At 43.0% G+C, this 1,153,433-nt stretch overlaps 19 protein-coding genes, 1 long non-coding RNA gene, 3 other non-coding genes and 3 pseudogenes across 55 annotated transcripts; 10 read left to right on the forward strand and 16 right to left on the reverse strand.

Annotated features, from left to right (window-relative positions):
- Nucleotides 1-8,305: 8,305 nt before the first annotated feature.
- Nucleotides 8,306-12,197, reverse strand: SPACA3 (sperm acrosome associated 3). Its single transcript, XM_030862346.2, has 4 exons — nucleotides 11,966-12,197; nucleotides 11,041-11,199; nucleotides 10,545-10,623; nucleotides 8,306-8,372 (listed from the first exon to the last, which is right to left on the reverse strand). The coding sequence occupies exons 1-4, from the start codon at nucleotides 12,150-12,152 to the stop codon at nucleotides 8,306-8,308; spliced, it is 492 nt and encodes a 163-aa protein (XP_030718206.1). The 5' UTR covers nucleotides 12,153-12,197.
- A 17,830-nt stretch (nucleotides 12,198-30,027) lies between these two features.
- LOC132594203 (uncharacterized) lies at nucleotides 30,028-34,576 on the reverse strand. The gene is made up of 3 exons (XR_009560407.1): nucleotides 33,436-34,576; nucleotides 33,092-33,301; nucleotides 30,028-30,236 (listed from the first exon to the last, which is right to left on the reverse strand). It is a non-coding gene; the product is annotated as an uncharacterized lncRNA (long non-coding RNA).
- Nucleotides 34,577-44,609: 10,033 nt separating this feature from the next.
- On the reverse strand, nucleotides 44,610-56,383 carry TMEM98 (transmembrane protein 98). 2 transcript variants are annotated; one of them, XM_030862150.3, is made up of 7 exons: nucleotides 56,118-56,372; nucleotides 53,865-54,045; nucleotides 52,607-52,738; nucleotides 51,509-51,542; nucleotides 49,422-49,537; nucleotides 46,727-46,786; nucleotides 44,610-45,453 (listed from the first exon to the last, which is right to left on the reverse strand). In XM_030862150.3, exons 2-7 carry the CDS (start codon nucleotides 53,993-53,995, stop codon nucleotides 45,246-45,248), a joined length of 681 nt encoding a protein of 226 aa, XP_030718010.1. In that variant the 5' UTR covers nucleotides 53,996-54,045; nucleotides 56,118-56,372; the 3' UTR covers nucleotides 44,610-45,245. The 2 variants fall into 2 exon arrangements, with proteins under 2 accessions (XP_030718010.1, XP_060146504.1); XM_060290521.2 differs by lacking the exons at nucleotides 44,610-45,453; nucleotides 46,727-46,786 and adding an exon at nucleotides 46,797-49,139 and having other exon boundaries at nucleotides 56,118-56,383.
- A 9,109-nt stretch (nucleotides 56,384-65,492) lies between these two features.
- Nucleotides 65,493-68,881, reverse strand: H2BN1 (H2B.N variant histone 1). The gene is made up of 2 exons (XM_060290465.1): nucleotides 68,289-68,881; nucleotides 65,493-65,842 (listed from the first exon to the last, which is right to left on the reverse strand). Exons 1-2 carry the CDS (start codon nucleotides 68,448-68,450, stop codon nucleotides 65,495-65,497), a joined length of 510 nt encoding a protein of 169 aa, XP_060146448.1. The 5' UTR covers nucleotides 68,451-68,881; the 3' UTR covers nucleotides 65,493-65,494.
- An 8,552-nt stretch (nucleotides 68,882-77,433) lies between these two features.
- MYO1D (myosin ID) lies at nucleotides 77,434-428,320 on the forward strand. 3 transcript variants are annotated; one of them, XM_030862141.3, is made up of 22 exons: nucleotides 77,434-77,820; nucleotides 178,281-178,489; nucleotides 180,392-180,485; nucleotides 182,876-183,041; nucleotides 185,276-185,329; nucleotides 186,507-186,602; nucleotides 190,504-190,620; nucleotides 192,283-192,486; nucleotides 196,770-196,915; nucleotides 196,997-197,111; nucleotides 201,537-201,707; nucleotides 205,224-205,294; nucleotides 208,759-208,833; nucleotides 214,216-214,348; nucleotides 225,289-225,455; nucleotides 234,974-235,181; nucleotides 269,342-269,565; nucleotides 273,147-273,291; nucleotides 274,165-274,269; nucleotides 287,107-287,220; nucleotides 322,656-322,810; nucleotides 426,198-428,320. In XM_030862141.3, exons 1-22 carry the CDS (start codon nucleotides 77,726-77,728, stop codon nucleotides 426,352-426,354), a joined length of 3,021 nt encoding a protein of 1,006 aa, XP_030718001.1. In that variant the 5' UTR covers nucleotides 77,434-77,725; the 3' UTR covers nucleotides 426,355-428,320. The 3 variants fall into 3 exon arrangements, 2 of the variants coding, with proteins under 2 accessions (XP_030718001.1, XP_060146447.1); XM_060290464.2 differs by lacking the exon at nucleotides 77,434-77,820 and adding an exon at nucleotides 175,733-175,780; XR_009560338.2 differs by lacking the exons at nucleotides 225,289-225,455; nucleotides 234,974-235,181; nucleotides 269,342-269,565; ... (3 more) ...; nucleotides 322,656-322,810; nucleotides 426,198-428,320 and adding an exon at nucleotides 208,322-208,491 and having other exon boundaries at nucleotides 214,216-214,247.
- On the reverse strand, nucleotides 297,545-315,070 carry LOC115856167 (small ribosomal subunit protein eS24 pseudogene; annotated as a pseudogene).
- TRNAR-UCU (transfer RNA arginine (anticodon UCU)) lies at nucleotides 411,153-411,225 on the forward strand. The gene has a single exon. It is a non-coding gene; the product is annotated as a tRNA-Arg (tRNA).
- Nucleotides 428,321-429,600: 1,280 nt separating the features above from the next.
- Nucleotides 429,601-433,847, reverse strand: CDK5R1 (cyclin dependent kinase 5 regulatory subunit 1). The gene is made up of 2 exons (XM_030862149.2): nucleotides 433,720-433,847; nucleotides 429,601-433,399 (listed from the first exon to the last, which is right to left on the reverse strand). Exon 2 carries the CDS (start codon nucleotides 433,258-433,260, stop codon nucleotides 432,337-432,339), a length of 924 nt encoding a protein of 307 aa, XP_030718009.1. The 5' UTR covers nucleotides 433,261-433,399; nucleotides 433,720-433,847; the 3' UTR covers nucleotides 429,601-432,336.
- A 3,953-nt stretch (nucleotides 433,848-437,800) lies between these two features.
- Nucleotides 437,801-468,200, reverse strand: PSMD11 (proteasome 26S subunit, non-ATPase 11). The gene is made up of 14 exons (XM_030862148.3): nucleotides 467,872-468,200; nucleotides 465,412-465,513; nucleotides 459,782-459,906; nucleotides 452,636-452,707; nucleotides 452,178-452,235; nucleotides 450,218-450,412; nucleotides 445,538-445,682; nucleotides 444,517-444,577; nucleotides 442,660-442,722; nucleotides 440,776-440,901; nucleotides 440,239-440,274; nucleotides 439,923-439,974; nucleotides 439,481-439,623; nucleotides 437,801-439,362 (listed from the first exon to the last, which is right to left on the reverse strand). The coding sequence occupies exons 1-13, from the start codon at nucleotides 467,960-467,962 to the stop codon at nucleotides 439,481-439,483; spliced, it is 1,269 nt and encodes a 422-aa protein (XP_030718008.1). The 5' UTR covers nucleotides 467,963-468,200; the 3' UTR covers nucleotides 437,801-439,362.
- Nucleotides 446,229-448,693, forward strand: LOC115856166 (very-long-chain (3R)-3-hydroxyacyl-CoA dehydratase 1 pseudogene; annotated as a pseudogene).
- A 10,413-nt stretch (nucleotides 468,201-478,613) lies between the features above and the next one.
- ZNF207 (zinc finger protein 207) lies at nucleotides 478,614-536,287 on the reverse strand. Of its 13 annotated transcripts, none has more exons than XR_009560344.1 (16): nucleotides 536,105-536,287; nucleotides 534,520-534,646; nucleotides 530,144-530,282; nucleotides 529,258-529,428; nucleotides 529,063-529,138; nucleotides 528,500-528,547; nucleotides 527,362-527,432; nucleotides 525,382-525,539; nucleotides 524,112-524,204; nucleotides 522,871-523,113; nucleotides 522,119-522,278; nucleotides 521,792-521,975; nucleotides 521,492-521,574; nucleotides 512,511-518,696; nucleotides 495,416-496,811; nucleotides 478,614-493,871 (listed from the first exon to the last, which is right to left on the reverse strand). XR_009560344.1 is itself a non-coding variant. In XM_030862134.2 (12 exons), exons 1-12 carry the CDS (start codon nucleotides 536,143-536,145, stop codon nucleotides 521,815-521,817), a joined length of 1,488 nt encoding a protein of 495 aa, XP_030717994.1. In that variant the 5' UTR covers nucleotides 536,146-536,287; the 3' UTR covers nucleotides 518,703-521,814. The 13 variants fall into 13 exon arrangements, 6 of the variants coding, with proteins under 6 accessions (XP_030717994.1, XP_030717995.1, XP_030717999.1 ...); XR_011377062.1 differs by having other exon boundaries at nucleotides 512,511-514,693; nucleotides 518,642-518,696; nucleotides 521,492-521,975; XR_011377061.1 differs by having other exon boundaries at nucleotides 512,511-514,696; nucleotides 518,642-518,696; nucleotides 521,492-521,975.
- A 3,714-nt stretch (nucleotides 536,288-540,001) lies between these two features.
- Nucleotides 540,002-554,497, forward strand: C20H17orf75 (chromosome 20 C17orf75 homolog). 3 transcript variants are annotated; one of them, XM_030862133.2, is made up of 10 exons: nucleotides 540,002-540,299; nucleotides 541,178-541,258; nucleotides 543,668-543,793; nucleotides 544,699-544,839; nucleotides 545,085-545,142; nucleotides 546,930-547,049; nucleotides 547,854-547,918; nucleotides 548,070-548,206; nucleotides 549,235-549,338; nucleotides 552,360-554,497. In XM_030862133.2, exons 1-10 carry the CDS (start codon nucleotides 540,160-540,162, stop codon nucleotides 552,573-552,575), a joined length of 1,188 nt encoding a protein of 395 aa, XP_030717993.1. In that variant the 5' UTR covers nucleotides 540,002-540,159; the 3' UTR covers nucleotides 552,576-554,497. The 3 variants fall into 3 exon arrangements, with proteins under 3 accessions (XP_030717993.1, XP_060146538.1, XP_069900569.1); XM_070044468.1 differs by lacking the exon at nucleotides 540,002-540,299 and adding an exon at nucleotides 540,317-540,443; XM_060290555.1 differs by lacking the exon at nucleotides 543,668-543,793.
- A 4,999-nt stretch (nucleotides 554,498-559,496) lies between these two features.
- On the reverse strand, nucleotides 559,497-603,476 carry RHBDL3 (rhomboid like 3). Of its 2 annotated transcripts, XM_030862132.2 has the most exons (9): nucleotides 603,343-603,476; nucleotides 601,815-601,838; nucleotides 587,815-587,973; nucleotides 583,501-583,725; nucleotides 580,179-580,327; nucleotides 577,830-577,942; nucleotides 572,223-572,323; nucleotides 563,637-563,697; nucleotides 559,497-560,661 (listed from the first exon to the last, which is right to left on the reverse strand). In XM_030862132.2, exons 1-9 carry the CDS (start codon nucleotides 603,451-603,453, stop codon nucleotides 560,390-560,392), a joined length of 1,215 nt encoding a protein of 404 aa, XP_030717992.1. In that variant the 5' UTR covers nucleotides 603,454-603,476; the 3' UTR covers nucleotides 559,497-560,389. The 2 variants fall into 2 exon arrangements, with proteins under 2 accessions (XP_030717992.1, XP_060146327.1); XM_060290344.1 differs by lacking the exon at nucleotides 572,223-572,323.
- A 17,249-nt stretch (nucleotides 603,477-620,725) lies between these two features.
- Nucleotides 620,726-620,798, reverse strand: TRNAE-UUC (transfer RNA glutamic acid (anticodon UUC)). Its single transcript has one exon. It is a non-coding gene; the product is annotated as a tRNA-Glu (tRNA).
- Nucleotides 620,799-627,044: 6,246 nt separating this feature from the next.
- RHOT1 (ras homolog family member T1) lies at nucleotides 627,045-693,471 on the reverse strand. Of its 8 annotated transcripts, XM_060290995.1 has the most exons (23): nucleotides 682,558-682,616; nucleotides 680,105-680,186; nucleotides 677,828-677,871; nucleotides 677,473-677,526; nucleotides 677,265-677,317; nucleotides 671,390-671,498; nucleotides 670,990-671,091; nucleotides 659,905-660,003; nucleotides 659,284-659,392; nucleotides 658,583-658,703; nucleotides 656,328-656,412; nucleotides 655,810-655,955; nucleotides 654,668-654,768; nucleotides 652,857-652,987; nucleotides 652,095-652,178; nucleotides 650,398-650,517; nucleotides 649,209-649,411; nucleotides 648,057-648,152; nucleotides 646,305-646,427; nucleotides 633,791-636,382; nucleotides 633,290-633,356; nucleotides 632,223-632,347; nucleotides 627,047-630,196 (listed from the first exon to the last, which is right to left on the reverse strand). In XM_060290995.1, exons 1-20 carry the CDS (start codon nucleotides 682,588-682,590, stop codon nucleotides 636,265-636,267), a joined length of 2,013 nt encoding a protein of 670 aa, XP_060146978.1. In that variant the 5' UTR covers nucleotides 682,591-682,616; the 3' UTR covers nucleotides 627,047-630,196; nucleotides 632,223-632,347; nucleotides 633,290-633,356; nucleotides 633,791-636,264. The 8 variants fall into 8 exon arrangements, with proteins under 8 accessions (XP_060146982.1, XP_030717986.1, XP_030717988.1 ...); XM_060290999.1 differs by adding an exon at nucleotides 693,278-693,471 and having other exon boundaries at nucleotides 627,045-630,196; nucleotides 632,223-636,382; nucleotides 682,558-682,612; XM_030862126.2 differs by adding an exon at nucleotides 693,278-693,471 and having other exon boundaries at nucleotides 627,045-630,196; nucleotides 632,223-636,382.
- An 8,778-nt stretch (nucleotides 693,472-702,249) lies between these two features.
- On the reverse strand, nucleotides 702,250-721,652 carry RNF135 (ring finger protein 135). The gene is given in 11 exon segments (XM_030861106.3): nucleotides 702,250-703,923; nucleotides 703,926-704,320; nucleotides 704,322-704,382; nucleotides 705,906-705,995; nucleotides 711,862-711,942; nucleotides 711,945-712,023; nucleotides 712,281-712,288; nucleotides 715,208-715,270; nucleotides 715,273-715,339; nucleotides 718,852-719,209; nucleotides 721,648-721,652. Coding segments are annotated over 11 exon segments (1,266 nt in total). The 3' UTR covers nucleotides 702,250-703,864.
- A 3,036-nt stretch (nucleotides 721,653-724,688) lies between these two features.
- ADAP2 (ArfGAP with dual PH domains 2) lies at nucleotides 724,689-764,309 on the reverse strand. 3 transcript variants are annotated; one of them, XM_070044440.1, is made up of 11 exons: nucleotides 764,135-764,309; nucleotides 753,910-754,040; nucleotides 752,412-752,503; nucleotides 751,201-751,280; nucleotides 749,947-750,059; nucleotides 743,103-743,249; nucleotides 739,122-739,205; nucleotides 735,777-735,839; nucleotides 734,516-734,593; nucleotides 733,574-733,802; nucleotides 724,689-732,540 (listed from the first exon to the last, which is right to left on the reverse strand). In XM_070044440.1, the coding sequence occupies exons 3-11, from the start codon at nucleotides 752,498-752,500 to the stop codon at nucleotides 732,506-732,508; spliced, it is 918 nt and encodes a 305-aa protein (XP_069900541.1). In that variant the 5' UTR covers nucleotides 752,501-752,503; nucleotides 753,910-754,040; nucleotides 764,135-764,309; the 3' UTR covers nucleotides 724,689-732,505. The 3 variants fall into 3 exon arrangements, with proteins under 3 accessions (XP_069900541.1, XP_069900540.1, XP_030717984.1); XM_070044439.1 differs by lacking the exon at nucleotides 764,135-764,309 and adding an exon at nucleotides 754,907-755,101 and having other exon boundaries at nucleotides 734,516-734,590; XM_030862124.3 differs by lacking the exon at nucleotides 764,135-764,309 and adding an exon at nucleotides 754,907-755,101.
- A 78-nt stretch (nucleotides 764,310-764,387) lies between these two features.
- TEFM (transcription elongation factor, mitochondrial) lies at nucleotides 764,388-769,208 on the forward strand. The gene is made up of 4 exons (XM_030862122.3): nucleotides 764,388-764,451; nucleotides 765,691-766,154; nucleotides 767,292-767,441; nucleotides 768,276-769,208. The coding sequence occupies exons 1-4, from the start codon at nucleotides 764,421-764,423 to the stop codon at nucleotides 768,711-768,713; spliced, it is 1,083 nt and encodes a 360-aa protein (XP_030717982.1). The 5' UTR covers nucleotides 764,388-764,420; the 3' UTR covers nucleotides 768,714-769,208.
- Nucleotides 769,209-772,330: 3,122 nt separating this feature from the next.
- On the reverse strand, nucleotides 772,331-808,237 carry ATAD5 (ATPase family AAA domain containing 5). Its single transcript, XM_030862116.2, has 23 exons — nucleotides 808,172-808,237; nucleotides 804,016-805,937; nucleotides 803,196-803,304; nucleotides 798,315-798,470; nucleotides 796,265-796,388; nucleotides 795,640-795,721; nucleotides 792,228-792,412; nucleotides 790,006-790,163; nucleotides 789,135-789,294; nucleotides 788,361-788,687; nucleotides 785,645-785,741; nucleotides 784,353-784,432; nucleotides 783,983-784,125; nucleotides 783,745-783,895; nucleotides 781,388-781,564; nucleotides 781,023-781,156; nucleotides 780,440-780,533; nucleotides 779,695-779,759; nucleotides 776,979-777,159; nucleotides 774,555-774,736; nucleotides 773,183-774,048; nucleotides 772,566-772,724; nucleotides 772,331-772,459 (listed from the first exon to the last, which is right to left on the reverse strand). The coding sequence occupies exons 1-23, from the start codon at nucleotides 808,235-808,237 to the stop codon at nucleotides 772,381-772,383; spliced, it is 5,697 nt and encodes a 1,898-aa protein (XP_030717976.1). The 3' UTR covers nucleotides 772,331-772,380.
- Nucleotides 799,771-800,196, forward strand: LOC132594284 (U6 snRNA-associated Sm-like protein LSm3 pseudogene; annotated as a pseudogene).
- Nucleotides 808,238-816,217: 7,980 nt separating the features above from the next.
- CRLF3 (cytokine receptor like factor 3) lies at nucleotides 816,218-859,143 on the forward strand. The gene is made up of 8 exons (XM_030862114.2): nucleotides 816,218-816,405; nucleotides 828,764-828,971; nucleotides 832,376-832,463; nucleotides 833,375-833,552; nucleotides 834,675-834,897; nucleotides 835,588-835,720; nucleotides 850,478-850,590; nucleotides 851,465-859,143. Exons 1-8 carry the CDS (start codon nucleotides 816,289-816,291, stop codon nucleotides 851,719-851,721), a joined length of 1,317 nt encoding a protein of 438 aa, XP_030717974.1. The 5' UTR covers nucleotides 816,218-816,288; the 3' UTR covers nucleotides 851,722-859,143.
- LOC115856093 (small ribosomal subunit protein eS27-like) lies at nucleotides 837,179-837,489 on the reverse strand. The gene has a single exon (XM_030862115.2). It carries the CDS (start codon nucleotides 837,470-837,472, stop codon nucleotides 837,218-837,220), a length of 255 nt encoding a protein of 84 aa, XP_030717975.1. The 5' UTR covers nucleotides 837,473-837,489; the 3' UTR covers nucleotides 837,179-837,217.
- Nucleotides 858,720-898,301, reverse strand: SUZ12 (SUZ12 polycomb repressive complex 2 subunit). Of its 2 annotated transcripts, XM_060289933.1 has the most exons (17): nucleotides 898,129-898,301; nucleotides 897,782-897,868; nucleotides 895,422-895,468; nucleotides 895,273-895,337; nucleotides 890,659-890,727; nucleotides 881,686-881,735; nucleotides 877,948-878,033; nucleotides 875,945-876,176; nucleotides 874,732-874,825; nucleotides 870,420-870,525; nucleotides 866,845-867,022; nucleotides 865,263-865,354; nucleotides 864,897-865,040; nucleotides 864,254-864,411; nucleotides 863,673-863,871; nucleotides 863,103-863,182; nucleotides 858,720-861,461 (listed from the first exon to the last, which is right to left on the reverse strand). In XM_060289933.1, the coding sequence occupies exons 2-17, from the start codon at nucleotides 897,828-897,830 to the stop codon at nucleotides 861,116-861,118; spliced, it is 1,995 nt and encodes a 664-aa protein (XP_060145916.1). In that variant the 5' UTR covers nucleotides 897,831-897,868; nucleotides 898,129-898,301; the 3' UTR covers nucleotides 858,720-861,115. The 2 variants fall into 2 exon arrangements, with proteins under 2 accessions (XP_060145916.1, XP_030717972.1); XM_030862112.3 differs by having other exon boundaries at nucleotides 897,782-898,301.
- A 25,733-nt stretch (nucleotides 898,302-924,034) lies between these two features.
- On the forward strand, nucleotides 924,035-950,581 carry UTP6 (UTP6 small subunit processome component). Of its 5 annotated transcripts, XM_060290632.1 has the most exons (20): nucleotides 924,035-924,236; nucleotides 925,819-925,903; nucleotides 930,192-930,233; nucleotides 930,473-930,565; nucleotides 931,196-931,243; nucleotides 931,684-931,747; nucleotides 933,411-933,529; nucleotides 936,161-936,238; nucleotides 937,149-937,230; nucleotides 937,673-937,754; nucleotides 938,974-939,158; nucleotides 939,705-939,784; nucleotides 940,154-940,231; nucleotides 942,249-942,428; nucleotides 943,247-943,327; nucleotides 943,533-943,642; nucleotides 944,648-944,714; nucleotides 947,015-947,059; nucleotides 947,317-947,389; nucleotides 948,450-950,581. In XM_060290632.1, exons 1-20 carry the CDS (start codon nucleotides 924,145-924,147, stop codon nucleotides 948,605-948,607), a joined length of 1,842 nt encoding a protein of 613 aa, XP_060146615.1. In that variant the 5' UTR covers nucleotides 924,035-924,144; the 3' UTR covers nucleotides 948,608-950,581. The 5 variants fall into 5 exon arrangements, with proteins under 5 accessions (XP_060146615.1, XP_060146616.1, XP_030717967.2 ...); XM_060290633.1 differs by lacking the exon at nucleotides 930,473-930,565; XM_030862107.2 differs by lacking the exon at nucleotides 947,015-947,059 and having other exon boundaries at nucleotides 924,036-924,236; nucleotides 948,450-950,580.
- Nucleotides 936,317-936,439, forward strand: LOC115856221 (small nucleolar RNA SNORA54). Its single transcript, XR_004040744.2, has one exon. It is a non-coding gene; the product is annotated as a small nucleolar RNA SNORA54 (small nucleolar RNA).
- Nucleotides 950,582-952,751: 2,170 nt separating the features above from the next.
- COPRS (coordinator of PRMT5 and differentiation stimulator) lies at nucleotides 952,752-956,729 on the forward strand. Its single transcript, XM_030862104.3, has 4 exons — nucleotides 952,752-952,910; nucleotides 955,039-955,105; nucleotides 955,500-955,721; nucleotides 956,301-956,729. The coding sequence occupies exons 1-4, from the start codon at nucleotides 952,812-952,814 to the stop codon at nucleotides 956,468-956,470; spliced, it is 558 nt and encodes a 185-aa protein (XP_030717964.1). The 5' UTR covers nucleotides 952,752-952,811; the 3' UTR covers nucleotides 956,471-956,729.
- The last annotated feature ends 196,704 nt before the right edge of the window (nucleotides 956,730-1,153,433 follow it).

Here is a 1,153,433-nt window from a genome sequence, read left to right on the forward strand (position 1 = left end):
GTGATAGATAGATAGATAATTAGATGACATAGTTTATGCATTACTTACCTTTACAAAACAGGTACGCTCTGTATTCTATTCTATTCTATCCCACATCTTTTTTTTGTTTTTTTTTTTGCGGTACGTGGGCCTCTCACTGTTGTGGCCTCTCCCGTTGCTGAGCACAGGCTCCGGACGCTCAGGCCCAGTGGCCATGGCTCACGGGCCCAGCCGCTCCGCGGCATGTGGGATCCTCCCAGACCGGGGCACGAACCTGAGTCCCCTGCATCGGCAGGCGGACTCTCAACCACTGCGCCACCAGGGAAGCCCCCCACATCCTTAAACACTATTGATCACAACATTGTAAATGGCTTCCCCACCCCACGAATGGGTCACAGCCCAAGGTCTGAACGACACTGCGCTGGACCACAGGCACGTGGCATGCGGACAGGGAGGCAGAGCACGCCACACAGACCTGCAAACCTTAGAGGAGGCCGTCACATCCCTCTGCTCTTCCGTCCTCTGTCGTGGCTTCTCCTGACCCAGCCAGCGAATTCAGGCTGGACACCTGCCCCAGCATGGCCCCCTCGCACACTCCTGCCTTTCCCAACCCTCTCTGCAGCCCACCTCCTCACCCCCATCAGACTGACCTACTTCTGCCTCGCTCCCCACGACTCCTGAGAGCACGTCCATGTGGGAGAGGAGGGGGGGGTGCCCTCTGCTGGGGGTGGGGCATGCCCTTTCAAGCCCCCCCTAATTCTGCAGGACCAGTTCCTGTGGTCTAACCTTTTACTTCCCCTTACTTCCCCCCACCACTCCCAACTCAAAGTCATCCCCAGAGCCACAAGAAAGACCTAATACGGTTTGTACCTCCCTCCTCATGCACAAGTGCACGGAAAGCACTGGCTAGACCAGGCAGTCTGATCCCTGCTTCGCTATCCAATCTCTCTCTCTCTCTCTCTCTCTCTCTCTCTCTCTCTCTCTCTCTCTCAACACAAGGAACTGATGGATGAGATCATGCACCTCTCTGGGCTCAGTTCCCTCCATCTGAGTAAGAAGAAAATACCTTACCTGTGTCTTCACAGATGATCCCCAGAGGCCTCTTCAGACTCGAGGTGCTATGACAGTACTACTCCCCCTGCCAGTGGGACAAGTCACACCAGCCACACACACCACGCCGGGGCCGGGAGCTTGCAGTCACCAGGCTCCAAGAGGCAGCTGGGACACAGCATCCCTCTGATGGCTCCTCCCAGGCATCCTCTCAGCTAGGGCTGCCCAGGGCTGTTAGCAAAGCTGGGTTTTAATTTTTAGAAACAGGGTGCACAGCTTCTGGAAGTGTCCTTGTTTACGTGTTCTATCTCTGCCGCTACAAAATGACAAACTTAGTGGCTTAAAACAACACAGATGTATTATCTTACAGTTCAGGAGGCCAAGAATCAGACATGGGTCTCACTGGTTTAAAATCTAGGTGTCAGCAGGGCTGCCTTCCTTTCTGGAGCCTCTAGAGGAGAAACCATTTCCTCACCTTTTCCACCTTCTACAGGCTACCCACGTTCCTTGGCTTGTGGCCTCTTCCTCTTTCAAAGACAGGAATGATGGGTTGAGTCCTTACTTCACAAAGACAATGACCTTCTCCTGTAGTCACACCTCCCTCTAACTCAGATCCTCTCCTGCTGGCCTCTTCCATTTTTAAAGGACTCAATTAGATTCATTAGATTAGATTAGATTAGGCACAGCCAACAATCCAGGATAACCCTCCTATTTCAAGGTTGTCAACTAACCACATCTTCAAAGTCTCTTTTGCCATGTAAAGCAACATATTCACAGGTTCCAGGCCTTGGGACGTGGACCTCTTTGGGGGCCGTTATTCTGCCTACCAAGAGGCCTTTGGACCACATAATCTACTTACCCTCATTTTCCAAATGAGCGGACCCAAACAGGGAGGGCAGAGACTTGCCTAGCATCACACAGTGAGTTAGCAGCGGTGCCCAAACTACACTCCCAAGCCCCCAGGCTCACAATTCCATCTGTAGGCCCACTTCAAGCAAGAAGGACCGAGTGTGATCATTTTTCCAAACTTTGCCAGGGCATGGAAGTCTTTCTCCTGAGAGAAGTTCACTCCTCATTACGTCAGGCTGGAAAGTGGCCTTCTGGTGCCTAGACTATAGGATGTAGAAGAACAGGAAATGTCTTCAGACTGCTCCCATCAGGGATAGAGTCCAAATTAAACGTCTATTCAGTGAGTTGGGAGTCTGTTGGATGCTTCTGCCTCGTTCCAGTTTAACAGTTTCATACATTTTTTTAAATCTGTAACTTAAATTGCTATTTGAACTGCTTCATTAGCTTCCTGGCTTCCTTTGAAACAAACAAACAAACAAACAAAAACTTCAGATCAATTTGGGGTGGAGTGAAGCCTGTCCTCACAGGTTTGGATTGCTTCAGGCTTCTGTATGTGCCCCTTCCGATTTGGGGATTCTGGCTTTGCTCATCTGGGAGCAGGTCTACAAACTGAACCTGTTTAAAGAAAACAAGACAGGAAATTCGAGAGAATAAATCAATACCCAGCTACTGATTATAATTAACCAGTTGTTGAGCACAGACATAGTTGGAAGCCTAAGTTCTTGGGAGTGGTGGTATTTTTTAGTATCATTATTACAAACAAGTAGCCTTGTGTGCAATCATTCCTTTAATGGAGAAATGATTTCTTTACTGGAGAGGTTTGGCAGACAGAGAAGACCTGGGAATTGTCACATTTCCAAGAGTCACCCAAATGATGACATGATGGCCGCGAGTTTGGACCGATCACAAGCCCAACAAAGCCCAAGGATGAATCATCAGTGACCTCAAAGCGTCACGTCAACCGATCAATTGATCGATCAACCAAATAACGGCACATGATCTCAGAATGGGTGGAGTCTGCTGCAGTTAGGCGAAAGGAATAAGCATTTCTGTGAGTAGCCTTGCCAGGGACTGAGCCAGCTGCTGCTTAAATGCTGTTTTTTCCTGTTGTTTTGAGCAGAGAGAGGTCAGGGTTATTTTCCTCTCTCCAGCTGGGAGCTATTTTCGTAACAGTCTCAACCAGGAGCACACCTAGTGACCAAGGGTCCACAGAGGGTCTCTGGCTAGGTTCGTGGTGAGCTGGGAGGGAGGAAGGTAGGGCAGGCCCCGCCCACAGGTGTGATCTTCGTGGTAACGGTTCCCTCAAGTGAAGCTCAGCTCAGCCAGCCTGAGCCTGATACGCAAGGAAGAACCTGGGACCGCCTCCTCCACAAGCTCAGAGATTTCAATTCGATTCTGAGACCTAAACTCGGAGCAGAGGCAAGAGGCCTCCAGAAAGCGCCTCCAGAAAGCTCCCCCGTGGGGAGCCCTGGTGGCGCAGTGGTTGGGAGTCCGCCTGCCGACGCAGGGGATGTGGGTTCGTGCCCCGGTCCGGGAAGATCCCACATGCCGCGGAGTGGCTGGGCCCGTGAGCCATGGCCGCTGAGCCTGTGCTCCGCAACGGGAGGGGCCCCAACGGTGAGAGGCCCGCGTACCGCAAAAAAAAAAAAAAAAACCAGAAAGCTCCCCCGTTACAGAGAAGCAAAGAGTTTACTTCTCCGGGGGTGTGGGCTGCCAGACCTGGTCCACCCACAGCCAGGGCAGACCCCGCGCTGCATAGAACAAGCTTCTTGGCATAGCTGGGAGGGGAGCAGGGCAATGCGGGAAGGGGAAACACGTGAAGAACACGGGTTCTCCATTTATTGATGGTCTATTGTGCGCCGGGCACTTGCCCTCAAGGAATTTATCATCTGAGCAGGGGACACTGACAAGTAAACCGATGACCCTGAGAGACGGATCTGAATTTTGCAGCGGAAGGAGAGCGATAGAGCAGCATATGCAAAGCCGGGGGGTGGGGTGGGACGGGGGAGTGCTGGAGGAGAGGCACAGTCCTGGGACTGCACGAAAGTCCAGGGGAGCCAAGCAAAGAAAGGAAAGGGGAAAGTGTCCAAAAGGACCACAGAGAGGCAGGCAGGTGCCAAAGGATGAAGGGCCAGCGCAGCAGGTTGAAGGCTGTATCATGGCTGAAGTCTTTCAGCTCCTTCCTCTGCTCTCCAAGGGTCTAGGACCGTATTTCCCAAGCCAAGGGTTGATGCATCTACCTGATTTCTTTGGGATTCCTAGCACGTAGAATCGTTTTGCGCATGCGTCTGTGTGTTCCCAAGGCTCATAGGCTGAGTATGTTTGGGGCCGCAAGGTCCCTGGTGACCATGAAACAGGTCAGTGGGAACCAGCCCGGCCTGAGGATGGGTGGAAAGGGGAGGGTGTCTTACTAATTCGATTTAACAGTCCATGAAACCTACGCTTACCGGGTTTGCAAGAATAAAGCAATAGTTGGCAAAAGCTTTGGGCAGAGTCAAAAGATTGAATTTCTAACCTGTTTCTGCTGTAAACTAACCGTATAACTTTGGAAAATGTATTTCACTTCTCTGGGCCTCAGTTTCCCCCTCTATAAGAGGGGAGGGGTGGGAAATGGACGAATAATCCCTTCAGTGCATCCCAACTCTAATGGTCTATGAGTCTAAATTGAGAATGGGTGTCAGGTATCCAAGCAAATATTCCGTTTACTCCTCAGAGCCTCTGTTTCCCATCTGTGTAACGGAGATAATGATACCTAGGTGTCAGGGTAGTTATGAGGATTAAACGAGCCGAGGCGTACACTTTCTATCTTTTCTTCTTTCCTCTTTTCTTCCTGTAAAACATTGATTCTAAATCTTGCTTGGATTAAAACTAAGGTGAAAACTATGAACTCTCTCCCCAGAAAAAATAATGCACGTGTCCCCATAGATGTACGTAAAATTTTACATACAATTTTAGGAGGGTTATGGACCCCAGAAGCCCATCTGTGATCCCCTAGGGATGCACCCCTGGTCTAGAAAGTGCTAAACATTCCCCCAGAAGAACTGCAGGAGGAGAGTACCACTAGAGCAACGAACATTTCTTCCCCTAAATGATACTCTGTCATTTTTCAATTTACAGGCAGGAAAAAGGATAGATTGGGTTTGATCAATGTCAAGGTTTTTCTCCTATAATTTTTTAAACCTTTGGCACCTGCTGCAGCTTGTGTGCTAGCAAGTTCTCACAGAGGGCAAAATGAATGAACGAGCAGAAAATCAGTATGAACAGAGAACCTCTGGGATTACTTTATGCACGTGGTGATTACAAGCGCCGAGGAGACCTGCATACATAGAAAGCAACTGTAGCGTCGCTCTACAAACATCGCTGTGGCCTGGTTCTTCAGGAATGTGACCACTGCGTCCACTGTATGCAGGAAACGCACGCGCACGGTCTCCGTACGCCGTTGAGCCCCTAGACACGCACCCCTGTCGACGTCTCATTTGTTTTTGAGCCAGACTGTCATAGCGCTTTTTGTTTAAAAAAAAAAAGGGCTTCCCTGGTGGCGCAGTGGTTGAGAGTCCGCCTGCCGATGCAGGGGGCACGGGTTCTTGCCCCGGTCCGGGAAGATCCCACATGCCGCGGAGCGGATGGGCCCGTGAGCCATGGCCGCTGAGCCTGCGCTCCGGAGCCTGTGCTCCGCAACGGGAGAGGCCACAACAGTGAGAGGCCCGCGTACCGCAAAAAAAAAAAACACCCCGTGATAATGGCCGTGAGCGATGCCTTGGCATGGGGAATTTGGATGTCCTGACTCCTTAAAACTACTCTCCACACCACCTGCTTCCGAAGGCAGTGGCACATTTGGCTAACTTAGCACCATCGTGGGCAGTTTGTCTTTAGTGTAATTCAGACTTTGTGGCTTCTTTTCAAAAGGAATTCTATCTAAGTTATAGTAAGTCCAAGAGAAAGTGATTGGAGGGCACCAAAGCATCGTCAGTTCAACCTGCCTTACAGGGAAGAGGGACAAGAAACAGCTGGAAGACTTCTCAGCACCAGCTGCGGGTCTCCATCCGGGCTTCCTCACCCCATGAGCATTTTCTGCGTGGCTCATGTATCAAGAGGACACAATCTCAGGGAGCTCAGAGTCTAGGCAGGCAGAGGTAGGCAGCAGACACGCACACAAGAACCTGAGCAGAGAGACGTAAAGCAGAGATGCATCTGGCATGCACACTCATTGGAGAAGAGGCACCAGGGCTGTCTGCCGGGCTGAGGCATTAGTAGGTTCCGGCTGAAGCCTTGAGAGGTGGGTGGAAGTTGCCAGGGAGGCAGGTCTGCAGAGGAGATACCTGAGCAAAGGCTTGGAGACAGAGGAGAACGTGAAGTGTCTGAGGAAGGACAGATGCTTGCTGGATAGAACTGGGCTGTCTCTCCACTGCCCTGCATTCACTGTGCCTTTCCACCCCAGGGGTCCAGCCGACTGAGAGTCCAAGGGCTGGTCCAGCTATGGAGGCTGGGACATGCTGAGGACAAAGCACAGCCTTTGGAGTTCAACAGCCCCATCCGAATCTCAGCTCCACCAACTGTGTTACCTTGGGCAAGTTCTAGAGCTCGTCTGGGGCTCAGTTTTCTCCTGAAAAATGGGGATGATCACCTCTACCCCCCTGGGGATGCTGCGAGGGTGGTGAGATAAACCATGGAAAGTGCTGGTGAGATGCCTGACACGTGGCAGTTCGGAGATGATGAAGTCCTATCCTACATGCCGACTCCATCAAGAGTGGCTCCATTGAAGTGTTAGAAGGATTCCTGGCCACATAGAATAGAGGCTTGTGCTCAGTTTGCAATAGAGGTGTCCGGTGAGTGCTGGATCCCATCTGATTGGGCCAGTTTCCCGTAGTTTCCCACTCTAGCAAGCTTCAGGCCAGCGCTCAGAGTGAAAAAAGCCAGCCACATCCAGCTGAGGGTGTGGATCTCACAGGCAGAGCACAGGGACCTCAGCCCAGGAGAAGCACACTGCAGTGCCTCGCTCAGCTGCCAGGAGCCTCTGGCCCCCTCACCTGTATTTGCAGGTAGAGAAGGAGCAGCACCTTAGCAAGCTAATTATCCCCTGGGGCATTCGCCCCACCCATAGCACAAAAGATAAAGTCCATTTGCAATTAGTCTCCTGGAGCCAAACTAGTCCAAGAATGAGGTGACCAGGACTTTTTTTTTCCTTTTCTTTTTTTAACATTTTTAATTGGAATATAGTTGATTTACAATGTTGTGTTGGTTTCAGGTGTACAGCAAAGTGAATCCGTTATACATATATCCACTTTTGGGGGGGGATTCTTTACCCATATAAGTCATTACAGAGTATTGAGTAGAGTTCCCTGTGCTATACAGTGGGTCCTTATTAGTGACTTGAATTTTAAAAAGTCCCAGAACTTCACTTAATTCTCCCCACTTCCCATAGAAATTTCTGCCACTTTATCCAAACCATCCCCGTGCCTCTTCTGCTCTTTCCTCCCACACCTTCTCCTCTCCTCTTCCTCATTCTCAGCAAACAGTGACGAGGACATTGGTGCAGACCTCCCAAGGAAGCCCTGGTCACCAGGACAGGCAGGACGTGTGCCCACCAGGTGGGCTGGGACTTGGCGCCCCCAGAGCTCAGGGAAACCAGACAAGAGGCCAGTGTTTCTTAAGTCCCCCCTACTCTGTGCCACGCCCTGTACCAGGTGCCTCCCTGCTCTGTATTATGTAATTGATATCAATACGATATTGCAAGCTGGCCTGTATTAGCTCCTCTTGTCCGTGAGGAATTTGCCCGCGAGAGGTGGAGTGACCTTCCCAAGGTCGGGCAGCCAGGATAAAGGAGAAACCCCATTAAGCCAGCTCTTCCCGAATTGCACCAAACCCCCCACTGCTCCAAGATATGGCCAAGTGCGAGGTGAGTGGGACTTGGAGGAGAAGCAGCCAGAGCGGCCCCCCTGAGAGGGAGAGAGCTCGGGAGGGGCTGCGGCTCCATCCAGAGAGAAGCCTGGGGTCTGACAGCTGATACCCCGAAGGTATCGGGGCCCATTCACTCGCTAGTTCTACAGACGTTAGCTGAGTGCCTACCGTTCATTCAGGAGGCGTCGTTCATGCATCCATCATACATTCAGGAGGTTCATGTAGGAAACTCTGCCAGGTGTGGGCAACACGGGCACTGACACCCCCCCTCCCCAGGCCTCCAGGAGTGGAGGCAAACCTCCCGTGGTAGGCTTTTTGAAGTCCAGCTGAACCCCAGCCCAGGCGGATAGTGAGGAAACCCTGAGATGTTTCTGGTTCCAACACGCCACCTGGATGCACAGTGACAGCTGAGAACCACACTTATATATTAAACTATACTTTATTAGTTGGCTTGTCTCCCCAGGCCTGGGTCAGGAACCAAACCACATCTCCCAAGGTGTTACGCATGGCTGTCCATCCAGAGAGAATCCTACAATTCACAGCCATCCACCCAGTCACTGAGGTCCTCGCCCTGGCAGTGATGCCTCCAGACCTCCCTGAGGATGGAAGATGGGGAAGAGGAGAGACCAAATCAGCTGCAGTCTTCAGTCTTTGCTCAGAGAAGAAAAGGATGGAGGCGTGGGCTCTAAACCAGAAGTGAGGTGAGGAAAGGGGCTAGCAAGGGGAAGAGAGACAAGTCAGCTGTGTTAACTAGCAAAGAACCCCCTAAAAGAAGTTAAAAAAAAAAAGAAGAGAGAGAATGGCCCTTAAAAAGTTACCTGTCTAGCCTCCGTATTTTACCAATGGAGATAACAGAGTAACTTGCTCAGGTTCACCCAGAAGTCAGTGGCAAAGACTGGGGTCCACAGCCCCAATTCAATGCTCGTTTCCTACACCATGTTGTTTCTGCAGACAGTGATGCCACCGTACATGTGTACAGCCCTTTACAGTGTACATAGCACTGCCACACCCATCACCCATTTGTCTGCCATGCCCCCCAGCAGCCCTATGAGGTAGACTGGGCAGATACTATGTTCCCTATGTTCCAAATGAAAAGCTGAGACTAAGATGCAGAATTACTTGCCCAAAGTCCACAGCTTGCAAATGACAGAAATGCACCTACACCCAATTCTCTTTGGCTACCAATCTGGATCTTTCGGTTGCCAGTAACTATAGTTTATAGGCTCTTTTAGGACCATTATCTTGTTCCAGTGTCATGCTAGCATCTTGAGGAAGTTAAGCAAGATCCTGGCTCCTGGGGGTCCCAAGTTCCCAGGGGTTCCAAACTTGGATAACTAGGGTCCTCTATGATGTCAATGTCAGAGAGCCCAATGGCAAGGAGGGCCCCTAAAGGACCTTGATTGTTCATCTCTTCCATTAGACTGAGACGCTTGAGGGCAAAGAACTGGGTCTTGCCTGAAGCCCAGCACCCAGCACAGAGCCTGGCACAGATGAGTTTTCAGGTGTGCATGTGGAGGGAATAAACAGCACCCTTCCTACATTCTAGAACCACTTCCTATTAGTCTCAGCCGCCTCTCAGAGGTTATACATGCCACAAATTTACTCCCAGCGTACAAGAGAGTTGTTCTTCGATTTAACCCAAAAGAACCTGTTTCTTCCATCCCAGGGTAATGTCCCCAAGGCCTCAAGCCCTTGGGTTCCTACCTGAGCCTGCATTCACCCTTCCTGATTTTATAGATGTGCATTCTATCCTGCTGAGCCTGCCTCATTCCAGATTCAGCTCCTGGGGCTTCAACGGTTCTCAAATCAACACGTCTCCAAAGCTGTGGCCATTGTCAAGGCCCACCTTGGACCTTCTCTACGTTCATGGTCCTTTTCACCTCCTCCTCTCACTCACTGGCCATATATCACGCGTCCCTGTTCCTTCTCCACAGCCCCTTACCCCTCACCCCTCTCCTGTCCGTCACCTATATAACTGTCTGAGTCCACACCCTCTGTCTCTCATTTAGACTCCTGCAGAGGCTTCCCAACTAGCCCCCTTGCCTCTAGTCTGTCTCGCTTCCTTCTGCTCATGGACTGACATTTGATACTTTCCTAATTACCCCAGCAGCCTCGTCACTATCACATCTGCCCTGGGTTCTGGCCACCTGGAGGGATTTTACCCCTGCTGCTATCCAGATAGGGGAGTAAAGGGAGGTTGGAGACTCTCTGTAGAGAAGCTCCCATGGGAAGAGGCTGGGAAGCTGTAGGCCTGCTGCTTCAGGGGCTCCAAAGATATAGTCCAGCGCCCCATCGGATGCTCATCCAACTCCCTTGCCTATGAGGATGGCTCCAAAGGCCATCTTGTGGGAAGGAGGTGAGTAAAGGGAAGGCTGATAGGGTGCGGCTCCAGGGCACCCACCCACGCTTCAAGCAGGGAACCTCTTTGATCTGTTGTACTGGACAAAGATGCCACAGTTAAGAAACAAAGTTCCTAGACCCTGGACTAGTGAACTTGTAGGCAGGCATCCCGACATAGGCAGGTCTTGGAGGAGCCAGGCTTGGCTCCGTGACCTCCAGTGACTTGCTTATCCTCCCTAAAATTCAGTGCGCTGTCTGTATATACATCAGTGGTAGTGAGCTCCGCCACCACCGAAAGCGGCCGTGCAGATTGGATTGTGAGGCCATGGAATGGCGCCTGGGGTAAGGAGGACACTCAGAGAAGGTTAGTTCCCTACTGTGGTCCTGGCCACGTCTCCTTGCAGGGGCCTCCAACCTACATTACTTACCAGGTGCCCAGACCCTGGGGATCCTGAACTATCTTCATGGCACAGATAACAGTATCCTTGAGGTTAGGATTCAACAAGTCTGGGGAGGGAGGCAGAGAAACACGATGAGGGAGCAGGGGCTGGAGCTGGATAGCCAGAGTCTGTCTCCATCGCTCTGTCTTTCTCACACACGTACACACCCTCCTCCATCCTAAATTCAACCCTGTCCCTCAACCGCCCTGGAAGCACAGGGCTTACCCTATCACTTCCCCCCATCAGAAGCCATCCCCCCTCCCTTGCCACAGCTCTCAGGACAGTGTCCCATCTGGGACCCCAAATTATATTCATGGAGGATGCATCCTCATTGCTCGCCCCATCCCGCCCTCCTTGGTAGACCCAGCAGGCAGCGGGGGTCCCCACTCAAACATAAGGCAGGAGGAACACACAAGGCTGGGGAAGAAGCAATGGCCAGTGCAGAGCCCGGCCCCAGCCAGCCCCGGGCCCAGGCCCAGCCTACCGGAGCAGTACATCTGGCACATGTTTGGGACTTTGGGGTTGAGATTTTTGCACCACTTCCGGCTGTTGATCTGGAAGATGCCATTGTTGGTACTTCCATCAGCTTCGTGGTCCACGGCAGCTGTGTTGAAGCCACTTGCGAAGTAAGCAAGACAGACCCCTGCACAGGGCGGAGACACAGGCCTGTGGGTCGGACGGAGGCCAACCCAGACCAGAGGGCTCATGGGGCAGACTCCACAGGTCACCTCCTCCGAGCCTCAACTCCTGCTTCCAGGCAGTCAGGGCAGACGCCCTCCCACCTCCTTGACGAATGAATCCATCGAAGCTCTCGGAGGGGCAAAGTGACTGACTCAAGGTCACACAGAGCTACCGAAGAGCAGGAGTCGGGACCCGACCTCAGGCGTCCCGACACCTAGGCTAGCAACCTTCCCACGGTCTCACTGTCCGCACATAGCAGGACCCAAGAAATGCTGTGGGGTGAACGAACAAGAGCTCGCTCTTTAGAGACATGATCAGGAAGGCACAGGGGGAACCTAGAGAGAGGGCTAGAACTAGAGAAGAAATGAGTCCGGGTGTGGCTGGACTTCATAGCTTCTCGAAACTGCCACCAGCTTGAAAAGTTTGGTATATACTGCTTTGCTCAGCTCGCCCTAAACTTCACCGGGAATGTCTGACCCTCGTGACCACAATTCAGATTAGGGTAGGACTCCATTCTTTTCCTGTGGCTCCCGGCTTTACCAGCGGGGGAGAAAATGAAGAGGTCGTTCTGCTGTGGCTGCCTGTCGTCTGCCTGCTGTGTATCACCCCAGTGCCAGGTGTTCTCTACCTCTCAGCTCATGGGATCCTTGTTTGACAAAGGAGAACAGAGGCTCCCAAGGCCACAGCCCTTGAGGGAGGAAGAGGGAGGAAGGGAGGGCAGTCCTCACAGTCCGCCAGGCTGTATCCCCGGAAGCCATCCAGGCCGAAATCCTGCAGCATTCTGGCCAGCTCACAGCGACTGTAGACCTCGGCCTGGCCGGAGGTGAGCAGGCAGCTGAGCAGAGACGCCAAGGCCAGCGACGTCATCCCAGGCAGGCACGGCCACCTTCTGGGAGCCCAGCTCCCACCTTCCATGCGGGCGGCAGGGCTGGAGACCCCGCCGCCCTGGCTCCAAGCTGGGCTTTGACAGGCAGCTCACAGAAGGGTGCCCCTGGAAGAAGAAGGGAAACAGGGCCTGAGTGTACCTGGGAAGTGCCAACCTGCTCCCCTGCAGCCCTGATGGGGCCTCAGCCGTACCAACAAGAGCCAGAAGAGGGTTCCCCGAGGCCAGCCTCTTTCCCTCCAATCCTGCTTTGTAACCCCCTGTCCCGGCAGCTGAGAGAGAGGAGGGGAAGCGGGGAGAGGACAAACATATTCTGAGCTCCATACTGCTTGCCAGGCATCACGGAATCCTGAATCCCAGGACTTCACAACTCAGAAGGGACAAAGTTTGGACTGAGGCCAAAGTTTATGTGACTCCAAAGTCCCACCGGGGTTTGGCCACAAGCAGATGCTCCCGGAGGGGACAGCCGAGCAGTGGCATCTGTGTAAGTCAATCCCTCAGCCCAGATGCCACGAAGCTCTCTTCTAGCACTGAGCCTCCCCGTCCTGGCCTGCACTGAAGCCAGGTCTCCCCCTAGGACACTGCCACCCTGCAGCCTCTCAGGCAGAGGATGCTCTCTCTCCCACACACAGGCCGCCCAGGGCGATGCTGAAACTCTCCTCCACGTCCGCCACCCCATCTAAACCATCACCTTGTTAAAGCCCGGCCTCCCTCGAGGCTCACCTCGCCCGGTTCGGTGTGCCCTCCACGCCTCTCATCACTGGCTCTGCAGGCCTGTCCCCAACATCATGAAGGACATTTGCACCTGGGTATGACCTTGGCCTCCACTCTGTCTCAGAATAGAGAAGTGTCTCTATTCCACTTCTATCTCTCCCCAGCCACCTGTGACCTACCTCTCCATGTCTCTCACGACCTCGGCCCCCCAACCTTCATAGATTCCAAAAACGAAACACAACCTCGGGAGTGGCTGTCCCTACAACTGGGTGGCCCCGAGCCCAAGGATGACAAGACAAGGGTGGGCTTTGCAGGAAGCCTCGTCTCAGCGGAAAGCCCGCCCCTACGCATAACGTCTCTGATGTGGACACTTTCCCAGCACCATCTTCTTCCTCTATGACGTGAGGCAATTAATAACACCTGCCTCATCGGATTGTTGAAAGAATGAATGAGAAAAGAAAGGCACAGAGAGAACGGGGCTCTTTGCACTAGAACTCAGCTGGTCATTATTTCTATTAGGAAGCGACGCTGGCAACGGCACTGATGCTCGTCTTGGTCAGGTTTCTCTCTCCCATTTCCCTCAGGGGGTATTCATGACCCTCATTACTGTCCTTGAGTCCCCTCCCTGCCCTGTCCCACCTCACCTCCTGCCTCACTGAGAAAAACAAGGTGCGCACAGGTGAGACTTCCTTCCTCTTTCTGCCTTTACCCCATCCCTACCCTCACAGAGGAGGCGCCTCTACACTGACGGGGGCCCATCTTTCCTCCAACCTCTGTTTCATCCTTTCGCATCTCTCCACCGTGTTCTACCAGCCACTTCTCCTCTCTCAGCATCACCAGCCCCTTCTCTCCACCAACTCCTCCTTCCTCTGCAGGTACAGACATGCTTAGGTCTCCAGCTTCTAAAATACCTTCTTCCCCAGACTCTTTATCTATACTGACCTGTCCCTCTCCCTCTCTTTCTCATTTCAACTTCTAGGGGAAAATCTACGATCTTCTCACCTCCCATTTGTTTCTCAACCCAGTGAAATTGAGCGTCACCACCACGACCACTCGCCTGACACTGTTCTACGCAGTCCGATGGACCCTCGTCAGCTCCTGTCTCGCGGGAGCCCTCAGCAGCCTTGCACACCGCTGCCACTCCACCCGGTTGAAACTCTTGCCTCTCTCAGCTTCCATGACGCTCCCCTCTCGCAGGTTCCTCGGATTCCCTTTCGTGGAATCCACTTCCGCCCAGGCCTTAAATGCCGATACGCTTCCCAGGCATTTCTCCCTTGAGCCCTCCTCTCTCCCACTTCAGGAAACCCTCCGGGCAGCCTGCAAGATGCCCAAGCATGTCTGTGCCTACTGCCCGCTGCAGGGTGATGGTTTATATGACATCTCCCCCGGAGCAGCAGACCTCATAGGTAACTGCCTCCTGGGAACCTCCGCTTGGATAAGACACAGTGAACTCAAACTGAGCACGTCCAAAACAGAACGAACCTTCCCACTATTTTAGTGCTCTTTTGTATGTCTTCCCTGTCTTGGTTTCAAACATTCTTGGTTTTAAACTCATCATGTTCTATTGTTTAAACCTATTTATCCAAATTGGATAAACATTTTTATCCAGATATAAATGTCATTCTTCACTCCTCTCCATCACATCTTTCACTCATCCCCAAGCCATCAATCCCAATGTGCTGTTGAGTCCACCTTCCCTCCAAGGGCAGCATCTTTTCCTCAGTTCGGACCACCCTCCTGCCGTGCTAATGGTCTCCTGGCATCCAGTCCTGACCTTCTCCCCAGCTATTCTCCCCACATTCACCAGCACGAAGGTTTTAAACAAAAAGCCTGGCGTGTGACGTCCTTTGATGACTTCCTTCCTCACTCCTCCTAAGCGTGGTCCTCGTGACCCAGCCTTGCTGACCTCTCCCCCGCGACACATTAAGTTCCAGTAACGCCACGTCATTCGCTCACGATGACCTTGCCGTCTGAGCAGGAACCCTCTCGTTTCCTTTACGTGCTTCACTCTTACCTATACTTCAAGGGTCACATTAGAGGGGAGTTCCCCAGCGGGACTCTCCCAGTGGGCCCCTGCCCCGCCAATACTCCCAAAGCGCCCTGTGCTTCTGCCCTCCTGCACAGTAGACTGTAAAAGACGTTAGGTGAACTTCCAAAGAACAATGGTTCTTTGAGAGTCAAGAGAGTCAATCCTGAGAGTCAAGCAGAGCTGCCGGCACGGAGCGGCTGATCAATGGGTGCTTCTCAAGACTGAAGCATATTGAAGTCGTGTCCACAAGAGCATGAGCCCTTCTCGTCAAAATGTGGGGGGATGAGAGGGAGGAAGACACCCTTCTGAGTTCTTAAAATCTGGCGGACACTGTGCTGGGCTTTTTCTGGATGTTTTCTGACTTCATCTCATCTAATCCTCTCAACAATTCAAGGGGGGAAGGATTACTGTCTCCAACTTCTAGATGAAGAAACCAAGCCGACTGCTCTACAGAGACTTGTGATTGCTTTTTCGGCAGCAGAGTTGTTTAAAGGTCATTTCATCCTGAGCATTTCCCAGCAGATCTAGAGGTAGCAGGAGTCAGGTCTGCTGATCCAGAGACCAGAGGCTGCCAGCGTGGTCTCCAATCTCTCGCTCTCAACTCCCCACCCGCCGCTTCACCAGCCCAGGATCCGCCGCCCCGCCCCGCAATCTCTGACCACTGCCTTCCTTTCTCCATGTCCCTTTCTAATCAGTAAACAGCTGCAGGAAGCGCGGGAAGGGGGCTCACTGATCAGGTGTCGTCCGCACGAGAGCTGACACAGCAGTGACAGTGGCAGTAACAGCAGCGGCCCAACGCTCTGCTTCAGCCCGGGACACCCCCCATGATACAGCTGGGGCCCCAGGCACCCAGCTTGAAGAGAATGATGGGAAAGGGCAGGCTCTAAGCTGACGTGGGGCCTTCTGGAACTCCCCAGTTCTGTGAGCTCATCTTCTAGAACCATCTTCACCCACCCAGCTTTGCTAGCCCCCCTGAGCCCCTCAATGTCAGGGCCTGGGGACATATTAGGAGGATCTAAGCTCAACCCCCCTTGCCCACCTTCGCTCACACGCACAATACTTTGAAGGATGGCTCACTCCTCTCCTCCCAACAGGCCCTTCCGGTGGGTACCCAGGGATGATGCTGCTGGCGGGTGGCCGCCGCCGCCCCAGGCATCTGACCTCACGGTCAAACTCCTTTGTTCTCCCTTGATGCTGAGCTACGAACCGCCCCTTTTCTCCATCTGGATGATGACAGTTCAGTGTGGACAAGCCTGGGACAAATGGGATGCTGTCGACCCTAAAGCTTGTGGGACAGAGCAGTGAAATAGAAGGGCATGTGACACCCGTGTCTATACCCCACAAGGGCCCCTGCTTGGAGGCCGTGTGGCACAGCAGTTAGAGCATGGACTTTGCAGTCAGGCTGACCTGAGAACGAACAGGGGCGCTAGTGACTACCAGCTGGGAGTTCCAGTAAAAGTGACTTAACCTCTCAGTTTCCTTCATTCTCAAGGGGGAATAACAATACAGGAAACATCTCTAGAGACACGCAATGCACAGGATCAATTACCACTAAGAGCAGAGCATAACCACAAACATGTCAAGCTGTCCCTGTTCATCCTGTCTGCCCGGGCCCCATCCCAGACAGACCAGATTCGAATTGAGGGTTGACCCACGTTTGCATCAGGGTTTCTCTCTTTTTTTTTTTTTTAATTTTATTGTGGTAGAAAGACATGAGTCACTTAACATGAGATCTACCCTCAACAAAATTTTAACTGTATAGTACAGTGTAGTTGATCATAGGTACAGTGTGGTACAGCAGATCCCCAGAAACTTCTTCCCCGTTTAACTGAAACTTTATGCCCGTAGATTAGTAACTCCCCACTCCCTTCTCCCCCAGACCCTGGCAACCACCATTCCATTCTTTGATTCTATGGACTTGACTCTTTTCGATACCTCCTATAAGTGGAATCATGCAGTGTGTGTCTTTCTGTGACCGGCTTATTTCACTGAGCATAATGTCCTCCGGGTTCATCCGTGTGGTCACGTGTTACAGAATTTCTTTCCTTTTTAAGGCTGAATAGTACACCACTGGGTGTCTAGACCGCATTTTCTTTATCCATTCATCTGATGGACATTTAGGTTTTTTCCGCATCTTGGCTATTGTGAATAATGCTGCAATGAACATAAGAGTGCTAATATCCCTTCAAGTTCCTGATTTCAATTCTTTTGGATAAATACTCAGAAGTGGGGTTGCTGGATCACACGGTAGTTCTATTTTTAATGTTTTGAGGATACTGTTTTCCACAGCTGCTTCGCCATTTTGCGTTCCTGCCAACAGTGCACAAGGGTTCCAATTTCTCCATGTCCTTGCCAAAACTTATCTTTTGCGTTTTTTATAATAGCCATCCTGATAGGTATGAGGTGTGAGGTCTCATTGTGGTTTTGATTTTCATTTCCCTAATGATTAGTGATGTTGAACATTTTTTTCATATGCCTGTCGGCCACCCGTATGTCTTCTTTAGAGAAATGTCTCTTTGGCATCAGTATTTCTTAAAAGCTCCCCCAGATGACTCCAGTGCACAGCCAAGGCTTGAGCCTTTGTCCTGGGGGAAGGGCTCTGGACTCGAGTTAGGAAACCTGAGCTCAATGTCTTGCTGTGCCCTTGGCTGGCTATTTAGTCTTGGCCAGTTGACATCCATTTCCTCATCTATAAAATGGAGTCGTTACCCTGCCCCCCCCCCAGAACCACGGTAATATCCCCAAGCCTCAGTTTGCTCCTCTGTAAAATGGGAATAATCCTCTCTCACTGTCTCAATGCCTGAAGATACGTACCACTTGGATCAGTACGTCTTAACTACTGTTTTTATTGTCTGGCCCCGGGTGGTGACTCTGTGCGGTTGAGTTTTGGGGGTTGTTACTGGATCAGCCTGCTTTTACTAGTTTATCACTTCTTTTTATTGAGTCATCTTTCAGTTTATTTTTATTTTATTGTATGTTTTGTTATTTCCCACTTGACTTTCACTCTTAAATGGAGAAGAAGAAACAGAAAGCTCAAAAGAAAAAGTTACAAGGGCAGACGAGACCCCAGTTGACAATTGGTGGGTCTTGATTTCTCTGCTGAGCTCAGCGCGAGTCTTTTCCGTTTCCCCCAAAGCAAGCTCGGAGTCTTGACCACATCCCAGCAGAGATCCCCCACCAGCTCCCTTCAGGTTTAAGTTCTCCTGAAGCATCTCTTCCATTTCTGCTTCTCAGTCCTGGCTACACTTCAGAAAAAATACTGACACCTGGGCACCACCCCAGTCCCATTACATCCAAATCTCTGGGGGTAAAGCCCAGGCATTACTACTTTTTCAACACTTCCAGGAGATTCCAAAGTGCTACCAGAGGGGAGAACCACTGTTCTAATCAAACTTTAGTTCCCTAGATGTGTGTCAGTGCTTGCAGCCATGTCTTACATGCTATTATATATGTTTTGCCCTGTCAAGTACACTCTTTCTGTTCCAACTAACTGGCTAGCTGCTGGTCCTCCTTAAAGCGTTGCTGGAGCTTGTCTTCCTCCCCTGGACTCCTTGGACTGAGTCAGGAGTCCCCTATACCCTGGCACAGCAATCAATGTTAATGTGGCATCTCAGCACCTACCACACTACATCAGTATCTTCTTTCTCCATCGCTCCCACCAGACTAGGAGATGCCCGAGGCGTCCCAATTGTCTATTTTCCCATTGTTGACAACAAGATCAAAAAATACTATGGAAAGAAATGAAGAAATGAATGAAAATCATCTAGTCAGTTGATTCAGAAGAACCTCAGCTCAGAGGACTCCATCGGGAGAGTGCCGAGGGTGGTCCCAAGGAGTATGCAGGGGTCTCTGTGGATAATGAAGAAATGAGTCCTACCGTGCCTGCAAGTAGGGAGAGCCTGGAGCTCCTAGAGAGGTCTACTCATCCGATCCACTCCCAACTCATAACAGTGAAAATAGAACTAACCTCTTCTTGATAAGTTGTGTCCCTGTTATTTTCATCTTTTTTTTTTTTGCGGTATGCGGGCCTCTTACGGTTGTGGCCTCTCCCGTTGCAGAGCACAGGCTCCGGACGCGCAGGCTCAGCGGCCGTGGCTCACGGGCCTAGCCGCTCCGCGGCATGTGGAATTTCCCGGACCGGGGCACGAACCCGTGTCCCCTGCATCGGCAGGCGGACTCTCAACCACTGTGCCACCAGGGAAGCCCCTATTTTCATCTTTGATCACAGTATGTGGCTGTGATCACAAGACATTGTTATCAGGAGGCCTGAGGTATGTAACGTCACTAACCCTGCACTGCAGAGTCTCACCCCATCATATTCTTTTAGTTTTGTGTCTCCTTTATTAATCTGTCTTCCTCCTCGTGATGGTTAATTTTCTGTGTCAACTTGACTGGGACACAGGGTGCCCAGATATTTGGTCAAACATTATCCTGGGTGTTTCTATGAGGGTGTTTCTGGAGGAGATTAACATCTTTAAAAATTGAAATGTATTTGACACATAAGGTTGTGTAAATTTAAGGTGTAAGACATGTTAATTTGATACATTTCTATATTGTGATATGATTATCATCATAGTCGTAATTAACACCTTGGTCACATTGCATCATTATTTCTTTTTAGTGGCTGGAATAATTAAGTTCTAGTCTCTTAGCAAGCTTGATGACTGCAATACAATATTGGTGTCTATATTCATTATACTGTGCATTAGATGAGATTAACATTTCAATCACTAGATTGACTAAAGCAGATTGCCCTCCCTAATGTGGGTGGGCCTCATTCAACCCGCGGAAGGCCTGAAGAGAAGGGAAAGGCTGATCCTCCCTGAATAAGAGGGAATTCCCCCTGCCTGACTGCAATTCAAAATAAGACATTGACTTTTTTCCTGCCTGTGAACTAGAACTGAAACATCAGCTCTTCCTGGGTCTGAGCCTGCCAGCCTTTAGACTGGAATGACACCATTGATCCTCTTGGGTCTCCAGCTTACCAGCTCACCCTGCAGTGGAACTCAGCCACTTCCACAACTGCATAAGCCTTATCCCAAATATATATACAACGACGGTTCTAACCACATTTTTATAGTTCCCTGTATGTGTGTTTATATACACAAATCCCATTTGTTCTGTTCCTCTGGAGAACCGTGACCGATACAGTCCTCCGTGAAGTTGGTAGAAAATCACTTAAGAGTCACCAGGTTCCTCAATCCACATTATTCCCTTCCTTGCTGTGGTGCCACTACTGGCTGACACTCTTCCCTCCCCTCCTATGATGTGTGGCTTCCACGGTACAGGGCAGCTGACTGAAAGCAGCCAGACCTGGGCTGGAGTCCTGGTGTCACAGAATTTACTAGCTCTGTGACCTTGGTGGGTTAGTCAGCCTCAGTATCCTCACCCATTAAGTTAAAAGGACTGCCACCCAGGGGGCTGTGGAGAGGATTAACGAGATAACATGCAGATCATCTTACACAGAACCTGGCTCCAAGCAGACACTCAAGAAAAGGTAGTTCTTTAATTATTGTTATTTTGGGGGAGAGGAAACTAACCATACTTTTGAGAACTTCACTTGAATTGACAAAAAAGGCTCTGAGTAAAAGGGCCTAAAGGATATTGCAAAGGGAAAGCAGGAGCTAGTTTTAACCAATCAGAGGCCTCTTTCCCATCCAAGTTTGTGCTGTGTTGGCCCTCGCGGAAGTCACATCTCTGGATGAGCAGGGAATTAATCTACTAACATTCGTCTTCCTGGACTTACATCCTAGGGATTTGCTCTCAGGGAAACCGACACAGCCTAAAGAGAAAGGAGAAACATCCATTTGGAAAAAAGTGCTTGTTCATCCATGTCATACTCTCCCCTCCCCCTCCTGACGTCCTTCAGAGGTCAAATATGGCTCCTCCATATCTGTCCCCATCACTCTGGTCGGTGCTGTCAGCGTATCTTATCTGGGACTACAGTCATTCCCTAAGGGGTCTCTCTGTACATCTAAGTAATAGAACTGAATGCACCAGTCCCCATTTTCAAATCTTTCAGTGGATCTCTATCACTTGCAGAACTAGTTCGGAAGTCCTCCACACTCTGTCCTCTCCCCACTTCTCCAGCCCTTCCTCCCAACACTTCTCTCCCTGCAACGCCACCCCCTGGGCTTCCACGGTTCTGAGCTACCCACTCTTCCCCAAACTTATCTGTCTAGAATCTCTCCTCATTGGGCACCTGATAACTCCATCTCACCCTTCAAAATCAGCCCAGCGTTGCACCTTCCACAGAAAGTGTTAATCCCACTATCTCCTGAACCCTCCAATCTATTTTCCTGCCCCCGGCCCTTGAATTTCTCCCTGTCACAGAACTCCCACATTGCACTATAATTTATGATGTACGCGACTGTAGCCCTGTCTGTGAGCTCTTCCAGAGCAAGGAGTACGTTATATTTCATCTCTGTATTTCCTTGACCTATTAATGGGTGAGGCACCCAAAAGGCACTGAGTAAAGGTTAGGAGAATACATTTAAAAACACACTGGTTGGGGAGGGAAGGAGATGCCCACGATTCTATAGGGAGAGAACAAGGGAGATTTTGTGGTGCTGGGACAGTTCTGTATCTTGATCTGGATGGTAGGTACACAAATGCACGTTATAAAATGACGCGGGGGCTTCCCTGGTGGCGCAGTGGTTGAGAGTCCGCCTGCCGATGCAGGGGACATGGGTTCGTGCCCCGGTCCGGGAAGATCCCACATGCCGCGGAGCGGCTAGGCCCGTGAGCCATGGCCGCTGAGCCTGTGCGTCCGGAGCCTGTGCTCCGCAACGGGAGAGGCCACAACAGTGAGAGGCCCGCGTACCGCAAAAAAAAAAAAAAAAAATGACGCGTAACTGTACACACACGTCATCGCAATGTCAATGTCCTGACTGATATTACAGTGGGTCCCTTGGTATCTGTAGGGTTTTGGTTCCAGGACCACCTCCCCGCCCACACCCAGGATACCAAGATCTGCAGATGCTCAAGTCCCTGTAGCAAATGTCCTTGTACAGTTGACCTGTATCCATGGGTTTCGCATCCTCAGATTCAACCAACTGCAGGTGGAAACCCGTGGATACAGGAGGCCAACTGTATATTATGTTGTATAAGGATATTGCAAAGGGAAAGCAGGAGTTTGTTTCAACCAGTCAGAGGCCTTTTCCCCTTCCAAGTTTGCGCTGCGTTGGCCCTCGTGGAAGTCACCAGCTCTCCGGATGAGCAGGGAATTACTCTACTAAACATTGACCCTTTTGGAAGATGTAACCATTGGGGGAAATTGGACGAAGAGGCCACAGGATTTCTTTCTACCCTCTTTGCAACTTTCTGGGAATAACTATTTGATAATAAAAAGTTTTTTAAGAAAAGGAAAAATGCACTGGCAAGTCTTACTGTTCTGACTCATCTAATAAAATTATTGGGGGCTTCCCTAGTGGCGCAGTGTTTGGGAGTCCGCCTGCCGATGCAGGGGACGCGTGTTCGTGACCCAGTCCGGGAGGATCCCACATGCCGTGGAGCGGCTGGGCCCGTGAGCCATGGCCACTGGGCCTGCGCGTCCGGAGCCTGTGCTCCACAACGGGAGAGGCCACAGCAGTGAGAGGCCCACGTACAGAAAAAAAAATTATTGGAATTGAGGGGCAGTCAACCCTGGAATTTTTCACAAAGTCTAATTTAAGATTATTTAAAACTGACCAGCTAGAAGGTGAATTATGAGAACACAAACATAACCCAAATGCGCTTCCACATCTGCTTTATTTAGAATCGTAACAAGTTTCTGCGCTAAAGGCCTTGGAATCAGTACCTAAATGGGAAGAACCAGGAGTAGAATGAATCAGGTCAGCACAGCTGTGGGAGCAGAACGAGGCCGCCTGATGAAGCACCTGAGAAAAACAGAAAGCTTCTGTGACTCTATCTGACCAGAGAAAGAGGCTGAATGGGTGGGAGAAAACTGCATTCCTGACCCATGACTTGGGAGGCCCTGGACCTAAAAATCTGAGTCCACATTCTTAGTAACTTGGAAACCCTCATGTGCTGGAGGTGCTAAAAACTGAGGTTTTGGGAAGTCCCTGGCGGTCCAGTGGTTAGGACTTCACGCTTCCACTGCAGAGGGCATGGGTTCAATCCCTGATTGAACTAAGGGAGCTAAGCTCCCTCATGCATGCTGCATGGGACAGCCAAAATAAAATAAAATAATTAATTAAGTAATTAAAAACCGAGGTTTCCAGTAAACTAGCACCTTCAACAGCGGAAGGCCTCCACACACCCAGGGCCTCTGACACCCTGAGATTCCTAGCAACCAGGGTGGGCTCACAACCTGATGATGTCAATAGCCCTAGGAGCCTGGGACCCCTAATAACTGATGTCTCTGAGAACCGTGAAGCCTTTAATAAATTGAAAAACTGAATAACCCAGGGCTTCTACCGACCCAAGACCTATAATAAACTGAGACTCTTAGCAACCCAGATCTCCTAGCAACCTGGGGACTCTGATTATCAGAGACTCCTAGCAACCAGAGAGATTGCACAACCTGGGACCCCAGCACACATCCAACCCTGGGCCTAAACTGCCTCTCCCTCTGCGGTGACTCCACACTGAACCTTGAGAGGAAGTGTGGTCAGAGAGACAGAATCAGGGGCCAAAGACGTGGGTAAAACGTTCTGATTTGGCCACTTACTAACTGTATATCCTTTGGCTTAATCTCCCTGACTATCAGACTCCTTACATATAAAATGAGAATGATCATTGCAATCTCTAGCTCATAAAATTACTGTGAGCATCAGGTAAGAAGGCTTAAGGGAAAGCATTTTAACAGCTATACATATGCATGTTGCCATTTCCAATTGCACCCTGTCCCCTCCCATCTCAAGACCCACCATACTGCATCAATTTCAAGTCAATGCTACTTCCAAAACATCTTTCCCATGTATTCCAGCTCCATCACCACCACCAGAATCTCAAGCCCCCATTGTCTACATTGCCACCAGTTATCTTTCAAACATGCAAGTGCTATCCTTTCTCTTTTGCCCACAGGCTTCTATTGGCTCCCTTGTTCTTTGAGTCAAGTTCAACTCCTTAGCATGGTATATAAACTCTTCATGATCAAGCCCTATCTTTCCAGCTTCATCTTCAATCACTCTCCCAACTCCCACTTCCTTTATTTACTCTGAAAACAAACCTGAGTTGTGGGTATTCTTCATCTCAGTTTCACAGATAAAGAAAACAGGGCTGACGTAGTTCACGCAAGTGCATACAGCCTGGAAGCAGTGATTTGAAGCCAAGTTGGATTGTAAAACCGAAGTCCTTTGACTGCAAAGCCATTAATGCCGTTTGGAAGCTTCCCAAAAAGCATACTTCTCTGGTAAACTCTCTTAATAAACCAACTTTGGTCTTGTCCCAAAGCCCCTTCACCCTTTTCTGCAAGAGCCGCTGAACAACATTCAGCTTTGGTGGAGCTTAAATTTACACTAGGGGGCGCTCTCCTTGCACACGAAACTATATACATCATCCCTGAGAGACTATCGAGACCACGCCCAGTGATGTTTTACCTGTGGCCTGGCTCATTTTGACATATGGTTCGAGGTGTAATTCTAGGATAAATGTAATTTTAGGATAAACTGCTTCCATGTTGCTGCTCCGCCTGCCGATGCAGGGGACGCGGGTTCGTGCCCCGGTCCGGGAAGATCCCACATGCCGCGGAGCGGCTGGGCCCGCGAGCCATGGCCGCTGAGCCTGCGCGTCCGGAGCCTGTGCTCCGCAACGGGAGAGGCCACAGCGGTGAGAGGCTCGCAAAAAGCCCAGATATTAACATTTCAGGGGCTAAATAAAGTCATTTTTATTAACATCCTTCCTGTCAATGGAACAGGTTAACCTAAGTTTTAAGAATACACCTGGTCTTCCATAGGACTCAATAAAGCTACTCTCATTTTTCACTAAAATAAATATGACCTGAAAACAGCTGTATTTGCTGTTTGATTCTCAAGGTTCAGGGTGTGGGGAGGCTGATGGGGACAGCAGGACAATTTCTCACCATGGGTACAATCTGACATCTTCGTTTTATGAACGTGAGGACAAAAATCCCCAAAGGGGAAGCACACTGCTTCAGGGTCCATGTCAAGTAAGAGTCAGGGCAGGGACCAGATCTAATTCTCCAGAACACATCTTCATATTAATACACTCATCTTGTAATGAACAAAGAGGGGCCTCTGATGTTATCGCTCATGGGCTCAGAGGACACAGCATGAACGCTGTACGGGGCTCCTTATGGCGTATGGAAGAGAAACCATACTTGGTTCTATGGGTACGTCCAACCCTCTGAACACCTGTGAGATGGGGGAATGTGTACGAATGTCTCTCAGAAGGCCTGGCTTTCCTGATGTGCTCACTCTGGTACCTTCCCCCACGTCTCGGAGATCCTCTCCAGGCTGAGATCAGGGGCCCCAGAGAGCTCTCACAAGGTGCTGGGGGGTAGGGTTGGGAGGAAAGACTTTCTTCTCTTAGACCCAAAACCAATTTCCCTCCCTAACTGCCAGGGGAGAACTCGGCGCCAGGTTCATGCTGCTCAATGGGCCTGAAGGGATTCTCATTTAGGGATGATTTTACCCCCCAGAGAACGCTTAGCAATGACTGAAGACCTTTTTGGTTACCACAAAGTGAGGAGAGGCATGTTACTGTCAGTTAGTGAGTCAAAGGAGGTGAAGGTGGATGCCCTCGACTGTTTAAAGCAGGGAAGGTGGCATCCAACCGCTGAGCCTCAGCAAGAAAAGCAATCCTGTAACACAGAATCTGTCCCATGGTGAAGCCAAGACCATCTTTCATTGATTCGAGGTCAACAAGGATGCAGATAAGTTAAGCTATGCAGAGAACTAACATTCTGAAATGCCACATCCTAAGGTTAAAGTCTAAAACGAATCATTCAAAACACAAGGAGATGCAACTCCGAGGACTGATCAGAATCTGAACGGCTCCACTGGATCTAAAACCCAGATCGCCAACATCCCGCTAAGGTTCCCACATGGAGGGCTGTCACCGAGCTCAGAACCGACGCTGCATGAAATGCACGGAGTTCAAGGGAATGTATGGCAGATCTGTGAGCTCCCAAGTGTGCATTCCTACTGCTTGGAGGCTGGAGAGAGTCAGGCTTGGCAGAAGAAATAGAAAGGAAGGCAGAGGAAGCAGAAGTGAACGGTGACATCCAATTCTGTTTCCTTCAACATTCCAAAAACAAAGTGGAAACTCACTCTTGTCCAGGTTAATCCTTCTTTTCTCCAAGGAAGCTGGCTTTTAGTTATCATTCAGTTTTCTCATCCAAGGAAGTCACTTGACTGTATAAAAAGGCAATGGAGTTATTCCAGAGGCTTTAATCTAATGGCATTATCAGCACTTGGCCTTAACTTCAATACTTGTCCTTAAAACGTACCCAGTTCCTCTGAGTCTAGGGCAAGGGGTTGAGAACAAGCCAGGGCAAAGCTCAGGACTGGGGTCTGTAGGAGGATTTCAGCTCCAGGGCTGGCCTCTGGAGAAGGCACCCTTAAAGCCTCAAGGGGTTAAGTTCAAAAGGTAAAGCCAGCTCCAGGGTGAAAGAAACAAAGGTCAGGAAAGCTGCTCTGGCTGGGATAAGGGCACAGCAGTGGAGGGTCTGAGCGGGCAGCCAAAGCGACGTGTACAGAAGTCAGTCTTGGAAAATCTGTCCATCTGGGGCAAGACCTCACCAGCAAGTGGGTGGGGAAGGGAATGTATAGAGACTTATCTTATTTCTCACTCTCTTCTCAGGGCCTAACCCAGACACTGGTACCTAATAGGTGCTTGAGAAGTATTTGCAGAGTGAATGAATGAAAAACAAAACCCCTAGAGATACCAAGTCCACACACCTCCTTCTTGCCTCTACCATCCTGCCCTGTGGGGATGAGAGAGGATGCCCCTGCCTGCCTAGGGACTCCTTGGTGATTTATTAAATCACTGATTTTAATTAGGCGCCAGAACAAAAGGACGAACACTGCCAAGTTGCGAAGGACGAGGATGTTGTGGGAGAAATCAAATGGGAAACACGGAGCATGGAGATGGATCTGCTGATTGAGCTCTGGGAGGCTGGGGGGGAGGGGTTTGGCCTTGGCCCCGTTCTACACACAGCAGCCAGGAGGCCTGCTCCAAAGGCGCTGCTGAGGCCATGGTGAAAACCTGGTAATGATAAGAGCCACAGTCCCCCTGCCAGGAGCCGCAGGCCCTGGGAGCCAGATGTTCCACAGGACGAGAACGTCCTGTACCCGAGTCAGGAGGGGGCAAGGAGCTGAGGCTGCTGCAAGGCGGACAAGAGGCGTGTGGAGCAGACGGGGACCCACCCCACCGCCTGGAGCCAAGCAGAGCTCAGCGGCTTGCAGATCCGCCAAACCCCAGCCAGCTTGCCGTCCAAAGCCCAAAATGAATGCTTGTTGTAAGTCCCGGAAATGTCACAGTTGTTTGTTATGCGACAGCATCACTGACTGCGCTATGCCTTCTGAGGGCCTTTTCAGTGCCTTCGGTTAAAGAAAGAGTCTGGCTATTAAAAAGAAAAGTGTACAGAAAATTCGAACACTCCTTGGTTCTCCCGTTTTGGAGAGTCATTTCACAGCTTCCAGCAAAGTTGAAGATGCACGTACGTTAGCGGTCAACTACTCCGCCTCTAGGTGACTACACACCACAGAGCAGGGTCAGAAAACTGCTTCTGTAAAGGGCCAGAGAGTAAGCATTTTAGGCATTTCAGACTAGATGGTCTCTACGAGACTAGAAAACAATTCGACTCTGCCGTTTTAGCAGACACAGACAATACTGAAATGAATGCCCGTAGCTGTGTTCCAATAAACCTTTTTTATGGACACTAAAATGTGAATTTCCTATCATTTTCATGTATCACAAAATATTCTTATTTTTTTTATCCATTAAAAATGTAAAAACCAGGACTTCCCTGGTGGCGCAGTGGTTGAGAGTCCGCCTGCCGATGCCGGGGACGCGGGTTCGTGCCCCGGTCCGGGAAGATCCCACATGCCGCAGAGCGGCTGGGCCCGTGAGCCATGGCCGCTGAGCCTGCGCGTCCGGAGCCTGTGCTCCGCAACGGGAGAGACCACAGCAGTGAGAGGCCCGCGCACCGCAAAAAAACAAAAAACAAAAATGTAAAAACTATCCATCGACAGGTGAGTGGATAAACAAAATGTGGTAGATACATACAATGGAACGTCATTCAGCCTTAAAAGGAAGGAAATTCTGACGTGTGCAACATGGATGAACCTTGAGGTCATCATGCTAAGTGAAGTGAGCCAGTCACAAGAAGACGAATAGTGGTGTAATTTCATTCATACAAGGTACCTAGTGTAGCCCAATTCATAGAGGCAGAAAGTGGATGAGTGGACAGGGGCATAGGAAGCTATTGTTTAATGGGTAAAGAATTTCGATTTAGGAAGATGAAAAACTTCTGGAGATGAATGGTGGTGATGGTTAGACAACAGTGTGAATGCACTTAATGCCAGTAAACTATACACTTAAAAATGGTTAAAATGGGAACATTGTATGCTAGGTATACGTTACTGCAATTTTTTAAAATTAAGATTATAAAAAGAAAAAATTAAAAATTATTCTTAATTTACAACCCCATACTAAAACAGGTGGCAGTGGATTTGACCTATTGGCCGTAGTTACTAACACTTGCCCTAAAGAAACTCTCTCAGATGTGCCCGGGAGGTAAGTACAGGAGTTCATCACAGCACTGTCTGGGTTATAGAAAAACAACAGGAAATAACCTAAATATTCATCAAGAGGAAAATGGAGCAATGCATTGTGGTAGAATTATTCAATGGAATACGCAGTGATAAGTGGAGTATGCCATAATTTATATCTAAAACTTAAAGCCCTAGTGAATAATGCTATATTGTATCAATGCATACAGAAAAATGTAACGTAAGTGTAAGACCATACATAGGAATGATAAACACTGGATTCACAGTAATAATTACCTCTGAGGAGGAGGGAGAAGAATAGAAATGGGAGTGGGAAATCCAGGAAGCTTCAATTCTATCAGTAATGTTTTATTTCTTTAAATGAGATCTGATGCAAATGACACAATGTTAAGATTTGATAAACTTTTAATGGTGGGTAAATAGGTAGTCATTACGCTCTTTTCTATTCTTGTCTGATCTTTGAAATATTTCACGATAAAAAAATTAATTCATAAAAGGGGAAAAAAGCAAAGGGAGGAACACATTTTTAAGGAAAAAAAAAAAGCCAGCAGTTTCAAAGCATGCCGGTAGCAGCCAGAGGAATAACAGAAGAGGTCATCAGTTCATCTCACTCGTCCTTCTGGGTTTTCTCCACCGGCTTAGAACTCAGGGGGCTGAACCTGATGCAGAGACCCACATTCGGAACCACTGGATGGCTCTGCCCGTGAGTTTGTTCTGTGTGTCTGGAGAAGGAAGGCTGACAGATCCCAGACCAGCCAACCCTGAGAGCCATGTGCCAGCCACAGCTGCTTCCCAGAGGCAAACCTGCCCTCACCCACAAGGCACAAGAAGGCATTGCAGGGCTTCAGGGTGTTTCGTAGTGAAAACCAGGTTCTCTCACCAATACCTGCAGAGATGGAAAAGACGGGGCACCTCTCAAGCCTTCTCTTGGGGACGTTGCTTGACCTTAGTTCTGGTCCGTATTTAATGCTGTCAATTAAGATTAGGTTAGATTGAAAGTAACAGGAAACCCAAACAACAGTGGCTTCAACAAGACAGAAGTTTATTTTTGTCTCATGTAAAATAAATCCGGAGGTAGATAACTCAGGGTAGTGTCAAAGCTAGGGTATGACCTGTCCTCCGGTTCCAAGATGGCAGCTGGAGCTCCAGTTATCAGATCTGCCTTCCAAGCAGCAAGACAGAAGAAAGGGAGAAGGACCTGCCTCCTCCTTTTAATTATTTATTTATTTGCTCACGGGCTTTCTCTAGTTGCTGCGAGCAGGGGCTGCTCTTCGTTGCGGTGCACGGGCTTCTCATTGCAGTGGCTCCCCTTGTTGCGGAGCACGGGCTCTAGGCGCAAGGGCTTCAGTAGCTGTGACTCGCGGACTCTAGAGCGCAGGCTCAGTAGTTGTGGTGCACGGGCTTTGTTGCTCTGCGGCATGTGGGATCTTCCCGGACCAGGGCTCAAACCCGTGTCCCCTGCATTGGCAGGCGGATTCCTAAACACCGTGCCACCAGGGAAGCCCTCTGCCTCCTCGCTTTTAAAGGAGTCTTCCAGAAAGCATCCCATGATTTTTCCACTGACATCTCATTGTCCACAACATAGTCAAATGGCCACACTTACTCCAAGAAAACTTAGGAAATGTCTTTTTCTGAGAAGCCATGAACCCAGCTGAAAACCAGGAGCTCCATTACTAAGGAAGCAAAGGAGAACAGATATTAGAGAAGGCAACTTGCAATCTCTGTCACAGTTGCCACCTTACTGTGTCACTCTGAGCAGGTGCTGCCTCTTCCTCACGCTTCAGTCAATGCATTGGACTAGGTAGGTCGGAGCTAAGATCCTTCCCAGATCTGACATCCTATTCTATGCTAAAGTGTTATATTTATGTAAATCATTGATTCCAAAGTTGGAAGAGGCAAGTGAAAGAAGCTAACATTTATTATTTACTCATGAGTGATCGATTCTTTCTCTGTTTAACTCTTTTCAACCTCATCAGTGACTATATGATGTTGGGTGTATTACTGCCTTTTAGAGAAGAGAAAATTGAGGTTCCAAAAAAGGCTACACCACCTCCCAAATTCACACAGCTTTAAGTGATGGGACCAGGATTTGAACGCCACCCATGCTTCTTCACTATACCATGCTGCCCATTTCCGTATTTGGAAATAACCCAGAACACAGTTCCAGGTCTGCCACTTATTGGCAGTGTAACCTTGGACAAGTTACTTAATCTCTCTGTGCCTCATGTTTCTCATCTGCAAAATGGGAATAATAATGGTACCTAGGCTATAGGGTTGTTGAGAAGATTACATGAGTGAAAAACCCTAAAACACTTAGAACATGCCTGGCATGTAGAATTAGTCTGCAAGTGTTAGCTTTTATCATATTAGGCAACATTTGAGAGGTTCTGTGAGGGAGAACTGAGGAACAGAGAGGATGTTCCAGGCTGAGGGAACAGCCCAGTCCAAAGCTGGGAGACGGTGATGGTAGAGTCAGGTCTAAAGGCATGAGCAGGAGTCATGAGTCTCCAACTTCCAATACCTAATCGGGGCCTCACTGTGAGGTAGGTCCTCACTAGTTACATACTTGATTTGAACAGATCTCAGGAAAACCCCTAAAAATGAAAAACGTCTATAGATACAAATCTCAAATTTTACCTTGAAGGGAAGGGAAGAATAACATACACCGGCTCCCAACTGCAAGCTCCCCATATGCTAGGAGCATGAAAAGGGGGGCAGCCTAACACCCAGAGCAAAGGACATGAACTTGGGTCCTTGCTCTGCCTGGCCCTTATGGTGCCGTATTCCAGGTGTTATGTCTTAGTATTCACAGCTGGCAGCCAGTCAGCACCAAAGCACCCTGCCCCACCTTCTGAACTTTGTCCCCAAGCAGGAAAACTTTCTCCTCTGTGTACTTAAGAAAGGGACAGCTACACAGTGTCACACCCACGGGTACATCTGGCCACAGTTCTACAGCCAACCGGAGGCCTGAGGGACAGGGCTGTCCTCCCCACGCCAGCCCCTCCCAGGGAGGAGCGTCTCCCTCTGCCAGGGACCATGTGCAGACCCAGCCTTTATAAAACTGGGCGAACCAAGATAGGAGGCAAGCACCTGAAAATGGGACTTCGGAGACCTGGGTTCTTACCCCAGATCTGCTACTAAGCCATTCTGTGGCCTCGGGCCAACACCCTGCTTGCCTTAAACCAAGGGTCAGTGGAAATAATCACAGGCTTCTTGTAAGATCGCTCACTGGTTGTGAATATTAAATGAAATAATGCACGTAAGGTGTTTAAGTCAGCTCAGCACGCAGTAGGGACACAGCCCACGCAAGGCCCCTTGTTTCTTAAGGTTTCTGTCAGCGTCAGCACTCTCCGAACTGTGATGATAAATCCCGTAAGTGAGGGCTTCCGTGGTGGCGCAGTGGCTGAGAGTCCGCCTGCCGATGCAGGGGACATGGGTTCGTGCCCCGGTCCGGGAAGATCCCACGTGCCGCGGAGCAGCTGGGCCCGTGAGCCATGGCCGCTGAGCCTGCGCATCCGGAGTCAGTGCTCTGGAACGGGAGAGGCCACAACAGTGAGAGGCCCGCGTACCGCAAAAACAAAAAAACGAACAAACAAAAAAATCCCATAAGTGATTAGATGGCTTCTTTTTTTCGTCCTAAGCATCCTCAGTGCTTCTGCACTTAATGAGTTACCTTTGGACTCCTCCACACTGTTTATGCTTTTATGACTTTTTATCACACCTTTCCCATGATGACCAGTGGTAGGGGCTCCAGGTAACACGTTCCTCTCCTCTTCTCCAAAAGCTCCAATAAGATAAACCCATGACACAGACACACAAGGATTGTAAGCCAAATGGAAGTAAGTATCATCTTCCCTGGTACGTGGCAGACCTCGAACCACAGGCTTTCCTTTAATTTGTGTTGGAGAATTCAGAACGGGCCCAGGGTAGCTGTGGGACTTCTTAACTCCCAAATCTAGATATTGGAACATATTCCCTCGCACACACCCTGAAGCTTGCCTGCAGAGACGGTGATGAGGTCTGAGAGGAAGCTCAGCTCAGCTATATAGACAAGGATGCAAGCCTTCTAGAAGGTAGCCCCGAGTCTGGACCAAATGTGCTCCAAGCTGAGACAGTAAGAGGAGGAGGGTTTGCTGAGGAGGGAGGGAAGTTGAGCAGGAAGCAGCCCACCCGGCTCCTGATTTGGAGTCACAGTAGCCCTGTCCACTAAAGGCTGACCCAGTGACCATCCGCTTCTGCCCAGCGGTCCAAACACTCCTCTTCCTGGACAGAAGCAAAGAACAGTAGGGAGGGAGACACTACACATCCTCCGACATGCTTCCATTTGAGAAAAGCACATTTGAGAGGAGTTTCTAAAGGAAGGGGAGAAGGAGAGACATTTTCTCTTGCCCGACAACATGGGTCTTCCGTTTTTAGCCTAGCTTAAGCAAGAGCAAATCCCTACCCTTGAAGATGCACACTTGTGCATGCACACACACACACACACAGACACACACACACACACACACACACACACACACACACACACCTGATCCCACCTGTGCAGACAGCACCAGGTTTAAATTGAGTGGAATGATTGAGTTCCGCCTCCTCGCTGAACTTCTCATCCAGACAGAACACAGAAGTTGGACCAAAGGCACATCCAAACCAGAAAACCGTTGGGACTGCATGCCTTACATCTGGTGTACAAGGAAAGACGCTGCTGAATCTTGTTCCCAGAGCCCTTGTGGCTGACATCCTAAAAATTAATAGAAACATGGTGATTTGTCTGCCATTCTGAAACATAAACCCAACAGACCAGCAGGCCAGGGACATGGGCTCACACTAATAGGGGTTTATGGTACCTTCCTGAGAATGGGATCCAGAGCTCACCCTTGCATGAGCTGCCTGTCCACTCATCACATCCAGGTGGAGCCCTGGGCCGGCAATGAACTGGGAATTCCTTGGTGTCCTTTCTCCTCTCAGGTCTTCCGTTACTAGCCACACGAACTTGGAGAGTTAGTTCCTCTTCTTGGGCCTCAATTTCCTCCCTGCTAAGTCTTGTTTTCTTAATTTCATAACAGGAACAATAATTGCTACCCCTATGGACTTCCCAGGCCCATGGACTCCAGCAAGGTGGGTATGGGAAGTGATCTCTCGAGGAGAGGGCATGGGGGTTACACAAAGTCCCATCAGGTCAGGAGGAGATTACCAGCCCAACAACAACAGTGATCCTGGGAAAGGAATTTTTGTTCATTTTCCAGGTGGGGCTGGGTCACCTGGAAAGACAACCCAAGAAAGCTTCTCACGGGGAAGAATAAAGCCAAAAGTTATAAGGAGCAAAACAGGTAATCCCATTCGCAGAAATAAATAATGAAGAGCAGAGAGAAAAATGGTAAAGGTGATGGATTGAAACAGAAACCACTAAAAATTAAAAAAAAAGAACCAAAGTGAGAAGTCTGTGTAAACAGAATGGTAATTAGGAGAGAAAGACAGGGTAGCAGGCAGGGGGGAAGGTCAGGTGCAGACATCCCTCGGAAATTCGGTGGGGTGGGGGTCAGAGGGCAGCAGTGGAGCTGAAAGGGGAGAGACAGATAAAGCTGGTGCCAGGGAGAAGTATGGGCAACAAGCAGTGTTCAGAGCTCTGTTCCAGGAGCAAGGAAGGTTCGGAGAGAGTGGGGGGCAGGCTGTGGAGGGAGAATATGGTCTCCCAGCTAACATCGTAATTCTAGAACTGACCAAGCCCTAAAACCAAGACAGTGCCCCAAGGACTTGGGGTCTGGCTATCGAGCTCTCCAAACTGCCTCAAGACCAAGCAAACTTGGATTGCTGTCAAGGGAAAAGGAGAGGGCTAGCCAAGGACACAATGCGCGTGTACTCTATATAAAGTAGAGAAACAACAGTGCTACTGTAGAGCACAGGGAACTATAGTCAGTATCTTGAAACAACCTATTATGGAAAAGAATCTGAAAAGGACTAGACATAATTAACGGAATCACTTTGCTGTATACCTGAAATTAACACAACCATGTAAATCAACTATACTTCAATTTAAATTTTTTATTATATTTAAAAATTTTATTTTATATATTTTAATATGTATTCTTAATATAGATATGTATAATGTATAAATATATATTTATATTTTTAATATATATATTCTTTTTCAGATTCTTTTCTATTCTATATATTTTTCAGATTCTTTTAAATTCTATTCTATATATATTCTACATATATAGTCTATTCTCTCTGTATATATGAATCACTTTGCTGTACACAAGAAACTAAGACAACACTGTAAATCAACTATACTTCAATTTAAAAAAAAATTTTTAATAATAAAAATAAAAACAGTACATGTGGAAAGGGCAGTGGGCAGCTCTGACAAGCTGGAGCCCAGTGCTGTGGTTTGATCCCACCACAAGGGGGAGCCAGGCCGCTGGACCAAGCGTGGCGTGAGGGGGTTGCCCCAGCAGATAAGGCAGTGGGTGCCGTGCGGGATGGCAGTGAACCACTCGGCCATCATAGGGGAAATTACAGGGGGACCCACAGAAGAAGTGATGGGGGAATCATCACGCTCAGATCCACAATAGGCTTTGTGCCAGGAGAAATGTCGGCGGGAACTCTGGAGGCGAAGAAAATGCCAAAGATTTGAAAGAAAGAACCTGGAGAAGAAGGTGCCGTGCAGGGTGAGGTTCACATATTAGCCTTGGAAAACTGCATGATGGTGGCCCAAGCGAAGTGTGTCACCCTCAGGCAGGGATGGACCAACAGGGCAAAGACAGAAAGTCATCTGAGTATTTGCTGCTGAAAGAGGAAACACGGAGCATCATTAGTGCCTATGTGGCACTTGGAAGTGTCTGTAGCCACAATTTTTTGAGCACCGACTGGGTGTAGGGCAGTGGGCTAGGCACTCTACAGACATTAGATCCCTCAACTCACACACACACACACACACACACACACACACTTTATTGGCAAGAACATTGAGATGTGAGAGCGGATAAGCAATTTGCCTAAAGCCACACAGCTCGTAAGCGGCAAAACTGGGAGCTGGATGCGGGTTGGCTTGACTCCCAAGGCCACGCTCATAACTGCTCTTCTGTCCTTTAAGAAGACAGAAGGTAACTCTGCTTTGAGAGATGCTTTCATTTCTCCCATCCGACTAAAAATCGGTTCTCTAGAGCGGGAGGGGGCCCTGAGTCGTCTGCTGGGGGCTGAATGAGGGGCTTCTCTTCATTCTTCTCCAGCCGTCTGCTTCCCCCTGCCTTCACATTGTATTCTAATCATTTATTTACACATCCGTCTCATCCATTAGGCCAGTAGTGCTCCCCCCTGGCTGCACATTAAAATCTCTTTTAAAAAATAATAATTCCTGGGTCCCACTCAAGACCGATTAAATCAGAATCTCTAGGGCCAGGACTTTGACTTTTTTTTTTTTTAATTCAATGATTCAAATGTGCCATTGGGTCTGCAACCCACTATTGCAGACTGTGGGTACTTCAAGTTCACGGACCAGGTCATGGGTATCTGAATCCCCAGAGCCCAGCACAGTCTGATCCATCGCAGGGCCTCCATACATGTTTAATGAGAGGATGAACACAGAGAGCACAAGATGAAGATCAAGAATAGAGAAAGGAAAATCGGGGAAGTATTACGCAGAAGCGGGTGCGGAGAAGGGAGTGATATGAGGCTGAGAAGCAGAGACAGTCTTTTAAGATGCCAGGGGCAAAGGAAGAACCTGGATGAGGCTGTCTTGCATAACAAATCTCTAGTTAAAGCTAACATGAAGCTTCAGTGCAGAATAAACAGCACCTGCCTCAGAGAGAAATGAGGGGAAGAGGAGTCAAAACCGTGAGTTTCTCAATGTGCCGGAATGGTGGGCTTTGGGGGCCAGAAGACTTGGTATCGGTGAAAGGAGATGAAGAGGGCAAGTGCCAAAAAAAAAAGAAAGAGGGGCTTCCCTGGTGGCGCAGTGGTTGAGAGTCCGCCTGCCGATGCAGGGGACGCGGGTTCGTGCCCCGGTCCGGGAAAATCCTACATGCCGCGGAGCGGCTGGGCCCGTGAGCCATGGCCGCTGAGCCTGCGCGTCCGGAGCCTGTGCTCCGTAACGGGACAGGCCACAGCAGTGAGAGGCTTGCGTACCGCAAAAAAAAAAAAAGAAAGAGAACAGAACTGTGATTTTGAGAACCACTGAAACATGGCAAAGAATATGACCGGGAAGATAAAACTCACAATTTGAAAATAAAATGGGAAAACAAGGGAAAGCAAGGTTAAGTATAAGAGAGGAATGAATTCCTAAGTCATCTATATGTGTATTTGCTCAAAATGCTATTGTTTCAGTGCTGGGGAAAGAATTAGAGGTAAAGACAATATACAAATGCATTTCTTGATAAAAAATCCTGTGATGAACGATGGAGATAATCGCTGTAAAAATTCTCTGAAAAAAAAACACAAAATGTTCTAGAAATGAAAGGTGGCGTGATTATCATTCTAAGGTAGGTGTTGCTCTGTGTGCTAAGAAAATTGGCTCTCCAAGTGTTGGTCATCGGTCAACTAAACAAACGCCCATAGTTCTCTTAGTTCGGTTTCAGAGAGCGCTCAGAAAGGTAGGCGCTCCAGGGCTGAGTCTTGGAAGAGAACAGTGCTTGCCTAGTATATACACCAGGTACCCTGGGGCCATCTCCAGTTGGAAGAATTAGGTTTAAGTCTCTGGCTGTAACACATAGAGCCAGAAAATACACAGAAATAAAATAAAGGTAGCAGAGTAGTTAAAGGAAAGAAGGGAAATGTATCTAGCATTTATTGAGTGCATACTGCAGGCTGGGCACTGGGCATATGGTATTTTAGACCACCATCAGAATAACTCCACAACAGGGGCTTCCCTGGTGGCGCAGTGGTTAAGAATCCACCTGCCAATGCAGGGGACACGGGTTCAAGCCCTGGTCCAGGAAGATCCCACATGCTGCGGAGCAGCTATGCCCATGCGCCACAGCTACCGAGCCTGCGCTCTAGAGCCGGCGAGCCACGCAACTGAGCCCACGTGCCACAACTACTGAAGACCACGCGCCTACAGCCCATGCTCCACAGCAAGAAAAGCCACTGCAACGAGAAGCCTGAGCATCGCAACGAAGGGTAGCCGCTGCATAGCCCCCCGCTCGCTGCAGCTAGAGAAAGCCCGCGCGCAGCAACGAAGACCCAACACAGCCAAAAATAAATAAAAATAAAATTAATTAATTAAATTAAAATAACTCTACAACAGCCTTAGACTGGCCCAAGATCATATTAGATGTCAGAGTGCCTTAAGGCCCTCTTCTATTTTCACTCCATACTGTTTCCCTAGCATCACCCCATTAGCCATACCTCTAACAATAAGGACCTCTGAAAAATCTCCAGCCCAGTCTTCTCTAAGCTTCAAACCATTATATCAAACTCAGCTTAGATATCTCAAGTGCACCTAATACTCTTCAAATCCAAAGCAGATGGTTTTAACCTCTTCCCCAAACCTGATCCTCTTCTGGCATTTCCTATACCAGTGATTCCTATTTCCAAACTCTCATAGCCATGTAGGTGTGCACACCTGAAACCTAGGAGTCTTTCCGGACACCCCATCATCCTGCATCACTGCCCCATATCGAATCCATCCCAAGTCCTATTTCTTTTACTTCCTCTCTCAAATGTATCCGCTCCCCGAACTTTCCATCTCCCTCTCCCTGCTCAGACCAAGCTATTGTCTTCTTTTGCCTTGACAAATGCTATAGCACTGGGTCTCCCCTAACCACTCTGGCCCAATCTAACTGGTTCTCCACGAAGAAGCCAAAAAGACCTTTTCGAAATACAAATCTGATTATTTCTCTACCTCCAGCCCACTCCAACCCCACCAGCTTTGAATAAACCATTTGAATGGATTCACATGGCTCTTCAGATAAAGACCACTCTCCTTCCCGTGGCTTAAAAGGTCGGGCATGGTTTGACCTCCTGCCTCATCTTCACCTTTGTCTTCCTTGTCCTTCCGCCAAAAGACCTTTGCGTGGACTGCTCCTTGGGTTTCCATTCCTCCACCTCTGAACGCCCTCTTATCCTCCAGAGACTAGATCCCTTTTAATGGAAGCCTTCCCTGACATCTACATAGATCAGTTTCCCTAATAATGTCTCATAAGATTTTCTCTCTCTTCTTAAAATACTTTAAAAACTTTTCATTTTCCACTGATTCAGAGAATCATTTGCTTGATACCTGCCTTTCCTCACTAGTCTGTGATCCCACGCGGGCAGAAATTGTGTGGCTTATGTCTGCCTTGTATCCCCACCACTTAGACGATGCTGGGCACAGAACGTGTGTCGGATGGAATTTGCAGGAGGAAGGGAGGCAAGCAGGTGGGAAAGGAGATGGCCCTGGAGTGGCAGAGTCAGGATCCAAACCCAGACTCCCTCCTGGCACCAGGGAAGAGAGGGAAAAAGGATGAGAGATGACAGGGACTTCCCTGGCGGTCCAGTAGTTAAGACTCTGCACTTCCACTGCAGGGGGCACAAGGCACGGGTTCAATCCCAGGTTGCGGATCCCACATGCCACGCGGTGCGGCCAAAAAAAAGAATGAGAGATGACATTATCTCCCCACCAACTGGTCCAGATGAAGAGAGGCTAGTCTCTTAAGGGAGTGCAGTCTACACCCGGCCATACTATCCTGAACCCGCCCGATCTCGTCCAAGGGGAAGCAGACCAGTGCCATGGTCAAGTGTGTCATCGGTCTTCCTTTCCAGTTACTTTTGACTCCCAGGCTCTGCCTCCTCAAATGAAACGGCTCCATGAGGCACCGAGAATTATTTGGATTATGTCTTCAATGTTCTCAGAATACAGTGAGAATAGTTTATGGGCCCTGCTTGGCTCTCCCTGATTCTCTTTCCAACCCCGTCTCCCATCCCTGCTTCTTCTCATGTTAGATTCTAACCAAACATGCTATGTTCCTCCAAATCTAACTTGGGACATGTGGCTTCCTCCCCGTGCTGCTCTCCCCACGCTGACCACCTCCTACTAGTCCTTTAAGACTCTCCCTGCCTCTCCCCAGCAGCTTCATCCATCTCTTGGATCCCTTCTGGTTCCTACCTTTAACCTTGAGCTGGGTTTGGGGTGAATAAATGAAGGTTTGGTTTCTTCCAGCCTGGTTGGTTTGTTTGTTTTACCACCACCTCTAACCTGTGAATATTATTATCAATCATTCCCCCACAGCACTTCACTTCTCCAAACATTTCAATGCTATTTATTGGATCATGGGTGAGACAGGATTTTCTAAGCATAAAAGCAACGGAAGAAATCACTAAGGGAAAGAAAATCAATACATTTGACTACACCAAATTTAAAATGTCTGGATGTCAGAAACCATTCTAAACAAAACTAAAAGGCAAATGACAAGGCTGGGGAAAGGCTGTGCAGTAAATATGACAAAGGGTTGTTATCCTTAATATATAAAGAGCTCATATAGATCGATAAGAAAAATATTAAAATCCCAGAAGAAAAATGGGAAAAGGACATGAATAAGTACAAAGAGCTAATAAACCCATAAAAAATCTTTCACTCCACCAGTAGTCAGGGAAACACAAATTAACACAATGCTAACGATGGTTCATCTATCAAATTCGGATAACATTAAAGGCAGATAAGAATGAAGAGATTAAAAAAATTAATAAAAAGTGTGGAGATCATTTGATTGTTTTCCAAGAAAAAGTAAGCACTTTTTCAACTTTCAATAGCTCCCTACCACCTAGAGAAAAAAGTCCAGGCTCCCGTCCTCACCTTCCTCTCCCGTCTCATCTCCCACCGCTCCCCGCCTCCCCTCTGACACTTGCAGCAATAATTCCCCGAGCCCAGCATGGGATGCCGGCTGCAAAGACTGCCCTTATTCGATTCTCTGTCCTCCTCCACCTCCATCATCTACTATCCCACACAATCTTCTTCTCCCAGGTAACACCTACTCCGCCTTCACAATTCTTCTGAGACAGCATCACCTTCGGGAAACTCTCGCAACCTGGGGTTGGTACCCCTGCTCCGTGCTCTCATTACACACACGTTCCCTTACCCAGTGCTTACTGAATTAGATTAAAAATGACTCTTTATGGGTTTCTTTCTACCTTAGAGTATATGCGTCTCAAGAGAGGCATTACATTTTTATTCATTTCTGTGCCCCAGGGTTTAATCCATGTAGGTGCTCCACAGACGACTCCTGAACTAATATCAATCATGTAATAAATTCATTATTCCATTTTGCACCATGAATTTTTTTTCTTGCCACTATTCTGGTAAATGCATGTTTTACTTAAAAAGGATAAAATTAAGCCATTTTGAATGGAGATAATACCTCAGCCACGCCCCAGCCCTCATTTTAGTGCCCATGTTCTATCATCTTGTGGGTTGTAACCGATTAGTGGGCCATGAAATTAATCTGTGGGTCATGACCACCAATTTTTTAATGAAAAATACTAGAACTAGAAAAGAATGACTCTGGGATCTGCTGTTTCTTTTGTATTGTGGAGTTCCCCATCCACTGAACCCAGGCAGGCAGGAGTGGTGGTGAAGAACATCAGGTGGGGAGTTGAAGTTCCTGCTCTCATTCTTTTTTTTTTTTTTTTTTTTCCCTGGCCTTGCTGCGCAGCTTGTAGGATCTCAGTTCCCCAGCCAGGGACTGAACCCAGGTCCTGGCAGTGAAAGTGCTGAAACCTAACCACTAGACCACCAGGGAACTCCCCCTGCTCTCATTCTTAATAACACCACGAAAGTTACTGGTCTCTCTGGGCTTTGGTTCCCTTATCTGTAAAATGGGGATGATAAAATACAGATAGAATGAGACAGCAAGGACCCAGTGATGTTGCAAATCCTCAAAACTGCTCATCAGCATTTCTGATCCAAAGGCACTGTAACTACCTACCAGGTTCAGATGCAGCACGACTACAACATTATCCCGGCCCATCCTGTCCTAACGCCTAGCCTCTCTTCCTCCACTCCTAAATAGTTGCCCACCCTGCCTTTCTACCATGATTGAGTCATGAGCCCCTCAGACTCAGCGGGAAACACGTGCTCAGTGGCATCAGGCACATTTAGGGGTCTTGACGTCTAACGTCATAGGGTATGAAGTAAATGACTCTATCTAAATTACAAATCTGACCAAATCATTCCCCAGTTAAACCTTTTCTAGGGTCCCCATTATGCTCAGGATAAAGCTTCAACTTCCTAATATAACATCTTAAGACCCTCCATGATCTGCCAACCTGTTCAACCCCACCCTCACAGCCCACCCTCCAGCCCTCCCCCATCACCTGCAATTCTCAAATGAGTCATGCTCTCTTGGCCCTGGACTTTTCCCACGTGGTCCAGTCTGCCTGGAACACCTCGATAACACTCTGTGCAAAGTCTCCACTCAGGCATCAGCTCTTCCCAGGTTTCTTCCCTATCTCGATCCCGCCCTTTCCCTGTCCCGTGCCCGCTCGGGGGCCCCTGGCTAGGCATCACTCCCTCATTGCACTGGCCACAGTCACGTTTCAATCAACTGCTCATTTGTCGCTGCCTTTTTTTTTTTTTTTTTTTTTTTGTGTGTGTGTCTCTGCTTCTTAAGGCCAGGGATTGTGGCTTTGGTTCCATATCCCCAGCACCTAGCACTACGCTTCCGCCTAAGTAAACAGTACTTGTTTGTGGGAGAGAAGGGTGGAGGGAGAGAGAAGAGGAGAAGGGAGGGAGAGGAGGACAGAGGGAGGAGGAAATAGATGGAAATTCTTCATTTGACACTTTCCCAAAGTGTCCAAGGTCATAACTCAACTCGGGGACTTTGAACTGTAAGTCATTTCCTGAAGATCAGGCTCATGTGGCCACACAGAGTAGAAAGGGTCTCTGAAGAGAAGGAACTCCTGGAATGTGGCGGTCAGAGTAAGCACCAGGGTAAGTCGGATGCCAGGAACACGTGTTCTGTCTGGGAGATTTCACAAGCTGGAGGAGACTCTGGGCTGTGCTCTGGAGGAATGCAAGCTTGGGCAGTCAACCCTGGGAACACCGATAAGGGGCCAAGAGCTTTGATTGCCTTCCTGTTGTGAACATATTTGGGGTGGGGCGGGCACAAGGTTGGGCCAGTGATTCCAGAATTGGGGCTATTTGGTTCCAGAGCTCATGAACAGAGCTTGGACAGAGCCATGGTAACTGGGGTGACACCATCTCGAGCAGCTGCATCAGGGCATGGGGCACTTTGGAGACAGAAGTATTAACATTGGCTAATCGGTACCAGGTACACAATTGGTCATTTCACGTACACTGCTTCATGCGATTGACATACCAACCCAATGAGGCAGCAGCCTTGATTTTACAGGTGAGAGAGCTAAGGACCAGAGAGGTTAAGAAACTTGTCCAAGCTCACACAGTCAATGACTGAGCCCAAATTTGAATCTAATTCTGTCTGACTTCAAAGATCTTGCTCTTTTCACCCTCAGTTCCTATCCCTAATTCCTTCTTCATTTAGAATTTGAGTCTGATGCTCCTACACCAGGGTAAGAGGAGGTGGGGGTCATGGAAGAAAATCATGGAAGATCTATGACAATATACACAGACACTAGTGAACTAGGGCCTCAGGATGTGTCCATCGTCTGGGAAACCACACCTGGCTGGACCCCCAGTGCTTGCCAACCAGTCCCTCCCAAATGAGGAGGCAAGTTCAGCCAACTCCCAAAGGGCTAGAAGAGTCCCACCCCAAAGACAGTGCTTCCACCTCAACCATCAGTCACCAACACCAACCTGATCCAGAGACTTCTTATTTGTCCTGCACCGGAAACAAAAGAAAGGCTACACAGCCGTGGAATCAGAGATCCTGCAGCCTAGCAGATACTTCCAAGGTCTTCAGCCACCTCTTCTCACTACTAAAAGGGCAGCATCTCAGAGCTTGAGGAAGTAGGTGGGCCAGGACTTGTCAGGGTTCAGAGATGCGAGGTGGTGCTGGGAAACTTCTCCACCTCTAACCCCACACCTTGTAGATGGTATCTGAGAGATTAAGGGCTCTCTCTGGCTTAGGGCTCTGGTCCAGGTTAAAATGCAGGGACACTGACAACCACGGCAGCCACTGCAACCTTCCAGTCTGCTTATGAAAGCAGGTATTGAAAGGGAAGGGAAAAGACAAAAACAGGAGGACTCTGGATAGCTATTGGTGGAGGCCACAGATAGAAAAGTCACAGTGACTCTGTGGACACTGCCCATTCACAGCTCACCAGCAGGACAGGAAAGTTACCTAGCATGTGTTCAGGGCTGATGGGAGTGGACAATCCAGTAAGGTGTCTCCCCTGTCCTCAGGAATCCCTCTATCCTTCCATGAGAGTTGAGCCCCAGCTTCCCTCTCCTGACTCCACCTCCCCAAGTGGGAATTGGTGTGCACTGTGCTGGAGAGAAGCATCTTGCTTTTCAGGAGAGAATGAAATTGGATGGATGACACATCTCAATGACAAACAAGGCCCCAATCTTGGACTTGGGAACATAGGTTTCTGGTTCTCTAGAATCAGGCTGAGGGATTTGCTGACTTGAATTAGGACACAGAAAATGAAATGGGAACAGACATGGAGCTCCAAACATGCTTAACAGCATAGGATATGAACCAAGGCAGCCCCCAAGTGGGGGCCCTCTCCCAAGAATGAGGTTGGCTCTGAGATCCTGGGAGGAAAAAAAGTATTTCCGGTGTTGCTATATGCTTGTGATGGAAATTACAGAGTTTGGATGCAGTCTGGATTATACAATTGTGATTCTGGGTCCCCCAAAGGTCTCAAGTCACAAAAATGCCCCTCATCTTTCAGTACTTGCCAAACAAGCAGATACCAAAAGAAAGGGGACCCATCTTTCACGGATGTCACTGGTAGTGTGGAAAAAATACTTCATGGTGGTTATCTTCACCTCTGCCTGAACTCTGGAGGGTCTCTGAATATCTTATTTTGAATCATACACACAAGGCATCCTTGGGATTCTTAGCCTCTCTCCTTCCACCCTCAGTCCTCAGACAAATACGTCCCACCACACACCGTGCATCGGAATTTGACTACACAATCACACAATTGAGGGAAAGCTAAGTATATGTTTACTCTCCACCTAGTGGTAGCTAGGTAAAATTGCAGGCATAATGATAAAAAGGGAATGATCAACTCTACGTTGCTCACCTTCAAACCCAAACCTGTAAAGAGAAGGAGGGACCCAGATGCCTCAGGGACTGGGCAGATAATACAAATAAATGAAACAGGCCAGGTGAGAGAGTACAAGTATTGTCAAGAGAGGCAACTCCTACGTAGTTCCAATTGATTGTCCTCTGTGGAAAATGCAGATGAGAGTTGCCTCAACTTCTGATTGTTCGAGAGAAACCAGACATTCTGATTTAACGTGAAACCTCCTGATTCTTAGATGGTGGCTGGATTTTCTTGAAAACACTAGGTGAGCTAAATAAAGCTTACAGTCCTCCAGTTTTCAAAGCTCTGCTGTACAGATGGTGACTGTCATCTCCCCTAACTGTGGGATTAGACTGCCACTCACCAGCCACCACTTGTAACTACAACAGAGGCATCGACTGCTTTACTACACACAATCAGCTGAACTCCCCAGCCGTGGAGAACAACTAACTCTACAGGAAGAAGTAGAAGGCACAGCTGAGCCACCCAGCCATGGCAGCAGGCTGGCCCTGTGACCAGCTGCTGGCTGGTAGGCACTAAATGGCCGACTGCTCCTGCAGGAAGCCTTCAGGGCCTGGGAGACCTTTATCTGGCTCTGAAGCCAGGGCTGCTTCTCGAAGGACTTCCAAGTGCTCCTCAGCAGCTGACAGCGACTGGTCAATCCAATCCAGGCCCCCGGTCAGGTGGCAGGCGTTCCTGGTCACCAGCACCAGGTGACTGACAGACAGGAGCAGGGCAGTTGTCCTAGAAAAAACAACAGGATCAGGTTCCGAAGGATCTAAGGGACTTTGCCCCAAAGCCCAAAGGGATAGAGTCTAGACTGGTGTTCCCCAAGCTGGAGTCCCTTCCTTAGGAGGTTGCTGAGCATGTAATTTAAAGAGGGTTCGATGCTCAGAGAAAGTTGGGAACATCTGGGTTAAACAAAGGTAACTGAAGCCCTTCTCAGATGATGCACGTGATAAATCTCTAAGGGGAGAATGTAATACTCTGAGTCTCACTAACTTATTTAAGACTGGGAGCCCACTTTCTGCAACACATCCATTAACATCTCCCAGAAGAGGGTTTTGTGGGACAATTTGGATCTAGTCAAGTGGATAAGCACATCCCCAGCTGCTGCCCCCTTGAAGACAGGATATTCATACCCCACCTTGGGCATCACTTAATGATTCTGAATCAATGAGGCCCAGGGCTGGTTTACCGCATCCTAAATCATTTAATTGCAAACTAAATTGAGGAGGAGGCTTTTTTTTTTCAATATTGAAAGATTCAGTGCAGAATATCTTCTATAGAGTGAGTGTGCACAGTGCATTTGGGAATGCATTACAGATGACTAGCCCATGAACACAGCTGGGCAGTAATAGGAGTGGGGCGGAGAGACCAACTGAATTGCCGTGACCCACAGCCTGTCTGGAAATTATTACACAGTGGGCCTGTGAAACAGTCATAAATCTGAGAGACAAAGGAACATTTTTTTTTTAAGTGGGTTTATAACTGGTAGAGGAACATAACAATCTCAAAAGCCTAAGTACACTTGCGTATTAGGGGAGGATCATGAGACAGGGGTTCCTGGGTACGTCCTGTGGAAGGTGAGCACAGCTTTAGCTGACCTGTCACTTGCATTCTCATTTCCTGCCTACCACCCATACCAGCGACCCACTGGGCGGCACTCACGGCTGAGGCATGTCTGCTTCCGGCACCCAAAGAGCAGACAGAGCTATGGGGGAAGTGGGAGGGAGGGAACGTGCAGATAGGACTTGGCCTGTGTGGACATTTAATCACAAAAATTCAACATCTAAGACTGGCTCTTCCTCCTCTGGGGTTTCAGGAAGAGCCCTGGCCTCCAGCATCCAGCCAGGCTTTGTTCGCTGGTTGGCTGACCATTACCCAAAGCCCAGGCAGCCTCGGGAACCCACCAACACAGCTCTCTCCTCCACAACCTGAAGAGCCGACCTCACAGATCTGATAACACCGGGAGCCCCCAGCATGAAAAGACACTCGCCCACTCCACCCCTCTCACCGGGCATCCAGGAGCTTCGGGTCCAATGGAGGGTACATTGACTTCACAACATCGTCCACTCTGGGGGGAGGCAAAAGGTTTTCAGTATTTCGCTTTTCTTATGGCCTTTCCTCCTTCCTTTCTTTCCTTATCCCTATGGTTCTCTTTTGATATTCCAGACCCAGTCTTTAGGGACTTTAACTGCATTCTCAGACAGGGACTTAAACAGAAAGACTTAAGATTCAGTTTAGAGAATATTTCTTCTGGTTTTGTTTAAGCTCCAATGGTCTAAAAAGTACAAGTTCGCACATCTGGAATGATGTTCAAGATATACGACAACATTTGGACTTCCCTGGTGGCACAGTGGTTAAGAATCCGCCTGCCAATGCAGGGGACACGGGTTCGAGCCCTGGTCCGGGAAGATCCCATGTGTCGCAGAGCAACTAAGCCCATGTGCCACAACTACTGAGCCCGCGTGCCACAGCTACTGAAGCCCGCACACCTAGAGTCCATGCTCTGCAACAAGAGAAGCCACTGCAATGAGAAGCCCTCGCACCACAACCAAGAGTAACCCCGGCTCGCCGCAACTAGAGAAATCCCGCGCACAGCAACGAAGACCCAATGCAGTCAAAAATAAATAAATAAATTTATTTTTTTAAAAAAAGATACACTACTACATTAAAATAGCATATTGCCAAACAATATGTAAAGTCTAATTGACCTCATTTGCAGAAAAATGAATAAACGAAAGCTGTGAGATGCAGTGGGCAGGGGCAGTCTGGAGGAATACTCACCAGTCAACAGTGATTGCCTCCAGGAATTAGGATGGGGTGGAATTAGGGGGTCCTTCACCTTTCAGATACTCTATTTCTGCAGTGTTGTAACTTTTACAAGTGTTTATTACTGTTACGTTTAATTTTAAATGGTTAAAGGTAGTTATACAGAACACTAAACCTCCAAGTTTAATTTGGGTTCTAATTACTCCGCTGGATTTCTTTTAGCACATGGTACAGTTCATGGTTAATTTTCTTTTAATCAAATTCTAGAAGGAGCTACTACTCATTCTCATTTACATGGTTCAAGGTTTTCATCCAAATCCTTGCTCTTGGACCACCTGATAGTCAAGAAGCAAAAAATAACGATGTATTGTTTGATTCCCAAAGGCACTTGAAAACAGATGCCCTTGAAAGTCCCTGTCTTGGGACTGAGGGGCTGGTGCGGAAGTACAGAGGTGTGGTCACTCAGTGCCCATCTTAGCCAGCCCCTTTCTCTGCCCTGCAGCTGAAGCCACTCTTCTTGAAACTAACATGCTGTCAACACACTATATGGAATAAATGGAGCAAGAAAAACAGTGGAGACAAAAAACCGCCAGAAGGAGAAAGTGTGAGGGCAAAAGGAGAAAGCAAGGCCCCTGACTGATTTATGGCAGGGATCATTCTGGAAGCAATCCAGGTGCTCTGGAGGACGGGCCAGTGAGCATCAGGTGAGGTCTGCCCTCTGAGCGATGCCACACCCTGGCTCTAGCACCACTGCTAATCCTGACCACCCAGGACTTCACTGGGACTCAGAAATCTCAATCTCTTTGCTCCTCCGAGCCCTCCTGGCGATGCTGCCTTGTAACCTGGGGTCACGTGAATTCGTCTGGCCCCTGGGATGGCTCTCAGAAGTAACAAGAAGCATGACGAAGGTCCAGCAGATATGAGCAGTGCAGCCTCTACCAATCACGGGAGGCCAGAGGAAGGTCTGGTGCCTGCCTGCCCAGAGCCTGGGTCGGGGTCTTCAGGCCAAGGGCCGACCTAGGCTGATGCCACTCAAGTAGCCACACCCACCCGGGGCAGCGCCAGAGAAAGCCAGGAACTCCTCGGGATTATCTCCCTCCCACGTTCTCAACTCACTGAACTCCCTGGGCAGAGTTCAAGTGTACCAACTCTTTCATGTTCCCTCCAAGGGCTGGTTCCTCGTGATCTACCCGAGGCCACGGCAACGTGGAAAGCGAGGACCCCTGGAACTTCCTCAACTCGGAAAAACTCCCAACTCAGGCACATCCACGTGCCAGCCACCAGATGGCAGCACCAACTTAGTACCACCCTTCCCTCTAAGAGAAGGGCTTTATTTTCTTCACCAGATCGAGCCCAAATGAGGGGGTGGAGCTGTTGACTACAATCCTGCTGCTTGCCTCCCACACGGTATTCTGCAGACAGCCTGGAATTTGGGAGATCTGAATGATCTCTTCACCTCCCACCCGGTCCTGGAGGCTGCTGGCTGAGCCCTGGATGGGGCCGGGGGTGACAGCACAGAGACGAGGAGCTGGTCTACAGTACAGACGCCAGCCAGGAGGTCACTGCACACACGGGTGTGGGCACCAGTGGGAAATGTGCTTGCTGGTCCGGAGCCCAGGAAGAAGGTGTGGCAAAAGGAAGGAAAGCAGCCCTGGCTGGCATGGGACCGAGGAAGAAGGAGCCAGTCAGCACTAGTCATGTGCTGGCATTTCCCAAAAAGCCTACAGGAGGGGGCACTCTGGAGGGGAGGGGAGCCGTTTGACACCGCCTTAGCCTGAAAGCCTCCCAGCGTCTAAACCCTCCTGGGTGCCCTGGGAATGTGTAGGACATAAACCACTCAAGTTGCCCCTGGAGTGTCTCAGGAAAGCCTGGTCTTTCCCCCATCCCAGCTGCTGGCCCCTCCCCTCCCCCTCCCCCGAGGAGTATGGGGACCTCACCTGGGGCTGATCCGCTTGGCCACCACGATGATGTCACTGACACTGGCTGAGGTCTTCATCTTGGCCCCCGAGCCCATTGTCATGGCAACAAGTTTTTCCGTGAGAGTGTGACAAATCTACCACAGCAGGGAGGAGAGAGGTGATCAGGAGGGACCCAGCTCCCCCCGAGGGCTTCTGCCAACCCCACAAAGCCAAACACGCCCCCCATCTCACAGCTGAGCCCCCTAACCTAACGGACAGATTGAAGTGAAAAGTACACAGAGATGAGAGGAAATGGGATGGAAGAGGCAAACCCCAGGACACGGCCGGGTGAGGAGGGAGGGCTGGGAACCTCAGATCAGGGTCAGGGTTTCGGCTTAGAGAAGTCTGAGCTGAAATAATCTGTCTAAGAAAAATCATGTGCTCTAATTTCACCTTCTCACTTAAGGGCAAAAACCTATTTTCTCTCTCGATTCCTTCACCTCCTGGCTTCGTCTTCCAAAGCGATAAAGATCGCCATGGGCACCCTCAGAACTACGGACAGACAAAGGGCAACGGTTCCCTGGAAGCACATCCTCCAAAAGTGGAACTTATTTCAGCACTTTTCTAGGGTAACATTTTCCCATGTTTGTCAAGATGATGATAAAAGGGCCTTGGAAAAAAAGCAGGAAAACAGCAAGACTAGGACACGTGGCCTCTTTCATCGTCCACCAACCATGCTGGCCGCCCCCAAAGTTTTGCTCCCCACTTTCGCACCTCCCCGATGTCAGAACCTGGATGTGCTTCAGGCCCTGGCAAAGAAGTTCCATCACTTGCCTTATACTTGGGGCTGGAAAAGAGAGGCAGAAAGAAGCCCAACAACCACCAAGGCGAGAGCCCAGGCCCTTCCCTCGAGGCCCCATCACAGGGATTCAAGGGCACGTGGCCCAGCAAAAGGGCCTCGGGATCCCAAGAGGAAGACGAGAGGCTCTCCTTTGATCTAAGGAGCTCAGGATGGACCACTGAGTCCAATCCAATAAGACACCTTCTGGCTGATTTAACCCACACCTCAGCTGTCATTCATTCCCCCTCCTCCAATAGGCAAGGGCAGGGGACAAAACCCAGAGCCAGGACACATCCTGGTTGGGAGAAGGGGGATGTAACGTGGCGTCATTGTTCTAGACATTAGACCCGTGTATCTCCATCTGTAACCACATCTATACCCCCAAGAGATCCTTGGGATTCAACAACAAGCCTGGACTCTGGGACAACAATGCCCCACCAGGCTCTTCTTTGTCCCCCAAGAGAACAGCTGAAGGAGAGGTGGGATGAAAGACTTTTTAGTATTTTGTACTGAATGACACTTAAAGCTGTCTTTTTTGAAATCCTGAATAATCGCTAGACAGAGAGAGAAATGTGTGGCTCGCCAGGTTACTGAAATGAACGACATTTGCCATTGGCCAAACGTTTCAGTATTACTATTATCCTATTAGGTAGGAGAGCGCCAGGCAAGAATTGAAAACCAAATGCCAAACTATAAAAATCACCCCAAACTATAAAAATTTCCCCAAATGCAAATTGGATGCAACTCTCCACCCTGTCCTGGAGGCTGCAGGCATTAGAAGAAAAAGTCTGCCTTCAAGTTGAAGTACTCACGGTTTGGCTTGTTTTTAACACTGATTGTCCCATTTGGCTGACTACTGTCACAGTCAAAGAGGGCTGGTGAACTTTCTAGTAACTGCAGAAGCCCCAGTACAGAACTCAACTTGCTGTGGAGGGCTGAGCTCTCTGCTCATGAAAGAAAGTGCCCCGGAGAAGCTGAGAAGCCCCGCCTTCCCCTAAACACAGTCTCTATTCTGCACACAGCTTTCTCCACGGTCAGTGAAAATGTGGTCAGTGACTGCCTGTATGAGGACCAGGTGGAAAGGGCCTTGAGAATTCTAAAGCAGAACAGACCATCCAGGGGCAGCAGAAGTGAACAGTAGAAACTCCAACTGTCAGGCATGTTACAAAAGGGCCTCCTGCACAGGTCAGCACTCTTCCCAAAGTTCCTTCCCCTCGGACAGTCTGTGGACACAGATGCTTTGGTGAGCACCCCTTATCCTCCTGGGGAAACCGCAGAGTATTACCTTCAAGATGGCAATGCAGTGGGACATGAGACCCCTGGGGAGACAAGAAGCATTTGTCAGTACAGGCCCACCTCCCTCCAGCCACCACCTCCGTGCTTCATCCAGTTCTGACCAGTGGGCACAGCTGGACACCACCTGAGAACAGGGGTGCCCCAGCGATTAAATGAACAAGCCCAGGAGCTAAACCGGGAGGCACCTTCTGTCCCATCTTCCCCTTTCCTCTCCCGCACCCAACCATGCTGTTTTAGAGCTCTGAGCTTCTGAGACTGTTTCCTCCACCCAGGGAAGCCTTCCCGGTATCCTCAGCCTGGGCGGTCCGGTGGTTAAGACTCCGCACTTCCACTGCAGGGGGCACGAGTTCAATCCCTGGTGGGGGAAGTTCTGCAAGCCGCATGGTGAGGCCAGAAAAGGACCCAGGACAAAAGGCACCCACTCTGGGAAAGCCTTCACGAAATCCAGCCCCACCTCCGGCCAGGCAGCTCTAGATGCCGCCTCCTCCGCGTGTCCGCTGCACCGCGCACAGAGACCCCCCCCCCCCGCATCATTTCTGAAATACTGTATTTTAGTAGAATTCTGCCTCCACCGCAGTTCCACAGCTGCAGTGCCTGGCCCAGAGCCCGCACATCACACCTGTAAACATCTGCCCAGTGAATGAACGGCTGAGTGGCAGGAAAGGGAGCGGCACACTCTTCTCAAGCTACAGCACCCCCTGGTGGGTGGAGGGATCTCCGAGGGAGACACCGGAGACAAAGGCAGCGTCCCTGGAGCCTGAGGGTCAAATTCACAGGCGCCCCAAGGATAACCCAAGCACATCAGGGTGACTTTAGAATAACTCTGCCTCACATCTGTGGGCCTCAGTGTTCAGGTCTACGAAATGGGGAGAGCAAGGACAAACACCGTGGTGTCATATTCTAAGTTCCCTCCACAGTGAAGGCAGGGGAAAGAGCGGCACATGACACAGTGCTCCTCGGTGCAGTGACAGCGCTCCTGGGCGCTCAGTCGAGGGCTCTGGAAAAGGAGGCCACGCGAGGGCACCCAGGAGCCTGGGTCGTCATCCCCAGGCGGCTGCGGGAAAGCAAACGGTCCCCAAGGCCTTACGAGGCATCTTCAATCCAGTCTTCGTTCTCCAGAATGGCCTCGATGTGGGGGTTGGTGATGACGACATCGTCCAGTTCTAGCTCTGAGGGCTCAGACTGGGTCTCCATGGCGCCGATGAGGTCCACAATGGGCCTGGAAGGAAAGCCCAGCTAAGTGGTTTCAAGATGGACGACCGCTGCTGACTCTCTCCTCATCGAGGCCCACATATCCGCCCGAAAGGATAAAGGGAGGGAGTAAGTTAAAGCAGGGACTTGCCCTGGAGCCAAACCTGAGGCTACTGGGACTGCACTGTGGGCAGGGCACATGGCTAGACAGTGAGTCAAGGAAGTAGGGGCACGAAAACACAAGAAAAGTGAGACAGAACAAGAGGCTCCACTAAGAGAAAGGCAGGGCTACGACCACAAGAATTACAGAGATGTACTAGACAGGGCTGCTCCTGGGGGACAAAGTCATACCCGTTTGTAACTTATTCGCCCTTCACACCTACCTTTAATGGAGAAGCTAAAGTTCCTATTACTCAAACTGACCTGTTCTGCAGAATCAACTCCTGGGAGCGACCTTGGCCCACCGGCACGGCCCCATCCCCTCCTAGTTATACTAGAGAAGCGGGCGAAATAAAAATACCTCGTACTTTACAACAGGGTTCTTGAAAACGTGAGACGCCACAGCAGAGCTTTCCTGGGTCATACAAATGGGCATTGACTAATTATTAACCACTCAACAGAGATGCTGATAGGATTCAGATAGAGGGGTAAGAGAAACTAAGGGTTTAGTGGCCAGGGTCCCTCGGGATCTATCAGTTAAAATATCCCTAAACTGAAAACGGCATCTTGCTTAAAAGTATGTTTCACATGAAGAAATCCGAGCAGAGAGAGAGGCAATCCTATGCTGGGCTTTCGCAGCCCCAAGTGTCTGTTGCTTAGATGTGTGGCTGGAATGTGGGCATTGGATTTCTGTTCCTATGAGTTTGGCTGGAAAGGGATTTGGCCTGTCCAAATGCTAAGTGAGGTGGCCAGTCTGGGAGAGATTTGTGCTAGGTGAACATGTTCAGAGACAGAGTCCGAGGTGGCTCCGGATGCTGGGGGAGCTGGAGGACCATTATTAAGCTCTGAGGTCTCTATAGGGAAGGACAGCCTTTGGGTACCATCTTAGAGGTAAAAAGCTGAACGACAGTTGCCCAGCACCAAACTTCTTTTTCTTTTGTCGGGGCCCCAGGGCACAGCCCCTCTCTCCTCCTTCCCCTCCCTGGGCCACTCACTTGGAATCATAGCGCTGCAGGAGATCTCGAGGCCGGCAGTAGCGCTGCCTGCAAACCACCACCAAGGCTGCAAATGAGGCCAGAAAGATGGTGGCCAGCACACCTATGGCAACAATCACCACGGTCTCCATGCTTCCAGGTGGCTGCCTCAGTCCCGGTCAATCCCCCGCATGGGCTGAAGCTGGAAAGACACAAGGGCAGAGCAGCCTGGTAAAGAAGCAACGCTACGTAGTGTGGTGGGGGGGTCCTCCCCGTCGGCGGGTTGACGGGGAGGGCAGCTAGCTTCCCCGAAGTCACCTGGAGAGACCTGAGGGCCTGAACAGAATCAAGACCCATGCTCCAAATTTGATCTTTTCCTTTACTAAAAGCGTTTGCTCCCCAATTAAACGGGGATGGCCTTTTCAACCTGGAACAAAAGGAAACATTGCCACTAGCACTGTTGTTTTCACATCTGCCCCAGGCGCATGAAAGAACACCCACCTAAGGAGAAGGGTGGGACTGTAGTTCCTGAGGGTCTACTCTGTACCAGGCACTTGGTATGTGTTCACTCTTCTAACGATCCTATGAGGTGGGTATCAGTATCCCCATTTTACAGTTGAGAAAACTGAGGTCCAGAGAGGTTATGTAATTTGTCCAAGTTTACGTAGTCAGGAAGCAGAAAGCCATCCACTCAAACTGAGATGGACGGTCAGCTCCTTTGTCCTTTCTAAGGAGGAAAGAGGATTCTAAAAATTCTGGGGAAAGTTTCGATTGTGAGTTTCAGCGTTGGAAACTTACAACTGGTATTAAAGTGTTTGTTGCCTATTCACTGCCTGCTTTCATTTAGGTCTTTCTTTCACACCTATCTTAAACTCATAAGCTAGAGGAACAATGGCATCTCAGGGAAGCATGTATTCACAATGTTATTTCATTGCAGGTCTCCTACTTGTGTCCTTTTGAGCAAGTCTTCTCCCCTCTCTGGGCTTTTATTTTTCCACCTGCAAAAAAGGGTGCTTTGACCTAGAATTCTGACTCCAGGACAGTACATCTTCTCTGTTTGGATTTAATGCTATGTTCTATGTCTTGGAGGGTCCAAATGCTCCTGATCATCATTCAGTAAGTATTTATTGTTCATTTACTATGCACCAAGCACTGGACTGGATTCTGGAGATTGGAGATAAGTAAGACATGGGCCCCAAAACCTGTGGAGCTGGGGGGAGAGGCAGACCGGCAGACAAACCATTTCAACTCCGTGTGCCTGTGTCACATGCAGAAGTACACAGAAAACAGAGTGCCAGTGCTTACATGCCACTGTCTAGGAAAGCTTTCCTCCCAGGGCAGGTGATGCTTGAGCTGGGTTTTGAAGGATGAGTAGGAGTTTTCCAGGGGGACTTCACTGGCACAAAGTGCCAAGGAAGCCTTCTCAGAGGACTCACAGAGTTGCTCTCCCACGTGATGTTCACTTGCCCAGGGTGAGAAGGCTGGGATCTACCTTTTTCATCTCTGCATCTCTGTGTTTGGGTGTCGGGGGGGGGGGGGCGAGGGATCCTGCGTCATTTCTCTAGATGTGTTTCTCTATACTAGCCCTCCTAAAGGACTACCTCCTTTAGCCCTTTGTCTTTCCTCCTTCTCTCACTTCTCACTCTCTTTATTTTTCCCTGTCTCAGCTTTCCTCTCCACCCCTCCTTCTCTTTCCCCCCTCCCCTCCTCTCTTGCTTTCTCGGTGTTTCCCTTCCCCTCCCCCTCCCCCTGCCCCAGGTCTCCAAGACCACCCGCTTTGTTTCCTGTCTTCCTGTGCGTTTCGGGTGTGTTTCCCTGAGTGTGTAGGAGCTTTTCTGTGAGTTGTTGCTGTCTCCCTCCGTGATCGGTCTGTACGAGTGTTTCTTCGTGTGTTTTCTTTTTTCTTTGTGTATTCTCCTCTGTGAGTTTCAGGATGAGTTTTTCTGTTTCCCTCTAGCGGGTTCTAAATCCGCAAGGATAAAACAGACCCAAGACCCCCCTCCTTTCCCCTGCGCGGCCACCCAGAACACCCACGCCATACCCAGGACCTAGGGAGGGACTCCCACGCGCCCCGGCTCGCGCCACGGGGGGCTCGATGGCTCCGGGGCGCGCCGCTCCGCCTTTCCCCCTCGCGGGCGCCGGGCTCCCCTCCCCCTCCTCTCCCGCACCCCCGCCCGCCCCGCGCACCCGGCTCCAAAGCGGCTGGGGGCGGGGGCGGGGGCGGCCCGCGGGGAGCCCCGGTTCCCAGCTCCGCGGCGCGCCGGGCTCACCCACCTGAGGCTGCGGCTCCGGGACGCAGGCGGGGCGCTCCCGCGGCCGGGCCCCCCGCGATGGCAAAGTCCGGGCGCGGGACTGGCGGCCGTCTGCGAGCGGGGCATGCCGGGAAGGCAACGAGATAAGTCCCGGCGGCCAAACCCCCGGAGGTGGTGCGGGCGGGGGGAGCCGCCGGCCGAGCATCCAAATCCCCCGCTACCAGGCGCCGCCGTCACCGCCAGGCCCCCGGGCCGGCCGGGGGTTGGGGCCGCGGAAGGCCCGGGCAGCTGTGAGGCTGTGGCTCAGCGACCCGACAGGCGGTTCCCGCGCCCCCGCGGAGGCCGGGCCGTGGGCGGGGGGGGGGGGGGGGAGGGGGGAGGGGGACGCGGAGGGTCTGGCCGTCCAGTGGGGGTGGGGAGCGCCAGGCGTCTCCACAGGGTGGCTGGACCGGGAGCGAGTCTGCTGTGCTACCTGCTGTCTGGTTCAAATCCTGGCTCTGCCACTCACTAGCTTGTGGGCAACTTATTTCACTCCTCGGCACCTTGGTTTCTTCCTCTGTGAAAGGGACTGCGGCTTGTAAGCATCCTGAGTTAGTTAAATGCCACGATGCACGCAATGCTGGGCCCAGGGTCAATGGTAATCAGTGAGCCACGCTGGGCAGTGACAGGCAGGCCCACCCCTACCAACTGCCTGGCCAGGGACAAGAGTACGAATGCAGGACCCTGGTTGGCAGTCCTGCCCCTTCCGTTCAAACCCTACTCCATCCCATACCAAAGGGGGACTCACAGTGCATTCATAGGGACACAACCTCCACCCTGCAATGAGCCACCCCTCGGGCCTGAAGATGCCCACGACCGGCGGTGCCAGCTGCCTTGGAAGGATGGGGGTCCACACAGCCCCTGGAAGCAGGCTGGGGGCCGTTTGAGCAGGGATTTCCAGTGTCCAGAGTACCAGGAGCATGGTCTAGAAGGATCATGGTCATTCTCCCTTGGCTCGAACTCCCAGCCCTGTGAGGAAGAGACAGGACCAGAGCAGGACCAACTAAAGCCTGGGGCCCAGGTAACCAGTCTCAGGTCAGTACTGGTCATAAGTACCAAAGGATGCAGACCAGGTCCCAGGCATTTAATGTAGGCTCTGCAATCTTGTAGCCCCTAGGCCACATCCAGCCCACAGAGGTATTGTTTTGGCTTACAGTTTTTAAAAACTCAAATTAGTTGCCAACATTTTAAAAAATCAGGAATTTTACTTATACCTCTAGATGTCTAGCTTCTTTGGAAAATGCATAAGCTCTCTCAAAATGCAGCCCATATTCTTACTGACGGTTGCAACCCATATTGGGTGCAACCGTCAGTAAGAGAGGGGTGGCTGAATTTCCAGGCCTGTTTTTCCGGCCTACCCCCTTTCCTGCTGGGTGCAACATACACTGTATGCACATACCCTCACACTTCGCGTTCATTTAAGGGCCTGGTCCTGTGGGAGCTGAGGTTACCCACCATTGGCACTCAGGGACGAGAAGGTTGAGCAATGATTTTCTTACCCCCCAAAGGGCTTTCATGGAGAAGTTACAATCCGTGTAAGGAAAATGGGCTGACGGCAAGGCAGCAAACATCAGAATGGGTGACTGGGGACAGTAGGTCTCCATGTCTTGGGGATACCGTGAGAAGAATAGAGTGCTATTTTTGTCTTGGGTGGTTTAGACACCTGTGACTCTGTGGGAGAGATATAAAAAAAAGCCTTAACCTTGGCGGGGGGTTGTAAGTGGAAAAGACTTACCAACACAAACAAAAACAACCAAAGGGAAGAAAAATCTCAGCTGCTGCCTGGAGCTGACAGTGCAAATGCCCCAATTAACCACCCACTACCCAGCTGTAGGGAGGACAGGGTGGCACTAAGGTTGAGCCAGTGCCTTTCCTAGTCAGCTGTGTCCCATCATTCTAGTAACTCGTGCCATCCCAATGCCCCTTGAAGTCCCCCCAGATTGACCTGAAAAGAACTTGTGAGTACTCAGTGTTCTTACTTGCGAGCAATAGAAATTGGTTGCTTGTCCCACGTGGAAAGGGATCTTGTTGAAAGCACCTGGGGTGTTCACAGAATCAGCGGGAGACTGAAGACCTGGATTAGGACATGGGCAGGCACCACAGGGGCTCCAAGGGCTGGGTGCCACTGCCCTGAAATGTGACCCGCCCTTCAGCTTTACCTTCATTCCGGATTCAAAGTCCTGGGTAGGACCTTGGTTGCGCAGTAGGAGGCGAGGCACAGGCAGTATCCTGCCTTCGAATATCTCTGCATGCAAGGGAGGTCCCCCAACAAAAGATAAGAGGGAGGGTTGCCAGGCTGCTCCCCACAATTCCAATACTCCTAAATACGGCCTCTCCCCACTTAATCTGAACATCAAATGGTGTAGCAAGAGTTCCCAAATCAAGGACTGAACTCAATGGGTAGCAAGGAGAAGCCAGCAGGTGGGCAGTGGGGCTGACCGTGGTGAGGCTTGGTTCCTGGCCGGTGGGTGCAAGCTCGTGCTCCACCCAGGCAAGGAGTGAACGTTTATTGAGCACCAACTATGTACCAGACACTGATTAGGCATCCTACATACTTTATCTCATCGATCTTCCCACCAACCCTGAATAGATGGTATGATTATGTTTGCAAGGAAGGAAATAGACTCGGAGGGGTAAGGTGACTTCCCCAAGCTCTTTCAGCTTGTAAGTGGTAGAGCAGGAATGGAACTCAGGACTCCCTGGCATCAAAGCCCAGACCACTCAAACCAGGAAACTACCAGCTCTTCCAGTGACCTGGGTATCAGAACACAGCAGGTTGCCGTGGCCCCAGCAACAGCTACAGTAGCTAGAGCCGCTCTATCCCAACTCTGTGTGCACCCCATCCTCAAAAATACACTTCTGGTCCTGGAAGCGAGCCTGTCCCATTGTGATATCCTTTCACTTTGTTTTGTCTTTTCCTTCTGATGCCAGCTGCAGAGTTGTATCTGTGTCATTTGATCTTCCGGGGTGATTCCTTTTGCAGCACCTAATGCTGTGTTATGTCCTAGTAATAACAGATGGGGACAGTGCTGCTTGGCAGGCTGGATGCCAAGCACCTAAGACGCTCGTGCTCATCCACTCAGGGCAGCTGAGCATCCCCTGAAAGGCAGCTCCAAAGACCGAGGTGGGAAAGGAGTGAGGTAGACAGATGTCGATCACCTACCTTCCCCCCAGCCCCCAACCCGTAGCTCTTGGCAGCAGCCCCTTCCTTCCAGACAGGCAGGACCAAAACCCCCTCCTGCCCCAGCAAGAAAAGCATCTCACATGGCCTGTAATCCTCACTAAACCCTCCCGACCCATCTCCAGGCCATCAGAGGGACAGCAGAACGGCATCCTTCACCCTCGCCAGGTAGGCGGTTAAGAGCGGGAGCTGAGCCAGGGAAACTGCGGTCTGAGGTCTGCCTCCTCTGCTTGGAAGCTGTGTGATCTTGGACAGTTTCCTCCAAGTGTCCCCATCTGGAGAATGGGCGTGACAGCAAAACCTATGGCCTCCAGTTGTTTTGAGGATTAAATGAGATGATGCATTTAAAATGCTCATCACAGAGAAAGTCGAATGGTGGCTACCAGGGGCTGGAGGGAGAAAGGAATGGGAAGTTGTTGTTTAATGGGTACAGAGTTTCCATTTGGGAAGATGAAACGTGCTGGAGAGGAGTAGTGTTAACGGTTGCCCAACAGTGACAGTGTGCTTAATGCCGCTACCATATACTTAAAAAGGGTTAAAGTGGTCAAGTTTATGTCATGTATATTGTATCACAGTTTTTTAAAAAAGTGTTCATCACAGTATGACATACAAAAAAATGGGGCCTCTTTGACATTCCTCAAACGTGCCCAGCTCACCCTACATCCTGGCTGGGCTTTGCTCAAAAGTCAGGGCACAGGTTGCCATCAGGAGGGCAGGATCCACGCTTCGTTTCTGTCTCTCGACGTCTTTAAAATTCCCTATATTCCTGGACTCCTTGCTGCTGTTGTTCCCATGGCTCACTCCCTCCCTTTGGTCAGGTGGCTGCCCAAGAGTCACCTCTACCGAGAAGTCTTCCCTGATCCCCCCATCTGAAGGAGCATCTCCCGTTGTCCACACTCCCCTGGCCTGATGTGGTTTTTTGAATGGCACTTTTGCTACCGGACAGTGCACTAAATATTTGTTTATTGTTTCTCCCCGTTCAGAATGTAAGTTCCACGAGAGCAGGGACTTGACTGTCTTATACTTTACTCTGCTGACCTCCAGTTCCTAGAACAATGCCTGGCATTTAGTAGGTGCTCAATAAACACTTGTGGAAGGAATGAACATAAAGCTTAACTATTGTCACTGTCATTCTACCGTGGGGATAGGAACTCTAGACCCATTCCCAGCACTCGGAAGCCCCCTGGGGTGTGGCCGCCAGGGGGAGGTTTAAGGCAGGAGGGTTAAGCCCATGGGAAGCACTCAGAGAGGATAAGGCAGCAGGCACTGGAAAGAAAGGAACGTTGATCTGAATTTGAGTCGCAGTTTTAAATCCCTGATTTGATTCAGAGTTAATACTTGTTTGAAGTGTTCCGGCCCTTTTATGGGCTAGTGAACAGCTTTCCAAGGAGACAGAGGCCAGCAGGGAGGGGTTTGTGTACACGCACGTCAGGCCTCCTCTGAGCTATGGGCGTGGACAGACCACAGTGAAGCCAGTCTGCCTTGCAGGAGCAAAAGCCAGCAAACTCTCAGAAGGGCTGGGGCTGGCAGCAGCGGGGGAGCAGAACCAGAAAGCAGTGAGAAAGGAGAAGGCTGGAGGAGGGCAGGGCTGGGCCAGGATCCCCACTGGGAACAAAGGCCAGATTTGCATTTCCTCTACCTCAAGGCAACTGGACCGGTGGACACAGAGACCATTAATACAGATTTCCCCCAGGGGACATTAGGGCATGTGCACGTGGGCAATGGAGCGGGACCGGGTGGGGGGTTTCGGGGGGCGGGGGAGGAGCAAGGGAAATAATACTGTGTCAGTATAAGAAACACTTTCATGTACCTTACTTGACTTTTACCACAACTGAGTGCAGGGGGCATTCCCACCACTATTTTACGGATGTGGAAACAGACATGGGCAAGTGACTACCTGACTGCAAGTTCAGTGCAGACTCTTGCATCTACACCAGGCAGCCCCTAATTTCAAAGTCAAGATCAAGCTGGCGACTGTGAGATAAGAGATGGGGAAGAGGGTGAGAGGTGAGTCAGACAGTCTTCCTCCATTTCAATTTCTTGACCAACTTGGAAACCATCTTCCTCAACCTGCCCCACTCCAGGGTTCATGCCTCAGCGACACATCCTCATTTCACCCCCTTGTGCCTGGACTTAAAATCGGATTGGCTAACCTCTTAAAGTGAAAGATAAACAGCAGGTCTTAGTGAAAGGTAATTAGACAGAATAATAAAAGTATCGATAACTTAGGTCATTGCACAGGGAGTTAGGTGTGCTACCTTGGTCCTGTTTGTATTTCCTGTGAATACAAAAACTAATTCGAAAAGATACAAGCACTCCTATGTTCATTGCAGCATTATTTACAATAACCAAGATATGAGAACCACCTAAGTGTCCATCAGTGGATGAATGGATAAGGAAGATGTGGAATATATATACAATGGAATCCTACTCAGCCATAAAAAAGATGAAATATTGCCATTTGCAACAACATGGATGGACCTAGAGGGTATTATGTTAAGGGAAGTAAGTCAGACAGAGAGAAACAAACATCGTACGATTTCACTCATATGTGGAATACAAAAACCAACAACAAAAACATAAACAAAAGATAAACCAACCAGACAAAACAAACACATAAATACAGAGAACAGAGTAGTGGTTATCAGAGGGGAGGAGGCGGGGTGGGGGGAGGATGAAATGGTTAAAGAAGAGCAACTGTACGGTGATGGCTGGTGAGACACTGCAGTGTATACAGAAATAAACATATAATGTACATGTGAAACTGACACAATGTTATAAACCAATGTTAGCTCAATAGAAAATAAGTTTTAAAAATAATAAAGAGGGGTAATAAAATACTAGAGCAAGAGAGGAGGGCTGTGAAATCTGTCTTTAGACGTCTTTCCAAAAACAAGTGTTTTGACAATTTTAAGTGTTTTTGCCAAGAGTACAGAACAGCTCCTAACTGAGGTGCAACGAAATCCTTAGCGCAGAAGTCAAGCTGGTACCTGTGATGGGTGACGGGATTTGGGGAGAAACTGTGTTTCCCTCTAGACTAAGTCAGACCCCAGTGCTTGGGGAAGGAGAATCTCAGGGGAGTTTGAGACATTAGGACCCTCTCAGCTCTTGAGTCAGCTGGGTTGACAATTCCCCAGGACAACCGTGGGCTGGAAGAGGTTTGTGTCACTACCTGGCATTTGTCTAAACCCTAAGGGTTTAGGCATTCCCAAAGCCATCCTAAGATGCTTGTTCTGGGTCCCCAGGACGGCAGAAACCTAGCAGGGAAGCCCATGTCTGGGCTTATAGCCCCCAGGTTGCCTTCAATGCCTCGATTGTCCACGTCTAGTTACCCACCTGGGCAGCAGCATCTCTACCTCCTTAGAGAGCGCAGGGCCAGTGGTCCAACTATGGAGAGAATCGGGGAGGGCTTGAGTGCCTCCCAAGTGGAGCAGAACGCCCCCTGATCACTTCATACAAGCTGGCTTTGGGGTCTGCTGACAATATAAAACCAAGAAGGTGCACTTCAAGGAGTGGTCACTGGGTGTCACCCCTGCTTCTTAGGCAAGAGCCCTCATGGGTTAGCTAACACGCAACCGTGCTGGAGGGAGACAATTCCTTCTCTGAGATTCAGTTTACAGGCCTGACATCTTCCGTGCCTTCTGTGAATCCCATGAGGTTCTTGCCCCTTTCTTCCCACTCCTCCCCGCCACATCCTGGCCGGCCTGGATTGGACGGCGCCTCATGCGGTAGCTCCCTCGCTCCTCTCTCCTTAGTTCACTCTGCAGAACCCACACTCTGCATTCTGCAGCCAGGCACTGGAGCAGATACATGTGGTGCAGAAAGTTACACGGCAAGACTGGCTTTGCTTTCAATTCATGACCACAGACCTTAAGCAGGTGCTCAGTCCTGGGGAGCCGTTTGTCCACAGATGTCCAAGCTTCACACTCTTAGTCCGTTAGACAACAACTTCATATCTTATCTGCAAGAGAAGATATGTCCCTCCTCCACTTTCACTTGTTTCACTCAAAAAAACAAAAGTACTAATTTCCTCATTTTTTCATACCCAATCTCTAAACTTCCCATATTTGTACACATTTTCTCCTCTTTCATTTCTACTCTGAATCCCATCCCCACCATCACCCTCTCAAGGTCCTCGGTCCTTTGCCTTTCTCTACGTTCTTCTGAATCTGAGCAAACAATGGCGTTCTAGTACGTACCATCTTCAAAATCTCTGTACCCAGTGACTCTCCGATTACCAGTCCAAGTCTCTGTTCCCTTTCAGTGCTAAATTTCTCCCTTTGTCTCAACACCATCAGAAAAGCTGTCTCCACTGACTAGCTCCCATTCACTCTTCAACCTGCTCAAATCTGGCTGGTACCCACCCTGCTCCAGTGGGCAGATTTCTCAATGTCACCATGATCCCCTTGTCACCAAGTGCAACAGACACAAGCATCTCCTTTTAACACTCTCCCCAGGACTGTGCACAGTGGACTGGACCCCTTTCTCCTCTCCTGGCTTCCACGACACTACCCTCTCCTGATTTCTCACATTTCCCGCCCTTTGTTTCCTTTGTCTTTTCTCCACTACCTGAATCTAAATATTAGAATTTCTTTGGTCTTGGTCCGAATTGTCTTCTCTTTTCCTTTTTATCCCATCTTCCTAGGTAATCACACCCATTCCTGCTGATGTATATGTTGCTATTTTATGCTGATTCCCAAATTTGTATCTTTGGTCCTTCCTACCTATTTGACATCTCCATTTGCATGTGTCACAGGTATTTAAGACTTAACCTGTCCGGAATGCAAATCTCAATTTACACCTCTCCCAAAACACCTGTCCTCCTGCCTAGAGTCTTGTTCATTTCTATAACCAGCCCTACTGTCCACCACACTGCTCAAGCCCTAAACTTAGGAACCATCACTTTTTCCTTCACTTCTCATATCCATTCCATTAGCAAATTCTATTGATTTGATCTCAAATTCTATTTCAAATCTCCTCACTTCTTTTCATTGCTACCTACCGTCAAGCAGCCCACCATCATCCCTCCACTAAACTCATGCAAAACATTTCGAACAAATCTTCCCATTTCCACATTCTCCTGAATCTATTCTTCACGCGGCAGCAACAGTGAAGGAAAGGTGCTGTATCTTATTCTGAGTATATATAAACATACATATGTAAAACTTTGAGGTATGCTTAAGATTTATACACCTTACTGTGTGGTAAACCTCAACTAAAAACAACAGAAACCTAAACAAGATGTCAATTCCCTAGTTAAAATCCTTCAGCAGCTTCACACTGCCCTTGGAATAGCAAACCAACCCTGCGTGACTCGGCCCCAGGCTTCTTCTCCAACCTCATCTCCTAACGTACTTCTTTCTTGCTTGCTAGAACCCAGCTGCCCTGACTTTCATTTAGTTTCTCTAACAAGCTGAAAGCTTTCCTGCTGGCCTCAGGACCTTTGCTTATGCTGTTCCCTCAGCCCCAAATCCTTCCCCCCTTCTTTTCCTTCATGTCACATACCCAGGCTTTCCCAGACCACAATGTCTAAAATATATCAGCCCAGACGCAAGAGGGAAGAGATATGGGAACATATGTATATGTATAACTGATTCACTTTGTTATAAAGCAGAAACTAACACACCATTGTAAAGCAATTATACTCCAAGAAAGATGTAAAAAAATAAAATTAAAAATAAAATAAAAATAAATAAAATATATCAGCCCATTTATTCTTTCTGCTCCTAAATTATTGTATTTTTATGCTACTATTATCATTGGTTTTTCCATGGTTGGGACCAGCTTTTACATTTGACTGACACCTATTACATACATGCTATTATGCTAGGTGCTATATAGATAAACAACGTCATGGGTCTTATACTCAAAGAGCAAACAGACCCCTTTTCCCTTTATTTTTTAGTTTCCATAAGTCAAGGTAGGGGTGCTTAAATTAAGAAAAGAAATCCTCAGTTCATATCAGTGCAGCATCCCCTACCTTGGGGCTGGAGTGGGGGGAGCGATGGTAAGTCCACAGTGTAACATGTTGAATTGTGTCCAAAAATACAATAGGTAAGCTCAAAACAGGGCAGATACGTGCTTAAGAAAAAACGTTAAAAACCGTAAGCAAGCATCACACACAAGAGAAAGTGCCTTTCCTTTATTTATTTATCTATTTTCACAAATTAAGTCGGAGGCTAAAAATGCAAGACCCAGAGACCAGGTGTGTCACACCGAGACCACCACTGCAGCGGGTTCTTCTCAGATACTTCATCTTCCAGCTCAGTCCTCCAACGGACCCAATTTTGTTTGACAAGTGTAATCATTTCAACAACAGGGCCATTCAGATTCACTTCATTTATTCCCAAGCTCTTCCGAGAGCATCTCTGCTTGACTACCTCAAGGATCTCTCTGCTGGTGACGGTTCTTCTGTGGTTGTAGAGGGACAGTCTAACCGCTTCCAGGCTAACCCGTTCCAGCCACCAATCCTCCAGAGCTCCCAGTGCATCCAAGATCCAGGAGCACCCACTGAAGTCTGGGTGGGTCTGGGACAGAAACAGCATAAGGGTGAGACAGAGAAGTGGAGGCTCCCATAGTCAGGAACGTATGGTCCAACCCAGTACCCGAGTACCCATGGCTTCTGTGGATTCATGTGTCCGTGGAAACGTACGACCCACCCAAAGGGACAACAGTAGAGATGTGATGAAGGAAACTAGGCCACTGTACCTGTCAGCTCTCTCTGAGGAAGAGGGAGGGAAGGGAATTTGTAGGTATGTGAGAAAGATAACCTTTGGATAATACAAACTAACTCTGGTCACTTCAACTTTTGCGCCTTGGTTTTTCCTCATAGAAGCAGAGTTAACATCCGGCACCTTCTGAAGATGGAAAATATAGTTTTAACTTCCAGTATACTTTCACACTCTATATTCATATTAGTGAGCATTTAACACTTTCTAATTTCCCGCCTTACTTCCTTGTGCCAACAGGATCTCCAGCCAAGCTGGGAATACTTGCTCTTCCTCAGGTGTGTCCCTATGTTTTCTGGTCCCCATGCCACTGTGTATCTGTCACCTCTACCTCCCATGCCTGCACCCAGCTCCACCTTTCAAATCCCATCCATCCTTTAAGGCTCTTCCCCAAGTGCCACCTCTGGCTTATCTGCATTCCACACAATCCCCCCACTGAGGACCAGAGCACTTTTTGTTCTCAGAGCCTGTGTCACACACTGCCTATGTCATTAGTGTCCTCGTCTGAAGTTAGAGAGGCAGCAGAAACAGTCCAAAGAACGCTGCCCTGAGAATCACCCCTCCTGGGCTCTAATCCTAACTGGCACGAGACATGTTAGCAAGTCATAGACCCACACTGGGCCTCAGTTTCTTGAAAGGAAAGGTTTGAGGTGGGATTCTAAACATTCCTCGTGGTTTTCATAATTTACAGGTATTTGCTCAATGCGCCCCCCAACACACACACACACACACACACACACACACACACACACACACACACACACACACACACACAGCAGGACCGTGAGCCCCTCTACAACAGAGCCCTCATCGTTTTCATCTGAGCTCCCGCAGCAGGTCTGGCTGGCACTTAGGCACTCAATACGTTTATCCAACCGACCTCTGGTTTTATCCTCGCAGCGCCCTGAAAGGCTGACCCAAGGTCACGGACCTGACCCTTTGGAGGCTTGAAGAAGCAGGGTGGCCTGCTAGACCCACAAGGTTAAGGACAGGCCAAGGAAAAACTAATGCTCAGAAGAATTCTTAGTTCAAGTACTCCCACCGAAGGCCTTTCCAGCCAAATGCAGGATCCCCTGCAGGAGCTCACAACGGGGGGCTGATTTTGCCCTCCGGGGGACACTGGGCATTATTTGTGGACACTTTTGGTGGTCACACTGGGAGGGAGGGCGCTACTGGTATTTAGTGGGCAGAGGCCAGGGACTCTGCTCAACACCCCACAATGCACAGGACAGCGTCCCACGCAAAGAACTACCCAGAGCCCGTTGTCAACAGTGCTTGTGGTTGAGAACCCTGTTCTGAATCACACACCTTCTCTCCTTCTCCTGTCATTCCTTAATCCCATTTTCCCTTCTTCTCCCAGAATAAACAACAGATTCCAAATGATACTACTGGAATACAGGGGGCTTCGGTACAATTACAGACATGAGCACTCAGCCTTGCTTCCTGGGCACGAAGAAATAAAATCCCATTAACATATGCACACTATTGTATATAAAATAGATAATCAACACGGACCTGCTGTAGAGCACAGGGAACTCTACTCAACACTCTGAAAAAGAATAGATACATGTATATGTATAACTGAATCACTCTGCTGTACACCTGATACTAACACAACACTGTAAATCAACTATACTCCAAAATAAAATAAAAATTAAAAAAAAAAGAAATAATATCCCAAATCAAGCCTTAACACATCTTTCAGAGAATCTCCTTCCTGTCTTCCCCATAGCTTCTCTTGAAGGGGAAGACTTTCCTGATTTTGTTTTCTACAATTTGTATGCCATGGGGTGAGGTGTTGGGTGGGCAGGAAAAAGGAATGAGTGCCTACCTACTGAAAGAAATTTCTAAGTATAATATAGATGACCATTTAATGAAAACCTGCTGTTTGCAACTCTTCAAAGCGACAGAACAGACGAGGTGGTGAATCCCCTCTCTGCAGGAAAAGGGGAGGGCAATTAAGAATCACTTAACAGATTAGCTGTCAACAGATACAAGAAAGGGAGACACCAAGGGCTCAGGTGTTCAGAGTTGCTGCCAACAGAGAGAAAGGCAAGTAGGAGAAGATAGCAGCCATTCACAGATCCAGTTTATAGCAGCTGTTTTGCAACCAACTTTTCAGGAACTCAACGTGTGTGAGGAAGGACTCCTGCACCAGAAGTTGAAGTCAAGGTCACACCCAGGGCCACTAACATGATACCTGTCTTGGCCATTCTCAGTTTGCATAAAGAGAGTCCCAACTCACTTGCTTTAGGATTTTCCCCATGTAACTAAAATATGCCTCCTTCTTCTTCCTCCTCTTCTTCCCAGAGGTGGAGCTGGCCCACCCATCCTTCTCTTTGGCTGGGATATAAATCGTGGGCTTCTTCTTAGGGAACCGTAGGCCATGTAAGCAAATGAAGTGCATGTGGAAGACTTGTCTTTACACTTCTAGCTCAGAGCACTGGCCGTAGGCAAGGGCAGCGCTGAAGAGGTTTTATAGGGAGTGCTGGAAGACACGCTTTCCTAATAAAATCAGTCATTAGTGACTGCACTTGCAAGAGATGAAGGCTCTCAGAGTCCTCAAGAGATATTAGACACAGGGTCTAAAGCCAGCTTGAGTTACCCTCCCGAAGGAGCATGAGGTGGGAAACGCATGTGTTCTTTGGCTCTTATCCCAGGTGAAAGGGAGCATCCGTTTGATGTTAGCAGCCATCCGTTCACCAGGTAATGCTCATTTCAGAAGTTATTCTTTGTATGTGCCTAACTCCAGGTGTTCTTATGACAATGGTTCTTAGCCATGAAAATTTCAATTCAAAAGGACCAGAAGTGGGATCCTGGAAGCTGTATATTTCGAAAGCATCCCAGGTGAATCTAATGACCAGCCAGATTTGGGATTCATGGGTCTATAAGACCTTCCTAAAGCAACGACACCAGATTCGTGGCTGGGGTTGGAGAAGCTCCTCACAGATGTGGTGCTTAAGTCACATGAATTTCTATCTGCCGTGGGAGAGAAATGTCTCTCTTGAAAGGCAAGTGTGTGCCTGGTTATTCAAATGCAATTAGGAACTCAGGAGACAAAGCTTGGATGGGAAAGCCAGCAAGTCACTGTACCTTCAAGACTGAAGGTTGAGAAACTGTAGATAGAGAGGCCGTGAACTCCCTGCAATTAGTATATCAGCTCAGCTACAAGGACGTGACCAGCCTGACACGAACCAACAGATAAGAGGACACCAGAGAACCAGGGTTCAAAAGATAAAAAGGACCAGAATGGAACACTCCTTCCTCTCCCACCTGGTTATGAGCCGTATCGAAGTCCCAGTGGAGGGACTGGTGAATAAGGAAGTACTATCAGCTTACATTTATTGAGCCCTAACTATGTCCTGGACCCCATGCTAGGTGCTTAACATACTTTATCTCACTTAATTATCATAGCAATATTACGAGGTAAGTTGTATGTACTTGAGCTTTACAGAAGAGGAAACAGTCTCAGAGGGCTGACGTGACTTGCCTGATGTCACATCAGTGCATAAGCGTCAGAATCAGCACCTGAGCCTTTGCTTCTAACCCCACACTCTACCACCTTCCAGACCTGAACACCAGAGCCCCATGACCCTTATAATTACCCATGTGTGCTCTGTGCAGTCGCTATGTGTATCATTCATTGATGGAGAACTTGGAATGTAACTTATCCATAGTGTAGGCTCAATTCTTCTGAATTAATCATTTGATCACCACCGCAGAAGCTAAACTGAACCCTTCTGTGAAAGGAAAAAGTGATTCCCTCTTACCTGGTTGTCAAAGCCACATCCCGCCCACCACTCCAACTCCTCCGCCCATTTCACCAGCTTCCTCTCATTATTTCTCTGTTTAAAACATAATCTATGCCTAGAGCATATATTGTATGATGAAGTGAATTGGACGTTTTAATGCAAAGAAGTAAATGAAAACGGGCAGGTATCATCAAGGCATTGTGGGATGGCGCTGTTCACTGGAACCGGGCAGTGGGAAGGGTCGGGCCAGGAGGGAACTGAATCAGTGCCATAATGTCAAGATGCTGGAGAGCATTTGGGGGAAGCGTGAGAAGAACAGATGTGGTGTTGCCATGGGAATGTAGCACAGAGGGCCTAGCCAGATGGCATTCTCTCGATGCAAAATATTCGGCGACTTTTGATCCCCTGCTAAGTGTAAGGTCCACGGTTATGCATGGAAATGGTGATAAATTACCAATAGGCATCACAAGACTCAGAGGAAAACGTGAACAGAAGACGCACCAACATCTATTAGAAATCTCAGTCTGCTGAAAAGGACATGAAATCAATGATTACCTGCTAATAATGTCCCTATCCTGAAGACAAAAGAAGAAATTACGCTAATAGGCATGCTAGCTCATATTCATTGAGTGCTTGCTACCTGCCTTGACTGATACGAAGCACCTTATGGACGTCATCTCATTTCATGGTTTTAACACTCAGAGATGGGTTTTATCATCTCTTTAACAAAGATGAGGAAACCGAGGCTTATCAAGATGACGTAAGATATTCAAGGTCACACAGGTGGTAAGTCGCAGAACCAGGAATTGAGCTGCAATATGTCTGACATCAAAATTCCCATCAATATTTCTCTAAATTAGGCCCCCTGCCCACTGGCAGCAGAACCCCCCCCAACCCCTAACCTACACCACCGGTACAGGTATCTAAAGTTTGGGTGCCACTGTACTACCTCCGCCTCTTGAGTATGGGAAAAATGCTACTCTGAACTGAAGGGCTATTCTGTACAGAAGGGCTAAATAGATAGCAGTCAGACACAGAACTTAACGTTGAGAAGGCAGAGCTCAAAGAGATCAGAGAAAATAGTGTTAGGGTTCTATGGATAGAAACTCTAAAAGGCAGGTCAGCTCAAGAAAAACAGGAGGCCCTTCCTTAACTGGCTATGACCCCGGCTCCTCTCCTTGGTTACAATTCACTTCAATCTGGTCCTCTCTTGGTGGAACAGAAGACGCAAAGGGCAAACCAGGTTCCTACATATTATGAGTAACAGGGGCAGAGGATGGGAGTGTTGGGAGCTGGCTGACGTACAGGGCACGGAGTGAGTTAGGGCAGTGATTCAGGAGTAAGACGGAGCGAAAGGGTGTTGAGCCCGCTTTTGTGTGGAGACACCGGCATGGCATGGAGGAGGCCTGATGAGTCAAATGCCTGGCAGATCCAGGCATTGTATTCAATAGCATATGGTGGAGGGGATTCAGGCATTGGGCGGGATACTTGATCACATGGCCTCGGAGGTCTCCTGGGTTTTATGCATTCTACTTTTAAACCATTAAAAATTTTCCCTGTGTCATTTCTTTAGAGTTCAGGTTGTCAGAATTTGGATAGAAGTACTGCTCATCGTATTCTACCTCTAGGTAGTCTGAAGAATGAATCCAGTTGACTGGATAAAGTCAGAGGGTCACACTGTGCACTTTAACATCATCTTATTTCATGATCTTAACTCCAGGAGATGAATACAGCCGCAGCTCACCAGTTGAGAAGCTTCTCATGAATGGCAGGAGGAGATGGGGTCTAGGAGGCAGATGAGAAGATGTCACCTTGAGTATGATGTCACACTCTTCCTGCAATGTCAGTTCTCTGGATACTAATCAAATATTAATGGTGGATGTTATCTGTACTAACTACTTGCTATTCTGTCAGGTGGAGGGAAGAAAGGAATTGGACTTTTCCTGACCCCAGCAATATTTTCTCTAGCCTCTACTCCAAGCTTTTAGAAGAGAACAAGGGGAATGGGGAAAAGGAGGACATCAGCCTCCCACTTAGAAATGGGGTAGGGAGGTCCTGGGGTTACCCAGGGGAGATCTAGGGTGCTGCTCTCCCTTTTCTTTACTACACACACACACACACACACACACACACACACCGTCTTACAAGTGAGTATTCATGTTGGATAGTGGAAGCAATCCACTACCCAAATCGGAAGTTGTAAGGTCTGGTCTCAGCTCTACCAACCTAGTCAAAGTCAGAAGCTCTTCCTGGGGCCCACTTTCCCCATCTGTAAAGGGGTACATATGTTTGATTACATGGCCATTAGGATTCCTTAGAATCCTGCTACTCAAGGTCTGGTCTACAGTCTGGCTGCAACAGCATCACTAGGGGATCCTGCTAAAATGCAGATTGCAATTCAGTGAGTTAAGATCTACTCAGGTGGGACCTGAGACTGCATTTCTAACAAGATCCCAAGTGATTCTTATACACCTTAAAATTTGAGACATCCTGCCTTAAGATGCAAGATTCAATCCATGAACTGATTGTGGATGTGTTTTCCCTCTCATGGGATCCTATCACACTCCCAAATTTTCTACCTCTAGGACCCCTTCCAATGGCCAGAATAGCTTGAGTTATTGATTTTCTGGCATAGGGCACAGAGGAATGCCACATGCTCCCTGAAATATAACCCTACATCTACACATCCCCATTTACAAATAAATTAACTCACTAATTAATTCATCTACTCGATTCAAGAAATATCTAAGGGGCATCAGGCACAGACTGAGGGCTGGAGATAAAAGGATGAGTAGGGCATGGCCTCTGTCCTAGCAAGTCGAGGGACTTGCCTGGACAGCCAACTCCAACTCAGTGTGATAAGCACTCTTCCTCTACCATCTGACCCTGTCTTTCCTGAGGCCTTAAACAATGTGGCTCCAGTGCCAGCTCCGGGGGACGTGCTCTTGGGACAGCCCTTTTCTGGTGACTCACGGGATACTGACAGTGATGGCTTGCTGAAGTTCTTCTCCATTCCCCAATGATTAGGACCTGTGGTGTGATCCCCCTCTTAGCTCAGGGGTTCTTTTATTTTAATGTATTTTTTGGCTGTACCTCGCAGCTTGCGGGATCTTAATTCCCAGACCAGGGATCAAATCTGGGCCACAGCAGTGAAAGCACCAAGTCCTAACCACTGGTCCACCAGGGAATTCCCAGGGGTTCTTTTGGTTTTTTTTTTTAACATCTTTATTGGAGTATAGTTGCTTTACAATGGTGTGTTAGTTTCCGCCCAGGGGTTCTTAACTTGGGATCCACAGACAGGTTATTCTGGGCCTGGATCAGGGGAGTCCATGTGCAAACTGTTTTGCATGTGTGCTTAAGACATTTGTCCTGGGAGAGAAAGTTCCCGTGTTTTCATCAAGGGAAAATGAAACCTAAGAATTGGAAACCAGTGTCTTGTTACTATCCACCTGCTGCCCTGAGACCCTGGCAGTTGCAGCCCCTTTCCTTCTCTTCTTCCTCCTCAGCTATCTCCCAACTTCCTCTGAGCTTAGGTTGATTATGTTAAAAGTAGCTCTGTCGGGCTTCCCTGGTGGCGCAGTGGTTGAGAGTCCGCCTGCCTATACAGGGGACGCGGGTTCCTGCCCCGGTCCGGGAGGATCCCACATGCCGCGGGGCGGCTGGGCCCGTGAGCCATGGCCGCTGAGCCTGCGCATCCGGAGCCTGTGCTCCGCAACGGGAGAGGCCACAGCAGTGAGAGGCCCGCGTACCGCAAAAAAAAAAAAAAAAGTAGCTCTGTCTGTAGTATCAGCCATTTCAAAGAGCTAAGGGAAGATCCTTGTCCCCAACTCAGCATCGTCACAGGTAAGCACAGCTTGAACCACAGGCACAGCGGGCAAGAAATTCCTAGAACCCGGAACCAGGTCTTGAGCAGTTGGTCCCCCGTCCCTGTCTTTAATAGCTAGAGGTGAGAAGGTGAGCTTCTTAAGTCACTTTCTGTGCTTTCAGGCTATTTTATGACAGTGACCTCTGCTATGAAAATTCCCTTTCCTTTGTGCTGTGAGATGTCTAAAGAGGGAAAGGCAGGGCTGAAGGCGTTGGGGGTGGGTGGGGGGAGGGGTCCACAGGTGGGTAAGTCATCAGTGACACCAGGGAGACAACTGTTGGGTCTGTTTTTACTCTAAAAAATGTAGGCCTCAGAAACCATAGAGAACATATACGCTGTCTTTGATGTATCATTCTTAGTTCAAATCCAACCTTAGGCATGAAAGAGGAGGATGTATGTTTTGGATAATATCTAAGGCAGAGGGTTCTATATCATTTCCATATGGTTGTGAGTGCATTATGAAGTTATTTTGCCACATAAATTCGCCTTTCTACTTCTGCTCTAGAATAATTGGGGCTCATACAATAAATTTATAAAATGCCCTTTGAATATGCTTTGTGACTATGTCCTTCCTGGCCTTCCTGCTTCTGTCTTGTGGGATTTAGGCTGAGCCATCTTCCCAGATACAACGCACCTGGTAAAGAGAGGGAGGATGGGGCAGCCCAGAAACATTCTGGGAAAGTAGAAGGATGGGAGCAAATATTTGCTGTGGAAAATTCAGAGTTGATTTTTTAGGGAGAACCCAGCACAGATCCTCTGCAGCTGGTGTCAACAGCAGACGGGTTTTTCGGACAACAGCTTTTGTTCAGTGTGAACATGTAGCATGCAGGCCTGGCCCCAAGAGAGAAGTGAACACAGCCCTGAGACCTGCCTGCAGGGGCAGGAAATGGGAATGAGATAAACGCTGCACAATGAACGGCTTTTAACGCAGAAAATCTACCAACAAGGGTGGATTTACAAACTCACATTACATAACCCATAGAGTCACAGATCATTCCCTATTCCTTCATCAAGCAAGCGTCTATTAAGAGTTTCACACGCTAAGCCCTGTGCTACTAGGGGCCAGAGCTACATCCAAGAACAGGACAGACACAGCTTCCAGTACTCATGGCCCTGACACTCTAATGTGATAGATGGACAATAGGTTTGTTAAAGTGCATTCAGCCTGTAACGAGGATGACACTTCCAGGGTGCTGTGGGGGCACAGAGCAGGGACTTAGCCAACCCTGACTCAGGAGATCATGGAAGCCTTCCTGGAGGAAGTGATGTTGAGGCTGAGAGCAGAGGGATGAGCAGAAATTAGCTAGGCCACAGGGATGAGAGGCAGGACAAGAGGGAAGAGAATTTCAGGCATGGAACAGGTTGTACTCTCTCTGGGGCATATTTGACAACTAAGGTAAACATGAAATTCTTTCATCTAAATTATAAAAACATATTTAAAATAGAAATTGTTGAAATTATGTTTGGTTTTTAGAATTATTTTTGGTTTTAGTGTTTATAATCTCCTAGCATATGTATGACAACCAGAGTGAATAGATAGTCTGTACCAGAGCTTTCAAGGTGTGTGCTGGTTTTCCAGTTCTGGAATGTCTGCAAACTTCCAATGTGACTTTCATTTCTAAGTGTTACATGATTGCTTTCTCTCTCTCTCTTTTTTTTTTCCTTTTAAGTATAGTAGATTTGTAATGTCGTATTAGTTTCAGGTGTACAGCAAAGTGATTCAGGTGCGTGTGTGTGTGTGTGTATTCTTTTTCAGATTTTCTTCCAAAATAGGAAAAAATTATTACAATGTGATTCTTAAAAATAAACCTTTTAGAATTTTAGAACAGTTTTAGATTATTTGATTTTTAACTTTATATTTTGAAATAATTTCAAACTTACAGAAAAGTTGCAAGAAGACTGGAAAAAAAAGGCTTCCATATATTCTTTATACACCAATAGTTAATATTTTCCTACAGCCCCACTGGACAGATTTGGGTTCAGCAAAAGAGCCTCATTGGTCTCAATGCCTGATTTTATACTAATTTGCACTTTAAATTGATTAACTACCCTTTGCATATGTTGTGTATATGTTTTACACATCGGGCTCCTGTACAAGACACTGATTAACACAGGAGTCTCCTTGCTTTGCCCATGTGAAAACCACAATTGCATCCCACCATAGATCCTACCCACTGTACAACTGCTTCTGCCCTAACAACCCAGGGGATATACCTACCTCCATCTTCCAATAATCGTTTCCAATGAGTGTGGTCCCTGGTTGCTCTAAATTGCACAGAATTTGAGATTTCTTCCTTTTCTTTTTGAAACTCAGTTTTACTGTATACTAAAACATACCAATGCAAACATTTTAGGAATGTACCACACTCTATGCAATCACCCACTTAGCCACTGACCCACCCACACAAATGACCCAAGCAAAGGATGGTCCTACCTTGGAAAGTATCTAAACCGGAGTTCTTATTCCACAAACGAGGACACTGAGATTCAGAGAGGTGTCTTCTGAAGAACGAGAGCTGCTAATGGTAGTCAGACTGCAACTCATCTCTGCCTGTGACAGAGACTGGGGTGGCTTTCTTATGGCGGACGTGCTCATGCAGGAGGTGATCAAGCTGTCTTACCCTCTCTCTTGGCCAGGGTGGGTTGTTGGATGCTGAAGCAAACGTGAGCAAGGTCCTTAGGTCTGGCTTAACGCATCTCACAGTCAGCCATAGTTTAGGAGTCCAGCCATGTCTTTGGGGGCTTCTAGATTTCCTGGTAGGTTTTGAAATAGAAGGTGGTCCTAATAGAAACACACGACTGAAGAGGTGCAGCTGCCTTAGAAAGCCATTTATAATAGATTTTCACTGAGAAAATGCAGTCTCGGTTCCAAAAGAATTTTCTAAGATCAACCAATGTATCTGTAAATTGGAGACCACTTAAAACCCATTCTATTCCATTGAACCATTGTGCATTTCATATGTACATGTGCAAGGCACTACACCAGACTCCTTGGTGTGTGTCAAGGGGGATATGGAGAAGTTCAGGACATGGTCCCATGCTCAAGAAGCCTACAGTTATCCCAGGGAGATGATACATAGATAGATGAAAAACTTAATAACAATATAAGGTAATGTTTGATGACATGCTCAGGTGAGTGGAAGAGAAAAATGGATCACGGAACACTGGAGAAGGAAAGCAGTGTGCCATGTGGCTAAACGCTGGGGCTCGTAAGTCAAATGACCTGGATGAAATTGCAGCTTCCCCACTACTTAGGTAGCCGTGCGCAAGTTACTTAAGTTCTCTAAGGCCCTTATAAAAGCTCTGGGCACTTTTGGTACCCCCAACGTGTTAATTATTATTACTCTCTCTCAGTCTGAGCGTGAACCATCATTTTAAGGATGGAGAGGATGTGAGCAGAAGAGGGCTTCGCAGCAGGGTGACAGAATCGTAATGAATTATCCACGCGAGAAGCTCCACAAGACACTTTCGTAACTTTGTTGGCATATACCAAGCCCGGGCGGAGGCGGCAATCCTGGAAACTTGATTCCACCCACCTCCTACGTTCGCACGCCTCGGTACCGCCCCCCTGAGCTCCCAGCGCCTGTCCCCAGAGGGCGCTGCCACCCCTCCGCCTCCGCCCGGCCCGGAGCGCGCCCCCGCCGGCCGCCACGCGCGTGCGCGCCGCCCAGGTGAGGAGGTGGTGGCCTTCGCCGCGGGGGCGGCTCCTCGGCCGGGGGGGCGGGGCGGGGCGGAGAGGCCGGGCCGGGGCGGGTGGGGCGGGCAGCCGCGGGGCCGGGGCCAGACAAGGCCAGAGGCGGGACCAACCGCCGCCGTCTCCGTCTCGTTGTCTCTTCCCCCACAGCGCCGGGCAGCCGCCGCGGGAAAAGCGGAAACTGCCGGGTGAGCCGCGCCGGACGAGAGCGCGCCGAGGAGCAGCGGGTCGGCCTCCGTCCCGCCGAGCCGCCGCGGCGCCCCCTTTCCCGCGCCCCGCCCCGGCCCCGCCCGAGCTCGCCGCGCGCCCCCGCCGCCCGAGCGCGCCCACCTGAACCCGTCCGCGCCCACCTGAGCCCGTGCGCCGGCGCCATGGCGGAGCAGGAGAGCCTGGAGTTCGGGAAGGCGGACTTCGTGCTGATGGACACCGTCTCTATGCCCGAGTTCATGGCCAACCTTCGGCTCAGGTGAGGGCGGAGCGGCCGTGCCCAATGCTGCGAGCCTGCGCTTTCCCGAGAGGGGGCGCCCTTGCGGTGCGGCCGGATTGGGGGTGTAGGGGGTGCACCGAGCGCGAGGGATGGAGTGCGGCCGGATTGGGGTGTCCGGGGTCCTCTGAGCTCGATGGTTGAGCTTTCCCGAGAGGGGACGCCCTGGGGTGCGGCCGCATTGGAGTGGAAGGGGCGTGCCGAGCTCCAGGACTGCGCCTTCTAGAGAGGGGGTGTCCTTGGGTGCTGTCCGGACGGGGGAGGGGGGTGTCGGGGGGAGGCAGCGCTTGGGGCCAGGCAGCTAGTGCGCTGCCCCAGGTAAGTGCTGTGGGCGGGCCGGGTGACCTAATGGAAACAAGAGTAGAGGGAAATGAAAACTTTCGGGAGAGTCGTGGCGGCCGCAAGGCTCAGGGAAGACTGGAGGGTTGTTTTGGAGAGAGCCTAGGGTCTCATCGTGGTTTCACACTTGGTTCTTTTCTTTTTTCGCTTTCGTCTTCTTTTTTTAGTTTTTCCTGGCGTGGTTCCATCGCGTCATTCAGGACGCTATGGAGTGATCCCTGAGCTGTCTGTTCCGGGACACTGGCTATTTTTTAGTTACTCTCTGAACGTAATTAGACGCGTTTCCAGACATCGAAGAGACTGCTCTGCTCTCCAGTGCCAAGATAAACTGTCTGAATTTGACAAGGCATTCATGGTTTCAGTTTTTTCAAGGAGTTGTGGATGGAACCCTTGTGTTACTGACATCCTTGAGAATGTAGTCACAACTCAACGCCGATGGGCTTCCAGGACGAGTTTGTTTTAGAAAGGCTTCTACATGGGGTTATTTCACTCCTGATAGAGTAATATGTAAGCAGAGCTTTAAAGTAGTTTGAGTTTTTTTTAAAGAAAACATTACAGTAAACGGAGTTTCAAAATAACTGAGTTGGGGGGGGAGGTGTTTCCTGGAAGTTCTGACTCCATTTCTTGTAGGTTTTAAATATCGCTCCATAAATTTAAAAGTGAAAATCTTAACCTCGGTTTGGGTGCCTAACTAATCCCACTTCTCAGTATGAATTCCCCTGTTAACTTTTCTTTTTTTTTTTACGCGGGCCTCTCGTTGTGGCCTCTCCCGTTGCGGAGCACAGGCTCCGGAGGCGCAGGCTCAGCGGCCATGGCTCACGGGCCCAGCCGCTCCGCGGCATGTGGGATCCTCCCGGACCGGAGCATGAACCCGTGTCCCCTGCATCGGCAGGCGGACTCTCAACCACTGCGCCACCAGGGAAGCCCTCCCTTGTTAACTTTAAGAATTTTAAAAACTTCTTTAATCTTCAAAATTGCAGTCCCCATAGTCTGCATCTGCTCTTAGCAAGGCTTCATTATGTCCCAGAGTAAGGAGCAGAGGCACAGACCGGAGTTCTACACCCACCTACCACGAACGACTTTGAGCCAGTCCTTGAGTCTGAGTTTCCTAATTTGTAAAATAATGATCTCCAAGATTTTTCTGCCCTTACATTCTTTTTTTGCTTTCACATATCATTGGTTGCAAAGTCTTGTGAGGCTTGACTCTTAAGAAAGATTATTAATGTGAGCCTAACTTAGCTCAGAAGAGAACTTTGCACAGGAGAGAATTTTGCAATTTAATTCTGCATTATGCAGGGTACTTTAGGAGGTAAGGTGGGAGGGTCCAAAGAACCATCAGATGTGTCCTTACCTCTCAAAGACATGGCATGTTTATGAAGACAGGGAGCAAGGTGAAAATTTTTATCCACTTAAATAATAGGTCAGGAAAACAACAGAAAAGTTAAGCTTTGTAGAGCTTAGATGATTCTTTGCCAAGTAATTGTACAACCTAATTGTTCCGGAAGTTTAGCAGAGGGAGAGATGCCTTAGGGTGGCTCAGAAACACCATCTAGAGGAGAGGAGGGGTTGAGAGGAGTTGCAGAGGATGGGTAGGATCTGTGTAGGTGGAGAACGTTCCAGGTGGATAAAGTGGCCAAGCAGAGGAGTGGAGCTTAAAAGCTGACTCTGGGTGTTCGTGAATAAGTTGTCCGGAGGGGAAGGAGTGGGTGTTGGGGAGTTGTGGAAGGAATCGCCGGCTCTCATCAGTATGACGCTTGGCTAATGCCCAGGTTTCTAGGTCTACCTTTATTCCCAATCACCAGGTCCATCAAGATTCGGATGTTGTATGTGTCTCACCTACGTGTGTACTCGACCACTCTGCGAACTGGCTGCAAGTCTCAGCGCACGGGTTCAGTGATTGTTCATGGTTTATTTATAAGTTGGGAAGGGTTGGTTCCCAGGAGCCGTAAAGGGTAGCAGTGCCCTTGCCTCCTCCCCAGCTGTAAATCCTGATGACCCAGGTGGAAAGCAGGCCGCTCTCTGATAGTTGGAATTTCCCATCAGCCCGTTGTTCCTCCAGACTGTTCCAGTGTTTTAGCTGTATGAGCCTTCCTGTAAGGCTCGTGTGGACCCTTGGATATCTGTGTCCCTCTGCAGAAGGTGACCACAAACCCGCTGTAGATCCAGGTGCTACTATGTCATGTAATGTTTTCATCTCCCGGAATATGGGTGGTTGGTCCATACGGGGTGTATATTTATGGTTGTATAGAGGCGAAATTTGAGTGTATTTCATCTCACAGTGGGTGTGTGCGCACGTGCTCCATCATTCCTGCCTTCCCCAAGCTGCGGCTTCTCCTCTCACTCCCGTCTGGAATGTCCTGTCCCCTGCTGTCTATCTGGCTCTTTCCTTCATTTATGGTCTGTGACATGCATTTAGGCATTTATAGCTACAGTTTCAGGGGTCTGTGTCATCCAAACCGAATTTTAATTTTCCCTACAGTAGCACCCACTGTGACATTTTTTATAGAGAGAGAAAAAAAGGAATGTTTCGGTTACTTTTTTTTTTTAAGCTTTTGTGTCATTTTCCATTTAGAATTATCTTCTTATTTTGCTACTAGTCTGGCTTTCTTTTCCTCTCTTTGGTAAAAGCTTTATTTTTAGCCATCTGCTACAATCAATGTCACTTTCCCCTTACTGTTATTATTTTTAAAAATTGATGTAGGCATGTGTCTGTGCCTGAGGGTCTGGATGAGGCAAGACTCAATGATGCGGATGAGTGTGAGTTCGCATATCTGGGAAGGAGTTTCAGTTTGTATTTTACGCTTACACCAGAACCTGCTGGTATCTTGAGGGCCGCCTTCTCGCCCCCCAGGAGTCTCTTGCTAAGGGAGATTTGTTCTATTTATTTGCTTTTCCTTTCGGTGGAGGCACAGGTGTCGGTGGTTTTGGTGATGGTGGTAAGCTCCGCACTCCACTTCCAAGCGTCCGATCCAGGAGTCAGACGCCTGCACAAGCACCTCCAGCCTTCGCGGTCAGGCCTGGTTCCCGCCAAACCCCCGCATGGCCACTTGAAGGCCCGACCTCGGCATCCCCACCACGGTCTGCTTTCTTCCTAGCCGCTTCCCTTTTAGAGCCTTTGGTTCCTTTTCTCGTGCCTTGGGTCATTCCTGGACTTGAGTTCTAACAAAATTCACATCAGCTCTGCTGCACCCTGTCTCGCAGTGAGAGATCTGCCTGGTGCAGCCACGCGGAACATCTGGTCCTCACTGTGCCCTTACTCGCCACTTAGCCATCCTCGAGGAAGGAGGAATGCGGGCTGCTCTTCCTGAGGACAGTGGCCTGAGACATGTGCTTTTCATGTCACAGGTCGAGGAAACCCACTTTAGGCTTCCAGTTTCTAATTTTGTTGGTGGTGGTTCCTGTTTTGAGAATAAGGCATCTGCTCAGCCTGGTGTCTTGGTTCTTTGGAAATTTAATTTGTCCTCTTTTCTTACCGGTTTTTCTCTTCCATAAAAGCAGTGATTTGAAGCACTGTGTTTACCGAAGCTCCAGGCAACTTCTCACCTTTAACCTAACACAATGTTTCTTTTGTACCTTTGCTTAGACCAGGCTTTCCTCAATCTTGGTGCTGTTGACAGTGGGGCTGGGTCATGCTTTGCTGGGGGTCGGGGGGGGGGGCTGCCCTGTGTGTTGTCAGATGTTTAGCAGCATCCCTGGCCTCTACCCACCAGATGCCAGGAGCACCACTCCTCTCCCATATGACAACCAAAAATATTTCCAGATGTTGCCAAATGTCCCCTGGGGGAGGGGGCAAAATTGTCCCCAGTTGAGAACCACTGGCCTCGGCTGTTCTCACTCCCTGGAATGCCCTGGAATGTCCTCCCCCTACTCTCTACCCTCATCCCTGCCTGTCAGACTCTTCCTTGTCCTGCGAGACCAGTTCTGAAAAGTCTTTCCCAAACCTCCAAGGCAAGGGTTAACCATACCTTCACCTGTGCTCCCAAGATATATGGGCACTTGATCATAACTGTTAGGATTTATCATGCTATGTTGTTTTCTCTGCGTGTCTGCATTCCCACCAAATTGTGAGATTCCCCAAAGCCAGAGAGCCTGTCCAGAGGTGGATCCAGGTTGTGTGGTCCTTTGAAATTCATTACAGTTGGGGAGGGGGGAACCACCTCTGAGAAAAAGAGTATAAGTTATGAATGTCAGATTAGATACACGGCTTTGGAAGGGCAAGCACAAGTGAGTGGCTGTGAAGCAACCCACCGCTAGCCCTTCTGCATTTTCTATCATGCTCCAGAATCGGGCAGCTGTGTGTTCAATACATTTTAAAATGAATGAACTGGGACTCCCCTGCTGGTCCAGTGGTTAGGACTCCACGATTTCACTGCCGCGGGCCTGGGTTCAATCCCTGGTCAGGGAACTAAGATCCCACAAGGCACGCGGCGTGGCCAAAAACTAAAAAAATTAGAATAAAAAAAAAAAATGAGTGAACTAAGCCGTCAAATGTTGGCTGATTGTTCTTCAGCCCATGGAATTCTTAACTTAAAAGAAGCATACAATCATCTCAAAATATTGTACTTAATTTAATACAACTTCAGTGTGTGTGGGGGGCGGGCAGGAGCAATGAGCTGCAGAATTCGTAGAAAAGCAGTGAACAGGCGCTCGCTCGCCCTCGCTCTCTCACTCGCCACACAACCTCTGTACTCTTTCTGCAGCTCTTTGATCACTTGGAAAATTAGGACAGAGGGTCCCTCTTGCTTCCTGGGGCAGAGCCTTAGGTACCCTGGTGGTCCTCAAGCACGTGTCAATCTGTGATTGGTTCAGAGCTCTCCTTCAAAGGAGCTGTAGTTCGATTCATAGGAGAGGTGAATGGCACACTAAATCTTTTTGGCTTGCATGTGAAATTCTTTGGCAACCACTTTTAGAGGCCTTCGGAAAAGGACAGTTTGCTCTGGGCCTGTTTTGCACATTGGCTTCGTATTGGGACAAAAAAATGAGAGTTGGGGTTTCAGAGCTGCCATTTGGAGTGAATCGCCCAGCCGTCTTGTTTCCTTTCCTGCTCCGTGACAGATTTCCAAGACTATTTTTATTCGGGGTCATTTGTTGACCCTGGAGACTTCTGAATTTAGCTCCCAAACAGAGCCAGATGTGGGTGGAATCAAGCGCTCAGAAGCTGCTACTGGTGTGTTTCATCACAGGTTCTGAAGGGTTCTTCTTCTTCCTTAAAGAGAGCAGCTTTGACTTTTTGCTCAACTTGGAGACGAAAGTGGTGGATCTGGTATAGATAGAAGTGTGTGTGTTTAATGACTCGCGCAAGCTGTCAGTGTCGTGAATTATCCTAATGTGGAGAGCCGTTTGCTGACATTTTCACCTAAGTCTGAGCCACCTCAGCAAAAAGGACTGGATCTCAAGGACCGGCCTCATTTTATGATAACTCTCTGGCGTCCCTTGCTGTGTTGCTGTTGGGACTGGATTGGGTCATGTGGCACTGCCAAGCCTATCTAGTGGGATCTGCTGTGAACAGTGGCTCCAGCCCCACTGGGGATGAGCCTCGCTGACATGGCCTATCAGAACGTCAACTAGACGCAGGAATGGGTTCAGAGGGTAACAGCAGTTTTAAATACACATTGCAAGCCTCTCTCTTTTTGTCTGTTCAGTTCCTTGGTTGAGATAACGGTTTTCTTTCCTCTCGGTTGGAGGCTCTCTTCAGTTTACCTGCTATGTAATAACTAGGCAGATCTCTTAGTAGGCGGTGTCTCCCCAACGTTAGTTTTTGTCATTTATGGGAAGAAGAAAGGGGAGCACATGCTTGCATCGGAAAGCAGTGAAAAGAGCACAGGCTTCGAGTCCTGACTGGCCAAGGTCAAATCCCAGCTTCACTTTCACTCTTTTTAGCTTTGTACCTTAGGGTACGTTAACTTACCTAAGCCTCAGTTTCCTTATATATGTAAAATGGTCGCCTCTTAGGGTTATTGGGATGAAATCACATGAAGTGTAAAAAGTGCCTGGTCGGTGCTTGGTACATAATTCCCTCCCAACTAATGTTAACTCTGTTTCTGAATCCTTCCCAAATGGCCTCACCTCCCTGCCCTGACCCTGAAGGGCTTGCTAATCTCACCTCTTCCTTCCTCACAAAGACAGAATCAATCGTTTTGGCTTTATTTGGGGGGCAAGAATGAAAAGTGTTCTAGAAGGGGTTGGGGTTACCTAGTGGAGAAAGCAAAAACATTGGAGATAAATAGATCTGGACCTTAATCCTGTCTCTGTCCACCACTACCACCCACGTGGGCTTAGACAAGTTGCTTAGCCTCCCTGAGTCTTGGTTTCTTCATCTGTAAAGATGAAGTGTTACTGCAAAGATTAAACTCTACCACCTGTAAAACACCTAGCGTGGTACCCATAGCATAGCATAGTAGATGCTCAGCAGACGGTCCTCTGTCTCTCCTCTCCATCCCCTCTCAGTGCAGCCCTGTGGATCAAGTGCCCTTGTTGGTCCCAACTGTCTCCGTGACTGTCACACTCATAACCCTGTTCCCTCCAGGGTGTTCTCTGATTTCATGAAGGTTGGTGGCATTGGTGCCTGAGATCTCCAGGCACTATAGATGGGTGATTAACTTTAAATATAGTCTTTAAAAAAAAAAAACCCTCTAACATTTCCTTATTTAACTATAGACCTTATGTCTTTTTAATATAATCTCCTGGCTTTAAAGCTAGCAGCTACTTGAATTCTTGCTGTGTGCTCATCACTGTGCTGGGCACCTTGGTGGGGGTTACTTTATAAAAAGTCATTCTTTGCGGGATAGCTTAATTGGGAGTAAAAGATAACCTTAATAAATAGATCAAGCTCAGGTAGAATATGATTGAACCAAAATGAATATTGCAGACAATCAATCATTTTTAGGGCTTCCTAGAGAGAAGGAACCAGTGAAGCAGATTTTTTAAAAACAGAACTGATGGCAATGTAATTAAGAGTTGTATATATGTTATGTACTAGAGTTCTCAGGGAATTCAGAAAAAGAGAAAATGGGATTGGGAGTAGGTAGACAGTGCTCTGTGGAAGAGGCAGGATGTGAGCAGACCCTTGTTGGAAGGAGAGAGAGTTTCTCATCGGGAGACACCCCTTTCCCCTGGGCCCTGATGTCCTAGCCCTTTGCTTTCTCGCCATCCACTTTCAGCGCCAGTGGGCTGGCCATGCTGCCCACCAGCTTCCACTGCTCGAAAATATCCGCCACTACCCCCACCCCCCGCATTGTCGGCACTTTGTTCATTCCTGTCTTATGCTACCCCCAAATTCTCCCAACTAGAGACTGAGTCAGGCTGATAAGAATCCTCTTCCAAAGTCAAATACTTCTAATGCAGCCCAGGCACATGAGGGTAAATTTGCTGGGTCCTTTCTGTCTCATGCTTTGATGAGGTCAGTTAGAAGGAGGGACTGAGAATTTCATTTCTGAGTAATAATTTTGCAGCCTGTCACTGCAGACCCGGGATGGAGAACTGAACTCTGGCGGGAAGGATGGGCCAAAGATAGTATGAGCCCAGTTTATTCTTGCTCTGAGGACAGAGAGGGAGGGCGCCAGAGAAAAACTTGGCTCAATTAAAAAATTAGTCTGTGGCTTATCTTTGGGCCTAGAAGAGGAAATGGAAAAAAAATTTTTTTCTTCCTTTATTTTATGCCTAATTACAGAACTTTTAAGACTCAGCACCCAGACTGCGTGGTGAATACTATGGTCATTCCATTGTGGGTTAGAGACATATGTGAGCCAGCCTGTGACTCTAATCATGGCTTTCAACATTTCTTGGTGAAATAGAATGGTCCACTGTTGGAAAGTAGGCCATTTTAGAGTAAGGGTTTCTGATAAGTGACTTTAATCGATGGAGAAGGGATTTGAGAGCCTCAGCTGGTTCCTTTTTGATACTTTGCCCACCTTCCCGTCTCCTCCTTGTCTCAGCCTCACCCCTGAGGATACCCCAGTTTGCATTCCAGACACAGCTGCTCATGGGGGAGCAGCTACTTTATGTCTCAGTGAGACAGTCTTCATTCTCCCCACGTTTCTGCCCCTTGGTGCACACAGTATGGAAATGGATTTCGCTTTAGTGAGATTAAAGCATTAATTCTAGTAAAGCTATTTTGCTTTAATAAAAAGATTGTTTAGTGCTGAACATAGCTTTTTTCCAAAAAGTACACAGGCCAATTCAAGGTTCTATTAAAACAAAACAAAAACTTCTGGAATAGATGGGGAAATGCATCAAGAGACAAACCCAACTTTGCTTTCATTCCTCCTCTCCATTTATGACCCACAGTCATATTACTAAGACTTGGGGGAAAAAATTACCGCTTACATACACCAGGGTCCCGTAAGCGCTAGAAGCCAATGAATTAGTCAAAAAATGGCTTCATCTAAAACAATGAAGCAAACACCAAGAGGAATTCAAACAATTTTTTCCCCTCTGATCACAAAGTCTGCTTTGAGTAACTTGTACAATAGAGGATCGTCCGTAGCCGGGTCAGGGCGATCCCGAAGGGCTTTGTCTCAAACCGCTGCTTAGTGTCCAGTATAAAGTCGAGAAAAATTTCATAGTCAATTAAAATTAAAAAGTCCAACTCCATTTAAAAAAAAAAACCTTACACTTACTTTGGATCACCCTAAAATCAGTTATGTTTCAGTTTGGGCTTTCATGGACATCTCAGTCATTTAAAATTTATTGTAAGAATAGCCTTTGATCATGAGGCTGAGTTACTTAGCCTGATTCTGCCATCCTAGCCTATGTTGCTTGTAATTAAGAAGAAAACCTTTTTAAAAGAATCCTCAAAAGAACATCTCTAGAGTAGTTCAGATGTCAGGAAGTACCACTATGAGGAGTTTTTTTTTTTTTTTTTATTGCATTCACCCCGTGCTGTCGACTCATATGTGTGTCCTACCTGTAGTCTCTAAGTCCCGAGGGCAACTTTATCTTCTTCATCGCTGAAGGCTTCTTTCCAGGCATTAAGAACAAAATGTTTTCCCTTCTATCAGTGAACGAGTAAATGAATGCATAATATTTCCACATCTTTGATTCCTGCCTGAACTATGTATTTTCCGGGTTTTATGTACTGTATTTTGTATATTTAAATAATCTGATTTTTCTGTTGTAACTCTAGTCTTTGGGGAGATAGGAAAATAAAGCTACCATTACTCTTGGGGGAGGAAAAAAGCACTAAAATATATTTGGGATCCTTGTGAAACGATAGACATCTTTTTTCTTTTCAAAGACGTGTAGAACTCAGACAGGTGGAGCTTGTCATGCATACAACAAGGGGGGAACCTACTTGAGTGGTTCTGTAATCTCGTGTTGTTGCTTACCTTAGCGAGTAGGTTACATTGTTACCAGCATCGGGAGGCCTTTATATAACTTGGTATCATTTGTTGAATGTCTCTAAAGGGACACTCTTTCATACAGCAAATCCAGTGACTCAGATCACACGATTGGTGCTCTTTCAGTCTGCGTTCTGTGGTGTCCTGGGCCATGAGAAGCCGTCTTGGAGGCCAGGTAGGAGTGGAGCAGGGCTTCGGCCCCTCTCCTTTCAACAGAGCAGCTCTGCCTCTACATATTGGGGTTCCAAGGAATTTTTTTCTTGATGAGCTAATTTATTTTTATTTTTAATTTATTTTTTCAATGAAGTATAGTTGATTTACAATATTATACTAGTTTCAGGTATACCACATAGTGATTCAATATTTTGATAGATTATACTCCACTTAAAGTTATTACAAAATAATGGCTATATTTCCCTGTGCTGTACAATATATCCTTGTTGCTGATTTACTTTATACAGAGTGGTTGGTATCTCTTAATCCCTACCACTATCATGCCCTTCCCCTTTTCCCTAACCACTAATTTGTTCTCTGTATCTATGACCAAGGAATTTTTTGTTTGAGAAGAAATGCTATCACATTGAAAAACCAGTTTGAAAACCACTGTTCTAGGTGCTTGTTTTCCAGATGGCTTTTAGTCTTGCAACCACACACACACACACACACACACACACACAATTAGAAATATCTAACCAAAATGATTTTAAAAGTGGCAGTGCGGCATGCTATAATGAGCAAAGGAAGTATTTCAGTTATCCGAACTTAAGCATGGCTCTACTATATGTACTCTGTGACGTAAACGATGTACTTCAGTTCTCTGAGCCTCTACTGCCTGGTTTTAAAATGGGACTGATCCCTACGTTACGAGGTTATTTCATAAAATGAGAGCATAGATGGGTTGTTTATAGTTGTAAACATATCAAGGACACTCAAATGCTAATGCTGCCTCACTCTTGCTTCCTTAAACAGAATGTAAGGAATGTAATTGAACTTTTTTCCTAAAGGACCTAGATCATGATAGTCATAGTTATGAACAATTGTTTTCACACCTCCGGGGTTTATTGAGACATGTGTGATGTTTTGTTCCACACCAAACTGATGTGAACGATGTAACATTTGAGAGTATATGGTTACATTTCTATGGTTTCTCTTAGTGTGCCTCCCTGTGGATTCTCTGCCCGCTCTTAATCTACAAATGTGATCTGCTCTGGGACTGTCTCATGGAAGGGAATAGAGAGGGGTTAATGAGTTCTGACGAAGACTGAGGGGTTGCCCTGGCTGTTTCAATTCTGGGGCTTGAATTTTGAGACGTCCCTGCTCAGAAGTATCTTTTGATTGCTTTGGTGTGTGAAGCCAAGGCTGAGTTCCGAGTCGTAGGCAAAGTGCTAGTCCACAACTTACTCCTGCCCTTGGTATTTGAATTATTTGTGTGGTTGAACAAACCAGCGCACGCTGCATGGGTTTTTCCACACCGCATGCACTTTATGATTGCTTGTTGATTCGTGGGAGGCGGCAGCTGTTGGCAGAATCTGTTACCATTTGCATCTCTGCCTCCTAGGTTCCTGGTTTATCTGAAACCGTAACTGAAAAGAAACCTGTTCTTTAACTTCATTTATCCTCGGCTGCTGGTTCTCCAATTTGGCTTTGTATCAGAATCACCCAGCTCTTAAAATATCCAGATTCCCAGGGCTCTACTTCCCAGAGACTCTGATTTATTAAGCCTCATGAATGCCCAGTGATTCTCCTGTGCAGCCGGGTTAGGGACCACAATCCTAGGCTACTGGTTTGTCATCCACAGCTGTGTTCTGTTGAAGCTATATGGGTTGTGAACTGACCGGTATAGTAACAAATGTATCATGACTTATCCAGATAATCAGTGTTCTTAGTTCTGTTGTGGTTACTAAATCAATTTAATTATTTGATAGTCACCCTTTTTCTTTTTTTTTTGGCTGCGCTGCATCGCACGTGGGATCTTAGTTCCCCGACCAGGGATCGAACTTGTGCACCCTGCAGTGGAAACACAGAATCTTAACCCCGGGACCGACAGGGAAGTCCCGAGAGTCACATTTTACTCTTCATCCTTACAACACCTTTTCCTTCACCCTGTGGTTATGGTCGTCTGCTTTTAGCATACCGTATATTACTTTTCCGTCACCAGATTTCCCATACCAAAAAAAAAAACAAGTGTAATCATACCATCCTTATTAATACCTTGATGCGTGTCATTATAATATTTTGTACATATATAAATGTATATATTTAAAAATTTAGAATCTCCTTGCTTAAACAAGATACACTTTTGTAAACAGTTTTCTGATATAATGATGTAGTGTCCTCAGCATTCTTTTCGTGTACTTAAGTTGTCCTTGAAAGTATGATGGCAGCCACAACGTCCTCATTCTTTTCTGGGTCTGCAGGGGCAACCCAGGCAGACATGGTTTCTTCTCCCATAGAGCTGAGGGAGACATGTATGGGGAGACATACAAAACTGGTAAACAACAAAAGAATAATTACAGGTAGTAATAAGTGCTAGGAAGGAATGAGCAGGGTTCCCTCCCAGGCGAAGTGGCAGTGGTGTGTGTTCACGGCCACAGAGAAGGTGTTTTATGAGGAAGTTGACTTTAAGCGAGATCAGAAGGTCGAGGAATCTGCGTGGGGGGGCGTGGAGGCAGGTGTGGGGAAGGGAAATCAGATAGGGAAGGGTGGTTGAGGCCAGGCAGAATGAGTCACTAGAGAGGGAGCTACTGATGGAGCATTAGTCAAGACCACACTTTGCAAAGGGCCTTGGGCACGAAGGGCTGAGACTTTAAGTGCACTGGGAAGCATTGAAGGGCTTTCCACATCTTGCAGTCGCTTCAGGTTGATAGCGTGCTTTTAAGTGTCTGGGTTCAGCTGCCCAAACTCCCCAGGTCTGGTGGCTGTTCTGAATGTTTGTTTTCGTCAACTTGGTGAGTGGAGTGAGGAGTTGGCAGTTGCTTTCTACCCTTGTCGTTCAGCGATAGTAAACACACATACAGTTCCGTCTTGATCTGTCGTATAACAGAGCTGTTTCTTGGAAGAGTCAGCCCCAAAACAGTGTTCTGTTGATTTGAAGTCAATCTCAATTCATGACTAATAGGCTACAGCTGATTTTGGGGAGCTGCCTTTTTCTGATTTTATGCTTCAAGCAATAGAAGAAGGATTCTGAGCCATGAATTCCCTGATGAAATCTCTGAGTTGTAGAACTTTAATGCCGGAAGGGAACCTGGAGGTTATCTCCCTGATGTACAGATACATGAAGTTAGCAACACAGAAATTATGTGATTTTTTTCCCCCAGGATTCTTCAGTAGTCTAGTGGCACAGTTATAACTGGAGCAAAAATCTCTGGTGTCCTAGCTCTGTATTTGTTCTTTGGCTTCTGTCTTCCTTACCCTGGATTGCTTTGCAATCAAGTAGCAATTCTTTAACTTCCTTTTTCATCCCCCCCCTCCGGCCCCCCCCTTAAAACAAACTTACTTGAAAAGATCTGAGCAGGTTGAAACAACGAAGAAGCTAACAATGTAAATATGAAGTAAATCTCTAGTTCTCTTACTGAAGGGCAACAGTACAAATACAAAATAACATTTTAGGAGCCAAAGATGAGGGTTTTAGGAGCCTGTGTTATGTGTCAACATCCACCTGGGCTCTATCAAGAAAAAAGGGGACTTGGAAGTTCTACCCTGGCTCATCCCACCTGCCCTGGAGGGGTGTGTAGTTCTCACTGCTTTATCAGTTAAAATGCCGTTGGCTGCAGTGAAAAGAAAACCTGACCAAACTGGCTTACACAAAAAGGAAGCACATTATCTCACACAACCAGAGGTCAGTGATAAGAGAGGCTCTGGCCAGAGTCCTTAAGGGCTCTGGCTCCACTAGTCTGTGATTATCTCAGTTTTGTCCTTCTAGGGCTGGTTTCACCGTCACACTGGCTGAGGATAGTGACAGCCGTTCTGTGCATCTCATCCAGACACAGTACCCTCCAAAGGAAGAAGAGGGAACCATCTGCTTTTCTTTGCTTCTTATTTAGGAAGTCCCTGGAAGACTTCCTTGTGTTTCATTGGTCCACATTTGCTCACATGCAAATTACTAAACCCATCACTGGTTCTGAGGAATGCGGTTATCATGATTGATTTAGAATGCACACAGTTACGTGGAAGGGAGTAGATACTGGAACAAAATCAGCTTCTTTTAGGGAGGAATGGATTTTAGGGGAGAATAGGATATTGAATAGGCAACCAAGAGTGCCTACCTACTCTGTACACTTTTATAAGCTGTGTAGACAGAATGATGTTAATTCAGAAAAGAATGCTCAGTGTGTTGAGGGTACATGAACCTATGTCATTATGAAACTATGTCATTTTTAAATGACTGAAGGAGCCATGGAAGCCACCTAAATGTCCATTGATAAGATGAATGGAAAAGAAGATGTGGTACATACATACAATGGAATATTACTTAGCCATAAAAAAGAACGAAGTAATGCCATTTGCAGTGATATGGATGGACCTAGAGATTGTCATACTGAGTAAAGTAAGTCAGAGAGAGAAGGACAAATATCATATGATGTCGCTTATATGTGGAATCTAAAAAAATATGGTACAAATGAACTTATTTACAAAACAGAAATAGTGTCACAGATGTAGAAAACAAACTTATGGTCACCAAGGGGGAAGGGGGAGATAAATTAGGAGATTGGGATTGACATATATAAACTACTATATATAAAATAGATAACTGATAAGAACCTATTGTATAGCACAGGGAACTCTACTCAATATTCTGTAATGACCTATATGGGAAAAGAATCTTAAAAAGAGTGATATATGTATGTATAACTGATTAACTTTGCTGTACAGCAGAAACTAACACAGCATTGTAAATCAACCAAACTCCAATAAAAATTAATTAAAAAGTAAAATAAAATGACTGAAGGAATAAGACAGAGGATGTGATAACTTTGGTGTGTTTTCCAGCATCACCAAGCAGTTCTCCACTTCTCAGTGGACACCAACTGGGTGTCTAACAAATTTAAAGTGCACAGTTCAGGTATTATCTACAGATCCTACAGGCTAAGGGCTCAGTCCCACAAGACTGCCGCCACTTCCGACAGTAAGTCCAGGCTGTCACTTGTGCTTCGGACCAACCAACTGTAAATTGGAGGTTCCCGCGACCCCTTCCTCAGATTTGATTTAATTTGCTAGAGTGGCTCACAGAACCCAGGGAAACGTTTGCTTATGTTTACCAGCTGATTATAAAGGATATAGGTGAACAGCCAGGTGAAGAGGTCCATAGGCTGAGATCTGGAAGCATCCTGAGCACAGGAGCGTCTGCCCATCCGCGGTCTGCAATATTACAGACCAAACTAAAAGAAAAAGGCTGTGTGTGTATTGGCCTGAACATATGCCACGATATGTGATATTGGGTTGGCCAAAAAGTGCCTTCAGTTTTTAAGTAAAAATAAAAGACACATTTTTCACTTTCACCAAGAACTTTATTGAACAATGCAGTCACCATTCTGTTCCACTACCTTCTGCCATTTTTCGGGCAACTTCATAATTCCATCTTCCCAAAACTTTTTATCTTTTTAAGCAAAGAACTGTTCCAGGTAGCTTTTACAGTCTTCCAGGGAATTGAAATTTTTTCCATTAAGAGAATTTTGTAAAGGCCTAAATAAATGGAAATCCTAAGATGCAGTGTCTGGTGAATATGACAGATGAATCAGAACTTCCCAGCCAAACTGTAGCCGTTTTTACCTGGTCATCAAAGAAACATGCAGTCTTGCATTATCCTGTTGGAAGATTATGCGTCTTCTGTTGACTAATTCCAGACACTTTTCGTGGAGTCCTGCTTTCAGTTGGTCTAATTGGGAGCACTGCTTGTTGGAATTAATCGTTTGGTTTTCCAGGAGGAGCTCATAACAGAGGACTCTGTTCCAATCCCACCATATACACAACATCACCTTCTTTGGATGAAGACTGGCCTTTGGTGTGGTTAGGGGTGGTTCATTTCGCTTGCCCCGTGATCTCTTCTGTTCCACATTGTGGTACAGTATCCACTTTTCATTGCCCATCACAATTTGTTTTAAAAATGGAACGTGTTCGTTACGTTTCAGTAGAGAATTGCATGCGGAAATACAGTCAAGAAGGTTTTCTTCGCTTAACTTACGTGGAACCGAAACATCGAAGCGATTAACATAACTGGTGCAAATGATTTTCAGTGCTTGGTTTGGATATTCTGAGTATGTCGGCTGTCTCCCGCATGGTATAACGTTGATTGTTCGCAATTAATGCCTCGATTTGATCGCTGTCAACTTCAGCTGGTCTACCCGACTGGAGCATCGTCCAGCGAGAAATCTCCAGCACGAAACCTCACAAACCACTTTTGACACGTTGGACCAGTCACAGCACCTTCTCCATACACTGCACAAATCTTTTTTTGTGTTTCAGTTACATTTTTACCTTTCTTGAAATAGTAAAGCATAATATGCCAAAAATGTTGCTTTTTTCTTCCATCTTCAGTATTAAAATGGCTACACAAAAATTCACCAGTTTTGGTAAGTTTTTTTTTAACTGCACGCTGATATGACAGCTGTCACGATACAGTCTAACAAAATTGTTTCAAATGAAGTTAGACGACTAAGGGCTACTGGAGCCATCTTATGGGAAAAAAGCAAACGAACTTTTGGGCCAACCCAGTATGTTTAATGAAATAGGTGGTATAATTCCGTTTTTATGAATGAAGAGGTGAACGGTATCCCTTCCTGTTTCAGAACAAACAAACAAAAAACAAAAAGCAAGAAGAGCCGGGGGCATCTTGCTGTGCTAGAAACAAAAGAAGTCCTCAGGGAATGATGGACAGTGTAAAGAAGATAACCACGAGTCCATACTCACATAAACTAATCGGCTAATATCTTGAAATTTGTTGAGGAATGAGATCTTAGTATCTCGTTCTTAGTATCTCACTTAGTATCTCCCTGCAAAATACTCATTAATTAATATCAAAGAAAAACTAGAATATTGTTGCAGTAGAGAAGCCTGGTAGACACCCCCTAAGTAAGTGAGCATAAGGGACTGCATCAGTAATGGGACGAGTCAGATCACATACTACGGGCACAGATGCAGTGAGGACACAGTATCGCATCTTCTGAGACATCCTTGCTGAAGATGCATAACCTGGCTCTAATCAGAGGAAACGTCTGGCAAATTCAAATCAAAGGACCCAATAACTGTAACCTTTAAGAATGTCACATTCATAAAAATCAAGGAGAGGCTGAGGAACTATTCTAGAATGGTATAACAGCTGGAGGTAAAGCAAGATTCTGAACTGGATTCTTTTGCTATCGAGGGCATTATTGAGACACTTGGTGGAATTGGAATGGAGTTTGAGAATTCGCTGTTGGTAAATGTATCACATATTTCCTGGTTTTGATGATTGTGTTGTGGTTGCACAGGAGAATGTCACCGTGGGAAGCACATATGAATGGGTGGCAGGGCATCAGGTCAGCGCATTGCCCTCAAGTAGCTCAGGAAGAAAGAGGCAGTTGCAACTTTTTTGGTTGCACGTTTGAGATTAAAAAAAAAAAAGTAACTGCTACCTAGCCATCCAATGGGTTCCCAAAGGCGGCAGTGAGCCTCTGGCTGTAGGGATTCATTGAAACAGAAGTTGGAAGTTCACCCGCTGAGGCCATTGCAAAGGGATGTTGTACATCTGGAAGGCTGGTCTACGTGGCCTCTGAGGTCCCAGATGCTAAGATTCTGGGTGTTTATATACATATTTTAAAGTAATAGTTGAATTTATTAAATGATGTTTATGCCTTCAGTTATTGCAAATCAAAAGAGCTTGACCTCATACCAATCAGCAGGTGTTACTTAAAACTCTTTGCTAGAGGGCTTCCCTGGTGGCACAGTGGATAAGAATCTGCCTGCCAATGCAGGGGACATGGGTTCGATACCTGGTGCAGGAAGGTCGCACATGCCGCGAAGCAGCTAAGCCCGTGCGCCACAACTACTGAGCCTGCGCTCTAGAGCCCGCGAGCCACAACTGCTGAAGCCCGCGTGACTACAGCCTGTGCTCTGCAACAAGAGAAGCCACCGCAACGAGAAGCCCGCGCACCGCGTCGAAGAGTAGCCCCCGCTCGCCGCAACTAGAGAAAGCCCGCACGCAGCAACAAAGACCCAACGCAGCCAAAAATAAATAATAAAATTTTCAAACATTAAAAAAAAAAAAACCAGAAATACTCTTAGCTAGAGACTTTGTATGCTAAGGACTGTGTATGACTCCCTACAGGAAACGTTAATGATGTCATTGGGTAAAAAGGGCATTGACACAAAAAAGAATCTGACCCCCATACAGTAGTATATAATAAATACCAGATCAGTGGGACCGATATTCTACAGTTCAGACTGGGGGATGTTTCTGTGAGCTCAGGAAGGCCTTTAAAGAGCTGTGAGATGGGGCTGGGTGCTGGAGCGTGAGTAAGACTTAGGTATGCATGGAGTAAGAGTGGAAGGGGGGCATTCCATGCAGAGGTGCCTCTGTGAAGGGGCACAGTGTGTTCAGGGACAACGAGAGGACCAGTCTGACAGGTTTGGAGGGTGCCTATAGGAGAGCCCTGCTTTAAATACAGTGTAGTCGGGGAGACAGGACTAGCTTCCAGAAAAGGGAAGATGGGGAGGAAACTCATGACGGGGACATCAGCCACTGAGTTAGATGGTTTTTTAATTTGTGAAATTCATTCATTCATGTCTCTGTTAATGCATTCAGTCCTACAAGATAGGTGTTGCACTCATTATATGAATGTGAAACATTGTATTCAGAGAGAGGAAATGACTCTCTGAAAGTCACAGAGCTGATTTAAGAGGCAGTTTGAATCGGAAGCCAGATCAGCATGACTTCAAAGCCCATAACCCTTCCTCTACCCCATCTGCTTCTTACCCATGGGAAAGGAATAGAGGGCAGTGATGTAGACTGGGGTTGCTGACTGTGTGTGTAGAATATTGGAAAGAGTGTTGGGAAAAGGAGAATGTCTCTCAATACCTCCTGTCAGTTTGAGATTGAGGTGCCCATGGGACATGCCATGAGATTATTGGAAAAGAGCATGAAGTGTGAGAAAAGGGCCAAGGACTGAATCCTGAGGAGCATCTATGCTTGAGGGACAGTCAGAAGAACCCCCTCACAGGATCCTACAGAGGAGCGTCCAGGGAGGTTGGAAGTAAACAGGAGAGTGTGATGTCACAGGAGTCCAGAGGAGAGGGTGTGGTTGGCAGAGCTGAGCACTGCCTAGAAGTCAGGGCAAACGCAGGTGGAGAAGCGTCCATTAGAGCCAGCACCAAGGAGGGCATTGGGGACCTTAATATGAGAGTGGCCTCAGTTGCGGGCACAGGTGGAAAACCGTCACAGTGGGTTGAACGGTGAAGGGGGAGGGGAAGGGAACTAGCAACCGTGAAAGGTGAGAAGGCTTTCAGGAAGTTTTCTCTGAAGGGAAGGAGAGCGGGCCGTAGCTACAGGAGGTGGTGGATGGAGTTTTGCTTTTCTCTTACTTTTAAGCCTGGAAAGTTGAATAGGAGTAAATGATGATGGGAAGGAGACAGGAGAGCGAGAGAGGTTTGAGAGAAGAGAAGGGTCTGATGCAAAAGGTGAGACCGCTGAGGAGATGGGCAGGATGGGGGGAGGGGAATGGGGGCACCACGCTCATTGTCTACACTGCCTGCTTCCCCCCACCCCCATACGCCGAAAGTCTCCGTGCGCCCATGCAAGGTGGCCTTGCTGACCGTAGCTTCCTGGTCCCCGCCATTTCCGAAGCACATCATCCACAAAGAGCATCTGCTGCACATTTGCAACAAGGGCAGCGAAGGAATATTCTGTTTAAAGTGGCTCAATGCAGTGCTGTCTGTCTGTGCTCAATTCAGTGCTCAGTTCAATGCTGTTTGTTCCGAAATAGCTTCCTTAAAAAAAAAATACGTGTCCAAGGAGAATGAGGGAATGAGAATGAATACACTCAGGCCAAGAAAGCCAGTCCTGCCGAGACCACGGGCCAGCTGGCCTGGGCCAGCGTGGCCTCGGATGGGCCTCAGCCTCATCCAGGGGAGTCTAGGCCACGCTTCTCAGGGCTGAATGTGTTTTGAAACACATGGTGTTTACTCTGTCGTGGCCTCATTTACCACCATTTAATTGGGCATCTGAAGAACTATTTTGATCTGCAATAGCTGACAAAAACTGTTTTGAATAAATGAAGAGCAAAAAAAAAAAAAAAAAAGTGCTAGACCTGTATGTTAGATGTTAAAATGCAAGACGGAGTGAGAGCCCACACTTGGGAAGAACACAAGTTTCCATCAGGAGTGGGATGGAAAAATAAATTGTGGTGTTCATACACTAGAGGAACTAGATAACAACAGAAGGGAATGGACAACAGCTCCATGCGTCAGCACGAATGAATCTCACAGTCATAACACTGAGCAGAAGAAGTTGGACACAAAACAGTCCCTACGCTGTACCTTCATCAATATAAAATTCAAACCCAAGCAACACTGATCTGTGGTGCTGGAAGGCAGGGTAATGGGAGTTTGGGGAGAGGAGAGGGAGCAGTGATTGGGAGGAGGCTAGAGCGGGGCTTCTGGGCTGCTGGGCATAGTCGTCTTAACACAGGAGTGTCGCCCAGGTGTGTTCACTTCGGTAATTCATCACAGTGTGCTTTCATGATTTGTGCACTTTTTTTTTTTTTTTTTTTTGCGGTACGCAGGCCTCTCACTGTTGTGGCCTCTCCCGTTGCGGAGCACAGGCTCCGGACGCACAGGCTTAGCGGCCATGGCTCACGGGCCCAGCCGCTCCGCGGTATGTGGGATCCTCCCGGACCGGGGCACGAACCCACGTCCCCTGCATCGGCAGGCGGACTCTCAACCACTGCGCCACCAGGGAAGCCCGATTTGTGCACTTTTCTGTGTGTGTATTACGTTTCAATAAAATGTGTTTTTTAGAAGAGACAATAAGGAAATGGTTGAGGAAACAATATAAAAATCATCAAGCAGTTCAGAGTTGGTGGAAGTCCTTTGACCTTATGCACGGCATCATAAATCTCATTGCAGCCAGTGAGGATTAACTACCAGTTTATCAGCGCCAGCTGAAGGGTGGCATGACTGCAGTGGATTTGCAGAGACTGGAAGAGCAGCTACCAGATACGGCATCTGTGCATATGTGTGAGGTGATATTCACACACGATATGTACACACTTGTATACCAGGCGTCGGTGTCTCAGAGAGACCAGAGCGCAGGTACTCAGTATAGGGTGTGGATTCAGCTAGTGTGCTCACACCCAGCAGTGTCCCGACTCCCGATCTGCAGTTTGTGTGTGCTGTGGGCGTAGTTACAGATTTTACTGGGCTTCTTCAACCTTTACTCTATGTTTATTGCTTCCCTTCAGATTACTTTCTGATTTCATTTTGAGTCTCGGATGCCTTCGAGAATTGCACACTTACGAGATGTTTTGAATCCCCAGCTCTGCTTCACTGGCTCAGTGGGTTTGTGTGCAGAAAGTACAAACTGATTCTAATATTAGTTTGTCAAATAAAATTAAATCTCTAACCACTGCATGAAGTGTATAGTGTGTCCCAAAGTGAGGCAGAATTATTTTTGGATTATTTGTTGTTGGCAGTTGGCTTCATCAATGATTTCCTGCCTTAGGCCAGAGAAAAAACTAAAGTTGTTTTGCTTGGATGTGCAAGCTCGTTCACTTGCAGGTTTATTTCAGGTGGAACTTTGCTTTTTTGGAGGAGGGTGACTCACTTGTGAGGAATTTTGAGTAGTTAAGCACGGAAGAGATCTGTTTTTCAGGGTTTCATAAATTGTCAATAGTCTCTACTTTGCCAGGATCCATCTTTATTTCTTCATAACCCCTTATGAGTTCGATCTTCATGAAAATTCTGGTTAATAAATTTAAATTCCCAAGGGTTACCTATTGCACGTGTTTGGAATGAATGGAGAAGAAACTCTCCATGAAGTGAAATGGAGATTTTATTTTTCTTTAGTTCAGACTGATTCCAGTGTGATTCCAGTTGTTGACATTGCTGGTAAAAAGAGTATTTGACTTTTTCTGTTTTTAGGAAACTAAGACAATTTTTGCCTATATTTGAAATCAGTAGCTCTGAAAGGTGACTTTCAAACATGTGCCTCAGAGAGAAAAAAAAAGTTAGGGAAAGATTCTTATGAATTAATTTAAAAACGTGTACACTTCCAAAGTGACTACAGGATAGCTATGTAAACTTAGGCAGATACCACACTTCATAATGTTCAACTTATTACTTGTTTCAGTTATTTATTTAGTAAATTTTCCACCTTGCATATGTTGATTCTTAGAGCACTAGTTAAGTTGTGTGAAAAAAAAAAAATCCATAATTTGTTGATCCAACCTGTACTTACCTTATTACCCAAAGTAGGAATATGGCGATGGTGGGGCTGTTTACCGAGACTAGAGGGAAGAAGATTTGGAGTGTGGGAAGGAGGCTAAGACAACAGGTAGAGGCCATGGTTCTTGTGAGTCATCACAGGGAATTGTCCAGAAGCCACATGGAAGCACAGTTCTGAAGCTTAGAAGAGTGACCTGCGCTAGGGACATAGGTGTCAGTCATCTGTAGATGGTGACATTTGGTGCTTCTGGAGTACATGAGATTACCTGCTGGAGAATGGGCAGGGTGAGAAGTGAAGGCAGACATCACCTTTCAGGAAAAAAGTTTGGGGCCTCTTATTGAATTTGTTTTTCATACCTGGGTTTTTCCCTCTCAAAATACAAATGATCCCTGTCAAAAACTTGGAAAGTGCAAAAATATATAAAGACAGTAAGATTCACCAATAATGCAGTTCTCATTTCCCAAGAAAATCACTGTTAACGTTTGGAATATTTCTTTCCAGACGTCTTCCTATGCACATGCTTTCCACACAGTTGAGATACCGCTGTGTAGACAATTTTGCATCATATTTTTTTCCACTTAACATTAGTTCAAGCATAGTGTCATCTTGTTAAAATCATAAGTAACATTGCATTTAATATTTCTGTGCAAGAATTATTTCTCCTTTCATTATTTAGGATTGTCTTCTTAGCACGGATTCCTAGAGGTAGGATAACTGGGTTAAAAGATATGAACAATGTAAAGTTTTACATTTTATTAAGTGTTTTTCAAAGTTTTTTTAGCAATTTCTACTCCCATTGACAGATGGCTCTAATTAACATTTAAGGGTTTCACTGGAGGAAGAGTTAATAAAAGAAATAGATGAACCAGAAAGTAATGGTATGAAAGAAACTAATAAAAGAGAGCATTCCTAGAAAGAAACAGCAGCAGTAGTAAATGCTGTAGAGAGGCCACGTAAGCAAAGGATAGACGGATCCATTGGGTTTGGTGCCTGGAGGCATCGGTGTAATGGTAGGGTGCTCGCCAGGTTTACAGTGAGCTGACAGATGGATGAAGTAGATATGGTTTATTCCAGAATCATAGCTGTGAAGGGCAGGAAAGAGAGCGTTATTAGGTAGAGGGGCTGCAGAATTGATAGAAGGTGTTACGTTGTTTGTTTTTAAAGATGGGTGAGACGTAGGCCTGTGTGCAGGAATTGATGCTGGAGGACGGGAGAGAGGACGGGGTCCAGAGCCCTAGGGCCACCTCTTTTTCAGAGACAGGAGGAAGGGTGGTCAGGATGGGAGTGGCTGCAGGTAAACTGGTAGGAAGTTGGAGGAGTTTCTGTCGAATAGATTTATTTTTCTCTGTGAAAGAGAAGGCAGAGACAGTGGCTGAGAGTGAAGGGAGTGGTAGAAACATCAGCTCGGTGATGAGGTGAGGGCGAACAAGTTTACTTTCTAATGTAGGTGACAGTCCAGGGAGCTGTCTGAGGACAACCGTGGGGATCACCAAGTTGAACCTTCACCAGCGTCGGAGGTTTTCCTGAGGTTGAAAACCACATATCTGTAGCGTTTCCCATCTGTCAATCTGGGGGATTTCTCTGGCAGTACTTAACAGCCCAGGTGCAGGGGAGAAGCAAAGTAATCAGCTGGTCCTCTGAAAAAAATTTTCCTTGCAAGTATATTTAAATAACTTTAAAGTAAGTACAGGGAGGTTTATTCTCTCATAAACAAGAAAAAGGAAATGGATTGACTCTCATGGTAAGCTGGTGATCAAGGTCCTTCCAGACCTTGATAACTACTCTGTTCCCTTTGAATTCACTAACGCTTGTAGTTAGGTTTTAGGAAAAAAAAAAAATTTTTTTTAAGTGCTGGTAAAAGAAAAGTTGGCATATCCTTGTATGCTAGATCGTAGAAAAGTAAACAACAGGGCACACAGTTTAAGTGAGGAGAAAGAAAAAGAAAAAGAAAAGAAGGCATCATTACTATGCGATTCCTGTTCAAAACTGCTGAATGTTATTGGAGGGGCAGTAATTATTTAGTCATTGGAAGTTTTAGAGAAGCAATGAAAGAGAAGGCAGTAGAGCGCTCACAGAAGCCACTTAGTTTTTGTACTGCCCAGACATTTTACGTGAAGGATACTTTTTAAAAAATTATGTTCAAATACAATTTCATTTCAGAGTAAAATGGCTGTGTCCTGTGGTGGTATTGCTGTACAGAAGGTGAAAGGGCAGTACGACAGTTCGGGGCCAATGGTGTGATGTGTTAGAGGATGGGCAATTGTCCATCTAAACATTAGTGGATAATTAGCATTATGTTTATGAGAAAAGTTCACACAGTTTGATTCACTCTTCAAGTATTATAAAGAAACAATAATTTTTTTTTATCCAACTACCTTTTTTCTCTCTTACATGGTTTTGAGTGAATCCGTTTTCAGTGGATGCAAACAACCGTTCTCTGGAACAGTAGCTATTAAAATTGGTTTGAAAGCTGCTTGACAATGATGAAAAAAAATATTATTTCCCAAAGGACTGCAGTAAGCCTGATGATTTTTATGCTAGTGGAAGGCCAGTTTTTACCACAAAAATTTCCCTGTAACCTTTCATGATTGAAAACATATTACTTGCTGTTCAAAAACACAGGCAAATTAGTGAGGAGAGTTTCTAAAATAAGTTCAAGGGTTAGACATATACTTTGCAGATGACATGTCATGATAGTAAAGTGTATTTCCTTCTGTGTTTTGTTTTAAACTGTAGAAAGTATATGAAACACCACAATCGGGCTTCAGACATGTTTTTACAGCTGTAAGACGAGCACACCTCATTTTTTATTTTTTTTTTTGCGTTATGTGGGCTTCTCATTGTTGTGGTCTTTCCCATTGCGGAGCACAGACTCCGGACGCACAAGCTCAACGGCCATGGCTCACGGGCCCAGCCGCTCCGCAGCATGTGGGATCTTCCCGGACCGGGGCACGAACCCGTGTCCCCTGCATGGGCAGGCAGACTCTCAACGACTGCGCCACCAGGGAAGCCCACACCTAGTTTTTAAGGGACTGTTTGTTTCAAGTGTCTGTGTCTTACTCCAGAATGTTTATTTCTCACAATGTATTTCTTCTCTTATTTTATAATATTTGTTTATCTGACTTTGCATGGGTCCATAGGAATGTCAGGGAACTTGGCATTGCCTTTGAAATGTTCCTCTAGGAGCCTCTTCATTACAGGGCTGTTCTCTTAAAACATATATTTTAAGGAGCAAATGTGAGATTGGTGCTGCTGGGGTGAGTGAGCCCAACTACAGACCGTGACAATAAGGGTGCAGCAGACAGTAGCTGGATACTAACTGCCCCAAGGATTCACGCTTTAAGTAGTCATTGAATGACCCCACAGTAAACAGTCATGTGCTCTGCTATCAGGAGTGAGTCAGTTCTGGATCCAGCGTGACCATCAGAGCTAGCAACAGAATACAGTGGCCCTTCAAGCCAACTGAAGGCCTCTGGAGCATCCAGAACATTCCATTTCCTTGATCACTCTGAGACCGGACCACCACAGAACCACTTGTTTTCTGAAGGAGATGTCAAGAAAAAGATGAATTAATTAACTCTCTGGTAACTTTTTAGTTTGGCATCACTTTAAATTTCTGAAAAGTGACAGGAGCTCCCTTGTACTTTTCACCCAGCCTCACTGATTGATTGGCATTCGCTTTGCTGCTGCCCCCACCAATAATGTGAGAGTAAGTTGCAGGCATCCTGCCCTGTATCCCTAACACTTGAGTGTGCATTTCCTAAGAACAAGGAGAGTCTCTTACCTAACCCAGTGCAGATACTGGAAGCAGGAAATTTTACTTTGGATTAGATAATTGTCTCGTATCAAAGTCCATGTTGAGATTTTGCCAGTTGCCCCCGATAATGTCTTCTACAGCAGTTTTTTTTCCTGGCCTAGGATTCATACCATATCTCTTTGAGCTGGATTAATCTTAAATGAATTAACTATTTTGAGTGAGACGGAGAGGGCGGCACGTTTTCATTGCATGCTTTTGTTGCATGCATGTCCATTTCAACATCTTTTCTGAAGCAGAGCGACAGGAGATTTTATAGAGCAGCTGTCACGTAGTAAATACTTGTACTTCATGGCTCATGAGCCTGGTACCTTTTTCAGCAGGTGAACTACTTTCTGTACAAGCAACCACTGGTTCTTACGAAGTCTTGCTGTATACGTATTAATGTTTGCTGAGTACACTACTAAGCTTTCTTTTGTTCAAGGCTGTCTTTTTAACATGTGAGAGCTGCTATTTCGTCCCATTGAACATTTTGTATAACTTTTGAGCAAGTTGTATAAGTTCAGCTTATCTGCAGCTTGTCTTTCGCTGAGGAAAGATGACAGGTAGCCATCGTTTTTCTGCCTAAGGCCAGCAGTTGGGCTGTAATTATTCTCTGGGGCATGTGAACAAAGCAGCATATGCTTGTTACTCAAAATCACTCATAACCTCTACCGCGTTTGTTCCATTGAAAATTGCATGACGGTTTTCTGTTCCTCGTGTTTCATTCTATAAGGTGTGGCAGAGCTCTGCTTTCAGTTTATTCTCACAAGCTATGAAGAATTCCCAAAATGAGATTTTTCTTAAAAGACTCGTGGCCTAAATGGAATCACATAACTAAGAAATTCAGTACAGTTTTTAAAGGGTTATTTTGTCTAATGTTATGATTCTACAAAGATGAGAATTATGCTATCATCTCACCTCTGTATCCTGTCTTGATTATTTAAATTGTTATAAATGTTTGGCTACAAAAGGATATAATGTTCTTCCCTAAGTTGACCTAGGAATGTGCTCTTAATGTTTATACTGTCAACCTATTCCCCTGTTTATTTAATGATTTGAAATTTTGGGATAGTTTTTCTACATAAAATTATCAGGTTTCTCAACTACCACCAATTACTGTAATTTACTTTTTTGCAAGACTGTATTTCTATTTCAGATGATAGAATTTCAGCACATAAAGTACAAAATTAGATTTTTTCCCCCAAGATACATCTAGATACTTACCTATAGATGGACCTGTATTAGTAAGTCTGATGACACACTTTGTCCATATTGCTGACTCTGTAATGCTGATCAGATATAACTTTAACAGTCGTGTGTGTGATCACATGATGTACGTGCACGTTTTGGGTAATACCTGAGATGATGTTTAAGTAGGCATTCTGCTATTTGACCTTTCAGAGGTCAAGACCAAAGCCACAAGAGGGTGTTACCCTGTCAGCTTTCTTCTCATCTTGTTTCAGTAAGCCCAAGTTGCATTGCAGACCAACTCTGAGGCACAAAGGCTGTGTGGGGCAGGGGTAGACACCTAAACAAAATCTTAGCTCTATTACAAAGGAAGAAGAGGGTGACTAGGTGCTAGGTAGGCAGCCGCCCGAGTTCACTGTACCACCTTTCAGGTTCTTCTGGTGCCCCTCTTCTGCTATTCACCGTTCCCAAGCTATTCCAGCCACCTTTCCGTTATCCTAATTAAGTACAGGGTTTTTTCCTATAATTTTTCAGAGATTCATATCTTGTAGGGAAAGATCATCAAATAATACCTTCCTTTTTTTCGAGAGGGCAAAGCAAGGGTGTAGAAAGCCACCACATGAGTGGAAAATGTTATTGGCATGGAAATCGCATCGTTTCTGTGGTGATGGAAATATCTGTATCTGCCACAGTCCAGCACAGTAGCCGCTAACCACATGTGGCTACTGAGCCCTTGAAATGTGACTAGTGCAACTAAGGAACTGAATTTTAAATTCTATATCATTTTAATCGACTTAAATTTAAATAGCCGCTTGTGGTTAGTGGCTACCATCTTGGATGGTGCAAGCTAACACCATTATTTACCAATCTGAGACCCTGGGCTCATCCTTCCGCCTCTCCTAACTCAGGCTACTTATCTTAAAAGTGAGAATTATGCTTCCCCTGCCTTTTACATAGACTTGAGCACCAAATAACATTGTGGATATAAAAGCGCTTTAAAAATTGTGATTGAAAATGTAAAATGACATTATCAATATTAAGGCACCCCTGTCTTTTTTCCATAGCAAACCTGGAAACAACCGCTTTTTATTGGTTATCTCAGTCCTATTATTTCTCCTGTTCTACTGCTGATTATTTCTTTTAGCAAAGATAAACTTAGAGTCTATTGTATAAATAGGGAAAGGAAACAAAATTAAAATAATTCATTATTTGATAATTTTTGAACCTCATTCGCTCTTAAAAAGGTTTGAAAGTGAATTGAAGATAGATTTGTTAAGATGAAAACTTTATGTATAAAAATAATATACAGTCCTTATCTTTTTTTAATGGAGTCAAGACAGAGTTACAAAGAGGAAAGTAAAAATCACTGCAAGTCTCACCTCCAGAAAAGCCATTGTCAATGTTTTGGTGTATCCTTCCAGATTTCTTTTCTAGTATATGTATAACGTTTTATGAAACGCAAATATGGGAACATGCTGCTTTAGCCTGCATTTTCCACTTAAAACGTATTATTGATATATTTACACGTCAATACATATACATCTACTTTGAAATAGGTCTCCAATTACAAACATAATACAAAGTTCTACAAAATTAAAAATTCAAGCATTGTATAAATATACAGTAAACAAAGAGAAATTCCCGGAATTCACGTCCCCCATGACATTGTTGTTCGGTGCATGTTTCTTCTATCTTTTATACACATATTGAATATGTATATACGTGTCTACATACACATTATTTAAATTTTTATTTTTATAAAAACTAGATGATACTATATATACTCTTTTTAAACTTGCTTTTTTCACATAGCAACATATGTTTAATACATTTATTTTATATACAGTAAGTCCCCTACATACGAACGGGTTGCGTTCCGAGAGCGTGTTCGTTAAGTCCAATTTGTTCATACGTCCAACAAAGTTAGCCTAGGTACCCAACTGACACAATCGGCTATATAGTACTGTACTGTAATAGGTTTCTAATACTTTTCACACAGATAATACATAAAAAAAAATAAAGAAAAAATTTTAATTGTACAGTACCTTGAAAAGTACAGTAGTACAGTACAACAGCTGGTATTCAGGGGCTGGCATAGAGTGAACAGGCAAGAAGAGTTACCAATTGGAGGAAGGAGAGGAGGTGGGAGATGGTAGACAGAGGGCGAGCTGCAATATCCCTCACGTCTGACGTTCATGGAACGCACGTTTGTATCTTTGAAAGTTCGCAACTTGAAGGTTCGTATGTAGGGGGCTTACTGTATTATTTATTGTATTCTATACAGTAGAATATTTAATCAATTTAGTGGTGAGCCGATTTCAGTTTTTTGCTAATAAAGATATAATTGTGCTAACGAATATCTTTGTGTGTGTGTGTGTGTGTGTGTATAAAAAACTGTGTCTTTTTTCCTTAGTATAGATTCCGAGAAGTAAAATAAGGGGTCAAAATGTATGTACCTTTAACATTTTTATATTTATTGCTAGATTGCTCTATAATTAAAGTGATGTTAATTCAATAGAACATGAGAGTGTCTTCAAAATGGGTATTGCCATATTCATTTGGAGCAAAAAAAAGAGTTTTATTATTGTTAATGAGTTTTGTTTCTGTTCCTCCTCAGTTGAAGTGGAGCTAGATGAGTTTGTGTGTATGTGTCCTTCGGGGGCTGTAGAGCACTGCCCCCCACCCCATTTTGCCTGCAGTACCTTGATGAAACCCACTGCCTTTCCTTCAGTCCTGGTTCCTGGATCTGTAAACTACTTCTTCCTCCCTTATTTCTATCTTTGCATACCACCCAGTCTTAGTCTTACTTGGTGACTAAGAAACGTAAGGCTAGTAGTCATTACGAAGCATTCCATTTGATTCATTCAACATTCCATTACTAATGTGGCAGGTTACTGTGTCGCTTTGAATACATTTTATATAAACACACTTCCCATTTTCTCCTTAGTCACAGGAGTTTGTTCTTTATAGATACTCAGTGTGGTGTATGAGCTTTAGAATAAGAAGACAGTTGTCTACTTCTTGGGCTGCCTCAGTCCTTTCAATCAAGAGTATTTCATAGTCTCCAACTACACACAGACATTTTGGCTTAAAACTTGAATTTAAGAAGAATTCCCGTCCTTAAGGAGAATGAGAAATAAAACAAATGACAGTATAATTATGTGGAATAAAAAAAAAAATCTCTCTATTGGAAGAAATAGTGATTTGTGTTAGGAAAAATCTTGGAGCGCTTCCTTGAAGAAATTGGGTGCTTACCCAGGCTTTGAAAGTTGGTGAGATTTTGCGGTCTGGGCACGTGGAATGGGAAGTGTATTCTGAATGAGAGTGGAGAGAAGGCGTGTAAAACGCCGTGGGTGGAAGGTTGAGTCCCACAGCATCTTGGAAATAACATGTTGCTTTCTTTGGATTGGAATAGATAACCCGACCTGAGAAAGAATGCAAGTAGCTTATCAAGGGGGGGTGGGGAGAGAGAGAGACAGAGAGAGATGGGAGCACCCCCCCTTTAAGTGTATACTGTATATAAAGGCTCTGAGGAATAATTGAATATTTCTGACGAAGCAGAATATCAGAGAAACCATCAATCCAGTGTGCATCTGACTCATAAGGGGCCTACGTGATCCCTGTTCATTGGGACGCTGCTGGGATTAACTCTCAGAAACCTTGCAGCTGACTAAACTGGTCATGCGTCACATCCCTGTGCTCTTGGTCATCTCCCAAGATGTCATCTATCTTCCCGTTCTCATACTTCTTTCTTCCTTCTTCCTTCTGACCCGGGATTGTCAACCCAAGCTCCATTGCATCTGTCTTCTCAACCTGAGACTGCACTGTCCCACTGTCCTTCAGGGGCCCTTACCTGCAAAAGTCCAGCCCCGGACCTATCAAGTTGCTCTTAGGGCGGCTGAGACTTGCAGGAGAAAATTCTACTACTGTACAGATAGGTATCAATAAATTTAGAGTTGCTACCCTCACTCAGGTGGTAAAACTGCTGGGCATTCCTCCTGTGCTCTCCTAGGCTGCTCGCCGTCCTTTCACATAGCATCTATTTCATATTCTTTCCACTAACCTCATATTTCTATCCTGCCCCCTCCCTCCTGCATCACTTTCCTGCTTCTCAGAGAGATACTTCTTCGGACCTGAACTATACCAATTCTGCCGGCACATCTAAACCCTGTGCCTCCACCCACTCTTTCCTCCTTCCTTCCTGTCTACTCCTCCTCTGCAAGGCCAGTCCCACCTGCCCTACCATGGACCCTATCTCTTCTCACCGTCACAGGGACACTGACCTCTCTGTTATCATTTTGCTCTTTTGAATCTTCATCCTTGCCCTCTCTCCCAGATTCTTCCCTTCAACATTCAAATCTTGTAGTGAACACCTATTGTTTTTCTGACTAGCATCCCTCCCTGCAGTCTACTCAAATAGTAACTCTGGGACCTGCAATTTAAATACAAGATACTCTTCCCTGTTTTGGCCACTGTTGATTGGTCCAGGAGTGGACACCTGACTCAAGCTGGACCAATCATAGTTCTTCACCAGAATTCTATATTTGAAACGAAATCGTTTTTCTCTCTCTTTTGGTGGCTGGGAATTCAGAATGTGTGTATTTTGGAACTGTTTGGAATTGAATTCTGCTTGAGCATTGAAGAGTAGAAAAAAATAATAGAGAAGAGTGAGGTAACGGAGACAGAGAGAATATGAATGAATGAATTTGAAAGAATTACAGCAGAGGGGCCAAAACAGCATTTCATGAGTTCTTTATAAGCAGTGATTGCCAGCCTTTTCCATGTCATGACCCACATACAATAGGATAATATCAATATGACCCATTGAGGGAAATGAATAAGGCTGCGCTTATGGCTGGTGGGTACACCTGTGATCTGAGCACAGATTAGGAAGCTGTATTCTACAGTGTTCTGGGAGAGCATACCTTTAACCCACACCCAGGTGGGGTTACCCTGTTCCAGTGTCTGGTTCCAGGTCTTAGCTTGGGTCACAGCCTGTGGGTCCTATGGGACACCCACATAACCTTCCCATAGATTCACTTCCTCCAGGCCGCCTTCCTGAACTCCCCACAGGCCTCCCCCATGTGCTCCAGTCCCCCATGGGACCTTGCACGCTGTACTCTAATTATCAGTGATTTTTCTCTGTACCCCCTTGTACTTTGAGCCCCAGGAGGACAGGAAGCACATCTCCCTTTTCATCCTGAGAGCCCCAGTGCCTTGAGTGTAGTAAACATCTCTGGAATGAAGAAATCATGCTCTGCCCAGATAAAAAGATTAGGGAGAAGACTGTAATTGGAGCAAAGTCTTAGGTGTAAGATTCTTTTTTTCTAACAGAGACAACTTTGGGAGCCCTGGAAAGGAAAGTGCATGAGAACTGTGTCTTTTTGTCATTATCAGTCTAGCAGTTTTGTCAGACTGAAATCTTTCAGTTTCCCATATTTTGATTTAAGTTACATATCTCAGCGTTCAAAGTGGAAAATAAGACTCAAACCATTTTCAGAATAACAAATCTCTTGTGAAAAAAATGCCCTTAAAAACCCTAAGAAATAGTGTCCATCGACAGATGAATGGATAAAGAAGATGTGGCACATATATACAATGGAATATTACTCAGCCATAAAAAGAAAGGAAATTGAGTTATTTGTAGTGAGGTGGATGGACCTAGAGACTATCATACAGAGTGAAGCAAGTCAGAAAGAGAAAAACAAATACCGTATGCTAATGCATATATATGGAATCTAAAAAAAAAAAAAAAGGTTCTGATGAACCTAGGGACAGGGCAGGAATAAAGACGCAGACATAGAGAATGGACTTGAGGACACGGGGAGTGGGAAGGGAAAGCTGGGACGAAGTGAGAGCAGCATTGACATATATATATATATATATATATACACACTACCAAATGTAAAATAGATAGCTAGTGGGAAGCAGCTGCATAGCACAGGGAGATCAGCTCGGTGCTTTGTGACCCCCTGGAGGGGTGGGATAGGGAGAGTGAGAGGGAGATGCAAGAGGGAGGGGATACGGGGATGCATGTATACGTATAGCTGATTCACTTTGTTATACAGCAGAAACTAACACACCATTGTAAAGCAATTATACTCCAATAAAGATGCTTAAAAAATCAAAAACCCGAAGAATAAATATGGATGTAACAAATATGGGCAGTTTCTCTGTTTCGTCCATCGGCAGAGTGATGTGTCCTTTCTTGTTTATCAGTACTGAAGAGTGCTCCGAGGCATAGTTTCTTTCTTATAGGATGGACCTCCTTCCCTGGGTTTCCCTCGTTCTCTCTCTTTCTCTGGAGGAAGCCTTTTAGCCCCAGTTTGCCGTCTATCACAGAATTTCCACGTTCACCGCTCCACTTCGCTTTGGTGTGAGAGAATCCAGACTAGAACTGATTAGTTGAAGCCATACACAGACACAGTTTTGAAGCACCTGAGGTCTGCTTTTAGGATAGTTTTCACTCCTTTGGTTCTCCGCCCCCAGTAGTATGGCTTATAATTATTTCGGTAAAACTCCAGCATGCTTTGAATTCTGGTCAAAGTTTTTTTCTTTATTCACTTCTTGGCTTTTGGAAAAATAAGGTTCTTTCTTCATTGGGACCTAGGCATACCTGTGTTGAATGCTGGAGTTTAAAACGTCCGTCTGGCTCTCTCCAAACAGCTTGGTCTGCCTTCTTGGCTTAGACCTTAGTCCTTTTTGTTTTTGCTTCCCTTTGGCTTTTGGCATTTCCTGTGTTTCTGGTCAAGATTAAGACTCTCCTGTCCCGCCTTTCCCCCTTCATTTTTGTTTTGCTGACAACCATGCATAACCACATAACCTTCCCATAGAGACAGTTCTTCCAAGCTGCCTTCCTGAACCCCCCCAGATGCCTCTCCCCTGTGCTCCAACAGCACCTTGCACCCTGTACTCTAACTGTCTAATTATTTTTCTCTACTCCCTGTTGTATCATGAGCCCCAGGAGGACAGGAAGCACATCTCCCTTTTCATCCTGAGAGCCCCAGTGCCTTGAGTGAGGTAAACATCTTTGGAATGAAGTAATTACGTTCTGCCCAGATAAAAAGATTAAGGAAGTCTTATGTTCCAAAAATATATTATGAAAGGAGATACATGGTTTAGCAGCAGTTATTTAAAAACCATAGGGAAAATGATACATAGAGTTGTCATTCTTCATGAGTTCATTTAAACATTTAATATCATTTTAAATAAAGTCACAGTTGGATTGGAATGGAGTCAGGTGTACAGGAGGGAACTTGGCTAAATAATTTCAATATTAATCTGGAAAAATAAATATGTCATAGTAGCATAGAAAGTTTGAAAAAGAAGTACTGAGTCAGGACTTAATTCTACTACTGGTACCCTAGGTAGGCTCCTTGGCTGTCCTCTTGACTTCTAGTAAATGATTTTTTCATCCTCTTATAGCCAAAGTGGCCTTTCTAAACTACATATCCAAAGCGGTCTTTCTAAAATGCATATCTGAACACTTTGCTCCATGATTAAACCCTTGAGTGGCTTCCCTTGCCCTCAGGATAAAGTACAAAATCATTTTTAAAGTCTTGCGTGATCTTGCCTTTGATGCTTCTTCAGCCTCAGCTCTTACCACCCTCCTCTTCCCACCCCGTGCTCCACTTCCAGTGACCTTTTCTCTTTCACTTCCCGATCTTTCCAACAGGCTTTCTGCTCGGCCATAAGACATCACCTCCTCCAGGAACCATGTCCTCATTCCCCACGTCCAGGTTAGGGGCCCCTCAGCTCCCTGTGCGTCTCCTATCATATGCATCGCACTGTGTTGTCACCACCTGTTGACTTGTCTCCGTCCTCCCACTAGTCTGTACATGCCATAAGGACAGGAACCAGGTGTGTGCCTTCACCATTTTAACCTTAGGATCTAACACAGTGCAGGGGCTGAAGGAATATTAGTCAGATGAAATAATTATAAGGCTACAAGAATGGAAACAGTATAATTGTATTGTAAGAATTGACAGACAAATTGGTGGAACTGAAAAGAGCCCAGAAAGAGATGATCACCTGTATAAAAAATTTAATAAGTGATAAAGTGTGCATCATAAATCCAAAGAAGGAAGGAATATTTGTTTGATGAATGGTACTTCCACAGCTGGTTATCGGTTTAAGAAAAGATAAGATTTAGAGAAAAGTCCACTACAGTACTGCCCAAAAGGTTGCTATGGGACTAAAGAGTTAAATACTTTTAAAAATAGAAGAAAATGGATGGGAATATTTATAGAGAAATACTCATGTTTATAGGGAATACTTAATAGGGAATATTGTAGAGAGAAGACATTTCTAAGCTTGGATATGATCAGAGATTTGACTACATAAAACTTTTAGAAGCATAAAGCACATTACATCTTGGGGAATGATTGCAGTAAATAAAATAAAATAAAATTATATTAAAGTAGTATGGGAAAGGAAAAGCAAAGCAAAGTTTAATACCTTGAGTGAATGAGAAAAACTCCAAAGACCCCAGTAGATAAATGCACACACACAAAACGAACAGACCATTTGCAAAAGTGAAAAATAAATGGCTAAACAAAAATATTTTCAATCTCACTGGTAGTCATAGAACCAAATATTAAAACAATAAAATACAAAAATTTTTTCTATCAAACTGGAAAAGATTTTTTTTTTTTTAAAGCCAGAGTCAGTGAGGACATGGTGAGCAGGTATTCTCACGCACTGTTGAGTATCAATATCAGTTGATAAAATTCTTTCTGAAGCAGTTGGGCTCTGTCTGTATCAATACCAAATGGTCATATGCATTGATTCAGTAATTCTACTTCTGTGAATCTAGGTTAAGGAAAAATTTTTAGATACAGATAAAGCTTTCAAAGTTGGTAATCAACAAATTTGATTACAGCAAAAATTAGAAAAAATCTAAATATCCAGCAATAGGAAAATAGTTAAATGATGACATATCTAATTGATAGAAAAATACATGACTATTAAAAATGAACATGAGCCACATTTGGAAAAAGATGTTTGCAATACATATATCTGACAAAAGACTCATAGCCAGAACAGGTAAAGAACTCCTACAAAAAAAACAAATAAAAATTAAAAATAACCAAATGATCAATAAACACTTGAAAAGTCCACAGTATCATTGTACATCAGGGAAGTGCAAGCTAAAAACCGCAAAATAGCATTACGTGTTCATCAGAGTGGTTCACATTTAAAAGACGTGACAAAAATCAAATGTTGGTGAGGGCATGAAGCAGCTGGAGCTGTTACCTATTGCTATGAAGACTATAAATTAATTCAGTCAGTTTGGAAAACTCTTTGGCAGTGTCTCCTCAGGTTAGATATATACCTGTCCCATGACCCAGCAGTTCGACTCCCAGGTAGATAAATGCACACACACAAAATGAACAGACCATTTGCAAAAGTGAGAAATAAATTCATTCAGGAGAACGAGTTCATATGTCTACCAAAAGACATATGCATGGTTGTTCAAAGCAGCTTTATTCAAACTAGCCCAAAACTGGAAACAACCCACGTGATCATAAGAACAGGAGCATGGATTAATAAACTGGTATGTTCCTAAATAGAATACTGTGTAGCTATAACAGAAGAACAAATTAGTCATGCACATGACAACATGAGTGGATCTTACCGCCATTATCTTGAACAGAAGAAGACAGACTGAAGGAGTGCATACTAAATGATTACAGTTATATGATGCAAGAACAGGCAATTTAACTGGTAGTGAAAAAAGTCAGAACAGTGGTTACACCTGGGTGGCAGAACTGACTGGGAACGGACGCAAGAGAACCTTCTGGGGTGATGAAAGTTTTCTAAATGTTAATCTGTATGAGGGTTACATAAGCCTATACATATGTCCAGATTCATCAGACTGTACATTTTATATGTATGCACTCCTTTACATTTCTCACTGATTTAAAAAAAAAATCAGGAAATAAAGGACACGTGGCCTTGGAGCAGTCACTTCGTTTTCTGAAGCTTCAGTATTTTCATCTGTAAGTCATAAGGATGCTTAACTTGCATGTTCGTTGTTAGAATAGCACATGGTCAGTGTGTAATGTATGACAGTTTCTGAGCAGCAAGAAATATTTTTAAATGTTTATGACATGTGAAATATATAAATTGAATATATAGTATGGTTGGAGAAATAGAAAGCAAAACTCCCTTATATGTTAAAAAAATTAATTCATAAGATATACTTAATGAATTAGATGTCGTTGGTGGGATTTTCTTTTCCTATTTTTAGTTTACAAAAATGTTTAATGACTGTTGGTTTCGTAATGGAAACCTATTAACCTTACTTTAAACATTAAAAATTTTTCAGGCAATAGTAATAAGCTCAACAAGAACCAACAATTAGTGTGAACCTGCACATATTAATTCTGTTTTAGGTGAGGTTAATTGAAGAGTGGTAACTATGACAAAGGGAGCGATAGTCATTTGGTTTTAGGGGCCACCATTCTAAAGGGATATAAATAACCTAGAACCTATTCAGAAGAAGCACAGCCAGGAAGGTAGAGAGAAGCCAGGTTGTGATATATGAAAGAAGGCTGAAAGAACTGGTCATGGTTCTCTGGGAGAAGAAATACCCAGGAGGATCTGACGGCTGTTTTCAAATTAGAAAGGCATTCGTGTGACAAAGAGTGTGTTGTCGGGGGTGAGAAGGGTAAGCTGGGACGAAGTGAGAGAGTGGCATGGACATATATACACTACCAAACGTAAAATAGGTAGCTAGTGGGAAGCAGCCGCATAGCACAGGGAGATCAGCTTGGAGCTTTGTGACCACCTAGAGGGGTGGGATAGGGAGGGTGGGAGGGAGGGAGACGCAAGAGGGAGGGGATATGGGGATATATATATATACACGTATAGCTGATTCACTTTGTTATACAGCAGAAACCAACAGGACATTGTAAAGCAATTATGCTCCAATAAAGATGTTTAAAAAAAAAAAAGTGTGTTGTGTTCTCTGTGGTTTCAAGCAGAAGCAGTATCAGCAGGTAACGGCCATTCCAGGGAACCAATTTCAGGGCTGTGTAAGAAAACTCTGTGGCGATTGTATTCATTCATTTATTCAAGACATTGATCGAGTGCTTTTCTGTTGTAGGTGTTCTGCTTAGCCTAGAGTTTGGAAAATAAGTTAACATGTGGTCCCTTCAGTGAGCTTGTGTAGTGACAAAGGAAGCTCTGCAAACAATAACAGATAATGTCCTCAGTGCTGTGATAGAAGTAGGAACAGAATGTTAGGAGAGCATAGAGGAGAGAAGCATTCTCTTCTGCAGGGAATTGGAGGAGGTAACCTTTTCGTGGAGCATTGAATGATGGGTTAATCAGTGTTTGCTAAGGAGCCAGGCAGGGAATGGTATCTGGGGCAAAAAACCAGAGCTGTGTTGGATGAACCTACCAAGGTATGTTTGGGACTAGATTGTTCAGGACTATGTAAGCAATGAGAAGTGATTAAAGAAATTTAGGAAAGGGAATGCAATGGTGTTTTTGTGGGGGGCAGTAACTCCAGCCACATTGTGTGAGACAGACCGGATGGGGGGAGACTGGTAGCAAGATGCTAGTTGGGGGAATAATACTGCACTTCTCAGGGAGCAGACTGAAGGCTGGGGAATTGAGTGATGGAGGAGCTAGAGGCTTTGACTGTGTATGACACATTCCTGAGGTAGACTCGAGAGGTCTTGATAACAGATTGGTTCATTGGTTTAGAAGGTAAGGGAGGAAAAAAATTGTGGGTGATTCACAGGTTGCCAGCTTGGGAAAAGGGGCCTGCTGACCCCGACCTTATCTACAGGCACCTTTTGATCATGGTTGCAGGGACAGGGGAGTAGGTACCTTCACTTGACTGTCACCTTCATGAGGACAGGAACTGATCCGCTGTTTTCCCAGTGACAGTGACCCTGAGTGAGTGAACAGGTTGCCTCCCAAAGGGTCCTACTAAATTGGCGGCAATTCTTGGACTTCTGTCTTTGGTACCTAATTACTATTGATCAGGTTAAACATGATATCAAATATTATTAAAGTTTGGAAAGCGGACTCGTTTGTTTATTCAACGAATGCTGATTGAGTGCCTACTGTATGCCAGACACCATTCTTGGCTCCGGAGGAAACAAAAAAGACAAAATCCATGCTTTCGTGGAGTTTTTATTCCGTGAGGGGGAGTAGAAGGAGATGTAGTCAGAGCTGGGGGTGGCTTGGAGTCAGAACGTGTGGCATTTTTCTGAGCTGAGAAGCCTTGGAGGGTTTGAGCAGAGGAAGGACATGACCTGACTTACATGGTAACAGAGTCACTCGAGCTGCTGTAAACTGAGCAAACGGAAGAGGAAGAAAGGGCAGAGGCAGGGAAGCCGTGCAGGGGGCCGTGCGATAATCCAGGTGAGAGGGATGATGGTGGCGTGGACCAGGATGTTAGCAGCAGAGGTGGGGAGAAGTTGGATTCTGGACGTTGTTGGAAGGTAGGTATTGCCGACGGATCAGGTGTGGGGTGTAGAGAGAAAATGGGGCAGGCTCAGGATACCAGGAGCTCAGTTTGAACATGTTATGTTTGAAATGCCCAACACACATCCAAGTAGAGATGCTAAGTAGGCCGTTAGATAGACTATTCTGAGGTTCAGGGGAGAAGCCAGGCTGGAGAGAGAAATACTGTGAGTGTAGTTTATGATTTGAACACCCACGACTCAGGGGAGTGCCATACACAACACTACTTTAGAATCATGTAAAGGTCCCTTGGGAAGATTTCAGATTATGTTTTGTAGGCACAAAAACATTTTATATTGATAGATCAGGTAAATTAAGCTGCTACCTTGTACCCAAGTTAAAAGTTATTTGCAGGGCTTCCCTGGTGGGGCAGTGGTTGAAAGTCCGCCTGCCGATGCGGGGGACACGGGTTCGTGTCCCGGTCCGGGAAGATCCCACACGCCGCGGAGCAGCTAGGCCCGTGAGCCATGGCCGCTGAGCCTGCGCGTCCGGAGCCTGTGCTCCGCAACGGGAGAGGCCACAACAGTGAGAGGCCCGCGTACCACAGGAAAAAAAAAAAAAAGTTATTTGCATTTTAAAAACAGTGCCTTCTTAAATCACGTATAACTTCTTTACATTTGCTTTTTTTTTGTTTTGTTTTTTTTTTGCGGTACGCGGGCCTCTCACTGCTGTGGCCTCTCCCGTTGCGGAGCACAGGCTCCAGACGTGCAGGCTCAGCGGCCATGGCTCACGGGCCCAGCCTTTCCGCGGCGTGTGGGATCTTCCCGGACCGGGACACGAACCCGTGTCCCCCGCATCGGCAGGTGGACTTTCAACCACTGCCCCACCAGGGAAGCCCTACATTTGCTTTTTAGTTTTACTTTATTTTTTATTTATTTATTTATTTATTTATTTATTTATTTATTTATTTATTTATAAGTAAGATTAGGCTATACATACTGGGTGGCATCTAGTTTTTTCACTTAATATTCCACATATGTACATACAGGTCTACTTCATTTTAATGGCCACCGGGTGTTTCTTTTTTTTTTTTTTTTTTAAACATCTTTATTGGAGCATAATTGCTTTACAATGGTATGTTAGTTTCAGCTTCACAACAAAATGAATCAGTTATATATATACATATGTTCCCATATCTCTTCCCGCTGCATCACCCTCCCTCCCACCCTCCCTATCCCACCCCTCCAGGCGGTCACACAGCACCGAGCTGATCTCCCTGTGCTATGCGGCTGCTTCCCACTAGCTATCTACCTTACGTTTGGTAGTGTATACATGTCCATGCCTCTTTATTGCTTTGTCACCGTTTACCCTTCCCCCTCCCCATAGCCTCAAGTCCATTCTCTAGTAAGTCTGTGTCTTTATTCCTGTTTCACCCCTAGGTTTTTCATGACATTTTTTTTTTTCTTAAATTCCATATATATGTGTTAGCATACGGTATTTGTCTCTCTCTTTCTGACTTACTTCACTCTGTATGACAGACTCTAGGTCTATCCACCTCATTACAAATAGCTCAATTTCTTCTCTTTTTATGGCTGAGTAATATTCCATTGTATATATGTGCCACATCTTCTTTATCCATTCATCCGATGATGGACACTTAGGTTGTTTCCATCTCTGGGCTATTGTAAATAGAGCTGCAATGAACATTTTGGTACATGATTCTTTTTGAATTATGGTTTTCTCAGGGTATATGCCCAGTAGTGGGATTGCTGGGTCATATGGTAGTTCTATTTGTAGCTTTTTAAGGAACCTCCATACTGTTCTCCACAGTGGCTGTATCAATTTACATTCCCACCAACAGTGTAAGAGGGTTCCCTTTTCTCCACACCCTCTCCAGCATTTATTGTTTCTCAATTTTTTGATGATGGCCATTCTGACTGGTGTGAGATGATATCTCATTGTAGTTTTGATTTGCATTTCTCTAATGATTAGTGATGTTGAGCATTCTTTCATGTGTTTGTTGGCACTCTGTATATCTTCTTTGGAGAAATGTCTATTTAGGTCTTCTGCCCATTTTTGGATTGGGTTGTTTGTTCTTTTGTTATTAAGCTGCATGAGCTGCTTATAAATTTTGGAGATTAATCCTTTGTCAGTTGCTTCATTTGCAAATATTTTCTCCCATTCTGAGGGTTGTCTTTTGGTCTTCTTTATGGTTTCCTTTGCTGCGCAAAAGCTTTTAAGTTTCATTAGGTCCCATTTGTTTACTTTTGTTTTTATTTCCATTTCTCTAGGAGGTGGGTCAAAAAGGATCTTGCTGTGATTTATGTCATAGAGTGTTCTGCCTATGTTTTCCTCTAAGAGTTTGATAGTATCTGGCCTTACATTTAGGTCTTTAATCCATTTTGAGCTTATTTTTGTGTATGGTGTTAGGGAGTGATCTAATCTCATACTTTTACATGTAGCTGTCCAGTTTTCCCAGCACCACTTATTGAATAGGCTGTCCTTTCTCCACTGTACATTTCTGCCTCCTTTGTCAAAGATAAGGTGACCATATGTGCGTGGGTTTATCTCTGGGCTTTCTATCCTGTTCCATTGATCTATATTTCTGTTTTTGTGCCAGTACCATACTGTCTTGATTACTGTAGCTTTGTAGTATAGTCTGAAGTCAGGAAGCCTGATTCCTCCAGCTCCATTTTTCGTTCTCAAAATTGCTTTGGCTATTCGGGGTCTTTTGTGTTTCCATACAAATTGTGAGATTTTTTGTTCTAGTTCTGTGAAAAATGCCAGTGGTAGTTTCATAGGGATTGCATTGAATCTGTAGATTGCTTTGGGTAGTAGAGTCATTTTCACAATACTTTATTTTTTAAATAAACATGCCTTTTAAGTCAGTAAAATTGGTGACACTAACAATTTTTTGTGTTTGCAGCCACCTTTACTCTAAACATCCATTCCTTTCTTTTTTTTTTCTTTTTGGCCACGGCATGCAGGATCTTAGTTCCCTGACCAGGAATCGAACCCGTGCCCCCTGCAGTGGAAGTGTGGAGTTCTAACCACTGGACCGCCAAGGAATTCCCCCATTCCTTTCCTGTCTTGCTTTGCCCTTCTCATTAATGTTTGTTCACAGACCGCAAGTTAATTTTAACAAATGTATAATATAATTAGGAGATAATGCAGAGTATACCAGACTTAATTCCCTAATTTATGAATGATAGCTATAAGCAGATTGGGAGCTATAAGTCATATCTAAGCATTTTTTATAGCTAAACACTTTATAATATATAAACACTGATATTCTATTTACTGTAGCATTACTTTGAGGACCCTGAATAGTACACTTTAGTAAGGAATTATGAAAAACAATCATCTTGATACAGTGGTATAAAATGAGGATTTGTTTGTTAGTGAAATCTTTCCCCTTTCTTTTAATATTTAGTGTCACACACAATTAATTAGCATTTATTAAGTGTGGAAAGCATTTGGCCCCATCTGGGGTTGGGGTAGTTGCCTCAGACACCATCCCAAAAGGTAAATAGATTGAGTTGGTGAAAGCGTGGAACTTTATTCATTCTTTCTTCTAAGCCTGCTATGTTTCAGGCATTTCATTTAATCTAGTAGGTGTTAGATGTAGAGAAACTAAAGATATTCTGGAAGCAGAACACAGTACAATAGAAGTACTCTGATAGGGGGAAACAGAATCAAAAAGTGATGAGAGGCAGCAGCAAAGGATCCTACTCAGCTTCACATCAGTGATGTAATGACAAGAGCTGACACTCACGTAACAGTATGTGTGACGCAAAGTGTAAACCCATTACATGTATCAGCTCTGAACAGCAGCCCTACTGAGATTGGTGCTCTGTCTCCATTTGCACTTGTGGAAACTGAGACAGAGATGTAACTTGCTCAAGTTCACAGCAAAGTGGTAGGGCCAGGATTTGACTAGGCAGGTGTCACTCTCGAGTACTTCCTTCCTGCCAGGCACTGTGCTGAATGCCTTATATACATTCATCTAATTAATCTTATACCCCACGTAGAAGATTGTAACCCCCATTTTTATAACTGAGGCTGCAGCAGCTTAGAGAGGCAACTACCCAAAAATCGCACAGCTAGACTAGGGCTCAAGTCCGGCTCAGAATCTGTGCCACTGCATTGCCACAGCTAGAAAAAGTCAAGAGATGGTGCAAGATGCCTTGCATTTATGTGTAGTGACAGTAGCATGCCTAGTTACCTGATCAAGCAATTCAAATCCCAGGAAAAGAAAGCAGCAGGTCAACATGAAATTATGTCAATATTTGTTTAAGAATAATACATAAACCTAAGTACAAATACCCCAACGTAAGTTATTTTAAGTGTGTAAAAAAAAAAGTAATCCAATTCTCTGGGGCACAAATTGAGTTAATAAATGCAATACAGTTTTCTTTTTTTAACGGCACACAATTCTGGTTATTATTTTGCATCGCGGCAGTAATTATTGTTTTTTCCTTATTTACTTAGAATTGAGCATATGTTACATTGTAATTGATCCTAAGCCTTCATTTTAAAAACAAATTAGTAGAAGCCTGATGATCACATTCCTCTTTAAACAGATATTTTAATGGAATTACTAAGTATTTCATTATCTGAAAGCACGTAATTCTCTATCAGCATGGGTTCTCCTAAGCAATGTTCACACATTAGTTCGAGTGAGAGTGAAAGAAATTCCATCTGTGAAGATTTCCCTGGGTGTCATTAGTAGAGAGTACCCTTTATAGATTTCCTGCAGTAAAAATTCAGCATGCTCTAACACAGAAAAAAGAAGCAAAAAGCAATTTCTTTGTTCTCCCAGTGAATATTATGTGCTTTGAAAAAATGTTACTCTCTTTCTCAGCAGAATTTGGAAGCATTTTCTGATTCGATTAACACTATCAAAATTGCTGCTTAGAACTGTGCCAAATTCTATTTTCTTTTAAATTTGTGACACTGTTTCTTCTCTCTGTATATTGATCACAAGTCAATAATATATTTAGTAAAACCTCGTCTTTCCCTGCCTTTTGCTCTCACATTAGTATCTTTTAAAACCTTTTTTTTTGTTGTTGTAGAAAATAGAAATTGAGTATTAGGAAAAGAAAAAAAAAAACGGTAATTCTTCCATTTAGTGATAACCGGTCTTAATAGTTTGTGTTTATCTGCCCAGACTTTTTCCTGCATATAGATACAGATATACAGGTAAGAGAAATGCCTATGTGATTTTTAAAAATAAAAATGGATGCCTACCATAAATAGGTATAAGACTGTATCTTTCATTTATTGCTTTTTAAAACTTTTTCCTTTGTCAATAGATAATGTCTCTTCAGCATTATCTCTATCAGCTTCATACTCTGTCTCAAAGCCTTGCCTCTGCCTACCCTGCTTTTAGTCATCCCCACTTGAATCCAATGGTAGCAGTTCCTGGGGGTACTCGGCTGTGATGCATTTTTAGTATTATATTAAATGATAATTAAGTTGTGATAATGCCATTTTCATTGGATGGAGAATTTTGCTTTAATGATGAATATCTTGATTTAAATGTTACCATTTTCTTTATTTACCCCAGTTATTTAGAACACAGTTGAGGTCAGAGTAAAATTTATTTCATGCAAGCTAAAATAGATACTGTAATCAGTTCACTTCATTCCTAGGAGACCCCCCCCAAGCCTTTATTTGGAGCCTTTTTTCTCTCTAACTTTACATATGACTCTAGAGCTAAATACCCTAGAAATTAGGGGCTTCAATTACCCGGAAAATTTGATGACATTGTAATTAAAGTAACTACACCTATTAAGTCAACTCCTTTATCCTTAGAAGAAATGTTTGTTTGATTGATGGTAAGGGGGATGCATTGACCTTTTGATGATGAGTCCTGTGCTCACCTTTTCATTACCCCTTTGCAAATTCCCCAAGGCAGGTATTCCATCGTCTGTGTCTCTGTCTCTCTCTTCCTTTCCTCATTTGTTTAAAAAAAAAAACACATGAGATCATGTTCCTGCTCCTACCAAGTGATAGAATAGGGGTCCAACCTCAGGAGTGATGGCAAAGCCCATGGTTTTAGGATTCATGCAGCGTGTAACCTATATGTATAATTCACAGTGGCAAAAAAACCTTTTGATTTGGGATAAATACAGTTTTACCATTCGTTTGAAAAATAGGTATGTCTGATGTTCTGATAAACACCGGCCCTCCCTCCCACAAAAAAGGGCATAAAAGTGCCCCAAGAAGACCTTTCTCAAAGATGCCCTTGAGAGATCGAGTTTCCCTGTTCAGTGTCTGCCCAGCTCCTCCCTGTGAGTCGACTCTCTTTTGCAGCTATTTCAAGATCTCATCTTAAAAGTAAATGTTTTGTAGTTTATTTTGGCATCCACCAGAGCATATTTTCCTTCTATCATTTCCATTTTCACTCCTGCTCTACTGTGTCCTGCCTGTGTGGAACTGCGGCTGCGCAGCTCAGGAAGCCCTGAGCCTTGGAGTCGGACCTGGGCTTGCCTCCCACCTCCGTTATTTACTATGAGAGTGTGGCTTCAAGCAAGTCTACCCAACTTGCACGTGCCTCAGTTTTCACGGCAGTCAAATTGGAATATAATAACGTGGAATCAACAGAACGCATAATACAGGATACAACCCCAGAGAGTCACTGTGACCTTCAGATGAGAAAAATGCATAGAAAGTAGCAACTTGCCTCTCAGCACAAAGCAAGGACTCAAAACTTAGCTCTTATACCCCCTGTGCTCCCTTAAGTAATATGAAGTCATTGATCTTGCTCCGGGGCTTACACTGCCCATTCCCCTGTCCCCCTGCCTCCACCCCCATCCTGCCCTTGAGTACAGAATTAAAGAGAACACTGGAATGTGGCATACCACTGCCAAGGGTCTACTCATGCTCTGATGGACTCGTCCACATATGCACCTGTTTCCTGTCTTCTCGTCCGAATAACACACAAGAAAGAAAACAGTCTGATTTACTTACACAAAACAATTACCTCTTAGCCAGAGCCTTTCTGGTAAATGACACCTGCCATTTGTATTACTGGCTTCCACGTCCGCTGGATCACTGGAGGCCTGAACTTGAAGTGTTTTCCAGTGTGCATTTAGCCTCTCCCAAGTTCAGTGTTTTGTCCTTTGTCCAGTATTTAACGGTTAGTGATCGTGTGCTTTCGCCAGTGGTATGGTTCTGACTTGGTAAGGGTTATCTTTTTGATGCTTTCCAATGACATCCCTTTTTCCCCTTGTTGAAAATGTAGTTAATAAGTGAGGATAGGCATCATCTTTCGCCTGCAAACCAGACTTATGAAAATATTTTGCAGCTATTTGCTTAAATGAGAGTTTCATTTTAAGCTCACTTTTTCCTCATTGCCTTGGCATGAAAGACAATTCCTTGTGTACATAGTCGCTGACTGACTCTTTTGTGGGCTGTAGATTCTAGAGAGGATCTAGAATCTACTAAAGTTTAGTCTTTAAACTTAATGATGTTTTTTTTTTCTACTTTGTGTGTGTGTGTGTGTGTGTGTGTGTGTGTGTGTGTACACATTAGTTGACTAGATTGGAGGTTGGAAATATAGAGAAGTAAGGAAAAGCTTTTGTTTTTCAAAAACAATGAAATGCTTCCTACTCATTTTTTTTTTTTTTTTTTTTTGCTGTACGCGGGCCTCTCACTGTTGTGGCCTCTCCCTTTGCGGAGCACAGGCTCCGGATGCGCAGGCCCAGCGGCCATGGCTCACGGGCCCTGCCGCTCCGCGGCATGTGGGATCCTCCCGGACCAGGGCACGAACCCGCGTCCCCTGCATGGGCAGGCGGACTCCCAACCACTGCGCCACCAGGGGAGCCCCCTACTCAATTTTTATTGTGGTAAAATAAACATAAAGTATCATCTTTACCCTTTTGAATGTATATTTCAGTGGCATTAAGTACATTCACATTATGTATAGCCCTCCCCACTATCCATCTCTGGACCTTCTTCATCACCTCAAACCAAAACTCTGTACCCATTCGACACTGACTCCCCTCAGCCCCAACTCATCCCACCCTACCCCCATCCCTTAACCACTCTACCTTCTGGCTCTAGGAATTTGACTCTTCTAGGGAGCTCATGTAAGTGGAATTTGACAATATTTTTCCTTTTGTGATTGGCTTATTTCACTCAGCATAATATTTTCAGGGTTCATCCACGTTGTAGCGTGTGTCAGAATGTCATCCCTTTTTGTAATTAATTTATTTTTTTTTTATTTTTGGCTGCGTTGGGTCTTCATTGCTGCACGCGGGCTTTCTCTAGTTGCGGGCAAGTGGGAGCTACTCTTGGTTGTGGTGCACGGGCTTCTCATTGCGGTGGCTTCTCTTGCTGTGGAGCACGGGCTCTAGGTGCGCCAGCTCAGTAGTTGTGGCTCGCAGGCTCTAGGGCGCAGGCTCAGTAGTTGTGGCGCACGGGCTTAGTTGCTCCGTGGTATGTGAGATCTTCCCGGACCAGGGCTCGAACTCGTGTCCCCTGCATTGGCAGGTGGTTTCTTAACCACTGGACCACCAAGGAGGTCCCTCATTCCTAAGGTTGAATAATACTCCATTGTATATACACCACATTTTGTTTCTCCGTTCGTTTGGGTTATTTCCACCTTTTGGCTGTTATGAATAATACTGCTATGAACACTGGTGTGCAAATATCTGAGTTGCTGCTTTCAGTTCTTTGGGGTGTGTACCTAGAGATGGAATTGCTGGATCATATGGTAATTCTGTGTTTAATTGTTTGAGAAACCACCGTACTGTCTTCCACAACTGGCTGGACCACTTTACATTCCCTTGGTTCCTAATAAAATTATATAGACTTAAAAAAATTTTTTTAATAAATAATATATAGCTTTCCAACAATGGTCCTATCAGAATTGAGCAGGAAATCATAGAACGGCATGAGAAATGCATAACTAAATATTGCACTTTTTCGGGGCTTCCCTGGTGGCAGAGTGGTTGAGAGTCCGCCTGCCGATGCAGGGGACATGGGTTCGTACCCCGGTCCGGGAAGATCCCACATGCCATGGAGCGGCTAGGCCCGTGAGCCATGGCTGCTGAGCCTGTGCTCCGCAACGGGAGAGGCCACAACAGTGAGAGGCCTGCGTACTGCAAAAAAAAAAAAAAAAAAAATGCACTTTTTCATGTTTCCTCAAGATAATTTTATGTCCATCAAATTAGTTTACCGTTTGGTATGAGTTGTCTTCTGTTCAAATAGAAATTTTCTACTATCGCAATAGTGTGGAAGATCTAGTGCCCACTGTGTTCTAACTCAGCCCAGGATTTTTGGTATCCTAGGTGGTATCACCTAGGTAGATTACGCTGTGTCCAGTTTTATTAAATATCAAGTTTCGATAGATTTCACATTTTAATGGTAGCAAAAAACAATTACTGAAGGGATGCACATTTTTCTATAGGTAACTTTTCAAGCCATAGATTTACTCATTTGCCACTAAATATTTAAGTTTCTATTCTTTCTCAGGTAATAAGATGGTGTTAAAGAAAAAAATATTCAAGGGCACTTGTTAAAGCACAGTAAGGAAGACTGTATTCAAGTGGGGTGCACACTATCTCATAGGGACCACCCCTGCAGTGGGATTTCACAGTGGGTGGAGAGATTGGGCTCAACCCTAAAAACAGCATGGGAATGTAGGAATTTTTAGCCAAGGAGCAGGGTGAGTGTCAGTGGATGGAAAATTACTAAGAGGAAACATTAGGAGTAAGGGGGGTTCTGGCTAAACCTCGTAACAGAATTCTTGCTGGAAACAGGCCAGGGTGATGAGACATCAGTGAGGGGGCTGGCGGGGCATGGAGGGTGAGGAACCTGATCAGATATGGAGAGCGATCAGATAGTGAGGGTGGGGCGTTCTGGTTAAACTGACTTAGAAGGGTTCTCGCTAAAACTAGATTTTGCAAGGAAGTGCACAGATGCTGCCTGGGAAAGGCTTCAGGAGCTGATTAGTTTGGTCAAGCAGAGGATCTTTGTCATTGGCTATTGTAACTGAAGTATCCCTAAACATTTTTCCACATATGTCTAAAAGCATTTATGTCAACCAACTTTTATTGACTTGCTGTGTGCCAGGCTCTGTGCTCAATGGGTTGGGATGGGGATGCTGATGACAGACAAGCAAACAGACAAGTCCTTATGGTGAGTTCTGTGAAAGGGGAAGTACCGAGTATTTGGGGAGTGGATGGGAGTAAGCAAGCTACCTAAGATTTGGACATGAGAGGAGAACGTATCACCAAGATCCCTAAAAGACCTCAAAATTCTTCAGGAAATATATTCTCCCTTGAGTAGTCCACTCCCAGGATAAAGTAATAATAAACACTTTCATAGCATTTTAACATAATCTCTTGTTTGTAAAATGAGTATTCTGTTAAGAAAGCAGCAATTATGCTCAGGCTATTAAAATACCAGTAGAGTTTCAAAACTCTATGAATATGAGCATGTTACTGTACTTAAAGAAAATTCACCCTGAAATAAGGAATAACCTGCATTATAAAGTAGTTTATTATGGAAAAATTTCCCCTGGTTTTACTGAGATATAATTGACATATAACATTGTATTAGTCTGAAGTATACAACATAATGATTTGATATATGTAATACTGTCAGATGATTACCATAGTAAGTTTAGTTAACAACTGTTACCTCATGCAGTTAGTTTTTTTCTCTTGATGACAGCTTTTAAGATCTACTCTTTCAGTAACTTTCAAATATATAATACAGTATTGTTAACTATAGTCACTATGCTGTACATTACATCTTCAGAATGTATTTATCTTATAACTGGAAGTTTGTACCTTTTGACCATCTTCACCCATTTCTCCCACCACCTACCCCCTGCCTGTGGCAGCTACTAATCTGTTTCCTGTTTCTATGAGTTTAGGAATTTTTTTAAGATTCTACATGTAAGTGGGGTCATACAATATTTGTCCTTTTCTGTCTGACTTATTTCACTTAGCACAGTGCCTTCAAGGTATGTGTTATATGTGTGTGTATACACACACACACACACACACACACCACATTTTCTTTATCCGTTCATCCGCTGATGGATACTTGTTTATTTTCATATCTTGGCTCTTATAAGTAATGATTCACTGAACACAGGGGTACAGATAGCTCTTCAAGAGGGTGATTTTGTTTCCTTTGGAATTGCTGGGTCATATGTTAGTTCTGTTTTTAATTTTTTGAGGCACCTCCATACTTTTTTCCATAGTGGCTGCACCAGTTTACATTCCCATCAACAGTGCACAAGGCCTCCCTTTTTCCATATCCTTGCCAACACTTATTACCTCTTGTCTTTTTAATGATAGCCATTCTAACAGATGTGAGGTGATAGCCCATTGTGGTTTTGGTGTGCATTTCTCTTATGATTAGTGGTGTTGAGCACCTTTCCATATACCTGTTAGCCATTTGTATGTCTTCTTGGGAAATAACTATTCAGTTTCCCAGCCCATTTTTAAGTTGGATTACTTAGTTCTTTGCTATGGAATTGAATGAGTTACTTATATATTTTGGATGTTAGCCCCTTATCAGACATATGACTTGCAAATATTTTCTCCTATTCCATACATTGCCTTTTCATTCTGTTGATGGTTTTCTTTGCTGTGCAGAAGCTTTTTAGTTTGATGTAATGTCACTTATTTATTTTTGCTTTAGTTGTCTTTGCTTTTGGTGTCAAATCCAAAAAAGTCATTGCCAAGACCAGCGTCAAGGAGCTTACCCCCTGTGTTTTCTTCTAGGAGTTTTATGGTTTCAGATCTTACATTCGAGTAGATTTTTGTGTATGTTGTAAGGTGTAGGGATCCACTTTCATAATTTTGCATGTGGCTGTCCAGTTTTCCCAATCACCATTTATTGAAGAGACTGTCCTTTGCTCATTCTATATTTTTGGCTCTTTTGTTTTAAATTAATTGACCATATATGCATGGGTTTATTTCTGGGCTCTATATCCTGTTCCATTGATCTGTGTGTCTGTTTCTATGCCAACATTATACGATTTTGATTACTATAGCTTTGTAATATAGTAATATTCTGTTAAGGAAGCAGCAATTAACTTCCATCATGCTCAGGCAATTAAAAATATCAATAGTTTCAAAACTCTGTGAATATGAGTATGTTAGCTTAATTCAAATTCATCCTGAGATAAGAAATAAACTGTTACAGAGTAATGTCATATGGATATTTTTGTTTTAATAGTATTCAGTACTTCATTTGGGTGTGAAAGTGTTCCACACAAAGCTCAACAAGTATTTCTAATGTCACAGTTTTCAAGTAAGCCACAGCTGAGATGTAACAGAGATATGCTGTTCTCTGGATAAACATTCTCTTCGAATTAATTTGTTTTACATCTTAGTTACTTTTAATTTGGCTTACTTTTTTATCCTTATTTTCTTTTTAATTATTAAAGGAAAACATCTTTCCAACAAGCCAAAGTAAATGAAGTAAAATGTGAAATTTCCCCCCTTCCCACTCCTCCCCCAATGCTACTCCCCCAGAGTAAACACTGCAAGTTTGGTGTATCTCTTTCCGGAGCATGCAAACATTTGGACAACTAACTAGTTACATATATAAGAGGTGGGAGAGAGTAAGGGAGGAAGAAGAGAGGGAGAGACATTGTGTGAGTGTGTTTGTGTGTGTGTGCACAGGCGTGTATACACACATGTATAGTTTCAACTTGAAAAGTAATATAATGTTGTATGGAATTCAGTCTACATAAGAACAAACAAATAAAATTTTAACAGGGACCATGCCAGAATAACGTTCTATAGTGTGGCTCTTTTTCCATTTAATACAATGTGTCCTTAACCTCTTTCTGTGTTAAGTGTATTGGATTCTGCCTCACTCTTTCCACTAGCCACATCATATGTCATTGTTTGGATGTAATCATCTTCCTAGTCATGATTGTTTGTGAAGTGTTGGCATTACAAGCATACTGCAGTGAGTATCCTGTGTGAAAGGATACAGATCTCTTTATTGTTCTTTACTTTTCCAAAGTTGAACTTTAAAGCCAGCTTTTCAAGTTCCAAAATGAAAGTTCATTAAGATTTCAAGTGTGATTGCGTTAAGTTTGTAAATTCAATTTTGGGAGAATTGGTACCGGTTTTCAGAGTTGCTTTGTTCCAACGAGTCCCTTGTGTTCAGCCTATAGTTTGCTTTCACTTTGTGATCATTCTGAGTCTTGCTTTAGATGATTTTATATGATCCTTTATTGATATGACAGATACGTTTGGTCTTAGTTCTATCTTAATTTGTGCAATTTGTTGTTGTTGTTTTTGCTTTTAATACTTCTTGAAAGTTTTTACCGCACATCCCATGTTTGCCTTGCTTTGTGTTGTGTGTTATTTTCCTTCTGATAGTTTGTACATTTATAATTAGTTTCTAGTGGTCTTTTTTCCTGTAGTTATCTTTGTGACTACAACTTTACATTGCCCTGCTCCCGTTCATCACCCAGTTTTTGATTAGTTATATTACAATTAGTCATTTTTCTAGTGATAGTTCAGTTAGGATTGTGTTTGGTTTTTATGGAGTGGAACTCCCACATCAGTGGGCTCACCAAGTAGGGGTTTATGTTCCTCATAAAGTGAACAGTGCAGAGGTCAGCGGTCAGGCTGGTTTCATAGCTACCCGGTGTCATCAGCATCCCTGGCTCTTGGTGCCCCCCCCCCCGCCCCCACTAGCCTCCGCTTTTGCGCTCATGCTTGCCTTAGAGTGGAATGCTGGTTGCTCCACCTCCAACCTCTCATCTGCATTCTGGATGGGAAGGAAAAAGAGGAAAAGGGAAAGGGGTGCCTGAACTGGAGAGGCAGAACTTTCCTAGAAACCCTCCACTGTGTCTCATTGACCAGAACTACGTTGCGCCGTCATCCCCTGGCTGTCATCCTGGCCGGGAGGGTGAGTGTGGTTATGGGGTCCGATGCCTCCCTGAACCAAATCGTGGTTCTGTTGGTCAGGAAGGAAGGTGATAGGACATCGAATAGGCAGTTAGCTCTGTAGGGCGCGGTATGTGTTCGCATGTTTAAATAGTAAGCCGTATCTTCTCATAACTTAGACTGTGAGCTGTGAACGGCACCTGCAGACGCCCGACGGGGAAGGTGAAGTCGGAATATTTAAACAGACTTCTGCCTTTTTTCCTCTCCTGCATTTGGTTAATGATATGACTGTTTTTAATACACTGTCACTTTTTTACCACATTTTCATGCCGTCCACTCATGAATCCAGCGCTTGCCTCCCTCCCGCCCTTTTGCTTCCCCTCAGCCCTTGGTTGACTTGGCTCCCCTCGAAGTGTCTTCAGAATGGACTCTCGTGAGCATTTCCATTCCTGCACTTTTCCAAATCCCTGCGTGATGCCTTTATACTAAAGGGATGGTTTGGGTAAGAAAGTTCCCCTGTCGTACTTCCTTTTCTGTGTAATCATTGCTGTGCCGTTGTCTGAGGTTGAATATTACTGAAAGTCTGAGGCTCGCCTAATTTTTCTCTTGCGAGTGACCATGACCTGATTTTTTTTTCTTGTTTTAATATTGATGGAATTATTTTGTTGCTCTTTTATCTTTGAAGCACAGTCACTTCACTCCGATATGTCCTGGTGTTCGTTCTTCTCTATTAGTTTATCTTAGAATACATTTAGCCCTTCAGCGCTTTCAAACGACCTCTTGAATTTCTTGAATTATCCTTTGGAGGCTTTTCATTTCTTTGTTCTTCAGAGACACCAATGAGGGGTATGTTGATTCTCCACGGCCTCCCCCATATCTATTATTTTCTCTCAAATCCTTTTGTTTTCCATTGCATTTTCTCACTTTTCTCAAGCTCATCTTCTTAGCCTCAGATGCCTTTCAGCAGGGTCTTTGCTCCTTTTTGTTGCTTCCATTGTGACCTTTCTTATGTGATGACTTTTACTCTTCCTTTCCTTTCTGAGCGCCGCTAGCTCATTTTTTTCCACCTTTAGTTGTTGTATCATTTCTTTTCTCTTTTGAGCTGTTTTAAGCTCTTGTTTCATAAAGCCGTTAAAGATTACCTGTAACAAACTACCACAAACTAGTGGTAAACAACAAAGATTTATTATAGTTCTGGGGATCAGAAGTCTGACGTGGGTGTCACGGGGCTGCAATCAGCAGGGCTGGTTCCTATCCGGAGGTTCTGGAGGAGAATCCCCGTTTTCTCACCTTTTTCGGCTTCTAGAGGCCGAACATACTCCTCCCCTGGGGTCCTCTCTCTCCACCTTCAAAGTCGGCAAAGCCCTTCCCACATCAAATAGCACTGACCTTCCGTTAGTCACATCTCCCTCTAATTCTGATTTTTGTGCCTCCCTCTCATTTTTAAGGACGCTGGTGATTCCATTAGCCCCACCCAGGTAATCTGTGATCATCTCCCTATTTTTTTTTTTTTTTTTTTTTTTTTGCGTTACACGGGCCTCTCACTGTTGTGGCCTCCCCGTTGCCATAGCTCACAGGGCCCAGCCGCTCCGCAGCATGTGGGATCTTCCCGGACCGGGGCACGAACCCGTGTCCCCTGCATCGACAGGCGGACTCTCAACCACGGCGCCACCAGGGAAGCCCCATCTCCCTATTTTAAAGTTAGCTCATTAGCAACCTTCATTCCCCTTCGCCATGTAAGGTGACAGATTCACAGGGGTCAGGACCTGGACATTTTTGTGGGTAAGGGTGAGGCATAATTCTGCCTACCAGAAAGATCATGTTAAAAGTAATGTCTTTGCTCACAGACATAGAGATCAGACTTGGGTTGCCAAGGGGGAGGGAGGGAAAGGAGAGGGATGGAGTGGAAATTGGGGGTGGGTAGGTGCAAACTATTACATGTAGAATGGATAAACAACAAGGTCCTACTGTATAGCACAGGGAACTATATCCAATCTTCTGGGATAAACCATAATGGAAAAGAATATTTAAAGAAAAGAATGCCTATATGTGTAAAACTGAGTCACTTTGCTGTACAGCAGGGATTGGTACAACATTGTAACTCAACTATACTTCAGTTAAAAAGTAAAAAATAAGTAAAAGTAATAGCTTTGGCCATGATTTTTTACCTGGTCTTGCAAAATTATGGTATGTATTCTTTTTTCATTTCCCACATACATGTTCCTCCCTCTTCCCTCCCTCCACCCCCTCCTTCTCCCTCTTCCCTCCCTCCACCCCCCCTTCTCCCTCCCTCCCTCCTTCTCCCTCTTCCCTCCCTCCACCCCCCCTTCTCCCTCCCTCCCTCCTTCTCCCTCTTCCCTCCCTCCACCCCCCTTCCCTCCCTCCCCCCAGTATTTTTTAGAAGTACTTCTATGTTTGTTCTTAAATAAGAGGAGTTTTTCCTTGACCCAGGCTGTTCGTCTGAGCCGCGGGTTGGAGAATAAGCTACCATAGCTGGTACTTTGAATTTAGATCTGTCCATGGAAATTCATCTCTAAGGCAGGACCTGATTTTCCCGGATCCATAGGGAAGCCCCCTCTTAATCAGGGGTGTGTATTTGTTCGTGTGTATGTACGTGTGGCGGGGGAGGTGACTTAGTTTTATTTCTCTTCAGCTGACAGGCTCCTGACCCCCCTTATTTCTCTACCACAGTACTACTCTTACCTGACTTGTAATTCTTAAAGATAAGTTTCAGTTAGTTAGTTGATTCTGAAATATTCCTAGAAGACAGACAATGAAAGGGATGGTTATACTAGACGTAGGGATTAATTAAGTATGCCTGCCTCCCACTACACCCTTTTTAAGAGTAAACACTCTCTACAGCCTGGCCGAGCAGAGGCTGTGTTTTGAGCCGTTGGATCCCCCCACCTTCAGCCTGCTGCAGCTGGGATAGGACTTGATCCAAAGACGGCCAACCTGTGGTCTTACCAGCAGCCCATGGCTTGATTCAGAGAGTGTAACTCAGCCCGTTTTAAGCACTACGTATGTTATCTAGGCTTAGATTCAAGCTCAGCCAGTTAGTAGTCGGGTCACCCTGAGCACCTCACTCAGGGTTCACGACGCCCCGGCTTCCTTTCTGTAAAATATTAGACCCTATATAATGTTTTGAGAATTAACAATAGTTAATTCACTTAAAGTGCATACAGCAGGGTCTGGCTCATGCTCAAAGCTGCATAAATGGTGGCCATTCTTATTATTCTGCTAGGCATTTGGAATTAGGAAACTGACTATGAGAGTCACCAGTAGAAACGAAAGCTGGCACGTCAGGGGACAGAGCAGAGCGCCTCCCTCCTTTTACGGGCAGTTCCCTGCAGAAGGGGACACATGCATACGTGAATGTACACAAAGTCAAGGTGGAAAGCGCCTCATCTGGAGAAGGAAGGGAAGGGCTCTGGCAAGTCAAAGCCACGTGCAGGTCAGATTCATGAAGGACCAGAAACACATCAAAGCAAGGGAGCTGTTTCATAAAGGGCGGAGGGGGACTGAGCGAGCAGAGAGAAACAGGAGCCGGGAGACACCCCTCAGTGCCCGGTCCCTCGATTTCTCCCCCAGGCTTCCCCTGAGACCCCTGCCCTTCTCCTCACTGACCTGGACATAAACACGCTGGGCCGCTCTCACATCTTGCAACCAAATTAGCCAGACAAAAGCAATGATGACGCTGACCTATACATGATGAAGAATGACTGCCGTGGCATCTCAGATTGCTTGTAGCCAACATTATGAAGTTTTCCTGTGGTGTGACTCTATCAGCAGCCAGTGCTCTCTGAATAAAGTGAATAACCAGCTGCCGCAACTTTTCAACCACTGCCGACTTCCTTTTTTGTAGGTTGAACACGTTCCAGGAGTATCCTATTTTGTAATATTCCAGTTGAAGGAAAAAGCAAGGAAGAGGGTGACATCAACCTCTTCAGTCAAATTCTTTTTTTAATTTTGGTTAATCTTCACAAGTTTTTGAACTGAAAATGGGGCAGAACTTCATAAGATTTTTAGAGCAGGAAAGGATTTTAAAGATTTTCTAGTCTCACTACTTTTCGAAGTAAAGGAAACTGGACCCAGTGTCACATTGCACACCCCGCCTCATCTAGTACTCACAACACCCGTGTGTGGGACAGTACCCTCTCTTTACAGATGAGGACATAGGCTTGGAGAGATGGACTCCTTACCCAAGATCACAGATACAACAAGTGGTGGAACTAGGATTTGAACCCAGGTCTTTCTGACTACAGAGCATGTTAGAAATGCCTCTGTGGGCTCTAAAGCTCAGGCTAGAGAAGAGCGAGGCTTTTATTTTACATTTCCTTCCCTCTGCGTGGTCTTTCTTTCCACGTCTCTTCCAGAAAAGAAGGCCAGAAATGTACAATTTTTAACCCGCTTTTTAACCCATGAGCTAGAAGGGTCTTGAACGTAGCCATCGACCACTTGCCTCCAAAGCAGTGAAGTATCCTGCAATTAGAGCTCTTCCTACTGAGCTGGAGCTGCTGTTGGAGATCTGTCCAACCTTCCTTCCACACAGCGGCCCTCACGTGGAACCACAGCCAGGCGGCGCTAGGGGCGACGCTCAGAGACTGCTGGGGCCTCAGTGTGCCGTTTGAGCATGACCTGAGTCATATTTGATGACAGATTATTTGCAGGAGGCAAGAGTGGTTAAGAGCTCTGGCTCTAAAAGTAGGCTGCTTCCGTGAATCCCAGCTCTTCTGTTTCATGCTTGTGTGACCTTGAACCAGAATCTGCTGCTTCTCAAAGTCGTGGTTTCTTTATCCATAACAGAAGGGGTATGTGATACATTGGATGGTTGCGAGGATGAAATGCAATCATGTATATAAACCACTTCACACAGGGCCTGCCACAGTCATGCGCAGCAGATGTTGGCCATTATTATACTCCTTGGAAACAGTGTGCAGAAACAGCAAGGAAGAGGTGACATCAGTCTCCCACAGAATCCCCTTTTATTTTGGTTAATTCTTTAAAGTTTTCGAACTTAAAACAAGCAACTTTATAGGCTTTTATAGCTGGGAAGAATTACTTTCCTTGAAAGTGGTTACTTGAAAATGGCAGCTCCTGTGTTGAGCTGACAAGACCAATTTTTAAAACTGCAGTCATGTTATGAGTGTAAAATATTCAATTCAAAGTGCAGAAGATATACATACATTTTATGACCATAATGAAGAGAGGTAGAAATGTGTTCTTGTTCCGAGTTCTTTTGTTGCTAAACCATTAAATAATATGGCTGTGGTTTTCCCAATCCTCAGCAGAATAAAGAAGCTTTAATGCCCATATCTTTTTGGACTGAAAAAATTTTATAGATTTTTTAATGCATTCTCATAACATTACTATGAAGTGGCTAGCAGGTGAATACTATTTTTATTTTATTTATAACAATATACCAATATTCGATTTTAAACAATAACTCAAAATTCTCTTCTGGTTCACTACCCAGATGAATAATTTTTAAATATTTTTTGTTCTCATAGACTACATGATTTGTGTTGGGTGACAGTGATTTTTCTAGTTTCCTAGACATTTCCATGTACAGTGGAAGTCTTGGTTTGCACAGTGTACTACCAATTAATGTATAAATTGTGCCAGTGTACAATTTATTATCGTGCAATGTACTTATTGTACAAACTTACAAAATACAATAATGTGGGAACTTCTCTGGTGGCGCAGTGGATAAGAATCCGTCTGCCAGTGCAGGGGACACGGGTTCGAGCCCTGGTCCGGGAAGATCCCACATGCCGTGGAGCAAATAAGCCCATGTGCCACAGCTACTGAGCCTGCGCTCTGGAGCCCATGAGCCACAACTACTGAAGCCCATGCACGTAGAGCCCGTGCTCCACAACAAGAGAAGCCACCACAGTGAGAAGCCTGCGCACTGCAACGAAGAGTAGCCCCCGCTCGCCGCAACTAGAGAAAGCCCACGTGCAGCAATGAAGACCCAACGTAGCCAAAAATAAATAAAATTAAATCTTAAAAAAAAAATACAATAATGTACAATTTACCATTAGGTGGTTTTGGGGGGCAGAGTTACACATAAATTTGAGAGGCTGACATTTGACAGGTACAAAAAACCACATGCATTTAGAATCATAATAAGTTGACCTGGAAGGGAATTTAAAAATGATTCCAGACTAGTACCTCATTAAATAGAAAATTGAGGCGCAAATAGTCACTTGTCTGAGTTACAAAGATGAGTTGTGATCGTTTTTCCTTTCCAAAAATTTTTGTGCCGTGGCTTCTATTGCCATTTGTCTTCCCCCTTTTTGTTAAAAATATTAATTTAAAAAATTATGTAAAAAATCCCCTAACAAGATAGTATTGTATTTGAAGAAGAAAGGCTGAATCCTTTTTTTATGATCAAGATGGATTAGGGTTTTGATAGTGCATTTTCCGGGAGTTTTCTACAGTGTCTGCAGTTAAGAGCATCCATCTATTAGATTTAGACCACTTTTAAAATATAAAACAATATCTAAAGCAGAACAAACTCATGGTCCACTAATTGCAAATAAATAGTGTAAGTATTTTCAAAGAAAAAATGCATTCAAGAGTTTTCCTCTCCTCTAGTATTTGAAGATGCTGTTAAAGAATTGCAGTCTATTGCAAACTGGACTGGTTAGGATCACACCGCATTGTTTAAAATTTAGTTCTAATAGTGCTCCAGCAATCAAATGGGGAGAAACCAAAAGAAGTATTGAAATGATTTCAGAGCTCAAGACCAGAAGGAATAATATCGGGCTAGGTTTCCAGTCTTTCCTACCACAGCCTGTCCTGCTCCTTTGGTCTGGAACATTCTTTCTTTAATTTAGTTTTGTTTTTGTTTTTGTTTTGGCCTGCGCAGCTTGCAGGATCTTAGTTCCTCGATCAGGGATCGAACCCGAGCCCTTGGCACTGAAAGCGCGGAGTCCTAACCACTGAACCGCCAGGGAGTTCCCTGGTCTGGAACATTCTTAAACTTCTTCCGCACCTGTCTAGCCCTTATTTATCCTTCAGGGTCCTGCTTTCATCTCAGTGGAAACTTCCCTAAACCAGTGAGGTCTCAGGTTAAATACTATGTTAGCATTCTGCTCTCCTTCATATCTCTCATTTATCTGGATTGTAATAATAAGGTTATTCGTAGTTTTTTAAAAAAACAGTGTTCCTCACTTGACTGTAAGTTCTATCAGCTCAGGAACCAAATGTCTTTTTTACTGCTACAGCCCTCATGAAAAGCATCATGCTAGATGCATAGACATCCTCCATAAATATTAATTGACTGATGGACGAATGGATTCCTTGTTTAGGATGTTGTAGCAAAGAGACGTTGAGAGGACTCAGCTGACTGCTTCACATAGGCCTTCAGGTCACGTTCATTGCTACTAGGTCACTGTGAGGAAAGGATTTGGTTAGGTTTGCAAGCCCAGAAATTTGCTTTGATCATTTTGATTATCAGTTTCATTTGTAAACAAACTTACAAGAAGCTAATTTGTGCGCCAGAATACAACTTTTCAATTTACAGTAGGAAATGTACCCAAGAACTGGGCCTTACAATCTGTGCAGGTGTGGCCGAGACAGTAATCACTGAATAACCTTGTACTTTTTTTTTTTTTAATATTTATTTATTGGTTTGGCTGTGCTGGTCTTAGTTGCGGCACGCGGGACCTTCGTTGCCGTGTACGAGATCTTGTAGTTGCGGCATGTGGGCTCTTAGTTGCGGCATGCATGCAGGATCTAGTTCCCTGACCAGGGATTGGACCCTTGCCCCCTGCACTGGGAGTGTGGAGTCTTAACCGCTGGACCATCAGTGAATAACTTTGTACTTCTCTGCATTTCCCAGCCTGGCCTGCTGTTAGGTTGGGACTGCATAACTGGAACTGACCAGTGGATTCTGAGCCAAAGTGATAGATGTTACTCTGGGGCCCAGGTAGTTAGAGCTGATGTGCTTCCTTCATTTCTTTCTCCTCTGCCATGGCAGCTAAGCCATGTGTTCTAGTTGGCAAGTCTGCAAGATGGAAGAGGACTGGGTAACCAGGATGGGACTTAAATGAGCAAGAAATAAACCTCAGTGTTAGTCACTGAGATTTCAGCGGTTTATGTGTTACCGTAACATAGCCTAGTATTACCATGATTAATACATTAGAAACTTTCTCTTGGTTTATAAATTTCCATTCAGAGAAACAAATTATAAACATGAAGATTGTTTCTTGGGAAAAACCTCCGTATTTGGATCTTACCTGTTCCCTTGAGTTTGAACTACCTCAAACGATAACTATGCTTTATATAAAAATGATGAGAATAAGAGCTAACAAATAAATGAAAATGTAAAACATCTAAGTAATTCGTAGCCCGTAACTGGGATTTTGTAGTACTTTAGAAGTCATGTTCATGATTCCTATTGAACCACAAGTTTGGCATGTTTCTTCCACTGTAATATTTTTGGTCTCTTCTTGGTAAATAAGAAGAAAATCCAGGTTGAAGTGAGCAACTGCCGTATATCAAGATCTTAGAAATCATCTCTTTTTTCCTACATCCCTTCAGTCTTTGTGTTCCACAACTCTCAGCAGCAGCTTATGCCATAATGTGGGTCTCTTACAGGGTAATGTTTTTCATAAAGTATGTTTTTCAGTAGGATTATATTTGAGTGCTGGAATTCCAGTTCTCTTTGAGATACTCTTAGGCTTTGCCACTTTGCAAAGATGAATGAGTCAGATGTCTTGTCCTCAGAATTTTCCCATCTGTGACAGAGACTGCTAGCTATTCACCGAAACTTGTTTCCTCTTCTTTATGGGCACACCCTCCCTTGCAATTCCATGTCTCGTGGGACCGAGTCCTCGCCAGTGGAACTTCCGAGGTCCAGCCACTTACAAGCCTAGCTCCTAAAAGCCTCCCGCGTGTGATTCGTCATTCTCTGCCCACTTCCGCATCGATGCCCACGGTGACCTGGAAGTCTTGAGCTGAAGATGGAAGAGTTTCTGTGAAATGATTCACTATATGACTGCCAGCAGCAAAGGCCTGCTCCCTCTCCCCAGAAACGTTTGTGTTGGACTGATGTTTGAATAACAAACTTCGCTTGTGAAGCCACTGGAAGTTTGGAATTTATTATTGCAACTAACATCACCCTAAGGCAGCATTTCATAGCTAACACAGCACTTTCAGAGTAAATATTGAACATTTCAAGAGTGATGAACTTATGTGTTAATTTGTAATGTAACTTAGAAGAAACAAAGGCTTCATTTTAAAATAATCTGCTAGTTCTCAGTCTTTCATAATTCCAGATGACTTGGCTCTTCCTAAAACAGCCAACCAATGGCTACTCTGATTAAGTAGGCCCTTTGTTTATCCTCCTTCCTCTCACACCACTTTATAAGGTCACATTCTGTGTTTACAAATCCAGGGAGCATTTACTCTTACTTGCAAGTGCAGTAGAAAAAAGGAAAGGGATACATGTAAAATGTCAACACACAAGTCTAATTTATGTGGCTGACGCAGACTGTGGCAGGTCACTTTTCGAAAACGTGTCGCCGCCTTGAGAAATTTACCACCATGGAAAAGCTGCTCTGTGTTCAGCCTTCCAGCTAATGCCCAAGCCAGAAATCTGCTTATTCTTGATTCGTCTCTCTTTTTAACCATCTCCACCCCCATCTAGTCAGTCACCAGATGAGGTCAGTTCAGTTTCCTAAGTGTCCTTTGAATCTGTCTCCCACTGTGTTCTAGTTTAGGTCTCTATTAAGGGTCCCACGGATGCACTTTCTCCTGACTGGCATCCTAGTTGTCTCCTGTCTTAATACTTCCATGCCATAGCCAGAATTCGCTTTCTGAAATGCAGAACTCAACACCTGTGCCTCTGTGTTGAGATCCTGCAGTGGCTCTCCCTTTGGGGATAAAGCCTAAACTTAACGGGACTTGCAAGGCCATCAGTGATTAGTTCTCCTATCTTCTCTCTCACTGTCTTTCCTTCCCTTTACCTGCACTATCTTTCGTGGACCCTGTGCCCCAACCTTACGGAACTTCTTTTCTTTAAACATACCTTCCTCTGTCTTAAGCTTCTCAGCCTTTGTTCCTGCTGTGACCTCTCTGTGGAGCACTGCTTTCCCACCACCCCATCTGTATCCCCTGATCATGCCTCCCCATCCTTTAGTTCTCAACTTAGATGTTAATTCTTGGATCATCTTCTCAGATCCTCAAGGTCTGGGTTAACTGCCCTTCATTTGTACTCCAATATCACCCTGCATTTTCTCTATCATGATAGCTCCTGTGCTGTATTTTCTACTTACTTGTTTGTATACCCTGCAAGGCTGTCCGGAGGATCTCAGGCCATGATTATATCGATGATCATTGTACATAAGCCCATAGCACACTGTGTAACACAATAAACACTTGGATAAATGAGTAGTAGGAACCCAGTCTTTTTCAGATTTGTCCACAAAGTGATATTTGAGGATATAATAAAGGTGACTAAACTCAGTGCCAGAATGCCTTTCCAAATGCTGGGAGATCATCGGTGCTGAAGACCAGTCATAGGAGAAATGATTGATTCCGGATACATTTTGAAGGTTGAACTAACAGGATTTGCAGATGGATTTGCTGATGGATGTAAAGGACTCTGTGCTTATAAATTATATTTGCTTGGTGAAATTGTTCATGAAAAGATGGTGTCACGATTATGGTTAAGGTGATGGTGAGGATTAAATGATACAAAGTTTCTGCTAGCCTAGTGCTTGGCATTTGGGTAGGTATTCAGTGAATACCGTTTTCCTATTTGTAAGTGACTTAGTATCTTGTTAAGACCAGAAAGTGAAATGCATCGTAGCTGCTCCTCCGCCCAAGTGTGCATCGGGTGTTGTTGGCGTCCAGCCTCTGCCTGCGCCTCTGCGTCCTCTCTCTCGTCCTGTACAGACTGTCCACAGGCTGTCTCGGGGCCAGAACCTCGCCCCTGACCTGGGACTCTGGTTGTCTCCCCAGCTTCCTCACTTTCAGAGTTTGTGACTGTTACACCTCACTCTTTCCCTCCAGATGAAACTGCTCCTTTTAAAGTTTTATGCTTTGTCTTCTCTGATTACTGCTCATTACGACTCCACTGTTTTCCCTTCCTGCGATTTAAGCGTTGGTAACGTGGCATAAAGAGCTGAGCCTTTTACTCTGTCGTCAGCCAGCTGGGTTTGAACTGCGGCACTAATACCCACCACCTTTGTCACCTTTGGCAACTTACTAAACCTCTCTGGTCCTCATTTCTGCCATATGTAAAATAGGGATGGAAACTTCCATTGTTGTGAGTTGTGAGGATAAGAGAGAGGTTCTTTTAATACATTTGGAATGGGGCCTAACCCATAAGAAGCACTGAATAATTGTTAGCCATCGTCAGTCATAATCATACCTGGTGACTGCAGCTGCTCTGATATAACTGGAAACGTCACTTCTGTACTTGAATCTCCTCTCCTCTCCTCTCCCCCATTCTCATCCTTTGATCTTGTTTCCACTTGGATGTCCTACAGTAAACTCAAACTCGGTCTTCATAGCTAAGCTTATCAAACTGCTAATCTGTAGCAGGATGCTTTGGCTACAAGTAACAGAAAACCCAAATAAAAGTGGCTTATAAACAACAAGGGAAGTTATTTCTCTCCTATAACCAGCAGTCTGGAGGCAGGATAGATCCAAGTTAGATAACCCAGTTGCTCAACCCTGTCCTCAGAGACCCAGGTCCTTTCCATTCGCTCAGCGATTTCACTGATGCTTTTCAGCTGGCTCCCCTCATCTCAAGATGAAAACCCAGGAACCGTGTACAACATTCTAAAAGGATTTCTCCCTCATCTTCGCTCAGATCGAGGAGACTTTCCTAATCTGATCACTGACAAGGGGATTGGAATTCCCAATTTCAGCTTGCTAACCAAGATGCGTTTTCCTGGAGCTGGGGAGAGGATTCCATTCCCTGAGCAGACTGAGGGTGTGTGTGGCGGGAATGGGGGTACGGGGGTGGTGGGACGCTGAACACCTGTACAGAATCAGGGCGCTGCTGGCAAAGAAAGAGGGTTGGGGGATGGATTTGGGTAGAGAGCATACAGAATCTGCTACCGTGTTTGAAATATGTCATACTTAGAGGGGAAAAAAATCTAAAACTGAAGAATTGGGAGAATTGAAGTCAGGAAAACTACGTAGTGGGTATTGTAGAAAATCAAGTCAGACCAAGGAGTGAGGCTGGAGCAGAGGGGATGGGTTTGAGAGATGCGTCTGGCATCCTCAGTGACTGGCATAGGGATAAGGAAGAAGGGCCTCATTTGCTTTCCAGTTTCTTCGTGGCTGAGTGGATAACCATTCATTGAGATGTGGAAAAGAACAGGATTTGCAGGCTTAATTGATAGGAGTTTAAGTTTCAAACAGGTTGAGTCTGAAGTACCTGTGAGACATCCTAGTGGAAATATTCCATAGGCAGTTGGAAGAAATGTCTGAATTGGAAACACAGATTTCAAAATGCTGCTCTTTTGCTCCCCAAAGTCCTGCCTTTGCCCTTTCCTTCCGTCTCGGTGCTGTTGCCCAGTGTCAAGCCCTCCTCTTCTTCCTTGATTGCCTGTCTCCAGTCAGTAGCCTTCTCCTAGGTCACAGCCTTCTCCCTCTCTTCTTAGGGAACCCATCCTCTTTTGGCGAAGCCATTGCTTCAACCACTGTGTGCCCAGGTTTCAGTGTAAGGGTGGAAGTCAAGTAACCATCTGCTGTTAAGATTAATTCAGAATTTACAAAGCCAAGTGATTTAGTTGACCTACTTTTTAAAAGGCCCATAAACATTATTAAATTACAAAAAAAAAAAAAAAAAAAAGGAGCTCGCACACCAGAATACCTCTACACTCATGCCCAGGAAATTGTGATAAGTGGACAGAGTTGTTTAAAGGCATATTAAAAGTTACAGTCTTGCCTTATGGATCCCCCAAATTACAACCAAAATTGCAACCATGAAAATAGTGTTCAGAGTATCCACTTTCAGTTTGCTCTTTAGACCTAAATTAGCTGGGAAAATCCCCACATTCTGACAGAGGACGCCCAACCGTCTGTACCTTTACTGAGTGTGTGAACCCTGACCTTCAGGGTTGCCCATATCAACTCCTTGCCTGCTCCCTTCTGCTTCTCTTGCCAACAGCTCCCCAGCCTGCCCTTTCTCAGCCTCACATCTGGTGTCCCGGCACTGTCCTCTCCAGCTTCCTCGCCCTTCATATGCAATCCATTGTCACGTTGGTCCCTGGCACTGGTCACTACTTTCAGTGTCCTACCACGTCTCTGGAGTGTTTGCAGACACCTTTTAGCCACATCAGTCTCCTTGCTGTTTTCCGGTCAGACCTCTCTGCTCACCTGCACTGCTCTTGCTTCTTCCTGCCTGCCCTGTATTACCCTCATCCTTTACTTAGCCCATTTTCCTGGCCTTTAGGACAGGAGAAGCGTTAAAGTAGTTTGGACCTGACATTGGGGCAGCTTGATCGCTGTGAATTTGTTTTGCAAATACTACATAGATTATGAGTTCACCTGACAATTACAGCTGGACCTCTTCCCTTAAGATAATGCAAAAGGCCTGCCCAGATATTAGCAGTTGTTATTATTGCTGTCACAGAAACACAGCATGAACGCCTCTTATTTTAAAGACAGCCGTAGAAGAGTGTGGGGAAACAGGTACTCTCGTGGAGAGGCAATTTAGGAATCTCTCTCAGAATCTACCCTAAATACACATATGTGCATGCGTATCTTTATATATGCATATACATATATCCATACAGAGCTATGTAATTTTGCGTATATATTCATATATTTGAAATCTCTCAGGATACATATGAAATTGATAACATTGGTTATAGTCAGAGGAAGGCACTGGGATAGGGTGTGAGAGAGACTTTTCGTTGCATTCCTTTGTGTGTCTTTCGAATTTTGGTCATTGAAGTATTCCTTATTTAAAACATATTTTTAGTGTACTATTCTATGCCCAGCAATTCCACTTCAAGGAATTTACCCCACAGAAATATTTGTATACGTGTTAGCAAAACTGCCTGTAAAATAGTGTTAATGGTGACATGTCTATAGTAACAGCAATGACAAAACTAGGAGCAACCTCAAAGTCCATCAGTAGGGGCTGGTGCATCTGTTACTACTTACCTGTACTGTTGTTTAGAAAAATGAGGTAGCCTAATATGGAAAGGTTGCTGAATTAGGATGTGGTAGGGTACGCTGCAGTCACAAACAACCCTCCAGTCTCAGCAGCTTAGTGTAACAAAGGATTGTGTCTCACTCAAAGAAAACCTGTGGATCCAGGGGACTCTGGTGGCAGCCACTGAGCACTCAGGCTGCTTTGATCTTGTGGCTCTGCCGTCTCAAACACAAAGCTTCCTCAATCACCAGGGTGGCGTGGTCGCCAGCTTCTCTGCTGGCCAGAGCTAATCACATGGCCCGCCTCACTGCAAGAGGGGCTGGCAGTGCGGGAGAACAGATGGAATGTTTGGGGTGCAGCCATCTTGGCCGTATCATTTAGAGTAGACTAATTTTAAAAAGCAACGTATAGATCAGGTTATATAGTGTGTGTGTGTATGTTTTATATATTATACACACACATATATACACATATATATAATTTTATTTTAAAAATAAATGTATCTGGAGCATAGGCACATAAAGTTTTCTGGACGGATGTATAAGAAGTTATTAACAATAGGAACCTCTGAAGAGTGGGACTAAGGTTTCCTTGTTTGAATTTTTTTACCATTATTTTTAATATTTTCGATCTAACAAGAAAATGTTTAAACTGCCTTAAATACTATAGTGTAGTCTTTACCTTCCATTAATATATATTGAGAGTAGAACTAACAAATATTAATTTTTGTGGTTTTTTTCAATCTGGTCTAAATTGACTCCATGAAATGATGCCTGAAAAAAAAAATTTCAGTTTTGAGAAATCTGAATTGTACAACTGTTAATTTACCTTAAATGAAATTAATTTAGCGCTGCAACATGTATGTGTGTATATAATATGAACAGAGTAGAGAGAATAGCAAAATCCACCCATGTTTGTACTTCCTTGTGGTCTTTAGTTAAGCCTCACGTTTGCCAGTTTTATGAAATGGGAAATGCCCTTCACCATTTACTCTGTACCACTGCTTTCCTGGATATGCTGGAATTAAAGGGCAGGCGAAGAAAGAAGCAATTCATTCATTGTGCACAAGCAAGGAACTGCCTTGAGTCGCCTTGGAAAGCCGCATACCCAGCAAGCTATAAAAATACAGCAACGGATGACATAATCCTCACTCCTATGGGAAATATCTTAAAATATATTAATCTCTTGAGGCATTCAAAACACGAAGGTTCACTTTTACAGGTTAATGCCCTCTTTCTACAAAACCAGACATTTTCATTTACAGATGGAGTATATATTCAATGTACATTTAAAAAATACATTTAAACTCTGATTGAAAAACCAAACAGCCTACCACCTTGGATGCAGTGGCCTTAGGTTCCTTTTACAGTCGGCATCTTCTCTCTCTCTCATCAAACCCTCAGAGGACAAAGTAATCCCTGAGGGTACCTATGGCCTGAAAAGAACAATGTGGTTTGAGCTTGTCTGTCTACCAGCGAGAGTCTCTGAAACGCCAGGAAAGAGCCTGCAGCCTCTGACATAGCTCTTCCAGATCAGGTCCAGCGCCTGTGCTTCTTTGCCCGACTCCTATCTTGATGTCATTATGGACTGCCTTGACCAGGCTGAGACTATCCTGTAAATGTTAGCTTTTTCTTTCAAATACGTCTCTTGATTTTGAAGTTATTTCTTTATGTGTAAATGCTGCCTTATTTTGATGTTTTTATGACTTGATTAGTTAGTCATCTCTGCCAGTAACACACCTCCCCATCAGTTGTGGCTCCAAAACCAGACTCAGTGTATGAGGGCCTCATACCTCTCAGTGAACTTAGTACAAACTCTTTTGGTCTCCATTTCTCTGGACCCACTTTCATCATTATCATTTGGTTCACTATGACTGCTACATTCAGAAAAGATGTGTCTTTTCTTTTTAATTAATTAATTAATTAATTAATTTTTGGATGCGTTGGGTCTTCGTTTCTGTGCGAGGGCTCTCTCTAGTTGCGGCAAGCGGGGGCCACTCTTCATCGCTGTGTGCGGGCCTCTCACTATCGCGGCCTCTCCTGTTGTGGAGCACAGGCTCCAGACGCACAGGCTCAGTAGTTGTGGCTCACGGGCCCAGTTGCTCCGCGGCATGTGGGATCTTCCCAGACCAGGGCTCGAACCCGTGTCCCCTGCATCGGCAGGCAGATTCTCAACCACTGCGCCACCAGGGAAGCCCAAGATGTGTCTTTTCTGGACAAAACAAAGGCTATGAAGCTTATTTTGCTGAGGATTAGGCTTAAGTTAAATTAGATTAAAAATAAATAATACAAGGGTGGCGCCATCAAGATGGCGGAGCAGCAAGACGCGGCGATCACCTTCCTCCCCACAGATACATCCAAACTACATCTGCGCGCGGAACACCTCCCACAGAGCACCTACTGAACGCCGGCAGAAGACCTCAGACCTCCCCAAAGGCAAGAAACTCCCCACCTACCCAGATGCCCGCAGGCGACCTACACGCAGAGGCGGGGCCGAATCCAAAGCTGAGCCCCAGGAGCTGTGCGAACAAAGAAGGGAAAGGGAAATCTCTCCCAGCAGCCTCAGGAGCAGCGGATTAAAGCTCCTCAATCAACTTGATGTACGCTGCATCTGTGGAATACCTGAATAGACAACGAATCATCCCAAAATTGAGGTGGTGGACTTTGGGAGCAACTGTAGACTTGGGGTTTGCTTTCTGCATCTAATTTGTTTCTGGTTTTATGTTTAGCTTAGTTTAGTATTTAGAGTTTATTATCATTGGTAGATTTGTTTATTGATTTGGTTGCTCTCTTTTTAAAATTTTTTATATATATATATGTATATTTTTTTCCTTTATCTCTTTTTGTGAGTGTGTATGTGTATGCTTCTTTGTGTGATTTTGTCTGTATATTTTGTCTGTATATATTTTTTAATATAGTTTTTAGCGCTTGTTATCATTGGTGGATTTGTTTTCTGGTTTGGTTGCTCTCTTCTTTTTTTTATTACTTTTTTTTTTTTTTTGGTGGTACGCAGGCCTCTCACTGTTGTGGCCTCTCCCATTGCAGAGCACAGGCTCTGGACACGCAGGCTCAGCAGCCATGGCTCACGGGCCTAGCCGCTCCACGGCATCTGAGATCTTCCCAGACCGGGGCACGAACCCGTGTCCCCTGCATTGGCAGGCGGACTCTCAACCACTGCACCACCAGGGAAGCCCTAATTTTTTTATTTTTAATATTTTTTTCTATTTTAATAACTTTATTATTTTTATTTATTTATTTTTCTCTGTTTTCTTCTGAGCCATATGGCTGACAGGGTCTTGGTGCTCTGGCCAGGTGTCAGGCCTGAGCCTCTGAGGTGGCAGAGCCGAGTTCAGGACACTGGTCCACCAGAGACCTCCCAGCCCCACATAATATCAAATGGCGAAAGCTCTCCTAGCGATCTCCATCTCAATACTAAGACCCAGCTCCACTCAACGACCAGCAAGCTACAGTGCTGGACACCCTATGCCAAACAACTAGCAAGACAGGAACACAACCACACGCATTAGCAGAGAGGCTGCCTAAAATCATAATAAGGTCACAGACACCCCAAAACACACCACCGGACGTGGTCCTGCCCACCAGAAAGACAAGATCCAGCCTCATCCACAAGAACACAGGCACCAATCCCCTCCACCAGGAAACCTACACAACCCACTGAACCACCCTTACCCACTGGGAGCAGACACCAAAAACAATGGGAACTATGAAACTGCAGCCTGCGAAAAGGAGACCCCAAACACAGTAAGTCAAGCAAAATGAGAAGACAGAGAAATACACAGCAGGTGAAGGAGCAAGGTAAAAACCCACCAGACCAAACAAAGGAAGAGGAAATAGGCAGTCTACCTGAAAAAGAATTCAGAGTAATGATAGTAAAGATGATCCAAAATCTTGGAAACAGAATGGAGAAAATGCAAGAAATGTTTAACAAGGGCCTAGAAGAAGTAAAGAGCAAACAATGATGAACAACACAATAAATGAAATTAAAAATTCTCTAGAAGGAATCAATAGCAGAAGAACTGAGGCAGAAGAACGGATAAGTGACCTGGAAGATAAAATAGTGGAAATAAGTACTGCAGAGCAGAATAAAGAAGAAAGAATGAAAAGAATTGAGGACAGTCTCAGAAACCTCTGGGACATTAAACGCACCAATATTAGAATTATAGGGGTCCCAGAAGAAGAAGAGAAAATAAAACAGAATGAGAAAATATTTGAAGAGATTATAGTTGAAAACTTCCCTAATATAGGTAAGGAAAGAGTCAATCAAGTCCAGGAAGCACAGAGAGTCCCATACAGGATAAATCCAAGGAGAAACACGCCAAGACACATATTAATCAAGTATCAAAAATTAAATACAGGGGTTTCCCTGGTGGCGCAGTGGTTAAGAATCTGCCTGCCAATGTAGGAGACATGGGTTCGAGCCCTGGTCCTGGAAGACCCCACATGCCGTGGAGCAACTAAGCCCATGTGCCACAACTAGTGAACCTGCGTGCCACAACTACTGAAGCCTGCACACCTAGAGCCTATGTTCCGCAACAAGAGAAGCCACGGCAATGAGAAGCCCACGCAAGGGAGAGTAGCCCCTGCTCGCCACAACTAGAGAAAGCCTGCGCACAGCAACAAAGACCCAACTCAGCCAAAAATAAATAAATAAAATGAATAAATTCATTAAAAAAATTAAATGCAAAGAAAAAATATTAAAAGCAGCAAGGGAAAAGCAACAGTTAACATGCAATGGAATCCCCGTAAGGTTAACAGCTGATCTTTCAGCAGAAACTCTGCAAGCCAGAAGGGAGTGGCAGGACATATTTAAAGTGATGAAACGGAAAAACCTACAACCAACATTACTCTACCCAGCAAGGATCTCATTCAGATTTGACAGAGAAATTAAAACCTTTGCAGATAAGCAAAAGCTAAGAGAATTCAGCACCACCAAACCAGCTCTACAACAAATGCTAAAGGAACTTCTCTAGGCAGGAAACACAAGAGACGGAAAAGACTTGCAATAACAAACCCAAAACAATTAAGAAAGTGGTAATAGGGACATACATATTGATAATTACCTTAAATGTAAATGGACTAAATGCCCCAACCAAAAGACATAGGCTGGTTGAATGGATGCAAAAACAAGACCTGTACATATGCTGTCTATAAGAGACCCACGTCAGACCTAGGGACACATACAGACTGAAAGTGAGGGGATGGAAAAAGATGTTCCATGCAAATGGAAATCAGAAGAAAGCTGGAGTAGCAATTCTCATATCAGACAAAATAGACTTAAAAATAAAGACTATTACAAGAGACAAAGAAGGACACTAAATAATGATAAAGGGATCAATCTAAGAAGAAGATGCAACAATTGTAAATATTTATGCACCCAACCTAAGAGGACCTCAATACATAATGCAAATGGTAACAGCCATAAAAGGGGAGATCGACAGTAACACATTCATAGTAGGGGACTTTAACACCCCACTTTCACCAATGGACAGATCATCCAAAATGAAAATAAATAAGGAAGCACAAGCTTTAAATGACACATTAAACAAGATGGACTTAATTGATATTTATAGGACATTCCATCCAAAAACAGCAGATTACACTTTCTTCTCAAGTGCTCGTGGAACGTTCTCCAGGATAGATCATATCTTGTGTCTCAAATCAAGCCCTGGTAAATTTAAGAAAATTGAAATCGTATCAAGTATCTTTTCAGACCACAATGTTATGAGACTAGATATCAATTACAGGAAAAAGTCTGTAAAAAATACAAACACATGGAGGGTAAATGGTACACTGCTAAATAACCCAGAGGTCACTGAAGAAATCAAAGAGGAAATCAAAAAATACCTAGAAACAAATGACAATGAAAACACAACGACCCAAAACCTATGGGATGCAGCAAAAGCAGTTCTAAGAGGGAAGTTTATAGCAATACAATCCTACCTCAAGAAACAAGAAACACCTCAAATAAACAACCTAACCTTACACCTAAAGCAGAGAAGAACAAATCTAACCTTACACCTAAAGAGAAAGAAGAACAAAAAAACGTGTAAGTTAGCAGAAGGAAAGAAATCATAAAGACCAGATCAGAAATAAATGAAAAAGAAATGCAGGAAACGATAGCAAAGATCAATAAAACTAAAAGCTGGTTCTCTGAGAAGGTAAAAAAATTGATAAACCATTAGCCAGACTCATCAAGAAAAACAGGGAGAAGACTCAAATCAATAGAATTAGAAATGAAAAAGGAGAAGTAACAACTGACACTGCAGAAGTACAAAGGATCATGAGAGATTACTACAAGCAATTGTATGCCAATAAAATGGATAACCTGGAAGAAATGGATTAATTCTTAGAAAAGCACAACCTTCCAAGACTGAACCAGGAAGAAATAGAAAATATAAACAGACCAATCACAAGCACTGAAATTGAGACTGTGATTAAAAATCTTCCAACAAAAACCCAGGACCAGATGGCTTCACAGGTGGATTCTATCAAACATTTAGAGAAGAGCTAACACCTATCCATGTCGAACTCTTCCAAAATATAGCAGAGGGAGGAACACTCCCAAACTCATTCTGCAAGGCCACTATCACCCTGATACCAAAACCAAAGATGCCACAAAAAAAGAAAACTACAGGCCAACAGTTTGATGAACTAGATGAAAAACTGATGAACGTAGATGCAAAAATCCTCAACAAAATACTAGCACACAGAATCCAACAGCACACTAAAAGGATCATACACCATGGTTAAGTGGGGTTTATCCCAGGAATGCAAGGATTCTTCAGTATACACAGATCAACCAATGTGATGCACCATATTAACAAATTGAAGGAGAAAAACCATATGATCATCTCAGTAGATTCAGGAAAATCTTTTGATAAAATTCAACACCCGTTTATGGAAAAAACCCTCCAGAAAGTAGGCATAGAGGGAACTTACCTCAACATAATAAAGGCCATATATGACAAACCCACAGCTAACATCATTCTCAATGGTGAAAAACTGAAACCATTTCCACTAAGATCAGGAACAAGACAAAGGTTGCCCACTCTCACCACTATTATTCAACATATTTTTGGAAGTTTTAGCCACAGCAATCAGAGAAGAAAATTAAAAGGAATCCAAATAGGAAAAAAAAGAAGTAAAACTGTCACTGTTTGCAGATGACATGATACTATACATAGAGAATCCTAAAGATGCTAACAGAAACCTACTAGAGCTAATCAATGAATCTGGTAAAGTAGCAGGATACAAAATTAATGCACAGAAATCTCTTGCACTCCTACACACTAATGGTGAAAAATCTGAAAGAGAAATTAAGGAAACACTCCCGTTTACCACTGTAACAAAAAGAATAAAATACCTAGGAATAAGACCTACCTAAGGAGACAGAAGACCTGTATGCAGAAAATTATAAGACACTGATGAAAGATATTAAAGATGATACAAACAAATGGAGAGATATACCGTGTTCTTGGATTAGAGGAATCACCATTGTGAAAATGACTATACTACCCAAAGCAATCTTCAATTCAATGCAATCCCTATCAAACTACCAATGGCATTTTTCACAGAACTAGAACAAAAAATTTCACAATTTGTATGGGAACACAAAAGACCCCGAATAGCCAAAGCAATCTTGAGAAAGAAAAACGGAGGTGGAGGAATCAGGCTCTCTGACTTCAGACTCCAATACAAAGCTACAGTAATCAAGACAGTATGGTACTGGCACAAAAACAGAAATATAGATCAGTGGAACAGGATAGAAAGCCCAGGGATAAACCCACACACATATGGTCACCCTATCTTTGATAAAAGAGGGAAGAATATACAGTGGAGAAAAGACAGCCTCTTCAATGAGTGGTGCTGGGAAAACTGGACAGCTACATGTAAAAGTATGAGATTAGAACACTCCCTAACACCACACACAAAAATAAACTCAAAATGGATGAAAGACCTAAATGTAAGGCCAGGCACTATAAAACTCTTAGAGGAAAACACAGGCAGAACACTCCATGACATAAATCAAAGCAAGATCCTTTTTGACCGACCTCTTAGAGAAATGGAAATAAAAACAAAAGTAAACAAATGGGACCTAATGAAACTTAAAAGCTTTTGCACAGCAAAGGAAACCATGAACAAGACAAAAAGACAACCCTCAGAATGGGAGAAAATATATGCAAACCAAGTAACTGACAAAGGATTAATCTCCAAAATATACAAGCAGCTCATGCAGCTCAATATCTAAAAAACAAACAACCCAATCCAAAAATGGGCAGAAGACCTAAATAGACATTTCTCCAAAGAAGATATACAGATTGCCAGCAAACACATGAAAGGATGCTCAACATCACTAATCATTAGAGAAATGCAAATCAAAACTATAATGAGGTGTCACCTCACACCAGTCAGAATGGCCATCATCAAAATATCTACAAACAATAAATGCTGGTGAGGGTGTGGAGAAAAGGGAACCTTCCTGCACTGTTGGTGAGAATGTAAATTGATAACAGCCACTATGGAGAACAGTATGGAGAGTCCTCAAAAAACTAAAAATAGAACTACCATACGACCCAGCAATCCCACTACTGGGCATATACCCTGAAAAAAACATAGTTTAAAAAAGAGTCATGTACCACAATGTTCATTGCAGCTCTATTTGCAATAGCAAGGACATGGAAGCAACCTAAGTGTCCATCGACAGATGAATGGATGAAAAAGATGTGGCACGTATATACAATGGAATATTACTCAGCCATAAAAAGAAAGGAAATTGAGTTATTTGTAGCGAGGTGGATGGACCTAGAGTCTCATACAGAGAGAAGTAAGTCAGAGAAAAACAAATACCGTATGCTAACACATATGTATGGAACCCAGAAAAAAAGAAGTTCTGAAGAACCTAGGGGCAGGACAGGAATAAAGACGCAGATGTAGAGAATGGACTTGAGGACACGGGGAGGGGGAAGGGTAAGCTGGGACGAAGTGAGAGAGTGGCATGGACATATAGACACTACCAAACGTAAAATAGATAGCTAGTGGGAAGCAGCCGCATAGCACAGGAAGATCAGCTCGGTGCTTTGTGACCACCTAGAGGGGTGGGATAGGGAGGGTAGGACGGAGACGCAAGAGGGAGGTGATATGGGGATGTATGTATACATACAGCTGATTCACTTTGTTTTACAGCAGAAACTAACACACCATTGTAAAGCAATTATACTCCAAGAAAGATGTTAAATAAATAAATAAATAAATAATACAAATGTTACTTTCCTAACGTAGCTGATAGCACTAAACTATTTATTCAAAACCAGGCCTTATTCAAAATTTAAAGAATTATAAACATAGAAAGTAATAAAAAAATACATGCTTACATTGCTGAGATTTTTATGTACTTTTGAGTTAGATTTCATAAACTATTCCTAAGTATTACACATTGTAACTTGGTCCTGCCATAGATGACGAATATCTAGCCTGGGTCATGCTCGACTACCATAAGAGTTTAACAGCATCCCAAATGGTCTATACTTTGTTGAACAAAATGAGTTCACTGGTCTCACTCTTGGCTGTCACCGTAATGTCAAATTGCCATAAGGAGTTTCTGAATGCCCTCTGTTTCCGTACTTATCACAGACCAAGCAACAAACAGTTTGCAGACTGGAACACTTGGAATAACACTTCTTGGAACTATTGGAGAATATAAGGAAATGTAGAAACACTTGAAATATTAAACAGCAATAAAAATTCTATAGCTTAAAGGGTAATGAAAGAGTGGTCCCAGTGTAGCATCCAGTTCATTGACAAATAAGTTGTAGAGACAGTAAATCCTTAGTATCCAGTAAAGAGAGAGATTACTCAGGCTAGAGGTGCCAAGGAGAGAGAGCAGAGCTGGTGGGACTTGAAACACTTCTTAAAGGATAATCAAATGTTTAAAAATATAATTCGGATCAATTTTATTTTAGTCATTGTAGTATCTTGATTAACTAATTGAATTGTTCTATAAGCCCAAAATAAACTTAAACAGTCATACTAATTAGTAATATGTAAATACTGATTTTACTACATAAATCTTAATGTCAGCCTTTGAATGCAAAGGACACTTCCTTGCTCGTGTTCCTTTTTGAAAAAAAATAAACTTCTTTGTTCTTTTGAATCATTACAAATTTCTTGGTAATTACTGTGTTTGAACCAGATTCTTTGTAAGTGAGAATACTCCGTAAGTTTCCTTTAAAAAGCTCTGCTTTGCAGATGTTGTTTTGTAATATGGGATCAATTCTTGCCAGCTCAATCTTCTTTTTTTATTTATTCTGCATGTAGTTTCTATTGCATCACTTCCTTTGCAAGGGAATTGACTCCAGGATCTGGGGGTAGGGTCATTTTTTCATTGTTTTTGCACAGTGTCTATTACCTATTTATGGAATTATAACTTTCTGTTAGTCATCACCAAAAATTAAATGGGAGTTATTATTGCACCTGTCAACTGGTAGTGTGGTGAGCGGTACACAAGTGAGAGATGATTTTTTCTTCCTCAGACCAGTTTTATTGTTTTTAAGCCTTAGTCCCATTTTAAAATAGGATACTGTCCCTAAAAGAATCCATATTTCTGCCTTCTCTTGAAAAATCAGAACTTGTGGCACAGCTCAGTCTACATCTCAGAATAGGAACCATCTATGAAAGTAATAGCTGCACCCTTTATACAGAGCACACACTTGTCTAGTCCCAGCCATGGCATTTGACTGACTTTCTGCTTCACTTGTGTTTCTTAATGCCTGGCCTTCATGGACAGGTTGGTTTGATCGTAGGACTAGCGTGTAAGAGCATGATTTACCCACCAAATTCAAAACCACAGCAAAACAAAACCTTCAGCTTTACCAGCACCATCAGTTACCTTTCCTAACTTGACTTATGTGCCCTTTGAATAATTACGTATAAATCTGTGTTTGAAATAAATTGGTTGATCTCAGAAATAGATTATTCTAATCTGTATAAACAGATATTGTGTGTATCTGTTTATATTGTGTGTATAAACAGATATTGTGTGTATATGGATATTTACACACACATTTATGTGAGAATAAGACAAATCTGAAAACATGCTAACAATTGGAGAATCATCTGAGTGAAGGATATTTGAGAGTTTCTTAATGCTCTTGCTACAACTTGTAAGTTTGAAATTATTTCAATATGAAAATTATTTTTAAATGTCAAAGCTAACTCTCAACCACAGATTGTCAGTGAGAAAGATTTTTTTCTTCCCTAAGTGATTAATCTTTTAGTCTGAATTTAGGGAAGGGAAACATTTAAGGCCAACCTAATTGATACCATGTCTTACAAGTTATCTTCCAGAAAAGAAAAAGTTTTTTCTTCTGGTTGATATGCAGAATAAAACTTAGAAAAAAGATTTTTTGTATGTATGAGCAGCCGAAACAACTTGTCTCTGCATCTAATTGTTGGTACCCTGACATAAGAAAGCATTCAAAGCACAAATCTTAATAAATGCAGGCTTCCATGTATCCAAAGAAGGACCTTATTAGCAGAGTGTATCCGTATTTCTGATGGGTAGACATCCACATCTTACATATTTTAAACAAGCAACCATGTTGTCAAGAGGGCACAGATTTGAGCTATGTGTTCATTTGTGGTGATGAATTTGTGCCAATTTAGTCCCACACTTTGGCCTCATCAGCGGTATGTGTCTCCTAGAAAGCTGGTAAGGATACCAGCTGTAGTGCATACAGCCGCAACAGAGAACAAAGACAAATCGTCAACAACCAAATGCATTCTCCTTACTTTCCCAAATAAACCAGACGATTTGTCCCAGATTTGGGTAGTGGAAGCCTCTTTCTGCTGGCAGCAGTATCCTTTCGACATGTCCCTGTCATTCTTGGAGAACTTCCTTACTCCCTGGCTCAGTAATACTGATTCCAGGTTCATCTAGTGCTTTCCCTGGCCGGGTGATGGTATTCAGCCATTTCTCCCCAAATCCTTGGTTCCTGTTGGTGGTGTGTGGCTTTTAAAAACCAAGATCTGGGTAGTGGGTCCAGTTGTTGCTGCCAGTGTATCATTGCTTCCAGGCTTGCTCAGCAGAATTGGAGGGGGAACGTGCATACACACATATACATACGCGGGTTTCTATTTCTTTTGTCTATTTATGTTAAATATCAGGACTTCATCCCAGTACCTCCCATTTCAGTCTAACCCCCTGGGTTTATTTTCGCCGTCTCGCTTCCGTATTTGTAATTTCCTCCTGCAGAAGTGAGAAGCCTGGCTCCCATCGTCCTCAACATATTTACTTATTTCCTTAATCCTCCCGTATGTAACTGATTTCCCCAGCGTGCGGCCCCTACCCTGTTGGACACCCCAGCTGCACTGGTGGAATCCTACTCCTGGCCTCACCACTCACACCGAGCCAGCCGCGTCCCCGGTCCCGGCTCTGCCAAGTACACTAGCCATGCTGGCCAAACTCTTGACTTTTTAAACTTAGATGACTTATAAGCAAAAACTCAAGACAGCGTATTTTCTGAAATTAGAAAATGAGAGGATTAATATTTTTTGGTATTCAATCACATAGTTTCAGTTCTTATTCACAGAGGACGATGGAAGTTATTTCAGTTAAAGACTTGGAAATAATGCTGTTTATAAGTAGGCTTAGCTTTTCTTTTCCTTTTTGAAGTGTAACGTTAACAGACATTTAGAGAAACCGTGTGCAGCTTCCATGAGCAAAGCTGAACTTCGGGGACAGCTGCTTTCTGAGGGCAGCTAGAGCTCTTCCTATTGGCCCGGTTGCAGGGGGACACTTAAAAGGAAAAATAAATATGATAGTATTTGTCTTACATTGGCCACCAGTCTCCTCACATAAATTCCTTTCTCAGTTTGATCTGAGCAATAATAAAAAAGATATTTTCTGCTTTAGGAACTAAGAAAAAATAGGGAAAATTATTTGTTTTTTCCATTTCCTGATGTATTTGATCTGTTTTTAGTTTTTGACTCTCTTCTTTGCCACCACATTCTTCCTCTCTTAGTTCACTTCCTGATGTCTGCTGCTCCTGAGTGTACACAGCACTTGGTTATTTTCACAAGTGGAAAAGGACCGATTGGATCAAGCAGAGTCGTTGATTATCCATGTCTGTGTGGCTTCAGAATGTGTTGATTTTTATCGTTTGAATATGGGCCCATTTAATACTTTCCAATTCTAATAATGAATCTCTAATGCTGCCAGGTCCCTCCTCCCTTAATAAAAATTCCCTTGGGTCCCACGGCAGCATGCTAGGAATGAGTAAAAATAAATTTAAAAGAAATCTGGCTCATGGTTTCTTAGGGAACTTGATGACAATTTAGGAATAAAGCTGTAAACTGCAACATCTCAAATATCATGTAAAGATGAAAACACTTGGCAGAGCAGTAAGAGTTGATGTCTTCTGACTTTTATATCCTCTCAACCCCTTCCAAAGTCAGCTCCCTTCTCCTTACCGTAATAACTTTATCCCCAAATGAACAGCTATTATTGAGGGACCCTGGTGAGCAGCTCTCGGTATTTCACTTGGAGATGCCATGTGACATTCTTAATTTCCTTTTAAAGCTTGTTGGCATCGGAGGAGTTGCAGTATTAGCAGATTAGCACTGTGAAAGTTCTGTATGCCCCAGCCACTTCCAACAGGGATAGTAAGTGTGCCGACTTAACCTCCCTCCTTCCCCTGAGGCTACTGTCCCCAGCCCCAGAGTCAGGCTACCAAAATGACATGTATCCTACACCACTGCTAGGGGAAAGGAAGTTAACCCTTCACTCTACCTTAGACACAAAAAAGGTTGTTTAAAAAAAACAAAACAAAAACCCTCAAGCCAAGAGAGAAGGCCAGCTCTAGCAAGTAGAAAGATAATGCAACATATTAAAAGCTTTACATGAGGAGACGTGACCTTAATAGATGTTGCAGACTTCTGACAAGGAAAGCCAAGGAGAGAGCCAGGTGACAAAGTTTCTGGCCGTTCATTCAGTAAATATTTTTGCTGGTTTTAAAATCCTCTGCTCCGTGGCGGCTGTTAATTCACCCCAACAGAAACAATAGCTGAACACATAACTTAGGAGCATCTGGACAAATTTCCAGTTTCCTTACTCTTATGAAACCCCTCTGTAGTAGAAACAGATCTCCCTCCCAGGCCAATGAAAGCTTTGCTTTGTGGTTCACATTTCTCCAAGGAGAGATAATGGTTAGGAGATTGTTTTAAATATATTGGTAATTTTCTTCTTACCTGTAACTGGGCATGTGACGTCAACAGAAGGTTTGGGAAGATTTTCTGTTAATATTTAAAAACATGTGATTAGCAACATACATGAAAAATACCTAACGCAGTTCTTGATACAACAGGCGCACAATAAATATAAGTTTACTGTGACTCTGTTTATTGACTTAATGCAGGTGTTTAAGTTCAATAAACAGGTGTATTTAAAACAAAAAACAGCTGCGTTTACAAAGGAACTAATTCATTCACTTGGCTACAGAGCCATTTATGTCTCTTCAGTGTCACCTGCCACACAGCTACCACCCAGCTTATACCCAAAAGCTGCCTACCTGGTTGACGCAAGGCTGAATAGCAAAGCCTTCACGTGTTATGAAAACCGGGAAAAGGAACTATAGTTTTTGAAAGTGATACAGTATATTGATTAGGTGTTCTGTCATTTACTAAATTAGGCATAGTTGTGAAAAAGTGACAGGGTATGCCTGTTAGCTTTCCTGTCTCCCAGGGAGCCCAGGGAGCAGGATACCTGGGTACAGGTAAGGTAGAGGGGCTTCCTACCAGTATAAATTTGAGGGTGGGGTGGGATAAGAATCCTAAGTTTACTATATATAAAATAGATAATCAACAGGGACCTACTGTATAACACAGGGAACTCTACTCAGTGTTCTGTAATAACCTATGTGAGAAAAGAATCTGAAATAGAATGGATATATGTATATGTATAACTGAATCACTTTGCTGTACACCTGAAAGTAACACAACATTGTAAATCAACTATACTCTAATATAAAATAAAAATTAAATTAAAATTTTTTTTTAAATGCTTAATAACTAAACATTCAAAAAAAAAAGAATCCCAAGTTTACCCTATTTAGTTTCAGTCCTCAGACATCTTTGGGATTTATCTATGTGTTTTTTAGGAGTGTTCAGTACTGTAGTTTAAGTGGTTTATAGTATTATTCAAAATGCATAATTGTTATTCATTTATGTAATTGTGCATTCCTACCAAAGAGTTTTCTGACTTATTTTCCTGAGCAGTGTTGGGTTTATAAATAGGTTAACTCCTTGGTTAAGGCAAAATGGAGTTAACTACTTCCCTAGGCATGCCAGGTGGACAAATGGTTACTGTAATCAAAAATCATTTTTAAATGAAATGGCTATAAAGGAATAAATATGTAACAGTTGAGCCCTGTGTTGGATAAATTATATTTGTTACTTGTCGATAGGAAGAGAAAATATTGTCATGTCATTAATAGGACAGTTTCCTTTTTTTAAAATATTATTTATTTGTGCTGGGTCTTAGTTGCAGCCGGCGGGCTCCTTAGTTGTGGCATGCGCACTCAGTTACAGCATGCATGTGGGATCCAGTTCCCTGACCAGGGATCGAACCCGGGCCCCCTGCATTGGGAGCATGGTGTCTTAACCACTGTGCCACCAGGGAAGTCCTAGACAGTTTCCCTTTTATCTTTGGTCTAGATCTTCATGCCTGTCATTATCAGGCAGTCAGCATCTCATAGCTAAATAGTACTATTGTGATGTAGTCATACGCTGACATTGTAAGATACATAACATCTTTTTTTAAAATTAATTAATTAATTAATTAATTTATGGCTGTGTTGGGTCTTCGTTTCTGTGCGAGGGCTTTCTCTAGTTGTGGCAAGCAGGGGCCACTCTTCATCGCGGTGCATGGGCCTCTCACTATCGCGGCCTCTCTTGTTGCAGAGCACAGGCTCCAGAGGCGCAGGCTCAGTAATTGTGGCTGACAGGCCCAGTTGCTCCGCGGCATGTGGGATCTTCCCAGACCAGGGCTCGAACCCGTGTCCCCTGCGTTGGCAGGCAGATTCTCAACCACTGCGCCACCAGGGAAGCCCCATAACATCTTTATTATGGGAGTTTTTTGTTTTGTTTTTCATTTTTACTGATTTTACGTTTTTTGTTTTTACTAATATTCTTTGAATATCTGAGCATCCTTTCTCTTGATCTGAGGGTCTCTAGTTTCTGTGGACTCTTATAGTCTCTTATAGTGACTTTACTGTGGTTCAGTTCACCCATCTTTGTATTTCCTCCACTAGGATTTGAGGAACATCAGTCAATTAAATATTTAAATACTATCTAAAAGCTACAGGGTGGCAGATGACCAAAACAGATGATGTGAGTTCCATGGTGCAGGTTTGGTAAGCTTACAGACCTTTTATGATCTCATGGGAAGAGCAGCTTTCCTTGCAAGTTCAAAATGTGGCCATTTCAGATCCATTTTCAACAGTGTGTCGAAGGTGCAGGTGCTCCAGACCTAACAGTGACTCTCTACCCTGTGTGGACATGTCCTGACACCAGTAGTAGTAGAGACTCACCTATTGTAAAGTGGCCAGTTGGCTGAGTGCCCTGTGAGTGGGCAGTATCCTTCTCATGATGCTGACCGACTTGAAATTTGAACCTTTCCAGACACCCCAGCAGACAAAGCAACACAAACTGAAAAGCAGTCCATTTACTGATGTCAACCCAACTGCGGTATTTGACAGATTATGTTTTATATTCTCAAGACTTATCTTGTTTTCATTGAGCTATACCTTAAAACGCTCTGTTTCCTTTTGCCAGGTGAATGAGTTGTGATCTTTGGTAAAAGTGTCTTTCATAGTCAAGAGATTTAGACAGTGTACTGAGAACTAGTCATTGTATTTTAATTTTTAACCAAATTGCCTGGGACCTTAGGAGATAGCCTTTATGGAAGTGGGTTTTGGATTGTTTCTAGTGTTTTCTTATACCAAGAAAGGAGAATCACTGAGTAACTTGACATGACCAAATTCAGTTAGTGAAAAATTTAAAATAGAATCCAGATATCTACTCTCTCTTTAAAATCTTTTTCTTGATTTTAAATTGGGCAGTAGAGCATGTGGTCCCCTGGCAATGTTTGCCCACCGTGACAGGTAAGGATTTCTGGCTGCCCTCTCTGTTTTCTTTTTTTTTTTTTAATTTTTATTTTTTAAATTTTATTGAAGTATAGTCAGTTTACAGTGTTGTGTTAGTTTCAGGTGTACAGCTGCGTCAGATCTTAATTGCAGCACGCGGGATCTTTCGTTGCAGCGCTCGGGGTTCTCTCTAGTTGTGGCACGCAGGCTCCAGAGAGCGTGGACTCTGTAGTTGCGGCGCACAGGCTTAGTTGCCCCGCGGCATGTGGGATCTTAGTTCCCTGACCAGGGATCAAACCCGCCTCCCCTGCATTGCAAGGCAGATTCTTTACCACTGGACCACCAGGGAAGTCCCCCCTCTCTGTTTTCTTAATACTCTCCCACCCTCTGTGTTGTTCCCTTTGTGTCCAAGGGATCAGATTTAATTAGATTGTGAGAGAAAGAAGAGGAACGTCTTCAGTTGGCTGTCCCCAGGAATTAGCCCGTCCAAATCCCGGTCACCTCCTAAAATTCTACTCCTCCTCCGCTGTCCCCGTTCTCATTCACAAGCAGCATCGTGGTCTGCTCAGCTGTGGATGTGAGAAGGCTTGACCCCTCCCTCTTTCTCACCCTTCACATTCCAGTCGAAGTGATCCTGTCTCATCAGTTCTGCATCTGCTCTTCAAGCCTGTGTGCCGCTCCGTCTCTCCACTGCTCTGTCCCAACCAAAGCCCTGGTCATCCCTTCCTGGCGCTGATGCAGAAGCATCCTCACTGCTCCACCACCAGGCACTCGATCTTTTCCACCCCGTGGTCAGAGGGGGCTTGCAAAAAAGCAAATGTGATCAATACTTACAACCCTGCCCTTGAGATACAGCCCCAAACCCCTGCGATGTGCCTGCGGGGCTTGCATACTCTAGCCTCTCCCCTCACGCCCCTGGCATCACTGTCCCCTTGCTGTCTCTGCTGTGGTCACATTGTCCCGCTCTGGATTCCTCAGGCACATGTTCTGCCCTCCACCCATGCAGTGTACATTCTGTTGCCTCTTCCCCACACCCCTGTTGAGGTGCTGTCCTTCTCGTTACCCTGCACTGGGGCGGGGACAGGTCTGCCTGTTTGTTCCTCCACCCATGGCTCGCAGCACAGTGCTTAGAACCTGGGCACTAATAATGGTTTACTGAGTGAATGAATGAATGCAAATAAAATTAAAGACAGCAGTAATAACATTTAAAGTTACTATTTCTCTACAAGGAATGTCTTACTATATAATAGAACTGTGTTTTGAAAAAGCAATCATAATCTTAAAAGGTATATATCAGAAATAAATTATTTCCATAGGGAGGGAAGGGTAGGGAAGGGAAGGGAGGAAGGAAGGGGAGAAAAGGAAGGAAGGGAGGAAGGAAATGAATGAATGAATGAATAATTCAGCCAGGCATCTCCAGACCACACTTTCTGGATGACTACCTTTGGTGTTGCTCACATGAAGAGATGTTGCTCTGGAGAAGAAAACCAAGAGATGAACTCGGGAAGCCTATAACAGCCCCGCCAGCAGCCCTGGCTAGTTTCCTATATCCTGGGAAAAGCCTAAACGTTTTTATGGAGGGGTTTTGGCTTAAGAGGGTCCGTCCTAGAAGAACGCCTTTCTGTCCATGATGCCAGCTGGATCACGATTCATTCCACTAACAAAAGTGACCCTTGCCTGAGGATAAACGCAGCACAGCACAGATGCAGCAAGCGGGGCAATGGGACCCGAGCGGGGGAAAGACACCTCCTGCCATTCAGAGGGCGGGCAGCGCCGCTCACGGTAAAAATAGGACCTGGTCTTCTGCACGACGTGCCAGTAGTGTGCCTCGGGGTCCACGGTGGAGTGTCTCATTTCTTATCACGGTCCTGGGAGGTGAGGTAGATACTAGCATTGTCCCACCTTTCAGATGAAGAAAGACCCTCTCTAGCAGAGAGGTATGATCACTTGCCCGTAATCGTAGAGCCGGTTGGTGCTAAACCGCCGTCAGGTTCCAGAGCATGCTTTCTTCATGCACCCTTCTGTGTGCTGTGAAGGTCCAGGCAGGCCTGTGTGCTGCACTGGTGGGCCGAGGTGGTATATGCTCAGGCCTTCTCTTCCAAGGCTGCAGTGTGTTAATAAAAAGTCAGCATAGAGCACCCATCCTATCTCAGATGCTCGTAAGGCAGAGTAAACCAAGAGGGGCCTAGAGTTACCCATGTGGAGGTTGTATAGTCACATAAATAGCTTAAATGTCAAGTAATTTAATTTTTAGGATGCCTTCTTTGAACCTTCCCACTGCTAGAGATGGATTAAGTATCTTTTCTCTAAGCTTCCATACCATCCTTTCTATCTTGTTGTTGCCTTAAATCTTTTCTGAAACAGCAGAGTGTGTGTATCTGTGTGTGTGTGAGAGAGAGAGAGAGAGAGAGAGAGAGGGGGAGGGAGGGAGGGAGGGAGGGAGAGGGGGAGAGAGAGAGAGAGAGAGAAGGAGGGAGGGAGGGAAGAAGGGAATGATTTTTTAAATTATGTAATTTTTAAACTCTCTTTCATTATGCTTACCACATGGCCTTGTCTGTTTATGTAAACCTTTTAGTACAATGCCATGCCTTATTCTTTGTAACTCAGGCTCCTGGCATAGTGCCTGGCACACGGCACTTATTAGTTACTCACATGTTTATGAACACACACAATCAGCAACTAGCGGAGTAGGATTCAAACCCAGGGCTCCAGGGCCGTATAACTCTAAAGCTCGTAATCTTTCCAGCACAGTCCCTGCCCATCTCAGGATGGGGATAAAACGAATTGACTCCATCACATAGAGACCATGATTTTTTCCAGAAGCAGAAACAAGATGCCTTCACCCTTGGGAGAGATTCTCCCCTAAGAACTGGGGAAGGTGAACTGAGCCGTATTGAAGTTGACAGTAAGCTAATGAGTGTTGCATAAGTTTGGTACACCAGTAAAGAAAGGGATCAAAGTTTTGTGTACTTTGAAAATAAAACTGCAATATAGGCTGTCCTTTTGAAATGGGCCAGCATCATTGGTTGAAAAAACGCATACCCAGGAAACAGAAATCTCATAGATTGTAAGTGGAAGTATAAATTGCTGCAGCTTCTTTGGAAAATAATCTGGCAATAATTCATAAACTTAAATTGCAGATAATCCTCTGAATTACCAATTTCAATTCTAGAAATGTTTTCTACAAGTGTATATACACATATGCACAAAGGAATATATGCCATTATATATATAGTTGCATTGTTCATAGCAACAAATGATTGGTAATAACCAATTAAATATTTTACTGTATATTCACCCATGAAATGAAGTACTCTACAGGCATTAAAAATAAGGCTTTTCTCTATTTACTTACATGAAACCATTGCCAAGATATATATTGTTTTAATTAGAGAGACAAAAGTCATCCATGGAAAAGACTACATGAATGCATATGTGTGTGTATGCCTAAACTATTTCTAGAAGAATTCACAGGAAACCAGCGGCAGTGGTTCTCTCTGATGAGGGAAGCTGTGGCAGAGATGAGAGAAACACTTTTCACTACCTATTCATTGATATCTTTTGAATCTTTTACTAAGAGTCTGTATTGCCTATTCAAAAGTAATAAATTAATAAAATTTAAACCTACTATATAAGGAAGAGTGGAAGTTGGATTTGTATTAGCAACTTTTAATTTTGATATAATTTCAAATTTACAGAAAATTTCAAGAATACTACAAGAAACTTCCTAAGAGTATACCTTGCATTTAGTTGTTATATCTCTCTTTTTTTTTTCTTTCAGCCACGCTGTGTGGCTTGCGGGTTCCTAGTTCCTCAACCAGGGATCAAACCCATGCCCTCAGCAGTGAAGGAAATGGAGTCCTAACCACTGGACCGCCAGGGAGTTCCTGTTGTGTCTCTTCTAATCTGGATTGTTATTCAGCATTTGTCTGTTTTCTTGACTGTGAAGTTTTCCACTTATTTTGTAGACTATCCTTCAACTTAGGGTTGTTTTGTGTTTCCTCCTGATTAGATTCGGGTTGTGTGTTTTGGGCAGACACCACAGAAGTGATGGCCGTGTCCTCACTGCCTTCTACCAGGGGGAACTGTCTTTCTCTGGGTTCTCAGTCCCCAGGCTACAGGAGACACAGCTCTCCTTCAGGACACACATAGAAGCTTTCAGGTCATTTCATGGCTCTTGAGCTGGGAATTTGAATCCCTGAGGGCATCCTTTTCATTCACCACTTTTTCCAGGGACATTAGGACCTCCCAGCCAACTTCCTATGCTTGTTACTTTTCCAAGAATGTTTGAAAATATATATAGTCACCCAGCTCTTTGTTTCTTACAAAAGTTGATTAGGAGTATCCAATGGAGATTTTTTTTTTTAGGTGAGTTTATTTTTATTTATTTATTTACATTTTGGCCACGCCTCACGGCATGTGGGATCTTAGTTTCCTGACCAGGGATCGAACCCGTGCCCCCTGCAGTGAAAGTCTGGAGTCCTAACCACTGGACTGCCAGGGAAGTCCCCGCGATGGAGATATTGATGTATCTCTGTGGCCAGATCACACCATCGACTACCAGTGCTCTCTTTACTACTAGAAATAGAGTCATTAGTGGCTGTAAATCTAATCATATTAGAGAGCCAATTCCAGAACCCCCAGAACCAGTTCAGAAAACTAATCCTGCAACAGGAACCGTCCTGCACTGTTGGTGGGAATGTAAATTGATACAGCCACTATGGAGAACAGGATGGAGGTTCCTTAAAAAACTAAAAAGAGAACTACCATACGACCCAGCCATCCCACTACTGGGCACATACCCTGAGAAAACCATAATTCAAAAAGAGACATGTACCACAATGTTCATTGCAGCACTGTTTACAATAGCCAGGACATGGAAGTAACCTAAGTGTCCATCGACAGACGAATGGATAAAGAAGATGTGGCACATATATACAATGCAATATTACTCAGCCATAAAAAGGAATGAAATTGAGTTATTTGTAGTGAGGTGAATGGACCTAGAGTCTGTCATACAGAGTGAACTAAGTCAGAAAGAGAAAAACAGATACTGTATGCTAACACATATATATGGAATCTAAAAAAGCAGTACTGATGAACCTAGTGTCTGGGCAGGAATAAAGATGCAGACGTAGAGAATGGACTTGAGGATATGGGGAGGGGGAGGGGTAAGCTGGGACGAAGTGAGCGAGTGACATGGACATATATACACTCCCAAATGTAAAACAGGTAGCTAGTGGGAAGCAGCCGCATAGCACAGGGAGATCAGCTCGGTGCTTTATGATGACCTAGAGGGGTGGGATAGGGAGGGTGGGAGGGAGGCTCAAGAGGGAGGGGATACGGGGTTATATGTATACGTATGGCTGATTCACTTTGTTGTGCAGCAGAAAGTAACACAACATTGTAAAGCAATTATACTCCAAGAAAGATGTGAGGGGGGAACCTCATCCTTAAAATCCTGTTCCTCTGGAACCACTCCTTTTTTTTTTTTAATTAATTAATTATTTATTTCTGGGTAAGTTGGGTCCTTGTTGCTGCGTGCAGACTTTCTCTAGTTGCGGTGAGCGGGGACTGCTCTTCGTTGCGGTGTGTGGGCTTCTTATTGTCGTGGCTTCTCTTGTTGCGGAGCACAGGCTCTAGGCGCACGGGCTTCAGTACTTGTGGCACATGGGCTCAGTAGTTGTGGCTCACGGGCTTAGTTGCTCTGCAGCATGTGGGATCTTCCCAGACCAGGGATTGAACCCGTGTCCCCTGCATTGGCAGGCAGATTCTTAACCACTGCGCCACCAGGGAAGCCCTGGAACCACTCTTGGTACCAAAATCTGTGTTAGTTTAGGTTACCCAGAGAAACAGAAACAACAGGATAAGAGAGAGTGTGTGTGTGTGTGTGTGTGTGTGTGTGTGTGTGTAAACAGTTTTTGGCTTGCGTAATTTTGGACACTGTGAAGTCCAAGAGCTGCAGTCGGCAAGCAGGAGACCCAAGACAGCCGATGGTGTAAATTCTAATCTGACTGTGAACTAAGGCAGGAGACCTATGACCCAGCCAGCTCAAAGACAGCCAGGCAGAAAGGATGCCTTCTTACCCGTTTATTCTAATCAGGCCTTCGATGGTTGGATGAGGCTCGCACATTGGGGAGGGCACTCTGCTTTCCTCGGTCTGCTGATTCTAATGTAATCTCAACTAAAATGACCCTCACAGACACACCCAGAATAATGTCTGACCAAATGTTTGGGCACCCCGTGGCCCAGTCAACTTGACATATCAGATTAACCACCACAAGCACATGTGTTCGTTTGTTTCAATATTGGTGATATTAATTTTGATCAGTTGGTTTAAGTGGTTATAAGGTTTCTCCACTAAAAATTATTATCTTTCCCTTTTGTAATTAATCAGTGATTTGTGGGGAGATCCTTTGGGTCTGTGTAAATATCCTCTTCCTAGTCACACTTTCAACTCCTGGTTTAGCATACGTGGACCATTTTCTAACTCACATCATTCCTTCTGTATTTCTTAAGTGGCATTCCACTCTAAAGAAGGGCTTTTCCTTCTATTATTTATTTCTTTTTTACATTGGTGGGGATTCATAGATTCTTATTTTATCCGAAGGATTATAATGTTCCTAACGTTACTTATTTTAATGCTCATGTGGTCCTAGATTTGGCCAGGAGCCCATTCAAGCTTGCTGCTCTGGCCTTTCGACATGTCCCCATTGTTCCTTGAGTACTTCCCTACTTTCTGGCTCAACATGCTATTCCAGTTTCATCTTCTACTTTCCCTGTCCAAGCTCTGGAGTCAGCTTTTCCTCCAAGGAGCCCTGGGTCCTTTTAGTTAAGAAGGACGGTATTTATAAGCCAACATCTGGGTGCCATTGCTTCTAAGCTCTCTCAGCAGACGGAGCTAGGAAATGTATGTGTACATACATCATCCCCCCTTTTATCTCCCATAATCCATAAATTTATATTGAAATCTCCAATTCTAAGTCAACCCCATGTATTTTGTAACTTCCTTCTCTTAACAGTGAAAAAAAAACCTGTCTTGGTTGGAGTAGGTACCGTTCAATCATATTTTCCTGGAATAAAAATTGCTATTTATATCTAGATTATGTGAAGTTTCCCACATGAAGGGAAAGATTATTTTATGTTGGGTCATGGGGATATGGCCCATTTTTAACTAGATGACATCTTGCTATATTTAATACTCCCCCTACCCCAGTTTTTGAAAGTCACAAGGAAATAAGAGAAGTGAAACAAAGTATATAAATAGGAAAAAATGGTAATGATGGCAGGTGATATAAAGTTTTGCACACCTGATAGCCTGGATTTTCTCTGTCAGTAGAATGCAAAACCATTTTCTAGAGAGTAGAGGTGGGCTAAAGGAATTTATTCATTCATTCCTTTATTTTTTCATTCATCAAATATTTAACCACCCCCTGTAAGTTCCAGGAGCATGTTGCATGCTGAAGATAAAACAGTGATCAAGATAGATATGATCTGTACTCCCCTGGAGACAGACAATAAACAAGAAACTGCTTGTGGTAAATACTATAAAGGAAACAAGGAAGTGTGAGATGATGGGGGTGGGGTGCAGTTTCGACGGGAAAGAATTTGTTTTATTCTCAGCCAGAGCACACAGTGACCAGTAGCTGGCATGAGATGAGCCAGTATCTCAATATCAGATTGGCCTGACATGGAGGTTTTCCACGGAAGAGATTTAAGGATAGGAGTGAGTAGTTAGATTTATATTTTCAGGTCATGCCTCCTGCTGTATGGAGATTGAAAGGGGTCAGACCAATTAAGACGATACCTGTGATGGGGAAGATACCTGTGACTCCATATTCTTGCTAACACTGTGCACCATAAAACTCTTGATCTGGGCTTCCCTGGTGGCGCAGTGGTTGAGAGTCCGCCTGCCAGTGCAGGGGACACGGGTTCGAGCCCTGGTCTGGGAGGATCCCACATGCCGTGGAGCAACTACGCCTGTGAGCCACAACTGCTGAGCCTGCGCATCTGGAGCCTGTGCTCCGCAACAAGAGAGGCCGCGACAGTGAGAGGCCCGCGCACCGCGATGAAGAGTGGCCCCCGCTCGCCGCAACTAGAGAAAGCCCTCGCACAGAAACAAAGACCCAGCACAGCCAAGAATAAATAAGTAAATTAATTAATTAAAAAAAACCCAACTCTTGATCTGTAGGTGAGAAACTGTATCATATTGTTGGTTGGATTTGCATTTCCTTAAATGTAAGTGAAATTGAGACACATTTTCATGGATTTTATTTTGGTATAACTAGTTGCATCAGGTTCCTAGAGTCGCTGCAACAAATTACAACAAACTGGGTGGCTTAAAGCAATGGGCATTTATTGTCTCACAGTTCTGAAGGCTAGAAGTCCAAAATGAAGGTGTCAGCCGGCCATGCTTTCCTCTGAAACTTGTGGAGGAGAAATCCTTCCTTGCCTCCTGCTAACTTCCAGTGGTGACCATCAGACTGTGGCATCCCTTGGCTGGTAGCTGCGTCTGCCTCTGTCATCACAGGGCATCCTCCCTCGGTATCTGTCTGTCTTCACAGGCATTTTCCTCTTCTTGGAAGGATACCAGTCATACTGGATTAGGGCCCGTCTAATGACCTCATCTTGATCACATCTGAAAAACCCTATTTCCAAATAAGGTCACCCTCCCAGGTACCAGGCATTAGGACTTCAACATACCTCTTTGGGGGAACACAGTTCAAGCCACCACACTAATAATCTGCATTTTGTTCTTCCAGGTGGCTAGCTCATTTTCTAGCACTATTTATTGACATTTATTATTGGTATTATTGCTGTTTTGAAATGTCACCACTGCCATATACTGAAGTCTTCAGGAATACCAATTATGTCACCTCCGTTGTCTCCCACTTCTAGAATTCCTTCTTTCTATTTGAATTTTGTTTTTCCATTTCATTTTGCTTACATTTCTCTACCCCTTCTTCTTGGCCCTGGCTATTTTCAGCAGTGCCCATTCCCCTTTTCTTTGTCTTTTAACGTGACCTTCATTTCTTTGGGGTTTTTTTCTTTGAGCTCTTTCAGTTTATCTCCTTTAAAAAAAATGGGTTTAAATATGCTTTTGCTCTTTTTTAACAATGTTTTCTTTGATCACTTGGTTTATAGGGCTATGTTTTCTTTACATTCTTTGCTTTCATGCAGAAGTATTTTTTCATAATTTTTCTCCTTTATGGCGCACTTTTTTTTTTTCGTGGATATATTTTTTTTTTTTTTTGCGGTACGGGGGCCTCTCACTGTTGTGGCCTCTCCCGTTGCGGAGCACAGGCTCCAGACGCGCAGGCTCAGTGGCCATGACTCACGGGCCCAGCCGCTCCGCAGCATGTGCGATCTTCCCGGACCGGGACACGAACCCGTCCGTGTCCCCTGCATGGGCAGGCGGACTCCCAACCACTGCGCCACCAGGGAAGCCCTCGTGGGTATTCTTGATCTGCTTTTTGTCCATCCAATTCTTTGCCTACTTTTTTCCTTGAACATCTTATCATGGGCGCCATTCTGTTTCACTTTTGATTACTGCCATCTTTGAATAGGTGTGTTTCATTCTGGGTTGGTTAGTTGCTGAAAAATAGTGTGTAGAAGGACCAGTAGATCGCTGAGTTTGGGATCTGTTATTTCTAGACTCCTTCCCACCAACACTCTGCCCTGAAATGGCAAGAAGTTTGCTTGACTAGCAAGCAGGTCCCTTACGTACGCCGTGAGACTCCTGGGAGGTGAGTTAGCATTACCTCTTCTCATTTATGAAGATCACCTGCCATAGAGCAGCTGTATCTACTTTTTCATTTTTCTCCTCTCTATTCTGACAGTCTGCTTTTTTGCAAAAACATATTGAATAATTTCTACTCATTTCTTCACGTAGCTCCACCTTGCAGCTATTCAGAAGTGTCAAACGGGACCCATTTTGTTCCGCAGCCACCTGCATCCTGAGACCCTGCTGTTCTTGTCAAAAGACAGTTGCCTTGGCCACTTAGGGACTGCAGCCACTTCTGGAGGACTTGCCTGGGCTTTGCAGAGGCACACACTCACTCTTAGCAGCCTTCTTCCATGAGGGCTCGTTTTCCAACACTTCACACCCTTTCTTCACAGATTGTGTTTCCGAGTTGTAGCTAGTTTTCTGTTTCCTCATAGGTAAAGTTTTCTTTTCTGGTTTTATTTTGTCTTGCTGATTATCAGAGGGTAGAGTAGGACTCAGATATCATTACTCCAGCCTCCTTAAATGAGCATCCCTTAGGTGGTACATGAAGTTGATAGTGGACCCAACCCTAGAGAACTTGAGTGTTTAGAGATCTTTAGGAAAGAGCAGCCAGCAGAGGAGACTGAGGAGGAAAACCAGAGAATGTGGCCGCACAGAAGCCAAGAAAGAATGTGGGGAGGAAATGGGAGTCAGTGTCAGATTCTGCTGGGACACCAGTAAGATGAGGAGTCAGCCAGTGGATTTAGCAGTTTCATTGGAAACTTACTTTGGGAGGTTTGATCAAGGTTTATTGAAGTGCTGGACAGGAACCCAGATTGGAGTTGGCTGAGGAGATAATGGAAGACAAAAAAAAAAAAAAAAAGAAAGAAAAAGACAAATGGCGTGTGTAGGTGAACATTCCTGAGAAATGTGAACATTCGAAGCAATTTAAGATTGCCTTTGCGTTGAAAAGGGAAAGAAAACAGGCCAAATCGATGTGGTTAAGCATCACCTATTTGAAACGTACGTTCTCATGAAATAAATAGTATTTATTCATGAATAAAAATATTATTAAGTACATAGTAGACTATTCACAGAGAATTTTCCTCCTGGCGATAGAGTCCATATAGTTTAAGAAGTCGATCAAGGGTAACACTGAATTCTGTTAGTGGTGAACTTAGAATCCTCGGGAGTACATTTTGGGATCTCATCATCCAAGATAAATTCCTTTTTCTCTTCCACCCGACTCGAAAGGTAAAGATAGTTTTGTCTCTCGTGTTCAGCAGGTGTTCACATTCTGCCCACTCTCCCTTTGAAACAACTCAGATTTCTCTTTCTCTCATTTCTATGGTTGTCCCTTTCATTGAGGCCCAGCCTTATTGATCTCTTTAGCTAGAAAAGTCTTCACTTTTTTTCTTGTTTCCAGTCACATCAAATTTAGACTTTCTCAGTCTGGTTTTCAAAGCCTATCGTGTCAGAAAATAACCTAAGTGTCTATCAGGAGACGAATGGATAAAGAAGATGTGGTACATATATACAGTGGAATACTATTCAGCCATTTAAAAAAAGAAAGAAATCTTGCCATTTTTGAAATGAGGGCATTATGCTGAGTGAAATAAGTCAGGGAGCAAAACAAATACCGTACTATCTCACTTATATGTGGAATCTTAAAAAAACCCAACAAAACCCCAAGCTCATAGTTACAGAGAACAGGTTAGTGATCGCCAGAGGTGGGAGTTGGGGCGGGGAGGGGGGGATGGGAAATGGGTGAAGGGAGTCAAAAGGTAACAACTTCTAGTCATAAATAAGTCATGGGGATGTAACGTACAGCATGGTGACTAGAGTTAACAACGCCGTGTTGCCTATTTGAAAGTTGCTAAGGGAGTAGACCTTAAAAATTCTCATCACAGGGAAATATCTGTAACTCTGTATAGTGACAGATGTTAGCTAGACTTCTTGTGGTGACCATTTCACAGTATATACAAATATTGAACCGTTATGCTGTACACCTGAAACAAATATAATGTTGCATGTCAATTATACCTCAATTAAAAAAAAAATCCTGTCATATCAAATCTGACTCCCTCCTACTTTTCCAACTGTTCCCTGACATTCCCTAGTACAAGTTTTCTGCTCTGGTTAGGCCAGCCTCCTTCCCGTACTTCTAACCTTGCCGCATGGTTCTGCCTTCATGCTTAAGTTCATGTTCGCAATTAGCACTTCTTTATCTTTAGGATTGTTTTGTGTGTGTTGCCCCACCCCCAGTGTCATACTTCTCTGTAGGGTTGTACACATAGTCTGTCCATGTCTGATCTGAGGGAGCTGCATACATCTTGACTTATAGGTAATCTTTTATAGAAGCACATGTGCAAATTAACGAGGCTATGTTTTGTAAAAAATAAATGTTTCAGGGACTTCCCTGGTGGCGCAGTGGTCAAGACTCCGCACTCCCAACTCAGGGGGCCCTGGTTCGATCCCTGGTCAGGGAACTAGATCCCACACGCCTGCCGCAGCTAAGAGTTCACCTGCCACAGTTAAGGAGCCCACCTGCCGCAGCTAAGACCGGAAGCAACCAAATAAATAATTAATTAATTAAAAATAATAATAATAATAATAGATGTTTCAGAATTGATGTACAAAAGACTCTTGTTCTCCAGAGGCATAACCTTGGTATTTTCTCCATCACTACTCACTAATTCAAAAACTTTTTAGAACCTCTTTGTTTCATTCAGAAGCCAGTGAAAATATCCAGCGCGTCCAATACGTATTTTTAATAAACTCCTTAAAGAAATTGTTTTAAAAATCAGTTGCTCTTAAGCTATTTTCACCATGTCGGAGGTTTCAAAGGGGAAAAAAAAAAATCTGAACAGAGCGAAGACGACAGTAGCCCTGGTGTTGGGGATGGGTACCAAGGATGGCTTCCTCGAGGAGCTGAGGTTCAGGCTTTTGAAGAAGGTGTGGGGATCTGCCAAGCAGAGGGGGGAAGAAGAGGCAGGTGGAGAAGGGCATTCTAGGCAGAATGGACCCCGTGGGCAAACCATGCAGGCATGGTGGCCTTGGGAACTGTAACTAGCTCATTAGTGTGAGAGCAAGAGTGACCTGGGCTGGAGGGGTGGGAGTGGTGTTGATGTGTGGAAGCGTGTGGGGAGTTAGGAGGGTCCAGTGGAGAGAAATGTGGAGGCCAGAGCACAAAAGGCTTGTGTGCCCTACTGTAGTTTGTATGTTACCCTTCCATATCACAAGGCATTTGTTGTGATCTTTGCCACCATGGTACCTGCTTTTAGTATCTCACCTATCACACTATGTCATTATTATTTATAATACTTCCCTGCTCTTTATTCCTTTTTTAATCCCCAGGGTCACACACAGTGCCTGACACGAAGTAGTTATGGAATAATGAAAACCTGAAATATTTCAACTATGCAGAATGAGTGATAAAAGTTTGTCATAAAAGGTTTGCACACAGAGGTCCTAGAAATGCCTTCCTTGGTCTCTTGTAAGAAGCGGTTATCACGCATTTGTCATCTAGGATAATTACTGCCATTCCTCCTAGAGGCAAACCAAAGAGGTGAGGATTACCTAAGTGCTTGCTTACTTCATACCCTGAGGTGCTCCAAAGCAAATGGAAATCTTGGGTTGGTGTTAAGATGTATGCTGACACCATCTACTGGTGATTTTGAGACCTAACCGAATTGAAAGTTTCGTCTTTAACAACCAAACTTCTGCTGAAACATTGTAGTTAATATCGTAGTTTGTTAAGCCTTTGCCACTGTCTTCAAGTTCATAGCTACTCAGTGGATGGTTTTATCTATTGTGTTTTACAAAGATGCTCAGAAGTTTTGATAAACAAAACATTCTATTTGAAATAAAATGGAATTTCAGAGAAAGTACATAGTTGGACGGACCTGGAATCTTAGAACGACATTCTAATCTCATATGTTATTTGCTGTCTCTTAGTCACAGAGTTCCAGACTCATGAGGCAATTTTTTTTTTCTAACATCCTTCTCCTTCTCTTTATTTTTCTGTTTGGACAGTGTTTTTTTAAACTAAAGAATTTTGTCCTTTCAATTCTTATCTTTGAAGATAGCTGTAGAGCATGTCCTTCAAATTTTCAGGTTAAGCCAGAAAGGCTTAGCTTCTTATTATTTTTGTGGGTCTTTGAACATGAGTTATGTAGACATTTTGCTTATGACTCGTGTTGATTGACAGCTGAGGCAGGGAATCAAATTAGGATCACTGCATTAATTCCTTGTGTGTAGGGATTGCCGTGATTTTCGTAGCAATGTTAATAAAATAAAAGCATTCATTAAAAATCTCCTTCATGCAGAACATAATTGGATGCATAAGATTAATTGCTTTTTTTTTTTTTTAAGTACTAAATGCCAGAGGGAGGGAAGGGTATAATTATCTCCATTTTACAGGTGAAGGAGGCTGAAACTCATGGAGGTTAAGCAGCTTTCATAGGCTCGTTGCTCTTAAGTTTGCAGTGTGAGCCTTTGGACTCAGGTGTCAGGGATTCCAGGGTTGGTGCCTTTAGCTACCATGTAAACTTTCTGTCCAACAATGGGGAGGATGCAAAGGAAAACCACAGGAGAAAAATGCACAGAAAACCTTCAAGTGGTCAATAACTCTTATTTAAACATACACTAACTACTTGATAAAAATCTTGGTCTTAATTTATTGTTGACATTATCAGCATGTCTGTTTCCACTCCTAATTATAGCCGACAGCCTTCATTCCAGTGTAAAGGGAGTTTAAGGGTCTCGCCCTTTGGTCTCAAATGCTTTAGTTATTTCTCTGCTGCTGTGACTCTACAACAGGAGTGCTCAGAGACCCGGCCGCTGTCCATGGACCAGCATTCTCCCATCCTGGTGTTCCCTTCTCCCAGCTCTTGGAAGTGAGCTCTCTCTGCCTGTGCCTCTCGGCAGGTGGAGAGTGTAGTGGCAGCCACTTGTGTAGAAACGTCCATTTGGGTGTTGGCCTCACTCTGGTTCATAGGTGTTTATATGTGTGAGTTAATGTGTCGATCGTAAATATATATGGGTTTTCTAAATTTTATATTGAATTTTTTCTTTGCTAATATAGACACGTGATTTTGCGCAGTTGGAGTCATATCATGTATGCTGGGTTTTTTTTTCTTAGTTCCTCTGGCTTTCCTTCTCATCGCCCTACTGTATGTATTTAACAATACGTAAGACATAATATGCAGCCTTCCATATTTTTCCATGCTCATGTAATCATTTACAAAATATATTTATGTACAATTTATATACATATCATATACATATACAGGGTGGATTTTTAGCTTCTTATATGTGCGAGTGGTGGGATCGTGTTAACCTTCTTAAAATACACATACCTTTCAACCAGCTATCCCAGTCCTGGGAATCCGTTTCACAGAAATAAAGGCACTGAGTTGTAAGATTATGTGCCAAGAGTACTTTCTACAATATTGTTCATAATAGCAGGAAGGATGGGGGGATGATTGAATAAATAAGGGTCTATCTGCACTGTGGAATTTTAGGCAGTCATTTTTTTAAAAAGCGAATTCGATTTATGCCAGAAATGTCTCCTCTACCATTCTCTCTGGTATGGATTTTGCTGTGTTTATTTTATTCCTTTACTGACATTTTAGTGGGATTTCAAGAGGGAGAAGAAATAAACGTATTTGGACAATTTTCTTTACAACTGAAAATCTGACTAAATGGATTTCAAGACCTGCTCCGGCTTCTGTTATCTTTTCCTCCTAGAGCTCTAAGGTTGTCTTCAACTCTTTTTATTTCTTACCCTTCTGTATTTTGGAAATTAGGAAATCCCCAGCCTCCAAAATATTAAATTCTTTCTTCTCTTTTGGCTTCTAACCCCTACTTTTCTTTTCTACCAGCAGCATCCAAAGGAAGCCAGCCTCAAGCATTATCTCTAAAAGTAAACTCAGAACCGTGAAATGTCACTTCAGAAATAGTTCCTGGGATGTTTGGATTTTCTTGGAAATAAGAGACTCATAGGAAAGAAATAGCATCTCTGTATAACCACAGCTCCATCTTCCTTTTCTTTGGCTTCTGTGCAGATTTGAAAAAGGGCGCATCTACACATTCATTGGAGAAGTCGTGGTCTCTGTGAATCCCTACAAGTTGTTGAACATCTACGGGAGAGACACAATCGAGCAGTACAAAGGGCGTGAACTGTACGAGAGACCGCCGCATCTTTTTGCCATTGCTGATGCTGCTTACAAGGCTATGAAGAGGCGATCAAAGGACACTTGCATTGTGATATCAGGTATTTAAGGAGTTCCCTGTCCTTCCAAGGTCAATATGTATTTAACTTACTTGGTACTCAAGGGTCCGAACAGTTGATTAGGTCTTTTTTGAAGTTAAAAGCTTAAGTAATTTTATAGGAGAAAAAAAAAATGTAATGCCAGATTATTTCTATCATTTCTGAGCATCTGCTAATCTTGGTTCATTTACACATTACATATTATGTTTGGATGGACTTCTGGTCAATTGTGTAGACTGAGGTGACATGGGAAATTCATCCTCCCATCTCAAACACGGAAAACTACTGGATAAAAATCTAACAAAAATCATTTTAGACCCAGGATACCCTCTCCCAAGCTGTGGGACTTTTTTTTCATGCTAATAATACCTCATATTCGCATGAGTGGCTTTATACTTTTACAAGGCTTTGGTGATCTTTATTCCATTTTGGTTATCAGTGCAGCTCTCTGATTGGTAAGTAGGACAGTTGTGTTTCTACTTCACAGATGAGGATATTAAGGGTCAGAGAAGTGAGGCAACTTAGTGTGGGAGTTGAGGAATTATATCCTAAGGCTACATTTTATTAAAACAATTTTTTTTTTTTGCGGTACGTGGGCCTCTCCCGTTGCAGAGCACAGGCTCCGGACGCACAAGCTCAGCGGCCATGGCTCACGGGCCCAGCCGCTCCGCGGCATGTGGGATCTTCCCAGACCGGGGCACGAACCCGCGTCCCCCACATCGGCAGGCGGACTCTCAACCACTGCGCCACCAGGGAAGCCCTAAAACAAATTTTGAAGGCAGTATTATTGCCTGATTGTAAAAGGTGGCGGGGTGGAGCGGGAGGCAATTTTATAAGTGTATAAAGTGAAAGCACAAAGTCCCTTTCCCTTGAATACCTTGTTCCCCCCCCCCCAAATTCTAGCAGTAACGCCTGTGAACAATAAAGCATTTATCCTTTTAAACATTTTCTCGGTGTGTGCAAATACGTATAGTCACACATGCATATGTAATTATAAACATAGAATTATAGAATTATGTTATAACTGCTATTCCATAACTTGTTTTTCCATTTAACAATGTCTAGTGGACATCTTTTCATTAGAGTACCTATAGAAGTCGTGCATTCTCTAACAGTTGTGTCGCATGCCATTGAATAGTTGAATCATAATTTATTTACCCAATCCTCTACTGATGGGCATATTATTTTCAGATTTTAGCTATAACACATAGTGTAGTCTGCAGAAATAGTCTGAAAACCTTTGAAGATTATCATTGGATTATATTAGTATTTTTAGTATTTCTAGAGTATAAAATTCTACAAGTGGAGCTTTGGGTCACAAGGGATAAACAGTTAAAAATCTGGGTTGATAATTATAACCGTATCCCCCTCCCCCTCCTTATGTCAGTTGTCATGCTTTTTCTGTGACACCATATGTCTAGAGCTTGCGGCTTTTGTTTCGCTTTTTCACTAAAATTGCTCTCATTTTCTGAAAAAATTATTTCATCCCCATTAAGATTTTTTAAAACTCTGCCATAGAAAACAAAGTTATGTGAATTCTGCCATGGCCACTGTTTGTCACTTTCTCGTTTCTTTTCCACTGGACTTCAGAGTCACTAAGTACTAAGGCTATAAGGAATTAGTTTACCACGTTTTATCCCTCGATATTTTTACTAAGTAAATCTTGATCTGTAATCTGTTATTTTGCTTCTACAGTAGTTTTAATTTTTTCAACATGTTCAGATCTGTTAGAACCAATCCCATATCGACAGGATGAAATAACTCAAAATAAACCCCCCAAAAACCAAACAATGAAACATAAGGGATTTCAAATGAATAACTAATGTCAAAACTTGAAATTATTCTATTAAAAATTATTCTCTTGGTTTAAGTTGTAATCCTAAGCCTTGCACAATTTTTCCCCAGGGGAAAGTGGAGCTGGTAAAACGGAAGCCAGTAAGTACATCATGCAGTACATTGCGGCCATCACCAACCCCAGCCAGAGAGCGGAGATTGAAAGGTAAGCGCAGCCTAACAATGCGAGGAAGTCCTCACTGGAGCTTCATTTTCTATACAGACTTGACTAGGTTAGGCCTAAACTCGGATATGCATGGAGTGTTTATTAATGGTTAAATTACTTTGATTCCCTTCCTGCATACTGTCCCTGTACTTTCCTTTATATCCCTCAATTTCTATATTTGTTTTTAATAGAAAGATACTGCTAAGGTGATTCTGGTCTATCAGCACTGCCTTCAGTGTTATGTGTGCTCAGCAAAGACGTTATACTTTACTGGTAGTTGTATTGTTCAAGGTCTCACAGGTTTCTTGCTGTTTCTACTATACCAGCATCTTTTGTAAACTGTGTTCTACACTCCCTAGAGTGAAAGGGGGACTCTGGGAGGCAGATCCATGCCGTTCCATCATTGCTAGAAGCGGAACCTTGGTATTAGAAGCTCTGAATAGGGTTCATTTCCTGAACGGGTTTCAGGCCACATCATGCTCTGCTCACAGCAAGATGAGTGATAAAGCGGGTGCGCACTGTCTGGGGCCCAGTGTTCAGCAGAGTGTCTGGTATGTGGTATTTACGTAGTAAATATGTAAGGAATGAAGGGATGGGGTTTTTTTTAAAAAATAAGAAAGTAGGAAGTGTGGCTATAAAGCAACATGACTTGACTTTCTTATGTGGTGTGGACTTTTTGAAGAGGAAAAAATAAGAGCTTTCCAAAGTTGCTACTTTGAGGCTCAGTATTTATTTACAGAAGAGTCACATTCCGTATATACATCTCAATCTTCAGTTTGATGAATAGACAGAAAGGAAGCTGGGTTGGTCTGAAAGCAGAGAGTTTAGACTAGACTACCCTGCATGGGTAGAATTGGGCTAGATTGCCAGGTCAGAAGAGGTATTTTTCTTAATAGTGATATATCCCCAATTCTGATTCTGATTTGCAACCTAATAGGACAAGAACAAGGATATAAGTAAGTTTTTAAAATTTCCTTTGGAGCTGAGGAGCGTAACCGGCTGAGAACTAAATTAATTTTATTTCTAAATCCAGTTGGTACAGTGGAGTAAGGCATATTTACATTTACTAGTTTTTTTATTATTATTATTATTTTTTTGGCTGTGTTGGGTCTTTGTTGCTGCGCTCAGGCTTTCTCTAGTTGTGGCAAGCGGGGGCTACTCTTCGTTGTGGTGCGCAGGCTTCTCATCACAGTGGCTTCTCTGTTGCAGAGCACGGGCTCTAGGCGCGCGGGCTTCAGTAGTTGTGGTGCATGGGCTTAATTTCTCCGCGGCATGTAGGATCTTCCCGGACCTGGGCTCAAACCCGTGTCCCCTGCATTGGCAGGCAGTTTCTTAACCACTGTGCTGCCAGGGAAGTCCCATTTACTAGTTTTTTAAGAGCATATCTTACCACAGTTTGATAGACACTTTCCTTTATTTACCATAAGCAAGCAGTTTCCCTTGCCCCAATTATAATTATACTTTCATTCATGAGGAGATAAATTTGTAGGGTCACTTACAGTGGTAGTGGAAGGACCAGGGGATCTGGTACATCAGGTTATTTCGGCGATATGCCCATATAAGAGGAATTTTGTCAGTGAAATAGAAACAAAGACATAAAGCCTAGAATGAAGTTAAAATACATCCACTGGGAGAGACTCCTCTATAAAGAGTTAGCATTCATCGAATAAAGAATGACTTAAATACCTGGTACCAAAGAGAGATTCCATACAGCTTCAAACGAAATGATGAGCAGTTCCTAAACTAATCAGGACCACGTTTATGATGTATTAACCAAATGCAGTAAATTTCACTAGGCTTTATAAGCAAGAACTTTAAAAAATAGAATCATTTTCTGTATCACCCGTTCTTTTCAGAACATCTCTTTTTAGGATTTTTCTTTATGTAAATAAAATATGTTCATTGAAAAGAAACAGTAAAATTTACAGCATGATGTAAAACATGAAAGTTCCCTGAAATTCCACCCTACCTACCTCATCAACCTAGGTAACCATAGTGAAGTGTGCTGTACCCTCCAGGTTTGTAAGCATTTATACTAACGTGTGTGTGTGCGCACACACACACATGCCCCCACACACGTGCACACACACACACACACACACAAATCCTGCAATACGTATTATTTTGCAACTTCATCTCTCATTCATTAATGTTTTCTGCACATCTTTCTATGTCACTACATATTATACTGGGAAACAAAAATTTATTTTTATCCATCCCTATTGGTGGACATTTAGGTTGTTTGTAATATATATATTTTTTGATGTTACAAACAATGTTACAGTCAGCATCTTTGTACACAGATTTGCATGTCTTTTAATGAAATTTAGTTTCTTTAAAGCCCCAGCCTTTAAAACTTTCACAGTGACTTTCATTTATCTGTGTTAAAGAGTGAAGAATATGTTGCTTAAGTCCAACTGTGTCTTGGAAGCTTTCGGAAATGCCAAAACCAACCGGAATGACAACTCAAGCAGGTTTGGAAAATACATGGATATCAACTTTGATTTCAAGGGGGACCCTATTGGTGGACATATCAATAACTACTTACTGGAGAAGGTAAAAAGTGCTTAATTTCTGAGGGTAATGTTTGCAAATGCTGATTTTTTTTTTTTTTTTGGCCTAGAGTTGTTTTTTCAAATTGAGTTATAATTAACCTACAGTATTAGTTTCAGGTGTACCATGTAGTGATTCAGTATTTTTATACATTCTAAAATGATCACCACAATGAGACCAGTTACCATCCATCACCATACAAAGTTTACAGTATTATTGACTATATTCCCTGTGTACATTACCTCCCCGTGACTTATTTATTTTGTAACTGGTAGTTTGTACTTCTTAATCCCCTTCACCTATTTCATCCGTCCCCCACAACCCCATCCCCTCTGGCAACCACCAGTTTGTTCTCTGTATCTATGAGTCTGTTAATGCTGAATGTTTTTTATAAAAACCTGATTATATTAGTAGAATTTCTTTCATTGCCCCAAAGTAGCTTTTAATCCTGTTCTCTGTTCCTTCCTGCTCCTCAGTTAGCTTTCTATGGCAAAATAATCTCTTTTTGTGTTCTCTTATTAGCCCTTACAGTATCAAGCTGGGAAAAGTTATAGACTTTGTACGTAAAGGTTTAGGTGGGGGTGGTGGTGAGGGGTGCCAACTTTTGGGTAAGGTTTAACAAAAACCTATCTAGGACTAATCACTTCTACTCCTTCTACACAACCTCCCATGTTTTTATTTTAATTGGCAATCTCGTTTTCTTCTAGTTTCTCTTTGTTCACTGCTTTATAGTAACATAGATGTACTTTGTGATCTTACAGTCTAATTATGCTGCATTAGGTGTGTGAAAATTTAGAGTGTGTTTTTATCTGCCCATGTGAATGATAGGCCCAATTTGTAGAAGATTCCAGTTAAAACTCTCCTCTTGGGACTGCCAGAGAGGTTGTGTCCTAACTAATCTTGAGTAGATTCATCTGGTTATTACAGTGGAGATTTTACTAGAACTTTACTAGGTTAAGTCTCCATCTTGAATTGTACTCAGATTTGAACTGACATGCCTTCTCAGTTAAATGTTTTCCATCTCAGTCACACCATAGCAATCTTTGTGGCAGCAGAATGCAGTATAAATCTTATTTTTGTTTGTTAAACTGAAGTCAGACTGTTAAGGAAATCTTGCTTTATCAGAGTCGGTTGAAAAATGACAGGAAGTGCCAGTTATTATCGGTCTTTTTTCCAGAATGTTTCATGGCTGCACTTTACGTACGTGCTCAACCAAAAGAATCCCCTTGAGTGAACATACATCTTGAGTCCTCTCTTAAGAGCAGTCTTTCTGAAGCCATCTAAAGCAGAGGTTTCTGTATATGGATTTTGTTCAGCTCACTTTCTTACAGGATATAAGGCATTGCTCTTTGAAATGCCAGCAGACCCTCAGGAAGGGAATGTTGAGAATATTCCTCCCTGAACATTCCTTCCTATTCTCCCCACTTGCAATCCCCCCACCCAAAAAGTTTCCTCTTTAGGCTCTAGGTTTAAAAAATCAAAATAGCTTCATTTTCAGAAAGTTTAAGGAACTCTGTTTTTAAAAGAGTAAAAAGAATTGTCAAAAAATTGCACAGAAAACCCCATAGAGGAGATCTAGTTTTAGGTTGGTCCCATCCGTGCGGTCTTTAGGACATTTCAGTGCACTGTTGATACAGGATTCCCTGGGAAAGTGGCTCTCATTTTCTTATAGGAGTACATTCTCAGATTAATGATTTTTTAAAAATTTATTTTACTGAACTACAGTTGATTTTTACAATGTGTTAATTTCTGCCATACAGCACAGTGATTCAGTTATATATGTATATTCTTTTTCATATCCTTTCCCATTATGGTTTATCACAGGATATTGAATATGGTTCCCTGTGCTATACAGTAGGCCCTTGTTGTTTATTCATTCTATATTATATATTCTATAGTAGTTTGCATCTGCTAATTCCAAACTCCCAATCCATCCCCCCGATCCCCTCTCCCCTTTGGAGATCACAAGTCTGTTCTCTGTGTATGTGAGTCTGTTTCTGTTTTGTAAGTAAGTTCATTTGTATTATTTTTTAGATTCCACATATAAGTGATATCATATGGTATTTGTCTCTCTCTTTCTGACTTGCTTCACTTAGTATGGTAATCTCTAGGGCCATCCATGTTGCTCCAAATGGCATTATTTCATTCTTTTTTATGACTGAGTAGTATTGCATTGTATATGTGTCCCTCATCAGATTAATGATTTTAATGTGCTTTTTTTTTTTTTTTTTTTTTAGTCTAGAGTGATTGTGCAACAGCCAGGAGAAAGAAGCTTTCATTCTTTCTATCAGGTTAGTAATCTGTTATGCAGATAATCAACCATTTGCTCAGTTGTGCAGGAAATGGATGTTTTTATTTGGGGCTCTCTCCTGTCCTGTGCCTCCCATGCCTCCGTTGGCCCGCGATACGTTACACATGTGTGCACACACGCATACACCCTACCCCGTGGGCTTCTTCAGAGACTTGACGAGCATGGCTGTTATAAAGAGCTAGCAGGTGGTTAACCAACCAGACAGCTGCCTTAGTTGAGCATCCCCTGTGTTTCTTTGCAGTGTAGGTAACATTTTAATGACCCTAAAAGCTTTTGAAATGGTACATTCTGAATATGTTAAATTAATTTTGTCTTATTTTTGAATTGAAGCTTTTGTTCCCATTTTGGGGTGTTCCAGAGATGGGACTAGAAATTCAGTGTTGTTTTCGTTAAAAAAATCAATTTTAAAAATCCAGTAGTTACATGTTTTCAGTAAACCAAAGTGTGCAGTTTAATATAGAGGATTTAAATGTATCGCCTTCTAAAATGCATGTTCTATGTAGAAGGACTATGCGTATTGTATTTGTGTTTTTGTTGACAGTTCGCCATGTTTCCAATAAACTAGCTTTCTACCAAATATAAGAGTTCTGTTCGTTTCAGGAACCTGACTTTTTCCGCAGTTGAGTGAAAGTGTTGGCATTTGTCTTTGTCCAACACTACAGTCCTGGTTACCCAGTTGTCCTTTCCTGGGATATAGAGATTGATGAGGAAAAGCTGTTTGTTTCCAGTGGGATTCAACATATGACTGGCTGCTGACACCTCTTAGTTCTGAGGCAATATTGACTTTTTCTGAATTTGAAACATAACCCTATGCTGTCCAGATAACAAGGCTGCTAAGCATGTGACCACCACAGAGCACAAGCTCCTGTTTTACAAATGGCCACAGTCAAAGCAAAACCTTTCATGCCAGTTATGTTGTGAAAGGGCTAAGACTTTTTTAAGGAATTTTCTTCATGACTGTATAACATTGTCCATCACTGATGATGTTGAAGCCATTACCTTTGAGGTTTAAAAAAATAATCTTCAAAGCTAGAAACAGGAGGACCTAAGTGAATTGGCCCAGAAAATGAAAAAAAGCTAGACTACCAGTAAGAATACATGGTGTGTTAGGTTCAGGATGTATTTTGCTAACTTATTTTTAATTAACTATTTTTCAGCTACTCCAAGGAGGTTCAGAGCAGATGCTCCGCTCTCTGCATCTCCAGAAATCCCTTTCATCCTACAACTACATCCATGTTGGAGCCCAATTAAAGGTAAGAGTTTCCTTTTTGAGATGATTCAGAAATAGAATCAGAGAGTCAGAAGGGACATTAAATAATTATCTGGTCCAGGCAGCTGCCTTTAGGCAAATGAATGGCTCTTTTATTCTATTCTATTTTTAAAATTCTCAGGGACGGAGATTCAATATATTATTGACTCAATAACTTTGCTTAATAACCCATTACTGTATTTTATCACCATCCGATAGGAAAGAAGTTTCTCTCTTATGATCTTGTGGGGTTTTTTAAAATTTTTAATCCTATTACTTTTATTTTGACACTATAAAAATATTGTTACAAGTAGGAAACCCACCGCAAAAGAAGGTACCATATCATTTGGCCAAAGGCAAGTTGGTAAGACAAAAGAAAGTTTAAAAGCACTGTGGTTAAAAATAAATAAATAAATAAAAGCACTGTGGTTGAACATGGATATCAAAGATTGCCATTCACTGTTCTTTCCAATAATGATTTTGATGTGTTCTAGAAATAGTTTTGTGACCCTTGGAGCATTTCTATTCAGCCTTCAAGTTTTTTCCATTTTTTCCCCCTTCCTTTGCATGTCAGCCCTTGCTCACACATATGCAGATCTTTTTGCCCTTTTATTTCTAATTAGTTTTCTGCTATATATATAATGCAATCTCTGCTAGCCATTTTATAGCTAATCCTAGTAATATAGTAGCTTATTGATGATAGGTTATAAAACAGCAATTGCAGTGTTATCCAGTTTTGTTGGGGGAAAGGTGTGTGTGTGTGTGTGTATATATATATACACACACACACACACACATATGCATACACACACGCACACATATACACACACGGACATACATGGAATGAGATCTGGAGGGCAGTGCACCAGGGTTTTACTTGTTTACTCTGGATGGATGAGATGATGGATATTTGTGTTCTGCTTTCTCCGCATTTCACGTTTCTTCTATAATCGAAAATGCACAGCTTTTGTAGTTGGGAAAAATAAAAGAATTTATAAAAGGAAAGAATCTAGATGTGGGAGGTGTTTCTTTTTTTCTTTTTCTTTTTTGTAATTATTGCTCTTCATCTTAAGCTAATTATATCTGCATTACTGGTTTAATGGTATTTTGATTATTGTGCATATAAATAAATGATATTTAGCGTTTTGCAATTAATTTTCCATTGTTTGAAATTTAAGTTGCATGAATTTTTTACTTTTACAGTCGTCTGAGAACAGGATGTTTGGCTGAAAATTAATTGAAAGACAACAAAACCCCAGAGGACAATACTCTAGCTTTCTGAGAATAGGTCAGAGGTACTCTAAGGATGTATAAAGGATTGTAAAATCAACACTTAAAAAGCCAGTGACTGAAAATACTCTTTTTAAATCGAATTGTCTTATTGACCAAGTGGCTTTTGGCCCGATCATGTAGAGCCCCGCAGAAAGCAAGTATTAAATAAACATTTAGCCTTTTTTCAAAGCTAAATTTAGCTTAGGTTCCCTTTCCATCAAAGTTTTCCATTCCTATTCCTCCCCCTCCTTTTTTTCTGCCTCTCTAATAAAAACAAAGAAGCAATACATGATCACAGTCAAAACCTAAAATAAAGATGAACCAAAAGGAAATAAAAATATGCTAACGCTCACCATGCAGAGATAATTATTGATAACAACAGTTTATGTGTATATATTTATTCATGGAATCATACAATAAATCCTGATGAAATAAACCTTTTACTATATTATAATATAATCATTAATATCTTCCCATGTAAACAAATATAAATTAATAGAATGATTTTAGTAACTATAAAGTATTGCACTCTGTGTGTCATACTTTTACTTAGCTATTCTCAAATATAGGACTCATGTACAATTACGACCCTGTGGGTTGCAGGTGAGGTAAGACCCAATTAAAAGTCACCAAAAACAATAAGGAACTTGGTTATCTCACATAACAAGAAGCCCTAGGATGGGGCAGTTCCAGACGTGGTGAATTCCGTGCCTTAACGGTGTTGATAGGGACCCAGATGTTCATTTGTTTCTCCCACTTACCAGTCCTGCCATCCTCACTGGATCGGGCTGGTCTGCTACAGCTGATTTTCCTCATGGTCCCCAAATGGCAGCAGCAGTTCTAGGAGTCACAGGCAGAGGAAACGTTCCTGGCCGTAACCCTTGATAAGCTAGGGAAACCTCATGTCTTATGGACCAGAATGGCATCACATGCCCATGGCTGACCAATCACTTGGTAAAGGGAATAAGGTCCCTGTGATTTGTTTAGACCAATGAAGATTTACCTCCTGAGGCTGGCGCCAACTCTGAAGAACGGGTGCACTCAGGGAGGGGTAAGCAAATCAGGGCTCTATCGACAAGAAAGAGGTGGGTCTGGGGAAAGCCTGTTAGGTAAGCAGCTGACAGTTGTCCTCAGGACGACACGTAGACTTTGTGTCTGGTTTCTTTGCAGTTTCGACATGGTTGCAGCATCTAATAATAGTAATATCTGATACTCAAGTGCTTTTTATGTGCTAGGAACTAGGGAGGTGCTTTATATAAGTTCTCATTCCATTCCCACAACAACCCTGTAAGAAAGGTATTATTATGCCCATCGTGCCCACGAGGAAATTGAGACTTTACAAGGTTGACCGTCTCACTCAGAGAGCTGGGAGGGGGAAGAGCTTGCCTGGTCGTGTCCTGGACGTTAGAGGAACACGTGCCCATCAGGCAGAGGGGAATCTTCCCTGTGCTGTTCCTTAGCAGGTGAGCATCAGGCCAGGTGTCTGTGTCCCGGCCAGAGCAGAAACTCACCAAGGAAGAGATCAGGCCCTGCGCAGATGCTGCTTTGGGGAAACTGCTAAGATAGGCAGTTACCGTTGCTTTATTGTAAATTTTATTGACACACGTGTATTTCCAACCTGAGGGCTACAGATCCTCAAGGCAGGCGATTTATCTTTGAACCCCCGTCTTGGTCTGGCTGGGCTGCTACAACAGAAATACCGTAAACTGGGGTGCCTTATACACAACAGAAGTTGATTTTCACAATTCTGGAGGCCGGGAAGTCCAAGATCAAGGCACCTGCAGAGTCAACGCACGCTTCCTGGTTCAAAGGTGGTGCTTGCTTGCTGTGTCCTCACAGGGCAGAAGGACCAAGGGATCTCCGGGGTCTCTTCTATATGGGTACCAATCCCATCGTAAGGGCTTCACCCTCAAGACCTAATCACCTCCCAGAGACCCCACCTCCTAACACCATCACCTTGGGGGCTAGGATTTCAACATACGAATTTGGGGGTTGGGGGACAGACATTTATTCTACAGCGGCACTTCTGTGCCATTTAAAGATCTGACTTGCTGAATGTTTGTTGAATGCCTGAAAAAGTGACGTGATAGTCCCAGACCATTTCCTAGCTTGCTGAATGATCAAGGCAGGCCCCTTGGCTTTGGGAGGCCTGCTCTTCCCCACCCGTGGAGTAGAAAGCCTGACCGTACACGCGTGGGAGTGTTGTTTCCAGCCAGGACAAGACTAATCGTGGAACAGAAAGCCACAGACGACAGTAGGTAGCCAGGCGTATGTCTCGGAGGCTCCGTCAGTCAAGAGTTTCCATTTGTGGTCTCACATCTCATGCCACTTCCTCCACTCATCCTGGAGCTTCTCTGAGCCAGCTCAGGGCTTGCTTCCTCACCGAAGTTTCCAGAAATGTTCCTCGTGCTTGTCTTAGGTGACGGCGACTCTCACAGTTGGGCACTGTGGGTGCTGCGTTATGTTTCTACCCCCAAAACCATTTTTATTTTCTTTGAATACCCATCATCCCTTCAATGACTTACTCCAAAAGCATCAAGACCTTGGCTATGCTTGAATTTAGTCTCATAGTTTTTGGATGTTAATGCTCACATGCAGCGTCTGTGACCTCAGTTTCCTGTTTTCATTCCTAGTCGTCTATCAATGATGCTGCAGAATTCAAGGTAGTAGCCGACGCCATGAAAGTCATTGGCTTCCAGCCCGAGGAGATTCAAACAGTGTATAAAATTTTGGGTACAATTCTTCACTTGGTGAGTGGGGACGCCTTTCAGAATTCTTCGCACCTCCCTGTGGGACTAGGATGTTATTTCAGAAGATTTGGGGTTTTGTAAAAAGTAATTTATGTAGAGAAAATTCCTCTGACATTTTGAAGAAATTTACTCTATCTGTAGTTTCCTCCTACGTGTTCTAATAATATGAGGGATTTTCCAAGCCACCGTGGGTTTTGAGACAGTGGCTTTAGTTCGTTCACTGCCTTCCTGGTATGTCAGACTTCGAACTGGTTAATTTCAAAGGTAAAAGGGTTCAGCAGTGATGTGACCACCAGTGGGATAAGCTAAAATCTCTTGAACAGAGCAAATTTCTAAAGGCATTTGAAACATAGAATCATAGATTTCTAGAACTAGAATTTTGGCGATCTCATTTTATAGACTGGAAATGACTGGCTTAAAAGCACATCCAGTTCATTGCAGCCAACACCACGGACCACCCTGGCCCCCTTATGCACAGGTTATTTTCCACACATCACGCCAACCTTAGAAGTAAAGAACCATCAGTCAGAGTCCTTTCATTACTGTCTATATGATTAGAGATGTTGAAAACATAATGAACATGTAACCTGGTAGCAAATGAGTGACAACATGGATACAAATCTGGAATAAAAACGACCTTTCACTTTCTTGTGGCGAGATTTAACTCTTAAGTGAATCAGAAATACACAGGACCTATATGGAAAATATTATATAGCAGTATATAAACAATCTCTTAAATGTTCCTGACTAGGAAGACTTTAACATTCTAAATTGTCTCATTCTTTCAACTAGTTTATAAATACGGTGCTACAATAATCCTTCAGAATCCAAAGAGGAATTTTGTTTTTCAGTTGATGTAATGATTCTAGAATTTACCTAGAACAATAAACATGTAAGAAGGTCGAATAAAATGTGTTAGAGTAGTGGAGTAGGGGGAGCAGGGGAGAGGAGGCACGACTAATTCCACCAGGTTTAAAATGATAGTAAAAGCCACAGTACTTTAAAACGTGCTGCATAAATTCAGCACCAGAGTAATCAGCAGATTAGTTCATGTGCTGGACACTTGGTAGGTGGCTAATAAGTATTTATTGCTTATTGAATGAGTGGAATATAAACGGACTCAAAAACTTGGTGGGAATTAATATGTAATAAAGGTGATATTTCAAATCAGGAGGAAAAGCTAGACTATTCAATTAACGGTGTCGGAGCAACTAACCATCTGAAAAAATAAAGTTAAACTTACTTTACACCACATACCAACATACATTCTGGTGGATAAAAAGCTTAAATGTAAGAATAGCTGTATGAGGAATAGAAGAAAACATTAAATATTCATAAAATCTTCAGAGTAGGAATGATCTAAGTATAACACCAAAGAAAAACCCTGAAGCAAATGATTCATAGATTTGACTACATAAAAATGTAAAATTTCCATCCATCAAAAACATATGCTGAAAATTAAAATATAGATGAGTGTCTGGAGAAGGAAAAATGCATAAAACACTAGGCTTTTATATGTTGAGATATTAATGTATTTAGGAAAATAGGCACTCCAAACAAGGTCCCTTGGAATTCTCTCTTAAACTAGCAAATATATCCCTGACATCGTGTTTCAGAATCTCACTGGAAGTGGTGTGTCTTGGTTTTTCTCTTCTGATACAGGGAAATTTAAAGTTTGTAGTGGATGGTGACATGCCTCTGATTGAAAATGGCAGGCTTGTATCTATCATAGCAGAATTGCTGTCCACCAAGACAGACATGGTTGAGAAAGCCCTCCTTTACCGGACGGTGGCTACGGGTCGTGATATCATCGACAAGCAACACACAGAACAGGAAGCCAGCTACGGCAGGGATGCCTTCGCTAAGGTGGGATTTTAAAGGCACTGTGTCTGCCTTGTGAGGGTTCTGGTACCAAAATTTCTAACATCATGGGGAGGAGGTTGTTTCCATACACCACCAGTTCTCTGTGATGCCAGCTGGGTGTCCTGCAATTTAACTCGATTCTAACACTGCCTACCGGAGATAGTATCATAGTATCACATCCCACAGGGTAAGGGCTCAGTCCTGCAAGCCTGTCCCCCAACACACACACACACACACACACACACGCACGCGCGTGCGCGCTTATCACCTGTGCTTCTGACCAACCAGCTATAGATGGGAAGTACCAACAACCTCCTCCTTGGATTCCATTAATTGCTAGAGTGGCTCACAGAACTCAGGGAAACATTTACTTACATTTACCGGTTATTAAAGGATATGATAAAGGATACAGACCAACAGCCAGATGAAGAGATCTACAGGGCAAAGTCTGGGAGGGTCCCAAGAACAGGGGCTTCTGTCCCCATGGAGTTGGCGTACATTACCCTCCCAATGTGCGGATGTGTTCGCCAACTGGGAAGCTCCCCAACCCTGTACTTTGGGGATATTATGGAGCGTCCTCATGTAGGCACAGTCAATTATTAACTCCATTTCCAGCCCCTCTTCCCTCTCTGGAGGATGAGAGGTGGGACTGGAAATTCCAAGCTTCTAATCATGGCTTGGTGTTTCTGGTGCCCAGCCCCCAGCTAGGAGCACACTCAGAGTCACCTCCGTAGAGTAAAAATGCTCCTAATGCTTTTATCACTCAGAAATTTACAAGGGTTTTAGGAGCCCCGGGTCAGGGATGGGGTCCAAGACAAACATCAGAACAAGAGATGCTCCGAGTGTTCGTATCACTTAGGAAACTACAAGGGTTTCAAGAGCTCTGTGCCGGGAACCAGGGGCAGAGACCAGTATATTTTCTATTATCTCACAGCCTGGTGTTGATCTCAGTTTCATTTTTAGTGAAATTCTATGAGGAGGTGTTCAGACGTTCCTGGAAAGTAGGTTAAGCCTTTTGAAACCAGAGTGGTACTTTTTGACCAGCACGGTCTCAGCACCCCATGGCTGTGAGCATCGCTGCCAGAAACATTCTCAGAAAAGCAGAAGCCGACTGACTGGGGAGCTCAGGGCCCCTCGCTTGCACAGGCCCCTTTTGTGGCCCTTTGTTTTGCTTTCCTCACTCGATAATGCTTCGTGCAAGTCTCCTTCAAGCCAATTGGTGGACCCATTGTTTTAGTGTCTGTGTGGTGATGGGACCATAATTTATTAACCATCCACCTCTTATGTCATTCACCTTGTTCCCTTTTTTTTGCCACTACAAACAGTGCTGCAAATTCTTGTCCATCTTTCCTTACACACCAGTGCTTTTATTTCAGTTAGATGGCTTCCCAGGAGTGAGCAGGTCAAAGGACACCCTGATCTGAAGCTTTAAGTGACTGATTTTCTGGGTGTACAGTGATACCTCATTGTTACTTTAGTTTTCATTGCTAGTGTATTTGAGCATCTTTTCCTATTTTTGTAAAGTATTTACATCTGTTCTGAGAATTGTTTGGGTATACGTTTGTACCTTTTTCTTTGGGGCTGTTATCTTTTTATTGTCCATTTGTAAGAGCTCATAACTTTAGCCTATTGTCTGTTATCCATGTGGCAAATATTTTATTTTCCCAAGTTTACATTTTCTCTTTTTCTTGTTTGCTGGTTGATTAGGTTGCTACATACTCCATTTTTTTACTCTTGTAAACCTCTTGCTTGGTTTTTAGTCTTCAGAGGAATTTGAATTTATCCAAATGCAATGGAGAGTGGCATATTTTAAGCAGAGGCAATGTCAGCAAGTTTGAATTTTTAAAATGATGGCTCTGACCTTAGTATGAGAATCTTATGGAGCAGTGGGTAGGGCAAGGGTGGAAGCAAAGAGACCAATTAAGAGGATATTTCAGTAATCCAGGAGGATGATGATAGCAGCTTGGACAGAGAAAGTAGCAGTGGAAATGGGGAAAAGAGGAGGATTTGAGACAGACTGTATCTGGAGAATAAAATCCACAGGACCTGTTGTTCTGGGGATGATGGAATCAAAGATAATTTCTGACATGGTCCAACCCACCTCTCCTGTCTCATTTCCTGCCATATTCCAGACTCGTTTCTCCCCTCTACCACATTAGACTTCTCTCAGGCTTACATGTTGTCTTTATCCCTTTATCCTTCCAGCCACAGGGCCTCTGCACGTGCTGTTTCCTCTGCCTGGATTGTTCTTCTCTCCCCCTCACCTGGTTAACTCTTACCATCCTTCTGATCTCAGCCCACTTTCTCAGAGAAGCCATCCCTGGCCTTTCTGAACACTGAACAGGTTGAAGTCTCCTCACATCCCAGGCACCTCATCCGTGTGTGCGTGTGTGCGCGCGTGTGTGTGATTTTCCTTCACTCTACTCCCTGAGCTCCTTGGAGACAGAGACAGTGTTCATGTTACTTGGTACAGTATCTCCCACAAGCTGCACAGAGCAAGTACCCAGCAAACATTTAATGAGTGAATGAATCCCCAAGTTTCTGTTTCTATTTATTTACGGTTAAAAGTTGGGTAGGAAGGACTTCCCTGGTGGCACAGTGGTTGAGAATCTGCCTGACTATGCAGGGGACACGGGTTCGAGCCCTGGTCCGGGAAGATCCCACATGCTGCAGAGCAACAAAGCCTGTGCACCACAATTACTGAGCCTGCGCTCTAGAGCCCGCGAAGCCACAACTGCTGAGCCCGTGTGACACAACTACTGAATTCTGCGCACCTAGAGCCAGTGCTTCTCAACAAGAGAAGCCATTGCAATGAGAAGCCCGCACAATGCAACAAAGAGTAGCCCCCGCTCGCCGCAACTAGAGAAAGCCCGTGCGCAGCAACAAAGACCCAGTGCAGCCAAAAATAAAAATAATTAATTAAATTAAAAAAAAAATGTTGGGTAGGAACAGTTTCAGGAGGTGGGAAGATCAATAGTCCAGACAGGACATAAGTTTGAGACAGCTGTGAGACATCCAAGAGTGTTGTCAGGTAGGCAGTCAGACACGGGAGCCTGGAGCTCAGAGGAGAGGTCTGCATTCAGGTGATACATTAGGGGTAATATTATATCACCGTTCTTTAATGTTGTATGAAATGACTTAAAGGGGAGGAGATAGGGAGTGAAGAGAAGAGGACTAGGGAGAGCTCCAGCTTTCAGAGATCAGGTAGAGGAGGAGACCTCCTAAAGGCCGCCGAGGAGGGGTAGCCAGTGAAATAAGAGGAAAATTAAGAAAGTGCGGATTCAGGACTTCCCTGCGGGTCCAGTGGTTAAGACTTCACTCTTCCACTGCAGGGGGCGTGGGTTCGATCCCTGGTTGGGGAACTAAGTGCCCGCATGCCACCTGGCATGGCCAAAAACCAACTGACAAACAAGAAAGTGTGATATTACGAATCCCAGAGAGCAGAATGTTTCAAGACAAGAGTAGGAAATTGGGTTGAGTGATGCCGAGTATCTGAGTAAGACGTCCCTGTAGAGGTACAAGAAAGGGTCCATATAGAGGTGCTTGGGGTCCTTGATGAGCCATTTCAATGGAGTCATGAGAGAGACGTGAACACTGGAGTGACTGGAAGCGTAAAGGGGGGAGGGCGAGGGGAGGAATGGAGGTGATGTGTATGGATGTGTGTAGGTGAAGAGAGCGGGTTGCTGGAGGGAGATGTTAAGGAAAGGTTTTCTAAAGATGTGACACTGCAGTGCACGTTTGTGTCAGGATGTGAATGTGTGTGAGTGTGTGGTGCCTTTGTCCCTGTGTGTGTTTGCATGTGTATCCTTGTGCATTGACTGTGTATTTGATTCTCAAGGAATTTGAAATGGTGGCCTTGTGGCTCAGATCTTTATTTAGCATTATAAATCAATGTTTATATATTTAGAATCCATAGGGCATAGAACTCATTGGTTCTCTGCTTTTTATAGTGGATGAGATTAAAATAAAGCCATGAAGTGACTTATATGAGGCAGTAGGCAAATTATGGGTCTTAGCAGGGCACAGAAACACACCTAAGGAATGTTGTTGGAATTCAACACGTGTAGTGACCCATAATAATCTTTTAAAACTCCAACCATCATGCTACGTCGTATAATTTTTAAACAGATGATCTGCATTTTTCAGCTTAGAGGATTAACAGCTATGCTAAATGGTAAGGAGGAGGTCAATACGAATTTAATTCAATAGGAATTTAAAACATCACAAATCCAAACAGGGGACTCATTTCCAATGGGCAAGAATTTACGATGTCATTTTCATCACAGGCCATATATGAGCGCCTTTTCTGTTGGATTGTTTCTCGCATCAATGATATTATTGAGGTCAAGAACTCTGACACCACCATCCACGGGAAGAACACGGTTATAGGTGTCTTGGATATCTACGGCTTTGAAATCTTCGACAACAACAGGTAAACCGGATAAGGTCCTGAAAACCCTATTGTTTTTTGTTTGTTTGTTTGTTTGAGCCTAATTGATTCCTTTTCTTGCAGCTTTGAACAATTCTGCATCAATTACTGCAATGAGAAGCTCCAGCAGCTGTTTATTCAGCTGGTCCTGAAGCAAGAACAGGAGGAGTACCAGCGGGAAGGGATCCCCTGGAAGCACGTGAGTGGACTCGTACAGACTGTTCACGATAACGTCAACTCGTAGCATCTTGGGTACCTGCTGGTCTTCTTGGGTGCTTGAAACACCTAAACCTTAGCTCTCCTGTTTAGGATATTGAAATATTACAGTTCATTTTCAGGGTTGATAGGTGGGATTTCTCTAATTTGGTCGGAGTCTGGTTGGTGCCCAGAAAAGGCTGAGTTGAAAATCAGTAAACTTATGTTCACTTTACAGCTGATACCACATAGTTTTTTTGATTCACATCTGTTAGAGTTTAGCATCATTTATAAGTTATTCAGAGCAGCAACTTGTGCCTTCAATTGGCTGAACTTTGCTTCCAAACTGAGTTTCTTCCCCTTCCTTCTTTCTTTTTTTGCTCTTATTTCTCCTTTTTTCTCCTCCTGCTTTGTAAGCCAAGTGGCATTTTATTGTCTTTGGTTAATGAGGTTCATATTCTCTGAAACCCATGCATGAAAACAGGTGTATTAACTTTGATTTCCATTTACTTTCCTTTGTGTCACACAACAGTTATCACCTCTCTTCTCCTGGCTCTCTGTGAACTTTGTATTTGTCACTAGTCCGATAAGATACAGCCAGACAGTATGATTGATGCAGGGTGTAATACCACAGATCACAGCTAAAAACATGACAGTTAGACCTCCTGTTCACGATAGAAATGGGACCTTGTAATTTTCTTTGAAATTTGTATTTTTAAACAATTTTGAGGACAGACATAAAAAAATCAAAAACCTCTCTGAGTTTCCGTAAATTTCTGTGTTTATCCTTTTGCCAAATAGTATAGATAATGAAGTCCGTATTTGTATTTTGATATCCAGTGTAAGCAGTAAAAAGCTATTTGAACTGCTGTATTTAAATTACTTTTATATTCCTTCCCATCTTCCTACTTTCCATCTCCTCTCATTCAGAAAAAGGAGATACTGGTATGATAACCAGCTTTCCTGCTTCAAATTTCTTCTTTGCCTTCCATCCATCGTGTGTTAAATGTTAGAATACTGTAACAATTTTGTTCAAGTATAGTAGTATGAATTCTACATATTTACAAATAAAGCAAAGGGTGTATTATTACTTTTTAAAAGGAACACCTACAGTTTTGATTTAAAGAGTGAAGTCTCATTGCATGTTTAAGATGGAATTCAATTCAGTTAAGTTTACACGCAGCTTTCTTAGAACGAATCTGTTGCATAACATAATACACGATTATAACTGGGGCTTAGGTTTTTATAGCAAACTTAATCATAAAACTTGTTATTCAGATGTGGTTCAGAGATACTGGTCCAAAATACCCTTTAACAATCAGAATATCAAATTCCACAGGCATAGTTGATAAAGGGAAAAGTCAACAGTTGCAGGAGACTATTCCAAGCATCTGAAAAAGGAGCAAAAGCCCTTTAAAACAATTCTTAGTGAAATAAAGCAAGAAAAATGTGACCTAGCGGTAACAGAAAGCTCACTCCAAAATAATAGTTACTGAATACAGCCCGGGTCCCCAAATTAGAATCTCCATCTGGGCAAGTATTTCCTTTAAAAACCCCAAACTTTAGAACGTAGTGATTAATTAAAAAAAAATTATTATGGAAAATTTCAAGCACACATGAGAGCAGAGGTCACAATATAATAAACTCCTTGTACCCATCACTCAGCTTTAATAGTTATCAGGGAATTGCCAGTCTTGTGTCATCTGTACCCCACCCACCCCCAGATTATTTTGAAGTAAATCTCAAACATCACATTATTTCATCTGTAAATATTTCAGTGTGTTTCTCTAAAAGATAAAGACTTATAAAAAACCATAGGCACGACACCATTATCACACCTAAAAAATTAACAGTAATTCCTTAATGTCATCAAATATGCAGCCAGTGTTCATATTTCACATTTCCTCAATTGTCTTAGAGCTTTTGGTTTTGCTTTTACGGTTTGTTTGAATTTGGATCCAAATAAGTTACTTATGCTGTGATTGGTTGATACGCCTCTTGAACATCCATCAATTTTCTCCTCTCTCCCCTCCCTCCCTCCCTCCCTCCCTCTCTCTCTCTCTCTCTCTTTCTCTTTTCCTTGCAATCTTTTGTTGAGAGAATAAGTCATTTGTTCTTTAGAGTTTCCCACTGTCTGGATTTTGCTAATGGGGTTCCCAAGGTGTCACCTAATCTGTTTCTCTGTTCCTTATATGTCTTGTACATTGGTTATTAGATCTAGAGTCTCGACTGGTGTCAGGATCACCGTCTATTTCATAGGTGGTATGTGAACTTCCACCAAGAGATTCATAATGTCTTGTCTCCCTAATTGATTCGCCTTTACATGATTTTGGTGCAAGTTTACAAGTCATTTTTAGGTGCTGAGAACTTGACTCTCAGGCACAAAGCTGCTCTATTTGGAGTGAGGATGGGAGCCCCAGAGCCCTGTGCCCCTGAGCCATCCCCTCTCATCTCTCTTTGTCCCCTGCATCTGCTAAGAAACCTCCTGGGAATACCAGGTTGCTGGAAGAACCTAGTTTGAAACCCACGACTGTAAGCAATGTTTGAAGCCACATTAAACTGTGAACCAGAAGCTGCTGGACTCTCCAGCAAAGACTAATCACTTTTAGTTACACAGTTGGAATTTGGGGAACTTAATTCTTTTGTTCTTGGCACAAAAGACTTAATCTTTAATTCCATAGTCACAAAGTCTACGATTTCAGCTGTTAATTAATACAGAGTTCCTGCTTTTTGAATATTTTAAGCATATTTTTTCCAAAGATAGAAATAACTTTTCTCCATAATGAGAAATGTAATAAGTGCCCACAATAAAAGTGAATACTTAGACCAGGGCTTCTCCATCTCTGTACTAACATTTTAGACCCGATAACTGTTGTGAGTCTGTCCTGTGCTTTGTAGGGTGTTTAGTAGTATCCCTGGCCTCTTCCCACTGGATGCCAGCAGCATTCTACTAGTCGCGACCACCTAAAATGTCTCCAGACATTGCCAAATGCCCCTGGGCGGCAGAGTCACCCTCTGTTGAGAATCACTGATTTAGACAAACCAGAAAAGTATAAAAAACAAAGTTTGCAGAAAAGCCACCCAGTTTGCAGACTTTCAGTCCATGGAATACAGAGGAGGACTTGCAAGACTAGGGATGGAGCTGAAAGCCACAGATAGATAGCTGGCACGAGCCCTTGGACTTTAAATAGCATCGAACAGGGATCCATGAGACACAGTAATACTCTATTGTGAGTGTGTCGATCTTACAGAAGGTAGTGGGGACAACTCTCAGCTCAAGTACCTCCTAAGTGAGGTGGGGCACATCAACACACAAGATTAAAATGTATAAGCTGCCCGCCTTCCAATGGGGCACTACAGCTTTCCCGAGTCAGGGCCACGTGTGCTTTCTGTGTGTATGTAGGCTGCAGCTATCAGAATAGACAGGTGTAGGAGAGGATTATTACACAGACCTCGTGTGTGCTGAGGTGGCTAGAGAGCATGCAGTTATTTACAACTTTATTCAGCCTTGTGGAAGCAAATGCAAAGCTTATTCTTTACGGATACTTATATCTCAGAATTAAATTTTTTATATTGTACCCTGGAAACCTCTGTTAGACCCATGTGTGCTTTTTAACTTTTGGAAAACTGAAGGAGATACTCTTGGGGATTTTTAGTCAGCCAGGGCCGTGTAACTAAAAATGCAAGTTCTCGGAAACACCTTAACTCCATCAAGTTCAATATCAATGAATACCTCAAGGTTATTTGTTGGTACTTAGTGAAATCTGGGTCTTGCGGTTAACAGCCAACAGGTTGAGGGTCTGATGAATAAGATTAGGTGCAGGATATGAAGACAGGATTAAAACAAGAGTTAGCGAAGGGAGAAACATGACTTTATAATTTTTGCCTGGAGCTGTACTCATTTAAGACAAAATGTTTTATGATAAAAAGTCCACAAATACATTTTTTAAAATAAATTTATTTATTTGTTTGTTTTTATTTTTGGCTGTGTTGGGTCTTCGTTGCTGGGCACGGGCTTTCTCTTGTAAGAGTAGCGGGGGCTACTCTTCCTTGCAGTGCGCGGGCTTCTCATTGTCGTGGCCTCTCTCGTTGTGGAGCACGGGCTGTAGAGCGCAGGCTCAGTAGCTGTGGCGCACGCACTTAGCTGCTCCTCGACATGTGGGATCTTCCCTGGCCAGGGTTCGAGCCCATGTCCTCTGCATCGGCAGGCGGATGCTCAACCACTGCGCCACCAGGGAAGCCCCACAAATACATTTTTAAAAAAACCTCTGTTAGAATGTGTGCTCATTTTAGCGTTATCCCTCATTAGTGTTGTTCACCTCTTTGACGCCAAAGTGACTTAAATTCCTGATACATATGGAGGCATTGCTGTTGCACCTGTTCCTGGTTTCCGTTCCCTCTGGAATTGCCCCTTTGCTGTGTCCTACAGATTGATTACTTCAACAATCAGATCATCGTGGACCTCGTGGAGCAGCAGCACAGGGGCATCATTGCCATCCTGGATGACGCCTGCATGAATGTCGGCAAAGTCACCGATGAGATGTTCCTGGAAGCGCTTAACAGTAAATTGGGCAAACATGGTCATTTTTCCAGCCGAAAGGTAGTGTGTATAATGAGAACTTCCTCTCATTTTGATCATTAAGATTTTCCTCATTGTTTGACAGAATTAAATGACTTTATATGTCGGGTTGAAAGAATGTCCACTCAAGTGAGAAGGACCATAAACATCCATGAAATGATGTATTGCTGTGGATAAATTCTGCCTTTCTGGTTTATAGGATAGCAAGATTGATAGACATCATAATGTCCAGGAGAGGGAGCTCTAGACTATTCAATTTGCTAGAGGTAGGAAAAATGAACATGATTCTTTAGAAAGCATGATGTCATTTATAACCAATAGATACAGAGTCCTTGTTCATGTGCTAGGATTTTGCTCCTGCATCTGATAATTCTGGCACTGAAAATAGCTTTTGTCCTTGACTTTTTACTGTAATCCTCAGTTACAAAAATGTAGTATGTGTTCTCTGCTGTAGTTCTCCCGACTATGTGACTTTCTTGAAAACAGAGAAATTCTAGCTGAAATCCTAGTGTTACAAGGAAACTGGTTCCTTAAATGAATGGTTATCCTTCTTAAGTCCCCAATTTTCACATTCTAAAAATGTTACAAGCAGATCGTATCTCCATGATAGTTGGTGGCAGTCGTGGTTATCCGACATTTGCGCTGTGCCTTGCATATAGTATGTTTGCCGTAATACTTGGCATAGAAGAGACACGCCATCACCCCTAGGTGTTCCCTACAAATGTAGGCTTGTCTAACAACCATAAACTGAAGGAAAAACAGGCCCCATTCTTCTTCACTTCCAGAAGGAAAGGGGCCAACGTTTCTGCTCCTCCATAATTCCATATAAATCTATGACCCACTGCCACTTTTTAGCATGAATAAATCTGGATTCTGACTTTGTCCCTTCTGAAATTATGTAATCAGAACAGTAAGATTCCCCAACTAACTGGAGAAAGCACAGATCATCAAGAAATAGATTACTGGCTGATATTTATTTTAGACTAGTTTATTTCTAAAATATTCTCCTTGGTCTGTTACTGAGGACTAACTTGTAGCGTGCTGTAAGTCAGCTTTCAGATGCTACAGTCTGATCTTTGACATTAGGGGTCTAGGTAGGGTTATTCCTTCAGTCATTTCCTATTTATAACACAGATACTTAAGTGCGTCTCATTTTCCAGGTACAATCCTGGGTGCTGGGGACAGAGCAGTGAGCCAAGTTAGAAGCCACGTAAATAATTCAGAGTGGTGCTTTTAAAGACGGCATGATTACAGGGCAAATGTCCTGTCTCTGAGGGGTTGGGTGTAAATGTCCTTTATAGTCACAATTCAGGTTTTGGAGACTCGCCTGGCATTGGTAGACAATCTGTGTTTGTTAAATTCAGTTGAATTGGTCACAATCATACCAAAGAGATCTTATGAAATATTGAATTCCAAACTAAAACAGGCAAGGCTCCACTTTGTTTAAATAAATAACTATGATTCTCATGTGAGAAATCACTTCATTTTGTTATGTTTCACCTTGGCCATTTATACACTCGGATTTATCAACCAAATATTTTGAAATATAATTTCATATTTACAGTAGAAACTGTACGTACGGTACTTTTAAGCAGCTGCTACTGACTTGATAGGAAATGCTAAATAGTAATTTATCTGTGGAGGTGGAATTTTTTTTTTTTTTTTTTTTTTTTAATGTGGGAGCCCAGGTTTTCCCAACTCTCAGACCAGGTGGCTCCTTTCTCCCTCAGCATCCTCCCCCAGACAAATCCTGAGACGGAAGTTTTTTGTATGTTCTTTTCTGGGATTTTTGCCTAATGAAGGAAAGAAATGAAATAACCAAGCTGTCAGGATATTTTCATCACTATGCGTCTTTCTGTTAAATAAATGCTATTATTCTGTATGTTAAAGCAGGTATTATCATTGCTATTGGTTATTAATGATTAGCTAGAATTACTGGCAGGTTAAATAAGGAGTTTCTGGCTTATGCTTATTTAGGGGCTAAATTGTTTCTCATGCCTTAAAGTTATCATGGAGAGGCAGGCAGATGATCCAATAAACCATAAAATAACTGTAAAATATTATTAACATATCAAGTTGAATGATAAATACATAACTTATATTATTTTTTATAAAGTAAAGAAAAATCTAAAAACTTCTGTGTTTAGATCAGTTAAGACTTTGCAGGATCCAAATGTAAGAATATTCAATTATAATAGTATAGATATCTCTTGGGTCCTTTTCCTTTGGGCATTTGATAAGTAAAAGGGTTTTGTAAAAGTGGTTAATAAGAGAGAGAGAAGGAAAGAGGAATGTTAGACACTTTGGTCTCCATAGTTCATTTAACCTCCAGACCAACTCTCTGAAATAAGTGATTACTAAAGGAAACAGAGCAAGTAGGTGGGAGAGCCAAGATTGGAACCTCAGAAGTCTGACACTGACTTCCTATAATTATTCATTTGTTGAATTAATAGGCTAATTATTCCTTTAATAATCTAGACATCCACATAGAACCCACCGACCTGGTTAGGGTTGTTTGTTGTCTGACACTACAAGTCAAGTGGTGTTTGTATGTAACTGCACTCGATGCTTAGGGATTCTTAGACGTCTGCTTTTGAATCTGTAGGATATCAAGTGATCCTTCACAGGGCGGTCAAAGAATCTAGGTGCTACTGTAATAAGGAAATTGCAGAAAGTTATAGAGACCCAGGGCTATATAAAAACTGCCTTCCCATAAAGTTCCTCTTCAGTGAGAAACAGCCGCAGAAGGTTGATCTGGGAAGCGATAGACCTGGAGTCCCGGCTTAGCAGAAGACAGGTGAGCCAGGTTGTTGTGTACATAGGAGAGTACAGACATTGCATTCAGTCCCAAGAATCCTTCCCAGAGCTACCGCTTACCAGCTGGACCTTGGGCCCGTTACCTAATCTCTTTGAACCTTAGTTTCCATGTATGTAAAAGAGAGCCCATAATACTTAGTTTAGATGTCAGTTGTGAGTATGGAATGAGATGTCCATGCCTAGGAGGTAGCAAACCCTCAATATGGTCCTCCTTAAGTGGGACATGGAGGAGAAAGAGACTCTGTCAGTCAAGGTAGGCTGGGCTGTGTTAAGATAGCAGCCAAGATTTAAGTGTCATAGACAATAGAAATCTGGTTCCCTCCCAGGGAACCAGACTTCTTCCATCTTCTGGCTCTTCCAGCCCCTGGGGACTATCCTTCTCTGCATCCAACTAGTGGGAGGTGAAAAGAAAGTACAGAGGAGAATCACCCACTTCTTACCTGCTTTGGCCTTGAACAGCCTCAGCTCACTTGAACTCACCTTCCATCATCCAGAACTTGGTCCCTCGGCCAAGAAATGAAGTCTGACTATGTGGACCTCTGGTGAAAGTTCTCGGTCTTTACCACATGTGCCAAATTAAATCAAGCCCCACTCAGTGTGATTTCCTTCCTAATGATATCGTGATTTGTGACATGATTATCCTCTCCTCTTAAGTTGGAATATATTTTTAGGAAAGAGAGAATGTCTGTTTTCAAGATCATCCCCTTCTTGATTTCTTAGCTCTGCGCCTCGGACAAAATCCTGGAGTTTGACCGAGATTTTCGAATTCGACATTACGCAGGTGACGTGGTGTGAGTATCTTACTGTGGTACCCGATGTGATGACTTGCATGCAGCCTCGCTTCAGAAAATATAGTCAAGGAAAATGGAAATTGCTTTTTGTATTCATTTGCATTTTCCAGCCATTTCATATGCCAGTATATTTTAATTTCTTCACTTAAAACATTGCCATAGCTTCATTCATCCCTTGCTTTTCAAACATTTATTGAAGACACACCACGTGACCATACACAGTTCCTGGCATTGTTGGCACTCAGTCAGAATCAGCTGCTGGTTAAATAAACCATGGAAGTATGTTAAGAACTGGGATAGAAAGGTGGGTAATATGGGCCGTGCCCTGAAGAAGCTAACAGTTTAGTGGAGGACACAGGCAGAATACATGATAAGTCGTTATAACGGAGAACAGAAAGGGTTAAATTGGAGACACGCAAGGCATTATGGGAACACTGAGGAGGAGTAATTAACCCAGAGTGAGGAGTGTGGCCAAGCCTTGTAGGAAGTGATGTCCCAGCTGAGTCCTAGAAGTAAAAGAGGCTTAGTCAGAAGACAGAATTAGGAAGAGAAGAGTAAGAGAGGGCATTCCAAGCAGAAGAGACAGCAGGCCTGCAGGCCCAGAGGTGAAAGTCACCATTGTACATAAAGAACTACTAGTGGTTGGGTAACTATATGAGCAAAAACCAGTTTACCATATGAATTTTCAAGTGTTATTTGAAAAAGTGAAATTCTCACAAGCTACGTTTTCTGATTATAATACAATAAAAGTAGAAATTGGGGAAGAAAATGAAACTAAAAAAATATAACCACCTTAGTATTTTCATTTCCTAGGGCTGCTGTAACAAATGACCACAAATTGGTGACGTAAAACAGTAGAAATTTATTCTTTCACAGTTCTGGAGGCCAGAAGTTAGAAATCTAGGAGTCGGCAGGGCCACACTCTGGAGGCTTTAGAGGATTGTTCCTTGCTTTCCCCAGCGTCTGGTGGCTGCCAGCATTCCTTGGTTTGCAGCTGCATCACTCCAGTCTCTGCCTCTGTGGTCACACTGCCTCTTCCTCTTCAGGGTGTCTGTGTTAAATCTGCCTCTGTCTTAAAACTGCACTTGTGTTGGCATTTAAGGCCCACCTGAATACACGGGATGAATTTCTCCTCCCAAGGTCCTTAACGTAATCACATCTTTTACCATATAAGGTGACATTCGCAGGTTCCAGGGAATTTGACATGGTTGTCTTTCAAAGGTGGCATTTTCCAGTCTGCTACACTTACTATGTTTTGCCCACCCAACACTCACTGCTTACTATCTTGTTTTTGTTTGAAGTCCCCTCTTTTCCTTTCTGCTTATTTTTTACATTAGGAATTCTATTCATGTAACCCATTACAGGAAGAAATTAAACAACAACAGAAAGCAAATGATTGTCTCTATAGATGCCAAAAAGACATTTGAGGAAATTTTAATAGCTGTTCCTGATTTAAATTAAAACTCTAGAATCATAAAATAAAATGGCTCAAAATTATCATCCCCCCTCTGTCAAACTAGCCGTTAGTGCTGGGATGGCGCCATTATCCGCTTTTTCTGGTGCTATTTCCGGGTTCCAGAATACTGAAGAGGGAAGATCCAGTACCACACAGATACCTGCCTCTGAAAATCCAGGCCTCACTTATAGGGTACTTTTTATACAGCCCAGGTTGGCATAACTGCAGAGCTGGACAGAGGCCTTAGAGAACATGCAGGGCATGAAGAAATTTATGCAGAGTGTGTAAAATTCTTACCCAAGGTCACACAGCGAGTGTATGGAACAGCTGAGACAATAACTAAGCTTTCAGACTCGCAGTCCAGAAAGCTAGCCAGCCCCACAGGGGAATATTTGATGCCTCAGACTTACCCTCCTCTTCTTAAGCTCTTCTTAAGCTCTTCTTAACCCTTTTTCAGATTTTTGCTGGGTATCTTCTGTGAGCACAATACTTTATAAAGTATGGTCCCTGCCCACAAAGAGCTTTCCATGTAAGATGCATACGTACATACGTGGTTGTGTGCATGTAGTTATTAACACACACTCCCATATATATACACACATACACACATCTATATGCATACACTGATACAGCAAAAGATGGTTGAACATAATTGCCATATGAGTAATAATGTGTTGTCAGAATTCAGAATAAGCAAATGATATAATACTTCTAACTGTGTGTGGTAAACCCAGGAAGGCAGATGCTGGTCCTTGGGTGCTAGGAATTATTTTTATAGGAAAAAGGGGAAAGGAGGCTAAAACTATTTAGGAAGTAGTAACTAGGCCCATTTGACTGGAGTGTATCCTTTGGTGGCATAGAGAAGTAGAAACACCTAGAAAAGTAGATTGAGATCAAATCACAATGAGTCTTAAAGGCCAAAATAAGGAGTTTGAAGTTTGAATTGTATGGGTCCAGTGATAGGTGAAGAGTCAGGTGACTTCAAGGGCTCAGTCAGAAGAGACTTGCAGGTATTAGGAAGAAGACCGAGGTTGGAGGACGCAAGGAACTAATTTTGGACCTGACGGCCTTAAAGTATGCCCACGGGCAGCACAGCCTGAAGGAACGTTCTTGCAGAAGTAGACATGTAAGGCTGGAACATTGGTGCGAGGTCAGGGTTCGATGCGATTGACAAGGAAGACGGTACAGTCAGGCAAGAAAGGAGAGCTGGAAGCAGTGGCTGCCTCTGTAGGGTTGCTACTTACCCAGCCTCCTCTCAGCCTGCTGTACTCATGTAGAACCCTCCCTTCCTGTTATCCCCCGCTCATCCCCCAGTTTTCTCCCTCTAGAGCCATGCCAGTCACCGCAGCAGAGCAACCCCCATTCCTACCTTTGTCACCAGCTGCAATCTCAGCTGGACCTTCAAGACGTTGCTCGCGTCCCTTTCTCCAAACCATGGACACTGACCTTTTCACTTCCTCTTGAGCACTCCTCGCATGTGCCTGCTCCCGCCCTTTCATTTAATCGGTTTCCCTGTGTGATCTGCCTTCCTCTTTCTCTTCTGCTTATCCAAATCTTACCATCCTTTGCAGTTCTTCTTGGATTCTTTTCTCCCACCCTGAGCACAGTGAGCAAGCCTTAGGCAAGTCATTTGACCTCCCTACGGATGAGACTGTTAGATCCTGTACGTTGCCGTTTTGCTTTTATCTTAGGAATGCTGGATGATAAATACAGCTGTCTTTTTAAAAGTCATCGCCTTGAGGTAAGCAACAAACCAGTAGAGAATGATGATCTTAATCATAATGATGACACTGATGTTTGCTCTCCTTTTGAGGACTAGAAACAGCACCCACTCTGTACAGGAGGTGAATTTGTTATTCTTTAACCCAGCACTGGGTGGACAGTATTAGCTCTATAGATGATTGGTTGCATAATTTAACTGTGGAAAGGCGTGTAGACTTCTAGAAAAGCTGAAAAGTGGCTCTCGCTTGGTGAATAATGTGTTTTCTTTTTCTTTTTTCTCAACTAGCTATTCTGTCATTGGTTTTATTGACAAAAACAAAGACACTTTATTTCAAGATTTCAAGCGCCTCATGTATAACAGGTAGGATTGAAATTGTATTATTTGTCTTTATGTTAAGCTCTTTGACATGTATATTACATAATATGTATGCACGTTATTTTATGTGATAATTTTAAGAGTTTCTGGTAATTTTTCTAGTTCTGCTTGACCATACTTAATGAGTGAAATAATATATTACTTTATGATGATAAAATCTGTAAACTTAGGGCAGGAACCCTGTTATTAATATGATGTTCCTTGATTTCCCTTGGGTCGCCTCAGTTTCTCTGTTCATTGCCGCCATCCTCCAGCACCCCCGCCCGTGTACGCAGCAGTCCCCCGGCCAGGCCAGTGGCCATGGGAGAGTGTCAAATAACCTCTGGCCCAGCCGAAAGCTTTACATACTCAGATTCCCACTGTAGTGTCTTTGTAGTGTCTCCAGCCAAGGGACCACCCTAATATCACAGTGGCTGTGGTGTCAGTGGTGACAGATCCTGAGTGGTCAGAATCTTCTCACAATCCAAGAAAATGGGAAAAATCTGTGGAGAAATAAAACCAGGCAGAGGAGAGCAAGTTCACACCCAGTACGGATACCTTGGAAAGAAGGCCTACGAAGAAGAGAAGCTTCCTAGCCAGCTGCTCCTTTTGGATTAAAGTGTTGTCGCTCATGTATTAAGTCTACTCAGCCTGTTGGTCAGTAGTTCAGACAAGGTATATGGTGCACCTCTGAGCTACACTTTCTTCTGTGCTCTTGGGGTACAAAGCCCCTGCCCTCCCGAGGTCTTTTATTCTAGTGGAGATGACAGTTAATAAAACAATAAAACAACGAACTTTCAGGTGGTAACAAGTGCTGTGAAGAAAAGTAAAGTAGGTGAGAGATTGAAGGGTACAGACCAGGAAGGGCCGGGGAGGCATTACGGGTAGGGTGGTCGGAAAAGGCTTCTTAAAAGAGAGGTCATTTGAGCTGAGACCTGAGTGAAGTGAGAGCGTGAACCATGAACATGGCGGGGAAGAGAGGGAGAGCATTCAGGCAGAGAGAAGGGCTAGTTCACCAAGGCATTAAGGTGGGAATGAGCTTGGGTGTGTTGAGGACGGGAGGAAGGCCAGTGTGGCTGAAATCAGTGAGGGGAGGGGAGAGCGATTGGGAATGACTGCAGAGAGGTCCACAGGGCCCAGCTCATGAAGAGTCCCTGAGCCAAGCATGATGGGAAGCCATTGGAATGGATGATGTGATATGATCTCTATTTTAAAGAAATCATTGGAGCCGCTGTGTAAAACCCAGACTGTAAAGGGCAAGAGTAGACATGCAGAGACCAAGTAGGAGGCTCGTTTAGTGATCCAGGCTGAGGCATGGATGGGGTTACAGAGATGATGAAAAGTGGTCTGAGTGGGTGATGTTCTGAAAGTAGAGCCAGCAAGATTTGCTGGTGGATAGGATGTGTGATGTGAGAAAAACAGAAATCAAAGACGATGCCTGAGCAATGGGGAAGGGATGCTTGACTGTGGGAAAGACAAGAGGAGGCGCTCATTTTGGGGGGAAATCAATAGTTTCGTTTTGGATATGTTTTGTCGGAGGTGCGTTTTGGGCATCCGGTTGAAAATGCCAAATAGGCGATTGTTTGTGTGCATTTAGGGCTCAGAGTAGAGGCGGGACTAGAGATGTAAATTCATGGTCACCAGTCTGTTGATAGTATTTAAAGCCATAGTCCTGGGTGAGTTTGTCTAGGGTGAGCAGAGAGAAAAAATAAAAGAGAGAAGAGGTTGGTTGAAAGATGAATCCCTGAGATACTCTACCATTTCGAGTCAAGCAAGGAAAGAGGAACTAGCAAAGGAAACTGAGAGCACGCCTGTGAGTTAGGAAGAAAGCCAGGAATCTGGTGTCAGGGAGGCCAGGTCAAGTAAAAAAGATAAACTGTGTCAAACACTGTCAAGAGCAGAGTCCTGTGAGGACCAAGATTCACCATTGGATTTGCAAACATGAAGGTCATTGGGACCCTGACAACACTGGCTTCAGTAGAGTCGTGAAGACAAGATGTCTGACGGAAGCAGGCGCAAGAGAATGCAGAAAATGAGAATGTGGAGAAGGTGTGTTTCAACAGTTCTTTCAAGAGGTTTTGGTATAAAATGGTTCATCTGTATGGATGAAGCCTCCAAGAGCAGAGATGGAGCCGTCACCACTAGAAAGTCACAGAGATGTGGGAATGTGAGAGGGGACCCATGTAAGGGCTGGTTTGGGGAGAAGAGAGTTTCAGAAAGAAGTTTCAATGCTCGGTTTATCAGGTAAGATGCACCCATTTTGAGAGAGAAATCAAAGAGTCTGGCGTTGCTCTGTGTGTAGAAAATGTCAAAAAGTCAAATCGGAAAAACGGCCTCAGTCGGCCAGTGACAAAGTCAGGGTGTGTTGCCCGGGGAAGGCAGCAGGCTGTGTACCAGGAGGCTGCACAGGGTGGCATTGGTTACCTTCTTGAATTATCACAGCCCAGAGGTTCAGCTCACAGAGAACAGCTGCACCTTCTAGTGGTGGATTCACGTAACCCCCAGCTCACAGGACCAATGCAGAAACAGACCAGCGAGCGGGTTTATTTCCAGTGGGCAGTCTAACGGTCTCATGGTATGGAACACTTGCATGGGGATAACAGGCTCTTCTTCCCTATTGGAAAACCTGCCTGGGAAGTCAAATAGAACTCTGTTAACTGACCGTGAAAAATATCACCTATAGAATGCTTAATTGCTTGATAAGCCTGGAATCAGAACAAAGGAACTTAGATAAATCCAACAATTAAGGGCATCAGTCTAAGATGAATCCATTTCACAACAGGGATGGTCTTGCCAAAGGTATAAAAACATTAAAAGTCTGTTCATTGCAACTTGTATATATCTCCGTAGTAGGAAGGGCCTTGCCAGGGGGATGGAAAGTCTTGAAATGATTTTGGTTAAAACCATCCTCCTAGATGGTGTTTAGATGGGCTACCTTTGCCTTTTCGATGCTTCCATGGCTAAATGACCTTTCCAAATTCAATCCTTTCTTTCTGTATATCTGTTTAAAGCGTAATCCCTGGACCTCTAGTTCTGTAGAGTATCCGTGCATGGGTGCAGACACATGCATGTGTGTGTATATATAAAGGGAAGGAGGCAAGGAGCAAGCAGGTGGCATGCGAGGTGCACAGATCGCTCTACCACTCTCTCGTTAGCCAGCTAAGTTCCGCCTTATCTGTTATATGTACTGGGTTTCTGGATAAATAAGCTTCCCTTTTAAGGGAAAGTTTCTTTTAAATAAGTTTGAAAAGTATGTTGACTTACTGGCCTGAAAGTTCTTTTTCTTTAAAACAATTGTATGTGTCTGTTTTGATTCATTATGCATCAGTTCTACTGTTTAATAATGTAATAATAATAAACATCTTATTTCCTTCATTCTCAACATTCCCCCCTCCCTTCATTCACAAGATAGTGTCTGAAACAAGACCAAAAGGGAGTAAGGTGCAGCTGAGGGCAGAAAAGCCAGTGATTTTCTGTCTTTGATGTGCATCAGGATTTTCAAAGTGCACACACTCTAGTTTCTGGAAATTCTATTCCAGAGGTGTTAGGAAGGCATCCAGGCATTGTGGGCACTAAAGGTTGAGAACCATTGCCTCAAGTTCTCTCTCTGCTAAAGATTGAAATGGAAAAGTTAAGGAAAAGCAATAAACATTTATGTGGTCTTTTTTTTTTTTTTTTTTTTTTTTTTGCGGTACGCGGGCCTCTCACCGTTGTGGCCTCTCCCGTTGCGGAGCACAGGCTCCGGACGCGCAGGCTCAGCGGCCATGGCTCACGGGCCCAGCCGCTCTGCAGCATGTGGGATCTTCCCAGACCGGGGCACAAACCCGTGTCCCCTGCATCGGCAGGCGGACTCTCAACCACTGCACCACCAGGGAAGCCCTATGTGGTCATTTTTATTGATACGTGTATCATTGGAAAATTATGGAATAGGAGTAGAAGGTAATAAAACTGGGTCCATGAACCACAGATCATGCATTATTTTATAGCCACTTTTGATGGTAGTTGTCCCAGCTTGCTGGCAATGGCGAGGGTTAGGACTGTTTTTCTTTTTCTGCCTTCATTCACAGACGCAGTCAGTCTTCACCTCACCGTTTATCTTCCTCACTCTTGTCATCCATTCTGGCAGTTTGCTGCTATTATTTAGAGCCTTTTTGTACAGAAATTTACTAGGTGTTTGGGGAACCAACTCAATTTTCTCAGTTTTATATCAGGAAAAGAAAAGTGGGCAAAATGATGGCAGCAGTAAACACAGTTAGAAAAAAAAAAAATCCATGTTAGGTCTTTTCTATTCTCAATCCCCAATTTAAAAAAAAAAATTCTGACGAGAGAAAAGTTTCCAGGATGCAAGCAACATTTCGAGTTCCAATTACTTTAAAATCAAAAGCACCCAATGTTGTGTTCGTTTCAGTTGTACAGCAAAGTGAATCAGTTACACATGTACATATATCCACTCTTTTTTAGATTCTTTTCCCATATGGGTCATTACAGAGTATTGTTTAGAGTTCCCTGTGCTATACAGTAGCTCCTTATTAGTTATCTATTTTATATATAGTAGTGTGTATATGTCAGTCCCAACACAACATTGTAAATCAACTATACTCCAATAAAAATTTTTAAAAAATCAAAAGCACCCAAAATGAAACAGGAAGAAAATCAGAGCCGAGACCACTGTACATGTTTATAAAAATTTCTCCACTGAGCCAAATAAATACAGTATATCATTTTTAGCCTGAAAACTGGCCTCAAGTACACTTTAAGAATTGGATTGCAGCCGTCTTAGTGTCACATCAATAAAATATTGTAACCGCAATGTTGTGAACACATTATGAACACAATGTTGTGTTCATAATTCAGCTGCAGTAAAGGGATTTACTAGATGACAATGTAAAAGTGGTTATTTTCTATTCCTATCTGTGCTTTTTGAAAGACCTGGCTTTTTGTGACCTATACTGTATGAATATTTGTTTCAATCAAAAGATGCTTTCTCTTTCATGACTTCTGCCCATGACATTGAGGATTGTTTTCCTACTAGGGTTTGTTCTCATTCTTTTAACGACCGCCAAAACCATTTTATTTTAGGTATATGGTACCAGAGCTATGCAACCATTTGAGGATCCTGCATAATAATAACATCGAGGTCACTTTAAAGAAGTTTAAAGGATTTTTCAAATGTGGTCTCGTTTGGACACAGCTCACTCTGTGGTGCAGTATCTGTAATTATACTCTCAGCCTAATTTTCTGGATGGAATCATTTTTCCAATCAGGGCTTGTGAGTTCTGTCTGCAATGCAATCGTGGCTCCCAGGATACAGTTCAACAGGATTGCTTAGCAATTCATATTCAGCTTATATGAATGTAGCATTCAAACCACTCTTTCTGTGCTTCTCAGTTCAAATCCTGTGCTGAAGAATATGTGGCCCGAAGGCAAACTGAGCATTACAGAGGTGACCAAGAGACCTCTGACTGCCGCCACCTTATTTAAGAATTCTATGATTGCTTTAGTAGACAACCTTGCATCAAAGGTAACTACTGTCTTTTTTAAATATCCATTTAATTTCATAGATTCCCTCTTGATGTATGTTATAGAGAATGTACGTGTGCTCTGCTTGGTAGGTGATTATAGTAAATCAAATTGAAGAACATATTGAAAGTGAGTGTTACAATAGAACTCTTAATCCTGTTTTGTTTGTTTTTTAACATGGCTTGGTAAAACAGTTGTTTGTGTCCCAGATGAAATGCTCTTCTTAAATTTGGGCCTTTTATCCTACTGTAGTCATTAATGGGAAAGTCTTAGTCAGACCTTTAAAAAGAAAAAAAGCAGTATACTACAGGTATAGTATATGCCTGACAAAATAAACTTCAGCCCTGTGCTGAAGACAGGGCCTGGCTTAAAAAAAAAATCTTGAAATAAATTGTAACATATACCGTCTTTCTGTTGTATCTGAATACAACATGACCAGATAGAGGTTTAAGAGGAAGTTTAGTATTTAAGTATTGTCCTTCGGGTGTTTTAAATAGATGTATTTAAATAGATGTATATAAAAAAAAAGATGTATTATTGGCAGTTATTTCTGCTTTTTATTGTTCCTTTGAGGTCTAATACTGTTTGATAACTTCAGTCTGGGATTTTTTTTCCCCTTAAAGAACAGATTTCTACTCTTAACTGCTGCTGTTGACAAGTTTGATAAATTAGGCAGCATTCTGGGACTCATTATTTTTAGTGCCTTCATTTTTATCTTTCTCTTCTGGTGCTTTTCCAGTATATTTTTTCTTCTTCATTTTTAACTTTTTTTTTTTTTAAATCAACTTCCTCTCTAAAAATTTAAATCTATATTATTTTTGGTTACTTCCCTGTGGATAAATTAGGCAAATGCCACAAGAACACATCTATTCAGTAGCTTTCTATTCTTTTCGTCAGGATTCTTTGCCCCCAGGTGACAACAGATAAGCACAGTGTGTAGGCTTGTATAATCAAAAATCCAGAAAGGCAGGGGAGGGGTAAGGACACAGGAGCATAGACTAGAATACCCTTAGGGCCCCTCCTCTTGTCCCTCAGCTTCTCTCTGCATGTCAGCTTCAACCTCTCTCATCCAGCAAGAAGGAAAGTGAACCTAGAAGGAGCGCATGGGACACAAGAAACAGAGTTGAACACAGAATTTTATAAAATGTATTTTATACAATACATTAATCATAAATATATTGTTTATAAAACATATTCGATTTGTTCAATTAACTAGAAAAGAATCACTTTTGTTTTCTAAATTTGGTAGTCAAATGTGAATTTTTAAATAAAAATTCTAGAACCATCTATAATTTCTGTATGGCCAATTGCGTTCAGCTACTAAACAACTGAACGCTCCCTCCCCAAATTAGTGGCTTAAACAAGAGAGACAGGGCTTCCCTGGTGGCACAGTGGTTGAGAGTCCGCCTGCCGATGCGGGGGACACGGGTTCGTGCCCCAGTCCGGGAAGATCCCACGTGCCGCGGAGCGGCTGGGCCCGTGAGCCATGGCCGCTGAGCCTGCGCGTCCGGAGCCTGTGCTCCGCAACGGGAGAGGCCACAACAGTGAGAGGCCCGCGTACCGCAAAAAAAAAAAAAAAAAAAAGAGAGACATTTATTTCTCTCTCTGTAAATGAAGTACAGGAGAAGTTATCCCAGCACTGGTATAGCAGCTCTAAGGTTATTAGAGACAAGTTCCTTCTGTCTTTCTGCTCTACCATCCTAGTGCTTGGCATCCCTTCTCCGGGTCCAAGATGGCAATTGGAGCCTCTTCCCTTTTAAAGAGACTTCCTGGAAGTCTCATATAGCACTTTAGCGACATCTCATTTGCTGTACCTAGTTGCCGAGGAAGCTGGGAAGTGCCTTTTTATTCTGGTCAGCAGTGCACCCAGCTAGAAGTAAGTTTTCTGTTTTGAAGTAGGAAAAAAAGTTACCGTGTGTGAGGTAGGCAACGAGTCTAACAGTCTCTGCTACAGCTCCCCAGGCTGTGTGAGGTGGGGGAACGAGGGAGAGAGTAGGGACAAGCAAAAGAATAGAGACAACCTATCAGTCTAATAGAAGGCAGGAAGGTGGGCAGGGCAGAAACAAAAGAAAAATGTTACATTTAGAAAATACATACATGATAGAAATAAATCCAATTAATTGGTACTCACCATAAATGTAAATAGACTAAACAGACTGGATAGGTGGAAAATCCACGTACAGGCATATCTTGTTTTATTGCAATTCACAGATAGTGCGTCATTTTTTACACATTGAAGTTTTGTGGCAACCCTGCAACAAGTAAGTTTACCAGCAGCATTTTCCCAGCAGCATTTTCTCACTTGTATCTCTGTGTCACAGTTTGGTAATTCTTGCAGTATTTCCAACATTTTCTTTATTGTTGTATTTGCTATGGTGATCTGTGACCAGTGCTCTTTGATGATCTATGACTCGCTGAAGGCTTAGGTGATGGTTAGCGTTTTTTAGCAATAAAGTATTTTTAATTCAGGTGTTGTTTTTTTTTAGGCATAATTCTATTGCACACTTAATAGACTATAGTGTCATGTAAACATAACTTTTATATGCACTGGTAAACCAGAAAATTCGTGTGACTTAGCCTATTGCAGTATTCATGTTATTGCCATGGTCTAGAACTGAATCTGCAGTAACACCAAGGTTTTGCCATGTTGTTTATAGGAGCTACCTAGTTGACACTATGCAGAAAGATTAAGAACAAAAAGGTGGGTAAAGATATATCAAGCCCCCCCCAAAAAAAAACCTGGTGAAAGCAATATTAATGTGAAAAAACATAGAACTTAAGGGAAAAAAAATTATTATTACAGATAAAGAGACTATCATAATAAAATGAAAATACTCAATAAAGCCATTTTGAACTACCTACCTAACAGCACAGCCATGATGGTACTTGAACTCTATAAAGCAAAAAAAAAAAAAAAAAAAGAACCTGAAAAAATGTAAAAGGCAAAATTGACAGGTCCACAGTCCCAGAGGGAGATTTTAAACCAACTCTACCAGAAACAGATCAAGCAAAAACCTTAGTAAGAGTGCAGCAGCCAAATTTAAACTTTATCTAATAGATCAAAAGATCTCTATACCCAGGGGATAAGAAATACATATTCCTTTCAGGTATACATGCAACATTTACAAGAATTGACCACATGCTAGATCACAAAAGAAGTCTCAACTGTCGTAACAAATGTATATATAGATGCACCTCCATCCTCACAGCAAATGAAATGAAAATCAGCATTAAAAAAGTTTTTTTTTTTTAATCTGCTTGGGAACTTAAAAATACTCCTAAAGTGGTCTACTTGTTATGCCTTTATTTAAAAAAACAATAACAACAAAAAAAAAACAAGGAAGACTGAAAGTAAATGAGTTAACTTCAACTTAAGAAGCCAGAAAAGGAAATCCAAAGAAAATCTAAAGAAAAAAATTAAGAAAATAATTTTTAAATAGCAAAAACTAAAAGTAATCAAAAAATTAATCAAATAGACCTTTAAAAAACTTATTTTAAAAAGAGAAGATAATGTTAAGAATGAAAAAATGATACAACTTTATATACTGCAGAGATTTTTGAAAGTATCAGAATATTATGAACAACTGTATGCCAGTGAATTTGAAAAATTAGTTTTCTGGGAAAATGTTATCAAAATTAACTCAAGAAGAAATAGAAAGCCTGAATAAATTTAAAGATTCTGAATCACTAATCAGAAGTCTGCCTTCCCCCAATTCTGCCAAGAACTTCAGGCCCAGATGGTTTTACAGGTAGGTCTTACAGATCCTTCAGGGAGCCAGTAATTCCTATCATACATACACTGTTTCCTGTTTTCAAGGAAGGGAAGAAGAGAGGCCACTATCCAATTCATTTTATGAGCTTAATATTACCTTGGTACAAGGTTAACATGAAAAAATGAAATTAGAGATGATTTTCACCTAGGAACATCAACATGAAGATTTTTAAAATACATGTAAGTAATGCATTTTCCAGCAACAGGGTGAACAAAACACCCCCTAAAACCAACTGAGAGCAACCAAAAATTGGTAAGTTATGAAAACCAGCTTCCTGAATACGGTCATGAACTAACAAGAAAGCAAAGAATATGCAGGCCTGGTGCTGAGTGAAGGCAGAAATTAACTGAATGAAGGGAAAAATAACTAGAGCACCAGAGCTGCTTTCACCCTCTCAGCATCTGTTGAAGTGGGTGACTTTGAGTATAGGTATCCAAGGCTGGTCCTTGGAGGGAAGCCCAGGGCCTGCCCAGAGTAGGGTGACTAACAAGGGACCACAAACCACATGCATACTCACACATATGTACACACACAAACACACGCACACACACAACGGTGGGTCTCCAGAGGGCTGCCTCCTCAGAGAGCTACCTCTAGAATGAGCTAGAAATAACCCCTCATTATCTGAAAGGAAAACTGCCTGTCTTGGTCCTTGGCACTGAGCCAAGCAGGGTAGGTGACCATCCCCTGAGAATTTATAATTGTAAGCCAGCTTTTATGAGATTTGCAGTCCAAATTCACACTACCTGGGTGGCCTGAAAAGGCTCAAGCCTGGTCAATTCAGGTCTGGTATTGCCCCCAGGCATCTGATGGAAGCAAGGTGAGGGAACCACCTTCATTCCAGACCTTAAAGAACTTCCACAGATGGAGTTCTAAGGAAAATAAGGAGTTCATAGTGCTCTGCAGCGGGAGAGGCCACAGCAGTGAGAGGCCCGCGTACCGCAAAAAAAAAAAAAAAAGAAATGAAAGGCCTAAAAATATGAGAACTAGTAATTGAGAGCAGGTAACTAGGCAATTGATAGAAATAAAAACTAAATAATTAAAACTCAGTGGATAGGTTTAACATTAGTTTAGACAAAGCTGAAGAGAGAATAGGGAAATGAAAGAAACAATTGAAGAAATTATCCAGAATCCCACTTAAAGAGACCAATAAATTAAACTTATAAGAGACACATTAAGAGACCTGGAAGATCAAATGAAAAGGTCTAACATGCATCTAACCAGAGTCAAACAAGGAGAGGAGAGAATGGGTAGAATGGTAGAAGGAAAAGAAAAAAGAATTTCAAGAATGATGAAAGACACCACTCTACAGGGTCAGGAAGTCCAGTGTATCCCGAGCTGGAAAAATTAAAAGAAATCTGCTCCCAAGCACCTAGTGAAACTCCAGAATACCAAAGATGAAGAAAATACCTTAAAAGCAGATTAGCTTTGAAGAGAAAATAACTAAACCAGAATTCTATACCAAGAGAATTCATATTTTTCAAGAACAGAGACACAACAAAGAATCTTTCTGAAAAATAAAAAGAGAGTTAGAACCACAGTAAAGGAAATTCTAAAGGATATATGTCAGATAGGAGGATGTCTGATTACTGAATGAAAGTCTGAAATGCAAAATGAAGAGCAAAGAAATTGGGAAATATGTGGGTGCATATAAATAAGCTGACTCTGTAAAATAATATTTTATTGGATTAAAAATACAGGTTAGAGCTAAGTAGCACAACAACAATAGCATATAAATTGGAAGGGTGGGTGATTATAATTCAACTGTTTAAGGTCCTTGGTTGTTCAGGAAAAGGATAAAAGTATTGGTTATATATATACACCAAAAGTATTGGTATATATATATCTCATGAGTTATAAATACATATAAAATTTTCTAGTGTAGTCATTGAAAGAATAGAAATGAGTTTATAACTTCCAAACTAGTGGTTGGGGGTGGGGGAAGCCAGAATGAGAAAAAAAATCATTAGTCTTAAAAAACATAGGAAAGAGGAGACAAAATAACATAGGAAAGCTGGGACAAATAAAGATGGTAGAAATAAATCCAAATATATTAGTAATTACAGTGAATATAAATGGAGAAAAACTATCAAATCAGATTAAAGAAAAAGAATACAGATACATTGCCACTTATTAATGACATCTAATCATAACAGAAAAGTTGAAAGTTTACATTTAAAAAGATATATCAGGCAAATTCTGACATTCTGGAACCTTAATCCAGTTTCAGGACCGGTAGTGGCTCAGCAGTGAGCTGCCTCCCATCCCTGAAAGTGCCAGACTATTTTCCATTCACCTTTAACTCCCAGGTTTAGCTCTTCAGGATTCCAGACCAACGTGTAGTTCTGCATCCAAGGTCTCAAGTTCCAGCTTTCATCCCCTGAACCCCACAGGCTGTCAGCAGCTGTGCTCAGCCTCACGGCTGCCTCTCCAGATCGACGGTTGCCTCTAAGACACCCCTCTGGACTTTAGTCTTACTCTCATCTCGGCTATGTTATCAGCTCTTGATGCATTGAGATTTCTCCCCTCTCCCCGTATTTTGTGTAGCACTTTTTTTCAGTGACTTCCTCAGGAAGGTTGATATGAATTGCCTAGTCCTCCATCACCAGAAGTGCATTTTCTCAGAGTCCACACAGTGGTTTTGTTTTGTTGTACTTTTAAATATTTTATTTATTTATTTTATTGACATGCATACAATTGACATACAACAGTATATCAGTTTCAGATGTACAACATAATGATTCAATATTTGCATATTTTGCAAAATGATCACCACAATAAGTCTAATTAACATCCATCACCATGCACAGTTACACTTTTTTTCCCCTGTGATGAGAACTTTTAAGATTTACTCTCTCAGCAGCTTTCAAATATACAATACAGTATTATTAACTATAGCACACAGTGTTTTTAAATGCATGTCTTATCGCCACCTAGATAAGCCTTTTGCATCTAAAGAATGACTTCTACTAATTTTATATACTTCTTGATACCTCATAAAGCACTCTGAACAGTCAGTAAATTATTAAATGAACTTGAATTTGCTTTTGACTCTATTTGATACTGTTCAACACATGTTAAATATCAATAGATGAATATCTATCTAAATCAGGTATCTTCTGCCTAATACATATACTGATTGGTGTACTTTGGCAAAGGATGTTTTTCACAAAAATATAGGGAGAAACAGGTTTGTAAGTGCAAGATAATAAGATCACTGTCAACTTTGGGAATTTAACCTTAATAAGACACCTAGAATTTGTCAAATTTAGGATTTCTTAGGTTGAGTCAACCTGGATATTTACAAAGGAGAGAGGAGGCGGTGTTTATAAATTGAAGCAGAATGCTGATTAAATATAGAGAAAGCATTTCCACTGGCTTCCTTATCTGAAGGTTTTTATGTTACTAACCGGGATGAAAGGGCATCCCCCCACCCCTTAGCTGGTCATGAAGTGTCTATTCCAGTGTTACCACTTCCTGTGCATAATCAGTCAATACTGGTAAAATTCCATTCAACTGGTTTCTGTTTAGTGAAGTTACTTATACTACTCAAATGATACCTTACACTAAGATTGCTTTGCCCACATGATTGCATAAATTATTGAGTTCAAAATATTTTCTAATTCATACTGTAATTTTCTTTTGGACCCGAGGGTAATTTAGAAGTATATTTCTTAATTTCCAGTCATATAAGATTTTCTAATTATCTTCTTGCTCTTGATTTCTAGTGTAATCTCATTTGATCAGAGGATAGACTCTGTGTGATTTCAGTCCTTAGAAATTTGTGAAGTTTTCATTATATGTTTTGTTTATGTGTTAAAATTATTTGCATTTAATATTCTATACACATCCATTAGTTTGCTAGTCATATTATTATTGTCCAATGTTTCTGCATTCTTACTAATTACTTTGTTTTGTCAGTGCTGAAACGTGTGATAAAACCTACTTTGATTCTGAACTTGTCTACTTCTTGTTGTACCTTCCATTTTTGCTTCAAATATTTTGAGAATTTATTAGGCTTATTCAAGTTAGAACTGTTATATCTTCCTAGTGTTTGAGTCACTTATCACTATGAAATGTCTTTATATTGCTTTTTGCCTTAAAGTCAGCTTTGCATGAATAAAAAAGTTAAAAGCAGCTTTTCTTTTGGCCAGGGCTTGCATGGTCTATCCTTTTCCCCCCTTTTACTTTCAACCTTTCCATATCCTTATGTTTCAAGTTTGTCCCTCATAAATAGCATATAGTTAGTTTTGTTGTTTATCCCTTCTGACCATCTTTGTCTTTCAAATAAATCATTTAGTTCATTTATTCTTTTTTTTTAATAAGTTTATTTTATTTATTCTTGACTGCGTTGGGTCTTCGTTGCTGTGTGCAGGCTTTCTCTAGTTGCGGCGAGTGGGGGCTACTCTTTGTTGTGGTGCACGGGCTTCTCATTGTGGTGGCTTTTCTTGTTGCGGAGCACGGACTCTAGGCGTGCGGGCTTCAGTTGTTGTGGCTCGCAGGCTCTAGAGTGCAGGCTCAGTAGTTGTGGCGCATGGGCTTAGTTGCTCCGCGCATGTGGAATTTTCCTAGACCAGGGCTTGAACCCGTGTCCCCTGCGTTGGCAGGCGGATTCTCAACCACTGTGCCACCAGGGAAGCCCAGTTCATTTACTCTTAATGTAGCTATCGTATGTTGTATTTAAATCAACCATCTCATTAGTGCTTTCTGTTTGTCTCTTGTATATTTCTTTTTCTTTGCTTCCTAATCTTTTTGATTGATTACTGTGGGCAAAAGGTAAACAAAATTCTATTCCTTCTGCTTGATAACCTCAGTTAAATTTCTAGCTCTATTCCCCTGTTAACCTAGTATGATGTATATCAACTATATTACTAGGCAACATCACTTAAGATAAAAATTACCCCTATTGGTAAATTGCACCTGTACTGGGAGAATGATAATTGTCTGGTGGGGATGACATACTTTTGGCTTTCTGAGTGTGATGACTCATGGATTAGGCATGTCCCTTTCAAGGACCCTGGAAGCTATGTCATTAGAGTTGTTACAAGAGATATTGAATCCTATGGGGCATGAGGCTTTTAAACCAAGGGCACTTCCCACATCTGTCTGATACGGACTCATCTTATTGTGCCCAAGCTATTACCTGACTGCGGTATGGACTGCTGCACAACCTTGACATGCCTGCTGGCAAACCATGTTCTTGTCCTCCTGGGTAGACTCCTGCCAAGTGCGGGCTGTAAGTCTTTTGAGTCAGAATGTTTAGTTAAACCTAGGGAGGCATCCTTTCCTTGCACTGCCGCGCCCCCCCCCAACACTACCACTCAGTATTGCAATGATTTTTTATTACTACATTTATTCACGTTATTATTTTGGAAGATTTACATTATAATATTGTTTTGGTGGTTACTGAAGTTATTACAATGTCATTCTGGATTATAGAAATCTAATCTTATTGGGTGCTTTTACCTCCTTCCTGGACAATGCAAGGGCCATAAAACATCTTAATTCCATTTGTCTTCCTCCCAGCTTATGCGCTCTTTTGGTCATGTACTTATAAATATTTATTTTATATATATATATAACCAGTAAGATGATGACATCATCATCATCATTATTATTACTCCTAGGAATAGTCAACATCTGTTTAGATTTACTCATTTATTACTTCTTTTTTCCTCTTTCTATATCACCGAGCTTCCTCTTGGACCATTCTTCTTCTGCCTGAACTTCATCCTGTTATATCTGAGGCCTGATGTTGACAAATTCTGGAAATATTTTATGCTGTTTCCCTTCTTGAAGAACGTTTTTGCTGGGTGTGAAATTCTACATTGGCAGTTCTTTAAGCATTTCACAGACAATACTCATCTGTCTTCTGGATTCCATTTTTTCTTTTGAGAAGTCAGCTGTCAGTCTATTTGTTGCTCCTTTAGGTAGTCAGCCTTTTTTCTTCTGCTGCCCTTCTTTGGTTTTCAGAAGTTTAACTGATGTACCTAGGTGTACATTTTTCTTTTTAAATCTTGCTTGCAGTTTGTAGAACTTCTTCAGTGTGTTACAGCTTAATTGTTTTTCATCAATTTTACAAAGCTCTTGGCTATTAGCTCTTCAAATATTGCTTCTGCCCCTTCTGTCTCCTCCCTTTGGGACTCCAGTTACTTAGACCACTTTACGGTGTCTTGTGTGCCTCTTAACCTCTCTTCTTTATTTTCCATCTCCATGATCCATTCTGGGAAAATTCTTCTCACCTTCCTTCTAGTTTACTAATTTTTTTCTTCACCAATTTCTAATCTACTCTTCTACTGATCCACTGAGTTCTTAATTTCCATTATTGTATTTTTAAGTCCTAGGTTTTCCAGTTGGTTTGGTTCCTTTTTGTAGTTTCTGGTTCTCTAAAAAAATTCTCAATATTGTCTTTTGTCATCTTGAACATGCTAAGCATAGTTGTTTTAATATTTCTATCTGGTAACTCCAATATCTGGACCCTTACAGATCTTTTTATTTTGTATGTTGTTTTGCTATTTCTAATTCATGTTATCTTGGCTCCTTATATATCTGGTTAACTTACTTTGTTCCAAACATTAAATTTGCAAAACTGTTTATAGAAATAATTGGAGGCCCAAGTTTATGTAGTCTTTCTCTAGGGAAGATTTATCTTTGCTCCTTTTAGGCACGTAAAAGCACTGATATTCCGAAGAAGCTATTCCAGTTTGAAGGACTGAAATGATTCAAAGGTGAAAGGAACACTTAGTATGTACCAGGGCTGTGCCAATTATTTTACATTCTTCAACAATGCATTTTTACCACAGCTTCTGCCTCTTTCTATTAAATTACTCCTTCTGTTACTTTTAATCATGTTTCTGTAAATACACAAAAACTTGATGTTTACATGTCTCAATTGTTTACACCCTAGCTTTACCCCCTTTCTGCTATTCCTGATGAGTCCTAAAATATAATAATACAAAATTTTAACTGAATGCCTGAGAATTTCCAGGCATTTAATTGAAGGGAAATTTAAGTTGAAGGGAAAGGAAGAATTTTTTTATAAGTCTATGCCTGAGAAATGAGAGTCACAGAGCTTAATTTGACACAGCTAACACTAATGACATGTCAATGTCTTTAGTCTGGGATTTTTCTCCAGTGAAACTTATCATTTGCCGATTCATTTCTTTAGGAACCATATTATGTACGTTGCATCAAACCCAACGACAAGAAGTCCCCACAGATCTTTGACGATGAACGCTGCCGGCATCAAGTAGAGTATCTTGGACTCCTGGAAAACGTGAGGGTGCGTCGGGCAGGGTTCGCCTTCCGCCAGACCTATGAGAAGTTTCTTCACAGGTGAGAATAGACTAAACAAGGAAACCTGCTAGCACACTGAGAATTATGGAGTCCTCTCCATGTTTAACCGTGCATCAGCTCCTGTCAGACAATCTAAATGTTTGTTGAATGAACAGAAGAGATGAGGAAACTGCAACTGTGAAAGACCTTCCCAGAATCGGCAGGAGTCCCCTCGAGTCTGTGGTTTACGGACCATGGGGAAAAATTTTATTCTTCATGGGGAAAATGGGGGCATGTAGTATAGGAGAATAAACAAGGATTTGGAGTCACAGCTGGGTTGGAATCCTGGCTATGCTACTCATTTGCTGCCCGACCTTGAGCTAGAAATTTAGCTTCTTTGACTGTCCTTCTGCATCTATAAAATGAGTATAGTAACACTACCTCATAAGCCTTTTGTTGTGAGGATTAAATTAACCAAAGTAAAAAGGCTACGTGCCTGGCACATAATAGATGTTCAATTAATGCTGTTTAGCATTACCAATATTGCTAACTATAATAATAACAAAATATTAAGTAGTTAATCATGGAGGCCCTAAAATTAGTTTACCTGATTGAATCCTGGCTTTGCCATTTCTTAGCTTTTTGACCTTAGGCAAATCATATAACCTTTCCATGCCTCAGGTTCCTATGTATAAAATGGGGGAAATTAATTAATTTTTTTAAATGGGAATAATAATGGTAACTACCTGGTAGGGCTGCTGGGGGATGAAGTAATATATGTGAAGTACTTAGAATGGTACCTGGCATATAGTAATCACTCAATAAGTGTAAGGTATCATTGCTATTGTTATTTATTGTTACTAACAATAATGATAGTTGACACCTGGTATCATAAAAATAGTGTTTTAAATTCCATCTATTCATCTATTTTAAAATATTTATTGAGCGTTTCCTATGTTGTAGATTGCAGATTCCACAAAATATGAATAAACAAATACATAACATATTGATTGGTGAGAAGAGTCTCTAAGGAGATAATAATGGCAGGACGGGGTCAGCCATACAAAGGTCAAAGAAAAGAGCAGGTGGAGCAGAGGAAACAGCGGAGAAAAGTCTCTCTTGCAATAATAAGTGGTGTTTTAGGTACCAAACGTCATCCAGTGTGGTTGGAGGATGCTGAGTGACAGGGCAGTGGTGCAGCATGAGATCGGAGATGGACATAGGCCAGATCATTTTGAATGTTGTGATCCAGACTAAACAGTTCAGATTTTGGCTAAGTGTGGTAGAAAACCACTGGTGGATTTTATGCAGGGAGCAACCCAATCTTATGGATGTCTTAAGATATCACTGTGGCTGCTGTGTGAATAGGAAGCAAGGAGACATTTAGAGATGCTATTGCAGGAATCCAGGAGAGGCAGCTCAACGAGAGTGCCTTGAACAAGGAATTATTGCGGATCCAAGAGTAGTGGACTGATTCAGGGTATGTTTTGTGGAAAGGTGGACTAGACTTGCTCATGGATTGGCGTGATGAGAGAGTAGTAGAGAGGGATGAAGGGTAACAAGTCGATTCTGGCTGGAGCATCTGGGTAAGCATGGTACCATTTGCTGAGGTGAGAAAGATGGGGGAAGAGAAGCTTGAGGAGGCGGACATGAAACTGGGGCAAAGATGGAATCAAGATTGTCTCCTGACTGTGTTAGGTTTGAAATGGCTACCGAATGTCTAGGTAGAAATACTAAGTAAGTTCTTAGCCATACAAATCTGGAGTTCTGGGAAGAGTCCAGGCTGGAAATAGAAATTTTGGAGTTATTGGTATACAGATTGTATGTAAAGTCTTGGAGCTGGATAGAAAAGAGGAGGAGGCCCATGCCAACATTTAGCTTTGTGGTCTGACATGAAAGAACGAGCAAAGAGAGAGAAGAAGCAACCAAGAAGCTAGAAGAAATATCAGACGAGGGTCCTGTCACAGAAGCCAAGAGAAGATGGCATTTCAAGAAGGAAAGTACAGTTACCGTATTACATGTTGCTGCGTCATCAAGTAAGGTAAAAGCAGGAGCTTAACCATCAGACTAGGCAACATAGAGGTCAAAGGAGAAAAGGCTGGACAGAGCCCCATTTGAGCAAGATGGGGAAGTGAAGTGAGAAGTTGGATGTCTCTGGACAACTCAAGAATGTGTGCTATGAATGAGAGCAGAGAAAACTAGAAGCAGCAGCCAGAGTGGAATGTGAGGTCAAGGAGATACTAGAAAATGTTTGTATGCAGGTGGGGATGATTCAGAACAGAGGGAGAAACCAGCGACACGGGAGGGAGGGAGATAATTGTAATAATAACATCCTTGAGAAGGCAAGGAATGACATCCCAAGCACAAGTGCAAGATTTGTCAGCTTTAGATGGGAGCAGGGATGCTTCACCCTTAGCAACAGGATGAAAGGCAGAGAATATGAATACAGATGCAGGAAGCCTCGAAGCTTGGCTGATGGCAAAGGTGAAGATGTTCCTGTCTGATTGCTTCCATTTCCTCAGTAAAGTATGAGGCGAGGTCATGAGCTGAGAGTGAAGGTTAGGAGATGTGGTGTAGGAGGTTGGAGGGAAAACGAAAATACTCATTTTGGAGAGTGGGAAAGCATAGGTGTGTATAGTAGTTTTGCTGCTAGGAAGATCTGAGCGCCCACTTGACATTTGAGGTTATAAGTGTACAGTGACACCACCGAGCACTGTCTGTTGTTCTCCACCAGTGTTCAGCTACTTGTGTGAAGAAGTGAAAGGGGAGCTTCCCTGGTGGCGCAGTGGTTGAGAGTCCGCCTGCCGATGCAGGGGGCGCGGGTTCGTGCCCCGGTCCGGGAAGATCCCACATGCCACGGAGCGGCTGGGCCCGTGAGCCATGGCCGCTGAGCCTGCGTGTCCGGAGCCTGTGCTCCACAACGGGAGAGGCCACAACAGTGAGAGGCCCGCGTAACGGAAAAAAAAAAAAAAAAGAAGTGAAAGGGATTTACACTAATTGGAGACTCTTGGAATGAATAAAACTTTATAGCAGAATAGCCTAGAAAATTGAAACAGTTTTATACTGATCAAAAGGTTATGCTCAAAACTGATCATTTTCCTTATTGAAATCATACTGTTCTTGAAACTTGGTTTTTTTAAAATTGAGGCTGTAGAGTAGGAGTGTTGTCATGAGTAGAGATGTGTTCATTCTGAGTCTTGACTTCAAACAGTGTCAAATTATATTAATAGGAAGATTGTTAGTCCCTTGTCATTACTCAGAATTCTAGCAATTACTCAATTGTAGTATTGATTTTTGTGTTGTCACGTATATAAGATCAGCAGAAGTTAAGTATTAGAATGAGCAGGGTAGGAATGGGTAACTATAGGATGGGGCTGAACTAAAAGTATATTTACCTAAAATATATATTTATCTAACTAAAAATATATGATCATGACACCATGATAATAGAAGCCATGGAAAGAAGTTGAAATAAGAGAATAAGCAAGCTCGATCTGGAGGGGACAAGGACTTTTCAAGTGCATATCCTCACTCTTAATCTCTTTATGCACCTATTTTACTTTCAACTCAAGATGTTTGGTGTGTTTTTTGGCATGAAAGACATGCTATGAGGATTGAATTCTGTTTTCTAATGCTCATGTAAAAATAGAAAAGATTAAAAAGAACCTGTGCATTTCAAATATGATGGTCTTAGGAGTACAAGCTTAAATCTCCCATTCCCACTCCAGAACATCCCCCAATAATATAAAATACGTGTATTTAAAGCCACGTTAATGCATAGCCGCACTATGGAATCAGAAGGGCGATTCTCAGTGAGCCTTAAAGGTGTGAATCACTCCTAAATACAATACGAAGCAGACATGAAGGCCCAGAAGTAAGCCAAGGTCACAGTTTTAAGGAAAGACTGCCTTGTGAGGTTTGAGCTGCCATTCAGGAAGCATCTCAGCTACTGTGCTGGAGTTCACCCAGCTGCCGCACCGGGAGGTTAATGGCCAGTGCAAGTAACCACCTCAGCAACTGTAACGGAGACGTCATAGGTATATTGGCCAAGACTCAGGAAGCAAAAGTAGCCACCTAACAAGAGGCCAACAAGTGCCAAAATGTACACATACGTAGAAGGACTCTGGGAAAGGAGACGGGATAACAGTCAAACATCTGAGAAAGGCCAGACCAATGAAAAGGAGACAATAAGCTCAACAAATAAAAAACCTCACCCCCAAGGGACCAGAGCAAGGAGTGAAAGACATTAGAATAAACCTATTTCATATTCTCCAAGAGATAAAGGAGAGAATTATGGTCCTAAAATAGGAGTACAAAGTTAGAAACAAGAACAGGTAGTTATTAAAAAGAACTAATTAGAGATTTAGAAAATGAAAACCAGATCAAGCACAATGAAAGAGTGAATTGTCCATCAGTAGAAGGAGTCGGCAATTTGTAGTGTCATCATACAATGGTTACTAATCAGCATTAAAGAGAATGAATGACTAATACAGCAACAACATGGATGACTAAAACATTATGCTGAAAAGGAGTCGCCAAAGAGTAATTTCTTGATGCTGCCATTTACACGAAGTTTAAGAACAGATAGAAATCAGAGCAGTGCTCTGGGTTGGGGATTGACTGGAAAGGGGGAAGGGCAATGGGGGAACTCTTTGAGATTATGGAGATGATCTGTATCTTGATCGGCATGTCAGTTCCATGGGTGTACACACTTTTCAAACTTACTGATTCGTGTACTTAAATGTGTGCATTTTACTATACATAAAGTTTACCACAATTAGAAAAATTTTTTTCTTAACTAAACTTCCTTTAAACAACTTAGTGAGCTAGAAGATCAAGCTGAAGACTTCTTCCAGACCTCATCACAAAGAAAAAGAGATGGGAAGTACTAAAGAAAGGTCAAGCCGCGTATAAGGTTGATCCAGGAGAGCCAGAAGCCATCTAACTGGAGCTCCAGAAGGAAAGAGGAGTCTAGGGGTCAGAATGAAAGAATACACTGAGTGTAAAACATACGAGGTTTTTAAATGAAACTTAAGTACATTATGTTCACTTTCAGAATGTTAGACATAAATAAAAATGCTTAGAGCTCCCAAGAAGAAAGAAAGGCAAACTACCTATGAGGAAATGAGACTCATACTGACATCAGACTTCTCATTAGCAACAGTCAGTGTAAACAGACAAAGGAGCAGTATCTTCACGGTGAAGGGGAATGAAGTTTATGCTTAGAATTTTATTCCATGCCAAGTTATCATTCAAGAGTGTGGGCAAAATAAAAACGTTTTCTGACATATATAGGCTCCGAAAGTTTACTATTCTGAGAGGGTCTTAGACCCTCTGAAAAATCTCTAGAGGGTATACTTTAGCAAAAGGGAGAATAAATGCAGGAGGAAAATATGGAATGCAAAAAAGCAACATTGAACAAATAAGTAGGTAAAACTTTTTGTGAAATCTGAACAAGTATTGACTGTAAGGAGGAAAAAGAAGTCTGTAGTAATCATTTGCAACAAAAAGTAAAATAGTAGTGAGAAATATAGAGAAGTAAAGACTTTTGTACTCCTTATGGGAAGAATATAGATGTGAATTAACTAGACAGGAAAAAGTATGTATCTTTACATATTTAATTTTTCAGAATGATAATGATAATAGTGCTGACAGTGTCAAGTGCTCACACCATATGTACCCGACACTGTTTTAAACAGTCTGCATGTAGTCTGTCCGGAAAGCCGACAACCAGATGAGGAGAGTGTGTTGCCGCCATTTTATGCAGATGAGGAAACCGAGACACACGAAGGTGAAGGAACTTGCCTCAGGTCCCGGAGGCAAGTAGTGGTGTAGCCGTGTCTGAACTCAGGCAGTTGGCTCCTGAACCTATCGTCTTTAACAGTGCACCGCCTCACAACTGAATGTGCGGCTTTATCAGAGGAAGGAGTAAAATGGCATAAAGAAAACTCAGTCTGCCTAAGAGAAAACAGGGTAAAAAGCAACAAAGAGAAAGCACAATTAATAGAAAACATTAAATGAGAAGTTGAGAAAATGGAAACATATTAATAATCACAATAAAAGTGTCCAACTTGCCCTTTAAAAGGCAGAATTGTGGAAAGACTGAAGTCTCTCCAGTTGATGACTATCTAAGTCGAGATTAGGTCCCCTCTACTAGAGTCATCTAGGAAGCGTGCTGGATGAGATGGTGGGATGTGCATCTGGGAAGATGGTCTATCCCTCCTCTGCAGGCTGTGTTTATCTGCCACTTTACATAAAATGAGTTTGTTCACATTGAAAAACTGACATTTTATTTTAATGTCATACTGATTGAAGTAATTAACAGTGGGACATGGGGTAGGATGGAAGGTGTGTAGGACATTGGATGAATGTTTTCAGTACTGGTGGGAGAAAAAGTAATATTTTCTGCAATGAGTTTGTGCTTTTAGATTCTGCAGATTTTTTGTAAGCTAGCTTTGAACCTAAATTTCTACTTGTCACTTTCATTTTCATTCTTTTATTGAAAAAGAGAGAGAAGGATTTTAAAGGTACTGATAACCTTAAAAGCTGCTAAAGTCTTTCAGGGAGGTAAAACTGGTTGTCAGAAAGCAGTTGAATTTAGCTTTTTAATTTACAAGTTCAGGATGCTGGTTTGCTGAAGAACTTGGGGCATGCCCTTGACCGTCAGGAAGAAAGGAAGGGCACCGTTACCCTGATGTGTTAGCTGAGCAGTGTGGCAGTAGGATTGCTTCTAGTTTCTGCAACACGCCTAAAACTTTAAACAAATGCCATTACTCCCTGTTGACTCTTATTCTATCGATAGTTCTATAATGAATTTGGAAGTTTTTAGATTTTATTTCCTTTTTTCACGTGACGTCGCTTAATATTACCTTTCTCTTCATATTAGAACTCTTTGGTTTCTGTTTCTGTCTCTATCTGGCAAGTGACTAGACTTTTAAATGTATTTTCTTCCATTCATTCATTCAGTAGCTATCTCGTTCCTCATTGTATGGTGGACAACACGATAGGCACGTGGCGTATAGCGGGGAACAAAACAAAATCCCTGCCTTCGTGGTACCCATAGACTGACATTCAACAGACAAACACACAAATCGATATGATTACAAACTGCGATGAATGGTGTGAGGAAAAGAAACCCATCTGGCTGCCCTAGAGAGGAATAATGGGGGTGAGGGTTGATGGTTGATGAAGGAGAATCAAAAACAGACTATGAGGAGTCTCAGCCTTTCAAAGAGTAGATTAAAAAGCATTCCAGGCAATGGGAACAGCATATGCAAAGTCTCCAAAGCAAGAAAGAGGCAACCGCATTACAGGACCCTAAAGAAGGCCAAGGCGACTGGAGTAGAACAATGAAAGCAGGAGAAAGTAAAAGATAAAGATGATGTGAGGCTCTTTAGAATACTACTCTGGCTGCTAAATATGCAGAATGGGTTGAAGAGGAAATGGAAAACAGGTTAGGAGTCTACTGTAGTAAACTTGATGGTGGCGTATATTAGGATTGTAGCAGTAAAGATGAGAATAGTTGAATTTTAAATATATTTTGGAGGTGGAGTCAATAGACCTGATGATGGATTAGAAGGAATGATAGAGAAGAGAAGGGATCAAATATGACTCCCAGGAAACTGAGGACATTGAGGTAGGAAGGACTGAAAGAGGAATTTAAGATACCTTTAGGTCTATATAGGCACTGGATATGTGAGTCTGAAGCTCAGAACTGAGAACTGGGCGTGGGAGAGTAAATGCATGAGTTGAAAAATAAAGTGGATGGAATAGATGAAGCGATGTGGGAGGTTGTACATAGAGAGAAGGGGGCCTGATATGAGCTCTGGGACACTCCAGCATTTTGGGCGTCCAGGAATGAGGAGTTGCCAGAAAATGAGATTGAGAAGAGATATCCAGAGAGACAGAAGGAAGCTAGGGAGAGTGTGCTGTTGTGGAAGCGAAGATGGAAATCAGGAAAAGAGAGAGACATCAAGAAGAAGGGATCAGATGCCCCTTAGATACATAGCATCTTAACCAGAAGTGTGTAAAGCCCTAGGAGGAGAACATGAAGACTCCTGAAAGGCATGAAAGTAGACTTGAACTAATGGAATGATATCCCTTGTTCTTGGATAGGACAACTCAGCATCAAAGTAAATTTACTGAATGTAACATGGGAACCCAATAAAAATACCGGAAAGGATTCTCTTGTTTTGTGATTGTTTTTCCCTGGAACTATGCAAATTGACTCTAAAGTTCATATAGAAAAATGAACACATAGGAATATCTAGAAATACCTTTAAAAAGGAAAAGAAGGAGAAAGGACCACCAGATATTAAAATATACTTATAACATCTATAATTAGACATTTGCAATTAGACATTTGATGGGGCTGAGGGACAGACAAAGCAATGAAACAGACCAGAAAGCCCAGAAATGAACGGAAGTACATATGAAAGTTTAGCATATGATAAAATGGCATATTAAATCAGAGGGAGAAGGACAGACGTTTTAGTAAATAATATCGGAAATAGCCTTTTGTCAAAAGTTGGATCCGTATCAAAATAAACTCCAAATGGACCAGAGATCTAAATGTACAATGTGAAAACATATAAGTACTAGAAGAACCCGTAGGTGAATTACTCTGTAACCTGAACGTGAGGAAAGCCTTTCTCACTGTGTCTTAAGGTTCAGATGCAGTATGTGAAAAACATTACTAAATTTGACTACGTGTATTAAACAACTTTGCACCAAGGGTGGAGGAGAAGTACTGCAGTAGGCAGCCTTCTAAGCTGGTCCCAGTGATCCCCACCTACTGGTATTCATGCCTGTGTAATCCCCTTCCCGTGAGTGTGGGCTGGCCCTAGTGAATTGCTTCTAGCAAAATGGAATGTGTCAAAAGTGATGGGATGTCGCTCGTGAGATTAGGCTACAGAAGGCTGAGACTCTGTGACTACTGTCTTACGGTCACCCTCACGAAGAAGCTGGTGTGACTACTGTCTTACTCACGGTCACCCTCACACTAACCTATGAGAGGGCCACGTACTGAGGAACTGCTGGCTGCTTGTATGTAAAATTGCAAATGATCTGTGTATTGACCTTATGTGCAGAACTGTGCCTAGTTTTCTTTTAGCGATGATACTTTATCTGAAGATCTGCTTGATGTCCTTTGAAGCGAGTCACATTGTTCATAAGTGACGTTTTGTTCCTTCCCCAGTCATTTACCCGTTCAAAAACCCATGAGAGAGGCATCCTTTTCTTGTTTCTGTTTGTAAAGACAATGCTTCCAAGGTTGCCACATTACAAATAATATTTGCTGCAAGTTTTTGGCAAATAGCTTTTATTAGATTAAGGAATACCCTACTAATCCTTGTTTAGTGAGTGTTGTATTTTATTGAAGGAGTGTTGTATTTTATTGAAGCCTTTTTCTATGACTCTTATCAGGCTGATGAAATTCATCCCTATTCTAGTTTGCTAAGAAGTTTTTTTTTCTTTCTTTCTATGAAGCATCTTGAATTTTATTGGATAGCTTTTCTGCATCTATTGATACCACATGGTTTTTCTCCCTTAACCCGTGCCCTGTTCTTTTTTTCATCCAGGTACAAAATGATCTCTGAATTCACCTGGCCCAACCATGACCTCCCTTCAGACAAAGAAGCTGTCAAGAAACTGATTAAACATTGTGGCTTTCAGGATGATGTAGCTTATGGGAAGACCAAAATTTTCATTCGAACACCCCAAACATTGTTTACCTTGGAAGAGCTCCGTGCCCAGATGCTCGTAAGGATTGTCCTCTTTCTACAAAAGGTAATTTAATATTTTACGTACAAGGATAAGGCCTTACTTTTATGTTCTTAAAGATGAGTTGAATGTTTTCTTTGATTCAAGAAATGTTCACGATGGTATATTTTTTTGCATCTATGCATATCTTAAGAGTGTTTTCTGTTGCCTCCACACATGGAAAACTCACTGGGCTGCGTGAACTCAAAATTATTTTATCCTCAAAACTCTGAAGCTATTTTGTCTTCTGGTATTTAGAAACAGAGAGATGTCTGAAGCAGTCTGGTTTTTGTCTCTTGCAGTTAACTGAGTTGTTTCCCTCAGCTTAACTGCGTAAAGGACTTTTTCTATCTTATAATTTACAAGCTTGGCCAGCCTGTGTGAGACCACCTCCCTCACCCATCACGACCCACCGCCAGCACTTGCCAAGGTGTGCGGTGCTGACTCAGCGGTCCTCGTAAGACCATGGTACCTGTCATCACTGATCTGTGCAGGGCCCCTTCTCATTTCATTCAGTCACTCAGGTATTTCTTTTTATCCCTCTTACCCATTTCCATACCTTCTGATTGAACCATTTTAATGTAAAAAAATTATATATGCATATAAAAAGAAATCGTGTTCCTCTAGGAGAACGTCCTTGGGATATCCATCAGGGGAAAGGTGGCTGGGTCATTGGGTATACGTAGACCTGATTGGCGTAAGTAGTGCCAGGCTCCTCTCCAGAATGTCTTCCGGTTTGCACATCACCAGTTTGTACGTAGAGGTTACTATGTGCCCACATCCTTAGCAGTATCATCCAGGTACCTAAATTTTGCCGGACTAGTAAGTGTAATGATATCTCATTGTTGCTCTACTTCCTATTTCTCTGATTACCATTGAATTTGAGCATCTCATTAAATGCTTGTTGCTTTTTGGGGTTTCCTATAAACTGCCTGTTCATATCTTTTATCCATTTTTCTACTGTAATTGGTATCATTTTCTTGTTGATTAGCAGAAATTCCTTGACTATTTTAGACATTAATCTCTATTCACTTTAGATAGCATACATATATTCTCCTGTTCTGTCGGCATTCTAATGAACTTTCTAATGTGCTTTGTTGAAGAGAATCCTTAATTTTGACATAATCAAATTCTTTGATTCTTTTTTTTTTTGGCCTTATATTTTGTGCCTTGGAATTTTATTTAAGAGGGCTTTCCTTGTATCTAGGTCACAAAGGTACTATCCTATGTTTTCTTCTATGAACTATATAGTTTTACCTTTCACATTTAGGTCTTTAATCCATTCAGAATCCATCTATGTATGTGGTTCTCTCTAGGAATCCAGTTTCACTTTCTTCTATATGGTGAGCAAGTTTTCTCAATACCATCTAAATACTAAATAATCTGTTGTTTCCCTATTGATTTGTGGTGCCACTTTTATTATGTATGAAGTTTATATATATATACATATACATATATATGTATTCTGTTTCCGAGTGCTCTATTCTGTTCCATTTCTGTATCTGCCTCTTTTCATACTACTGCCACGTAGCTTTTATTGTAGTATGTTTTAGTATGTGGTAGGATAAGTCCATCTTCTCTACTCTTCTTTATTGAGGTTGATTATTCTATACATAGACCTTTATTCTGTAATATAAATTTTAATCTGTGTTTATTGAGTTCTTTAAATTCGACAATACTTTTTATTAGGATTGCATTGAATATATAGGTTAATTTTAAAGGATTAACTTTTTATAATATGAAATCATCTTAAGAGTATTGAATAAGCTTATTTAAATCATTTTATTGACTTTTAGACTTAGGTCTTATGAACTCATAGTTAATTCCTAGATATTTTATTGTTTTTGTAGCTGCTGTGCTTTTATTATTGTGTTTTTATTATATTTTCTATGTGTCAATGTTGGTATAGAGAAGTAATATTGGCTTATGTTGGTTTAACTGTATCCAGAATGAAACGTTTCTTGATTCACATTTGTTGATTCTATTAGTTTTTCTGGGTAAAAGATTATATCATGTGCAGATTATAAAAGTTCCCTTCCAATTGCCAAGATGTTTCTGAGTGTTGGTCTCGTTCGTTTATTTTTCCTAGAACTCAGGAAAACTTTTGGAGTGGAATACTAAATTCTGTTTCATCTTAGAACAGTTTCCTTCTATTAATTGTTTTTTTTTAATACTGCTTTTACTCCGTTCTGTTTTCTTTCTCAAGACAGCTTGTAAATTTGCAAGGGGAATCTCTGTTTTTTGTCTGCTGGAGTGAGTTATTTTCATGCATCTGTTCTACTGTATATTCAAATCCTTACTTTTGATCTTCCCTACTTACCAGTGGGAGTTTTTGTTGTTGCAGATCTGATACTTTGTCTTTCTTCTTCATACCTATCCAAGACATTGACCAGACTCAGGGCTTGGCCTCTCAGTTTGGTTGGGACAGTCCTGGTTTCTGACTGTGGTCTGTTGTAAATATTAGTAGGAAACCTTTCACTCTCAAAGTGTCCCAGCATGGGTAAGAAATGATACAATAGTCACCCTACCGTGAACTCACTTTCTTTCCACTCGCTGGCTGGTAGAATCCCCTTCTTAAATCTACATCGGCATTTTGTTTACTTCTTTCACAGTTGTCAGTGTCCCACAAACTTTCACCTGTTGCAGCTCTGTCAGCCAAAGATGGGGCCCACCCTGTCCCTCCCCACCCCAGGGCCCAGCTCTTACAGAAAAGGTTGAATTCCAGATATACACGCCTACTAGGACCCGTCCTTTCTCAGTCCTCTCTACAGCACCTCTGCTTGCTTTCTGGTGAGAAATTACAATTTCCACCTAGAAAAGAGAGATTCTAAAAGACAAGGGATGGCTGCTTCAAAAACTATCACCTGCACCCTGGAGGGAAAGCTGTCCAGTCTTCTCTGTGGTGTAGATCTTGCGTTTCTTAACCATAAGGCAGTGAGTAGGGTATGACCTCCCTTTAAATTCTCAGGCAGACCATCCTAGAGCACGATATACGTGATCTACTCATTATGTTCTTCGAACCAACTCCACAGGCCATAAAATTAGTGAGAATTTCAGTTTCTGGGAAGAGGTCATCAGTCACCTAACTTTCCATGTGACGTGTTTTCAATTTTTCTGTTTCCTTATGGGAATGTAGTGTGACGCTGTAGAGGCAGCATCAGGAGATGCTAATTTAAACAAGACTCCCCAACAATTGACTTTTTAAATTTCCTTTTTAAATAAAAATTAGCTTTGTCTTTTTTATTATATAATTAAAGTGCGCTCATTGTAAAAACGGATTCAAACCATAATGAAAAGTATAAGGAAATCCATGGGAAACCACCTAAAATCCCACCATCCAGAGGTAACACACCAAGTGTGTGAATTTTTTCCATTCTTATCAGTGAGAAATGCTACCTCGTTTCTACTATTTCATTTTTTATTTTCATGACTACTAGCAAGGGTGTGTTTATTGGATTGCTTCCTCTGTTACTCATTTTTATCAGTGGCCCATTTTTCTGGGATTGTTTGCCTTTTTCTTAGGAATTTCTGGGAGCTATTATCTTTATGTGTTGCAGCTATTTTTCCCAAGCTGTCATTTGTCGTTTGATTCTGTTCATGGTATACTCTTTGATGTGAAATTTTTTCACTGAATGTAATGAAATATGTCCTTTTCTTTATAGTTTTCGAGTTTCTTCCAGAAAAAAATTATAGATCTGGGATTTCGTTTTGTACATGGTGTGATGTAAGGGTCCAACTCTATTTTGTTCCAGGTATTCAGTTCCATTTATTTAAAAAATTCCTCTCTTTTTTCCAATTTAAATTGAAATTCCACCTTTGATTAATATTAAATGCCCATATATGCTTGAATCTATTTCAGGACTCACTATTTTGTTCCATGGTCAGTTCCTATGCCAGAATTGTACTGTGTTTATTATAGTACATCTTAATAGGTTTTAACATGTGAGAACGTGGCTTTCAGTACCTGTTCTGTGCCTTAGTAGAGATTCAGTGTCAAGTTAGAAGAATCAGTGACGTTGCCTAAAACCAGAACCTCTAAAATTAATTGTTCTTAAAGGAATAAACTGTATAACCACAAAGATTGCAGAGGAGATACAAACTATGTTGCTTTCTGATTCGTAAAAAAACTTCTAGTTCTCCGCTGTCACCATCTAAACCATTAACCACTTGGTATCAAGAATTATGGATAATCCGTGTAGTGCTTCTCTTCATATACTTGGTCATATGCTTGACATTTTAGAGGATTTTTGAAATTGCTAGAAATATCTTTTTTTAAGAAATAACCCTCTAGATTTCAAAGAATTGTATTGGTTTTATAAGTACATAAGTAATAGCAATACAAGTTCATGTAGAATCGTGAAAAAATAGAAATCCTTTTATAGTTTTAAAATGTAATTTTCTTTTATATTATACATAAATTTAAATCATAACATACCATTGTATAATACTTTTCATTATAATTTTACATGTGTAAACACTTAATTTACGTATTTATAATAACTGACTTAGTCCTTAATATGATTTACTAGAGTTTCCTCAATCTGTCTGCTATTACTGGATGTTTGGGTATTTCCAGTGATACATTCTTACAGGTCCCATTGCAGGGCACATCTCTGTTTACTTAGAGTAGTGCCTGACACCAAGTCCAATAATGATACCTGTTGTTATTACTACTGCTACTGCTATTACTACTATTAAGTATTTGTAAACATCCTCGATTATATTCTTGGAATAAACTCACAGACACAAAATTGTTGGGTTAAAAGATGCGTACTTTTAAGATTTTCTATACCTGTTGTCAAATGGCTTCCAGAAAGATTGTGCCAGTGTATGGTCCCACCAACTAATGAGTGAAAGACCTTGCCTCACTGAAGCACTGGATATTTTCATTCTTACAAATACCCTTTCTGGATGACCTAAAATCTGAGTGTTTTGCCTGAATACAGGCATACCCCAGAGATACTGCAGGTTTGGTTCCAGATCACCACAAATAAAGCGAATATTGCAATAAAGTAAATTACATGAACTTTTGGTATCCCAGCGCTATACAAGTTATGTTCACATAATACTATAGTCTGCTAAGTGTGCAGTAAAATTATATGTAAAAAGAATGTACATACCTTAATTTAAAAACACTTCTATTGCTAAAAAATGCTAACCATCATCTGAGCCTTCAGCGAGTCATAATCTTTTTGCAGTAGTAACATCAAAGATCACTGATCACGGATCACCATAACACAAATAATAATAATGAGAAGGTCATCTGCAGACAGTGACAGTCTTACTTCTTCTTCTCCAATTTGGATTCCTTTTATTTCTTTTTCTTCTCTGATTGCCATGACTAAAACTTCCAAAACTATATTGAATAATAGTGGTGAGAGTGGGCAGCCTTGTCTTATTCCTGATCTTAGAGGAAGTGGTTTCAGTTTTTCACCACTGAGAACGATGAGAAAACCATAATTCAAAAAGAGTCATGTACCACAATGTTCACTGCAGCACTATTTACAATATCCAGGACATGGGAGCAACCCAAGTGCCCATCAACAGATGAATGGATGAAGAAGATGTGGCACATATATACAATGGAATATTGCTCAGCCATAAAAAGAAACGAAATTGAGTTATTTGTAGTGAGGTGGATGGACCTAGAGTCTGTCATACAGAGTGAAGTGAGTCAGAAAGAGAAAAACAAATACCATATGCTAATGCATATGTATGGAATCTAAAAAAAAAAATGGTTCTGATGAACCTAGGGACAGGGCAGGAATAAAGACACAGACGTAGAGAATGGACTTGAGAACACGGGGCGGGGGAAGGGTAAGCTGGGACGAAGTGAGAGAGTGGCATGGACATATATACACTACCAAATGTAAAATACATAGCTAGTGGGAAGCAGCTGCATAGCACAGGGAGATCAACTCAGTGCTTTGTGTCCACCTAGAGGGGTGGGTTAGGGAGGGTGGGAGGGAGATGCAAGAGGGAGGGGGTATGGGGATGTATGTATATGTATAACTGATTCATTTTGTTATACAGCAGAAACTAACAAACCATTGTAAAGCGATTATACTCCAATACGGATGTTAAAAAAATAATGAGAAGGTTCGAAATATTGTGAGAATTACTGAAATGTGACACAGAGACACGAAGTGAGCAAATGCTGTTGGAAAAGTGGCACTGATCGACTTGCTAGATGCAGGGCTGCCATAAACCTTCAATTTGTAATTTAAAAAAAAAATCTGTGAAGGGCAATAAAATGAGGTATGCCTGTATTTAAAACATCATTTTCTAAGAAACCCTGGATGTAGTACCACATGTTTGCCTCATTAAATTAAAAGAAATGAAGCTGTGTAGCCAGTGGGATTTTTTTGGTAAGATCATCTTCTCTTCCTTTCATAATATGCAGTTGCTTTACTTCCCCACACACCCTCTACACTGGAGCTTGTGTGTGTTCTTTACATCACGTTTGAATGAGAAATCAAATAAGGTGGAATTTCTAGACAGCACTGAAGAAACTACAGTTTTCAGAATTACAGCTTCAAGCAAGGAGGTGCCAAGACATCAGTAGTCAGTTCAGCAGCAAACACATGGGGCTGTCAACATGTGTAATGATTGTTTTAAGTGTGTTGTGCAGCAGAGCTGTCCAAGCTGATTTCCTTTTAGCTTTTTTCCATCTTCATCCTGTACCTTCCTGATTTGGTGTTTCCTGTCATCCATCTTCTATACGTTGTATTCATTAATTCCCAGAAAATAAGATACTTACTTGTTGTGTGGCTGGGGAGATCCTGAAAGAAGACAGTAGTTTTCACTGTTAACTGGTAGTTAACCGTTAACTGATTTTTAATGAAAATATCTCACCAAATGCATTACAAAGCATCACGGTTCTCTAATATTCTGTACTCACTTAGTTTTAAATACTTTGCTCTCTCAGAAAAAGAGTGGGGGAACTTCCCTGGTTGTCTAGCAGTTAAGACTCTGTGCTCCCAATGCAGGGGACCGGGTTCAATCCCTGGTCAGGGAACTGGATCCCACATGCCACAACTAAAGATCCTGCATGCTGCAACTAAAAAAAGATCCTGCGTGCCGCAACTAAGACCTAGCACAGCCAAATAAATAAACATTAAAAAGAGAGAGAGAGCTTATTAAAAAAAAAAAAGAAAGAAAAAGAGTAGGGTACAGAACCCCTCAAGAAACTCCCTTATTTTTTTGGTGCATGTATAGTTTTAAATGTATGTTCTCATCCTAGGGTATCATAGGACAAGATCAAAATCATCGTATAAGGTGATATTAAAAATGGATTCTCAAAGGGAGATAGAAAAGTACTGGGAGACTTCATCCTTTGTGTGGCCATTACCAACAAATATGGAATGAGGTGATGGATTTTGAAGAGTGGATTTCTTGACCCACCTATAAGACAAATAGAGGCTTTTGTGAATTGTGTCTTCTTTTGGGGGGAATTGGCCCTTTCTTAAAGAGCATCTGTAATCGATTATAGACAGACATCTTAATTGGTCACTATGTTATGTATCTGGGCCAATTCAGATCACACAGCTTTGATCCTAGCTCTAGGAATAGATTTTATCCTTTCCAGTGTGCCATGTTAAGAGGCCAAGGCCCCTCCTCTGTCACGTACTGAAGGCTACTAAACATAGATATTCTTTCTTAAAATAATATCTTCAGGCTCTAATCATTTTTCTTCAAGCAATTTGTGGTCACCCTGAGATCACAATTATAACTCTCAAATTCCCCAGCAGCAAGGGCTGCCAGCCCTTTGAAAATTTAAATTATGCTAGCCTCTGACCTGCTCCACACTCCATGCCATGAGTTTTGTGGGTTTTATTTCAATCCTAAATATGGCTCACAGCTTGTAGCACCCATGACACGTGAGCTGTGGGGTCCATAGTCAAGCTCGAATCTGAAATCAGTTGTCAATCTTCTATTATAGTCATGTGAAATTACAGACATGTTTATATGGGAAATACAAAAGCTTCATGCTATCAGTGTTCAGATCAGTCAGCCTCCTGGGTCACTTGGCTCCCAGAATTTTATTTTTGCTTATCTGGTGTCTGCCTGAAAGGATAGTAGTGGCTTGATTATTAGGTCATAAGAAAATTGGTGCAATCTCAAAGGCAGGACAGGGGAGAACAAAGGAATGAGTGGAGGAGAAAGTGTGGAAAAGATGTGAACGAGAAAAAAAGGTGATGTAACGCTGAGAAAGGAGGAAAAGACATCAAGTTAGTGAAATAAAATACTCAAAATGTAGGCTAAAATGATATGTGATTGTCATTTCTAATTTTATGTGGAATTCAAGATGGAACTGTAGAGGGCTTCCCTGGTGGCACAGTGGTTGAGAATCCGCCTGCCAATGCAGGGGACACGGGTTCGAGCCCTGGTCCGGGAAGATCCCACAAGCCGCAGAGCAGCTAAGCCCATGTACCACAACTACTGAGCCCACATGCTGCAACTACTGAAGTCCGTGTGCCACAACTCCTGAGCCCACTTGCTGCAACTACTGAAGCCTGTGCACTCTAGGGCCCGCGTGTCGCGACTACTGAGCACGTGTGCTGCAACTACTCAAGCCAGCGCACCTAAAGCACTGAAGCCCATGTGCTCTAGGGCCCGCATGCCGCAACTACTGAGGCTGCGTGCTGCAACTACTGAAGCCTGCACGCCTAGAGCCCATGCTCCGCAACAAGAGAAGCCACCACAATGAGAAGCCTGCGCACCGCAATGAAGAGCAGCCCCTGCTCGCCACAACTAGAAAAATCCCGTGTGCGACTACGAAGACCAGCGTAGCCAAAAATAAATAAGTAAATATTTTTTAAAACTAAAAAAAAAAAAGGCGGCTCATGTATCACAAGAACTGCCCTGGTTGTTTTTTCCCAATTAATAATATTATTTTTATGTTCTTATATTTATTAAATTCGCATTTTTCATTCTTTTTTAATTAATTTTTATTGGAGTACAGTTGCTTTACAATGTTGTGTTAGTTTCTACCGTACAGCAAAATGAATCAGTTATACATATACATATATATCCATGTTTTTTTGGATTTCCTTCCCATTTAGGTCACCAGCACTTTACATTCTTATTGTTGGGTTACATTATAGTCCCAGTCACAAGAAGGATCTTGTGAAGAGTTAAGAGTGGCTCATAAAAGCATAAACGTTTAATGAAAATAGCAAATTCTGAAACTGAGAATAATATCATCACTATTAATTACAAGTAATCGCAAAGGTTAATATAGGTCTGAGTATAATAATTTTGTAAACCAACCAGAGAAAAAGTGTGAATAGAATCATTATCTGAAAATTAGATTGTATGGGTGTAGTTATTCATTTGCCCCTATTCCCTGATGTACTGTCTATTGTGAAACTTTGTCGAGTAGTGGCATGAGGCTATGGGGCTTCCACATTATTTTCAAACAAAGCTCACTGGCTTCTTTGTGAAACCAGTCAAGTGTTTTATTTCTCAGACGAAAAGCAAAATAATTCTCTCTCATATGAAATTGATTACTTTTGCCCTTAAGTTAAAAAAAAAAAAAGCTACTAATGTAGTAGCTAATCTTTACTGAGTGGCAGGCAGTATTCTGAGCACTTTACGTACATTAACTAAATCTTTATAAGAACTCTGTGAATGAGTGTCTACCGGTATTTTTCATCTAATAGGAAAGAGAACTTAAGCCACTTGAATAGCTGAGTGCCTTGCTGGAGGTCACGCCAATAGTGGACCCCACAGCTGGGATTTGAACCCAGTGGTGCAGCCTTCTGCACACGTTTAACCACTATTCACTTATACCACGGTAGCATCATTCAGTGTGCACTCCTCATAGGAAAAACAGGTATGACTCACACTATTGAAGAAAAGTTTATAAAACCAGCCACAGAGATGATGATGGAATCATACTCAGAGAGAAAGAAGAAGGTGATTTGGCCCTAGTGATGTCTGAGTCATTGACTATTGAGTATGTGAACTAAGATATATCTTTACTACGATTGGAAGGAAACACTGATGTTTCCTGTATGAATCAGCTCTTGACATATGTACGGTAATGAAAAGTGATCAGGGACTCTCTTTTACTGAGAATACATACTCCAGGAGAAGAGTTTTACTTGTTGTGTAAGTTACTTTCGAGCCAGGAGCGGGTTGGGAAAGGTATGTCTGGATGACTATGGACAAAGCATAAACTGAATTACAGGAAGGGTGGGGGAGGCATGGCTCTGTGACAAGAGAGGTTGCCCCCAGTGCCAGTCCACTCACTGCTTTATTCATGGGAAATATTTATGGTCAAAAATACGCTGCTTGACCTTGGCTAGTATTGAAAGAAATAAAGAAAAATGTGCCTTTGGTCAGATGACCACCATTGACATTATGTCTTTTCAGTAGGAGGTGAGAAGAAACGGATAGCTAATGTCCTTTCCAACACTGTGATGTGTGGTCGGGTGGGAGAAGGGCGCTCATTGTATTTTTTTTTTTAACATCTTTATTGGAGTATAATTGCTTTACAATGGTGTGTTAGTTTCTGCTTTATAACAAAGTGAATCAGTTATACATATGTTCCCATATCTCTTCCCTCTTGCGTCTCCCACCCTCCCTATCCTACCCCTCCAGGCGGTCACAAAGCACGGAGCTGATCTCCCTGTGCTATGCGGCTGCTTCCCACTAGCTATCTACCTTAAGTTTGGTAGTGTATATATGTCCATGCCACTCTCTCACTTTGTTCCAGCTTACCCTTCCCCCTCCCCATATCCTCAAGTCCATTCTCTAGTAGGTCTGTGTCTTTATTCCTGTCTTACCCGTAGGTTCTTCATGACATTTTTTTTCTTAAATTCCATATATATGTGTTAGCATACGGTATTTGTCTCTCTCTTTCTGACTTACTTCACTCTGTATGACAGACTCTAGGTCTATCCACCTCATTACAAATAGCTCAATTTCGTTTCTTTTTATGGCTGAGTAATATTCCATTGTATATATGTGCCACATCTTCTTTATCCATTCATTGTATTTTAAATGAGTAATAAACATGGATTTGTCCATTCATGACTGAATAGGGGTATACAACGAACAAGACAGGGCTCCATCCAGAGGAAGCTGACAGCCGAGTCAGAAGGGAGATGTGTTAGCGCTCAACCAGTGCAGTAGAGTAATTGTGACACTGTTGAGCAGGTAATGACTGCCAGGTGGGCTCAGAGAACAGTCACCCACCTGAGCTGGGAGAGAAGGCTTTTTGGAAGGAGGAGAGATGCCAAAAAGTCGGAGAACAACTCTGTTAGGTTCACATTTTACTTGGAAGTCCATTGTATGGAGGACAGAGATCTTAATCTCTATTTCATAATTCATTTATACAGGTTGAGTTCATTGGAGCTGGGTCATTGATGTGAGAGCAGGTTAATTGTCACGAAGGTTAGTGGGTAAACTAAACTTCCTGTGACAAAAACAGGGAACAAAGTTGTCTACAAAAATATCAAACAAATGTTTTCCATAATAAATGTTTACTCGTCTTACTCCTTGGAATTACTGAAACTGCCCTTTCAGTGTTACAGGAGAGTTCTTTGCCCTCCTTAGAAATTAGGACAATTAGGAAGCAAATATACATGGCAGCCATGCAACTCATGGTGACAGAATTAAATTTAGCTGAATTTTATCACAAGTTTATAAATATTTACTAACCTTTCCCCTGTTATCTAACAAGACGTAAAGAGCTAGCTCTGGATTTGTCTTCTCAAAGCACCTGGGTCAGCAATTTCCATTCTGTCATGGTTCCGCGTTAATAACTGCTAGGAAAGGCTGGCAGCCTTCGATTTGATTGGGGTTTTTTTTGTTTGTTTGTTTTTGGTTGTGGCTTACAATATTCTGTTTACACACTATACAAAGTCTCTGCAGCTTGAGAGAAGGGGTGCAGAGGCAGGAGCGTATTTGGAGAACCTAATAGTTTAGGGCGTAGTTCAAAGTACCTCTGAGACATTCGAGTCAAGATGACCAGCATATTGGATGTACGAGTCAGGGAAGCAGAGGAAGTAACAAATCTCAAGAAGGAATGATCAGCAGTGTCAAACATAGAGTCATCCAGCAAAATAAAGGACTGAAAGTGCCCACTTAATCTGGCAGTTGGGAGGTCACTGGTTTATTAATAACCAGCATGTTAAAGATGATCAGGGTGAAAGGCAGAGTACAGGAAGAGAAGAAAAACACACCAAGTACTAGAATCCTCCAGGAAGAAAGTATGTTGAACATTTATTGGTAAATCATGGTAATATGGTAATGAACATAGGTATGGAAAGTATGTATGTTCTTAATGAAGAAATCAAGGAGTATTTATCATCTACAAGACATTTAATAAACTACTATTGAATGTTGAAGCCTTACTCCTACATATATTACTAAACAGTGCTAATAAAATAACATTATTCAGTACAAGTCATTGATTTTTATTATTGTGAAGAAAATTTCTGTTGATTTATAATGTAAGCCAATAACTGAAGCCATTTAGTATTTACGTATTGACAAATGCAAAGCCCCTTTAGAGCAATAAAAATGCTTCAGCAAAAATTTAACATTAGAACGACAGAGCATCCTTTCTTCTCTCTCTCTCTCTCTCTCTCTTTCTTTCTCTTTATTTTTCCCTACCCCCCTCCCCACCCTTTTCCTCCTCCCACCCAACTGAGGAATAAAAAAGATAAAAGCATATTTGGAAAATAATGATGACATGTCAAAAATAATTTGTTTTTTATTTATCTCCTCTCAGATACTGCCAATAAGAAGCCACTGCCACCCCTTCCCCAGCCTGTTCCCCTGTAGGTTGGAAGCAGATGATTTGCTCTCCTGAAAGAGCAGCACATCCGTTGCCCGGGTGATATCTCATTACTAAGGCAACCAATTTGGTGCATCAGTGTGAATCCCAATTTTAAAATGTAATTATGCCAAGATATGTACATATGCTTGAGATTTGCTCAAAAGAAATCTGTTCTCCTTTGGAAGGAAAACATTTCCTATGTTAGTTGAAAGAAAGGGGGAAATACTTCTTTTATTCTTTGCTAGTTATAAATACACCTTTCAACTGATCTCCCACCATGCTTAGTGAAAGAGCTTGCACTGGTTCTCACCACTTTTTTTTTAACTGGAGATCTTCCCTTTCCAAGACACTTCTCTCTTGAGACCTGTCACTCATAACCCAGCAGCTGTTGTCACCATGACAACATTTCTGGCCCCTATAGGTGGCGGAAGGGAAAAAAAAAGAGTGGCTCCATTTTCATTGCACTTTTCTTTTTAATTGCTGGGAACTCAAGAGATTGACTCTTTGTAAGGAATTAGTTAGTGAAGGGGAAGTGATTCAATGAACAGGTGTTTACGTTAAATTATAAAACTTGTGAACAATTCAGTGAGGATTGCCATCCCAGACTCAAATGAAAGATCTTATTGATAGGAGGTGTACACCAAAAGCTTGGCTGGAGGAAGACGGCCAAGCCAAACAAAATACCATTGAATCACTGCTGAGCAATTAATTTTTCTTCCTCCTCGACAAAAATTATTGTTTAAAAATTAAAAGCATATTTGGGTGCAGGGAATATTTAATTACCAATCTTATTAAATAATGAAACCCATGCAACTCATTAAGTTTCCCATTTGCTGAAGCTTCCAGGAAGCTCAGGATTCAGGTTTGTACTCAGATCCAGGAACCGTTCTTAGCTGGGGTTTCAAGTGTGACTGTCACCCTTCCTACTTAGACCCCCACCCATTGCCTACCTGTCCTTCTTTTATCCTCAGTTGGGTGACTATGTTGTCTATGTAACTTTTTTTTAAAATTTATTTATTTTATTTATTTTTGGCCACGTTGGGTCTTCATTGCTGCACGCAGGTTTTCTCTAATTGTAGCGAGCGGGAGTTACTCTTTGTTGCGGTGCGCAGGCTTCTCATTGCAGTGGCTTCTCTTGTTACGGAGCACGGGCTCTAGGCGCATGGGCTTCAGTAGTTGTAGCACACGGGCTCAGTAGTTGTGGCTCGCGGGCTCTAGAGCGCAGGCTCAGTAGTTGTGGCGCACGGGCCTAGCTGCTCCGCGATGTGTGGGATCCTCCCGGACCAGGGCTCGAACCCGTGTCCCCTGCATCAGCAGGCGGATTCTTAACCACTGTGCCACCAGAGAAGCCCCCTTGTGTATGTACCTTTTATGTAAGTTTCCTCCGATCTTTTGGAAGTAATTGGGTGACACATATTAAAGGCAACGGTGAAAATATCATAATGGGTATTCACTACCTAGTGGCAGTGCTGATATTTCACGTAAAATATCACCCCCCAAAAAAGATGATTTTCAAAACTGCCTTTTTAAAAAGCCCTTTCTGAAGTACATAATTTTGCCACATATTTCATTAAGCCAAGACACTTGATGGGTGACAAAATATATCCTCATATCCTATTAGGTATATAAAAGAATATATGTGGTTTAAGTGTAAGGGCTATGGTGTTGAGGTTTACTTTAGTCTTTTTCTTGCTATAGCACTAAGAAATCTAAGTGTGTCAGAAATTGCTTATATCTTTGTCGTGGCACATTTAAACACATTCTGCTTGGACTATTAAGTTTTGCTAACCAAAAAAAAAAGTTTATGAAATAGTCAACGTGTTCTGGGAAATGTATCATTATTTATTGCATATATTTAGAGCATTCGGTTTCTCTTTATGGGGAGACGTATAGTGGCTTTAAACTCGATCTTTTTCATTTCAGCACATGCACAGTATAAATACCTCTAACGTACAAAAGGCCCTTCCAGAGAAATGAAATAAATACCTCACTAGAAAACTGAGGAAAACTATAGACAATCAGTCCACCAAAAAAAAGGAAAAATGGCCAGCAACTATATTTTCACCTATCAGATACTCAGCGTTTGTTTTTTTTTTCTTTTAATCCTACACAGTGTTGTTGATGATACGTTTACTAGTGGCATGAGAGTAAATTGATGAGAACTTTCTGGACAGTAGTTTAGCAATGTGTTTCCAAAAAATCTAAAAGTTGGGTTTGCCTCTAATCTAGCAATTATGCTTGTAGAAATTTATACTAAGAAAATTCATGTAAAAATCCAGTTGTAAGAATTTTCTCTTCAGTATTTCTCATGAAAGTGGAAAATAATGGAGAAGAATGTTAAGAAGTGAGTCATATAAGTTGTGGTATATCCCTACAATAGAAAACTAAGCAGCCATTAGCAGTGACAATATAAAGAAATTTAATAACATCAAGTGCTCATGATAAATGTTAAGTGAGAATATGTGTTACAGAACAGGATGTTCAGTATGATTCCTTTTTAACCACATTGTTAATTCTAGACATACCTACACCTGCATGCGTGTGCATGCGTGTGTGCATGTGTGCACGCACACACACACCCATTATACAGACTGAGGAGGAGTCATCCCTTTGGGGGCGTTTATTTATAACTAAAGAAAATTTAGGGCTATTTATATTCAGTATTTTTTGTCAGACAGTCTTACTGTTGCCAGACATCACTCTGCATTCAAATTCAGTGCTGCAAGGAGGATCTGTATTTTTTTATTGAAGTATAATTGATTTACAATGTTGTATTAGTTTCTGCTGTACAGCAAAGTGATTCAGTTAAATATATATATATGTATATATATACATATATACTTTTTCATAATCTTTTCCATTATGGTTTATCACAGGATATTGAATATAGTTCCCTGTGCTATACAGTACAACCTTGTTGATTATCCACTCTATATATAATAGTTTGTATCTGCTAACCCCAAACTCCCAATCTATCCCTGCCCTACTCCCCTCCCCCTTGGCAACACAGGTCTGTCCTCTATGTCTGCAAGTCTGTTTCTGTTTTGTAGATAAGTTCAGTTGTGTCATATTTTAGATTCCACATATAAGTGATATCATATGGTATTTGTCTTTCTCTTTCTGACTTACTTCGCTTAGTATGATAATCTCTAGATCCATCCATGTTGCTGCAGATGGCATTATTTCATTCTTTTTCATGGTTGTGTAGTATTCCATTGTATATATGTACCACATCTTCTTTGCCCAGAGACTCTATATTTTTAAGAAAATTTAATTTCAAAATAAGATGTTTACTAGCCAGTTGTCCTGAGTTGGTCTTATTGTATTTGTGTAGATACAAACACCCAAAGAAATCAAGCACTCATAGAAAATATGTCAGTGACAGATATCCTCGGGGAAGTAAAAATACAATCAAGCACTCGTGATTTATGTTTTTTGGGGTTTTTTTTGTGGTATGCGGGCCTCTCACTGTTGTGGCCTCTCCCGTTGTGGAGCACGGGCTCCGGACACGCAGGCTCAGCGGCCATGGCTCACGGGCCCAGCCGCTCTGGGGCATGTGGGATCTTCCCGGACCGGGGCACGAACCCGTGTCCCCTGCATCGGCAGGCGGACTCTCAACCACTGCACCACCAGGGAAGCCCAAGCACTCGTGATTTAAATGCAGGTTACAGACCAAGTACTTTATTCACAAGTGTACTGTACTTTGAATGGATTATAGGGCTTCCCTGGTGGTGCAGTGGTTAAGAATCCGCCTGCCAATGCAGGGGACATGGGTTTGAGCCCTAGTCTGGGAAGATCCCACATGCTGTGGAGCAACTAAGCCCGTGCACCACAGCTACTGAGCCTGTGCTCTAGAGCCTGCGAGCCACAACTACTGAGCCTGTGTGCCCTAGAGCCCATGCTCCGCAACAAGAGAAGCCACCACAATGAGAAGCCCGCGCACCGCAACGAAGAGTAGTCCCCGCTTGCTGCAACTAGAGAGAAAGCCCGCGCGCAGCAACAAAGACCCAATGCAGCCAGAAATAAATAAATTTATTTTTAAAATGGATTGTAAATAGGAACAACATAGAGCTGTAATCACATTATTTCCATCTAAAATTTTAATTGTTTTTATTATAAAGTAATACGTATTCATTGTGAAATTTCAAAATATATTTAAAGAAGGAAATAACATCATCCATCATCTCACCACCAGAAAGGTAACTACTGTTAGTGCTTTGGAAGGTGTCATAACAGTCTCTGTCCTACTCTCTCTTACACACACTGTTTTCTAAATTGAAGTCATGCTGTGTACACTGTAAAGGGCTGTTCCAGATGAAAATCAGCAGAACCACGGTGATGGTTGTGGTATGGGGCCCCTGGACCACTTCTGTGTGATCTTCCAAGCTTCTCTCCTTGACTCACATCTGCAAAGCATCACCATCTGAGTTTTAATGATGTTCCTCTGTTCAGAAGCCCTTCAATCACCTACAAAATTCAGACCAGGCTCTGCCAGCATCTTTCCCTGTGCCACCATGCAGCATCATCATGTTTTTCCCTGCACTCCCACATACATCTGTCCCACCTGTGCGCTTTACACATACCATTTGCCTTTGCCTTTTGTATCTTCAAATTAGACTCCACCCCCTCACTCAAGCCCTCCTGGCCAGACTAGTCTAAATAAAGTCATCTTTACTTCCTTCACCAGCACCCATTTGTCGATTTTATGTGGCTCTCTGAGGCAGTAACTTCAACAGGAGGTGGGAGCTGTGGGCCTGCTGTTAGTTTGGAGTTTGTGTAAGGTTCTAGGTCATCACTTCCTTTATCTGTAAAACGATAGGCTTGGATATGGGCACATCTGTTACAATCAAGTATGAGGTGTATTATGAGTAACTTGGTATTAATAATAAGTTAGCAAAGGTAATGAATTAATTTATAAATAGGAGCTGATGTGAGTTTATTTCTATAAAATTTATATTTGCTTTCTTGAGTGGGCAAGAAAGGCCCATTTCAGGGATGGTACAACCCCCGAGGGTTGTTGCACGTGTGTTGCACGTGTGTTGCACGTGTGAATGTCCTTCCTAAGGTGTGCCGTGGAAGAGTCAGGGCAGAGAACCTCCCAGCTGATGGTTTATAAGAGGTCTTCAGTTCAAAGATTCCCGCCGAATTCTAAGATTTCTGTAGGCTGTAGATCATCTATTAATTTTGCACCTTTGTCTTCTCTCCTCAACCAGATTATACATTGTTGAGGGAAGCAGTGTCCTTATGCTTGTTTGTACTCCACCCAGGGGCCCCAGCATGATGCCCTGTGCACAGTGCCTCACGTGGTATTTTGACAATAATATAGTGTCATGACTCAATACTAGGTGCTCTGGGATTATAGAGGTTCCTGTTAGCTATGTTATGTTTATTAATATTTAAGAGCTAGTCATATGCATTTAAATGAGGTACCTTCATCCTACCAAGCAAATGGAGTAATTAGTAGGCATAAGCGTTATTCCTAACTGGGAAAGAAGCCTTTAAGTTTTAACTCTGCTGCCAGAGCTGAAGAATCGCTAATTTCTGTGTAATTTCTAGTCTCTACTGCTGCCTAACCAGCAGGTGGTTCTTGGCTTCAGTCAACCACCAGGCACTTGGGTTCCAATCCCAGCTCCAACACTTACAAGATGAAACTTTGGGACCTCTCTGTTCTTCAGTTTCCTCATCCGTAAAAGGGAAGTAAGAGTACCCACCTTACAGTATGGTTGTGAGTATTAAATGACTTAATATATTCATCATACTTTGATCAGTGCCTAGCATATGGCAGGTACTATATGTTTGCTATTCTTATGAACATTGATATTATTAATATTAATATTATTATTATTGGTTTGGGTATATATCAGTTGACCATTGGCATAATTATGCCACAAACCACCTATATTGGTTTCCTATGACTACTGTAAAAATTATCACAAACTCGGTGGCTTGAAACAACAGCAATTTATCCTCTCACAGTTCTGGAGCCCAGAAGTCTGAAATCAGTTTCACTGGGCCAGAATCAAGGTGACATCAAGGCCACACTTCCTCTAGTGGTTGTAGGGGATAATCTAGTCCTGGCTTCTTCCAGCTTCTGGTAGCTGCCGGAATTCCATGGTTTGTGGCTCCAGTCTCTGCTTCCGTAGTCATATGTCATCCCCTCGTCTGTCTTCAGATCTCCTACCACCTCCCTCTTATATAGATACATGGGCTTGCATTTAGGGTGCAAACAGATAATCCAGGATAATCTCCCCATCTCAAGATCCTTAACCTAATCACATCTGCAAAGTCCTTTTTCTGTCACGTGAAATAACATTTACCGGTTCCAAGGATTAAGAGGTAGAAATCTTTTTGTGGGCGGGGGGGGGGATTGTTCAACCCACCACATCTCTAAAACGCAGTGGCTGTAACAGGATTTACTTCCTCCTCAGGCAGCCAAGGTTTGGCCACTTTTGGCTGAGCCCATCCCAGGCGGTGGGTTGAGTACAGATTGGCTCCACGTGTGGCTTATTTTTTTCTGGTGTCAGTGGATCCCAGGGGCATGTTCTTCTCATGGTAACAGCAAAAGCCTAAGAGGGCAAGGCTGACCACACAAGCACATTTCAAGCTGTCCAGGTCACATGTATATATATCTCGTTGACCAAAGCGGGTCACATCAATGGGGTGACCCATGTAGGTCAAGAGTAAAGGAATGAATATTTGCTATCATAACAACTTAGCATGGGGTTTTCTGTAGATGACAACTAACTTAAAGCTACATTAACAATATATGTATTTGGAAGAAGAAGAAAATCCAGGATTCCAAGCAAAGTTATTTAGTAATAAGACAGTTTGCTATAGTTGTTATTTGAAGGTTAAGTCAAGACGCTACGTGTTTTGTAGTCTTAGCCTGGCCAGTTACAGCCCTGAATGTGATGATCACAGGAAACTTGTTGCATGATATTTGATTTAGAGGATAAACCTCCACAGATGTGGAATGAGCTACCTAGCTCCTTTTGCCGTAATGTAGTGACTCAGTGAACTCCTTGGAGATGTGATAAAGAAGCAAGAGTTTTCTGCCCCTCTGGCAGAACAGAATCTGTGCTGGGTAGCCTCGCAAGAAGAGAAGGGAACTAGAGAATACCTGTCAGCTGCTGAGTTAAAGCCAAAGTGACATTAATTACAGTATCTTCTCAGTCATCCTTGACCTATGAGCCCGAATAGCTAGTTCATCTAAGTGATCTAACCAAGAGCTGGTTCCTTATACTTTCATTGGAACCTGATTTTTGGTAATTTGAGAACTAGTATACAGTATTTGTATATTTCAATTGGATAGAATTTCCCAGTCTAGGGTTTTTTTTTCCCCCCTCTTCCCTCTCATTCCAGTAATAGAGGAATTAGATTATTCTCACAGGCCCAATGAAAGAAAGGAATAATACACAGCAGAGTCTATGAGCTCTTTCTCAGTCTCTTTGGCTCCAGGACAGAATAAGGATGTACCAGGTCACATTTTCCTCAGTCACTTGATAAAAAGCAGTGACACTAAGGTGTTGACTTGTGTCAAGGAAAAAAAAAAAGGAAGAAAGTAAAAAGGCAAAGGGGGAATTTTTCCTGAAAAATCCTGTAACTGGGCTGAATAGGGAATTAGGAACTTAATTTAGAGTATCCGTATTTAAGATGAAGATTTTTACGTTTTTAGTGAAAGAAATTCTTTTAACGTAAACGAAACATTCACTGAAAACCAGACTTTTCACGCCTCATGTTCCTCACTGGCAAACTGGCAACAGTCTGCCAAGCAGATGCTCATTCATGCTAGACTGCTCTAGAACCATCAAGGGTCACCACTGATTTTGAAATTCCCTTAAGACTTGAGAACTGCATGGCAGCTGCCGTGTGTTCCTCCCTTGAATGTTTCATCATGTGCTTGGCTGGCTGCCCTGTTGTGTAACAGGATGAGTTGTCTGTTTCTCTTCAGTGAGCTCTTAAACCCTAAGGTTACTTGGTTGTAAAACATTCCGTGGGGCCTTTTTCACAGATAAGTAAGTCTTCTTTTAAACTTGTAACAAAAGATCTTTAGTATATTCAAGCCAATAAGTATCCATTCATTCAACAAATGTGTTTATTGCCAGGCACTCTTTGGAGACACCCAGATGAACATAATAGCAATAGTCCTTCTCCTCAGGCAGCATACGTTCTAATTGAGGAGTAAGATAAAAAACGTAGTCAACAAATAATTATAAATTATGTAACAGTTATGAAGGAAAGGAAGGCTTTAATTGGGGCAGTCATTCAGAGGACAAGGGAAATAGGCTGGTCAGGGAAGACCTCTCTGAGGAGGTGACATTCAAGTGAGACCGAAAAATTGAGAACGAGCTGACTCTAGGAAAAGTCCAGGGAGAGGAGATGCAAGCAGAGGGAACTACATGAGCAAAAAACTCTGCAGCAAGAGAGGGTGTGAACGTTTGGAAGGCATTTCCAGCAGTATCACTGCCATGTCTGTGCTTCTGTCACTTTTTTTTTTTTTAATACTGGTGCACATGGCTTTCTTCAAGGCTCAGTGCAGCAGAATTTCTGTCTGAAGTTTTCAGCTGGAATTTGGGTTTAGGTTTTCTGGAAGGTTACCTGGAGGGCAGCTAAGGAAGAGTTCCATGAAATATTGATCACAAGCCAGTTGAGATGAGTGAAAAAGACCAAAAAGAAGCGTAGCGTTTGACAGTCCTAAAATATTTCACAGACCGAAAGAGCTGTTTATTGGCAAGTCTAACGCTGATGTTCGTTCTAAAAGCAGTCCGATTATTCTCTAAATCCAAGATGGGGTGAGCTGACTTTGTATGAAAATGCTGATTTAATATAACTTATATATTAAATCTGTAGACTATACCCTTTCACTGTAGCTTACACCTTTTTCAGTCAAGAAATTTTATGTATGTGGGTGGGTGGGAGTGTAGCTATATATATATATCCTGATTGTTATATATTCCTGATTATTTCCCAGTGTTTTTTTTTATACAGCTATTTCAGAGGAGACATCCTCATAGAGATTTCCAATGTTAACTCTTCTTAATGCCTGACCAGGTAGGATCTGACTTAGATTCATTCCACTCACATATGTTCGATCCAAGTCGAACATTTCTCCTGTCATATTCATCAGCCGTAGCTGGTAACTCATTTGTATTTCAAAGAGTCCAGAGCTTTAGTGGGCATTTCACACACCTTTAATTATGGATAATCTACTAGAGTAGACACGAGTTTCCTGCCATTCATGAAGTGATTGTGAATAAAGGCTCTCTCCTATTTGTGATCGAGACCACGCCTCCACATAGAGCTTAGTAACAAAACAAATTCTTTTTATAGGCACATATTTAAAGTTTTTTTCTAAGAGATGTGCAATTTATCTATTTTTATTTATTACTTAAATTTTTTGGGCACACCCCGAGGCCTGTGTGTTCCCCGACCAGGGATCAAACCCACGCCCCCTGCATTGAAAGGCAGAGTCTTAACCACTGAACGGCCAATGAAGTCCCTAGACACATATTTGATTTTTTTTTTACATCTTTATTAGAGTATAATTGCTTTACAGTGGTGTGTTAGTTTCTGCTTTATAACAAAGTGAATCAGTTATACACATATATATGTTCCCATATCTCCTCCCTCTTGCGTCTCCCTCCCTCCCACCCTCCCTATCCCACCCCTCTAGGTAGTCACAGAGCACCGAGCTGATCTCCCTGTGCTATGCAGCTGCTTGTTTCTCAAAAAATATCATTGTATCACAATGTGTTCAGTTGCAAGGAAGGGAGAAGGGGAGAAAGAGAGAGTAGGAGGGAAAGGGAAAGGAATAGAGGGGAGGGGAGGAGGGGAGAGCGTAAAAAGAAAACTCAATTCAGACGGGCACCGTGTGTAACGGGGATTTATTTCATACCTCAGGAAGCCTTCTCTTGGGTCATCTTCATTCTCAGTGTGGCTCCCCCTTGTGGTTGCCAGATGGCTGCCAACAGTTACAGAAGCCACGTTTCGTTATTCAAGGAAATCTCTTCCAGAAGTACTTGGACATTCTCTCCGAAGAGTGAGAAATTTTCTTTCTCAGAAACACCTAGAAAATGTCTTCTCATGTTTTATTAGCCACGACCAATAACCATGGCCAGCAGATGTTAAAAGGCAAAATGCTAAAGAGCCTTTGTAAATGTAATAAAAGTTTAGCTTATTTCATATATAAAAAGCCCTTACAAATCATTATGTAAAATTACAAATATGTGATGGACAAAAACAAGGAATGAAGAGAGAATTCACAACAGAAAAAATTCTAATAGCCAGTGAACTTTTTATATTCCTAATCAAAGCAGTTGAACCATAGCAACAATATGTTATCCTATATCAATCTCGTTAATCCTTTTTAACTCTTCGCATGGTAGAGTTTGGAAATGAATACTTTAGTATGTGGCATTTGGAAATATAAATGAGTCACAGCAGCAATTCTATTTCTAGAATTAGAATATGTACAATGTTACTCCTAAAATGATATTTTAAATTGCAGAAAACACCAGAAATACTGCACAGTAGGAGGTTGGTTAACTGAATTATATGCATGTATCTGGTTGAGTACTGTGAGGCCGTTCAGAATCACATTATAGGAGGACATTTGATCACATGGGAAAATGTGCTTGATGTATCAAATAAAAAGCATTACAAAGCACTTTACGATATTATGTGATCTCGGTTTTGTGTAAAATATGTATGTAACCATCAAAGAAAAATGAATACGTTGGACCGCACACAATTTTTTTAAAAGACAACTTCTGTATGGTAGTATACCATAAATAGTACCAAAAGATCATTGCCATACTGGAAAAACTATTTAAAATGCTAATAACAAAAAGATGATTCTCTTAATTTATAAAGAGCTCATACAAATCAATAAAAGACAATCCAAAGAAAATGGATTTAAAAGCTAGAAATATGCAGTTTATAAAAAAGAATTTTAAATGACTGATAAAAATGTACACGTTATATTTATATTAGTTGAAAAATTAATTATATTCCTGTTGACATCCATTTTAACTCTCTTCTGACTTGATTGGTATCTAACTAAGAAACTTCAGTCTTCAAATATTATGTTATAAAACATTTCTTGGGAAAGAAATAGATTAGGTAGTAGGATTTTTCAGATTTGTAAGTACAAGGTTGTGTTTCCGGTAGGATTTTCAGTAATATAGTTATAGCTATGTGTACAAATATAAAACCTCAACATCACTGAGAAAACCTAGCATTTTAGTTTAGATGTTTCTCTAAATAGTAGCATTTCTGTCTGTCCCACCACAGCATTTTTCCAGCATGAGCTACTTAATACTCTGATCATAATAGTGTGTTGCCTACTATTATGAGAAATCATGCACCCAACAGTGCAGTTGTATTCTTTTTTCTCTTTGGCATTGAGTTATGGCCATGAATGATCTTCATAGTTTTTTAATCATATTATGTTCAACTTGTATAAATTTGAACTGTTGAAAAAGTATCTGTCCTTAATAAGTACACTTTCTCTTATCCTGCCATTCCGCCTTACATTAATTACAGTCTAAGACAGAAAAATAAGAAGGGGAAGCATATTTAATGTTTACCCAAGTAATCTAAGGGATTATTTCCTTCCCCCAACATCCTGAAATCCCCCCTAGGAAACATCATCACCATCGGTGTGAACACTGGGAACCGGTAGCGTATTTGGGGTACAGGGATACATTGAAGAGCGCTGGTCTCAACAAAACCCTCCTGGCGCCATCACCCACTGCCTACAGCCAGAGCCAGGCTCCTAGCAAGAGCTGTGAATATGAATCACATTCGTTTGTAGAAGCAGGGTTTTTAGGTCTGAAAAATGACTGTTTCTCAAAGCCAAGCGTTTGCCAGCAAAAAATATATTAATGTATGACTTCAAGAAACTTATGTCAAATGTATTCCCTGCTTTTTTTTAATGTTGAATTATTAGTACGAGAAACATAAAGCAGCAACGTACAAGTATATGTCAAGCATAAGTGCTTTAAAAACCTATTTTTAATGTATATCAAGTGTCTAGCATAAGGCCTAGTACATAATAATGAAATAATGTTTTCTCTCCCTAGTCTGAGGAGTCATAACCGTAATCAGATGAAAATCAAAGATAGTGGTTGTCAATGCCATGCGCACTTTAGATCAGAAAGAACCTTTAACACTTTAAAATTTTTGTTCATTTTCAGTAGCTGTTAAGATAGAATATGAGTATGTGCTCTTATAAATCATCTAGTGTAACATCCTTGCTTTACAGCCGAAGCACCTGAAGCCTGCAAAGTAGTCTGTAGGGAATGCTGGCCTCTCCAGGAAAAGATTCTTTCCACTCCGCCCCAACTCCCTGCCACTCAGGGAGCTGTCCCTCTCGCAGTGCTGGACTTCCTTGAAAGAGCCTCACTGTGACAGGAATTCAAGCTTCTTTACATGGAGGTTTCCATTGTTGTGGCCTTTGACCAGATCTCAGTTTTTAGGGGATCAGTTGTAGTTCTTTCCCAGTTATCTCATAGGCATGTTTGGTTTTTCCTAGAATATCATAGGTGTCCCCTGTTTCCCTCTATATCCCCGATAGAAACCAAACGTACAGTGGGAATTTGGGAAATTCTTATGGAACGAACAAATGCTCAGTAATGCTTATGCCACCATGGCATGTTTTGGGATGGCATATACTGATCCCCTTCATCTGTGTACACAGGGTTCTGTAGTTAAATTTTGTTTTTAAATTTTAAAAATTTAAATGTTTTTTAAATTTTGTTGAACAAAGTTAAAATAGGTTTACTTACATAGAACTTCTTAGAGCTTTTAATATGCTAATGTACATTATGAATCTCCAAAAAGGACTTGCAGTATGCAGCCTTCCTGAACTTACTGAAAATGGAACCCTTTTTTCAAGGAGCATTTCAAAGGCCCTGTGTTCCAGAATTCACTTTTGAAACTCTATAGAAAAGAATGTTAGGATGCACCTCTGGCTGGTCCTTTCAAATACCAGTTATTATCTGAGTTTTTGAGAGATTTAGGGAACCATTCAAAATTGAGATCATTTGCAAGCGTCTGAAACAAAGGTTACTGGGTTTTCGGTGTTTTTTTTTTTAAGGAATTCTGCATGTTCTAGATGCTAGATATAAAGGAAGAAAAGTCAGAACATTTGTTACATAAGATAAAAGCCCAACCTGTCCCCTGACTGGTTGATGAGCCACCTCCGTCTTGGATGACAGTGGATCTGGGGGTGGACAAGGCAGCAGGTGTCTTCACACAAACTTAAAACATCCCCAGATGCCTCGTTGGATCTACTGAAATGTCCAAACACTTGGCCCAAACCCTGAGGTTCTGCGTCCAAAAGCAGTTCTGAAATAGCCTTGACCTGAGCGATTTTTGAAGATGAATTATCAACTTTGTACCTCTTAAGAAAAAAGATGTTTTAACCAAACAGAGGAAAGCAACCACTTCAGTAGAGCCCCACAGGCAGTTTACTTTTGAACGAGATTGAATCCTGAAAGGCCCATCAGAATTACTTAACCTGTTTGCTGGATTAATCTTGTTTTCATTTATCTTCAGAATAATTGCAATTTGATTTTTGACAGAGTTAATGTTGAGCTAGTCTTCTGACAATAATTGACTAAGAGGTTCAATTGCTTCTTGATGTTACAGTTACAAGGAAGTTGTCAGACTATAGCATCATCATATTAGGCAACGATTGTATGCACTAAAGAATTTCTAGGCTAATAGATCTGGAGAAGGCCATATAGAAAATGTATGAGTCCCAAATGAAGGTTCACAAGTCACCTACCTTGGCAAGTTAGTCTACCAGACCAAGGTAAAGCTCAGGGGTGATCATTTCTAAATTACACCTCACACGCACATAGTTAAGTTCATCAGGATAATTTATAATGATCAGGCTCACACATGCTCTTTTTTTTCTTTTTTTGGAAGGGGGTGTCTCTTCATTTGAAGGTTTTACATCTGTTTATTGACTGAAGATCTGGTTATTTCATCTCTTTTTTTAATTTTTATTTTATACTGGAGTATAGTTGATTTACAATGTTGTGTTAGCTTCAGGTGTACAGCAAGGTGATTCAGTTATACATACACATGTATCTATTCTTTTTCACATTCTTTTCCCTTATAGGTTATTACAGAATATTGAGTAGAGTTCCCTGTGCTATACAGTAGGTCCTTGTTGGTTATCTGTCTTATATATAGTAGTGTGTATATGTTAATCTCAAACTCCTAATTTATCCCTCCCCTCCACCTTGCCCCTTTGGTAACCATAAGTTTGTTTTCTAAGTCTGTGAGTCTGTTTCTGTTTTGTATATAAGTTCATTTATATCATTTTTTTAGATTCCACATATAAGTGATATCATGATATTTGTCTTTCTCTGTCTGCCGTACTTCACTTAGTATATTTCATTATTTCTTAATTTCTCCCCTAGGTCATCTGAAATGCTATTAATTTATCTGTAAAACCAAGGAATTTTGTGTCAAAATTTATGCTGAGAACTTACAAATTATATTTACTGGGTCTTAGTTTCTTCTTGGTACATATTAACCTGCTGTTCTGGTAAAAATATGGGTACTGCACTAGCATTTTAAAAATAGCACATCAGGTCTTTATTCATTTTGTCCCTCATAGAGATATTTGGGTTGAAGAGGAATAACTCAGAAAATTTTTTCTGTCTTTGAATCTTCCTTTAAAATAACTCCTTCGTTAATCAATCATGAAATATTCTAAAATGGATGTCGTATTCTAAATATGATGGGGTATATGGATACCAAAGATAGATTTTGTGTATTTTACAATTTGCTCAGAGTTCAACCTGGTACCTAAGTAAATTCTCCTCCCCCACAACTCTTTAGCAACCATATACTGTCAGAACTCAGCCAGAATTACTGTATGGAGGACTTAAGACTAGAAATAGAAGAAAGATGCTTCTCCCAGAAGTTCTCCCTAGGCATGGAGGGCCTGGGAAGCTTGGAAGCTGGAATTTTGAAGGATTTCAGTTGTAGAAACTAAGAGAATATCCAATTCAGGGCAACAGGGAGCTGTTTGAGAACAGGCAGAAAAGACCCAACACCCATAATGACTAGAAAACAAAAACAGGGAGAACAAGAGAAAAACAGAAAGCTGACCTGTGTTTGTTTCTGAAGCCAAACTGAAGATATGTAATTGACCTACTTCTTAACAGAGTGTTACCTAGGATCCTACATCTTTTGCAAAGTGTATCTTGTACTTTAATGACTGACAGATGTTGCTTTGAAATGCCTGACCACCAAGGAAGAGGAAAACATGGTCAAATTAAGATGGCATTATGAAACATCTGGTTAGACATGACAGACTGTGCTTATATCTACTCATCTCAAAACCCCTCAATCAGCAGTAAAGGATGAAAATTGGAGAAACCCACAAGGACAAATAGAACCATAATGGAAACAACAGCAGAAAAGAGGCATCAACATAATTTTGGAAGTAAGTGAACGCGTGGTCAGCCCCCCAGGCTGGTGGAGAAAGCTGAAATCTAAGTGCCTGCAGACAAGCAAGCCAGGCCACCAACCATTGGGCTGTAGGAAGATTCAGGATGGGAAGGACCAGGTACCTCTGTAGCTAGGGGTGAGGGGTGGAGCTGGAGGAGTAGAAGGGTTGAAACTCTGTATAAAGAGCAATTATAACGACTTCCCTGGTGGCCCAGTGGTTAAGGATCCACATGCCAATGCAGGGGACACAGGTTCGATCCCTGGTCTGGGAAGATCCCACGTGCCACGGAGCAACTAAGCCCATGCGCCACGACTGCTGAAGCCCGCGCTCCTAAAGCCCGTGCTCCACAACAAGAGAAGCCACTGCAATGAGAAGCCCGCCCACTGCAACGAAGACCCAACACAGCAAAAAATAAATTAATTAATTAATTATTTTAAAAAGAGAGCAATTGTACACCCAGCTCTCCTAACCTCACAAAGTTGGAGGAGCTCCCTCAGTCTCATTCTGATAGAAGACAAAAAGTTTACTCTGAAGAAATTGAACCAGAGAAGCTCTGGGCCTGGGGACACCATGCACCAGTGGAGGAGAGGGGTCAGGCACCATGTTGAAATCAAGTAAATTAAGTGAAAGTCTAGATACGAAAGATATCCTCCAGCCCCCTTCACTCAGAATTCTGGCAGCAGTGAGGGAACAGTTTAAGGTACGGACATTACTGGGGTCCCCCACAGATGGCTGGTCCCCACCTAGTCGCCCTGTAGTGGAGTCCACCACCCACAAAGCACACATACAGAGCTTCCAAGTGGCTTTTCACTTTTCAGTGAATGGACAGCCAAGGATCCCCAGACATTCAAGCAAGGCCTCTAGCTCAAAAGACCAAGACGAAGACAAATGGGAGAAGAGGGGATTTATAGGTAACAGATGCAATGTAGGGAGCAGCATAAAAAGCAAAACCATAATTCATCTGCTTGAGAGGAAGGATGCTTTTGTAAAACAAGAGCAACATGCTTTGCTTTTTTTTTTTTTTTTTTTTTTTTGCGGTACACGGGCCTCTCACTGTTGTGGCCTCTCCCGTTGCGTAGCACAGGCTCCGGACGCGCAGGTTCAGCGGCCATGGCTCACGGGCCCAGCTGCTTCGCGGCATGTGGGATCCTCCCGGACCGGGGCACAAACCCGCGTCCCCTGCATCGGCAGGCGGACTCTCAACCACTGCGCCGCCAGGGAAGGCCAACATGCTTTTAAAAGGGATATTTGGAGAATGAGGATGAGTTCTTGAAAGTGGAAAACGTGACAGCAAAAATGAAAGATTCAATATCAGGCTTGCGAGATGAAGTTGAAAACATTCAGTCACTCAACAAATACTATTTTTTTTAAACATCTTTATTAGAATATAATTGCTTTACAATGGTGTGTTAGTTTCTGCTGTATAACAAAGTGAATCAGCTATACATATACATGTGTCCCCATATCCCCTCCCTCTTGCGTATCCCTCCCACCCTCCCCATCCCACCCCTCTAGGTGGTCACAAAGCACCGAGCTAATCTCCCTGTGCTATGCGGCTGCTTCCCACTAGCTATCTATTTTACATTTGGGAGTGTATATATGTCCATGCCACTCTCTCACTTCGTCCCAGCTTACCCTTCCCCTACCCATGTCCTCAAGGCCATTCTCTACATCTGTGTCTTTATTCCTGTCCTGCCCCTAAGTTCTTCAGAAGCTTTTTTTTTTTTTTAGATTCCTGACTTACTTCACTCTGTATGACAGTCTCTACATCCATCCACCTTATTACAAATAACTCAATTTCGTTTCTTTTTATGGCTGAGTAATATTCCATTGTATATATGTGCCACATCTTCTTTATCCATTCATCTGTTGATGGACACTTAGGTTGCTTCCATGTCCTGGCTATTGTAAATAGAGCTGCAGTGAACATTGTGGTACATGACTCTTTTTGAATTACGGTTTTCTCAGGGTATATGCCGTACGACCCAACAGATACTATTGAGTGGCTACTATGTCCTTGGCACTGTTCCAGGCAGTGGAGATTCATCAGTGAGCAAAAGAAGCAAAGATCCCTGGCCTAGTAGAGCTTAAATTCCAGTAGAGGGAGAGCATAAACGATACAGTCATATGTAAATTACAGGTGTTGTAGAGTGTTAAGTGCTGGAGGCAAGAGAAGAAAATAGAGCATGGTACAGAGAGTGGAGAGTACCAGGAGGGGAGGGTGGACAAGGGGAATTTTTTACATAGATGGTCAGGGCCGGGCTCATTGGGAAGGTGACAGCTGAGCATGGACTTAGAGAGTGAGGAAGATAGCCATGTGATATGATATCTGGAGGAAGATCCTTCCAGGCGTAAGGAAAGGAGACAGGAGGCCTGTGCAGGGTAGAGCAGGGCCCAGTGTGGCTGGAGTGAGCCAGGGAGAGGACAGTGGAAGGAGCTGGGCAGTGACAGTACCAGCTCATGTGGCCCTTGTGGGCCAGGGGAGGGGCTTTGGCTTTCGCTCTGGGGGAGCTGGAGCACCGCAGCAGTGTTTTAAGCAGAGAAGTGACACGATCTGACTTTGGTCTTAAAAGGATCACTCGGGGGACTTCCCTCATGGCGCAGTGGTTAAGAGTCCGCCTGCCCATGCGGGGGACACGGGTTCGAGCCCTGGTCCGGGAGGATCCCACATGCCACGGAGCAACTAAGCCCGTGCGCCACAACTACCGAGCCTGCTCTCTAGAGCCCACGAGCCACAACTACTGAGCCCGTGCACCACAACTACTGAAGCCCGTGCGCCTAGAGCCTGTGCCCCGCAACAAGAGAAGCCACTGCAATGAGAAGCCCACGCACTGCAACTAGAGAAAGCGCGTGTGCAGCAATGAATGCAGCCAAAATAATTAATTAATTTAAAAAGAAAAAAGGATCACTCGGCTGCTGTGTTGAAAATTAACTGTAGGGGGTCAAGGTACTGAAGAGAGGAATTGCGTCTAAAATTCAGTAGCAGGGATGTGTGACCTGTGGCCCTAATGTTCTCTTTTTTATACCTCAGTGTGTCCTCCAATTCACCCGCTCTGTTCGCCTCTATCCTTGGTTCCACCTAAGAAATGAGTTGCTTGCCCTCTCCGTCACCCTGATCCCTGCCTTGTACCTTCTGATAACTTCCTCTCCCAGATCCCATCAGATCTCCTTCAGGGTTCAGCCCCCACTCTCTTGCATCAGATCCTAAAGCACATAATGTCTGGTTGGTTCCACTTTTCGTGTTCATATTGTTGAATGAGGGCCCCTCTGGCTCCCTGGTTTTTTGCTGAACCTCTCTAGGTATAATGAAATAAGCATTAAGCATTTGCTTATTGAATATAATATTTAGTTTTCCCCCTTTTTAGACACTCTGTCATCAGGCTAAGTCCTCTCTGGAGGTAAGCTTTGTATGACTTGAAAACCCCCCACAGTTTAAGCTCTTTAAACAAAGAGGGAAACGGGAAGATCTGTCTCATACCTTAAGTTCCAACCTTCAGACGCTTCACGAGACGATCACCCACAGCCTTTCTCCCACACAAAGGCCTGGGGAGCGTGTCCGTTTATAAGGGAAAATACATGAATCATTTTTTTGCATAGAAATCATTTGCTTGCCTCCGTAGTTTTTCACTGCTACTTCTCTGATGTTAGAAAAATAAATAAAGCCGAAGGGACTTCTGATAAAGTTGATGATATAACTGCAGGCCCACAAAATTCCTTTCTCCCAAATAATATAGTTAATATAACAGATGTAATCATGTAAACACTATTGACTTTACATTTTTGATGTAATTATTATTGGGATTATAAAGGAGAGGTAATAGTGATGGTAGGAGAGCTAAATCACCAATTTCTGTAATTTGGGTAGGGTCTCAAAGGATCCAGCAAGAAATAACAATACATGTGTATTTACAGCATGTGTGTATACTGCGTATATGTATGTGTGTACATATAAATAAATTATGTGTGTATTTAACTGCCACGAGAGGAAGCAGTTAAAATAGTTGGCATGAAATGACACTGTGAGATGGGGAGGTGGGCTTAGGTGGGCAAGGGGAAGGGCTGCTGTCTTTTTTATAGCATTTTTGTGCTATCTGATTTTTCAACTACACAAAACCTAAATAAACTAAGGACACAGATGAAATCTAAAAGGTTGTCCAAAAAAAAAACACCTACCCCTTAAAAAGTACCTACTTAGACATTTTTTTTTCAGATTATACTAGAGTCTAACCAAAAACATTTTAATAAAAAGTCTTTATAAAACACTTTTTGAAAATTATAAGATTGATTTCCTGTATAGATGTGGCTCCAGGGGGGTCTTAATTTCCTTCCTCTTAAAAAAAAAAAAAAGCAACAAACAGTATGAAACTTTAAAAATGTGTTTTCTTTAAAAAACTGCATCACAGATTTCTACCCTCTAATTGTACTCTTTTGGTTTTTCAAGATACTGAAGAAGGGACCTTTATTTTAGCACTTGGGTGGAGGCCTGACAAAGCTGTGTGCGTGATAGATTCGTCTACAAGAAGAGAGGCATCTTGACTAAAACGGGTTCCTGTGCTGATGCCACAGGCAGCAATGAGTGACTTTTCACTGCCTCTTTTTCTTTATATATTCTGTTTATACGTGAGCTCCAGGTTCATCAGAAGTTGCTCCTATGTCGCGTTTCCCTCACATATCATGGTTTTTCTTGACCCATTAGTTCCTCTTTGGGGTCCATGGATGGCCTCCTCATATTTGTACAGCAGGCTGGAAAGGGAGGGCTTTGTAAGCACATGGTACCTGTTTAGGAGCCTTCGTGAAGACCAACCTAAAATGGCTGAATAAAAGAGGTATCACACCAGTTTTTCTGAGAGAAAGTGGTGGGCACAGATGGGGATCTAAGAAGAAATAAAAGAACCCTGAGCGATCCTGGAGAACCCATACTGTGGGCTTTGAACTGGAGGTTGAATATCTTGGTCTTGAGAGGCCAGAGACAGGGAGGGAAGTAGTACCCTCCACCTAAGAACTGAGACAGTCAGTTAAGTAGCAGCAGTGAGTATCACCTGGAGCGTGATGGCGATGTGTACAACGAGTTTATCCAAGAAAACAATGAGGACGTTTGGGGTCTTGGGACTGTAGGAGCAGAAAGGGAAAGAAAGGGATTTATACTGGAAATACCGTGGAAGAAAGAATACGTTTGGTGGTAGAAAGCATATTTAGGGGAAGAGCCAATAATGAAGATCACACCAAATTTCTTTTTACTTGAGAGATTGAGAAGTATGGGGTCCTGAAACAAATATAAGTATCTGTGAGTTCACCGTGTTTGGATAAAGCAGGCGCTGAGACGTTTACATAATGTCTGATTGATTTCTGATCACTGAAAAAATTTAACAGATTCATATTAGTAACTTGTTTTTTACCCTTTCTCCACGAATACATCTACATTCTTGGGACTTCACCTGGGGAGGGGGGGCTGCACAGACTGTGTATAAATCAGTTCATACATCCAATGCGACATTACACTAGTGGCCAATGTGTATAATCTGTGCAAAGCTAGGTTTCATAAGAGAACTGTGGATGCTGATGGCTTTGTGTTCTGACTCATCTTGCTTCCTTTCAACATTCTTAAAATATTTATCCAAAGATAATGGTATTTTGGCTTTCTTCTTTACACGACCGTAAAGTTAGAACAGGGCTCTGCTTCAGACTCCGTGCACGCCTCCTTAGGAGGTAACGAACAGCTAGACACTGAATCAAAATGACGGCCGTGACTCCTAGTGCCATCTGTTGGTGGCAGGCAGAACTGACATGCTCTGGCTGATTTTGTGACGCATACAAATTGCCAGGTTGAGCTTCTAAGTAAAGGAGCTTCTGTGATTTCAATGTGATCTGCTACTCAGCCAACCAGCAACATTTTCCTTTTTTTTTTCCTCTATTGCGAAGGTGTGGCGGGGCACCCTGGCCCGTATGCGGTACAAGAGGACCAAGGCGGCTCTGACAATTATCAGATACTACCGGCGCTACAAAGTGAAGTCGTACATCCACGAGGTGGCCAGACGCTTCCACGGCATCAAGACCATGCGGGACCACGGCAAGCACGTGAAGTGGCCGGCCCCGCCCAGAGTGCTTTGCCGTTTCGAGGCAGCCCTACAGGCTATTTTTAATAGGTAAGGACTTGGTGTGTGCTGCATCCGTTTATGGCAGTACACGTACTATATAAATGTACAGATCTGAGACCGTGACATTAGCTCCACCATTTGCTACGTGACGTTGCTTTTACCTTGTGTCTCCACCTTCGTAGATTTCACTTTCAAAGGGCATCTGCCGACCCCTCCAAATAATAGAACGGTTCGTTTATTTTTCCCTTAGCAGTAGACAGCAGTATGCCACAAGGCCTGAATCAAGCCAAGTTTAAGATAAGCTAGTAGCATGATGTCTCTACTTTCTTTTACTAGCAAAAAGATAACTTTATTAAAATCACCACACATCACTCACACTAGGATGTCTGTTCATCCTCTCAGAGCAGGGGTTCTCTATCCCGCACCTGACATTCACAAGGAGTTTATAAAACACACTGATGCCCAAGTCCCACCTCCAGAAAGCCCTGTTTAACGGTGCTGGGGAGCGGAGCCCAAGCGGAGGTCCTTTTTAAAGTTTTCCAGGTGATTTTAAAGTAAAAGGCAGAAAACACTGTTATAGAGCAAGCTATTTTTTTAAACAAATAAGTAAATAAGTTAATTAATACCCATGCAACATTTGATACCTTTCCAGCTAATCTTCATTTTCTTAATAAACTGCCCTGCATCTGACTTTCTAGTTATTCATAGCTCCTTTCTCATCGTTTTTTGAGCTTGTTTGTTGACAGCGTGCACCAGATATGTTTAGCTATGTCTCAGGTACAGCCATCTAGTCGCATAAACTAGGCTAATGGTTCTCAAATGTGGTCGTTTGGCATTATGGTATTCCGCCCAGAACACCATGAACTAATTAACGTATTGATGTCATTGATGTATTGAATGTAAATCAATGTATTGAATGGCAGATATCAAAAAGAAAGAAAACGCATGCAAGGAAAACTCTTTAATACATATCTCATTTGCTTTTAAAAAAAATGATTGCTCATAAAAAGAAAAAAATAGAACAGGAGAGCATTATTGAAAGCAAAAGCACCCCAGCCCTCCATTCTCCCATGCAATACTATAAATGTTAGCTGTAAATCTTGGCAGACTTTTTACTGCACAGATAAATTTTTTTTCATGAATTATGTCATCTGTCACCTGCATTTTTGATGTAATCTAAAAAGTGATTAAATGATACGTGAATATATGCTCATTTTTTTTGAAGCGACATAGGGACTTCCCCGGAGGTCCAGTGGTCAAGACTCTGTGCTCCCACTGCAGTGTCATGGGTTCGGTCCTGGTCGGGGAACTAAGATTCCACATGCTACGCGGTGCAGCCAAAAAAATTTTTTTAAAGTAAATAAAGTGACAGAATATAAAAATTTACAGGATATAAAGTTGAAATCCTCCACACCTCCTCTTGTCTCTCCCCATTTTATTTCCTTCCCCTAAGATAACCACTCATTAACAATTAGTTTGCATCCTTCTAAATCTTTGTCTACACACTTGCAAACACACACACACGCAAGAGAAGCATGATACAGTGGTTAAGAACACACACCCTGGAGCCTGGGTTCATATTCTAGCTCTGCCACTGACTAGCTGTGTAACCTTGGGCAACTGAGTTAACCTCTCTGTGCCTCAGTTTTCTTATCTGTAAAAGGGCCATAATCATAGCACCTGCTCATAGGGTTGTTGAAAGTATTATGAGTAAATATGTATAAAGCATTTCAGATCGTGCCTGACACGTAATAGGTACTATGGAACTGTGTGCTTATACTGTGAGTGTGTATGCATTTGGGTTTTCTTCCCCTCTCTTTTTTCCACAAGGAGGACTCTATGTATGGTTATATGACTTTACTTAAAAATAAGTCTTGGAGACCTGTCCATCACAATAAATAAAGATCTATGTCATATCTTTAATGGCTGCAAAGAATTATTGATTTTGATGGTGTCGCACTGTAGACTTGGAGGTTTTATGTATGGCCTAGAATTGATTATTTTTTGTAAAACTCAGTTTATTCATTCAGCAAGTATTTACTCAACACCTGCTGTGTCACAGACACTGACTTAGGTTCTAGGGATACAGTGACAAACAAGAAAGATGTGAAATACTGTCCCAGCCTTCTTAGGGCTTATAGTCAATGAGCATTTTGGACATAATACATCTGCTCTGTGTCTTGACTGTAGACACACACACACACACACACACACACACATTGAATGAATCTTGCCAGCTGTGTTAATCTAGTTCAAAGGCACACTTTTTCTGTAAAGGGCCAGATAGTAAATATCTTAGGCTTTGTGGGCCCCATATGGTCCTCGTCACATATTTTGTTTGGTTAAACACGTAAAAACTATTCTTAGCTCTATGGGCCGCGTTTGGCACAGGCTGTAGTTTACCAACCCCTGGTCTAGTCCCTGTATCACATTTCATTTATTCTTGCGTTTTTGATCTGTGGAATCCTGAGAGAAGTGTGTTAAAGGATTTTGCTGTGATTGTGGGGTCTTGTTTTCTTCTGCCGCCTCCGTGTGTGTCTAATCGTGCTTCAGCTCGCTCCCACGCCTCCTAGTAATTCTTTTTCATCCTGGGAAGGCTGGGAGCCTTCCTCACGCCCAGCTTCTTCTTCACGTGGCCAAGGCTGCTCACTTTTCCGGCGGCAGCTGTTGTCGTCTACACGTGTTTAAAGATGGCAGGTTACTTGATCAGGATGAGGAAGCGTGTGCTACACCACCCCCAGCTTGGGTGGCTCGGGTCCGGGTTCCCCGGCACAGCTGTTTGCCATGGGTCTCTGGAGTCGGTCAGCTGTGGACCCTGTCCTGGGCCCCTGTGGGCAGTGAAGAGGGGACAGGCTGACCGGGCACAGGGCCCCCTTGGCTCTGTGGATCCTGGCCCCGGCTCTCCCTCTGACACCCCCTCCTGTTCCCCTCCCCCAGGCCCCTCCTCCAGCTGCCAGGACTCCTTGCTTGTCCTCTCACACACCAGACAAGCTCACACTTTAGAGCCTTTGCACGCACTGTCTTCTCTTCCTGGAACAAGTATCCATACAGCTGGCATCTCCACTTCCTGCTCACACATCCTTATCGGGGTGCCTCCCAGACCACCCTCTGTGACTAACACCTGCCCCCTGGTCCTTCCCTCTGCTGCACTCCTGCCCCCCTTTCCTTGCCTTATTTTCTTCCATAGCACTAATCACATCATCCATACTGTGTATTTGAGCATTGGTTTATATCTCGTCTGTCTCTGCTCTCTAGAATATCAGCACCTAGCAGAAAGGACCTTCATCTGTTTGTTTACTGCTGTGCTTCCACTCCCTAGAACGGCATCTGGAGTTTAGTACGTGCCTAGAAAACATTTGCTGAGTGAATGAATGATGAATCCGAAGTTCCTACACCCTAACTATGGATATGAGAGTCCACGTATCACTCAATTCCGGTTGCTTCCAAAACACGCAAACAGCAGAGGAAGTTCTACAAAAAATCTCTGTCCCCGTACAGCTATGTGTATTTTAACATGAGGCATTTTACTTTTTTTAGGGTAATTCTATTCAATGGCTGCTTCAGTCATTTTTGAGAATGAATGGGATGTTATTTCTAAAGTCTCATACATTTTGCTTGTTTACTTATAGATGGAGAGCATCCCAGCTCATCAAGACCATACCTGCTTCAGACCTGCCCCAGGTTAGGGCAAAGGTTGCGGCTGTAGAAATGTTGAAGGGTCAAAGGGCTGACCTTGGGCTCCAGAGGGCCTGGGAGGGCAACTATCTTGCTTCGGTAAGTCCAGGAGGACAGAGTGGGATCCACTGCTGCTCCCTTAACAAAGAAAGAGAAGAATTTTTCTCCAAGTATTTGTAGAAAGACTAAGACACCTTCAGAAACTAAATTTCTATGAGAGATACTAAACTAAAAGATTTTATTGCTTCTCAGTGTACGATATTCGATGTTTCCCTCACTTTAAAGAGAGTGTTCTGTCTTGTACCCATATGAATTACACTTAAACCTTCCCTTGCATAACTCAGCAACTATTTTTAATTGCCACCTTTGTATCAGTTATTCCCAAAGCTGGGAATTCACCCTCTCTCCCATTCCTTATTTTTAAAATATTCTAGGATCGTTGGTGTTATAATAACCCTTTAGTAGCTTATCATCTGGGATGGGGAGGTAAAAAGTACATGTGTGAAGTTATGTGAGTAGAGTTATAAAGCAGTAAAAGACTGCCTTCTCATCTAAAATGTTAAGCAGGGCTTCCCTGGTGGCACAGTGGTTAAGAATCCGCCTGCCAATGCAGGGGACACGGGTTCAATCCCTGGTCTGGGAAGATCCCACATGCCGCAGAGCAACTAAGCCTGTGCGCCACAACTACTGAACCTGCGCTCTAGAGCCCACGAGCCACAGCTACTGAGCCCGCGTGCCGCAACTACTGAAGCCCACGTGCCTAGAGCCCACGCTCCACAACAAGAGAAGCCACTGCAATGAGAAGCCTGCGCACTGCTACCAAGAGTAGCCCCTGCTCGCCGCAACTAGAGAAAAGCCCGTGCGCAGCAACAAAGACTCAGTGCAGCCAAAAATTAATTAATTAATTAATTAAAATAAAATAAAATAAAATGTTAAGCCTACTCATTTTATCGTGTTTCCTTTTTCTTTCAGAAGCCAGATACACCTCAGACCTCAGGCACCTTCGTGCCCGTTGCGAATGAACTGAAACGGAAGGACAAATACATGAACGTCCTCTTTTCCTGTCATGTCCGTAAGGTAAGGCAAGCTTGAAAGAGACCTCCTTGGAAAGAAAAGACTGATTTCAGGTGAAACTGACTTAGCTATGACCACAGTAAAACAGAACAATAGGTACATAACTGGCTGCATCATCAGTGAGCTCTACCTGTATATATGGTGAGGCATTGATGGAATGGCTAAGTCACTACAAGTTTGGGGTTAGGCTATAAAGACTAATTAGGGAAGTGAATATTTTTGGTAGCCATTTCTTTTTAAGACAGGAGAAGGGGAATCTCCCTGAGGTCAGGGATTTGTATTTTTCTGCATGTATCTTTGATAGCACTTTGTCTGTAGCACACGGGTGTGGCTTGTATTTAACGGCCATTCAGTACTTTTTATACATGTTTTATTATGATTTTTTAAAAAAAAACAGGGAACGGGGAGAAAACGTAATTTGGAAAAGGGAGAAGGACATAGTGAGACTTGGAAGTGGGGTGGAGGGGAATTATGTGCTATGACTATATTTGCTTATCTGAAGCAGGACACATGAGCACTATTTTCTACCTGGGGATGAGAGCAGTTGAGCAAGTGGAAATATGGAAGCTGGAAAGTGGAAGGAAAGGGATATAGTTGGTGTTTAAAACCTTAAAACACTTGTTTTCAAAAAAGAGAGGGAAAATTGAGATGATTGTAAAAGAGCATTTTGAAAAATTATGCAAATAAATTTTAAAATACCAATGAAATGGGTGAATTTAAGAAAAATATTACCTAGATTGACCCCAGAAATGATATTGACATAAATATGCCAATATTCCAAAGGAGGAATTAAGAAAATTATCAAAGAATTACTTATAACAAAGGTCCAGATTTAGGTGATTTTAGAGCTGTTTTGTATCACATCTTCAAAAAGTGCATAATTGCAGTATTATTCAGATCAAAATAGTGAAATATTATTTTTCAACTATAAATTTAGCAAACTTTAAAGTGTTGATAACAACCAGTATTCTCAAGGGTTTAGGGAAATGCTATTGGTAGGAGTATAAGGTACAGTCCTTTTGAATGGACAATTTGGCAGTACTTATCAAAATTTAAAATACACAGACCAGGACTTCCCTGGTGGCACAGTGGTTAAGGATCCGCCTGCCAATGCAGGGGACACGGGTTTGAGCCCTGGTCCGGGAATATCCCACATGCCGCAGAGCAACTAAGCCTGTGCGCCACAACTACTGAAGCCTGCACGCCTAGACCCCGAGGTCTGCAGCAAGAGAAGCCACCACAATGAGAATCCTGCATACCACAACGAAGAGTAGGCCCTGCTTGCCACAGCAATGAAGACCCAGTGCAGCCAAAAATAAATAAATAAATTTTAAAAAATAAATAAAATGAAATACACAGATCACTTTATCTAGGAATTCCATAACTCAGGAGTTATCCTGAAATATATTTACACATATATCCAAAGATAGATATATGAATAGTTTCATACATTGTAGCAGTCAAAAAACTGGGTGAAAAAACATAAGTATGCATCAGTATGTGATTGGATTAATAAATAATCATGCATGAACACAATAGAATACAGTGTATCTACTAAAATGAATGAAAGGATAAAGGTTAAAAAAGCAAAAGGACAAAATATGTGAAACTGGTTTTCAGGACAGTGCACATGCGGGAGGGTTGGACTGGGAGTTTGAGGTTAGCAGATGCAAACTATTACATATAGAATGGATAAACAACAAGGTCCTACTCTATAGCACAGGGAACTATAGTCAATATCCTGGGACAAAACCACAATGGAAAAGAATATTAAAAAGGATGTTTATATGTGTATAGCTGAGTCACTTTGCTGTACAGCAGAAATTAACACAACAGTGTAAATGAGCTGTACTTCAATTAAGAAAAAAAAAAATACAGTGCACATCCAGCAAGGAAAGACAGTGATCCCCGAAGGATGAGAAACAAATGAAGTGAGCCCTACCGTTAGCCAGTTTACTTCCTGGAGAGAGTTCTGGACTGTGGCATGAGCAGGGGGCAGCCAAAGCAGAGCTCGGTAGGCTCCCTAACTGGAAAGACGGAGCTGCGAGCTGGGAGACTCTAAGATAGCTAGAGTTTGCAGCACAGAGTACCAGAGCAGAGAGAGTGCACAGAGAGAACTCCAGAGATCTTCAGAGGGTCCACTTCAGGTATTCAGCTGAGTAGTTCAGCACATGCATGTGAGGAAACCACCCAAGGCTCGGGAAAGAACCACGCAGAGAATTCGAGGTAACAATGCCCAGTGCTCACACAGGGTTGCAAGTAGTGCCTGTCCCCACAGCCAGATTGGAAAAACCTCATGATTCATGGGACATTGGGTAGAATCCTGACAAGAACCTTGGCCTCAGTGGTGCGGTATAATTAGCCCTGACTAAACACTGCCCTAATCCCACCCAACAAATCACCAGAAGAACCAAACTGTTTCCAAGTAATCTAACAGTGTCCCAGAACAAAGCCCTCAAATATTTATAGGAATACAAAATATCCAGCACTCAGAAGATAAAATTAGAGTGCATGGCATCCAATCAAAAATTACCAGGCAGGGCTTCCCTGGTGGCACAGTGGTTGAGAATCTGCCTGTCAATGCAGGGGACACGGGTTCGAGCCCTGGTCCGGGAATATCCCACGTGCCACGGAGCGACTGGGCCCGTGAGCCACAACTACTGAGCCTGTGTGTCTGGAGCCTGTGCTCCGCAACAAGAGAGGCCACGACAGTGAGAGGCCCGTGCATGGCGATGAAGAGTGGCCCCCGCTCGCCGCAACTAGAGAAAGCCCTCGCACAGAAACAAAGACCCGACACGGCCAAAAATATAAATAAATAAATGAATTAATTAAAAAAAAAAATTACCAGGCATACAAAAACAGCAGGAAACTATAACCTAAAATGAGAAGAAAAATCAATCAAACTGATCCAGAACTGACGCAGATTATAGAATTAACAGACAAGGTCATTAAAACAATTGTTTTAATAAAATATGGATATTTTATGAATAGAAATGAAAAATATAGTGTCTGAGGTTTAAAAAAAATACGCTTGTTGGAGTTAACAGTTTAGACATATGCAGAAGAAGAGTAAACTTGAAGATATAGCAATGAATGAAATACAGAATGAAATACATGGACTTCCCTGGTGGCCCAGTGGTTAAGACTCCGTGCTTCCGCGGCAGAATGAAATACACAGGGTTGGGGGGCGGGGAGAGATGCTTCCCCGAAAGAACAGAATATTAGGATGCCATGAGCCAACTTCAGGTGGCCTAATATAAGTGCAGGTGGAGTCTCTGTAAGAGAGAAGAGGAGGGAAAATTTTTTAATATTTGAAAAAATAATGGCTGAAATTTTTTCACATTTGATGAAAACTATAAACTCATCAACAGACATCAAACACAAAAAAACATGAAGAAAACTACGCCAAGGCACAACATGACAAAACTGCTTAAAACCAGTGATAAAGAGAAAAGAGACCGAGGAAAAAGATGAGGATGCATCCGAATTTTTGTCAGAAACAATGCAAGTGAGAAGACAGTGGAGCACCAACTTTAAAATTTTTTTATAGAAAGAAAAGAAAAACAAACCTGTCAACATAGAATTCCGTATCTAGCAAAGGGTATCTTCCAAAAACCAAAGTGAAATAAAGACTTTTTTAGGCATGTCTGAAGGTATGCACTCATGGGAAACGTTAAAGGGAGTCCTTCAGGCAGAAGGAAATGTGGACATACCCCAAAGAATGAAGAGCAAGGGAAATGGTAGCTACGTGGGTAAATACCTACAACTTTTATTATCATTTAAATCTCTTTAAAAGATAATTGACTGTACTGCAGTGTTCATAGCAGCATTCTTCACAGTAGTTAAAGGTGGAAATAACCCAAATGTCCATCAACAGAAGAATGGGTAAAGAATATGTGTGTCCATTCAGTGGAATACTGTTCAGTCATAAAAAAAAAAAAAGGAATGAAATACATGCTACAATGTGGATGAACCTTGAAGATACTATCTAAGTTATTAGACACAAAAAGACAAACCTTGTGTGATTCCACTTGCATGAAATATCTAGAACAGTCAAATTAATAGAAACAGAAAGTAGAATGGTGGCTACCAGGGGCTGGGGGGAGGGAGTAATGGGGAATTATTATTTAATGGGTATTAGCGTTCAGATATTCTATGGAAAAAAGATCAACTCAATACAATACAGACTTTTTAACAAAATAGAGAGCAGCTTGTTTTAAACTTAGAATGAAATACATGTCTCCAAGAAAAGCTTGCTGGCAGTAGGTTGGGCTGGTGACCAAAGTGTAGAGTCTAATTCTGCACTCCTAGATCCAGAAACTCTATTTTATAAGTATACCTAGAGCTGATCAGACAACCAAGAAATGACTTTTGCTAACCAGATTCACACACCCACACAAAACAGTATAAGCCATAATGCCAGTTTTTGAATTTGACAAAGGAAGGTACCATTTTAGTGAATTCATTTAGTGAATTTATCTACTATCTAGGATACCTTCCTTTCTAGTATCAAGATATCTGGGAAGTCAAATTAGTCATCAGAACAACTGATCAGAGGGAGTTGGATGGTTTTGAGAATTACATCATCTGCTATAGAAAAGCCTGGCATCTCTGATTCTGTCTTTCTACTGATAGCAATTTGATGTCTGACAGTATGTCTCTCCCTGGGTCCTACTGCATAAAAACTGAAAACTTTTTAGTCATGCTTCTGTATTTCTAAGTTCCATGCAAAATAATACAGTGTCTTTCTTCACATTATAGCTTAGATAATGTCATCTTTGGAAACTTTTCAATCCCCAAGGATGAACCAGGGAAACGATATGATTTTACTAAAGCCCTCTTTATGCTTTGGTTCTTTTCGAAACAGCCACTTTCCATTAACTACAATTATAAAATGTCCTTTAAGGTGGGAGACCTGGTAAATAGTTAGTTGCACCCATAATGTGTCCTCTCCTGGTCTGACTCCAGGGAAACTTTATCTCTGGCCCCCTGTGGAGTTGATGAAACCTACAGACAGATCCCGGGAAGTGTTCAGGCAAGAGCAAGTGATAGGGATTTTTCTCTGGTTGAGGGTTTTAGCTTGGGTAATAGGAGACATCAGATGAGATCTTATCTAATACTGAGTCTGTGATCTAGTTTTTCTCTTACATTATGAGTTTAAGAGGAACAAAGATTGTGTCCCTATGCCAGAACTACTTTAAGTAAGTCTGAATTTACAAATTCACATGTGTACGTAAGACATTTGTCTTTGCTGCTTTGACTGAGCTGAGTTATGCAACTCAAAGGAAAAGTCCTTCGTTACATCAATGTCCTTCCCACTCATTTGATTCATGCTTTAAGGATGATTTGAGTTGCTAAACCTCAAGGTAAAGTCTTACGACCTGTTCTCTTCAGAAATTACATTTCTACATTAAAAAGAATGAATTGTTTCTAAACAGTGCTTCAGTGTAACTGCTGCTTTTAGGTTTTTGTTTGTTGATTTCCAGATTAACTCATGGACACATCCTAAGAAGGGCTATACCCTCCACTTTACCACGGTGCCTATTGTTTTTTTGAATCTTGTGTGACCTTGTGAAATTATGCAACAAGTTTTGTTTTTTTCATTTTCTTTTGCAACACACTCATATTTCTCAGTGTGATTTCACAAAAGCTGAGGAGCCCTACTTTTACTTGTCATTCAGATTCCATTTTAGATGTTCTCTGTTTTCTGTACTCTAAGACGGATACAAATGACTAGTGTTCTCCCAGAGGGTTTTCACAAACCAATGTTCCATTGAATATGAATTTGTTTTTTTAAGAGTTCCACAACTAAATGTATTTGGGAAAGGCTGGGTTAAACAGTTAAACATGCTTTTTAAGTGCAGAATTCTATAAGCCTTTGATGTATCCGTGGGATCTGAACACCACTGGTGGGCGCGGGGTGGGGGGGGGGAAGGGGGAGGGGACGAGGTTTGCAGTTCCTCAAACCGCTTGACTTGGAAACCTGTCTCTCACAAAGCATCGCACAAGGCTAGGGTTGTGCAAAACAACTCAGAAAAACGCTGATGTAGAAGCTCTGCAACCACCTTGTTTCAACTCTTATGACAAGTGCCAGTTCTCTTTTATGGCAAAAACCGTTGCTATGTGAAGTAAATAATTACTACCAAGACTGGCTATTACTTTACCACATAGACTCTGTTTTTCTCTTAATTACAGATACCATTTTTGTCAAGTTGAAGACTGGAAAATATGCTCTGTGTAAAGGAATGTTTAGAAAATGGACTGATTTCTAAAACTATGAGGCAAAGGGGAGAAGACAATAAAATTCAAACTAAAACTTGAAGTTTAGTTTGCTGTATCCTACCTATAGCAATATATTCCACTATATCCTACCCTACCTATCCTAATTTAGTTAACTGTATCACAACTATACCTTCTAGTCTACTAAGGGGAAGGTTCTTAGTGGGTTCTTTTGTTGTTTTGTTTTGTTTTGTTTTGCTTTCCTTTTCCTTTCAGTCACTGAGACACATGACATGGTAGTCATTCAGAAATTTTCAGTGCTTGGTATCTTGATTTAAATATTACCCAAATCTAAAATTGAACCGTCCTAATCAGCAAGTTGTTAACAACTTATTTACAAAAATATCCTGTGGTTAATTCTGTCTGTTAGGAAAAGATTTACCTGCAAATGTGGGCATTCTCTGACTCTCTAACCAAGTAGCACTCTGCAGCACCACACACGTACATTTTCTGCCAAACCCATTATCCAGGTTTGTTTTCTTCATGTGAAATTATATTTATATTTATTTGTATTATGTTTTTATTTCTATGAAATTACTTTCACTTTTTAGTTTCTTATCTATCTCAACTCCCATCTACCAGTCTCAGACTCCTATTGTAACAGAGGACTTCATGTCATTCCTTCGTATGTCATCAGCAGTTTTTAAAGTGCTTGAAAATGCACATTGTAAACTTTGGGGAAAAAAATTATCAAATTACTTAACTTGAGTAAATGCTTACCAGTATAACTTTTTTTCAATTAATAGGAGTCAGGTGCTGGATTTCAAAATGTAGAAAAAAATAAGCTCAATCCCATCTTTAGATTTCTGGTAATAAAAGGACACATTTCTCAATGAAGTTGTGAGTCTAAAAGAGATCTTAGGGACTTCCCTGGCAGTCCAGTGGTTAGGACTCCGTGCTGTCACAGCTGAGGGCCTGGGTTCAATCCCTGGTCGGGGAACTGAAATCCCACAAGCCGCACAGGGCAGCCAAAAAAAAAAAAAAAAAAAGTTTTTAAATAAAAATAAATAAATAAATAAAAGAGATCTTAGAAGGGTAGCTACTACCAAGCAACGCAGCGTTACAAATACAGACTCGGAACCACTGAGGACAGCTCCTCAGGTCCGTTGGCATTCTGTGTGCAGAGTCTTATAGTGATGGCTGGTGGTAAAAGTCTTGCCCTCCAGGGACTTAGACTCTGAAGGGAAAAATTAAATTAATGCATGGAAAAGATACTTTATGAGAGAAAAGAAAATGTACAAGTAAATCTCAATAATTTCAACAAGGAGAATAAAAAATAACAAAACAGTAATCCATGTGCTTATATAGTACATGCCATGTTAGGGAGCTTTTCATGACGGAGACAGCTGACTAATAAAATGGCTGCCAGCCTCAGAAATAAAAAAGTGAGAAGTCCGTGGTTGCTCTTTCTTCAGTGAAGACATGAAGCTTTTCCACGACCCAGCTGGGCAGTGGGGCCTGAAGCTGTTGAGCCACTATGCTTTCACTTGCCACTGGGGAAATGCTTTTCTTACATAATGCATCCTCCGCAGTGTGCTGCAGCCGTCTTCCATCTGTTTTCCAGCCAGACAGTTCCTGTCGTCAACACTGATTGGCTCATGTAGGGAAGAAGACTACTTGAAATTATCCTGTGGGATTAAAAGTGCTCACAAAGCCTGTTGACTTCTCTGGTGGCGCAGTGGTTAAGAATCTGCCCGCCAATGCAGGGGACACGGGTTCGAGCCCTGGTCCAGGAAGATCTCACATGCTGCAGAGCAGCTAAGCCCGTGCGCCACAACTACTGAGCCTGCGCTCTAGAGCCTGCGAGCCACAACTGCTGAACCCGTGAGCCACAACTGCTGAAGCCTGCGCACCTAGAGCCCATGCTCCACAACAAGAGAAGCCACCGCAATGAGAAACCCACGCACCACAACGAAGAGTAGCCCCCGCTCGCCGCAACTAGAGAAAGCCTGCACGCAGCAACGAAGACCTAATGCAGCCATACATAAATAAATAAGTAAATTTTAAAAAGAAAGTAAAAACAAGCTTTAAAAAAAAAAAGTACTCTCAAAACCCACTGGTCTGCAAGGATGTACTAAGTCCTACAGGTTGCCCACTTCTGTACTAGGGGGCTGTGAGGTACAAGAAAGTAGGCACCATACGGTCATTACCCTCAAGGAGCTTCCAGGAAGGCTGGAACACAGGAGTACTGTTCATGAAATAGTAAGGCAATAAATAAAAACCTGCCCTGCATATCTGAGATTCTACATTGTTCTTGTTCTGTTCATGCATTTGTTTGTATTGCGTTATAATTTATGTACAGGTAAATGCACAGATCTCAAGTATACAGTTCACTGAGCTTTGACTAGTGCACACGTCTTTGTAAATCACAACCCCATCAAGATACAGAACATTTCCATCACCGGAGAGAGCTCCCTCAGCTCCCTTCCCAGCCAAGCCCCGCCACTACCAAAGGCAACCACTGTTCCGATTTCTTTTACCACAAATTAGTTTAGCTGTTTCTTAACCTTCATTTAAAAAAAAAAAGAAATCCTACAGTTGTATGTGAGGTTTTTACTTTGTTTTGAAGTGAATTTGTTAGTCTTATTTATGACTATTTTGATAACTTGTTTGTAGCTATTTTATAAGGAAAGCAGCTTTTGGATAGACTTCCAATTTTAAGACAATCTATAACCTTTGATATTGGCTCAGTTAATTCGAGCTCGATTAGTGACGATATAGTCAGTAGATTTATTATCACAAGATTAATAAGTAAAAACATCTTTTGCTAAACATAACTTCAACTATAAGTTTAAAAAACAGCATTCCACACAGCTATTTTAGCAAGTATACTTTTCATGACAGGCATCCATGGTCTAAAAGTTACAAGTCAGCTGTCCTTAAAATCATTAAAACATTCCAATTATTAAGTGAGAACTTCTGCTTTCTAAGAGACTAAGGATAGATGTAACTGAATTGTCTTGGTTTTATAAGCATCGGCCAACCTTCCTCCCTATCATTTTCCACAAGCGAAGAGTAATGATGTAGCCAGTGTTTTCCTTTAGCAAAAGCACTTAGACTGGGGCTTCCCTGGTGGCACAGTGGTTGAGAGTCCGCCTGCTGATGGAGGGGACACGGGTTCGTGCCCCGGTCCGGGAAGATCCGACATGCCGCAGAGCGGCTAGGCCTGTGAGCCATGGCCGCTGAGCCTGCACGTCCGGAGCCTGTGCTCCGCAACGGGAGAGGCCACAACAGTGAGAGGCCCGCGTACCGCAAAAAAAAAAAAAAAAAAAAAAAGGCACTTAGACTAATAGTTTCTCCTATTCTCAGGTATCCTGCTTTAAAAGTAAAACCTGTGCTTTTTGGTTTCAGGGTCAATTTTTTGTTTCATTCTTAATTCTGCATATATCCTATATATTGATTCTACAGCTGTGTTGTAGAAGTTCAGAAAAAAGCCATGAAAAAAGAGTGAAATAATGTCATTTGTGGCAACATGAATAGACCTAGAGATTATCATACTAAGTGAAATAAGCCAGACAGAAAGGTAAATACCATATGATATCAGTTGTATATAGAATGTAAAAAACAAAAAAAGATACAAATGAACTTATTTACAAACCGGAAATAACCACAGACATAGATAACAAACTTATGGTTACCAAAGAGGAAAGGGGTGGGAGGGATAAATTAGGAGGTTGGGATTAACATATACACACTACTATATATAAAGTAGATAACCAACAAGGACCTACTGTATAGCACAAGGAACTGTACTCAATATTTTGTAATAACCTATAGGGGAAAAGAATCTGAGGGGCTTCCCTAGCAGTGCAGTGGTTAAGATTCCACGCTTCCATTGCAGGGGGCACACGTTCGATTCCTGGTCGGGGAACTAAGATCCCTCATGCAGCACGGCATGGCCAAAATAAATAAATAAATAAAAAGAATCTGAAAAATAATAGATACGCATACGTATAACTGAAGCACTTTGCTGTACACCTGAAACTAACTCAACATTGTAAATCAACTATACTTCAATTTTAAAAATAATTTTTTAAACTTTTTAATTAAAAAAAATTTTTAAATAGAGAAAAAAGAATGATCTTTTTTTTAATTAATTTATTTTTGGCTGTGTTGGGTCCTCGCCTCTGTGCGAGGGCCCCCCCAACCGCGGCAAGTGGGGGCCACTCCTCATCGTGGTGCGCGGGTCTCCCACCGTCGCGGCCTCTCCCGCTGTGGAGCACAGGCTCCGGACGTGCAGGCTCAGCAGCCGTGGCTCACGGGCCCAGCCGCTCCACGGCATGCGGGATCCTCCCAGAGCAGGGCCCGAACCCGTGTCCCCCACACCGGCAGGCAGACCCCCAACCACTGCGCCACCAGGGAAGCCCAGAATGATCATTTTTTACTAGAGGAATTGAAGAGGTTTTATAATAGAATGAGAAATTGAGCAGTATCTTGACATATACATGGATAAAGAGAAAAAGGAGGGAGTAGAAAATCATAAACAGTTAAGAGAGAGCATGACATGAGGAAACCTGTCAGAAAGGAGCCAGAGCCCTTGAAGACATATGTGAAGTCAAATAAGTAGAATAGTGGCAGACAGGAAAACTCTTGAAAGTCAGATAAAGGAATCGTGGAATCTGAGTGGCAGGGTACCTTGGAGATCCTTCGACTTCCTGTTTAAAGCCTGTCCCTTCCACCGCACCCACATCAGAAGTCTGTTTAGCTTACACTGAATCCTTCCTGTGTGGGCACTTACTGCCTTCTCATATGGTGCATTCTTTTTATGGAGAGTAATAATAATGAGGAAATTATTTATGTTATATGCAATAGGAAGGCACTATCTGTTTTTGAATATTTAATCTTTTTTATTTTGTATGTTACAGCTGTACAGTGTAGTGATTCACAGTTATAAAGGTTATACTCCATTTATAGTTATTACAAAATATTGGCTATAGTCCCCATGTTGTACAATATATCCTTGTAGCTTATTTTATACCTAATAGTTTGTACCTCTTATTCCCCTACCCTTATACCACCCCTCCCGTCTCCCACTGGTAACCACTAGTTTGTTCTCTATATCTGTGAGTCTACTTTTTGTTATCTTCACTAATTTGTCGTATTTTTTAGATTCCACATATAAGTGATATCATACAGTATTTGTCTCTCTCTGACTTATTTCACTTAACGTAAGTAGATTTAATGTAGAACATGTAGATTCATAAACATGTTTTAGGGAATTTAATCTGAAATATACCTGCCCAGTGCATTAGGAAAGGGACAGAATGAGTTGTTTCAAATAGGCTTTTTTTTTTTAACAGCTTTATTGAGATATGATTCACTTAACATACAGTTCACCATTTTAAAGTATGCAGTTTTAGTGTGTTCAGAGCTATATATCCGTCACTACAACCAATTGCTAAACGTTTTCATTAACCCAAAAAGAAACCCCACACCCCTTAGCTGTCTTCCCCCCAAACCTCCCATCTCCCCCAGCCCTATGAAACCACTAACCTATGCTCTGTTTCTATAGATTTGCTTATTCTGGACATTTCATGTAAATGGAATCATACAACATATGGTCCTTTGTGACTCTTTTCTTTTACTTGGTATGTTTTCAGGGTTCATCCATGTTATAGCATGTATCCGTACTTTGTTCTTTTTATTGCCAAATTATATTCCATTGTATGGATACATCACATTTTATTTATTCATTCATCAGTTGATAGGTATTGAGGTTGTTTCTACCTTTTAGCTATTATGATTAAGGCTGCGGTGAACATTCAGGCACAAGATTTTGTGTGGATATGTTTTCAATTCCCCTGTTTATATACTTAGGAGTGGAATGTCTGAGTCACATGGCAATTCTATGTTTAACCATTTAAGGAGCTGCCAGACTATTTTCTAAAGCAACTTCATCATTTTAGACCCCGACCAGTAGCGAGGGTTCCAGTTTCTCCACATCCTGGCCAACATTTGTTACTGTCTTTTTTATTATTGTCATCCTAGTGGGTGTGAGGTGGTACCTCACTGTGGTTCTGATTTACGTTTTCCTGATGGCTAATGATGTCAAGCATCTTTTCATGTTTTTTACAGCCATTTGTATGTCTTCTCTGGAGAAATGTCTCTTCACATTCTTTACCCATTTAAATTTGGGGGGGGGTCTTTTTATTATTGAGTTATATACTCTAGATACAACGTATATTCTATTCTTTATATATTCTAGGTAAAAGTTCCTCTTCAGATATATGATTTACAAAATTTTCTCCTATTCTGTGGGTTGCCTTTTCACTTTCATTATAATGTCTGGGTTACGTGTTTTTAGTTCTTTAATTCTTCTGTGTTTTTCTTGTTTTCCCTGTTAGATGGTAAACTTGTGAAATTTACATTGTAAAATTCCACAAATCTGGAAACCCTCCTTTTCCATCTCTGTTGCATCCAGAGAGTGGTCATAGGTGGCGCACATCTATTACAGAATCTGGCTCCACAGCCAGCCACCTCTGCTCCTAGATGTCTCCCTGACAGATCATTTGATTTCATTCTCGGTGATATATTGTGGTTTATTATTTTGTTTTCTTACAGGTGAATCGCTTTAGTAAGGTGGAAGATCGAGCAATTTTTGTCACTGACCGTCACCTGTATAAAATGGACCCCACTAAGCAGTACAAAGTGATGAAGACGATCCCTCTATACAACGTAAGTGTCCTCTGCTTCTCTCTGAATAAAGGATTCTTAACCTGGTGTTCATAGACCACGAGTGGTCACCAGGCTGATCACTAGAACCTCTGGGGCTTTAGGGACTCCGTGAATTCCTGAAATTTTCTGCCAATCTCATGTTTTTTACAAAAGTACGATTTTCTATAAGGAGGATCAACGGTTCCAATAGAATACGAAGGCATTTTTTTTTAACGTGTAGGACTCTGCATTCTATGTGACCTTTATCAGTAATCCTAGTCACTACTTAAATGTTATGACATGAAATGTATTTTCCTATTGATTTTCATAAGCCTTGTTTTTACGTGGAAATGGAATCAGGTAGAGAAGTAGTATGGAATTACTTTATGAAAACGTTACCTCTCTTTTAAATGTAAAATGTATGCTGTTTCCAGAAGTTATTTTCACCAATATATTTTACTTCTGATCGAAACCCGCTTAGTTATTCACTATCTCCGTGGGGTTTTCAAATTCTGTAATCATTCCTTATTTGAAATATGAAATTTGTGGGTGCCTCCTTGAGTTTCAATTTGAGACTTAAGAAAATTTTTTTATCCTGCTGTATGGGGTCTGCTTTACGAGTGACTGTTTGTTCCGATCTTGAAAAAGATCTTCCTGGACTACTGGATCTTTCCACGTGTCAGGTGACTTTCCTCTGTCCGCTCGTTCTTAAAGAGGGAGGTCTGGGTTTGTCCAATCATGGGATCTCTGAGGAGTATTATTTAAAGATTGTTTTAAATCCTTTTGGCCTCTGCAAAAGGGAATAGGAAACATATTGTTTTATAGTTTTATTTAGTTAAATCAGGAGTCCTGTTGGCTGTGAGGTTCAATGAAGACAAACTATTCCTGGCTTTGCTCAATAATTTAGAACATCCCTGCAGGCCTGTCACCTGATGGTGAGGCTGAGATTCGTCTCCGTCACCCAGTCCCCCCACCCCACACACACGTGCATACACACCTTTCTCCCTTTCAGTAGGAAGGCGAATGGATTGCAGCTAAGAAGGAGATGATGTTCTAATACATTCTTGATCATATGTAGTCTTCTTAGCAAAGACTTGTAATCTTATATAGCCATCACAGTTTAAGCCTAATAACCCTGCAGTCTCGACGAAGGAGATGAAGGAAGATACAGGAGAAAACCAAATTTTGTCAAAGTCTAATAAAGTGTACTTTATTTCTTTTCCTTTCTATTAAAGGGAAATCAATCAGGCACGTGATACGAGTTCGATAAGTAGTTAACCAGGTCTTTGAACCAAAGTTGTTTTCCCAATCTACCTTCCTTTTTCATGTTGACTGGTGTATGTTTAGAGTCACTCTTCCCCTTCATCATCATTATCATCATCAGTGTTATCAATAATATCATATTACACAAAAATTAACCATGTTTTGCCACGGAGCAACTAAGCCCACGCACCACAACTACTGAGCCTGCGCTCTAGAGCCCGTGAGCCACAACTACTGAGCCCGTGTGCCACAACTACTGAAGCCCGTGCGCCTAGAGCCCGTGCTCCACAACAGGAGAAGCCACTGCAATGAGAAGCCCGCTCACCGCAACTAAGAGTAGCTCCTGCTTGCTGGAACTAGAGAAAGCCTGCTCGCAGCAAGACCCAACACAGCCAAAAATAAATAAATTTATTTTTAAAAAGAAATTAAAAATGTTTAACACTCGTAAAGGTAAACGATGTCAATAGGATGGATACACACTGTCACAGATGCTGTCGGTACTCTGCCCACCTCCCCTTGTATTCCCTTACCATTTTTGTACACAACAGCCTAACTTCTGACAGCCAACACCTTTGTCGAAAGGCTTCCCTCAGGCTGCCAGAGTCCACAGAGGGCTGGAAATGCCCACCCACCCCCAGCCACCCAAATGACCAGTGGGTGTGGGGTATAAATGCTCCATCCCCACCATTCATCGGTCACAATGATTCTCAGGTGTGTTTAACACCATTTGCTGGAGCTTTTCTGTAGGAATCAGGTGCGTTGCCCGCCATGTTAGCTGCTTAGTAACGGGACCTACTGGCTGCTTTCCCTTCCTGAGCCACCTCCCCACTCCCTTGCCCGTGTACCTGCACCTCCTGAATCAATTCTGAGGCTCATCAGCCTTTGTCTCGGGACCTGCTTTGGGGAGGAACTACCCTCTTAGGAGGGAGCAGATTGAATGGGGCACAGGACTTCCAGCCATGTCTACCTATAAAAATGTTGTTCAGTCTGAAGCAAACACAGCCAGATATTGTCTGGATCATAGGGACATGGGTGTTTGTTATTTTATTTATCCTTTTTGTATGAAATGTTTTGAAGTTACAAACAAAGTTTAAGACAAGGAACCTTTAAAAATGATACTGCTAATAGCAGGAATGAAGAAGCTGGGAGGGGATGAAGGAGAAAGATTTCAATCTTAACTAAATTGAGTTTTGGGTATTAGTGAAACTTGTAAGTACATACCCCATAGATCACTGGCGTCTAATACTGTAAAGGAGCGGCGGGTAGCATTCAGCACTTAGGATAAAAATTTAAGAGCGGACAGATGCATGTATAATTGGAGGCTGAAATTATGAGTCTAGAGGGAGAAGGGGCAGCTGATTTGAGAACGTCCATGCTTAAATGGTGGGGAAAAGAGAGTGGCTGAAGGAAATGGAATAAAAAGGAGATCTCTTCTTTCTGGACCTCCATTTTCTCCTCTCCTAATGTGCCGAATGAGCTGTAATTTCCCTTCAGTTCCATAAGGTTATGAATTATTCCAGGAAGGAAAAGAACTTTGGGAACACTGTGTTTCAGAATCAAGTTGGAAAGTTTTCAGAAATGAGAGTAATCAGTGGAAACATATAGCTGAGGATCCCGCAGTTACTCTTCCCCTTCTGTGCTCTTCATTTCTCCTTCTGCCCTGGTGCCTTTCCTGTGTTAGTTGGACTTTTCTGGCTCCAGGGAAGAGATTGGTATTAGCGAGAGGGGGAAATTTCCCTCTGTCCCTGTCGAGTTCCTGTGGCTGGACTAATAATAAAATTGACACGAGGCAGATTAACAGGAGAAAACCCAGCTTAGTTTTGTGGGCACAGGAGATCATAAAATGATGCACAGAGAGTGACCAAAAGTAGGTAACTTTTATGTCTTTATGTATAAAGAAACAATAAATTTGTGAGGATCGGACAGGACAGAGAAACTTAGGTTCGGGTGCATAATTATAAGGAATTTAAGCAAAGATTGGGCTTGGGTAGTAAATTAGTAAAGAAGTAGCAAGGTTTATTTATACAGGCTTCTCAGACCTGAATTCCCTGTCTCTGACGATAATGATGTCTTTCTACCTCCCGGCCCAGGGAAGGCACCTTTCACATGAGAGGTTTATTTCCTAGTTTCAGAGGAATAAAGAGGAGCATCAAAGTGTCCTTCTTGCATTGGTTGTTTCTTAAGTAACTAATTCAAAACAATCGATATGCCACTGAGACATATTTGGGGGCCTGCCCTGGGCCCCAGTATGACTATATACTATCTCAAGTAATGCTTTGCTTTGTTTTTGATAAAGGATACACATGGTAGTAAGGGAAAGGAATCTCATAGAAACCCAGGAAGCTATTCAGGTTTTAAGGCAGCTCTGAGGGATCATATTATTCCATGGCCCCCTCAGCAACATGTTGCTTAAGATGGTCTAAGTTTCTGCCATTCGCTGTCTCTACGTCTCCTTGTGTGTCTTCTTACTAACAATTACCTTTCTTGCCAGATGGCCTGGGCCAGTGCTAGGCTTAGGTCTGAGTCAGCCAACCCAACAAACCATTAGAGTTTCATCCTGCAGTAGCATTGAACACCGTGTCTCCGATGAGGCCTCACCATAGCAACCAATTCTGCAGGATCCAAACTGGTACTTCAGCTCCTTGTCAAGCACTTGCAAATCTATGCATAGTCTTCCCTGACTTCTCCTAGCATAGCACGGATAATGACTACAGTTCATTTGAGGTGTAAATGATCTCTTCCCTCTACAATTTTTGGCTGTTGTCCTTAGGCCCCAGCCACATTTGGACCTGCTGATTATTGAGGTGGGTCATTAGGTTTTCCTAGTGGGAAAGAGTCAGTGGGAGAGCAGTGCTTCAAATAGGCTACATTCATCAGGCATCCTTGGGTCCTTGGACGCTTCCACCTACCGCCATTCCACTTGCCAGGATCCCGGTCTTTGTCAAGCAGGACCTCAATTGCGCCCATGGATGACCACCATAGGTAAGAATTCAGCTGATGCTGCAGTTTGACAATGTGTCTAGCCAGTTTTTGAACCTGTGCTTTCAGTGGAAAAGTATTTCCTCAATTTCTTTACAGCTCCCAGCCAGGCAATATGGGACCACTATTTGTTGCTTTCCTAATGCACCATAAAAAGTACCCATCCAATTCATTGTCTGTATCTTCTAATTCATTGAACTTCTATAAAGCAGCAGCACCTAAGTGCCCCAAGCGCTTAACTTTAATGGGCACTTGGTGTAATTTAAGTAAAACTGAGAGCACTGGATTGGCAGACCCTTGGAATATTTTATTGACATGTAGCACACACTCTACTGCTGTTCACATCTGGGCAAATATTTTCACTTGCTTATTGAAGTATGCCCTACATGCAGAAAAATGCACAGATCTTAAGCATATAGCTTGACAAATTATCACAAAGTGAGTTCACCTGTGTAACCATCCCCAACATCAAGATATAAGTCATTAAAACCCCACGTGTCCTCTCGCAGTCGCTACCTCTTCCTTCCTTTTCAGAGGCACACTTTTGCTCGTTTTGAGCTTAATGTAAGTGAAATCAAACACTGTGTATTCCTTTTTGTGTTTCTTTCAACATTATGTTTACGAGAACAGCCACATTATTTCATATAATTCTAGTTTGCGCATTTTCATCACGGTGTAGCATTTCCTTGTGAGAATATACCACAGGTTGTTTATCCATTCACATGCTGATGGATATTTGAGATTTTTAAAATCACTCTTGTGCATGTCTTTTGGTGTCTATATGATGCATACATTTTCATTGGACAAACGCCCAGGAGTGAGACTGCTGTTGAATTTTAGTAGATAGTTCCAGTTTTCCAAAGTAGTCATACTGGTTTACAACCCCCATCCCCACCCCAGCAAAATGGGAAAGTTCCAGTTGCTCCATTTCCTCTCCAACCCTAGGTACTGACAGTCCTGAATTTCAACAGTCCTGGTAGGTATGTGGTAGTTACGGTTCTAGCTTAATTGAGATATAACAGACATATAACATCGTGTAAGTTTAAGGTGTACAGTGTGTTGATTTGATACATTTATCTGTTGCAGTACCATTACCACCATAACATCAGGCAACACCTCCATCACGTCACATAATTGCCATTTCTTTTTGTGGTGAGAACATTGAAGATCTGATTACTTGGCAACTTTCAAGTTATGCAATACTGTATTATTAGCTGTAATCACCATGCTGTATAATAGACCCCAAGAACTTATTCCTCTTCTATCTGGAAGTTTGTACCCTCTGATCAATATCTCCCCATTCTCCCCACCCTCCCCTGAGCCCCTGGCAACCACCACTCTCTCTGTTCCTCCGAGTTTATCATTTTTGGATTCTACATATAAGTGATATAATAGAGTATTTGTCTTTCTCTGTCTGACTTATTTCCATTATAATGCCCTCAGGATTCACCCAGGTTGTTGCACACGGCAGGATTTCCTTCCTTCTCACGGCTGAACAATATCGCATTGTGAATGTTTACCACCTCTCTATCCGTTCATCCATTGATGGAACACATTGTGGGTTTTCTTTGTGATTCCCTTATTACTAATGAGGTTGAGCCCCTTTCTTTGTGTTTATTGGTCATTTGGATGTCTTTTATGAAGTGCCTGTTCAAGTCTCTTGCTGTTTTTCTGTTGGGCTGTCTTTTAAAGATTGATTTCTAGGAGTTCTTTTTATATTCTGCCTGTGTGCCCATTGACAGTTACATGTGTTGCAGATATCTTCTCCAGCTCTGGGACTTGCCTTTTCATTCTTTCAACATTTTTCATGTTGACATAGTTTATCAGTTTTTTCCTTTAAGGTTGATGCTTTTTTATTTTTGTTTAAGAAATCATTCCCTATCCCAAGGTCGCGAAGATATTCTCATCTGCTGTATCCTATAAACTTTATTGCTGTGCCTTTCACATTGACATCTTACAGTCCACCTAGAATTGATTTTTGTGTATATGCGAGGCAACAGCCCAGGGTTTATTTTTTTCCCGTATGGGTAAACAGTTGAAAAGACCATCTTTCCCCCATTGCTCTTCAATCCCACATTGGTCCTAAATCAAGTGTGTCCATATGTCTCTTCCTAGTTTCTCTACTCTGTTCTATTGGTCTGTTGTCTATCTTTGTGCCAAAGACAGTTTTAATTACTGTTGGGCAAAGATTTTATGAACTCTAAAATTATAATAAATTTCCAAAGTCTCTCCCTTCGGTTTCACCCTCCTCCCAGTATAATGTTCTCATTAGCTATATCCATATGAAGGAAGAGAGAGCTGGGGATGCTGGTAAAGCCAATCCTAGCAGAAGGGACAGCTTGCTGTTCACCCATTTTCTTTGTCAAAAAGTCAGATTCCTTTAGGAGTCAGTCAGGTTCAGAAATGAATAAAGTTCATACCCATCAAGGGGCAGCCACCACTCCACTGTCATCCATTGTGACCACGCCAGAGTCTAGTATGCCAAACCTTCGGATTCACCTAGAAAAAAAGCTGAAGTCTGTATTATATGTAAGATCTCCTGATGGTTAAATGCCGTGTAAGCCAAACAGAACACGTCTTGTAAGGCGTATTCAGCCCACAGGGCACCAGTTTGCTGCTCCTATTAAAACAGGTGTTTACCATGGAGAATGGACTTGGAGACACGGGGAGAGGGAAGGGTGAGCTGTGACAAAGTGAGGGAGTGGCATGGACATATATACACTACCAAACGTAAAATAGACAGCTATGGGAAGCAGCCGCATAGCACAGGGAGATCAGCTCTGTGCTTTGTGACCACCTAGAGGGGTGGGATAGGGAGGGCGGGAGGGAGGGAGACGCAAGAGGGAGGGGATATGGGGATATATGTATACGTATAGCTGATTCACTTTGTTATACAGCAGAAACTAACACAACATTGTAAAGCAATCATACTCCGATGAAGATGTTAAAAAAAAGGTCTTTACCTATTTGTTACTCTTAAATGAGCTATAACCATATGCCTTGGCCTCCTCCCTGCCAACCTTTAAAAATTCTAAAACCTGTGGTATGTTTTATTCTAGATTTTACGTATCAATAGTAGAAACAAACACTAACCACTTCTCACTTATAGAAAGCTATAACTGGGTGTGAGCTTTAGAAGAGTATATTTTCTACTTCGATTAGCCAGGAAGGAAAGGAATAAAGGAAATCTTTGATATAGGTGTATTTCCAACCTTTAGAACCTTCTACCCCTTCAGAGTTCACTGCTAATTCTCTTCTTCTGACTTTTTATTATAAAATTTTTCAAATGTACAGAGAAGTTGAAAGGATATTACAGGGAGCACCCATATGCCCTCCACCTAGATTAGGTATTTAATTTACTTTTTGTCATATTTGTTTTCTGTCTCTCATGACACTTCACCACTAAAATGCTCCCGTGTGGGGCTTCCCTGGTGGCACAGTGGTTGAGAGTCCGCCTGCCGACGCAGGGGACGCGGGTTCGTGCCCCGGTCCGGGAGGGTCCCACATGCCGCGGAGCGGCTGGGCCCATGAGCCGTGGCCCCTGGGCCTGCGCGTCCGGAGCCTGTGCTCCGCAGCGGGAGGGGCCACGGCGGTGAGAGGCCCGCGTACCACAAAAAAAATAAAATAAAATAAAATAAAATGCTCCTGTGTGCATTCTCCTAAGAATAAGGACATCCTGCTTCATAACCACAATACCATTTTCATATCTAAGAAAATTAATAATATTTCCATAATATTTAATATAATACATAATCATTATCCATCATGTGTTATACAACTCATATTCAAATTTCCTCAGTTGTTCAAAGAATGTCTTTTATACCCATTTTTTAAAAATCCCATCTAGGTTCATATTTTGAATTTGGTAGTTACATCTCTTAGTCCCAAACTGTATCTCTACACACACACCTATTTTTTCATGATAATCACTTTTTAAAACAGCATTACTGAGGTATAATTTACTGTTATAGGCTGAACTGTGTTCCTTCAAAATTCATTTGTTGAAGTCCTAACCCCCAGTACTTCAGAATGTGACTGTGTTTGGTGACAGAATCTCGAAAGAGGTAATTAGGTTAAAATGAGAGCATTAGGGTGGGCCCTGATCCACTATGACTGGTGTCCTTATAAGAAGAGGAGATTAGGACACAGACACTTACAGAGGAAAGATCATGTGAGGACACAGGTTGAGATAGACATCCACAAGCAAGGAGAGAGGCCTCAGAAGGACCCAGCCTTGTCCACACTTTGGTCTTGGACTTCCAGCCTCCAGAACTGTGAGGAAATAGATTTCTGTTGTTTAAGCTACCTAGTCTGGTACTTTGTTATGGCAGCCCCGGCAAACTAATACATTTAGAGTACTTACCCCAAAATTCACCCATTGTAAGCTACAGTTCAGTTACTTTTAGTAAGCTTATGCAGTTGTACAAACAGGACATAATTCCAGTTTTGGAACATTTCCGTCACTCCAGAAAGTTCTCTCATGCTCATTTGCAGTAAATCCCCACTCCCAACGTCAGCCCTAGATAATCACTGATCTTTCTGTCTCTATACTTTTACCTTTTCTAGAAATTTCATGCACACAGAATTAAACAGTAGATATTGTTTTGTGTCTGGCTTCCTTTACTCAGCATAATGTTTTTGAGGTTCATCCGTGTTCCATATATCATTGGTCCTTTCGTTTCACTGCTGAGTAGTATTCCATTGCGTGCATCTGCTATATTTCATTTCTCTAGTCACCAGCTGATGGACATTGGGCTGCTACGTATGTTCTCATACAAGACTTTACATGGCCGCGTGTTTTCATTTCTCATGGGTGGCTATGCATGAATGGAATTATTCCATATGGCATTTGTTTAACTTTGTAAGAAACTAGCAAACTGTTTTCCAAAGTGGAGGCTCCATTTTACATTCCCTTCAGTATGAGACTTCTGGTTTCTCCACATCCTCACTAACACTTGGTATGTATGATGTTGAGTTGTTTTTTGGTTTTTTTTAAGGGACAATACTTTTATTTATTTATTTATTTATTTATTTTGCGGTACGCAGGCCTCTCACTGTTATGGCCTCTCCCGTTGGGGAGCGCAGGCTCCGGACGCACAGCCTCAGCGGCCATGGCTCACGGGCCCAGCCGCCCCGCGGCATGTGGGATCTTCCCGGACCGGGGCACGAACCCGTGTCCCCTGCATCGGCAGGCGGACTCTCAACCACTGTGCCACCAGGGAAACCCTATTTATTTATGTATTTTTAAAACATCTTTATTGGAGTATAATTGCTTTACAATGGTGTGTTAGTTTCTGCTCTATAACAAAGTGAATCAGTTATACATATACATCTATCCCCACATCTCTTCCCTCTTGCATCTCCCTCCCTCTCACCCTCCCTATCCCACCCCTCTAGGTGGTCACAAAGCACCGAGCTGATCTCCCTGTGCTATGCGGCTGCTTCCCACTAGCTATCTATTTTACGTTTGGTAGTGTATATATGTCCATGCCACTTTGTCACAGCTTACCCTTCCCCCTCCCCGTATCCTCAAGTCTGACATTGAGTTTTTAAAGAGTCCAGCACTGACCTTGTCTGGATTTGTCTGATTGTTTCCTCATGGTTCATGTAACTTACTCTCCTAGTCCCTGTATTTCCTATAAACTGGAAGTTAAATCAGGAGGTGTTAATTTTGTTTCAATAGTACACTTCTACATACTTCAGATTATACCTTGCATCTCAACGAAGAAGGCACACATACAGCAAACTCTGCCTTGTGGATCACCTTTGGAAAATGTTTCATTGTAGCCAAGCTATTATTATGTTGCCCTCACTGTAGCCTAAATTTCTAACTGCTGTGGAACAGATCCCATGTTTTCCTGTGAACAATTAGAATTTAGCATAAAAAACTAAGATAAATATTGGCATCAGGTATTTACCTATTAATAAGTTGCCCATCAGTAACAATACCTGTTATTTTCAGTTTCTTTTCCCAGTCTCTTTTTATAACAAAATTCTTCCACTGCTTTGCTGTTTGATAGTTCTTTTTTTTTAAGTTTTCACAGTTTATGAATCCTCTTTTAAAATCTGCACAGTTACATCAGATAAAGTCACTGCATAATCTTTACTCCTTTCTGTCAGCACCATCAGTGACCTTTACAGTTCCCCTGACTTTGTTCATTCTGTTCTTGTGTTCCTTTCACTGTTTTCTTGAAGTCTTTTTCTTCTCATACAGGCCGTGTGTTGCAAGCCTGTGTATGGCTTTATTTTTCTTTGCATCGTCCGAGGAATCGTAAATCACACCAAAGCCATTTATCTTGCCACCACCGAAATGGTTCCGAATCCAAACACAAAGATGACACCTAGTGTAGTCTTGTACATTTTGTCTGGTCTTTCCCAAATTTCTTAGATACTGTTGCCTTTCCAGGATGAAGGACATCCGTGACCATTTGTTTCCATAGTTGGTTGGTCATGAACTTCCTGGTCTAGATAGTTACTGTGTCATTCCTAATGGTGGTTGATCCTCAGGCAGCCAGGGAGGAAAACCTGGATACTTCTTATGTGTTTCTACAATTATTCTCTCTCTTCCCCAAACCTCTGGCAACCACTAATCATTTTACTGTCTCTATAGTGGTGCCTTTTCTAGAATATCATATAGTTGGAATCATACAGTATGTAGCGTTTTCATTCTGGCTTCTTTCAGTTAGCAGTAAATATTTAAGGCTTTTATATGCCTTTTTGTGACCTGATAGCTTATTCTTTTTATTGCTGAATAATAGTCCATTGTATGGATGTGCCGTAGTTTGTGTATCCATTTGCCTATTGAAACATCTTGGTTGCTTCCAGTTTTGGGCAATTGTGAATACAGCTGCTAGAAACATTCACAGGCAGGTTTTCGTATGGACGTGAGTTTTCAAATCATTTGGGTAAATACCTTCAAGTGCAGTTTTAGCTCCTGTGATAAGGCCAAATTTGGCTTTATAAGAACTGCCAAACTGTCTTCCAAAGTGACTATCATTTCTGCAGTCCCGCCAGCAACGATCGAGAGTTCTGTTGCTTCTTATCCTCACCAGCGTCTGCTATTACCAGTTTTTTTTTTGTTTGTTTTTTGTTTTTGTGCAGTACGCGGGCCTCTCACTGTTATGGCCTCTCCCGTTGCGGAGCACAGGCTCCGGACACACAGGCTCAGTGGCCATGGCTCACGGGCCCAGCTGCTCCACGGCACGTGGGATCCTCCCGGACTGGGGCACGAACCCGCGTCCCCTGCATCGGCAGGTGGACTCGCAACCACTGCGCCACCAGGGAAGCCCTCACGTATTTTTCTATTACCCTAAATTATATAACCCAGCCCACACTGGGGTCTCAGTCAATCTTTAGTTACAAGAATCATCTCTCCCCTCTCTGTGGTCAGTTGGTTTGTGTTCAGGAGTTAATGACTGATCTTGCCATAAGCCTAAGCAAAATATAATTAAAAGATAAATTTGAGACCTTGTTTTTCCCTTCCATTAGCAAAAATTCTGCAATCAATTTATCATTTAGCCATGGTTCCAGTCACTCTTCACAGGAGAGATAAAAATGGGAAACCGTGAAAGGTTTTTGAGAATACCCTCACAAATGGCATGGTCAACTAACTGTACACAGCAACCTGAGGACGAAACACTCAAGTTACAGGTGACCCCTTTATTAACTACAGCGTGACTTTCTAGGGACAAATGCTGCATAGTTAGTTAGGTTAGGAATCGGTGTTATTGTCAAATTAGTGTCATCCCCCTTGAGTCACTCTCGACACTATATCTGTAAATGGTAATATCGAAATAAAGCATTAATTCCAAAACAGTTTTCAAGAAAGTTTAAAATTTATACAGGGTCGGGGGCAGTGGGATCAGAATCCAAATGTTTCGCAAAGCAGGGAGACTCGTGGTAGCTGTAGCTTGACGCAGAGAACAAAGGCAAGAAGTAGCCCATACAATTAGCCACGTTGTGTGCAAAACTCTGGTCACAGCCTCTTTAACTCCGTGTGTCATCCTAGAGATCACTATAAATCAGTGGGGAAAATTGCACCCCATGGCTGTGGCACGTTGCTCGAATCAATGCAGTGGTGCCCCTGCCTTTCGAGTTCCTGTGGGCATGGCCTCTCCCCAGCCGGCGCTCAGGGAGCTGATTGCCAAGACTGAGTTTAATTTGCGTAAACATGAAATCTGTTCACCGGTTTCGAGGGAGACCGCATAAACTGAAACATTTAACCTGACCTCAGCTGGAGCTCCTCTCACCCTTTTGTTGGGGGAACTGTGTTGGTTTTGCCCACAGTTGATGGGTTGGTTTGAAAAATACTTGAATCTGCCCTTGAATGCTATTTGATATAGTCCCTTTTTATCAGTATGGGCTTGATGGCTAAGGAAGCAGCCAGTTAATTTACACAAATACCTCCTTTAGTTCTATGGAGAATACGAAGCAAGCGGGCGGGCGGGAGAAGAGAGACGATTATCTGAAAGGGTGCGACTGTTTTGCAGAGGTAAATGGATTGTAATTCTGCCAGGCATCATGCTTTATTACTCTATCTGACAGTGACTGGCTAGAAAGACACTGTTTCATTTGGAAGATAGATTGTCCTTGTAATATGTTACAGGGCTGAATCCTGCTAAAAATCCATCCGCCTGCTGGCTTTGCTCCCCATCACCATTGCTAAAGCACCCTGCCCTCGTGGCATTGTCCCAGGAGAAGGTGTTTCCATGGTAATCTCAATGGAGGCAGTCAGCTGACGTCTGGCACCGCCTGAGCTGGTGCGCGCCAGCCTTCTCCTCTCTCACTCCTCCCTCGAGCCTTTAAACTATATTTATTAGTCCTCTTTAATGGAAAGTATATAACCCCTTAATGTCAGACACTGAGTGCACTCGGGTTAATTTATTTATTTGGGTAGCAAGCTTACTACCTTCCTAATTAATTCTCGGCACTTCCTGCAAGCGGTATTATTTTGAATATCTTGTGCAAACGTTTATATTTTTGCCTGTTACAACAAAGAGCATTGCTTAGCAAAATTGGGTATTTGGAAACCTCCGTTCTTAGAAAAAAAGCAATGTCTATATTAAAGAAGAATTTTAAAAGATAAAGATGTTAGGGAATCTTTTCTTGCTCTGATGCTGTGCCAGTGAAATGGTCCACTGTCCTTGTAATTTCTTTTAGCACTCCATTATTTTATGATTGGATTTGAGTGAGCCACATGGTTTTAAAATACTTCTAAGAAATGTGACATCTAGCCGTGTTATCTCATTTTTTTTTAAAATAAGAGAAAAAAGTCAGAATTTCAGAGCTAACCTGAAATTGATTGTTTTCCTGACATGTGTTTGGAAGTAAATGCCTTTTGTTGTACCGGTTAGAGACCACCACTTAATGCTAAGCCATACTAAATGAGCAAACTGACTTACAGTGTCAGAAGTCAGTGCTTTGGGACAGGAGGTAGCGTCCATTTTGATTAGTACTGTGCGTGGAAATTCAATTGCAAATGCAAAAGATGTATCAAAGCGGGGTTTGAAAGCAACAATCATTAGAACCAATGTATGACTCCTTTGAAAAGCTATCTCTTTAAAGAAACACAAAGCCTTTTTAAAAATAAAGCATAAGAAAATTAGTATGACACCACCTCATTTATCCAGAGGTCAGATTGCTAGAAACAAGATCCTTTTAAAACAAAGCCCTGACTGGAGGCGTGCACATAAAAGATCTCTGCATTTGCAGAAACAGACGTCACTAACCTTGCAGTAATAGGTTTCCTTTTACACACTGTCTTATGAGAGCTCTCTTTTCCGCAGTCAGCCTTTTTGAACACCTACTACGTGCTGTGCATTTGCCAGGCACTAGCAGTGGAATAGTCTGTCACTCAGTCTGCCCACAGGCCCGCGGGAGAGGCAGAGAAGCAAACCAGCCCGCCCGACACAGGCCTGTGGCAGCTGTATAGGTACAGATGACTGTACCTTCCTCTCCAGGGGAAACTGTCGCTCAGCAAGGTAAAGGAATGGCCCAAGGTCACAAAGCTCACAGGCAGTGGCACCTGGCTTCCGTTAGACCCTGGAGCCCTCAGAATCGCAACCCTGATGGTAACCTCCTATCACCGCCTCCCATTTTATGATGAATAACGCATAGAACTCAGATCCTATTTTAAGAAGAGGAAAGAAATAGAACTAACATTAGTCGCATGCCCAGTGTCAGGCATTTATTAGGAGATTTTTTTCTCTTATAAATTAATTAATTAATTTATTAATTTTTGGCTGTGTTGGGTCTTTGTTGCTGCGCACAGGCAGCTACTCTTTGTTGCGGTGCGCGGGCTTCTCATTGCGGTGGCTTCTCTTGTTGCGGAGCACAGGCTCTAGGCGCACGGGCTTCAGTAGTTGTGGCTCTCGGGCTCTAGAGCGCAGGCTCAGTAGATGTGGCGCACGGGCTTAGTTGCTTTGCGGCATATGGGATGTGGGATCTTCCTGGACCAGGGCTCGAACCCGTGTCCCCTGCATTGGCAGGCGGATTCTTAACCACTGCGCCACCTATTAGGAGATTTGAATATACTGTGTCTCCATCTTTATAAGAATTCTGTGCAGGAAGTTAAGTATCATTTATCAATGAATCACTTGAGTTTCCAAGTACAGGACTGATGAAAATGGAGTTTACCTCCTGCCCCAAAGCCCTGACTTTCGACATTATAACTGGATTTGCTTAGTACCGTTTACCATAAGCAGTCGTCTCTAACCGTTACAATTCCCAGAGGTATTGGTCACTAGTGTAGGATTTCAGTACAGATTTTCAGACACCAGAGCCCAAAAGCCCTAGTGAGCCATAATTCCAAGCATCTTCTGGCTTAGTTGAGTGTGATGCTCTCTCTTTTTTTCTCTCCCCCCATTCTCCTTGTTTATTTAGGTCTTTCTTACAATATTAATTTCTTCCTAAAATATTTCATCGTAACCTTTTGAGGGTAAGTGACTTGTAGGCCTTGGGGATCCCGCAGGAAATGACATAATCAAGACAAGAGCTTGTGTACCAGCCCTGTTCTACCTGTCAAGGACTCTCAAGGTGTGGTGCATTAGGGTACAAAAAGAAAAAGGAAAAGCAAAACTTTCGCTTCATTTCCTTTGGAGAAAAAAAAAACAGCACTTGGAATCGAGCTGCCACATTGTACTTCCATTTGCACAGCTGTTTCTCTCTTAATTGCAATCCTGTCTTTTCCGAGAATAAACATGTAGGAAAAGGTACCATAGTCTCAGGCCAGAAAAAAATATGGTGCTTTCACTGCTAACCTGATACTTAGGAGATTTGAATTTGATTTCATTTAGTTTCCGCTTTTCAAGCCCAAATCAAAAATGTTTGTAGCTTCTAACTCGGGGGTTCTCAACCTTGGCCGCACATTGGAATAGCTTGGGGAGTTTTTTAAAAATTCTGATACCCAGGCCACATCCCAGACCAATGAAATTGAGTCTCTGTGGGTAGGCACCAGCATGTTTTAAAGCTCCCTAGTGTGCAACCAGGGAGGCAATCCACTGATCTAACTATTCTGTTAACCAAATTTATTCACTTTTGTCGTTCTAGCTATTTCTTGGAATCATCTGTTGAAAGTTGGACTTGCCCCCAGATTCAGTTCTGCCATTAGATTTTTCTCACCTCTGTGTGTGTGTGTGTGTGTGTGTGTGTGTGTGTGTTTGCGTGTGCGTGCAAGCACATGGGCACATGCACACATCCGTGGGAGTGTGACAGGGAGAGAGTGTGTGTGTTTTCTGGAAAGCCTTGGGAACCTGTGATCTGTATCAAAAATTAAATCTTCTTGAAGGTACTGACTATGGTTTCATGTTTGCAGACGGTCTCATCGGCAGATCTTCCTTCAACAAGAGTAGTAGAGATAATCACTTTATGTTTGCTGACTTTCATCCCTTGTGATGGACGTCACCATACACTGTCTCACTTGATCCTCCCCACATCACTGGGAGGCAGTCCTGCACTGGTCCTGAACTCTTAGGTATTAAATAAATGAGCTTAGTTCTTTGTTACTGGTTGAGGTTCAGAGCAAACGTTCTTTACACTGAATTATTATAGCAGAGTTCTAATGCACTACAGGGAGAATCTGATTTTCTGACATAACAGACCGAAAAAAAGACTTTATTTTATTGGAACTATATCTAAATAAAGGCGTCTTTACAACGTGTCGGGGATGGAGATGCATCAGGCAGGGTAGGTGGAGTGGACAAGTTCAGGATCCCTTCTCCTGACGTTGCTAGCTTACTTCTTTGGCTTCTGTGCACGGAACAGTCACTTTGCTCCATAGGAAGGCTCCTCCCGTGTCTGCCCTTACTCCCCTTCTCCTCCATCCTTTACCATTTCACGAAGCCTGTTGAATTGTAAAAATATCTCATGTTGCACTTAAAGACTATTACGCTGTAAATGGTAAAGGACAAAAGGAGAGTCACATCCTGGTGGGCCATGTCTGGCAAACACAGGCCTTAGGATATGTGGAAGCATGTGGGTAGTCGTTGCATTTATGCCCCATTTTAACAATAGCACCCACCCCAGTGGAGTGTTGAGGCCTGAAATGAGATGCATGTAAACAAGTCTGCAGTAATGCATGTGAAGTCCTTAGCATAGTCCTTGTCACATAGTAAAATGCTCAGTAATTATCAGCTCTTAAACCCCTTGCAGACCGGCAGTCCCAGTGCCTGTGGACAGCAGAGGGGTGGGATAAAGTCAGCCCTCAGCATCCTCACTGTTTATTCTGTCCTCTTGCTTGTCCTTCTGCCTGGAGTGTTCTCCTCCCAGATAACTGCCTGGCTCCCTCACTTCATTCAGCTCTCTGCCCAGAATAACCTCCAACGGGTTGTCTAGAAGCATCCATCCTATCCCTCTCTACACCTTTGTACTGCTGCTATATTCCTCCTCATAGACCCTGTCACCACTGTCACCTTATACAGTTGTTTACGCTCTGGCTCCCCCTACTCTCTATTAAAATACAGACTCCATGAGAGAAGGGCTGTGGCCATATAGTAGGTGCTTAATAAATGGGTATTGATGAATGCACTGGAGGGGTCAGGACTGGTGACAGGGAAAGCAGTTCAGAGGCTGCTGCTATAATCCTGTTAAGAAATTACAAGGGCCTGGGCTTCCCTGGTGGCACAGTGGTTGAGAATCTGCCTGCCAATGCAGGGGACACGGGTTCGAGCCCCGGTCCGGGAATATCCCACATGCCGCAGAGCAACTCAGCCCGTGCGCCACAACTACTGAGCCTGTGCTCTGAAGCCTGCGAGCCACAACTACTGAGCCCTCAAGCCACAACTACTGAAGCCTGCGCGATTGGAGCCTGTGCTCCGCAGCAGGAGAGGCCACCGCGATGAGAGGCCCACGCACTGCACCGAAGAGTCGCCCCCACTCGCCGCAGCTAGAGAAAGCACACGCACAGCAGTGAAGACCCAACGCAGCCAAAAATAATAAATAAAAATATAATAAATAAACTTTAAAATATATATTTAAAAAAAAGGAAATTACAAGGGCCTAAACTCAAGCAAGGATATTTAAAGGGGTCAGGGGATCTGGATTCAAGAGCTATTTAAGTGGTAGAAGGCCTTGGGCATCGAGAGGAAAGGGTCTAGACTCATAGGTTTCTTTCTTGAACAACTTGGGTAGGCGGTGATGGTTACTCACCAAGACGGGAAATGTGGGGGGGGGGGAAGCAGAGATGTGGTAGGAGAGGGTGGAAATAAATTCAGTCCTAAATGGATTTCATTTGAGGAGTCTGAGGAAAAATGGAGAGGCCCGCTAGACGATTAACTGTCTAGAGAACAATCCAGAATAGAGACAGATTTGGAAGCCACGAGTGGGTGGTAGCTTAAACCGTGAGTGTGGATAAGAGCATCCAGAGAGGGTGAGGAGAGAAAGGGGAAATTACCAGGAGAATAGGGCTTTTAAGGCTACGATGAAGGGTAGGGCTTTGATAAAGAGGAACACGTGGGAACCATCGCAGTTTCCTGAGCAGAGTGCCCTTCGACCTCATCTATACCTTTCACTTTTTGTCCTCCACACATGCAATAAATTGTGATCATCTGCTGCCTGCTGCGGCACTGCAGCCCTGTGCTAGGTTCTAGAAAGAAAGAGGGAAGAGACTGCCTCTGCTTATTGTTTAGTGGGTGAGGCAAACAGATACAGACATCACCACAGGACAACTCCTCACGCGCTACAACAGAGCAGCATGAATTGCTGAGAGAGTATGGAGGAAGGGTGGACATGGTTTCTCAGACAAGGAAGAGTTTCAGGGAGTCATAAGTATATACAAACACTTGTGCACTTTTCTGTACAGAGTACCTGGGGCTTTTTTGAGATTCTTAAAGGGATTTGTGAATGACTGCTTTTGGCAACGCAGAGCGACAGATTTTAAGAGGCCTGCAGAGGTTGGTCGTTTAGGAAGCCAATCCTGACAACGTTACCAAGTTTGGACGAACTGGGAAGTGGCTGGTGAAATAACTACCATCCAGTAAATACGCTTTGGGGCTTGGGACACGGTGCCACTGGTGGTGCTGAATTGAAACAGGGCCCCAAGAAACACAGTGGTTAAGGCAGGGTAATGAGTTTCATCTTGGTTAAGTCAAATATGTGGTCCCCATGGGCCCTCCATGGGACCCCTGTCTGAGTTTTCCCCAGACGGGCCAAATACCCATCTGGCACTGCAAGAAGTGTCTAAGCTGACGTTCACATTTGAGAATTACCAGTATCTTAAGGAGAGGGAAGCTTGCAGCCCCCTCTCCCGCTAGGCCCGCATTGTCCACTCCTGCAATATATGCCTCTTGGCTGCCCAGCTGCACCATGAGCTCACTAAAGAGAAAGCCACGCTTTCTAATGCATCCGCGTGCATGATCTAGAACAGAGAGTTGGAACTTCCAGTTCTGGACAAGATAGAATAGATGTGTTTCTCCCTATCCTCCTCGCTAAATACAGCTAAAAACCCTGGACATCATCATATAAAACAAACGTTAAGAAGACTCTGAAAGGTGGAGAGAAAGTGAACGAGCTCTGGACTTTAAGACTTGAAAAGCAACATGGCAGTGAGCTCCTTGGGATTTCTTTTTGTCTCTGTACATCCCAGACTGCATTGCTGGAGAAGCCCCCTATCCAGATGGACACAGACAAGAAAAGCTTGCTCTCTCTTGCCAAAGGACCAGGAAGTGGGCAGCCTATTTGACAACAAACATTCTCTGGAAAAACACCTAGGAGGTTTGCAGGCCCCCCTAACTTCCATCAGCAAAGGCCTCATGGAAAGCCTGGACCCCTACCCTTGCCTGAAGTGAAGAGGTACCCTTCCCCGTCCCCACTGGGGTGGCATCAAAGAGGCCCAAAGGGAGCCTGGACTTGCACCCCCCCACCCAGGGAAAGGGTGGTGCCCCTTCCCCTCTCCATAGAGTCAGGGGAGGTCAGGGGAGGGGCTAGCTTTCCACCCGCTCCTGGTGGCTCTAAGGTGCCTCTCATACTCCCCAGCAGGGTGGTATTGGGGAGCCCACGTGGGGCCTGGACTCCCACCCTGCAGTAAAGCATCGGTGCCTCCTTCCCCTACTGGTCCCTTTTTAGCAGAAGCCTGACAGAGTAAAAGATTTACATTAAATCCAGGGTCTCATAACATAATACCCAGAATGGCCAGGATGTGATCAAAAGTCACTCTTCATCCCTAAAATAGAGCAAAACTAGTCTACATGGATTCAACTTGCTGACAAACATAAGGAAAGGAAACCTAAAATTTTGAGGGAATAATCTCTGCATTGAGAGGATCATTAATTTGTAAGGTTAAAAAAAAATTCAATGAAAAGACCAATAAGGAAAGTAACTTAAGTTGGTATTTTAAGAGAGAAAAGAAAATAAATTCAAAATCATAGAAAACTTGATTAGTAAAACAATTAGCTCTGTAAAATGATAATTCGACTGTCTAAGATGAAGTTATGTAATGGTTTCACCTAAATCAATGGTCACGTGTGATTAGAATCACTTGGGGAGGTTCTAAAAACTATAGATGCCCAGCCCCATCCAAGACCAACTAAATCAGAGTGGCCCCACTGATTCTACCATGCAGCCGGGGTTGAGAACGTTGGCCTAAATGAACCATAGGGGATAAAGAGACTATAAGTGGAGAAATTTTACAACTTTTGCATAGTCAGAATAGACGTGATGGAGTTTGTGTACTGAATGTTGCATGCTCTTTCTAAAGAAGGGCCCTCTTGGGCCATTTATCTTGCTTCATACACCCTTGTGATGAATCCGATGATCTGGTCCCCAGCCCACGGCGATAAATCTGCAGCAGTAATTAAAAGGGAGTCCGTCCCTCGCAGGCAGGCATACTGATGGTTGCAATGTATGAAAACTGAAAGTACAGGAGGGCTCTGAGGAGATTTAGTTTAGTTCTACTAGATGGCTTGGTATTAAAAACTTGTTGGAGTGATTTCTTGAGCTGTCTCCTCAGAGCAGTCTTTTTGGAATTAAAGTTCAATTTTTCAAGAAACTACTGAATACCGAGCTGCAAGACAAACCCTGGAACTCAAACTGCCAATAATCTAGGAGAGAGACCTCCAGTAGGCCTGTCTGAGATTTTTAGCGGAAAGAAAACAATTAGCCATGTGGCTGATACCCACGAACTGGCAGGTTCTAACCCCCTTTCTAGTAAGGAATTTGACACACTTAATCTAAATATGAAAAAGTCAAACTTGCGCGCCACAAATGAGGTACTTGCACCAAAAGGGAAAAATGACTCAAACGTTTAAATTAAGAAAGGAGGCTATGGCAGGCCCAGGTTCCTAAATTCCTAAATTCTCTAAAGGAATTTGTATCGTAAAGTACAAAGTTCATTTGTGATGCGAACGTTATCTAGGTTGTAAATTTTCTTCTTGATGGTGCCCTTAATCCCTGTCAGGATGAGGAATATTTGGAAGAAATTGGAGTTGAATATGGAGATGTCAGTTATTCAGTGCAGTTAGATGGGTTGATACTGGAAGTTTATTGAGGAGTTTTTCTGAGTTGCTTTCATGAAGCTGTTAAAATCAAGGGTTGAAAGGCCTTATTGATAAATAGTAGAAACTTAGCCCTTTTGTCAGTTGATTACAGTGATTTTCATTGACCTGAATAATATTGATCAGTAGTACCAGGCTTATAACTAAGTGCTTGTGCCTAAAGTTGATTAAACTGGCTTTCAGACAATTTTTTTGTTACTGCTCATGGCATGTATTTTGTAGAAAAGGGTCTGTTTCACCATTAGAATGTCATGTGCTTTACACACACAGGCATGATTTTTGGAACATGTGGTCCGGGGGGTATGGTCATAGGAACGCCAGTAGCCCTGAATATGCATCTGTTTTAAAGCACATTTACTAATTACTGTTCACCATGACAACTCTGAATCCTTAAGAAAGTAAAAGAATAATTTTATAATGTTTAATGAAGCTGGAAAATATTTCTGAAAAAGAGTGTGTTCTTACATGTTCTTCCAACATGGTAAAATTTTTTTAAATGTTTTCTTGAAAGTGATTTTTGTTTGTAAAGGCATAAACTCTTAGTTATCCTGAACTATGCATTCTTTCCATGACACATTTACAAAATTAGGATTTCTCTATTTTCTGGTCACTATTGCTGCATAACAGTTTACCCCAAACTTACAGCCACCTCCTTTTTATTATGGTCATAGGTTCTTTTTTTGTTGTTTTTTTTTTTTGCGGTACGCGGGCCTCTCACTGTTGCGGCCTCTCCCGTTGCAGAGCACAGGCTCCGGACGCGCAGGCTCAGCGGCCATGGCTCACGGGCCCAGCCGCTCCGCGGCATGTGGGATCTTCCCGGACCGGGGCACGAACCCGCGTCCCCTGCATCGGCAGGCGGACTCTCAACCACTGCGCCACCAGGGAAGCCCAGTCATAGGTTCTTTTGGGTCAGGAATTCAGAAAGGGCAAAGCAGATGGCTTGTCTCTGCTCTGCAATACCTGGGGCCTCAGCTGAGGAGACTGGAAGGTTGGGGGGTGACTCAAGGGCTGAGAGCTGGAATCATTTGAAGGCTCATTCACTCAGATGACTGACACCTACCTGGGCTGGGAGGACTTGAAGACCGGGGCTACTGACTGGAGAGCCTTATGAGCCCTTTCGGAGATTCTTGGCTTCCTTATGGCATGGTGGCCGCAGGGTAATCAGGCTTCTTACGGGGGGCCTAGGGCTCAGAGCATGAGCGTCCCAGAGAACGAGGCAGAAGCTGCACCCCCTTTCTATGACCTAACCTCGGAAGTCACACAGCATCACCTCTTTGCATTTTATTGGTTAGAAGCAAGTACTATGATCAGCCCAGATTCAAGGGGAGGGAACAGAGACCCCCATCTCTCAATGAGAGGAATGTCAAAGGATTTATGAACAAATTTTAAACCCTCCACAGTCTACCCCTTCATCAAAAATTATTTTCATTACTCTGACATTCAAAATATACTCACCCCCACCCAAGATGCCCCAAAGTCTCATCCCCTGATGTCATCAGGTTCAGGGTTGTGGTCCAGGATCTCATCATGTAAGTCAGTTTAGATGCAGTTCCTCAACTAGAGTTCCTTCAATCTGAAGACCTGTGAAACTCAGGTCCTTAAAAGGACAAGTTATCTGGCCCACATACCCAACATACAATGGTGACACAGGGATGGGATACCCCACTAGACACTCCCCATTCCAAGAGATGGGAAATGGGAGGCACCTAATAGTCAAGGGCCATCTGCGTTTGAAACTAAGCAGCCTTCTTGGTCTGCTTCCTGCCCATCAAAGGTTGGGGGTCCAAAAGCCTCTGCACATTTTGCAATGTCTCTGTCCCTTTCAGTCCAACCTGATACAATTCCTTTGAAATCTTGGTGGACTTAACTGTGCATCAGTTTATAATCCACTAACACCACACCCACAAACCTCTGCAAGATAAGCTGTCCTGTACCTGGGGCTCCTTATGAGCTACTATGGGACAAGGTCCCTAAGACTCTTAAGAGCCCCATTGTTTAATAGAGAAAGGCACGCCCTGGAGATCTTTAATCTGCCTGGAAGTTTCTATGCAACACTGCCTTAGATCTTTCTGAGGTTTTGACAGAGGATTTTACAGTCCCGCTCTGGACTTGATCATTGCCCTGAAACCGTTTCCCAATTTGAGAATCATTTGCCATCTGGAGAAGCTGGGAATAAGAAACAGTTTTATTTTCAAACCCAGCAAGTGCCGGCTGCTTTATATTTCCTCTAAATTTTGCCTGAAAGCTGAACCGTTCTGTATTAAGATCATCTCTCTCCTCTCACATGTTTTCATAGACAGCAAGAAGCAGCCAGATGGCATTTCCAGTGTCCTGTCTAGAAATCCTTATCTAGATCATTGAATTTGTTAGGGACGTTTTCTGTTTTCTACCTTCCCATAGTCAACAGTGTTGTCAAATTTCCTGCCACTTTGTATCAAGGGTCCCCTTTCCTCAAGCTTGAAATAATATTTTCCTTGCTTCCCTTCAGGCCCTTGTGACTACCTCCTTAAAGCCCATCGTGATTCCACCAGCAGGCTCCTCAAGGCTCTTCCAGCTGCCACCCACTTCCCAAAGCCAGTGTCAACTGTTTTAGTATTGTGTTCCAGTAGCACCTCGCTGCTTCCAAATTTTGATTCCAGTCAACTATCGCTGTGTACCCAACCACCCCAGACTTAGTGGAGTAAAATAAATGACCATTTTATTATTTTTTTTAATTTTTATTTTGTTTTGGAGTAGAGTTGATTCAATGATGTGTTAGTTACAGGTGTACAGCAAAGTGATTCAGTTATACCCATACAAGTATCCTTTCTTTTTCAGATTCTTTTCCCATTTAGGTTATTGCAGAATACTGAGCCCAGTTCCCTGTGCTGTACAGTAGGTCCTTGTTGGTTATCTATTTTGAATATAGTCGTGTACCACCATTTTATTAGGATCATGGATTCCACGGGTCAGGAATTTGGAAAGGGCACAATGGGGCCAGTTCACCTTTGTTCCACAATACCTAGGGCTGTGGTTGGGAAGACACGAAAGCTGGAAGTTACTCAACAACCGAGGCCTGGGATCATTGGGACCCTCATATGCTCACTCTTCTGGCGCTGGGGCTGGGAGGGCTCGTACCAGGACTGCTGACCGGAGGGTCAACCCTTGAGAGGCTTGAGATCCTCACGGCACAGTGACCTCAGGATAGAGCCACCCCCTACATAGTGGCTCAGGGCACAAGCATTGCTTCCAAATGATGAGGGATAAACTCTTATTTATCCCAAACTCTGCATTATTTCTATGACAGATCTGCTTCGCTAAGATCTCTGATTTATAGCTAGTTGGGCCAAGGAGAGAGAGGAAGAGAAGGAGGAAGAAAGAGGGAAAGGGAGAGGAGAAGGGAGATCGGGAGAGACAGATGAACAGAGAACAGAGAGACAAAGCAAGAAATAAAATCACCAGGCATCCTACAGAAAGTCGGAACATCTGTCTTCCAAGCTTCTGAATGGAAAACAGAATGAACAGTATGTTCTCCATCGTCGAGCAGCCAAATCAATTTGTTAATTGAGATCAAAAGAGCATAAATATTATAACTCTGCCGTCAAACCAAAGAACTGAAGTAGGGAATAGAAAATCCCAAAGGCCAAGTGTATATATCACAATACAAGCAGATACCTGAAGAAACCAAATGATTTTCCTACAATTTTATGAAAGCTCTTTGTGTTTTAAGCACATCCCTGATTGGGGTGGGGGGCAGCCCCAAGTTAGTGAAGTCCCTTGGAGGTGTTTGCAGAGAGCACTAACCACGGAAGAGAAGAGATCCCCCCACTCAAGAAGACATGGAGTAGCTGCTTCCTGGGAGTAAGTCTGGAACAAGAAGGCCCCAGAGTGAAAACTAGCCAGGAAGCCCTGTAAAAAGGCATGCATTCTCCTCCCTGGTCAGACCTGGATGGCTTTAAAGGAGTTGATCACCATTATAAAAGATTAACTCTTTTCAAAGTCACAAGAGCTCAAGGGCTCGTGGCCTATTCCATTATTAGAGAATTTTGTCATAAAGTATCAGGGCCTCTTCTCGTGATTCTCACGTTCTCCAGAAGTCTTCGGTTTTTTTGAAATTGTTGTTTGGGATCCTGGAATTTACTGCTAGCATTTTGAGGCCCCACAGTTTTCAGTGACAAAGCTTGTGCACACACGTACAGATGCAGACAGAGAAATAAAGATAGAATATGAAGCAAAAGAGACAGCAAGCACAATTTGAAAAGATACTTGCACCACAATGTTCACTGCAGCACTATTTACAGTAGCCAAAACACGGAAGCAACTTAAATGTCCATCGACAGATGAATGGATAAAGAAGATGTGGTACATATCTACAACGGAATATTACTCAGCCTTAAAAAAGAACGAAATAATGTCATTTGCAGCAACATGGATTGTCACACTGAGTGAAGTAAGTCAGACAGAAAAATATCATATCGCTTATATGTGGAATCTAAAAAAATGGTACAAATGAACTTATCTACAGTACAGAAATAGAGTCACAGATGTAGAACACAAACTTATGGTTACCAGGGGGAAAGAGGGGAGGAAATTAGGAGATTGGGATTGACATATGCATACTACTATATATAAAATAGATAACTAATAAGGACCTACTGTATAGCACAGGGAACTCTTCTCAATACTCTGTAATGACGTAAAAGAATTTTTACAAGAGTGAATATATGTTTTAAAAAAAGACAGCAAGCAAAATGACTTGTGGTTACAGTGGACTTCGGGGAAGTATTAACCCTGTCCCTGTTCTTGTCCTACAAAGTTAGGCTGAACCTAATCCAACAACTGTGGGTTTATAGCCTCAACATAATTTTTTCTAATTATTGAAAACTGGAGATTAGAAACCAAGGATTATCTGTCATTAAGAGAAATCAAATGAAGTTAAATTCTGTTGCAATGAGTCTTACTATGAGAATAGTATATAGGCCGCCAGAAACTAGTTTAAATTCCAAACCACCTGTTTCAAGCAATTTGAATAAACCTATATTCTGTTATTATCATATTTTAAATAGTTCCTTTAAGATTACCATTATAGCATTTGTCTGGTTTGTCACCTTCAAAGATTAACTATTTTCTTTGTAAAATTCTCATAATCCTAATGGTACAATGCATGAAAACAGAGAAAAGATAAAGAGAAAATTCAGTATTCTGTGAGTTTGTTCTTACTATCGTGGACCTCTGGCTTTCTAGGTCCAAGTAATGAGCTAATCTTTTTAGCTCTCAAAAGCTAAGTAAGCCAATTTGACTTACAAATATAGAGCTAAGTCTTAAAAAAGAACATTCAGAGGAAACTCTCTGGCATGTTGGTAATGTTCTGTATCTTGATTTGGGTGTCAAAACTCATCCACCTAAACACTTAAAAGTCTGTGAATTTTACTGTACATAATTTGTACCTCAATTTTTAAAATCCTATTTGACTGATGGGTCAAGATGTATGGAGTATTTTGGTGTGAAGAGGGTCATATGTTTTAATTTCCAGTTAATTCTTTTCTTACCTGCTATTTATAAAAATAGTAAAAGATAGACAGTATCTATTAACATACTTAGTCTCTGTCATTTAAAAATTGTATTAAAAGATCCAGGCCAAAGTCTCCATGCTCAGTCATGATACTTGTTTCTAGTCCAGTAATAACTTTTCTACAGGGGAGGAAGTCTGTTCTCTCCTTTATCCACAATGCTTTGCTGCCAAAGATTACCAGTGGTTAGAAAAAAGTTAAAACTAATATTGTAGGGTTGATATGATAATAAATACATTTGAGTATTTACCAACTTTCTATGGAGAGAGATACTGTTTTATTTTTATTTATTTATTTTTTATTTTTTTTTTGCGGTACGTAGGCCTCTCACTGCTGTGGCCTCTCCCGTTGTGGAGCACAGGCTCCGGACGCGCAGGCTCAGCGGCCATGGCTCATGGGCCCAGCCGCTCCGCGGCACGTGGGATCTTCCCAGACTGGGGCACGAACCCATGTCCCCTGCATCGGCAGGCGGACTCCCAACCACCAGGGAAGCCCCGAGATACTGTTTTATATACCGTGGAATACTGTAAAATAAAAACAGTACAAGGACACAACTTCATACGAAAAAAGTTAAAACTAATATTGTAGGGTTGATATGATAATAAATACATTTGAGTATTTACCAACTTTCTATGGAGAGAGATACTGTTTTATTTTTATTTATTTATTTATATTTTTTTTTTTGCGGTACATAGGCCTCTCACTGCTGTGGCCTCTCCCGTTGTGGAGCACAGGCTCCGGACGCGCAGGCTCAGCGGCCATGGCCCACGGGCCCAGCCGCTCCGCGGCACGTGGGATCTTCCCAGACTGGGGCACGAACCCATGTCCCCTGCATCGGCAGGCGGACTCCCAACCACCAGGGAAGCCCCGAGATACTGTTTTATATACCGTGGAATACTGTAAAATAAAAACAGTACAAGGACACAACTTCATACTTGCCTTGAAAAAGTGAAAGCTGTCAAGCAAGGAGATAATTCTAGTGGGACAAACACACAGATGACGCATAAATGTGACCTATTAATCAGCTGAGCGATATGGATGCATTTCTTATTAATGAACCATCCTTATACTTGTGAACCGTGCCCTCATGGTCATGGCGTATTAGCCTGCTGAATTGAGTTTGTTAATTATTTTGAATATTTGTGTCTGTCCTTGTGAGACTGGTCTCTAGGTGTGTGTGTGTGTGAAAGAGATCTTCATCAAGTTTTGCTACCAGGATTCAATGAAATGAGTCGGGATGGTGTCTGTTTATGTTCTAGAGCATTTTCCGTAGCGTAGGAATTACCTGGGACTTGATGGCCTATACTACCATCATCTGTGCCCAGGAACATTTAGGAGAGTGTTTTCTGCCAACATAAAAAAAAATTCCCCTAGTTATGAATTGATTCTGATTATTTCATCTTTCTTTGAGTCAATTTTTAGTAATTTGTATTTTCCTGTAAAAGCATGCATTTCACAAATACTTAACTTACTAATAGGAAATTACAGATGTTATTCTCATAATTTCCAAAGACATCACACCTTTTCTTAAATCTCTTTCTCATTCCTCATGTTAGAGATCTGTGTTTTTGCCTTGTTTTTTCCTGATTAAACCCTGACAAGGGTTTGGTTCTTTAGTGGTCTTTTCAAAGAACCAGCTCTTGGGTTTATCATCTATATTGTTTTTCTCAGTCATCGATTTCTGATTTTATCTTCACTAATTTTTACCTTGATAGATTTCTTTTGCTCTTTCTCTAGGTTTTTGGTATTTCATTTACTTCCTTTATTTCTTATTTAATAACAAAAGTATTTAAGGCAATGTGTTTTCCTTTGAATGTAGCTTTGGCTGCATCCATGAATTTTGATGTAAAATTCTCTTTCTCATTAACTTCTTCATTGTCTGTAGTTGCAACTATAATCCAGGAGTTGCCTAAAGAGATACTTCTTTTAAAAAATTCTCAGTGATAAGGTTGTGTTGTTAACCTTTATATAATTTCTAGTTTTACTGCACTGTGATCAGGGTCAGTGCATATCCTACTTTTTGTAATTGGGGAGAGGAACGTTACTTTTGGCCCAATACATAATACATATGTGTAAGTGTTTCGGGGACCACAATACATGTGTGTAAAAATTCCATGTAACTGATAATCAAATACGTTGACTATTCAGCCACTCTCCACACTCATTTGCTTTTTGCCTGCTTGAACTGCCAACCACTGGGTCGTCCACTAAAATCACAACTTGGTCCATTTCTTTTGTATAAGAATAATTTTTGCTTTGTATGTTTCAGTACCATGTTATTCAGTGCATGGAGAAGGTGGTTTTCATTTTTTGCTGTATTTTTGTCAATATAAAACGAAAAAGTTTTGTTTTTTGCCTTGGATTTTGCTTTGTCTGTTATTACTATTCCCATCCCTAGTTTCTTTCTGGTACGTCTTTGTCCATCCTTTCATTTTTGTTCTGTGTCTTTTTGTTTTAGACGCATCTTTTATAAACAGAGTATAGTTAAATTTCTTTTTTGACCTAATCCGTGACCCGTTTTCCTCCAATAAAAGAATTGTATCCCATTCACATTTCTTATAGAAACGGACAAATTTTGTTTTCTTAAATTTGATTGTGTTATTTGAACGCTTTCCATTTTTAATACTTCTGTGCTGTTTCCTTCTTTTCTTTTCTAGTTGCTATGTTCAAGTTTTATTTATTCTCTTTTTACTAACAATTAGAAAGTTATAACGTTCTTTTTACTTGTCTGGTTATGTTCACTGTTTGATCCTCCATAGGAGGAGGGTCTAGGAGAATTGAGTTAGATTAGCATCAGAGATTGTATCTGCCCTGCTCAAAGCTTCAAAACCAAAGAAGAGGAAGGTTTAGATTTATCATAGCATAGAGATCTCACAGATTATGAAAAATAAGAAGGCAACTAGTAGGGGGAAGAAGCCCTGATAAGGAGTTTCACTTTTGTTCAGAGAACTTGTGTGTTCTGGCTGCCCGAAGATAACTGAGGTAGGATCCCTTCCCTAACTAATGTATTTGCATACAGTACCTCCCTTGGCATGGTACTTGTGTAAAGATTTTCAGATTTCGCTGGCATCTCTTCTCTTAGAGTGTAAAGACCCTTGAAGGCAGGGGGTTTTGCTTATTTATCTTTTTATGCCTCTGAGTTGCTCCTATTTGATCCTTGCCACAATCTTATGAGGTAGATGAGGCACCTAGTAGGATCCTTATTTTGCAGAAAAGGAGACAGATGGCGTCCCCCAAAATTAAATGATTCGCTCAGGCTCACACGGTTGAATTGAGATGAACACGCAGGTCATCCCTTACTCCACTGCTTTTTCCCATCTAGCATCCTGTCTCCCAGAACACAAGAGACATCCTGGATGCTGTCTGTCCTGCCTTGGTGACAACAGGATCTTAATCTTTCATTATCTGTGCAGCAGAGGAAAGTAGGTGCTGTTTTCCCTCTTTTCTGCTGGGACTCTGGCATGCGCATAGGACTGAGAGCACACATGAAGAATTCCTATGCCCATCCAGGTGAAGCCACTCAGGCAGGGCGGAATAGGGAAGGGCAGGAAGGGAATTCCACACCCCGAGGTGGGAAGGTGGCTGAGAAAAGTCATAGGCGCCTCTGCTGTAGCCCGACAGCATCCAGGAAGGGACCTTCTATCTGGATGGTTTCAGCATTCACTGCTGAATCGGTCCCTCTCCCCGGACCCCTGCAGCTAATGTTCCTGGGATATGCAGGCGGAGTTAGTGCTGTTAGAATTCTCATTTTATTAGGCTTTAATCAAGCTCTCCTGTGAAGTGCTACATAAATTTCATTTTGAATTTTGTATATAAAATAAATGAGAGAGAAGGATCATAGACGTAACATGTTTTTTTAAACGAAAATGATATTTTTAATTTACTCATATAAAAATCATCTGGGGGTGGGGGAGGGAAGGATTGGGAGTTTGGGGTTAGCAGATGCACACTAGTATATATAGGATGGATAAACAACAAGTTCTACTGTATAGCACAGGGAACTATATTCAATATCCTGTGATAAACCATAATGGAAAAGAAATGAAAAAGAGTATATATATATATATAACTGACTCACTTTGCTGTACAGCAGAAATTGACACAACACTGTAAATCAACTATACTTCAATAAAATATTTTTAAAAGGAACTTTAAAAAAAGCCAGTGTACACCAAACCAAACCAAAAAACAAAACAAAAATCATCTAAGTGTCAGAAAGATTGATACATTCTCTTATCCATGGCCTCAGAAAACCCATGATCTAACGTAGGTTTGTGAAATGATTTCCAACTCCTTGAATATTTTCCCTTCTCTCCATTGAGCGCTGACCCTGGTATTCTTTAAAATCAACCTAAGAACTCACCTCCTATGAAAATTTATTTATGTGACATTTAGGGATACTTATTTTTACAGCTTATGTTCATTTGTACATGTTATTTGGAAAAGCCTACTGTGATAGAAAGAACATGGGTCTGGGTCAGTCTGCAGGCCTGAGTTCCAGTTTCAGGGTCTGCAAATCAGCTAACTTCTTTGAGCCTCAGTTTTCTTATCTGTAATATATGGGCATGAGACTAAATGATCTTCCAAACGTATGAACTGTTAAAGTGTTCTTCAGTTGTTGGGTATTTGTCTCTTCCACTCATCCAACTGGATCATGAATCCCCCTAGAACAGAGATTATACCTTCTGCATCTTTGGTACTTCCATCCCCACCCCCAGGCTGCCTGGTACTCTGCATTGCCCCCAGTGGGTATCCTGTCAATGCTGATTGCCAGACTGACAGCACCTGTGGCAGCCAGGAGGTGGCACTTTGGTATTTTCTGCAATAGAAGAACAAACCACTGCACAAGAAATCACTCGGGTTTCTGCTTTATTGACCAAGGTAGATCTAGGGATCAAGATAACCAAGGAGCTATATTTTTTTAATTTGCGTATAAATAAATAAAATTGGCTTTTGGTAGTGGTGATTGTATACAGGTCTGTGCGTCTTAATACATGCACAGATTTCTGTAACCACCACCGCAATGAGGATACAGAGTCATTCCATTACCCCCAAAAAACTCCTTTGTATCAGACTCCCCCTGACCCCAGTCCCTGACAGCTATATTCTAGAATATCACATAAATGGAGTCGTGTAGTAGGTAACCTTCTGAGACTGGCTGCTTTCACTCAGCGTAATGCCTTTGAAAATAAACCGTAGTGATGCATATCAATGATTTGTATTATTAGTTCATTCCTTTTTATTGCTGAATAACATTCCATTGTATAGATGTATCACAGTTTGCTTATTCACCTATTGATGGATATCCTGGTGCTTTCCAGTTTGGGGCAGTTATGAATAGAGCTGCTGTAAACATTCATGCGTAAGTTTTTGTGTGAACATAAATTTTTATTTCTCTGGGATAAATGCCTAGGACCGAGATTTCTGGTTCATGTGGTAATTCTATGTTTAACTTTTTGAGTAACTGCCGAACTGCTTTCCCAGCGATCGTACCATTTTACATTCCCACCAACAATGTGTGAGAGTTGATTGTTCTACGTCCTCTTTGGCATTGTCACTTTTGTTGTTGTTCTTCTTCTTTGTTTTTATTTTGGCCATTCTGATAGGCTTGTGGTGATATCTTGTTACAGTCTTAATTTGATTTCTGTAGTGCCTAGTGATGTTGAGCACCTATTTGCCACCTATAGGTCTTCTTTGGTGAAGTGACTTCACATCTTTTGCCCATTTTAAGTTGACTTGTTTGCTCTCTTGTTGTTGAGTTTTAAGAGTTCTTTATATATTCTGGACACAGGTCCTTTATCAGATATATCTCTGCAAATATTTTCTCCCAGTCTGTGGGCAGTCTTTCCGTTCTCCTACCAATGTCTTTCTTAGAGAAAAGTTCTAAATTTTATGAAGTTTAGTTTAACAGGTTTTTTTTTTGTCTTTTATGAGTTGTGCTTTTGGTGTCATTTCTAAGAAATCTTTGCCCAATCCAAGGTCACAGAGATTTTCTCCTGTATTTTCTTCTAAAAGTTTTATGGTTTTACATTTTACATTTAGATCTATGACCCATTTTGAATTAATTTTTCATGAGGTGTGAGATTTAGGTCAATGTTTATTTCTTTTGGCATGTGGATGTCCAAATGTTCTGAGTTACCCAAATGTCCAAAGTATCCTTTCTCCATTGAACTGCCTTTGCATCTTTGTGAAAAATCAATCGGTCATATTTGTGTGAGACTATATCTGACTCTCCATTCTCTTCCCACTGATCTATGTTTTTGTCCCTTTGACAATCCTTTTGACAATTACATTGTCTTGATTATTGTAGCTTTATAGTAAGAAAATCAGCTACTGTGAGTCCTCCAACTTTGTTCTTTTTCAAATTGTTTTGGCTACTCTGCTTCCTTTGCCTTTCCATATACATTTTAGAATCAGCTCGTTGATATCTACCAAAAATTCTGCTGGGACTTTGGTTGGGATTGCATTAAATCTATAGATCGATTTGGGGGAAATTGGCAGTATTCAACAATATTGAGTTTTCCAAACCATGAACACATTATTCCTCTCTGTGTATTTAGATTTTCTTTTATTCCTGTCATCAGCATGTTCATTGGATTCCTTTCATCAACATTTCATAGTTTTCAGCTTACAGGTCTTACACACATTTTGTTATATTTATATCTAAGTATTTTTGGTTTTGAAGTTGTGTATGGTTTTGGTTTTAAATTTCTGTTTGCAGTTTGTCATTGCTGGTATACAGAAATATTTTTGTCTGTTGACCTTGTGTTTTGTGACCTTGCCAAACCCACTAATTAGTTCTGAGAGCTATTTTGTAAATTCCTTGGGATTTTCTATATAGATGATCATGTAATCTGAAAATAAAGTCATTTGTTTCTTCCCTTTTAAACTGTATGCCTTTTAATTTATTTAAAGCTGCCTTAAGGCACTGGCTAGGGCTTCCGGTATGAAGTTGCCCAGCAGCAGTAACAGTAGAAATCCTTACATTGCTCCTGATCTTTGGGGAAACCATTCAGTATTTCACCACTTTGTAAGATGTGAGCTGTGGCGTTTTTGTAGATGTCATTAATAGGTTGAATTCTCTTCTAATCCTGTTTGCTGAGAGATTTATATCATGAATGGATGTTGAATTTTGTCAAATGCTTTTTCTGCGTCAATTGATATGATAGGTTTCTTTTTTATATATCTTTATTGGAGTATAATTGCTTTACAATATGTTAGCTTCTGCTGTATAACAAAGTGAATCAGCTATAAGTATACATATATCCCCATATCCCCTCCCTCTTGCGTCTCCCTCCCACCCTCCCTATCCCACCCCTGTAGGTTGTCACAAAGCATCAAGCTGATCTCCCTGTGCTATTCAGCAACTTCCCACTAGCCATCCATTTTACATGTGGTAGTGCATATGTCATTGCTACTCTCTCACTTTGCCCCAGCTTCCCCTTCCCCGTGTCCTCAAGTCCATTCTCTACGTCTGAGTCTTTATTCCTGCCCTGCCACTAGGTTCATCAGTACCGTTTTTTTTAGATTCCATATATGTGCGTTAGCATATGGTATTTGTCTTTCTCTTTCTGACTTAGTTCACTCTGTATGACAGACTCTGGGTCCACCCACCTCACTACAAATAAGTCAATTTTGTTCCTTTTTATGGCTGCGTAATCCATTGTGTGTGTGTGTGTGTGTGTGTGTATATATATATATATATATGCCACATCTTCTTTATGCATTCATCTGTCAGTGGACATTTAGGTTGCTTCCATGTCCTGACAACTGTAAATAGTGTAGCTTTGTGTTTTTTTTTTCTGTTGCTATGGTGGATTACATTGATTGATATTTTTCATACAAAACTAGCTATGCATTTCTTAGATTAACTCCACTTGGTCATGATGCATTTTTGTTTTTATGTATTTTGGGATTTGATTTGCTGATGTCTTGGCCATTCTAATTACATCCATGTTCATGAAGGATATTGGATATTGGTTTGTAGTTTTCTTTTACTGCCTTTGTCTATTTTTGGCATCAGGACAGTGCTCATAAAATGAGTTGTGAAGTGTTCCCTTCTCTTCCGTTTTCTAGAAGAGATGTGGAGAATTGGTGTTATTTCTTCTTTAAATATTTGGTAGAATTTACCAAGGCAATCATCTGAGCCTTCTGGAGTTTTCTTTTTTGAAAGGTTCTTAACTACAAATTTAATTTCTTTAATAGATATAGCAGTATTCAGGTTATCTATGTCTTCTTGGGTAAATTTTGGTAGTTTATGGCTTTCAAGGAATTGTTTGGTTTTGTCAAAGTTGTTGAACTTATGTGCATAAGGTTGTAAATATTCCTTTATTATCCTTTTAATGTCTATGTGGTCTGCAGTAATAGCCCCTCTTCCATTTCTGATATGGGTAATTAGGTCTTCTCTCTTTTATTCTTTCAGACTAGAGATTCAGCAATTGTATTTATCTTTTGACAGAACCAGCTCTTTGTTTCATCGATTTTACCCTATTGTTTTTCTGCTTTTAATTTTGTTAATTTGTGTTCTTATCTTTATCATTTCCTTTCATCTGCTTGTTTCATGAAGCTCGATAAGGATTAATGTCATCAGAGTTACTGAGTAGAACCATTACAAACTGTATGTTTAAATTCATTCTTTTGAGAACCACCCTTACAGTTTCCATGCCTTGTCTCTTTGCAGTTGACTGGTCTGAGCGTCTCCAATGGGAAGGACCAACTGGTAGTGTTCCATACAAAGGACAACAAAGACCTCATCGTCTGTCTCTTCAGCAAACAGCCAACCCACGAGAGTCGAATTGGAGAGCTGGTTGGAGTCCTGGTGAATCATTTCAAGAGGTAAAGTTTGATTTTTGTTTAACTAAGTTGAAAATATATGATATCTTTCATCATAATTCTCACTGAACTTGTTTTGTGCCAATTTTAGTGTACTAAGTTATTTTCCTTCTTAAGGAAAACTTAAATCATCTGTTTCCCAGAAGGCAAAATTAGCATCCAGCCTTCGTTTCAAGATTAGGGATGATCGTCTACTTTTCCAGCCTCCAGCTGAACCAACAATGAGAGATTTCCCCAACGGTGATTTCTTCACTGCCAATCCAAATGTAATTAAATCCAAAAGACAGAAAACTTACTTTATATTCTTATTGTCACAGCTTCTCATTTACCCCACATATAATCAGTTAGAATAGCTACTATGAATATAAACAAATGAGAAGGCAGGTTTAGGATGACATGTAGGTCCACAAAGACTAAAAGGATTTTTTTTTTTTAATTTAATAAAGTGATTTATTTTCTCACAATTCTGGAGGCTAGATTTTGAGATCAAGGTGTCTGCAGGGTTTGTTTCTTCTGAGGCCACTCTTCTTGGCTTGTAGATGGCCATCTTCTCTCTGTGTCTTCACATGGTCTTCCTTCTGTACATGACTGTGTCCAAATTTCCTCTTCCTTCAAGGATACCAGTCATGTTGGATTAAGACTCACCTTAATGACCTTATTCTGACTAAAGGGATTCTGAAGAGGCAATTACCTCTGCAAAAACGTGGAGTCATGAGGGAACGTGGCATTGTCTGAGAACTTCATAGTAGCCCTAGGCGATACCTGGGTTAGTTGTTTATGTCTGTGTAGTGAACACTGAAGTGAGAGATATAAAAGGGGAGCAGACCCTGATGGTGATGGGGACCAGTGAATGGATCATTTCAAGCAGAGAAGTGACTTGTCTGATTATTTATTAGAGTTGTTTTAGAGATGGGGTTTCTCTTCCCAAAGGAGGTCATGGAGTATTTGGAGTTGGGTGTTTCTCTGACTCCAAACTCAGATGTTCTTCCCGTTGTGGCACACTGTCTCTGCCACCCCACCACCCTGATGCCAGAAGGAGACCACTCCTCCAAACTCAGGGACTGAGAAATGAGCCCAGTGTCCAGTTCCTTTTCTTCCTAAAAGACATTTACTAAGTTGCCAACAGTAATCTAGTTCCTCATGAGTATTTCTTTTCCTTTAAGTTTAGACATGGCTTTTCCCTAAACAAAGGCATATTTAGAATCTGATGTCCGCACGTATAATTCTACTGTGTTCCTTTTTACTGATAAATGTATGGAGTATAATTTTAAAAGTGAGCTGCACAGGCCATTTATTTTATGTTCTTAAACCTTGTATCCTAGATCAAAACAGATCTTTAAATATCTTATATAATTAAATGTTTTTAAATGCTATAAATAAAATAATGTTTCATGGTCATCTGGTGGGAAAAAATAAGATCCAGCTAAGGAATTACCAAAAGATAATAATAAACATATAGGCCTTTGAAAAATTCCCTTCCATCTGCCAAATAATTATAAAGTAAGAGAAATACTGAAGAGTTTAGAATGGAAGGGAAAGACATGGAGAAGGCATCTCTACAATAAAGTCTATAACTCAAATAAACAGGCCTGTTTTCCTCCTAATATGTAGCTATAGCAAAGTATGGATAATCAAAGGGATTTTAATCTTTACCTTTCATTTGGATGCCTGTAGTAATAGTTTTTGCCTGGGAAAGGGAAATATTTTTTCTCAGTCTGAGTCCTTGTTTCTCAAATTCTAACCACTGTTAAATGCCTCCACAAGTGGTGGAAATATGTGAATCTGGTTCGAGAATCCATCAACTGCTTTCTTTTCCTCGCATGTGTTCTAAGATACATTTCTATCTCGAATATATGTAAGAATTTTTTAACATCTTTATTGGAATATAATTGCTTTACAGTGGTGTGTTAGTTTCTGCTGTATCACAAAATGAGTCAGCTATATGCATACATATATCCCCATATCCCCTCCCTCTTGCGTCTCCCTCCCTCCCACCCTCCCTATCCCACCCCTCTAGGTAGTGACAAAGGACCAAGCTGATCTCCCTGTGCTATGCAGCTGCTTCCCACTAGCTATCTGTTTTACATTTGGGAGTGTATATATGTCCATGCCACTCTCTCACTTCGTGCCAGCTTACCCTTCCCCCTCCCCATGTCCTCAAGTCCATTCCCTACGTCTGCGTCTTCATTCCTGTGTTGCCCCTAGGTTCTTCAGAACCTTTTTTTTTTAATATAGATTCCATACGTATATATATGTGTTAGCGTACGGTATTTGTTTTTCTCTTTCTGACTTACCTCACTCTGTATGACAGAATCTAGGTCCATCCACCTCACTACAAATAACTCAATTTCGTTTCTTTTTATGGCTGAGTAATATTCCATTGTATATATGTGCCACATCTTCTTTATCCATTCATCTGTCGATGGACACTTAGGTTGCTTCCATGTCCTGGCTATTGTAAATAGAGCTGCAATGAACATTGTGGTACATGACTCTTTGTGAATTATGGTTTTCTCTGGGTATATGTCCAGTAGTGGGATTGCTGGGTCGTACGGTAGTTCTATTTTTAGTTTTTTAAGGAACCTCCATACTGTTTTCCATAGTGGCTGTATCAATTTACATTCCCACCAACAGTGCAAGAGGGTTCCCTTTCCTCCACACCCTCTCCAGCATTTATTGTTTGTAGACTTTTTGATGATGGCCATTCCGACCAGTGTGAGGTGATACATCATTGTAGTTTTGATTTGCATTTCTCCGATGATTAGTGATGTTGAGCGTCCTTTCATGTATTTGTTGGGAATCTGTATATCTTCTTTCAGAAATGTCTGTTTAGGTCTTCTGCCCATTTTTGGATTGGGTTGTTTGTTTTTTTGTTATTGAGCTGCATGAGCTGCTTGTATATTTTGGAGATTCATCCTTTGTCAGTTGCTTCATTTGCAAATATTTTCCTCCCATCCTGAGGGTTGTCATTTCATCTTGTTTATGGTTTCCTTTGCTGTGAAAAAGCTTTTAAGTTTCATTAGGTCCCATTTGTTTATTTTTGTTTTTATTTCCCTTTCTCTAGGAGGTGGATCCAAAAGGATCTTGCTGTGATTTATGTCATAGAGTGTTCTCCCTGTGTTTTCCTCTAAGAGTTTTATAGTGTCTGGCCTTACATTTATGTCTTTAATTCATTTTGAGTTTCTTTTTGTGTATGGTGTTAGGGAGTGTTCTAATTTCATTCTTTTACATGTAGCTGTCCAGTTTTTCCAGCACCACTTATTGAAGAGGCTGTCTTTTCTCCATTGTATTTTCTTCCCTCCTTTATCAAAGATAAGTTGACCATATGTACATGGGTTTATCTCTGGGCTTTCTGTACTGTTCCTTTGATGTATATTTTTGTTTTTGTGCCAGTACCATACTTTCTTGATTACTGTAGCTTTGTAGTAGAGTCTGAAGTCAGGGAGCCTGATTCCTCCAGCTCTGTTTTTCTTTCTGAAGATTACTTTGGCTATTTGGGGTCTTTTGTGTTTCCATACAAATTGTGAAATTTTTTGTTCTAGTTCTGTGAAAAATGCCATTGGTAGTTTGATATGGATTGCAGTGAATCTGTGGATTGCTTTAGGTAGTATAGTCATTTTCACAATGTTGATTCTTCCAATCCAAGAACATGGCCTATCTCTCCATTTGTTTGTATCATCTTTAATTTCTTTCATCAGAGTCTTATAGTTTTCTGCATACAGGTCTTCTGTCTCCTTAGGTAGGTTTATTCTGAGGTATTTTATTATTTTTGTTGCAATGGTAAATGGGAGTGTTTCCTTAATTTCTCTTTCAGATTCTTCATCCTAGTGTGTAGGAATGCAAGAGATTTCCATGCATTAATTTGGTATCCTGCTACTTTACCACATTCATTGATGAGCTCTAGTAGTTTTCTGGTAGCATCTTTAGGATTCTGTATGTATAGCATCATGTCATCTGCAGTGACAGTTTTACTTCTTCTTTTCCCATTTGGATTCCTTTTATTTCTTTTTCTTCTCTGATTGCTGTGGCTAAAACTTCCAAAACTATGTTGAATAATAGTTGTGAGAGTGGGCAACCTTGTCTTGTTCCTGATTTTAGTGGAAATGGTTTCAGGTTTTCACCATTGAGAACAATGTTGACTGTGGATGTTTCATATATGGCCTTTATTATGTTGCGGTAACTTCCCTCTATGCCTACTTTCTGGAAGGCTTTTATCATAAATGGGTGCTGAATTTTGTCAAAAGCTTTTTCTGCATCTATTGAGATGATCATATGGTTTTTATCCTTCAATTTGTTAATTTGGTTTATCCCATTGATTGATTTGCGTATATTGAGGAATCCTTGCATTCCTGGGATAAACCCCACTTGATCATGGTGCATGATCCTTTTAATGTGCTGTTGGATTCTGTTTGCTAGTATTTTGTTGAGGATTTTTGCATCTATGTTCATCAGTGATATTGGCCTGTAGTTTTCTTTTTTTGTGGCATCTTCGGTTTTGGTATCAGGGTGATGGTGGCCTCGTAGAATGAGTTTGGGAGTGTTCCTCCCTCTGCTATATTTTGGAAGTGTTTGACAAGGATAGGTGTTAGCTCTTCCCTAAATGTTTGATAGAATTCGCCTGTGAAGGCATCTGGTCCTGGGCTTTTGTTTGTTGGAAGATTTTTAATCACAGTTTCAATTTCATTACTTGTGATTGGTCTGTTCATATTTTCTATTTTCTTCCTGGTTCAGTCTTGGAAGGTTATACCTTTCTAAGAATTGGTCCATTTCTTCCAGGTTGTCCATTTTATTGGCATATAGTTGCTGGTAGTAATCTCTCGTGATCCTTTGTATTTCTGCAGTGTCAGTTGTTACTTCTCCTTTTTCATTTCTAATTCTATTGATTTGAGTCTTCCCCCTTTTTTTGTTGATGAGTCTGGCTAATGGCTTATCAATTTTTTTTATCTTCTCAAAGCAGCAGCTTTTAGTTTTATTGATCTTTGCTATTGTTTCCTGCATTTCTTTTTCATTTATTTCTGATCTGATCTTTATGATTTCTTTCCTTCTGCTAACTACGCTTTTTTTTGTTCTTCTTTCTCTGATTGCTTTAGGTGTAAGGTTAGGTTGTTTATTTGAGATGTTTCTTGTTTCTTGAGGTAGGATTGTATTGCTATAAACTTCCCTCTTAGAACTGCTTTTGCTGCACCCCATAGGTTTTGGGTCATTGTGTTTTCATTGTCCTTTGTTTCTAGGTATTTTTTGATTTCCTCTTTGATTTCCTCAGTGATCTCTTGGTTATTTAGTAGTGTATTGTTTAGCCTGCCTGTGTTTGTATTTTTTACAGTTTTTTTCCTGTAACTGATATCTAGTCTTATAGTGTTGTGGTCAGAAAAGATACTTGATATGATTTCAATTTTCTTATATTTACCAGGGCTTGATTTGTGACCCAAGATATGATCTATCCTGGAGAATGTTCTATGAGCACTTGAGAAGAAAGTGTATTCTGTCGTTTTCAGATGGAATGTCCTATAAATATCAATTAAGTCCATCTTGTTTAATGTGTCATTTAAAGCTCGTGTTTCTTTATTTATTTTCATTTTGGTTGATTTGTCCATTAGTGAAAGTGGGTTGTTAAAGTCCCCTACTATTATTGTGTTACTGTCGATTTCCCTTTTATGGCTGTTAACATTTGCCTTATGTATTGAGGTGCTCCTATGTTGGGTGCATAAATATTTACAGTTGTTGTATCTTCTTCTTGGATTGATGCCTTGATCATTATGTAGTGTCGTTCTTTGTCTTATTTTAAAGTCTATTTTGTCTGACATGAGAATTGCTACTCCAGCTTTCTTTTGATTTTCATTTGCATGGAATATCCATTTCCATCCCCTCACTTTCAGTCTGTATGTGTCCCTAGGTCTGAAGTGGGTCTCTTGTAGACAGCATATGTACAGGTCCTGTTTTTTTATCCATTCAACCAGTCTGTGTCTTTTGGTTGGAGCATTTAATCCATTTACATTTAAGGTAATTATCGATATGTATGTTCCTGTTACCATTTTCTTAATTGTTTTGGATTTTTTATTGTAGGTCTTTTCCTTCTTTTGTGTTTCCTACCTAGAGAAGTTCCTTTAGCATTTGTTGTGAAGCTGGTTTTGTGGTGCTGAATTCTCTTAGCTTTTGCTTGTCTGTAAAGGTTTTAATTTCTCCATTGAATCTAAATGAGATCCTTGCTGGGTAGAGTAATCTTGGTTGTAGGTTTTTCTCTTTCATCACTTTAAGTATGTCCTGCCACTCCCTTCTGGCTTGCAGAGTTTCTGCTGAAAGATCAGCTATTAACCTTATGGCGATTCCCTTGTATGTTATTTGTTGCTTTTCCTTTGCTGCTTTTAATATTTTTTCTTTGTATTTAATTTTTGATAGTTTGATTAATATGTGTCTTGGCATGTTTCTCCTTGGATTTATCCTGTATGGGACTCTCTGTGCTTCCTGGACTTGACTATTTCCTTTCCCATATTAGGGAAGTTTTCAATTATAATCTCTTCAAATATTTTCTCAGTCCCTTTCTTTTTCTCTTCTTCTTCTGGGATCCCTATAATTCGAATGTTGGTGTGTTTAATGTTGTCCCAGAGGTCTCTGAGACTGTACTCAAGTCTTTTCATTCTTTTTTCTTTATTCTGTTCCATGGCAGTGAGTTCCACCATTCTGTCTTGCGAATCACTTATCCATTCTTCTACCTCAGTTATTCTGCTATTGATTCCTTCTAGAGAATTTTTAATTTCATTTATTGTATAGTTCATCATTGTTTGTTCGCTCTTTAGTTCTTCTAGGTCCCTGTTAAACGTTTCTTGTATTTTCTCCATTCTATTTCCAAGATTTTGGATCATCTTTACTATCATTACTGTGAATTCTTTTTCAGGTAGACTGCCTATTTCCTCTTCATTTGTTTGGTCTGTTTTGGGGTTTTACCTTCCTCCTACATCTGCTGTGTATTCTCTGTCTTCTCATTTTGCTTAACTTACTGTGTTTGGGGTCTCCTTTTCACAGGCTGCAGGTTTGTAGTTCCTGTTGTTTTTGGTGTCTGCCCCCGGTGGGTAAGGTTGGTTCAGTGGCTTGTGTAGGCTTCCTGGTTGAGGGGACTGGTGCCTGTGTTCTGATGGTTGAGGCTTGATCTCTTCTTTCTGGTGGGCAGGACCATGTCTGGTGGTGTGTTTTGGGGTGTCTGTGACCTTATTATGATTTTAGGCAGCCTCTCTGCTAATGGGTGGGGTTGTGTTCCTGTCTTACTAGTTGTTTGGTATGGGGTGTCCGGCACTGGAGCTTGCTGGTCGTTGAGTGGAGCTGGGTCTTAGTGTTGAGACAGAGATCTGTGGGAGAGCTCTCGCCGATTGATATCACATGGGGCCTGGAGGTCTCTGGTGGTCCAGTGTCCTGAATTCGGCTCTCCCACCTCAGAGGCTCAGGTCTGACACCCAGCTGGAGCTGTCAGCCACACAGTAGTTCTGTGATCATGGACCAGGCAGTTAACTTCTCTGCGCCTCAGATTTCCTTTAGTGCAGCACCTCCTTGCCCCAGAGGCCCAGTCAGGTGTGAGGGAAGGGCTGTTGCTCACAGGCTCTGCAGGGAGGAAGCCGACGAGGCTGGCGCAGGACGCTTTGAATATACGTAAGAATTTTAAATGTCTTTACAATTTATAAATGGAAGGAAGAGAAGACTGTCAAGATACTGGATTTTTTTTTTAGTTCCTTTTTTTAATCACTTCTTTGTGTGTTTATTTATTGGCATATAGTTGAATATAGGGCTGTGCCCTAAGAATACAAGGATGGTTATCCATTAGAAAGGTCTATCTATTCACATAATAGTTCCTAATAGAACCCAAAAGTACTATTTGATGAAATTGAATATTTACTATTCTTCATAAATCTTCAGTAAAATAGGAATAGGAACAAAAAAGAAGCAAACCTGCAGCTGCCAGCCATAATCATTAGAGCAGAAATGGTAACAGGGATCCACCCAGAGCACCTTTGGGCTAAGGAACTTCTAAGTCATGCTGACCCCAGTGTGTAGAAGGTGAAGAGGAAGGACAGAGTCAGCCCAGGGAGGAAGTGGCCGCAGGCAGAGGCTGCTGCAGTTTGGAGAGAGGATGACGTGAGGTCAACAGCCTGAATTGAAAGTGTAGGACAACCCTAGCATGGCAACCTCACCTCTTCTAGGGCTGCATTTCAGCACATAACTGCCCCCACTCAAAGCAAATAATGAGCTGGAAAGAAAACAGCAAGAGAACTGTGCACGGGCAAGACGAAAATAAGGAGCAAAGGAAACAAGGAAAGCCATATGAAGAGAAAAGGAAAATACGGGAGTAAACTTTACATTAAAACGGCAGGGCGGGACTAGCCTTACCCTTATGCCTAAAACAACAACAACAGCGCAAAGACAGGATCTGTGAAACAGCCATTTTCAAGACCGTAGATGTCAGGCAGTGAAGGACAGTGATTCCTGAGAGGTGAAAAGCAAACAGGGTGAGCCCTACAGTTACCCCAGCACACTGCCTTGGGTGAGCTCCAGGCCATGGTGTGTGCAGGGGGAACCCAGAGGAAGCACAAGGACTCCCTGAGTTCAGGAGATGGAGGCATGTGTCTGGGGAGACCAAGTAAGCTAAAGTTTGCAGGACAAAGTACCGGAGAGGAGCAGAGAGAGAGAAGGCTAGAGATCTGTGTAGGATCCCCCTCAAGTCCCGCCTAATGAATCTTAGGAGCAAGACCCAAAAGGATCAAACTGCTACCAAGTAATTTAACCGTGTCCTAGAACAAAGCTCATGAATATGTATAGCAATGCAAAAATATCCACCCCCAACAAGGTCGAATTCACAATGTCTGGCATCCAATCAAAGATTACCAGGCATACAAATAGGCAGGAAAATGCAATCCAGTATGAGGGGAAAGCCATCACCCAATTGAAACCAACCCGGAACTGACAAAGGTGTTAGAATTAGCAGACCCAGACATGAAAACAGTTATTATAACTAAATTTCAGGTGTTCAAAAGTTAAGTAGAGACATGGAAGCTATAATAAAAAGACTCACCAAACTTCTAGATGAAAAATGCACTGATGTTTGAAATTTTTCATGATTAAAAACAAAAATGTTAAAGCTTATGGCTTTCTCCTGTACCTAATGAATTTCTCGTGACCATCTCCTCTCACGAGCTGAAGCCAGCCCTTTCCGGGCACTTCCTTCTATACTAATCTGAAACTAAATCCAGCTAAATATAAATTAGCCTTTCTCTCAGCTCCTTCAGTCTTTACTTAACCTGGACCCATTATTTCTGCCTCTGCAAGAACTCACGCACACATTTCACATTTTCTAAAACATTTGAAGATAGTCTTTTAATAAAGTGTATTCAAAGGGGTGACATTTACAATATTTAACAACCAGCATGGCTCAAGCACAGACCATTCAGAACAGACGCCCTCCAGAAACGCCTGATCTGGCCATACCAGCAAGTCCTGGCTACATTCCACAGACCGGAAGTTATACCAAAGCAGATAGGTAGGGGTCCCAGAGTCAAAAATATTTAGGATTCCCTGATGAAGTTAAACAGGTTTCTTTACTGCAGTACTTCTCAGAGCTTTTAATACGCTTTGTTCATTTTAAATACAGCCAATTAAAAAATTGTAAGGACATATATATGTGTGCATGTATATATATCACACACACACAATTATGTATATTATAGACTATATCCAGAAAGACATTCAGGAAATGAGTAACTGTGTTTGACTCTGGAGAGGGGAGATGGGGTACTGGGAGAAAGAGGCATAGGAGGGAGATTCATTTTTCACTGTAAACCTTTTGCAACAAAAATATGTGTTATTTATCTAAAATTTTTTTCATTTAAATAGTAAACGGCAGCTAGTTTTCAGGTATATTATAGATGGCTCTAAATTCATGGTTATTTTCCTTTTCTGTTTAGAAAAGTAGAAAAGAACAAAAGAGCTTTCTAAGTGAATGATTTATCTCATGGCATTGAATAAGTTGAAATAAACCCAAATAAAACCTTTTGGAATACTACTGTTCTCCTGTTCTCTGGGGTCCCATTGTGTCGGTCACATGAAGCTCAGGTGAGGTTTCTTTGTGGTGGTTATGTCAGTGGTTTCCCAGGCCAGTTTGCTTTGCAGAGGTTATGAAAATGGCTGACTTGACTTTCGGTTTGTATCTCATGCTCAGCAGTGACTACCTACCGGTAGTGAGCTTTTCTGCCCACTAGTAAACAGATGGCCTCACACCGGCCACCCTACAGAGTTACCTGAATTACCAGAAACTCTGTAATATTAAGCTGTCAAAGGACCCATCTGCCCTAAGCAGCTGTGCAGGCATTCCTGTCTGGAAATGCTGGAAACCTCAGTATAACCCCAGTCTTAGGCACAGAAACTTCTTATTTTTCCTGTTCTGTTTCTGTGGATGAAAGCCACAAGTCAGTGCCATCTGCTTCTTGTTCTTCATAAGCAGCATCTTTCACATCTGCTTAATTAAAGGAGCACCGCTACTGAGTTTAACTGAATGCCTGACCTGCTTCTCTGTTGTAGTTTGCTTATGGTTTTTTTTTTGTTTTTTTTTTTTTTTGCGGTACGCGGGCCTCTCACTGTTGTGGCCTCTCCTGTTGCGGAGCACAGGCTCCGGACGCGCAGGCTCAGCGGCCATGGCTCATGGGCCCAGCCGCTCTGCGGCATGTGGGATCTTCCCGGACCAGGGCACGAACCCGTGTCCCCTGCATCGGCAGGCGGACTCTCAACCACTGCGCCACCAGGGGAGCCCTGCTTATGTTCTTTTTAACTCACACTAAAACTATGGGTAGAACCAGACGAAGAAGCAGGCCGTTGGTTATGGCCACAGGGGCCAGGGGAGATGAGGCCTCCTGAGCAGGGGTGAAGGTGGAGGAGTGAGGCCGCCTCACAAAGGCCTCTGCTCCTGGCCTCTCCGTCCAGTGCTTCCGATGCGCACGCCTTCCTGCTCCTCTGCCCCTGAACCCGGATACCCGTTTTCCTGGCTCCTAATCTGTATTCCCAAACTGCTCTCCTTGAATGCCTGGCTACTAATCATAGTAGTTTATATTACAACTAAAAATATTTACGTGAAATAGAGAAAGCTGAAAATAATGTAGATAGACAACTCCAGTTGTCCCTCAGAATCCGAGGGAAGATTGGTTCAAGGACCCACCGGCAGGAGGTCCGCAGATGCTCAAGTCCCCTAGTCGGCCCGCTGTATCCACAGTTCTTTATCCGTGGATTCAGCCAACTGGGGAATCGTGTGGTCCTGTAGTATTTATTGAAAAAAATCCACGTATAAGTAGATCCAGGCAGTTCAGACCTGTGTTGTTCAAGGGTCAACTGTATAGCAGATTGGTTAATTAAATTACGGCATCTTCTGAATGGAGTATTGGGGCCACTTAAAATGATAATTATTGAAGTCATCTGATTCCTGGTGACAGAAAAGTGAGTGACCACAATTCACCCTCCTCTGCTTTCCAGTAGAGATATACATGAAAACATAGAAAGAGATGCCAACGTTCCTTAGCACAGGAAACTAGAAATGTTGCTCAACCAGAGGTCCCCTGAGAGGTACATCCTCCACCTCTGCTCACACGTCACCTCATCAGGCCTCCCTAACTGTCCTCTAGAGAATAGCAGTTCACTCACCCCAGAACTCCCCGACTCCTACTCTGCTTAGTTTTCCCCCGCGGCGTTCATCTCCATCTGACACTGTATCTTTAGTTTTTGCTTACTGCATATATTCCCACTAGAACATAAGCCCCATGTAAGCAGAGACTTTACTTCTATTTATTTCTATTTCACTGCAGTTTCCCTAGTGTTCAGAACATCCCTGGCACTCAGAAGACTCCCAGTAGATAATTGTTGAAACCGGAGGCTGGCTGATGGGGCTGTCTGGCCGTAGGATACTCCTAGCCCTTTCCTACCAATATGTGCGTGTTGCCCACCAGAGGGTGGTAACTTAGTCCCCCTTCTGTATGAAGGAAAGGAAGAACTCTTTTACAGTTTCCTTCCCTTTATGAATACTTCTCGTCTTATACCGATTGCAGGATTACCACTCTAAGCAATGTAATACATCTGGGGACAGAAGTGAATAGGTATTTCAGGATATTAAATTAGCAACTAAAAGAGCTGTGGGCTGAAAGAGCCATGGGTATGTTGTATGCTGGGGGTGGCAGCTTTTCCTTTACTGTTTTGTTTTGTTTTTTAACAACTTAAAAACTAGAAATAATTTCAGACTTTCCTTCTCAGTAGGCTGACAAGGCAGCAAGATGTAGGGGTTCCCACTCAGATCAGCATCTTCATAGTGAGTAAAAGACTTCGAAACCACATCTCGAGGCTGTGTCCATAAGGCAGCTCTCCAGCTTAGAAGCGGAGAAACGGATTCCAACTATACACAGGTGGACTTTAAGGACGACTCCAGAAGAATCCGTATGCCCCTTCCGTGCGAGAACACCAGAACTGTCTCCTTAGTTATGAGACCTATAACGAAAGCCGGTAGCAGTGAGAAAGGTGCAGACTATAGCCTTAAAAGAAAAAACAAACATATTTCTGAAAAGGAATATAACAGAAAATTCACATTTTAGAAACTAACTGTATTCTGAATAAAATTCAAGAAAGCCTGGATTCTACATAAACAGACCAAAGATTACGTGACAGACTGAGATGAAGAGGGTCCTGGCTGAGAAACAAAACTGTCCAATTATTTGAATGAAATAAGAAACGATATTAAAGAATTTAAATTAACATGAACATGTAGAAATGACACAATTGGTATTGCAGAAAATAGAATCAATATGAAAGAAAAGTTTAAGACGGTCTCTCGGCATACAGAGGAAGGGGGTAATAACAATGAAGCTGACAGATATAGAAGACAGAGAACAAAAAAATCTACATTCAAATAATAGGTGTACTTGAAAAAGAGAAATACACTGGGCAAAAGTAAGACTTGTTTTATTGGTTCTAAGGAATACATTTTTTTTAATTTTAGCATCTCTGACATTGGGGTGTGACTTACAATTGGTGGATTCTTACAGTGATAATGGGCAACATCTTAGTGATACACAAATAAGGGTACATCTTACAGAGAAAGCATCTTATATTCAATAAAATGTGTCAGTTTAAAACATAGTAGAAGAAAATCTTCCTGTGTCAGAGTAATCAAGATTGCCATCACATGGGTAAGATGCCTACCCCAGTAGAAGTCACTTTGGCCAGAGAAGTGGGTCTTCTCAGAATATGGAAGTCTCCAGTAAGACCAGGGGAAGAACATTTTTTGGAACAGGGCAAAACAGCTGGGTGAGAGTGTTTGGAGGTGAAGTATTTGAGGCCAACATTTCACAAAAGAAGCAGAAAGTGGTGCCGTGCAGAAGAAACAAATAGTGTAACATCATTATTGTGAAAACACAGGAACCATATAAAAATCCGTCAGAATAAATATGGTTAAATATGTTATGGTGTTTCCATACAAAGAAGTAGCATTTGCCATGAAAGAACAATGAGAGTCTTTCTTTTTTTTTAATCATTTATTTTTGGCTGCGTTGGGTCTTTGTTTCTGCGTGCAGGCTTTTCTCTGGTTGCGGCGAGCGGGGGCTACTCCTCGTTGCGGTGCTTGGGCTTTTCATTGCGTTGGCTTCTCGTTGCGGAGCACGGGCTCTAGGTGCGTGGGCTTCAGTAGTTGTGGCACATGGGCTCAGTAGTTGTGGCTTGTGGGCTCTATGGCACAGGCTCAGTAGTTATGGTGCACGGGCTTAGTTGCTCCGCGGCATGTGAGATCTTCCTGGACCAGTGCTCGAACCCATCTCCCCTGCTCTGGCAGGTAGATTCTTAACCACTGTGCCACCAGGGAAGTCCGGTGATAGTCTTTCTTTATCAGGGTTCCTTAAAGTGTGGGCGGCATCTGCACTGGGATCACCTGGAGGTGCTTGTTCAAAAGGCAAATTGCTGGGCCCCATCCCAGGCCTTCTAAATCCAGATCTCCAGGAATGTACACCCTTCGTGAGCTACCCAAGTGATTCCCATTGGTTTCATGAACTGACACAGAAAATGGCCAGGATAAGCACGTGATATTTTCATAGGGCCTTTTTGCTGAAGCCATGTGACAAAGGTAGCATTTTTTTTTTTAAGCAAACCACTAAAGCTTCGTGTTTTTAAAATGATTATTACCAAATAAGGTGCAAAATAAGCGTCTCCTCCTACCCCAGTGAAGAGAGGCAGAGTGAGGAATGGTCTGAGGTTCAGAGAGAAGGGTGAACGAGGGGTGGAGATGAGAAATGAGATGAGAATTGGCAGGAGCCAGGATTCTGTTTACCGCCTCTGCTTGTCCCAGAAAGAGCCACTCCTCATTCTAAGCAGTGGTCTTTAATTACCCTATGAAGTTTGCAGTTAGGACCTGCCTGCCCATTTCCAGGTAGGATACCCCACCTGCAAATAACAGGCTTCCATGGAATGAACTTAGTCCATTTCTATATAGTCATACCCATCTGCTATACACAAAAGAACCCCAGAGAGAAGTCTTAAAAGCTTTTCAGTGCGACTAAGGCAGGACCAGAATCAAACAGCATTGAGGTGTAACAGCTGTTTAGGACTGTGAGCCATCTACCGACTTCCCATTTCTCTCGCTCTGCACCGTGCCCGTCTGCCTTGGTCAGCAGCTGCCCTTGGACAAAGCCCCCTCAGAGGACATGCAGGGGTGCACGGTCCTCCTCAGCTTTACCTGCTCTTATGACAGAGATTTACTGGAGATTTTTGTGCGGATCAAAGATACTTATTTGCTTTATGAAATATCCATCTTTGCCTTTCATGTTGAAAGAGAAAATCCAAAAGTACTGGAAAACTGATCATCTTTTCAGCATCTCTGCAGGAAGATATGGTACAGTTAGAGTAATCGTATTACTTTTTTTAAAGGCCCACAGCACTAACATTACAATATATGTTAAAATGGAGATCTTTCTATGAGGTATTCATGACTTCACCAAATGATTATATATCCTGGTTTGTGCTATCTGTTGGAATTTTTTTCCTAAATGGTCAGATAGAACTTTTTAACTTAATGAGTTTTTGAAAGCTCTCTTCATGTGTTTATTTCACGTCTCATCAGCTGTATAGGAAGCATAATGTACTTAAAGTATTTTATGTGAAACCAACACTGCTATATTTTCATACTGTCATTCAGCCTTCATTCTCTGGAACACCCACTGCAGGTCTGGCTATGGGTGAGGGGGGCGAGGGGGTAGGAGAGATGCAAACATGGACCATTTGGTCCTTTTCCTCAAACAGCACTTAATCTCATGGAGAAGACTGTATGCATGCTCCATTGTCTGATACATGCTGCGATGGGGCTGTGCCATGGACGCACAGGGGATGAACTGGTTCCCTTTGCCTGTGAGAGTCAGGAAAACCCCGATAGAACAGGTGATAATCCAACTGGGTCTTCAGGGCTGGCTGGAGTTTTATCAGTTGGGAATGGAGCAAGGTTTTCCCCCAGAGAATGGAGCAGAATATGCAAAAGCTTGGTGGATGGGGCTTCCTTGGTGGCGCAGTGGTTAAGAATCCACCTGCCAATGCAGGGGACACGGGTTCAAGCCCTGGGCCGGGAAGATGCCACATGCCGTGCAGCAACTAAGCCTGTGCACCACAACTACTGAGCCCATGTGCCACAACTACTGAAGCCTGCGCACCTGGAGCCCGTGCTCCGCAACAACAAGAGAAGCCACCACAATGAGAAGCCTGCGCACCACGACAAAGGGCAGCCACATAAGCTGTGATAAAGTGAGAGAGTGGCATGGACATACATACACTACCAAACGTAAAATAGATAGCTAGTGGGAAGCAGCCGCATAGCACAGGGAGATCAGCTCGGTGCTTTGTGACCACCTAGAGGGGTGGGATAGGGAGGGTAGGAGGGAGGGAGACGCAAGAGGAAAGACATACGGGAACATATGTATATGTATAACTGATTTACTTTGTTATAAAGCAGAAACTAACACACCATTGTAAAGCAATTATACTCCAATAAAGATGTTTAAAAAAAAAAAAGAAAAATTGCATCAAAAGAAAGAGAAAATAAAAGCCTAATTCATTCTGATAAAAAAAAAGAAGTCAAATATAATATCTCATTTTTGAAATTACCCATGAAAACTGGCAACCACTCTGTTGAATAAAATGTTTAGCAAATTTAAATAAATAAAAAACTCTCAGACCTAAAAAAAAGTAGCCACCGCTCGCCACAACTAGAGAGAGCCCACGCACAGCAGCAAAGACACAATGCAGCCAAAAATAAAAATAAAAAAAAATAAAAAGGTTGGTGGAAAAAAGTAGTTGAAATAGGAGTTTATAAGACCCCATGCCGGTAACTTTGAACTTTATCATATAGGTTATGGGGAGAAAATAAGTATTAAAATATACAACTGCCCAATGACACAAAGCCTAATGACACAGATATCTTCCATGTTAGAGATGCTCAGGAGGGCAAAACAATTGTCCACTTAAGGGAGATGGAAATTTGAAGACACTAGTTGATATATGATACGTCCGTGGCCCCCATATGCCAAAAAGAATGAATTAAATGGAGAAAGAGCTAGCAAGGTAGAGGTTAGAAAGACGAGTGCAACTCTTAGTAAAAACATCAGAAATCAAAAGTCGTCAAAGGAGTAAGAGCTATAACAAAATTCCTTAGCTTTTGTAACTTCCTTCCTGTTATTCTGGTGACCTAAAATATATAGTTACTAGCAAAAAAATTCCCTAAGATGAGAAGGAACTAGATTTTTCCTTCATGGACAGAGAGGAAGTAAGAGGTTAAAGAAGGGTCACTGCATGCTACAGCCATTTTTAAGGGAGAGAAGGTTCTCCAGGGGTAGATGATGGTGACGCTGCAGAGAGGGTGGAGGCCCTTGGGTGTGGGGACATTTGTCATTGGGTCTCTGCAGCAGCCCCTTCTTCTGAAACCTCCCTCTTCCCTGTCATTCAGCTCCATGGTTCCCACCAGAGGCATTACATCCTTACATCCCCTGACTCCCTGGAAGAGCTGAGTAGCACAGGGATGGCACCTGGCCCACACTGCACCACTTTTCCCTTCCTCAAGGTTGGTGGGCCTCAGACCAGAGAAGACTTACGGGTCATTGCCTCTCTGGAAATTGGGAGCTGTGGTGACTGCATTTCCAAAGGTGGAGAAAGCTGCTCTCAGAGAGAATGGCATAGATGACCCACAGAGAAGCAGAGACGGCAGTGAAGGAGAATGTGGCGCAGTCGGGCCCTGTGTCAGCTGAACTGTGTGGCCGGCCTCCATGTGGCCTCACATTGTATGGCCTTGTTTGACACTAAGATCTTGCATCATCTGATGCAGGCTGATTGATCAAAAATCAGTTCACCAGTGCACATGTGGTTGACAGGACTGTGCTGTATGTATACTTGGAAATTGTCAGGCAGGTGAAGTTTTTATTATGTGGCTTTTCTTTCCACTTTTTTAAAACTAGATTTTAAAAATCAATTTGCCAAAAGTCAGTTTGCCAAGTGGCCAATTCACTCAACTTGCAAAAATGTGCAGAGTTACCAAAAACTGGTTTCGAGGAGTATCCTTGAATTTGTTCCTTGTAACAGCATTTTAACGCGTGTTCAGGTTAAAGAAAACGAAGCCTTTTGGATTAGCTTAGTCTTTTTTGTGAGTTTTAGCTGAAAAATGGACTTCACTCTATTTGCACATGTATTGTTTGGAGTTTATTTAGAATCGTTAGGAAAGGATATCCTTTTGTTAGATACCTGCAAAGAACCAGCAAGCACGTGTGTCTTTTATACAAGCGTTGTGCTCTTAGTGCCTCAGAAGTCCACAGAACCATTCCCAAATAGCAGTGCCTCATATTACGGTTTGACTCTCACAGAGAGGCAGCCTGCATTTCAGGTCATCCAGACTCAAGCTTTTCCTAGAAACTGGCATCACCCACTTTCCACACCAGATCTTAAAATACAAAGCAACTGTCAGAATCCACAGATGTTAACATTTCCTTATGGGAAATTCAGTTTGTACTACATCTTCAAATTCTCCTTCAGTTATTTTCCATTTGATATTTAGTATTCTTCCATCAAATTTGCGCAAATGACTAATTCATCTCATTTACCAATTTACCAAAACTTTGTTCCTTTTGACTCTTTATAAAGTTTACAATTTGGTTAGATGAGATGGCAGCTAATAGCTTTTGAGAATTTCCAGGAAGTGTAATTGATCAGTTTTCATAACGACAGTCTAAGGAGTCCCTTTGTCTCTGGCCCTGCTATTGTAGCTGGAAGTAGCTGGAAGAGAGGAGAGTGTGTGCCCCATGCACCTGGGTGCCAGTCCTGGTGGGGAGGGGGGACAAAAGGGACAGGCTGATAGGTGAGGGAGAGCTGGACGGCCCAAGAACCGTAAGTGTCCAGCCAATCCATCCAGCAAAAACTGGATAAACAAAAAAACAGTTTTGTTAAATATGCAAATTTGACAAATTTGTCATTCAGCATATTGATCTTTGGTGAATTCACATTTGGCAAATTACTTTTCCTCAATGAATTGTCCTAGTTCATAACAGGTTCCCCTCACTTAAGCTAGTAGGAACTGGGTTTGGATCCCTGTATCCAGGAGTCCTAACTCAATGCACTGAAGTCCTGCAAAAATCAACAGCTTTGATACACTTGTACCTACTAATAAATGATATAGCAGATGTTGTTGGATCTTGGTAAAACATATAGTTGGTACTTTATTGCCAACATTTAGTATTCCTCCTAAGATACCTGTTGAACCTGCCTCTAAACTCTTTTTTTTTTTTTTAATTTTTTTTTTTTTTTTTGGCTGAATTGGATCTTCGTTGCTGTGCGCACGCTTTCTCTAGTTGTGGCGAGCGGGGGCTGCTCTTGGTAGTAGCCCGCGGTGCACGGGCTTCTCATTGCGGTGGCTTCTCTTGTTGCGGAGCACGGACTCTAGGCACGCAGGCTCAGTAGATGTGGCTCGCGGGCTGTCGAGCGCAGACTCAGTAGCTGTGGCTCACGGGCTTAGTTGCTCTGTGGCATGTGGGATCTTCCCGGACCAGGGCTGGAACCCATGTCCGCTGCGTTGGCAGGCGGATTCTTAACCACTGAACCACCAAGAAAGTCCTCTAAACTCTTTTTGGAGTCTCTTTAGCAGATTCAAGCGTCCCTGTTTTGTAAATATTAGGGTGTTAAACTCGTCTGTAGCTATTAGAGATGTTCCTTTATAAAGTGATATTGTGAAGTTGTATTTTATCCAATTTAACTTTGCTGATTTTGTAACTGAGCTTTTTAAAAAATGCTTGAGAATCTGCCAGTTGTTGGTTGTAGTTTTTTCCTCATCTCTGGGCATCAAAATTGAAGACATCAGTTATTTGGAATTTTTAATTGCTGTGTTAGTGTCTACGTTGCCAGACAGACATCATTCCATTTTCTTCCTCCTCCATCCAGAGACATATCCTCATCTCTATGTTTTGTTTTTTTGATTGACGTAAAGTTGATTTACAATGTTGTGTTAGTTTCTGCTGTACAGCAAAGTGATTCAGTTATATATATGTATACATTCTATTTTATATTCTTTTCTATTATGGTTTATCACAGGATATTGAATATACTTCCCTATGCTATACAGTAGGACCTTGTTGTCCTTGTCTCTATGTTTTCAATTCTTCCCAGCATTATTTTAATTTTTTCCTCAGGGGTGAAATAAAAAAATCTAATACACGATTGAAATGAAAATAATAGATTGTCAGGTCTGTTGGAAGAAAATGGATTTTGTAATGACAAATGAGGCAAGTCTGAGGATAGTCAAACTCGAGACTTTAGCAAGCAGGTCTCACAAAAAATACAGAAAAAGTGAGTGTTAATCCATGACTAAACCCTCTAAAATAAAATATGCTCAAGAAAAGAAACATTCCCCTTACTCATGAAATCTCTACAGTTTTATATAACAAACAGGGGAGGAAATTAAAGAAACCAACGTGGCTGAACCTAAATCAGCCTGAGCTCAAATTTAAGAAAACCAGGGGGAAAGAGAGAAGGAAGGTGGTAACCACAAGCAGTGATAAAAATGTCAGTTGCCCGTAAAAGTACTGTCAAGAAGACCTAAGTCATAGATGAGCTGAGACTTGGGGAAAATAATAATAAAAATGAGGGAAGAACACTGCTTTGTTGAACAAGGATGGGAAAGCAGTATCATGTGAATAGGTGTTTTCATTTTACCCACCAAGAAGTGTTTCTGAAACTAAAAGCAAGCATTAGGGAGAGTAAAGCCCAACTAGGAAAAAGAAGACAGCTGGATGTTGTATTAGTTCCAACCTCCAAGCCAGGCGACTCCCATCCCGAGATTCTGGAAAGATTCAATAGGAACCCCTGTCCACTGGCAGGAATCTTTGAGCAGCCAGAGAGAATTGAAAAGGTGCCCCCAAACTGAAGACAAGCTTTCCTAGTTCTGCAAATGTGAACAGAGATCCAAAGCTTATGATTCTTGTTGAACCTGACATAACCTTTCAGCAAAAGTCTAAAACCAACAGTTATATTTTATAAGTACTTAGTGAAAAAAGTAACAAAAGTGAGAAGAAATTGAGTTAGAACTCACCTCTCGATGATTTCCCTCAAACACTGACTTAGGTAAAGACATATTTACCAAGTTTGCAAATAGCACAAACCCAGGAAGGATAACTTGTGTTTTGGATGAGAGAATCGGGTTTCAAAATATCATCAGGCTAGAATGAGAAGAAACCACAAAAATGACATAAATGTAAAGTTCTGCCTTTGGGTTCAAAATGTCATTTGCACACGTGTGCCCTAGGAGAGCCTCTCGGGGGGCCGTGAGACCCCCCCCCCCCAAGACTCTAGTATCTGTGATTCAGTCATGTGCAGCAGTGGCGTGCAGCTGAGAAGCTTACTGCTGGAGAGGAAAGCAAGAGGTCATTCTTTCATATTTAATTGGAACCATTTTCTTGACCTTTCAGAGGGCAAGGAGCATAGAATTTTCTAGCGCTTAGAACACTGAAATAGTGCCAGAAAACAAATTCTTATGTTTTGCTCAGTTGTTTCAACATGGCATACGTTCCTGGCCAGACCCTCTGCAGAGCCCAGGCTTCTCTCTGTAGAAGGGGAAGGCTTGTTTTGTTGAACTCAAAGCCCATTGTCCGGGCTTCCCTGGTGGCGCAGTCGTTGAGAGTCTGCCTGCCAATGCAGGGGACTAAGGGTTCGTGCCCCGGTCCGGGAAGATCCCACATGCCGTGGAGCGGCTGGGCCCGTGAGCCATGGCCGCTGAGCCTGCGCGTCCGGAGCCTGTGCTCCGCAACGAGAGAGGCCACAACAGTGAGAGGCCCGCGTACCGCAAAAAAAAAAAAAAAAAAAAAGCCCATCGTCCAGCCTTTCTGAAAAAGGTAATAGCAGTTACTTCCTTTAGCTTCTCTTTGACACAAAGAAAAATTGTTCCCAGCCTCCTTTTCTTCATATTTGAGACCAAAAGAAATAGCCAACATGACATTTATGATTTTTTAAATGGTTTTTGCATTTAATACCTTATTTTTGGCTTTCCTTTTTTTTTTTTCTTTTAACTTGTCTAAAAAATTATGGAATGTCAAATTTTCTGTAATTGTCATTATTAATTTTTTTTTTTTTTTTTTTTTTTTTGGGCTGTGTTGGGTCTTCGTTGCTGTGCACGGGCTTTCTGTAGTTGCGGCGAGCGGGGGCTACTATTTGTTGTGGTACGCGGGCTTCTCATCACGGTGGCGTCTCTCGTTGCGGAGCATGGGCTCTAGGGCCGTGGGCTTCAGTAGTTGTGGCGCGGGCTCAGTAGCTGTGGCTCGCTGGCTGTAGAGCGCAGGCTCAGTAGTTGTGCTGCACAGTCTTAGTTGCTCCACGGCATGTGGATCTTCCTGGACCAGGGCTCGAACTCGTGTCCCCTGCATTGCAGATGGATTCTTAACCACTGCACCACCAGGGAAGTCCCGTTGTTATTAATTTTATAACCAGAACAAATATTTAAAAGTTATGAGATTATTTTAGAATCTCTTTTCTTCTAGAAACAAAGCAACTAACAACCGGTAAATTACCGTGAAATTTTCATAGTGGGAAAAAATCAGCTTGATCACAGGCATCCATCCTTGGTGAGAGAGAATCATTACTAAATGAAGCAAAGAGTTATATATCCTGGTCTTAGAAAGATACCAGGCCTAGAGACAGCATAGAAAATGAAAAGAATCTGACTGAGGCTATAAGGAGAAAAGAAACTTTGGTATAAAATGGAATAGGAAAGCAGCCTTACAGTAGTACTAGATGACTCAGAGAACCCCTTGTCAGAAAAAAAAAAAAAAAAAATCAAGGAACCGTGTGTTAGAGAATATTATATTGCTTTCTAACCGAGACAAATTAAAAAAACTCAAGCCCAGCCTCACTAAATTATGCCATTCAGAATTAGTAACTTCTGACCTTCCACATCTGAGGCTTCTTTGATGCATGGCGATTCTTGGCCTTCTCTGTTCAGCATGTGCATTGAATTAACAGACCTGGAAGGAATGAGTATTTGACAGGAAACAGACAGTGTGTCTTCTGGTCTTAACTCCACCACCAGCTCGCTATAAGCCCTTGAGCAGATCAACCTTTTTTAATTAAGATTAAAAGTCTTCACCAAATTTCTTTATTCATTTAAAATAATATATTTCTATTTGCATGATGAAAAAGCTCTGGAGATGTTTCACAACAGTGTGAAACATTACTGAACTGTACACTTACAAATGGTTCAGATAGTAAAAATAAAATAAAAGTCAGTGTTGGCTACTGAGCACTGTAGAAACAGGGTGAGGGGGATATATATCTTGAGGCTCAATCATTTATCAGACATTGTCTTAGGCATAGTGATACGAAGACCCACCTCCTGCCATCAAGAAGCTTGTGGGCTGTCAAAGGAGATGAATGCATAACTCATGATAAGCTTGTAAGAGTATAAAGAAAGTGGCTTAATGCGCAAAGGTCAGAGTATATCTTTAGACCGAAGTGAGAGACGTGAAAAATGTTCTGGGGAAACTTCATCAAAGAGGAGTGGTGTTTGTACCAGGCTTAAAAGGAGATCTCCAGAGTTTAAAAAGTGGCCTTCCACGTCTATCCAAGATGGAGTAACAAGGATGAAATTTACCCTCTTACCTGATACAACAAAAAAAAAACCAGACAAAATATATGAAACAATAGTTTTCTGGATACTAGATATCAGACAGTGAAGGATGGTGATCCATGAGAGCCAGAGAACAAATGAGGTGAGCCCTACAGCTGCCCTGGCTTACTGCCTTGAGAGAACATCCAGGCTGTGGCACAGGGAGGGGGAACTGCTATGGAGCCTGGGGCCTGGGAGACTAAGGCCACTGACGTTTACAGGTCAGAGTAACAGAGGAGAGAGCTGCACAGAAAACTGGAGATCTGCAAGGGCCTCTGTTAAGTATCTACCTGAACACCGATCATGTTGTTAGAAAACCACCTGAGGACAAAAGAACAATCAGGAGGATTAGAAGGAGCAGTGCCCGGTACTCACAGAGAGTGGGGGGTAGTACCTGTTCCCAGCAGCCAGATTGGAAAATTTCATCCAATATAGTACTCAGAAGGATCTTCCTTCAGTAGTGGGGAATAATTGGCCCTAGACTGAGCACTGCTCTGGTTTCCTCTAACAAATTTGAAAGTAAGACCCAAAAGGATCAAATTATTTCCAAGTAACTTAACTGCAACCCAGAAAAAGCTCAAGAATATTTATAGGAATACAAAATTATCCACCGTCAAGTAGGTAAAATTCATAATGTCTGGCATTCAATCAAAAATTAGCAAGCCTGCAGAGAAGCAGGAAAATGAAACCCATTATGAGGATAAAAATCAATCAGAACCAACCCAGAACTGCCACAGATGTTAGAAATAACCAACGGGACATTAAAATAGTTATTATCACTTTATTATAACAGTTAAAGACATGGAAGATATCAAAAAAGACCCAAGTCAGACTTGTAGAAGTGAAAACTATGTCTGACATGAAAATACACTGGATGGGATTAATAGCATATTAGACATTGAAGAAATCAAAGATTATTATTAATAAAGTGAACTTGAAGACATAGCAATAGAAACTATCCAAAATGAAGCACACAGAGAAAAAAATTTTTTTGAAAAAGGAACAGATCATCAGTGAACTATGGGATAACTTCAGCCAGTCTAATATATGGGTAAATGAAGTCCCCGACCAAAGGGGGAAGACAGAAAAAAATATTTAAAGAAATAATGGCCGAAAACTTTCCAAATTTGATGAAAATCTCATAAAGCAACAAATTCTAGAAATTACACCAAGGCATATCACAATCCAATTGCTCAAAACCAATGATAAAAATAAAAACTAAAAGGCAGCCAGAGGAAAAAGACATTTTTTATACGAAGGAATAAATATAAGGCTGTAGCAAATCTCCCATTAGCAACAAAAGTGAGAAAGCAGACAACATCTTTAAAATACTGAAGGAAAAAACTGTCAACCTACAATTCTATACCAATTGGTAATAGCTTTCAAAAATGAAAGTGAATTAAAGACTTTTCAGACACACAAAGGCTGAAACAGTGCATTTACCAGTAGATTCACAGCACAGAAATGTTAAAGTCCTTCAGGTAGAAAAAAATATGTATACCAGATGGAAATACAGATCTCCACAAACGAATAAAGAGCACTAGAAATAACAGCTACGTGGGTAAATATATAAGCTTCTTTCCTTGTTACTTCAATCTTTTTAAAGGCAATTGTTTAAAGAATGACAGTAACAAAGTAATACGGGTCAATTCGTAAATTGACCCTAACCAACCGAATTGTTCCTGCCCCTAATAAGAGAGTTTCAAAAATGTGAAGCAAAAACTGATAGAACTACAAGGAAAAATGGAGAAATACACAATTATAGTTGTAAATTTCAATGCCCCTCTCTCAATAATTGATAGAACAAGTCAACAGAAAAATAAGTACGCATACGGAAGACCTGAACCACACTGTCAACTGAATTGACCTAATTGACATTTATAGAACATTCTACCTAACAGCATCAGAATACACATTCTCTTCAAGTACATATTTGCCAAGACAGACCATATTCTGGGCCATGATACAAGTCACAATATAAAGGATTCAAGGTCCCTGCCATAATGAAATAAAATTAGAAATCAATAACAAAAACATGGCCGAAAAATCTCCAAATAAGTAGAAGGCAAATAACACGCTTTAGAGCAACACGTGGGTCAAAGAGTTGATTAAAATGAAGGATAGAAAGTATTTTGAACCGCATGAAGATGAAAACACAGCATATCAAAATTTATGTAATGCGGGCTTCCCTGGTGGCGCTGTGGTTGAGAGTCTGCCTGCCGGTGCAGGGGACACGGGTTCGCGTCCCGGTCCGGGAAGATCCCACATGCCGCGGGGCGGCTGGGCCCGTGAGCCATGGCCGCTGAGCCTGCGCGTCCAGAGCCTGTGCTCCGCAGCGGGAGAGGCCACAGCAGTGAGAGGCCCGCGTACAGCAAAAAAAAAAGAAAAAAAAAAATTTATGTAATGCTGGTAAAGCAATTCTTGGGTGGAAATTTATAGCACTAAATGCCTAGAACAGAAAAGGAGAGAGGTCTCAAATCAGTGAGGTCGGCTCCCACTTCAAGAAACCAGAAAAATAAGAGTAAATTAAACAAAATAAGCCAAAAAAAGAAAAAAGAAGACAATAAAAAATCAAAGCTGAAATCAATGAAATAGAAAGCAGAAAAACAGTAGCAAATATCAGTGAGACCAAAATAAAATAGCTCAGCATCTAATCAGATGAAGAGGAAAAACAGATGGCACAAATTACCAAATCAGGATGAGAGAGGTGATATCCATACAGATTCTACAGATAATTAAGAAGATTAAAAGGGAATATTATTATTACATTTTATGCCAGCAAATTTTGACAGCTTAGATGAAATGGGCAAATTCTTTAAAAGGCACAAACTACACCAAAGCTCACACAAGAAGAAATAAATAACCAGAATAGTTCTTTGTCTATTAAGGAAACTGAATTAGTAGTTAAAACTTTCCCACATGGGCTTCCCTGGTGGCGCAGTGGTTGAGAGTCCACCTGCCGATGCAGGGGACACGGGTCCGTGCCCCGGTCTGGGAAGATCCCACATGCCGCGGAGCGGCTGGGCCCGTGAGCCATGGCCGCTGAGCCTGCGCATCCGGAGCCTGTGCTCCGCAACGGGAGAGGCCACAGCAGTGAGAGGCCCGCGTACCGCCAAAAAAAAAAAAAAAAAAAACAAACTTTTCCGCAGAGAAAACTCCAGGTCTAGGTGGCTTCATTGGTGAATTCTATACATTTAAGGAAAAAATACCAGGTATATGCAAACTCTTCCGGAACGTGAAAAGGAGATACTTCCCAACTCATTCTATGAGTCCAGCCTTACCCTGATATCAAAACCAGACAAAAATATTACAAGAATAGAAAACTACAGAACAATATCCATTGGGAACATAGATATAAAAAATCTAAGCAAAATTGAGTATATCCACTTCAGCAGTATATAGAAGGAAAAATCAAACCCAACAATATATAAAACAAATAATATATGACCAAGTGAGATTTATCCCAAGCATGCAAGGTTGATTTAACATTCAAAAATCAATCCATGTAATTCACCATATAAATAAACTAAGAAGAAAACCCATATGACATCTCAATAGATGCAGGAAAAGCATTTGATAAAATCCAACATCCGTTTCTGATAAAAGCTCTCAGTAGACTAACAATAGAAGTAACTTCCTCAATCTGATAAAGGGCATCTGTGAAAAGTCTTTCACCATGTTTAATGGTGAAAGATTGAGTGCTTTCCCCCTCAGACAGGATTCAGCACAATTGGATATTTTTAGGATAGTTACATTGTCCGTTTTGGATAATTGTATTAATTGGATAATTTGCATTGTCACTTTATAGTGTCACTTTGGGAAACAGTGGCAGTTTTTTTAAAAGTTAAACATACCTAACCCTCCTAGGAATTTACCGAAGGGAAAAATGAATGCATATAAGCACGTAAAGACTCATACACAAACGTTCATGGCAGCTTTATTTGTAACAGTCAACTACAGGGAATAACCCAAGTGTCCATTAACAGGTGAATGGGTAAGCAAACTGTGGTATCCATACAGTGGACTCCCACTCAGCAGTAAAAAGAATGACTATTGATACACGATGCCACATGGCTGAATTTCAAAATTCATTTCAAAATGAACGCTTGGTCAAAGAAGCCCACCTTAAAAATGTACATACTGTGTGATTCCGTTTCTATAAAACTCTAGAAAATACAAACTAAGCTACAGTAACAGGAAGCACATCATAAGTGGTTGCCTGGGAAAGGAGGGTAGGTGGGGAGGAGGCAAGAAGAAAAGATTACAAAGGAGAACAAGGAGACTTGTGGGGGGCAGCAGATATTTTGAGCGTGGCCGTGCTTTCAGGGTATATACACATCTCAGAACTCTTCCTGTTGTACGCTTCGAATGTGTGGAGTTTATCAGATGTCAGTGATGCCACAATGAAGCTGTTAATAAGCTTGGGACTGGGCTTTAGAGTCTAGGGAAGGAGGTCCAGGTGAGATGGGTCAGTGCATTGGGGGTAGAAGAAAACAGCATGAACAGAGCCATAAAGGGAATACTTGAAAATATATGGGCTCTGTTCTGAGAACAGTGAGAAGTAGTCCGGTGTGGCAGCCTCAGAGGTTGTACAGAGGGAGTGGCAAGAAATACTAGAAAGGTATGTAGGTGTGACCAGATTGTCAAGGAACTTGAAGGCAGTGTCATGAGTCTGAACTGATGCCAAAGCAGGAGGAAGTTGCCAAGGAGAACATGTAGAGTGAAAAGAGGGACCAGATTGGAACCCTAGGCAAATCCCGTGTTTAATGGATGGGAAGTCAAAAGGGTAGAAGGAGACTTGAGGGAAGTAATCTCTTGGAAAGAAGAGGACAGCATGATCAAATGCCTCAGCGTAAAAAGAGATTAAGACCCAGAAAAACCCCCAAGAAAGAATTAATCAAAAAGATTGAATGGAAGTATAGTCTGGTCTTTAAAATGTTAGCTTATCTCTTTCTATTCTAAATTCTATGACTTTACACTCAGAAATTTAATTTTTTTTTTTGGTACTGTACCAGTTCAGGAAAACCAGCTCCGGATATCTCTTTAGTGAGTGAGAACCTGAAAGTCCAGATGTAGATGTTTTAAACTTGACCGGCCAGTGCTGACTCCCCGATGAGCAAGGTTCTGAAGTTGTTATTCTTCCGCTAGGTGAAAGCAGTCATTCGGCAATTGGGAAACAGTGGTTGATCCTAAGAGATCAGGGTATAGTTTTCAAAGCTTATACACATAGGGATTCTGATACCGCATCTCCCATGGGACCCTCTATTACTTGACGGCAGTTTACTGGACCTCTCATGTGGGTTGAAAAAAGAACTTAAGGGACTTCCCTGGTGCCGCAGTGGTTAAGAATCCGCCTGCAATGTAGGGGACACGGATTCGAGCCCTGGTCCGGGAAGATCCCACATGCCGCGGAGCAACTAAGCCCGTGCACCACAACTACTGAGCCTGTGCTCTAAAGCCCACGAGCTATAACTGCTGAGCCCGCGTGCCACAACTACTGAAGCCTGCATGCTCTAGAGCCCATGCTCCGCAACAAGAGAAGCCATCACAATGAGAAGCCCACGCATTGTAGCAAAGAGTGGCCCCCACTTGCCACAACTAGAGAAAGCCTGTAGCAACAAAGACCCAGTGCAGCCAAAATAAAGAAAGAAAGAAAATTATGTTTTAGAAAAAGAACTTAAGGCCACGAACAAAGGGAAATAGTTTTACAAAGTAACTTGTTTTATGTATGTAAGCTTTCAGAGCCATATTCTACTACTTCCTTATATACAATTTCTGCCAATTGTTTCTTATATTTTATAAACCCAAGCATTCTAACAGCTAACTCCAGGGTCTCTTTGAAACTTGTTTCTGCATCTTAAAAGTCATCCCATCTGTTGGATTCTTATTTCAGGGCTATTTTCAACTGTCACTAGTGGAAGCTAAATCATATTCACTATTTTGTGACTAGACTCTGAATCCTGGGTAAATAAACTCAGCATTGTCAGTTAAATGATAGCCATCTGTTCAGAAGAACAGAACTCAAACCTGAAAGCATACCTTTAGCAAAAGGAAAGGTGTAAAAATAAACATCTCAGCACCCGACAAAGCTTGGTTAATTGTTAGATATTACACATTATTCCTGTTCTAAGTCACTTAACCTTTCTAGAAGAGAGGCAGTAATAAATCAAAGCTGGTGTTTATCACATTGAGAAGATGTGAATATTAACTCCCGGAAGCATATTTCTTAGCCCCTGGCCTACCATCATATCATGTAGTCCAGGTGGCTGGTTTAGGTATCCTGAACAGTGTGTGAGGTGCTTTTGATATGTGTTACAGAATTTTATTTAGGGTTTCATACTGTTCAGAAAACTTTTTCACCTTTGTTGCATAAAAGATTAGACAGTTACAGTCGTCCCCAGGAACCCTTGGCAGGTGACTCTAAAAGCAGATTCCTGGGGACTTCCCTGGTGGCGCAGTGGTTAAGAATCCACCTGCCAACGCAAAGGACACAGGTTGCAGCCCTGGTCCGGGAAGATCCCACATGCTGCGGAGCAACTAAGCCCATGCGCCACAACTACTGAGCCTGCGCTCTAGAGCCCACGAGCCACAACTACTGAGCCCGTGCGCCACAACCGCTGAAGCCCGTATGCCTAGAGCCCATGCTCCGCAACAAGAGAAGCCACAGCAATGAGAAGCCTGTGCACTGCAACGAAGAGGAGCCCCCCGCTCGCTGCAACTAGAGAAAACCCGCGCGCAGCAACGAAGACCCAACGCAGCCAAAAATAAATAAATTTATTTTAAAAAATAATTTAAAAAAGTAAAAGCAGATTCCTGGGGACTTCCCTGGTGGCACAGTGGTAAAGAACCCACCTTCCAGTCCTCAGGGGACACGGACTAGATCCCTGGCTGGGGAACTAAGATCCCACATGCCACATGGCAGCTAAGCCTGCACACCATAACTATTGATCTCGCCAGCCTCGACAAGAGAGCCCATGTGCCGCAAACTACAGAGCCCACGCACAGACAGAGCAGACCGTGCACCGCAACAAAAAGATCCCACATGCCTCAACAAAGATCCTGTGTGCCGCAACTAAGACCCATCGCAGCCAAAATAAATAAATCAAAATAAGGAAGATAAATAAATGTTTTTAAAATAAGTAAATAAATAAATAAATGCAGGTTCCTGAATGTGCTGTCCTTCGTAGCTTCCATCCTGGATAGAGGAGTAAGAAGGTCAGGAGACCCAGGTTCCTTTAAATATAAAACCTTATGGTTTAAAAAAAAAAGACCAAAAAAAAAACCTTATGGTTTAAAAACTTGCCATCAGTTATAGTGCTTGGAACCTAAAATAGCAAATAGGGCAGAGTAGCACGCTTGCCAGTTCTACAGTGTTCTTCGTCTTGCACATTTGGGAAAATAGATTTTTTTGGACATGCTTCCTCTTCCTTCTGCCTGACTCTCCCCTGATCTACCTAGCAATGAATTAAACTTATTGCAGTTTTGTTCTTGGATTCTATTAGCAGATTCCCTTTAGTAGTAAAAAGGAGTCAGATATAAGGCTTTTTGTGGCTTTTAGGTTCCTGTCTGCCTTGTTTCTGCACCTCTGCTGTTGTCAGATCTCTCAGACGAGGGCACTGATTGACCACAAACCAAAACAAAAAGATGCTCCCTTGCTGGTAAGCATCCTTGGAACCTAGCTTTTAAGAAGTCCTGTTTCTTTCCGGTGCTGTGGGTATGCTGAACCTGGGACTGATGGCTACTAGAGGTAGTTGAGCAGATAACCATCTTGGGAATTCTGGAGTCCATGTGATGAACTTATTCCTCACCCCTCAATCTAGCTTTCATTTCTCTGAAGAGCAGTCATCTAGACACACTCCAAAGAAGGGAACAGGAATCCTTACCAGGTAATGGATGGAAAACGATATTAGGAGAAGCCTGCCCCAGATGGAATGGTGAGTGAAGGCCAGGGCATACGATGGAAAGAGGGGACCTGCAGAGCAGACAGAGAACTCAGTGCATCGAATCTAATAGGCCTGAAATAAGAAGATCGGTATCTTGGGCTTCGCTGGTGGTGCAGTGGTTGAGAGTCCGCCTGCTGATGCAGGGAACACGGGTTCGTGCCCCGGTCCGGGACGATCCCACATGCCGCGGAGCGGCTGGGCCTGTGAGCCATGGCTGCTGAGCCTGCGCGTCCGGAGCCTGTGCTCCGCAACGGGAGAGGCCACAACAGTGAGAGGCCCGCGTACCGCAAAAAAAAAAAAAAGAAGATCGATATCCTTAAGTCACCCCAAAAATCCCTTTCCCAGTTGTATGTTATCACACCACATGTATATTTGATGTTGTTTAACCAAACAAAATTTATTGTAAACGTAAAACTTATAATAAAACCTCACTTATTTCTATTTTACTCATTCAAAATTTTCATCAGGAAGGAAAAGGATGCAAAAGAAATCAAACGTAAGACTTTGTAGCTTGAGGCTCCTGCCTAGCGATTTTTTAATGGATTGGGCTGTACACACAAGGTCAGTCAAAGGTGGCAGGGGTGGAACTGCAGGAGGCATGAAGGACTTTGGGCCTGGACCAAAAGGAACCTCAGATTTAGAAACTTGTTAATTATTTCAGTTTTGCTATAGATTATTATCATCATGCTTAGTATTATGTGAAATAGTCTATAAGGTCTGGATTTTTTTCATCAGAATGAATGCTTTAGGTTTGATTTCTATATATCAACTTTTCATTGCTTTCATTAATGAAAATAGTAGTAGTAACTACTTCTTACGGTCCTATTATTATATCCATTTATTTACATAAATTATAGGATTTAATCTTCAAAGTCACTGTACTGCAGCGTAGACATTCTTATCCCCATTTTACAGGTGAAGAAATGGGTTCAGAGCATATAAACGATTGACCCAAGGTCGCAAAGCTAATTAAGTAGCAGAGCAGAGTCAGAGTCAAACCCAAGTTCTCTGACTGTAAAACTCAGGGTCTCTGAAAGCCACGGTCTTCGTGTGAAAACCAGGAGCATAAAAAGCTTGACAGGGACATGTGTCTTGACTTTCAGAGAGCATTAGCTGTACCGCACCTTGTATGGCTTTGCTCTCCTTTCCTCAACCTGTAGAGTGAGCCCCGACTCAAAAGTGTGAGACTTTCTGTAGATAAGTTAGATGCCAGAGATACAGCAAGATACCCCTCCTTCCCGCACTGAGTTTACAAATAGATAACAAAAAGCAATTACAGCTCTACTGAGAACCATGCAGGTGAACTGAGAAGTGCTGTGAATAAGAGGTTTGCTTTAAAAAATTTTTTTTTTAAATTAGGAAAAGACTTGTAGGAAAATATTTAGCCTAATCATGAGAAGAATTTGTGGAGAACTTCCTATTTTTAGAAGAAATAAAATTGAATTTCTTTACTCAACGAACTATAATTCAACCTAATTCAGGCAAAACTAGCTAGCTTTGCAGAATTTTATCTTTTTTTTTTAAACATCTTTATTGGAGTATAATTGCTTTACAATGCTGTGTTAGTTTCTGCTGTATAACAAAGTCAATCAGCTATATGTATACATATATCCCCATATCCCCTCCCTCTTGCGTCTCCCTCCCACCCTCCCTATCCCACCCCTCTAGGTGGTCACAAAGCACCGAGCTAATCTCCCTGTGCTATGCAGCTGCTTCCCACTAGCTATCTGTTTTACATTTGGTAGTGTATATATGTCCATGCCACTCTCTCACTTCGTCCCAGCTTACCCTTCCCCCTCCCCATGTCCTCAAGTCCATTCCCTATGTCTGCGTCTTTATTCCTGTCCTGCCCCTAGGTTCTTCAGAACCTTTTTTTTTTTTTTAGATTCCATATATATGTGTTAGCATACAGTATTTGTTTTTCTTTCTGACTGACCTCACTCTGTATGACAGACTCTATGTCCATCCACCTCACTACAAATAACTCAATTTCGTTTCTTTTTATGGCTGAGTAATTCCATTGTATATATGTGCCACATCTTCTTTATCCATTCATCTGTCGATGGACACTTAGGTTGCTTCCATGTCCTGGCTATTGTAAATAGTGCTGCAATGAACATTGTGGTGTACATGACTCTTTTAGAGTTATGGTTTTCTCTGGGTATATGCCCAGTAGTGGGATTGCTGGGTCATATGGTAGTTCTGTTTTTAGTTTTCTAAGGAACCTCCATACTGTTGTCCATAGTGGTTGTATCAATTTACATTCCCACCAGCAGTGCAAGAGGGTTCCCTTTTCTCCACAGCCTCTCCAGCATTTATTGTTTGTAGATTTTTTTGATGATGGCCATTCTGACTGGTGTGAGGTGATATCTCCTTGTAGTTTTTGTTTGCATTTCTCTAATGATTAGTGATGTTGAGCATCCTTTCATGTGTTTGTTGACGATCTGTATATCTTCTTTGGAGAAATGTCTATTTAGGTCTTCTGCCCATTTTGGGATTGGGTTGTTTGTGTTTTTGATATTGAGCTGCATGTGCTGCTTGTATGTTTTGGAGATTAATCCTTTGTCAGTTGCTTCATTTGCAAATATTTTCTCCTATTCTGAGGGTTGTCTTTTCGTTTTCTTTATGGTTTCCTTTGCTGTGCAAAAGCTTTTAAGTTTCATTAGGTCCCATTTGTTTATTTTTGTTTTTATTTCCCTTTCTCTAGGAGGTGGGTGAAAAAGGATCTTGCTGTGATTTATGTCACAGGGTGTTCTGCCTATGTTTTCCTCTAAGAGTTTCATAGTGTCTGGCCTTACATTTATGTCTTTCATCCATTTTGAGTTTATTTTTGTGTATGGTGTTAGGGAGTGTTCTAATTTCATTCTTTTACATGTAGCTGTCCAGTTTTCCCAGCACCACTTATTGAACAGGCTGTCTTTTCTCTATTGTATATTCTTGCCTCCTTTATCAAAGATAAGGTGACCATATGTGTGTGGGTTTATCTCAGGGCTTTCTATCATGTTCCCCTGATGTATATTTCTGTTTTTGTGCCAGTACCATACTGTGTTGATTACTGTAGCTTTGTAATATAGTCTGAAGTCAGGGAGCCTGATTTCCTCCAGCTCCGTTTTTCTTTCTCAAGTTTGCTTTGGCTATTCGGGGTCTTTTGTGTTTCCATACAAATGGTGAAATTTTTTGTTCTATCCCTGTGAAAAATGCCATTGGTAGTTTGATAGGGATTGCATTGACTCTGTAGATTGCTTTGGGTAGTATAGTCATTTTCACAATGTTGATTCTTCCAATCCAAGAACATGGTATATCTCTCCATTTGTCTGTATCATCTTTAATTTCTTTCATCAGTGTCTTATAGTTTTCTGCATACAGGTCTTTTGTCTCCTTAGGTAGGTTTATTCCTAGGTATTTCATTCTTTTTGTTGCAGTGGTAAATGAGCATGTTTCCTTAATTTCTCTTTCAGATTTTTCATCATTAATGTATAGGAATGCAAGAGATTTCTGTGAGAATTTTATCTTGTATGCATCACCCTGAGTAGTCTTTGCCAACTACTGATACAGTTGTTTCCTTTGTTTCCTGTAAACATCTTTTTTGGGAATTCTTAGTTGGCACTGAGATTATACCTATAACTGTGTACATATGTGAATTCTCTTCACTTATACCAGGTGGTGAAAGACAATGGAAAATTGTCTGTAACGCACTGAGAGGAAAGTATTGTCAACCTATAATTCTTTACCCAGCCAAAGTATTAATCAGGTGTGAAATTAAAAAACCAAAACAAACGAACAAGGGGAAAAACATGGTCAGAGAAGCAGAGGCTTTTCACACACCCTTTCATAGGAAATTTTCCGAGGATATATTCCCACAAACTAAGGTAATAAAACCAGAACGAGGAAGACGTGAGAACCAAGATGTAGCAGATCCAAATCAGGACGGAAACAAAGCCTGAGCGGCAGCTGTGGTTTAAACTTGGCAAAGCCATCCGTCCAGATCAGAGCGAGCAGATAGAGGGCATCAGTGAATGGTCCCTGGGGAAAGGGGGACTCATGGGTTTCTGTTTTATCCTTAAAAAGCTAGACCATGACGACAAAAGGCAATTATAAATTCCAAGGGGGAAAAAAACATTCAAGACAGAACATATTTTGGGACATTACTGAAGTAGTGAATAATAATTACATGGTTGCAGTAATAAAACACTGCTTGATTTCCAACTTTTGGAATTAATCTTAGTCAAAGCAATTGCTAAGCATGGAAGCCTTTGAAATGTTACAGAACACTGAGTTGATAATAGTCAATATTTTTTTAATGCCTTCTATGTTCCAGGCACTGTTCTAGATGAGGGGATACAGTGAACAAAAGAGCTCTTAATGCTCACATTCTAGAAGCCGCGGGGTGGGGGTGGGGCGGTAAACAGTAAACACATACAAATAAGTAAGAGAATGTCTAGAGTAGCATGAAGATAAACAGGATAACATGAGAGTGCATAGCTAGGGGTAAGAGATTGCTTTTGCTCACACAGACCTTTCAGAAGGAGTGATGCTCCAATTAGGATTCCAAAGATGAGGAAAAGGAGGAGATCCGGGGTGTTACCAGGCTGAAGAGCAAAGGCCTTAAAACAGGAATGAACTTGTGACGGTCAAAAGATAAGGGGAGGGAGATGCAAGAGGGAGGAGATATGGGGGTATATGTAGATGTATAGCTGATTCACTTTGTTATACAGCAGAAACTAACACACCATTGTAAAGCAATTATACTCCAATAAAGATGTTAAAAAAAAGATAAGGGCCAGTTTAGCTGGAGCAGAGCAAATGAGGGGGAGAGTGTAAGAGCGTGGATGTTAGAGAAAGCCCAGGCCAGATCATTGAAGGTTTTATGGGCAACAGTGAGGGGGTTGCAATAAGAGACCACTTTTTAACAAGAGGAGTGATGTGATGCGATCTGATTTACATTTCAGAAAAATCACGCTGGCTGTTACGTAGAGGACAGATTATAGCGAGGTAAGAGGTGCTGGTCCTGGAGAGAGAAGGTGATGACTTGCACTAGTGTTTTAGCAGTGGGGACGGTGAGAATATATTTTGGAGACAGCGATGACAGGACTTACGTGAGGTGAAAGGGAAGGAGAGGGTTCATTTCTGGCTGGAGCACCTGGTAGTTGGGGTAGCGTTGACTGAGAGTGGGGTATTTGGGATAGGAGCACCTTTTGGAGGTAAAATCAGGAGTCCATTGTTGGAGATGTTAACAAAGGAAATATTCTCAACCTCGAGGAGGTACAAGTATTTGGGAGGGAGGCAGAAGCGCTAAAAGGATAGAGATGCCAGGATCCTCACCTTACACAGTGAGCAGTAAAAATATGGTTTCTTGTTGATGGAACAAAGCAAAGGATACCTATATTGTTTCATGTAATAAAGAGGGTCCAAAGTGATACAACCATACTGATTAAGTTACAGATGAGGGGGGCAAGAGGAGGCTATTAGTGATATAAATGCAGATGTGTCATAAAAAGAAGTCAGTGGATAACATCTAAAATTGGTAAATTAAGAAAGAACTGTATGAGCAGATTATTAAGTGATTGGAGCAAACCATCAAAAGAACTAAAAATAAAAGCAATTTAAAAAAACAAGCATGAAAGAAGGGAACAGTGGGTCAAGGGACTGTTGCTTTTTTTTTTTTTTTTCAGTCCTCTGTGTGGGTTATTTCATTAAAGAATGAAAGGGTAATGTTTTAATGGCCTCAACAAAATCAGATTTTCTGCATATGGCGTGGAAGTCCTTTTTGGTTTCCCAAAATTAATTGAACAGTGGGGAAGGAAGGGGGTATTAAAAGTCTTATTTCTCCAAAATAATACCAAGAATCTTCCACTTTAAAACATGCTAGAAGGTGGGTGTGCTACCAGGTGTCAAAAGAAAAGGTTAGTCGTCTGTTCCTTTCTTGACCTGTAGGTGTTTCAACAATTCTAATTTAATTTAATTCTAATTTAAATCATGTTCCGTGTCCTCTACCACCTTCTAGAGAACCATCCAAGCCCCCACCAGAATTTACGGTTTTTCTGGGCTATTTGGCCAACTTAATGGAATGGAGAGTCCCAGGAAAGGAAGAAAGGCTGGAGACAGAAGGCAGTGCAAAGGAGCAGAGTGGCAGCCACAGAAACAGACACTTAAAAAGTGACTGTGGGGACTTCCCAGGTGGTCCAGTGGTTAAGACTGCGCGCTTCCAGTGCAGGGGGCGTGGGTTCGATCCCTGGTCAGGGAACTAAGATCCCGCATGCCGTGCTGCACGGCAAAAAAAAAAAAAAAAAAGTGACCACGGAGGGGAGGGCCACGTAGGGGGTTGCAAGTATACTGCTTAGCTGGAGATCTGTGGTCAATTCCTTGGCCACGTATCTATCAACAGAAGTGTCTTTACCCACCCACCTGCCTCCTCTCTCCCATCCCTCCAGCCCAGCAAGCTGAGGACACACTTGCCACTGACTCACCTGCTCTAGCATAAATAGGGAAGAGACCCTTTTAAGACCTCTTCTGAGTGATGTTCTGAGTTACTCTCAGGAGAAATTCTCTTCCGTGTGCTTCTGTTTGCTTTTCTCTCCACCCTCTTAGCCTGTTTGTTACTGTGATTCCTGCTTCTCCTTTTGCCCCACATTCTCCCTCCCAGACCCCTTCGTCCCTGGAACCACCCTTTCCGTAGCCTGGGCTCAGCTACTTTCCCTCACCTCCTCCCCCGCAACAGACATGCACACTGGGTGGCTGACATCCATGAAGATTAGTTACAGCATCGATGGACACCCTTAGGATGTGCGTGTTTTAGGAAGAGGAATGTTGTGTTAAAATTCCATCCAGGTTCCATCCCTCACTCCTTAATATTTAACTTAATGCCTGAGACCCCAAAGCATGGCGTTATAATATCCATCTGTGCTCAGAGTAATCCCACCAAACTCGAATTTCACCCAGTCTCATGGATTTTCTGGAACTTTACAACAGAAGCTTTGAAAGCATGAGCAATGTCAGCAGAGCCTTAAACAGCGTGATAACCTTAGCTTACTGTGGATGTGCGCTGGTAGGAGGAAACTCTCTCATTCCCATCTTACAACCAAGAAAGTTTGACTAAACATCAGGACAGGTTTTTGACTGTCAGAGACTGATGAAATGATGGGAACTGCAGATATAACTGCTTTCCATCCTTAGTGAAACCTGAAAATAGAAGTCATATTATATTGTTGCCCGGGAGCAGATCAGGTAACTTCTGAGGTCCCTCTGCTTCTCGGTTCTGCTCATCTTTCACTGGCAATTCATGGAGTATCGTGAGACTGTAGGGTTGGGACGAGCTTAAAGATTCCAGCCAGTTCCAGGCAATGGTCAGACTTCAACAGAACTCATCCCTGACTGCTTAATAATTGCTCTGTTTGTAAGGACCTCCAGACAAATCGATTCCACAGCTCCTTTGGTGATGTATTTAAGGATCTTAAATATCCCACTCAGGAAATTTGGTCCTCTTCCTAAACCGAAATTTCCTATGCTTTGGTTTCTTCTCGTTCTCAGGAACTGTAGGAACAGCTGTCACCATCTAGTGACTCACCTTATGATACCTTCATATACTCATCTGACCTTTTATCTCCTTCATTCATGGGTCTTATTCTCTGGCTCTTTAATATATTCAAATTATGTGTGCTCAAGATCAAAAACAGTTGGAAAGCAGTCATAGTGGGGTGACGACTGAGTTGTGTCTACTTCCTCACTCTGTAAAGTTACTGGAAATTCAGTTTAGCACGATATACCCATCACTGACCAATCATTGCTCATCACTCCCAGATGCGTGCTCTGAGAGACAGGAAATTCACGCTACTGGGCGTGCACGCCATTGCTCACCCAGAGGGAGGCGGCATTTCTCAGTCTCAGTCTGAGAAACTTCCATTCGCTTCCCTTAGGTGCTCCCCATTGTAAGAGACGGGTTAGATTGGGAGGGGCCCCGCACAGGAATGTCACAGGTGTCTTGGCTGTAGCAGACACAGCACAGAGTCTGTGTGCCAGCCTGAGAGCAAGTTACAGTCCAAGAGGCCTGAGCGCCCTTGGGCCCGAGACAGCTCAGAACCCTCCAGAGATGAGTCACCCTTCGCAGGTTCGGCATTTTGGCCTAGAGCGACACCATCCCCAGTGAACAGTGGAAGTGAAATATGCCTCTTACTGTCTCCACCGCTGAGAAAACGAATTGCTCGTATTAGTTTTCTATGATACCAGGACAGTCAGTGGCTCGGGAATAAAACGCTGTGGTCATGAACATTTATTGACAGCACAGACCTCAAGGTAGTTATTGAAAAGCTATCAGATTCTCTAGTCATGGAATTGATTTATTATCAATGAACATTTACTGAGCACTTGTGACACAGGAAACACCCTTCTGTACATCGTGGGTAGCCACACGCATCGTTCAGTCCCCGACCCCCTAGCCTTGACAGCCAACATGAACCCAGACGAGCGCTGGTACCCCAGTGAAGTCTGTGTTAAAGGTGCATGAAAGCATAGAGGCCGGAGCCCCTAACTCTGCCTGGGAGAGTACAAGGTGCTGTTCTTCCAGCTGGTCTGGAAGCACTTGTCCAGCAGAGAGGCAGGGAAGGGCTGAGGTAGGGCACCGGAAAGCACCGGAAAGGCAGGTACCTCGCAGGGGCTGATCTGGGTGGGACAGATTGACAGGCACCTTCTATGTGAAATGACCGTAGGTCCTCGCTTGCCAGGGACAGTCGTGGTTTATGGCTATTGCCCCAACATAATAATTAATAGAGCTGCCTCTTTTAACTCTGAAGAGCGTCCCAGACAGATGGTCAGTTACACGGCCACCTGACGTATACACTGTGCAGGTGGGCTTAGTAGGTTTTGTGAAGCAGGGAACTAATCAGATTCGTGTTCTGGAAAGATAGCTCCAGCAGCTATGAGGAGGACAATTTGTAGAGGGAAGAGACTAGAAGCAGAGAGAGAAAGAGAGAAGTAGAATTAGATACCACTTGCCTTGAAAACTAACTCTGTCCTAACCATATTCCAAACACAAGCTTGCCTAAGTTGGTTATAAGAACATCTCTGTCTCCGGTTATAATTTTTTGAACAGCCTCAAAGCTACATAGATGTTCTGCATGTGTCTTGGTCTTTTAAATTCTTGGTAATTTTCAGAAATTATATTAGCAATGTATCTACCAACCTGACTTTTTTTTTTTTTTTTTTAACAATATCACAGAGACGAAGATTCTGAGAAATTCTTGGGGGGGAAACATCTCCAGACTTCCTTGGAGAAAAGGTCTCTGCAAGGTAGAGGAGCTCTGATTTGCGCAAGTTTGTGTTAAAAGGTCATGCTCTTTTGATAGGAAGCTGCTCCTGGCCTTTATTGTGACATTCCTTTGAATGGCTTTCCTAGTCTTACAAACAGGTTTTACCAAGCCACCCACACTTCTCAGGTGTTTTCTCTGAGACAGATGACTTGGGCTGAGGTGTCTAAGCCATGGAGCTGAGTTCATTGGACCTGGAGACTAACCAGGAACAGTGGCCTCGTTAGCGCCCCTGAACTAACCCAGCACAGCCTCATTGCACAAGGCACTTCCGGTAAATGCACCTTGTAGGTGGATGTCTGTGATCGCCCACATCTGGGGCACGTATGCTTCCTTCCTATGGGGCTGCTTGGACAGGCTGACTAAGTATGGTGACAGCACAAGACCCCGCAGCGGCCAAGTCATCTGGAAGGGCCTGGAGCCCAACTTACCAACATGTTCATGCTTGAGAAGCAGCGTGATGTGGCCGAAAGAGCACAGGCTTTGGACTGAGACTGGCCCGCGTTTCAGTGCATCTCTGGACGAGACACCTTGGGTGTTTTCTTAAACCTCTGGGTACCTTATAATTCATCACCCATGAGTGAGGATAACAATGCCTGCTTTGCATGTTGGTGGAATGGGGTTAGTCTAGCCAAACAACGAGCACAGCTGTGGCACATAATAGATGCTCAGTTGATGGTGGCTGAGTTTATTCCTGTTGTCATCGTGATTATTACGGAATCGGTTCTGTCCCAATACAGCCATTCATCCAACAAATACTTCCTGAGCACATATTACTTGCTGAGCAGCGTCCTCTGCACCAGGGCTATAGCCATGAACAAAATAAACAAGGCTTCTGTCCTCAGGATGCTTAGACAGACACCCTAATTCACCTCGTCTTCCTTCATTCACTTTTTTTTGTCAGTTGTTTATAACATGTTTTATCGTATGTAGTTTTTCAACATTCTTTTTTTCGTGTTCTTTTCCATTATGGTTGATCACAGGATATTGAATATAGTTCCCTGTGCTCTACAGTAGGACCTTGTTGTCTGTCCTCTTCATTCACTTCTTAATTTATCAGCTTCTGCCCCCACTGCCACTTGTTACCCTTTGCCAGTGTCCCCTTACCCTCAGCCAGAAACTCCTGTCTCCTCAATACTTTTACCCCATTAACACCCCCGAAAGGCCAGCATCTGCACCTCTTCCTCACCTGCAGGCACACTCACTTCCCTTCACAGGTGGTCCCAGACTTACAACTGTTTGACTTAGAATGTTTTGACTGTATGATGGTGTGAAAGTGATAATCATTCAGTAGAAACTGCAATTCACATTTTGAATTGTGACCTTTTCCCAGGCTAGTGATGTGCATCCCTGACTCTCGTGATGCGGGGCAGCCACGCCATCACGAGGGTGAGCCACCGACACAGGTGTGACCTCTCTGTACCCAGGGGACCATTCTGTCGTTCACTCTCAGTACAGTGTTCAACCAGTTACAGGAGATATCCAGTGCAACAGACATTGTGTCCGATGATTTCGCCCAACTATAGGCTAATGTAAGTGTTCTGAGCATGTTGAAGGTGGGCTGGGTTCAGCCGTGATGTCAGTAGGTCAGGCGTATTAATTGCATTTTTGGCTTATGGTATTTTCAGCTTACAATGGGTTTATCGGGATGTAACCCCATCGTAAATTGAGAAAGATCTATACTTCCTCAAGCAAGCGGCCCACACTACCTACCTTGGAGACGTCTCAGGTGCTAGACCTTCTGCTGGAAACTGACCCCCATTCATCTTTCAGGTTTCAGCTTAGATGACCCCATCCCCAGACAAATTTAAGTCCTCATGTTCGTGTCATCTAGTAACACCCTATTTTTCCCTCATAACACCACAGTTATAATTAATTTGTGTGCATGTGTTAATTTAGCATCTGTCACTTTCAGGAAGTTGTGAGGAGTTCCACAAGGGGAGGTCTGTGCCTGAGGACGAGTCTAGATGCTCAGAAACTATGTATTGAATGAATATTGATTTAGGAAGCCACAGATGGATTTCTCATCGCTGAAGGTGTTTGATCGTAATGAGGAACTTTGAAGCAGGTGTGTGGAATTGGCCTTCAGTGCTGGACTCCTTGTTCAGATGCCACTGGTGGTAACACAGTCCCTCCCTGAGAGTGTTTAGTGATGACCACGCTGTAGGTCAGTTTGGTCCCGAATAGATGTGTCCTCAAACCATTGCTGGCCAAATGAAGAGCAGCTGCTCTCAGGGACAGAGGCAGCAGAGCAGGTGACTGAGAGCTAAGGGTTGAATGGTTCCGGAATCTGAGCAGCTGCTCCCTGGTCAGGGTTCCAGGGTCCAGTGGAGTGAGGTTGAAGAGGGACAGAGGTGGGAGCTGCATTGTGAAAGTGGGTGCTGCCAGGATGCCTTCTGTTGCTACAGAGAAGAATCTTCTCTTTAAGGGACAGGTTTATTAGCACATGACAGTGTTTTCTACATGATGACATTATTTTTAGTTCTACACAGTATGCAACAGCAAGCACTGTCATCAAAGGTGATGGACTGTTTGTATAATTCTGAGGCTAGGGGGTATGTTTTCTCTAGAAGGATCACATATTCCCTTTGTAACAGTGACAACAAAATGCAGATGGGCCTTGTTGGGCTTCCCTTCTGTACCCTCCCCGTTAAATGTCACGTGGCCTTGAGCCTCGGATGACTCCTTAGAATGAAGCGGAACTACATGCAAGGGCCTCTGTGCCTCTTTATTTGTCTTCTCTGTGCTCACCATTACCTTCCTTTCATTTTCTAGTTATCCGTCCTCTTAGTCTGTCTCCCCCATTAAACTGTACGCTCCCTAAGAACAGGGGATGTGTCGTGTGTATATCTGAGTCATCTACTGCCCCAGCACGGGAAGCGCTAAATAAACATCAAAGGAGGGAAGGAAAGAGTCAGGTAGGCTCTGGTCAGAGGAGTTCACCCTGGGTTGTACACTGCACCGAAACCCTGACTGTAGAGCCACTTAGCGGTCATTGCCAAGTATAGGGTGTCGGCTTAGAAAGAAAAGGGACCTAACACGCTGACTGAGATTTTCCTAAGTGACTTTGAAGGAAGCTGATGTCGGATCCAGATTTGTGTGAATAATTAGAAACTTCAGAGCGAGCATAAGAAAAATCTACCTGCTAAATGACAGCCCTCTTCTCAGCCCATTTTGACCCAGTCTGGAAGGGAAAGAAATGCAGAGGTGTGAGGTTCCGCTCCTTTTGTGCCTGGGCTCCGCTCCCAGCCTCCCACAGCAGCCAGGACCCCACGCGGTTGCTGGAAGCCGGTGTGGTTACAGGGGAAAGGGCTTCTACAGACAGTCTGCTAACTGACTTCCAGGTTCTGACAGATAAAGTTAAGCAAAGCAGATTATTCCCACATAGCCTTTTTAGCCCAGCAAGAAAGCTAGTAAACCAAAATAACATCATACCAAAAAAGGTTTAAAAAACCAAATACATTAAATCACATACTTAGTAGCTCATCTTACACCGAGACACAGCAGTTTAAGGCAGGATTGAAGGTCGTGCGTGCAGTGGAGGGAGGTGGCGGGGGACAGAGAACTGCACGATTTACTGGGTCCTCATGGGTGAAGCAGCCCTTCACTCTCCTGATTCTTACTCAGTTTGAAATCGTTCCCACTGGCACCCAAATGCGTGGGCTAAGTACATACTTCTGAGCCTTAGATTAACCTCATCCTCCAGTAATCACTATGTATTTAGAAATACCTATGTTAGCAAAGAAAATTCACCCAAAAAAAGATACCAAAAAAGATAGAAAAAATGATACACATTTGAATACATATCAGCTTCATTAATAATCAAAGGTATGTTAACAAAACAATAAGATACTACTTTTCCCTTCAAGTCAGTGTAGTTTATTTTAATGATAACGTTCTACATTAGTGAGAATGCAGTAAGATTCTGCATTGGTTTATTGCTAGTGAGAGAGGTAATTGATACAGGTCTGGAAAACCATTTGCAAGCATGAATCAAAAGACCTGAAAACCTTCCTGCCCTTAAAAGGAATGAAAGGAAATATAATAGAATTTAATATTTAATGTAATAGCATTTATTTCAAGGATTACATTGTACATTTAGAGTCAGAGGAAAAAATAACATTACTAATTTTGTAATGCTCATATTCTTTGTCCTAACAATCACCTTTCAAGATATATGTCCTCAGAAAGTAATTAGAAATGTGGACAAAAATCTATATGTAAAGATGCGTGTAGCAGTTATCTATAAATAGTGAAAACTGTACACAACCGAAACATTGAAAGAATATCTGAACAAATACTTGTATAGCCACATGATGAAATTTTTTACAGCCGCTAAAACTTAATCTTTACAAAGTTTCTGATGTCAAAGGAAAGTGCTTATGGTATAATAAGTTTTTAAAGTACAAAATATTATATCCAAATTGCAATCACAGATTTGAAAAGAATATAGACATAAAAAGGAGTAGAAGAAAATATACCAAAATGGTTAATGCTAGGTGCTTTTGTTCTTACTTCTTACAATGTTTCTGTGCTTTCTAGCTTTATTCCAATGACAATCAAGGGAAAATTGTAAGAAAAAATCATTTTTATGGCAAAATTTAATCACTAGAAGGGTATGTTAAATATCAGTGTTACTATGTAAATATGTCAAAGTATTAACCAAGGTTCTCTCCCGAGATGGTGAGATAGTATTATGGGTAAAATTTTGTTTCTCCTGCTTTATACTTTCCTCCATTTTCCAAATTTTCTACAGTGAACATGTATGAATTTTAGAATTAGATAAAAAGAAAAAAGTTGGAAAAAATGAAAGCAAAAAAAGTGCAGAACGTATAATAGGACTGAGTTAATGACAGTAATAAATGTTGTTAGTTTGCTTGTAAAAATCTTCAAAAACATAGCTTTCTCTGAATGATTCACCAACTAATCTTGAGACTCAGAATTTTAACTTTCGGTGTGAAAGTTTTGTATCATGGATCATTTATCTTAGTTGTCTCTGGGTATTAAAATTTCTTTTTAATTCAAACCCTCCATGATATACGTATTTTTCTCGCAGCAAGTTTCTGAGACTACTGCTCATCTAGGTTGGCTTTGTCTCAGCAGTCCTTATAAACTGGACGCTGTATCTCTGGTGACCTACCATGGCCATATACATCAGCTACCATACTTATGCATAAGGAGGGATTAGGTGTTTCCCAAAATAGTTCAATATTTTAACAACAGCCATATTCAGTTTGCCACAAACACTGTTTTACAGTCGAATGAGGTTTACTATAGGATAGCTACCCTGTTATTATGTGCACAGCACTGATAAACACAGAAGGTGAAGCTGAAAGGTCAAGAAATACTTCATTTAAAGTTCTGTGGCTGGGAATGGACATAGTTTATTTACATTGCAAGAAATTGATGATAGGTGATCACTAAAAGAGGAAGGTATTTAAGAGACTAGAAGGAGTATTAGGGATGGAAATAATAAAACATGATTAAAAGGTAATGGTCATAAAGCATATGAGAAAAATAAACTTAACTTCAAACAATTAAGGTCCCTATTGCATATGGATTACAAGTATGTAGGGGTTTTTTTAAGACTTTTTTAATGCAACCTTTCTTTAAGGAACTTCCACAACAGGCAAAGGGCAGGAAATTCAAGATCACATTCAGTAATTTAAAAGCCCTTGAAGGACAATTTGGTTCATAATCAAAAGAAGATTCATAGCTGAGTAGCCTTGGGCCACTAAACCTCGGTTTATTTCCTATAAAAAGGGGATAATACCTGGCCAGCTGAGGATCAGATTAAAATGTGTGTGTGTGTGTGTGTGTGAGAAAGCACACACATGAACACACATTCTGGGGTACTTGATAAGCACATGAAGATAATAACAAAAATAGTTAACACTCATCTTGTCCTTATTCCAAGCTAGGCTCTATTCAAAGCACCGTACGTGCACTGACACACATAAACGTCACAACTTGAGAAGGGTGCTATTATTATCCTCATTTTATAGCTGAAGAAACTGAGGCACAGAGACGTTCAGGAACTTGCTCGAGAGCACGGCTAATTAGTAATAGACAAGCACCCAGGCATCCTGTACTCTAGATGCTGCTTCCTCTCCAATGTAAAGCACCCGTATTATTCAAAGCGGAAGGAGTGAAATATTTAGAAACGGAAGCACGCTTTAAAACAGAAAATGAGAGGGGCAGAAGAGACCTTGGAAATAACCTCTGTTTCCTCTCATCTCCCTGGGGATGCATTCTATAGCCAAACCAGTGAGAATTGTGGAGGGAGCCCTTTTCTCATGAAAAAGATGTTTCCTGGGCTTTCTTACTGTCAGCAGTTGTGTTATCTGACAGTGAGCCTTGAAAGGAGAACGGTTTGTCTGCCGTTTCAAACCACAGGTGCGACCACGTGATGGTAGCTGCGTGTTACTTATTTTCCGTTTATCCTGCAGTGAAAAGGCACTCATATAATGTGCTTCCCTAAAGTGTGAACCAAACACTTTTACTCAAACTTCAAAGAACACCCTTCACTTCCAAAAGCAAAGTCTTTTTCCCTCGTTGCTCCGTCTTAAATTAACTGTTAACCATCTGGTGCCCGACATTGTTTTCTGGTCCGGTCGTGCTCAGAAATAAGTTGTTTCTATTGGGCCTCGTCGCTCCAGTGTTGGAACTTACTCTTTGGAGATCAGGGCTCTGCCTCTGAGAGTGTGTCTTTTCACTGTCCAACTGCTGCTTATACAGATAAACTGTCATAAACTAGCCCAGAGATCAGCAAACTGTGGCCCACGGGCCACATGTGGCCCGCCACCAAGGTGGTTTTGCATTTTTAAATGGTTAGCAGAAAAAAATCAAAAGAAGGATAATGTTTCATGACGCCTGAAAATTACATAAAATTCAAATCCATTGTCCACAAGTAAAACTGTCTGGGAACACAGCCGGGCCCGTCCGTTTACGTCTACACAGCAGCCAAGCTGAGTGGTTGCAGCACAGATTGTATGGCCTGCAGAGCTGAAATATTCACTTTCTGGCCCTTTAGAGAGAAACTTTGCCGACCCCTAACTAACAACGCAGCATCTCAGGCCCCATCCAGTCTGGTCACTTTTACAGAAATAGGCTAAGCCTCCCGAGTTGAAAGGCTCACATTATTTCGCTGAGTAATAACTGCACTGCTGAAACCTCAGTCGGATTTGACACTCTGTCCCACAAGTCACTGACCATCTCTGCATTTGGCATACTTAAACTAGACCATCTCACTCTTAAGCTGCCTTAATTGGGGTGAGTGCCCTGCATTATTTGTCTGTAAAATATTTGAGGTTTCTGGGAGCACACTGTAAAAGAAACATCGGGCTTCCCTGGTGGCGCAGTGGTTGAGAGTCCGCCTGCCGATGCAGGGGACATGGGTTCGTGCCCCGGTCCGGGAAGATCCCATATGCCGCGGAGCGGCTGGGCCCGTGAGCCATGGCCGCTGAGCCTGCGCGTCCGGAGCCTGTGCTCCGCAACGGGAGAGGCCACAGCAGTGAGAGGCCCACGTACCGCAAAAAAAAAAAAAAAAAAGAAACAAACGTCAGTTTACAGGTTCCACACAAGGAGCCTATAAATTCCTTAGATTAAGGAATGTGGCACAATTCACTTTCTGACAGACCCAAAGGCACTATGATATTCCTCTTTTCCCTTCTTTTAATTCTATGATTTTAATGTTAGGTTTTCTGTTGTTCATTTTTTTTCTGAAGCTCAGAAATTAACTGTTAACTAACCAGTTGCTAAAATTCATTTTAAAATTTGGCTAAAACTTTTTGTTGCCACAAACCCCGTGCCTGCCCAAAATCTGTGAGCAGCGTTTCATCACATGTGTGAGTTGTAGCAGCTGCTCGGTCCCAGCATCGTTTCCTCCACCCACTGGGAGCCCCTTGGGAGCCCCTCCTCCATTCATTCAGAGCGCATGCTTGTTGAGTGCCTACAGTGTACCAGGCCTTGACCCTGTACCCAGTGTCCATCTCAGAGCCCCTACAGTCCATTTCAGGGTTTGTAAAGAAACAATTGCATTAGTGTTGTTAAAAATACAGTTAGAGAGGGACTGCCCTGGCAGTCCAGTGGTTAGGACTCCATGCTTCCGCTGCCATGGGCCCGGGTTCAGTCCCTGGTCGGGGAACTAAGAATCCACAAGCCATGCAGCACAGCCAAATAAATAAATAAAAATAAAAATACAGATAGAGAAGGGTTGGTGGAGATGAGCATACAGTGCCCCATGGGAAGACAGAGGATACGTTACAGAACAGCTGGCCTTTCCATTGTCTGTCCATTCCATAAGGAACTATGTTCTCCCAGGTGTGAGGCCCCAGGTGAGGTCATAGCCCCAGTCCTCCTGGAGCTTACACTCACGTAGGGCAAACCCCCCTCCCAAAACAAGTAAACAAATGAATAAAAATAGTTCTCTATAGTAGCAAGTGCTAAGGAGGAATAAACAGGGCTCTGAGACAGAGAATTAAAGGAGGTGACCTGTTTTGGATAGAGTGGTTGGAGAAGGCCAAGGGCAGAGGTGACATTTAAGTTAAGGTTCGAAAGACGAAAAGGAGCTCTTCATGTAAAGATGGAGCCAGGCAGAAAAAATGGTAGGTGCAAAGGCCCTGAGGCAGAAGAGAATTTGGTGAGTTGAGAGAAGACCAGGAATTGGAGAGGCAGACTGTTTAGAAGGATGAGGAGTTAACCAATCCTGGGAGCGCGGTGGAGAGGAAGGAGAGGTGTGGCTCTGCGGGCAAAGGTTTAGAACAACCAGGCTTGCTGGTGGATAAGCATGTGACTCGGGGAGCCCCGAATATGGTACTCTGCCGGGAAGAGCAGGGAGAGCAGGCTGGGACGCCGATGCGGAGCCAGATTGTGACAGGCCTCGCATATCAGGCCAAGGGATTTGGGTTTCATCCAGTAGACAACAGGCAGCCAAAACGGGAATTTTTGTGTCTCTAGTTAAAAATATTTTTTTCTGATAACAAAAGTAACTCTATGTGTGGAAATTTGGGGAAATGTACATGAGAACACTGAAGAAAAAAAGTCTGTATGCACACATGCAAACCATTGTTAACATTTTTTGTATCTTCTTTTGCATACCGATATAGTTTTCCAAAAATGAGATTTTTTTAATACAGTCTATTTTATAATTGCTATTTCACTTAACATTGTAGAGCAATCATTCTGAAAATGTCTTCCTGTGTCACTCAGTATTCTTTTCCAGCACAACTTTGCATACCTGTGTGGTATTTCATGCTAAAAATGAACTAAAATTTATTTATATTGTTTCATTGTCAGCCCTTACAGTTGAGCATCTAGAATGTTTCTAGTGTTTAGTTCTATAAGCAGTGCTGTGATCATTGTCCTTAGAGGGATGTATTTATTTCTATCCATGATTGTTTCCTTAGGAATTCCTAGAAGTGGAATTGTGGGGTCAAAAGGCATATATCCTTCAAGGCTTTTTATCCATATTTCTAGATAAGCTTTCTAAAGCTTGTGCCATTTTGCACTCCCACCAGCCAGCTATCATCGTGCCTCATGTACCAAGTTACTCACTCAGCACTGGATTTCATTTGCCAGTTTGACAGAGAAAAAACTTCTGTATATCTGTCGTTTTCATCTACATTTTTTAAATGAAATTGAAGTTTCTCCCATGGGTCTACTTGTCATCTGTACATGTGCTGTGAATTGTTCATATCCTTTGCCTCTTTTTATCTTTTGGTGCCTCCGTCGTTGGGTTACTAGTTTGTAAGAGCTCTTTATCTATGAGGACTGTTAACCCTCATATGGTGCGAACATTTTCCCAATCTGTCTTTTTTGAATCGCATTGTTTTTCTACAGAAGTTTCGCATTTTTGTGTAATCAGAGCTGCCTTTTCCTTTAGCCTTCGTGTGAATGCTTTAAAAAGTCTTACCCGTCCAAAGGTTAAAGACTCACTTATATTTCCTTCTCATTCTGCAGTAGTTTTGTTTCGTATATTTCAACACATTGTCATCTTTCATCAGACTTCCGTGTTAAAAAGACAACTGGAGAATTGTGGAGGAGATCTTAGAGGGAGATGAACTGGTATCAGGGGGCCATTTAAGTAGTTACTGCAGTTGGCCAAGACGTATGGGGTCATGCCAGTGAATCTAACCCCCAGGCACAGTCCAACTGCACAGCACATGCCCATCAGTAAAATCTCATCACATGTAGTGATTCTCAGCTGAGGGGAGGCAAGTGGAAGAACTCCCAGCTCAGTTGGGAATCCCTGGTGGAGATTTAAAGGAAAGGGGATTTTTTTTTTTTTTTAACAGCAGGTTCTTATTAGTCATCCATTTTATACACATCAGTGTGTACATGTCAATCCCAGTCTCCCAATTCATCACACCACCACCCCCCGCATCTTTCCCCCCTTGGTGTCCATACATTTGTTCTCTACATCTGTGTCTCAATTTCTGCCCTGCAAACCGGATCATCTGTACCATTTTTCTAGGTTCCACATATATGCGTTAATATACGATATTTGTTTTTCCCTTTCTGACTTACATCACTCTGTATGACAGTCTCTGCATTCATCCATGTCTCAACAAATGACCCAATTTCGTTCCTTTTTATGGCTGAGTGATATTCCATTGTATATATGTACCACATCTTCTTTATCCATTCGTCTGTCGATGGGCATTTAGGTTGCTTCCATGACCTGGCAATTGTAGATAGTGCTGCAATGAACATTGGGATGCATGTGTCTTTTTGAATTATGGTTTTCTCTGTGTATATGCCCAGTAGTGGGATTGCTGGGTCATATGGTGATTCTATTTTTAGTTTTTTAAGGAACCTCCATACTGTTCTCCATAGGGGCTGTATTAATTTACCTTCCCACCAACAGTGCAAGAGGGTTCCCTTTTCTCCACACCCTCTCCAGCATTTGTTGTTTGTAGATTTTCTGATGATGCCCATTCTGACTGGTGTGAGGTGATACCTCATTGTAGTTTTGATTTGCATTTCTCTAATGATCAGTGATGTTGAGCATCCTTTCATGTGTTTGTTGGCAATCTGTATGTCTTCTTTGGAGAAATGTCTATTTAGGTCTTCTGCCCATTTTTGGATTGGGTTGGGGTTTTTTTGATATTGAGCTGCATGAGCTGCTTGTAAATTCTGGAGATTAATCCTTTGTCAATTGCTTCATCTGCAAATATTTTCTCCCATTCTGAGGGTTGTCTTCTCATCTTGTTGATGGTTTCCTTTGCTGTGCAAAAGCTTTTAAGTTTCATTAGGTCCCATTTGTTTATTTTTGTTTTTCTTTCCATTTCTCTAGGAGGTGGGTCAGAAAGGATCTTGCTGTGATTTATGTCAAGGAGTGTTCTTCCTATGTTTTCCTCTAAGAGTTTTATAGTGTCCAGTCTTACATTTAGGTCTCTAATCCATTTTGAGTTTATTTTTGTGTATGGTGTTAGGGAGTGTTCTGATTTCATTCTCTTACATGTAGCTGTCCAGTTTTCCCAGCACCACTTATTGAAGAGACTGTCTTTTCTCCATTGTATATCCTTGCCTCCTTTGTCATAGATTAGCTGACCATAGGTGCGTGGGTTTGTCTCTGGGCTTTCTATCTTGTTCCATTGATCTAGGTTTCTGTTTTTGTGCCAGTACCATATTGTCTTGATTACTGTAGCTTTCTAGTATAGTCTGAAGTCAGGGAGTCTGATTCCTCCAGCTCTGTTTTTTTCCCTCAAGACTGCTTTGGCTATTCGGGGTCTTTTGTGTCTCCATACAAATTTTAAGATTTTTTGTTCTAGTTCCATAAAAAATGCCATTGGTAATTTGATAGGGATTGCACTGAATCTGTAGATTGCTTTGGGTAGTATAGTCATTTTCACAATATTGATTCTTCCAATCCAAGAACATGGTATATCTCTCCATCTGTTGGTATCATCTTTAATTTCTTTCATCAGTGTCTTATAGTTTTCTGCATACAGGTCTTTTGTCTCCCTAGGTAGGTTTATTCCTAGGTATTTTATTCTTTTTGTTGCAATGGTAAATGGGAGTGTTTCCTTAATTTCTCTTTCAGATTTTTCATCATTAGTGTATAGGAATGCAAGAGATTTCTGTGCATTAATTTTGTATTCTGCAACTTTACCAAATGCATTGATTAGCTCTAGTAGTTTTCTGGTGGCATTTTTAGGATTCTCTATGTATAGTATCATGTCATCTGCAAACAGTGACAGTTTTACTTCTTCTTTTCCAGTTTGGATTCCTTTTATGTCTTTTTCTTCTCTGATTGCCGTGGCTAGGACTTCCAAAACTATGTTGAATAATAGTGGTGAGAGTGGGCAACCTTGTCTTGTTCCTGATCTTAGAGGAAATGCTTTCAGTTTTTCACCTTGAGAATGATGTTTGCTATGGGTTTGTCATATATGGTCTTTATTATGTTGAGGTAGGTTCCCTCTATGGCCACTTTCTGGAGAGTTTTTATCATAAATGGGTGTTGAATTTTGTCAAAAGCTTTTTCTGCATCTATTGAGATGATCACATAGTTTTTATTCTTCAATTTGTTAATATGGTGTATCACGTTGATTGATTTGCATATATTGAAGAATCCTCGCATCCCTGGGATAAATCCCACTTGATCGTGGTGTATGATCCTTTTAATGTGTTGTTGGATTCTGTTTGCTAGTATTTTGTTGAGGATTTTTGCATCTATATTCATCAGTGATATTGGTCTATAATTTTCTTTTTCTGTAGTATCTTTGTCTGGTTTTGGTATCAGGGTGATGGTGGCCTCATAGAATGAGTTTGGGAGTGATCCTTCCTCCGCAGTGTTTTGGAAGAGTTTGAGAAGGATGTGTGTTAGCGCTTCTCTAAATGTTTGATAGAATTCACCTGTGAAGCCATCTGGTCCTGGACTTTTGTTTGTTGGAAGATTTTTAATCACAGTTTCAATTTCATTACTTGTAATTGGTCTGTTCATATTTTCTATTTTCTTCCTGGTTCAGTCTTGGAAGGTTATACCTTTCTAAGAATTGGTCCATTTCTTCCAGGTTGTCCATTTTATTGGCATAGAGTTGCTTGTAGCAGTCTCTTGGGATGCTTTTTATTTCTGTGGTGTCTGTTGTAACTTCTCCTTTTTCATTTCTAATCTTATTGATTTGAGTCCTCTCCCTCTTTTTCTTGATGAGTCTGACTAATGGTTTATCAATTTTGTTTATCTTCTCAAAGAACCAGCTTTTCATTTTATTGATCTTTACTATTGTTTTCTTTGTTTCTATTTCATTTATTTCTGCTCTGATCTTTATGATTTCTTTCCTTCTGCTAACTTTGGGTTTTGTTTGTTCTTCTTTCTCTAGTTCCTTTAGGTGTAAGTTTAGATTGTTTGAGATTTTTCTTGTTTCTTGAGGTAGGCTTGCATAGCTATAAACTTCCCTCTTAGAACTGCTTTTGCTGCATCCCATAGGTTTTGGATCGTCATGTTTTCATTATCATTTGTCTCTAAGTATTTTTTGATTTCCTCTTTGATTTCTTCAGTGATCTCTTGGTTATTTAGTAACGTATTGTTTAGCCTCCATGTGTTTGTGTTTTTTACATTTTTTTCCCTGTAATTCATTTCTTTTTTTTTTTTTTTTTTGCGGTACGCGGGCCTCTCGCTGTTGTGGCCTCTCCCATTGCGGAGCACAGGCTCCAGATGCACAGGCTCAGTGGCCATGGCTCACGGGCCTAGCCGCTCCGTGGCATGTGGGATCTTCCTGGACCGGGACATGAACCCGTGTCCCCTGCATCGCCAGGCGGACTGGGGAAGCCAGTCCAGGGAAGCCCTCCCTGTAATTCATTTCTAATCTCACAGCATTGTGGTCAGAAGAGATGCCTGATATGATTTCAATTTTCTTAAATTTACTGAGGCTTGATTTGTGACCCAAGATGTGATCTATCCTGGAGAATGTTCCATGTGCACTTGAGAAGAAAGTGTAATCTGCTGTTTTTGGATAGAATGTCCTATAAATATCGATTAAATCTATCTGGTCTATTGTGTCATTTAAAGCTTGTGTTTCCTTATTTATTTTCATTTTGGATGATCTGTCCATTGGTGTAAGTGAGGTGTTAAAGTCCCCCACTATTACTGTGTTACTGTCGATTTCCTCTTTTTAGAGCTTTTAGCAGTTGCCTTATGTATTGAGGTGCTCCTTTGTTGGGTGCATATATATTTATAATTGTTATATCTTCTTATTGGATTGATCCCTTGATCATTATGTAGTGTCCTTCCTTGTCTCTTGTAACATTCTTTATTTTAAAATCTATTTTATCTGATGTGAGTATTGCTACTCCAGCTTTCTTTTGATTTCCATTTGCATGGAATATCTTTTTCCATCCCCTCACTTTCAGTCTGTGTGTGTCCCTAGGTCTGAAGTGGGTCTCTTGTAGACTGCATATAGATGGATCTTGTTTTTGTATCCGTTCAGCGAGCCTGTGTCTTTTGGTTGGAGCACTTAATCCATTCACGTTTAAGGTAATTATTGATATGTATGTTCCTATTACCATTTTCTGAATTGTTTTGGGTTTGTTTTTGTAGGTCCTTTTCTTCTCTTGTGTTTCCCATTTAGAGAAGTTCCTTTAGCATTTGTTGTTGAGCTGGTTTGGTGGTGCTGAATTCTCTTAGCTTTAGATTTCTCCATCGAATCTGAATGAGATCCCTGCCAGGTAGAGTAATCTTGGTTGTAGGTTCTTCCCTTTCATCACTTTAAGTATATAATGCCACTCCCTTCTGGCTTGTAGAGTTTCTGTTGAGAAATCAGCTGTTAACCTTATGGGAGTTCCCTTGTATGTTATTTGTTGTTTTTCCCTTGCTGCTTTCAGTAATTTTTCTTTGTCTTTAATTTTTGCCAATTTGATTACTATGTGTCTCGGCGTGTTTCTCCTTGGGTTTATCCTGTTTGGGAGACTCTGCACTTCCTGGACTTGGGTGGCTGTTTCCTTTCCCATGTTAGGGAAGTTTTCGACTATAATCTCTTCAGATATTTTCTCGGGTCCTTTCTCTCTCTATTCTCCTTCTGGGACCCCTATAATGCAAATGTTGTTGTGTTTAATGTTGTCCCAGAGGTCTCTTAGGCTGTCTTCATTTCTTTTCATTCTTTCTTCTTTCTTCTGTTCCGCAGCAGTGAATTCCACCATTCTGTCTTCCGGGTTACTTATCCGTTCTTCTGCCTCATTTATTCTGCTATTGATTCCTTCTAGTGTATTTTTCATTTCAGTTATTGTATTGTTCATCTCTGTTTGTTTGTTCTTTAATTCTTCTAGGTCTTTGTTAAACATTTCTTGCATCTTCTCGATCTTTGCCTCCATTCTTTTTCCAGGGTCCTGGATCATCTTCACTATCATTATTCTGAATTCTTTTTCTGGAAGGTTGCCTATCTCCACTTCATTTAGTTGTTTGTTTTACTGGGGTTTTATCTTGTTCCTTCATCTGGTACATAGCCCTCTGCCTTTTCATCTTGTCTATCTTTCTGCGAATGTGGTTTTTGTTCCACAGGCTGCAAGGTTGTAGTTCTTCTTGCTTCTGCTGTCTGCCCTCTGGTCCTGCCACGTGGTCTTAATCTGGACGTCCAGTGGTCGTCTCGGTGGATCTTCTCTTAGAATCCTTCTTGCTGGAATCCATCTTGGCTGAGCAATGTGTGTGCCACCAGGAAGGACCCTGGATCAGAATCGGAAGGGGGGTATTTAACAGAGGTTTAAGAGAGGTGCTGATTGGCTATAAGTGATAAGCAAAGTAACTGGTGACTCTGGAGTTTTTATTTGGGTGATTGTGGTTCTGTTAACCTAGACTGTAGAGACCGGCAGAAACAGCCTTAGAAAGGAGGAAGGAGCATGAAAGGTGATAGAGACAGCTTAGGACTTACTTGTTTTGAAAGGGTATAGGTCGATTTAGGTTGAGATAACCATGCAATGAGAAACGGGTGTCTGGAGCCCAGAGGTCTGCACTGGGGAATGTAGATTTGGAAGCCAGCTGCTTAAAGGAAGTTGAAGCAGAGGGAGTGAATGAAACCATCCATGGGAGGAGAATAAGAAGGAAAACATGGCCAAGAAGGAACTCTGGGGAATGCTAAAATACAAGGGCTAGGGGAGGCATGTTGAAGAGGGAAAACAAGCAAAAGGAACTAAGAAGAAATTGCCGAAGAAGTAGGAGAACCAGAACACAGTGGTCCCAAGAGAAGAAGAGTTTCAAGGATAGAAAATGGTCTCCAGCATTGGACATATCGTTATTCTAGGACGATAACTGGGCTCTTCTCTGTACAGTCAAAACCCACCTCCTTTTTCAGCTACCGCTAGACTCCTCCTTGTGCTTCTCATGTATCAGACCCATTCCCAACTCCTTATAGCTGTGCATCCTGCTTCCTCTGCCCACAGCGACGGTCCCCTCCTTTTCCACATGGTAAACCACTCATCTTCCAGGAGCTGCCTCAGACGTCACCTCCTCTGTAAGGGTAATCCTGCCTACCCCTCCCCAGAATTGTCCCATTCATGCTCAGAACTCGAGTTCTTACCTCTAGGCTAACGTGTCACCTTGTGTGGCAGTTACCTACTTATCAGTGCTCTTCAGACTCAGGAAATACCCCTAGCAAGGGAAGAGTAAACTCAGCATTCACTGGGGTCATATCCTAAAACAGCCTATGGCATGTTTCTTTTAAAGTCCTGTGTTTTATTTTAACCATTAAGCTACTTTTCATGCTATTTTTCATTCTGTCTTTTTAAACACTGGCTTTAATTTGAGTGTTAAATGTTCCCAGTTATTTACATGGAGTAAAGCTGATCCTCCTGGAAGATTCTCGTGTTTGTTCCAGGGCTTCACTTACTATAATACACTCCTGAGTAGCCAGGGGAATTGTACCCCGGTTTAAGAATCTCAGGTTTACACACCCATATCTCCCACGAGATCAAGAACACTTCCACTACAGAGATTGTGTCTTCTTCAATACCATATTCCCAGTGCGGTACCTGGTACGTCGCAGACATTGATATTTATTTACAGAAGCAAAGGAAGGAGAGTGGGAGGAAGGGGATGGAAGACAGCTGAATGGATGAGGGAAAGATGGGAGGAAGAGGGTAGGTGGACAGATGAACGGGAGGGAGGGAGGGAATGGATGGATGGATGGATTGCAAAATAATGTTAAAGAATAAACAGTACAGGAGTGAAGGGAATGTATATACTCTCTTAAAAAGCTTGACCGTAAGGTGTGATGAGAGAGGGAACAATAGCCAGGAGGGCACTGGCATTCAGGATAGTTTCTTTTAATTTGGGGGCATTTCATGGCTCGTGAGGAGAAAAGAATGGTGGGCTTTTTGGTCTTTAATGGGAGACTTGTACCTGCTTTTAGGCTGAGGAAAAAGCAGATAGCCAGTGGAGGAGAGACCAAAAATATTCATTCAACTCACCCAAGAAATGTTTATTGATTACCAATAATATGCCAGGCACTGTACCAGGGAGTAAGCAAGACAGGGCTTTTATCCTGGTGGGCATATAGGGGAGAGAGAGAGAAAGGATGCTGGGCTATCATCCAAGAGAAGACGGAACCTCATGCTGATTTGCTGCTTTCTCAGGAAGAGCAAAATATTTTAATGTTAGTCTAGATCGAACATAATTATGGAGGTAAGACTGCTGGGGAAAGAAAACCACATGCATTCCAAAGCCTCCTGGATATGATGGGTGGGTGGGTGGGTGTGTGTGAGAGAGTGAGAGAGAGAGACATGGGGAAAGAATAAGGCTGGATGTGTCCAATATATATTTGCCAAAAAGATTTCTCTCCTGTGATTCAAACAAGGTAGTGCCTTCAGGATATAGAAGTGGAACAGAGGCAGAAAAAGACGTGGCTGAGTCTCCATCCAGGCAGTTGGCCTACGCTTTTCTGGTATTTAGTAAGTGACTCATTTCCCTTCTGTGTGGTTGTCTTAGCATATTCTGCATAAAACTAGCTGTTACATCCAAGTGGAAATAAAACATGTGATCTGGGCATATGCTGCATCTCGATTTAATCCACTTCATGATCACATTGATGTTCATTCTCTTTGAGTCTATAGTTTAGTCCATTTCACAGACCCCACCCTCACCCCCAGAAGTCATTTATTACCAGCTCTGTGTTTAGTGACAGTGAATAAAATATTTTCAGTGTCAGAAACTAGAAGATCTCATTTGTAACTCTAGATCAATTCTGTTTCATAGATATTATTAAGAAGAAATGGCTGTGAATTGGATGAAAAGATTATTTTTAAATTACTCCATTTTTGTTACTTCTGTTCCTTTTATTGTAGGCTATCCCCAAATACTTTTTAGAAGTCGGCAGAGTGTATTCACAAGTACCTTTTTAATTACTTAGAAAACAAATCTATAAAGACTAAAAACATTGGACTCAAGTGTGTGATCTGCTCATTTTTAATGATGCAGAATTATAGAGGCCTTACTAATCCTCTGTGATTAAGTGTGGAAAATTTTGCTTTCATCTTTGCAACAGGTTAGATCATGAGGCAGTGAATGCCAAAAAAAATCACAACTCTGTACTATCGAAATTTTTGTATTGAATATTGCTTAAAAGAAATCACTGCTCAAAGCTTTGAAAATCATTTTGTTTTCCATGGTAATTGTAAAGAGACTTGATCTAATATAAATATTAAGCTTTAAATTGTTTATAGAATACTGAGTTAAGGCACATTTTTATAGATTTGATACTTTTCTCAGGGTTTTTTTGTACTTTGCAGTTCAACCTCACAATACTCCCACAAGGTAGAGAGTGGAGTTAACAGTATCCTTCAGTTTACAGATGAGGATAAGAGAGGCATCGGGGTTAAAGAGGCCTGTCACAGGTCATACAGGTAAATAGACATCTGCAGATATCACAGATCTTGCCACCAAAGAGTTTAGAGTCTAAGGCAGAGGCAAGTGAGCATTTATAAGAGTAAACCTCATTCCCACGAGCAGAAAGAAATTACCTTAACGGCACTAAACATAGAGCCTCAGGAAGCTGCAAGGTCAGTGTTGTGTGCCTCCTCTGACCTTGCTGACCTTTCCAGAAGGTAGATCACTGCTCACCGCCCTTCTTTAAATCTCGGTGTTTCTATTTGGAACAAAGAGCAATACATTTTGTGGCGAGTGTGTGTCTATGTGTGTGTATAATTTGAGTCTCATCCAAAACACGGCTTCCCACTGGCACTGAGGAACGGGTTTCTTCCCCGTGGGGCAAATGGTCGTAGAGTCAGTGATCGGCTGAGATCCTCTTGTTGAGCTCAAACACATCCTAACCTGGCTCGTTCTCATTTCCCTCTCCTCCCATCCATACCCGGATATTCTAGAGGACAATCCTTCAGCCCGAACCAAGTTTCCTTAGTTTAGCACTCAGTGGAAGCTCCAACAATGATTGCTCTTCGCTCATGTGAGGAACAGACCAAGACTACTGTCCAAACACAGACTGGTCTTAGTAAATTCTCCATCACTGGTTGTACCCAAGCTGAGAGCAGACAATCAGCTGGGATGTCTTAGAAGGTGTTGGTTGGTTGGAAAAGAGAATCGTGAAAGCCTTTTCCTGATCCAGGCATCTATGATGCTAAGGCAGCAGAAGTCACCTTTACCCCTGTGGGCACAGCTTGTGTGATGTGGTAACACCTATGCGGTATGGAAGAGCATGGCGTTTATTTAATTTACCTGCCTGCGCTGAGCTGCACGTTCCTGAGCTGTAAAACTGGGATAAAAATACCTGCCTCGCGGGATTTTCAGGCAGATAAATTTAAATCATGAAACAGAATGCAAAATGCCTGGTGCAGTGTCTTTCATTTGCTAAGTGATGGTTATGTTTAAAATTCCCCATATACCAGGTACCATTACATATTCAAAAAAGACTTGACGGCTGCACTGGATAATAGCGTTCTCCCTTTTTGTGACTTGGTCAGCCCTCAGTATTGGCACTCAGCAACAGCCTAGATAGTGCAAACAAAATAAAACAAACATCACTTTGTACTCTGAGTTGCATCCCTGAACTTGCATTTGGGCATTACTGATCTATCCATAAACCTTTAGGCTTTATAGGATATGAACTATAATAGAATTTAGGATTTGTTTCTCAGGGTCTCAAAAGACAGAGCTCATTTTTCCATATTTGGAAACACAAAGATTTGGGGAAGCAGTGGTTTCTCTTTAAACAGTATCCCTAACAGCTATCCCCCCAAAAATCCTTTGTCTGCTTCTCTAGGAAAGGTGCTGGAAAGGAGCCAGCATGTAGGAATTAAAAAGACAACTGGTACAGAATGAAGTGTGTGCTAAAAATACCGAAACCAGCAAGGATTAGTCTGAAAGCAGAATAGAGACTCTGTGTGCCCTGCTTCTGGATTTGCTCAGAGCGGTGATGGCTCTGTGTTATTTGGGGAATGACAGTAATTATGGAGCTGGGGTGCTCCTCAGCAGAGACAGACGGAGCTCCAGAGTGGAGGAATGGTTTCCATGGCAATAGCATCAGCATCTGAATGACTTCCTGTCACAACAAGTTGGTGATTTAATGAGTTCATTACTGAATTCCAAAGGAAAACTACAGAGTGGATGAGCTACTGTTCAACCCTCCAAGTGCCTAAATCCATAATGGGAGAGCCATTTCTTTCAGTGCAGCATCAGAATGGAAACGCTTGTATAATGCTCAGGGCCGTTATACAAGCAGCCTGGGGACTCCGAGGCGGGTGTACCAAGGGGAGGGAATCCAGAACTGAATCTGCAGCCACGTGGTCTGTGGAGGCCTCAGTGCCTGTTATTCCAGGGGTGTGAAAGAATTACTTGAGTCTCCGTTCTAAGCTTGTCCTGTCCAAACCTGATGAAATTAATGATCACAGGAATCTAGCCCAGGGCTTCAGATGCATACCCTCAAATATCCCAAGTCCTTTAGAAAAAAAGCCGAGAAAAGAGAAACAGACCTTAAATTCTAATAGTGTACAAACAGAAGCAAAGGAGGAAAGCATGTCAGCCTACTTCTATTCTACAATATAGTAGAGAGAGAGAGACACTTAATATGGAAAAAAAAAATCATCCGGATACCTTCAGAAATCTGGGCTGTCATTCCTGTGGTCAATTGCGTATGAAATTTGAGCAGAGAGGTAACGTATTACAGTAAGAATGTATCCTAATTAACCTTTCATACCTTGCTTTCTTTGCTGGTGAAAATCGACCATCTGGCTGGTAAAGCCATACAACCTTAGTCTGATCGATTCACTGGGAGCCAGAGGAGGGCAGAGTAAGGGAGTGGTCGTGATTCTTCAGGACCGCCTTGTTAGTCGGAAGTGCAGTGGTCTTCCGTTCCTCTCACATCCATTTCCCCATTCGTTCAATAAATATTTGATCCCTCAAAGTGTTCACAGTCTAATAAGGGGGGCAGAATAAATTCAGAAGGAAGCGCAATAAAGGAAGAGAAGGTGCTGCCGTGTGGGGGCCGCTGGCTGGACGCTACCCCTGAGCCTTGTGCTTCGGGTACGTTTTTCTCCTTCAGCTTCTCGTAAGCCCACATGGGTTGGGTATCGCTCCCATTTTTCGAATGAGGAAGCTGAGACCCAGAGAGGCCATGTCGCTTGCCAGAGATGCCCACGGCTGGTAAGCGGCAGGGCCAGGATTTCAGCTCAGTCCTCGTTGACTCCTCGGCCCGTGTTCTTATCCATTCTTCCTAAAGAGAGGTGCAGACTTGGGGCCACGGCGTGAAGCGGGGAGCGGTCAGAAAGGAGGGGATACTTGATGGGACCTTGGAAGGTGGGCAGATTGCTCCTCCCCCCCTCCCGCTACATTAAGCAGTGGCTCCGTGTTGGTGCTGTAAGGCAGGTGGGCCAGGTCTGGGCTCAGTTACAAGAAAGAGGAAGTTTAGAGAAGGAAAAACCACAGAGAACTAAAAATACTCATTTTATCTTCCATCAAATATTCTACCAGATCAACTAATAAGGTAGGAAATTTGACTAATTTATATATATATATATATGTATATGTATATGTAAGTATATTAGAATAGCATAGAAGGTAAAGGGTGTGTGTCTGTGTACACATGTGTGCACATATGCCAGTACTGATCCTTTTCTGTTTTAATAAAGAGAAGGAAAAGCCTGGCTGACAGGACACCCATGAAGAAGGTGTAGTTGAGTCTCATTTGTCTATAGGCGAATGTACTGACTTTCAGACATGACATCTGCATATTTTCGCAGGATCCCTGAGAGCTACTGGCCTTTCATTGTTTTTCTAACCCTAACCAATAAAATACACCGGAGCCAAGAGACAGTTGCTAGTGTTTGCTAAGAGTACTGCCCTAAGACGTGGCCACTGACAAAAGTTCTTACCAATTCATCCCTCCTCGTGTTTGGAGGATCCTTTACAATATAGCTCCGTTTCATTAAGTCCCATGTACAATTTAGACAGTGTTTTAAAAAGAATGCCAGCATCAGATAAAACTAAGCAAGCCCTTATTGCTGTAACAGACACAGGGTTATCTAATCAAGAGTTAGGCAGGGTCCCTGCAGGGCAGCACTTGGGAGGGTGCCTCTCACCTAGAGTGTGATATGAAGGGGTCTGCCCCAGAGTTGGGCAGCATGGCAGCCCTCCTATTCCAGGTAACTCTCACCAGACACTCAGATCTGCGCATCACAGATTACAATAACTGGAGTGGAAGTTATCCACTTCAGTTACCCAGATGCTGGATTATCCAAATCCAGCATCTCCTCCCTCGCTCCCCACGTCGTCTGCCCTGGCGTGGGTGCCTCTGGATTAGGGCACTAGCTGCCTCTGAGGGTTAGAGCCCTCCCTGGACTTATCACAGACTGTGCTTATGACAATCATGCCTTCCTGTCCCCAGACTGTGGGCTTTTTTTGAGCATTACCTCCTACAGGTTTGCAAATGCATTTTCCCTATGCTGCAAGGTGTGAACATCACGCCGTTTTTGCTCTTTAGCTGTCCCTTCCATTAAGTACACGTGTCTGAACGTGTGCATCAGTTAAGTGCTAATACACCAACAGGGCCACGGCTAAAATGGATCGTGACCTGGGTCACGAGCGAGGCCATGCATCCCTCCCTCATCGCTCCATGGGAAGCAGGTGGTGGGCGAGTCTGCACATGTATGCATTTAAGATAAGGCACAAGAGCAGTCGCGCTGGGCTCCCAGCCCCAGAGAAACAGGGACGTTCTTCAGTCTGGAAAGCAAGGGGAAAATCTTTCCTTTTTCCTGGGAGAGATTTTGCTGTAGTAGCGGTGCCGCGGTAATTCTCTTAAGGCCCAGCGGTCATTGAGCACGTTCACTTCTTACTCTGTGTCACTCTGCTTGCCACTGAGCATATAAAAATGAGTAAGACACAGCAGACAGACAGATGCCCTGGAGCATGGTGAGTGCTGTGAGAGACTGTGTGCCCACAGCTGACCTGGCGGAAAGGATGGGTGGTCTTCAGAGCCTGTAGGGGACACTTCCTGGAGACATACAGCTGAGGATACACAGAAGGGGAGGAAAAGAGGAATTAGCCAGGTGAAGGCAGCAGAGAAAGAGAGTATTCTAGTAAAAGCAGGGTGTGCTGTGCCTGTTTCAGGGGACTCGAAGAGGTAGTATAGCGGCGGGGGGCGGGGGTGATGGAGGCTGCCCTGAATGAGGGTTAAAGGGATGAAAAGGGGCCAGAGGTAGGCAAGGGCCAAGTCCCATAAAGCTTCAAGTGCCAGGTAGATAATAACAGTGGTCACGTGTAGGGTATCTACCAAGTGCCAGGGACTTTGCTAAGGCCTTCCATACATGTTCTGTCTTATTCATCTACACATTCTCCTGGAGCTAAGACTGGACCAAAGACTGATCCTGTAGCCTGGCTGTCTGTCTAGAGCTTTACTGAGATATAATTCCCATACAATATACTTCACTCATTTAAAGCATATAATTTTCTGGTTTTTAGTATATTCACAGTTGTGTGACCATCACCACAATCAACTTAAAACATTTTCATCACCCCAAATAGAAATCCCATACCTATTGGCAGTCACCCACCCCCATTCCCTCTAAACCCCTAACCCAACCCCAGGCAACCATCAATCTGCTTTCTATCACTATGGATTTTCCTACTCTAGATGTTTCATATAATGGAATCATAAAATAGGTGGTCCTTTGTGACTGGCTTCTTTCACTTAATGTAGTGTTTTCAAGGGTCGTGTTTGTGGCGGCAATGTATCCTATCACTTCCTCATTCCTTTTCATTGCCAAATAACATTCCATTATGTGGACAGACAGCATTTTGTGTATCCATTTGTCAGTTGATGAACATGCGAGCTGGTTCCACTTTTTGGCTATCATGAATAAGGCTGCTGTGAACATTCCTATATAAGTTTTGTGTGGATTTGTTTTCATTTTTCTTGGATATATACCTAGGAGTGAAATTACTAGGTCATATGGTAACTCCGTGTTTAACTTTCTGAGGAACTGCCGAATTATTTTCCAGAGCAGTGCACCATTTTATATTTCCACCAGCAGTGTATGAGGGTTCCAGTTTCTCTGTTCCTTGCCAATACTTGTTATGTCTTCTTTATTCTCACCATACTAGTCAGTATGAAGTGGTATTTCCTTGTGGGTTTGATTTGCATTTCCCTGATGACTAATGATGTAGAGCATCTTTTCGTGTTTCTTTTTTTTTTTTTGGTCAGTTTCGTATCTTCTTTAAAGAAATGTCTATTTAGATCTTTTGATTATTTTTAAATTGTCTTTTTATTATTGAGTTCTAAGAGCTCTTTGTATATTCTCAATACAAGTTCCTTATCATTTATATTATTTGCAATCTTTTTCTCTCATTCTGTGAGTTCTTTTCACTTTCTTGATGGTATCCTTTGACACACACAAGTTTTTAATCTTGAAGTGCAATTTATCTCTTTTTCTTTTGTTTCTTGTGCTTTCTCTGGTTGTGGCGAGCGGGGGCTACTCTTCGTCGCGGTGCACGGACTTCTCATTGCGGTGGCTTCTCTTGTTGCGGAGCACGGGCTCTAGGCGCACAGGCTTCAGTAGTTGTGGTACATGGGCTCTAGAGCGCAGGCTCAGTAGTGGTGGCGCAGGGGCTTAGTTGCTCTGCGGCATGTGGGATCTTCCCGGACCAGGGCTCGAACCCATGTCCCCTGCATTGGCAGGCAGATTGTTAACCACTGCACCACCAGGGAAGCCCTGTATTTTTTTTTTAATCAAACTATTGCATGAGTAGGCTGATAATGGCTCCCAAAGATATGTCCATGGGCCTCCCTGGTGGCTCAGTGGTTAAGAATCCGCCTGCCAATGCAGGGGACACGGGTTCGAGCCCTGGTCCAGGAAGATCCCACATACCCCGGAGCAACTAAGCCCGTGCGCCACAACTACTGAGCCTGCGCTCTAGAGCCCGTGTGCCACAACTACTGAAGCCCGTGCGCCTAGAGCCCGTGCTCCGCAACAAGAGAAGCCACCACGATGAGAAGCCTGCGTACCGCAACCAGAGAAAAGCCCGTGTGCAGCAACGAAGACCCAACTCAGCCAAAATTAAAGTTAATTTTTTAAAAAATTTTTTAAAAAGATATGTCCATGTCCTAATACCAGGAACCAGTGAATGTTACTTATTTGGAAAAAAAAAAGGTCTTTGCAGATATAATTAAGGATCTTGAAATTGGGAGATATACTAGATTATCCAGGTGGGTTCTAAGTACTACCATGACTGTGCTTATAAGAGAAAGGCAGAGGCAGATTTGACACACACAGAGAAGGTTATATGAAGACACAGGCAGAGATTGGTGTGATGCAGCCACAAGTCAGGGGATGCTGGCAGCCGCCAGAAGCTGGAAGAGGCAAAGAACCCTTGAACCTCTGAAGGAATGTGGCCTTAGAAACATCTTGATTTCAGACTTCTGGCCTCCAGAACTAGGAGAGAATAAATTTCTTTTTAAGCCACCAGGATTGTGGTAATTTGTTACAGCAACCATGAGCAACATACAGCGTGTTTTTTTAAAAATCAAATAGTGGAAGGGTTTTTAATGAAAAGGTATATAAACAACATGCTTATGCTGTCATCTTTTAAAAATTTATCATGTTTTTTTATTTATTTATTTGGCTGCATCAGATCTTCGTTGCAGCATGCGGGATCTGTAGTTGCAGCATATGAACTCTTAGTTGCAGCAGGCGTGTGGGATCTAGTTCCCTGACGAGGGATCAAACCCAGGCCCCCTGCAGTGGGAGCGTGGAGTCTTAACCACTGGACCACCAGGGAAGTCCCTATAAATTTATCATGTTTAGACATTATCTATTGACCTTTGACTCTAAGAGATGATGGTTTATTTAGCTGCCGTTGGTCGCTCCCTCCCAATTACTGTTAGTTTTTTCACTGTCTTTAGTTTACTAATAGTTACTCTTACAACTCAGAATACTGCATTATCAAATCGAAGATGCTGTCTATTATAAGATGCACCATTATTTTATATTCCACTAAGGAAAACAACATGCCAATTATACTTTTAAGGTATCCTCCAGAGTAAGGAGTATCCCGGTTTCAAATATACTAAAGGTTGAAAAGATGTGAGCTTTTATAATCTGTGAAATACAAAAATATACAAGAATCTCTTTTTCACGCTCCATCAACTTCAGACCTGACCATCTCTTAACTCACCAGTATGTGGAGTGAAGATACAAGTGCCCCTGCTTGAATTTTTTGGCACTTAGAGCTTTACTTTTACATTGTTAATATTAATATTTACACTGTTTTACACTTTGGTGATTGACTTTAAAGCTGAAAACCAATAACTAGCCTCTTTATATTACTATGTTATAGACATAGTTTTCTTCAGAGCCAAGCAGTGTACTAGGATACGTTTCTTTCTCTGTGGATTCATTTCTTTCTCTAGGATCCCTTTGCTACTTAATGGGCAGCCCTTGGTTCAGACTGTTCATTTCCCATCCCCTGATCTAGAAGAATAAATTCTGACCCTCATATCTTGGAACAAGAGTCAAGATTTTGGGACTTCCCTGGTGCTCCAGTGGTTAAGACTTCGCCTTCCAATGCAGGGGGTGTGGGTTCAATCCCTGGTCGGAGAGCTGAGATCCCACATGCCTCGGGGCCAAAACCCAAAACATAAAGCAGAAGCAGTATTGTAACAAATTCAATAAAGACTTTAAAAATGGTCCATACCATTTTTACTTTAAAAAATAAAAAAATTTTACTTTAAAAAATAAAAAAATTTTTTTAAAGAGTCAAGATTTCAACTTGGAAGGTTTTGAATAATATAGATTTAAATGATTGTGACATGGGTCACATAAGACCAAAATAAACACCTGAAAATCTAAAATTCTTGAGACCTGGTCAGTGTGGGTTATCTTAGGGCACTAGGAGGAAACAAGTCCGCTGAAGTTGCATTTCTCCATTTCTTGGGTAAATCAAGTAAGACAGAACAGAGAAATGTCTTTCATCCAACCACACATTTCTGGGTCAAAGGTGGCCTTTTAACTCCAAAAATAGAATTCTTCCCAACCTCCACTTCCTGCTGACAAGAAGTGTGAACGCTTCGATTTCTAGCTGTGAAAGGATGCGATTCATGGGACTTTTTTTCAACCACCAAAATGAAATCCTGGGTAAAGAAGCTTAAAAGGAGTCAGTAACAATTGTTGGAATATTGCCAATGTTTAAGGCTGCCGAGTGGAAAATTCTACAGATCAGACCCGGGTCTGATTCCAAGAAATAATTCAAACTTTAAAATGAAATATACTGCATAATAATATTTTCTTATTCATACTGTTTTTTTTTTTTTCAACTGAAATCTAATTCTGAGAAACTAATAAATTGGCATTGCCTTTAGAATTATCCATTTGAAAATCTAGGAAATTAAGCCAGGACATAGGGTTCATCACTCACTTAACCCAAACAGCCATATTTCTGGTTCATTTTCATATCTAAATCAATAAGAACTCACTCACTTTATCCAGCTGTAACAATGAAAGTCAATTTGGAGTTTTAAATGACCTGATACAATAGGATCTTCTTTTGTTGTCCCTCATCAAGACGTGACTTATGATTTCATACTGGTTTCCTTTTTTCCAGATCTAGAAAATAACAGAATCAGAGTCTGTGGCTAGGAGACTTGTAACTCTTCTCTGCTCCCTTCTCTCTTACTGTCCCCTGCCTCTCATGTCTTTGAGGACAGACGCTCTTCACAGGAACAGGGTGACACATAAGAAACTGGCCATTCTCCCTCTTGTTGCCACAGGCTTGTATCTGCAGGGAAAACACTCTGAGATTCTCAAACATTTTATCTAAATGTTATTGGGTTTTCTATAAGTATTATATAAGTACAATATTGTCTCTCTTCCAGCAGATTGAACTCTTGGTTTCAGAAGTATGTTTTTCAATTATTTACTTGATTACTTCGTTATTTAATACATGCTTGGCAACAAATGCTCTGTGCTAGGTCATAAAGTGGAAATTCAGTCAGCAGTTAAGTGAGCAAAAGATGCTGTGTTTTCAGTTTTATGCTTTAAGATGATGTTTTTGTGTAAGCTAAAAGTCTCGTTTCATTTTCCCAAAAGTATACCCTTCTCTTCCAACATGGCTTATGGATTAAACTCCAAATTTAATTAAGACAGAAAAGAACCTTTCATGGAAATAGTATACATGCTTGATTGGGTGGGAAACTCCCTTTACATGTCATATTCTCAGGCCCGCACTCAGTGTCTCCTGTTACTTTGCAAAGACAGACGTATCACAAGTGGCCACTGAATACAGCTGTATGGACTTAGCTGAATGATTTTCATTTTTCTGGAGAACAAAACGTTTGTGTGTTAACTTTCCATTCTCTGTCCATAGCTGGACACACAGATTGGCAAAGATGCCACCTGTCGCTCCCTGCTGACTGAAGCACAGCAGCTGGGGGGTTTAAGAGTTAACCATATTTTGCTCACTCAATTCTAGGGGCCCTCCAGCTGGTTCAACAATACGGAAACACATGCGCATATCGACAGGGTTTAAGAGGAGCGGGCAGAGGGATTTATTCAGTGATGGAAACACACATCCCAAAAATGAGGAGTTAATATTAGCCCTAGCATTTGTCATGGGAGCATCAGCAGAAACTTCCCACACCCTCTTCAGCTGTTTTTTAACCTCACCCTTTGCAACAGATTATTGTAGAAATCACTAACAAGCTTCTAGATACCACACCAGTTGATTTAAACTTTCCATACAAAGCACTCCTCCCATGAGACTTGGTCTGTCTACATCCACCCTCATATTACCTGGTTCAGGGATATTCCTCTTTAAAAAAAAAAAAAAAAAAAAAACACTGCGTTTTTTCCTAATTAGGAAAGTAATTACTGCATGTTCATGGGTAAATTGTGAAAAACATAGAAAAGCCTAAAGAAGAAAATTTAAACCGCCAGTGATTTTGCCATGCAGAAATAACCACTGCTATTTTAGTATCTATGAAGTTATGATGGAAAAAGCAAGTTTCGTAATTTGGTTTTCTCGCTTAATATACTACGAGCAATTTCCCAGTAACACAAAACTTCATGCAGTCATTTTAAAACCGTTTTTGTTGGCATTTGGGTAGTTTTCAGGGGTTTTTCATTGTAATTTGTGCTGCGATGAGTATCCTATAATAAATCCATGCTGGCATTTCAGATTATTTCCTTAGGATAAACTTGGGATAGGGAAGGGGTGACGAGGAAGGAGTGTGCTGGCAAAGTGAAAAGCAAGTGAAAGCCAGGAACTGCGAGCAGGGCCGAGGAGGATCTGGAAATAGCTGAGTAGGTCTGGAGCCCCGAACAGGAGAGGCAAGCAGATCACAGAGATGGCGGCAACAGTTTGGACTTGTTCCTGAGAGCAGGGAGGAGCTCAAGGAGAGCTTCGAGCAAGAGATCAGATTTGTAACTTACATGTTTATATCTTTGTAAGATCATTCTGGTTGCAGCTTCAGGAGTGGAGGGGAGGCAGGGAGACTGGAAAGGAAGCTGTTGCAGTGATTTGGGTGAGATTCGATGGAAGTGTGGGTAGTGGAGGGGTAGTAGGGGTAGTAAGGATGAAAGGAGACACATGGTGAGAGAAAGAGGGTGGAGTCTAGGAGCATCTGCAGGCTTCTCAGGTGGGCGGTTGTACAATAAACCAACCAAGAGGAGATGCCCAGGAGGCCGCTGAATCTAAGGCTGGGGATTCAGATGGGCTATAGGTATAGATTTGGGAGTTATTAGCATATAGAAGTGAAGCCATACACATGGAGGAAGAGGGGAGAGGTGGGGAGAAGAGGACGAGAACGTTAAAGAGCAGGAAGACGAGAACATGCTGTACCACGGAGGCCACGTAAGAGGGGGTTCTAAAGCCACCACGTCAGGCACTTCAGGGATATCAAGGGACAGGAGCGAAGGTAGAAAACCAACTATTGGCTGAATTCATTGACCTGGAAAGCCCAGGGAAGCAAGCTGCCATAATGAAGGCTGGCTTCTTAAAGAGCGTCTCTCATTCATTTCATACCACCGTGCAAAATAACCTTCGTGTGGACAAAGGTAAATAGAATTGTTTTATACCCAGTAATGGGAGCAGAGGGCCTCAGCTCTGCTGTGACAGAATGGACACACCAGTCTCTACGTATTCTAAGATGCACATCGAATTTTTAGTGAGATCGTCTACCCAGTACTGGTTCTCTTGGACTTTGAATAATCCCCCATTTATGCTTCTTAGATTAATCCGAATACCCCCACTGTGGGCACCTCTTTTAAGGCCGTGGGTCACCACGAGGGGTTGGGACTATACTGTTTCATCTGCTACAGTCTCTTAATTTCTGGGTTCGTGTCATTGAGTAGGCCCTATTCGTAGCAGATATAAACTTGTGTAGAGGTTCGAAAGACGGCAGGTCCTGTCTGGTTAAAAGAGAAAAGAAAGATGGAGACCAGAAGAGGGCTCAGAGAAAGATTCATATTTTTATCATTCCTTTGTCTCTGGTACTTGTTTCAGAGAACTGTCTTCCCGCTGCTTAAGCTGGATGTCGTCAATGGAATTCTCAGTAGCCATACTGGAGCCAGGGATGGTGCAGGGTAGGGCCTCGAGAGCCTTCTTACCCGACAGGAGCGTGATGGAGTAGATGCCACGCCACAGCAGATCAGCTCTCTGGTGATGGTGGTTTGCAGCCACATAACGATGTAGCCATTAAGAGCGAGTGTAAGCTTTAAGTTCAGTGGCCTCCACGATAGTACCATGTTGTGAGTCCTGGTGCTACTGTTGAAACATGAATTTTTCCTGTTCAGTAAGCAAACAGTATGAAAAATAATAACTGCTGCTTAATAGTCTAGAAGCTGAACTGTTGTCCCAGTCACTCTTGTCCACATTGCAGCATTATTTTCTGTGTATATGTTGAATTCACTTCCCCATGCCGGTCGTGCTCATCAGGTGTTAGAATAATCTAGCTTCTCCTGGTAGTCATCATGCCGCATGCACGTGGCCTTTTTGTTTGATTAATACAGAAGGTGGTTAATGCTGAGCCAGGTTTAGAAAACTGGGGATTGATATCTCCAAATGCTGAGCTGATCTCATGTTTTTCAGGAAAAACAATGACCTCTGTAGAATCTTTCTCCAACAACATTCTTATTTGCCCTTCATCAAGGTTTATTTAGTATTGCACAGTAAGCTCACACTATAAATCAGAGCTCTTTCAGATGAAGCGACCAGTTGAAACCCAAAATCGAATAGCCTGGAAGGAACTCACAGAGTTGTAGGACCCTGGGGGCTTAAGCACTAGAAGCAAGACCCTTTTTTCTTCCCCGAGCCAGACTCTCTCGGCCCCACTCCCCCCAGTCTCTGTGTGTTGGCCTCATTCTGTCTTACTACAGGCTTCTTCTACACAGGGGAAAAAGTGGCCATGGGAAGCTGCAGGCTTGTATTATGCCAGCATAGCAACTTCCAGGAAAGAGAACATCTTTCCTACTTCAAAATCTATGAATCCCAAGGAAGGTCCACTCTGTATCACATGACCTCCATCCAGGCTCAAGCCCTGAGGCTGGGGAGTGTGGTCCTGGCATGGGCACCACTGCCTGTGGCTGGAGTCGGGGTAGATCGGCTCTTGGAGGCCTGGAAAGATGTCTCTTATCATTGTCCCGGAGTGTCCTGATGAGTCACAGTGGAATTATTCTATTCTTGGCGTGAAGCTAACAGTCTGTATTTTTTTCTACCCCTCATTTAGTATCATGTTTTATATTTCCTTATGCTGTACATTATTATACCATAGGTTGGGACACAATCACTGTGACTTAAAAAGCGCTTTCACATACATTATCACCTTCAATTGTCTTTACTAAGCCCAGCCATTTGTAGTTATACTAACCCCATTTTACAGATGGACAAAAAGACTTAAAAACCAAAGACCGCGGAGGCAGGAGAGCTGGGGGCCTGATGAGCACACAGCTTCTGGCTCCTTTGCTAGTTCCTCTTGGGGTCAGTGCCTTAAGACACCTGCCACCCGTATCTTTGTCTGGTTTGGGTCTTTGTCTTTGCTTCTCCCCGGAGAAAGGAGACTGTGCCCACTGCAGCTGGCCCTTGAACAACACGGGGGTTAGGGGTGCAACCCTCCCCGCAGTCGAAAATCCAGGTAGATATAGTCGGCCCTCCATACGCCTTGTTCCTTTGTACCCAGAGATTCATCCAACCTCAGCTGGTGGAGTACGAATCCGTGTGTAAGGGGACCAGCGCGGTTCAAGGCCGTGTTATTTAGGGTCCACTGTGCTTTTCCTGCAAACCCCCCCACAGCCTCCTCTGTGCCGACCTCCCCTCCTCCTCCAGTGCCGCAGATACTGTGCATGTTTAGTAAGTGGCGCTGACAGGAAATGAATTGGGGGTTTAAGACGGTATCGTTCAAGGGTCGGTCCAACTGGGAGCCCGGGGCTGTGGTCCCAGCCACAGTGAGGGGACTGGTCTCCACATCTGTGGACCCGCGGGGAGTCAGCACAGGGCCTCCTCCGTGGCCGGGAGCCTGTCTCTGGAGAGCCTCTGGTATTGCTGCCGGGCCCAGGGAAAGGGTGATCGTCCCTGCCCCCGGGCATTTCTCACCTCCTGTGCCCCTTCGTCTTCCCTTGGAGAGACCATAGAAACACCATAGCCTCCTAAGCTGGAAGCCGTTCCCTAAGCTAAATGACACCCACCCCACCCCCCAAATGCCACAGGAGCCCAAAGATCGCACCCACCCAAAGCGGCACCCGTACCACCCATGCTGGCCGCGGCCACGAAGCGCACCCAGAAATCAGATGCCCCTGTAGTCCTCTTTTTAAAAATAAATCACCGCCCGGGAGGGTACCACTTATCCCTAGGGAAGAGTTTTAAGATGGAACAGAAAAAGGGTCAGGCCTTCCTTCACCCCTTATTCTTCCTGAGCGAGCAGCTTCTTAGAGGTGCAGGCAGGTCCTTCCCTTCCCTTGTTCTGAGGCGTGTGTTCCTCTCCCCGCTGACCAGGGTGTGCACACCTCAAAGGGAAGCCTCTCCTCATCTTCCTCTGCTTCCCTTCTTGTCTCCGTCGTGCGGCCGCGATGCCTTCTTGGGCTCTCCCCGATTAAGCTGGGGGAGATGGTCCCACACTTCTCTTTTTCAATTCACAGCTGCCTGTTCCAATTTGCAGTGAATTACTCTAGAGATGGCCTAACGCTGCAAAGCTAGATAAGAGCAGTTGCTGATTCACATCCAGGAGGGGTGGGCGTGTGTGTTCGTTCCGAATTTTGATACTGGCTCCACGTAGTGAATATAATACTATGAAATGCTTGTTCTCTTTTATTGCTCCCCCACTATAATGCTTGTTGGAACTGAGTCAGAAGTCTTATCAACTGGCCCATCTACCTAAACTGTAGCTTAGTTTCTCGTTGCTGCTGTAACAAATAACCACAGACTTGGTGGCTTACCAGTGGTCCCCAACCTTTTTGGCACCAGGGACTGGTTTCGTGGATGACTGTTTTTCCATGAGCGGTAACGCGAGCTTCGCTCACAGGCCCGCCGCTCACCGTCCGCTGCGCGGCCCGGTTCCTAACAGGCCGCAGAGCAGCACCTGCCTGCGGCCTGGGGGTTGGGGACCCCTGGCTTAAACAACAGAAACCTGTTTTCTCACAGTACCGCAGGTCAGTAGGCCGAAAGCAGTCAAAATCAGTATCGCTGATTTGATTCTGGCCTAAAGGCAAGGGGTTAGCAGGACTGTGCTCCTTCCAGAGGCCCTAAGGAGAATCTGCTCCTTGCCTCCTCCAGCTTCTGGGGCAGCCGGCACCCCTCGGCCCGTGGCCACATCCTTCCAGTCTCTGCCTCACTGATCTTTCTCTCCTGTCCGTGTCAAGTCTCCCTCTGCCTCCCTCTTATAAGGACACCTGTGATTGCCCTTAGCATCCACCTGGATAATTCAGGATACTCTCCCTGTCTCAGGATCCTTATGTAATCACATCTGCAATGTCCTTTTTTGCAATATAATGTTACAATCACAGGTCCCAGGGGTCAGGATGTGGATATCTTTTGCGGGGCTGTTCTTCAGCCCACCCTCTGCCCATCCCCATAATTCCCACGCACATACCCCCAAGTTCTATGGAAGGGTTAGCTCCCCTCCCTCTTGACTTCCTGAATCTGAGGAGACCAGCTTCCCTGCACTGCCCTTGTGCTTGTTATCTGTGTACTTTCTGCCATCTGCAGAAGCCGCGGGGTCCTGGGTGTCTCGCAGCCAGCCCTCCAGAGGGCAGAGGACGTTAAACGTGTCCTCCAGTCAGGACACCCTCTTCCCCCAAACCTGGTGGGCCAGGACGGGCACAAGCCTTACACTGGGTAGACCCCAAACAGGCCAGTTTTGTTACCATGAGAATCAAGTTGTTTTGCGTTTGCTTAGCTTTGACTCGTGCGGGGAACATCTTGCCTCTGCCTGTCTGACAGGGCATCTCTAGAGTGTCAAGCCAGCAAGGGCAGGAAGCAGATCCTTGGACCCTGGCCCACGGTGCCTGGCAGTATCTCAACAGACTAGACACCCAGTCACCACTCATCTTGCCCACACCCCTCGGATAGCCACGCGGGCCTCCCCCTGCTGTGGTGGGCCCCCACCAGCTAGTTATCTCACCAGCATACAGGGTGGATCTGGAGGCACCAGACACGGCTTCAGATGCCACTAGTGTCATTCTGAAGCCCTGCGTTTGGATGGAGGTCTTGTTCCTGTGACCTTTTTTCAGGCAAAAAGTTGAATCCCATGCCAAATACTGTTACAGTTATAAGAGGCATGTGCTGTCATCATAAACACCATGTATACTGCTGCATAAAGATACCACTTGACGGTGAGGGCTGGGGAAAGACACCCATTGTGAAAAGGTGAAAAACAGTCCTATGAAAAGTCATCGTGGAGAGACCAGCGGTGGTGCTGTATGGCACTGCTGATAATTGCGGGCCCTGGCATCAGCTCCTATCTGCCGGGAGCAGAAAGTTAGGGGTGGGGAGAAGAAGGGACTTCGTGGGGCCCATATGTGACAGAACACTTCCTCTCCACTGTAAGAATTCTCTCGAAAGGAAATGGAAAACAGTTCCGGGTGGTCAATGGAAGATTTTTCTTGGTTGGAAACCTCTGCTATCTCCTCATCAAGAAGAACTGTGCCTGGGGCTTCCCTGCTGGTGCAGTGGTTAAGACTCCTCCTGCCAATGCAGGGGACACGGGTTCGAGCCCTGGTCCAGGAAGATCCCACGGGCCGCGGAGCAACTAAGCCCGTGAGTCACAACTACTGAGCCTGCGAGCCACAACTACTGAAGCCCGCGTGCCTAGAGCCCGTGCTCCGCAACGAGAAGCCACCGCAATGAGAAGCCCGCGCACTGCAACAAAGAGTAGCCCCCGCTCGCCAAGACCCAACACAGCCAAAAAAAAAAGAAGAACTATGCCTTGAAAATAGGGGTCCAGACTTACCAGGCCACAAAAAACAAAGGCTTCATGCAGGAGAATGACCAGGAGACAGAGGAAAAGTCTCTAGCTCCTTCCAATTATCCAGCCCTGGTTTCCACTTTTCCTTGATGTATTTCTCTTAGACACGGATATTATCCAGGTGTCTACAGCGTAACCTTTTCATACCTATAGGCACAATTGAAGACTTTTTTCAAACCCAGAATTAACAAAGGACGTGATCTGAATCGATACAGTGATGAAATAGAGGCTTAGAGAATTGATTTGAGGAGCAGAGCTGGATACGGTCTGAAAAAATGTATAGGAGGGAGGGAAAAAGAGAGGGAGTTCTTGGTGAGTCTGGAACGTTATTCATCAAATACTTACAGACCACCTACTATGTGCTGGGCCAGACACTGGGCTAGGAAGTGGAGAGACAACAGAGGACCAGACCCCAACCCTGCCCAGGAGTTTACAATCTACTTGTGGGGAGGGCGTACTGGATAAGTAAACAGGCGATTACAATCCAGTGTGTTAATAAGTCCATTGAAGAGACAGCCCTGTCTTGAAGGATCAGAAAAGGCTCCCAAAAGTGATGCTGATGTTGAGAATCAAATGACAAATAGAAGTTGGTCTGGAAAATGGACCAAGAGCCTTCCAGGCAGATGGGTGTATGTGGGTGAAACCAATAGACTAACAGCTGCATGACCCAGAGAGATGGGGAGGTAAGTGTCTCAGGGGGAGAAAAGATGGTGAGAAGCGGGAGGAAGCATGCGGTCCAGCCCAGCTCTCCCTCCAGCTGAGTAACCCAGCCTCTTGTACATTTTAGCTGTTGTCGCTGAAGGTAGGCTCCCCGCAGGCCTGCCAGCTGCTTCATTCATCCTCTCTGCTTTCTTCCTGAGACCCCAGGAGACAGTGGCCCCCTTTCTGAAATTGGAAAGCTTAGAGGGAGGGCCTTAAGGAAGCTGTCAGAACCAGAGCCCACCGCAGTGTCTCTCGTCCCAGACCTGACAGTTCTGGGGCAGAGAAATTTGAGTCCCAGAAGCTGAAATACATCTTCCTTTCTAGCAGGGTTCTGGACTCATCCCTAATCTGGGGCAGCTTACCGGATGCCCAGCTCAGGTGTCACACCTAAGACACCAGGGGGAAAAAGTTCTTGGGATCACCTGAAAAAAAGGGAATTTTAGAAATCACCTGATAAGAAATGTCAAGTAATGCTGACTGGAACTCAAACCACAGCAGGTGCTTTCCACAGCTGCATGCCATGTGGTGACCGTGTTTGAAGACTTTGACTAAATGAGGCTAAAAATAACCAGGAATGTAAAACCCTTCAGGAGTCAGGTCTCTAAATGAGATAGCCCAAGAAATCCACATGGGTATGAGGATGGGGAAGGGGAAGGAGAGAGGGGAGGTATGTCTTTGAGCCACTGGGTCAGTGGTCAGAGGATTATCACCTGAGAGGTCGAAGAAATAACACTGCTGGAACCCAGGAGCCTGCTGTTCCCCTTTCATACCAATTGGTTCAACGTTGTGGTACCCATTTTACAGACGGTGAAAAATGTATGGTGCCACGTGAACTCTTTCCGACTGAGGATTCCTAATCTCAGCTCTAATCCAAGTCCAGTTGACGTCCTACGGAAAACAAGAGTAATGAAATGTAGAAATGTCACCGCCTCCTTGTTTCCATCCTACACCTCGGCCCTGGTAGCGTGGTGAGAACTTGTGCCACTCTGCTAAGAAGCAACCTTTCATTTAGTTGTGAAACTGAGACTGGGACTTTCTCTGCAGTGGAAGAAAGAGTAAGGTGACATCAGAAGGAAGCACGCTTCACCAAGGACAAAAGCAAAAGGATGCTTTTTATATTGTGGGAAACTCAGAAAGATAAACTCATTTAGCCCCAAAGAAAATAGATGCGCTTTGCCCATACAGAGAAACTACCAATGAATATTTCTTACTGCATTTTTCTAGTAAGAAAAACGAATTTGTCCCTGGTTGTAGTAGCTCTGTAGTAATCATCATAATAGTAACCACAAAGGCTTATTAAGTGTTTATACTCCAGACACTGCTGCGAAAGCTCTTTGCCACGGATCACGATTTTTTGATCTTCACAAAATGTGTGTGAAGGGTGATACTACCGTTATCCCTATTTCATGATTAAGGAAACTGAGGCCTGGACAGGTTTAGAAATTTGCCCCCGGTCACACTGCCTGTCAGTGGAGAAGTCAGGGTTTGCTCCGACCAGACTCAGGATGCTTTCTTTAGTTCACTGCCTCGGGTTCTATTATTTTGTCATAAAGACTAAATAGACTGACTTTTAGAATCTTCTCAATTTCCTGTGAAGAGTTTTTCTGTTTTTCATTTGCATTTTGCGCTTTCATTATTGGTGATATTTGTTACTTCTACCCTTTCCTTTCCTCTTATAAACTAGATGAATGGACGCTGAGTTGGAAATTTGAGGTCTGGGTGAGAGTTTCACTTCTGTCGCTACCTACCTAAGTGATCTGGCCCAGTTCACAGCCTCTTTGGGCCTGGTTCCTTCTCTGGAAAATGAAGCTGTAGGATTGTAACGAAGGTCCACTCCTATGCTGAATACCCCCTTTTCTCTTTCCTCCTACCCCTCTTGTCCTCCCATCCCCTCATCTTTCTTCCTTCCTTCTTTCTCGTCCTGGCCACTAGCAAGCCCTCAGGCCCTCCGTCCTCTGCGCTTCTGGTCTTCCGTCTTATACATGGCAGGCAGGCAGGCAGGGGACGTGGTGTGAGAGCACACCCTTGTCAAGAAGCTTGGGGACACGGATAGTAAGGGGATGGACAAGCAGTGTGAGGTAGCGAGTGGAACACTGGCCATCCTCAAAAGTGTAGGGTAAATCAGCCTTGGCTTTGGGACCTCTCTGCCTCTGCTCTGGTTTTTCCTTGGTCCCCATCATTAGTGTCCTTGTACTGCCCTTCGGCTTCATATCCCAGAGTCCTCTTTGTACCAGGTCATCCCATCCTCCTGTCGTGCCTCATCTGAGCATCACGTGGTACTTGTTCTGTATCCCGTTCCCTCAGGACTTTGCTGTCTGTTAAGGAAACAGTATGTCTCATCTTCCTAATGTGCTCACTCAGCATCCCCTCCAAGCATATACTTTATCTCGTCTTTTTTGGCTGCATTGGGTCTCCGTTGCTGCACACGGGGATCCTCTAGTTGTGGCGAGCGGGGGCTACTCTCCGTTGCGGAGCGCGGGCTTCTCATTGCGGTGGCTTCCCTTGTTACGGAGTACGGGCCCTAGGCGCGCGGGCTTCAGTAGTTGTGGCACGTGGGCTCAGTAGTTGTGGCGCACGGGCTTAGTTGCTCCGCGGCATGTGGGATCTTCCCGGACCAGGGCTTGAACCTGTGTCTCCTGCATCGGCAGGTGGATTCTTAACCACTGTGCCAGCAGGGGAGTCTTTATCTCATCTTAAGAAACATCTAAAAATTAAGAAGGCCTTCAAGAAATTATGGTGGTTTGGGGCAGAATTCTTTCATTCTGACCACCAGTGGAGGACCTACTTTTGCTCCAAAGGCTTCCTAACCCTGAATCCAGTGCTTTCATGATTAGGAGAGAACACCAGGCCTCCCATGGTGAGATGGGAGTCAGCACGGCAAGTGGGAGGATACCCCAGGAAGAGAATTTATATGATAACTTTGTCATTTTTAGTTTTTCTTGTAACTACAGAACAAAAAATCATTTGCTCCTGAAGAATATGTCCATTTCATTAGACATGTATGTTTGAAATAGTCCGGAGAAACAGTTTACTTAATTCTGGTTGGCTGGTTAGGATGCCACGGACTAAGAAGCAACCGCCAGCCGCGTCTCAGCCAATTAAGGTTTTCCCAGCTCATCTGAAATTATTGGGCATTCATTTCACTGGTATCTATTTTTTTTTTTTTTTTTTTTTTTTTTTTAGCAGTACGCGGGCCTCTCACTGTTGTGGCCTCTCCCATTGCGGAGCACAGGCTCCGGACGCACAGGCTCAGCGGCCATGGCTCACGGGCCCAGCCGCTCCGCGCCATGTGGGATCTTCCCGGACCGGGGCACGAACCCATGTCCCCTGCATGGGCAGGCGGACTCCCAACCACTGCGCCACCAGGGAAGCCCCTCACTGGTATCTATTTAATATTTAATATTCCTCAAAGCACAGGCTACCAAGCAAAGGAGGAACTTACATGAGGCTGTGAAAATTCCTCTTCCTTTAACTGCCTCAGAGTTCTTTCCAGTTTGTTGATGACTGTGTGGGAATCTGTGGGCCTTCGTCACACCAAGTCAGCCCCTAAAGGGAGCCTGCTCCGCCGTCCACCAGCAGAATACTCCTCTTAGGCTGTAGAAACAGCGTGCGTCGCCTGAGCCATCTCCTCCCTATTTTCGGTGCGTTTCCAAGGAGTAGGTTGTTTGTCATGGTTTGGGAGAACGTCACCGTCAGGACGCAGTGACACTAGGGGGAGGCACGCCCATCTGTCCCTAAGGGAGAGGTCCAGAGGGAATAAATAGCCTGCTGGCCAGAATGTTCTAGATGTTTCCCTGCTTAAAGCAGCCCCTCAAGGTTAGAGCCTCTCTCAAGGCCGAGTTCTAGAATTCTCAGCTTCCAGAATGGAGGTTTGGTCTCTTCGGTCAGTCCTTTAAAAGACAGTGTGTTATCTGTAGGCCTTGCTGAGCAGAGGGGGCTCATTCCCTGCCCTGTGTTCTCAGCATCTTAGCCCTTCCATTCGCTGTTTATTCTCCAGCTGCTGGGAAGATGAGCTTTGCCAGTCATCTTTGACTATGGTCAGGTCAGAATTCTGGGACGCAAGAGTAATGGCAGTTTGCATTTCTCATTCTTATTCATGGTTTTTCTGTCACTGGCTGTGGCAGGGGCTGGATGAGAAGACTCCTCCCATACCCTGGGATGCCAGCGCGGCTTCCCAGATGGTCCCCAACTACTTAGGACTCTTGGAGTAGACACAGCGCCTGTCCAGAAAGAGAGACCCAGTTGTATGGGTCAGGAAAGGGCCCTCCGTTCAGTCGGAGACTGCGCCCTCTCGTTCCTGCGAATCCCACAGCTCGCAGAGCAGTTGGGAGCCAGCCCCCGCCAGCCCACACTGCCCTGTCAGCAAGGCTGTTATTCATCAACATCCCTCTTTATTTTCTTACCAAGTATGATGCTCCAGACCCAGGCGAGATGTGTCATACAGGGGGGACTTCACCTGGTGGATAAGAAGGCATATGTTCCTGCCCACGCTCTGCTGAGTTTTCAGAAACTTCCCGGACACACCCGTTGGTCTTTGTTTGCCTTCACGGCGAGGCCTTAAGGCATCGTGCTCCCAGGATGTTTCTGGGCCCAGTCCCTCTTACACTCTGGAGGCTGGTCTCCGGAAGTCCTCTCTGCAGATTTCACTTGTGCGCCGAAGCCAGCCATCGCCCTTGCCTGGGATGTGGCAAGTCCCATCATGGGCTCAGCAGTTGCAGCGATGATTAAGGCCAGTTTCTGCCCTCAGAGTACAGTTTCATGAGCTTTTCCCTGTTTGTGCTGAAATACAGTTTGAGAGAGAATACCATGGGGTGGGGCTTCAAGTACCCCCCCCCAAAAAAAGGCACACAGATTGATTTTCTTTTTCTGGAGCAGGCATCTGAGCAGGAAAATTGTCACGTGTGGCAAACTGCTGCAGGACGGTTCCCGTGGGCCTTGGTCTTTAGGGTTTCCGCTAATCCTATTTCACATGTCTGCAGGCTAGCCCTTTCTCCTCCCTTTCCTTTTAACTATTTCTGGCTAATTCACAGCCCTGTTTTTTTTTTAAAAAAAAAAAAAAAGGGAGGAAGGAAGGAAGGAAAGAAAGAGAGAAAGCAAGCCTATTTGTCCAGATAGTCCGTTTCTTGATGTTTTTGTCTTAAACCAGTCACATACCCTTAGCTAACCCAAATCCATATCCCCATTCCCTTTTAGCAACCCAGTGAGCTCATCAATATGCCAGCAGATGATCTAAGCCCCCAATTATCACCTTCTCTAGAAAGACAAACAAACAAAAACAGCCGGAAGGAGGGAGGGCGGATTGGAAGCGGGTGCACGATAAATGATGCATAAAACTACAGCCTAAAAGGGGCCTCCGCCGCCCGGCCCCTCGGTGGGCATGCGTGTGTGTGAGCGCACATTTTCCACCCGCCGGCCGAAGCACCCCAGCTCCGGGCCGGCGGCGGCGGCGGCATTTTAATGTCAGATGGAATCGCTAATGCCCGCGTTGCCATGGCGACCGCGGGAGCGGCAGAGCTAAAAGCCGCTGCCTGGGCCCGGCGCCGCCTCCCCCGCGGCAGCCCACCCGGGCGGTGCAGATTCGCTTTGTCTTACTCGCTCCCCGCCTCCTCCCTCTCCCTCTTTCCCTCTCTCTTTCCTTTTTCATCCCCCTTCTCCCCCTCTTCCATCCTCCCTCCCCTCCCGGACTCCCTCTCCTTTGCTGCCCCGCCCCCACGCTCCCCGGCACCAGCCCTTCCCGAGCTGCCGCAGGTCCTGGACCCCTGGCCTCCGCTCCGCCGCAGGTGCCAGATCAAGCAGCCCGCTCCCCTCATCCGGAGGCATAGACAGGCCCGGGGCCCGTTTGTTATTCTTGGGGACCTTAATGCCTCACTTGAAACCAGTCTTTTAAAAAGAGGATTAAGAAAACAGGAAGTATTGTTCTTCCCGCACCTGGACGTCTGCCCTAAGGCACATGGTCTGCCTCTCCGACCCCGGCCCGCCGTGGTCACCCTAGCGTGAGAGGACCGGCCGAGGCCCCCCGTGGCCGCTCGTTGCCCCCCGCCGCTCCCCAGAGTGACTGGAGGTGACAGTCATGGAAATGCACATGCCTCGTCTGGCCTCGGAGAGAACACAGCAGCTATAGCAGTTCCTCACCTAGATGGGGTTCGCTGCCCCCAGAGCAGAATTACCAGGGCTTCCAAGGCCTGAACTCCTGATTGGGGGCGGGGGGCGGGGGGGGTAGTGTCCTGTACTGCTATTAGCATCCACCTAAGCTGGTAATGAAGAGCACTGAGACCATAGTAATGACCCCCAACCCGTAACCCTTGTGTCATCCATCTTTGTCCTGGGGCAGCATAGCAGCTCTAATGGCACTGGCTTAAAATGTCAGATTAGCTCATGGTCTAGCTGATGCCCTCATCTTCGAGGGAAAAAAAAAAAGCAAAAAGAAAACAGATTTGTGCCACTCTATTGGAGTGTCTGTAAAAAGGACACACCATGGTCTCATTAGATTTTAAAAATAAAAGGCATTTTCTAGACACCAACGGTATCCAACACATAGTTAGGTATTTGGTTTAACACTCTGTTTTGGAATGACTTCTTCCATGTTCCGAAGGCTACACCTAGTATTTAAATGATGAAACACTGATTAACAGCCAGCAACCTTGGCCCACTCTTACTTACCATGGTCTGGAGTCAGTGGCTCTGCAGTATCATCTTGCTTCCATAACATACCATGGCCCGTCACTGTCATTCCTACATCTGAAATGAAAGGTACGCCTTTAAGGTGGTTAAAGGCTGGGGTTTTGCTTTAGAGTCCCTGCCCCCCAGTGAGTATACATGTATATGTATGTGTGTATTGGCTACATTCACACAGAACAATGCCTGCACGGACGCACACACAGTAAGTGGAACTGCGCTTGCCTCTAGGGAACACTTTCCCCAAGAGTAGATGAGACTAGACTACATCCCCGCACTGATCCCAAAGCATTCTGCACTTTTTACGTTCAGAGCTCTTCCCAGAATTAGGGATAAACAGTGATAAACAGTGATGAGTGTGTAATTCACGTTTACGTACGTCTCCACACCGGACTATAAGCTTGGTGAGGGCAGGAGCAACGCGTGTCTTTTATGCCCCTGTATCTTCAAGGGCCAGCACACATTCAGGACTTAGTATGTATCTGTTGAATAAAGAGAAGTGGACAAGAAGGAGGGTGCTGACAGAGTGATGGGGCCTGGGGGCTGTCCAGAGGGTGAGCAGGGGTGCCCATTTCCACGGTCCTCTTGTGAGCTTAGGGGCCCCCCAGAGACTCCACCCTTCCTGTACAAAGTACCTCAATAAAGTTGTTCTAAGTAATTCTTGTGTAACTAGAATATGTCTGAAACTCATCAGAATAAAAAGCTTGATGAATCAGTTAAATTGTAAAATAAGGGGATTTTGCCTTTGTCATTTGCCAAGCCAGTTCCTGAGCAGCTGACTGGAGCACTTACCCAAGGCAAGGCAAGGCAGCCCTTCTTTCTGTTCCTTCCCAGGGAAGGTGATGCTTTGGTGCTCTGCGGCAGGGGCTCACAGGAATACTACCCAGGGCTTTAAAACACTAACAGGGGCTTCCCTGGTGGCACAGTAGTTAAGAATCCGCCTGCCAATGCAGGGGACACGGGTTCGAGCCCTGGTCCGGGAAGCTCCCACATGCCGCGGGGCAACTGGGCCCGTGAGCCACAACTACTGAGCCTGCGCGTCTGGAGCCTGTGCTCCGCAACAAGAGAGGCCGCGACAGTGAGAGGCCCGCGCACCACGATGAAGAGTGGCCCCCGTTCACCGCAACTAGAGAAAGCCCTCGCACAGAAACGAAGACCCAACACAGCCAAAAATAAATAAATTAAAATATATTTAAAAAAAAGAAAACACTAACGAACATCCAAGGGCCCACATGCAGACGGGCTGATCAGAGTCTGTCCAATAAGGACTGACCACTGCTTTGCAGATGCTCCTCTGACAATTCTGGTGCTCAGTCAGGGTTAACAGTGTTGCTCTGAGGGCTCCCAGAAATGGAGGTTAGGGGAAGCAAGAAACTCACCAAACCCAGAGATTCAACTTCAGCTGTGAAGCTGACGCTGATACACTCTAGGCTGAACAAAGAGATGACTGGCTTCAGCCCACTTCAGGTTGTTCCAGCACTACTCACGGAACCTCTCTTTGCCTTAAAACGCCTGCAGGGTCCCCTCCTTTGACAGTCGTTTAAAAAAAATCAGCAACTGTCTAATCAGGGCACGAACCATTTTTCAGACTTGCCCAGGCAGGAGTGACCTAAATATTACTCAGGGTGTCTGACTTCCAGCCCCAGAGGAAGAGTGTATTTGGTTTGATTTGTTTTTATGCTGATGAAGTTGAGCCAGTAATTCAAGGTCCCCATAGGGATGGCTGAATCATTCGATGCTATGAATTAGTTCTTCAGACCGAATGCAGTGGTGCAGAGCTATTATTGAATTACTCACTTTTCAATAGCATCACTTATGCACTCACTCAGTCTAATTTGTTGTGCCGTTTTTAATTGATGTGAGCTAAAATGAGCAGAACTTGGAGGGTTTGGTGGGAGTGGCCCAGCCCATTTATAGCAGCCAGGTATGAAGAGTAGATCTCTGGAAAACGTGACTAACCCATTTCCGAGCCAACGGGCATAGAGGCAGACTGCTCTGCTCTCTCTCCCAGGTAACGCTGCAGGCAGTAAATAGAGCCTGTATTAGAAGCCACGAAAGCTGTAAACACACACAGCAGGGAACTCTGCCCAAATTGCCCAACAAGGTATCAGGTGCAATTGACATTCCACTAGAAGTGTGTCTTCCGCAAGGTCAAGGCAAATTTGGCAAGAAGCCACATGGGGACACTTCACGTTGAAATCTCTTAGGAAGCTGAGGACAGGGAAATAAATGTTGGTCTTGGGCTCTTCAATCAAGTTAGTGATTGTGGAGAGAACAGGAACCCTTCAGGTCAAGCAGGAGAAGCACCAGCGTGGCCTGGGCAAACCCACACTGTCTTTCCCAGACAGCAGGCTCCAGCCTGGATCCAAACAACCCGTTTCTGGGAACTTAAAATCAGAACTAAGATGGATAGCGGTCGAGTGGTCTCAAGTCCCCTACAGGGCCTCTGATGTGTATCCCAGCAGCAGCAGCATGGTGAATGGTCTCTGTAATGTGGGATTCCCGGGGAAAGTGGGCCTGGAGCACCGCCACTGGTTCCTCTCTCATTATAGGGCCAGAAATAGATGCCGCATCCCAGGAAAGGGGAAGTAAGGCTGCATGGAATGTTTCATCTGTTGGAATATTGTTCTGCGCTGCCTGACAAGATTACTGAGTTCTCAGTCCTGTAGCAGCGGCATTGAGTAAGAGTCTGAAAATTGATGCATTATGTACTTGCTTAAAATAGCAAATGCAGAAAAGCAGAGCTGCTAAGAAGTGTGCAGAACATATTGATGGAAAGGCCTACGTTGCCTCTGTCATCACCAGCATGAAAGGGTGTATCGGAGCAGGGGGCGGATTTTCCATCAAAAGCATTCGTGTGGTAAAGGCTTCTGTACCACAGTGAGTCAGGGGTACATTTTTTAGCTAACATAACTGAGTGCAAATCCTTCTGTTCTCAAACAGGTGGTAGAAAGTGAGCAATTTGTTTCTTTTCATCTCAGTGCTCTGGGTTGGTTCATGAGATAGTTGCTTCTATTTTAACCTTGTTGAGTTCCCCCTTCGAACAGAAATCCCCAGTTCCTTGCTACCTAATCAGCTATTCCGCGCCGTGGATCACAGCTGCCTGGATGGGCAGCAAGGTTTAGTGTGAGTGAGGTGCAAAGTGCAGTCATCTGCCCCCCGAGAAGAAAACATCATCTTTTGTCAGCATAGATGGGATCTTAAAATACTCAAGAACAAGTTAAAAGGGCTTTCTGGAATCGACAAGCCTTTTTACCAATATGGCCCTAGGAGGTGGCACGGTTATTGCTTAAGGGGCTATCCATGGTCAAGCGAAGAGGCCTTGAGACACAAGGGCAAGGGTCCCTTCAGCCCCCGTATCAACTGTTTAACCAACATTCTAAACATAAGGATCTCCTTCTTTAAAGCACTTGGCTCCATTAACAGACGTTCAAGGGGCACTTACTCCGAGCCAGGCATCGCCCTAGCCCCTGTGCCCATGTATAGTTTGTCCTTTTTTTTTTTTTTTTTTTGCTGTATGTGGGCCTCTCACCGTTGTGGCCTCTCCCGTTGCGGAGCACAGGCTCCGGACACGCAGGCTCAGCGGCCATGGCTCACGGGCCCAGCCGCTCCGCGGCATGTGGGATCTTCCCGGACCAGGGCATGAACCCGTGTCCCCTGCATCGGCAGGCGGACTCCCAACCACTGCGCCACCAGGGAAGCCCTATTTTGTCCTTTAACTCTCACCAAAACCCTTTGGAAAAGCATTACCACTGTTTATTATCCCAGTTCAGGAAACCAAGCTTCAAAGGGTAAGTGATCACCCAGAGCCATACAGCTGGATTCACACCCTAGACTGGCTGATTCCAAAGGCCTGTTCTCTCCACCAGGCCCCATTGTCTCCTGTCTCGATTAAGCAACATTCCTAGAAATACACAGAACCTGGAAGTCCCAGTCCCCGTCTCCTCCCTGCTGCCGCTGCCAGCTGCAGTGTCTGACTCCCGGGTGTGTTATAGCCAGAGTTCCAAAGGACTGGTTAGTATCCACGAGAAATCACTTTTTCCAGGCTCAGCAAGCAGTTGGATGTGCAAACCGCCCCTACATGGGAACTTGAACTAACTGTTCAGTAAACCATAATGTGCTGATTGTTGTTGGACAGTGACCAGTTTCCGGTTTCCTATAGGTCACCACAATTCTAGAGAATGTGACCTTTTATTTGCAGAGCAAGAATTAGGCCTTTCTTTTCCTCCCCAGCCCCCCGCCTTTATAATTTGCACTATTGCTCCTAGGAATACTGCTTTTAAAGTTTGGACATTTTCAGATAAAAATTGCTGGAAAGAATGGTGGGAAAAGTATCAACAAGTAGACCATTGATGGGCTTCCCTGGTGGCGCAGTGGCTAAGAATCCGCCTGCCAATGCAGGGGACACGGGTTCGAGCCCTGGTCTGGGAAGATCCCACATGCCGCGGAGCAACTAAGCCCGTGCGCCACAACTACTGAGCCTGCGCTCTAGAGCCCGTGAGCCACAACTGCTGAGCCCGCGTGCCACAACTACTGAAGCCCGTGCGCCCTAGAGCCCGTGCTCTGCAACAACAGAAGCCACCGCGATGAGAAGCCCGCGCGCAGCAACGAAGACCCAAGGCAGCCGAAAATAAATAAATAAATAAATTTGTATATAAAAAAAAGACCATTGAGACTTCCCTGGTGGTCTAGTGGTTAAGACTCTGCGCTTCTACTGCAGGGGGCTCAGGTTCAAACCCTGCTCAGGGAACTAAGATCCCACATGCCGTGGGGCATGGCCAAAAAAAAAAAAGAAGAAGACCGTTGAATAAAAAGTGAGAAACGTTAAGGAGTTTAGGGTGCATGAGAATGGTACCCGGGCTGCTCACTTGCCATTTTAACACTGAATTGTCAAATTGGAGGCTTATTTGCTTAATATAGCACGGAATCAGGATAATATTGTAAATACTTACTTTATAGCAGAATTTGCTTACAAAATAGGTTTGGGAAACAATTTTGATATATGATCTCCCCACTGGATCACACAGTCCTTTAAGGGAGGGAGAACAATGAGGTATATGTTCCCCAGTGAGTCCTCATAACAGGTAGCGAAACCCTTTGGATCATTTCCAGAGGAAGTGAAACTCAACATTGTCCAAAACCAAACTCACTCTGTTTCCTTCTCCATCACCCACGCTGACAACCTAGAGATGTGGAAGACGCTACCTTTTACCATCTACGTTCAGTGGTCACCAAATTCTTGCTCTGAAGCATCTCTCAAACTTGACCTGTGTCTGCCCTGTTAACAACCACAGCCCTTTCTTCCCTGATTTAGTTTCCTACCTGGTCTGCCTGCTTTTAAATGCCCCCATCAGTCTATCCTCCACACCACCTGTTTCCTATCAATTTCATGTATTCGCTCGTTTATTAAATAAGCACCTACTTTATGCCAGACACTCTTAGGCACAGCGATAAGGAGGAGGTCCCATTCCTGTGGAGCTTCCCTTTAGGAAGGGGGTGGGAGCCATAGGAAGACAGACAGTGAAGAAGCCAAGGATCAAATAGGTCAGTTTCAGATAGCGGTAAGTGCACGGATAAAAACAAAGTATTATCTCTCTTCTCCACTCAAGAATCCTTAAGGGAGTCCCCATTGCTTGCAGAGTTAAGCCTAAACTCCTCGCCTGTTATCTACCCCAGCCTCTCTCCCACCACAGTCTCCAGACACAGTTGCATCCTGAACTACAGCCCCACGCTTGCCGTTCCCTGCATGTTCTCTAAATTTCACTTTTAGGCTTCAAGAAGGTCATCTCTGTTCGTCCAAGTCCTCTTCACCCTCCAAGGGGCAGTTTGTCACCTCCTGTCTTTGGGTTTTGGAGATCTGGGCTGGGGAGGCCCAGGTAGGCTGCAGGGAGGAAGGGCAACTAGAGCTTGAGGGACCTCGCTGGAGGGAGGAGAGATGCCGGCCAAGCTGGGCGAGGCCGCTAGGCGGAGGGTGTGCCGTTCCCCGGGGATTCAGCACCCTGCCCCGCGGCTCTGGCTTCCTCCACGTGGGTGGGGAGCAGCGTGAGGAAGAGAGATCAGGTCACATTCCGGACCGGGGTGCTGAGAGCCCAGTTTATTCCCATGATGCATCTGCATTTCAAAGCCTCAAGCTCCATGGCCCAAGGGGCTGCACCCAGCAAGCAGGCAGAATCCTTCACTCCCCCCACCTGTGCTTCCTGAGCGCACCCTGCAGCCCTTTAATGGTGCCAGCTTTCACGCCTTACATAGTAGCTATTTGTCAGCAAGTCGGCCTCCCTCCCCAGTCTCTGAGCTTCTTGAGAACGGAGTCTGTTTTATTATCTATCTTCTATCCCAGAGCCTTAGACTCAGATATTTGATGTAGGACATGTTTCAAGATAATGCCGAGGAATTCCTGAGCTCATGGCAAGACTTCTTCTTCGTTCCCAACCCTGTTCAAAAGTACCATCATTAATCTTATTTAAGCATTCTTTCATGACTCTCTTTTCAGTGTATATGTCCCGTGTGTGTGTGTAGCTGCAAACCGCCTGAAATGCCCAGTTCTCGGATGGCAGAGACTGGGGTCCTGCAAACTCCCCTGTGCAGTGGGCCACAGCCCCACACACATAGAAGCTCAGATGCTCTTTGATGATGGTGAATAGAACAGGTAGATACAGAATGGTATTCCAACAAACCACTAAAAATCATCTGTTCAAAGGAAGACGTGGGTCCTGGTTTGTGTTCAATCCAGGCTTATTTAGCACCTTCATTAATGATGTGAATAGAAAATAAACACCAATGTTCACAGACGGAGCTAACTTTGGAGGTACTGTTAGCAGAAGTATCAGGACAGGAGGAGCAGAAACGTAAGCAGGAAACAGCCAAGATGGAAAAAAAGAAAAAAAAAAAGCTTAACACAGCAAAGAGGAAAATAAATCTCTCAAACAGATATTTTTTGATAAAATAAAGCCCCAAAGACAATAGAGCAAATCACTGAGATGAGAAGTTGAAGGGAGACAGAGAAAGAAGGGAGAGGTGGGAAGAGAGAGGAGGTCATGGAGGGTGGGATGGACGCAGAGGACCTGAGCTCAGGCTCCAGAGCCGACACCCTCTTGTTGGAGGTGACGGGGCAGCGCCCTGAGGGGACACCACCCCTGCCTGTGATGCCGCTCTGTCCACAGCTGCCATCCCATTTGTTTTGTGGTAGAGGTTTGGTTTGGTGGTGTTTTGTTTTGTTGCTTCTGTTTTCTGTTCTTTCCTCATATCAGAGGGAGCGGTGGGTTTGTTCTTTTAGTTCAGTTTTGAAAGGTTTCATTATCCCCAGCATAAAGCATCAATTTGGACATTTTGGGAGGGACCGAGGAATGCAGCCTGTAGAGAGTCCAGATTCCAAATATATAAAGCAAAGTGGAGCGTCCTCACTGCCTTGGTCTCTGATGTTGGTGGAAGGGAAGCAAATCCAAGGGCCGAGCAGCAGTCACTGGGCCTCTCAGGATGGGCTCAGCCCGGCCACGTCCAGCACACAGAGGCCAGGCCCGGGTCCGCCTTGCCAGGGGAGGGCCCCCGACGCACGAAGAATAGGAACCTTCTGGTTGACAAAACCAGAAGCCAGGAGCCTCCAGAGAGCTACAGGCCTCCTCAGGGACTCCAGCTGGAAAGTCAAGATGCCAGTGTGCCGGGGAATAGTTTAAAAAAGTACCTGAATTCTCCAAGCACCAGGAGAGCACCCCTTCTTTGACAGCCTGGAATCAACCAGGCCTGGAAACACCAATGTAAAATGTCATAAATGCCCAGGAAGCGAACGACAAGTGGTGACAGTGGGGGTCATGGCTGTGGGTCAGGATGCCCCAACCTTAACACCATGACAGCAGATTCCAAATGCTATTTCCTGACTCGTAAGCACCAAGTATTAAAGAATTGCACGCAGCAGAGGTATTGCCCCACGCTACAGCTAGACACGTCCGTTCATCTGAGGTCTAAATGCAGTGGGGCAAAAAAATAAACCTAAATAAATAAACAAATGGAAGGGGGCTTCAATGTGTCACTCAAGAAACAGACACCACTTTGCAGCCGTGTAGAACTCCTCGACCTTGCTAAGCTTCTGTGCCCTCATCTATGGCGTGGGCATCATGACAGTGCCTCGCAAGGTGTCAGCAAGGATTAAATGAGATGATACATGTAAAATGTTTAATACGGCGCCTAGTGTGTGGAAAATTCTCCATCAGTGGGAGATGATGATTGTCAAGCTCCCCTCCCCCAATCCAAGACCCCTTTTACAGCTACACAAGACGCGCTGCTAAGTAGCACCAGCCATGGCCAGCAGACGGCTAAGTGATCCTGGGGCGTATCTGTTCATATGACTCCGGGTGTTACTGAGAAACATGCATGGAACCAGTGTCTACTCATCTCCATTCAACCTCAAAAAAAAAAAAAAATGACAACACGTTCATTGATGTAATTCCTGGAACTTCTTCAACCTTGAGTGTATGTTTCCAAAAATCCATGAGTCCAAACGTTTGTCATCCTACGAACATTTTTGTTTCCCTGAGAACTTCATTAGCAATGGGGCAGCAGCACCTAATATGTGAGAGTTTGGATTTACCAAGCAGAGTAATGATCCACTTTGCAGAGGGTTCTTTGGCTCCCGAAAAGCATCCCTGGAACAGTGAGCATCCCCAGGGCCTCTTCATCTGCCTTAATCACACTCTGTACCTCAACACACCCTTGCACAGAGCACAGTGCCAGGAAGGCACCTGCTCCCCAAAGCCCAGCCCCTGCTCACCGATGGCGCCAACTCACTTCTCAGCAACACTGCTTTGAAGATGCTTGACATTGCCCTCAGGTCTTCTGGTTAGTGTCCGATGTCGAAGTGAGTCCCAACTGCTTTCTTAATTACGTCTCTTTCTGTGACAGTTATGGAACTCCTATTCGTATCAGATGCTGCCCTAGGAGCTCTTGATCAGGGGATGAAAACTGCTCAGAAGCACTTAGTAAGTAGGGAGCTCAGCTAACGATTATATCTATGACTACTTTAGTGGCAGCGTGCACAGAGGTTAAGACTTGGACTCCAGCCCGGGTGCCTGGGTTCAAATCTGGCTCCACTGTGTGACCTTGGCAGGTACTTAGCCTTGTTGGGCTTCATATCCTCTTCTGAAAATGGAACTTACTTCGTGCTGTCATGAGGATTTCATGAGTTGCTGTTTGTAAAGCACTTTGCAAAAAAGCATACAAGGACTTCCCTGGTGGTGCAGTGGTTAAGAATCCGCCTGCCAATTCAGGGGACATGGGTTCGAGCCCTGGTCTAGGAAGATCCCCCAAGCTGCAGAGCAGCTAAGCCCGTATGCCACAAATACTGAGCCTGCGCGCCACAACTACTGAAGCCCATGTGCTGCAACTACTGAAGGCCACGTGGCCTAGAGCCCGTGCTCCGCAACAAGAGAAGCCACTGCACTGAGTAGCCCGTGCACAGCAACGAAGAGTAGCCCCTGCTCGCACAACTAGAGAAAGCCGGTGTGCAGCAAGGAAGACCCAATGCAGCCAAAAATAAATAAAAAAATTTTTAAAAAGCATACGGTACTTATTATTATATTCTCCTTTTATTTGATTTCTATTTGTATTGCATTATAGTCAGAGAAGATAGTTTCAGTCAGATGCTAATTCTTAAGTATTTATTGAACCACCTTTTAGGGTCTGTTACCTATTCCAAGTGTACTTCAAAACAACGTGTGTTCTCTAATTGTTGGGCGTAGTTGAGCACACAAGCTTATGAATTGGGTTCAAATCTATGTTATTAATTGGGTTCAAGTCTATGTTCTTTTAATATCCGTAGATCTATACGTTTTGGGGAAAAGTATATTAAGATGGTTGACTATTTGCAGACATGTCGTTATATCTTTGCAGAGCTCACGCCATCTCACACACACGTTTTTAACTTTTATTTTCTGGAGTGTATCTTCCTGGTGAACGACTCCTTAATAAAGGAGACAGTTATCTCACGAGTTCTCTTCCCCAGCCAGCTTTCTTGTGATTAACATTTGCCTTATGGACCTTGTTCCGTTCCCTTAACTTTTCTTTGTCATTAGGCTCTAGATGGGTCTCTTGCAAATAGTCTTATAGCTGCATTTCTCAGTTCAATCTGAGATCTCCCTTTTAACAGGGATTCACATCCATGTCAGTCTGTGTTTTCTCGTCCTCATGTTTCTTTGCTCCTTTTCTTCCCCTTTCCTCCCTTCCATTAAGTGAAGCAGACTTTCTTCTCCCCCTCCCTTCCTTCTACTTCTCTGGAACGTGTACGCGGTCGTCTCACGGTCTCATTTACCGTCCATTGCCATCATTCCGCAGCTTGTCTGTGGAGCCTGAAGTTCATCGGCCCCCCTACCCTCCTCCCAGATGAGACAGGGACCTTGAAATGCTTCCCTGGGGCCACACCCCATCTCTCATGTTGTTCTTCTCCAAGATGTCGTCCAGCGTTGGTTTAACCCCCCCCGCCCCCGCAATAGCCATCTTCGTTGCTGCTGCGTTTACAGTGAACACTTACTTAGATTGACCTGCACGTCTGCCTGCTTGTCTGCTCCCCACGTGTCGCCCACACCACTCTTTTCCTCTGGATCCATTGTCTTTCCTGACGGACGACGATGGGTCCTTCTTCACCTGAGAGCTGAGCTTGCCCGACTTCCCCAGGTTCACCCTTGTTTTGTCTGAGAAAGTCTCCCTGTGGCACTCGCACTCAGGTGATGGGTTGGGGATAGAATTCTAGGTTGACGGTTATTTTCCTTAAACCCTTTGATGAGTCTGTGTTTTCATTTTCCCCCCTCATATTTGATGAGAAAGCCTGTTATTCCTTTGCAAGCAATGTCTCTTCTCGCTCTGGGTGTTCTTCAGGTTTGCTCTGCCTTTGGTGACCTGCAGCGGATCTGCTTTTCAAGAGGTCAAGAAAGCTTGAGGTTTCCGGTTTTTACTGAAAAACCTTTGTGTGTGTGTATCTCCTCACGCCATGGTTCCGTGCCCTTCTGCCAGGCTGGGAGGCAGACTCCTGGTGGGCTTTCCTAGGCCGGGCAGCCTCATGCTGACCTCAGGCCTGGTGCCCTCGCAGTGGCCTGCACGTCCTGGGCTCGGCATCTGCTGGCCTCCCATCCCCTCCTTCCTCCTGACTGCCGGAGTTTACCCCCCCTTTCCTGCAACCTCCACTGGGGAGTTGTATTCACATCGGAGACACTTGTAAGCGGTCGGGAAAGCTTGTCAGCTCCGATCGTGCTGTTGGAAGCAGCACAGCACCATTGCCTGCTCAGAGCTTCGAGAGAACTGGGGACACAGATGAACACCCAGCTCAGCCTGGGGGTGGGGGTGGGAGGCGGGCAGTTCTGGAAAGCTCCAGGGAATGACTGAAGAGGTTTCAGCAGGGGGACGACAGGATCTTTTTCGTGCCTCTGATGACACTGTGTAGGACACGTTTGAAGTAGGGTGCCGGGCAAAGCGAAGACAGAGGAACGGGTTAGGAGGCTACATCTGGAACCAGGAAAAAGGGGCTGAGGTTCTGGGCAGTGATGGTGGTAGTGGAGAGAGAATGAGAAAGTGAAATGAATAGAACTTGGTGCCCTGACCTGGGCAGAGGAGGGATCCAGGCTGATCCAGGCTTTCTGTCTCCGTGATGGGTAGATGATGCCACCTCTCCCCGGGACAGGCTTGACAGGAGGAGGGAAGCAGTTTGGGGAAAGGGCCAAGAGGATGAGCTCAGTGTTGGACATAGGAAGACTCGGCCGTCTGCGGCACGTTCAGGGGATTTGTCTGGTCGGTGGCTGCACATACGTGCTTGGACCTCTTGCTGGGACAGGGGACACTGGGTAATTGTCTGTCATTGAAACCACAGCATGGGTGACACACTGTAGGAGAATGTACAAAATGAAAAGGACTAAAGGTAAAACAATATTTAGGGAGTGAGGAAACAGAAACATACTCCTGCATGATTCCTGCTGCTTCTTGAGGTCTGACATGGCCCCTTCTGGAAGCCTACACCGGCCACCCACGCTTAGGTGGCCCCTGTGCGTATCTCGGTGTTTGTTAAACTTTGCCCATCCTCTCAGTGTTGACGGGTGCCTTGAGGTCGGGGCCTGCATCCCACCCATTTTGTGTTCACTCTCTCTGGACGAAGCCCACCTCATTGTGGGCGCTTGGTAAATACCCGCCAAGAGAAGGAGAGCGGGTGGGGGAGGGATGGGTGATGGGGGCCCAAGAGAGGAAAGCCCTGGGGGAAGGGGGTCCCTGACCCGAGGGCCAGGAGGGTTGGGGGATGGGCGGGGGTTCCGCCCACTGGGCCAGGAGCCTGCGCCGGGGGCCTCGCGACGAACGTGCTGCCTGCCTAGAACCATATAGTGACTGGAGTTTTATTTTCTAAATAAAAGTGGTGTCACCCCATCCCTCACCAGCTACAAACCCAGAGAGGACTCAGTAGATCGGAGATGCAACGCGCCCCCCCCCCCGGATTGCTGGCCTCTTAGACTCGCTCTAGAAGTGACTGTGGTCGAAGTGTCCATTCGACCCTGACAAAAACAGAAGTAGCCCTTCCTAAAGGAGGATTTTGAAAGAGCTGCCCTCTGTGATTTGACATGAACAGAGGGACTTCCTTCTGGAAGGAAGCGAAACACACGGGGAACAGCTGCAGACATGGGCGGGCCACTGTCCTCAGGGAGAGCTGGAGACCCTGCCCTTGTGTCCCGGCGGCGTCCAGGTGGAGGGCCGCCTGTCCTGATGACGCTGGGGTTTATCGTGAAACACTCGCTCCGCGTATCACCCCTGGGAAAAGCATCTGTTTACGACCTGCCTGTGCTTGGTGCAAGGCAAGCTTCCCCACACACACACATCCTGTGACCAAACACAGAGAATGCTGCGTTAGTGCCGAAGGCTCTGGAACTGCTGGCCACTCCCCCAGAGGATCCGTGCACCAGGCCGCTGCACTTCACCTCACTCCCATCCCGGTTCCCTTTCAAGTGTTAGAGCTCCAGTAGGGAATGCCATGGAGAAAAGAGGGTGGGCTCAAGTCCCAAGCTGCCAGGGGTAAGAGTCTTCTGCCGACCAGGGGTCTGTACAGGAGGGGACATGTTCTGGGCTGCTTCAGCCCCTGGAGAGACTTGGGATGTCCCACCCTGTGCAGGACTTTTCAATGCGCGCGGCTGCACCAGCACGCCCGCGGATCCGGTCTTTCATTGACCCGCGGATTTCTCTGATGAGCAGAGGACTGGAGGAAACGGAAGCAAAGTAACTTGATCAAGGCCATTTGCCTGCAATGATAGCTTGGAGCAGATGAAACAAGATGAAAGTCCCCGAATTCCACAGTTTGCTGAGCCATTAAATCCTGTAACAGAAGATGGGGAGGAAAGCCCCTCCCCCTTGCGGCCAGCCAGCCTCCATCGCAGCTGTCACCCGCAGCTATAAAATCTCCTTTCTTTTCTTGAAAAAATAAGGAGGGTGCTCTGGTTCCGTAAAGATTTCCAGTGTGTGAAGCGCCAGCAGGAGATGTCACCGGACCCCCTGGGGTGTCCACTCCCTGTGTGTTGCTCGGGCCCTGCCACTGCTCTGTCTCCAAAATAGGCACAAGAAACCCCTCACTGGCCTTAAAACCATTTTGGTTTGAACTTAAAATGGGGAGAAAAAACATGGTTTGAGGGCAAGTTCTTATTTTTCCTTTAGATCAACCCATTTTAAAAAGATTATTGCGTGGACTTCCCTGGTGGTCCGGTGGTTAAGAATCCGCCTTCCAGTGCAGGGGACGTGGGTTTGATCCCTGGTCAGGGAACTAAGATCCCACATGCTGCGGGGCAACTAAGCCTGCACGCTCTAGAGCCCGCGCACCACAATTAGAAGCCCTCATGCCGCAATGATAGATCCCACGTGCCGCAACTAAGACCGGACGCAGCCAAAAAAAAAAAAAAAAAATTTTAATTATGATAAAATACCCATAACTTAAAATTTACCATTAGTCACAGTTAGTACATTCACAGTGTTGTGCAACCGTCACCACTGTCTAGCTCCAGAATATTTTCATCACCCCAAAAGGAAACACCCTGACACCCTGACTCCTCTGCTTTCTGTCTCTGTGGACTTGCCTGTTCTGGACATCTCATATGAGTGGAATTACACACAGTATGTAGCTTTCTGTGTCTGACTTCTTTCACTTCGCATAATGTGTTCAAGGTTCATCCGTGTTGTAGCAGATGTCATTACTTCATTCCTTTTTAGGGCCGAATAATATTTCACTGGATGGATAGACCACATTTTGTTTGTCCCTTCATCAGCTGATAGATATTTGGGTTATTTCTACCTTTTCTTTTTTTCTGAAGTATAGTTAATTTACAATGTTGTGTTAGTTGCAAGTGTACAGCAAAGTGATTCAGTTATATATATTATTACATATTATGTATATTTATTATATATTATATATATTTATTATGTATCATATATTATTTTCCAGATTCTTTTCCATTATAGGTTATTACAAGATGTTGAGTATAGTTCTCTGTGCTATACAGTAGGTCCTTGTTGTTTACTTATTTTATATATAGTAGTGTGTATATGTTAATCCCAAACTCCTAATTTATCTGTCCCCCCATTCCTCTATCCCCTTTGGGAACCATAAGTTCGTTTTCTATGTCTGTAAGTCTATTTCAGTTTTGTAACTAAGTTCATTTATACGATTTTTTTAGATTCCACATATATAAGTGATATCACGTGATATTTGTCTTTGTCTGGCTTACATCACTTAGTATGATAACCTCTAGGTCCATCCATGTTGCTGCAAATGGCATTATTTCATTCTTTTTATGGCCAAGTAGTGTTCCATCGTATATATGTACCACATCTTCTTTATCCATTCATCAGTCAATGGACATTTGGGTTGCTTCCATGTAAATAGTGCTGCAGTGAACACTGGGATACATGTATCTTTCTGAATTATGTTTTTCTCTGGATATATGCCCAGGAGCAGGATGATACTATAAAACTCCTAGAGGAAAACATAGGCAGAACACTCTTTAACATAAATCGTAGGAATATCTTTTTGGATCTGTTTCCTAGAGTAATAGAAATAAAAACAAAAATAAACAAATGGGGTCTAACTAAACTTAAAAGTTTTTGCACAGCAAAGGAAACCATAAACAAAATGAAAGAACCTACAGTATGGGAGAAAATATTTGCAAACGATGCTACCAACAAGGAATTAATCTCCGAAGTATACAAACAGCTCATGGAGCTTAATATCAAAAAAAAAAAAAAAAGAAAGAAACAACCCAATCAAAAAATGGGCAGAAGACCTAAACAGACATTTCTCCAAAGAAGACATACAGGGACTTCCCTGGCGGTGCAGTGGTTAAGAATCCGCCTGCCAATGCAGGGGACACTGGTTCTAGCCCTGGTCCAGGAAGTTCCCACATGCCGCGGAGCAGCTAAGCCCATGCACCACACTACTGAGCCTGTGCTCTAGAGCCTGCGAGCCATAACTGCTGAGCCTGTGTGCCACAACTACTGAGCCCGCATGCTGTAACTACTGAAGTCCATGGGCCTAGAGCCCGTGCTCCGCAACAAGAGAAGCCACTGCAATGAGGAGCCCGCACACCGCAACGAACTAGCCCCTGCTCGCTGCAACTAGAGAAAGCCCACGTGCAGCAATGAAGATCCAGTGCAGCCAAAAAATAAATAAAATTAAATAATTTTAAAAAGACATACAGATGGCCAAAAGGCCCACGAAAAGATGTGCTAATTATTAGAGAAATGCAAATCAAATCTACAATGAGGTATCACCTCACACCAGTCAGAATGGCCATCTTCAAAAGGTCTACAAATAATAAATGGTAGAGAGGGTGTGGAGAAAAAGGAACCCTCCTACACTGTTGTTGGGAATGTAAATTGGTACAGCCACTATGGAGAACAGTATGGAGCTTCCTTTAAAAACTAAAAATAGAGCTACCATATGACCCTGCAATCCCACTCCTGGGCATATATTAGGAGTTTTATAGTATCCAGTCTTACATTTAGGTCTTTAATCCTTTTTTTTTTGCGGTACGCGGGCCTCTCACTGTTGTGGCCTCTCCCATTGCGGAGCACAGGCTCCGGACGCGCAGGCTCAGCGGCCATGGCTCACAGGTCTGGCCGCTCCATGGCATGTGGGATCTTCCCGGACCAAGGCACGAACCCGTGTCCCCTGCATCGGCAGGCAGACTCTCAACCACTGCGCCACCAGGGAAGCCCCATGGTCTTCAATCCATTTTGAGTATATTTTTGTATATGGTATTAGAGAATGTTCTAATTTCATTATTCTACATGTAGGTGTCCAGTTTTCCCAGCACCACTTATTGAAGAGACTGTATTTTCTCCATTGTGTATTCTAACCTCCTCTGTCATAGACTAAATTGACCATAAGTGTGTGGGCTTATTTCTGGGCTTTCTATCCTGTTCCATTGATCTATATTTCTCTTTTTGTGCCGGTACCATACTGTTTTGATTACTGTAGCTTTGTAGTATAGTCTGAAGTCAGGGAGCGTGATTCCTCCAGCTTTGTTCTTCTTTCTCAAGATTGCTTTGGTTATTCAGGGTTTTTTGTGTTTCCATACAAATTTAAAATTTTAAATTCTGTGAACTAGAACAAATGAAAAATGCCATTGGTAATTTGATAGGTTCTGTGAACTAGAACAAATGAAAAATGCCATTGGTAATTTGATAGGGATTGCATTGAGTCTGTAGATTGCCTTAGGTAGTACAGTCATTTTAACAATATTGATTCTTCCAATCCAAGAACACAGTATATCTTTCCATTTGTTTGTGTGGCCTTCAGTTTCTTTCATCAGTGTGTTATGTTATAGTTTTCAGAGTACAGGTCTTTTGCCTCCTTCGGTGGGTTTATTCATAGGTATTTTATTCTTTTTGATGTGATTGTAAATGGGTTTGTTTCCTTAATTTCTCTTTCTGATATTTCATTGTTAGTGTATAGAAATGCAACAGATTTCTGTATATTAATTTGTACCCAGCAACTTCACTGAATTCATTGATGAGCTCTAGTAGTTTTCTGGTAGCATCTTTAGGATTTTCCATGTTTAGTATCATGTCATCTGCAAACAGTGACAGTTTTACTTCTTTTCCAATTCTCTTATTGCTGTGGCTAGGACTTCCAAAACTATGTTGAATAAAAGTGGTGAGACTGGGCATCCTTGTCTTGTTCCTGATCTTGGAGGAAATGCTTTCAGCTTTTCACTATTGACTATGATGTTAGCTGTGAGTTTGTCATATATGGCCTTTTTTGTTTTTTTTTTTTTAATTTTTATTGGAGTATGGTTGCTTTACAATGTTGCATTAGCTTCCACTGCACAACAAAATCAATCAGCCATACACATCCAGATATCCCCTCCCTTTTGGACTTCCTCCCATTTATATGGTCTTTATTAAGCTGAGGTATGTTCCCTCTATGCCCACTTTCTGAAGAGTTTTTATCATAAATGGGCATTGAATTTTATCCAAAGCTTTTTCTGCATTGTTGTAAATAATGCTGCTATAAACATCCCTGTACAAGTTTTTGTTTGAACACCTGTTTTCACTTCTTTTGGGTATATATCCAGGAGTGGAATTGCTGGGTCGTGTGGTAATTCTGTGTTTGACTTATTGAGAAAGCAAACTCAATCCACGTTGTCTTACTTTGTTGTCTGCTGATGGCAGTGTGGACAGCACCAGCCGGGGGCTGCTTAGCTGCCTAGCTCTTCAGACCAAAAAGCCAGTTCTTCTTCCTGCCCTCAACACCTGGAACCACTCACCCCCCTCTCTTCTGCCCAGATCCCACGGCAGCCCCACAGAGACAGGCAGGGAATCAGGGCAGGGCCACTCAGGGCTGCGGTGCTGGGGCTCCGCTTGCTCCAGGCCAGCCAGAGGATGAGGGTCGAAGGACCCCTCACCCAGATCACGGGCTGTGCATCTATCCCCAGGGCAGCCTGGCTCCCGCAGGAATGGAGAAGTGCCCGAGTCACTGCCTCCAATGGGCTCTGCTATTTTTATGTCCAAGTCTGGTTAAAAATAGCCGTCCTAAGCCAAGGTTTTAGCTGCAGCTGACAAGACATTAAGCATCAGATACCTAATGCCCATGAGAGATAACCACGGGTCTCTTCCTGTGTTCATTTTCTGTTTCTACAAGATGTTTAACAAGAAAGGGGGCTTCCCTGGTGGCGCAGTGGTTGAGAATCCGCCTGCCAATGCTGGGGACACGGGTTCGAGCCCTGGCCCGGGAGGATCCCACATGCCGCAGAGCAACTAAGCCCATGCGCCACAACTACTGAGCCTTTGCTCTAGACCCCGTATGCCACAACTACGGAAGCCCGCATGCCTAAAGCCTGTGCTCCGTAACAAAAGAAGCCACCGCAGTGAGAAGCCCGCACACCGCAACGAAGAGTAGCCCCCGCTCGCCACAACTAGAGGAAGCCAGGGCACAGCAATGAAGACCCAATGCAGCCAAAAATTAATTAATTTTTTTAAAAAAGAAAGCAGGTAGGAAACAGCCATGAGGAAAGCCCCTAACAACATCTCCATCCCTGCCCCCTGGGCGCTCCAACAAAGCCCAGCCCAGTGTTCTGGGCACTCAGAGGCCAAGAGCGCCACTGCCCGCAGGCCCCCTTCCTGCGGAAAGTGAGTCTGAGTGATGGTGCCGCCCAGACCAGCCCGTGCCTGGGCAGTGCCTCCCTGTCCCCTGGGCCAGGCGGGCGGAAGCACAGTTGTGCCAGCCTCCCCTGCCGTCCGACCCTTGGCATCCCGTCCAACGCCGAGAGCAACAGCCACCCAGGGAGCCTGGCCCGCCCGCCCCCAGCGCCAACCTGGGGAAATGAAGGCGTTCAGAGCACAGGGAGCAGGGCCTTCTCCTCTCACCTCCCAGCGCGGAGAGCGCCGATGAGGCACGAGGCGCAGCGCGGGACTGTGCCGGCCGCTGAGTCTCCCAGCTCTTGCATCTGCGGCATCTGAAGTGCGTTCAGTGCCCAGCCAGGCGCCTGAGGACGGGCGCTGCTCCTCCCCAGCAGGTGCGCAGCCACCCCGCGGGCACTGGGCACTCCGGGCCCTCCGACTGCTCAGCAGGTGGGAAGAAGCCCCGCTGGGCCAGCAGGGCCACGTGGCTCCTGGGCAGGGGAATGCGCTCCTGCCCCGCACGCTGCCAGCCACACAGGTAGAAGCACCGCTGACCCTCCCTCCCACTTCCCGGCCTCCAGGAAGCTGACGTCCAACCGGTTCTAACAGCGGGACCCGCGACAGGCAGGGCCGAGCCGGGACTCACAGAAGACATTTCTCTCATCGTCGTGGTAGTCAGGTACCATGTGCGGGGAAGTCTCCACTTATCACTGGACGCAGCGCCCCCAGGGCTCCGTGTTGCCACCAGAGAGAACTGATAAACAGTGTCATCAGAGCCCCGTGCTGTGACATCCCCCTGCTGACATCTAAAGCCCAGTGACTGGTCCTCAGCCTCAGGCCAGAGGGCGGTGGCCGTGCCGCACTGCGGCTCCCTGCCCTGTACTGCCCCACAAGCGGGTTCTCAGGAGCCCGGCAGCGCCTGAACCTCGGGCCCTGGCTCCCCCAGGGCTTTGGTTCGGGACCGCAGCCCAGCACCATCTCTCCCGGCCTCATCCTCTCTGTGCCCTGGCCTGGAGACACCTGTGAGGCCCAGGGGTTGCCGGGGAGACTCCCCCACCTGGGCCCCCTGCTAACCGCCTGTCTTCTTTTCGGTCCTTCCAGTGAGAAGCGCCACCTTCAAGTCAACGTCACCAACCCTGTGCAATGCAGCCTGCACGGGAGGAAGTGCACCGTCTCCGTGGAGACGCGGCTCAACCAGCCGCAGCCCGACTTCACCAAGAACCGCTCGGGCTTCATCCTCAGCGTGCCGGGCAACTGATGCGCAGGGAGGTGGGGCCGCCCGAAGCCCGCCCGCTAGGCTCCACGCTGGGAGGGGCCCCCGCCTCCCCTGCGGCCCCTCCCCGAGGCCCACCCCCTGCTTTCTGCCTTTGGCCTCCGTCTTCCTCGGTCCCAACTGTCCGCAGACCCCTCAGCAAACCAAAGACCCCGTGTCCTGCCCAGCCCCTAGCCACCACCCCACCCCACCCCCCACCCCCGACTACAGCTCCCCTGCAGTCAGAGAAGGCCGCCCGCTGCCAGGCCAGGTCAGCCTGCCTGACCCTGTGACCAGCAGCTGGCCCTGCAAGGCGAGGGCTTGGGGAGCCCGGATGCAGTTTCTAGCCAAAGCCATGCCCCCGGGTCGGGGGAGGTTTGGGGGACATGAGCTGGGGAGGTAGCCCTGCTCTCTCCCTGGGCCCAGCTGCCCTCTCCCCAGGGTGATGGCAGCCCCATGCCCTGGCTCAGGGAGCTTCTCAGAGCTCCTCGTGGACCCCCTCCCCACCAGCAGCCAGCCAAGACCACCAGGTGAGCAGGTTCACCTGTAGGGCCAGCCCCTCAGCCCAGGAGCCAAGGGCCGGCAGTCTGTCCTGCCCAGAGCCTGCCCCCAGCCCCGTGGCCACCTCCCCAGAGAGCGCAGCGCAGGGGATGCTCCAGGGATCATCTTACTTAACCGCACAGCCTGGGCCGTGGTTGTCTTGCACTTACTTTTGCAGTTTGCTAATCATATCATGTCTGCTGTGCCCACACTCCTGTCAGGAACGCTAATTAATAAAATAGAATGGGGGGTGGGGAGCAGGGGAGCAATCCGGGGTTTGGAAGTTGCCCCTCCAAACACCTCTGCCTCACACTCACGTGGAGAACCAGGACTGGGGTGGGAGGGCCTGAGCCCCAGGAACTTGGGGAAGTGGAGCGACAGAAACAGTGCGGGGGTCCTGGCACTGCAGGCCAGGCCAGGAGAGCCGCCGCCTTGCCAGTCCCTGCCCAGCAGAGCGCGCGTGTGCTCCAGATGCTTCCGGGACCACCCTCCTCTGAGCCTCAGCTGAGGAGGACGCCACACACCCCCTGGGCAGCCCGGGCCTCCCGGCCTGGAGCCTTAGAAAAAGGAAAGACTCAGGCACCCCGTGTGGTCAGGGGGCCGAGGGTGAGCCCATGCCCCAGGAGGAGCCGAGCAGGATGTCAGAGAGGGACGTGCTGACGTTTTCTCCGCTTTCTGCCACAGAGGCTCCCCCTGCCACCCCGACCCCACAAAGCATACCAGGTGCCACCTCCTGTGCCTGCCGCGGCCCCCTGGCCGGCTCCCAGGTGGTCCCAGCAGCTTGGTCTCGCGGCTGCCCCACCCCTGCTTCCCAGGGCTCAAGCACATTCTCACCCCGTGCAGTGCACAGCAAAGAGTCCCGCCGGCATCCTGGCCTTGGAAACCCATTCATCCTCCAAGCCTGGTCAGCTGCCCGCACGGGACCCCGTTCAGCAGCGCCCATAGCTTTGCCAATCGCCTTGACACTATCGATCCATCTTAACTGGAACATCACCTCTCCTTTCCACTCGTTTCCCCAAACTTGTTGCTTTACTAGATACATGGAAATGTATGTTTTAGACACACCAAAAACATGCCAAACGAATGCCGTTCAGAGGCTGGAGAGGACGGGGGCTGGAGTCCTGCCCTCCCACCTTTTGGTGTCGCCTCTGGTCCCTGAGCCCTCAGCCAGAGCACCACCGCCGTCCACAAGCACTTTTTCATGATGTCCTACAGAAAGTCACAGTGTCTGGCAACTGAAGAAAGAATTTCGGGTGTGATCACAGCGCTGAGGGGAAGGCAGGAGGACACAGTGATTGTATGCGATGAAGTGTTTCTCTTGATTTAATTAAATGCAGTTTTATGGTTTGGTGCGTATATTCCTATTTTCTATTAAATTAACTTTATTTCTAAAGCATATTTTGATTTATCATCAAGAGCAATAAAGCATTAAATCTTACATTTAAAGGTTCTGCTTTTTGAATTGAAAACTGTATCTACAGTTGTCAAATTTTGGCTTCTATAAACTGTTAACCCAGAGGATGGAAGGGAGCATTAAACACAAATCAGGTAAAAATGGAGGATAGTTTACGTGGGGCTGTTGATGAAAAGTATTCAATGGTGAGTGCGAAGCTGGGGGGAGGCGGAGCCAGGAGGCGGACAGGCAGTGGAATTAAATCCAAACACTTTTTCCCACCATTTTGAGGCCTGTGCACTAGACTTGAAGCTCATTGCTTTCACGTTTACTGAGATCGAAGCACGCATAAAGGCAAGGCTGGGATCTCCAGGGCTGCAGCTGGAGGAGAGGTCTGGGTGAGCCGTGGCTCGTCAGCCTCTCCCCGAGCCCTCAGGTTGGGGTCGGGGAGCTGCAGACAAGCAAGGCCCTGCGGGGAGATGGGGCATCCCCAGCACCCAAGGGCCCCGCAGCCAGAGGATGCTACCAGGTCCCCGGTTACTGGCGGGACGGAGCCCGCAGTGATGGCTTCTGACTCAGACAAAGGAGGTGCCCTGATCACAAGGCTGACAGCTTCCAAGGTGCCACCTGAGCTGCACCCCGCCCCCAGGCCCAGGGCAGCTCCAGCCAGCGGGGGACAGGGCCAAGGGGGTTGGGGGGGGGACCAAGTCCAAAACGCCAGGTCCCAGCAGCTCAGGGTGGTGGCGTGAGTGGGCACAGACCGCTGGCAGTACAACCAGTAGGGGGCCCCACCCTTGCCACAATTAGGGGCTAGGGTGGCTGCTTATCTGGCAGCCCCGGGGTTGGAGTTCTCTCTTTCAGAAACCTGCACAGAGCTAGGCTGGTGGGGTTGAGCCACATGGACCCCTGCTGGCCTGGGAGCCTCTGGGCCGTGGACCACGAGCAGAGCCAGGCCCAGGACACCTGGAGCCACAGCCTTAGTGCCAAGCCGGCTGCCCTGCAGGACCCGCTGAGCCAGCCCTCGCCAGGCCATGCCTGGGCCCAACCCTCTGGCTGGAGGTCCCGGTCACCCAGCTCCGCCAAGGCAAGGGAGCCTTTGGAAAGCAACTCCTGAGAAACCAAAGTTGACTTAACCTGTGCTGCTTTCTTAATCACCTTAACATGAACGCGCTTGTTAAGGCCTCTCCCCTAACCCTCCCTCCGCCCATACTCCCCTCCCCCACAATGCAATCCAATTATGTTTTAAGCGCAGGAATCATTTATAAGAGGGGCCCCCAGCCTGCTCGTGAAGGATGTGCCCACAGAAAAGGTCTATGTAATGGATGGTCAGTGCATTTTATTTACTCAGCACAGTACAAAAATAAATAAAAATAAGGGAAGGGGAATTAAATTACAGCCAAACTGAGCTTCATGACCTTGTCAGATTATAAACCACACATACTTACAAACACGCTACGCATACATACAAAATGAGACAAATATAAATTAATATTAACAACACCCACAGTTTGGTCAAAGAATAGCTACAGAAGAAATTGCACTAAAAAACCAACATACATCGCACGTGTGTAATTAGCAGTTTCAAATATACAGCTATGAATAATTCCGAGTGAAAAAATGGTACATTCTCTTTTCATTGCAAGTTTAACAACGGCTGGAACAAAACTAAGTTCTAATAACTGCATGGAAAGAATATATCAACCCTTCAGGTTTACAAGAAAGAGAAAAACCAAATCCTGAACTATTATTCCTGTGACTTGTTCTGTGCACGGGTGTAATTTTCACAGCCATCTGTTCTAAGATTATTTTTCTTAAGACACAAAATGCTCCTGGTTTGCATGCACAATATCACTGTAAAAGCAACAATGAAAGAATAAAGGGTTTTTTTTTTTTGTAGGTTAGTTTTTTCCTTTTTCTTTTAATTGTTCTAAAAGTAGTCTTCATAGCAGCATGTCAAATGGGTTCATTGCTTGCACACTCAAGTATATCAGTTCCTCTACACAATACTGATGACCAGTGCAAGGGAGGGAGGAGACCCCACCAGGCTTCACATTGATGGAACTAGAGAGTTCTTTCCTTAGTCCCCAACCACTCCTGAAATTTGCACCGCCTCCAAAACTTAAAAAAATAAATATGGAGAGAGAAGGAAACGCACAGAACTGGAATCCTGCGGATGCGCCTTCCCGCAGTTTCAGGCCCAGCGCAGCCCGCGAAGGAGCGACTACAGACCCACGCCCCTGCTCTTGAGAGTCGGCACCCGGACCCCCCTCTCGTGTGCCGCCAGGGCCCGCTGCCCCCACGGGCCTCCTACCTCAGGTCACACATGGCAGCAGGATCTGCACAGACGGGCTGGGTGACAACTCCAGCAGAGAAGAGGCGCCGCGGCGAGGTCCGCGCCAGCAGCCGCGGGTTCCTTCCAGCCCCGCGGCAGGTTATCTGGCTGGCGGTCCTGAGAAAGGCTCAGCGTGGGCCTCGGGGCGCAGCTGCGGCCAATGCTCTCCGGCTCGGGCAGGCCCTCTTCCTCGGGAGCACCACGGGCCCGCAGTCTCAGCTCCGGGCCTATTAAATCGGGACCTCAATTTCACAGCTTTTTCTTTTTTCTGTGAATTTCAGTAGTGCTTCTGCTGAAATCGGCAGCCACCTGGAAGCTAATCCTATGTAAAACCGCCCCCTGCCTCCCCCCAGCCTCCCCTTCCAGCACCCCCTGGGGGACTGGGACTGGAAGAGAGAATTCTCTGTAGCATCTTCACATCAGTCTTTGTTCCCCAAAGCCGAAGGGACAGAGAAAGACTTGCTCCCTTCTCTTGGTCCTCTCCCAAGCCCCAAGCCACCGATCTGGGAGAATTAGAAAGAAAATTGATTAAGTACACATCATGTGTTTTTACAGCCACCAACCAGGCTAAGGTGGAAACCAAAACCAGCAGCTGCAAATGATCAGTTGTAGAATCAGCAGGCAATCAGGAGTTCTGCTCCCGGCTTGTAATTGTCTCCAAGGTCCAGCTGTCTCACTGGCCCTTTCGGGACAAGGCTTCACCTTCAGAAGAAACTGAACTGTCTGGGAACAGCTTTAAATCAACAGGGGTGAGGGCGGGGGTACATCATGACCCCATCACCCTGATCCCTGACATCACCCCCCACCGCCCCGCAGCTCTGCAGGACAAATGTCACGTGCACCAGCAAGAGGCCTTAACCCTTAGGTGGGCACCGGCTCAGTCCCAGGCATGGCAATCCCACCTGCCCAGAAGGCAGGCTGTTGACAATGGGCACCTGAAGCTGTCCTGGCCTTCACCACAGGGTGACTAAGCTGCATGATTCAAATGAAAAATTCACCCAGGAAAGGAGTTGTCCCCAGCTTCACCCCACCCCTTTAGAGCTGGGACCCAAAATGAAAGAACCTAATGAGTCAAACCAGCTTGTTAACCAACACTGCCAACACCGCTGGGAGCAGGGGAAGGGGGGCGAGTTCCATGTCTCCACAAAAGGAAAGCCCTTGTCCCTAAAAAAGAAAAAAGAGCAAACCGGGTCGTGCATGGTCAAACGACAGGACACACTCTTTGCACCAGGCCGGCTTCCCCTCAATTGAAAAGGCTGTCCCAGGGCCATGGGCATCTTGCCTCACAACCCCACATGCGGCTCAGTCAGGGTGGCTGGCTCCAGGAGCCTCTGGGAGAATGGAGGACCCAAAACAGGACCCGGAAAAGGGCCTCCAACCAGAAACTCTGGGCTGCCTGGCTGTGGGGAGCAGAGGGTAGCCTCCCCTGCCTTGGTCCAGCAAGAGCACAGGCGGCAGAGGCAGGTCAGTCCTTTGAATTCCCCAAAGTGAAAGGTCAGGAGCCAGGGTGTCTCTGAATACATCTTCTGAATTTTGCACAAGGTTCGGGAGTTCAAAAGCATCCAGAGTTCTTGGCAGAGCTGAAGAAAACCCCAAGGAGAGAAGGTGGGAAGGGAGGGGCCCTTCGTGGCTTCGCTAGACACATACTGTACACAAAATCTGATTTAATAATAAATTTTTAAAAATGAATTGAATCCTTGAGCCGTGATGCAGGCTAGCAGGCTCACCGGTCCAGCCCTAGGAGGAGCCGCTTCTTGTCCTCCTGGCCACTCTCGTTCTTCAGGTCGGAGAACACCTGTGTGAAGTAGTGGGGGTCGGCGTTAATCTGCAGCATCTTGGAGCTCATGAGGTTGATGACGGAGAGGCAGCGGTCCCAAAAGGCCTCCTTGCAGCTCTCCACCAGGAAGGGCTTGAGCGGGTAGGAGATCTCATTGCCCATGTAGGAGTAGGAGAGGTACAGGCAGGTCAGCAGGACGGCCTGGAGCTCGTGGTCAGAGCCCACCTCAGAGGAGATGACATCCCGGCAGAGCATGTAAAGGAAGACCACGTTGGCGGGCGTGATGAAGCCCTGGTCCTGCCAGCCCTGCAGGAGCAGCGAGCGGTCCACGCTGCGCAGCCAGAGCACAGGGTCCGTGGGGGACAGGTGCTTCAGGCGGTAGCACCGGCGACAGAGAAACTCACCCAGGCAGCGCAGCAGCTCGCTGGTGGACGCCTGGACAATGACCCGTTTGGGCGTCCCTGCGGAGGTGACGGCAGGATGCGGGGCCTTCTTGACGGAGGAGGAGACCCCGGTCTGGGAGCCCGAGAGCTGGCTGGCAGGGGGTGCGGGCGGCTGCGCCGGTGGGGGCTGGGCGAACGTGGACAGGTTGGCGCACGACAGCGACTTCTTCAGGTTCTCATTGTTGAGGTGCGTGATGTTGTTCTGGTAGCTGCTGTTGGGCTGCACCTTCTTGGAGTTCTTCTTCTTGGCCGACACGGCCACGATCCTCTTCCAAGGCAGCACGGAGATGATAGAGTGCCGCTTCAGGTTCTTGTCCTTGGCGTTCTTGCTGTTCTGCACGGCCGTGTAGTGGCCCACCGTGGCCGCGCCATCCTCAAACAGCGTGGCCTTCCGGTAGCTGGGGGACAGGGACAGCACCGTGCCCATGGTGCCGCTGCGCGCCGGGCGGGTACCTGCGCCCCTGCGCGCCCAGCCTGCCGGCCGGAGGGACGAAACAGCTCACCAAGCCCGAGGCGGCCAGGGGGAGGCCGGGGCGCTCCCGGGGTCGCTTGCCGCCCCTTCGGATCTGTGTGGAAAACAAGATGGTTCTCAGCACCAGGCGGGGCTCGCGTCGCGCTCCTCCGCCCCGGCCTCGGCGGCCCCGCGGACCTGGCCCCGGACCCGCGCCCAGGCCTTCCCCGGCCGGCACGGCCCCGCCCGCGCCCCCGCGCCGCAACCCGGCCGCTCCACTGCGGCACCGGCACCCGCGCCCGCCAGGGTCCGGATGGCAGCGCGGGGGACCGGGAGTCGGCGGAGGTGGCCGGGGACCCCGCCTCGAAACCGCACGCGGCCGCGACCCCGGCCCGGCTCCCCGGGGACAGCGGACGGCCCGAGGCGCAGGCTTACCGAGCAGGTGGCTCCTGCGCTCTGCACCCTCCGCAATGCGCGCCGCGGCTCGACGCCGCGGTCCCGGCGCTCGGCGGGGCTCGGCGGGGCTCGCGCTCGGCGGCGGCGGCGGCGGCTCCGGAGCTTCTGTCCAAGGTTCTGCTGGCGCCGCGGCCCCGCCCCCCGCTCGGCCGCCTTCGCCGCCGCCGCGCCCGCGCCCGCCCCGGCGCGCACCTCAGCGGCCTCCCTCTCGGGCGCGCGCGCGGCCCACGCGCAGGCCCGGCCAGGCCTAGTCTCGCCCGGGAGCCGGAGCCGCCGCCGTGCTCAGCACCAGCTGCGCGCAGTGCTGGCAGCGACACGGCCACGAGCCCCAGGCGCCGCTCTACTCGCCGCGCCCCATCCAGGACCCGGGCTCGGGCGGCGGGTACTCGCGGCACCGCCCCGCCCCTCCCCGCCCCGCCCCGCGGGGCCGCCCCCCTCCCACACTGCTCGCCGCCCTCTCGGCGCCGCCCCACCAGCAACAGCCCGGCCGTGCGAGAGTCGCGGGCGCACCGCGCAGCCGAGCTCGGGCGGGTGGAAAAGCTCCGGGCGGGGCGGGGCCGAGGGCCGACCCCGCCCGCCGCCCCGCCCAGACACGTGCTGCCTTTGTTCCCGCCGCGGCGCCGGCAGCTGCGGCCGCGGGGGCGCTCTCGGCCGCGTCCCCGCCCTGGCCGCCAGAGAAGCCATCCACGGAGGCTAGGACCCCGAGCAGCCTCCTTCCATTTAACCTCCTCGTCCCCGGGGACGTAAGCTAGGGAGCTCAGGGAGCAAGGTGGGGAGAGGCTAAGCCTTTGCTGAGGCCGCCTGAGTGCCCCAAGCATCCCAAGGGGACTGTCGCATCAGTTTTGAGTGCCTTTCCCTCTGGGATCTCTGTTGCCCCATCCCAGGTAAATGCCCACGGCCCAGGTACAGAGCGACTAGCCTTCCCACACCACACCTGGGACAGAGCCCTGAGGCTTCTGGCTCGGTCGCTGCCCCAGAGAAGGGCCAATACTGAGCCCATCACAAATGCGACCTCAAAATTTCCACCAGCCCTCTTGTTATAGAACAACTGAAGCAACTGCTTCTCCAACCAGCCTCTGATCTGCTGATTTAAATATTTTTCATGCTAAGCATATATAATTTGAAGATTCGGTGCCCATAAAATTATTAAATTCTGAGTAAAACTCTGGTTCTAATAAGAACTTTTCCTCTCACAAGGAACAAGAATCCAGATTCTTCACAAAGGCTATTCTTCACTATTCTTTGTTTAGTTCTGGAGATTGACTCAGATTTGACCACAAACCTGGGAAACAGGAGACTTAAACAATATCTTAATCCAAATTACCGCCTCTGGACCTGGTGATGAGGAAGTAGCAATCCAGAGAACACCCAATCCCCTGACTCCCAGGCCACTCCAGCACACAACCTGTGCCAGTTCTGCCTACTGCTCTAAGCAGTAAAGAAATCTGGTATCATTCAAACAATGCTACCATCATCAGAAAGTACTAGAATTTGCTAAAGTACTACTCAGAGATTCCTCTGTCAACAGTGGCAACAAAGCTTTAGGGGCCTTGGTGACCATACAGTGGGAAATGCATTACTCTGTACCCAGAAGGCTACTTCTTGTAGAGTCCTTGAGAAACATCCACAGTAGCTGTCATCTTAACTTAGAAGATAAAGGCAGGCCCTTAGCCCAGTGTGCCCCTCCCTCTGAACATTCCTCAGTGTACAACCCCTACCTGCTCTTCAAATGGAGCTATCCTCCATAGTAAGGAGCTCTAAGAAGCAATCTCCTCCAGGTCCACTGGCCCAATGACTCTCTTCCTAAGGCAAAGTTGGACCCCAGCCTTTTTTCATCCTGCCCCTAATGGAGGCCCAGCTCCTGAGTTGGCCCATGTCCACACTGCCTTTCCTGTGTTGAGCAGGGGTTAAGTGCTTTCCACTTCCCAAAATATGCTTAGATTTCTAAGCCTGTAATCCACCCCTCAGAACTATCTGGAGCCGCCCTGTACTTACCTGTACCTACAAAATTTCAATACTAACTATTCCAATTCATGGTGGGCAGTACCCAGCTCCACCCCACCCCATTTCCCAAACCATGGAAGCTCGCATTGGCCTGGGCCTTTTCCAGCCTGCGTCCTCTCTTGCCTTTGCCCAGCCAGCCCTCCCCTACTACCTTCAAAAAGAGCTCTTGGCAGAACTACTCCAACCTCCTCACACTTGTCAGAGGCAAAGTCATGTGTGCAGCAGAGCATGAATGGGATGGCACTGCCAGCACAGTGGCTTTTGTGACCGAAGAACCCTGGAACCCTGTCCACCCGTGTTGTGCCTGCTCTGCCTGTTTTGAGGCACCACACCACTCCTCTGCTCACTCAACACACCAACAACCCCCCTCCCCCTCCCAGCTCCCAGTACTTCTCCAACTGCAAAGCGAAGAAGGAATAGCTACAATCTGCCACAAATGGCAGATCAAGGACCCAGGAGGCAGACCTGGATGAATGATGCACAGCTGTTTTCTTCTGTCTTCACCAGAGAACTGCAGGGAAGCTCTCCAAATCCCACCCCCATCAATCAGCCTCTTTATCCTATAGTCTATCCCTAGCTGCCGGAAAGGCCAGCCTGCGCGTTACATGCACGGCTGGGATGTCCATGGAGAGTTCCCATCCTCTGCATGCCCCTTTCCCACACCACTCTGAGGAAGGGAGGCCAAGGCCACAGCCAGCCAGCTCTCAGAAAGGGTTCCAAATAAAGCAGGTCTGAGCCCTGGCTCCTGAGGAAGTCGTGCTTTGTTCTCTCAGGCATCACAGAGCAGCATCTAGTGGCCTTTCTGGGCAGCACAGGTTACATAACTAGCATGCAGCGGGGCTCCACAGCCAAGGGACGCAGCCGCCGCTCCCAACGCCATCAGGATCTCATCAACACACAAGGAAGCCCGGGCACCGTGAAGCCTGGTGCCAGGAAGGGCCCATAATTGAGGGAGCCAGGCCCATGCTAGCCCATGGGCTACCCCACCCTCTCAGCTGCACCTAGATGCAGCTTACCGAGGCCTGGGAGGGGAAGCAGTCCCTCGAGGTCTGGAGCAGCGCTGTCCAAAAAAAACCATGAGCCACAAATGCAAGCCCCGTAGATAATTAAATATTTTCTAGCAGCCACATAAAGAAAGTTAAACAAACAGGTATATCTTAATAGTACATTTAACCCAATAAATGCTCAAAATATTTCAACATATATATAAAAAAGAAGTTGAGCAATTTTTCTTTTTTCACATTCTTCAAAGTCTGGTTTGTTTACATTTGCAGGGCATCACAGTTTGAACTAGCCACAATTTCAAGGACTCAACAGCCATATGGGGCTCATGGCCACACACTGGACAGCACGGGTCTGCAGAAGTCAGCAGACCTGCCCAGGGAGATGACGAGAAGGCTGCTGCCCCACTGAGCTCCTGGGACTGCCCTCCCCCCACTGCTCGGGCTCTTGATCCCTTTGGAATATTTTTAAAGTCCTTTATTGAAGCACAACTCTTAAGTAAAACTATACACAGAGACACAATACTGAAAGAGAGCAGAGAGTGGCTCAGACTGGAGTTGGTGGCTAGAGCCCACCCTCCCTCCCAGTGGCCCCAGAGCCCCACAAGACAGGTCACTCCCAGGGTCTGAGGGGTAGTATAAAATCAATCCTTTTGAACAAGATTCCAAAAAACTAAAACTAAGCCACAAGTGAATGCCAGGGCTCTCCAGGCACCTGTACTTCCATGACTTCATGTAGCACTCCCACCACAATTACCTACCAAGAAAGCGCCATCCTTGTCGTGTAAGTGAGGAAACAGGCTCAGAGGATATTACAACCCAAACCCCATGTCCTCACTGGACCATGATGCCTTGGAAAAACAAAGATAACTGAGCCCCATTTCCCATTTTAGCCCTCACAGACCAACTTTCTCACCCAAAGCCCTCCACTTGACCCCGGATCTAAAGGTCTCCCATGAAGCAAATGAGACAGTAGAGCTTTGTCCAGTCTAGAGGGCTACACGGAGCTGTCTGGACTTGGTCAGAAGCCCTCCAGCACTCAAGAAAGGACACTTTTTGAAAAAAAAATTGTTTTTATTGGAACTCATCTGAACATCAGATATACCTGGTGTTGGTTAGCAAGAACCGTTTGTACATTTGATATTGATGGTGCCAAAACCAAAACAGTGACTGGACATGATGGGGAAAGATGTTGAGAACAAAAACCTGATTTTGGAGAGGAAAATAAAAGCCAGTCAGATTCAGTGAGGATGCAAAACCTGGTACAACAAAATCCTTTTACAAAATATAAATTTATTACGAAAACCTGGAAGGATAATCTGACAAAGGGAAAGAAAGATAAAAGGAGGCCAGCAGGAAGGAGGCAGGAGGAGGGGGAGAGGAAAAAAGAAGACAAAGAAGAATGAGAGGAAGAAGAAAATATAGCTGAGCACAACAGAGGTGCAGAAGCTTACCTGCCCAAATGGCATTAAAAGCCTTGCTATGTAATCTCATCATAAAACAAAGCATGCTGGAGTACAGTGCTCTACCTCCCATCCGTTCCATTTCTAAGAGGTAAATAAAGAAAGCTCCCTGGGAAGGGGACATGAGGTTGCTCAAAAACCCAACAACAAAAATTGGGAGGAAAAAAAACAAACAAACAACAACACACCCCACAGTCTCATTTCCGATGTTCACTGTTTAAAAAAGGAATAAATCCATCTGACAGCAGGAGAGAAGCAGGGGGATGGGGAGAGAAGCTGAAGTATTTCAGACAGCCTGGCTCCCCTGGAGGGGGGAAGGAGGAAGGAAGAGACATGGGATGGTCTCCTGGTTGAGAGAAGGGGAAAGAGGGGGAGAGAGAAAAGAGCAGAGGAGAGGGGCAATTAAAACACTGACATCTAATCTAGTTTACTGTGTTAAAAAGAGCCACATGCACAGCAGGCCCCCTGAGGGCCCACACTGCTCCCTGTGTGGCCATGGTGACACTAGCTCCTGGCCATGTCCCCATTCCTTCCCAGGTTGGAGCGGAGCCGTGCAGGTGCTGCTGCGGCGGTGGCGGCGGCGGGACCTTCGGCCAGTCTGCTGGAGCCATTGTTGGGGGGAGGGCGGGGGGATGGGCCACATGGCAGGGGAAAGGACACCGAAACGCCTCATTTCAAATAAAAAGGAAAATAGCAGTCTATACACAGTTGTTTGTTTTGGTTCAGTACAAACAGAATAAAAAGTCGTTGCTTTGATAGTCAGGCGAACACCCAATTCTGAAGAGGAGGTGAGGTGACACCCAGCGGGTGGGTTAGGAGCCCCAGTGGCTGGCGGAGCGCCTGGCTTGGTGGCCCTCTCCCAGGAGGCAGAGAGCACAGCTTTAGGTAGTGTAAGCCTTTTTCCTTTTATTTAGAATAACCTTTTTTTTTCTTTTTTTTCTTTTTTTAAGCAATTTCCCCACTCCCAAGTTGGGCCAGTAAAGATTACATGAAAACTGGCACACCTATCGGCTGGAATACAGATGCACCAAATGAGGATTTAAAAACTTTCTGAGCGAAAAGTAGAACAGAAAGAAAAAATCTCCTAGCATTTTCCCCAAAGGTTTCACTCTCCCGCCACACACACTCTCCAAAGGACCGCTACAGATCCAACTCTGCAAGAGAAGACAGAGCAGTGTCAATCGGGGAAGCCGCAAGGCCACCAGGAGGCTTTCAGTCTCGACAGGCAGAAGACAGCGCTGCCCGGGCCCGGGTCCCGGAGTCAGCACTCACCTATGTCAGTTTCTTGGCTTTGTTGTAGAGGGAATCCACTACTTTACTCATGTTCTGAATTGTTTCCAGAGCAGCTTCGTAAGTTTTATCTACTGGGGGTTCATCAAAAATAATCAAGACACCCTCCCCCTGGTCCAAGATCCCTGCAGAAAACACAAGCAAACCCAGGTAAAAGAAAGGATTAGACACACGAGCATTTGAGAAGCAGCCCACTCCCTAGCTGCCTCACTTTCTCCAGAAAGGAGTAGAAACAGAAGTCATCTTCCTGTTCCATTCGTGCATGTTTATTACACTCTCATCACAGGCATAACAGGGGCAAGGATCCCAGGGAACCACCAGGTGATACAATGGAGCATCTTCTTTCAAGATAAACAAGAGCATGATGCCTCTTCACCATTTCATCACCTCCACCAGCCCCCTCGCCGGTACGACTGTTACTCACCATGAAATTTCTTGTCAAGAATCATCTGTGATAATTTCCTTTCCACGTCGGCCTAAAATCAAAGCACATGATTAAAGGGCCCAGCATCTACTAGTGAGAGATCACACTGACATGAAAGCCTTGTATAAAAGGATCTTATAGCAAATGGTCTGAAAATAAAACAGCAACAATGCATCTGCAGCTCTCAGCCCACGGTCCCCAGTCCCCACTGAGAAGCTTGGGAGCTTTGCAATAAGGCCCAGCAGGTGTAAACGGCAGCCCCTCCACATGCCCCTTTCCCCATCCCTACCCTCAAGACAAGCTCAGGACTCCTTACCTTGGAGAGTTTGATGAGGCTAGATATGTGTTCGATCTAAAAGGAAAGGTAAAAAGACACCAACACTGAAAGTTTTACTTCTGCCTCTAATATCGGGATGAGGGTGGTGCTGTATCTTGAAATCCTGCCGAATGTCTCTACAGGGACAGATTCTCTTTGGCTGTGCTTAGGTCTCTTGTGCTTGGTCCATCTGCCTACCCTGCATCACTACAGACAACAAATACACTCCTGTCCCACACACCCAGAACAGAAAGCATTTACCACATGCACAGTGACTACAAAAGCTAGGAGGAGACTGCACTGAAAACAAGCAGGGGCAATCTCACCAGCCTCTACCCCACAGCAACCCTCTCCTTGACTCTCATTCCCTGTCAAGAAAATCCCAAGCTCTTGGGGGTCTCTCGCCCAGCAGGCACACCCTTGGAAGTGAGTTCCTATTCTGAATGGTTGTGGGAAGGGAGGTGGCTATAGTGAGGACGCCTAGCCAGAAACCCCCTGCCACCAGAGAAGAGCTAGAGTCCCCAAGAGGGTTCTTACCTGTACTCGGGAAAAAGGCTCAATGACTCGGATCAGATTCTGTTCCAGCAAGTTATCATACAACTTGGCCAAGTGTGTGCTGATGATTGGGTCATCCCGGAGCTCTGCCCGGTAATCTGTTAGAGCCTGCCAAAAGAGCCGAGATTGGCACAGAAAAGGACTTGAAAGTCACGCTACTCGCAGCTTCCTAAGTAGTGAGCTGGCCCTTGTAACTACATGGTTGACTGTAGTTCTGGAGGATTTGGGAAGATGAAAGAACAGCCACGACTGAAGGCAGAAGAAAATGAAAAGAAGTGAAAGGTGGAGCCTAACCCTAGGCACCATCTTCCTGTCCAAAAGCCTCACACTGACAGCTCAAACCATGTAAGCCCTAAGAAGCAGCTCAGCTTGCAAGCTAAATTCACTGCAAAAGCAGTTCTCAATATGTATTCCACAGAACAAATAAGGCCTCCATGGGGGCAGGAGGAGGGGGAATTCTGAGGTTAAATAATAGGAAATGCTGAATTCCACAGCTAGCTCTTGGGGTTTTATAAGGAATATCAGCACAGAAAACAAAGTACCTTTCTAATTTTGTTTAGCCCTAGTGTTTCCCAAATATCTGATCACAGACCCTTTTTTTAATCCCTACTAGAAGTGTTCCATCCAAATTGGGGGATAAAATGATCTAGACTCTTTGTTTATTTGTGTATGTGATTTATTTACCTTTAGTAATGTTCTCACAATATCCCAGCCTCATGTCAGCTGTGCTATAAGGTGTTAAGGGAAGCAAGCAAATCATGCCAAGTAAGGAAATGAAATTGGCAAGAAACCTCAAGTAAGATGATGAACCCTGGGGACAGTCAGAGAGCCACGTGGTCTAGTTTCTGTCCATACTATTTTTCTTCCTGGATCTAGGTTTGTTTTTATTAAGTTGGTCATTATACTCAGACTAAGAGAGAGGCTCAGAAAAGTATAAGTCTCACCCGATTGCTTAGACAAGTTTTTCTCCCTTTCCAAACCTTCACAAACATTGAGTGAAAGGCACAGGAGGCAAGGCCAGCCTAGAACTTCTGTCCGAAGGAAGTATCTCTCAGCCCAGATGCACACATCAAAACTTCTCTTCTGTCCACAGAGGAGAAGCAGACCTGGCATTTCTGGAGCTGAAGTAACATCTAAGACCATGCTGCATGGTGCTTGTGTCAGACCCTGACACACATGAGCTGTGTGACCCAGGCCTCCTCTTTAAATTCCAGCTTCCCCAAGCATAAAATACAGGTAACAGGTTTGTTGTGAAAAATCAAATGAAAGGGGACTTCCCTAGTGGTGCAGTGGTTAAGAATCTGCCTGCCAACGCAGGGGACATGGGTTCAATCACTGGTCCATGAAGATCCCACATGCCGCGGAGCAACTAAGCCCACGTGCCACAACTACTGAAGCCCGCACTCCCTAGAGCCTGCGCGCCGCAACTACTGAGCCCATGTGCTGCAACTACTGAAGCCCACACGCGTAGAGCCCGTGCTCCACAACAAAGAGTGGCCCCCCACTCACTGCAGCTAGAGAAAGCCTGCACACAGCAATGAAGACCCAACGCAGCCAAAAAAAAATCAAGTGAAAGAAGGATGACAGAACTTTTTGAAACTGAAAGGTACTGTATATAAATGAGGTATGACAATTCAACAAGTTTCATTGTACAGAAGTGCTTAACTACTTCCTGGTTTTGATACTGTACTATAGATAAGATGTAACCACTGGGGAAAACTGGGTGAATGGTACATGGGATCACTCTGTACTATCTTTGCAACTTCTTGTAAAACTATAATCACTTAAAGATTAAAAAAAACTTTTTAAAGTGCTTAAATGCCCCTCCCCTCCACCAGTTCCCTACCAACCCAATACCTTGCTTACCTTTTCAAAATCTGCCAGTGATCTGTTCTTGCTAGCCTGAGCCACACATTTTAATGCTTCTGTCTAAGAATAAAGAGAGAAACAGTGAAAGTGATCTGCACACTCACATCCCAACAAGTCTCATAAGGAACATGCTATGTCCACACAACTTCTGGCTGCAAGGAAGAACCTGCCCCACCACTCCTCTTCTTCAGAGGCCTAGGAAGAAAAGCTAGAGGAATACCACTGTGTGCCAACCAGTTTCCCTTTGAAAGCTGAAGTGACTTAAAGGTACTAGGAAATAGGAAGTTTTCCAAAAAAGAAACTTTGATAAAGCATTCTCCAAAGATGACAAGCTAAAAGGGAAAATGGCCCGAGAAGTGCGATTTCCTCGCCCCTCCTCCAAGACTCCCTATCCCTACACCCCACAGAACCCTTCCTGCCCTCAGACTTGATCATACCTTGTGCTTTATAAAAACTCATTCTGCTGGGTTTGGTGCAGGGCACAGACCAAGATTTACTTTCATTAAGCTTGAAGCATCAAAATGCTACGTATCATACTGAATGTTAAAACCCCAGTGATGAAGGTATAACCAAGGGTTAAAGGGGCAACTTCTAACTTTATAAAACGTTATAAAAGGTACCCGACCAAGCTCTTAAGTCTCTACTCAGCACGAAATCTACATTCATCTTCATCAACATTCATCTTCCTGAGTGCCTGACTCCTGCTTGAAAGCTGTCATCAAGGAACAAAGGACCAGAGGGAACTCCTCTTGTACCAGCCTATGTACTTAAACAAGGAAGGTAGTGTCTTATACTGCAGACTTTAAAAATGATGCAAAGCTAATCGTTAGTGTAGTTTGTCTCCAGCATTTGTCCTATAGACAGAAAAATGTCATAATGAGAATAGCATGAAACTTAAAGCCAGATAACCCAAGTTCAAAGTCTCGCTTCACCATTACTAGTTATCTGGCCTTGTTCTGGACACCTGACCTCTCTTAGCCCACCTCCTCAACTCTAATTCTAGATATGATAGTCTTTCACTACAGAAATAAACAATATTCTTTTGGTCAAAACTAGGAGCTGATCTGAAACTTCTTCTGATGAAAAGCCAATTAGGGCCACTTGTATAGAAGGAAGAAATCATCTGTTGTGGACATTCTGCCAAAGATACAGTGAGATAGCCAACGTGTCTGCTGTTTAGAGACAACTGCATTTGAAACCTAGAAAGACTACTTTTACTTTACCAGTGATAATCAAGTGAAGTACAAAGTGATGATGCAGACATCTGAGACATCATCTTTACACAGGTCACACTCTTACCTACTCAGGCATAAAAGCCATCACAAATAGGGCTACCGACCATCAAAGGCCTCTTCTTGACCACACCCAAACTCAGGACAAGAGTGGGAAGGTACTGATAAGAGAAGCACTTGAGTCATCAAAACCTAGTTTCTGCACCAAGCAATCTGACCTCTCTAAAGCATACGCGCATCAGACCTTACCCGGCTCCACACTCTTGGAGAATCCAAGATTTCTTATTCCGCGCATGAAATTTTCAAGCCAAGATCATGGTAGATATACTTTCCGGTCGAAGCTAAATGCAACCTAACTCACTGTAAATGCTCCAGTTCAATTCTGAGTTCTGTTAAGTCCCTCAAACCACCCAATACCCAAAAGAGCACCAAACATTGACTTTTCAGGCCAAGAATTAACAGTACAGGAAATATACCGAACGTGCTTAATGAAAAGAGGGAGGAAGAAAGAATGAAGAGCGGAATGGAGACCTGAAGAGCACGGTCTCACTGAACACCATGTCTAATAACACGCTGCCTCAGAGTGAGCAGAGATCAGAACTGCAGTCAAGGCATCCCCTACCTGCCTCCCCGCATACCGAAGTGCAAGCTTCCCGCTCACCAAGGCCTGGACATCTTCTGGGCTAAAAAAAAAATACATACTCGGTCAACTGCTCCAGGATATTATGCTTCTAAGCATATGTTCAGGCAAATGTCTTTTCCTCTGAAAAGACTCTGCCCACAGAGGTAATAAGCCCCCACCCCTAAACCCATAGGCCTCTCACACCATAGACGCTAGGCTTTCTCCACTCTGGGCTCAGTGCTGAAAAGCAAGAAAACTCAACGTTAAAAAGAAAGCCACACTGGGAATTCCCTGGCGGTCCAGTGGTTAGGACTTGGCGCTTTCACTGCCGTGGCCCCGGGTTCAATCCCTGGTCTGGTCAGGGAACTAATATCCCGCAAGCTGCACGACATAGCCAAAAAATAAAGAAAGAAAGAAAAAGAAAGCCACACTGAACCTACCAGAAGTAATAGACCCAACAGGCAAAATGATACATATAAATCAAATCCCAGTATAACAGATCTTTCAAAACACAAGCCCTGTTTAATCCCAAGATCCAAAAAGAATCCCAGTCAGTATCTCATTTATTCCCAAAAAAGAATGTGGAATAATTCTGTAAATCTTTAGAAAAAGATCTAGCTGTCATACTTGCCGTTGTCGCCTTTTTCAAACCTCCCCCTAACCTCTCCTTTAACCACTCCCATTCTGGGTGGCCCATTGGCTGGTGCTGGTCTGTAAGCCATTTCCTGGCCCTCTGTCCTGTGCTCAACAACTCTTCTGGACAGCATTGTAGGATGAGGAGAACACTCAGAGGGGCTGGGAAAGAGATTTCTGAAATCTGTCTCCCCAGTTCTGAAAGACTAGCAAGGAAAAGTGCTCTGGATTACCTTCGATCCTCCCATTCCACCTCAATCAGCCCCACGAGGTGGCAGCCGCTGCTTCTGTAACTGGCCAAAGTCCCTGCCCAAGCCATCTCTGCCATGGCAGAAAATCTTAGATGAAGGACCTGAGTTCTCATATCCCAAAGTTAATGTGCACCTACGTGTTGAGCATGATTTTGCACAGCAACATGTACTTCAGAGATGTGATGGCCTTGGGGCTATCGATGGAGTCATAACCCTCAAATGCCTCATAGAAATATGAGTATGCAGTTTTCCAATCCTTCTCCTCTGCTGCATGGATAATACCTGGGCATTGAAAAGAAAAGAGTAAGAACCATATGAAATAATAGAACCATAAAATGTCACAGCTGGGAAGGGCCTCAAAAATCTATCCCAACCTCATCTACTTACTGATGAGGTCAGGAAAGAATAAAGGACCTGCCCAAAGTCACTGCCATCTAGTGGCAAAGCTGGGATTAGAACCCAGGTCTTTGGCCTCCCAGTTCAAGTCACCTTTCCAATATTAATTCCAAAGGAGTTAGAGACCCAACAAAAGGGGATCCTAGAAACCACATATGGTAACATCTTTTCGCACCACCACATCAGTCCTGCTATCCATTGGAACCACTAGAAAAGGCCACATTTACCCTCCATGACATTACCTTCACGGGTCAGAAAACTGACACAAACATCCCTCCCTGGTCTGCCCAAATTACTAGTTTTAATAACATCAACCATTTAAGATAGCTTTTCTAAACTTGACACTTTTATAAGTAAGCAGCTTTCATGAGAGAGAAAAAGAAAATCCAACCTCTTACAGTCTCATTTCAGATACTGGTCATTTATAGATAGATGCGATCAGTAAATGGATTTCATGTAATGCCAAATCCATGAACTTAATTGTACACAGTTAAGCAGTATTACGCTACACTTCATCTAACCAGTTCTCTACTGTTTAGAAGTTGGGTTGCTCCCAATAAGCCTAACTTTGACTGAACCTGCTATTACTTCCAACCTATGCTATCACGTGGGATGACGTGAAAATTAGTTCTTCCTAGCTTGGAAGGCAACTAAGCCCTAAGATTCTGTGTATCAGTTCTAACCCTGCCTCAGCCACATCCATTTGTTTACCACAGGGCTTCCCAACTTTTCCACATCAAGGTACACGAATAAAGTATTCAGCACACTGGAGTAAAAGGATGAAACTGCTTACACATGACCCCAGGGGATCACTGTTTCAGACCACCCGTCACATACCTGTATGCCTGGCATGCCAGTTGGGAACTTATGAATTAATAACCACTACTGAGTGATATGTGCCAAACCTACCCAAAAAGCCTCCTGTTTAGAGGCTGAAGGATTCAGGTCCTTCTACTACTGTTCTTAACTACAGAGGCCTGGAGAAAACCCACCCTCCTCTGTAGCCAAGGAGACCTCCCTCAAAAATACCCAACAGACTACTAGCACTGCCAAATTAAATGAGACAAATGCCCATTTTCCCATTCTTCCCAGTCCAGAGCTAGAATAGACCAGACAAAAAATAAGACTGATTAAATAAAGAAAAAAGTAAAGAAGAGCTGGTATACTGCTTTCCAAAACACATTAGCAAATAGAGACCACATTAGGACTACAAGCATCACAGCTGGCATAGGAAATTTATTATTTAAAGGAACAAAACACTAGACTGTTACTCATTCAACACAAATATTAACAAGGGCCTACCATGTGCCAAGCACTGATATAACTACTATAGAGAAAATAAATATGAATTAAGGCCCTGAAGGAGCTCACAGTCTCACAGTGGTCATCAAAACAGAAACAAGGAGATTAGTACCATAATACGTACCAAAGAATATACCTTTCATAAGGAAGTCCAAAGTAAAGAAGGCACTGAAGAGGGTTTATAAGGCAGACATGTGAGCTTGATCTGGAAGGATGCATAGGAGTTTGCCAAGGGGAGAAGATGGAAAGGGGAATTCCAAGCACAGAAGACAAAATATATAAAGGCACAGGAGCAGCAACACATAAAGTCATTTGGTGACTAGGACTGAAAACCAGAGATAACCATGAAAAGGATGTCTTCCTTCTCAATGCACTGTTAAAGTAAAATAGCCTGGGGATAATGGGGAACCATTGGAGTTACATGATCAGATCTCTGTTTCCAAAAAATGACTTTAGGACTAGTAAGCAAGATGGATTGAGAAAAGTGACTAGGGACAGTTAGATCAGTAAAAGACTACTCCAGTGGTCCGGTGGCATTAATTAGAGCAGTGATTGTAGAAATGGAAAAGAAAGGGCAGATTTGGAGACAGACTCAACCTGATACATCAGAAGAAAGAGTGACTGAGGATAATTAGTCAAGGGAGGAGAACCAAGAAGACAATGCTGTCAAAGAAGCATGGAGTGCTCAACAGTGTCAACCCCCCCAAATCTGACAGAGGATAGAGGGGAGTTACTGTCTTGCAAGGAGTCAACAGAGACACCAAAGTAATGACATTCTTTCAACTTTTCCAAGAAGCTTGACAGAAAAGGAGAAGACAGAAGGCTGTGCTTTTTCAGCTGGGGCCGTTCAAAGACTGAGAGGAAGGCCGGGGGGCCGGGCGTGGCGGCAGCAGTGGGCGCTTCAGCAGTGCGCTCAGCCAGGCCCCCTCCCGCTCCCCTGCCCCTCTTGTTCACGTCCCCCCAGCAAGGAGGTCGGCACCAATGGCGGTGCCTCGGAGGCCGGCGAGGAGAGGGAGGCCGTGGGCAAGAGGAGGTGCCTGGGCTTGTTGGCCACCGCCTGGCTCACCTTCTACAACATCACCATGACCGCGAGGTGGCTGGTACTGCCTATTGCCACGGTACGTTTTTATATGGAAAAAGGAACACACAAAGGTTTATATAAAAGTATTCAGAAGACACTTAAATTTTTCCAGACATTTGTCTTGCTTGAGATAGTCCACTGTTTAATTGGAATTGTACCTACTTCTGTGCTTGTGACTGGGGTCCAAGAGAGTTCAAGAATCTTTATGGTGTGGCTCGTTACTCACAGTATAAAACCAATATAATTTTTTTATCATCTTATATCCTGTCGGAGTTGCTGGTAAACTTCATACGATACGCGACATACGATATACACTGCCTTACCACACATGAAGAAAACAGGAACGTTCTCAATAAGACTTCCCAATAAATACAATGTCTCTTTTGACTACTGTCATTTTCTTCTTATAACCATGGCCTCATGTATACCATTGTTTCCACAACTCTACTTTCATACGTTACATCAGAGAAGACAGGTGCTTTATGGAGAGGTGACTGTCGAAAAGGATGATTAAATGATCCCTACAACAAGGTGCTTTTTCCAGAATAACCAGGATTACTGGAGTCCAAGTTTTAATAACAAGAATAAACAGCTTGATGAGGAAAAAAAAAGACGGAGAGGAAGATCCAAGTGGAGATGAAAAACTAGACTTAGAATTGAAAAAACTGAAGACTTAAAAAGGACATGTAGGGGCTTCCCTGGTGGCGCAGTGGTTGAGAGTCCACCTGCCAATGCAGGGGACATGGGTTCGTGCCCCGGTCCGGGAAGATCCCACATGCCACGGAGCGGCTGGGCCCACGAGCCATGGCCGCTGAGCCTGCGCGTCCGGAGCCTGTGCTCCGCAACAGGAGAGGCCACAACAGTGAGAGGCCTGTGTACAGCAAAAAAAAAAAAAAAAAAAAAAGGACAGGTAGAAGGATCATGCTTGATAATGGGTAAAAATGAACAATGATACAAATTCTGGGGAGGAAAGAGAAATAAAGAAGGTTCACATAAAAATGGCCTCTATTTGCTCTGAGAAATAAGATGCAAGTTCATCTCTTGACCATAAAGAAATAACATAATGAAGAGTAGTGGCTTAAACAAAGTGCAGGTATTTGGTCAAAGCAAGGTACTGTGTGATAAGAGCTTACATTCATCATCTCATTTAATCCTCACTCTCATCCTATGAGGAGGTACAATTATTTATCACCATTTTTCAGATGAGCTAAAGAAAAATTTAAGTAACGTGCCAAGTCACACAGCTAGAAATTTGCAGAACCAAAATTTCAACCTAGAAAAGTTGTTTTCTAGACTTTTTTCTAGAGCTTCTGCTTTTAACCTGAATCACAAAACATGCCATTTGATACTTACAATACCTGAGAGGCAAGTATGGTAGCTATTATCTCCCTCTTGCAGTTTTACATGGAAACAAAGATTGCAAAGAGGTAATACCAGGTAACACTAGTTAGTCCTCTGACTCCAATAATGCTCCTTCAATAATGATAAGTTATAACTAATAAAAGCTGCTGACTACAAGAAAAAGTATTCTATTGCCAATCCATGGCCTCCTAACCCCAAAATTCACACACTCCATCAGAAAGCAACCCACTACACTCCACTGAGATAGGGGGGTGGGGGGGTGTCTTTCCTCAGCCTAGATCTGAGGCCCTTTAGAAAAGTCCAACATGCTTTACAAAGGTCTCCAAGTGACAAGAGACTTGGGTTAGTCCAATTCTGGAGAGAAGTGCTACCATTCTGAGTAAGTGACTAAGATGGAAGATAAGGGAGAGCTTTTTAAACCTAAGTGAGACCTCTCTAGGGTGTTGGCTCTAACAATCAGTTTGCCTGGTCAACCACAGATTAAGCATGTTCTTAATATATTTTAGGCAGTTAACAGCAAGTGAAGAGGAGGGGGGCAGCTAGTGAGAGAGGTAACCTTCCATTGGTTTCTCTGAGGAAGCTTGAGCCAAAACAGCCAATTTTATTCTCCAGCCCCAACCCCCCAGTCCTTTCACCTGTGAGGTAAGATGAGCTTTAAGAAAACATGGGGTGTTACCTGACTGCATATCCAAGGTGGCCTGCAATTTAGGGGGGCAGTAAATGGCATTTGCTGTGGTTCGAGCAGAGGTTAAGGCAGCTCGGGCTTTTGGCAGGTTGCTCAGGGCATGGTATGTTTTGCTTTCTAATAGCTGTACTTCCACCAAAAGGGCTTTGTCATCCATCTTTTTCAACTCCCGCAGCAACTGAGAACCTGGAGAAAGAAAAAACATATACCTCCTTTGTTAGCCATAATCTTAATATTTTAATATTGTAATATTTCCCTCTCACCCTCATAAGAACACTCAGGATAAAGAAATCTGCCTGAACTCAAAATGAGGTTATTTATTTGCAAGATTTAAATTTTCTGCTAATGTGCTATCTTCCAAAGAGAAACACAGATCTCTCTGAAGCCTTTCTGCACACAAAGGACATTACAGCTGAGAATCATATAAGTTTACTCCTAAGATTTGAATACAGTGGGAATCCCCACCCAGAAAATGCTGAAATTACTTATCCAGTTCAGAGAGACACTTGATCTCACTCTCTTCCTGTCCAATAATCACAAGACTACATAAGAAACACCAGGCACTAGGGTTGGTGGGGGAAGGAAAGAGCTTTGGATATACTAACATCCAAATAGACCTTCTTTCCCCTGCTCAACATCACTAGTTTAGTCATTAGGGAAATGTAACTCAAAACCAAAATGAGATACTACTTCACACCCACTAAGATGGCTAAAATTAAAAAGACAGACAATATTAGGGAATGTTGGTGAGGATCTGGAGAAACTGGAACTCTCCTCATACATTGCTGGTGAGAATGTAAAACGGTGCAGCCACTTTGGAAAACAGTTTGGCAGTTCCTCAAAAGCTAAACAGAGTTACCATATGACCCAGCAATTCTACTTCTGGGTATATTATACCCAAAAGAAAAACATGTCCACATAAAACCTGTTCACAGCAGTATTCATAATAGCCAAAAAGTGGAAACAATCTAAATGTCCATGAACTGATGAATGGATGAATAAAATGTTGTACAGCTATACAACGGAATATTATTCATCAATAAAAGCACTGCTATATGCTACAACACAGATGAACCTTGAAAACATTATGCTAAGAGAAAAAGCCAATCAAAAAGACCACATACTGTATGATTCCATTTATGTGAAATGTCCAGAATAGGCAAATCTAAAGAGGCAAAAAGTAGTTAGTGATTGCCTGGGAAGGTGGGCAGGCAGAGATGATGGATGGGGAATTAATGGGAAGAGACAACTAATGGGTACAAGGTTACGTTCTGGGGTGATGAAAATGTTTGAAATCAGACAGTGGTGACAGTGGCACAACTCTGTGACTATACTAAAAATCACTGATTGTACACTTTTAAAGGGTGAATTTTATGGTCTGTGAATTATATCTCAATAAACCTGTTATTTTTTGTAATGCTACTAGTTGTTTGAACCATATGAAATTTCCATTTTTGCAGGATAAGAATTGAATATTGGCAATTTTTTCAACTTAATAGATCATGAAAGCCGTGTTCTTCCATCTGGGAAAAACAGTCCAGATGTATCCATTAATTTAAAAAAAAAAGACAGCAGGCAAAGATTTCATGGTGTTTAAAAGCCAAAAGGAAAAGCCTTTAGTTGGCCCACTTCAGGTTTCCTATGTATTTGCACCCAGTTAATTTCTTGATATTTAAAATAGATTTTAAGAATAATTATAAACAGATACAGTAGATGTAATAGTAAATATGAGCAATTTGACTCTTTTGTTCTCTAAAGTTGACAGTTAGTTTCTTAGAACTTCTAAATGGCATTTTTCCATGACAGATTCAGTAAATGTAAGCCACACTAAATCCTTCTTAGAAGTAAGCAGAATATAAATTATTACTGTAACTAATAAGAGTAGCCAGGTTTGGAATACATTCATTTAGCCAGCTACAGACGCCTTACTAGCTTCCACCAGCTTACTTACCCAAATGCAATGCTTCCTGGTACCTCTTGGTATCAAAGTACAAAGACACCAGTCTTGCCTAGGAAAGAGAAAAGGCATTGACTGACGGAAAGGGGAGGAAAAAAGCCAAAGAAAGAAATCAAAGATTGACAGTCACAGAACTGTTACTGTTGAATATTCAAGTCCTGATGAAAGCATCAAATTCAGCCTAAAAAATCATCTAGCCCGTGATATTATCTCCTATTATAGCCAGTGACTGACTAAACCACGTTGCTGCTTACTTTTCTGAGCCAAGCAGCAGGTCTGTCTCAAAACTTCAACCAGAGCAATTCTCATGAGTGGGACACTGCTACCAATAATTTCAGGTGCCTGGATAATACAAAGTTGCTGAAAATACTTTTGATCACGATGGTATTACTTATATGCACAGTCCTTCAAATGCCTAGAGATCTGAAATCAGTACTAATGTAGGCACATACCTCCAGAGCTTGGCGTAAGAAAGTTCTCTTCTCTGATTTGGCCCATTCGATGCACTCTAAACACAACTCGACCTGCAACAGGGAGAGACAGTACGTGCAACATTATGTCTTCATGTTCTTCCCACAAGCCTTGCTCTGGAGAACAGCTTTCATCTCCTCCTTACATACCCATATTTACTGTCTCAGTGGCATGCCTTGATCCCCAGTATCTCAATATGTAATGATTATAGCATAATGGAAAATCAACTTGGCTTTTTACACACAAAGTACCTTTGTGCTTAGATTGTATTCCCTTGGAAAAGAGCTTCATCTTCAAGATTCCTCTTCTACTGTCCCAGGAGGGACCCAGGCTACATACATAGCACTGGAATGTAGATTTCTATAATGGCTGAGAAATATTTAAAGCAGAAATTTCTCCCTGAATAGTAATAGTAATGTGTTCATGTGACTATATTGGTCATAAAGGGGAGAAATTCTCAGCCTAGGCACAAGTGTCTTACTCCTAACAGTTGCTTGTAAGACTCAAAAGGCCCAGCTGGCTTTTCCCTTCCAGATTCTAAGAAGTGCAACCAACAATTCTCATCACAATACAGCAAACTTAGCTTGTACTAAAGGAAGTAAAAAGAAATGAGAATTAGCCTAACACTTTAAGGGGCTTTTAAGCTTTCTTTAAAGGCACTATGAACCCCAGTTCTATATGCTACCCAAGCAGTAAGGTACCATGCAAAGTAACTAACGTAAAGTAGTGTTCTATGCTAGATAGTCTACATGCCATAGGTACACTTGCCATAGTAGCTCTGACAAGTACATATTAAGAGCTTCAGATCTTGTATCACTTCTGTTACTGCGAGTTAAGATTCATAATCAGAGCATAAAAAGAAACTGAGCTTTCCAGAGAACTAAGTGCTAAAAGAACAGGTTTTTATGTAAATCCCAATTTCTCTTAAGAGATGTTACAAGGAGGGAAAAGTAAAGGGACATAATCCAAATTGACAGACCTGCCTTTAGATAAATGGATGACATTACATGGTATTTGGAGGATTCACCAGTAAGAGTCAATGAAATCTTTATAACTCACTAGAGCCCCCTAGTGGCTACTTAATCCCCAACTCTAAACTCAACTGCCCTCATACAGTAAATTCTACAAAACCTAAAATAAAAGCAAGCCAATCACAATTTCACAGTTTTGAGTTTTGTTCTAAAAAGCCAAACTCAAAGTAATATCTCTGTTCATGACATGAATGGAACTGCAAATATTTTGCTGAACATTTTTAGCAACAAGAATAAAAATCTTCAGTCCTACGTGTCTTCGGGGGCTAAGAAATGCTTACCATCAGTTTTACCCAGCAAGCTTTTTCAAACAATGCAGAAATGAACGCCTAGGCTCCTGATCCAGTAGTCTGGAATAAAAGGTTGGCCACTCTGATGTATATCCCTAATTAAGAAACACTGAGTTCTACTCTAGCATCTCAACCTGTCCTCATTTCCCTGACAGTCCAGATGTTAAGTGACTCACCCAAGGTCACGTATTCAGCTGTTGGGACCAGAACTTGACCCTACCTCAACCCAGCTTTAATAAGCTCAGGTCAATACAGACATTTCTCCTACAGCGGGGAATTTGTACAACATGAACTGCCTATCTGTTATCAATTACAGGGTACATGCTTTGCAATATCTGGGACTATAATTGGTGAAACCAGTGCTTCAGTTTTAAGAAAAAATTTTAAAGGCCACTGCCCTTGCTACATAGCTTGAGAGGTTTTGTCCTTTGTTAATGCTAATGATGACTGATAAAGGGGATAAGAATACACAAGAAGCCCATGCTTCTGGAGGAAGCCCTACTTGAGTACAAAAGCTTGACACAGTCAAGATTAGGTATTTTTTAAGCTTTAAATAAATACACTTAATCATTTTTTATGTGCCTTTATTAACTAAATTCCTAAGGGAAAAAATTAACTACCATTCTAAGTCTGAAATTCTCTAGCACAAACTCCCTTTTTTCCCTTGAAATAATTGTTTCATTAACAGGATTTTTGATGTAATGTTTCTTAAAATGTCCTATTGTGTTTTAGCTGGATAGACTATACCAAAAAACGGCTCCCCATAGAAACTGCCTAGAGATCCCTAGAAGGTAGAAAGAATTCTGGAATTTCAGTTCACTATTTGGCAGGGATCTGGTTCACTCTTCTTGCTCCTCTCTTCACCCCAACTCTCTACTCCCTTCCCCTTGCTAACCACCCCAATCCTCAGTCCCCCACCCCACCCATATAGCCTCACTTCCTAGGCTCTAAACTTTAGTACTGCAAATTGCAAATGACCAGAACCTAACCTGAATCATATCAGCTTTCGGAATACAGCAAGCTGAAGATTGCTCTGTAGATCTGACTTATGGTCAGTCCCCAAATACAAAAAGGCAAGGAAAATCCCCTCCCCCATACTCTTGGTGTTAAACTCCCCAATACTCTAGCTCTTGGTACCAAACGCCCCCAAACTCCTAGCTCTCTTAACAATGTCCTAACACTTCATATTTTGCCTCAGGCATCAACAGTACCCTGACAGTGATCCACCTATGACTTGCTCCTCTATCCTTTCCCATTAGTCAATCAAAGAATTTTAAAAGTACCTAGAATTTTCCAAGATGAAGAAGACCATATCCAATTTCCCCAGGTCAGAGGCCTTGAGTCACATAAACAAATGTAGTAACAATACCCCGTGCTTGTATCTCAAGTCAATAAACTTAAGTCTTAATTCAACAAAGTATCTCCTGAGCACCTACCATCCGGAAGGCATAATCCATACATTCCCTCAACAAATACTAGTTATGTAGCTTCTCTGGGCCAAACTACTCTAAGTGCAGAGGATGAAGCAGTAAATAGGACACAGTACCTATCCTCATGAAACTTATACTCTAAGTAGGAAACAGATGTTAATAAGTAAAATAAATACGAAGAAAGCAGAGACAGGTATTTTAGATAAGGTGATGACAGAAGGTCTCTGAGGAAATGAGATGTAAGCAAAGACTTGAAAATGATGTGAAGAAAAAAGCCGTGTTAAGATCAGGCTGAGAGTGGGACTTCCCTGACAGTACAGTGGTTAGGACTCAGTGCTTCCATTGCAGGGGGCACAGGTTCGATCCCTGGTCAGGGAACTAAGATCCCACAAGCAATGCAGCATGGCAAAAAAAAAAAGTCAGATGTATAAAAATGCCCCAAATCTAGAACAGTTTAAAGCTAAGGCAAAAGGCCAGTGTTACAGCTGTAAAGAAAGTAAAAGAAAGTAAATGGTAGGTGAGGTCAGAGGTAGCCATGGTTAAGGAACAGCCATGAATTAGGTATGAGAAAGGCACTGTGGTACTACAACGGATATAGGGCTTCACCCAAATGAGACTATATTACAGTAAATAAAATAAAGCAAGGGACTTCCCTGGTGGCACAGTGGTTAAGAATCCGCCTGCCAATGCAGGGGACACAGGTTCAAGCCCTGGTCCAGGAAGATCCCACATGCCGTGGAGCAACTAAGCCCATGCTCCACAACTACTGAGCCTGTACTCTATAGCCTCAAGCCACAACTACTGAGCGCGCGTGCCACAGCTACTGAAGCCCATGCACCTAGAGCCCATGCTCTGCAACAAGAGAAGCCACCGCAATGAGAAGCCCGTGCACCACAATGAAGAGAAGCCCCCGCTCGCCACAACTAGAGAAAGCCTGCGTGCAGCAACAAAGACCCAAAGCAGCCAAAAATAAATAAATAAAATTTATTTTTTAAAAAAATTTTAAAAAGGAAAGAAAAGAAAGCAAATGTTCAGGTAATCATCATACAAGGCATAATCAAAAATATAACATGTACAAAATATAATGTGGATCACTGAAGAGTTAAGATCACAGTGACGTCAACAAGGAAAGATTTCAGAGGAGGTGGTACTTGACATGGAACTACAGAAGGGAAAGGTACTATCATGAAGAGTGTACTCAGCAAGTATCCAACAAGGCTGGCATGTTTGGTACACTTCATAGAGTACTAAGAGATCAGACTGTCATGCTAAGCTGTATTGTAGAAAAACATGTAATACCTAATTCTGTAGGCAACAGAGAGTCACTGAAGGCTCAAGTTACAGGTGAACAGAGAGGGGAATAAAATGTTCAGAGGGTTACTTGGTGGGGATATCTCTCAAAATGGTGGTACGAGGCTTTTGCAGTAGTCTAAGTAAGAAATAATTCGTAAAGCAATTATACTCCAATAAAGATGTTAAAAAAAAAAAAAAAAAAGGGCTTCCCTGGTGGGGCAGTGGTTGAGAGTCTGCCTGCCGATGCAGGGGACACGGGTTCATGCCCAGGTCTGGGAGGGTCCCACATGCCGCGGAGCGGCTAGGCCCGTGAGCCATGGCCGCTGAGGCTGCGTGTCCGGAGCCTGTGCTCCGCAACGGGAGAGGCCACAACAGTGAGAGGCCCGCGTACCGCAAAAAAAAAAAAAAAAAGAAATAATTAGAACCCATTGTATATATCAACAATACCTCAAAAAAAAAAAAAAAAGAGAAGAATTAGAACCCAAACTAGATGGCAGCTGTACATAGAGAACAAATATAAAAAGAGGTGGAGAACAGAGATTGAAGAAAGTTGCACTGACAGAATTTAATAAATGGCTGGATGTTGATGTTGCCATGTTGAGTTTGAGGTGCAAGTAGCACCATCTGGATGATTGATAATTTATTCCAAAACAAGCAAATAACCTATAATCCACAAAAATTACTGAAAGAAGACCTGCTAAGTGGATTAAGATCTCACTCTTGATAAAAAGCTAAACTACTGTGACTTCCCTGGTGGCACAGTGGATAAGAATCCACCTGCCAATGCAGGGGACACAGGTTCAATCCCTGGTCCAGGAAGACCCCACATACCACGGAGCAACTAAGCCCGTGCGCCACAACTACTGAGCCTGTGCTCTAGAGCCCGTGAGCTACAACTACTGAAGCCTGCGCGCCTAGAGCCCGTGCTATGCAACAAGAGAAGCCACTGCAATGAGAAGCCCACGCACCACAAGGAAGAGTAGCACCGCTCACCACAGTTAGAGAAAGCCTGCACACAGCAACGAAGAACCAACGCAGCCAAAAATAAATAAAATTAAATCTTAAAAAAAAAAAAAAAGCTACACTACTAAACATCAAAAACCAAAGAAACCAACAGCTCTTACTCAGCACTAAGATGACACTGACAATAAAATGATACAGTACCTGAGAGTGTTTCCTTTCACCCTAAGATAAGGAAGAAAGGTTTCTAGTTGACAAAAAAGTAACGTGCAATGAACAATAGCAATGTACACACACAGTTAAAAGGAAGGCCTCTCCAGACATGGAATACATGACAAAGGCCAGTAAAACCCACTAGCCAATTACAGGAGAGCACTAAATTATGATTTCAATAATTTAGATAAAGGAGTAGAACTGATCATTAAACAACTGCAGTTCTATCCAGAGTCAACTCTATGTTATGGGAAGGGACAAATTCCAAGACTTCAGCGTCAAAGAAGCAGCTTGGATAATTAGTTTTTTCTGCCTAAAATGTTCCAAGTAACATTTATTAGTCTGTTTCAAGCTAATACTTATTGGTCAGCCCATTCTAAGGCATCCTAGGGGACTTCCCTAGCGGTCCAGTGGTTAAGACTCCATCCACGCTTCTTCCAATGCAGGGGGTGCGGGTTCGACCCCTAGTTGGGGAACTAAGATCCCACATGCCGCATGGCGTAGCCAAGGAAAAAAGAACAAGGCATCCTAATTCAAACAAAAGATGGGGTGTCACTTTTTCATGAGAACAAATACAATTTAAAAAAAAAAATTAGGGTTAGATATAAGAGTAGTACCCCTTAGAAAAATCACTTTTTCTTTTAAATTATTCATAAAAATAATTTTAATGCTCTGGTTCAAAAGGCAGCTATCTACATATCTATTTTTGATCTACTGTCATGAAACACAGTTCTCCCAGAAACAAATGAATTTGAAGAATTCACTACAGATGAATTTTCTACAATGAAGTTAGTTTATGGTGTTTAAACTAGGTTTCAAAGAATCATTAAGGCAAGAAACCAGATTTTACAAAATGGTTTTTGTAAAACCATTTTACATGATTTCAAAGTGAGATCCATATGTCCTAGGTTTCTGAAGTTCCCCATTATTTACTCAGTATGCCACTAAGCCCCTTCATATCTTTTACACCCACAGAGGCTATGGCAAACAATGAAATATATATATATATATGTGTATATATATATATAAAATAAACAACTACCAATTCCTATCCCTGCCTTTATACCATCTGACGTTTTATATATTTATTACCTGCCTTCATCATTAAAATATAATTCTCATGAGAGCAACAACTGTATGCTGTTACAAATGAATCCCCAGTATCTATAACAGTGCCTAACACATAGCAGGCACTAGTGAGTGCTGATCAATAAATCTACAGAAAAGACAACTGTAGTCTCCTACAAACAGATTCAAGCAACCACCATATACCCTGCTTGAATCTGCCACTTTTTACAGAATGAATTTTAACTTTGGTAGCGTCTCCTTCTCCTGAATTGCAGACAATACAGCTACCTTTGAAGAATGGGAAGAGGCTCAGTGATTCCAAAGAGGCACTCTTCAGTGCAGCTCAGGGTCTAGTCTGAACATGTACATGTCTAGACGACATGTACAGGTATACCAGTCACTTCTGCACACACAAGACGAAAACAGATGGATGCTCACCCCTCAATAAAGGCATAAATGCAGTACAAGACATGCCAAGAAGGGATGCCACAAGACTTAATTAGTGCTCACAAGGAGCTTTGTGACACAGAATGAAAGGTACCACAGACACAGAAAACATTACAAAGGTGTGGCAATACAATACCTCAAAGACAAGAATCAGTTTGTGACCCTGATGTAATGAGGATTCCAGGGACCACTGACAATCTCCACTTACAAAGCAAAGCATGGAACAGACCCAAAGTATCAAATGCCCTGTAACAAAGAGAAACTGACATGATAAGTCCTGCGCTGTCCTCCCAGTTGTCCCTTCCACATTAGTACCACAATGCAGGCAGGCACTTCTTTCACTGAAACAACACTTTGCTCCACAGTGTCTACCTTCTGTCATTAAAGTAGCTCACCTCCTGTCCTGTAGCTGCTTCCATATCAAGAAACAGATCAAGAAGAGATCGGACCAGACGAGCTGCTTTAGCCTTGCTGATGGAATTCAAGAAGGGTCGCACATACTTCAGCAGTCCTCCAAGCTCTGTGTGGAAGGCAATTCAGACAGGAAAAAGTACACATCAATATTAAGGACAAAATACCCATTAAAAAATGACCCAAGATCATAAAACCAGTAATTATGTCTGGAATCAGTCAAAATGAAACTTAGTAGGAATTTAAAGCATTCTTAGCAGGTAATGGAGTAGCAAAAAAGTTAACAACATATACCAAATCTGTATCCCATTCCCCACTCAGCCTCTGGAATACTGTGAGGGTCCTGGGAAAAGCTTATGTCTGTCTGCCTCATGAGTACAGCAAAGTACTCACACTCTCAGAAAACAGTTTTCTAGAACACAAAATATGCTATGCCTCTTCCACCTTAAACAAAATTACTTCCCCACAGCTACCAAATTTATCAGGTTATAGGAGTTAAATTTTTTTTTTTCCTAATTTCCAACCAAGTCTGTCTCAGCAGTTCCCCTTAAACAGAGATTTTTCAATTCCAGGTTCCTTTTTTCCTCCCTTCCTGAAGTAATGCCCAGCTTAGTCTTTTACCAATATAATTTCCATGGCACTCTTCTGAATCAACTTTTCACATAAAAGTTAGGGTGTTTGTCCCTTAAAGTTATACTATAACCTTTTAAAATTCCTCATTAATCGGCAAAACCTAAGTCTTAAACTATGACAAAAAAGCCATCAACCACAGAGGTTCTGCCCACCCCTTATGTAAGAAAAAAGGGTGGCACAGTAATCTAAGGGAGCACCTTTAGAAACAAACGTGAAAATTAGAGAATATGTCAACTAAACAACTAAGGAAGTTCTTTTGGAATGTAGGTTAAAATTACTTTAGTGCCACTGCCTCCAACTGTAGACTCATCCTCCTGAGAACTCGAATTCAGGGCAAGCAAGCCTCCCCCTCCTGAGAATGCTAATTCAGGGTCCTGAATCCTCATCTGCCTGCGCAGTCACAGGATACATGAGACTGTGTCAGGTATAAAAGGAACTTTATGCAGAGTGGAAAAGTTCATCTTTCCCTTCACTCCCCAGTACTGACCTGTGAATCCCACCGTCTAAGATTTTTTTCCAATTCTGCCACTCCATTCACTCCTGTACTGACTACACACACGCCTGCTTTCAGGCCTCGCTCATGCTGCATTTCCACCTGGAATCCCTCCCCATCACTTCGACCTATGTAGATCTTAGATATCCTTTTAGGTCCAGCTGAAGTCCTAGTGAGTCTTCCATGCCAATGCCAGGCTACACTGATTTCTCTCCCTCAAATTACTTTTGCATTTATGCAAACTTCAATTACGTTATATAATCAAAGTTTTTTAAAAGCAGTCTTGTGCAATGTCCCTTCTGAAACAGCATTTCCCTCTATGCTTGAACAAATCTAAACACTCCCTAGTGACAGAAATATTCAGAAAGTAGACGATTCCAGTGTTGGTCAAACTAAATTGTTCTTTTCTGAAACATGATTCTATACCCTCTTTCCACGTGGCTTCAAATATTTGAAGGTAACTATCACTCATATCTCCCTAACTTTCTCTTTCTCCAAGCTAAACAGCTTTAACTATTTCAACTGTTCCTCCAATGTCCTGGTTTCTAGATTGCTTGTCACCTTAGTTGCCCTCCTCTGAATTAACTCTAGTTTGCAAATGTACCACTTGTGGTCCCCAGAACTGAATCAACGTTCCATGTAGGGTCAGACCAGTAGTCATGGCTTAATTCTTCTGATTGGACTGCCACATGTAACACAAGAAGCATGTTTTGCTTTTGCTAATAGCACTCTTTGTTCAGACTGAGTCCATAAGGTCTTTTTGCATAGAGAGGTAATTCCCCACGTTCTTCTGTTTTGATAAAATAGTTTAAGTATATAACTTTATACCTTCCACACTGAATTTAATCTTGCTGGCTTTGACAATAACTCTGAATCTTAATTCTGTTCTCTACTGTACTGAATCATCTACAAAAATAAGCACACCTTCTGATATGGCTTTAGCTCTACTGCCAGATACTGACCAGAAGAACAAGTACAGATTCCTATGACATGATGCTAGAGACTTCCCGTCAGGTCAACAAATGATCCATTTGTCATGGCAAATGTTCAAAGACCCTGCTTACATCAGTTATGTTGTCTATATCATTCTTCCTATCCCAGGGGTTGGCAAACTTTTTCTGTGAAGGACCAGACAGTAAATATTTATGGCTTTGTGGGCTATATGGTCTCAGCGGCAGGTACTCAACTCAGCCAGTGTAGTACAGAAGCAGTCATGGGCAGTATGTAAACAAATGTGTATGGCTATGTTCCAACAAAACTTTATTTACAAACACACTTAGCAAGCCATTGCCTGTGGAACTCTGCAAATCTGCTGTCTGATAAGGCTAACCAAAGAGAACCAAGGTGAGTTTGGAATAACCTTTTCTTAATAAACTCACTGCTTTATGTGCTTAAAACCTACTTATCAAATAATCTGTCCTGGAACTTTACTGATGATTACCAGTTTACAGTGTCTAGAATTTATTCTTTTCATTATCTTTTTGAAAAGTGGAATAATGTTTTGCGCATCCTCAGTTTCCTTATACCTCTCCACCCTCCATGATTTTTCTCAGAATAATAGTGGCTCTATAAATATATCTGCTACAACTATTCTTTTGATATTAAAAGACAGTTGTCAGAACCTAGAAACTTGAACTTATTTAAAAAAGACTACCTGCTCTCTCTTCTCTCACCTACTTTAGCTTTAATTCTCTCTTTCTAATGTTATTTCTATCTTTTTTTTTTGAAAATCATTTTCCTTCCTGGAAAAGGCAGAAGTGAAACATGAGCTAAGGAGTCTGCCCTTCTCTCCAGCACTTGCTAGCATTACAGTATCTTCTCCAAGTTATTCTTCTAACAGAAAAACAAATGACCTCTTAGTTGCCAAAGACTCAGTTCATTTTCCATTTTAGTCTATTACTGTTTCTTAGTCGTTCTTGGTTATATTCCGTTTCTTTACATGTTCACACTGATTTTTTTTTTAATTCTTATAGAATCATACTGAGTTTTCCTTCTATTCTTACTGAAATTATTTGCAACTGTGTGACCAGAACTTCCTTTTCAGAACCTCACAGAACTCAACACACTCCATTAAGAGTCTCAGGCTATGAAATCTGCAGATCCTGAGCCTAGGCATCATGTCTGATGATGAACACCACTACTTTCAATCACTATTCTGCATCAGACACTGTCTTATTCACTAATTCCCAAGTGACTGATGTCCATCAGGGACCCTACCTTAAACTTTTTGAGTAGAGTACTTAGCACAGTGCTAGCCCTATATTAAATGCATAACAAAACAAAATTGGAAATCAATGGAATAGAAATATTTTCTGTTCTCGGGGAACCCAAAAATCAAAGGAAACAACACAAACTGATCAATTATTAATAGCAAAGATAGGTAAATGAGTGTAGGCCCCGAAACTTCCTTACTATACCTGTCAAAGTCTTTCTTAGAAAACAATAAGTAACCTGGAAATGTTTTTTAAAGTTCTTATGATTCACCTGTTAAATTCCAATAAGTTTCCCTGTACACTTCTAAACTTCTCAGGTAGGTCACAGGGAGGGGAGGGCAAGAAATAAGGAGAGAGTAAAGCATGAAATAGTAACTTCAAGCAAAGCAGTAACATTTTTGGACAAATTTTCTGAAACACTGACTATACTACATGCTGTTTTTAATTATCCATTCTACTTGAGAAAAACAGACATTTGGATCGTTCAACAACAGAAAAATCATTTCAGGGAATTCCCTGGCAGTCCAGTGGTTAGGACTCTGGGCTCTCACTGCCAAGGGCCCAGGTTCAATCCCTGTTCAGGAAACTAAGATCTCAAGAGCCATACAGCGCAGCCAAAAAAAAAAAAAATCATTTCACCTGGTTTTCTAATTCTTTCAGGAAAATTACCTTATTAATTATATTTCATGTGGACTAATGATCAAAAGTGTTTTGCAACCCCAAGCTCACATTAACTGACAGGCAAAAGAATCAAACATGTTAAATAGGAGAGAAGTCAGCCTAAAATGAAAAAACCACCACCTACCACTGATAACTCATAAGTGGATAACTATGGAAAGCAAATACTTCAAGGTCATGAGCTCTGAAATAGGACTACATGGATTCAAATTCTGAGTCTCCCATACTAGCTGAGTGCCCTTAAATAAGATATTTAACTTTTCTGTGCTCAGTTTCCTCAGGTATAAAATAGGTAATAGTATATACCTTACCAAGTTGTTTCGAGGATTCAATAAGCTAAATCCTGTTTGGGCTTAAAACAATAACTAGTTCATAATAAGCACTCAAAAACGGTTTTTCTCATTACAGATATTTTTAATGATTTTTTTTTTTTTTTTTTTTTTTTTTTTTTTTGCGGTACGCAGGCCTCCCACTGTTGTGGCCTCTCCCATTGCGGAGCACAGGCTCCGGACGCGCAGGCTCAGCGGCCACGGCTCACGGGCCCAGCCGCTCTGCGGCACGTGGGATCTTCCCGGACCGGGGCACGAACCCGTGTCCCCTGCATCAGCAGGCAGGTTCTCAACCACTGCGCCACCAGGGAAGCCCTTAATGATATTTTAAATAAGGTACAAGATTCATATAAATACATCCTCCCAATTTCATACAACTTTATTCAACTTTCTATTGACTGAGCCTAATAATTAATGTTATCATCCTTAACTGGAAAAGATTTTTGTTTTCAAGTTCAAGGAATTTTGCTAACTTACACGTATCATCCTTTTGGATAACAACATAATTTGGGGGAAAGTAATTCACGAGATCAACCACGTTTAATCCATTCTAATCAGATAAGCCCTAAATTCACTTTAAAGTTGACAAAAATCATCCATTTTAAGTTTAAGCAGGCTACTCTCTAAATACTATTGTCACTTTACTGGTCAAAAGCCCTTCCTTGTCAACAAGACTCTCCTTCTAAGGACACACCCATCATCAGAATATCATCTCGAGCTTGCAAAGTCAATGGTTCAATTACAACTAGAATGTTTGGGCAACAACAGGCACAAAGCCCTAGGTACCAGTGGAGAAATCCTGGGAAGGTTCTCTCCATTTAATGTCTTACTCATTGTGTATCAGACAGCAAAGCCACTTCCTTGGACACAAAATGCCTAGTCATTTTGAAGTCAGGGGCCTAGAGTCACTATCCACCTTAAATACATCACAGCAGCTCCATGAAATCACCGAAGGCTGCTACTGCCCACATGTAAGGGAATGCAGTGAAAATCCGAACGAGAAACAAATCACAGGTCACTATATTCCAAAAGAAACAGGATTTTTTTTCCTCATCTGCAGAACAAAAGTCTTCAATGAAAGAAGTGAGTGTAAAGGTCTCTTAACTTCCTGATAGAAAACTAAAGCTCAACAAGTTGGCAATAAAATTGAATTACACTACCAATAAACTGTATGGATGCATTCCTATGTTCTCTCACTCCAACCAAAAAAAAAAAAAATTTCACGCAGCATTTCAGGTAAAAGAAAGCAATCCACTTGTAGCACTTACCTGCAGCTTGTCCAGTCTTCGCCAGGAGAGACCCCAGTTCCAGGATGCTCTGCTCTTTGACCTGCACTGCCTCCTCATCATTCTCCTGAATGTCACGCTTCACTGGGAGAGGAAAATGCAAACTCTCTTAAAATTCTGACAAAAAATGAAAACTAAGGGAAATTTCACCCTCACAAGACCAACTACAAACTCAAACAGTTAGCAAAAGACAAATTCTAGATAGCTTTTAAAAAAAACTCTAAACAAGAAAAAGTAAAATGATCATGCAGCACATGTCCCATGTATATCATAAGAATAGATTCCTCTCTTTTGATTTTAAATGTGCCTTTTCATTCTACCAATTAGAATTTCCCTTACCCACATACATTGAGATTTCTGTTGCTGTCACTTGGTTAATACAAAATTCAAACAAGTTCTTCCAGTTGTGGTGGTAAGCCCCATGCCAGGAACTATGTTATGTGAAAATATTAAACATGCCTGTCTGTGCTTTACCTGCCACAAACTAAAATCAAACGACCAAGTTACTGATAACTATAAAGTCAAAAGTCTTTCAATAAACTTTAGGCCTGTGGAGGGCCTCAGCTGATGGGTGTGTTAGGGATAAATAATTCTACAAAGCCATTCAGGAAACATAACCCTGTCAAAGCTCCAGTGTGATCCTTAGGAGGGAATGCTACTTTAAGGGATTCAGGACCTGTTAAAATAACTTTGTGCTATGTGTCCCACTTCCAACTGTTAATAACTATTCTACCACTCAAACACTGGACAGCCTCTTCAAGTTTGTAGTGATAATTTTAGCAATCATCACTAGTTATCACTTCTCTCACAAAGCATCATGACTTGACAAAAACCAAGATTTTGATACTCCATGATGGAGTCCGGAAAAAGTAAGGCTGTCAACCATCATGACTCAAGCTTGTTCTAACAGGAAAGTTTTCAAGGGAACTCCCTCCTAATATAGTGGGCAAGCAAGAAATACTCTAATTATAATGTTTACCATAATTCACACTTTATATTAGGCAATAGGCACAAAAAATAAAATAAAATCCATGCTTCTCACATTAGTTCTAAATATTAGTGTGTATTCACAGGAAGAAAATACACATTGAAAATGACTCTGGTTCTTAACTATAACTAACTTAAGTCAAGATGAGAACTTCAAAAGGAAACACCCTTTATTTACCAATATCATCCATTCACTGATGCATCTTAACCCCCACTCCCTCCCTTTTTCTAGTAACCCCAAAGATAAAGACATCAAGATCTTGTCACTGTCCTTCCTCCATGAAAGTCGGGAGTACCAAAATTCAACGGACTAATGAGTGGACATAAAAGCCAACAGCCTTGAGGTCCCACATACACGTGCAAACTACTTGTTGATTCAACCCGAATCTTCTCAAGCTACATTAAAAAAAGATCACACTACATGTGCATTGAAGAGCTAGCCCATGCCCTAACTGAACCCTTGATGGCTGAACATTAAACGCCCTCTCTGTCATCATAAATTTATTTCTGGTCACACTTGAATCCCAGCAGAAAACTGTCGGAAGCGACGGGCTCCGGCTCCCATTTCAATTTTCCAGTCGTGTGCAAGGTGTTAGGCAATCATACTACAGTGCTAACATGTTTTTCTTTGATTTTCTCCAGCAACGTGCAGCCGGCCGGTTCCAAAGAGTTCCCAGAACTCCGCGGCTGACAACTAACTCCCCGAACTCTCTTCCACCCTCTACGGCAGACTAGGACGATTAGTCACCTCCTCTGGCCGGGCGGTCCCACGCCAACACCTAGCTCTTACACCCTACACGGGGGGCAAAGGAACGTCTCGGTCACTTCCCCAAACCAAATACCAATCCGAGGTGTGTGTCCCCTCAGTATTTCAAACCACACTCAGAAAGAGACCCCCTGAAGTGGAGCCTTCCGCGGAGGGGCTGCGAGAAGTAGCAGCTCCCAGCGTCCCGGGGAAGGAAACTCCAAGAGAAGAACGAGCGCTTGCGCTCGCGCTCCCACCCGAGCAGGCTGGGCTGAGAACAACGGCGGGAAATGCCTGTCCAGAGCGGGTTTCGCCAAGGCCCTCAACTCGAGGCGCTCAGCCCAGTTCGCGACCAGCCCACCGGCCAGCACCGCTCGCGGTCCCGGGCCAGCCCGCACGGGCCAGAGCGGGAGACAAGGCTGGGTAGTGGTGGGGCCCCGGCTCGGCCCACTCTCCCACACCGCGCCAAGCCCACCGTGAGTCAGCAGCCGGCGAGTGGACGCCGGGGTTGCCTCGGGGCTTCCCACCGGGGTGGGGACCAGGAAGCCCCAGGGAGCTCCGAGCGGCCTGAGACCCCGGCCCGGCCCCCCTCACACACACAGTGAGTCAGCAGCACCAGAGCCGGCTAGCCTGGCCCCACTCCGCCGCCGTGGACCGACACAGGCCGAGCTGGGCCGGTGGGGCCGGAGAGGGGGCGCGGCGACCTTTACCGATGGAGTGGAGGATGTCGATTGAGGCCTCCCGGTCGGTGCTGAGTAGAGACTGGGCTCTCTGGAACTCCACCACCGCCGCAGCCGCCATCTTACCGCTCTCACACCGTCCCCGGCCGAGGCCGCCGACGCCGGAAACACACGCCCGGAAGGCCCACCCTCGCGGCTCTCCCCACTCCCCTCATTTGCCCCGCCTCCTCCATTCCCAGAGCACCACGGGAGTTGTAGTCTCTCCGCGGGGCGGGGAAGGAGGGATGTAGGGGTGTGGATGAGAGCTGGGGAGCTTGCCGCCCACCAGCGAGGCTCTCCAGCACCGCCCAGCGGCTACCCACGAATAAAAGAGTTGGTGTCTAGTAATAAGAGCCCGAGACTAATCCCCACCCACCCTAAAAGAGGCCTCTTAACCCCGACTCCCCTCGCTCGCCCTTGACAGAGTATTTGAGCACCCGGTGGGTATCCAGTGAAAGCTGTTTAGCTTTCTTTGTAGCTTCCACATTCAGCTATTTATTCACGGCAATAAATGATCGTATAAAGTGCTCGCTATGTGGCAGACAAAGAATAGCACCATTCAAATGCGTTCAAGTGTCCGGCAACACGTGGGACTCGCGCGCGCGCGCGCACACACACACACACACACACACTTTCCAGGCCACGATCCTACAGAATCCTAGCCAGGCTGTGATTAAACGCACCAGTGTTAGAGAAAACTGATGTTAGAAAGTAAAATATCAACTTTGCCCCCATTCACTCCATCCCTCTTGGGGGGTCACATAGAAATCTAACAGCTACTCCAACTCCCCAGATCAATAAAGAAAAAACGGAGTTTTCCTTCCAATGTCTCCAGTGCCTTCAACTAAAATCACAGATATCTGAAAAGCTGTCAAGTAGAAGGGAAAAAAAGACATTCTATGTGCCCACTGAGGGTTGAACTTAAAGAACTAAAACGTATACAGGCAGTGCAGTATGAGAAAGATCTTCCTGCAGGTGAAGACAATCCAAAAACGCAATATGCTGGGACTTCCCTGTTGGTCCAGTGGTTAGGACAACACCCTTCCAATGCAGGAGGCATGGGTTCAATCCCTGGTCGGGGAACTAAGATACTGCATGCCGCATCTCCCAGCCACAAAAAAAACCAATATGCTGTCCCCTAATGGAACCTGTAAAGGGAACCAACTTTGCACTCCTCTGTGTCTGGGTTAGGCAATTTATATGTCTATTTCCTTTTACTTTATCAGCAGTGTTCTGTGAAGAATATATTATTTACACTCCATTCATAGATGAGGAAACAGGGGGTTTTAAGTGATTTGGTGAAGCTCGTATGATAATTGACAGCACTGAGATCTGAGAGTTAGGGAATGGGTTCCTAGTTCCTGGATGTGTTCAAATGAAAACTGGATAACATCTCATCAAGTTGTAAACAGGATTCATGACATTGATTGGGGAATTGGATAGAATGCCTTCTAAATGTCTCCTAAAACTGGGCCTTTCTTTGCTCAAAAAAGGCATTCCTCACTTCTCAATTTGGTACGCAATTAATATTGTACCAGAATGTTAATGGGCTGTAAAATTCCAAAGCTGAGACCAACAGGCCATATGTATCCCCACCTTCTAAAGAAGCGTTACCAGTTACAACCCCAAAGGGCTTGCTAAAAAGTGACTAGGCCAGTCCTGTAACCTTCATCCACTCCCAGCCTACAGCAGGGAGACATAAAAATTCTAAAGGAATTCATTAGAAGAAACCATAGAATAGGACAGAGTGCTTACCTCACTACAAAAAGGGGGTACTACAAAAGACTAGGGGAGTCTGCAAAACCTCTCTCCCAAGCTGGTGGGTCTTGCTGACTGTAGGAAATTTTAAGTTCATCTCTGCGCAACCACCATTGTGAGAGCTGGAGGTGAACCAGGTATGTTTCTCCGGGAGTTTGGGGCCTTCGTGCACATTCATGAAAAGAGTCACCCACTTTTGGACTGCAGAATTCTAAGTTAGTGAAGTTGGTTGATACATCCCACAACAGGACACGGAGAAAGGGCAGCAGTGAGGCAGCCTCCACTACCTGTGTTTGACATGGGCCAAGTGCAAAAGTAGATTACCCAGGACCATCTTGAAAGGACCTATCAGTAGGGCCATCTGCCAGAGTGAGGAGACCTATAATAAAAGGCTGGAATGATGGACTTCAGGAAGCATTCACTGAACAGGGATTGTAAGGTCCACCAGCGGAGCTGCCAAAGAACCCACAAATGCTTTCAACAAGAGAGAATCAGCACCTATACTTTCAATCCAGTAACCATCATAGCACTCTGTTTTACTTTCTACCTAGGACATAACACAGTCTGTGATTTTATTATTTCACCTGTTTAAATCTCATCTCCCTCCACAAAGTTTCAGGGACCTCATCAATCTTGTCCAGTTATAGTCCCAACTCCTCCAATAGCAGCTTGCACAAAGGGCAACCACTCAATAAATATTTGTTTAGAATCTGTCCTTCCACAATCTTCTGCTGCCCTAAATATCCATGTCCTACACTATGTGACTATTCACTTGAGCCATTGCTGACTGCATTAGGGTGACTGTGAAAGGGCTGTCACAGATTAACCAGTGACCTAGGGCATATAGGGACTGGCCTGAAATGATTAGCTGGACCAATACAATTCCTCCCTCAGGAACTGGGGAATTGAGACCCTGAGCCAGTTAGCCAAGGGAATGGAAATCAAAATCTGTCACTTGGAACCAACTAGAGCCAAGCTGGTAGAAAGAAAACTCAGTAGATGAGTGGAGAGAAGCAGGAATATCATGGAAGGAAATCCAAATACCTCCATAGAAGGCCACCTCAGTTCCTAACAACTTTCTACTTTCCAGTTCTTCTCCCATGAGGTCCACCCACACCATATTCCCCATTCTTGAAATACTGTGACATTTCCTTTCCAAATATCTTCCAATCCTTATTATTATGTGAAGAAGAAAGGTCCAGTGAGGTGTCATTATGTTTTTAATGGCTCTCTATTAAAGATATTCCTTTATCTTTCTTTTTAACAAAGTGAGAGGAGGCAACAGTATCTAGATGGAGTTTAGATTTCCTTGTTTTTGTTTTTATGGATACATTCTAGTTATGGCCAATAATACTACTGGTTTTCCATTGAAGGTAGAGACATAAAATTACAACGAAAAACAAAGTGGGTCAATTTAAATAACTTTTTCCATGTGGACATGGAAAAAGCCAGGAATATGTACAATAAGCAAATGACTATTTGGGCTAGAAAACCAAATCCTGATTTTAATATCACTGTGTAGACAGCCATCTACCTTTCCTTATCATTCTTTTTATTCCAGAATCACATCTCTAATTGGAAGACCCAGTTAGTCCTTTAGGTTCCTGCCCTAGATTTATAATCTTTAAAGATGACTTTCAAGTTACTCCTGGCAAAGGCACTACATGCTGTAGAAGAAGAGTACGGAATTTGAAGTCGGACAAACATGGAGCACAAATCTTTACTACCAACTAATTGTCAAATTACTTAAACTCTCTGAGTTTGGTCATCATTAAAATTATTTTAAAAATCTACTTCACTTTATGGTTGCACAACAATGTGAATGTGCTTAATATCACAGAACTGTGCACTTTAAAATGGTTAAAATTGTAAATTTTATTATATATGCTTTACCGCAATAAAATATCTACTTCACAGAAGTATTTGAAGATTATATTTTCAAAGACAGTGGAACACTTCACCACTATGACTGACACATGTAAGTGCTCATTAAATGGCTACCATTAAAATAATCATCAAGTTGCTGAATAAATAAGCTGTGGCACACACTACTCCCCTTCCTCAGAGAGCCTACTTGGAGGGCTAAACAAATCTAATTGGTGATTTTTATAGCAATAGAGGGGCAAATAACTGTCAGTTCTGTTTCCCATCTTAGACTTCCTCACCCTTGGTCTGGCCTCTTTTCCCTCTCTGTCAAGCTTCTTTCTGTCCCAAGACAACTCCCAAACACACTACAAAGCCCTAGTATCCCCTCATGCTACCTATAGTCCAAAGCTATTTCTTTCCTCTCTATACTTGTTAATTTTTCACTGAGCTTTCTTTGTATCCCATAGTTGAGCAAATAGGGAAATGCTATAAGGTACTATCCTGCTAATACGAGAGTATATACTCCTCCTCTTTCTTCTGTGCCTATACTCTGTGCAGCAGACAGGAAGCTAAGGTTAAGAATTCTAAGCTAGTACTGATCCCTCAACTCTACACATTCCCTGCCATTGGAGCTATAGAGAGAGAAAGAGAGAGGAAAAAAAAAATAAAGAGTACACAAAGTATGTCATTATTATCTTTTCACCCCTCTTTGGAAATCCTTCTCTCTCACACTGCCACCTCTCCCCAGACCTCCAATACCTTGCTGTATTTGTGTTTTATTATGGTTCTCCTTCAGTGAAAGTCTGTCAGTGATAAACTTTGTCTTTGACTGAAATGTCTTTATTTCACTCTCATTCTTAATTGTTCGTTCCAGTGGGTACAAAGTTCCTACACTGACACTTATTTTTACTCAGCATTTCAAAGATATTAAAGATGACTCTTCTCAGTCTAATTGAAGTTCCTTCATAGGCAATCTGTCTTTTCTCTTTGGTTAATTTTAACATCTCTTCTGTCCTAGGCTCTCTACAGGTTCACTACAAAGTATTTACACTCTGATGAAGACTTTCTGAGTCTGAGGATTCATGCCTTACATGAATCCTGGAAATTTCTCAACCATTATCTCTTCACATACTGCCTCCTCTACCTCTCTTCTCTCTGGAAATCTTTTTAGACATAAGTTAGATCTACATTGTCCAACACAGTAGTCACTAGCAACATGTGGCTAGTGAACACTTGAAATGTGGCTAGTCCAATCTGAGCTGTGGTACAAATGCAAACTATCAATACACACTGGATTTTATTAAAGACACTATGGAAAAAAAGTAAAGTATCTCATTCACAATTTTTTTTTTTTTTTTTTTTTTTTGCGGTACGCGGGCCTCTCACTGCTGTGGCCTCTGCCGTTGCGGAGCACAGGCTCCAGACGCGCAGGCTCAGCGGCCATGGCTCACGGGCCCAGCCACTCCGTGGCATGTGGGATCTTCCCAGACCGGGGCACGAACCCATGTCTCTTGCATCGGCAGGCAGACTCTCAACCACTGCGCCACCAGGGAAGCCCTCATTCACAATTTTTATACTGATTATATGTCAAAATGATCATATTTCAAATTAGTCTCACCCGTTTCTTTTTACTTTCTTTAATGTTGGTACTATGAATTTTAAAACTATATACTTATCTCACATTATATTTCTATTGGACAGTGCTGTTAGACTATCTGCTTCTTTTCACCATATTTCTTATCTATTCCATCTCCTCATCTCTCTGTGCTACATTCTAGGTAATTTGTAGAAATTATTTAATAGTTCACTGATTATATCATCAGCTGCTTCTAATCTGCTATTTAGTCCATCCACTAAACTTTAATTTTAATTAAATTTGAAATACATATTTCCATTTCTACTAGATTTATTTGGTCCTTTTTTCAAAGTATTGTATTATTATTTTTTGGGTTCCTTCTTTCATGTTCTTAATCATTTAAACCAGTCTATAATCTGTATCTGATAATTATTTGATGTTCTTGGGGATCTAATCCTACAGGTTGTTGTGTCTGCTGACTCTCCCTCCTGGAGGATTGTCTCCTCATGTGTTTGTAATTTTGGATTGTGAGCTCATCTTCAGCAGGGTTTTATCTTCCTTATTCCTAGGAGACCTGGGTTGGGTTTGCTTCTGCCAAACCATCCTGATATCACTGTCCCATGATAGTAATTTATGTTAATTTACAGACTTTGGGGAATTCCTACACTATACAGATAATAACAGACATGAAGAACAAAGGCATCTACCAAAAAGATAACTGATGTCCCTGAGGTAAGGAACCTAACAAATAAAATGGGAAAATCATTCAAAGAAATAATTTTTGAAAATTTCTCTTTTACAAATGAAGAAATTAGTTACAGATGGAACAAACCATGTTCCAAGAAGGAAAAACAAAAAAAGACACAGAATGATGACACCGATCTCTATCCCAGTTGAGTTGCTAAACATCAAAGAAGTCTTTGAACAACCAGACAGACAAAGCAAGTCGACTAAAAGGGGTGAAGTGGAGTGGGAATCAGTCTTATCTCAGATGTCTCTAAGGCAAGATTCAATGCCAGAAAACAGTGAAATATTGCCACAAATTTGAGAAAGAAAGAAAAACGTGGCCCAAGAATATTGTTAAATATAAGAGAAACAGACAGATATTCTCAACCTGAAATATATCAGGGAATACAGAACAAAGTGCTTTTCTAGGAAAAAAAATATTGACAAAAATCCATGGATTAGGGACTTCCCTGGTGGCACAATGGTTAAGAATCCACCTGCCAATGCAGGGGACACAGGTTCGAGCACTGGTCCAGGAGGATCCCACATGCCGCAGAGCAACTAGGCCCGTGTGCCACAACTACTGAGCTTGTGCTCTAGAGCCCATGAGCGACAACTGCTGAAGCCCACACACCTAGAGCCCGTGCTCTGCAACAAGAGAAGCCACTGCAGTGAGAAGCCCGAGCACCACAACAAAGAGTAGCCCCCGCTTGATGCAACTAGAGAAAGCCCATGTGCAGCAACAAAGACCCAACCCAACCAAATAAATAAATATTTTTAAAAATCAGTGGTTTTAAAAAAAATTCTATGGATTAAAACAATGAACTCAATAATGGGAAGGCACTGCTGACAGTAAGCAGTGATTCCATTTAAATATAGAACTAAGACTGAACAGGACAAAAAGTAAATGTCATAAACCTTGACAAATAATAACATCAAAAACAGGTGGGGAGAGAAGACAGAAAGTTTATCAGTATTAACTTCAATTTCTTCCTCTATCCATAGTAAGATGTTAAGTATCCAAAAATAAAACATGTGGTAAAATATACAATGATTTCAATTTTTTAATGTTTTTAATGTCCTTTTTCTTAACTTTGAAGTGTCTGGGAAATAATAGCTCTTCCAATGAAGAAATATTTACTGAAGTTCAACCATTTCTTGAATTTTACTTTCTTTTTGCTGTTGTTGTTAATTTCTGAGGAAAAAAGTAGAGAAAAGTAGTAGGAATTATAAAACAAACTCTTACATTCCTACCACTCAGAATTAATAATTATAAATGTGTCGAGTGTGATGCATTGTTTTAGGGAATGTAACATTAAAGAGAGATAGCTAATGTCCCTTTTAAGCTCCATTCTTAGTCCCATCTCTCCTATGCAGAGCAAAAACTTTTCCATTCAGTTTACGTAGATAAACAGACAGATAGATAGATATCAGTAACTGATATATAGTATTGCCTTGTGCGAACAATCATTTTTTATTTATATAATGGTAGCATATCAAACATATTATTCTGCATCTTGCTTTTTTCATTCATTGTTCAATGAGCTGCATATAAGAGCTAGTTTATTCCTATTAATGGCATAAATTCCACTGTGTGACTATTCCACATTTATTCATGCATTCCACTATTAATGAACACTTCGACTGTTACCCTTGGATTTATTTTTTGCTGTTACAAACAATGCTCCCATGAACATCCTTGCACAAGTGTGAAAGTTTCTCAGTATACCTAGAAGTGTAATCATTGGATTATAAAAATAGGCACATTTTCAATTTTATTAGATACTGCCAAATTGCTCTTCCAAATGACCATGTGTCAATACACCCAACCCTCAAAAAAAAGGAAAAAAAAATTTTTTTAAGAAAAAAAAAATACACCCAACCCTTTCTCAAGTGGTGTGACAGAATACCATTTTCTCCATATCTTCGACAGTACTTGATATTTTGGGCCATCTAAGTGAAATAGTATCTTGTTGTTTTGTATTTGCCTAATAGGAATAGGGTTGAGATTATTTGCATGGCAGATGGAGTCTTCCTTTTAAAAACTGAAATTTCCTCTTAAAAAATTTTTCCTCTATATATAACACTTTGGTATTAAATTGTTACTCTAGATGACTTTTGGCTACTATTTGCCTGCTGTATCTTTTTCTATTTAATATTTAGGTTTTTTATGTTGTTTTACATGTGTCTCCTGTAACTATCATATGGCTAGATTTTGGTATGTGTGTGTAATTTTAATCCAAGCTGAGCTTTTTTAAAAGTAGTGTATTTACTGCGGTAACCTACATGGGAGGGAAGTCCAAAAGGGAGGGGATATCTGTATGTGTATGGCTGATTCATTTTGTTGTGCAGTGAAGGCTAACATATAACATTGTAAAGCAACTATACTAAAATAAAAATTAATTTTTAAAAAGTAGTGCATTTAACCCATTTTCTTTATGGTAATTTATAAAATAAATTTTGAGCACTCTACTTAATGCATTTTCTCCTTTTTATCTCCCCATTGCCATATTCCTGACTTCCACTGAATTGATCATTTCTTCACTCAGTTTTTTTCTACTCTCTTTTGTTTGTTTTTGTTTTTTGGCCACACCACGTGGAGTGCAGGATCTTAGTTCCCTGACCAGGGATGGAACCCATGTCCCCTACAGTGGAAGCGTGGAGTCTTAACCATTGGACCACCAGGGAATTCCCCCTCTACTCAACTTTTACTCTTCTACGTGGCTACCTTTAAATTGTTACACATATAAACATTATTTTTCTAATAATATCTAGAGGTAATCAATATCTGTATCTCCCCCCTTGAAAAGACAGGGTTCCAAAATCCTTGGCATGTTTTCACTTCCTCTTGCTGAGTGCTTCCCTCAGCAAGCAAGTGCCCCAAAATACCATACCTACCACATTGTTATGACTGGAATTTTGGCTCATAACTACTTTAAAACTTTTAAATCCAATTAATATTTAGACAATAAGTTCTGCTCATTAATTTGTTTACTGTTTCTTCTTGTACGTCATCCTTGTTCTTGCAAAGCACATCTTCTGTCAAAGAAACCAACTTAAAAAATGACATACCTGTAGGAGTATCCTTTGTGTGCACCTAGGTTGGAGCACCCCTAGGGTAAGGCAGATGTTTCACTTCTGGATAAAACTGAACCTGGGTGTGAGGCTGCAGAAAATCTAACTAAAACAACTAAACGTAGTTATTTCAGAGTGAATTTATGCGTGGCAAATTTTCTAAGCTCCTTCTGTGCCTCTAATTATTTATATTTTCTCCTCAAATTTGTGTGATGGTTTGGCTGGAATATAATTCCTAATTGCAACATTTATTTTCCTTTCAGCACTCTAAAGAAATTGTTTGTGAAATGGGCAGGTATAATTCTGACTTAAAAAGAAATGTGGGACTTCCCTGGTGGCACAGTGGTTAAGAATCTGCCTGCCAATGCAGGGGACATGGGTTCGATCCCTGGTCTGGGAAGATCCCACATGTTGTGGAGCAACTAAGCCCGAGCGCTGCAACTCCTGAGCCCACGCACCTAGAGCCCATGCTCCGCAACAAGAGAAGCCACCTCAACAAGAAGCCCGCACACCGCAATGAAGAATAGCCCCCGCTCGCCACAATTAGAGAAAGCCCGCGCGCAGCAACGAAGACCCAATGCAGCCAAAAATAAATAAAATAAATTTTTTAAAAAAGGAGAAATGCGACATGAAAAAATTTGTCTCTTGGTTGCAATCTTGTGGACCTAAAAATACTTTCTTTACGCAAGAGTTGCAACATGCTGTGACTTGCCATTCTCTATGCCAATAAGAAATACAAAGATAAAATATTTACAATCCATCCAGCTAAAGAAAGAGCCTTGATCAAGGAGAGTAAAAGGTCTCAAGTTAAATTTGACATGCTCTGTTTTCTATCATAAGTTACAGCCCTTCTTGCTGTGCTTTGTGACACAACTGTAACATAATATCAAATTGTTTTATGTCAAACCTTTTCTTTAACATGTGAAATAAAATCTCCTCACTCCAATGTTTGGGTTAACTCCAAAGCTCATAAAACATGTTTCAAAGAATTGCATAAAATCAAAATATCAAATGTAAGAAATATTGGTCCATAACATATGCCTGTTATTATTCAGTTAAATTATAAATTGTCTCAATTCTTTTATGTATGCATTTTCCCTCCAATGTATAAATAATGTGTAAAACTTCTGGGCAGAGAGAGCAGTTCAGTTTTCTGGCCTCCCTGTGCTATCAAGCTTGAGTTTAAAGATACATCATGAAGTTTTCTAAAAAAAAGAACATAGCATGAAGCTCTGTTTTTCCCACATGCTCCACAGCATTCTCGTGTCAGATGTTGCTTAAGAAAAGTCACATGCCAATCTGATTCTTATTCTTTTCTCAGAAATCTGCTTTTCCTCTCTGATAATTTTAAGAGTGTCTTTTATTTTTTGATGCTCTAAAATGTCATTAGTACATGACTCTGTACAGGCTTTTTCTTACTTATTCTGTCCAGCAATTATCTCCAAATCTATAAATCACAAATAAAATTCAGGTTGTTTTTCTTTAAATAAAAACAGTAAAACTACTGTAAAATTTATATAAAGGAGAAAAGTCCATGAATAGCTGAGCTAACCTTAAAAAAGAAGAGAAAATGGGGAAAAGGAGGCTTGCTCTACCAGATATTAAGACATATTGCAGGGCCATAATAGGTGGGTATCAGTGCAATAGACAAAAGGAACAAGGTAGAAACCTCTAAGAAGGACCCATTTATAATGGGAATTTGATATACAATAAAGGAGGCATCACAAATCAATGGGGAAAGATGAGATCATTTATTAGGTGGAGTTGGAAAAACTTGCCCACTACATGGAGAAGAATAAAACTGCATTGCTACCTAACATCATCTATAAGGGTGAACTCCAGATGAGTTAAGGAAATAAATGTGAAAGTAAAACCATAAATCCAACTGAATAAAATGTAGGATGAACTTTGTGACCTAGAGACAGGGAAGAACTTTAAACGTCAAAAGCACAAACCAATACAGAAGAACAATCAAGAATTTGATTATATCAGAATTATTTCTATCCATGAAAGATACCACATAAACAAAGTTAATAGGTGACAGAATAGAAGAAGGCATTTGCAAAGTCTAAAACATATAGGGGATTAACATCTAAAGTATACAAGGACTCAAGGTCCACCTTTCTGTTCAGCCATTCTCAGCATTGCTTTTGTCCCCATGTGGTTGCAAGATGACCACTACAGCTCCAGATAGTGTATCCTCACACAACTGCATCCAAACACAGGAAGCAGTCGTTCCTTGTGCGTCTCTTGGTATTGTGGAGAAATACTCATAGAAGTCGCCTAGCAGAACTCCTGTCTGGTCCCACTGGTCAGGACTGGATCACACATCAATGCCCCAGTTGCAAGGGTGACTGGAAAAACAATTGGTGGGCATGTTCAGCAACTATGGTGGGAGACAGCCTGGCCAGCAGGGGAGAAGGGTTGGAGAACAGCAGTTAGAAGATTAACAAAAAACGTTGCCATATCTGCCCTCCATTTTCTCCACTTTCTCCTGTCACTCCTATTAGATAGATGTGAACACTCGATCTACCCCCCCCAATGGCTTTCATTCTCCACCTACTTTCTTTTCCTACTGCGTTCTGAGAGAATTTCTCCATCCAGTTTTCCAGAACAGTATTCACTCTTCTGTGTATCCACTCTGCCATTCAACCCACCTATTGTTTTATTTCAAAAAGTATGTTTTTCATTGTTAAGATCTCCAATTTACTTCATTTTTGTAATGCCTGTTCATGCTCTGTGGATGCAATATACTTGCATCTCTCTGATGATATTATTCTAAAGGTCTGTTCCAATTCTATTAGCTTTGTTTCCTCAAGTGAAATTCTTCTTTTTTTAATTCGATTTCGAGGTGCTACTCAAGTACACAGGGATTATTTACCCAAGATCCAGTTTTTCTACTGAGATCAGTTTTATGATATGTGAATTATATCTCAATAATGCCTTTTTTTGTTGTTTTTTGTGGGTTTTTTTAAAGAAGGAACTGATTGCTTACACTTCTGCCTCTGAGAGGAGTACTCAGACTTTTCCTTGGGCCTCTGAAATTACACTCTGTACTAGCGAGGATTGTTTGGAAACCCATCCTGTGCAAGCACTGGAGCATTACTAGCCTTACAACCATTTATAAAGGGCTTTGTGGCATCTACAACTTGCTCCATTTGTTTTTCCTCCACTGGGCAGAAGTAAAATGATTAAAAATAAGGATCACAAGTCAGAACAGGACTCAAAGTGCTAGTGTTACTGTAGCTAGAGGCTAGCAGTGAAGTGACATCATGCTCTGCCTATCGATCTTAGGAGCTCCTTGGCAGAAGGGAGCTTATCAAGTATCTGATAGTGAAACTTTCACATATATTACTTCACTTCATCCTTAAAGCCGCCTTTAGTAGCAGGCACTACAGATCTGTGTTTTACAGATGAGGAAACTGAGGCTAGTTTAGAGAAGTTAAGGAACTTGCCCAGAACCCACAATAAGAAAGTTGTGGAGTCACTGTAAAGCACCAGGGAATTATACAAAGATCAAGGAGAGTGAGAAGACATAAACTTACCTCACCTGAGACAACTCCAACAAACAAAGCCACTCAGATGTCACCATTCAATGGCTGTGTTCTTGGCAGGCATTTTGATACATAGGCATTTGGTAGCTTTTCTCTGGAAGTCTCCATTTCTCCTCGATTCTTTTTTTCAGAGACAATTTTTCATGACCTTTTTATTACCTGGATCATCTCACGAGTATTTCACTGTCCCTCTCTGAAGAATATTCTAAGCCAAATAAATGTCCTACCTTTACCTGATGGTCTGGTGCAAGCTAGTAAATTCGAGGACCTCTTCCCTGACTTTGCTTCTCAGGATCTGATGAACATTTCTTCAAGATATGGCAACACAGAACCACCAGCATATCATCAGACCTGTGAAATCTAGTCAGGGTTTCGTGTATCTCAGAGAGGGTCTTTCAAACTCATGTTTATTCTTAGGCATCACAGGGAGTCTGTTGTCTTTTATCGATTAGAGGTCGCTGCTTCAGTCGGTTTTGGCCATCTTTAGTAACTCAAACCGCCGTCGCCCCTCCCCCGCCCCGCCTCTACCACCACACACACTGATGCACAGAGCTGCAAGGTTTCATCCTGCACAATGCTTCTCTGACCAGCCTATAGTTTACCATTGTTTTGCCACAGTAACAAGACCTATATAACAGAAGCCTGGTCTCAGATAACATTAGGACTTGCCTCCAGTTCTTCTGACTTCTAGCCCAGGTTCCCTTTGCATTAGTCCATGCTGCATCTTATGTAGATGATTCTGACATATTATGTGCAAAATCTGGACAGAGCTGTATGGTTACTAGACAAATAAGCCATCTGCATTAAGTCGGTAAATCACAAGCTACATTTTTAGAATGTTTCTCTTCTCATTTGGCTAATTCAATAATACAGATATCTGTCCAAATTTTAAACAAGAATTTTGTCCTGTCAGAATTAATTTTCCTAGTAGAAATTGTTTCTGGTACAAGGTGGTAGCATTTCCGTTATGTAATGTATAAAGTAAATGTATTCAATATGTATAATCTGAGTGACTAGTAACAGCTTTTCCTGATATCTCACAGTTTCTCTTTGTTCATCAATTTAATCAGTGAGATTAAAAGACAGACATCTTACATATGACTCCTCATACACCTGGGTTTTCGATTCCATCTAGTATCTATAAATTTCCCTTTTCAAACCACCTCCTTAGGATCCTTATCAGAGAGCAAGGAACAGAAATTCTATGCCATTAGATCAGCAGAAGGTAAAAAGTACTCTCTACATATTATTCCATTTAATCCTCCCAATCCTTTGGAAATAGACATTATATAACAACAACAAAAAAGCACATTGCTATAAAAGATCAGAGGTAGTATTCAAATCCAGGTATTTCCAACCTAAGAACTCATGTTCTTCCTTCTATACCATGAGTTAAGAAGCAGACACATTCATGTAATAATATGACACAACTGTAACATAATTTCTCATAAGAGAAATATAAAAATGTTCCCCCAAACTCATGGTTCCTTTTATTTAGTATAAAGAGAAAAGATTCTTGTTAGCTAGCAGAAAAACTGGAGAAGACTTTGGGAGAAAATAGCAATTAAGAGAGGCCTTTAAGGATGGATAAAATGTCAACAGGTCCTGAAAATATAGGCATCAAGTAAATTCACCATGCAGATTCACAGGGACTGTCTCTCATAATCTTATCACTCTGAAAATTCCTCAGGACTCTGAATCCCTGCTCATCTTCAGAGTTCTCTCCATTCCATCTGCAAATGCTCCCTGAGCCCCACCCCAAACCAAACTTTCCTTTATAAATTTTCTTTCAAGACTCTTAGGGTTATCATCGTTTAAAAATAGCCTATTAGCTCTGAGGCATAAGGCTTTTTAACAGCACTCTGAATTCTACTCATCCCATGCATTCTGATTCATTTGCATCTACCTAATAGTGTCTTATCTTGGTTTGTACTTCACAAGATTTCTTTCAGAGCCCTTATAAATATGGCCTGGTCTCTATTCCTCCTCAATAGCAATTCCTAGTCTAAAAGCTAAAAGCAGTAGGCCTAAGGATGTGTTTATTTAAGTGTAATATGAACTGGATAAAGAGATCTAACAACAAAGCTAAAAAACAGAATGCATTTCCTTTGATGATCAAATTTTAACAACACACAATTTCAATAACTGGTACAGTAATATTTTCATGAAAATTTCTTTGTATTAACAACAATGGAAAACTAATGTTAGAAGGGAACTCTAACTCTTTACTGAGTTTACATACCTTTGAGGTACAAATAAAATGCGCCAAATAGTGCTCCAGCTGTTTGTATCACTGATAGTAGAATAACTGTACTTACTATATGCTAAGCACTGTGGTAAGATTTTATTTAATTTCCATTACCCTATAAAGTAACACTAGTGCTTTTTTTAACAAACGAAATTGAGATTCAGAGAAGTTAAGTCACTTGCCCAGAGTTACAATGCTAGTCAGAGTCAGGATTTGAACCCAAACACTGTTGATTTGAGCCCAAATCACTCTGATGACAAAACTTCTGTTCTTTCAGTTACAGAATGCCACCTTCATCCCCAAATCCTGCACAAAAGAGGTGGTCAAATTACAGAACCAACATGAGATTTTCCCAAAATTATCAATTATCTCACGATGTCCCCATATGTGGGATGATGGTTAGTCACTAATCAAATCTGCATCTGAATTCCACAAAAGCAACCAGAGATACTAGGCAATGTTAACACATGCCCTCTACCAGATATTGCAAATCTATCATCCAAAGGCCAGTCCTGGTGGAAAATCTTGACTTGGCCTTGGTAAGGAGACTAGCAGAGCCAGAGGATCTCCCTGAAGGCTAGCATTCTCTGATTGGATGGTAGCACTGCTCAAAATAATTCCATTATTTCCTTGGGTAGAGGTCTTACGTCAGAATAAATTATCAGAATAAAGGGATCCCATTCCAAAAGAAAACCAACTCCTAACAAAGCTTTTGTTATGGCGCTCACAGGGTCACTTCCATATGAAGTAAGGAACTCTACACAACACATAAAAGAATCTGCAGGGACTTCCCTGGTGATCCAGTGGTTGGGAATCCGCCTTCAAATGCAGGGGACATGGGTTTGATCCCTGGTCCGGGAACTAGGATCCCACATGCTGCTGGTCAACTAGGCCTGCGCTCCACAACTACAGAGCCCACACGCTCTGGAGCTCACATACCACAACTAGAGAGAGGCCCGCGTGCTGCAACTAAGATCCAACACAGCCATAAATTAAAAAAATAGATAGTTAAAATAATTTAAAAGAAAAGAATCTGCAATAGATTTGTATATTTTTCCTTGGTATCAGATCTGTATCGGTGTAATTAATATGTATATATGCTCCTGAAGGAGCACAAGTGTATTTAATATGAATGGACTATTTATTCATCACTGATGCCTAACTAAAAAAAGCGCAAATTTTTCTGAGTATATAAGAGACATACCCTAGGGGCTTCCCTGGTGGTGCAGTGGTTGAGAATCTGCCTGCCAATGCAGGGGACACAGGTTCGATCCCTGGTCTGGGAAGATCCCACATGCCGTGGAGCAACTAGGCCCGTGAGCCACAACTACTGAGCCTGTGCTCCTCAACAAGAGAGGCCGCGACAGTGAAAGGCCCGCGCACCGCGATGAAGAGTGGCCCCTGCTCGCCGCAACTAGAGAAAGCCCTCGCATGGAAACGAAGACCCAACACAACCAAAAATAAATAAATAAATTTATTTTTTAAAAAAAAGAGACATACCCTAGAGGAATGGTTTCTCTCTTTCTCAAAATTTAAAAATACCTTTCTACTTAATTATGTTATTGATATGCTGATCACTTCAACATCCCTGCGGAGCTAATAATGATAATAATCACAGATTTTCTGTTCTTCATTTCAGGGGCTTTTGTTTTTGCTGAAGTTTGACTCTTTTCATCTACTTCAAGCAATAGATTTGCCATGTTTTATTTCTCTCCATCTTTTTCAGATCTAAAAATAACAACACAAGGGCTTCCCTGGTGGTGCAGTGGTTGGGAATCCGCCTGCCAAGGCAGGGGACATGGGTTCAAGCCCTGGTCCAGGAAGATCCCACATGCCGCAGAGCAACTAAGCCCATGTGCCACAACTACTGAGCCTGCACTCTAGAGCCAGCGAGCCACAGCTACTGAAGCCCGCGCACCTAGAGCCCGTGCTCCACAACAAGAGAAGCCACTGCAATGAGAAGCCCGCACACCACAACAACGAGTAGCCCCCGCTCACCACAACAAAGAGTAGCCCCTGCTTGATGCAACTAGAGAAAGCCCACGCGCAGCAACGAAGACCCTATGCAGCCAAAAATAAATAAATTTTAAAAAATAAAATAAAAATAACAACACAAAGCTACAAAGCATTAATTATCTAAAATATTTCTAATAAACAAAATTGCATTTTGGATGCAAGGGGCCAAATTATGCACATAGATTAATCACTCTTTCCACAAACACAATATCAAGGAGGGTGGCCTAGGTTCAATGTTCTAATATATCACTCAGATTTTTTGGAGGAAAAAAATTATAACTGTGGAAAATACAATTTTCAAAAGTATATCAAATCAGTTATATAAATTATGAAATATAATTCCAAAATGGTGTAAAAAAAACACCAATTCTTCCTTGAAACAAAAAATGTAATATATCAAATCAACACATTGTACACCTTACCTTACACAATGTTACATACCGATTATTTTTCTCTCAATAAAGTTGGAAAAAAAAAGAAAAAATATATAACAGAGTATGAGTGCCATCACTATCTATCATTAACACCTCCCAACAATCTGTCTCTCCCCTAATCACTGTTTTCATATAAACATTTCTGACTGTATATTCCAATGTTGTCTGTTGATGTTACCTGTGGTCAGAGTTCTTGTCTTATCTTTGGTTCCCCAAGATCTAGTACAAAACCTAGCACAAAACCTACTCTATAAATGATCACTGAACTGAAATAAACATCCTTTATGTATCTTTGAGGCACAAGTGAAATAGTATATGCAAAAGTACTTTGGAAATGACATTGGATTTGTCAATGATTTCTTGGATATGAAAAAACAGACAAACTGGACTTCATAAAAATTCTTTTACTTTTGTGCATCAAAAGATACTATCAAAAGAGTAAAAAGGCAACCCACAGAATGGGAAAAAATATTTGCAAATGATATATCTGAGAAGGGATTAATATTCAGGCTATATACAGAATTCCTAAAACTCAACAGCAACAACGACAACAAAAAACCAACCTGATTCAAAAATGGACGAAGGACTTGAATAGACATTTCTCCAAAGAAGATCTACAAGTAGTCAAGAAGCACATGATAAGACACTAAACATCACTAATCATTGGGGAAGTGCAAATCAAAACTACTATGAGGCCTTCCCTGGTGGCACAGTGGTTGAGAGTCCACCTGCCGATGCAGGGGACACGGGTTCGTGCCCTGGTCCGGGAAGATCCCACATGCTGCGGAGCGGCTGGGCCCCTGAGCCATGGCCGCTGAGCCTGCGCGTCCGGAGCCTGGGCTCCGCCACGGGAGAGGACACAACAGTGAGAGGCCCGCGTACTGCAAAAAAAAAAAAACCTCCTATAACACTTCATACCCATTAGGATGGCCACTATCAAAAAAAACCCAGAAACAACAAATATGAACTGTTGTTGGGAATGTAAGCTGGTACAGCTGCTGTAGAAACAGTATGGTGGTCCATCAAAAAATTAGAAATAGGGACTTCCCTGGTGGCACAGTGGTTAAGATCCACCTGCTAATGCAGGGGACACAGGTTCGAGCACTGGTCTGGGAAGAGCCCACATGCCACGGAGCAACTAAGCCCGTGTGCCACAACTACTCAGCCTGCGCTCTAGAACCCGTGAGCCACAACTACTGAGCCTGCGTGCCTAGAGCCCATGCTCCGCAACAAAGCCTGCGCACTGCAACGAAGAGTAGCCCCCACTCACCACAACTAGAGAAAGCCTGAGAGCAACAAAGACCCAACTCAGCCGAAAATAAATAAATTAAAAAAAATAAAGTTGTCTTAATGTTCCAGGTTTTTTACTTTTTCACACAATTTTTTTTTTAATTTAAAAAATATTTTATTTATTTATCTGCATCAGGTCTTAGTTGCAGCATGTGGAATCTTTAGTTGTGGCATGCAAACTCTTAGTTGTGGCATGTTGAATCTAGTTCCCTGACCAGGGACCGAACCCGGGGCCCCTGCATTGTGAGTGTGGAGTCTTAGCCACAGGACCACCAGAGAAGTCCCCCATATGAATCTTAGATTATTGTCAAGTTCCAGGGAAAATCATTAGGCATACTGTTTAATTTATAGATTTGGAGAGAACTGATATTTTTCTGATATTACATCTTTCCATCTATGAATCTATCTCCATGACGTCAGGACTTTTTTGCTCCCTAATACTATCTTGCAAAATTTTCCATTGCATCTTTCATTACATTAATTTCTGAGAAGCTTATGTTTTAAGTCACTATTATAAATTGGATCATTTTTCTATTATATATACTAATTGTTACTTGTAAGAATGCTAACCTTTATATAACAGTTACCTCTCTGAACTTTCTAATAGTTTGTAGATTCTCTTGAACATTTAGTGTAGACTTCCTTTACAATTAGGACAGCTTTTTTTTTACTTTTCAATTCTATATCCCTTAGTACTTTTTCTTGTCCTTGCACAAAATTGAATAGGTGAGAGCAGCAACTTCTTGTCTCGGCTCTGTCTTTTTTTTTTTCGGCTCTGTCTTTGATGTAACTATTCCTAAAGTTTCACCATCAAGTATGCCATTAACTCTAAATTTTTTATTATTAGCAAATTAAAGACATTTTTTTCTATTTATTGTTTGCTAAGTTCTTATCATGAATGAATAATTTTATCAAATTCTTCTGCATATGAGCTTATAATATGATTTTTCTCTTTTACCCTGTTGGTAGATTTTCTGATGTTGAACTAGTCATTCATTCATTCAACAAATATTTATTGAGTGACTGTGATGTGCCAGGCACCGTTTTAGACTCTGGGAAAAGCAGGGAACTGACCAGCAAAAACCCCTGCCCTCATGAAGCTTAAATTCTATTTGGGAAGACAGATAATAAACAATAAAATAAAATACAGCACAACTCATAAGTGCTTTGGAGAAAAACAAAGCAGAGCAGGAGGGTAAGGAGTGCTAGCTAGAAAATGAAATTTAACTAGGATAGTCAGGGAAGGGCTCACTGGAGTGACATTTGAGGGAAGATCAAAGAAAGTCCATGGTAGGCTGAAGGAACCACAGGTGCAAAGCCCTCAAGGCAGAACTTTTAATTTTGCCACTGAAGAATTTTGAGCAGAAGAGTGATATATATGACTTATATTTTAAAACAATTTTTAAATTCTTGCATTTCTAAAATACATCCTCTTTGCTCATTATGCATTATTTTAGTACACTGCTAAATTTGTGAGAATGTTGTTTTTCTTTTCTCTCTACTCCTGAGATTGGTTTCTAATGTTCTTTCTTGAACACCCTTGCTCATCCTTATATTAAGGTTGTAATCTTGCAAAAAGCATCATAGAATGAGTTGGTTGTTACTAGTGTTTTCTTCCCATTACATGTACTAACTGTAATGCATGTACAAGAATGCTTTTGTTTTTTGTAAGCTGATTTTTTTTCTTTAATCTGCTATACTAATTTCTGATTGAGCTGCACCATAATTTTCCACCACGACCAGGGAGTCTGTCAATTTCTCCTTGCAGTTGTCGGCGAATACACTGGAAGGTACATAGTTTTTTACTTTAGTATCTTCTTAGATTTCTTTTACCACTAGGTACTGTCCCTTCTTATCCTAATTAATGGTTTTTGCCTTAAAGGTCATTTTGCCTAATAATAATATGCTGCACAAGCTTCCTTTTAGTATTTACCTGAATTGTTTTCTCCTTTTCAACACTTTTCAAAAATTAGATTTTAGTTGTGTCTCTTTTAAGCAACATATAAATGAATTTTTAAAAATCTAATATGGCAAACTAATTTTTTACAGAGGAGTTGATTCACACTTTTGACTACTGATGTAGCTGGATTTATTTCCCTACTTTATATAGTTTTCAATATATTTGTTATCCTTCTGATTCTTTTCTCCTGCCTTCTATTGAATTGATAGATTTCTATATTCCCTTTTATAGCTCTGCTTGTTTGGAAATTATAGATGCCTTCTTTTTCTTTCAGTAATTATTATTTTTTTTTTTAGTAATTACTCTTATTTTGTTTTCTTTTTTCCTTTTTAGGCTGTGGCATGCAAACTCTTAGTTGTGGCATGTTGAATCTAGTGCCCTGACCAAGTATCGAACCTGCGTCCCCTGCATTAGGAGCACAGTCTTAACCACTGGACTGCCAGGGAAGTCCCTATTCTTACTTTTAGAGGGCACACTTAACTTTACCTTTATTCTAAATATTCTTCAGCTATGTTTGCCTTCCTCCTGAACATAAAGAGGTTCTTAGTGAAGAGGTCCTCTCTCATTAGAGCAGCTGTTCTTCGAATGTGTTTCCCGAGACCCATTCAAGAATCTGCAAGGTTAAAGCTATTTTATAATATTACTAAGATGTTGCTTTTCCCCCACTCTGTTGACATTTGCACTGATGATATGAAAGCAATGATGGGTAAAACAGCTGGCACCTTACATGAATCAGGGCAGTGGTACCAAACTGTCCCAGCTGTCATTGTATTCTTGTCATGCACTCACAGAAAAAAAAGCCAATTACGCTTAAGAGTGCCCTTGATGAGGCAGTAAAAATTACTGATTTTATTCAATTTTGACCCACAAATATGTCTTTTTTAAAATCTGGGTGATGATATAGGAAACATGCATAAAGCACTTTTGCTGCACACAGTACAGTGGTTGTCTCTTGGAGAAGCACTCGTGTGATTGAGTTTAACAAGCCACTTTTTTTTCACAGAACATCATTTTTATTTGAAGAACGACTGACAGACAAACCATGGTTCTGCAGACGTGGGTATGTGACAGACATTTCCTTGAAAATGAAGTGCTCTTGTCACTTCAAGGAAAAGAAAAAAATTTAAGCTGTCAAGAAAAAAGGCTATTAATATATTCCCTTCTCCAACTACATGTCTGTGTGAGGCTGAATTTTCTACAGGTATTTCAATTCAGAAATAAGAATTTATGAATAATGTGATTCATCTATAATAATATATACATGAACATGAATACCTGATTCATATATAAGAACCCAGTTGTCTTCTAAGCCACACATTAAAGACACTGGCAAAAATGTACAAACAATGCCATTCATTAAATTTCTATCTTGGGAAATATTTTTCATAAAAATGTTAACATGTAGTAGGTTTATTATTTGCAAATGAAATAGCATTTTTTAAATATTAGTTTTAATTTCTAATATGGCAAATATCAGTTGATATAACCCATGTAACAAAAGCTCTTTGGGCCTACAATAATTTTTAAGAGTATAAAGGGATACTAAGACCAACACATTCAGGAACTGTTGGTTTATTTCAGCTTTTTTATCACAAAAAAAGTGTCTACTTTGCAGTCAATAACTGATTTAAATGTACTGACTTGTCAAATCATTTTCTATTTTTTTAGCCACCACCTCTCCTATTGCAGAAACTGCCTTTGCTTCTTTTTTTTTTTTTTTTGCAGTACGCGGGCCTCTCCCGTTACGGAGCACAGGCTCCAGACGCACAGGTTCAGCGGCCACGGCTCACGGGCCCAGTCGCTCCGCAGCATGTGGGATCTTCCCGGACCGGGGCACGAACCCGTGTTCCCTGCATCGGCAGGCGGACTCTCAACCACTGCGCCACCAGGGAAGCCCTGCCTTTGCTTCTTTACTCCCACATCTTCTCTGGATTCACTTTTCTCCTTGCAGAAATGTATCCTTTAATAATTTTTTAAAATAAATTTATTTTTGGCTGTGTTGAGTCTTCGTTGCTGCGTGCGGGCTTTCTCTAGTTGCAGCGAGCGGGGACTACTCTTCGTTGCAGTGTGCAGGCTTCTCATTGTGGTGGCTTCTCTTGCTGCAGAGCACGGGCTCTAGGTGCACAGGCTTCAGTAGTTGTGGCACACAGGCTCGGTAGTTGTGGCGCACGGATTTAGTTGCTCCGTGGCACGTGGGATCTTCCTGGAGCAGGGCTCAAACCTGTGTCCCCTGCACTGGCAGGTGGATTCTTAACCATCGCACCACCAGGGAAGCCCTCTTTTAATAATTCTTAAGTGAGGTTCTGTACTAAACTCATGTCTAAAAATGTTTCTAACTTACAGTCATTCTTGAATGTTATTTTAGCTGTGGATAAAGTTCTAGGTCAATATATACGCCCTCAGTATTTGAGACATTGTTTCCTGGCCTCTATTGTTGCTGATGAGAAGTCAGCTGCCATCGTAATTGGTGGCCCTTTGTATATGGTGTCTTTTTTTTTTTTTTTTTTTTGCTGTGTTGCGTCTTCGTTGCTGTGCACGGGATTTCTCTAGTTGAGCCGAGCGGGGGCTACTCTTCGTTGCGGTGCGCGGGCTTCTCACTGACGTGGCTTCTCTTGTTGCGGAGCACGGGCTCTAGGCACGCAGGCTTCAGTAGTTCTGGCCTGTGGGATCCAGAGTGCAGGCTCAGTAGTTGTGGCGCACGGGCTTAGTTGCTCCCCAGCATATGAGATCTACCCAGAGCAGGGCTCGAACTCATGTCCCCTGAATTGGCAGGTGGATTCTTAACCACTGCGCCACCAGGGAAGTCCAAGAACTAGGTCTTAAATAGTGTTTTGAGCCTACTTTGATACCCTTAAATCACAGATCTAGCTACCGAGTCAACCGAGACAAGGCTACTTGTCTGTTTTTGGTTTTAAAAGACCCAAAAGCCATGTTTTTCTCATTTACTCTCATTGGGCCCAGTTTTTTATAAAGCAGCAGTCCCAGGCCGAAAGTCAACAGTTTTCCCAGCCTGCTTTCACAAACTGACACCCATCCCAGGCCCTGGCTTTGATCACTATTCCTAGCTCTTTTGCCTCGGTCATGGAGCTCTCAAAAAGATTTTTACGAACAGAGGTCATGGTCTTGGCCACCCTGGTTCTAGACCCAGAGCCCGAGTTCCCACTCACCATGAGGGCTTTCTCTTCTATTTTTAGTCACATAAATATATCTGCTTTTATCTTAACCATTTTACCTGTTATTGTTAAGTGTGTGAGGCAGGGGAATTGTGTAGAAGCATGAACTCACTTTAATATCTCAATCAGAGGTAATAACTTACTTATACATTTTAAAAAATGATAATGTACTTTGTAAGCCAAAAAAAAGCTTTAACTATTTTAACATTTACTCTCTTTACTGTAACAGAGGCAAATAAAAAGTGGAGTTATGGATGCAAAGAGGAGAAAGAGCCAAATGCTTATCACGGGAACTGGAAAAAGCTTCACATTTCAACCAGTTGTTTGCCCACATCCTAAAATGGTCTATGGATTCACTGGAACCATAAAGGAAGAAGTGAAACAAATACTTAATCATATCTAATGAACTTGTTAGAAAAGAGTGATACAATACTTGGTAGAAATGTCTCATCAGAGATGAAATAGAAGCTATTCCCCTGCAGTAGCGCAGTGGAGCCAGTCCTTTGTGGGGCAGGAGGTGCACAAATATCAATTTAGTTTGCTTCATCTATGTGTCTCTGGTCTGCTCTGTCCTTTGTTATACATGGAAACTGGGGCAGTTTAGCAACTCATTAAGAAACACACAAGAAGATGGGCAGCAGATCGGGAAGCATCATGGGCTGGGGCTCACAGCAGTGGTGAGAGCAAAGCAGTCCCCAGTGAACTAGGTGTCAGGTAGGTCAAGAAAGAGGGTCAAGTTCTGAAAACTGCAATACGGCAGAGAAGGTGGAAATAAGACAATGCTCTGATACTAAAACACACTAAAGTCAGAATGAGTTCAACAAATGAGGGCAGGGAGGAAGTCAGTCCCAAGCCTGAGGTTTAGCTGGGTTTGTGGTTGAGACTGAGTGGCTCCAGCAGTGGAGATAAAAGACCCAGGTTAGACAAGGAGCCATACGTGTTAAGTCCATACATTCAGAGCATGAGACCTATCACCAACATGGATGAAGATCCATGAAATTAAACTTTAGATATTTTAATGCTGTGCTCTAGTTCTACTTTTTAGTATTATAAGTGGACATTAATTCACAAACAGCAAACTATAGGAACCTGCCTAACTCAAGAAAGAAGCAATTTGCATACAGAAAGAGATATGAATATAAATTCAAGGTATTATTAAAGACAAGTTCATTCCCTTTTCTCCTAGCTGTCAATAGTAAAACTTTAAAACAATGTACCCCAGACTCAACAGTACTATTAACTTTTTCTAAAAACTGCAAAAAAAAATCTACTTCAGATCCAAATTTCTTGGTCAAGTAAAACTAAGAGATTGATCACTAAATTACAAAAACAAATCCATATGTAATAAGCTCAACTTTTAAATAAAGGTTTCTTCCCACCAGTGCCGGAAAATAAAATTTTCATGAGTTGGCCTCACAAAGGTTGTATCTAGACCAGAAATGCCCAATTAAAACAGACATAATCGAAGGTGCTGAGTTCTGAGTGGTTAAGCACTATGGACAAGGTACTAGCTAGTCAGAATGGCTACTGGTAAGGTGAGTTTGAATTATTGCCTGGAAGGGTAATAGCAGTGTCATATTAAACATTTACCCAGGGCTTCTTTTAAGTATTTAGGGAGGTGACATACCTTAAATATTAATGTTACTGTTTATTCATCAAATATTTATGGAATCCATACTATGGACCCAAACCCTGTATTAAGCACTAGATCTGGTTCTCAAGGAGCTTACCATGAGTTACATTGTTAATAAAAGCATATTATTAACACAAAAATTAAAATAAATTATGTGCTGTGTACCAGATATTGTACTAGGTGTTTTATATTAGTATTTCACTTAATTCCATTTTAAATGTGAGAAAACTCAGGCTTAGAGGTTGAGTAACTTGCCCAAGTTCCCAGAGCTAGGATCTGGTGCTGTAATTAGAACTCCAATCTGTTCCAGAGCCCCAAATCCTATCCATTATGCATATTGCCTCTGGTAAGGGAGATAAGACATAAAGAGCATAATTATCATATAAGGTCAAAAGTGAAAAAGGAAAAAAGAACTGTAGATAATTAAGGACATTCAAGAAGACAAATTTCTTCCAAGTGGGTAAACAAGGAATGGCTTTGTGAAGCAAGTGATATTTACACAAATTTTTGTCAGATGGATAGGATCTGGTTGTACAGAGAAAGGATATGAAGGACAAGGTGTAAAACGTATGGGTGGTGGAAGGCGTGTTGCACCAGGAATCGGAAGATCAGGTTCAAGCTTTACTCCTCCTTAACTGTGCACACGAAGTAAGCCACTTACCTCTCTAGGCTTCAGGTTATTCTTATGTAAAATGTCCAGTATTGTTCATTAAAAAAAAACAAAACAAACATAAGCTATATGCAAGAAGATAGTCACAGTAGAGTCATTTATAAAAGTAAAATCTAGGAAACAACTTACCAACAATCAAGAAACGGGTAAATAACTCAAATTATTATGCAGCCTTTCTGACAATAATTATGGATACTGTAGCAACATAGAAAAGTGTAACAAACAGCAAATAATAAAAACTATTCAATACTGCACTATTACAAACATACATATGACCAAAACTAAAGCATAGTATACAGAAATAAAATTTGAAAAATAAAAATACACATGCCAAATCTGTTCCCCAGACCTCTTAAAGTAAAAAAACTCTAGGGGGCTTCCCTAGTGGCGCAGTGGTTGAGAGTCCGCCTGCCGATGCAGGGGACACAGGTTCGTGCCCCGGACCGGGAAGATCCCACATGCCGCGGAGCGGCTGGGCCCGTGAGCCATGGCCGCTGAGCCTGCGCGTCCGAAGCCTGTGCTCTGCAGCGGGAGAGGCCACAACAGTGAGAGGCCCGCGTACCGCAAAAAAAAAACCTCTAGGGATTCTCCAAGTGACTCTGATGTATACCCAGGACTGTGAGGCACTGATAGGATATCTAATGTTTCTTTCAACTTGAACATTCTAATTCTTTAAGTGCATTTCGTATACCATGGCAAAGTAGACAAGTGCTAAGAACAGATTATAGAAATGTACAGGGAATAAAAATTAGTTTGGGGTAACTGCACCACAGGATCTGTCAAAGAGAGCATGAAGGAACATGAAGGCCTTGATAGGCTAAGGAAGGGTTTGGACATCATGCTGTTGGCCATAGAAGGTTATCTATAGCTTCTGAGCTAAGTAAAATAGTGAGAGCAGCACCAGAGCTCTCTGGAGTCTGGAGTCTTAGCAGCCTTGGGGTTTCTGCCGCCTTTGGCTGGCATCATTGGGTTTAAAGGGCCCTCACTGGTCTCCAAAAATGTCCGTAATTTTCTTATGAAGACAATCTAAGATAGCTCTTAGGGAGAGCAGGGATGTCAGTTACCTGGCATATTAGGTAGTACTATATTCTCCCTCACCTGAGGCAGACTTCACTAACCAATCACAGTACTCTTTCCCAATAAGCCTAGTTGGCTTCAAAATAATTCTCAATACTTCTCATAGCCCTCCAGGAAGCCAGGAGACCCTTCTAATGGCAGAGATTTTTCCATCTCCCTACTCTTGAGCCTTAGAAGCAGAACCTACTCCTTCAATCTGGCTAAGAAGTGCTCCAAGGATTGGACAGGAACTCTAACGGTTCTAACTTCCTTTTGTGTGTGTAACTACATCACAGGTTCATCTCATACCAAGGGAAAAAGAAAAAAAACGGCAAACAGGAACGTAATTCCTAGTTAAGGTAGTGAACTTTAAAGATTAAAAATAAATCATATAAAAGTACAGACAAAAGTAAATTTATGTATAAAGGAGGGGTGTGGGGGGAAAGCTGGCTTTGGTCTCCTTCTTAGCTACATCACATGCCAGTTGGTACAAAACTTACAGAATATTGATGGGAATTCTTTATCCAGACTGTTGATCACATTTGAAGGCAACAGAAAAATGTTCTCAAATATGCAAAGAGTCAAGAAATACACCAGCTATGTACACTTCTTCTCAAAAATGTATCTGAAGATATCATCCAGCCAACCAACTAATGAAAAAAGAGAACACGCTTTTGATTTGGAATTTGTGACATGAAAGGACTAACAGTTAATATTTGAACCTTTAAAGCTAAATAAGTAGGAGAATGAGAAGAAATATTAAGTATGATCATTTCCTCACATTTAATACAGTGAACAAATAAATTTTATTCTTGATGAATCAAGAAATATATATGAATATTATTGAAAGACACAAAAAAGTAAAAAACAGAAAGCGACAAGGATTTACTGTACAGCACAGGGAATTATATTAGGTATGTTGTACTAATCTATAATGGAATATAATCACAGAAAAAAATAACTGAATCACTACGCTGTACTCCTGAAATTAACACAATATTGTAAATCAACTTTACTTCAATTTAAAAAAAGAGAGTCTATCATTTGATTTACCAGAAGATGGGAAGATATACCAAAAATACATAGAGAAATGTGTGGAGGAATATGCAACAAAATATATTAACATGTTATCTCCAGATGGCTACATCGAGGGTAAATTCCGCTCTCTTATTCTTTAAATTTCACCAGAGTTCCCCACCTCACGGCCTTAGGACTTGTTGCTCCCGCCACCTGAAATACTCTTAACCTATACTCTTAACCTATCTTCACGTGGCTAAGTCTGTCTCTGCAGGGCTGTCCCTCTCTCATTACTTAGATACAGCTCACATATGATTTATTTCCTCAGAAAGGCACTCCTTGATCATCCAATCTAGAGCAGTCCCATCCCCACAAATCACTAGTATTTTACTGTCTTATTGTGTTCATGGCACTTTATCAGTATCTTAAATTAAAAATTATCTTATTTTTTCTTTGAATACTGTTAATCTTCCACACTAGAAATGGGAGCTCCATGAAGGGAGGGGCTTGTCCCTTCTGTTTCAATGCTGTATCTCCCCTTAGGACCTTGAAGCATACTTTGGCACATAATATTTGTTGAAAAATGTATATCCATAAGTCAATTTTGTAATCAGAACAAAAAAATAAAGTTATTTACTTTTGAGATATGAAAGAAATAAAAGCAGAGAGAATTAAGTTAGTTAAAAAAGTGGGGCTTCCCTGGTGGCGCAGTGGTTGAGAGTCCGCCTGCCGATGCAGGGGACACGGGTTCGTGCCCCGGTCCGGGAAGATCCAACATGCCGCGGAGCGGCTGGGCCCGTGAGCCATGGCCGCTGAGCCTGCGCATCTGGAGCCTATGCTCCGCAACGGGAGAGGCCACAACAGTGAGAGGCCCGCGTACTGCACACAAAAAAAAAAAAAAAAAAGTGAAAGATAAGACTATACTAGGATATCATTTTATGCAAACTTAATTGGCAAAAAAAATGTAGAAGTATGAGAACCTTAAATGTTGGAAAGGATATGGCTCAGTGGGAACTCATATGTCACTGGTGGAGTATAAATCAATTCACTACTTTGGTAAACAATGTGACATTCTCTTATAGGGCTCATCATTTGCATATCCTATTACCCAGCAATTCCATTGCTGGAGAAACCTCTTCATATGTATGCACCAAGAGACACACGTTATAATGTTCACCGCAACACTGTAAAGGCAAAACAACTGGACTCCTAAACAGCCATCAAAATAAAATGAATAAATTCTGGTACATCAGACAAAACTGGAAATGAATGTACTGCAGCTACCCAAAACAACATGGATGAATCTTAGTATGATTTAGCATAATCCCCATGATTCCAATTTTATAAAGGTTAGAAACAGAATTAAATACATTTTTATATATAAGTAGATGTACAAATTAAAACAAAAGCAAAAACATGATAAACATGTTCCATATATCCTTTTGTGTCAGCTACTTAAAAAAAGTTAAATACGGAGACTTCCCTGGTGGCGCAGTGGTTAAGAAATCTACTGGCCAATGCAGGGGACACGGGTTCAATCCCTGGTCCAGAAAGATTCCACATGCCAGGGAGCAACTAAGCCCGTATGCCATAACTACTGAGCCTGCACTCTAGAGCCTGCGAGCCACAACTACTGAACCTGCACACCTAGAGCCCGCAGTCCGCAGCAAAAGAAGCCCGCGCACCGCAACAAAGAGTAGCCCCCACTCGCCACAACTAGAGAAAGCCCGCGTGCAGCAACAAAGACCCAACGCAGCCAAAAAATTAATTTAAAAAATTAAAAGTTAAATAAGAAAAAAATTGGACCTCACTTTGGAGTTGACCATATCTATCATTCAAATATGAATACTACACTTTTAGGAATTTTGGTTACAAACAACGAATTTTTAAAAAAATATATTAGTTCTAAAAAGAAAAACTTTAAAAAATTACAGGAGGCCTCTGACTTAAAGCTAACCATATTTTACAACTGTACTTCCTATATATAGCAGAGTAGGTCTTCAATAAATATATATTTGCTCAATGAATGATAGGTGATACATAATTGAAGGACTATTAATAAAAACAGCTAACTTTTATCGAGCTAGGAACAGTTTTAAACACTTCACATAAAGTGTTCCATTTAATTTTCATAATAATCTTATGAGGCAAGTCATGTATATTATCCCCACTCATGGAAGTACTAGAAAGTTCTATGAGAATATAGAGAAGAGAGTACTTGTCTCAGCCCCAGAGGGTCGAAGATTATTAAAATGTCCTAGTTAGGAGCCAACTAGAGCAATTAAACTTATTTCAATACAATTTGAGTTTCTGAAGTTACATGCTTCACTTTCTTTTCTTTCACATTTTGATGTAGTCTGTCAGCAATAAAATTAAGGCAAATGTATTGTTAGGCTCATGTAAATTTTAAAAATTGTAACTGGTACCCTTTACAAATCCTGAATTCAAAAGTACAGCACTGGGCTTCCCTGGTGGCGCAGTGGTTGAGAGTCCGCCTGCCGATGCGGGGGACACGGGTTCGTGCCCCGGTCCGGGAGGATCCCACATGCCGCGGAGCGGCTGGACCCGTGGGCCATGGCCGCTGGGTCTGCGCGTCCGGAGCCTGTGCTCCACAACGGGAGGGGCCACAGCGGTGAGAGGTCCGCGTACCGCAAAAAAAAAAAAAAAAGTACAGCACTATTTACGTTGGAGAGAAGAAAGGAAATTACTAGATATCATTTGGTTGTATATAGTTTAGTGAAAGAATTGAAGACGTGTGAGGTATAATAAACTGGTTCATTTTCAGGAACTTAGGAAATTCTTGATAAAATGTGAATGCACAAAATTTTAAGGAAAACTTCTAGAATGAAATGGGGCTTTGTGATGACTAAATATTTTAGAAATGTGCATTACAAATTTCCAGTTTAAAGATGAAAAATGTCATATCACCATGGGAACCCTCTCTCCTGCACTTCTAAAAAGAATTTCAAGTAAACAAGACCAAAAAGTGAGAAACATATATGTTTAAAAATCCACAATAGGGCTTCCCTGGTGGGGCAGTGGTTGAGAGTCTGCCTGCCGATGCAGGGGACATGGGTTCGTGCCCTGGTCCAGGAAGATCCCACATGCTGCGGAGCGGCTAGGCCCGTGAGCCATGGCCGCTGAGCCTGCGCGTCCAGAGCCTGTGCTCCGCAACGGGAGAGGCCGCAACAGTGAGAGGCCTGTGTAGCGCCAAAAAAAAAAAAAAGTCCGCAATAAAATCAGTCATATTATTTAAGACATGCTAGCCTAAAGTATCACATTTAAAAAAATAAGCACTTGCTACTAATTTGGGTGGGTTACAGGTTCTAATTTGCCCCATCCTACATCTGCTTCAAACAGCTGCTTCAAGCAGTTCATCTCTGCATCTCTATAAAATGAGGTTAGACTAGATCTTTAAGGTGCCTTCTAATTCTAACACCCTGTGGTTCTATAAAGACAGTACTTTTAAGCAGGATAATTTAAAAAATTCCAATCTTCAAACCAGATACAGTAGTTCTGATCCCAAATGTAAAACTTTTAACTGCCAGGCTTAAATTAAAATACAAGCTAAATGTGTCTCCCTTTCCTGGTGGGAAGCTGAGAAAAACCAACTCAGGTGTCTTGGGTTTCCCAGGACTAGGGTTTTCCCACCACTAGAGTATTTAAGAGAGAAAATACCAAGGTTGTGTCAGAGAAGCAATCGAAAGAGGTCATATGAAGAGGGCCAGGGAGAACAAGAAAAGAATAGAGGCAATATGGATAAATATCCAAGTAAACTCCCTAACGAAGACTTCATTTTGTAGATATCAAATCTCCTAATATTTGTATCCCTTTTACCTACTTCCTACCCACTTTCTCTAAGTTTTTTTAGGTGAAAACAAAACACCTCAAATTTAGTTTTTAACTATGCAAAGGGGCTCATAAATATTTTTGAATGAAAATCGGAATTCTGTCTCTATCCCTGGAGATCTTAAAAATCTTTTTTCCAGTAATACAAGAGGCCCTTAAGGTACTTGGTCAAGAATACATTGGTCTAGAACTTGTACTAATTTTTATCTAAAAGCATAATTACTTTGATGAAATTTATATAAGATGATACACATGGGACTTCCCTGGTGGCGCAGTGGTTAAGAATCCACCTGCCAATGCAGGGGACACGGGTTCGAGCACTCCTCCGGGAAGATCCCACATGCCGCGGAGCAACTAAGCCCGTGTGCCACAATTACTGAGCCTGTGCTCTAGAGCCCGCAAGCCACAACTACCAAGCTCACGTGCCACAACTACTGAAGCCCGCGCGCCTAGAGCCCGTGCTCTGCAACAAGAGAAGCCACTGCAATGAGAAGCCTGCGCACCGCAACGAAGAGTAGCCCCGGCTCGCCACAACTACAGAATGCCTGCGCACAGCAACAAACACCCACACAGTCAAAAATAAATAAGTAAATAAATTTATTTTTTAAAATATATATGATACAGTATCTATTACAAGGGAAGTATCTTTCTATATCACCAACTTGATGAGGCATATTCCACTACGAAAGTCCTACATACACAATATATTTCATTTTCAAATTGTGAAGTGCTTCTGGTAATAAGTATGTACATTGAAAATAAAATGCTAAATTTGAAAAAAATTTTAAGTATCAGAGAGCAAAGCTTCACTACTTGCATAATAAGGTAATAAATTATCGTTTATTACATAATTTTTTTTCAGCCACTGAGTAGTAAGCCCAGAGTAAGACTATCTCATATTTCACAAGAAAGACTTTCCAGGGACTTCCCTGGTGGTCAATGCAGGGAACACGGGTTTGAGTCCTGGTCCGGGAAGATCCCACATGCCACAGAGCAACTAAGCCCGTGTGCCACAACTACTGAGCCTGCACTCTAGAACCCACGTGCCACAACTACTGAAGTCCACGCGCCTACAGCCCATGCTCCACAGCAAAAGAAGCCACTGTAATAAGAAGCCTGCGTATGGCAACAAAGAGTAGCCCCCACTCGCCACAACTAGAGAAAGCCGGTGTGCAGCAACAAAGACCCCAAGCAGCCAAAAATTTAAAAATGAATAAGGACTTTCCAAAGAGAAAAAATAGAAGGAAAAAAAAACATTAAAAAAAGAATACTTTCCAGCAAAAACTCAGTCAAGTTTTTAATGATTATAAAGAAACCCAGAAGATATAAGATTAAGAAGACAAGTACCAATACTCTTTATCCATTCACTAACTTTACCAAAATGAAATCCTCAAGGAAGCACTTGAGTACTGAAATACACCCGAGAACACCCAGTTATTGGTGTTTTTGGCACCTTATACTTTAAAAAATTGAGGATGCCCAGATGAGGTCAAGAAGAAAGTATTTGTAATTTACTTTAAAATACTTCAGTATTTGCAATGTGGCAAAATGTATTATTTAGGTTAAGCTGTAACCCAGGTGCTAATCAAGAATACACAGTCCCTGAGTGGTCTAGTGGTGTTTTAATTAGGAAACATATGACCAGAAGCTGTACCTACAGGCCAATCTGACATCTCTAGTTACGTGGATCAGCTATACTTAAATAGTCCTCACTCCTGCAAAAACAGACTGGATAAGAATTATGAGGCCTGTATCCTTTACTCTTCGATTTGATACTCTAGGTTAAATTTCCATACGATCCTGTATCTAACAGTTAATTTTGGTTGATGTTTGCCCAGAACTTTCTATAAGAGAGCTCGACCTCTGAAATTTTATAATTTTCTCTGAGTTCACTTTTCATGGTAGATGGTGGTTGGATTATCTAGAGGACAGACAGCTGCAACTTGCTTAGATCAATCTGCTTCTTTCATCTGGACACGGGATAAATGTTTGCCAGGCAAACAGTGGCGTTTACCATATGCTGACCTCTCTGCAATAGATTACCTTTCTCCCACTCCATCTACTGTCTGCCCAACATCCTTCAAGACTCAGAAGTAATCATTTCTGTACAGTTTTCCCTCTTCAACCAACCACCACCAGGCTGAGTTAAGAAGTACTCCATTTCTATTTTTACAGCCCTTCGCACACCACACTATTTATACCACATTTTACATCACTAAAACCACTGTTTCTTCCAGTGGACTGTATGTTCAATGAGAACATGTACCATTTCCTTAATTACAAAATATTGCAAACATATATAAGTATATCCACATATATACCACCTAGCTTTAGCACTTTGCTGTATTTGCTGCAGATCTTTATGAAAATAAAATATGACCTGGGCTTCCCTGGTGGTGCAGTGGTTAAGAATCCGCCTGCCAATGCAGGGGACACAGGTTCAATCCCTGGTCCAGGAAGATCCCACATGCCGTGGAGCAACTAAGCCCGTGAGTCACAACTACTGAGCCTGCGCTCTAGAGCCCGTGAGCCACAACTACTAAAGCCAGTGAGCCACAACTACTGAAGCTCGCGCTTCTAGAGCCCATGCTCCACCAAGAGAAGCCACCGAAAAAAAAAAAGAGAAGCCCACCCGCAGCAACAAAGACCCAACAATGCAGCCAAAAATAATTTATTAAAAAAATATAAAAATATGACAGATAATAGTTGAAGCACTTTGTTTACCTCCACCTCCAACAAGAGGTAACTTATACCCTGTATTTGGTATTTACCATTCCCATGCAGCTCTCCATACTTTTGTTACATGTATCTGTATGCATAAACACTAGTGTTGTATGTTTCCAACATTTAAATGCTGTAACATTGTACATACCTTTACTCAACCTGCTTTTATCACGCATTATTTGATATTTATCCAGGTTGATAGTTAATTTTAACTGTATTTTTTTTGCATTTACCTGTATTTATTCATTACTGATGAGTATTTTGGTTGTTTCATATTTTTCAGTTGCAAATAATATCACATATTTTTGTACATCTCCTTGTGCACGTATGGTTTCTATAAGACATATATCCAGAGGTGGAGCTGGTGGATCTAGGAATATGTCATCTCCAATCTTATTCATAATCTTGCCAAAATGCTTTCCAAAGTGACTGAACTAGTTTATGTGGCAATATCTGCTAAAAGGTCCAAGATATTCTCTCCTTCTTCCTTTAATAACAGATCCTCCAAATTTTAGACGGGCGTATAGCCAACTAAAAATATATAATATCATTTCTCAAAATTTTTGTAACTATCTGTGGCCATGTGCCTAAGTTCTGGCCAATGGGATGTAAATAGAAGTTGGGCCACTTCTAGGTGACACCCTTAAAAAGATGAGATGGACCCTCCCCCCTTCTTAATTGGTATGTGGATATGATGGTCATAGCTGGAGTAGCTATCATGAAACCAAAGAATGAAGGTGCCTACTAAAGCTGACAGATAAAAAACTAAAAGAAGCCTGGGTCACAAACACTTTTATCAGCTCTATGCTTGGACTGTTACAAGAGAAAAACTTCCACTTCACTAAACCACGTTATAGTTGGATTTTCATTACAACAGTCAGAACGTGGATCCTAACAAAACACGCTCCCATTGGCAGTGTGTAAGAACATATGTTGTTCCGCATCTTTGTCAACATTTTTATCAGACCTTGATTTTTGCCAAATCGATATAGGTTTTTGAAATGGTATTCTACTGCTTTAACTTGTATTTTTATGACTCCTAGTGAAGATGAATCATCTTTTCATATTTATTGGTCATTCTCGTCTTCTCTTTTGTGAAGTACCAGTTGATACTTTGCCCGTTTTTCCACTGGACTATACTTTTCTTGTCAACTAAAAGCTTTAAATATTCTGTAGAGATATAGATATAGATATAGATATAGATAGATAGCAAAATACTTCTTCCTGACTTAACCTTACTGTTGTGAGCTAACTTCAGTTTTCTTAGCTGTCCAACACAAGGAGGTTAACATGGTTTTACAGCATTTTCATTTGAGTGTATGTAGGCTGGGAACGTAATTCTTAGTTCTGAATATGAAGACACCTTTCAGAAAGCATCCAGGATTTGCAAACATACTTCGAAAATACTACATGATGGATTTTTCTTATAAAAGGCACACAACAATCAAAAAAAAAGAAAAGGAATTCCAGAGACTGACACTGTCCTCAAAAAATCGTTAGAACTAAAGGATGTAATAAAGTAGGCAAAGTGAAAGAGAGAGAGAGAGAGACTGACTCCAGGTAAAACAAAAAACTTTACTGAAAAGGAAATGTAATCACATTACACTTTGTGGCCTTTTGAGTAATATTTACTATCATAAGAAATCTGTCGATTTCTAATTTTAAAATCAATCTGTAAAGAAATTAAAAAATCAATCTATAGACAAAACATGTTATGTTTTATAGAAAATGCAAATGTCCGAGCCTTGACACTACAGAAAGTATAGATGTGCAAAGTAAAAAGTGAAAGGTAGAAAAGGAACAGAAGAGTAAACGATGATATCTTTATGTTATTAAGTAAGGAGTTTAGATACTGTCTTTAACTGACAGAACAAGGAATAAAGATATGTTACAGAGGTAACAAATAGTGGAACAAAAAAGTGATATAATTACATAAAGGATAGTATAGATGGAATAAGCTAAATCGTTACTTAAGACAGTGGAAATCAACAAATGTTAATATTTATAAGTCAGTAACAGAAAGATGTCATTTATACATACTGAGAGGAAGCCAAATAAAAATACTATTAAAAGTAGTTCTTCCTTGGTACTGTGACTGTGGGTGGGGCAGGGAACTATTGCCCTTTTTTTGGCCACACCACACAGCTTGCAGGATCTTAGTTCCCCGACCAGGGATTGAACTCAGGCCCATGGCAGTGAAGACGCCAAGTCCTAACCACTGGACCGCCAGGGAGGTTCCCTATTGTTTTTTTATTTGATCCACATTGGATTTTTAAAAGTGATATGCAATACTTTAAACAAAAATTTACTGTTTCAAAAAGGAACAGTATGAACTCTGTACAAATTTCCAGGGACCATGTAAAAGATTAGGCGCTCTTAGAAATTATGAATTTCTGGAGTTAAATTCTTTTTTTTTTTTTTTTTTTTTTAGTCTCACCACTACTTGCTTGCTGATTGAGAAACAGATGCCTGAGGTATGCTTGTCAATATCCTGACAGTTATCACAGCTTTTTTGATTTGAGATCACAGAGATGAACCTATTCAATGCAACAAACATTTATTGCCCACTATGTGCCAGGCACTATGAACCAGAGGTAGAATGAACACCAGGGTAATAAATTTAGTCATCTATTTTAACTGTCTCCAAGATATGTCTTCCACCCAAACAATTCACTGGTTGTTCTTAAGTTTTACTTTCATGATCTCAACCCTCTTAGAATACTGCACTGCCACCAAAACCCTTCTAGGAACTGAAATCCTGAGGCTGAACAATAATTTATTTATTCCCATCTACAACCTTCAACTCAGTCATAGTGGCCAATTACTGCCACTCTTGTTCCCTGACATCACGCTCCATCAAGCTGACATATCATTTGCTTGTCCATTATCAAACCTTCCTCTCTGGGACTATCTGGGTTTCCTGCTATTCACAGCTGCTAGATAAATTCCCACAAACATCAGCTTCCATCCAAGAAGCCCCACACTGGTGACCCACAGAAGAACTGGTCTGAAGGTGTGTTTGGCTCATAGTGTTTCATTTAATTTTTAAAACAGAATTACCTTTTTGTCAAATTCAAAAAGATTTCTAACTTTTCTAGGAAAATGAAATCAGACAACCCTGACCAAACGTTACACATGGCATGAACCTCATTCAGAAGGGTCAAGACTTCACCACTCTCCAATTGGCTCGTTTCACTCATTTCTACTACCTATCTGGTTCTAGGTATTTTATTAATAGTTTGCAATCCCTAGTCCAGCCTACCTCTATTCTAAATTCGAGCTGATCTTTCACCATGTAGGAAAAGGGAACTTTTTATTCTGGTAGACATCCTATAGGAAAAGTTACCTCTCAAAAGTTACATCCTATAGGAAAAGTTACCTCTCAAAAATCCTTCTAATCTTCCTGGAAAAGCACAAACTACACTGTTTCTCAGAACAGTTTTGTCCAAGAAACTCTTACTGTTGGAAAGGGTTATTCATTAGCCAATCAATAAGTACCTTCTAAAATCCTGCTTAAAAAAAAAAAATCCTGCTCAAAAGAGCAGCATGAGTTAGTCAGATTTAAACTGCGCAATGCTCAAATAAAGGCACATGTCTGTTGGAACCGCTAGTCTGCTCTGATGAAATCAACCCACTATTGGCAAGTTAGTTGAATTCAGCAATTATTAAGTGCCTCTCTTTAAGTATTGAGCTGGCCAAAAAGCTCATGCGGCTCTTTCTGTAAGTTACAGAAAAAACCCAAACGAACTTTTTGGCCAACCTAATACTACGCAGCAGCATTCTAGGTTTTAGAAATATAATGAACAAGACACACACCTTCATTCAAGGAGGCTGCACTCCAGTCCAAACAGGCAACATTAACGGTTGAGTACTTGGTGTAATGAAAGCATATATGAAGGTCATCGTGAAGGCTCAGGAATTTTTAAGAGGAAATAACCTCTAAACTAAAATTTGCTAAGTGTAAAGATGAGGATGTCAACCAAGACAAGAGGTAATGGGAGGAGACAGGGTGTTCAGCCTAAAAGAATTGAGAGTTTGAACTGAGTACAAAGGGGAATTGGAAAGAAGTTAAACTGGGAAGATAAGCAGTGGGTCAGATTATGAAAGGTCTTCCAAGCCAAATAAAGAAGCAAAACCTGAGTATCACTCTTCACTCCTACTCTTTATGGCACTTCCAATCATTCAAGTTTTATCCTGAGGGAAAAGAGAAGTCATTAAATGAGGAACAGGAAAAGAAGCTTAAGAAGCACCAAAAGGAATAATATAGAGAGCACTAAAGAAGGTAGAAGTTGCTCTGTAACGACATTACAAGACAAGCACAGAAAACAAGCACAGACTGGGAGAATACATTTGCAAAAAAAAATCTGATAAAGGACTTTGTACCCAAAATATAAAAACAAAATTATTAAAACTCAATAAGGAACCAACCCAATTTAAAAATGGGCCAAAGACCTTAACGGAAACCTTACTAAACAAGATATATGCATATGAAAAGATGCTACATGTTATATGAAATTAATGCACAGTTAAATGAGATACAACTACACACCTATTAGAATGGCCAGTGTCTAGAACACCGACACCACCAAATGCTAGCAAGGATGCAGACCAAGAGGAGCCTGCATACATTGCTGGTGGGTATGCAAAAGGGCACACTTTGACAGAGTTTGGCAGTTTCTTATAAAACTAAACAATCTTTACTATACAATCCAGCAATTACATTTCTTCACACTCCAAAGGATTTGAAACCTTATGTGAACACAAAAACCTACACATTGATGTTTATAGCAACTTTACTCATAACTGTCAAAACCTGGAAGCAACCAAGACATCCTTCAGTAGGTGAATGGCTAAACTGGTACATCCAATTGAATATTATTCAGCACTAAAAAGAAATGAGCTAACAAACCATAAAGACATGGAAGACCCTTAAACACATATTACTGACAGCTTATCTGAGGCTATATACTGTATGATTCCAATTGTATGACATTCTGAAAAAGGTAAAACTATGAAAACAAAAAAAGATGTGACTGCCAGGGGTGGGAGTTGGGGAGATGAATAGGCAGAGCACAGAGAATGTTTAGGGCAGTGAAAACGCTCTGTATATTACAATGATGGATATGTCACTATACTTTTATTCAAAGCCATACAAAGCACATCTAGTGAACCCTATGGTAAACTACAGATCTATAGACTTTGGGTGATTATGATGTATCAGTGTACATTTATCCATAGTATTTTTTTAAAAAAAGTACCATTCTGGTAAATGATGTTGATAATGGGAGAGGCTATGTGTGGGGGCAGAAGGTATATGAGAAATCCTGAACCTTCCTCTCAATTTTGTTGTAAACCTAGAACTGCTCTAAAATATAAAGAAAAAAAAAAAAAAAAAAGGCAGTTGGTGGAATTCCAGAGCACAGTAAAAGGGGTTACCATGAAGAACTAGATACTGACTCCAAAGCAATAAAGGATGTAAATACAGGTTATTTTATTTTATAGATATGGTCTCTAAAAGTTAAAGGCTTTGACTTTTTATTACCTTCATGAATTAGGAAGCAAAGCCATGAGACAAGTACATGTATGCCGTGTGTGCTGGCATGGGAAGGAAGCAGACAAGGATTTGAAGACACATGGAACAAATAAGCGGAAAAGGTGACTATACCCTTACACAGAATTGCTTTGCAGCACCATGGGCTCAGCAAAGGTTGAAATGGTTATATGTTATCCATCTACAGTGTATGATTATACCCTATTAGACAACTTGCAAAGTTGTGTGATTGCTTCAGTAGTGTCACTACAACCCATATTCTTCAAAAAACATTAATCACTCAAAAAATCAAAAAAAACATTAAGCACCTATTACATTAAGTAGTGTGTCAAAGACTTCAATAAAAAGGAACTTTCAGGAGTCAGTAAATTAAAGCAGAGGGATAAAAGTCATGAGGTCAAATGGAACAAATGAGCTTATAAATAACGGTTTTGTTTCAGGTAATGAGCAGCTCACTGATCCTTTCAAACTCCAGGTACAAATAAGCTGGATGAACAACACACTCACTCTGCCAACTATTAGAAACTGACTGTGGAAAACCAGTTTTGGGGAAGGTTTTCTCTGTGTGTGGTACACGAGCCTCTCACTGTTGTGGCCTCTCTCGTTGCGGAGCACAGGCTCCGGACGCGCAGGCTCAGCGGCCATGGCTCACGGGTCCAGCCGCTCTGCGGCATGTGGGATCTTCCCAGACCGGGGCACGAACCCGTGTCCCCTACATCCAGCAGGCGGACTCTCAACCACTGCGCCACCACGGAAGCCCTGGGGAAGGTTTTATAAAGAGTTCAGTTATGTAAAATAGGATTTACCTGGGCCTAACAGAAAGGTTTTTGAAGCAGGGGAGCAGTCTTACTACTGAGAGAAAGTGACAGAAAAAATTGAGGGATTACAAGACGGTGGCCAAGTAAAGTGTGAGATACAGAGGGCTGCCAAAACGTTTTAAGCTAGTCCTTGTGAACAGGAGGAATTCTAGTTTTAACTTGACTGAGTCAATAGCAGTCAGGCCCAATTACTGTTCCTGAATCCTACTACTCCACATCACCAGAACAGTGGCACTGAGGAAATGGTGACGGTGTCTGGTCATCTGGTGGTAGACTGTGGATGCTTCTGAAGAGATGTGGAGACCAAAACGAAACTCTCATCAGTGAAGATCAAAGGCACTCCAATTTCTAGAGGAAATGTATATCCCTAATGTGGTATTCAAGAACCTTTACAGACACACCTTAAATTTTCTTCTCATTCTTTGCAACTTTCACTCACATACCTCTTTATATTGTTGGGTTTTCCAGTCATTCCCTTAACACTTTTTCATATTTGTCCAAATCCTAACAACTCTTCAAGACCTAGTTCAAATGCCTCTTTTTCCCGACACAAGGCAGGTGGAATTACCGTCCTCCAAACTTCCTCAGAGGGCATTTTCACTTTCCTGTGTTAGCATTTATCCTTAAATCTAAAAAGACCGAAGCTTTCTCAATGCCTTACCAGATCTTCAATAAACATTTCCTAAATGAACGGTCAGGTGTGGGCTAAACCATGTGTAAGAGTTTAACTTTCAAATCTTTTTTACTTTTTTTGTGCTTAGGTTTGGCATCATCTAACTTCTTCTCCAATGATCATCTAAGCCATATTAATTCATAATATCAGTTATTCTTGAGTTCTGTTTAGAGCCAGGTTCTTGGCCTTCTAACTAGTCCCTATACTGCCCACCAATCCCCCCACCCTCAAACAACTTAGAATGACCTTTTAAAAATCATTTATACTACTCACCAGCTCAAAGTCCTTCAATGACTTCCATTAGAATAAAATTCAAACCATGACCTGTGATTTGGCCTACCTTTCCAAGCTGTACAAAGGCCATCCCAATCCACCACTCATATACTTCATTTTTTTGTTCCTCCAAGATGCTATGCCTTTCCATCTCAGTTTCTGCACATACTATTCCTTCTGCCTGTAATACTGTTACCCAACAAGACTTTTTGCAATGGCTGGCTTCTTAAATCCTCAACTCCAAGGTCCCTTTTGAGATGCATTCCCTGTCTATCTGTACACAGGAGAGCATCCAAACATGTCATAGGCATTCATATTTACTAAATGAAATTTTTAGGTTTTCAATAACTGCCTACCCGTCCCTAGCCCTGCCATTTCCACTGATCCATCAGGCAAGGCTAAGTTGTTTCACACAGTAACTTTTTCTCACAAGTCTAGGAAAATTACCATCATTTTAGAGAAGTTAACTTGTTCAAGGTCATAAAACTACTAAATGATGGAGCAGGATCTGATTGCAAGGTCTAATTTTATGCCTATAGTCTAAACCACTACGCTACTCCTGGCCCCATCTACTTGTTCAACCTTAATACCTAATCACAATTACCCCATACCCACAGTCTAATCCTCCTCGTTTACCCTTTACTTTCTCCCAATACACATTCCATATTTAATAAAAATAACTTTGTATTCTATTTCCCAAGGCATACCAAAAACTGTTCAGGACAGCTGATGTGTATCATTACAATTCATTCTCAATAGAATTTGTTCTGGATACAACTTAATAAAACGGGCTCAGACAAGTATCATAAATAATAAATGAAAAAAATTTTTACTCATCTTTGTTAAGAACAAGCACTCAAATGTTTATTAATGGTCAATCATTACCTTGGAACAAAAAGAGGCCTGCTTTTAATAATGCAAAAGCAAAAATCCTTCAACCTTTAAAAGAAAACACAAACTGAAAATTGCTTCCAATATGAAAATAAAGCACCATTTCTCAAATGGTAGTTTTGGCTTTCTTAAAGCCTAGCAAGCGCTCCCAGATGACTTCAAGAGAAAGAAAATAAACACTTCAATGCCTTTTGTGAGCTCTAATAATTACATGGCTCCATACACTAAAGAACACCTAGGAACATCTCTTCCATCCAAACCCTACCAGTAGGCTAAAATTTAATATAGTTAACTACTATAAACGTGGTCATCCATTTTTCTTATGCACTAGCTTCCAGGTGCTATGTCAAAGTGACAAAATGCACTACTGGGCTTCCCTGGTGGCACAGTGGTTGAGAGTCTGCCTGCCGATGCAGGGGACACGGTTCGCGCCCCGGTCCGGGAAGATCCCACATGCCGCGGAGCGGCTGGGCCCGTGAGCCATGGCCGCTGAGCCTGTGCTCCGCAGCAGGAGAGGCCACAATAGTGAGAGGCCTGCGTAACGCAAAAAACCCAAAATGCACTACCACTTGTATTAAGAAAAAATTTTAAACACACCCTGCCCAAAAAAATTCCAAGTATTAATTGCTAGTATTTTCCTTTTTGGGGAGTGGGGAGAGGTGCGGTGGGCCCAAGCTGCGGGCTTGCAGGATCTTAGTTTCCTGCCCAGGGATGGAACCCAGGAATTTGGCATTGACAGCGCCGAGTCCTAACTGGACTGCCAGGGAATTCCCCCATGATTTTTTTTTTGGGGGGCAGCTAGAGTTTTAAAGTTGGTAATAATTTAAAGCTAGTATTTAATTACAACCTTTAAATCAGAGAGTTCACTTACTTACACTAAAGGTTATGCCACTAGTCAATATCTTTTTGTTTAGCTAGACCATTTAATCATACACATGGACTAGCATTTATCCTCCCTTGTTTGTTTTGTTCAGGTCCTCCTTATCATCGTATCATACCCCTTGTATGACTTGCTCTTCACTTCCCTCCTTGCCAGTACAATGCTGGAGTGAAACCTGGAGACTGAATGGAGGGAAGCCACCCACCCCCAACACCCCAACCCGGGTCCCAACCCTTTAAGATCTTGTACCACTTCACAAAATAATGCTATACCAGTTTAGAAAACTGTAGACATACCGCTCAGATATAAATCACCTTCCCTGCTGTAGTAATTAAATGTTTTCACTTTAACCTCTATTTACTCTTATTAATAGTAATGCAGTTCCAGGGAGGAGAGATTCCAAAATCTCACCACCTTTTTCTCTTATTTAAAAACCACTCCTTCCATGAAAATCCAGCATTGGCTTAATATTATTATACGATGATTCCTACAATACTCCAGGAAGAGCACAAAGATTTCTTTCCCATTTTTGATCAGTTGTCTACTGTCAGCTTTAACTGGAGCTGAAAAACAGAAGGCCTACGTAAACTGAAAGTCATCACTGAGTTTTAAGATAGGGAGGTTTAAATAATTATTCTTGAAGATATTTTCTTTACCCGCCACTTATTTCTACCCTGAAAAAACCCTGAAATATGAAATTAGTAAAACACCATAGAAAATAAAAAGAAAACAATGCAGACAAAGGAGTAAGGTACATTTCAATTTAATCAGTGTGCACACAAATTTGTAAAAATTCTAGACACATTCATTAAGTCGCAAAGATTTAAGAATTCTTGTTCACATCTAAATATTAGCTTAAACTGTGGAAATTTGGCTACTTATTCTCATCACTATTACATGCATTTAGTTACATACTTACCAAATTTTCAGTGTCTGCTTATCCTTGCTAGGAAAGGACAGAGTTCCTTAGAAATTTACTTCACTTTAAATCTTAAAGACATAAATTGAGGGTCCACACTTTGTGTAGTGCTTATCTAGAAGAATACATTACCATTATCACATATTCAAATTTTCAGATTTATTTTAGAAGACTATCACTGTTCATACTAAAAAGCATGAGCTGACTTTTTATTATTGGCTTACAAAGATCACAGCAGGAAATACAATGTGAAAACATCCTTAAGATAAACTGATGTTAGGTAGGATGTGGCTAAAAGCTAGAGAGAAAAAATCCACGTGTTACAATGACGGAGGGATTTAACAGGGGATCAAGTAATTAGAAATATGCTCAGGCTAATTTTCACGGGTATACACAATCCCAGAAATCAGTAGTCCAACCCAAGTTTTTCATGCAAGGTTAGAATGATTTAAGAATACATTTGAAATTCTCAAGCCTCACTCAGAGACTCCTGTAAGCAATTAGTCTGCATGACCATTTTGGGCAAGCTTTCCTTCAACTCTATTCCCAGCTTAACTACTCAAGAATCACTAGACAAAAATTCTGGTCTTTAAATTTTAAACCTATGCAACATGGCAACCAAAAGCATTGAGGAAAAAAACCACTTTTGCCTGTCAACTAAAAAAATTTTTAAGTTAAAATAAAAATTGTTTTAGCACTAGTTTTGAGTAAAAACATCTTTCCTATCTCACCAAAAAGAAATAATTTACATGTTAAAGTTTTTGCAGTTATATAGTCTATTAAGTGAAGGTCAGGAAAAAAGTGAGCCCCAATTATTAGAGAAACATAGGGAGGTAAAATAATCACCTTAACATTCTCAATTCAGGTAATAAGAGTGTAGAAACTCATATACTTTGATCAAAGTGTCCAACTTAAGTTAAATTTAAATGGAAAAATAGTGATATATAAAAGTATAAAATAGTACTCACCAGAAAAGCAGCTTTAAAGAGATGGTTTTAAGGAAAACCATTCCACTGTATCTACGCCATTTCTTATACAGATTAAACTGTGAAAGGCAATGAAACTTAAGCCCTTAGGCAATTTTATGTTAAAAAACAAGTGGATATCTTATAAAATATATTTTATTATCGGTTGATAAATCAAGGTCTTTATCACCATCCCACTTTAACAGGAGTAAAAAATCAGTAGTTGTACGGACAGACTCACATTATACAATATTACACTTAAGGTGAAGAGGAAGCCATACAGAATAGCAGAATGGTTCAGGTAGGCTTGTATAAACTAAATTGTATACTTTCTTCTTCTCTCCTCAGTATTTAAAATTTTTATCAACATAAGAGCACAATATTTAAAGGTTAAAGGAAATCTCTGAAGGATGGTTCAAGACAACAATGAACGCTGGTAGAACCAATGAAACTAATAAAAACTTTAACATAACTTTCACAACCTGTTATGTCCTCACTGCTCCTCAAAAGGAATATGCAAAGAATGTGTCTAGATTTCTTGATGGGTAGTCAGCTTTCATCTGAATATTAAAAAGGTTCTTCTTAGTTCAAATTAAAATGAACCCACAGTGGTGGTGCACCAACAGGTTATAGTTTACAAAAAGCATGAACAAAATTAGTACTTACAACAAGAGTTACTAAAAATATCTAACAACAAAAAAGCAGCATAAAAATATATTCTGGCATACGACTGCACACCATTTATCACTACTAGAGGTGAGGAAACTTGACTTTTTATCTGTTGATTCATACTGTAAAAAGTTAAAAGGTAAGTATGAGTACCAAGGAGCGGCTTAAGTAGGAGACCCTGGACCCAAACACCTGTACTCCATATACCAACATGAGCATATAGCCAATTAAAACTTTCACTCTTCTTTCTATGTACAACATATCTATTTAGGTTTAACCGTAACCCGATAATAAAGGAGCAGTATCACACCTTTATTACAACTCAGGTGAGCAAACCTAGAGCTACTTTGGCCCAAGTACTGAGTGTTTAGAAGTGTCCAATGTCATACTCACATTTAAGTAACTGCACAGCTTTCTTCCTGGTGTGGGTTATATGGATATGTTTGAAAAAAATAGGAACATCAGGTACTTACAGATTAAACTAACCTGTACTGGCAGGGCTGTGGGATTTTTCTTCTCTACCAGTAAGTAGCAAATGCTGAAATTCTGCTGCTAGTTAACAAAAACACAAATTGTATTAAACTGAGGAGTTCAATTCATAGTTTAAAAAGTCAATGTGCATAAAATTTCCTCAGAGCCTGACATTACTACATTAAAAAAAATTTCCCTGTCTTACAAAAAGTACCTTATATTGGCTATTAAATTTAGAGTGACCTTATGAGAATGAGTTAATAATACTGTATATCTCTTGGACACCTCTCAATTTTAATAAATTATATATTCCAGTATGTGTACTATAAAGATATGGGTTACTCTAAAAGGAGAGGGGGGTACATATATCTAGGAATAAAAATCTCTGCATGATAATTTCTAATTTAAGTACATGTAGACACATCCCACAGAAACAAGCAATTTTTAATATTTTAAATTCAACTTCTAAAATACTTGACTTCATTTCTGTATATTAAAGATTTTCCATTTTAAACACATGGGCTGAAAAGCACATTCTATTGCTTCTCCTATAAGTACACTAACAAGCTAATAGCTAAAAGGCAGGCTATGCTCAGTAACTAAATCTCCCATATTTTTCTAACTCAAACTTACAGAAACTTTAATAACGCTTCCCTTGGTCCACTTGGGTAGTTAAGCAGACTTGTTTTATTAGTAGAAACTGGAAAATGACGTGGTAAACCTTGTTTATTTTCACCTGATTGCCAAATTATTTATAAATAAAAATATTAAGAATGAGCTACATTATAATAAATGATTTGATGAAATCTTGCATAACAAATGTAAACCAAGGCCAAAATACTATTACCTTCCATTACATTTAAGGTTCTTAAAAGTCTAACGATACTGTACAATGGCCTCTCACCCAAATAATCACTACTGGTCTGTGTGTAGTAAGCTGGGCAAACAACATTCTTCATTTTTATCCAAGTTGGGCATCAATGAATTTCACTGCCAGTTCCTCACATTTAAACAAAAACGAAGGCATATGATTCTTAACTATAATAATGATAAAAAAAAAAACCCAGACACAGTAAGAATGCCAAAAGGCCCGGAGAATTCCAATAAAGGACTTCCCCTTTTTTACAAACAAAGCATTACACAAACCCCTGACCAAACACACAGCACATTACTGAAACTGTGCCATATCACAACCTTACATACCATTACAGCATTTGGAATTAATGGCTGGGGTCCAACTAATCAACTGTTAAAACAGTTTACTCACATGTATCTTCTCTGTAGTTAATGTGCCCAAAATTACAACATATACACAAACATATTCTCATGATAAAGCTGGTGATTATTTGCCTCCTAAAGAACCTAACCATGAACCAGTCTTCATTTATAATACAGTGTTCAATTTGCTTCAAATAGAAATAGTTCAAATTAGCTTCAGTGAAGATCTCCTTTGGGTCTCCAATTTCTGCCTTAATATGATTTCTATATCCTGACTCGTAAAATGTAATTTCCCCTGAGAACATACATGAGATTAGTTGAACAGATTTAAAGAGAAATGGTTCAAAAATTTCAAACTAATACAGTTTCAAGCTATTGTTTTTCCAGAGTTGGGAAGAAAATGAAAGGCTCTTTCTTTTATGGCCAAATTATTATGCAAAAATGTATGAAGTCCACAGCAAGAAAAACAATGCTTATAAAAAACAATTCTCCTCTGAGCCTTACTGAAGAAATCTAGTTTTTTAAAACATGATACTTTCAAACTTATTTTCCTACAAAAATGCCAAGTAAGAACATGAAAACACTTGGAAATGTTGGAGATGTTTAATTAGGGAGCTCAAACTGAGGTCCCGCTTTCCCCATTTGCTATGTATTAGTTTGAATTAGATTCATAACAGGGGATGCCTAAGAGCCAAGATATTGAAAGTATAGTTCTGAAAATACAACATTAATTACAAAATTGTGAATATCCACTATGTGCATGACACTATATATAACATCATTAAAGTAGCTGCTTATTTTGCCAAGAAATATCAGATGATTGCTATGCTATTAAAACAAAAGATCATTTATTAAAATGATTCGGATGACAGAAAACAAAATACTGAGAAAGAAGGCTAAAAAGGAATAACCTATACTAATATTCAAATCATGATAGCAGAAGCATAAATGGGAGAATGTTTACTTACAAAACTCTGCCTTATAGTCAATAGTCTTATAATGAATCTCTTCTAGAAGACTTCCATAAAAGAGTAAGAAAACCAGTTTCATTTTGGAATAACATACAAAGGTTATTCAATAAGGTAGATAAATACCGCCTTTAAAAAAAGACATACTTGATTTACACAAAATTTTAGGGAACATGTTTACTACTTTTTAAAAAATCCCCTAACCGATACAAGTGTCAGTTTACTTAAACAAAATTTCATCTCAGTAAAGAAGTGACTTCAACATTTCCTTTCAGTAATTTACTAAGTTTTACCTGTGGATATAATAGATACCTGAAAGTTATTCTCAAAACTGTATTTGTCTGAGTCAGAGGACTACAAAGATCGAAGAACCTACATCTTAGATATCTGTATCACCTTCAACAAATTATGTCTCCCTTAGAAAATCCCTCCCACGCCAGTACTCAAGCATTTAAGAGGGTATTTCAATTATAATTATTTCAATGATCACTATTAGAATTAGGACAAGCAACTTCACTCTTGAATATTTCAGTATATTGGGGAATGATGGATGCAACAGAAAACAACTCCAACTGAGGAGTCTTAAAAGATGCAGTAATTGAGCAGGTAGTAAAATATTCCAGTGGAATTTTTTTGTTGTGACACAATTTTTTTTTCAAACATTAATATCTTTTTTCCATGATTCAGTTACAGAGAAAAGCTTATATTCTAATAACAGAGGTGAAAATTTGGAATTCATTTAATTCATTTTTCTTCTTTATGTTTCCAAGAATTAAAACCACATAGAAACACAAGCCTGGGTTTGCTAAACATTGTACTATAAGTGAACTGTTACTGTTCAGAGGAAAATGCTATCTGCATAGAACAGTGGCTTTAACACGGGAAGGAACAAAAGTAATCCAAGTTAATGTTTTGGCCTCTCTTTCAGTTCCCCCGTTACTTGCCCACTACAACATACACACATAAACACAACTTTTTCCACCAAATAAAAGCAATTTTTAGTTGGAAACAAACACGGGTGTTTTTCATGTGTGCATATTGCATCAAATATTGTTCAGTAAGGATAAAAATGAAACTCAAAATAATCGTTCCAAAACCACAATTCAATATACTAAACTTTACTATGTGAAACAATTTCAGTTTGGCTGCCTGAAAATTTGTAATCCATCCATACTGGTAAGTGTGTAATACCCAAACTCTTTTATAATATCAAATGTGTAGTGTATACGCATACATACCACACATACACACCATCTTCCCACTTTTCACAGGGCTCTACATTAACATTTGCTCTAATGTGGTGAAATTTGGAAATATTAAAAGTCACAAGCATTTCCAGATGACCTTTCAACCTTAACGTTCAATGCATAACTTTGGGATTAAAAATGCAGATTTCAGTATCCAGTGGCATTTCCAATGATTATTATCCTTGAGGTTAAATTTAATAGTTTGAGGAGAAAATAACCAGTAAGGTTTTCCTAAAAGTGAAAGGGAAAATTTGAATGAAACATTTCATGCCTCCAAATCAAGAACGTCAAATTTTGTCAATTTACTCAAGTTCAATATAAATAACATCACCTTTACTGAGGCTGTTAAATATTATGTAACACAAAGTAAATTAGATAAAATTACATATATCAAATACTTTTTTCTGTTTATTAACACCACAGTCAAACGTGAATATTAATATAGAGCCTTCTCTGCCAAGAGAGTATAAAAAGCCTAAATTTAATTAAATTTAGGGGCCTTCACCAAACTTGCTGCAAGTTTGGGGACATGAATATCCAACAGCCATAAAGCTGTGAAAGCCCCTATAAGGAATAAAATAAATCCCACTTGCCTCAGACTGAACAGGGCAACACTGAGACTCAGCCTCAGCCTGTCCTATGGCAGGGCTATAGGAAGAAGAAAATTTTAATTTTAGAAAAACATTACCCAATTAATTTAAAAGACATGCATTTAAAAAAATCCCAATGACCAAGCAAGCAAAGGAAAAAAGAGTAGCTCTTTTAAAAAAAAAAAATCTATTGTCCATTATAATTCCACTCTGAGCCCATACTTTTACTGGGAATCTCGCCCACCTCTGCAAATAACTAAATTTAATTAAACTGAGTTTAAGTTCAGTATGTGACTTGATCAGTGGAACAGGAGTGCTCAAAGAATATTTACCCCATTCCTAACAGTAAAAGTGTGAAAGATTGCTAAAATAGCATTCAAATCAAATGATATCCAGCAGTCACTCAAAAGTTGATCCTCACCTGCTGGTCTTGTTACTGTCATACACACAATAGAAACTAGTGCCAGACAAAAATCGTTTTTGTTTTTTTAAAGAAAGTGGTAACAGTGGATGTAAGGTAAGAGCCAAAACTGGCAGCCCCATTAATCTTACAACTTCCTAAATTATGGCAATCACAATGCCTGCCGGTATATACCAAGTCCCAAAGCTGTCTTCTGTGAGGGCAGATGAAGTTTATTTCAACTCCATCTATTCTTTAAGAAAGCGTAAGTCAGAGTTAATTATTTCAACATAATTTGTTCCACTCGTGATTTAACCACATTATGGACCCCAGAAGCAATTAGGTAAAAGATATTTTCTAGAAGCTTAATTACACTCTGATGCATGCACAAATTACACATTAAATATACCAAATGGGCACCATCTGAGCCATATACCTACAAAATACAACAGATGAACGATGTGCCTAAGTGTTGTGCATAACATTTTGAATTAACTTTTAATTAGAATTCTATCATTTCTTTAGAAGTGGCAATATTTTCTCCTTTCTGACCTCAGATAGCAACAAACCTCAATATATCAGTTCTCTTTGCATCAAATGCAAATCAAGCTTTGCATAATTTTTGAAACATTACTAACCCATTTTTTTCCCTCTTCCTGATTCCTCTCCCCCACTGCTATAATCCATCCGTAGTTTGTTGATAAGCCTGTACATGAAATGCTTGAGAGAAATTTGGTTTGGGAGAATATTTCCTATTTAATAATTCTAAATTTAATTATGCCATTTTTACCTTAAAAGATTTTCAACACAGGTCTTTCTTTGGCAGTATGATAAACATGCTGCCAAATTTAAGAAGTATATGATAATTTCTATTACGTATTTACGTAGACAGGCGTTTGGTGAGAAAGGGGTAGAGACTTGGCTGCTGGCAGCAGGAAGAAATGCATTCTTGGCGATACGTGCATGTTGCCTTTTCAAACTATGAAATTTTTTGACCCTCAAAAATAGCACAGGAGCTGTAAAACCACTGGAGCAAAATAGATTTAAAATAACACTCAGCTTTGTTAATACTTACAATGTTTTGTTTAAGATGAATGACTTTTACTTGTCACTTATATACACTCTTTTATGATAATTAAAAAACATCTTTCAGTATTTTCTTATATGGTTAAAGCTTTCTTTTGTTTAAACAAAACTTCAGATTCTGTGCCTTATACCTACACCTTCACATAAAGGTTATAAAGAAATGTTATTTTCTTAGCTGTCTTAACTTTATATTGAGGAAAACTAAACCTGAGTTCATAATATATTAATAATGATACTTTGTACAGGTCATTTGATACTTAGTCATAAAAGTACTCTGTAAAAATGAAAATCAAAAAAATGGATGACAAAAAGAGGTCAACAAGGCTATTAATATATGAGACTTGCAACGTAAGATACTGAATAATAGCAGTCATCTCTACAGAAAAGTTCTCCATAGGACACAGTTGAACATTCAAATTTCCAAGAATGAAAAGGTTAACAGTAAAAAGCCATTTAGGCTTAATAATAACAGAAGGTAGCCATTTAATCAAAGAAATAATGTAATCTTCCAGGAACATAATAAAAAATTTCAAATCCATCTGTTAACCATCTTAACAGAGGCACATTTAGATTCTCATCATAACATTAGAATATATACCAGTCATTAACAGTACAGAAGGCTATTACAGCATGCACCTAAGCTTCTAGAAGTTTGCACCTGAAAAGCTTCTGAGGTCCACACAGTACCGCAGTCTCAAAAATAATCAGAAGGAAATGAATGGGTCTGGCACTAGGCTCTAAACATCAGCAGGAAGGAGGGAATATTAAGGTTTACATTTCAAATATCTATGATAGCTAACATATATTGACACACCAAGGGGGTGGAAAGGTGACACAATACAAAGATTTCATACCCATGTAATGACTCATAGGTATATCTAAGTTTTTCTGTCAACTGAAGGACTAACATACAATTCTACATATACTGTCCAGTTTAAAACATGCAGCTAAGGAACAACCTACAATTCAAAGACAGAATCCAATGATATATCAAAACTGCATTGGTATAACTACGAATTTTATTATGTGGACATCTACTGTGGCATGCATCTGTACAAACCTTTCAGGCAGTGGTCCACAGCTGGGTTATGAATAAAAAGGCATAAATTTTTCTCTCATTTTATTACAATGAAGTTTAACAGTACAGAAAAGTCACATGACCTTGGTGGGTCAGATTTCTTAAACCCTGAAACATGAGGAACTCTAAATACATTAAATATTGTTACACATTCAGACTTCCAATGTACAGGTACTTGAAGACAGTTACAGCCCTCACCAAGCTAGGTTGGGGACATGAAGTCCAACAGCATCTGAAATGCTGCGAAGGCATAACTTTACAAATAGCAACATAAGCTTACAGAACTTGCCTTTATTAGGGTGGTATGTTCATGTAATTCCAGCGCCTTCACAATATAACGAACCAAATTTACTATACTTCACTTCTAAAAACCTAGATGAAACATGAAAAAGAAGCCATACAGTATAAATTGCAACTTCAGGAAAAGTTCCTGCTTTATTATTCCAAATAAATTTTCCCATGTAAAATAAATGTCCAATAGTTCCTGGTATGTGGGAAGATAATGTTTGTTAAAGTCACAATGAAGCCTTATTGACGGAAGCTTGGCTATATAAACAGCACAAGTTGAGAAAAGGTTTAATCTCCAAACCTATTAGACTGGATGAAGTAAGATCAGTAACGGCCACCTTGCGACATTACAGGAGGTCTCATTCCCATCGGAGGTCGAGGAGGCCCACCTTGGTAAGGGGGCACCATTGGCGGTCCCTGCCCATACGGTGGCATAGCACCAGGAAGATAACCTGGCATGCCTTGATGATGACCACCATACTGACCTAAAAAACACATTTAAAACACAAAAAAATAGATTGAGTCTGTTGCCTTGTACTTTTAAATGCAATGCACTTTGCAGATAAATCTGTTTCATGTGTACACTCAGAAAATCCACTAAATAAAATAAATGTAAAAAGAGGAATACCATGAGGCGGCATCGGGGGTCTCATTCCTTGTTGCTGTGGGATGCCTGGCTGTGGTGGCATCATACCTCCAATTGGTCCAACAGGTGGATTACCAATGGGAGCCTGTCCTGGTCGAGGAAGATTACGTTGATATTTAGGTAATTGTGCTCTTCTCTCTTCCTAGGAATAAAAATATGTGAAATGTGAAACATCTGAACACAGGGAGTTAAGCATGAAGGTAAGCATCTAAAGTCTTTATATTTACAGAGTGAGACTAATTTTTAAATGTTCCCTTACATCCCAATTACTTTCACCCCACAAACCAGTCCAACTTAAAATCTTGATGCCTTAAGAAAACGTTACCTATTTTTATATTTGAAGCACGTTATATTGAACAACTTTCCAGAAATTATAAATTGCTTCAGCAAGAAACTGTGTAATGAAGAAGGTATATGGACTGCAAGGGACCTGCAGACTCTCACACTTGTTTCTTCAATTAATTAAATTTATGAACAACAAAAATAATTTTTGAGAGAGTAAGAACCCAACTTACTGTCTTCTTTTAGAAATAGTCTTAGGGGGGATGTATCTAAGATCAAAACATGCAATATTCACTTTGTTTTGTGGTTCTTAAAAATCAGAATGATAAAAATCACTTAGCATTCAATCAGATCATAAGACCACTGGTATACAAATTAAAACTTTTCAAATGGACAAGTTGCTACCACAGTACTCAATCAAACTCTGCTAGTAAAAAATGTAAACAACTTACCAGCGATATATCCTCATCTGGATGGATCAACTTACTGGTTGCACTGGTCGTCGTAAGTGTAGCAGGCTTACTTGTTATTGAAGCTGCTGGTTTAGCTGCAGTGCTATTTGTTGTACTAGTGGTTGAAGCTGTAGACTGTGTATATGCAGGGAATGTAGGCTTTGGGGGTTCTGTAGTTGTTGCAGGGGTACTATTTAAGGGCTTGAAATCTGTACCAACAGGTCCTTGGACAGCTGCCTGAGCCTGTAAAACATTATCTTTCATCAACAAAACTTCAAAATCCAAAACTGAATATATCTACTACCTATTTAACTTAAAAACAAGACACTAACATTCAATAAGGGACAAAACTGAAAGTTAAAATCATGAACAATCCACAAAATTCGAGATAACACATAATACCAAAAGATGTACATCCAAACCACAGCAGTGGAAACAAGAAACAAGTTAGACTGCTTATGTAACTTCTCAGATATCATCTATCTCTTCACCAGAAATTACTTAATTTACAAAGCTTTATATTTATTCCTAATTGAAGATATTATCATAAAATGGAATAGCATATTTTCTATTATCATCATTCTAAATTCCTTTTTAAAATTAATCTACCAAGGAGCTCAAAAAAAAAATAGTTAAAAATTATAGAATACAAATGTTTGGATAAATTTCAGTTACTAAGTATAACATAAATAATAACTACCAATGGTGACACATTAAAGATATGTCCTTCAGAAGTATTCTTTATATAGTAATACAATGCCCTCCCAATTAACAATGGCTAGATTATTATGATGGACTAAAGAGTTTAGTAAGCTTTTAAGTATAAAGTTACCAAGTAATAAATTTGTTACTTTTCATAACACTGAACATCTGAAACATGTAAACTAGGCCAACTTTTAGAATCAAATGCAGAGTACTAAATTTCCTTACATTATATGTGATGCATTAAACAGCATAAAACAGAATAGCTTAATCATGCATCAGGCTAACCATTGGCCACTAAAATGCATTTACTGCTTACATGCTTTTAACCCTTTAGAACCATAGGAGTTTGGGGTATATTTTTTTCTATTAGTATGCGGTTCAAATTTTCAAATACCATTGATTTATAAGCCATTAATTTTACTTTAGAAAAATTAAACGTATTTTTGGGAAAAGATTTAGTTTTAAAGTAGGGTCCAAAGGGTTAATGAAGTTATAAAGCCATTTTTAACAATTTTAAACTGCAACTTCCTGCGTACTTGTGCTGCGCTAGGAAACAGAGCTTTAGAAGACGCAGACAGACTTTCTGAATTGGATGAAGCTGTACTTGAGCTTGTTACAGGTGTCCCCATCTGTAGCATAAAAGAAAGGAAACAATGAAAAGTCTCCAAACAAATGGGTGAAAATAAGCCACGTGGTAGACTTTTTTTTTCAGTATAGATTGCATTTTTCTAAATGCAAAATACAATGCAATCAAATCTGTTTTATAGAGGCAGGCAGTTAATGCATTTACAATAAACAGAGTGACACTATGAGCCTCAAAAAAACTTTCTAAATTCTACACCAATAAACCTAATTAACCACAGGTTTTTTCCCCTAAAACTAATGTTTTACACTATATTTCAAAACTGAAACCTTAAACTGAGAATTATGATGCATTATTGACACTTCAATCCAATTCTCCATCGATAACTACAATTTTTGCCAAAAGTTTATTAATAGGATAAACAAAATAAACAATAAACAAAAACCCCCCACCTCAAAAACATGTTAATGTACTTAAAAAGTAATGCTTTTAATTTAGCAACTACAAACAGAAAAAAATTGAAAAAAGAAAACATCTAAGGGATAATTTTAAGGTGAACAATGAAGAACATACATCCTGAGTGTCTCAATTCTGAATGAATTAAATACATCTGCTTAACTCTGAATCAAACTGGGGTGAAAAAGCGAAGGTAACAACCATTATATACATACTATATATAAAAGGATTTTTTGCTTCTGAGTTCTGGGGAGGGAAAAAAAAAAGGACGAGTAGGAAATATGAGTGTGACTAGGTCAAAAGACATTAAATGATGCCCTTCCAGCAACAGTGAGGCACTACTGTCTGTCACAATTCTAGACTAAAGGGAAGAGCCCAAAAATTATTTGCTAAGGTCTTAGGATTTTTTGACTTTGGTTTTCATTCTACTCATAGCTCATTAGGTAAAGGAGGACCTCATAACATTTTTATGTATTTAAGTTCCCAGAAATTAAATTTTCATTTCTAACTAAAGCTAAGAATAACCAGAGTTCACAACTACAAAAAAATAACATACTCCACTATTTTCTGGTTCCAGTCAACCTTCTGAGTAAAGGAAATCAATGTGTGCAAAAATGGAAGAGAACACCACTTCTTCAGTATAGTTAATAAACTGTATTAAGAAGATTACAATTTTTAAAATGACTTGACATTTTCAAAGAGTTCAGTGAACAACTCCACTTTACCTTTAAATATAAGCACGTTCTTTTTCAGAAATTTAACCTTACCTGTCCTGCACTGGGGAAAAGAGGCTTAGTAACTGGAGGCTGTGGAGCTGGAACTGTTGCTGTTGGTGCAGGTGGTCTGTTAAGAATACCTGGCGCTGAAACAGCCTGTGCTTGAGTCATCGGAGGAATTCCAGGACGTGGAACAGGAGGGGGCATACCTGCAGAGAAGAAATACTGGAGTGGGACCCTGTTGCTGAAACATTTAGTTCAGAAAAAATACTTCCTCAAAACTTTGCCATTAAAACATACTAAATTAAATTAAAAATGATTCAAGGAAATTCCCTGGCAGTCCAGTGGTTAGGACTCGGCTTTCACTGCTATGGCCCGGGATCAATCCCTGGTAAGGGAACCAACAAGATCTCATAAGCCGTACGGCACAGACACACACAAAACAAGATTCTATACTACGAAGTTATCAATACTGACGACTGACTGCTGAACTCAATGAAGCCCAAAGTACTTGGGCACCTGCCCCCTTGGAACAGTTTTGCCTCCAACTTTCTACACCTTTGCGTCTCTTCAGAATTTTGGGACGTGAAAGATACCACTAGAAACCCTGTATATGGGCAAAGCCAACAATTAGGCTTATTGATATTACTGATGCAGCAAATTTTTGAAACATATAGAATTATTTCAATCATCTAACAGACAGATGTTTCCAGAACTCTAATGCGAACTACAGTAAAAACTGTTAATAGGTCAAATACCCATAAAAATTATTCCAGAAACTAAGTTATTCCTTTAAGTGTGCTTTAAATACACAAATTTTCCTAAAATATACCACTCGGCATTCTTTGAAGTTCCTCAATGTAACTTAAAACTTTTACTGACTTCACATTACCAAATGAACATAGGTTATTTTTCTGTATTCATTTAAATGCCTAAAATTATCTCAGAGCATGATGTATGTGAAGCTGTTGCCTATAAATTAATGATTGCACTGGCATGATTCAAATTTTGCTGCTGATTTTTCTGTTCCTTTTAAACCAACTATCACTTGAGTACATCTGAATCTGCTATGGACTGCAAACCAAACTTGCTAGGATTAAAACGCTAGGCAATGGACTCAGAAAGCCTCATGAAGACCTCTGTGGCACATTTACTGGGCTAACCAAATCCCTTTCCCCACACTGTAGGCTAAAACGTCAAGATACTTATTTCCCATGCTTCCCTGCACCTAGAAGCTCCATTAGACCTATTTCTGGCCAATGATATGTAAGAGGCTAAGGGGATTCTGGGAAAGTTACTTTGTTCCCTAATACAAGAAAAAGGAAAGCACCCTTTCTTGCCTGAGATTTTATAACTACTGAGTTACATGTCTGAGAGAGAAAGCTAAGGTTGGCAAAGTGGAAAATTTTTAAAGTATGGGTTCTTATTATCACTGGAGCCACTGAGTCTACCACTTTTAGGTTGAGTGAGATAATAAATACCTACGTGGTTTAATAGTTTGTTGGATTTCTCTATTACTTGTTAAGAGTCTCCAGTACTTGCCTAAAATATTCCTAACAGATATAACCACTCTTAAGTCACAGGCTCAGTGACTCATTCTGGTGGCTTTGAGGACTACTTTTACTATCTATTTCAAAACTCGGAACTCAGAACAAAACGAGATCATCACATTTCTCATAGTAATTTTAAAAAGAAGTCACTAACCTATAGAAACTTTAAAAATTACACCAATTTTAAAACTGCACCTCGCAGTGGTTGAGAGTCCACCTGCCGATGCAGGGGACACAGGTTTGTGCCCCGGTCTGGGAAGATCCCACCTGCCGCAGAGCGGCGGGGCCCGTGAGCCATGGCCACTAAGCCTGCGTGTCTGGAGCCTGTGTTCCGCAACGGGAGAGGCCACGACAGTGAGAGGCCCGCGTACCGCAAAAAACAAAAAAAAACTGCACCAATGCCCACAAATCTGCTGTCTAAAATACTTAAGAATAAAGCACTTCTGTCATATTAAAAAGGAAACTGTCTAACATTTCATACCTGGTGGCATACCAGGCATCAGAGGTGGTATTCCCGGTCCAGGTGGCATCATTCCACCCATTGGCATCATTCTATTAGAAAGCAAATTTCAAGAGACAACTAAAGTTAATTAACAGTATAAAACATTAGAAAATATTTTGGCTAAAGCCTGAAACAACAATAGATAAGACTTGAATTTGACCCCTAATATCAAATCAAGCTGAAAGAACACACAACACACTAAAACAATTCTATCAAAATAAATTCCCTAAAAACCAGCGAACTCTTTGTTTACCAGTAAAATAGGGGAAAAAATTCAGTCTTTGTTAACAGAACATTTTAATACATTTAAAGTCATTGAGAACGATTATTATACTCTCCTTAATATAAACAAGAGGCCTTATCCAAAATGTGCGTAACTGGAAAACAAAATCACCTTTTGTCTCACTTGGAAAATATCCACAGAATATTAATCAAAAAAAAACCCTCTATATTTTAGAGTTATCAGATTTTTTCAAAAAGAAAATACTGAATGTACTCTGTGGAGTAAAGATTTGTTTTGGACAGGCACGGAAAAACTACCATCAAAATTAAAGATAATCAAAAGTAAACTCAGAATCCCTACTTTTCATGTACGAAGTTGCTATCACTAAACCAGGACTTAAAAACACAACCCATATTTGTTTTCCTTTCCTTAAAAGAGCTCACCTTCAAATATCAGTGTCCAATTCACTTAAAAAATTACCAAGTTTGTGAATTAATGATTTAGGATTCTTATCAGAATAACTTCTATATATAGGTTTTATCAGAAGAAAAATCAATTACCTTCTATAGTAACACAGCACGTAATTTGGCAAAGGAATATATACTCTTTCTTAAATATCACCCCTTTTTACTAAGTCCCCTTACTTTTAGCAGTTTGGGGAAAACAGCTGCACAATTAGAAAATGCTTTGTTTATATGAGTCTATTACGATTTCCTCACAGATGTTTTAGTTCCCTCCTTTAAGAGATCTGTGTCAATCAGTTTGCAAAGTTTAGAAGTTTTAGTGAGGAAGATTAGAAAACTTCTGAAGTCAACTTAATAGATACCATTAAACACACAAAAAAATGACATTATGATTATACCTCCTGAATTACATTACGAATGAGATGCTTACATGTTTTCACCGCAAAATGACTGGGTGTATTTTCTCTGATGATGCAATCTGTGAAAATGTATGACAAAATCAAAATCTAACTGATTTTCAAAATACAGTGGGAAAGTGTATTGTATACCTCTCACATCCAACAATATTTAAATAAAAGTGATGGGCACGAGCACCTCATATTCATTTTAGTTCTTGATGACTTGACAAATAAATCATTTACAGAGTTTGCTTCTTCTCACAACTACGAAGTGTCATGGACAGTTTTGAATCTCAGAAACTCAAATCTACAACCAACTACTTTAATTACATCAGATGCAACTGAAGCAGATGGCTGCCTACATACATCCTAAAACCCAAAAATCTATTCTCTTCAGAGTCAAATTTATATTCCTTAAATTTATTAGTAGATCCCTTTATTAGGTAAGTTTAATAGTTACAGAGCCCATACCTTTTAGAAGCAAAAAAAAAAAAAAAAAACACAGCAAAGTAACATTTAAGTGATGTAACACACCCAAGTTGAAAAAGATCATTCTAGGCACAAGCCCACAAGTCAATTAAAAGAGTTTTCTTACCCAGGTGGCATTCCTGGCATAACTGGTGGCATTCCTGGCATCAGAGGAGGAACACCTGGCATTAATGGAGGTATGCCTACAAACAAGTATTTCAACCAAAAAAATAAAAAAGGGTTAAGAGGAAAAAATTAATACTTCTAAACTGTATGAACAAAGACCTGAGAGTGTTAAATTGTAAGAAGCCTTATGTGCTACCTGGAGGCATTCCTGGTGCTCCTGGAACTGGTGGTAGTCCTGGTTGTGCCATTGGCGGGATATAGCCTTGTTGAGGTTGAACAGGCTGTGGTTGAAATGAAGTTGAAGCTGCAGAGTCATCATCATCATATTCATCAGAATCCTCTTGTTGCTTCTTTTTTTGACTCTCTGCTAAAAAAGTTTAAATTAATTTTTCCCATAGAGTAAAAAAAGAAAACCTAAGCAAGTTTAAGACATTCAACATTTAAAATTTTTATTTCAGTGCAAGTAGCTCCTGAGATTTTTCTTCCAAAAAAACTCAGTTAACACTGCTCTTTACTCTTTAAATGTTTTTTCAATCTGTATTAAGCAAGAAGGTTAACATCCTTTCCCTATTCTATGGCAGGTAAAGAACATTTTCCTAAAGCAGTTATACTTTTAAAAAACAGCTTTCTATTCCACTCCAAAAGGTAAACTATGAAAACTAGTCTGACCTCTCCAGAATGCTTTTCAAAACAAAAGATTTCGTAGTTTATTAGTAAGTTTCTATCATTTGGATAGGAGAGGGCTGCAAATCCCAAGTCAAATACACCACTAAAAAAATTTACAATTAGTGGTTTCATAAATCAAAACAAGCTACCTTCCTTTTCAAAGGCCTCAACACTTGCTAAATCCACCTGGAATTCAGTTATGAGTAAAAAAATAATAAAATGTATGGAATGATCCAAATGCTACCACATATACAAATAAGATACATTAACTTCGAACATAAGACAAAACAAAAAAACCTCAAATTGAAATTCTGAATAGAACTAACATCTACCATTAAATTTATACTTGAAAATATTGTAATAATACTCTCACTAGTTAAGCTATATCAAGAAAAAGCATACATCTTAGCATTTACCTTGTGTTTTCTGTTCAAGAAGTCGTCTTCTTTCATCCATGTCTTTTTCTGGAATACCTTCCATACCATATATTTCCAACTCTATGTCTGTTCTCCCAGGTATTGCATTTGGTACTGCATCTATTGTCTCTTTATGCACCTAACATTAAAAAACAAACCAAAAAGACCCCACACAAACAAAACAAAAACCTTCCATTAGATAAACAAAAGTGCCTCATGAAAGTCTTTTAAAGAGTACTTTTATATTACTCAGAGACCACTTAGTATAATGGTTAAGAATGACCGGTTCCACAGTGAGACTATGTGGATTCAACCCCCAGCTTTATGGCCTATTAGCTATGTGAGATTAGGCAAATTCTTTGACCTAAGCCTCAGTTTACTTCACCTATTCAGCACCTAACTTCTGGGGTCATTTTTAGGATTAAAACAGATACTGTGTATGTAAAAAGCACTTGGCAATGTGAAGCACATAGCAAGGGCTCAATAAACAATTTCAAGTTTACCTTATAACCTTGATTGCTTGAATTATTAAAAATGAACTAATAGTGCTACTCAAATCAGGGAAGTGTGAACTAAGTAAAGCTTATGAAGTCTTAAAATTAAGTATTAAAATAAGTAAATTTTCCAAGAATGTATCCTGAGACAGCTAGTAGCTACAAACCACAAAAGTGACATTTCCAATTAGCATTACCCGTAACTAATGAGTCACCTGAAGAGCTTAACACTGCCACAGTAGTGATCCTGTCATTTTCCACCTCTGAATTTATTTGGCAGATCACAAAAAGAAGTCCTTCAGAGGTTTTATTGTAAAATAAAACACTGGGGATCTAGCACCTTTTTTCACTGTATGGTTTTGCTAGATCAAACATTTCTAACCCTCAAACGCAAATAACTTTTGCCAATATGCTAAAATCGCTGTCGGTCTTGGTTTCTTCTGCAAAAGGTATTACCTTAGGCTAAAGGATGTCAAAGTATTTTGCCTAAATTATCAGCTTCACCTGGAAGCTTATTAGAAATGCAAATTCTACGCCAATAAAAATTTTAAAACAATAAATAAGAAATGCAAATTATCAGGCCACACCTGAGCCCTACTGAATCAGAAACTCTTGGGTGGAACTGCAAATCTATCTAACAAGACTTCAAGGTGATTCCTTTGCATACTCAAGTTTGAGAACCACTTATTTAGGTTAATGACTTGGATATATTGGTCCAAGTAATACTCAATTTTTCTTTCCTTCCAAGACACTTTCATGGAAGAATAGAAAGGTAATTAAAGAAAACTAAGTATTTTCCTGGAAGAGTATCTCAAAGATTTTAAAAAGTGATATGCAAATCAAATTCACAAATTATCTTATTGTGATTAAAAGATCCATGAATAAAGCTACTCAATAAATGACAATCACCATTTCCTAAATTTTTTGGAACACGTTACTTCTCTTGATGAAGGCAGATGAAGTAACTCATACATATGTTCTCTGAAAAAATACAATTACATTCACATACACATTAACTAGTTTTCACTACATTTCTAAGTGATGAAGGAAAGAAATATCTTAATTAAAAGGTATTGGAAAGAGAAGAAAAAATAACGCCATTCACTCAAAATCTTCCCAACCTTATGTTACAGCCAGAATTAGATTTCTTAGAGTCTTACATAGTAGAAATTAGTATGGTCTCGGCTGAAAAGATAGGCGCAAACATTGATGTAAAGTATCTAAATTACTAATGTCCTAAACTAATCTATAAAACTCCAGCATGTGTCTGATTTAACTGCCATGCCTATCTCACAAGCTCCTGTGAAATTATGGTAAGAACATATAAACAGAAGCACTTAGTCAATTAAAGATTATTACTAGTAGTTTAACTAATCTTCCAGCTTCCACTCACTCCATTTCTCTGCTCTTCTCTATAGTACAACTCCTTGAAATAGCACCTCTAGTTTCCCCTCTCATTTTCTCTTGCAAGCATTCCTATCAGCCTTTCATCCTCTACATTCTAGGAAATCACTCTTGGCAAGTAACCAATGACCTCTAGTTTGGTTAATCCAATCTTAGTCCTGGGCTTAACTAACCTACCACCAGCGTTTGACTTAAATAACTCACTCCTTGAAACATTTCACTTGGCTTCCACGGCACTACTCTCTTGGTTTTCCTACCTTTTCAATCTTGATTGGTTTCTCTTAATCTTCTGACCTCTAAATGCTGGGAGTGGCCCATGGTGGTGTCGTTGGCACCACTTTTCTATCTATATTCTACTCCCTAAGGACATATAATATCATGTCTTAAAATAGCCATCCTTATACTGTATCCTCCCAAATTTCTATCACCAGCTCCAACCTCTCTGAACTGCAGACCTGTAGATTCAACTGCTTATATGACATCTCCATCTGGATATTCAACAGACCTCCTCAAAATCTCAAAACTAACATACCCACACTCAAAATTAACATAAGATGATCTTGATAGCCTCATCCCTAAGCCTATTTTTCCTGCAGCTTTCCACATTTCAGTACAGTCGTCCCTTGATATCAAGGCATGACTGGTTCCAGGACCACTCCCCCCAATACCAAGGATGCTCAAGTCCCTTATATAAAATGGCGCAGTACAGTTAGCCCTCTGTATCCACGGATTCTGTACACGTGGATTCAACTTACCGAATTTCAATTGCGGTATAATACGCAGATGTGGATACCAAGGGCCAAATGAATACAGTAACTCACTTTTCACACTGCTCAGGCCAAATACTTTCAGAACATCCTCCACTCCTCACTTTCTCATACTCCACATCTAATTCATCAGCAAATTCTCTGTCACCATCACCTCTTGCCTGGAACACTCTTGCCTGGTCTCCTAAGTGGTCTTACTGCACTCTACAGTCTACTCTCAACCCTGCAGCCAAAATGACTCTTTAAAAAGTGTGCCAAAGCATGTTACATCTCAATTAAAACCTCCCATTTCACTCAGTATTAAAGAAAATGGCCTACAATAGCCTGCAAACCCTCCTATGTAAAGTAAGCACATTGCTGTCCTTGCCCTCAATATAGGAGAATGCCCCTGAAGTGAAGGTCTTTCATCTGCTATTCCCTGGAATCTCTCCCTCACCTCCTTTCAGATCTCTGTTCAGATGTCAGTTTCTCATTCAGGTCTGTACTACCTTGTGGCCCTCCCCTATCCCCCCTACCTAGTTTTAACCCCTACCTAGTTTTAGTTTCCTCTGTCACATATCAGCATAAAATTAAATATTTATAGATTGTTCTCCTCCACAATGTAAATCTAAACTCCACAATGATGACTTTAATTTATTCACTGCTGTATATTCAGTGCCTAAAACACTGTACAGTACTGTCTCACAGAAACTTTGTGATAAATGGTCATGTTCTGCATCTGTACTATCCAATACAATAGTCATCCACCAGTCACTTGTGGCTGAGCACAGGAAATATGACTATAATGTAACTGAGGAACTGAAGTTTTAAGTTTTAAATTTCTGTTTAAATAGCCACAAGTAACTAGTGACTACCACAGTGGAAAATTGTGGGTCTCATATTTTTAAATGGATACTGAATTGCTATTATAGCGACATGACTGGAGTGAAACAGATCTTTATAAACTTATTTTTAAACTCAGGGAAGCAATATCTTGTTTTAATTTACCTCCCTGCCTCCTACCAACAGTAGTTTCCAATGAATGGGGATTTGCTCATCTCACATCTCTCTAGGGTCCAATTAGGCAAAAATTCAGGCAGCTCTAGGACTGGCAAAAGTAGAAGAAATAATGTTGAATAAAAAAGGTACTTATTAGATCTTCAAAAATATAAATTACAAAGCCCTCCCCACCTAGTAGTTAAGAACTCAAGAAACCTAGAAATTATTAAGTGAAACACAACGCCACCATTCCAAAAGAGGTCCATGGGATAAATGGTAGCTTAGCCCCAGGCAACAGATTTTAACAAATCGTTCAAAGACAGTGAGTAATGGTGGTTAATTATGTACTAATTCTTATGGGATTGGATTTGGTCAGACTGCCCACAAAATTTAAATCACTGATCCTTGTTCTCTTAGCCAAGTACTGACGAAATACTTCGTGATCTTAACCTAATTGTCACCCATCTAAATCTAGGATAAAAGGTATTATCAATAATTTAAAGGTAAATAGTAGCATAAACTCTTTAAACATGAAAAATCAATTGTTTATCTTCTCAACGGCTAAAGAACAGGTTTTTTTTTAATTTTAAAGCTTACTGGTCATCTTACCTAACCTTTTGCAATAAACAACAACAAAAAAAACTCTACAGCTATCAAAGAGAAATTCAAGATTTTTCCATGTTGTTTCCAAACTACAAGAGAGCAAAAATTAAATACGAAAGAAACTCCTTACCTGCATGCAATGAATAGCTAAGCCAGGTCCTGTATACAATTTCTTATGACATATATGACATTTAAAATGCTTTGCTTTTTGGTGCTGTATAAGGATCTTCTCATCATCAAAATCTCTATTACAATACCTGATCACTATTGTTAAGGTACAAAACTAGCACAATAGTGACACTGCCTATAAAAAATAAATCTGTAATGAAAGAGAATAGTAGTAACATTAAAAACAGGCAACAGCTAAAACCAAGAGTACTTTATATAAAGTCTACTTTTGATATTTATTATACAACTAAGGATTAACCTGCCACATAATTTTGGAATTTTCAATGTCCTGGAAGCTCACAATCTCACATTATCTCTTCACCACCCCTAAATAAACACATCTCAGTAGGCAGTACAGTTTTGTCAAATTCCCGCGTTTCACAGATTTATGTGAAATTAACTTTTCTTTTGTTCAATGTCTCAACATTTACAAATGCACACTGTGAACTGGAAGGGTTCAAAATGTTTTTTAAAAAAAACAAACCCAAAGTTAATGTGGACAGATCTTCAAAAATTAGAAGATAAAAATAATCGAAATACTAAGAATTTACCTAACATTTAAAATTTAATGTTTATATTATTTAGAATCTGAAAATAAGTTCATTGCGACAATTTCCTATGAACAATCCACAAAGCTGCTTGCAATTCCGTACGAATTTGTCGCCCAAAAATGTATATAAACTCACAGATAAGTTCTGTTAATAATACTGAGAATTCTTCCCTCCCTTGTCAGATTTTCCTAAAAGCACTTTACAAAATCTGTAACCGGTTTTCAACTATTATATAAATAAATGCAGCGTTTTTAGGTACCAGACAGTAAATAAAATCAACTGAAACGTAAAGTTTACTAACGTTTCGGGGGGGGGGGAACCGACGCCACGTTTCCTTATTAAGAGGCACTTTCTCACTGCAATAAAACAGGTAAAAAGATAACAAGAAACCCCACCCTGTAAGAGAACGCTTCTCCAAGATTAAGGCGTCAGTGGGTGGGAGGCGGAAGCTAGATCTTCCCCCAACCCCCAGCAAAAAAAAAGGGGGGGGTGGGGGGCGTCGAAATCAGGGTTGACTAACATAATCCTTTACTAAACCACCGATTCTACAAAAAAAAAAAAAAGAAAAAAGAAAAGAGTGGGTGACCGACTCCGGAAGCTCCCCCCTTATCCGCCACAGAGTCAATAAGCGTACTATACTCGAAGCTCAAGTCCCTTTGTTGAACCGTCACCAAAACAACGGAGTGTGGCAGAAGACTCCTCAGGGAACTCTGTCCTCGGTGAAGGGGGTCCAAGCCGCCTCCCCGCGGGTCAACGCTCGCACCAAACCAAGACCCTCCTGAGTCACGGAGTCCCACGACCCACAACTGACAGAGCTTCTCGCCCCAGGGACCCCATTTTCCGAGAAACCTTCCCAAATCTGAGCCCAGCCACCAAACCACCGACCCCGAGGCCTAAATCCCACTCTCCGCCATAGGCCAAAGCCAGGCCTCCCCGTCCCGGTCACCACCAACCGGCGCCCCCGCTCGGCCTCGACTTCAAACCGACAAAGGATACCAGCACCACGGCTTCAGCTGCTTCTTCTTCTTGCGACCCATAACTGCGCTCTACCGACAGAAAAAAAAGGAGGAGAAAACAAGCAGGAAAAACTAGCCAAAGAGTCTCTCACTCTTCCGACCCAACCGCCACCTCCGTGTCCCACAGGAAACAGCCACAAAATGGCCGACGCCCTCGCTCGCTGCTCTGCCTCCCGTCAGGCACTGCGGCCGGGGGCGGTGCCAGGCAGGGGAGGTTCACATGACGAGGCCTACGCCCTGAGTGGGCGGACACTCGCGCCAGCGGAGGGCCGGCTGCCATCTTGTCCGTGCGTCCGGTCCGGGTTCTCCCGTGCGTGCGAATTACTCCGGGTTTACTTTGTTTATAAAAGAGCCGATGATACGTAGGTGCGCCGAGACAGCGCGAATTGGAGAAAAAAAAAAAAAAAACCTCAATAGGTTACCAGAGTAATTCAAGGTAAACTACAAATAAAGGATAATTGAGACAGCGCCCTATTTTTCTTTTGTTTCATTTCCCGGATTACTCCTTTCTGTAGTAACTGTCGGACGTTTGCCTACTAAGTCGAAGAAGTCGGAGTCTTTGCCTTGTAATTCACAGATCGGTGACGGATGCGTAAACGACGCAGCGTGACCACCGCAGTGACGGAAATTCGAGGTGCTGCGGAACCTCAGAGGAGAGGAACCGTTTACAGGGCCTTGGCGGTCATTGGGGTATCGAGGAAGGTTTCCTGCAGGGTCAATGGGAGCAAACGAGGTGGAGGAGAGGGTATCTCACTCAGGGCGCAAAAAGTGCACGTCTTTGAGCCTGAGCACCTGAAAAAACGCTAGAGATAGTAGGGTTGGAGCTCGTAGTGAAGGGGCTGATGGCAAGAGATAATCCTAGGGAGGCTGGCAAAGGCGACTTCCGGAGATTCTCCAGCAGCCTGAGGAGCTGGATTTTATGCTGAAATCTCTGGGAAGCAACAGAAGAATTTTAAGAGCGCAGTTAGAGAAAAACGCAAATAAGAGTATAGCTGGTTAAGAGTCCAGTGCTTGGGTTCATTTTCCACCAGTGCCCCTGCCTATTTGCATGGCTTTGGGCAAGCCACTTAAACTTCCTCTGTCTGCACTTATAACAGAGTTTGGCATAGAGAAATAACCAGTAATGTAAATTAGATGTTACTATTAAAAGGAAAAAGTAATAGTAGATATCCATGGAGCGCTTATCGTGCGCCAGACAAGGTGGTAAGTTTTACATTACTTGTCTCAACAAACCTGTGATGGAGGTGCCATTGTTATCACGCGGTTAACATAGATGAAGAAAAAGAGGCTTAGGGGAGTTGAAGCAGGGAATTCCCTGGTGGTCAGTGGTTAGGACTCCTCACTTGCACTGCCGAGGGTCGACCCCTGATGGGGGAACTAAGACCCCACAAGTTGCGGGGGGAGCAGCCAAAAAAGGGGGAGGCGGGAAGTTGAAGTAATTGACACAAAGTCACAGAGTTAGTAAGTATGAAGCTGAATTAGATTTGAGTCTTAGAAAAAATCGTTCTGCCTACAGTGGGAACAGTGGATTGGTGGAGGCTGAAAGGCAAGTCATAGAGAATGTGACAGTAATCTGGATGAGAGATGAAATTGGTCTGAAGTAGGGAGTGGTTATATATAGAAAAGCATTTATTCATTCTAACTAAAATAAAAAATAAGATAATTTTAGATGGTGCCCAGTGCTCTACCAAAAACAAAAATGAAGAAAGAAGGTGATGGAACAATATAAGGATGTCCACTCTTGCCACTCTTATTCAACATTGTACTGCAGGTCCAGCCAGGGTGATTAGGCAAGAAAAGGAAGTAAAAGGAATCCAGATTGGAATGGAACAAGTAAAACCATTTCTATTCAGAGATGGCATGAGTATGTGAATAAAAGAAAAAGCCCGCAAAGAAAAAGTAATGTGTTGAAATCCTACCCCCCAGTACCTCATAATGTGACCTTATTTGGAAATAGAGTCTTTACAGAGGTAATAATGTTAAGGTGAGGTCATTGGGGTGGACACTGGTGACTGGTGTCCTTACAAAAAGAGGAAATTTGGTTGCAGAGATAGGTATAGAAGAAAACACTATAAAGAGATAGGAAGGAGAACACTATAAATCAAGGAGAAAAACCTGGAACAGACTTTTCCCCATAGCCCTCAGAAGGAACCAACCCTGTTTTCACCTTGACTTTGGACTTCTAACCTCTAGAACTGTGGGACAATAAATTTTGTTGTTTAGGGTGCAGTGGTTAGTACTCAGCACTTTCACTGCTGGGACCCCAAGGTTCAGTCCTGCAAGCCGCACAGCCAAAAAAAAAAAAATTTTGTGTGTGTGTTTAAACCACTCAGTCTGTGGTACTTTGTTAATGGGAACCCTGGAAAACTAATACACTTGTTTGTAGAAAATTCTACGGAATACATTTTTTAAAAATCTAGAGCTAATAAGAGTTCAACAAAGTTCACAGTACAAGATCAATATACAAAAATCAATTGTACTTCTTTTTTTTTTTTTTTTTTTTGCGGTACGCGGGCCTCTCACTGTTGTGGCCTCTCCCGTGGCGGAGCACAGGCTCCGGACGCGCAGGCTCAGCGGCCATGGCTCACGGGCCCAGCCACTCTGCGGCATGTGGGATCTTCCCGGACCGGGGCACGAACCCGTGTCCCCTGCATCGGCAGGCGGACTCTCAACCACTGCGCCAACAGGGAAGCCCCAATTGTACTTCTATACACTAGCAACAAGCAATCTGAAAATAAAATTAAGAAAACAATTCTGGTTACAATAGCATCAAAAAGCATAAAAATTAGGAATAAATTTAACAAAAGTTCTGAACTATATTCTGGAAAACCAAAATATTGTAAGAAATTAAAGATCTAAAGAAGTGAAAACAAAACAAAACAAAACAACCCTGAGATTAATTGTCCAATAATTTTAGGTCAACAAGTCATCCTCAATTCAATTTTGCAGTATTAAGAGTTCTAGAGGGACTTCCCTGGTGGAGCAGTAGTTAAGAATCCGCCTGCCAATGCAGGGGACACGGGTTCGATCCCTGGTCCGGGAAGATCCCACATGCCATGGAGCAACTAAGCCCGTGCACCACAACTACTGAGCCTGTGCTCTTGAGCCCACGAGCCACAACTACTGAAGCCCACGCGCCGAGAACCTGCGCTCTGCAACAAGAGAAGACAGTGCAATGAGAAGCCCGTGCACCACTCGCCGCAACTGGATAAAGCCTGCGGGCAGCAATGAAGACCCAAGGCAGCCAAAAATGAATAAAAAAAAAAAAAAAAAAAAGAGTTCTAGAGCCAGAGTGGGTTTCAATGCCACTCTGCCACTTATTAGCTATTTTACCATGGACAAGTTAAGTAATACGGGCCTTGGTTTACTCATCTGTCAAATGGGATAATATTTACCTCATGGAGTTGTGAGAATTAAATGAGTAAGTATTTGTAAAGCACTTAGAAGGGTCCTCACACACAGAAACTGCTCCGTACATGTTAGCTATTATTTTTCTATATAAAGTTAACATGGGATATAGGTGTACTTTAATATCTTTGATATAGTGATAGGGTGAAACGTGCAAGAAAAACATGCTTAGGCGTTACAAAATCTTAAAACGAATTCAGCAAACAGTTCTTGAGCACCGTAGGCCGTGGGCTAGGACAGAGGATATAGCAGTGAATAAGCTGACATTCTACTGGGAGAGACATAGTAAACAAATACATAAGGTGGGGGCAAGTCCGATGAAGAAGAAGTAAATATAAGGGGACAGGACAGAGACTGATGGGACATCAGTAGAGGTGCGTGTGGGATGTGTTTTGCATAGGGCAGTCAAGTTCTCTCTGAGGAAGTGACGTTTCTGCAGAGACCTGAATGATGTGAGAGAAGACAGGAAAATCAGCGGGCGGTCCAGCTTCCTCGCCTGAGAGCCCGGGAAACCGGCGGAACGCAGATACGCGAGGGCCGGGAGCCGGAGGAGCCGGGCCACCGAGGACTGTACGGCAGCGGGGGAGCGGTTTGGCGGGGACACAGGGCCGTTCAGTGGCCGCCGCGATGCTCCCTTCCTTGCAGGAATCGCTGGATGGGGATGAAAAGGAGCTAGAGAGCAGCGAGGAGGGTGGCTCCGCTGAGGAGCGGAGACTCGAGCCGCCGCCCAGCAGCTACTACTGTCTCTACAGCTACCGCGGAAGCAGGTGCAGCGCCCGACCGCCCTTGTGGCCCCGCCCCGGCCCCACCGCTCGGCCCCACCGCTCGGCCTCGCCGCCCGGCCCCGCAGCCCACCCCAGGTCCCGCAGCCTGGCGGCTCTCAAACGCCGTCTTCTCCCCTCCCAGCCAAGGTCTCTGGCCCTCAGGGCCCTCCTCGCCTTACGCGGTACTTCCGGGCCCCCATCCTGGACTTTTGTGCCTGGCCCTCCCATGCCTGTGCGCTCTGTCCTTAACATCTTCCAGCCCCTTCCTGTCGCCCCTGCCTTTTGTTTAGCGCAGTGCCACACACGCTCAATAATGTCAATTCCCATCCCCTGTCCTTCCTGTCATTGTCTCCCCACTTTCCTCCATCCCCAACCCGCCATCCCTACCCCCACGCCCACCTTCTAGTTACCCTCTGTCCTTGTTGCCTCTTTTCCCTCTGCCCCAGCAGACTTCCTGGGGTTCTTCTGGCCCTGTGAAGTCTGTTTTTGTTTTTGTTTTGGCCGCAGTGCGTGGCTTGGGGGATCTTATTTCCCCGACCAGGGATTGAACCCAGGCCCTCAGCAGTGAAAGTTACGAGTCCTAACCAATGGACCGCCAGGGAATTCCCTGTAAAGTCTGTTTTTAAGAGTAAATTTCCTTGACTCTTCTGGATGTTTAATTTAGCCTTTCCTCCACCCCTTAAGTGGCCTGGAGAGAGAGGGAGCTCTTGTCAGAGCTGTTTTATGGGTTTTCCCTGTCAATGGAGGCAGTGGATTCAAGCACTTCTACCTTGCAGCATTTTAGTTGACTGCCCCTATCCTGCTTGCGGGGGGTGGGGCCCCATACTCCGCTTGAGTTAGAACCCATAAGTTGATAGCTGACTTGCTTTTGCGGCATGCAGATTGGCACAGCAGCGAGCGGACAGTGATGATGGAAGCCCAAGTGGCACAAATGCAGAAACTCCCTCTGGTGATGATTTCAGGTAAAAACAGCTTGGCCATATCCCGCGTATGTGCTTTTCTCTTAAGGGCATCTCTGGCCTGCAGATGTCAGTGGGTACCCTGTCTCCACGCAGCTTTCCCTGAGTCAAACCATCAAGCCCACCTCTCCCCTAGGAACCTCATCTTGATTTTATTACTTCATTTAGTCAAGGCTGGGGCAGATCCAAATACCCTTGTGATTAGCCCCAGGGTGATTAGCCACACCGTTAATCTGAGCTTCTTGATTGGAACTCCAGTAAATATTCAATATAAGTATCAAGAAATTTAAAATCCTCCTTTCCCCCCCGCATTGAATACCCTTTCATAGCTCCTCTGCTGCACTCTACAGTGTAAACTGCAGGATAGCAGCGATTGCTGTCTCTTTTGTTCATCGATGTCTCCCTACCTAGTACCTTGAGTGGTACCTGGCACAGGGTAGATATTTAATATATACTTATATATATATATATATGAATGAATGAACCTCAACACTTGTTGGATGCAAAGTGGAGTATAAAACAAAATTATGTTCACTGAGTGACTGGATGATGGATGATTTAAGGAATTTTTCAGGTACTGTAATAGAACTGTGGAGATATATATATATATATATATATATATATATTTAAGTCCTCATTTTTAGAGATACCTAATGAGAAATTTAGGGATGAAATAATATGATTCCAGAAACTTGCTTCAAAATAAGTCTGGGAAGTGGGAGGTATGGGCAACATGGGAGTACAGGTGAAACAAGATTTTTTTAAAAATAATTTTTATTGCAGTATAGTTGATTTACAATGTTGTGTTAGTTTCAGGTGGACAGCAAAGTGAATCAGTTATATGTATACATATAACCACTCTTTTTTAGATTCTTTTCCCATATAGGCTATTACAGAGTATTGAGTAGAGTTCTCTGTGCTATATACTAGGTCTTTTTTCGTTATCTATTTTATATATAGTAGTGTGTAAAAGTCAATCCCAATCTCCAAATTTATCCCCGCCACCAAGTGAAACAAGATTGCCCATAAGCTGATAATTGTCAAAACTGGGTGGTAGGTACATGTGGGTTCATTATTACTATTCTCTCTACTTTTTATATGTTTGAAATTTTCCATAACATGAAACCAAAGATGTGAGGCGTACTGGGTTTATATTTTATATTGGGAAGTTTGATGACAGAAAAGCTTTTCTTCCTGCATATTCAATTTATAGTTTCTGTTTATATTCTAATCTCAACCAAACTGAAGTGTTTATGTTTAGCTCATAAATGATCACTAAGCTGGTGTGTTTATTCATGGGTAGTAGGTAGTTGGAGGATTGAGGAAAGAAGAGGAGGCATGAAATAGTGATCTCGAGGGACTTCCCTGGTGGCACAGTGGTTAAGAATCCGCCTGCCAATGCAGGGGACACAGGTTCAAGCCCTGGTCTGGGAAGATCCCACATGCCGTGAAGCAACTAAGCCATGTGTCCCACAACTACTGAGCCTGTGCTCTAGAGCCCGCGAGCCACAACTACTGAAGCCCGCGTGCCTAGAGCCCGTGCTCTGCAACAAGAGAAGCCACCGCAATGAGAAGCCCGCGCACTGCAACGAAGAGTAGCCCCCGCTCGCCACAACTAGAGAAAGCCCACGCTCAGCAACGAAGACCCAATGCAGCCAAAATTAATTAATTTAAAGAAAAATAGAGATGTCAAAGAGTTGAGAATGAGTGAACCAGGAAATGTGATAGCTGGGCAGCAGTAGGGCCCACTGGAGGCTAGTGGTCATTTATTTATGTATGTATGTATGTATGTATTTTGGCTGTGCTGCACGGCTTGCAGGATCTTAGTTCCCCGACCAGGGATTGAACCCGGGCCCACGGCAGTGAAACCACCAACCTAACCGCTGGACCACCAGGAAATTCCTAGTGGTCATTAATTTAAAATGAGACTAGACACTGTGGATATGGGTTTTTGTCCAACCACATTCAGCTGCATAGGTGCAGATGCAGAGTAGGTAGAGAGCTGGACTAACCAGGGCTGAAGTTTTGCTAAGTAGGTACAGGGAGGTGAAAGGGGGGTTGAATGAGAATGTGTGCAGGGGTGTGATTACAATGACTGGAATTTAAGCTTGGTAAGGAGGAAGAAGATGAGGATGAGAAACTTGAGGCTGCTGTGAAAAAGATATAAGGTCAGTGGCTTGGGGGTCCCAGTGGAGTCATAATACTAGAGAGAATGAGCTGGAAAGAGAACTATTTTAAATGGATGAGGTAGATCATACTTGGTGATATACATTCCTAGAAGCCTCACCAACAGGAGTCAGATAGAAAGCTTTGCCGAGTCCTTAGTGAGGGCTTTTAGCGATGTCCTGTCTGACTTGCGGGGTGTAAATGCAGAGTCCACTGGTGAGGAACGTGTGTCTTTCATTTGTCAAGCCTCTCCTTGGCGGATACTAATCTACCATCTGAATTGGAGCCAGAGCTGTGCAGTTTCATTGCTAAGCGTCTTTCTAAGGGAGCAGTCTTTGAAGGGCTGGGTAATGTTGCATCTGTGGAGCTGAGGTAAGTATAAAATGTGCTGTATCCTGAGATTTTATTTCTGAGCTAAATATGAGAAGTGGTGAGAAACTCCAAAAGATCAGTACCTACTAGACCTGCAAAGTCCATCTTTGTTCCCTGGCAGCCGAGCACTGGGCCTCACATTTTTGTGGAATGGAATTAACTGAACGGCAGAGGCTCTGCCTCCTCGGTGTACATATTTAGTCTTGTACTTGGAAGAGAAGAGCTCACTACCAAAACTATAACTGTATACTTTACAGTGGTAAAGGGCTTTCACAAACTTCAATGCCATTCTCCTTGCAAAGGGGTGATAAAGCAGATACTCTTACTTCCATTTTCAGATGAAGTAATAAACTCAGAGAAGTTGAGGTCCCAAGGCTGGTCACATTGATGGAATTCAGGCTTAAATATAGGTGTCCTCAGTCGAATTCCAGCCATCTTTCTACTACACCCCTTGATGTAGTTCACTTCAGACCATGATATTGGCATCAAGTCCTCTCAGGAGTGTGAGGCCACATACCAAAGATAAGGCCATCGGATAAACACTTCACATCTGCCCGGAGCTTCAGTGATTCATGAAGGTTTAGGGGAGGGAGAAAAGATGATTATATTTATGTGAACATGGAAAAACTATGAACAAGAGTGAAATTTGCATGAATTTTTCACATAAGACAGGAGAATTCAAAGAAATTCCATGTTTGTTAGGTGCTGCTTTAGCTAAAGCCCATTATGGTATACGTTCATTTTCCTCTGTTGTTACAAGTAAACCAAGAAGTCTGGGAAGCTCTGACCTACTGAGCAACCTAATGGTATTGCCAGATAAGGATGACCAGGCCTCAGAGGAGTCTACAGAACTACGTGCATGAGTTATCAAAATAATACATTTAACCTTTTTCTTTCTGTTCTAGAACTCCAGGTTACCGAGTTGGTTGTTATTACTGCCTTTTCCAACAAGAAAAACTGCTTTCCCAAACAACAACAGACTCTGAACATAACTGTTCAGAGTATGTGGTCTGCTTTTTAGGAGGGTCTGAAAAAGGACTTGAGCTATATCCTTTCTTTGGTCTTTGAGGGTATCAGGAAGGAAAGTGTTGGCAGGCAAGTAGAGGATTATTACTAGCAACGTCCGCAAAGGTTTTCTACCTCTTATGCATTAACTCCAATTTCAGACCTCCGTACGACCAGTTTGTCTTGGCTTGTTTTAATTGACAGTTATTTGAGAGATTTTTATATTACCTATTAAGAAATAAAACCCTTTCTTGATTCATCCTTTATTGCTTCCTTAAGAACATACTTTCAGGCTTGAATTGGACAAGTATATTCAAGGGCTGAAAAATAACATGAACTGTGAGGTAAGATGATTGCATTAATCTTTTTTAAAAGAGTTTCATTCCTTATTTTTTAATATTTATTATTTATTTGGTTGTGCCGGGTCTTAGTTGCAGCACGCGGGATCTAGTTCCCTGACCAGGGGTTGAACCTGGGCCCCCTGCATTGGGAGCGTGCAGTCTTAACCGCTGGACCACCAGGGAAGTCCCTGCGTTAATATTTTTAAAGACTGAGATGATTAACATTATGCGACTGCTATACTTGTCAAATCATCCAAGTGGACACAAACACGTAGAAATTCTGAAAATGTGCTACTTTGCGGGCTAAAAGAAAGGTGCTTGGGGGCTTCCCTGGTGGTGCAGTGGTTAAGAATCCGCCTGCCAATGCAGGGGACACGGGTTCGAGCCCTGGTCCGGGAAGATCCCACATGCCGCGGAGCACCTAAGCCCGTGTGCCACAAGTACTGAACCTGCGCTCTAGAGCCCGTGCACCGCAACTACTGAGCCCGCGTGTCTAGAACCCGTGCTCCACAACAAGAGAAGCCACCGCAATGAGAAGCCCGCGCACCACAATGAAGAGTAGCCCCCACTCCACACAACTAGAGAAAGCCCGCGTGCAGCAATGAAGACCCAACGCAGCCAAAAATACATAAATTAATTTTAAATGGATTTGTTTTAAAAAAAGAAGGAAAAAAAAGAAAGGTGCTTGTTAAGGGAAGCAGGGAACATAGTCGTATAAGTGCTGTATGTTTCACAAGACTGCTTCTGAAGTTTTGCATCTATGAAAAATTCAATTAAATTCAAAGGTATATAGTAACATGCCAAGCGAGGAAGATGACGTTCTCTTCCCAATTTCTAGACACATAAGATTTATATTCTGGTCAGAACTAATGGCCCACAAAGCCTCTGGCACCAAAGACATGCTATGCAATGGGATGACTGTCCTTGAACTCAACCTCAAAGATTTTTAGAAACATCCCAGTTTTCATTAATCGATCTTTTATGAATTAGATACCTCCGTTCAATTCCTTTATCCATACCTTTTAAAAACTATGTGTTTGGTTGGTGGCAGTAAAGTCATAACTCTTAAAATTTACTCCCCATTACACGTGGTAATAATTCCTTTCTTTCACTTGTGCATGTGCTTACAAGACACTGCAGGAGGGGAAAGGATAGCATAGGAGTGAGCTGGGGTTACGAGTCTAGGGGGAGCTGCTCTCCCAGGCTGGAGCTCTCCCTCCAGCCCCAGGGAGCAGCACAGCCAAGGAAGCCAAATGAGCTCCTGGCAGCGTGTCTGACACCCGGAGTGGGCTTGAGTGTTTTGATGCGATGACTTGTATCCTTCCCTGTTCGCATTTCGAGTGTGAACGAACTGTCTGCATTCTTTCATTCAACAGGCACTTTATAAGCTCATCCATGGACATTTCAGACGCTGTGCCAGGTGCTGGGGAGATGAGGATTATTAAGAGAGTATCTCCAAGAGTTCACAGTACAGTGGGAGGAGATTGACATGTAAATGCCCCAACTCCTTTCAGTGAAGAAATAGCATGGAACCCTATTAATTCAGTCTCTTCATTTTATATAACGCATTTCTTAGTGTGTTTTTAAGAAATGCAGTACTGAATTAATCCCCACTCTGCCCAACAAGCCCAGCAAAGTTATATCACAATTCCTTTTTTAAAATTTGTGGTGTTAGCTTAAAAGAAGGTGTCTGTCCCCAGTTCTTTTCACTGTCAAGAGTATCATGAAGAAAATGTTAAGTCCAAGGTGAAGGCTGATATCAAAGCAAATGACATTCTCTCTTGATCTAGGAAAGGGGTGGGGAGAACCACGTACAGTCCTACCTGAGCAGCTGGTTTGAGGATGTTGTATGCCCAATCCAAAGGGTGGTTCATCTCTTTCAGGAGCAGCTTACCTTTCTGCTACATGCTGTAAGTATTGCCCAAACAAAAGCATTTCCTTAATTGAGAATCACTTTGGCCAAGTTTGGATTATTTAAAGACATACTTATTTTCTCTGAACATTACCTTCCCCCCGAATATTCATTCAGACAATGCCTGCATTAGGATAGACCACACTCTATTTATTCAGATCTAGAAAGTTACACTACTAAGGTAGAATTGCAAATACTGAGTCTTCTAATAAGATAAAACGTTTTAAAATAATTACCTTTTTGTTTTGGCCGCGCTGCACAGCTTATGCGATCTTGGTTCCCCGACCAGGGATTGAACCTGGGCCACGGCAGTGAAAGCCCCGAATCCTAACCACTAGACCAGCAGGGAACTCCCTAAAATAATTACCCTTTGAAGTGATCTGGAAGAGGTGTAATTTCCAAAATAATTTGAGAAGGAAAATGGAAATCAAAAGGGATTTTACCTATATAAAAATGTCCAAATAAAAAATGAAAAATTCACTAAAATATCTAGACAATGGGGTAGGCTCGAGTAAATGGCCAGGTTTTTCATGTAAATATGTGGTAGGTAGATGCAGCTGAGGCTGGATGGCCCCACAAGCCCAGGTGGTGAAGCCAGATTTCAGACCATTAGTGATCTGAACAAGGATTAGTGATCTGAACAGCAACAGCTGAACAAGGCTCTGGAGAGCTCCCGGACAGTGCCGAGCAAGCATCGTCTAGCGTGGTGGTTATTGGGGGAGGTGATGTTTAGTCACAAGTGGCTGTGCAACAAGGAAAACTGGAATACATGTATCAGTTAGGCTTTATTTTTCTCTCATAGGCTCTGAGTTATACTCCTGTTGAGGTTAAAGAATCAGATGAAAAAACAAAGAGAGACATTCACAGGTAAAGAACAGTTTTGCAAAGAGAACCTTTTCCACAGCAAGCCTGATGTTTATGTTTTTAACACCCACCCCCACTCCCAATGCAGAATGAATTTGCTTCCTCCCTCCCATCCTATAATATAGTTTGTGCAAAAGGATTGTGTGTGTGGCAGGTTTCTGAGTGTGGCCAGTCTCCAAGGCCTTATTCACGAAGGCACCATGACGTCTTTGTGCATGGCCATGACGGAGGAGCAGCATAAGTCTGTGATCATCGATTGTAGTAGCTCCCAGCCTCAGTTCCACAATGCAGGTGAGCCAACAACCCCGGGAGCAGGCTTGTGAATCTCCTTTTTTGCGCTGAGAACAAATGATGCAAACTTATCCTTCCTGTCTTGTGCAGTTTTACATGTTTATCCCCAAATCACCAAAAACAATAGCAGTTCTAGAAACGTGGAAATCATGTCATGCCTAGCAATTCTTCTCCTAGGTATATAGAGAACTCTTGTACATGTACACAAGGAGACAAATACAAGATGTTCATAAGGGCACTGTTTGAAATAGCAAAGAACTGAAAGCAACTTAAGTGTCTGTCAACAGGAGAATTGATAAACTGCTCTATTCATACAATGGAATACTATATAGCCGTGACAATGAGTGAACTAGAGCTATATGTCTCAGTATAGCACACAAATGTATTATATAATGCAAGAGCCATTAAAGAAAAATACAGTTTTAACATATGCAAAATAATACTATATAGGGCTTATAGATAAAGTATGTGGCAAAAGTTTATAGAAAGACATGGGCATGATAATTCTTTCTGATGGGAAAGGAAGGAGATGCGATTGGGAAGAGGCAAACGGGAACTTCAACCATTTTGGTATTTCTTAACCAGGTGGTGAGTTAAGTTTTTTTAGACCATTATAGAAGTCTTAAATAATTCATTATAAGAGTTTTTATAAAGGAGGAAAGAATATCTTGATGTATACAAATATTGAATCATTATGTTGTGCACCTGAAACTAATATGTCAATTACATCTCAATTTAAAAAAAGAAAATAGGGCTTCCCTGGTGGCGCAGTGGTTGAGAGTCTGCCTGCCGATGTAGGGGACACGGGTTCGTGCCCCGGTCTGGGAAGATTCCCACATGCCGCGAAGCGGCTGGGCCCGTGAGCCATGGCCGCTGAGCCTGCGCATCCGGAGCCTGTGCTCCGCAGTGGGAAAGGCCACAACAGTGAAAGGCCTGTGTACCGCGAAAGAAAGAAAATAAATAAAAAGAAAGGAAGAATAAATGTCTTGTGATTTCACTTTTATTTATTTTTCTAAAATATTTTATAGGAAGCAATCGGTTTTGTGAGGATTGGATGCAGGCTTTTTTGAATGGTGCTGAAGGAGGTAACCCTTTTCTTTTTCGACAAGTCCTGGAGAACTTTAAACTAAAGGTAACTAATTGGCTGTGTGCCAAGTGCCACGCATAGTCTTTGTCTGAACTGTAATTAGTACCGGTGACTGAGTAACAAATCTGCTTTATAGCTATGATGTCATTCTCAAAACTAGAATCCTCAGTGCCAGTTTTCCCGTACCCAGTGACGACTGGGTACCTAAACTTTTCATCTTTGCTAATCTGACAGGGTGACGATGGTATATCAGTGTTTTTATTTGCTTTATTTATTTTTATTTTTTGGTTGTGTCGGGTCTTAGTTGCAGAGCGTGGGCTCTTCATTGCGGCGTGCGGGCTCTCTGGTTGTGGCGCGCGGGCTTAGTTGCCCCACAGCACGTGGGATCTTAGTCCCCTGACCAGGGATCGAACCAGCGTCCCCTGCATTGCAAGACAGATTCTTAACCACTGGACCACCAGGGAAGTCCTTTTATTTGCATTTAAAAATTTCAGTTTATTTCAACCAAAACCAAAACAGTTCACCCATTTCTCCCACTCCCTACCTCCTGCCTCTGGTGGCTACCAGTCTGTTCTTGAAGTCTATGAGCTTGTTTTTTTGTTTTTTTGTTTTTTAACTCTATATATATTTGGATTCCACATGTAGAAGAGATCGTGTGGTATTTGTCTTTCTCTGTCGGACTTGTTTCACTTAGCATGATGCCCTTGAGGTCCATCCGCGTTGTCACCGATGGCAGGATCTCATTCTTTTTCATGGCTGAGTGGTATTCCACTGGGTATATATACCACAGTTTCTTTGTCTGCTCATCCGTCAGTGGACACTTGGGTTCTTCGGTGATGCCGCAGGGAACGTGAGGGTGCAGATACCTTTTTGAATAGGTGTTTTGTTTTCTTCAGGGAGATGCAGAAGGAGCATTGCTGGATCGTATTTTTTTCATTTGGATTATTACCTTAGGGTATATTCCCTAACGTGGGATTACCAAGTCAAAGGGTTTGAATGCTTTGGTTCCTCTTACAAATTGTCAGCTTGCACTTCAGAAAAATAGGAACAAATTACAGAATGGCCAGCAATGTGTGTGGGTTTTCTATGCAGAACCTAATACAACAGGTTTTTATCAATCTTATTTATTTTTATTAACTTAATACTGGCACTCCATAGCTGTTCAAATCTGTCTTTAATTATTATTCAGGCTGAACATTTTTTCATGTTAGTTTACTATTTACAAATAAACAAACAAAAAGACACATTTCAATGGAGCAAATCTATCCACTGTGATATAGCGACATTATAAATTGTAAAGGCAATACTAATGAAAAATGTTACCTGTCATTCTTTATATGTAAACAATATCTTTATTTTATTTATTTATTTATTTATTGGTGTTTTTATTTATTTTATTTATTTTTTTTAACATCTTTATTGGGGTATAATTTGCTTTACAATGGTGTGTTAGTTTCTGCTTTATAACAAAGTGAATCGGTTATACCTATACATATGTTCCCATATCTCTTCCCTCTTGCGTCTCCCTCCCTCCCACCCTCCCTATCCCACCCCTCCAGGCGGTCACAAAGCACCGAGCCGACATCCCTGTGCCATGCGGCTGCTTCCCACTAGCTATCTACCTTACGTTTGTTAGTGTGTATATGTCCATGCGTCTCTCTTGCCCTGTCACAGCTCACCCTTCCCCCTCCCCATATCCTTAAGTCCGTTCTCCAGTAGGTCTGTGTCTTTATTCCTGTCTTACCCCTAGGTTCTTCATGACATTTTTTTTCTTCTTAAATTCCATATATATGTGTTAGCATACGATATTTGTCTTTTTCTTTCTGACTTAATTCATCTGTATGACAGACTCTAGGTCTATCCACCTCATTATAAATAGCTCAGTTTCGTTTCTTTTTATGGCTGAGTAATATTCCATTGTATATATGTGCCACATCTTCTTTATCCATTCATCCGATGATGGGCACTTAGGTTGTTTCCATCTCCGGGCTATTGTAAATAGAGCTGCAATGAACATTTTGGTACATGACTCTTTTTGAATTACGGTTTTCTCAGGTTATATGCCCAGTAGTGGTATTGCTGGGTCATATGGTATTTCTATTTTTAGTTTTTTACGGAACCTCCATACTGTTCTCCATAGTGGCTGTATCAATTTACATTCCCACCAAGAGTGTATGAGGGTTCCCTTTTCTCCATACCCTCTCCAGCATTTATTGTTTGTAGGTTTTTTGATGATGGCCATTCTGACTGGTGTGAGATGATATCTCATTGTAGTTTTGATTTGCATTTCTCTAATGATTAATGATGTTGAGCATTCTTTCATGTGTTTGTTGGCAGTCTGTATATCTTCTTTGGAGAAATGTCTATTTAGGTCTTTTGCCCATTTTTGGATTGGGTTGTTTGTTTTTTTGTTATTGAGCTGCATGAGCTGCTTGTAAATTTTGGAGATTAATCCTTTGTCAGTTGCTTCATTTGCAAATATGTTCTCCCATTCTGAGGGTTGTCTTTTGGTCTTGTTTATGGTTTCCTAATTGTCAGTAGAGTCCGGGTCTTAACCATAAATTTGCATTATTCTGTATCTATTTTGTACCATAAGCCTTATTCACAATAATTAAAATAAGTTTTTAAAAACAAACACGAACTAGAATCCTCAAAAGGCATTCCATTTGTATTTTTCAGTGGCTTCTGCATATGTACCATTGCATATCCAGTTAATTGGATTGAATGCTTGCTTATATTTCAAGGACTTCAGTCTTGTAATTCGTGACATATCTTAGTTGGAAAGCACAAAAAAAGGAGTTCCATGCCTAAGGGTTCAAAATTTTGGTGGGGAGGCATGTTGTCACCTTATTTAGGAGATTTGTAAAGTATTTTTACTTTATATATATAAAAGATTTTGTTCTACCGAGGGCAAAGCATATTAGCAATAAAAATGATGAAAATATTCAAAAATAAAAAGCAAACATTTCAGTAACATATGTTGAGTTCTCAGCTGGATAGGAGATCTTTTTCAGGCTTCATTATTATCTCACTAAACACACATTTAACTGGGTAATCTTTTTCTAGGCCATACAAGACACAAATAATTTGAAGAGATTTATCCGGCAGGCAGAAATGAATCATTATGCTTTGTTTAAATGTTACATGTTCCTAAAGAACTGTGGTAGTGGAGATATCCTTTTGAAGATTGTTAAAGTGGAACACGAAGAAATGCCCGAAGCCAAAAGTGTGGTAGCTGTCCTCGAAGAATTTATGAAAGAAGCTCCTACCCAAAGTTTTTGATCACATGTTTTGAGATGATTATATTGTGAAGTTATGCAAGCCTTGGTGTTTGAAATTGCAGTTGTTATAACTGTCATAGGATTGCTATTTCAGATTATTTGAAACATTCTAGGTTTTTTCATGTTGTACTTTTAAGATTAAACCTAATAAGACATATAAATCTGATGCAAGTCTTCACTGAGCCCTAGATAGGTGTGTGTTAGAGTTGTGAAAATTTTACATTTGCTGGTCTCATAAATTCTAGACTTCAGGGAGTTGTTCCTTAAAAAACTTCAGAGGTGATTTTGTGGCTTCTGTGAGGAGTTTGCTGCAGTATTTAGCAACTTTTCCTCCCAGAAAAATGATAACACTTCTTTCTCAACGTACTATAGCTTCTTTTAAAAAAAGTACTCCTAGTTTTAGGACAGATTAACACCACGACACCATTTCAAAAACAGATCTGTGCATCCTGTGGGTGCTTGATAGACTTTTTTTGTCTGATTGATGATGGATGATGAAGCCAGATTTCGTGTCAATATGCAAATAAATCATGAGTGTGTAGGGAGGTAAATGAGCTTTAAAAATAGATGTACTAGCTTCAAGATAAAACATTATCTCTGATGGAAAGCTACTGCAGAAGTGGCCCCATCACTTTTCTTCATTTGTTCACAGGTATTTGCCAAGAGCCTATATTTTCTTTTTTCTTTCAGACGAAAATGCTGGATTTTTTAAACAGAGGGTTAAAAAAGAAACAAAGTACATAAATTGTACAAGCAAATGTAACAGAGATTCTTCATGTCAGGGTTAATCATTGCTTTTAGTTTTTTGTACATTTGTTGCAAGCCTTAAATTGTTTTATTCTGAATCAATTGAAAGTGTTCTCAGAGCCGTTTATAATTCCCATGGAAGCCAACTGTAGCTACACACATATGACTGCAGTTTGTTCTGCTTAGCTCTTTAATAAATCCATTTGATAATGATTTTTGTTTAGAAGATCAGAAGTCTTGTGTCCTCACTGCCCTCAGGATGCCCAGAGGAACACAAGCCCATAAAAGTCCTCTCCTACACTCATCTAAATTCACATTAAGTGCTGAGTTTTAACTTTCCAAATGACTGACAATGGCCTTCTGCTTTCTCTTATACTGAAGTCTAGAGACATGACTCACTGAGCCATTTCTTTTCTTTAATGAGAAATATAATTCAGGATCCTCATAAAGGCTTTCATATGGTTTTAAACTTTAATAACTTGGATCATAGTCAGTGTAGAAAAAAAAAATCCAAGTAGCATCTTTTTTATAGCATTAAATTCAGAATGACTATGGAAAACAAGCGATTTTATGGCATAGCCCTTGAATCTTTTTCTAATGTAGTGTTGCCCACTTGGAAATCAAATTTTTAAATAAACAATGTTAAGACATCAACATTTTGAGTCTGGAAAACATATTTTTCATTTTCAAATTCACATATCATTCAAGAGTCCATGTTGTAAATAGCATTTAAAAGCAAATGTATTACCTGCTTCAAGTCATTTATGGATAGAGTCAAGGCATAATTACATATTCTTTATATGTACTTTTATATATACTTTTTGTAATGTAAGCTCACCACATTACACAGTTATATATAAAACAGTCTTATTTTAAAAGTGTATGATGAACTGTATATCACTACTGTAGACAAGGAAAATAGTGACATGGAGTTGAATATCTTGTGGGCCATGAGAAGAAACTCAAAGAGCTCATGACCAAAAACATGTACTGTATTCAAATTTTAATAAGCTAATATATTAACTTTTAAAGTTTTAAAAAGCATTTGTTCAAGTGTGGAATACATTATGTATTATTTGTGTGCTATACACAGGAAATGTATGTTTGTCACATATCAAAAATGGTCTCAATTTATCTGTAATTATATTTATAATAATAAAACAACTTAGCTTCTCACCAGCACAGTCATTTTTATTCAGTGAGCTCAATTCTCCAGCCTGACATTTTTAGTAATTCACAACAAGTTTATGGGGGAAATTATACTCGTTAGGCTAAGGAGTTTGTTGAAGATCAAATCACCTGCTGGGAGACACCTTTCTGCATCTTGCAGGAGGCATCAGGCAGAGTGTAGGAGCAATTTCCATCACAATGTTTTATTCATTGTCCAGTAAAGTTTACCTTTCGAACTCAATAACCCAAGTCAATTCCTTTCACTCTCATTCATTATTAACCATGACAGAATGCCTCTCCTTTACCAGAGGATTCCTTATACCAGATGCCAGAAAAGCCTGCCATCTCAGAAATAAGATTCAGTTACTAGGACTACATTTTCCTAACCATGTGTCTTCTTAGTAATGGAAACCCCACTGGCTTCAATGAAGTCGTTCCATTTGGAGGTCTAAGAAGGCAGCTCCAGTCCTACATCTGCTAAACTTCTTAAATGTGCCTCTTGGACTTCATACCACTCTGCGCTGGCATAAATGCTAGATGCTGGAAATTGGGGGTGATAGCTGCTGATTTTCTTGTGACCTACCTCTGGGAGGGCTGACAAAACGGAGATCCTGTTAAGTGAACACCGAGTTAATGTTCCAAGGCTCACGCTGTGACCGATGGCCCTAGGCCCAGGGCAATGAGACTGGCTCTTTAAACAAACACCCTGATGCTTCTACAAACTTAGTGTCCTTAAAGTTCTATACAAACACCCGAAGGCTAAGAACACGAACTTTGGAACCAGGCAGTCTTGGGTGTGATCCTACTAGCAAGTTACTGAACTTCTCTAAGCCTTCCCCTCACGTGTCAATACGGGTGTACTTATACCCACTTCACACCAAGTAGCTGTGCAATTAAATGAGAGTAAGATTGAAAGTGCCTCTCGCCCAGTGCCCTGGCTCGTAGTAGGTACCCAGTAAATGGTCTTCATAATTACCTCATTATCGGTAAACATTAAGTAATGGGAAGAAAGAATCTTCCCATTACTTAATGGTAGAAGGGAGGAAGGGAGGAAGCCGAAGAGTGAAGAAGGAAGTGATAAGAGGCCGAGTCCAAAGCTGGCTGAACGACTTCTGGCTGCCAGGGAGCTTACCTTTAACTGCCTCGGGTGTCGGAACCTGGAACTGAGTCCTGGGAACACGGCTGCTGACAGGGTCCAGACTTTCCTTCTAGGAGAGTCAGTTCTCCACACTCCAGACAGAAGTGGGTTCCTGGACCTTTAGGCTGAACCCTGCTCTCAAGTTTGTTCTGGGGTGACTTCTGCCATTCCAGAAAGCATTTAAAAATATTTGTAAATGATACACAGGAAACTGATGTGAAAACGTTTAAGGGAAACGACTCCCACAGTGAATTTAACAGGGTAGTTTAATCCGCCAGCGAAAGTCATGAATGGCAAAACTACATACACTGCCATCAGCTTAGAAAAACTGGTGAGAACAGATCACCTTCTCAGGTTTCATCCATTCAAAGCCCACTCGATTGTTAAACTTACCAAGCACCAGACTCTACCTTAACGCTTAATGCTCCGCTTATTTTCCCCTTCTGTATGTGAACTGTCCATGCCCTTTTACCCTGAGAACATTCCTAATCGCTTCTCAAGATCAGGGTACTGACAGCCTCTAGAAAGACCTAAAGACTAGGTCATTGGGGTAAAAAAGGAAGTACCTAGGATATTTTGAAGACAATTCCTCCAATAATAATAGTCAAAATATTAAGCTCTCATTGGGGTACCATGTAAGAGTGGAAGGGGAAGGCAGGGCACCCACCAGGACAGCTGGCACAGAGGTTCTTGACCTGAAACTATGGATGAGTTTCCTTATTCACAGCCCTTTCCCCCCAAATCGTACGCAAAATTGTCTATCTGTGCATTTTTATGGGCAGAGAAATCGTGTTTTCATCAACCAGTCAAAAGAACTCAGTAATTCAAGAAACGTTAAGAACCACCAAGCTGGGCTTCCCTGGTGGCGCAGTGGTTAAGAGTCCACCTGTCAATGCAGGAGATGCGTGTTCGAGCCCTGGCCCGGGAGGATCCCACACGCCGTGGGGCAACTAAGCCCGTGAGCCACAACTACTGAGCTCACGTGCCACAACTACTGAAGCCCTGGCGCCCAGAGCCCGTGCTCCGCAACAAGAGAAGCCACGACAATGAGAAGCCCGCGCACCGCAACGAAGAGTAGCCCCCGCTCGCCACAACTAGAGAAAGCCCGCGTGCAGCAACGAAGACCCAATGCAGCCAAAATAAATAAACAAATTTATATTAAAAAAAAAAAAAAGCACCACCGAGCAGGAAACACCAGCACCGAGCACGGATGCCCCATCTGTAGCGCATACATCGTAGACCCACCCCCACTGCTGTCCACACTCCCCCCCTCCCTAACCCAAACTGAGATGAAATAGAGTCCAATGCCAGCCCTTCAGGTCACTTCTTGAATAACCAATGGCTTAAAGAAAAAAAAAAATCTTTAATGGAATCTGTGCTCAAATAATATGTTACAACAAAAATATACAGAATATACACAATATAAAAATATTTAGAAACAAACATTGCAGCTTGTGTTTTTTGTTTCCACTTACTCAAGTCCTGGGCAGAGGAAGATCAGTGTTGGGCAGTTTTTTAAGGCAGAGGAGTTTCAGAGCTTTCCAGCCAGCACTGGGAGCAACATGAATGATGTCAGGAAAGGGTTTCCACTGCACCCGGGAATCATCATTATTTGCAAACTAAATTGGACACTGGGGAAAGAAGATCCAGGCTTGGCGAGCAGCAACTCCCCTAATCTCTGGGCAAGAATGATTCTCATGGAAGTTGAGAATCCCATTAGCTGTCAAAAGCGTCTCATTAGGGAGTTTTCCTAATTAAAAAATGAATGATGAATGGTGTCATTAAAACGAAATTTCTCCTCTGAAGGTTTGTTTTCCTTTCCCCAGTTTCCGTGATTCCTCTTGCGTTTAGGGAGGGAGGGAGTGAGTCTAGGGCTGCTGTTTGGGGAACCTCAGCTTTCAATCTCTGGAGGCTGCGGATGAAAGGCAACTGTCCTCCACAGCCTGAAGATTCACTCCACCCTCTGCTTCCCAGCACCCTGGCCAGGTGGCCATACTAGAGGAGGGAGGAAGGAGGACGACGGGGACGTGCTGCTGGCAGGTGCTGGGAGCTCGGGAACAGAGGGACTTGCCGGGGGAAAAAGCCAGACTCCAAAAGTAAAGCCTTCTTACCGGACAGCTGTCTCCCGGCCCTGGGTTGGAGACCTGAGTGGTGTGGAGTGACTGCCGTCATCACTGGGCAGTCTTGCTTGGAGCGATGGTTGGGAGAGGTGGTGCAGGTGGGCGTTAAGCACAGCAAAGAACTTCAGGGCTGTTTTTGGACAGGGAGCAGCTGGGGCTGGAGGCCTGAGGTGTGGAGGAGGCTCCCTCAGCGCATCCCAGACCTTGCAGGGCAGACTTAACCGGATGGGAGACAGGACCTCCGCCTCAGGCAGTCCGTCTTGGTAACAGGCTTCCATCTGAAACTCTGAAGGAACTGGGTACTTCTCTGAGGGCTTTCTAGACTCTTCTGGTTCACAGTCTTCTTGCCCCTCTCCAGGCCGCACCAGACAAACAAGAAGGCCCCTCTGTGCCCCCTCCACCCACATCCCAGACCTCTCACATGCCAGGGTCTGGAGGGGAAGCCCCTGCCTTGCAGCAGGGCACCAGCAGCTTCTGTCCCTCCAGGAAAGGACAGCGCCACTCAGGGTTAGCAGTGGCAGCAGCCCCGGGCTGAGCCCCGCCCCCCCATCCTCACCCGAGCCTCTTGGCCCCCATTCCAGCTCAGAGTCTCCTAAGAAACAGACTCTTCCAGCTACACCTGTCTCTCAGGAGGGCAGAGAGTGGCTGGCAGGGCACAGACTGGCACAGCTCAACCACACCCAGGCTCATCCCCCACCCTGGGGCTGGCAGTCCTCAGCACAGCATTGGCACAAGTGCAGCAGGACCTCGGGAGCCAGACGCGGGCACCAGAACCATCTATTGTTGGGCAAAGCCAGGGAAGGGCTTGGCGTGGCTTGGGGGTGTCCCTGGCTAGGAAGACCCTGACCATTTACGTGGCCCAAGACCCCCAAATGCTTGGCCTGGCTGACTCTGGACCTTGGTATATTTAAGGGCTCTGACAGGCATGTGGCTGCCCCATTCCTGCACGAACGCAGCCTCCTGGGCTGTCCGTGGCTCTGAGTTCCCAGAGCGGTATAAAGGGAATGGCGTAGTTTGTCAAACGCCATCCTCCCCACACCCTCCCCTCAGGGTGGGCACAAGCTTCTATCAGGGGTCGTTGCCTCAGCCTTGTTTTGCCACTTGTGTAATGGGTGGGGGGATGGATTTGATCATCTCCGTATTCCCTCCCAGCTCTGAGCATCTGAGTCTACGGGCTGCCCTCACCTCTGACACTCACCCAAGCACCCTACAGTTCTTCTCCAGGAGCAGTTTTCCATCTGAATTGAGTTCCTTTTATGTAGCCTCCTGTACCCTCAACTCAAAAGGGCACTTGGCCTCAACATTCCTGCTCCAGCCTCTCCTGCGCCCCCAAGGCTCCTAAGGGAGATACAACAGAACTTTTCAGATAGGGATTCTATTCTAGATGGGAATTGGAGCAGAACTTGGCAAAGGCGAGGAAAGCCTGAGCATCCTGAGGGTCCCTGGAAAGGCCCGAGGTCTCCCTCCACCACGGCAAGTCTCCCACGGTCAGTGATTCTCAGAGAGGCTCCCGGGAGCCTCTCTGAGAAAGGCAAGAAAGCCCAGTAGCCTCTCTGAGGAAAGCAAGAAAGAAGGGGGCAAGCTTTTTCCCATCTCTCAGCACCCTCCTTCCTCTCATGCAAACTCCCGCCCCATCCCCCTCTGCCCCTCACAGCCTCCTCTGCTGCCTCCAACTGGCCTCACTTTGTCTTTCCCACCCCACGTGCATCCGCCCACCAGACCACACACACACACACACACACACACGCACACACACACACACACACTCACGCATGCACACGCGTATCAGAACACTGGCTCTATAAACAAAGGACAGGCACATTGTGGGGTCAGGGCAGTGGAAGGGGAGGAAAAGGCCCTGAACATAAGGGTACGGATGCTGGGGCACTGGTGTGAGATGTCAGCACCCAGGAGACACCCAAAGTTGATACCCTTCCTCGGGGGGAACTTGGAACAAAGTTTATTCCCTCCCACTTGGGTTCCTCTCGCTGGGTACCTGCAGGGCAAAGGTGGGGCCTGGAGTTACAGAATCGGCCTCCTCTGCCCACCCCAGGCACTAGAGGCCACATCCCAGCACCCACTGACATGCATGGGAGGGCACCCTGGGCCCCCCAGACCAAAGTCGACATGTCCTCCACCACCAGGCTCCCTTCCACTCTAGAGCTCCAGACCCAACAGCTATGGAGGGGACACTTCCTGGCCCACAGTGACCTCTGGGCTGGACAAGGGCCTGCCTGGCTACTACAGACTCAGGCCCTCCTTACGCGCTTAGGTGTCTCAGGGTGGCGATGAGTGAGAAGGCTGGTGCCCAGTCTATGACAAGGGAGGGGACCCCTGTACACATGGGACATGCCCAGCCCGAGGGGACGGCCACTCTCATCTCACCCCAGGCCTTCACCCTGGCCCGAGGTTTTCAGAACAATCTAGAAAAACTACAGAAGCCACATCCAAACCCTCCAACAGGTGCCTTTCAGAAAAATGCCTCCACTCTGTTCAAATCGGAACACAAATATTACAGCGGCCCAGCGTCTCTTGTCCTCGCCTCCCTGGCCTCACTGAGCTGGTGATGAGAAAAAGAACACGGCTGCTCCTTGCCCGACTGCTTCTCCCTCCCCTCCCCGACCAAGGTCCTCCAGGCCCTTAGGGGGGCGGCGGCAGCTTTAAGTCCAGCAGGGTGTAGGCAAAGATGTTCCAGAAGACAGCGAACAGCACAAAGACGGTGTACATGGCCACAAAAATCCACCACAGCGACTGGTCCTGCAGCCTCTGCTCGTAGTTCCTCAGGATCACCACGCCCAGGGTGATGCCTACAGCCACGCCACCCAAGTGCGCCACGAAGCTCGGGTGAGGGCACGGGGGATAGGCTGATGGGTGGAATCGCAGCCACACGGCCCGCCCAAACTCCATACTCACTGCAAGGGGAGGAAGCACAGAGAAGTCACAGGAGGGCCACGGGGCGGGGGCTGAGCAGGAAGCCTTGCAGTCCATCCATTCATCCAGCTGTCCACCCACTAATGCATTCACTACCCATCAGGCCAAGCACTGTTTGCTCTGTGCACTGGAAATATAATCGTGAAGATAACACACAAACCTCTGTCCTCCTAGAGCTTACAGGGTCTGGAGATGGACGAGCATATAGTTACGTATGTAAGATAATTTCAGTAAAAGAAATTCTATGGGGAAAAAAATAGGTGAGTTAAAATCAAGGCCACATTTAAGGAGGGGGATTCTTTAGTTTGGGGAATCAGGACAGATCTTCCTAAAGGACTGACATCTGAATATCAAGAGAAGACCCGAAGAAGAGCGTTCCAGGCAGAGGGGACAGCTCTGTGCAGAAGCCCAAAGGCCCTTGCACCCCTGCAGGTGTGAGTCCTGCAGGTTCAGTTTCCCCATCTGTATAAAGTCTCAGCCTCTAGGTACCAGGCTGCACGGCCGGGACATTAATAACAACCTCAATACGTGCTAGCCCTTTACATTTTATAAAGTGTCTTCATGTACTAGTTCAAAACCCTTAAAGAACCCTCAGCACCAGTGATTTTGTGGCTGGAAGGAAGGGATGAAGGGAAAGAAGGGCAAAGAAGGAATGGAAATAAACAGTCCCAACAAAGTGCTGGAAATAAACCTTAACGGATTCTAAAACGCCCCCATCCTGCTCTCCAATCCATCGTTCTTGCACGAACTTCTTGGGTTGGCCAGTCCGATGGGGATGTACTCTCTTGAAAGGATAAGTGCTGGGAAATTGTGCCATTTCATTACCTACCACCCAAAAAACACCAAGTGTGGGGATTCTTATCCTCATTTGACAGACTAAAGCCTTTGAGGGGAATTTTCTACTTATTCGTTACCAGTTAATTAACCAGGGCACCTCTCTCCACACTAACCGTCCCAGAGATGCCAGCACCTCGAGGGATGATCCTTCCCCAGGGGAATTGCCCAGCCTCCTGGCCTGGACCCTGCAACTCCAGGGGTGGCCAATAGATGGCGGAAAAGGAGCGGCGAGGGACGCCCACAGTGCCCTCCCACACGCCTCCCCAGGCCCTGGGGCATCTTCCTGCCTTTGCTTCACAGGCCCTGAGGTCCGCAAACGAGGTTTGAATGGCATTGGTTCCAGCTCCAAAACCACATTTCAGTTTTTATGCTGCTTGGAGTTGGATTCTTCTAAACAGCAAGACATCATTCTGTTCCTTTCCTTGCAAACAGACAAACTCAGTTTGAGCAAACTGGAGGCTATGCTCCCCAACTGCTCCCAGCCCACTGCCCGCCCACGGCCCACCGTGGCCCCGGCTCAAAGATTCTGTGAGTTTTAGGGCTGGAAGTTCCTCTCTGGGATTAGAGATCCTCCAACCCCATCCAGGAAACGGAGACCAGAGGGCCCTGAACGCCAGGGGTACAAGGGATGTACAAGTGGATTTAAGTGGAGCCCACCCAGGCCCCTGCTCCTTTGTTCTGGCTCAGTCTTCCTCCTCCCCACACAGCAGGTAGCTGACCCAGGCACAGACAGTCCAGGAGCTCCTGCCCAGCCTGGCTAAAGTGTGGGGCATTAGAGATGACACAGGCTGGCTCTGAACACTGGCTCTACCACCTCTAGGGCGGGTGACCCCAGGCAAGGAACTTCACGCTCTGAGCCTGTAAATTAAGCCTGACAATAACCCACTCTTCACAGCCATGTTCTGGGGACTGAATGAGAGTCTGTGTGTCCCTCTTCTCTCCTCTGTTCAGACTCATCTTTTCCCATCTCACAATGAGCCTCTTGGCCTCTGGTCTCATCCCCCTCAGTCAACATCCTCTTCATCCTGCAGCCTGATGAGTGACTGCAAACTCAAAACTGTCAGTATCTCTCTTGTTTAAAGGCCTCCAGTGGCCTCCCAGTACATTCAAAATGAAGCCCAATTTTTCTCTTTGCATTTAAATCCCTCCATGATCTGACTCCAATGACCTCTTACATAATCACACACAGTCCTGAACCTCCTGGGGCAGTTTTGTTAACTGACTTGCCAGCCATGACCCTTCACCCACCCGTGTCTTTGTTCCTGCTGCACCTGAAGTGTCCTCTTGCATCCTGTCTATCTGGCAAACACCTGCCTGTCTTTCACACTCAAAATGCAGGTAGACTGACTTCTCCCAACTAAGGCCCCCATGGCACCTGCTCACGGGGGTTCATGGATTAGCTACAGTTTGTGAACCTGCTGAACTGCGAGTTTTAGAGTGTGTGTGTGTGTGTGTGTGTGTGTGTGTGTGTGTGTGTGTGTGTGCGCGCGCATGCGCGTGCATACCGGCACTTTTCTGGAAAGGAATCCTGAGCTTCCAAGGAGATCTCAAAGGATCAACTCCATGACCCAAAAGGTTAAGAAGTGATTTTTCTCACAAGGAAAAAATATTTTTTTCCATTTCTTTAATTCTTTATCTGTATGAGATGACGGATGTTCGCTAAACTGACGGTACTAATCATTTCATGATGTATGTAAGTCAAATCATCGTGCTGTACACCTGAAACTTACACAGGGCTGTATGTCAATTACATCTCAATAAAGCTGGAAGGAAAAACATTTTTTTAAATAAAAATACTAAAACCAGAAATTTTTTTGAAATAAAAAGAAATAAAAGCCAAAAAAGGTTATTCTTCTTGATCTGACCATTGAGCTGGACACTAATCCTGCATGCCCTTTCCCGTTTGCAGATTATACATCAGTGAAAAGTTGAAGAAAGGTTAGGTAGCAGCATCGTAGGCCAGACCCTCTCGTAACATCCCCACTGTGTTGCACATTGTGGACACGTCTCCCTTTTCTTTTTGACCACAAGTCCCAGAAGGGCAGGGACTGTGCCGTCTCTACATCCCCCAGGCCCAGTACAGGGCTCCCCTCCCCCAGCCTGCCCCGTCAGAACTTACTACAGATCAAGGCCACAGCCATCCGAAGCAGCTTGAATTGACACTTCATGCCTGACCAGTTCTAGGGAAAAAGGAGAGAGAGTTCCATTAGTTCCAGATCAGACCACTCCTCTGCAGAGGTAACCCGCTTAGGAAAATCTGACATTTAAAAAAATCATCTTCATTAAATCCTGAATGAGCCGGTTGTGGTTTTGTCCCAGATCACACAGCATGGCTTTGAGATTTCAGGCAATGGTAAGTTTATTAGTGTCATAAAAGTTCTCAAGCTGCACGAACAGAGGAAGAGAATCTAGATCCTGGGAGACGACAGTCCTTGTTTCCCTCACACAGATATCTTGACGGTTGCCTCAACTGCTGGGTCCCACGGTTGCAAGGGGATGCAGGACAGCAAAGCAAGCCAAGTTAAAGCAGAGCCATCAGGATGATAAAAGAACTCAAAATCCTCCATCTGAGGAACGAATGAGGAGACGACTCAGGGGTCAAGTTCATTGCCGTCAAGTATGAAGTGAGTCAACGCAGGAAAGGGCATATTCAGTGTAACCTGTAAGCGGAAGACTCAATGGATGAAAACTTCAGAGATTTTTTTTTTTTAAGCTCAGGATAAGCTTTCATTTCTAATAAGCTGAGCTGTCCAAACAAAGATGAAGTGATCCATGGGATGGTGAGTTTCCCATCATCGAGGGGTTCAACGGGGGCTTCGCATCACTCAGAGGGGATGCTCAGGAGAATCAGGCATTGGAAATGGGGTGGGCCAGATGGCCTTCAGACAAATCCCTCTTTCCCCTGAGAAGCTCTGAAACTCTGAACCTCCAAAGCAGATAATCAGAGTACAATTACTCACTTTACAAAAGGACTGTTCAATTTACAAAAGACTGCGCCACAGGGCTCCTTTGAGGGGCACTCCTGCAGCGCTTTCAAAGCTCGATTCCATTTACCCAGAAGCAGAAACGAGCCTGGAATCTTCCTGGAACACATCAGTCCTAGGGTAGGAGGCAAGTGGGGACAGCGAGGGCTTCTGTTCCCTCCCACCCACCTCCCCTGCTTCTGCTGCCTGGCCCAGGCCCAGCTCAGGGGCACGTCTTGAACTCCTTTGACATTGGGGGACCCATGCGTGAAACTTGACAGAGGCCCTGAACACTGGCATGTACAATAATGTCTATGGAAGCTTCACTGGACCAAGCAGGATGCCGGAAAGCTGTCAAAAGACAGAGAAATCCTGCCACATTCGGCTTCTTGCCCTTTGCCTCCCTGTTATTCCCTATTATTCCTCAATGACCTGAACCTCACAAAAGGCGAGGTGAGTGACACACGGCCCCTCTTTAGGTGCGGGAGTCGAATCTCTGCTTGCTGACATGTTCTGTGCTAAAGGAGCAGACGGCAGGACAACGCTATCACCTGCTGGCATCTGCCCCCAGAGGACCCTCGCTGGGAGACAGGCAACAAAACGGGAGTTGGTGCCCTCCACCGGATCTGGCCACCTAACCCAAGCTAGCTCATTTGGCCGAAGGTCGGTGGCCCCTCAGCTCCTCTCCAAGATGAAGCCCAAGGATGGGAGGGTCCTTGGGAGTCACCTGATGGGCCATCTCCACCCAAAGGGACACCCCTGCCAAGAAGCTGACAAAATGGCCCTCCAGCCCCTGTGACCGGGAACTCACCACCTCCTGAAGCAGCCCCGTGAAGGGGCTCCACTCACTGAAAAGTTCTTCCTGCTATTGTCCAGGCAGGCTTTGCCTCCCTGTGAGGTCCACCCATGGGTTGTCATTCTCCCTTAAATGTGACACCCGTGTTCACAGCAGTGTTATTCACAACAGCCAAAAAAGTGGAAGCCAGCCAAGTGTCCATGGACGGATGAATATAGAAACAGAAGGTGGTGTATCCACACAATGGAATAGTACTCAGCCTTCAAAAGGAAGGAAATTAAGACACACGCTACAACTTGAATGAAACTTGAAGACATTACGCTAAGTGAAATAAGCCACTCACAAAAAGACAAATAGTGTTTGATTCCACTTGTACGAGGTACAGACTACAGAGGTAGTCAAATTCATGGAGACAGAAAGTAGAATAGGGGTTTCCAGGAGCGGGGGGAGGGAGGAATGGAAGTGGTTAAATGGGTACAGAGTTTTTGTTTTGCAAAATAGAAAGAGTTCTGTGGACAGATGGCGATTCCTATGGATATGGAACATTTCTAAGATCCCTTTTCCTCATAAAAACCCTCTGAAGGGGCTTCCCTGGTGGCGCAGTGGTTGGGAGTCCGCCTGCCGATGCAGGGGACACGGGTTCGTGCCCCGGTCCGGGAAGACCCCACGTGCCGCGGAGCGGCTGGGCCCGTGAGCCATGGCTGCTGAGCCTGCGCGTCCGGAGCCTGTGCTCCGCAACGGGAGAGGCCACAACAGTGAGAGGCCCGCGTACCAAAAAAAAAAAAAAAAACTCTGAATATTTTACCTGAAGTCTCTTTCACTGTGTTCTGAGTGACAGTATCGGGCAGAGTTAAGTCTAGAATGTATTGGCCGCTCTCTCCTTCAGCTGAGGTCCAGGTCCCTCTGGGCCCTATCTGGGATCTGTCTAAAAAAGCACTGTCTGCATTTTGGGTCTGGCAAGACCACTGGTGTGGGGGCTCAGAATTCCTTCTTTCTAGTGTCCTCGTTTGTAAATCTGAGATAACAACAGTACCTAACTCATTACCCACCTCATGGCTTGTTGCGAAGGTGAAATGAATTAATATGTGTAAAGAAGAACACTGTCTGGCACGTGGTAAGAGTCATCTAAGTGCCTGATAGGATCTGGACCTGGGGCAAAGATGGTGAGTTTGCCCTGCAGAGCGGCTTCAAAACTTCAGAATCTCTGCTAAGTCAGACAGAGAAAGACAAATACTGTACGATATCACCTACATGTGGAATCTAAAAAAATTCAACAAACTAGTGAATATAACACAGAGGACAAATGAGTGGTTACCAGTGAGGGGGGAGGGGAAATATAGGGATGGGGGAGTGGAAGGTACAAACTATTAGGGGGTAAGACAGGCTCTAGGATGTACTGTATAATATAGCCGATATTTTGTTATAACTGTAAATGGAAAGTAACCTTTAAAAATTGTATAAAAATAAAAAAAATTTTTTTAAAAGAAGCTTCAGACTCTCAATGACCTTGGAGGAGGCCGGGGAGCTCCAGTTTTGCAACATGGCTCCCAGGACCAACTTCATCTACCATACCTGCCGAGCCCTGGAAGGCTCTGAAGTTTGCCAAGCTGATCTGGTCATCCCACCTCTGATCTGCACTTGAGGGCCCAGGAGGGCAAGTGCAAGGTCACAGTGGGTTAATGTCGAGCTTGACAGGGTTCCCAGTCCAGGTCTCTGTCCGCCCACACTTCCAAGGCAGGGTCACATTCTGTCTGTCCATGCTGGCTGCCCCCAGAGCTGAGCAAACATCAGTAAATGAGCAGCCTCCCAGCAGCTGAGGGGTTAAACTAGAAAGTCACTCCTTTCCACCAGCTGCCTCATCTCCCCCCCTCCTCCCCATTATTCCCTCCAATAAAATAAGCACAGTGAAACAACAGGAGAGAAGGAAAAAAATCTCACACAGAGCCAGCGCTGCTGCTGCTATAAATGTTGAAAAGCCTGCAGGCCCCTGGGGAATATAAACTTTTTTCAGGTCCTTTAATTTCATTCTCTACCAGAGCCTCACAGGGTGAGATGGTAACTCACCAACGACAAACAAGGCAGTAACCAGTCCCCTAGGCATCTTGCTCACCCAGTCAGTCAAGAGCTCAGAGGCTGAAACCCAGGAGAGGTTCTGTTCCCAGACGGCTTTACATAACCCCAGTGGAAACAATTTCTTGTCAAATCACTTCAAGAAAACCCAACACAGGAAACAAGGAAAGCGTGACACAGATAAAAAAGAAAGCACGACACAGATAAAATTACATTTTATTAAGTAAAAATCCTACAGAAGGATTTTTACTTAATAAAATGAACCTTATAACAGAAATCTTCTGTGACTTTTCGACAACAACCTTTCCTTTTGCTTTGACAGTATGGTTCCAATAGCAAAAATTTAGATCTCAAATGTTTTAGAAAAACATCTATCATATGGGGCAAAGTTAAAGAAAATATCTTGTATATTTAAAAATGAGGGCTACCCTGGTGGCGCAGTGGTTAAGAATCCGCCTGCCAATGCAGGGGACACGGGTTTGAGCCCTGGTCTGGGAAGATCCCACATGCCACGGAGCAACTAAGCCCGTGCGCTACAACTACTGAGCCTGCACTTTAGAGTCTGCAAGCCACAACTACTGAGCCCGTGTGCCGCAACTACTTAAGCCCACGAGCCTAGAGCCCGTGCTCCACAACAAAAGAAGCCACCACAATGAGAAGCCTGCGCACCACAACGAAGAGTAGCCCCCGCTCGCCGCAACTAGAGAAAGCCCGCGTGGAGCAACAAAGATCCAATGCAGCCAAAAATAAATAATAAAATAAAATAAATAAATTTTTAAAAATTAAAAATAAATAAAAATGAAACTCTGTCCTATGGGTCCCAGCAAAAGGCAATTAATAAATTATTCAATTATGTGTGCCTTTATACTGCTAGAATTTAAAATAAGAAGTCTTGATTACAGGTCTTTAATGCCATCCAGACCATTTGCTGAAATATTTTTTAGATTTATTCCCTTGATGTAAACAAGCGTTTTGAAACTCAGAGTGTCTTTTATGAAAAATAAGACATACTTTAATTTAAGGCAGAATCTCTCACTTAAACAGAGTCCTGAGAACAGAAGTGTTCAACATTTTTCTGTTATGTATCTGAAGCATAAAGGACACATTTTCAGATTATTCTCTGTACAGATATCAGGTGGAATTTATAAAGATAAAGAATTATATGTATAAAAATATATAGGGCTTCCCCTGGTGGTGCAGTGGTTGAGAGTCCACCTGCCGATGCAGGGGACACGGGTTCGTGCCCCGGTCCAGGAAGATCCCACATGCCGGAGAGTGGCTGGGCCCGTGAACCATGGTCACTAAGCCTGCGCGTCTGGAGCCTGTGCTCCGCAATGGGAGAGGCCACAACAGTGAGAGGCCCGCATACCGCCAAAAAAAAAAAAAAATATATATATATATATATATATATATACACACACACATATACATACAGGGTCTCCCAGCTGTCTGGTGATTTGTCACATGAAAAACATTTTCACATCCAATTTTTTCATGTCTTTCTCACAACTACCTTGTGAAGAAGGGATTACAGATGACAGAACAGAGTCCCTGAGAAGCTAAGGGACTCACAGCTATCAAAATGGTGATACCCGTCCTCAAATCCAGATTTCCTGGATGTCAAGTGCATGTTCTTTTTCCTTTTTGTTCTGATGAGGTGCTTTATTGGGACACACAGACAAGTCTTCATTTTGGAATTAAAAATCAATAGTCTAGGGCTTCCCTGGTGGCACAGTGGCTGAGAGTCCGCCTGCCGATGCAGGGGACGCGGGTTCGTGCCCTGGTCTGGGAAGATCCCACCTGCCGCAGAGCGGCTGGGCCTGTGGGCCATGGCCGCTGAGCCTGCGCGTCCAGAGCCTGTGCTCCACAGTGGGGGAGGTCGCGGCAGTGAGAGGCCAGTGTACCGCAAAAAAAAAAAAAAAAAAAATCAATAGTCTAAACATATACACACTACTATATATAAAATAGATAATGAACAAGGACCTACTGTATAGCACAGGGAACTCTACTCAATATTTTGTAATAACCTATATGGGAAAAGAAACTGAAAAAGAATAGATATATGTATATGTATAACTAAGTCACTTTGCTATATACTCTTTTTTTTGTTTTGGCCAAGTGGAATGTGGGATCTTCGTTTCCCGAGCAGGGATCGAACCCCTGGCCCCTGCAGTGGAAGTGCAGAGTCTTAACCACTGGACAGCCAGGGAAGTCCCTGCTGTACTCCTGAAACGAATACAACACTGTAAATCAACTATACTCCAATATAAAATAAAAATTAAAAAAAAAAAGAACTCTCCCCATACATTTGCTAACATTCTGGGAAAAAACAAATCGATAGTCTATCTATTAGGCTGAACCACATGAAATTGCCGATGCTTCAATGCTTCTGACCCACAGAAATGGCAATTTCACATGGTGTGTCCTAATGTGTCTCTGAATTGCTGGGCACTGAGCTAGCGTGGGTAAAGGCAGCCTCTTAATGAAAGGAAACTGACCTAAGGAGGAAGTGAGTGTTTTTCACTGTCCAATAAGCACCACACAACTTTCTAAGGGAAAGGCTACCTTATGTCACACTCCAGGGGACCCCAAAGCTCCCCGTTGGTCAGGGAAAGCCACGTCCTTCTGTAAGACCGCTGGGCTCTTGGGTGGGACAGCTCGTCTGCACAGCCACAGGCTACTTGCAGAAAGAAACATAAACTGGAAGAAAACTGCTCTCACACCCCCCTCCTCAACCCCATGCCCCGGCCCTCGGTCCGGGTCCTAGAGGTGGTCTGCCCTCACCACAGGAACTTCTGGGGCATTGGGGCTGCTTCCCAGGCGGTGGGAAGGGGTGCCTCTGTTTGCCTGTTTGCCTCTTCTTTCTTAGTTGTGCTGGCTCATCCCCTTCATACACATATGCACCTTGGGGGGAAGGGGAAGGGGAGGGTGGCCTTTCCTCCCCCTGCAGAAAGGAATTGGGGCAGGGGGAGGGGGGAGTGGCAGAAGCAGAATCCAGAGGAAAAGCTGTATCTGGGGAAAGCTGTGGCACTGATACAGAATGACCCATTTAAAGAGCCATGTGAGGCGGCCCTGGGCTCCCAGGTGTTTAGCGGACCAAGCCAAGCACGCCGTGTGTAAACACACTGTCACACACCCACCCGCCCCTGCTGTAGCTCTCTCTCTCTCTCAGTGTACAAAGGGGACTTTGGTGCAAAGAAAGGGGGCGGTGCTGAGGAGCAGGCTAGGTGACAGTGGCCATAATAATGAAGAAATGGGGGTGGGACTTCCCTGGAGGTCCAGTGGTTACGACTCGTGCTTCCAAGACCTCCATAAACTGCTGTCGCTGAGCATTCACACATCTGCCACATGGGTGACGACAGTGATGGAGGAGAGAGGCGAGAGCAAGAAGACCCCAGAGAAGCTACTCCTTTCCTGACAGTCCCTCCTGCCCTCCCTCCGGCCCTTCTCTCCCTCCTTCCCCCCAATTTAGTGGGCACCCTCTGCCATGTGTCCAGCCCTACTCCAGGCACTGGGGAAAAGATGAGTAAGATCTGGGCTCTGCCTGGAGGCTCCTGGGCAAGTGGGGGCATCGGACAGGGTGAGCCAAGCACTGCCAGTGACTCCTCTTTCAGCCTCCAAACTTCAGACTGCTTCTAAAACAAGGAAGCCGTCTTGACCTCCTCTGAGACTACCAGGTGGCTTCCAATTGCTTGCCTTGAAGATCCTGTCTCTATTCTGAGTCTACCCCGGCCTCTTCTGTGGGGAGTCAGGAATTAAGTTCACACTTATACTGAGTGGTTATTTTCACTTTATGTCATTGATCCCATCTCATCCCATTTCACAGATGTAGACACTGAGGCACAAAGCAGTAAAGTCATTTGTCCAAGGTCACTCTTTAGGAAGTGGGTAGCTGGGATTCAGATCTAGGAGGAATAACAGCTCCTGCTCTTAGCGAGTTACACTAGATTGCTTTTCGGGAAAAGGCAAGGAAGAGCATGAGAAATGGAATGACGGCGTCCAGTCGCTTTGAAGCGCTGGTGGAGGAGAGCAACACTAGAATGACTGCCAGGAGATGTGGGTTCATGTCCCCATTTTGCCACAGATTTGATTGTGGCTTTGGACAAATCACTTAACCTCTCAGAGCCTTCTTTCCTGTTTGGGACTTTTGATGAGATCATCTCTAAGATCCCTTTACTTTTTTTTTTAAATTTTTGGCTGCGTTGGGTCTTTGTTGCTGCAAGCGGGCTTTCTCTAGTTGTGGTGAGTGGGGGCTACTCTTCGTGGCGGTGCGCGGGCTTCTCATTGCTGTGGCTTCTCTTGTTGTGGAGCATGGGCTCTCGGCGCACGGGCTTCAGTAGTTGTGGCATGCAGGCTCAGTAGTTGTGGCTCACGGGCTCTAGAGCGCAGGCTCAGTAGTTGTGGCACACGGGCTTAGTTGCTCTGCGGCCTGTGGGATCTTCCCGGACCCGGGCTCAGACCCGTGTCCCCTGCATTGGCAGGCGGATTCTTAACCACTGCACCACCAGGGAAGTCCCTAAGATCCCCTTACTTTTAACAGCCAATGACAAACAACAAGTTACAATTACAACGCATGCTAGTGGTCAAGGATTTAAACTTTTTAAAGTCACTGAGTAGCGAACAGTTGGAATAGGAAGATGGGCAAAGCCATGGCTGGAGAAAATATGAATCATATGGAAGGGTCCCACTGGAAGTATCCCGGCAGAGGGCGAGGAGTGTCCTTAAACTCAGCTACTGGCCAAGGCCACCTGGTGCTTGCCAAGCCCGGGCTGGAGCGTGAAGGAGGATCTAAAACCCAGCTCCAACAGATTAACGCCAGGCCCAGTGACAGCAGAGGGGAGGCCAAGAGAGGGCTGCTGGGACAGGGGGTGCTCACCATCACGATGTTGGCCAGATGGGCAGAGACAAGCGCATACACCCCTCCAGAGGAGCCCACCACGGGTGCGGTCATGTCGGCCACAGACACCGCCAAGGACCCTGGTACAGAGAGAGATGGAGAACTCAAGGATGCTGGAGTCGGCTCCCCACCCCAGTCCCAGGCCCTCGGATGCTGCAGCCTCGGGGCTGAGACCCCAGAGCAAGAGGCTCGCTCTCTTCCTCCCCTGATCGCATGTCACCTCGGAGCTTCCTAGAAGATTCATTTATGGCTGAAAGAACCATTTGGTTCAAACTTCTCCTTTTACAGCTGGGAAGCAAAGCCTCAAGGAGAGAAGTGACTTGCCCAAAGTAGAACTCTGCCACCCAGATCATCTTGCCTGGCAATCCAGCCTCCCCTTGTGCTATCTCAGGGTTCTGAGCAACGACAAAAATAGTAGCAGTAGTTCTTGCAGAAACAGCCACCGCTTATGGGGCACTGTGTGTCAGACACCGGCCAAGCATTGTACAGACATCCTTCCCTTTGACCCTCAAGCCCACCCTCTGAGGCAGGCACTCGTAGCCTCACTGCAGAGATGAGGCTGAGCCCAGAGTCACCTGGTAGGAAGGGCTGGAGCCAGGATATGAGTCCAGGTCTGCCTGACACATGTGTGCTCTCGGCCTCTCTAGCAGCCACTCCCCAAAATGGGTCAGAGGTCAACCTCCACCCTCTACCCTCGCTCTCCTCAACAGCATCCAAAAACCTGCCTAGCATCACCTCCAACCAAGTGAAATGACAACAGGCCAACGGGATCTCCAGAGCGGGGCTTCTCTGGAGGAAAAACGTCCTTGAGAAGTCCCGGGGAAGAGAGAAAGATGATGTCATACCCTCTGGGGGAAAGGAATGGTGGACTCTTGGTCCGGGGGATGATAAACTTTCATCCTGGGAGGGAAGCCGGGCAGAGAAGATGGGAAATGCGTTGTTCTGGTCTCATTTAAGTGTGATCAATGCTTTGGCTTTCAGGGAAGGACACAGGAGACTAAAAATAACTGGGAGTTAGAACCCAGGGCTCAGAGGATGAGAGGTGGCTGGCCTGGGTGAGTGTGCAGAAATCACCACTGGAAAATGCCCGCAGGCTCAGAAGCCAATTAGCTGCTGCCTGGGTGGAGAGAAGAGGGACAGGCAGAAGGCCAAATTCTGCAGGCCCTACAGGGCTGGAGGGTTCACTACTTAGCAGGAGGCAAGGTCCGGCCCGGGAACCAGAGTGCCTGACACCCTGGGCGTGGAGAGGCCCCTGCAACGTCATGTGCCTTCTCCCTGGCTTGCCGTCACCCCCAGACCACTCTCAAGGCTTCTTGTCTCACTGAGATCCTTGGAGGAAGAGATTCCCACAACAGATTCTTAGTCTCAAGGGGGATGTCATCTCTCAGGAAAATACAAACCATCATGAACTAAGGACACCCAAGTCCTTCTCCCCTCCCAGGGCAACTATAAATCTTTCTTCTCCCCTTTCATGCTTTCCCTCTGGCTTTAATTAGGTATTGATCTATTGTCAGATAACTTTCTTTTTTTTTTTTTAACTGCCTAGCCATGGGGTCAGCCCTATATAACAGGAAAAAGAAAAAGAAAAAAATCCCAGGGTGGCCAACGGGCAGGCAGCAGGATCTGCATGACAAAGGATTCCCACGCTCTCACCCTCCCTGGCGGCAGGGCTGGCCGCAAAGGCTGCACTGCAGGGCTGCACAGGGCTGGCTGCCCATTAATTACCGTCTGGCCAGAGGAAGCCCCAGCCTCCTCGGGGCTGGCCTCTCTCCTCCACGTGAGTCCCCACAAACCGGGCCAGATTCTGCTCCCTCGGCCTCCCTGGTGGGATCCACCAGGACAGGGAGGCGGCAGGGAAGCCCCCAGGGTCCAGCTTCCGTGCACTGACCTTTCCCTCACCCTAAGGATGGATGAGAGTCCTGACCCCAGGACCAGAGGTCAGTCTGGATTGTGGCAGGATTATGGGATGGGGGCGTGGCTGGTTACTTGTGTGACCCTGGGCACAGCTCCTGAATTCTTTGGGCTTCAGTCTTCACATCTGTGAAATGAGGAGGTTAGTCTAAGGCTTTCTAACTTTTGAACAGTGAGACACTGTTTTCAAAGAAACCTGACTCACACCCCTACCCCATGGTGCAGAGAGCTGCTCTGGCTGAATGGGGATGGGACCTGGGGAGTAAAGTTTGCCACCCACTGGAGGGCATCTCAATGGTTCCTTCCAGATCAGAAATACTGAAATAATCCAAGTCTTGGCCTAAGATCCAGGTTCTGAGGTTCGGATCCTGGTTCTAGAATCTGGAAGGTGACAATCTGGATCCACCTGCCCTCCATTTGTGGTAGAAAGACTTTCCTTGGGCTTCCCTGGTGGCGCAGTGGTTGAGAGTCCACCTGCCGATGCAGGGGACGCGGGTTCGTGCCCCGGTCCGGGAAGATCCCACATGCCGCGGAGCGGCTGGGCCCGTGAGCCATGGCCGCTGAGCCTGCGCGTCCGGAGCCTGTGCTCCGCAACGGGAGAGGCCACAACAGTGAGAGGCCCGCGTACCGCAAAAAAAAAAAAAAGAAAGACTTTCCTTAAGTGACTGCAGATTAGACCTGGACTATAGGGGCTAAGAGAGGTCAAGTATAAATGTATGTATGCATATCAGTAAAGTAAGACAGGTCATCCCAGGACAGAAAGCCAGGGCCAGGCAGGATTCCCGATGAACGGAATGGATCACAGTTCAATAAAGGCCAGTGTGAACTCCTGGAGGTCATGGGGGCAGAGGACGGGGAGAGAAAGGCGAGCCGGAGTGACACGCCACACCTGTACACAGCAGCAAACCAAAGGATCAGTGCTAGTCAGGGCTATGAATTCTCCCCCGAAACCCCGGGTCCATGCCAGCACGGGGATGAATTGGTGACTTTGCCATAATGCACAGCTGCGATAATTTTAGCCTGGAAAATTTAAAGCAGGTGTTCTCCAGCGTCTCCCTTAGCCGTTAAAAAAACCCCAAACAAATCCAAATAAAAATTGGCAGAACATCTACCTTTAAGCAGTACAACTTTATTTATGTATGTACTCTTTCACTTAGCTTACAAATATCTGTTGCTTACCATGTACCAAACCCTGTGCTAGGCTCTGGGGATGCATCCATCGCTTCTGATCTATATAATCTGTCATAAAGCTGGGCAGAGCAGCGAAGAGACTGGATCTTAAAGTATTTAAACTCAGCCCTGTAATCATTAGCCGGAAGTGAGATGCATGTTGGCTTCAAGCATTGGCTAGAAGCGCCGGGCGGAGGAAGGGTTTCCACTCCAGTTCTAGGGCTTCTTGGCTGTGCAAATAGAGTCATTTTACCTCTTTGAACTGCCTATAAAATGGGGGTGTCAGCACCTACCTCATAGGAATGTTGTGATGAGAAGAGCAGATAACATACGTGCGAACCATTTATCACGTACCTGGACTACTAGATACGCTCAGCAGAGGTTAGTTATTGTTACAAAACGCGATGGCCTTGGATTTGGAATATTTTCATTGGGGAGGAATTAGAGAGCAGGGGTCAATGTCTATTAAGACCTCCCTTGGTTTCTGACAAATTATGTGCATAAAGGATAAGGCGTGCCTTTTAATTCTCGTAACACTGTGATAGTGTTAGAGCACAGCCTTTGAGGTCAGACAGCCTGGATTAGAGCCCAGCTCCACCACTTATGACTGTATCTTCTTAGGCAAGTCACTTAGCGTCCCTAAGTCTCGGTTTCTGTATCTGTAACAGATGGAGAGTTAACAGTTCCCGCCTCATGGAGTTGTGGGGATTAAAAACAGCCTGCACAGGACAGGCACCTGGAAAGTACTGGCTATCCGGTCAGGGTCTGGCTGTCTGAACAGGACCCCTTCTCTGAGGAGGGATGCACACAGAGCAGAGAGGGAGGAAGGGGTACAGGCAGGTCAATCAACTCAATCCCGGAGATCAGCGATTTGATATGAGGTGACCAGAATGCCCTCTGCTCTGAATCAATGACTCAGATAGAACAGCACATGTAATTTGCTTTGCAATACAGCCCCACACCCTCAGGTTTAGTTGGAAAGCCCCCGTCTGCCTTTACACCATCTCCTTCTGCACTGGCATCACTGGGAAGTGACACCTGCACTGTCTTCCCGCTGGGTGTCATCTGGTTTGGGCGAGGCCTGAGTCATCTTGAATCTATGTCTGTCTTCTAGGTTACTGGCACTCCCATCTAATTAACTACCAACTGCAAGTGTTACGAGCATCTTTCCTGTTCCTCGCCATTAACCATCTGGGTCTCTGAGTATGTCGGCATGGAAAATGTGGCTCTAAATCCCCAGATGTCGACACTCAGGGGTGTGTCAGTGGCTAAGTAAGTCTGGCACACAGAGATGTTCATCAGACCTTTTTTCAAGGATGCAGAAGGTGCTGGATTCTGGGAGAAGCTGGTGTGAGTGTTGTCCAAGGTGCCAAGTTTTTAACCTCAGCACAGGAGTGAAGGAGACAGCGCTGGGCCAATCTCCCAGGCTGAGGGTTCACGAACTAGCAGACCAGCCTCTCATGGGATGGGGGTGTGTGGTGGGACCCTTCCCTCTTTGATTCCTGAAGTCATTCCACTTACTTCCAGGGTCCCTGCCTGACCACTGTTTACAAAGCTGACGCTGCCCTGCTCTCCTGATGACAACTTCAATGCCACTCAGAAAGGATTAAGATCTTACTTAAACGTACACACAAAGCTCCCCTGGGTACAGCTGTCAGGGGGGAAGAGCTGAGGCGGCAAACCTTGTAGAGAGAAAAGCCAGCGATAAAGGTGGAAACATCACGAGGGAGATCCCTCTGTTCAGAAGCCCAGTTGGTGCAGACTTTTCCTGCAGAAATCTGCTCTGCTCTCCCCACCTCATCCCAGTGCACCTCCCCTGCCACTGGGGAGGGGGATGGGGGCTGGCCACTACCCTCAAGCCCACAATGATCACTATCATCACCTGCCATGTGCGCTGAGCCAGCCAGGGCCCCAGACTCCTCCAGCTGGCACGAGTGCCCACTACCTCCTAGGCCAGACTCTCTCCGGCCAGCCGTGGGTCAATCAAGGGCCAGCCCGGGCAGAGGCAAGATCCCCCTTAGGGTACAGGTGCTGGCCTGGCCAGGGGAGGTACCTGGTTCCACCCACTCCTTGGATGTCCCCACAGGGATCTCACCTCCCGTGCACGGTTTATTTCATCCTTCACCTCACTCTGCCCTCCTCACGTCTGGCAGGCAGATCTCATCAGTTCCCTCTTAAAGCTTAACAGGGCCAAGAGAAGGTAACGCATGTCCCCAGGTTCACACAGCTGCAGCACGGCAGTGTGAAGACTGAAACTCCGGTCAGTCTGCCTGTTCCAAATCCTGTGCTCTCCCCTCCTTTGTCATCACATGCCTCCCTCTCTGGGTGGCAGGTCCCTTTCCAGTATCCCCAGGGAAGTGGGGAGATTTGCCTGGAGGCCAAGCCTAGTAGTCAGGAGCCTGGATGGTGAGGGTCCTCTGGAAGTTGGGGCTTGCTTGACCTCATGGGGTCTCCTAGCCGCCCTGGGGAGGTTCACCCCTGGGGACACGGGGCCCACCTGCCTACCTGCCACGACACCGGCCACATAGACAAGCGCAATGCGGGTTGCTCCGTGCACCATCTCCAGGGGTACCCCCACCAGGAGCTGCAGCACCACGTTGAGTCCCAGGTGTTCTATCCTGTACAGAGAGATCACATTCATTCATCCATTCATCTAGCATGCCACGATGCTGGGGATCCAGGAGTGAACAAGACCCTATAGCTGGGAGACCTGGTGGTCTAGTGGTTAGGACTCAGTGCTTTCACTGCTGTAGCCCGGGTTCAATCCCTGGTTGGGGAACTGTGATCCCACAAGCTGCGCTGCATGGCCAAAATTAAATTAAAAAAAAAAAAAAAAAGACCCTATAGCTGCCTTTGAGGAGCTCACAGTCTAGGGGGTGGAGGGGAAGGAATTACAATGCAGACAGACCATTTTAGAGTGTTCCTTCCACCCTCCCTGCCAGCTGGGACAGGAACACAGGTACAGGGCTGGGGGGTGACTGGCAGTGTCTGCACTTGCCAATGAGGGGCTAACAACGGTCAAGATCCAGCAACTCTAGGGAGGGTGGGAGGGAGGGAGACGCAAGAGGGAAGAGATATGGGAACATATGTATATGTATAACTGATTCACTTTGTTATAAAGCAGAAACTAACACACCATTGTAAAGCAATTACACTCCAATAAAGATGTAAAAAAAAAAAAAAAAAAGATCCAGCAACTCCATCAGTTGACACAAGAGAAGCTGAGGCTGTGTGACTTAAAGTCACACAGCTGGTCAGTGGTCAGGCTGGGACCACGGCCCTGATCTCTGATGTGCGGGACCTGGTCCATTATCCAGGCTACTCAGTCGCTCTGGCTCGCTACTGTATTTGTAAGAGAAAGATGTTTTCCAAACAAGTGCAAGCATGAAAGATATCGTTAGAGCTTAGTATATCCAAGTTATCCTCCAGTCCCTGTGGTGTCCAGATCTTGGCTCACGAGGAGACTGAAGCATAAAGGGCCTCCCCGCCCCTGCTCCTCAGCCTGTGAAGCTGAAGCTGGGACACAGCAGGCAAGGCATCCATCTGCTCAGGCTCAGAGTGGAGACATCCATCAACAACCATCCAGAAGTCTCCTCACGCCAAAGCACCCTTCCCAGCACGTGCAGCCAGTTAGGGGGTGGCTCTTGTGCCCCCTTCAGCGGCTCAGCAGGAAGGGAGGCTCACAGTGGAGCTTCCTCTTGGCCACTGTGGGTCTTTCTGCCAAGGAAAGAGCCATGGGGGCCGGGATAATCCTCTCCCCATTGGCAATCCCGGGGACAGGCACCCACAGGGCTTTTCCATCACTTCTCTAGAAGAGTCTGTAGAAGACACCGCAGAGGTCTGGTGTCTGGGGACTCTGATTTCCCAACTCCATGCTTCTACTATGTAAAAACAGTCTCCAGCCAAGACCATGCTCTTCAAGGGACTTGGACCTGGGTGGCCGCCTGGTCCTTATCACGGGGTAGGAGGTACCACTGAGAACTGATTGCGCTCCAGCCCCCAAAAAAGGCCACACAGCTCTACAAACAGAAACTTTAAGTATTGCCAGAGTTCCTCAAGAAGACTCATGCCACCATATTGCGAGACCTCCTTTCAATAAATCTGTCCTTTATTTCACTTATGGGGCACTCACACACATGGTTTATGGACAATGAACCTGGTGGTGGACCACATTTCCCTCTTTGCTTTGGCCGCTAGGAAGTTCAGAATAAATTTATAACCCACTTACAGCAAGTACATAGCATCACATGCTGTGTATATGCTAAAAAGCTCTCTGCTGGCTTTTTAGCATTTTCCTCTCTCTATTTTCCCTTTCCTATACACTTTTTTTTTAAATAAATTTATTTACTTTATTTATTTATTTTTTGGCTGCCTTGGGTCTCCGTTGCTGTGCACAAGCTTTCTCTAGTTGCAGCGAGTGGGGGCTGCTCTTCATTGCGGTGCATATGCTTCTCATTGAGGTGGCTTCTCTGGTTGAGGAGCACAGCCTCTAGGCACGCGGGATTCAGTAGTTGTGGCACACAGGCTCAGGAGTTGCAGCTCGCAGGCTCCGGAGGCGCAGGCTCAGCGGCCATGGCTCACGGGCCTAGCTGCTCCACGGCATGTGGGATCTTCCCAGACTAGGGCTCAAACCTGTGTCCCCTGAATCGGCAGACGGACTCCCAACCACTGCGCCACCAGGGAAGCCCCTCCCATACACTCTTAATAATTTACTCATACAGTTTGGTATTAGATAAGTTTCAAGAAGCCACCTCAAATCCTGTGTCCAGGTAGATAAAAATAAAAAATATATTTCAATCCAGGCTCTCTGGACCAGTTATTTTCCCACAGGGACTCTAGATAGAGTGTACTCACCCCGCATGCATGAAGATGTAGGTCAGGTAACGCCAAGCCTGTGCTCGGAGCTGTGGATGGTAAACCAGTGAGTTCTTCAGGTATCGTGGATGGGTTACCTGCAGCACAAACTGGTCCAGCGACACCCCATTATAGAGGAAAAAGGCAACCTGGATGAGAGCACAGAATGAAGAGAGCCTGTTACTAGGTGTGAAACTGCCCAGGAAGCCCTCTTGTGCTGACCTTTGGAATCCCTACGGAAGGAGGGACATCCCGACGACTAGAGCCAAGCTAGCTCTGCACCATCTCTTACCCCACTTCTGTTCGATTATTTTGTTAAATGTTCACAAAATGGTCTCTGCCCACATTTCCTCGGTGTTAAGCAGGAAGGGTTTGTAGGATTTTAAACTTTAATTCAGATAATAACTCACATACCCACTTGGGGGCTGAGGCAATTCCACGTAAGTTGATTAAAAAAAAAAAACTGTGGTAAAATACACATAAGGTAAAATTTACCATCTTAACCATTTTAAGTGTACCGTTCAGTGGTATTAAATACATTCATAATGTGCAACCACCACCAACATCCATTTACAGTATTCTTTTCATCTCGTAAAACCGAAAGAAACTCTGTACCCATTAAACATTAATGCCCATACCCTGCCTCCCAGCCCCTGGCAATCACCATTCTGCTTTCTGTTTCTATGAATTTGACTACTCCAGGGACTGCATATAAGTGGAATCATACAGTATTTGTCTTTTGTGATTGGTTTATTTCACTCAGCATAACGTCATCAAGCTATAGCCCTGTTGTAACACATGTCAGAATTTCCTTCCTAATAATCCTCTGTATGTATCTACCACATTTTGTTTATCCATTCATCTGTCAATGGACACTTGGGTTGCTTCCACCTTTCAGCTATTGTGAACAATGCTGCTATGAACATGGGTGTACAAATATCTCTCTGAACCCCTGTTTTCAATTCTTTGGGGTATACACCCAGAAGTGGAATTGCTAGACCATGTAATTCTGTTTAATTTTTTTGAGGAACTGCCATACTGTTTCCCACAGTGGCTGTACCATTTTCCATTCCCACCAACAGTACACAAGTGTTTCAATCTCTTTGAATTCTCACCAACACCTCACATAATTGTTCTTTTTTTTTTTGGCTGCACTGTGTGTCATATGGAACTTCCCCATCCAGGGATTGAACCTGTGCCCCCTGCAGTGGAAGCGTGGAGTCTTAACCACTGGACCGCCGGATAAGTCCCACATAAGTTAATTTTAAAGATGACTGATGTGTACTTGTTTAAGCCCTAAGAGAGTATTTATTTGAACTATTTTTTCCTGGAACTCTTTTTCTTTCTTTAAATATTATTTATTTATTTGGTTGCGCTGGGTCTTAGTTGCAGCAGGTGGGCTCCTTAGTTGCGGCTTGCCAGCTCCTTAGCTGTGGCATGTGAACTCTTAGTTGCGGCATGTATGTGGGATCTAGTTCCCTGATGAGGGATAAAACCCAGACCCCCTTCACTGGGAGCACGCCACCAGGGAAGTCCCCTGGAACTCTTTCTAGAATGCAAAATTCACGTCCCTTAATTTTAAGGATGTCTCAGGTATTGATCTGGGCTATAGGAGCGATGTCTTCTCCAGTAACTGATAGGGGTTTTGCTCCTATACTAAATGGTCCCAAATTCTTGTGTTTCTTTACGACTCACGTTTGCTTTTACATTTTCTTTTGTCCTCTCCCGCAATGCCTGGGTCTCAGCATGTTGCTGACCAGGTACTACAACAAGGTTCTTACTTCTTATTGTTGGTTGGTAGGGGGCCCCTTCTAGTAGCTTCCCACCATGTTCACTCTGTTATGGACTCAGAAAACCAGGTTACTAGAACTGTATGTAAAACAAAAAACTTGGGCTTTAGTATAAGGACTCTGAAACAGTTATTTCATCATTTTCCAGTTTCTTCTAGATTGGTGGCTTGAGATTACACAGCTGAGGTTTCTGAAAATCTGAAACCAATCTGGACACAGATCTGACTCCTCTGGATGACCTTGGGCAAATTATTTTAATTTACTGGTCCTCAGTTTCCCCATCTGGAAATGGGGATACTAATTCTTACACTTCCACGGTGATCGTGAGGTTTAAAAACGATAAAGTACGTGAGGAGCAGGCATGCACTGAGGGAAGGCAGCTGTAATTAGTGTGTGGCTAAGCCCTCCTGGGCTGAGCCTGGGAATGGCTCAGGCCTCCCAGCAGCTGGACTCCCGGGGCTCTCTGGGAGCCATTCTGTCCACCTAACACCATGGGTACAGGTGGCCTGGGAGCAAATACAGCTTCCAAGACAGCTTGTTATTATTGGTCCTCAAATAGAAGTTAATAAGTAGACCAACACAGTAAGTGCTTGGAAAACAAGTCCAAGAATATCTCAGAAAAATCACAACTTCCACACGTACTTGGATGAAGCCAGAGCAACACAGGAGCTCTAGCCTGCAATCCAGATATTATGACTTAGAAAAAAAGAAGAGGGACGCCATGAAGCTTAATGATCCTGCAGTTTGATTCAGCAGGAACTTTACAAGAACATATGCAGGGGCGGTAAGTAGGCCCCTGGTTCTGGAAGAGAAACGATGGAGATTATTAAACGCCCAAGGGAAGCCAAGCATTGGTTAGTTCAAGAGCTGGGGTTGGGAGGCCCGCTGGTTCTTGGGCTGAGGAGCAGAACGCATTCAGAGTTCCTCATACAGGAGCGCTGATGCAGAAGGCGGTACTTGGATTCTGCTGCATAAGCATGAGACTTTTAGGATAACAATAGGTATGGATGATTTCCTAAGGGGAGAATGTTCTTGCAAAATACATGAAGCCCACATCTACCTGTTCATATAGGCTCCCTCCCATATGTATTTGTGCAATGCTTTTGTGTTCAGAAAGCACCACCTGCCATTCTCTGGCTCTAAATAGGGGAGTCCTGTGGGAAAAGGAGGGCAGGTCTGGTTATTCCTACTTTACAGGTGTCCCAGGGGAGCACACGGCTCGTCCACGTTACTCACTCCAGGAGGAACTAAAAGAAGGTGTCTTCATGAGTTAGCCTGGCTAAATCCCCGAATCAATGAGCTACTGACACTGTTTTTGCTGCTGTTGGTTTTGGTGGAGGTGGTCACATGGGATTTTGCTGCAGGGCGTATTGCTTAAAGTCATGATCTCTGTAATCTCTCTACGGTCCGGGGTTATAACAACACTTGCATGCCTTGTAACAGGGCCTGACTTGCAGTGACTTGCCCTTCCCCTCATGATCTCAGATATCCTCTTGACCCTCCGGCAGCCCCTTCTCCACCCTCGTCCTTGCCTCCAGCAGCGTCACTGTGATCATGAACCAGGGCGGTGGGCAGCAGGTGTAGCTGTCGTAGTACCACTTCCGGTCAATCTCCCGGGGCAGGGTCTCGTATGCCACGTGGCGGATCAGTCGCTGGGAGAAGTTCAGCCCCTTCTCCTCCAGCAGGGCCTTGCTGCAGAGCCTGCGGTTGCCCTGCAAGATGGCCTGGCGGAAGCTGTTGGACCGCTTGTTGCTCATCTACACAGGAAACAGGGCAGGGGAGGGGGGTCAGAACCGGAGTCTCAGGGGAGCCCCATCCCGTTTTCCCAGCCAGCACATTCCGTAGCCCAACCAGGCCTGATTCTACCTTCCTCTTTCTTCTGTAATAATAGTTAACAAGAAGTTAAATGTAATAGTTAACAAGAAGCAATACTCACTGAGCTCTTATGTGTCAGGGGCTGTTCTAAGCACATCTCAGCTTGGCTCATTGATGCAACTAGTCTGCCTGCTAGATAAAGACCATGAACATCCCCATTCTGCCAGACAGGAGACCAAAGCATAGAGAGTTTTAGGAATCCATCAAGTTCAAACCCAGTAGGGCTCCAGAGCCTGTATTCATATCCCTTCCACCCACTTGTCCATTATCCATCACAATTTCCTGAGCAACTACTAAGCATCAGGTGTTGCCAGACATGGGGATACAGTGGTGCTCAAGACAGATAAGTAACCAGCAATAAGTAACGGTTCAGAGTGAAGGCTGCTGTGGGAGCACACAGGAAAGAGTCCAACCCGGTCCCAAGGTAGTCAGGGAGGGCTTCCTGAAGGAGGTGGCATGGGTGAGAACTGAAGGATAAGTAGGGGTCAGCATCCTTGGTCCCCGGAACCAGAAACCAAAGCTGTGCTTGTGGAAGATCATCAGCCCTGAGTGCCTCCAAGGGAACTGTGATGCTCAGGGAGCCCCAGGACTGGCCCCTCCCCAGGCAGAGTCCTGGCTGCCTCACCCAGCGGTCAGCCTGACCCCCAGAGATCAGAGGCGGTCCTACTGACTTCCAGCCTCCCAAGGCTTCTGTTATCTCCCACCCACCCTCCACGACCACACTCTAGACCCTTCCTACGGGGAGATGTCCTAAAGACACAGCTCTCCCAACCCCAGAGCTCACAGTGCCACCAGGGGCTGCTCTGTGGTTGCTGGGTGGGGATTATCTATATATTCCCGGGACTGTGGGCCCAGCAGGGACATCAGGTTAAAACTGAAGGCGGAAAAAAAAAAAAAAAAAACTGAAGGCGGGAGTCCAGACAGGGCTGGGGAGGTGAGCCAGCCCAACCAAGGCACATGGGTTTGAAGCCCTGTCAGGGGGCAGGGAGCTGGGGAGGATCTGGGTTCAGACCAGGCCAGGTGGAACAAGCCTCCATCTGCAGTGCCCCGTCCCCTCTCCTGGGTTCGGCACACACCTGAAAAACCTGGCTTAAGCCTCCCTCATCCAGCAGGCCTTCCTGGATGAACCCCTTCCAACGATGCCCTATTCCCATCCCCTCCACGCCTGCAAAGCTTGGGTCTGGTTCTTAGTGGCTTGGCGGTTCTGTAAATGCGGATGGGACTTGGGGCTCCATGATCACTACAAGCCCAAGATAAGACCATGTCATCAAATTAGTTTGTAGCCGTCCTCTCCCCCAATCCCTGGATGTGTACATGCACATGTGCGTGTACCACACATATACTCACAAACAATACATCTGCAAGACCCGTGGTGGGAAGGAGCTCAGCATAAACACAGGAGAAGCAGTGTGTACACACATACACACTCACCATTCAGCTGTGCCCCGATGTGCCTAGAACTGTGCCGGGCACAGCAGCAGCCATGGTCTCTGGCCTCACGGAGCATACAGGAGAGACAGATGCATAAATGGCAGCAAAAGAGGATGTCATCTTCGTTATTTGGTGTGTAGTATTATCCCCACGTTATAAAGACGGGGATGAGAGCTTGGAGAGCGTAAGTAATTTCCTCAGGGGACCCACAGTTATTAAATCACAGAGTCAGGATTCAAATCCAGATCTGCCTGACTCTGGAGCCCATGCCGGCTCATGTGCAGCTTTTTTTTTTTTTTTTTTTTTTTTTTTGCGGTACGTGGGCTTCTCACTGTTGTGGCCTCTCCCGTTGCGGAGCACAGGCTCCGGACGCGCAGGCTCAGTGGCCAGGGCTCACGGGCCCAGCCGCTCCACGGCCTGTGGGATCTTCCCGGACCGGGGCACGAACCCGTGTCCCCTGCGTCGGCAGGTGGACTCTCAACACTGCGCCACCAGGGAAGCCCTCATGTGGAGCTTTTGTGCCAATTAGATAAGGGAGCCTTTCCTTCCAGGTGGATGCACCCATTCCAGGCCTTGCTGAACAAAGCCCAGGCCAGATTTCAGCCCCCATTCCTCTCTCTGCCCAGCATCCTTGTGCAGTCCACAACCTGCACACCCATACATGACAACCCTGGCCACTCAGCTGTAATGCAATGTGGTCTGTGCTATAAGACAGGCCTGTGCAAAGCACTGCGGGGGCTCTGGGTAAGGTTGGTTCATTCTGCCTGGGTTGGGGTGGGAAAGGGCTCACAAAGGATGCAGAGGAGTTAACCTGGTGGAAGAACATTAGAGGCAACAAAAACTTTCAAACACTTCTTCTTATTTAATCCTTGCCACAACCCTGAAGAGGGTCTCCTTTGGCTTCATTTTACAAATGGGAAAACCGGGGCTCAGTTTTGCCACTGAGTGGCAAAGGCAGAGCCTGTCGCAGGACCCAGGCCCACCTGACTCCAGCCCCTGAGCTCTCTGCCCTGCCCAGAGCTTCCCCCCTGGTGAACCCCTTCTTAGTCTTGGCCTCCAGGGCAGCCCTGCTCACAAGAATCCAGGCTATGGCTGGCTGCTCCAGCTCAGAATTCAAATAGAGAAATCTCGATGGTAACAAGTGATCTGCGGTTGCGGATTCACACGGACGACTCCACGCACCCCCAGCTGGAGAGAAGCAGCTCCCCTGGCCCAGCCATGCCCTCACTCTGCCCTGGGCTGAGCAGGGCATGCAGCAAACACGCTGGTGCTGGGGCTGTGGACGAGCCGATGCAGGCTCAACTCCGTGGCCTGGTCTTTGCTGGCACTGCTGGGTTCCCAGTCACGGGGCTCACCTCCACGGCCCATCCCATGTTTCCCAACTGTCCCCAACTCCCCTGCTTACCTGAGCTCTGCACCCCCGCCCTCTGGGAGATCTGCTCCCTGGGTCCACTCTGAACAGCAGGTTTCTTCACCACTAAAAGCCCTACAGCTGCTCCCTGCAATCACGCTAACCTCTGGGCAAAGGCAGGTCCTTAATCAAGAGGCAATTAAAACAACGCCAAAGCCCACGCATCCACATCAGAGAGCAAACCTGGCACGATGGCAGGTCCTGGCTCCTCCATCACTGATGCTTTTGAATTCCAAGAGCCTGGGGACTTCACACCAGTCATTTCATGGGTGACAAGAAGAGGGGCGACTGTTTCCATTTCACCAACAGGGAAACCAAGTGGGGCCTTCCGGCCTCGTGTTCACGCTGCTAGTTCATGCAGCTTCTACTCATGTGCCATCCACCCCACAGAGGGATGCTTCCTGCTTAACCCCACTCCAATCCCGCCACAGTAGCCCCCGGGACAGCACAGCAGTAACCCCAGTGAGGAGGAAGTCCTGACTCCAAGACACCAGACCACTGGGCAGGACTCACGGGCCTCCCGTCTCCAGCCCCTCCGACAACCCAGGACAGCTGTCGGCAGGTCTGATGAGCTCAGGCCTTCACCCATGCGCCCCGTTGCTCCCGAAAGGTCTGCCCTGATCCTCCCAACATCCACTCCCCAGCTCCTCTCCTGCCAACGATAACCTCCCACCTCCCACTCCAAATCCTTCCTTTCTGTGGAAATGACCCCACTCCCAGCTCCACGGGTGGGCACTGATTGGTTTGATTCAATCAGCACAACCCACTGGCCCAATCTAGGCCAACTGGAGGAAGGAAATCCCAGGCCTCACGTGGGAGCTCCCAAGTCCCTCTCCTCCCCTGCGTGGTGAGGCCTGAGGGCATGAGGGCTGGAACAGCTGCAGCCACTTTGCTGCCACGATGGCAGGGTCTGGAATTGCCTGGGGCTGTTTTGAGTAGTGCTGACACTGCAGAAAGCAGAACTGACAGATAAAGAGAAATTGGGTCCTTGGTGATTTCCTTTCACCTGCCGAAGCCTGCACTTTTTCAATGCTGCAGACCAACAGATCCCATTAATTATCCAAAAGGATCCTCTAAGCCACACCCCCAAACAGGCCTCTTCCAGTGGCGAGGGGCCCAGAGTGCTCACCAGGTTGACAAAATCCTGGTAGCCGATCTGCCCGTCGGCATGGCTGTCGGCGAGAGCCAGCAGCACCTCCCTCTTGTGCGGGTCCAGCTTGGAGCTTTGGCTCTCCAGGAGGCTCCGGAACTTACATGTGCTGATGTAGCCCGTGTTCCCAGGGTCAAACTGAGGGAGAAGCACACACAGCAGCGGGGTCAGAAGGGCTCCGTCTCCCTCTCCACACTGCCCCGGGTGCCCCATCACCGTCACCACTCACAGCTCCTGTCTCCAGCCCTCTGCTGACAGAGGGCTAGGCGGCACCTGGGATGTTTCCAAGGCCCCCGGGGGAAACATCCAAATAGGGCGGACAACCACTTACAACCCTAGAAGGCCCTGGAGACCTTTGAGATCGCCCAGCGCAGCCCTGTGGTGCGTGGAGAAGGGAAACGGAGGTTCAGAGAGGTTATTACTCTGCCCTTACTCTTGACCCTGGACAAGGGGAAAGAGGGAATGAAAAGGCGATGAGTAGAGGAACATGAGGAAATCTGGGGCCTGGGGCAGAGGGACTGAGCGGGGAAGGCACGAGGCCCCGGGCAGTGGGGAGCACAGCCTGGACAGCGCTTCCGCATCTGCCTGCCAGCCCCTCTCCCACGCCTGCACCCACGTACACCCCACAACCTGCACACGGGGCTCCCCAAAGACACTGCGCTCTGAGTGTTTGGTTGTTTTTCTTTATTTTTGGGCCATGCCACACAGTATGTGGGATCTTAGTTCCCAGACCAGGGATCGAACCCGCGTTCCCTGCATTGGAAGCTCGGAGTCTTAACCACTGGACCACCAGGGAAGTCCCTGGTTGGATTTTTGACGCTGCCCTTTTCCCTCTGCAGCTTTGCACACGTGGGCACCTCTGCCTAAGACTCCCTCTCTCCCCTTGTCTCCCTGGGAGACTCCGACTCACCCTTCCGACTCCTCAGATGTCCCGCGTCCAGGGAGCCTTCCCCCAACACACGATCTGCATCCCCTGCATGTCAGACTGCCCTCTGGCCTCCACCCTGCACTGGCCTCCATTTTCAACTCCTTGCAGGTCGGTGCACAACTTTCCCCGGGGCTTAGAGCACAGAGCCGGGCAGAGTCGGCACTCAGTGAAGATTTGTTGGGTGAACAAGTGGATGTTTGGGTGAAAAGACAGATACCCATTTTCCAAGGAAAGGCTCACAGGTTCAGTTAGAAAAGGGGCTTATTCATCTCTCCCAGAGAAGCACATAAGCTTTCTGTCACCCTTCCATCGCCTCTCCTTCCCTGCAGAGCCCAGTGTCCCCACTCAGTACACACTAACGAGCTGCCAGGTTGCCCAGGGAAGTCCTGTTCACAAACCTCGTCCCCACATGAATTCACTGCACACGGAGGTGCTGCTGAGATTTTAAAAGGCAGACAGACGTCCGCGTGTGCATGACAAGGGAGCCCGAAGACCGAACCCACCTTTCCCTCTTTTCTGGATAAGGTCAGTGAAGACTATTTTCGGAAGGCTGATGCTGTGTGCAGCCTGTCTAAGACAATCCAGGAGAAAGAGCCAAGAGTCACAAGTCATGACTCCTTCAATTCTCCCCAGAACTCAACGAGAGAGGACCTCTCTAATGAGGCCTATTTAAACATCTGCCTGTGTACCCAATCCTCCACCCAAAATACCAGATTTCAGGGATGACACCTCTTCGGTTCCCACCATCGAGTACTTTAGGAAACTCACCTACCCTCCGTTCCAGAAAGACCTTTACGAGTAAAAACGCCTAATATTTGCTGAGTGTTTTCATGGGGCCAAACACCACACCAAGCACTTCATGTAAATATATGATTTCTTTGATCTCCTACCGCGACCTTATGAGCGGGTCCTATGATTAGATCTCCATGTCACAGATAAGGAAGCAGAGACACTGGAAAACGAGCACAGAGAGGTTAAGTGACATGTCTGCAAGTGGCAGAGCCAGGATTCCAGACCCGGGCAGCCCGGCACTGCCTCTAACCACTGGCTGCTGCTGACCGTCAGCCTCTAGGGCCTCTGCTCTGCTGCTCAGAAGCCAAATGTCAAAGGTCAAAGAGGTGAGTGCAGGCCCGGGAGCGGAGGGGCTCCAGGAGCCTCACGGGCCCACTCTACACAGATTTTTTAAGCAGGAAAGAGCTCAAACAGCAACAGTTCTGATCTCCTTATAGCTCAGACAGGAAATGACGCCTGGAGTGGCAAAGTGGAGACGGCAGCTAGGGAGGGTCTCCTTCTCTGCCTGGGACCCCTCCCGTCCCCACAGGCTGGCACTGGCTACAGGGACTCACCAGCCTGGCCCCTGCCTGGGCCCACGTGGCCCTCGTACTGGGTGGGCTGACGTGGGGGATGAGAAGCAGCCCTGAGCCCTGGGAAGATCCATCCCCTCCCTAACCCTCCCCTGGTGAGCACGGCAGGGGGCAGTGGGCTGCTCACAGCAGGGAGCCTCTGCTGCCCAGCCCGGGGGGAGGAAGCCAATCCCCGCCCCGGGGGCCCATCCGCGGCTGGGGTGGGGGGCAGTGGGGTGGAGGCGCTGGGATCAGGCAAGGGCCCCTCTCCCTCATTCCAGCTCCAGACAAAGGACCACCTGCTCCCCTGCTCTCCCTCCCCCTCCAGGGCTCCCTGCTGTCGTCCTAGTGACAGGGGCTGCCCTGTGGCTCCTCCCCCTACCCCCCACCAGGGCCTGCCAGGCCTGCCCCTAGCACATTACAGGCTCCAGACCGCAGAGAAGGAGCTGGAAGCCGGCCGAGCCTCCCTTCTCTGCCAAAACTCTACCTTTCGTGCCAGGGCCAGACAGCCCAGACAATGGGGGGGGGGGGTCATCGCTACGCTAATAATGAGGCCTCAGGGATGAAGGAGGGGGACTGGGGGAAAGGGTGGGAGAGGGAGGGAGGGGCCAGCTGCCTGGGCTCCACAGATGTACACGGGACACCTTCCAACCACAACCCCAAACACCTGGGAAGATGAGGGCAAGAGCCCCAGCTGACAGGGGGCAGGGGGCACGGGGCGGGGGGGTAGTGCAGAGAGAGGGAGCGAGGGGGAGACAAAAAGAAACACACAGAGAGGATTCGTGCAGAGGCGGAGAGAGGTGGGTACCACTGCCCTGACGGAGCTTCTAAAGGAGGCTGCGAGCAGCAAGGCAAAAACCTCACTCTGGTCTCAGCCACTTACCAGTTTGTGTGATTGAGGGTAAACATCTCGAGTCATAACTGCCTCAGTCTCATTCATCAAGCAGGGGCGAGCGTGCCCTCGGGGTGCGCTGGGTTGAAGCAAACGCAGCGCTGTGCTCTCCAGGGCCCAGGGCCGCCCGGACTCAGTGTCCGGCTCCACTTGCCTCATTCAAAGCGAGGAGGGAGCAGCCCTGCCATGGAGGCTGGGCCGACCCTCCTGGACACCATTCCCGCCTTTGGGCCTCCTCAAGGGCAGCTTTGGGGACAGGATCATACAAGCACCGTGGTTTGGAGCTTTGGGGGTAACAAACCCTACAAATGCAATTTCCTTGTCAATAATGTACTGAAGGCCCCGAAGCTCCCCGTCCTGGGTGCTCCATGACCCAGATTCACCCACTTTGGACTGAAGGGGGGCTCTTGGAATGAGGTCTAGGCTGGGTGGGGTTAGTCTGGGGGTGGCGGGGCAGCGGGAGGAATGGGGCTGTGAACAGCCGCAGGCAGAGGCCCCTTGGAGAGCCAGGAGCATCCTTGCAGCTGCCTCCCCAGTGCTGTGCAAGGCCGGGTGTGTGTGTGCATGTGTGTGCATGTGTGTGCGTGCGTGCGTGCGTGCGTGTGTGTGTGAAGGGGGAGTCCACATTCAGCCTGCGTGGAGGCTGCGGACACAGAAGAGGAGGAAAACACAAAGTGACGAGTGACCTTCCCACAGCTCCCGCCCACCTGCCTTGGCCTTGAAAAGAGCTTCAAGACTCCAGGGGCGCTTAATCCCACCAGCACCCAGCCCTCTGGCCCCTTAATCCTCTAGGTCGCCAGTTCTCCCCACCCCCGGCGCCCCACACACGCTCTGCCATATATATCCCATCTCCCGTCCTGGGCCCCCTCCTGGCTCACTTATGACCTTGGATGCAAAAAGGACCCACCGGATTCTCTCTGTACTGTTGCCACCCAGGGCTCTTCCCCTCCTCTGGGGCAAGGAGTTGGGGGAGAGTTCTGGAAGGAACCCCGGCCCCAGCTGCTGTGCCATCTTGGGCAGATCATCAACCACACTGCCTCACTTTCCCCATCCACCATGTAGTAGGAACTCTCCCTTCCTGGGGCGATGTAAGGTGGTCCGTCCCCAGCCCTGCATACCTAAGCATATGATATGCAAATGGGGGCTGGGGAAAGAGACATCCACAGCCCACACAGCCCATGGGAGCAGCTGATCTTCAATTCTGCATCCTTGCTCGGCCAAAGGGCTGACGGGAAATTTGGAATCAAGATGAGGCAGCTCACATTTGGGGGGGGGGGGAGGTCTGTGCTGTAGGAAGGACCTGGTGACACTGGAAAGAAGAACAGCAGGTCAGGAAATTGTAAGTCATGATCCAGGAGAGCTGAACGGAACCTCAGTGGTTTTCAAACTGCTCTGCAGAGTTCTAGGGGCTGGGGGACTTCCGAAGCCCAGCAACGTGGGGCGGGGGTTGCCAAGCGGCCCCGTTCTGAGTTGTTTTCTGTGTTTGCCTTCTGCATACTGCCTGGTTGAACAGCAACGACGGTGGCTGTGTATGCAGAATACCTGCCAGGTATCAGGTGCTAACTCACTGAAACCTCAGGTCACCCCCCTATGTCCTGGTTTGTCTGGGACAGTCCTGGCTTCTTACACCTACTGTCTGAGCATGACTTTTTTTTTTTTTTTTTTTTTTTTTTTTTTTTTTGGCCGTGCCTGCACAGCTTGAGGGATCTCAGATCCCTGACCACGGATCAAACCCAAGACCCCTGCAATGGAAGCACGGAGTCCTAAACACTGGACCGCCAGGGAAGTCCCTGGGCATGATAATTAACAATGTCCCTTTCACCCTCAAAATCCTCCCAATTTGGATAATCAATCATGCAGTCCCCCCATTTAAACCTCACAACAACCCTACGAGGTAGGTGCTATTTTACATGGGAGAAAAACGAGGCACCAAGAGCAGAGTTGCCCAAGTTTGAAGAGCTGGTAATTGGTGCAGGTGGACTCACATCCAGGGGGACGGGCCCAGGTCTTGCACTCTCCCATCATTAGGATGCTGTGGCTAAAAAGGGTCCGAGAGACCCCAGTTCAGTCCTCCCATTCGTTCATTTAACAAATACTTGCTAAGGATCGACTACGTGTCTGGCATCACACTAGCTTTATGGACAGGGAAGCAGGTGCAGAGAGCAAAAGAAACTAGTTCAAGGTCACAGAGCAAGTTAGTGGTCAAGATGGAAATAGCTCAGGGTTCCTCCACAGTGGTTGGCTGGTCCAGCATTGCTCTTCCTTGTTTTTCTCTGTCCTGTTCTGTCGTATGAAATATAACTGGCTCAGGGTTTCCCAGTGTGTGTTTCGTGGAACACCAGGCCCAAGACGGTGCATGAAATAAGGGTGCTGTGGTTCCAGAAGTTTGGGAAGCCCTTTTGGAAGGGCGTGATGTATAAAACCATATTAAAGGTTCTTCAAGATCTTACAGTGGAGAATCCTGTCTGATTCTGTTCAGCCCAGCATTTCCCAAACTTACTGGGTCTTTGATCATAATATTTTTTCACAGTAACACTCCATGGGACACAATCTGGGGAAAATGCATGAATCCATAGCAGAGTTACTTTTCCCTTTTGTGAAACCAGGCCCCTTTGTCAGTGGTTCCGAACCAGCCTTTCGCCTCCACCTCATGAGTGGCACAGGCCCTCGAGGCAGCTGACACTTTGTCCGGAGTCCTCCAGCCAAGTTAGAAGCCTGCCGGATCCAGGCCCCAGCCAGAGGGTTGAGGAGGGTGCCAGGCCCTGCGAGTGGCCGAGGAGGAAGGGACTGGCCTAATGGGCTGAGCTGAGCTTCCAGGGAACCAAGCCCGCAGGGTCTGGGATCTGCCTGCTCAGCACCCAGGACAGCAGCGCCACTTCTCCCCTCCCTGCTGCAGGCCCAGGAGCGCGGCCAAGGCTTCAGAATCCACCCAGCGGCAGCAAAGCAGAAGAGAAAGAAGAAAGGAACATGTCTATTTTATAGCTCTTATGTTACGTGTGATCTGCAGCAACTCATTTCCAGGACAATTACATGTCTGGTCCCTTCTCTCTCCCAGGGGGACCTCTCCCTCTCCTTCATCTCGAGAGGTCCATGTCCTCCGTGAGGGGTGTGGGAGCCCAGAGGTAGCACCTGGGGAGCCATCCTTGTGCAGACCTCTCACGCCTGGAAGGTGGGGACCTGGAGTCTAAGGAAGCCTCCCATCTCAGGCCCCACTGTCCCCGCTCTGTCCACTGAGACAGAATAAGCCCTGGGAAAGGACCCCATGGTATGCGTGCCGGGGCAGAGGAGGGTGCAGGCAACTGCCCCTCCCCACTTAGGGGGTTACCATGGCTCATCTGCTGGCTCCCTGCATCATCACCCGGCTTCTGAGCAGAGCGGAATTAACGAGGCTGCCCAGGGGTTTCCAGCTCAGCAGAGCAGTCCCCATCCAACAGCCACAGCCCACCAGGGAACTCAGGCCCATTCAGGGATATTTACAGCCCCATAAATTAGGCCCAGGCCTGCAGCTGCTGAGGTCAGGAGGCGAGGTTAGGGGAGTAGCAGCTTTCTCTAGCGCTTCTGCCTTGCAAATGAAGATGCTAATTTGCCCCAGAGAAAACCACCTCACACCATCCCCTGACTTTCCCCCCAGACCTGAAATACTCATTGGCACAAATATTTGATTGCTCTTATTCTCATATCAACCCTAGAGTATAAGTGTGATTCGTCCCATTTAACAGATATGGAAACTGAGGCACACAGAGACGAACGACTTGTCCAGAGGCACTTCAGTGAGTAGAACAGGGTACCATCGGGCCTGCTTTCAGCTGAAGCTAGGAGTGGATTTATAAAGACCTCAAGCCTCCCTGGGAAGAAGAGAGACCAGTTCCTAAAAGCCAGGTTCTGACCCCTCCTGCTCTCCAGTCTCCCCACATGGAGGCACGAGGGGCTCTGGTGCTCCCCTGGGATTTGGCCAGGCATCTGACAGCTGGGGAAGCTTCAGCAATTCGATGATTCCCAGTTACATTATTTCTGTTCTTACAGCTGCCACCCCAGGGTTCTGGGGGAGGGAGCTCATCCCTCTCAAGGGGCTTCTCCCAGAAGCTCCAAGTCAGGCTCCTGAACATCCCCCCCCCATAAGTCAAAGAGCTGAACCCCAGGATCTGAGGTTGGCAGGCTGATTAGGAAGCTAGAACACCCTCCCATCAGCAGAGAAGCGGAGGACGTCCTGGCCTGAATCCAGGCTGAGCTGCTGGACAATTGGCAAATTTCCAGAAAACTACCCAGCTCTCTCTCTCAACACCTGGGCCGTGAGAAGAAGAGCTCTCAGACTTTCCCCGGAAGGCAGAAAGCTGGGGTCAAGTGGGGGCCGCCTCTTTCCTCCAGGCCTGCTCATCTCCACCCTGAGAGAGAGCCTCCTGGAAGACCCTGCTTCTCCCGCTTCAAACCACAGAAGGCCTTGGAGGCGCACAGACTCTGAGGGGGCAGCTGGGGGTTGTGACTCAGAGACAGGCCCCTTGGGTCCCAGGAGCAGACGTAACACCTGTGCTGCCTCGCCCAGGTCCAACCATCAAGGACAACTGGGGACTGAAGCTGAGTCATGGCCATAAAGGTAGGAGTCCCAGGGGAGCTGCAGGCAGGGAGAGGTGGGAGGGTTCGAGCAGGGAGGGGTCTTAACCTGCCCCATCCCACCCCCTTCAGCCTAAACTCATTTCCTCTTGCTGCTTCTCCTGGAATCCACCAAGGGATCCCTCTGGTTCCCCAGAAAAGAGAGATCCAGGGAGAAGGAGGGGAGTGGGTTGTCCACAACTCAAGATGCACATCAGCTCACTTCCATAATAGAGAACAGCGCCCTGGGCCCAATCTCACAGTCGATCACCAGGAACTGCCAAATCTGAACACTGGGCAGAGCAGGCCCGCCCTGGGGTCTGGCCACGTGGTGCCCGATGCCTCATTCTCACCCTCACCCTCTGCCATGCAGGCAGCCAGTGAGCGGAGGGAAAATGCTTGGGCGTCCACATTCCCCCAGGCAGCCTCTATCCAAACACTTCTCTCCTTTCTTTGGAAAGTTCAGGAGGAATGTGGTTTTCCACCTCCTGCCCTGAAGAAGTCAGTTTGATATGGTGGAAGGAACCCCAGACTGGGGATCTGGACACTTTGATTCAAGACCTAGAACTATTACGTGGCCAGAGGTTATTTTGAAAACAGTGTTAATTTCTTTAAATTCCAGTAACGCGGTAACCACCTCCATATTTATTAGGGGCTCACCACACACTGTGCCACGTGCTATACACACACCATCTCATCAGGCCTCACCACAGCCCTGAGGGCAGGCAGCTTACTGATGAGAAAACCAAGGCTTGGAGAGGTCACCCGGCTTGCCCCCTGTCACACAGCGAGGAGGAAAACTGGGACCCGAGGCAGACTCCGTGTCCTCGCCCCTGCCTGAGTCACTCAGGGTGCCAAGAAAGCAGACGGAAGCCTGCGAGGCCCGGGTGCAGGAACACCGGTCAGAGAGGGAAAGAAAGCAGAGCCGGGCTCTAGTTCCAGCTCCGACATTACTGCACCAAGTGACCTCAGAAGGTCTCGGACCTCTGTTTCCTCATCTGCAAAGTGAGCAGATCGGACAAGATGCTTCCACCGACCTTCTACTAATCCACAGTCCTTGAGGTGGCGGCAGCCCCAGAAGGGCTGACACAGGCGAGGTGGCCGCACAGTCAGGGCCTGCCCCTGGAGAAGACATTAGAACCCAAGACAACATGTGCAGGGACGTAGCTGGACTTGTTCACTCCAGCATGTGCGTGCCTGTTCCGTGTCAGGCAGGCAGGAAGGCAGCGAGCAACCTCAGCTCCCTTGGTCCCGCTGCTCAACCGCTATCAAATGCATTTCTGGGAGTGGTCAGGGATAAAAGGGTTAATTCAGCATGACTGCTGGGGTCACTGGGCCAGGAGCAGGGTAGGGAAGCTGGCTTTGCGGTAGAAGGAAGTCCACAGACTTTAGGGGCCTGGACGCCACCTGATAAGGGGTTGGAGATGCAGAGCCTGAGTAAGGGAATCCCTCTCTGCTGGTTCATCCTGTGTCCTGGGGGCTGACTCTGGGGCAGGTGCTTTCTGTGCCGCTCTTCACTAATCCATGCAGCAGTCTCATCTGAACCTCTTTCCACCTCCCAGAACCCTCTTAAGCCAGCCTGCAGGGCTGCAAATGAGGCAGGCTTCAGGGTCAGGCTAAGGGAAGACCCTCAGGCTGGAGGCAAGGAGGCTGGACAGGGGAGACACTTGGGAAAAGCAAGCAGAAAAATCCTCTGGGCGCAGAAGTGGCTCTCTCTCCAGGAGCCGGGATTGGGAAGGAGCTGGTTTGGAGGCTTCGGCTTTTCCTATAGGGGCCTGGATCTCAGAAGCAGCCCTGTGCTTCTTCCAGCAAATTCTGGTTCCTGGTCAAAAGACAGTTGTCAAATGTCCACTGGGGGTTAAGACTCTGCGCTTGCACTGCAGGAGGCACAGGTTCGATCCCTGGTCGGGGAACTAAGGTCCCACATGCCACTCGGCGTGGCCAAAAAAAAAAAGTCCACTGGGTATCAGACATCACTAAGAGAGTTTCCACTTCCATTTAACTCCCACAGTCATCCCTGGAGTTAAAGATAACCCTCCCCATTTTAGAGATGAAGAAATTGAGGCTCGGAGAGCTCATGTTGCTTGACCCCAATCACAAAATCTGTAAGGCTTGAACCCAGCACTCTCTGACCCCACTTTCAGGGCTCTCCCCAGCAGCCCACGCAAGCAGCTCTGTGTTGTGTTCGTAGCATGTTTATAATTTTGGAGGGATAGTCAAGACTTGTCTGCTTCCCTTCTGGGAGATTAGCCAAGTTAGGGTCCCTTCTTGAGGTCTGGAACATGCATGCTCCTAGTCGGGAGGGAAAAAGGGAGACAGGATCAAGTTCCTCTCAATTCTCCCTTTTCCCTCTTGCTTGTTTGAGCTTGGAAAGCAATTGTGCTCTGTTGACTTAACAGAACTCTGCTCCAAACCCTTTTGCTCATTAAACATTTGGAGATCTTGACGGCATTTGTAAGGGTGAACCTGGAAATGGTTTTCCAACCCGAGAAACCTTTTATGGGTTAACGGGCTCCAGCCCCATACCTGCCATGGACCTGCTATTTGACCTTGGGTCCTTGAGGGCATCTCCCTGGAGTTCAGGAAGGGACTGAGAGTGAAACTATCAGAGCATAACCTGAAAAAGAGGAGCTTGTAGGAAACCTATGGGAGCAATAACTAAAGGGTACATTACCTGGGCACAATTGTCAATATCAGGGGAGAAGATCAGAAATCAAAAATAAACCTAACCACATATACAAATTTACTAAATGATACAATTTCTCAATATATAAAGGAAGGCTTTCTTGGGACTTCCCGGGCGGTCCAGTGGTTAAGACGCTGTGCCCTCACTGCAGGGGCCATGCATTCAATCCCTGGCTGGGGAACGAAGATCCTGCATGCCTCGTGGAGCAGCCAAAAATAAAAAAAAAAATTAACTAAGTAAATAAGTAAATAAATAAATTAAGCCTTTCTTAATAAGTGATGCTGGTGTAACTGGATAGGAATAGGATCTGGATGGAATAAAGAGTCAGACAATTTTTTTTTTTAAATCAGAGAAAAAACAGTAGGAAACAGAAGCACATATTTATGCGATCTGAAGAGGGAAGAAAAGTGTCTCGGCTCCAAAGCAACATAAGGAATCATGAAGAAAAGGCCCAACAGATTCAGCTGTAGAAAAATAAGACATCTTTACCATGATATTACACTATAATGACGGGTTAATATTTATGGTAACTTTAAAATCTAGTATTTAGGGAAACCATCCAAGGATATGAAAAGACAGTTTCCTTAAGGAGAAGTCCAAACAGGAAACAAACACCTGGAACATCTGGGGGTCAACGTGATGATCTTCAGGTTTCCTGTCTGTTGTAATTTCTGGGACCTGTGAGGAAACACTGGGGAGGGGGTGAGGTTGGGTGGCGTGTTACACCCCTGCTTGAGCAGACCAGACAAATGTCCAGGATGCCGGGGGTGGGCGGCGGCCAGGTAAACATCCAAGGGACTGGGGTCACCTGTTTTCTGCACCTCCAACTCCCCAAAAGGCATTCTGGCCATTGAGTTGAGGGGTGACCACATAGGACCAAAAGGCCAAGGTCATGGCTTAGAGCCCTTGGATCCAATTAGGGTCATGTTGGGTCAAAGGTACTCTACATGCTGAAGAACCAGACAGCACAGAGGCACCGGTCTAATTCCATTCCTAACACCTGGAAAAAGGTCCCAGCTGATCCTGGTTTGAAACCAGGTGACCACTGGCATCCCCCCCTTGACCCAAGATGGGAAGGAGGACCGACTGGGGCCAGCCTCCCAATCCAGTGACCTCGGGAAGGTGAATTCCAGGACCATATTAGTTTACAGGGATTCTGACGGATGTCATGTGAATCCTACCCCATTCAGCAGAGTTTGGCCCATCAGGGCTATTTCTGTAAGAAATCGTGGGAAGGCTGCCTGCAACCACCAGCCAAACGTTCTTTCCTGAGTGCACCAAGTTCACCATCACCAAATCCTTCCTTTAAGTAGGCCCAGAGGAAGAGTCAGAAAGGATAAGACCCCTCAGCTTTCCAAATAACCCGGCGTCCTTCTGAAGTTGTACATCCATTTATGAAGTTTCACACCGGCTTTGCATTCAGCCCTATCAGGGGAATGGTCCAGGTGGGCTGCACAAAGGAGGCGGAACAGACGCAGAGGGACTGGACATCTGCCAGAGGTCAGGCCCCCGCTCAGGAGCAGTTCTTCTCAAACACTAAAGCACCCATAGGAAGGAAAACAACAGAAACAGGCTGCTAAAGCCCCGTGAGGGCTGGGGAGCGGACCTAAGGCAGAACTGATCGTGAGAGAAAAAACTGTCCAGAGTTAAGTTTGGGGAGTTTCTTTCTGAGAATTAACGTTGTCTGTCCAGAATGTTTCTGAGTGGGCCTTCCCAGAAGCAGGTGGATGCTCTCTGTGACACCCGGGATCTCCCTGCAGTGGGACAAATGGGGTTTCATAGACCACGCGCTGACATGAGGTGCTATACAGTCTCTCTGCTCCCTCAAGTTCCAGATTCTTTCTCCTAAAAGTTTTCCTCCATTCGCCCAAATAGTTCATTTTACAATGTAAACACACACACACACACACACACACACACACACGCAGGGATTGGCAAAGGAAATTAATCAAAATGAGAAAGACACAGACAGAGGGAAAAAAAGAATGATACACTTTGTTCTAGGTTTGGATTCTAAATCTGGCAGGAGGTGTGAAGGGCTGGCAGCTTGCTGGTCGTGGCATCTGTGGCAGCAGGCAGCTCCCTCCTGCCTCAGGGCGTCAGGCCAGAAGTGTCTGTACTCCTAAGAGCCGGAGGGAGAGATGGTGTACCCCAGAGGGACAGGAGCGGCAGGATGCTCCCCAAGCCACAGCCAGGCCTTGTGTTGAGGTGGATGACAGCCCCCAATCCCCACCCCAGGCCCACCATGCCTTTCAAGCTGAATTCCGTGTTGTCAGTCCCACTTGGCCATCTGCATTTAGCTGACTCCTCAAACTGAACTGGTCTGAAACCAAAGTTGTCAATTTTACAAACCCCCCTGCCCCCAGCCTGACTTTTCCTTCTCCTCCTAGGTGCAGAACCTCAAAGTTATACATGTGGTTCACCTCATCTATTTGGGTCTAATAAGATCTTCCAATTCTCCCATCACCATGTCCCTCTTCCTTTCCACTCCCACTGTCATCTTCCAAGTCAAGGGCTTGTCTCCATTCATGGCAGCAGGCTTCTGGCCAGTTCCTCTCATCCCTGCAACCCATCTCACCTCTATCCCACTCTCACACAGGATCTTCCCAAAGTACTGCCTGGATCTGGTAACAAACTTGTCAAAAAAGCTTTCAAAGGCTTCCCCTGCCTCCAACAGGACGAGGTCTGGTCCGTGCTGCTTTTTCAGCTTTATCTACCTCTCCAACCCAACACGCTCCCTCTGGCCCAACCAGACTGGTCTCTTAAAGTCACACACACTTCATGGTATAGTCATTTTCACCCCAGGACCACAATGCTCACTATTCCCCCACACTGGGACAGCTCTTGCCACCTCTCCTTCTGCATCATGAAACGGGGAGGGAGAAGGAAACACATAACAACAGCACGCAACAGGAGTACCAAGCAAAGAAGAGAACCATTTCCCCGCTGAAGGTCAAATGTCCGTCTCCCGGTTCCAAAGACAATGCCTGGCACTTCCAACTCCATCCACCACGCCTAGGCTCTAAGCATTGCGAACAATCCCATACAAGTTTCCAGCTATGACTCCCCCATCCCTGCAGCAAAATTAGAGTAGAGTCAGCTTTCAGAAGTGCTCATATCGAGTCGCCCTTCAAGGATGGCAGAGATTTGACTTCAGTGGCTCTCTGATGGTGGAGGGGGAAGAGGAAAGGGGACGTTAACTTAAGCCCTTCCCCCTCCTCCCCAGCCCCAAAGGTGATCCCCTGGCATACAGAGAACGTCCCAGGCTTTCAATACATATTATCCAGTGTCTCCCTGGTATAAAGCCGGTCCTGGTGAAGTGGCGTTAGGAGGAGGAGGCAGGGAGGGAGGGAGGGATCTCTCAGGGGAGCCCCCCCGCCCCCCAAACCTGGAGAGCAGGACCGTTCATTTCCAGAGCTGCCTTAAGCCACGCCCCCACGTCACCGTCTCAGGAGTGCAGAGCTGGGGAAGCCCACGCAAGCAGGGAGACTGCGGGGAGGGCTGGAAGGAACGGGGTGGGGGGGGATTTAACTGCTCACATACCTGATCAAACAGGACTTTCCAGTGCTGGTAGAGAGGGAGGCCATGCAGGAGAGGAGGAAGAAGAGAGAAAGAAAGAAACACACTTATCACCAAGGCCTCTGTAGCCTCCCAGCGGCTGCCCAGGCTCAGGGACCCGCGCGGACAAGAGATCAGGAAAACCTGGGAGAAGCTTCCCAAACGAGTCTACACATAGCAAAGGTGGAGAACTCAGGTTGGGGAGAGACAGCGTCCCTCATTCTGGGACAGGCAGGAGGAGAGATCAGCAGAACAAGGGTATCCTCAACAATTCCTAAATAAAGTCGTCCAATTCTGTCCGAGGGCCTCTAATAACTTCTGCTGGCTAAAGCTTATCTCCGTGGGAATGCACGCCCAGGTGCAATTCCTGCAATTCCATCAGACCTGCTGCAACGGTCTCCACCTGCTGGGGGCCAATGACCCCTGTCAGGAAAATCCACCCCTGCATAAGCATTAACATTTTGCCTGTAGTTTGGGAGGAGGGGGTTTCCGCCTGCACTGAAACCCACCCCCGGCCTCTTTCCAGACTGAGTCTAAGTGATGAACACATGAGAGTCTGCCAGAGTGTTGGGGCCAGAAGCAAGTGAGGGGTTTAATCACAAGAGTTACAGGGGATACAACCCAATTCAGACTTTCCGGCTGAGGTCTGGCAGGTTGAGGGCCTGGCTTCACTTCCCTGTCCCCACCCTGAGAGGGAACGGGCAGGACGTCTGCCCAATATTTCACCTCTGTTAGCGGGTTAACCTCGGGAGGAAGAAGCTTAAGAAACTCCAGTTCCCAGGACTCCCCAGTGCCGGCTCTGCCCACGGCTCCCAGGACCGGAGGGAGGGAGACACAGCAGATGGCAGGGAAGCCCTCTAGGGCAGCCCCTCCCTATCCTCGCCCAGGGGACCGTCGCTGGCACCGACGCGGTCTGGGGCTCCTAAGCCCCCCTCTGGGAGCAAAAGCGCTCCCAGCACTCCTTCTCTCCCTCCTTCGGCCGGGCCCAGGGACAGGGGCCAGCTTGAATTTCAATCACTGTCGCGACAGGGCAGGTGCCGGGCGGGAGCTAATCCGGGAGCGGAGAAGGGGGTCGCCAGACCGGTCTGCGCCGCCGGGTTCCGGGGACTCTGCGGCGCCCGCTCCTTCCCCGGACTCGGAGAGCCCGCAGGTCGCGAGTGGGAGGGGAGGGGAGCCAAGCCACTGCTGTGACGCGGCCGCCTCTGCGGGAAAACGCCGTGTCCCAGGCACTGCACCAGCCGCGAGGAGGGGTCTCCGGCGGCCGACGGGTCCCCAGCACGGCGGCGGGCGCTGCGTTCCGAAGGGAAGCCCGGGGAGCCCAAGCAGGGGGTGGCGCGCGCGTTTCGGGGAGCCCGGTCCCTCCGCCCTCTCTCGCCCGTGGGGACCCGGCCAATCCGGGGCTCTCCCGCGTCACCCTGAAACCTCCCAGTTGCCCCGCGGGGGGCAAGCCGGGGGCAGCTCTCCCCCTAGAGCCCCCCAGAAAGTTTGCCCGGGCGGGGGAGAGGGCACTCACGTCCTCCGGCGCCGCCGGCGGCCGCTCCTCGGCCTCGGGTTCCAGCTCCTCGATGCGCTCCGCCTCGGCGCAGGCGGCCACTGCGGGGCCCGGGCTGGGGTGCTCGCCCATGCCGAGGCGGCGTCCGGGGCCGGGCGCGGCTGCGGGGCTCGTCCCGGGGCTCCAGGCTAACTTTGCGCCGCGGCGGCCGCGCCGCTCGGAGCTCTCAGTGCGCGCCGCGCCGCCTCCGCGCCCGCCCCCATGGTCCCAGCCCCCGCGCCGCCGTCTTGCGACCCGGGGATGCCCGGCCCTCCGCCGCAAACTTCTCGGCTCCCGCGGCCCCGCCGGCCTCCGCCTCCGCCCCGGCCCTACGCCCGGCTCCGAGGCGAGGGCGCCCTTGGGCCGGCCCCGGCCTCCCGGCTCCCCGCACTGCCTTCCCGCTCCCCGCTCCGCACCCGAGTCTCCTCCTCCCCGCGGACTCTTCGGGGGCGGCGCGCAGGCGGGGGCGGGGCTGCTCCCGGGACCGCCGCCCCCTACCCCCCCACCCCCACCCCGGGCGCCACCACCCGGGCCAAATCGGTCAGAGCGCCGCGGCCCAGGGAGGAGAAGGGCTGCGGCGGGCTTGGCGGGGAAGTGGCTGCAAGGTCCCGGGCGGGGATGGCCCCATCCCCACCTGCCTCCACCCCGGGTTCAGGTCTGTCTCTCAGGACTGGGTCGGGGGTGGGGGTGCAGCGTCTACTTGCCGGGACCCACCGGGTTAAAGATGACTTGGAGGCAGCAGACGCGTGACGGTGGCAGGGGGAAGGTTTTCACTAAGTTGGCAATGTCGGAGTTAAGTGGGAGTGAATTGGGGGCCGGAGGCTGGGAAGACAGGATGCCCTGACCACCCACCCTTCCATCTCTCTTCACTTCGGTCTCAGATCCTGGGAGGTCCAGGCAGGCTCAGTAGTTTAGGGATGAGAGAACTCAGGGGAGTCCCGGACCCCAGACCCTAAATCTTTCCCCCCCCACACACCCCAAAGCTATGTGACAGTGCCCTGGCTTCATTGGACCAGGTTGACAAAGGTAAGACCAGGGAAGTGCCCCAACTGGAAGAGGGGAGGTAAGGCAACTACAGCAAGTAGGAATCAAGTTAGAGCAGAGGAACAGGGGTTCTAAAGAAAACAATTGATGCCATTTCCCTGCAGGGAAGACCTCCCAGGAGAGACTGTCTCCCTTAAGCAGAGGCCGTGCCTGTAAATGGTGCCAGTGGCCGGCTGGGACAGGTGCCCAGCTCTTCCAGGGGGCTCAGGGATTCACTTCTGGTGACGTCCCGCAGTCAGTCCCCAGCCCACACCTGCTTCCACCCCTCTTACCACCACCCACTCACCCACTGGCCTTTGCTCCTCTCCCTCTCAGAAACTGATGCTCTAATCCAGTAGTGAAAGTTGCAATTAATGCTCTCATCTTCGTAAAGCAAACACATGACCCCAGCCCCAGGATCCAACCTGTGACCATCTCACCTGACAATGACTGCTCCCCCTAAACACAGAGAAGGAAATTAACTCCCTTCTAATTAGTTGAGTTTGCTACAGACACCAATTTTCATCTCGGTTTCAGAAAGTGTGATCATTCCAACTATTTTTGTTTCTCACCACCCTCCCCCCCAACCCTACTCTACTAAGTCAAGATCCTGCCAAGATTTCCTTGTAAATAAAACTGCATAGGGTGTGATTTTGAAAACAGCCTTCAGGGGACAGAAGAGAGGCCGACACACTTCTTCGTGGAAAGAAGCCCAGAAGGACAAGGTGTGGCTGGGGGCCGGGAGGTCAGTGTCACTGCCGTTGACACCACCTGGGTGCTGGATGTGTTACACTTGGATCTTTGGGGCTGGAGAAGTGGGCCAGGAAGTGGGTGGTTCCAGGGGAGGGGGGAGGAGAAGAGCTCAGAGAGGGCTTGGTCTCTGTGAGATGCCCAGCAGCCCTGGGCAGTGTTCTGACCCCAGCTGCCCTTTGGATTCTGCCTTTTCTCCAGCCCAGGAACGGCTCTTATTAACCTATCCAACTCTTTCATCTCCTCCAGTGGAAGGGACCTCAGCAGGCTCAGTTCAGTTCCCTGAACACTTCTTGAGCTCCTACTGAGTGCCCGTGCCAGAACTTTGGGAAGGGAGAGGTGGATAGCATCCAGTGACCTTCAGGAACTGTTTAACTGGGGGTGACAGCCAGGGAAGTCCAGGGGGTACGGAAACCCAAAGGAGGGGGGTTCCTGTGGGTCCAAGAGGGCTTCCCAAAGGATATGCCCCAGAACCAGGCAAAGTGGGACATTCCAGGAGGGAACAGCATGGGCAGAGGCTGGGCTTGGGAAGCAGTGTGGTTTGGGAGGAGAACTACAAGCAGTTTGACAAGGCTGGAAATGAGAGCAAGGTGCTCAATGTAAAGAACCCAGCCTGGAGTGGAGGGTCTGAAGGGCTGTGAGTTTCCTGAGAAAGGGGCTTGGACTTTACCCTGAGGGCAATGGGGATCCATCGAAAGATTGTGAGCAGGAAAGTAATATTTAAAAAGATCCCTCCAGGGACTTCCCTGGCGGTCCAGTGGTTAGGACTCCAAGCTTTCACTACCGAGAGACCAGGTTAGAACCCTGGTCAGGGAACTAAAAAAAAAAAAAAAAAAAAATCCCCTCCAGAAGGCTGGCCTGAGCATAGGGAGATGAGAATGGGAGGTGCCGTCCAAGAGACTTGAGGGCAGCAGCGAGACTCTGGAAGTATCCAGAAGGGCATCTTCTTCTTCCTTCTGTCCTAGGAACATTTCACGCCACCTTGGCAGACTGTTCCCAAAAGTCTCCTAGGGAAGAATTCCTGACCTCTAGCCAGAATCCTCCCTTCGGGAGATGGCTTCCCGCTCCCTGGCCCCTGCTGGAAGGAGCATGGCCATCTGGACTTGGAGACGAGCTGTGACATCCATCATCCCCTGTGGACCTGAGGCCACACTCACCTTTTGCCCTCAGTGTTGCCTCAGCCTCACCAGCCAGCTCATCGCACCCCTCAGCCCCAGGGGAATGTGCAACTGGGAATAACCCACTCCCCAGCAGGCAGTGGGATGTAGAGCCTGGGTCCCGAGGCCCGGAACCTCTGAGGGGTGGGAGTGGCCAGGCTGTCTGATAGCTTTTGTCCCACTCTGACACAACCTGAGGACCAGCACATTCTGAGCCCTGCTGGGGACAGAGGAGAGAAAGGGCACGGTGACCACTCACTTTCACCGAACGGTGCATGGCCAGGCACTCAGAGATGTTCACGGGCTCTGCCCTAGGGAACCCCGGACCGACCTGGAGATGACAGCAAGCAAGGGCTGATTGGCATTTACAACCTGCTCTTCATTTTGTAAGAGCTCTACACTCATGACCTCTCTTGAAGTTCCTATCCAGATGCTAAGTCAATGCAGAACAGGATAAGAGCTTGGGAGAGAGCAGTTCAAACCCTGAAGGATCAAACTGAGCTCAGAGGGGCAGGAGCGTGCTATTGAGATGAACCTTGAAAGGGGGGCAGCTTTGTGTGGAAGGGTTTCTCTGTAAAAGGAGCCACTGCAGTAAAGGCACAGAGACAGGAAAGCCAATGACTGTCCTGGGAACAACTCAGTGGGTGAGCACAAAGTGGGGATGGCCAGGTGGGTGAGAAACTGTCACAAAAGTCTTTGAGTACCAGTCTGAGGAGGCTGGACCTTGCTTAATGGGCGATGGAGAAGCAGTGGTGGCTTCTAACTGAAGCATTTTAGGAAGATTAAGTTGGCAGAAGCCCAAGAGAGCAATTCATCTAACACATTGCGAGTGTCCATTCTTTGCCAGACCCTGGCCGAGGTGCTGAGAATACAAAGGGAATAAGACCCAGGCCCTGGCCTCCTGGGAGAAAATTAGATAATCCTCTAATTACAGCCCAGTGGGATAAGTGAGGAAGAGCTGTCTGGGGGCTAAGTGTCTAAGATGCACCCACCAAGACAGGGAGGGGGTTTGCTTTAAGGACCTGATGTTCTGACCTGGGGTGGGGGAGGGGCTGGAACAATGGGGCTGCCATGGGGAACCAGGAAAGCCAGGAGGAACCACTGGGAGAGGGAAGGCGGGCGGTGAGGGGAGTCCGGAGTTTGTTTGTGGACACGGTGAGCTAATTAGAAGCCAGGGAAGAAACATTAAGGGCTGTAATTACCGCTCAAAGCAAATGGCAGCACCGAGAAGGGGGGTAAACGGGGGTGACTTTCTCTCCAGAACCTCTCGGGCTTCAACAACAGTTTCCCACCCAACAGCCCACACCCTTCAAGGTCCTTTCTCTCCCCAAAGCAAACCTAAACTGACCCTCACAGTCCCCCCTGCCCGCGTGGAGCTCCATCTTCTGAGAAACCTGCAAACAGCCCCGAGTTGCCTGAGATGAAGACATGAGTTATTTTTGACTGAGATCCAAGCCCCGGCCCTGAATTCTTTTGTCTTCCAGGAATCCCCCAGTCACGTTTGAAGTCTGCAAGTCCGAACAGCGGTCGCAGCTCAGGGAGGAGACCGCCACTTGGAATCCAACCACCCTCCATCCCCAGCTCCAGCATTCTTCCATTATTGCCCGCTGTCGAGGAGATCAAACAGAACATGACTGCTAAACGGACTTTTTTTTCCCCCGCCTTTCGTCTCTTCCTCTCTCACGCCAGGGCCAATTTTCCAAGGAACTTAAATCATTACTGAAAGACGTCTAGGTCCACAGACACCAAGCCCTTTCAGAGACAGGCGTGGGCACCCAAAAGTGAAGCTCAGAAAAGCAGAGGAAACGTTCCTGGTTCCAAGATTTAGCCAGCCCCACATTCAGGGAAACTCTCAGCTACTTTGCTGGGTCTCCCCTTCCTTCTCTGCCGTCCCCAGGGTCCCATTTCTGGATTCTCTTTGGGCCTCCAACAGTCTGTGTGACCTTTGGTTATGCCATAGGCAGGCCCTGTGTCCTTAGCAAACAGCACGGTCATGTTCAGTCGTGTGCCTCTCTGATGAATGCTCTCTCCTCCAGAAGCCTTTCCTCAACCCTCCAAGCCCAAATGGACCACTGCTTCCTCTGGATCACTTTTTTCTTTTGACCTTGAATTAAATTATCTAAGTTTTGTCTTCCTTGTATGAAAATATATTTTCCTTGAAGGAGAGATTATGGATTATTCAATTTTGCACCCATCACAATACACAACATTGCACACCGTAGGAGCTGAACAAATGTCTGTTTAATGAAAAACAGAGCATGTGTCTTGATCTGACATGGAGTCTAATTACATAGTTATTACTCTCAGCCCTCAACAAGAAACAAGTTTTATGTTATAGAGAAAAGATTTTTCTGCATAATAAAAATACAATTGTATCCCTGCTGCCTTTATTTCGAAGCACTTACACATTTGTCATTTCATTCCATCCTCAAAAAGCTGGCCTTTTTGAGGTAGCAGAACAGGTACAAATGGGGACAGTAAGATCCCCAGGCCCAGAGAAGGTTCGATTCTCCATTCCTCTCACCAAATTTCATATTTTAAGAGTGAAAGGCCAAAGCCCCGACCACTGCCCGCAGTGACCTTCTCCCAAGGCAAGCGGGTGGGGTTAAGTCAGGGCACCCGAGGAGGGCTTGTCCAGCTGCAGGCTAGTAGGAGTCAGAACAGGGGGGGTGTCTCTGGCTGTGGAGCAAAGCCATTGGATTGTTTTTCTGCTTTGTTTCTGTTAAGCTACATGTGCAGTGCCCCCAGGAGGGGGACTGCTTTGCTGTCACTCCCCACTGCACAGAGCCAGACATGAGTCTGTGCAGAGTGAAAGGGACAGAGAGTCTGGAGGCAATTTGTCCCAAAGCCCGTGGTGAACATCCTGCTTGAGGGGCCACTTCACGAGGACAAGACTTGGTTCTGTCTGCTTACAGCAGAATCTCTGACTCCTAGAACGACTCCTGGCACCTAGAAGATTCACAGCAAGTATGTGCTCAGTGAATGGGCCTGTCCTATGCATACTTCTCCAGGCCTGGGGAAGGCCTCCCAGATATCAGAATTCCTGGGAACTCTGCCCAGTGTTTGGCCTCAGAGGACTTCCTTGGCCTCCTTCAGGGAAGAGTGTCCATTAATCCAGCACCTCCTCTGGTGAGGCGCTATGGGGAAGAATGCCTTGGGGTCCATAGGCAGGCTTGCTTGCTTTCTTTCTTTTAAAAATTTTTATTTATTTATTTATTTATGGCTGCATTGGGTCTTCGTTGCTGTGTGTGGGCTTTCTCTAGTTGCAGTGAGTGGGGGCTACTCTTCATTGCGGTGCTCGGACTTCTCATTGCAGTGGCTTCTCTTGGTGTGGAACACGGGCTCTAGAGTGCAGGCTCAGTAGTTGTGGCACGTGGGCTCAGTAGTTGCGGCGCATGGGCTTAGTTGCTCCGCGGCATGTGGGATCTTCCCGGACCAGGGATCGAACCCGTGTCCCCTGCACTGGCAGGCGGATTCTTAACCACTGCACCACCAGGGAAGCCCCACAGGGAGGCTTTCTGATGATGAGTTCACAGCAGCAGAAGCAGCAGCAAACACCAGGCAGAGGAGTGAGACAGCGGGCACTCAAATCCGTTTCCTCCATCTCTCAGCCACTCAGCCCAAGTGAGGCTGTGTGAGAACTTCTCAGTACACATTGTAAATACCATCTGTCACACTGCCTGCCCAGACGCGGCTTTCCTCCCTGGAAGGGAAGCATTCTTTATTATTTATGCAGAACGCACCCTACTTAAGTGCTGTGCCACCAGGAGAGGTAGAGAAAAGCCCAGAAGAGTCGAAGACTCCAGGGACCCGCTCCTCGGATAGCAGCTGGTCATGGGGGCTTGGTCATCCTCTTTCTGGGGTGGGGGTGGGAGGTGAGCTCTCAAGTCTCCTGGGAATTAGGAAGCCTGCATTCTCGTCCTAGTTCTGCCACCAGCTTGCTGTGCGACCTTGGGCAAAGCAGCTCAACCCCGTGGGCCTCCATTTTCTCATCTATAAATGCAGAGGTCAGATTAGATGACTTGTGACACCTCTTCCAGCAGCTCTGCAGTTCAAGTGTTCTCACTCTAATCCTTTGCTCTCCTGCTGTTTGCTCAGAAGCCTGTTCATTTTCAATCATCCCTTCCACCCAGGCTGGCCAGGGCAAATACAGATCAGGATGTGATTCCTCAGCACTTGCGAGCAGGCCCAGGAGTCAGCAGACCTGGGTTCTTGCCCAAGCTCTGCCACTATTTAGCCATGTCACCCTGGGGAAGGCACAGTTTCCTAACCTCAGTTTTGTCTTCTGTGAAACATGTGGGTGGGACTAGGAGATTTCAGTAGGAGAATCCACCTTGAAATTCCGTGATCTCTGATTTCCCCTCCCAAAACACTGCTGACAAACATCTTGACAGCCTGAGGCTCCAGACACAGAGATGAATTAGACCCTCACTGAGGTCTAAGACAGGTGGAGAAGACATGCTAAAATGCTAGAAAAAAAAACCAAACTGCAGGTACAATGTGATGGGTACAGAGTAGAGATATATACAAAGCATGTGGCGGCGGAAAGAGGGTCCAAGTAAATGATGCCAGAGCTGAATCTTAAAAGACCAAGTAGGAGTTGGCCAGGTGGATGAGGCTTGATGCGTTCAAGACAGAGGGAGCTGCGTGTACTAAGGCAGGAAGGTGTGAATCTGCATAGAAACTGCCCGCTTGTTGTTACGGTGATGGAGACATTCTGGGAGCCTTTGCATTGACTGCTTCCTCTCCCACCCCTCTGGAACAATCCAGTACTCCCTGGATGGGGGTGAAGGGGCTTATGGGTGATGGCTCAGCTTGGCCTCCCTGTCCATAAAGCATATCACCAAGGAGATGAGAGACTCGTAAGTCTCCGCTTCCATCTCCTGCCTTTATCAGTTCTCTGAATTAGAATCAGTAAAGCAGGCTGGAAATAGGGGGCTGGCTCCAGGGGCTCCAAGGTGACCCACAGTTCTCCAGCCTTGTACACCATCAGGCTGGGTCAGAGGAGGAATGTGGCTTTGTGCAAAATGGGGGCCAGCGGCTGGCTGGCATGGGCAGTCTGGGTTTGCTGGGCAGCCTCCCACGTGCGGCCGGAGCACGTGACCTGTCCTACAGCTGTGGTGGCCTGTTGTGGCTCCTTGGGGAGCTGTCCAAGTCCTCTGCAGAGAGATGGAGTTGACCTGTCCCTTCTCTGTGAAGGACGTCCTGCAACAGAAATGTGCTTTCCCCCCCCGGCCTCTCAATCTGGCTGCTGCGGCTCCAGTCTGCAGCTTGTATGCCTGCTCTGCATACTCCCATAGACACAAGAACAGCAGAGAGGAGAAACGCACGCATCCAGGACATCCATTAGCTGTGAACAGCCTCACAGGCTGTGAGCCATGGGGTTGACCAGGCTCGGGGAAAGCCTGTGAGGCACCAGTAAGCATTCTGCTGGCTTGGCTTGAGGCAACAATTTATACCCAAGAGAAAAGGGCTGCAAATCAGGGAAATACCAGAACCGCTGAAGGAACGGGCACATTTGCCAGATGGTTCCTGGAGCACAATTGTATCTGCAGAGTGACGGTCTGCAGGGGGTGGGGTCCTTCCATTGGAGAGCAGACACCGGCTGATGGCTCATTCATTACCCTAGGGCTCGTCTGGAGGAGCTCTGATTGCCTGAGGTTGAGGTGGTGATGGGGACTGGGCCTCTCCAAGTACTCCTAGCTCTCTTTCTTTAGATGCCTGCCACCTGTATCTTCTTTCCCAGCTTAAGCCACTCAGTCCATTCTCCTAACTGCCAGCTGTCATTCTCTCTCCTTAATGTAACTGTCGGCATTTAGTCAATTATACAGCTTGGGCACCTGTGATGTGAATTTGGTTGTGCCGCCAGGGCTGAACTGTGAGGTAATGGGGACTAACTGTCTTCCCCTGCTAACACATGTGTCTGCCTTTGTCTTCCTCCGTGAAACTAGATTGTGAGCGGTATGTGCTATGTCTGTCTTGGCTTTGCTACATATTCCAGGTAGAGTGGTCATAGCCTGAATCCCACAGATGCTCCTGAAAGCCTTGGCTGCTGGGCAGATGGGGGAGGGTGAGTGGGCAGTCAACACAAAGGCATCCCTACCACAGAGCCCGGTATTGTCCTTTTACTTGTGGTCAGTGGCCTCCCCCTGCATCAGGACAGCAGCAAGGCAGCGGCGTCTGTATGTCGTGAGGATGACCACTTATTGGGGAACCTGTAACTGTCCATTCGCTGTAACTTGCGTGCTAGATCATGACCTCCACGATGACAGGATGCCTTTGGAATCAGCTCCCTTTCTCTACCTCTTAGAACAATGCCTGTCGGCGTGGTAACTAGGGGGCTTAGTGGAAACCACATATCTTTATTCATACAGATCTCTGCCTCCAGCGGGTTAGTTCACTTAGGCTCAATGAGCCTCAGTTTCCGTGGCTATGAATGAGGCTAATAAGACACAGCTTGCCATAGTGTGGGTAAAAAGGATGAGACAGTGCTGACACACGGCACCTCTCAGTCAGCACCAGTGCCGCTCCCGTTTCCCCCTGGATACTCAATACGTGGTGCTGGATAAATGAATACATTATTTCAGAGATGAATATACTTTGGCATCCTTCTTGGATACATTCACATTCCAAAAAGCCCATATATTGCAGTTTTTGTTTTTGTTTTTTTCCCCAAACCAACACCAAGGCACCAAATTTGCAGTTTACAGCAGGAGGCAGCCACCTTGTGGAGGTCTAAAGCGGTTTCCAACAGATGGAGAAGTACCTAGGGTCGTTTATTTTTAAAAGAGAATACAGAGAAACTAGCTCGGGAAACAATGCCACAAGACTGTTGTTTGACCTCTTCTCACCTTGACACAGGAGGCACACAGTTGGTGCCTAATAAATGCACACCAAAGCCTTGGCCTTCTGAGAGGCATGGGAGTTGCAAGACTGGTGGGGAACCACATGAAGTCCTGGAGCCAGAGTGTCCTCTAGTGGGGAAAAATAGCCAGAGCACCCCGAGACCCAACCGAGACATACAAAGCCCAGGGCGGGTGGTTCCCTGAAGGGCTCCAGATCGGCCCCAGGGTGCAGCCTCCAGGACTTCCAGGGCTGTCTTCATGACTGGGAGACACCAAAGAAATGGACAACACATTTTCCAGGAAATGCCTTTCTGACTGTATTACTCAGAGACAGACATTGCAGCCACACTTGTTCCTTAAAATGACTAGGCATTAGTCAGTGAATGGGATCTAGGCAATGATTCTAGGCTGCCAACATCACAAAAAGAAACCAGTCATTTGCTGCCTCTGAGGGAAGTACACAGCACCACCTGTGAAATATTCTTGCCATAGAACTGAACCTGAGTCTGACCCAGTCTCTAGATTTAACCGCCAATTTACAGGAAACAAATTGGTAGTTAACAAATTTACAGAGGAATATGTTGAAAACCACCACGGAGATGCAGTCAGAAAAATTCAGACTGTGGAAAACTCTACAGGACAAATGACCTCCTTTCTTCAGCAATAAATTGCAAGAAAGAGGGAAAGAGATGAATCTTTTCTTGGATCCCGATTTAAACAAAATGGGAAAAAAAACCACAAAAACTTTAGAAATAAGACTGGCCACACTGATAATTGTTGAAGGTGGCTGATGGGTACATGAGGGTTCATTACGCTGTTTGCTTTATTTCTGTTTTTATTTGAACATTTTCATAATTAATTGTAAGAAAAATCCCTACTAGAAAACGTTTCCACCGTGATTACCCTCAGGAGAGCCCGTAGAAGACTCCTTTAAAGCTTTATTCTCTCCCTCTATGAGGAAACAGGAGCCCACTGTTGGACAACTTCTGTAGGATGGGGTGTTAGGGATTGCTTTCCCCTGAAACATCAGAAACACGCTCAGAATCAGATGAGCTGCCGTGCTTTACAGCTGTACCATTTGAATGAGCTTCTGTTCTCTTATTTACTCCTGGATAATAGGGTGGGAAGAGGCCAAGAACCAGTGGACACATCTTCTAAGAGACCACTTCCACAATGCTCTGACATGTGGGCCGGGGGGACCGTTGCTCCCATGCTCTCTGCAATCTCCAAATTATCTGCACAACCCTCTCTCCTCAGTGATAACTCTTGACCCCTAACTTCCCCCCAAAAAGGCACTGGGCATCAGAGCATCAGCAAGTGTAGAGGTGGATTCAGCACCTCCTGCCTCCTTTCTAACCCTCACACTCTCCTCTGCCGCTGGCTTACATAAACACAGCTGTATCAGCAGCCCGCCAGTTGCCAACTCTCCTAGAAGATACTCGGCTTTTTTCCTATTCTGGCTAAAAATAAGTCGCAGGCTCTCCTGGGCATCTGCAGGTGGTGTGCTCACTCTGTCATGCTGGAGTTTTCTTAGGATGCTGTAACTCAGAAATGTGGTGTTGCTTGTACGAAGTGCATGTCAGAAGCTCTGCTCCTTCTTTTGGGAAATGGTCATACGCAAAATCAAAGCTGAAAGGAGCTTAAGGTCTGTCCCATAAGGCCTTTGCTAACTGGGTACTAATCTCAATCAAGGCATCTGACAGAGGGCATTTGTTCAAGTCCCAGTCCTGCTACTTAACTGGGTCTGTGACTGGTTACCCAAATTCCTTTAGCCACAGTTCTGTTATATATATATTTTTTCTGTTATATTTTTAATGGGGATGATGATACCATACCTCTTGGTTTTGAGAATCAAATGATATGTGAAAAGGACTTTGGAAACAGCTCTATAAAATGTGTTAATTTTCCCTCCTTTTTATTACGCTCTCCCATCCACCCCCAGCAGGCTCTCTTTATGCATTCACTAAACAAGTATCTGAGTGTTTGCTATGTGCCAGGCACTGTGCTGGAGCTGAGAGTAAAGCAGTGAATAAAACAGACAAAAATTCTGCCCTCACAGAGCTTACAGTGTTGGGGAGACTAACAACTAACAAAATTAATTATAAAAAAAGTACAGTATGGGGGCTTCCCTGGTGGCACAGTGGTTGGGAGTCCGCCTGCCGATGTAGGGGACACAGGTTAGTGCCCCGGTCTGGGAGGATCCCACGTGCCACGGAACAGCTGGGCCCGTGAGCCATGGCCACTGAGCCTGCACGTCCGGAGCCTGTGCTCCGCAACGGGAAAGGCCACATCAGTGAGAGGCCCGCGTACCGCAAAAAAAAAAAAAAGTACACTATATAAAATGGTGGTAAGAGCTATAGAGAAAAACAAAGCAAGAATTCAGGCTAGGAGAGCTACTATATGATCTAGCAATCCCACCCCTGGGCAAATATCCAGAAAAGATGAAAACTCTAATTCAAAAAGATACATGCACCTCAATGTTCACAGCAGCACTATTTACAAGAACCAAGACATGGAAGTGACCTAAGTGCCCATCAACAGATGACTGGCTTAAGAAGATGTGGGGTGTGTGTGTGTGTGTGTGTGTGTGTGTGTGTGTGTATGTGTGTGTGTATATATATATACACACACATATACATACACACACATACAATGGAATATTACTCAGCCATAAAAAGAATGACATATTGCCATTTGCAGCAATATGGATGGACCTAGAGAAGACTATTCAATAGGAGAAGAATAGTTTTTTCAACAAATGGTTCTGGGACAACTGAATATCCACATGCAAGAGACAGTAGTTGGCTCACTAGCTCACATAATATACAAAATTAGCTCAAAATGGACCAAAGGTCTAAATGTAACAGCTAAAACTCTTAGAAGAAAACATGGGTATAAATTTCGGTCACCTTGGGTTAGGCAACAGTTTCTTCAATATGTTACTGAAGGCACAAAAAACACAATAAATAAATAAATTGGACTTCTTTAAAATGAAAACTTATGTGTTTCAAAGGTCACTATCAGAAAATGAAAAGACAACTCACAGAATGAGAGAAAATAACAAACTTTTACAACCTGAAAATAAAAAGATAAATAACTCAATTTTTAAATAGGCAAAGAACTCAGAGACATTTCTCTAAAGAGGACATACTAATGACCAATAAGCACATGAAAAGATGCTCAATATCACTAGTAGTTAGAGAATGCAAATCAAAACCACAATGATATATCACTTCACACTTACCAGGACGGCTATAATAGAAAGATGGACAATAACAAGTGTAACGTCAGGAAAGGATGATGGGAATGTAAAAATATTGCAGCCACTTTGGAAAACGGTCTGGCAGTTACTCAACATGTTAAAAATGAGTTACCGTGGACTTCCCTCGTGGCGCGGTGGTCAAAAGTCCTCCTGCCGGTGCAGGGGACATGGGTTCGATCCCTGGTCCGGGAAGATCCCACATGCCGCGGAGCAACTAAGCCCTTGTGCCACAACTACTGAGCCTGCATGCCACAACTACTGAAGCCCATGCGCCTAGAGTCTGTGCTCCGCAACGAGAAGCCACCACGATGAGAAGCCTGTGTGCTGCAACGAAGAGTAGCCACTGCTCACTGCAACTAGAGAAAGCCCGCACACAGCAAAGAAGACCCAATGTAGCCAAAAATAAATAAAATTAAAAATAAATTTTAAAAAATTGTTCTGTGAATTCAGAACACCATGATAAAAAAAAAAAAGTTACCATATGATCTAGCAATTCCACGCTTAGGTATATACACAAGAAAACTGAAAACATATGTCCATCCAAAAACTTGCATACAAATGTTCATAGCAACATTATTCATAATAACCAAAAGGTGGAAACAACTCCAAAATCCATCAATTAATGAACGGATAAACGAAATGTAGTATATCCATGCAATGGAATATTTTTTGGCCATAAAAAGAAGTGATATACATGCAATAACATGGATGAATCTTGAAAAAAAAGGAGTGATATACATGCAATAACATGGATGAATCTTGAAAACATGCTAAGTGAAAGAAGCCAGACACAAAAGGCCACATACTGCATGATCCCATCTATGTGAAAGATCCAGAATAGGCAGATTCATAGACAGAAAGTAGATTAATGTTTGCCAGGGCCTGGAGGGGAAGTGACTGCTAATGTATATGGGGGACGGTCTAATATACATTAGACTGCTAATGTATATGCTAATGGATATGGGGGGCGGTGATGAAATGTTCTTGAATTAGATAGCGGTGATAGTTATACAACTTTGTGAATATATTAAACACCACTGAATCCTACACTTTAAACAGGTGAATATTATGGTGGGTGAATTATATCTCAAGTTTTTAAGTGACAGAATAGGAGAAGACATTGGAGAAGCTTTCAAGCAATGCTACTGTAAAGGGGAACAGAAGAATGGGGACAAGATAATTTTTTCAGAAGGCAGAAATAACAATATGTTTGTATAAGAACATCCAGGAGAGGGAATTCCCTGGCAGTCCAGTGGTTAGGACTCCATGCTCTTACTGCCAAGGACCCAGGTTCAGTTCCTGGTCAGGAAACTAAGATCCCGAGAGCCGCGGAGTGCAGCCAAAAAAAAAACATCCAGCAGAAAGGAAAAAAAAAGTTGATGATGCAGGGGGTAGAGAGAGAGAGAATTGCTGGAAGGTGCAGATGAGAGGGGATGGAATCTAACGTTGAAGTAATGGGGCTGCCTTGTGGACAGTTTATCTGTAGTAACAGAAGAGAAAGGACAACAGATACATACAAATGCAGGTACAGGTATATATGGTGTGGGAGCTTGAGGAAGTTCTCTTCCAAGTGCCTTCTTTCAGAGAGCTCAGTCTGTTTTCCTTGAACTTCTTGCTTATAGCCTTCTGTCTCAACACATGCCTTCAAAGAAAGCAAACTAGCTTCAAAGAAAATTAGCAAGCAAGCAAGCAAACCAATCCCCAGAAATCATCTACCCCAGTAGCTGTTTAAAATTCATTCCACCCAAACTGGTCATTCTTTTACTCTGAATTCTTGCAATGATGTTATTTATTTCTGTTATTTTAATCTATTTTTAAATTAAATTTTATTTTATTGAAGAGTAATAGTTGCACAAATAAAATTCAAAAGGTACAGAAGCAAGTCTCTCTCCTACCTCGAGGCTAGTTTATTGCACATCCTCTAAGAGATAATCTATGTATATGAGACCATATGTGTGTATATTTGCATATGTATCCCTCATTGCTTTTTTAAACTACAAATGGTATCCAAACTTACTGTTCTGCATCTTGCTGTTTTCACTGAATATATCTTGGAGATTGCCTCATATCAGTACATATAGCACTGCCTCCTTCTTTTGCATAACTACTATGATGTGATGGTTTTAAATTATGTTCACAAGTCTTTGATAGTCCTACCTTCAAGAAGTAGAGCTTGATTCCCTTCCCCTTAAGTGTGGGCTGGATTAGTGACTCACTTCTGATAGATAGAATATGGCAGAAGCAATGTGTGTCCTCTGAGACTAGGTCATGAAAGAAAATGCAGCTTCTCCTTGTTCTCTAGCTCTTCACTCACTTGCGCTGTGGTGAAGCGAGCTGCCAAGTCACTCAAGTAACCTTACAGGAAGAGGCCCATGTGGTGAGGAAATGAGGCCTCCTGCCAACAGCCCCCTGCCAACAGCGAGCCGTCTTGGAAAGGGATCCTCAAGCCCTAGTCAAGCCTTCAGATGACGGTGACTAATTACAGACTCTGAACCAGAACCACCCAACTAAACTGCTCCTAAGTTTCTGACCCATCAAAACAGGGAGACAACAAATATACGTGTTTAAAACAAATGTGTCCTGTCTCTTGCATCATCCTATTTCAATCTGAAAATCGCTTGTCAACCATAAAGCCTGCCGTGAATATAAAGCGTAACCCTCTCTCGTCCCACTGCCTCTCGCTGCGTCTCCAACGACAATCAGCACATACATCTGAATTTGCTCAAACCACACTGCTCTGCGGTATAACAGTGCAGCGTGTGGGGCTTTGAACCATGTCTGTGCTGGCCCCTCTCATGTGTTCTCAGGTGATGATTTCCCCCAAGGAAGTCGGTATTTTCATCAGTGCTTCCACCAGCAGCTCTCTGGGTCAGTGTGAGAGCCATATAATTTTAAGTTTTTGAAATGGTTCTACTTTGTTCAGAAAGTGAAGTTAGCTAAGAAACAAGTCTGACTTTCTGGGCTTTCCGGTCTCTACCCCTGACCTGGGCAGGCCTCCCTGCAGTGTAGAGAGGAACTGTCAACTGTTCTCTGAAGATGAAGAAGGAAAAAAAAGAATCTAGTCTTTTCCCTGGAGTGGGAAAGCAGCTAATAGCATTCAGATATTTTGAGATGAAACTGTTACCATGGGAATGTTTCCATATCTCTCCCTTAACAATGATGGGTAGAAACAATGAACAGTACAGCCCTCAGAATTCTAGAAATAAAGGAAACAAGGGAAGGAAGATGAAGCTGGAAGAACAGGTTCCAAAGAAAGGACTGATGAGTTCAGTCAAAACTCTGCTCTGGGTGCATTCGAGGAGAATGGGGGGAGTTCATAGGTCAGCATCTTTTCCTCAAGGGTCAGGGTTCCCATACAGGCTAGAGGTGGGTGATCTGGAGGTGGGTGGGGGTGACTGTTCAGTATTGCTGGTAGGGGGGCTAAGCTGCTCTTTCCTTCTGGGGCTTTATGTGGGAGGCAGGGAGTGGGGGAGGAAAACGAGACCCACCAATTCCTGACACTTCTGGCCACCTTTCCGTTTCTGTCCTGGCAAGAGGTCAAAGCGCTTTGAGGATCCCTCCAGGGGATCCCTTCAGGGTCCTCCAGACTGGACCCTGAAGGCAGAAGCCTGCTGGTGCACAGACATTCTCATCTTGCAATCCAGAATTTCCTATGCTGTACTGCCCTGTACAAGGGCTCAGGAGTTATTTCTTAATCAGGAAGGGACCGCTACCTTGCCGTCCATCCCAAACTACCCACTGCTTGAAGCACATGTAGGGGTCCCAACTAGCTCACAGCCAGCTGAGCTCCTGTTTCTCCAGGACCTTGAGAAGTCAAAGGACAGATGAGTTATTGATGAGCAAAATAGGTTATCTTCTGTAACAGGCATTTTACCCTTGTCTGCTATAACCCCATACCCGCTTCTCAGGATTCGTTGCCTTTTTTGTTGTTTCTGTTTTTTTGAGAAGAGGCACCCTAACAGAGCCATCCTACTGACAAGATGAATGGGAATCCAACCTGCTAGTGGGGAATTTAAGAACTCATATCGATGAGTGGGTAAAGATACATGCAGATTGGGTGCCCCCTTAATGTAAGCACCTTTTAAATATCACACAAAGAGGAAAGAAACGGATACCACCCCACCACGCACCCCTGCACACGTGAACTGACCTAAGGTGAGGTGGGATGACAATGAACTGTCTGCTCACCTAAATGCTTATCTGTCAACTCCCCCAGGCCTAGGTTTGCTTAGAGTATCGGAATCTATATTTTCCATTTTTGTTGTTGTTGTTTGTTTGTTTGTCTTTGGCCACGCCGCACCTCACCTCACGGCTTGAGGGATCTTAGTTTCCCCACCCAGGGATTGAACCTGGGCCCTCAGCAGTGAAAGTGCGGAGTCCTAACCACTGGACCACCAGGGAATTCCCTCCATTTTGTTCTTGAGATCTTTAGTTAAAATACAACATAAGCAGCACTTGAACTGTTGCTTGGAGGTAGCAGGTAGAAGTTAATCCTTACCAGAATGCAGCATAAAGACCAGAAACCATATTGGGCTGGGTGAACAACCAGAGGACACTGTCTTCCTTCTCTAAACGAGCACCCAGTGAAGCAACACATACAGCTGTCCCTGTTTCTCACACCTTCCAGAACCACACGTTTTCTGTTGCAGAATTTGTTTCACAAAGTGAAAATCAGCTGAAAATTTTGGTTTAGCATAAATATAAGCCGAGCAGAGAGAGTGCAGCAGGGAGCTCTAAAGACAGGTGGCTCCACTGGCACAAAGAAGCCAGCCGGGAGACACCCTAAAGCAGGCTTCCTTGCCCGACTCCCAGAATCCTTGGCTTTGGGAGCTCCATAGTCCTGGCCACATGAGGAGGGCTCTCCCTGGCAGGTGACATGCCTCTCAATTCTTTCCCACTGACTGCTGGGCAGGCAGAGCTTCTTCATTTGGGCTTTGAAGGTCATTTCTGATAAACAGTAACTCTCACTTCCAAAACATGAATCCTAAAATGTGGCAGAATCCTGACTACAATGTAAGATGCTACATCTGCACCTGGCTTATAACCTGGTACACGTTTCAGCTGCCACTGACACCTAACAGGTGACCAAAGCTTTCCTGTTGCTTGAGATGAACACCTATTTTGTTTCAAGTGCATTATTATTATTATTATTTTTGCGGTATGCGAGCCTCTCACTATTGTGGCCTCTCCCATTGCGGGGCACAGGCTCCGGATGTGCAGGCTCAGTGGCCATGGCTCACAGGCCCAGCCGCTCCGCGGCATGTGGGATCTTCCCGGACCGGGGCACGAACCCGTGTCCCCTGCATCGGCAGGCGGACTCTCAACCACTGTGCCACCAGGGAAGCCCAAGTGCATTATTTTTAAAATATATTTATTTATTTATATAGTTTTTATTTTGGCTGCTCTGGGTCTTAGTTTCAGCATGTGGGATTTTCGTTGCGGCATGTGGGAGCTTTAGCTGTGGCATGCAGGCTCTCAGTTGCAGCATGCAGATTTCTTAGTTGAAGCAGGCAGACTCTTAGTTGCGGCATGCATGCAGGATCTAGTTCCCCGACTAGGGATCGAACCCGGGCCCCCTGCATTGGGAGCATAGAGTCTTACCCACTGGACCCCCCAGGGGTAAGTCCCTCAAGTGCATTATTATACAGTATATTTTTCAAACTCAGCAGCTACCTTGACATTTTTTAATAGAAATGTGTGTCCAAAATGTTTTTTACATACCACACTGAAGGAAATTCCTTCAAAGAGGTGATTGCTGATCTCCAGCCCCAGAAGCAGGAGGTACACAGGAACTTGAACTCCTTCAGCCTGAGTGAAACTAACTAAATACTTTTTATATATGAATTGTTCAAGGTCCAAATGGAACACGACCTCCTCCATAAAGCTTTTTGGGAGCTCCTCAACTTCAGAAAATTCCCACTTTGCTTGAATCCCCACTGCACTTGACTTTATCTCTTACAGTTCTTATTATTTTTCTACTTGTAGTAGACACTTATTTACATATTACCTCTTGGAAGATAAAAATCGATCTCACTATAGCTATCTTATCTTTAGTTCTTACAACACCCAGCCCAGCCTTTATTCACTCATGCTTCTGAATGAATGAATGACCAAGCAGTATGGAATCCCTTGTGATAAAACTAAGTGCAGGGACTTCCCTGGTGGTCCAGTGGTAAAGAATCCACCTTCCAAATGCAGAAGACACAGGTTCAATCCCTGTTCAGGGAACTAAGATCCCACATGCCACGTGGCAACTAAGCCTGCGCGCCACAACTACTGAGCTTGTGCGTCTTAACTAACACTTGCATGCCACAACTACAGAGCCCACACGCCCTGGAACCTGCGCTCCACAACTACAGAGTCCATGTGCCCTGGAGCCTGCGTGCCACAGCTAGAGAAGAGAAAACCTGCAGGCCACAACTAGAGAGAAGCCCGCACACCACAATGAAGAGCCCATGTGCTGCAATGAAAGATCCTTCATACCTCAAACGAAGATCCTGCGTGCCTCAACTAAGACCCAATGCAGCCAAACAAATAAACAAAACAAAACAAAAAAACAACACTAAGTGCAGCAGGAGAGACATTGTTGAGCTCAGGCCAAGGAGGATAGTTGACCAGATGACTCGAAGAAAAGCTTAGACCCCAACTCTGAGGCCCATGACCACTATACCTGAGTTATCTGAGTCCCTGTCATTCTGTAGTTGATTTTGCTGAGGCCCCTCCCCACAGCGGCTCAGCTGCCAGAGCTATCTCAGCAGAAAATATTTGGGTTTCCCTTTAGTTTTTAGTTTAGTTTTACTTCCTCACTCAGTCCAATAAGCTGCACTGACTTCTATAGAGTTTTAAGGCAAGTAACCTTAAGTTCGTTTATTTGCCTGCTCATTCATTCATTCATTCAAAAAATATTTACTGAGGGACTTCCCTGGCAGTCCAGTGGTTAAGACCCCGCATTTCCACTGCAGGGGGCACGAGTTCGATCCCTGGTGTGGTCGGGGAACTAAGATCCTGCATGCTGCACAGCATGGCCAAAAGAAAAATTTATTGAGCACCAACTATGTGCCAAGTATTGATTGTTCTAGGCTCTGAGTATACAGTGGTGATTAAGACACCCTGACATCAGTCTTGGTGATGATTTTTTGGATCTGGTTCCAAAAGCAAAACGAACAAGTGGAACTACATCAAACTAAAAAGCTTCTGCACAGCAAAGGAAATCATCAACAAAATGAAAAGGCAACCTACTGAATGGGAGAAAATATTTGCAAGTCACATATTTGATAAGGAATTAATAACCAAAATACATAAAGAACTCGTAAAACTCAACAGCAAAACAACAATTTAAAACTGATTAAAAATGGGCAGAAGATCTGGATAGACATTTTTCCAAAGAAGATATACAGGTGGTCAACAGGTACCCGGAAAGATGCTCAAAATCACTAATTAGGGAAATGAAAATCAAACCACAGTGAGATATCACTTCACACCTGTTAGAATATCAAAAACACAAGACATAAATGTTGGCAAGGATATGGAGAAAAGGGAATCCTTGTGCACTCTTGGTGGGAATGTAAACTGGTGCAGCCACTATGGAAAACAGTATGAAGGTTCCTCAAAAAATTAAAAATAGAACTACCTACAATCCATCAATTCAACTTCTGGGTATCTATCTGAAGAAAACAAAAACACTAACTCGAAAAGAATATGTACCCCCATGTTCATTACATTGTTACTTGCAATAGCCAAGATATGGAAACAACCCAAGTGTCCATCAATGGATGGATAAAGAAGATGTGGTGTGTGTATACACACACACACACACACACACACACACACACATAAACAATGGAACATTATTCAGCAATAAAAAAGAATGAAATCTTGCCATTTGTGACAAACATGCATAGAACTTGAGGGAATTATGCTAAGCAAAATAAGCCAGAGAAAGACAAATATATAATTTCACTAAAAAACACCCCCCCACCACCAAGCTCATAGACACAGAACAGATTGGTAGTTCCCAGAGTTGAGGGGTAGGGGGTTGGGGGTGGGTGAACTGAGGGAAGGGGGTCAAAAGGTACAAACTTCAAGTTGTAAAATAAATAAGTCATAGGGATGTAATGTACAGCATGGTGACAATAGTTAATAATACTGTATTGCATATTTGAAAGTTGCTAATAGATCTTAAAAGTCCTCATCACAAGAAAAAAATTTCGTAACTATGTATATGATGGATGTTAACTAGACTTATTGTAATGATCATTTCACAATATATACAGATATTGAATCATGTCGTGCACCTGATACTAATATAATGTTATATGTCAATTATATCTCAATTTTAAAGAAAGAAAAATCGCTACTCTCACAAAGTTTATATGCAAGCACAGGGGAGACACTCAACAAATGAAGGAATACACATGAGGAAAAAAAGGGATGAAACACAGATGGTGAGATGCTAAGAATTCGGGGTGATGTTTCTGTGAGCTTTTTTTTTTTAGATTAGATGGTCTAGAAAGGTTCCTCTCTGGGGAGGTGACATTTAAACTGAGATATGAGAGAAGAGCATTCCAAGCAGAAAATAGTCAGTGCACAGGCTCTGAAGCAGGTACACAATAGGTCTAGGAACAGGGTAAGGTCAGGAAGCAGGCAAGGAGCAGCTCAGGTAGACTTTATAAGGCAGGGCAAGGAGTCTAGGTTTTATTTAAGTGTGATTAGACATCAAAAGAACTTAAGCATAGTCATGGCAACATAAGAGAATGGATTTTAGAAGGAAAAGAACGGGAGTGGGAAGCCAACAGTTAGTTAGTGAACTTGCATTTAGTCCAGGTGGGAAGTCACGGCGGCCTGAACTTAGGTGGTCGTGGCAGAGATGGAGTAAGAGGACAGTTACGTCTTTTGGAAGCACAGTCAACAGGACTTGTTGACGGATTGCAGGGGTGGGGAGAGCAGAAAATAACTCCCAGATTTTTGCTTTGAGAATGTACTCAGCTAAAGTGGGAAAACTGGGAAGGGGGTGGTTAGTGCTGGATACCAAGGGCTCTGTTTAAGGGGCCTCAGATATCCAAGAGGTAATTACAGGCAAGAAACAACAGAAGCGTGGATTTCTGGAATGAGGTCAAGGCTGGTAATACTGATTTGGGAGTCACTGGATGAATGAATGAATGAATGTATGCATGTATGTATGTATGTATGTATGTATGTATGTATGTATTTATTTGGCAGCACCGTGTGGCTTGTGGGATCTTAGTTCCCCGACAAGGGACTGAACCCGGGCCATCAGCAATGAAAGCACGGAGTCCTAACCACTAGACCGCCAGGGAATTCCCTGGAGGACTGAATTTAAAGTCAAGGGGCTGCTAGTTGCAATGAGCTATACCTAGTTCCGAGAGCTTGGTTTCTAATAAAATAATAAAAGGACAGTGTTCCTTGGAGAAATGGTTGGTGTCAGCACCAGGACAGGGAAAGTACAGGATGATGCCTGGGAAGTACGTAAGTACAAAGGTTGCCTGGAACTTTTTACAAGGCCAGAAAGGAGGGCTCAGAAATAATGGGCACATGTTGAAACGGCACATGAACCAAGCTGAAGGCGCTGCCACTGGCCAAACCTGAGAAAAGAACAATGAGCAACACTGAGCAACGGAATAAATGATAGTAATGGACTATGATGCAAAGAACAAAGTAACTATTCACAAGCCCATATACTGATACACATAAATCACTGAATAAATATATGGGGGAAAGGCACTGTTCTCTCTCACAGTACAATTCCAATTAATAAATGTAGAACAAATGATAGAAGTAGAAAAGTTGGCAAACATTACAGTAGTAACTGTTTGGGGCAAGATCAGCAATAGTCAAAATCACAACGAAAGTACCACTTCACACTCACTAGAATGGTTACAGTAAAAAGGACAGATAATAACAAGTGTCAGCAAGGATATGGAGAACAAGAACCCTTAGATGCTGCTGGTGAGAATGTAAAACGGTGCAGCCACTTTGGGAAACAGTTTGGCAGTTCCTCAAAATATTAAAACTGAGTTACCAAATGACCCCACAGTTCCACTCCCAGGTTATACCCAAAGGAAATGAAAACATATGTTCACATAAAAACTTGTACACTGGAGTTCCCTGGTGGTCCAGTGGTTAGGACCTGGCACTTTCACTGCCGTGGCCCAGGTTTGATCCCTGGGTGGGTAACTAAGATACCTCAAGCTGTGAGATGCAGCAACCCCCCCCCCCACAAAAAAAACAAAACAAAAAAGAAACACCTTGTACACAAACATTCATAGAAGCATTATTCATAATAGTCAAAAAGTAGAAACAGGGGCTTCCCTGGTGGTACAGTGGTTAAGAATCCACCTGCTAATGCAGGGGACACGGGTTCGAGCCCTGGTTCGTGAAGATCCTACATGCCATGGAGCAACTAAGCTCGCAAGCCACAACTACTGAGCCCAGTGCCACAACTACTGAAGCCCACACACCTAGAGCCCGTGCTCCGCAACAAGAGAAGCCACCTCAATGAGAAGCCCGCGCACCGCAAGGAAGAGTAGCCCCCGGTGGCCGCAACTAGAGGAAGCCCACGTGCAGCAATGAAGACCCAACGCAGCCAAAAATAAATAAATAAATAATTTATTTATTTTTTAAGAAAGTAGAAACAATCCAAATGTCCATAAACTGATAATAAACAAAATATGGTACAGACATTTCACGGATACTGCATTTTTTTTTTTTTAAACAAACTGAAGGTTTGTGGCAACACTGTGTTGAGCAAGTCTATCCGTGCCATTTTTCCCAATTGCATTTGCTCATTACGTATCTCTGTGTCACATTTTGGTAATTCTTGCAGTATTTCAAACTTCTTCATTATTATCATATTTGTTATAGTGATCCGTGATCAGTGATCTTCGATGTTACTATTTTAATTGTTTTGGGGCACCATGAACTGTACCAATATAAGAAAGCAAACACAATCGATAAATGTTGTGTGTTCCGGCTGCTCCACCAACCAGCTGCTCCCATCTCTCCCTCTCTTTAGGCCTCGCTACTCCCGAGACACAACAATATTGAAATTAGGCCAATTAATAACCCTACGCTGGCCTCTAAGTGTTCAAGTGAAAGGAAGAGTCACACGTCTCTCACTTTAAATCAAAAGCTAGACATGATTAAACTCAAGTGAGAAAGGCATGTCAAAAGCTGAAACAGGCTTTTGCCAAACCGCCAAGTTGTGAGCGCAAAGGAAAAATTCTTGTAGGAAATTAAAAATGCTACTCCAGTGAACACATGAATGATAAGAAAGCAAAGCAGCCTATTGCTGACATGGAGAAAGTTTGAGTGGTCTGGATAGAAGATCAAACCAGCCACCACATTCCCTTAAGCCGAAGCCTAATTCAGAGCAAGGCCCTAACTCTCTTCAATTCTGTGAAGGCTGAGAGAGGTGAGGAAGCTGCAGAAGAAAAGTGTGAAGCCAGCAGAGGTTGGTTCATGAGGTTTAAGGAAAGAAGCCGTCTCCATAACATCAAAGTGCAAGGTGAAGCAGCAAGTGCTGATGGAAAAGCTGCAACAAGTTACTCAGAAGACCTAGCTAAGATCATTAATGGAGGTGGCTATATTAAACAGATCTTCAGTGTAGACGAAACAGTATTTTGGAAGAAGATGCCATCTAGGACTTTAATAGCTAGAGAGTCGTCAATGCCTGGCTTCAAACCATCAAAGGACAAGCTAACTCTCGTTAGGGGCTAATGCAGCTGGTGACTTACAATGAGATTAATGTTGTTTTCATGTCTGCTAATGCAATAGCCATTCTACAGATCATGGATCAAGGAGTAATTCTAACTTTCAAGTCTTATTATTTAAGAAATCTATCTTGTAAGGCTATAGCTGCCATAGCTAGTGATTCCCCTCGTGGATCTGGGCAAATAAATTGAAAACTTTCTGGAAAGGATTCTAGATGCCACTAAGAACATTCACGATTAATGGGAAAGGGTCAAAATATCAACATTAACAGAAACTTAGAAGTTTATTCCAGCCCTTATGGATGACCTTGAGAGGTTCAAGACTTCAGGGGAGGAGGTAACTGCAGATATGGTAGGAACACCAAGAGAACTAGAATTAGAAGTGGAGCCTGAAGGTGTGATGAATTGCTGCAATCCCATGAAAAAACTCTCATGGGTGAGAAGCTGCTTCTCATGGATGAGCAAAGAAAGTGGTTTCTTGAGATGGAACCTACTCCTGGTGAAGATGCTATGAAGACTGTTCAAATGACAACAAAGGATTTAGACTATTACATAAACTTAGTTGATAAAGCAATGGCAGGGTTTGAGAAGACTGATGCCAATTTTGAAAGAAGTCCTATGGTGGGTAAAATGCTATTAAACAGCATTGCCTGCTACAGAGAAATCATTTGTGAAAGGAAAAGTCAACTGATGTGGCAAACATCATTGTTGTTTTAAGAAATTGTCACAGCCCCACCCCCTCTGCCTTCAGCAGCCAACACCCTGATCAGCCAGCAGCCAGCAGCCATCAACATCAAGGCAAGACCCTCCACCAGCAAAAAGATTACGACTCACTGAAGGCTCAGATGATGGTTAGCATTTTTCAGTAATAAAGTACTTTTAAATTAAGGTACACACATTGTTTTTTTAGACATAATGCTATTACACACTTAATGGACTACAGTATAGCGTAAACATAGCTTTTATATGCACTGGGAAACCAAAAAGTTCAAGTGACTCACTTTATTGCAGTATTTACTTTGTTGTGGTGGTCTGGTACCAAACTCACTATACAGTATCATCGTGGTCTGCCTGTATAGCCATACAATGAAATATTATTCAGCCCCCTCTCCAAAAAAAAAAAAAAAAAGGAATGAAGTACTGACACATGCTACAATGTGGATGAACCCTGAAAACATTATGCTAAAAAGAAGCCAGTCACAAAAGACCACATATTGTATGACTCCATTTATATGAAATGCCCAGAATAGACAAACCCTATTATTTTTACAACTTTTAAAATGTTTCAAATTATTCCAAAATAAAAATTTAGAAAAATAAAATCAGGGCACTCGATGAGATCACCTAGAGACAGTATAGGCAGAGAGGATAAGGAAACTCAGGACAGAACCCTGGGATATGCTAACACTTTAAAGGTTGAAGACAGGTTGAAGACTCAGCAAGAGACTGAGAAAGAGAAAGTAGCCAGCAAGATAGGCAAGTCAGCTATTTGTGCCGCCTGCCAAGACAACAGGGGCGAGGGACATTTTACTGGCCCTAATACTCAAGAGAGCTTAATCAAGACATTTGTCAGATACACGTAGAAAAAAAATCTGGCTGCCACCCAAGCGTAGGAGGGGCAGAGCCTTGCCCCCCAGTGGTGCTTGCTGTGGGGATGAAGATCTATTCTCCTGGGGAAGGAGGAAGATGAAATACCACCAGGGACGGATCTTAGTGAATGTGCACAGTGATCCTGATCTTCATTTTAGAGAGAGGAAACAGAACCAGAAAATCAAGTCGTTTGCACAATGAATGTGGCAAAGTTGGGATTCAAAATTTTAGCTCTTAAGTCCATGATTTTCTACTCCTCCCCCAGCAACCTAGTGAATTGCCAATACCACCTAAAGATCCTTTCGTTTCCAGGGCTGCTAGTCAGTGTTTCCACAAGGGCTACAGTGACTGAGTAAAGTTGCTTCTTAAGAAAGGGTTGCAGGACTTCCCTGGTGGCACAGTTGTTAGGGATCCGCCTGCCAGTGCAGGGGACACGGGTTCGAGCCCTGGTCCGGGAAGATCCCACATGTTGCAGAGCAACTATTAAAAAAAAAAAAAAAAAGCAAGGGTTGGATAAATCAAGAAAATTAAGTTAGACACAAGCAGACTGACATGTATCCCCCTGGGTACTTTAAGGTTAGGTAGGCACACAATAGTGGGGGGCTGGGAGGGCTGCGGTAGAAAGATTTGGGACTCAGTTCACTGCCAATACAGCAGGACGGAGACTGGTCAGCTACCCCAGGTTCAGTTCCCAGGGACAGGGGAACAGGCAATTTGTCAAGACCTGCCTAGTACATCACTCCCCTGCTTAAACCCCTTTAACGGAATCTTTAGAGAGGGTAAAAGAGACAGTAACAGGACAAAGCACAGGTGAGGGCAGGGGTGTCAATGCCGCGAACAGGAGGATGAAGTGGACACATGTATCTTAAACACCAAGACTCAGCTCCTGGACACTGGCATCCTGGCCTTGACCCTCTGGGACCCAAAAGATGAGAAGCTGGGAGGACAGGGTTTTAGATGGAGGGAGCATCTGGCAAAGCACTCCACAGAGAGCAAGGTGCATTCTTAGAGCCGAAAGATGATCTCTTTGACTAGAGGGTAGTCACGTGGGACAGTGTACATTTGGCTGCAAAGAAGGTCTGGGGCCAGGTCTTCAGGGCTTTGTAAACTACCTTAGGATTTGAATTTTATCATAAGAGGAAAGGGAAGATGTTAAGTTTATTCCCTTTTTAAATTAAAATTATACTTACACATAATTAAATTGTCTTTAAAAAAATTTAACCACTGTTAACTTAGTTATCCAAACAGACTATAACCTCTTTGAGGGCAAAGCCATTGGATTGAACTACTTCTACTTCCTCAGTGTCTAGTGCAGTGGTTCTCAAACTTTAGCAGAATCATGGGATGGGGCCGTGAGTGCTTAACACAGATTTTGCTGGGCCCCAACCTTCAAGTTTCTGATTCACTAGGTCTGGGGTGGGACCTGATAACTGTATTCCTTACAAGTTCCCAGGTGTCATGACCGCACTTTAAGAATCTGGGGGGAAAGTAAAAGAACCTACAGGGAATCAGTAGAAAGAGTAAGAGAGTATATGAAGATACACTGAGTTCCTGATGCTCTTCTAGACCATATACAGAACAAGCTGGGATAAAAGAGGCTGGAATTATAGAAATCCCAGAGGCAGACTGGAAAAGTAGAGATAAAAACAGTTAATGACAAAACTTTAGCCTAAGGAGGTTTCCCCTCCATTAAAGCCCCTGTTCCAAGATACTCTTCCATTTATAAATAAAAAGCAAAACAGTAATTTTTTCAAAATTAACAATTTTAGAACAATTAAACAAAACCCGCAAAGAATGCTTTTAAAAGAGTAGTTACACATCCTTACCTTCCCTCAATTATCTGTACCTGAAATAAACCTAACCGCCAAGCCTGCACTCCTCTAAATAGACATCATCAATTGCCTGGTGACAGCTACAAGAAGGGAAGGCAAAATGCCTCGGAGGAACTGAAAAGCATCCAGAAAATTTGCTTTGCCAACTTTAACCTTTCTTAGTAATAGAAATGTCAAACTCTTTATTGGTTTATTTTTTTCTTTCTCTCTCTCTCCTCTTTTTCTTGCCTGCGTTTTTAAACTGAACATACAGCATATTTACTAAAGGTATAAAATCAAGGCAAGTTGTTAAGGCTGGCTCCTGCAGTGGAAGGAGTGCCGAACTGGGAATCAGGACATCTAGTCCTAGCCCAGGCACACACTAATTGTATGGCTTTGTGCTCAGTTTATGCTATAAATGTACAGAGTTGGACAGATGGTCTTTGTGGTCTATTTAAGCTCTGATATTTTGACTTTCAAATCTAAAGAAATAAGCAGCATTATCACACTGTCAGGCACACAAGGGGACAGTCCCCAGATAACTAGAGTTCAAACGAAACATTCTTGTGGGATTCCTTCACCTTCCACCTATGTCAATTACGCAACTGGACAAAGGGAAAGCAAACATGGATCAAGCATCAAAAGAACAGCTCCAGATGAGTGCTCAGAGGAAGTGGAATTGACGCTCCCTTTACCTTCTGAGTGCCATGCTGCGAGGTGGGCGCCAGCTCAGCCAGAGCACCATGTTCTGGTGAACAACAGGACCATCAGTAAGAGTGAAAGAAATCAAACACTTTCTGCAGGTCCAATCTTGGTTTCCCTATAAATAAAACATGACTACAGTCGTTTTAAGTTCTTCCTAGTACTGTACCTTTTCAAATTCCGAAACAATCAGGTAAATTTTTTTAACCTGCTATGCATTTACTACTAGTACTTTCATCAATTACACCAAGGAGTTGGTCAAATCTGGCCCACAGCCTGTTTTTCTACAGTCCATGAGCCAAGAATAGTTTCTACATTTTTAAGTGGTTACAATAATCAAAGTAAGAATATTTTTTGACAAGTGAAAATTATGCAAAATTCAAATTTCGGTGCCTATAAATAAAGTTTTATTGGGATGCAGTCACGCTCATTTGTTTACATAATGTCTGTGGCTACTTTCTTGCTATGACATAGTTGAGCAGCTGCAAAAATCTCGAATATTTACTATCTGACCCTTTACAGAAAAAGTTTGCGACCCCTAAGTTACACCACAGCCTATATACCCATGTCATTTTAATAACAAACACTTCCAAGGGTTATTTAGATCATAAAAGACATGGGTAAAGTATGAATAGGAAAATACTGAAAGAGGAAAAGTGTTCGTACAGAACTTGAATTTTTCAACAGATGAGGATAATACTGGCAAGGCCTCCTTGTTTGTGTGTATCTGACATGCAGCTTTCAAACCCAGAAGGAATGACAATCTCTCAATTTTACTGTCTTTCTGCAGCTCTCTATGCTAAAGGAGAAGAGAAAACGACAGAGTAAAACATTATCACTGGAAAATACAGCTAGGAACCAGAATGGCACTACGAAGTTAGGAAGTTTCCTAATGATTTCAAAATCTCACCTTTTAGTAAGGTGTCTGTGTTTTCTGAACCAAAAATAACCGAGACAAATGGTATGACAAGTGTAAGCATGCCACGGGAGGCAAGGGGACATAGTTTTTGAATTGGGGATGCACTAGAGAGATCTGAGACACAGTAACTGTGATACTCACAGGTCAGAGACTTCCAAAGAGCTGAGAGCCAAACAGGTTAACAGACATTCACTGTTACTGATGGAGCCTTTTGATAAATAGAGTTTAAAAGACAAGAAGTACTTGTAAGATTAGAGGTTTCAACAAATGGGTTATTGGGACTGTGAATCTGGGGATCGAGGTTTTTGGTTCAGGCTACCTGCATGGAGCATTCTCATACTACAAACATTAAATAAATTTAGAATCTTGACATGGGGTATTTCTCAAAAAGCATCTAGTCCCGAATCAGCTTCCTAAAATCACACGGACTATTAAAAATTCGAGGATGATGCCAAATAAATGTGCTAATGAAAATTAGGTCACATATTCATTTTTAAGATTTGCACATGTATTTTAAAGACACTTTTACACTGATGTTTACTAGTACAATTGAGACAAAAGGGGCATCAAAGTTAACACCAGGTGCATTGTGAGGGTCTGTTTAGGAAAGGTTTATGCCCTATACAGAGTTTGAGCACTTACCTCTGTTTCCCCTCTGCTAGTCATTATTCAGTTGCCTTCCCTCAGGTCAGAAAAGTTCTCCTTTCAATCAGGACTGGCTCAGCAGTATACCTCCTCTTTGGTGCCTTCCTCTGACAGAGGTGATGTACAGATCTGCACAAACAGATATCCACAACCCTCCTACCTCATCTCACAGGCCATTTCAGAATGGTGATGTGCTTCCCAAACTCCTAACACCAGCCCACTCCTACTATAACACTCATAAGCTCTGCCAGTGTGGGACATGGCCCATTTTTTGGTCAAATGTGAAAGAGAAAGACAGATGAATGGCAAGAAGCAACAGACCATTGATGTGCTAATTAAGGCTAAGTCACTACATTATGCCAAGGGACTACAAACCTTCAAAGTGATGTTTCTTCACAGGACCGCCTCGAAAATTCGTTAAAATACCGGAGCAGTTTCAGAATTGTCCATTTAAAATATAATGCAGTTGGTGCAAAGTGAAAGGTTTCCTTTCAACCCTCAAAGTCCTATTTTCCTCATTTTTCCTTAGTACTCTTACAGCTTGCACCTTCGAGTAAACTGTAAAAGCCAGAAGAGGCCTATTACTGTATTGATTCACATATTTCCCCACATTAACTAGTCCCTAACGTGGATATGAAACAAGGAAAAAGATCCGCATGAGCCTGTAGATTAAAGAGCAGAAAACAGTGAGCATTTCCTCTGCAAACCCACCCTGCCTGGACTGAGAGTGGAGGAAGGCTTCCTCCAGGGAGGGAGACGTGTCAAGAGCAGGTAAAGAAATAGGGCAGGTGCCTTCTTGTGAATCAGACACTTAGGCCTCAAGCGAAAAGATTAAGAGAGAAAAATCTAAATATGCAAACATACTACTTTTCACCTTTGGGCATACTCATTGAAAATAATATTTCAGTCTGAACAGGGAAGAACTTGGAAGGAAAGAATTAACTGTCATTGGAAGCTGTGTAACTGAAATTTATTTGGTAAATGAGAAACTCTCAGGAAATAATGAAAATGAGGAGCCACCAGATTTTTTGCTCAATTTTCCTTTTCCTCAAATTCAGAATGGAAATGGGAGGGGGGAGGGAGACATGGAATTATGAAGTGAACATGACACACATTAGTTTACAAGCTTATAGCTAATAAATCATGTTGTTCCTAGCTGCTCAAGGGGTGTGATCTTAGGGAGAAAACACCCCTCAGAAGAACAGAGGGAAAAAAAATCCATGTTAAAGGAGAAAATAAACATGTAAATCGTAGCAAAAACCACATTAGTTAGGTATGTGTAGGGGAAAACAATTGCCTTTTTCTGAGAATAGATTTCCCCACAACTTTAAAATAGATTTCCTCTGATACATACAAATCATACTTGTCTTCTTTCCTAATAAGTATTATCTTTTTATATAAAAAATAATTTTCAAGACAGGAAAGACAGAAACCAGAGGATTTCATTCACATCTGTACAGAAATATTTACTTTTGTTAGACAAAAAACTCAAGATCACAGTACACAGTGCTTATTTATTTAAATACTTGAAAAGGTCAATGATGGAAAAAATAGGTTCATAATGAGAGTTTTATTCATTAGATTTATTTCACCATTTAAAAAAGTGCTGCTTCTAGGTTATCCTAGCCAGATATAGAACACTTCATGACACATGCAGCTACTGTAATATACTATAATAGACACAGCCATTATAGAATGATTTACACTTTGGGAGGAAACTCAATAGTAGTAATGGTGACTATTTATTTAAACTAAAAACATTGATAATATACAAATCTTTTTTCTCATTTGATTGAAAGGGCTATAAAATTCAACATACTGACAAAGGAAACAAAATAATCACACAGGTGACGCCTTTGCTAATCGCCTTGAGCTTACTCCTTCCTTAAAGGAGCGCATCACACTCAGCTATACAATTTTCTAGACTGAACGATGGCTTCAAGGCTGGCCTACCATGAAGGATGGGACTGAAAGAAAGTCACGTTTTTAAAAACGGAGAGAAAAAGGCAAATTGTGCCTCGTGTACTTAAAGTACCCAAAGATCATTCTGAGTAAATGTGAAATAAATAAGTGATCAATGAGTAAATAAAGTCTCTGAGCTGACTTAAACCTAGGAGAGTGAGCCAACTGAGCACTAATAATACCATGTAGAAACGTCTAGAGACATCATTTCTTGAACTCAGTCTGGGAGACCATATCTTGCCTGAATATGTACATTATTTACAAAATATTCCCTTTCGGCCTCTGAAAGTTAGTCATTTTAGTTTGGCTGTTAAGCTGTTTCCTTCCATATGCTAGCCAATACTGCAGTTATAACTATCATTAAAATACTCTTACGCATGAATTACAAATATTAACAAAGTAACTCTGCATGTATAAATATCTCAATATTTCTAGCGGAATTTAAAGCATTCAGAATGTACATAAAAGTATTTGTTTTTGGTAGGGCCAGTATTTTTTTTTTTTTTAAATCATCGCTGTTTCAATAATGCTTTGTACATAGCAAAGCCCAAAACTGCAAAAACAGTAGCACCAAAACTTGCTCGAAGCCAAAATGTGGAGCTCTTGAGGTCAGCTTGTGTCACGTGCCTGTAGTCAAAAAATATAATTAATGTTTAAAACATGATTAGTATGAAAAAAAACAGTTATATGAACAATCTACTTTTAGGGAAGTATTAGCACACTTGTCAGGCTAATTGCATACAGTAATGGTCACCAAAAACATTTATCAATAAAGCCACATGTACATTGCTTAGATAATCATTATCTTAAGACATACTGTAGACATTAATAAAGAAATATCTATAATTAGTTACTATTTGGGAGTAAACAACATCCAAAATGTTATAAATTTTCTTCACATGGGAAGCGGAGAACTTAGACAAATCAACCTGCCACTTTTTAAAACCAGTATGGTCCTTCAAAATGAGAGGTAAGACTGAGACCTCACAATTTTAAGAGTCAATTTCATGGAACTTAATGTGCAATCTCCTGTCCCCAGGAACCAAAAGCTATCTTGTAAGCAGTTAAGTGACAAGTGACAATACTTTTCTAAGAGCAATGCTTAAAATCAACTTTGGAAACACTGAGTCCCATAAAAATTTACCAAAAAAATCCCAAAGGGGTGGGGGAAGATTTACAAGTTTGCATTAATTTGGTTACTGCTGATTAAAGAAAGAAGAAGAAAAAAACAAACAGACGAACCAAACCCTGGTATCAGACAGGCAGTGACATTGGTACCAACTAAAGGACATGATGTAACATGATGGACTGAAAGGTAAATGACATAAAAGAAGCCATATTATGCATGACAAGAACAGGGACAGCCTGTATCACAAACTGAGTTTGTGAGCATGCTCAGTTAATAACACTGCTAAGCACCCCCAAGGGTCTCAAGTATGACAGCTTACCATGAAGAGGATACAGCTTTAAAGCAAAGGTTGGAACATTTTATTCAGCGTCACTGAAGTTTTAGTTAAGTGAACACAATTGAGGTGATGCAGAAAACTTACAGAATTAAGAGCTTAGAGAAACTGTCTAGTTTAGGTTATTTCACAACTAAATTAAACAAACAGAGTTGAAGCAAGAGTCAGACATCATTAAAAGACCAAGACACTGACATATGCAAAAGAGTTAAGAGCCAAAAATCTATAAATTATACAAAACTACTGTCTCAGTAATAGTCAAAGAGAGAACAATCAGATTAGTTATCACAAAATGCAATCTGTACATCCCTAAGAAACAAGTTTACAATACAAGCAAAGTGCTCCATGCTTATCACTATGGTAAAACAACACAAAGCACTCCAACTTATCTTACCCAGTTTCTATTAAAAAAAAAAAAAGTCACTCCTTAAATAATTATTATTTTACAAAGCAAAGTGATAACACAGGTTCATGCCACCTTGCAAGTTAGTTCTTCCAACAGGTAATGTTTCATTTTTTTAAAAAACAGTTAGGGAAGAAAATACTTAGGTGTTTAGTTTTTCCACTTGGAAAAACTCCAACAAAGGCAACCCACTGGTTGTGGGAAATGTTACCTGGCTTCAAGAAAAAGTGGACCATGAGATGACTCCACGAAGATGGAATCTTCTACAGAGCTGATGGCATGCACCTGGTGAATAACACTGCCTTCGTCGTCTGCTAACAGCACGGCACCCCACTCAGCTACCTGGGCTCTTAACCTTTTATACACATGCACACAGTTTGCAGTTCATAGCACAGCTCACAAAAGAAGGGGACTGAAAGTAATATCTCTCAATTAAACATCCCACACATAAACTGAGTTGCCACCCTACATGATGCATCTCATGCTTTCTATATTTAAAATAAAGTTATTCTATAGAAAATTGCCAAACTTAAAAAAATCTATCTATATATACTCTTTTAAAACACTCACATACCAGGCAGGAAACCTAAGGCTGTTATATACGTTCTCTATGTATCCCCCAGAGGCTGGTCTTGGTATATCTGAAACACTAAGAGAAGCCCTTGAAACCAATACTATAAGCAGTACCTGACAATATGAGGTGACTATAAGTATTTACTCAAAATGAGGCTAACAACTATTAGTCATGAAGTTTAGAAATGCTTCTAGTTTCTGACTACTAAAAACTACAAACATACATCTGTAAAAAAAAACTGAGTAAAACATCCCAAACTCAGAGGCTGTCATGGCCCTATGATGAGAGTTTCAAAGTTTACAACTCCAAGTCAGCAGAGATGTACAGAACTTAAAGTGAGAACACAGGCTAAAAGTGCATTAGAGTTTTGCTTCAGGTTTGGTCTCTCTGTGATTTTCATGCATCTTCACTAATGGAGAATATTTTTACACTTATTTTTTAATTTAGGGGAAAAGGGGGTTAGGATTAATATTAGCTATAATGACATTAAAATCAGTCAAAATGATTTCTCATCAATATTCTTCACATATGGAAACTGTTAACACAGCTTAGCTCCCTTTGTTGAATTTTGAGAAAGTATTACCATTCATGAAATAATATATTCTAACTGACTTTATTGCTTAGTTTTCTTTTGCATTTCAAGACAGTAATTATTACTTTCCCTAAGCTATAGTATAGTCTTCAATAGGCAAAACAGTGGTTCATATTTATAGATGAAAAACAATACAGATACATGTTCAACATACAGCTAGTTTAACACTCAAGGCAACCATTGACTCATAAAATATATTTCAATGACTCTATCGATGTTATAGTAGTTGTTTAACATACTTTTAGACATGGAAAACTACTTTTAGACAGAAAGCTACTTAGAGAATTATTTTATGTCTTTACCGTATGCATTTAAAAGCTACATCACCAGGCTCTATTTACAGAAGAGAACGCATTTATAACAGATGGCACATTTGCAGTGCCTGCCTAACTGACAACACCTGAATGGAGAACAGTGCAATCTTAATTGTAAGTATTAAGAACTGAGCCATGTTTGTCATTTCAGATCTCAAGCAGAAGCAGAGTAACAGTTTCATAAGGCTGCTTCCTAGTTCATGCCTATAAACTCAAGCAAAAGGAATGCTTCCACAATTCAAAAGTTTAATTCTTGCCAAATGATTCACATAATACACCTCAGAATAAATTATAATATCTTACTGCATACTTTTTCTTAAGTTTTTTTTGACTATTAAAAAAGTAATACAGGGAGTTCCCTGGTGGCGCAGAGGTTAAAATCCCGCTTGCCAATGCAGGTGTGTGTGTGTGTATAAAAAGGTTATTTTTTTCCAATCTACTGATATATCAGAATCACACATTTCCCTACTGTACGCAGAATAAAATAACTTAGGTTCAGCAGTATCTCTTTTTAGAACATAAGAAAGAACGACTAAATGCTAAAATATAACCTTAAAAAATCGTGTGAAGCTTGTCACAGCTTTCGAGTTCTTAGGTAGAAAATTCCTGTGGACTGGATGCTGGCTTTCTGTCTTAGAAGTGCTGAGGGCCCAGATGTCAATTAGATGACAAGCGCTTTTTTTTTTTTTTTTTTTGCGGTACGCAGGCCTCTCACTGTTGTGGCCTCTCCCGTTGCGGAGCACAGGCTCCGGACGCGCAGGCCCAGCGGCCATGGCTCATGGGCCCAGCCGCTCCGCGGCATGTGGGATCTTTCCGGACCAGGGCACGAACCCGTGTCCCCTGCATCGGCAGCCGGACTCTCAACCACTGCGCCACCAGGGAAGCCCAACAAGCGCTTTTTGACACAAGTGTGGGAGCAAACCAACAGGTTTGGACCTGGATATTACTAAGGCTGCTACTTAACAAGGCAGAGAGAAGATAGTGTTTCAAAATTCAGGCAATAAAGAGGCACATTAAAAACTTTGTATGAAGGTCACATAGGCACATAACAACGGACAAAAATTCCTATGTACCTTTGCACAGAATGCCTTAAAGAAGGCATACAAAATGCTTTGATTAACTCTACAATTTATGGTAAATATAAGAACATGAACTAAAATCTTTATTGGTTCAGTGTATTTAACCAATAATAAAGGGAATGTTATCCTCTCCCTGCTTTATGTTTCTACCACCTGGTGAAGTATTTTTTCATATTTACCTCCAATAATAATGCCATTACTGCTAATAATAATTTTAACAATGACAATTCTCCTAATTGAACTAGTAGGCATGAAACATTTTAATAAGCTATTTCTCGAAATAGGTTAAGAAATAAAACCATAGTGTCCAACAAAGATGAACTATAACACAAATCATACGGAAGCTGTTAACTGAGCATGCCTAAACAGTAACATACTTAGGAAAAGGACACAGGTGTGCATCAATGTCAAGAAATGCTTCACCAAGCATTAGAAGAATAAAAATTCATGGATGATTGTAGATACATGGGAAACACATAATGTCTTCTACATGTTAACTACAGATACTTAAAGGTCAGAATAGGCAAACTCCATCCTGCTGTGCCCTTTAATGTACTAAACCAAACGGCAAAAATGTTTTAATTTATAAGCAGCAGCAGCTTACTTGAAGAGAATCTATAACACAAGCTCTCATATAATTTTAAACGTATGACTATGTATATGTATCCAAATTCAAAGAAAAGCCTCGTAAGGACCTTTCATATGAACACAGAAGTTTCATATGAAATTAAAACAGAGGATGCACTTCCTTAAAATACAATATTTTACTGTAACATAATATCCTGAGAACTCTTACATTCCCTACAGAATCTCTATAGCATTAAGATTTCTAGGAAACTATCCTCTTCATAAAGCAATCCTGTGAAAAGACAGTTCATTTTAGCGTGACAACAGTGAAGTCCTTTCTTCAAAAACAGGGCTCCTATATTAAGTAACATGATTTCAAACAATGTGAAGGAGTAACTTAGGTGATTATTAAAGTAATATGGGCAAATGAAGTGAGTCGTTAAAGAACAGATTAAAATAAATGTCACATATATCCAATTTTTAAAAATACATTAATAAACAGGATAAAAAATACAATGGGTATGACGACTTGTCCATCATACCTTTGCGTCTCGGTAAATACTCAGTGTGAACTACACATTTTGTTGCTAAAGTAAGATGCTGTTACCAAACTTAAGAAGTAACATGAACAAATAACCTATACGGCTAATCCAAGTACTAAAATGTGGTGAAAGAAATACTAAAACCAAGACATGCATCAGAGAAAACCACACCAAAATAATAAATCGTAAAATTAACAATTTGATTAAATTATAGGTTAGGAAAAATGGGAGGATTATACACTGAAACACAGCTGGGAAACGGCTCAAGAGGAGTTATAAAATGACTAAGTGGCACAGGCAAACAAATGAAAATGAACACCTAAAGGAAGGGACAAATTAAAGTGCACACACACTACAGTACAGTGACATCCTCATGCAAAGCAGGAGTGTTCTAAAGTCAGAATAATAAATACTTAATAAACTAAAATCCTGGGTAGTTCAAACCAACAATCAAGCCCACTCCTACATAATCATTTTACACCTTCAGATTTAAGAGGTATTTATAATTAAAATATGATCAAAAGGTATTTTTCTCCAATAACATGATTTTCACTATTTGAAATGAAAGCATTGCCAGAGACTAAAATCACCTGGCCACAGGTTAATAATCTTCCAAATGTATTTAAATTCAAATAATTCCAGCTATTCATAAATTATTACAAAGAAAAACATAAACCTATCCAGATCTAAAGGCTGAGACCATAATTACCAAAGAACAAAGTCACACGTCAGCTATGTAGTTAAACACTTCTCTCACATGTTGAATATACATTCAATTAAACTGGAAAGAAAAAAATTTTTATTACTATTTTCTACTTAAAATACATAGTGTCAGTAAATAAGCTAAAAAAATAAAGACAATCTTTTCTGGTCAAAAACAGATGGGGAAAAATGGACAATTTCAGAAATGTTGGAACTGTTGAAATTGCGTAAGTATAAATTAATTAATTTGGCATAGATCCTCTCATGATCAGGTTATAGTACTTCCTTTGCTAGCATAAGGCACTAAGGTCACTGAAAATATAACCAAAAGTTAAAAAAAAAATTTAACACAATATTTAGAAAGGTATTTAAATACAGGTCTGTATCTTCTTCATCTTGATATTTTGCCCCAGCTCACAGCAAGATCCTATCTAAAGCAGGTACTTAAGTACTTGGATGAATAAATCAAAGTGGTAGGAGGATGACATAAAGGGAGAACGTGGCACCAAACATGTATTATCTCTGGAAGTAGTTTCTATTTTGGTGATCAAAATTTTTACAAGCATGCTAAAACAATGTACTAATTTGAGACCAACATGTATGCACCAATATTTGTCTATTAATTTCTTTGCAGACATTTAACAAAACTTTTTGGTTAAATAAAAAATTTTAAACTGCTCATTTATACTTCTAAATCAAACGCTAGGCACAGCAGATTTCTAAAATGAAAAGACTTAAGACTTACTGTTGAGTGAGAATCGTCCCTATTGAATTACAGTGAAAAATTCTTACATGACTTTTACTCAATTAGTGAATCCTTTTTCTGTTTATGTAACATTAAGATACACCTAGAACAGCAAACCAGTGGTGACCAACCACCAAAAGGTTGCCAAAACCCAAGACACGGTAGGGAAAGTGGTTCCATTCTCACCCCACCAACCCCATTACTTTTTCCAGTTATTAAAGAGAAAGGAGTAAAACTGTATGTGGAGGTGTTTTTAAGAGACATTTTCATTCCTCAGGTGTACCTTTTTCTGGCCTGCATTTTCACAACTTTAGGCTATGTCTTAAGACTGAAGTTGCAAACTGGTGGCCTGTAAACATGCTTTCTTTGTTCTGATTAGTACTTCAGATTTTTAAAATTTAATTGCCTTTACTTAAATATCAGGAAATTTTACCTAAAAAATTCTGGCTTCTAGTGTCTCAGAGAATCAGAAGTCCTGGCTATACCACGCTTGCACAATAACCAACAGCCAGAGCTGAGTGGTGGCTGCCTCTTGCAGACAGGACCTGTCGTAGCTCCCACCTCTCTTATTTCTTCTCCTTGGCCACCTTCATTCATTAACATTATCCATCCAGACCCTGTAGGTACTTAAGTTTTTGGCCTCCATCCTCACCTACCTCATCTATAATCCTTTTGTGAATTAGAAGAAACTTCAATATAGAGCTCCTAAATTTCCACTGGACTTCTATAAAATAATTTATTGAAATACTACCAGGGAAGAGGAAGGAGTTCTCTGAAAAGTATGCTGGTTTTCCTCCTCATCTTTTTCATTCTTTCCCTTCTTGATTACCAGACATCAGTGATGTATGCTGACATTACCATTAAATTATTTCTAGTTTATAATTAGATATGACAAAATGTACTGATTTCTCTTCGAAGATCACCGTACAGAGTAATTTATGATGAGCAATCTCATCCATTAATGCACACCCAACCTATTTCATTGGGAAGCTGACTAAACCAACCTAAAATTAAAATTGGCACTAAAGATGCAGACAACGAATCAATCTGCAATTATGAACGATCAAGAGCTTCTAGAATAAAACTGATGGTCTGCGATCAGCAATTACTAGGAGCCAAGGTGAGTTCACCAAGAATAAGACACCAAATAGATGTCACTTTCTATTCAGATAAAATTAATACATTGGTGGATCAGAGGAATGTGGTAGAAATTATATTGATTTCAAAAGAGCCCTCCAGGAAATCTCTTATAAGACAGTAAGATACAACATGGGCTGGATAATAAAATATTTTTAATTGACAGAATAATCTTTCCCCAAGAATTCTGAATCTGTGTCACTGGGAAGAGTTCTCTAGTGGAGCACTAAAGGGCTTGCTTGCTTGAGCAATCTCGCTCTCTAATCTCTGGGTATTCAACATTATTTTTTAATCAATAACTTGAAAGATAAAGAAGACACAGCTACCAAATTTGCAAATAACACAATGCCGAGAAATATATATAATGGGACAAATGACAGAAATAATGTTTGAAATGACTGAGCTAGAACAATGGATCAAAAAGCAGAATGTGACACTCAATAGAGATACATATGTATCCGCATTTAGATACAAAGAGCCAACTAAAACTGTCAAATACACAGAGAGGAGGGACACTGCCTTAATAGCACTTTGTATGAAAAAATCTGATTTCAACCCCAAGATTAATATGCATCAACAGTGGGCTGGGGCTGCTAAAAAGTTAATTCATGCAGTAGACAGGTGCTGTCCTAACTGTGGAATATGACCGCCCACCGTTATGGACTAGTCAGATCACACCGGGAGCACTGTTCTCCATTCTCAGTGGCACTTTTTAAGAGGTACTCTGAACAACTAAGGGGCTTTCAGATGAGGAAAACCAGGAATGATGAAGTCACTAAACCATTTAAGAAAAGGCTGAAAGAAATGGGGATGTTCTACCTGGAGAAGAGAAATTTAGGGGAGACATGATGGCCGTCTTCAAATGTCTGAAGGCTATGTTGAAGAGGGAGTAGAATAGTCGTATGTTGTTCTAAAGGGCAGAACTAAAGCTAAAGGAGAGAAAGTTATAGGGAAATAATTTTAGTCCAAAAAAAAAAAAAAGGCAAAAGCAAAAACCTTCTCCAATGAGGAAAGCCATCAGCAGATAAACAGTATCTCTAAACTCTATCAGGAAGGCTCACAGGAAGGCAATCTAATGGGAGGTTAGGCCAGATGAATTCTAGAATCTCTTCCAACTCTACCATTTCCAACACCGGAGCTCCTGAATGCTGTCTGGTTTGAACTAGCCTTGCACTTTCTCAGACAGTTGTCATGAGCAAATCTGTCTGTGTTACTCTTTATAAGATGCCATTCAAAAGACAGAGGCAGACCTTCACCACCAAATGAGCGTGGTGATCCCTTCAAAGCAATCACCTATGATGGCTGCATTCTTATTCCAGAGCTACTAGTGCTCCAAACATCACTGAAACTCTTTTAGAATGTCTTCAGAGTCCGTTTCTGACTCACGTAAGATGCAGCCTCACTGTTTAATAGCCATGCCTACACTGCTGGTGGACACAAACTATCCTACTCATTTGGTACAGCTGGAGCCTAGCCCTCAGTAAGAGCCCAACAGTAACCCAAATAAGATCCATTTCTAACCAAAATCTGTTTAGCTTGATCATCTGTCTTAATCAAGCCCTGGTCCCAATGACATCTGAATGATTTCAAAAACGTAATTCATTCATAGACACATAAAAATTTGACATTAGATACAAATTAATATTACATAGGCTCTTAAATGTTCACAAAATGTAAAATCGATTTGAACAAAGAAAGGTAGCATGACCAGAATAAGAACATAACCTTCCAAGTTTATTGCTCTGAGGGAATGTATACAACCTATTGTTTTCTTGTTGTTTCTCTTTCTTTTTTAAAAGCATATTATTTTCTAGGCATACTTTATGTTTCGGGTTCAATTGTAAAGACCTCAAAAACTAGTACTATAGATCTTTTTCTTTTCCATATTCCTTTGAATCCTTATAGTTGGTTATTATCTTCATTTCAAAAAAACATTCCAGGTACTTAAAAGTAAAAGTACATTATAACTATAAATAATTTCAATAGAGGAGTTTTTCAAACCCAAGATACCGCTCATATAAGTATGGTTTTAATAAGCTGTACTATTTGAATGCAAGCTGAGTACAGTATAACATGTGGAATCAATGTGTCTTTTCCTTACTAAAGCCCTAATCTATTTCTACAACTCTCAGCCAAAAGATTTCTAATCTCCCTACATATATTATCCCCTAATATAAAAAATACTTTAACTTCCTTAATAAAAAAAAAGCTAAAATCTTACTTTATAGTCCCCTAAATATATCTATTAATTTTTAAACATTAAGGATGATTCCAGAACTAAACATTGTCACCATAGTGAGAATTTTAGTGGAAGTTAGTTGGGCATCAGTCAGCTTGTTGTCTCTGTAGTATTTGTATAATAAATAGTTAACCACTTTTTTCTTTTGTATTTTAACAGAATGCCTGGTACCCAGTAAAGAAAGTTAAGAACCTGTTAAGAACTGCAGTGAAGATTTTGTTCTTTACAGATTGCAGCAAGTCTGAGTTGAGGAAGTTCTGACAGATGCAAAATGTACACCTGTTGCAGGTGCACATACAGCGTAACCGGGCATGGCTGCGAAAACACACAGAAGGACAGGAGTTGAGTTCTTACTTACAAATATGGCACAAGTCAGAGTGTGCCAACTTAAAAAAAAAAGATTTAGGCATAAGCAACACTAAGGAAAAGGACAGTGTGGGGCATGCTAAAGTTGTGCAGAATTCCACATTTACCAAAAATATAATGAACAGCAATAGCTCCCTCCTCCCTCCCTATAGAAAATCTAAGGAAAATCAGCTAACACTTTTGCTTTTTTGGAGGGAGGATAGAATTATCAGTACAAGGGTTTTAGTGGAATAAATATGCACAGCAATAGATGGCACCCTCATCTAAATTAATAAAAGAAAAACTGGGTAAGCCACAGCACCCACCAAAAGGTCAGAGTTTGCTAGCATTTAAATAACCATCCCCTCCTCCTCCCTCAGTGTATACACATGCCTGAAAACCAGGAAGGAGAAGAGTGACAAATACACAAAAGAGTCAAAAGACGAGTATGTTCAACCCTGAGGAGATATGAACAACATCGTCTTTAATTCATCAAGCACCATGGCTCCCAAAGAAATCAAAGTGCTTCATAAATTTCTACTTGAACCCAAAATATAGGGTTAATTTCGTCTGCTAGCAAAACACACCAGCTAAGTACGATAATATGAAACTCTGGGTAAGGGTGTAAAAAATCAACAATGGATCCAATTGATATTAGATATGAAATTTAGGGAGGCTTTCTGACTCCTTTCTGGTTGAGTGAGTTGCACTAGTTGGTACAGGCACGTGGGGCAGCCCATTTCACCTCCACTCTAACAACCAAAGTAGGGGGTCTCCAATGACTGCTCAGTGGTCAGAGCCACTCAGACATACAAGGCCATCACACCACCCCTGGAGAGGTACTGGCGCAGAACCCACTCAGAAGAGCGCCACCTGAAGAATCAATTACATCACTTCCTGTAACACCTGAACATTTTTTAGAGGCTTCTCAGTCAATGGACTGGCCCAATCTGACTTGGCTTAGCTTGTGAGATCTGATGAGACCACAGCACACCGTGGCATGGTTGTGGAGATTAGCAGCATCCCAATAATGCCTAATTCCCAACATGAAGAAAAACAAGAATTAATTTTTTAAAAGACTCTTACAGGCTCAAGACATTCCATTTTAAAATCTGACTTGTGATGATGAACATATCACTGCTACTAAGTCACTGCCAGCTGTCATACTGGAATCCATCTGTTATTTTATAAGTTGAATCTGACTCTTCAACATATACAGGCTCCACCCACCAAAAAGGAGGGATGCAAAGTATGCTTAGCAACAGGGAGATGCTTCATGAGAAGTAGTTTCGGATTAACCATAAAAACAAGTGTCCATGTATGTACATTTATCATATACACACACACACACTCACACATATTGCAGTAAAATTTTAAAGATGCAGATCTAAAAACACAGTTGCAGTTATTTACAAGATTAAGACAGTGCATTTACATATTAAAAAGAAAGACACCATAGTATACAGTTAGGCAGTAAGCCTGACCAAGCAGTGCGTTTCTGGATAATTACTAAATGTGAATTATGGAGAAAAAGATTTGGTCATCTATAAGAAAATGTCAACAAAATGCCATAGAAGCCATAAAGAAAAAGTAACTTACAAAGCAGTTTTTAGAAAGACCCAGATTTTTCTCAAATTCTCTATTCTATCAGTGTTGCCCATGTCTCGGGAGAGTCTGTCTCTGTAATGATCCTCTCTGTAGATAACATACATGAAAGTTTTAAAGCAAAGGTAAACATAAAAAGTAAGGTTTTGCTTATCTAACAGTAATAGGAAGGAATGACTTCTCTTCCAATACAAATAGAATTTCAAGGGTTTGCTGCATTTTTTTTAAAGTACTAGTTAATGGAACAGCAATCAAGTTAACTGATTTGAAAAATCCGTACAAATTAACAACCTTTTGAAAAATCTTATTAGCTTGTAGCAATTTTTGAGTATTACTCTATGTTATACTGTACTTTTCATAAGAAGAAAAATAATTTAGAGAATAACATAATAATAAATAGAATAAACTGTAAAGTCCTGAGAAACGCACTGCCTGAAAAACTATCTTATCACAAAACAGAATTTATACAAACACCGTACTTGAGGAGAATGCCATTAAAAACCATGCAATTTTAAGGCAGTTAGTAAACTACAAAGATGACCACAGTTATGTGCTTGTGCATATGCATGTAGAGATATACAATAAATGTACATAAAATTTGTGGCTCATAACACTTAACATAAAACATTTATATAGAAGGAATCCCAATTACAACTACTTTTTATAGCACTAAAAAAAGACATTATATCCTGAACTCAAACATACCCATAATTTAAACATAAATTCATAAACGATTTTAGAATCCTTCACATACTCAAGGTCAATTAATCAGCAGAAAAAATATAAAAGTTAACTTTTTGTTCATATGGAAATGCCTTATTAGCATGATGTCAATTCCATTTTATTGCAGTAAGACTATCTTTTTAATGATGGGTGAGAGGCTGAGTTTTATTGCACTATCCTATTAAGATAGTTACAGCCTGCTCAAATATAGTCAAATATTATCAGAAGCACCAGTGATATAATTTTCTTCTGGTACCCAAACCAAACCTGCATTTACTCAAACTTGTCCCTTCTCATTACAAAGTCTCTTTCTGTTGCTGAACAACTTCTATGTGACAGAGATTCCACCCTCATGGCTAATAAAGGCATGCAATGTTACCACAAACCATGCAAAACGAAAATCATGGCAGAGCAAGTACTTACGGGTACATGGCCATTGTTGTCAATTTAACAAAGATGTCTTTACTGGGTGCATCAGCAGTATTGCAAGTGAAGGCTTGTGGTGGAGGCATTTTGTGTTTCCTGCAGAAATCAGTAGGTGAAATGCTATATTCTTGTCTGACTTCATGCAGGTCTGACTTTGCAGCTACGATTAAGCAAGGTATTCTGCTGTCCATAAAGTGTTGCTACAGAGTAAAAAGTGAAATCAAAATCTGATGACAAGTTCAAAAATTACTAAACTTAATTAAATGGGCACTAAAAATTTTCTCTAGATAGGCAAAGCATCAACAGTTTCAGGGAGAAAGTAAACTAAGAGGCAAAGACTGGCAGTTGTCTAGGTCAGTAGCATAATAAGACCAGGGACACTTTTCTAATGCTGGTAACAATATAACAATTCTTCAAATTCACTACAATTTGAAAAAAAAAATCTTTTTTTCAAAAAGAAACAATACTTTGAAATAAAAAGAAATCTACCTAAATTCTCCCTCCTAAAGCACACTATTTTCATTTTTTGATATTACCTTTAGTCCTTAAGCACATGCATATATATATGTTTACATAGTTGTAGTCATGCTGGACATAACCATTTAAAAATATAATACTGAATTTTCCATGTTTTCAGAATTCAAAACCATTATTTTTAATGGCTACATAAATTTCATAGGATCATTTTGTCTCAATTTGGTAAATATCCTCCTATTGTTAGACATTTGGATTATTTCCAGGTTTTTGCTATTAAAAACAATGCTAGAGTAAATTCCTTCGTACATACAGTTTTTTTACTCTTACTGAATCTTGTTGATAATCTCAAAGTAACTGATAACTTTTCAAGCCTCTGGTTTATCCCCTTGCTCTATTATTATTCTTGGTATAACAGGCAACATATAATCCATGTGCACTCCTAAGACCTTCCATTAATGCAGAGGATCTTAACCAGGAACGCACATCAGAGTCACACGTGGAAAAAAGTACTTTTAAAAATACAGATGTCTGCGACTCTGCCACCTCAGAATGAAACCAGAACCTTTAGGGATAGGACACAAATGTATGTATTTCTGAAAAGCTCCACAAATAATTTTCTTGCATTTCCCTGGTTAGAAAACACCACATTACAATTCCATTAAACTCCTTATAAAGTTAAACTTGGTTTTAGACCAAAAGAGCAACAAACCTTAAAAATCCTGGCACAGTATTCAAAGGATTTAGGGTTACTGACATCATATACCAGGCATACAACATCACAAAGGATCTCAGCCTCAGTTAGAAATTCCGATTCTGAGATATCATGCAACTTGTAAAAAGAAAAAGACAGAAACATAAGTATCATAACACTGATGTAAAATTAAAGTCATGATGTTTTATTATGTGCTTAACTTGACTTCCTAATTTAAAAATACTGGTTAAGCATAAATTATCAGACTATTTTTGGAAGTAAGACATATAAACAAGTAGTTTCTGATTTTTGAAGATGAAAAATGGTGATTAAGGTCCTACAGAAACTAACATTTAGTGAGTGACTAAAGTGTGCTAGGCAGGCCCTTTACATGCATTCTCTATATACTATAGATAAGAAAACAGGCTAAAGAGATTAGGTCAACTGCCAAAGATAGCACAACTAACTAGTCATCAGACCAAAAATTGAACTCAGATATGATTCCCAAGGCTTTTTTCTTTTTACCACACCACCTTTCCTCCCCAATCAAAAACACAAAGGAAAAAAAAAAAACAAACAAACCACAAAGCAAAGGACGGTACATTAAGGTTATTTTGTTCTACTTCACTGCCTACTCTTTTTCAATGTTTATTATAAAATCTCTAAAGAAACATCCCATCTGTGATATGATAATGATCCAACAAGCGTAAAATTCAGTACTGAGCTATATAAGATAGTGCTTCTTTGTTGAGGAGAAGAAAAGGGAAGTGTAAAGTCAGAGGTGACTCAATATATTCCAATAAAACACTATTAGAGCATGGATATTCAGAGACATGAAAGACATCAATTTGCAATGAATGGTTGTAACAATAAAACTGGAAAGTTAACAATCAGCAAGATTTACTGAGTACCCAATATACAGAATTATACTTAGGAGAAGAATGAGAGATAAACAGGTTTAACAAGAAACTGACAAAGAACTTTTATCATAAAGAGCAAAATATGCATAAAATTCAACGTGATTATCTGTCTAGCAGAATAAACTACTTCCAAAAAGAAAAAAAAAAGGGAATGAACTTTCTTTAGTACCTATTTTTTGTCAGGAGCTTCTCATATTAGTTAACTTAATAAGAGACTCAGACTCAGAGAATAAGCAATTTGCCTGAGGTCACACAGCTGATCAGTGGTGGACCAGCATTCAAACCCAAATCAGACTGGATCCAAAAAGAACATAAAACCTCTTTTTACTATTTCATATTATCTTTTCAGTCATACCATTCTTTCCATCATTTTTTAGGCTACCACACTTGTTAAATACACTCCTCCCTGCTAAATAAATACAACCTGATTCAATTACAGATTAAACTACCCCACACCTGCACAAAGGTCTTCAAACTAATTTCTAGTCAACAATAGAGGACATAATTTTTAAAAATAAAAGTGGAAGAAAGAGCAAAGAGGATTTAATTTTTTTTTTAACTTTCTTATGGTGGTATAACATACAATTAAGTACACAGATAGATGAATTTTTACTTATATCTACACCCATGTAATCACCACATGGATCAAGGGAATTAAAATTAATTCTAATGAATAAACCAGGTAAAAAAATAAATCACACAAAAACCATTAAATTAAATCTAATTATGTTTTCAAAGAGTCATTTAAAATGTACCCAATAATTAATAATCTTTATATGCCAGAAAATTTCTTACCAACAAGTATTTCTCTTGTCCGTATACATAAACAGTGTTAATTGCATAGTATGATTTATGGTCATCACGAATTTTCTTCTGCCTCTGAAAACAACCAAAAACATCTCAGTATTTATAGTATTACAGGAACTAGTTTCCATCAACACATGCGCTCTGCATGTATGGTATGTTACCAAAAAAAGGACATTCTTCCCTACACTATGTATTATTTATCAATACAAAGGGGATATTGATTTTGTTTCTTAGTTCTTAAGGTCTAAAATAAAAGATGCATTTGTTCTGCATACAGGGAAAGCAGTAGCTGAAAAGGAAGTAAACAATATCACTGAAAGTGTATTCCAGAGCCACCTGCTGGCGATTCTCCTTACACTATAATTTGGCCTGCTATTTCATCTACAAATATGTCAATCTCCTTACTCAAGTCAGTAGTCAGAATTAGGTATCAGTATTCGGTTCAAAATATTCACTGTACATTTACTTCATGCCAAGCACTGTGTCTGATGCTTTCATATGTGTATTTATTTAACCCCCATCTAAAAGCTGTTTAAAAAAAAAAAAGACAAATGATAGCTAACATCAATGAAGCAAAGATAAAGCTAGTTCAATGAGATTATTGTTACACTTTAGTTGTACCTTACTATTATACATAGGTCACTCAGTTCTACTAATCATCTAAAAGGGTAAATGGTTATGAAAAAATTATGTAAACTCAGTGACTATAAAAATCTGTTGAGTATAGCTCTATTTCTTGAGAACTCTCACCATTAAGTTTCTTCCAAGAAGAGCCTGAAGAACTCCACTTTTCCCACAGTTTTTCATCCCAATTACATTACATCGGAACACATTTCTTTGAGTCTGTTTTTTCTGAAGGTCTATCTTTTTATCTCTTGTTACTAAAAAGAAAAAAAAAGCTAATTATGTACTGCTTAGATTTACTGAGCCTTCATTTCACATTCTGCAAAATAGGGTATTGCTATTTATCATTTTTACAAAGTGTTCGATCAATAAACATACTGTACAGTAGTCAAGCGGTATGTGAAATAAAGTACAAAATATAATACAGAAGGGCCCCACTTAGTGAAAAAGATGCATTTCTGAAAGTCGGCTGTAAACTTCTAGTAACCAAATGATATTCATTTCATCATAAAATAAGTAGTATGTTTACATAACAAAATGATATCTGAAAAATGAATGAAAATTACAATGAATACAGCCAATACTATATCCCATCTTTTTTTCTGTTATAAATTATTGTCATAACAAATTATAAACTAAAAGATGCTATCTCAAAACTGCACTCTCTTGGGTCTGTAAATGGAAAGAGGATATGCACGCTAGGGTTAACTGGCCTTTCTAAGGTAAATCTGTAAAAGAGGCAGCCCTGAAAACAATGTTGTATCAGCAGAGCAATGAGGCATGTCTTCTTTTTTTTTTTTTTGCGGTATGCGGGCCTCTCACTGTTGTGGCCTCTCCCGTTGCGGAGCACAGGCTCCGGACGCGCAGGCTCAGCGGCCATGGCTCACGGGACCAGCCACTCCGCGGCATGTGGGATCTTCCCGGATCGGGGCACGAACCCATGTCCCCTGCAACGGCAGGCGGACTCTCAACCACTGCGCCACCAGGGAAGCCCGAGGCATCTCTTCTTGAGGTAAAGAGACCTCCTTTAACTATACCCAAAGATTCAACTACAAGAAAGCTCACCAAGAGGCACTATTTATAGCAAAAAAACCTGAAAGTGATAAAAAACAGATAATAATTATGGGGTAGTTAAGTTATAGAATATCCATATGACGATACTTTATCTAATATTAAAGATATAATATTATAAATATTATAGATGTATTAGTATACTTATTGATTATAGAAATATGGCCACAAGATTTTGTTGAGTGAAAGAACCTCATGCTGGCTAATTAGTTCCTTAGTCTTTGGTGCTGCATTAAATACTGTCTAACTGGTTAAGTACTTTGAAGGGTACTTGCTCTGTCAATTTCACAAAGGCTGTCTTCCTGTAATGGGGCTTCCTGTAAGATATGGCATTTTTCCCCACAAATCAGGATATAAGAACTTCTTGAAATGATCAGTTCCCTAATTTGTTATTTCATATTATATCTATGGGTTTTCTTTAAGTGGAGCACATTGCCTGGCAAGAATGCCTGGTTAACATTACAAGATATGTGAAAGATTTTTTAATGTGGAAAAAAGTTATAAAACCGAGAGATGTACAATCAGTTGAATACCAGGATCATGTGTTAATAGGCACTGTTTTTAATGTTTAAAGAAAATTAAAACACAAGATAGACTGGTAAATACTTTTCATGCCCATAGCCCTCCCTGATTTTCATCAATGAAGTACCCTCAGGGGGAGACTAGAGGTAAAACCTCTACTCTTTCCTTTTTGATAAACAATTAAATCAAGCAGCTTACCTCAAAAGTGATTACCAAATCAAGGGAAAAGAAATAGTATAGACATGGAAGACTAATGAAGATGCATTTATTTTTACTCTTTTTACATATGAAACTGGAATCCTAAAAAAAATTTTTTTCTAATTAAATAGCATTCAGATACTTACCTGTGATGGCTGAAGCTTGAGACTCTTGCTCAGTCAATATTGAATAGCCTAGATAACCCAAATACTCCAGGCATCGCTGCACATCTAAATAGGTCGTGAGCCTAGGAAAGGGAAGAGTTTAAAATGTGAAAAGTTCCTAAATGAATATTTATTTTAAAAACAATTACAACAGCTCAAATAATTTTACCACTAGACCCAGATAATTTTTGTCAGACTGCTTTAATTTCCCATGTGCCCAACCATGGCTTTTCCTACAGTGACATCCTTAGGGCAGAAATGAAAGGGAGGAGAATGCAAGATGTGGGGTGGAAGGGGCTCCTGTATCTATTCCACCTGCCCGGAGAGAGCAAGGCCACACAGATGAGCAGTGAGCAGCTGGTAAGATCTAGAGCAGGGATATTTTATATTATTTGCTTCCCAAGTTACATATTGTACTGCAAATACTGGCTAGTTAAGGACTTAATGGTAATTAAATCTGAAAAGGTTTGCAAAAAGTGAAAAAAATAACTGAAAGGCTAAAAGACACTTGAAAATAGTTAGCCTTTCGTATGATCTGAAAAAAGAACAGATCCTGGTGTTGAGAAAGTTATTTTTGCCAAGGCTAAAGTAATTATGTCATTATGCACAACCAGAGAATTTTTTTAGCACCCTAGACAATAGGTCAACAAGACTGCAGACACCCTCACTAAGTCTAAGAGTTCACTGAAAACAAACAACAACAACAAAAAAACCCTCAAAGTAAGAATTCAGTGTCAAGTAAAATATGCTCTCCCCATATTCTGAAAATACAAGATTTGTACAATAACAATGATGTTTCCCTTAATCAAAAGTATTAAAACACACTGTAAATCAACTATACTCCAATAAAAAATTTTTAAGTATTAAAATTTACTTCCATTTTTATATGACTTATTACTGTTTCCCTGTACCTCATCCAAAAGCAAACACATCCCTTCCTGATAAATTTATAGAACATCTATAGTTCATCTCAGAGGTAGCAGAAGCACTATAAATCCTGCTCACAGGCAGCTATCATTGAAGCACTTCACAAGATCTGACAAATATACAAAATGATGAATGTAATGCACCATAATTTCAAACTAGCTGTAACTCTAGAGGAAAGAAGTGAGCTCTATACTCACGTCCACTGGGAAAGGAATCCCTGGTAGGTTATCCAGCCTTTTTCATTCGTACAAACTGTGTTATTCACATCTGGCCCCCAAGGTATGTAAGGGAAAACTTTAAACAAATCTTTAAGCTCATCAGGTGACAAAGCACAGTCTCTATCCTGAAGATACACAAGAAAGTATACATAACACTTAGATATCTAAGAGGATAATTCCCAAATGCAAGAGCCCCCTAATCAAGTAAAGCTATGTTTCTAAAAACTAACAAATGAAAAGAAATTTTACATTTTATCAAGAAAACTCCTTACACATATATAAGGAAACCTATGCAAGGGTCTATCAGAAACTAGACTTTTTCGTCTTGAGAAAATAATAAAGTAAATAATATGAGAAAGTATCTTTGCTAGTTTAAGAAAGTTTGGGTAATTTTTGGCTATGTGACAGGAATGCCCAATAGCTCAGGGATCAGAGTTACATCATTCACAGGAAAATATTTTATCATATATCATGGAAAACTGCAGCTAAAAGCTTACCAAATCATGCTTGTCAAAAGTACTTTGGAGAAACAAATATGCGTGATGATTTAATTCAGTAGTGCAATCAGGAGGTATTTTTAGCCTGTTGATGAAAAAAAAAGTAAAATAATTCATTAACCAAATATTAAAATTTAACTGGAGAAATGAACATGAAATTGCAACAAGTATTTTTGTAGGATGACAGCATTTACAGAACATGTTTTCTGTAGCCATTTAGACTTGCCCAGGGAAAGTCACTGCAGTGGTATGGCAATTCTCAGAAGAGTCATAATAGTGCTCACTCCAACGTGACAGTTTTCTTAACTATCTGAAGGGCAGGTTGTATTAAAAAATTTACAGACAATACTGATTAAACTGTAATGGGTTGTTCTTCCTACAAACCAATTATAAGTCAAAATTATGAGCTTTAAACAATGTCAACATTGTAATGTATTGAAAATGATGTTAAGAGATGTTATTTCTGCCTGATTTGACATTTGACACACCCTAAATTCGAGTCAATAAACATTTATCAAATGCACAGAGGTACTGGGGACATAAAAACAAGACAGGCTCCCTACCTCTAAGGAACCACATTCAAGCTGGAGACAGACCACAAGTAGATAACCTCACTATCTCAACAGAATGAGGCAACTGTTGAGTATGGGTAAATTACAGATGCTAGGGGAACCCTTGTAAAAGGGAACACTTTGGCCTGGGGATGGGAAGGTGTCAGCACTGCTGAGAGACACTGTCACCTGTATTGAGACTTGAAGGATAACAGACATGAATTAGGTTGGGGGGAGAGGGAGGAAGAGAGTAAAAATACCATGGGCAAAAGCCTGGAGTGGGAAACAATATCTGATTGGTGGACCAGAAATAGTTTAGTATTTACTTCTAGAATGAAGGCAGGGAGTGAGCTGGAGTGAGCAGATCATGAATGACCTCCTACACCAGGTTAAGAAGCTTAGGCTTTATCCTGTCTTGAAGGGTAAGTGACATGGCAAAATCCATGTTGTATATCTATTAATCTAGCAGCAGTGTGAAGGACAGGGGCAGAGAGTTCAATAAGAAGACTCAAGTGGTGGCTTTGAAGGGGCTCTTTACAGAAAATTAAAGGTAGAGCGCAGAAAGAAACTAAAAGAGATCTTAGTGTAAGTCACAAAGCCATAAAAGATGGAGTTTCCTTATTGTCATACTTTAGAAAGCAATAAGCAACCTCCCGTAGAATCTATCTACCCACATAAATTGGCACAGAAAAGAAAACTTGATAAAAAAAAGTCCTGGGACAAATGCATTCATTCAATATATATTTATTGAAAAACCTGGGAAATTACTTGAGCCAAGATTTAATAACTTTGACAAGGGAAGTTTTAACTTAGAACTGATTAATAGACGAGGAATCCAACTAGAAATTTTGCTTCCTTAATGATGGGGAAGGAAAAACAACAACAAAGTTTTTCTGAACCCTTACATGGATAGCTAGCAGTGCTATGCTAAAATTAAAAAGGAGAACATGAAGATAATGTGCTACTGAAAAAGCGAAGAAAAAAGGCGAAAGGCTCAAAGGCCAGATCTTGGCAAGTCACTTCCCTGAAAAGCCTACTTCCCTTGGGTATGGGAGACGCATCCTACAGCAAGGCAGTCTCCTATTTCAGGGTGATGCTGGGTTCATCATTAAACATACAAAACTTAAACATATCATTATCTAAAGAAAAACAACCACAAAGAGACTGGTCGTTTAGGAAAAATACTTATTTTATCCTGAGCTGAGAACAGGCTATAAAACTTAGGGAGGAGAAGGACTAAAGAAAAGAAAAACGCTAACCAATATATTTCTGATCCCTTGACTCTAAAAACAAGTTCGTCTAGCATCTTTTATCTCCTTCCTCAATAAAATGAATTTAAAAAGGTACTTGTATTCTTCATTAGAAGAAGAGGAAGAGTTTGAGCCATGCTATAAATCAGTGGCTCTCAATTGGGGATGACTTCACTCCTAAGGGGACATTTTTGGCTGTCATGACTGGGGGAAGAGGTGCTACCGGCATCTAAGGATGTGCTAATAAACATCCTATAACTCGTAGAACAGGCTCTACAATAAAGAATTATCTAGTCCAAAATGTCAATAGTGCCGAGTTTGAGAAACCCTGCTATAAACGGCTCTATAAATCTATAAATTATTCCTGAGTAGCTCAGAGCCTACCTATCAATGTGCTAAATAAAAACTTTAAAATACTGGCAAGTGAAATCAATTAGAAGTCAAAGGTACATACAAGGGAAATAAATATTCAGGTGTCAAATCCAGATCGTCATCATAACCAAATCGTCGAAGCACAGTCCAAGTAGTTTCATGTCTCCCTCTCTGAATAAAAAGTGTGTGTAAAAAAAGAAAACCTGAAATAAAATAAATCAGTAAATATAGCTGATGTGAAAATGGGTAGAGTCACATGGAAGAAAAGCATGTAACACATAACGGCAAGAGCTAGACTCCTGAACATATGTGTACTAGTTTTGCATATGGAAGGTCAAACCAAAACAATGCTCACAAGTGTCTCAAAGAGTTGATTTCAGAATCATTTCACAGATACACCCAGGTCAGCAAGAGATGGCACTACATGAAAGGGCCAAAAACATATCCCAAGGAATATACTGACATTCACATGGTTATATGATAAAAACAAATGAAATCATTTTAATTTTAAGATAAATTTGTTTCTGAAATCTCTTACCCTCAGATGGACCTCTGCACTCCTGAGACCCAATCAATTTCCCTGCCTCTAATTTATACTCACAGTAAAGATAATTATCCCCACCAACGTCTGCCTCTTCCAACTCTTAAACATCCAGGTTAGATTTTAGGTATATTAGTAAATATAAACATTTCCCTAAATATAGATAATACTATAGACTTTTGCCTTCTGCTAAATTTTGAAAATATTAAATTCAAAAGGGGGAAAAAGCACCATTCACCCACCTTTCAGTGTCAATCCACTATCAGCCACACCATCACTTATATGTTTTCTGACTACATTTTTGACATCTTCTAGAGCTTGAGGAGCTAACGGAGTGTTGAAACAAATTCTCTAGCAAAAAACATAAAAATAAAGTTAAAAACAAATCAGCATTAAACCCACAAATAGTACAAGTATTAATCCACAAAGCAACATTAAATCAAAGAGTTGCAACCAAAGGAAACATATTCTGAATTAGCAGAGTCTCTACTTTGTATTAAGTAAAACATGTCATACTTAGGACATGTTTTCCCTACTCTCCCCATCATGTTCCTAAAACACAGAGCTCTTTGTGTAGCTATGTTATACAAAACCGAGAAAGAAAAATAATTCAAAGTTCAGACTTCAAGTCATCCTTAATAAACCCACTGTACACCATGAAATGACACTCTCAGAGTCCCCTCAACTCCTAAGCATAAGAGAGTTTTATCCCCTAGGTAAAGATTAAATAGCCTGATGTGAAAGAGAGTTTTTACATGAAAGAGATGCATGTTTATCAAAATACCATTGTTCAAGCCAATAAATTTTTTCTCTTCTCAGCAAAAAAAGACCAAGATACACAAATATCTGAAATAAAAGGCTACCTGAAAGAAGTTGAGTTCAGCATCATTGAGAGTACCATCATTATCTTGATCAGATATTTTAAATATACGAGTAAGGGCTTTTATACAGGCTGGTTTCATCTATAAATCATTGAGAAAAGAAACAATCGTTTTAATGTAAATAGCTGGGATTTTAAGATATGATTTTCATAAATATGCTGAGAAGAATACTGAATGTTTTCACTGCCAAATACATAACATCAAATACAACCAACATGAAAAATGAACTAAAGCAAAGCCATTTCCTTTTATACCCAAGCCACTTTAAGTAAATGAGGCAATATTTACTTGGACCGATCTGGAATGCTTAAACTCTCCCTTCATGACCACACACCCTCTGAAGATGGGCAAAAGAGAAATTCATCTTTAGGGAAGATTCATTCTTCCAGTCATATAAAGAAGAAATGCCCTCTCTCATTCCATAAAGAATTTGAGCTGACATAAAACTACAGTAAAGGCTTTTCCCCCCCAACTTCTCTGATTTTTGACCTTCTAGCAGCAAAATGGGACTAAATGTTTTGGTCTGTCACGTGTGTGTGTATATATCAAAGCTGGGATATAAAATGTACTGATTCGCAAGCAGGTGACAAAATAGCACTGGTCGATAAGTGTACAAGTCTTTTACTAACTTCCTATTATGAGATAAGAATTACATTTAAAAAATTACATTTTTGACACTACAACTTTTATAAGAAAAGCTGCTGGAAGTGTACTTTGACAACTTTTATTTTAGGATTTATAACGGATAGAACAAATATTTGACTATTTAAAAATAAGCCCCAGGGGCTTCCCTGGTGGCGCAGTCGTTAAGAGTCCGCCTGCCGATGCAGGGGACACGGGTTCGTGCCCCGGTCCGGGAAGATCCCACATGCCGCAGAGCAGCTAGGCCTGTGAGCCATGGCCACTGAGCCTGCGCGTCCGGAGCCTATGCTCCGCAACGGGAGAGGCCACAACAGTGAGAGGCCCACGTACCGCAAAAAAAAAAAAAAAAAAAAGTAATTGAAGAAAAACAGTGATGCATTTTTCATTAAAGCTTGAAATGCATCAGAAGCAAAAGTACTCTAAGGTATTAGCTCAATACAATATTTAAATATTAACCTCTTAAAATATAACACCAAAAAATGACTACTTTTTAAAAGTATTAAAAATTATACTTTAATAAAACTAAAATATTTTGGCAGTAATAAAATAAACTCATTTTGCATATAAAGTAATCTAAACCCTCACACAGATCTTTTTCATTGTTAGGTAAGCAGAGGATTCCATGGGTCATACAGAGTCCGTCATCACTGGAAACATTTCGAATTCAGGCTTTAATTTAGAATATGATCTTTTTCATGATCCTACCTCAAATCTGTGTTAAAAGCTTATTAATGTTGTCTAAATAAAAGATTCTGTTATAAGCTTAGACTCAAGGCTTGTACTTGTATAAATCAAGGCATATAGTCTCTAAAAGTTACAGATTTTACCTTAAGCAGGTCCACCTAAGAAATGACTAACAGATGGTAGTAGGTGTTTTACAGGGAAGGGAGGATTAGCAGATTAGCAGAACTAATAATAGGCCTAAGAAAAAAGTAGCAATTAGAGAATTGAGAACAAACTAACAGTGGCGATTGAATGTACTGCTAGGCTAAGCTGAGAAGTAAATCTCTCCAGTATGAGACTGTTTCCCAAATTTTCTTGATCGTAAGATATAGCACCTGGCTGAATCAGAATAGAATCTGTAATTTTTTTTTTTTTTTTTTTGCGGTACGCAGGCCTCTCACCAGTGCGGCCTCTCCCATTGTGGAGCAAAGGCTCCGGACGCACAGGCCCAGCGGCCATGGCCCACGGGCCCAGCCGCTCCGCGGCATGTGGGATCCTCCCGGAGCGGGGCACGAATCCACATCCCCTGCATCAGCAGGCGGACTCTCAACTACTGCGCCACCAGGGAAGCCCCTGGAATCTGTATTTTTAACAAGTACACCTAGTGACTATTATGAGGTGAATTTGGGAAATACTGAATTAAGAGCAAGTTAGAAATAAACACTCCAATTAAGGAACAGTAAACCAGGATTAAGGAAGAGTAAATCAGGGTCAGATTAAGGGATAACTCAGATTAATATTTATACCAGGGGTCAGCACTTTTTTGGTAAAGAGCTACATAGCAAATACTTTAGGCTTTGCGGGTCAACAGGCAAAATCAAGGATATCATGTAGGTACTTACACAGCAAGAGATAATCAAAGTTTTTATTAATGAAATAATAATTAATAATTTATTAATGAAATTAAATAATAATTTATTAATTAAATTTAAAATATAGTAATAACTGAGTATACCTTTACTATACAGGTCTACTAATGAGAAGGATGGAATTCCTCTTAGAGGGATAACATTTGGCTTAATTAGGGTTCAAAGTTAATGTTCCCTATCTTGTAATAACCTATAATGGAATACAATCTGCAAAAAACCCCACAAAAACAAAAACAAAAAACAAATCACTATGCTATACACCCGAAACTAACACAATACTGTAAATCAACTATACTTCAATTAAAAAAAAAAGTCAGCATTCCCTATCATGAAAATCAACTGCAAGTGTTCAGCTATTAATGCTGATCTGTAATGAGATTTTACATACTTCATCTTTGAAAATGTCTTTTTGCACAGATACACACTGCCAATAGTGACACATATCTGTAAACATACAACTTTAATTGAGCACATTCATCACTTGGAAGGCATTTACAGAATCATATTTGATTTTTTTCTTGATATTGCCTGTTAACACATCATTACACTGCAGATTGATCAGTTCCAACTGAAGGCTGGGTGGAAGCTCCTCAACTGCATGGTCAAACGGATTAGGAAATTTCCTTTGTGCGTGCATTTAGGTCCAAAAAAACCAATGCTGAAATTAGAGCTCAGAATATATATCTGTTTTGCCATCTGAAAACCCACTTTTTTCTTTTCTTCTTTTGGCATGATAGGTATATACTGATAATAAAAAAATAAAATGCCGCAGTACAGAGGTACACATGGTACATGAAATGCTGCTGCATTTGAACCATGTCAGTCCAGTTAGCAGTGCACTGAGCAGCACTGTTATGACAGTTACCACATATAAGCTCTGTTGCAACTATGCAACTCTGCCTTTGTAACAGGAAAGTATAGACAAATATAAAGGAATGAAGGTGGTTGTGGTACAATAAAACTTATTTATCAATGGTGAAAATCTGAACGTCATATAATTTTCCCATATCTCAAAATATTATTCCTTTTGATTTTTTCCCCAATCATTAAAGAATGTAAAATGTATCTTAGCTCATAGGCTGTATAAAAACAGGTGGCAGGCCAAATTTGGCCTGTGGGTCAGTTCTACAACCACTCACCTATACTATAAACTTTTCCTGAAAAAAATGCTTTCAGGAAACTTTTTTCCCCCCAGCAAACTTTCATTTCTTAAAAACTCAAATACAACAACAAAAGAAACAAATAACTCCATTAAGAAATGGGCAAAATACTCAAATAGACCTTTCTCCAAAGAAGATATACAAATGGCCAATAAGCACATGAAAAGATGTCCAACATCAGTAGCCATCAAAGAAATGCAGTTCAAACAACGAGAGCTTCCCTGGTGGCACAGTGGTTGAGAGTCCGCCTGCCGATGCAGGGGACACGGGTCCGTGCCCTGGTCCGGGAAGATCCTACATGCCGCGGAGTGGCTGGGCCCGTGAGCCATGGCCGCTGGGCCTGGGCGTCCGGAGCCTGTGCTCCGCAGCGGGAGAAGACTGCAGCAGTGAGAGGCCTGCGTACCGCAAAAAAAAAAAAAAAAAAACCACCAACAACAACAAAAAAAGAGATACCACTCACATCTACCAGGATAGCTATAAACAGACAAACAGAGGTGGGGGCTGGGGAATAACAAGTGTTGGCAAAGATGTGGAGAAATTGGGACTTTCATATAGTTTAGTGGTTCCTCGGTAAGTAAAACAAAATTACCATGTGACCTAGCAATTCCACTGCTAAACAGACACTCAAAACAGGGGTTCAAACTTATGTGCGAATGTTCTTAGCAGCTCTTTTACGACAGCCAAAAAGTGGAAGCAACCCAAATATCCAACAACAGATGAATGGATAAACAAAATGTGGTATATCCATAAAATGAAGTATCATTTGACCATAAAAAGGAATGAAGTACTAATAATGCTACAACGTGGATGGATGTACCTTGAAAACGTTACACTAAGTGAAAGAAGCCAGACACAGGGATTTCCCTGTTGGCACAGTGGTTAAGAATCTGCCTGCCAATGCAGGGGACATGGGTTCAAGCCCTGGCCTAGGAAGATCCCACATGCCACAGAGCAACTAAGCCCATGCATCACAGCTACTGAGCCTGTGCTCTACAGCCCACGAGCCACAACTACTGAGCCTGCGTGCCACAACTACTGAAGCCCGCATGCCTAGAGCCCGTGCTCCACAACAAGAGAAGGCACCACCATGAGAAACCCATGCACCACAACAAAGAGTAGCCCCCATTTGCCACAACTAGAGAAAGCCATGCGCAGCAACAAAAACCCAATGCAGCCAAAAATTAATTAATTAATTAATAAAAAAATAAATAGGCACAATACTCTTAGATAGCCTCATCCACCAGAGGGCAGACAGCAGAAGCAAGAAGAACTACAATTTTGCAGCCTGTGGAAGGAAAACCACATTCACAGGAAGACAGACAAAATGAAAAGGCAGAGGACTTTGTACCAGATGAAGGAACGAGATAAAACCCCAGAAAAACAACTAAATGAAGTGGAGATAGGCAAACTTCCAGAAAAAGAATTCAGAATAATGACAGTGAAGATGATCCAGGACCTCGGAAAAAGAATTGGAGGCAAAGATCGAGAAGATGCAAGAAATGTTTAACAAAGACTGGGAAGAATTAAAGAACAAACACCTAGAAGAATTAAAGAATGAACAAACAGAGATGAACAATACAATAACTGAAATGAAAAATACACTAGAAGGAATCAATAGCAGAATAACTGAGGCAGAAGAACGGATAAGTGACCTGGAAGACAGAATGGTGGAATTCACTGCTGCGGAACAGAACAAAGAAAAAAGAATGAAAAGAAATGAAGACAGCCTAAGAGACTTCTGGGACAACATGAAACACAACAACATTCGCATTATAGGGGTCCCAGAAGGAGAAGAGAGAGAGAAAGGACCAGAGAAAATATTTGAAGAGATTATAGTCAAAAACTTCCCTAACATGGGAAAAGAAATAGCCACCCAAGTCCAGGAAGCGCAGAGAGTCCCAGGCAAGATAAACCCAAGGAGAAACATGCCGAGACACACAGTAACCAAATTGACAAAAATTAAAGACAAAGAAAAATTATTGAAAACAAGGGAAAAATGACAAATAACATACAAGGGAACTCCCATAAGGTTAACAGCTGATTTCTCAGCAGAAACATTACAAGCCAGAAGGGAGTGGCACGATATATTTAAAGTGATGAAAGGGAAGAACCTACAACCAAGATTACTCTACCCAGCAAGGATCTCGTTCAGATTCGATGGAGAAATCAAAAGCTTTACAGACAAGCAAAAGCTAAGAGAATTCAGCACCACCAAACCAGCTCTGCAACAAATGCTAAAGGAACTTCTCTAGGTAGGAAACACAAGAAAAGGACCTACAAAAACAAACCCATAACAATTAAGAAAACGGTAACAGGAACATACATATTGATAATTACCTTAAACGTGAATGGATTAAATGCTCCAACCAAAACACACAGGCTCGCTGAATGAATACAAAAACAAGACCCATATATATGCTGGCTACCAGAGACCCACTTCAGACCAAGGGACACATATAGACTGAAAGTGAGGGGATGGAAAAAGATATTCCATGCAAATGGAAATCAAAAGAAAGCTGGAGTAGCAATACTCATATCAGATAAAATAGACTTTAAAATAAAGAATGTTACAAGAGACAAGGAAGGACACTACATAATGATAAAGGGATCAATCCAAGAAGAAGATATAACAATTATAAATATATACGCACGCAACATAGGAGCACCTCAATACATAAGGCAACTGCTAACAGCTGTAAAAGAAGAAATCAACACTAACACAATAACAGTGGGGGACTTTAAACCTCACTTACGCCAATGGACAGATCATCCAGACAGAAAATTAATAAGGAAACACAAGCTTTAAATGACACAATAGTCCAGATAGATTTAATTGATATTTATAAGACATTCCATCCAAAAACAACAGATTACACTTTCTTTTCAAGTGCACACAGAAAATTCTCCAGGATAGATCACATCTTGGGTCACAAATCAAGCCTCAGTAAATTTAAGAAAACTGAAATCATATAAAGCATCTTTTCTGACCACAACGCTATGAGATTAGAAATCAATTGCAGGGAATAAAACGTAAAAAACACAAACACATGGAGGCTAAATAATACGTTACTAAACAACCAAGAGATCACTGAAGAAATCAAAGGGGAAATCAAAAAATACCTAGAGACAAATGACAATGAAAACACGATGATCCAAAACCTATGGGATGCAGCAAAAGCAGTTCTAAGAGAGAAGTTTATAGCAATACAAGCCTACCTCAGGAAACAAGAAAAATCTCAAATAATCAATCTAAACTTACACCTAAAGGAACTAGAGAAAGAAAAACAAACAAAACCCCAAGTTAATAGAAGGAAAGAAATGATAAAGATCAGAGCAGAAATAAATGAAATGCAAACAAAGGAAACAACAGCAAAGATCAATAAAACTAAAAGCCGGTTCTTTGAGAAGATAAACAAAATGGTAAACCTTTAGCCAGACTCATCAAGAAAAAGAAGGAGAGGACTCAAATCAATAAAATCAGAAATGAGGACTTCCCTGGTGGCGCAGTGGTTGAGAGTCCGCCTGCCGATGCAGGGGACATGGGTTCATGCCCTGGTCCGGGAAGATCCCACATGCCGCGGAGCAGCTAGGCCTGTGAGCCATGGCTGCTGAGTCTGCGCGTCCGGAGCTTGTGCTCCGCAACGGGAGAGGCCACAACAGTGAGAGGCCCGCGTACCGCAAAAAAAAAAAAAAAAAAGAAATGAAAAAGGAGAAGTCACAATGGACACCAGAGAAATACAAAGCATCATAAGAGACTACTACAAGCAACTCTATGCCAATAAAATGGACAACCTGGAAGAAATGGACCAATTCTTAGAAAGGTATAACCTTCCAAGACTGAACCAGGAAGAAATAGAAAATATGAACAGACCAATCACAAGTAATGAAATTGAAACTGTGATTAAAAATCTTCCAACAAACAAAAGTCCAGGACCAGGTGGCTTCACAGGTGAATTCTATCAAACACGTAGAGAAGAGCTAACACCCGTCCTTCTCAAACTCTTCCAAAAAATTACAGAGGAAGGAACACTCCAAAACTCATTCTATAAGGCCACCATCACCCTGATACCAAAACCAGACAAAGATACTACAAAAAAAGAAAATTACAGACCAATACCACTGATAAATATACATGCAAAAATCCTCAGCAAAATAGTAGCAAACAGAATCCATCAACACATTAAAAGGATCATACACCACGATCAAGTGGGATCTATCCCAGGGATGCAAGGATTCTTCAATACACGCAAATCAATCAATGTGATACACCATATTAACAAACTGAAGAATAAAAACCATGTGATCATCTCAATAGATGCAGAAAAAGCTTTTGACAAAATTCAACACCCATTTATGATAAAAACTGTCCAAAAAGTGGGCACACAGGGAACCTACCTCAACATAATAAAGGCCATATACGACAAACCCACAGCAAACATCACTGTCAGTGGTGAAAAACTGAAAGCATTTCCTCTAAGATCAGGAACAAAACGAGGATGTCCACTCTCGCCACTATTATTCAACATAGTTTCGGAAGTCCTAGCCACGGCAATCAGAGAAGAAAAAGAAATACAAGGAAACAAATTGGAAAAGAAGAAGTAAAACTGTCACTGTTTGCAGATAACATGATTCTATACATAGAGAGTCCTAAAGATGCCACCAGAAAACTACTAGAGCTAATCAATGAATTTGGTAAAGTTGCAGGATACAAAATTAATGCACAGAAATCTCTTGCATTCCTATACACTAACAACGAAAGATCAGAAAAAGAAATTAAGGAAACAATCCCATTCACCATTGCAACAAAAAGAATAAAATACCTAGGAATAAACCTACCTAAGGAGGTAAAAGATCTGTATGCAGAAAACTATAAGACACTGATGAAAGACATCAAAGATGACACAAACAGATGGAGAGATATATCATGTTCTTGGATTGGAAGAATCAATACTGCGAAAATGACTATACCACCCAAAGCAATCTACAGATTCAATGCAATCCCTATCAAATTACCAGTGGCATTTTGTACAGAACTAGAACAAAAAATCTTAAAATTTGTATGGAGACACAAAAGACCCCGAATAGCCAAAGTAGTCTTGAGGTAAAAAAAAAAAGAGCTGGAGGAATCAGACTCCCAGACTTCAGACTACACTACAAAGCTACAGTAATCAAGACAATAGGGTACTGGCACAAAAACAGAAATATAGATCAATGTAACAGGATAGAAAGCCCAGAGATAAAGCCATGCACCTATGGTCAATTAATCTATGACAAAGGAGGCAAGGATATACAATGGAGAAGAGACAGTCTCTTCAATAAGTGGTCCTGGGAAAACTGGACAGCTACATGTAAAAGAATGAAATTAGAACACTCCCTAACACCATATACAAAAATAAACTCAAAATGGATTAGAGACCTAAATGTAAGACCAGACACTATAAACCTCTTAGAGGAAAACATAGGAAGAACACTCTTTGACATAAATCACAGCAAGATCTTTTTTGATCCACCTCCTAGAGTAATGGAAATAAAAACAAAAATAAACAAGTGGGACCTAATGAAACTTAAAAGCTTTTGCACAGCAAAGGAAACTACAAACAAGACAAAAGGACAACCCTCAGAATGGGAGAAAATATTTACAAACAAATCAACTGACAAAGGATTAATCTCCAAAATATATAAACAGCTCATGCAGCTCAATATTAAAAAACAAACAACCCAATCCAAAAATGGGCAGAAGACCTAAATAGACATTTCTCCAAAGAAGACATACAGATGGCCAAGAAGCACATGAAAAGCTGCTCAACATCACTAATTATTAAAGAAATGCAAATCAAAACTACTATGAGGTATCACCTCACACCAGTTAGAATGGGCATCATCAGAAAATCTACAAACAACAAATGCTGGAGAGGGTGTGGAGAAAAGGGAACCCTCTTGCACTGTTGGTGGGAATGTAAACTGATACAGTCACTATGGAGAACAGTATGGAGGTTCCTTAAAAAACTAAAAATAGAATTTCCATATGACCCAGCAATCCCACTACTGGGCATATACCCAGAGAAAACCATAATTCAAAAAGACACATGGACCCCAATGTTCATTGCAGCAGTATTTACAATAGCCAGGTCATGGAAGCAACCTAAATGCCCATTGACAGAAGAATGGATACAGAAGATGTGGTACATATATATAATGGAATATTACTCAGCCATAAAAAGGAATGAAATTGGGTCATTTGCAGAGATGTGGATGGATCTAGAGACTGTCATACAGAATGAAGTAAGTCAGAAAGAGAAAAACAAATATCGTATATTAACGCATACATGTGGAACCTAGAAAAATGGTACAGATGAACTGGTCTGCAGGGCAGAAATAGAGACACAGATGTAGAGAACAAACGTATGGACACCAAGGGGGGAAGTGGGGGTTGGGGTGGTAGTAGGATGAATTGGGAGATTGGGATTGACATGTACATACTGATGTGTATAAAATGGATGACTAATAAGAACCTGCTGTATAAAAAATAAAATCCAAAAATAAATAAATAAATAAAAGAAGCCAGACACAGAAGACCACATATTGTATGATTCCACTTATATGAAGTGTCCAGAATATGCAAATCCATAGAGACAGAAAGAAGATTACTGGTTGCCAAAAGCTGGGGTAAGGAAGAAGGAGGGAATGGGAGTGACTGCTAGCGGGTAAAAGGCTTCTTTTGGAACGCTCTAGAGTCAGACAGTGAGGATGGACACACAATTTTGTGAATACATTAAAAATCACTGAAGAGAACACTTCAAAAGGGTGAACTTTATGGTATGTGAGTTACATCTCAATTTAAAAATTAATTTTAAAAGTCTATGGTAGGGCTTCCCTGGTGGCGCAGTGGTTGAGAGTCCGCCTGCCGATGCAGGGGACGTGAGTTCGTGCCCCGGTCCGGGAGGATCCCACATACCGCGGAGCAACTAAGCCCGTGAACCATGGCCGCTGAGCCTGCACGACGTTGGAACAGGAGAGGCCACAACAGTGAGAGGCCCGTGTACCGCAAAAAAAAAAAAAAAAAAAAAAAGTCTACGGTAAAATATTGTTACATTTTAAATATTTCATTAAGGAATTACTGTGTTTCTAAGCTATGGAACAAAAGGGAGTATTCAAATTGTATTACATATTGTACCCATTTCAAATAATTACACAAGTTTTTTGCTTGTATGTGTTCTTAAGTTTGTGGATTTTTTTTTGATTTGAATATTATTTTATTTATTTATTTTTTATACAGCACTTTCTTATTAGTTATCTATTTTATACATATTAGTGGATATATGTCAATCCCAATCTCCCAATTCATCCCACAGATTTGTGGATTTAATTGTAGCAAAGCAAGTAGACCATTAGTTAAGTCTTTGGACTTTTTGTTGTTACAATTGCCAATTCTTCTGTTTGTTTTAATGGCACTTCCTGAAATAATATTTGATCTGGAATATTATTCTGACTATTTAACATGAATGTCTTTGAAGAAAAGTACCTAGAAAATATAACAGTATAGTAAGCAATAAATTTTAAATTTAGCAGTTTAGATGAATACTTCAGAGTTACTAAAAATCGTTTTCATAACGGAGTTACTACCTACACATTCCAGCCCCTACTAACACAGCCTGATGGGATGGAGGGTTTACCTCTTTCTCCTCTGGGCAGTACAGGGGCCCTGTAGGATGAAGAACAGCTTTCTGTGCATAATAGAAGAGCTCCGATATGTTCTTCAGATTTTTTGCTGAACACTGAAAAGAAAGTTTAAAATTTTTCACTCTGAAAGCAATTATGAGAGCTAAAAATATTTTTTAAACTATCAACATTCCTTGAAGAAACTGAAAAAAAGTGCATTTTTCTTAGTGGATAACACAATATGACTGTTTACAAAGAGCTCAGAGGCCATCTCCAAGTTCTCTGTTTTATTTGGTTTACAAGACTTCACAAACAAATTTATTCCACCCCACATCTTCCCTCCCTCCTATTCTGAACCTCAATTTAGTGAGAACTCACCAACTATAAATTTCAAAATCCAATGATAAGGCATACCTCCACACAGGTTTCTATTTCTGTGTACTGGTTCATAATAGGAAGGATGGTCTCCATACTACTGTATTCCACCAGATCAGATTTGTTCCCAACCAATATCAAAGGCAGCCTGAAATAAACAGGGCACATTGTAATAATAAGGAAGGCAAAAGACATTAGATTTATATTTTAATGTACATTGTAACCTAGTCTAACTAATAAGATTTACTTAATCTCCTCAATATGAACCCTCTATCTTAGTCAGCCCAAGCACCCTGGAAAGCATGTTCATAATCAGCAAATATTTACTGAGTTCCTATTATAAGCCAGGGACTGTTCTAAGCATTACAGACACAAGACAGAAAAGGTCTCTGCTCACTCTCATAGTGAAAATCAGGAAATGGACAATAAGCAAATAAACAAACAAGACACTTTCCAATTCTGTTAAGTGCAATGAAGGAAATAAACAGGGGGATATGGGATAAAGTAATGGGAGGGGGCTAACTCTACATGGTAATCAGGGAAAAATCTCTCTGACAAGGTGGCATTTGAGCCAAGGAGTAAAGGATGAAATGGAATCTGTTATGTGAAAATCCAAGAAAGAGCTGGCTGGGAAGAAGGGACAGCATGTGCAAAAGCCCCAAACTGAAAAAACATTCCCATGAGTCCAAAGAACAGAAAAATGCCAGAGTGGCTGAAGAGTACTGGTCCAAGGGGAAGAGGTATGAAATGGAGTTGGAGAGAGGAGCAAAGGCCAGACACAAAAGGAATTACAGCTGCAGTAAAGAGTGTGTGGTTTATTTTAAGTGTAAAAAGGGAAGCCACAGAAGGGTTATAAGTAGATGAATGATATGATCCAAATGATATTTTAAAATGCAGTCATTTGTTATCTTTGAGAGATACATACTGAAATATTTACAGTACAATATGATATCTGATTTGTTCAAAATGATCCCAAGGGGAGGGGTAATAAATGAAACAACACTGGCCATGAGTTGTTAATTACTGAAGCTGGATGACTGATCCAGAGGGATTCGTTATACTATTCTCTCTACTTCTGTATATGTCTGATTTTTTTTCAATAATAAAAAAGTTTCTTTATGTGATATCTTGGATTAGGGCAATGAAGGTGAAGAGGAAATATTCAGATTTGAGATATATTTTAGAAGTAGAACAAACAGGAGCAATGGGTAGATTAGATATGGAGATTGAAGGAAAACAGAAATCAAGAAAAGTAAACAGATTTTTTTGTCTGGACAAAATGCGTAGAGCTTCTGAGACAGAAAAGACTTAGAAATCGGGGGGGGGGGCAGTGGGGAGTAGGCAGGGAATTAAGGATTTTGTTTTAAACAAATTAAATCTGACAGGCTTATCAGAAATCTGAATGGGGATTACCAAGGAGTACTAGCCCAGTGTAGAACAATTATTTGTACATCCCACAAGAGAGCTTAAAGGGAAAGCAAATCATCTTGCTGGAACTCCAGATTGCAAAAGAAATACTTGCAAGCATTTATTTAACCACCTAGTGTGGTTATTATGTGTAAAAGGACTGGCCCACTTCATAACCCAAATATAGATTGTTAATAGAGCCAGAAGGGTTTCCAAAAATGTGGTGCTTTACAACCAAACGTGGCTCTGAATAATTTATGGATCTTAAAAAAAAAATACACATGTCCAAGCCCTACTCCAAACCTACTGATTCTAAAACTCAAAGGGTGGAGCAAAGGCATCTATATTGTTTTAAAGTACTTCAGGCGACAGTGATGGGCACATCTGACTAAGGAGCACTGTGATAATGGTACAAGGAAGTCCTAAGTAAGAACATATGTGTAACAAATATAAACTTAAGGTATGAGGCCCACGAAAGAGGGTATTGGGAAAATGTGAAGTCCATACACTAAAGAAATAGATCACCTTGGAACAAATCAACAACAAGAGAAATAAATATGCTCACATGATTCAGGGAGGGGTAAAAGTATAGCCACCCCTGAGAAAGCGCAATTAGAGATCTCCAAATACTGAAAGCCACTTTCAGATGGCATACTAAAAGGGCCACAAGACTAGCCAGCTAGTTTCTAAAGAGCAGTTTAGGAAACTGTCATAGTAGAGCCCATTTTAAAAATTCAGTTGTTCAAGCTAGTGCTTGATAGATCCTGGCAAAACTGACTCCTCTGAAGAGTCCCTCCTGGAAACAGTTCAAGTAATCAGCAAGAAAAACAAGTGTCAGGAGCATACAGGCATCGTTTCCTCCAAGGCAGTCCTGTCCAATACAACCTTCTGTGATGACAGAAATGATCTTTATCTGTACTGTCCATTCCTGTAACCTCTAGCCACAAGTGGCTATCAAGCACTTGAAATGTGGCTGTGTCCAAGAAACTGAATTTTTCGTTTTATTTCATTTTACTTAAATTGCCACAACTGACTAGAAGCTACTGCCTTGGACAGTATAGCTCTAGAGAGCTCCTTTCAGCTTTGTCAGTAAGTCACTACAAAGTGACTTTAAAACAATGCTAATGATAAAACAATGATAAAGAGAAGCCATCAGAGATGCAAGATGTAGCACATACAATGCCATCTCAGTCACAAAGTAAATACGTGAGAGGGTGAGTCACCATGTTCATCTGTTTAGAAACAGATCTTTAGAGTTTTAAGGCATGAAAATGCCCAACTAAAAAAGAAATCTAAAAAATGAAGTAAAGGGCCAGATGTGAATAATATATAGATATTAGCCTGGTTTTCCTAACATTTAAAAAGACTCAAAGAACAAGACAAGAATGCCCACTCTCCCCACTTTTTTTCAACAAAATATTGGAAGTACTTGCCAGAAAAATTAGGCAAGAAAAAGAAATAAAAGGCACCTAAAACTGTCATTATTTGCAGAGGACATGATTTTATATATAGAAAACCCTAAAGACTTCACCAAAAAACTGTTACAACTAACAGACAAATTCAGTAAAGTGGTGGGGTACAAAATCAATACACAAAGTTTGGTTGCATTTCTATACACTAACAACAAACTATGAGAAAGAGAAATTAGGAAAACAATCCCATTTACAATTGCATCAAAAAGAATGAAATACCTAGGAATAAATTTAACCAAGGAGGTGAAAGACTTGTACACTGAAAACTGTATGTTATTGATGAAAGAAACTGAAGAAGACACAAAGAAACAGAAAAATATTCTGTGCTCATGGACTGGAAGAATTAATATTGTGAAAATGTCCATATTACCCAAAGCAATATACAGATTCAATGCAATCCTTATCAAAATTCCAATGACATTTTTCACAGAAATACATCAAATAATCCTATTGGATGAAACTACAAAAGACCCTGAATAGCCAAAGCAATTTTGAAAAAGAACAAAAAATCTGTAGGCACCATGCGCCCTGATTTCAAACTACGTAACAAAGCTATAGTAATCAAAACAGTATGGTATTCGCATTAAAACAAATACATAGATCAATGGAACCCAAACAATATGGTCAATTAATTTATGACAAAGGAGGCAGGAATATATAATAGGGAAAGGATGGTCTCTTCCACAAATGGTATTGGGAAAAGTGGACAGCCCCATGCAAAAGAATGAAACTAGACCACTATCTTACACCATACACAAAAACTAACTCAAAATGGATGTAAGACCATTTTGATCAAAGACCTGAATGTAAGACCTGAAACCATAAAACTTCAAGAAGAAAATACAGGCATAAGTTACTTGACATTGGTCTTGGTGATGAATTTTTGGATCTGGCAACAAGAGCAAAAATAAACAAGTGGGACTATATCAAACTAAAAATTTCTATTTCTACACAGCAAATGAAATCATCTACAAAATTAAAAGACAACTTACTGAATGGGGGAAAATTATTTGCAAATCATATATCAGATAAGAATTTAATATCCAAATTATACAAAGAACTCATAAAACTCAACAGCAAAAAAACCCCCAAAAATCTGATTTAAAAATGGGCAGAGGATCTGAATACAGATTTTTCCCCAAAAATGTCATACAGATGGCCAAAAGGCACCTGAAAAGATGCTCAACATCACTAATCATCAGGGGAATGCAAATCAAAACTACAATGACATATCACCTCATACCTGGTAAAATGGCTATTATCAAAAAGGTAAGAAATAAGAAGTGTTGGTGAGGATGTGGAGAAAACGGAACCCTCATATACCTCTGTGCACTCTTGGTAGGAATGTAAATTGGTGCAATCACTATGGAGGTTCCTCAAAAAATTAAAAATAGAACTACCACACAATCCATCAATTCCATTTCTGGGTATTTATCTAGAGAAAACAAAAACACTAATTTGAAAAGATATATGTACCCCCATGTTCATTTACAGCACTATTTACAATAGCCAAGATAAGGAAACAACCTAGGTGTCCATCAATGGATAAACAGATAAAGAAGACGTGAATATATATACAATGGAATATTATTCAGCAATAAAAAAGAATGGAATCTTGCCGTTTTCAACAATATGGATGGACCTTGAGGGAATTAGGCTAAGCACAGTTAAGTCAGACAGAGAAAAACAAATACTGTATGATTTCACTTATATGTGGAATCTAAAAAAAAACCAAAATCATAGATACAGAGAACAGAATGGTGCTTCCCAGAGAAGTGGGTGGGAGGTGGGAGTCGGTGAAACAGGTGAAGGGGGTCAAGAGGTACAAACTTTCAGTTATAAGATGAATAAGCCACAGGGATGTAAAGCTCACCATGGTGACTATAGTCAATAATATTGTGGAGCATACTTGAAAGTAGCCAAGAGAGTAAATACTAAAAGTTAACTGTGGGAGCTTCCCTGGTGGCGCAGTGGTTGGGAGTCCGCCTGCCAATGCAGGGGACACAGGTTCGTGCCCCGGTCCGGGAGGATCCCACATGCCACGGAGTGGCTGGGCCCATGAGCCATGGCCGCTGAGCCTGTGCGTCCGGAGCCTGTGCTCCGCAACGGGAGAGGCCACAACAGTGAGAGGCCCGCGTACCACAAAAAAAAAAAAAAAAAAAAAATTTAAAAGTTAACTGTGTATGATGACAGATAGTAACTAGACTTATTGTGGTGACCATTTCACAACATATACAAATACTGAATCCTGATGTTATACACCTGAAACCAACATAATTTTATGTCAATTATATCTCAATAAAAATTTTTTTGAAAAAGACTCAAATGCTTCACAAATAACATGTTCAATTAAACAATACCACAAGAATGTTTTGTTTCCATTTAAAGCTCAAAACATTTATACCTAGGACCACCAATCTGCTTAGAAAAAAACAGAATTTGCTTTTTCCCTATCATACATATATCTTCCAAAGAATTTCAAAGAAATCTCCCTGCATGAATTCCTAAATGAAGATCTCTATAAAGATTTTTAGAGAACTTATAAAGCACTTATACATGCATTATATTTCACTGGATTCTCAAAATAACCACATGTAGCCAAGAGAAGTATTACCCACTTACAGATGAGGAAACTAAGGCTCAATGAAGTTTTAGAGCTCATAAGAGGCCAAGCCAGATTTCCAAGGTCACTCATTTTCCTCCAAGTCCTGTGCTCTTACATATACCACATGGTGAGCAATCAATGACTTAGGGTATTGCCAATCCTCAAAAGGGCAACTCAAGAGAGAGGGCACATTATAATACCAGAGCTCTATTTTCTGCTTTGCTCTCAAATATATGCGCTGCCTCGAATAATTCCTCCCAAAAAAGGTGTGAGTGTGTAAACAGACAGACCTATAGATAAAGCACATATGGCAAACTGTTAACTAGTGGATCTAAGTGAATAGTTTACAGATGTTCATTGTACTATTTCTTGCAACTTTCCTCTAAGTTTGAAAATTTTCAATACACGAAGTTTGAGAGAAAAAAACTACCTGCTGTCTTTGTCTGTTCTTTCATTTATGAGAGGAATCCATCGACTTGTTACCTAAAATGAAAATTAACAAGAAGTAAGCCACGATGAGGATCTTCTTTGAAAAATACTCTACCTTGACCCCTAAAATTCTAAATTGAGGATCAATTTTAAAAGTGCCCCCACTGAAATTTAACAAAATATAGTGAAAAAATGTCATACATTCATACCTTATCAATAGAATGCTTGTTGTTAACAGCATAAACTATGCAGATAACGTTAGCCTACAAGAAAAATTAACAAATTGATGTCATTTTAAAATAACACAAAAGTAGCATTTAATTACCAACTAGCTAATATATTTGGGCCAAAGAAAGAACAAAATTGGAAAACTAAAACACTTATTAGCATGCCTCTAAGAGGAAAAGGTTCCAAAGGATTTACAGCAAAAATACATCCTCAAAGTCAGCAGTAACAATAAAGAACTGAAAAAGTCCTCTTGGTAAGTGAGAGAATGAAATGGTAGATATAGAATCATCACTGTTTTCCCACAGGAAAACCTAGAACTATTTTTTTTTAACTTACCTGTGATATTTCTTGATGAAGTTGTTCATCACTCTGTTCTGCTTCTACAAATGACAAAGTCAAAAATTTCTTTTCATATTTTAAACACTTTCATAAAAACAAATGGCCAAGCTAAAATCCATATGACACCCATCTAACATCCCACAAAACATCCCTCACCCCTCATGTCATTTACATGGTGTAGTGCCAGACAAGTGGCAAAGACAAGGGCAAGCCAGAGAAAACAGAGTTGAACTATGATAAGGAAGCTGGCTGGCACTGAGAGACAAGTCTACATGAAGATAACTCAGGCAAGGAAGAGCAGAAGGCATTGTGTGATAAATCTGGGCCGGCATCTGATCTAGAGTTGAGAAGGGACTGGGAAAAGAGATCAGAAACCCAAGTGAGAGTCAGAAGCCCAAAGAGTCTATACACACAGGGTCAAAAAGCCAGGTGAGAATCTGGGCAATATAAGCTTAAGATCTAGACAGCAGATAGAAGTAATCTTAACCAGGCCTCAGAAGCAAAACTGGACCATGATAATGAGTCAAGAATTCCCTGGGGACTTCCCTGGTGGTCCACTGAGTAAGAGTCAGCACTCCCAATGCAGGGGGCCCAGGTTCGATCCCTGGATGGGGAACTAGATCCCACATGCATGCCCCAACTAAGAGTTCACGTGCCGCAACTAAGAAGCCCTCATGCCTCAACTAAAAGATCCCAAGTGCCACAACTAAGATCCCAAGTGCCACAACTAAGACCCGGAGCAGCCAAAATAAATTAAAAAAAAAAAAAAATTCCCTCACTGGCCCATATCTCTGGCTAGAACGGATCTCAATGGGTGGATATGCCTATAATCCCACAGGTGCAGGGGATAGGTGCAACATATAGCTAGAATGGAGAAGTAAACAAATGAAGACCAAAGCAATTATTGACATATTAATTTAGATCACTTTACGTTAACTGTTTCCCCCCAAAATGCATGTTATTTCTGACATACAAACTAATATCACAAATGAGTACATGGTATTTCAATTTATGCTAAAAAATTGGCCATATTTTAAATATCTTCTCAAATGTTGAGTAATCAACGTGTTAAGGCCTCAATTCTAATACTAAAGTGAATCTAAGTATGTGGCTACACATATTGAAAAAGAATAATTCTGTAAATAAAGCTAGTTATGAGACTGATTGTAGCAGAAAACATCCAACTCCCCTCAGCTTCTAGTACAGTGCTGTCCAACAGAAATATGATACAAGCCATACATGAAATTTTTAATTTTCTAGTAGTCACCTTAAACAAAGTAAAAAGGAACAGGTAAAATGACTTTTTAATTTAACCCAAAATAACAAAAATATTAAAATTTCAATATGTAATCAATAGAAAAATTATTAATGAGATATCGTACATTCCTTTTTTCATTTTCTAAATCCACTTATATTTTATACTTAGAGCACATTTCAATTTAGACCAGACACATTTTAAGTGTTCAACAGTCATATGTATCAGACTGCAAAGTATTTCACTTTTGGAATATATGGAATACCAGCTCAGCAAAACAAAGTATTACTAATGTAGTTATACCCATTTTAAAAAATAGATTTCATTTTTTAGAGCAGTTTTAGGTTCACAGCAAAACTGAGTGGAAGGTACAGAGATTTCCCATATACCTCCTGCCTTCATATATAGCTTCCCCCAGTATCAACATCTCTCATCAGAGTGGTACACCTGTTACAACTTCCCTTTCTTTCCAAAAGAAGTCCCAGAACAAAGTAAAATAATTTAATGACTAAAAAGTAAAGTAGTAGTGTGTAGAAAAACTTTACATTATTAAAGGCAATATAGATGTGCTTCCATTATCATATACTGTAAGCAAGATGATAACTGTTTTAGCTTTTTTTTTTTTAAGGACAAAGTCTGACAAATTAAAAAACAAATTTAGAACTCAAAAATTTTTCAAATTAGAACGCTTTCTACATCATCAGAGCATGCCTGAATGTCTGATAACAAAATTAACACAGAACTTCTCTCTGCAAACATGCAAATTCAAGGAGGGTATCATTTGTCTGGTCATTTGCCATCCCTCCTTCTTTTTCGTTATTACAGAATCCAACTTGGTAAATTAGGGACAGAGAACTGCTTTTCGTGGGGTGTGGGGTAACACAAAAATAGTAAATGATCATTTACTGCTAGAGAAAAGGAACACCCCTCTTAAAACATTTTTTAAAGCTCATTTAAGTACCTTTTTAAGGACCATTAAATTAACTCTACAGCTTCACCTACAAGAAGACATTCACTACCTGAGTAATCTACAATGTGCGTTGGAACTCTCTCAGGGGTGACGTCAGCTGGAATGGTGATTTCTTCTGCCCGGGGAGGAACCTTCATTTGCAAACAAATATAAAGAAGGAAAAACCTTTGAATATTATCAATCAAACTTGTTAACAGATTATGTAAATTTATCCATATATTAGCCCCTTTTGCCAATACTTATCTTTACAAGTATTTATTGTACTTTTAAATGCTTATTTTTATGCTTTACCACAGATGCAAATATATATGAAAACTATATGATAAAACACGTTTTTAAAAAAAACATGCACATTTATACCTATGTGGGCACAGGACATATTAAGGATACTTCAGCTCCTAAATTAATTTGGTGTTTAAAAATTAGATTTTTTAAATGTAGTTTTCATTCTATTTTGTTGAAGGCTTAAGATACTCTGCAAATGAAGACCTATGTTAATCTAAAATAATCCTCAAATAAATTAATAAATTATCAAAATCATTTCTTCTAGAAGATAACTGGCTACACAAGCCTTATGCTTAATGACCCTATTACTTAGAAAAACTCCTTATCCACGCCCAAAAGGACTATGCTAAAATGACAATTCTGGACTTCCTTGGTGGCGCAGTGGTTAAGAATCCGCCTGCCAATGCAGGGGACACAGGTTCAAGCCTTGGTCTGGGAAGATCCCACATGCCATGGAACAACTTAGCCCGTGCACCACAACTACTGAGCCTGAGCTCTAGAACCCGTTAGCCACAACTACTGAGCCTGCGTGCCACAACTGCTGAAGCCCGCATGCCTAGAGCCTGTGCTCCACAACAAGAGAAGCCACCACAATGAGAAACCCGCGCATCACAACAAAGAGTAGCCCCCATTGGCCGCAACTAGAGAAAAAACTGAGGGCAGCAACAAAGACCCAACACAGCCAAAAATATAAATAAATAAATAAACTTATAAAAGAATTAAAGAAAAAAATAAAAACAAAATAAATAAAATAAAAAGACAATTTAAACTAAATTAAACTATCATAGAAAACTTTTAGGTATTATAACCTGAGTGATCCTAATTAACGTTACTGATTCCACACACCACATATGAAAGTACACTCCATTTTACAAATTAAGCTATGATTTATTTAACTATCTTATTTAAGAGAAAAAAAAAGCAAAAGAAACAATGAGTGGGACTTCCCTGGTGGCGCAGTGGTTAAGAATCCGCCTGCCAGTGCAGGGGACACAGGTTCGAGCCCTGATCTGGGAAGATCCCACATGCCGTGGAGCAACTAAGCCCATGTGCTGCAACTACTGAACCTACGCTCTAGAGCCCGCGAGCCACAACTACTGAGCCCGAGTTCCACAACTACTGAAGCCTGCGTGCCTAGAGCCCATGCTCTGAAACCAGAGAAGCCACCCAATGAGAAGCCCGCGAACCGCAATGAAGAGTAGCCCCCGCTCGCCACAACCAGAGAAAGCCCGCACACAGCAACAAAGACCCAAGGCAGCCAAAAATAAAAATAAATTAAAAAAAAAAAAAGTAAACAATGAGTGGTCACATGGCAGTTGTAATTTTTGAAATAACTACCACGTAATACATCAAATTCCTCTCTAAACAGCAAAATTGAACAGATATTCCTAATTAAACAAGAGTAAAGAAATGATAAATGTAAACCGTGGCACTAATAATACCTATCATGTGAAGAAAGAAAATAAAAAGAAATAATTTTCATCCCTTTTGCATTGATCCCATTCCTCATAACAATATCTTAACGTTACATAAGGCCTTAGCCAACAGTCCCCCATACTGGAACTTCCAAAATGTAATAAATAAATACATTGCCAGCAATAACAAAACCACCTAACTTTTGGCGGCACTCTATTATTACTAAGCTTATCTCATTTGAGATCCATAACAATCCTTTGAGGTAGGCAAAGGTGGAATGAATTAGATTTTTTATTTGTAAAATGATGCAGGTGGATAATATTTGAGGTTTTCAAATATGTGTGTCAGAATTCTAGTGGTTCTAATGCCTCAAAGACTGGGGAGTGTCAGATGGAAGGCAAGCGGGGAGCCAGACCTTTTACCCTTACTTCAACTAAAGGAATACTCCATCTGTTCTATATTTTGGGCTTATGAAAAACATTAAGAGGATGATACAGCTTAGATATCTCTAACATCCCTTTCAGCTCCCATTTTACAGATGAGACAACTAAGGCACAAGATGACAAATGTCCTAGCCAAGATCAAAAGTAAGAAACACAAAGGCCTTACTTAGTGAACTCAGAACTAGTTTGACTCTTTCTCCTACACTATATTTCAAAGATGTCTTGTAAAAACTACCATAAGCCTTTCTAAAAGTCATAACTATCAGAAAGAAACCACATGCAAAAATATATTCTATTTAACTCAATTTTGATAAAATTTAAAAAATTTTAAATATAGTTAAGAAATCAAAATGTTTACCTCTTCTGGGAATTCTTCACTGACCAGAGACATAATCAGTGATGTCTTCCCAACTCTAGCTGTGAAAAGAAAGAATTATTTTAATAAAGTATTTAGATTCTACATAACCTCAAATTTAGCAACTACACGGGGAAGTCTGTTATTTGTTACCTAAAATCAGAGGCATCCAAATTAGCATGTTTTAGTACAATACTTAAATTATATCTTTTTCTTCTGCTTAGTAAAGTTACACATATTCATTGTTTAAAACAAAAAATTACCAAAATATATAAAAGTAAAAATCTCCCATAGTATCCCCCATTGTTTAACATATGTAGTCTCCCAGATTTTCCTACACTTATATTTAACATAATAATAATTTACCACAGTAGAATCAGAGTATTTATACTATTTTGCAATCTTCCTTTATCACTTAATTATGTATTTGGACAGTATTCCACGTCAATATTTTTAAATCTCCTGGGACGGGGAAAGGGAAGGTTATTATTTAATAAATATAGCATTTTCGTTGAGGATGAAGAAAAAGTTTTTGATGTAGAAAGTGGTGATGGTTATACAACACCGTGAACACATTTAATGCCCCTGAACTGTACACTTACAAAAGGTTAAAATGTTTAACATTGTCTTGTATAGTTTATCACAATTTTTAAAAATAGCAATAGTGCACTTTATATTAACATTTAAAAAGCTTCCTACATTATTTTTGATAGCTGTATAAGAATCCATTGTATGATGTCATAATTTATTAACGTAATTTCCTAACAATGAACAGTATTCAGATTTTCACTTTTATAAACAATGGTGCAATGAGTATTTTTACAGGATAAATTCCTAGAAGTGGAACTCAAGTTAGCATGCATGATCTTTTTTGTTTTAATAGACATTGTTAAATTAGCTCCAAAAAAGAATAAACTAATTTACATCCTCACCAATAGAAGAGCAGAGTGCCTATTTCTTTATATTTTTACCTCATTTCTTTTTTAGGGTATCATATTTAAAGGGTTAGTAAGAGCAAAGATACTTTCCTGTTACATTTTCTAACCTAGAAATTTTTTTTAATGCACAAACTTAAATTCTTAATCTTCTTGCTAAAAATTGACTTTCATTCCCATCATTTTCTGATAATATAATTACTATTGCTAGATATTCAAATGCTTATCAACTAAATCCTCTTGTGATGCTAGAGGAAAACAGTCCACCTGCCTGTTAATCTCTGCCGTAATAGAAAATTATAGATTTCAAAAGTCAAGTCTAGGGTTTCCCTGGTGGCGCAGTGGTTGAGAGTCCGCCTGCCGATGCAGGAGACACGGGTTCGTGCCCCGGTCCGGGAAGATCCCACATGCTGCGGAGTGGCTGGGCCCATGAGCCATGGCCGCTGAGCCTGTGCTCCGCAACGGGAGAGGCCACAACAGTGAGAGGCCCGCGTACCGCAAAAAAAAAAAAAAAAAAAAAAAGTCAAGTCTAAATATAAAAGAACTGGAAAATGTTAAAGTTAAGGAAAGTCACATTCCTTTTCTAAATGACTAAAAGAAAGGGTGACTAAAAATACCAGTCAAAGGACTTCCCTGGTGGCGCAGTGGTTACGAATCCGCCTGCCAATGCAGGGGACACGGGTTTGAGCCCTGGTCCGGGAAGATCCCACATGCTGCGGAGCAACTAAGCCTGTGTGCCACAACTACTGAGCCTGTGCGCTAGAGCTCGCGAGCCACAACTACTGAGCCCGCATGCCACAACTACTGAAGTCCACGCACCTAGAGCCCGTGCTCTGCAACAAGAGAAGCCACCGCAATGAGAAGCCCGTGCACTGCAACGAAGAGTAGCCCCCGCTTGCCGCAACTAGAGAAAGAAAGCCTGAGCGCAGCAACGAAGACCCAACATAGTCAAAAAATAAATAAATAAAATAAATAAATTTATTAAAAAAAAATACAAGTCAAGTCTCTGGAAAAATGATGACTGGCTAGAAAAGAGAGCACTGGTCAAAACAACTTAGAGGGTGTGCTGCAAACAAGCGGGTGCTGCAGATGGAGGGCAGATCAGATGGTTAACAGGTGTCTTCTAGCTCTGACTTCTTCAATCTTTACAATTTACATGTGTAAGAAGGCTTGGGCCTTCTTCAAGTGGCTGACAATAACATAACATCTCCCTGAGTCACAGAATCAGGAGCCCATCATCACAGAACTGCTATAACCTAGTTATTGAAGGCAGCTTATCCAGCTCCCCACAAAAATTTTAGATGAAGAGCTAAGGGACCCAGCCACAGTGATTTTCTCATGGTCTCACTAAGAGAATAACCCATCTCCTGATAGCTAAGCACTATTCTTTCTCTTTCTTATGCCAGACATTAACAATTATTGTTAACACAAGTTAGTAATACAGAAAAGGAATGGTGACCACAAAAGTCAGGAAGCACCCCATACACAAATACTGCGTAAGTTAATTAAAATATTCAGATTCATTGGTGACTAATCCAGCAACTCTGGCTCAATTTTTTTTTAAACTTATATTCAGAAAATTTCAGACTTACAGAAAAATTGCAAAAATAATTCAAAGGAGTCAGGTCTATCCTTCAATCAAATTCCCCACACGTTGAACAACACAGGTGTGAACTGTGCGGGTCCACTTTGACACAGATTTTGTTTTTTCAATTGCAAATACTACACAATCTGGGCCTTTCTGGCCCTAGGAGAGATGTCTGCTTTTTCCCTGGTTATCTCCAAAATCCTACAACTATCACCAGCACAGATGTTCCCAGAAACTTTTCCATTTCTGAAGAACTCTCCTGGATATCTTATACAGCTGACCCTTGAACAATGAGGGGGTTAGGAGTGCTAACACACGCACAGTTGAAAATAGTGTTACTTATAGTCGGCCTTCTGTATCAGTGATTCATCTGTATCCTCATCCCTGGATTCAAGCAACTGCGGATTGTGTAGTACTGTAGTATTTACTATTGAAAAAGATCAGCAGATAAGTGGACCTGCAAAGTTCCAACCCATGTTGTTCAAAGGTCAACTGTACCTGTCTACAATGTTATCCTTGATCTACTAAGTTAGGAATGGGAAAAAATGAATCAGATACTCAATAATCAGATACTCAATAATCAGATACTGATAATCCCCTTTTTAGAATTACCTTTTAAAAATTTTATTTGTATCCTACCACTCAAAGGCCCTCATCAGTTTCAGAAGAAACCTACCTACCTTTGAATCCTTAACTCAAAATGTTAAACAAAATCTTCAAAATTAAATCAATCAACAATATCAAAAAGCCTATTAGTTTCCAAGACAGCAAAGGACTTGTTTCTCCTTAATCACCATCACTCAGGATCCCTTAGCAAAATGCAGGTCTTCAACAGGTGTTCTGTGTTACCTTTAAAGTTCCCCCTCACCATAATCTTTAAAATGCATCCATTCTTCCTCATCTCTCTTCTTAAAACTCATTACGACAACCCTTTTCTTGGTCATAGTCCCTTTTCTGCTTTTCTCATGGACCCTCTGTATCCCCAGTGATATTTTCAGAAGAGAAAACCAACGTTCTGAGGAAATCTAGATTTCTCCACAGCTCAGCTCCTCACGGCAGTTCTGGCTACCTGCAGCAACTCCTGCCAAAGCACAGACCTGTCACCATGTCCATTCCAACAGGGCAGGCCTCAGAGACAGGAAAGGAAATGGCTTGGAGACGAGGCACTGTAAAGACGGCAACAATTAAAGAGTTTTACTTATGCTTGATCATACAGACTTACAAGACAGCAATACCAAAGAGTGGGGATAATTAATTTATTTGTATGATACTACCTTTCAAAGTGTGACATTTCTACTCATTCGTATCCTGCCTCATTTGTTAAAGAATCTGAGGCAATTTAGCACTCACTACAATAAAACAATCCCATGTAGTTTCTGAAGTAATTGTATAATAAAAGGCCTTTTAAAAAATCAAAGAACATGAATCTCTCCCACATAAAAATCCAAGAGTGATTTCCTTTTTTAAAACAAGTTCAAAATTAGAGCAAGAGAGAGAGATTACAGTGAATTTGGGAAAAAATGAATGAGCATGTTTTCATTAGTACCATTTTGGGTTTCCTTTTGGAAGAGCAGTGAAATGACAGCTGCTTTAACTAATAAAGGATTATACAGATGTGACTGAGTTTCAAAATGCTTTGGTGAGGAACTTCCCTGGTGGCTCAGTGGTTAAGAATCTACCTGCCAATGCAGGGGACACGGGTTCGAGCCCTGGTCCGGGAAGATCCCACATGCCGTGGAGCAACTAAGCCCGTGCGCCACAACTACTGAGCCTGCGCTCTAGAGCTCGTGAGCCACAACTACTGAGCCTACCTGCTGCAACTACTGAAGCCCACGCACCCAGAGCCCATGCTCTGCAACAAGAGAAGCCACCGCAATAAGAAGCCCGCGCACTGCAACGAAGAATAGCCCCCTGCTCACCGCAACTAGAGAAAGCCCACGCGCAGCAAGGAAGACCCAACAGATCCAAAAATAAAAAAATAAATAAATAAATAAAAACATTTAACCAAAAAACAAAAAAATGCTTTGGTGAATCTAAAGTAGGGCTTTTTTGCTTCTCTTAAGGCCTACCCACCTAACCTTGAGTGAGACTATCAAAGAAATAATGAAGCAGCAAGTTTAAAATTAAAGTTAAAATAGGCCACTTTCAAGCTAATTTTAATTGAGAAAATAAGTGAATGTCTTGAAGGAAAAAATTTTAGAATATTAAAATTTTAAGACTCTTTAAATAAGCCTATAATCAAAAAGGTTCCTTATGGGAATCCCCTGGCAGTCCAGTGGTTAGGACTCCACGCTTTCACTGCCGAGGGCTCAGGTTCGATCCCTGGTCAGGGAACTAAGATCCTGAAACCCATGCAGCACAGCCAAAAAAAAATCCCTTATGACAATGGCAGATGAGTATAAACGTTGCATATTTTTAACTACTCCAGAAAATAGAAATTATTTCCATAAAGGAACATATGCCAAGCTCTTCTCTAATTATTGTACCAATTAAATTTTATATTTAATATAATATATACTATAAATATTTTATATAGTACAATTTTATGATAAATATAATTAAATATAATAATTATATATAATATAAACATTTTACTATAAATATTAATATGGAGGACAAAAAAATTATCCTTTGTTAGCCAGACATCTGATGGTCTCTATTTCCTCTATTTTGCCTGAGAAATATTAAAGTGATCTATAAAAATTAAAAGCATGGCCACAATTATCCCCAAGGACAGAAGGCCTTCTGATTCAGTTCAACACAACATGCTACAGTTCTGTCTGAAACCCCATGCTTCTAAGTAGGTCATTCATGGGAAGCATAATTCATCATTATAGAACAAATTATCTAGATTTATCCCAGCTAAAAATTTGTCTTTTCATCACATCTTTTGAACATCTACTTCTAAATGACAGCAAATTCTTAATATTCATGAAGTGGAAGTAATATTCCCTGGTTCCAATTGCCATCCTACCAGCCATATTGACTATTTTTCTTGATAACAAACACCCCATGCTTCAAGTAGCAAAGGGATCTACCTACTCCTCATTTTTATCTGCTTCTTTATTAAGAAGCCTTGCTGGCTCGTCTTAATTTATTGTAATTAGAATACACAGGGAGGAGGAGAGTAGCTATGAAGTTGTATTTTTAACTGGAAAATTTTAGCATTTGGGGAAATAGCTGAGCATTGTTCCAAAGGAAAATTTCATCAACCATATGCAGACAACGTGGGCTGCAGAAGGACAAATGCTATGGTCTATCCCTCTCCTTCAAACTACATCAACACTAGTGCCCAACTGGTGCCGGCAGAGCAGAAAAGACAGCAAAGAACAGGTCTCAGTACAGATGTAAGGATGATGTAGAAGAGACGCTCTATATGAATAGAATAGGCTATGTACAATGGACCTTCTACGGCCAATCACCCAGGTACTATCACCCAGGTGATAGTAGGTACCATACTGCGTTGTGTTATCACCAGACACAGTATAATTGAAACTGGAGCAGTTTAATCTTCAAATATCATTCTAACAAAGACCAGAATGGAGAGCAATATGGCTTTAAAAAGATCATAGAAAGTTTTTCTCCAAAATAAATGCTAGCTTATTCCTGAAGTGTCTTTGACTCTTATACCTAAAGAATCTTTCTCTAACTCCTTTAAACCTCCAAGATGGCCTCTGGTGGTTCAAGGAGAAGCTGACCTCTTTTGGCAAGGACTATAATTCCTGGCAGCCAAGACATGAACTAGACATGGCATTGCCATTATAAGTCACTGGTCTACTTCATTGCCACAACACAGGATTCTCCCCAACAAAATAAAGCTAAGAACATGGACAAGAGACTGGATGAATGCTGCCCCTTCAAATTCTAACAATAACCACATCAGACCAGATTTTAAGAAAGGAGAATGATCACATTTTTATGACTAAGAGGAGTGGTTTGGAAAACAAGGAAAGTCTAAATAAACTAAACTAGCTTGAACTCGTTCATTCTTTCAACAACTATTTGAGTGCCTACTTTGTGCCAGGCCTACTCTAGGCCTGGGGAAATGGCAATAAACAAGACCAATCCCCTACAAAGCTTACCTTCTAGCCCAAGTAACAACAGAAAAAAGTGAACAAATATGCAGGGAAGTAGGGATAATGCCTGGGTCAGGGCCCTCTTATAGAGAAAGCAAAGTAAAGGAGAGAGTAGTACAAGAACAAAGCAAGGGCCAGATTGTGAAGGACTCTGCAGGACTGCATTGAAAAGTTTAATGGCCTCGGGACTTCCCTGGTGGTCCAGGGGTTAAGACTCTGCACCTCCAGTGCAGGGGGCATGGGTTCGATCCCTGGTTGGGGAACTAAGATCCCGCATGCCTCACCGTGCAGCCAAAAGTTAAAAAAAAAAAAAAATTGAATGGTCTTTAAGTGAAAGTAGAAATATCAGAGAATTAAATGGGTAACACGATCTGGGATATTTTTTAAAGATGACTCTGTCTGCTACATGGAGAACGGACGAAATTAGAAGCAGGGATACCAGTTAAGGAGATATTACAAAAGCCTAGGCCAGAGCCAACCAAAGTGTGAGCTAGTTTGGCAGAAGTTTCGATGATAAACCAAGCAGTTAGACAAACTGCGTAAGAGATACCGGACTCATTTAAAAAGAGGATAACAGTTCCACTTTCTTAATTAATTTGACCAGAAGACAAATATATCTCAATTTAATTTAAAAACAAGACTTCACTAAAACTAAGACTATCTTGTGTACTTTTTTTTTTTTTTTGCAGTACGCGGGCCTGCGCCACCAGGGAAGCCCCTATCTTGTGTACTTTTAATGCAGCTACAGGATTTAGATAAAAGGTTAATAAGGCTCATTCCTCATATTATATAACAAGGACATCTGTTAAGCATACTAATGCAAATCTAGTTAAATGCAAATTCTGGCCAATGAAATTGACCATGGAAAGTTATAACCTGAAGAACTAAGTTTCATGTGGTTGAATTTTTAAAAATTTTTAATTTTTTGTTTTGTTTAAAGAATGGTAATTAACTTTTAATTTGGCCTGAATAGCATTCAATATGTTCAATAATTAAGGTAAGGTGAAGAAGATACTTAAAATACTTTGGCTTTCTCTGCAAATAAACACCTTAAAATTTATAGACAGCCTAACTTTTCTGATCTAAGCAGTCAACAGACATTCAGCAACCAGTTAGCATTAAAGCCTGGCTGGCTCAGAATCCAAATTCTGGATGGGTCAAGAAAAGATCCATTTCACCTCCAGAGTACAGTATAGGTTAAGCCAACAGAATGTTGAAACTGCTCACAACTGTTTGGGAGCCTCAGTGAATGAAGCTGCTGCTGTGTGGTTCAGGGACGGACACTAACAGCAATAAAATGTACTGAAGTGATTGAGAAAGAACAGGCTTTACAACAACTCCAGAGACGATGCTCCTTTTTCTTTTCGTTTCCTATTTCCCTTAGTTAACCATCTTAAAACTACAAATGAATTATTATGACTTCTTCCTTAAAAAGTGGTTTTCCTGAGCTTCCCTGGTGGCACAGTGGTTAAGAATCTGCCTGCCAATGCAAGGTAAACGGGTTCGAGACCTGGTCTGGGAAGATCCCACATGCTGCGGAGCAACTAAGCCCGTGCGCCACAACTACTGAGCCTGCACTCTAGAGCCCGTGAGCCACAACTGCTGAACCCACGTGCCACAACTTCTGAAGCCCACGTGCCTAGAGCCCATGCTCCGCAACAAGAGAAGCCACCGCAATGAGAAGCCCGCGCACCGCAAGGAAGAGTAGCTCCCGCTCACAGCAACTAGAGAATGCCCGCGCGCAGCAACGAAGACGCAATGCAGCCAAAAATAAATAAATAAAATTTTAAAAAGTGGTTTTCCTGATAAATCTGTGTATCAGACCAGTATCAAAATAGTTTTGGTCACACTTATTGTTTACCTAGCATTTAAAGTACTACAACTAGGCTAAGTAGCTGTCAGATGTTTACATTAAATCTCAAAAAGTAATGCTTCAGTCATTTCCCCCCAGAATACAACCCTTTACTATAACTAATTAAAATTATATATTCCAAATAAGTGTAGCTCTTTCTCATATATTTTTAAAATTTATTTTATTAATTTATTTATTTTTGGCTGCGTTGTGTCTTCGCTGCTGCGCACGGGCTTTTCTCCGGTTGCGGTGAGCGGGGGCTACTCTTTGTTGAGGTGTGCAGGCTTCTCGTTGCAGTGGCTTCTCTTGTTGCGGAGCATGGGCTCTAGGCACACAGGCTTCAGTGGTTGTGGCTCGCGAGCTCTAGAGCACAGGCTCAGTAGTTGCGGCACACGGGCTCAACTGCTCCGCGGCACGTGGGATATTCCCGGACCAGGGCTCGAACCGTGTCCCCTGCATTGGCAGGCAGATTCCCAACCACTGCGCCACGAGAGAAGCCCATTTCTCATACTTTTAAATGTGGAAAAAAAATCACGTATATAAACCTGGCCTAAAGTTTTCGGTATCATCCTCTTTAAGAAAAATGTCTTCCTCAAAAACGAAGGCTTTCTCTTGTGTCAAGTTTCTCCCTATCTAAAAACTCTCACATATACACTCTTACCAATTCTATTATTTGCTTTCAATTCATCAGAATATGACTTGTAATTTTTCTAACAAATTTTTAAGTCTTTTATGTATTTCAAAATAAGTAATACTGTTAACCTTTTAGCTTAAATGTCCTAAGGCTGACAATATATCTCACATACGTATAGCACTTCAATTCAGATGTCTTACAGACTACTGATTATATGTAATTGCTCCCTATATTCAAAACTAAAACCAAAACAAAGAATTTTTGTTTAAAAAAATTTTTTTTATCCATCAGTTTTTTAAGTGGGACATCTACTCACTTTCCCTACCTTGCTCCAAATGCATCAACAAGAATCATATTCCTGAACTTTGTCAAGGAAGTCCATGCAAAACACAGATTGACACATGTGTTGTTATAAATTAAAACTAAAATTCACAACTGCAAACCAAAAAGTAAACTGTGTCTGGCTAAGCTTACTTCTAAATTCTGATTCTAAAGGAAGATTTCTACAATAGCAGGTGAACAGAGGTTTCTGTGAACAGCAAAGAACACTACAGAAGAGGGTAAAAATGTGTTCGCTTCCTTCGTTGGGAGTGCATCACAGTGACCTGGAGGGGCTACTCTAGAATGAAACGAGGTTTAGAATAGAAAGCTTCAAAACAGCAAAGTCAGGTCATTAACTAATGTACTTTTAAAACAAACGGTCCAGTCCTCCCCAGCCCACTTTCTTATTTTAGTCCTACCAATTGAGTCATGTAACTTGAACAATATCAAGAAGTCCCTGCTGTTCTGTCCCCAAGTCAGTGAACAGAAGACATGTCTCCTTTATTACATCTTCAAAAAGTGAAATCTAAGAATCTCTGCGGGGGAGGGGGGGGTCTCACGTGTGCCCGTCATTTTTAAATTAATTACCAAGTAGTTATGAAATAATGTTTTAAAAGATGGGGGAAACTAGGCTTTAGGATAACAATAATTCTCTCAACTTAAGGACCCTCCCCATTTAAGTATTCATTCATTGAGCACTTGTATAACTTGAAGTTGAGAGTAAATTTTTGAGGAAACATCGAGTGTACCTGGAGTTATTCCAATGCAAAGAGCAAATACCGCTTAAAATGCTCCGTGCCTTACAGTCAATGCCTAGAGCGAGGGAACACCGCGAGCGCAAAAACATGCAGACACCTGACCTTGCCCACAAGTCGAACAGTTCTGCACCCCTCCCCCTAGCTTCCCCGGGAGCCAGTTCACGCCATCCCAATTGGTCAGTCTGCCTGTTCCAGCACCTGCCTGGCAGGAACAAGGGAATCTCCACGGAAGACGAAAGGGTCTGAGAGGAGGCGGCCTCGGAAACGCGGAGGCCCGGGAGGAGAGCATTCCAAGAGAAAAAGGAGAGGACCTTCGGAGGGATGAGGCCGGGCGGTCAGAGGCTAATGGCGACACGGCTTGAGGGTGATGACGGGGGGACAGAGGACGGGAAGGCTCAGGAGGGCCCAGGTGAGGTGAGAGATCGAGGGCCGCCTGCGGGCAGCCGAAAGGGAAGAGCGGAGGGGCTGGGAGGCCTGGGGGCGCGGAGGTTGGGCAGTGGGGCGGCAGGGGCTGCGGTGGCCGCGGCCAGTCCCGGCCAGCCCAGGCGCGCGGACTCACGTTCTCCCACCAGAAGGATCCGCACGTCTTTCTTCATGTCTGCGGCTCGCAGGGGCCGGCCTCGGCCCGCACGCATGGAGCGGACTCCTCTCGCCCGGAGCGCCCAGCCCGCGGCGCCACTCTCCCCACGCTGCCGGCGCCGCCTGCGAGCCTCTCCCACCGCCCCGCCCGAACCTCGGCCTCCCGGGCCCGCCGCACCACCTCCTCAGCAGCTACCCTGCTCAAGAGCCGGGACAGCGCCTGCTCCGCCTCCTCCGGCTCCGCGAGTCGCGGCGGCGGCGGGGCGACGGGGCGCCGCGAGGGACAAGCGCTTTCGGAACGCGAACGCTCTCTGTCCCGGACCTACGCCCCCGCCGTCAGGTTCGCCGCAGAGCATCGAGCGGGAGTCTCGATGGGATACACTTTGGGCCGGGAATTTGAGTGGCAGGGTCGCTAGTCTGACCCCATTTCTTTTACGAAATAGCGGCAGGAGAAGTTTTTCGTCCAAGGTCGTATAGCTAGACCTTGGCAGTGTGACTCAGGGCAAGAATATTCTTACCTGACTGACTATAAACTCCAGAAGAGCAGCGACCTGTCCACCTGGTTTTCAGAAGTATTCCCCACCTTAGTGGACAAAGCCCTTAGAAAGCCTTAGAAAGCCTTCAGAAGTATTCCCCACCTTATTGGACAAAGCCCTTAGAAAGCGCTTGATTGAGTAAAGGATGACTACCTCCCAGAATCGAGTCCTTTCCACTACCAAAGCCCACCACCCTATCTGCTTTTTATCTGTGATGCTTATAAAATACGATTCTAAATAATGAGATTAGTTTCTACACTATCTGTGTAAACAGATTCATTTCTTTGTAACCAAACCAAGTGATTTTCCTCTCTCTGTGTGGTTTACTTTAGGCAGGGTCTTCTGGTACATCTCTTTACATAGGTTTGCCCAGCGCAGTGCCGGACACATAGGTGGCACTGAATAATAGCCTTGTACTAATTTTTCTAACATTGTCTTAATTTCCTCCTGACTCTCTCCATCCTGAGGAATTTGTTGCTATATCTCTCTATATATGCTTATATGTTTGAACAGTGCTTGGCAGACAGTGGGAGATAGATGGACAGATGGTTGGAGAGAGAGAGAGAATAAAGGAGGAAACACTATCTGTGCATAATGTGCCTTTTTCTATCTTAAGTATTACAAAATGAATTTTTTGTAAGGGAATAAAAGGCACATGTGTATAATACCAACCTCCTTTTCTCCTAGGAGAAGCCTTGTGGTCTGGTGCAGCATTTAACAGCTGCTGACAAACTACATTAGTTTGAATCCAGAGCCCATCACCTGATAGTTAATGTGATCCTGAGTAAGTTCTTTTACTTCTCCAAGCCCGCCCCTTCTTCTGTAACATGGCAATAATGATAATAATACCTACCTTCTTAGGTGGTTGTGAAGAATATATAATACATGTCAAGCATTTGTCAGATGCACAGCACTTGCTCTACTGATCTCAGCTGTCATTACTGTTGTAGAGCTCACTGAAAAGTTGAAATCCACAGGTTTTGAAGCAAATTCATTGTTATGTTTATAACAGTATTTCACCATCTAAACTATATGATACCTGTAAGGAGTATAGGGGTGGAAGCCCTTCCAAAAAACACTCTCTCTGTGATATAAGGAGGAAGACAGGAAAGACACACTCCCTGCTCACTGGGAGATAATGAAGTCATATTCCAGGATGGAGGCAAATGAGATGAACTTCAGAAGGCTTGATGGCCTGATCTTTCAGGGGAAAGTATTCCTCAGAATTTTAGTATTACAAAATGTTTGCGTTGGAAAGACCCTTATAGAGCACCTATTCTAATCCCACTATTCTATAGGTAAGACAAGCAACATCCAGAGAGATACCATAACTTGCCAAAAGGCATGACAGCTGAGACTGAGCCTGGGCTCTGCCATCCTGAGCATATGATGCTAGGCAAGTCACATGACCTCTCTGTGCCTCAGTTTCCTCTCAACCAAAGACTATCATCTTTTCCCAGCCTTCTACCTCACAGAGTAGTTTGGAGGATCCCATGAAACAATGTCTGTGAAAAAGGCTTTTTCTTTAAAAAAATAAATTGCATAAATATCAGATCACAAAGGACGAAGACCCTTTACAGAGGAGCAAGTTCTCTAGGGCACAGCTCCCTCCAAGCAAGACTTTGTAGAGAATCTTGACCCTGGGAGCCCTGCATCAGCATCGCCAGTGGATGCCGGTGTTAATTCTGTGGACATCAGGAGCGTGAGAAGAGACAAGGCCTTCGTGACGTTGCACATGCATGCTGGGTAAAGGCTTTGCAGGGGGAATCTCTGGAAGGCAGAGGGCTAGGAAGAAGAGTTTATTTAGGGGGAACATTGCAAAGATAATACTTCAAACTCTTTTGTAGAAAAAACTTACTTAAAAATCCAGACCCAAGGGCTGCAGAAAGGAGTCACCCAGCAAGCACTTACAGCCAGCGATGACTAAAATTTTGGTACAAAAGAAGACCAAAACTAAAGTGGGAGTGGGGAGCCGGACAAGCCAGAGTGTGCCTCACAGGCAATGTATCAATAAGTTTCTTTTTACAGCCCCTTCCCATCTCCCAATCAGCTATACTTCTGAAGCTCTGGCCTCCTGTCTTGCCTTGAGCTCTATGGCCCTCTCTTACGTTAACAGACATCCATCAGGGGTCACGCTGAAGTTCTCTTGGAGACAGCATAGCTCAGTGATTAAAAGCAGTGACTCTGGGGCCTTCCCTGGTGGTCCAGTGAGTAAGACTCCACGCTCCCAATGCAGGGGGCCTGGGATCAATCCCTGGTTGGGGAGCTGGGTCCCGCATGCCTGCCGCAACTAAGAGTCCACAATGCCTCAACTAGGACCCGGCGCAGCCTAAATAAATAAATTAATTAATTAAATAAAAGCAGGGACTCCGGAGTCTGCCTGCCTAAGTCTGAGCCTCAGCTTTACCAAGTACTAGCTGTGCATCATCAGGCAAATTTCTTACCTTCTCTAAGCCTCATCTGCCAAATGGGAATAACACCTCATGGGATTGTTATGAAGATCAAACGAGTTAATATAATAGGAAAATGCTTTGAATAGTGCCTGGTACATGGTCTGTAATATACAAACGTTGGATAAATAAAATAAACTGTGAGAGAAGTGACTTTTGTACACCTTTCTGAGCCAGAAGATAGAGCCACACGATGACACACACCGCAGCAACACAGAAGCCAGAGAATGGAGTTGTTGGCAGTGGAATTTACTGCTGGGATATTACAGATAGATGACTGTATGTATATTAAGTACATTGGATAAAGCCAAGAGGACAGATTAGTATCTAGAAAGCCCTGATGGCATTTCCCTCTAGAATGCTGGGAAGGAGCTCTACCTTCGCAGGACAAACTTCATGGCTTCTCAATTGTGAAGGGGACACTGGGGGTCTGAACAAAGTACCTTTGCCAGGATTTAAGAGGATCCATCTTTCACACCTATCAAAGAAGGAACTTGCAACACAGCCTCTCTCTGAGTCTCAGGACAGTGGAACACCCCAGGGCTGGTGGGCAGGCCTGCTGGGGAGAAGATATAGTGTGTGTTAAATGACTGACATTGGGTGGCACAAGAGGCTTGTCTCTGACTGGTGAGTTAGACACAGTCCTGGGCAGGAGTCCAAATTAGATGGGTTGGCATTGGTCCCACTCTTCAGACCCATCTATCTTTGGTCTCTCAAATTAAACCCAAAGTGGCATCCATCTTCACTCTGGTCTCCCATTCCTTCCAGGAAGACTTCCTCCTTTTCCTGCCAAGCCTGATCTAGTGGAGCAGAAAAGTCCAATGCTTTGGTACAGAGTAAATCTTTATTTTATTTATTTATTTATTTTTTTGTGGTACGTGGGCCTCTCACTGTTGTGGCCTCTCCCGTTGCAGAGCACAGGCTCCGGACGCGCAGGCTCAGCGGCCATGGCTCACAGGCCCAGCTGCTCCGTGGCATGTGGGATCTTCCCGGACCGGGGCACGAACCCATGTCCCCTGCATCGGCAGGCGGACTCTCAACCACTGCACCACCAGGGAAGCCCATAATGTAAATCTTTCTACCTCCTCTCTCCCCATCCCACCCCTAGCCAAAACCAGCCAGACTTGTGTGATTGTGTCCCACTCCTTCCAGTAATCTGCTCTCCCTGTCTGGCTGTGTTCACAGACAACCTCCCAGGCAACACAATGCCTTAACCCAGCAAAACTGAAAATATCCCCAGAAAGCTCCTAGGAAAATGACCATGATTTTAGCCTGAGTGGCCTTCCAGTACCTGCTTCTACAATTAGTGAGTCAGCTTTGATCTGATTAAAATTCATTGTGCACATGTTGCCACGTTAGACACAGTGACAGTGAAAGACTCCAGTCCTCTTGGTGGAAACCAGATCCACTCTGGGTAAACAGTTTTCAACTCTGGACAAGGAGGGTTGGGGGACACTCCAGGCAAAGCAAACCAGAATTGCAAAAGTACATAGTGTGACACAAAGCAGGGAGGCTGGGGTGGAGGGTGTATGTCGGGGGATGACAGCAAATGGGGGCTATAGGTAGGTAAGAGCAGAAACAGGAAGCAGAACTTCCTGTTGTAGGTGGGGAGCACTGGGGAGTTTTAAGCAGGGGAGTGACATGATCTGACTTCCATTTTGGAAAGTTCACATTAGCAGACTGAGAATGGATGGGAAGGGGGCTTCTGACTAGAGATAGAGGAGCTCGCATTAAAATGATCCGGGAGAGGGCTTCCCTGGTGGCACAGTGGTTAAGAATCCACCTGCCAATGCAGGGGACACGGGTTTGAGCCCTGGTCCGGGGAGATCCCACATGCTGCGGAGCAGGTGGGCCTGTGCACCACAACTACTGATCCTGCGCTTTAGAGCCACGAGCCACAACTACTGAAGCCCACGCGCCCAGAGCCCATGCTCCGCAAGAAGAGAAGCCACCGCAATGAGAAGCCCGCGCACCGCAATGAAGAATAGCCCCCACTCGCCGCAACTAGAGAAAGCCCATGCGCAGCAATGAAGATCCAACTCAGACAAAAATAAATAAATTAAAATAACCTGGGAGAGATGTGATGGGAGTCTGAACCAGAGAGCAGATGCAGAGGGAAGGGGGGGGCCAGAGTTGAAATGATTTGAGAAAGCAGAATCGAGGGTCAGAACTTGGTGACTAATTGTACAGAAGGTGGTATCAGAAAAGCTCCTATGGTAACTCCAAGACATTGTGTCCTGGAGATTGTCACTGACCAAAGCCATAAGTTTTTCTCCCCCAGGGTGTATTTATTTTGAAGAATAAAGGTGAAACAATTTCCCTTCACACGGAAGGAAGACACAGTCTTCCATATTGCACCAGACCAATCTCTTAGAATCACGTTTCGCAAAGTGGTGGAATAAGAGGTGTAAAAGTTGTGCAGGGACGTCAGAAACAGTGACTCTTGTGGACAGAAAGGTTTCCTTTTTCTATTTTCTTTCCATCCTGATTAAGTCAAGGTGAAATCCTCAGTAAATCTTAAATACCTGATAATCTTCTTTTGAGCCAGAGAGAGAGAGAGAAAGAGAGGGAGAGGGCAAGCCCACTTCAGGTTCAGAAACTTAGACAGACAACGGTACCAAGCTAGTCATTGTTTTGTTTTTCTTGAAACATACATTTAGGCTTATCCCTCTAATTAAGACACATGATTCTGGTTTTCATTTATATAAATATTTTAAAGTTTCCTTTTGAAATACATGTACCTAAAAGGGGAGATGTGAGTTGATTTAGGAAAAATATTAAGTAAAACATGGTACACGAGACAGAAATTCCCTGCTGGTCCAGTGGTTAGGACTCCGCACTTCCACTGCAGGGGGCCCGGGTTCGATCCCTTGTCCGGGAGCTAAGATCCCACAAGCCAGGCTGCACTGCCAAAAAAAAAAAAAAAGTACAGGGAATATGCAGATGTAACAAGAATCATGGCACATGAAAGGCTGAAGCTTAAGAAACCCTGTCCTTAAAACACCTATGGCTGTAAAAAGAAACGAAATTGAGCTATTTGTAATGAGGTGGATAGACCTAGAGTCTGTCATACAGAGTGAAGTAAGTCAGAATAAAAAAGACAAATACCGTATGCTAACACATATATATGGAATTTAAGAAAAAAAATGTCATGAAGAACCTAGGGGTAAGACAGGAATAAAGACACAGCCCTACTGGAGAATGGACTTGAGGATATGGGGACGGGGAAGGGTGAGCTGTGACAGGGCGAGAGAGAGGCATGGACATATATACACTGACAAACGTAAGGTAGATAGCTAGTGGGAAGCAGCCACATGGCACAGGGATATCGGCTCGGTGCTTTGTGACCACCTGGAGGGGTGGGATAGGGAGGGTGGGAGGGAGGCAGACGAAAGAGGGAGAGATATGGGAACATATGTATATATGTAACTGATTCACTTTGTTATAAAGCAGAAACTAACACACCATTGTAAAGCAATTATACCCCAATAAAGATGTTAAAAAAAAACACACAAAAAAAACCCTATGGCTGGTTAGGAAGATAAATCCCAAATCAAAACAAATCTTCAGGGACTTCCCTGGTGGCCCAGTGGGTAGGACTCCACGTTCCCAATGCAGAGCTCCCAGGTTTGATCCCTCGTGCATGTGGCAACTAAGAAGCCCGCATGCCACAGCTGAGACCCGGCACAGTCTAAATAAATAATAAATAAAAATAAATAAATATATTTTTAAAATCTTCAGCATAACCTAAGTATGTATAATTAAAGAAGACTGCAGTTGTCTGGAAGGACCCAGTGATTAGGGTTTTGAGCAATTATGAATGAGGATGAATTTGGGGCTAAGGGCTCAGCAAGAGTAGGGGGTGATGGAGCTGAACATATACCAGGGAAGAGTCCCCTTTTCCTGTCAAAATCCCCAAGTGCCCCCTGGGGAAGGGACTTCTCCCTTGAACTGCGCAAGGCAGCCTGAGAGGTCTCCCCAGAGAGCAGCACTGTTTCACTTTGTGGTTTGTTTCTGCAATCAGCTAGGAAATAAAGTCTTCAAATTAAACTCTTCCGGAAAAAAAAAAAAATGTACTTGAGGGAGAAGCAAGGGACAGATAGGTGTAACTGTATTAGAGGTTGTTGTGAGCCTTAAGAAGGTGGTGGCTTCCTGCTTAGCAGGTGGTTCTTCCAGGAACCCAAAGCCCTAGACCCCAAAAATGGGTACAACCACTTAGATGTTTGAGAGAAACATCTCCAGATGGGGTGAGCGGCTGCCCCAGGAGCCCCTGATGGGACGTCTGGCTTGGTCCACGGTGGATGACTTCGTCCCCCACACGGTGTAGACCCCAGTGAGAGGTCCCTTCATCCACTGGCATTTCAGCTTCAGTTCTTCTCCTTGGGAGCATTTTCTGTTTTGTTTGAGTGAAGGGTGCTATTTTCCACAGTGTACTGGAAGGGATATGCTGACAGAAAACGTGAGACAAAAGCAAGGAAGCCAGAAATGATAACCTTTGTTCCCCACCTCTATGATTCTTGTGCTTTGGCTGCAGCTTGGGGAAATCACGTGGCCAGCCAATAAACCCCATGCGGACAGAGGCCCCATTATCCAAACCACCTGAAAGGATGGTATTTAATCAAAGGACCTAAGAAGCTAAAACCCTGGCCTCTAAATTCTTGGCACTTTCAAAAGGCAAACATCAAGGTGACTCTGGGTGAGAAGATAAAGGCTCCATAATGCACAAAGTGAGAACAGAGAGCCTTTGAATGGTCACCTGGCACAGAGAGGCCCTGTCCCTGCTTAGGCAACTCAAGGCCACTACACTGAGAACTGCCACCCACAACAAGAAAAAAAGAGCACCTCGTGGCTTGAGAGCTGTGTCCTATCAAAGTGGATGCCCAGGTCCTGGTCTCGACTGGGACCTTATCAGAGGGTATTAAGGTTAAGAGACTTGACTTTGGGAACACTGGGCCAGCTCCCAGCTCTGCCACGCTCGGCTGACTGGCCCTGCACAAAGCCCTCAACCGGTCCAGGACCCCCACCCTTCCCTCGTATGTTGACAGAAAGATGGTAACACTCATCACGCAGGGTGGTCACGAGGCTCAGAGAGTAAATGAGCAGATCACAGGGGAAGACTCCTGCTTGCTCCTGTTTTCGAGGATTCCTGTGGAAATTAGGTGTGAATCTACAGATGTTAGAGATCAAGATGTGTGATATGAAAATATAGTTATGTCATTTTTGCTGTGGTTATAATCACCCTGGCATTCTTCCAGTGTCCTCATCTATTACATCAATTCTTTCAGCAACCCTTTGAGGAAGGCAAGGAAGGGCGAATAATAATTATTTCCATTTTACAGGGGAAAGAGAGGCAAAGAAGTGAAAGGCACCATCAAAGATTGTCTGGCTGGTTTGTGTGGCAAGGCTTTCTGCTCAACCCATCCAACAGAGCTGGACTTCCACCTCTCCAACAGGTGCTAACAGAGCCTGACAGCCTACAGATGAATCGTAAGGAGAAGAAAGGGAGGGGAAGGCTGTAGATCAGGAGACTTCAGAGACATATCAACTGTTGATCGGGTATGAGGGTTCTTCCTGGGGGTGATGAAAATGTTCTAAAATTAGATTATGGTGATGGTTTCACAACTCTGTAAACATACTAAAACACATTGATTTGTACACTTTAAATAGGTGAATTTTATAGTATGTAAACTATATCTCAACAAAGCCGTTAAGAAAAAGATATATCAGGGTTTTTTAGGGTTTATGCTAGGGATGCATGTTTGCGTGCTAAAACTCTAAAGAAATGCAAGTAAGTGATTACTATAAAAGTCAGGATGCCTTTCAGGTGGACGGAGGGTTTTGTGATTGGAATGGGGCACATGAAAGAGCATCTGGGGTGGGCAGCAAGGTTTTCTTTCTTTCTTTTTTTTTTATAAATTTATTTATTTATTTATTTTTGGGCTGCATTGGGTCTTTGTTGCTGTGTGTGGGCTTTCTCTAGTTGCGGCGCGCGGGGGCTACTCTTTGTTGCGGTGCGCGGGCTTCTCATTGCGGTGGCTTCTCTTGTGGAGCATGGGCTCTAGGCATGCGGGCTTCAGTAGTTGTGGCACGTGGACTCAGTAGTTGTGGCTCATGGGCTCTAGAGCGCAGGCTCAGTAGTTGTGGCGCACGGGCTTAGTTGCTCTGAGGCATGTGGGATCTTCCCAGACCAGGACTCGAACCTGTATTCCCTGCATTGGCAGGTGGATTCTCAACCACTGGGCAACCAGGGAAGCCCAAGGCTTTATTTCTTGACCTGAAAGGTAGTTACAACTGTGTTTAATAATAATAATAATTATTATTCCTTACACTGCACATGTGTTTTGTGTAGTTTTCTCTGTCCATTCTGTTAATATAATAAAATGATTCTAAAAAATAGGGGAAATCAAGTATGAGATGAGACCATGTGCCAGCCAGACTGTAAGGACCCCCCCCACCTCCTGGTATTCATGCCCTTGTGAACCCCAACCCCTTAAATGTGGGCGGGACCTGTGACTTGCTTCTAACCAATAGAATAAGGCAAAGGTGATGGCATACGTGTGATTATATGTCCCTGTGATTACATTATATAAGACTTAATGTCCACCTTGCTAGGAAACTTGATCTCCCTTGTTGGCTTTGAAGAAGTAAGCAGCCATGTTGCAGAGGCCCACCAAGTAAGGAACTGAGGGGGGTCCTCAGTCTGACAACTCACAAGGAACTGAAGCCTGCCGACAACCACGTGAGCTTGGAAGCAGATCCTTCCCCAGTGGAGCCTCAGATGTCACCCGGCCCCAGTTCACACCCTGACTGCAGCTTGTGAGACTCCAAAACAGAGGCCTCAGCTAAGCTGTATCCTGACGCCTGGCCCACAGAAGCTGCGAGAGAATAAATATGTGTTGTTTGCAACCACTGAATGTGTGATAATAGTATTACACAGCAATTGATAGCACGCCCCTTGTGTGTGTGTAAAATCAATCTCATTTTCAGTGATGCACTAGAAGGACTCGCAGAACTCAGCAAAGCTGTTATACTTACGGTTACAGATGATTACAGTGAAAGGATACAGGTTAAAACCAGCAACAGAAAAAGGCACATAGGGCAGAGGCCAAGAGAGCCCACTCACTCCTCTCTCAGTGGAGTTATGGGGACAATGTTTAATGCTCCCAGGATGACGTATGACAACACACACGGAATACTGCCAACCAGGGAAGCACATTCAAGTCTTGGTGCCCAAGGCTTTGACTGGCGGTCGGTCATGCAGGCAGACTCACCGCCCAAGTGGCTGACCTTAGTTTCCAGCCCTTCCAGAAATCAAGCTGATACTGTGTGGCCCAAGGCCCTCAGATAAACACACTCTTATCAGGCAGGATATTCCAAGGGCTTAGATACTATCTCCCACTCAAGAGCCTGTCCTTTCTTGTAACCGGTCCGCCAGGGTTTGAACAATGCAAGCCTGCTGGGTTAAACATTTACTTTGCATCCCTTAACTTTGGAAGCGGGATGTTAACTTGAGTCAAGTTGACTCCCTGCTTGAAGGCAGAGAGACCAGGAAATCAACATGGTTTAACACCAAGGGAATGTTTATACGTTTATTTGCCTCATAGTCAGAGAGCTTCCAGGGAATAAGCCATACAGCCAGAGGCAGGGTGCAGAGGAAAGGCAGCAGAGACTGGGCACTCAGAGACGAGCTTCACCTGATCAGCCACGGAATAGAAGGCAAGCTTTCCCTCCTCAAGGTCCAGCCAGATGCCCACCACACTAGGTCTGTTTGAGCCAAGGACAGTTTTCTTGACCATGTCCCATGCAGAGAGCTGGCTAGTCCCTTTCCACTCTACATACCAGGAGTCCCTGGTCCTTCCCAGGATCTGGTCACGCCTCATCCCCCAGGAAGCCACCCCAACTGCCCAGTGGCTACATCGCTGAGTGTCCACTTCCCAGTACTGCTGCCCAGAAGAGAGAGCCTGGGAACATAAGGCCTGGCAGGAGGCAAACCTCTCATGACTCCAGGGATAGGGCTGTGGGCGGTGAGATACAGTGATCCTTGGACACCTCCAGGCTACAGGAGAGGCTCCCTAGGTCAAAGGTTGGATTGATGACCCCTGGGGAAAAAAACCAGAACAGGACTAGCCACCTCTGATGGTTCATGCTAAGAGGTCTTCAAATAGCAAAAGGCAGATTTGTGTCTTTGAGTGTGATAACGTTTTACACATCCTGGCATTAAAACTGGTGCATCAAGGGACTTTCCTGGTGGCAAAGTGGTTAAGAATCTGCCTGCCAATGCAGGGAACACAGGTTCAAGCCCTGGTCCGGGAAGATCCCACATGCCACGGAGAAACTAAGCCCGTGTGCCACAACTACTGAAGCCTGTGTGCCACAACTACTGAAGCCCGTGCGCCTAGAGCCCGTGCTCCGCAACAAGAGAAGCTACTGCAATGAGAAGCCCGTGCACTGCAACGAACAGTAGTCCCCGCTCGCCGCAACTAGAGAAAGCCCGTGTGTAGTAATGAATACCCAACACAGCCAAAATAAATTTTAAAAAAATATATTGGTGCATCAACTTGCAGTAGGACCTTGTTATACATACCCCTGATGTTGTTCTAGTAACAATACCCTCCTTTCTCACCTTAATTTCTACTTACCCATTAGCCCTCTTTCAGGAAGCCCCCTGCCCCAGCAAAAGTCACGTCTTGGGGCTTCCCTGTTGGCGCAATGGTTGGGAGTCCACCTGCCGATGCAGGGGACGTGGATTCGTGCCCCGGTCCAGGAAGATCCCACATGCGGCGGAGCGGCTGGGCCTGTGAGCCATGGCCGCTGAGCCTGCGCGTCCGGAGCCTGTGCTCCGCAACGGGAGAGACCACAACAGTGAGAGGCCCGCGTACCGCAAAAAAAAAAAAAAAAAAAAAAAGTCACATCTTGCTTTTTCCCTAATACTTTACCTGATCTCTTATGATACTTACCATCTTCTACCTGTAGTACAGTGATTGATGACCATGGCTGTTTATATCTCTCCACTTACACATGATCTTCCTGATTAAGGATCATGTCATTCATTTTGTATATTTCATAATGTTTTCTTTTAAGGGAGTAAATAATTACTAATACACAGCATTCCTACTCTAGGCTCATACTTACACACATTCATTCAGCCTCATGACAATCCCACAAGGGAAGTAAGTACTATTATCCCCATCTTACAGATGAGGGAACTGAGGCTCTGAGAGATTACGTGACTTGTCCAAGATCACACAGCTAGTGAGAGGAGGAACTGGGAGTCAAACCCAAGCAGTCTGGCTCCAGGATCCGTGCTCGCAAGGACCACTCCAGACTCGGACAGTGATGGTAGTTAAACAGGTTGGGGGATTGGCAGTTGGCAGTAAATGGTGGCCCCAGCATGGATGCCCAAAGTTGCCTGGGTTCTGAGTGCTCATGGGTCTGGCTTAGCCTGGAATTTGGGAGTCTTCAACTCCTTTTATCTTTGTGATCAGCTCCCCATGGAGAGGGGCCAGGTGTGGGGGAACTAGCCAAGGAGTGAGCCTAACAGCAGAGAGATGGACACAGCACGCTCTGGCAGCTCCTTGCTGAAGCAGGTCAAACCCAGGTTGTAAGCAGACCACATACTTACATTGAGCGAACGAGGAAGCCCTCTTGGGTGCCAGGTGGCTCTGGTCAGGCAGTGGGCATGAGGAGGAAGACAGAGCTTCTGGGAGTTCAACTATGGAATCAAAAAAATTGGGAGAGGGGCTTCCCTGGTGGCGCAGTGGTTGAGAATCTGCCTGCCAAGGCAGGGGACACGGGTTCGAGCCCTGGTCTGGGAGGATCCCATGTGCCGCAGAGCAACTAGGCCCGTGAGCCACAATTACTGAGCCTGCGCGTCTGGAGCCTGTGCTCCGCAACAAGAGAGGCCGCGATAGTGAGAGGTCCACGCACCGCGATGAAGAGTGGCCCCCACTTGCCACAAGTAGAGAAAGCCCTCGCACGGAAACGAAGACCCAACACAGCCAAAAATAAATAAATTAATTAATTATTTTTAAAAAAAGCAACGAACAGTGAGAGAGAGAGAGAGAGACGTTTGAGAGAGAGAGAGAGAGAGACATTTAAAAAAAAAAAATTGGGAGGGGAAGAAAGCCCCATCAAAAAAAGGCAAATAGAAAGTATCCAAACATCGTGATCAGCACATACAGCTTGTCCTCCTCATCATCAGATCTTGATCAGGCAGTACATCCAGCTTAGGTACATCCAGCCCCATGTTCTTACCATGGACTTTTTTTTTTTTTTACTGTCTGTTTCCTCACTGAGTTCTAAGCTCCTTGCTGGCAGAGACCTTGTTCATCTCTGTATTCTAAGCACAAGCCCATCGCCAGGCACATAGGAAGTTTTTCATGCATATTTATCAATATGCATGATAAAGGGATCACAGCCTCATGCAAGGGATCACGGGCACCCTGACACCCAGAATATCCACGCCCCCCAGGTCAGTGCTTTAAACTGTTATAAAACTGGGGAACATGAGATTCATCACAACTGCTAGGACCTATTACCTCTCAGTGTACATTGAGGGTTTCTTTTTTATTGAAGTATAGTTGATTTACAACGTTGTTTTAATTTCTGCTGTAAAGCAAAGTGATTCAGTTATACATATATATATTCTTTTTCATATTCTTTTCCATTATGGTTTATCACAGGATATTGAATATAGTTCCCTGTGCTACACAGTAGAACCTTGTTGTTTATCCATTCTATATGTAACAGTTTGCATCGGCTAATCCCAAACTGTACTAAAGTTTAATTGTTACCTTAAAACTACTATGTGCTTGCAATGACCATAGTTAGGTAGAATAAGGGACAGTAAGGGAAATGTCAGAGTATGGACTGTGAAGGTGAAATTTTCCCCTATTTGTACCTTGAGGTGACAGCAGCATAAAGTGAATCCAAGAGTCAGACTGAGAAGAGACAGAAGGCCCTATCTAGGGTGTGGGCTGTGAACACTTAGGTCATGAGAGCAGGAGAGCTGCCCTTCAAGAAGCCATGCTCAAAATCTACGTGGGGTACCACTCTTCTTTCTATTGAGCTGATAGGATTTTACTTATCGTTAATCACAGTTTTAAAAATGTTTGTAAGAACTGCTAGCTACTTCTTTCATTTTTTAGCTAACACAAGTTTTTCCCCTAGTGATAGAGAAAATAATCTACACTTGACTGGTTGGTTCTTAAAAATACTTAGAAAAAAGAAACGAAATTGAGTTATTTGTAGTGAGGTGGGTGGACCTAGAGTCTGTCATACAGAGTGAAGTAAGTCAGAAAGAGAAAAACAAATACCGTATGCTAACACATATATATGGAATCTAAGGAAAAAAAAAAGTCATGAAGAACCTAGGGGTAAGACGGGAATAAAGACACAGACCCACTAGAGAATGGACCTGAGGATATGGGGAGGGGGAAGGGTAAGCTGTGACAAAGTGAGAGAGTTGCATGGACATATATACACCACCAAACGTAAAATAGATGGCTGGTGGGAAGCAGCCGCATAGCACAGGGAGATCAGCTCAGTGCTTTGTGACCACCTAGAGGGGTGGGATAGGGAGGGTAGGAGGGAGGGAGACGCAAGAGGGAAGAGATATGGGAACATATATATATGTATAACTGATTCACTTTGTTATAAAGCAGAAACTAACACACCATTGTAAAGCAATTATACTCCAATAAAGATGTTAAAAAAATACTTAGAAAAAAAGAAACATGAGGTACATTCATAAATATTGAGTAGCTATTAAATAAGACACTGGTAACTATTACAGAAATGAAGTATTTTGATATGTTAATCTCTCTGGGTATAAACTCAACTGCTTACCCACTGATTATGATAGGTTTCATAAAAGAACAAAAAATGATAGTTTATTAAACAATTGATTTGCCAGAAATATTTGTTATATAAACTTAATTGCTGAGAAATTTCTTTAAAACAGAATCTAAAGAATCTCATTTCTCTACTAAGAGAATAAGCTACAGGCTTTTTTTTTTTTTAAAGTAGCCAGGATCCCTTGGGAATTTAAAATAATAATTTCAAGAACAAACCATTCTAAGCAGAATTGTTCTGCATAAAATTACAGTTGACCCTTGAATAGCACAGGTCTGAACTGCGAAGGTCCATTTATCTTTTTCAATAAATATACAAAAATATATGTGGATCAAAAATATATGTGGATCAATAAATATATGTGGATCAATAAATACACAAAAATATATGTGTAGAACGTCACGTGCAAGACTTGTTTTGAAGTGGATAGCCTTTCCTTACATAAGCATAAGGTGAGTGATATTTAATATAAAATTAGTAGTGTGTTAGTTTTCCTTCTCTCCAGTTTTCTTTCTCTCCCTCTCTATCAGCCTACCATCATAGGTAACTGTTTTGTTTTAAAAAAATAACAATGTTCCTAATACTGTGTTATGAATATGACTGTAATATTGTATGCCATAAAAATTTTATAATGATTAATCCATTAGTGTATAGGTTAGGCTACCACAAAGCAAGCATACTGTTGCTTCTTTGTTATCAATGCATGAATAGTTACACCTGTAAATAAATGTTTCTTTTTTGCATTATCTTTTTTGCATTATCTTTTCATTTTTGATGTCTTTCTTTTTTGCATTATCTTTTCATTTTTGATGTCTAGTGTTAGTAATATGTATAACATCCTCAGTGCTTTTTATCATATAAGACAATGTGTATGTAGATACTGACAGACAGACGATTCATCTCATAAACAGATGATGTAAACTTACAGTATAGATAGCTACAGCAGAATACTGTAAATGTATTTTCTCTTCTTTATGCTTTTCTTAATAAAGTTTTTTCTCTGGCTTACTTTATTGTAAGAATACAGTATATAATACATAAAACATACAAAATAAGTGTTAATCAACTGTTTATGTTATCTGTAAGGCTTCCAGTCAGCAGTACGCTATTGGTAGTTAAGTTTTGGGGCAGTCAAAAGTTATAGTGAAGACTTCCCTGGTGGCACAGTGGTTAAGAATCCGCCTGCCAATGCAGGGGACACGGGTTCGAGGCCTGGTCCGGGAAGATCCCACATGCCACAGAGCAACTAAGCCCGTGCGCCACAACTACTGAGCTTGCGCTCTAGAGCCCGCGAGCCACAACTACTGAAGCATGCGCACCTAGAGCCCGAGCTCCGCAACAAGAGAAGCCACCGCAATGAGAAGTCCACGGACCACAACGAAGAGTAGTCCCCGCTCGACACAACTAGAGAAACCCCACGTGCAGCAACGAAGACCCAACGCAGCCAAAGATTAATTAATTAAAAATATAAATAAATAAAATAAAATAGGACTCCTGTTTACAAAAAAGAAAAAAGTTATAGTCAGATTTTTGGCTGTATAGGCGTTTGGTGCCCCTAACCCCCATGTTGTTCAAGGGTCAACTGTACTCCTCAGTAATTAAATTTGTATTACAAATAATCACCCCTGCTGGGTAAGCTACACCAAAATGCTTATCAAAACTTTAGTGTGCATGAAAATCCCCTGCAAAGTTGTCAAAAATGCAAATCCTTGGGGCTTACTCCCAGAGATGCTAACTCAATAGTCTGGCCATGGGCTTTGGATTCTGCTTTTTTTTTAAGGGTGGAAAGATTTTTAATTAATATTATGAAGTCACCATAATACAGATATCAAAGCCACAAAAAGAACATATAAGGAAGAAAAAAAAAACATAGGCCAACAAACCTGGAGATTATCTGCATTCTTATTAGTGTTACAGAGAGGCCCGGGTTATACTCAAGAAACACTGTGCCCTTTAGGCTGCCTGATTTCCGTGGCAGCTCATGGTGTGTTTACATAGGGTCAAAGGAAACCATTGTGATGAGGCAGTCAAATTGCTTAGCAGCTGTTAAAGTGCTGGCTTGAAGAATAACTGATCTATTGTCTTAAAAACAATCTTGTGAGAAGTTCAGGAAATGATGTTTCAGGAAATAGGCATATATTCAGATCTTATGTTTTAAAACTGTCCTGGACTGGTCCAAATAATCAAAATCAAAATACCAAAATAATCAACGTTGTACTTGCTAAGGCATACTTGAATTTTCTAAGTTAAATTTTAAAAATACTTAATATGTATACTTAATTCCTCAAAAAATTAAATATAGAATTGCCATATGATCCAGTAATTCCACTTGTAGGCATATATACAAAAGAATTGAAAGCAAGATCTCAAAGAGATGTTCATACCCATACTGATTTGTAAAGGTATCAAGATATATTAAGTAAAAAAAGAAAAGCAAAATGCAGAACAGTGTATACAATATGCTAACTTTTGTGTAAAAAAAAAAGATTGGGGGAGATAAGAATATAAACTTGTGTTTGCTTGTACTTACAAAAGTAAATTCTGAATGGACACTTAAGAAAACTAGTAAAGGTGGTTAACTGGGGGAATAAGAAGAATTGGACGAGAGTAGGAACACAACACTTTTGTTGTGTCTTTTTATATTTTTTGATTTTTGAATTAAAATTTTTAAATTTAATCCTCAAGTTTAAAGCTCGAGTTCAGATTTTAAATTAGGAACCCATCCTAAATTTAGGAGCACACAGGAGCTAAGAGGTCACTTTATTTCTCAGATCATTTTTGGAACAATTAATAAACTGTACTCTAACTGGTTTCCTTAAGAAACTTTTCCCAAGGAATCATGCTTCTCCACTTAAATAAGAAACTTTTTAACAGAGCAAGATGATTTAAATATCTAAAAGCTCTAAGAGATACGTCTCTAAAGCATACAAAGCCTGCCGTGGCCGAGTCAGGAGGCAGAGGCAAGGGAGACCAGAGCACTTGTCTAAGGGGCAGGTGTGAATTGTTTTTCAATCCTGAGCCACTGAACAACAGCGAACCTAAAAGTCAGGACGGAAAGGTTGTTTTCTACATTGTTACCCTTTATTATTAAACACACTGGCCAGAGATTACAGTTGAGTAGAATTTTTTTTTTTTTATTTTTGCGGTATGCGGGCCTCTCACTGTTGTGGCCTCTCCCGTTGCGGAGCACAGGCTCCAGACGCGCAGGCTCAGCGGCCATGGCTCACGGGCCCAGCCGCTCCGCGGCATGTGGGATCCTCCCGGACCGGGGCACGAACCCGTGTCCCCTGCATCAGCAGGCGGACTCTCAACCACTGCGCCACCAGGGAAGCCCAGTTGAGTAGAATTTATGAAGAACTATATACAAAGTTGCATGCTTCATTAATAAGGACATTTACTAGTGAAAAATAAAAAGCTGCCTATTTCTGAATCTCCTCAGGTAGATAACACAGATGCATGGTGAGCAAGCAAAATCAGATCTAGGTTCTGGATTTATAGATCTTAGAAAACGAGTTTCTATCTATGAAGGGCCTGTGATACATCACACCTCCAGTCAGGTCCAAAAACACATCCAGTCACAAAAATAGCTCAGCCCACTCCTTCCTCATTCACACCACAGGGATAACACAGCTGGGCTCTCAGATCCTGTCCCCAAAAAACAAAGCCACGGAACGCTGCCCCAACTTCCATAATTAAACCTCCTCTACCAAATAAAATCAACTCACCCTGCATTTGTTCTTCAAGGGCCTCTTTCCACATGAAGTTTTCTTGTAATTTTTCCTGGATCTCTTCAAGGTCATGGAGATGTCTCTCATTTTCCCCTCAGGTGTGTTGGAAGTCACTAGTTTTGGAGAAGCCAAGGAAAAGTCCACCCCATCTGACAAAGCCTACTGATGAATCATTTAAAAAAAAAAAAAAGAAGAAGAAGGAGAAGGAGAATAATAATAATAGGAAGAAGAAGAAAGGAAGGAAGGAAGGAAGAAGGAAAAAAGAAAATCTCTTAAGGAATGCATCAAATATATTCCAGTTCGGGGCTTCCCTGGTGGTGCAGTGGTTGAGAGTCCGCCTGCCGATGCAGGGGACACAGGTTCGTGCCCTGGTCCGGGAAGATCCCACATGCCGCGGAGCGGCTAGGCCCGTGAGCCATGGCCGCTGAGCCTGTGCGTCCGGAGCCTGTGCTCCGCAACGGGAGAGGCCACAAATATATTCCAGTTCTACCAACCATCTATAATTTTCTACTTACCTCCTAACGGGTTTTTCAAAACATAGTTAGGTCCTCAAAGTATGCGCCTTGAAAACAATCTGGAATGATACACAGTATGGCAAAAATACCAGAGAATGGCGATTTCTTGGTGATGGGGTTACGGATGATTTTCATTTGTCTTTTCAACTGCAATATATTTTCTAGTATTTTGTACAACAGATATGGGGTTCTTAGCTCATACCCCCAAAACATTTGAAAATTTTAGGCCCATCTTATAGGGGCTTTACAAAATAAATAATACAGATAGTCACTAAGATAAGCTACAGAGGCTGAAATAATCTTCCCCAGACTGCTATCATAACTCTTCCTAAGGGCCAAGACAAACATGTTGCCTGCATACAGGCCCTGCTCTCTGGGGCCTCTAACACACACTCCCTGATTTTCTTTAACTTCAGGTCCTGTTATTCCCCAACACAGACTCTCATCTGCTCACCACCTTCCCACCTTCAGCACCTGACTTTCCTTCCCAACTTTGCAAAATCCATTTCCCATTCTTTTTGCCAATCATAACAGGGGTAGGTACCACCTGCTGAATATTTTCCACTGCTTACCTCTAATTTGCCTAACAACTTTCCAAGATAGGTTTATTATCCCCATTTTACAAAAGAGGGAGTTCATGGAGGTTAACTATATTGTCATAGCTAATTTGATTGCCCCACATTTTCACATTGCTCAAGCACTTTCTTAAGCAAGATCTTTAAAAAAAAATCTCCACATTAAACCAATGAGGTGCAGGCCATGGATCATTTTTGTTTGTTTTACAGATAGAAATCTGAGACTCAGAAAGATGGAATGACTTGTCCAAGGTCATAATACTAGTGAGTGGCAATGTCAGGACTTATGGACGGACTCTCAGACCTTCTACCCTAACACACTGCATCCCTGAGGACCCATTTATTCACTCACTCAAATACACTGGGTGTTTGTTGAGCGCTTACTATGTGCCAAGCACTGTGTTAGGCTTGGGGATACAAGAGTGAACAAAGGAACAAAAGCCATTAAGGTCACTGCCCTCATAGAGCTTAGAGTCCGGTGCAAGGGAAGAGGGATGAAAGACATTAATAAATTATGGTGCCAATCATGATCAAGTCACAAATGTAACAACTGCTACAAATGAAAGGTACATGGAATCATACGTAAGAGCCTGTAATAAGGGGATTTGACTTGTTCAAGGAAATCAGTGAAGGCTTCTCCAAGGAAGTGATAATCTAGCTGAGGTCTGAAGGATGAGCAGGCACTACGTACATGACAGAGTAAAAGAAGAACATTCCATGGTGTGGGCCCTGTGATGGGAAGAAGTGTGACACTCTGGAGGGAACAGATCAGAGCAATTAAAAGACTTTGGTAGAAATCCAGGCAAGAAATAGTCATAGGATTGGATTAGAGTCATCTTTAAGGAGCTGAAGAATAGTAAATAGGGGGCTCCCCTGGTGGCACAGCGGTTAAGAATCTGCCTGCCAATGCAGGGGACACATGTTCGAGCCCTGGTCCAGGAAGATCCGACATGTCAAAGAGCAGTTAAGCCCGTGCGCCACAACTACTGAGCCTGCCCTGTAGAGCCCGCGAGCCACAACTACTGAAGCCCGTGTGCCACAACTACTGAAGCCCGTGCACCTAGAGCCCATGCTCCGCAACAAGAGAAGCCACCACAATGAGAAGCCGGCGCACTGCAACAAAGAGTAGTCCCTGCTCTCAGCAACTAGAGAAAACCCGCGTGCAGCAGCGAAGACCCAATGCAGCCAAAAATTAAATAAATAATTTTTTTTTAAAAAAAAAAGAATAGTAAATAGATTCAAGAGATGTTTAGGCAGATGATGGAAGAGGTGACATGATTCTCAGGTTTCTGGCTTGTGCACTTGGAAGGGCTACAGGGTCAGTTGCTGAGACGGGGTATTCCAGAGGAGAAACAGTGCAGGACGGATTAAGTGCGATGTGTCTTTGAGATGCTAAGAGAAGATGAGAAGGAAGACACCAGACCAGAACTCAGAGAAGGGTCCAGGCTGAAGCTATATTTGTGCACAGAGGTGGTAGTTAAAACCACAGGAATGCAGAGGACCACGTAGGGGGAACAGACAGCGACCTACAACTCAGCCTTGAAGAATCCCAGCATCTCACTGCTTAGCAGCGGAGAGTAAACCTGCAAAACAGACTGAAAAGGAGCAGCTGGAGAGAAATGCAGAAAGGCTGGAAGACTCGTGTCCCTGGGCTAAGGGAAAAGAAAGCTTCAAGAATGAAGTTGTGAAAAGAAGCAGACTCACAGATATAGAAAATAAATTAGTGGTTACCAGTGGGTAGAGGGGAGGGAGGGGCAATATAGAGATAGGGCAGTGGGAGGAACAAACTGTTGGGTGTAAGATAGGCTACAAGGATATATTGTACATACAGGAAATATAACCAGTATTTTCTAATAACTGTAAATGGACCGTAACCTTTCAAAATTATACAAAAATTTTTAAAAATTAAAAAAAAAAAGAATGAAGTTGTGGTTGACTGTGTCAAAGGCTGCTGAAAGGCCAATGAGGATAAGAGCTAGAACATCTACAGGATTTGCGTAGAGGTCACGGGTGATCTTAGAGCTGGTTAGGTGGAGTGATAAGATAGAACTAGCCCACTTGAAGCCTTCTTACCTCACCTCAAGCATTCCAAACTCCCGATCATCCCTGTTTGGTGGTGAAGAGCATGGTAAAAGACAGGGACTTAGCGCATCCTTCAACTGCAAACCAATTCAGGTTGCTCCCTAGCTGTCCCAGGGAGCTGTCCCTAGCGCCACCCCCTGGCACATCCTTTCTTCTCCCAGATGAGCCTACCAATGCTCATTTCATTGCCTGGTTCAGATTCTGGGAGATGTCTCTGACTCTGAAGGCTCCTGTATCTATAAGCCGTTCCACCAGCTCTGCGAGCCCCCAGCCAACTTCTGTGATGCTCTTCTGTGCCACCGCCTTTAAAAGAGCAAAGCAGAGCACAAAGCTGGACCCAGGAACCAGTTCTAGACAGAGGGAGCTGTAAACACTGGATAAAGGAGGCAGGCAAGGAAGTGACAAAAATGTCTAGAGGGCAAGGAGGTAAGCTCCCTGGACCTTTGGCATGCCCATTTCCCCCTACTGGTGGTCCAGTGGCCATAACAGAGAACCAGAGTTCATCCATAGGATGGGGGAGGGGGAGGGGTGAGGCATGAAGGGAAGCCTAGGGGTCATTTTGAACAGGGGAAGTCAGAGACGAAATAGGGTGAGAGCCTGGAGGTTTGGCAGCACTGGTGGCAGCTGATGAGGTGAGTGGAAGGCATTTGGCTCGGGTTTCAGCTCCACTCTCAACTCTGACTGACTCGTCCTGTGTCTTTATCACTCCTTTCATAAATAAAAGCGACCATCCCTCCTTTTCTTCAACAGTGAAAAGGATCGACTATGAAAAGATCTTGGAGACTTTAAAGTGATGTGCAGATGCAAACTCTTTTTGTTTGTTTATTGACATCCGTCACATTTAAAGAAACATTCAGATGAGAATGCTAAACCACTCCACTTCCGGAGCTTCATCTGCTCAGCTGCCTGGCTGGGAATGGGAGGAAGTTTTGCAGCCAACACATTCTGGCAACACCCTCAAGACCTGGTCACAGTCATCTGAGGCAGGCGGGGCCCAGACTTCAATGGAGAAATTTGCATTACCTCCAAAAGAGGTCCTACGGAGAGCCACAGAAATACAAGATGTTCATCATCTTCCTCTAAATAAACCAGAGCTTTCAGAACTTTGGAGGGACATTTTTCACTTTTTAAATTATGCTGGAACCTCAAAAACTGGAGAACCAGTTTTTCATCTCTAAGAAGCACTGACGTCCCTCAAAATAGCATGTGTTTTGGAAGCCATATGCAGACTATTTTATAGAGGAGGTGGCTGACCACGGGTACAATTGTTTGCTCTTAAATTTCCAGGTCTCACTCTTAAATATTCAGGCAGCTGGAATTCTGGAATGGAGTCCTTATCTAGACACCTGAACAAATTAAAAACTTTAAAAAATAAGTGTGTTGCTTTTTCCATCCATAAAAGAGCTGCACACTCATTGTGGTGAGTTTAGAAAATACAGAGAATGAGAAAGAAGAAATGTTTTAAATTATCCGATATCCTACCATCCATAGGCAATCATTTTAATTTAAAAGCCAATGGAAAGTATATTCAGTCACTATAAGCTATACTAACAAAGGGTTTTAAGGACCTGAGGAATAATGCTGTATTTATTTATTTATTGCCTGCACCACTTGGTTTATAGGATCTCAGTTCCCCGACCAGGGATTGAACTCGGGCCACAGCAGTGAAAGCGCCCAGTCCTAACCACTAGACCACCAGGGGACTCCCAATGCTGTATTTATAACCAAAAAGAAGAGAACAGCTTTATTCATAATTGCAAAAAAAAAAAAAAATAACCAATATGTCCATCAAAAGGTGAATAGATAAACTGTGGGACATCTACGCAATGGAATATTATTTGACAATAAAATGAGCTATCAAGCCACAAACCTTAATTTTGTTTAATGAAAGAAGCTAGCCTGAAAAAGCTAGATACTGTGTGATTCCAAAGATACGACATTCTAGAAAGCGCAAAACTAAAGAGATAGCAAAAAGTCAGTGGTTGCCAGGGGCTGGGGAGAGGGAGGGGGTACAAAGAGGCAGAATGCAGGGGATTTTCAAGGCATAAAACTGTTAACTACAGATACATGACTTCATGCATTTGTCAAAATCCATAGAACGGTACAACACAGAGAGTGAACCCTGATGTAAACTGTGGATTTTAGTTAATAACGACGTATCAATATTGGTTCATAAATTGTAACAAGTGTACCAAACTAATGCAAGATATTAATAATAAGGGTAACGATGAGGTGTATATGGGAATTTTCTGTACTATCTGCTCAATTTTCTGTAAGCCTAGAACTGCTCTAAAAAATAAAGTCTATTAATTAATTTTTTTTAAAAAAGAGGAGTGGATAGCTCCAAGCTCTTTTACCCTCCACCAACCCCGCCCCCCCCCCCCCCACACACACACAGAGAGAAACGTCTCAAGACAAGCAGAAACTGTCAGAACCAACTTTGTCAGAACTCTGGCAGACACTGACTCAAAAAAGCACAACCTGGCAGTAGGAAAGCTTTGTGGCATTTTGACTTGCTCTTGCCCCGTTCCTTTCCTGGCTCAGTGATGGTACTGAAAATTCCCAGCGTGAAACTCTGGTCCTGGTTCCCAAAGGAGCAGAGCAGATCTTATTCACAAACCATTGTGTCTGTCTGTTCTAACCTGGCTGGGGGCTGCCTGAAGGAATGCCACAGGGTGCTTATCTTTGTTTCACCTAACCCAGAGCTCAGACCAGAAAGGTGGTGAGTATTGCTCAGAAGTTCTGCAAGCGGAGTTAAACTTGCAGGTGTCTGGGGCAAAAGACTGTGGTGGAAACAGACAATAACCTAAGTCCCAGAAGCAAATAGACCAGGAGCAAATAGACCTAAGTCCCAGGAGCAAAAGTTGGGGAAAATTGGAATCCTACTTTGTTAATGGGAATGCAAAGTATTGTTGTTGCTGTGGAATGCAGTTTGGCTGTTCCTCAATAAGTTAAACACAGAATTACCATATGATCCAACAATTCTACTCCTACCCAGAATAACTGAAAATAGGAACTCGGATACTTGTACATCAACGTTCACTGCAACATTACTCGCAATAACCCAAAGGTGGAAACAATCCAAATGTCCATCGATGTTTGAATTGATTCAAAAAAAAAAAAGTGGTATAATCATACAAGGGAATTATTATTCAGCCACAAAAAGGAATGAAGTTCGGATACATGCTACGACATGAATGAATCTTGAAAACATTATAGCAAGTGAAAGAAGCCAAAGCCAGAAACAAACTGACAAATATTGTATGATTCCACTTCTGTGAAATATCTAGAGTAGGCAAAGTCACAGAGACAGAAAGTAGAATAGAGGTTACCAGGGACTGGAGGGCAGGGGAGGGAGAAATCATTGCTTCATGGGTACAAAGCTTGTTTGTGGTGATGAAAAAGTTTTGGAACTAGATAGTGGTGATGGTTGCACGGCACTGTAAATATAATGCCACTGAATTGTACATTTTAAAATGGTTAAATGGCAAATTTTATGTTATATAATGTAAACATATTTTAGCACAATTAAAAATTGTCAGAGAGACACAGTGGGTGCAGAAAGACTGGAAATAAGTGGAAAGAGGCCAGGGTGGATAGCGCCTAGGTTGATAGGATTTCTGATTTTGATTTTTTTTTTTCTGCTTCTTCATATTTTTCTGAACTTTCCAAATAACGGGTTCTACGTTCAGACTGAGAAAAGTAACGTGAAAATACAACCAGGAGGAGAGGAAGCGCCGTGGGGATAATGGGAGGCAGTCGGCGCGCGCGGGCGGATGGAGGTCAGAGGGCAGTCTCTGGTCCCGCCTTCCTACCGGCAGCTGCGCTGTGCGGCGCGGGGGCCCGGGCGCTGGGTTCGGGCCCTCCAGCTCGCGTGCCTCCCGACTGTACTTGTCCTCCAGGTCCTGCACCATCGTGTTCTTCCGCAGCTGCAGCGGCCGCTCGGCGCCCTCGCGGCAGGTGGGGCAGGACCCGTGGCGCCCTGCGCCCCACAGACCCATCAGGCAGTTGTGACAGAAGCTGTGGCCGCAGGAGAGCGTGGCGGGCCGGGCCAGCAGCTCGTGACAGATGATGCAGCCCAGGTGGTCCTCGGCCAGTCACATGGGGACGGCCGGGCAGGCGTCCAGGCCCGCCCTGGTCCCCAGACCGCCGCCGCTCCGCCCACCCCCGGGGCTGGCGCGCGGAAGTCAGGGCTACGCCGGGGGCTGCCAGCCCTGCGGCTACGTCTCCTCCTGCTCCTCCCTCGCTCTCCCTGTCCCCTCCTCCTTCGCTGCAGCTTGGGTCCACCCTTGATTCCTTTTATCCAGTCCTTTTGCAAGCTGATTTATGCGCTGGGAAATGCGTTCGCCCCAGGCCGTTAGAAACCCACTGATGTCCCAAAGATTTTCTTTAGCTTGATGTCCCCCATTCCCATCAAAGTGCAACCCTGGGACTTCCCTGGCGGTCCAGTGGTTGGGACCCCCGCTAACACTGCAGGGGGAGCAGGTTCGACCGCTGGTCGGGGAACTAAGATCCCACATGCCCCCCGGTGTGGCCAAAAGATATAGATAGATAGATGATAGATAGATAGATAGATAGATATAGATAGATAGGTAGAAAGATAATAGATAGATTAGATAGATAATAGATTAGATAGATAATAGATAGGTAAGTAGATAGATAATAGATTGGATAGGTAGATAGATAATAGATTAGATAGATTAGATAGATAATAGATTAGATAGATTAGATAGATAATAGGTAGATAGATAATAGATTAGATAGATAGGTAGATTAAATAGATAGATAATAGATAGGTAGGTAGATAGGTAATAGATAGATAGGTAGATAGATAATAGATTAGATAGATAATAGATAGATAGATAATAGATAGGTAAAGATAGATCGATAGATAATAGATAGGTAGATAGATAATAGGTAGATGGATTAGATTAGATAGATAATAAATAGATAATAGATTAGATAGAGTGATAGATGGTAGATGGATAGATTAGATAGATAGATTAGATAGATAGATTGGATAGATAGGTAGATAGATAATAGGTAGGTAGATAGATAGACACGTAGGTAGGTAGATAGATTAGATAGATAGGTAGATAATAGATTAGATAGATAGGTAGATAGATAATAGATTAGATAGATAGATTAGATAGATAATAGATAGGTAAAGATAGATCGATAGATAATAGATAGATAATGGATAGATAGGTAGATGGATTAGATAGATAATAGATAGATTAGATAGAGCAATAGATGATAGATGGATAAATTAGATAGATAGATTGGATAGATAGGTAGATAGATAATAGATAGGTAGATAGATAATAGATTAGATAGATAGATAATGGATAGGTAGGTAGATTAGATAGAAGGGGCTTCCCTGGTGGCGCAGTGGTTGAGAGTCCGCCTGCCGATGCAGGGGACACGGGTTCATGCCCCGGTCCGGGAAGAGCCCACATGCCGCAGAGCGGCTGGGCCCGTGAGCCATGGCCGCTGAGCCTGCGCTCCGCAACAGTAGAGGCCACAACAGTGAGAGGCCCGCGTACCACAAAAAAAAAAAAAAAAAAAAAGATTAGGTAGATAGATAATAGATAAAATAGATTAGATAGATAGATACCCCAACAACTCTTGGGAGGAGGAAAAGGAGTGGATTCGATTTAAGAACTCTTTTCTGAGAATGCGCCCACTAGGTGTCATCCAACCACTCCAAGTAGTGAGGGGTTGAAGAATACTCGGTGCAGAGAGCTGTGAAACTCTTTACAAATACCGATGTTGTTTGGCCTCCACTCCCAGAGAGTCTGATTTCATTGTCTTGGGTGGAGCCCCAGCGGGGTATTTTTAAAAACCTCCCGCAGATGATTCTAATGGTGCAGCCAAAGTTGAGTGACCCCTAGACTTTTAAAATCGCTATTACAATGCAGAAGTGAGCCACTGTTTCCTTACTGCTCTCTGCTGACTGAAAGCACATTACCCGATAGACTTCAGGACAAAAATACTAAAGTTTGTTTTCTTTTTTTCTTATAATTTAATTTTTAAAAATTTTTATTCATTTATTTGTTTATTTATTGGCTGCGTTGGGTCTTTGTTGCTGCGCCTGGGCTTTCTCTAGTTGTAGTGAGCAGGGGCTGCTCTGGGCTTCTCATTGCAAGTGGCTTCTCTTGTGGAACACAGGGTTCTAGGTGCGCAGGCTTCAGTAGTTGTGGCACGTGGGCTCAATAGTTGTGGCTCTTGGGCTCTAGAGTGCCAGCTTAGTAGTTGTGGCACTCGGGCTTAGTTGCTCCATGGCATGTGGGATCTTCCTGGACCAGGGCTTGAACCTGTGTCCCCTGCATTGGCAGGCAGATTCTTAACCACTGTGCCACCAGGAAAGTCCCAAAGTGTGTTTTCTTCAGGTAACAGGCCTGGCTCTGGTGGGGCTTGCTCTCTTCCTCCTCTCTTATTCCAGTCCCAAGTGCATTACAAGTAGAAAATATAAGAGCTTGGAAGAGCAAAGTCCCCAAGAGACAAAGGAACTTACAGGCTTACACAGCAATAACTGAATGGCAGAGAACAGGGCCTGTATCTCCGTGATCTGTTGAAATGAACTAAAAATGTCTTATATTTTATTTTACCCCATATTGCCTGGTGTCAAAGTAGGTACCAGATAATACAAATTTGTGTCTATTTCCAATACTGGAAATGACAGGAAGTAGTCCTTAGCGCTGCTCATCCAAGTTTCCAGCTCTTTCCCCGTCTAGGCACTTGGTAGGATTGGTACTTCTCTGACACTCTTGAAACACATAGAAGTAATACGTCAACTTCCCATCAGCTTAAAAGGCTAGTAAGTCGTTGCATCTTTTTCTGCCAGCTGCCCTAACTATAGAGATGAAATCGTAATTTGGTGGCCCCTGCCGGCCCACACTAGGACATGCAGTAAAGGAGAGAAATAAACCTGAGATATGTTTAAGTTACTGAGATTTAGTGGGTGCTTGTTGCTGCAGCATAACCTAGCCTATCCTGACTGATAGATTACCTGGATTTTGTTCCAGAGACTTCTCATTTGAAGTAAACTCATAGCTTCTCTGCACCTGTCTTTTCTGGAAAAGAAGCACAATTCCAGGCACATTTGCTTAAATCTTCCATCTTAACAAATAAAATTTCCTTTGATATAAGCCTCCCTCTAGCCACCCCTCCTTCTCTTCTCCATTACACCCCAAATTTCTTGAAAGAGTAGATTAACCAGTGGTCTTCAAACTTTTTTTTCTTGGACACCTCCTAAAAGTTTTATGCAAAAACATGCAGTGGTTACAAGAAAGGAGGGAGGGGTAGGAGGGGTCAGCCCTAGCTGGAAAAATACATGAACAATTTCTTCCTTTACATCAGAAATTTTATCATTCTTTCATCTTGAACTTGTATTTCCATTCCACTTTCCTCACAGAACTCTATTCTAAGGAGTATATTTTATGACGAAAGTCTTTTATAACTTTGTGATCACTTTCGTCACTTTGTTATAATTTTCTGCAACAAAAATATGTACATATATTGAATTTTCAACCTTTTTACTTCTTTGGCCCTGCTTCCCCTGACCAGGGGTCGAACCCGCAGGGAGTCTTAACCACTGGAACTCCACGGAAGTCCCTCTTTTTTACTTCCTGTGACCAAAAGTCTCTCGTTAAATTTTTCTCCTGGATTGAATTATCATTGCAATTATTACTATCAATCAAAACAAAAAATATTGTAAATTTATATAAATAATTGTTAAACAAAAAGTACATTTTTATCGGAATTAAAGCTCTTCATGAGATGGATGGTCCATCTTCTTTTAAAAACACATTTATCTGTGGATGAACATTACTTGCCCACTGCAGCTTTATTGAGATATAACTGACATTTAACATTGTGTATGATTCGATGATTTGATATATGTGTATTTTGCAAAATGCTTACCACAATAAGGTTAATTAACACCTCCATCATGTCACATAATTACTTTTGTTTTTTACAGTGAGAACACTTAAGAGTTACTTTCTTAGCAACTTGCAAGTATACAATACAGTATTGTTAACTATAATCACCATGTTTTACATTAGTTCCCCAGAATTTATTCATTATATAACTGGAAGTTTTTACCCTTTGACTAACATCTCCCCATATCCCCTACTCCCAGCCCATGGCTACCACCATTCTACCCTCTATTTCTATGAACTCAACTTTTTTAGATTCCACACTTAAGTGAGATCATACAGTATTTGTCTTTCCCTGTCTGACTTACTTCCCTTAGCATAATGCCCTCAAGCTCCATCCATGTTGTCACAAAAGGTAGGATTTTCTTCTTCTTTTTCTTTTTCTTTTTTTGGCAGAATAACATTCATATATATATATATATATATATATATATGCACACATACGCAAGTATATAGGTCTTCTGCCCATTTTTTAATTGGATTATTTGTGGGAGGTTTTGCTATTGAGTTACATGAGTGATGAACATTACTTAACACTAGAATTAGACAAGGTTCAATAATAAATTCTATTTCTATTTTTTTAATAAATGCTAATGCTGAAAAACCTTGTTCACATATATAAATAGATGACAAAATACCACACATTTTATTGAATACTTTCTGAAATATAGTCAGCCCTCTGTATCAGCAGTTTCCATATCCATAAATTCAATCATAAATTCATACCTTGCATGGAATGCCATTTCATATCAGGAAGTTGAGCATCCATCAGGAAGTTGAGTTATCCACGGGGGTCCTGGAACTCATCCCATGCAGATACTGAGGAATGACTGTATCTATATATGCAAAAAAAATTAGTGATTCATCACCAGAAATTATTTTTAATAATCTCTCAGCTGACAACCTGATTAGATTTTCCTTTATTTTTTGTTGAAAGCAGAGAATTTGCAACCACCTGCGTTGCAAAAGTCATTAGAATTATCCACTTTCTTATTTTCTGTGAGGTAGGCTAAAAAGACTTTACCAAGGTTTATCAAATTACTATCAGTTATACCAGTTACTCTTACTTAGAGGCATTTTGTTTAACCTGATATACTCAGAAAGGGCTAGGAAAATTAGAATATTGTTCATTTAAATACACCTTTGTTAATTTAATTTTTTTGGGAAAGGTACTTTTGTCTCAAGTGCTTGAAATATATTTCCTTCAAAAGTTTGGAGCTGCAAATTTAGCTCATTCAATACATGCAAAGTATGGGCGACAGAATCTAACTGGAGGTGCCAGTTCTCATAGTCAAACCCATCAAATCAGACTCATTTTCTATCATAGAATCTGACATCATTGTTAAATTCAAGTAGATGTGTTAATACACGTTCCTGTGATGCTGAGTTCTAATGCTAAGTTAGATGGGAAAGGAGTTTGTGTGCAACTGCCATTAATATATTCTATCAGTGCTCCTTTCTTTGCTTTGCTCTCATTGGATTCCTTAAGGGACAAAGCATATTTTGTCAGGGGAAGACAGAAGTCAGTAAACTGCTAACCTAAAATAATTAAACAACCAGTTAATTTTACCAGGAAAACGGGTTTATTTGGGAGCAGCAAAGAATTGCAATTCAGGACATGGAACTATGGTGAGCCACATGCGAGTCCAGTTAAGCAAAGGACAGGAAACTCTTTTATAGAGAAGAAGGGGACGTTGGGAGGGGCTTCTAGAAACAAAAGGTCCTTTGGAGGAAATTGGGAGTTTGAAGTACAGTGGCTTTTTATTGGCTGAGCTATTGCCAGGCGAGGAAAAAATTTTTTCTTCCTCCTGCTGGCAGAAGTAAAGTAGTGTCACTTCCTGCTGGAGATGCAAGGTACTTCTCTTCCTATTAGGATCTGTATTGATGTGGAGTGGTATGTACATGATAGAGCTTCCCCCTTCTGGCCTCCTGACTCCAGTTTAGTGAGGTTTCCCTTTATTAATTTTCACAAGACATACATCACCCTTATTTCCACTCTACTTTATATGAACTCAAAACACCCAAATATAAGCCAAAACATATTTTTAATGCCAAACCTTGTCACCAACAAAAATCATCATTAAACGAAGGAAGTCACAAACCCTGACCTCAATGTCTTGACTTAAAAAAGGCTACACTGGCACTGTTAAAAGAATGAAAAGCTACAGATTGGAGGAAAATATTTGCAAATCCTATATCTGTCAAAGGACTAGTATCCAGAATCCACAAAGAACTCTCAAAACTCAACAATAAGAAAACAAACCATTTATATCACATTGTATTGACAAAACTGTTTCATCTTTTGGGGAAAATTGATTTAACTCTTTTAAAGCAAAAGCATATTAGTTTGAAAACTGTGCCTCTCCAAGTTGAATAAATTCATGAACTCTAGTGTAAACTCAGTATTATTTCAAAGGGATAGTGCATAAATTTAAGAGCAACTTCAATATCAATAAAGTGTCCTGCAAATTTTTCTTATAGTATTTTTGGACAATTTACATGTTACTACTGATTATAATTAAAGTGTTCTGCATATTGATTCATGTTAGAAAAGTGTATAAAATTGTTACTATTGATTTGTATTATTAAATGTTTTCATCGCAACATAAATTCTTGTAACTGCTTAGCTAAGTCACGAATTAACCTTTCCTTAGAGTTTCAAAATTAGCTCATTCATATGCAGTGGGATATCAGTGAGAAAACATAATCACACTGCCTTAGGTCTTTGATTATCGACTATTTTGCAAGCATTCCTATGGTTTCAAGAAAATCTTGAGTTGAAATTAAGAGTACACTAAATAATTGTAAAACTTGTCCAGAACTCAACCAAAAGCATTGGCAAAGAATACGAGATCACTGAATTGTCTTCCATTTCTTTCAACAGTTCTATAGACTGGCATTTTCATGTACATGCTGAACAATTTTAACAACTGTATCCATGACAGTTTTCATAGTCTGTTTCAGAAAACTGAACATAAATATTTTTACTTTGTGTCATACAATGGAACAAAATCATAAGAGAATCATCAGCCTCTTATTTTAAAATTTCAGTATTTGAATTTTTGACCGAACATAGCTAAAGAACCATCTGTCACAATAAAAATTAGGTTTTCCATATCTACCTGAAATTCTTCTCTTACAGATGTAAAAGATTCAAAAATATCTACACCATCAGTTTGATTTTTAGGCAGTGGATTGATATTTCCTCATAAATTTAAAAGTCCTTTGAAACAAAACTTACCCAAATTATTCATTGTTAGTCTTGTATTACACAACTCACCTAAAACTAAAGAAAAGTGCCTGTTTTCACATTTTGAATCAGCTGATCTTTGACATTATTAGGAAAAAACATCGTATTCTACAGGTAATTGTTTGGCAGTTTAACTGAAGATACTTCAATTTTTATAAAATTTAGTTTTTAGTCTTTTCCTCATCATTAAATTTTTTTCCACAACTGAAATAATAAATATCTTATGCACTGCAATGGTTAAATTAAAATACGTCTTACCAAAACAACTAAGTTGTGTTTGAAGAAAAAGTATCTTACACTGCTCCAGTTTTTAATTTTATTTTTTACTTTTTTTTTTTTTAAATTTTGGCCGCACAGCACAGCTTGCAGGATGTCAGTTCCCTGACCAGGGATTGAACCTGGGCCATGGCAGTGAAAGTGCAGAATCCTAACCACTAGACACCAGGGAACTCCCCCAGTTTTTTATTTTAAATTTAAATTATTTTAAATTAGATAAAATGAAGTAAAATTAAAAATTCATTTCCTTGGTTGTATTAATCACATTTCAATCTTCAGTGGCAACGTGTGGCTACTGTTACCATATTAGACAGTACAGCCGTAGGTCATTGATTCTTACGCCTTTCCCTTTAATTAGTGCCCTAGCTGCATCATTTCAATTTTGACATTTATTTTTATTATCATTCAGTTATAAATCTTTCTAACTTCCCATGTGATTTCTTTTTTGATTCATGGTTGTCTATTTCTCCCTTAAATTTTGTCCATTTCGGCTTCACATACCTTGGAGATGTAGTATTAGGCACATACACATCTATGATTGTTGTGTCTTTTGATGCATTACACCTTTTATTGTTATGAAACATCACTCTTTATCTCTGATATTACTCCTTGTCTTGAAAAAATACTTTATCTGATCTCCGTATAGCCTCTCCAGCCTTCTTATTGTTACTGTCTGCATGGTATATGTTTCTCCACACTTATAACTTCAATCTACCTATGTCTTTAGATTTAAAATGTCTTTTTAACATCATGCAATTGGGTCATGCTTCCTTATCCACTCTGACAATCTTGCATTTTAATTTAAATGTTTAATCCACTAATATTTAATGTAATTATTGATATGGTAAGGTCTCCTTTTTGTTCTTTATTTTCAGTTTGTCTCATCTATTTCATATTCATTTTGTCTTCCTTTCTTGCCTTCTTCTGGGTTAACCAAATGCTTTTTAAAATTCTGTTTTAATTTCCTTGTTAGCTTTTTAGCTATACCTCTTTGCATTATACCTTTAGTGGTTGTTTTAAGGATTACAGTATACATCCTTGAATTTTCACAATCTATGTAGACCTAATTTTGTACCACTTCATGTAAAATATAAGAAGCTTGAAAGTGTAGAGTTCCATTTACTCCAGGCCTTCATGCTGTAGTTGTCATATACATTATCTCTATCGATGGTATAAACCATAACACATGTAATTCTTGCTTTAGATAGGCAGTCTTATATTTACTTATATCTTTACCATTTCCATTACACTTTATTGCTTCCTAAAGATCAGAGTTTCTGTTTCGTATCATTTTCTTTTACCCCAAAGAACTTTCTTTAGTATTTCTTATACTGCAGTTCTGTCAGAAACGTACAATTATCTTTATCCAGAAATATCTTTTTTTGTTTGCCTTTGAATAAAATCTGCCTTTTGCCTTTTTTGTTTGCCTAAGAATAAAATCTGCCTTTTGCACTTTTTTGGGGGGGTAAAATATAAAGTTTACCATTTTAATCATTTTTAAGTGTACAATTCAGTGATATTTTGCCTTTATTCTTTTTCTGAAGGTTTTTTTTTTGTTTGCTCTCTCTACAGATAGATATAGATCTACATATCCTTTATTCTTGAAAGATATTTTCTCTAGAGTTCTGACTTTTTTTTTTCTTTTAGCGCTTTAAAGAGGTCTTTCCACCTTCTGGCCTCCTTTGTTTCTGTTTTGGTTTTGCTTTGGGGTTTTATTTTTGGCTGCCCCACCCAGCACGTGGATCTTAGTTTCCCGACCAGGGATCAAACCTGCGCCCCCTGCAGTGGAAGCTCAGAGTCTTGACCACTGAACCACCAGGGAAGTCCATTCATTTTTTTTTCTTTGTTTCTGATAAGAAACAACATTTCCTTGTATGTAATGTATCATTTTTCTCTGGCTGCTTTCAAAATCTGTTCTTTATCTTTGGTTTTCAGCAGGTTGGCAGTAATGTACCTGAATGTAGTTTTCTTTGTATTTATTCTAAACACTTGAAGTTTGCCAAGCTTCTTGAGTCTCTACATGTTTTTCACCAAAGTTAATAACATTTCAATCAATATATTTTGGAATATTTTCTTCTGCCCCAATACCTCTCTCTTCTCTCTTTCTGGGACCCCAATAACATGTAAATTAGAGCTTTTGAGGTTTTCTTTTTACTTCTTCTTCTTTTTTAAAATTTTGGTCATGCCACATGGCATGTGGGATCTTAGTTCCCTGACAAGGGATCAAACCCACATCTCCTACAGTGGAAGCTCAGAGTCCCAACCACTGCACTGCCAGGGAAGTCCTCTCTTTTTACTTCTTCAATCCTTTACTTCCCCCTGTTTTTCAGAATGGATAATTACCATAGATATATTTTCAAGTTCACTGACTATCAGTCATTTCCAATTTACTGTTGAGCTGAATTTTTCTTTCACATATTGTATTTTTTAGTTCTAGAATTTCCATTTGGTTCTTTTTTATAGTTTCTATGTCTCCATTGAAATGTCATATCCGTATATTCATTATGATCATATTTTCCTTTACTTGTTGAGCATAGGTATAATAGCTGCTTTAAAATTCTTGCCTAATTCCAATATCTGGGGCATCTTGGAATCAGTTTCCACTGATTGATTTTTTTTCTCTTGAGTACAATTGTTATTTTCTTGTTTCTTCATATGTCTACTAATTTAGGGTTGCATCCTGATATTATGAATGTCAAACATCTGGATTCTGTTATGTTCCTCCAGAGAGCAGGCAGATAGTAGAATTCAGGGCTCCCCTTCAGTAGCCCTCTTCTCCAAGACTTCCCTGCTGCTAAAGTTGCCCTAAACTCTGTCCTCTATTTTTCAACCAGTAAGACTGCAGGTTTCCATCAGAATTTTAGTGCCCTCTGAGGCACTGACTGGGGCCTGCCATCAGGTGAAAAGCGAAAAAATGAGAAACTCACCCCTGCCATTCCTTGCTTCCTAGTGCCAACTCCTCTCTGCATGCTTTAGGTTATTTTCCAAGGCCTCCAGATAATTTTTGTTACAATCTGTACAGAGTTTCTAATTGTTATCTGTGGAATGGTTGTTCTGATATGAGCTCCTCCATCATTATTGGAAGCTGAGCCCCCTCCTGCCCCCAACAATCTGTGCTCTAGCCATATTCAATTATTTGTAATTTCCAGAACAGGCCATGTTCTCTCTTGTCTCTGGGCCTTTGTACACACTCTGTCTCCCCACCACCCCACCCCAACCCAAGTACCTTCTACAGGACTCAGCATAGATATTACCTCTTTTGGAGAACTTCATTAGTCAGGACCGATTCAAGTAACAGAAATCTCCTTGTACTAATAAGTCAAAAGGGAGAAGAGGATTTAATGTAAGAGTACAGAAGTATCCTTGGGCAACCCAAAGACAGATTCAGCTAGGCCTCAGAAACCAACCAAAACCAGACATTCCATTTCACTGGGACTTTGTCTCCATCTCTTGTGTCTGTGCTCTGCCCCGCTGAGGGACTCCTAAGAATGCCAGTTTGCCTCTTCAAGTTGTTTTGTTATTGCCTGTTTACTTCTCTTTCTTCCTCTCTGGACTATAAGTTCCTTGAAGGTGGAACTATGCCTTTACTGATTTTGTCATTCTCAGAACTTAACAGAGTACAGTCAACAGAGCTCATGGGTCATGTTAAAAAAAAAAAAAAAAAGGCAGACGAGTAGATCGACCCTTAATATACAACCCAGCAGGTGCTGAAAAACATTTTCAAGGTGCTTCAGGAGCCAGAAGAGAAAGCAACCACGTCTTCATCTGGGCAGTCAGGAAGCCTCAGGAAAGACACCCCGATGACGTTGCTTGTCCTCTGATTGGGGGATCAAAGGAAAATCCCATAAAGAGCAGAGACTGTCTTAAAGACCCTCCCAACCCTCTGGGTCTCCACTGAAATGAAAACACTCAATGTCTCTCTCCACGTCACTCGAACGGACGAAGAATCACGGGGCAGAGACCTGGGGGATCCATTTCTCTAACACTTCAGCCACTTGAGATTTCTTTCAGTTCCTCTTTCCCACCTGAGAGCCTCTGAACATTTTCTTCCCTCAACCTAGAGTGTTTTCCTGGTCATCTTCCCTTTGACTAACCTCTAAACAATTTAAGGTTTCAACTTCAACGTCATCTTCTGGAGAGGAAGGAGTCTCCCCTCTTCCCGTCAGTTAGGGTGAACCCTATTGCCACACATCTCACAGCAGCCCCACTTCCCCTTTCGGAACACTGGTCTCATTGTCCTGCCCCATGTACAGGCTGCCTTCCAGCAGGCTGAAATCTCTGACAGCGGGGACCACGTCATCTGGTTCCTGCCTGTTCCCAGGGCTCGGCACACAGCCTGGCCCCTGGGAGGTGCTCAAAAATACTTGTTGCTTCCATTGAATTTCAGTAGTTAGTACAACTTCCTCATTTGAAAGAGAAAAACCAAGGCACAGAGGTGGGGAAGTGAGTTTTCCAGCAGTCTCATTAGTGGCAGGGCCAGACCCGGCATTCGGGCTGGAGAGCTCTCTGTCCTGGGGTCCAGCTGAGTTGCCTTCTCAGCTTCCTTCTTTCCTTCCAGAGTGCACAGATGGTCAATGGGGACATTGGTTTTTTAGTTTGTATTATCTGGGCTTTTTTTTTTTTAATGTATTTAGTTTTGGCTGCACTGGGTCTTCGTTGCTGCCCACGGGCTTTCTCTAGTTGTGGCGAGCGGGGGCTACTCTTTGTTGTGGTGCGTGGGCTTCTCATTGCAGTGGCTTCTCTTGTTACAGAGCAGAGCCTCTAGGCGCGCAGGCTCAGCAGTTGTGGCTCGTGGGCTCTAGAGTGTAGGCTCAGTAGTTGTGGCGCATGGGCTGAGTTGCTCCACGGCATGTGGCATCTTCCCAGACCAGGGCTCGAACCCATGTCCCCTGCATTGGCAGGAGGATTCTCAACCACTGCACCACCAGGGAAGCCTTTATCTGGGCTTTTATTTCTTCTAAAATGTGCACAAAGGTAGAACTCCCCCAGGAACATTTTTGATTCATGTAGAAAACCCACTACTTTCGAAGAGTGAAAAGTGGATTAAAAAAAAAATTTTCCCCAACTTTTAAATTTGAAAACTTTCAAACCTATAGAAAATTTACATGAATTAGACAATGAACATCCAGCTATACTTCATCTAGATTCATCAGTTGCTAACATTTTGCACAGTGGCCCGCTTTCTCTCTCTCCCCGTGTATACGTGTGTGTGTATACACCCGCACTTCCTATCTTTCATACATAAATGCACACACACTATATCTATGTATATACTCTATATGTACACATGTACACATACACATTTTTTGCCGAACCGTTTAAGTCAGTTGTAGACGTGATTACATTTTACCCCTGAACACCTCAGCACATACTCCCTGAGATCAGGAGTATCCTCCTACACAAATACAGAAAATCATCACCATGTTACAGTATTACTAGCTAATATACATCCATATTCAAATATCCCCAGTTATCTCAATGATTTCCTTTATAACTGTTTTTTTTAAATCCAGGATCCAATCAAGAATCATGAACTGCATTTTGTTGCTATGTCTCTTTAGTCTTCTCTAACCTAGATCCAGACTACTTGATCTTTCATGATACTGACATTCTCAAAGAGCCCAGCCAGTTATTTTGCAGAATTTCTCTCATGTGGACTCGTCTGATTGTTTCCTCATGGTTAGGTTCAGATTTAACTTTTTGTTGTTGCTGTTCTTGTTTTCAGCAAGCATGCCACTTGTGCGATGCTGTGGGTGCCTTTCCATTGCAATGCCTTCATTTCAGATGTCCTGGGCCCTGAGGACATTTACCAGATCCTCAGACCCCCAGAGCTGGGTAGCGGGGAAGCCCAGAGAGCCGGCAGATAAAGGCCAAAGCTTCGGTCTTTGCGGCAGAGTTCACAGCCCTTGATAGCTGCCGACTGTGGGGCACTCCTGAGGGGCCCCCAAGGCCAAGGTGAAAACTTCTCCTTCCCACCAGGTGCGCTGGCTGGCCAGTGGGTCACCTGCTGCTGTAGCCACTCTCTGTTGATGCAGCTGCAAGGGGAACAAGAAGAGGGCTGGGGGGCGTGGCCATGCCAATGCAGTCCCACTGGAGGGCAGGGACAGCAGGGGGACAGGGGGACGATGATAGAGGGAACCGGAATAAAAAACAGACTGAAAAGGTGACAGACAGAGGGGACACACACGCCAGAGAAGGAGAGAAAAGCAGAGAGTCAGACACAGAAACAGAGAAAAACAGAGACTCAGACACACAGGCCCCCAGAGGAAAAAAGCACCAGCTGCCTCACTAACAACTTCCGAGCCCATTTCTGAGGCTCTTTGGCCTTGGGATTTCGGAAAGTGAAGCAAGTTTGTGTTTATCCTGGTCAGACTCAAAGGGTACAAGGGTTTCTCCAAAGGGGCTGTGTGGGGTCACTTGCTCAGACTGTACTTTTCCAAACAAAGAACTTCTCCTTGGTGTCCCAGAAGCCAGGCCCTGGGCCAGAAGTTTCCTGCTCTGGCTCAGAATGTCTCCCCTCCTTTCACAGGGCTGTCTGCAGATGGGGAAGCCTGCTTGTGACACATCTGGGGTGAAGGGGAAGAACAGGAGAGGGGCAGACACATGAAAGGACCCAGAGAAAAGAAGAGTCCTAAAAATAGCCTTCCCTCTATGAGCGGGGAGCAGTCCAAAATCCCAGGAGCTGCCCAGCGCTGTGACCTTAATAACAGGCCAGAGTTTTCTCATGAGAAAAGGGACTCAGGGGCAGAGGGTGGAGGGACAGAGAGGCTGCTAGGCTCTTGGACTGAGCAGGGCAGAAAAGCGGATCTAAGTGACAGCTCTGCTAGAGCGAAACTCCTCCGGACGTGGCTAGAGAAAGGCTCCTGATAGAGGAACTAAGCGTGCACAGAGAGGGTTCCCTGGCAATACTGTGCACTGTCTGAACTTTTCTTTGGCAGGAAGAGAAGAAAATGGAAAGAGGGCAGTCGGGAGCCGTGACCCCAGTTTCAGGGCTCACAGCTGAACCCAAGTGAAGAAGCCCCTTTCTGCCTGCTGCCCTCAGCCAAAGGAACAAGCCCTGCATCTTACTGAGGAGGTTGAGGGGCGTCAGGGGGCGGGAGAGGACATCCCGAAGGCTCTCCGTCCATTCGCGCTGCTCCTTCTCGCTGGGGCAGGTGAAGATGAATCTCCGCTGCGGGGTGACGACGGTGATGCCGGCTTTCCAGCGATTCCCTCGGATGCCCTTAGGCAGGTCCTCATACACCTGGTACCCCTGCTCATCGCTCCCCAGAAATACCTGGCCCTGCTCAAAGGCGTCCTGAAAATAGAAGACACAGGTCGTCAGAGGCCACAGCTGGGGCTGAGGGCCACCTGCAGGCCTGACAGCCCCCCAGGTCCATTTTAGTAAGAGGTGTGTGTGTTGGGTGGGGCTTCTGCTGGGGATTTCGGCTAGATGGGACCCAGAATTTAAAAGCCTCAAACCATAAAAGACATCACACACGGCATCTGTTTAAATGGTACTTAATATTTACAGAGAGTTAACTCTGCACCATGAATTCAAGGACTTTACACATAGTAACTCATGTGACCATCCTCACGGCAACCTCTGAGGAGGGCAGTGTTATAAAGCCTATTTTCTGGGGGAGGAAACTGAGGCACAGAGTGCTGAGTGCTCTGCCCAGAGCGCACCCCTAAAGGTGGCAGGGCTGGAACTGGAGCCCAGACAGCCGAGTTCTAGCGCCCTCACTCCCAACTGCTACACCCCACAGTCTCCGGTTGGAAGAGAGTCCTGCCGGGAAACATCTGTCTTAGCTACTGATACATTGGCAGCAATTTGGACACACATAAAGGACTTCCTGAAGGTGAGGGAGAGCACAGCTCCATGCACAGACTGACTTAGAGACAGGTGACGATGGAGGTGTGCCTCTGGCTGGGTTTCTCCAGCCCTGTCGCTTCCCCATGGTTCCCGACCAGCACTGACCCCACCTCCGCCTGCAGGTGCACAGCGGTGGGGCTGGCAGTGGCTCTTACCAGCGGGTTCTTGTAATAGAGCAGCCTCCGCTCCTGGGGATCCAGGGCAAACCACCTTTTCTTGAAAGGCTCTCGCTGCTGCAAAAAAGGAAACCTCGTACCAGGCTCGGCCAGGCGGTGGGGACAGAGGTCAGAGGGCCATCCTAGGCCAGGCCGAGGGAGCCGGCGGGTCCCAGCCCCGCAGTCGCACACCCCAGCACCCCTCCCCAGGCCTAGAGCTCTGCAGGCTCCGCCCCATCTCTCCCCCACCCATCCCACCCCCTCCCCCAGCCCCAGCTTCGCCCTGCTGCCTCCAGGTGCTGCCTGTGTGGGTTGGAAGAAGCATTTTACCCCTTTCTCAGGCTGTGGACAAGAAGTCTCAGAAAAAGGAAGCTGGGAAATCAGAAGTGGCTACGCTCAGCGCTTCTGAAAGTGCTGGCCTTGGCCGAATTCTATCCTAGGTCAGGGGAAGGAAAGCCCCTGGCCAGAGCCACGGGGAGGGCGGTGCTACCAGCTGGTGAAGGAAGAGAACCTGCAACCCTTTTACAAGTTTTCCAGCTGCCCGAGGCTTTCTTTACCCTGATTGCCTAACACCTTTCACTGACTGGCATCTTAACAAGCATCCTGTCAGCATATTACATCTTAAAACAAACAAACAAACAAACAAAAAACACAACGCACTGGAATGCTGTCGCTTTGGGGTTCTTTTTTAGGGAGCTCCTCTGCTTTTCCCTTCCTTCTCCCTTTCCCTCCTCCCTTCCCTGCTTCCGCCCGTCACAACCCCCTACCATCTCCATCTTCTGACTTTGAGCCTTGCCCCACCAGCATGCAGCTGGGCACCCAAGCATGGGTATATATAGGTGTGTTCTCTCAGACTGATCACTAGTCCCTGCGTCACTTGAACAGTCCTGGTAGGGCCCCAGCACAGAACACACAAGGGTTCTGGAAAGTCAAAAGCTGTCCCCCAAGGAGTCCCTTTTCAGCTATGCTTTCCCAAGAGTAAGATCAGTTAGATGGTGTTAAGAAGACAGAAGCTAATGGTGATGTTGATAAAGCGGGAGGATGCCCAATTACAGGGAGAAGCACCTCAGCCATGCTGGACCACACTCCAGCCACCTGGTCTCCACTTGATCCTCCAGCCCCGGAACTCACAAACATCCATTTACTTCCCCTTCCTCCCTCCTCTCTGCCCCTGGTTCCCCATTTTCCCACCTCCCAAATTCTGCCCTACTGCCCACTGGGACAGGGGCCACGAAAGTCTCCCCGCGAGTGGAGGATATACCTTTGGACCAGTTTTTTCCATGAAGCCTTGCTTGAGGTAGTTCCTGGTGATGAGGGGCACAAGCTGGGGGAAGAAAGACACACACTGACACCCCTGCCTCACACCCAGGAGCCCGAGGGTCCCCACCGAACTTGGCTCCCCAAAAAAGGGGAAGTTTGGAATGGGGAAGGATGTGTACGCGTGGTTCAGGGGGTTATATTTGGTATGGACGCAACATTAACATTTCAACAGAGCCAGACAACAGCACCCCAGATGTCTGCAGAGCTTACCAGCACAGCCAAGTCTTAGTTTCAAGGCTTAGTTTAGGGATTCCTTCAGCAACTCCAGGAGAAGGACACAGGCAAGGCTCTGAGGAGACCCTCCTGGTGTCAGGTGGGCGTATTCTGAGGATCTACTGTGTGTCAGGCTCTGTGCGTAATTCTCAACCACACTGTGAGGTGGATATTATCATCTTCGTTGTATATATGAACAAACCAGGCCTCAGAGAAGTGGTTGTGGATTTTCTCAAAGACACGTCATTGGTAGGATGAAGAGCTTTCACATCTAGAGGCGATGGACACCATACAGACACTAGTGGTACCCCTACCGCTACTCTATGATGCTAAAGTATAAACACGGCAGAACCCTCTGATCAGGCCCTTGGCCAAGACCTGGTCATTGGTGGGGATTCTGACCCAGGGCCATAGGAGGTGATGGCAGGGTGGGCAAGTAGAGAAAGCTCTGGACTAGGAGTCAAGAGACCTGAGTTCTAGCTCCAGGTCTGACCTCAACCAGCTGTGTTACCTTGGTAAGACCTTATGCCTCTCTGGGCCTATTTCCCACTATGTAATAAGGATACTGGCCTAGGTGATCTGCAGGATCCCTTCCAACTTGCCATCCTATGCTCAGAGAAGCTTCCAGGGATTGATGCTGGTCTCCTATGCTCCAGGGTGTCAACTGGCAAGTCTAGAGTTTCAAGTGACAGCCCAGGTTTCTGAAAACACAGGGGTTCTCCAGAGCCTGAGCCCAGGGCAGGGACGAAGCAGACATGACATCTGGGAATAGGAGTGGAAAGTCTGAAAGGGAGAAAATCGTGAGCTCAAAACGAATATATAAAGGACAACACTCCCCTTTCCCTAAAATGCATTCTGTAGGCTTTAATTCCTTCATTTGGAGAGAAGAGAAGTCCTGACAGCTCAGTCGTCTGAACTGGAGCCACAGCAGGGGGAGTCTAGGCCTCGGGAAGCCAATGGAAGAAGAAGAAAAAGCACGTGGATGGGGTTCTGTTCACTGTACCTTAGACACCCTGCTCACTGGACTGACGGCAGCCCTGGAGGCAGGGATTGTCCTCATGGTGACAGATGAGTAAACTGGGGCTCAGAGAGGTGAAGGGACTTGTCCTACGTAACACGTCAGCTTCTCTGACTTTGGGTTCATGCGTTTTCTTATCATAGGACCACAACCCCGCTTGGGCTCCCCAGGTTTCCAGCATCTGGATCCCTGAGCTCAAGCCAGGCATGGGTGGTTGCCCAGGACCTCACGTCATACGTAGACATGGGGGGAAGAAAGATGGGGAGAGAGGTGGGCGGGGAGGAAACTGGGAGTGGATAAGGGGTAACAATGGTGGATGAGGGAGGCAAGAGGGCATTGAGGATGTTGGCCAAAGACCAGTTTCCTCCGCAGGGGTCAGCAGAGTTGGAGAGCCGGCCCAGACAAATGAGGCTGGGCATCTGCACTTTGTCCTCCATCCTCTCCAGCCAGCAGTCAGCACCCCCAGCGCCCCGCCCACGGAAGCAGGCAGTCACCAGCTCCGGTGCTGACTCTGCAGACCGGGAGGGCCCTGAGCCGGGTCTAGCTGGAACTGCTCCTAGAGAATTGCCACCTCAGTGCATCACTGGGTCTGGAATGGACCCCTGTTCCAGACACTTTGCTCCCTGCAATCTTGGGCATTAAGGAACACTTAGGCTTCCAAGGAGGGTCTAACAGTTGGGATTAAGAAAGTTCCAAGACTGCGACTTCCCCGGTGGTCCAGTGGTAGAGAATTTGCCTGCCAACGCAGGGGACCTGGGTTCGATCCCTGGTGGGGGAACTAAGATCCCACATGCCGCAAGGCAGCTAAGCCCGCAGGCCACAACTACTGAGCTCGTGCGCCTCAACGAGAGAGTCCATGTGCTGCAAACTACAGAGCCCATGCGCCCTGGAACCCATGCGCCACAACTAGAGAGAGAAAACCCGCACGCCACAACTAGAAAGAAGCCCGTGCGCCACAAAAAAGAGCCCACGCACCGCACCGAAAAGATCCCTCATGCCTCAGCAAAGATCCCGAGTGCTGCAATGAAGACCCGACGCAGCAAAAAAAAAAAAAGAAAGAAAGAAAGAAAATAAATTAATTAAATAAATAAATATTAAAAGGAAAAGAAGTCCCAGGACTAACATGGTCTCTCCACCCCTATCTCTTACAAAATCCTCCTAGAGCAGGCCTAAGACAGGGACCAGAGTACGGCACCTCAGGGTTGGAAGGGACCCTGAAGATGACCCAGACCAAGCACCATCTTACAGATGTGGGAACAGATGCACAGAGAGGTGACTCAACCCGCAGTGGTCACACAGCAAGTTAGCAGCAGAACGTCCACAAGAGCCTAGGCCTCCTGGCTCAGGGCAGCATCCTCCAGCCCACTATACAGCTTCCCCAGCCAAGCCTGAGAGATGTAGATGGATGCTCCAGACATCTGAGGACAATCAGATGAAGTTCTCAGGCTCCCCACTACCTAGGCCATGAAAGGCAGACTGTTCCCGTTAGAACGATAATGGGAAAGATCCCACTACCTTCCTTATACCAGAATATGAAAGGGTAAAGGGGGGAATGTTCGAATGTGAAGAACACCTTTGGTTATGCACTTGACCTTCCTGGGACTCAGTTTCTCATCAGTGAAATGGGAATAATCACGCTCACCTAACTGCTGGCTGCAAGGGATTACTAGATAAAAGGGATTACAAGATACAATGGGCTCGAAAGCACTGTATAAGCAGTATGTGAGGGACCATTCGTGCATTTTAGTGGGAGAAGGGGTGAGAGAGAGATGCTCAAATCCTGAGCCCCTTGACACTGTGGGTGGTAGCCATGCATCCCGAAGGGGACAGCCTGACCCACTTTTTGGAGGCTACCTTGCCAGGGGTGAGGCCATAACCCCCAGACTCCCCAGGAGAAAGCTTTTGGTTTCCCACTGAGGTCCCCAACCCCAAATCTCAAGGTCTTTCCTGCAAACAAACTGAGGCTGGCCTCTGAGTGTCTTCGAGGTCAGCAGACAAGAAGCAAAGGAGATGGCAGAGAGGAGATGTGGAAGTTGGGGTCCACATTTAGCTCACCTCAGGCTCCGGGAGCTCAGGAAAGGCCATTTTTAGGTATTGGAGACGGGCTGCACGGAGGGCATTGAACCAGTCCACTATCTCCTGCAGAGAAAAATACAAAGGACAGATGGACAGCCAATGAGACAGAGTAGTGGGGGAGTTGAGGCTGGAGGCAAGAAGCCAGCTGGACCTTCAGGTCTGGGCACATGCACGCACCCCCAGTCCCACTCAGGGGCCTGTGGGCTGTTCACAGGCATCTGGGAGGACAGTGCCCGAGCCCAGGGGCATCACCTGAGCAAGTGGGAAGCCACTGACAGGGAGATCCCCAGAGCCATGGGAAAGGACCAAGGCGGACCACATAGGAGTTATGCAAGGGCCTAGGACAGTGCTTGGCTCTTTCTAATGTGTGTGTGAATCACCTGAGGATCTCATTAAAACGCAGATTTGTATTCAGTGGGTTTGGGGTGGGGCCTGAGATTCTGCATTCCTAACGAGCTCTCAGGTGATATGACGCTGGTCATTGGGACACACTTTGAGAAGCAAGGGTCCTCAGAGGCCAAAGACTGGCTTTCATGTGGGGGCTGGTGCACCTGGGGATGCTCCTCCAATGCGGATGCCCATCACCTGGAGTGCAACTTGGGCTAAAGCTGGCTTGGACCTTCTGTGTCCCTCTGGGAGAACACCTCCCTCGGCAGTGCCCACCATCGTCTCTCACTTTACCCAGCTGGCTCTGCCTCTGCTCTGCCACTCTCCTTTCAGGCCTCCTTATGGCAGCCAGAGTGATTTTCGAATTGCAAATCTAATGGAGTCTAGCTTAGAGTCCTCTCCACTACTCTCAGGAAGACAGTCTAAGTTCTTTGCCCTCTGAGCTCCTTCCCTACAAAACCATTGCAATCCCTGCCCCGCCTCCCCCCAACCCCATCCCAACACATGCTATTACCTTTTCCTGAAACACTCAGCCTCACCCAACTCTCTGCCCTCACCCCCGACACACCTTTTACCTAGAACATTCTACTCATCCTGAGGGTGAGTTTAGATATTGCAATAGATTTCTGCTCCACGCAAGCCCTGATTCTATGAGAACTGCCCCACCCATTCTCAGGCACACACCACTCACCCACAGTTGCAGCCACGCTTGCTGCTATGATTCTACCCACTCTTGACCACAGCAACTGGACAAATGCAGAGGCTGGACAGGGCCTATCAGATTCTTTCTCCCAGGAATTTGGAATTGGGGGAGCTAGCTGAAAGACTTGTTCAAATAGCGGCTGTGCTGCACTTAGATGTAATACGGTGATTGAGAAATTCATTTGAATTTGGTTTCAAAGGTATGAAACATCATTACCCTTTCTCTCTTGCAGGTCAACCTTGCTGGCCCCGTATTCCTGAGTTCGGAGCTCTCCTGTCCTGGGTGTTAAGAAACTTCTAGAGGCTCAGGCACTAAGGGAATGGGACCATCCCATGAAAGACCCACCTAGGCCTCCACTTTGGAAGGGCTCTTTGGTCACAAACTGGTGGCTCCGGGGCAAAATCCAACCTGCAGACAGGTTTGTTTGGCTCCTGAAGTTCTGTCTGTTTCAGTCCTCTATACAGGTGTTCCTGTTTGCCACAGCCTTAAGGCTGTCCACTTTACTTTTCAATTGCCCACCTGGCTCCTGTGGGCATGAGTTTGAGCATCCCCCCCCCCACTCCCATTTATGCCCATCTAAGGGAGAAGCTGAGGCATCCAGGGAAAGAGGAGACCGGCCAGAACCAGGTTCCCGGTAGCTCTACAACTGGGTCAGTTGTAGGGAGCCAGGTACCGTAATTGTCCGAGACCTTGGGCACTGCAGCAAAAGTCCTCGTAGCTTTCGCGCGGGTGGAGGGGTAGCCACTGGTATCCAGCCAGTCTGGACGTGGGACTACAGCAGTGAGCCCAATGTGGACTGAAAACCAGGCATCTCCTCCATGTCTCCCACACTGCATAAGTCCCAAGATTCTAGTAAAGCCAAGGGAGGGAGCCGAGAAATATGACTGATAATAGATTTCTTGGCAATTTGGGGAATGAGATCGTTGAATTTAGAGAAACAAACAAGAGAGACATTACTCGCACTCCTGGTTTTACAGAACAATGTGTTGCTGTTAGAGTGTATTCTCTCTCTCTCTCTCTCTCTCTCTCTTAAACACACACACACACACACCACAGCTCCTGATTCTAATCTCTCAGGAGGCCAAGCCATACTACTGGCCCTTGAAATAAATAAACACTCCTATATCTTTCCTATTCATGTCCTGTTTAAGCTAAGCTGGTTTGAGTGTTCTCCTTTTCAGCATATTCACACAATTCTTAAGTAGATGCTCCTTCCTCTGGAAAGCCTTTTTTGACTGTCCCCTTCCAGCCCACCCACCCCCCAGACTAGGCTACTTAAATGTCTCCTGTGTGTCCCTAACACGGTCTCCAGCCCATCCTCACACAGCATCATCAGTGCCTATTTCCCTATCTGCCTCCCGAGACTCTGAGATCCCAGAATCCCACTCATGGCTCTGCCCCACTCACTACACACCCCAGTGCTGTGCACATTGCGGGGAGGAGTGCGATAAGGATTTACCGAAAGAGTGAATTCGTGAATGCATAAACGACACAGATGTGAAATGACTCACAAGAGTTTGTCTTCTTCTGCAGCTTCCACAATCATGAACAAATTACAGTAGCAACTAATGTTTACAGTGCACTTCACCGTAATGAGATGCTTTCACGTTCGTGGTTCATGGTCACTCAACTCTCAAAACCCCTCTGGGAGGTGGACGTTATCAACCATAAACAAGCAGACTTAGGGAGGGAAGGAACCTGCCCTAATAACACAGCTGGGAGTGGCAGAACCAGAGCCCCAGCTTCTGACTCCAAACCCAGCTCTTCAGACCACACCAGGAAGTCAGCCCAGAATGTGGAGGGAGCGTGAAGCCTGCTGGGAGGGTGATCCATGGTCACCAGCCCAGCGCTAGGGCCTTATGGGAAGATCGAGTCCCTGTATCTGGTTCCTGGCTCCTGCTGCCAAGGGTCCTTCCTCCAGCAGAGGCACTTGGGGAGGTGAAATGGGTGCAGGGCTCAGGAACCATTGGCTACGTGACTTTGAGCAAATTATTTAACATGCCCATGCCTCTGTAACACGGGGATAAAACATTTCCAGGGTTGATCTGAAGATTAAGAAATGACGTATAGTGACTGCCAAGAAGAGCACCTGGCACAGAATTAAAAAGAAACTCACAAAATGTCAGCCTCCACCTTTGCCCCTCCTCACCTCGACTTAGCATCTCTGACCCTTGCCCGGTCACATGACCCTGCTCATTTGGACCCAGCTTATTCTCTTGAACCTGTACTATTGGCCTGCTTTTCTCTGATGGAGTCCATTTCCTGGACCTTTAAGTGGTGTTTTCCCCAAACTTCAGTGCGCACAAGGATCACCTGGGGATCCTGTTAAAATGCAGCTTCTAATTCGGTAGGTCCGGGTGGGCCCGAGACTCTAGTTCTAAGAAGCTCGCAGGTCATGGCTAATGCTGTTGGTGCTGGGCCAAACTCTGAGAAGCAAGGCCGTGGAGTGCGCGCTGCCCAGGCTTTGATCCATTCCTCCTCCCATATTTGGAATCTCCGGCCCCACCTGACTTGCCAGCCCTGGGCATAGTCCCTTCTGCTAAGTGGATGCCCCTTGACGGTTGTGCACCATCCAGACGCACCCCTGGTACCCACCAGGTTGCTCTCCCTGATCTCGCTCTGCTTTACTTGTACCTCTGTCTCCAACTAGAGAGCGACAATAGGGAATTCCCTGGCATTCCAGTGGTTAGGACTCGGTGCTTTCACTGCCGTGGGCCCTGGTTGGGGAACGAAGATCCCCGTGGTGATCTTCGAAGATCTCCGTGGTGTGGCCAAAAAAAAATAAAAAGTGACAATAGGTTAAGGTGAACAGTAGCAGCAGATCTCAGGAGGCTGCTGTGCAAGGGGGTCAGCGAGCTGGAGGCTCTCACCTTCCCGCTCTCGTGATACACAAACAGGTTCCTGATGTGGCCCTCTCTTCGGTAGGTGATCTGCAGCCCATGGGGGTTCCCTATCTTCTCTGTCTGGAAGGTGGCATTCAAGTCCTTGATGCTGATGACAGCTTTGGGCTCTTTACCCTAAAAGAGAGGAAGCAGATACTTAAGATGCTGACAGTCAGCAGGGTGACTTCTCATCACGTTCGCCAGGGAGACTTAACTGCAAACAGATGACCCGTGTGGAACTCTGCTTAATCAGATTGGCCTCTCTGGGCTGAAACGGGGCTTGGAAAGACCTTAACTTAGAACTTTTCAAAATGTTTAGCCATAGAATTTTTTCTGAAACGAATCATCAGGAATTCCCTGGAGGTCCAGTGCTTAAGACTTGGTGCTTCCACTGCAAGGGGCACAGGTCTGATCCCTGGTTGGGGAACTAAGATCCCGCAGGCCGTGTAGCCAAAAAAAAAAAAAAGAATTTGAAACAAATATCCATGGAAGGCAAACAAATAAAATAGATTAAACAAACAGATAAAAGCAGCTGTGGGGGCCTCAGGGCACGCCCTCTCACCCTCCACTCTGTTCTCAGGGTCTGAACACAATTCGAGCCCTCACTGATGCTAAGAAGGCAAAGGGGAAACAAGTGCTTCCTTTCATAACTGATAAGAGAGAAAAATGATACCAACGCTCTAGTCCCATAATAGCTGTTACCCACATGCAGCTATTAAAATTAAAACTAAATAAAATTAAGACTTTAGTTCCTTAGTCACACGTAGTCCCATTTCAAGTGCTCAGCGACCACCTGTGGCTAGTGGCTAGGGTACTGGACAGGTGCAAACAGAGAAAATTTCCGTCACTGAAGAAAGTTCTAGTGGACAGTCTTCTCTAGAGGGAAATTTGGTCATATTTACTAAAATGTTGAGTGTTTTGCTTTGACCCACAATTTCACATCTAAGAATCTATCTGAGGAAGTAATTGCATTACTATGCAAACATATATCAAAAGATGTTTACTGCCATGTTGCTTATAACAGTAAAAAAATAAAAAAGAAGAAGAAATTATTGAAATGTCCATCAATGATAATGGGTTAAATAAATAAATCATGGCATATCCACACAATAAAATATCACAGAATTTTTTAAAGGAAAATTTAAATCAATATTACTAATATGAAACAATGTCCATGATATCCATGTGTGAGAAATACCAAGTCCCAGAACGGGATGTATAGTAGGAACCTATTAATGTAAAAATTATATACACATATATATGCATATACTATATGCATATAGTATATATATAATGTACATAAACTATATGTATATATGTTTATTTGCACGTACGTAAGAAGTATGGACAGATTTACAACAACACTCTTCACAATGGTTTTCTTGAAAGATTAATGTACGACTTTCCTTTTAAAATATTTACTATGAAAAATACTAAAAATACAAAAAAAGTGTATTTAATTTTGTCAATATCGTTCCCCAAAAGGAAATTTGTTTAAAAAATACAACATTACTAATAAAGCCAAAATCCCTTTAATTACTACTTACCCTGTCCCTTTCCCCTCCTCCACTCCCCACAGTCAATCACTGTCATGAGTTTGATGTTCATCTTTCTAGTTCACTTTTTACACTTTTATACACACATACACATACCCATGAACAATACATAGTGCTGTTTTATGTGGCTTTAATTTACATAAATGGTATCACATTATATGGATCATTCTACAACTTGCTTTTGTCACTCAACGTTTTATCTCTGTCCATGTTGAGATATACCAATCTACTTGGCTCTTGTAAATGACTACACCAAAAGTTATCAATCTATGTTCCTGTTGACAGATACTGAGATTGTTTCTGATTTTTTGCTGCTGTCAGCTTGTATCCCTGGTATACCCCTGTGAGAGTGTCTCTAGGTCACGATTAGGAATGGAATTGCTAGCTCACAAGTGTGTACATCTTTGACTTACTGAAAACTGCCAAATTATTTTGCTAATGGCTCTCCACAGTGGTTGCACCAATGTACATACCGGAAGTAAATTTCCATCAATAACAAAGAAGATTTCCCCTTTCCCCATATTCTCACCAACACTCAATGCTGCCAGTTTTTTTTTAACATTTTTGCCAATATGAAGGGTTTGAAATGGAATCTCATTGTTAATTTCTCTTATTCAACTTAATTGAGGTATAATTTATAAGCAATAAATGGAACTCACTTTAAGAGTGCAGTTTTTTGACAAGCGTATATACCCATGTAACCACCACCACAATCAAGATCTAGAACATCACTATTACCCTAAAAGAGTTCCTTTTGCTCCTTTGCATCAATCCCCACCCCACCCAATCCCAATCACTTATCTGCTTTCTATTGGTATAGTTTTGTCTGTTCTGAAATTGAATATAAATGGAACTATACAGTACATACTCCCGTATAAGTCTTCTTTGGCTCAGAACAATAGTTTTTAGATTGATCCACATTATTGCATTTATTAGTAGCTTGTCCCTTTTTATTGCTGGGTATATTCCATTCTATGGATGTACTACAATTTTTTAATTCATTTATTTGTGGATGAACATTTGGATACCTTCCAGGTTTTGGCTATTACAAATAAAACTTCTGTGAACAAGATTTGTGGACAAATTTTGTTGTGGACATATGTTTTTGTAAATACCTAGGAGTGGAAAAGCTGGGTTATATGGTTAAGTGTACACGTAACTCTATTAGAAATTGCCAAATTGTTTTCCAAAGAGGTTGTATCATTTTATGTCCCACCAGCAATAAGAGTTCCAGTTTCTCCATATCCTTGTTAACACTTGGTGTTGTCAACCTTTTTAATTTTAGCCATTCTGGTGGATACATAGTATATCTCATTGTGATTTTAATTTTCATTTCCTTGACTGCCAGAGAGATGGGGCTTCTTTTCCTGTATTTATCAGGCATTTTGGTTTCCTTTTCTGTGAACTACCAAACCATTTCCTTTGCCTCTTCTGCCAATGGATTGTTTTTTTCTTCTTGATTTTTAGGGTTTAAAAAAAATGTGATCTGGGTATTAATATTTTGCTATGTTGAAATATCTTCTGAGTTTTGCTTTCTTTAAACTTCACTTTTTTGTATTACCCAAAATTTTCACATAAAAATGAGTTACCTTTATAATTTAAAACTTTTCCATTTGGGTAAAGAAATAAAAAAAGAACAAAGGCAACTGGTTCTATTTTTAGACTGCTTTAGACCGAACAGGCTTAGGACTGAGAAACAGATCAACTTTTTCCAACCAAGGATGAGACTCACATCCTAACTCACAACAGCTACTGGGGTACGATGCCTGCTCCTAACTCTGTAGCAGCACTTTTTCTTCCTGCCTTTAGTACTTGCAATATTTTTCAGTGATTTAAACTGAAGACTGAGAAGAAATCCCTACTCTCTCTTGGAGGGTTAATACTCTTCATCCCCTATCATTTTTCATCTGGCCCCAGACTGAGGCCACACTGGACAGATCTTCTGGCATTGCTCTGGTCCATCAGGAAAGCAACAGGGGACATAAATAGTAATTTCTGCATGTAGGAAATGGAGTAAGATGAAGGCTAAAGTGCTCAGAGCTTGTCCTTCTCTTACTTTCTTGGCCATTCCTTCACATTCTCTTTGCTGGAAACTTCTTATCTTTCCTCTAAATATTGGAATATCCCAGGGCTCAGTGTGATAGATAATCTCCAAAGATGGGCTTCTCCAATTCCTTCCCTCCTAGTTTGCACATGCCACTCTACCCATAAAGAGGTGGAATCTATATCCCCTCCTCTTGAATTGGAGCTGGTTGCATGACTTGCTTTGACCAACAGAAGGCAGTTCCTGGCCTAACCTTTGAGAGGCCTGGCAGCATTCTCATTTGCTCGGGGAAAGCCGGCTGCCATGCTGCAACAAAGCTTGAGCTGGACTCCTGAATGAGGAACGATCACAGAGAAGGCACAAGGAGGATGCCAAAGCGCCTGACGTGTGAGCGAAGGCTTCCTGGGTCTCCTGGCGCAGCCCAACCACCCCACTGATGCCACATTGAGTACAATGGAGCAGCCACTGCCTGCTCAGATTCCTGACCCACAGGATTGTGAGACACGATAGACTGATGTTTTGAGCGACTAAGTTTTAGGGTGGTGTGTCTGTCACTCAGCAACAAATAACTAAAATACTCAGTCCTCCGACATCTTTTCTCATCCACCCCCACCCCCTGCTTAGGTGACTCCAGCCAGTCCGGTTGCTAAACCAGTTTACGTGCTGATGACTCCAGCTCCAAACTCTCCCCAAATCTCTAGACTCAGAACTTCTGAGAACTTCTTTCTCAGTCTCTATGTGTATGACTAATAAGCATCTCAAACGGGAAAGGAACTCTTGATCATCCCCGTAAGGAGCTAAGTCTTTGCCATCTCAGCAAATGACAAATCTAGACTTCTAGTTGCATAAGGCAAAAATCTGGGAATCATTCCTGATTCTGCTGACTTTCACACTCCGTGTCCAATCCTTCAGTAGATGCCATTGGCTCTATTTCCAAAATACACGTAGAATCTGACCACTCTAACCAGCTCCGTCACGATTATCCTTATCTAATCCATTATTCCTCGCTTGGATTATTGCAACAGCTTCCTAACTGGCTTCTCTGCTTCCACCCTCACCTCCCCACTGCTCCATTCTCGTCTCCACCCCCAACTCCATTCTCGCCCCGGTAGCAGCCAGAGTGCCCCTTTCCAAAAGTTTTAGTCAAAGCAGATCACTTCTGTACTCAAAACCCTCCTGTGGCTTCCCAACAGCAGAGTAAAATCCAAACGCCTAAATGTTTTGTAAAAATATTCTGTGATAAACCATAGTAGAAAAGAATATTAAAAAAAGAATGTAAATGTTTTGTAAATCATATATCCCATAAGGGTCTTGTGTATAGAATATATAAAGAACTATTACGGGCTCCCCTGGTGGTGCAGTGGTTAAGAACCTGCCTGCCAATTCAGGGGACATGGGTTCGAGCCTTGGTCAGGGAAGATCCCACATGCCGTGGAGCAATTAAGCCCATGCGCCCATGAGCCGCAATTACGGAAGCCCATGTGTCTAGAGCCCGTGCTCCACAACAAGAGAAGTCACCGCAATGAGAAGCCCGTGTACCGCAACGAAGAGTAGCCCCTGCTCGCCGCAACTACAAAAAGCCCGTGTGCAGCAACGAAGACCCAACACAGCCAAAAATAAATAAATAAATAAACAAAATTTTTTTTAAAAAAAGACCACATATTGTATGATTCCATTTGTATGAAATGTCCAGAATATGCAAATCTATAGAGTTAGAAAGTAGATCAGTGGTTGCCTAGGGCTGGGGGAGGGGAATGGAGTGGAGAACTAGAGCTAACACATGTGGGGTTTCTTTTTTTAGGGTAATGAAAATGTTCTAAAATTGATTGTGGTGATAGTTGCACAACTCCATGAATATACTGAAGGCTATTAATTATACACTTTAAATGGGTGAATCCAATGGTGTGTGAATTTATATTTCAATAAAGCTGTTTCCAAAGAAAAATCCTAAGTCTTCCTACGGCCTCTGAAGTCTTCCACTATGTGAGCTCATCTCGCCCCATTTTTTCCTTGCTCACGCTGCACCAGGCACTCTGGCCTCCTTCATGTCCTCCAGACTCACCAAATACATTCCCAGCTCAAGCCAGAGCTACGGCTCATGGTTGGGCAGTTTGTGCACTGAACAAAAAGCCCCTGGCTGAAGGTACAAGTGAGAACCGCCATGCAGGCTTCTGCTTGCCTAGACAGGGACCAGGGCTGCACCCTCTCAGAGGGCTCATCTTTTCTAATCAGCACACATGACCATGCTCAGGGCTTCTGTACATACTGTTCCCTCTACTTCTTCTACCCTTCGCCCACAAATCCACATAACTCACATTTATTCAGTTCTCTGCTCAAATGTCATCAGAGAGGCCTCCCCTGACCACCTGTGGTAGCACCTCCCTCTACCCCACGCTCTAACTCTTCACCCTCTTTTATTTTACTTCATATAACTTATTGCCACTGGATAGATTATGTATTGATGTATGTTTTGGTTACACCTGTCTCCATCCACTAGAATGGAAGCCCCAGGAGAACAGGAACTTCGCTTAGTTTATCGCTGTATCCCCAGTTCCTGGAATAAGGTCTAGCATAGTAGGTGCTCAATAAATATTTCTTAAGTACATAAACAAATGAAGTAAAAATCAAGTGATCATCAAAGGCTTAATCATGGACCAGTCTAAGCCCATTCTAGATGAAGAGAAGGTGTGCTTTTTAGTGGACTGGATGGATTGTATAACAAGGAAAAGTAGCAGCGTGTGGTACCTAAGTCTCAGTGGCTGAGCTCATACACAAGACCAGGCACTATTGATCAAAATGTAGACCTGGGACTTCCCTGGTGGCACAATGGATAAGAATCCGCCTGCCGGTGCAGGGGACATGGGTTCGAGCCCTGGTCTGGGAAGACCACACATGCCGCAGAGCAACTAAGCCCGTGCACAGCAACTACTGAGCCTGCACTCTACAGCCCACAAGCCACAACTACTGAAGCCCACATGCCACAACTACTGAAGCCCATGTGCCACAACTACTGAAGTCCACGCATCTAGAGCCCGTGCTCCGCAGCAAGAGAACCCACTGCAATGAGAAGCCCGCGCACCACAACAAAGTGTAGCCTCCCTTCACCGCAACTAGAGAAAGCCCGCGTGCAGCAACGAAGACCCAAAGCAGCCAAAAATAAAATAAATAAATAAAAATGTAGACCTGAGTGGGGTGAGAGCCAGCGCTCTGGGAGGAATAAGAGAAGACTTACCTCTTCTTTAGTGTAGTACTTCAGGAGGCCTTCTCTTGCCAGGAGCACAAACCTCCTTTTCAGGAACTGTGCGTTGTCCCTTCCCCGCTTCCATAGGAACCCTTCTCGGTTACCTTCCACCAAGGATGAGAAAGAGTGAACACTCACGGCTTCAAGACAAACAAGCAACTCATGAACCCCATACAGTATGGTCTCAGGGGTGGAATGAACCTCTCACCTGCTGCTAAAATGTCTAGGATCTAATTTAGCTATTTCAGCTGCAGGACATGGGGGTCCTGTCTGGGGCCAAATTTGCAATGTTGTATGATTTCAGTTGGGCTACCCTCAACTTTCTTCCTTGGCTGTTTCCTAAGAAGACACAGTAAACTCTAAGTAGGCTAAATCCTGGGCTTCCCTGGTGGCGCAGTGGTTGAGAGTCCGCCTGCCGATGCAGGGGACACGGGTTCGTGCCCCGGTCCGGGAGGATCCCACATGCCACGGAGCGGCTGGGCCCGTGAGCCATGGCCGCTGGGCCTGCGCGTCCGGAGCCTGTGCTCCGCAACAGGAGAGGCCACAACAGTGAGAGGCCCGCCTATCACACACAAAAAAATAAAAATAAAATAAGTGGGCTAAATCCTAAGAAACTGGATTGATTCTGAAGGAGGCCCAACTTCACGTTGACATCAGCCTAATGACACTCTCCAGAGTGTGGGAATAATGAATGCCCTCTGTGCTCCTGGCCACTAGGAGAGCTGAGCACTGGCTGCCTCTGGTCCTCAAAGAGCAGTTTTGTATACTTTGCTCTCTGGGTCAGTGTCAACTTGGACTCAGAGTAGCAGGGCAGAAACTGCCACAGGTTCAGGGCCACCGATGAGGTTGTGCCCTGCACAAAGGCGGGAAGGGAGGTGAAATCCAGTCCATGCGCCTTCCCGAGGCTTGTGCCACACCAGGGGTTACGTTAGCCAGAAGCAGGGTGTCTTATTTCTTCCTGGTCTGCCCGGTGGGTGAGTCTTTTTGCAATTTATACTGAAGACTCTATACACCCTGTGGCCCTGCAAGGACCTGAGACGAATGTGTTTCTCGGCCAGTCAGACCATAAAACCCCACCAGCCGATGTGTTGCTATTTCAGAGACAGAGGAACCCACAACTTGGCCTCTGTGGCCAGAGCAAGGGTGGCAGGTATATCTCTGCTGACCTTGTTCCTAATACTCAGGCACTTTGTTTTCTAGAACTCATCAGAACTAGCCCTCAAAAGATGATGAAAATAACTTTACCTGGGGGTGAGATGGTTTTCCCCTCAGCCATAAACTCCTGTCTCTCATACTTCGCTCGAATCCATTGCTCCTTTAAGACCCTAAAAAGAGAGACTCTTTAGGCAGCTGTGTCTGATGCATCCTCTTCCCATGGCAACTTTCTGAGACCCCGCAGCTGAGGATGGGAGCATCACAGCAGCTGCCTGCTCAGGCTAGCCAGGGATTCTCTGCCTGGGTACTATTAACATTTGGGACCCGGTAATTCTTAGTGGTGGGGGGACGCCTCGTGCTTTGTAGGATGTTTAGCAGTATCTCTGCTCATCCTCCACCCCCTCGATGCCAGTGGCACCCCCTCCCCAGTTGTGAAACCCCAAAATGTCTTCAGACATTGCCAGTGTCTCCCCAGGGGGAAATATCTCCCCCAGTGGGCTATATGCACACCACTATACTATTCCAACCTCAGCCTCAGCCCTCTAGGTCAATGAGACAGATAACAGCTCCCCTGGACCATCTACTCTGCCACATCCCACTGTGTGTTCATGAGCTTAAGCCAGCACAGTCCAAGAGCCTCTTCCTGTGGCCCACCCATGAGATCTGAGCATGCTACACTGGACAGAGCAGCGGTCTTAGGGTCTGGCCACCTGGGACCTGGTCCCACTCTACCATTTATCCACTGTGTGACCAAGGGCAAGTTACTTAACTCCTCTGAACTTGGGGAGTATGCCAATAATATTATACCTACCTACCCGTGAGGGTTGTTGAGAGGTTTAAATGCATACAAAGTGGCTTGTACTGTGCAGAGCACATGGTAAGTGCTTAGGTGGGGCCTAAGCAGCTCTTTTGGAGCAACATTGAGCTCAGGTGGGACAGCTCAGGTGGGACTCCGTAGAAAGTATAATAGCTGAAACACATTTGTTCTGCTAAAATACCGGCGGCTTCTTAATCAAGTTAGTTATCACCTGTAGGCTATGAGAACATCGAGGCAAAGGGACAGATCCTAAAGAAAATGCCCCATTTCACAGCTGTGGAAACTGAGTCCCAGAGGGGGCAAGTGACAACCCAAGCTGTGAAGGTGGAGAGGGGCTTTCATCAGGTCTGTGTGCTCTCCATGACAGTACCAAACGTTTTCCTGGCTCCACCTGCTGGGCATGTCTGTAGAAGAGACCACCACACAGGAGATGGGGTAGTGGTGGGAGCGGGGGTGGGGGGGAACCAGGAAATCATGCACTCACATGCAGTCGTTGGCCTGGGGGATATAGTAGAAAGCAGGGACTCTGGCTTCATACTTGGCCTTCACTCGGAGGTTCCCATTGTGGGTCATAAACTGCAAGACAACAGCAACTTGGGGTAATGTTAGAACTTGAAAAAACGTGAAATGAAACCACGGTCTACTCTGAAGGCCACTGTTCTCACTGGCTCCTGGGCTGAGTCAGGAGACACTCCTCCCGGAGTTTGACACATTTCCCCTCCTCCCCGCCACCCCACCCAGCTTGGTCATCTGTGCTGCTGGGAAGCCCCAACTTGGAGCAATGAGGTGCTGTAACAACCATGCTTCATACAGGCAGAGCACTTTACAGCTCTCCTGCATTAGTTCATTCGATCCGCTCAACCATTGTAATATTACCACCCCCGTTTTAGAGGTGAGGACACTGAGGCTCAGAGAGGTTAGGTGACTTACCCAAGGTGACACAGCTAGTCAGTGGAGAGCTGGGATTTGAACCCAGACCTGTCTAACTCCAAAGCTCATGTTCTTTCTCCCACCCCCTCCACAGATGGCCAGGACCACCAGCAGCAGCCCCTGCAAGTCCTCAGGAGATAGATGGAGCTGGAGGATGGAAGAAGTTCAGTGCTCGCCCCATAGAGTATGTAGGTCAGGAAGATCACTGGGGGCCTTTGGCACCCAAGAGACCCAGAGGCAGATGTGCCAGGAGTGGCCCTGGCCAACAGCACTCAGTAACAGCAGTGGCATATCTGGGGTGAGGGCATGTGTGGAAAAAAATCAGGGTTTTAATCCATGTCCCTTGGGCAGTGGGAACCCTATTCTCCCCTTCCCCAGTGGCCACTTGGCTGTGTCGTGGGATTTGCATGGGCTTTGGATCTCAAAAGAGCAGCCCAGTTTAGTACCGCCTGCTCTCTGAAGGTTTCCTGGCCAGAATGGTGTTATCTGGGCTGCAGGTGTCCTCCATCTTTTTAGGTCAGGAGAAAAAAGTGGTCCCCTCCCTGGCTAGGGGGACTGGAGGAGGACTATGTACCATGAATCAGGATACTTCTGTTATAGTCCAGGATTTCAGCGAATGAGAACAGCAGCTGTTAATTGACTATTTACTTTGTACCTGCCTTGAGCCTGCATTTAATCCTTACAGCAGCCCTATGAAGGGGTATCTTTATAACACGGATATGGAAAGGGTTCACAACCAGCATTAAATAGGAGGCTCAGGGCCTCATAGCTAGTAAGTAAGCAAGTGATGGAGCTAGGATTTGAACTCAGGGCCTCGTCTAAGGCAAGTCTAATTGGCTCCTTATTGCCCTTCTCTTGGCCTCATAGCTAGTAAGTAAGCAAGTGATGGAGCTAGGATTTGAACTCAGGGCCTCGTCTAAGGCAAGTCTAATTGGCTCCTTATCGCCCCTCTCTTGGCCTCAGTTTCCTTCCCTGTAGAATGGGAGCGCCCTGCCCACTGCCTCCACCCCAGTTCTACTGTTCCAATGCTCTCCACCTGCGCCCCTTGCTACCTCCACAATATTGTCGTCCCAGAAGTCAAGTCTCACAGATTTCACTTTGCTGATGTCTGGGAAGTTGCGGTGGACTCCGGAGCAGTTCAGACAGATGAAGATGCCCAGCTTGTAAGAGGCCCAGTCGGGATCTGTGGGACAAGAGGACAGGAGGGGAGCTGGGTGAAGAAACCAGGGTTGGGCAGGGGGCGCCGGGAGAGGCAGGGCTTGGCAGTTAGCCTGGGGAGGTGTCCAGCTCAGCCCATGACTCCTCTCTTAGCCTCCCCGCCTTGGATGAACTAAGATCAGCATGAAACCCTCTGGTCAGCCCACTGGCCCTGGCGCGGCGGCGGCCAGGATGAAGATCTTGGAAGGAGTCCCGAGGAGGATGGGGGCGAGAGGCTGAGGCGGGCGCGATGTGGAAGTGTCAGGACTCCGAGGAACCTAGAGGAGAGCGCGGAGGAAGGGACCGGCACCGAGGCGCCTGGCTGGGGAGCTGCGGGTGGGGAAGTCGGAGTCAGGGACGCTCGGGGTCCACAAGGTCGGAGTGCTGTGGAGCAGGAACGTGGGAGGACCCTGGGGACGTCCGGGGCGGGTGGGGAAGGGGCACTGGACCATCAGGGCAGAACTGGGTCCGGGGTTTGGGATCCCTGGTGTGTAGGATGTTTGGATCCGAGCGTGTGGGAAGTGGCTGGGTCCGGAATGAAGACGTCAAGGACCGTGGTCCGGGTGAATAGGGTGTCTGGCAGTGGAGGTGAGTAGAATGGTCAGGGCACCCGGGGCCGGGATCTAGTGTCGAGGTCCAGAGTGGGGAGAACAGGCGGCCCGGCCGGGTTCGAGTGGGAGCGGTACTGGCCGAGGAGAGGGCTGCCGGGGGCCCGGGTTCGAAGGTGATATAAGGGTCACGCGCGGATCCAGCGGGAGTCCTGGACCGGCCCGGGCCTGAAGGGAGAGAAGGGGGCCGGCGGGCCGGGGGCCGGTCCCACGTTCCGGACTGCACGCGCCGCCGCGCCCTTACCTGCCGCCCCGCAGTCGGCGCAGTGCGCGTTGCCAGTGCCTGCCGCCCGCAGCAGCTCCAGCAGCCGCTTCTTGTTGCGCTCGCGGTCGCCCATGGCCGGCCCCGCGGGCTCAGCAGGGGTCAGTCCGGCCGCCCCCCGGCCTGCGGCCGCCCATGGTCAGCGCCTTCGCCCGCAGGTGGAGCGGGACGCAAACCCGGCGCCTCTAGCCCGCCCGCGCCGCCTGTCCCGCCCCTCAGGACTTTAAGCCCCGCCCCTCCTGGACCCTCTGTCCCGCCCCCGGCACGTCCTGTTTGCGGGCTGCGTTCCTCTCTAAGGCGCACGCCCGCCCGGCAGGGACCCAGAGCAGGGTTTGGAGTCGGTCACCCTGGACCGAGGTCAAATCCTGGACCGCCACTGGCTAGCGTTGTGACTGTGGACAACCTGGTCAACCTCTCTGGGCCTCAGTTTACACCTCTGTAAAAGAGGAATAAGGGCATATGTCCTTGGCAAATTAAAAAGGATCTAACTTCTGTTAAAGCGTTCTCCTGAAGTATTATAGATCCTACATCTACTCAGAGACTTTGAGACATTCATATGCCACCTCCTCAGGAAGCCCTCCTTGATCCCTAGCCTGGAGTAATCTCTCCAGCTTCTGGTCTTGCTAGAATACCAACCGTTATTGGATCCATTTCACCCTTTGGCCCTGAGCATTTTCTACCGATCTTGCATTACAGTTATTTATATATTTATGTTAATTCCTCCTCCCCTCCCAACACACACACATGCGCACACTAGATACTCTGATGTCAGAAGATTTACTTCTGTATCCCACACAGCTCCTAGAAAAAGCACCTGCACATTTTTAGAAGTCTAATAAATAGTCGCATGACTGTGTCCCCCAGGAAGTGTGGCTTCACCAATAGGGGCACTGCTGGGCATTTCTATCTGTGAAGTTCCATCACCATGAGGTGTGGGCAGGGCTTAGGTGGTCTTGAATCTGGGCATTTCGTGAATCCCCCTCCCCCATCTCTGTCCCTCTTTGACCCCATCCTCAGTGATCCACAGACTCCTGGTAAGGCACACACTGTGCACACTTGCCATCCCCTCTGTAGGCAAATATCTGTCATATGCATAAGGCTTAATGCACATCATCTTAGGTTTCCATTCTGGTGGGTTGCACCTGATCTGCCAGCATCCCCAATTCAACACACATGCATATACACATGCGAACACATAGGGCAGCATGGTATAATGGAATGAATTCAGGAATCCAGACTTTGAATCTTGGCTTCATCACTGACCAGCTGTGTGGCCTTGGGCAAGTTCCTTCACTTCTCTGAGCCTTGGACACCTCATCTGTAAAACGAGGGTCGAGAGATCACCTAATAGGGTCATTGAGATGAGCCAGGACGTGGCACACAAAGCCCTCAAAACACAGTGGCTCCCTTGCTTCCCCTGCCCCTCTGGTCAGCTCATGGGATCATCCGTTGGAATGCTCTGTGTCATTTCCCATCTTCCCCCGGGTGGAGGAGGTCAAGCCTCCAGGCCCTGGGGGAAGGGGACATTACCAAGAGTAAGCACCAAGGAGGGTCTTGACTGTGGGGGTGAGGACTAGCCTAGGAACCTCTCCAGAGGGACCAGGGAGAGAGCCCGGAGAGGGGTCAGAGGGCAAGGGGTTGTTTACCAAACAGGCCGAAAGATGATTCATTTCCGCTGCTTTAGATGAAAAAAGGGACAGAAATAAATCTCCCAGGAGAAATCTGGGAAAGGCAACCTAAGGTATGAAGGCAAGGCGAGGGGGGAAGTGGGGGACGAAGAGGGGACAGGCAAAGGACATCATTTCTCCGCTGCCAGGGCAGAAGAGTGATGTTGGGGAGCTTCTTGGGTGCCTTTGTCCCGCTGAGCTGCTCTCTTTACACCTTGAGATTCAGCGTCCCCTCCCTGGAGGTCCCAAAAAAGCCAACCCAAGGGAAAATATATCATCTCCTTCACGGTGAGAAGCAAGAGATTGAGAGGTTCCTTTAGTTTCTTCTCTTCCCGTCCTTATTTCTGGAAGTTTCTATTTAACAGAATTTCAAGGGACTTTCCTGGCGGTCCGGTGGTTAAAACTCTGCACTTCCACTGCAGGGGGCGCGGGTTCGATCCCTGGTTGGAGAACTATGATCCAACATGCCGCGGTGTGGCCAAAAAAATAACTAAAACTAAAGACAAAACAAACAAAACAAACAAACAAACAAAAAACACCAGAATCTCAAGCCTCAAGGTTTGCCAAAAACAAACAAAAGAAACAAAAACAAACAAAAAGCGGTACTGTTAAACTTTGTTGGTGATGAGTTTCTTTTTTTTTTTAAATTTATTTATTATTTTATTTTTGGCTGCGTTGGGTCTTCGTTGCTGCACGCAGGCTTTCTCCAGTTGCCGCGAGCGGGGGCACCTCTTCGTTGCGTTGCGCGGGCTTCTCATTGCGGTGGCTTCTCTTGTTGCGGAGCACGGGCTGTAGGCGCGCGGGTTTCAGTAGTTGCAGCACACGGGCTCAGTAGTTGTGGCTCGTGGGCTCTAGAGCTCAGGCTCAGTAGTTGTGGCGCACGGGCTTAGTTGCTCAGCGGCATGTGGGATCTTCTCGGACCAGGGCTCAAACCCGTGACTCCTGCATTGGCAGGGGGATTCTTAACCACTGAGTACCAGGGAAGTCCCCATGGTGATGGGTTTCTTTCTTTCCTTCTTTCTTTCTTTGGGGAGAGGGGAGAGGGAGAGGGATAATGCTAATTAACAAATATTGAGTGTTTTTACAGAGACTTTCACACCATTTGATCACACTTGAGTTCCATGACAGCCCTCTGAGAGCAGCCTGTTATCCTCATGGAGGATGAGAGGTTAAGGTACCCTAATCATAGCCAAACAAAGGTGGGAACAGGGGCTTACATCCAGGTCTTCTATTGTGGTGTCTGGCAAACCCCACAGGACAAGGCTGCTCTCCCTTTAGTCCTCTTCCCATAACTGGATTTTTTTTCACTTTTAAAAATATTGTGGCAAAATCTCTATAACATAAAATTGGCCATTTAGGGACTTCCCTGGGAGCTCAGTGGTTAAGAATCCACCTGCCAATACAGGGGTCATGGGTTCAAGCCCTGGTCCGGGAAGATCCCACATGCTGCGGAGCAGCTAAGCCTGTGCGCCACAACTACTGAGCCTGCACTCTAGAGCCCTCGAGCCACAACTACTGAAGCCCGCGTGCCTAGAGCCCGTGCTCCGCAACAAGAGAAGCCACTGCAATGATAAGCCCGCGCACAGCAACGAAGACCCAACGCAGCCAATAAATAAATAAATTTTTTAAATAAATAAAATTGGCCATTCTAGCCATTTTAAAGTGTACAATTCAGTGGCATTCATTACATTCACGATGCTGTGCAACCATCACCACTATTTATTTCCAAACCTTTTTCATTGCCACAAAGAGAGACTCTGTAGCCCCCTCGTGGGGACTGGACATGATCAAAGTCTAGCTCAGCTCTGTATTCGGGAACCAGGAGCTGCTTCTAAGGGAAGAACTCTGTGCCAAAGGATGTCTTGACCCAGCGGACACCGAGTACTGGGATCGGGCAGAGGCAGCCTCCCTCGAGGGCTCAGTCCATACGGCAGCTGCTGGGTGAGGGGGCAGTCGGGCCCTGGGACAGGGTGTCCTCTGTAAATAAAGCTCCCAGGATCCCTCAGAGCACAAACATCAGCCCTGCTCCCGGGGTCACTGTCTCTGTCGAGCTGAGCCCAGCCACAGCAGGACTAGAAGAAAACCTTCAACCACATTCCCAGCTCTGGACTGGGCTCAAGATCCCCACAGATTAGACCACAACCCCTTGGAAATTTTAAATAATTATGTTTATTAGTTACAGAATTTTAAAAACTATAATTATAGGAAATTTGGAAAATACAATAAAGAAGAAAGAAAACGCCACCCACTGTTATGGCTACCATTTATTCAGGGATTGCTGTATGTCAGGCCCCTTATGGGCATTATTCCATTTGCTCTTCAATAAAACCCTGAGGTGTAGATTATTTTTATGCCCATTTTATAGATGAGGCAACTGAGGCCCCGAGAGAGAATCTAAGTGAATTTGTACACAGTTACACAACTGAGATGATACATACTGGATGATACAGAGTACTGGAGCTGGGATTCAAATCCAAGTTCATCTTGAGCCCTTTTCAACAAAATATTATGTTGAAATGTATAAAGTTGACTTACAAAAGTAGTAATGTCATGCAGTTCAACCTAATGGTGTTTTTTTAATGGTCCTACCACTAATATTGATTAATATTTCATAAATTTCCTTCTGGTCTTTTATACATCTTTTGATCATTGGGACCATATTTTTCATACAATTTTATATCCTTTTAAAAATTTCTTTACATTATATCTCTTATCATATTACTATAGATGCTTCATGACATCATTTTTTTTAACATCTTTATTGGAGTATAATTGCTTTACAATGTTGTGCTAGTTTCTGCTATGTAGCAAAGTGAATCAGCTATATGTATACCTATATCCTCATATCCCCTCCCTCTTGCATCTCCCTCCCACCCTCCCTATCCCACCCCTCTGGGTGGTCACAAGCACCGAGCTGATCTCCCTGTGCTACATAGCTGCTTCCCACTAGCTATCTATTTTACATTTGGTAGTGTATATATGTCAATGTATATATGTCTCTCACTTCATCCCAGCTTACCCTTCCCCTTCCCCATGTCCTCAAGTCCATTCTCTATGCATGACATCATTTTAATAGCTATGTAATCGTCCATGGGGTATATGTATTTCTTTGTTGTTGGATACATAGATGGTGACTGATTTTTCACTGTTATACATAACACCGTAGTGAGTAACTTTGTGCCCAAAGCCTTTTCCCTCTTTAACGCTGTATTTTCCCTCTTTAACACTGTATTTTCAAGCACCACAATCTACTGTAGTTGGTCTCCCTCACTCCTCTAAGCTTCGTGAAGACAGGGCCACGTCAGTGTGCCCTCCATTTTATCCCCGGCAACTGTCTGCAGCAACACAGGGATTTGATAAATATTTGTGAAATAAATGAAGAAATGAGTGGGGGTAAAAAAAATAAACAATAAAGTGAGAGGACTTGAGGTCACAAAAGTGTTTTCCTTTCTTTAAAAATTTTTTTTTAAAATTTTTATTGGAGTATAGCTGATTTACAGTTATGTTAGTTTCAGTTGTACAGCAAAGTCAATCAGTTATATGTATACATATATCCACTCATTTTTTAGATTCTTTTCTCATATAGGCCATTACAGAGTATTGAGTTCCCTGTGCTATACAGTAGGTTCTTATTAGTTATCTATTTTATATATGTAGTGTGTACGTCAATCCCAATCTCCAGTTTATCCCTCCCCCCCCTTATCCCCTGGTAACCATAAGTCTGTCTTCTACATCTGTGACTCTACTTCTGTTTTGTAAATAAGTTCATTTATATGATTTTTTTAGATTCCACATATAAGCGATATCATATGATATTTGTCTTTCAGTGTCTATGTCTTACTTCACTCAGTATGACAATCTCTAAGCCCATCCATGTTCCTGCAAATGTCATTATTTTGTTCTTTTTTATGTCTGAGTAATATTCCACTGTATATATGTACCACATCTTCTTTATCTATTCCTCTGCTGATGGACATTTAGGTTGCTCTTTTTTTTTTTTAAAGGATGTTTGCAGATGTAATTATTATTTTATTTATTTATTTTTGCTGTGTTGGGTCTTCGTTTCTGTGCGAGGGCTTTCTCTAGTTGTGGCAAGCAGGGGCCACTCTTCATCGCGGTGCACGGGCCTCTCACTATCGTGGCCTCTCATGTTGCGGAGCACAGGCTCCAGATGCGCAGGCTCAGTAGTTGTGGCTCACGGGCCTAGTTGCTCTGCGGCATGTGGGATCCTCCCAGACTAGGGCTTGAACTCGTGTCCCCTGCATTACCAGGCAGATTCTCAACCACTGCGCCACCAGGGAAGCCCTAGGTTGCTCTTTTTAACAAAATTTTTAAAAATTGAAGTACAGTTGGTTTACAATATCATGTTAGTTTCAGGTGTACAGCACAGCAATTCATTTATACATATATGTAAGTAAATATATATATGTTCTTTTTCAGATTCTTTTCCCTTATAGGTTATTACAAAATATTGAATATAGTTCCTGTGCTATGCAGTAGGTCCTTGTTGGAAGTGTTTTCCTTTCTGAAGGAAAGAAATAACGGGCAGGCATGTGTAACAGGGGAAGCTCAAATAGTCATGCAGAAGAATCTGATGGAATTCACCTATTTGTCTATTTATTTATTTAAAAATCTTATTATTTTTTAATTTATTTTTGGCCCCTTTGGGTCTTTGTTGCTGCATGCGGGCTTTCTCTAGTTGCGTCAAGTGGGGGCTACTCTTCATTGAGGTGCGCGGGCTTCTCAGTGCGGTGGCTTCTCTTGTTGCAGAGCACAGGCTCTAGGTGTGCAGGCTTCAGTAGTTGTGGCATGTGGGCTCAGTAGTTGTGACTCACGGGCTCTAGAGTACAGGTTCAGTAGTTGTGGCACATGGGCTGAGTTGCTCCGTGGCATGTGGGATCTTCCCAGACCAGAGATCAAACCCATGTCCCCTGCATTGGCAAGCTGATTCTTAACCACTGCACCACCAGGGAAGCCCCTCTCTCTTTTTTTAAATTGACATATAGTTGATTTACCATGCTGTGTTAGTTTCAGGCATACAGCAAAGTGATTCAGTTAAATATATATATATATATATATATATATGTTCTTTGTCAGATTCTTTTCCATTATAGGTTATTACAAAATACTTAGTAAAGTTCCCTGTGCTATACAGTAGGTCCTTGTTGGTACAAGTATTTTTAAATAAAGCTTTTGTTTCACACGTACATCATCAATGTGTCCTGGGTCACGTTCAAAAAAGTTTTGAAAACACAGGAACTAGATAACGGGCTAGACACAGGCATGGGAAGGGCCAGGGCTATCTGTATCTGGGCAACAAAAACAGGGAAGTGAGGGGCTAGTTTCTGGGGAAGATGATGACTTTCATTTTGAACCCACTGATTCTGATTTACAGTAAATCATGCGTAGTGGTTGCCTCTTACTACTTCCAGGCTCTTGTCAAAGTAATTCTGAATGAATGCTCTGAGGAATGAGGGAGTTTCCCCTCAAGGTCATTAATAATCAGCTCCAAAGAAGAGATGAAAGTTTAATAGGGGAAGTAACATTTACTGAACACTTATTCTATGCCAGGCTCTCTGCATCCAGTCTCTAACGAGAAATCCTCTCAGCAGGATTTCCTGGCGGTGTGAGGCAGGTACCGTTACCTCCATTTCACAAATGAGGAAGCTGAGGTTCAGAGGGGATGAGAAACTGTCTAAGTTGTGCAGATAGCAAGTCATTTGTTGTATCTTGCCAGTGAACCACAGCATCTCAGAAAGCATCAATCACCAGTGTTCCGTATGGCCTCGTGTATTGGTTTTCTAGGGCTGCTGTAACAAATCACCATAAACTGCGTGGCTTAAAACAACAGAAATGTATTCTTTCACGGTTCTGGAGCCCAGAAGCCTGAAATCAAGATGCAAGCAGGGTTGGTTCCTTCTGCAGGCAAATCTGCACCATGCCTGTCTCCCAGCTTGTGGTGTGTGTGACCTGCTGATGACCCTTGGCCTTGGCTTGTAGATGCATCATTCTAAACTCCACCCCCATTTTCACCTGCATTCACAGGGTCCTCTTCTTATAAGGACACCAGTCATATCAGATTAGCTGCCCCCCACCCCCTGGAGTGTGACAGCATTTTAATCTTAACTGATTGTTTGCAATGACCCTCTTTCCAAATAAGGCCACAATCTTTTTTGAGGGATACATTTCAACTCACTAACACCTCATTAAGTGGAATAAGCCTTGGAGTTAAAAGGAAATTATTTCCCATTGATTTGGAGAATTTTGCACAAAAAGTTGGCTTTATTTTGTGTTGGATTCCTAAGTTCCGCAGAAATTGGCAAGAATCTTAGAATTCTCATGAGTACTTATAACTGGCCACATCTCCACCACCTCCTGGACAGTAGCTACACAGACACTACTGCCTCATAAAAACGCAAACACACCATCTTTCCCTCCCAAAGCCACCGCCCTCCTGACTTCCCTGTTTTTCACAAAATTAGCTAAAGTCGTCCCATCTTTCCTGAAAGAACCCAGAGTTAGCAACAGAGACATCAATGGTTTAATGGATAAGGGATCTTACACATATGAAGCAAAAGGGTTCTGGAGCAGCCCCACATGGTGGAGGGCAGGACATGGTAGCAGTCTTCATTGGGTGCGGGGGGGGGGGGGGGGGGAGAGGTTACCAGTTATAGAGGGAAATGACGTCAGGTGGGTACATTGGTTACCAGGGAAACCAGCAGAGGAGCACAGCCCCTCACTGACCCTTTGATAAACTATCCCAGTGGAGATGTTTTGGGCTATAGATTAGAAAAATCACTAGCAGGGGCCGGGGGCAAGTACAAAGGCATTTACTGATTAGGCTCCCTGATTAGGAGCGAAGGTCAGCCACCTGAGTAGGGTGTAGGAGAAGCAGGGACTGTTCCAGCAGGGTATGTACAGAGAGCAAGAGAACAGCCATCCTGAGTGGCCTGATCACACAGCCTCCCAGGTTCAATTCCTTATGGTTGCCTGTCCCTTGAGAAGATACACTAGCTTCCAAATACACTTTGCTACTAGGCTCTTTACCTCCAATCCAGCCTCACACTTCGACATATGCCCAAATGTTTAGAAACACACCTCAAATCTGACTCTACAAAAGCCCCGGTGGTTTCGAATTACCTCATGGAACTATTCAGCTGATCCATTCTGCATTCGAGGCCCAGCCAAATTTGGAGCCAGCCTCGGCTGCCTCCATCTCTTCCAAATAGGATACCTTCGAGGCCCAGTGTCAAAGCCACCTCTTCCTACCTCTCCCTTCCTTGAAGTCTGCCTTCACACAGTTCCCCCCTTGAGCTCCTGAAACACCACCTCGCACCTGTCCCAGTTATTCCATTTTGCCTGGTGATTTGGTTATGTATGTTCCTGCCCACGCTCCCCCACCAGACTCTAGGCGGGGCCCCAATAGGAGCTCATCAATCTGTATGCCTAGATAATAAACCCAGAGAGTCTCCCCAGAGGAGGGATCTTGCCAACTACAGGCTAAAACCCGCCCAGGCGTTCTCTTCCCAGACATTCTGCTCACCGGCAGTCACGGGCCGGAGAGGGCGAGGCCGTTTCCCGGATGCAGTGGAAGGAGCCTGCGGCGCACCCGGGGGCTCCGGATCCCGGCACAATCCCGGCCGGCGTCTGCCCAGAGGCGCAGCGGAGCGGCTGCCAACAGCCCAGCGGGAACAACCTCGGGCCGGCCGGCACGCTGTTTCCGCTGGAACCTTTCTACTGAAAGGCCGGGCGCTTTTGGGCGAAGCACGCAGGAACCGGAAGTTAGTGGAGGAAGACGGGGGCGGGACTCTACTGCTTTAACGTGGAAGATGAACGTCCCTAGTCTCCTCTTGGCGGGAGGTAGGGTGCCTGCAATACTGGGTGAATCTCCCGTCTGACATTAGCCCCTGGTCCTGGAGTATTTCCCCCTTGGGTCCCGTGTCCAGGTCTCCTTCTTGGAGTCCCCGCTGAGTTGACGGGGCGGTTCTGGTCGCCGAGCCTAGGAGCGATTGTGCTTTCTTCCCTGGGTTAGGGGTCCACGAGCGACTCCTCGGACTGCGCCGAGGGCGGAGGGTTCAGAGTCCAACGGCTGCTTGCTTGCTTCTGGATGCGTTATTGTTCTGTGGCCGCAATGTCAAAGTTTCCATTGGTTTTACAAAGTTGCTCTTTATATGGTTTTTCTTCTTTGTAGAAATATAGTCATGGTAGAAATCTTGAAAAGTGTACAAAAGAAAATAAAAAACGCCCTTAAACCTACCACTCAGCTAAAACATTTATTATAAACGTATAAAATTTGGTTTTTCTCTTTATTTTTGGCTGAGCCATGTGGCTTGCGGGATCTTAGTTCCCCCACCAGGGATTGAACCCTGGCCCTGGCAGTGAAAGCACCAAGTCCTAAACCACTGGACCGCCAGAGAATTCCCTAAAATTTAGTTTTATTTGGTTCCACTGGATGAGAAAGAAACTATTGAAGATAAATATTGTTTAAAAGATCTATTAATTGGAAAAAGATTTCTCTAAGGTTAAAAACTTCAAAAACGTTAAGCAGTTGAAATCATTTTTTAAATACATGCTTCTTGGACATAAAATAAGATTTCTAGGTAGTAAAACCTAGGCGTTATCCATAGAAATCAGAAGATATCTCTTATGGATATGATCCACTAGTTCTTTCTTTCTATTTGGCTGCGTTGGGTCTTCGTTGCTGCGCACGGGCTTTCTCTAGTTGTGGTGAGCGGGGGGCACTCTTTGTTGTGGTGGGCGGGCTTCTCATTGCGGTGGCTTCTCTCTTTGTGGAGCACGGGCTCTAGGCACGCGGTTTTCAGTAGTTGTGGCTCGCGGGCTGTAGAGCGCAGGCTCAGTAGCTGTGGCACACGGGCTTAGTTGCTCCGCGGCATGTGGGATCTTCCCGGACCAGGGCTCGAACCCTTGGTCCCTGCATTGGCAGGCGGATTCTTAACCACTGCGCCACCAGGGAAGCCCCACTAGTTGTTAAATTATAGGAAAGTCAATGTCACTTTGCAAAGGCTCTGGTTAGGCCACAACTAACGCTAAAAGGAACTAAGACGTCTCAACTTACATTTTGCTAAAATTTCCTTTCAGGGAGGTGGAGATGTTTTCCAGTTCCATTAGGGTTCTCCTTATTCCAGGGCCTACATAATTCCTGCTGTCGGAAAAAATCCACTGCACCAAAGAAAATTATTCCCCATGTTGATTTTTCTGATGAAAACGCAAAGGAGTCTGGAAAGGCACTTGACAAGCTCTTCTCTTCAGAACAGCAGGCTTCCATCTTGCATGTGTTGAATACAGCGTCTAATAAAGAACTTGAAGCTTTCACATTGCTTCGTGGAAAAAAGTCCCTCAGTATTGTAGAGCACAGAGAAAAGTTTGGGCCATTTCAGAATTTGGAGAGTTTAATGAATGTGCCCTTGTTCCAGTATAAAACCACCATTCAAGTTTGTAACTCCATTCTTAATCCAGAGACTGGAGGGAAAAAAAGGAAGTTACAGGAAAATCGGCTCTTGAGAAAGCTCATCAAACCAGAAATAGGAAGAGAGAGACTTAAGGTATACTCTTTTTTTCTTAATGCGTCTTATACTGCCTAAATATTTGAGAACCAAAGCACTATTCTGGGCACCAAGACGGGGTTCTTCAGGCAGATTATAGTTTAGTTGGTGGGCCCAGAGATACACATATAAATAGATAATCTATTATATGGTTATTCTCAAAGAATGAGATGTACAGGTAGTAAATTGGCAATTTAGAGGAGAGATCTGTGGGTTGGGGAATCTTTACTAGAAGAACTCAGCCTGGATCATGGAGAGCTAACTAGGCTAGCAGGAAGAGGAAGGCATTATAGGAAGAAAGGACAGTGGATGTAGAGAAGTAGGTCTGGGCAAGACTTACTTAGGAGGAATGTTGAGAAGATATATGGCTGTTTTCCTAGGCTCCTCCTTCATCTCACATATTAATTCTACTCCTATTACTTCTGATCTGTTTCTTGTGCTTCTTCACTGTGACCTAGATTCTTAGTACTTTGTCGTGCAACAGGTACCTAACACAAATCCCCACCTCTAGTCTAGATGCCTCCCGTCATCTTCCACACAGCTGTCCATGTTCTTTCTGAAATGTATATCTCGTGTTACACCTGAATGTTGTATGCTTTGGTGGCTCCCTGTAGCTCTCAGGATAAAGGAAGTTACTTTTTGCAGAAATTTGCCTACCCCTCTGCCCTTTTCCCACTTGCACTCTTTATTCCACTGCCTGAGTGAGAGGTGTCAGCCTGTATTTGCAGACATCTGGGTGAAATAACTCCCCGTTTACCATTTTACTCATTCTCCTAGTCCTCCAATAAGTCTTCCTGACCATTCCTCCTCTCTACAGTGTAACTTGTATGGTGGCATTTCTTATAATATATGGTTATGTCCCTTGTTTCCCAGTATCTAGCACATTCCCCAGCAACATCTGAATGTTTGAATGCCTACTTTGAGCTAGTTGCTGAGAACAAGTAAAAGTTCTGTTTAACAAGTAAAAGACTGCTACTGGTTACCTTTTAATAATAATTACTCTTTAACAATTCTTAGTTTATAAACTGTAAATATATTTCTATTAATAAACTAATTTGGATTTCTGAGTTTGTATCTTAAATTTTACATCTGTTAAAATGTTTACACTTGTAATTAAACCAGCCTTTTTTGTTCTAGGCAATTAATAGTATTGTATCCATTGTTTCTGGTACTCGAAGAATTGCCTGGGCTCACCTTGATCGTAAACTGGCAGTGCTGGACTGGCAGCAAACTGAATACTGCCGATTGATGAAAGGAACATACCTATCGTCGGTCTATTTAGAAGAGGTAAGGCAGTTACACCTCCAAATCCCTACCTGCTAGAGCTCCTTGTGTAGTCTTTTAGTCCTAAAAGGAATGAAATAAGATAGTAAGGATGGATTTTCTTTGGGTACTTATTATTCACCCATTCCTGTATTTTCCATCACTTATGATTTTTTTAAAATTGAATCATTTATTTTAAGAAATGCCTTATGAATCAAAGGCAGATCCTGAGAAAATCAGTGATAAAGTATATTACTCTAAATGTTAAGAAACTTCATTACCATATTTATAAAGCTTATTCTTTTTTCTTATTTTTATTTTTATAAAGCTTATTCTTCAAACACTATTACTTATTGTCTCATTTAGTCTTCAAAACCTGGTGAGATGGGCAGTAAGTAATGATCATCCTGATTATATCTATGAAAACTGGTTCGATCAAGTATATGATGTGATTAGTCAGTTGCAGAGGTGATTGATTCTAGGCTAGTTATTCCAACCCTATACTCTACCCTAGAATTTTTTAAAAGCTAAATAAGACAATTGTGTCTAATCTTAAAGCCAATATAGTTTTTAGGAATTATGAAGCCCATTGTACAGATGAAGAAACTAGTAATTAGGAGGATTAAGTGACTTGTTTTAGCTCAGCTTGTTCCTACTAGAAAGAACTTGGCTGTCCTGACCCCTTCATAAAATGCTTTTTCAATTACTTCAAAATTGTCAATAGCAATATTATGTAAGTTATATATTTAAAAAGTAGAAGTGGGACAGAGAGGGGGCCCAAACAATAAAACTTAATGAATTATTTCTGTTCACTTATTTTATCTTCCCTCCTTCCCCCCCCCCACCCAAAAAAAAAAGATTTCTTCAGTTATTTCAAAGATGCCTAAAGCCGACTTCTATGTCCTGGAGAAAACAGGACCTTCATTTCAGAACTCATCTCTGTTTCCTATACTATTACATTTTCATATCATGGAAGCCATGCTGTATGCCTTGCTGAATACAACTTTTACCCAGGATGGCCATCATCAGGTGCTGAGCATGAATCGAAATGCAGTGGGGAAGCACTTTGAACTCATGATTGGTGACACACGGACTAGTGGAAAAGAGGTAGTGAAGCAGCTCCTCTCAGAGTCTGTACTGAAAGAAGAGCCTCGGGTATTCTTCCCACTAGATAAGATAGTCCACTACAGACAGATGTTTTCATCTACTGAACAATACAGGGTAGAAGAGTTATATGATTCATTATTACAAGCTATTGCCTTTTATGAATTGGCAGTTTTTAATACTGAATCTTAAAATTCTGAGGTTAGTATGTTACATGTTCTTAATGTCATATTAATTTATATTTATTAGGTCTGAAGTTTTAAAACCAACTGTTTTGAACATCCGTGTTAATGGAGAAGAAAACATAAGTTTGAGTGTATTTCGATGTTTCAAGTCAGACTTTTGGCTACTGAGTGGTTTACACAATAATAAACCAAGGCTAAATCAATAAATATGATATTCTGTGCCTTTTGGGTTTAAGCGTTAAAAAATAAGATGTTCCCTAAACATCCAAAACAAGAAACAAAGTTATCTTCCTTGAAAGGCAAATGCCATCTCTACTAAAGGATTTGCATTATTTTCATACTGTTAAAATAGGGAATAATGATTTTTCTGGATGGTGCTCATCATGGGAATAAAGCTAAATATAACTGAATACACAGCTTGTAGAATCCTCTTCTTACTCTGAAAGTACAATGTGGTTTGATGCACTGCCTCCAGAAGGGAGTTTTCATCAGCTCAATCTATTAAGCCCCAAACAAATAAGCTTTGTTTAATAGGCTTTTTTTTTTTTTTTTTTGGCTGCACCATGCAGCATGCAGGATCTTAGTTCCCCAACCAGGGATTGAACCTGTACCCCCTACAGTGGAAGTGTGGAGTCTTAACCACTGGAATGCCAGGGAAGCTCAATAGGCTCATTTTTAAACTTTGAAATTTTTTTTTTGGGGTCTGCATTGAGTATTCGTTACTGTGCGCGGGCCTTTCTCTAGTTGCAGCGAGCAGGGGCTACTCTTCGTTGTGGTGCGTGGGCTTCTCATTGCAGTGGCTTCTCTTGTTGCGGAGCACGGGCTCTAGGTGTGCGGCCTTCAGTAGTTGTGGCACACGGGCTCAGTAGTTGTGGCTCGTGGGCTCTAGAGAGCAGGTTCTGTAGCTGTGGTGTACGGGCTTAGCTGCTCTGTGGCATGTGGGATCTTCCCGGACCAGGGCTCGAACCCGTGTCCCCTGCATTGGCAGGAGGATTCTTAACCACTGCGCCACCAGGGAAGCCCTAAACTTTGAAATATTTTACTTAACAGACCATCTTTTGAGAAAAGTAGCACTTTTTTCCCCACATCTCTCCATTTCCATTAGATTTGCCTTAGTTCAGGCCCTCATTATATCTCACCTATACTGAACCCAAGTCTCTCTGATGTCAAACATTAAGTCTTTTCTTTCCTTTAATCTAAAAGTGAAATATACTTGTTGGGAAAAAAAAATTCAAATAATCAGAAATCTATAAAATACATAGAAGTCCTCCCTTCCAGCACCTCCAACTCCCTAGGCAGTCTGATGTACACTCTAGACTGTGGCCGTGCACATGTAAATCTCTACATATGTGACTGTATACGTGAGCATCTCCACCTTGTAACTGTTGTAAATACCTCCAAGTACACATCTGGAATCATTCTCTTTCCTCCAGACCACATCATTTGCCATTGTTTTATACTTTAGTAAACAGTTTCACCAACCATTCAATTGTTCATGCCAGATGTGTGGCATTCTACTTCTCAACATTTCTAGAAATAGCTGTAGTGAAATGTGTCCAAATTAGACATTTATAGGATAAGATGCTAAGTACTGAAGAGTCATCAAAATTTGGTTACTTTGATCACAAAAGTAAAACTTAAGTCTTACAGGAACCTTTAAGAATTGAGAAAATATTTCCCAAAATTATGCTTAACCTTAAAAAAAAAAAGATATTAAATGTGTCCCTATTAGGGAGGAAAATACCCCCATTATTTCTTGGTTTTTGATCATTTAAATACAATTCTATGGAGTTATTTTACTTTGGTTCCTCAATTGATGAGGATTATCCGAATTTTCTAATAATTAAAGACCAAATTAACTGGTAAATGCTCTACAGGTAGTGGACTTTTGCATTCAGTAGAAAATAATAAATCCATATACTTAAAAAAATGCCTTAGATGTTATTCTCTTTTGTACAGGGACAAAACCTATAAGATATAGACTATATCCAAGCCTATACAATATCCATATTTACCCAGATGATTACATCTGGAACTCTCTAAACATTGCAGTCTTTTAGCTTTAGGCTTTAATTAAATCAGTGTACTATCAATACAAGAAAAGGTAGGTTGAACAAATAAGAGGTAAAAACATTTTGTACACAGGTATACATCTATTTTTCAACTGTACAAAATTAGGATCCTTATCTTTTGAAGTGAAAATTAATTCACCAGATAATGTAACTGAATATTAAGCTAATATATAATATAAACACTTGAAATAGGAAACTATTTTCAGATACATCTGATTGCAAAAATGATTTTAAGTGAAATGTGGTATTTTAAAATCTTGTAATTAAAAATATATACTTTCTCCAAAAATATAATCTTAAGTCGAAATGGCTATCATGTAGAAATCCTAGGGTAGAATCCTTTGTTACAGTTTCAGTGAATGGCAGTTTGTCCAAAATATTTATATTATCATTAATATCTTTATGAAATAAAACACCAATGATATAAAAATACAAGAAAAATGTACAAATGATTTGAATTGTCAAAATATACAAGATATCACATTTGTATGGTTGCTAAAAAAGATTTACGAAAACTACAATTTATAATCTTGATTTCACCTTGTCAGCGTTCAGTGATTCACATGGTAAAAATATACTGGATGAGTACGCTAAAAATAATTTTATCAGGAAGATCTTACTTTTTGAAATTTCTTTCCTAGGAAGTTTGCTTATGTATTATACATGCTATTTTGTATTTTGGATTGTATAAACTTATTTTATTTATTTATTTATTTATTTTGGCTGTGTTGGGTCTTCATTTCTGTGCGAGGGCTTTCTCTAGTTGCGGTGAGCAGGGGCCACTCTTCATCACAGTGCGCGGGCCTCTCACTGTCGCGGCCTCTCTTGTTGCGGAGCACAGGCTCCAGATGCGCAGGCTCAGTAGCTGTGGCTCACGGGCCCAGCTGCTCCGCGGCATGTGGGATCTTCCCAGACCAGGGCTTGAACCCGTGTCCCCTGCACTGGCAGGCAGACTCTCAACCACTGCGCCACCAGGGAAGCCCTGTGTAAACTTATTTTTAAAAAAGATTATCACCTAGGTGATTCACATTCACAGCGTGGATTAAGGGTCACCAGAAGGGGAAAAATTATGGATTAGTTTAGCACTGAAGCACCTTTAGAAATATTCAGTGAACTCTACCTTCTAGAAACAGCTCACACACATACAAAAATACTCCAACAACGCTAAATCAGATAATACAAAAAAATTCAAAAAACCCCACCACTACCACAATTATAAATACAATCTGTAATTTTCATTTAAAATATTTACACACTAATAAGAAATATACAAATAGTATGTTTTAAATGTACATTAAGAGAAATAAACTCTTCCATGAAAATCACTATAAAAATGTCTCTTGGGCTTCCCTGGTGGCGCAGTGGTTGAGAGTCCGCCTGCCGATTCAGGGGACACGGGTTCATGCCCTGGTCCGGGAAGATCCCACATGCTGCGGAGCGGCTGGGCCCGTGAGCCATGGCCGCTGAGCCTGCGCGTCCGGAGGCTGTGCTCCGCAACGGGAGAGGCCACAACAGTGAGAGGCCCGGGTACTGCAAAAAAAAAAAAAAATGTCTCTTAAGGACCATGTAAGAATCTGTACAAGGCACTGTAAATGTAGGATATTAAGGGAAGCCAGCTGCCAAAGTGTTCATAGTCTCTTTTGAAATGTTAAGATGAATTCCTTCAAGATAGTGCAGGAATCTGTCAAAATTACAAGGAAAAACATACTTTAATATTAATAGTTCCATCAGATGAGAATATTTATCAGTCTTGAAATAGTTATGTAAAATGTTTTTATAGAAACTACCTTCTTTTACTTTTTCCTTGTTCTTTTAGCTTCTCAGTCTTACAAATGTTTCGCAGAGTTGGCAAGTATTCTATTATACTAGCTTGTCTATTACCCAGGTTCGGAAGAGATCGGCTAGAAAACACACTTTTGATGACTGCTATCCTCTTCCAAGCACTGCTGTAAATTAAAAGTAATGCATTATTTTTTGATTTTTAATGCCCAATAAAAATGCAACAATCCCAAAACCAGCTGCTGGTCTCTGCTTCTCCCTGCTTCTGGTCTAGACTAGATTAACTGTATTCCAGATTCACTTTCTATATCATTTTCAACACATCAATCACTCCCATACTGAAAAGACTTTAATGGCTACCTGCTGTCTGCACAGCAAATCCAGACCCCTTCCCTGTTATCCAAGAGTCTCCCAAACCTAACCCCCACCCCAATCTCTCACTTTTTCTTCCCAGCAATCAGGCTGGTCTCCTTAACTGTCTCATTAGAAGCTACATTATTAATATGAAGGGCTTACCATGATCAATAAAGCCAGCATTTCAAAATTAGTAAGAGAAAGAAACTAATAATTTCCGCTTTATCATTTATTATTGAAAAATAAAAAGTAAACAGAAGTCAAAACTTACTCTAAATTAGCTGCTGACTGACTGAAGTGTACATTGTTGCGCTTTTGCGAAACATAAAAAGTAAGTTCTTTTGTTGGATCTCTTCCTACTTTCTTGCAAGAATTCAGGGAGGTTTCCAATGCTTTTGAAATAGTAGAAGAACATTTAGTAAAGCTGAGAGCTTCTACAGCTGCCTTTAATTCTCCAGAGCTTTGAGAAGTCCATCCATCACTACTCTCGAGACTAAACTCATCACAAAGTCCACTTTTAACCTTTCCATTTGTCCAGCCAAAATCATTTTTACCAAATTCCCTATGTTCCCTTACATCAGTTAAAAGGGCATCTAAGAAGGACATGTTGTCCATGAACTCGGTGAGAGAATTTAAACAGTGAGAAACAAGGACAGAATATTTCTTTTCTGCTGGTGTTTTAGGAGAACGAGGAATAGATTCAACGTTTGACTCTAGACATGTGTTTAGTTTCTTTGTCTCTGGATTGCTTTCTTTATCTCTAGCTTTGCTTTCTTCTGAATTTGGAGAAGATGCAGAGGAAAGCCTAATAAATTCATCAGAAAAGTCCAATTCGGTGTCAAATAAGTCACTATCATCTAAAATTACCATCTTTTTCTTATGTTTCTTTTTTTGTGACTTTTTCAATGGCTTCTCTCCTTCAGAAAGTTTCCTAGCAAGACATTTCATATTTTTTGTTGCTGCATTGGTGTCCACACTTACTGATGAACCAGAAAAGTTTTCTGTTTCTGGAATGATATTAACAGGTAATGGTAGAATGAACTCAAGATTACTATATAAGAAATCTACATTCCTCATTTGGAATTCTGTAAGAAGCTGGATGAGCTTATGCCATTCTTCCTTTGTTCTGATTTTGTGCTGAAAAACAATATTGAGTAAAGAAATGTCATAACAGTACATAGTCTGAACATTTTTCTACCCATATGAATATAGTGTCATTCCTATCTATTTTCAAAGTAATGAGTCGCTAACCCTCATAATTTTATTAACCTACACTTCCCTAATACATCAAATAGTATCATGAGTCTAAAAGATTAATTTAGACTGTTAATTTAAAAAATTAAATTCTCTAATAGTCAGTATATACCCTAATTCAATAATTAGAAGCTCATTTGCTTAAAAACTACTGTTCTGAAATTGTCTTTTTTTATCTGAAATATTTCTAAGTTCTATTCTAAATTCTATAATATACATTTAGAGCAAGGCCTATGCACCATTTGTCAAAGTGGTACAATGTGTTAAAATCAGAAATCTGAAGCCTGTAAAAATTACTGGTAAATTTAAGTTAACCTTAAGATTCAAAAGACAGAAGTGAGTGTTGGGAAGATGAAAAAGAACATAAATTTACTAGACATTGAAAATACCTTCAAAAATGAAAATAAGTCTTCAGATGGGGAAAAAATGTTCTTAAGGCCAAACAAGGTCTCAGCACAGCCAATGTCACATTTGGGAAGGTCTGTTGGATTCCTTTTACTATTTTTAGCATTATTTTTGGAATCAGGGTCATCTTCAGAGCAAACAAGTTGTACATTTCTGCTATTTCCTCCTACAAAATTAGTAAAAGAAAACCTTAGCTATCCATATTTTTATCAAATTGTAGCAAGCAATTATTTAAACAATTATTTAAAATCCAAGATCCTTTGGCATTTAACAAAAAATTTATTTACTTATCTATTTATTTTTGACGGTGTTGGGTCTTTGCTGCGGGCAGGCCCTCTCTAGCTGCAGCCAGCGGGGGCCACTCTTAGTTGCAATGCGCAGGCCTCTCACCGTCGTGGCCTCTCCTGTTGCAGAGCACGGGCTCCAGAGCACAGGCACAGGCTTAGTGCCTGTGCAGCATGAGGGATCTTCCAGGGCCAGGGACTGAACCCACATCCCCTGCATTGGCAGGAGGATTCTTAACCACTGTGCCACCAGGGAAGTCCCCTTTGGCATTTTTTGGACCTAATCCTCATTTTGTTATTCTCCCCATATGTATCTAATTCATAAAGCGTACAATACAAACATGATTTCTACATAGGTTAAGTGGGGCTGGGGTGTGGGGTGGGCTTACAAAACAATCCAACAGAAAAAAGAGCAAGGACTGGACAGGCAAGTCACAGAAGAAACACAAATATCGAATAAACTCATAAAAAGATGTACAATTTTACCAGTGATCATGGAAATTAAAATAAGATACCATTCATTTTTCACCTTCTAAATTAGCAAAATTAAAAAAGATATTCACTGCATACTTTAACAACAAACGGAAGATGACTTAAATGTCACCTAGTAGGTAAAGGTTAATTAAATGACGTTACATCCACTTTATATTTTGGAATAGCATGCAGCTGTGAAAAAGAGAGGGCTAGAACTATACGTACTGACAATAAATTGTGAGGTAAGAAAAAGCAAATTGTTTAACAATACGTATAGTATTGGTTAATTTTGCTAAATAAGTAGGTAGCAATATTTGTATATGCATAGATAAAGGTCTAACAGTAGCTACCTTTAAGAAGTGGGGCAAGATCTTTTACGTTTTACATTATATACTTCTGTATTGTCTGATTTCCAATGAGTGTGTATCTGTGTTTTATTTTTAAGACAGGAATGAAATGCATTTAAGATCTTCAAGAAAAGAAATAATGCTAAAGTTCTTGGTATTGCATTTTATAACCAGTAATATGGTGATAGTTATTACCTATTTTGTTTAAAATAGGATATTTTCCATGTCTTATTTATCATATTTACTTCTAAGAAATAGTTAAAACTGCCAGCTTAAATTGAATTAAATACTTTGAAAAAGAATAAGATATTAGGGCTTCCCTGGTGGCGCAGTGGTTGAGAATCTGCCTGCCAATGCAGGGGACACGGGTTCGAGCCCTGGTCTGGGAAGATCCCACATGCCACGGAGCAACTGGGCCCGTGAGCCACAACTACTGAACCTGTGCGTCTGGAGCCCGTGCTCCGCAGCAAGAGAGGCCGCGATAGTGAGAACCTGTGCACAGAGATGAAGAGTGGCCCCCGCTCACCGCAACTAGAGAAAGCCCTCGCACAGAAATGAAGACCCAACGCAGCCAAATAAATAAATAAATAAATTAAAAAAATAAGATATTAAATTTTGAACTAATCAGAAAACCAATAAGGGATTAATATTACAGAACTTCACCTTTTTTAAAATTAAATATTTGTATATTTCCCAGAGCAGGATCTGTAACTACAGAACTGTGACTATGGAGCATGGAAACCACAAACTATGAACTTCTTCAGGGAAGGAACCATGTCTTATTCATATAAACACAGGATCTGGCATGGAGAAAGTCCTCAGTAAATGTCTGTGACTTGAATTAGGTAACAGTGACTGAAGATTGGTAAGAAATAAAATAAAGCATTTCTGAAATAATAGAGTTCTTAGGAAAGAGAGAATTATAGGCTATTAAGGAAGCTGAAAAGGACCTTACAATACAGTCATCTAAAAATAATTTACATATGGAAAAATTACCAATACTTATTTTTTTAATAAGTGAAAAAAGGAAGTTGCTAAATAATATAATTCTGTTTGTTTATAAGCAACTATGTTTATAAATGTACAAGTAACCATTTGTTCCAGGTTCAGTTTAATTGTATTTACCCACATTTAATGCTTACAAAACTTTTCATCAACTAAGTTGATGTATGTATGTTTCTTTTAATATTAACATGATACCTCAATGCTCAAAATTTTTATAATCTTTCAAATGTTTTGGTACAGCATATATTTTAATATAGGATCCCATTACAGAAATTTCTTTTACAACAAATCAACTTACGACAAAAAGATAATGGCCTTTCTTCTAAAAATCCACCTCCACTTCTAATCCAGAATTGTAAGTAAAGGATACTTTTTCTGATGTCACAAGTATTTGCAGTTAGCAATGTTACAAAATCTTTTACATCGGTTCTAAAATTCTCAGTCAAGCAGATCATCTGTAGGTAGCTGGCAACATTTAGCTGAGAGAGAGTGAGAGAGAGACAGGAGGGGAGAGGTGGGGGTAGGAGGGAGAGAGACACAGGAAAGAAACATGGTCAACTGCAGAGTTAACAGAAATACATCAATAACATCAAAAAGCAAGCCAAATTTTGCTAAGATTCACAATATTTTAAGCTCTTATTGAGAATGATCTAGAAAAATATAAAGGAATATGGTACCAAATTAAAAGCATTTACATAAACTTCTTTTATTAACTGTATACAGTCTGAGACAGCAAGGAAAATTTTATGGGAGATTCTCCAACCTGAATCCTGAAGGCAATTTTATTAAACCTTAAGAAAATCCCTTAGGGGGCTTCCCTGGTGGCGCAGTGATTGAGAATCTGCCTGCCAATGCAGGGGACACGGGTTCGAGCCCTGGTCTGGGAAGACCCCTCATGTCGCGGAGCAACTAGGCCCGTGAGCCACAACTACTGAGCCTGTGCTCTAGAGTCCGTGAGCCACAACTACTGAGCCTGCATGCCACAACTACTGAAGCCCGCGACTAGAGTCCGTGCTCCGCAACAAGAGAAGCCACCACATTGAGAAGCCCACGCATCACAACAAAGAGTAGACCCCGCTCACCGCAAATAGAGAAAGCCCCTTTGCAGCAACGAAAACCCAACGCAGCCAAAAATAAAAAATATATAAATGGGGCTTCCCTGGTGGCGCAGTGGTTGAGAGTCCGCCTGCCTATGCAGGGGACACGGATTCGTGCCCCGGTCCGGGAAGATCCCACATGCTGCGGAGCGGCTGGGCCCGTGAGCCATGGCCGCTGAGCCTGAGCATCCGGAGCCTGTGCTCCGCAACGGGAGAGGCCACAACAGTGAGAGGCCCGCGTACCGCAAAAAAAAAAAAAAAAAAGAAAAGAAAAAAATATATATAAATGTATAAATAAACTTATTTTAAAAAAAGGAAAGAAACTACTGGCACAGGTAATATGAGCAAATCTGAAAAAGCATTATGGTGTGTGAAAGAAACTAAATAAAAAATACTACATATTATAAGATTCTATTGACATGAAATTCTACAATTGGCAAAATTACAGTGACAGAAAACAGACTGGTAGTAGGCAGGGCCGAGGGGTTAGGACAAAGGACAGAACACAACGGCGCACAAGGGAACTTTTGGTAGTAATAAAGATGTTCTCCATCTTGATGGACATGTTCTGTAACTACATTTGTCAAAATTCATTGAACCATACACTTGAAGTGGGTGTATTTTACTGTAAATAAACTATACTTCAAAGCTAATTAACAGAAAGCAAACATGCACACACACAGATGGATACCACTACCATGGCCAAAGTTAAAAAGACTGATAACAGTTGCCAGAATTCTCATGCACTGGAAACCTATCTGGCAGAGTCTTAAAAAGCTAAACAAATAAAAATAACATAATGCATATGATTCAACAATTCCACTGACAGAACAGCATGGATAAATCTAAAAAACATAATGTTAAATGAAAGAAACCAGATGTAAAAGGACACATAATGTTTCCTATTATTTGAAATTTCAGAATAGACAAAACTAATCTGAGTTAATACACATTAGAATAGTGGTTATGAGGCTTCCCTGGTGGCGCAGTGGTTGAGAATCTGCCTGCCAATGCAGGGGACATGGGTTCGAGCCCTGGTCTGGGAAAATCCCACATGCTGCGGAGCAACTGGGCCCGTGAGCCACAACTACTGAACCTGAGCGTCTGGAGCCTGTGCTCCGCAACAAGAGAGGCCACGATAGTGAGAGACCTGCGCACAGCGATGAAGAGTGGCCCCTGCTCGCCACAACTAGAGAAAGCCCCCGCACAGAAACGAAGACCCAACACAGCCAAAAATAAATAAATAAATAAAATAAAAAAAAGAATAGTGGTTATCTCCGGTGGAGAGGGGAGTGCTGCCTAAAAAGGACCCAAGGGAACTTTTGGAGGTGATAGAAATGTTCTATATTTTGATCTGGGTGATGGTTACATGGATGTTTATCTCTGTTCACATTTTTCAATTTGTGTACTTAAGTGCACTTTTTTTTTGTTTTTTTTTTTGCGGTACGCAGGCCTCTCACTATTGTGGCCTCTCCCGTTGCAGAGCACAGGCTCCGGATGCGCAGGCTCAGCGGCCATGGCTCACGGGCCTAGCCGCTCCGCAGCATGTGGGATCTTCCCGGACCGGGGCACGAACCCGTGTCCCCTGCATCGGCAGGCGTATTCTCAACCACTGCGCCACCAGGGAAGCCCCTTAAGTGCATTTTTAACTATATGCAAATTTCACCTCAGTAAAGCACTGGTTACTATGAAAAAGACCTAATGAACACTGGAGTCTAGTAAAAATTTGAATACATGAATTTTGAAAAAGATATTTTTTTAAAGTAAAAAAAAAGATAATCAGAAGTCTCCTAAAATGCAGAAATTTTAACATACCCCTTAGTAACCACATTTAAAAATTATAACTAAATTTTATAATAAACCACCTTCTATATAATTGTGATATATAATTTATGCTGATCAAAATTCAAAACTTACCAGTGAAGGAGTGTTAAAATTAATTTCTTCAAAGAAGCCATCAAACATTAAACTAAATGTTGGATCTATGCGGAAAAAACATATTTTTAAACATTAAGACCACTAAGGTACTTTCTCTAGTCATACTTTTCTATGAAAGTATTCTATATTTCATCAGTAATGAAAATAAAATATGCAAATTATAAGTCATTAAGGAATTGAACTTACATCTTGACTTTTTAATTAAACTACCATCTCACTTGGGATTAATATGATTTTTATCGATATTTTTAGAGTATAATCATTAACTATCAAACGGGCTATTAATTTCTAAGTAGAGTCTAACACAAACATTTTCCAACAGAAATCCATAGCAGAGATATTCTACTGAATATTTGTAATGACAAATATTAGAAAAGAATGTTATAAAACAATATATAGGGAATTCCCTGGTGGTCCAGTGGTTAAGACTCCACGCTCCCAATGCCCAGGTTTGATCCCTGGTCAGGGAACTAGATCCCGCATGCCGCAACTAAAGATCCTGCACTTGGCAATGAAGATCCCGCGTGCAGCAACAAAGACCCCATGCAGCCAAAAATAATTTAAAAAAAAAAAAAAAAAAGATTTAGAAGCCTCCTCGTTTTAGGGAAAAAAACAGACTTAATTTACCAGCAGACTTCTAAAGGAACATATCTAACTAAAATTAGAAGCTTTCCCCAAATATTTTAACCAATAGTAATTAATTGTAAAATCACTGGTTACTTACCACTTGTTGTAAGGATTACAGGCCTTTTCGTGGTTGCCATGAATGTTTTGATTGCATTCAAAAAGCCAGCATCTTCTTCGAAAATGACATCAACCTAAGAACAAATGGTTATTAAAATATTAATGTAGTAACAATACACTTATTGGATGTCAGTTATGTTATCATAACTGTTATATTATCATATCAGTTATCATAGTAGATACACTATATGTCTATTAGAGACAGAATTTATGAATTTGTGAACAGTGTGACTTCACACCATGCCGAAAGCTTACAACGTCTTATACTATTAAAAGGGTAAAAAAATTATCAAACGTTAAAAACAAAAAAATGCAGTCACCTATAATTGGATAAGTATGGGTCAGAATAATTTCTACAAACACTAAACAGTAACTGAATTGCATTAATCATGTTCCTAAAAAATTCTTCTATGGCTGACAGTTTCATTCACTTTAATTTCAAATAGATACAATTATTCCTGACCTTCTTGGCTATTTACAGTCCTTTATAGTAAAACATACAGTAATCTTTAGAATAAGTTTTTATCAGGAGGTATCACAAATGTATACCTCTGTAAGCCTACCTCCTCAAACAGAATGAGAGATGTTGCATTTTTCCTGTTGGGCTCCTCAGCCCCAAACTCTTTGACAGTTTTGTTAGTTGTGTTTGTAGATTTAGTCTGAATAATTGGTTTCTGTTCAAAAGAATTTTTGATTCCTGCATAAATAAAACATTAATATTTTAGATAAAATCAACTTTTAACAGAACACTGGATATTTCCACAGAATAAACTCAAACTGAAATCCATTATCAAAACTGAAACAAGGTATCAACACTCCTATATATATGACCTTCAGTGTAACTGAGGTTTAATAAATAGCAATAGGAACTCATGAACTGTGATCATATTTTTATGTTATCAGGGCCTCTGTCAATTTAGTATCTTACCTTTACTATTTTCCAGAAGTGCTCCTATTTGTTCATTATTTTTTGGCTTAGAAGACACTTTAAAATAATTTGCCAAAGTTTTAGGTGGAAGTACTCGCTTTGGTCCACTACTTTGTGGTGATGGTGGAGGAAGTTTTCTTGGTGATGTAACAACCTTCTTGGGGGAGCTTAATTTTTCTGCCAAAAACAAATTTCACTTAAAGACAAATATTCTAAAAATTAAAGAGATGGCAAGATTGAGTTATCCACAGTATATTTCTACCCTTACCAGTTAAAAAGCAAAGGTATAAAAATTCTTTTTCTTTCTTACATTCTCTTTCCAGTCAAATATTACTGTATTGTTAGTTATTCAACCAGTAGAGAAAGCAAAACCAATCATTTGGAAAAGATACTCTTTCCCAAGAAACATATATTCTTGCAGCAAAAATCTTCATAATCCCTTAATTCACTCTGTCTACATCTGCTTGAGGTCAGAAGAGGCTGGAGAAAAAGTGATATCGGTACATACTAAGCACATTACAGACTTTCCTGTGCAACTTCAATTTAACTCACAGTAAACTGATATTGCAAGCAAACAATATGTTTTTCTAGATATGCTATGAAAGATGGATACAAAGTTAAAAAACAAATGGCTGATGTCTACCCTTCAGAAGCCCAACAGTGGCCTGGCATTTATTCCAGAGCGTGTCCTTTGCTCCTCTCAAAGTACCCTCATTCAGCCTTTACAAGTGCTAGTTATTATCATATGGACTCAGAGCAGGATCTTCTTTATGTACCAGCATATGTGCACCATTCCATGACTGTGTCCTATTCTTTTTTTGTACCCTCATAGACCTTGAATATCATAGGTGTTCAGAAAACTTAGTGAAAATTTTGAGCTTGAAAAAATTTATCATAGATATCACAATCATGTCATAAAAATAGGGCATTTTAGGGACTTCCCTGGTGGTGCAGTGGTTAAGACTCCACGCTCCCAACGCAGGGGACCAGGGTTCAATCCCTGGTCTGGGAACTAGATCCCACATGCATGCCACAACTAAGAGTTCACACGCCACAACTAAGGAGCCTGCAAGCCACAACTAAGACCCAACGCAACCAAATAAATAATTTTTTTTTTTTAAATAGGGCATTTTAACACCACAAGGAAAGAGGTGTAATCTTAAAAATATTTAGGGCTTCCCTAGTGGCGCAGTGGTTGAGAGTCCGCCTGCCGATGCAGGGGACACGGGTTCGTGCCCCGGTCCGGGAAGATCCCATATGCCGCGGAGCCTGTGCGTCCAGAGCCTGCGCTCCGCAACGGGAGAGGCCACAACAGTGAGAGGCCCACGTACCACAAAAAAAAAAAAAAAAAAAAAAATTTAAATATCACTAAAAGTGGGATAACCAGTCGTTACGTATCTCTTGGCATGTATGCCAGCACCAAAATGGAAATGAATCTAATCAACCCCACAGATCTAACTGCCAGTTTATAAGAAATACAAGGAAGAGGAATGTGTTAACTGATACCATGAAGATATAATCAGCCAACTCTAGAATGTGAGAAATTTTATGACAAATGACCCATGTTCTTCAACAAATAAATGACATGAAAAGAAAGAGGGAGGGAGCTGTTAGATTAAAAGAAACTTAAGTGACATTAATCAAATGTAAACTGTGAACCTTGTTTGGATCCTGATTTGAACAAACCATTTGAAACAGAAAACTGAAATTAAACTACATATTACATCAAATTAAGGTATATAGTTAATTTTGTTAGGTCTGATTATGATATAGTGGTTATGCTTTTAAAAAAGTCCTTATCAGTTAGAGCTACATATTGAAATATATATACATGAGTAAAATTATGTGATGGTCCTGAGATTTGTTTTAAAACATAAAGTCCAAGAAAAATGAAAAAGGCATGTATATATATAGGAAAAGATTAAAAATGAATGGCAAAATTCTAATTATTGGGACTTCACTGGTGGCGCAGTGGTTAAGAATCAGCCTGCCAATGCAGGGGACATCGGTTTGAGCCCTGATCGGGGAAGATCCCACATGCCACGGAGCAACTAAGCCCGTTCGCCACAACTACTGAGCCTTCGCTCTAGAGCCTGTGAGCCACAACTACTGAAGCCCATGGGCCTAGAGCCCGTGCTCCACAACAAGAGAAGCCACCACAATGAGAAGCCCGCGCACCATGATGAAGAGTAGCCCCTACGCACCGCAACTAGAGAAAGCCTGCATGCAGCAACGAAGACCCAATGCAGCCAAAAATAAATAAATAAATTTATTTTTTAAAAATGCTAATTATTAAAATTCTTGTCTTAGATTTTAAGTTTTTAAACATTACAACTTCAGGAAAATAATTTACTTACTTGGTGACTTGCTTATGTTGTAGCTATTAAAAAAACAGGGTTTTTGTGAGTTTACACCTTGCTTGTCTACTTGATGGGACTGAGTAGCTTCCTTCAGCTGAGACAGAATTTGTCTACCACTGCGCTGAGAAGAGGCATTCACTTCAAATATCTAAAAGAATATATGAAAAAATGGCAGAATGGTTGATGTTTCCTTTTGTTTCAAGGGTAATTATTACATTAATATTTGTCCACTAACCTTAAATCCAAGCTCCTGAGCACAAGCATATACCGCAGCAGTTTTCCCCACTCCTGTTGGCCCTGTTATAAGAACAGTATTGCAAAGACGATTCTCTTCTTCATCATCTGAACTGCCTTTAAAGTCTATGCCGTCCAATGGATCTGAAAAATCATTCAAATGCACATAAAACAATTGCTTAGGCATCAGTTCTGTCTCACCAAACCCAATGACCAAATCCCACAAACTTCTTGCCAATAAATGTTGGAAATTCAACGTACAAAAACTAAAAAACCAAATATAAAATATCAAACAAGCAGCTTTATAAAAATTTTCAGCTAATCTAATTCTAAAAATGTTCAGTGAAATGGAAAAAAATGACTCAAAATACCTTCCTGTTTCTCATCTCTTTTTCCCTTCAAATTCTGTCCTTCTTCCAATTCAGCTCTTCTTTTCCAGTCTTTCAACCAACTACCATAAGAAAATGTATGTTAATAAAAAAATTCACAGAATATAGATATCTCTTAGATGATACGTTAAAATGATTGTCGGGGGAAGTGATGGTATATTGTTAGTTTTTAAGAACTCCATAACATTTTTGAATCAACTACATAGTAGAATAATTTTACATGGACATGAATATTTTAAAATGAAGTAATTTTTGCCTAAATACTCAAGACAATATGTGCAAGGATATTCACTGCAACACTGTTTATATTAGCCTCCAAAAGGAAAAACCTAAAAATACATCAGTAACGGAAAAGATACCTTATGGTATGTATGCTCACATAAGAAATCAGTACAGAGAAACTATGAAGAACTGAATAGACTGTATGGTGACGTGAAAGATGTCTAATATATTGATACAATCCTAAGTATGAGCAGAAAGATTAAGTTCTAGTCTGGAGCTAGACTGAGTTTACATTCCAGCTCCACCACTTTCTAGCTGTGTGACCTTGGACAAATAACTCAACCTCTCTGGGCCACATTCCTCATGAGAACAGTATTTACCCTCATAGGATTGTTCTAAGGAGCAAATGAGCTAAGCATGATCAAGTGCTTAGAACACTGCCAATCTCAAAGGTTTTATTATTATGAGTCCCAATTCCTTGTATGAAATCCTTTGGGCCAGTTGAGTTTTAGAATTCAGGATTTTTCAGATATTAGAAATGTAATTTGGTACATATACTACATAAAACATAATACCCCTAGTGGGTCTGTGGCAGTACATCCATAATCACTGAATATTTCTAGTTAAAAAAATATGAACTCCTACTAAGTGGGGCTGATAAAGACTATAATAAACTTTATGTATATAATAAAGTTAATAAACTTTAAATTTCCAGAACTCTTTGGAGGTGGGAATTATAGACAAAGGATTATTACCTTAATTAGTAGTAATATGATCCTATTTGTTAGGAAGAAAGGAGCAAATATATGCATTAAAAGTTTTCTGGAAGGTTTTACAAGACAATTTTAATAGTCATTTACCTCTAGGGAGTAGAAACAGGAGAAAAGAGGTACATTTACTTTTCACTGAAAATTCTTCTTCCTTTTTCTTTTTTTTTAAGATTTTACCTTGTGATGTATTACTTTATAATTTCTAGATTTTAGCACAAATAAAATAAATACTAAAACTAGATTCAAAAACTATTTCTCAATTCCTTTACAAATTTTACCAACCTATGTAACTTTCTAATAGCTAGCTCATTGCCTATGAGTTCACCGGAGTTCTGAGGTTGATACTTTTCTGTCCAAAGCATGTCTTCAGTTCCAGAATCTAAAGCAAAAAATATATATTAAAGTATTTTGTTTCTTGGCATAAACATATATTCTTAGGCATTTACATTATTGTTTCATGTAACAATAAGTATTTGTGCAAATATTTTTATTTACAAATTGCCAAAAAGGTAATTTCAAAACTTAACATTACATTTAAAAATTTTCACATCAAAACCCTTCCCTCTTAAAAGCTAACCACCATAAAGTCTTATGACAGTAAGATTTAAAAGTATACATTAAAAATTTTAATAATCACTCAAGAAACACAAAGTATGAAAAATAATTTGTACTGTAAGAAATAATCTAAAGAACAAATGCAGCATAATTTTCATGGAGCCCCTTCTTGACAACTAAAAAGATACATTAAAACATTCTAGGAGGTCAGCCTGAGTAAACGGAGAGATGCTACCCTCCCAATTGAGAAGAGTTAGGAAGATGCCAGTCCCCTCCAAATTAATCTACGTTGTGGTATGCATCTCCCTCTCTTTTTTTTTTTGGCCGCACCACGTGGCATTAATCTACATTCTAATGCAAAATCAAAACCCCAGTGGAATTTGTGGGGTAAGGGAATCTATAGTTTATTTAGTGGAGTCAATGCATGAAAATAGTTTTAAAAAATGACAGATGGATGGATCTAGAGATTGTCATACTGAGGGAAGTAAGTCAGACACAGAAAGATAAATATCATATGATACTGCTTATATGTAGAATCTAAAATAAAGGGTACAAATGAACTTATTTACAAAACAGAGGTAGAGTCACAGATGTAGAAAACAAACTTATGGTTACCAGGGGTAAGGACAGGGAGGGATAAATTGGGAGATTGGGATTGACATATACACACTACTACATATAAAATAGATAACTAATAAGAACCTACTGTATAGCACAGGGAACTCTACTCAATACTGTGTAATGGCCTATCTGGGAAAAGAATCTAAAAAAAGAGTGGATATAGGTATATGTATAACTGATTCACTTTGCTGTACACCTGAAACTAACACAACATTGTAAATCAACCAGGCTCCAAGAAAAATTTTAAAAAGGGCTTCCCTGGTGGTGTAGTGGTTAAGAATCTGCCTGCCAATGCAGGGGACAGGGGTTTGATCCCTGGCCGGGGAAGATCCCATATGCCGCGGAGCAAGTAAGCCTGGCCACCCAACTACTGAGTCTGCGCTCTAGAGCCACAACTACTGAAGCCCGTGTGCCTAGAGCCTGTGCTCCACAGCAAGAGAAGCCACCGCAATGAGAAGCCCATGCACCACAACAAGGAGTAGCCCCCGCTCACCGCAACTAGAGAAAGCCTGTGCTCAGCAACGAAGACCCAACACAGCCAAAAATAAAAACAAATAAATTAATTAATTTTAAAAAATTAAAAAAATTTTTCTTTAATATAGAGGGGCTTCCCTGGTGGCGCAGTGGTTAAGAATCCACCTGCCAATGCAGGAGACACGGGTTCGAGCCCTGGTCTGGGAAGATCCCACATGCTGCAGAGCAAATAAGTCTGTGTGCCACAACTACTGAGCCTGCGCTCTAGAGCCCGTGAGCCACAACTACTGAGCCTGTGCCACAACTACTGAAGCCTGTGCGCCTAGAGCCCATGCTCCACAACAAGAGAAGCCACCGCAAAAAGAAGCCTGTGCACCACAACGAAGGGTAGTCCCCGCTCGCCCCAACTAGTGAAAGCCCACGCACAGCAACGAAGACCCAACGCAGCCAAAAATAAATAATTTTTAAAAAATACAGAGACTTGCTGTACAAATTATCAAAACATAATCTAAATGGATGCATTAATTCAATAGAATGTTTCAGAAAAGCTACGTAACCAAATGGGAATATGTCAAAAATATGTGAAACAGGTGTAAAATAATAGGTAGAGTGTGATTCCAGGTTGTTGTTGGTTTTTTTTTTTTTGTGGTACGCGGGCCTCTCACTGCTGTGGCCTCTCCCGTTGTGGAGCACAGGCTTCGGACGTGCAGGCTCAGCGGCCATGGCTCACGGGCCCAGCCGCTCTGCAGCATGTGGGATCCTGCCGGACCGGGGCACGAACCCGCATCCCCTGCATCGGCAGGCAGACTCTAACCACTGTGCCACCAGGGAAGCCCCCTGTTTTTTTTGTTTGTTTGTTTTTTTAATTTATTTGGCTGCACCGGGTCTTAGTTGCAGCACTCAGGATCTTCGTTGCCGTGTGCGAGATCTTCATTGCGGCATGTGGGATCTTTTTTGTAGTTGCAGCATGCAGGATCTTTAGTTGGGGCATGCGGGATTTTTAGTTGCGGCATGCAGGATCTTTAGTTGCAGAAGGCAGGATCTAGTTCCCTGACCAGAGACTGAACCCGGGCCCCCTGCATTGCGAGCGTGGAGTCTTAACCACTGGACCACCAGGGAAGTCTCCAGGTTTTTAAAAAAGCATATGTATTTAGGGAAGCACAGAAAAATCAAAGACCAAACAGCAATCTGTTAAACGTGGTTATCTGGAAGACTCTAATCAGTGAGGCTTCCACTTCTTATTTTGTTTGAATGTTACAGTGAGCATATATTAAGAGACAGGGGAAAAATGAGAAGTTAAAAACAAACAAAAAAACCTCTAGGACCAGAGGGAGAAAGTCTAATTTACCCGGAATAGAAGATACTTCTGATGTAGACGTGTCACCATCTATTATCAGAATATCAGAATCTTCTACGGCTTCTGTTTCCACTTTACACCTTGTACTCAAAGCTGTTCGTTTCTTCCTGGATGTTTTAGGAAATAAACCTTTGGAAGAATCTAGCTTTATCCCACTGGAGTTGTTTCTTTTGTCAAGTTCTTCTAGTTTTCCACTTATCTTTTTTGGACTTTCTGAATACTCATTTGGTTTCTTTCTTTTGGATTTATGATTTTCCATTTCCACTCGTTTCCTTTTGGTTTCTTTTCGACTGACGTCGGGCTCTAGTTTTGGACTTTCTATTTGGGGAATTATTGAAATGCATGTGCTTATTAATCAACAAAAAACAAATTTTAATACCCAATAATCTTAATACCACTTCAAAATATCCAATAGCCTTATCTATAAAGTGAAAACACAAGAATCAAATGTGGCATACTGAAAGCAAGCTGGATAACTTGTTATTTAGATTGCCTTTTGTACGGCCTATATAAACTACCTCATCTAAGGCTTTCCTTAAATAAATTATTAGTATTTTAACATAATTAAAGCTGTCTTTGTGTTGCCAACTCTGGAAGCTGTCAGGGGCTAACACTGTATCACACAAGTTGCTTTACTTTAATTGAACCGTTCTCCCTATCAACCATAAGTAATGTTCTCTCGGTGGTGACCACTTCCAAGAGTCAATGGCTAAGCTTAGTGTTTTCAAAACTGAAATGTTAACAGAAATAATAATTATCACTAACCTTGTTTACGATGACACTTGGAAAGTACCTGGGGCTCAGTTCGCTTTTTTAGAAGCAAAGGGAAGTATTTCCTCAAAGAAAACTCGGGATTTGACCACCTAATTTCCTCCAGCAAAAGATTTCGTACTTCTTCAGTCAAATCCTTCCTTCTCCCAACAAACTGCAATAAAGAATAAAATGCTCAATTAAACCCACATTGTCCATTACTATTAATCAGAATACTACCAACTACTTTCTGTCTATAAGTCTATGTCATTGTAGGATTAGCTTTAGTCACTAAATACAATCTCAATGGCAAAGCTGCATTTGCACAGCTTTAGAAGGACTTGGTTCATGTTTTTTAAAAAATATTTGTTTATTTATTTGGTTGCACCAGGTCTTAGTTGCTGCAGGAGGGCTCCTTAGTTGCGGCTCGAGGGCTCCTTAGTTGTGGCATGTGAACTCTTAGCTGCAGCATGCATGTGGGATCCAGTTTCCTGACCAGGGATCGAACCCAGGCCCCCTGCATTGGAAGCACAGAGTCTTATCCACTGTGCCACCAGGGAAGTTCCTTAGTTCATATTTTTATTGTTCTTTCTTTTCAACTAATTGTATTTTACTCATTTATGAGATTATAATTCTGACTGATAAAGTATCTAAATGTGCTATGTAATCTAATATTCTTTTAAAACTGGCTATCATTAATTCCTAGTATGTTTTTAAAGCTCTAGGACTATTTAAAACAGATATGTACTTCAACTGGGATTTGTTTTTTAAAATTGGACTCTAGGAAGAGATGAATTTTAGGCCACAACAGTAAATATCCAAAATTTTTTCCCTCTGAAAGATATGAAGGAAACTGCCTACAATGGATGACCACTCTCATACTTACCACAACAGCAGAAGTATTACTTTTTGAATTTGAATTCAATGTTGAAAATTCACCAAGAGCCATGACACATTTTGAGAGATCTATTACTTTAGTATTCAGTTCTTTAAGTTGAGTTAAGAGAGGACAAGTGGGTGGCTTCAAATGCCACAAATGGCACCCTAAAGAAAAACAGAAAAATTATGTTAATTACCTTCATTCATATCCTTATCCACTTATCAAATACCAACTAAATAAACATGAGAAGACTTGACAACAACTACACAGTTAACACAAATGTACCAAAACTCAAATGAGTATACAGGAAACGATACCCTCACCTCCAACAAATACAATTCATAAAAATTACCCAGTCTTCCCTCCCAATTGTTAAAAATAAGCAAATATTAGCATATTTTCTTTCCTTTTTAAATCAACCTTGCTAATCAGGTTAAAAATTTCAGGGGCAGTTAGCATCCTGAAATCCAAATTCTGTTACTAGGTGAGCGTGGGCATGATCCTAAGGAAAAGCATAACTAACTTCTATAATTGAACATACTATTAGAAAATGCTTTATAAAACTGAACTAGGGACTTCCCTGGGGGTCTAGTGGTTAAGAATCCACCTTCCAATGCAGGGGATGCAGGTTCGATCCCTGGTCGGGGAACTAAGATCCCACATGCTGCGGGGCAAGTAAGCCCACGCACCACAACTACTGAGCTCGCACGCCTCAACTAGAGAGTCTGCATGCACAAACTACAGAGCCCACACACTCGGGAGCCCACTGCACCACAACTACAGAGCCCATGTGCTCTGGAGCCCACGCGCCACAACTAGAGGGAAGCCCACGCGCCACAACGAAGATCCTGCGTGCCGCAACTAAGACCCGACTCAGCAAAAAAGAAAATGAAATAAATAAATATGTAAAAACAAAAATAAACTAGTAAAAGTAACAAGAAAGCCTTCATCAACAGAATGGCCAGTGAAAGAACTGGGAAAAAAAGAAAAGTGGAATATTACTAGAAAGACTGACTGGGAAGTTCCCCATAAACGAGAGGCTAAACAAAACTCAAAAACTACCAAGGTCATGGGCTCTCCTAGTGGCGCAGTGGTTGAGAATCTGCCTGCTAATGCAGGGGACACAGGTTTGAGCCCTGGTCTGGGAAGATCCCACATGCCACGGAGCAACTAGGCCCGTGAGCCACAACTACTGAGCCTGCGCGTCTGGAGCCTGTGCACCGCAACAAGAGAGGCCGCAATAGTGAGAGGCCCGTGCACCGCGATGAAGCCTGGCCCCCCGCTTGCCACAACTAGAGAAAGCCCTCTCACAGAAACGAAGACCCAACACAGCCAAAAATAAATAAATAAATAAATGTGGGTTTAAAAAAAAACAACTATCAAGGTCAGAAACATAAAAGGAAAAGAAAGGAGAACAGAACATAGTGAACATTTCATGAGTAGAGGGAATAGACCAAACCAAACCACAAAGCCAGCTGAGAAGAATATAACTGTTTTTGTGCTGACAAAAAAACTCTAGGTAGGAACAACAACAAAGTAAAGATAGAACGCTCTGTACATTATCAGTAATTAAAAACTACATAAGTAAACTAGGACTGTGGTTGCCATAGCACTTGGATCCAAAGAGAATTAGCTCAGGATCAAGCTAACACCACCTTACAAGGCTTGGGCAAACAGCTCGCTCTCGTGCACGGTACATGTGAGAAAACAGCGAACTAGAGCAATGGAGCACTGTTGCTCCATTGTTGGTCCAATGGAGCTCCCTGTTACCAATTCCAGTATATAGCCCACAAGATACTTTTGTGGTACTAAACAGCACAAGTTGTTCTGGAAAGGAGGCAAACAGATTTCCCTTGAACAGTGAACAGCAGACTGGACAAAGACAGGGCTGGAGCTCCTCTGAGAAATTCTTAAAGATGATCTGTTCACACACAGGCTATGATTTCAGAAGGGAACTGCCTTCCTTTTAGAACACAGTGCCCATCTGGACAGCATTCACTTAAGGGCCCACACATGTGCCTGCCCTCCCCTGGCATCAGGGGTAAGGGCTGAGGATGCCTTTGGCTTTCTTGCCCCACCCCCTTCCTCAGTCCAAGGCTGAAGAAGAGAGGATAAAACACTAAATTCCCCATAAGAATTATACCTAAACCTTTGTCTCATCTTAAACCAACTTACATAGTTTCATATTACTACTAACATTTAAAAATATTTCATAGTAATAAACTCACCATCATCTTTTTGCTGAACATGAACGACGCTCTGGAAACTGGTACTCACTGCATTGTACACATCTAACGCAGCAGCTTTCTTTGCAATTTGTCGTTTCAACAAATCTGGCAAACCACTCATTAGAAAGTCACGCTTTGCTTTAAACTGCACATCACAAGCCTGAGGCTTCTCAGAAGCATCTTGACTTTTAAGAAAATGATGTAAGAAAAGGAGAGCTAAGGTTATAAACACTTAAAAAAATAAACTAACTATACAATAAATACTTCTTAATTTTATTTGAAAAAATTTAATCAGCTACCTGAGATGTTAGCTGGTCAAATTCTTTTTCTGCTTATCGTAAAAACGAAAGTCTTTCAGTGTTAAAAAAATTTAAATAAAAATAAGTATATACAGAAAATAATGTCTTGAAGGACATCCACCAAAATGTCTGTCTTCCTTTTTTTTTAATTTAAACATACATTTATATTATAATCAGAAAACAAAATCAGTGCCACATTTCTAAAAGTTAATACAAGAACTTCTAAGGTAATATTGTTTCCAATACAATAGCAGGAACCTTAAGGCCCTTATTATTGATGTCTCAGTTTCACCTGGCTTATCTTGTATTGCTAATCATAAGAATCTTGACTTTAGCGGGAAGTTGGTGAAAGGGTAGAGGAGGATGGGATGATGGAGTGGCGGAGGGGAGAGAGAGCATGGTGCTGGTGTGTCACGGCTTATACACCCTTCCTAGCCTGCCATATATAGAGTGAGGACTGTAATATTCTCTGCAAACTGAAATTTGGGTTGGTAATTAAGAAGAGGCTTCAAAAATTTCCATTCCTTTCCCATTTGAGAGAAATGAAGAAAAGATGAGATCTAAAGCCAGACTGAAGAGATTAATCTCAGAAAAGAGGAGGTGTACCTTTTTGACTATTAATTAGAGGGGAGGATGAAAAGATGGGTGAAGTAGCTATATTAGTATGTGCCTATAGCGGAAGGTAAACTTTAAGGAGGGGGTACAAGGTACTAATAAAAAATATACACACATATATTATATACAGTTAGAAATAGTTTTGATGTGTGTGTGTGTGTGTATTTCCTAGCTTTATCTGCTGAGAAAGCCTAGAAGCACTGATACCTCAGGAGCAAAATAAGCACCTCCACTAAAAGGAACCAGGGCTCCTTGCAGAAGAGGCTAATTAAAGAGCTGGGGCAGGGCAAATAAAAGATGAGCCTGGAATATCTTTGTGTTCAAAAAAGTAAGAAATGCTCTATAAATGATGAGTATGTGTCAAAGGGGCATAGAAACCAAGCTGAAGGGCTTCCAATGGCCAAATTAGAATCAATTTGAGCATTAAAATTATTAATGGATTAAAACCCAGAGAATAAAACAGGAATCCATGAGTAAATGGGTAAATACTGGAAACAACCCAAATGGCCACCAATAAAAGAATAAATTGTGGTAAATATATTCGTATAAGGAATACTATTCGGCAATAAAAAAGAATAGACTACTGATATTCTTTGACTGAAAGAAGCCAGAGACAAAAGTGTACCTCCTGTATGATTTCATTTCTATGAAATTCTAGAAAAGGCAAACTAATCTATACCAACAGAAAGCAGATCACAGGTTGCATGGCATTGGGAGTGGAAGCAGGGATGAACTGCAAAGAGGCAAAAGGGAATTTCTGAGAGTGATGAAATGTTCTCTATTGTGGTGGCGATCACACAGGTGTGTACATTTGTTAAACCTCAAACTGTTCACTTAATATGGGTGCATATGATTGTATGTACATTATACCTGGATAAAGTTGATTTTAAAAAATATATGTTTACTGAACAAGAGCAGTTAGGCACAAAACAATATATACAAAGTTTACATGAAGTTCTAAAACAGACAAGACTAACCCATGGCAACCGAAGTCAAACTAACTGATGGTAATAGAAATCAGAAGAGTGGTAACCTTTTGTTGTGGTGGTGATGGTGGTGATACAGGAAAAGAGTAAGTAACCGTTAGGGAGTAAAAGAAAGATGTTATATCTTGACATCTTGATACACTTTGATAAGTGTACTTATCAAAACTGTATACTTAAGATTTGTGCATTTAACAATATGTAGTTATTCCTCAATAAAACTGAAACAGGAAAAAAACCAAATAACCTGAACTCATGTCCCTAAACCTGGTCTTCTTCCATCATGCCATCTACTGGCACAGACCAGAACTTAAGTGTCATCCTTCTACCTTCATCTCTCCCACCCCCAGCCCCCATGTCTAATTAATCATCAAGGGTTCTTAAATTTATCTCCTAAAATCTTTTCATACATCGTCTCCAGCACCTGAGTCCACACCTCCATCATCTCACACCCAAACTCTTGCATCCACTCTAATCCTCTTCCATCCCACTCTCTGTACAAGAGCCAAATTAATCCAGCAGTCAAATTAAACTTTCAAAATCCAAATGTTTATGTCCATACTTCTGTTTAAAACCCTCTGATTGCAGGTTTCCCTGGTGGCACAGTGGTTGCGAATCCGCCTGCCGATGCAGGGGACACGGGTTCGTGCCCCGGTCCGGGAAGATCCCACATGCCACGGAGCGGCTGGGCCCGTGAGCCATGGCCGCTGAGCCTGCGCGTCCGGAGCCTGTGCTCCACAACGGGAGAAGCCACAACAGTGAGAGGCCCCGCATACTGCAAAAAAAAAAAAAGAAAATCCTTGCTTGACCAGACCAAATCAACTAAACAAACTTTTCTTTTCTTTTTTACAATTTTTTTTTTTTTTTGCGGTACGCGGGCCTCTCACTGTTGTGGCCTCTCCCATTGCGGAGCACAGGCTCCGGACGTGCCCGCTCAGCGGCCATGGCTCACGGGCCTAGTCGCTCCGCGGCATGTGGGATCTTCCCGGACCGGGGCACGAACCCGTGTCCCCTGCATCGGCAGGCGGATTCGCAACCACTGTGCCACCAGGGAAGCCCTCAACAAACTTTTAATAGACCTTTGTACCTCTCCTTCTTAGCACACTGCAATTTTTCATTTGTTGGCCCAATTAATGTTTAATCAGAGATTGTCTTTCCTCTAGGGTATAAGCCTCCTGAGGACAGGGAATGTGTCTTATTCCCCATGATATTCCTAGTACCAAAAACAGCACCTGCTACATAGTAGGTATTTAAATATTTACTGAACAAGTTCATAAATCAGCTTTTTGGTTTGCTTGTTTATTTTCCCACTGTTTTGTCTAGAGATGGACACAAAATGTTTGCAAAAGACCAAGATATTCAAATTGCAGTTGTAGCATTGTCAATATTGTCATCTGTAAAAATGGATTTATCAAAGCTTCAAATGATAACTTAAATGCTTTCTCATCAAAGTAAATGAATGCAAAATACATTCCATGAAATATTTTGACATTTTAAAATTTGTATCAGACTGACCTGCTTTCATCAAAACGAAGGACAGGATCAGCTGTTTTCTGAGCCTTTCTAGTAAGAAATAAAGGCGCGACTTTCACTTTTCCTTAGAAAAATAAATGCTTAGGTTAGTATCAAGGTTCATCATCTCCACTTACCTCTAGCTACTTTTAAAACTTAAAAAAAATTTTTTTAATTAAAAAATTTTCTATAATGAGCTGATCTCTCAACTTGGCAAAATCAATATCAGAATCTCTTGGGGAGCTTCTTTTTAAACTACAGATTCCCACAACCCACCTCTGGAGATTCTCAGTCAGTATGTCTAGGGAAGGACCTAAGGATTTAAAAATTTTTTTAATTTACCAGATGATTTTGATAATCAGTCAGCTTTGGGAACCACTAAGTTAACTGAGGCTAAATAGATACAAAGAAATGCAATCACTTAAAATACACTCAGTTACCTTTTGTAAAACTCTTCACTACATTATAACTTTACTCACTTATTAAAATAGAAATATCTAATATAATTAAAAGGTTATATTTTATAAGACAAGAGATTAAATCAAAATGAGATAAAGTTAAAATTCAGAACAATATAATCCCCCCAAAACATTCTAATGTTCATCATCAAGTTATCAAATCTGATTACCAGGGACATTTTTAGGAGTCTTGTTAAGTTTTTTTCCTAACACATCATTCAGACACTGAAGTTTCTTCTGATTTTTCTCAGGATGCTTTAAAGGAGTAGGACTTGAACCTGTTATTACAGAGTCCTAAGACAGAATAAGAAAAAAAATTTTAATAACATACAATTAATGTTATTAAAATTTCAAAAGGATTACAGTGCTAGAAGCCATGACAAGATAATCACATTAGCAACTCCATACATCTCCCTGTCAGAAACTAACACAGAAAACACAGGATATGAATGGCAATAGTCTGTGCTTATATCATACAAGTTCACGTGATCAAAGAGTGGATTGATTATGACCATGGGTTTTCTTTTTTAAAGAAGCAACGAACAGATTATATTGCAGATAAAAGAATCAATACAACCAAGCTATAAAAATTATGGCTATTCCCTTTCAGAACTATACATCCTAGATATGTATTAGATGTAGTCTGGTAAGTTCTCATGTGGTCAGCATACATCTATTGAGCATCTACTATGTGTTAGGCAATACAGCAGGCACTGGGAACGCACACAAAAATGAAACTCTAGAGTTGGTGTCAAGTTTCCACCAGGGTTTAGGGGACAGAGGGAGAGCTAATCTATGAGTAAATCGTTTAACTAGTGAGCTTCCCTGGTGGTGCAGTGGTTAAGAATCTGCCTGCCAATGAAGGGGACACAGGTTCAATCCCTGGTCCAGTAAGATCCCACATGGCCGCAGAGCAGCTAAGCCCGTGCACCACAACTACTGAGCCTGTGCTCTAGAGCCCACGAGCCGCAACTGCTGAGCCCACATGCCACAACTACTGAAGCCCGCATGCCTAGAGCCTCTGCTCCGCAACAAGAGAAGTCACCGCAATGAGAAACCCGTGCACCGCAACGAAGAGGAGCCCCCACTCACCACAACTAAAGAAAGCCCGTGCGCAGCATCGAAGACCCGAAACAACCAAAGATAAATGAATAAATAAATTTATTTTAAAACATAGTTTAACTAGTTATAATACAGTATAGTGAAAGTAATACTGACTAAATACAAAAAAAAAAACCCATGAAAGTAAATTAAAGTACATATAGGGAAGGAAACTATTTGTCTTGAAGGCATCAGCAAAGCTTTCAAGAGTAGGTAGTCGATTATTCACAGCATTTTTCATAGCCGAAAAGTGGAAGCAACGCAAATGTCCATCAATTGATGAATGGGTAAATGAAATGTGGTATTTCCATATAATGGGGTGTTATTTGGTAATAAAAAGAAACAAAATACTGATTCTACAACATGGAAGAACCTTTAAAACATTATGCTAAATGACAGAAGCCAGATACAAAGGACACATATGGTAGGATACCATTTATATTAAATGTCCAGAATAGGCAAATCTATAGAGACAGAAAGTAGATTAGTGTTTGGCTAGGGCTGGGGGAGGGGAGATAGGAAGGTGACAGCTAAGGAGAACGAGGGTTCTTTTGGGGGTAATGAAATATTCTAAAATTGACTGTGGTGATGAATGCACAACTCTGTGAATGAATGCACACTCTTTAAAAGTGACTGAATTGCACACTTTAAATAAATCATGTTATTATATTTTTTTAAAAAAGAGAGAGAGATGGTGGCATAATTTAGCATGATCTTAAACTCTGAGTAGGAATTCCTCAGGTGGAAGAGAGTACCTAATATACATTTTACGCTGAAACTACAAACTGAAAAAAGTAAAAATTGCAGCCTTTGGGGCAAAATGAATAATTTAGTATGACGGAGCAAAAAGAGTGTGTTTTAGGAAGGGGGGTTGTTTTGAGGAAAAGGAGGAGCTAGTTCAGCCTAAGAAGGATCTTGAATGACTTGATAAGGATTCAGAGTGTATTCTGTAGGCAAAAGAGAGCCAAAGCCTTCGAAAAGAGAATGGAAAATGATATTTTTTCTACAACCTCAGGGCTTCCTACAATTCTACCTTATAATTTTATAACAGTTTCCTTCTCCCATTTCAAACAGAAGAACAGAACAGAATTTATATCAATAAATATTTGTAATACTTACTTCTGTTTCTGACTTTTCAGGGAGCGTCTGATGTCTGGACGAACGCCTTAAAGGTGTCACTATTTCTTCAGTAGCTTTTGACCTACTAATGTGTAAAGCTTTTGCTTTTTCAATCAATTGTTTTGCTTTGGATACATTTTTTGAAGCACTGCTTACCTAAACACAAATGTGAAATAATAATTTAGGTTACTGGCAAATATTTTATATTTAATAATAGAAAAAAATAGAAAAGGCAAACCTTTAAAGACAGTAAAAAGATCAGTAGTTGCCAGGGAAAAAGGGACGAATAGGCAGAGCACAGAGGATTTTTAAGGCAGTGAAACTACTCTGTATGGTACTATAATGGTGGATACATGTCATTTTTACATTTGTCTAAACCCACAGAATGTACAATACCAAGAGTGAACCTTAATTTAAACTACAGACACTGGGTGATAATGATGTGTCAATGTAAGTTCATCAATTATAACAAATGTACTATTTTGATATTGATTATGGGGAGGCTATGCATGTGTGACAGCACTGGGTATATGGGAAATCTATACCTTTTGCTCAATTTTGCTGTGAACCTAAAACTGCTCTAAAAAAATGAAGTCCACTAAGTACATATATAATAGAAAAATATAATCACAGATCACACTAAATAAAAGACAAAAAAAATGGTTATTCAAATCTTACCAAGGAAATGAAATTAAAATGTGTCTAATTATACTTGGTTTGCCTTTATTGCTTGCTTGAAATCTATTCAGATAAATATAATTACATTTGTGAAAAATACCCAAAAAGATATCCATATTAAATGTCTGTATATAAAACCTTTTTTAAAAATAGATGTCTGGCGGGCTTCCCTGGTGGCGCAGTGGTTGGGAGTCCGCCTGCCGATGCAGGGGGCACGGGTTTGTGTCCGGTCCGGGAGGATCCCGCGTGCCGCGGAGCGGCTGGGCCCGTGAGCCGTCGCCGCTGAGCCTGCGCTCCGCAACGGGAGAGGCCGCAAGAGTGAGAGGCCCGCATACCGCGGAAAAAAAAAGATGTCTGTGGACTTCCCCGGTGGTCCAGTGGTTAAGACTCTGTGCTTCCAGTGCAGGGGCCATGGGTTCAATCCCTAGTCAGGGAAATTCCACATGCTGCGTGGTGCAGCCAAAACAAACAAATAGATGTCTGTACAGATAAGAATTACTGGTTATTTCCCCATTATCTTCATGGCACCTATTCTTTGATTTTAGTCACTTTTAGGCTGAGTCCTTTGAAGAGAGGTTGAAAAGGTAGTAGGTATGGAAAAGAGCACTGATAAGAATAAAGTCTGGCCTTCAGGCCTGGCTCTGCCACTGATGTACTAAGCGATCTTGTGCATTTAAATATTATCTTCCAGATAATGTATTTTCCATATTCTGAGTTCTACAGGTTTTTACATTTGAATTAAAAACACATAGCAAGCAAAGAGCGCAGGGTTTGGAAGATGGCGGACGACGTGGACCAGCAACAAACTACCAACACTGTAGAAGAGCCTCTGGATCTCTTCAGGCTCAGTCTGGATGAACGAATCTATGTGAAAATGAGAAACGACAGAGAGCTTCGAGGCAGGTTACATGCTTATGATCAGCATTTAAATATGATATTGGGAGATGTGGAAGAAACTGTGACCACTATAGAAATTGATGAAGAAACATATGAAGAGATATATAAATCAACCAAACGGAATATCCTGATGCTCTTTGTCCGGGGAGACGGTGTTGTGCTAGTTGCCCCACCATTGAGAGTTGGTTGAAACAAAGAATTTATCCTGTGTGGAAAATAGGAGATTTTGTATGATTGCCTCTTTAAATGTAGAAGATATTCAAAAGAGAAACCGGCGTATGTTTTGATTTTAAGAAATAACCAAGAATTCTTCAACTTCTGAAATAAGTTGATTTGTAGATAACTCACAAATTCTTAAGCTAAATGGCATTTTTATTTTTCTCCAATCCTTCCAATAAATGTGATCACCAAGATGCAAAAAAAAAAAACCCAAAAGAAAACACATAGCAAGCAAGCTGCAAAATAGCTCACATTATATGATCCCTTTTAAAAATGACATATAAATATTTAAGGATAGGAAAAAGTCTGGACAGATGAACTTGTAACTATTAAAAGTGGGTTCCCCCTGGGGACCTCCCTGGTGGCACAGTGCTTAAGAATCCGCCTGCTAATGCAGGGGACACGGGTTCAATCCCTGGTCCGGGAAGATCCCACATGCCGTGGAGCAACTATGCCCATGCGCCACAACTACTGAGCCTGCGCTCTAGAGCCTGCGTGCCACAATCACTAAAGCCGGAACACCTAGAGCCCATGCTCTGCAACAAGAGAAGCCATCGCAATGAGAAGCCCGCACACTGCAATGAAGAGTAGACCCTGCTCGCCACAACTAGAGAAAGCCCACGCACAGCAACGAAGACCCAAGGCAGTCAAATAAATAAATTAATTAAATAAAATCCAAATAAATAAATAATATAAGCAGCATTTAAAAGTTCAGTAGAATCTTTCTAAAAAGTAAGAGAGATAGCAATTAAGAAAAAAAAAGTGGGTTCCCCCTAAACAGTAGGAGAGAGAAAATTTTAAGTTTTCACTTTTAAATTTATATACTACTGTGTCTTTTAAACAAATGTTTGCCGTTTTTAAAAAGTTAAAAAAAAATTTTTTTGACTGTGCCTTGTGACATGCAGGATCTTAGTTCCCACACCAGGGATCGAACCTGTGCCCTCTGCAGTGGAAGCGCGGAGTCCTAACCACTGGATCCCCAGGGAATTCCAAAAACTTTTAAAATGTTTTTTAAAAACATTAAAAAGAATAGGCACGGAAAAAAATATTTTTTAAATTAAAACTAAAATATAAAAAAAGAATAGATATGGATATTCAGAACATACATAAGGAGGTTAGGAATGTTAAGGATCTGCTTTATAGTAGTAGAGTGACAGATTTTTGTTGTTCTGCTAGCAAAATTTTTTTTTTCTTTTTCATAAGTTTATTTGATTGATTGATTTTTGGCTGGGTTGGATCTTCGTTGCGGTGCACGGGCTTCTCATTGTGGTGGCTTCTCTTGTTGCACAGCACAGGCTCTAGGTGTGTGGGCTCAGTAGTTGTGGCTCGCAGGCTCTAGAGCACAGGCTCTGTAGTTGTGGCGCACGGGTTTAGTTGCTCCACGGCATGAGGAATCTTCCCGGACCAGGGCTCGAACCCGTGTCCCCTGCATTGGCAGGTGGATTCTTAACCACTGCGCCACCAGGGAAGTCCCTAGCAAAATTTTTGACAGGCTGATGAACCTTAGGATAAGTTAGCATTCAAAATAATCCAGCTAAATTTAAATTAACGACTCAATCATTGAAACAGTTAAGAAAAACAGGGCTTCCCTGGTGGCGCAGTGGTTGAGAGTCCTCCTGCCGATGCAGGGGACATGGTTTCGTGCCCCGGTCCGGGAAGGTCCCACATGCCGCGGAGCGGCTGGGCCCGTGAGTCGTGGCCGCTGAGCCTGCGCTCCGCAACGGGAGAGGCCACAACAGTGAGAGGACCGTGTACCAAAAAAAAAAAAAAGACATGTTTTAGTGAATGTGTGAAAAAAAAATCCACATGCATTTTGGCATGTAGTTCTGCTATTACCTGAAATCTGTTTCTTTTTCCCTAAGAGTTATTTTTCTGATAAAAGTTTTTAAAAGTTCATGTTTATAGAAAAACAAAAAACAGAAAAATGAAGAAAATCAAAATCAACCATAGTCCTATCATCTCAAAAACCAGTCATTTCCAACACCCTCCTTTCTGACCTAGCTGCCTGTCCTCCCAGCTCACACTTGGTTACTCCTGACTAAAACAGGAACTTCCGTCCTGACAGCTCTCTACTTTCTCCTTATTTATCAGCCCCTGGTACCCCTTTTCCCTGTCCCCAGCTTAAATTCCATCATATATCATGTCAACTCTCAAAAATATTTTCACCTCCTTTGGCGCCACTGTCCTTCAAAACAGGGTTAAATATTTACTTTATAAGATTAATGATAAGAGTACCAAGCATAGTACCTAGAGTGAGATAAGAAGCCCCCCCCCACCCCGATGCGGTGGGGGGGGAAGAGAGCTGTTAAATAAAAACAAAAGAGATACCAACTTTCTGTGGCAGTGGCTTTCACCCAAGGATTATATCAGAACCACCCTGGTGGCTTTTTCAACACACACACACACACACATTTGTACCTACTCACCCAGGAGAGAATCCAATTCTCTCATCATAAGGGATAAGCAGTTTACTTTACAAAAGCAGCTAAACTATTCTTATACATACAACCTCTCCCTTTAGGAAAATTGTTTTCAACTGGGGGTGATTTTTCCCTCCAGGGGATATTTAGCAATGACTGGAGATATTTTGGTTATCATAGCTAGGGCAGCTGGGGTGCTATTGGCATCTCACGGGTAGAGGCCAGGATTACTGCGAAACATCCTATAACGTACAAGACAGTTCCCCACAACAAAGAATTATCCAGCGCACAATGTCAACAGTAGCAGGGTTGAGAGACCCCACTTGTTAGCCTCTAATCTATAAAAATAAACCAAAAATTCAATCATGTTTATTTCCATAAGCAGCCTTAGGGAAAAAGATTGGAATATAACTGTCACTAAGAAAACTTTTTCTAAGTAAACGATACTGTCTTTATCAATTGCTTTCATCTCACAATAAGATATGTTGATCTCTTAATAAGCTAACTAGAGGAATAAAATAACAGCAAAAAATAATATAGGGTTATAGTTAACATAACCAATCTATGAAATATGTGAATCTTCTTTTGGCGTATCACTTCCAATAGTAATAGTTATTGTTTTACAAAACAGAATACCACTTACAGGACACCCTAATATTTCAATTACCTTTCTAGTCTGAGACTCAAAATCTTCATCAGCTGCTTCAGATTTCTTAGACCTTTTCTTAGATTTTTTCTTAGATTTTTTGGGAGTACTAATTCTGGTGAATTTCATTCTGAAAAAAACCCAAAAAGATATTCACAAACATTTATGTGATTATAATGTGTAAGAATTTCAATTAAATATAGAAAGGAACCAACTAGGGCTCTAATTTCTGGACAGTTCTGAATCAGAAAACGAAAAAAGACACCCCCCCATCAGTTTCAAACTGATTCAAAAGTAAGCCAAACTCAATGTTAAACTCTTAGAAAATATAAAGTTTCATTTTATAAATCATAAGCTTTCCAGAAAATTAGCCCCTAGGATTAGCCAGAACCAACATGCAAGTATATGTTGAGTTGGCCAAAAAGTTCATTCGGATTTCCCGAGGCATCTTACGGAAAAACCTGAGCAAACTTTCTGGCCAACACAATACCTCACAGTATATGGCTCAGCTTACCTAAAAATGTTCTATGATTTATTTTTAATCTTATGTTTGTTAAATGCACAGAATTCATATTTGGAGGATATTTCTCCAGGAATTAACAACTATGATAAATAAGAGTTTAAAACTCATCTAAAATACGGCTAGAATTCTTCTGAAATCATGCCTGAGTTTAAATTAAATATGGAAAATAAGCAACATTTTTGAAACCCTGTTTTCTTTTTCTTATAAATCAGCTGTGTTCTAGAAAAAAAAACAATTCTTCAGTGCTTGACATACTTTCCTTCACATCTAATAATACATGCAGAATATTTAGAACTTGAGAACAAAACAAAACTTTACCTAATAGGACTCTCTGAATCAGAGGATACTGTTATTAATTCCGCTGTATATAAGCTACGCTTCCCTGATAAGTTCGCTGCTTTTGGAGTGGAAGCTTTTACTGGACTATCGTCTTGTGCGTCTTCAGAATCAGTAGCTCTAATGATTACTGTAGCAGGTGTGCTGCTACTTCTTACAGATCTTCTGCTTGGTTTCAGTGTAGAAACAAATACCAAGCTGTCTTCAGTCTCAGCTTTAGAGTGTATAACCTTATCCTTAACTGGTATGCCGGTTTTTCTTGAAGACTTATTGTTACACGGAGAGGAAATTTTTAGAGGGTCATCATCTGCTGCACCTTCACAAACAAGGTTTTTGCTGTTAAGTAATGTGCTGTTTTTGAAAACTTCTGTTTTCTTTTGTCTTAAACTCATTCTAAGCCTGTTTTGATTTTGTTTCTCTTTAAAGGAAAAAGTTGATTCTTTCTCTTGAGGATTTCTCTCTCTATTTTCACCTGGAATAGCACCAGTATCTAAGATTTTTTTATTCTTTTTCTTCAGTTTTTTACTTTTCTCCTTAGGAAAACCTCCTTTATCAGCATGTGTCTGTGAATTGCCATTATTTGAAATCATTTGGATATTAGGAATTTCCATGATTTTTTTAGAATTATTGTCTCTTCCTTCCTCATTTAAAGATTTTTCATTGAGCTCTTTCTGCTTATCAGAAGACTTTTTGACTCCATTTTTAAGTGCATCTGATGTTGGCTGCCTAAATGCTTTCATAAACTGCTGTCTTTCTTCTAGAGTGCATTTTGGTTTCACAGCTTCAGAACTTCCAGCTTCCAACACTGCCAATTCTAGTTCTTCCTCATGTATAACGACATTAGATTTTCTTTTCTGACTCGTCTGTTCATTCTCAGGATCAGACAGACTATTTTCCATTTCCACCTGCTTTTGTTTCAAGAAAATTGAGGGTATTTTCCCTGTCTTTTTTGGGGGGATGGGGTGAACTTGTGCAAGAACAGTGACTGTCTTAAAGCGGACCTGTTGGGAAATTTCATAGGTTTCTGGGTCAGTCATACAACCACTTTTGACTGCATCGTCAACAGTTTCAGAAGGAATACAAACAGACACTGTAGAGTCTGGTGCCTGTTCCACTTTACTTTCGTTGTGACTTTTTAAAAATTCCTCATATGAGACAGTTATTGTACTATCATTTAACTGGGCTGTTTTAGTTATATTATCTCTAGATTCTGCATCATTTGCAGTATTTTCCATTTCATTAGTTAGGGAAGGCATTATCTGTTTACTCTCATTACCATGTCTTTTAAGGAGATTTAGTTCCTCTGCTAAGGGTAAACTTTCAGATAGATCTATTACCTCTCTGTGCTTCCTTTTCCTCAATTTTCTGCGATCATTTTTTGAGGGACCTTGTTTAGGACTTATTTTCTTAGAACTTTTCTTGGAGGTCATAGTGCTTGATTGTTTTTTGGTATCTTGAATACTTTCTGCAAGTACCTTGACATGTTTCTTGTAGAGTAAAGCAGAAGTACTACTTCCCACAAAATTGTTACTTAAACTGGAGTCTTCCTTGCTATCATCACTGTTAATTTCAATTGCAGATTCATTTTCAGTTTTAATATGACTTAGTTGATGAGATAAATTAAGTCTCTTTCCTCTCTTCTTATTCTCTGTATTTGAGGACATTTCCAAAGGTGTTTTACAGTCTTTGTCACTGTCAGCAGGCAATGGTGTGGATGATTTTATCTTGTACTTTTTTGCTGTCTGAGTTTTCTCATTTGTGGGTAAAGTCTTTCTAAAATAATCCAGAATATTACTGGATTTTGGTGGAGAGAAAACCCTGTCTGCAGTCTTCCCCATTGGTGATAAATATTTAGTGATTGTTTTGCAAGTTCTGTCATCATCTTTCCTTCGCTTCTTGCTTGCCTATCAATTTAAAAGAAGAAAAACACTTATTTCAAGCAACATAAATTTTAAACATGGATCTATTATTTTATGTAATGCAATAAAAAAAGGAAGGCTCCCTTAGTTGATAAACATTACATATTAGGAAGAAAAAGAGCTTTAAAGTTAAACCTACATTCAAATCTCAATGTCACATCAAGTTATACAATTATAATTTGTGTACTTTATACATTATACGTCAATAAAAAGTTTCAAGGCCCCCTATGCTTGTGTACAAATGTGTTAATTACTGTTGGCCTCTGTTTACTCTATAACCTTTGAATAGTACCACCCACCCCACAGAATTTGTAATGAACATATTACATACATGTGAAGTCTGATGCATGCTAGGAACTCTATAAATATTATTTCCATTCCCTTTATACTGTTTTAGTTAAAAATAAACAAATTATTCTAACTATTTCCAAGAAACAGGTACATGGTGAACAAGTCTAGGATCTCAAAATTTACTAATTAAGTGAAAATTATAGTGGACATTTACTACAAATAAAACAAGACTTTTCAGTGTTTTAGTATGCTATTAAGAGTTACCGCCTGCCTCTTATACTATTTAGTACCCTTAAAAAAAAGCTCCAGCAACTTTATTTTTAACTTCCCTCAGTTCACTTGTTAGAAAAAACTTGCCAGAACAACAAGAAAACCTTTTTGTTTTTTTTGAAGATAAGTAACAAAGGAATTATAAGTCTAGAAAATTAAAATGGATTATAAGGCTATCATGATTAAAAGCATAGCACTGATGCATGAATAGGCAGGCAACTTAATAGAACTGATTAGAAAACCAGAAAGAGACATAAGTGTGTATTTAAGAATTTGGTATATTATAATAGTAGCACTCAAGTTAGTGGGCAAAGAAGTAGTTAATAAATAGTACGGGGACAAATTTTAACCCTCTGGATAAATATGAGACAAAATAAATTACAGACAGATTAAAATTTTACATCTTAAAATGAAATGATAAATGTACTAGAAGAAAATGCTAATGAGTTGTTAGTATTATTATTATCGTGAGCTCGTATCAGAGGCACAATACCATAGGCTCTGGAGTCAGGCAGATCTAAGCTCAAGTGCTGGCTCTGACATCTACTAGTGTGGGACCTTAAGCAAATTACTGTTAATTTTCTAACTTACTTTTTCTAACCTAACTTACTTTTAATTACTTCTTAACCTTCTCTCATCTGTAGAATACAGATAAAAACACCTCATCACAGGGCTGATATTAAGTAAAATAATGTGTATAAGGTCCTTACCCTTAAAATACTAAACAGTAAGTATCATTACTGTGAAATAGCCCTCTAAGCAGGGCACCAAAAGCAGAGCGTGTAATGAAAAGACTGGAAAACTGAGCAAACAAAAAGCAAGAACTGTGTAATTCAAGTATCAAAAGTCCTTCTTCACACCTGAGACAAGCAGAGCAACTGCCTTTTCAGCAAAGAAGTATCAGCATAACATCTATTAGCAAGCAGACAAAAGTACTCAATTCTAAAAAGTAAGAGTCTCAGCGAAATAAGTGAATATACATCTTGACTCACTTCGAAGACATCTGTTTGCATACTTCAGTTAGAATGCGAGCTTGAAAGGTGTAAAAATATAACAACCGTCTACTTTTAGATGCTACTCCACTACTTCATGGCATTAGAATCTCTTAACAACAACTGCTTAGTACATTTCACTGAAATTTGATGAACACAGGAGAATAACAGCATGCCAAGCTGGGACTTCTAACTGCAGTATCTTAAGCCCTACCTAGAACAATGAGATAGTGATTTTTAAATGACGTACCTTTTTTTGATTCCTGTAGTGACAATCTAAGCGGTATTCCTAGAGCAGGTGATTGGGTGGACAGGTAGAACTTAAAGATTCTTTTCAACGCTAAAGTTCTATGATTCCTTATCATGAACCCTAGACTTGACCCTGGGATCCTCCGTAACATTTCACAAGTGCAAAACATCAAGTTCCAGAAACATTTCAGGATCTGGTAACTAGTCCTTTACTAGGCATCTTAAGGTCCCCGCAAACATCTCACAATCCCAATGTTTCTAGGGACCTATCACGTCTTTAAGAAACGACACACCCCAGCAATTGTTCCACAGAATGTCAGACTCTGGGGCGTCACCAGATCCCTCCTTCCCCCTCATAGATCCTAAGTCGGGATTACCTTTCCCCCACACCCAACATTCGGAGATATTCAAACTCACCTCATTCCCGTAGTCTTTCACCGGAGGGGGAGCAGCTGCCGCCGCCATGGCCAAGACCCCCACCATGCTCCTTGCTTCCCGGAATCCCGGTTCCTAGGACCTTCCGCGGCCCGGCCCGGCCTGTCGGGAGGCCATGGAGGCGGCCGGCTCCAGCAGGAGCGAGGACCTGGGCCGCGGGGTCCGCCTCGGACTCCCCCGCGCCCACTGCCCGGGGTGGTCGCAGAGGCTGGGCCCAGCTCAACCAAGTAGAACGCGGGAAGAGGCGGTGAGAAAGCGCGGGCAGCGAAGACCCTCGGGCGCGGTCGGTGAGCGCGGGGTGCCCCTGAGGCCGCCGCTCCAGTTCTGAGTGATAGGGACTGGGGATCCCGCGGGAAAAGCAGGCCGAACACAGATCCTACCCGCGGGATTCGGAGGGAGTTCTTGTCAATTGGGTTTTCGCGCCGTCCAGAGTGCAGGGGGCGGAGTTTAGATTGCTTCCGGAGGCTGCGCGGACAGTGAGCCGAGAGGGCCAAAATGCTTCTTCGGCAAGACTGCAGGAGGTGGGATTGCTTTACCGTGAATCTAAAAGTAGCGGGGACTTCGGAGATTCAAACTTCTTACGCCCAGTTTCACTGATGAGGATATGATTTGACTAAGTCCGTTGGTGGCAGAATTAGAACCCCATACTTTTGACGCCCCAGACTAGCCCCTATTTAAAAGTGGAAATTCGAAAAATACAGAAAAGGGAATAACAATTGATTACACTCCCACACGGAATAAAATGTTATTTTGGCAAGCGTCCTACCTAGAGATACGCCCACTTGGGGTCCGAGATTTCGACTTTTTACCCCTAATTGAGGTCAGGAGGCATTTCTTCCCGTGGATTTCGTCCTCGCGAGCAGCTAGGAGCCCAAGGTCGTCGCCTCAGTTGGCTGGCGTGTGTTCGAGTTGTTGCTGGGTACCAGTAGTTTGCTAGTTTGTAGTGAAGATAATCTCATACATCATTTGCATTGTTTTCACAGACATGTTTAGCTTTACTTTTTTTTTTCATTGCACTTGCAATATAGAGAGTGTGTTTATTTTGTCTGAGTGCTAGTTTTAACTATACGGTATGTAAGAGCTGAAACAAGTCATGTAAATACACCTATCAAATAGTAACGGGAAGCCACCTTGTTCGGTCGGGTTATGCAAACTGATGTTAACTGTTGACGTAATTGTGTCTATCTTTATGGTATTTGCTATTGCCTGGACAACATAAAGGGTACAAATTTCTCCAATGAAATTAGTGGTAATTACTTTCTCCTTGAAAATTATTAACCCCGGATAAGGTTTTTCAGGAAGGGAGACTGCACTTCTAAATATAAACTGTTTTGTTGTTTTGGTTTCGTTTACTTATAACTCACGTAGTGTAAGAACGCGACGCAAAGAGAATGACGGCGAAGAGGAGGAGAAGATGGAAGAGCAAGAGCGTGGAGGAGGAGCAATCAATTAGAAAACTACAGAAAAAACTTAAAGTCTCTTTGACTTTCACCCCCTAACTCGGTCTCTTCCTCTTAGCCCCAATGGCAGCCAGTATTACCTATTTGGTGGATAGCGTTGCAGCCTTTCTTAATACTTTTACATACATATACGTATCCGTAGAAAAATCTTTAGTTTTGTTTTTCTTTACATAAAAGGTAACAATGTAAATATCACTCAGCAATTTGTTTCTTTCATCATTGTCTTCAAGAGCTATACAGGTCAATCTGATTTGTTCCCTTTCATTCCTGAGCATTCCACCCAATTATGCACAACATTTTATTTATCCATTTCCTTAGTGATGATCATTTAAATTGTCTTCAATTTTCTGTTAGTCAATGAATCAGCGAACATTCTTGTATCCTTGAACACAAATGGTGCTTTTCCAGGATACACACCTAAACGTGGAATTGCTAGGTTGTAGGGTATGTCTCTAGCGCTTTTTATTCTTCTAAAAAGCTAAGCATTTAAAATGTGTTGAGGGCTTCCCTGGTGGTGCAGTGGTTGAGAATCCGCCTGCCAATGCAAGGGACACGGGTTCGACCCCTGGTCTTCTAGCACTATAAATATCTGCTTATCTTTAGATATTTCAATATCTTTACACAACTATGTTTTTAAATAAATTTATTTATTTTATTTATTTATTTTTGGCTGTGTTGGGTCTTCCTTGCTGCGCACCGGCTTTCTCTACTTGCGGCGAGCGGGGGCTACTCTTAGTTACGGTGCGTGGGCTTCTCATTATGGTGGCTTCTCTTATTGCGGAGCACTAGCTCTAGGCACGTGGGCTTCAGTAGTTGCAGCACGCAGGCTCAGTAGTTGTGGCTCCTGGGCTCTAGAGCACAGGCTCAGTAGTTGTGGTGCACGGGCTTTGTTGCTCCGTGGCATGTGGGATCTTCCCGGACCAGGGCTTGAACCCGTGTCCCCTGCATTGGCAGGCGGATTCTCAACCACTGCACCACCAGGGAAGCCCTGATCTAACAATTTTAAACAGTATGCATTAAAGTCCTGTTATGGTGGTTAATTCTCTTGTAACACCACCCTCCATACTTTCTCTCCTCCCACATTCCCAATATAGTTATATTATAAAGACTTGTACACTTGTACACAAATGTTGATAGCAGCTTTATTTGTAATAGTAAAAAACTTGGAACAACCTATCAACAGGTACATTAAGAAACATATCCATACCATGAAATACTACTCAGCAACAAAAAGAAATGAACTATCAATACATGAAACAACATGGATGAAAAAAGAGTCTATATTGCATGATTCCATTTATTTAAAATTTGAGAAAAATGCAAATTAATCTCTAATTACAGAAAGCAGATCATCATTGCCTGTGTTCAGGGGTTGAAGGAGGGATAGATTACAAAGGAATAGGTTACATGGAAACTTTGGGGAGTGATGGAAATGTTCATTATATTGGTTATGGTGATGGTTCCACAGGTATATACTGATGAAAAAGTTCATCACATCATATACTCTAAATATATGCAGTTTATTGCAAATCAGTTATATTCAATAAAGCTGTTTAAAAAATGGTTCATGCTGATTGAAGGTTTTTAGCATAGGTGGGACTCACTAGTGGGTTCTACTGTAGAATGATCAGGAGATTTTCATTGGGGGACTTCCTAATGTTAATAGGTGGAGGTCTTTTCTCTGGACCACTTGGTTTCTCCTCCAATCTGTTTGGGGGCAGAGGTGTTTATATCTCATGCAGTTTTGTGGAAGCAATAGGGAGGCATCACCTAAATGCATGGAATAGGGCAATGGACCTAAAATATCTAACTCTAATATTAACTGATGTCTCCCCTTTTCAGTTCCATACCTCATTCTCATGTGCTGTGTTATTCATCCTTCCATCCATTCCATAAATACAAATGAGTGCCAGCTATGAACAAAGCAGCTGTGAACAAAACAGACAAAAATGACTATCCTTTTAGAATTTGTATTCTGGTTGGAAGAGACATGTAATAAAAATGATCCATAAGTAAAGTATATGGTAAGACAGGGCTAAATGCTGAGGAGAAAATAATGCAGGAAGTAGGATAAGGAAAGGAATGTCAGAATAGGGGTTGTGAGTTTTTTTAAGTGACTAAAAATTTTAAAAGGATATATAGCATGAGTTTCTCAGGAGTCTTTGGGGAGAGTTAGCCCAATTCTGAAAGGTTCATCCTCTGCAGTTTATGTTGTAACTTCCGGCAGTTTTCTTGGGCAATTACTACTACTCCACTTTCCATCTTCCAAAAATTTATGGAACTCTCTAGTGCTCTTTTGTGTTCTCTACTGTTCCGTTTGTCCCTAATCCATTTGTTTTCCTAATCCAGTTTTAAATCCCTTAATTGTTATTTTGATGGGGTTTTGGAAGGGAAAGGAGAGAAGCACCTGTGGCCAAGCCAAGAAAAGCCTTAAGACTCAGTTTACGGTTTACCTTGTTCAAGAAACTTTTCCTGATACCTCCTTCCTTCCACTATACTTTAGGCTGGATTAGGTGGCTGTCTCTGTGCTTCTACTCATTGCACTCAATATATTAGAATATAAATTCCTGCTTATGTGTGAGTGATCCCCCTACTGGACTATGAAGGCAAGTCCTAGGTCTCATTCCCGATTTGATTCCCAGCACCTAAGCACAGAGCCAGACACATACCTTGTACTCTTTAGATATTTTGTAAATAAATGTGTGCTTTTACCTGGCCATACTATTCAGCCTTTGCATGAGTCCTGTGAGGAAGACATTTACATTATTGTCGATTTAGAGAAATGTAGCTCACACATGTTTCCAAAGTTACAATGTTTAGCCAAGTCTCCTAACTTAAACTTCAGTGCTTTTTAAAAAAATTAATTAATTAATTAATTAATTTTTGGCTCTGTTGGGTCTTTGTTGCTGCGTTCAGTCTTTCTTTAGTTGTGGCGAGTGGGGACTACTCTTCGTTGTGGTGCACAGGCTTCTCATTACGGTGGCTTCTCTTGCTGTGGAGCATGGGCTCTAGGTGCGCAGGCTTCAGTAGATGTGGCATGTGGGCTCAGTAGTTGTGGCTCACGGGCTCTAGAGTGCAGGCTCGGTAGTTGTGGTGCACAGGCTTAGTTGCTCCGCGGCATGTGGGATCTTCCCGACCCAGGGCTCGAACCTGTGTCCCCTGCATTAGCAGGCGGATTCCCAACCACTGTACCACCAGGGAAGCCTGGCAATTATATTCTTATCGTAAATAAATCAATTAGCAAGTCCTTTGTTTCTTTTTTTTTTTGCGGTACGCGGGCCTCTCACTGTTGTGGCCTCTCCCGTCGCAGAGCACAGGCTCCGGACGCGCAGGCTCAGCGGCCATAGCTCACGGGCCCAGCCGCTCCGTGGCATGTGGGATCTTCCCGGACTGGGGCACGAATCCGTGTCCCCTGCATCGGCAGGCGGACTCTCAACCACTGCGCCACCAGGGAAGCCCAAGTCCTTTGTTTCTTGTAGCATGAGGAGTCTGTGCCTCTGAATCTGCTCACCTCTGGGTACTCTTGAAATTCAAGTCAGTGCTAGACTAATGTGGTGACACGGAGATTAAAAACTCTGTAAAGCCCTGTCTGATGGCCTGCTGGCTTCTGTCATCACCACCTCTAGATCAATCTTCCTCTCTGTTATTGACCAGGGCATTTATTCTTCAGAAACTTGTGCTCTAAAGTTAAAAAGTTAAAAAAAATAAAAAATAAAAATATTTCGAGCCTGCGGGCACAGTTTTACAGCTTTTCTTCAGTTTTCTTCGTGTTATTTTTGTGGGTAGTGTGGATATATTAGATACACATTTCCTGCCTCCCATCAGTTAGTAGGTCAAGGAAATAAAGTTGAATGAGACTAAGATTGGTAGCTTGTCTTTATGGAAGTTTTCCTTTTAATTTTTTTTTTTTTAAATTTCACTTAGTAAAGCTTTCTGGAGTGGGAGCCAATTCTGTTCAATTAGCTTTAGAGAGCACACAGAACATATCATGTTCAAGAACAATTAATAAATCCTGTTTTTTACTGACTCAATGTGTGTCCAAACTCTCCTGTTCCCTTGAACCGTTTGCGTATCTTTCCCCCTGCTTTCACTGTCAAAACTCCATACAAAGGCTTCCCTGGTGGCACAGTGGTTAAGAATCCGCCTTCCAATGCAAGGGACACGGGTTCGAGCCCCGGTCTGGGAAGATCCCTCATGTCGCGGAGCAACTAAGCCCATGCGCCACAACTACTGAGCCTGCACTCTAGAGCCCGCAAGCCACAACTACTGAGCCCACGTGCTGCAACTACTGAAGCCCGGGTGCCTACAGCCCGTGCTCCGCAACAAGAGAAGCCACCGCAATGAGAAGCCCGTCCGCCGCAACGAAGAGTAGTCCCCACTTGCCGCAACTAGAGAAAGCCTGCACGCAGCAACGAAGACTCAACACAGCCAAAAATAAATAAATTAAAAACAAACAAACAAACAAACCCCCACAAAACTCTGTAAAAGCCAACATCCTAATTCAAGTCTCCATCATATCATAACTAGACTAACGCCATTTAGTTCTGCCTATTTACTCCCCTCTAGTTATCTCATGCATATTCATTTCACTGAACAAATATTTATTGAGAATTTACAGTATGCCAACCCCTGCCTTACCTTAACACAAACCGAAGTCCCACCTCTCTATCATTTATCTTCCTAAAACATTGTTTTGCAAATGTCACTGCACATGCAAAAATCTTTAATGTCTATTCATTAAAGTCAAAGCTTCTTAACCTGAGCTCCAGGGCCCTTACTTTTCTCTTAACTTCATCTCCCAATATATTATTCCGTCCTTCCTCTCCAGGCAAAGTGGTCTGCTCCTCCTTCCTTACACAATCCATTTATATTCCTGTCTGCAAGTCCTTATACCCTTTCCTTAGTTTTATCTTACCTGGGGTGCCTTTACTTACTCCTTTTTGTTTAGTTAATGCCTTGATTCATTCCACAGGTATTTGTTGAGAATCTACCGAGTGGCTTGCTACTTCAGGATAAAGATAATCTCCCATTTTCTCCAGAAGAGCCTTCATTTTCTAAACTTCTCTAATTTCAAGTGTCATTTACTTAGCACCAAACAATGCGGTAGAAAGGGCTTTAGTCTGGCCCAGGAAAACTGCAATCTAGCCTCTAGCACAGATTAATTGTGTAACCTTGAGACAATCACTGTTCTGTTTTTGTTTCCTGGGGAGGCAACTCTACCATCCTTGGCCAGGGGTCAGCAAACTATGGCCAGAGGGGAGAAGCGGGGAGGGATATACTGGGAGATTGGGATTGACATATACACACTAGGATATATAAAACAGATAACTAGTAAGGACCTACTGGATAGCACAGGGAACTCTACTCAATACACTGTAATGGCCTATATGGAAAAGAATCTAAAAAAGAGTGGATATAGGTATATGTATAACTGATTCACTTTGCTGTACACCTGAAACTAACACAACATTGTAAATCAACTATACTCCAGTAAAAACTTTAAAAAAACAAAAAACTATGGCCAAGGCCACATCTGACCCACCACCTGTTTTTGTATGGCCCCTGAACGAAGAATGGTTTTCACCTTTTTAAGTAGTTGAAAAAAGATGCAAAGAGGGCTTCCCTGGTGGCGCAGTGGTTGAGAGTCCGCCTGCCGATGCAGGGGACATGGGTTCGTGCCCTGGTCCAGGAAGATCCCACATGCCGCGGAGCGGGTGGTCCCGTGAGCCATGGTCGCTGAGCCTGCGCGTCCGGACCCTGTGCTCCGCGACGGGAAAGGCCACAACACTGAGAGGCCCGCGTACCAAAAACAAAACAGAAAAAGATGCAAAGAATATTTTGTGACATGTGACAATTATGTGACATTCAAATTTGTGTCCGTAAGTTTTATTAGCACACGGTCACGCCCATTTATTCACTATATTGCAACAGAGGCCTTATGGCCCACCGAGCTCCACATTTTCAATTACCTGGCCCACACAGGAAAGTTTGATAACATCCGCCTTGCAGCTCTGCCAGGATTGAGGTACCTACCACCGGCCCACGCTTAGGCCTCTGTCTTGGCTCCCTCATTAGACTACGAGCTTCTGGGTGATGGGGCCTTTGATTCCTGTGAGCGTGGTGCCTGATTCACAGTAACCTCCTAAAACACTAGCCACTGCAGGGATGCTCGTTTACTAGGCAGGTAGGACAATGATGATTCAAGACCCATCCGGGTTGAAATCCCAACGGCTTGAAATCCCGACGGCTTGAAAAAGTTGATTCTCCTCTCTGTCCCACAGTTTTCTCCTCTGTGGGATAGAGGTGCAAGGAGGCCTCGTAGTGAGGCCAGAATAAGATAAGGTGCGGGAAGCACTTCGTGAGGTGTAGTCATTAATCTTTCCCTAGCTCCGTGCGTGCCCCGAGGAAGCATCACTGGCAGGTGCTGCTTGGGAGCTGAGCTGAGACCAGCTGGGCCTGCAGCGCGAGAGGCTCCCTGTCCCGGACGCACGTTGAGCGCTGCTGTCAATCAAGGCCGCCGTGGGGCGGGGCGGGGCGGTGCTTCCGCCTGCGCGTGGCCGCTCGGGGCCGCTCGGCGGCGCCCGGGACAGTCGGGAGCCGCGCCCGCAGCCGCCGGCCGCGCGGCCGGACGAGGGGACTATGGAGCTGGAGCCCGAGCTGCTGCTGCAGGAGGCCCGCGAGAGCGTGGAGGCGGCGCAGAGCTACCGGCGGGAGCTAGGCCAGAGGCTGCAGGGGCTGCGGGAGGCGCGGAGGCAGGTCGGAGGGCCGCGCCCGCAGGGGCGCTCTGGGCCCCGGGGAGGGCGCGGGGTGCCAGGCGATGGGCGAGGGCACGGAGGGCTGCGAGGGGCGGGAGTGTCCGGAAACTCTGAAGGGCGGAGGGAAGCGTCTCTGAAGGTTCGGGAGACCTGGCAGAGTCTGGGAGTGGGGAGGTGGGTTCTGCGGGTGGGTGGGGGGGGTGGGGGAGGGGGACGGGGGGTCTTAAGAGGAAGGGGCAAATTTGGGGGATCGAGGGAGAGTGTGAGGGGAGTACCCTAAGCTGTGTGGGGCGGTGTCGGGGATTCGATGGGGTCCGAGGTTGGGGGAGTGAGGGACCAGAGTAAAAACCGAGGGCGTCACAGAGGGTAGTGAGGATTGAGAGAGTTGGGGGAGGTGGAGATTCTTTGGAAAACCTACCTTGTGGATGGAGAGCGATTTTAGAGAGCGTGAGGAAAAGGTGTAGCAGTGACTTGGGGAGAGCTCAAAGTGGAGGCGGAATGGACCGTGGAAGGGATGTACTAAGGAGAGACAGAGGAGTGGAGGAGTAGTAACGTTAACACTAAATGAATGGAAGTGATGTCAAAGTAGTACTTAGTATTTCATATGATCTTGAACGCATTAAAAAATCATGTAGCGGGATCCCATTCTAGAGAGTTTGGATTTTAAGGTGAAGCTATGTTGGAAGGGCAAAAGAAGGAAAATGAAGCCTCTGGGGGATGGGATACAAAAGTGTAGGGAAATGGAAAAACAGATTTAAAGAGAGAAGTGTTGAAAGGAGAAGCTAAATATACTTTTAAGTGACGGCAGTTATCTGCTCCATGGGGACCTGGTTATCAAAGATAAAGGAACGCCACATGGTTTCTCTACACCCTGGAACATATACAGAAAAAGATATAACCCACTGCCAATGTGCAGGAGGACAGATAATCCTCAAGCTACTATTAATTCAGGTGCTTAATAAGTGCTTTTTGAGTCAGTGGGATTCCGTTTGAGTGGAATCATTTGAGTGAGTGGGATTTTTCAACATCACTTTTGTTATTAATATATGTTGTCATCCTAGTAACTCCCATGCTGCACAGAATCTGAAAATTACAACTGGTAGAATAGTGCCCTTGGATATTCTCATCATTAAGGATACTCAACATGCTTTAGGTTTTATACGTTTAAAAATCCTTGTAGATTTTAAATGTAGGCCAGGCATCTTTTGTAGTTTAGTAGCAAATCTGGGAGCAAGATCTAGATATGGTGATCCTGATTTGACGAATGCTTTTTAAGGCCTTCCAGTATATTCATTTTGATTTCCACTTGAAAACACCTGCGTTATTCCTTCTGCTGTTTCGAAATAGAGGTTCTAAATCTAGGGCATATTTAAAAAGAGATTAAAGTATCTCTTATTATATGATTAATGTTGCAGCCAATTAAGATGTCATATATGAATGAGACTATTGTTTAACTGCATCAAGGATTAAGAAACAGAGGTGATGCTAAATGAATGAGCTTAGCACCTGGGAGAAGTGCTTATTATTTTCTCGTGTGATATTGAACACGTTAAAACAGTTTAGTATGATCTCATCCTGAATGGTTTAGTATTGTTTCCAAACCTACATTCTTTTAAATTCTATGTCCAAAAATTTAAAGACAGAACATACTTTCCTATAACTTAGTGGAGTTTGGTATGGGGTTTTGTTTTGTTTTTGAGGACCATTGTCTTGTGCTTGAAACAGAAGACACTAAGAGAACATCCATTAGCTTAGGTTCTTAATGACATTGCCTTCGGACTAGACTAAGTAATGTCATGCTATTGTGAACTGAAGTGTGTTTTGTGCCGGTGCCAGTTACAACAGCTTCTAGCTCTAAAAGCTTTAATTCTTCCTCAAAGCTAATTCCAGTGGGTTGTACACGTTTGGGTTTGTAGAATAAGTCCTCTGTCAACTTGCATTTTAAGGAAGGTCAGTGTTACAAAAATGTTATCAAAATAAGCAGCTGCTTTTGTTTAGTGGTTAGGATATTTTTAGGGTTCCAGTCATTTTCAGAATAACTACATTAAATATATGGCTTTTCAGTCAAAGATTTTGTATCAGGGAAGGATGAGAGAGCAGAGAGGAAAGATGCTCCCTTTGTGTATATTTTTTACTTGCCGATTTTGTTTCCTTTTGGCATAGGATTTTTAAAAAAATTGATATGTAATTTACATACCATAAAATTTATACCTTAAAATGTACAATTCAGCAGTTTTAGTGTATTTGCAAAGTTGTGCAGCCGTCACCACTAATTCCAGAACATTTTCATCACCCCAAAAAGAAATCCCGTACCTGTTAGCTGTCACTCTTCCAGCCCCTGATAACCACTAAACCACTCTCTGTCTCTATTTGGATTTGCCAATTTTGGACATGTCATATAAATGGAACCATACTGTCTGTGGCCCCTTGTGGCTGGCTTCTTTGACTTAGGCATAATGTTTTCAGGGTTCATCCATGAGGTAGCATGTAGCTGTACTTTAGTCCTTTTTGTGGCTGCATAATATTTGTTGTGTGGATATACCACATTTTATTTATCCATTCATCAACTGATAGATATTTGGGTTATTTTCACTTTTGGGCTCTTATGAATAATCTTGGTGTGAACATTCATGTACAAGTTTTCGTGGAGACATGTTTTCAGTTCTTTTAGTACTTAGGAATTGCTGGGTCGTGTGGTAACTCTTTGTTTAACCTTTTCAAGAACTCTTGGCATACTCTATCTTTGCTTTTGTTTCTTACCCTTTAAACATCTCTCATGAAATTTGCCTCCTGTTAGGAAATCATGGCTACGAAAATTTAGAAGGAACAAGAGTTTTTTTACTGTCAATCTTTTAGTGTGAAAAACAACTGGCAGCATGTAGCAGTTTCTCTTCTTGTGGTTAGTTTAAGCCCTGCCCTCTGTCTTCAGAGAAAAGGAAGTTCTGTGTAGGAATGAAGGGTAGTCTGTAACTCTTACTGTTTGAATACGTTAAAGACTAGAGAGATGTTCGTTGTCTTCAGGAAATCAGATAATCTTTACAGTCAGCCTGGAGTAACTGATGTTGAAATCATTAGGAATAGTTCTGTATAGCTCCCTGGAATCCTTGGTATTAAGATGTAAATACCAAAGAAATTAACTTCAACCCTCCTTAAATACTCATTTGTTCATTTACTCAATAAATATGCACTGGGTGCGTTCTGTGGGTCAGAGATACTTCTAGGTCCTAGAAATACTGTGGGTAGGGAAACAGCATTGCTCTCACAGATTTACTCTTTCCTTTGGTGGCTAGTCATCAGACTCTAAAACCTAAAAACAAAACAAATAGGAGAAATCTAAATTCTTGTGTATTCATTTTTAGATTTCAGTTCCATTGTGTTGTTCATCCCTTGTTGACTTCTACAGGTTGACTTTCCTGCTTGTTGTAAGTAGAGATAGCTGATCAGGATGTCACGTAGTGTGTCAGCTGGCCAGTCAGATATGCCTCAAAGAGTGACACTAGTTTGATGACATTGCCACTGTCCAGGACCTAGTCTTTAAGCCTTGCAGGTCCAGAAACTCCATGTTTGTACATTATCAAAGGGGGATTAGTTTGAGGTACTGGAGGTGCCAACAGTGAGAAATACCAATATTCTAGTCTGTGTACAGTTATAATTTACTCTAAAATGAACTGTTGGCCTTCATGTGCCTTTAATTAGTGTGATTCAGTGTCTGTAGGGGCGTTGACAAGAGCAAGTCTCTGCTCTTTCAGAGTAAAGGGCCAGATCCTGGTGCCTAATTAAGACACTGGCAAGGACCCTGCCCAGCTCTGGGCAGTGGTGTCCCTTTGATCATTGCTACTACAAGTGTGGTCCACGACCGCAGCAGGGTCATCCTGACCTGAGGGCTTGTGAAGAATGCAGGAATCAGGCCCCCCCCAGACCTGGTGAATCATCATCAGGTGTGATGTGTATGCACATTAAAAATAGAGGCACAGTGCCTTAGAGGATACCATTAACTCTTCATCAGCTCTCTACCGATTTCTGTAGTTTATCCTGAACTGTAGGTGTGTTGTTGTAAACTGCTGTGGTTTATCCTCAAGATTAAAACGCTGTTTGAAATAGCATGGGTTTAGATAATTATGCAGTGACAGACAAGTGAATAATTGACGATCTCAAGCCAGCACTTGCCCTAGCGTGTCTTAACATCTGTACTGTGACAATTTGTCTCTCATAGTATTTTTTTTTAATTTATTTATTTTTATTTTTGGCTGCGTTGAGTCTTCGTTGCTGCACCTGGGCTTTTTCTAGCTGGAGCGAGCGGGGGCTACCCTTCATTGCGGTGCCCGGGCTTCTCATTGCAGTGGTTCTCTTATTGCGGAGCACGGGCTCTAGGCACGCAGGCCTCAGTAGTTGTGGCTCGCAGGCTCTAGAGCGCAGGCTCGGTAGTTGTGGCGCATGGGCTTAGTTGCTCCGCAGCATGTGGGATCTTCTCAGACCAGGGCTCGAACCTGTGTCCCCTGCCTTGGCAGGTGGATTCTCAACCACTGCGTCACCAGGGAAGCCCTCTCATAGTATTTTGTTTTCAATTTTTTAATAGTTGATTTCAGATAATTTTTTGAAGATTTTATTAGGAACTTTGATATTCCTAATGTACAATACCAGGTTCTCCATAGATCATTATTCTCACAGGATTTGAAAACACGTAGCATACTAGTTAAAGACTGGAACAGATAGAGAACTCAGTGGGGGGAAAAAAGTTATTTCAGAAAACCAGGGCAGGAAGTCTTAGTAGCTCAGCAAAGAAAAGAAAGCTGTTATTGCTTCTTTTATCTCCCACTTCCCCTTCTGTTACCCGTTTTCAAAACAGTCCAAAAAATCTGTTTGAAAATAATCTGTTACTGCAGTAGTACTTAAAATGCCCCTATTATAGTGTCCTAAGAAAAGGTTAAATCTGGAGCTGGGGAAAACCAAGAACAGATGAAATAATCTGAAAATCACCCATAATTCTACTCCTTACAGACTACCACTGTTAGCATTTTGGTGTATCCTTCTAGACATATTATTTTGCCAAATTGAAAGACTGCTGTATATGCAACTTTATACTTGTTGTTTTCTTTTGGTTAGCATTATATCATAAGCATTATGAAAGATTTCCCACGTACAGTCTAATTTTTAATGCAGAGGTGAGTGAATAGTCTGTTACATAGGTACTTACGGAGCATTTGTTGGTGGTAGGCTGAAAATGTATTGACTCAAATATGCCAAAATACTGGAAGCAAAGCTCTAGAAGCAACACTAAATCAACTACCAAGGGGAAAAAAAAGCTGCACATATATTTGTGTGCAAAAACCACATATTTACATTGGCTTTTCAGTCATCCTTTTTTAAGTCTTTTCACAAATTGTCTTTAAACACGACACTCTGAAAGCTGCTTGTTGAGTCCAAAACCTCACTTGAAATGTAGGATATAAATGAGAATTTAAACAAGCATTCAGAATCTATAATGTTAACCTCAAAAAGTGTGTGAGTGTCACAGAGGAACCCAGTTTCTCTCTGTGTAGAATTTTTTTTTCAATATAGAGTGTAATGTAAATTTAAATTTGATAGAGAAGAACTGTTCTTATTACTAGAAACCTGGTAAATAATATGGCTAATTTGTGATCTAAAGCCAAACAAATGTAGGGCAGACTTTTTTTAATTTTTATTTTTAAATTTTTTTGGCCACACTGCATGATTTGTGGGGTCTTAGTTCCCCAACCAGGGATCGAACCCGGGCCCCTGGGCCCTGGCAGTGAAAGCGCCGAGTCCTAACCACTGGACCACCAGGGAATTCCTGGGACAGGCTTTTATTTTTGAGGGGTATCCATGAATCATTTATATTTGCAGTTATTTTACTTTTTTTGCATTTGCCCCTATTAGGTGTGAGACCTTGAGAAACTTAACTTTCCTGACGCCTCACTTCCCTATCTGTACAATGTAGATAAGGATAGTACCTACTTTACTTGGCCAGTGTGGGAATTAAAATGAGAAATGTATGTAAAACGTTTAGCACGATGCCTGGGACATATGAACTGCTTAATAAATACTAGCCATAGAAATAATGCCACCAAATATTATTATTATTCAAGGTGACCTCCCCTACTTCTCCAACTGGTAACTTATTCTTTAACTGTCTCCTACTCTCTTTCCCAGCAGAATGACCTTTTTGAGCTCTGATGGGTTTGTGGCTGTCTCACTTACATAAGGACTTAATACTTTTTACTATAGTTACATGTGCATGCAACTGTCTCCTTTACTAGAATGATAGTTTTTTGAGGTCAGGATCATGCCTTATTCATCTTTATAACCCCAGTTCCTGGCACTAGACCTCAATAAATATAGAATGAATGCCTTTATGAATGTTGTGGGTGTGATTTTGCAGACATTCTTTTTAGATTGTTCGTAGTCTTGATTATAGGCACCCTATTCACTAATGCAGATAAGCAAGAATTAAACATTTGTTTTATCATGATTTGGTTATTTGTCACTACATAATAAACTATGCCAAAGCATAATGGCTTAAAAGGCAACAATTTGCTTAGTGTTCGGGGGATTAACCAGGGCTCAGTTGGGCAGTTCTGATTTTGCTGGCAGCTCTCATGTAATTGCAGTCAGATGGCAGCTGAGGCTGGAATGTTCAAGATAGAACATTTACTTACCTGTGTGGAGCCTTAAGTAGTAGCAGGACTCAGTTGGAATGCTGGCATGGCTGAGCCTGGATGCCAAGCTCTCTCCCTCCCACATTCTTCCTCCCACCCCTCTCACTCTTCTCCCCCTTCCACTTGTTCTTTCAAGAAAGATAGCCATGCTTCTTTTTTTTTTTTTTTTTAGATTAATTAATTTATTTTTGGCTGCGTTGGGTCTTTGTTGCTGCACGCGGGCTTTCTCTAGTTGTGTTGAGTGGGAGCTACTCTTCATTGCGGTGCGCGGGCTTCTCGTTGCGGTGGCTTCTCTCATTGTGGAGCATGGGCTCTAGGCACACGGGCTTCAGGAGTTGTGGCTCGCGGGCTCTGGAGCACAGGCTCAGTACTTGTGGTGCACGGGCTTTGTTGCTCCACGGCATGTGGGATCTTCCTGGACCAGGGCTCGAACCCATGTCCCCTGCACTGGCAGGCAGATTCTTAACCACTGCGCCACCAGGGAAGCCCCGATAGCCGTGCTTCTTACACAGTGGCTCAGGAATTCTTGCAGTGCAGAAGTAGAAGTTGCCAAGTAGTCTTAAGGCTGAGGCCTGGAGCTGGCACAGCTCAGTTCCACTCTATAACGATGCACATGTGACTGCATTGCTGGCCACCAGCCCAGCCTCCTGTCCAGGGGAGAGGTCTGCATGAGGACATGAGTACCACAAGGCATGGTTCCTGGTTCATTGGGGCCATTAATGTAACAGACTACCAAGTAATATAATCAAGATTTTCTTTTTGAAAGTTTTAATAAGCATGTTTTAAAAAAACATAACTGTAGGGACTTCCTTGGTAGTCCAGTGGTTAAGACTCCACGCTGCCAATGCAGGGGCCCGGGTTTGATCCCTGGTCAGGGAACTAGATCCTGCATACCGCAACTAAGACCCAGTGCAGCCAAATAAATAAATGAATATTTTTTAAAAAAACAGAAAGCCTAACTGTAAGAGACAAGAAGGAAATGTAGCAGCACATATGAGTCCATACACGAAGCAGACAGTTCAGATTACCTGCCACTTGACTAGCTTTTCATCGGGTTGTGGTAGAATTTAAATGAGACCATGGGTATAAGTTCCTGGTACACAGTAGGTGTTCAGTAGGTGGGAGCTGCTGTTGTATTGTTATTATTGCCATTTTATTTTTAATGACTAATATCTTGGTGTCAGTGTGAAGACACATAGCTAATGCAGTACATTTCATATGAACTGAGAAGAAACCTTTTGGTTAGCTTCTTCAATTTCAGTTGACTATTTTTTATCTTTGTCTTTTATTTTTGATCCCTATGTTCTTGTTAGCTAATAGTGTGTAAAGACAGTCTCTAATTTTAAAATAGTTTTAGTTAGTTTCCTGTAAGCAAAACAATTGGGAAAATAAATTCTTAGATTACCCTTGGAGGATAAAAATTCTTTTCTTCTATAAAGTCATGAAAATGCATGTTTCAGAGAGGTAGAGGAGATTCCAGTTACTTAATTTCCTGAAACACACACATGTTATGTTGTGTTATAGATAGAGCAACTGTATATTGCCACTTAAGACCAGAGGTGTCTTAAATCAGATTCTAGGTAGGTTTTATGACATTTTAGTAGCTAAACTCTAGAAAATATCAGTCACTGTTGTCTTGGAGGGCTGTGAAGTATATTTTTTATAGGCTTTTGCATGGCTTAGTATTGATGTATAATCTTGATGACTTTTTGGCATTTTGAGGACTTATCCTCATGTTAAAACTTTAAAAATACAGTTGCTTTGGAATTAGAGTCAACTGCAGTGGAAACTTCGTAAATAAGATTTAATGGTCTGTTACAGGAGAGGTTTTAGTAGAAAATTCGTTCTGAATATTGTTAATCAACATAAACAATGTATATTACAGTTTCCCTTCTGAGACCTTGAGTTGTATATCATTTGTATTTTTCTTAAATTTACTTTGTTACAAACCATCACAGTTGTTTTGCCCTGAGTGGTTGTCTACCACAATTTTTTTTTAATATCTTTATTGGAGTATAATTGCTTTACGATGTTGTGTTAGTTTCTGCTGTATAACAAAGTGTATCAGCTATATGTATACATATATCCCCATATCCCCTCCCTCTTGCATCTCCCTCCCTTGTACTGTTGGTGGGAATGTAAATTGATACAGCCACTATGGAGAGCAGTATGGAAGTTCCTTAAAAAAATAAAAATAGAACTACCATATGACCCAGCAGTCCCACTACTGGGCATATACCCTGAGAAAATTCGTAATTCAGAAAGACATGCACCCCAGTGTTCACTGCAGCACTATTTACAATAGCCAGGACATGGAAGCAACCTAAGTGTCCATCGACAGGTGAATGGATAAAGAAGATGTGGCACATATATCCAATGGAATATTACTTAGCCATGAAAAGAAATGAAATTGAGTTATTTGTAGTGAGGTGGATGGTCCTAGAGTCTGTCATACAGAGTGAAGTAAGTCAGAAAGAGAAAGACAGATACCATATGCTGACACATATATGGAATCTACCACATGATTCTTTATGCAAGGACAAGAAATACACATTGCAGCAGGAAATGTCTTCATCCAATACATAATTTACCGGTTTATGGGAATGCTTTAAAATGGGGTCTGTAAGCACTAACCAGCTTGGTGTAGTGGACAGACCATGGTCCTTGGAGTCGCACTGTTTCTGGCACTGGGAAGCCGTGGGGAAGTTATTTGACTTCCTTGAGCTTTACTTTCTTCAACCTAGACAATACAGACCTACCTCTCAGTGTTGTTGGGAAGATTGAGTGAGCTATAACACTCAATGGACCATGGTACCACCTCAAATATGAAGAAATTCACTCAGCAGCAAAGTTTGCATTTTAAAATTAGTTTTATTAAAAGCCAAGCGAATGAACTTGATTAGTTACATGATTCAATTAAAGGTGGCTGTGGCTTTGAATTATGAACTGTTTCAGGGAGAAGAAAATGATGCCACCAAGGTAGTGTCAAGTTTGGAACAGCAGTGGTCGGGAATCTATGAACAAAAAGGAGTCAAATTTATAATGAAATTGCGGGAGGTGGATTTGGAAATGGATTCTCCCTTCGCTGGCCCTCTCACTGCTTTGTGCTCACACACTTCCTTTTTTTCTGAGGTTCTGAAACAAAAACAAAATGTAGTGGAGCTCTGCAGCAGTTGAAGGAGCTTTTGAATTCTTCCTAAAGAGGAAATTGACTTTACCTAACTAATGCACTTCCTGTGTGTGCGGTGTCCGCTGAAGAGGGAGATAGGACCTCATTGGTACAGCGCTCGACTGCAGAATTTCCTCCCGGTGGTGAGGGTGCGCCAACACATTGTCTTCATTTGCTCTGGTATCTGTAAGGCCGGTATGAATCACCTGGGGATCTTGTTACCAATGCAGCTTCTGATCCAGTAATTCTGGGTGGGGCCTGAGATTTTGCATTTCTAACAATATTCCAGGTGAGATATATCAAAATCATAAGGCATTCTTTAACTGGTTCTTTTTAAAAGGTCTTAAAAGCATACACGATTAACTTAATTTCATTGAACATTTATTTGCTAGGTGCTATGTATGTTAGGGCCTGATTCTCAAGGATCCCACAGTTGGTGGTGCACCAGATCAAGGAGATTTTGAATATACCCGCTCCCTGATTTTTTTTAAACTTCGTCTTGGGTTTAGAAGTTCTCTAGTAACTTTACAGAGATTAGTTAACAATTAAACAAATAAGGATTTCTCTTTTTCTTTATGATTTAAGAAATTCTTTCACTTACCGCACATATACCATCATAACTTACATTAATGTCAAAAGGGGAAAAAAATTGTTTCTGTGATCTCCTCACCCCAGCCAATCAAACCATTTTTTTTTCCCTGTGTTTCTTTGTAGTCCTTATACGTGGGCATCTTTTGTTTTTACATGGTTGTGAACATTTCTGGACAACAGTTTTGTATTGTTTTTAATTTTAGTGTTAGAGAATAGAAAGTTTTCTAAATTTCTCTATTAACTGTTGAAATATTGTACTTTATCCATATTTTGATATGTTCTTTTCTTGGTGTATTTTTCTGGGATGTCAAATGCTCTTGCTAAGATCAAGTTAGCAAAGGGTTAGGGTAGTAAACATAACATGTCTTAGGAAACTAATATAATATCTGCAAAGTAAAGTATGAGTTTGCTTTAATTCAACTGAATGTTTGGCTTATAGTTAGAATTTTCCTGTTAAGTGAGAAAAAGTGAATTGTGTCTTATCTGTATTCTTAAAAAAAAAATCTGGTGTCTATATAGACAACTGACTTGTTTTCAGAATATCTGTGAGATGTAAAGATTTTCCTGTTATATCTTCTAGAACAGCAGTTCTTAGTATGGGCTCTGTGGACCTAGGGTGGTGTCTCTCAGAGTGTGGGCTACAGAGTCACAGGTGTGCTTGTGAAAAAGAACTCTGCCCATACGATCCCCCAGCCCCTTCTCCAAGCTGGTTCTGGGATGGAGCCCTGCCATCTAAACTATAACAGGATGCAATTGTATGATATGTGATTCTTCTGCAAAGCAAGTTTCAGAATTACTGCTCTGAGCGAGCCATGGTTGGGATCTGAGGGAATTTGCAATCTCTGAAATTCAATAACTGTCTTTTGGGTAGAGTTTATTCATTTTTCTGGGAAGAAGTTTCATAAACCTCTCATTAAGATTCGCAAAGAGGACCATGACTGAAAAAGGATGAAGTCATTGTACCAGAAGGTGTGTTTTTCCTGAACATCTGTCTTCTGCCTCCTCTGAACCTTTTGGATTGTGAATAAATTCTTAGTTTTCTTTTACCATAATGAGGGCATGTTGTCCATGAAGTGATTTTTTTTGTATTGTGTTTTTTTATAGCTATTCTTCCTTTTTTAATATAAATTTATTTATTTATTTGGCTGTATTCTGTCTTCGTTGCGGTGCGCAGGCTTCTTATCGCGGTGGCTTCTCTAGTTGCAGAGCACGGGCTCTAGGCGTGTGGGCTTAAGTAGATGTGGTATGTGGGCTCAGAAGTTGTGGCTCGTGGGCTCTAGGGTGCAGGCTCACTAGTTGTGGTGCACGGGCTTAGTTGCTCTGCAGCATGTGGGATCTTCCTGGACCAGGGCTCGAACCTGTATCCCCTGCTTTGGCAGGCGGATTCCTAACCCCTGCGCCACCAGGGAAGTTCCTGTATTGTGGTTTTTTAATCTACCATTTCTTTATTGCTTTTCAGTAAAATGAATTTTAATTTCTTAATTTAATTTTTTTTGGTACTGAAACATATTATTTCTGAGAACTACTTTGTGCAGATCATATTTCTTTCTAACATTTATTTATTGAGAACAAGTGTGCCCGTTATTCTACCAAGTGCGGTACATAGACTATTTTTATTTAATCCTTGCAGCAACTCCATGAAGCGAGCATTGTTATACTCATTTGACAAATAAAGGAATTGAGGCATGATGTGTTTAATTAACTTAGCCAGATTGACATAGTTGTGAACGATGGGACCATTCTGTCTCACCTGAAGGCCAACTCTATGGAAGTCTGCCAGTTTGCACAAATGAATCACATTTGGTTTATCATTGAATGGAAGGTGATGGTTGTGTAGTGCCTTGAGATTATTAGGGGTGATGCCTGTGGGTTAGCCTCTTCTAGAGATTCTGATTCTGAGTTTTTATGTTATTTCTTTTCAGATCAAAGAGAGTGCATCCCAGACGAGAGATGTCCTCAAACAGCATTTTAACGATTTGAAAGGAACCCTTGGGAAGCTCCTGGATGAGCGATTGGTGACCCTTCTGCAAGAGGTGGACACCATTGAACAGGAGACCATTAAACCACTAGATGACTGCCAGAAGCTGATAGAGCACGGAGTTAACACTGCAGCGGACTTAGTCCAAGAAGGTGGGGAGGGCTTCCTGGTGGCGCAGTGGTTGAGAGTCCGCCTGCCGATGCAGGGGACACGGGTTCGTGCCCCGGTCCGGGAGGATCCCACATGCCGTGGAGCGGCTGGGCGCGTGAACCGTGGCCGCTGAGCCTGCGCGTCCGAAGCCTGTGCTCCGCAACGGGAGAGACCACAACAGTGAGAGGCCCGCGTACCGCAAAAAAAAAAAAAAAGGAAAGAAGGTGGGGAGTCCAGGGAGCCTGTTAAACGCAGCACATTCAGATTGACACTGCTGGTGTCTCAGGGTTCCAGCAGGCTTCCTGCCATCTGTGGGATGCTCAGGCTATGCGTACCTTGGGACAGTTTGTGATATGGGATGACAGGTGTACAGTGAGGTATCCTAGGGTAAATGCAATTAATGTACTAATTATAATCATTTACAAAGTACGGAGTAAATTATAATCATTTACAAAATAAGGATTTTTCTCATGGTTCTGTTAACACAGTGATTTTACGGTCATTTTGAGTCTGTTCACATATTTTTTGGAGTGTCAATGGTCTATAGGATTTAATGCCATCATTCTTTTCAGAGATTAACGAGTAGGATTGGTGTTTACTCCTGAAATTGCACTGGTTATATCCCTAACTTTAGTCAGTTATTTTGGTTAAATCATGCTCGGTTCTTGCCTTGCTGCCTTCCTGTCTCCACATCTACCTACCTCCCCTCCTTCCCTCCTGTAGGTCTTTGTCAGGTACATTAAATAAAAAGGTAATAAGTTCTGCCCTTTGGGGTTCACAGCCCAGTGAGAGAAGCACACACGATGAGAGAGATCTAAGACCTCACGGGAGCACAGAAGGGGAAACGCTTACCTCTGGAAGAGTGTAGGATGGCTTTCTATAGGAGGAGTTCCACCGAGGCTTGAAGAAATTCATCAAGCAGACAAAGGAAGAAAAGGAGGTCACAGCACGATTGGAAGTAGAAGTGACGTCAAGAGTAAAGTGAATGGCATATCTGGGAGATATTGAATGCAGTATTTTAGGCAGCAGAGTTACACAGATTTGCATTTTTTAAAAACGACACTGCCCACAGTTTGGAGACTGTGTTAGAGGTTGTAAGGAAGTAAAAGTGACCGATGAGGAAGTTGTGGCAGCAGTCAGATAGGCAGCGATGGGAGACGGTGACAGGTGAAGATGAAGCAGAGCTGGTTTTAAGATTTTTCGGAGGGACTTCCCTGGTGGCGCAGTGGTTAAGAATCTGCCTGCCACTGCAGGGGACATGGGTTCCATCCCTGGTCCGGGAAGATCCCACATGCCGCAGAGCAACGAAGCCCGTGCGCCACAACTACTGAGCCTGCGCTGTAGAGCCCGTGAGCCACAACTACAGAGCCCACACACCACAGCTTCTGAAGCCCATGCACCTAGAACCCATGCTCTGCAACAAGAGAAGCCACCGCAGTGAGAAGCCTGTGCACTGCAATGAAGAGTAGCCCCTCATTCACCTCAACTAGAGAAAGCCCACGTGCAGCAACAAAGCCAAAAATGAATGAATGAATAAATAAATAAATATAAAATTAAAAAAAAAAGATATTTTGGAGATAGAATTAATGGTGATCTTACTGAGCCATAAGTGTTGATTATTGGTGATTGCCTGGTTATAGGATGGAGGAGAAAGAGAAGAATTTAGGATGACCCAACCCAGCGTGATTTTAGACGACCGGTGAATTGTGCCGTTGACTGACACAGAACGTGAAGGGGGAGGGTGGGTAGTTAGACAGTTGGTTTGGGGTATGTTAGTTCAAGGTGCCGGAGATGCCAGGAGTTGGGAATGTGGGTGTGATGCTTAGGAGAGAGATCATACCTTGAGATGTCAATATGGCAGTGAATGGTGTGTATGTCACCTCTGAATCCATGGGAATAAGTAAAATCATCAAGAGATAGTGTACAATATGAGAAGAGAAGGCTACAGAAGGTGGGACTCTGAGGGACGTCAGTATTTAAAAGGGCGTTGAGGAAAAAGGATCCAGGGAAGGAGACTAAATACCATTGGTTCTTTGATGAGTGCTGTGAGTGGCATAGGATGAAAAGTGTGCGTGGCTGGCTCCCAGCTCTGTCACTCCAGCTGGAAGTTAGTCCCCATTTTGGTCCCACTTAGAATATAGTACTAATGTTATCTTTACACACTAATTACATTTTTGTCTTATCTTCAAGGAGAAGTGTTTATTTGCCACTGACAATAACAGTGCCTTTGAGAAAATTATTTTTAGCAGGACTTCAGAATGTCTTTCCCTGGGCGCTTAGCATTTGGAAGCAAACTCAGCAGCAGTTCAGCACAGGTCAGGAGTGTATACCAATCACCACGAGGCTTGACCAATGTTTTTATTTTAGAAAATAAATCCTTTGAGGCACAAACATGCTTGTGGCAGCAACTGATTTTTTTTTAATACTTCAGAAATGTTTTACATTTCAAACTTTTTCCTCCCCTCCCTTCCCGAGGGATTAAAAACTTATTTATGAAATTTTTAGGATTTTGAGGCAGTGTTCAGTGTGTCTGTTTTCCTTTTGGTAAGGGGGGAAGGTCATGTCATATGGTCTCAAAACACTTGAGTAACTCCAGGGTATACTGAGATGGGAAACAGTTCTAGTAGTGTTCTTAAGGGCTGTGGAAGGACAGAGATGTTGATCATTTTCTTATGACTTTATATAATATTTCCTTTATATGACCCTTCACCCTATTGCTTGTGTCAGGATAATATTTGCACTGACTCCTATTGGAGTTGATAAAGATTCTGTAGGGGAGATGGGAAGAGGTCCCTGGGACTTATGCCTTGCATAAAATTGGTTGACAAACCAAGTTTCCATTTGTAGAGCAGAATCTTTCATCTCTGGCAGAATGTTGTCATTGTGTACTCCCTTCCTCTTGTGTTTAACCTTAAAGTTGTTTCTAAAATAGTTTCTTATTTATTTATTTATTTGTTTGTTTATTTTGGGCTGCATTGGGTCTTCACTGCTGCACGCGGGCTTTCTCTAGTTGCGACGAGCGAGGGCTACTCTTCGTTGTGGTGCGTGGGCCTCATTGCAGTGGCTTCTTTTTGTTGTGGAGCACGGGCTCTAGGTGTGCTGGCACAGTAGTTGTGGCACGCAGGCTCAGTAGTTGTGGCGCACAGGCTTAGTTGCTCCACGGCATGTGGGATCTTCCCAGGCAGGGGCTTGAACCCGTGTCCCCTGCATTGGCAGGCGGATTCTTAACCACTGCGCCACCAGGGAAGTCCCTAAAATAGTTTCTACGTTTACTTTTGGGGAATTAGTGACATCACTTAAGAATTGTTTTCAAGGGAACCAGAGACCCACTTAGACACGGGTTGTGTTGCTTAGTTTATAACGTGACCATTTTTCCCTGTACTAGTTCTCTTATTCCTGATTGTAGGTGAGATCGCCATTCTGGGTGGTGTAGGAGAACAGAATGAAAAACTGTGGAGCTTTACCAAAAAGGCCTCACACATCCAGTTGGACAGGTAAAAGTGTTAGTGTCTCTTGGGCTTAAGCTGTCTGCTTTTCTTTTTTTCTTTTCGCCTGTTAAAAATTCGGATTCAGGGATATAGAAAATGTATTTCTCAAGTTTTCACTGCCCATTACCAGTATTACTAGTATGAAATAGTTGTGATTGTAATCTCTGGTATAGAATTACTGCCGATTTTCTACAATCCTAATGTGTAAGAGAACTGTTAATTTAAAAAAATCTGAACAAAGTCATAGCTCAAACAACGAAGTCCTACTGTATAGCACAGGGAACTATATTCAATATCCTGTGATAAACCATAAGGGAAAAGAATATAAAAAAGAATGTATATATATGTATAACTGAATCACTTTGCTGTACAGCAGAAATGAACACGACAGTGTAAATCAACTACACTTCAATTAAAACAAACAAACCTGCGTCATAGCTCAGTAAACCAGATCTTTTGCTATAAACTTAACAATTGTGATCCTACCCATTTTCTCTCGTTCCTTTTATTTATTTGGGAAGAGAATTTTAATGTAATGTCTTGCAAAACCCCCACTGCCATTAGCATTATTTACTGGGGGCTTCTGCACTGTTACAGTATATGACTGATCTACAGTATTTTTTGTTGGGGAATTGCGTGGCGGTCCAGCGGTTAGGACTCCATGCCTTCACTGCTGAGGGCCTGGGTTTGATCCCTGGTCTGAGAACTAAGATCCCACAAGCTGTGCAGCATGGCCAAAAATAAGTAAATAAAATATTCCTTGTTATTTTTTAAAAAATTGAGATATAGTTGATTTACAGTGTTGTATACGTTTCAGGTGTACAGCATAGTGATTTGCAGTTTTTCAAGGCTATACTCCCTTGTATTTTTAACTCTCAGTTAAAAGCCTTATAAACACATGAGCTTTGTTTCCTCAGCTTACCAGAGGTGCCTTTACTGGTTGATGTGCCTTGCTTATCTGCTCAGTTGGATGACTCAATTCTTAACATAGTGAAAGACCATATTTTCAAGCATGGAACGGTAGCGTCTCGCCCACCAGTACAGATAGAAGAATTGATAGAGAAACCCGGAGGCATCATCGTACGATGGTGTAAGGTACGTAATTCAGGACTGTAGAAATGGCTTCAGCATTATGGATTTGAGAGTTGGGGGCCTTTACGATTTTTTTTTATTAGTTGCCTTTGAATGTCTTCTTCTCTGCATGAACAAAAGTGCCCTTTGCTTTACAACTAAGGTCACAGGGAACCTGAACTGAGGTAGCTCTTCCAGTTGGGAAAAACACTTTCGAAGGTACTTTATGAAATCTCTGCATCGAAATGTTTCCCATCACATATTTCCCAAACTTAACGCTTGGTGACTTGAGGATCGTTCAGAATTAGAAAAGTCAGAAGGTGATAGTGAATATTGGGTGTTGGATATTTTTCTGTTCAACACTGAACTAATACCTCTGAAATAAAGTTTTAAAGTATGGTTTTTTCACACTCTTAGCATTGCCAAAAATTTTGTATATTTAATCATATTATACGTGTGAATTACCATATTTTAGATAAAAACCATGTCCAGATGAGTCATGATGTCTCGGCTGTTGACAGATAACATCATTCAGAGGTGGGTGGTCAGCTTCTGGAAACTATTTTCTTTTTTTTTTGTTTTTTGTTTTTTTGCAGTATGTGGGCCTCTCACTGTTGTGGCCTCTCCCGTTGCGCAGGCTCAGCGGCCACGGCTCACAGGCCCAGCCGCTCCGCGGCATGTGGGATCTTCCCGGACCGGGGCACGAACCCGTGTCCCCTGCATCGGCATGTGGATTCTTAACCACTGTGCCACCAGGGAAGCCCTGTCTTCTATTAATTTTAAGGAGTCCTTTATATATTTCAGATATTAGCTCTCTCTTGGTTATATGAATAATGTAGTTTTGGGATACTTGTCTTTGAATTTTGAATGTCTTATCTTTGGCATTAATTGTTTAGAAGTCATGCCATTGCTTCAGAGGAAGCACATTTTCTTCATATCAGACTGGGGTTATAAAACACATGGTTCAATAAGGAAAACAAGGGAAATAATAATGGCACGTTTCCTCTGACCTTCCTGAGAAGAACCTGTATCCAGCATGTGGACCTGTATGCTTGGCCCCAAATGCTCCCATTCAAAGTTCCTAAGTAGTGATGCTGAGAGAAGTTATTCTCTGACGTTTACCTAACGTAAAGCCTTTCTCCTCAGGTGGATGACGACTTTACCGCCCAAGATTACAGGCTCCAGTTCCGTAAATGTACTTCCAGTCATTTTGAGGACGTGTATGTAGGCTCTGAAACTGAATTCATAGTATTGCACATAGACCCCAATGTTGATTATCAGTTCAGAGTCTGCGCCCGAGGAGATGGCCGACAGGAGTGGAGTCCTTGGAGTGTCCCCCAGATAGGTCATTCCACGCTGGTGCCTCATGGTATGCTGTTGCCTTCTCACTCCTGAAGCTTAACTGTGTATGAGTACACGTATCCTGTGCTAAAGGCAGCACACTGACAACCCTTTTTCCTAAGGATAAACCCTGAATTGATGGAGAATAACATGGAATATGTCTTTTACTTCCTGCTCAAATTGCTTCATGTGAATTTTGAGAAATTTTCATTCGTTCTTATCTTCAGAGTCTCCGAATAGTGCCAGGCAGGATTATAAGCATCCCTAAAACCACAGAGTTTAAATATTGCATTAGAAGACTGCAACATTCGACCCAAACCTTCAACGTATATCTTGATAGAGGCTTTTTCTTAGAAGTCTTACAATCCAAAATTGACCTCTCCTATATAACTTTTTTTAAGGATTTAGAAAAAAAAAAGATTTAGACTCGGTTAATTACTTCTTAATCAGGTTGGAATAAGCTCAAACGTGATTTTATTAGGTAAGAGATAACACTTATTTGATCTTCCTTGCCAAAAATGTGTAGGAAGAGACTGAAATCTTTCTTGTGATTGGTAGGATTGACCATGACACCCTGTCACTGAATTTTTCCTTTCATTGAACTTGCCCATGAACCCTAAGTAGCGTCTTCCACTTCCAAGTTTTATTTAATGTGCCTGTGTTGAAGATATTCCCCAAAAGATTCTAACAATTTACAATATCTTTGCTTTTTAAAAAGAGTGGACAGCTGGCTTTGAGGGGTACAGTCTGAGCAGTCGAAGAAACATAGCGCTTCGGAATGATGCTGAATCGTCCGGTGTTCTCTACTCCAGCGCTCCCACTTACTTCTGTGGGCAGACATTAACATTCAGGCAAGTGGATATTAAAAGATCTGTCTGTCATGCCTTAGGCAGTAAGTGAAGTACACAGAGCATCCATGAGCTTCGGATCAAAACAGTCCTGAGTTTATTCCGTCATTTCTAGGTAGTGTTACTTTGGAGCAATTTACTTGTTTCTCTTTGCTTCGCTTTTCTCGTATGTATTCACAGGGTTATTATGAGCATGAACTGAGATAATGGGTATAAAATGCCTTGCTTCTGCATGATAAATAGTGTGTGTTCACTGTGTTTCTTTCTTCTTTCTTCTTGGTAAATAGAATACCTCTCAAAAATCAGTCTTAAGCGTTCAGAGGTCCCCAATTTTTTTTTTCTTTGTGAATCAATAAGAGCAAGTATCTGTGAGAGACAACCTATCAGAATAAACACACTATATATATAGTCTCTATAAAATAAAATTGAAAGCGTGCCTCTCCTGCCGCCAATTAATTTTCTATTTCTTCATCCATTTCTTCCTGTATTAGAAAAATTTCCTTTTTCTTGTTTTCATGTTGTCTGAGATATATTCTCTGTGGTCCTATTTCTAAATAGCTTTTCCTAAAAACCAAAGCCCAAACTTTGATTTAGGAAAGTGAAGCTTGTCTGATGTTCACCATACACACCTCAGTGTAGCAAACTCTCCTCTAAGTTTTAAGTTGTGAGATCATAGGATTTTATTGTGAATGCTTGTTCCAAGTTCCTCTTGGTGTCAGTCCCTTGTTGTATAAGGCATGGAGTGTATCTGAAAGTTTTATCTAAGCTAGTGTTGCCATGTTCTCCACCAGCCAAGTCATTTGAACTGGCAGCATGATCAGAATGCACTAGTTTATGCTTTGTCTCTCTTTTTTTTTTTTTTTTTTTTTGGCGGTACGCAGGCCTCTCACTGTTGTGGCCTCTCCCGTTGCGGAGCACAGGCTCCGGACACACAGGCTCAGCGGCCATGGCTTATGGGCCCAGCCGCTCCGCGGCATGTGGGATCTTCCCGGACCGGGGCACGAACCCGTGTCCCCTGCATTGGCAGGAGGACTCTCAACCACTGCGCCACCAGGAAAGCCCTCATTTTTTTAAAAAATAAATTTATTTATTTTAATTTTGGCTGTGTTGGGTCTTCATTGCTGTGCATGGGCTTTCTCTAGTTGTGGCCTGCAGGGGCTACTCTTCGTTGTGGTGCGTGCGCTTCTCATTGCCGTGGCTTCTCTTGTTGAGGAGTATGGACTCTAGGTGCGCGGGCTTCAGTAGTTGCAGCATGTGGGCTCGGTAGTTGTGGCTCGTGTGCTCTAGAGTGCAGGCTCAGTAGTTGTGGTGCACGGACTTAGTTGCTCTGCTGCTTGTGGGATCTTCCCGGACCAGGGATTGAACCCATGTCCTCTGCGTTGGCAGGCGGATTCTTAACCACTGTGCCACCAGGGAAATCCCATTTGTCTCTTTTTTTTTGGACGTATCCCAAATGTGTTTATTGGGATGTTTTCCCATTCATCTTGATTCCCGGGGCTTTTAGTGCTGCTTCCATCTGAAGGAGCACCCTTCTGTAAGCCTTGCTTTTCCTCCTGTAGGCTGGCAGAGGACGGTAGAGCAGCCAACACACAAAACCACTGTTTGTGCACGGCTAAAGACGGTGGTGGTTTTATAGCATCCTGGGCATCTCACATCCATGAAATAGGAATTGGGGCTCTGCACCAGGCGCTTCTTCTTGTGTTTCCTCTTCTCCTCTTCTGGAGAGGGATGAAGGAGAACCTTTGCGAGAGGCATGTTCTCGTGAGGAGGTCGTCACCATCAGAAACCTTGTCTCACTTTTGACACCTCCTCTCACCCCTCACGTTATGAAAAAAGAATAACTTATTAACCAGAAAAAACTAGCAGAGGAATGAGGAGTCTGGTACCTAACATCTATTTAATTATTCCCCAGGTAATCAGGAGTTTTCTGTACTAACAAACCTCTTCTCTGCTGATGTCCCTTGTTTATAGAAATACTCCCATTAGTGAGGCTGCTGAGAACAGGGTACTTCTGTATAATGATAGGACTTCCTGAGTTAACAGATTCAGGCCAGATACCTCAGGTCATAGTAAGAATAATAATCATAGTATTACAAATTGCAGTTAATATTTAAATTGCATTTACTATGGTACTGTTCTAAGCACTTTACTTATATTAACTCATTTGATTCTCACAATAACCCAATGAAATAGGTGTAGTTACCCATTTTAGGGATGAAGATACTGAGGCACAGAGAAGTGAAGTCATTTACCCAGTGTCACATAACTAGTAAGTGGCAAAGCTAGGATTTAAACCCAGTCTGGCTCCAGTAATTTTAACCACTGGTCTGTATTGCTTCTCATTTTTCTTTTTTCATGGGAGAGTAAACATGATTTGAGTTAGTGTGGAAATGTATAGTTTCTCCGCTACCGTGTCCTCAGCTCTTTTCCTTTTCTCTCTTCTATGATTTTTATCCCTGGGTGATGGTGATCTGATGCTCTTTTTACTTTTAGCTTCTCCCTCTGTGAACACAGGGGAAGGGCCGATAGATGATCTACTTAGGTTTGTTTCTTAAGTCATTCAATAAATGTATATAGATTACGACATTGGAAATTACACACATTGATTTAAACCCACGTACTGTCTGTGGACAGTACAACACTTAGTCGGCCTCAATAAACCATTAGTTCCTCCCTCCTCCTCCAAAGGGGTCCCCCTTGGTAGGGTGATTAACTGAAACTTATTTAAGCTTATTTAAACTTATTAAGTATTATCTTAGCCAGACTGTTGCATTGTTGTCATTTTTCCTTTGAATGTGGATTGAAAATGTTTTCTCTCCTGTTTAAAGGAATTTCAGGCATTGGCAGTTAAGGCAGAGGATGTGAATAGAGTGTTTGTATGGGGCACCTTCACGCATGGGGTTGGGGGCAGATAGGCCTGCTTGAATCAAGGTAAACTTTATTCAGCTTTTTGAGGGCCTCATAGTCAGAAGGGAGATTATACTCCTGCAGCCCTGCCCTGTTGCTCAGCCCAGTCGATCCCTGCTGAAGTTTCTGGAATCCTTAGAACTGCTGACACCAAAGGAACCTGTTACTGGCCGGCTTTTAACAGTCTCTAGAGCCCAGTCTCATGTGGTGCCCGGGTCTGCTAGCAACCCCCTCCTTCCAGGCCTCTCTCTGATTTCCTGTCTTGAACATTCCTGCTTTCCCTTGCTTCTAAGATTTCCCATTCTTACTGTTTTTTAAACCATATTTTTCTCTCTGTCTATGAGTCTGTTTCTGTTTTGTAGATAGGCTCATTTGTACCGTATTTTAGATTCCACATGTAAGTGATATCATATTAAACCCTAGCTTTTAGTTTGTTTGTAGAGGGAGGATTACATGAAGTCAGGGAGACATGTCTGCTTTGGGATGTTCACATATAATAGCTATTCCTCCCAGATAACCTAAGGAATATTCCTTAGACTTTTTTTCCCTGTCCATATCCTTCTGTCTTAAACTGCTTTTCTAAAATGTAAGGACAGTTCTGCTCGCCTGTGGTCTTTGTGAATGATGCTGATTGTTTCATACAACCCTATTCCATTCAGATGGTACTTACAGTACTTGGTATTGTTGGGAATGCAAAGTTTAAGAAAAAGAAAAAACTAGAATCTTATCTAACCACAGAATAGGCAGTTTATAAATTATAAAGTATAAGAAAGATCCTGACTGCTGTGGAATATAGAAGAAGGAAGAGTTACTTCTAGATGAGGGGTTGGTGAAGGCTTTATCTCAGGTAGGGCTGAAAAGGAAAGTTCAGGTAGAGAAACAAAGCAAGAACCAAAGATACGGAGGAGAAAAAAATATAAAGAACGGGAAGTAATGAGTGTGAATGGGTTTTATAGAGATGGGAGTATAGTCAGAACCCCAGAAAAGTACGACATTCTTGTGGACAGGCTATGTATATTTATTTCTTTTTCAATTTCTCAAAGACTTGCCCCTTGGGAGCTCACTTGTGCCCATTTATAAGGAGGGCATTTGATACCACATACAGAGGTCTTTTTCTTTTTTCCTTTTTCCAACAAAAGTCTTCACCAAGTAAAACCAAGTCAGGTTCACATTTCATTGTCTTGGGAGTCATGCTCTGCATTTGACTTTTCATGAATTCACGAGTTGAGCTAGGCTACAAAATAATAACAGCCAGCTCACCTTTGTCGAACCCTACTGTGTGTTACTTCTTAAGTATTGAGTTAATGTCTGTAAATCCTCATTACATGCTCAGGAGGTAGACACATTTTATAGATGAGGAAACTGAGATGTAAAAAGATTAAACCACCTGCCTGAGGTTGTACAGATTCTTCATAGTAATGCTGAGATGCAAATCCTAGCAGTCTAGCCCTGTAGGACTCTGCTTGGACTTAGAGTGAGTTGGAAGGCCATTGGAGGACCTTGAGCAAATGAATGATGTGATCTGACATATGTTTTATAAGTCATTTTGGCTGCTGGGTGGAAAATAGTCTGTACAGCGGTACAGGCTGGAAGGAGATCATTTAGGAGGCTGGAGAGGAGGAGCAAAAATATTACCAGAAATGAAGGGAAGGCTGTATTCAGCATTCCAGTATTAATCTTGGTGATGGCTAATGGTGGCTTGGACCAGGATGAAGCAGTTGAGGTAATGATAAGTGGTCAGAGTCTGGATTTATTTTGAAGGAAGAACTGATGGGATTTATTGACAGGTTGGTTGTGAGGTATGAGAAAGGAGTCAAGTGTAACCTCAGGGTTTTTGGACTAAGTAACTTAGGGTAGAATTGTCATTTACTGAGGTAGGTAAGGCCTTATAAGGAGCCTATTTATGGGTGAATATCAGTTCTTTCACAAATTAATTTGAGTTCCTTATTAGACATATAAGTGAAAATGGGGGGTAGAGACAGTCAGATATACAAATCGGGAGTTCAGTGGAAAAGACCAGACTGGAGATATTAATTTGAGAGTTTTTAACATATAGATGTGTGTTTAGAGCCGTGAGACTGCATGAGATTAGCTAGGGAATGAGTGTAGGGAGAGGACACTGGAGAACTCTTCACATTTAGCTTTTGGGGAGGAAAGAACCAGCAAAGGATTCTGAGGAGTAGCAGCAAGTGAGGTAGATGGGAAAAGTGGGAGAATGTGGTGTCCTGAAGCCAAGCAAAGGAAGTGTTTCCAAGAGGAAGTAGCGGTCAATTATGTCAAATGTTGCTGACCCAACAGATTAGAAAAGGACTGAGAAATGGCCTTTGGGTTTGCAGCGTGGACGTGGATTGGTGACCCTGACATGAACAGTTTCAGGGGAGCTGTGGTGGAGGGAAGCTTGATTAGAGTGGGTTCAAAAGAGAGATGGGATCTTTGGAGACCAATAGATGCATAGTAGCACCATAGTTCTGAATTTTTCCACTACTGGAAACTTTTTGGAGAAATAAAGAGGTGGGGGGTAGGGACCCATAAGTACTTTTTCAACAGAACTAAGAAATACAGAAAACTCAAATTCCAAATTAGCTGTAAAGGCCCCCTAAGACACAACTAGCCTGGAAATCATGAGTTTGCTGGCCAGTCTCAGAAATCTCCAAATATTCAGTCCCACAAGGAGAAGACTCCACCCTAAGACTATAAACGGGGCCAAGACTGAACAGTGCTTGAGTGTTCTTGAGGAAGCAGAGAGAAAAGGTGGGAAAAATGTCCAGGGGAGTCACAGTGCATCATCTTAGGAAGCAAGGACTGTGTCCCTTGGTGACAGTGGAGAGTAGTTTATAAGCAGCCTTTGAAGAGAACTGAGGTCTGGCAATAGAAGCTCTTTTGAACCAGATTAGGTTTCTGAGTGTCAAAGGAGATGTGGCTTCACAGAAGAGCCATATTATAAGGCAGGACCTTCCTATAGCAATGGAGGACAGGCTGTAGAGCTGTAAATCTGAAAGTCACCCTTCACTTAGGTTTTTGTTTTTGTTTTTTTTTTTCCTGGCCACACTGAGTGGCATGTGGGATCTTGGTTCCGCAACCAGGGATCAAACCCAGGCCCGCAGCAGTGAAAGCACTGAGTCCTAACCATTTGACTTCCAGGGAATTGCCATCTTCATTTAGTTTTTTAAAAAATGGCTTCCATCGGTGTTTTGCAATTTTTTTCTTGTCTTGTTACACTGGCTAGGAAGTATAATTTTGAGTAGCAGTGTTGAAAGCAGACATCCTTGTCTTATTCCAGATCTTAGCAGGAATATATTCAGTCTTTCACATTAAGTATGATGCTAGCTGTAGGGTTTTTTTGTAGACACCCTCTATAAGGTTAAGGAAGTCCCCTTCTGAGGACTGAGAAGTTTTATCTGTAAATGGATGTTTAATTTTGTCAAATTATTTTTATATATCTATTAAGATAATCATATGGTTTTTCTTCTGTTGATATGGTTACAATGATAGATTTTTTAACATTGGATCAGCTTTGCATTTGCATGAGAAACTCCACTTGACCATGTATTATTCTTTATATATGTTGCTAAATTTAACTTTTATATTTTTTTGAGGATTTTTATGTCTCTTCAGAAGAGAGATATCTGTCTGTTTTTTCTTATGATGTCTTTGGTATCAGGGTAATTGCTAGCCTCATAAAGTGAGGTGGGAAGTATTTCTTCCTCTTTTATTTCTTAGAACTGTTTGTGAGAATTGGTATTATTTCTTAAATGTTTGGTAGAGGTCACCAGTGAATTCGCTATCCTGGAATTTTTTTTGTTGGAAGATTTTCAATTTCTATAATAGATATAAGACTATCAGTTTCATTTTAAGAGAGGATAAAAGCTATTTTAGGATTTGTATAGTAAGGAGTATATTTCTATATCAAAAATCCTTGTTTACTATGACTTGATAAGACATCCCTTCCTTCTCTGTCTTTTTCCTGACAGGTCAAGCTGTGCTATGACCCTCTTTTTTGACATATGGCTTATTCTTTATTCCTTGGGCTAGTTTCCTGTTAGTGACACAGGCCAACTAGCTGTGTTCCTGGAAGCACTTGCAGTCTTCCCAGCAGTGTGTGAGGGTCCTGACTGATGTCACTGCATCCTTGTCAGTATTACGTATTACTGTTTTTACCTAATTTGTAGCTGTAGGACATAATGATATTTTCATTTTCTTTCTTATATTTATCATAAACTTGGATATTTTTCATAATATATTATGATATATTAGCCAAGCAACTGAATTTTTGGATCTTTGCTCCAGGTGTTCATTGTGAGAAGAAGGAAGTTTGAGGTTATATGAGAATTTGCCACTTAAATCCAGTCAGTTAGCCAAAGTGCCAGAGTAGTAGGAATAGATTAGCTTTCTTGCTCCCATCGAAATTTTTCCTTTTTGTTCTGAACCATGTTCTTTCTCAGAATACTTTACCTTTGAGAAAAATTATCACCTAGAACTTTCTACATGGCTCTATGTAATGGATGCATTCCTACCAACTTGTGCATAAATTGATTTTTTTTATTAATTGTATCTCCGAGGTCACTGTACCCTACTATGAATTATTTTGTATACCATTTTTCTTTTTTTATATACTTTTTATATTTGGATGATTTATGGCAGAGTTTCTTATAGGACTTGTTTATGTGAGAGAACCACTTGGGTAGTTTTTTAGGAAATAATGTCCTGACTACTTGTCTTGCAATTTAAAAATTCAAAGATTTTAGGGACTTCCCTGGCAGGAAGTCCAGTGGTTAGGACTTGAAGCTTTTGCTGCCGGGTCCCCAGGTTCAATCCCTGATCGGGGAACTAAGATCCCACAAGCCGTGCGGTGTGGCCAAAGCGGGGAAAAATTCAAAGATTTTAAACTTCCATTCTATTTCTTAGTGAGCTGTGAAAATAATTCTTTGTTAAGGCAAATTAGCTCTTTACTTTCGTGGTTCATTTTGTATTCAGAGAAACTTTTATAAGCTTTTAATTCCAGGCTTGTCTTATTTATCAAATGCTGTTAAGTAAGATGCTTTTAGGAACAATTTTGTGATTTATTCAAATAAGGAGTTTTTTTCCTTCTTCCCAGGATTTTAGTTAATTTCGAGAAATTTTACTTGCATTAATTATTTATTTAAAAAGTTTAATTACAGAAAAAAATGTACACTTGCAATGAGCTAGCCAAACTCAAGGTTGAGAGCACAGTCCTCTAAAAGATTGCCCTCACTTCAGATACCAGCTGCAAGTTCAGGGGTCCCCAGGACCAATGCTCAGGTTTTATAATTTGCTAGGATGACTCACACAGCTTAAGAAAGCACTTCACTGGACTTCCCTCGTGGTCGGGTGGTTAAGACTCCGCTCTCCAATGCAGGAGACTCGGGTTTGATCCCTGGTCAGGGAACTAAGAGCCCGCATGCTGCAACTAAACGAGCCCGCCTGCTCCAACTAAGACCTGGCTCAGCTAAATAAATAAATATTAAAAAGAAAGAAAGAGGGGCTTCCCTGGTGGCACAGTAGTTGAGAGTCTGCCTGCTGATGCGGGGGACACGGGTTCGTGCCCCGGTCCGGGAGGATCCCGCATGCTGTGGAGCGGCTGGGCCCGTGAGCCATGGCCGCTGAGCCTGCGCGTCCGGAGCCTGTGCTCTGCAACGGGAGTGGCCGCAACAGTGAGAGGCCCGCGTACCGCAAAAAAAAAAAAAAAAGAAGAAAGAAAGAAAGCACTTCACTTATGATTACAGTTTTATTATAGCAGAAGGATATATAAATCAGAACCTGCTGAAGGGAGGAACTCATAGTGTGAGATCTGGGAGGATTCCAAAGACAAAGCATACATCTCAGGGATGCAAGGCCTTTTGGCATGACAGTACTCGGAGTATTACGAACCAGGAAAGCTCACTCAAGCTTTGGTGTCCAGAGTTTTTATTGGGATTTTATTGTGGAGGCATGGTTGATTAAATCATTCCCCACCTAACTCAATATCCACCTCCCGTGCCCTCCTAGGAGAATAGGCTGACATCATGTAGCTCAAAGCCTCAACCCTGTAATCATATGATTGGTCTTTCTGGAGTGACCTGTTCCCATCCTGAGTCATTTTGTTAGCATAAACTATCTAGGGGCCCACCTTGAGCACCTCATTAGTATAAACTATCAGATGTGGTCTGAGGGACCCACCATGAATAACAAAGACACTCCTATCACTTGGGAAATTGCAGTGGTTTAAAGGTTACCTGCCAGGATCAAGCCAAATATTTCATCACACAATACTAAACACAAGTAACTGCTGTCTTCCATCTATAATTAATAATACTAGCAGGTTTTTATTTTTTAGGAAACAACATTAGGGATGTTACGGATAAAATTCAGGTATCTTGTGTTTCCCACATCTCTCTCTCTATATGTATATATTTATCCAGTAGTATTTTGTGTATTTTTAAAATCTTTATAAACACGATTTCAGACTTACAGAAGAATGGCAAGAATAGTACAGAGAATTCCCAAATACCTTTCACCCAGATGCCTCAATATTTGCTTCATCATTTTTCTCTCTACATTTTTTTTTTTTTTTGACTGCACCATGTGGCATGCGGGATCTTCCCCAACCAGGGATTGAACCCATGCCCCCTGCAGTGGAAGCATGGATTCTTAGCCACTGGACTGCCAGGGAAGTCCTCTACTTTTTCTTCCCAAATCATTTTCAGTGAGTATTTTGTAAAAAGAGATTATCAAAATCAGAAAATTAACATTGATATACTATTATCTCACCTACAAACCTTACCAGATTTAGTTGTCCCAATTAATGTCCTTTACAGAAAAAAAAGATCTTGGATCATGTGTTATATTCATTTGTTATGTCTCTTTTAATCTGGAACAGTTTCTCTGTCTCTCTTAAATTTTATGATATTGGCTTTTTTTTTTTTTTTTTTTGCGGTACGCGGGCCTCTCACTGTTGTGGCCCCTCCCGTTGCGGAGCACAGGCTCCAGACGCGCAGGCTCAGCGGCCATGGCTCATGGGCCCAGCCACTCCACAGCATGTGGGATCCTCCCGGACCGGGGCACGAACCCGCGTCCCCTGCATCGGCAGGCGGACTCTCAACCACTGGGCCACCAGGGAAGCCCAGATACTGGCATTTTTTAAGAGTACAGGTCTGGTATTTTATAGAATATCCCTCAATTTGGGTTTTTCTGTTTCCTGGTGGTTAGATTCAGGTTATGCATCTTCAGCAGAAATATTATAGAAGTAATATTGTGTTCTTCTCAGTGCCTTGAATTCTTTTGTATATATACCCAGAAGTGGGATTGCTGGATCATGTGGTGGTTCTATTTTTAATTTTGTGAAGAACCTCCATACTGTTTTACATAGTGGCTGAACAAATTTACATTCTCACCGACAGTGCTGGTACTTCGTTTAGGATTTTTACATCTATTGTCAGCAGAGTTGTTGGCCTGTAGTTTTTTCTTGTAGTGTCTTTCTCTGACTTCGGTTTCAGGATAATGTTAGCCTCATAAAATAAGTTTGGAAGTATTCCCTCCCCCTTAGTTTTTTTTGAAGAGTTTGAGAAGGTTTGTTATTTATTCTTCTTTAATCATTTGGTAGAATTCACCAGTGAGGCCACTTGGTCCTGGGCTGTTGTTTACTGATGGTCCTGGGATGTGGTTGATTACTGATCCAATCTACTTTCTAGCTGTAAGTCTGTTCAAATTTGCTGTTTCTTTATGATTCAGTCTTGGTAGGTTGTATATTCATAGAAGTTTATCCATTTCTTCTAGATTATCCAATTTCCTAGTATATATTATTCATAAGAGTCTCTTATAATCCTTTTTATTTCTCTGGAATTGGTTGTAATGTCTCCTCTTTCATTTCTGACTTTATTTGTATGTTATCTTTCTCTTTCTTAGTTAATCTAGCTAAGTCTGTCAATTTTGTTGCTCATTTCAAAAAACCAACGTAGTTTGGTTATTTTTTCTTTTTTCTTTTTTTTAAAATAAATTTATTTATTAATTATTTATTTTTGGCTGCGTTGGGCCTTCATTGCTGTGCGAGGGCTTTCTCTAGTTGTGGCGAGTGGGGGCTACTCTTCGTTGCGGTACCCAGGCTTCTCATTGCAGTGGCTTCTCTTGTTGCAGAGCACAGGCTCTAGGCATGCAGGCTTCAGTAGTTGTGGTGTGTGGGCTCAGTAGTTGTGGCTCGTGGGCTCTAGAGCGCAGGCTCAGTAGTTATGGTGCATGGTCTTAGTTGCTCCATGGCATGTGGGATCTTCCCGGACCAGGGCTCGAACCCGTGTCCCCTGCATTGGCAGGCAGATTCTTAACCACTGCACCACGAGGGAAGCCCACGTTTCACTGATTTTTTTGTAATGATGTGCTTTGATTCCTTTCTCGTTTTCTTTAGTGTATCTTCTATGAGTATTTTCTTTGTAGTTATCCTAGGGCTTACATAAAACATCTTGTAGTTATAACAATCTATTTTAAGCTGACAGCAACTTAGCATCAATTGAATACATATACTCTACACTTTTACTTCTTCCTCCTCCACACTTATTATTGATGTCACAAATTACATAGTTTTTATATTGCGTATTCATTGACATATATATATATATATATATTTTTTGCGGTACATGGACCTCTCACTGCTGTGGCCTCTTGTGTCACGGAGCACAGGCTCCAGATGAGCAGGCTCAGCGGCCATGGCTCACGGACCCAGCCGCTCTGCGGCATGTGGGATCTTCCCGGACTGGGGCATGAACCCGTGTCCCCTGCATCGGCAGGAGGACTCTCAACCACTGCGCCACCAGGGAAGCCCTGACATATTTTTATAGTTATATTTTTTACACTTTTGTATTTTAATTTCTACACCAAAATTAAAAGTGATTTATGCACCACTGTTAAAGTATTACAGTATTTATTTGCCTATATACTTTTACCAGTGAGCTTTATATTTTCACATACTTTCATGTTGTGTTTAGTGTCTTGTTGTTTTAACTTGAAGAACTCCTTCTAGCATTTCTTATAAGGCAGGTTTAGTGGTGGTGAACTCCCTCAGCTATTGTTTATGTAGGAATGTCTTTATTTTTTTCTCATGTTTAAAGGACAGTTTTGCTGAATATTGTATTTTTGGTTGGTAGGTTTTTTTCTTTAATCACTTTGAATATATCATCTCACTCCTTTCTGGCCTGTAAGAGTTCTCATTAGAAATACACTGTTAGTCTTATGTGAGTTCCATTGTACATGACAAGTCACTTTTCTCTTGCTGTTTTCGAAATTCTCAGTCTTTGACTTCTGACAATTTGATTGTAGTGAGTTTCAGTGTGATTCCTTGGGTTCATCCTCTTTGGAGTTCCTTAGGCTTCTTGAATCTGAAAGTCCATTTCCTTCCCCAAATTTGGGGAATTTTTGGCCATTATTTCTTTAAACATTCTGCCCCTTTTCCTCTCTCTTCTCTCGTAAGTCTCTTAGAATTTCTTCACTCTCATTCTTTTTTCCTCTTGTTCTTCTGGTTGGGGTATTTCAAACGACCTGTCTTCAAGTTTGATGTTTTTTTCTTCTGCTTAAGTGTGATATTGAATTCCTCTCATGAACTTTTCAGTTATTGTATTCTTCAGTTCCAAAATGTGTTCAGTTATTTTTAAAATTTTCTGTCTCTGTAGGTTTTCTAATTTTGTTCATGCCTCATTTTCTTGAGCCTGTAGAGCATCTTTATGATGGATATTTTGAATTGTTTGTCAGATAATTCATATACCTCTATTTCATTAGGATAATTTTCTGAAGATCTCTTTCTTTTTTTTTTTTTTTTCTGTCTGAGCCAGGTTTCCCTGTTTCTTCATGTTTCATAATTTTGTGTTGGGATCTGCACGTATGGAAAAACAGCCACCTTTCCAAATCTTTATGGCCTTGCTTCATACAGGAGAAGACCCTCACACATGAGCCCAGCTAAAGATCCGGGGGGCCTCTGAAACCTTTTCTGGTGGGATCTGACTTCTCTGGGCTTGTGTGTGCAATTTCTCAGTTAGAGAAGCTTGATGGTTTTTTAGGAGCTCATAATCTTTTGCTCCCTCTGGTGCCTGTTTGTGGCACTGCAAGTTCTCTGGTGCTACAGCAGCAGGGTGCCTTCGCTCTCTCTCAGGCCTCCAGGGTATGCTGGCTCCCCATGAGGTGAGACATACGATTCCTTTGAGCAGCTCTGTGAAAAGCTAGCACACCAGAAGCAAGTTTTCCTCTTTTCCTTCCCTCCCATGCCAAATTGCACTGCCTGCAGGATGCCACCCCTCACTTTTCTTTGGCCTTTGCAGTATTCAGGCATCCGTGCTATGCCAGTTCTGTCAGTGCTCCAAATGAGTCATGTCAGAAACCCGTCCTTCAGGCCACCTTCCAAAGAGCTAGAATGCTGGAGGCATACTCCACTCCTGTGATTCCTTTCTCAAGGAAAAGTCAGGAGTTGGGCTGTTCTTGCCTGGCGCCAAACTGTGGTAGCTTGGAAGAGGGGTTGACGTGGGGCCAGTGAAATTGCTCTTCTTATCCATTTCAGTACAGCTGTTTTCAGCTTTGTGCTCCTTTGGGACTTTTTAACTGGATTCTGGAAATCTCATAAAGGTATTTTGGTCTGTATATCGTTTTGAAAGTGGTGTTTCTGTGGTAGAATGAGTCCTGGGACGTACAATTCTGCTGTATTTGCTGACATCGTTCTCCTCCTCCCTGTACTTCTTTATGCTGCTGGTTTAGAAGTGAAATGACTTAAGAAACGCACCCACATGTTTACTATGAACCTGTATGTTTGCCACTTTACAAAGAAAAACATTTTGAGGCCACGTTGAGTATAAATAATCTCATCTTCCCTTGATAAATCTACATTCTGCTCCTTGCTAATTTTTCTTTTCCTGTCCTTGCAAAGTCTGGCTTTCAAGGAATGCAGGGAAAGATGACCCTGGTAATAGGGATGTAGATTGACCTTTATATCTAAGTTTCCCATTTCTAGAGTACATGATGATGTATTATTTGAGACTAAAACACAAAAGGAAATGCTTAAACTTTCTATGTATGCAGTTCTGCAACCAAAATATGTCCATAGGGCTTCCCTGGTGGCGCAGTGGTTGAGAGTCCGCCTGCCAATGCAGGGGACGCGGGTTCGTGCCCCGGTCTGGGAAGATCCCACATGCTGCGGAGCGGCTGGGCCCGTGAGCCATGGCCGCTGAGCCTGCGCGTCCGCAGCCTGTACTCCGCAACGGGAGAGGCCGCAACAGTGAGAGGCCCGCATACCGCAAAAAAAAAAAAAAAAATGTCCATAACTGTATTATCCTCTTTTTAAAAAGATGATAATGTTTGTTTTTAAATTCTTGATAAACAGTAATCTAATCATTGCATAGACTCTCATACTGAAGGTTTAGGTGATGGCAGTAATGGTCACATTCATTATAATGGCAAATATGACACATTTTCTACACGTCTAGAGCCAGAATATAGAATAGAAATGTGCTGTCATAGTTATAAATAGTTAACGTAGACTCTGCAGTCAGAATGCCTGAGTTCATGTCCTAGTTCCACCACTCAGCTAGGTGATCAGCATCAGTTTATTTAACCTTATTTTTTTGTGTGTGCCTCAGTCTCCTCATGTATAAACTGGGTATGATACTAATAGTACCTACATCATGGGTTGTTATGTGAATTGAATGAGATGATTTATAGATAGATATATAGACACAGAGTTTTTAGAACAGTGCCTGGAATTTAGGAAGTCCTGCCTGAATCATCGTTAGCTGTTCTTAAGAGTAATTGTGATGAGATGGCTCTTTTTAAGCATTAGATATCACGTTAAGTAAAAAAGATTAAATGACCTTTCTACCTCATTGACAGAGTTGAAACTGTGGGACAGCCAGACAGAAGAGACAGTATAGGAGTGTGTGCAGAAAAACAGAACGGATATGACTCCCTGCAGCGGGATCAAGCAGTTTGCATTAGTACAAATGGTAAGAGGGAAATTACTGCCGTTCTCTTTGAAATCTATGATTCACTGTAGTAAGATTTGAATCAGTTTCAATATCACACATTTATAGCAGAAGATGAAAAGGTTTAGGTCTTAATGGCATATCTGTGTGGCTGCTATGTACCAGGCCTTATTCTATACCCTTTAAAAATAACACATTATTTAATCCTTTTAACAGCTTTTTGAAGTGAGGAGTAGTATTATATCCATTTTGTAGTTGATAAAAACAGCCACAGAGAGGTGAAGTAGCTGGCTTAAACTCACATAGCTTGGAGGTGATTGAGCTGGGATTTTCACCAGGCGGTTTACCCCTGGATTCGGTGTGCCTGGGTGATCTGAATTCAACATAGATTAGACAATATAAATTTGGCATAGATTAGGGAAACGGGGAGAGAGTTTACATCTGTAGTGTTCTTTGGTCCCTTACTTTGCAGTAATCACACTTTTAAAAATCACTGCCAAGATGTATTAATATTTTACTGTGTGGGTCAAACAGTAGGTAGCACAAGATTCTTGTTTATTCCATGTGAAACAATCTTGTTCCACAGGATGTAATTTTATAAAGGAGTCAAGTTTCTTTTGATGCCATCCATATGGGAAACTCATGGTCTGTATTTCAAAAGAGTGGAACCCTGGACCAGAACTCTAAAAAGTTATTAAAGCTTTAACTTCTTCTTCTGCCTTGGGGATGGGGGTTAATTAACATATTTAACTGCATTTATCTTTGACCAGTTGGCATTCCAAAATGTTTTCTGTATCTGAATTAGGAAATTAGCTGTATCACCAATAATCTAGAATCTTGTTTCCGTTCTTAGTTATTGCTCACATATGAATGACTCTTTACCTTAACATTTTAGGTGCAGTTTTTGTAAATGGAAAAGAAATGACTAATCAGTTGCCCGCAGTTACTTCTGGGTCCACTGTCACATTTGACATTGAAGCTGTGACTCTAGGATCCAGCAATAATAACGAAGGCGGAAACATCAAGCTTCGAGTAACTATTAGCTCAAATAACAGAGAAGTGGTGTTTGATTGGTTGCTCGATCAGTCTTGTGGTTCTCTTTACTTTGGATGCTCGTTTTTCTATCCTGGGTGGAAAGTGCTGGTATTCTAGATTTTCAGATGATTGGCTTTGGGTTTGCAGGGGTTTCACATAGCTTTCCTCAGCCCAGTTCAGTTGTCATTGGTTTAAAAAATGGTTAGATTCATCTCTCAGTTAAGTCATTGGAAACAGAAATTATTTACTGGATTTATTTTCCAATATCTTAGCAATAAGAGGTGTGAATATTGTGGACAAAACAGTAATGCAGTCCATTTTATTTTTAGCATAGTGTTAATTGGAATATCACATCACAATAAAAATCAAATTGGCTTTTAAAAGTGTGAGGCGATATAGACAGCCCTATGTACCTTTCCACTGTACTTCTTTTTAAAGTTGGCTGTAAGAACACAAAAATGTAACGTAACTTTTTTTTTTTTATTAAATCTTTATCTTTTAAAGATCCAAGGCCATCCAAGACTTTAGAATGAATAGGCAAGAAGAGACCAGGTAGAACGTGCCACCATGTACGCTGTAATGTACACTCTCTTGTGTGTTCTCCACAGGAGTGTTGAATATGCTCTTCATATGCAGGGATTTGTAAGCAGTATTGAATTTTATCTCATGTTCAGTAATCTTGAAGTCCCAAAAGCACGATAATTTTTGTATTTTAAAAAATTACTGGGCTTCCCTGGTGGCGCAGTGGTTGAGAGTCCGCCTGCCGATGCAGGGGACATGGGTTCGTGCCCCGGTCCGGGAAGATCCCACATGCCGCGGAACGGCTGGGCCCGTGAGCCATGGCCGCTGAGCCTGCGCGTCCGGAGCCTGTGCTCCGCGACGGGAGAGGCCACAGCAGTGAGAGGCCCGCGTACCGCAAAAAAAAAAAAAAAAAAAAAAACTGAGCAAATGTCTACAACAGGCAACGTGTTTTCTTTTGTTCTTTCCTTGCAGTTCAATTCACAATAGGCTAGAGGGTTTTTACAGGGTAAAACTACTTATGGAAGTAGTATGCACAGCAGTGTTAGCCATGTCCCATGTTTGAAATATGCACAGGTGCATATCCAGCCTCAGTGACGTGCATGTTGTTCTTCCTAGGGTCTGAGCTGCAGTCCAGTTTCATGTCAGTTTCATAAATGGTCTTTTAGTGGACCAAACAAATGTAGGGTAAATACTTGACCTATTTTTTGGAAAACTTAAATTTGTTTAAAATATTTATTTGAAGGACTTAGGATGTAAAAATGATTATCTTGCTATATAACAGCTTAAGATCTTTTTTCTTTAATGTGAATTTTTTTTTTCATTTTTAACAGAAAAGTGGAAAAGCAAGTTTGATATTTTTGTGAGATAATTTATTTGGGGATTCCAGTTCCCTATTAGACAATCATGACCTTTTCCCCTTGCCTTTTTATATTATAAGTAAGCTGTTTTTCACTTGCTTAGTGACTGTTAAGAAGATGTGCTAGAATGTAGATGTCTCGTCCAACTGTCTGAAACAAAATAAAAAACTAAAAGGTATATGTGTGTATTTTTTTCTTTCATGAGATTTAATTCAGGTTTACTTTTTTAAGTAGAGGGAGAAAAGTCAGCTTCACTTTTAAGTGGGAGGATCCATATGTATATAAAATGAATAAGTTATATATACGTATATAACATATATATTGGCAAGACTGTACTCCCTCCAAAGGGTCTAGGGGAGAATCCTTGTCTCTGGAAGCTTCTAGTGGCCGCAGGCATTCCTTGACTTGTTGCTGCAAAACTCCAGTCTCTGTCTTCCCATGGCCTTTGGGCTTTGTTTTTAGCTGCGCTGCGGCAGTCCTAACTAACCCCTGGACCACCAGGGTATTCCCTCCTTTGGTCTCTTAAAAGGACATTTCTCTTGGATTTAGGACCCAGTCAAATAATCCAGGATGATCTCAAGGTCCTCAATTTATATCTTCAAAGAAGATATATATTTATATCTTCAAAGACCCTTTTTCCAAATAAAATCACTATCACAGGTTCTGGTGTGGACATGTCTTTTTGTGGGCCAGCGTCATTCAACCCTGACGATGGTGTTTGGCTGGAGTGGAGTGGTGGTTGGCTGTAAGTTTCTGTCTTACTAGGCTGCCACTTTCCTGGTCCTTTGGCTACAGAGAGCAGGCTTTTGTTGGGGTTTTGTCTGTGTCTGTTGGTATTTCCATGTTGCTGGCTTCTTCAGCCCCAAGTCTGAGATACGTAAGACAAGAGAACCCTAGGAACGCACAGTACTGAGTTCCTTGAGTTTTGAGGTTCCTCGGCCATCTGTCAGAATCTTCTTATGTTTGTTTTATATTTTTTCCAGGGTTTTTGGTTGTACTTAGCAGGAGGAATAGGGAAATTATGCTATTCCATCTTCTCAGAAGCATAAATTCTGAAGCTATATAATAGATTTTAATATCAAAACAAAAACAGAAGTAGAGATGAAAGGTAAATACGTCTCTTATGAGGGGTTTTCCTGCAGAGGGAGCAGAGTAAGCATCTAGCTCCTGTGTTAAATGTGAAGGATTTAGTTCAAGAAGTGAGATTTATTCAATTATTGAGAACAAACTATTGTGACAACTGTGATTGACGGTCACACACTCATTTAGGTATCTCCTAAACTGGTTCAGAACTTGCCATACGTATGTAAATCAACCAGTGTCAGAATGGATAGTTTGCTCAGCTCAGATCTACTGCTGCATTACTTGTTTCCTGTGTCCCATGTCTTCCTCCTTCTTGGATTATTCCTTTATTTTAGTGGAGCACTTCCTCCATTTCCTGAGAAAGGGTGCCCAAGAGGTAAATATTTTGAAAGGTAGAGGTCTGAAAATCTCTTTATCCTACATTTGACTGTGACTCATTAAGAATTCTAGGTTGGAGATCATTTCCCCTCAGAATTTGAATGCATTGCTCCGTTGTCACCTAGGATACAACCAAAAGTTGATGCCGTTCTGGTGCCCATTTGTTTGTAGGTTGTATGTTTTTTCTCTTTGGAAGACTGTGGTATCTTTTTATTCTGTCTTCCTAGGTTGGTATAACACTCAGCTACATAGCTCATTTAACTGCTGACCCTATGGGTAGATGAATTTCTGACACTTACTTTAAACGCACTAGATTATAAATTCCTTGAGCTTTTGTATCTTCCGTAGCAATTATTCTCAATCCTGCTTGCACGTTAGAATTTCCTGGAGAGCTTTTAAAAACAGCAAAAATTCTGATTTAATTGGTACTAGTGGCGCTCACTTTTTTTTTTTTTAAAGAAATGAAATTATTCTGTTATGAAGGCAGATTTGGGAGTAACTGCTCCAAAGTAACCAAAAGTCCAGTCTCTGTAGTAATTTATTTTGTAAATCTAAATTTTCTTTGAAAGACTATCTTTTATTCTGAAATTATCCTTCTTGCTCTTTTTGTACTGTGTCCTTCTATAACATGAAAGTGACAGTAGATGTCAGGTTTGCTTGTTTTGTTCATAAATCTTATCTGACAAAACGTCAAAAAATTTTTGAATGTATATTACTGGTCTCTGAAATCTGAAAGGCTGGGATCTACTTACTACCCTACATTTCCTGATATATGGGAAATATATTTCCCATATATATGATAAATACTTTTGAACTAAGACCAGTACTTTTCTTTTTAAAAACAAAAACCATATTCAGCAAAATAAAACTAATCTCTCACAAAAGCCTCTCTCTCATGGAATTTCATGTTGATTAAATGAAAAGTGACCTTTCTGTGTCACTTCTATTCATTAGTCTTACATAAGGCAATGTTAGAAAACTTGCAGTTTTGTAGAGAATTAGACTTTGTTAATGTAATCTCAGGAGACTTCTTCATGTTCTTAAAACAGCTTGTGGAAGAGGGAGCAAGCATATGGTTTTCCTTTAGCGGTGAGAGCTGAGGATTGAAGTTGGCAAAACCGTGTGGCCATCGGGAAAGGAAACAGTCATGCTAACCAAGAGCAGGTTACTGTGCTAGATCCCTTGTTGAAGGGGGCATTTTAATCCCATTTTACAGTTGAAGAAACAAACTCAGTGTCGGTAAATAACTATGAGTTTTGAAGCTGCAAAGGCACCAAAGTTGGCATTCAAATCCAAGACTATCGACTATCAGTTCTTCTACCACGATACCCTCTGTCCGCACTACCCGATGTCTCAGGGCACCAATTGGAGATAAGACACTTGGAAATACGGCTTACTAAAACATGAGTGAATGTTTCCCTCTCTGGAATTTAAGATTCATGAGGACAGGAACAATGTCTGGCTTATTCATCTTTTTATCCTCATGCTTAGCTTAAGGCAAAGGCCATAGTAGGCACCCAGGAAGTATTTAACGAATAAGTAAGGCTCCTTAAGGCTAATTACCCACATGGCAACCTTGGTCCTTTCCCTACAGGGGTGCACAGAAGAACCAGCCCCCCAGATGAGAAACAGGGATAGACAGGATCTATTCAGAAGAAAATCTTACTTGATTTAGTGAAGAAGCTAAGATTTATTGGACCCCTGTTACGTTCTAGGTACTTGTATTAGGTGATTCATAAATTTGTCTCAAAATATAAAAAGGTTTTATTCTGATATCTGTATAACTTCACCCCTTCTCTGGAGTAATGAGCAATAAATCTAGCAAAGAGGTATATGATTGTTTAGGGACAGGAGGAGAAAGAAGTGACTGTAGTTTTGATCCATGGGGGCTGGGAGAATCCTTGAAACAGGATCTGAGTCTTATTCAACTTCTCATTCCCAGTGCTTGGGACAAGTGCTGGCACACATTCACAGATGACTGACAGAACGGCTGCTAGTGGTAGCATGCTACAAGAGCAGGTGGAAGCTATTTGGGTTCTGAAAAAGAATGGGGTAGCATGGACAGAAATATGATTCCAGGAGATGGTGCACTTGCAGGTAGCCCCTGGTTGAAGCTTTGCCATGTGGATAGGATGGATGGTAGTCAGAAATGGGAAAAGAGAACAGATGAAATATAGTAGTCCAGGAGATAGCCACCCTGTTCTCTAGAACCAACTTTATAACGTGATTCATCCATGTGACACTTCAGTAGCAATCTTGTTTGCCTAAGAATGTACTTGAGTGAATTTTTACCTCTGTATAAAAATCAACCTTACACTTGTACAAGTAGTACATAGGAATAGAATATGCTCCAGAAACTGGATTGTAGACTGTGTACAGAGAACACCAGAATGCATGGTGTGTACCATGCTGTACTCTGGTATCTCACCTGGTTGGAGGGGAGACTGCATACATGAGAGATAAGACTGAAAACATAGTGAATTCAGATCAGGGAGGAAGAATACGATTTTTACACTGTCAACAACTGGGAACCATCAATGATCCGTTTTAATATGGTACTTGGTATAGTTAATAAAACCTCATGTATTTCCCCTTTTCTAAGATCAGCATACTATTTAGATTAACAAACAGAAAATATAAATTGAATGTTTAGAAACTATTTTTTCACAGTGAACTTCCCGTCTTACTTAATACAAATTTACTATGTTCCAATTCTGTGCTAACCACTTATCCATTATACCTGGTTCCCAGTGAGAAATCATCCCTCTTCCTGAACTCCCTTATCTATTTTTTTAGATTTTTAAAATATAAGAACTACAGAAAATAGGCAGTACATTTAGATTTCAGAAGTGGCACAGTGAAAAGCCACCTTCCTATCTGTCCTTTCATCCAGCCATCTTCTCTGAAAGCAGTTGCTTTTGTGTATCCTTTTAGTCATATTCTGTAACCCAAGCAAATATGGGCATATATTAACTTTTCAAATTTTTAAAAAATGGAACTTATATCTTGGCATTTGTTCTGCATTGGTTAAAAACAAACCTTCCCGATCCCCTTTATGTGGCTGTATATTCCACTTATATGGATTATAACTTACTTAACCAGTCTCCTACTGATGACTTGTGTCTAATCTGCTCTTTTCAACAGTGGTCACAGTTTGTCGGTGTACATGTGTTCCAGTTTATCTGTAGGATTAAATTCCTGAAGATGAAATTGTTGGGGCAAAGGTTAAATGCATTGTGATTTTCATGGGAAGTACCAAATTGCTGTCTCCAGAGATTGTACTAATTTATTTTCCCACCAGAAATGTCCTGAGTACCCACTTCCCCATTTTTTACCAACAGTATTATTAGCAGGCTAAATCCATCTGTGTTCTTGATCTCATTCCTTCCTTTTTCTGGTAACTTGCATCTTTGGTCCTCTCTGTGTCTTCCTCAGTATACATACTCAACCTTCCCATCCACTCTCCCCGGTCTCTTCCTTTGCCTGTTTCCCTCTTCCTATGGCCCCATTTTTCACATCTTCATGTTGAACTTCTCCAACTCATTTTCCATTTACTAGGCTCATTAAACCTGTTTTCTATCACTAAACTCCCTTGAAGGTGATATCGTACTCATTTTCTGTTACAGCACTACTGTTTTCTTTTTGAAACTCTCCTCCTTCGGCTTTGTCACTGCGTATTAGTTCATTTTCATTCCTTCACACTGAAACAAACACCACTCAGTGATTACTTCTTGGGCACTTACTTCACGACGGGCAGTGTTCTAGTAGTTGGATATTTCACCTGGAGGACTACAACAGCATTCTAGTGATTCTCCCTCTGTAGAGCTTCTCCCCTCCCAAATTCTTGTAACCATGTCTCACCTATAACACAAATGGGTTTGTGTCATGTCTGTGCAGTAAATCTCCAAATACTTCCTACTGCCTGAAATCCAGTCGCTTAGCATGGCATGTAAAGCCTTCAGTTCATGTGGCAAATGTCTGAACACCAACTAAGACCATGACACAGTACTAAGGCCAGTGAGACTGACTTAGCAGTCTAATGAAAAGGAAACAGGTGCTTAAACGAAACACACACAGTGAGCTTTGGAAGCAGAAGGGTGCTCAGCTCAAAGAATACAAAGCAACATGTATATAGGCAAGCTATTACTTGTAAATAAAGCAAGCACAGTGGAATTGTCAACACTTCTGTAAAGTTTCCCTCAACTCTTCTAAGTTAATTATTTCAACAAACTATTGACCTCACAGAATGTAGCATACAATTTTATTATATAATATATTGTTTTACGTTATCATTTGTATCCCACTCTTAATCTATGGGCTTTTTGAAGGCCACGATAAATTCTTTTTCATTCAAAAGAAAATGAAAAAACCAAAGATGGATTAACATTAGGCTAACTAATATTGACATTACTCTGGAATATAAATTTTAAAATATTTATGTAATACCATAAATAACATACTAGTTGCAACTGATGTTACTAGAACTGAAAGCAGGATTTCACATTAATTTTTCTCTTAATTTCTTATTAGCTCTGACGGGTGTAATTTTTTTGGATCCTTACTATCTTAGCCGAGCCCAAATTTTTGTGCATGTATTGACAATGCATAATAATAAAAAACAAAAACAAAACAGAATACAGCTTTTATATTATTGAACTTTATGTACAAAATCATTTGATTTCAAATAAACATTTAATGTAAAAACAAACGTTCTTTTAAACTGAATTTTTTTTTTTTTACATCTACTGTACCATTCAAATGCTTTATCATCTTACATGATTTCTTCAAAATCTCTTAACAAGGGTACATATAGAAAAGAATTTTTTTTTTTTTATAAATAGAAACAAAGGGATTTTTTCAGCTTTTATTATAAGATGACATAAAAAGTTTACTCAACAGAAGTAATTTCATTACTATTTGGGGGAGGGAATCACCAACTTTTTGTGCAAACAATGCTAGCCTTCTTTTAAGCATTTAAGAGCATAACTGCTTAAGAAATGACATAAGCAATAATTCTACACCTACATCTCCCCTAAAATAATCTATTTTTTTTCTTTTTACATATGTGCACAGCTTTATTAGCAAATTAAAGCCCGAGAAAAATGCTCGAAATCCACTATCCAGAGGCATAATCAGAGTTTACTGTAACTCAGCATTTGGAGAGCTTACCAATTAAGGAGTCTGTAATGAAAGCTGCAGTTTCCCTCTTTCCTATTTTTTTTTTTTAACACAAAAATCAATGACTAAGAACTTAATACTGGATGACAAATCACATCCACACTATTAGTTAAATAGCCTCACAGTTAAACACATCTCAAAGACCAATCAAATCAGTATTTACATTTTATAAATTTCTGAAGACACCATTAGAAAGCTTATATATCCCTTCATTAAACAAAATAGGGAACTGCATCTGATGGTGGTGGAATGAAATAAAAAAATTAAAAATACCTGTATTTACAGCAGCATTGATCCTTTATAAATAAAGAATATGAAAATGCATTTATCTTTAAGGATAATAAAAAATTGAGGTGATGTTACTCAACCACAGTGCTTGGAGTTGGACCAAAAACTCTATTGGTGCTTGTTAATGTGCCAGTAGTGAAACCACTTTCTGTTGGAGAAAATCCAACTGCAAATATGTGCATAAGACACATATAACACAGGGCAAAATTGCTCAAAACGATTCAAGTCAGCTTATCTGTATTGGATATTCTAATCGTGAAATACATTACGAAGACATCCTTGTGAAGAAAAAAAAAAAGTTATAGCATTTTCTGGTTCATTTTTATAAGAACATTTCCTCCCTCAAAAGTGGCATCTTAAAAACCTCGAACTCATTCTTCCCTTGGTTTACAATCCTAATGAAGAGATATGGACAGCTGAATTTTCCATGTGATTACCTAATTGGGAAAGAAAAACAAGAAACAAAAAAAACCAGCAAAATGTTCAAGTTTAAAAAAATATACTGGGTGAGCAATGCACCAAAATTATCCACATAAAAACAAATGGATGGTCAGTAACCTTATAAGCCAACATGACATTTCACCATTGACAATGTGAAAAATTAACATGCTCCCAAACAGGCGTAAGATGAAGAAGTGCTATTTTTAAATTGTAAAATGAACTTACATCATGTAAAATATCTTATGTCACAATTTTTCATTCCAAATTGATAAATGATTTCAAAATCAAGGATCAAGGTTTGACTGCAAATAGTAATGCAACATAATTTCACAAAAATCTTCAATTTCTAAATTTTCCAATTTTCCCTCCCCAAGAAAATGTCTCACAATTACAAAGTAGAAAAACAGCCAGTCACAACTGCAAAAAAAATTGTAATTTAAATATATGAAATAATTTCTCGATTATCAAGTCAATATATTTCGTAAGACAACTGTTGAAGTTAAAAATACTTTCTTTGAAGTATTGCTTTTCATGCTCAAACTTGAGAATGTTTTAATGACATCAATAAAACTGATATACATGTAATGCTGCATAATGAAGTGAAATAGAACCCTGATAAAAATATCCTTGTTGAAATCATTTACTTCATCTGACAGTGCCTGTTTGGAACTTATGATTAAAAACAAAAACAAGACTCTTTCCTAGAGGCTGAACTCCCTAGAATGAAATTTCAGTGTTTGTCCATAACATGGGGTTAGGCCTTTTCAGAGTTTTTGTTTTTTGCTCTGTTTTGAAACCCCTGAGACACCATCTGTTTCCAAAGCTTTCTCTTTTGAGTTAATTTCACTAAAGCCATTTGCTGTCCCATTTTGTTCTTCAGTGATTTCTTCATTTGCAGGGGAAGCAGATTCTCCTTTTTCTAATTTTTGTTGCATTTCACGGAGCTTGGTAACAGCTTTATCTATTGACATTATGCTAATAAGGTTAAAGTCATGCATGCTGACTAGATGAAGCATGAAGTTTCGACATAAATTCTTCTTAATTATTTTCTGTCCATAGTTTTCTACAAACAGCATACAGGCATGATTCATTTGATTGTCAGCAATAAACCTATTTAATAAAAACAACACAAAACATCAATAGCAATACAAAGCATTTCTGTCAAATGCCACAGTGATAACCATTATAGAACATTAAGACTATATCCAAATCCAGTTAAGTGATGACTTAACAAGTAGTAAAACTATAGTGAGTCTGAGATTCAATCACCTGAATGAGCTTACAGTCTTAGAAATTTAAACATTTAATTTAACCAGAACTTAAATAGATGTCATTTCTGGTTTTCCTAACGAAATTAGGAACTCAGCAGTTAAAAGTATAAAATATTTTCTCTTGCCAGCACCACTTTTATTAACTATATAATACTATTCTCTCAGTTTCCTATATCAGAAGCAGTGTTTCCTCTACATTCAGTTCATGGTAAACCTCTGAAAAGATGAAGATGTCACAACAAATGTGGTACAGTGTGATTGTTTTGGTGGAAAGCAATGAAAAAATTTGAGAGAAGCAAATTAAAATTGGAGAAGGCTGCTCAGTTACCCACTGAAACTTGAGACTCTAACAGAGCCTGTAAAAGCCTGCCTGCAGATCTGATAAAATCCGAATAGTTTACCAAATACCTGCCAGTCTGTAATGCCAGTGTATCATGAACCCAGTAGTTGTTATGCTAACAGATTTCGATCAGGAATTAAAACAGAACTCAATTAAGTAATCTGACTAAAATTCTATCTTGAAACTGGCATATCAGGACAAAAGGAAAAACAGATTTCAGGCAAGCCTCCATATACATACTTTACTCTTAACTGAGTTTTAGTGACTAGACCAGGGATCAGGCAAATATTTTCTGTAAAAGGCTAGATAGTAAATATTTTAGGCTTTGCAAGCCATATATGATCTCTGTTGTCTTCCTCTTTTTAATTTTTTACAACCCACTAAAAATGTGAAGACTACTCTTAGCTCAAAGCAGTTTACAAAAAAAAAGGCTATAGGCCATGCACCCAGATATCTGGACTAGAAGTTATGTACCAACTCCTCTTCACTCCCCAAGAGTAAGGAAACAAAAGTGCCCTCTCCCACTTATTTCATTTAACTATAAATGAAAAAACCTTACATTGCTTGTGCTATACAAGAAAGCCTTATATGAGGATCTAATACTAATGAAGGTAGAGAAGAAAAATATATGTACTGACAGGTAAAAGTTCACACAGGGAAGGAAGCAGATCTGCAGGAAAAACAATGCTTCAGCCACAAAGGCACAAGAAATAAGGATCGTTCTACCTTGAGCTTTATGAAATGGTAATAAGAAATCAGAAAAGCTGCTTATATTTTATTCTGAATAAGCAATTTTTAAAAATTGTGGCAATAAGTGTGATAAATAGTTTCCAGGAATTCCAGGTGTGTAGCACATGGCATATTATTTATGTATCCCCTAGCAATAAAAGGAATAAACATTGGATTATTATTTTTTTTAAAAAAGGACATTAAATAAAAACCTGCTGTTAGATGGAGCTAGCACCTTCCTTAAACATTCTTTGAGGATAACCATTTTTTCTTTATAATACTTGAATTAGGATATTTAGGACAAATTATATCTAAACAGAATTTTAAGTAAGATTCTAACAGATTTATAGAATGTGAAGCAACAAAAAGAACGTAAAGGAAGTGGAATATCTGAATTTAGAAATACCCTACCCATGCTTCATGACATGGAGATTCCAGAGTTTCATCACTTCTTTCTCTCCTTCATTAACATCAGAAAATTCCTCAATTTGCTTTAAAAAGAAAAGAGAGAAAAAGAAAAAATATCTGTTAGATACAGAATAAGTATAATTGGTATTTCTAAGAAAAAATTGTGAGAATGTCAAAAACAGAATTTTTTGCAACTAAAAATACCACAACTTATTTATATAGCAAAGTGGCAATGTTTCTTAAAATCATCTGTTTAGGTAGTAACTTTAAAAGGGAAATTCTATGTTATGACAATAGTTACCTTTAAATAAAATGAAAAACACAATACAGAATCACAATAAGAAAATCTGTATTTCCTTTAGTTGGTTACTGTTAAAATGACACAATTATAAAAATTGTAGATTCCTGAATTCCTTAATTTAGAAAAAGCTCCTTTACACTAAATCAAAATGTAATTCATATTAAACAATTATTAGTTTTCAAACAAAAATCATTTAATCATAAAATTCTAAAGTCATTGTCAACGATGATGATGATAACAGCAACAACAATAATAATAATAATAATAATTACAGTAATGGTTTTTTCTCTTAGCCATTCAGGATCTTTTTCATCTTCACTATCTACTTCCATTTCTTGTGGACGGAGAGGTAAACAAGTATCACTATGGAAATACAGGCGATTGTGTCCACTACTGTATGTTCGTTGCTGTTCCACTTCTCCATCTTCAGATTCAAGAAATTCAGACATGCTTGCTTTTGTTCGTTTTGGCCTAATGAAAAGCAATGTTGATGTAATGTTAAGTAACACAGAGAAGGCTCACACCCCCCAAATAGAGTACATTCCATTCCTACAGGTTTCTACCTAGGTATGCACACACAAACTTCCACTGGGAGACACTTGAATCCCCCTATAACCACTAGAGCAGTAGCAACATTAACAACACAGGAAAAAGCTGTAAGGAGCAAGTGAGAAAACCTCTGTAGAAACAGGAGCCGAGGGAGGGTTACACAGCAGTATACCACCCCAGAGACTTAGCTAATACTGAAATAAGGATTCCCACCTAAATGTAGCTTTGTCTGGCTTCCTTTTATTCCTCCAACATCATCAATAGAAGTCAGAATAAATTTTTGTCGCATGACTTTTTTACCTACCTGCACACAAGAATGTGTGTGATAGGTGTTCTCTTTACTGGTCCATTGCGACTAAAAGCAAATCCAGGTTGGCGATGAATATCCTGAGGATTTCCTGCATAGGAGCCATCATAACACTCGTTGATAGAAACATCTATCCTAGCACCTTTTGGATGATACTGTAACAAAAATGGCAAGGTGTTTAGGAAAAGAAAATATTAATTATCCTAACTTAAATACCTATCCTTCCAACTTAATTAACTAAAAAGTACTTGTGGGTTCTTAATGTTTCAAAAACTAAAATACGCTAGGCATACCAGCATGGTGAACAGGAAGTCAGAAGACCTGGAGTCAAAAAGATCTGTGTTATAATCCTGGCTGTGCCATTTACTGGCTTGGTAACTTCGTACAAATGATTTCTTGACTGAGCAAGGATAAGGAAATTACCACTTAATTCAGAGCTGGTGTGAGGATTATGTGAGTCATTATAGGTGTACTGTGCAAATATACATAAACTCTGAATCATTCATTCACTGTTAATTCATGCATAAGCAATCCATCAGTGTAGAGATTTTGGTATTTTGCACAAAGTACAATTTCTGAAAGTCAAATTGTATTATAATGTATAATATATTATGAGTAAGAAAAGATGAAAGTCACTCACCACATAGTTGAAGATAAACCTGCTATGGCAGAGTTTAAGATGTTTGAGCAAGCTGTAGAGTTTGCGGCAGTTCAGAGTGCACCAAGGGCAATGCAGGTCATCTCTTGCTTCAGTTTGCTGTCTTGTATTGTTGTTATAAAGGAACTTTAAAAATAACAGAAGACAAAAAGAAGAACAGCAAATCTCCACTTACATATCTCAAGTTATTTTGTTTCAATATTACCTTTAAAAATAGTTAAAACAATTTAAAAGGAAAATCAAGTCAGAGGCATTCTTTTTATTTAAATAGCCAAAATACTTCAGATATAACATGCAAAACCAAGGCATCTCGTGATTACTTAAAAAAGAAGGGTCAGCTATGTTTACCTGATAAAATATTCTTAATTTTTGTCGGTTTTCATTTGAAGTATCTTTTTCTTTTCTTGTTTGCAGATCTGTAGTCAACGATTCTTTAACAGCTGAAAACATATACTTTTATATTTAATGAAAATAGTTGCTTCTTAAAAGTGAAGTAATACATCTTGTGAAAATAATTAAACAATAAAGGTTTCACAAAATTCTTCTTGTGGTATTTAATACAATGTTTGTTCTCACCCTCAACTGATGTTCAGGGGAACAATCCCCTTAATCAGCAACCCTAATCAGATAGTAAGGTCTTTATTGGCAGGAGCCATTTTTTTTTTTCCTTTAAAAACCACCTATAATGTCCTAAAACATTCTAAAAGTAACCCCAAGTAATTATTATATGTAGTCACTGTAATGCTTTCAGCACTTTGAGGTCAGAGTATGGTTTTGATTGGACTTTGTATTCCCAGTGCACAGCAGTGAGCAGATATCCACTAAATGTTGTTTAACAGAAATTAAATTAAAGTGATTGCACTAATATCATTCCAAATCCAAAAGATAATCATTTGTTAATAATTCCAGTGTATTACTTCACTAACTTAAAAATAAAAATTTTTATTTCCTCTGACATAAGTAATCATTTCATATGTACAATTTTGTATAAAACTCTTCTCAGTTTCTTTGAAACTCTTTTATCTACTTGGCCACAGAATTCTTTGAGAAGTGCCCAGACCACAATTTACTTGGGAAATCTTTCCTCTGACATGGGTCATTTCTTTTATCTCTTGAATCTGACTTACAGTGACCTGCACACAATTAATGGACATGAGTGGTATATATCAAAGACAGCTGTCTTAAGCCTTCTGCCTTCTTAAACAGTCTTAGATAAAAACATACGGATGCTCTCAGGTCAAGGACAGTGTTCTTATCAGACAGATAAACAAAATGAAAGAATACTGCAACCTGGGCCTTTGCAGAACTAACTGCTACAATTTGTAAATGTTTTTCCTCTTAAAAATTTACTGCAAAATTTAACCTGGTAAAATTCAGGTTATGATGATCCTTTTCCAGCCCTATGTACAAACACTCTGAAATAATGAAGTCACTTCCATAACATAAACAAATTTTTATATGAATTTTTAAAAGCATACAGTTCCAAAGCCCTTTAAAGCTGCAATTCCAACATCTAAAAAGCTCTGAAAAACAATCATTTTCTCATGAGTTTATTTATTTAATTTATTTAATGGAGACAAATTTATTTGATTTATTTAATGGAGACAAATTTATTTAATGGAAAAACCCTAAACTGACATAAGGCTATCTATAAACCTCATTTGGAGGTGTTATATAGTATACGACATATATCCTATATACTATACCACACTTAGAAAATTAAAGAAACCAAAAAACCCCAAAATTCCCACATACATCTGGCACAAAGGTTTTGAATAAAGGACTAATAATAGGAGAACCCTAATTTACTCACAATATACCTAATAAGTCAAATAATATTTCCCAAAGATTACTGGAGCAAAACAAAAACTAATCTAAAGCCTAAGTCCTAACTCTGCAAAGCATTATTTTGACAGCAAAGTTTTCATACCAATAGTTTGAGTAGGTTTAACTGAACCAGGCTTGTTTTCTTGATGGAGACTCTCTGAATTTCTAGTGGCAAGAGGTTTGGCGATAGGAGCTGTAGATTTATCATTGGTCTCTCCTGTCCAACGAAGAGTGAACTGCAACGTAGGTCCCTGAGAAAATGTTTCAAATGGAGGCAGTCTCTTAAAAAGAAAAAACATGAAAACAGTGAAGATTCCAAATAATGAACTGAAAGAAATTGTAGGAGTAAAAAGAAAATATTTATTATGACATGTTAATGTGAATTTGACTTAAGAGATTTTTCCTTAAAAACCCCAAATGCCTACATGGATGGCCAGGCAAATAAAATAATGTACAGTGCAGTAGAGCCTGTAGTACTGGAGGGCTCAGACTGTCTACAAGAGTGACTACTTATTGGCAATTGCTGAATTGTTGCCCCATACAAACATGTGCCCCCAACACAGCCAGATTTTCAGATCTTTTTCCAAGTTTCCAAGAGAAATATTCCAATTTTTATTTGTTGGTAATTTAAAAATTAAAACAAAGAACTAAAAACTATGATACCCAAAGCCTGCTGGTCTGCAACCTCTCTTAGATGACCAATTACTTTTTTTGTGTAAACTGAATGATTATTAAAACAATAGTAATTTTCCTTGACTTCTCTCAGCTTCACTGACTGCCCTTACTTCTCTTCTTCGGATTTTAGGACACTGAACTATCTTGGATTTCCTCCTCCACCTCTAGTCACTTATAAAACCACACTTCTCTTGGCCTCCTTAATTCCTAGCTAACATTTAGCCATATGCCTGAGTCTTTCACCCATCCTCAAGGATTTACCCATTAGACAGATGATCCCAAATTGGTTCTCCATTCTTTATACTTGAGCTCTAAACACTGCCACTTGGATATCAAGGTCACCCTGAACTAAAATATGTTTTTAGACGTGAACGTATTATCTTTTCTTTCCTTCTCAGGCACAATTATTTTTGTTCCAAGCATTATCAGTCTACTAGTGACCCTAAACTAAAAATTTCAGAATTACACTTGACCCCTATTCTTGCTTCTGCTTTTCTTACATAATCATCAAGTATAGATCCTTACTATCTTATTAGTACAGTATCTTAGCTGCTCTCCCAGCTTCTAATTTTTACTTCCCAATCCATATCCAAATAATCTTCTGAAAGACTGCTTTCATGCTATTCCCTTTTACAGAAACGTTCAATGGGCTCCTATTTATTTTTACTGCCACACAAGTCTAATCTCCCTGTACATCTTTATTACAAATAATCCTCTTAAAACTATAATTTTAGATGGAATGAAGTGAAAGTGTAATCATATAAACCAATTTTGACCCAGTGAGTCCATATCTAGGAATTTATCTTATAAAAATACTTGCAATGCAAAAAGATACATGTATGGGTTGGCCAAAAAGTTCGTTCGGGTTTTCCATTAAGATCTTACAGAAAAACCTGAACGAACTTTTTGGTCAACCCAATACAAGTATACTCACTACAACATTTTTGAAAATGTAAAAAAAATTAAAATAATCAAATTATCCATTGAAGTGACACTGGTTTAGTAAATTATGGGACATTATTTAAAAGAATAACACAGAGCTGTTAAAAAGAAGCAAATCTATATGACCTGACTTAAAAGGATACCCATTTCATATTGCCTCAATTTCTTGGGAAAACCCAACAACTCATATAATAATCCTTATTTTCCCATGGATAAACGTAACAAACTTTAAAAAAGAAATTTAAAACAAAGATAATAAATACCTGCAGAAAATTCAACCACTGTAGATACGTATAAAGAAAAATTATTTAAAATCCCATCACCTAGAGGTAACCACTATTATGATTAATTTTATAAAAGGTGGATGTATTATTACATAAAAATTAAATATCATGGGGATCTTCTTGTCAAAGTATTGTTCTTTCAATGGCTATCTTTTTAGAGTTAAGGTGTTTCCAATTTTTCACTATTTAAAATTTTCAGGCAAGACTTGTAATCTACATCTTTTCAGTTAAACAGTTACTACCTTGTGACAAAACTGCAGAATGAAAATTAACTGTTACATAAAACTTAATAATTATATACACAATTAAAATTATTATTCGTATCGCCAGTCTGCCCTCCAATAGGGTTATACCAACTTATTCTTACATTAAAGCATTATTTGAGAGCATGTGTCCTCATGTCTCCAACCTGAAACTGTCAACCCTTTTTAACTGTTGTCAAACTAGTAGTCAAAAGTAGTATCTCTGATTTTGTCTGCATCTTTGAATACTAGTAAGGCTGAATATCTTTTTAAAAGCTTACTGGTCATCTATATTTGTTGCTTTAAGAACTGTCAGACTATTCTTTATCCATTTTTTCTAATTAGATTGCTTATGTTTTTATTAACTGCATATTCATATTAGCCTTTTCTTATGTTACAAATATTAGCCCCAGTCCATCATTTGCTTTTAACTTTAGATTTGTGCAGTATATGATTCACTTTAGTCATTTTTATTTTATGCTTTCTAGCTTTTGTAGCATACCTAGAAGGGCTTTTCCTCATAGCAAGATTAATATTCACCTATATTTTTTTCTGAAGTTATACAGTGTTAATTTTCACATTTACATTTATGAGCCTTCTGGAATTTATTAGGTCTAAGTTTATTTCCAGAAAGCTAGAGACCAATTCTGTCACATGGATAATGAACAGTTTATCTTTCCCACAAAGATCTAACACCAATTTTATCATAGATTAAATTTAAAATATACAGGAAACTATTTCAAGACTACGCTTCAGTGATGTGCTTATCTATTGCTAAGATTTTACCATAAATTTAAGTTCTTTTAACTTTATACTATGTTCTATTATCTGGTAAGTAAAGGTTCTCAGAAAACTTTTCCATAATTTTCCTTAGTATTATTACATATTGTTCTAGGTTAACTTGAGACTAATTTTTTTAAGGCTTAAAAAAAAATCAGGATTTTGCTTGTGCTGGTACACTGATCTAATATATTTAGAAATAAATGACATTAGTATTCTGCTGAGTCTGCCTATCCAAGAAATGTATGTATGCCTATTTATTTTTTTAAGTCTCTTAGAAGAGTTATTTTAAGCCTGCTTCATCTAAGATTTGAAGATTTCTTGATAAATTTATTAGTCATATGTTACCTGCTGTTACTATGAATGGAATTTAAAATATCAGTTAACATTTATTGAGCACTTATTTTATGCCAGGCACGGTGCTAAGCATCTTTAATCATTTCATTTAACCCATCAATTCTATGCCTCGTTTCACAAATGAGAAAACCGAGACACACAGGGGATTAAGTAATTTGCCAGATGCCACATAGCTAGGAGTGGAGATTTGAAGCTGGCAGTATGGTTCCAAGGATGATGCCTTCCATTAAATACTCTGACTAGATAATTCTGACTTGTGTTTTTCAAAGTATAAAAAAAAGGACTCTTCCTTCCAACATGAATTCCTTCCAATGTGAATTTGCATTTGGGGAAGAAAACATCAATCAAAAATGGGAGTTCATAACTATAACGTGCTCAGTCTTCTAAGTAGTCCATACCTTCCCATCAAGAATAGTCTCCCATGTTGCTCTTTTCTTGCTTATTGGACATTCTTCCATTTCCTGCATGGCTACTTCATATTCCCCATCTAAAAGCTGTAAGCGCCTGTTAGACAAACACATACACTTTAAAGTAACCTGAGTATTATTGTAAGTACACAAATTCTACATCTTTAGATTTATACTAAAAAGCATTTATTAAATTTATAAACTAGCTTACATACCCAACAAGACTTAAAAATATACCTACACTCCATTCCTGACAAAAGAAATTTTAATGATTGGTACTGATAATTATTACTAGAGGATTATTTCATTACTGTAGCTACTCAGATGTAACTTTAAACACTTCAAGTATAATATGCCTAAGGTCTTAAAACTTGCTAAGTTTTAAACGTTAAGTATAAAGCATGTGTGCAGGCTTTATACTTTTAAAAACAAGGTAACAACGGTGTTACAATACTTGCCTTAGGGAACCGCTAAGAATTATGTCTCTGTTACCTTTAACTACTGTAAGTACTTGAACTACAATTCTTGACTTTTATACTTGAACAGTAAACTAATTAACTGTAAGATCCTGGGGGGCACCTGGCACATATAGGTGCTCAATAAACATTTCATAGGTGAATGAATAAATGGAATACTGGTTGAATCAAAGAATCGATTAAATTCTACCCATACTCACAGTATAGTTTTAATGTGTGTGTACATATCTGTGTGTGTATACATAGTTTATGTTATTTTTTCCATACAATTAAACACTACTAACCTAAATACCATTCTTCAACCATACTCAATAATTAATTGTATATCAAGAATCTGGCATCTCTTCATCAGTCTTAGAGAAATTCTGTTAGGTGGTATTAGCTGACATTTATTGAGTGCTTACTATGTGCCAGGCACTATTTTAGACTTTACAGAGTTCATTTAATCTTCCCAACACCTCTATGAAGTAGATGCTATTACTCCATTGTGCAGAAGAAACTGAGGCATAGAGAGGGTTAAATAACTTGCCTTAAGATGACACAGTGAGTAGCCAGAGCTAGCAACAGAATCTAGGTAATCTGTCTCCAAAGTCTGACTCTTAACACCGAATGATTTTGAGCCTTAAGAATTTTTGTCTTTATGCTGTGCTACTGAATTTATTCTACTTCATAATATATCAACAAGGCTGTTCAACTTAATATTTTTAGAATATTAATTCTAAAAATAATTTTATTTTATTTACTAATTTGAATAGGTAATACATTAGTATGCTTCTAAAATGGAAAGGACTTTTCCTCCTGCATGTTTACATGACTACATAATATTCTATTTTATGGCTGAACACGTGACAGCTACAATCCAATGTACTCTCCTACCTGTAGTGTATGAAGAGGCCCTTTTCCCCCACAGCCTCATCAACAGTGCTTTATCAAGTTTTTTGATATCTGTCAAACTGGTAAGTGAAAAAATGACATCTCAGTGTACTTTTATATTCAGATGTTTTACCTTTTAGTTGTTTAAAAACCATATATATTTTCTTTTCTTGTAAACATTTTCATGATATCCCTTCCTCATTCTTCTATTGGCCTGTGATTTTCTTTTTACTTAGTATAATCTTTTTATATTAAAGGAATGAGGCATCTATCTATACATTATGAGTTGAAATTAATTTTCTCCTGACTTGTCATCTTTATTTTGACTTGGCTTATGATGGCGTTTTTGTTTTCAGAAGAAGTTTTTTAATTTCACTCCATATTTCATACTCTTTCAATATGGCTTTTTAATTTTGGTTATTCTTTAAGGAGACTTTAGCTTCTCAGAGATTATAAAAAGAATTTTTATAACATCTAACTCCTCAGATCTTGGTTGGCAAATACTTCTCCTCTACTGAAAGAACTACGACCCTTTGAAGAAATAGCCAATTCCAGAGCAGAGGTAGGAAAAGGAGAATGTAAAGCCTGGAATATCTAGAATATTCCACAAAACAAGGAAATAAATAAATAAAAACAAGTCAAACGGACTTAGGAGCCTGCTTGGAAGGGCTCCTCCTGACAAAATTTGGGACAATTTGAGCACTAAAATAGCAACATCAATAGATTAAAACAGACTGAATAAAACTGGAATTTGTTAATCCATACTGATTAAAAAAAAAAAGGTTGAGAGAAGGAACGCTCTTCTTCACAGAAAAATGCCAACAAACCAAACATGGAAGAACTGATAGAAAGTTACCATGTGGCCACAGCCACAGAATAATTTACTCAAGTAAGAATCATCAATGGATGCTAAACTATTGCGTTAAAAAAAAAAACTTGGGAGCAAAAGGACATTTATCCAGTTTCATGTATTAATTATTACAGGTTGCATATTAATTAATTAAAGTGAAAAGGGACCATTAAAATGGAGAAATATGGTAAATACCACTTTAGCCAAGTGATCAAACCTAATATCAGCTGTGTCTGTGACGTGCACAAAGAACACATCACCAATTAGTGTTCCTGCCCAAAATGTTTAACCCGAATCTAAATATAAAGAAACAATCACAAAAGTCCAAATTGAAAGACATTCTGCAAAACTACAGGCCTGTATTTAAAGTGTTGTTATAAAAGGCAAAAAAAAAAAAAAAAAAAGGCTGGAAAACTGTTCCAAATTGAAGGAGACTGAATAGATATGGCAACTGACACAGAGCGCAATCCTTGACTGGGGTGAGTGGGGAACAGAAAAGGACATTATCGAGGAAACTGGGGAGAGAGTATTGTATTTTTTGTATCATGTTAAATTTCCTGAATATGATAGGCGTACTGTGGTTATGGAGGGAAATGTCCTTGCTCTTAGGAGATATACGCTGAATGAAGTGTTTATGAATAAGGAATGAAATCCAGCGTCATGATCTAACCCTCAAATGGTTTGTCACAAAAATACACTCACAAATAAAGCAAATGTGGTAAAATGTTAACAACTGATGAATCTAGGTGAAGGGTACATGGGTATTAATTACTACCTGTATTGTTCTTTCAACTTTTTTATAGGTTTGGAAATTTTCAAAAGAAGTTGGGAGAAAATTCTCCCATGATTTCCTCTTGGTACTTTTTAAAAAAAGCAGTTTTTTTGTTTTAACGTACAAGGAATATGTTAATATAAGGTAGAAAGAATTCTTAAAAGAATATAATGTACCCCTTCCCTCATGCTGCCTAAAATATATAGAACATTTACCAACACTGATGAAGCCCAGTGTGCAACAACAGCCTAATTGCTTCTCCCACAGACACAACCCCTATCTCCTAGCATATATGTTTCTGTTGTTCTCCATTTAAATTTCTGATCCACATTCAAATTTCTGACTTTAAAAAAAACACTATATTGGTTTCTGCCGGTAACATTAAGTGACATTAAGTGATATATTCTATGACAATATGGTAGCAAAATCCATGGCATTATTCCTAATCACCTTTGCTTTCCCATTAAAAGCCCTATAACCTTTCTTTACCCTAGCAGCTAATAAGTGGATTACATTAAAACAACAATTTACTTTTTAAAGAGCAGGAGAAACACACTAATTGCTTTTCTTGGCTCTTTCTCCTATACCTAACAGTGAACTGTGTTAACTACCAGTGAGCAGCCTAGGACAAGAAATCATGACGTATTATAGGTTTCATCCTCCAACCCTATCAAAAAAGAATGCTGTATCTGCTTCCCAGAGGTTCTTTTACTGGCACTAAGATGCTTCATTCCCAAACGAAAACCGTAGAGATGATTATACATCCAAGTGTTCCTTGCTACCTTGTGCCAAATGCACACAGAGCCACACAATGATGATTACACACACTTTTCTTCCTTAACTCTAGTAAATACATAATCTCAAGATTTGCACGGGGCCCACTTTATTCAGCTCTCTGCTCAAATATGACCTTTTCTCAGAGGCTTTCTCTACAAAAACCACCATTTATTCTCTTTATTCTTCTTCACAGCATTCCCACTAAGTGACATTAGTTGATACAATTTTGGGGGGTGGTGTCTGTTTCCTCCACTAGAAGTTAAGCTCCATGAGGGCAGGGGTTTTGTTGCCTTCTCACCGCCTAAAACAATGTCTGACAAAGAGGAGACACTCAGAAAATACTAGCTGAATAAACAATCTTAACTGAGCCGTTCAAATAGTTCCTCATATGTGTTTATTGCTTTCTACGTGATAAAGTTCAGTATTTGCAAATTTCTTTTTTCATCCATAAGAATAAAGAGAAACAAAGGCAAAGAAACAGTATCACCACTATATTCTGCTTCAAAATAAAAACATTTCTAAAACATGGGAGCCTTGCTTGTCCATCAACATTACCTGTTTTTATCAAATACTGTCATTTGTGCAACAAATGTTTTTTCCCCATCTTCACGATTTCGTTTTCTTCTAGCTGGAAGTTCTTCACTGACATCTGAATTTGACAAACATTTCTCATGAATCAAATATTCAAGCAAAAACATACTTATGATATATAGTCCCTTCACATAACATACTACATTTATCCCAAATGAGGTACAAATAAACTTAAGTTACAATATAATAATATCCAAACACTCTTCAACTTTACGTCTCAACCTTATGTGTATGTCCTTACTTTTTGATATTCATTGACATTATTAATCCCACATTTTTGCAAATATTATTTTCTGTTCAGAATGATCTTTACTGCTAGGCAAGGAGAAAAAAACCCTCCTCATTCATGGTTACTTTCCAGGAACTTCAAAACTCAATGATTATTTCTTCCTGGGTGCTTCTCCCCTGAACTTCACAAATACCTCTATTATACCACATATCATTTAGCTGCAATTATATTTTATGTTTATCTCCATACTCTAGGTTATGAGCCTTTGGAAGATGGGACTGGATTTCTTAATCATCTTTGTGTCCCCAGCACCTATATGTTGTTTGAATGATCACCTCAAAGGTGGATTCAGAACTGTTGGGAGGATACAAGGATAGATGTATGGTAAGTATAATAAAATGTTAACTGTAGACTCTAAGTGGTGGGTAGATAGGTGTTCACTACCAAATTCTTTTGTCTGTTCTGTATGTATGAAATTTTTCACAATAAAATGTTGAGGGGGGAATGAATTCATTGTTTGCTGAGAGACTAATTTAAATACCAGTCTTTTCCATCCAGTGTTTTTATATATATATATATATATATATATGTATTTTTTCTTTTGCTGCATGAAATGTTTCATCATACAACAATGAGAATTTTACAGATTAAATACCTAGTACAACACAATAGCCAAAAGTCTAAGAGCAAGGCCAATCTACCGTAAAATTAATTATCTCATTAGACTATAAGAGATTTGCAAATAAAGGCCATGCTATTAGAACACATGCATTTATTTCTAGTTCTGCACCATTTTTCCCTCTAAATAATTATGAAAATAACTAAAAAAAGAAATATTCTGTACACAATTATGAATACTACGAAGATGTATTAGTTCAATCATTTTCACTGATCACCTTAATAATCTCCAACAACAAAATCTAGTAAAATTATTAAAATAAAAATTACCAATATTTTCATTGGTTTCTCCATTAATCATTCCATTAAACTCTCTTCTTCCTGGACGAGTCACTCTAAATAGCAATGAGTAAGACTTCACCATATGGCTGTTACTAGGTTCAAATTCATTACTGGAAACTGCAAGGGACGGGAAATTTCCAGGTTTTGTTTGATTGAGGTCAGGATTCAAAGGCACCTGCTTTTTACCTGTAGGAACTTGCCTTATTGGACAACTTACATCCTGCAAAGGCAAAGATTATTATATTTATTTATGCATATGCAATTGTAAGAATTACAATAAAACCTCTAATCACAGCTATAGGAAATATGGTATAGGCCATGATTTCCAAATGGCATGCTAAAATTCTAACCATATGTCTGAAAATTGTGATGAAGCAAAAAGAAAATTTGGATCAACTATCTTTCAAATAATAGCACAATTGAGGATATCCTCAATATAATGAAAATAATGATATAATAGTATATCTAATATTTAGCTGATGGTCATCTGAAAGTTTTAAGTTAGAAATATAGAACTAAAACCATGCTTAAAATATTACAACTCATGTAAATTAATCTTTTCCCCTTAAACATTCTATTTTAACAAAATGACTCATAGGACTGTTAGAAATGAAAAAAGATTATTACAATAACCCCATTATCAACAACACTGAGAAATAGTAAATCCATATATTTAAATATATTGTTTATAAGAAGTAACATTAATCATCTTATGAGTAATATTCTGTAATTCTATAACTAGAGTTATGCTGAAAGAGCAAAGCTGAAAAATTGCAAGATGCAGAAGACCTTTTTAACAAGAAAATATAGTACATTATTTTGGGTAACTTCTTTTTAAAAACAAACAGAATATATGCTATGGTCTTAAAATTCTGCTCTACAAGAATATAAAATGAGAAAAATAAAAGTCTCCTCCATCCCCCAGGTCTTATACTCCAGAGAAGACTAATATTAGCAATTGGTTGTATATATCCTTTGAAGAAAACATTTACGCCTATTATTTTTTTTAACACAAAAAGGACCATACTATAGTTACAGGCACATGTTTTTGCCTAAATAATAGTATTATCTTGAATTTTCACATCACTACTTGTTGTGTATGGGGGTTGGGTGGGAGCGTGGAGTATTACTAACTAACTTTATAGAGTTTTTAATACTTACACTGCTGTCTCCCATCACCTTGGTCTATTCCATACCAACGCTCTAGCACAGTTTTCACCATATCACCTTACTGTGATTGATTTTGGAAAAGCATGAGCAATCAGAACCTCTATACAGGTCATTCCATTTTTTTTTTTGGTCTCACCACATGGCTTGTGGAATTTTACTTCCCCGACCAGGGATCGAGCCCAGGCCCCCTGCAGTGGGAGCATGAAATCCTAACCACTGGACCGCCAGGGAATTCCCGCCCATTCTTAAAATACCCAAGGACTTAAGGCTACTAAAAGTATATCTGTTGGCTTTGGTGGGTTGCCCAGGAAATTTAACCACCATAATACTTGTTTCCATGGTGAAATGATTTCCTCTTATAAATAAAAATTTGAAGCAATATATTTATAAGTTAATGGCTGATAATGCTAGAAACAGAAATTTCTTTGCCTGAGAGTAGTGTTACAAGATAATCCTTTTGGGAAAAACTCTCTCTTAGCCCTTATTTAAAACATTAATGTGTACAAATAGCTAAAACAAATAAGCTAAGAGACTAGAGTGGCAGGAAGCAACTGAATTTATGTCCTAAGATGCTAAAAGATAGCTTCTTCCCTTCACTGTCATACTCCTGTAACAGAAAGTTTTATGCAGATACCTATAGGCAGATTAGGAAAAAAATGAAGATATGGGAGGTTGGCCAAAGAGGTTATCAGTTTTACAATTCAGCCATCAACATATTTAAAAGCTTTTAAGGTTTATATGCATAAACAATATATATGCATAAACATATTCAATGAAAAAAATTATTCCATTTCATCTACCAGTATCATCCTATACATTACCTTTCTTTTTTTGTGGCAGACTTTCACAAGCAGGACTTCCAGGGTAACAGAATTTTGTTCATTTTCTGAATTTTGTGATGGCTTATCTAAATAGAAAATCAATACTTTAAAATCTATTTTACACCTGATCTTAGCCAAAAGGCTGAGAAGTGATTAAAATCTATTTTTAAAAATAGTATTCATTTTCCTAAGAAGTCTGAGAATTTACAAAAAAGACTTCCTATAATGAAGTCTTCTCAGAAGTTTACTCGTTCCTTTTTCCCAAAATCAGTTTCAAATTTGACAAATCAGTTTCAAATTTGACAAATACAGTTAAGGCTTCTTAGTAGAAAGCACAAATGAAATAGTTCAGGAGAGGTTAACACACAAAATAAACATTAAAATTTTTTTTTCCTTCTTCTAAAATCTATTAGAAAAATTATTTAGTTTAAGATACATTTAAATTGAACTGGTTACTATTTTACATATTTCATTTCATTTTGAATGCTCAGATATTTAAACTAAAAGGCTCTTTTTGTTGTTGTTGTTTTGTTCTTTTTGTTTTTGCGGTACGTGGGCCTCTCACTGTTGTAGCCTCTCCTGTTGCGGAGCACAGGCTCCGGACGCGCAGGCTCAGCGGCCATGGCTCACGGGCCCAGCCACTCCGCAGCATGTGGGATCTTCCCGGACCAGGGCACGAACCCGTGTCCCCTGCATCGGCAGGCGGACTCTCTACCACTGTGCCACCAGGGAAGCCCACTAAAAGACTCTTTGATTTGATCAAAACTTATAACCAAAGGGATTTTAAAAAGTTTTCAAAAAATATTAAACATAAAACTTGCATGCCTAAATGGGATAGCAAAAATCAAGATATTATTTACTACCTAGGGAAATCTCTTGGTTTATAATGTTTAGGAAATTTAATTTTAAAGTAATAGTCTATATTCTCTATATCAATGAACAAAGGCTTCTGCAAATTAAGGTTCCAGAATACTTCCCTACAGCTTGTCTTTAATCCCAAAGGCATTAATAGTCCAAAAAACTTAAATATTTAATCATTCATTCATCAAGTTCCTAATATATCAAACTACTATGTACTTCTATATAGTTCTCTATATATTATAGATAAATCCATAAACATATACAGAAATAAAATAATTTTTGTTCTGAGATTTTGGACAATACTTCTTTCTACTTGAAAACACTCTTCTTACTCAGGGTGTATACATAAAATACATTTCAATCAGTCTCTTGAAAGTTGCATCCAGAATAAAAATAAATTAATATACCATAAAATAACCAAATATCTAAAATGCAGTAACAAAAATACTCTCTGAACAATACTCACCATGAAAATAGTACCCTAATAATCTTTGTGTATTCAATCTAAGCAGTCTCAAGTAGTAATTGCTAAACAAAAGTCTTCATTTAAAAACAAAAGAAAAAATAATCATATTTTAGGGATTGTGATGTTGCTTTTCTATCCTGATTTCTTAAAATAAAAAACTACGAATATACCTTGAATAGACAAGGGAGGCAATATATCTGCTTCTTTCCAACTTCCACTAATTTCAAAGTTATAATGGGAAATTATCTTCTGGAAATAGAAGTATCAACAGAGTTTACTTTCTCATTTACTTCAGTAATATCAAGAAAATAAAGTTCAAGTGAATTTGTGCAATTTTTGAACTTTTTTGTCATGTAGATGGGAAAAAAGTTTATCGTACCATGTTCCAGTTAATTTCAACTAATTAATTCAAGTAAATTTAATTACTATTAATTAATCAAATAATATTAATTAGTAAATATTATTCGATTAATATCCATAATGATTTCAGTGATGAATAATTTATGTTTTATAGAAGCCCCTGAGAACAAAGGGCTAACAAACCTATAAAATTCAAATTATAAGCTTCTGAAGTATTAGAGTTCATGTACTTTTTAAGTATCACAGAAGACCAAGTATGATGAATGATTAGAAATATGAACTCTACAAGATGATTATAAATGATTTAGGAGGGAAAAAAACATGAAAATGCTACTGAGGTTACTTCTATATAAAAAAATAGAACAGATATAAGGCAAAACTAGAAGTAAAGTTACATTAACTGCTAATACAGATATGACCAGACTTCAAATTTCTTACATTAAAAACCTGATTAGTTATCAAACTGTTCTAATATAACCATTCTGCTTATTATTAAACTTTGTTTCTTACTAAACAATACCAAGGATGACCAACCTGACCTGTTTCTTATAAAGGTTTTATTCCACTACATGATTATTAAAGGATACACACACAAATTTAACATGGACAAGCCTGGAGGCATTTTATCCACTCTGAAACCAACTGAAACTTTACCCAGTACGCTTTCACCTCTTTTAATGAAGTAACATTTAAGACTATATAATTTTCTTTATATAATATCTAACACATTGATATATCCCATTGGTAGCAGTGGTTGTTTCAGTTGTTTTATTATTGTATTAAAAAAATACTCAAGGGCTTCCCTGGTGGCGCAATGGTTGGGAGTCCGCCTGCCGATGCAGGGGACGCGGGTTTGTGCCCCAGTCCGGGAGGATCCCGCATGCCGCGGAGCGGCTGGGCCCGTGAGCCATGGCTGCTGAGCCTGCGCATCCGGAGCCTGTGCTCCACAACGGGAGAGGCCACAGCAGTGAGAGGCCTGCGTACCGCAAAAAAAACAAAAAACAAACAAAAAAAAACTCAAAATGTTTATGCAGAAAAGGGTTCTACTCAGGAGACTCTTCACCTATTCCAGGTTCTAAGGCAATTAACTACAATTCTCATCATAAGTCTTTATAATTTAAAGTTCGAAACATGTTGGAAATAAAAAATCTAAGAAATTTAATTTCATTACAAGTCCTTCCCATTATTTTCTACTTACGATCTTTGGAAAGATGATGGCTCTGAGTTGGGTAAGATAATGTTACACACCATTTTTAAAACTGCAATACTTAGAGCCCTAAAAGGTACGGTTGAGCGGTAAGAGCTGGAATTTCATCTATTTAGATATGAGCCAGATGAAGCTAACGTTTACCTTCGCAAGAATGATCCCACACAGCACTGATTATTTTAATAATTTAAAAATCTACTTAAAACTTAAATAGATAGCAAGACAGCAATAAGAAAACCAGGCGATGAACACAACCTTATGTATAAAGTCTACTTACAATTTTTAAAAACTTTTAAGGCAGAGTTTCTTATTTATTTTTTTTATTTAAGTGTAGTTGATTTACAATATTGTGCCAACCTCTGCTGTACAGCAAAGTGACTCAGTTACACACATATATATTGACACATTCTTTTTTTTTTTTCCATTCTTTTTTTAAAGCCAGAGTTTCTTAAAACTTGTTCCTCAGACAACGTACTTCTGAATTACCTTGGTGCTTTATTAAAATGCAGACTCCTAAGCTCCACCAAAACCCTGCTAGATCTGAGTCCCTGTAGGGTCCAGGTATATGTATTTCAAACAAACTGTCAAAATGTTTCTACACACACTAAAATTTAAGAACTACTACTTTTAAAGTTTAATGAGTTGCAAGTTACCTCCTCCATATCCCACCATTGACCAAATAAAGCAATAATTGAAACTGCTGGAGAAATCCACTAAAGAGAAATTAAATTATCAACATCACCATCTTTTCCATTAAATATAATTTTATGAATTTACACGCAATTTTATTTTTCAGTCACAAAGGTGTTTTGTTGTAAGAATGCCAATATGTTTAAGTACATACCATTTTTGTGGAAGAAACCAGTAAATGTAAGCTGCAGATGAGCTGACAAGCTAAACAGAACAAAAAAATTTTATCACTTTAATATTCTATAATAAAAATAACCTAAACTGTAAAATATAACACTGAAAGCAAAGCTACTTCAGCTAATTTATAAATATTTGGCTGTCTAATTCTTAACTCTGTTCAAGCCCATGACCCCATGCTCTCCCTGTTAAGTATGACATCCAAAACAGTGTGTTTATACACATTAAAAACACACGTACACACACAAATAAAAACAAAAACACCAAAGAAGCAAGGCAGAAAAAAACAGACCACCAAATAACAGGCAAGATAATTTACTGTGCTTTAGTGTTCTACCTATAAAATGGGGACAGGTTTTCCCTTCCCACCCGTCAAAATGGTAGCTGAATCCAGGCAAAAGTGTTTGAGTATTTTCAAGCTACGGAAATTTAGCCTCCTAACAAATGATGCAGAACCATCACTTTCTACTTCAATTAGGGATGAAATATACAATCACAAATCTGCTATAGATTTGTAATTTACTGTTTCAACTTGTCATTTTCACTTTTAGTTTTAGAAGCAATGAAAAGGAAGCATAAACTATAATGATCCTTTTGTTTTGAAAAATATTTACTACCAATGGAAAAACTATTAAGTTGGGCTAGAATAAACAAAAACATCAACAGGCTTTTGTAGTACCTTTAAACTGGAAAAAGAGAAATCTGTCTCGTGATCAGGAGCCATTCATAACTTTCCAGAACAGATGTTGGGAAAAGGGAAGCAGTACTTTTACTCAAGAAATTGACTAAAGAATCAAAGTAAATAGCAGTAAAAGGGCAATAGGGATCAATAAAGGGTATGTTTTTGTTTTTTTTAAAATGATGGTGACAATCTACGCATTCTTATAATCAGAGGGGAAGAGTTATATAAAGACTTTGAGGCAAGAGAGCATTAAGGAACAAGTAATGACTGGAAATGAGGACATATTATAAAGAGGTTAGCTTTGTAACTTTGCCCAGGACTCTTCTTCTTCTTAGAGAAACAGGAGGTAAGTGAGATATTTCAACAGAAGATGTGAGGATGCCTCTATTTTCTTAGTGAGGTAATCTATGAAAGTGTATGCTAAAAAAACTACAGAGTGGAGGTCCTGAAGGGCATTTCTAGAACAGTACTAAGAAAAGTATGCTAGGGTATCAGTAGAGAACAAAATGACTATGGTGGAGTAGAAGTGTAAGGGTCCAAGCAGAGTTAGAAAGCATAAACCCAGAAAGGAAAAACTAAGAATAGCAACTATAACTTAAGTATCAAGAAAAATAAAATGGGATTCTTGAAAACAGGTAATTCATGTATATTACTTTCTGACACATATCAGATACATTTCAAAAACACAGCGGGAGTGGGGAGTTGACTATAAATGGGGCATGAGAGAATCTGTAGGGTTTATCTTAATTGTAGTGGTTGTTACCTGATTGAATGCATCAGAACTATACACCAAAGAGTGAATTGGAATGCATATAAATTTATACTTCAAAAAAAAAAGTACAGGGCTTCCCTGGTGGCGCAGTGGTTGAGAGTCCGCCTGCCGATGCAGGGGACACGGGTTCGTGCCCCGGTCCGGGAAGATCCCACATGCCGCGGAGCGGTTGGGCCCGTGAGCCATGGCCGCTGAGCCTGCGCGTCCAGAGCCTGTGCTCCGCAACGGGAGAGGCCACAACAGTGAGAGGCCCGCGTACCGCAAAAAAAAAAAAAAAGTACATTAAGGGGATCAACTGTAAAGGCCCTCAAAGGACTTTTTCAAGGTAATGAAAATGTTCTGTATCTTAATTGTGGTTATGCTTGTGCGAATGCATACATTTGTCAAAACTCAAACTATATACTTACGGTGAGTGTATTTTATTGAATGTTAATTATACCCAAAGTTGATTTTTAAAAAGTATATCTACCATCTATGAAATCTACGTGCCATTTTACTAAAAGATAATTAGCATTTTCCTATCAAAACTGTTCCATAAATGTAACCTACAATGCAGAATTGGTGAAACTCCAAAACAAAACTGAAAAGAAATATTCTACATTTTCCATGTTAGAAGATAATCCATTAGTCACAACCAGTCTATCCTATTCTTAATTGCTTCAGTTAAACCTACATACTAAGGCCAGGTAAATTTTCTTAAAATGATTTTGAATGAATCATTCCTTTCTACAATTTTCTAATGGGTCCCAAACTGTGAAATCTTTTGTCTAACTGCTGTCTGTAATACGGTTCCCATTCCTTTTTACCTCTACTAAAGCCATATATAGGAAAGTAGAATAGGATGACAAAATCCAAGCTTGAATTCTGGCTCCAGGTATTAGCTGTGACCTGATATCTATAAAATGAGGAGATAACCTCTCTCAAGATTGTGAGGCTTGGATAAAATACTAAACAATCCATCAAAATACCCTTTCCCTTGGGCTTCCCTGGTGGCGCAGTGGTTGAGAGTCCGCCTACCGAGGCAGGGGACACGGGTTCATGCCCCGGTCCAGGAGGATCCCACATGCCGCGGAGCGGCTGGGCCCGTGAGCCATGGCTGCTGAGCCTGCGCTCCGCAACGGGAAAGGCCACAACAGTGAGAGGCCCGCGTACCACACACACACACACACACAAAAACCCTCTCCCTCTTCTACAAAGACCCATCCCCAAACATCCCAGAGCTTAATTTCCTTTACAAACACTTGTATTTACCACTTTTTTGTCACAATTTTTTCACACACATTCTCTTTTGACATACCAGTGTCCTTAGCACCTAGCAGTGTCTTACAGAAAGGCACTCAACAAATGATTTTCAAAAGGATAATGATGTCCTCCCTAGAGTAATAAGATTTTTAAGTTCAGGGATCAGGACCCATTATACTGTAGTATTTATAATATTATTTACATAGTTTTTATACGGAATGTGATTCTAAGTTCCAGCTGTGAAATGACAGAAATACCTTGCATTGATCTACCCCAGAAAATATTTTAAATTAGTGTTATTCAAAACGTGGTCTGCAAACTGAGGTCATTCGGGAAACTTTTACCATTCCACAACAAGGCAAGAAGTTGAGAATAAGACTTTAACCACTTTCATAAAAATTTAACATTGCCGTAACATCCAAGTATGTGATCAGTACATTTACAAACGTATCCATCTACAAAAGACTGGAAATTAAAAACAAACAAAAAGGTCACCAAAGGATGGTCTGAGACAGTTTTAATTGCTACATTATAAGTTAAATAAGATGGCAAGCACATTCAGCCACCATTATAACGTTTCTTAGAGAAAAGGAATTCCAAATTTCAATTAACCAACTTAAAAAACAAACGGGAATGTGATTTGCTATGCATAATTTCCCCTCCTCCTTCCCTTCCTAAAAGTAAACACTCTTGATATGTACCTAGAATAAAATGTAACAATGAGGCCTAACTGATGGCTGAGTCCAAGGAAAAAGGGCAGTTTTCTTTCCCTTTGATTTACCCTCTTCCCTCTCTTGTGGCTACCGTGTCTACATTTTAACTGGTTAAACTGGATCAGAAGAAGAGAAGAAAGAAACATGGTCAGGCCTATTTAGTTTTAGGCAGCAAAGGATCTAGCTTAGATGATCAAGATAAGATATCAGATAAGGATTTGGTTCATCTTTGTGATGTGTTCCCTATCTGTATCTTAGGAAGCAAGCAATATGGCAATAGGAAACTAGAGGGGAATGTGAAATTTGGGGATAAGATTCTAAACACAAGTACCTGACAATTCTAAAGAAGTCTGCAGAATAAGGTTAAGTAAATTTAAATTCATAAGGGACTAACATTTTGAGATGAGAGGAAACTCAAATTTTAAGAACAGCCAGATCCCACAGAAGGACAAACATTTTTATGCAGGAAAGAAACCAAGATTAGTGCCTTGAATTTGTACACATTAATCTGATAGTGGCAGGTGTAAGGCTTCATTTCTAGGGTCATGGCGATATCACCTCAAAATAGCCCAAGTGTGATGATAAGCTATTTGGCATCTACACTATTACATTTCATGCTATGATGTATTATAAAGCTGAGGAATTGGTGACTGCATCAAGCCCATTATTCTGGAATCCAATGTCTCTTTCCAGGTTCAGACCTAAGGATGAGAACACTTTGCAGTGAGAAGATAAAGTTGAATGAGGGGTGGGAGTCCATTACATAAAAATGAATCACCTCCCAGAAGTATCGTAGACAGAACATAACGGGATTATTGTAAAGCCAAAGATTATACAAGAAGGAACATTTTAAAAATTTGTTCCTATCTGGCCTCATTATATAGTGTATATATGTATACATATACATAATATATATGAAAACTGTAAATGTTAAGATAACTAGTGTTATTAGTATATTGCTTCACACTGAAGACTGTATGTATCGAGCTATTTCTAAAAGATGTTTATTTTCTTTAAGAGTGAAAAAAACAGCCACTGCATTCAGTAAAAAAGAAAGTCAATAGAGACATGATTGTTTTGGGGAAAAAAAATTTGTTCTTAAATACTTAGATTTTAAGAATCCTATGCGTTCAGTGGTGAATGATAAGGCATCTTCAGGAGTAGGTATGTACAAAGAAATCTATGGCCCAGATTCTGAAAAACGAACAAAACTTAAGTTTGAAAAGATGCTGATTTGAAAACAACTTCAAAACTTACAATCAAGACGGAACTGTTAAAAAAAAAAAGAGAAAGGGGAGGGAGGAAGACATCAGATTTTATTATGGTGGAAAAGACAATTAACTTACGAAGTAGCTTGAAGTTTTAAAAATGCAGCTAAATCTACAAAAGAGGTGGCTAGAGAAACACCATTAATGCAATATATCTATTTAAAATAATTTATGGCTTTCTTAGGATAAAGACCAACATCCTTAAATAGCCTACGAGGCTCTGCATTATCTGGTCATGGCCATCTGCTCTAGCCTCATCAAATGTCACTCTCCCTACTCTCTCTAGTCAGCGACTCTGGCCTCAAATGAGGTTATGTATAATATTCCCTTTATCGAGAATCACCTATTTGCTCACCCTCTATCCCCATTTTACTCCTATATTCATGTTTCAAATTTAAGCTCATTTCTTCAGGGAAGCCCTCACTGAACATCACTATTTCCAAATCCAACTCTCAAACAAGAGCTGATTCTCCTGCTTTATACACCCATAGTTTCCCTATGTGTACTTTTCTTTCCCAGCACTTATTTTATAATTATATTTATTATACAATTATGTCTTTTTCTCCTAAATGCCGTTAAGTTCCATACAGGCAAGGTCTTCATCTGTTTTGCTCATCATTATATCCCCTAGGACTTAGTATAGTGTCTGGAACATGGTACACTAAGGAAATGGGAATCCCAGAAAAAACTCCCAGACTTTGTTACAGTACAAAAAGATGATAAAAGGAAGATTACTAATTCAAAAGTTTAGGTTGTAATAACAACAACAAAAAGTGATGAAAGGTACTTTACCTTATCAACCTACTAAAAACATAGGTTTGAAAATATATCTAGTAGATGTTCTAGTTCAGTTACCTTTGGAGGGGATTTCTCCAGCTACTAACAGTGGACCAGGAACAGAAAATGATTAAGTGGAAATGCTTCTAATTTGACTACAGGAAATACTTTTGGAAGCAATTCCAATTTGGGAATCTTTTCATGATACCTTTCAGTCAGTGGAGATGCACTTAGAAGAGATATGACTAGAGAATTCCAAAACTGGTAGGATAAATAGCCCACGAGACACCCTGGGATCCTGCTAGAACAGAGAACTACAGAAAGATCAGAGATTTATACCAATAAACCATGGTGCTTGGTCAAAACTCCAAATAAATTCAAAACCCACAATGTATTGGCATGCCAGAAACAAGAGACGGAGAAGATAGAATATAAGGCATTATATCAGAAATTCTAAAAAGAAAATAAAGATATTTTAAATATACATAACCACACCAAAAGAGCAAGGAGAAAGATTAGGAAAAACCTGGAGACTAGCGGTCTGGTCACTAGACTATGTGAAAAACCTGGTCAAATAGTGTGAACACTATGAATTTCTAAAATTTGCTAATTGCTGTGGAGTTTTCAGAAGCCACTGTTCAAGAAAAGAAACAATCTTCATAGTTGGTGGGTGTTATGGTTGAGTTTTAAGGTTACAAATGCAATTCTGGTCTACTGTCACAAATGGATACCTTAAAGAAGTGAAAACCATGAAATGTCCCATGTTTCTTTTTTCTATCAGCTCCTTCCCCTAATAAATTTCTGCCATTATCTGCAACAAGTAAGACAAATATAGATCTAGAGTATAAAACACAAAAAAGATCCTGGGACACCAACTTTATTTTGCACAGACAATGCCAGGAATTTGGTTTTGTTTATAAGTCACTACAACTGTCATAAACAGGTCAGGCATTTGACTGTTCTAAGCTTTGGGCTGTAGTACTACAGAAATTTGGGGTATCTTGATATTCTCCTGGAACTCTGAGAATGAAATACATTGGGTTTGAGAGTGGAGACATTAAAACTGTGGAAGTACTAAAAGAACATGAGTTCCAGTGGAAGATATCCAGATAGTAGCTACTGAACAGACCCAGGATCCAATTAAACTGAACAAGATCTCTATGTTTGAGATGGTAAAGAATAAAAATATAGATGGAAATACCTTTTTGTATATGATTAAAGATTTTAATGTCTACTAATTAACGACATGGAACAACGAAGGTTTATTTTGTTCTCTCAGAGAATTTGCCCATAGATTTTACAAGTAAAGTTTTAAAATGCTGGCCTTATATACTGGTGTCCAGAGAACTTCTTACAATCCTATGTGATAAGTTTAGTAGACCTATTGGTCTACTAAACCAATTATGCCTAATCTGAGATGAGAAATACACTGAAGAAATTTAATAATATAGGGCCTTGGGGGTAAACTTAAAATGAAGCAATTTCTCAATTAACTTTAGTGACTCGGGGAGCAACAATGAGACATTCATAAAGATGGGGGCCGGAGGGGGTGGTTGAAGCACCTAGTACAGTAACTCAGTACCTCCTGGGCCTAAAGTGCCTCACTGGGTATTAAATAAGCATGGTCAGCTCCAACAGAGTTAGGTCTGTTTCAAAAAAAAAAAAAAAAAAAAATCTTGGGTGTTGAAATGACCAACTCACTGGTCCCAGCTAGATCCTAGAGAATGAAAAAGTTGTTTTTCAAAATTACAAGCAGGAATTCTATGCAACCCTCTGATGTTTCTGTGAGTTGGTTAACAATACCCCTGTTATAGTACTGGCCTAGCTATTGAACCCAATGGGTCAAAAGAAATATAATTATTGGGTGAGTGATTATTCAGAGAGAACTGACCAGTATAATCTATCTTCCTCACAACACACACTATAAAGGAAGTTCTGTAATATTTATCAAAGCCAGTGTCACAATGAGATAGTAGTAAGGTTTAGCAGTGATGAAGGTGGAACCCTGATGGGGAAGATGAAGAAAAGGGTCAAGTTTTCTTCTTCTTGGTTCATTCTTCCTTCTCACATGAGCCCTGAAAGACCTGGAGGGCAAACTATTAAGGTGTTTATGAGAAAAGAAGTGAGGATGTCAGGTCAGGCTCTGACTACAGCTTTATACTTTAAGTTAAAAAGGCCCTGAGGATCCCAAAAGCTCTGTCCAGGGTAGGTGAACAGCCAACGGTCTGGAATAGAAATTCAAGCAAAGAATAGAGAGGGCATGCGCTGGGAATATTCTCAGTCTTTTTAAACCTGTATTGTAAGGTATTCCTTGGGCAATAATAGATTAGGTAAAGATTTGGGAATGGACTATCAGTTTATTTACAAATCAAGATTGCCTAGATATGGAAATATAAATTACACTTCAGTTCTACAAGACTGCAAATACTGATATAAAAATTTTTAAATGCAATAAAAAAATTCCAGTAACAAAATAACCTAATTGAAAAGGTGAACTTAAAATAAAAGCAATTGAAAAATGATATCTTATACTAGTCACAAAAATGAGAAAGTATAAATGAAGCATCATTAAGTCAGTGTACATCCTATCTAAATTGGTAAGATATGATTTAAAACTTCAAGAGAAAAAGAAAAATCCATGTGGCAATTTTCCCAATTCCATTTGTTTTTAATCTAGTATTTTTAGTTCTACATTCTTCCTAAAAGTAGTCAATGAATAAACAAATACCACCCAAGTCCCTGTTTCTCTTTAGAATAATATTCAACTTTCTTTAGTTTACATATGAAACAATAAATAGAAGCATACTGTCGAGGAATGGAAGCATACTGTGTAGCCTAGGCAGATATTAGACTAGTCAGAACATTTAGGGATTAGTTCTGGGTAACACATGTGAAAACAGACAATAAGATTCCATCCAAAGGGCCAGGTTTCTGAAACTATCATGTGATAAACATATTTCAAATATAAACTAAAGTTAAGAATATTTTGCCTGAAAGATGTAAATAAGAGCAAGGACAAGATGGGAAAAAAAGAGACAGAGCCTCTCTCAGAATTGTAGATGATCACTTAGAAGAGATGTGATGTTGTGAAGCACCTGGCACAGCACCTAGCGTATACATTGAGTATTCCATAAAAAATGAGTCTCCATCATTCTTTAGATGAGGTAGTAGGATTAACACTAACTACAGAAGTTACAGAAACTTTGATTCAGAATGCAAGAAATTGGTAGTAGAGAAAAACAATAATGAACAGAACTGCCTTAGAAAACAGTGAGTTCCCAGCATTAGAGATATTCAAGAAGCTTAAGAACTGATTCTCTGCCAGGGATGCTACAGAAGAAGTAATCCCTGATTTGTGTATGAGTTTGGACCAACTGACATCTAAGGTTCATTCTAACTCTTTACAATATTGAGGTGATCACTAGGAAAATGATCTCTGTACTTTTTCCTCTTTCCTCAAGTATGTCACTTAATGTAAACTTATAGGTTATCTTACCTATGAGATTCTTGCTCTCCTTTCATTTTCTCTACTTTTGATAACATATCATCAACTTTAAATGTTTTCCTGGAAGAAACAGATAAACAAAATAATCACTTCTCAACTGGGAAAAACAAACAGATTACACTTTATTGTCACTATAATAGGCAAGTTGAAGATCTGATTTTATTTATAATAAGATAAATTATGGGATGGTTAGCCGTAACAATGAATACTATCGAGACAGTGTATGTTGTAATACAGCAAACAAGTCTTCAAGTCCCATCTCAAATGCTAACTTTTCCACGAAACCTTTTGTAATTATTCCCAAACCAGAGTGATTTTTCCCTACCTATGGCACTTGGTTTACATTTATTTTGACATTTAGTCTCCTAAATGTGAAACTTGCATAAATATTTTATTTCTACTAGATTACTAGCTCCTGAAGGGCAGAGATTTGTTTTCTTCAAGGAAAGCCACATAGTGCTTGGCATATTGCCTTATACTTGGTAGGTGTTCAAGCATTTGTTGGACTGAGCCAAACAAATGCAAATTATGTATATTTTGAAACACTCATATTTCCATTAAGTAACCTGACAAATATGGATATTCCATAGAACAAATATGAAGTTAGTAAAACACACTCAAAGATTAGCAGCAATGGCTAAAGTTAAGTATGTCATTTTAAAGAGATGGTTGTCACCATCATGAAAAAAATTTGAAGTTTAAAGGACATACCCATCAAATCATAACAAAATTATCAGCTTTTAACTTAACAACTTTAAGAGAAAAAAGTAATTTCCAATAAAACAGAAGCTTATATTAAGAATAATCACACACCTAGCAAGCAATTTAAGAATGAATGGATTCTAAAACAAGCCTCATCTTAGTTCTTAAGGTGCTCTACTATATACATTTTCTAGAAGCTGAAAGACTAGACCCATATATGTTAACTGGAAACAAATATTTCTATTTATACTCATATATTTTCTTCAAATTTAGAACTTGGAAAGATTCATGTATTCTTGTAAATTTTGAATTCAGATATTAGAAATTACTAATATGCTCATTCCTCAAAAACAGCTATTGTACTCAACTACTATAATAAAAATTATCAGTAGAGAAATGTTAATGTAAATATATTGTAGTAAAACACTGATAGGAAGAGCAGAATTGATACGATCTATATTTCAGGTGAATAAATAGCCTCCATTAACAAAAGATCTTTTTTATAAAAAAGCTTCTCTCTTTACCTTTAGAGTTACTGAAAACCTCAATATCAAAGTCTCACCCAATAAAGCATAGTAAGGAGTTCTTTATGAAGGATGGCAGGCAATACATTTTCAATCTCCATAGATAAGAGAGAAGAAAGAAGAAAAATGTAGGATTCTTTTAGGCTAGTTACAAAGAACTTTTCAGTATAAATACTGAAATGTACTACTGAGGAGGGTTGTAAAGTTACTGAAAACTTTTTAGAATAATATGTTTATCTTTGTGTAATGATTAAGAAGAAACCCTGTCTGTAGGAAGAAAAGTTAAGACTGTAGGTCACAAGGTTCACCTCTTCCAACTTTATGGAGTTGTACATAGGAAAACTGAATATTAACAACCATTTGAATAGATCATACAGGTAACCCAGCATTCCTTAGGAAAAACAAACTGTATAGGCAACTACATAAAAGCAGCCCCACCTCCCAACACCAAGTATTTGTTTCTTTAGAAAGGTACTGCTACCGTAGCTCAGATTTAACAAGGGAAATAGTTATCAAAAGGTCATCATAAAGGAGAATATTCTTAAAATTCAAGAAAATTTTTTGGGGAGGATTCAGAAACAGCTTACATAAAACCTACTAAAATGGATTCAATAAAAGATGCCGTTGTCCTCACCAGTATTTCCACTGTGCTAGTGTAGTGTCAGCCTACAGAATGTGAATACCTCTATGAAGTGCAACTAAAGTAAAAGGCAAGTTTAACAAATATATCAGATTTAATGTTACACCTGCTTATACAACTTCAAAAGGAGTGATAAGTGTACTCCAACAATGAATATTATGTTATTGTGTAACAGTACAAAAGGAGTTCCAAAAACATTCTAAGCAAAGGTATTGTACTAAAAGCAATTCTGTAAAAGCAGTTCCAAAAACATTTGGAACAAAGACTACTATCACTGGGCTGAATTCATCACCTTCCAAATTCACCAAGTACTTTGAAAAGGACAGCGCTCATTTGAAGATATTAAGTTGTAGCATAATTTGTTAAAAATCAGTCTTATTGTCTTATATACGCCAGGCATACAACAAAAGAATTAAGTGATTCCTAACGCATTTTTACACGGAAGTAAACTAAATGGAATGTATATGTTTCTTGGCTGGCAAACTGCTTCGAAACTGTCCCAAAGGACAATTTTTTACCTAAGGGGTACTAAATTAAGAAAGTTCATTTCTACTGCCATGCTTTTAAAATTGCCTCCACTCATTAGCAGACAACAGAAATGTATCCCACAATGAGGCAGTCAAATAGTCTAATAAACAAATATGATGTATATTTTTTAATCCACTTATGGATTAAACTCAAATTTATTCTGAAAACACTTTATCACTTTAAAATTAAAATCGGGGGCTTCCCTGGTGGCGCAGTGGTTGAGTCCGCCTGCCGATGCAGGGGACACAGGTTCGTGCCCCGGTCTGGGAAGATCCCACATGCCGCGGAGCAGCTGGGCCAGTGAGCCATGGCCGCTGAGCCTGCACGTCCGGAGCCTGTGCTCCGCGACGGGAGAGGCCACAACAGTGAGAGGTCCGCGTACCGCAGAAAAACAAAAACAAAAACCGGGCAGCATTCTAGATGATAACTGAAGTACTTAAAAAAATTTTTTTTTGGCCGCACCTCAACATGTAGGATCTGAGTTCCCTGACCAGGGATTGAACCTGCGCCCCCTGCAGTGGAGCCTGTGCTCCGCGACGGGAGAGGCCACAACAGTGAGAGGCCCGCGTACAGCAAAAAAAAAAATATATACATACTAAAAGAAAAAGTTTACTACTTAATCAAATTCTCCTAGTTTTATAGAGTAAATCAAGGGTCTGCAAATTATGGACCATCGGCCAAATCCAGGCTGCTGTCTGTTTCTGCACAGCCCATGAGCTAAGAATGGTTTTTACAGATAAAACATTTGCAAGTGATTTGATAACAGAGAATACTAACTCTAAATCCCAATTAAGCTAAATGTTATCCCTCCCACCCCACCCCGAAAAAATAAAAGAATCCCACATTTCTCACTAGTAGGCACATATTACAAAACACTGTACTCCCTGGCTCCAGTGGTTAGGACTTGGCGCCCTCACTGCCAGGGCCAAGGTTCAATCCCTGGTCAGGGAACTAAGATCCCAAAAGCTGCACAGCAACCACCCCCCACCACCACCAAAAAAAAAAAAAAAAAAGAAAAGAAAAAAAAAAGAAAACACTGCACTCAATTATTATGTTTTGAATTTCATCAATAAAAAAATTTGTTGATATTCATTTTCTCTTTTTGTGTAAGTACCTACATACTACGTAATATCCTCAATTCCGTTTCCTGGACCACAAAGCCTAAAGTATTTACTATCTGGTCCTTTAGAGAAAAAGTTTCCTGAATCCTGGCATACAGCAGACAGGTAAAGAGCTGACATAATTCTGCTGCCTAATCCATCACCTTCTTCCTAGTTATTTAGGCACCTGGCAGGTTTCACCCGTTAAATGCAACGCGCGCGCGCTCTTTCTCTCTCTCTATTCAGAAAGATTACCAGATGACAAATAGTTGTAACATTTCAATCCTTCAAAAATACATCTAGATATATCTACAAAGCTAAACTATGTCTCGCTGTAAAAAACGCGGTGCTTATTTAATAACCAGTAGGAGTCTCCAAAGGAGTTTAGTTTCAAAGTTTACTGAAAAGCTTAATGGTTTTACAAAGTCAAGACTATAACAATACCAAATGCTTAGTAGAGGTTCTCTCCTTTAAATTTAAAGTTCTTCACTTGATATGCTCAGTAAATAATCATGGGTGCAGAACAAGAAACTACCATTCTATAATTATATATGGTTAAATGTTACAAAGCAAAAACAAGCTCTCTGACACCTTCAGATTCCACTTTAAGACTAGGCGATTAAGATTAAGAAATTTTTAAAGACATTCCTCCTACTGACTTCAAAAGTATTTCCCTTTTAATAAGACAACCACCAAAGATATAAAATGAGACTTTCTGAACCTATCATCATAGAAGTGAATTCTTTATTGTTAAGAACATATAAGAAATATTCAGACATTAACTGTTAAATTTATGTATCAAAGATAATTCCCATGAGCCCTTTAGTAAATATTTAAATCCTCAACTTCTACCAAACTTGAAAATAACTATTAGCACAGAGTAAAAAAATTAGTCAGTAAAATCACTTCATTTACTCCACTACCAAATCATTTGTTAGGAAAAAACTGGCGATCAACTGGGATTTACAAAAATGATACTATTAAAAATCACTTTGCAACCAATTCACTCTTTCACCTCAGTTTTCATATTTAATCTTTCAGTAGAAATCATACTTTAAAACAAAATTTTAACATGGTTTGAACAACTTGAAATAAGATTCATAAAATGTACCTTTTGATGTTTGTTCTGGAGTTTCGATGAGACATGTAAGTAAGAGTTCTATGCAAAAATATTGGCTATAAAAAAAGTTAAAATATTAAAATTAAATAGGTGAAATTCTAGGAAAAAAATAATACCAGTAAATTTTGTTGATTACTTACCGCTATAAGATTTCGCGTTCGAAGAAACCTATAGATCTGCGTTGGTTCTAGGTAACAGAAACAAAATCCAAAGTTATCTAAATTTACTCATACTTAAGTTGTTAAGAAAATACCAACCCAGCCCATGTTATAACCAATATAAACCAATAACCTATTAGTGAAACTATGTAGTGAATATTTACATCAAGAAAATAAGTATGCACAATTAGATCAAAAGACATTCAATATATAGCATACATTCACAAAATGCATCTACATTTACTTTAAAGTTTCTCTACAATCTAGTTCTTAAACCTTGCATTTCTAAGGCAGCTATTTTTAAACCAGTCTGTATGCAGAACTGAAAAGAAGCAGTTACATTCATTTAACTTAGTTAATTTAAACTATTTATACCCTATCTACTTCTAAAAAGTAGCTAAAATGAGGTAGTTGGATTCAGTAAAAGAACTCTTTATTGAAGCCAAATAACAAAATAAAATGTTCACTTTTTAACTGGTCTTCCGTACAGTAGTCAGCCGAAATGGAATAAAACCGTTACCTTGATAGATGTCCTAATACAGATATAATCAAAGTGAAATCCAAGACGTAAGTTAGCTAAAATTTTCGATGAATATTGCTAGTTATAGTTCAAGTTTCTATTTTGCTCAGTGTAAATATTACCTCAGTATGTAAATACTACCTCAACACATATTTTTAAAGTAACAGATTCCCAAAGTGTTTTTAATGCTGTTTAGTTAAAATCTTGTTATAAAGGACTTAGGTTACAGATAGAAAGTATTTTATATACAAGTGCCATAATACCAGGTACATTAATGACCTGTTAGTATTATGTTTCTTTAAATAAAGCAGTATAAAAATGACCTAATATGACTAACTATATTAGTAAATACATCAAAGCATATAAACTTCTCAGAAACTAAGATCAATATTAGAGAAGAATCAAGTTGTTTTGTGACCATATCTAACTCTTAATGACAGTTCATCTCTCTAAAGTAGACTCATCGAAAAAGCAAAACAGCTAAAACTTTCTTGCAGGATTTGTCTTCTCACAACATTTAGAAAGAATTTTTTAAATTTCCACTTAATCTTCAGTTAGTTTAGTTTCAAATAAACTAAAAGGAGATGAGATGTTTTAGAAAGGCTGCAAACATGTATGTTTACTGTCATCACTGTGCTTTAGTTCTCCACCATTATTTCCAACTGAAAGCCTCTCCAGATTTCTGAAAGTATATTGGGCAAACGCTAGAATAATGTGAATCTTTCTCAAGCAGGTTCAATACTAATTTCAATAAAACCCGAAATTCCTTGTATTAAATTCCAATTAGAATTTCATGAAGCACTAATGAGAGAGAATGAAAGAAGGGTATTAAACAACGTAATACATCTTTCCAAGAACAGCTGATACCATGCCCTTAACATATGCTACAAAAAAATTGTAAATAAAGACATTGAGTGGTAGAGCTGAGTTTATTCAAGTCTCTGTAAGATATCTAGCTATTAAAGGTCATCCAAATTACAACATCCGTACAAAAGCAAAGAGGAAAACAATCAGGATGTAATATTCATTAAAGAACAGTTCAGATTACTCATAGTCATGACATTTCTTATATATTCTATTGTTTCTTTCCAGACACCTTGCCCCCCTTCCCAAATTAAGTCGTAGCTTTGCCCTCCAAACAGACCTTAAAAACAGAAACTGACAACAGAAAATGGCCCGAAATTAAGACAACTACAAACGGGCAGAATTCCGAAATCGTCTAGAGAGAAATAAGATGCTTAAACACTGCCTGTCTCAGTTTACGTACCCATGAAACGGGTGGAAAGATGTGAAAGGTGCAGAGCATCAAAAGGTGCCATGTTAATGCACCAAGTTAGTGCGAAGGCATTTCAGACTAATGACAATTTGGTCGATTTTACTGCACTCCTCTCTTCACGGGCTTAATTTTGCTCCTCTAAACCTACAACCGACAGCCTTGTACTTCTATAGTACGGAAGGCATGAAAGAAAGCAAGAACTAGTCCTGAGATCTGACGGTAGATCCAACTGTACAGTCCAACTGTGACCTCCCCACCTAAAAAGCAGCCTGCTCTCCACGCGGGGCCCCACGCCTCAGCTCGCGTGTAAATCTTCGGGGAGGCACGAACCTCACCTGGACCCCCTAGTCCACCTCCCCCAAAGGCCCTAGACTTCGGGCCCCCTCGAGCCGTAACCCCGGAAGGCGGAACGGCCCCCTCAATTTCGCCCTCCACTCCCGAATCAAACCGACTACCGGTGAGGAAGGGGGTCCCAGCACGAGTGTCCCGGCCCCCTAACGCTGCAAGAGTGGGGATTCCTGCCCTCAAAGCCTTCATCACACTCACTCTCAAAGGCCTGGAGGAAAAGCTCGTGGTCAGCCTGGACGTGCTCCATTTTCGGCTTCTTCACCGGTAACACCGCGGCCCCCGCCGCTGCCGCCACGGAGGAGGAGGAGGAGGCCGAGTAACTGCCGCCGCCTCCACAGCCCCCGCCGCTGGATTTGCCGCCCGACGCCGTCGCCGCCGCCACCGCCGCCGAACCCCCGAAGCCGCCTCCCCCGGACCCCGCGCTGGGCCCCGAGCCGCCCCCTCCCCCACCGCCGTGCTTCTGAGGCGCCATCGCGGTTCCTGCCTCCTCCCCCCGCCAGCTACCCGCCGGGCGGCCCCGGAGAGTAAGCGCCGGCAATACCAACCGCTCGCCCCAGCAGGCTCCGGCGGACCGAGGGGGGAAGGAGGAGAGAGGGGAGGAGAGGGGAAGGGAAGGGAGGAGGAGAGGAGGGAAGGAGGGAGGAAAAAAAAGTGTCTCCTCCTGAGAGCCCCGCTCCGCTCGGGAGACCGCTCACCCTAGCCTGGCCTCGCTCCGCCCACTTCCCCCGCCCGGCGCTCTGATTGGCCGGCGGGAGCGCGCGCCGCCCGGCCGCCCAGCCTGTTGGCCCGCGGATTCCCCCGTCAGTCACGCGGAGGCGCTTCTCGCGGAGGCGCGGCTTGGTTGGCCCGTGCGCGCTGCCGATCGCGGGCCCGGCCGCCTCTTTGAACTGAATTCGCGGGAAAATTAGGGGTCGGAGCGGCCTTCCTGCTGGCCCCGGTGCATTGTGGGGAGAGAGGGACCCAGCGAGCGGCTTAGGGAGCCGTTTCTCGCCTTATGAGCGTCGTCAGTCGCCGCCCCCGTGGGATACAGGACCCCTGAGGAGAGGCGGGCCGCTGAGGAACGGGGAGGCGGGTGCTGGGGGGTCGAGGGGCTTGTTAAATGAACTGAGATCCATGCCGGATCATCGAGTCTCTAACTTCACAGAAAGGGGCCTGCCTGGGGGTTGGTCGGGTCGCTTCTGGTCTGAGGGGCTCTCAGGGCGAGGATCTGTTCCCCGGTCCCCTCGCCACCACGTGCCTCAAGCCACCCTTGGCCGAATCCCACCCAGCGAGCCCTAGAGAGGACTGGGGGCAGCCAACGGGTTGCGGCTGCTGCTCTCGGACGCCGCTGGGCTCCACCAAAGGGAGCGATTTCTAGGGAGCAGGAATGTCCTATCAAATGAGGAAAAGGATTTTCTGTAGGTGCGGTGAGGCATCAGGATCGTTACTGAGAGCGGTTGTGGCTTCTCAACGTGTTGGAAGCAAAACTTAGGTTTTTGATTCCCGGACACCACAGGAGTGGCCAGAGGGACAAACTGGATGATTTCTTAGAAGCACCTACACCCATCTAGAGAACCTGCCCATTTTGCGCTCAAAAACTGGAGAGGGGATCCGGTGTTTTAGCCGGTCTCGCTTAAAAAGAGAGATGCATAGGCCCGGACGGGTTTGGAGTTGAGCTAATACTCTTCAAGATTTGAATTTCAGGTCGGACAAGATGATCTCTAAGGATGTTCTTCCAAATCAAATCCTGTAATCTTGTGTTACATTAAAATGAAACATTATCTTCAAAAATTCCAATCTGTAAACAGAGCCGTTTCATACTTTCAATAATATTTTTTAAATGCCTGCTTTGAGCCCTTTATAGTTCACTTCAAAACGCTGTTTACAAAGCAAGCATCTTTGGAATGGTTATTTAAATAACCAAAGTGCTGATTTTACAATGCATTTGCTACATAAGAAAGTGAGCTCTACAAATGATGCCTTGTAGTATAAAATTTGGCATTTCAGTAACACATCTGAAATTAAGTATACCTGTTGCTGATTTTTAAGTACAGTCTATATTTTTAGTCAGACAAAAAGTTCAGAATGCTCTCTTGTTTGTTATACTGTTCTGTACTCAATATTTAAAAAAACATTCCCCCCTACCAAGAAAAAAAAGAAGAGGTTTTGTTTTGTTCTTTAGATTTGTCAAATAAGCCTTCTCTGATTAGTGCCACCCCTAGAGGCTTGTGGGGTGTTAGATCTTGCTAAACTGCTCATCTTTAGCTTTACAGGGTTAGAAAATGAAGTTTCATCAATTCAGTCAAGGTCTGGAGAACTAAAGCGCACTAAGCAAAATCACAAGATATCAAATTATAAACCAGAATGCTAATTTATTAATTAACAGTAAATATAACTGGCAGAATTACCAGTCTTCGTCGTTTATACAGGGTTCTTCTTTGGGGTGAAGGGAGGGTGGAGATACAGGTACAGTCAAAGAAAAAGACTGAGTCACAGGTTATCATAAATCTTTGATGAACAGAAAAATGGAGCCAAAGGAGTTGGGATGTTCTTAAAGGGTATTTCCTTTAGGAATGCCATGGTAGCGTTCTAGGCTTCAGCATGGACATGGTTTTAACGTACAGTCGCTTACCAGCACTGGTCATGAGAATCAAACCCATCCATTCTATGGGAGGGGCATAGTAACAAATTCTCCCTTTTTGTATTCTTCTTTGTGGAGAATGTATGTAGAACACTAAAAAAAATCCTTATACCCTAGGACAAATTAGAATTAATTGAGGGGTTTTCTTGGTTACATTACAGTATTCTTAATCAGACTCTGTCCTATAGGTAAAATGTCTGTATATCACCTCAGTATTGGTCACTTCTGTGGCCAGCTTATTTATTTTGTGTTGTTATTTTTAAGTTTGGTGTGGTAACAGTTTTTGAGACTTTCAATGCCAATTCACTGTCAAAGACAGGTGTATGTTTAGTCCCCTAACTCACACTGAATTTGAATTGCTTTCCAGGGTTTTGTTTGTTTCTGCCTTCATGCATATTTGGAATTGGTAAACTCCTAAAAAGCAAAGGCCACTGTTCATTTCTTTTATATTTCCTAGCACAGGACTAAATATACGTGCAAGGAAAGAAGAAGAGCAATCGTTTTGACCTTTATAGTTGTGAGTATGCTTTTATGTATATTACCTCACTTTGTCATAATGATCCTATGAAATTGGCACTATTTTCATTTTACAGAAGAGAACATAGTCTCAGAGAGGTTAAGTGATTTGCTCATTTAGCGGCAGAGCTGTGAGTTGGACCCAGGTTTTTTTGTTTTGTTTTTGGTTTTGGCTACACCATGCAGCATACGGGATCTTAGTTCCCTGACCAGGGATCGAATCCGTGCCCCCTGCATTGGGAGCACGGAGTCTTAACCACTTCCCTGGACCTCCAGGGAAGTCTCTGGACCCAGGTTTTTAAAATTCAATTTCTATGCACTTTTGCAATCAGAATAAAGTTATCTTTAGTACCTCAAGTTGACTGTTAAGTATGTTTTAAAAACTGAGGACTACTTAGCTTCTCTTACCAAAAAAAAATCATTTTTTACTCCTTCCTGTTGTGCCCTTTTTCATCAATGTCCCCACTTGGCCTTACACAGACTTCTGTGCTGGGATTTTTAACCTTTCTTGTGCCATGGACCCCTTTGGCAGTCTGATGAAGCCTATGAAATGTTTGTTTTGTAAATGCACAAATATAAAATGTATTGGATTATAAGGGAAACCAAAAAAGTTGTGATGTGTTAATATAGGTGCTTCTTTTTAAATTTACTAAATAAGATCTAGCAGCAGGTCAGTCTTATGACTATCATAATTTCAAAGCAGTGATGAGGGCAAATAATATTTTGAGGTAACTGCAAGAAGTGTAATGTGATATGAAAATATCTGTAACTTCTCTTGGAAACAAAGCCGCAGGCATTGCTAACACTACTGTGATTTGTTACCTATATTAGTTGAAGGAAATGCTAAATTTCAGTAAGAGGTTAATGTACATAAAGATGTAATTTATTTTCTCCTCTGAATTCGGAGACTCCCTGAATTTGATACAGATTTACAACTTGGTGTCACAGCATCAAGTCTTTTTCTTTCTACTTGGCTGTAAGCTCTTGGGGGCAGGGATGATGGGTGATTTGTTTTAGCAACTGAGGTGTCTGTCACTGTGCCTGGCATAGAATAGGGGCTCATCCAATGAGTTTTGATAAATAGGAATGGACACCAGTGCATAAATATAAATACTGATAATAATAATTAAGTACTTACTATGTGCCAGGCAGTATTTTAAGCTTTTAACAATTCCAACTCATTCAGACCTCCCACCAACCCTCTGATGCTGGTAACTATTATTTTTCCCATTTTATAGATGAAGAAACAAAGGCAAGCCTTGTTAAGTAACTTGCACAAGATAAGTAATGGAGCTGGTATTCTAACCCAAACAATCTGCTTCCAGAACCCTCACTCTTGACCATCATGCCATGAAACTGGAGAGCTTTAGAGATATAAAATATTGCACGTGTCATTTCTAGGTCAAGAAAGATTAGTAAATATTGCCTCTGATGCACTGGAATGAATGATCATCAGTATTGAATGCATTTGCTGAAAAATAACCTAGGTGTCAGTTTTCCTTTTTACTTGTATAGTGTCTTTCTATCCTCCATCCACTCCCATCACCTTAAGATTAAGCACTGAGTCTAAGCCAACAAAAGCTATATCAGAAAAAAATATATGTTTAAGTCTTGCTTTGAGGGAACTGAAGTTATATTTGCTGATAAATTATTGGAGAGATATAATCAAATTTGATTTTTTAAAAGGAACAGCCTCCAAAGTAAAAATACTAATAACCTACTAATAAAAGTTAGTGTGAAAGAACAATTTTTTAAGAGTTCTATTTGAAATCTAAAATCAAAAGCTTGCACATTTTTGTTTCCTTTGTCTAGAAAAGAAAAACATGAGAACCATGGAACGTTCACTGTGTATTATGGGGTTTTCATAATAAACCCCTGATTTTTGTGTGTGTGTTTATCTAGGTTTAATAGGATATAATAAGGGCGCTAGGAAGGCATAGTTAGAACCCCTGAAACAAAAAGAAACTTGACACTAATAACTTGAGGGAGGAAAAACCACCTGAGACAAATTGGAAATATCTAAACCTGAATTTTGGGAGGCCTACATTTGGAGATAGCTACTATGCCCATTTTTAAAACTATAGGACAGGGGGTTTTATCTTTAATTTTAAACAAAGGCAGGAGTGAATTGATATTTATTGAGCATTCTATCCATACAACAATCATAAACAGTTATGTTATTTACTATTGTTAGCCTCTCACACACGAGTAACTGAATCTCAGAGAGATTCAGTAACTCTCTCCCCATCTCACAGCTTTTAAGTGGGTGAGCTGAGATTTGAACCCAGTTACAGGGGACTCAAAACCCCATGTGTTTTTCAGTACAACAAAGGTATCTAGGAAGCATTTTGGAAGCCCCAGAGTTTCTAAAAGCTACCTCAAGGGAAACAGTGTGGACTCTGCTTCCCCTTTCGTTCATCTTCAATCAGAGCTGTTCTGCTTTTATGTGTTGTATAATTTGTTTGAAGATAATGGATCTACTTGCTGAAAAAATATTTTTTGAAAACCATCGCATTACACTCAGCTACCTTCCCAAACCTGATAATGAGAAACAATGAGCTAAAATGACACTAAAAATGTATTCTGGGCTATACTCACCTCAAAATTTGACACCATTAAAAACAAGAGTATGCTAAGAGTAATGAAGATTACTTTAATAGTAATGAAATATAGATGAAAAAAATCTGTGCATATCTCATGCATGCCCTGCCCAGAAAAAAAAAATTCAGCCTTGCTGTTGTTACCTCTTATCTTTGTGTGAACTGATTGTTTCCAAACTAAATGTTTCCTTCATTTACTGAGGAAAAAGAGCATTACTATGTCACCATTCTTCATAAATAATATCAAGAAAACTAGGTATTATACCACTTCCATAATAATGGTATAGTCTGGATTTCCATTTAAAGTTTATAAGTTAACCTTCATTTTACAATTGCTGATTACTACTTTTAATCAGAACAAATTAAGAGATACAGGTCTTTATTTTTAGCTAGTTGTTGTTTTACAAATATTGTTCTTCTTTCCATGATATGGTTTTTGTTTGAAGGATACATTTAGCAATTACTGTTTATAAATTAATTTATTATATGAAAACAAATTTTATAGCTAGAGGAGACTTAGATAGTATCTAGCTTAAGCCTCTTTTTATTTATTTATTTATTTATTTATTTATTTAACATCTTTATTGGAGTATAATTGCTTTACAATGGTGTGTTAGTTTCTGGTTTACAACAAAATTAATCAGTTATATATATACATATGTTCCCATATCTCTTCCCTCTTGCGTCTCCCTCCCTCCCACCCTCCCTATCCCACCCCTCCAGGCGATCACAAAGTTAAGCCTCTTTTCATACACCTGAGGAAACTGAGTTCCACAGTTTAATTTGCCAAGATCACACAGGAGGTTTAAGTATATGCTGAGAGAGAATCTATAGGGCTAAATATTTGTGGAAAAGCTGCCTCTTAGCTTCTACATTCAGTATTCTTTAGGATGTTTTTTATGTACTTCATAAAAAAAAAGTCCTCATCCATCTTACTCTACTCAGAATTTTATTTCTGCTTGCACACTATTCAGTGGAACTAGACCCTGGGGAAACATTGCTATTATTCCTGGTTGAACTACTTTTTTTCTTCATATTCATGGCTTCCTACAATAACTTATTCACGTGACTAATTTGAGAAAGTTGCCACCCTCATGATTGAGCTGAATAAGAGAGGTGTACTGAAGAGACCACAGAGTGCTTTAGCAGCTGTTTTTGATAGAACAACACAGACCTTACATGTTGCCACTGGGATAGTACTCTCCGTGCCTGGAAAAAATTCCTTGAGATCATAAGCATTTGACATAGATTTCAGAATTCTGTAACCATTTTCTATCACAGAGGCATTGTAAGTGATGAGAGAGAGCGATTGGGGGAGTAGGACTTCAACTTCATATCAAGATAAATTGTTTCTGTACTTTTAGTGTATCAGGGTCAAAATTAACACGCAGAGGCGAATTTTAATTTCGTTGGGCTTTCTTCAGAGAGTATTCTTCTAAGAGAGTTTTCTTAATAGGAGAGACATGCTTCTGGCTCTATTTCTATTTTTGAAATCTATGTTTTTCCTCAAGTTCCACTTTGCAATAAACTTAGGAGAAAGAACATTATACTTATCAATCAAGACTTGACTTGGTCATTATTTCACAGTGTGAGTTTGAGAAAGTTATTTAAGTTCTCTGGTCTTTCTTTTCTCAAATATAAAATTAAGGATTGATTTAGACCAGTGAATTTTGTCCATAACAGAATCCCTGGAAGTTGAACGTAGATCATGTGTAATGTGGAAAATCATGTTCAACATTATAATTTTATTTTTGGAAAGCAAAAACAAAGCTATCTGCAGTTTTTACCCTATAATCAGTGAAAATAAAGTTCTTTATCAGTGGGTACATGAAGAGGTAGACAGTTTTCCATATATCAGTGTTCTTAAGGCACATCTCCCTAGAAAGATAGACATGGGTTACAGGGGTAGGGGAATAGGAATTTTTTAAAAAATCAAATTAGATATTGAGGAAAAAAAATCAAGAAACACTGATATAGGTTATTGTTAAAGTTATCCCCGTTCTTTAATTCCAAGAAAATCACAGAAATCACCTTCTAGTGTGCTATACCAAAGTTAAATTCAAAAAAAAAAAGTTAAATTCATCCTAATGTTCCTTTTCTGTAAAAATCATAAAACTTGGGTTCTATTTTTGGTTCCTGAATGATGAATAAACAAAAGGCAAATAGTGTTATCTTTTCTCCAATGGAGCAAAAAAGGGTTACAAATTCAGCTCAAAACATGTCAAATGATGTAGAAGAGTGCCCGGTAAGAAGGTGAACTGTACAATATTTAGAATGGGAAATGAAAAAGGAAAGTTTATATTGTACTTATCATCCAAGAATATAAAAATCCTCTTTCACAGAGTAAGACAAAAATATCTGAAAAAATGCTGAGGATACAGAAGGATCTGAGCAGTCTGAATTGCCCACAGACAGGAATGTTAAAAAATAAGCTGTTAGGCGTTTTAAAAAATATTCAATAATTTATTCAACCAATCTTCTATCAATTCTGTGTTACACTATGGTAAGAAGAAAAAAAAGGCCTGTATAAATTGCTTTTGGGAATTTGTTAAATCTTTTTGTTTTTAATTACCTTTACTTCTTTTTATTTTTAAATTAATTAATTTTTTGGCTGTGTTAGGTCTGTGTTGCTGCGCACAAGCTTTCTCTAGTTGTGGCGAGCGGGGGCTACTCTTCGTTGGGGTGCTCAGGCTTCTCATTGCAGTGGCTTCTCTTGTTGCAGAGCACGGGCTCCAGGCGCACAGGCTTCGGTAGTTGCAGCACGCAGGGCTCAGTAGTTGCAGCACACGAGCTCAGTAGTTGTGGCACGTGGGCTCTAGGGCATGCGGGCTTAGTTGCCCCATGATGGCATGTGCAATCTTCCCGGACCAGAGATGGAACACATGTCCTCTGCATTGGCAGGCAAATTCTTTTTTTTTTTTTTTGCAGTATGTGGGCCTCTCACTGTTGTGGTCTCTCCCGTTGCGGAGCACAGGCTCTGGATGCGCCAGCTCAACGGCCATGGCTCATGCGCCCAGCCGCTCCACGGCATGTGGGATCTTCCTGGACCGGGGCACGAACCCATGTCCCCTGCATCGGCAGGCGGACTCTCAGCCACTGCGCCACCAGGGAAGCCCTGGCAGGCAAATTCTTAACCACTGTGCCACCAGGGAAGTCCCCAGTCTTTTTTTCAGGGCCCCAAATGGTCAATTATTTGTAATGTTCAATGGATGTTTCAATAATACGGATATTTTCTGTTGTGTCCAAAGTTAATCATCTAGGGAATTCCCTGGCTGTCCAGTGGTTAGGACTCAATGCTTTCACTGCAGGGGCCTGGGTTCAATCTCTGGTCGGGGAACTAAGATCCCCGGAAGCCACTTGTGGCAAAAAAAAAGAGAAAGAAAAGAAAGAAAGAAAAAGAAAACACACACACACACACAAAGTTAATCATCTGTGTCTGTCTACCTATCAATCCATCTATCATCATCCAAGATACCACATTACTTTTGGTCCTCATGCTCCTTAGTCTCCTCTGGTCTGTGGCCTGTGACAGCTTTCAGACTTCCCTTGTTTTTGATGACCTTGACAGTTTTAAAGAGTACTTGTATTTTGTATAATGTTCCTCAGTTTGGACTTGTCTGATGTTTTTCTAATAGAGTGGGGTTATGGGTCTTGGGGAGGAAGATCCCAGAGATGAAGTGCCATTTTCTTCACTTCATATCCAGGGTACCTGCGATCAACATCATTGTCATTGATGATGATGTTAACCTTAGCCATCAGAACAACTAAGTATTTCACAGTCTTCTCCATTCTACTCTTTGGAAGCAAGTCCCCACGTGAAGCCCACACTCAGGTGTGGTGATAGAAGTTGTGGTGGTGAATTAAGCTCCACTTCCTTGATGGGGGAGTAGCTTTGTAAGTTATTTACAATTCCTCTGTATAGAAGACTTTTCTCCCTCATTTTTGTATTTATTCAATCATTTATTTATGGATATTTACTTGGATACTTTGGGCTATATCCAGTACTACATCATTTAATTTGTTGTTCAGATCGTTGCTGCTTTGGCCATTGGGGAGATCTGCCCCTTTGACGTAGCACCATCATTTGTGTTTTGCTTTTAGCAATTTCTTACTTGCTTGTACTATGACAAGTGCCAGCCTCATCTTGTATATTCCCCTACCCCAGTCCTAGAGCAGCCATTTCTCCAAGCAGCTCTGGTTCCTTTCATTATGATAAAATGATGGAGAAACCAAGATGTGGGTGCTGGGTGTGCTCATAGCTTCTGAGGTGTCATGTCTTCTAGGCCCTCTCAGTGGATAGGATATATGTGTATGTATTCTAGCACGTGCATACACACAAATCTGTAATTATTTCTGCCTGTCATCTCTATTACATTAAGCTAAACTTGAGTTTGTACTGATGTCTCTGACTCTATTTCTTTTAATATTTGCTTTTCAATAGTAGTAGTCACGTTCTTTTCAATCTCTCTCCCTTTCCTGAGTACTTACCCTAAGAAGCCTCAGATGGTGCTGTTAATATAATTACTTATGTGTTTAACAGGTATTACCACCTTTTTTCTTTTGCAACATGCAGGTTTTAATTTATTTTTTAATTGAGATATAATTGACATATAACATTATATTCATTTTTTAAATAAATCTTTATTGGAGTATAATTGTTTCACAATACTGTGTTAGTTTCTGTTGCACAACAAAGCAAATCAGCCATATGATGGAGAAAGAACTAATTTCATTTTCCCAGGAAACTTGAAATGTTACAGAGGAGAGAGATGACAACCAAATCCCCCAGTAAAAGGAAGGGTGGCACGGCTCATTGCCCTTCCCAGCAAACACTGAGAGAAAGAGGCAGTGGGGACAGCAAACTAGTTGAAGGTCTACTTCTCAGTTATCCTTCCTCTTTCCTGGCAGAGCTCACTCTCCAGACTGGGGGCTTTCTCTTTACTTTAACGTGAGTCCCCATCATAAGGGGCATGTTTCAGGTTTCTCACGTTAAGGGCTCCTGGAAAATTGTAGTATCAGTTATATCTTTCTGATTCTAATTATGTTTCTTATATACTCAATTATATACTCAAGAGTTCCTTTTTTTTTCTTATTAGAAGCTAGTTTTCATTTCTTGGAAATCTTAAAATTTTACTGAAGTGTCTGAGCAGAAGAAGGGAGAACAGAATATGTCTTGAACAGAGGGAACTTCACCATGAAACCCCAAACAGAGTTGGGGAACTTATTTTATTCTGGGATAAATGTTTCCTGACACTGTGAATTCAAGAGTATCTCAGCGAGGAGTATGGTATATAGCAAGTAGTCTGGAAGGTCATGAGTCTTGAAGACTTTTTCAAGTGCCTAAGCTACTGAATCCTGCTTCAAACAACACTATGATAGAGCCTTTTGCAAAGTTAATAAATATCCCTAATTTCTCAGGAAAATGGCTTGCAAAATCAGAGTCCTTCTGAGACTGGCTGAGACCTGGAACCCTTTGCTGCAGTGCTGCAGTGCTTGCACATGGACACACCTCTCCTCGAGCAATAAAATACAAAGAAACTATATGGGACTGCATGCAGGCACAGCTGGGGCAAATTCTGGATCCAAAAGATACAAAGAGACCAAAAAACCCAACTACCACTTTTGAAGAGCCTGGAGCAAAAACAGGTTTGGGAGCAAAAGCCAGGTACTGTGCATGCCCTCTGCACACAACACCACTTAAGGGGTGAGCAAAACGCCTAAGCCACCCCTGTGGCCCGACTCCTGGACACACCCCTACCCTCACCCTGTATAAGGAACAAGCTTGCCCCCCTTCAGGGAGCCAGCAAGCAAGCTAACTTGTTACTTGTTTTCACTCCCCCCTGGTGCAGCAGGGGCCCCAATAAAGCCTTGCCTGAATTTCCTGTCTGGCCTCTGGTCAATTTCTGTTGATTGGGGTAGGCCAAGAACCCTGGTCTATAACACTTCCTACTTTCAAATTTCATCTCTTTCTATTCCTGGCTATACTGCCTGCTCTCCAGTCCTACTGGTTTCAGCATTATTCCATGAGCACTTCTATACTTTCTTACTATGCTTGGAATGCCTTCCCCCCTTCCCTCATCAAAGTTCTGCACATTTATCATTTTCACTTAGATGTCATCTCTGACATGAAAATACTGCCTAATCTTGCCAGATAGAATAAATTACCCATAGCGTATGTGCTTGTCTACCCTATTAGCTAACATCTAATTCATCTGTATATCTTTAAAGCCTATTGCTGAAAAGGCATTCAATAAATGTTTGTTGAACTAATTAACAAAAAATGAATATATCTACATAAAGTTGCTTCAGTGCTGCTTGGTGGACATCAGAGCTTGCCCCTAGGTAAATATTGAAAGTATTTAAAGGGAAAGATACACTGAAGTGGGAGCCAAGTCACCTAGCTTCTCTGATCCTAGCTCAACCAACATCTACATAGCCTTAGAAAAGTCGCTTCAACTTTCTGGGCCTATTTCTTTACACAATTAGAAGATTCCGCTGGATCAGTTAGTCTCAGTCTGGAATGAGATCATAGCCTCAAATATTTTGGGTCAGAAAAATCTTTGTGATCCTCTGCTAAGAAGATTGCTAGTCCTATGAAATTCTGCCTGTATGATTTCTGGAAAGCTTCTTATAGCTCAGTTACAACTTTTAAGTGTATTTCATCCACTGCCTCATATTCTATTACTTCCATTTATGTTTTACATGATTTCTATGACATTTCTTCTATTCATACATGTAAATATGGTCCAGAAACTTAGCATCATATACTTTAATATTCCTATCTTTCCCATACATAGATAGCTTTAAGAAATCCTCTATTAGTTCAGTCTAAAATTTGTGCACTTAACTGAATTAACCAGCAGTTTATTCTGAGGACATCTCTTGTAGCTAAAAAAAAAAAAAAAAATACACTAGCACTTTTCAAAATGAAAACTCCACTTTACCTTTAGGACTTGTGATGAGAAAAGTATATAATGCTGAATAAAATTTAAAAACCTGACCCACTTGCAGACAAGGAAAAACACGCTGAGTTTTTTCTTGGTAGATCCCCCAGGCTGAATTAGTCATTTGCTAGACATTCCTATAGTACATTGTAAATACCTTTTTTTTTTTTTTTTTTTTGCGGTACACAGGCCTCTCACTGTTGTGGTCTCTCCCATTGTGGAGCACAGGCTCCGGACGCGCAGGCTCAGCAGCCATGGCTCATGGGCCTAGCCACTCTGCAGCATGTGGGATCTTCCCGGACCGGGGCACGAACCCGTGTCCCCTGCATCGGCAGGCGGACTCTCAACCACTGCGCCACCAGGGAAGCCCTAAAAATTAATTTTTATTGGAGTATACTGGCTTTACAATGTTGTGTTAGTTTCTGCTGTACAGCAAAGTGAATCAGTTATACGTATACTTATATCCACTCTTTTTCAGATTTCCTTCCCATTTAGGTGACCACAGAACATTGAGTAGAGTTCCCTGTGCTATACAGTAGGTTCTCATTAATTATCTATGTTATATATAGTATTGTTATATTATTCATCCTTGGATCCTCAGCCTCTTTTGATTTAGAACTTAGCAGATACCTGATCAATATTTGTTTGATGAACAAATAAGAAAGGTAGAGTGTGAATTGAGCCTTGACTTGAGGGTGTCAGAAGGCAGAGAAGCAATAAAAGTTTCACTCAGGGGAGTGATGTGATCAGAACTGCATATGGAGGATTACTCTGATTTAATTTTATTACATTAGAGACCATGGTTTTTTATTTTATTTAATTAATTAATTTATTTTATATTTTATTTTATTTATTTATTTTTTTGCAGTACGCAGGCCTCTCACTGTTGTGGCCTCTCCCGTTGCGGAGCACAGGCTCCAGACGCGCAGGCTCAGCGGCCATGGCTCATGGGCCCAGCCGCTCCGCGGCATGTGGGATCTTCCCGTACCGGGGCATGAACCCATGTCCTCTGCATCGGCAGGCGGACTCTCAACCACTGCGCCACCAGGGGAGCCCTTTATTTTGAAACAATAATTTGCAGGAGCTGGCTCATACCAGCTTGCAAGAGCCAACTGGTGGATCTTGAGGAATTTTGTAAGCCATTTGTTAAACACAGTTGTTATTTAAAATTAGGTTATATACGGTTAAAATTAAAGATATTAAAAATAAAAGTAATACTCAAAACCCATCACTTCCAAATTATTTTATTATTGATATTTTATTATCACCTATGCTCTTGAGATTGTCTCTTGTATCTATATTATAGAAATACTAGTATAATGATATACTATTGCACTTCTCTTCCCAGTTCTGCATTCAATGGTATAATGTTGGTAGCTTAAAATCAGCCACTGTGCAAATATTTACACTTTGAAAATGGGCAAGCATTACCAATCAAGGCTCCACCCCCCCCACACACACACCCCGCCTTTGGAGAGTTGGTTGTTAGTCATTTAATAGCACACCATTGTTTAGAAGGCAAAATTGACCAAGGGGTAATGAAAAGTTTGGAAAATAGAGTTGAAGAAATCTGCAGACAGTAGGAAAAAAAAAGACATGAGAAGTGGAAGAGAAAAGATGAGAGAATTAGAATTATTTGGAGATTCTGATGTACAGATAACAGAAATTTGAGAAAGTAAGAACAGAGAAGACATGTGGATGGAGTGGAGCAGAGTATGTGTGTGTGGAGGGGAGCGATCTAATGAGTAATGCAAGGAAAAAAAAAAGTTAAGTGAGAAATTTTCCAGAACTAAAGGGCAAGAATTTCTAAATTGAAAGGGCCCTTGAGTGTTTAATACAATGAATGAAAAGATGTATATCAAGATATATCATTGGGCATTTTCAGAACACCAAAGATAGAAGATAATCAAAGCTTCCAGAAATAAAATACAGTAATACACAAAGGACTATGGGTCATGTACAAAAGTAAGAATTTCGTTAGACTTCTCAACAATAACTGTTGAGATAACTGGAAGCTAGAAGACTGTTTATAGTTGTAAGGAAAAATGAATTCCAACCTAGAATTATATACCCAGACAAATCATCACTTCAATCAAGTGAGGAGGTCAAATAAAGATATTTTCAGACATGCAAGATCTCAAAAAAAGATTACCTCCTTTACACTCCTTCTCAGGAAGCTAGCAGAAGATGTGCTGCACCAAAACGAGGGAGAAAAACAAGACATGGGATCCAGGACACAGGGGACTCACACAAAAAGGTAAGGAAAATTCCCAGGATGACGATGAAGGGAAAGCCCAGAACAACAGCTGTGCAATTGGCTTAGTGAGCAACGGTTAAGATTGGAATGGGGGGAAGATCCCGAGAAAAAACAAAATAGATGTATTTTACCTGATGAATGAATGGGGATTTACAGTTTGGGGAAAAATGAGTGAGATACGGCATGTAGAATGCTTAACAAAGAACTGAGACAGTGATTAACTCCAGGGACTAGACAGGAGATACAATCGTAGTATATTACTCAGACCCACTGTGAGAAGTATTTTCAATGCATAATAATGTAAATTAAAAATTGATTTAACCCACGGTGTGGAGAGGATGAGTGTGTGTGGAGAAAAGGGGAGAGAGTTGGTGAGAGACTGGTAAGAGGATACCACATTGAACGGGAAACAGACTGCCCCCTCCATAAACAAAGGACATTTCCCTCAGAAACTGCTCAAGTCTTGGACCCCCTTAGTCTGAGAAAGAACATACAAACGGGGCCAGAAGGGAAACTGGAGGGCTTGGTTGGAGCGGTTCTTTGGAGCAAGGCTGCGGGATTGTGGACCCCCTCGTCCCCCGAGGAAGGGACAGGGGTGCAACCCTCGACTCCGAACTCGGAGGCGGCCTTCGGGCCGAGTGGCCGGGAAACCCGGAGCCCCGGTGCCTGCCCCGCGCCGGCTCCGACCCGGGCCGCCTCCCGCGGGGAATCCGTGGCCTGGGAGGCCAACGGCCTGCGGGCGGCAGGGGAGGGCTGGCGAGTTGGGCCCGGGCTGCGGCGCCGAGTAGCCGCGGGGACCGGACGGGAGCGGAAGGCGGCGCCCTGTCCGCCGGGCTGCGGCCGCGCTATCGACGGCCGGCAGGAGCCCCCCGAGGGCCACCGCGGCCGGGCGGGGAGGCGCCCGCTCCGCTCCGCCTTGCTTCCAGCGCCCGCCTCCGCCGCCGCGCCCGCCGGGCCGTCCATCCCTGACTCTGATCCTGTCCCCTGACCCCGGCCCTCGTCCCCCCACCCAGACCTTCTTCGCCCGCTGACCCGGATCCTCGTCCCCCGGGCCAGGCACTGGGCCTCCGACCCTGACCCTCTCCTGCGACCCCAGCCCTCGCCCCCGCCCGATCCTCGCTCACAGACACCGACCGCCGCCCGGAGCCCAGTCCGCAGCCCTCGAGGGGTCTTGGGTGAGCCTGGGCCGGGCCAGAGGAGGCTGACAGCTCAGCCCGCACCCCGGTCCGGGTCCCGATGGTGGTCCCTTGGCCCTGGCCAGCCTAGTTACCGCAGCGGAGGTGCTGGAGACTAAGTGAGCGAAGAGAGGGGCCCCGATAGAATTTCCAAGCTGGGCGGGGTGGGTGACCCCGGGAACCAAGAGCGAACAGAGGGAGTGGACGGTAGAGTGGCGTTTTGGTTATACGGTGGTTAAATCTGTGCAACACACGGGTCATGCGTTTATTTAGAAATCTGGCGGTAAACCAGTAGACAGAGCTGAAAAAGTTGCACGTCGTTGCACAGGTGCGTTAGAATAGGAGAGAGGGGACGTGTGGGGTTGTTTTCCTTTAGGAAAGGCTGTTTTCCTTTACATGTTTTAGAGTACTATTTGACTTTTAAAACTAGTTAGTTCAAAAAAAGATAAAGAACCATTGGTGACCTTTAGTAAGCCTAGATTTCCCAGCAGACTCCCCCACTTACTAGCTGTGTGAACTTGGGCAAGTCACTTCACCTTCTGGAATCTTGGTTTGCTCATCTGTGAAATGAAGCTTCACCCACCCACAGAGTTTCAGTAAGGATTAGTGTGACAGGTAGGCAAAAATGCTTTGTCAGATTCTGTGATGGGCACAAGCTAGTTGTTCAATGACCCTTATGAATGAAGCTATTTTCGAATGAATAAAGGGGTTTGTAGCCAAAAGCAGCCTCTCTGCCACAATACCTGTGTGCGGAAGGGCTGGAGTGGATGTGATCCAATTTGAATGTGGGTTTTTGAGCAGACCAAGGCTGTAAAGGAGAGAGCAATAATAGAGCTGCTTGTGTGAACAACTAGAGGTCTTTTTACATGTTAATTTGTACCTGGACAGCTCCCAGGTTGTGGAGGCTTGGGATGAGAAGGGGAGAAAAGGGAGCTGGATTTTTGAAATCCACAGAATATGCCCTCTTTATTTATTTTTTTAATTAATTATTTTTGCGGTACGCGGGCCTCTCTGTTGTGGCCTCTCCCGTTGCGGGGCCCAGGCTCCAGACGCGCAGGCTCAGCGGCCATGGCTCACAGGCCCAGCCGCTCTGCAGCATGTGGGATCTTCCCGGACCGGGGCACGAACCCACGTCCCCTGCATCGGCAGGCGGACTCTCAACGACTGCGCCACCAGGGAAGCCCCTGCTCTCTTTATTATGAGTATCTTATTAGCAAACAGATAACTTAAGGAGTGAAATTGCTCACCTTACCAAAAGTATTCCTCACATAAAGAACGGATCCTAAGTCCCTTAAGGCAGAATCTTCTCTGATGTTTAAAAACAACAATGTGTAAAGTAAAAGTTGAGGTATTTCAAGCAATTGCTGTAAAGTCAATCAGAAGTTAAGATAAAGCACGTTTTCGTTTTAATATCCCAAATAACCCCAAAAAGATGATACAGCTGGAATTTGAACCAGAGTTTGATTCTGAAGCCTCTTCTTTCATTTTTCTTTTCCCTCTATTGAAATGTTTTATTTAAATAAAAATGACAAAAATAATACACCTTTGTTATATTGCTCAACAATATAGTATGGTAGAAAGTCCCCATTCCACTTCTCAGAGGACCAATGTGTGAATGATTTGATGGGCAATCCTCCTACTTTTTATTTTGCTCCTAACACGCACGTACACACATTTAAAATGGCTTATACGATAACTGCTGTTCTGCAACTTGCCTTTTTTAGATTTAACAACGTGTCATAGGCCTATTTCCATCTCATTACATAACACACTCCTCATTCTCTTTCATAGTTGCATAGTATACCATTGTATGGACGTATTCTAATTCATTTAACCACTTGCCTGATAGACAATGTAGGATCTTTCCAATGTTTTTCTATTACAAACATTGCTTCAGTGACCCTGCTTATATGTATATGTTCGTGCGTTTTCGTTAGTGTTTCTGTAGGATAGATTTGTAGTTGTCAGAGCGGCATCAACGGCTGGGCCTTAAGCATACATGTTTAAAATGTTGGTAGATACTGCCAAAACGTACTCAGAATAGAGCTGGTTGTCTTAACAGTGATGCCCCACTGCCCCTTGAGCAAAGTAGCGAATGCATTTTGAAATAGCTGGCTTCCTTGGGTAGTGGCAGCTGTGTGGACCCATGGGGGAGGGCTACTCATGGAGAAGGAAAAAGAGAAAGATTGTGACCAAGTCTTTGAAGCAGAAAGCACCTTTGCTTGGGTGCTTTGTGTGTACCCAAGCCAATGGTAGTCCCTGAAATGTAGCAAGGGGAACTTGAGGTTTGTGGCTCTCTTGTGGTTCATAAATCCTCACTATTGAAAAGAATATGGCCTTTGAATTTCTAACAGTATGTGATTTTTCTGATAAAATAAATAAATAAAAGATTGTTAAAAGTGACCCCATAATAATCTATTGCTGTAAATCCAGAGTTTCAAATCTGTTTAAAGCAAGGTACATTCACAGTGTAAGTGGCTCCTGGCTTGCCACAGGAGGGTGACTTTAAGGGAAACCAAACAGCTCTGAAGAGAACATTCGTCCCTGTGCCTCCTAATAAAGGTTCAAAGCTCAAAGGGTCAATGGCCAAAGGCTCTGAAGAACATCTCAAGTGTATCATTTAGTAGAAAATACGAAAACGCAATACTCTCACTCTTTGACAGGTGACAGCAACTGTATGAACCAAGAATGGTATTTTAGTTAGGTTGAGGGTTGTAAATTACAGAGACAATCTCTTTAAGGCACCTCAAGCAATTGGGCATTATCGTCAGTGACACAGAGAGCAAGAAGGGGCCCAGAATTTCAAGAGTACGGGATTCAAAACAGTTCAAATGGGACTTCAACTGCCGGAGTCTGCGGATCCTCATTCCAGGGTGCTCTTATTAATGGGATTCAGTGACTCTCTCTTAGGTACTGTGTTCCTTCCCCCATCCCCTTTTACTCTGTATGCCTTTTCTTTTCTTTTCTTTTTTTTTTTTTTTTTGCGGTACGCGGGCCTCTCACTGTTGTGGCCTCTCCCGTTGCGGAGCACAGGCTCCGGACGCGCAGGCTCAGCGGCCATGGCTCACTGCGGCATGTGGGATCTTCCCGGACCGGGGCACGAACCCGTGTCACCTGCATCGGCAGGCGGACTCTCAACCACTGTGCCACCAGGGAAGCCCCCGCCTTTTCTATTTCATAGTTTCTACTTAATGCAGTTTCTGCTTCCTTACAACTTTGCCTTGCCAGGCTCCTCAAGCTCCAACTTTAATTCTTGGATTCTCTTTTAACTCACACGTTCCCATCACGTAATTCTTTTTTATTTTTTAAAAAATTTATTTATTTATTTATGGCTGTGTTGGGTCTTCGTTTCTGTGCGCGGGCTTTCTCTAGTTGTAGCGAGCGGGCGTCACTCTTCATCGCGGTGCGCGGGCTTCTCATTGTCGCGGCCTCTCTTGTCGCGGAGCACAGGCTCCAGACGCGCAGGCTCAGTAGTTGTGGCTCATGGGCCCAGTTGCTCCGCGGCATGTGGGATCCTCCCAGACCAGGGCTCGAACCCGTTTCCCCTGCATTGGCAGGCAGACTCTCAACCACTGCGCCACCAGGGAAGCCCCATGCAATTCTCTTTTTACTTCTTAATTCAGAATCCAAAGAGGGAGAGTTAAGTTAGTTCAGTTCATCTTTTCATGCCAGGGTACATTATAGGTTTTTGGCCAGCCAATGGATGGGTTGTTCTTGAGTCAGGAGCTTACTTGTGGTCTGAGCAGTAGTGGCAAATTGCCCAGGGTCAGGTGGTAAGAAAAAAAGTAGCTGTGGGTAGATCAGTTTCCTGCAGGAAGGGTTTTGGGCATATTAAACTCTGCGAGTGACTCTTAGATAGTATGTGTTAGTAGAGTTGTTTCTTTTCAGTGAATGTTTATTGAATACCTAATGTTTTCCAATGCTAGGTTTTAGGGACTTCGAAGATAAATAAAATATTTGTTCTCTTTGTCATGGAAGTCACAGTATTATAAAGGGTAGACATAGATTAAAGAAAAAAGTTACAGCACAAACTAAGTAGTAAACTACACAAATATTCATTCATTTATTCAACAAATAGGTAATGAGCACTTACTATGCGCCTAACCCTGGAGATTGAACAGCAAAAAATGTCAGCTCCATGGAGCTTCTGTTTCAGTGTAAGCTTGAGGAGACACAGATAATAAACACTACTGTAATATGTTGGATGGTGATCAGTGATGTGGAGGAAAAAAAAGCAAGAAGGTAGAATTAAGGATTGTTGAGGATAGGAGCTGCAATTTTAAATACGAAAAGTTTCCCCAAGAGAGTGAAATTTGAGAAAGATCTGAAGGAGGTGAAAGAATGAGCCAAGAATTTATCTGCATAAGAGAATTCCAGGCAGTGAGAATAGCCAGTGCAAAGGCCCTGCATTGCCCTGTGGAGGGATACCAAGGAAGCTAATGTATCTGCAGTGGAGGAAACTAGAGCGGGTGAGAAATAAGGTCAGAAAGGAAAGGGAGGGGCAGGGCACCAGATCGTAGGAAGTTTCTAGGCTTGTGAAAGAGTTTTAGTTTTTACTCTGAGTCAAGAAGCCACTGCAGAGCTTTGAGCAGAGGAGTGATGTGGTCCGACTTATATTCTAACAAAATAACATAGGCTGTTCTGAAGAATAGACTCCTGTTAAGAACAGACTCAAGAGGGCCAGGAAGAAAGCAGGGAGACAAGAGTCGGAGGCTTTAGCAATAATCCAGGTGAGGGATAATGGCGGTGTACGCTAGGATGATTGCAGTAGTAATGCTGGGGAGAGGTCATATTCTGGCTATATTTTGTAGAACAGAGAGGATTGCTGACGAATTAGATGTGGAGTCAGGGACAACTCCAAGGTTTGTGTTCTGAGAAACTAGAAGAATGGAATTGCCATTAATAAGATGGAGAAGATTACAGCAAGAGCAGATACTGGGGGAGAACATCAGTAGCTTGCTTTTGAATGTACTAATTTTGAAATGCCTGTAAGATCCGCAAGTGGAGATACTGAGTAGGCAGTTGGGTATATTGGCATGAGTCTGGAGTTCAGGGGACAGTTATGAACTGGTGTTAGAAATATGGAAGTCACATAGATCTATGCTGTCCAATGTGACAGCCACTAGCTACATGTGGCAATTTAAATTTAAATTAAATTAAATTTAAATTAATTTAAATTTAAATTAAATGACATTAAAAATTCAGTTTCTCAGTTGCTCTAGCCACATTTCACGTACTCAACAGCCACGTGAGGCTTGAGGCTCTTGTATTGGACAGTGCAGGTGTGGAACATTCCCATCATCCCTGGAGTTCTATTGGACAGCACTGAAAGATGACATCTGATGTTACGGACCTGGATGAATTTCTTGTTTTATGGACCTAGATAATTAGTGAGAATGGAGAAAAAGAGATTCAAAGACTGAACCCTTTAGTAGAATTCCCTGTGGTCCAGTGGTTAGGACTTGGCACTTTCACCGCTGGAGCCTGGGTTCAATCCCTGGTCAAGGAGCTAAGATCCCCCAACCTCACGGTGCAGCCCAAAACAAAACAAAATAAAACGAAACAGGAAGACTGAGCCCTTTATATAAATGTATATACATAAGTGCACAAGTTGGTGGTGATGATGGGATGGCGGGGCATTAAGGGCAGGCTTCCTTTTTTTTTTTCATGAACTAAATTTGCCAAGTGGATAAGGGGACAAAGACATCCCAGGCACAGGGAATAGTGGGTGTTAATAGAAGTATAAAACAGCACAGTATAGTTGCGGAACTATAAGAGAGCTGCAGTTTTGGAGCAAGGCCATATTATTTTAGTATAGTTAAAAAAAAACACGCACAACTCCAAACCTCTTCTTTGCTTAAACAGTTTGGGACTGAGCATGTGATGCTGCAGCTAATCAGTCCTGGTCTAATTGGAGGGCAGAACGAGAAGGGGAAAAAGAATGTTCCTTGTCATTTGTAAACTGTAAAGGGGAATGGATGTAAGAATTAAATTTAGAGAAATGGATACTACCTTGCAATAGATACTACCTGTTTCTTTCAGCGATAAAAATTAAACGTGATATTAATTTTCTATCTTTTGAAGATTTGTTCCATAAAGACCTGAAAGTTACTTAGCAGGGACTGGGGTTTCTATCTGGATTGGGGGCAAACTGAAAAAAAGTTGATGTTAACTAATCAGCTATGGTTTTGATGAAATGTATTCATACACAAACAATCGCCAGGCCCCATCCTGGAAGCCAATCATTTCCGAACATGTTTTTTCAAGATGTTAGTTCGTTTTAATAGTAGGTTGTTATCCTCAAACTACCATACTCTTGGTTTTCTTTTTGTTTTTGTTTTCTTCGAGTTTGCAAAAAGCAATAACTTAAGCCACAGGGGAAAAAACCCACAAAAATGCGTTTCACCAATTAAAAGAAACTCTCTCCATTTACATGTGTTTTGAACTTGAAGAACCTAAAATTTTTAAAAAGGACTTCACTAGAATAAAAAAAAAACTTGGAAAAGTAGAATCTATTAGACTCTCACGTTGTCATTCTAGACTCCTGCAGTTAAAGACCATGTCATTATTTCCATTATACTTACCTCCTAATTTTCAGGGCTTATTAGCCCGGCTGTAAAAACTTGCTCCAGTTGAAATTTGGCAAGCTGACAAGGCTGCGTGCCAGAAGTAATTTACTATCCAGTGTGGTTCACAAAGTAAAAGAAGCTATATATGATAGAAAAAGAAATGAAAAGTTCCTGGTTGCAAATATTTTAATGTGTGTAATGTGTGTCACCTCAAACTTTTCAGCTTTGTTGTTAGCAACGTGAGGTAACGTGAAAGGTTTGAAAGGTACAGATGCTTTGCATTCACGTCAAACTGAGGGATACGATGTTCTTAGGCATCAAAGACCAGACTCTTGTCTATCACTTCTGCTCTGACTTTGAAGTCTACCAGGGTTCTCTGTGTGGGAGAAGCAGACAGGGGACTTTGAACAAGGTAGGGGGATGGGATTCCAGGTGTCTCTCCTCTCATTATCACTGAAATTACGTACTTCTCTTTACCTAATAATAATAACAATAATAATAATGAAAAAAAGAGAGGAACGTTTCTTTTTCTGCTGTTGTTGCTTTTTTTTTGGCTGCATCATGCGGCTTCTAGGATCTTAGTTTCCCAACCAGGGGTTGAACCCAGGCCCCAGCAGTGAAAGTGCCGAGTCCTAACCACTGGACTGCCAAGGAATTCCCTTTTCTGCTGTTTTTAACCACTGAGCTGGTGGTGAACTTAATCTTCAGACGTGACAATGAATACTCTAGGGAAGAGTTCACGTTTACTTTGAAATTAACATTTAAATAATTTGAAGGCCATAATAGAAATTTTAACTTGATTTGCAAACATCTGGTTACTGTTCATCTGCCAGACTCCTTAAAAGATTGTCTTGGGACCCTAACTGAGACCCCTCTTAACTATTTTCCAAACTGTCTCGTGAGCATTGCAATGGGGCCAAGTGTTTCTCTAACGTGGGGTGAGCAGGGTACATCTTTCTGGGATTAATCTTACTTGACAAGCTGGGGGAAAACCCACAATAATTTGTATTCGAACAAATACTAATCTATTGTGGGCTAGAATGCAAAATTCAGATGAACTCTTTCAGAGAGGGAGAAGGCTTTGGTCTTTCGTGTTTCAGTATTTTGACCCTGCCACACTCCTAAAAATAATAGTTGAAGCTCTTGAAGAGAACAATATCCTCAAAGAGAGAGCTGGTCATTAATTTTTTCTTTTAAAGTATAATTTTCATAAAATGCACGAATCTTTTAAAAATAATTTTTATAACTTAAAAAATATAATTAATTAATTTTATTTTTGGCTGCGCTGGGTCCTTGTTGCTGCGCACGGGCTTTCTTTTAGTTGCGGCAAGCGGGGGCTACTCTTCGTTGCGGTGCGCGGGCTTCTCATTGCGGTGGCTTCTCTTGATGTGGAGCACGGGCTCTAGGTGCGCGGGCTTCAGTAGCTGTGGCACGTGGGCTTCAGTAGTTGTGTCTCGCAGGCTCTAGAGCTCAGGCTCAGTAGTTGTGACGCACAGGCTTAGTTGCTCCGCAGCATGTGGGATCTTCCCGGACCAGGGCTCAAACATGTATCCCCTGCATTGGCAGGCGGATTCTTAACTGCTGCGCCACCAGGGAAGCCCCAAGTGCATGAATCTTAAGTGTATACCTCAATGGATGGACTTTTATATACGTATACATTCATATAATGGCCACCTAGATCAGATATAGAAATTTCCAGAACCCAGAAGGCTCCCTTGTGCCCTCTACCAGTCTGTACCTGCTTACTAATCTGACATCTATGGTGAATTTTAAAGGTCAAATAAAAGACTAAAGATATGTCACGCTTTCTGAGGTACACCTTAGAACTCCAGACTCAAGAGCACTTTTTCTCAGGCCCTTGGGTTCCTTACTTAGAAGGTGTGCTCAGCTAAGGATTCTGAGACCCCGTGGCCATTATGTAAACACAGTTTCTTCTGCTGTATTGGTCTTTCTCTATTAGGTGCTTTTTACCTCTTCAAGAGCTCCTTCTTGTGTTGATATTTTAAAATGTTTGTGATAGGAGTAGAAGAGTTAATATATGAGAAACTTAGAACAGTGCACATAGGAGCTGGGCACATAGTAAGTCCTAAATATGTGATAGCTATTATTATGAGATACAGAAGAGACACAAGAAGGCTTTGCCATTACCGTTATGATAATTCCTAGAGCAAGATAAGCATAGAAGCTAAATTTGAAAATAAGGGAGGAAAGTGTTTATAGTTGGGTTGATTTGATGTAGTTATCCATCAAATTTGCCTTGAAAGGAAAGATTACAATCTCTCAGAGCTTGCTGACTCCTTTGGACCTAAAGAACATTTAGTACATTTTCTTATTCTGTCATGATTTTACTAATTGAGTGCTTATTATATTTTAGGCGTTGTTCTAAGTGCCCAGGTATCGAAGTAGACAAAACAAACAAAAATCCCCTGCCCATATGGACCTTACTTTCTAGTGGCATTCCTGCTCTTACTGTTAACACAGGCCCCTAAAGACTTTCCTATTACAAAGAAATTCCATCTTTGTTTTACATCCACTTCCCTCATGTTTTAGAGCGGAGGGGATCAAGAATCAAGCCAACCTTAGCCTAAATTCTGAGACCAGTGGAAAGAAAAGGCACAAGGGTCAAGGGTGGAACTCTTGCTAAGCATATATTCCTCTTTAATAAATCACACGGAGGATCAAGGTGCTAATGCCAATGTTGAAGTAAACAGGTCTAGCAAGAACTCCAGCTTTGGTTTTTTAAATCATCTTCCAGAACTTAAAAAAAAACTGAGCCATGTAGTTAATATTTTAGGTTTAGTAATTACACCAGCAATGTCGCTTTCAAGCTCGGTTGTCTGACGGTTCTCTTAGAAATGCTAAGTTGCTTGGGCAAAGGTTTAAGGAGGGTCTATATCTTATTGATTCTTCTTTGGGTAACTCCCAAACTTTTCAATACCAAGATTCCCTCTTCTAAAAAAAATACGGTTTCTGATACCCACCCAGGGCCATATTTTGAAAGACTGAGTCTACAAAGCCAGTATAATGTTTTAAGTAATAAAAATGTCTCCCCATTTAAAAATTAACCAGCCGTCTAATTGGCACATGGAAAACGAGTATCACACTGGTTTACTAAATCTAGTTGAAACCAAAGACATAGTGTTTGGGACAGCCTGATCCATTTTAGCACCCCCTACAATTTTCATTACGCCTCATTGAAATGTTTACTGTAATTTTACGATATCCTCTATGCTTTCCCCTCGGTTTGTTTGTATTTTAAAAAAAGTATTTATTTATTTATTTAATTGCGCTGGGTCTTTGTTGTGGCTTGCGGGCTCCTTAGTTGTGGCATGCAAACTCTTAGTTGCCGCACGCACGTGGGATCTAGTTCCCTGACCAGGGATGGAACCTAGGTCCCCTGCATTGGGAGCGCAGCTTCTTAATCACTGTGCCACCAGGGAAGTCCCGGTTTGGTTGTATTTTGGTTCTTGGTGTTGGAAATCAGAATAAAAGGAGACAATATCTTGCAGAAAATGCATTTCACGCCCCTTTCAGGTAACCCCTCTAGACCCGAGGTGATTTTCGCGATCCCAGATCCCGCGCACGGAGCCCCACCCCTATCCTGGCCCCACCCCTCGACTCCCGTCCTCTTGAGTCCTCCAGAGAAGGGGGGCGGTGCTCGTTGCAAACCCACAGTCAGTCGCCAGGGGGAGACAGCGGCTGCAAGAGCCAGGGGTCCCTGTCCAAGGGCCAGGCGGCGGAAGCGGAAAAGGCGGGACCTGGGGCGCACGTTACGTCAGCACGTGCGAGCGACAAGGCCGGGTCCCTGGAATAGAGAGGGGGCGCTTCCTGTGCATGTTGGCTGTGAGACGGTCTCTGCCGGGTTGTAGAGTTCGACCTCATGGCGGAGATAATTCAGGAACGCATAGAGGATCGACTCCCCGAATTGCAACAGCTGGAGCGCATTGGACTGTTCAGTCGTGCGGAGATTAAGTGAGAGAGCGGAGGAAGAGGAAGGGCTGGGGCGGGTAGAGAGGGGAGGCTGGGGCGTGTGTGTGGCGGGGGGCAGGGATAGGGGACACTTGGGTTGTGTTTATATTTTCTAATGTGGTAGAAGCCCATTTCCAGATTCTGATGATGCCCAGAATTAATTTCGCACTCATTGCAAGGTGATCCGTCCATTTACCCCTCAAACATACAGACAGCTCTTCATGGAGGAGGTTTTGAGGCTATAAAGGGGATAAAACCAGGATACCCGCCCGTCAAGAGCTAGGTGCCCTGACACAGTATGGTGGGGGAGACAGACAAGTGAAACATTTTGATCACAGTGCAGCGTACTGTAAGTTGATTGTAGTAGAGTACTGCCCTAGAGATGTGAACAGAGAGCCGTGGGAGCCCAGGAGGAGTAGATAATTCTAACAAAACTTGAAGATGGGGATCATTTAATTCGATTTTATATTTTACCCCAGGGCTTAGCCAACAACTAGTATATAGTTGTTACTCATTAATTTGTATAATAGTTTTTAATAGTTTACTGTGACTATTTCTTCATTTTACAATGACTGCGAATGTAGTACTGTGGCTATGGGAACCTTAAAGTAAACATTTGTTTATGAAACGCAACATATTGTGGACTCTTTAATAAGAGTGGACTCTGTATTTAGTTCATTCCTTAGCTAAATACAGTGAGATTTCTCCCATAAGCCCTTTGCAGTAGTGGTATAGGTAGAGACAATCTAGGTTTTTTTTTTTTTTTAAATCTACCTGTTGAAAATTCAGAAATAAGAGGAATTTAGGAAAGAAATTTGATTATTATTAAAACCCAAGTGACTTGAATTTGGAGGAAAAGAAATCTCTACTAATACCACATATAAATAATGTAAAGTACTACTTAACATTATTTACTTTGCTGGTGGGAATGTCAGTGGTCCTGGCAATCGATTGATGTGATTTTCATGAAAGTTTTAAGGTACATCTTCATGCCCTTAAGACCACAGAAGTCCTGAAACTAGTATATTGTAAATCAACTATACTTTATAATAATAATAAAAAAGAACACAGAGGTAATTATGTAAGAGAAAATGGGGACTTCCCTGGTGGTGCAGTGGTTAAGAATCTGCCTGCCAATGCAAGGGATATGGGTTCGAGCCCTGGTCCCGGAAGTTCCCACATGCCACGGAGCAAATAAGCCTGTGCTCCACAACTACTGAGCCTGCGCTCTAGAGTCTGTGAGCCACAACTACTGAAGCCCGTGTGCCTAGAGCCCGTGCTCCACAACAAGAGAAGCCACCGCAATGAGAAGCCTCTGCACAGCAGGGAAGAGTAGACCCCACTCACCACAACTAGAGAAAGCTCACAGGCAGCAGCGAAGACCCAATGCAGCCAAAAATAAAAATAAATAAATTTATATTAAAAGAAAAGAATATGTACTTGCTTATGAAGGATAATTATTTGGGAATTATATATTTTGGCAAATAGATGTTTCAAATATATTAAAAATAAACTTTAAAAATTCCAAAGTTATTTATTTAACTTCTTGTTTCAAGTGTTACATTTTAAATGGCTTTCTCCTTAGGGCTATCATTAAAAAGGCTTCAGATCTAGAATACAGAATACAGCGAAGAACTCTTTTTAAGGAAGACTTTATCAATTATGTTCAAGTAAGTGAATAATTTTATTTTTAATCCCCTCACAAATTTAAAATCAGTTATAGAATAGTGAGCTTGATGTCAGTTTTCTAGAAAATTCTGGAACTGATGATTAGACAGGTAATTTTTGAACAGGAATAGAGGTAATTTGGTAATAGTGTTGCTCCACTAAGGCTTTGGTCCTTGGCAAACTGAACATTTTTTTCTTCTATAGGGTTAGTAGATCAGAGTCTGCCAAAGACCAGTGTATCAGGATTTCAGCAAGAGGTTTGATCAATTATGTCTTGTGGGGAAAAATAAAGGAAAGTGAGTTTGATGATAGCACATGGTTAGGAAGTTAATGCTTATGTGCCTGAGGTCTGTTGATTTAGAGAGAGGTGAGGTATACTGCAAGATTGTTCAGTCCTGTAAATCAATGGAAAATTTGATTGAAGATAAAATATACATGCTTGGGACTTCCCTGGTGGTCCAGTGGTTAAGAATCCGCCTACCAGTGCAGGGGACACAGGTTCGATCCCTGGTCTGGGAAGATCCCACATGCCGTGGGGCAGCTAAGCCCGTGCGCCACAACTACTGAGCCTGCACTCTAGAGCTTGCATGCCGCAACTAGAGAAAGCCCATGCACAAGCAACGAAGACCCAATGCAGCACCCCCCCCCCCAAAAAAAAATATATACACACACACACATGCTAGATCAGTTTTCAGGGAGAGAATAATGTGTTGGATGATAAAATCAGGATTCAGAAAGAATCCAATAATAAGATGTTATAAACCTTCTACTTTGGGACTTCCCTGGTGGCACAGTGGTTAAGAGTCTGCTTGCCAATGCAGGGGACACGGGTTCGAGCCCTGCTCCGGGGAGATCCCACATGCCGCGGAGCAACTAAGCCCGTGCTCCACAACTACCGAGCCTGCTCTCTAGAGCCCGTGTGCCACAACTACCAAAGCCTGCGCGCCTAGAGCCTGTGCTCCGCAAGAAGAGAAGCCACTGCAATTAGAAGCCCACACACCGCAACAAAGAGTAGCCTCCGCTCTCCACAACTAGAGAAAGCCCGCGTGCAGCAACGAAGACCCAACGCAGCCAATAAATAAATAAAATTAAAAACCAAAACAAATAAATCTTATACTTTAACACTAATAAACATTATAAAAGGTTCTAAGTTTAGCTTTTAAAAAAACCTACTGAATGAACAATATATGAGACCTGGCTAAGAATCTTGTATTTGAAGGAGGTCCTAAAGCTCAGTAGATTGCTATATCCAAATAGATGAAGAAGTATGTCATGTCAAAACATATAATCTAAGTGATTACATGAACAGAAGTAGAGTGTTGGGTAAGTTAGCTGAGCAGAGGAGGTTGCAAACAGTAGGCACTCAGAAGACGTTGGTTTGAAAAAATATTTTGCATTTGTGAGACTATGTCTGGAGCATTGTCAGCTCAGGATGACATGTTAAGAAGGACTTTGACATTTTAAGAAGACTTTGGTTAGAAGGCAGCCAGGACGTAAACCTTGTTCTGGGAGGAATCATTTGAAGGAAATGGAGATGTTTAACCTTAGGGAGACTTAAGAAGTGGCAAATAATTTCACTCTTCATATATTTGAAGAGCTATGTGTGGATTAGGTTGATTTGTTTAGTTTTAGAGCACAAATTGAAATAAGTTGATATAAAAACTCACATACACACCTCTCTTACATGTATACCCCCTCTGCCTGCACACAACCATATATACTTGCTATGAGACATAAGTGGCATTTTATATTGAGATTCTGATTATCCACATTGAAAACATAAAATTAGATCCCTTCCTCATGCAAAAATAAATTCCTATGGAATTGAATAGCTAAATGTGGTGGGAAAACTAAATCTTCTACAAAAAAACATGAATGACTTCAGGTAGGGAAAGTTTTTTTTTTCTAAATTGAAGTATAGTTGAATTACAATGTTGTGTTAGTTTCTGGTGGACAGCAAAGTGATTCAGCTATCCATATGTGTACATATTTTTCATATTCTTTTCTATTATGGGTTATTTCAGGATACTGAATGTAGTTCCCTGTGCTATACAGTAGGATCTTGTTGTTTATCTATTTTATATATAGTAGTTTGTATCTGCTAATCCCAAACTCCTAACTTATCCCTCCCCCATCCTGTTTCCCTTTTGGTAACCTGAGTTTGTTTTCTATGTCTGTGGGTCTGTTTCTGATTCATTAGTAAGTTCATTTGTGTCATATTTTAGATTCCATATATAAGTGATATCATATGGTATTTGTCTTTCTCTTTCTGACTTACTTCCCTTACTGTGATAATCTCTAGGTCCATCCATGTTGCGGCAAATGGCATTATTTTATTCTTTTTTATGGCTGAGTAGTATTCCATTACGTATATATAGCATATCTTCTTTATCCATTCATCTGTTGATGGACATTTAGGTTGCTTCCATGTCTTGCTAAATAGTAAATAGTGCTGCTAGGAACACTGGGGTGCATGTATCTTTTCGAATTATAGTTTTCTCTGGATGTATGCCCAGGAGTGGGATTGCTGGATCATATGGCAACTCTATGTTTTTAGTTTTTTAAGGAAACTCTATACTGTTTTCCATAGTGGCTGTACCAGTTTACATTCTGGTAGGGAAAAGTTTCTTAAAATGAAGAAGACTGTGAAAGCACAAACCATGAAAGAGAAGATTGATTTGACTATGTTGAAGGTAAAAATTTCTGTGCAAAAAAGACATCATAAATAATGTAAAAAGATAAGGCACAGAATGAGAGAAAGTATTTGCAACATATATAGTCAGAATCTAGAATATGTAAAAAACTACAAATCAAGAAGAAATGACAAACAAGTGGAAAGAAAATGAAAACAACTGGAGAAATAGGTACATGCAGTTCACAAAGGGGAAACATCAGTCATTGGTAAACTTTTGAAAAGATGTTAGCCTCGTTAGTAATCAGGTAAGTATTGATTAAAACCAGGGTGCAGTACTACTTTATACCCATCATATTAGTAAACGTTTTAAAGACTGACAGTATCAGCATGTAATTTGTCCCACCACTTTCAAGAGCAATTTGGCAATATCCCATGAAGTTGAAGATGCATGTACTGTGTGACCCAGCAATTTCATTCATTCAGTCATACAGTATATATTGAGTACCTGTTATGTACATGACACTGATGGGGTACAACAGTAAGTTAAGCAGACAGAAATCATGTTCTTGAGGAGCTTACATGTTAGTGGTAAAGTTCCTGGATATATCCACAAGAAGATGTGTACAAGAATATTAATTGCAGCTTTTTGTAATAGAAAAATTGGAAACAAATACGCATCACAGGAGGAAGGATAGGTAAATTGCACGTTCATATAATGAAATGCTATACAGCAGTTAAAATGAATGGACTTGAATTCTACATGACAGCAGGGATATATCTAAAGTCAAAATGTTCAGTAAAAATATGGAGTGATGGGTTCATTCAGTATGATACCAGTTGTATAAAGTTTAAAAGCATTCAAGACAACATTATAATGAAGTTTGAAGTCATGCTTGTGAACGATAAACACCTGAGTCAAGATCATCATTTCCTCTGGAGAGGGAGAAGAGTGGAATCAGACATGGGGGGCTTTGCCTTTATTTGAAATGTTTTATTTCTAAAAACGTTTTGAATCAAATATAGTAAAATGGAGGCTTTGACATAGCTGTGTGGTAGCTGCATGGGTGTTCTGTATGCTTCAAATATTTCATAAGACAGTTTTAAAATGAAGCATGCGATCTTGTAAGGTTCTGTGCCTTCTGTCTCTAGTAGTTTTCAAGCTTAGAGAGGAATTATATAGTAGTGGTTTTTGGAGAGTCTTAGAGGTTCTCAGTGGTCCTTTGGAGGCAAGGGTAGGGAGAGCCAATTAGGTGCCCTGTTTCAGCTAGTACAACCCTGTTTATCTGCTTTATTTGCTTGTGCGTCAGCTAAAATTTTTGAATGGTTAGTTTCCTAAAAGTCTGAACACACCGTTGTAGACGAGGAAGTTAGATTGATATTGTAAATCTTAGAAGTCTTAGAGTTTTAGTAACATGCTTTCTTTGTATCTAAGATGTTTAGATGCATGCATGTATTTTTGAGTTTTGCAGATGTAAGGTGAATTTTTAGTGAATGCTAGACATTTACTGTAAATTAGGTTTCTTGATAGCAAATTATTTTCTGTTTTGTGTTCTTGATTTTTATTTACTTTATGATTTTGACTAAATGCATCTCCTCTATATAAAAGGTTATACTTTTTCTTGTTTTCTCTTTTTTTGTATGTTTTTCTTTCATAGTATGAAATCAATCTTTTGGAACTGATCCAGCGAAGACGAGTTGTAAGTAGATGATTTTCTGGAAGTTGGAAAAAAATATAGAATTAAATAGTGTGACTGCAAAGCTAGAACTTGGGTTTGGGAAGTAGTTGGCATTGATAATTGTGTGGTGGTGTGCTCATAATGATACTTGTAATTATTTGCTTTCTCTACCAGTACTGTTTAAAGATCAACTGGGAATGCTGCTTTGGATAAATGGGATTAAACTGAGGCTTTTTTTTTTTTTTAATGTCCCTTTTTAGCGTATTGGGTATTCATTTAAGAAGGATGAGATTGAAAATTCTATCGTACACCGGGTACAAGGTGTCTTCCGACGTGCGTCAGCCAAGTGGAAAGTATGTGTTCAGAGTGCCCTTAGCTGTAAGGGATGTGAAGATGTGTATTATATGTATTATGAATATGGATATTCAAATGTATGGTTGTGGATTCTTACCTTGGGTATCTCAATACTTATTCTAATGATAATATCATGACTTGAAACCACTTATGAAACCATTAAGAAAATTGATCGCATTACCTTAGAGTTAGTCTGTGAGGATGATGCTGAAAACAGTGGATTTGATTCATATTTAAGGACCAGAAAATTGTCTGGGATTTGGATATGTCTCTAAATAAAGTACCCCGAGCTGGGGAACTTGGAGGTGGAAGATAAGGTTAGAGTAGGCGCAGCACCTCAGTAACTTGGTTTTTTTCAAGTTTGGTTCTGGGACCGGGATATATTATATGGGAAGTACTTTGGATTCTTGGGAATAACAAATTTTGTCTTAGATCATAGTAGGTGGGAGTGGGGGGATGGAACAAGTTGTCATGGTTAAGAGATCTAAGGTGGGTAAGGAGCAGCCTAATAGGCTGAGGGATGTGGCACATTTTCTGAAATCTGCCTCTGTTGCAAACAAAATTAATGCAAAGGTGTATTGTATATAAAATTCAAACTCAGGCAACTTACTCCATTGCTTTTCTTGCAGGATGATGTTCAACTTTGGCTGTCTTATGTAGTCTTTTGTAAGAAGTGGGTGAGTATTGGGCAACCCTGTCTTGGTCCCTCTTTCCTGCTTTTGGTCATTCTGCATTTTAAACCTCATCCTTGACTACTGAACTCCATGTTTTCTCCAAAGGTGTGTAAGGTTAACAAATGGGAAAAGAACCCAAGAAGCCTGTTGCATATTTGAATGACTATATAAATGGCTTCCATATCAGCTGAAAAGAAAAGGGTCTTTATGCATATATGTTCAGTAAAGTTGAAAACATTTTTTAGATATTTAAAATGTTTATGTTAAGTGGTTTAGGTAGAAGAGAACCCTGAGTGAATCTGTATTTGTTTATATGTCCTTAGCAATAGCAGATGTCGCCGCCTCATTGGAGCTCATAGTTGGTGAGGGTACAGTGCAGATCACTTAGAGTTTAATAGCAATGACTTTGCTGTGCAGGAAGTAGAATTTTTCTTCTTTTACAGGCTACCAAAGTTCAACTTAGCAAGGTATTCTCTGCCATGTTGGCCATTCATTCGAACAAGCCAGGTATGGTGAAATCCTTGTCAGTTCTTTTTCTACCTTATTTGTAGACTCAAGCCATTTTGGAATTTATTTTGCTTGATAAACCTAAGAGAGTTATTTTGAGAACTTGGCCTCAGCAGTTTTTATTCCTGAATAGCTGCCTCTTAGTTCGTCCCTGCTACTGTGAACTAGTTACTGTGCCAGGTATTGTATCTGTGAGCAAGAAGGACTGAGTTTCTTTTTAGCTGATGGTGAAAGAAACTCTTCAGTCCTTTGAGGGGAATTCTGTTTGGAGGCAGTCAAGTCTGAGGATTTCAGAAACGTAAAGGGGAAAATATTAATACAGATTTTACAAGAGCGATTAGCACAGAGTAGGTACTCAAGTTTTGTAAGAGAAGGACTTCTCTTGTGAACACTGTGTAAGCAGTACGATATTTTATAGTGAAGGTGCTTCAGTGTCTGTTCTGGAGTATTAGGTTTACAGCACACGAGACTCAAAATCGGCTACATTTGGCACCGGTTGATTCCGAAGGATACAACAAGACAGCGTTAGTACTGTCAGCCGTTCAGAGGCTTGTCTTTGGTGGGAGGGCATGAGAGCACGGGAGTGGGCAGAGGATCCACACTGGCGTAAAGGACCCCTGGATGGGTGCAGCTTCCAGGTATTATATCTGTGAACTGTGCTCAGTTTCAGGAGTCACATGCTCAAGAAAGCCCAGAGCAGTGGCTGTCTACCATTCATAGCCCTCCTCGTCCAGACACAGTTACAAACCGTGGGTCATTTTTACCAAAAGCAATCTTGCCTGGTAATAGCTGATCTTTTTTTTTAAAAATATCTTTATTGGAGTATAATTGCTTTATAATGGTGTGTTAGTTTCTGCTGTATAACAAAGTGAATCAGCTATACATATACCTACATCCCCATATCCCCTCCCTCTTGCGTCTCCCTCCCACCCTCCCTATCCCACCCCTCTAGGTGGACACAAAGCACCGAGCTGATCTCCCTGTGCTATGCGGCTGCTTCCCACTAGCTATTTATTTTACATTTGGTAGTGTATATGTGTCCATGCCACTCTCTCACTTTGTCCCAGCTTACCCTTCTCCCTCCCCGTGTCCTCAGGTCCATTCTCTGTGTCTGGTAATTGCTGATCTTTATGAAGTTTCTAGGGAGATAGCTAGAATGTTACCTCAAGGTTAATTTCTTATGTAGAAGGACAAAGGTTTTTTGTTTGTTTGAAGACTTTATTCCCTGTAGGTACGATAAAAAATTTACTTTAAAAATTGAGTCATTTGAAAAAAACTATGAACTACTTTAAATACAGAGAAAAGAGCAAAATAATTTATTTCACTGACTCCAAGATGCACAATTTTTTCCACCATTTTAAGACATTAAAAATTTGTATGTGAGTTAATGATGATGTTGACCTTAGATCTGATGGAATAGAGTAACGGGCACATAAGTACCCACAGATGTTAACATTTACAGATTTGGTTTAGAACACTCTAAATTTTAGATAAAGCAACAATACTTTACAGATAACCATTAGAAATTCCCTATCTTCATCCTCTTCCTCTTTTGATTAGATTTTAAAGAAAAGATCTTTGGGTATCAAAATTGGTGCATTGGTCTTTTCATACCTGACTTGATTACTTTATTGAAATGAAGTCTGATGTTTTTCACTTACAGCCTTGTGGATTATGGCGGCCAAATGGGAAATGGAAGATCGCTTGTCTTCAGAAAGTGCAAGACAACTATTTCTTCGGGCTCTGCGCTTTCATCCAGAGTGCCCAAAACTTTATCAAGAGGTGAGTGTGTGTGAACATAAGGTGAGAGTCATGTCTTAGTTTGGTCCTCTGGAGACGTATATACTTTATTAAGTTAAAAAGGCTTCGATTTATGGAGACTAGGAATAAGTAGGGGAGCTGCTGGGGAAAGGGGGTCAGAAGGGTATTTCTTGGCCAGTAGTAGGTGTTGACTTTGCTCATCTTCCAGGTTTTCAGTGAGAGATTGGAACTCCTACCTGTCCATTACCGTGGGGAGGGATAGGGAACTGGACCCTACCTTTCTTTACTTGAGGGTCAGGGTTCAGCCATCTTTATATCTTTGTATGTATGTATTCATTCATTCATTCATTTATTCCCCTCCCCTTCTCCTGCTCTCCCCTCCCATCCCCTTCCTGCTTCTTTTGGCTTCCCTTGCTGTTTTCCCCACTTTGTTCTCATTCTCTTCATCTAGTTTTCTTGAGATAGATATTTCCTTCCCCTCCTGGTGGACTTATTCCCCCTTGAGGGGTGCACTAGAACAATGAATGATAGCCAGATTTAATTTTAAAAAACCCCGACAAATGCTAGAAATGACATATTATTGAAACTGCACCCTTTTCTGAGGTATTTGTCAGAATAAGGGAGAAACTACTGTTGAACCTTCAAAGGAAAATTAAGCCCTATGTGATGAGGGAGACCCTCATTAAGACCCCTATGTGTGATGGGTCTTAAAGCTAATAGGTTTTGTAGCTGTCTCAACCGTATTTTGGTTTTGTAGTAATTTAATGTTTTATATTAGAGTCTTGCGTCCTTTCTCTTCATATTCTGTTAGACAGTTCTTTGTGGCCTTTATTATTTTTATTGAGAAACTGTTATAAGAATCAGTCATCCCTGCTATTAGAGTGCTTATTGTATGGTGTTATTGTTTATGTTTTTTGGAGGCTTTCACAATTGCCTAGACTTGTATTTTCTAAAATGGAAATAGAATTTTTGCTTATTCTTATCAAAAGTAAATAGAATTTATTTATTATAAATGGTTCAGAGAAAGCAGTTTTATGAAAAAAGTAACAGAAAAAGTACTCATAATTTTACCTCCCATACTTTTATGCATATTACAGGTATTTAAAACAGGCTTTATTCTGAAAAGTGGGATTCTACTACACATTTTTGTGTTCTATATTTTTACCTAATACATCACGAATATAGTCCCATGTTAGTATGTATTAATTTATATTAGTGATATTCAAACTTTTTGGTCTTAGGACCCCTTTACAATCTTAAATTCCCGAAATCCCCAAGGATCTTTTGTTATATGGGTTATCTGTTAAATTTTATTTGAAAATTAAATATTTAATTGAAATTTAATTGAATTGAAAATTAAAACCAAGAAATCTAAAAATATTCACTTAAAAATAATAAACCCGTTACATGTCAATATAGATTACTTATTTTTAAATGAAAAAAACTCTTCTGAAACAAAGTTTAAAGAGAAGAATGGCCTTACTTTATATAGTTTTAACCTTGTAGACCCCCTGAAAGGGTTTTGGGAACGTCCAGGTATCTCCAAGTCACATTTTGAGATATACATTATCTGTTCTGATAGTTGCATTTGTTAAAAAAAATAAAGATTTTAAAAAAATTTTCCACTCTAAAAGTAATATGTACTTTGTAGAAAATCTTGGGAAAAAAGCCAGAAAAGCACAGAAAAGGAAAAAGTGTGACTGATTGAGGACAAATACTATTAACATTTCTTCATAGGCTTTTTTCCTGTGCACATTTTTTACATAATGTTAATTGTGTTATATGCAAAATTTTATAGCCAGCTTTAAAAACAAAGTAAAATATCACTAGAAATGTGGTGCACCATTACTAAACTATTGTAACTGTTTTATGGCCGCATCACCAGTCTGCTTCTTTTATAATATATTTTACTTTCCCTACTTTTAGACACTTAGATTGTCTGCGTTATTTGCTCTTGTACCTTTGTGTATGAAACTTCTAGGTATTTAGGATTATTTCCTTATGATCGATTTCTGGAAGCAGAATTTTTGGGTTAATGAATATAAACATTGTTTTTTGTTTGCTTTTGTTTTTGCGCTACACGGGCCTCTGACTGTTGTGGCCTCTCCCGTTGCGGAGCACAGGCTCTGGACGCGCAGGTTCAGCGGCCATGGCTCACGGGCCCAGCCGCTCCGCGGCATGTGGGATCTTCCTGGACCGGGGCACGAACCCGTGTCCCCTGCATCGGCAGGTGGACTCTCAATCACCGCACCACCAGGGAAGCCCAAACATTGTTTTTAAACTTGTCATTTTAATGTGTCTTGTAACATAGAATTCAAAGTATTAAAAATTCTGGACAAATCCAACTTTGTATTATGTGTTAACCATATGTTTGTATAGAAACATTCGGGAGAGGGAATTCCCTGGTGGTGACAACGGGGACCCGGGTTCGATCCCTGGTTGGGGAACTAAGATCCTGCAAGACACGTGGCGTGACCAAAAAAAAAAAAAAGCCTTGTCAATGTCAGCTAGTTTCATAACAAGATAGATTATAACACTCCCTCCACACTTCCCCAGATCTGATATTTATGAGTAAAAAGAGGCATGTTATATATTTCTAATTAGAAAATTATCTCCAAAGGTTTTCAGTTCATTATTTCCCTTCTGTGTTAGTATTTTAGGATGGAGCTGATGCATGCTGAGAAACTGAGGAAGGAAAAGCAAGAGTTTGAAAAAGCCAAGATGGATATGGTAAGATCCTAATGTATTGTCACCTGTTAACAAGATATAGTGTTTTGAACCTGCTTAGGAGTAACAGAAAATCTTTAGGAGCACTGTTCGTGACTTGCCGGCCTGCCCGTGGCTGGCGGGTTCCATTCCAGTGCCACAGCAGTTCCAGCACCACACGACTGACTGCCTGGTGGCTCTTGGTTTCAGGTCTTGGAGACAAAGTGGGAATAAAAAAGAAAATCTTTAGAATGTACTTTTCTTTCCAACTTAATATTTTGAAACTTTTAAATGTCTTGCATTGATTTAATTAAAATGGGCTTAGTAATAAAAATGGAATTTTGTGCTTTAAAAATAGACATTTGGACTAATTGGAGTGGTCCTTGAAATTATTACTGATGGAATGGCTACATACTGTTCTTTATGATCTCATTAAATGATATGTTAATGAGTCGAAGGAGCTCAAGAATGGTTGTGAAACGTGTGATTCCTAGCCTTCTTTCTTTTCCTTTTTATGTAATTTTTTACGTGACAGAGTAAGTTTAAAGAAACAAGTTTGAGAATATTAGAGCTGAAAAAGGAACTTCACTATCACCTGTTATTGTGGTTACCAGCTTTGAACTTTTTTATCCAAATAAAATCTTACACAGAAGGGTGAACGTGGCATGTAAAACTTGACCTATTCTGGTCTAGGTAGAGAGTGAGGCCTTAAGCCGTGTAATCTTGCTACAACTCTGGGAGCCTGAGAATACAGTGGAAGATGAGTGATCTTATTCAAGCTGTACATTTTACAAGTGAGGGAACTGGCCCAGAGAGAGACGTAATTTGCCAGAGGTCATGTGGCATAGGTAGTCTAGGATTGTTAATTTTCATTCTAGCGCTATTTCTACTTACTGGCATTACCCGTTCAGTTGTTTAATATCGTACTCTTTAGGGGAATCTCGAGTATGCTGAAGAAATCCTTATGGGCGAGTTGGCAAGGATCATCTACAAAAATTCTGTAAACATAATTAAAAGTAGGTATCCTTTGAAAATTTATTTATGGTGGGAAAGTGAAACATTCAATTTATAATGAGGAACCTTTAGCCTATTTTGAAAATTTCTGTTAGAATGTGTATAAAACTCTGATTGTAGGGAATAGTGCCCCGATTCTTTCAGAAAAGGCCTATTTCCCCTTAGATTATAACTGAACATTTCAATAAGTTTTTGAGTACTTAAATCATGTGGGGAGTTGAAAAGAATAAATGATTTAGTACATTCTTTTGTGTCCTAAAGATGCTTAGAATAAAGTCCTTAATGAATACTCAAATATTAATAATGACTTTGCTTGTATAGTGGGACCATGTGTGATTTTTTTGTTTTACTTCCCACTTTATAAAAAAACCAAAACTAACTCCAGTACTTTAAGAAAGTGCTCCTTTAGAGTCTTACTCCCCTCCCCCGCTTTTTAAATTTTAGGTGCAGAATTTCATGTGTCACTGCTTTCAATTGCACAGCTATTCGACTTTGCCAAAGATCTGCAAAGAGAAATTTATGATGAGTAAGTAAAATAGTGGAAAAGTGAATATGTCTGTTTTGATCTTGTGGTAAGGGTTTGAAGTTGGATATTTAGAAAGGGGGAAAGAAGATACCATACAAAATCCTTGGAAGAAAGCTGTTTTAGGACTATTGTATAGTATTTTATGTATACATAAAAAGTGTATTTTTGGAGAAGTTGTTTGACTCACTTACTGGCTTCCCTTGGGAAATAGTTTGCCTTTGTTCAATAAAAAATATGTCCTATAGCTTATATAAAAATCTATATTCCTGCTTTCCTGGCATGTCTTTTGTCCTTAAGATGAGAGTTGTACTCATGAATGTTTATAGTTGAGTGCTGCAGGTAATCAGACATTATTCTTTTTTAAAATTTATTTATTTTTGACTGCATTGAGTCTTCGTTGCTGCGTGCGGGCTTTCTCTAGTTGCGGCGAGCAGGGGCTACTCTTCGTTGCGGTGCACGGGCTTCTCATTGCAGTGGCTTCTTGTTGCAGAGCACGGGCTCTAGGCGTGCGGGCTTCAGTAATTGTGGCACGTGGGCTCAGTAGTTGGGGCTTGTGGGCTCTAGAGCACAGGCTCAGTAGTTGTGGTGCGTGGGCTTAGTTGCTCCGCAGCATGTGGGATCTTCCCGGACCAGGGCTTGAACACGTGTCCCCTACATTGGCAGGCGGATTCTTAACCACTGCGCCACCAGGGAAGCCCCAGACATTATTCTTTTAATGTCTGGTTATATGGTTGAAGAATTATTTGCAGCCTACCTTGTGGGTACTTCACCCTTAATAGGACTCTTACTTTCGTAGGAGATAAGAGAGAACCTGGATCAGTTTGCTCTGTGGATACCTTTAGGGTTTTGGTACATGATTAGGCTCCTTCTATTAGAGAAAATCAAGAGTCTAGATATGATAAGGTTTTCTTGGGCTCGAGAACCAGGTATCTTGTCACACATACCTGCTGGTTTGACTTTGAGAGCTAACCTACAAGTTAACATTTGTGAATGATGTCTGAAACAATCTGAAACTAACAAGTGTGTGACAGCTCTGATCCATTGACAACATTTACATAGTGAGGGTGAAGACATCTGGGGAGCCTGTTGGGAAATGACCCTTTTGGTGCTGGAATTGTTAAAGGGGTGTCCTGGGTACATTTTCAGAGCATTGGGACTGTCTCTCTGTTTGATGTTCTGAGTTAATCTTATGTCCTAGGTTGATGTCAGTATTTTTCAGCCTTCAGGCTCTGCATACAGACGACCCCCTCACTTGGGATTATGTGGCCCGCCGAGAATTAGAGATCGAGTCACAGCCAGGAGAAGAGCCGCCCACAACAAAACAAACCAAAGTGGCAGAGGTGGGCCGCCGGGAGGAGAGGTGCTGTGCTGTGTATGAAGAGGCGGTGAAGACTCTGCCTACAGGTGAGCTTCACCAGGCCCTGTGTGCTGAGGAGTAACGGTGTTCTTGAATATGAATCTGAAGCTCCATTCCCATGACCAGAATCCATTTCTGGAACCTCTCTGTGGTAGTTTACAGTGTGCCTGGCTTTTCCAACTTGTTCTTTCTCTTTTATGACCTTCCTCGATAGCTGTGGCATTTGTTCATTTATTTGGGGAAGTAAATGATACTTAGGATGTGATCATTCAGAAGGATGTTTCATTATCATTACTTAATTATCTTCCATTATAGATATACTTGATAATTTTGTAATATTGGAAAATAAAGGTAAAGGGTGCATGACATGGATAAGACTTTTAATTTTTGTATTTATGTCACTACTCAGTTGTTTGCCCTCAGTATTTGAGATGTTTGATAGGCTGTAATCAGAATAACTTATATTTTTCACCAGACTAAACCAGTTTAAACTCTTCCTCAGAGGAGTTTTCCCTTCAAAGAAAAGATGTACGATGACTGTTAAACTAAAAGAATTGCTGGTCTGATCAACATAATCCCTCTGATTTTTCCAGAGGCCATGTGCAAGTGTTACATCAACTTTTGCATGGAAAGGTTTGCTAAGAAGACAAGCAGTCGGCACCTCAGAGAGAAGGTATTGACTTTGTTATGTGGTTACAGTGGCTGACTAGAAAGTGTCTTCTGAAAGAACATAGGCACAGGTTTTTGGGGTCTGAGACAGCTTCCAAGAACTTGTTGCATAACCACTCTTTGTCCTGTGAATGACCTGTCATTCTGAAGGTCTGAGTCTGCTTTGCCCTAGTTCTGGCCACCAGGTAAGGAGGTCCTCTCTTCCTGGGCTGTGCTTGATGCCACTGCCCAGATCATTTAATTATAAGTGAAACCACCTCTGTCCCTTCTTTCAATTCTCAGAAAGGTGTAAAACTGCTTTCGTTCCTGTCAGAGGCCAAAGACCCCTGCTGGGAGCTTTGTGATGAACTGAGAGATTTTTTTCTGATTTCAGAGGCTGGAAAGAACCATGGTTGCATTCAGGAAGGCACATGATCTCAAACTTCTATCAGAATTCCAGTACAAGCAGTGGGTAAGGACCTGGACACATTCAGTGTCAATTACATGTACTTAATTCTGGTTGGTTCAGGCTGGTGTCATGTGTTTTAATATATATAGTTTTATGACTAAGCACATTTGGAAGATTGGCATGGTAGATGTAGAGAGTGTTTATTATTTGGCTGTCAGTATTTAGTGTGTGCCAGAAATGAAATCTGTACCAGTAGAGGGAGGAATATTGTAATATATAGTGGAAAACACGCAGAACAGAGTCACAACTGGGTGTATTTTGTTTGTCCATCCATTCATGTTTTCCTGAACCTACGCTTGGCTCAGATTAACCGCTGGTACAATAAAGACAAATTAGATGTGTTCAGTGTTTTAGAAGCTGACATTCTAGTAAGAGGCATATTAACCCATCCTTATACTCTGAAGTGGGTAAGGATTATTATATATAGAGACCAGAATAATGTAGTGTGGGAATACACAGGTCTAGACTGGGTTTTGTGACTTAATAGGTAGGTAATGGGCAAACCACTTAACCCTTCTGAGTTGCTTTACTTGATTTTAGAATAATGATAGTGATCCTTGTTTTTGCCACCTCACAAAGTCGTTGATAGCATTCCATGAGATGGTGAACGTGTTAATGTATTTAAATACTTTCTTAGTGGAAAAAAAAGGACAAAAATCTTTATATTTATTGAATGCCTTTTATTTGTATAACTGTTAACCTCTTTTGATTTATATATTTTACACAATTTTTATGTAATTGCAATTAATGTCTTGCTGTTTTGTACTGTGTTGTACTGTTTTTACATTAACATTTTTTCTATACTTTATATGTAGATCGACATAAACTATTGATATATATTAGTAGCGTATTGTATTGTACCACGACTGGGTACCCTTCTTCCATTATGGAATCTATCTGTGAAAAATCCCAGGCCTGATGAGTTCAGCTGCTCTGTTGGAGCTACTGAATGCTGCTGGCAGGACAGTCCGTCCCACCCTGTGAATTCAGCTGGGCGTGGCTTAGAGTGCCTTGGCAGTCCTATTCTCTTTCCATTATTAGTTTCTTTTGGCATTCTGAACTTGGATTTCCTTTCGGATCCAAGCTTTCTATCATCTTCAGCTTCTTGCACATGCTGGTGGGAGAGTCTTCTCTTTTTCCTGGGGATCTCTGCTTTCACCTAATGCCTGTTCTTCCTTAAGTCTCAGCATAGATGGGGCTTCCTTTCTGGGAGTCCTTTCTCATCACTGCCAAAGATTCTGTTGGGTGCTTCTGCTTTGTACTCCTGTAGCATATGATTCTTTTTCTGTGATGGTACGTATCAGACTCTCTGCTACTAAATTGGAGGCGCTGTGGGCAGTAGGGAATGCACCTGACCTCCTCATTATTGAGTCTAGACTGTATAGCGTGCAATTAACATGCTTGCTGAATGAATGCATTATATACTGCCATTTACTTGCTTTTTTACAATTTTGTAGAATTGGATTGGTTTTAGGTTTTTCTTTCCCTGTTACAGTAGTGTGGACAGAAGCATTTTTAAACAGATATTTCCTCCTGTTCATTTATTTGTTGGGTCATATTTGTTAAAGTAAAATTCCCAAGTTTGTGGCATGAACAGTCTCATGACTCTTTTCAGAAAAATGGGTACCAGTTTATAGTGTGCCCAACTCTGTTTGAATGAATAAACTTGTTTCTTTACCATCCCACAAATACTGGTGGTGGATGTGGGTTTTATTGTAGTGAACTATTTTATTAAAAACGTATAACTTTCAACCTAAATTATTTAGGCCATCTGCTTTTCACTTATTTTTTTTTTTTTTTTTTCACTTAATGTTTTTTTGATAGCCCTTGGGGATAGGAGCAGGGAATGGAGGAGAAATTCCAAATTTTTTACTTTGTGCCTGTTTGGCCACCATGGTGAAAGGTTTAGAAGAAAGGCTGTTGAATCTATTGCCTCGCATGAGGTCTTTATTTGTCCCCATTTCCATAGATAATGTAGCTCTCAGTAGATACTTTTCCAATGACCCTTTGTCTTATCCAGAGCGAGTTGTTGCTGCACCATGACTTCCTTACAGAAGCTCTGGAGGTGGCAGGAGCCGGGATGGAATTGTTCAGAGGCTCCGTGATGATGTGGCAGGTGAAGCTGCAGGTCCTGATTGCCTCAAAGAGCCCTGACGTAGCCATGCTTTTTGAAGAAGCCTTTGTGCACCTGAAACCCCAGGTCTGTGAGTTGTGTCTTTTGTATTTCATTCTGTTTGGGAAACCTTTTAAGACTGCAGCCAAAGCTCATCTGGAGTAGACTTGTCTAAGGAAAGCTGGCCCCAGAGTGCATTTGTGATGATGGTTCAGGGATCATGGGTGGAAGAATTACTTCCATTTACCAGCCTATTTCTAATTCATTATTTGAAAGTCGACTAAATTATGTAAACTTTTCTATTCCTGTTTATATATCTTATAAGTGAGAAATACTAATAGAATATTATTTCTAAACTTTAAAGTTTAAAAGACTAAACCTTAAAGCTTTGTAGTGAATCTTTTATACTAGTAGGAGAAAGATATTCCAGGAGTTAAAATAGGGGGAAAAAAATCATAGTTATTTTACCGTTCATTTGTATGTGCTGCTGGGACATGAACAAAGGCTAGATAGTTCAGCCTAGATTAGTTAGCACTTGTGTTGTGGTCTTACACAGCACAGACGTGACCTGGCTAGCTTGGGTGTGACTAGTTTTGGGTTGTTAAGTGCTTAACTTACTGGTAATTGATGCTAATAACTTTAGGCAGTATTCCCCAACAGGGGGAAGTAGCATTAACAGGAGGGTATTGCTTTGGGCAACCGGGTCCGAAGGCTGTCTGTGTTCCGGTGTACCATTCCTGCCAAGCACTGAGAGTTCTGTACAGTGGGGCAGACTGGGAATGACTCTGTATTGCACATATTGATTATCTCAGGAGGAACCTGTCTTCATAGTGATGAGTTTTCAGAGCATAGTGCTAAGATGTCATTTTCTAACCTTTTTTTTTTTTTTTTTAAATTGTGAGCAGATTTGTCTGCCATTGTGGATTTCTTGGGCAGAGTGGAGTGAAGGTGCCAAAAGCCAAGAAGACACTGAAGCAATCTTTAAGGTACAGGCCCCCTGTTGTAAGTCTTGTGTGTGGGGAATGAGCAGGTAGCCCTGCCAGTTGGCTAGCTTTCAAAGGGTTATCTCTAAAGCAGGTGCTCCCTTTAAAGCACTATTCATTGCATGGCCTGGGATGGTTTTGGGAAAATTTGTTTTGATATGTAGACATTTCCTCATGTAGCTTGTTTCTCTTTTCTTTTAAATTTTAGAAAGCTGTCTTAGCTATCACGGGTGGCGACTCAGTCACTCTGAAGGATAAGTACCTGGATTGGGCTTATCGAAGTGGTGGCTACAAAAAGGCCAGAGCTGTGTTTAAAAGGTACTCACAGACACGCATAGCTATTATGAGTCTCTCAACCCCCTTCTCAGCCCCTCGTACCCAGATTATATGAATCACAAATAGATGGAGGAATAAATCCAAGAGCTGTTAAGTTCATACCCATTGTGGAAATTTTTTTTTTTTTTTTTTTTTTTTTGCTGTATGCGGGCCTCTCACTGTTGTGGCCTCTCCCGTTGCGGAGCACAGCCTCCGGATGCGCAGGCTCAGTGGCCATGGCTCACGGGCCCATTTGCTCCGCGGCATGTGGGATCTTCCTGGACCGGGGCACGAACCTGTGTCCCCTGCGTTGGCAGGCGGACTCTTAACCACTGCGCCACCAGGGAAGCCCTTGTGGAAATTTTTTAAAAAAAGAGAGAGAGAGGTAACTAATAATTCATTGTAATCCTATCATCAAGAGAAAAACCGTCCTAGTGTATCATTTTAAAATTTGTTTTTCACATGTCTGAGATTATGCTATAATTGCACGTGGTGTACCACTTTTATTGATGAACATTAGACTGGCCTTTTTCCTACCAGTTACAATTCTTCATAAATAACATTTATTAAAAACAGCTATATGATATACCACCCTGTGGACGTGCCATGATTTATTTGGCCACAGTAACTGCTTTGATGAACCTTTGTGCACAAATATTATTTGTCCGTATTGGAAATTATTTTCTTAGAATATGTTCTTAGAAATGGAGTTCTTGGTCTCCTTCAAAAAGACCTTGAGATGAAGGAGAGGGAACTTAAAACCCTGAGAGTGAGAAAGAAGAGAACAGGAAGAGAACTGGGTAGGTGTTTGGTGGTGGTGAAGAGTAAAGGCACTGGAGATTGAAAATGGTGAGTGACTGGTAGCCAGGTCCAGTCGCCATGCTGAACTGCAGCCAGGACTTTATCCAGCTACGTGTGGCGGAGGCACTGGCGCAGGTGTTTATATTTATGCGATGTAAGAGGCTTTCTTCACTGTGGAAGATAACGGTTCCCCCTGTTCCTTTTTAGTTTACAGGAAAGCCGTCCATTTTCAGTTGATTTTTTCAGGAAGATGATCCAATTTGAAAAGGAGCAAGTAAGTGTCCTGTCTATGCATTTTTTGTCTGGGAATATGGATTAGTGCTAACTAATCTATGGCAGCACTTTGTTATTTAAAAAGCACTCCTTATAATACAGTATAATTTCTGGTCCCTTCCTCCAACCCCTTTTTCATAGATGTGGCTTTAGGAATGGTAATCAAGCAAAGAAGAAAAGGTACATGTCTGGAAACTAGACAACTCAGATGTCACCTCTTACAGGAAGTCCTCCCTGCCAGGCTGTGTGAGGTGCTGCTTTTCTGCCTCCAGTGCCCTGTCTGTCTCTTGTTTTGGGTTGTGAGGTAGAGAGTAGGCACTCGTAACTGTTTCTGGTGTTCTTTAACTGAACTTGTGAATGAGAAAAAATACAGGAAAGTGTCAGTTAAAAAAAATTATACATGAAATTCCAAATATATCTGTAATCCCCTCGCAATAATACAACCGATCATATTTATTTTTATTTTTGTTGTTTTCTTTAATCCTTATTTACATACATATGCACAGTTTTATGATGTTTTATTTCTGACTTACGTGACATGTGGAGGTTCTCACTTTTTTTTCCTTAACATCATTTTGTAAACACATTCTTGTGTTTTTACCTGGCATCATTTTTAATGGTGGTTGTATTATTCTTAAACCTGTAGTTTTCTTAACCATTCCATTACGTTTAGGTTGTTTCTAGATTTTTGATATTGAAAACAGCGCTGCAAGCATTTTGCTTATATAGTTTTTTTTTTTTTCTTCTGTTTTGAGGACTGGAGATACTGGCTTTTTTGTTTTTTTAAAAAATGTTTATTTATTTATTATTTATTTTGGCTTCGTTGGGTCTTCATTGCTGTGCGTGGGCTTTCTCTAGTTGCAGCAAGCGGGGGCTACTCTTCGTTGCGGTGCATGGGCTTTTCATTGCGGTGGCTTCTCTTGTTGCGGAGCACGGCCTCTAGGCACATGGGCTTCTGTAATTGTGGCACGCGAGCTCAGTAGTTGTGGCTCATGGGCTCTAGAGCGCAGGCTCAGTAGTTGTGGCGCACGGGCTTAGTTGCTCCGCGGCATGTGCGATCTTCCGGGACCAGGGCTCCAACCTGTGTGCCTTGCACTGGCGGGCAGATTCTTAAACACTAGACCACCAGGGAAGTCCCTATACTGGCTTTTTAAATGGTTCTTTACATATTGCCAGATAGTTCTATAAAAGTTATACTTATTTATAGTGATAATCACCATGTATATATATCAGTATACCTGTTTCCTCCATACCTTCTCCAAGTGTTCAGTTTCGCCTTCTCTCTTTTATTTTGGTATTTTGATTGGTGTTTACTTTTTTACTTTTTTTATTTGCCACACTGCGCGGCATGCAGAACTTCCTCGACCGGGGATTGAAGCCATGCCCCCTGCAGTGGGAGCGTGGAGTTTTAACCACTGGACCACCAGGGAAGTCCAGGGATTGGTGTTTATTATTTTTATTTGAATTTTGAAAAATTAACAATGAGGTTGAACTCTTATTTTCATAGGTTTGACCATTGTGTGGATCAGTGATCTGTTCTAGTCTTACAGTATAGGACTTAGTCTAGCATAATAATTCATAGCCAGGCTTTGGATTAATAACACAATGGTTATGTGCCTTGGACAGGTCACTTAATTCTAAGCTTCGACATCCTTATCTGTAAAGGAGGTCGGAATACCTGTTCCAGGGGTGTGAGGGTTACAAGGCCAAATGGGAGACTGGATGGAAAGGACTTTGCACAGTTCCATGCACACTATGAGCCCTTCACAAAGTGTGATTCTGTTTTTCATGCATGTGTAAGATGTGAGGTTAAACTGGCTTTTTATAAAATAGTACAGTCTCGGTGAAGAGAAATTGGAATGAGGAAATAGTTATTTGACTACACAAAAAGATTTTTAAACTGAAGATGTTAATTAATCTGCTTTGAAAATGAAACAAAGAGAATACGTTTAAATGGAAGTAGAGGTGAAGAATTAACAGGTATTGATTGTAAAGTTAGCACTGTCTACTCTGCTTGGTGCATAATTCATCAGCATTTTAATTGAATCCTTGTAGTTGTCCTAAGGGATATTATTGTCCTCATTTTATGGGTGAGGAAACTTTAAGGTCTGTCTGATGGGTTCAGAAAACTTCCTGAAGTTCATATAAGTAGTATTTATATATATTTTGCCTTGATATAAAAAGTTTTAAGGTGGGTGTGGCTAACATGTGCCAGAGCCCAGATATTCAAAGGAAGAAATCCCTTACCATAGGGAATAGAACCTTCCCCATTTATTTATTTAAATCCTGCTCCTCCCTCAGGGCTTTCACGTATATTTTCCCGTGGAGGTGCCCATGTTCCCCCAGGTGAGAATTAATTAGGCTTTTTCCTTGCCACCAAAACAAAGTGCTTTTATCACTGTTTGGCGTTTACTTCACTCTGCCATGTAGTGTCTTTGACTTTTCTCTGGATAAGTTCAGAGTCAGGCTGTGTTCATTTAAACCTATCTCTCCTCCCCTTCAAATGCCTAATAGTTGATAGCTGCTTAACAATACGTGTGAAATGAATTTGTGACGATATAAATTAGGCTTTTGAGGCAAGATTGTCTGATTATTTTTGTTAGGAATCCTGCAAGATGGCGAACTTAAGAGAATATTATGAGAGAGCTTTGAGAGAATTTGGATCCGTAGATTCTGGTAAGTAAACTTCAGTTATAGACACATGGGTCTGTTAGCATGTGTGGTCTGTAACCTATGATGGTTAGAATAGTGGTTCTTAACTGCTTTGGGGTCATGGGCCTCTTTGAGGATAAAACTTGGCATCCTTCCCCTGCCTCCTCCCTCACTCAGTGCATAAATGCTGGCAGACATAATTTTGCTTATAATTTCAAGTTCACAAGCCCAGGTATCCATGGGTCTTCTGTTAAGAACTCTGGACTAGAAGGAGGTTCGTTTGGTTTGGTTTCCTTGAAAAATGTGATATTTGTAAGGAAAAGGTTAATAATGTAGGTCAGAACAAAATGGGGTGGGGATTACAGCAGAAGGGTAGTGGGATACTAATTGACAAAGATTGTCATGGGCTGTTGCCACATTGTCTGTATCTAATTTATAGGACTTGTAAAACATACTTCTTGGTATAGGTTAAGTCATGTAAAGTCTGTTTACTTGTGAACTCAAAAACTGACATGTAGAGTTGTTAAACTCAGATTTAAAACAATACATTAGCTTTTTCAAGGTTTCAGCAGACCTTCTGGTGAAATGAATGAATATGGCATTTTTACTAACCCAAGCAAGTTTTATTAAGCAAACTGACAAGGTCCTAATGAACTCATTGAGGTCTGTTTCACCTTGAAAGAGACTCAGCAAAATCCTCCCTCTACAATATTTAGTATTTTTGAGTTTATGAAATATATAGACTGTCATGATTCTTTCTTTTTAAAGTGAAAGCAGTTTTCTTGAGAGATACACATTCTATAGTAGAATGTGGGCTGTGTCAGAAGGTGAGAGCACTAGACTGTCATGATCCAAGTGAAGATTTCTACTTTAAAAAAAAAAAAAAAGGTTTGAAATACCATAGTGTAAAGAAGCTGAGAGAGGTATTGTTTTCCATAGGGTTCTAGGAAAATAACAGCAAGAAATTATTAAGTTTCTTAGAAATCTTGCATTGAATTGATACTAAATAATTAAGTTTATGTAATAAAGCCTTGTCAGTTACCTAATTGTATGTTTACAGTAATTTTTGGGATTCCCTTTAAAGATCTTTGGATGGATTACATCAAAGAAGAATTGAACCACCCCCTTGGTAGACCTGAGCACTGCGGACAGATCTACTGGCGAGCCATGAAAATGTTGCAGGGAGAGTCAGCAGAGCTGTTTGTAGCTAAACATGCTGTGCACCAGGCCGGCCAGCTGTGAAAAGAGGAAGAACACAGCCAACTTTGTGAAATAGTGTTGTAAGCCCTCTGCATAGTTTTGTATTATGCATTCATCTGCAGTTTGCTTAGATGGCAGGCGAGATGGTGTCTGATTTTGAGACATGCTTTAATTTTGTTAATGCACTAATCTTTAATTCCAGAAAAGAGAACTGCTGTTTAGTGGCCAGAGGCCAATTGTTGAGGCCAGACCTACCATAGGTCCTAAATGTTTTCCAAAATACATGGAAATCGCATCACTGATCTTCTTTTATCACCACTGGTCAAACTTGAGTATCTCTAATCTAGACCCAGGGGTCAGTTAAGATAGGAAAGTACAGTTCTGTTTATTTTCTCTTTATTATAAAAGTATATGTGGGGGCTTCCCTGGTGGCGCAGTGGTTGAGAGTCCACCTGCCGATGCAGGGGACACGGGTTCGTGCCCCGGTCCGGGAAGAGCCCACATGCCGCGGAGCGGCTGGGCCCGTGAGCCATGGCTGCTGAGCCTGCGCGTCCGGAGCCTGTGCTCTGCAACGGGAGAGGCCACGACAGTGGGAGGCCCGCGTACCGCAAAAAAAAAAAAAAAAAAAAAGTATATGTGGTATGCATTTGTTGTCGAAAATATGGGCGGAATAGAATAATGTGGAAAAGAAAATAAAAGCATTCTGTAATTTTATCATCTGGACTAAAAATCACTAATTTGATTTCCTTTATTAGAATTGATTTATACTGTTAGATCATTTACTCATTCATTCATTCATTGAGTGCCCGTCATAGGCAGGAAAGAGGAGAAGCTTTCTGGGATGGAGGTAAGGGTTGGAGGAACAGAGCTGGATGTCCTGAGTTGGTAGAAGCAGCAGAGAAGGATGCTGGGTATTGGGGGAAAAGTTGTCCTTTAAGAAGATTTAAGTGATTATAAAAGTGTGTTCTATCTCTGGGACCGATCTGCAGAGAAATGTTTACATTGGGGAGGCCCAGCAACAAAAGAAGGGCAGGGGTAGGGAGTAAGTTAGAAAGAGAAGGGCTTCAGAGGCGAGGATGGAGGATGGCTTGGAGTAGAGAAGGGCGTTCTGGGAGCAGGGGAGGCAGTTGTTTGAATTGTACATTCTGTAACTTAACATTGTGATGCTGTCACTGGGAGAAGCATTCAGTTCAGTTTTACTTACTGTTATGTTTCACTTAATATTATGGTTTTTTTTCCATGTCATTAAATAGCCTTAAAAAGATTTAATGAATTCAGAACATTCCATTGTATAGATGAGGCATGACTTATTTTACTAATCCCCTATGGTTGGACCTTGTCATTTCTAATTTTTTCTTGTAAGTACTGTTGGTGAAGATTCTTGTAAATCTTTGTTAACATCCCTGGTTATTTCTTTAGGAGACTGACATCTGACAGGAGAATTACTGTATTAAGGGATATAACTGTTTTAAAGAATATTGATAAGTGTTGCCAGTTTGCAATGTATGAAAATACTTTCAAGCACTGTGGGTATTATATTTCTTATTTTTACCATTTTAATAGGTGAAAACTGACATATCCTTGTTTTAATGTGCATTTCTTTGATATCAGTGCAGTTAATGCATTTTTCCTGGCTCTCATGTCTTTTCATGTTTGACTATTTTTTGACCTTTTTTTTTTTTTTTACTAATTTATAAGAGTTTTTTATGTACTAAGAATAGTAATCTTTAGTTCTTCTCTTCTTTTTTGCAAATAATTTGCCCCCAGCTTTTTTTTTTGTGGTGTTTTTTGAGGTCCAGAGGTTTTGTATGTATGATTTCTATTGTTGAAAACCCTACCTCTTGCTGAGGACAACTCAGTATTTTTTCCCCCATGCAGTTAATTAAATTTTCCACAACACCGTTTGTAGCCATTTTGGTCTCTGCTGATTTGTAATACTACCTTTATTATATATTAAATTCCTATGACTATTAGAGTCTATTTTAGGGCATCTTTATTAGGAGCTTTTTTACCCAAAATGGTGTGTGTGTGTCATTTGTTTTAAAATAAGAAAAATCTCCTCTTTCTCCTCTCCGTTAAGTCCCAGGAAGTTCAGCATTTAAATCCTTAAAGGGCTTTTTTATTTTAGGAAAGAGATACATGTTGCACATAAGAGATGAGAGTAAAGAGGGTGGTGGGTGATTCCTTAAAGCAGCAGTCCCCAGCCTCTTTGGCACCAGGGACCGGTTTTGTGGAAGACAGTTCTTCCATGGACGGGGGCGGGAGGGTGGTTTGGGGATGATTCAAGTGCATTACATTTATGGTGCACTTTATTATTATTACATTGTAATATATAATGAAATAATTATGCAACTCACCATAATGCCGAATCAGTGGGATCCCTGAGCTTGTTTTCCTACAACTAGATGGTCCCATCAGGGGGTGATGGGAGACAGTGACACGCGAAGTGTGTGGCTTATGTGCAGTCTACTCCGTAAGATGCAGCTTGTCATTTGCCACTCACTGATGGGGTTTTGATATGAGCCTGCAAGCAACTGATTTATTATGGTCTCTGTGCCGTCAAACCTCTCTGCTAATGATAATCGTATTTGCAGCCGCTGCCCAGCGCTAGCATCACCATCTCCGCTCCACCTCAGATCATCAGGCATTGGATTCTCATAAGGAGCGCACAACCTATATCCCTCGCATGCGCAGTTCACAGTAGGTTCCTATGAGGATCTAATGCCGCTGCTGCTCTGACAGGAGGTGGAGCTCAGGTGGTAATGCGAGCGATGGGGAGCGGCTGTAAACACAGGTGAAGCTCCACTCACTGGCCCGCTGCTCACCTCCTGCTGTGTGGCCCGGTTCCTAACAGGCCACGGACTGATAACTGGTCCGTGGCCCGGGGGTTGGGGACCTCTGCCTTAAAGCAAGGCTATGAAGGTGGGTCACCCTTGGGTCATCACGCCCTGTACCCGGTTCTAACCACTGCAGGTAATGAAAATGCATGTAGCCAGTTGACCCAGAGCTGCACTGTTAGGGTGGCTTCCAGCCACGTGTGGGAACTTAAATGTATTGAAATTAGATAATTCAGTTTCTTGTTTACAACCAGCTGCATGGTTACCATACTGAACATCACAGATAACAGAACTTTTATTTCCACCATCAAATAAGGTTCTGTTGGACACGACCTAGGTCCAGTTAGATTTGGGGAAACTAACTCATGGGTCAGAAGAGAACACACATTGATTGGTCACATTCTCTTCCTTGTAGGAAAGTCTACATAGAGAAAAAAATGTATGAACTGTTAGGCTAAATTTTTTCAAATGTGTACGTATAAACACACTCTTTGAGGGAGATGAACGGATAGGCTAATGTCTCAGATTGTCGTAAGGTGGCCTGGTGAGCAAGGACTCCCAGCTTCCAGCTTCTCTGCTATTTAGAGGTTACCATTATCACACCTTGAGCAGATTTGTTATTGGAGTTCAGACAGTGCAGGGAAGGGCAGGGAAAGCTGTCTTTAGAGTTTGGTTTATCCCCAGCCCGGGCACTGCCTGACCTCTGCTGGTATTGGCGCCCAGGTGAGACTGTACCGGCCCAGCACAGAATGTTTAGGGTTACTATGACCCATTGTCGTAGCCTATAGGGTGTCTGGAACGTTGGAAGAGTTTGTTTTGATCATCCAACCTGGTTACTAATGGGTTAACTTTAAGAACTGACATTAACTCAAGGTGGGGAATCCTGGGCTCCTGAGTTGTCTCATCCATTTGCGGGTGAGTTATAGTCTTAATTCCAGACCGAGTTCTAGAGAAACCTGTTTAAAGAGTGAAATGGGGTTAGAGCTACAGTTGCATGAAAAGTTTTGAGAGCTGAGTTTTATACACTATCAGGTAGACGCGGGTAATCAACTATTCTAACAGTTTATGAAGCGGAAGCATGCGCAGTGTGGTGGCGTAGGGATAACACTTGGCATTCCAGACCCAGCTAGTCGTCTAGCCCTGGGATCTGCATCGTCAGAAGCTACAAAAATCAGATTCCGGGACCGGTAGGTAGGGAGCGGGGCTTTCGCAGTCGGGCGCGCTCCGCCCCGCGCTCCGTCCCGCCCCTTGCCCCGGCCCCGGCTTCCTCGTGACCCCGGCGCCCCGCCCCCCGGTCGGGAGCACCCCCGGCTGATTGGCCCTCCGCGGCGTATCCTCCGGCTGGCAGCCAGGCCGGCGTGTCACGTGGCCGAGCGGCGTCCGGGGCGCGGAGCTGCGGGCCGTTGGGCATGGACTCTCAGATCGCCGGGGCCCCGGCGCTGGGGGCGGCGGAGCCGCCGCCGGGTCTGCCGGTGCTGAGCACGCGGGAGGCGCCTCCCCGCTTGGGGGTGAGCGCGGCGCGGGTCCTGGGCGCGGCTACCACCTGCGGCCCGGGGCGGGAAGTTGCGGGGCTCGCGGGGCGGGCTGGGCGGGGGCCGCGGGGAGCCGGGGAAGCGCCTCGGACCCGCCTTCTGCAGCCCCGACGTTTGGGAGCGCGCCCGAGCTGGAAACGGCCGGGCTGTGGGGCGCGGCACCCCGAGGACGTGGGTGGGCGCGCCGGGCCGGGAGGGCTGGCTGTCGGCCGCAGGGCGCCTGTGCGTCCTTGCTAAATGGGAGGTGATGCTGCTGACCCAGAGCTGGAGACGCTACTGGGGGGCCTGGGCTGGGGCCAGGTGAGGGCAGCGAGGAGAGCGACTTTCCCTGAAGGGTCCGTGTCCCTTGGTGGGGATGCTCAGCTAAGCCTGCGCACCAGATGATGTCTCATGCGCTCTCGCCTTTTCTCTTCACTGAAACCAAAAGGCCGCGTTTGACGCAGGGTTCCAGAAACGTGTTTTCATTTGCGCGCCAGACAGCTCCTGGCTTTTCAGAGACCGTTATTACAGTCATCTGCCCTTGTTTACAGTCAGCAATCCGTGTTAGAGGGTGAGCTACGTGAGGATAGGAACCCTCTGTTTACTGCTGTAAACCCGGCGCCTAGCATAGTGCCTGGCACCGTAGACGCACATATTAATTTGATGGAGGAATGGAATGCTTGTCTAAGCATCAAAGATGTCATATCTTAACCATAATATGAAAAATGTAGTGATAAGCTTATAAGGAAAATTACTTTGGGGTGCGGGTAGGATAAAACTAATTTTGTCAGAGCACAGCAGGAAGGTTTGTGCACTTTCTCTCCAAGATGAGACGATGGTGGTCCTGGCAAAGGTGTGGAGATGAGGAAATGCGGGGCAAATGGCTGAGAGCTTGGGTCCCTGAGCTGGGAGAGAGAACTATGCTGCACAGGTTGATGGAGCGTGAGGTGGAGGTGTGGATGCCACGGCGAATTTTGTGCTCCAGCAGTGGAGGCCTGTTGAGTTTTTCATCAGAGGAGTCATTAAGCGTGTAAGGCTGTGCAAGATGGGTGAGTGGGAAGTCAGTTAGGGAGCTCTTGCGGTGGAAGAGATGAGAGGTCCCACTACTGGTCAGCAGGAGTGACCAGGAGTTGTCGCTGACTACAGGAGATGGAATTGACTCATTAAATCCAGGTAGGACTAGATCATGAACTAATTGGGGCAGATGCCAAACGCAGTTTAGATGTAGGGGCAAAGAAGGTGGATTTCAATTCAACAGATGTTATATTCCTGCTGTGTTTTCATAAATATTATCTCATTATAAACCCCCTGCAAGGTCAGAACAGTCATCCCCAATTTCCAGAGAAGGAAACCCAGGTGTGGTGGCTGAAGTGATGTGTCCAGGGTACACACTGAATGAATGGGATTGAAATCAGGTCTTCTCATGCAGGCTGTGAACATTTCTCATCCCACTTAGAAAGAGGTCTTAACAGGTGATAGGATTTCAGGAACTTTTGAGTGATGGGAGCAGAGAAGCATATGGGTGGCTATGGGAGAAGACGATTTCCCTTCAACAACTAAAGCTCTGTTGTCCCCATGTGTCAGTCAGGAGACAGAGAATTTGATAAAGCAGCTGTTAACTAGACAAAAAGTTAAGTAACTGAAAAGCTAAAAACAGGGAGGTAGCCACTGCGGGGAAACAGCGGAACAAAGGGGTGAGTTTGGAATGACTGAAATGTACAAGCTCAGAGGAGAGGCTTTGCAGGGAGCTGAAATTCCAACCTCTGAGGAGGGGGCACTGTCCCGGCTAGTGCTAGAGTCTCCGAGCTTGGAGGAGGGGTCCTGAGGCCCGAGACTGAGACTGCTCAAGACAGGGCTCGAGAGGAGGCTGGCTCTGCACGTGCTGGCAAACTGTGCACTGGATTCAGTGGCCACTCTAGGAAGACAGGCGATCCTGCTGGCAGGGGTGATGCTGACAGGAAGAGGAAGCAGCAAGGCCCAGTCGAACAGGGCACAGCAGAAATGTGGGTGGCAGAGTCCCTGCCCCAGCCTCACAAAGGAGGGTATGGAAGGGTGGGTGTGGGGCTGAAATACTGGCCGTACCGGAGATGTCCAAGTCCTGGGTAATTGTTTCTTCTTCCCGCAGGCTGCCTTTGCCCCAGCTGGCCGCTCCGGTCAGGAGAGAGAGACCGAGAAGGCTGCGGATCGACTAGGCGAGTAGGCAGCAGAGCCTGGGGTGGGTGTTGGGAGAGACCAAGGAGGTCTGTATTGTGAAAGCTTGTCATCTCCCAGAGGCCCTTTGCCTCAGTGGCATTTAAACTACCTGAAAACATAAACTGTGCCTGCCTTCTCATGTGAATGAAAAGAGCTGGTAATTAATGGGCTTATTTAAGGCAAAACATCTTATTGAAAGTAAATGATCAACCCTACTTCTAAAACTGGAAACAGAACAACAGTTTTTAATAAGTGCTCCGGCGGCTGAGGAACTCTGCACACTTGTTACTGCTGCCCTCTTAGTAAGTCTGCCAAAAATCTCCCGGGTGCACGACTGGCCCTCTCTGGTCTGCCAGTTATTTTAAGACCTCCTTCCTTTTGTCGATTTCTTAGCCAGCGGAGCACAGAGCATCCCTCATGATAGTCCTGCCCACGGTGAGGGCAGCCATTGTGAAGAGGAAGGCTTTGCTGTGGATGACGAGGATTCCGATGGGGAACCGAACCCCTGGGAGCTGTCAGAAGGGGTGTCCGGCTGTCCACCCAGGGAACAGGCTGCTGATCTTTTTAACGAGGACTGGGACTTGGAGTTGAAAGAAGATCTAGGGAATCCATATGGTAGGTGTGGGGTTTTGGGGGTCCTAGGCCAGGCTTCTGAGACCCTCCTACACATGAACCCCGAAACAGTTTGGAAGAGGGACCCACATCCATGAGCTTAGCCTGATAGCTCTCATAGGTCTGAAATTTCTGTGACAGCTCCTCTTTCATATGGGGGGGAAAAAGTGCCAGTTTTGCATTTTATTATATAATGTATTGGTCAGTTGTAACATTGAAACAGTGTTACCATCTCCAAATATCTTTGTGTGAATCGAGCGGCTGTAGACAGAAGTGCTCTGTTCACCAGTTGCTTCCTCTGCGCTGCTAGGAACCGGTGTCTGAGAAGCAGGACTGTGGGTGGCATCAGAATGAAGGTGCTTGGGATTCTCCACGAAAGGAGGACTGTGTGTGTGTGTGTGTGTGTGTGTGTGTGTGTGTGTGTCTGTCTGTCTGTCTGTCTGTCTGTCTGTCTGTGTCTGTGTGCGTGTACGTGCATGTGTTTAAGCAAAGACAGTGCAAGTGTCTGTCCCGTAGACATTTTTGGCTCTCTCTTTTCACTCTCCCTCCTTCCTTTAATCTGTCTTTTAAAACTGCCTGCAGATGCTGACGACATCCAGGGCTGCCTTTCTCAAGAGGTCAGACCCTGGGTGTGCTGTGCCCCGCAAGGAGACATGATCTATGACCCCAGTTGGCACCATCCACCTCCACTGATACCCCATTATTCCAAGATGGTCTTTGAAACGGGACAGTTTGATGATGCTGAAGACTGAGGGCATAGCTTTTGCCTGGTGAGTGGGTGGGCCCTCCAGGTCAACGTCTCCTTTCTTTGAGGTGAGATGTCATATCTGAGGAAACATTCCCAGTGAATCCCGAGTCGGGCACACAGACTGGTGTTAAATAAGGCCCTCTGTCCCCCAGTTCTGTTGTTGTTGTTGTTTTTAATGAGCTCCTCCTTGGAATGTGTGAGTGTTTATGTCTGTGTCGGGAAGGAATGGTGTTCTTTATAAATAAAAGTAGAAAAAAAAACCAGCCTGCTTTTGCCTACTTTTTTTCCCCCCTTTTTCATTAGAAACTTCTGAGCAAAGCCTCACTCCTTCATTTAAAGCCCCTCACTTACATTTTCAGGATTGATGTTGTCTGAGATGAAACTACTCTGTGAAAGAAAACGATACTTTAGTTTTTGCCTCTGTAGATCTGGCCCTATTGACCAGAGGTTGGAACCCAAGAGACACTGGTGACTTTGCGGCTGACTGCTATTCCTGGTGATGGAAAATTGACCATTTACTTAGTTAACAAGGACTTTCTGTAGGCTGGAAAATGAAATGGCAAATTAATTAAACCAGCAGTTGTACAGCCCTCAATTGGCATGAAAGGATTTTACACTCTACTTTCCTTTTAATCCTTACAATTACTTACGTGTCACTTAAATTTTTTTTTAACCTCATTTGGGAGATGAGGAAAATAAGGCTCAAAATGTTTTGACCTCACCCAGATCACACAGCCAGGAAACAGCAGAAATGTGACCTGAACCCTCACATGACTCTGAAGTCTGTTCCCATGGTTGTCCGTGTGTGTGTGTGTGTGTGTGTGTGTGTGTGTGTGTGAGCCTGGACGTGGGACCTGGGGGCCACACCTCGGCAGGTGTGTGACACACCAGACCATGTCACCGTTGCCTCTTGGGCAGGTTGGGCATTGCTTCTTACCTCCCTGCCTCCGTATTGAAGCTGAATCAGGAAAAAGTTTCAGACCTGAAATCCACGGCAGTTGGATGAACAACTAACGATTTAAGCTATTTTTCAGAGACCCCATACAATGTGTGAATAAGGCAGCACCTTATGAGGGAGGGCAGTAGCTTTGGCCGTGAGGAGCCCTCATGGCCAAGGTTGTCCTAGGGAGAAAAAAATGGTCCCTTCCGCTGTCCTTGCTGGAGAGACAGTCGTAGACCACATCCCCACACCACTCTTGCTTTACTCCTCCCGGTGCCATGGCTGATTAGACCACGAGTGTGTCGGACGCGAAAAGGGGAACTTGAGAAATTGAGCTAAGAAACACTGAGGGCTTGAGGAGCGTGGCAGGGCTGCCAAATAGAAAGGTGGTGTTATGGACAGGCTACGTGGGCCCATGTGCAATTATGAGGCAGCTGAAACCGAGTAAAAGAAGTCACGAGGTGGGGAGATTACACCTAGGTCAGAGGGAGGGACGGAAGAAAGAGTAAGGAAAGTACACGTGCATGAGTATCTGAGCAAAGAAAATTTACAAGCTGCCGCTGCTGGGATCCATGGAATGGTGGTGAATTTAGACTCTCCTGCTTTTCAAAAGTTACTCTTTGCAGTTCCTCCCGGTTCTTTCCAGCAATATTCTGTTAGAGTTAAAGACATCAGAATGGCTTTCACAGCCAAAAGTTGTGTGTGTCAGGAGAACAAGAAAAGTGGGGAGGGGCTAGTCAATTGTTCTGATTTAGGTATCGTTCTGGTGCCCCTCCTAGGATGGATCAAACAGAGAAGGATGGAGATGGGTAACTCCCCAGGCTGTGAACACTGGTTCACAGCCTGGGGAGTTAAGTGGGGTGAAGTGCAAGTAAGAAAAAGAAAGTAGAGATGTGGAAAAATACTAATGATATAATAAGTGAAAATATAGACTATAAAACCACTCTGATAATATTGGAAACATGAAAAAATGGCATATGTAAGTGATAAGGATTAATATGGACAAATGGAAAGAATTTGATGAGACGGTGGAGGTGTTGGCAGTTTGCTTGTATATTTTTGTTATTTTAATATAGATTTTGCAATGAGGTATTTAAAGACAAGCTGTTATTCTAAAACAGAGTTGCCTCCTCTGCCTAGTCTTCCCCATTCTCTCTGACAGATACCCAACACTTGCCTCCCTTTGCTGCAATCACCGGCTTACGGGTCCACCTCCCTCCTTAGGGTGAGTGCTCCTTGAAGGCGGGACCACATCTTACTCCTCAGCACCCCTGTTTCATTGGAGCCCAGCATGAAAACATTGAGTAAATACTGGCACAAAGTCAGTCTTCTTCAGCCATGATGCAGTATTTGCCCAGGCTGTGTTTAGGGTTGACTGACAACATCCCAAGCTGGTGATGAAAGAACAGGGTAGGGACTTCCCTGGAGGTCCAGGGGTTATGACTCCGTGCTTCCATTGCAGGGGGCACAGTTTTGATCCCTGGTTGGGGAACTAAGATCCCGCGTGCCGCACGGCATGGCCAAAAAATAAAATAATTACCTCAGAAGGAGCCCATTCATTGCTGGCTAGTGCTACTTGTTGGAAGAGTCTCTCTTGTATGGAGTTGGAGTCTACCCATTTGGTGGTCGTGGTCTGCTCTGTGGTCCTGACACTCTTTCCAGTGTAGGAAATGAGCACTCTTATCCTCTCTCTGGCTTTTCCTTTTCTAGGCCGTTGTAAACATGTGTCTGGAATCAGGGGGCGGGGGGAGGGGGAAGGAGGGGGAAGGGGAAGGGAGAGGGGACTGTTTGGGGGATTTTTGAGGTTTTGGCAGGCGTTGCAGCGTTGAGAGAGGTTGAACTTGTTCAGCGAGGGCTTGTGGAATAGAAGAGGGCCAAGGACAGCGCCCTGGGGAGAGTTAGCGATTTACAGGGTAAACAGAAGAATCGGATCCCAAGGGCAGGCTGTGGCAGAGGAGGAGGAAAACCAGGTGAGTGTAGGCACCACTCAAGCCAAATCTAAGGAGAAGAGAGTTTTAAGGAAGAGGGAGTGGCCATCTCTTCTAGAGAGACGCAAAGTAAGATGCAGGCTGAAAAGGTATTTTGGGATGTGGGAATCAGAAAGTGCTCAGAGAATGTATTGACCTGGGGCAGGTGCAGGGATGCGGACAGGGCATTGCAGGCTAACACATGTTGGGGGATGCACCTGAGCCTTTGGTGCTAGTGTTTCTCTTGGCTCGGGGGCAATGGTGACTTCCGGCCAGCTTCTCTCAGAATGCACAAGCCAGGCTGGAAGAGGCAGCCATGGGACAGAAAAGGAGGGACCAGGGAAAGGGACAGAAGTGGGCAGAGGCTGCTGGAGAAATAGAGGCACAAAGGGACTGTTCGGCGGGACAGAAGAGAAACTCTTATTCTGGCGTTTCTTTCAGACAATATCATTTACCAGGAAAGAAACCACAGCCGACCACTTTAAAAATCTTGGGTGATGGAAAAGAGAGGAAAAACGTGTTTACCGTGTGGCTGGATGACATTTCAGATATACCCTCATTTCTCTCCTGCCCTCTCTCCATGCAAGCAGGCTCATTGCCTTAGTGGAGGCATGTGACAGAGTCGAAAACAGCCAAGAAATGTTTTTAGTTTTGGTTTTACAAAAAGGGATTTTTAAATTAAAAGAAAAAAATTTTTTTGGTAAGGAGGCAAGGGAGTTTGGGGCCAACAGACTATGAATCTTGTAGACATTTGGGAAGAAAGAATTTTCCCCAGGCCAAAAAAAAAAAAAAAAAAAAAAAAAATCCCTGGGCTATGAGAAGGAAGATGGAGAGAAGAGAGAGAGAGATCTGGAGACGCTAAGAGCAGATGGAATGATGAGCTCTGCTTCTTGGTGTGTCACTGGGGAGTTAGGTCCCCAGAGACTGATAGATGTTGGTTCTTCTAGGCGGTCAGGACCATCTGGCAAAAGGTGCCCAGGCCTTGATCATGCAGAGAACCTGATGGACCCAGAGGGGCCGTGGGACAAGGAGGACCCGTGAAGATGGATATTGGATGACGTCATGCACTGCTTGAGGAAGTGAGAACCCCAGAAGGCCCAGATGGAAGCTCGGGGTCGGAAATTGGGATGGTCAGAGAGACAACAGTTTTGCTTCTTGAACCCCCAAGATGCAGGAGATGCAGAGTTAACAGAAGCCTAGATGAGAACGACTTACTGCTGGGGGCAGGGGACCAGGCCATCAGGTAGGTAGAGAATGGCGTATTGAAAGTATCATCATGGGTTGATTCATATCAGAGTGCTGATAATTTTTTCTTCGTTTTTATTTTCTATCTGGATGAAAAACTTGCCATTTTTGTACTGTGGCAGAACAAACAGAATTGTGCCATTCACAATTTGTATAAGTGGTTTTGTGTATTATTATTTTTTTAAGTTACAAATGCATTGGAAATTTCCTGGGTACTCTTTTTTTTTTTTTTTTGGCGTGCCTCTCACTGTTGTGGCATCTCCCGTTGCGGAGCACAGGCTCTGGACGCGCAGACTCAGCGACCATGACTCACGGGCCCAGCCGCTCTGCGGCACGCGGGATCTTCCCAGACCGGGGCACGAACCCGTGTCCCCTGCATCGGCAGGCAGACTCTCAACCACTGCGCCACCAGGGAAGCCCCCTGGGTACTCTTTTTTTAAAAATTTTATTTATTTTTATTTTTGGCTGCGTTGGGTCTTTGTTGCTGCACACGGGCTTTAGCTGCGGTGAGTGGGGGCTACTCTTTGTTGCGGTGTGCAGGCTTCTCATTGCGGTGGCTTCTCGTTGTGGAGCACGGGCTCTAGGCGCATGGACTTCAGTAGTTGTGGCACGTGGGCTCAGTAGCTGTGGCGCATGGGCTTACTTGCTCCCCGGCATGTGGGACCTTCCCGGACCAGGGCTCGAACCCGTGTCCCCAGCATTGGCAGGCGGATTCTTAACAACTGCGCCACCAGGGAAGTCCCAGTTTTGTGTATTTTTGATGGCTCTGGTGTGTTTCTGTCTGTTATAGCTTTCTTCCCTTTGGGAAGGTCTGGGGGAATGTACCCTTTCACCCCACCCCTAAATTAGTTTCATGCTGTTTATAGTGGGGACGGTTTGGTCATCCTGAGACCCCAGGGCGGGGATGGTAGATGGTGCTTCCCCTAGCTTTCTCTCAGATGCCTGGGTGGCTGGGTGGGTTGACTGTGAAGGCTGCAGGGACCATTCTCTTTATATAAAGAAGCAGCTGGCTGGACTCTGCAAGGCTCCAGTGCCCTGAGGAAATCTGAGACTGTCTACCAGGGAGACGGAAGCACACTCACTGGCTAAGTAAATATCTTGGCGCTGCACTGCCCTTGGTTTTCCGGAGTTTGCATTCTTGGGCCCAGCTTTTCACAGGATGGTTGGAATATGGAGAAAGAGGAAAAAACACAAAAAACAACTCAATACTCTGGCTGCAGCCCATCTGGATTCTGCCTCCCAGTTCTCCCAGAGCAGATTCCCCACCCAAATAGCAGAACACTGGATCTGGAGCATTCTGTGTGAGCGTGCAGACGTGTGTGTGTGAGTGTGGCAGGCCCAGGAGAAGTTGGAGGGTGTAACAGGAGGGCAAGCAGCACGGCTGGCTTCCACTTTGTTGACTTAGCGAGTCTGGCTGCAAAGCCAAGGCCTTTGGAAAGAACGGCCTCCCAGCTTCCGGCAGTTTCTGTTGTGCTGGTTCCAGGACTGAGCTAGATCCTGCAGGTGCTGATGGGCAGGAGGAGAGTTCAGTTGGGTTCCAGGGCACCAAGGTTTGGAGAGTTCCACCAGGATTTGTGCTTGCTGCGGGCCTGGGGAATAAAACACAGCCACAGGGCTTCCCTGGTGGCACAGTGGATGAGGGTCCGCCTGCCGATGCAGGGGACGCGGGTTCGTGCCCCGGTCCGGGAGGATCCCACATGCTGCGGAGTGGCTGGGCCCGTGAGCCATGGCCGCTTAGCCTGTGCATCCGGAGCCTGTGCTCTGCAGTGGGAGAGGCCACAGCAGTGAGAGGCCCACGTACCGCAAAAAAAAAAAACACACCAAAACAAAAAAAACAAACAGCCACAGTTTCAGAAGGAGATATTTCTCTCCATCTTACAGGATTCTCTGGTCCTCCCCTTTGAGTCAGAGAGAGAAATTTCCCCAGGAGGCATGCTCCCATTTTCTGACCATTGCAAGGTACAGTTTGGCTTTCCTTTTTTTCTTTTTCTTCCCCCCCCAGCCCGTTTTCTGGTGAGGTGATTTTGATTTCAAAAGCCATTTCCTCTGACAGCTTCTCATTAGCTGTTGAACAAATGTGGCAGGTATAAGTCAGAGCCATGTGTTTGGCAACTCAAGGCAGGCGCCTGAATTTCTCCTGGCTGCCGCCTGTAGCGTTATTCCATTCGTCCAGCAGGTGGCAGTAAAGACCCATCGCCGCTCTGTCTCCTGCGTGACCCACAGGGAGGGAAGAGTGAGGGGCCCTGGAGGAGATGCTGAGCTTGCTCAGGGTTACCTTCCTGTCAGTGGGCTTCCTACTGGTTGGCAAGCTCACCTGTGAATTCATGGCAGGATTTACTCCTGATTTTATAGATGGGTTTTCTCAGAAAGTTACTGTGAAATTTAGGGTAAGAGTCCTCATTATCCCCCTCTCCCCTCCCCCAGCACCTACCCCAGAGTCTGGCATATAGTAAGTGCTTAATGTACACTTGCTGTGTAGATTTGATCTTTAGTCGTCAGTTTATTTCTGAACACCTGCTATATACTACGTACTCAGGATGGACCTGGTTCCTGCTTTCAGGGAGCTCAGAGTCTAGGGGGAAGTTGATGACACATAAATGGACCCTTACGTTAGCACAGGAGAGCTACAAAAGCCCAGGGTATGGTGGGAACCCAGAAGAAGGGACCCCTCAAAGCAGACAGCCTAGAAGCTGAGTCCTGGAGGACTTGGCCAGGAAGTGGGATGGGGGATCACCCAGGCAGAGGGAGCTGTGTGTGCAAAGGCCCCCGGGTGTGAGAGGTCTTGTGTGTTTGGGGACATGGTGAGGGATGGTCAGGTAAGCAAGAGTCCTTGGAAGCTATGCCAAGGGGCTTTCAGGGTTCTTAGCAGGAACGTGTCCTGGGTAGATTTTCACTTTCGGAAGAACTTTCCAGTTCCTGGCGGAGACCAGTGGGAGGAGGCTGAGACTCAAGCCAGGGAGGTCAGTCTGGGGGCTGTAATCTGGTAAGAGAGGATGGGGACCTAAACTAGGGTGACAGCTATGGAGATGGAGGGGAACGAACAGATTGGGACTCTTTATAGAAGTGGGGACAGATTGGCTGTAAGGGTAGAGCAAGAGACAGGAAAGAGTCTGGGAGGAGCTTGAGGTCTGTCCTGGCTTGGGCAACCAGGTGGATGAAACAGCCTCTTACGAATGAATGATCTTTAGATTCATCTTTAGATTCAAGACCTTTCACAGCCAGTGTTGTAAGAGGAATGTGCTCCCTGTTCCGGACGTTCAGCTTTGCTCTCAGGGTTTGGAGGACTCCCCAGGGCTGTGTAGCCCTCCACCTTGCACTTCACCTGTGAAGCTCACACGTCCAGGGCACCCTCTGTCTTTCCTATGCTCGGAGAGCAGATGGTCAGGAGATGAAACCTTCTTGCCCATGGTGTGTGGGGTGGACACTCTGACTGCCTCCCTGACACCCGTTGCCCTCCTCTTGATGATCACCCCTTTCTCGTGTCTCTCATGGACCTTGGGGAAAGCTAACCCCACCCCCGGGTGTGGGGGTGGGGCATGGGGGTTAGGTCGAAGTTGACCTGTATATCTCATCTTCTGTATGAGTCTCCTAGGCCTGCTTAACAAATAACCAGGACTCGGTGGCTTAAGACCACAGAAACTTATCTTCTCGCAGGTCTGGAGTCCAGAAGTTCAAAATCAGGTTATCGGCAGGGCTGTGCCCCCTCCAGAGGCTCGAGGGGAGATTCTGTTCCTTAACCCCTTCAGCTTCCGGTGGCTGCCGGAGTCCTTGGCTTGTAGCTGCTCAGCCCAGGCGCTGCCTCGCCTTCACAAGCCTCTCCTATTCTCCTCTGTCTCTTGTAAGGATACTTGTCATCGGATGTAGGGCCTACCTGGGTTATCCAGGATGATCTCATCACAAGATCCTTAACTTAATTGCATCTACAAACACCATTTTTCCAAATAAGGTCACATTCACAGGTCCAGGGATCAGGAGAGAGACATATCTTTTGGGGGGCTGCCATTCAACCCTCTACAGCCTCTGTGGTTGGCAAGACAATGAAATTGGGACCATGATGACATCATTGAGCCCCTATGGGCCAACCCCGGAAGCCTGCCTGCTCCAGGACTTGCAGTTATGTCATTCAATAAATCCTCCTTATTGCTTTGACGTGACTTTCCCCCGTCTCCTGCTGCTGAATGCCTCCTGACGGATATATGTGCCCATTGGAGTCCTGCATGCAGGCAGTTGGGTGTGGGGAGGGATCACAGCGATTGGAATTCTCCTCTGCTGGGCTCTATTGTTGACACTCTGTGTGACCTTGGGCAGACCACAGGCTCCCTGACCATCGGTTTGAATGCATAAATGGGGCCCTTGTCCCTGCGAAAGGCTCTTCAAAATGGAAGCCACTGTGGTTTCTGTTGTTATGGCCTCTGCATTCCAAGAAAGACGTAATAGAACTGGAAAGGGGCCAAACAATGGAGTGATGAAGGGCTTTTTACCATCAGGGCAAGCTCCACAGTGAGAATTCTCCAGCCGGGAAAGATGGAGGCTGAGGAGGGGACAGAACTAAAGTCCTTTGTATGATAAGGCATGTCCACAAGGCGGAACACACTTGTTCCTCAAATCCCAGAGTCCTTAGAAGTCTAGGGGGGGTACTTCTGAAACTCTGAGGAGTTGTTTCAGGGCAAATGATAGGAAGCGCTCTTTTCAACGGTGGGAAGGTGAACTGGAGGCATGTGGGCAGCGCGGTGTCCTGCACGCGGTATCAGGGAGACCTGGGTTCCACTCCTGGCCCCAGTGGTGTGATGGGGAGCAATCCTCCTTTCTCCCTGAGTCTCAGAGTGCTCGCTGGTAAATTGAGGGGCAATAAACCTGGCAATAAGCCAGGAGTGAACTTCTACAGACTCACCACTGCTCTCCCCAACCCCCAGCGTCGACACCCCTGAGATCAGCTTCCTGCTTGTTACCAGTTTCTATCATGGGCTCACTGCAGAACCCCCGTGCATGCATGAGATCTTCTCTCCTCTCCCTAACTCCGAACCACGTAAGCAATTCTCTTCTACCTTTCCTACATCATCTATTTCGCCCTCCTTACCACTCTCATTTCTCCCATCTGAAAACAACCCTCCCGCAATCCCACTTCTTTCTCTAGCTCCTGCCCACTTTCTTAGCCCTACTTTGCAGCAAAACACCTTGCAAGAATTGTCTGTACTTGTCTCTTTTGCTCAATGAATCTTTACGAAATGAACACACTCATGTAACTACCATCTAGGTTTTCGAAAAAAAAGGAATATTGTCAGTACCTCAGAAGCCCTGTCCTCCTCCCAATCACTTACCCCTCTGTGCACCCCAAAATAACAACTATCCCGATTTATAACACCAGAGATGAGTTTTATCTTTTTTTTTTTTTTTTGCGGTACGCGGGCCTCTCACTGTTGTGGCCTCTCCCGTTGCAGAGCACAGGCTCTGGACGTGCAGGCTCAGCGGCCATGGCTCACGGGCCCAGCCACTCTGCAGCACGTGGGATCCTCCGGACCGGGGCACGAACCCGCGTCCCCTGCATCGGCAGGCGGACTCTCAACCACTGTGCCACCAGGGAAGCCCGAGTTTTATCTTTCTTATCTTATTGCAGTAAAATACTTAAATTTATCATCTTAAACATTTCAAAGCATACAATTCAGTGGCATTTAGTACACTCACAGTGTTGTGCAACCATCCCCAGGACCTAGTTTCAGAACATTTTCACTCACTTCAAAAGGAAACACCACACCTATTAGCAGTCACTCCCCATCCCCCCTTCTCCTCAGCCCCTGGCAACCACGAATCTGCTTTATGTCTCTATGGACCTGCCAATTCTGGACATTTCATATAAATGGAATCACACGATATATGGCCTTTTGTGTCTGGTGTCTCTCACTTAGCAAAATGTTTTCAAGGTTCATCCATGTTGTAGCATGTGTCAGTACTTCATTCCTTCTTTACGGCTGAATAACATTCCATTGTATTTCTACAACACATTTCTGTATCCATTCATCAGCTGATGGACATTTGGGTTGTTTCCACCTTTTGGCGATCATGAATAGTGCTGCTATGAACATTCGTGTACAGATTTTTGTTTGAACACCAATTTTCTCTGTTTTCAAACTTTAAAATTGGCCACATGATTCATATTCTTTTTTAAAAAATTAATTAATTATTTTAAATTGAAGTATAGTTTACTTACAATGTTTCAGGTGTATAGCAAAGTGATCCAGTTATATGGATGTATTCTTTTTCAGATTCTTTTCCATTATAGGTTATTACAGGATACTGAATATAGTTCCCTGTGCTATACAGTAGGTCCTTGTTGTTCATCTATTTTATATTGTAGTGTGTATCTGTTAATCCCAAACTCCTACTTTGTCCCTTCCCCCCCTTTTCCTCTTTGGTAACCATTTGTTTGTTTTCTATGCCTGTGAATCTATTTGTTTTATAAATAAGTTCATTTGTATCATTTTTTTTAGATTCCACATATAAATGATATCATATATTTGTCTTTCTCTATCTGCCTTACTTCACTTAGCTGCAAATGGCATTATTTCATTCTCTTTTTATGGCTGAGTAGTATTCCGTTGTACATGTATACCCCATTTTCTTCTTTTTTTTTTTTTTTTTGCTGTACGCGGGCCTTTCACTGCTGTGGCCTCTCCCGTTGCGGAGCACAGGCTCCGGACGCGCAGGCTCAGCGGCCATGGCTCACGGGCCCAGCCGCTCCGCGGCATGTGGGATCTTCCCGGACCGGGGCACGAACCCGTGTCCCCTGCATCGGCAGGCAGACTCTCAACCACTGCGCCACCAGGGAAGCCCCCACATTTTCTTTATCCATTCGTCTGTCGATGGGCATTTAGGTTGCTTCCACGTCTTGGCTATTGTAAATAGTGCTGCTATGAATATTGGGACGCATGTATCTTTTCAAATTAGAGTTTTCGTTTTTTCCAGATATATGCCCAGGAGTGGGTTTGCTGGGTCAGATTCATCTTCTTTTTCTGTCTGACTTTGTACTTTGTGGAGATTATATTCTCTAATGAGAGATTCATCCACGTTCTCTCCGGTTTCCTGCTTTCCCTTCCCTTCTGTTCTTTACTTCCGGCTTCAATTACTGCATAGCAGTAGCTCGCTCATTCGCATTGCTCGATAAAATGTCATTATGTGAATATATCACTTTTATCTAATCTATTGTTGATGGGTCATGTCCAGTTCTGGGTTGTTGCAAAGAATGCTGTTAGGAACGTTCTCGTTCATGTCTTTTGGTGAACACATGTAGAGATTTGCTATTGGACATATACCTGGGAATGGAATCACTGGGTCATAGATGCTGCCAAAGGGTTTTCCAAGGTTGTTGCAATTTTCACTCCCCCACAAGTGTGTGAAAGTTTTACTTGCTCCACAGCTTCACTAACACGTGACATTTCCACCCAATGTTTAATAGGTATCTCAAACCCAGTAAGTCCCAAACTTAACTCTTACGTTCTCCTATAAACCTGTTCCCTCTTTAGTCGATGGCAACTTTGTCCTTCCAGTTGCTCAGGCCAGAAACCTTGGAGTCACCACGATCTTCCCTTTTTTGATACCTTACATCCAACACATCCAAAATATGACCTCATCCTTTATCCTGCTGCCATCCTTGCTGGAGCCATCATTTCTCACCTAGATTCCTGGAATGTCTTCCTGTGTGGTGTTCCAGCTTCCATTCCACGTATGAGCACAGCAACTGCCAGGGTGATCTCTTTAAAAAAAATTGTGGTAAAATATACATACCATAAAAGTTACCATTTTAACGTGTATGGTTCAGTGGCGTTAAGTACGTTCACGTTGTGGTGCTGCCATCACCACAGGGTGATCCCTGTAGTGCATGAGGTAGACCATTTTAATCCTCTGCTGAAACTCCTTCAATGGACCCATACTCTGGAGGAAGAGTCCAAGGTCTTATAACAGCATGCCAGCCAGGCCTTGGCCAACCTGGTCTCCTGTTATTCCTGTGATTTCATCTCCTTCTACTTCTCCTTGGCTCTCTCTACCCCAGCCCCTTGGGCCTTCTCGTGTTCCTGGAACAAGCCTGGCATGACTCTGCCTTAGGGCCTTTGAGTTGGCGATCACCTCTGCCTGCCCGGAATGCTCTGTCCCAGAGAGTCTACGGCTGACTCTCTTGCCTCCCTCACCGCCCCACCCCCGCCACCCCCCAGGATCTTGCTCAATCAGCTTGAGGATTTTTGCCCACTATCTCTGAATTTACATACAAGAGCTGGGACTTCCCTGGCGGTCCAGTGGTTAAGACTCTGCGCTTCCAGTGCAGGGGGCACGGGTTCAATCCCTGGTCGGGGAACTAAGATCCCACGTGCTGTGCGGTGCAGCCGAAAAAAAAAAGGAGTTATTTAAAAAAAAAAAAAAATATATATATATATATATATATATATATATATATATATATATATATATATATATATATATAAAGAGCTGGCTTTGTGGTTAAAGAATTCTCACGGTAAAGGTGTTTTTTTTTGTTTGTTTTCCTTCCCACCTGCTTCCAGTGTTTAACATGGGCAATTTTCCTTGCTCCTCTGGGGGGAAAAGGAGTTTATTTCTCGCCCACTCTTGTACTGAAGATGGGGCCCAGCCTTATGGGAAGCTCTCCATTTAATTCTTCACCTTGACCGGGCCGGGGTTTGTCTCCTTGTTCCACGCACTCTATAAGGCCTTGAAAACCAGTGCTCAAGATCACGTGGGTTTGACACAGGTCCTCAGGGAGAAAGCCAGCTTCTACATTCTCTCCGGTTTCCTGCTTTCCCTTCCTCTTTGGCCTCTGACTATTCTTAACCCTTTATGCCAGCTCAGTTGGTGCCTTTAAAGCACTGAAAATGTTTTGTCCAGCCTTTTGACTGTTTCAGCAGGAAGTAGTTTGGGGTGTCTAGTCGGCTCTGTGGCCAGAATCAGAAGTCCGTTCTACGTCAGCTTTAGGGAGACAGCACATTGTAGGAGAAAAGACTGGGGTTCAGGAATCCTTGGTCCCAGTCCTAGCCCTGCCTTCAAACTAGCTGTGATTTTAGACCAGTCACATCACACGGACCCCCAGGGCCTCAGCTTCTCACCTGATAAAATAAGGGCTTAGGGGCGGGTGGCCTCAAAGATTCTGTGCTTCCACATTAACTGACAGACCATCTCTGTTTTGGTGGCGCTCATGACTGAGAGGGGAGAAAGCTCCCCATTCAGGTGGCCTTTCTGTGTGCTCTCAATGATCTGCCAGGCCCTGGGTCTGGTTTGGGAGAGGAGATGACAAATGTGGAATGCCAGTGGTAAGAAATATGAAATGAAGGGCAATTTATCAATTCCCCAGAGACTGGGGGAGGGGCATGGAGGAGGGAAGAGACTGACATCGCACACGGGAAAAGGGCCACGGATGCTGGGTGGGTAGTGGAGACAAGAGTATGGACATGGTGAGTCTGTGGGTGAGGATCTGCCCTTGTGCTGGTAACTTGGGTCCCCAAAAGAAGGTCCTGAAGACAGAGGCTTAGGGCTTGGTCAACACCCCCCCTTCCCCTTTCCTCCTTCCCAATCAATACATTGTTTAGTCTGGAGAGTTTTTTGGACTTCTATTAAATGAAACCACACCGTATATATTATATTGTGATTTCCCTTATTTGTTTAACATTGTGTTTATGGGATTCACTCATGAAGTTATAGCATATTTATTTTTATGGCCATGTAGTATTCCCTTGTATGAATAGAGAATAATATATATTTTTTAATTTTTATTTTATTTATTTATTTATTTTTGCGGTACGTGGGCCCCTCACTGCTGTGGCCTCTCCCGTTGCAGAGCACAGGCTCCGGGCACGCAGGCTCAGCAGCCATGGCTCACAGGCCCAGCTGCTCCGCGGCATGTGGGATCCTCCCGGACCAGGGCATGAACCCGTGTCCCCTGCATCGGCAGGCGGACTCTCAACCACCGCGCCACCAGGGAAGCCCTATTTTTATTTTTTAATTAAAGTTTAGTTGATTTACAAAGTGTTACTTTCTGCTGTACAGCAAAGTGACTCAGTTATGCACATATATACATTCTTTTTTATGTTCTTTTCCGTTATGGTTTATCCCAGGATATTGAATATAGTTCCCTGTGCTATACAGTAGGACCTTGTTGTGTATCCATCTTATATGTAATAGTTTGCATCTACTAACCGCAACTCCCAGTTCATCCCTCCCCCACCCACCTCCCCCTTAGCAACCACAAGTCTGTTCTTGAATAGAGAATGTATGTATATTAACCCATTCTCATGTCCACGGGTGTTTGGGCTGTTTGCAGCTTTTGTTTCTTATGAGCAGTGCTGCTATGAACATCCTGGGGGCCCATGTGGTGGAAGAGATTCTCCAGATGCATTATGACAAGTAGAACTACCTGGTCGTAGAGTGTGTGTGTACTGGGTAATGCCAACCTATCTTCCAAATACTTGGGTCCACTACTCCTCCCAGCAGTCTATCAGTGTTCCTAACACTCTGTATCCTCAGAACTCTCCTCAGTGCTGGTCTGTCCACTCAGCTGTGTCCACATCTCAGAGGCCCCTTGGTCTCACTTGGCCTCTGGCCTGAGTCCCTCTGGTTTGGTCCCCCCTCCCCCCACCCCCAGGCTGACCTGAACTTCCTGTTTCCCAGAGAGTTGGAGCCCTGGCTCATATTGTTGGCTCAGCCTCTGGGTCCAGGCATAGGGCCCTCTGGCTCCTGGGGGTCAAGGAGGCTAGACATCACTTTCTCTTGCCAGGTGGCCCTGGAATTTTCCACCATGGAGGAGGCGGTGTTGTCTCCCCACACCTCCCAGAACCAGGAAACCTTAAAGACAGCTTCAAGGGCTTTTCTTGAGGCCTTTGGGCAGATTAGCACCAGCCTTGTCAGCGCTGGCAGGAGGACGTGACATGTGTGCTGGCCGCAGGCCAGGCCACACGGATGTCTGTGCACAGCGCCAGCTCATGCAGCCGGGGTCCTCAGGTGTGCAGTGTGTGTCAGAGGCGGGCCTGCCCAGCGGGGGAGCCCCGGGAGCCTACCTCCTCCTGTTGCATTCACCTTCCTGCCAGGTGCTTCCTTTTCGACAGTGGCTGCACCAGGGGTGGTGCCCTGCGTCCTGGGCTCGGAGGGTTTGGGTTTTTCCTTGTTGTGGGAAGGCACGACAGTGTCATGGTTCCCAACACGGACCAACTTGGGTTAGAATCCCGGTTCTGGGACTTCCCTCGTGGTCCAGTGGTTAAGACTTTGCGCTTCCACTGCAGGGGGCGTGGGTTCGATCCTTGGTTGGGGTACTAAGATCCCATATGCCCTGCAGCACTGCCAAAAAATATATTAAAAAAATGATTCTACCTCTTACCAGCTGTACTGGTGACTTAACCTCCTTCAGCCACAAATGAGGACACCATCTACATCTACAGTGTTATTAAATGAGAGAATGTGTGTAAAGCATTAGTAGTCTCCCTGGCACACCCTGGACCCTGAGAACTGTTTTGGGTAGTTATTGTGACAATATAATGGTGGAAAGAACTGAGTTTAAAGCTAGAAGGATGTGGGTTTGAATCCTGATGCTGTCACCTCTTGCTTGTGTCATTTAGCTGGTCTGAGCCTCAGTTTTCCCCATCTGCAAAATGGTATATAATAAAAATTTCTACTTCACTGAAGTCATTGAACTAAAATGTGTAAAGAGCTTGGCAGAAAGTAGTTGCTTAATAGATATCAGTGACCGTTATTATTACATGAGAGGAAGGAGTTTTATTTTCAGTTAAGGGAATTAGAGACACTGTAACATAGAGGGACATTATTTCCTGTGGAACAGCCCAGACTTCAAATTTTTACATATTTGAAAATATATTATTAAAAATACATTATAAACATTTTGGAAAAGAGAAAAGGAGAAAAATATCAAGAATTCCCCCAAGGTCCCACCACCTGAACATAAGCACCGTGACCATGTTGGTGTAAAACTCTTCTGGGATTTTTTCACACGTATTTTATGAAGCAGTTGTAATAGTAGGATATACACTTTTCTGTATTCTTTTTCCTTCACTTAACGCTGTATCATAAACATTTCCCCATGTTGCTACACGTTATTCGTAATTGTAATTTTTTATGATTGCATACCATTCTTAATTAAGACCTTTATGTGTAAACGTCTCCGGTATTTCAGGTTTTTTCCTTAAGATTCCGGAAGTCAAATTACTGGGTCACGGGGCATAAACACTCTGTATAGCTTCAGATTCATGTAGCCAAGTTGCTTTCCAAAAAGATGGTATCAATTTGAATGCAGTAATGTCTGAAAAAGCTCATCCAACTGCATGTCCATTGGTACTGGGTATTATAAATACAGTTTTCTTGAGACTGATTTATGAACTAGGTCTTGTCTTTATCAGCAGCAGTGGCCAAGCCCAAAAAAGTGAAAAGGAGTCAATAAACCACAGCAAACTTCATTAATGCAGAATCATGGAGTTGAAAAGTTAATACCTCTTGTCTCACCTGATTTTACCTTCTGCATTTAGACTATAAAGATGGATGGATACTACATTTTAATTTAACACAATTTTTTAAAGTTTATTTTTTTCTGTTATAAGAGTAAAAGGTGATTATTAAACACATTTTGGACACGACAGAAAAAGTTGAAAGATAAATCGCTCTTAGTTTCAAGGGTAACATTTTAGTACATTTCCTTATTTTCTTCTAAACATGTTTGTCTTTTCACATAACTGAATATACTCTATGAATAATTTTAATTTCTTTTTTTGCTTGTTATAATATAGATATTTATTTATATAACTGTAAACATATATAGACATCCTTTTTTAGCCTATGTATTGTATTATTTTTATTGTCTTTTTTTTTTGAAAAGGAAATACATACTCATGATTTTAAAAAATTCGAATAGGGCAGTGTGTACAATAAAAAGTCTCTTTCCCACCCTTGACCTCAGTCATCCTCTCCAGAGGAACCATTGTCATAATTTTCTTGTGTATCCAGAGAAATTCTATGCATATTCAAACATAAATGGGCTTTCTACACAAATAATAGAGTGTCAGACATACTAGTTTGCACCTTGCTTTCTTTCTGTTTCACTTAATGTATCTTGGAAGTCATCCCACAAAAGCACATATGATCTTGACGTGGTCTTTTTAATGGCTGATAAAATATATTTCATGGAAGTACCATAATATATTATCCAGTCTCCTACTGAAGCCTATTCCTTTCTTTAGTTCCTATAGACAATGTTTCAGGCAACAGTGCTGCCCTTCATGCACGTGTCAGTAACATCTGTAGGATAAATTTGTAGCAGTGAAATTTTCCTAGGGCAGCTGATGCATTTTAAAATGTACACCCGTTAAATTTTGATAGACACCATCAGATTGCCTTCTATAGGACTTGTACCCAATTAAACTCTACCCAGTAACATATAAAAGTTCCCGTTTCGGGGCTTCCCTGGTGGTGCAGTGATTAAGAATCCTCCTGCCAATGCAGGGGACACGGGTTTGAGCCCTGGTCTGGGAAGATCCCACATGCCGCGAAGCAGCTAAGCTCGTGCAGCACAACTACTGAGCCTGCACGCTAGAGTCTGTGAGCCACAACTACTGAGCCTTCGTGCCACAACTAGTGAAGTGTGCACGCCTAGAGCCTGTGCTCCGCAACAAGAGAAGCCACCGCAATGAGAGGCCCGCGCACCGCAACTAGGAGTAGCCGCCACTCTCCACAACTAGAGAAAGCCTGCACGCAGCAAGGAAGACCCAACACAGCCAAAAATAAATTAAAAAAAAAAAAAAAGTTCCTGTTTCCGGGCTTCCCTGGTGGCGCAGTGATTAAGAATCCGCCTGCCAATGCAGGGGACATGGGTTTGAGCCCTTGCCCGGGAAGATCCCACATGCCGCAGAGCAACCTAAGCCCGTGCGCCGCAACTACTGAGCCTGTGCTCTAGAGCCCGTGAGCCACAACTACTGAGCCCATGTGCCATAACTACTAAAGCCCGTGTGCCTAGAGCCCATGCTCCGCAACAAGAGAAGCCACAGTAATGAGAAGCCCACCCACCACAATGAAGAGTAGTCCTCGCTGGCCGCAACTAGAGAAAGCCTGTGCGCAACAATGAACACCCAATGCAGCAAAAATAAAAATTAAAAAAAAAAGGGCTTCCCTGGTGGTGCAGTGGTTAAGAATCTGCCTGTCAATGCAGGGAACACGGGTTCGAGCCCTGGTCTGGGAAGATCCCACATGCCACGGAGCAACTAAGCCCGTGAACCACAACTACTGAGCCTGTGCTCTGGAGCCCATGAGCCACAACTACTGAAGCCCGTGTGCCACAACTACTGAAGCCCGTGCACCAGAGCCTGTGCTCCACAACAAGAGAGGCCACCGCAATGAGAAGCCCTCGCACCGCAACGAAGAGTAGCCCCCACTCGCCACAACTAGAGAAAGCCTGTATGCACAGCAACAAAGACCCAACGCAGCCAAAAAAATAAATTAAATAAATAAGTTAAAAAAAAAAAAAGTTCCTGTTTCTCCATACCATCACCAGCACAGAGTGTTGACAAACTGAAAGGTAAAAATTACACTTTTAACATAATTTTTTTTCATGAGAAAGGCTGAATAATCTTCTTTTATAAATTTATTTATTTTATTTATTTTTATTTTTGGCTGCGTTGGGTCTTTATTGCTGTGCTCGGGCTTTCTCTAGTTGCGGCCAGCAGGGGCTACTCTTTGTTGCGGTGCGTGGGCTTCTCATTGCCATGGCTCCTCTTGTTACGGAGCACGGGCTCTAGGCTCGTGGGCTTCAGTAGTTGTGGCGTGTGGGCTCAGTAGTTGTGGCTCGCGGGCTCTAGAATGCAGGCTTAGTAGTTGTGGCGCACGGGCTCAGTTGCTCCATGGCATGCGCGATCCTCCTGGACTAGGGATTGAACCCATGTCCCCTGCATTGGCAGGTGGATTCTTAACCACTGTGCCACCAGGGAAGCCCTGAATAATCTTTCAAAGCCACTTATATTTTGTTTTCTGTGAACTGACTAGACTTCGTTTTTAATGACTGAGAAATATCCCGTGGGGAGGATTTACCATAATGTATCTAACTGTTCCTTTATATTGTTTCTAAACTTTAACTGTTATAAATAATAAGCATAGTGAACATCTTTTTTGTATAAAGCGTCTTTAGCACTTTGTATTGTTTACTTGGAGTGGATTCTTGAAAATGAAATTTGTGGGTCAAAGGGTATTGGCATTTTAGAGACAGGATTGCCAAATTGCTCTTGGAAAGGCTTATACTAGTTTACAGTCCCACCAACAATGTACACGTGTGCCCAATTCACTTTTCCATTGCCAGCATTGGCTTGTCGTATTTAAAGATCCCCCAGGACGCAGCTTCTGCAGACTTACTTTGTACTCTAAACCAGTGTTAGCCTAACCTTTAAAGCCAGCAGACTTTCCTTCTTTGCATCACAAACCCCAGTACTTCCTGTCCAACTGAGGCTCAGCTTTGTTCTGGGAGGACTCACAGTTTCGCATCAGAGATGTCAGTGTCTATTTTCCTCTCTCTGTAAAACCCCACTGCCAAGTTTGTACAGATCACTGTAGTAGAAAAACATTCCCATTGTTCCAAGAAGAGCTCAAATGCTCCTCTCCTGGATTACCAATCAGAATAGGTTACCTATGGCCCCGGAGATGTAGGGCAGCACAGGATGCCGGGCTCTTTCTTGGGGGGCGGTGTCATCCGATTCATTCCTGCTGGGATGTGGCAAAGTCAGTGAATATGACACTGGGGAAGGTGCCCTGTGTGCTGGGTTCCATCAGCGCAGGTGTTACCTGGAAGAGTAGACATTTGTTTTTATCTGCTCAGTACCTCTTTCCTCTTCTGATAATAGGGGCTTCTCTTGCTATTGCAAACTGCTGTATCATGACCTAGCCCTGGCCTAGTGGAATCTCCTTTCCTCTTGGCCAGAGTGACCGACTCATGGGCAAACACTTGACCCAAGAATGACCAGTCACAGTCCTTCCTGGAATTTGACCTATGGGTGCTGGGAGAACGAAGTTTGTTTGGTAAGCTGGGATGATTTAGGCTTAAGGCTGTGGTGGTCCTCTTCCCCTCCATGTGGAAAATTCTGTCTGCAATAGAAGTCTGGGAATGTGGAGCTAAGGAAAGACCCACAGAGATGAGGCAGGAAACGTGGAAAGAGACTGTCTTCATGCCGGCTATTTGAGTGCTTGTCTGAAATGGATGACTCAGCCCTTGTCATCAGAAAGATTTATATTCAAACAAAAGTGGAATACTATTTTTACCTTTCAGTCTGTCAAAGTTCAAAGACATGGTTAAGACTGTGCTGATGGTGGTATGGGGAAACAGGTTCTTTTATATGTTATTGGGTAGAGTTTAATCTGGTACAAGTCCTATAGAAGACCATCTGATGGTGTCTATCAAAATTTAAAGTGTACATTTTAAAACACGTCAGCGGCCCTAGCAAAATTTCACTGCTAGGAATAGATCCTACCGATATTACTGACACATGTGCATGAAGGGCACTTACAATGCAAAAGTCTAGTTCACCTGGAGTGGTCAGAGAACTTGCACCTTTGAGGTGAGTGCAGGGAGTTCTGGAAAGAGGGAGCCAAGGGTTGGTACTAGAGGAAAATACCAGGCATCAGATTCAAACATTTCAGATGTGTGAGATGATAGTCAGGAGGGGGCAAGGTAGGGGTTGGTGGCTGGGAATATGAGAAGCAAGTCATTGTATAGATGTGGTCCATATATACAATGAATATTACTCAGCCGTTAAAAAGAGTGAAATAATGCCATTTGCAGCAACATGGATAACCCTGGAGATTGTCATACTAAGTGAAATAAGTCAGACAGAGAAAGACAAATATCATATGATATTGCTTTTATGCAGAATCTAAAAAAAAGATACAAATGAACTTATTTACAAAGCAGAAACAGACTCACAGACTTAGAGAACAAACTTACGGTTACCAGGAGGGAAGGGTGCGGGGGAGGGATTTATTGGATGTTTGGGATTGACATATACATACTGCTATATTTAAAGTAGATAACCAACAAGAACCTACTGTAAAAAAGAAAAAGTAAAAAGAACCATAGATGGGCTTCCCTGGTGGCGCAGTGGTTGAGAGTCCGCCTGCCGATGCAGGGGACGCGGGTTCGTGCCCCGGTCCGGGAGGATCCCACATGCCGCGGAGAGGCTGGGCCCGTGAGCCATGGCCGCTGGGCCTGCACGTCCGGAGCCTGTGCTCCACAACGGGAGAGGCCACAGCAGTGAGAGGCCTGCGTACCACAAAAAAAAAAAAAAAAAAAAAAAAAAAAAAAGAACCATAGATGAGGAAAAGGCCATTAAAATAAATAAAAATGGATGCAGAAGAGTATTAGAGTCTAACTGTTTTGGACTGGGAACAAGGATGTACTCATATTTTTTAACATAATATAGATGGAGCAAAGTCTTATGCAAACTCCATACTGGTAAAACCATACTCTGAGAATCATATTCATTTATAAGTGCTGTAATTGAAGAGGGTGTTTGCCAATCCAAAGCACATAAAAGGAGAACAGGTTGGATCATTAAAGGGATTCAAAATGCTTTACATGTAAAATAACTGATATGATTGGAGCTATTTAGGAAAGATCAAGAAAGCAATTACAACTGTTTGAAAAGTTCTTTAGTAACTGTGATGTACAATAGGGATGCTTGTCAATTTCTGAGGAAAAAGTGGATTAAACTAGGACCAAAGAATGAATGTGAAAAAAAAAAAGAAGCGAGTCAGGAAGTACAAAGTCAAAGATAAGAGAGTCGATTGCATCCATCTGGGCACAAGATGATCTTGAGCTACGCTGGCAGTGGACATGGTGAGGAAGAAAGCAAGAATTGCAAAGATAAGAATTGACAGGATTTAGTGACTGGCTGGCTAACTGTATTACAGTAGTCTGCTCGTGCTGTCGTAACAAAATACCACAGACTCGGTAGCTTAAACAACAGAAATGTATCTCCTCATAGCCCTGGAGGCTGGGAGTCCAAGATCAAGGTGTAGGTGGTATTAGTTTCTGGTGAGGCCTCTCTCCCCAGCTTGTACATGGTGCCTTCCTGCTCTGTGCTCTCATGGCCTTTTCTTTGTTTGTGTGCACAGGGAGAACTCTGGTGTTCTAACCCTTCTTATAAGGTCAGCAGTCCTATAGGATCAGGGCCCCACCCTCATGACCTCATCTAACCTTAATTACCTCTTTAAAGGCCCTATCTCCAATACAGTTACACTGGGGGTTAGGGCTTCAACATACAAATTTTAGGCGGGGGAACACAGTTCACTCCATAACACTAACTGAGTAGAAATAAGATTTTGGGATAGGATGATTCACTTAATTTGTTTGGGTGTGTTTTTTCTGGGGCTTTAAAAAGAGATTTGTAATCAATAGGTACGTGTGAATGTAAAAATTCTGGTCCTTTCACTTATCCTTTTAAGCATTTCCTTGAATTGCTATGTATTGTTCATAACTATCATTTTTAGAGGCTACATTGCATTCCTGGTAGTACCCTAGTATTATTCCTGGTCTTAATCCTAACTAGTTTCCCTTGGCCGGCTAAACGGCTGCAAGCCCTCTCCATCCTTTCTTTGCCAAGCTCATTGTAACCATTCCTTTCTCCCTATCTGATGGCCAACACCCACCATAAGGCCACGTCATTGTGTGCCATGGGCTTCCTCACTGGTCCACTGGGCATCTTGTCATTGGTTGTGTCTACTGCATTCACCCAACACAGAGGAGACAAATGAATCTTAAGGCTGTTTGTCACTCCTCTACCTTACCATTAACTGGAAGAGAAAGTCCAAACTCCTTTAACTAGGCCTTAGAAGTCCTCCACATTCCAATATTAAGCTAACTTGGTTACTACTCACCCATGCTGTTTCTGTGTGTTTCTTTTCTAGAGTCTGATAGGCCCCTCACTATACTTCCAACATGCCCCATCACTCCCAGGTCATTAACTTTGCTTCATTTAGATGTCCTTCTTGATCATCTAGTTTTATCCAACTTGAGTTATCAAGACACATCTATGTGCATATTTGACTTTCCCAGTAGACCATGACTCACTTCTACAACTTTGGCACTGGCTTATGGCCCAATGTGTAGACCCAAGTTTCTCCAGATTCACCCAAGTTTCTCCAGATTCATATCCTAGCTCTGTCATGTACAAATTTTATGACCCTGGATAAGTCACTTAACATCAAGCCTCCGTTTCCTCATCTGTAAAATTGGGAAAATACTAGTACCCCATTCATCTGACTGTTGTGTATAACATGTATTGTACATGGTTATATGTAAAAGTCACCTCACCAGGTCCTGGGACATAAGTGCTTCATAAATCTTAGCTATTTTGATGATGATGACCACGATTAGCACTCTGGAAATATTTGTTGAATGAATTTCAGCTTTGCTATGAACAGACAGAAAGGAGAAATGGCTTTTCTGTCTCCTTTCTGTGATCCCCAGCCTCGTCTCTAGAACCTCCTGCAACCAACGCCCGTCTTCCAGCCCTGACTCAACATAGCCCCAGAGTGAGAGGCTTTGAATGCTTGTTTCCCTTTTGCAGCTTGAGTAGGTTTGACCTGAATGTCCACTAGCTTCCTCCCAGGAACAAGCTTCATGGAGTTTGATTGACGTTTCCAAACAGGACAGATATCCTGACTCACCTGGGCTGGCGCCCGCTGAGACAGTCTGCGGAAACCATAAATGGGTTCCTTGCCCACAGCCAGGACCACCGCAGTGCCTCTCATCAGGCCTGCTCCTAATGTCAGAGGATCCCATGACAAGAAGGCAAAAGGAGGCTCACATGCCATCTGTCCAAATATTTAAAAGTTGTGAATCAGGCCAACAAAGTGCTATATGCATTCCATCCTTCTACCTTGACAAACGCACCTTTTTAATGGCAAGATCAAAAAATACATATGTGTAAATGTGTATAAAACTATGTGTACAGCTATGTAATTCCTGTTACTGAAATTGGCAATGTAGTAAATATGACCGAATTTAATCATAATTGTTTCTGGATACCCTGTAGATGGGCCAGCGATGTTTGAATGAATATAATAAAATATTTAAAAATTAAAATAGTTTTTATATGTTTCCAAAGAGTTAATTTTGAGCATTTTAGAAGAAAAGTATGTTAAAATTAAAAAGTACCCATGAACCTCCCTCCCCATTTATTTAGATCTTTAATGTTTTTCAAAAGAGTTTTATAATTTTCTCCATAAAGCACTTACATAGTTTTTGTTAGATTTATTCATTTCAGTTTATATTTTTGCATGATTATCTTTTTAATAATTACTTTTTTATTTGTTACTGATTGTAGAAAGTCATTGACTTTTGTGTATTAATTTCTTATTCAGCCACCTTGCGGACTTATTAAAACTAATAATTTCTCTATAGATTTTTATGTTTTCCATGTAGCGATAATATATATGAATATTGAATGTTTGATTTATTGTTTTCCAATCCTTATACCTTTAGTTCTCTTTGTCGAATACAGTGCTGAATGAAAATGTTAGCAGACATTCTTTTTTTGGCCTCAAAGGGAAAACATTCAATGTTTCACATTAAATAGGATTTTTGTTGCCAGTTTTCTGTAGATACTCTTTAGGGGTTGAGGAAATTCTACTAGATTTCTAAGGATTTTTTTAATATTTATTTTTTTCATGAATGAATATTTAAATTTATCAAAAATTTTCCATTTACTGAGATGATCATGTCATTTTTCTCCTTAAATCTTTGAATTATATGAATTGGTCTTCGAACATTAAAACAGTCTTGGATTCCTGCAATAAGCTGAACTTGGTCAAGATTGTTTTATACGTTGCTGGAATTGTTTGCTGATTTTTTAAGAAGAGTTTTGTGTCTATGTTCGTCAGTGAAATTGTCTCATAATTTTTCTTTCATGCACTGTTCATATCAGTTTTGGTATTAATTTTAGTATAAAATAAATTAGGGAGTGTTTCTTCCTTTACTATAATTTTAAAGAGTTAAAATTGGAGTTAAATATTGGAGTTATTGGGCTTCCCTGGTGGCGCAGTGGTTGAGAGTCCACCTGCCGATGCAGTGGACACGGGTTCGTGCCCCGGTCCAGGAAGATCCCATATGCCGCAGAGCGGCTAGGCCTGTGAGCCATGGCCGCTGAGCCCGTGCGTCCGGAGCCTGTGCTCCGCAACGGGAGAGGCCACAACAGTGAGAGGCCCGCGTACCACAAAAAAAAAAAAAAAAAAAAAAATTTGGAGTTATTTGTTCCTTGAATGATAGAAGTTACTAATAAAACCGTCTGGACCTGGCGTTTTCTTTGTGGTGAGATTTTAAACTACTGATTCAATTTCTTTCTTCTTTTTTAAAAATATTTATTATTTATTTATTTTAGCTGTGCCGGGTCTTAGTTGCGGCATGCGGGATCTTTTAGTTGCAGCATGCTGACTTCTTAGTTGCGGCATGCGTGCTTCTTAGTTGCAGCATGCATGCAGGATCTAGTTCCCTGACCAGGGATCGAACCCAGGCCCCCTGCATTGGGAGCACGGAATCTTACCACTGGGCCACCAGGGAAGTCCCTGATTCAATTTCTTTAATGGTTATAGGATTATTCAGATTTTAAATTTCTTCTTGTGTCAGCTTATTTTTCTAGGAATTTGTCCATATGTTTCTGTTTTCAAACTTATTGGCATAAAATTGTATATAATATTCTCCATCTTTTCAATCTATGTGGCACCTGCAGTTATATACCATTTTTCATTCCTAATATTATGCCTTCTGTTATTTTTTTCTTGATCAATTTTGACAGAGGTTTGTTAGTGTTATTAATCTTTTAAAATAACATAATTTTGGGACTTCCCTGGTGGTCCAGTGCTTAAGACTCTGTGCTTCCAGTGCAAGGGGAGCAGGTTCAATCCCTGGCTGGGGAACTAAGATCCCACATGCCACGCAACTAAGATCCCGGATCCAATATGCCACACAGTGTGACCAAGAAAAAAGGAAAAAAACAACCCATACTTTTGGTTTTGTTGATCCTTCTGTGTATGTTTATTTTATATTTCATTATTCTCTGATCTTATTTATATAATTCCCTTTCTTCCAACTTTCTTTGGGTTTGTTCTACTATTAGTTTTTCTGTCTATTTTTAAAAACTCATTATGTAATAGAAACATAAAAGTATACATTTCCTACTAGCACAGTAATGCTTTAGGTAAACTCTGTAAGTTTTAACATGTAGTACTGTTGTTATTGTAGAATTCTAAGTATTTTTAAAATTTCCACTGATTTATTATTTAACCCATGACTTTAAAAAATACGCCTCTTAATTTCCAAACACGTTTATTCCCCCTAGTTTTCTGTTTGTAATTGAGTTCAAATTTAATTGTACTGTTGTCAGAAAAAGTGGTCTACAGGATATCAAACTTTTGAAATTTGTTAAGACCTGAATATAATTAAATTTCTTAAACGTTCCATGCATTTCTGAAAAAATGTATACTCTAAAATAGTTGGGGGGACTTCCCTGGTAGTGCAGTGGTTAAGAATCTGCCTGCCAATGAAGGGGACACAGGTTCGATCCCTGTCCAGGAAGATCCCACATGCCGCGGAGAAACTAAGCTGGTGCGCCACTACTGAAGCCCGCGCACCTAGAGCCCGTGCTCCGCAACAAGAGAAGTCACCTTAATGAGAAGCCCACGCACTGCAACGAAGAGTAGCCCCCGCTCGCTGCAATTAGAGAAAGCCCGCGCACAGCAACAAAGACCCAACACAGCCAAAAGAATAATAATAAAAATAAAATAGTTGGGTCCAGTGGTATACGTAACTTTAAAAAGTTAAACACCTTATGGATAAGAAAACTTCCAAACTGTTTTTTAGAGAGTTTGTACCATTTTACATTCTGACTGGCCTTGCATGTGAGTTCCAGTAGCTCCACATCCTTGCCGACATTTGGGATACTCAGTCTTCTTAATTTTAGCCATTCTAGTGGTGTATAGTGGGATCTAATTGTGGTTTTAGTTTGAGTTTCCCTGAGGACCAATGATGTTGAGCATCTTTTCATCTTTTCATGTGTTTATTTGCCATCTGTATATCTTCTTTGATGAGGTGTCTATTCAAATCTTTTGCTGTTTTCTAACTCAATTGTTTGTCTTATTGAATTATGAGTTCTTTATATATTCTGAGTTTAAATTCTATATATTATTATGTATAATATATTCTTCATAATATATTTAACATATTCTAGACACTGAACTTTAAAGAACTTCATCAAATGTATTTGTTGCAAATATTTTCTCCCAGTCTTACTTCCACTGTAGCCATGTGACTTGTTCCCATCAATGACATGTGAGTGGAAGTGACGTGTGATGCTTGTGGGTCACCTTTTAAGAAGCAATGAAGCTTTTCCACTTTTTTGTTTTCTTTCCACTTGCCATAAAGAGGCCCCAGGGGATGGTAGGGCCACAAGATGGAAGGAGCTTGGGTTCCTGTGTCACCACATGGAGAAAAGCTGCCTGTCCACCAGGAACACTGAGATTTACTGAGGTGAGAAATAAATTCCTACCATACTCTGGAGTTCATCTATTATAGCAACTAGTGTTCCTCTAACTAATATCTGCCTGCCTTGATTGAATTGGAGACTAAAAGTGAATTTCTAATCAGAATGATATATGTGCCTCCTCTTCAATTTTTGTGTCAAGACCGTCTGAAGCTATTTCCAAAATCTGTTCTTCTAGCCAGGTCAATTTATTTGTTATGGAATGATTGCTAATGTGGTTTGAGAAACTACTTAAGTGAACCTTTTATTAAGTCTTTCCAGTGTTTCTTTACAATGTTAAAATAATTTTGGTGAGTTCTTCATTTGAGTTCACAACCAGGTCCACAGTGGAAAGGTTTTCAGTATTGGTTGGTTGGTTGGTTGGGTCAATGAAGTTGCTTCCGGGGCTTTAGGAGGGCTGTGTCTGATACGGCCTCCATTTAGCGAGGGCTCCATGCCAAGCACTTTGCATGGTTTCTCTTTCAGGCCTCATAACACCATCAGGAGGTAGGAAGTATGACTCCTATTTTAAGAACAAGGAAATTGAGGCTCAGATGAAAGCAAGTCACTTGCTTAAGGCTGCACTGAGACTCGAACATGGGTGTGTCCAGCCCCAGACTTGCATTCTGCTGTCCTGGTGGGAATCAAACTGAACAGGAGGCCATAGATCCACCTTATTTTTCCCAGAGCACCCTATCCTGGGCTCCTTGCAGAGGGTCTCAGCCATCAGCCAGATTGTCCTCGTGACCAGGGCCTGGGGCTAGCTCAACAACCAGTTCCTTTTTCCTTTTGCGCTTCAACCTGCCACAGAGCCACAGGGATGTTATAGACCCTCAGCAGGGGGAGAACCTGTGTGTGCTCGTGTACATATGCGCATGCATGTACACGTGTGCCAATGACCTGTGGAATCGTAGACAGCCATTAGCCTTCTCTCTTCCTACTCTCCCTCCCCTCTGCCACCATCCCAGCTCTTCACATCCACTGGAGAACGGATGCTTCCTACTCTGGGGGAAGCATGGCTGAGCATCCCAAGAGAAATCACAGTGTCAGTCTTGCTCTGGGCATTGCCAAGGAGGTTTCTGGAAATATGACTCCTATTTTAAAGCTAAGGAAATTGAGGCTCAGATGAAGGACGTTTCTGGAAGTCACTTTTGGGACTCGTCCAAACACTATGGTTACAACTAGGTCTAAAAATAAAATCCTGTAAAGAAGAAAAGAAATGGGATTATGAGTTTTTTCTTTAGTTTCAAATTTTTGTGTGATGTGGTTTTATTCTTATAATTACAAGTGATGAAAAATGCAATGAATTGCGCAAGCTGTATGTTGCTTCTCCATGGGAGAAACACCTGCAGGCAGCTCAGCTTTGCTCCCTGCCTGGGTTTAAGTAGTAACACTGCATTGACAAGGAGGTTTTAGAAATTCTTTGTTATTGTGGTAAAATCTCTGGAACGTAAAATTTACCACTGTAACATTTTTAAGTGTACAGTTCAGTGGCATTAAGTACATTCACACTGTTGTGCAGCCATCACCGCCATCCATTTCCAGAACGGTTTCATCATCCCAAACTGAAGCTCTGTGCCCATTAAATGCTAACTCCCCATTCCCTCCTCCTTCCGGCCCTTGGTAACCTCTATTCTACTTTTGGTCCCTGTGAACTTGACTATTCTAGGTACCTCATATAAGTGAAATCATATAGTATTTGTCCTTTTGTGTCTGGCTTATTTCACTTAGCATGATGTCTTCAAGGTTCATCTGTGTTACAGTGTATACTCGATTCTCCTTTTTTTTCGGCTTGAATAATATTCCATAGTATGTATATACCACATTTTGCTTACCCATTCATCTGTTAATGGCCATTTGGGTTGTTTCTACCTTTTGGCTATTGTGAATAATGCTGCTGTATTATTGACATGTGAGTGGAAGTGTATACACATGGGTGTATAAATACATGTTTGAGTCTCTACTTTGAATTCTTAGGCATGTATACCTAGAAGTGCTGTCAAGGAGGCTTTTAGTTTTTTAAATTTATTTATTTATTTATGCTTGCATTGGGTCGTGCGGGCTTTTTTCTAGGCTTCATGGCGTGTGGGATCCTCCCGGACCAGGGATCGAACCCATGATGCCTGCATCAGCAGGTGGATTCTTAACCACTGCACCACCAGGGAAGCCCCTCGAGGAGGTTTTTAGAACTCATTTTGAGGACTTTCCCAGGAAAGTAGTTTGGATTTCCTCAGCTATGGCCACTCTTTGTCCTTTGAATGTGGATTTTTAGAAATTTCTAGCAGTTTGGGAAGGCTTAAACATCGATTTAAAAATGCTTTATTAAAGCAAAGCTGAGAAGTAAGGACACGTGTCTGCCTTTCTTGGTGAAGGCTGAGAGGGGGTGAGGGCCTGCCCAGAGTTCAGAGTAGTAGTCACAGGGCCAGGGTTCAAGCTCAGATCTGTCTGAGCTCAAAGCTATGCTTGGTCTATTATCACGTTCTCCTATGTGAAAGCAATTTGTTGGGCTGTCAAATTGGGGGATGCCATTTTGGATCAAAAAGGTATGATATGGAGACTAATTTTAAAATGTTCATTATATTTTCCAATCAAAAAGAAAAATAAATGATCAAGGTCTAAAATTTGGAACATAGAGAAAAGCAGAAAGAAAACAGTTACCCGTGGCTCTGCCACTGACTGTCAATTGTATCTCTCTGTACAACGTTTAATTGCATTTTCCCCACAGTTCAGATGGGCACGGTGTTTACTTGATCACGCCAGGCCGAGAAAAGACAAGCATTTAATAACCTTAACGAAGCTGAGCCTTTCATTTATAAAGGCTTGCATTGTCAGGAGATGGGAGGGGGCGTGGCAGCTGCGGAGAAGCAGTGCTTGGATCTCCCTACGAGAAAGAACTTGTGAAGTTCTTTCAGCTGCGAAGAATGAGCTTAGCTGATCGCCTCCAGCTGCAGCACTTAAGCCAGCTTCGCTCGTCCCTGGCGGCTCCCAAGCCAAAGACTGAGTGTGGCAGAGACACCGGCACCCACCATTTCTGCCCGTTGGGAGACCCCTCTAATGGGCAACTTTGCTTCACTCCCCACTGGGTTGCCCAAGACTTTGCATGATCTGCACTGTGGTCTGAGATGTTCCCGGCCCTATTTTTCTTCCTCTTGCATTTCTTTTCACAGGATAGGATCTGCATGGCCCTCTGAAGGCTTTCCCTGCCCAGTCCTGCCTCCTCAGCCTTTATCTTTCATAGTTATGGCCCTCCACCAAATCTTTCACTCCTAACGCCAGCTCTGCCTCTAAGTCCAGCATCTGCTTCCTCGACGACCCATATCGACATAGGTGGTGACAATGAGAAGTTCTATGCATGTTTCTGAGCTTTTAGTCATTCTACATAAAAGCCAAGCATAGGATTTCTACCTCAAGTAATGTTCGACACACCACCAACTTCGGACTTGACACAACACTTGAAAGTATAAGAATTGAGTTTACGACAAGATGGCCGCCACGTGCCTCGAGCCCCAGAGTCCGAGCTCAGCGGCCTGGGAGCCACGATCCCAGGAGCCTTAGATGCAACCTGAGGCGGATCAAGGAAGGGACCTGAGCAGGGGAGCAGGCCAGGTGAGGCTTAGGGGTGGTGGTGGTGGTATATAGGGCTCTGGCCCTGGGGGCGGTGCTTCTCGGGTCGGGAGAGTGGTAGGGCTTAGGGAGGAGCCTGTGACGGTGGAGGGGCGGGGCCTGGGTAGAGGAGGAGCCTGAGGAGGGGTTTGGGCGGAACATCTGAGCTGGAGGTGGGTCCAGGGATTGAGTTTGTCTAATAAGGAGGCGGAGCCTTTAGAGGGCAGGGCCTCAGGAATTCTAGGGCTATTGAACTTGGGTGGAAGGTTGAGAAGGTGACCCTGAAAGACAAGGGTGTGGAGTTATGGTTGGGGCACGCACGTTGGGGTGGGGAGATAAAAGAAAAAAGAATTGAGTTTTCTGAGTATTTTCCTCAATTAAGTCTTATGTCTTAACATTTCAAGAAGCACAAAATGGTGGAAGAGTCTGTAAGAACTCTGAGAAATCATAGAGGAAAGACTAATGAAAGACGGGAGACGAAAGAGAAAGCAACATGGAAAGCACGTCCTATAGTAACAAAGATGGCCAGATAACACTGAAAAAAGAAGGGGATGATTGGAAACAAGACGACTGCTTTCTAGAAGTCCTGGCGGTTAGTAATCAATAAAGTCTGATGAATGTGGAAAAACAGACCACAGTAAAAATGTGTTACAGCTGAGTGTCTTGCAATGCAAGCGAGTGTGAATTAAGTGCTAAACACATAAATATATGAAAGTAGTTGTGTCTGTTGTAACTCACGCCACTACAGGAACTTTTAAGAGTTGCTAATAAAATAATAATGCATTTTATTTATCTGACTCTGTTTGGAAACACAACAGACCGTTTCCAGGTGGCCATGCAGCTTGCCTCCCATGATCAGGAAGGCCAGTCCAGAGCTGGAGTCACACCTTTCTTTCTCATGTGCCTGGTGAACAGCTCTTGCAGTAAACCGTGTCTCAGGCTGATGGAAGCATGTTTGTCCTGACTGCGTGTCTGAGGTCTTGCCTGTGAAACCTGCAGCTGCCCGCTAAGAGGCAGGGGCTCTGTCCTGTTCCTGTCATGAGTGCCCGGGGCTTGCGTCTAGGGCCTTAGGGACCACAGCCCTGGACATTCTCCTCCTCACTGGTGCGTTTACTTCCGTGACACAGAAAAACCCCACTCACACTCCCTCCTCCTCCCATACCCCAGTTCGCCCAAGAACTGCATCTTTGCTTAGCTTGGGGGTTCTCAACCTGGCTGCCCCATGCACTGACGCCCAGGCTGCATGCCTGACCATTGAACTCAGAACCTCTGGGGCTGGGGCCAGGTGGCAGCATTTTTAAAGCTCCCCAGGTGATAACAATGTGTGGCCAAGGTTAAGAATCACTGGCTTAGCTAAACCCATTTCCCTGGTGGAAGAAGACAGGAAGGGTACCCTTGCTACAACTTTGCCCCAGGCCCATTCACCGGCCACATCACTGCCCTTGAGGGCAGAGCCGGGTCCCCCTCATCTTGCCCCATTCTTCAGTACCTGCCATAGTTCTTCACATGGAGGAGATGCACACAGCCTTGTCCTCAATGAAATAAAATTGAATTTCTTATGGAAGACACTTAGATTTAGTCCTCCCCATATTCCCACCCAAACCCTCAAATGGGCCAGACAGATGCATGGAATGTGGGGTAAAAAACCCAGGATCAAGATCTGTCTTTGATAGCAAATGGCCATGAAACCCTAATCGTGTTCCTAATCCATGAGGCTGAGAGTTTCCCTCTGAAAATGTGTATAACTTTTGCTCACTGATGCTCTTTTATTGGGGCCCTGGCATTGAGCTAAGACTTGACATGCATCATTTCCAATCCTCTCAATTACCCCGTAGGGTGTTACTTGCGGGAAAATAGACTCAACAAGCTAAACAAACTTGCTCGGGTCCCACAGCTAGTTACAGGAATCTGGATCTATTCTTGGTGATTAAGGGTGTGGGCTTTGGAATTACACTAGGTTCAAATCCCCGCTCCACCTCTTGCTAGCTGGCAGTCTTGGGTGGGTATTTAACCTCTCCAATCTTCAGTTTGAATTATAACCCTATGAACTCTCTGTCCTACTCCCCAAATCTCTTTGGGGCAGACTCCAGCTGGGTGGTAGTAGGGGGTCAGGAGAACAGTGTAAGTAGAGGGCTGCTGCAGCTGCCCAGTCCCAAACTGGGGAGTGAACTTCTACCCTTTTCCCGTCTGGAGTTTTCTCCAGGCAGAGATGCCAGGGAGGAACACGTGAGGCCATTGGGATGAGCACACACACAATTGATTAGTCACACAGACTTTGATCAACCTCAGTGGCAGAAGCAACAGGTACGGGCTGGACCCATATGTTGCCTTGAGTGTGTTGTTCAAGTTAATCCTTTATCATGCACGATTCAGATGATATCTCTCTTGACCTCAACTTATGGCACAAACTCCTCTCAATTTCCTCCCAGAACTTTCCTTAGGGTAGAGCCAGCTGGACTCTATGTGGCCCTGTCTGGGATGACTGTTTACTTTCTTCATACGTGGCTTTTCTCATTAGAACATCATGCCTGTAAGAGTGGGGGCCTGTTGCCAGGGGTACTGGATCTATGCCATTTTAGCCTGATCCTATTTGGTTACACTTCTCCTGTGTTCCAGACTCTTCTAGGCCCCTCGCTTTTGTGGTCCCCCCCAAACATAAACAGGCTGACGTTTCTCTCTTCTTATTTTCTCTGTTTCTCTACAGGTTCTTCTAGATCTTTGCACTGACTTCACTGAGTTCACTTTCTATTTCTGTTGGCTGATACCCTCTTCCTCCTCCAGTATAAATGACTCTCTGAGCAATGCAGTCACCCATCACCCACCTCACCGTTTATTGTGAGGATTAATTGAGATAACGTGTGTAAGCACCCAGCACGTTGCAAATACTTATGCAAATTCTTATGCAAATTATCCATAATTATGTAAACAACAGTCATCCTGTGTGGTATGAGCATTGATAACAGGAAGCACAAAGTACACTAAAAAATGCTCAGGAAACTGAGAAATGTTAAACAGTGACTGGTGACAACTACTGTGTGTCTGGGAGTCCAGCATCCCCACCTAATACCTTTACTTACTTATGCACTAAGTGTTTATTGAGATCAGGGGTGGCCATTGGTCATATTCACAGCTGCCCAGTGTCTTTTTTTTTTTTTTAGTTAACTTAAAAATTTTTTTAAAACTGTGGCAAAATACATATAAAATTTACCATCTTAACTGTTTTTTTTTTTTTTTTTGGCCGCACCGCGCAGGGATCTTAGTTTCCCGACCAGGGATCAAACTTGTGACCCCTGCAGTGGAAGCACGGAGTCTTAACCACTAGACAGCCAGGGAAGTCCCCATCTTAACCATTTTTAAGTGTACAGCTCAGTGGCATTGAGTACATTCACATTGTTGTACAACCAGCACCACCATCCATCCACAGAACTCTTTTCATCTTGTGGGGCCCCATGTCTTTTGAACTGTCTTTGTGTGTTTGGGGAAATTCCTCTTCTGTCTTCCCAGTGGGGAAGTCAGAACCCACATTCCCACATGCCCTGGGACTGGGATGCAGGCCTGTGACCAGGCTCCACAAATCAGATGCGTCCATGCCGACCTTTTGCTTCAGATGGGAGCCACAGGAAGAAACAGGCTTGGGTGAAGCCGCCGCGTTTGCTGGTGTGGATGGCAGCAGAGGTGCCCAGCTTTTGGTGGCGACAGCTGCTGTGGTGGTGGTTCCCAGGGGTAGCGAGGTCAAGTTCCTGATGCAGAAGTGAAAACAGTGCTGGCTGCGGTAGTGGTTGCAGCAGGGCTGGTTCTTGTCGCTTAGAGTTTGGCATGCGTGGTCGTTTCCTTATCGGGCCATGGTTTGGGGTGTTACTTCTCGATGTTTTGTCTCAAGTCTACTCCTGAATAAATTTTCTTTTTCTGTTTAGCCAGCTGGGCAGTTAGAACCATGCCAGTCCCTTTCATCAGAAGGACTGCAGAGAACAGTGAGACCAAGGTTGCCCGAACCTTCTTGCTTTTGGATGCTGTTGGCAGAGCTGCCTGACCTTGGACTTCCTTCAGATGAACTGGTCGGGCCCCAGCTCTTTCGTTGTCTCTCTTTGACTTCAGTCCAGGCAGGGATGGCTCTGGGATGCAGTAGTTCCTCGTGATTGCTGCAGTACCTGGGAGAGAAGTCATTTTCAGGTCACTGCTGGGAAAGGGAGGCCCTGGTGGTCTGGCCCTGCCCGGGGGTTTGCTGTTGGTGATTTTTCTTCTTCATCCACAGAATGTTTTACCTGGACACGGGCTTACCACGAACTACTCCCTGTTATACTTTTCTGCTTGTTTTCCACACTGTTTCTCTGCAAGGCAAATTCCGTCAAGAGGCATATTTGAGGATGGGAGGGACCACCTCTTTCTATGGGGGAGTACAGAGAAAAAACATCATCCGAGATTCCCCACGGTTGCCCTGTGCCCCTCGGTGGTCTGATACCCTTGTGCCTCAGTTTTCCTCTCTGCAGGATTAGGCTTGGCTTCCCAGGTCCTCCACTGTGTGATTACTGAGGCCCTTCTCTGTGCCAGGATCATTCTGGAGACAAAAAGACGAGTAAGAGGTCTGGCTCTCAGGAACTCGCAGCCCAGCAGAAGTGAGCAAACAGGTCCAGGCCACAGCCAGTAGCTACTGAGAGAGGTCACTTTATCATTTAGCATCCATATTATTGTCACTTTAGCTGCATCTTGCTGGTCTCCTCTCTGAGTATTTTCTGTGACCCTCTGGGGGGTGATTCCATGTTCCGTCTTGGTTGTCGCTTGCCACCCCGGCGATTCTGGACAAGATACAGGTCAGAGGGCATGTCACAGAGCCTGGCATTCTTCTGCCCAGATTTTTTTTTGTCCTATACTCCTGCAGGTTCACGGAGGAGGAGAAATTTCTTCTCCTTTTAGGTGGACACTGGCAGCCCTCGTGTTTATTTTATGTTGCAGGATGACTTCTTCCAGGGATGAGTGATGGGGGTGCGGATATCCATTCCTGGTAGGGGAGCAACTCCACTCCTTGCTTGGTGTGTTTCTGCACTGAGAGCACAACACGACTATACCTCCAAACCCAATGAGTCAGCTCCAGCCCCAGCGGCCTTGGTCTTGAATGACATCATGAGGGGGACATTAACAATTCAGCCCAGGTTCTTTTTACAGTCTCTTCTCTAGTTCTCAGTGAAGACTAGGCCTCAGTTTCTCATCTTCTGTGAGTGTTGCCTGCATAAGACCGTACAGCTTCCTAAGGATAAAAAATGGTTTCATTGCCCAGGACGGTCACATCCATGGCTAGTGCAAGAAGCTTTTCTCTCCTGGTCTGCAGGGTACCACTCTGCTTACACAGATTACCTTTCCCTGCATCTCATGGATTCGTTTGGTTCCCTGGCATCACGGCTGTCTCCACCATCTCCATAGCTACGGGAGTGTTTGCTTTATGTCTTCACGACTGTGAGACACAGAGTGGATTTGTCCTCAAATAAAAAGCTGTCTTCTCTAGAGGCGAATTCAACTCTGGTACAATTGAGACTTGCTTGAAGCTTTGAGAATATAGGCTCCCTCCTACTCTCAACTTCTGCCTTTCCTATTGAAATTTCAAGGATCTTGGGACTTTTAGCCAGCATTTAATCTCAGAGTATCCTGTGTTTTCCCTCTGTTATAGGTTGAATTGTCTTTCCCAAGATTCAGATGTTGAAATCCCAACTCCAAATAAACTCAGAATGTGACTGCATTTGGAGACAGGGTCTTTAAAGAGGTGATTAAGTTAAATGAGATCGTATGGGTGGGCCCTACCTCCATATGATTGTTGTCCTGATAAGAAGAGGCGATCAGGACACAGACACACACAGAAGGAAGAGTCTGTGAAGACACAGGGAGGAGATCGCCATCTACAAGCCAAGGAGTGAGGCTTCAGAAGGAAGCAACCCTGCCAACACTTTGATCTTGGACTTCCAGCCTCCACAGTTGTAAGAAAACAAATTTCTGTTGTTTAAGCCACCCAGTCTGTGGTGCTCTGTTATGGCAGCCCGAGCAGACTAATACACCCTCCCCCTTAGCAGTCTTTGCAAGAAGCCACTCTTCTTTTAATACAGAGCACACACTCCTCTGCACATGGGCCATGAGGACTGGTTTGGAGAGTCTAGATGGGAGAACACCATGTCTGTACCATTTCTCTGTGCGCAAGGGCATCTTCATCAAGTGTGTTTCTTGCTTCAGGAGGGGCGTGGGAGGGCAGTGAGGACAGAAGGGGACACCATTCTAGCCAGCCACTCTGGCTATGGATAAGGCAGGGATATTTGTCTCTTTCATGTCTGCAAGGCAGGCCACCAAATCACACACTTTAAAGCTACACTGTCCAGTGTGGGAGCCACCAGCCATATGTGGCTATCAGGCACCTGAAATGTGGTTTGTCTGAATTGAGATGTGCTGTAAATAAAAAATACATAGACCTAGTTGAAAAAAATTGCAAAAACTCTTATTAATAATTTTTACATAGATTGAATATTGAAGTATATTTTGGATAGATTGAGTTAAATATATCTATAAAGTTAATTTCACCTGTTTCTTTTTAAAGTGGTTACTAGAAAATTTAAGATTACTTAGGGGCTTCCCTGGTGGCGCAGCGGTTGAGAGTCCGCCTGCCGATGCAAGGGATACGGGTTCGTGCCCCGGTCCGGGAAGATCCCACATGCCGCGGAGCGGCTGGGCCCGTGAGCCATGGCCGCTGAGCCTGCGCGTCCGGAGCCTGTGCTCCGCAACGGGAGAAGCCACAACAGTGAGAGGCCGCATACCGCAAAAAAAAAAAAAAAAAAAGGAAAAGATTACTTAGGTGGCTTGTTTCGTATTTCTAGTGGACAGTGCTGCTATAAAGAGGGCCTGGGCCCTGCCACCCAGCTAGTAGCCAGCTCTCCTGTGTTGTAATAAGCCATCACAACATATTTAGGGCATAGAGTAAAGAGGAGACTTGGCCCCGGCCCTTGAGGGGAATCTAAGTCTCCAGCCCCTGTTGCAGGAATACCCTGGTGAATGCCCAGCTTGTCTCTCATCCTCAGATGACCTCTAAGCCCTGACTGTTATACTTTTGTCCTTTTGTGTTGCCGTGATCATTAGCTACTTTCAGACCTCTGCCCCTGCCCCATGGCTGGTTAGTACTCTTACCTCACTCCCCCTTGGCTCGGGAATTTCAAGAACAGACTTTAAAATTTTTTTTTAGTTGAAGTATAGTTGATTTACAATGTTGTGTTAATTACTGCTGTATAGCAAAGTGACTCAGTTATACATATATATATATACATTCTTTTTCATATTCTTTTCCCTTATGGTTTATCACAGGATATTGAATATAGTTCCCTGTGCTATACAAGAGGACCTTGTTTATTCATTCTATATATACCAGGTTGCATCTGCTAATCCCAAACTCCCCATCCATCCCTCTCCCTCCCCCTCCCCCTTGGCAACCACCGGTCTATTCTCTATGTCCGTGATTCTGTTTCTGTTTCATAGATAGATTCATTTGTGTCATAGTTTAGATTTCACACATAAGTGATATCACATGGTATTTGTCTTTCTCTTTCTGATTGAGTTCACTTAGTAGGATAATCTCTAGTTGCATCCATGTTGCTGCAAATGGCATTATTTCATTCTTTTTAATGGCTGAGTAGTATTCCATTGTATATTTGTACCACATCTTCTTTATCCATTCATCTGTCAATGGACATTTAGGTAGTTTCCATGTCTTGGCTATTGTGAATAGTGCTACTATGAACATGGAGGTGCATGTATCTTTTTGAATTATAGTTTTGTCTGGATATATGCCCAGGAGTGGGATTGCTGGATCATATGGTAGTTCTATTTTTAGCTTTCTGAGGAACCTCCATACTGTTTTCCACAGTGACTGCACCAACTTACATTCCTACCAACAGTATAGGAGGCAAGAACAGACTTTTTAAAAAAAATTTTATTTATGATTTATTTATTTTTATTTTTGGCTGCGTTGGGTCTTCATTGCTGTGCACAGGCTTTTCTCCAGTTGCGGCGAGCGGGAGCTTCTCTTGTTGCGGAGCACGGGCTGTAGGCACGTGGGCTCAGCAGTTGTGGCTCATGGGCTCCAGAGCGCAGGCTCAGTAGTTGTGGCTCACGGGCTTAGTTGCTCCACGGCATGTGGGATCTTCCCGGACCAGGGCTCGAACCCATGTGCCCTGCATTGGCAGATAGATTCTTAACCACTGCGCCACCAGGGAAGTCCAAAAGCAGACTTCTGATTCCTTCTCCCTAGGCTCTCCTGAACCCAGGGCTGCCCCACACGCTCACGGCCCCCCGCCAACCCCAGCCACCTCCACTAGACTTCACCCAGGACTGACCCTGGAGGTCTGGACACAGGTCACCTGGTGTTCATTGAGCTCTTGTTCAGAGCACATGACGGTGGCCTCAGCCCTTGGGATCAGGAGAAAAGACCAGGAAAAAAGAAGTCCCCTTCTTTGGAAGAACTGTGGCCGATTTTGAACTCATCCCACAGGCATAGCATGGAGGGTCCCGCCTCCCCAACTAGACCCTGTTTGGCCACCTCCGGACCTTGCATATGAAGTTCTGCCAAACTATTGTTCAACACAGATAACAGCTTTTATGTGATGCATTTCTGAGGCCCAGGGGGAATGTTGTAGATACGGGGAATGTGTGAATTGATGAAATCGAATTAATTAAGAAATATAAATCAAGAAAATGTGGAAATAGCAGACAAAGGGAGGCCAGACTCTTTTGGTGGCCACTCTGGGGAGCCGTGGAGACGAGGGAGGCCTGGCGTCCCTTCAGACTCCTGTCTGTGACTTTCCAACTCCCAGACACTCTGCTCTGAGGCTCTGTGTCATGCTGTCTCATCTCTAGACCCTCCTAAACGTGCCTTCCTGTTCCTGCCTTTATACCTTTGCTCACCCCCGCTCCTGGAATGCCTTGCCATCCCATGTCTGCTCGTTCAGATATACAAGTCCTCCCTTTCAGTCTAAGTTCAAATACTACTTCTCCTTGAAGCATTTCCTGATTAGTAGCCAGAAATGGTATGTCCTTTTGGGGGACACCTTGTTTCTGATCACCTAGTGTCCCTTCCCTTTGGCCTTATGTCGTGGTTTTTGCTTTCCACTTCTCTTCCTAGACTGGGGGGCTCCTGGGGGCAGGACTGTGCTTTAGCCCTCTCTCTGTCGCCTGGAGGGTCAAGCACACTGTCTGGCCCTGGTGCCTGCATTTTCATTTTAAATAGTTACCTCTATGATAGCAATTCCTGCTCTATGTGTATGTGTCTTTCTGCCCTGATAAACTATAGGTCTCCATTGAGTGTCTACCAGGTACAAGCTACTGGGGTTGCAAATAAACCAGCCACAGTCTCAGTCCTTCAAGAGAGCTCGGACTAGAGGTACAGACAAGTAATGGCCAGCATTGTTGTAAATGGGCCGGCAGATGTGCGTCTAGGGATGGGGGTGGAACAAAGGGCAGAGGTCAATTTTACTCTTCAGCAGAACTTAGCTCAGAGCAGGTCTAGAAGAGCAAGGAGAGTTGTGAGAGGGTTGGATTCTTGGGGCAGGAACCGGAGGTGGCCTGCAGGGTGAGGCGGACCACTCCATGTAGTTGGAGAAAAGATGGGGGTGTGTATCTTACCACCTTGTATCCCAATCCTTGCTGTGGAGCAGACAGGTAGAAAAGGTTGATGGACTCGTGGTCTGACCGACTGAATGAATGAACTCAGAGCTCTCTGTAGGTGGGGAAATACACTGACTCATTTATCGCTTTGTTAATTTGAGATGAGGTCTCGGGGTTCACGATATCTTGCCTCAATTTTTCCACATATGCCTCGTCCTAGAATCACCTGGGTTGCTTGTTATACAGGAAGTTCTTGGGTCCCTCTCCTAAAGATGCATGTTCAGTGGGTCTGGTGTGGGATTCAGAATCTCTGTTTCACAAGTATTCTAGGAAATCCTTACAATCGGGCAAGTTTGGGAGACTGCTACTAGTAAGAGTGACCTCGGTGCTTATTCAAAGGAAGGTAAGAATGACCTGGGTGTTTATTAAAAGTATTTCCTCCTGGAACCCACCCAGACTTCATGTAGAATCTTCAGGGCAGTATCTGGTTTGTTTAACAAGCCCCAGATGAGTCTCACTCTCACACACACTGGGGGACGCACTGCTTTAGCCCAGTGGGTCAACCCTGGCTGCTTAATAGAATCACCTGGGAGCTTTTCAAAAGTCTGGGGCAGGGCCCCCTATCTGTTCCTCTTAAAAGCTCTCAGGATAATTCTGGTAGGTACTTTGAGTGGAGAGCTGCGTTGAGGACCTCTGATTACGGCCCTCTGGCACCTAGTAGGTATGTCAGCCCAGGTGGGATTCTCAGCATCCCTCACGTCACCTCTTGCGGGTCAGTGTTTCTCACATCTAACTGTGCATTAGTCACCTGGGGGTGGAGGGTGTTTAAACTTCCGTTACCCAAACCAAGACCAATTAAATCAGAAGCCAACTGGGGGAGGAGGGGAGTGGAGAAGCTGGGCCTGGTTATTTTAAAAAGTCTTCCTAGATGTTTCTAATAGCAGGGGTGGGGCCTCTGGAGCACGTGTGGATGGGAAGCCGAGCAGTGCCGATGCATTCAGAGCTGAAGCAGTTGTAAACCTCCAGCAATATGTGGAAGAACAGCCTTTTTCACAGCCTCAGCCCTGAGAGTCAGGATTTAGCGCACCTGCCCGGTTCAGTAAACCTGTGTTTCTGCTTTTAAAAACGGCTGCATGAGCCCTCCTTGCCAGAGGCTCTCCCTGGACCATCTTTTTTTGTTTGTTTGTTTGTGGTACGCAGGCCTCTCACTGCTGTGGCCTCTCCCGTTGCGGAGCACAGGCTCCGGACGCGCAGGCTCAGCGGCCATGGCTCACGGGCCCAGCCGCTCCGCGGCATGTGGGATCCTCCCGGACCGGGGCACGAACCCGCGTCCCCTGCATCGGCAGGCGGACTCTCAACCACTGCGCCACCAGAGAAGCCCCTGGACCATCATTTCATTATTTATTCAGTATTTTCATAACTGATCCGTCAGCCCAACTGTAAAAGTGCCGAGGAGAAAACTTCGCTTTTAATGATTATGCATCCCTTTGGCTTTGTTACCATAATTTCTGGGGGAGCAACAATTACTTCGTGTCTGGCTGACCTGCCTCTGAGTGCAGCGTCCTTCCCGTTGGTTTAGAGGGGCCATCCTTCTCTGGGACTGTCGCCTACTGCGTGCTGAAGTCCGGCCTCTGCCTGGGATTTAGGACCTCAGGCGGAATGTCTGGTTGAGTTTGCTCATCCGTGCATTCTGTGAATCTCTATCGAGCACCTTCTGTGTGCTGGGCCCCGTGCTGGGGGCTAGAGATACGTGTGGCAAATGTCTCTTTGGAGAGATGTACAAAAGCTAAAGAACTGAGAAGTGAGTGATTAGTTCTGGGGTGTGTGTGTGTTGGCCTGGGAAGCCTTCTCCGAGGAGGTGACATTTGCCCTGGGTGTTGAAGAATAAATAGGAGTCTTGCTGAAAAGGTTGCATAACCTTAGGGCAGGCATCAACCTGGCCAGATGATTAGAATCATCAGGGGATCCCAGGCTACACTCCAGACCGTCAAATAAGAACCTGATAAAGGAGGCAAGAATATACAGTGGAGAAAAGACAGCCTCTTCAGTAAGTGGTGCTGGGAAAAGTGGACAGCTCCATGTAAAAGTATGAGATTAGAACACTCCCTAACACCATACACAAAAATAAGCTCAAAATGGATTAAAGACCTAAATGTAAGGCCAGAAACTATCAAACGCTTAGAGGAAAACATAGACAGAACACTCTATGACATAAATCACAGCAAGATCCTTTTTGACCCACCTCCTAGAGAAATGGAAATAAAAACAAAAATAAACAAATGGGACCTAATGAAACTTAAAAGCTTTTGCACAGCAAAGGAAACCATAAACAAGACCAAAAGACAACCCTCAGAATGGGAGAAAATATTTGCAAATGAAGCAACTGACAAAGGATTAATCGCCAAAATATACAAGCAGCACATGCAGCTCAATATGAAAAAAACAAACAACCCAATCCAAAAATGGGCAGAAGACCTAAACAGACATTTCTCCAAAGAAGATATACAGACTGCCAACAAACACATGAAAGAATGCTCAACATCACTAATCATTAGAGAAATGCAAATCAAAACTACAATGAGATATCATCTCACACCGGTCAGAATGGCCATCATCAAAAAATCTAGAAACAATAAATGCTGGAGAGGGTGTGGAGAAAAGGGAACCCTCTTGCTCTGTTGGTGGGAATGTAAATTGATACAGCCACTATGGAGAACAGTATGGAGGTTCCTTAAAAAACTACAAATAGAACTATGATACAACCCAGCAATCCCACTACTGGGCATATACCCAGAGAAAACCAAAATTCAAAAAGAGTCATGTACCACAATGTTCATTGCAGCTCTATTTACAATAGCCAGGAGATGGAAGCAACCTAAGTGTCCATCATCAGATGAATGGATAAAGAAGATGTGGCACATATATACAATGGAATATTAGCCATAAAAAGAAACGAAATTGAGTTATTTGTAATGAGGTGGATGGACCTAGAGTCTGTCATACAGAGTGAAGTAAGTCAGAAAGAGAAAAACAAATACCGTATGCTAACGCATATATATGGAATCTAAGAAAAAAAAAATGGTCATGAAGAACCTAGGGGTAAGACGGGAATAAAGACGCAGACCTACTAGAGAATGGACTTGAGGATATGGGGAGGGGGAAGGGTAAACTGTGACAAAGTGAGAGAGTGGCATGGACATATATACGCTACCAAACGTAAAATAGATGGCTGGTGTGAAGCAGCTGCATAGCACAGGGAGATCAGCTCTGTGCTTTGTGACCACCTAGAGGGGTGGGATAGGGAGGGTGGGAGGGAGGGAGATGCAAGAGGGAAGAGATATGGGAACATATGTGTATGTATAACTGATTCACTTTGTTATAAACCAGAAACTGACACACCATTGTAGAGCAATTATACTCCAATAAAGATGTTAAAAAAAAAAAAAAAGAACCTCTGGGGGTGAGACCCAGGCATCAGTAATTTTTAAAGCTCCCCAGGTGATTTCAAAATGCAGCCAAGGTTGGAAACCATGCATTAAGGGGATGGGTAAAGGGGATGGAGGTGGAGGCCACCTAGGAATTAAAAAATAAATTAACATAGCCTTGAAGTTAACCTTCCAAAGGTGGTCAGTTCTTAACTTCTCTCCAGCCCTTCCCCAGTGTTCCAGAGAAATGAAAGGATGGGGGCTTTGGATCTTCTTTGGACATAAAATGTGTTCCTTAAAATGTGAGGATATATGTTATCTGTCACTTTCTGCTTTTAGTCTTTAACTGAAAAATTGAGACTACAGGAAAGTTCCATCCAACTTCCTATTATAGCTGTACAGCCAAGCAAATTGGTGCTTCCAGCCCTGTCCAAGGCAGGAGGAGGTGAGATACTAGTAGTTAGTACTGGTCATTTGGACAGAAATAACCCAGGAATGTAGAAAAAAACAGAGTAATTTAACATAACAAGTGCCAATCATACACCTGATGTGTGTCAGGCACTGTCATAAGTGCTGTGAGGATGCACCAGTGAAAGACATGGTCCTGTCCTCGGGGCAAGGAGACGTGCACATACAGGACCAGCCATCATACAATGTTGGTTTTGGTGTGTGCAGGTGGCTAAGAGCAAATGAAACACCATAGGGACCAGGGAAGGGAGGAATGACTAGGATGGAGGGTGGGGTTGGGCAGGGTGGTGGTTCAGGTTACGAATGGCAGACGTGGCTGACTGTCCATGAGAAACGTGTGCTTCCCATCCCACAGGGTAGAGCCCAGGGATGACATTTCCTCCTCGCATCCCAAGTGGCCACACCACTGTTCTTGCCGATAAAACGTGAAGCGCTTCCAGTCTGGAGCTTTTAAGGATGAGTGTGGCTTGTCTACTTGCTCCTTTCTTGGCTGGAAGAAGAGGATGCCGAAGGGAGAACCACCAGACAGCAGGAGCCTGGGTTCCTGAAATCACCCCAAGGAGTAAAGGCACCTGCCAACCAAGAACACCTACCTCGGTCTGTTACTTGAGGGGAAAGTAAACTTCTATTACGGTAAGGCACTGACAGTTTGGGATTGTTAAGAGTTAGGATTACCCTAATGAATACGGAAGATTTAGTGGACGAAGTAGCATTTGAATTGGGCATTAAATAGCATGTAGGATTTGGCACTGGATCTGCCAGTGCCTTTATCTCGGACTTTGCAGCCTCCAGAGCTATGAGAAATACATTTCTGTTGTTTAAGTCATACAATCTATGGTATTTTTGTTATAGCAGCCTGAATGGACTGAGTACTTTTTAACTTTATTCTACAGGTAGGGAAACTGAGGCTCAGCCCACAATTTAGGTCAAAGTAGTTCATTGGATGTTTCCTGGGAAAATTTGGCTTCGATTCATGGTTCAGGAAAAAAAAATTGTATTTGGATTTTCATTTCAGGGTTCAGAGAATCGACTTGGTTCTTTCTCGTTGGGGTTCAAAATTTAGTTTGAATCCTTGGCCCTAGGGGTCTCTGGTTCTTCATAAGTATTTATTAATTTATTTATTTTTGGCTGCGTTGGGTCTTTGTTGCTGCGCGCGGGCTTTCTCTAGTTGCGGCGAGCGGGGGCTAGTCTTCATTGCGGTACGTGGACCTCTCATCGCGGTGGCTTCTTTTGTTGCAGAGCACGGGCTCTAGGCACGCGGGCTTCGGTAGTTGTGGTGTGCGGGCTCAGTAGTTGTGGCTCGCGGGCTCTAGAGCACAGGCTCGGTAGTTGTGGCGCACGGGCTTAGTTGCTCCGCGGCATGTGGGATCTTCCTGGACCAGGGCTCGAACCCATGTCCCCTGCATTGGCAGGCGGATCCTTAACCACTGCACCACCAGGGAAGCCCCTTCATAAGTATTTAAATAAGTTAAAAGCCATAAAATTGATGTGACAGATGTACTTGGGCATCCAGAGGTGGTGAGCTTTTTCTCTGACCTGTGGTTCTGGGTGGGTGGTGGCTGGTGTCCACCGAGATGGATGATGGCCGTGGGATGTGAAAACTGAGTGATGACTAATATTAAAGTGGATATGAGTAAACAGAAATGAATTCTGCTTGGACTCATTTTTTTTTTTTTTTTTGCAGTACACGGGCCTCTCACTGTTGCAGCCTCTCCCGTTGCGGAGCACAGGCTCCGGACGCGCAGGCTCAGCGGCCATGGCTCACGGGCCCAGCCGCTCCACGGCATGTGGGATCTTCCCGGACCGGGGCACGAACCCGTGTCCCCTGCATCAGCAGGTGGACTCTCAACCACTGAGCCACCAGGGAAGCCCTGGACTCATTTTTATCAGGCAGGTTCCCGGGCAGAGTGATGGTCTGCAGACCGGGCCCCAGTGGGTGCTGGGTGGCCAACAGCTGTGTCTTCTCTGCTCTTCCCAGTCCCGGGGTGAGGGCTGTGCCAGGAGACGCTCCTTGGTCAGTCCCACCTAGGCACCTCCAAAGGTCTGACTCAGAAAGTGGGGAGAAATGCCAGAGGCGGAGCCAGGCACAGGCCCGGGCAGAAACGTGTGAGGCTGAGTGTTTATAACAGTGAGAAACTGGCAGTGACCCAAATGCTCAATGGTCAGAGGGGAACGGGAGGGTGAAAGCATTCCAGCACCTACTCTGTGCCTCGTTGTGTGGAATCACAAGGCTACTGATCTCTAATTTATGGATGAGAAACATAGTTGGGGGTGGCGGTGGGGCCTCTCCAAAAGGAGATCAAGCCTTCTTGTCCAGGGCAGCTTTGGCTAGAACACATCTCCAAAACGGCTTGCCCTGCTTTCCTTCACGTGCCAGGCCTGTTCTGAGAAATGTACAGGCTATTTTATTTAATCTTCAACAACCTCTAGAGAAGTAGACATGAACACCCCCATTTTTGGAGAAACTCAGGCTTTTTTTTTTAGGGAGACACTGAGGCTCAAAGATAAATGATTTTCTTAACGTCACATGTGTGAAGTGGCAGAGCCAGCATTTTTTTTTTTTTTTTTTTTTTTGCGGTACGCGGGCCTCTCATTGCTGTGGCCTCTCCCGTTGCGGAGCACAGGCTCCGGACGCGCAGGCTCAGCGGCCATGGCTCACGGGCCCAGCCGCTCCGCAGCATGTGGGATCTTCCCGGACCGGGGCACGAACCCGCGTCCCCTGCATCGGCAGGCGTACTCTCAACCACTGCGCCACCAGGGAAGCCCAGAGCCAGAATTTAAACTGAAATTTTGTAAAACTCCAAACCCTGGGCTCTGGCACCAGACTATACGGGTTCAGAGCCCAGGTCTTCCACTTACTAGATGTGTGTACCTAGGGAAATTCCTGAATCTCTTTCATCTTGGTAAAATGGGGGTGATAAAAATTCTTGCCTTTCGGGGCTGTTAGGAGGACCAAAGGAGTTAAGACAAGTATAACACGGTGTGCTAGGCACACTCAATAAGTCGGCTATTGTTATTTTTATCATTATTATTGCTACCACTTCTCTAAGACACTTACATGGCTCTAGGGATAATCTTTACATTGATGGAAACAGACCAGGATTGAATGCTTCCTCGTCTTAGAAGCCTTGGGCCAATGTGGTAACAACAGCCTTTGCACATTCCAAACTGGAAAAGTATCTAGAATAAAACTCCCAAACAGGACAGTGGAGACTCTGTTTATCCAGGCCAGTGTTGACTTGGGGATCAGCGCAAAGGCGAGATGAGGGTGCTTGCTGATGAGACGACTGGGTCACATAGGTCTCGTGTCATCTCTGAAAGAAATGAGAGGGAAGTTGGACTTGACCTGGTGGGTCTTGAGAAAGAGCTCTGCTTGTGGTTTAAAATTGTGTCTCCTTTTCATTTGTCCATTGCTTTGTGCTCTTTATGGCTGGTTTGATGAGGTCCTACTGAGAGGCGGGGGAATGAACTGGAGGTTTGAGCCCTGCATCCTTTCTCCTCCATTTCCCTGATGCTTCAGAATAATAACCCATTTCATGTCATAGTGGGTTCAGGTGGCAGATTACAGACTCAGGTATTGTAGAGGGACCCATCAGTGTGGCCACGGCTTGACCCTGGTAGAAGGCTGTAACCCTGATTGCAAAGACTTGAGCCTTCCAACTCAGTCAGGGGGTCCCTGCCTCCTCCCAACTCCTCTAAAATTTCCCCGGTGACAGGAAATCAGGATCTGTGTAGACACTCAGCTTGCACCAATGTCCAGTTTTCCTTCCCTCTGGGCACTCAGGAGACTATACATCAGTTGCACGGGGCCACATGGTTCTGGCCAATGGGCTGTGAGAGGAAAGGACACATGTCCCTTCTGGGCTGAGGCATCCAGGTGCATGGCAACTGAGGAGACCGTGTTACCCGTGGAGCAGCTCCAGGAGAGAGCAGCCTCCTTCCGCCTGGTCCCCAGTGCCTGAATGGGGCAGAGCCCTGCCACTCCCCAGTCCTCATGGGACAGGAACGTGAGTGAGAAAGAAACTTGTGTTGTGTGAAGCCACTGAGATTCTGGTTGTGTTTCCATAGCCTAACCCAGCCCACTTAACCAATCCAGGGTCCCTCCCCTGGAGGACAACCTCAGGTGTTCCGGCTGTGCCTGGCCCAGGGATGCCTCTGCAAGGTGTGGCAAGAATCGGACGTGGTGTGCCTTTTGCTAGGCACACCGTGCCTCTGGGTTTCTGCTTTGCACCTCCACCGTGTCATACCTGGTGTTTGTCCTTGCCCTCTGCTCACTAGGGAAGCAATAACATTACCTTTCTTTGTTTTTTTCCTTTTTCAAAATTATTATTATTATTTTTTGGCCACACTGCACGGCATGCAGGATCTTAGCACAGCATGTGGGATCCCCAACCAGTGATCAAACCTGTGCCCCTCACAGTGGAAGCGTGGAGTCTTAACCACTGGACCACCAGGGAAGTCCCTAAAAATTAATTTTCTATTTTTATCAAGGTAACATGGGTAGCTGGTTAAAAAATTAAAGCAGGCAGGATCACACCCTGCGCCTGAATCCAACTCTCTAGGGTCAACCTTTGTAAACTCTAAGTCTTCCTTTTGGCATTTTCTACCATATTTCTAAATAATCTTTTTATAATGTTATTTCTTCCCCCCCCCCAGTTTTACTGTGATATAATGACATACATCACTGTGTAAGTTTAAGGTGCACACCATAATGGTTTGACTTAGATATATTATGAAATGTATACTCAATTACATTTTTTTCTATATTATCTACTGACCTCCTACTAAAAAAGATTTTGCTCTCTTTCCCCAACCTGGCAACTCCTCCTGCAGCCACTTCTGCTCTCTTTATTCTCCTAACATAGTTATACTGTGATTTTTGGTTGAACCAATATCTGGTGTTTGCCTTACTGTGACAATGTAAATATGGTCCATGGCTGAGTCACGAGAGGTGCAATGATTACAGCTTATTTCTTATACAGCATAGTAGAAACAATGTTATGTGTTCACCCCCTGTTTTCTATTCCCGAGAACACAGGAGATTACATTTCCCAGCCTCCTTTGTGTTCAGCTGGGACCATGTGACTATGTTCTGGCCAATGGATATGCAAGGGGAATTGATACAGCCCTTTCAGCCCCAGGCAGTCCAAGACCTTCTTCACACTCCAGGCAGCCTGAGTGAAGGGCACTGAAATGGTAGAGTTGCAAGAGGGAAGGAGGCTGGGTTCCTGAGTCACCACCTGGAGGAGAGCCGCCGACCAGCTTCAGCCTGTGATGCGGATGAGATATAGATTTTTCTGTCTGAAGCCACTGAGATTTTAAGATGGGTCTGTTACGGCAGCTACCATTAATACCTAATACTTTCAGCCATTTTTTTTTATTGTTCTCCAGTTTGCTTAGGATCCTTTTAATCATCCTGATTCATTCCCAGACTCTCCCACAGAATTAAAAACCTCCTCTCAGTAAGGTCAAACCCCCAGGCTCTTCAATTGTGCTCTCTGCCTTTCCCCCCACCCCCAACTAACCCTTGTGCCTCGTTGATGGGACTTCAGGCTTTTCTCTGCCTGACAGGGAGGAAGGAGGCTGGTTGGAAGGGGAAATAGGTTATATTTAAGGAGAGGTGGTCTCACTTAATGGTTAAGAGCTCAAAGTTTTCAAATTTAGTAGCTCTTTGACTTTGGGCAATTCTCTTTTTTTTTAAATTAATTAATTTAATTTATTTATTTTTGGCTGAGTTGGGTCTTCGTTGCTGTGTGCAGGCTTTCTCTTGTTGTGGCGAGCAGGGGCTATTCTTCGTCATGGTGCAGAGCCCCACGTCGTTGTTGTGGGACACGGGCTCTAGGCTCACGGGCTTCAGTAGTTGTGGCACAGGGGCTCAGTAGTTGTGGCTTGCAGGCTCTAGAGCGCAGGCTCAGTAGTTGTAGCGCACGGGCTTAGTTGCTCCACGGCATGTGGAATCTTCCTGGACCAGGGCTCAAACCCGTGTCCCCTGCATTGGCAGGTGGATTCTTAACCACTGCGCCACCAGGGACATCATGGGCAATTTTCTTAACTTTTCTGGGACTTAGTATCCTCATCTGAAAAAATGGGGATAATTGTAACCTCAACGTCATAGGACTGTTGTGAGGATTAAATGAGATATTCTTGTAAAGTGCTCTCAGCAGGATTTCTGGCGTATTGCATGTGCTGATAAATGCTAGTTATTATTGTAATTAAGATGAAAAAGCTCTGGGGAATGACTGCACTCCCCAAGCGTCAGGGAATATAACGTGAGAGTGAGTTTTCTGCCTTGCTTCTGACTATAGGTAGCTGTTCCCCAACTCTAGAGACCATCAGAATGACCAACTTGGGGAGGTGTGTCCCAAGGTGTGACAGCAGCCTCTCCAGGGATGGGGACCATGTGCCTGGAATCTTCCTTTATGTCCTCAGCACGGGCTGAGCTGGCCTGAGCTGGGACTCCCTGAAGGTCCTTGGCTTCCCCACTTCAGGTGCTCCCTCCCTCCACCCTCGGGCTGCCGGGCAGTGCTGCTCAGTCTTCTTCCTTCCCTTTGATTGGAGATGGGTGCCAATTAGCTTCATAGCAAATATTTATTGAGTATCTGCTACATGCCAGGCACTGTGCTAGGCAATGGATTATAAGAGTTAACAAATAGAAAGACTTTGCCGTTAAAGAGTTTAGAATTAAGTGGGAGAGGCAGATGGTGAAGAAATGAATGTATAATTATACACTGTAGGCCAGGCTGGAAAGGAAAACATCGAGTCCTGGGAGGGAGTATCCAGCGTGACTTCACCCTTGGGGCAGTGAACTCTCGCAGTCGGCAGGGAAACTCATGCAGGATCTAAGAGACCACGAGAAGGAGTTTGTATTTTATTTTAATTGGAAAGCAGAGGAGCCCTGACTAGTTTAGAGCAGGGGACTGACATGATCAGGTTTGTGTTTTAAAGAGGTCGCTTTATCAACCACTTGCTCTGTGCCTCAACTATCATGGGAAACCACGGTTGGAGGAGCAGAAAGGGGAAGGGAAGGACCACGAGGGAGGATGAGACCTTAGTAATCTGACTGCGGTCGATTTCAGTTGCTGCATTTTTTGGTCCTATCCTGGATAGTGGGTGTCACCATGGCAACCTAAGTGGACGAATGATTCAGGCTTTAACAAATGTCGAAGGTTGTCAAATGTCAACCATGCAGGTCTGTGTCAACGCAATACAAATGTCTTCCCCACCAAACCTCCTCTCCCCACACACCCAGAGGCATTTCTGATTTTGAAGCTTAGTTGGTTTCTGTTCATTGGAGAACTATGTTTTGTGAAGGCAAGCAATAATTAGACCTTGAGACTCCTTTCCCGCTTAATGCCCAGAAGAATGTTTGCATCAGACTAAACCAAACCCAACATGGTAGTGGGATAAACTGAGCCGGAAGTGCAAAGCCGAAGGCACTTTGATGCTCGTGCCTCTTTTATCAGAGGGGCACACAAATCCGGTCAGTAAGAAACATCTTCCCCGTCCACCTCCCAGGCACTGCAGCGTTCATGTTCCCTCCTTGGAGTTTCCATTATACCTTGAACATATCTGTATTACGGCTTTTATCACACTTTACTCATCTGTTGGTTCATTCACCACATATTAAACGTCCAGTGGTCAGGTATTGTGCCAGGTGCTGGGGACAGAGTGTCGAACAAGACAGGCCCCGTTTGCATGGACTTACATTGTAGTTGGGGTAGATGGACAATAGTCCAGCAAACAAAGTGCTGAGTAAGATCACTGCAGACAGTATTAGGTTCTCAAGCAATTAGAGGAGATTAGGCTTTAGTGGTTAGTAGTGAAGGACTCTTGCTATTTCTTGGATATGCTACCTTCATTCCCTCATCAGTGCCTTTTGACTTGCTGTTCCCTCTCTGGAAGGTTCTCCTGCACTTTCCCACGGCGGCTTCCTTTGGCTCATTTTGGTCTCAACTCAAAAGTCACCTCCTCCGAGAGGGCCCCTCTGACCACCCCAACCAGAGTAGCCCTTATTTATGCCTTTCATTGTTTGTGACCTGCCTCAGCCCACTAGAAGTACAAGCTCTCCTGCAGACAGGTTCTTAGATTTGTGGGCTGTTGGTTTCGGCCATGGTCTGGTCTGGAAAACAGACGCTACTCTCCGGATTCCACGTGTGAAGGAATTAAGATGGGGGGAGCCTTGGGTGGGGAGGGGGAAAGTGAGGGGTTCTCAAGAGCTCACCGGGAGGCCACTGTGAATTTTGAGAAATGCTGGAACTCGTTGTCAGTGATTTCAGTCTGCTGCAATAAGGAAAGTCGTTTTCAAGAGTCTGCCCAGAAGCTGCTGCGAATCTTAAAATCTTCCAGGAAGCCTCTGCTTGCTAGCTCACTTGCCGGCAAGTAGTAATTTGCAGGTACTTACCTGGAAGTTGCTGCAGACTTCACATCCATCATTTTGAATCCATCTCCATGACAGCCTAGAACCCAGAAACGTACAGGGGAGGAGATTCTGGGAAATGTGGTTCTTGGCTTTCCCTTCGTAGAGCAGACTACAGAAGTGGGAGGCAATGTTGCCAAGTTGAAAACACAATCCAACATGCCATTGTATCTCCAGTCTCTAGAACAGTACTTGACACATAGCGGGTGCTTTGGTGGGATAGAATCATCCTCAACTGGCTGACTCCAAAGCCCATGCAGTCCCATTCCAAAACCAGCTGAACAAGCTATGACCTTGACCCTGGAGCCCCGGCTGGAACTGCTGACCAGTAAGTCCCAGACAGGGTCTGTGCCACACGTATGCCCACAGAATTGTGCATATTAGGGACAGGAGCAGTGGGGGAGGCTGGAGTGCCCAGGGAGTTTATGAGAGGATAGGCTGAAAAAGGGACCTCCAACCCTCTGTGATCAATCCTTCCTGGAGGTGGTGGCATCTCTCTCAATCACTAGATTGAGAGAGAAATACTGCTGCCCCAGGGTAGCCATCCCTGATGGCAGAGAAGATGCATAGCCCTTGAGGGCCTGGGCATTTGGCCATGAGTAACCCCTCTGATGTTAAAAGATATGGGAAGTCTCTTGTTTTACCTTTTAAATTAATGTGAATTTTGTGTGCTCTCCTATAATGTGTATGATTGCTTTCATATGAAAATAAGCCTATTCTCCCCCATTTTGGAGTCACACTGATGCTCCACGTGGTGTGTTGGATTTAGTAGGGGGTAGGGGTGGAAGCTGCAGGTGTACCAGGCCCCAGGACCAGCGACTGCGAGGCCTGGTGCAAAATGAAAATGTGGGGTCCCTTGTTCAAAAATTAGAATTTCAAGACTGTACCAGCAGAACATTTTTTCTTTTAAACATTTTTTATTTCTTTAATGTTGTATCTATTTTGTTTATTTTTGGCTGCATTGGGTCTTTGTTGCTGCACGCAGGCTCCCTCTAGTTGCAGTGAGCGGGGGCTACTCCCCGTTGCAATGTGCGGGCTTCTCACTGCGGTGGCTTCTCTTGTTGCAGAGCACGGGCTCTAGGTGTGTGGGCTCAGTGGTTGTGGCACAGGGGCTCAGTAGTTGTGGCTCGCGGGCTGTAGAGCGCAGGCTCAGTAGTTGTGGCGCACGGGCTTAGTTGCTCCGCAGCATGTGGGATCTTCCCGGGCCAGGGCTCGAACCCGTGTCTCCTGCATTGGCAGGTGGATTCTTAACCACTGCGCCACCAGGGAAGCCCCCCAGCAGAGCATTAAACCAAGTGTGGGGCCCTTCTGAGCACAAGCCCTGTGGGACTGGTAACAAATGACCACAAACTAAGTGGCTTAAAACAATACAGTAGGGGACTTCCCTGGCGGTCCAGTGGTTAAGACTCCATGCTTCCAATGCAGGGGGTGCGGGTTCGATCCATGCTGGGGAACTAAGATCCTACATGCCGTGAGGAGCGGCCAAAATAAAAACCCCAAAAAACAAATTAATTTTCTCCCAGTTCTGGAGGCCAGAAATCTGAAATGGGTCTCACTGGCTGAAATCAAGTTGTTGGCAGGACCACCCTTCCTCCTGAGGCTCTAGGGGAGGCTGGATTTCCTTGCCTCCTGCAACTTGTGAAGGCTGCCTGCGTGCCTTGGCTTGGGACCCCCTTCCTGACATCACTTCAACCTCTTGCTTCTGTTGTCACATCTCCTACTTCCTCTGTCGTCAAATCTTCGCCGCCCTCTTGTATGAAGATTGCATTTAGGGTCCGTGCTGGATAATCCAGGATAATCTCGAAATTATTAGTCACATCTGCAAAGTCCCTTATGCCATGGAAGGTAACATTCACAGGTTCTGGGGATTAAGACCTGGTTAACTTTTGGGGCCATTATTCTGCCGACCCTACATGCCCTTGAAGTGGGCCCTGCCAGGCTCACAGCTGAATCCTCTGGTTTGAAAGAGGCAGCCTTTTGAGGCTCAGAGCAGAAAGGCGAGTGGGACAGACGTGTGAAGGAGTCGGGGAAAGGATGCCTTCTTCACCTGGATCCTCCATGCTGGCCCCAGTGGGAGGAGGCTGTGTCCAGTGCCCAGGGGCGTCCAGAGATTCATGGCTTTTGTGTCGCCCCCTGATTAGAGTTGCCAGATTTAGCAAATAGAATTGCAGGACCCACATCACGTGGGATCTTCCCACATCGGGGCTCAAACGCGTGTCCCCTGCATTGACAGGCGGATTTTTAACCACTGTGCCACCAGCGTATTTTATTTGGCTACCCTGTCCCTGATTCTTACAGCCACACTGTGTTGCCTTCCTCCAATGGCTGTGCTCAGTCTCAGCCTCTGGGGCTTTGGTGAGACCCCCATTGCTCTCCTTCTAGCAGGGTTTCAGGCGTGCGGCCAGAATAAGAGAAGCTGGGCCCGAGGGTTCACAGGCAGGAAGAGGGTTGACAGGGAGAGAGCCTCAGGGCGGCTGGGGAGGAGGCCTGGGTTTGTTGATCTTAAGGAAAACAGCAACACTTCCTTACCGGGAGGGCAGAGCATTTCCAAGGTGATTGCTAACTGCCCCCCACACCCTCAAGAAGACGTTGTGTCCCAGCCCTGGAGGGCCATGGGCCTTGAGTCCCTGTGGCCCCCCGAGGGTCACAGGCAGCTCCTAAGTGCAGGATGCAGGGCTCATGGAATAAACACCACATTTCACTTCCTTTGCAAACATCGCACATCTGAGAAACTAATTTCCTTTTCTGAGACACGTCTTTCCCAGCTGTGCAGGCCCTGGGCAGGCTGGGGTCAGACAATAAAATAGAAGTGGTTGGGGCAGCAGGCTGGTGGAGTGAATGCCCCCCCAGTATTGCAGTCAGGAGGTCCCTGTGCTCTGTGAGGATGCGGATCTGTCCAAGTTCACTTCCCTGAGACGGACCACAAAGAAACAGAACACGTGGCTCTTGTTCTCCTTGACAGTATTCCATAGACCCCAAGCTCTGATGATGATTGTAAGAAGCATTGTTATTTTATGTGCCGACAGCAAAAGAACGCTGCCAGCTATGTTATACTGTTAATTGAAACGTGCACCCCAATTTCAGAGTTGTGAAATTGTGAAAAGATGGGCATCTTAAGAATCAATGACATCGTGTTAGGTTTACTGTCAGCTCCAAGCTAGTGGAATGGAGCCATGGAATAAATAATCATAACAATGACAATGATTTATTTATTAATTATTGATAATGTCTGTGTTTGAGTCATGCGGCATCACTCTTCTCCTTAACAGTTAAGAAAAACTGGTTCCCAGCCAAACGTGCGCATGGTGGGTCTACTGAAGCCCCCACCCCATGTCTGGGTTTCTCTTCAGGACCTCCTGCTTTGATTTCCTAAATCCACTGAATTCTCCTCTGCCCCCTTCCCCCCACCATGTACATAATTTCCACTTTTTAAAAAGACTGTGGGGACTTCCCTGGTGGTACAGTGGTTAAGAATCCACCTGTCAATGCAGGAGACACGGGTTTGATCCCGGTTCCAGGAAGATCCCACATGCCGCGGAGCAACTAAGCCCGTGTGCCACAACTACTGAAGCCCGCGCACCTAGAGCCCGTGCTCCGCAACAAGAGAAGCCACGGCAATGAGAAGCCTGCGCACCGCAACGAAGAGTAGCCCCCACTCGCTGCAACTAGAGAAAGCCCACGTGCAGCAAAGAAGACACAACGCAGCCCAAAATAAATTAATTAATTAAAAAAAGAAAAGATTGTGATAAGATACACAGAAAATTTACCATTCGAACCATATTGAAGTGTACAGTTCAGTGGCATTTAGTACATCTCCACTGCATTCTTGCTCTCGCTACATCTTTCTTCCAGGGCATGGTTTTTTTTTCTCAGCCCTGTGTGGAGTTTACAGAAGAACCTAGTATTTTCCTCTTGATTCTCCAGATCGGCCCCCAACACAGGCTGTGGGCTATTAGCCGATGATTACTGAAACCTTGAAGGAGTCAGAAGGGGTATGGCCCGCCCAGCCCAGCCTTAACTCTAACGCTCTCTCTTCTTGCAGCCTCTGCGAGACATTGGCTGCCTCTTGGCCTCGAATCTGCCTCCCAAGGTGTTTCCCAGCTTTCCCTCCTCCCCTCCATCTCAGGCTTTTCTGCCAGCTCCTTGCTGGGCTGCCAAACTCCTGACTTTATCCCAGGAAGCCATTTTGCTCTCTCTTCTCCCTGACTTCCTTCCTACCATCCAGAGTTTGCACCTTTCACAGGTGTTCTCTATACAAAGACCGCCTGGCCCCAAGAGAGCTTATCTCCCCCGGCAGGGAGAAGCCTGCCCAGCTGTCAGAGATTTGCCATCTCGCCGATTGCTTTAGATGCGGCCAGGCTGCTGTCTCTACGCCTCGTAGAGCTCAGGCTCTGCAGCCGAGGGCAGACGCGTGCAAAGCCAAGTCCGTGTGGTAACTGTCATGCTCTGATAAGGGGGCACTCCGAGCCTTTTGGAGCAGAGAGGAGGGGGTCCTAACTCCGTGAAGGCTGGCTGCTGCAGTATGTTATTGCCGAGTTCCCGTTTCTCCATCTGGTATTTGCTCCCAAAGTCCCTTTGGGAATCCCAGTTCCTGTTCTCACTCCATTTGGTTGGGGGCAGGCTGACCCCATCCCCAGGCTCCAGGGATGGACACATGCCCCCGCGCTGTCCGGCCCACTGGGACATTGCTGGCAAGAGTGACTTGTTCAGAGATAGGCGTGGGACCCAATCCAGGCCAGTGAAAGCAACCCTAGGCCTTGTCCTGGAACTACTGAGTCAGAGACACTCCCGTGCTGCTGGCGCTGCTCACTGGTAGGCCAGGAGCCTGGAGATGCTGGCGGTAATCTGGTCACCACATGGAGCGGGGCTGCTGGAGAGTGAAGACAAGTCGGAGGAAACCAGCGTTAAGAACAGGAGAGCGATGACTGGATACCAGGTAGGAAAGCCGAACATGTCACTTTTCTGCATAATGAAGCTTGAGTTAGGCTTTTGTGGACTCTAAGAACCCTGATTAACAGTCCTGGAAGGCTGCAAAGCAGGGGGAGGATGATTGCGTAGGGCTTTGAATGATAAGTAGGAGTTTCCAGGCAGCAAATGTGAGGAGCATGTTCTAGGCAGAGTGGGTAGCACGTGTGCAGGTGAGAAGGCAGGGACCGGAGATGCGGGTGGCGGCTGGATGACGGAAAGCCTTAAGTGTCATCCTCGGGGATTTAGACGTGGTCCCGGAGCTGGCTGCCGTGCTGGGGTTTTACTCCCACGAGCTTATACTTCCCCATACTGCAGATGAAGGAACTGAGTCTAGGAGGTGTGAGGCAGAAAGTTTGCAGTTCAGTGACCCCACCGGGAGTGCCACACAGGTTACGAGGCTAAGCCCCTCGAGGGATGCAGAGAGGTTGGCCTTGGCACCCACGGGGCCGATAGGTCAGGCAATGAAGGGACAAGGAGCTGCCTTTGACCGGGTATGTGCTCAGACCCAGGCCCCCTTATGTGTCCTTCTAGCTTAGTTTTCTGAGACCATGGAGGGTGAGAGACTCAGGTGAGTAGGGATCGCCTGGGGGTTCTCACCCTGGTTGCACTTGAGAATCCCCCTGAGGGGTGGGGAGTTAAAACTACAGGTACTGGGCCAGCACAGACCTGACTGTTGGTACGTTTCAAAGCCTTTTTAGGTGATTTTAATGGACATCAGGGTTAAGGGCCATTGGCCTGGGGCAGTGGTTCTCAATCACTCCGTGAGATTAATTAAGGGAAAGTTAAGAGAGTAGGGGAGAGAAAGAATACTCCCTGGGCTTCATTGATAGACTAGGTCCTGTGCTGGGTACCTGACAAGCAGTGTCTTGTTTAATCCTCCCTACAGCTTTGCCGTGATATCCCCATTTTACAGACGTGCTCACTGAGGCTTGGAGAGGTGTAGCAAACTGCCAAGGCCATAGAACTAGTCTGCAGGGGGGCTGGGTTTTCAACCCAGGCCTCTGTGACTCTGCACACACATGCTCCCTCCTGCCAGCTGCCTGGCAACCTGAGAGGTTGCCCAGTCCATCTGGGCAGGCCCCACCTTGGCCGAAGCCATTATGGGGTGCTCTTCCATAAGTGAGGGTCCCAGTCCTTGTGAACCGGGAAACAGGAGGCGGCGGCTGTGCTTGGAAGCTCGGCACCTACGTCCTCCTCTGCAATGCTGAGGGGCCTGGGCCAAGTCACTGCCTCTGTCTGGGCCACTGTATTAGTCAGGGGTTTCCAGAGAAACAGAAGCAACAGGGTGTGTGTGTGTAAAGTGATTTATTACAAGGAGTTGGCTTATGTAATTATGGAGGCTGACAAGTCCTAAGATCTGCAGGTGAGTCGGTGAGCTAGAGAACCCAGGAGAACTGATGATATAGTTCCATTCTGAGCCTGAAGGCCGGAGAGCCAATGGTGTTGTTTCACTGAGAAACCCTGCGGGCCTGAGGCCAAACTGATGTCTCTCTTTTTTTTTTTTAATTTTTATTGGAGTATAGTTGATTTACAATGTTGTGTTAATTCTTCTGTACAGCAGCAAAGTGACTCATATATATATGTTTTTTCATATTCTTTTCCATTATGGTTTATCACTGGATACTGAATACAGTTCTCTGTGCTACACAATAGGACCTTGTTGTTTACCCATCCTATATATAATAGCTTGCATCTGCTAATCCCAAACTCCCAACCTTTTTCTCCCCTACCCCATCTCCCCCCTTGGCAACCACAAGTCTGTTCTCTACATCTGAGTCTGTTTTTGTTTATAGATATGTTGATTTGTGTCATATTTTAGATTCCACGTGTTAAGTGGTGTGTGGTATTTGTCTTTCTCTTTCTGACTTGCTTAGTATGGTAATCTCTGGGTCCATCCATGTTGCTTCAAATGGCATTATTTCACTGTGTTTTCTTATGGCTGAGTAATATTCCATTGAATGTATATACACCACATCTTCTTTATCCATTCATCTGTCGATGGACACTTAGGTTGCTTCCATGTCTTGGCTATCGTACATAGTGCTGCTATGAACATAGGGGTGCACGTATCTTTTCAAATTATAGTTTGGGTATATGCCCAGGAGTGATATTGCTGGATCATATGGTAGTTCTATTTTTAGGTTTTCAAGGAACCTTCATACCGTTTTTTCCATAGTGGCTACACCAATTTATATTCCCACCAGCAGAGTAGGAGGGCGCCCTTTCCTCCACACCCTCATGTTTCAGTTTGACTCCAAAAGCAAGAAAAAGCCAGTGTCCCAGTTTGATGGCAGTCAGGCCGGAGGAATTCCTCCTTACTCACAGACCACCGGGCTTTTTGTTCTGTTAGGGCCTCTTCAAGTGGTTGCGTGACGCCCACCCACATTAGGGAGGGCAATCTGCTTTGCCCAGTCCACAGATTCAAATGTTAACCTCATTCAAAAACACCCTGACTGGAACATCTAGAATAACATTTGACTAAGATCTGGGCACCCTGTGGCCCAGTCAAATCGACACCTAAAATTAACAATTAAAGTTACTTGGGGAAAAGTAGAGGGGTTGGTAAGCTGGCAGCAGGTCAGTGCCCAGGCTGAGGGGTGCGTGTGAGTCATTTAACCTCTCCCAGCCTGGTACACATGGTCCTGGGGGAGTCACATGACGTTATTTTTCACAGCTGAAAGCCATTTGAGCTTCTTGCTGGCCATGGCTGTTCTCACTGGTACTACTAACCAGCTTGCGACCCTGTGCTCCACTTGGACTGTTCTGTTGGGACCCAGGACGGGTGTGAAATGAGGCCCAGACAAAGCTGGCCAGCTGGGGAGATAAGTGACAGTCTCCGCTTGCTCTTGGCTTCCCTTCCTGGCTGAGTGTGGCTGGGAGACAACATGGGAGCTGGGGCTGGATCTGCCTTTAGAGCTTCCTGAACAGAGGAGAGTCTTGCCCTGCATGTGGGCTCTCACTCTGGCCAGGAACAATGGACTGGGGCCCAGTGTATCCGAGGACTGGAGGACGCCTGTGGCCCTGCCCTGGGGGAGGCCAGGTGCTGCCCGGAGGGTGACCTTTGCTGTGCGGGGTGGCTTGTGGGTGGAGGGGAATTAGTAACCCTCTGGCTACTTCTGTATAGGGTGTCCTAACGTGCCCACCCCTGCCCTTAGATCCTGACTCCAGAACCTGCCTTTTCTTGCTGTTTGCTGCTACCATCTTTCTGAAGCTTTTCTGCTTATCCATAAGCGACATTTTGACATTCAAGCTTTCTAAGGAAAGAGCTCCTCTTATCAGCGCAGACCTGTGTGTCCTTTATGCTTGCTCCCACACGCTCACTGGGTTTGACATGGTTTAGTTTCTTCAGTGCTGGGTCTGTGAGGATGAGAAAGAGGAGGAGTGGGTTGTGGGACCCACCCTCCAGATCGAAGGTGCTCCATGGGTGATGGAGAAGGACCCATGGGGGGTGATCTGTGAAAGGCCTCAGGGTCCCTGCCAGGGGGCTGGCTGGTCTCTAGAGAGGCAGAGGGACGCTTAGAAGGGCCACATCCCTGGAAGTTGCTGCCTAGAGTGGGGGTAGGTGCAGAGGGAGCATGGGGGCAGAGACAAGGAGGCCCACGGCGGAGGGGTTGTTATAACAATTCTAACACCATACACTTGATAGTATTCCTACACCTGCTGGGGATGCAAGCCGGAACCACGGGAGATGGTACGCAGCCTCCTCAGGAGAGCAGCAGGTGTTACATCTTAAATGGATTTCACATTTTCTTTTCTTTTTCTTTTTTTTTTTTTCGGCCATGCGGCATGCAGGATCTTAGTTCCTGGACCAGGGATCAAACCCAGAGGCCCTTGGCAGTGAAAGCACCGAGTCCTAACCACTGGACCGCCAGGGAATTCCTTTTCACGTTAAAATATTAAAAGAAAAAGAAAAAAGGTGGGGGGATTTCCCTGGTGGTCCAGTGGTTAACGTTTGGCCTTCCAATGCAGGGGGTGCAGGTTCGACCCCTGGTTGGGATCTGCTTTGCCCAGTCCACAGATTCAAATGTTAACCTCATTCAAAAACACCCTGACTGGAACATCTAGACTAGACCCTGACTGCCCCACTGCCAAAAAACCAAACCATGAAGCAGGAACAATGTTGTGATGAATCCAATAAGGACTTTGGGAGCGGTCCACATCAAAAAAAAAATCTTTAAAAAAAAAAAAAAAAGGTGGGGCTTGACAATACATAAAGGCAATATTTTGCAGAAGTATTGGCGTGCCTGGTGTCTGAGGAGGTGGGGCAGGCACAGGGGCAGTGAGCAGAGAAGGCAGCTGGTGTGGTGGGGAGACTGCTTACCTTGAGCAAATAAATGAATAAGTTGAGGCTGATGGGGGCCAAGTTTCTTACAGTTATGTGATTTGCAAACATGGAAAGGGGGATGTCTAGAAAGAACCCTGAGGTGTGACCTCACTGACATATGCATACTTATACACACATTAAAACCATGAATTTTATGTATGTATGTGCAGATTTATAGCTATATAAATATATATAGTTATAGGTGTTTGTACCTGTATACGTGCATGCATTTCTTAGTTTGTAGATGGCCTAGAAGCGATAGCATTCTAATGTGGTGGTGAACACACCAAGCTCCCAGATCTTGGTTTCTAATCACCATTCTCCGCTAATATGAACCAGGGCTTCTTGGAAAAGTGGCTGCTTCTAGAGATGGAGCAGGGAAAGGACAAGGTGAGTCTGGAACATCTTGTGCCAGAAAGGAAGGAAGTGCTCAAAGAATGATGACATAAAAAAAGGTTATAGGGATCAGCTAGAAAGGGGGTCTTATTGATCAAATCTGGGCAATTTGGGCATCAACATTAATAATGATAGTACTGGATAAAACTTGTTGAATAAAATAGGAATCCATGAGACCATACTGATGTAGTTAAGTAAGTGAATAAATTAATAGGAGAGAAGGGTAAGCTCTTTCTTGCAAGAGATTGTCAATTAATGATGGAAATAGGAAAGAAAAATCCACATTAGGCAACCATCGCGGTGATAGCTGATTCAGGCTGGACTTGTCAATGATGCTGAGACTGGCAGGTGAATGTTTGAAGAACAGACTATGGGTGTAATGCTGCAGTGTATCTCCAGAAAATATTTACCAATTACAAAGGGAAAAATGGTGATTTTCTGGTAGAAAAACCTGGCAGACACCAACCTGAGCAAGTGATCAAAATGAACCTCACCAGGGCTGGGTAAGTTGACATCATGGGCCTCCTTAGATGAATGAAGCCTCATTTCTGTGCTATTCCTGCCAAGAATGCATGGCCTGAGTCTCATCACAAGGAAACAACAGTCAGCCTCAGGTCAGCAGTACCCTATAAAATGAAAGATCTACACTCTTTAAAAAAACAGCTGTCAAAGAAAGACACGAGGGTCTTCCCTGGTGGCGCAGTGGTTGAGAGACCACCTGCCGATGCAGGGGACACAGGTTCGTGCCCCGGTCCGGGAAGATCCCACATGCTGTGGAGCGGCTGGGCCCGTGAGCCATGGCTGCTGAGCCTGTGCATCCGGAGCCTGTGCTCCACAACGGGAGAGGCCACAGCAGTGAGAGGCCCGCGTACCACACACACACACAAAAAAAGACCGGGAAAGAGAGGGGAAATGGTACAGTTTGGAGGAGACTGGAGAAACATGACAACTAAATGCAAGGTGTATTCCTAGATTGGATCCTGGACCAGAAAGGGAAAAGGAAAAAGAAACATTGGGACAGTTGATGAAATGTGAATGGGGTGCAGATTGAATGGTGATGCTGTGCCAGTGTTGATTTCCCTATCGGGAAGGTTATGTTGCAGAGCGTTTTGCTTTTAGGAAATATACTCTGGAGTATTTAGCGGTACTGAGACATCCTATCTGCAGCTTGCCCTCAAATGTTTCAGAAAAAGACTGATGATTGTAGATATTGTGTGTGTGTGTAAAGAAAGATTGTGTGCACACATGCGTGCAATAAAGCAAATGTGCAAAAACATTAACACTTGGGAAACCTGACTAAAAGGAATAGGGCAGTTCTTTTTATTTTTCTTACAGTTTTTCTGTAAATCTGAAATTACTTCAAAATAAATTATTTTTTAAAAGATAAACCCATTCATAGCCCAACCAATCCACAGGGAGCTATATAAAGTTTTAGAGCATTTCTTCCTGGTTTCTGTGGACTTTTATGTAGTTAAAATCATGTTCTATATACAATTTTATATCCTGCTGTATCATTTAACATGGTAACAAACATTTCCCTGTGTGTTTGTTATAAAGGCTCCATAAACATTGTTGTTAATGACTACATAATGCCCCACTGAGAGGTTGTATCAAAAATTACCATTCTAGGGCTTCCCTGGTGGCGCAGTCGTTGGGAGTCCGCCTGCTGATGTAGGGGACACGGGTTCGTGCCCCGGTCCGGGAGGATCCTGAGTGCCGCGGAGCGGCTGGGCCCGTGAGCCATGGCCGCCGGGCCTGCGTGTCCGGAGCCTGTGCTCCGCAACGGGAGAGGCCGCAGCGGTGAGAGGCCCGCGTACCGCAAAAAAAAAAAAAAAAAAAATTACCATTCTAACTATTGTTGGACAGTATTCAGGTTATTTCCTTTTTAAAAAATTATAAATCACACTGCAATGACTATCTTTGATAATAAAGCATTTTATGTTTGTCTTAGGATAGACTTCTAGAGATGGAATTATGAAAGGATGTGAATATCTTACGATTGGTACCAACTGCTGTGTTGCTTTTCAAAAGCACTGAGTAACATCATAATTCCCAACGGCAGTGAGTGAGCACTAGTCCCCATACACCCTCCCCAGCATTTTAAAATTCTTTATTCTTTTGTTAGGTGGAGAGTGACGACATTGTTTCATTATGTTTTCCTCTGATTTCTAGAGACATTGCAAATTATACTATCGGTTTGTTCTTCACTCATGTCACCATGCTTTTCTTTGGCTCTTCTAGACTGGCCACTTCTCCAAGGACTGGGTCCAAGCGACCTTTGTATCTAGGGTAGAGCTCTTACCTCCTAGGATCGCTGGCCCCTGGTGCACGTCTGCCTCTCTCTGGAGACTCGTGACTTCGAAGTTGCTCATGTGCCTGGCTCCTCCTCGGGGACTGTTAGGGGAGCCGGGACTGTCTAGGTCAGCCCGTGCCCTTTCCCAATTAGTTCTTCTGGTTCCTTCCAGCTCCCAGGCCTGTGAGCAACTCTCACCCACTTTCATTTTACTAGACTTTTCCCCTCCTTTATCATTTTTGAAAAATAAAAATCAGATTATTGATTTTTTTTCTCCCCATTATAAAAGCAATATAGGATCACTATAAAAGTTCAGATGTTATAGAAAGGTGTGAAAAGAGAAGACCAACCCCTCCACAGTCATATAACCCAGAGCTATCTGGCATTAATATTTGGAATTTTTAAACAATTTTTTTCTATGTATGTAAGTATAGACTAATTTTTTGTAAAAATGAGCTCACTTTTTAACAGTAAAAAAAAAACCCTTTTAAGGTTTATTTTTAAAAGTTGGCAGTAGACCTCAGATTTACATATACAGTTTGCATTCAGTACTTTTTTGGGTAACACAAACCTGAACACGGCCAAGCATCTGTTAACTTTCGTGTTAAAAACAAATTTCTATTTGTAACGTGCAACATTCCTGAACCAGTGTAGAGACTTTGCTTGGAAGTTGCATGTGCATGTGTGTGTTTAAGAAAACATAATTTAACAAGTGCTATCTTAAGCCTCGAAGACATGTTCTGAAAAAGTAAGAAAGTTGGGAGGAAAACTTCAGGTCATATCTAGTCCTTAAAACTTTTAGGGATCAGCCTCCAATTACCACTGTGCCATGTTGATTACCAATCCATTCACCTAACTAAGCATTTGCATATGGCTTGAGCTATCCTTTTCATTTGTAAAATTATTATTTTTACTGTAATTGTAGGTTTTGATTAATTTTAACATGGCAACATATTAACAAGTCACTACTGATAACAGGCTTTTCGGTTTGCACAGGATTATGAATTGTAAGTAAAATGAAACAGCATCTCCAGCTGACAGATGGATACCCAGGTCACACGATGTCTCTTAAAGTAAGCTTGTGACACTCCAACCAGGGAACTGTAGCAATGAGGAAACTGTTGACAAAGAACAACCAGGGAATATTTATCTCAGTACAGGCTGGAATCTGTACTTAAGAAAGTGGATGATTATATCTGAAGTAGTACAAATTGTAACCAGCAAGAATGTTTTCTCAGAGCTCCCAGTAGAATTAGTCAGTCAGATGAAAAGGAAAGTATGGAATAGCCTTGTTCATTTAGGAAATTGTCCTAACAGCCAGTGCAAAGGTAGTAACTTCTGACCGAGAGTTTATGGGTCTTATAAGTCATTAACTTATAAACGCTTTTTAAAAATTATTTATTTATTTTTGTCTGTGTTGGGTCTTCATTGCTGTGTGCAGAGTTTCTCTCGTTGTGGCGAGCAGGGGCTATTCGTTGTGGTGCGTGGGCTTCTCATTGTGGTGGCTTCTCTTGTGGAGCATGGGCTCTAGGCGCACAGGCTTCAGTAGTTGTGGCATGTGGGCTCAGTAGTTGTGGCTTGCAGGCTCTAGAGCACAGGCTCAGTAGTTGTGGCGCACGGGCTTAGTTGCTCCGCGGCATGTGGGATCTTCCCGGACCAGGGATCGAATCCGTGTCCCCTGCATTGGCAGGTGGATTCTTAACCACTGTGCCACGAGGGAAGTCCCATAAGTCATTAACTTATAATGCTGACTTATAAAGGACATTGATGAGGATAAAAAGTTCTCTGTTAAGGCTTTAGACAGCTGGATCTCCAAAATCTAAGACCTGAAATCCAAATTAATGTTACAATAAATAAACACATTAATTTTTGGCACATATGGAAGCTTGGGGTTTTAGAGAAATTCAGGTAATAATTTGAACAAGCTCTTCTGAAATTGAGAATAAAAAACCCTGTAAATAAGGAAAATAACTTGAGAAAATAGACATATAGTATTTATTAAATCTAATGCCCCAATTTCAAAATCCCTGAAATAGGATATAAAGTTTACCAAAAGTTAAAGATTGATGGATGCTAGTGAATTATAAAATACTCTCTAAAATGGTGATCGTCTTTTTACCTCATTCCTTGTGTGAGAATACTGAATAATCTTTTCCTTGCTCCAGCAAGGCAGATAGCTACCACCTGAGGGCTGGTTTGTTTGTGATAACTAGGACCGCAGAGGCCAGTTCTGTGAAGAATGAGCAGCCATATTTTATAGTTAATTTCAGACAATCCGTGCAAACACACGTGAGAAAGACGTGCTTCTTTGATTTCCTGTCCCTGCCTTTTCCAGTGTTTCTTTCTTGGCTGACTGTTGTCTTCTGGTTTCGTTTTGTTTTATAGCCTCCAATTAGCTTCTTACTGATTCCTTTTCACACTCGATTGGCACAAGTGTGGGCCCAATCTTGGCTGTATCTTGCCTGTAGGACTACCTCTGCAGACGTCTTCGGTGTGGTCACCCCCAGATTTCAGGGACAGTCTGATGGCCACCGCCCCACGTCACCAGAGGGACTTCGGCTCAGCGTGTGCTCGGCCATCCTGGTGGGCCAGTGGGACCAGTGGTCTCATTTTGTAGCTTGGTTGTGCTTATGTGAGCTTTTTCCCCTGGAAGAGTATCTTGCTCCATCCACTCTTAGCGCAAAGTAACGGAAGCCCAGGTTTGTTGGGTGCCAGGCATTCTGCTAAGTGCCCCCAGATGCAATATAATTAGTTACTCCTGTGAGGTAGGTGCTGTTATTATGATCCCCACCTTCCAGACTGAGAAACTGAGTCTCATAGAGGTTGATGTCCCCAGTGTTACATGTTAGTAAGTGTAGAGATGGGACTTGAGCCCAGGTCGGTCTGCACTCCCAGCCACTGAGCTAGGTGGCCTTTCCTTTGGGTGTGCGCCTTCTCAAGTTGCTTACACACCATCTCACACGCACACGATCTCTCTCACACACAGACACACACTCACACCGTCTCTTGTGCACATGCAGAGCATCTCTCCTTCACCCTCACCACCTGTCGCCACCCCTCCATTTGTTGGCCACCTGCCCGATCTCTCATTCACCCCCCCCCCCGTCTTCCTCTTTTATCCCGACACAATCTCTCTGCTGCCTCTACAATCTCTCTCTCTTACTCCCTCACATCTATTGCTCTCTTACTTTCCCACTCTCTCACCCCCTCTTACAATCTCTTTCACCCCAAATTTCTCTCTCACCCCACGATATCTTTCTTCCTCTGCCCACAATATGTCTCTCTCTCTGGCCCCTCTCCCCGCAATCTTTGTCTCTCTCTTCTCTTTCACCCCTGCAATCTCTCTCACCCCTACAGTATCTCTCTCTGTCACCCCTTCTACTCTCTCTCTCTCTCTCTCCCCTTCATACACATGCACCCCACCCACACTCCTATACCCACCCCAGCACCCACAGAATCCATCCATCTCTGTTGCGCACACACAGTCTCACTCACACAGAGAGTCTTTTTATTACTCTGGAATAATATTATATGTTTATGCTGTTTTGAGGCCTGCTTTTTTCACTAACTCACTTTAAGAAGGGCCAGGAAGGGACTTCCCTGGCAGTCCAGTGGTTAAGACTCTGAGCTTCCAATGCGCAGGGGGTGTGGGTTTAACCTCTGGTCGGGAAACTAGGATCCCACATGCCGTGTGGTGTGGCCCAAAAAGTTAAAAATAAGAAAAGAAAAAAGAAGGGCCAAGAAGAACAAAACAGATTCTCTCCCATCCTGAGTCCCTCTCAGCAGAGCCTCCAGGCCTCCTTTCCCCCAGTGGAGCCTGGAGCCCAAGTCACAGTGGAAAGGCCTAGAGCACCGGCTCTGTGGTGACTCTGCAGGCCACCGGCTGGGCCTTGTGTGAGCCTGGATCTCGCTCCTGGGAGCCCCTGAAGGGGTGCTGGGGACTCACACCCTGATGAAGCCTCAGATGGGGCAGAGATGCGGAAGCCCCGGTGGACCCAGTGAACGGCTCTCCACAGTTTCTTCATTCCATGGAAGGGATTCCAACCATGCGCTTCATGGCCCTTTGTTTTTCCTTTCCCTGGAGTCAGTTTTCCTCCAGTTATTACGGGAATGAAAATCATTCTAGAAAATGAGAAAAGCAATGGGGGAAAAGCCCCAAAGCACCCATGCCGTACGAGAGCTGCCAACCATTCATCTCCAATGGCTGCTTCCTAGACCACAGAGATGCTGTACCGTCATTTACTCACCCATTTCCCCATTGTTGGTATGTCATTAGTTCCTTCAATCTATACCATGCTTTGTGTGCACAGATTTTAATGGCAATCTGGATTGTTTACTTACATATATTCTTAGAAGTGGAATTCTTAGAAGAGGATTCTTCTTAGAAGTAGCATTACTGGGTTAAGGGTTTTGAGACCTTCAACCAAATGCAATGTTTTGCTCTTGCATTTAAAAAGGACAAGCTTAATTTTTCAGAAGTGCAACTACTGGGCAAAACAAGAAAAGGTTATACTTCGTGCTGTTCGTAATTTTTATAAGAGTGGACTATCATTTTGGAAAATTACAGCCTGAACGGTGATGATGTTTATGGTATTTGAGTCACCAGCACATCTATACCTACCTGTGTTTGTCGCTGTTGATTCGTGGTGTGATATACACATGTATACACACACATACACACGCGCACGCACGATAGATGGATTTAGTTTGCTTGTATTTAGAATGTCAAATATTAAGTTGAATCATGTGAAATTCCATTTTCATAGATCAAAAACAGTTCCATATCAGTAATTTCACATGGTTCAGCTTAATATTAAATATCGTCCAAGTTCTGAATCCAAACTTACTTCTTCTTAGCCTATGCAAGCAATCTCCCTACCTCATGCCCAAGTACTCACATGTTGAAATATTATCTTATTGCATTTCTTTTATTTTGCACTTAAATTGCAAGTCGAGTATTAAGTCTTTTCAGTTTGTGTGTAAATGGGTCATTTTTATCACCAAGTTTCATTTAAGAAAGGCAAAGGAAGCATTAAAACTCTTTATGAAAAGGGAGTATTGGGTCTGATAGGGCTGAGACATACCAGGTTTGGTGTTGGCCTCCTTAAAACAGGACCCATAACATTGTATTCTATACAAGCGTGCTGCTTGAAAGAATTTCAACATCGTAGTTACCAAGTCATCTTATAATTGTCAAGTCAGTCTCCCTACTGAGTTCCTTAAGGGTGTCTTAACAACAGCGGAGGGAAGCCAACATTAGAAGTGCCCGTCTACCATGTGCCCATAGTAAGAGACATCATTTCATCTAATCCTCACAGCAACTCCGTGAGGAAGTAGGACTGGCCATGGTTTACAGACAAGGAAACTGAGGCGTAGAGAGGTAAGGATTCTTGCCCACGATTACATGGTCAATAGCAGAGCAGGAATTTGGACTAAGTTCTATGGAATTCGAAGGCAGAGTTGCCAGATAAAATACAAGATGCTCAGATAAGTTTGAGTTTCAGATAAACAGTGACTCTGAATGTTATAGTGTAAGTGTGCCCCAAACATTGCATGGGACATGTTTATACTAAAATGGGACTTCTTGTTTCTCTAAGTTTCGAAATCAACTGATTGTTCTGCATTATTGTTAAGTCTGGCAACCTTACTCTTTCCCCCTCTGTCACTTCCCTTGCTTTTCTTACTCAGAATGTTGCTCCCTAGATTTTTATTCCAAAAATGTCTTTCAGGCCCCAGTGTGAGTCACTGGAGAGGCAGCAAGAAGTAACAGAGAGCCTTTCACGGGGATTGTGAGGCCCTGGGGCCTGGCCCTGATCGTGGGAAAGACATACCTTCTGGAACAGTTTTCTCATTTGTGAACTGGAGAGTTGAACTACACCATCTCAAGGGTCAGAAAATATTTACTGGGCTCTGACCGTGTGCCAGGCACTGTTCTGGGCTCTTGGACTCCATCAAAAACCAAAACTGACAAAGTTCCCTGTCCTCAGAGAGCTAACATTCTAATGGGGGAGAGACAGACAATAAACAGGTAGTAATAATGCCGGCTACCCTTTTCTCAGGTAGTATTGGGTCAGGCCCGCTGCTGGGGACTTCACAGGCCTAGGCTCCTCTGGTGTCCCTTTGTGCCCACCCCATCGGACATCCAGGGCAGAGTGTGGTGCTGCCACACTGTGGTAGCCGGGGTGGGTCCAGGTTTTGTGAGGCTGGGGACTCTCTTTAAGAAAAGCATATAACATTACCAGACTCCTCCCAGGATCCTAGAAAGAGCCTGTGCAGGAGAGGCTGCGAAACGGAAGCTTCAATAGCGTCCCCGTAAATACGGCCCTGGGCTCAGTTGGTGATTGTTGAACGAACAAACAACCTTGTAACGTAGCTTCCCCATTTATGACTGTGGATACTGAGGTCCAGAAAGGTGCAGGGACTTGCTCAAGTTCATAGAGCCGGTAAGTGGCAGCGCTGGTGCTGATAGGGTTCAGTAGGGAGAGAACGTGGCAGTGGAAAGCTCCTAGGCTTTGGATCATGAAAGGCCTGGATTTAAATTTGACCCTTGTGTGGACTTGCTGGGTAACTTTGGCCAAGTGTCTTAACCTCTCTGTGCCTTTGTGTCCTCATCAGTAAAATGGAGAAAGCAGTACTGCTCCTGTAGGGTAGCTGGAGATGATCAATTAATGCTCATTTGGAGGAAGGATCACTCCCTGCTCGAGGGGAGGCCTGGGGCTCCACTAATGCTCCTGGGAGTGCCCCCGCCTGCCTTGGGACTTTGGAACCCACACTTAGGACCAATGGGGGTGGGATTGGCGCAGGCAGCCAAGAAGCACATTTTTGGAATGACTCATCTATAGCCTCCTTCCTGGAGGGTTCAGCCTGACGGGTTTCTCTCCAGAAGCCCCTGTTGGTGTGGGTAGGAGGGGAAGCACAGGAAGGGCCAGAGGTTCCTGCCAATGCTGGCTGTGTCCAACCCGGATATTTAGAGAAGAACTCAGGACAAATATCCATTAACAGTTTCTTTGAGTCTCACACAGGAGGGCAACTGGAGGGACAAGGAAGGGGAAACTACCATTGGTGAGCCCCCTACCACATTGCCAGAGTTTTATGTACAATTTGTAACAGTTACCAAAAACTTATATATATATATATATATATATATATATATATATATATATATAAAATAACTTCTTGTGTGCACTGTGCTCAGTGTATTAACTCATTTAAACCTTACAACAGCCCGTTAAGGTAATAACTACCCCCATTTTTTGGATGAGGAAAACTGAGGCATAGAGAAGTTAAGTAATTTATTCTAGTTCATACACCTAGGGAAACAGGATTTAAACCCAGGTGGTTTGGCTCCACAGTTTACGTGAGGGTGGCCCTTATAAAGTAAGTACTACATGCCCCTTTGACAGGTGAGAAAACTGAGGCTTGCCTGAGGACAAGCCTAGATCACACCGTAAGTAGCAGAGTTTGATTTCAAACCCAGGGCTATCGGACTCCAGAGCCCATGCATTTTCTATTCCGCCAAGGTGTCTGCCAGTCCAGGGCAGAGTTTGAACCTGTATCCCTCTGCTCTTGTGGGATGTCTGGGATTCATTTCCTGAGATGCTCAAGGTTAAATTCTGGTCTCACCTTGACCCTAGCCCAAATCTCCTTCACGCTAGCTTGTTGCAGCTCCCAATTTCTGTAGAAATCAGGCCAGGTAATGTCAGAGGTAGAATGTCGCTCGCTCTGTGTTAAGATTCTGATGGTGGGAAGTAAGATGGGGAGTGGTCCCTCAGCCTCCAGCTGTCCTAATTGTCAGGGGCTGTGTCCCCTTTGCTGCCATCTCCTCTGTTGAGTCCAGAGGAGGTGCTCAGTGATGCAAAGTGAATGAGCTGTGGGGACCGGGCCTTCCCAATGCTTCCTGCCTGTGACAGTGTTTGGATGGCTGGTGCCCTGGAGGACACAGACCTGGGTTTGAGTCCCCGTCTACCACCGTCTGGCTTGGTGACACCGCACAAGGCACTCTCTGAACCTCAGTTTAATAACAATTCCTACTTGAAAGGGTCATTTTGAGAACTAAATGAAATGGCACATGTGAAGAGCCCATCCAGCACCAGGCTTGGCATCTTATAGATCCTTAATACATATTCCCCCTCCCTTGCCCAGGGCCTGAGGGGCTCTCCTTTCTTGCCCCATCTGCCTCTTTTTCTTAAAAAAATTGTGGTAAAATATATATAACTCTATATAAGTTTGATAAACGTACCATTTTAACAACTTTAAAATATACAATTCAGTGGCATTGAGTACCCTCACTTGGTTGGGCAACCATCAACACCATCTATCGCCAGAACTTTTTCATCATCTCAAACCGAAACTCTGGACCCGTTAAACAGTATTTTCCCATGCCCCTCTCCCCTCAGACTTTGGTAATCTCTCTTCTTCTTTCTCCATGAATTTGCCTGTTCTAGGTACCTCGTAAATGGAGTTATACAATATTTATCCTTTTGTGTCTGGCTTATTTCACTTAGTATCATGTCTTCCAAGTTATCTGTGTTGTAGTGTGTGTCAGAATTTCCTTCCTTTTTAAAGCTGAATAATATTCTGTTGTATGTTTTTGCCACATTTTGTTTATCCATTCATCTGTCGACGGACCCTTGGGTTGCTTCCACCTTTTGACTATTGTGATTAATGCTGCAGCGGACAGGGGTGAGCAAGTCTCCGTTTTAATCCCTGCTTTCAATTCTTTTCAGTATATACCCAGAAGTAGGATTGCTGGACCATATGGTAATTCTATGTTTAATTTTTTTGATGCCCCTCCCTTCTTTTTTTTCTTTTCTCTTGTTAATCTGTCTTTTATTTTTTAATTGAAGTATAGTTAATTTACAATGTTGTGTTAGTGTCAAGTGTACAGCAAACTGATTCAGTTACACACACATGCACACACACATTCTTTTTCAGATCCTTTTCCATTTTACTTTATTACAGGATATTGAATATAGTTCCCTGCGCTACACAGTAGGACCTTGTTGTTTATTTTATATATAGTAGTGTGCATCTGTTATCCCAAACTCCTAATTTATCCCTCCCTCACGCCCTTCCCCCTTTGGTAACCATAAGTTTGTTTTCTATGTCTGTGAGTCTTTCTGTTTTGTAAATATAGTTCACTTGTATCATTTTTTTTTTTTAGATTCCACATATAAGTGATGTCATTTGATACTTTCTCTGTCTGGTTTCACTTAGTATGATGATCTCTAGGTCCATCCATGTTGCTGCAAATGGCGTTCTTTCGTTCTTTTTTATGGCTGAGTAATATTCCATTGTATTCCACATCTTCTTTATCCATTCATCTGTCGACGGACATTTAGGTTGCTTCCATGTCTTTGATACCCCTCCCTTCTTAAACATTCTCTCTCCCCCTCCCCTTCTCCTACCTAGCTCTTACCATTTGACCTTCATGCTGGGAAGTCCTCTTGGTGTGTTATTTCTTTTCGACCTGGTTTGACTTTGGTAAGGGACAACTTGGGAAGCTTTGAGATACTACTAGCGACCGAGCCTGGCCTCTCTCTGTCTAGACCCCTCCTTGCCAGAGCTGGTCAGCTACTCTATGACCTGGAACCCATCTGGTTGGAACTGGTAAGCCGGTGGCTCTCAGAGCAGCCACACAGGCCCCGGAGAGGCCCCTCTCTGAGGGTGGGGGAAGCAGGACTTTTCGTCTGACTACGCCTGCTTATTGCTGTGACTCAGGACAGGCTGTGGACCTCAGGGCATCTCTGAGCAGAGCCGCTCAAACCTGACAAGATCACCCAGCAGCTTCCCCCTCTACCTACCAGTTAGACTCAAAGGTGATTCTTCCATGAGACAGACTGGTGTCTGGGAAGAAACTTGGCCTTGGGAGTCAGAGACCTCACACTGAATCCCTACTCTGTCTCTTCCTTGTGTCACCCCTTGGCAAGCTACTCAAACTCCCTGAGCCTCGGTTTCCACATCTGTCAAATGGGAATAACAGTAGTCTCTACCTCAGTGGGCTGTCGTGCGCATTACGCACATGCAGCTCTCGGCCCCACGGAAGGGCTACGGTTACCCTCCTTGGTGACAGCTCAGAAACCTAGCAGGGACTGCTGCAGGCCAAAGACCCCTGCCCAAGTCCTGTTCACTGCTCTCCACCTCTGCCCCTTTCATCCTATGTCTGGTCTTTCCAGCGCTGAAATGGCTCTTCAAGTTATTTTAACAAGGAATAAAATATCTTCTGGGAAATCAGCAGAAGGATGGCCTTTGGAACACTCTCTGCATTGCATCTGTTCCTCAGGCTTGACCCAAGAATAACAGCTACACTATGCCAGCTTGACGGGCCTCTCTGGGCCTCTGGAAGGTCCTCCTGCTACTCTTGAGGTGTTTTCCAGCTCCTGATGCTTGCTCAAGCCTGGCGTGCGTGCGTGCATGTGTGTATCTGTGTGTCTGTGTGTGTGTGTGTCTGTGTGTCTGTGTGTGTCTGTGTAGGGGTAGAGCCTTGCCCATCTATCAGTTTTTTTTCTTTTAAGCCTCCCTGTTGATCCATGAGGGAGGCACAGATCTCTCTTGGAAGGTATTTTAAATGTAATGAATTTACTGAAAAAGATTGAGGGTGGGAATGGTGGCTGGAGGAGTGTTAACAGTCCAGATAGACCTGCTCTTGTGTCTCAGACTTGAGCACGCGCACACACCACCTGGGGATCTGATTCAGGAGGTCTGTGTTGAGGCCTGAGATTGTCTATTTCTGACCGGTGGTACCAATGCGGCTGGTCTGGGGTCCATTCCGTGAGCAGCTGTGCTAGGCCTGCTTGTTCTTCTAAGCTCTGTGGCCCCTGCGGTTTTCCACAGGTCGCTTGCCTCTGCTTTGTGCCCAGTCCCACACCACACCCTGGGCTCTTTTTCCCGAATTTCAATGCTTCCTCTCAACCTTTTCCTCACGCTATGCGGCCTGATTCAGGTTTCTGTAGCAACTACTCCCAAAGCTTGCTTCTGGCCCTCAGCTGGGTTTCCAAACTCAATTACTTTCTGAGAAATAAGGCTTTTTCATTTAATGATAATAAGAGCAATATTCACCCGTTACAGGAATCTTGGAAATTACTGAAAAATGTATGGGAGCAAATGAAAAGTTATCCAGAATCCTGTAGCCCTAGGAGAATTATTGATGAGTTTTTTTTTAACCATTTTTAAAATTTACAATGTTGTGTTAGTTTCAGGTATACAGCACGGGGATTCAGTTATATATCTATTCTTTTTCAGATTCTTTCCCATTATAGATTATTATAAGATATTGACTATAGTATAGTTCCCTGTGCTGTATATTGATGAGGTTTTGATTCACACCTTTCAGTCCCCTTTTTTTCTTGTGCATCTCTATATGTTAAAACTTAACTGAAATAATACAAAAGAAAGAAATTCGGACATTGCTATAGGCTCCTTTCCTGTTTTATGACTGGTTCTTTGAAAACATACAAAAATGACTCAATAACCCCTAGATACTGACAATTGCTATTGTTTGAGTCCTTAAGATGTGAGGCCATGGGGTAAATACCTGTTCGTTGTCTCAGTAAAATAATCCATCATTTGTTTAACTGGTTTTCTGTATAAATAATACTGTGATGAACATCTCTGTGCATACATTTTAATCTAGCTTTCTGATTATTTCTTTAGATCTGGAGTTGGCAAACTTTTGGTAAAGGGACAGATAACTATTTTAGGTTTGGTGGGCCATATAGTCTCTGCCATAACTACTCAACTCTCCATTGTAGCACAAATGATTTTCCCCATTGTTTTCCTTTGCCTTTTCATTGTATCTATTATTATTTTGATGACTAGAAGTGCTTAATTTTTATTTCTCTTTTCCTTTGTGAGTTCCATTTCCTCTTTGAAACTTTCTCTTTTGGTTTTCTGAATGTCAGCTATCCCACTTTGCCCTCAGCCTCCTGATATCCCATAAACAGTTCAGGAATTCTGTGGAGAAATGTGTAAATTATAAACGCTTTCAGCTGAGTCTCACAGAAAATCTGATGAACAGTGGTTTAAGCCAGTGGTTCTCAAACTTTAGCACACATCAGAATCACCGGGGGACTTGGTAAAACTGATTGCAGGGCCTGCCTATAGAATTTCAGGTTCTTATAGGTCTGGGGTGGGGCCTGAGAATGTGCATTTCTAACATTCCCATATGGTGCTGATGCTGCTGGCCTGGGGCCCACTTTGAGAACCACTGGCTTAAACAATTGAGAGATTCAGTTACCTCGTAGAACAAAGAGTCCAGAAGAGTGTGGTCCCAGGGCTGGTTTAACAGCTCAGTGATGTCAGGTTCTAGGCCATGTCTTTACTTTCTATTGGTCTTTTCCTCAGGATTGCAAGATGGCTGCCATAGCTCCAGGCATTTCATATTTAACACCAGCATTCCAATCAGGAAGAAGGGGGAACATGGGAAAAAAACTTTCCTTTTGACAATGTTTGGCACCTTGCCACTTTGGCTATATGTAGGCAAACATCTAGTAAGAAGAGAAGGTAGATTTGGGGTAGGAGATAGTCTCTGTCTTAAGTGCTTCCCTGCATTGGGTGGAAAAGTGCATAGTTCAGGCCCTTGGACCCTCAGCTGCAGGCCCAGTGAACTGTACTCTGTCTGGGTGTCTTTAGGGACCCAGAGTCAGGTCAGCTTGGCCTCCAAACTGGTTCTGATCTTGGCTTCACTGAAGTCATTGGACTCCTGCCTTGTTTCTGATACAGAGGCTGAACTGGCCCCTTGTTCTGGTATTTGGATGCTTTCTTACCTGAATTCTTTGCTAAATAATTGGCCTGGCTCTCTCTAAGTTGGAAACCCTGCTTGCTTCTGCCAGTTCTTCTCCTAGTCAGGAGCTCCAAATTCCAATCTGGGACTGTGGAGCCTTACTACCTTTTGACAGGTCTCCCAAGTACCACCTGCCCGGATTCCCTGAAACACCCCAACAGCCCGGCTGTCAAAGATCCTGAGAGCAGGGGACCCAAGCCTCTGAAGGCTTGCACGGATCGACTGGCTGCTACATTTTGCCTGTTGATCCAACTTTCTCTTATTGTCTATAGCTGGTGTTTGAATTATTCCCAACCTTCCTTGGAGGCCAGGGCTGGCTCCACCAGCACCACTGAGAGTGGAAACTGTGGGCAGGAAGTTCCTACATCAGACAATAGGAAATACCAAAAACTCAGAGGAGTGGGCTAAGGCAGTATCTGTAAGAAAATGCCAAGGTCCTGATGGAGGGGAGAATGAGGTAATCCTAACTCCAGAGGAGTCAAAGATGGCTTTTCTATTAGGACCCAAACTGGTTTAAACAAGATAACTAATTGGGAAGTCCAGGGGTAAGGCTGGCTTCAAGCATGGCTCATTGCTTGGGTTCAAATGGTATCACTAGAATCCAGTTATTCCCATCTTACTTATAGTCTGGTTTCCTCTGGGTTAATTTCTTTCAACTGGCTCTGCCCTCGTGTCACAAGATGGCTGCCAACAGCTCTGGGGGCTACATCCTTCCCATTTTCTTTCCAGAGGAGAAAGAGAAAATCAAAAGTCCCACAACTGAGCTTTGGTAGCCCTGATTGGCCTGATATGGGTCACTGTCCTTCCCTGAAAGCAACCGCTAGGGTCAGGGAAATGTGAGGTATGGATTAATTAAGGGTTGAGTCACAGGATTCAACCCTAGATGGGAGGGTAGAATCAATCCCACCCAAACCACATGGCCGAAAATGGGGCAAGCGTGCCCTCAAAGGATATTCAGGGGCACTGAAGTGGGGGAAGGTGGGAGTGGATGTGGAGAGGCAACCTACAGATGTTCATTCTAATTGGAGGTTGAACTTCCGGGGTGGGGGTCACAGCTGAAGATTTAAGGTGATGCCGGGGTCTTAAAGCATGCAAGGATTAAGGGATGGAGAGGAAGAGGTGCTTGATTGACCTCCAAGGAGGGCGTGTGTGACGGGGTCAGGCTGCTTAAAGGGCCAGGAACAGGTGGGCACCTGGCTGTGGTCCCTCTCCTCTCCTGTGTCTGCCCCAGTTTAGTCTGTAGGTCCAGTTCCAGGTCAGCAAGTTCCACATCTCAGCACCTCCCAGACTGCCCAACCTGCTGCAGTTAACTCTTCCAGGCCTGGGTTAAGATTGACTTCTTCCTACTCAAAGAACACATGATTCAATCAAACAGTATGCTTATTCTTTTGGCAATAAAAATGCCATGTAGAACATTCATTGCCATTCCGGACAATGCCTCCTTCAAAAGCCCTTTGGGTTTACTGCCCTCATTATTCTCTGTAACTCAAATATAATTTGTCAGCCCCATGTGATATATTTCAGCTTGAGTGTAGTCCCAGAAAAAAAGTTTGTGGCCACAGATGCGTTTGAATGTTTTCTATCTTCAGAAGACAAAACTAATATAAAGCTAGTATTTTGTCCACATGGGGCCAAATCGAGTATCCGAGTTACAAATCGGTGTTCCCTCAGGTGCCTGCCGATCCGTACTGTCTCTGCTACCTTCATGGTCTTGGTCCCTTTTTTGTCCCTAATTATCATAGTCACCACTGTGTTTAGTCTTGAGAGCCTCCTATATCCTTTTGGAATCAATCAGAGAAAATTCAAGGGAAGTAAATAAATAACATGTGATTTGTTTTCCCTTATGTATTGGTTTTCTCAGCAGGGAAGGGGAAAATGTATAATTCAGACATAAACTTTGTCTGATTAAGATCAAATGAGGTTCTCTTACTTGTTCTCTTTTCTCTTTGCTCCTGCTTCTGCCTCCCTCCTCCCTCCCTCCCCTCCTTCCATTGTGAGAGAGTGTTTGAGCCTTTTACCGAGGGGTAGGAGAAACGTTGGGAGCTCAGAAGTGGCTGGTGGAACATGCCTGCTTCTCAACTTCCTCTGGGGTGGAAATTCATTTAAAACTTGCAGTTTCCAAAGTGACTGCCAAAGCCACAGCATTGGGCGGTGGGGCGGGGGGCACTGAGAGTCTCAAAAGACAGGCTGGAGCCAGGCAGTGGGGGTGGGGAGTGGACACGCCTTGCAGAGACCATCTTTTGAAAACATCCCCAAGGTGTGACAGAGAGTATCCATCTGAACTGATAAGAGTCCAGACCCCCGACTGCAGCCTTGAGTGGGTCTCAGCTTCCATCCTGTCACTGTCTCTACTAAAACCCACAGAAGTTTCCTATTTCCTTCTTCACTAAACCCAACCTCCTCTTCCTGACTTGTAAAACTCTCCATAATCTGGGTGCATCCTTCATCTCTATCACCACCCAACCTGACTCTTTGCTTTAGTTCTCTTACCTCCCAAGACACACAGAGTTTACGTCATTGGGTTTGAGCAGAAGATCTGAACTTGAGTTCTCAGTCTGCTTACTACCCTAGGATCTAAGGCAAGTCATGTGACCACTCTGCACCTTGGGTTCTCTTTAGGAAATGGAACCAGTGGCTATTTACTGAGTCCTGGAAGCTCTGCATCCATTTCCACCCATACTATCTCTTTGGTAGCCATACCCTAATTTTCCTCTGGAAACATCTCTGCCCCGTTTTTAGTCCATGAACCTCTGGGTGGAGTTAGTTCTGCTCCCTGTGTCAGGAGTAGAACCCACGATCCAGCGCAAAGCTGAGCAGTGTATCCCAAGTTTCCATGCCCCCTCATTGCCTCATGGGTGGGCAGGCGACCTAAGCTGGTCCAACCACAGTGAATCGCAGGAATTTTGCCGAGACCCAGACACTTGTTCTTTTCGTCTGAATTTGAATCTGGAAGGATGTGGTTGCAGCAGCCTGAGCTTGAGAATCAAGCCTGAAAGGGAGCCACCCTGGGGCTTCCCTGGTGGCGCAGTGGTTGAGAGTCCGCCTGCCGATGCAGGGGATGCGGGTTCGTGCCCCGGTCCGGGAGGATCCCACATGCCGTGGAGCGGCTGGGCCCGTGAGCCATGGCCGCTGAGCCTGTGCGTCCGGAGCCTGTGCTCCGCAACGGGAGAGGCCACAGCAATGAGAGGCCCGCGTACCGCAAAAAAAATAAAAATAAATAAATGAATGAATGAATGAATGAATGGAGCCAGCCTTAGGGGTAGAGCTGAGCTTGGCGAGGAAAGAAACCTGGTCCCTGTTAGTGCTGGAGGACTGTTTTCCCATCTGGAATGGCCACTGCTTGGCTTTCTCCTCCCCTCTCTCTGTCCAAAGCCTTCCTGATGTTTCCTACCCCCCTTCCTTTCTTCTCTTCTTCCCCCACCCTTCTTTTGATTTGCCAAGAAAATCATGCTAAAATACACATAACATGAAATTTACCAATTTACCATTTTTAAGTGTACAGGTAAGTAGAATTAAGTACGTTCACATTGTTGTGCAACCAATTTCCAGAACTTTTTCATCTTGCAAATCTGAAACTCTGTACCCATTAAACAACTCCCCATTTCCCCATCCCCCAGCCCCTGGCAGCCACCATTCCACTTTCTGTCTCTATGAGTTTGGCTCCTCAAGTATATACTACCCCATATAAGTGGAACCGTACAACATTTGTCCTTTTATGTCTGGCTTATTTCAGTTAATACAGTGTCTTCAAGTTTCATCCATGTTGTAGGGTGTCAGAATTCTCTTCCTTTTTAAGGCTGAATAATATTCCACTGAATGGATATACCACATTTTGTTTATCCATTCATCCGTCAATGGATATTCAGGTTGTTTCCATGTTTTAGCTATTGTGAATAATGCTGCTATGAACGTGGGTATACAAATATCTCTTCAAGACCCTGCTTTCAGTTCTTTGGGTGTATACCCAGAAGTGGAATTGCTGCATCACATGGGGTTACCGGTTTTACTTTTTGGAAGAACTGTCATATTTCCCACAGGGGGTAAACCATTTTATTGATACATTCCCACCCACAATGCACAGGGTTCCAGTTTCTCCACATCCTTGTCAACACCCTACCCAGACTTCTTAGCCAGCATGAAGTTGCCTCCCCTGGGACTCTGATCACTGATCCCCGAAGCCTTCCTTTGTACCTACCACCCAGAACACCAGGGATGCTACACAATTCAACTCTAGGTTATCTGTGGGCCTCTGTGGTTTCTAGACTTTTTAGGTATTTCCAAGCAGAGCAAGACCTTCCTTGAGGTTCGGCATCTATGAACCTCTGGTTTATGGGACTGTTGTTTGCAGAGATTTTGTTTTTCAAGCAGCTAATTGTGTCTGGCACACAGAAGTCAGGTAGGACCATGAAAACAGCGTGGGGTTTAGATTCCAATCCTGGCGCTGCCCTGGATAGCTGTGTGACCTTGGCAAGTCACCCATGCTCTCTCAGCTTCTGTTCTTCAGCTCTAACGTGAGGCTGCATTATTTCCCACACAGGCCGGTGTATTTATTGGAATAACTGGTGCAGAGGCGCTAGGGCTATGGGGGTTCCCTCATGTGCCTTCCCAAAGCTGGTAGAGGCAAGTGTCACACGAGTGAGATACAGAGATCCTTGAGAGTCTGATACATTGGGTTTTGGAATATTTGCGGATAATTGGCATTCCTAGACAACTCCCGAGTTTGTTTCAGCCAATGGTACTGATCCAGGGGGGACCCAAGCTCCTAGTAAATGACTAAATAATTCAGCCAAGTTTTATCTTGACGTGACAATTGATACATCCAAATCCAACTCAAGTCCCACTGCAAATATCACCTCCTCCCAGAAGCCCTCCTTAACCCCACAGCACCTGGACACATCTCCACGTTAGCTTGATTGGCTTATTTCCTTGATGGGAAGTGTCAGCCAGGATCCTCTTGTGCACTGAATGCAGCACATACTAGATGCTTAGTAAGCGTTTGTTGAATGAATGAACGACTGAATGATTAAGTTTCGATCTCATACAGGGAGGCTAAAGAAACAACCTGGAAGATTGTAGCAGGAGAGACACCCAGAAGGGAGCCTGGAGAGTCTACAGCAGACGCCCAGGATAATCGAAAGGCGCCCTGATTTCTCCGCTCAAATTCCAGCTCCCGGGATTACACAGCATAGCCAGTGGGCACGTGGGCTTGGAGTTAGATGTGGGTTCAACTCCTCTGCCACCTACTAACTGAATGAGTTTAAGCAAATTACTTAGCCTCACTGAGCCATCAGCGCGCAGCTCAGTTAGCTCTCGTTATGCCTTTGCTCAAGCCCCCACCTTCCCCGCCTGGCCCTTTGGGGCTGGCCTCTTCTCCAGGCTGCCTGCCATTTACACATCTGAGAAATATGCAGGCCAGTGGAAACACACATCCTCCAATCTGCCCGCTCCTCACACAGGGGATTAAAATCTGTCTCATCTTCCCAGTTTGGAATGCTGAGTATTTGGTCAAGGATTCAGCTCCCCCTTTTTATGAGGCTCTAAGAAAACCCAAATTAAACCCTGATTTGTTTTTAAAGATCAGAATCCTTAATTTTTCAGCATTTGGCTCATTTTCCTTACAGGCTTAGAAAGCAACATTAAACAGATTCTGTTTCTTAGCACACTCTGCTTTTTCTTTGCTGTGTGTTAGAGGGGTTGGACAAAGCCCTCGAGATTTCCCGTAGTGCTTGCCGGGTGACCTTGGCCAAGCCTCCTTACTTCCCTGGCCTTCAGTTGTCATCTGTGGAATGAGGGGGCTAAGCCCCAAGGCTTGTGCACTCCTTGAGGGATCACTTAAAACTCCTGTATTTCAGATGGAGGCCCAGAGAGGGGAAGGAACTTACCAAAGGGCACACAGCTATTTAACATGCAGAACCAGCTCAGGGGTTCTGGTTTCTAGGTGAGCCCTCTACTTCCCTAGTAACTTCATTTTCTCTAAGAAAGAAATATGGGGCTGTCAACAACTCCTGCACAATTTCCAAGCGCCCTGCCTTTCTGGGTAGTGTTCAGTGGATTTCAGGATGACGTTGGTGTTTTCAGGGCTATTCAAAGCGAGGAAGGAAGAAACACCCAGAAGTGGGGAAGTCAGGATGTGTTGGCGTGTTCTGTGCTTCATTATTAGACGTACCGAAAAGAAAAATGTTCAGTTTAAACCAAAGTGATGTGCAAACCAGCAGCCATCATGATGTTTCCCCAGCTTCGGATAACTGCCCAATGTGGTGACACACTTTTCCAGTTTGCCTTGGACTGAAGGGTTTCTGAGGTGTGGGACTTTCAGTGCTAAAACCTGGAAAGTCCCAGGCAAACCAGGCTGACTTGGATGAATTGACCACTGTACTGGCTGGCTCGTCGGCAAAGAGAAAGACCTTCTAGTAGGGCGCTTTGGCTGGTCTGAGTAACGGGTCTGCCACTCCTATGCCATATGCAGCTTTGAGAGGGCCAAGCCCTCCAAGCCTCAATGTTCTCATCTGATAGTTGGGTTTAAATGAGATAATTAATTTAAATTGCCTACTTCAGTAACTGGCACAGAGCCATCACCCACTGAATGTTAAGCCTCTTCCTTCTAGGTGGGGAAAAAAACTCAGCTTTATTTTCTTTTTTCTTGGTAATCATTGTGAGGTTTTTTTTTTTTCCAGCTTTATTGAGGTATACTTGACGAATATAATCGTAAGGTATTTAAAGTGTACATCAAAAAAAAAATTAAGCGTACATCATGGTGATATGATGTACGTATACGTTATGAGAGGATTCCCACCATTAATGAATGCATCCATCACCTCACGTGTTTATCTTTTTTTGTATGAGAAAGGTTTTTTCTTTTTTAAATTCCAAGCATGTGGAACAAGAGGTTACAGATGATGTGTCTGAGGACGGATTTTACAAAATCATGTCGTATTTTCTCCAGGGTTGAGTATATTTGGGTAAATCACCACATGTCTTGTTGAATTCTTGGGCAAAACAACCATATTGTCCCTTCTTTGTCTTAAAATGTTTGCGAAAGTCGTGGATCAGCTTTGGCGTGTGAGAGGGAGCAGTGGCGTCCAGCCCTAAGCAGCTTGGCTGGTACAGTGAACAGAGAATGGTAATCGGCGCGAGACCTGGGGTAAAATCCCATCTCTGCCCCGCTTTGACTGCCGCGCTTGTCCTCCTCTGTATCAGGTAAACGGCCATCTGCACTTGGCGAGGTTTTCATGTGGCCTCTGTGAGAGCTGACGCTTGGTATCTCCTGGGAGCTTGTGAATATTTTAGTCCTGTCTTCTTGGGTTCCTGTCGTGGAGGCTCAGAGGGTCTCAGGGTCTTCCCTGTGCCATTCGAGGCTGGGTTAAAACAGGACTTGGAGTGCGTGTGTTGTCTGGGACGGGAAGCCAACTCTCACGGTAGAGAACAGATGATTTCCCCTCGGTCATCTGGAGATAAAGCCCAGACCTTTGGCTCCAGAGCCTAGGAACAACCGGGTCACTCTGTTGGCAGCTGGGTCCTGGATTTCAGTCCATCTAAATCAGTAAAGAAAAGGTCAGAGGCCCTGAAGATCAGGGTCAGCCATCCCACTGACCTCCCTGGCAGGTTGTCTCGGGACTGTTTCACATCTGAGAGCTCTTTATCTTCATTTCTTCCCAAGCCCGCAGTTGGGAGCTGTGGATGTCTGCAGGTTGTTTGGAGGCCCAGGGGTTGCCCCTCTGGCCTCTTCTCTTACCCTGCCAGCTTTGAGAGGCAGCAGGGTAGCTTAATAAATGGTTCATCAGCAGCTGTGGTCCTATGAATGTAGCCATCCCACTATGGCTGGACACTTAGGTGACTTCTGTTATAAGTAACATTGTGATGAACACTGAAAATGGGCCCAGGTAACCCTTCAGGGAAGTTGGCAAAGAGCGAGGCCATGCTTGCTCTACAGATGAGATTTCCCAAGAAGGAAAGTTGAACGATGTAAAGCAAATTTGAAACCATTTTGAAGGAAGTCTTCCTAAAATATATCTCACCTTTCCCTGCCTTAGCCAACAGAGCATACTGATGAGACCCTTTCTCTGGCATGGGGATCAATATTAGAGCCCTCAGTTATTAGCCTACAGCACTGTGATTGCTGGTGCCTTTGATATGAAAAGTACTTCTGGAGTCAGGGGCCGAGAAGCAAGCAAAATCTCCTAACTCCACGCAAGGTGTGGCGGGAGTGACAAGCCCTACGTGCTTCAGCACAAGGTGGAAATAAACTTCAGCTCTGGCTCGGTGTCAGCAACCCCACACAACCCAGAGAGGGACAGTCTGTGACGCTGGCATCTTCTCTAGTCATTTTGGTTGTTATATTTTCAGCTTAGTAAATGCGATTATTCTGTTTGGTTCTTTTGCAAATCTGCCATGTCACTGTTTATAATGTCTAGTTTGGGGCCAGTCTTTTCAAGTTTGCTTTTACCTCTTTGAACATAGCAGGCATAGTTATTTTACGGTCCTGTCTTATTAATGCCAGGATCCAGGCTCCCTGTTGGTTTGTATCTCTTGTCTATTTTTTCTACCGGTTTTCACTCATGGTGTCTTGTCTCCTGTGCACTTGGTTATCTTTGTGTGAAGGATACGGGGTCGGAAGAAATTATTTGTAGAATGATGAATGATGGTCTTCCTCTGAAGAGGATTTTAAATTTCTTTGGCAGGTGCCTGGGGGCTCTAGAATCTGAGATAAACTTGATCTATGTTTGGGACTTTAGATTCCTGAGTTCCTCAAACGTCTTGAAGCAGGTGGTGGTCCTTGCAAGAGCTACTGGTCCACCCTTAGCTGGAGGATGTAGCCTTGTGGGATTTGTAAATTTTTCTACTTTTTTCCTGTACTTTCCAAAATTCTACATACTAATTATAGACATTGTTTTAAATTAGAACAAATAATCGTGCAAACAAAAATAATGAGAGAGGCCATTCAGTCTCGGAGTTTCTACATGGGAGAGTGCCCAATTCTAGAGGAGATCCCAGTTATCTGAGTGTCAGTAGATAGACATGGTGGATTAGCACTGGCCCGAAGAAAGCAAAGATGCTAAATGAATTCCATACCTACTGAATTCCAGAATAGAAACCACAGAGGTCGCAGGCCCCTGCTCCCACTTGGTGACCTCAAGGCTTCCACCAAAGTACTTGTGTACATGGCATAAGTCTCCTCCCCTTTCCTCTCCACAAAGTCGCACAAGTAGCAGACATCACTGCTCAATCACAACACTTGATTTTGATCTTCCACGTGTTAGCAAAAACTTTAAATAGACCGATAATATGCAATACTTTGAATGGACTAGATTTTACTTGATTGGTCTCCTAATGCTTGATATTTAGGCTGCTTACATTTCCCCCTTATTACAAAATACTTATAATGAAGATCTTTGTGTCTAGCTCTTTTTTTTTTTTTTTTTTTGCGGTACGCGGGCCTCTCACTGTTGTGGCCTCTCCCGTTGCGGAACACAGGCTCCGGATGCGCAGGCGCAGCGGCCATGGCTCACTGGCCCAGCCGCTCCGCGGCATGTGGGATCTTCCCGGACCGGGGCACGAACCCGTGTCCCCTGCATCAGCAGGCGGACTCTCAACCACTGCGCCACCAGGGAAGCCGTATGTCTAGCTCTTTGACAGCATTTTTGAATGATTTCTTTGGCGGTAGATTCCTAACAATGGATCACAAGATATGAACATTTGTCAGGTTTTTGATATATATTGCCAAATTACTTTCTAGAAAGTGTATTCCAATTAATACGCCCACCAGGAGCATAGAGATCCTGCTATATTCCTTGCCACCACCAGATATATAATTAAAATAATTTGGGGGCTAATTTGGTAAAGGAAAAATGATAGCCTTTTGTTATTTAATTTGCATTTTGCAATCTCTTTAATGCAATTCTCCTTTTGGTGAAATTACTTTTTATGCACGTAGCACCTCTTTGACAGACACAACTTTTAAAATGGGAGCAATTACTCCAGTGTCTAAGATTTCTCATTTTAGCATTTATTGAAAAAATATGTATACTGCATACTGTGCTATGTCAATACACCTACTGAGTCCTTCACAGCATCTCTCTTGGGTACCAGCTGCGTTCTCTCTATGAGCAAGGGGTGAAATCCCAAAGCAAGGAGAGTGCACTTGAAACCAGGACGATGATATAATAAGTGGAAAAAGGCAGAATCAGAACAGTATAATATGATTCCATTATGTTTCTAAAAAGTCATATATGCATTTAAAACAATTTTTAAAAAATTTATTTGGCTGTGTTGGGTCTTCATTGCTGTGCGCAGGCTTTCTCTAGTTGCAGCGAGCAGGGGCTACTCTTGGTTGTGGTGCACGGGCTTCTCATTGCGGTGGCTTCTCTTGTGGAGCACGGGCTCTAGGCTTGCAGGCTTCAGTAGTTGCAGCACACAGGCTCAGTAGTTGTAGCTCACGGGCTCTAGAGTGCAGGCTCAGTAGTTGTGGCACACGGGCTTAGTTGCTCTGTGGCATGTGGGATCTTCCCAGACCAGGGCTTGAACCCGTGTCCCCTGCATTGGCAGGCGGATTCTTACCACTGCGCCACCAGGGAAGGCCCTAAAACAATTTTTACTGACGTTTAGTTGATTTACAATGTTTAAGACGTACAGCACAGTGATTCAGTTATAGATACATACATATATATATTCTTTTTCAGACTCTTTTCCATTATAGGTTATTACCAGCTCTTAAATACAGTTCACTGTGCTATACAGTAGGTCCTTGTTGTTTATCTATTTTATATATAGTAGTGTATATCTGTTAATCCCAAATTCCTAATTTATCTCTCCCCCTCCCTTTCCCCTTTGGTAAGCATTAGTTTGTCTTCTGTGTCTGTGAGTTTATTTCTGTTTTGTAAATAAGTTTATATCATTCTTTTTAGATTCCACATATAAGTGATATCATACGATATGTCTTTCTTTGTCTGACTTCACTTAGTATGAATCTCTAGGTCCATCCATGTTGCTGCAAATGGTATTATTTCATTCTTTTTTATGGCTGAGTAGTATTCCATTGTATATATGTGCCACATCTTCTTTATCCATTCATCTGTCGATGGACATTTAGGTTGCTTCCCTGTGTTGGCTATTGTAAATAGTGCTGCAGTGAACATTGGTGTGTAAGTCATATGTGCATTTTAAAAAGCAACTGGAAGGACATAGCTCAAACCACTAACAGTGGTTTTCTATGTGGATTAGGATTTTGTGGGAATTTGACACTTTTATCATATAGCTTTTGCAGTACTTGATTTTTAAAAATAATGAGCAATTGTTACTTTTATAATCAGATAAAATAATAAAGGTATTTCTATTTTGAAAAAAAATAAGCTTGTTTTAGCAGCTGGTTATGGATGAAAAAAATGCCATCCTGTCTTGATATCTCTGGGTCCCTCTTCTTCTCTCTCCCTTTGTAAATATATGTATAAATATAGAAAGATATTTGTATATATTTAAATTTTAATATTTTATATTATATGTTTATACATATTTTAAACCTAAGTCTAGAAAAAGAACCACTTGCGGCATTGATGCTTCTGCTCTGTGTAGCTCACGGGGACGACGGTGGTATCTGTCACTACAACTTCCGCACAGGGCAGATCAGAGCTGTTGCATATATTGCAACTTGTGCCTGATTTTGAAACCAGTTTTTAGATGAGATCGAAAGAGAAAGTCACATTGTATGGAAGGCCGATTACCCCTCAGGACAACTTCTTGAGGCAGGTACTCTTGTCCTGGTATTTCGAGGAGAAACTGAGGCTCCAGAGGGTGAATTAACTTGGTCAGCAAGGCCTAGAAGCAAGCTGTGGAGTCAGGATTCAGATCCAAGCACGACTGCCTCCAAAGATTGCCCGCTTGACTACTGCACACGTGACTCCGTTAGGGGAGGCCAGAGGTTCTAAGGCCCTGCTCCCTGGAGCCAACACACGTGAAGGAGAAGTGGGGCTGGGGCCTGGCCCTGGCACGGCCCTTTTGGTTATGACGCCCAGAGACACATTCCAATCCCTTCCTGTAGTGGAAAGACATTGTAGGATATACACGCAGGGGCCCACGAGCCCCCCCAGACATGCCTCGGGGAAAGGAGCGCTGCAGGGGTTTCCCAGCCAAGGTGCCTCTAGAGATTCAGCTCTAGGATTTCATGGGACTGACGCCACCCGCTACTCGCCAGGTGTCTGCTCCTCTCTATGCTGTCAGCTGGTCCCCTCGCCCTCTGCTCCGTTGGCTCTAAAAGTGTGGTCACTGTGTCACTTGCATCGTACTCCCCTGGTTTGCTGGTTTAAATCAGATTCCTGCCCACGCCTCTGAACCAGATTTTCTAAGGTTGTCTGCTGGTTAATTTTATGTGTCAACTTGGCTGGGCCACGGGGTGCCCAGATGTCTGGTTAAATTCTATTTCTGGGTGTGTCTGTGCAGGTGTTTCTGGACAAGATTCACATTTCTTTTAAACGTTTTAAGCATTTTAGTATTTATTGATTATTGATTGATTGATTATTTATTTATTTTGGCTGAGCCGGGTCTTAGTTGCGGCGTGCGGACTTCTTAGTTGCGGCGTGTGGACTTCTTAGTTGTGGCGTGTGGACTTCTTAGTTGCAGCATGCATGTGGGATCTAGTTCCCCGACCAGGGATGGAACCCGGGCCCCCTGCATTGGGAGTGCGGAGTCTTACCCACTGGGCCACCAGGGAAGTCCCAAGATTAGCATTATGAATTAGTGGATTGAGTAAAGCAAACAGCCCTCCCCAGGGTGGGTGAGCAGCTTCATCTTAGTCCTTCAGGAGATCTCAGTTCATATTTTCAGAGAGGGAGCCTGATTTGTTCAGCTCATGTTTCTACCCCAGGCCCTGTTGCTGCTACTCTCTGGCTGCCCGGCTCTGAATCACGTGCCGGTCTCTTGACCATTAGCTGCAGGGTGGGGTCACATGGTGTAACAACACCATGCCTGTTGGGTCAGGCACTGTGACTGACATCTGAATGTCAGCCTTTAGACTTTATAAGAAATGTAACTTTAGTTTTCAGTTGTGTGGCTTAATGTATTTTGTCCATCCTCAAGCTGCTGGTATAGAGGGGGCTCCAGACACCAGAGCACATGCGCAAATATGGGCTGGGGAAGCTGAAGGGGGAGTCTGAGGGGGAAACCAGAGGCCTGGCGGTCCTGGGGGCTCTGGGTGCGGGTCAGCTTGGCCACACCTCCCTTAGTCCAGCCCTGCCTCACCCCCCCAGCTGGTTCCACTTCCCTGAGTGGGTGGGTCTTAATCAGAACTTCTTGAGGGCTGTTTCAAGGCAGGTCAAATGGTGCTAAGTCACCTCGCCCCAGCATTTTCCTTGAATTCCTTTTCACCCTTGTACTTATGTCGCAGAGCTTTGCCTAAGGATCGGTGTGGGTGGGGGTGGCCCGGCCCGTCGTTGGCGGCCCTGGACCCCGCAGCCTACTCTGCTGGCGGGTGGCTCTTTGGCAGGTGCCTTGGAACCAGAGAAGTTCCAGAAAGTCCCCGAGAGTCCAGGCTGGGCTCGGCCCCACCAGCCGTCAGAGCCCCAGCTCTCACCTCTGGCTTTGCGGCCTGGCTGCCTGCGATCTGGCTGAATGGAAAAGCCAGAGGCAGCCTGGGAAAGTGAGAAGGACTCTGGTTTTGGCATTAGAAGGTACGGGTTTGAGCCTTGGGTCTGTTTACTCCTGGCTGCGTGGGGTCGTGGAAAGAGCAGGCTTTGGAGGGAGGTTTTGCGTGAGGCTTGGGTTTCACTCTACACCCTTTGCCCAGGTCGGGACACCCTTAACAAGCCCCAGGCCATCCCCAGAGTGCCTACACTGGGCCACCCTCCTGCCAGTCCAGCCCATCTGGTCAAGGCTCCTGTCCCTGTCCTGGTGCATGTCCAGGAGTCTGCTGGTGTCCCCGAAGGACAGCTGTGGCTGGCATGCCTCTTTGGCCCTTCAGAGCAGTGTGGGGACAATGCAGCTATCTTGTGACTGAGAGTAAAACTCCAACTCTAAGGATGGCAGGAACACAGACTGAGTCCAGGTCCTCGGTGACAACCTGGAACAGCACCGTTTATCTCTGGACATCTCACGTGGGAGAAATTACCCTGAATGTGCTGAAGCCCACGTCGGCTGGGGTTTTTGCTACTTGTAGCCAAGTGGGTGGAATCCTGACTGTTGGGGGAGGGCAGTGCCTCTCCCTGCCAGTAACGGGGTCGGGGGGCAGGTGGGGTCATCAGGACCCTCTGATACAAAACCTCAGCCTCCACTGAGACCCAGGAACCTACACCACTTAGGGGTGGGGAAGCTTTTTTTTTTTTTTTTTTTTTTTGCGGTACGCGGGCCTCTCACTGTTGCGGTCTCTCCCGTTGCGGAGCACAGGCTCCGGACGTGCAGGCACAGCGGCCATGGCTCACGGGCCCAGCTGCTCCGCGGCATGTGGGATCTTCCCGGACCGGGGCATGAACCCGTGTCCCCTGCATCGGCAGGCAGACTTTCAACCACTGCGCCACCAGGGAAGCTTTTTTTTTTTTAAGCCTCTCGCTGCCTTGGATCGCTGGTGGGAGGGAGCAGACCACGGCAGCCTGGGAAAGTGGGAAAGGGGCTGGTCTGCCATCAAAAGGTCTGGGTTTGAAGCCAGGCTCTGTTAATTCCTGCCTCAGGTTGCCATTGGCTCTGTGCTTGGGGCAGGGTAGACCCTGCAGGTTGGGTCAAGGGCCCCAGCTACGGGGCAGGGGAGGGCATGGAATGGTCACAGACCAATTAGGACAGAAGTTCAGAGGAGTGAGATTGCAACCTTTGTATCAAAGAAGGCTTCCTGGAGGAGGGGCCCTTGAAGGATGTACCTGATTTGCTTGGGGAGGAGATCAGAGCAGCAGGAAGGACTACAAGCCTCTTGGGATGACATCTTCTTATTCTGACTTGTGCACGTCTCTGCTGGACTGCCTTTGCCCACACCTGTCTCCTCTCCATTTGCCTGTTTCCCCACCAGCCAGCCAATGAGCTCTGAGAGGGGAGGAACCATGCCTTCATCTCAGTTGCCTGGCAAGAGGAATTTCTGGACTCCTGCTGGGGGAAAGGACTATAGGAAATATGAGACCCTAGGTGCAGGGTGGGTGTCTCCAGGCCAGGAGAAGGCAGCGAGCTGGTGGGTCTGGGAGTGCAGCCCATGCAGAAGGGTCTGGGAGGGCAGGTTGGAAAGAGAAGTCTTTAAACTGTGCTTCCTGGTGACATTCAGGCCAATTCCAGGACCCTTCCCTGAGAAGACTAGGGGTATTTTCTTTTCGTTTTGGCACTGGCATTGACAGGCGAGAGCACGCTTCCCACTGACCACAGGCTCTCTTCACTTGGCCTTGAGCTAGAGAACTTGGGAATGAATTAGCGGAGAGCATAATGTCTCCCATCTCCCAGGAGCTCATCTCATCTCCGGGGATCACAGAGATGCATTAAGTTTGCTCCTTGATCTCTGCAACTCTGAGGGGCACGTGTGCTGGAGTGCAGTGAGAAGTGACGTGAGTGCAGGAGGCTTGGGTTCCTGTCCTGGCTCCACCACTGACCGGCTAGGTGGCTTTGGGCTGGTCTCTGCCTTTCTTGGGGCCCACTTTCCCTCCTGGGTTTGGATGACCTGCCAGCTCAGGCATTCTAACTCTTGTACCCTTGTGGTTCCTAATCCTGGCCACCAGATTATGGGGCCCCGAGGCCGTGGAAGGAGGCTGCCATCTTACTTGGGAGCTCTTGACACTTCCATCTCCCAAGATGGTGAAGAGGATGGAAGTGTTAATAATAGCTGGCATGCATCGTCAGAAAATCTAGAAACAATAAATGCTGGAGAGGGTGTGGAGAAAACGGAACCCTCCTGCACTGTCGGTGGGAATGTAAATTGATACAGCCACTATGGAGGACAGTATGGAGGTTCCTTAAAAAAGTAAAAATAGGGCTTCCCTGGTGGCGCAGTGGTTGAGAGTCCGCCTGCCGATGCAGGGGACACGGGTTCGTGCCCCGGTCCGGGAGGATCTCACATGCCGCGGAGCAGCTGGGCCCGTGAGCCAGGGACGCTGAGCCTGCGCGTCCGGAGCCTGTGCTCCGCAACAGGAGAGGCCACAACAGTGAGAGGCCCACATACAGCAAAAAAAAAAAAAAAAAAAAGTAAAAATAGAATTACCATATGATCCAGCAATCCCACTACTGGGCATATACTCTGAGAAAAACCATAATTCAAAAGGAGTCATGAACCACAGTGTTCATTGCAGCTCTATTTACAATAGCCAGGACATGGAAGCAACCCAAGTGTCCATCGACAGATGAATGGTTAAAGAAGACGTGGCACATATATACAACGGAATATTACTCAGCCATAAAAGGAAATGAAATTGAGTTATTTGTAGTGAGGTGGATGGACCTAGAATCTGTCATACAGAGTGAAGTAAGTCAGAAAGAGAAAAACAAATACGGTATGCTAATGCATATATATAGAATCTAAAAAAAAAAAAGGTTCTGAAGAAACTAGGGGCAGGACAGGAATAAAGACGCAGATGTAGAGAATGGACTTGAGGACACGGGGAGGGGGAAGGGTAAGCTGGGATGAAGTGAGAGAGTGGCATGCACGTATATACACTCCCAAATGTAAAATAGATAGCTAGTGGGAAGCAGCTGCATAGCACAGGGAGATCAGCTAAATGCTTTGTGACCACCTAGAGGGGTGGGATAGGGAGGGTGGGAGGGAGGCTCAAGAGGGAGGAGATATATGCATACATATAGCTGATTCACTTTGTTGTACAGCAGACACTAATACAACATTGTAGAGCAATTATCCTCCAATAAAGTTGTAAAAAATAAATAAATGAAATGGAAAAAAAAGGAAAAAAGTAACTGGCATTTACTGAACACAGACATTGTGCAAACGGCCTTACATGCATCATCTCACTTAATTGCCACAAAAGCCCTGTGATTAATCAAGCTCCCGCCGCCTGGACACATAAAGGAATGCGATTTATAGTATTATGAATTGGATATCCGCCCACGTTTTGCTAGGTGGGATGACTTTACAGAGATGGAGGAGTAAAGGTCTGGCTCCTTTAAGAAGCAAGGTGGTGGGAAGGAGGAGTTCAGATGGAGGGAGGGGCCTTGAGTGAGTGGGATGGGAACTGTGGGGTGGAGATAGGGTGGGGCTGGGGCTGGAGGGGGGGCCCTGAAATTGCTGTGTCCCTGGCGCCAGGGCATGGTACCCAGCTTCCTCCCACCATGGGCTCCCAGTGAGATGACCGAGGCCGAGAGCATCAGTTCAGGTTTGATTTGCCCCGGGCTCTGCCGGGGAAACCACTAGATTCTGACACCAGCCCTCAGGACTGATTTTGGGTCTAGCTTGTGGGTGAGCTGTAATTATGTCCATTATACCTGTCTTGAATGATTCACAGATGGCAGGGGCTTACGTAGAAGCAATGTTCCTCTTAATTTTTTTTTCTTTTAATTTATATTTTCCGGTGACTCACTGGAGTTGAGAGTACAGTCTCATTGACGGGAGAAGAAAAAGTGGGGAGAGAAAAAATGGAAAATGTCATCAGGTCCACTGGAGACAAATAAAATTGTCCAAACTATGTCCAGGTGATTCTGGGTTCATGTCCTATGGGTTCAAACCCACTGCCTGATCTCCGAGCCTCTTGACTCTCCCCCTTCCTGGAAATGGGAGACAGCACTGTAGCCCCAGGAGAGCAATCGAGGTACCACCCGATGCTGGAAAGTTTGTGCTTTGGACCAGAAGGATCTGGGTTTGACTCTCTGCTCTGATCCTAATGCTTGCTGTGTGACCCTGAGCCCTTTCGTTAACCTCTCTGAGCCTCCGTTTTTCTCACCTGCAAATTGGGAAAAAACAAAGCCAGCTTTGTAAATTGCTGGGAGGATGACATGAGGTTATATATATTAAGCGCCTGGCATATCATAGTGAGAATAACAGCAAATATTTATCAGCGATTATAATGCACCAGGCACTTTACGTGTGGTGTCTAAGTCCTCACAACAGTCCTCTGGGTGAGCCCTATTATTACCCTCAATTTACAGGTGAGGAAACTGAGCTCAGAGAGGTTACACGATTTGCCAAGGTCACACAGCTAGTGAATGGCAGAGTTTGGGGGACTGGATCTCAGGCCTAGCTGACTTTAAAGCCACTGTAGGAAAGTAGACTTAACCCCCCAACCCCAGCTCTACTTATTCTCATAAGCAATGTCCTTGTCCTTCCTGTTCCTCAAAACAAACCTGCCTGAATTTGAGCCCCCCAATTTCTCTCTTCCTGGCCCCGCCAGCCTCTCAGACACCCTCATCGGAAGCTTGGGGTCATCTTTGGCCCCTCTGCTCCCCTGACCGTCACCGCCATGTTGTACTTGGTGGTACCATCCAAGCGGTGGCCCAGACCCAGATCTATTCGTCTTCAGTGGAGGTCTGTACCTTCCTTATCCTCCCCCCGCACTGAGTTCTTGCCACATCTCCCCCCTCCCAGAGTAGCCAATTTCCACCATCCCCTTGTTGCTGTCTTCCCTGCCTGCTTCAGGCATGTCACTCCCTCCCTGAAATCTTCACTGGCTCCCCAGTGCCCGCTATACTTAGTACCGGGCTAAGGAGCCGGTGCTGACTGTGTCACGTTCGACCAGTCCTTCCCACTCTCTGGTCCCAGTTTCCCCAGCTGTGGAATGAGACCCTACCAGGGTAGCCTTCCCTTCATACTCATAAAGAGACCAGATCAAAGCTAAGTTCCCACAAGGGAGGAAGGGCCCAGGTCTTGGCTGTGCTGCCCCCCCTTCCTGTGTCCTGGGGCTCCTTGGGGCACGGTGAAGACCACTGGGCTGGTGGTGAAGACCTTGGTGGTCTTTTGGGGGCCATGTGCTTGTATCCTGAGGCCTTCCCAGGGGGTCCTGAGACTAGAGTGTGTGCTGGGTCTCTGGCCCCTGCTGGCTGGGGTGCCTGAGGGGCTGGGGGCTCAGGACCTCCCTCCTACGCCTTACCCACTTTGGGGCAGTGTCGGGAGGAAGACCTGGGGAAGCTCTCCGTGTCAGTTGGTCAGCCAACAGCCCGTCCAGCCCCAGACTCTTAGTTGCCGAGGCCAGGGCTGTCCGCTCGGCTCACAGGGACTGCCACCTACTTCTCCCACCTCCTGCCAAACAGACACGCTGGGGCTTGTCTACACTGCAGGAGGGGATCTCATCCAGGGCCTCTTGGCCACTTCCTGTTGACCTCCAGCTGGTGGGCCATGAGGGGGTTTCCCTCCCTCCGCTTTCCCAGAAGAAATCTGGAATGTCCGCTCCACAAGGCAGGCCAGGCTCTGTGGGCCCTTGACCTCACACCAGAAGAAGAGAGAGGGCCGAGCCCGCTCCAGGACAGGCCACTTCCAAAAAGCGAGTTTTGCTCTGAGGCCCACAGCATGGGCCCTGGGATGGGGGAGGACCCTGAGTGGTTGGTGCCTCATGTGAGATGGGGCTGCTTCTGGTTCTGAGGGGTTGGCTTGTCCAACAGACAGGAGATGCCTCGCGAGGAGCCCTGGGCATTGGGTTCCTCCAACAAGTATTACTGGGCCCGAGACCACTGCAGGTGCTGGGGACAAAGTGGGGGACATGTCTTCTCCTCTCAAGGAGTTTACAATCCTATTGTGGAAACAGAGGCCATCATCCTGCGATTCATGGCTTATTGGGGAATGTCAATTCACGGGAGTCTAAACAGGAAACGTTTTTATTTTTCCACAGTGCTTTCCATTATGCTAGGTTTAACCCCCCTTTCCTGTCCCTTGACATATTTTGGGTGCATTCCATAGCCTCCTGATCCCTTTAGGGGCTGGTAGTTTCCGGTGGCTGGGCAGGCGCTGCCTCCTCTCCCGGGTGTGGACATACCAGATTCTTAGCTACTTTTTTCTCAGTTTGGGACCTCAGCTAAGTTCTGGGACAGTTAAATCCTTCCCATGACCAGTGATAGGATGAAGTGCAGGGACCGGTGGGAGCAAAGAGTAGGGCACCCAGCCTGGCCTCGAGGGATCAGGAAAGGCTTCTGGGCAACCTCTCCCCACCATGGGCCGGAGTCAGATTCCCTCAGGGGACAGGGCTTCACTTCCCTGATGCCGTTCTCCCCTTCTACAAGTTTCCTAAGATCTCTGAGTCATTGTGAACTTGAGGGCAGGGGCCGCCTGTGTCCCCAGTGCCCATCAGGCATTGCAACCGTAGGCGAATGAATGAGCTGATTCTGCTGAAGAATTTTGTTCTCCCGTGCTTTGGTGGATGGGGTCTCTTGGGACCCTAGAAGAGTTTGAACTCTTTGGAAGAACTTCTAGAAGGTGAGATGGCTCAGTCTGATCCAGGGACTGGCAGGCCATGAGCTGGGCTCTGCTCAGCCACGCGGGAGGCTTGTTTCTGGCTAGTCCCCTGCATCGTCTTCCTCCTGCTTGGCTGGAACCCCCTTCCCAAGTGTCCGCTTCCTCTTCCACGACAGCCCATCAGAGGCCTCCCTCTGCGCTCCTCTCAGAACCCGGCTGTCAGTTCACGTAGTGCCTTCCACTCCCTCCAAGGTTATGCCTATGGGACTGTGTCCTTTCCGATGACATTCTGGTCGCTGGTCTATTTATAACAGTGACTCACCCACCACCTCAACTTCTGCAGGAAGAGTTTGGCTTAGGAGCCAACTCCCCTGGAATGTAAAACAATCTGTGCTTGTAAATGATCACCATTCATTTCCCTGAGACTGTGCACCCTTGGCCTCCTCTTGACCCTGTGGCCAGAGCTCTTAGTGATACCCCTGCCCCCCACCCTGCCCCGGTGCCACCGTCCCCTTTTGTTTATCAAAATTCCTGCCGACCTCACGACCTGCACAGCCGGGCAAGTTCCTCTTCACCATTAACCTTGAGACTGAGACTTCCTTGCTCTGCAGATGGGAAGGGCCCTGCTGGATGATTTCCCTTTGTTTTCCTAGTGTTTGCTTGTGAATGAGCTCCTGTTGGGATGGGGGCAGGGAGTGGACGAATCTGGGAGAGAGCCATGGGCTCCCACCCCTTGACCTGAGCCCGCCTTCTCTCCTGGGACCTCAGCCTCCACCGGGCACCCACAGGTGCCCCTTGTACCCTGCTGCTCATGGCCTGTGCTGACTGTAAAGTGACTCCTGGCAGGAGAGGTGGTCATCGGTCAAAGCAGGTTCTACCTCTTCTCCAGCACCAGTCCAGGGCAGCCTCTCACCATCCCCTCCAGCAGGTATCTGCTGCCTCCTATGGTGGTTGAACTTGAAGGACACTTGCATGCACAGGCATTTGCAGTCAGACTGGGGAGATGAGATGGCCCCTCCCTCCAGTCTGTCAGGAGTCACCCTTGTTGCCTCCGTCATAAAGAAAACATGGTAGAGGCCCTCCATGGGGTCCCTCGGTTTCCTGTCCATGTCCCTACCCATAAGCATCGCGCATCCCCAGCCCTCCCAGCCTGCAGCCATTTCTTCTTGGTGCTAGACAGGTCACTCTATCCCATGGCCCTCACCCTGGACTCCTCCTGTCACCCCATCATGGGTCGTTGATGATTGTCACTCAGTCCAGAGTTCTAGCTCTGTTCAACAATGAACAGTGAACATCTGTGTACTCATCACCCAATTTAGGAAAAAGACCATAACCATCACTTTTTTTTTTTTTTTTTTTTTGCGGTACGCGGGCCTCTCACTGCTGTGGCCTCTCCCGTTGCGGAGCACAGGCTCCGGACGCGCAGGCTCAGCGGCCATGGCTCACGGGCCCAGCCGCTCCGCAGCATGTAGGATCCTCCTGGACCAGGGCATGAACCCGTGTCCCCTGCATCAGCAGGTGGACTCTCAACCACTGCGCCACCAGGGAAGCCCTATAACCGTCACTTTTTTTTTTTTTTTTTAACCGTCACTTTTAAAGTCCCTATGAGGCCCTCCTCATCCCATCCCCTTAGCTCCCTTCTCAGACGTAACCATTATCCTGAATTGTGTGTATGATTTTCTGGCTTTTCTTTATACTTATACCAAATATACTTGCTTCTCTAAACAATAGGTGGTTTAGTCTTGCTGGGTTTTCTTTAAACTTTATGTAAATGGAAACATAGTTTATGTTCTTCTGTGACCTGCTTTTTGTTGTTGCTGTTTAACATTTTATTCTGACATTATGTGTACCCTGGAATTCATTTATTTTCACTAATGATTTTTATTCCGTTATGTGGATTTACCGTTATTTTGTCTATTCTGCTGCTGGTAGATGTAGTAGACATTTACTTATCCTTTCCCCTTCCTCACTCGTCTGACTTCTTCTCCTTTTCTTTTTTCCCCCGTTACAAGCAGTGCTCTGGTGAGGATCCCTGCCGGCCACACAGGCGAGACGCAGATGCCCTTCAGCTGAAGACCGCCGGGGGCACACCTGGCATGGAAATGCTGGGCCATAAGGTATGAGCATCTTCCCTGTTCCTAGATATCACTAATCTGCATTCCCATGCTCAGGGTATCCAAATTCCAGTTGTTCTGTGGTCTCACCAGCGCTCAGTATTCCCAGACTTCAAAATCTTTGTGCATCCAAAGGGTATGAAGTGCTGTCTTGTTTTCCTGACTGCTGGTGAGGTTGAGCGTACTTTCAGTTGTTTTCTCTTCTATGAATTGCTGGTTCCTGTCTTTCGCCTGTTCTATTTGCTGATTTTATTGATCTGTGGCGGTTCTTTATAGATTTTGAACATGAATCTCTTGGCAGGCAACGATCTTCTCCCAGGCTGTAGTTTGTCTTTTTTTGTTGGGGGGGGGGCGGGGCGAGGCATGGGAGGTTTTTAAAAAAATACAGCGAAATACACAAATCTTAATTGCTGCAGTTTGATGGATTTTGACAAATGCGTATAGCCGTGTAACGCACTCCTCTATCATGTCGTAGAAGATTTCCATCACCCCAGTAGGCTCTTTTGTGCTCCCTCCTGGGCAACCACTGCTTTGACTTCCTTTACCATATTGTATTAATTTTGTCTGATTTAGAACTTCATATAAATTAAATCATATAGTGTGTCTGGCTTCTTGCTCAGCATAATTTTTTTAAGATTCATCCATGTTGTTGTATAGATTTCTTTTTTATTGCTGAGAAGATTCCTATTGTATAAATATACTGCAATATGTTTATCCTTTCTCCTGTTGATGGACAGTATGGTTGTTTCAGTTTTTGGCTACCGTGAATAAAATGGCTATAAACATTCTTGTACCTGTCTTTTTGTGGACATATGTTTTCATTTCTCTGGGGTAAATACCTCAGAGGAGAATTGCTGGGGCATAGGGAAGGTGTATGTTTAACTTTATGAGAAGCGCTGTGTTTCATCTTTTAACTCTGTTAAGGGCATTGTCTGTCATCAGATTGAACAATCTTTTCCTTTATGGTTTATGCTTCCTTTAGAACTTTTTTTGAGGTCATAAAGGTTTTCTGCTATATTTTCTTCGGCAGGTTTTAAACTTTGCATTTGACATTTGGGTCTTGAATTCACCTGAAATTGATTTTTGTCTACCATGTGAGTTAAGAATCTCTTTTTCCCCCATTCCCCATTTCGGTAAGCAATATTTCCAACACTATTATTGACTAGAGAATCGCCCCCGATTGTAGCCCCAGTTGTAGGGCTCTGTCGTATATGAGATTTCCACATGGCTTTAGACTTGTATCTGAGCTCCATTCTGTGTCATTGGTTTATTTTTCTGTCCCTATGCCAATACCACACTGTGCTAATTACTGTAATTCATAAAATGTCCGGCTATCTGGTAGGGTAAGTCAGCCTACTTTGTTCTAGAAAATCAGCTTGTACTTAGGGTCTTTGCTCTACCCTTTAAACTTTCGGATCGACTTGTTAGATTGGAGGCATGTGTGTATCTGTGCACGCACACACACGCGCCGAGTTGAAATTTTGTTTGCATTTGCATTGTATTTATTGATGATTTGGAGAAAGGACTGCCATCTCTATGACGCTGAGTCTTCCTATTCATGAACAGTTTGTCTCTATTTTTTGCTTTCTTAAGGTCTTTTAATAAAGGTACATACTTTTCTCTGTAAAGCTCTTTGCATATTTTTTGTTGTATTAATTTTTGGTATCTTACAGTTTTTTGTTATTGTAAATGGAATTTTAAAAAAATTACATTTTAAATCATTTGTTGCTGATTGTAGGAGCCCTGCTCATTTTTGCACACTGATGGTTTAGCAAGCATTTTTCTGAAGCCTTTTGTTTGTTCCTATGGTTTGGCAGTAGCTCTTTGTTGCATTTTCCATATGGGCAATCCTATAATCTGTAGAGAATACGTTTCATTTCTTCCTCTCAAATCTTTACAGCTGTAATTTTCTTTCTTGACTCTGTGCACTGGCTAGGACCTCTAGAATAATGGTGAATAGAAGAGGAGATAATGGGCAGACTTGTCCTGATCCTGCCTTTAAAGGGATACTTTTAATATCTGCCCATGAAGTCTGATGTTCATTCCAAAGTGTTTGTAGATACACTTTAAGTTATAAAGTCCCCTTCAAATCTCAGTTTGCTAAGACTTTAAAAACTTATATCATAAATGGGTGTTAAATATTTTTCAAAGAATTTTTCTATGTATATTGAATAGTCATATAATTTCCCTCTTTGATCTGTGAATTATATAAACAGATTTTCTCATATTAAATCATCCTTTTATTCCTAGAGTAAACCTAGTTGGTTTAAGTTGGTGGTGGTGATTATTGTACATAATACTGTATTGAACGGCAAACATTTTAGGATTTTTGCACTTATGTTGAAAAGTGAGATTGTGCTGTAGTTTTCCTTTCTTATATTTTCCTTGTTTTTTGTTTTTTGTTTTTTTTTTCAGTAATAAGGTTATACTTACCTCATAAAATAGTTGGGGGAAGTTTCTTTTCCTAGTCTTTGGAATAGTTTACGTGAGGTTGAATTGCCTGTTCCTCAGATATTTGATAGAACTAACTGGTACAATCATCTGAGCCAAGTTTTGGGTGTTTGCGTATATGTGTAGATATTTAAAACATAGATTCAGTTTATTTAATGATTATTTGTGTGTTCAGATTTTCTATTTCTCATTCAATAGTTTTGATAAATTATTTTTTTTTCTGGGGAAATTTCCATTTTATCTAACTTTTTCAATTTACTGGCATAATCTCATTCATGGTATTTTCTTATTGTTTTAAAATTCTCTACTATATCTATAGTTATGTCCCTCTTTCATTCCTAATGTTATTTATTTGTGCCTTCTCATATTTTGATTCATCAGTTCAGATGTTTGTCTATTTTATTGGTATTCTCAAAGAACCAAACTTGATTACCTCTTCTATTGTTTCTTTGTTTTGCATTTTGTTAATACCTCATCCTTTCTGATTTCTTTCTATTTTCTTTGGATTTACTTTGTTGCACTTTATATAACATCTTGAATTTTGTGCTTAATCCATAAATTTTCCTTCTAACATGTGTTTTTATGGCTGTGACCTCTAAGTGCTGCTTGTAGCTACATCCCAAACTTTGATATGTAGAATTTTATTATCATTCAGCTCTAAATATTTTCTTTTTTAATTTCTTCTTTGATCCATTTGTTGTTCAGAAGTGTGTTTTTTACATTTCCCTAACATTAGTTAAGTTGTTGTGGTTTATTTAGATTCATCTGTAACTTTACCAATTCATTTGCTTACCATTGTTTTTTGCTTCTCATTCCTTTTCTGTATTTAATTTTCATCTTCTTGAAGTACATCCTTTAGTTCTTCCTTCAGCATGGGTATGTAATGGGAAACTCTCTTAGTTTAGTTTGAGCAAACATGTTTTTGTCCCTGTAACATCTAGCTGGGTGTAGAATTCTCGGTTGAACTTTATTTTCTCTGAGTAATTTGAAGATATTTTTCCATTGTCTCCTGGTGTCTGTTGAGAAGTCTATTGCCATTCTACTTGTGTTTCCTTTTTAAGCAATCTGTACTTTCTCTGTGGTTGCAGTTTCACCAGGATATGTTCTTGTTTGCCCTGGGCAGTCATCGTTTATACCTGTTACCCTTGCATAACTGTTAATAGCACCTCTTTCATTCTCAAAAATGTCCTGTGTAGAATGATAAATTATGTAGTCACCTTAACTATAATGTATATAAGCATAGTTTCATTTATCCTTACCCTCTAAGGACTCATTGTGCTTCCTGTATCTAAAAATCCATCAATTCTGGTGAGTTGCTTAACCCTTTTCTCTTTTTAAAAGGCCTACATTAAAAACCTTTCATTTAAAATTGTATCTTAAGAAAAAAAAGTAATACATATATCATCAACTTAATCTGTCCTTTTCTCCTCCGATTGTCTGATCTGCCTGTACCCCTTAAAGCCACCATAGCTATTATAATGTTCTAGATATTGTTACTGAGTCCAACTCTTACTACTTGCCACATGACAGGCCAATAAATTGAGAGACAAGTTGTTGGGGCCAGGAATAGTGACTTTATTTGGAAAGCCACCAGACCGAGAAGATGGTGGACACCGTCTTCTTTGAGTTAGATAGAATTCAGGCTTCTTTTATACTAAAAGGGGAGGGGGTGTGGTTGGTTGCTGCCAACTTCTTGGTGCCGGAATCCTTTGTTCTTGCAGCTGTCCATGTAGGTCCCTTCACAATGTTCCTATAAGCCTCCAACAAGACAAATCCTATTCTCTGTTCTGCGACTTTTTATCTCTATATGAATGGAAAAGTGTTATACCTTTAAAGGTCAGAGCCTTGAGAATGGGCTATCCTGTATATTTCAGGCTATAGGCAACATTCTTGTAGCAAAAGCAATACAATACAAAGGTTAAAGTAAAAGAAACAGATCCAGTAGGGAGTCAGATTTGTTCTTCGCTATTACAATATTGCATATAATGGACCATTTTTGTGGCCTCAGTTCTGTGACACTTCAGCCATTTGTGTGTTTGCTTTTATTGTGTGTCATACATAAAAGTGTATGTAAACCATACACCAAAGAATGATGTACCCAGCATACAGGTTGACAATTAGAACATTACCTAATACCTTATACGCTTCTTTTGTGCCTCTGTCAGGGGCATCGTGTCCCGCTTCCCACATAACCACTATTCTGACTTTTATGTTGATGATTCCTTTGCTTTTCTGTAGCTTTTACCACACGTATATGTATTTTAAACAACTTTTTAGTTTTGCCTGCCTTTAAAGTTTATACAAGTGGGATCATACTGTACATATTCTTCTGTGACTTGTTTTTACTCCTTCAAATTTATGTTTTTGAAGTTAATTTGTGTTGATGAGTAGCTGTGTCGTTAATTCATTTCACTGCAGTGGAGTCTAACGATGGACTCATTGTTTGAATGTATCACAATATATAAATCTAACCTACTCATTATGGACACCTGTGATGTTACCAATTTTTGGTGATTATGCACCTCTTTATATTCCTACTTTCTTTTTTTTTAACATCTTTATTGGAGTATAATTCCTTTACAATGGTGTGTTAGTTTCTGCTTTATAACAAAGTGAATCAGTTATACATATACATATGTTCCCATATCTCTTCCCTCTTGCGTCTCCCTCCCTCCCACCCTCCCTATCCCACCCCTCTAGGTGGTCACAAAGCACCGAGCTGATCTCCCTGTGCTATGCGGCTGCTTCCCACTAGCTATCTGTTTTACATTTGGTAGTGTATATATGTCCATGCCACTCTCTCACTTTGTGCCAGCTTACCCTTCCCCCTCCCCATATCCTCAAGTCCATGCTCTAGTAGGTCTGTGTCTTTATTCCCGTCTTACCCCTAGGTTCTTCAGAACCTTTTTTTTTTTTTAGATTCCATATGTATGTGTTAGCATACAGTATTCGTTTTTCTCTTTCTGACTTACTTCACTCTGTATTCCTACTTTCAATATGTTTCTTGTCCTTCACATACTCACTAACCCTTGGTATTGTCAGTGCTTTAATTTTTGCCAAATTGGTGTAAGTGTGGAATGGTATGGCACTGTGTGTGTGTGTGTGTGTTTAAACTTTTAATTTAGGCATTGTGATTTTAACCTGCACTTCCTTTATTCTCAATTATGTTGACCATGTTCTCATGTTTATCAGACATTTGTCTTTCTCTTAGTGGAATTCCTGTTTTTGCCTTTCATCTGTTTTCTTTGGGGTTATTTTCCTTATTCTTATCGATTTATAAGCATTCTTTTTTTTTTTTTTTTTTTTTTTTTGCAGTACGCGGGCCTCTCACTGTTGTGGCCTCTCCCGTCGCGGAGCACAGGCTCCGGACGCGCAGGCTCAGCGGCCATGGCTCACGGGCCCAGCCGCTCCGCGGCATGTGGGATCTTCCCGGACCGGGGCACGAACCCGTGTCCCCTGCATCAGCAGGCGGACTCTCAACCACTGCGCCACCAGGGAAGCCCCTATAAGCATTCTTTACATGTTCTGGAAATTAATCCTTCGTCATATGTGTTGCAATTTTCACCTCCAGTTGGTGGCTTGTTTTTTCTCATTCTTTCTGAAGTCCTCTGAAAAACCAGAAGTTCTTAATGTATCTATTTTGTTGGTTTTTTTAAAAAGATGAGTGTATACAAATATACCTTATTTAAGAACTTCTTCTCTACCCGGAGGACCAAAAAGTGTTTTATATCGTGTCCTAATTTTTGTTATAGTTTTATCATTCGTATTTGTGTTTAATCTACCCTGAATTGATTTTTATGTAGGACATGAAGAAGGAATTAATTTTTTCTGTATGGATAACCAATTGTGTCAGTATCATTTGTTATGGTCCATCCTTTTCCTTGTAAATCTATAACATCTTTTCTGCTATAAATCCAGTTTCCATATATGCCTGTGTGTTCCTGGGCTCTCTCTTCTGTTTCATCGGACTGTTTGTCTACTCCCGTACCAATACCACACTATTTTGATTAGCTTTCTCTTGATATCTGGTAGGACAAATCCTTTCCTCTTGTTCTTATTCAAGAATGACTTAGGTTTTCATGGTCCTGTAGTCGTCCATACAGATTTTGGAATTAGCTTTTTAGTTTCCGTGAAACTCTCTACGATGCACTTGGTTCAATGTCATCAATGCTCCATCAAATGGCTTGGCCGGTCCCTGTGGAAAGCTGTATTCAGGGCTCAGTGTTTGTCTTTTGGTCAGCAGGCTGGACTCTCAACACGGGCTGTAGCCACATCAGCCATGGTGAGTGGGGGTCTCTATTGCTGAGCTCACGTATCACCTGAATTGCTTCCACCATGGCCATTTTGTCCATGAGCACCTTGACCAAGGGAAGAAGTGCTGGGGGGTGGGGTGGGGAAGGCTGACTGATGTCCACAGAATGGGTTTTCTTCTCCACTGATGCTGGAGCCCTCTTCTGCCGAGCAACCCCACATAAATACGCTCATTTGAAGAGATGTATCCACTCACACCCCTTATATCTTTGTCACCAACTTTCCCATCTTATTATTTCAAAGTCCCTGTCCATCCAGCCAAACTATTAGCCTGTGTCTGTGAATCAGCATGATATCTGTACTCTGGCCCGGCGTGGGAAAGGGGAGGTAGGGTAGACTGGGAGAAGCCACTGACAGTCGGACAGTCTGAGAAACCGCCACGCCTTGTCACTATGACTGTGAAGTAAGAGTTTGTGGAAAGGCCGTGAACTGCTACTTTTGCACAACCTCAGAGTGGTAGCTCGTAGGGAAATTTTGAAGCTGTGTCTGACCACCACAAACTTCTGAAAAAATGCTAATATTTCAGTTATTTCACCTTGCAACTCTTCTACTTTCCAATCTTGTTCAGGTTTCTCTTATTGGCAAACTAACCTGGAGCCATACTGGGAAGTGATTTTCTGACTTATAAGAAGTGATGATGGTGGTTGCAAGTTGACAACAGACCATCCATCCCAGTGGTATATATTTATGTGGTTTGCAGTCATTTCCATGTATAGGTAAGGGATCACTAGCCATCCTGGCTTGGGAATGGCTTCCAGGGATAATAAATACTACTGCCCACTGTGTCAGTTCACCTGGGCTTGTGGCGTAAGGTACAGGGGCCAGATGTTGTAGTATAACAGGTCTTATGATGTTCAGGATTGGAAGTATATGAATACTGAAGGAGAAATAAGGTTTGAAATGCACGATGCCAGAAGCTAATCTGTTCAAAAGTATGATAGAGACGTTTGCCAGTTAATGTTAAAAAGCTCATCACATCTACGTTTAAACCAATCAGTTTCTCTTTGTTTATCCTTTAAATGATTAGTCTCAAAGTGACATTGCAACTTATAACAATATAATACTGTTCAAAAATATTCTGTTGCATAAGAAGCAATAAGGTAAATTATTAACAGAGGTACCTTCCAGTGTAGCAATCATCTCTTCAGCTGGATTTAACTTGCTGTTTAACTCATCCACTGGGGTTTTTAAAAATAAATTTATCTATCTATTTATTTATTTTTGGCTGCGTTGGGTCTTCATTGCTGCACGTGGGCTTTCTCTAGTTGCGGAGGGCGGGGGCTACTCTTTGTTGCGGTGTATGGGCTTCTCACCAGGGTGGCTTCTCTTGTTGCAGAGCACAGGCTCTAGGCACAGTGGCTCAGTAGTTGTGGCACATGGGCTCAGTAGCTGTGGCTCACTGACTGTAGAGCACAGGCTCAGTAGTTGTGGCACACGGGCTTATTTGCTCCGCGGCATGTGGGACCTTCCCGGACCAGGGCTCGAACCCGTGTCGCCTGCATTGGCAGGCGGATTCTCATCCACTGCGCCACCAGGGAAGTCCCCATTGGGTTTTTTTTTTTTTTTTAATTTTTTTTTCCCCATTGGGTTTTTAATTTTGGGGACTTTCTGTATTTCTCTAATAGTTCAAGTTGGATATTTTCCAAAATTTGCTTGTTTTTTTAAAGATATCGTTCTCTTTCCTTTTTAAACTTCCTTCATGTTGTTAATTATTTAAGATTTACTTATTTTGTATTCTGTATGTTGTTTGTTCTAATGGTTAAAATCTTGGTGGTGGCTGTGGGGTGGATCAAATCCTGTTGCTTATTTTGTCTCATTCTTGCTCACTCATCTTGTAATTTGGATTACGAGCTCATCGACAGCAGCACTCTATCTGTGGGAATCATGTGCAGCCTTGGTTGACAGTGTGATTTCCCAAGCAGTTTCATGTTTGTTACTGTCAGGAATCCTAGGGGTATCACTGTCCTGAGACTAATGTTACCACGTTACTTTACCAGTCTGGGAGTTTCTGGACTGCAGGGGTAGGGTTCTTCCCACACAGCTACAGCGTTAACTCAAAACCTTATTCCTTTGATATTTAGTTGCTTCTCAATTTCTTGATGATTCCTTGATGATTTCCTTTCTTACTGGAGAACTTAGCTCTGCTTTTCAAAGGATGTCTGTTATACTTTATCCACAGTATGTAAGTGTTTATTAGTGGAAGGGTTTACAGTTTATCTAGCAAATTACATTTCTAACATTGTAAGCCTTACTATTTGTTTTTGTTAATTGTTGTGTCCCTTTTGCCTATCATAATGCCTGGAAAAAAAGATATTGAATAAACATTCTTTTCTTTTCTTCTTTGTGTCTCCTGGTAACTGAGATCCTTAAGCCTTTACTCTTCCCTTAGTGCTCAGCACAGAGCCTGGCACACAGCAGACACTCAAGAAATGTTTGTAGAATGAATTGGGGAGGATAAATTTTACAGATGAGGACTCTGAGACCAGAGACATGAAGTAACCTAAGTCTCTGGCAGTTCAATGCTGGTCAAGGTGATTTCTAGGTGGTATCATTCATTCACATATTTGTGTTTTCTATAAATTATCCATTCCTGGAGTTATAAGAAGGCAGAAGAAGAAGTCCTCTGGTCCTGCCCTATGGATCTTATTTTATTGGAGAGTATGATCCTCCCACTCCCTTCTCCAGGGTTCAGGACATCAATATCTCAGCCTAAGAGCTGCAAGTCTGATGATTCTGGAGGGCTTCTTGGTGGTGGTAGCTTGAGACTGTGGGAAAGGAAGCGGGGAAGCTGGAGAGGGTGGCCAGCAAGGAAAATGGAAATGCTCTGTGTGCTTCTGTGGCCCATGTGCCATTGTTGATTTCCATTCTCTCCTTTCTTTGGTTTTTTTTGTTGTTGTTAAATTTGAACTCTTGGTAAGAGGCCAGTTGCCTTAGCTAAAAATGACTAGCTTGATTTATTCTTCTTAGTGTCAAGGAATAACAAACCTTGCCCTAACACGAGCCCTCCCTGGCTGTCCCCTGGGCAGCATGGGGGTGGCTGTGGAGAGACCTCCAAGCTGGGAGTCCAGAGCCCTCGGTTCCTGGCCCAGCATCACCACTGTGTGACCTGGGGCAACTCACTTGCTCTCTCTGAACTCAGTTTTGTGATCTGAAACTTGAGAGGATGATCTTTAAGGGCCTCTCCAGCTGTGACATCATGAGGTTACAAAATCAAGCAAGGTACTGATAAGGGCTTAGGTGCTACATTACTGGTCTGTGTATTAGCGATAACCTCTGCTCAGGCCTGATAACATCAAGTTGGTTGATCAGGCAAACATCGGGGGAGGGGGCTTGACATTAGTGCCAGGAGTTTAGAGTCAAGGGCCCTATCTCCTAGGATGTAGGTGACATCTTGTGGAGACCTCAAACAAAACTGAGCTTCTGTAGTTAGGAAGAACTGGAGACAGAGATTCGTAGCACTGTCCCAAATGAGGGAAATAGTGAAGTAGGTCTGTCCGTGTCAACAGACTATGATGTGACCATTATGAATGACATTTTCAAAGACTTTCTAATAATACAGCCAAGTGCTTATGCTATAATGGTAAGTGAAAACGCAGGTCACAAATTTACAGATCTAGAATAAACAAAGCCAGATACAAATGCAGAAAAGAGGCTGGAGGTGGAATAACAGGTGATTTCTCTCTCTCTGGGGAGGCAGTTTTGCTCTACTTATGGCATTTTTAATATTTCCTACAGTGAGACTGTATCACTCTTATAATGGTAAACAAACTGTATTAAAATAATATTTTAAAGAGTGTTCCATTTTGTGCTGTAGGGAGATGGGAGACCTGGTTGACCCCATGTTCACATCTGGACCCACCAGGGACATTGGCGCTGGAGGGTGTCCAGGGAAGGGTGTTGGTGATGATGGGGGAATTGCACAGCTGCCTGCAGGGAGCAGCTGTCAAACAGAGGCTGTGTTGCCTAGAAAAATTAGAAAAATAAGGATGGGGTCATGGTCATGCCTGAGACAGTCCCAGGGAAAAGGAATTAGACACTGTCAGAGGGGATGCAGAGGTCAGAAGCAGCACGACTGCGGGAAACCCCAAGCTTGCCAGGACCCAGCTTTGGGCTTAATAGAAGTAAGAATAGCTGGCTTTGGGAACTGTCCAAGCTTAGCGCCAACAGCCTTGGGAGGTGGTGAGGGCTTCCTCATGGGGAGGGTTGAAGAGGCTGCTGCCCACGGTCAGTGACACTGCGGTGAGCTTTCCTGCAGTGCTGGGAGACTGGAGAAGAGGAGCTCAAAGTCCTCTTCCATCTGTTAAGGGAGAAGGAGAAAGTTGGAAGGAGAGAAATAATTACCATCATGGTCAGGAGAGGGGACCTCCCAGGTGGGTTCAAGTCCTGGATCTACTAATTATCTGTGTGATCTTGGGTTAAGTTACTGAACCTCTTTTGTATCTCAGTTTTCTCATCTGCAAAATGGACATAAAGTCAGGGTCGCTGTGATAAATGAATGAGAGAGTGTATAGAGGGCTTGGTGCAGGGCCTTGTATACAGTAAGAACTCAGTAAATGAGATGGATGGCAGTGGGTTATTTTTCGGGCCTCCTGCAACTTGCTCAGCGCCCAAGTCACTCACTTTCTCACGTGTCAGGCGTATCATGTTTGGAATCAGCCTCTGTGGGTCAAAAGCCATATTCTGTATTTGGCTGAACTAATTTTATCCCAGATTATTTCTGACAAGAGTCAACATTCTTCCCTCTCCCGCCTCCGAATCCCCTCAAAGGTACACATTCTCCAGGCAGGCTGCTCTCTGAGCTTGGTTTCCTTGGCCTCCCTCCCCGCATCGGTACCCAGAACGTAATAACGAACCCCACCTCCCAGCCGGGAGCTGGGTGCCCAGGAATTCCGACCCCACTCGGCCAGGTCTGTTTGCCAGCGCATCTGTTTCTAATCAGCGCGGTGAGACGCATTCTTTCTGCCGGGCGTGCAGGCCTGGAGCCTGGGGACTGCGCTAATTGATTGCTAAACGGATCCTGTCATTTCCAAAAGGGGCCTCCAGACTTGCCCTTTACTCTGCCCCTGCTCCCCATGGGCTGAAGAGCTTAGGAATTAACTCGTCCGCTGCTTTTGCAAGAGAGGCAATGACGATCTTGAAGCTCAATCGTAGGACTTCAGCAGAAGCCTTAGAAAAAGCCCCTGCTCTCTGTTAAGAGATTTTCAGCTTAAAAAGCACTTCCACGAACACGATCCCATTTCATTCTCCCAGCAGCTCGGTGGAGTCAGCCCAACTGCTTTGGACAGATGAGGAAATCAAGGTTCAGGGTGTGAGTGGAGTGGCCCCAGGTGACACAGACTTCGTGGCAGGGACGAGAGTGTCTTGAACCTGACTCATCCTGGGTCCGGGTTCTTCCCCAAAGCTTGGCCCATCAGTGGCATGTGGCCAGGGCTCGCCATTGAGTTTGCTAGGGAGAAAAGGGACAGCACAGGGTCTACTGACCGGGCTGCCTGGGGCGTCAGGATGCCCAGAAGTGCTGTGGGGTGTGCCTGGCTGTCCTGTCATAGGAGAGCACCAGGATGGGGAAGAGGCCACTCATGTTCAGAGGTGAAGGGCAGCTACCCCAGCCCCTCTCCCAGCTACTAGTAGCCACCTCTTATCGCAGCGCCCATGCCTCAAGGGCCCTGGGCTTCCCCGGCACTTGCAAGAGAATAAGTCACCGTTCGTGTCCTTGTCTGTCTCCCCAGCTTGGAGGCAGGGATCGTTGTCCTTCTGTCTCTAAATCTCCTGGAACAGTGTGCTCGTAGTAGGTGGTCAATATATGAATGTAGAACGAATGACTCATCCTGGACTTTTCCCTCTGATCTCATTCTCCTTGGGTTCTTGGCAGAGTTGATCAGTGAGGGTGAGATTAAAACCTGCTCTCAGCAGAGCGGTTGAGCAGTCTGGTGCCTTGGTGCCTGACAGAATCCCCAAGCTTCAGTTTCCGTATCTACCAAGTGGCGGTGATTCCACGTGTGTCCACCCGGCGCTGGTTGGAAGACCAGTTGAGATACTGCAAGTTTGAATGCTACCCTCATGTAAATGGTGGGTGTGTGTGTGTGTTGTTTTAATCGTTAATGGATTCTGGGCTGCACTCTCCTCCAGAAGCTTCTTTACTGGCCTGCACTGCCAAAAGAGCTTATTGTAGAATCGGGGTGCAGAGAAGTTCCATCAGTCTGTAAAAACTATGTTTGAGCCCTTAAAGTCAGTCTTGGTTCAGACTAAGTGCCTCATATAGGCAGAAACGAGAAACGGATGTCCTCAGTCCCGTGGCCTGGATCCCGGGTCCCCACCGCCTCTGCGTCCTCTCCTATATCCTCATGCTCTCCCCATACATCGCTTAAGACTCTGGTTACAAGATCAAAGAGAACTACGCTCAGCTCCTGGATCTCCGTCTTCCTTGCTGTGTGACTTTGGGGAAACAATTTAACCTCTCTGATCTTACCATGTGTAAGATGGGGACAATAGCACATCTTACAGGATTGTTGAAAAGAATGACTGAAATAATGAACAAAAATAAGCTTAACAGTGGGTGGCATGTGTTAACTGTCCCATGAATGTGAGCTGTTTCTGTCATGCTGGACCGAGCTCTCCGTTCCCTGTCTCTTCTCCCTCAGGCACGCAGACCTCTGCCATCTGATTCCCCAAGGACACGGCTCTTGCCATGGCCTCTTGTGCTTCCCGATTGCAAAATCCAAAGGCCTCTTCATTCCAACCCTCTGGGGGGCCTCTCTGCAGCATTTGGCACCATGGCCTACTCCTCCCTGAAAAACTCTCCTCCTTAATTTCTGGCTACAATCCCCGCTTGGTTCTCCTCGTACTTCGCCGGTCATTTCTGCCCTGTCTTTTCCACGCAGTCTTCTTTCTCGGCCACAATCCTAAAGCCTGCTCTTCCCTGCAGTCCTGTGTGTGTTTTTCTCAGTCCTCAGTCACCAGAGTTTATAGGTAGAGAAAACACAGTCCCTTCCCACAAGAGCTCAGAGTCTGACAGTAGCCTGCTAACTGCCATTGAGGACCGGCAGGGGTGAAGTTCTGTGCTTAGCGCTTCTGCTATTATCCCCATTGACACTTGCAGAGTTAGATGGATCGGGGCTGGAACCGCAACCCCACCTCGTCAGACGCTGGGGTGGCAGCAGCAGATACTCTCTGGTTCCTCTCGCCAGTGGGGAAGGAGCTGGTAAGCAGGTCTAGGCTGGGCTCTCCATGCCAGGGCCTGGGGATGGTGTGGGGTGAGCCTGCCCATGGGGCTGCAGAGCCCCAAGCTCCAGGCCAGGCACAGAGAGAAAAGGCTGGGGATTCAGAGTTGCAAAACTAGCATCTGATCTGCTTTGCCATTTTCTTGCTGTGTGACCCTGGGAAAATCGCTTTACCTCTCTGAACCTCAGAGGTATCAGTGAGGCCCAGCACATAAAAGCATGTATTAGTAAACAATACGATGCTTGGCAAATTACTGTCATTCTTAAAGCACTTTAAGGCACATTATCCAATTGGATCCTGACAGAGAAGTGACTTGCCTGAGGGTCCAGCTGAGCTGGAAACCCATCGGATCTTCTGATTTCAGTGGGGACACCATTTGCTCAGTTCCTCAAGGTGGGAGGTGTACCTGCTCGTACCAGGCTCTTCATGTTTGCTGTTGAATTTGCTTTTGGCAGAAATCCTGGCAACAGTACGATCATGTCCGTTTTATAAAAGAGAAAAATCGAGGCCCCGAGAGGTTAAATGACGTGCCAGGGTCCACACAAGCAGCGGTGGGAACCAGGTGCTGCCCCAGAGCTGTGCTCCTTCCACCCGGGACCCTGCAGCTCCATCCGCCCATTCAACAGCCTCCAACCCATCCGAGGTCTGGTTTCCTGAGTGCACCTGCTTCCCGGAACGCGGCTTAACCGGCCGGGTCCAGGTATTCATCTGCCCATCACCCACAATCAGTAGCTGTAAACAAATTAACGTTTTGTGGCACCCTGTTTCCCAGAACTTGCTCGCCCCTGGGGGAACTGGGCCTGTAAAATCATGTCAGGTGCGATTTATTGAGCACATTGTCCGCTGTGCTAAGCGAATTGACGTGGATTGTCTCACTTAATGCTGACCTCAGGTGGTAGATGCTATTTTTACCCCACAGTTACAGATAAAGAAACTGAGGCCAGAGGGGACACGGCTAGTAAGTGGTGGAGCCAGGATTTGAACCCAGGCAGTCGGGTTCCACAGCCTGAGCTCCTAAGCCAACATCACAGGGGGGAGGATCAGAGGGGCTCTGGGGCACCTCCCAACTCTGTGATTGGCTGGGTCTTCTCCCCCTTCCCCACCCCCACCTCTCCAGCTGGCCTCTTTCCCTAGTTCTGGAACTTTCTTTCCCTCTCCACTTGGTGACACTGCAGGAGATGCTGGCAGAGCCCAGGTGGCCACATCTGTGCCTGGTCTGTGCCCGTGCCCCAGGCTCCTCCTCAGTCTAAGGCAGAGTTGGCTAGGAATTTATGTTAACACGTCAAAGCTTTATTCTGCTCTCTGAAACTTCTCTTCCTTTGCCTTGCACTGTTTATTGAAATTGTTCATAGGATACTGTTAAAGATGAAAACAAAAGTCAATAGAAAAATATTTATGGGCCCCGGTGGGACCGCTGCCACGTAATGGTGTTTGAAAATGGTTCTCTGGGGTTCACGGTGTGCTCCAGGATGCTGAGGACGGGGGAGCAGGGATCCACTTCTTGGCCGAGTCCTGCAGTTTTACACCCTGCTTCCCAAGGATTCAATCTGATGATTCTTCCCCCTTGTGGAGAGCTGTGCTCAGGGGCCGGTTCCAAAAGTCCTTCCCTAATTTATTCCTTCCTACATGCTCTGTATTTAGCATAAAGTCTTCATCATTTCTGGCGTGTGGATGACGCTTCCCAGCTTCCAATGTAGATGCAAGGTTTTCCTCTACTAGATATTTCTGTCATAAACTGTGAAAGGAATTAAAAGTATGTCTCAAACAGCTATCTTCCCCGAACTTTAAACTGCAGGCTTCTCAAAGGAACTGTGTTGATTATTGTTTTTTCCTCCAACATGTGTCCCAAAGTGGTCCAAGGGGACCCAGAGGACCTGCGCAAGGTTCAGAGCACAGAGTGGTACCCCGGGACCGGAGCTCAGAGGTGCCAGGAGGGTGAGGGTGGAGGCTCAGCACCTGGCCTGAGCAGGTAGAGGAGGGGGAAGGGAGGGCTGCCGAGGTGGAATCACGGGCCTGCAGGTGGTGTCATGAGGTTCAGACAGGTGAGCTGGTGGGGGCGAGAGGTGAGTCAATACCAAGGCAGGACGGTGAGGCCTGTGCCGGGCTTCAGAGGCCTCCTTACTGGTGGGCGCAGAGGCCCCGCCAGGGCTGGTGACTGCTGCCAGGGACCAGGCCAAGCACCTGAGTTCGTCGACCAGAAACCCTGGTGGAATGAAGTGTGTGATACAGAGGCAAAAACAAGCCAGCGCAGTCTTGGGGATGCAGAAGCTTCCAGGGCGAGGAAAGGGAGAGAAGAGCTCTACCCTGATCTGTTACAAGGTTGCATTCAGTCCTGAACAGCACATTTTTAATATTAAACGAAACATTAATTTTAGGAATAAGAATTACATTCACAAGGTTCAAATATAAAAATAAAACACACAAATAGGTAAACAGTGAAAAGTCTCCCACTTCCCCTCTCCACCCTCAGTCCCCTCTGTAGCTATTGTCATTAGCTTCTTCAATAGTCTCTGGATTTATTTAAAGCTTATATAAGAGACTATAAATATATATTTCTTGTATAAATGTCTCCCCTTTATATACTAAAGTTGGAATAGTGTACATGTTGTCCTGCACTTCCTTCTTTATCCTTTTTACAACTGGGCGGCGTATATTAACATCATCACCCACACCGTCAGCTAACATTTTGCATCTGTGACCAGAACTGTGATAAGCTGTTTCTTTGCAGGGTCTGAATCCCCGCTGAATCCTCACAGCAATCTTATTTGGTAGGTACTTTTTTTATCCCTATAGTGTAGCTGAGGAAACTAAAGAGAGGAGAAGTTGAAGGCTTTGACTCGCATTTCCCAGCACTTGAGCGGCAGAACCAGGATTTGAACCTGGGAAATTGGATTCCAAAGCCCTTGCTTCCCATCACTACCTTGAAGTTCTGACAGGCACATGGCTGGCCCTCTCCTGGGCGGCAGGTCGGTCCCTAACATTGGTGGAGCCCAGAGCAAAAGTGGTAGTCGATGTTCATGTGCCGTGCATCAAAATGGTTAAAAGTTATAAATCAATAATCAAAATAATCAGAAGTTGTAAATCAAAACTACTTATATATAATATGAAGAGCTAACTTAACGATAACTAAATAGTCATATAAAATACCCATCATTCAAATACATCTTCATAACAGTAAGTTCAAAATATAATTGACACAATTAAAAATCAATAGAAAAAATCAATAGCAGATTATTTTTGATGACTAAATATAATGACTCTGTGGATGGGCCAGCAATATTTGGATGAATAATAAAATAAAAACATGCATAATTTGCTGATTACCTATCTAGTTTCATACCATTGATTTTCTTGCCTTTCTTTTTAGCAAAATTTAGCTGATAATATTTTCACATAATTTGTGTTCTATTGATAGTAGTAATCTACTCCAAAAAGTAAAGTGTAGTTGTATTCCAAATGTATGACATTTAAATATATTTTCATCAAATTATGTAAATTAAGGTAAATGTAAAAAATTAAAACCAATTTATTTTATTTTATTTATTTATTTTTTTGCGGTATGCGGGCCTCTCACTGTTGTGGCCTCTCCCGTTGTGGAGCACAGGCTCCGGATGCGCAGGCTCAGCGGCCATGGCTTACAACCACTGCGCCACCAGGGAAACCCAAAACCAATTTATTTTGTTTTCAAAATCTTTTTATCTTCTAAATCAGAGGTCAACAAACTGAGGCCCATGGGCTGGATGCCTGTATTCATAAATAAAGTTTTATTGAAACACTAATTTACATATTGTCCAATAGCTGCCTTTTTTTCTCCCCCCTATAACACCATAGTTGAGTAGTTTATAACAGGGACCAAATGGCCTGCAAAGCCAAAAACTTTTACTCTCTGGCCCTTTGAAAAAATGTTTGCTGACCAGTGTCTAAATCATTTAAAATTATCTATTAAAAAAAAAGAAGGGCTTCCCTGGTGGCACAGTGGTTGAGAGTCCGCCTGCCGATGCAGGGGACACGGGTTCGTGCCTCGGTCTGGGAAGATCCCACATGCCGCGGAGCGGCTGGGCCTGTGAGCCATGGCCGCTGAGCCTGCGCGTCCGGAGCCTGTGCTCCGCAACGGGAGAGGCCACAATAGTGAGAGGCCACAACAGGGAGAGGCCTGCATACCGCAAAAAACAAACAAACAAACAAAAAGGGACAGAGGGGGACTTCCCTGGTGGCGCAGTGTTTGCGAGTCTGTCTGCCAATGCAGGGGACATGGGTTTGATCCCTGGTCCAGGAAGATGCCACATGCCGCGGAGCAACTAAGCCCATGTGCCATAAGTACTGAGCCTGTGCTCTAGAGCCCGTGAGCCACAACTACTGAGCCTGTGTGCCAAAACTACTGAAGCCCATGCGCCTAGAGCTCGTGCTCTGCAACTGGAGAAGCCACCGCAGTGAGAAACCCGTGCACTGCAAAGAAGAGTAGCCCCCGCTCGCTGCAACTGGAGAAAGCCCGCGCGCAGTGCTGAAGACCCAACGCAGCCTAAAATAAATACATTTATTTTAAAAAATAAAAATAAAGGGACATAGGGACTTCCCTGGCGGTCCAGTTGTTGAGACTTCACTTTCCGATGCAGGGGATGCAGGTTTGATCCCTGGTTGAGGAGCTGGGATCCCACATGCCTGGGGGCCAAAAAAAACCAAAACATAGAACAGAGGCAGTGTTGTAACAAATTCAAGAAAGACTTTAAAAATGGTCCCCATCAAAAAAATCTTTAAAGAAAAAGAAATAAAATAAAGGGACAACAACCATATTACAATATATAAGTGTATCAAAGTAACATGATTATACCTTAACCTTACACAATGTTCTCCAATTAAAAAAAAAGGTAAAATGAAAATTTTAATATCAAAATATTAAATACAATTATTTAAATAAAGCTGAAACTATATTTTTGACGAATTGCATTAAATCTTAATATTTGTATTAAAAACCTTTCGCAGTTCTGAAGTTCAATGTCTGTCCAATTGACAAAGTAAAGAATTGGCATGGATCTTCATGCATAGTATGTCTAGACCTAGATATGTTCAAATTTAAGATTAATATGAATTGTTTAATATTGCAAAGTGTTTCTTAGCCATTCTTGTGCAACTCTTGGGAATTCCGTAGTAATTCACGAATAGTTCTACCACCATTACTTGGGAGCACAAACAGAAGCAAGAAAACTACTCAACACTCTTGGAAAATGACACATTGAATGCAAGGACGCATTTCTGCCATCTGAGAGGAAAGATTCCATAAGTTATTTAATTTGTCTTTTCCCTGACCCAAGTATTTCTGTTCCTTGTATCCTCTGCACAGTGTCCAACCTTGGCAGTGGTAAAACCCACAGACCTTCATGGTATGCAAGGGTAAAACAGGACAAGAGCAGTGTGGAAGCATTTCCTAGGGCTTGGAGGGCGTCAGGCGTGTAGGGCTGGAGCTGTGCTGTGTGCCAGGGCTGAGGGCCAGATCCCGAGTGACACAGGCGCTCAAGTGTTTGTTAGTAAGCATCTTTATTCCGGGTGCATTTGTCATAGGCAAGCCCAAGTCAGGGGCCCTTCTTGCCCGTGTAAGGAGCAAGGAGCAGCCTTCAGGTAATGGTGGGCAGGACTGCAGGACTGGGGATGTTTAGCCTGGGGAAGAAAATATCCCTTTTTCCTCTGCCTTGTCTTTACCCCTTTATCTCTCCTTTCCCCTCTTCTTTGTTCTTCTTTCCCCCCACCTTATGTCCCTGAAGGGGTGTCATGGAGACACTCATCCCATGCTGTTGTAGAAAGTTGGAACTGGACCAGGGAGTGGGTGTTACATGGAGGGGACTTCTGACTCAATGCGAGTAAGGGGGCTCTAACAGTGAGGCTTGCCTGACACTAGACTGGGCAGCTGGCAGAGGAGGTGAGCTCCCTGCCCCCGCAGGTGCCTGGTCATGGGTTCATGGTACAAAAGGATTTCTGCATTGGGTAGGGAGTCGGGCTAGAGAAAGAGTCTTCGATTCTGATCCTCCTAGGGAGCCCCCGTTCCAGTCTCTGGAATATCATCTCTTCCAGTCTTAATCTGGTTGCTAAATGATGGGTAGGAGTGAGGATGGTGGCCACAGGGAGATCAAGACTCGCAGGTTAGCCAGCTGCAGACGAAAATAGCCAACTGCATCCTTGGTGTGACCAGACTCTGGAGGACTGAGGTTCCTAGCAATGTCCTGGGTAGAATTTGTCCCAGCCTCCCATCTCTGCCCCATATCCTGAGAAGCCATTTGCTTTCGCAATCAGATCTGCTCCCAGTATTAAAGATCTGAAGCTCCTTGATAGGAGGCAGCCTGAGGCTATGGGGAGAGAACCTGCCTCAGAGTCAAAGGGATGGATGCAAATCCCAGTTCTGCCACTTACTAGCTCTGTGAACCTGGACAAGGAGATTGTATTCTTTGAGATTCAGTTTCCTCTTCTGCCAATGGAAATAATAACAGCCCTATCTACCATACAAGGTTGTTGGCAGGGGCAAAGGGGAGAATGGATCTGAACATGGTTTGTCGGTCAAAGGATATCTTTCCACTCCCCCATGGGCTAACCAACATAAGAGCCTGTGCCTGTCCCATTTTAGAGGGCTCTCAGAATAGGTGGGAAGCAGGCCCCCTCTCACTAAGAGAAACAAAAGTGGAAGATGCTCTTCTCCTCCACGCCCCGGCTCATAGGGAGTGCCAATGACCTAGACTCAACTCTGTGCTCTTGCCTGGGTTCTGGAATTCTGAAGGAGTGACACAAAGACCCCTTGTCCTACCAGGGAGAGATAGAGGTTTCTTATGTAGTGGTGGTAGTAGAGGGGTCTGGAGTCCAGTGTTGGTGACATCTGGAATGGCAGCTATGAATGTCTAACCACAGCAGCACCAGTGATGTGTACAGTACATGGTCAGGTGCCTTCACAGTATTCATTTCTTCCTTCCTCCTTCTTAAAAGAACCACGATTTTATTCAGGCAACATCCCTACACCAGGTGGTTCATGCGCCTTGAGGAAAGCTGATCCCAACCCAGCTTTAGGGATGGATCTGACTGGTCTAAATTTAAGAAATCTCATCTCTCTTAACGGGAGGTAATTTCAGAACTCCAGAATAAGCCAATCAATTCCTCTAACCATGGTTATTAGTCAAGGCTAGGCACATGAGTTAGGTTGGACCAATCAGACTAAACGGAAGGACTTCAATTCCAAGACTAGGGAAGAGGCTCATTGGACTTGAACACCTAGAACACTGCCAGCCAAAAGAAGCCCCCTGTGTGTGCCTTTGCCATTACCAACCCGCTCCCTCCTCCCAGAAATAACTACCATTGTGACTTCTCTGACTTTTATTTGATTTTAACACCATGTATTCATCCCTAAACGGTTTCAATATATTTTGCATATTTTTGACATATATAAATTTTTAAAGAAATTGAATTACACTAAATGTGAGTTTCATGTTGTTAAATATAGCTGTAGTTTGTTCATTTTCATTTCTGTATAGAACTCTATTTATGAATAGTTTATAATTCATTGATATGGAGGTTTAACGTATCTGATTAACAAGAACCCTGCTGTGGACTTTCATTGTTCATGAAAGTTCTCTTGGTACAGATATGCATGAGTTTCTCTGGGTATGCTTGTATTCAGCCTTACCAGAAAATGCCAAATTGTTCACCCATGTGGTTGCACCAACTTATATATCTTGTAAGAGAGTTCCTGTAGCTCTACATCCTCCCTAAACGCTTGGTAGTGTCAGAACTTGATTGTCAGTGTGGTATATATGTGGTAATATCTCTGTGTGGTTTCAATTTGCATTTTCCTGATTCTTAATGAGATTGAGCACTTTTCACGTGTTTATGAGCCATTTGTATTTCCTCTTTTATGAAATGCCTAGAAAAAATTTTGCCGATTTTCTATTGGGTTGTCTGTTATATACACAGTTTTTTGTTATGGTAATTAATTTTTCCTTTTTATTGTGTTAAAATACCCATAACACAAAACTTACCATCTTAACCATTTTTAAGTGTGCGGTTCAGTGGTATTAAATACATTCACATTGCTGTGCAGCCGTCACCATCGTGCACACCCGTAACTCTTTCATCTTATAAATCTGAGACTCTTACCTGGTAAGCAATAACTCCCCATTCTTTGCTCCCTCCCAGTCCCTGGTAACCACTGTTATTTATATGGTTTTGATATTACTTTTTTGGATCAGTTCTACGAGTTGCAAATATCTTCTTTCACTCTGTGAATTGTCTTTTTTGTTCTCTTAAGAACAGAAGTTCTTAATTTTAGCATAATTGAGATTATTAATGTTTTGGTTTATGACCCGTGCTTTTTGTATGTTTAAGAATTTCTTTTCTACCCTGCCATCTTGAAGATATTATCCTGTAGCATCTTCTAAAATTGTTGTCTCTGACATTTGAAAATCAATTCCACCTAGAATTGTGTGTGGTGTGAGGTAGGGGTCCAATTTTCACCCCCTGATCCCCACTGAAGAATGCTCAGCTGTCCCAGCACTATTTATTGCAAAGTCTGCTCTTTCTCTCATGCTCTGCAAGTCACCTCAAGTGTCCATGTAAGCACAAGCTTATTTCTGGGCTCTCTCTTCTGTTCCATTGGTCTGTTGGTCTGTCCCTGAGCGAACACCACCCTGTCTTAATTACTGCAGATGTACAATAATCTTTATATTTCATCAACCAAATTCTCCCACACTGTGGGAAAATTTTTAAGAATGTCTTGATTATTCTTGGGCCTTTGCATTTCCATATAAAGTTTAGAATTAGCTCATCAAATTCCACAAAAGGAAAAAAGCAGCTGGGGTTTTTAATGGGATTGCAATGAATCTATAAATCAAACTAGGGAGACTGTTGAGTTTGTCAGCCCACAAACATGATGCGTTTCTGCTTTTACTGAAGTCTTTTAAAATATAGCAATATTGAAGTAAGACTGACATACAATAAACTGCACGTATTTTAAATGTATGATGTGATATGTTTTGACATCTGTGTACACCCATGAAACCAACACTACAAGCAAGATAATGAACAAATCCCTCAGCCCCGAAGCTTTCTTCATTTCTATTGGTGATCCTTCCTCCCCACGCCTTCCCACCCTCCCCTCCACAATGTTGAGTTGCTTTTTATGTGCTTATTTTCCATCTGTATATCTTCTTTGGTGAAGTGTCTGTTCAAATCATTTGCTCATTTTAACTTACTGTTGAGTTTTGAGAATTATTTTTATTCTGGATACAACTTTTTTTTTTATCAGATATTTGCTTTGCAAATATTTTTTCCCCAGTCCGTTGTTTGTCATTTCATTTTCTTAACAGTATCTTTTGAAGAGCCAAGATTTTCATTTTAATGAAGTCCAGTTCCTCAGTCTGCTCTTTTATGGATTGTGCTTTTGTTGTCACATCTAAGAACTCTTTGCCAGGCTTCCCTGGTGGAGCAGTGGTTGAGAATCTGCCTGCCATTGCAGGGGACACGGGTTCGAGCCCTGGTCCGGGAAGATCCCACATGCCACGGAGTAACTAAGCCTGTGCACCACAACTGCTGAGCCTGTGCTCTAGAGCCCGTGAGCCACAACTACTGAGCCCGTGTGCCTAGAGTCCGTGCTCCACAGCGAGAGAAGCCACCGCAATGAGAAGCCCGCGCACCGCAATGAAGAGTAGCCCCAGCTCGCCGCAACTAGAGAAAGCCCACGTGCCGCAACAGAGACCCAACACAGTCAAAAATAAATAAATAAAATAAATAAATTTATTTAAAAAAAAAGAAATCTTTGCCTAACCCTAAGTTGCAAAGGTTTTCTCGTGTGTTTTCTTTTTGTAGTTTTAGGATTTACATTTAGGTCTATGATTAATTTTGAGTTAACCTTCATATATGATCCAAGGTATGGATCAAACAAACATGGTATATTTTTCCTCTTGTTGAAGCCTTTTTAAATATCTCAATACAGATTTATAATTGTACCACAGAAAGACTGTGCACCTTTTGATGATTTTATTCTCCACAATTAATATTTCTTTGATGCTCTTGTAAATAGTATATTTTAAAAACATTTTTCTCTACTTTTGGTGGCTGGTGTACAAAAGCATGAGTGACTTCACATATACTGATGTCGTATCTAGCAATATTGTCAAACTTATTAATTTTAATAATTCATCTGTAGATCCCTTTAGACTTTCTATGTGCAAAATTTGTATTTGCAAATTACGACAGTTTTGTTTTTCCTTTCCAATTCTTTTATTTCTTTTTTGCATAAAATTTATATTTTCTAGGTGAATTGAGCTTTTTACTATTATGAAGCAACCCTCTTTAGATTTTGTAATGTCTTTAACTTAATGTCTATTTTGTCTGATAGTAATAAAATGACTATAATAATTTAGTATACCAAAACTTTCTTAGGGTAGTGTTTACGTGGTTTATCTTTTTCCATCCTTTTGCATTCACCTTTAATGTATACTTCTGTGTCTTTTGTAAATAGCACATAGTTGGATTTTCTCATTTATTTCTTTATTGGCCGCACTGCATGGCATGTAGAACTTCCCCGACCAGGGGTTGAACCCATGCCCCCTGCAGTGGAAGTGCGGAGTCTTAACCACTGGACCACCAGGGAAGCCCGGATTTTTCTTTTTAATGCATGTTGATAATCTTTATCTTTCTTTTTTTAAAAATTTATTTTTGGCTGCGTTGGGTCTTCCTTTCTTCCTTTGCTTGCTGCGCGTGGGCTTTCTCTAGCTGAGGCAAGCGGGGGCTACTCTTCGTTGCAGTGTGCAGGCTTCTCATTGCTGGGGCTTCTCTTGTTGTGGAGGTTAAGGCAAGGATGTAGACACCAGCTCTTTGTGTACTGGAATCAGGTGGGAGGGCGGGTCAAGGTGAGGCTGTGCGGGCTTCTGTAGTTGTGGCACGAGGGCTCAGTAGTTGTGGCTCGCGGGCTCTAGAGCACAGGCTCTGTAGTTGTGGCGCACAGGCTTAGTTGCTCCACCGCATGTGGGATCTTCCCGGACCAGGGATTGAACCCGTGTCCCCTGCATTGGCAGGCGAATTCTTAACCACTGCGCCACCAGGGAAGTCCCCGATAATCTTTTAACTGGAGTAATTACATATTTAATATAATATATATCTTTTGGTTTAAATTTACCTACTTTCTTTTGCTTTCTCTTTGTCCTGCCTGTTCCATGTTGTTTTTCTTTCCTTTCTGGCCTTCTTTTGGAATAATTATATCTATGAAAAACTTAATTCCACTTTTTAAAAACCTCTTTTTCCATTATTTTAATGATTACTCTGGAAGGTACAACATGCATTCTTAACATATAAAGGTCAAAAGTTAATCAAAATCTTTTCTTTCCTCCCAAACAATATAAGATCCTTAAATCAGTTAGACACCATTAACTCCCTTCCAGTATAGATCGTTGCCATGTACGTTTACTCTATACTGTTTGTGTGTGTTGTTCAACCTGAGGTAACCGTAGGAGTCTAGTCAATAAAACAGAAATTATGCTAGGTATGTCAAGTAGAAGATTTAATGGGGAAATTTGGTTATAAAATTGTTGGAAGGCCTGGAGGAGCAAAACTGGGGTAGAGTGGGGAGAGATAAGTTGGGAGATTGGGGTTAACATATACACACTACCACATATAAAGTAAGCAACAAGGACCTACTGTATAGCACAGGGAACTATATTCAGTAGCTTATAATAACCTGTAATGGAAAAGAATCCAAAAAAGAATAGATCTGTGTGTGTGTGTGTATATATATATATGTGAATCACTTTGCTGTACACCTGAAACTAACACCACTTTGTAAATCAACTATACTTCAATTTAAAAAACCCATAAAAACTTGGCCCTTCTGCCCCCCAACCATGAGAGAGGGGACAGTGGGCCCTGCTCTCCCATAAGAGTTGAAATCCAGGCCTCTGCTCCTTGCTTCCAGTCCAGCACTCGAGGACCTTGTAGTTACAGCCTCTGCCCAGTGTTCCCTGCCCACTGCTGTGTGCTTCCCTCCTTAACTGGCTAAAGGCCTCCATGCCCCTTTCTCCTGAGCACGTCTGTCTCCTGCTGAGCTAGAGATGCGAGGCTGCAACATAGAAGAGCCACTTTTGCCCCCCACCTCCCGTCTCTTCTCCCACGGCCTCCCTCCTTCATTCTGCTCCCAGAGTACAGTACTGATAGGCAGCGGCTCAGCTGGCTCCAGCAGAGAATGGACAAGCCACCCTCTGCTTCCGCGGACACAGGAATTCATAGCCTGAAGGAACTCAAAGCAGCTCAGTTGGCCCCCAGAGAAGCCACCGCCCCAGGCGTGGGCGAAGATGTAGACACCAGCTCTTTGTGTACTGGAATCAGGTGGGGGGGCGGGTGAAGGTGAGGCTGGTAGTTGAGAGGAACTTGCTCTCCGTTTATGCCCTCTGGTGGGACACGCTTGCTGCTGGACCAGTGAGCAGGCAAGTCCTCGGTGCTCCGGTGGCTGCAGCCCAACTACCCAGGACAGAGTGAAGCCACCTCCTCCACATCCATCCTGAGACTCCTCCCCAAACCTCCATGGAAACTCAACCCCATCTCTATTTTGCATCTTAGCCAGCTGGAGACCACACTTGCTTTCTTTTTTAAACATTTCTTTTATTAAAAGTTATTTGTTTTGGGCTTCCCTGGCGGCGCAGTGGTTGAGAGTCCGCCTGCCAATGCAGGGAACACGGGTTCGTGCCCCGGTCCGGGAGGATCCCATGTGCTGCGGAGCGGCTGGGCCCGTGAGCCATGGCCGCTGAGCCTGCGCGTCTGGAGCCTGTGCTCCGCAGCGGGAGAGGCCACAACGGTGAGAGGCCCTCGTACCGCAAAAAAAAAAAAAAAAAAAGTTGTTTGTTTTAATTACTTAATACACAAATACAAGTCCAAATAGTACAGATAAATTCCCCCTTGACCACCACTCCAATTTCACTTTCCTCTCCAGAGATAACAGAGATTCTATTATCAGTTTGGTGTTTATCTCCCCAAATCCTTTTTTATGACTTTATATACATGGATATGAATATATAATTGTTTTGTCTAATTTGTTAAATATAAATGATATACTGTATGTATGATATACTGTATGTATTGTTTTACAATTTTTAAATGTTTTTTTAAAAATCAGTTTTAGAGATCACTCCCATCAGTGTTAATTATCTTCTATCCACATCCTTTTTTTTTTTAATATTTATTTATTTATTTATTTGGTTGTGCTAGGTCTTAGTTGTGGCACGCTGGGCTCCTTAATTGTGGCATGTGAACTCTTAGTTGTGGCATGCATGTGGGATCTAGTTCCCTGACCAGGGATCGAACCCTGGCCCCCTGCATTGGGAGCGTGGAGTCTTATCCACTGCGCCACCAGGGAGGTTCCTATCGGCATTCTTTTTTAAAAAAATTGTGGTGTAATTGACATACAACATTATATTAGTTTCAGGTGTACAACATAATAATTCATTATTTGTCTATGTTGGGAAATGGTCACCACAATAAGTCTAGTTACCATCTGTCACCATACGTAGTTACAGTTTTTTTTCGTGGTAATGAGAGCTACTAAGATCTACTCTCAGCAACTTTCAATGTATAATACAGTATAATTATAGTCACCGTGCTGTACATTAGATCTCCATGACTTATTTGTTTTATAACTGGAAATTTGTACCTTTTGACCCCCTTCAACCACTTTGCTTACTCCCCCATCCCCCCACTTCCGGCAACTACCGATCTGTTCTCTGTATCTATGAATTTAGTTTGTTTACTTTAGATTACACATGTAAATGATATCATATGGTATTTGCCTTTCTCTGTTTGACTTATTTCACTTAGCATAATGCCCTCAAGGTCTATTCACCTTGTCACGAATGGCAAGATTTCCTTCTTTTCTGTGGCTGAATAATATTCCATTGTGTGTGTGTATGTATACATACATACATGCATATATATACATATATATATGTAAGCCACATTTTCTCTTCTTTTTTTTTTTTTTTTTTTTTTGAGGTACGCGGGCCTCTCACTGTTGTGGCCTCTCCCGTTGCGGAGCAAAGGCTCCGGACGCGCAGGCTCAGCGGCCATGGCTCACGGGTCCAGTCGCTCCGCGGCATGTGGGATCTTCCCGGACCGGGGCACGAACCCGTGTCCCCTGCAACGGCAGGCAGACTCTCAACCACTGCGCCACCAGGGAAGCCCAAGCCACATTTTCTTTATCCATTCATCCATTGATGGACTCTTAGGTTGTTTCCATATCTTGTAAATAATGCTGCAATGAACACAGGGGTACAATATCTTTGTGAGTTAGTGTCTCTGTTTTCTTTGGTTAAATAGCCAGGAGTAGAATTGCTGGATCATATCGTAGTTCTATTTTTAATTTTATGAGGAACATTTATACTGTCCTCATTTTTTTAATAGTTCAGAGAATTCTTTGGAAAGGGTGAGGCTGTTATAGTCCGTGTAATGTTTCCTTTATTGATGGGCAGGTGGGCAGTTCCCAGTGCTGCCTGGCCACCAGGAATGCTGCTGTGAGCACCCCTGGGTGTACTTCTCTGAGGTCGAGATTGCCTTCTACCCCCGCTTTGCCTCGTACCCTTGCCTTCCTTCACCAGCTCTGAGGCTGGTCAAATTTGCAGCCACATCCAATGACAAAGGCTTTGGTGCTTCCTTCATAGAGCAAAGTCTTGGTCAATTCTGGGCTTCAAAATCTCCCACCTGGGCTTCCCTGGTGGCACAGTGGTTGAGAGTCCGCCTGCCGATGCAGGGGACACGGGTTCGTGCCCCGGTCCGGGAAGATCCCACATGCCGCGGACCGGCTAGGCCCGTGAGCCATGGCCGCTGAGCCTGCGCATCCGGAGCCTGTGCTCTGCAACGGGAGAGGCCACAACAGTGAGAGGCCCACGTACCGCAAAAAAAAAAAAAAAAAAAAAAAAAAACCAACAAAATCTCCCACCTCACAAAAGTCAGTCAGCAAAGTTCTGGAGCCCTCTGTCAGGGGACAGTGTCCAGAGCCCTAGCCCCTGACCCCTTCTCTGGCTGGATTCCCAAGGATGCCAGGCCGTTTTTTCTGGGGTGGTGTGCAGTACTGCAGTACCAGAGCCGGACTCTGTGATTTGGGCCGGCACAGCCAGCCACATGACTGGGGACTTCTCCCTGACTGTAGTTTACATGCGTCGCTCTCCTATCAGAGTATATCTTTTGCTGCTCAAGTCTGATAAATTTCCATTACTCTCATAAAAGGAGGTTGGAGTTATCACTTCCATTTTTAGCAGCTGAGGGGAGTTGGCTCACAGTGTCTGGGGTGAAGGATGTGGGAGGGTAAGTCAGACACGAGAACCAGGACGTTATCTCTCAGCAGCTGAGCCAGGAATGAGAGGAAGGACCATATTCCTTAGAAAAGAATCTTCTACCAGTCAAGTAATTGGGACTGTTGGTCAGGAAGTTGCCCAAAGATGGGAGTACCTTCCAGCTGCTGTCCACTAGGGTGGGTTGCCCCCCTACATTCTCTGCAGGGGGACACTCCATTCACATGACCGACGTCACAGGGTCTGCTTCAGTGGGGAAAACATTGAACCTTGAGTCTGGAGATGTGGGCCTGAATCCATGTGACCGTGAGTAGCTTCCTCAACCTCTCCAAGCCTCAGTTTCCACATCTGTAAAATGGGGAAAGTAACACCTACTCCCAAAAGGGTTGCTGGAACAGTCAAATGAGATCACTTAGGCAAAAAAAAAACAAAAACCTAGCAGAGTGTCTGTGTGTCATACAATGGAACTGGAACCTGATTCATCTGTAACACAGCCAATATGAGGTCACGCTGGAAGGATGGGTGTGCCAGGGGACTAGTGAGAAATACTGTCCAAGGGAGAGAAGGGCCCTGGGTCCAGAGCCCTGGGTTTGTCCTGCTTCCTTTGTTGTAGTTCAAGGCTCACCAGGCAGCCTCTGGTTGCTCATTTGCTTTCCTATTGACCTTGGTCTGGGCCTCAGGACAGGAGCCGCCTCCTGGGTATTAGGCAAGTTCACATTGGTTGTTTTTTGTTTTTCAAATTATTTATTTTCATTAGGTTCTTGTTGGTTATCTATTTTAAATATAGCAGTGTGTACATGTCAATCCCAGATTCCCAATCTATCCTCCCTTCCCCCCCGCCCATAACCATAAGTTCATTTTTATGGTTGTTGATTGCTCATCTTAACTCTGCAGTCTCATTAGCCTCTTTTCACTAGTGAGAAAACAGAAGCTCAGAGACGCTAGGGGGCTTGCTCAAGGGCACTCTGCTGGGAAGCAGGGAATCCAGGATCTGTCCGACCCCAGCATCCCGTGTCCTCCATACCACACTTCGTCCCAGCACCACGGCTTTGACCCTGGAAAGGCGTGCCTCCGCTGTAGGCTTCTGAATGTGCAGTGGAGACTTAACCCTGGGGTCTTTTTCCCCACGCCTCTCCTTCTAGCCTGAGCTCCACCTCCACCCCCTAGGGACTTGAGAAAAAGCAAGCTCCTGAATTTCCCAGACCTTGAGCCCGTGTGACTCAGCAGCCCTGAAGGAATGGGCCCCTGAGCTCCACCTGTCACCCACAGACATTGCTTCACACGGATAGTCTTTCTTTCTTTCTTTTTTTTTTTTTTTTTAATTATTTTTGGCTGCGTTGGGTCTTCCTTGCCGCGCTCGGGCTTTCTCTCTAGTTGTGGCAAGCGGAGGCTACTCTTCGTTGCGGTGCGCGGGCTTCTCATTGCGGTGGCTTCTCTTGTCGTGGAGCACGGACTCTAGGCGTACGGGCTTCAGTAGTTGTGGCACACAGGCTCAGTAGCTGTGGCTCACGGGCTCTAGAACGCAGGCTCAGTCATTGTGGCACACGGGCTTAGTTGCTCTATGGCATGTGGGATCTGCCCAGACCAGCGATCAAACCCGTGTCCCCTGCATTGGCAGGCGGATTCTTAACCGCTGCTCCACCAGGGAAGTCCCCAATAGTCTTTCTTAACAGATATGAACCCTGCCAGCTGACGGGGTTGGGAGCCTGCCAGCTCAGCCGCTGCTGGAGGGCGGATGGCAGCCAAGCCCACTGCTGGGGTCTGTGTAGCTGCTCTACAAGTAGGGTGACCAGCTTGTCCCCACTTTCCCAGGGAAGCTCTCAGTCCCAGGAAAATCCAAAGGGCTGGTCCCCTCCCTGCAAGTCCAAAGCACAGTCTGCATGGATAGAGATGGTGGACAGGCCAAGGGACCTGTCCCATTTTTGCCCTGTGGGTTCACCCTCTGACCTGGACGCTTGGCAGGAAAGGGCACCTCACCTCACTCCAGAGAGCCATTAGTGGACTCAGAACATGCAGCCCTCAGGGCTGCCAAGCTCAGCTCGCACCCGTGTGGCAGGGTCCACAGGGCCAAGGGAATAACTGTTTTAGGGAAAAGTCAGGCTGGATTTTTTTCAACTTTCTTTTCCTTTTCACTGACTATCCACTCTGCCTCCTTGGCCAGTGTTCCACCCACTTCTGTCTGGCCCTCCTGCCTGTGTTCCCCTTTGGCACCAAGAGGTCACCTCTGGCCTGGCTCTTACAAGCGCTGCGTTTCCTGGCGAGCACGTGGTTGGGGCTTGCGGGGACAGCATGACCTTGGTCCTGCTCCTTCAGCCTCCAACGCTCAGAAGCTCCATACGTGGGACATTGAGGGTCACTCCAAGGGACGGCCAGCGGGAGAAGTCACTCTCACTGGCCACTGCTGGACTTCAAAGGGACAATGGAAGACGCTTTGTTCCCCGGAGATGACGAGCAGCCTAGGAGCTGCTGTCAGGGTCTGACTCAGGGTGGTTCTCGTAGGAAGCAGGATAACAGCCCCCAAAGATGTTCACCTCCTAATTCCCAGAACGGGGAATATGTTACCTTACATGGTAAAATGGACTTTGCAGGTGTGATAAAGCTAAGGATCTTGACATGGGCAGATTATCCTGGATTATCTGGGTGGGCTCAGTGTCATCACAGGGGTCCCTGTAAGGAGACAGGTCAGAGAGAGGAGGCAGTGACGTGACAACAGAGGCAAAGATCGGAGTAAGGGATTGCCAGCAGCCTCTAGACGTTGGAAGAGTCAAGGAACAGATTTCCCCTGGAGCCTCCGGAAGGAACCAGCTCTGCTAAATCCTTGATTAGAGCCCCCAAGGCTCATTTCACGCTTCTGGCCTCCAGAACTGAAAGATAGTTTGTGTTGTTTTAATCCACTAAGTCTGTGGCGATTTGTCACGGCAGCCGCGCACAGTATGGTTCAAGGGATGTACAGTCACTGCTGCTGAGGTTCCCAGAGCACAGGGGCCTCCGTTCGCTCAGTGAGGTGGGGTGCAGATCAGCTTAGCGCAGAGCCTGGAGCGCACAACCGGTGCTCGGTGAAAGGACCCTCCTGGCCTCATTCCCATCCTGTTGGAGAGGAACAGGTTGGTGCCCTGAAAGGGAACAGGTCTGACTTCTGATCTAGGTCCTTGCTACTCAGAGTTGGTCCACAGACCACCAGCGCCAGCACCACTTGGAAGGTCATTTCAACTTTAGAATCTCAGGCTCCAGCCCAGACACACTGAGTCAGAATCTACAGTTTTACAAGACCCCCAGATGGTTCTTACGCACAACAGTGCTTGAAAAGCGCTGACCCTGAGAGGTCCCTGAATCCTCAGATCATCAGTGAGGCAGGTACAGCTCTTACCACCATTAGGCAGAACAAACAGAGAGGCTGAGTGAATTGTTAAGGCACACACAGCTGGACTCAAACACTGGCACGTCTGTCTCCGGCATTGGTATCCTTGCCAGTACCCAGCAAGTCGTGAGGTAGAAATGGTCCAGGAGCATCACCTCTGAGACCCTCCGCTTCCTGCCCCTTCTTGCCCATCCCTGAGTCACGCCCATCTTCATCCTCCCACTCCTCTCTCTGCTCACCTTTTTTCCTCCCTTCCTCCCCCCCTTCCTCTTCGTTTCCTTCTTTCCTTCCTTCCTCACTCACTGAGCACTCCTCTGAGCCAAGCCCTGGTATATAGGAGAAGGCCCTTCTTTCAAGGGACACACCCCAGCGATTCCCATACCTGGTTTAACATGACAAGCACCTGGAGCTTCAACTTAAATTTCTGACGTCTGGCCCCACCCCAGAGTCCCTGAGTCAAACTCTCATGGGGTGGGGCCTGAGCTTGAATATTTTGAAATCACTCCTGCGGTGATTCAGATGCAGCAGATCCACAGATAAGGACCGAGAGGAAGTATTAGGTACATTGGTATACAAAGAAAAGGGGGCAGTCAATCCTGGTGAGTGGGGCAAGGAGTGTCCACTGATAGAATCAGGAGGACTTCACAGAGGAGATGACTGAAATGGGTTTTGAGGGATGCATAGGAGTTTCCCAGGAGGACAGGGTTTGGATTTTTTTTTTTTTTGTAAAGAAAACAGTTTTTGCAAAGGCATGGAGGCAGGAAATAGTGACATATTCAGGAAACTGTAAGTAATTTAGTGTGGCTGAAGGGTCTTGAGGTCAAAAGGAGGGTCTGGATTTAACCTGCAGAGGTGAGGTGTCCAGACTGAGATACTCTCTCCAGGGGTCACCTTCTCTGAGCCAGCGGATGTTACCTGCTCTAAGAATTCTGACATTTTCTCTTCCTATTACTATTATTATTATTATTCCTTTCCCTCGCACTCCCACCCTCTGTTGGCATCACTAGTTTCTCCATCTGGGTTAAACCCAAGCTGTTCATTCCTCTTATTTGCACAGTGTCACAGGTGTGGTCAAGTGTGTCTTCATTTCCACTTTTTATTCTCACAATCACGGAACTGGTCTACTCTCTTAACCTGTGAGAAAACTGAGGCTCAGAAGGGGAAAGTGATGAAAAGGGTCCCTCAGAAAACCTGGGGTGAAGCCCAGACTGGAGCCAGGATGTCTACTGTTGGCTGATAACGACCTTGTGCACTTGCATTTTAAGGCCAGCCTTCTGTGTCTTTGCTAGAGGAATGAATCAGGAAGCAACCTCAGGCTTTGGAGAGGTGGGGCAGGTGAGGGCTTTCACCTGCCCTGCGTCTCATAAACAATGTGACTTCTTGGCCTGTGGGCCAGTGGGTGGGGGGAAATGCTCCCAGCTAGGGCTACCTGGAGGGCTCAGCCCACCTCATTCGGGGTCACTCCACTCTGAGCGTGAAATAGTACTGTGTCAGGTGTGTGGGAGGCCTGGCGAGGCCAGCGAAGGCCTGTAAAGGGGCCTGTCACGGCCTCACGGGGCCCTGCGGAGCCCTACAGCCAACAGTGCCAACCTTTGCCAGTGAGCTTCGACCTCAACCACGGTGTCTCCATGCCTTCTCAGCAACTCAGCGGCCCCATCTGTCTCTACCTTTCCCCAGATGACCCTTTTGGTCCCTTCATCATCGTTTTTAGTTTCTCTACACACTTTCCCCACATTTTTTCAATTGCCGCAATCCCAAAGGGACCTTGTACTCTGCCGACATCTAAGACCAGAGCAAGTGGAGCCAGGGAAGGTCATCCAATCCTGAGCCCGCACGATAGCACGGCATTTCCCAAGGGGACTGGGCGCACCGATACCATGATGGGTAATACAGGTGGTTCGAATCCCAGCCCTGCCTCTAAGCTGTGGAACCTGGAATTGGCTACTTTCATTTTCTTCTCTTTTTCAAATGGGACCAATAGCACCACCCACTCCCCTGGAGGAAGCTGGGCTCTCCCACGTTTATCCGCCCACCCCTGTCCAGTGCCTGGGATGTTCTAGGCATGAAAAAAATGTGGGCTCCTACCCTGCTCGCATTCTGAAGAACTGCATTCACCCCCAGCCAGCTGCTTTCTGTGAAGCTTGCAGAACTTCTAATAATCTGCTTTTAGTGACATAATATCCAGCACTGGTACTTAGACAAAAGCCGTGTGACTGTGATCATCCCCCTTCCTCTCTGAGCCTCTGTTTGTTCATCTGTAAAATGGGGACTGAGTTTTTGGAAGACCTGGATACGACTGACTGACAGCTGTCATCCCTTATATGAATGACCCTGCTTCCAGGCCACAGTGACCCATCCTGGCCAGTCGGAGTCCTTCCTGGCAACTACTGAGCTGGGTCCAGCCAGGGAGGAGACCTTTCTTCTGTGGGCAAAGCTGTAAGGGCAGGAGTCTGAAAAGGCTGCTTAGAGGCCATTTTCCTCCACTGCATGGGAAGCTGGGTCTGTGGTAGAGGATCAGCTCCACAAACTGAGGAGCAGCCTGAAAAGCAGAGAGAAATCCTGAAGGCATTTGCGTTCCTGGTTCCAGTCGGATGTGAGGCGGGCTCTACCCCTGCCTTCTTACACTTTGCCCTTGACGGTTATTTTCTGGAAACTTTCCAGAACCGCTTCACCTGTTTGCTTAATCTAGTTCAAATTGTGGCTTTGTCTCTTGTACCCAAAGGAAATGACTAATCAGGTTTGTGACATCAACCCCATTTTCAGGTGACAAAACTGAGGTTCAGGGAAACTCCGAAGCTGAGGCTTGCCTGGAGTCACTCGGGAAGTAGAAGCAGAACTGGGATTTGGACTTGGGACCACCGGAGCCCAAAGCCAGGCCCTTCCATCTGGTCCACACTGTCTCCTGTGAGCCACATCAGGCTCCCGGGAGAAGCACCTCTGTTTCTGTATCAGCAGGAGTCTGTCAGGAAGACAGAAATCATGCCAGGATTTCAACAGGGGAAATTTAATACAAGGATTTGGTTACATAGAGCCGAAAAAGAAATGAGGGAAACCCAGAGAAAAGAACTATAGAAAGCAGCTCTCACCTTTGGCCAGTGTGGGGAGGGACAAAAGGGAAGAGGCTGGCGTACCAGAATCTGGGAGCTTGGAGGGGCCCCTGGAGCTGGAGCTCAAATACTGAGGGGGGGGTGCACCCAGCTCTGCGGGTGCTGCTGAGCTGGTGCAGCAGGGCTGGTTCTGAGGTGCTGGGCCCAGAGTCTGGGCTTTGGGCTCCTTCTCTGTACGTTGTATGAACGAGGCAACAGGCTTCCTACGGTCTACGAGGCCAGCTCTAGGGTGCTGGAGGAATACCCGTGCCCTGCCCCAGCTCCCCGCCATGCTTTGTCCAGGTCTTCTGCAGAGGCTCGGTGAGCCTGGGCAGCTGGCAAGGTGGCATCCACGGAGAGTTAGCCACTCCCTGGCCAGGGGGCAGGGGCAGGATTCACTGTGGCCACAGGCACCTTCCTATCCCCTCTGGAGGATACCTTTTCACAGGTGCATCTGCTCAGACACAGGGACTGACAAACCCCCTCCTTGGGGCCCCATCCCTGGCCTGGCACATCGGGCCCTGTCATTCGCTGGGCTAGACTCCGAGGCCTGGGAATCCTCTGGGTTCAGCAGCTGTTGGGCCCCTGAGGCTGCTTGACGCCGTCACACTCTGTTCCCTGTCTAGCTTTCTCCTCCTGCCCACTCACTTTTCTTGTCTGATGTAGAAGAAAGAGGATGGGATTTGGACATTAGTCATACTTTACTCCACCACTTCCTGACTGGCAAGCTACTTGTACTCTCATAAAATATAAAAACTTTGCAACTTTATGGGTCCGTTAACCATGACCCCACCCTAGTTGTCCTGTATATCACATGCACATACACTACAAACCCACAATTTATTGTTATATTGTTGCTTTAAACAGTCACATGCATTTTAAGAAAAGGGAAACAATGTTTTATATTTACCCATAATTTGGTTCTTTGTTCGCTCCTGATAAATCTGTTTCCATCTGCTATGGTTTCCCTTCCACCTGAAGAACTTCCTTTAGCATTTCTTTTTTTAAAAAATTAATTTATTTATTTTTGGCTGCGTTGGGTCTTCATTGCTGCACACGAGCTTTCTCTAGTTGCGGCTAGCGGGGGTTACTCTTCGTTGTAGTGCACAGGCTTCTCATTGCGGTGGCTTCTCTTGTGGAGCATGGGCTCTAGGCACGTGAGTTTCAGTAGTTGTGGCGCGTGGGCTCAGTAGTTGTGGTTCGTGGGCTCTAGAGCACAGCCTCAGTAGTTGTGTCTCATGGGCTTAGTTGCTCTGCAGCATGTGGGATCTTCCCGGACCAGGGCTCGAACCCGTGTCCCCTGAATTAGCAGGTGGATCCTTAACTGCTGTGGGCCATTCTTAATTCCCTGTGCCACCACGGAAGTCTTGGCATTTCTTTTGAGTGAGTCTGCTGGTGAGGAATCCTCTTGTTTTTCATTTATCTGAAAATGTCTTTGTTTCACTTTCATTTTTGAAAGGTATTTTCGCTGGATATAAAATTCTGAGTTGACATGTTTTCTTCCCCAGTGCTTTAAAGGTGTTGTTCCACTGGGTACCACTGCCTTCTGGCCTCCATTCTTTTTGATGAAAAGTCAGTGAAATTTTACATATATATATATGTGTGAGTGTGTGTGTGTGTCATTGCTTCATTGCTTCTCTGTATGAAATACGTTGGTTTTTTTTCTCTGGCTGTTTTCAAAATTTTCTCCTTGCGTTTTTTCTTTCTTTCTTTTTTCTTTTTTTGTAGCTTGATTATATGACTAAAGGTTGTTTGGTAGTTTGATTATATGTCTATAGGTAGGCATTTTGTATTTATTCTGCTGGGGAAGGGATACTGTTGTCAAGGTAAGCAGATAGAGGGTGCAGAGGCAAGGAAGGGGAAGAGAAAGCACTGGTGGCAAAAGGAAAGAGACAGTAGCTTGCCTTGCTGATTGGCCCGCTGAAAGAGGACTTGTGAAGCACCGTGAGTGAGAAGCAGAAAGACCTTGCTCTTTCCTAACTGGGAGACCTTGAATGAGGTAACAAGTCCTCTGAGCTTCAATTTCCTCATCCGTAAAACTGGAATAATCTTGGCCTCAGGAGATAGACATCAGGTTTAAATCCTAGCTCTACCTCTTATGAACTGTGTGGGCAATTTATCTCACCTCCCTGGGCCTAGTTTCCTCATCATGGTGATCATACTTGCAGTAGCCACACCTCATACAGATGGTGGAGGGTAGGAAGAGTTAACATCTGTAAAGAACTCAGGTCAGTGTCTGAGACATAAGTGCTCTCTAAGTGTCTGTTACCTTAAAAGACTGTTGTGAGATTTTGAAAAGATGATGCACTTAGTAGAGGCTCAAAAGGAGTTTCCTTCTCTCCCTGAGCCAGACCTAGGCCGAGCGTTGCAACATCTATCTGAACCTCTTCCCTAAGGCTGAATCCAGGATGAAGTCCCCTGTGGTGTACCAGAATGAGCCAGAGATGCTGGACTGTGCCACTGGCCACAAGGATGCTCTTGGGCAAAGAAAGTGGCCTCTGGGCCTCCGTTTCCCTAACTGAAAGGAAGAACTTCTTGCTGGGAGGACCACGTGAAAAGATGGTCATAAAAATGTTTTGGAGATAGTAAAACTCCTAGAGTTGGGATGTATTCCTAGCGTTTTTCCCCGGGTGACTGTCGGCTTTCGTGCATACCTGAAGGGCCTCCAGTCTCTCCTCTCTCTTTCTGGGAGGCAGAAGAGAATCCTTCCAGGTGCTTCTCAACATCAGCATCAGACACTTGAGGCCTCCACGCCTGGAGTGGAGGGGCCTGGGACCCACTGCTCAGCCGCCTCCCAGGGCAGTAGCACGAGAAGCTCTAGGCAGAAGTGAGGAGAAGGCCTCATGCCATGGTCTGTGGAACACTTTGAGATACAGGTGTAAGTAGAGTAGCATTTGGCACCAATGTCGTTCAAAGGTTTTGGTGAAATAGCTCTTTCAGTTTTTATTTGCAGCCTGTTCTCTGCCTGGGATTCACGAAGGACTCAGACTCACCCCTCCCCTCTGACCTCTGATCCCTGTGTTTCCCTGAGCAGACTTGGGTGGGCCTGCCTCTTTTATCTGTATTGGATGCAGTCTCTCTTTGGGTAGAGTCTTGGACAGGCCTGTCCTACTGGTTTATCAGATATGACCAGGAGGGTCTACCCTGCAGCAGAAACATAGCCCAGGCTGAAGCTGGGCCCCTATTCTGCTAGAATGAAGAGGAGGGACACAGCCAGTGATGAGCCTGACACAGTCATAGGTGGTTGGCGTATGAAACACACGCACGTAAAAAGAAGCCCTGAAAACCTGGAGATACAGGAAAACCATTCTAAAGAACACTGCCATGAATATCTTTGTGTTCATAAACTTCTCTGGATTTCATATGTTTTCCTTAATTTAGATCCTGAAGTGTGGGATGACTGGGTCAAAACCTGAGCATTTTTAAGCTCTTGGTAGGTACAACATAACTGCTTTTCCCCCAGTCCCGTGCAGTTTGCACTCCACCAGCAGTGTATGAGCGTGGCATCTTATCACCTCAGCACCGCTATTAAGCCTTATAACTTTTAAAATTTATTGTTACTTTCAATAGATGAAAATGGTATCTCATTCTCATTTACACAGTCGTTCTAGCAAATCTTCATTCTGCCCCTGATTGAATTGTACCCTCTTCACCCTTTTTACCGTGTGACCATGAGTAGAAGTGACAGCCAGGAAGATGCTGCAGGGAAAGCCCGTGTCTTGGTAATACTTGTCCCCGGTGCCAAGGCAGGTTGGGGGTCTGCACGATTTCCACCTTGGCTTTCATGGTGGTGTTGAAGAGGATAAGTGGGCCATGGAAGAGAGGAAGGCCATTGAACAGCTCACATAATTTTATCTTTTATGTTTATTTTTCTCTTCTCTGGTTTCCAGCTTGATTTTTCTCTCTATATTATTAGCGTTAAGTCAGTAAAGAGAAGAGCTATTTAACTTAGTGAGGTTTAGGTTAAACCTTGGAAGGAACTTTCAGGTAATCTAGCTAAAGGTCCTTAAGTTTTGAAACGTGATACAGGAATACTCTTGATGAATAATTAGTTATTTAAGTGATTTTAAAGGGAAACAACTCTATCAAGCATTCAACTCAATCATGTTACCCGTTCATTTGGAATCGCATACATTGATATATACATACATTTTTCATTATTATAAACAGCAGAGATCTCTGCATTGTAGTATTTTTTTTAACTTATTTTACCAAATAAACTCACAATGATAGCAATAATAATGGAACATTTAGAACTCACGCTCACATACAACCTCTCAAGTCAACTCTGGGCAGGGGCTGGTTCGGACCTCATTACCCTGAATTTAAAGATGGGGAAGCTGAGAACAGAGAGCTTTAGTGACTTCCCAGGGACCCCAGCAAGGAAGAGTTAGAGTTGGGACTTGGACCCTAGTTTTCTCATTCTGAGTTCAGTGGGTTTGGGGGAACCTACTCCATGGAGGTGCTTCACCTTGTCTATTTAGTCATTGATCTAACCATTTGTAAGAAGATGGATGGTTGAGGCACAGCCCCCTCTGGAGGCAGGGGAGAGACTGGGTGTCCTTTAAGAGATGATAACCGCGAAGAAGCCAAACTCAGTCCACGGAGGAATCTCCGAACCCTCAGGCCCGAGGATCTCTGTCCGTGGTTGGCTTACATGGAGCAGGCAGAGGACTCATCTTCCTCTCTCTGCTTCCCTCTGCTTCTGCCTAGTGCCTCTTCCTACAATATGATCTTCAGTATCACTACTTAGGTTCATTGTTCAATAAACAGTTGAGTGCTAAATGCCTCGCCTTCTTCAAGATACTGGGGATCTAAAAAAGAATAAGGCAGGAGCTTCGACTGTAGATGCTCAGAGTGAAGGAGGCAAACTAAGTCAGTTAGGGCTCGTTGCGAATGACCAAAACCCCAGTTCACGCTGGACTGAAACAAAGGGGAATGCACAGGCGCGGGCAAGCTGCAGGTGCAGCTCAAGTTCTCTCCCCACCTCTTCTTTCACACTCTGTAGGGGATCCATTTTCATGCAGTAGGTGGAGGAAGGAGGGGAGAGCATTCCAGACTGGAGAAGCTGTAAGGAAGCCAGTGTGGCTTGAATGCAGAGAACAGGATGGTGAGAGGCATGGGAGGTGCAGGTAGGCAGATGGATCCCGTGGGGTTGTGCTCCCTGTGGTGGGAGAGTGACATGATCACATCTGCATGCTTAAAAGATCAATGGCTATAAAGGGTATAGAGAAATTCCAGAGCATGTGGGGACGCCATCACAGAGCTCCAGGGAAGTGATGGCAGTGTCCTCACTACAGGGTAAAGCAGGAGACAGAGTGAGCAGCGCTTGAGAGATATTAAGGCAGTGAAAACAAGATGGGATGATGGATTGAATGTTGTGACAACAATGACTTTAAGTTTTCTGGTTTGCTGAATTGGATGGGTGGTGGTGTCTTCATTGAGCTGGTGATGGTGGGAAGAGAACCAGACTAGTGGGGGAAGAGTTTGATTCTTGAAATAACGGCTTTGGGGCACCTGTGAAACATCCAGTTGGAGATGTTGAGTTTTTCCCTTTTCTTTCCTTCTTTCTCTCTCTTTTCTTTCTTTCTTTTTTTTTCTCTCTCTCTCTCTGCTTTGCTCAAAAATGGACCAACATGGCACTCCAACCTTTTTTAGCTCAGGTACCCCACAGTGACTCTAAATTTAAATTTTTGAGAAAGACTGAATCTGATTGGTTATTGGCCAACCAATAGATTGGTTCCCCCTGGGTAAGGTGATTAGCTCTCCTCCAATCAGATATGGCTGGAAAGGAGTGGTGAGTCACTTGGCATAAACTTGGCCACTTAAGGCTGCCCTTTCAGCACAGGCTAAGGGAGAGGAAGGACATTTCCTAGAGCAGCACTGCAGACAGGCACTCCCAAATACAATGACCACAGCTTTAAAATGAGTCAACTAGGTAGTCTGTTAAGGGTCCTTTAGCTCTCAACGTTTTGTGGGCCTACTGCCATCTGTGGACAAAAAGGACTGATGATCAGACAGCTGCCCACTGTGTGGGGCTCCATCTGGGCTCCAGACACTGAGAAATGCATCCCTCTCCCTTCTCCCCATGAGCTTGGCACGGCACAGGTTTTCTGGCCTTTGCAGGTGAGAAATCCCAGTTCTCAGCTCTTACTGGAATTCACTGGCTTCTACCCTTGGGAGGACAACAGAGGGAAAGCCGATTCCTGGGCAGGTGAGCTAACTTGTGGCTTTCCCCAGTGACTGAGCCAATGGGTGACATCATCCCAGGTCTGTGCTCAGCACACCTGGGCTTTATCATTTCTGGGTTCCCACCCCACCCATTGCTCCTGTTTCCCAGAGACTTGGAGTCATGGGCTGCCTGACTCCTCAGTACTTCCCACCTTCAGTCTTAGCCCAGTCAGAGAGATTTAGAGGGTCCATCGCTATGGTTCAGGAATCCCAGCACCTGTTTAGCGTGGCTGTTACAGCATCTGCCTTCTTCCTGGGACTGAGCCACCTGGGCACCCTAGTTCCCAAGCCCGGATTGCTGTCCTATTTCCATTGTTGCCCTGCCCCTGCCCCTCCAAAATAAGACCTGCTGTCTCCTTTACTGACCTCTGAGTAAAGATGGCAGCCCAGCCTCATGTGCTAACATTTGCTGCGTTTCCCTTCTACGATATTCTGATTTATAGTAAGAAATATCTATTTGGTCTTCCTTTTGTTTCTGGCACAGAGCTTCTAGAACACTTGGAATTTCCTAAATGCTGAGAGTGACAAAGTGTCTTATTATGTTAATGAGATGATTTCTGGCTGCACCTAAGGATGGGGGTCTGTTGCCAGCATCCCTATCCCTTGGGTTAGAAATGCACATTCTTAGCCCCACCTGAGTCAGAAACTCTGGGTGGGACCTGGCAATCAGTCTTTTAACCAGCCTTCCAGGTAATTCTGATGTGTGCGCTTGAGCCTAAGAAGCACTGTGCTAAACTGCACTGGGACGTGAGCTGTGAATGGAGTCTGGTCAGCAGGCGATGGCCTCCTCCCTCCCGGAAAAATCAGGTCCTGTTACCCTTTGACTGGATATGTTGCTTTCCCAGTTTCATCACACCGGAGGTCCCTTGAACACTTATTTATTCCTTCTCAGTTTCCAAAAGACCGTAGGTCACCTTTGTCCCCCTTAGTGGCTCAGATTCCAGCAGGTTGATTAGGGCAACACGGTTTGGATCATTGGTTTCCAGAGCCAGGTGAGGCCTCCAGGATGCACTAACTTGTCCCGAGCAAAGCTTCTCAGTGGAAGATAATGCCACCTTAGAAAAAATTCTTGTCGTCTCTCCAATTTACAGAAATTGGATCACAGAACCTATAGTGTTTTGCCCAGAGTCACACAGCAGAGTGCAAAACTGGCCCCAGGACCAAGTCTGCTGGCTTCCGGGCCAGCATTCTTTCTACTATACCAGGGTTTCTAGAATTTTAATGTGCACATAAATCCCTGGGGAGCTTGCTAAAATGCAGATTCTGATTCAGTGGGTCTGAGGTGGGGCCCAAGACTCTGCATTCTAACACGTGCCCAGGGGATGCAGGCCTGCTGGTCCAGGACCATGCCTTGAGTACCAAGGTTCTACACCACACCGTTCATCACTCATCCCTCCTCCCAGATTGGTTTTTGAGAAACTTCCAGCCTAGAAGAGCCAACTCTTGCAGAAGAGAAATGATCCCTTACTTGTGGTCGTGAAAAGAAAGCAGTAGAATTGGTGGGGTTTGAGGAGCTGGAAAATCCCTTTGTGTCTCCCTAAGTTCTACTTTCAGCCAACAGTGCTAGAAGATCTGTTGATTCTGGGCCTCTTCCCAAGTTGGAATCCACTGACATGCCTCTCTACCCACTGTTCTGAACAGCCTCCACCCGCAAGATGCCGCAGTCCCTGTAGCAGGTCTCCCAGGCCCAGCACCACAGGAAGCGCTCACCATGGCAACAGACAGTCCCAGCGCCAAGTGCATTCATTAGAAGAACTGGAAAGAAAACAGCCCAGCTCTTCCTGACCCGACTTTTCCAGGGGCTGGGGGGCGACTCTCAGGACTGGGAAAGAGTCTCCCCAACCCAAACCCCAAATAAAGAGCCCAGGGCCACTGCTAGAATCTTAGTAAGAGGAGGAATTTTAAGGCTTAACCTGAGCTTATCATTTTCCAGATGATGCCGGGGAGGGCATGTGACTCACCCAAAGCCACACTGCCAGTTAAGGGCAGGCTGGGGTGAGAACCTGGTCTCTGGGCTCCCAGCACAGCCTCTGTCCCCCTGAAGGAAACTCCCTGAAGGTCAGTGCCATGGACTAAATTGTATCCCCCTTCATATGTTGAAGCCCTAACCACCCCCGACCCGGCCAATATGACTATATCTAGAGACAGGGTCTTTAGGAGGTAATTAAGGTTAAATAAGGTCATAAGGGTGGAACCCTAATCCGATAGGACTGTGGCCTTATAAGAAGAAGAAGAGACATTTCTGTCTCTACCTCCCTCTACCATGTGAGGATACAGTGAGAAGGCAGCCATCTGCAAACCCGGAAGAGAGCCCTCAGTAGAACCCGACCACACGGGAACCTTGATCTTGGGCTCCCAGCCTCCAGAACAGTGAGAAAATAAATTTCTATTGTTTGAGCCACTCCAGCTGACTAAGACAGCCTTTGAGTCGCTCACATTCTCATTTAGCATCCCCGGAGGAACCTGGCTCTGATGTCCTTCAGGGTGCCTCTAGAACTTGTTATAACAAACCCCTCTTCTCCCTGGCCTGCTGGCAAGTGAACTGGCTTTCTCCACCCTCAGCAGTGAATCTGTTTGGCTTCACTGTGTGTGTTAGGTTGGCCCAGGCAGGTGAAAGCAGGTTGCACTGGTGTAGATGACAGCGTGGGTCAAGGGGTCTGAAGGGGTAACAGGAAGGGGATGAGAGCCTTGGTTTGACATTTTCTCCAGCATCTGCACTCGGCTCTCCACACGGTCCCACTTTCACCTTCACCTTCCCCAGACCCCGAGCTCCAGCCTCGCCCAGTGTCTCCTGATGTCCCGAATGTCCAGCTCTTCTTGCCTCCATGCCTTCACTGCCTAGAATGCTCCTTCCTTCTTGTTCCCCTGGCAAACCCTCAGCCACCCTCAGACTTAACCCAGTGAACTTCTCCTCCATGAAGCCTCTTTCACCAACACTCCTTGACCCCCATTGCCTTGTAAACAAGCAAACACACACACAACAAAGAAATACATACATTCATGTGTGTGCCTGCATGTGCGCACACACACAGACCTTGGTTGTGAACAATGGAAACCAACTCTCGCTAATTGAAACAGAAAAGGGCTTTATTAAAAGAATATTGGATCAGGGCTTCCCTGGTGGCACAGTGGTTGGGAGTCCGCCTGCCGATGCAGGGGACGTGGGTTTGTGCCCTGGGCCGGGAAGATCCTACATGCCGTGGAGCGGCTGGGCCTGTGAGCCATGGCCGCTGAGCCTGCGCGTCTGGAGCCTGTGCTCCGCAACGGGAGAGGCCACAACAGTGAGAGGCCCGTGTACCGCAAAAAAAAAAAAAAAAAAAAAGAATATTGGATCATCTCCAGAATGACCAGAGAATTGGGAACCCAGGCTCCAGGCTAGGGCACCTCAGAACCAGGCGTGGGATACCGTGGGCACTGCAGCTTATACTGTCAACCCTGCTAACGGTGGCCCCTGGCACTGCTGCCACCATCTCCACGACCAGAGCCCCGACTCAGACTCTGGGCCAGTGGATTGGCAGCGCCTGGGTCACATGCCTGCATCCTGGTCTAGAGGGAGGTGGGCTCCATGCGTCACCAAGACCTGTGGGGGGCAGGAGGTGGAATTCCCCAAATTATAGAAGAAGGGTTAGTTGCTGGGTGCCCAAAAATCATAACAAATGGGTCCTAGATGTAGAATATTCATATATATATATATATAAAGTTTATCATTCATGGTGGTTATGCTCTGTAAGTTGCTATGAACACTGAATTAACAAATGCTAGGGACTTCCCTGGCAGTCCAGTGGTTAGGACTCTGTGCTTCCACTGCTTAGGACTCTGTGCTTCCACTGCAAGGGGCATGGGTTCAATCCTTGGCTGTGGAACTAAGATCCCACAGGGCACGTGGCGTGGCCAAAATTATATATATATATATATACACACACACATACACACACACACATTATATTTATTTAGTATATATTTGTTATATATATATATTTTTTTTTTTTTTTTTTGGTGGTACGCGGACCTCTCACTGCTGTGGCCTCTCCCGTTGCGGAGCACAGACTCTGGATGCACAGGCTCAGCGGCCATGGCTCATGGGCCCAGCCGCTCCGCGGCATGTGGGATCTTCCCAGACCGGGGCATGAACCCGTGTCCCCTGCATCGGCAGGCGGACTCTCAACCACTGCACCACCAAGGAAGCCCTATATATTTTTATATATACTAAATATATACTATGTTTTTATATATATATAAATATAAACAAATGCTGAACCATTGCTCCAGGGGGAAGTACAGACTTCGGTGCCTGTACACCTCTGGTGACATTTTTGCTAACTGATTAATACATAATCTTATCCTATGCATGTTTCTGTTTAAAGACACCTTATTTAATATATACTGTTGATTCACTCACGTTGAACTCACGGACCACAGCTCTATAACTGATGCCTGAGAGAAGCTGATCTAACACATATTTTCTCCGTAAGGCCCAGCACAGCCTTCTTGCTCTTAGAATCACTACAAGCACTTCAACACTATGCTTGGGGGCCAGTTTCACAGTTTAAACTGTGAAATCACCCAAAAAAAGCACAAAAATGCAGAAAGCGTGTCACTAAATAGACCGTGAAAAGGACACATGCTTATAGCATGAGACTTGAAACAAGAAGACGGAGCGTCACCTCGTTCACCCTCACTCGGGGCACGTTGGGGAGCTTGAATGTGTTGCCTCTTCACCTTTCCACAAATGAGTGACGGCACCACCGATATCGATTCGAAAGTTATGGACAAATTTTAGCAAGTGGGCAAATTTGAAAATACAGAACCTGTGAACAATGAGGACTGACTATAGAATTATAGTTTGATTATATCTATATGTTTTATTTTATTTATTTATTTTTTTAACATCTTTATTGGAGTATAATTTCTTTACGGTGGTGTGTTAGTTTCTGCTTTATAACAAAGTGAATCAGCTCTACATATACACATATCCCCATATCTCTTGCGTCTCCCTCCCACCCTCCCTATCCCACCCCTCTAGGTGGACACAAAGCACCGAGCTGATCTCCCTGTGTTATGCAGCTGCTTCCCACTAGCTATCTATTTTACATTTGGTAGTGTATATACGTCCATGCCACTCTCTCACTTCATCCCAGCTTACTCTTCCCCCTCCCTGTGTCCTCAAGTCCATTCTCTATGTCTGTGTCTTTATTCCTGTCCTCCTAGGTTCTTCAGAACCTTTTTTTTTTTTTTTTTTAGATTCCATATATATGTGTTAGCATGCGGTATTTGTTTTTGTCTTTCTGACTTACTTCACTCTGTATGACAGACTCTAGGTCCATCCACCTCACTACAAATAACTCAATTTCGTTTCTTTTTATGGCTGAGTAATATTCCATTGTATATATGTGCCACATCTTCTTATATTATATATTTTATACTTATAAATACAATTATATATAATTTTTCCACATGTATTTCCACATCTATAAATCTTTTCTAAAAATTTTTATTGAAATAGTATAAATATATTATATTATAATTTTAAATATTATATTGAAATTAATATTAATTTGAATATATTGAAATATAAATTGTAAAATATACTTTTATAATTTTTATTGAAATATCATTGAATATAGTTGTGTTAGTTTCAGGTGTACAGCAAAGTGCTTCAGTTTATACATATATATATATAAATATATACTTTTTTTACATTCTCTTCTATTATAGGTTATTATAATATATTGAGTATAGTCCTCTGCGCTATACAGTAGATCCTTGTTGGTTATCTATTTTACATATAGTAGTGTGTATATTTTAATCCCAAACTCCTAATTTATCCCTCCCCCCTTCCCCTTTGGTAACCATAATTTTGTTTTCTATGTCTGTGGGTCCATTTCTCTCCTGTAAATAAGTTCATTTGTATCATTTTTTAAGATTCCACATATAAGCGATATCATATGGTATTTGTCTTTGTCTTACTTAGTGTGATAACCTCTAGGTCCATCCATGTTGCTGCAAATGGCATTATTCCATTCTTTTTTATGGCTGAGTAATATTCCATTGTATATATGTACCACACCTTCTTTATCCATTCATCTGTCAATGGGTATTTAGGTTGCTTCCATGTCTTGGCTATTGTAAATAAGTGCTGCTATGAACATAGGAGTGATGTATCTTTTCAAATTATAATTTTGGGGCTTCCCTGGTGGCGCAGTGGTTGAGAGTCTGCCTGCTGGTGCGGGGATGCAGGTTCGTGCCCCGGTCCGGGAAGATCCCACATGCCGTGGAGCGGCTGGGCCCGTGAGCCATGGCCGCTGAGCCTGCGCGTCCGGAGCCTGTGCTCCGCAGTGGGAGAGGCCACAGCGGTGAGAGGCCTGCGTATCACAAAAAAAAGGTCAATATAAATTATAATTTTGTCTAGATATATACCCAGGAGTGGGATTGCAGGATCATATGGTAGCTCTATTTTTAGTTATTTAAGAAACCTCCATACTGTTCTCCATACTGGCTGCACCAGTTTACATTCCCACCAACATTGTAGGAGGGTTCCTTTTTCTCCACACCCTCTCCAGCATTTATCATTTGTAGACTTTTTGATGTTGGCCATTCTGACCGGTGTGAGGTTCATACCTACACATCTTGTTGCAGTGAGGTTTCTTACCCATTGAGGATTTCTGGTTTCTTTTCAGGGGACGGTGGCTATCTACCAGGACAGCAGTCACTATGGAACATTGTCCAGTTAGATTTGTACTTGAACCTATAGCAAGGCAATAAGCTTGAAAGCCAGGCACTGTGGAGAGCAGTAGTTTTTCTCCATTCCTCTGGCCCATGAAGCATCTAGCATGGAGGACCCCATCATCACTTTCTCTTTGGGCAGGTGGACTCCAGGGTCACTGCTCTGGGGCAGAGAAAATAACAAGCCTTGGTAGAACCTCTTCCAGTCCCAAGGGGTTTTGTTAAGAATGAAGGGTCCCCTGTTTGGAATAAGAAACGTGCAAATAGGTATGGGGACCCTAAGAACATCAAGCAAATGGCCATTTATCCAGCGTTTAAATCTGTAGGATGGAATCTCTTTCATTGCTAAGTTTGAGCTGGCCTGGCTCCCTAGGAGGCCCACAAGAAAGGCACATCAGTTACAGAGAAAGAAGTGATGTTTTCTTCATAAATCTGAGTATAGCATGAGTATGTGTTCAGTCCTGCTACACATTAACCCAACAAACATTTGGTTGTTTGAGCACCTACTTAGTGCCAAGCACTGTGCTAGCTGCTGGAGATGTATCAGTAAGCGGAGTAAATGGTAAAGGTGAGATTTGCATCTTGTTCTTAAAGGAACCTTCTGCCCTGGCATAGCTGGAAGGTGGAGGTCAAGTCAAGCTGAAGGGAGGTCAAACCTGGCTCGTTTGGGCATTCGCTCTGGGGACAGCTCTGCACTGGCATCATGGGGCCACGAAAGGGAGCAGAGCTATCGCTGCCCTGTAGGTGCTCGTGGTTATAAGAGGATGGCGTGGATGAGAAAAGGGTCCTGATACACGTATGAAGGTGTAGAAAGGACGCAGACAGCACAGCAAGGTATCATGGGGTTTCAAGGGACAGAGTGCTCACTTGTGACTAAGGATGGGGTGGGATGCAGGCCAGACAGACTTCCTGGAGGAAGAGTCCTCGGGATGGCCTTCGAGGTTCAGGGTCTTGGGGAGTATGAGCTGTAAGGAAGCACAATAAGAAAGCTTTAACATCAGCTAAAGCTTTCCTGCTTTGGGCTGCAGCCTATCTTTAAAAAAAGAGGGAGGCTCAGACATCTCTGGTTTTAAATCCTGTCTGCCAGGAGCGGCCTTTATTTGGGAGAGCACCCAGCCACAGCTTCTGGGCAAGAAGGGGCTCAGAGACTGGCAGGCTCGAGGGTGTAGGACCATGGGGTGTAAGACCACTGGGCCACCAGTTCACTGAGGCTATTCTATGTTTTCCCAGGTGTGTTGCCCAACTAGCTGAAAGATTTGTTCCTCATAAGTGAATTGAAAAAAATCCTCTTTCCTGGTTACAGCGGTATGGACTGTCCCTTACCAATGACATTTGCTCCTATTAGCCCTGTGGTCTCCAGCCAGGGGCCTGCACTGTGGACCAAAGCAATCTGTTTGCACAGGACTCTGCCTGCCTACAACCTTTGCTGGGCACGGGGAGGGGAAGGTGGGGGAAGATGAAGGGTCCAAGACAGAGTCTTGCTATGCCAAGGGATCTTGTATCCTTAGGAACAGAAAACACACCAAAAAAGGGAGAAAAATGCCAAAGATAACAAAGTAAAAGAAAAAAAATTTTTTTGTAGGGTTAAGAAAAAAAGCTTCTTGTTGGAGGAAATCAGATTGTTGAATAAATGTGTGATTCCAAAGCCCTTGAGTCCCTGGAAGCCAGCGAGCTGTGTCCACAGAGGCACCCACTAGGAATGGACTGGAAGGCATTGCTCATCCCTTGGACCATCACGTTAGAGTTCTAGGCCAGACGGGTGGGGTGCAGATAGAGGGGAGGTTGCACTGGCTTGGGATAGTTTGCTTAACTATTTCCAGCTATTAGCTCATTTAATTGTCACAACAGCTCCTGGGAGGTAGGACGGTCAGCAACAGTTACTCTGTTTATTTGATAATTAAGCAGATGTTCAAAGAGGTGAAATAACCCATCCGAATGCTGGCTAGCAAATTCCAAAGCCAGGACTTGCTGTCAGGTTATCTGATGCCCCAGCTGGGTGGGGACGTGAACTGAGTTGCAGCATCCCCGGTTCTTCAGATACACTCTGTGATTTCAGTGTGAGCGCCATGATTCCTATTTACAGATGACAAATAAGGCTCAGAGGGGTGAGCTGTCGTGCCCCTGGGGCCTCTGCTAGCGCATTCCCAGAAGCTGGCCTGCCCATAAGGGGGCCGAGGGCCATGGGGTATGTGACCGTTGGCACTCTGGGCAGAGCCGAGGAGCCTGGAGCACATGGGCTGGGCCGCAGGGAAGGGCAGGCTATTTGGGGTGGAGTCAGGCCAGTTTGACTGCAAGTGTCATGTCACTCTGCCCTGAAAGCTTGGCAATGTCACTCCGCATTCCGGCACCCCATTCCTGACACCTCGCCCCGCTGCAGGCCTCCGTCAGCCAAGTCCCGCTGAGCTGAGCTCTGGGACTTAAAAGGTGGTGGGAGTCTGTTCCCCCCAGGCTTCTGCTCTGCCCAGCCTGTCTTCTCATCCTCACCCTGGCGGCAGCCTGGGCAAGGACCGTGGGCACCGGGCTGCACGTCTATCCTAATCACATCGCTGCCCCAGTGGTGACTTTTTTTTTTTTTTAATTAAAACCAAAAGTCCACGGAAGGAGCAAAGTCAAATCGAGCCCCTGCTGGGCACCTGGCTTTGGTGACACAGTGACATGGTCCTTGCCTTCAAGGAGTTTAGAGTCTCCCACCTGAAGTACTGGCTTAGAGAACACTTAGAAATGCCTGGGGGCATCTGGGTTGTCCCAGTGACTGGGGGCACAGAGGGAGCCGGGGTGTTAAATATCCTATAGCACACAGGATAGTCCTTCACGACGAGGACACCTCCCGCCCTCAGCCCCAGCAGCACCCTTGATCATCCAGAGAAAGACCGCCAGGAGATCGATTGAAAGTTTGACATTTCCCCCCATTTTGCAGATGTGAACCCTGAAGCTTAGGAAGGTTAAGGCACTAGAACTGAATCCGCTTACACCAGACTCCGCCTCTCTTATGCTGCTGGGTAAAATGGGGCGATGATTGTACCAACCTCTTCAGGAGATCACCAGGCTCTTGGGCAAACACAGCCTCAGAGCACCAATCCCCAAGCAAACGGGAGGAATTATCAGTGGCCTCGGAAAACTTGGGAAGACTCTAGGATGACTGTCTGGGAGGCACAGGGCAGGCTGGGTGTAGCTTTGGGGGAGGGAGGAAAGGAGGGAAGTGGGCCTCTGGACATTTTCTGTGTTTCTTAAAGCAGCAGCTCCCAGAATCCTGCTGGAGGCTCACTGGGCAGAGGAAAGTCCCAGTGGTCCACCCACCCCAGGATTAGCCCACTCCAAAAGAACAATAGGAAAAGTCAGAATTCCTTCCTAGCTGACCCCGCCCAACAGTGGGCCTTGGAGAATCACAGCCTGCTATTCCCGCAGTCCAGGATTTCAGGTGATCAAGGGCAGGTGCGAGGAAGAAGGGGAGTGAGGGGGAAGGAGGGAGGACCCGCTCCCGTTCCTAAGCCTCTGCTCCACTGCGCTGCCCTGTCCCGGGAGGATGCTCTTTGGTACCCTTCAGACACCAGCTCCTCCCTGGGCATCTGGCCACCCCAGGAGCCTAAGTAGGAACAGTCTATAGAAGTTCTTAGGTTCAAGACGTTGAACCTGATCAAACTCCTGGACGGTGCACCCAGTCAAACCGGGTGTCCTGGGTGGAGCTGCTTCCTGGCGGGGCTGATTGAACTGCACAGTGGGGTGGACTCAACCCTGGGCTGGCAGCGAGGCCGTGGGGATCTGCCGCTACATGCTGTGTGACCTTGGGCAGAGCACTTAACCTCCCTGGAACCAAGGGAGGATAGACTGTCATTCATTCATCCTCCCTGCCTTCCCTCCTTATAGTATTTTTTTATGAGGTATTTTTAGCATCAGAATAACAAACACCCCATGCCCACTTCCCAGTTCTGCAAATTTTTTACATTTTACCATATTTGCTTCAGACTTTAAAAAAAGAATAACCTCACAGATACACTTAAAGATCCTCGAGACCCCTCCCTGATGTCACTTCCCTCCCTACCACCCTTCTGCCCTCTCCAGAGGAGACCACTATCCTGAATTTGTTGTTTATCTTTCTACACCTGTTTGGTACTTTAAACATATGTGTGCATCTATCCACCCCCATGACTAATAGGGATGCCTGCCTCACTCTGCCCCACCTAAGGACTTTAGGATCAAATTGTTCAGGGGGTGGGGCAGAGAAGGAAAAGGAGAAGAGGAAGAGAAAGGCTTTCTTATTGATTTTAAAAGCTATATATTAAAGGCATGGACCCTTTGTGAATCACATATATTGTATTTATTTTTCCTAGTTTGATATTTGCCTTTTCATTTTAATTTGTTAATTTTTAGTCAAAATAACTTCTTCTTCATTTCAATTTGTACATGTTTATTATAGAAGAATGAGAAAATACAGAGAAGCAATAAAAACCACAGTCAGCCACATTTAAATCATCCAGAGACAAGCCCATCTTAGTGTTATCTTCCCAGACACTTTTCTGTAATTCCTTTTCATTTTTGCATTGTTCGTATTTTCCTTAGGGTTAAAAATATGTATTAAGTATTTACAATATGCAGGTTGAGAGTGAAGGGTATAGATATATAGCCTTTGTCCTTGCTTTCCAGGAATATATCCTCTAGTATAGGAAACATCTTTTAAGACAATTATAATAAAATGCAAAATAGCAATAACTATGAAAAATAGAATTTGAAGAGATTTCTGGATTATTGGGCAAGACCTCTGTACTGTCTCATGAACTCCCAAGGGCAAAATTAATGATAATCAATATGGTACTAAAATTATTAACAGTTGTTCTACTGAGAGGTTACCCTTGGGGAAGTAGTCATAGGGTTTTTCTATCCCTTTGTAAACAAACATTGGATTAACATTTTAGAAATGGTTATTTTCACTTGACGATATATCACACAGATCTGTTCATCATGACCGTCTATGTTGATTTACATCACCATTTGAAATGGCTGGAGATGTTCCATTGTATGGATATATACCAATTTCTTTTATTGATTTCCTATTGTTAGATACTTCGGTTGTTTTTTGTTTTGTAATTGTGTCTCAGCAGTCTTATACTTTTATGTAGAGAAGTCTATCACTATATTCTTTTGTGTTTTTTTTTTCTTTGATATCAAGCTTAGAAAGCCTTTCCCTAGCCTGGGATGCATTAATTTAACACATATTTATAAAGTCCCAACCAGGCACCAGGTTTGGTTCTAGGTACTTTGGATCTATCAATGAACAAAACAGGTGAAATTCCCAGTTCTCCTGGAGCTGACAGTTTGTGTGGGGAGGGTGTGTGTGTAGGGAAGTGGGGGGCGGGTAATATACAATAAACCTAATAAATAAGTAAATTGTGTATTAGAAAGTGATGAATGATATTGGGAAAAAAATGTGGAGCAGGGTTAAGTGTATAAGTGGTGCTGGGGAGGGGAAAAAAGGGGGGACTAGCCAGATATAGGGCAGTCATGTCTTTCAGGCTTTGTAACCAGGGTGTACGCTGAAAGCCACACACAGAAGGAGCCCCTACTGCTGCCGCCGGCCACTTTATCTCTTATTCAGTACAACAAAGTCGGTCTTTCTTCCGTTATGGGGATGGATCAGGGTTTCTTTGGTTGAGCTCTGGAGAAAGGTGTTGGCTTACACCAAGGCCACACTGTGAGAATACCTGTGCCTTTACATTTTGGAATCACATTCGGCTCAACAAGATGCTAGCTCTATACTTGTCACTCAGAATCTGAGAGCAGCTGAGGGGGGGCAGACAGCTGTCCCTGGCTCCCCCCCACCCCATCACACGATCCCAGTGGTTTACCAAGTGGAAGAGAAATCAAAGTGCCCTGTGCTACTTAAAATTGTTTCTCTGCCCGTATCTGTACCTGCATCTTCTACATCTTCATTCACATTTTACATATAACTCAATCTATTAGGAATTCATTTTAGAATGTGATACTATGGTACGGTCCTAACTTAACTTTTTTCCCCAGAGTGTTAACAACGTTGAATAATTCTTCCTTTCCCTGTTGATCTAAAGTATCCTTTTATTGTGTTCTGACTTGAATACTTAAGGGCACACCACTGAACACCTGCTTCAAAAGGTGACACTAATTCCTGAATCACTGAAAGGTGAAACAGTCGTTTCTGCAGATGTCCAGCCTCCCTTGACTTTGCATGATTGTACTATTAATCAGGCTCACATTTTTCCATTTGCCAACGAAGTTACCTTGAGTGACTTGCAGATTCTTTGCTGAAAGTCAGATGTAGCAGTATAATAATAAAAATAAAGTTTCATATTTATTGGATGCTTTCTCCAGACCAGGCTCTTTTTCTAAGTCCTTTATATTTAACTTAATTTAAATCTCAACACAAGTCTCTGAAGCATTATTTTACAGTTGGGGAAATTGAGGCTAGAAAGGTCATATAGCTAACTTGAGGTCCCACAGTGTCACCCTGAATATGCATTTGAACCCCAACAGTCTGTGCTGTTAATCACAGTGTGTGGCCTCACTGTAGGAGCAGAGGTTTGGGGGAGCAGGGACAAAGTGGTCATATGGAGAAAATGCTCATATTCCTATATTCGTCATACTTGGTAAGTGCTTCCTACATCCAGGCTCTGTGTTAGACCCAGATTACAAAAAAGCCAGGTTTGTGGGGCTCTGGGTAAGCAGAGTGCACACCTGGGGTGAACGTGCTCACACTCATTTACACACAGAGTGTCATCAGTAGCTCTGGGGGAAATGCCAGATACAATGTTGGCTGTGAACACATTTCATTGACCGCAGACCTTGATACCATCTACTTCTCTGGGTACTTACGAATCCTTCACCCTTCTAACTTCTGAACCAGCACTCACCCTGAAGAGTCCCTGTCCACAGCACAGCCACAAATACCACAAGAGCTCCTTCTCTGAAGAGGATTCCTTCACCACCTTACAAATCTGCTTTTTATGTCTTCCTGCCCAATCAGTAGACCTTTTATTTCCTTTTCTTGTCTTATTGCATTAGCTAGGACTTCCAGTACAATGTTAAAAAGAAGTGGCGAGAGGGGACATCCTTGCCTTGTACCTGATTTTAGTGGGAAAGCTTCAAGTTCCTCACCATTAAGTATGATGTTAGCTGTAGGTTTTTTGTAGATGTTCTTTATCAGGTTGAGGAAGTTCTCTATTCCTAGTTTACTCACAGATTTTATCATGCATGAATGTTGGATGTTGTCACAACTTGCTTTTCAAAGATGATATCTCATGATATATTTTGTTGTCAATAAATGCATGTTTATATCATCTTAAATAGGTGTAATACTCCATTTATATGGCTATACTGGCAAATATTTAAACACCCCTCTACTGTTGAATTTTTAGGTTGTTTCTGCTGATGTTGTTTTTGAGGTATACAGGCTGATAAAGGCAATACTAAGTAAGGACTGGTATACATCATTTCAGAGCCTTCCATTCAAGAGGGCTGGGGGAAAGGAGAACCAGCAGTGAAGAGAAGCAGAGGCCTGAGGCAAGAAAAGACAGGTGTGGAGGATGGGTGGAACCAGGAAATATTGCCCTCATCTAGCATTTGCTTCCCTCTTTCTTTATACCCAGCCATGGGCTAGTCTGGTCCATGCCTCCAACTTGCTCCTACTCCTGGGACCCTGATCAGGAGGGAAGGGAAACCCATATGCTGTCAGGTGCCAAAGTGCAGGATTCCTGCCCAGCTGCTAGTATGTCTTCTTGTCCAAAGCCTGCTTGGGTCAGTTTACATTGCCATACGAGAAGGCTGAAGGCTGTCTGTGGAGGTCAGGAGTGCTAGTGACCGGGTATTCCTGGCTCTTCATCTTCCCAACACGTGGTAGCATTTGCTTCCCCACTGCCTTCAGAGTTAAGCTTGGCCGTGAGACTTGCACTGTCGGTCCAGGATGACAGCTTTCAGAGCCAATACATGGCTTACCATGTTCTCTTTCCTCCTGTCACAGCAACCAGCGATGCTCCAAAGGGGGCTGCTCCCTCAGCCTGGGTCCCAGAATGTCCTCCAAGCAGGGTAGAGTTTCCACCTGCCATGCCATGACTCACAGCCCGAGTGAGAAATGAGCCTTGTTGCTGAAGTGGCTGACTTGGAGTCCTATTGTTATTCAGCATGACCTATCCTCTCCTCACTGATACCGTGTCTTCCCAGTCAAACCTTAGGCCCCCCAATTAGGGTAACTTCCCATTTACAATAAACTCCTCATTCTTCTAGAAAATTCTGAACCGTATCAAATTTATAAAAATCTCAACATGCACCCTACATGAACTATGTCTAAAGTGTCCAATCTGATCCGTTCTGAATTTATGAAATGAAACCATTTGGTGAGACTTGTTCTCGCTGATTCACTGGAGACTCCAAGTGATCATGACATGGAAATATGCACAATTTGTTTCTTTCTTTGGATCTTGGACAGGGACATACATTGACTGGACCCTCCCTTTATGTAATGATGATTATATGTCCTTGTCTTTTTTTTTTAACATCTTTATTGGAGTAAAATTGCTTTACGATGGTGTGTTAGTTTCTGCTTTATAACAAAGTGAATCAGCTATACGTATACATATATCCCCATATCTCTTCCCTCTTGCGTCTCCCTCCCACCCCAATCCCACCCCTCTAGGTGGTCACAAAGCACCGAGCTGATCTCCCTGTGCTAATGTGGGTGCTTCCCACTAGCTATCTATTTTACATTTGGTAGTGTGTATAAGTCCATGCCACTCTCTCACTTCGTCCCAGCTTACCCTTCCCGCTCCCCGTGTCCTCAAGTTCATTCTCTACGTCTGCATCTTTATTACTGTCCTGCCCCTAGGTTCTTCATAACCTTTTTTTTTTTTTTAAGATTCCATATATGTGTGTTAGCATAAGGTATTTGTTTTTCTCTTTCTTACTTACTTCACTCTGTATTATGTCCTTGTCTTCTGTCCTCTGGCTCCTCTCTCCAGTCCTCTGATTTCTCACAAACTGTGTTGACTCGTCTGCAATCACAACTGCAAGTTTTCACAGTTTCTTCATTCATCTTGGGCTTTAATTCCCCATCTTTGTGATGTCTGTCCTGTCTTTTCCAGTTTGAAGATTATTCTCCTGGATGAAGACAGAAGCAAGTTAAAAGCTGAGTAGTTCTGCTTTCTCTCCATCATCTGTTTATATTACGTCAAAATCCCCAAGTCCTGGCCTAGCCTTGACTTTTTTTTTTTCCCCTTTCTCTGAATAGACCTTAAAAAAATCTTTGTGTTTTCTTTAACACATTTCACAGGCTTCAGCTCATTCTGGATTGATTTCTCTTTCCTAACACTGTTTGCTCCTGAATATTCTTTAGAAGTTACTTTATTAAACTTAAATAAAATTGTTGCTAAAATAACAACAAATATCCAAGATAAAATTGCTCATAATTATGTAACCTAATCCAACCAATGATTTTTTCCCGTACTTTAATACTTATCTTTCTGCATATTTTATTTTTAAATATTGGTGGCAATATCTGTAACAAACATTTAAAAATTTTGAAATATAACATAATACATAAAGTGAAAAAAAATCTGTATCTCAGTGGATTATTGTAAACACCAGTTTAACCACACCCCTCCCCCAGGTCAAGAAATAGATCACTTCTAGCATCGCAGAAGCTTCCGTCATACGTCCTCCCAATCACTACCTCTCCCTCTCCATGTAATTAACCACAATCTTGATATTAATCTCTTCCTTGCTTTTCTTCATGGGGTTAACTCACGAAGTATGTGCTCCTAAATTCTGGTTTAGTTTTGCCTGTTTTTTGAACCTTATATAATTATAAGTATGTGTTCCTTTGTGATAGCTTATTTTGTTCAATATTACATTTGTGAGATTCATCCATGTTGCTGCATGTGACCCTTTTGTTCATATGTTGTCCAGACATACCAAACTGTATCTATCCGTTCCATTTTTGATGGTCATTTGGATTGTTTTTAATTTGGGGCTTATGTGAATGATGCTGCTATGAACATTCTAATATGCATCGCTTGGTGAACACATGCCCACATTTCTATTGAGTAAATAACTAGGAAAGAACTCGGGTTGGAGGCTGTGTGGATGTTCTGTTTTAGTGGCTAATGCCAGTTTTCCAAAGTGGTAATATCAATTTGTATTGCAATCAGTAGCGTATGAGAGTGACCATTGCCCTATATCCTTTTCAACACTTGTTATTGTTGCTGTTTAATGTTAGCCATTCTGGCAAGTGTGTATGGTATTACAGTATGCTTTATTTTGCATTTCTTTGATTAATAATAAAGTTGAGCATCTTTTCATTTGTTTATTAACCATTTGGATATATCTTTTGTAAAGTGCTTTTTCAAATTCCTTGCCTAATTTCTTTTTGGTTTACATTTTTCTTATTGATTTGAAAGAATTTTTAAAATAAATATTATCTATGTGAGCCCTTTGTGGTTATATGTGCTGCAAATATCTTCTCTCACTTGTGGCTTGTCCTTTTATTCTCTTAATGTCTTTTGATGATCAGAAGTTCTTAATTTTAATGTAGGCAAATTTAGCAGTTGTTTCCTTTATGACTGGTACTTCCTTTGACGTATTTTTAACAGTTTTTCTCTCCATGAGGTCTTGAAGAACTTTACCTCTATTATCTAGAAGGATCCTGTCCTTCCTTGTTTTGTTTTGTTTCCTTCCCTCCCTTCCCCCCCTTTCCTCCCTTCCTCCCTTCCTTCCTTCTTTTCCTTCCACATTTATCTCATGTTTTTCGTTTCACATAAATAGAATTATACAGTATGTATTCTTGCTTTGAAAGAATATATAGTGTTGTCCAACACTATTTATTGAAAAGACTGCCATTTCCCTGCTGATCTGCAGCGCTACCTTTATCAAACATCACACGGATATATATACACACATATATATACCCCTGCGTTTGTTTCTGAGCTTCTTACTCTATTACATGTATTAATTTGTCCTTACACCACACTGTCTTAAATGCTGTATTTTAATTTATTTTTTAAAAATTTATTTTATTGATTTTATTTTTGGCTGCATTGGGTCTTTGTTGCCACGTGCAGTCTTTTCTCTAGTTGCGGCGAGCAGGGGCTGCTCTTCGTTGCGGTGCGCGAACTTCTCATTGCGGTGGCTTCTCTTGTTGCGGAGCACAGGCTCTAGGCTCACAGGCTTCAGTTGTTGTGGCTCCCGGGCTCTAGAGCACAGGCTCAGTAGTTGTGGCGCACGGGCTTAGTTGCTCCGCGGCATGTGGGATCTTCCCAGACCAGGGCTCGAACCCGTGTCCTCTGTATTGGCAGGCGGATTCTTAACCACTGCGCCACCGGGGAGCCCAAATGCTGTATTTTTATAATAATTTTTGATGTTAGATAGAAAAGGTCATCCCATCTTGTTCTTCTCACTCAGGGATGGCATGATCCATTGTATTTTCAGATACATTATTTATTTATTTATTTATATTTATTTTTGCGGTACGCGGGCCTCTCACTGTTGTGGCCTCTCCCGTTGCGGAGCACAGGCTCCGGACGTGCAGGCTCAGCGGCCATGGCTCACAGGCCCAGCCGCTCCGCAGCATGTGGGATCTTCCTGGACCGGGGCACGAACCCGTGTCCCCTGTATCGGCAGGCGGACTCTCAACCACTGTGCCACCAGGGAAGCCCCTCATATACATTTTTTAAAATGTCACACTCCACAAAAATGTTGGGATTATAATTGAGATTGCATTGAATCTATAGAATTTGGATACAGTAGACATCTTTACAACATTGTCTTCCGGTCGGTGGACATGGTATGCTCCTTCATCTATTTTGATCCTCTTTGCTATTTTTCTTATTGTTTGAAGGTTCACTTTGCAACATATTAGATTTATTCTTAGGTATTTTATGGTTTTATGCTATTGGAAATGGTATATTTTTATTACATTTTATTTTTTTTCTGATATATAGAAATGCAAATAATTCTTGTATATAGACCTTGTTTCTAGTGCCTTACTAAGCTAATTAATTCTCAAAATTTATCTGTGACTCTTGGATTTTCTATACATCATATATCATGTTACAATGCAAATGACAATTTTATTTCTTCCTGTTCAACCCTTTAATGTCTAACTGCACTAGATTAATACAATGTTGAATAAAATTGGTGATAGCAAACAACCTTATTTTGTTACTGATCTCAAAGGAAAATCTTTCAACATTTCACCATTATATATCAAGATTACTATCAGTTTTTTAGAGATGGTCTTCTCAAGTGAAGAAAGTTCCCTTCCATTTCTAGTTTGCTGAGAATCATGAATGGGGTTTAAATTTATCAAAATATTTTCCTGTATCTACTGAGATAATAATATGGTTTTCATCTTTTATTCTGTCAATAGGATAAAATGCATTGATTGATTTTTCTAATATTAATTCAATTTTGCATTCCTAGAATAAACCCAACTTGGTCATTTACCAATAGGCTTGGAAATATTTTGTTTACAATTTTTTATCTGGTTCACAAATGAGATTGACCTATAATCTTCCTTTTTCCAAATGTTCCAGCTAGAATTTGTTGTCAATGTCATGCTGGCTTCACAAAATAAGTGGGGGAATAGTATCTCTTATTCTCTAGAAGAGTTTGCAAGATTCGAATGATTTCTTCCTTAGGTGTTTTACAGAATTTGTCAGTAAAGCTATCTGCAGTTTTCTTCGCTGGGAAATTTCAAATGATGGATTGAATGTGTCTTCCATGAGTATTCAGGTTTTCTGTTTCTTCTTGTGTTGCTTTTTGTAAGCCATGTTTCACAAGGCATTTGTTCATCTCATCTAATTTTTCAAATTTATTGGCATAAAGTTGTTTACAGTATTTTCTTCTTGTCTTTTCAATAACTGTGAAATCTATGGTGAGATTCCCATTTTCACTGCTGACATTCACTATTTATGCCTTTTCTATCTTTTTCTCTATTATCAGTCTTTTTTTTTTTTTTTGCGGTACACGGGCCTGTCACTGTTGTGGCCTCTCGAGGCTCCGCGGCATGTGGGATCTTCCCGGACCGGGGCACGAACCCGCATCCCCTGCATCGGCAGGCGGACTCTCAACCACTGTGCCACCAGGGAAGCCCCTCTATTATCAGTCTTGCTTGGGGTTTATCAGTTGCATTTATTCTTTCAGACACAACCCTTCACTTTTTTGATACTCTTTAGTACTTGTTTGTTTTCTAAATTTCATTTAATTTTTGCCCTTTATTATATTGTTCCTTCTATTTTCTTTGAGTTTAATTTGCTGTTCTTTTGTTAGCATCTTGAGATGAAAGCTTAATTTTGTTTTTTTCAGTCTCTTCTAATATATGCATTTAATTTAAAGTTCTCAATTTCCCTCTAAGCATGTCTTTAGGTGTATCCCACAACTTTTGATATGTAGTATTTTTGTATTATTTAATTCAAAATATTTAAAAATTTCCAGTATGATTTCTTTTTTTAATTCATGTGTTAGTTATGAGTGTATTTCTTAATTTCCAAACATATTAGGATTTTCTATTTATCTTTTTTTTTTTTTTTAATATATATATATTTTTTTTGCGGTACGCGGGCCTCTCACTGTGTGGCCTCTCTCGTTGCGGAGCACAGGTTCCGGACGCGCAGGCTCAGCAGCCATGGCTCACGGGCCCAGCCGCTCCGCGGCATGTGGGATCTTCCCGGACTGGGGCACGAACCCGTGTCCCCTGCATCGGCAGGCGGACTCTCAACCACTGCGCCACCAGGGAAGCCCTCTATTTATCTTTTTTATATTGATTTCAGTTTAATTGCATTATGATCACAGAACAAATATTCTCTGGACAACTTCAGCTTTTTCAAAGTTCTTAAGATTTGCTTTATGGCCAGCATATGGATAATTTTGTAAATGTTTGGCATATGCTTTAAAAGATTATATTGACTGTAATTATTAGGTACAGTGTTTTATTCAATATATATTTCCATTAAGTCAATTTTACTGATCATATTATTCAAATCTTTGTCTGGATTTTTTAAACATTAACCAGGAGTTGTGTTTTAAAAATTTCCACTCTGTGGAATTTTCTATTTCTCCTTATATCTTTAATTTTTGCTTCCATATACTTAAGGCAGTAGTGTTAGGTGAATAGAAATTTTGAATTTTTATATCTTTTTGGTGAATTGAACCTTTTATAGTTATGAAATATTCCCATTTACCTCTAGTAATTCTTTTGGCCTTAAAGTCTTTTGAAAGATACTAATATAGCAACACCAGCTTCCTTTTGTTCAGTGTTTCATAATAGAACTTTTCCCATATTTTTACTTTCAACCTTTCTGTGTCTTTGTGTATTGGATATGCTTCTGGTAAACAATAGACAATTGTTTATTTTTTTATCTAATCTGACAATAATTGAAGCATTTACTTTATTTATATTTTTTGCAATTAGTGATATATTTGGTTTTAAGCTACCATCTAACTTAGTGTTTTCTATATGTTTCTCCTGTTCCATGTTTTTTTTTAAACCTGTCCTTCATTAACCCCTTTCAGGTTGATTGAGAATTTTATTATCCATCCCCCTCTTAGCTCAGAAGTTATAAACTCCTTTTTTAATTACTTTAAAGGTTATGCTAAAGATAAACAATATGCACCCTTATCAAACATCAAATGTTAATTGGCACTTGTCCTTGCTTCCTGGACAATGCAAAGACGTTAGAACACTTTTGCTGTTATTTATCCTGCTCTGTTTTATATGCTAATTGTTGTCATATATTTTAATTTTCTCCCTATATTTATATCCCAGCCCATATAACTAACGTTAATGATATGCTGTGGATCCATCTGTATCTTTCTCCATGCTTATAGTAACACAAACATGTACATACAGCGATTCTACCTTTGGTTTTTATAAAACTGCGGTTATGTTAGATACATTTTTGCTGAAACTTGTTTTACTCACATAAATACCATCACTGATTTTTAAGGTCAATAGGTGCATATTTAATTTAGCTCCTTTTTTATTGAAGTGTAGTTGATGTTGTGTCAATTACTGCTGTACAGCAAAGTGATTCAGTTATACATATATGTACATTCTTTTTTAAATTTTCTTTTCCATTATGGTTTATCATAGGATATTGAATAAGTCCCCTGTGCTACACAGTTGGACCTTGTTGTTTATCCATCCTATATATAAAAGCTTACATCTGCTAACCCCAACCTCCTACTCCATCCTTCTCCCAACCCCCTCCCCCTTGGCAGCCACCGGTCTGTTCTCTATGTCCATGATTCTGTTTCTGTTTCATAGATAGGTTCATTTGCATCATATTTTAGATTCATATAAGTGATAACATAAGGTATTTGTCTTTCATATAAGTGATATAAGTGATATAAGTGATAACATAAGGTATTTGTCTTTCTCTTTCTGACTTCACTTAGTAGGATAATCTCTAGTTGCATCCATGTTGCTGCAAATGGCATTATTTCATTCTTTTTTATGGCTGAGTAGTAGTCCATTGTATATATGTACAACAACATCTTTATCCATTCATCTGTTGATGGACATTTAGGTTGCTCCTATGTCTTGGCCATTGTGAACAGTGCTGCTATGAACATAGGGGTGCATGTATCTTTTTGTAATTCAGCTTTTATATAACTAAAGATTATTTCATACTGTAGACCTACCATAATTTATCCAGTCACTCCACTATTATAGAAATAAAGTTATATTTAGCCTTTATCACTACAAGCATTGCTACAGCAAATAGCTTTGTACACATGAGTTGAGATATTGGTGCTTTTATTTCTATAGGATAGATACCTAGATATGAGATTGCTGGATCATAGGTTACGTGTATATCTCTTCTTTTTCCTAAAAAAAAATATATCAAAAGAAAAGGCTTCTTTTAAAATAGCAACAAAATTAAATGCCTGAGATTAAGCTTGACCTAAATGAGGAAAATTTTTTAAACTTTAAAACACTATTGATGGACAATAGCAATTGCAATGACATATTCTTATGTCTTATGAGAAGACTCATATCTTTAAGATGACAATCCTCCTCAAATTAGTTGTATATAATTATATTTCCATATATAATATTATACAATTATATAAAGTTTATAAATTCAATGCATATGAAAGAAAAATACTGACAAGATTTTTTTAACCAGACAAGCCGATTCTGAAAGCTCATATGAAAAAATAGACAAGCAAGAAGAGCCAGGAAAACTATGAAAAAGGAGAACAGTGAGTAGGAATACCCAGTATTCCTACTGGATATTTTAATATAATTCAAAGCCTTAATTATAAAAACAGTATGGCACTAGCTTGTGAACAGACAGACATACCTAGAGAACAAAACAGGAGGTCCAAAGGAAAAACCTAATTCATATGAGAATTTAGTATAAAATAAAGGAGGCATTGCAAATGAGTGGGGGAAAGATGACTTTGCAATAAATGGTATTGGGAGCAACAAATAACCACCTGGAAAAAAAATTAGGTTGGATATATACCTCATACTTTATGTTAGGCTAAAGTTTAAATAAACTAAAGTTGGGATCTTACAAATAAATTTTTAATCCATAAAAGAAATAGAAGAAAACATGGGCAGACTCCTTTGTTACCTTGAAACAGGGAAGGCCTTTCTAATTATAACTCAATTTCCAGAAGCCATAGAAGAAAATATTTTATGAAAGTCATTAAACAAACAGCAACAAGAACAAACTCTGGGGAACCTTGAAAACAGCAAAAGAGAAATGACTTATTACATACAAGGAAGCTTCATTAAGACTGATAACTGATTTCTCATCCAAAACAGTTGAAACCAGAAGGAGTGGAATGACATAGTCAAAGTACTGGAATAAAAAGCCAGTCAATTGGGAATTCTATATCCAGCAAAACTAACCTGTAAAAGAGAAATAAAGACATTCCCAGATAAACAGCAACTAAGAATTCATCACTAGTAGACCCACCCTTACAAGAAATACTAAAAGGAGTCCTTCAGGCTGAAATGACAGGAGGGTGTACAGTAACTCAGATACACATGAAGAAACAAAGAATACTTGTATAAGTAACTACACAGATAAATATAAAAGACAGTATCAATATATTTTTGTTTGTAACTTTCCCCTCCCATTTCATTTAAAAGACAGCATGGAACAATAATTATAAATCTGTGGTGATAGGCAAACAACGTATAACGATGTCATTCGTATGACAATAACAGCACAAAAGTGGGTGAGGAAGTGGATCTATATAGGAGCAAAGTTTTTATATACTATGAAAGTCAAGTTGGTATTAATTTAAACTAGATTGTTATAAATTAAAATATTAATTATAATCCCCACGGTAAACAACTTTGAGAAAATAACTCAAAAAATATAGTAAAAGAAGTGACAAGGGAATTAAATGGTAGAAAATATATATTTAACAAAAAAGCAGTAACAGAAGAATAGATTAATAAAAAAAACATAAGGTACATAAAAAAAACAAATAGCAAAATGGTAGTTATAAACCTTACCCTATCAATAATTAAATTAAATATCAACACATCAAACACTCTAGTCAAAAGGCAGAGGTGGTAGAACGGATAAAAAACCATTATTCAACTATATGCTGTCTATAAGGAGCACATTTTTATTCAAAGACACAAAAAGTTTGCAGGAAAAAGGATGGAAAAAGTAATAGAATGGAAAACAGTAACAAAAAAGAAATGGAATGGCTGTACTAATATCAAAAAAAGACTTTAAGACAAAAATTGTTACTAGATACAAATAAATGTATTTTACAATAATAGAAGGGCCAATCTATCAAGAAACATAACAATATGTACATAAACATATGTGCACCTAACAGTAGAGCTCCAAAATACACGAAGCAAAAATCTGGCAGAATTGAAAAATTCAAAATTCAACACTGTTTGGAGACTTCATTTCCAACTTTCAATAATGGATAGAACAACTAGATAGCACATCAACAAGGAAACAGAAGACTTGAACAACACTATAAAACAAGTAGATCTAACAGATATCTATACAACAATCCACCCAACAACAGCTGAATACACATTCTTCTCAAGTGCACGTGAAATATTCTCCAGGATAGATCATATGTTAGGCCATAAAAGACGTTTCAATAAATTTAGGTCTTGAAGTCATACAAAGTATGCTCTCCAACCACAAGGGAATGAAATTAGAAATTAGTAATAGAAGAAAAATTGGGAACTTCACAAATATGTGGAAATGAACACAGTCCTAAATAACCAATGAGTCAAAGAAGAAATCTCAAGAGAAATTAGAAAATACTTTGAGATGACTGAAAATGAAAACACAGCATGCCAAAATTTATAGAGTTCAGTGAAAGCAGTTCTTGAGGGAAACTTATAGCTGTAAACACCTATATTAAAAAAAAGAAGAAAGCTCTTCAATCAAAATATTACAAAAGAAGATTTTATTTGTCAACTAAAAAGTATATATTAACATCAAGTTCAAAATGTACACAAGGTTATCATGATATAAAAATTGCCCACCCATCCCTGTTTTCCAAAACACGTTTTCCTTCCCCTTAGATGACTGACCACTGTTGCCAGTGTCTCACATATTTTTTCAGAGAGCGCATATGTAAAAACATGGTATGTGGAGTGTGTGTGTTTTAATTTTACTAGATCACCTTCCAAAAAGGCTCTAGCAATTGACATTCCTACCAGCAGATATATAAGAGTGCCAGTTCTCCTCATCCTTACCAAGATTGAACATTATCATCTGGGGCTTTGTTTTGCCAATCTGATAGTATCTCTCTCTGTTGTTTTCATTTCCATTTCCTTGGCTTCTGGAGAACATGAATATCATTTTTAAAATATATTTATTAGCCATTTGAGCTCCTCTTCTAGGAATTGCCTATTTACATCCATCTATTTCTATCAGAGTATTTTTCTTTTCTTAATCAATTTTTGGAGCTCTTGAGATGTTATGGATTTAACCCTTTATGTGTCATATGTATTGAAAATAGTTTCCATAGAGTGTTATCATTGACTTTGTTTATGATTTTTTAAACACGTACAAAATTTAATTTTGCATTGTCAAATATAATATACCCTTTTCTTTACAACATTCAGATTTCCTATCTTGTTAGAATTATACAGTGTTTAAATTTTCTAATTTAAAAATTATATTTTCAATTAAAACTTTAATACAACTTGGAATTTAATTTTTCTTAATATAGTGAGAAGGAGTTCTTTTTTGATTTCTTCCAGATGGGTAGCCAGTTGTCCCAGCACCATTTATTAAATAAACCATCCTTTCCCCACCAAATTGAAACACCAGCTTTGACATACATTAAGTTCCCATATATTTGGTTTTGTTACTAGACTCTATTCTCTTCCACTGACCTATTGGTCTAGCCCTAGGCTGTACTGTTTTGATTACAGTACTTTTGAATATATGGTAAGGCAAGTCTCCCCTCACTACTCTTCATCTTCATTATTTGGTTGGCACTATTCTGAAACATTTATTCTTTATATTTACTTTAAAATCACTTTCTCCTTCCCTCTTCAAAAACTGTTGGAGGTATCTTTGGAATTACAATAAATTTATAAATTATTATTTTTCTTTTTGGCTGCATTGGGTCTTAGTTGCGGCACGTGGGATAATTCGTTGCAGCGCGGAGGCTTCTCTCTAGTTGTGGTGTGTGGGTTTTCTCTCTCTAGTTGTGGTGCAAGGGCTTAGTTGCCCTGCGGCATGTGGGATCTTAGTTCCCCGACCAGTGATGGAACCTGCGTCCCCTGCATTGGAGGGCGGATTCTTTACCACTGGGCCACCAGGGAAGTCCCATTGACTTGTCAAATTCTTAAAGGGTTATTAAAAAATCTTCAACCATATGTAAATTTTTATCAAATTTTCTCAGTATTTTAGAATTTTTTGCCTTATATATTTACCTATTTTGTTTAGTACATAAATGTTTATGTTTACTCTGTAAATAATATTTTTCTTATCATTACTTAATGTTCCTATTTGACCAATTTGTTTTTTTAATTAATTAATTAATTTTTGTCTGCATTGGTTCTTCATTGCTGTGCGGGCTTTCTCTAGTTGTTGCAAGTGGAGGCTACTCTTCATTGCGGTGCGCAGGCTTCTCATTGCGGTGGCTTCTCGTTGTGGAGCACGGGCTCTAGGCGCGCAGGCTTCAGTAGTTGTGGCATGCAGGCTTCAGTAATTGTGGCTTGCAGGCTCTAGAGCACAGGCTCAGTAGTTATGGCACACAGGCTTAGCTGCTCCGCGGCATGTGGGATCTTCCCAGACCAGGGCTTGAACCCGTGTCCCCTGCATTGACAGGTGGATTCTTAACCACAGCGCCACCAGGGAAGTCCCCCAATTTAATGTTTTTGATCTTAAATTCCACTTTAACTCATATTAACATTGCCACTTCTACTTTATTTTTCTCTCATCCCTTTATTTTCTATCCCCTTTTACCGTTTTACTTTAAGTGTACTCATGTATATTTTATTTTATAAATTTACTTTGGCTGTCTTTTATTCCTACCAATTTTATTTTATGCCTGCTCTTCACTTCACTTTTTGCTATTTATTTTCTCTTCTTTTTCTTTTTTCTCATTTTAATCAAATTAGCAGCTTGGAAGATCAATGAGTAGAAACAGCTCACACAACAGGAGAAAAATAGACCCAGAATTTCTACAGTTCTTTCCTGCGTATCAGTTGGGAATATGCCTGTCCTCCCAACTTTTGTGTGTATCCTTAAAATATCTGAGTTCATTGAAAGTTTCCCAAGATGGCCATACTGGATTCTTTAAATGGTTCTCTTTTCTTTGCCCCTGGGAATATCCATGCTTGTATGTAGAAGTTGTTTCACACATTCCTCCACATGTTTTGTAATCCTTCCTAAAGTTAGGGCAGGGTTGTACTTCCTACTCTCTTCTGTAATCATAAATTTTGACACTTTGGACCCCAAAAGTGGGGAAGAAGAGGAGAGAGATAGGATAAGAAGCCAAGTTATAACTGCTCCCCCAAGAAGAGTGCAGGAAAGGGGTCATGGACACAGGCACCTGGAGTGTGAGCCTGACTTTGCCAAGCACTGCTTCTTTGGGGGCTATTATAAGTTCCCAAATGACATGTTCCTTTTGAGAGACAGTAAAGTAGAAAGGAAGAGCATTAGAGTTGGAATCGGCTCCATCTGGGTTCTAGCTCCGCCTCCTTCTGGCCTGTACAGCCTCAGGTGGCCACATTACTTCTCCAGGTCTTGGTTTTTTCATCTGTTAAGGTGGATTTTTATTATTTCCAAATACCCCCTGCCCCTCTCTCAGAGGACTATACATCTCCAGCCCACTGCCATCAGATCTGGCTATGTGACTTGCTTTGGTCAATGATGTGTGAGCTGAATTGACGTGTATTAGTTCTAGGCAGAAGCTTTGAGAGCCAGTGTACTTCACAATGACCAGCTTATTTTCCTGTGGCCAGAATGGTGTTCCACAGTCGTCTGGGGCCCTGCAGAGCTACTTTAAAGCTGCTGTTGAGGTGGAGGGTTATGTGTGAAGACATTGATTAGGATTAGATTAAACTGTTTATTTTTTTAAATCACAAAGTAACAATGGCTTAAATAAGACAGTTTATTCTTTCACATTTTTACTTTTTTTTTTTTTTTGCAGTACATGGGCCTCTCACTCTTGCGGCCTCTCCCGTTGCGGAGCACAGGCTCCAGACGTGCAGGCTCAGCGGCCATGGCTCACAGGCCTAGCCGCTCCGCGGCATGTGGGATCCTCCCGGACCGGGGCACGAACCCGTGTCCCCTGCATCGGCAGGCGGACTCTTAACCACTGTGCCACCAGGGAAGCCCCACATTTTTACTTCTTTTACAAAATTCAGAAGTAGCTAGCCTAGAGCTGGTATGGTGATATCACAGGTTATCAGGGATGTAGTTTCCCTCCAGTTCTCTGCTCTGACATTACTAGGATGTGGTCCTTGTATTCATAACTCAAAATGGCTGCTAGAGCTCCAGCCATTGCATCTGTGTTTCGAGTAGTGGAATGCAGGTAGGGGACGGGGGAGGAAATTCCCCTTTCATTTTAATAAGACTAGAGGTCATGTACAACATATCCATTTATTTCTGACTGGCCAGGATGTAGTCACATGACTGTACATAGCTGAAAAGGGGAATTTGAAAAGAGTCTTTTTTTTTTTTTCCAGGCAGCAGTATGCCCAGCTAAAAATAAGATTTCTATTAACAAAGGAGGAAGAGGGGAAAGGATGATGATGTGGACAATTGGTAGGTTCTGCTGCAGAGGGAGCTGAGACCTTAGAGTTCTGAATTCTTTCCGTTTTAACCAGAGCTTGCTTCTATCTGCTTAAAAAGTTGGTGTCACTGTAAGATTTAAACATAAGAACTCTGTATTTTAAAGATGAAGCATCAAAACCACAGTGCCCAAGCAGGTGTCCCTAGCTTATAGAACAAGTGAACAGAAAAAATATAGAGCCACCAATATACCTCCACCTCCTTTGTGGGCCTGGGACTGGAGCCAAGGAGGCAGGGTCCAGACTCACGGTTTCCATCTCCTGGAGAACATATTGTGAGAGCAGGACTTGTCCTCTGTGAGGTGAATCCAAACCTCTCAAGCCAGGAAGGAAAGGCTAAGCCAAGGCCTAGAAGATAAATGGTGGGATTGTGTATTAGTTAGGGTGGGCTAAGCTGCAGAACAAAGATGCCAAACATTCAGTCACTTAACCAAGAAAAGGCTTCTGCCCTTCACATAAAAGTCTGAAGTAAGGCCTTAGGTCAGTTGTGGCTCTTTGCCATGCTGTGGGGTCCATTGGTTAGTGTGAGGTCAAAGGAAAAAGCATTTTAAAAATATATATTGTACTATGGAAGATTTCAAACATCTACAAAAGAGGGAATGGTATCATGAAGCACTCTCAGAGAAATCTAGACTCTCTTTCCCCTTCCATCTCTCTTTCCCCTTCCACCTCTCTTAAAAGGTAACCATTCAAAAAAATTTTTGGTTATCATCCCAATTAAAAATACTCTCTGGGCTTCCCTGGTGGCGCAGTGGTTAAGAATCCGCCTGGCAATGCAGGAGACACGGGTTCGAGCCCTGGTCCGGGAAGATCCCACATGCCGCGGAGCAACTAAGCCCGTGAGCCACAACTACTGAACCCGTGTGCCACAACAACTGAAGCCCGTGTGCCTAGAGCCCGTGCTCCACAACTAGAGAAGCCACTGCAATGAGAAGCCCATGCGCCGCAATGAAGAGTAGCCCCCGCTCGCCACAACTAGAGAAAGCCCTCATGCAGCAACAAAGATCCAACACAGCCAAAAATAAATTTAAAAAAACATACTGTTTGTTTGCACTTGTATGCATGCTCTCTCCCTCCTTTCTTGAATAAATGGCTATATACTAAACATACTTTTCTTCACCTTTCCTTTATTTTTGAGAGAGAGAGGAAGGGAAGCCTTTGTTCCAAATAGCTTGTCTGTTAGTAGTTGTCAGGAGTATCCCATGTGAAACAGGCAAAAGTACTGAATGTTCCTGACTCCTGTATTCAAATCACACTTTACATACCATTAACTCATTCTGTTTGTGTGTGTTTCCAATTTAGAATCCCCCCTGCTTTTTTTTTACTTTTTAACATTTTTTTTATTGAAGCAAAGTTGGTTTACGATGTTGTGTTAGTTTCAGGTATACAGCAAAGTGATTCAGTTTTATATATACACACACACACACATAAATATATAATTTTTCAGATTCTTTTCCGTTATAGGTTATTATAAGATATTGAATATAGTTCCCTGGGCTATACAGTAGGTCCTTGTTGTTTATTTTATACATAGTAGTATGTATCTGTCAATCCCAAACTAATTTATCCCTCCCTCCACACACCCCTTTCCCCTTTGGTAACCGTATGTTTGTTTTCTGTCTGTGAGTCTATTTCTGTTTTGTAAATAAGTTCATTTGTATCACTCTTCTAGATCCCACATATTAGTGATATCATAAGATATCTGTCTTTCTCTGTCTGACTTACTTCACTTAATATGATAACCTCTAGATCCATCCATGTTGCTGCAAATGGCATTATTTCATTCTTTTTATGGCTGAGTAATATTCCATTGTATATATATATGCCACACCTTCTTTATCCATTCATCTGTCAATGGACATTTAGGTTGCTTCCATGTCTTGGCTATTGTAAATAGTGCTTCTGTGAACATTGGGGTGCATGTATCTTTTCAAATTAGAATTTTCATCTTTTCTGGGTATATGTCCAGGAGTAGGATTGCTGGATCATACGGCAACTCTATGTTTAGTTTTTTAAGGAACCTCCATACTGTTCTCTGTAGTGGCTGTATCAATTTACACTCGCACCAACAGTGTAGAAGCTTTCCTTTTTCTCCACGCCCTCTCCAGCATTTGTTATTTGTAGACTTTCTGATGATGGCCCTTCTGATCAGTGTGAGGTGATACCTCATTGTAGTTTTGACTTGCATTTCTCTAATAATTAATGATGTTGTGCATCTTTTCATGTGTTCTCCACCTTTCTTCACTTAACATTTTATCTGGGAGATCACCCCAAAGCAGTATTAGCGAAATAGTCCTCACCATCTTAGCAGCTGCTTGGAACTCCATTGCACGGATGGACCATAGTTTATTTAACCAGACCCCAACTGATGGGCATTTGGGTTGTTTCCAGCGTTTTACTACCACAAGTCATGCTGCAACAAATAGCTTTGTGCATGTATGTTTTGTATTTTGCCATTGTGGTTTTGGGACAGATTCCTAGAGTGGGATTGCTAGGTCAAAGGTAAATGCATATGTAATTTTACTAGATACTGCCCAATTCCCTCCTATAGTAGGTATACCATTTTGCATTCCTGCCAGCAATATATGAGCACACCCAGAACAAACATTACTCTCCCAATGTTATGTTTTATAGATGAAAGAACAGAGATACAGGGGCATTAAATAACGTGTGCAGGTCATTGGACCCAGCCAAGAAGTGTTTCCCCAGTGGATAAGATGTATAACATTAGCCTGGGAAGACCTCACTCTCTACCCTTTGGGTAGAGGGCTTAGAGAGGTTAACCCCTCCATAACCAGCATCCTGGCCTCTGGTGACTGTCACAGTCTCCAGTAGTTACATTCCAGTTCCGGAAAAGCTCTGTGTGTTTCCCACCTTTGGGGCTGTACCTCAGGGACCTCTCAGGATGGGGTGTCATCCTACCAGGGTGACCCCTGTTAGAAGCAGCTTTTCCTTCCTGTCCCATGTGAGTCATCACTGAGCCACCACCAGACTGGAGCTCATGCTTCTTTCTCTCCTAATTAGAGCATCTATTTTCATGCTCAAATGTGATAGATGCATGAAAAGGAGGAACAAATGTGCCTGGAGATCAACCGCTTCTCGGGAGACAGAGTCATTTAAGAGAGCACTTAAAATTTTTAATTTTTTTAATAAAATGACTCAGCATCCCTCCGAATGCACTGAGAGAGAGCAGCTCATGCCACCAAGGAGAAGGCAAAAGGGAGGCACAGGAAGCTTCACACGCAGAACCCAGTACATCCTTCACACCAGTAACCTTCACACAACCCTTTTCTTTTCCTCAATATGATTTTTCTTATTGGAGTACAGTTGATCTACAATGTTGTGTTAGTTTCAGGTGTACAACGAAGTGAATCAATTATACATATACATATATTCATTCTTTTTCAGATTCTTTTCTCATATAGGTTATCACAGAATACTGAGTAGAGTTCCCTGCGCTATACAGTAGGTCCTTGTTGGTTACCTGTCTTAGATATAGTAGTGTGTGTGTTTAAACATGATTTTCATAGCCAGCATGTAAGCTTGTGAAACCTGCTCATTCGAGTCTGTGTCACCAGTTCCTAGTCACACAACCCTTTTTAAAAAAAATTAATTAATTAATTTTATTTATTTATTTTGGGCTGCATTGGGTTTCTGTTGCTGCGCACGGGCTTTCTCTAGTTGCGGCAAGCGGGGGCTGCTGTTCGTTGCGGTGCGCGGGCTTCTCATTATGGTGGCTTCTGTTGTCGTGGAGCACGGGCTCTAGGAGCGTGGGCTTCAGTAGTTGTGGCATGTGGGCTCAGTAGTTGTGGCTCGTGGGCTCTAGAGCGCAGGCTCTGTAGTTGTGGCGCACGGGCTTAGCTGCTCTGCGGCATGTGGGATCCTCCTGGACCAGGGATTGAAGCCATGTCCCCTGCATTGGCAGGTGGATTCTTAACCACTGTGCTACCAGGGAAGCCCTCACACAAGCCTTTGATGTGGGTATTATTACCTCTTTTTCACGGGGAATGCAACTGAGGCTCAAAGAGGCTAAATGAGTTCCCAGAACTCACACAGCTGGTAAATGGCAGAGGTTGTTCAGATCTAGCCGCTCTGGCACTGTGTTTTTTCCAGTGCATTCACCTCCTCTCCAGTAGAAGATCCAGACTGTACACAGGAAAAGTTGCAGAACTGCTTCATTCAGGGGTAAGAGCCCCCTCTCTCTGGAAAACTTTCACTAGCCTTCGTCTGGGTCCACCCACCTCCTGGTTCATCCACACTCTCTTCCAAGGAGATGGCATCTAGTGCCATGGCTATTATCCATTGGGTTGTGTTCAGCTGCAAGTAACAGAGATCTCAGTCAAATCTGGTTTAGATCATTGGGTAGAGTTCTTGTCCCACAAAACTGTGAGGCAGGTAGGCTTCAGAGACTAAATGTCAGAACTTGGACCTTTTTCCCCCCTCATGTCCTCTCTTCTACCTTCCATTGTGTCAATCTTACCATCATCCTGGCCCTCCCATCCCCTTACTCCTGCCCCTTGGTTGCAAAATGGCTGCAACAACCTCCAGATTCTTCATGTTCAGGGAGAGAAAGGAGGTTCCTTCCAGAGTACTCTTGAAAGGACCAGAAAGCCTTAACGCTTGTCTTTAGTTTCATTGCCTCAGATAGGGTCCAGTGGCCATTCCAGACTGGTTACATGGCCAGGGGATGGGATGCATTGCTGCTTAGACTTGAGCTTCATGTCCCACTCCTAGTGCAGGGATGGAGTTATTCCCCCAAGCACATGGCAGACGTGGACACCAGAGCATAAATTAGGGTAGTTATCATGGAAAAGCATATGGATATTGGACAAGCAATCCTGATGTCTACCACAACTCCCAAATCCACACCTCTACCCTGACCTCTGAGTTCCAAACTACTAAATCTGGTTGCCTATGTAGTATCTCCACTTGAATGTCTAATATGCACCTCAAGGGTAACATGGCCAAAATGGATCTCCTCATTCACTTCCTGCCATCTAGTTCTCCCTCAGTCTTCTCTATCTCAGTAAATGCATAAACTATTCACCTGGCTGTTTAAGCCCAAAATGCATTAATCTCTTACCACTCTCCCTTTCATGCAGCAAGCTCTAGCCACACTGGCATTCTTTTTGTTCCTAGAATTGTTCCCACCTCAGGACCTTTGCACATGCTCTGCCTGATATGCTCTCAACTTAGAACTTTACATGGCAAGCTGTTTCTTGTCATTCAGGTCTTTATTCAGTATCACCTTTCCTGGCTACCGCGTCCAAATTAGGCACCCACCCTGTCTTCCCCCGGCCCCCATCACTGTCTATCACGTCACCCTGTTTTAGCTTCTTCTTAGAACTTATCACTATGTGAAATAATCTTGTTCATTCATTTTGTTTGCTTGTTTATTGTCTGTCCCTCCTCCAGAATGAAAGATCCATGCCAGCAAAGACCTTGCCTGTCTTGTTCACCTCTGTGTCCAGTGGATCTATGCAAATATCTATCCTATGTGATACCTATGTGAATATCTACATGCACACTGCTCCCTGGGGTTGTACAACATAGCAGCCCCAACTGTATCCTAGAACCTAGAATATGCCAGTACATGGTAAATGCTTGATAAGCGTAAATATATAATTGGATAGATGAACAGGTGGCTGAGTAGAGGGATGAGTGGAGAGATGGGTGGATGGGTGGATAGGTGGATGGGTATCCTTAATTATAATCCTGCGTGAGAGTAGAAAGACTATGTGTCCAATAGGTTCTTGTTGGGCCAGAGATGTTCTCTGGCATCCAGAACACCATTTTTTGCCTTCCCTCTACCATTTCATTCTTCAGTTAGGTTGGAAAAAAAAAATTCTAGCTTTGAAACCCCTAATGATTTCAGTTATCCATTTCTACAATCCCTTGTGATTCCCAATCCAATCCATTTTGACCCAGACACCTCACCCCCAACCCAGGCAGGCCACTTGCTGCTCATGCCTCTGCCTTAAAAAGTGTCAAAGAAATAGCACCCTAGAACTAAAATAATAACTATCATTATAATAACTAACATCTGTATAGCACTTTACAGGTTGCAAATATTATTTGCATAGATTATCTCAATTATTCATCACAATAAATCTGGTTCCATTATCATTATTATTATGTCACTGAGGTTCAGAGGAAACCTTACAGATAATCTAGTCCAGAGATAGCAAACCCTTGACACACAAGCCAACGCCCTCTCACCTGCACCCATGGCAGACATCACTAATCTATTAAGGTACTCCTTCCTATTTAGCCCAATCTCAACCCTGGAATCCTTCTCAATATTGCAACCCACGCAGCCACCTCCAGTCAATCAGACTGACACACATGACAGAGAGAGTTTTCCCAGTGGGCTGGTCCATGTCCCTCATTTTGCATGTGCGGAAACGGGACTAGAGATGCTACTCAGTGAGTTAGTGGCAAAGCCAGCTCTAGAACCCTGGACTCTTGGCCTGTATGTAGTCGGAGGTCTTCCCAATGGCCCCTGCACGTGGTTCAAAGTGATCAAGATTCTGATTTAACTGAGCATTGGGCTTTTAAAAGCCCAATTACAGGAGACTGTAATTTGCAGCCAAGGTTAAAAATTACTCAAATGTTCTCCATCTATAACAGCGCTGGTCATATTTTCCTGATGTTAAAAATTACCTGCAGCCACTTGTTAAATGTCTAATGAGCATTTGTAAACGTACAGGTCTCTCTCTGGGAGAATCTGACTCAGGTCTGGCCTGGGGCCTAGGTCTGGCCTAGGAATCTGCATTTTATAAGCATCCTGGGTGACTCTGATCATCTGGGAAGTTGGGCCATGCAGCTCTGAACAGGCTTAGTTGGGACTCTTTTTGGTAAACCCAAGAATGAGGCCAGTCAGCTCCTGAGTGTCAGGAGGCAAGGAGTGACCTGGGCTTTGGCTCTCTAAACAGTTGCAAAGACTTCTGTCCATTTAGCAAGCGGTTGCCTGTCTTTTTAAGTCTCCAGTCTAGATTATTATGTAATCCATCTCAAGCATTTATAAGAATAATATTGCCCTCATGCCTGACTTATGTAGGAAAAGGGACAGCAAGGAGAAAGACAAAGTAGAACACGGAAGTAAGAATGAAATGAAAATTATTTATCCATTTTAGACAAGCAATTTTCTCTAATGTTCTGTTCTCTTGTTTGATTGTCCTTCTGAGAGCTCAAGGCCCTTTTAAGGTGGGGCAAATCCGGGGGTGGTTCTTGAGGCAGACGATTAGCCTTGGATGGCTGGGAAGGTGGGGTAGGCTTCACTGGGATCGCGGGGCCCTGGAGGACCCAAGTGTTCAGTGACAACATGTGGGCCAGGAGACCCCATTGCACACCACCTGGCCCTGAGGGGTGGGACAACACACAAGTGCTGAGATTTCCCCAAGTGTCAGACACTGAGCTGGGTTCCTTTCACCCACAGGAAAATCCTGCAAAGTACTGTTAATATCTCCATTTTACAGATGAGTAAACTGAGGTTCAGGGAGATGGCAGTGTTTTGGGCTTCACCTGGGAACTTCTCACTCTAGAAGGGAAAAAACAGCATTTAACCCAATTCCCAGTACTACCAGGAAGAGTCAGGCACACTGGAATATCAGGGTGAGAATATGCTTGGGACTTTAAAAATGGAAACTAGAGTCTTTTTTTTTTTCAACCATACATATTAATGGAAAGACGTAGCCTGGAGGATTACAAATAGCAGAATCTCTACCTAAATTTATTTGTCCTTGAGCTAATGCTAAAGTGGGTGACAAATCCAGAGCATGAAAGAAATGGGTCTGGAATTAAGAACAAGGTACAAAAATGCACCAAAAGCCTTGAATATGTGCGCACCTCTGACCCAGCAATTTCACCTCTAGGAACTTATCCTCCCAAAATAGCCGAGTAAGTGGGCCAAGAAGTATTTATAAGGCAACGTTGTTTACATTTTTGACAAACTAGAAACAACGTTAATTGTCAGACACTAGACTTAATAACAATATAGCACATTCGCAGAGGCAAATACCATATAACCATGAAAAATAGTGATGCAGATGTAGATCTGTTAAGACAGAAAGTGGTTCATCACACATTTGCTGCGGGAGAAAAAAGCCTTTGTTGCAATAGTATGTATGATTGTGGTGTTAAAATAAAGAAATAATATTCCAGTGATGATAAGTGATCTGATATCTATGTCAGATATAAACCAAAACTTCAGCAGTGGATGATTGGATTATTATGTCTATATAATGGGATTAGCGATCGTTTTTTAAATATAAATTTATTTATTTTTGGCTGCCTTGGGGCTTCGCTGCTGCACGTGGGCATTCTCTAGTTGCTGTGAGCGGGGGCTACTCTTCGTTGCGGTGCACGGGCTTCACATTGCAGTGGCTTCTCTTGTTGCAGAGCTCTAGGCGCACAGCCTTCAGTAGTTGTGGCACGCGGGCTCAGTAGTTGTGGCGCACGGGCTTAGTTGCTCCGCGGCATGTCAGATCCTCCCGGACCAGGGCTTGAACCCATGTCCCCTGCATTGACAGGTGAATTCTTAACCACTGCGCCACCAGTCAAGTCCCTAGCAATCATTTTTACTTGCTTCTTTTTTTCCCCATTTATCCAAACAGGCTGAATAGTTATACCTCGCTCTATTTGTTTCCAGTTTTATTGAGATATAATTGACATACAGCACCATATAAGATTAAGGGGTACAACATAATGACTGGACTTGCATATATTGTGAAATGATTACCACAATAATCATTACCACAATAATCACTATACATTTGGTTAATATTCATCATCTCATATAGATTTTTTTAAAAGAAAAAGAAAAAAATGTTTTTTTTTTCCTTGTGATGAGAACTCTTAGGATTTACTTCCTTAACTTTCAAACATACCATATAGCAGTGTTAACTGTAGTCATCATGCTATACATTACCTCCCCAGTACTTATCCTATAACTGGAAGTTTGTACCTTTTGACTACCTTTATCCAATCCCCCCATCCCTCACCTCTGGTAACCACAAATCTGATCTCTTTTCCCATGAGTTTGGGTTTTTGTTTGTTTGTTTTTTTAGATTCCAAATATAAATGAGATCATAGCGTATTTGTCTTTCTTTGTCTGACATTTCATTTAGGATAATGCCCTCAAAGTCCATCCATGTTGTCACAGATGGCAGGATTTCCTTCTTCTTTATGACTGAATAATATTCCATTGTGTATATACACACAACTTCTTTATCCATTTGTCCATCAGTGGACACTTAGGTTGTTTCCTGCCTCCTTCTTTCCTTCTTCCCTTCCTCCCTCCCTCCCTTCCTTCCCTTCTTTTCCTTCCTTCCCTTCCTTCCCTTCTTTCTTTCTTACTATTTTTTTCCTAATTTTTTCTCTTCAGAGAACATGTGTCAATTGCATACTTAAGTGGAAGTGAAGTCCACTTTCAAAGGAGGATACTCCCAAGTTCCTGCATAACTGACCCCTGTCCGTGGTTTCTCCAGAAACTTCAGAACTGAGCCACGTGGAGGGGGCTTATTAATGCCACCAGTGAGGGGGGAAGTAGGGGACAGACCTGGGGGTGGGCAGGGGGTAGGGGACATCAGTATCAGGGGACCTGGCCAGATCATGAGCTCATAAACAGCCATGAACCCACCTCACAGATACACCCAGCTTACAAGCCACACGGGCAGGTTACATCATGCCCTTCAAGCTGGTCCCTGGCTGGTTTGTGGCATGTGGAGCTGGGCACTTGCCACACCCTCTGTCCCTCACCACATATCTGTGTGGGTCAGCTGAGCTTTGTGGAAGCTGAGAAGCCTCCTGGGAAGAAACACATGAACCTTGAACCACATACACAGCTGGAGTCATTCATACTGAGAATGACTGGCCACCCTGGAGATGACAAGCTGAGTGGAATGTGCGGGTCCCTGAAAAGAATTCGTGAAGAGGGGAGGGGCCTCCCACGGAGGGAGCCCCACTTAGAAACGGGCCTCAGATGCTCCTGTGGATGAACTGGCAGCTGCTCCAGGCTGAGGCGGGTCTGTGCTCAGGGCAGAAAGCATGTGCGCGTGTGTGACACTCGGGACCCAGGAGAAGAGCAAACTACTGCTGTTCCTTGGAGGTTGCCAACGTTTCCTGCTGAACAAGCAGAGACCTCCAGACCTTGGGGCCTCTCGGGGAAGCGCACGTGCAGACTGTGCCCAGCAGAGGTGGCTGTCTCAGAGTCATCAAGGAAGCAGCGGTGGCCCAGCGGAAGGGGCAGAGGACAGGCATGGTGGCCTGGGATGAACGTGAGTGGCCATCTGTCTGTGGTAGTTGGTTGCAGTATTCATTTCCTATTGCTACTGTGGCAAACTACCACAAACTTGGTAGCTTAAAACAAATTTATTCTCTTAGAATTCTGGAGACCAGAAGTCCTAAAGCCAAGGTGTTGGCAGGACTGCATTCCTTCTGGAGGCTCTGGGGCAGAATCCATTTGCTTGCCTTTTCCGACGTCTAGAGGTTGCCCGCATGCCTTGGGTCACGGCCTCTTCCTCAAATCACTTCGACCTCTGCCTTCTATCCTCTGCTTCCATCATTGCATCATCTTCTGGGACTCTGACCCTTCTGCTTCCCTCTTACAAGGACCCCTGTGATTGCATTGGGCTCCCCCAGATAATCCAAGATAACCTCCTCGTTTTAGGATCCTTAATTTAATCACATCTGCACATCCTCTTTTGCCACGAAAAGTAACGTATTCCCAGGTTCTTGAGATTAGGATGTGGACATCTTTCGGGGGCCACTATTAAACCTAGCACATAACCCAAGAGTGCAGGCCGGACGTCTTCTTGGGGGCTCTCAAAGTTGTGAGGGCTTAGCACTGCTGGGAGTAGAGTTTAGGGCTTGGAGTTAGCAGGCTTTGGGCATTCACACGAAGTGGCTGTTCAGCCTCACAGGGTAGTGAAGCTTGGGGACACTTATGGGTCAATACAAATGGGGAAACTGAGGCCCAAGGGGAGCTAAGGATCTGTCAAAAGTTGCTGGGCTAGTTCTCCAGCTTCCCTCCATGCTGTCTGTTTCACTCAACTGACATTAGAGAAAGGGGTGCTGTCGTCTGTGGTTGCTCTTGTTTAAAGCAGAGAACAAAGTCTACCAGGTTTGGTGGGGGTGAGAGTGCTTTGCAAGGGCCTGGAGCCCTCGAGCGTGAGCAACCCGCACAGACTTGCTGGGCCTCTGTGCTCTTCGAACGGCTCTCCCCTCACTGGGGCTTTCCATCCAGGGAGGGTAGAGAGGGGCCAGTGCCACCTCAGGGAGTGATGGCAAAGGGCTGGTTCCCCTGAGGCTGCCTGGCCGCTGTGGTTACCTCTGGCTCTTTCCACAAGGAGGAAGCTCTCCTCCGGCCCCAGATTTAGAATCTCCTCCGGTGGAGTGGGTTCTGGGGATGAAGGGAAAGCACTCGGAACCCAGCCAGCAAGAAGGCATTTCTCTCTCTGTCTCTGACCCTCTGGAGAACCCACAGGTATGTGTGCCTCGGTGGTGAGGGGAAGGGGGAAACGAGGCTATGTGCTTTAATTTTTTTTTCTTTCTTTCTATTTTATTTTATTATTTTATTTTAGTTTTAGGCTGCGCGAGGTCTTAGTTGTAGCATGCGGGATCTAGTTCCCTGCGTGGAGTCTTAACCACTGGACCACCAGGGAAGTCCCTTTCTTTCTATTCTTGAGTCGGCCAGCTCTCAGTGAATTTGTTAGAAAGAACCACTGATAACAGAACACTGGGGTTTTAGTCCCGCCCCTGCTTCTCTCCCAGCATATGACTCTAGATATGTCATGTGACTTCTCTAGGCCTCGGTTTAACCATCTATAGCATCAAGGGTCAAACAGGATGATCTCCAAGGTGCCTTCAGATTCATCCAGCTTATGCGCGAATGCTTATGACAGCTCCCAGCCCCGCCAGTCACCCCACTTCTTCCTTGTACTCCTGGGCTCTCAAGCCCAGCTGGTCGCTAGAATCAAATCCCTACCACCACCATCACACTCTTTTGGCTCTCCACGGTGCCCAAGCAGCTGGCCTGGGGCCCGGCCCCCAGCAAACCAGGCTCCGTGAACAAGTAGGGAATGAATCAAAGGAAGAGGCCGCAGGCAAAGGGGCCTGCGTCACACTCCCTGCGCCCAGGGATGGGCAGGCCCTGGTTCTTGCTGTCTTCTGCAGAGAACTGCAGAATCCCAGGAAACCAGTTGTTAAGGAGCCAGTGGCCGGCTACCAAGTTAGACAATGAGCGCTTGGGTTTTTCTACCACTGTTTACCTTGTGTTAAGTACATGAAAGTGATGTCATTTCTGCACCCATCCAGCTGGCGCAGCCGACAGGGGCTCATCAGGGGCTCCTCCCCTCCCCATTCCGGCCACCCCAACCCTCATCATTAGGGGGTGGGCCGGGGGGGGTGGGCATCGGGGCCAGTCAACTGCCCCATGTCATCGCTCTCTCCCAGCCCCGCATCTCTCTCCCTCCCCCTCCCAAGTTCATCCACTCTCATCTCTCACCAGGAAGGCTGTGCTGGTGTCTCACTGGTCCACCTGCTACCAGCCTGTCTCATCCAACCTCTTCAACCCCCAAGGCCAGAGGGAGCTTACTAAACAGCACCCTGCCTGGAACCCCTGGCTGCCTTCAGTTTTGCGTCCAGAGGAACGTTTAGCCTCACCCCCGGCCCTAGAGAGCTGCCCACCCATCCAGCCTCCCGCTACTTCCCCACCACACCCCGGGCTCCAGCCTCAGACCTTCAACCAGCCAGAGGTTCTTCCACATTCTGGAAGGTTTACCTCCTTTTCTTCCCCAAGGGCTTCGCCCCTGGGGACCCCTCTTCCCTTCACCCTCGTTCCTCCTCAGGCTCAGAGTACATCTCCGAACCAACCCTCTCCCCTCCACCCCCAGCCCTCTTCCCTCCTATGCGTCCTCGCTGCATCCTGCTTGGGAGAAAAAAGTCAGCGACATTCAGAGACTGTCAGAGGCTGCAAAGTTTGCAAGACACAGAAAAGGCCCTGAGGTTTGCTGATCACCTTAGGAGGAGATGTGTGTGGGGTGAAAGGAAGGGTGAGAACTTTGGCTGGGGAGGTAGATGAGGCATTCAGGGCCAGGAAGGGCCCTTCTTGCCTCTGGCGTCAAGGCAGTGAGAATCCACCTCCTGCTGACCCTGATCCCCTCTACCTGGCCCCTCCCTCCATCCCGGCCTGGCTTTGGGACAAGGGCCTAAGCCCTTCAACGAAGCCCTCACGGCTGCTTCAAGCATCCTCGGGGTGCAGTGCGCATTGGGCCAGTGAGGATGGCCAGCAGGCGGTCACAGCAGCCCCAGAGAGTGGCCAGATCTGGGCCTCGGGAAGGAACCAAGGATGGGGGAGGCCCCGTGGGATACAAAGGAAGGCATGACGGCTCCTCGCTCGTTCTCTGAGGGTGAGAGCAGATTTGCTGTAGCCACTGCGGCCCTTGGCTGGGTTCCTCTGAAGCAGCCCCAGTAGGCTCAGTTGGAAGGGTCTCCTGTTCCGGAAATTGGTTCCCGCCAGAGGACGTGATCAGAGATGCAAGCTCAGCGGAGGACAAAGTAAATAAACCCCGTAGATGGTGCTCCACAAAGAGATGGCGAGGGCTTCCCTGGTGGCGCTGGCAGTGCAGGGGACACAGGTTTGATCCCTGCTCCGGGAAGGTCCCACATGCCGCGGAGCACCTAAGCCTATGGGCCACAACTACTGAGTCTGCGCCCTAGAGCCCAAGAGCCACAACTACTGAGCTCGTGTGCCATAACTACTGAAGCCTAGAGCCCGTGCTCCGTAACAAGAGAAGCCACAGCAATGAGAAGCCTGCGCACCCCAACCAAGAGTAGCCCCCGCTCGCCGCAACTAGAGAAAGCCCGCGCACAGCAACAAAGACCCAATGCAGCCAAAAAATTAATTAATTAAAACATAATAAAATAGAGATGGTGACAAATAACAGCCAATGTGAGCTCGTCCACTCCTCACAGCACCCTCTGACAGGGCACTGTAGCTTCCCTTTTGCACATTTTGTACACGTAGTACACATTTGTGCACACGCTTAAAGCCAGGCAAGTACCCTAACTACCCTGAACCTCAGTTTTGACTTCTGTTAAATGGGCTTATGAATACCTATGTTACAAGGCTTTGTGAGACTGAACGAGGGAATATAGGCGACAGGGCTCAGCTCGTAGTAGGGGATCAAATCTTAGCTTCCTAGGAATAAGGAGCCATCCTGGCCACAGGGCAAGATGGTAGCTAAGGGCGGGCAGGGGTCTTTGACCGATGAAGCAAGTTGGGACTCCAATATGGGAAGATTAGGACGAGTTCTCTGAGGCCAAACTTCAGGATGCCTGGCCTCTGGGTACTCCCTTCCCCTGGCCTCTTCCCACCCTGCCCACCCTTCCAGGCCCAGCCACCCCGTGTCCACCGCCTCCTGTCACTTGGCTAGTGGGTCATGCGGACCCTTGGGCTCATTTCCTGGCCCATCCCAGCCTGGACCATTCTGGGGTGGAAGAGCTAGTCCAGTTGACTCCTCGTCTGGAAACCCCCGAGGCAGGGGGCGGGGGTGGTGAGGTCTGGTTTCATCCTGGTTCTAGAATCACTGTTCCCATTCCCCTGACTTGCCAGCCATGGCCACTTCCTCCCCCCAGGCTAGGCCAGCAGTTGCGCTGCCTATAAATAGAAGAGTGAGATTCCTCATGGCCCAGTGAATGGGCCGACATCCTGCCTCTGCCTGACTGAGCCCTGAGTCACAGGCCCCCACTGGAGGCCCGCCCCGGGGCGGACCAGGCCCGCACCGCACTGACACGGCCCCAGAGGAAGCACTGGGCAGCGGAGGGTCCCTGGGGAGGCTGAGAGAGGCTTAGAGAATCGCGGCTGGCATTTCCTCCCGGTGAGGCCGCCCGGGGCTCGGCACACTGGCTGGCTCACCGGGGAGCGTGTGCACGGCGTGTGCCAGGGAGGGGGGTACCGGCTTTGGGAAGCCCAGCAGCCTCTGCATCCTCGTCCGCGAGGGTCACGGGCCGGGGGATTCCCTGAGAGCCTCGTCTGTGCTCACAGCGCTCTTGCTCTGGCTTTGCTCGTTTCAAAGCCAGAACGAAACCCACACAGAGAGGCACATCCAAAAATCGATGGGAAGGCTGGCAAACAGGCCTGGGCAGGGGTAAGAACCGAGAGAGCTCCGGACAGCCAAGTGACCAGAAGGGCAGGCGCGGACTGGGGTCAGGGATGTGGGCCCGAAGATGGCGGGGGGCTCCCGCCCTCTTTGTCACTCTGCCCAAGAGTCAGAGGGGAGGAGGCTCTGACCGGCTGCCCTGGGGTCCTGCGTCCACCCTGTGGCTAGGGCAGGATGGAGGGCCCCGGGTCACAATCTGATTTCTGGAATGTGGTTTTGCTTTCTTGTCTATTTCTCTCTCCTCCCCTAGATCCACTAGGTTACACGCTGCGTGAGGACAAGGCAGGGCAGTGTTCACTCACCACTCTGCACCCGCCACACACTCGTCACATGAACACTTGTCTACCCACTCACACTCATACACATACTGTCCTCCGCAGACTCACTTGCACGTGCATTCACACACACACACACACACACACACACACACTTGCTCCCCTCCACGGGCCTCTTCAATAACTAGGGAAGCTTGAGCAGCCCCTCATCCACTGTCACCTCCACATCTCTCTTTCGGGACTTCCCTGGTGGTCCAGTGGTTAGGACTCCACGCTCCCAGTGCAGGGGGCATGGGTTCGATCCCTGGTCGGGGAACTAAGATCTCACATGCCACGCAGCGCGGCCAAAAAAAAACAAGAAAAAAACAAAAAAAACCACCCACAAGTCTCTCTTTCACCCGGCTGACCCCCGGGGAAAAAATCCCAGCTGGGGAATTGCAACCTCTGCAGTTTGGACCCATGAGTTCTTCCTAGGAAGAGTGAGACATTCTTCTGATTCATACACAGGCATCCAGTGATTTCTGCTTCCAGAGGGGCCGGGGGGAAAAATGTCCTTCTGCCCCCATTTGAAAATCCTTGCTGGTTCCCTGTTGTCCACAAGTTGATGTGCTATCTCCATTGCATGGTTTTCCAGGGGCCACAGGCAACTCCTGCCCTTCGCCAAACACTCCATGCTCCTTCATCCCTCTGTGCCGTGCACGGGCCGATCCTGCCACCTAGAATGTTCTCGGCTCCCCCCCTTCCCAGCCCCCGTCACTTGCTCAATTTGCAAACTCCTAGTTGTATTTCAAGACCCAAATATCATCTCTCTGTAAGACTACAAATCACATTAAGTCTCTGCCCCTCCCTTCCTCAGTTTGTCCTGAATTCTCCAGAAACACAGAACTATGGGCTTGGCGAGGTCCTTAGAGACCCACAGTAGTTTGCAACCCAGGAATGGCTGGAAATGTGCGGGGCGTTTTCTGGTTGCCACGGCAACAGGGACTGCTGTGGGCATTTAATGGCCGGGGCCGGGAATGCAAACTAGGAAGAATTGTCCATCCCAAAGGTCGATAGCAGCCCACTGAGAAACACGGAGCAGCCTCTTTTTTGATGGGGAACCCAAGGCCAAGAGAGGGAAAGCGCCATGTCGAGGTCATGCAGTACATTGGGCACTAAGATGGTCAGCACCAAATTCCTTGGGGGACCACTCCCGGGTGGTGGGCCTGAGAGTGGCCCTCTAACCCTCCAGGTCCTCAGGTCCTGGCCCGGCCACACTCCTGGCACCAGGGATGTCATAGGATGTACGTCGGGGAATGACCCCCACCTCCCACCAGCTGCTGCACCTTCTGCCTGTGCCGGTGGACGGATGGCCCGATATGCCTGAGGATGTGCCTGGAATATGAAACTAGTATCCCCCGGGGAGGACAGAGCTGGGCTTGCGGGCTGGGGCCAGGGTTCTACAAGTAGAGTGTCTGACTCCGTGAGCTTATCTAAACACCAAGAAACCTACCCTTTAGGTCTGAGCCTGGGCACAAGTGACTGCAACATTCCAGGGTTCAGCCTGGCCATGGGAGGCAGGCAGGGAGAGGCAGGACCTGGTGTCCCCTTCGTTAGCCCCCAGCCCTGCTCCGAGAAGGCATGGCCATCCTTCCCCGCTCCCCCACCCTCAGCCCAGCCACCCCTGACCCTTCCCATAGGCTGGAGGGACTTTTTAAAAACTGAAAAGTATACACAAAACCAGAGACAATAAATCACTCAGCTGTGACAGTCATCAACCCATGGCCCATCTTACCTCATCCAGACCCGCCTCCCCCATCCACATCCCTCTTCTTGCATCACTTTGAAGCAGATCCCAGGCATGACATCAACTCATCCATAAACACATCAGTGTGTATATCAAAAATGACCCTTCCTTACAAATAAACTAAACCATAATCATAACACCATGATCACACCCCCAAAATTAATAATAATTCCTAGTATTATCAGTGTTCACATTTTCAGTTTTGACATAATTATCTTTTTACAGATTGCTTAAATTTTGATCCAAATATAGTTTCTACATTACAATTGGTCAGTATGTCTTTTGAGTCTCTTTGGGCCTCATGTTTTGTTGTATAGATTGGAAGAAACTAGTTGTCTATCTTGTTGCATCTCACTCCATCTGGACATTGCTGACTGCTGCTCTTCGGTGCAGTCAGATGTGTTCCTCTATCCTTTGTCCTGTAAATTGTTAGAAGCAGAGGTTTGATCAGATTCAAGCTTGGTTTCCTTTTTTGTTTTTAATTAATTTATTTATTTATTTTTGGCTGCTTTGGGTCTTTGTTGCTGCACACGGGCTTTCTCTAGTTGTGGCGAGCCGGGGCTACTCTTCATTGTGGTGCGCGGGCTTCTCATTGCAGTGGCTTCTCTTGTTGCAGAGCACGGGCTCTAGGCGCACGGGCTTCAGTAGTTGTGGCACGTGGGCTCAGTAGTTGTGGCTCGCGGGCTCTAGAGCGCAGGCTCAGTAGTTGTGGCGCACAGGTTTAGTTGCCAAGTTTGGTTTATTTATTCTTTTTCTGCCAAGAATACCTCATTAGGTGGTGTTGAAATCTTCTATCAGGAGGTCCATGGTGTCAGATTCTCTTTTGTGATGTTAGCTGCCATTCAAACAATTAATTTGTTAGGGACTGCAAAATGATATTATATTTTATTCCTTCTGCTTTTATTAGCTGGAATCTGTCTATGGAAGAAACTCTTTTCTATTAATTAGTTACATAGTGATTCTGTTTGAAAGGGACTTCTAAAGTTTATCCACTCCCTCAGACTCTGGGGTAAGTGGTTCAGAGAGGGCAAATCCCTCCTGAAAGGACACACAGCAAATTGGTAGCAGGACTAGAATTCAAACCCAGGTCTGCTGCATCATGTGTGGCACTGGTCTGGAGGCAGGGTGGTGGAGCAGAGAAGGTTTGGGTCTGGGAATCAGTCACCTTGACTTGAATCCAGGACCTGCCATTTATAAGCAGTGGGACCTTGGGCAGATCGTTCAGCCCTGATGCTCTCATCAGGATAATCCCTCCTCCCTCATGCAGCCCAAGGCTCACCAACTTTTCAGCCCCTGTGTAAGAAGCAGCAGGCCAGCCTGACATCCCCACTTCGGCACATTCACAACCCATCACTCAGGTCCATGGCCTATCGCTTTAATTTTTTGTGGCTACTTCAAGACCTGCCTAAGTACCCCGCCTTTCCTCCCAAGGGAAGGTGCCCAACGAGAGTGCTTCTCAGATCGCTCAGGCCTCTAGCAGCACAGCCGTGAGCTCAGGACTAACCACATAATTGTGGGACCTTTTGTTCAAAAATTATTTAGAATTTCAAAACAACAACAGGAAAGCATCAAACCAAGCACAGGGCCCTTCTGAACACAGGCCCTGAAACTGGCAGAGAGGAAGCTTTGTCCCAGCGGCCGGAAGGTACATCTCATCCAATTCAATAAAATGTGACCAAACCCAAACGCCAATGCAACTAGCTGCAGTTAAAAGGAGGTGTTTACAGTAAATGGATATTTAACAATTACAGTCCTGTAAATGCTATTCCAAGGCTTTTAATCTTTTGAGTCAACCTGTGGACAAAGCAGTAAAGGCTTGATTGTGGAGCAGAAGAGGATGTGAATGTCAATAACAGGAACAATGTAAAAAACTTAAGAGTTTACGGAGGTGGGGTGTGAACTGGCAGAGGAGAGGGTAGGGAAGTTGTCGACTTTTCTTTGAAGATAGCTAATCGGGTTAGTTCCAACTTAGCTTAAAACCAAAATCCACTCTTTAGCGTGGTTTTATTATCTGGTCTGCAGAAGAATACCAGAAGATTATCCAAATGCCTAAAATAACTTAAATGTACCAAATTGTCAACATACAACCCCAGTAGAAGCTCCCCGAAGGCCGGCAAAGCATTGTTCATTTTGCATCTTTCCCTGGTTCCCTCGACATGCGAGACCTTAGTTCCCTGACCAGGGATCGAACCCGTGCCCCCTGCAGTGGAAACACAGAGTCCTAACAATTGGACCACCAGGGAAGTCCCTCTGTCATCTTACATAGGTACAATAAAAAGAAAAAAATAACAATGTTTTTCTTCCTTGTGACTCTTAGGATCTAATCTTTTATTATTATTTTTAAAGTTGAAGTACGGTTGATTTACAATATTGTGTTAAGGATCTGCTCTCTTAACAACTTTCAAATATACCATACAGCAGTGTTAGCTATAGCCATCATGTTGTATATTACATCCCTAGTTCTTATTTGTCTTATAATTGGAAGTTTGTACTTTGGACTGGCTTCATCCAGTTCCTCCTCCCCTCAGCTCCCACCCACCCCCTGCCCCCACCTCTGGTAACAAATCTCATCTTTTTTTCCTCTGAGTTTGGCTTTTTGTTTATTTTTATTTTGTTTTAGATTGCACATATAAGTGATATCGTATAGTATTTGTCTTTCTGCCTGACCTATTTCACCTAGCATATTGCCCTCAAGGTCTACTCATGTTGTCAAAATGGCAGGATTTCCCTCTTTATGGCTGAATACTATTCCATTGCATGCATGTGTGTGTGTGTGTGTGTGTGTGTGTATATACCACAACATCTTTATTCGTTCGTCTGTCAATGGACGCTTAGGTTGTTTGCATGTCTTGGCTGTTGTAAATAATGCTGCTCTGAACATGGGTGTACAGGTATCTCTTTGACATAGTGTTTTCATTTCCTTCAGATATATTCCCAGAAGTGGAATTGCTGGATCATATGGTAGTTCTGTCTTTAATTTTTTTGAGGAATCTCCACAGTTTTCCATGATAGCTGCACCAATTTGCATTCTCACCAACAGTGCACAGGGGTTCCCTTTCTCCACATCCTTGCCAGCATTTGTTCTCTCTTGTCTTTGGATGATAGTCATTCTAACAGGTGTGAGGTGACATTGTGGTTTTGATTTTCATTTCCCTAATGATTAGTGATTTTGAACATCATTTCATGTACCTGTTGGCCACTCATCTATCTTCTTTGAAAAATGTTTATTCAGGTCCTTTGCCTGTTTTTGAATTGTATTATCATCATCACCATCATCATTATTACTATTTTGCTATTGAGTTGTAGGAGCTCTTTATATATTTTGGATATTAAACCCTTATCAGATATATGGTTTGCAAATATTTTTCCCATTTCATAGGTTTCACTTTATTGATCTTTTGCTGTGAGAAGCTTTTTAGTTAGATGTCGTCCCAGCTGTTTATTTTGTTGCTTGTGCTTTAGGTGTCATATCCAAAAACATAACTGCCGAGACCCACGTCAAGGAGCTTTTTTCCTATGTTTTCTTCTAAGAGTTTTATGGTTTCCAGTCTTACATTTAAGTGTTCAATTCACTTTGAGTTAATTTTTGTGACTGGTTTAAGACAGTGGTCCATAATGTACACTTCGAATAAAGATATTTTAAACTGTATATATGAATGAAGAAAGGGATGAATGAGGCCCTAGAAAGGACACTGTGAAAACAAGAGATCAGTTTGCAAGACAGACTCCTGGCAGACACCCCAGTGGGTTCAGATGTCAGCCAAGGACAAGCAGAGAGGGCAAAACGTGAACCTGGGCCTGGGAGCCAGGTGGCAATGGACCAACTTCATTTTTTCACTTAGTGGATGTCTATTAATCACCTACCCTGTGCAGACACCAGGCACCTGGGGTATATCAGCAGCGAACATGAATCCCCCGCCCTGGGGAGCTGATATCTAGGGTAGTATAACGTATGGAGAGCAGCAGTGGCCCCTGGGGGAACGTGGCCTATGCATCCCCAAGACTGCTTCCTCCTGGGAGTGTGTTTGTAATAATATTAGTTGCAATAACAGCAGCGATCGTTTATAAAGAACCTATGGTTATCAGTCAAGACCATTTCAGTTTTCACAACTTGAACTGGCTTACGCAACCAAGAAGGAAACTTTTTGTATATGTATTAATTTCTAAAAATACCAGGGGTTACCTAGCTGCTGGCACGGTGGATCCCAGAACTCCAAGGGCGACACCAGGTGTCTGTGTCCTGCTCCACCTCTCGGCTTTGCTTTCTTCCGCCGTCACTGCACTAACTTCCTTCTCAAATGTCCAAATAGTAAAAATAGCCTCAATAGTAAAAATAGCTCCAGGCTAAGGATCTCAGCAAACAGCAAGCATCTCTTTCCTTATTCCAGACATTTCAGGGCACTGTTGCAGGGACCGGTTTGACTTAGGTGTTATGCCCAGGTCTGAGCCAATATTTGTGGTCAATACTGAGATGTGCTGGTTGGCCTGGGTCTGGTGGCAGGTGTGGGAATGGGGCGGGATGGGGGACAGCCTCAATTTGCCCCGTAGGGACTGAGAATGGAGGACGGGTGCTTCCCGAAAGAGAGCAGGACAGGCAGCCTCAATGATGCCCTTCCCTGACTTTGCAGCAGGCACAAAGCAAGGGTCGGTTAGGCATCCCAACAGTCCCAGGTAGTGAGACCATTCTTATCCCCATTGTACAGATGGGGAAGCTAGCTCAGACAGGTTGAGGACCTTGCCAGCCTCACACACCTAGCAAGTGGAGGGTAAGGAGTGTGGATTCTTTTGTACCAGACAGAGGTTACCGGGGGAGGCCACAGCCTCTGACATAACAGCATGGAGTCAGAGACGATCTGGCTGATTACACCTAGTGAATGGAGGGGGAGAGAGAAAGGAGAATAATCTGTGATGAATGTGGCACCATGCTTGCCCCCCATCCAGTCCCCAACCCCATGGCCGTGACATGTCGTGCATCTATTCTCTTGTTCAACATTCACTGAGGCCGTGAAGTGCAGTCCCAGGAGCCAGGCTACAGAGTTCTCTAGAAAGCGCGGCCCTCGCCGAGGGATTAAGTGCTGATACTTGAACTCGGAAGTGGAATTCCAGTGGCAAAAGTGAGGGAAAAGAGAAAAGGAGGTCGGGAAGAATGGGAAGCAATGCAAGGGGATGTATAACCACACTGCTGTACAACAAACCACAGGTGGGAAATGTGCCTCAAGTGGTCCAAGGGACAGAGGATGAAGGAATTTATCCTCATCTCATCTCCTACTGTTACCGAACTCAGGTCTGGCTGCTTGCTGCTGAGAAATCAACACCCGAGAAGCAGTTGTTGATAGAAAGGAAAGTTGCTTTTAATCAGAATGCCGGCAATCTGGGGAGATGGGGGACCAGTGTCCCCCCAAAGACTCTGCTCGGCCATAAAAGTTTTTAAGGGGAAACAGGGAAGTAATCTCAGTTCATCATTGAGATGGGGGTCAGAGTCGTCACCATCCCGCACGGTGTGCAGGCTTGTCGACTTCTCGTGATTTTTCTTTAGACGCTATCTTGTTCACACAGTTTGCTCGTGGGATTACTGCAGGGGAAGCTGGGAAAGAGATCTGGTCATCTATTAATTACTTATCCTTCATTTCTACTTCTTTGATCTACAGGAAGAACCAGAAAGTTAGGCAAGGTTTTGTGTGATCAAAGCCTAGAGTCTGTCATACAGAGTGAAGTAAGTCAGAAAGAGAAAAACAAGTATCGTATGCTAACACATATATAATGGAATCTAAGAAAAAAAAAGTCATGAAGAACCTAGGGGTAAGACGGGAATAAAGACACAGACCTACTAGAGCATGGACTTGAGGATACGGGGAGGGGGAAGGGTAAGCTGGGACAAAGTGAGAGAGTGGCATGGACATATATACACTACCAAACGTAAAATAGATAGCTAGTGGGAAGCAGCCGCATAGCACAGGGAGATCAGCTCGGTGCTTTGTGACCACCTAGCGGGGTGGGTGGGATAGGGAGGGTGGGAGACATAAGAGGAAAGAGATATGGGAACATATGTATATATGTGTAACTGATTCACTTTGTTATAAAGCAGAAACTAACACACCATTATAAAGCAATTATACTCCAATAAAGATGTTAAAAAAAAAAGATCTGAAAGGTGTGCTAGGTTACTGGCAAGACAAAAGGGCCTCCTGCAGAGAGCTCTTTCCTGCCCAAAGCTGCTTACACTACCGCTCCAAGTTCATCCCTCCCTCCCAGTGCATGGCTCGCATCCTCCAGCCCCCTTACCCTGGGATGTGGTCTGGGAGGGGTCAGTTTCACTTGTGAGACAGCCATAGCTGAGGCAGAGCAAGCAGCCAGGAGTCTGGTGGACAGAGGAGCTGTAGAGGCACACAAGACCCACATGCCAGTAAAATGGGGATAACAGTACCTCCCCTAGGGTAATGCATGTAAAGCACTTACTAGTGTCTGGCCCCCAGGAGGTGAGCTGGACTGATGGTTGAATTTGCCTGGGGGGGGGTGCAGTCCTTGAGGGGAGCTTCACGGAAGGGTGCGGTCCTGGCTGAGCTGTATTAGCCGGGACTCCTTCTGTGGCAAGCTGGCTCAAATGAAGCAAAGGATGTACTGGACCACAGAACTGTGGGACCCAGAGGTGCCTCTGGCTTCAGCGCATTTGGACCCAGGGGTGACTCTGAGTCCCAAGGGAAATGACCCACACTGACCCACAACATGAGCATCTGACCTCCAGATGCTGGATGGTCAGGGACCTGACCAGAGAGGAGACTGAACGAAGCTCTAGGACAAAGGCAGGTCAGTGGTTGCCTGGGGTCAGGAGAACTGACCACAAGGGGAATGAGGGAACTTGAAATGTTCCACAGCTCGACTGTGGTGGTAGTTACAAGGCTGTACACGTTTGAAAAAACTTATGAATTAAGACACTTAAAGTGGGTGGATACCTCAAAGCTGATTTCTTAAGTGAGACCAAAGAAAAACATAGCTTTATTAGGACCCTTTCTATGACAGAAATCCAACTCAGGATAGTTTTAGAAAAAAAGAAATGCATTCGTTGGCTCATATAATCAGGTTAGTCCAGAGGTGTGTTAGCTTCAGGCATGGCTGGATCCAGGGGCTTACTGAGGTCTGGGGACAGCATACTTTCTCTACCACTTGGCTCCGTCCTCAAGTGGAGAGCAGGAGTTCCATCAACGTGGCAACTCCTATGAAAAGTGAATGCCTCTTTCCCCATAGTTGCTGCAAACGTCCCAAGACGGAGTCTCAGTGTCCAGCTTGGGACACATGCCTGCCTCTAAAGCCAGTGGATGGGGAGTGGCCCCATGTGAATCCCAGGAGGTGGGGAGAAGTCATCCCCTGAAGGAAACAAAGAAGAAAGGGCTGTGGACCTTGCTTGGGTCGCGAAAGCGGACAGGTGGTTATCACATCTCTCCGTACCCAGGGGGCGGTGTTATCACCCATTCCTACCTCCAGACATCTCTGCAGAGGCCAGGCCATCAGGGACAGGCCCCAAACTCATTCAAGACCCAAGGCTGCTTTTCTGCGATGTCACAGGCTCTGTGTTGGTTAGATACAACAGTCAAAACAGAAAGCGAGCAGCTAATCTCTTCCCCACCAGCCAAGGCAAACAGAAAGCCCTTCCGGCCTGTGCTAGGCTGTCTGTCTGCACCCCAAGGAGGCTGGCGGAGGAGGGAGGAGCTCTGGCCCAGAGGGAACTCCTTGGAGCTGATGGCATCCGGACTTGTAAGATGAACCCCAAGGAGGGGAAGGATGGCTCCCTGGGCCTCGGCGGGGCCAGACCAGAGGGGCACACAGGGCAAAGGGGCAAGGAGGACAGCTTCTCAGTCCAGAACCACCATCCTAACAGGGCAGGAGGGCCAGAGAGAGGACTGAAGAAAAGGTCATCTTTGTAGAGATCACGGACAGAAGACACTGTCCAACGCCTTGGAGACCTACACTCACTTCCTGAGCAATGCACTGCAACCAGCATGGAATGAGCATGTTCTCCACGTCAGACACCTCCCCGGCTTCTCTGATGAAGTGGCCTCCTGGAAGGGGAGGGACAGGGAGCCACAACATCCTACCTGTTCAGAATATGCCTAGAAAGTGGACATACTCCTACAGGGCACTATTATGTCCATTAAACAAACAAGGCAACAGGCTTGGAGGGGAGGGGGCTTTACCCAAGGCCCCGGCTAAGTGGCTGCCCCTGACCTGGCTCCTGGGCAAACACCCACCAACTCCAGGAGCTCAAAGCTCTGCCCTCATCCTAATTGCTCTAGGCTTTCAGTTGAGCTGAGGTTATTTCTGACCCAGGTAAGCAAGGTAGCTTAGGGCCAGCTCCCCAAAGAATATGGGCAGAGAAGCCTGAGCCTAGGGCCCTCACCCCATCTCCCACCGAGCTGCT

This window comes from Globicephala melas, chromosome 20, assembly GCF_963455315.2.
Source record: "Globicephala melas chromosome 20, mGloMel1.2, whole genome shotgun sequence".
NCBI lineage: Eukaryota > Metazoa > Chordata > Mammalia > Artiodactyla > Delphinidae > Globicephala > Globicephala melas.

Excerpts from the sequence above, each read along its gene's own strand:
- SPACA3 (XM_030862346.2), bottom strand. The coding sequence starts at position 12,152 with ATGGAAGGTGGGAGCTGGGCTCCCAGAAGGTGGCCGTGCCTGCCTGGG. Across the intron at positions 10,624-11,040 it reads GTGCCAGATGTACTGCTCCG|ACTTGTTGAATCCTAACCTC; the intron begins GTAGGCTGGGCC and ends CTCCCTCCCCAG. Across the intron at positions 8,373-10,544 it reads CCCCAGGGTCTGGGCACCTG|GGAGGTCTGGAGGCATCACT; the intron begins GTAAGTAATGTA and ends TTCCATCCTCAG.
- TMEM98 (XM_060290521.2), bottom strand. The coding sequence starts at position 53,995 with ATGGAGACCGTGGTGATTGTTGCCATAGGTGTGCTGGCCACCATCTTT. Across the intron at positions 52,739-53,864 it reads CTGCAGCGCTATGATTCCAA|GCCCATTGTGGACCTCATCG; the intron begins GTGAGTGGCCCA and ends CTTTCCTTCCAG. Across the intron at positions 49,140-49,421 it reads GCCAAGCGGATCAGCCCCAG|CCAGGGCTGCTTTCCTTCCT; the intron begins GTGAGGTCCCCA and ends GTCCCATGCCAG.
- H2BN1 (XM_060290465.1), bottom strand. The coding sequence starts at position 68,450 with ATGCACTTCATTTGCTTACATGGCCTACGGTTCCCTAAGAAGAAGCCC. Across the intron at positions 65,843-68,288 it reads TGGGGAAAATCCTAAAGCAA|ACCCACCCAGACTTCAGTGG; the intron begins GTGAGTTGGGAC and ends TTTCTGTCCCAG.
- MYO1D (XM_030862141.3), top strand. The coding sequence starts at position 77,726 with ATGGCGGAGCAGGAGAGCCTGGAGTTCGGGAAGGCGGACTTCGTGCTG. Across the intron at positions 77,821-178,280 it reads ATGGCCAACCTTCGGCTCAG|ATTTGAAAAAGGGCGCATCT; the intron begins GTGAGGGCGGAG and ends GCTTCTGTGCAG. Across the intron at positions 269,566-273,146 it reads CTACAGGCTATTTTTAATAG|ATGGAGAGCATCCCAGCTCA; the intron begins GTAAGGACTTGG and ends GTTTACTTATAG.
- CDK5R1 (XM_030862149.2), bottom strand. The coding sequence starts at position 433,260 with ATGGGCACGGTGCTGTCCCTGTCCCCCAGCTACCGGAAGGCCACGCTG.
- PSMD11 (XM_030862148.3), bottom strand. The coding sequence starts at position 467,962 with ATGGCGGCTGCGGCGGTGGTGGAGTTCCAGAGAGCCCAGTCTCTACTC. Across the intron at positions 440,902-442,659 it reads CACTGGCAGATTTTGAAAAG|GCTCTAACAGATTACCGGGC; the intron begins GTAAGCAAGGTA and ends CTCTTTTGGCAG. Across the intron at positions 440,275-440,775 it reads AGCCTTTTTCCCGAGTACAG|ATCGAACACATATCTAGCCT; the intron begins GTAAGAACCCTC and ends CTTTCCTTTTAG.
- ZNF207 (XM_030862134.2), bottom strand. The coding sequence starts at position 536,145 with ATGGGTCGCAAGAAGAAGAAGCAGCTGAAGCCGTGGTGCTG. Across the intron at positions 525,540-527,361 it reads GATGCCTGGTATGCCACCAG|GTATGCCCCCTCCTGTTCCA; the intron begins GTATGAAATGTT and ends TCTTCTCTGCAG. Across the intron at positions 523,114-524,111 it reads TGTTTCCTAGCGCAGCACAA|GCTCAGGCAGCTGTCCAAGG; the intron begins GTACGCAGGAAG and ends AATGTTTTACAG.
- C20H17orf75 (XM_030862133.2), top strand. The coding sequence starts at position 540,160 with ATGCTCCCTTCCTTGCAGGAATCGCTGGATGGGGATGAAAAGGAGCTA. Across the intron at positions 547,050-547,853 it reads TTACCTTTCTGCTACATGCT|GCTCTGAGTTATACTCCTGT; the intron begins GTAAGTATTGCC and ends TTTCTCTCATAG. Across the intron at positions 547,919-548,069 it reads ACAAAGAGAGACATTCACAG|GTTTCTGAGTGTGGCCAGTC; the intron begins GTAAAGAACAGT and ends TGTGTGTGGCAG.
- RHBDL3 (XM_060290344.1), bottom strand. The coding sequence starts at position 603,453 with ATGGGCGAGCACCCCAGCCCGGGCCCCGCAGTGGCCGCCTGCGCCGAG. Across the intron at positions 583,726-587,814 it reads ACCAGGATTTTGTCAACCTG|ATGAGCAACAAGCGGTCCAA; the intron begins GTGAGCACTCTG and ends TTTCCTGTGTAG. Across the intron at positions 580,328-583,500 it reads TCACAGTGACGCTGCTGGAG|GTTGCCTTTTTCCTCTATAA; the intron begins GCAAGGACGAGG and ends GCTCTCATCCAG.
- RHOT1 (XM_030862126.2), bottom strand. The coding sequence starts at position 693,353 with ATGCGTGCGGGCCGAGGCCGGCCCCTGCGAGCCGCAGACATGAAGAAA. Across the intron at positions 659,393-659,904 it reads CTGAACTCAACTTCTTTCAG|AGAATTTGTTTCAACACTCC; the intron begins GTAGCCTTTTAT and ends GTTTTTTGCTAG. Across the intron at positions 636,383-646,304 it reads TTCACTGCAGTTCTTAACAG|GCACGTGACACAAGCTGACC; the intron begins GTTCTTAACTTT and ends TTTTGACTACAG.
- ADAP2 (XM_030862124.3), bottom strand. The coding sequence starts at position 755,000 with ATGGGCGACCGCGAGCGCAACAAGAAGCGGCTGCTGGAGCTGCTGCGG. Across the intron at positions 754,041-754,906 it reads CGCCGACTGCGGGGCGGCAG|ATCCCGACTGGGCCTCTTAC; the intron begins GTAAGGGCGCGG and ends CTTGTCCCACAG. Across the intron at positions 743,250-749,946 it reads AGTACTACACTAAAGAAGAG|GGTAAAGAGCCCAAAGCTGT; the intron begins GTAAGTCTTCTC and ends CCTCTCTTTTAG.
- TEFM (XM_030862122.3), top strand. The coding sequence starts at position 764,421 with ATGAACGTCCCTAGTCTCCTCTTGGCGGGAG. Across the intron at positions 764,452-765,690 it reads TAGTCTCCTCTTGGCGGGAG|GGAGGTGGAGATGTTTTCCA; the intron begins GTAGGGTGCCTG and ends ATTTCCTTTCAG. Across the intron at positions 767,442-768,275 it reads CGTCGGTCTATTTAGAAGAG|ATTTCTTCAGTTATTTCAAA; the intron begins GTAAGGCAGTTA and ends CAAAAAAAAAAG.
- ATAD5 (XM_030862116.2), bottom strand. The coding sequence starts at position 808,237 with ATGGTGGGGGTCTTGGCCATGGCGGCGGCAGCTGCTCCCCCTCCGGTG. Across the intron at positions 789,295-790,005 it reads GTAATACTTCTGCTGTTGTG|TTTGTTGGGAGAAGGAAGGA; the intron begins GTAAGTATGAGA and ends TCTTTATTGCAG. Across the intron at positions 779,760-780,439 it reads TGTAATCCTTACAACAAGTG|ATCCAACATTTAGTTTAATG; the intron begins GTAAGTAACCAG and ends TTTTCCGCATAG.
- CRLF3 (XM_030862114.2), top strand. The coding sequence starts at position 816,289 with ATGGAGCTGGAGCCCGAGCTGCTGCTGCAGGAGGCCCGCGAGAGCGTG. Across the intron at positions 832,464-833,374 it reads TCACACATCCAGTTGGACAG|CTTACCAGAGGTGCCTTTAC; the intron begins GTAAAAGTGTTA and ends TTGTTTCCTCAG. Across the intron at positions 833,553-834,674 it reads TCATCGTACGATGGTGTAAG|GTGGATGACGACTTTACCGC; the intron begins GTACGTAATTCA and ends CTTTCTCCTCAG.
- LOC115856093 (XM_030862115.2), bottom strand. The coding sequence starts at position 837,472 with ATGCCTCTCGCAAAGGTTCTCCTTCATCCCTCTCCAGAAGAGGAGAAG.
- SUZ12 (XM_030862112.3), bottom strand. The coding sequence starts at position 898,055 with ATGGCGCCTCAGAAGCACGGCGGTGGGGGAGGGGGCGGCTCGGGGCCC. Across the intron at positions 890,728-895,272 it reads TCCAGAACAAACATCAAAAG|GAAAACATTTAAAGTTGATG; the intron begins GTACATTTTATG and ends TGTTTCTTCCAG. Across the intron at positions 865,355-866,844 it reads TAAACCTACTCAAACTATTG|CTGTTAAAGAATCGTTGACT; the intron begins GTATGAAAACTT and ends ATATGTTTTCAG.
- UTP6 (XM_060290632.1), top strand. The coding sequence starts at position 924,145 with ATGGCGGAGATAATTCAGGAACGCATAGAGGATCGACTCCCCGAATTG. Across the intron at positions 936,239-937,148 it reads AAAAAGCCAAGATGGATATG|GGGAATCTCGAGTATGCTGA; the intron begins GTAAGATCCTAA and ends CGTACTCTTTAG. Across the intron at positions 939,159-939,704 it reads GGTGAAGACTCTGCCTACAG|AGGCCATGTGCAAGTGTTAC; the intron begins GTGAGCTTCACC and ends TGATTTTTCCAG.
- COPRS (XM_030862104.3), top strand. The coding sequence starts at position 952,812 with ATGGACTCTCAGATCGCCGGGGCCCCGGCGCTGGGGGCGGCGGAGCCG. Across the intron at positions 952,911-955,038 it reads AGGCGCCTCCCCGCTTGGGG|GCTGCCTTTGCCCCAGCTGG; the intron begins GTGAGCGCGGCG and ends TTCTTCCCGCAG. Across the intron at positions 955,106-955,499 it reads GAAGGCTGCGGATCGACTAG|CCAGCGGAGCACAGAGCATC; the intron begins GCGAGTAGGCAG and ends TCGATTTCTTAG.